Source organism: Ambystoma mexicanum, chromosome 2p (assembly GCF_040938575.1).
Source record: "Ambystoma mexicanum isolate Mex_15411 chromosome 2p, UKY_AmexF1_1, whole genome shotgun sequence".
NCBI classification, from domain to species: domain Eukaryota; kingdom Metazoa; phylum Chordata; class Amphibia; order Caudata; family Ambystomatidae; genus Ambystoma; species Ambystoma mexicanum.
In genome coordinates, this window is record NC_090923.1 from 1,465,546,599 (window position 1) to 1,466,696,192 (window position 1,149,594).

A 1,149,594-nucleotide genomic window follows, 5' to 3' on the forward strand; every position below is an offset into this window, starting at 1 on the left:
TCAATCAATTGTGATTAGGTCAAATAGACCCAAACCCACTAAGCCTGTACCATGATCATCACCACCTGCTTACTTCCTCCCTCCATTGTTTTAACTAGGATTTTACCACGGAATGATAGATGCCTCAAGGTGCGGCTGATGTTATGCGTATATTCCCTAAAGAAGCATCACTCTTCACAGAATGGAGGCTGTGTCACTTCAAATGTGTAAAGACAGACGCGGTGGAGCAACAGTGAAATGGCTCGTGTTTGTCCTGGAGTTCAAACAGCACACTGAATCAAAACTCAGCAGACGGGGCCTCAATATCAGCTCGGCAAAAAAGTGCTGGCAATTCCATTAACAATACTTGTTTGGGCGGTAAAGCAATTCCCTCCATTTATACCGCACTGGAAGATTCATTTGCAGCAAAGAGCTGGAAGTAAATCCTCCACTTTTCCTCCATAAATTGTCTGAATTACTGCAGCAATTATTACTGCTTGCGATAATTCCACCAAAAACCCCATGGAGTCCTATGGACTGCTTGGGGACTAACTCCGCCTAATGCCACCTGTAATCCCATGGTAAACTCACAGAATAAAGTGGCGGAATTACCACCAAATACCGCCAAACTCGTAATGAGGCCCACAATGTTCTCCAGACGTTTTTTACTCACTTCGTGATTTTAGTGCATTTGTGAGACAGAATTAGGACATTGATTAAAATGTATAATCTTCCACCTGATACTCTCCAACGCACAAACCAAGAAGGCATCTCTGTCCACAAGCGATGTTGATGCAAAATCAAGTGCTTTTTGTGCGAATCCATGTAAATGTTGCCTGCCACTCATGGAAGTGACTGGCACATTTACAATTCCTTTTTTAAATGTCTCACTATAATTGGGAAACCTGAGTACACCTGGAGGTCTGTGTTAGAACTTCAGCTAGCACCAAAAGAAATCCAAATGGCATGAGCTGAGTGTAGGGACCTGCAAACATATGCCGTCCCCTATGTGCTGTAACTGGGGCATTTCAAAATACGGCCAACGTATGCATGCTGAAATTGAGATATAAGTTAGATAAAAGGCTCGCTAGCCCCCAGTCCCGACAGTCCCAAAATCAGCATAGCCCCGGATCTTTTCCAGATCTAGCAACACCGACGCTTTCTGATTTGCTGGCTCCACAAACCTTAAACCTGGGTTCAATGGAGTAACTTTGCTGAAAATGTTGGGGGCGGACATAACATCTGAGGTGCCCCAGCCAAATGAATGGGAACAAAATGGTGTGCCATGAAAGTTGGGGGGGGGCAAAAACTCCTGTCCCCCCCTAAAATTACGCCCATGCGTGGGTTAATTGAAGGATCACGGGGTGCAATGAACGACTGAAGGTGCAGAGCGGGCATTTCGTTGTGTGCGTGTATGTTTCTGTATACAGAGGTCTCGTGCGACCCCTGCTGGCTCAAAGTGAGTATTGTTTTACTAAACTAGACCTTCCCAAAGCTTATTTTATGTGCCCTAGCTTTTGTTTTTCGAAATACTAACCGTTTTAATTTTGGCAGAAATTATTGGCTCTCGAAGCACAGATCGAAGGTGGAATGGGATGTGAAGAGACAGAGGCTTTGGGTGTTGTTTGCATTTTTACTCACCAGCTTTACAGCCCGTGACCAGGTTAATTCCTATAACCATTCTCACACAATACCTCCTCTGCCATCCTTGCTGCTTTGAGCTATCTCTATGTTCTGGTGATGCCAATACTATTCCTAGGCAGTTTGCTTGGAAGTAATGACATAATTGCAGTGTGAAAACCAGATCCTGGTATAATAAACATTTCTTAACCATGTGTGCCTTCAGCCACTAGATTTGTTCGTGATATGGGTGTCCTTGCAGCTGTTCCTTTTACTGAATTGCTGGTAAAAGTATGCAATGGCAAAACCAATAGTTGTGCCTCTTTCATAGGCATTACATATGCCAATATACTACACCATTTGCCAGCTGTTTCTTTGAAACAGAATTAATTTCCTGTATAAGCACCTAACAAGCAAACAATAAATAAATACATTTTATGGCCAAATAGTGCCATTATGGCAGTACCCGCAGTACCTGGAAAATAAGAGTACAACATGATTAGACTGATTGCATGAAAATGCATTCTAGCCACGTAATAACACTTATCATGCTTGATTTAAAAGCATGATAAAGTAAGCATGATGAGTGTTCTTACATGGCTAGAATGGCATTTTGATACAACCCTCTAGCCATATCTTACTGTGGCATGTCGTTTTTTTACTGGGCATCTATGATAAAGCAACAATGATAAGCCCTATTACATGACTAAACTGGGATTCTGGTGCAGCCAGTCTAGCTATAATATGTTACTATGGTGTAGAGGAGGAGCCAAGTACCCCTAATCCTACTGCCCCACCCTTATTACCCATAGAGTGGGAACCAAAGTATGTGACGTATGCAGAACAGTTGAACCAACAAAGAGCAGAGTGTGGACTCTGTGCAGTACCAATATGAGTACCAGTACCTAAGAGGAACTGGGAAGCGAGGTACCCATTCAGAAAACCATACCTGCATACAAGACAATATGATGGCCATTTGAATGAGATTCCTGAAGAAGCAGAGCAGATAAATGGCAAAGATGAATGGCGACGTCACAAAGAGGGAGATGACACACACACAAGAGATGCAGAGAATAGAGAATGCAGATATTCTATAAGGCATCAAGAAAGTACCAAGGATAAGTGACATCTTGGGATCAAGGTGAAGAAACATATGCCACAGAAACAGATGAAGATATTAAGCTATTTTATTCATGTACAGATGCAACAGAAATCCAAGCAGCAAAGTAATCTTGAAAGCTAGCCTCAAGCTTTATAATAAATAGATTGCTGTAAGTGCCAATATATATATAGATGTATATGGACGAGTAAAAGATGGATGTTTCCACTACGCATTATAAGCAATGATGAACATTAACAAAGAGGCCTCACTTCAGTGTATCACAGTTAAGAGCAAATTTAAATTACAAATGAAATCTCAGCAGAAGGAGTTGAATGAGCCAAGAAGCCAAGGTCTTATCAAACAGGAATTGGCTGACATTGGATACAAATTGTGTGAAAGAACAGAGACTCCTGTTCAGAAGGTTTGAGCAAAACAAAAGACGTCAGAGGGTTATTAGAAAATAATATTAAATACACAAAAAGGCTTGATTTCATGGTGTCCAGTCACGTGGAAGAAGGAAGTTGGATGATCAAGGTGGTCACACCTATGCACGAGGGCAGGCTGTGCCCACACTCCTTAAACATTTTCAGAGCACAGTACAAACTCAAGGCCAATCTTCAAAGCACTAATTGACAATGGACCATTGAGGTGATGATGGATTGATTCATTAATTGGTGGAAAGCTAGTGTTAAGAAGAGCACACTAGCACATGGATGTTCAGTCTGCATGCTGCTAGATGTAGGTGGAAAAGTACTGATGGGGGTTAGAAGCCAACCAATTATAGAGGACCGTGTAATTAAGGGTCCTATAGTTTGTGTAGCCAATGGAACGTTGTGTATTAAGTGACGTTCATAGTGGTAATTTTGAGGGGGGGGCTTAGTAGCCCCACCTGATGTTAAGTACCCTATCACTCTCCTTCACGGTTCTATACTGATATGGAACTTATACTTAGACATTCACTTAGAGCCTATCACTTTCCTCGATAGGTTTTGTAGTTTTCCACGTAGGTAGTGACGCAGGTCAACACGTCACTGGGGATGATTTTATATTATATTACCTCAGTTTCTACTACAATAAATCGAGTAAGAGGATCGAACGAGTGCTGATGTCCATTGTACTCCCTGTTTTAGATATATGACATTAAAACAGACTCCCTTTTGCCAAACTACCTGAGTCGTCTTGATTATTGATGTATGAATACAATCTGCATTCCCATCCATCTCCAGGGAATTGCTACTCATCTTAAAGGGCTGGGCAACCCATAGAGATGATGGTTTATTAAAAAAATCCATCGACCGTCGACATAAGTAAACTTTAGAGACTCTGTAATATTGCACAACCTTTGCCATTCAGCTGAGAGGACGTGAAGCTCCCCGTAGTTAGTGGTTAGTATAATTGAAATAAATCGTTGCAAGGAGGGTGTGAAGGGTCCCCTTAGCTTCCATAAGAATCCCCTCCCACGTCTACGAGAAGCGGAACGGACCACACTTTGAAGAGGCAGTAACAGAGGTGTACAATCCTGAGGGTCAGAAGAAGAAAATATGCGAATGGTGAGTAGAAAATGAGGAGTGTTGCAAATTGATGCATGCGTAGTAAAATAAAGGAGAGTAACGGAGGGAGGCAGAATAAACATAACGTAAGAGTAAGAGTGTAATATATATATATTATATATATATATGGGGAATGAGACAATGACTTGAGTGTGGGTGAGCAATATAAATAAGTAATATCGCGTGAGAGACCACGATAAAGAGGATACACCCATACCTAAGTTTTAAAGAACGTTAGAAGAAATTTGAGTCCCATAGTGGAACACGTAGAAAAGGGATCTGATTAAAGGCGGATCTGAAGGGGTTAATTTACACTTCGTCTGAAGTATTTTAGAGGGCAAGACAAGTCTTAAAGAGAAGATCGTAGGAGATTTATGTGACCAGTCAAGTTTGTCTGTTCGTTTTTTGTGGTTTTGAAAGAATGATGACATCATAGCTAAAGAAAAAATGTATGATAAATAAGAGAAGCGTGAAGTTGAGAAAAATAAATTGATTGTTTTTTAATTGTATTTGATGGTTATTTTGTAGCAAGATTAAAGTAAACTGTGATTAACGGGATTGGAGCTTGCAATGATTGGTGCTCGCTCATATGGAGTTGTTTTCTCTGAAACGTGTTTTTAAACCTGTGATCAAAGCAAACAAGTGTTAAACAAGATAAGAGTAGACAAATCGAGAATGGAGGATGTTACTCCATTGGTGCATCTCTGAAAGCAATTGCCAAAACATGCACCTACACTTAGACAGTACAGTGCAGAATGGGTTAAAGGAACCGCAGACAAAATGTTTATGCAGTGGCCGCAAGGCGGATCACTATCGAAGGCATATGACGACATATTTGCATGCAGCATATACTGGGAAGAAGCTAGACAAACGACTAGCGACCTTAGAGCTCTGGAAAAATGTACCAACAAGAGAAAGATGAGGAGCCTCCTTTAGATTGGATATGTTACATCTTCTTATCGGCTCTGGTCCCTGTGACATCGCGGCCGACTTTGTCGTTCATTGTTGTTGTCTCCTCCCAAGATGGCCAACGATTTGACCAGGCTCTCTTGGACGGATTGTGCAGTTTGTGCACGTATGTTTCTGATGTCTTGTGCTGATCATGTGACCGCATATAACGATCTCATTTCCGCCAGTCAGTGCGTCGCTACTCTTAGGAAAGACGCTTCGTAAATTACCGATTCTAGGTGTTCAATATCTTTTGCCCCTATATTTCCTCATTTCTAATCCTCTCTCTCTCTTGTGGTCAATTAGATCTGTGCAACTCTGTCTCCAGCATTTAGTCGTCTTCGGTGCCTATCCTGCTTCCCTCGCGACGGACCCGCATCAGACGTCTACCTTCCTCCCGTACGGACTGACGTTCCCGCCATCTACAAGCACCTTTAATTTGGCTCCCAATCCGTTAAACTTAATCCCTTCTATGGCCTCGCACCAACTGAATGATACATTTCATTCTTCGTCCGTTTCCGATTGGGGCTTGTAGGTATTTTAGAGCAGTTTTCCACATTCCCATCTCTTTTCTCTCGCTCAATATTAACTTATCCTTTTGTTTGCTAGGAGCCTTCCCGTTCTTATCGACTTCTCATAGATCTTACCTGTTATCGTTTCCCGTTAGGTTTCACTTCTGGTTACACTTCATTCTTTCCCCGAACCTGCTACTTTCAATCACTTACCTGTTGCCTTATCTTCTCAGTGAAGCTCATTCGTTGGAACGATCCCTGTGACAACGCAGGTCATCATCCAGATCCCGAAGGATAGCATCAGTATTTCACGTCATCCAGGTTCCGAAGTCCTCCAGATCCTCCGACAACTCAGGGTTTTCTTCCTCAGAGGGTTTCCCAGGGAACATTGCCTTCCCTCAGTCTGTAAGGCTCCCTATTCGGGAGAAAAGTGAAAAACAGATAGACTACCCCTCTCTTTTAGTCTTGTATGGATCTTACGTGAGAGTTAAAGGCCACCTAACTATGTCATTAGTTAGGAAGTCGCAGGGGGAGAAAAATTGCACTAATCACTCCAACTTGTAACAAAGGTTCTGTCTCTTTAATAGTTGTAAAACATCTTTAAAAAGCATTTTCAAATTGATACTCAATCATATCACTCATTCTACATACATCTCATCTAACAGGGGAGTTCTAAAGTGAATATAAATCTTTGTAGGCATAACATTTCAGTTTGAATATGCATTTTTGACATGGGAAAAAAACATTTGATTTTCCTTAAACAGTCGACATATGTTTCGGCCCGTTATGATATACCACTTTTGTCAGCGGTGGTCACCAGACTAAGTATAAGGCCATCTTCAGGACACCAATTGCTTTGTAGTTGATCAATCTTGATCCCCTTTTAGTACATACACACGTCTGCAAAATAATTTTTTCATACATCAGTATACGTATATTAATCTTATGTAAGACTCTGCTGTAAGACATTTGTTTTTTTAAAAAACAGAACAAGTTGCGTATCTCCACTTTGACTAAATTTAAGAGCGATGGCTAGTTTTATGTTATACTGAACCTGCCTTTACCTCACTAAGTCCATATTGTGCTATTTAGACTATTGAGAATACTTAGACAAACGGTGTCACTAACTGTACAACTACCTTCGTCTCAGGTTTTTGTCACTTAATGGAAAACCCTACACTTTAACTTGTCTTTTAACATTTTTTTAAAAAAATTACTAAATATTAAAAACACTTACATGTCCACATCTTGTATTTATGTGACTAGAATTCTGCGGTTTATCTCGCTGTCTGAGCTTGTTGTACTCAAAAATTCTCGCGCTGGTAACTTAAGTTGCGCTTTGTGATGTTGGTGCCTGTGGTTAATTAAAAACAACTGTTTAGAAATGGCACATGTGGTTAATTCTAGACCACTATTTGAACATACCACAATTTGTCGCTGACCTCTTTAGATGATATGAGGAGAAATGATGACTTTCAGTTTGGCATCAGCTGTTTTTGCATAAATGGTCGTTAATGCCTTGGTTGAATGTTGCCAGGTGCCTTCTGGTGATTTAGGATGGACTGAAAGGCCGTGAATGGATTTGTTTCCTATGGCAATGGAAACGAAACATAATTAGCCTGACAGCATTTGAATGCATGATGAGCCAGTTGAAAAAATGCTTGTAAACTTAAGCTCTAGTCGAGCTATGGGGCATGTAATTTTAACACATTTTTCTATTATTGTTTTAAAACTCATTGTTACAAGGCCTCAGCCCGTCAGTTTTTATGCCGTTGGTGTTAAATGCACCCTGGAGCTGTTTGCAATCTCATCATGATTCATTACACATTGTTCGTGGCCGCGCTAGCCGACATGCTGTTAAATGCAGGCTTGTAAAGGAAAAAGTCCTTGCTTGCTTATTTAAACCTGTGGTGCCCTTTTAAATGATTACACTCCCAGGTTGTTTTATCTCGTACAAGTTCGAAAGGCAGGAATTAAGCTAATTACATTTTCATGTTAAAGTCACTGAAGTCGAGAGCATATTTTACCTTTTAGTCCGCAAAGGGCATGCGCTAGAAAGCTGACTTGTCTTCGGCATGGGCAGCACGGCTTGAAGTGAAACTAGGTCTGATTTTTATGGGGTCACATGATTCAGGGTTACCAACACGTGATCGCCGGTATATTATTATAAGCCTGAAGGATGATGGGACTGGTAGTTTAAAACAAAAATGTGACCTAAATTCGTTTATTTTTTGTTCTTGTGATGCATTTCTGTGTGTTGTACGACATGGGCTTTGCTTGGATTTGCCTAATTTCAAAATGTACGCTCCAATCACGTGGGCGCCGGAATATTATTACACGCCTTCCGGGAGTTGGGACTGGTAGTTTAAAACAAAAAATGTGACCTAAATTCGTTTATTTTTTGTTATATTTCTATGTGTTTTGCGAAATGGGCTTTGCTTGGATTTGCCTAATTTGAATATGTGCGCTCAAATGGGTTGGGAAAACTCATTTAGGACTATCACTATGTGTAGCTTTAATAATACATCCTCAGCCTCGAGGGCTAATTAGTCGATTTTATTTTATATATTAGCATTGTAAAAACAGTTTTAGAATGTGCTTTTTAGATGGTGCTGTTTACCTGTTTCTATTAGGTATCCACCCTTCGGCATTGTTGATACGGAGTGGTAATACTACAGAGTGCTGTTTCTATCACCGTTAGTTCTAAGGGACAACGTTTCTATACTCATTTTTAAAGAAATGTGTTCCATTCTATGGCGATATTATGGCCATGTTTCACAGTGTCAAGGTTGTATATCCATTTCTGCTCACATCTGGACAGGTTGAGGTCCATGTTGCCGCCCCGCAAGGTAGAGGCTATAACGTAGGAAACAGGAAGAAACCTTATGTAAACTTCTCCAATTCCTCCAATGCGTCCACAAGTAGCGGCTCTGACAATGACCAAGCAGGACCACCACCCCAATTTTTTCGAGGACGAGGACAACGGGGCCGCAACAAAAACCAAGGACCACCCAGAATGAACACCAGGAACTGGCAGGGGCCTCCACCGACTTGGTAGTCCCCATATTCAACCTCAGCTCTCATGAACTCTCAGCCACGGAAATAAGTGTTCTATCCAAAGGGCTGTCCTTTGTGCCTACAACAAGAGCAAAATCTTTCGAGACTGAAATGGAACTCCAACAATTCTATAGAAAAATACGCCTTAAGTATTTTTTCAGGAACCCTACGTCCACTAGAAAAGAATCAACAACTACAGGTTTGAAACCTCATTCAAAATTTACTCCAACTAATGCAATGGTCAGCCCAGCAATAGTGGCGTTCGAACAAAGGATTTCTTATGAAATCCAAGGAATTATCAACACTAAAAACAATTTCAGAGACAATCTCACAAGATCAGAAAGAGAGGCCCTCAAATCCCTACAGAGAAATGATTCTTTCGTAATCAAGCCAGCAGATAAGGGGGGAGGCATAGTCCTATGGGGAAAAGATGCATATGAAACAGAAGTCATGAAACATCTGAATGACAATACTTCATATAGGGCACTGGTACAGGACCCCACACCAAGGCTGCAAGATGAAATAGCCAGTCTTATGAAACATGCGATGGAAGAGGGTTGGATAGATCCGGAGGAGAAAGATTTTTTAGTCAATTTACATCCTACTACCCCGGCTTTCTATATTATACCCAAAATTCACAAAAACGACAAAACACCTCCAGGCAGACCAATCGTAGCGGCCATCAATTCAATTCTAGAGCCCCTCTCTATCTATTCGGATTGGTTTCTGAGACCCTTTGTGTCTAAAATGACGTTGTATGTAAAAGATACCACCAGTATGCTTAAGACTTTAGAAATGTTTCATCTAAACCCAACAGACATCTTGGTTACCTTGGATGTGGTAAGCCTGTACACAAGTATCCCACAAAACGATTGTTTAAGAGTGATGGCTAAGTATTTAGATAGACGCACTAGCACACTTGATAGTGTACCAACGGCATTTATTTTAGAATGCATTAGATTAGCCCTCACTGAAAATTTCTTTCTGTATAACGGACGTTATTACAATCAACTTAAAGGCACAAGCATGGGAGCAACTTTCGCCCCAGATTTGGCCAACCTATTTATGGACGACCTGGAACAATACTCTATTTTTGATTTAGCAAATCCTTTCTCAAAATCAATCATAACATGGCTACGATATAAAGATGATGTCTTTATGATATGGAGAGATACACCAGACAATTTGGCACTTTTTCATAAATGGTTGAACACTCAAAACCCCAACATACAGTTCACCATTCACACAGACTTACACACCATTCCATTTTTGGACCTCCAAATACAAAAAACAAATACAGGAGACATAGCAACTAGTCTGTACAGAAAACCGACAGATAAAAACACTTTGCTTAACTATCACAGCTTTCACCCATTGGGTTTGAAAGAAGGCTTGCCATATGGGCAATTTCTGCGCGTACGCAGGAACTGCACACAAGTAGAGATGTACAAACAGCATGGAAAATCTTTAAAAAAAAGGCTACAAGACAGAGGGTACCCCAAAAAAACTGTCCAACAGGCATATAAAAGAGCATTACACATGAATAGAACTACATGCCTAGAACCGATTCAACGCAACAAAGAAGACAAAATCACATGTGTAAGCACATACAGCCCTATCAGTAGCCATCTCAGGAAAATCATTAAAAGACACTGGCACATGATCAAAACGGAAGATTTCAATCCCTCTATGCCCCGTTTTGCATTCAAAAGAGAACGCAATATCAAAGACTTTATAGTCCATACATACCCGAGACCCCCAAGGGTAATCACCACTCAAACCCAACTGTGGGGCTTACCACCGGTGATAGGTCATCATCGTTGCGGCAACTGTTCAGTATGCGCACAGACTATGACAATGAAAAGCATTCAACTTTGTAACACCACCATACATTTGAAGACCTTTACTAACTGCCTCACCAAATGGGCGGTATATGCCATTAAATGCCCATGTGATTTAGTTTACATAGGCAAAACCAAACGACAGGTACGTCAAAGAATCTGCGAACACAAATCCTGTATTCGAAATAAAATAGACAATAAACCCCTGGTGGCTCATTATGTTAGTAAACAGCACAAATTTACAGAACTACTTTGGTGTGTGATCCAAGTGATCCAACCATCCCCCAGGGGCGGCAACATGGACCTCAACCTGTCCAGATGTGAGCAGAAATGGATATACAACCTTGACACTGTGAAACATGGCCTTAATATCGCCATAGAATGGAACACATTTCTTTAAAAATGAGTATAGAAACGTTGTCCCTTAGAACTAACGGTGATAGAAACAGCACTCTGTAGTATTACCACTCCGTATCAACAATGCCGAAGGGTGGATACCTAATAGAAACAGGTAAACAGCACCATCTAAAAAGCACATTCTAAAACTGTTTTTACAATGCTAATATATAAAATAAAATCGACTAATTAGCCCTCGAGGCTGAGGATGTATTATTAAAGCTACACATAGTGATAGTCCTAAATGAGTTTTCCCAACCCATTTGAGCGCACATATTCAAATTAGGCAAATCCAAGCAAAGCCCATTTCGCAAAACACATAGAAATATAACAAAAAATAAACGAATTTAGGTCACATTTTTTGTTTTAAACTACCAGTCCCAACTCCCGGAAGGCGTGTAATAATATTCCGGCGCCCACGTGATTGGAGCGTACATTTTGAAATTAGGCAAATCCAAGCAAAGCCCATGTCGTACAACACACAGAAATGCATCACAAGAACAAAAAATAAACGAATTTAGGTCACATTTTTGTTTTAAACTACCAGTCCCATCATCCTTCAGGCTTATAATAATATACCGGCGATCACGTGTTGGTAACCCTGAATCATGTGACCCCATAAAAATCAGACCTAGTTTCACTTCAAGCCGTGCTGCCCATGCCGAAGACAAGTCAGCTTTCTAGCGCATGCCCTTTGCGGACTAAAAGGTAAAATATGCTCTCGACTTCAGTGACTTTAACATGAAAATGTAATTAGCTTAATTCCTGCCTTTCGAACTTGTACGAGATAAAACAACCTGGGAGTGTAATCATTTAAAAGGGCACCACAGGTTTAAATAACCAAGCAAGGACTTTTTCCTTTACAAGCCTGCATTTAACAGCATGTCGGCTAGCGCGGCCACGAACAATGTGTAATGAATCATGATGAGATTGCAAACAGCTCCAGGGTGCATTTAACACCAACGGCATAAAAACTGACGGGCTGAGGCCTTGTAACAATGAGTTTTAAAACAATAATAGAAAAATGTGTTAAAATTACATGCCCCATAGCTCGACTAGAGCTTAAGTTTACAAGCATTTTTTCAACTGGCTCATCATGCATTCAAATGCTGTCAGGCTAATTATGTTTCGTTTCCATTGCCATAGGAAACAAATCCATTCACGGCCTTTCAGTCCATCCTAAATCACCAGAAGGCACCTGGCAACATTCAACCAAGGCATTAACGACCATTTATGCAAAAACAGCTGATGCCAAACTGAAAGTCATCATTTCTCCTCATATCATCTAAAGAGGTCAGCGACAAATTGTGGTATGTTCAAATAGTGGTCTAGAATTAACCACATGTGCCATTTCTAAACAGTTGTTTTTAATTAACCACAGGCACCAACATCACAAAGCGCAACTTAAGTTACCAGCGCGAGAATTTTTGAGTACAACAAGCTCAGACAGCGAGATAAACCGCAGAATTCTAGTCACATAAATACAAGATGTGGACATGTAAGTGTTTTTAATATTTAGTAATTTTTTTAAAAAAATGTTAAAAGACAAGTTAAAGTGTAGGGTTTTCCATTAAGTGACAAAAACCTGAGACGAAGGTAGTTGTACAGTTAGTGACACCGTTTGTCTAAGTATTCTCAATAGTCTAAATAGCACAATATGGACTTAGTGAGGTAAAGGCAGGTTCAGTATAACATAAAACTAGCCATCGCTCTTAAATTTAGTCAAAGTGGAGATACGCAACTTGTTCTGTTTTTTAAAAAAACAAATGTCTTACAGCAGAGTCTTACATAAGATTAATATACGTATACTGATGTATGAAAAAATTATTTTGCAGACGTGTGTATGTACTAAAAGGGGATCAAGATTGATCAACTACAAAGCAATTGGTGTCCTGAAGATGGCCTTATACTTAGTCTGGTGACCACCGCTGACAAAAGTGGTATATCATAACGGGCCGAAACATATGTCGACTGTTTAAGGAAAATCAAATGTTTTTTTCCCATGTCAAAAATGCATATTCAAACTGAAATGTTATGCCTACAAAGATTTATATTCACTTTAGAACTCCCCTGTTAGATGAGATGTATGTAGAATGAGTGATATGATTGAGTATCAATTTGAAAATGCTTTTTAAAGATGTTTTACAACTATTAAAGAGACAGAACCTTTGTTACAAGTTGGAGTGATTAGTGCAATTTTTCTCCCCCTGCGACTTCCTAACTAATGACATAGTTAGGTGGCCTTTAACTCTCACGTAAGATCCATACAAGACTAAAAGAGAGGGGTAGTCTATCTGTTTTTCACTTTTCTCCCTTATAGATTGTCCCTTCCTCCAGATGAGACCCCCCGTCAACAAAAAATAGGGATTACCCATTACTTAAAACCAAAGGCTCCCTATTCGGACAGAGGGAGCTAGAATTAACAGGGAAATCTCCTACATCTGCAATCTAAAGTCACTGCTGTCTGACCAGGTTTGTCTGTTTCTATATCTGCAATACCAAATATATTAATTGTGTTTTACGATATCAACCGTAATCAGATTTAACAGAGAGACGCCAGTGCTTACAGCAGTGAATATGGAACAGCAGATGCAGCAGATAATGGCTGCTATGCAATCTATGTCCCATGAAGTACAAACACTTAAACAAGAAAATGCACAGTTAAAGCAGCAGAAAGCTCGCGCTATTCCTGAGGTGCCCCCTTCACCCTTGCCATCAGGCAAGTTCGACGGGGATCCCCATAAGCTAAAAGAATTTTTGGATAGTTGTATGGTTCAATTTACTTTCAGGCCACGCTATTTCCTGTCTGACAAAGATAAGGTCGGATTTCTAATTTCCCATCTCACGGGTGCAGCTCTAGCTTGGGCCACTCCGCTAGTAACCTCAGGAAATGTCATACTGGACTCCTACCCAGCTTTCGTTAACAGTCTAAAGACTATGTTCAGTAGACAAGAAATATCTGTAGCCTCTCAAGAACGGCTTCTAGACCTGAAACAAGGGAATAAGGATCTCTTGACCTACATAACCCAGTTCAAACAACTGTCCTCGGAGACTGCTTGGCCAGATGACGCCCACCTCACTCTATTCCGAAGGGGTCTCACAGAGGAACTGAAGGATGAGGTCTCGAGGCTACCCCGTCCTGCAAACCTGGCCGACATGATTACGGTAACCATACAAATTGATTATCGTCTCAGAGAACGGCTTCAAGAACAGAAGAAAGGATGGGTATGTCATTTTTGGTCCCAAGGCCTCCCGCCTTTAGCTAAAACTCTCACAGTGGATGAACCCATGCAGATTGGGGCAGCGCGAGGTCCTTTAACGGCAGGAGAAAAGGAGCGGCGTAAAACCCTTGGTCTATGTATGTATTGTGGTTTATCTACTCATGTATTAAGGGATTTCCCAACCGTTCCTCCTCGTCGATCAGGACCACAGAACCAACAAGGTCAGGAAAAAAACTCCAAAACCCTATCATAAGAGGAACCGCGACTGGGGTTTTTAAAAAAGGTTCCTCAAGCTCTTTAGAATTGTCACATGCTTCTCCACCAGCTGACCTTTCTATGGTTGTCATATCCATAGCTTTAGTACTTCAGAATCAGGAACTCCAAGGGGTTCCTACCCTTTTGGACTGTGGAGCAGCTGGTAACTTTATAGATGATAAATGGGCAGAAACAAGAGAAACAGAGCGTTTAACTAAAGCCTGTATTACTCCTATTCAAGGGGTTGACAGCTGCCCTTTAAGATCAAGGCCCATACGAGAGCAGACCGGACCCATTACTTACATGATCTCTTCACACAAGGAAACCCTTAGTTTTGATATCATTAAAGCCGCTCACTTTCCCATAATTCTGGGCTTGCCATGGTTGCGTTTACACAACCCGTTTATTAACTGGTCTGCAGGCACTCTTTTCTTAGGTTCCGATCATTGTGTGGCACACTGCCTGTCCCAAGAATCAGTAGGGATTCGCATCCCTTCACAAGCTAACGCTTCCAGCAAGGTAACTACTGTAGACCAGAGTGCTATAATCAATATTCATCCGTGTTTTCCACGCCGCAGTTTCCAATCTTACCCCCTCATCAGAGAGATGACTGCCAGATTGATTTGATTCCAGATCAACCTATACCCTTTGGACGAATGTATATGTTGTCTCAACACTCAAAGATTATCTCCCCACTAACCTGCAAAACATTCTTATCACCGAATCAACCTCACCAGCTGGAGCATCTTATTTTTTTTATTTAAAAAAAAAATACAGAGGAATTGAGGCCATGTATAGACTACCGGGGTCTTAATAAGATCACGGTTGTGGACAAGTACCGTATGCTGTTAATTCCAGACATCCTGGAGGCAGTGCGAGGGGCAAAGATTAACACAAATCTAGATCTCCGTGGGGCCTATCATCTTATCCGGATTGCCCTCGGGAACGAATGGAAGACCGCCTTTTGAACACCGTTCAGACAACATGAATATCATGTCATGCCTTTCGGTCTATCCAATGCTCCCGCAGTGTTCCAGCGGTTTATGGATTATCTCTTTGCAGACATTTTGTTGCATTTTGTGGTTATTTACCTCGATGATATTTTAGTTTTTTCCTCAAACGAGGGCGAACATGTGAATCATGTAGCTCTGGTTTTGGACTGACTCCAGTCTAATCAGCTGTACTGCAAGGCTGAGAAGTGTGAATTCCATCAGACACAGGTCAACTATCTCGGTTTCATTCTATCTGCCCAGGGTGTTTCCATGGATCCTAGGAAGGTGTCCGCAGTTTTCCAATGGCCATCTCCATCTAACATCAAGGATATACAGCGTTTTCTTGGCTTTGCCAATTTTTATAAGAAGTTTATACCTCGTTTCTCGGAAATCATTCTTGCAATCACTAAATTGCTAAAAAAAAATGTTTGTTTCTCCTGGAATTCGCAAGCTCAAAATGCCTTTGAACTATTAAAACATTCTTTTTCCTCAGCCCCAATTTTGGTCATGCCAGATCAGTCTAAGCAGTTTATTGTAGAAACGGACGCTTCAGATTATGCCTTGGGAGCTGTTCTTTTACAAAGATCTAACCTAGGGGAAGAATCACCGGTTGCCTACCTGTCTAAGACTTTCAACTCGTCCGAGATAAATTACTCAGTCCTCGAAAAGGAACTATTAGCCATAAAAAGATCATTCGAGGAATGGAGACATTTATTGTTGGGCTCTCCCCATCCTATAGAGTTTCGAAGGGATCATCAAAACTTGAAGGTATTACAACAGGCCCAAACTACTAACAGTCATCAGGCTCGGTGGGCACATTTCTTTCTGCCTTATCGGATATTATTTACCTTTCTTCCCTGAAAACAAAATCTTAGAGCAGACGCCCTTTCCCGTAAGGATCAACCCACAGCTAGATTTAGGTCAGAATTTCTGTTTCCCAGAGCCAGTTCCGTTTCCGTGCTAACAGACTTCCTTCAAACAATTGAACAAGCAACTACCCAGCATCTTCAGTTATGCAACGACCTTCTACCAACTTACCATTTTACGAGGAACCAAGGTTTCTTTGTTCATGAAAATCAAGTATTTGTTCCTTCAATCACTCTGTAAAACGAGTTCTTCGTATGTGTCATGACACTCTGGCAGCTGGTCATCGAGGATATCACTCCACTTTGGATCTGATCAAATGCCATTTTTGGTGGCCAACTCTTGGAGAAGATGTTAGAGACTTTGCCTCGGCCTGTGTCATGTGTCTACAATCCAAGACTTCTCGTCAGAACCCTTTGGGTCTACTCACCCGTATGTCTATTCCTGACAGACCCTGGCAGGTTATTTCTACGGACTTCATTGTGGACCTTCCACAGTCAGATCGTCACAACACCATCATGGTGACTATAGACTACTTCACAAAGATGGCTCATTTCACCCCATTATCCAAGCTGCCCAATGCTGACCGTATGTCTCGGATATTTATCACTGAGATATTCTCTCGACATGGTTTGCTGGACACTATAGTTTGTGACAGGGGACCCCAATATACTTCTCTTTTTTGGCAGAAGCTGTGTACTTACTTGGGAATACGAAGGGCTCTGAGTTCTGGATACCACCCACAAACGAATGGACAGACTGAGCGTCTCAACCAGACCTTGGAGGGCTATTTGCTCTGCTTTGTATCTGCCGCACAGGATGACAGGGTCAAACTTTTTCCTTTTGTCACAAGTTTCTCTCTTTCTCACCTGTTTTTCCTTGCTTGTGACCTTCTTGGGTGCGACTTCCTTTTGTCTTACTTTCTGAGACTTGTACAGGCCGGAGCGCGAGTCTTCGGGTTCCAGCGTGAGGTTGCCGGCTTTCCTTAGCCGGATGACATTCAGTATCCAGGAAATGTAGTATTGAATCCAGGAAGGAGGTAAGAGTCCCATGCTCGGAGAGTGTCCGGGACCCTGCAGGACTGAGCACAAGACGAACCCGGAAGGAGGATACGGCCTAGCGGGTAAGGAGAGAATCGGACGGGATTCCAGGAAACAAGGGAAAGAAAAAATGGAAAGGTAAGGAACTGAAGAAAGCACGGTAAGCAGACTCGAAACACTAACAACTCCAAGCAGTTGCGTTGAGACGCACAGGGCCACGGGGCGTGTCTGTTTTCTAGGAAGTCGAGCATTGCTCGCGAAGGCTAGAGCGCAGCGTTTCAGGCCCATCGGCCATGTTGGAAGGATCACTGAATTCATGCCATGGTGCATCATGGACCATGAAGTGCAAAAGGGGCGAATTTGGTGGTTCATGACAGTATCCCTCCTTCTAAAGCCGGCACCACCAGGTTTGCCTGGGTGGACTTGATGAAATCTTTGTATTAGACGGGGGACATTCATGTTTGAGACAGGTTCCCACGTGTGTTCGCTGGGGGGGTAGCCTTTCCATTCTACCAAATATTGAAGCTGACCCTGTCTGTATCTGGAATCACATATCCTGGAGACTTCGAATTCAAGCTGGTCATTGATGATTACAGGGTTAGGTCTAGGAGTGGTTCTGGTGGACTGTACATATGGTTTCAATAAGGAACTGTGGAAGACCGGATGAATCCTTTTCCAGGATTCTGGAAGCTGGAGCCGGAAGGACACTGGATTAATGATTTCCTTAATGGAGAAGGGTCCATAATACCTGGGAGCCAGTTTATTTGGCTGCAGATGCCGAGGAAGAAGCTTTGAGGATAGCAAAACCTTATCCCCGACTGCATATGAAGGGCTTGGTCTCCGCTTGGTATCTGCATATCGTTTGACTTCTATCCTGGCCTTTTCCAGTCGTTCTTTAGCATCTCTGTGTACGTTTATCAGTGTTTCAATCCAGGAATCCACTGCAGGGACCGGGGTAGGATGTGGTAGGACAGATGGTAGAACTGAAGGATGAAATCCCTGACTGCAAAAGAATGGACTTATCTTGATAGCCAAATGATCAGAATTGTTGTAAGCGAATTCAGCTACAGGAATCAAAAGCGACCAGTCATCCTGGACCTTGGTTGCGAAACAGTGGCAATATTGTTCTAGGGTCTGATTGACTCGCTCAGCTGCCCCATTAGTCTGTGGATGATAACCCAAAGATAATGCACGCTGGATGCCTAATATTTGGCATAGTTGTTTCCAGAACTGCGATATGTTCTCGGGTCCTCTGTCTGAGATGATTTTGAAGGCAATCCATGAAGTCTAAAGATGTGTTTTAAGAATATTCCAGCCAATTCAAACGAAGATGGTAGTTTGAACAAGGGTGTGAAGTGAGCCATATGAGTAAACAGATTGATGGTAAGCATTATGGTTGTATATACTCTGGACGGGGGTAATTACATGATAAAATCTGTGGTGATGATTTCCCAAGGTCGTGTTGGTAGTGCGTGTTGATGTAGAAGACCTGCAGGTTTTCTGTTATCATGTTTATTCTGATTGCACACTGTGCAGGATTGGATATAGGTTCTTATGTCAGCTACCATCTTTGGTCACCAGAATTGCCTCTGTATAAAACGGAGGGTGGTAGTGATGGCTTGATGTCCCGAATGGGAGGTGTCATGGCAAAGATTCATGATTTTGTTCCTCAGTTTTTGTGTGGGTATTGCCAGCTGTTTTTCCTTGAAGAGATAGCCGTCTTTTGTTACTAAGTTTCGTTGATTATTCCTGATGTATTCCTTCCAGATATCGGAAGAAGGTGTTCTTGCATGGTTGTCTTACAGGAGAGAAAAGGCTTGTGCCACAAACACGGTTTCAGGGAACATCTTCGGAAAGGTCCGGGCTTCGATGGACTCGTAATCAGGACGCCTAGGTAAGGCGTCTGCGATAATGTTATTCGTTCCAGGAAAGTGATTAATTTGGAATTGGTACTGAGCAAAAAAGAAGGCCCAATGGGCTTGGCGGCTGTTTCTGCACTCCAGGGACTGTAGGACTTGCAAGTTTCGATGATCTGTTCGTACCTGCACTGGGTGTTTAGCACTTAAGAGCAGATGGCGCCAGTCGGTGAAGGCTTGTCGGATGGCCGGTAACTCCTTCTCCAGGACGGAATAGTGGCTCTCACTGGGAGTCAAAGTACGGGATAGATATGCAATAGGATGTTCCATCTTGTCTTCGAATTCTTGTTTCAAGACCGCACCAATGGCGTAGTCTGAAGCATCTGTTTCCACCCAAAAAAGTCGGTCTATGTCGGGCTGAGCCAGGATTGGGGCTTGAGTAGACCATTTAAATGGAGTATCCTTCTTTAAGAGTGTTACAATGGGATGCACTATGTCAGAAAATGCGGGAATGAATTTTCTGTAAAAATTTGCAAGGATTGAATTTGTTTCACAGTGGTGGGTGCTGGCCAAGAAAGTATGGAGTCGACCTTGGAAGGATCCATCGCGATTCCTTTGGAGCTAAGCACAAATCCAAGATAATGAATGGTTGGAACATGAAAGAGACATTTTTCTGGCTTGGCCAGGAGTTTGTGTTCTCGTAAACGTTGTAAGACTGCCTTTACATGTTCTTGATGGATCTGGAGGTCATTGGAGTAAATCAGTATATCATCCAGGTACACAATGACAAAAAGGAACAGCATATCAGAGAAAACTCTATCCATAAAGCGTTGAAAAACCGCAGGGGTGTTGGCGAGACCAAAGGGCATTACCAGATATTCAAAGTGGCCAAAGGGAGTTCTGAAGGCCGTCTTTCATTCATCGCCTTCCCTTATTCGGATGAGATGGTAAGCACCCCTAAGATTGAGTTTAGTGAAGATGATAGCAGCTTGTACTGCCTCCAGGATGTCAGAAATAAGTGGTAGTGGATAACGGTCTTTGAGGGTACATTGGTTGAGACCACGGTAATCCAAACAAGACCGAAGTTCTTTAGTGTCTTTCTTAGGAACGAAGAATAGGGAAGCACCGGCTGGAGATTTTGAAGGCCGGATATTACCATTTGCCAGGTTGGTATCCAGATATTCTCATAGAGCCTTTTTTTCGGGTTCAAACAATATGAACATCCTCCCGAATGGAATCACTGCTGAAGCATCTGTGTCAATGGCACAATCCTCTGGTCTATGGGATGGAAGAGCTTGAACAATGGCTGTTGAAAAGACATCTGAGTACGTTTGATAGATCTCAGGTACTTGGATAATGTTGGATACACTTAAGGATGATTGCTTGTGGTTCTGGAAGGTCACTGGAGGGTCTTGTAATACGTCTTGACACAAACAGTGGGACATGCAAAATTCACAACGTAGAAACAGGGATCCTGCTGCCCAGTTGATGTAAGGATTGTGCTTCTGAAGCCAGGGCATGCCTAAAACCATGGGGTAATGAGCGGCCTTTATGATGTCAAATCGGAGCATTTCCTGATGACTGTTTATCAATAGTAGTAATTCCTTGGTTTGTTGAGTAATGGGTCCTGAAGACAATGGTCTACCGTCAATACCTTCGACGGGTTGCATTACCTCCTTGGTTTCTTGAGGAATGTGGTGACTGACAGCCCAGTCGTGATCTATGAAAATACCCATGGCACGCAGTCCACTAGGGCCAGGATGGGGTAGGATTCTTTTTTGGTAGGTGACAAAAATGTCTGAAAAATCCCTAAAGTGTTCTGTCCTGGAGTGTTCAAGGAAGGAATGGATGCGGAGCAGGCATCTTTCTCCCAAAGCTGTGCTCCGCTTAGGATCGGGAGCTGGCATTTCCCGAACGCCGGGGTGGTGCTATAGGGCATTCTCTCACAAGATGTTTATCAGAGGCACATTACATGCAAAGTCCGGTATTAATCCGATGGATCCTTTCTTGTGGAGAAATTGGTCCACGGAAGGCACTCAATTGCATAGGTTCTGGATCTGAGGCATGTGGAGCGCATACTACTTTTGGACAAGGGTAATCTGCGGTTGTTTTTGGGGATGTTGTCTTAGTCTTCCTTTTCTCTACCTTTCTCTCCTGGATCCGGAAATATATCTGTAGGGAAAGGTCCATGAGAGCCTGGAAGGAACTCGGATGAACTACTCTGGCTAGTTCGTCCTTTATCTCATCATTTAAACCTCTTCGCAAGAGAGTGAAACTGGCTTCTTGAGACCAATCAGCTTCTTTAGCTAACTGTTTGAAGCGAGTCACATAAGTGACCATATCCTGACTCCCTTGCTGGAATTCGAAAAGTCTTTCTTGTGCACTATAGACAAGTTCTGGTCGATCAAACATGGCCTTAAGGGCTTCTACAAACCCATCGTACTTATCCAAGAGCGGGTCTCCCAAATTCAGTAAGGGAGATGCCCAGGTTAAGGCATTAACCGTGAGGTGGGATATCATGAATCCGACTTTTGCTCATGGCGTGGAAAAATAGTAGGGTTTGAAGGTGAAATGTACTAGGCAGGAATCAAGGAAGGGACTTGGAAGATTCATCATACTTGCCCACTATCGCCCTACCAGGGCACTTTCTTTGACCGTGGAATCTCGGGACAAAACAAGCTGATTTAATGCTGCATTCTCGGCTTTGAGGTTTTTAACCTCTGTGGTTAGTTCTTGCATACCTCTTATGAGGTCTTGAACTGCAGCTTCCATGTCTGTTTCTGCATCAGGTTTGAGGCGTCTCAATCTGTCACAAGTTTCTCTCTTTCTCACCTGTTTTTCCTTGCTTGTGACCTTCTTGGGTGCGACTTCTGTTTTTCTTACTGTCCGAAACTTGTACATGCAGGAGCGTGAGTCTTCGGGTTCCAGCGTGAGGTTGCCGGCTGTCCTTAGCCGGATGGCTTTCAGTATCCAGGAAATGTAGTCGGGAATCCAGGAAGGCGGTAAGAGTCCCACGCTCGGAGAGTGTCCGGGACCCTGCAGGACCGAGCACAAGACGAACCCGGAAGGAGGATACGGGCTAGCGGGTAAGGAGAGAATCGGACGGGATTCCAGCAAACAAGGGAAAGAAAAAAGGGAAAGGTAAGGAACTGAAGAAAGCACAGAAAGCGGACTCGAAACACATGTCTAGCAACTCCAAGCAGTTGCGTTGAGATGCGCAGAGCCGCAGGGGCGTGTCTGTTTTCTAGGAAGTCGAGCATTGCGCGCGAAGGCTAGAGCGCAGCGTTTCAGGCCTGTCGGCCATGTTGGAAGGATCACTGAATTCAGGCCATGGTGCATCATGGACCATGAAGTCCAAAAGGGGCAAATTCGGTGGTTCATGACACCTTTGGCTGAATTCGCTTATAATAATTCCCACCGTACTGCCCTAAAGACGAGTCCTTTTCACTGCTCTTATGGTTACCATACTGCCTTTATTCCTTTTGTTACACCTCCTTCTTCTCGTGTTCCTGGTGTGGATAATCTCCTAGCTGACATAGAACTTGGTCATCACCTCACCCGTCAGGCTCTTCGGGCAGCTCAGGATCGGGTAAAGAGGAATGCTGACCGTCATCGAAGGGCTATTCCTGCTTTGGCTGTTGGGGACTCTGTCTGGTTGTCATCCCGCTTTCTCCCTCATCACTTGGTTCCTTCAAAACTCTCTCCCCGGTATTTTGGTCCATTCAGGGTGTTGTCTCTGGTGGGTTCTGCTGCGGTGCGTCTTTTGCCGCCTTCTTCTTGGTCAAGGATACATCCTGTTTTTCATGTGTCCCAGATTAAACTATCTGTTCCAGATCATTTCCAGGTGAATTCGGTGGCTCATCCTCCCCCCGTTTTCACTCCTTTGGGTCCTGAATTCGAGGTCGCTGGCATCTGCGATTCCCGTTACTGCAGGGGTCACCTTCAGTTCTTGGTGATTTGGAAGGATTATGGCCTGGCTGACCGGTTTTGGGAACCAGCTTCGGGGGTTCATGCTCCCCGTTTGGTATGCCATTTTCTCCGGCTGCATCCCGGTAAACCGGTTTCTCCGTCCTTGAGAAGGGGGCATACTGCTACATCTTCTTATCGGCGCTGGTCCCTGTGGCATCGCGGCCGACTTTGTCGTTCATTGTTGGTGTCTCTACCCAAGATGGCCGACGATTTGCCCAGGCTCTCTTGGATGGATTGTGCAGTTTCTGCACATACGGTTCTGACGTCTTGTGCTGATCATGTGACCGCATATTGTTAGGGAGAATTCTCATTCTATGGCTAATATCCTTTACCTATAGAGTCCCCCAGCAGCTTTGCTAGATTTTAAGGGTTTGTTTTTTTCTCCTGCTAAGAGTGAGACTCTTTTTCCCACTCTTAGCCATATTTGCTATTTGTGTTCTAGGCTATTTTTTGTGTTTAATGTCTATGGGGTTTATCTCACCCTCATAGGAACCATCTTTATACACATGTGTTACACAGCACCCTCCGTGCAGTGACACAGGGGTGTCGTAGCGACCCCCAAACATAGACTCCATACCCTGGGACTGACTACTGTCTCCCAGGGCATGTAAAGTCCCCATTGACTTTACTAGTCACTCTTTATGAACAAAACCAGTACAACCCATCTTATTATGGAGGTACTGGCAGGGGTTAATAGTTTTTCCCTTATGTTCGTTTTCGAGAGGGTACCATACAGTCCCTCTCTCAAAAGTTTCTGGCTGGTGGCAGTGGTTACTACCAAAAATATTCAACTGCGAATAGTTCCCTATGGGATTTTCCCATTGTTCGAGGCTACCACATTTACTGACAGCCTCTAACATACCGCTGGGTTATTGTTATAATAACTTTACTCTGATAGGTTTTATTTGCCAGAACTTTTATATAAATTCTTTCTCGTGTCTTTCTCTAAGATTCTAACCCAGGTCGGGGATCCTTTGTTCGTCCTTTTGGCGGGATTCTGCAAAGAAGCCTCCTTTCGGCGCCACTGAGTCTGGGGTGGATGCATTGTGTGGGAGGGGGAGTAGGACCCCTGGACAGGGTTGCCTCAGCAACCCATGTCGCACTCTGCCCTGATAGGCTGGAGAGTCTCCCGCCAGGATGACCACTCCACTGTGTGAGTGACAGCTAGGCTGTATGAATGGGGGTCTATTTGCATAAAAGCAGGTTCCTGGGGACTGGAACAGCAAGACCTCGCCAATGGAACTAAGAAGCCAAAGAGGGGAGAAGCAAAAGACATCTGCACCAACTGAACCACCGGTGAAGCCCTGCTGCAGCATCTCACCACTTTTCTCCACACTACATGAGAAGATCTTAAACTTCATCTGCAAGAGCCTTCTTCCCTTGAGCTGGTGGGGCCAACCAGTTTGCCAATTGCCTTCCAGGACCTGCCTTGGTCTAATCGCCAGTGCCTGCAATCGGAGACCAGATAGCCAGGCACCCGTCCACCCGGACCGCGATTTAAAGGAGCGTACCTTTTATTTCGTTTGGCAGCACCGCGGCTGGTTTCATCCCTGGGCAGTGCAGTAACTCGAACCTTCCTCCACGACAAGAGTCTCTTCCTCTGCTGGATATCCCAAACTGCAGGAACTGCCAGGAACAACCGCCACCGCAGGAGCCTCTTCTACATTTTAAGGTACTTTGTTCCGCCAGGCCTCCCTTTTCGTTCAGTAGTGCTAAAGGTGTTTTAAATCCTTTACCTACCTACTGGGTTGGCCGCCCCTATCATCTAACATTGTCTTTCACCTTCTGCAACCACCTTTTCGAAATTGTTCAACAAAGACTTGACTGCAGCTACAAGAAAATTTTGCTCCTGGGCTCTTTGCCCTGTACCACTGACTCTGGCACAGGCCTATTGACTCTGGCTGAATCTGTTACAACTGCCTTCTCTAGATTGCTTCTCACCTAGAAATGTGTTGGTGCACCTAACTCTTATAACCACCTTTTCCTTCCCTCTTTTAAAACTTGTGAAGTGCCTTTTTGCTCGGTTTTCACCTCAGTATTATACATGCTAAAGTACTGCCTTGCCTAAACTTGTTCACAAACTTATTGGGAAGTGTTGCTAGGGTGCCTAAGAGTATATTCCAACATAACTTGTTCTTTCCCTCCCTTGTGAGAAATTGCTAGAGTGCCATTTGTGTTTGGTTTTCATTGTACCATTTTGCTCAGTTTTCACTCTTGCTCAAACTTGTCTACAATTTAACCAGGAAGTTGTGTATACTTTTCTTGACTGATTTTAACTTGCTTTAATAACTGTGATTTATGTGTTAAACTAGAAGTGTGTAAAATAAATATATATATTATTTTTAATACAAAACTTTGGTCAGTGTTTCCTTGTACCATAGTGCTGTAGCCCCATTGTGTTGAGATAAGTGTGACTGCTTAGCCACAGCTACCAACTAAATCTTTGTGGTACAGACTGATACCAAAGAGGATTTACTGCTCATACCTGTAGTATTAATCTTCTGTAGTGCTCCCTAAGGGAACTGCACAGGATTCTGCCTAACACATATAATGATCGCATTTCCGCCAGTCAGTGCGTCGCTACTCTTAGGAAAGACGCTTCGTAAGTTACCGATTCTAGGTGTTAAATATCTTTTCCCCCTATATTTCCTCATTTCTAATCCTCTCTCTCCCTTGTGGTCAATTAGATCTGTGCAACCCTGTCTCCAGCATTTAGTCGTCTTCGGTGCCTAGCCTGTTTCCCTCGCGACGGATCCGCATCAGACGTCTACCTTCCTCCCGTACGGACTGACTTCCCCGCCATCTACCAGCACCTTTCATTTGGCTCCCAATCCGCTAAACTTAATCCCTTCTACGGCCTCACACCAACTGAATGATACATTTCATTCTTCTTCCGTTTCTGATTGGGGCTTGTAGGTATCTTAGAGCAGTTTTCCACATTCCCATCTCTTTTCTCTCACTCAATATTAACGTATCCTTTTATTTGCTAGGAGCCTTCCGGTTCTTATTGACTTCGCATAGATCTTACCTGTTATCGTTTCCCCGGTAGGTTTCACTTCCGGTTACCCTTCCTTCTTTCCCCGAACCTGCTACTTTCACTCACTTACCTGTTGCCTTATCTTCTCAGTGAAGCTCATTCTCTGGAACGATCTCGGTGACAACGCAGCTCATCATCCAGATCCCGAAGGATAGCATCGGCATTTCACGTCATCCAGGTTCCGAAGTCCTCCAGATCCTCCGACAACTCAGGGTTTTCTTCCCCAGAGGGTTTACCTGGGAACACTGCCTTCCCTCAGTCTGTAAGGTTCCCTATTCAGCCGGAGGGAGGAAGAATTAACAGGGAAATCTTCTACATCTGCAATCTAAAGTCGCTGCTGTGTGACAAGGTTAGCCTGTTTCTATATCTGCAATACCAAATATACTCATTGATTGTGTTTTACGATATCAACTATAATCAGATTTAACAGGATACTTAATGTATGCAAATAGTGGGTTGAAGAGCCCTCTGCTCCACTTGCCCTGTCTGAAATAGAAGACGAGAGTAAGAAAGACGATGGGTTATACCCATTAAGGGAACTTAAAGCAGCGGCAGGATATAGCAGTCCGGCATATGAGTCACCTATGCAAAGAAGTGATGAGGACCCAGAGAAAAAAACGGAGAAAGATGTAATCTCCAAAGTCCTGAGGGACAAGGAGAGACGCGATAAGAAAATAAGCTATCGACCAAGTACATCTCTAGACAGAGGAAGAGAAATAAAGAGATGGAAGGGAGAAAGAGATAAAACTGATGAGATAGCGCTTTACAGAACAAATGGATGGGAGGTCAGATTTTGCTTAAACTCGATGGTAAAGGCATTGAGGACGTAAGACAAAGGGAAGATCAAGATGAGCAAGATAAAAAACACAAAGAAAGGGAAGAACGATTGAAAGACGAAGGAGCGAAACGGAAAGATAGACAGAGACGAGAGATGTTCTATCAAGACGAGCAAGCTAAAACACAAGAGAAAGCAGAAGAGCAAAGAAAACGTGACAATAGACAAAGAACAGCTGATGAGCAAGAGAGGCTAGAAAGAAAAAGAGTAGAAGAGGAAAAGCAGAAGTTGAGAGAAAAAAGAATACAGAGACAAAGGGATGAGGAGATACTAAGGGCAAATGAAAGAAGGGATATGAAAAAGAAAGAGGAAGATAGAGTGAGAGAGGAAGCGAGAAAGCAAACAGAATTTGACGATGAAATGGAACGTAAAAGAAGACAGAGAGCACACAATCTCATTTACTTGGGAAAGATAGTAAGAAATCCTGATCCAAAAGTAGCATGGGAGGATATAGAGGAATTTTTTCCAGAATATGAGTCATTACCAGGCCTGTCTAGAGCAAATCTAGAAGACGAGTTTGACTCGAGGAGTATTGGGGAAGCGAAAGATAAAGTATAGCATGAAATGAGAGCTCAGAAAGAATCAAAGGGGAAGGGAAAAAATGACCGTCTCGAAAGCACTCAGTTGTATGACACGGAGGAAGCCTCATGTAGTGCGAGACATAAGGAGCTGCCTTTATACAGACTGACTCTGAATAGAGATGATGAGAGAAGTTGCACAAGTTGGGCACAAGAAACGTCAGACGAAGAAAGGGAAACATTCCATGGGGAAGAGAGAGATGATGCATGTGATCCTGAGGCATGCTTTTCTATGGATAAGGAAGCAAGATGGTCGGATTTAAACATGCTCATGTCTAAGGCATCGGAGCCATTGACACAGTCAGACTGACCTAGGGGGCAACCCCATGGTGAGAGGGGGGTGTCACCGCCTTATGTAAGCAGGTAAAAACTGTGGAGTTACCTACAAGTTCTCAACAGCATATCACCCTCAGACAAATGGGTTGGTAGAAAGGTTTAACAGAACCATGAAAAGCATGATAGGAGCTTTAGAGGACCCCCTTAAGAAAAAGTGGGATCTTCTACTGCCATGCCCTCTCTTTGCATATAGAGAAGTCCCTCAGGAGGGAGTGGGTTACAGTCCCTTTGAACTTCTCTATGGCCATCCGGTTAGAGGTCCATTGGCCCTGATCAAGGAAGGGTTGGAGAGTGCTCCTTTCCCCACACCAGTCAGAGTCACTGACTGTGTGATAGGACTCCGAAGGAGAATGTCACACATGATGGCTGAAGCAAGTGATAACTTGAAAGCAGGTCAGGCTCTGGTTAAGACAAAGGGAAGATCAAGATGAGCAAGATAAAAAACACAAAGAAAGGGAAGAATGATGATTGAGTTTGCCCAAGACCAGCTAGTTCTTGTTATGATGCCAACAAGGCAGAGGGCCTTGCAGGACAAATGGATGGGACCCTTCAAGATTGTGGGAAAACCTGGAGAGGTGAACTATCTGGTGGACTTAGGCAATCCTAAAGAGGCTCCTAGAGTCTTTCACACCAACCGTCTAAAGGCTTATGTCTCAAGACCAGAACTGGGAGCTTTGCTTCTAGCTTCAGCTCAAGAGGAGGAGGAGAGTGAACCTCTACCTGACCTCCTCAGAGGCAAACCTTTAGATGAGAAAGTAGAAGGAGTTAATCTCTCTTCTAATCTGACACCTGCACAACAGGAGGAGTGCAAAGTTTTGTTAAATCAATGTGCCCCTCTGTTTTCTCTAGCACCAGGCTTGACCCCTTGGGGCCAGCATGATATCAATACTGGTGACTGTTTACCAGTCAAAAGCAGGGTTACAGATTGTCAGAAAATGGAAGAACCCACATCAAAGGAGAGGTCAACAAGATGCTTGATCTCTGGGTAATAGAGCCCTCTACTAGTCCATGGTCTAGCGCAGTTGTGTTAGTACCAAAGGCAGGATCCAAGGAGTTGAGATTCTGTGTGGACTACAGAGCCCTACACGCAGTCACTAAGATTGATGCCCATCCTTTGACAATGACAGATGAGCTAGTGGATAGACTTGGTTCAGCCAAGTTCCTCAGCACATTTGATCTCACATCAGGCTATTGGCAAATAGCCCTGACTGACCATGCCAAGGAGAAAACTGCATTCCCCACCCCAGTTGGCTTATACCAGTTTAAGGTTATGCCTTTTGGAATAAAGAATGCACCTGCCACATTCCAAAGGATGGTTAATCAGGTTCTGAATGGGATGGAGGACTTCTGCATGGCATACTTGGATGACATTGCAGTGTACAGCCCTACTTGGAAAGAACATGTTGACCACCTAGGATATGTTTAGCAGGCTCTTGAACAGGCCCATCTGACCATAAAGGCAAGCAAATGTCAAATTGGTCAGAGTAAAGTGGTCTACATTGGGCATGAAGTAGGAGGAGGTAAAATAAGGCGTTTGCTCAGCAAGATTGAAGCTGTGCACAATTGGACAACCACTTCTACTCAAACCCAGGTGAGAGCTTTCTTGTGCCTCATTGGGTATTACAGGAATTTCATTGAGAAATATGGATCTATAGCTTCTCCTCTGAATGTAATCTCCTCTCCAAAATTCCCTAAAAAGGTCAAATGGAATGAAGAGTGCAATCAGGCCTTTGATAGTCTGAAGAAGGCCCTTTGTCAAGCTCCAGTTCTCAGAGCTCCTGACTACCACCAACCCTTCATTGTGCAAACAGATGCTTCCAATATAGGTATAGGTGCAGTCCTCAGTCAACTGGATGAGAAAGGTAGGGAGCACCCCATTTGCTTCATTTCATCAGTAGGAAACTGAAGAAACCAGAAACAAGGTGGGCAACTATTGAGAGAGAATTTTTTGCCATTGTGTGGTCTTTGAAGAAGTTTAGACCATACTTGTATGGATCTACGTTCATTATTCAAACAGACCACCAGAGCTGGAGATGGTTGATGCAAATGAAAGGGGAAACCCCAAAACCGCCAAGATGGTCAATCTACCTCCAAGGGTTTGATTTTACCATTCAGCACAGGTCAGGATGTCACCACCAAAATGCTGATGGTCTCTCTAGGATGTTTATAACCGACTAGAGGTAAGAGACTCATCCAGGCGTGGATTAGATCCTCCTGTCCCTTAGTCTGGGGTGGGTGAGGGGCGAGTGTTAGGGAGAATTCCCATTCTATGGCTACTTTCCCTTACCTATAGAGTCCCCCAGCAGCTTTTCTGGATTTGAAGGGTTTGTTTTTTTCTCCTGCTAAGAGTGAGACTCTTTTTCCCACTCTTAGGCATATTTGCTATGTCTGTTCTAGGCTATTTTTTGTGTTTAATGTCTATGCGGTTTATCTCACCCTCATAGGAACCATCTTTATACACATGTGTTACACAGCACCCTCTGTGCAGTGACACAGGGGTGTCGTAGCGACCCCCAAACATAGACTCCATACCCTGGGACTGACTACTGTCTCCCAGGGCATGTACAGTCCGCATTGACTTTACTAGTCACTCTTTATGAACAAAACCAGTAAAACCCATCTTACTATGCAGGTACTGGGAAGGGTTAATAGTTTTTCCCTTATGTTCATTTTCGAGAGGGTACCGTACAGTCCCTCTCTCAAATGTTTCTGGCTGGTGGCAGTGGTTACTACCAAAAATATTCAACCTCAAATATTTCCCTATGGGATTTTCCCATTGTTCGAGGCTACCACATTTACTGACAGCCTCTAACATACCGCCGGGTTATTTTTATAATAACTTTACTCGGGTAGGTTTTATTTGCCAGAACATTTATATAAGTTCTTTCTCGTGTCTTTCTCTAAGATCCTAACCCAGGTCAGGGATCCTTTGTTTGTCCTTTTGGCGGGCTTCTGCCAAGAAGCCCTCCTTTCGGCACCACTGAGTCTGGGGTGGACCCATTGTGTGGGAGGGGGAGTAAGACCCCTGGACAGGGTTGCCTCAGCAACCGATGTTGCACTCTGCCCTGATAGGCTGGAGGGTCTCCCGCCAGGATGACCACTCCACTGTTTGAGTGACAGCTAGGCTGAATGAATGGGGGTCTTTTTGCATAAAAGCAGGGTCCTGAGGACTTGAAGAGCAAGATGTCGCCACTGGAACTAAGAAGCCGAAGAGGAGAGAAGCCAAAGATATCTGCACCAACTGAACCACTGGTGAAGCCCTGCTGCAGCGTCTCACCACTTTTCTCCACACGACGAGAGATCTTCACCTGCAAGAGCCTTCTTCCATTGAACTGGTGGGGCCAACCAGTTTATCAATCGCCTTCCTGGACCTGCTTTGATCGAATCGCCAGTGCCCTTCACTCAGAGACCAGATAGCCAGGCACCCGGCCACCTGGACCGCGATTTAAAGGAGCATACCTTTTATTTTGTTTGCCAGCACTGCGGCTGGTTTCATCCCAGTGCAGTAACTCGAACCTTCCTCCATGACGAGAGTCTCTCTTCCTCTGCTCGATCTCCTGAACTGCAGGAACTGCCAGGAACAACCGCCACCGCAGGAGCCTCTTCTACATTTTAAGGTACTTTGTTCCGCCAGGCCTCCCTTTTCGTTTGGTTGTGCTAAAGGTGTTTTACATCCTTACGTACCTGCTGGGTTGGCCGCCCCTATCATCTAACATTATCTTTCACCTTCTGCAACCACCTTTTCAAAATCGTTTAACAAAGACTTGACTGCAGCTACAAGAACATTTTGCTCCAGGGCTCTTTGCCCTGTACCACTGACTCTGGCACATGCCTATTGACTCTGGCTGAATCTGTTACAACTGCCTTCTCTATAAATGTGTTGGTGCACCTAACTTTTATAACCACCTTTTCCTTCCCTCTTTTAAAACTTGTGAAGTGCCATTTTGCTCAGTTTTCTCCTCAGTACTATACATGCTAAAGTACTGCCTTGCCTAAACTTGTTCACAAACGTATTGATAAGTGTCGCTAGGGTGCCTAAGAGTATATTCCTGTATAACTTGTTCTTTCCCTCCCTTGTGAGAAATTGCTAGAGTGCCATTTGTGTTTGGTTTTCACTGTGCCGTTTTGCTCAGTTTTCACTCTTGCTCAAACTTGACTACAATTTATCCAGGGAGTTGTGTATACTTTTCTTGACTGATTTTAACTTGCTTTAATAACTGTGATTTATGTGTTGAACTAGAAGCGTGTAAAATTAATATATATATTCTTTTTAATACAAAGCTTTGGTCAGTGTACCATAGTGCTGTAGCCCTATTGTGTAAACCCTGAATACTGAGCATCTCCCTCTTGAGAAACGTCTGACTGCTTAGCCACAGCTACCAAGTAAATCTTTGTGGTACAGACTGATACCAAAAGGGATTTATTGCCCATACCTGTAGTCTTAATCTTCTGCACAGGATTCTGCCTAACACACATAACGATCGCATTTCCGCCAGTCAGTGCGTCGCTACTCTTAGGAAAGACGCTTCGTAAGTTACCGATTCTAGGTGTTCAATATCTTTTCACCCTATATTTCCTCATTTCTAATCCTCTCTCTCCCTTGTGGTCAATTAGATCTGTGCAACCCTGTCTCCAGCAATTAGTCGTCTTCGGTGCCTAGCCTGTTTCCCTCGCGACGGACCCGCATCAGACGTCTACCTTCCTCCCGTATGGACTGACTTCCCCGCCATCTACCAGCACCTTTCATTTGGCTCCCAATCCGATAAACTTAATCCCTTCTACGGCCTCGGACCAACTGAATGATACATTTCATTTTTCTTCCGTTTCTGATTGGGGCTTGTAGGTATCTTAGCGCAGTTTTCCACATTCCCATCTCTTTTCTCCCGCTCAATGTTAACGTATCCTTTTGTTTGCTAGGAGCCTTCCCGTTCTTATCGACTTCTCATAGATCTTACCTGTTATCGTTTCCCGGTAGGTTTCACTTCCGGTTACACTTCCTTCTTTCCCCAAATCTGCTACTTTCACTCATTTACCTGTTGCCTTATCTTCTCAGTGAAGCTCATTTGCTGGAATGATCCCAGTGACAACGCAGCTCATCATCCAGATCACGAAGAATAGCATCGGCATTTCACGTCATCCAGGTTCCGAAGTCCTCCAGATCCTCCGACAACTCAGGGTTTTCTTCCCCAGAGGGTTTCCCTGGGAACACTGCCTTCCCTCAGTCTGTAAGGTTCCCTATTTGGACGGAGGGAGGTAGAATTAACAGGGAAATCTTCTACATCTGCAATCTAAAGTCACTGCTGTGTGACCATGTTACTCTGTTTCTATATCTGCAATACCACATATATTCATTGATTGTGTTTTACGTATCAACCATAATCAGATTTAATAGGATACTTAATGTATGCAAAGAAGGGGGTGAAGAGCCCTCTGCTCCACCTGCCCTGTCTGAAATAGAAGACGATAGTAAGAAAGATGATGGGTTATACCCATTAAGGGAACTTAAAGCAGCGGCAGGATATAGAATTCCGGCATATGAGTCAGCTATGCAAAGTAGTGATGAGGACCCAGAGAAAAAAACGGAGAAAGATGTAATCTCCAAAGTCCTGATGGACAAGGAGAGACGCGATAAGGAAAGAAGCGATCGACCAAGTACATCTCGAGACAGAGGAAGAGAAATAAAGAGATGGAAGGGAGAAAGAGATAAAACTGATGAGATATCGCTCTTACAGACGAATGGATGGGAGGTCAGATTTTGCTTAAACTCGATGGTAAAGGCATTGAGGACGTAAAACAAAGGGGAGATCAAGATGAGCAAGATAAAAAAGACAAAGAAAGGGAAGTACGATTGAAAGACGAAGGAGCTAAACGGAAAGATAGACAGAGACGAGAGCTGTTCTATCAATCCGAGCAAGCTAAAACACAACAGAAAGCAGAAGAGTAAAGAAAACGTGACAATAGACAAAGAACAGCTGATGAGCAAGAGAGGCTACAAAGAAAAAGAGTAGAAGAGGAAGAGCAGAAGTTGAGAGAAAAAAGCATACAGAGACAAAGGGATGAGGAGATAGTAAGGGCAAATGAAAGAAGGGATATGAAAAAGAAAGAGGAAGACAGAGTGAGAGAGGTAGCGAGAAAGCAAACAGAATTTGACGATGATATGGAACGTAAAAGAAGACAGAGAGCACACAATCTCTATTACTTGGGAAAGGAAGTAAGAAATCTTGATCCAAAAGTAGCATGGGAGGATATAGAGGATTTTTTTCCAGAATATGAGTCATTACCAGGCCTATCTAAAGCAAATCTAGAAGACGAGTTTGACTCGAGGAGCATTAGGGAAGCGATCGATAAAGTATACCATGAAATGAGAGCTCAGAAAGAATCAAAGGGGAAGGGAAAAAATGACCGCCTCGAGAGCACTCAGTTGTATGAAACGGAGGAAGCCTCATGTAGTGCGAGACATAAGGAGCTGTCTTTAGACAGACTGACTCTGAATAGAGATGATGAGAGAAGTTGCACAAGTTGGGCACAAGAAACTTCAGACGAAGAAAGGGAAACCTTCCATGGGGAAGAGAGAGATGATGCATGTGATCCTGAGGGATGCTTTTCTATGGATAAGAAAGTAAGATGGTCGGATTTAAATGTGCTCGTGTCTAAGGCATCGGAGCCATTGACACAGTCAGACCGACCTAGGGGGCAACCCCATGGTGAGAGGGTGGTGTCACCACCTTATCTAAGCAGGTTAAGATCATTGCCAGGTAGACGACGATGTGGGAATATCATCCCGGGGGTGGATAGACAAATGATGAGAGATGAGAACGAGTTTGGAGCTTCGCAGTTTCCCTTGTTAGAGAAAGCAGGAACAAGACCACAGTATATACCATGGCCTCAAATAGATAGAGATAATTTAAATTGTAAGCTCCCGAACTTAACATATGGGAAATGGATACATGGGAGCTATAATTACGAAAAAGATGAAGGAAGGAGGTTGTCCATTGGTTTACATTCAAAATGTTCAAGGATCTTGGGCCTTGGAAACGCGTGAATCTTGGTGAAAATCTATACCGGTATTCTATCATATATTATGCAAAGGGCTGCCATAGCCAGTACAAAAGCAGCTCAAGAAGTTAGTGGGGATAGAAGCTAAACAGGTCGGAAATTCAGCAGACTATTGCGCATTACTGCAGACTCTTGCAAGAAAAGAATTGCAAAAAAAAGGATGCTCGCAAAGGCGAGGAGGCAAAGTTAGTTCAGAAAAAAATGTCCAAATATGCCATTGAAAGGGCAATGTTGACCAGCGTAGACAGATTAAATTCACTGCAGATAATGAACATGCCGCAGGTGAATAATCAAAGGCAGTTTGATCAAAACAATAGTGGATATGCTCCATGGGGAAGAGGATTTCGAGGACGAGGTTGGCAAGGCTATCAAGGGAATTGGCAGAATAATAAGTGAAGCTTTCAGAATAACCAAAGTGGGTTTCAAAATATGTAGAATGTTAATCAGAATATGCAAAATGGGCAGGTTGGGAGACCACCGCCTATATGTTGGACGTGTGGAATGACAGGGCATTTTTCTTGCATGTGTAGAAGTCAAGACATGGTACAAAATGGCCAGTTTTCAAGAGGAGGGATGTCAAATCCACCTGCATATTTGCAGCAGAATGGAGATGGATTTGCACAGAATCAAACAGTGCAGAGAGTGCAGCAAGCCTTCCAACCACCACAGGTAGCAGTTAATCTGCCACAAGGACAGTCGCAGCAATCACCTACACAAACACAGGTCAGTTAATGACAGCTGGAATAGGGGATGTCACTGCCAATGGAAGGAATCCTTTCACAAGTAATGGTATGAGGCTGTACCCGCAATAGGACAGCTCACTGGGAGACCTGATGTGTTCGATACTATCTGTGACGCCAAACCCTCATGAGGAACCAAGGGTGGACGTCAGTATAGGGAGCAAGTATTTTTCGTTTTTAGTGGACACAGGTGCCACATGCTCCTGCATACGAGAGGGAAAGTTTTTATTGTCTGGCAATGCCATGAATACTCAGGGGTTCACAGGAGCTCCAAGCAGAGTTCCTTTTACTGAAGAATTACCAGTCTCTATAGGAGAATGTGACATGAAGGTGCCACTGCTATATTCACGGCAAACACCTGTCAATATATTAGGACGACATTTAATAACTAAGTTGAATATCACAATCTCGTTCACTGATGAAGTTATAGTGTGCAACACCAGGAATGCATTATGTAAACATGTGCGAAATGATTATGGCATATGCAGGACAACTAGCTAAGAGAGCAATTCCATCAGAACCAGAGGTTTTTCAGTATGGAGTACGCATTCTGTTGTCATGGTTACCAGGCCTAGCAGGCAGACCAATAAGAACTCCAGATGAATTTTGGTTCAGACCAAGAATACCTATGCTCAAAGAAAAGGGACAAGTTTTTCCCTTAGAGATACAAGCAACCACATTTCGAGGGGAAATGGTGTTGCTTAATGGACATGATGATGAAGGAAAACAATGGCGCGCAGTAATCACCATCGGGGAGGGTTACAGGCTAACGGATGTCACTGATGAAGATCCGTTTGAAGATCATCCATCTGATGACGAAGTAATATTCGAGATGAGCATTACTTATTGGGTAAGAGTAATTAAAAGAGAAGTTCCTCAGAAAAAGATGATAGCACAGAAGCGTCCCGAGTATTTTGATGATGACATGGCGAAAGTGCCAGTTTCATTATGGACCACCGGCCCCTATGACGTAGGCCTACTAAAGGGGGTTGGAGAGTGAAGATTAAATTGAAATCAGGAGCAAATTTACCACGAGCATGACAATATCCTATGTCCTGAGAGACAGATGAAGGCATTTTTAAGATGATTTCCGCCATGATGGATCAGGACATCTTAGTGACCTCAGAGTCACCGTGTAATACGTCAGTGTACCCCGTGAAAAAAAAAGTAAAGGGGGTTGTGGCTTTTAGTGCAAGATCTTCACCCGATAACCCAAATTGTAGAGGCAGAGTTCCCTCTAGTTCCAAACCCGTCTACGATCCTATGTAATATACCTGTAGAAGCACGATATTTCACAGTGATTGATTTTTCTCAATCCCATTGCATAAAGACTCACAGCATCTGACGTCATTTACGTTCAGACAGACTCGCCTGAAAAGCACTTGTTTGTCCCAGGGGTACTGTGAGTCCCCATCGATTTTCAATAGTGTTCTTCAAATGGACTTAAGCAATATCGCTTTAGAAAGCGTTGTGTTGCAATATGTAGATGACATTTTAGTTTGCAGCACATAAGAGGAAGAGTGCAGACACGATTCTGTCTAATTGATGATTATACTTGCTGACAAAGGATATAAAGTTGACAAAGAAAGTTTCAATACACTTGTGTATGAGCGCGATAGAAATAAAATATCAATATCAATATAGTCAACAAGAAGTGTTGTACATAGGCCAATTGATTTTGCATGAAGGAAAAAAGGTTTCCCCTGAAAGAGCTGGGGCTATTTTAAAAACAGCCAAGCCACACACAATAAAACACATGCAGAGGTTTTTGGGATTATGCAATTATGTCAGAGCATGGGTCAGTATATAAGGCATTTAATACAGGCTCTAAAGAAAGCACAGGCAACACAAGAAAAAATTGTGTGGATTGAGGAAATGGAAGAAGGGTTTGATGAATTGAAAAAAGCAATTTGCACAGCTTCGAGTTTTAGGGATTCACAATTATGCTGAGGAATTCTTTTTGTTTTCACATACAGATGGCACTGTTATGACAGCAGTCCTCACACAAAGAACCATGTTGGGGTACAAGCCCCTTGCCTATTACAGTGGAATCTTAGACCCAGTAATGAGAGGTCATTTTACATGTGAACAAAGTTTAGCAGCCGCCGAATTCCCTATAGAGAAGGCTGCAAGCATAGTAATGGGTTGTTCCATGATGTTATTTGTTGAGCACGCTTTATTTGCCATTTTAGAGAAACCAAAAGGCATGTTGACTTCTCAAAGGGCTTCTGCCTAGGAGGTAGTCATATCAAACCCAGCGATCAAAATAGTTTGATGTAAAATAGTGAATCCTGCCATGTTTGTAGCGGAGCCAATGAGCCAAGAGGGAGAACCTGTACACGATTGCGCAAACTATGAAGAGTTCTGTGATGAGCTCCCCAGAATAAAGGAGAACGCAATAGCAGGATAAGAGATCGTTTATATTGATGGTTCTTCAAGGATCGATCAAAATGATGGACAGAGATATACTGGTGCTGCTGTGGTAAAGCACACGGTTAATGGGGAATTCCGGGTGCTTATTAGTACTCGATTGCCATCTCATTATTCAGCACAGGCTGCAGAATTATTGGCGTTGATATTTGTGATCGAGAATCATGCAGACCCGGAAGTAACAGTGTACAGCGACTCCGCCTATGTGACATCAATGGTGCACGCAGGGTTAGCATGTTGGAAAAGGAGGGGCTACCTTCGAGCATATGGCACACCAGTGCAGCATGCCACCTTATTGGATAGGCTCATTAAGGCACTACAACTCCCAGTAGGCATTACAGTTGTTAAATGTGCAGCCCATACTAAAGGGGCAAATTTTATCTCACGTGGAAATCAAGCAGCAAACTCTGAGTCCAAGCGCGTAACAGTTACAGATAAAGAGATGATGAATGTTGAGACTCTTGATATGAATGAAAAAATGATTATTATGATGACTGTATCTGAAGGGTGCAACCACTTGTCAAAAACGCAGTTAGTGGAGGTTCAAGGGGAAGCACCTCAAGAAGAAAATAATTTGTGGACGCAAAGAGGGTGTTCTTTAAACCACTCTGAAGCATTATGGCGACAGGACAGCACTGATAAACCGCTGATGCCTATAGCCTTATTAAGGGTGGTGCTGGAACAGCTACACTACCCCGAGCATACAACTAGGGGGAATCTTGCTGCAACTATTGCTGAGGAATGGTTTGTGCCAAATTTAATAGAACATGTTGCATTTTTTATAGTGAACTGTATTGTGTGTCAACAATTTACAGCTGGGCATACACTGTGCACAGTTAGGGGAGTCATTCCGAGACCTAATGGCCCTTTTCAGCACTTGCATATCGACTATGTCGACATGATACAAGTATGTAATGGATATATATACCTGATCGTAGTGGTGTGTCCTTTCTCAAGATGGATAGAAGCAGGTCCATGTACACACCCAGATTCCACCTGTGCAGCAAATTTCTTAGTGCAGGAAGTATTTCCTAGATAGGGAGTACGTGAAGTTATGAGGTCAGATAATAGTCCTCATTTTGTGAATCACATATTTGAACAGATCAGCTTGTTGCTTGGTATAAAGCACAAGTTTTCTTTGGCTTACCATCCGCAAGGAAATGGGATTTTGTGAGAGGCTCAATGGCTTGCTTAAAGAAAGAATAGCCAAGTTGAAGCTTACCTTGAAGAAAGGGTGGTTGCATTGCCTACCACTGGCATTATATGCTTTAAGTAACCAACCGGGTTATGACCACCATCTCACACCTCACAAAATAGTTACGGGTAGACGAATTAGGACACCCCTAATGCCTTCATCCAGATTTAGAAGAAATGCTCAGACAACTGCAGAATTGTTAGGATTGGAATTATGTGACTATTTGAATTGTATGACTTCCAGTATTTCTGTCATTTCAGGACAGCTGCAGCGACAATGATGTAGGTCAGTACAGACACAGAAGGAGATGCTTCGACAGACCAATCTCCAAAAAGTTGTGCCCCCCAACAATTTCCAGAAGATGCAGTCTTAATCCGCAAACACGTAAGGAAATAGTGGGATGAACCCCGTTTTAACAGTCCGTTCATTGTGGAAGACATCACGCCGTCTGCTGTCAAAGTGCACGGCAGGCGTGCTTGGATCTTCTTGGGGGACGTCAAAATCTTTGCTCGAGAAACTCCTCTGCCTGCACCCCTACACAAAGCAAGTACAAGCATCGGGGAAGAAACACAGCACGTGCAGGCGAGATCTATGATGAGGAAGAAGGATGCAGAAGCTGACAAGTAGAAAGACAAAGAGTTCATCGGACTGTGGCTTGGTTCGGGATACTCCTTTTTAAGCCATTTATAAGAGGGTTAAGGAAGTTAGTTCGAACACTCTGTGCTGTCGTTTCAGTGTGAAAGAAGATCTTTTTTTCTTAATGCCACAGTAGCTTATTGTCTTTGGACTGAGGCATGCTTAAGCCTTGATCAGAAGAGGATTATGCCAGATTCTGATTGTGGATACAGCAATTGGAAAAGGGTACAGCCTCATTCCATACTGAGTTTCTGTGTGGATTTACCTATGGTGTTACCCAGTGATTACCTTTCTAGGCACATCCTTACTTATTTCGAGTTGGTGTTGTGCTCTTTCCCTTCGTTGGTGGGGAGAACTATCGCATTCCAGCTTTTTTTTACAAAATCCTAAGAATGAAGAAGTTATAAGAAGATTGTTCATAGTCATCATTGAACAAATCTTGCAGCTATCTGAATGCAGTGACGAGAGTACAAATGCCCCTATCAAACAAAGCAGCTCATAGACTAGCCAGTGTGGTGTTCTTTTGTCTGATTGAGGAGTACCCACATCTTGTTGGAAGGTACACTGATGTGCTCACCTTTCTAAGGGATCCTAGGAACACTGCAAATCTGAATGTGATCTTGGAAGGCATTATCATCCAAGTGAGCATCTTTTCTGAGTGAAATCACAGGTCGGTGTAGGAACTTTCCTTCGAGGGACAGATCAAAAGGTTGCTGATAAAAAGGACTCTTGATTCATGCTGAAACAAGTTCATCATGTCGTCAATGCTGAAGCAGATTTGAGGCATAGATTGGGAGATAATCTATGTCATTGAGCTTGTTTAGACTTACGGAGGTCGTTTTTCTTCACACTAAAGAGGCATCTACACTTCGGCTGGTGAAAGACTGGTTCTAGAGATACAGAGAAAGTTGTTTTTATTGTCCATTAAGCAGACAACTGATCGAGGACAAATCGCAGAGCCAAGACAGCAGCTTCCAGATGCAGTTGACAATGCTGATGTATTAAAGATTTAGTTTTTCCTTCCTTAGGTAGTCAAGATGGGAGATCTCAGCAGCAACATCATATTACCACATGAAGAGAGACGCTCACGTTGCCCAAGAAGTAAATGTTGTAGGTTAATGTACCACTGTGTCATTTACACTTGCATTGTGTTCATAATCAGACTGCTTTCACTGACTGTGCGTACAGCGTTCTATATTGGTGCAAATGGAGCTAAGACTCCTGTGCATGCTCCCGAACAGAGGGAAAATGCACGTGTGGCAACTACTAGGCAGCCCAGACCCTATGTAGTCATTCCTGTTCCAAAAAAGATGGCAAATTGCCTGAGCTTGAGATGGATGTCACTAACAATCGTTCTCATGCAAAGAGTGTCTTAGAACTTATTTTTGGACACCAGAGACAGGCTTAGCAAGACAGGCATGACAAGAGGTTGTTAGTGGGTGAGCCAACACAAATAATACATGCAATTACACCTGGTCCAGTGACAAATAACCCAAAAGCAGTTTCAAAAAGAATATCCCAGATGGAGATTATGCAAAACATTTTCATGCCTAAATAGGCTGCAGAGCAAATGAGACGTTCTGAACTTTCTCCTACAAAGGGAACGCGGATTGACGTTCCTGTGACGAATCCAGTCAGAAGAAGCTATGTTGGTACACTTCATGATATGATTATGGAAGCTCAAATGAAAAGAATGAGACCTAAAAGAAGCAGACAGGATATAATTATGAATTAAATGATTACCTGGACAGCACGGCACACTTGGGAAATAACATATGGTATCAACACATGAAGGAAGTTGGGAGAATAACTTCAAAGGTGCCTTTGAAGTTAGTTAATAGAGATTGTCAGGAGAAACACAGGCTCCAGAGGATGGTGCAGACAGCATAGAAATAGTTCTCACTTATGTGATAGCTGAGAGGGCGATCACATAGCCCAGGGGCGCCAGGATAAGGGCACTAGCATCCAGGTGCATAATGTTGGATTGGCAAAAGAGATTGGGCCCACAATGCCCGGCCAGGACTGGACAGTAACAAACAGGGCCTTCGATGAAGGCCTTCGATGTTGTGGCCGGCTGCCGCCTCCCAGCACAGCTGACTGGATCAAATAGCCTGGAGGCAGCATATTGGCTATTGGAGGGAAGCAGGCTCAATGAGAAAGATGGTTGCACTGCACCCTTCTGGTGGGGCCATCTTGGAAAGGGCCCAATCAATACATGGCAGTTGCACACTTTCATTTGACATTTCCTTTTAATAATTGCACACAAAAAAGCAACCTTTTTTCAACATAAACAAAAAAGGTGCAGGCATCAAATGGTTATTTTCTTTCCAGGGCAACAAGGTAAGGGGCAAGTGCCTAGCGAATTTCGTGCCCAGTTAGGGCTTACCTTCCTGCAAAATGGTCACTGTTGAGGAGGCAGTGGGGGCGGCAGGCAGCAGGAGGATCCTCTTCAATCCTCTATGAGCATTGCTCACTTATGACATGACTGTTATAGGTTAGTGTATGCCCTGACAGCCTGCACAGCTGCTAGGTGAGTCAGGATGCTGCCTCTATGATCCACATGCAGGGAAGCAATACTGTTCCCATTATCTTTTAGCCGCACGCTGATGCTGTTGCCGAACTGCACTGTATCAGCGATTTGGAACCACCGCTCCCCAACTCGACACAGTCCAGTGTTAAAAGCTCCCAGACTTCTGGCACAATGCTAAAAAAACATGGTCCATGCTTTTGAGCCCCAAAGGCAGGAATGTAAGACATAATGAAGAGGCTTTGTACCAGGTCCAATTTTTGGGACCATGTGACTTTTAAGCACCCCCTTCTTTACCTTGTTCTTCAAGACATTGGGCCTCATTACAAGTAGGCCAGAATGGGATTAACAATGCCGGTAATGGTGCCGGTGCCGTTAATCCCATGCCGCCCTATTACGAGGTTTCCTCGCGGGACCTGCTCTGGATGTCTGGTTTTACCAGACGTCCAGAGCGGGTCCTGTGAGGGGACCAGAGAGCTAACAACGGGCCCGTTACTAACGGGCCCGTTGTTAGCTCCATCCCCATTCCCATTGAGCCCTATGGGGGCTCGAATGGGAATGGGGAAGAACCGGGTCCGGGTTCCCTGAAGGAGGAAATACTGGGCCCTCCAAAGTCAGAATGCCCCGGTATTTCCCCATTCAGGGAACCCGGACACGATTTTGGAGGCAGCCATGCCCTTATTAAGGGCATAGCTGCCTCCAAAGTCGTAACGAGGCCCATATTCTTTTAACCGTGACATTATGCCACTTTTGTGGCTGAAAAATCCGGCTCATCTAGCCAACTTGCCTGTTTCACAAAAGTCTGCATTCTCTCTGTAACAGGGCTGGTCTTTCTTAGTGGTTTCGGATTAAATGTTTGCATTTTATTGTTCAATTAAAGTCTATAGTTTTATACAACCTTTATTTTGGAGCATTGCACTTAAGTTGTATGGGTTGTTACTGTTATCAGCTCACATCCCTCCTGAAGATTAAGCCTGCCCTCGCCCCATGCTATCACAAGTGGCGAAAGAAGTATGCCTGGTTCACCTTTACTATTGGGACCACTGATGGTTTAGTAGTAGTGTGGGGTTGAGTAAGCGGTTTAGCCACTACTAATCTCTGTACACCTGCTAAGAAGTAGTCATTTCATCACAACCCCATACTACTATTAAACCAGTGAGATTGCAGCCATAAAGGTGACAGGTACAGCCTGAAAGGAATACCTCCTTTGCCTTACTTGTTAATGCAGGCCAACGACAGAATGTATCTTCAGGTGGGGTGAGTGCTGATAAAAGTAACAACCCAAACAGCTTTAGAACAATCGGTCCAAAATAAAAGAATGTCTAATCAAGTTTCTATGAAAATATAGGTACTTTAATCACATAATACAATGAAAACAAATAATCAGAACACACTAGAAAACCCACCTGTGTAAAAGAAATGCAGGGAATGCAGACTGTTGTGAAATGGAACTCTGGGCAGATGACCAGGCTTTTCAGGGAATAGATTGGAAACCATTTCATTGTTCAAGGAATTGTCTTTGAAGAACAAGGTAGATAAGGGATGGCATAAGAGCCAATATTGTCTCAAACAGTGGACCAGGTGGACATGGCCTCATCACAGTACCTTTATTCTTGTTCACAGAGTGCCAAAAACAGCACGGTCGATCCGGTTTGAAAATGTCTAGAGGCATTAAAACAGGATTTCAGGATGTTTCTGGACTGCTGGGTTCCTCAGTGTCCCAAACTAAGGGCTTTAGTAAAAGGTGTGTCCTTTTGTTCTGCACTCTCACTCCAGAGAGCTTGGCTGGAACCTACAGGGGAAACTTCACATCCATGGAACAGGGTCCAGGTTCCAGTTCAGCCAGCAGAAAGGCGCTGGCCCACAGCAGTTCAATGCCAATGTTTCCTTGAGACAGCCAGGAGACAGTGCTCTTCTCTGTGTTGGATGGTGACTGCCTTCACCTCCATAGCAGAGGACTTTGAGCAGGCTGTACTCCCAACAAAGGTCCAGTGAATTCTTCATACCCTTGTAAGAGCGCAAAGATGAATCAATGAATGGAGGGGTGCCCTCTCCAGATAAAGGTATAATGTCACAGGTGATTGGTCCAAAGCAAGCCTGCTGCAAGGGGTCCAATCTCTGTTGTTGAAACAAGTGAACCTCACCTTCTAACTTCATACCCAGAGTTCCTTGTCCTTCAGGAAATTGGGGAGACAGGACGCTGTAGAGAGCTCTAACAGAATTCAAGATGGTGGGATGGCTTTTCTGGCCTACTTCTCCTCTCTTGCTAATCTAATCCTGCCCCCTTCCCTTGTCTGCTGACTACAAATGGTCCCCAGTGGTCAGCACCCTAGTGTGAGTGTGACTTTGTTATGCCAGTGGTTCATTTGAGGCAGAAGCTCCCGGGAGATCTCTTGGGGAGTGTTTTACTGTGTGTGACTAAACCAGTACCCTGGCCATGTCAAGGGGGGATGGAAACACCTCACAGCCTGGGGTGGGAGGCCTACCAGGGAGGAATCCAGAGCCAATCCTACCCCTGTGGTAGACGGTGGCAGTTCAGTGGAACCCAATTCCCCCCCCCCCCCGTGCCCCCAAAGGTCCTGTCTGGTTTTGTGCAGTACCGAATTGCATAACACCATGATTGTGACCCAAAATGCTGGCAGAATGTTCTCTTCTGATTTCAGAAACATGAAGAAGCAAGAAGGTAACCAACTCGAAGGAAAAGAAGCATCAGCGCCCCACATACAGACCTGTGAACACCACGGTGGACAATAAAAAGACCAGGGTAGTGAGACGCAAGGAAACTGGCAGGTGTGGATTTTCTGGGTGAGGTCAGAGTAAGTGGGTGGGGAGGACCAAAAGACCAACAGGAGGAAGGACAGAGGCGAGGATTGTGGGGGCAATTTGCAGAGAAGGTGAGGCATTGGTTGTGTGTGCAAATGGTACTGTGTTTTGAGTGTGTGATAGTGGCATGTGTATTCGGGAAGTGTGCGAGTAACTATTACATGGTTGTGTGAGTGAAAGGAGGGTGCTTGAGTTGAAGGTGCGGTGGAGTTGTAGTGTGGAGTAGTAGTGTGGAGGAAGAAGTAGTAGTGTGGTGAAGGGAGTAGTAGTACACAGGAGGGAGTAGTAGTATGGAAGATGGAGTAGTAGTGGGAAATGAAGAATGCTAGTAATGTATAGCGAGTACGACTATCAAAGGTTGGAGGCGAGCCTTAGAAGGAGTGAGAGACATTGCAGGGACAGAGGAGGAAGACAAAAGGAGAAGACAAAGTAGATGTGGGTGGTATTGGAGAAGAGTGAACATCTAGGGAGAGGGAGGGGGGGTGAATACGTGGACATAGGAGATCAAGTCTGGCAGGGTGTCTGTGAGGCACAATTCCAATACCCCGTTAAATTATTAAGCAATGAATAGTGTAGAGACAAGCTAGCAAATTCCTAAGGATGTTAAGACAGAAAAGGCATCATGCCATTAGGACTTCACATCCAGCATAAGATAGAACAGTAGGGGTTAATAACCATTATCTACTAATATAGGGTAAGGGACCCCTGAGTTACAGAGGATGTGCTTTGATAGATGAAAGAGAGGGGCGGCCATAGGGCCCATTGAAATAAAAATAAAAACCCTTGAACTGTCTGTTAGGCTTGCAGTGTTTCTTGTGCCATCTGTGGCACATGGTTTAAGTGTAGGATCGTATAGATCCTGATACAGAGGTCACCGAATGCCATACAGTATGCTGTGGTTAGTAAGACTGACAAACACTGCCCAAATACCCACAAGAGTAACACTGGGTGCAGTAGGATGTGGTTTATACGGGGACTAAGAAGTAACCATCCTTTCCAGAGGTCAAGCCATGGTTCGGACTAGCTTGCGAATGGAGAGACCGGAGGGGACCTATGGAAGAGTGGTTCCAAAATCCAGGTCGTCACACAAGTATTCCCAGGAGGCAGGAGTCATTGAGAAGGGTTACAAAGGAGAGGTGAAAGCTATCCTGTTAAACCAACGCAAATGCACAGACATTGTGAAACCTAGCAAACCTATAACACAACTCATATGAGAGGAGATCCTGGTCCCAGTGATAGATGAGGTGGAGACACTGGAGTCTACTAAAAGATCTGGGGAGGGGTTCAGTGAAATGACAGAAGCTCAGGAAGACGGAGGCCAGATCCGAGGGCTTCCTGAACCGGCTTTTGGTGACTTTGCATAGGATGGACTTCTAGAACAAGTTTTAAAGAACTTGGCATCAGCAGCTGAGAGCCGAACTCTGAAAACACCACATTTTGTAGAAAAAGGGGGACTCCGTAACTGAGTCACAGTTAGGCCGTGAAGGGATGGCATCAACTACCATCAACTGTTAATGCTGAAACGGTACAGAAAGGGAGTTTTAAAACTAACACACTTCAATTTGATGGTGGGACATCTTGGACTGGAGAAAACTGAAAAGACTGTACCCAGCTGCTTTTACTGGGCAGCGGTATGTGCTGAAACCAAACAGTTTTGTGCCTATTGTCACATCTGTCAAAATACCTCTCCTTATGATGTACATTCAGCACCTCTTCAGCCTCTACCAATCATAGCGGTCCTTCGTTAGGATGGCATGGACATAGTCAGCCAACTGGAACCATCAACCTCAGGAAATACACCTTGGTACTCGTTGACTGTGCATCCTGATATCCTGAAGCATTCCCATTATCAAGCAACAGCACGAAAGCCATCCTGAAGGTCCTTATACCTTTCTTCATGAGAATGGGCTTTCCAACTGAAATCCTCATGGACCAGGCAAGTAGCTCCATGCCAAAAATCATGATTGAAGTCAAGGTATTAATGAACATCGGAACCGTCCAGACATCCATTTACCACAGCCTAGTGGAGTTATTCAATCAAACGCTGAAGCGCATCCTTAAAAACCTGGTCTCCTAAAATGGGTGGAATTGAGATGACCGCATCACATGGGCTCTGTCTGTAATTAAGAAAATACAACAATCATCCACCGGGCTCTCACCCCACGAGCTGGTATATGACAGAAACCAATGAGATGTACTGGACATCATGAGAGAAGAATGGGAGGATCATACAGCCGACAGACCACTGACCATCCCATGTAAGAGTCACCTGCAAATATATGGCGACGGTGCAGAAATTGGTGAGAACTCATTTACAAAAGACACAGAGCAAACAGGAAAAGGCACATAACAAAGAATCCAGGCTACATACTGTTCAAGTGGGAGACCAAGTAATGGTGTTAATATCGATCATAAACTACTGGCAAGGTGGCATGGGCCCTATTTGACATTCGTTTTTGAATAACCCATGGCTTGAGCGTTGAACTACAAGCCGTAAAATTTAAATATGGCAGAGAAAGAGTATTTGGCATACATAGATGAAGAGTACCTGTGGGTAATAGGTGATTCATCCCTATCAGGCGACTCTACCTCAACAGACACAGTACAATCTAAAGATGACACTGATAATTTACTAAAGTTTTAAAAACAAAATAGTTAGAACAGAATTGCATTGAAAGATCATGCTGTAATATTTGAAAGCCAAAATTATTCCTACTGGCCTCCAAGTTAAGAACATAAAAAGAGTGTTCTTTGATAACCTTCAATTAATTCCTCAGGAATTGGCAATAAATGCTTGAGAGACTGACTTATTTTCCATCGTTGAAAAAGCACAACGATTAATGTTGAAATACGCACAAGAACTAGATGACATGAGTCGCAAATTGATAGAAAACCCTTTGATCATAGATGCAAAAAAACTCATAGATTAAATCAAATCAGACAATTGAAAAGTTTAAGGTGGACACTTTAAATCAGAAATTAGATAAATTGATGAAAGGCATCAGAAATTGTAATAAAGAGATTGTTTATCCCTATTTAAAAGTCAAACTGGGGTGGACCTCAAAGAAGGTTTGTTACCTTTTCGGAAATATTAGAAAGCACTGGATCATCATCCAATGTGTATGGCAATAAACCATGTACATCAAATCATGATAATAGGAGTAACCTGATGACTAATGCTCAAAGATTTTACCCAGAAGAGAAGGTAGGGGAGGAAGACAAGCATGTCGTCGTGCCTTCTTAACTCTCTGATTACTGGATTACCCAGAACTGGCTCAAGCCCAACAGTGACAAGACCGAGGTGTTGGTGGTGGGTTGTCCACCGGATCCCTTATTATGGGCCACTGCTTTCTGGCCCACCTCTGTGGGTCCCCTGCCCACTCCAGTTAGTAAGGTAAAAAACGTAGGTGTTATTCTCTCTGCTTTCCTCTCTATGTCACATCAAGTCATGGCTGTGTGTCAAGCAGGCCATTATCATCTCAAGAGTTTTTGCAGGCCAAATTCTCCCGCTATCATCCAGAGCAAGACCTACGCTCCTCCACCACGGATCTCCTTGCTCTCCCAAGATATCATCGTACTAGGGTTTGCGGTCGGGCATTCTCCGTAGCTGCGACCAATATCTGGAATGATCTCCCTCCGGCCATGAGGAAAATTCCCAATCACCTGGCTTTTAGAAGAGCATTTAAGACCACCCTTTTCTAGCTCTCTTCTTTGTAACTTGTTCCCAGCTGTCCAGTTCTCCCTCTTCAGCGCCATGATGCCTTCAGGCGACCGTGCGCTATACAAGTGACAATAACATAACATAACATAACATTATCTTCCACCCAGCAAAATAAAAACTAGGCAGGGCCTCGATCGTCAAGACAACCAAATTTGGAAGGTGCCCCAATAGGATTCAACCTCTCCTCTTGATATTTATCGACCGCGGTAGTTAATGTCTTGTCAAAGGGGTTGTCATTTTTTGGGCCTACATATCAAACTAATTCCACACAGCAGAGAATTTAATTAGCTCAATTTCTTAGGAAAGAATGCCTGGAATATTTTTCTGATCACAGAAACATGAAGGGGAAGAGATTAAATATGGCCTTTAAACCACACTTGACCTTCCATTCACCAAATGACACAATATCTCCTGAGATTTTAATGTTTGGAATCGCTTATGGAAGGAAATTGATAAACTAGAAAGGAGGCACATGCTTGCAAAGCCTAATATATATTGTAAGAAGAAAAGGTGGCTTTGCAAGCGCTTCGTGTAGATTTCAGCATAACCATTAAGCCTGTGACAAAGGAGGGGGCATAGTAGTTATGGCCTCTGTTAAGTATAACCAAGAGCTTGAAAGACAATTAGAACATTAATCATTTTATTTACACTTAAATCAAGATCCCTCTCCCAGGATTTAGGATTAAAAAAAAAGAAAATCATTAGTGGTGTATTGGATAACCCAAAAGGAGGCAGAATATCTGCTTAAAGCAGAGTCCAGGATACCAGCTATATACTTACTTCAAAAAATACATAAGGATATAAGCAAACCCCTGTATGACATATTATATTGTGGGTAGGATTTATTTCTGAACTTCTGTCCAATTGTGGTGACTTTCTTAGGCCAGTTGTCAAGCTTACCACTTATATTAAAGACACTATGCATGTCATCAATAGTGTGGAGAAAATAAATGGAAATTGACCACTCTAAACACTTTCTGGTCACCTAACATGTGTAGTGTTTATATACAAATATTTCATAAGATGAAGTTATAAATGCTAGGCAAGAGTGTGTGCAGTATCCTCTGGGAACACTACAACAACCCTGACTACTGGTAATAGGAAACCCAACCTTTGGTATAAGTCTGTACTACACAGTTTTGGTTGCATGTTGAGCAGCCAGGCGTATCTCAAGAGGGGTCAATATGAGCTTTACGGGAGTTACACAGAGATTAACAGTGACAAGTATTCAAATAAACTCGTACACACAAGGTTTCTTGAATAAACAGTTATTAATGTATTTATCAGTCAGTTAGAGTAAGCCTTCTTCAGAAGGGAGCAATATAATAGTAACACTCAAATATGCTTCACAAAATACACACTCTTAATATTTCTAAATCAGTAAGTGCCCTTTTGGGATGGCCACAGACACAACCTACACCCTCGGGTGACTTCAATAGCTAGGGTGTTGAGGATATATCACTGTTGCATTTAGAGTCATTTAAGAGTAAGTCAAAGGAAAGGGTTATTAGAACATGCAAGAGACCACAAATATTCTTAAGAAGGTAAATACTTTCAGATCCCACAATGAGAGTCATTCAATAGAACAGGCTAAGCCAAAGTCAATGGGCAAACGTCTATATGAGCTGAAGCACTTCTTTGCAGGTAAGTAAGAAAAGTCTTTGCACAATGTTTTAGAAGTCTTTGAAGAAAAAGAAGAATCAATGTAGGGCCATGAGCCATTAGACTTTTGAGTAGTAGAAGAAGCAAGCAACTCTACAGCAAGAGGTAAGTTCTCTCAGACTTTTATAGTAACTTTGTATTGAAGAAAAAGTGCAGCATATGACTTCTGTTGCTGAGCAGCTCTGCAGAACTCACTGTTCCTGGGCCTTGCTCGTGAGGACAATAGGGAGGACTTCTGGGGACTCCTGCACTGTAATGGGACGGTCACCGATCACAAACGGCAATCTTAAAACAAGTGGCTGTTCGGTGTTTCAGCTCCTCGCGTCTACCGCAAATAGCAACATTACGGTTTCTGGCTCATGAGATGGGCTTTCCTTGCTTTTGGAGTCCCGCACTCTGTTGAGGGTGCTCTGGCTTGGTCAGTCCTACTTCCACCGGGCAAACCAACGGTCCAGGAGTTGCAGGAGGCGTCCGCTTCAAGTTCTTCTTCGGTTCTTTTGTCCAGTGATTGACTCTGCCTTCCAAGCCAAAAGCCTTGCCTATTATTCAGTTCTCTCCCATTCATTCCAGCCTAGCTGTCAGTCATCCAGCAGGGTGGCTCTCCTTGCTGGACAGTCAGCCAGCCAATCACTGCAGAGTACATTTGGGTCTCCTAGGAGACTAAGCACAGAGAGTTTCGGGCACCTCTCTCGCTTCCTGCCCACCCCAGACACCCTGGAGTCAGAGGCGGGCTTCACTCATGAATCCCGCCAAAGGCAAAGTGAACAAAGGAACCAAACCTGGTTTGACACACAGAGTAAATCTCAAGAAGGACCTTTGCATAAAGAAATGTTAAAAAAAGAAGACTGGGCCATTTTGACAAAAATGACGCCCTTGGGTGCTTTACTGCAGCTGCGAACACAGCCCGCGGTAAATGCACACCGCGGTAGTTAAAGGTAAACCACTGCCACCAGTCATTCAGTGAGGCAAGGGTGACATTAAAAATGTTACATGTGAAGCTAGACAAAAGGGATACTAGGTAACCTCTCCAGCACCCTATTGTTAGATAGTGTGTGCTGGATCTAGAAATGTACAAATGTAAGTAAAGTCATTTCACTTTACTTTCTCTGGGAAACAGTAGTTTATCCCAGAGAAGGTATTTAAACCTTGGGACAGTCTAAAAGGCCTCCCTTTGCCACTGCACTGAGGGTGCTGTGTGACACAATGTAAAAGATGATGCTTATGGAGTTTGTCAGGCCCATATCCAAAAGAAACACACAGTTCAGAAATCACATTAAAATACATGAGAGAGTGGGAAAAAGGGTCTCACTCTCTCCAGGTTAAAAAAATCAAGTCCTCAAAATCCAGGAAAGTTGCTGGGGGTCTCTAAGGTGGAGGGAATTAGCACATTTCCGAGAATTCTCCCTAACTATAAATATAGTGGAATATTAAAAAAATCAGAAGGATGAAGCGGTGCAAAAAACACCCACAGAGTTCTTGATAAATCTAACTGAGATAGCTATGGAAAGGAATGTGTTCATTTTCCAAACACAATTATTTCATCAGATAAAAGGGACAAATATGGGATCTACATTTGCCCCGAGCATAGCAAACCTTTATTTGGACTCATATGAAAGGTCCCTTGTGATGGTTGACCATAATCCATGAAAATACAATATCAAACTCTTGAGAAGATTTATCAAAAATGTGCTTATAATTTGGGAAGGCACACCAGAAGATACAATTTCATAAATGGTTGAATATTCACACTCCCCGCATAAGATTCACTATGTGTTTCACAAAATTTGAATAGCATTTTTGCATCTTCAGATTTGGAATGAGGGCCATCTGTTGAAGACTAAGTAATACACCAAGAGTACAGATAGGAACACATTATTAAGGTAGTTTACCAAGGTAGTTTAATGTCAGCTCTCCCTTATGGACAATTCCTCAGACACAAACGGAATTGCACCGGCCAGCCTGAGTTCATGATGGAGGCAATGAGACTTAAAAATAAACTGAGGGTGCTGGGATATACCAAAAAGGTGGCCTCAGATGTTTTCAAATGGGCCAGAAATACACACAGAGATGATCTACTTCTGGTAAGCTAGAGAGCAAGAAAACACAGAACACAGATAGAATCACGCGACCCCATTTAATCCCAACAGTGCTCAGTCTAGGTGCATTAGTAGACGGGCCTGGAACATATTGAAGGACAGTGCCCAGATACATAAAGCATCATTGTTTGATTTTATTAAGGGCAGGAGTTTCAAACAATGATTCGTGAAAACGTACACAAATACATTTGAACACAAAATACAAGACAAGGGAAATAGATGTCATCAATAGAGGTGGAAGCAATGATTCATCATAAATTTGTAGTAGCATTTGAATACAATAGTTCCTGTGGTTACGCAATGGAAGGGTGTGTGGATCCTAACAACTTATGAACACCTTATATCAATATATTGATTGATTGATTGATTGATTGATTAATAGGTTATAAACAATCAGATAGGCATCACACCAATACACCAGTTACCTCTGAATCATATGATGAGTGTTGTGTGGCTCAGGAACATGAACACTATGTGATATTTTTTCAGTTCTCGGATTATTGATAATTCGATGGACTCAATCGATTTTGTTTGATTAATAGGGAGGAATGAAGCTGGTAAAATTGTAATGTTATGATCTCTTCAAGAATTACTTACACACTGGTTAGAATGGAATGGAAGTTTTGAACATAACAGTCATACAATATTTTTTATTTATTTTACAGACTATTCATCAATTAATTTGGAATGTAATTTGGTGGTCAGAATAACCAGAACCCTGATGAAGATGAGGAAATGTGAAGATCTACCAAGATTCATCCTTTTAGAATAAAGCAGACAAAAGCCTCAAGTGGAATTACATGATCTAAATATCCCCCAGGTGTCAAAACATCTGTCGGTATTTGGGAGACACATTACAGATTTATGGACACAACACCATCCTTTTTTTCACACATTTTGCATATTGATTGGCACAAGGACTTATAGATAACCTGGCATAATGTATTGCATTCATCTTTTCCATTATTATATGCATTAAATTGTCTTATGTGATTATGTGTCATGTGTATTAATGTATATGACATGTTGGGACATTGATTGTGTTTAGATTAATTTGAGCACGATTAAGCTACTAATTCATTTTTCAGAAGAATTGTATATACTATTCCGAATCATAATATATGAAGAAAGCAACACTTGTGTTGACTCCAAGTAATCAAAACTAAAATATTTAGTAACCAACAGTGAATCACTTAATTTAGTATATAGACCCTATGCCATCACAGAAGTGGTCTCCCCTGTGACCTACATGGCCTGGTAGACTGGCTTGAGCAAACGATCACAGCTGCATCATATAAACAAGCTTAAAAACTAGAAGGAACACAGCAATCCACAGTTGATCCTGCTGTATGCTAACAATACAAGGGACACTCTTTTGCCAATTGAGGTACGCAGGGTGACAACGCAGGTGAGGCTGTACACAGCTGAACCTCAAGACACAATGGATTGACAACTATGACGATGTACTGTCCTCAAAACCTGAATGTGTACAGAGAGTTGTCCATAAGATACAAAAAGATCCCAGAAAGGGTAATTTGCCTCAAACATTACAGGTTGCCCATAGCCAGGAAGCAAATAATCCATGAGAAACTAAAAAGGATATTGGATAGGATATTGGAGTCATTGAACGGTCACACAGTGAATGTTCCTCGCCTGTAGTTATTGTCCCAAAGCCTAACAACACCCAGCAGTTTTGTATTGACTTCTGAGGCCCGAATGAAAGATTGTAGTTCGATGCATATCCTATGCCCATGATAGATGAGCTGGTGGCGAGACTAGACTCTGCAAGATCAATTCTCACATTGGACCTGATAACAGGATACTGGCTAAGCCCAAGGCTGCCTTTTCCATGCCCAAAGATTTGTTTTGATTCAGAGTTCTACTCTTTTTCTGTCACTGTGGGGTAAGGAAAACGCCCTTAAAATGAATGTGACTCCCAGGATTAATTTCATAGCTAGTATGCTTCCTTTGAGAATTAAAAATAGTTATTGGAAAGATTTAGACCGTCTCATTCAAGAATTTTTATGGGATAGGAAACCGCCGAGACTTGGTATTTGGAAATTGCAGCTTCCAGTTCACCAGGGTGGATTGGGGGTTCCGGATTTTAAAGCTTATCACTTGGCCTTTTCATCTCATTCTTTCGTTCCTTTTTTGAATGGAGAGTTGGACCGCTGGGCGGTGGCGGAATCGAATGCCTTTGGGCCTCTTGCACCGGAAGCTTTATTAACTACTAGTACGAAAGGCCCTGGTAGTAGATCATTAGTGATGACATTTTTGCACACAGCTTTGAGTGGGGTGTTGGCGTTTTTGGGCATAGATGCTTTTAAATGCCAGAGGGCCTCTATTTGGCTGAATCCTAAGATTCGAGATAACACCAAAACAATTGTTGGGTCGGATTGGTATCTTGCTGGTATTAAACAGATTTCTGATCTGGGTAAGGATGGTCGATGGTTGACTGCGAATGAGATGAGAGAGAGATGGGACTTTGGCAACTTATCGGATTCTGCTTATAGGCGTCTGAAGAGATCTGTAGGTGAAGTTGACTGGTCATACACTCTGGACCTGAACATCTTTCTTGCTAATTCTAATGGAAAGGGGGGTGGTCTGGCTAGTAGAATTCATAAGTTGATTGTGTCACATTATCAAGGTAATGACAAACTACGGGAGGTTTGGAGTGAGAGGATTGGCTTTGAGATTGATCCTGGATGCTGGCAGAATATATGTAGAAAAATTTCCTTGTGCTCGCTGAACTTAGATGAAAGGTCTCGGCAAATTAAAATTCTTAATCGCGTATTCTGGTGCCTGGAAGCTTTACACAAAAGAGGACTGACGGACAGTGATGAATGTTGGGGATGTGTACAGGATGTTAGGTCTATTGAACACATGCTGTGAAGCTGTATACGAGTCAGAGGTTTTTGGAATGAAGTTTGTGATGTATGCGGCAAGATTACCGGTGGGGGGTCTACCCTGGATTTCAAGACTGTGATCCTAGGTGATGATTCTGGGTTATCTGATCTCTGCTCTGCCCTTAAAAAATGTTTTTTTAGGGGTACCATTGTGGGCAAGAGATTAGTACTTCGAGGTTGGAAAAGCCAAATTCCCCCTTCATTTGAAGATTGGGTCCAGGAGATGCACTGTCTTTCAAGAACTGAAAAAATGATTTATAAATTGAAATGCAAATTGCCCTTGTATGATAGGATCTGGAATAAGTTTAATGACTTCTTTTAATGTGTTGGTTTTTTTTGTGCGTGAAATCTGATCATTAACTGTCCCTTAATTCTGCATTTGTAGTGTTTTCGATGTGTTATTTGTAATTGCTATGCACAGTTTGTTTAACACTTGCTCATGTATATAATTGTAAATAAATAAATAATAATTCAAAAAAGAGTTCTACTCTTTGGTTACCATGGAGCTCCAGCTACCTTCCAGATATTGGTGGATTGGGTTGTGGCTCTGTGACGCTCCTTCGGAGATGCCTACCTCAATGGCATTGTCATCCACAGCTATGTCTTGAAGGAAGATATCAAGCACCTCACTGCTGTCTGTAATGATCTGCGAAAAACCCATAGAATGACCAATCTGGCATACTGTCAACTCCAGTCCTGTGTCAAGTGTCTGTGGTACCAGGTTTGAAAATTAAAAGGTCCTAACGCAAAGAGCCAAAATAGCAGCTGTCTAGAAAGGCCCCAGAGCAATCACAAAAAAAGATATCTGAGCTTTCTTTGACCTCGTTGGATAGAATTGAGGCCTTATCCCGAATTGATCACCGAAGGCAAGTTACGCTGACTGGCAGACTCAGAAAAAGCCATCCCAATAGCATCGCCAAAGACGCCTTTGAACAGCTCAAGGGAGCGTTTTTTAAAAGCCCTGTGTTACCCATGCCAGACCTCTCTAAAAAAAGTTAATTCTGCAAACTGACACCTCCAATATCAGCCTTCGGGTAGTGTTGTCCCAAATCCAGCAGGGGGAGCAGAAGCCGACTATTTACATTCACCGGAAGCTCTTTCCAAGGAAGAAGAATTACTCGATAGTTAAACTTCAGTGTTTGGCCATAACATGGGCAGTGTAGAGCTTACACTACTACTACCTTATGGGCAGGAAATGCCCAGCTGGTTTGGTTGGTCCGCAACAAGGATACAAATCCCTGCATCCTGAGATGATCCTTGGCCTCACAGCATTATTTTTTCAAAGAAGAACAGTAGAACATCAGGCTGGGGCCAAACAGGCAAACGTAGATTTCATCTCACAGTACCCTCAATCAGGTAGAGGAAGGGGAGTTAGAGGAAAGGGAGAAGGTGTGTGATAAGGTGGGGATAGGAACCCTCTCTGACTGGGTGGGAGGGCAACCAGGGAGAACTCCAGAGCCAGTTGTACCCCAGAGGTTGACTGTGGCATTTGAGAGGGCCCAAATTCCTACCCCCGTCCCAAGTGCCAGTCTGGTTTTCTGCAGTACCGAATTGCAGCACCCCATGCACGTGACCCAAAATGCTGACAGAAGGTTCTCTTCTGTTTTTAGAAACATGAATAAGAAAAAAGGTGAACAAACCCAAGGAAGAAAAGCAGCAGCGCTCCACATACAGACCTGTGAACACCCTGGTGGGAAAGAAAACCCCTATGAGAGAGAGAAGCAATCTTTGCAACTAAACAAGTATGCAAGCATTATGTTGTCAGCACTGCTGGAGGATCAGAGACTGAAGTGCCTATGTGACAGCATGCCAAACTACACATCGCACTCCAGCCCCAGGATGCCGGGAGGGTAGTCCAGAGCTGTGCCCCCAGAAAACCAGAGACTTAACCAAGAGCCACAACCCCAATCGGGATTATACTCATCCACCGGCCGCCCAACATGAACTTTCACAGTACACAGTGTGGGCCGCCGTTGCAGCCTCACGCTATTTAAAAACTTCTTTGTGTGTAACATCTCCTGAGTGTGGAAGACATTGGCCCTCATTACGGCCCTGGCGGAGAGGGTTTACGCCAGCGTAAATCATGGCGTACCCTTCCGCCTTACTACGAGTTCCCGTAGCGCCATGGAGCCTTTTTCGCCTGCTTTTTCCGGGCGGAAAAATCCATGGCGCTATGGGACCTTGATGTTAATTACGCCACCGTAATTTACGGTGGCGTAATTAACGCCTTCCCCACTCCCATTATGCCCTATGGGGCGAAAATGGGAATGGGGAAGGGCAAAATGGGGATTGGGGACTTACCGCCCCGCCAAGGTCGGAATGGGGCGGTAAGTCCGCCAACCCCCATGGCGGTGTTGGCAGCTTTGCGCCATGGTCCATGGTGCAAATTGCACCATGGATCTCCGCCAGGGTCGTAATGAGGGCCATTATCATTTGACAGAGTAGACTACCAATCAGAGGTCAAGGAGGTGGATATGAAAATACCCAGGAAACAGGGAAGTGTGGATTGCTAAGTTGAGATCAGAGGAGGTGGCAGACGAAAAGACCAGCAGGAGGAAGAACAGAGGAGAGGATTGTGCAGTTGATTTGTAGAGCATGATAGGTATTGGATGAGAGTGCAGGTGGTACTGCATTGTGAGTGTGTGTGAGAGAGTGGCAAGTGCTTTTAGGAAATGTAGAGAGTAACCGCAAAGTGGTTGTGTGAACGAAAGGAGGTTGCTGGAGTACAAGGTGGGTGGGGTTGTAGTGTGGAGGAGGGAGTAGTAGTGTTGAGGAGGGAGTAGAAGTGTGGCGAAGGGAGTAGTAGTATGGAAGAGGGATTAGCAGTGGAAAGTGGTGAATGGTAGTAACGTGTAGAGAATTGGAACTTCAAAGGGTGAAGGCAAATCTTAGAAGGAGTCCGAGATATCGGAGGGAGAGAGGAGGAATACAAAGGGAGTAGACAAAGTGGAGGTGGAGTGATTTGGAGAAGTGTAGTGAGAGAAGAACATCTAGATAGAGAGAGAGAGGGTGAGGAAAACATGGGCATAGAACAGAGGAGACTGAGTCAGGCAGAATGTTTGTAAGGCACAATTACAATACACTTTTGGACTACTAACCACTGGATAGTGTCAGGACAGGCTAAGAAGTGCTTGGGAGAGATTCGACAGAAAAGGCATCCAGCCTTTAGGTCTTCACATCCAGCACAAGATAGAACTTAGATAGTAAAGGTCAATAATAGATATCTACTGATCTGGTGGATGCCTGTGTTAGGGAGGAGGTGCATTGCTAGACAAGAGAGAGAGAGAGAGGACGGCCATAGGGCCCATTAAAATTAAAATAAAAACCCTTGAAATGTCTGTGAGCATTGAGTGTTTCTCATACCATCTGTGACATGTGGCAATTGTGTACTCTGAGTAATCAACATGATCCAACCAGGCATGGTTTATATTTAAAGATGTACATGCCACCAGACTGACTAGGGCATACACTTATTATTTTGTAAGCATGTGCAGAAGATTAAAATAACACCTCAGCCTGCAAGAACTTTAGGTTCCAGCAGCTGTCAGGAATACACATGTGACCTTTAATCATGCCATGTGCCCCCGCAGGGATAGTACTGATATTGCCAGGAGGCTATCTCAGAAAAAGCTCATGAGGGTGCTTATAATTTTGGTATGGAACATTTATGAGATTTATTAAAGGAGCTCTGATTAGCAGACATCCCTTTCAGAAACAGAATTACCTGCATCATTTTCTAAAACAAGAAAAAAAAGGTAGGGCTTTCACACCCTCACAGATGCAAATCTGTCACACCCCTGTTCTTCCTCAAAGCATGGGAGTGGGTCGGCAAACGATTGTGTCATTTACAGAGCAGCCCCTTTAAGGGGATACTTACAATGTGTACAGGCTGCGCTGGCCCTGCCCATGTGGGGCACCCAAACACCAATTCTATAAAATGCCCATTAAATCACCAAGCAACATGCTGGAGCTGGGGGCCGCTACAATTCAGGTGTCAGTAACACGTATAGCGCGCCGACCTATTTAACGGTTGTTTAGACCCCGTCCTATTTAACGGCTTATAACTAAGGGGTGGTAGACTCAAGTATGTGGTCAAAAAGGCGTCAGAGCGGGGCCAGAGACCCCCGCTAAGCGCGTGAACTTTATTCCCCTCTGTTGTGTCTGGAGATGCAGAGCTGGCAGAAGCCCTTGGCCGTTGTGTCTGCCCTTGCCAGACCTGCCATTTAGGATTAAGGCTGGCGTGGAAACACATCTGCTGTGGGCAGGCTGCAGAGTCGGGTGCGGAGCAGGGCTCTCTGGCTTTTAGGAGCCCTGCAGAACACTGAGGGACGTCCTCCTTCCGGGTTTTGTGGCGGCCGTGCTTCTTCGGTCTGTGTTTCCTTCGTGCAGGTGTGCAGTGAGGCCCTTCACACGGCTGGCGGGGCGGCCGAGGGCTGCCTGTGACTCTCGAGCGGTTGGCAGTGCCCCGGTTGCTGGGAGTATGCAGGTCGAGGCTCCCCCTCTCTTCCCGCCTTGTCCGCAGAGGGCGACATGCCCTCATTGACTTGAGAGCCTTGTGGGCGGCGGAAAGGAAGGACGGGCTGCTCCCCAAATGAGATGTCCTATCTTAAACCGTTTGGAAAACAGCTCGAGCGTTTCGACGGACTGTCTCTCATCTACTGGTAATATATGGCCGGGCCTGGCGCCTGGGCACGACATGTACATTATGCATCTGTGCCACTTTGCCTTCAAGTGTCTGCCGCTGTCGTGTTGTGCCCCTCTATACATTTGTCTGTGTGCCTGTGTTTGTTTTTCCTGTAAATGTGTGTGGGCTACCTTGTGTCTGCATGTCTATGGGCCCGCCTGCACCTGTCTGAGTGGACGTGTCTCGCGTGTCCTGGTCAGGAGATATTCCAGTGCATTCCTGTCCACCAGAATCTCTCCCTCTGTCTGCGCAAGCCCGTATCTGCTTGCTGCTGTGCACCAGCCTAGGGGGCGCTAGAATTAAAAGGGGTGGGGGCGGGGGATTCGGTGATGCTGACTGATATATCACAACTTAAATCAAACGAGACCTCGGCATATTCTTGTGACTTCTGTCCGCATAAACCGGCACAGGCCTGTTTAATTTGATAAAAACACGTAAGTTTCATGCCAGTTCCCACACAGTTACATTTCGAGCTCCAGTGTATTTGCATATCTGTAATACCAATTTTAGTCGAGTTTTGATTTCTACTGGACTTGCTCAAGACAGCACTTCCGAACCATCGTCATCACGCGTTGGTAGCCTCATTCTACTCGCGCAGAAAATACCAGAGTGGTATAGAAAGCAGTGTGATTCTGACTCTACTCGCGCAGAAAATACCAGGGTGATACAGAAAGCAGAGTGATTTCACTCTACTAGAGCAGGCAATACCAGGGTGATACAGAAAGCAGCGTGATTTCACTCTACTCGAGCAGGCAATGCCAGAGTGATACAGACAGCAGAATGATTTCACTCTACTCGCGCCGGCAATGCCAGTGTGATACAGACAGCAGAGTGATTTCACTCTAGTAGAGCAGGCAATACCAGGGTGATACAGAAAGCAGCGTGATTTCACTCTACTCGAGCAGGCAATACCAGGCAGACACAGAAAGCAGCGTGATTTCGCTCTAATCGAGCAGGCAATACCAGGCAGACACAGAAAGCAGCGTGATTTCGCTCTACTCGAGCAGGAAATACCAGGGTGATACAGAAAGCAGCGTGATTTCGCTCTACTCTAGCAGGCAGTACCAGGGCGATACAGAAAGCAGCGTGATTTCACTCTACTCGAGCAGGCAATACTAGGGTGACACAGAAAGCAGCGTGATTTCACTCTACTTGTGCAGGCAATACCAGGCTAACACTGTGAGCAGTGTGATTTTGCTATACTCGAGCAGGCAATACCAGGGTGACACAGAAAGCAGTGTGATTTCACTCTACTCTAGCAGGCAATACCAGGGTGATACAGAAAGCAGCGTGATTTCACTCTACTAGAGCAGGCAATACCAGGGTGACACAGAAAGCAGCGTAATTTCACTCTACTCGCGCAGGCAATACCAGGGTGACACAGAAAGCAGCGTGATTTCACTCTACACGAGCAGGCAATACCAGGGTGACACAGAAAGCAGCGTCATTTCACTCTACTCGCGCAGGCAATACCAGGGTGATACAGAAAGCAGCGTGATTTCACTCTACTAGAGCAGGCAATACCAGGGTGACACAGAAAGCAGCGTCATTTCACTCTACTTGCGCAGGCAATACCAGGGTGATACAGAAAGCAGCGTGATTTCACTCTACTAGAGCAGGCAATCCCAGGGTGACACAGAAAGCAGCGTCATTTCACTCTACTCGCGCAGGCAATACCAGGGTGACACAGAAAGCAGCATGATTTCACTCTACTCGAGCAGGCAATACCAGGGTGACACAGAAAGCAGCGTCATTTCACTCTACTCGCGCAGGCAATACCAGGGTGATACAGAAAGCAGCGTGATTCTCACTCTAGTCGAGCAGAAAATACCAGGTGACACAGAAAGCAGCGTCATTTCACCATACTTGCGCAGGCAATACCAGGGTGATACAGAAAGCAGCGTGATTTCACTCTACTCGAGCAGGCAATACCAGGGTGACACAGAAAGCAGCGTGATTCTCACTCTACTCGAGCAGGCAATACAAGGGTGATACAGAAATCTCACTCTACTCGAGCAGGCAATACCAGGGTGATACAGAAAGCAGCATGATTCTCACTCTACTCGAGCAGGCAATACCAGGGTGATACAGAAAGCAGCGTGATTCTCACTCTACTCGAGCAGGCAATGCCATGGTGATACAGAAAGCAGCGTGATTCTCACTTTACTCGCGCAGGCAATACCATGGTGATACAGAAAGCAGCGTGATTCTCACTCTACTCGCGCAGGCAATACCAGGGTCATACAGAAAGCAGCGTGATTTTCACTTTACTCGAGCAGACAATAACAGGGTGATACAGAAAGCAGCGTGATTCTCACTTTACGAGCGCAGGCAATACCAGGGTGATACAGAAAGCAGCGTGATTCTCACTCTACTCGCGCAGCCAATACCAGGGTGATACAGAAAGCAGCGTGAATCTCACTCTACTCGTGCACGCAATACCAGGGTGATACAAACAGCAGCGTGATTTCACTGTACTCTAGCAGGCAAAACCAGGGTGATACAGAAAGCAGCGTGATTTCACTCTACTAGAGCAGGCAATACCAGGGTGACACAGAAAGCAGCGTGATTTCACTCTACTAGAGCAAGCAATACAAGGGTGACACAGAAAGCAGCATGATTTCGCTCTACTAGAGCAGGCAATACCAGGGTGACACAGAAAGCAGCGTGACTTTGCTCTACTAGAGCAGGCAATATCAGGGTGACACAGAAAGCAGCGCGATTTCGCTCTACTCGAGCAGGCAATATCAGGGTGATACAGAAAGCAGCGTGATTTCACTCTACTCGCGCAGGCAATACCAGGATGACACAGAAAGCAGCGTGATTTCACTCTACTCGCGCAGGCAATACCAGGGTGACACAGAAAGCAGCGTCATTTCACCATACTCGCGCAGGCAATACCAGGGTGATACAGAAAGCAGCGTGATTTCACTCTACTCGAGCAGGCAATACCAGTGTGACACAGAAAGCAGCGTGATTCTCACTCTACTCGAGCAGGCAATACAAGGGTGATACAGAAAGCAGCGTGATTCTCACTCTACTCGAGCAGGCAATACCAGGGTGATACAGAAAGCAGCGTGATTCTCACCCTACTCGAGCAGGCAATACCAGGGTGATAGAGAAAGCAGCGTGATTCTCACTTTACTCATGCAGGCAATAACAGGGTGATACAGAAAGCAGCGTGTGCCTCACTCTACTTGTGCAGGCAATACCAGGGTCGTACAGAAAGCAGCGTGATTCTCACTCTACTTGTGCAGGCAATACCAGGGTCATACAGAAAGCATCATGATTCTCACTTTACTCACGCAGGCAATACCAGGGTGATACAGAAAGCAGCAAAATTCTCACTCTACTCGCGCAGGCAATACCAGGGTGATACAGACAGCAGCGTGATTCTCACTCTACTCGCACAGGCAATACCAGGGTGATACAGAAAGCAGCGTGATTCAGGTGATACAGACAGCAGCGTGATTCTCACTCTACTCACGCAGGCAATACCCGGGTGATTCAGACAGTAGCGCGATTCTCACTTTACTAGCGCAGGCAATACCCGGGTGATTCAGACAGTAGCGCGATTCTCACCTGCTCAGATACAATACAGAAACGTCTGTATTTAAGAGGAATGTATTTGTTAAGAAATGTTTTTTTGAACTTGTTTGTTGTATAAGGTTTGTAATAAAACAATACATAATAGCATTTACAAATGAGAAACTTAAAAGTAAATGTTGGGCCGGGAAATGCGGAAACTTTACTTTGCTCCACCAAAGGTGCCACTTCCGGTGACCTTCGCATTCATAACTGCCTGCTAATTGGCAGGACAGCAGACGGACAGTTCTTGCATCTCAAAGGCCAAGGCGGGCATTTACAATCTGGCATTCACCCTGGGTGTGGGGCAACAGGAGCCACAAGTGAATGCAGCGAGACGCTCTGCCCAGCATGCTCCTCTCAGGAGTGGACAGGCGAACCCGTTCCTAACCCCCTCCCACCCCCTCTTCAGCAAAGTGGAGAGGGTGGATCCCCACGTATACCCACGAACTCCTGCACCCCTCTGCCTGGGTCATGTGCCAGGGTGCGTCTGTATATGTGCATTACTCTAAGTCCCGGGCCGTTTTGTCAGTATGTCCGTCTTTGCCAGTCTGCCTCTGTGAGGCTGTCATACTCTGTTGTCTGTCTGTGTATAGGTTTGTGTATCTGTTTTTGGTGTTGCTTTGTGCCCTTCTGAGTAAAGGTATATGTGCGCCTCTGTGTGCATGTCTGTTGGTCTGTTCAACAACCAACAGGTAGCCAAAATGGCAGAAGTGGGCCCCATACAACATCACTTCGTACCTGTTCGAGTATTATGTATGTGTTTCTGTGTGTGTGCGCCTGGGTTCATATCTTTCTCAGACTCTATCAGAAGAGGGAATGCCAGTCTGTCTGTATACGCCTGTCTCTTTCTGTGTTTTGGTTTTGTTTCAGCAGGCGTGTCTATACTTGTGCCTGTTTGTTTGTGTCTTTCCATGGATGTTTTTCTTTGTGTCAGTGAGCATGTGCCGGGCTTTGCATATCTATCTGAGTGTGTGTCTGTGTACTTCCCGTGTGTCTGCATTTGTGATTCTCTACCTGTGTGGCGTATGTTGTTCTGTCTGTATGTCTTTGCAGACAATGGATTGTCCGACCCTGTAAACTGTGTACTTGTTTGTGAATCTGGACTTTCAGTCAAGGAGCGGGAATGTAATGACATTTCCTTGACCGCCCGCTGAATGAAATTATCTGAGATCCCCTCTACGTTTGCCCCGAGGATGGGAATCAGGAGGGGACAAGGGGTGGCAAGGGCTTATCGAGTTTAGTTTTATTTTATGTGTTGTTAATGTGTTATGTTAACATGCTTTTATACCGCGCCAAATCACCCCCTTAGTAGTTTTAGAGCACCTAGACTTCCGGTGGAGTGGCGCACTGTGCCCCCGCAAGAGTTCTCAAGAAAGTGAGTGAGGGGGAGACAAGAGGATGGGAAAGTGAGAAATAAAGATGCTACAAACACAGTGAGGCAAAGACGCAGCGTGGGGAACAGTGTGTTGCGAGAGCTTGAGTGTGTGTCAATCCTGTTAGGTGGACCGTGGCTCTGCAAAAAAATCAGGAGATGGATATGTGCCAAAGTGCTGTGTTAATTGAATTGTGTTACAAGGCAGATTTAGGGAATTGCGAGTACACAATGCTGGATTCCAGAGGGGCTCAAAAGTGTGCTTGGGCAATCCTGGAAGTTTGTTGGCTTATTTGCTCAGGTGTGTCTATACTTTGCTCCCCAGGTCAAACTCCAGAATGTTAATTATGTGACTGCCAAGCCTGAGCCAAGAGTAGCACAGTCAAGAATTGATTGTGTTGTAAGGTGAATGCCATTGCTAACAAAACGTAAGGGAATGCAATGGCCAAGGTGGTACAGTAAAATGAAAAAGGCCTCTCACCTTCATGTCCAAAAGTGATGCCATATTCCCGACACATGCTTCACACTTTTTTGGAGAGCTTTCTTAAGGCTTCTGGAAAGTTTGGGCCTGATTCATATTTGTGAAAGATACACACACAATAAATGTGTCGGGTGAGATTTACTCAGTAACAAAGCAATGGTTGGGTGGAAGGGTTGGGCAAAGGTGGAGGGAGGTAATAGAGAGCAAGACCTACTGTTTTTGGGCCTGCCCTTAATCATTCTGCGGGCACTGTAGTGTTAGCACCGTGTACAGTCACCAATTCAGAATTTCTATTGAGAATCCTATCATTTCAACTTCACCATTGAGAAAAACAATGGTATCATAGGGAATGTGTTGGGATAATGCATTAAAAAAGTGAAAGAAAATTTGAAAAAGGAGGAAGTGTAAAAGGTGGAGAACAGTATTGGTCCTGCAGGTGTGGGGGTGGCATATGACAGATGCAACCACTCAATTAAAAAAAAAAGGGCAAAACCATTGTCAAAATAAGAAAAACAAAATGAAGGACAAATACAGCCCATTTCAGGATCCTGTCTTGGGGAAGCACAGGGATCTGGTCAGGCACTTCAGTCATGGATAGCCACCGGCATTCATCCCTCTATTTTGCTCTCCTTGCAAAGATCCCAGCCTCTTTAGTCTTTCCCAATTGCTATCTCCCAAGCAATGTTAAGTCTGCAGCATTTTTTCAATAGTTGCATCCAGATGATGTTTAGGCAGCTCTCCAGCAAGGTTTCATTCTGCAACCAACTTTGAGTATTAAAAACATAGTCCATAGGCACCCCACTGCGAGAACGAACACGGCTAAATTACCTGTTCTTTGGGAAGGTACCCACTCACGAGTCCGTAGCCACACTTTAGCTCACTGTACCTTTCACAGAAGGGAAATATTCATTTGCATATCAGTCTTTGTCCTGCACACATTGGCAGTCCAGCACTGAAATGCTATGGCAGTTCTCTTCCGAACAATAGTACCAACAGCAACCCCAGACACGTGTTTCAGCCTTGTTGGGCCTCATCAGTGAGGTGGAGCTGTGCCTCTCTGAGCAGTGAGCAAGGGGTCCACGTCTGGATGATCTTTGGAAATTTATGGTGACTAAACCTAAGTCCCTTAAACAATCAAAAAATAGTCCATAGGCACCGATCTGTGAGAACGAACACGGCTAAATAACCTGTTCTTCGGGAAGTTACCCATTCGAGTCCGTAGCCGCACTAAAGCTCACTGTACCTTTCACAGAAGGGAAATATCTATCTCCATATCAGTCTTTGTCTGCCCACATGGGCAGTCCAGCACCGAAATGCTATGGCAATTCTCTTCTGAACAAGAATACCAACAGTAACCCCAGACATGTGTTTCAGCCTTGTTGGACCTCATCAGTGAGGTGGAGCTGTACCTCTCTGAGCACAGTGAGCAAGGGGTCCATGTCTGGGTGACCCTAGGAAAGTTACGGTGACTAAGCCTAGGTCCCTTAAACAATCAAAAAATAGTCCACAGGCGCCCCTCTGCGAGAACGAACATGGATAAATGACCTGTTCTTTGGGAAGGTACCCACTCGAGAGCCCGCAGTCACACTTTAGTTCACTGTACCTTTTACAAAAGGGAAATATCCATTTGCATATCAGTCTTTGTCCCACCCACATGGGCAGTCCAGCACCGAAATGCTATGGCAATTCGCTTCTGAACAAGAGCACCAACAGCAACCCAAGACACGTGTTTCAATCTTGTTGGGCCTCATCAGTGATGTGTAGCTGTGCCTCTCTGAGCACAGTGAGCAAGGGGTCCACATCTGGATGACCCTAGGAAACCTAGGGTGACTAATCCTAAGTCCCTTAAACAATAAAAAAAAATAGTCCATAGGCACCTCTCTGTGAGAACGAACACAGCTAAATGACCTGTTCTTTGCGAAGGTACCCACTCGAGAGTCTGCAGCCACACTTTAGCTCACTGTACATTTCACAGAAGGGAAATACCATTTGCATATCACTCTTTCTCCCGCCCACATGGGCAGTGCTACATGGGCAGTTCACATGGGCAGTTTCTACACAATTCTATGAACATAGTTAAAAAAGAATTGCATACCAATGGTATTGCTGTCACGACCCGTGACCCAAAACCCCACTGGCATGGTCACATGCCAGGTAGGGTTAGGACTCAGGGTTCACTTGGGGCCCCAAGGGCCTTGCATTATCATCATAGACTCTCCTGGAGTTAGTCCTGGCGCTCATGTTCAGATTGGGACTTTATCTTGAAGGGACTACTTTTTCTGTGAAGCCCTGCAGCCAACATGGAGGCACCCACACAGTCTAGTTCCTAAGAACCAGACTGTGCGGTGCAGTGTTTTAGGGTGTGGTAGCCCCGACTACTTTACCTGGACTACTTTACAGAAGGCTATATAAACCACACCCCAGCTACAGAACATGCTTCGCGTTATTCTGCAGCCAGCAACGTGACGCTCATCGTGGTCAGAGACCAGCACCCGGCGATCCTTGAATAGCGGACCTGCAGAGGAGACAAAAGAACATCATTAGCAGTCTCTGCTTACCTGCAACTTTCCATCTGTCGATTCCTGCTCCTCGCGGTCTTCCATCCATTTGGCAGCATCATTAGGACACCACACATGCACCGGAACGAAGCACCTGGAGGGAGAGAGAAAGAAGGACAACGTTAAACAGGTTACTCACGGCATTCACGGCAGTGATCACAAAATCCTCACCTGGCTGGGCATTTCTTGACTGGTTCCGCTCCGGAAATCTTCACATGCCCAGAAAGACCATCACGACCTCAAAAGGAATAAAGAATACAGGTTAGCAAGAAAAGACATAACCGCGCCGCACTTCGCGCTTAACCTACCAATCATACGCTCCTGCATCCATCATCCTGGCAGGAGCCTGATCCAAGTAGCGCACCCACCAAACCTCTGTGCACCTAAGGGGGAAAACAAACAAAGAAAAGACATTAATAGCAAGAAAGGAAAGCAAGGACATTTAACGACTGCTATAACCAGACTTACCTCCTTAAAGACACTTGAATGGGTTAGCACCAGTGAAGTTAACTCGGTCGCTTCAACCCGCAGAAAACTATGCGCCCCTGCACAAAAGGCAGGACGGAGAGCACGCCAGACATCATAACAAGGTGAGGAGCGGGCCATCAGGTCAAGTCCGGGGGCTGGTGGGAGGAAACGAAATCCGTTCCTAAGTCCAGTCCTCCTGTGTTTTCAGGCCCGACCGCCATAGAAGGCATCGTCCAGAATTGGGAACGTCCAGGGGTGAATCCGGCAACCAGGGCATAAGGGCGTCCCCGTGGATACCAGGTGAGCGTAACAATTGCAAACAAAGTAATTCCCGTCTTGTCAGTTGAGTGCAGGTGCAAACAGCAATTTTTCACAGTTAGTTATGAACGTGACATTTTCTAGGCTTATACCTAATTTAATAAGCTACCACCTCCACAACTTCTCGCTTCGGGATTTTTTCTTGGGATCTAGAAACACATTTTAGGCGGTAGTTTGAGTTCTCAAGGTCACATTTTGATGGGAGTTGTGACAGCAGAACGGCCTTGGGATATGCTTTAAAATGTTGTTACTGAAAAAACCAACACAATATGATTCTCAATAGAATTCTATGGCAAAATAATCACATGTATATTTCAATTTTCACATTACATCTCTTCAAGCCTTAATTAATGGTCTGACGAACGGCTTCCTTTGTCAGCGTTCCTCTCATAAAGTCAAATACCATTATTGTAAGTTGAAAGATCAGGTCATGGTTCTGCTTATCTTGAAGAGTATAGCAGATGGCCCCACCTCCATACTCAGGGAAATATTCCTCGGAAACAAGCCTATGATCAGTGAACTGGGGGGGTTCTCCCAGCCCTTTAAGATGGGTTAGCAATACCTTTGAGATGGATGGTGGATGCAGAGTTTACTCAAACATCAATAATAGAAACAACTCAGATAGTTGGAAAAAGATACGGTTTTATTATCAATTATCTGAAACAGGGAGTACAATGGACATCAACAGACGTCCGTCATCACGATCTCTCTTGAGACTTCTCAAAGCATTTAGAAAAAACGTACATTCTTATAGTAAAAACTTGTCATATGTGACGTTTAACCTACGTATTACTAACGTCATCCTACGTGGCAAACTACAAAAACCTAATGGTGAGTGTGATAGGTTCTACAAGGGTCCTCTAGGTATATGATCCATATTCGTTTGGTGCAGTGGAACAATGTAATAGGCTTCTTAACATCAGGTGGGGCAACTAAGCCCTTCCCCAGAATATTCACTATGACCACCAATAAATATACAACGTCTAATTGGCTACACAACTATAGGACTGTTGATCATGCGGTCCTCTATCATTGGTTGTTTTCTAACCTCCGTCAGAACCTTCCCACCTACGTATAGCAGCACGCAGGCTCAGCGTCCAGGCGCTGATGAGCTAGTCTTAATAATAGCTTCCCACCAATTAACATATCCATTCTTCATCATCTCAGTGGTCGACTGTCAATTAGGTCTTTGAACTCGACCTTGAACATGTTCTTTTCTCTAGGTAATTCAGGGGAGTGAAGTCACGTTCTGTCCTCGTGCGTAGGTGTGATCACCATGCTCGTCCAACTTCTTCTCCCAACGTGACTGAAGACCACGAAATCGAGCTTCTAGTGTATTAAAATACTATTCTTTAATAGACCTCTGACGTCTTCTCATCCATGCCTTCTGAACAGGATCTTCGTTCTTTCACACAATTTGTATCCAATGGGCCTCATTACAAGCTTGCCGGTCCGGTAACAACAGTACTGGTAAGCTTGCTGGTACAGTTGTTACCAGACCGGCAAACTACGAGTTCGGCTCGTGGGTGCCTACCCGCCCGCTAGGTCTGACCTGACGGCCATACCGCACCCGTGAGCAGACACTGCCGGTAGCACCTGCACCATTCTGAATGGTGCCGGTGCTACCGGCCTCCCCATTCCCATTGAGCCCTATGGTGCTCAATGGGAATGGGGAGTAAGGTTTTCTGGCCCCTGGCAATGGGGAAATACAGGGTCCACCAGGGTTGTAATGGCCCTGTATTTCCCCATTGCCAGGGGCTGGAAAAATGTGCATGTTTGGTGGCAGCCTGCCGGTTTTACCGGCAAGGCTACTGCCGAACTTGTAATGTGGCACGATGTCAGCTCACCCCAGTCTGATATGGCCTTGGTTCCTTAGCTCATCCAACCTTGCCTTTCTGAGTATTCGCCTGTAATTCACTTGTTTTCTAAGTTCGCCACACTTGGAAAATGAAAAAAGTGGCCTTCCTTCTCTTGCTCAGCTCTGCTATCGTACGTAGTGGGAACATCCATCTTTCATATATATATATATATACATGTTGGCGCATGCCGCAATCTATTCACTATAAAGCTAGCCTTTTAAGAATACTGCTTGCGTTTCGTTGCATGTGTACACGTGTAAAATAGCTTGGTCTCTTTGTTACTTCTGTAGCATAAGCTTCTTCATCTTGATCCCAATATGTCATTTATTTTGATACTTTCTTGATGCCTTATAGAATTGTCTGCATTCTCTAGTCTCTCCATCTCTTCTCTATATGTCAGCTTTACTCTGTATGACGTCACCATTCTTCTTCATCATTCATTTGCTCTGTTTCTTCAGGGATTTTATTCAAATGGCCATCATACTGTCTCCTATGCAGGTATGGTTTTCTCACTGGGAACTTTGCTTCCTAGATTCTCCTAGATATCAGTATCATCACTGGTACTGCACGTGTCTCACACTCTGGCATCCAACATATAGGTGCTGTGGGTGAGATGGTTGAGGTCGGGGTACTTAGCTCCTTCTCTACATCAGTATCTCTGAGCTGACCACAAATCAAATTTAAATACATATATTTTTAAGAGTTCATCCCATTTAGTGGCAGTCTTTCTGTTTACCCAGCTCACCAATTAATAGCTCTGACATACATGAATACTGCTCTTCTCTCTGGCCCTGACACTTCAAAGCAATTGTCTATCAGATGGAGAGCTTGAGCAGAGCATATGATGGCATAACATCAATGCTTTAACTTTCAGGGGAAGAGTCTTTACACACACACAAGCCTTCTGTGTTCTGAATAACAGAAATACCACTAGAATCTTTGCCATGACTTCACTAGTAAAATGACTTCCTCGGTCCAACTCAATCCTTTGCAGTAGGCCAAAACAGGAGAAAATGTGGAAGACCCAGTTTGTAAACAAGTATGTTACAGTCAACATATACTTGTTTCCTCTAGATGAGCAAATCACTGGCCCGATGAAAGTAACTTGCAAATCTGAGCAAGGCAGTGTCATTCCTCTTTTATGTGGGAAGCTCAGTGTGTGAGAGAACTACGTTGAAATTGAGCACACACGAGACACCCCTTTAAATAAGTGTTGAGGTCCTGGCCCATGTGTGGCCAGTGTGCAACCTCACGCAAGATTTTCAACGTCACATGAAACCCCCTATGACCGACAGTGGCCATGTCATGGGTGTGATTCAATATCAGGCTCTGGTACCACCCACTGCTCATATCCATTTTGGGATCTCTGTAGCAACAAACCGTCTTGGATTCGTAATATTTTGGAAAGCGTAATCAACAGCTGGAGATCCTCTTGACTGGTTTAATAATATTCTGTTAGAGGAAGACTCAGTGTGATGATAGCATTTTCTCATAATCTGGTTCTCTTTCTGTACAGTGATCACATCTGCATCTGGGGTATCTTTACTCCTCTGGGCAGTCAAGAGTTCACTGTTGGCACAAGTTTGAAAACTGGTTATAGCGGTAACTTGGATTTCACCCAGCAGGGATTCCGGCTCTATGAAATCCCCCTGCAAAGCTGCATTTTAGCCAGCTTGTCAGCCAGGTTATTCCAAGGCTTCTCCCCGTCCTCTATTTTGGAATTACCTCTTATCTTCTTCCAGTAGATGGTCATCTCATTAAAGGTCCCCAGATCATCAGTCCACTGGATCCGTTTCCCATGTTTTAATGGTTTGTTGTTAGCACAAAGCATGCCTCGATTCTTCCAGTTAAACAAGGGTCGCACAAACCCATTCCTGACATAATCAGAGTCAGTGATTATGGCAAGTTCTTTGAGTTGGTGCGTACTGCAGTGAGGATGGCTTGATGAACAGCCATCAACTCTGCCACCTTACTACTTCAGGGTCCTATTTTGTAACTAGCACAGGGTTTCCGGGGTATCATTCCCACAGGCATTCCCAATGCCAGCCACTAGTTTATTTACCCCATTATTGGCAACTGGTAGGAGCACCCATCCACATAAACTGCGGGTATCCCCTGACACATGTCTTCTTCATAGACCTTGTGTGGGAAAGTTAGGTACGCCTCATATTGGGCCTCATTCTAAGTCGGCCGATGTGGTAAAAAAATGCCAGTATTCATTGATACCAGCACTTTAGCGCACCGGCCGACTAAAGGTTGCTGGTAAGCCAGGAGCCCTACCAGCATAAAAAAAACTCATTACCCGCACTTGCATTGCCGGTGCTGGTACTGATGGCAAATCTCCTCATGGAGTTCTATGGGACTCCATGAATGGGGATTTACACCGGCATCCGTAATCTTGCAGCAGTGCCGCAGGACGGGGTGCCAGAAACAGTAAAGGATACCGCCAGGTTACCGGTAAAGGTAGAATGAGGCTGTCATGAACCACCGTGCTCACCCCTTTTGGACTTTGTGGTCCATTATGCGCCCTACCAACATGGCCGACGCTTCCGAAGCGCGCCGCGCCATTCCTCTCTTACTATGTTCAGCTTCCTATAAAAAGGCCACGCCTACGCGCGTCTCAACGCTACTACTTGGTGTAGCTAGATGTGCGATCTGAAGTTCGCTTCGCTCTCCCAGTTATTCCGTTTTCCTCCTCCCTTCCTAGTATCCAATTCACCCTGCCCTTACTCAATTTTGTGGACTATTCCTGGAATTTACTCGTTCCTTCGGATCCTTTCGTCTGCATCCTGGTTCCTCACTCGAAGGCTATACTCTTCCGTCGGAAGGCTGCAACTTCACGCTGGACTCCGAAAACCCGCGTCAAGGCTTATACAGGTCCCGGACAGTAAGGAAGAAAGAACCTACCTCCAAGAGCGCCACAAGAAAGGAAAGACAGGTGAGAAGGGGAGAAACTTGTGACAGATTGAGACACCTAAAACCTGAAACAAAGACAGAAATGGAAGCCACTGTACAGGACCTTATGTGATGCATGCAAGAATTAACCACTGAAGTTCAGAATCTAAAGGCAGAGAATGCTGCATTAAAGCAGCTGGTTTTGTCCAGGGATTCTGCTGCAAAGGAAATCGTCCTGTTAGGCGGAGTAGTTGACAAATTCGATGGATCATCCAAAACTCTACGGGCCTTCCTAGATTCCTGTTTGGTACACTTCAGTTTCAAACCATACTATTTTTCCACTCCACGAGCTAAGGTCGGCTTCATGATATCTCATCTCACGGGCAATGCCTTAACCTGGGCCACCCCTTTAGTCAATGCTGGCGATGCCCTCCTGGATGACTACGATGGGTTTGTAGAAGCTCTTAAGGCCATGTTTGATCGTCCTGAGCTCGTACACAGTGCGCAGGAACGACTACTCGAATTCCAACAAGGGAACCAGGACATGCTCACGTATGAATTTTTCCTCAGCAGAGGACAACGTTTTGCTCATGTACAAGATACCCTTGTTAACCGCATCACACTTTTGGTACAATACCGCTGTTAGGCAGGCATCTGAAAACACTGTCTCCAAGAAACTCCTTATTCTTGATGGGGTAAGCCAAAAAAGGAGCTTGGGAAAGGCTTTCTTTCAGTTGTTTAACTGCCTCAGATTGTTCTGGACCTCATTCTCACATGACTCCGGTCTTTAATAAATGGAGCAAGGGTCGAGTGACCTCTGCGAAGTCTTCAATGAACTTTCAACTATAATTAGTGAGTGCCAGATGGCTTCACAATTCTCGCAGAATAGTAGGGTCTTTTAATTTCAATAAGGCTTCCACCTTCTTCGCCTGTGGGTTGAGTCATTCAGGGGTGATTTTGTGCCCAAAGACATTCAATCAGGTCTTGCACCACTATGTGTTCTATAAGGACAGCTTTGCTTCGACTTTCTGCAACTTGGCCAGAACATAGAGGATTTCTGCTATATGTTCCTCCACAGTTGAGCTCTTCATCAGCACATCATCTACATAGGCCAGGTTTCCCCTTACGCCCAAATCAGCCATTGCCTTATGCAGAAAGTTGTTGAAATCATTGCTGGAGTTTGTGTATACAAAGGGGGTTTAGGTCCATGTGTATTGCTGCCCCCAAAGCAAGTTTGTATTGGTCTTCCCTACTCATGTGTACCGTCCAGTAAACGTTGGTCAAGTCAATGACTGTGTGCATTTTTGACACATGGATCTGTGCCAGCCCTTGATTGATATAAGAAAGTGTCTCTCTTGACATATGGACCCTTTTGTTTAAATCCCTCAGGTCTGCACATAGTCTCCATTGGTCGTTGTGTTTTAGTATCCCCAGTACCGGGTTGTTAATGGTAGTGTGGATCAGACAAATTATATCACAGGATTTTAAGTTCTTAATAATCTCTGTGATTGACTCCATGGACATGAGAGGTAACCGGCATTATTTAACAAATAATGTAGCCACCTCTGGCTCTGTGGGTATGGTGGTTGAATGAAAAGATGTACGCCCACAGTCGTATGAGTCTACTGAAAAGATATTGTGACAGTCTAGGAATATCTGTTTCAGCTTCTGTGTTTGCTCATCAATCTCACAGGCATCAGCAAATTTGATCAGTTCTTTGACCATCTTCATGAAATCTGGAAATAACTCCGGCTTGGAAATGTCGGCGCTTTTCTCCTATTGGGGGCGGGGGGGAGATCATTTTATGGTATTCACATGGACAGGAGATTTTGTGGATTCGAGGTAGTTATTATTAACTCATTCTTTCCTGAGGTTACTTCTTCAACCCCATAAGGGCATGAAGAGTACACAAAGAAATTCCCTCCATGATGGGTAAAAACCTTTTCTGGAGGAATTTTATCACTGGTGTCTAAACAGTAGTTTGGAATTGGTCCAATTATTTGGTACCTAAATCAATAGAATAATGTTGGGCATCAACCGCCATTCCAATAAAGGCGTCTGCACCCAAAGTGATATTTGAGGGTCGCTGTTATCCACCAATATTAAATGCTGGTGTCATGTTGTAGATCCACTAGAGGTGTGGGGTGTAAATACAAGCCTTGATATTGGAGATGAGAATTCAAATTTATATAGGCGTCCTGATGTTTGAGGTTCTGTCCTCACTTAATTTTGAGGGGAATAGTGAATTGTCACACCTGTAATCGATTGGTAACCTCTTCTCGCACCTGAACTTCAACTGCATAAGGCAGCAATTGGGCTGACTGAAATGCTTTCTTCGGTGTTGTCAAAGCCCATGGGTTACCCCCCAGTCAGGACCATACTTTATTATTCATTAGATCCATATTGATTGCAAATTGATTGAGAATGTCACTACCTAAATTAAAGACAGAAGGCACATCTCTCACAAACCAACAATTGTGTTCTATGCTTTTTTTTTGCCAATGGACATTTTTAGCATACACCTGCTAGGCAGGACATGTTTAGAATTTGGTCTTTCCAGGTCCACTTCCCATTCATCAATCAATTTAAGTGTCGAATGGTCTATCTTTTTGGAGTGTCCTGAATAATTCTTTGCTGATGAAGCTTTTTCCATTATGTATGCATACTCTGGCGAGCACTGGCTCCTCCTCCTTATTTATCTGAATGGGTAAAAACAACCGTTCACCCTTTTTCTGAACATCAGTCAGGCTTAAAGCTGGTTCTTCATCGTCCTCTATCATGGGGTTTTTCTGACTTTGGACCAGTATAACATTTCAGGGTGTTCCCTTCCTCTCTGGAATGCCACTTAAAACTGAGGGTACAGTTGATTTTCAAGAATTGAGAAAGATTCCCATCACCAGTTTGTTCTACTACAGAGATGACAATAATGTCTGCGACCTGATTATTCTGTAAGTGAAATTCAACTTTCTCAGAATGTTGTTTGATTAAATGGCAGGTGCCATTCAAACTCACATCATTTCTACTCATTTTTAGTTTTATAAGTTGGTTCATCTGTGACCAGAGGACCTTGTTCACACAGTCGATCCGAGGTGATAACCTCCGAAGTAAATCAGTCGGAAGTAAAGAAGGCGAGCCTTCTGGAGTCACGACTATCACCTAATGTTTTTAACAATGTTGCCCAATTTGTATTTCCAGATCTGCAGTCCCTCCAATGGAAATATCATTCCCAACGAAATTTCGGAGTTGTCTCGGAAGAGGTACGAGGGGAATCTGGAGACCCCCCCTTCCTATAGTCAGTTTGTCAAACTTCTTTTTAGACAGAAGAGTGGCTTGGGATCCAGTATCCACCAGTGCTGATAATTCACACAGACCCTGTGCCTTAACCAGGGCATAAAATATGTCCTCTTTTTCATCAAGTGTGCAAAGAAAGTGTGAGTTATTTGCCAGGTCGTGGTCATTTTCTTGATATTGAACTCCAACACTGTGTGATCTTGGGCGATTTTCCGTGTCGGAGATTGGGACTCTGTGGGGAGGAATTGACATTTCTCTATGGTCATAGTTGCGGGATCCTCTTTCTCCCCAGATTCTTCGCTGTCTCCCTTTACCTGAAGACAATTCTCAGAACTTGTTTGTGGGGAGGATACCTCTACAGAGTCTGTGTTATCTGGCTTACATTTTTGTGGTCTAAGAGTTTTTTGGTCTGGGTCTGTCTCCATACCCACCCTGCCGAATTCAGGGTCTCTTGGGACCCATTTATCTTTGAGAGGGATCTCCCTGTTCATGAACAAGATTTCTTTACCTGACTCCTCCAGGGATTCTTCTCTTTCATAGTGGATTATCTTGTTCCAGCGCTCCACAAAGTGGATTTTTCTTTGACTTCTCTTACTTACCCTCTGTTCTTTGGGTTCTAGCTTCCTATGGGTAGACTGAGAGGTTTCCAGGGGTTCTGTTCTGGGACGAAGGGAAGCTTCCTATAGGACCTGGCATCTCCCTTCCACCTGGACCCCATCCTCAGGAACCTGTTGGTTGTTGAGATTTTCCTTCAGTCATTTCCCCCCCCAGGGCATCAGACCCGGGTGTTGGGGGATTCTGGGTTGAGGGTTTGACAAACCCCTCAGCATGTGCCCTAGGTCATCAGTCAAGTGTTGGACCTGTCGCTACAGCTGAGTATATTTTTTAGTGGTAGGGAGGTCTCTGTTCATACCTTTGCTGCTCCCTAAAAGGGTAACTACCCCTTCTTGTGGAGTAACAGATTTGAGAGTACCTGTTCAAAGAATTCAGGTTGGGAGGTGGAGTGGTACTTCTCTCCTGCGGGAAGTTTGGAGGGAAGTTTCCCGGGGAAGTACTTACCTGGTTTCTCCCCCTCCTTTGTTTCAGAGAGTGTAAACACATCCCAGGATCAGTTTTGTAATCTTACATCGAGGACTTACATAGGTGGCAGGGTCAGAGGGGACATTGCTCTGGAATTCTGCCTGAATACTGTTTGATTGCGCTAGTGTGGAGGGTCTCCTCTGCCTTTCATTTGCCATCTCCATGTCCAAAGGAGGGGTAGTTTTCACCTCTGCCACCTTCGCAGCGGCAGGTAGCTGGATTGCTGAATTTGGGGTTATTTTTATTGCCGGTGTGCTTCTGGACCTCATATATCTTTGTGGCTTGCTCTATTATCCAATCCAATCATCCAATCCAGTGTCCTGTGCTCATGGAAATTATGCACAAATTGGGTAATTATATATTTGGGAAGCGCGTAGAAATAAGTGGTCCCAAATTCCCGACTATTTGTATTCACCCACCTGGAAGTCAGCGCAAATACACATTTTAATTCCTGTACAAACTCCCTAGGTACCTGATCTTCCCCACATTGCAAGTTGTATGCAGCCTTACAGGCCTCTTGTGGGTTCCTATGAGTGGACATTATTTTTGATCTCAAATGATGACATCATTTGCTCATAAAGTTCCAAGTGCTCCCACAACAAATACGTAGCATTCTTATGGTTTGGGGTCAGGAAGCTCTTTATGGCTATGAATTGTCTGATTGAGTCTTTAACAAAACCCTGTCTCCGTTTTGTATTTATATGCCTTTGAATCAGTGTCCATTCACCTTTGGACTCAGAGCTTCTTTTTGAACTGCATTCATTGGGCCTCATTACAAGTCCAGTGGTAGACATGCCGGTAAACCCAGCAGGTAGCCGCCGGACCGTAATGATTTACTGGCGCCTGACTTGTCGGAACACTGGGGCATTACAACCCTGGCGGTCCGGCAAGTCAGGCGCTGGTAATTGTAAATGCCCATTCCCATAGGACTTAATGGGAATGGGGAGGATGGAAGCACTGGCACCGTGTGCAACAGTGCCGGTGCTTCCATCAGAGTCTGCTGGCGGTGCCGTTCTACCCGCCAGGACAGACCTGGTGGGCGAAACAGCACCTGCCAGCAGACTTGTAGTTTGCTGGTCCGGAAACAACAGTGCCAGTAAGCTTACCGGCACCGTTGATTCCAGACCGTCAAACTGGTAATGAGGCATTGTCTTCTCTAAGTGCTCCCTATCTCTGAGATTGGGAATACCTTGCAGAATGATCGGATCTGGACTCCTCTCGCCTGCGCCATCATGAACTCTCAGGGTCGCTTTCCCTGTTGTCACTTTTGTGCCCATGATGGGACACAGTCTCTTATTCAGACCGTTGCCAATTGGTACTGTCCCCCTTCCAGGTAGTCTGGGGAAATACCCCTATTCACTAGAATACACCAAGGTTTTTAGAATGCCCTTCTTAGGTGGAAGATTCTCATTTTCTTTTCAGCAATGCAGGTTAGATTTTTCCTTTGCACAATTATTTTCTGCAAGTTTAACTCTCTGATTTTCTCATCCTATGAGTTTTCAGGGTCAGAAGTACTCACAGGATTATTTTTGGTCTCCCAGGACACTCGGGTCCAGGCACCTTCCCTTCTGTTTTAGACATGAATATTCATCAATGCCAGATAAGGACTGGCCTTCTGGATCATTTTGGATAGGCTTAGGTAAGTCCAACTGCCTTGTGTTTCCCTGTTCTCTATAAGATGCATGAGGTCAGTTCCAGTCTCTACATGGGAGGTTGATAGCTCAGCCGGTTGAGCGCTTGCTGCTGCGATCTGACCTTGATCTGCATGTTATAAGTGCCAAGCTGTCTGTAAAGCATATGATTTATTTCCAATTCCTTCTTAAAAATGACCTGTAAAATGCACGTTTTCGACTTGCCTTGCTTGGTCATGTGCTCATATTCACAGTTTGTGCCCCATGTAGTGCAAATGAAAAGTTGCTCCCCATGTGCAGAAGACATGCATATGATCTGCATCACAAGGGGTGGCAGCTGCAGTTGTGTAACAGTGAGATGTACCTATACGTGCAAGTGAGCACACGTGTGACTACAAGAGCATACGTAACTTCACCTGCATGACCCCGAGGTAGGTGTGCATTCAGGTGATGGAGTGCATGCATTTCCATGTTAGCACATGTGAATTTGCAAACCTTAATGTGTGTACATTCATGTATGATGGTCAGATGCTTTACTGCCATAAATGCAGCCACTAGACTGTGATTGGTGGGTACTTTCAGTAACCATTTCGAATTCCTCCTTGGACGATTCAGCCCTTCATAATACAGAGGTCGATACATTGAGTACCAGTGGGATGGAGAATAATGCAAGCTATTATTACAGTGCTTACAAGTGAGAAGACTCCTGCATAGACCGCTGGGTGAGAATGTGGTGTTGGTAATGCATGCACATGTGCATTCAGGGGTGAGCAAGCAAGTGCAAGCACACAGCGTGCTTGAGTTAAGATGAGGGCCGGTACACATGAGTGCTTCATGTACGTGTCTGTCTATAAGTGCAAGCTCCCCTGGGAACATACCAGTACATGTGAGATTATGCGGCAGTGTCCCCCAGGCAGCCACTCGGGGGCACACATTGTAGCAACGCAGCAGGATATCAGAGATGGGTTACCACACGACAAGCGTCCACCCACCCGTATCCTTGTTTCCCACAGCTCCATGTCGGTCTGTGTGGGCGAAGTGTATGTGAGCCTTTGCATGCTCAGATGTCATGCCTGCTTTTGCGGGCCCATGACACATGACATTCCTGTGCCTGACTGACTCCATGAGTGACTGCACCTGTGTCTGTGACTCTCCACTTGTTTAAGTGACGCTGCGCCTATGCAGTTGATAAAGAGAATATGTGACTACAAAGGGCTTCCAGCGCTACACATCAGCTGGTCACAACTGGAATGTACAATTAATAAGTCACACAAAAAGGCCAGAAAGAAATAATCTTCCAGCTGACAAGGCGTTCTGAGTCAACACAAACTACAAACAATAGATCTGTAAAAATATACAAATGTGTTCTATGTCATAGTCAAAAAACATAAACAATACATAAGTAATTTAGACATTTTAAAAAAGTGCATGATCCTAAAAGTGTTCCTGTATAAGAGAAACCACTCTGAGCACACATTTCTATCATTTTCTTTCTTTTCAATTTGGCACGTAAATGAATACAGACTGATCAGCAAACATTCATTTGTGTCCAGTCTCTCTGGCTGGAACTCTCTATGTATTGGCTAATTGCCCTCTTCCTAAACCTAAACAGACAGTTGTACTGTAAAACTATTAGTACAACTGGCTTAATGTTTGCGGATCACTGTGTATTAATTCAATTTGCAAATTGAAAGAAAAGAAAAAAGATACAAATGTGTGTGTAGAGTGGTTTATCTTATACAAGAACAGCTTTAAGATTATTCACTTTTTGTAAATGTGTAAATTATTTAAGTAGTGTTTATTTTGTTTAACTATGAAATAGAATGCATGTGTATCTTTTTACATATATATTTGTTGTAGTTCGTGTTGACTCAGAACTCCTCATCAGCTGGGAGAGTCTCTCATTCTGGCCCATCTCTGTGATGTTTTGATAAAGAGAAAATATTTTGCAATCATGGCTGACAGTGTAAGTGAATTAATTCCAAAAACCTCTTCGTTTTTACTTTCAACTACATATATTCTATATTTTGTCCGGCTGTTGACCTCTCCAAATGTATCCTATTAAAAATTAATTCGTGACCGCTGTGTATCTTGGATTTCACTTGTACGCAGGTGCATTTTCAGATCACCTCTTCGTCAGGTATAATATAAGACACTGAGCTGAATTCCGCTGTCTTCTTGCCACAGTGTGTGTGACTCTACTGCTGAGTCTGTGACTCTAACCCTGTGACTGTGACTCCAACCATGTGTCTCTGGGTCGACACCGCCACCTGCTAATTCTGAACCTGGTGTCCCTTCCTCAAACCATGAGTCTGAGACTTCACACCGGCGCGTTTGATTTCTCACCTTGACTTCAGCCCTGCTCCTGTGTCTGTGATTCGACACCTTTGTCTGTGACTCCAGACAGGTGTCGTTGACCCTGCATTACATCTGTGATTCCACACCTGTGTTTGTGATTCTGTGCCCATGACGCCTCTGTAGTGACTGTAAACTCATGCCTGTGACCCTGTATTTCTGTATGTGACACTATATTCCTCTGACCCCATACCTGTGTTTGTGACCCCATACCTGTGTCTGTGAACCCATACCTGTGTCTGTGACCCCATACCTGTGTCTGTGAACCCATACCTGTGTCTGTGACCCCATACCTGTGTCTGTGACCCCATACCTGTCACTGTGAACCCATACCTGTGTCTGTGACCCCATACCTGTGTCTGTGAACCCATGCCTGTGTCTGTGACCCCACACCTGTGCCTGTGACCCCACACCTGTGCCTGTGACCCCATATCTGTCTCTGTGAACCCATACCTGTGTTTTCCGATCTTGAATCGGTGCTTGTGTCTGTGAATCCACAACAATGTTTAGGACTCCACGTCCCGGCTTGTGACTCCACACCTGTGACTGCAGCTCTGCTTCTGTGTCTGTGATTCCACATCAGTGTGTGGGACTCCACACCTCTTTCCATGACTCTACACTTGTACTTGTGATGCTGTACCTGTGTCTCTGCGACTCCACACCTATAGCTGCTGCTACACGCCTGTGCATGTTATTTTCCAACTATGTTTATGATGCTGTGCCCGTGATGCGAGAGCTGCCTGTGTGACTCTATGCCCGCCTCAAATGTCACACCTGCGACTGAGATTCCAGACTACTACCTGTGTTTATAACCGCGTCTGTGGCGTAAACGCACGTGACTATCACTCGTACTTCGTGCACCCACACTTGTCTGCGCCTCTGGGCACTTTTCTCCATACCTGGGCCTGTGGTTTTGTTACTGTGTTTGTGACTGATCCCCCCTGTGTCTGTTACCCTGTGATTATGTCTGAGACGCCAGGCTTATATCTGTAACTCTGTGACTGTGTTTCTGACTCCACACCAGTTAGTTGTGACTCTGCAGATTTGACTTCAACTATGGAGTATAGTTTCAGGTTATGTTTTCCATTTGTGGCACATTTCTGGTAACTGCAGCCCCCAAGGGTGGTTCTAGCGGGGTCACTCGATACCCTCCCTCCTCTAAAGTAGTCCCCCTAATTCCCAGAGAAGTGAACAGGGTCGGACTGGGATAGAAAATCAGCCTCGGGAGCAATCCACCAGTGGCTCACGATCCCAAATCGCTTTACATGACTGCCGAAAACCATTGGAGTCCTACCTGTAGGGGTATTTTGGTAACATTTAGAACAAACTATGACTATTTTGGGTCAATGGTATTAGTGAAAATTGCAAAATGCAGAGTGCATTAACTCACACACATTTTCCCAGAAAAGTAGTCCACTTTGTCCCAGAGAAGTGGCTCACACTTGCCAGATGGGCAGGCGCTTCAGTTATTGCCCTATTGCCCTACAGGGCAGGATGATGCCGGTAAAATAGCTCAGCGGGTTGAGCATGTTCTGCAGGTTGCAGGTTCGAATCCTGGCAAGGCCAACTCAGCCTTTCATCTTTCCGAGGTCGATAAATGAGTACCAATTTCGGCTCCTAGAAGCCTTAGCATCACGAGGTCCTGGCTCTTAGGCGTGAGATGCTAACATGGCCAGCAACACAGCTGCACTCGGCTCTTACTTCAAGTAAATACAGACAGAGATAAGCAAAGGCCACAAAGGGGGTTAGAGACAGAGACAAGTACGGGTTTTTGGAAGTCCAGGTACACAGGCCTGCTTAAGTAACCTGAGTATCTTTAATTGAGGGCAATTCTCCGAACCCGACTTTATGAATAGGGGACTCTTGATGTAGGTCACAGCAAACAGAGCAAGCTTAAAGATATCGCACCACAGACGGACCGCCATTTTGGATAACTATTTCCTTACAATGGAGCACGTTTTGATGTTTTTAGATCCAAAATGGTACCACCTGGTGCCCGTCGATGGGTTACACTCCAGGCAGCCGTCCTAGAGCCACCTTATTGCAGGACCAGTGGCTCTGAGAAGGGCAATTCCCTGCAGGGACGCATTTGTAAAGGGGAGGGACCAGTCCATAGTTGACCGGCCTTCTGCAGCTTGCGGTCTGAGTTCTTATTGAGGTGGCATGGCAGATCCTCCACTGGGGCAGGTGCTTGTCATCATACCACAATTCATTTCAGGGGAGGCAACACGGTCAATGGCCAAAACACTCCTCCAGAACTCCTGAGCTTTTTAAGGGCATCTTCAGGGAGCATAGGTGGCATGAGTCTACCCACAGTGGCAAGGCAAATCTGGCGGCAGGCCTGCGCCTCATGTCTAGCACAAAACAATAAACACAGGGACCACTATCTCTTGGCAGCTGCTAGTGATCACTATTTGGCCTTATTTGACAGTCACTATAGCACCAGGGCAGAGGGTCTCTTCTGCAACGGGGTGAAGCCACAAAGCAGGACAGGCTGGCGCAACTGGCAAGGCATTGTGGGTCTTCTTCCCTTTGACAGACTGCTCCTGTGGCCAGATCAGGAAACTGACCCTTCCTGGCGAGAGTATCATGTCTTTTCTTCCCCCAAAAGCACTGGATCTCAAGCCAGCATATTATAGGAAATCTGGGAAAATCAGTTTATCTTACAGTCGGCCAAGTACAGGCATTATTCAACATTAGCACCCGGCACGGGTTATGTTAAATAAAACGAATGCACCGATTGGTGCGTTTGTGAGCCTTACTACACGGTAAGCCCACACACGTCCTTGCACGCCCCTCGCACCAGTCTTGGGTTTTTTTTTTCAATATTTTCTCCAAGCCCTATTACTAACCAGGTGTTGTCCCCCTCGGAAAGGGTACAGGCCTGGAAAATATCACCACAAGGACAGGGAGAAGATTAGGAGATACAGCTGCACTTTATTCAGTGCAACCACTCTCTACATACACTCCCATGTAATCTGGTCGTGGGGACCATCACTTCAATTAAAGGGGCAGAGTGGCGCCCCATAACAACACCCTCTCACAAATGTCATTGGGTCATTTCAACACTCTTCCACCAACCGTTGTGATTTCATGATGGCCCTTTGCAGCCTACTTTTGATTTCTACTTGCGTCGTTTCACCTTGATTTGACTGTTCTCCTCGGTGTGGCTCCGTCTCTCCTTCCTCGGATCTGGCTAAAACATTTGGCGGACCTTCTCCATCTGCTTCCATCGCAGGAGGTTTGATCTCCTCAATTTCAGGTCGGAACAAATGCCCGAAAGAGGCATTCCTGATCAGCTATTGGTCCTGACTTTTGGCGGTGACCATCGAGCCCTTTACCTCTGCAATCTCAAAAGGGATGGGAGAGTATTGGGAGCCAGTTTTCCTTTTAGCTCTTTGCTGTATCAGGACTTCTTCTCCTCACTTGAATTCTTTCTGTCTTAAGTCTTTCCTGCGATCATTTTCTTCTCTCACCTAATGCTTGTCTCTTTCTTTCACTTCTCTGTCTCCTCTGTCCAATGTCATTGCAACAAGCCTGGTGTTGACTTGGTAGGCCATCATGATTTCCCTCCAGTGTTTTGCCTGTGTACTCATGAGGCATATTTCGATAGTACTTAAGCATCCTGCAGAGGGCCTGGTGACTTGAAAAGCCTTCTATGTGTGCCCTTTGAATAGTTTTCATTATGGAAGACATGAACTTCTCAGCCATCCCATTGGCCTGGGCCATAGTGGTGTATTGGTCCGGTGAGCAAAACCTCTGTGTTTGACAAACCTTGCAAAGTCATTCCCATTAAATGGATGTCCATCATCGGATTTGATCATGTGCGGAACACACCATTCACTCAGTACTTCATCCATTACGGCCGCCACCAGCGGGAAAGCCATTGTAGGTGTTCTCTTTACGATGGGGCATCTGGAGGATTCATCTATGAGCACTAGTAAGTAATCCCCAGTTGTCATCAGTCCATGGAAATCAGTCGCTAGCCCTGTGCCAGGGTTTCTCAGGGGTCTCTGTGCGCCGCAATGGCAGTGGCGGTTCTGCTCGGGTCGTGCACTGGCAGGGTATGCACTGTCATATCATATCAGTTACTAGGGTGTCCATGTCTGAGAACCAGACATGGTGGCGTAACCTTTTCTTTGTGTTTTCGGCACCTCTGTGGCCCTCATGCACTGTTTGAACAACTGCCCTCCTGAGTGTCAGGGGCACCAATAATCTGCATCCTTTCAGCAAGATTGTTTGGACCATGACTGCCCGTTCATTGTGTACCTTTGCCAGCTTGCTTATTTCGGCTTTATTTGCCCTTGGGTACCGCTGGAATTGTCTGTGGTAGACTTTCCACTTGTTGCTGTTGGTTAGCTGGATGGCCATTTCAATTGATGGCTCTTTTAGTGACTACTGTGCCACTTCGTCTGGGTAAGAGTAGTCAGCATCACATTCGCTGTGACATATCTGATGTACTCAGTATCGCCTCTCCATGTGGTTACCTGATGGTCTTGTGGGTGTCTGGAGGTGTAGACTGCAGGATTTTGATCCGCTCCCGGCGGTGCACGTTCTCATAGTCATACTCTGGTAAGCAGATCCCCCATCTCTTGATCCGTGGGGGCATCTTGGTGTGGGGGATTCTAAACAATGATAGTAATGCCTTATGATTGGTCGCCAGTGTGAAACGTGTCCCAATAACAAAGTCATGGAAGTGCTCACAGGCACAGACAGCTGCAAGGCTTTCTTTCTTGGCCTATAAGTATGCACATTCCGTGAGTGAGAGAGCCCTGCTGCAGTAGGGCACAATTTTGAGTAAGAGGCATCAGAGGGGCTCCGTTTGAGTGGCATAATGCGGGAGGTTCATGGCATAGTATACCGCCATGCCAAGGTACGACTGGATGTCCACTACCTGTGATGGAGGTGGCAGGCCCACTATGGTGTTCACCTTGTCCGGATCAAGGGCCATCCCAGCATCTGAGAACACATACCCGAAGAATCAAACACACAAAGAAATTCAAGTTAGAGTAAACGAAGGGAGGAGGGTGTTGTGTTCATTAATCCCTTGCCAAACCAGGAACAGTTTAAGACTGCCCCCTTTTACTTCAAACACCTGGAGCCTGGCCAACAGTATTAAGGGTCACTCACTCATTAGGTACAGTCTGCCTTCTTACTGTTTTAATATGTTTTGAATCTCTCTTTCTGTTCTTGAGGTTTAATTAGTTTTTTGTGTGCAAGCCAGTTTCCCGTTCTGGAGGCACAACAATGAGTTTAAATCCGACCTCTTTATGTTCAGAAAATGGAACTGTTTACTATTACCAGCTCTGTCTAAGGCAGTAAAGACAATCCAGCCCATCTTTATTGAAGTAGGGGGATAGCGTCATCTATCCTACTGACAACGAACATATGTGGGTGGGTGTCTTCCTCTGATGACGGCTTAGGAAAGAATGCAGGTAGACAGCTTTCCTGGTTCAGATGAAATACAGAGAAAACCTTGGGGAGAAAGGAAGGCCCTGTGAGCAGAATCAAACCTGCCTGGAAGAGCTTGCAAATAAGGCTTGGAAGCTCTCCCAAGCGTCTAGCAGATGTTATGGCGATCAAAAAGGTGACCTTCCAAGAAAGGAATTTTAAGGCAACATCCTCCAATTGCACAAACGGGTCCACATGGAGAGCCCTGAGCACAAGCAGAAGATCCCACGGAGGCAAAATCATCCCGACTGGAGCTTTGATAATACCAAAGCTGTGAAGCACCTGGAGGGATAACAACTGGTCAGTAGAGCTCCCTGACTACCTGAATGGCCACCCAGTGGACTATAAGGGTACATACTGACTGACAAACCCACTAGGAAACCCTCATGCAGGAAGGACATAACCTGAAATGGATCCCCTTTCAACTGACACATAGACTTCCATTGACACCAAGAATGGAAGGACTGCCAATGCCTCAAGTATGATTGCAGTGTGGAGGGGTGCCTGGAATTCTGGACAGCTATGGCCAGATTTTGGGACACGCCTTTCTTTTCTTTTTTTTAACTTTATTGAGCTTGACAATGCAACAGAGAAAACAAGCGGTATACAGATAGTCTTTAAGTATACATTCCGCGTACACGTGCTGGAGGAAGATCATACAGAACAATAAAGTAGCAGTTTGGGGTGCGATAGCCAAAGATATCGGTAACGCAGTGACATTCAGAGCATATAGGCTAAACGGATTTGGGTACTAGAGAGATACGGTGAAGTGGGAAAATGGGAGAACATTCTCCCCCCATTCTCATCCTGACCATGGCCTAGAGGATCACGGCCCAAGCACCCCCCGCAAGAGGAGTTTGACCCGCTCACCTCCTTACCAGACGACAAGGTACCATGTGTTCGTGGCCCACATGCACGGGCAGCATGCCCACTACCATGCCCTGGCCAAGCCAACGCCTGCGACATGGACCAGATCGACTAAAACAACAGCCGCAATCATCAACATCGTTATAGATGACATGACGACATAGCCAACATACAAGAACACACGTGCCACCATGCACACTGGTCACTCACACACCAACCCACACGAAGAACATATTCAGTGCTATAACATAGCGGACTGACACACTCACGGACATGCGTCGTTGTTATTTTTCACATAGGCCTCCTACAGCACCGCAGAAACGCAAGATGCCTGAAGAGCTCATGTATACGCTTGCAGACGCTTCATGCCACCCTACCCCCATAGAGATGTCATCATATATATATATAATATGTGTATATATATATATATATATATATATATATATATATATATATATATATATATATATGTCTACTACTACCTGTGACACTCTGTCACCCTGCGGCACCTATGTTAGTGATAATACATCGCCTCCCAGGAAAACTAGGCCCGAGTAGGCCGCAAGCAAGAGTCCACAGGCCGGAGCCTCTAAGACGAAAACCTTCTCGAGACGAAAAGCAATGCGCTAACCATGCAGAACGAATCTCAGCGAGAGCCCACCGCCAAGGCCACAATGTTGCAACCCACATGCCGAACTCTCTGTACCAAGGTTATACCTGCCGCAGCCAGCACCCCTCTAGGCCGAAAAAGCAAATTAAATGCCCATAATTATGCTCCAGCTACGGTCTCTACACACGTGACTGAGCTAATCTGACAAGATGCCAAATTTACGAGACAGAAAGTCGCCAGGTCCCACGACTGAGGCAAAGGTTGTAACAGCGAAGCAACAAGTTGGACACCTACACCGATGGGAAAGGCGTGATCATCAGCCACTAGCAAGACCTGTCCATTGTCCGCCGCTAACACATAGTTGCACAATGTTGCCAACACCAGGTACCTCGCGGGTTGGGAACGGCGATGGTCCCAGGCTTGGGGCCTCGTGGGAGAACCAATCAGAACACAAGGGGCTCATCACTGACACCATTACCCTTAGCCAATCACCAAGTGTCCCCATGTAACGATTTCGGTGTAACAACTGTTAGGGACAGCCCAAGTGTACCACCTGATCCGTCCTTATCCACTAACATTTCCTTACATAGGTAACTATATTAACCCCACCACTCGGGGAACCAACCCGAAGTGGCGTTCGGTTTTGTGACGATTTTTCCCAGATGATGCGAGTAGAGCGTCATACTACGGTAAAAAGGGCCTGCGAGCCCCACTAACAATGACAGCGTCTCCCCGGATGCATATGGACGGAGAACTATCCCTGCTGTTATTATAATAAACAGCAGTAATTACTTTGCTCTTGTGTGGGCCTCATACTCCATTTGGGACGCGGGAGAAGTTGGGGCCTCCCCAGCCCCGGAGGTCCGTGGACGGCTCTGCCGGCCCCCCGGAGATCACCCCGACACCGGTCGCTGCCATCATCTTCGGTATCAGCAGACAAGGAAGAGATATAAGGGTGGATTGGGGCCCAGATGTTCCTGGGTCTGAACATAATTGGTTGTAGGTATGCCCAGCGCTCCTCAGTGTCGGAGGCCCAGGAGACAGCCTGGAGCCACTGAGTGTGTGTGGGGGTCCTAGGGTGAAGCCAAAGCAGCAGAATACAGCGGGTCACCAGCAGTAGACAGAGACCAGCCAATTTCCTGGAGTCCCGTCCGAGCTGGGGAAGCTCATGAAAAAACATGTCAATGGGAAAGGGGTAATAGTGCAACCCAATACTACAGATACAGTAGTATATACCTCCTCCCAAAACAGAGAGAGGCACGGTCAGGACCACACCATGTGTATGTAGCTTGCATGGTCTGATCTGCATCTAGGGCACGTGGATGGATGGTCTTTCAACATGCGGTGTAGTCTGAATGGGGTGTAGTGAAATCTATGAAGTACCTTGAATTGGATCAGTTTGAATCGTGAGTTGAATGAGATGCCGTGAGTGCGGGCACACATGTGGCCCCAACATTGGTCTGTCATTTCAACACCTAGATCCCTACTCCAGGAGTCCCTGTTCTTAGCGAATGGGGTGGGCACCCTACTCTGGAGGATAGTGTACAATCTGGAGACTTTTCCCTTGAAGGTCGTAGCAAGTCAGTATTTCTGATAATATCAAGTCATCTGGAGGGATTGCGGTGAAGTCTGGGAACCTATTCTTTAGAGAGCGGTGCAGGCCTGTATAGTGTAGACAGTGGGAGGGCCTGCCTCGAAGAAGTTCTGGTAGGTCAGACCATTCCAGGAAGATGTCCTAATCAAAAACATCTCGACAGTATTGAGGCCTGCATCTGACCAACAACACGTTGTTGTCGTATCTACACGAGGAGATTCCAGAAAAAATTCCAAAGGGGAAGGTCACCATGAAAGGGGCACAGGGTGCAGGCCAACTTCCATAACTTATTAAGGGCTAGTGCCGTGGACCCAGCTGGGTCAAGGGGCTCAAATTTGATGTGATGGGCGGGGAGAGCTAAGGAGCGGATATCTGGACCATCCGCGGCAAGAAGTTTTAGTTTAACATGGAGAGGAGGATCGGTAGGTACGAACCAGTGTGATGCAAAGTGGGCTTGAGCAGCTATCCAGTACCTCTCAAAGTTAGGGGTGCTGAATCTGCCCCTCGACATTGGAATAGTTAGTATTTCCAATTTCATGCGGACTGCGCCAGATTGCCACAAAAAGGTATTGATGGTTTGAGTAAGTATTGTTAAGAACTCACAACCCGGCCATAGGAATCTGTACAGGAGTTGGGGCAGCACAACCATCTTCAGGATGGCGATCTTCCCAGCCAGGAAGATCGGTAATCTAGCCCAGCCTGTGCACTTTCGGTTAAGAGGGGTAAGGTACTTCCCAAAGTTGGCTTCATACAAGGTGCTTTGCTGACGTGTGACCACTACTCCAAGATAGGTAATCTCGGATTACACCCATGCAAATCTTAGAGGGTCGAGGTGGGGGGTGAGGGGAGCCCCAAGTTGTGAAACCAGGATGAGGACAATTTAAGTGCTTCACCACAAATTCCACAGGTTTAGTTGATATTAATATTTATTAACATTTTTATTTGCGTTTCCTGTGCTTAAATAATACTTTTTCTTATAGCAATTCCTTAAAACGAACACACACTAATGTTGTGATACAATGCTTGGAAGTTGGAGAACTGTGTTTATGCTTCTGCACATGGGCCTGTGACTCTGCAACTTTAAATCTGCTATTTTGGAGTTCCCACGCCTGTTACTCCCAATTTCTCCTGACTCTGCAACTCTAAATCTGTGTGTGTGCGCCCTGTGATGCAGAGAAAACACAATTGGCACTTAGCTCTTGTGTTCCATGGGGATGAACGCAAACAATCAGTATTGGGAGCTAGAGACACTCATTATAGAGTATCCTTGAGATCTTTGACAAGGTGTATTTTGTGAGTGTTTGCATTCTAGGGGAAGGAGAGAAAAGCAATCAGGACTGGAAGGTGGAAGGATTCTTGACAGCCCAGCCTTATGATCATGGTCAAGTTGCAGCAGGATTAATCTGTGAGGATGGATTAACCTCCGATTTGTTAGATTTTTAATATGAATAGGTGCTGGTAATTCTGTCCATGAAAGTGACATCTGCTAATCAGATCCTACTTCCATAATGCCTGATATGTTCCTATGATTAGCGCTTAGATGCTTTTGGGCCGTAGGTAATTCACAAATACAAGTAGATAGAGAGCTAGATAAGGTTCCATGCTGAAAAGTATAGTGCAAGCAGGCAACTCTACTGAACCAATATTCTGACAAGCCTCAGTTTCAGAGTAACATCGCATTCCTGGAAGCAGGCGGATGGAACACAAACTTCCAACAGCCAGTGACTGCTTTTAATTGTGGGCAGCCCTGATCAAAATGATATAATTGTTTGCTCCCAGGGACTTGTGGCAGATGAATTTCTTAATGTAAGTCTAGTTTTGACACAGTGACGGCTGGGAATCTACAATTATACTGTCCAATACCTTATGGTATCATTTCTTTGTTGGGTTGGTTGCTAGTAAGTCATCTCACTGACATGGCCTTGTGTGTATCAGCTTTGTGGGGCTAGCTTTCACACAAAACCAATCATTAGAGCCCAGCCTACGAACCACCTCCTCTTGATCTCTCCGGAAAGGATTGTCACGTTACTCAGAAGACAGAACATTTCTACAGGGGATTATCTGGGAACTCGTATTTCAAATGAGAGGGTATCGCCTGAAAAAACAAATACAAAAACAACGAGGACAAAAACAACAAATTGTTTTGGTAAAAAAGAAATGCGATTTTTGCCCCTTTTTACAAAAAATAGATGGGGGGTTGGGTAAGGATATAACATAAGGTGGGGGGTGTGGGGGAAGGATGGGGTATCTGCCCTGCTATCAAAAGAAAAGTGCAACATTGTTTTTCGAAATTCGACCAAGAGCAATTAGTTGTTTTGGGCCTTCTAGTTTTTCTTCGGTATTTCAACATAGAAGCAAAGGCGAGAACTGTCAAGACAATGGAAAGCTCCGACCGGGGTGGTACTTAATGGAGCCCTTTTGATGCAGGGGAGACAAAGAGAGAGTGGGCTTAGAGTGGCTCAGGAGGAAAGTAACCAGCAAGAGAGGGGAATCACCATCTTGGTATTTCTTAGCTAGCTCACATTTCCGGTGCCCATTTTCCATTTCCTACAGACAAAGCACTCTGGGTCTAACATCACCAAGTAGATGACTCCACACACAGCAGCCATGATTGGGCCCTTGCAGAAGGCTATATGAGTCAAATCCCCTGCAGCAGATTACCCATTTAAGTGGGATGGGGGGCACGACCTTAGTTAACACTTCTTTGGTCTTCAGAATAAGGATTTCACCTATTGGAGTACATTGCCCCAAAGTCCTCTTCCATAGAGGTCAAGATAAAGACTTCCAAGAAAGGAGCAAGCCCTTTCCCTCTCCCATTCCAGAAGAATATTTGGGGTGACCCGCTGTCTGGACAAGGCCTGATGGAGCTTAGACCACTGGTACGCACGATCCTGTTAAGCAGAGATGAGATGACAACGCATGCAAGTGCTCTCTGACCACCCCCCTGTCTGGGAAATGAAGAACGATGACCAACCTTGCCCTTGCCCTGGGACACCCTGCACTAGGTCCCCAAACAACCAGAAGTCAAGGCACACCTCTACACACCAGCTACGATATACTTTCGAGCTCACTAGCATGTTTCGAGTCATTTATTCAAGCCACTGTAAGCACCCAGCACTGCTTTTGACACTCACAGCTTTTCAAGCCAATTTGAGCCATAAAGCTGCTGACTACTCCCTGCACTGCACCTTATCGGGATAGCAGAACCCCTACTAGAACCCAGTATCAGGGGTAGACAGAAACATATAGAAAAAAATGCTCTGGGAACACCTGTATGAACAAAACATATTGGCAGTATAAATAAAAGCCTTAACATAGGTCAATACGTATCAAAAAATATATACATGCTCAGAAATAGAATGTTGGACACAATACACAATACACAATACCGCTGGCTTCATTTAATGGAAAATGGTTTCATTTAATGGAAAATATACAAAATGTTTAAAAAGTAACATAGGGCCTCAAGACAAGTTTGCCGGTCCGGAAACAAGGGTGCCGGTAAGCTCACTGGCACACTTGGTTCCAGACCGGCAAACTACGAGTCTGCCTGCCAGGGCCACTGTGCCCAAGAGGTCTGATCCTGCAGGGTGCAGTGGCCACGGTAGGCAGACGCGTCACGGAAGCACCGTCACCGTTGGCAACAGTGCCGGCGCTTCCAAGTCCCCACAATGGGGACTTACATTTTACCGGCGCCTGACTTCCCGGGCTGCAGATCTTGTAATCTCCCGGTGGCACCGGGAAGTCAGGTGCCAGTAAAATTTTGCGAGTCTGGCGGCAACCCGCCGGTAGCACCGTCAGGGTTACCAGCGACTCATAATGAGGCCCATAGTCAGTAGTTGGATATCACCAAACTCAATAAGCATAGAAAGCTACACTAATATATGCAATCCTATTCCACCACCAACTACCACAGATATTGTAAACACCTATAAACAACAAGGCATGTTCAAACTAAATGTTCATTCACAGTCCTGCTTGTAGTCATTAAGGCTTTCTTTGGCTTTTTTTGAAAACCATATAATGTTGTACACCAACTAGATTTGGCTCCGCCCACTATATGTAGCTGTCTTCATCAGGGTGTGTCAAAATATACATTGTCAATTTGAAATACTCTGTGAGGCTGTGTCAGTTGCATGCTACTTGGGTCACCTCATCTCAAATAATTGAGTTCTGTACACATTGGTGAATGGTGTGGTAATGGATCACTTCATGGTGTCCGTTTCTAGTCGCCGTACACCATAGTTGACAAGTGGCATAGATTTCCCAATCTGTTCATCGCAGCGGGAAATAAAGCTCCCTGCAGTGCAGCTGTTTTCAAGCTGATTGCCACCAAAGAACCCGATTGCATCATTTGACCCTTGTCGAACTGACTAAACCACTTTGAGATGCAGCTTCGACCGTCGCCTGCCTGTTCTTTCGCCTGATTAGTGCTGATCGCCGCTGCAGGACTGCATCGCATCATGAGACTGTCTAGAGTCAACTCAATGGTTTTGACACACTCGATCCATTGGGAAAAATGGACTTGAAAGTATTGGTGCCGGTTCAACACATTGTAAAGCACCTAGAAGCCTGTGTTGACCTGACACTATCGAGCCTTATGAACAATCCTAGAAGGTATTTGTAGGGGTTCTATCCTGCTGGCCTGCTTTGAAGGGACCAAGTTACATTTAATACCTGACTCCTTACCTTTTTAAAGACAGCTTCATTGACCTTGAACATTGCTATGGAAAACATTGCCTGTCTACCCCTGTCTTCAGATCCATAGTACCCTTTTCATCTTGAAATCTCATTTTTCTTTGTCTTCTCTTACAGAGGTGCAGTATAGTGTTTTTATTTTGTTATTGTTTTTCTTGAGTTTATGGAATCACACCATACGCAAGCAACAAGAGGTCCATCACTTGGGTCACCAAAAACATATCGAAGTATTGAACAAACAGTCCGTGCAAGTGCATTTCTACATGTTCCCCCTCTCCCCTTTCCCTTTCACCACAGGCTCAATTGTTTACCACTTTAGCTGTTGACACCATCAGAGGGACCTCTGCTTTACACTGGTTGGGCACATTTCATTCGGCATACAGACCATTTCAAGAGACTGTTTCAGGCTTAATAAAGTCCCACTTCACTTGAGTGGATCTGCGAAAATTGTTTCAGTGGTTGTAATTTGTACAGAAGTCAGCCTTTGCCATTCAACTGAGCTCTGCTCTCCGTGGATGACTGCGGTTAGAAGGTCCATTCGATATAAATTCTCTGCCACATTGATCCATTCAGTTTTTCTCAAGAGGAGTTCCCTTTTCCAGAACGTTGCAAGACATGTCCTGGCAGCGAGGAGCAGACCATGAAACATCCTTGGTAATTTCATAAGTTTGTCATCTCGTTTCTCCAGGCCAAACAATATTAGCATCAGTACTTTCTCCCTTCTTACCCCGTCTAGGTCTTTAATCCAATTTAGGACCTCATCCCAAAATGACTGGACCACTGTGCAACCCCACCACATGTGCCAATAGTCGGCTTTCATCCCACATTCATGCAAAAGGGACTCACTCCTTGGTACATCTTTGCGAGCCTAACCGGTCATATTGCCACCTATAGAGGATTTTAATACCATGAAGTTTGTATTGGCAAGCAATGGATGTTTGTGAGGTTCTCCTGCATATCTGAAGCCAAGTGCACGGAGACACCTCCCTCCCCAAGCCGACTTCCCATTTTTCCCTTAATTTGTTGGAAAAGGGATTTCTTCGTCTCTACCAAGGCTCTGTATAGTGCACCTATCAAACCACTGGTGCCTGTACCAGTATCTAGAATCCTCTCAAACCGAATAAGCTCTCTTTGCAATTTGTCTTTCCAGATTTCTCTGGTCATGACCCCCTTCGACTGTAAGTATAGAAAAACTGGAAGTGGTCCAAGCCCCAGTGCTTCCTCGAGCTCCTTTATCGTAAGAAAGGTTCCCTCTTTCCATAGCTGTCCTGCTCTTTCAAGTCTGGCTTCAAACCAGGCCTGAAACCTCTCAGGCTCTGGGATGGTGTCGCGAATTCTTGGCACCCAAAAGTGCCCCAGAGGGAATGGCCACGTTGTGACACCCTCCAACCCCGCTCCCTGTCGTCAGATGCTCCACAGGGTTCCCAGAATGGGGTGTTCCCATATCCTCCTGAGTAACTTTGGCCTGGGTACCCATAGCAATTCCCCCACTGTTGCAGGATGAAGACGGTGGTTCTCAAGACCTACCCATTGCAAGTCCTTCCGTTGTCTAAGGTGTGGAATAAAAATTCTCAATTGGGTGGCTTTGTAATACAAACATATGCCTGGGAGACCCACCCCTCCACTGTCTTTGTTGAGATGCAGTAATACATTGGAGACCCTAGGTTTCTTGCCCTGCCACAGGAAGCATGATAGGGAGCTCTTGGTTTTCACAAAATAATTCCCCAGCACTGCCAGCAGTTCTCTTGAGATATATAGGTAGTTAATTCTCGTGAGAGTACCGTGTGGGGTGAAGTAGAAAGTGAAGCCCCTTTCCTGCGGATGAAGATACCTCCAACTATCCCTTAAACTACATAGCTCCATGGCATGTTGAACTCCGCTTCCCCTTCGCCTTGAGGTTCGCGGTTTACATCATCTGTAGTTTGATGGCTGGAAGGTTTAGAATGAATCTTAACCACTGGCATTGCTCTGGGCAAACCTCCACACCATTGTTCTTCACCTGCCAAGCCATTACAGAAGGGGAAAGACCATATGCAAATCAGGCTTGGGCCCAACCCAAAAGGGGCAGTCCAGGCGGAACTGCTAGGTCACCTCCCTTCTGCACGAGACCACAAGCATCCCCAAACATGTATCCCCCAGAGACCTCTGTTTCCCCATGCTCCTAACGCCACCACGAACCAGCCCCTCACCTTTTAACCCTTTACCCTCAACCCCTATACATTTACTTTTCAGTATTTATTTTGGTAACATTTCATTCGTTGTTTTCATTTTGGTAACATCACCGGATACCACCAAATACCGTTATTTCTGTAATATTTAGTTGGTTTAGCCCTGTCTAAACAACATATAATATCACCAAGGCTTTCTCTCCCTGTGCCACACGAAGCCAAGAGCCAGGCCGGGGTATTGAAATAATAGATATTTTTTATTAACAAATGGTTTTGATAGATATCTAGAAAACAATTAAGTAACATGCACCACCTTCTCTGTGGCATCCAAATCTAAACAAAATAGCTGGGAAACCTTTTGTTTTGCATTTGACAGAATACAAATCAGGTTCACTCTTTTTATCTCCTGTCCCACAAACTCCAATTATTAAGTCACACTATGCATTGCGATATGACAGTACAATCGGCCACATTTTCATTTAGTTATCAGTTTAGAAAGTTCACATGCATTTATACATTCAATTTGAATGTGGGCGTAACCTCTCTGCACCCAAAATACATGTATTTGAGAACACACACAGTTTCTTTTGAATCAGCACTATTGTTCCTTCTTTATCCCAAAGTAGTCTCAAACATTTCTGCTATGAGTGTCCCTTGCTCGCTGCCAGGAGAGGGTGCGTTTCATTCACTGGAGACTCACATCTGTTTTGTTTTGACATGCAGGGTTTGGGACCATGGAATGGATAAGGATTTTCATTTTTGGGACAATAGCACATTCAAATGAAAGGCATGGATTTAGGAAATGGAATCAATGGGAACATTTGTTTTGGGGACAAAGCACATTCAAATGAACAACAGGGTTTTAGGATTTTCATTTTGGGTACACTAGCACATCCAAATGGACTGCTGGGTTACCTAATTACATTAAAGACTAGAGTCATTTACTGTGCACTGGGCTGATATTTGTCCATTTTGAATTTTGACAAAATATCACCCCATGATAAATGATCCTATGGGAATTCATCAAATTACATCTTTAGTTAAATAAGCTAAGGGTATACATACTTTTACCCCCACCATCTCCCACTAATGGGAGAGAACCCTCTAATGATAAGGAATGCATTAAAACAGACAGATTCCCCCCACACTTCAGTTTAAAATGGATGTGGAGTTTTTCTATAGGGGCATTCATTGAGTTATATGTGTAGTCAAATATGGCCAGGGTCTACACAGTCCCCCGCGTCCCCTCACCCACTGAGTAGGAAGGAGATTAAGGCTGGTTTAAGGCCTCTCGATGTAGGCAGTTGTCTCCCTCCAAGATGGTTTTTAGTCAGCTTTTCTCCTGGCAAGGTGGTACCCCTATGGTTTTGGCAGCTCTCCTCCCTTCCCATAGAGCATTTAAGTTTATATAGTACCTGTGACACACTCCAAATTATGAATATGGGGATGTGCCAAGCCATTTTCCCACGGATCGGATTGGATATTAATTTTCTCCCCCACCTCTCTAGTCTGGCATCTGCAAGCCGATAGAGGAAGGGTTTTAGGAGGTCCACATTATGGATAATGAGGGGAGGAGAGAAATGCATCTTTTTTAAATGACATTTGAATTTGCATTTCTCTTACTTAGAAAATAACAACATGACAACGTTCTTCAATTTACAGATAACCACCATACAATATATATTTTCCAATTCAGTGATTTATTGCCGGGTTTGGGCACACTACTTTGACTGCGGCATGACCTTCCTGGAGTGAGATATCATTTTTCGCCATTTATTCATACACCCAAAATAGATATGAACATCAAACTTCATAAAACACTTATTAATATTACTTTCTATTAGCTCACCAACTTTTGGATTTCTGTCATGTATAGATGTGTCACAGTCCCATTTGTATCTCTAGCTCAAATTACACACATTGCATGATTGTTTACATAGAACTGACAGGCTTTTTGTTATCATTAATATCAGTCCTGGATGAGCTTACTGGGACACCCAATTCTCTTTTTATCCAGGACAATGGGCCCATTATGACCCTGGTGGTAGCCGTGCCGGTAATTACCGGCACGGCTGCCACTGGAGTCATGAATTTTGCAGCACCTGGCAATGGGCAAATACCGGGGCATTACAGCCCCGGCGGACTCAATGGGAATGGGGAGGAATGGTGCTGGTGCATCCGTCTAGATATGCGGGCTGAAAGGCACCCGCTCGCATAACACGTAAAGCTTACCGGTACCGTTATTACCGGACCGGCAAACTTGTAATGAGGTCCAATGAGTCCAATGTTATTCAAATGACAATGAATTGATATGGGCATCCTTAAGTTTCTATACAGCAAAGGAGTGAGTTTCATTTCATAAAAGTCACATGACATGGGTCTGTGCTTCTAATGTTATTCCAGCCCTGCTTTTAAGTGCCCTGCTTCTCTGTTTGAAGCTAATGCACAGTTTATGGGGAGAGAGGTCCGGCCTGTATTTCCTTATCCGACCCATCCATAAAATTGATCTAAAACTGTATTTTTCTTTGCTTTTTACCAGTCTTGCCACCGAGCAGACCTGCATTTTGTCATGCACCAACCAAAGGTCTCTGAGGTCAGGAATACAGATAACACAGTCCATCTCACAGTTCAGTGGGGAAGCTGCAAAGCCACCTTTCAAATTCTGATAAAATGGCTTTTTAAATCGCTACCATTTATTTTACATGTGAAGCATCTGATTTATTTCATCTCATTGCATTTTAGCCTCTTGCCCATGTAACATTGGTTCTTTTACTCTCACAGTTGAAATAACAGGACCGTTCCCAAGTTTTTCACCAATGCTTTTCTGTTTAACATGAAGCCAGTGTCCATTTTAAAACAAAGTAGGCCTTTCCATTTTTTTTATGATGTCCCTTTGCATGGTGGAAAGTAGGTGTTTCATATATTTCAAATGACTTATTCCACTTGGCTTTGCTTTTCCATATATGCCAAGTTCCTTTTTATTTCCCAGTTACAAAACATTTCAATGTATCTTTTCCCATGTGTACTGCTGCAGTTTTGAATCTCAATCATACTGTGCCTTTTCTATTGTACATGAAGTCAGAATTTGCAGAAGCACATGTTGTTAGAATCCATTGGGCACACTCTGCTGTATTTATGTTTTTAAGGCATTCTTTTGTTCACCTCGGTGCCTTTCCATTTTGGCAAGGTTCAGTGAGGCCCACTTTTCGCATTCACTAGGCCTCAGTTATATATTAAGGTTAGAGCGGAGGCCTTGCATGACCTTTCAGTTCATGTCATTCTGGGCCGAATTTACACACCACACTCCTGGCTTTTCCTGCATCCTTTCGAATTTTTGAAAATAGACAAAACAGATTTTTGAACTTGCAAAGAGATGCTAGTCGGTGGTAAATTCTAGGCTTGGAAGTCATGCCAACAGCATTTATTTTTGTTGACCATAGGACTCAAGTACTCTTTAATAACCTCTATTATGTAATGTGTTTTACATTATGTTTCTATGAAATAATACACATTTTGTCAGTAAATATTACATTTTAATCAGAAGCAGTACAAATGTTAAAGTTACAAATAGAGCAATACATTTAAAGAGTATACATCAGAAGGTCAGGACAAAGGGACTGATCATTTGACAGCCTAGCCAACTATGTAAGACCTTTAGAAAAATCAATTATGAACTCCTCGTCTAAGTATTTTCATGGAGTTTTACAAAGCTCCTGAGTGTGGGCGGGAGGAGAAAAGCATTTATCACTTCTGTTAAAGCAACTTGCTATGTGCTTCGTCTGTGTATTGTACTGAAGAGGCTCTTCCAAGACAGAACTGATTGGTGATGTAAAAGCTGCCAAAACTAGGGTGATCGTGTATATGCTGACAACACTGACCACTCACTGAACTGTTTGCACTCAGCCTTTTGTAACCCATTGTATGTGAAAATATAACATTTGCAGGAACACAACAACACTGTCTAATGCAAACAACAGGGATTTCTGGAGCATGCATGATAGGCGTTCATCAGCAAAATTATGAAACACCAGGAGTGTAGCAAAAGGGCAGACATTACAAAGCACTGCAAATTCACTCGAGTGGCAAATTACATTGTGAAAACAAATTGGTCTGGCATTGCAAACGCAGATGGTAAGCTTTTTTGTCCAGTGCATGTTTTACAGAAGAGAATTACCCTCTACATTTATAAAGCCATACCTGTTGACTTTACCAGTGCTTGATTATTGTGTTGGTTGTATTTGCTAGTTTTTAGTGGGAATTATTGGTGGGTGCACTGCTCATCTGTAATCTGTAGGGATGCCTATTGCACAATCCAGATCAACCCTCATGGAGGCGTGGGTGCTTTATTATGGGAATACGCGATAAACTGAGAGACATAATAACACAATGATGGACTAGAAGGATCATGTTTCATAAGGGATGGGGACGGGGGAAGAGGGAATGAGATGAAGGGCAGGAGTGTGTTGGGGATAATTCAATAGTCAAAGGGTAGACATTCTCTGTAGTGGTGGATTTCCAATTCTTTTCCGAATATGGGGATGGGGCAAATGGTCTTATCTGAAGAGGAAGTTAATTCCAGCATCTGGGAGCGTGATACCAAAGCCAATTGGAGTCCAAGACTGGTGATTATAGAAGGTCTTGTGGTCATTATGTGACCAGACAGTGAGAGCTTGCAGTGTAACAGATGATGCAGAGTCTTAGATATGAGGCAGACTGATACAGGCAGCGAGTGTGGATTATTAAGGGTGGGAATAATACAGGGCACAAGATGAGTGTACTTATGGATGTATGTGATTTTAACGAATAAATAATGAAAACATTATTTTTTACCGATCCAAAAAGAATACCCCCCAAGTCCCTGGTTTTTCCACCCCTCCCCACCAAATTTAACCCCTTCCCCCACCCCACATATATTTTTTAAAAGAAACTCGATATTTTTACATTGTTTTGTATTCGTTAACATTTCATTTGTTATTTTCTATTTCTAATCACTGGATACCTGTACTTATGAGGGGACAGAGTTCCCCTATTATTTGTAGAGTGGAGATTTCACAGCCGGCCCCTCCCCCCTTACGGCAGAAGAGGGAGGATGGTGTAGTGTACTGTTCAATTGAGAAGGACACAACGTTGGGCTGCAATTCTTAACATTCTGTCATTGTTTGTTTTAACCTACATTTGTTATCTTCACCTCTGCATCTCAATGCCAAAACACCACACAACCTGAAATGTGTTCTCAATATGTACCTGCATTCAAGAAAACCAAAACTGCTATCAAATTATACGCTTTTCAATGCTACCTATTCCATATCCATGACAAGTAAAACAAATATGTGTCATGTTGAACTGCAGACTTAATGTCCTCATGCATAACAGGAAGTTGTATGCATGTGTCAAAAATGACTACGAGGAAGTGACTATATCACAGGTTCCTTTGACGTGTCTTTAATGTATTTAAACGGGCATGAGAGTTTACAAAAATATTATTTAGCTTCGTAGCCTTTGCATGCTTTTAAGCTCACACCAGTGTTTAATTGGGTACCTGTAGTTCAACATTAATAAAGTAAAACTACACTTCCAGTATATACAATAACAGGATTTCTAAATTCTGTCAGTTAAAATCCAGGGAATGCAGAACATCAGTTATGGGTTCTACCTATATTCTAAAAACAATTGTGAGTAACCAGGAAATGAAGTGAGGTAAGAAAAGCGAGCGGTTGTTTGTCAATTGTCTTCATTAGTTGGTTTGTTGGAATTCACCATTTCCTTCTCAGGAAGTGCTGTGGGGCAGAATAGAAACCTGCACTACTGCCCATCAAGGGAAACTATTCCAGTGGCCCGGATACACCCCTGTTTACTGAAAAAGGGGCTGGCATTTCCTTGCTGTGACTTCATGCCCTATGACGTCACTTCTGTGGTGTTGCTTACCTGATAGCTAATTAGACCCCCGCTTATTTATTGAGGACTTCTGCCCTAGGGTACTATGAATGAGTTTCATTTGGTCAGTGATAAACCGAGTAATAACATGGAAGACATCTGTTATTGGCGAAAGAGTGGAGTCAGGTAGCCTGATGAGAAGGGCGTGCCCACCGTCACCGAGATTGAGAACAAGAGACACCACAGCGGAATAAGAAAGTATTCGGTTTCAAGTATTGTTTTAACCACACTATTTGTGGCTTTTTGTTCACATAGACCTTAAAAAAGAGGTTTGTGATTGTGAGGAAATGCTTTTAAAATCCAACATCGTTGTATGCACCCGCCAGTGACACTAAATGAAAGTTAAGGAACAAGATGACTTTGGAGGAGGTTGCTGAGCTCGTATAGAACATGTTGTCAGTTATGTAAGCGTGAGCACTACCTCCAGATCTTGTAAAAGATGTCTTGCTCATTTCATGACTTGGAAGTTGACCTCTTTGTTATGGACATTATAAGGAGTTCATGAATCCAGTCTTCAACTCTCGTTTTGATTGCAGTTTCTCGATGCTAAAGTCTTTGATACCAAGAGGTCCTTTGTAAGTCAGGTAATGTCATATTTGTTGTAGATCACGCCTTCGATGCGGTTTGGTAAGATAAGTCAGGCTAATGCCCACACACCTGATCCATGCGAGATATGTATTCTTCCCATCAAGGCCTGTAACTTAGCACCTCGGTCTGTCATGCTGCACCTGTGTTCATGACTCTGCACTCATTGCTATGAATCTGCGCCTGTGTCTGTGACTCTTCTGCTGTCTGTGACTACGCATTTGTCTGTGACTCTTCTGCTGTCTGTGACTAGGCAATTGTCTGTGACTCTTCTGCTGCCTGTGACTAGGCATTTGTCTGTGACTCTTCTGCTGTCTATGACTAGGCATTTGTCTGTGACTCTTTGCTGCCTGTGACTAGGCATTTGTCTGTGACTCTTCTGCTGTCTATGACTAGGCATTTGTCTATGACTCTTCTGCTGCCTGTGACTAGGCACTTGTCTGTGACTCTTCTGCTGTCTATGACTAGGCATTTGTCTGTGACTCTTCTGCTGCCTGTGACTAGGCATTTGTCTGTGACTCTTCTGCTGCCTGTGACTAGGCATTTGTCTGTGACTCTTCTGCTGTCTATGACTAGGCATTTGTCTGTGACTCTTCTGCTGTCTATGACTAGGCATTTGTCTGTGACTCTTCTGCTGCCTGTGACTAGGCATTTGTCTGTGACTCTTCTGCTGACTGTGACTAGGCATTTGTCTGTGACTCTTCTGCTGTCTATGACTAGGCATTTGTCTATGACTCTTCTGCTGTCTATGACTAGGCATTTGTCTGTGACTCTTCTGCTGCCTGTGACTAGGCATTTGTCTGTGACTCTTCTGCTGACTGTGACTAGGCATTTGTCTGTGACTCTTCTGCTGTCTATGACTAGGCATTTGTCTGTGACTCTTCTGCTGTCTATGACTAGGCATTTGTCTGTGACTCTTCTGTTGCCTGTGACTAGGCATTTGTCTGTGACTCTTCTGCTGACTGTGACTAGGCATTTGTCTGTGACTCTGTACTTGTGTTTCTGATTCTTCACCGGTGCCCACGTTCTGCTAATTTTTGTGACGCTCTACTTCTTTGTAACTTTGCTGCTGTATTTCTGGCAAAACATGTGTCTCTGACTTTGCCTTTTTCCGGCATATGTAACTCAACTTCTTTTTCTGTGACTTTGTACTTGAATCTGGGACAACAGATCTGTGTTTATGGTTCCACACCAGTGTCTGTCGCTCGCCACCTATGAGTGAGTCTCTGTGCTAATGGCTGCGACTCGCATGTGTGTGACTCCACACGTTTCTGTGACTCTACGCTGTGTGTCTGTGATTTCTTTTTACCTCTGACTGCAATCTGAAACCTGTGTCTGTTACTCTGTGAGCATTTTTGGACTTCAAATGTATGTCCCTGCCTCTACACATGTGCAGGCAATGCCACATCTGTGTGTGTAACACTGTACTCATGCCTGCATCTCTGCACGCGTAGCTCTGACTTCTCATCTACATGTGCGACTCTGCTCCTGTGTCTGTCACTGTTCCCCTGCAACTTTGCACCAGTGGCTGTGGCTCTGTCCCTGTTTCTGTGGTACTGTAACTTTGCACCAGTGGCTGTGACTCTGTGCCGCTGTGACATGTATCGGTGCCTTGACTCTACCGCTGCTTTTGCGACACTGTAACTTGGCATCAGGGGCTGTGGGACTCAGCACCTGTTTGTGTACCCCTGTAGCTTTGCACCAGTGGCTGTGACTCTGTGCCACTGTGACATGTATCAGTGGCTGTGACTCTGCCGCTGCTTTTGCGACACTGTAACTTGGCATCAGTGGCTGTGGGACTCAGTACCTGTTTCTGTGCCCCTGTGACATGTATCTGTGACTGTGACTCTGCTCCTGCTTTTGGGACACTGTCACTGTGTTGATCACTCGGCACATGTTTGTTTGACTCTGCATGTTTGCCTGACCATTTGTACCTGTTCTTTTTCCATGACTATGCTTTTGTGTGAGAGACAGAGAGACGCCACCCCTGTGTCCAGGACTCGGTTCTTGAGTCTGAATAGCCCATACCTGGATCTGTGACACCAGTGCTTGAAATGGGAATACAGAAGTGCACAGCACTCACTATACCCTGTTGAGAAGTGCCGGCACTCCTCCATGAAAACTATTGGCTTCCTTCTGAGAATTATCGGTACAATGTCTTTCAAATAAAATTAGTCAAATAAAAGAAGTGCCAGTACAAGCACTGTGTGACAGCAACCTGTCAGTCCACGCCTGAGACAATGTAGTCATGTCTGTGGTGCCGCCGATTTGTTGATTAATCTACTGCGTCCTTGATTCATACAAGTGCACGTGTTTCGCTTGCACACAGAGATTTCACTCGAGTGTCTTTGTGACTCTGCGCCCTTCCACCAGGCCTGTGTTTACAATCATTGTGGTTTAATATGAAATTCACAACATCTGGAGCCCTTGGCTCGCATTCGCGGTAATCCGGGCTAAATAGGATTATGGGATAAAGGTTTTGTCACTTGGAGTTCAGCTCAAGTCCACCTCGAGGTGGAAGGAATCGCCAGTCTGGGATGCGGATGGGTAGAGCGTGACCCTCTAGGCTGTGACCCTATGTCCCTGGGTGTCCCGCCACAGTCCCTGCAATCTTCCCTCTTCCGATGGTTGGTTCCTAGCTTTCCTGCACTCGGGCTTCAGCGATTGCGTTAAGGGAGTGGGAGGAACCATTCGTTTCATGAGTAGGGGTGAGCTGCTCTTGTCTCAGAAAACATTACTATATGATTGGGAGGCCAGGAAAGGATAACAGGAGGGGCACAGCAAAACTAACAAGGCCGTGGGCAGTGAAAAATGAGGTCTGACAAGGAGGAGATGGTCACACACGATATTTGCAAATATAACCATTTGAAATGCACGTTCAGCTTTTAATGGACTGAATCATTTAAAAAATAATGTTTCATTGAGGAGAGGACCAATGTTGACAAGTAATGCTACCATTAGTCAGCCAGAGGCAATACAGTTTTATGTATTAAAAAGACTGGCTGTGAAACAACAGAGTGATACAATAAAAGGGCACAACATTATTAATACAATTAGGACAAACTTTTGTCTGTTGTACACTTTGTGGTGTGCGCTACTTAAATATTATGTCTAAATAGTATTTCTAATCTATAAGACAAACATGGCTGGCTGGCAAGCAGCAAAGCACCGTTACAATACAACAAAATGCAATGCAGTAGTGATAGAGCACCCTAAACCATATACTAATTAAGCGTTTGCCTAGGGGAACCGTTGTACTGAATCATGTCCATTGCTCCCAGTTCTTTCAAGTACGGCAAGAAATAATTGACAAAGCCATTCATCTTGGCTTTTGTGCATTGAAAGCACCCCGCCCCCCCTACACACGCACACTAGATTGGTTAAGGGAAGAGAAGTGGAGGAGGTTGCAAGTTAGGCAATTTGACACATCTTCAATTTGTATATTGACCAACCAACAACCATTGTTTAAGGCCAGAGTTGGCCTATATTACTGTCAAGAATACATATCTTCGGCACACATGTACACTCAGACCAACTTATTGCCACTGTATGGCAGATATCGCCATCATATTTGCTGATATTCCTTGAATATGTCAGCAGTACAATCACATATGTAGGAATGGTAACTGCTGGGTTTTATATAGCAGGGCCCTGGCTGTGAAGCATCAGTGCACTTACTGCACAACGTGAGAATGCAGTAATAGGACACAATAGTAACAATACTGTGCAGTTGAAAGGATGGGGAGAGAGGGGCTACAGAGGGTTATGTCCCTGCGTCAGCATCAGTGATCCCCCTTGCCTTCTTCTACGAGAAAGGGAGCAAAGGAGGTGGGTCTTGTGAGAAATCGACATCTGGCAAGGGTGCAGAAGCCCCGGCGTTTTTGATTTTTATTAGTTAATACAATGATGCAGGTAATTCCATCTCTGGAAGGCGAATCTGTTGATCAGATTCCCCTGTCCTAAAGCTCCATGCAAAAAGCACTGTGTACACCTGTGGCCAGCTGTCTCAGTAGCCTGATTGGCAGCGCCTGCTCTCCACTGGCACAGAGCAGGTTCAGTGGTCACAGCTGCCGTCTTGACAGCTGCAGGGACAGCCAAGTCTCTGCAGCTCAGGGGCTTCTTTTAAGACATGTACCACTGGCCCAAAAACTACATAACTATAGGACTTCTGTCCTGGTGGCAAATTAAACTATATATATATTACACATACTTGAGATGGGGTTTGGTGGCTAGCACCTCTCATAGTTATCCAAGCCACATCAATCTGATATCACACATGTGTCAGCTCTGTGAGCCCAGGTCATCTGTAGAGGGGTTATCTGTATTTACCCCAAACAGGCTAATCCTGATGCATCCAGCTAGACTGTAGCCTTGGAGGTTACCTCTCTTTGTTCCTTTTGTGAGGGCAGGTAACACCCTCCCCAGCATGACAGCTATTCCACAGGAAGCTGGCATGAGAACAGGAAACAAAGGGCACACCCATTAACAAAAGGCTAGGCCTCCCATCAGGGTGCTGCATATCTAAAGTCATTTGATTCTATTGAGAAGGGAAGGGGGCAGCGTTAGTGTTGATGGAAGCAGCTCTTTACCTCTGGAGGAAGGCTCCACCATCTTGTTTCTCTCTGCCTCTATCTTTCCTATGTGTACCCTCCACTTCCTGTAGCACAAAGCACATTGGATGTGATGTCAGAAGGCAAAATGCACTTACTAGAACATGGCTTGGACCCATAAATCAGGCTAGCCTCAGTCCAATCACCTATGGACTTTTCCCTTTAAAGGAAGGGAACTCCCACTAGGGGTGGGTGCATTTTTCACCCGCAAAACAAAACGTCTGAAATTCGCACTGAAATCCGCTTCCCCGGTTCTGTGAAATCAGCATTACGGTTCTGCCACCACTTAAATTTCTCCTGGTTTTGTGTGGTTTTGCACAGAGCTTGGCTTTTCGTTCCCATGTTGGTTTCATGCAGCGAGTTGAGAAACTTCACACTGGCCTTTTTTTCAATACGTGCTGGTTTCGGGCAGCGACTCAAAAAAACGTTGTGCATTTCTATGCACCATGTAAGTTCCACGCAGCAACAAACTTTGCGTGTTTCTTTTGATTCATGGTAAGTTTGCTCAGCAATACGAGAAACTTTGTGCAGTTGTTTTTTTATCTGTGCTAGTTTCTCACAGCAACATGAGAAACTTTGTGTGGTTCTTTTTGAACCGTGTTAGTTTTGCACAGCGACACAAGTACCTTTGCATGGTTTTTCCCAATCCGTGTTAGTTTTGCGCAGCAGCACGAGACACTTGGTCTTTCTTCGATCCGTGCTAGTTTCACACAGTGACATAAGAAACGTTGTGTGAATTTTTTCTGTGCTAGTTTCGGCAGCAACATGAGAAAACGTGCACAGGTTTTTTTTATTTGCACAAGGTTCGCGCAGCAACATGAGAAACTTGCTCCTGCAACTCTGGCAGCCACACTTCTGCCCAGGACTTCACTGTCTTGAAGGTCCCCTGGAAGGTGTGTGCCAGACTCCTCTTGTTGGGAGCAAGAGAAAAGGACTCATCTTGTCCCTGAGACCATGGAGTGGGACTCACAGTTTCTCAGAGCAAAGACCACCAGGATTCCTGCCATTTTGCTGTTGGACCGCTGCAAGCCATGATTTGAGCATGTTTGACCCAGATCAAACCACCAAGACCCTCCGGAGTTGCCTTTGGCACTTGCTGGTCTTCAAACTGCTGTCCCACATGTTCAAACCTGTTTGCCACTGCACCATGCCGTCCTAAAGTGTGTTGTTGCCTCGACTCGAACCAAGAGGTACTACTGCATCTGCACTGTTCAAACTTCCATTTGAACCTCCAGCTGTACACCACCGAATGAGTCACTGATCTAACCAACTCTGGCGGTCTTCCCAAATCGCGCCCTTCGAGCCTCCGCATAAAATGGACTCACCTGCGCATCCCGTCATCAGCCTGTCTACCGTCGAACCTCAACCGCCGAACCAAACTGAAATTGGTGACCTTCACGATCCGCAGCGTATTGTAATCGAACTGCAGCCTTTTTCATTTCAGAACCACTTTGACATCTGCTTGCTGTTGGACTTCCACGACTGCTGCATTCAAAGCACATCAAAACTATGAACAGAAGCCATGTATGCCATTGTCGAACCGCCAAGACAATGCATAGGTATTATGGACTGATAACTGCCCCCGCACACCCAGTCCATGTTGGGCCCTAAAGACTGGCTAGGTCACCTTAAACCCTTTTCTCAGCTCAAGAACATATTGTTTGAACATTGTGGTTTTTATTGCCTTTTCTCCCCATTTCAGTACTTCCGAGAGCTAAATCTTGCTATATTGCATATTCTGTGTTTTATCTATAAGGGTGGGTTTGTTCAATGTTTTCTAGTTAGCTATTATTGTACATGCTTGGTTTAATGAAAGTATATATCTTTCATAGAACCTTGATTGGACATTCATCTCTTTTGGACTTGTACACTTTGCTGCTTGGGCTGCTACTGAACCCTATTCACACCCCTCTTGAGAGTATAACCTTCCCCTGGCTCATGTTACCACAAAAGGCGAAAGGGGTATAACTCCTTAATGTGCCTGTTTTACCTTTGTGATTGTGTTGACTCTTGGTTTGTAGAAGTGTTAGCCCCTACTCATCCTTGCATTCCTGCAGGGCAGAAGTCTATTAATCACAGGCCCAGCTATTCCATAATGTATAATACTTGGTGCCTTACGCAGAGGTCTACTGATCCATTCAGTAAAACAAATTCACTCAGGAAAAACAAGTAGGAAACTGTAGAACTTACTAGGCCCAAAGTTGAAGGCATTGCTAAACCTTTACTGCATTCCAGAAGAAAACTGAAAGCATTCTGATTCACTGATACATCTAGGTTACTGTCTTCACCATCAATGTTTAAGAGTGGAACCAACATGGGATCACTATCCTTCAAAGTGTGGGAATTTCCCCTGCCTTTGGGTATAGAGGAACGTAATGTGACAGGGCAAATGAAAAGTGCATACGATATGCTGGAGGGCTGGAGGAACCAGAATATTATTTGCTGCTTCAAGGCTTCACACATGGAAACAAAACCTCCTATAAAGCAGTGCTAATTAAGGGCCTAGCAGAAATTCTGGCTCCCAAGATGTATCTTTTAATATTTCTACAGTGACACTGATTTTTCAGACTATGGGTGTAATCTCAGGTTTGGGCTGTTCAATCCATTTTTAGGGCATGTGTAATGAATTGGAGTGAAGCACTGTCACATAAAGGTATTGAGGTGTATAAAGATACATAGCATAACACATGTCATTTGCATGCTACATGGTTGGATCCAGCGTGGATATGATATACCGAAGGGCGAGCCAATTTAGTACAACACCAAGGTAATGCTCTACTCACCTCTGTTGGTGATACTCCTCTTATTATGGACCAATCTAAGGCTGAATTAGAACACAACCGGAGACAGGTTCCCTCTCCTATCTGTATGTTAACTCAAAGCAGAATCTCAGCGCAGGCACATGAGTCAGTGTTTGGCTGCATTACACATGTACCCCCAAGCTTGCCCTAATAATTGCTTAGGCGCTTGTTTTGGGAGTAGGTATCCAGAGCGGCACAATTGTGTTCAGCTAATTAGCTGGAATGTGGCAGGCAGGGGTCAAGTCCTAAAAATTTAAGTGGGGGGACTCCTCAGCAAACCCATTTGGATGCAACGTCACCAGAAATGAGCATATCAAGGTGAAATAAACAGATTTAATTAAATTGGCTTTGCATAACCACCCAAATTGCACAGGACGAATGGAATTTGTCTTTCATAAAATCAACACACACAAAACCAAGAAAGAAAATGTTCCTCTAATAGTGTTTTTGAAAACATTAAAAGGTGTGCATGTTTTAAACTCCAAGTACCAAAACAAATATTTTCCTTGGGACTTGCAGTACTAAAATGCGACATTTAACCTTTAGTTGGTTGTTATTTGCCATCAGGTTATATAGTGCAGTGGTGAAGTCTCCAGCCTACAAACCTGACGACTGCGATTTGATCCCCGAGGTCATCTTTAATTCATTAATTCAAAGAGGTCATTCAATGTTTCTCATTTTAGGCGGGGGGGGGGGCTGAGTTCACCCTCTGAATAAAGTGGGTGGACTCTGTCCCCCCGCGTGTACCCTCGACTTGATCCCTGGTGGCAGGAGTTATTTATAAGCCTGATGATCCAGATTGGGTAGCGTTGCTGAAAGAGCACAATGTAATTTGTATGCAGGAAACGTGGCTTGTTGATAAGAGCTGCTTACTGAAATATTTTAACGAGTTTCAAGTATTCTCAGTTGATGCAAGGCAATTAGGGGCAGGCTGCCCGAGTGCAGGAATTGCTACTCTGATCTGTAAGAGTCTCCCCTATAAGGTGGAGGGACTCACTTCTGATAATAAAGAATGTAAAACCAAGTCTAGGTGAGAAACTCTGTAACATTAATACTTATATTCATCCCAAGGATTAATTTTTTTTTGTTTTTGTTTTGCCCCTTTCCTAGGGGCAGATGGGCACATTAGTGTGCCCATCTCCCCCCAGGGTGGGCAAAACGTACTGCCCCATGCATTGCGGGGCCATTCCAATGTTTTCTGGTGGCCCTCCCCCCCCCACCCCAAATGGATGGGGGGCATCTCATGTACTACTTCCTGGGGCAGATTGCACTAGAAATCTGCCCCCCCAGGGAGGGCTACATAAGATGCCCCCATCCATTTGGGGTAGGGGGGAGAGGGCCACCCGCCTTTCTACTAAAAACATCCATGGTGGTTTAGTGGCCCCACGCACCTCCACCCAAAACAAGTTATAATTGTTTTAATTTTGTTTCTGTTTTGCCTGTTTCCTAGGGGCAGATGGGCACAGAAGTGTGCCCATCTGCCCCAGGGTGGGCAAAACGCACTGCCCCCTGCATTGGGTGGTCATTCGAATGTTTTCTGGTGGCCCTCTCCCCCCACCCCAAATGGGTGGGGGGGCATCTCATGTACTCCTTCCTAGGGGCAGATTGCACTAGCAATCTGCCCCCAGGGAGGGCTACATGAGAAGCCCCATCCATTTGGGGAAGGGGGGCAGAAGGTCACCCCTCTTTCCACTTAAATCATCCTTGGTGGTTTAGTGGCCCCCCACACCCACCCCAAACAAGTTACAATGTTTGTTTATTTTTGTTTTTGTTTTGCCCCTTGCACTAGCAATCTGTACCCAGGGAGGGATACATGAGATGGCCCCCATCCATTTGGGGTGGGGGGGGTAGGGGGCCACCCCCCTTTCCACTAAAACATCCATGGTGCTCCACTGGCCCCCCCACACCCACCCAAAAACAAGTTATAATTTATTATTTTTGTTTTTTGTTTTGCCCCTTTCCTAGTGACAGACAGGCACATTAGTGTGCTCATTTGCCCCCAGGGGGAGAAAAACGTACTGCCCCATGCATTGGGGGGCCATTCCAATGTTTTCTGGTGGCCCTCTCCCCCACCACCCCAAATGGATGGGGGGCATCTCACGTACTCCTTCCTAGGGGCAGATTGCACTGGCCCCCTTTCCACTAAAAACATCCATTGTGGTTTAGTGCCCCCGGCAAACCCACCCCAGCAACTTATTTATATATTTTATTTGGCCCTTTCCAAGGGCCAGATGGGCAGATTAGTGTGCCCATTTGCCCCCAGGGTGAGGAAAATGTATTGCCCCAGGCTCTGGGGGGGGGGTGGCTGTGGCATCTCATGTAGCCCTTCCTGGGGGCAGATAGGGGTAGAAATCTGCCCCCAGGGAGGCTACATGAGGTGCCCCCATCCACATAGGGTGGGAGGAAAGGGCCAACCCCCTTTCATTTGGCAAAAAATTCCTGGTGGCTAGGGCCCCCACCCCCACCAAAAACTCAGTTTATTCTTGTTTTATTTCATTTTTTTTTGCCCCTTCCCTAGGGGCAGATGGGCACATGATTGGACATCTCATTTACCCCTTCCTAGTAGCAGAAATCTCCCCCCAGGTAGGCTACACGAGTTGCCCCCATCCCCTTACGGTGGGGGGGAGAGGTCCACCCCCCTTTCATTTACCCAAAAATTCCTGGTGGCCCCACCCCCCACCCAAAACTCAGTTTATTCTTGTTTTATTTCATTTTATTTTTTGAATTTTTTTGCCCCTTCCCTTGGGGCAGATGGGCACATGAGTGTGCCCATCTGCCTGGGGGGCAAAATGTTCTGCCCTCGGCTTGGGGGGTGGCTCTGCCAATGTTTCCAGTGGCCTCTCCCCCGCACCCCAAATGGATGGGGGACATCTCATTTACCCCTTCCTAGTGGCAGAAATCTCCCCCCAGGTAGGCTACACGAGTTGCCCCCCATCCACTTACGGTGGGGGGAGAGGTCCACCCCCCTTTCATTTACCCAAAAATTCCTGGTGGCCCCCACCCAAAACTCTGTTTTTTTTTCTTCTTCTTTTTTTAAATTGTTTGCCCCAATCTCTGGAGCAGATGATCACCCATCTGCTCCCAGGGTATTGGCCTCATGCTTTAGGGGGTGAGGGGAGAGGGCCGCTTACATAGTAAGCAGCCCCCCCACCCCACTTCAGAAACAGATCCCTGGTGGTCTAGTGGGCATTGCTGGGCGCGGATTGAGCGCTCTGTGCCCGATACGCACCCAGCAATGCTTCAAAAAAGGTTTTGTTGGAAAGGGGAGAATCTCCCCTTTACAACAACACCTCCCTCGATCTGAACGGCACAATAGTGCCACAGATCGAGGGGGAGAAAGGTGGAGACTCACCTTTCATTTTCACTGCGGCAGCCAAAAGTGGCTGCTGTGGTGAAAACGACTTTCAGTTTCATGTCGGTGTGCCGCACGCCGATGTGAAACTGAAGGTAATCCAACACCCGGGCCGTGAGCAGGAACCTCCCCCTCAAATAGCCTGGGGGTTGGATTTAAGTTTTGTGCTTTGCAGGGATCGCACAAAACAGAATGCCAAAAAGGACGAGCTATCTCGTCCTTGGCACTACGAACGTAATGTCAAGAACGGGATACCTCGTTCATGGCATTTAAAAAGTTAATAGTTTACCGTCCTCCTGGTTATGATCCAACCTTTGTTGATCTGTTTAGTGATCTTGTGGCGTCATTACAGCTACAATACTCTGATTTGATTGTTGCTGGCGATTTTAATTATAAGTGTAAAGACCCTTCTGATAAAGTTGCTGCTAAACTGATTGCTGCCAAGGATGATTTTTCACTGTGGCAGTTTGTTACTGAGCCGACTCACATTTTGGGTAATGAGCTAGATTTGGTATTTGCCAAACATGATCTTCTTGTGGTGTCCACCCCTTTTCGCATCACATGGTCGGATCATTTTGTCATACCTTTTGTATTTGACTATTTTGACCGCCCTTTAGTCTCTGATAACAGAGTTAAGTAGCAGAATTGGCGTGCAGTTAACACTTCTCTGCTTGTTGCGCATATTAATACTGGCTGCAATGTTTCATCCTCCTTCGATTTTGGTGCCTTATCTACAATTTCTACCACCACGGCTGATTTGCTTGCTCCCCTGGTGGAGATCCAGGCTCGCAGGGTGCCGTCTGAGCCATGGTTTAATGAGGATTTTAAGTCTTTTCGCCTCAAACGTAGGCAAGCGGAACGCAAATGGCGCTCCTCTTACTCCATTGGGGATCGGACTGCCTTCTGTGCTATTGCTTCTTTATATCACTCTGCTATTAAGCAAGCCAAACAAAAATACTATACACTCCAAATTGAAAATTCCATTGCTCAGTCTAAAGAGCTTTTTAGGGTAGTTCACTCCTTGTCTGCTAAAGATTCTTCTGATGACTCCATACTTGAAACACTTGTGTATAGGCGCGTTATAAATGCCATACCATATCATATCATACTGTCATCTCAAGAGCGATGTGACACTTTGGTCGAATTCTTTATTTGTAAATTTGATAGCATCTGGGATTAAATCTGGTCCAATCGTAATTCAGCGGTGGTCACATCTGGCTTTTTCTCTGTTTCATCTTCATGGACTATGCCATCCCCTGATTCCTGTTGGGATTCTTTTCCGCTGTTTACGGCTGCACATTTTAACACAGCAGTTGCAAGAATGTAGTCAGCTTCTCCCACTGACGCCATTCTGTTGTGTGTGGTGAAAGTTATTTTTTTTCTGATCCTGCCCTACATTACAGCTGCAGTAAATCATTCCTGATCAACTGGGATCATTCCCCCTATCCTTAAGTGTGCCACAGTAATTCCCCATTTTAGGAAACCGGCTCTTGACCCTCTAGTTCCTGCAAATTTTCATCCCATTTCTCTCTCGCCATTTTTTTATAGAGCTGCTTGAATCCCTGGTGCAGTTCTGTGAGTCTATGTCTGTGCTCGATGTTTTCCAGTTGGGTTTTAGACCTGGCCGGGGTACCGCGACTGTTTTGGTCTCGGTGCTTGATGACCTGACACTCATTGTGGATCAGGGTGTAGCGGCAGCACTGATCTTGTTGGATCTCTCAGCCGCATTTGATAGTGTTGATCACAAAATCCTGATCAGTCATCTGTCAGCTGCTGGTATGGCGTGTTCGGTTCTCTCTTGGTTCCGCTCTTTTCTCTTCCGACTGTTCCCAGCGGCTGCTGCTTCAACCCCTTCTTTCTGTGGTTGCTGCTCTAGTGTCCCTCAAGGCTCGGCCTTGTCTCCCACACTCTTCAATATCTACATTCAGCCTCTGATCGCTCTGATCGGCTCCCACGGCTTTAGATGCTACTCGTATGCTGATGATACCCAGATTCTATTTCGGCTGGATCTTCTTCATCCAGCCCATGCCACTCAGCTGCGAGATTGCTTATCAGCCGTAGGATGCTGGATGAGCGAAAATTGGCCTAAACTTAATGGAGAAAAGACCAAGGTTATGGTTGTGGGTTCTTCAACTGTCCCGTCTCCCTGTACTCCGTGTTTTTGGCCTTCATCTTTTGGCTCCTTTCCAGCTTCGGTTCCGGTGGTAAGAAATGTAAGCATTAAGTTATCTGTCTCTCTCTCCATGGCTTCTCAGGTTAGCTCGGTTTGTCAGGCTGGTCATTTTCAATTGAAAATACTCAGGAAGGTCCTGCAATGTATTCCCTCCCTTTTGCGGGCCCCGGTGGTCTCTGCTCTGGTCCTTAGCAGGATTGATTATTGTAACTCCTTATATTTGGCTCAACCGGATTACTTGTTGAACCGTCTGCAGGTTCTTCAAAATTCTGCTGCCCGTCTTGCCACTGGTACTCCCTGTCAGGAGCATATTTCACCAGTTCTTAAGTCCCTTCACTGGTTACCAGTATCTGCAGTTGAAATTTCGACCCTATGTTCCTGCCCACGCATTGCACTCTGCGGACTGCTCCCTTCTGGCTGTCCTTAGGGTCCGTCGCGTGAGAATTGGAGGCCGTGCTTTTTCGATCAAAGCTGCTATTCTGTGGAATGCCCTTCCAGCTACCCTTTACACTGTGTCTGTTCACTTACAATTTAGGAAGGCTCTGAAAACTCTACTTTTTTCTCTTTGATTCATGTGTTCTCAGTCATAGCACCGGGTGGCCTTTTTTGGTGTTGGTTGTGCTGTACTTCGGTATGAAAAATCATAAACATAACCTAACATAATAGTCTCATGCGATAGGGGCTGATTTATCAAATATACTTAGATCAGCAGAATGACTCCCTTCTCCTGCTCTATTTGGAAGAGATCTAGAGACTGTTCCTTGATAGTCCTTTGGACAAGCCTTTAAAAGTCTCTTTAATTACTCCCAATGATTTGTGAACAACAGAGTTAGGACTTTATCAACTCTTCTTATTGCTGGAGCTTTGTCAGGAATTTTCATATTTTGACTATTGGGGAGATTACTCTGACAGTTTGTGGTTCTTCTGGTATCTTTCACATATGATGGGTTTCCCACTGTGACAAGGGAGTACACTCCAGTGGCACTCTTGAGATTTATGGTTTCTTGTGTCTCCACTGGGACGAGGGAGATTGCTCCCGAGGAATACTTGGCTCTTGGTTTCCTGAGTATCACTACTGTGGTGAGGGAGATTACTCCAGAGGAATCCTTAACTCTTGAAGCTCTGTGTAACATTACTGTGATGAGGGTGATCACTCCCAAAGAATACTTGACTCTGGGTTCTTCGGGTATCACTGCTGTGATGAGGGAGACCACTGCCAAAGGATACTTGACTCTGGGTTCTTTGAGTAGCACTACTGTGACAAGGGAGATCACTCCCGAAGAATACTTGACTCTTTGGTCTTGCTGCACCCCACCTGGCTTTCCCGCAACTCCCGTTACCTGTATCTTCACTGGGGAGTGCTGCCGGTTCTTCCCGGGATCTCAGGTCGCTGTTACTACTGCACGCGTTCAGCTTGTCTTGCTGCTTTCCTCCTCTCTGGTCTGTGTGGCCCTGCAGAGTATTTGCTGCAGTGGTCTTGGCGGGTTTTGTAGACCACGCGGTCCACCTCGGAGATGCTACGCCACTGCTGGATTCTTACTGCTTCTGCAGCAAGTCAGGTCCCTTCCAGTTCACGTAGCTCCTCTAGGCCTCTTCCTCAGAGAACGACTATCTCCCGCTACTTCGGGCAGCCTGGGTTTGAATTTACTGGGCCGTGCAGGATGGACACCAGTTTCGCTCGCTGCTTGTCCTGCTCTCCAACATCTCTAGTACATCCTCTGTCTTTACTTTATATGACTCAGGCCACCCCAGAGTAGTGTCACGATTGGTTATGCAAACCTTTGAGGTTATCTTCATGACTCCTAGTGGCCACCTCGTCCCAGTTCTTGGATTATCCCTTCTATGGTTGTTCTATATGTTTCTTTGGCTCTTTGTCGTCTTCGTCCTGTCTAATTTTGTAGAAGCAATAGTAGAGACTTCACAATAACATACAGCAGTGGTTTCAGGTTGGGAGGAGGAATTAATGGTTTCAGTTCGGGGGGAGGAAATAGTGGTTTCAGGTTGGGAGAAGGAATGAGTCAATAGGCCCCTGGATTTTGGGAACAAGGGTTTAGAGAGGTCTTTCATGGGATCCCCATGAGGGGTGTGCAGGGTTTTGACCCATGCTGAATCAATACACTGGATAGACATGGGGATTAAGCCGTCGCTGCCCATTATACTATCCCGGAATAAAAATAAATCAATAGACAGGGTAGATGTGGGGTTGAGCTGTCGCCGCCCACATCCACGCCAGGATCTAGGAGAACCATGCACTTGCGCACACCAAGATGGTCACCCAAGGTGCCACCCATTTTTGCCTATGTTGTGAGCACAGAAGGGCACAGAGCCTAAAACCATTGTAAAAGGGGCAATGCTGATTGCCAAAAGCAACCCATAACTGTTGGGAATTCGTTTTCTTCAGTTCAAACATGGCTAATTTATGGGCACAGAATTATTTTACTGCAGAACTACACCAATGCCATTTGTTGAACCTGGACAATATACTTCCATGTAATATCTCTTGTTTGAAATGCTTGAATTCAAGACTGATCCAAAAAAAAATGCATGCAGTACCCGCTTTTGACTGAGGGCGGCGCTAGCGGTCTAAACTGACAGGGAAACTGCATGTCAGGAGTTACAAGAGAGGCCTTTACATCAAAGGCTGGGAGTTAATTAAAATCTCAATCACATGCTGTTCCCAGAAGACAATCTGATTTAATTAACAGGCCAAAAGGCAGGGAACCCTTCTCACCTCCGGATGCCCAGGAAGTCACATGGTCATACTAACCAAATGCAAAGTGGCTCCCTGGTCTGCTGGCCTCAGCCTTCCAGAGACCACACAATAGGCTCTTGCACTTGAATAGAATATGTTGATTTTGACTGTTTCCTGTCAACAAAGACCTGCCGGCCAGGAGACACATGTGATCACTGACCCACCCAAGTCTTGGAGGCGGACTCCAACACTCTGAGAACTGAATTGAAAGCAAAATCTATATTTTACAGAAATACTGATAACTCTTTGTAATCAAATGACAGGAATGTATAACTTTGAGAGCCTTAATTTAAAAAATGTACCTTCGATTCAAGCCCAAACTCCAATTTGTGTGATGTTCTGGGGCAAAACTCCGCTATTTATTGACACCACAGACACTGTATTTAAGCTAGAGATATGGGAATTTACTGGACTATGTATGGACAGGCCGTGTATATGTGTATCATTTTTAATGAAAAACCAATGTTGCATAGCCCACTAAAATCGAAAATATGTTGCCATTTTTGAATGCAAGCCTCCATGAAGAGCAGAGTTTGATCAGAGTATACCTCATGTGATATGTGATGGGTGCATGTAATTTTAAACAAATGTGTACCTGTGCAAATATATATTTGGGTCAAATATAGATTTGTGTGCAATTTGACAGGGGAGTATCCTTTCTGCAGACCATAAAACAGCATCACCATGACACACATTTCCTTCCCCCAATCCAAGCAGTGCGGAAAGCTTGACCAATGACCAGTTGAGAGAGGGGCTGGCTAGTGATGCCGCACACACACCCACTTTCAAAAGAGATAAAAAGAGCCACTGGAAGCTAGAGAGGACATTCAAATCCAGTTGCTGCAACGCGCTCTGCCGGACCACACAACATCCAGAAGATACCAGATCCAACACTTAGACTTTAAAACTCCAAAGAACTTGATTCAGAACTCAAAGCAAGGGCCTAAACCCACAAACTGAGAACCCTTCTCAGCAGGCCTCAGCATCCAGCAAACCTAACGGCGGTAGCAGCATCCAGCAGAGCAGAGACCAGGCGCTGTGCGCAGAGACCGTCCGGGGCGGGGTGGAATCCAGAACCAGAGGCCAGAGATCCAGAGTGACCCAGACCGCTGTTAGCAGAACCAGAGAGCTGACCCAGATCACTGTGAAGTGCCGAGTCCAAAACCTGACCAGATCCGTGGCGAGGCCTATTTCAAAAATATATTGTGAGTACCTAACAGAACTGTGCAGAACCAATCTCTTAGTTAAAATAATCTAATCCAAACTATTTTAACCTAAGTAGAACTGGCTCCTAACTGTCACCTGTCATTTGTAAAGCTGCACCACTGTCATTTGTCAATTCTGCAGCTGCAAAGCTGTCACCTGTCATTTTGAGTTTACTTTAAATCCGAAAAACTACCTTTATTTAATCGTCCGTATCTCTGGAACCGGCTGGGCTAGGAGTTTGGTTTAACTTTCTTCTGAAAGCTTAGAATCTTACCTTTCCAACAAGCCTAGAACCGACTTCCTACTCCTTATACTTCTTCCGCAATCACGATTCACGCACTTGCGAATTTTACCACGATTTGCGATTTGGTTAAAAATCCAGCCACGTGTAACCATCAGCAGTCATTTCTTTCCTTGCTAAAAATGTCGTTTGCCTCCTAAGAACCATCCCTGAATCATTGCTAGAGTAAGCCTGAACTAATATTAACTAGATACCACTCACCCTGAACCTCCTAAAGGGAATTAAAAGCATTTTCAGCATATTTCTCACTGCATTGTCACCATATTCAAAGCATTTTGCCTGTGTTTCAAAACTCCTATCTGTTGTATAAGCTGCTGGGGGGGAATTGAACTGAATTCTATTTGATTGCATTCCTAAGAACTGTGTGCTCTCCTCTTCATCTCCTTACATTGCATAAAGGGGGGGGGGGTGAATTGTCCAAGAAAGTGATTACATTGTCTTTTGCTGAAATCCTATCAAGTTATTTTCTGTACTGCATTTTCATTCCACATTGCATCTATTTGAAACCATAAAAGTATTGTTGCTATCTTATCCATCCTATACCCACTCATCATTGATTATAAAGAAGTGTGCTAGTGCCAGACTATCCATTATTGATTACTGCTCAGATTAAGTGTGATATTCAATTATTAATTCATTATAAAAGTGTGATATATATATATATATATATATGTACTGTTTAATTTGTTTTTTCAAATAAACCTTTTAAACTTGCAAAACAGAACTACTTCTTGGCTCAGTGGGGTCAGGGGGATTCTAAGAGAGGGGTGTTATATAGGGGTAGTCATCCAGAACTCATGAACTGGACATAAAGATATATTAATAAGGGTTTCCATTCAGTATCCCAGACTAGGCATTGACTTAGCTGTAGTGTTGAATTGAATCTTCTTACAAACTGGGGGCTCGAGCCGGACGTCTGGGTTAGATCTATCACTTGTGCAGCTTAATACAGTGTGCTAACTGACAGGATACATACATCCAGTCGGATCACCACGCTGCATTGCGCTGTAAAGCACTCCTCAAAAGGGACACTCTAAGGAAAAGGTCTGTTTTGCAAAAATAAAATACTAATTTCTGTAAGTCAGGACAGAGACCAATCTCTAGAATGACGACCTTAGTAGACATGAAAATAGCCAGAGAGCACTTCTTACATAAGTTATTTGTGAGAGGTGAGTGGACTCACCAGGACCAAACGGTCTGGTTGTAGGCCATCACGCAACAGGTCACTGAAACAGGGTCAGATATATGGAGAGATCAGGGTCCCTTACATGTGGCCCTGAGTGAACTATACATGGCTCCTAAAGGATGAACAAGACAAGATGGTTAGGATAGCGGCACATTTGTATCTATATATGGGAGCCATGCAAGGCAGATGTGCTGAAGGCCACGATCTGGCAAATAGGCAACAGATGGCGTTAGAAAAGGTCCAATCTGACCTGGTCTCTTCTGAGCAGAGGCTGCAGAGGAGCCAGGAGGCAGAAAATGACAGTAGGCAGTATATCATTAAAATAAAAGAGGACATGGATATATTGCAACAGGAAAAGGCTGACCAGGATACCAGAATTCTGGCCTTGCAGAAGGAACGCCAAGACAGTTTGGACTCCCTACTGCAGAGCCAGAAAAAGCTGGAGCAACAGATCAATTTCAACAGGGCATGCACAGAGCAGGTAGCCACCCTGCAAATCCAACTAGACAGAGAGAAAGAGGAGAGCAATAAACCGATCCTGAAAGACCTGGATACCCAGGAAGAGTTGGTGCCTTCCAAAGGCAAAGGGACGACCTGACGGCACAGATGCAGACTCTTAGTCAGGAAAGGGACACCTTAGGCCAGGAAGTCTGCCACTTAAAAAGAAAAATGGAAGAAAATCACCTGGCCCACCAGGGACTGGGTGACCTCCAAAAAGAACACCAGGACATGCTAGAGCACACCAGGAGGGTGGAGGAGGCTCTGGCAAGACAGGAGCAGGCCAGTAGGGATGGGACTCAGGAGGTAACCCTCCTGCAGCAAAGACTGGCCCAGTGCTCCAGGACCAATCAGGAAACGCAAAGAGAGAATGAGGCTCTCTGCCAGCACAATGATAGGCTCCAACAACAGGTAGCGATGCAGGAGAGACTGATAGAGTCTAGTAAGGCCTTAACTGAGGAACTGAAGGCGCAGGCTCTTGCATTGCAACAGGGAGCAGGGGCGGATAGAGACCAGGTTCGCTGGGAAAGGGAAACTCCTGAGCATAACCTCAGGAGCCCTAGTACCAGAGGCCTTTATCTCTCTCAGTCCCTGGACTCTGCCACCCCCATGTCCCCTGGCGCACATGAGCACCGGGCCACAGGGATGGCAGATTACTATCCAGCCAGAAGCATGGGACTCATAGGCCAGTACCTCCCAGGAATGGATGGGCGGGCATCCGGGTATGGGCACCCAAGCACAGTTCAATTTAGTGGGGAACCCCAGGAGAATAGGCCCATTAAGGGCATCCTGAAAACTTCTGCCCAGTTAGGTCAGTGGGGGCGGTACCCATCAAATCCTGGCAGCAAGGAGGAATCTGAAGACTCCTCTGAACGGCGCAGGACACAGGAGACCAGGTCCCCACATTCTGCCAGCCATTCCCAGGCTCGCAGAATCCAGGAAAACCTGGAAGATCAAACAGGAACCTCTGGGAGCAGTGCCTCTGAGTCAGAGAATGAATGGACCAGGGTTACCCGAACCAAAAAGGCCAATAAGGCAAAAAGGGCCTTGCTTAAGGACCCATTGAAGCAAATAAAGGCAATAAGGAGTGTCATCACGCCTTATCATAAGAACGCCAAGTATTCCGTTTGGGAACACTTGGAGCTCTATGAGCAAATTATGGAGACTTTCCATTTGAAGGACAGCAGTAGCTGCATCCAGTACGTCAAATGGACATTCTCCCCAGAATACTCCAGTTTCTTTGCGGGGCTGGAGGACCAAAATCATTTAAGATGGTCCACCTATAAGGCGGCCATCTTGAAACATTTTTCTGTTCACAGAAATCCTCAAGAGGCTCGCAAGGCAGCCTACAATTTGCAATGTGGGGAGTATCAGGCCCCACAAGAGTTTGTGCAAGAATTAAAGCGGGCTTTTGCGCAGACCACCAGAAGGGTGCGCACGGACAGCAGAGAATTTATCAATACGTTTTTCCATGCCTTACCCAAATACATAATGACCCAGCTCGTGAGAGATTTTCATGAGAAAAGATCTTTAGACTGGGTCATTGAACAGGCTACCCGGATCTATGAGGTGCAGAAGCCTATCGAAAATAAAAATAACGCGCCGAAAAACCCCAAAACCAACAGCACCCCTGCTGCTGCCAAGGTGGCAGAGGTAAAGGTTGCCCCCGTTTTAGATTTGGAGATGGGGGGGCCTAAAAACCTGCCTGCACCAAATAATTCACAGCCCAGAAGGCGGCCCTCGGGCCAGTCACCGACAGGGAGTCGAGGAGGTAGTCCCACAAATGGGGTCCCCCGCTCCCCTGACTATGTAAGTCCCCGCTACAAGGGAAACCGACCAATCCTGGGTTATGTGTGGACTCCTCCTGCCCAAGGGGGGGGATCCAGCCAAGCACCTGACCCGTGGAACTTCCCTCCTAACTTCCCACAGGAGGGCAGAAATTCTCCAAATCCTGGGCAGAACTTTTCCCCAGGTATCCACCCAATTTCCAGCCCCAAAATCATCCATCCTTCTTTCCCCGATTCCCTGAGCCCAGACAACCTAATACGGGAGAGGAGAGGCCAAGGGTGGAGGGGTACCAAAATCTTCCCAACCAGGGGTACTACCAGAGAAGGGATAGCTACCCTTCCCAGGATCAGCCCAGGGGAGAAAATAGAGCCCCGTATCAGCCTGAGCGGGTTTCACAACTTGAGCGCTAGGTCCAAAATATGGCACGAGATCTGGGTCACATACTGAGGGCTCAACAGAACCCTCAGATGAGCATGCCACCGCAGAATGCCCCAAACCCGGGACCTGGTGCTCCAGAACAATGACGGGGGCAGCACCCCGATAGCCCACCGGTTCCCAGGGAGGAGGCACAAGGGAAAGGGGGGTGTAAAGCCTTGGAGGAAGCTTCCTTCCCAACTTATAAACAGCCCCTGGAAAACCAGGAACCGGAAACAAAATCTCCTGCCCCTGAAAGCCTGCCTCCCAAGGAGCAGAGGGGGGGTAGGAGAAACAAAGGACCCAAACAGACCCACTTTGTGGAGGAGGTACAGGTCTTCCAATTTGAGGGAGAGGGATCCTCAGAGGATCCTGGGGAAAGGATCTTCTCCTTTAGAGATGGGGGAACTCCTCCCAAGGAAAAATGGGTCCCAAGGGATGCCAATTCAGACTGGGGAGATGTGGAGACTGAGCTACCGCCGCCCATCATCTCATCCAAGAACCGACAATATCGAAATCCCCTGGTTCAAACCCATCCTGGTGACTGCCTCCAAAAAGGGGGGGGGCGGCCCAGAACCGGAACCAGGGGAACCCACAATGGCTCTGATCTCCAGTTGCCAACTTTTTCTTTCAGATTCCCAAGGCTCTCCACAGAATTCTGCCCAAATCTCTTCGCTAGCAATGTCCAAAACCAGAAAATTAGCCCACCAGTTGTCCAAAAATGTGCATTATCTGTGCCCCCTTGAGGAGAAGGAGGGAAGATACTATGCCCCGGTACAAGTACAGGGGCAGGGTACAATTTTGGCACTGGTGGACACTGGATCCCAAGCTACCCTTCTGTCCAAAAGGGCCTTTGAGGAACTAAATGCAGGAAGGGGGGAGAATTACCGTATTCCTCTCACCTCTCTTCCTGGACAACTGCAGAACTTTGACGGGAAGGAAATTCCTGTCGAGGGGACTGCAGATTTGGACATCAAAATTGGGCGACACAAGGTGAAACACCCGGTCATAGTAGTGACTCCAGAGGGCACCCCTTGTTTACTAGGGAATGACCTCCTGAGAAGGTTGTCCCCCTAATAGATTGTGTAAACAAGGTCCTCTGGACCCAGACTAGCCGACCAATAAAATTAAAACATAGTGTCAACCATGTTAGTTTAAACGGCACCTGCCACATGGTTGAACAAAAATCTGACCAAGTAGAGTTTCACTTCCAGAACAACCAAACTCCAGACGTGACAGTAATAGCAGTAGGACAACAGACTGGTGATGGGGGGTCCTCTCTATTTCTGAAAATCAACCTTCCTTCCAGTTTAAGGTGGTATTCCACACTGGAAGGAAACACCCTGAAATTCTTTACTAATCCACAATCAGAAACTCCCACTCCTATAGTCCAGAAAGATGTGAAATCAGCTCAGAGCCTGGCTGATATTCAGCTAATTGGAGATCAGTTGTTCATCCCTGTTCAGTTAAATGATGGGAAGGACTCTGTTCTCGCTCGAGTGTGCATGAACAACAGTAAGAGCTTCATCAGCGAAGCCATGTTCCGCCAACTCCCAAAAGCTCCAGCCATTCCCACATTCAAACTGATAGACAAATGGGAAATGGACCTGGAAGCACCTAATTCCAAACATCTCCTGCCAAGCAGGTGTATGCTCAAAATCTCCATTGGCAACAAGAGCATAGTCCATAATTGTTGGGTCATGCGAGACGTCACTGCCGCCTTTTACTTAGGCAGTGACATTCTCAATCGCTTTGCCATTAGTTTGGACCTAATAAACTTCAAAGCTTGGTCCCGATTAGCGGATAATCCCATGGGCTTTGATGATCCAGAAAAAGCATTTAGGTCAGCTCAATTGCTACCTTATGCAGTTGAAATTCAGATTAAAGAGGAAGTCACCATCCCAGAAAGGACCCGACAATTCTCCCTGGAAGTGAAAGTTAAAAGAGGACAACATTTGAAAAACCCTGATGCTTACATACATCTAAACGCTTCTCTCCAACAGCAAGGGTTGGGGGTAAACCCGACTCCATTAGTCAATATAGAACATGACACCATCCTAATAGAGGTGGATAACAGCGACTTAAAGAGTATTACTCTAGCCGCAGGCACCGTTATTGGAATGGCGGTTGATTACCGACATTTCTCCATTGATTTAGGAAATGAACTGTTAGGACCAATCCCCAAGGACTGTTTTGACAGTGATAGTGAGGACAATACAACACCAGACAGGATTTTTACCCAGCATGGGGGGAACTTCCTGGTGTACACTTCCTGCCCCTATGGTAAGGAAGATGTGACTTGTGACTTCAGGAGGGATGAGGTGATTTTCCAGGTCCATGAGGGTTGCCTTTCCCACCTGAGGCCTCCAGTCCAAATCGGCACTCTGACCAGGGACTTCTCCACCCAGCTGGAGGAGCCCGCTGAGATAGCCAAACCAGAAGTCTTTCCAGGCTTCAGGCAGATGGTGGAAGAGAGAGTCAACATAGCTGATGCCTGTGTGACTCTGGAACAAAAGCAAAAGTTGAAACAAATTTTCTTGGATTTCCAAGATCTCTTTGCGGTAGACTCATATGACTGTGGCCGCACCGACATCCACACAACAACAATCCCCACGGACCCTGGAATGACTCCAGTGTTTGTGAAGCAATATCGCTTGCCTCTCGCATCCATGGAGTACCTTACTGAAATAATTAAGAACCTTGAGTCTCGGGGAATAATCCGTCCAGTCCACAGCACTTTCAAAAATCCGGTGCTGGGAATATTGTAGCCAAACGGCCAGTGGAGACTCTGCGCCGACCTTAGGGAGCTCAACAAACGGGTCCATACTTCCCGATGGCCTCTGCCCGACATTGACCAAGGGCTGGCCCAGATTCAGGGGTCACAGGTATTCACAGCAATAGACCTGACCAATGGATACTGGACCGTGCCTGTCAGTAGGGAGGACCAATACAAACTGGCTTTTACCTTTGGGGCCAGCAGTACACATGGACCCAGACTCCCTTCGGATACCTCAACTCCGGCAATGAATTCAACATTTTCCTACATAAGGCCATGCCCGACCTGGGTGCAAGGGGTAACCTGGCTTATGTAGATGATGTCCTCATCAAAAGTTCATCTGTGGAGGAACACGTAGCGGAGATCCGTTATGTTCTGACCCAGTTGAGGGCCGCCGGAGCAAAACTTTCCTTTCAGAAAACACAGTGGTGTAGAACCCGTGTTAATTTGTTGGGGCATGAGATTACTCCTCAGGGTCTCTGTCCCCAGGAAAAGAAAGTGGAAGCACTTCAGAAACTGAAAGACCCCACAACTCTGCGGGAACTAAGGAGCCTCCTTGGACTGACTAATTACAGCAGAAAGTTCATTGAGGGCTACGCAGAGATCACCAGACCCCTGATTCATCTCCTGAAGGGGGGGTCAAGTGGGAATGGGGTCCAGAACAAGCCGAGGCGGTAAGACAACTCAAAAGAAGCCTCTCACAAGCGCCTTGCCTAGCTTACCCTGTCAGAAACAAGGAGTTCTTCCTGGAGACAGGGTTCTCTAATACGTGCTTGACGGCAGTATTATACCAAAAGCATGACAAGGTCAATAAAGTAATCTCCTATGCGAGCAAAACTTTATCCTCTGTGGAGGAAAAATTCAACGATTGTGAGAAGGCACTCCTGGCAACGGTGTGGGCATTGAAGAATTACCGCCTGTTTATCCAGGGGGAACACATCATAGTGGAGACTCCACACCAGCCCCTGCAATATCTCCAAAGTGACAGAATCCGGGCCGGAAATGTGAGTAATTCCCGAATTACTTCCTGGATTCTGTCAATGCAAGGCTTTCCTGTGGAGGTCAGATATGGCCAAAACAAGAAGAGTCCCCTCGCGCATGGTCTGGCTGACTTGCATGATTGTGCCAGAGAAAACTGTCTCGAGGACGAAAGTCTAAAAATCAAGGACAACATGGAGGCATACCTTAATTCCCCACACAAAGTCTTTGAAGAAGACAAGTGTGAGGGAATGCCCACTGTCTATGTGGATGGATGCTCTTACCATGTTGACAACAACGGGGAGAAAGAACTGGCCGGCGTAGGGAATGCATGGGTGAATGAGTCCCCAGAACCCTCCGCTGGATACAAAATTGGTCCCCGAAGTAGTCAGGTGGCAGAATTGATGGCTGTGCATCAGGTCATCCTCACTGCTGTCCAACATCAACTCCACGAACTGGTCATAATCACAGATTCTGATTATGTACGGAACGGGTTCGTGGAGCACCTGGTTAATTGGAAAACCAGAGGCATGTTATGTGTGTTAGGAAAGATTTCGTAATTGTAGGTAATTTTCCTTCCATGTGGCAACCCCTAAACTTTTTGCTGTTGTTTTTCACCTTGTTCTCGACTTTGCCAGAGAAGTGCAGCCTTCTGCCGCACTCCTCTGGGCTTTCGCTCCTTTTCTTATGGGGAAACTGACATGCCCTTAAGACAGTCAGTACCGGGGAACGCTGTTTCCCGTAGTTTCTTTTATCATGTTGCGGCTTTAGTGCAACATGACACAAGAGGGCACTGTAAGCTAAGTTACAGCTCTCTTGGGTCTCTAGCCTTCTACAGGCCCTAGATACTCGTTTAGGATTGTATTTGATCGGTGCAAGTGATTCAGGGACGGGAATGGTGGCAGCGATCGTTTCTTTATCTTTCTTTATATTTTGAGCTCCTTTTGGCGTTCTAAGCACGTTTTCTGCGCTTAACCCAAAATGGTGGCCTGGCTCCCCAAATGGCCAGACCACGAGGCTCCTTTGTCCTGTCCGCTGACCGTCTTGCTCCCTTCACCTTCCCCAGGTCGAGCCGACCCGGGGCCTTCCTTATTTGGGCATGTACTTTCCCGCGAAACACAGATGCTTTCGCGGGCTTCTACATGTCTTTTGTGTGCCTCCAGGGTGTGGGCTGGGATGTCTGGTCCCAATACACATCCTGGGTGCCAGAGAGTCTAGGGTGGTGTGAATGCCTGGGACCACCGTGGTCCGTGATTGGTCCATGAATGGTGTGAGTGTTGATGAGCGGATCTCCCATTGGGTCCCCTCCGTTTTGGCGCGAAGGGAACCATGGATAAGAGGGGGCTGGAAACACCACTACCATGTCGATCTCCTGAGTTCTCACGAACGAAGGAATACAGGAGCCAAGTATCCTGCAACCAAGAGGCTGGACCGAGGAATCGCTGGCGACCCGCTGAAGGACTTCTGCTCTGCACTGCTGTCGCCTTGTGAAACCCTTTTCACCTTTGATCGAACCAGAAGGCCTGTACTGGTGCTTCGTCCCTTGGAATAGCGGGAACAGCTATTCTCGCCATCTTCATCATCTCCTGCCAGTAAGCCTTCGGAAGCGTCTCTGGGCCATCCAGTTGACTGACCAGCTTACACAGGAGTCTTGCTCTGTAACCGCCGCCAGGTTGTGTAGTATTTCGAGTCCTTGTCACTCTCACACGCTTCGTACACTTGGCGTTCCCAGGTCGGAAGTGAGTAGTGTACATTTGGCTCAGATACACACGGCCGCTCCGTTGCCCTGCTTTGGTGACAAAACTGTGCAGGTTTCTTCGATTGGGACGTCTTTTTACTCAACACGACGACGAGGCGTTCCCTGCTCTTCTGAACCTGCCAGCTGCTGAAACTGACGCGGAGAAGCCTGGGTCTGCTTGCATCGGGGACCGGTGAGTAGTTTAGCTAGGATCTGGTCGCCCTCCTGCAGGAGCCCATTGCTTTTCCCCGCTGTGTAAAACAGCACCCTTTTGCCGTACTCGCGCTCTGCTTCTGCCCACTGTGGAGGCTGCGCTTGAGTCGCGGAACTTGTTCTCCTTCATTTGTGCACTGAACTGAACTGCCTGATTTCCTTTGAAGAGACTCTCCTTTTGCCCGTTGGCACCAGCGTGTGCAGGTACTTTTGAGCACAAGGCTCCACTCTTCGCAGGGCTCGGACTTCCATCTAGTTAGGTGCCTCTGAAGGCGAACTGAGTCTAAAGCATTGTATCGCACTGCCTGTTTTCCTTCCCTTGCAGGTGGACTACACATTTCGTGCATATAACGCTTGCGACTGTCGTATTTGTATATATATTGTGTTGATATGGTATGTGTTGGCTTAATATTGTGATACTGTGATTTTCTCGCTACGGTCATTGTTTTAAAGGCCTTAAAATAAATGTGTATATATTTTTGATATAACAACTGTTTGGAGTAGTTTGTAAGTGATCTTGCTTTGTGTGCTCATTGCGGGCTTTCAGTCACCCTCACCCCTCTTGAGACCTAGTCTTGACCGCCGCGATCGCTACCTTGATTGGTCTGGCTCGTCCAGAGGTTACCCTGTTCCAAGTAATTAGGTTGGCCTTCTGAACTTCTGCGCCACCAGGACAGAGTTCAGAAATCCGTCTTAACAAATTGGTGTACAGCGGTGGGATACGACTGAAGGTATCCAGTGTTGCGCACGAACTAAGGCATTTCAGGTTATTCCAACCAGGACACGTAGTGAATTGTTGTAGTATAACTTTAAAAAGGCCATAGTCCTATCTAACAGTATGGAAACAAATACCTTGTTAACTTTAAATGCTTCCAAATCAGAAACATTGAAGAAGATGTGTGCAGAGAGAGGTGTTTTCTCTCAAGGCACGAAATTGGAAATGATCCAAAGAATCGTGGCGTGGCAAGAAGCGCAGCTTGACGCTATAACTTCTTAGGACAGTGCAGAAGGTGGTGGGGCTGCTCTCACTGGTAGAACCGACGGTTCTGCCGCTGCACTGATCCATCGCGACCACGAGGACAGGGAGGATGTGATGTCTAATGTTTCCTCTGCCAGTGCTGATGGGGAGGCTATGCTTGAATTCAAGAAGCAAGAGCTGCGGTTTAGGCAGCAGGAGCTTGAATTCAGCATAGCCAAACTAAAAATCGAACAGGCAGTAAAACAAAAAGACAGGGATCACCAGTTGGAACTGGCCAAGCTTCAGGTTGCAAATGGGTCCAAGGGTCCTGGACATGGGTCTGGGGCCTCCTCTCATCCACGGTTTCCAAAAGATCTGCTCAGTGTGTATGAGGAAAGGAATGACATTATGGACTGGCTGAATGCGTTTGAGTATGCATGCGAAGTTCAACAAGTTGACAATGCTGATAAGATTGCCTGGTTACTCAGCAGACTGCCCCATTCTGGCTGTAGTGCCATTATGGAAATGTCGAAGGCTGAGCGAACTGATTTCGCAATGTTAAAGCAAACTCTCATTTTAAAGTTTGGGAAGACTCCAGCCCAATATTTGAAACGTTTCAGAGAGTATAAGAAAAAGGAAGGTGGTACTTGGGTATCTTATGTCACTGAATCCTTGAAAAACTTAACTGGCTGGGTCGAAAGTTATAAGGTTTCTACCTTCGAAGGCATGATAAATCTTGTCATGCTGGAACACATTTTTGCTTCTTCTTCCCTGGAGCTTAAGCAGCATTTGGCCGATTCGAAGGAGATAGATCCTAAGAAGCTGGCCATTGCAGCAGACTTATGGGTGTCACATCGAGTGTCCCATAAGGACAAAACTCATCCTGGTAAGCAGGAGGAAGGGAAAAAGTCCAAAGATATGGAGGGTGGAGAATCTGCTAAATCTTCTTCCCATAAGGGCCACAAAAAGAAAAATAAGGGTAGGACACAAGAGAACTCACAGGGTAGTGGAGGTCAGCCTCCGAAACAAAACTCAGGTTACAATAAGCCTCCCTATGTAAACAGACCCAATGGATCTTGTTTTGCTTGTGGAGCAACTGACCACGTGAAGGGGGATCCCCGTTGTAAGGTTAGACCTTTGGGGGTCCACTCCGCTAATCTGGCCTTCTCCTCCTACGAGGAAGAAGAGATTACAGGAGCATCCTTCTCCTCAGACTCATTTCCCAGTGGTATAGAGGCTGAGGTAGTTTTAGTGTCCCTGGGTTCCTGGGAGCCTAAAGTCGCAGAGGCTTATGCTAGGATTCCGGATAATACCAAGCACTACTTTAAAGACAGTGTGCTGATCAATGGAGTAGATACTCCAGCTCTTAGGGATAGTGGGTGCAGTCGCACTGTAGTGGATTCTACCTTGGTAGACTCAGAGGAAGTTGCCAGAGCTACTCTGATGCCCACTAAGTTGGCTGACGGCCCCCTCCGTATGTTTCCCGTACTACCTGTAAATCTTACTTTAAATGGTACAGCAGTCAGGATTCCAGTGAGCATTCAGAGAAACGTCCCGGGAAAGGTCTTGTTAGGTAATGATCTCAGAGCTTTAGGGCTCGTAGGAGACACTGCCGAAAGACCCTACACACGGTCTCAAGCACGGGCAGCATTGGCCAAGTCCAATACGCCGCCCCAGCCGAAGGGGAAACCCAAGGCGAAAGGAGTCGACAAGTCACGACGAGGGAAAGAGAATATTCCCCCGAGCTCGCCTACCACTGCGGTGGAGGAAGTTGGTCAATCGCCCGGGCCTGACGAGGAGGTGGCGATGCCTGAAGTATTTGACCCCAATGATCATCCTGAACTAAAAGACTTGTTAGTTGAAGGAGGTCCTGATAGGGACGAATTCAGTAAAGGCCAACGTGAGTGCCCATCTCTGGAAGGCCTAAGGAGACAGGCCTGCTCCCAGCTTGAGGGTGAACCTCCTGGGACGCATAGGATTTATTGGGAAGGTGGACTCCTGTATAGTGAACCCACAGAGTCTACAGAAGGAGACCATAGGAGGTTGGTGGTTCCCCTTGCTGTTAGGCCCTTCCTCCTGCAGTTGGAGCATGAAGTTCCCCTTGCTGGTCACCTTGGTATGAAGAGGACCAAGTAAAGGTTATCCATGCACTTCTACTGGCCCAAGATGGGGTGCAAGTAGAAAGTCACTGCAGGAGTTGTACCTCCTGCCAGTTGTCTGGTAAGGTTAGCGCGACAATCCAAGCTCCGTTGGTACCGCTCCCAGTTGTGGGGGTACCATTTGAAAGGGTAGGGATCGACATCGTTGGTCCCCTTGACCCGCAAACATCCTCAGGCAATAGGTTTATCCTGGTGCTGGTCGACCATGCAACCAGGTATCCTGAGGCCATCCCATTGAAAACTGTAACTGCCAAGTCAGTTGCAAAAGCTTACAACATATTTACTAGGGTTGGCTTCCCTAAAGAAGTTGTGTCGGATTGTGGCAGCAACTTTATGTCTAAGTATATGCAGGCTATGTGGAAAGAATGTGGGGTCACCTACAAGTTCTCTTCTGCATACCACCCCCAGACCAATGGTCTGGTGGAACGTTTCAACAGAACGTTAAAGAGCATGATTGGGGCTCTGGAGGAGCCTCAGAGAAGAAAATGGGATCTACTTTTACCATGCTTACTGTTTGCCTACCGAGAGGTACCACAGGAGGGTGTTGGCTTCAGCCCCTTCGAACTTCTGTTCGGTCATCCCGTACGGGGACCCTTAGCCATCGTCAAAGAGGGATGGGAGATGCCCACTCCCCCTGTTACTACCAACGTAGTTGATTATGTGCTAGGGCTCAGAAAACGGATGGTACTTCTGATGGGCTTGGCTAGTGATAAATTGAAGGCAGGACAAGCGCTGGTGAAACATTGGTACGACCAGAAAGCTTCCCTCATCAACTTTACACCTGGTCAGCAAGTCCTGATCATGAATCCCATAAGGCCTCGAGCTTTACAGGACAAATGGTCAGGCCCTTACACAGTGGTGGAGCCCCTGGGTGAGGTTAACTATTTAGTGGACCTTGGAAGGCCTGGACAGGCTCCAAAAGTGTTTCACGTGAATAGGCTGAAGGCTTTCGTCCCAAGAGTCGAAATCGCAGTACTGCTACTGGCTTCAGACGTTGAGGAAGAGGAGTCTGAACCTCTCCCCGACCTGTTGCAAAGCGGTCCTTCAGATAGCTCCTTCGAGGGTGTCCGAGTGGCCCCTCACCTGACTTCTGATCAGCAGGCTGAGGTGAAAAGCTTGCTTAGGCAGTTTTCCCCCCTGTTTTCACAGTCGCCTGGTTTGACACCTTGGTGCAAACATAACATTGACACAGGAGACAGTGTACCTACCAAAAGTAGGGGATACAGGATGTCAGACAAAGTACGGTCTTATATTAAGACCGAGGTCAACAAGATGTTAGACCTTGGGGTGATTGAACCCTCTAGTAGTCCTTGGTCCAGCCCTGTGGTTTTGGTTCCAAAGGCAGGCACTTCTGAATTGAGGTTCTGCCTGGATTACAGGGCTCTGAATGCTGTCACCAAGACAGATGCACACCCCTTGCCTCGAACAGATGAGCTGGTGGATACTTTGGGTGCCTCCAAGTACCTCAGCACGTTTGACCTCACTGCTGGCTATTGGCAAATAGCTTTAGCAGAACATGCCAAGGAGAAGACAGCATTTTCTACTCCAGACGGCCTTTACCAATTCCGGGTAATGCCGTTCGGGTTGAAGAATGCACCTGCCACTTTCCAGAGGCTTGTGAATCATGTGTTGAATGGGTTGGACGAATTCTGTCTTGCATATCTGGACGATATAGCAGTTTTCAGTGCCACCTGGGAAGACCATGTGAAACACCTCGGGATTGTGCTCCAGGCTCTTCAGAAAGCCCACTTGACCATAAAGGCTAGTAAATGCCAGATTGGACAAGGCTCAGTGGTTTACCTTGGACATGAAGTAGGTGGAGGGAGGATACAGCCTCTACCCAGTAAAGTGCAAGCAGTACAAGACTGGCCTACCCCCACTACGCAAACCCAAGTGAGAGCCTTCTTAGGACTCACTGGGTATTACCGCAATTTTGTGGCAGACTATGGCACCATAGCTGCCCCTCTGACTGCCCTCACAACTCCGAAGAAACCCAAGAAGGTAACTTGGACCGACGAGTGTGAGAAGGCCTTCAATGGCTTAAAAGACTCCTTGTGCCAGGCCCCTGTCCTCAGGGCCCCTGATTATCAAAGACCTTTTATCGTGCAGACGGACGCCTCTGACACTGGGATAGGAGCTGTACTATCACAAGTAGATGAGAAGGGTAAGGAACACCCTATCGGTTTTATTAGTCGCCAGCTTAAGGACAGAGAGCTCAGATGGTCCACGGTAGAGAAAGAATGTTTCTCTGTTGTGTGGGCCCTAAGGAAGCTGAGGCCCTACCTCTATGGGACCCACTTCTCTGTGCAAACTGACCATAAGCCGTTAAAGTGGCTAATGAACATGAAGGGGGAGAATCCAAAGTTGCTTAGGTGGTCCATAAGTCTACAAGGCTTCGACTTCACTATTGAGCATAGGCCAGGTGTCCAACATAGCAATGCTGATGGGTTGTCCAGAATGTTTAACCGACCTGAACAAGAGACTCATCCAGGGGTGGATTAGTTCCCCCTGTCCATAGTCTGGGAGGGGCAAGTGTTAGGAAAGATTTCGTAATTGTAGGTAATTTTCCTTCCATGTGGCAACCCCTAAACTTTTTCCTGTTGTTTTTCACCTTTTTCTTGACTTTGCCAGAGAAGTGCAGCCTTCTGCCGCACTCCTCTGGGCTTTCGCTCCTTTTCTTATGGGGAAACTGACATGCCCTTAAGACAGTCAGTACCGGGGAACGCTGTTTCCCGTAGTTTCTTTTATCATGTTGTGGCTTTAGTGCAACATGACACAAGAGGGCACTGTAAGCTAAGTTACAGCTCTCTTGGGTCTCTAGCCTTCTACAGGCCCTAGATACTCGTTTAGGATTGTATTTGATCGGTGCAAGTAATTCAGGGACGGGAATGGTGGCAGCGATCATTTCTTTATATTTTGAGCTCCTTTTGGCGTTCTAAGCACGTTTTCTGCGCTTAACCCAAAATGGTGGCCTGGCTCCCAAAATGGCCAGACCACGAGGCTCCTTTGTCCTGTCCGCTGACCGTCTTGCTCCCTTCACCTTCCCCAGGTCGAGCCGACCCGGGGCCTTCCTTATTTGGGCATGTACTTTCCCGCGAAACACAGATGCTTTCGCGGGCTTCTACATGTCTTTTGTGTGCCTCCAGGGTGTGGGCTGGGATGTCTGGTCCCAATACACATCCTGGGTGCCAGAGAGTCTAGGGTGGTGTGAATGCCTGGGACCACCGTGGTCCGTGATTGGTCCATGAATGGTGGGAGTGTTGATGAGCGGATCTCCCATTGGGTCCCCTCCGTTTTGGCGCGAAGGGAACCGTGGATAAGAGGGGGCTGGAAACACCACTACCATGTCGATCTCCTGAGTTCTCACGAACGAAGGAATACAGGAGCCAAGTATCCTGCAACCAAGAGGCTGGACCGAGGAATCGCTGGCGACCCGCTGAAGGACTTCTGCTCTGCACTGCTGTCGCCTTGTGAAACCCTTTTCACCTTTGATCGAACCAGAAGGCCTGTACTGGTGCTTCGTCCCTTGGAATAGCGGGAACAGCTATTCTCGGCATCTTCATCATCTCCTGCCAGTAAGCCTTCGGAAGCGTCTCTGGGCCATCCAGTTGATGACTGACCAGCTTACACAGGAGTCTTGCTCTGTAACCGCCGCCAGGTTGTGTAGTATTTCGAGTCCTTGTCACTCTCACACGCTTCGTACACTTGGCGTTCCCAGGTCGGAAGTGAGTAGTGTACATTTGGCTCAGATACAAACGGCCGCTCCGTTGCCCTGCTGTGGTGACAAAACTGTGCAGGTTTCTTCGATTGGGACGTCTTTTTACTCAACACGACGACGAGGCGTTCCCTGCTCTTCTGAACCTGCCAGCTGCTGAAACTGACGCGGAGAAGCCTGGGTCTGCTTGCATCGGGGACCGGTGAGTAGTTTAGCTAGGATCTGGTCGCCCTCCTGCAGGAGCCCATTGCTTTTCCCTGCTGTGTAAAACAGCACCCTTTTGCCGTACTCGCGCTCTGCTTCTGCCCACTGTGGAGGCTGCGCTTGAGTCTCGGAACTTGTTCTCCTTCATTTGTGCACTGAACTGAACTGCCTGATTTCCTTAGAAGAGACTCTCCTTTTGCCCGTTGGCACCAGCGTGTGCAGGTACTTTTGAGCACAAGGCTCCACTCTTCGCAGGGCTCGGACTTCCATCTAGTTAGGTGCCTCTGAAGGCGAACTGAGTCTAAAGCATTGTATCGCACTGCCTGTTTTCCTTCCCTTGCAGGTGGACTACACATTTCGTGCATATAACGCTTGCGACTGTCGTATTTGTATATATATTGTGTTGATATGGTATGTGTTGGCTTAATATTGTGATACTGTGATTTTCTCGCTACGGTCATTGTTTTAAAGGACTTAAAATAAATGTGTATATATTTTTGATATAACAACTGTTTGGAGTAGTTTGTAAGTGATCTTGCTTTGTGTGCTCATTGTGGGCTTTCAGTCACCCTCACCCCTCTTGAGAACTAGTCTTGACCGCCGCGATCGCTACCTTGATTGGTCTGGCTCGTCCAGAGGTTACCCTGTTCCAAGTAATTAGGTTGGCCTTCTGAACTTCTGCGCCACCAGGACAGAGTTTAGAAATCCGTCTTAACAATGTGCTAACAACAAACCCTTGAAACATGGGAAGTTGATCCAAAACATTGATGATCTGGTCACCTCGAATGAGATGACCATCTATTGGAAAAAGATCAAGGGTCATTCCAAAGTAGAGGGACCAGACAAAACTGGAAATGACTTAGCTGATCAGCAGGCCACAACCGGGGCCATCCAAGGGGATCTAATTGAGATTGAGTCCCTGTTGGGGGAAATCCAGGTCACTGCTATCACTAGGTCCCAGAAAAATGCTCACAATGATCTTTCAATTGCACAATGGAGTAAGGAGACCCCGATTGCTGATTTGATTACCGCTCAGAAGGGGGATCCAATAATTGGTAAATTTTACCAACACATTGAGGACCCTGAGAACTTTCCCCTGACGGATACCGATTACAACGGGAAAGAGGACCTTAGAGTGTTGATGAAATGTCCAAAAATGTTCCGGATCCAAGACGGTTTGTTGGTAAGGAAATCCCAAGCTGGCCATGATCAGTGGGTGGTTCCTACCTCTTTCCGAAGCCTGATGTTAAGTCACGCCCATGATGCGGCTACCGCCGGTCATAGGGGGTTTCATACAACACTTGAGATCTTAAGAGAGGTTGCCTACTGGCCACACATGGGCCAGGACCTCAACCAATATTTGAAGGGTTGTCTTGTGTGTGCACAATTTCAGCCAACATCCCTCACACACCGGGCGCCTCTCCAAAAGAGGGGAATGACACTCCCATGGTCAGATTTACAAATCGACTTAGTAGGCCCCGTGATTCGCTCCGCTAGGGGGAATAAGTACATGTTGACCATGCTTGTTTACCGAGTGGGTGGAATGTCTCCCAGCCCCAAACTGCAAGGCAGAAACGGCAGCTGCCTTGATGATTAACCACATCTTTTCCCGTTTTGGTCTACCTCAAAGGATTGAGTCAGACAGAGGTAGCCACTTCACCAGTGAAGTGATGACAAAGATTTGGGAGATACCGGGGGTCAAGAGAAAGCTACACATTGCTTACAGGCCAGCTTCTTCTGGAGCAGTGGAACGCTACAACCGGACAATTGTGAGCATCTTAAAAAAGTTTGTGGCAGATTCTGGGCCAAGTTGGGATATCCGATTACCTCTGGTCCTAATGGCCATCAGATCTACCCCTTCATCTGCAACCAAAATGTCACCATTTGAGTTGATGACTGGACGCAAGATGGTGCTTCCTCAGCATTTGCTCTACAGAACCCAAGAGCAAACGTTGATAAATGCCTCCACAACTCATGAGTATGTGGAGAATTTAAGGAAACACCTTCAACATGCTTTTGCCTATGCTCAGCGGAATCTAGAAAGATCAGCCGAGAGTATGAAGACCCACTATGACCTGAAAACTTCCAGGAAGGAATATCAGGTGGGGGACCGGGTCTATCTATACAATTTCCAAAGGAACCAGGCCAAACAGCGAAAATGTTTGCCTACATGGAAGGGACCCTTTGAGATTATAGACAAGATCTCCCCTGTGGCCTACAAGATCTGCATCCCCAAAGGCGGTTTGGCAGAGGGGGAAGACAAGTGGGTCCACATAAACCAGCTGAAGTGTTGCCATCCCAGGCACACTTTGCAGCAACTGGAGGAGTCCTTGGTAATCCCAGAGGGTACCGCTCCAGAGTAATTCAATTCCAACCCTAAAAGATCCTACATATAGCCTATCAAATTCTGTGTTTCTCAAGTTTATGTGCTCCTGTCTCTTAATTTAAAAAAATGTGCATGTTCATATCTGTTGTGTTCTAAAATATATATGCCACCCCACTATATCAATGGTGGGGGAGAAATGTCCATGAATAGGTATTGCCGCTCTTCCTTTGTCGTCCTAGGAGAAAGAAAACCTGGAGACTGGCCAAGGAGGACGATCTGGAGACCGGGAGCAGAGACCCGAGTGGCCCGGGGTACCGCCCAATCCTCCCATCAGGACCAGCAAGGAGAACTGATTGATCGACTGGAGGGAGGAAAAGATGCTGAACTGTGCCATTTGCAGAATTGGAAGAAGATAATGAGGACATACCAGCGCAAGGGCTAAAAATCTCCATTGCACCCGACTTCCCCTTGATTTGGATCAAAGAGTAGTCGGGCGGGGGGGATTTGTGCAGGGTTTTGACCCATGCTGAATCAATAGACTGGATAGACATGGGGATTAAGCCGTCGCTGCCCATTATCCTATCCCGGAATAAAAATAAATCAATAGACAGGGTAGATGTGGGGTTGAGCTGTCGCCGCCCACATCCACGCCAGGATCTAGGAGAACCGCGCAGTTGCGCACACCAAGATGGTCACCCAAGGTGCCACCCATTTTTGCCTATGTTGTGAGCACAGAAGGGCACAGAGCCTAAAACCATTGTAAAAGGGGCAATGCTGATTGCCAAAAGCAACCCATAGCTGTTGGGAATTCGTTTTCTTCAGGTCAAACATGGCTAATTTATGGGCACAAAATTATTTTACTGCAGAACTACACCAATGCCATTTGTTGAACCTGGACAATATACTTCCATGTAATATCTCTTGTTTGAAATGCTTGAATTCAAGACTGATCCAAAAAAAATGCATGCAGTACCCGCTTTTGACTGAGGGCGGCGCTAGCAGTCTAAACTCTGACAGGGAAACTGCATGTCAGGAGTTACAAGAGAGGCCTTTACATCAAAGGCTGGGGGTTAATTAAAATCTCAATCACATGCTGTTCCCAGAAGACAATCTGATTTAATTAACAGGCCAAAAGGCTGGGAACCCTTCTCACCTCCGGATGCCCAGGAAGTCACAAGGTCATACTAACCAAATGCAAAGTGGCTCCCTGGTCTGCTGGCCTCAGCCTTCCAGAGACCACACAATAGGCTCTTGCACTTGAATAGAATATGTTGATTTTGACTGTTTCCTGTCAACAAAGACCTGCCGGCCAGGAGACACTTGTGATCACTGACCCACCCAAGTCTTGGAGGCAGACACCAACACTCTGAGAACTGAATTGAAAGCAAAATCTATATTTTACAGAAATACTGATAACTCTTTGTAATCAAATGACAGGAATGTATAACTTTGAGAGCCTTAATTTAAAAAATGTACCTTCGATTCAAGCCCAAACTCCAATTTGTGTGATGTTCTGGGGCAAAACCCCGCTATTTATTGACACCACAGACACTGTATTTAAGCTAGAGATATGGGAATTTACTGGAGTATGTATGGACAGGCCGTGTATATGTGTATAATTTTTAATGAAAAACCAATGTTGCATAGCCCACTAAAATCGAAAATATGTTGCCATTTTTGAATGCAAGCCTCCAGGAAGAGCAGAGTTTGATCAGAGTATACCTCATGTGATATGTGATGGGTGCATGTAATTTTAAACAAATGTGTAACTGTGCAAATATGTATTTGGGTCAAATATAGATTTGTGTGCAATTTGACAGGGGAGTATCCTTTCTGCAGACCATAAAACAGCATCACCATGACACACATTTCCTTCCCCCAATCCAAGCAGTGCGGAAAGCTTGACCAATGACCAGTTGAGAGAGGGGCTGGCTAGTGATGCTGCACACACACCCACTTTCAAAAGACATAAAAAGAGCCACTGGAAGCTAGAGAGGACATTCAAATCCAGTTGCTGAAACGCGCTCTGCCGGACCACACAACATCCAGAAGATACCAGATCCAACACTTAGACTTTAAAACTCCAAAGAACTTGATTCAGAACTCAAAGAAAGGGCCTAAACCCACAAACTGAGAACTCTTCTCAGCAGGCCTCAGCATCCAGCAAACCTAACGGCGGTAGCAGCATCCAGCAGAGCAGAGACCAGGCGCTGTGCGCAGAGACCGTCCGGGGCGAATCCAGAACCAGAGGCCAGAGATCCAGAGTGACCCAGACCGCTGTTAGCAGAACCTGAGAGCTGACCCAGATCACTGTGAAGTGCCAAGACCAGAACCGGAGTCCAGTCCAAAACCTGACCAGATCCGTGGCGAGGCCTATTTCAAAAATATATTGTGAGTACCTAGCAGAACTGTGCAGAACCAATCTCTTAGTTAAAATAATCTAATCCAAACTATTTTAACCTAAGTAGAACTGGCTCCTAACTGTCACCTGTCATTTGTAAAGCTGCACCACTGTCATTTGTCAATTCTGCAGCTGCAAAGCTGTCACCTGTCATTTTGAGTTTACTTTAAATCTGAAAAACTACCTTTATTTAATTGTCCGTATCTCTGGAACCGTCTGGGCTAGGAGCTTGGTTTAACTTTCCTCTGAAAGCTTAGAATCTTACCTTTCCAACAAGCCTAGAACCGACTTCCATATATTTTTTCCGCAATCACGATTCACGCACTTGCGAATTTTACCGCGATTTGCGATTTGGTTAAAAATCCAGCCACGTATAACCATCAGCAGTCATTTCTTTCCTTGCTAAAAATGTCGTTTGCCTCCTAAGAACCATCCCTGAATCATTGCTAGAGTAAGCCTGAATTAATATTAACTAGATACCACTCACCCTGAACCTCCTAAAGGGAATTAAAAGCATGTTCAGCATATTTCTCACTGCATTGTCACCATATTCAAAGCATTTTGCCTGTGTTTCAAAACTCCTATCTGTTGTATAAGCTGCTGGGGGGGAATTGAACTGAATTCTATTTGATTGCATTCCTAAGAACTGTGTGCTCTCCTCTTCATCTCCTTACATTGCATAAAGGGGGGGAGGGGTGAATTGTCCAAGAAAGTGATTACATTGTCTTTTGCTGAAATCCTATCAAGTTATTTTCTGTACTGCATTTTCATTCCACATTGCATCTATTTGAAACCATAAAAGTATTGTTGCTATCTTATCCATCCTATACCCACTCATCATTGATTATAAAGAAGTGTGCTAGTGCCAGACTATCCATTATTGATTACTGCTCAGATTAAGTGTGATATTCAATTATTAATTCATTATAAAAGTGATATATATATATATATATATATATATATATATATATACTGTTTAATTTTTTTTTCAAATAAACCTTTTAAACTTGCAAAACAGAACTACTTCTTGGCTCAATGGGGTCAGGGGGAATTCTAAGAGAGGGGTGTTATATAGGGGTAGTCATCCAGAACTCATGAACTGGACATAAAGATATATTAATAAGGGTTTCCATTGAGTATCCCAGACTAGGCATTGACTTAGCTGTAGTGTTGAAGTGAATCTTCTTACAGGGGAGTCTCTCCATCTGAGGTCTTGCTGCTTTTTACCACCCCTGGGGGACTATTGGGTAGCAGCCTCACTGGGAAGGATTCCCCTCTAGGGAGAAGTGACGAGATCCTGTGAATCGTCACAGAGCCCAATTTCTGTGATATTGGTGCATGTCATACTATCCTATGCCTTGTGTCACATTTGAATGCAAGTGTGAAACCAGTGGATGTGAGGGCTGTTATAATCTTAGTCAATTATGCTGAGGAGTGTTGGTGCGACCAAGTCTACACCACTGTTGGGGCTTAGCCAGAACATTGAAAACACCTTTTTTATTTTTATTAGGGTTTTTATTGTGCGCAGACTTCGCTTCAGAAAGCATCAGAGCACTTTTGCTATCGTATTTACTGTAACAATGGTAATTAACATGCCTTATGGTCATGATGTTGGACTACGATGCATCTTATATATTAGGCTTACCTGGGACAAGAACATCTGAATGAAAGAAATATTTGACCACCTAAATTCTTTTCAACAAGCTGCAAATTTCACATGGCTAACACACTTAACCCACCTCCATTGCTAGACATCAAGAGATTCTGCACTGCATACTAGTCATAAGACAATATTCTGGTGCATCACACACTTACTAAAGTAAATAATAGGTGACGGTTCTCACACTGTGTGCCAGGTTTCACCATAAAACTGTTAGTACTGTCAAATTCCCAGGCATTCCATGAATTGCTAGGATTTGCCATTATATCCCTAGACACTAGAACCATAAACTAGATAGCCTATAATTTTCTCGGTATAGCCATAATATGACAAGGCACAGAGAAGTGCATGTTTCTGGCACTGACATAACATACCAGGCTTGTCAATGACATGTCCAGGTAATCCCATACATTTCCCAGTATTGTTAACATATGCAAAGTTACTCATACCATGTTTAGGCTCGGAAATGATATTCTATCTGTGGTATGAAATGCTCAGGGAATCACACCACATGCCCAGGTATGGCCCTCTTTTGCAAGTGACTGTCAGCCAATGCAATGGTACAGCCAACCATTTTTTAGGCTTTTCCATCATATGCTAATGTACTCACACCATTTGCCAGGTGTTAGTAGCACATGCACAAACATGGAATGCAACTTAATGAATAATTGGGCTTTCAATCTTTTGAAAAATTGCCTTTTTGTGACTCCTTCTGTGTATCTAACATGAGCAATTGCCTGAAGGCAGATGCTGTTGGTTCCCTGAGTCCATACCCTCATCACCAAGATTTCGTATGTGAATAGCCTGTTCTCTTTCATCTGCTCAAGGATGCCCGGGGAGGAGTACTGAGCCAGTCAGTCAATACTTTATTTCCATGAAATGAATCATACTATAAAAATGTACAGCAAGTTATACAGTTACATTTCAACATTGTCTAAAAAACATTACCAAACATAACTTGAAAAACATGTTAATCGTATCAACAATCAAAAGTAGATCATGTCACATAAGTTATTATATGTGAAGTAATAATACATAAGAAAAATAAAAAGGTGGGTATTCCGAGGAGTACAAGTGATTCTGCACAGTGAGAGTGCGTTTTTTATGCGGTGAATGAGGAGAGAGATGAGATTAGGGATGTGAATGTCAAGTGAAGATACAGGTTGAAAGAAGGGTGTTGGTGTAGGTTGTGGGAGAAGAGTAGTAGCTGGAGGAAGCGAGTAGTGGAGGCAGGGGGTGTGCGTAGTGGTGTGGGATGTTTTTATCCACGCATCCAAGCCCTACCTCAAAACTGTGCAGTACTGACATGGAAAACATCATGATGGCCAGAGCTTCCCAGAAAATGCACAGGGAAATGCATGAAGAATAGGCTGCCACCCATTTTGCCGATGTTATGGGCACAGAAGGACACTGCCTAAAACCACCATTGGACTACCCACACAGTAGTCTGAAACCATTGGGAATGGCAATGCTGATTGCCAAAAGCAAACCCATAACTGTTGGGAATTCATTTTCTTAAATCCCAAAAAGGGGTGCAGTACCAGTACTCACCACTATCAAAAAGCCGGCGTTTTAAAACAACACCAGATTTTACTTTTTTGTAGAAAACTGAATAAATGAACCCAAAACATGCCAAAGAAAGACTTACTGAGAGGTGGATACAATGTAAAGTTATATTCTGAAGTGACTTGAAGGTTTATAACAAGACTGGCTGAGCTGTGGGTTTCAGCAGTTTAAGTAAATTTGGACTGAAAGACACTAAAAATTTAAATGTTTAAAAGAAATGAGTGACCTACTTTTGAGTGTCACATAGGTTGCAATTGTTTAAATGTCATAGTTTTAAACTTAGAATCAGCATCCTAGCTGCATATGTAAAAAAAATGTCTTGTCTTAAACTGGGGAACAGAAATGACATGTAGCTAAAAACTGGTTTAAAGAGATTCCAATTTTGCCTGGCAACTACCCCCCATCAGGAGTGAAACTTGAGTCACAGCTGTGTTCCCAGGCCTATCTGCCTTTTGCTGGCCACACTAAGGATATGCCATCTCTCTGATAATTGAATTAAGGGGAGCCCCCACAGAACACAGGAGCTCTGAACAAAGCCCTGTCCTGACTCAGGCAAATGTTTTATTGGCGGGAGTCGTAAATGGAGCTTCCTCCTGGAAGGACAGGGGAGCACTGCCTGTGAGAGCAAGCTGGCTTGGCAGAACTGGAAAAACCAGAAATTCAACCTTGTGCTGGGGGGAAACCACACCCCTTTGGGGCCAGAACATAACTCTAAAAAGATGAATAACTCATAGTACGGACTTGTGAAAATTATTTAAATGACACCATAATTCTTGTGATTTTTCTGCCCACATTTTAAGACGTGTTAGGACCCGGTGGTATGTTCAGGGGGGTTTTAGCGGAAAAGAGGATATTACTCAAAATGTGTGCATGTGAAAAATCTGACACTTCATCAACTAATGTCCATACTCCTTGCGCACATGTGTATAAATTTGGGTTAATGTCCGACATTGCAAAATCAGTTAAAAAGTGAAATATGTGCCATTTCTGAATGCAAGCCCCCAGGAAGAGCAGAGTTTGAACAGGGGATACCTCCTGTGATATGTGAGGGGTGCATATGATTTTAAAACAATATGTACCTCTGCAAATATGTATTTGGTTCAAATCTAGATTTGTGTGCAAGTTGACAGGAGGAGTGGACTTTCTGCAGGCTGTAAAATGACATCACTCTGACACAACTTAGCTTCCCCAATCAGGGGAGAAATGAAAGCTTGGCCAATGGCAAGTGTAGAGGGGTAGGGTCTAGTGATGCTGCACACACACCCATTTTAAAAACAGATAAAAGCAGACAGACAGGACAGATAGGGACCTTCAAATCCATTTGCAGCTGGAAGCTCTGCCGGAAAATCCATACTTTACCTCCATCAACCTCCAGAGAGCTAACATAGAGACTTCAATCTATCCACCTTCAGAGACCCAGACCAGACCACTGTTAGCAGAACCAGAGAGAGCTGACCCAGATCACTGTGAAGTGCAGAGACCAGAGTCCAGTCTAAAACCTGACCAGATCCGTGGCGAGGCCCATTTAATTCAAGAATATAGTGTGAGTACCTAGCAAACTGTGCAGAACCAATATCTTAGTTAAAATAATATAATTCAATCTATTTTAATCTAAGTAGAACTGCCTCCTAACTGTCACCTGTCATTTGTAAAGCTGTCACTTGTCATTTTCTAGTTGCAAGCTGCACTTGTCTTTTTGAACTTTAAAATTTCAAATCTGAAAAACGACCTTTATTTAATCGCTCATATCTCCGTGACCGTTTGTGCTAGAGACTTGCAGTAACTTTCATCTGGAAGCTGAGATCCTAGGCTGTCCTAGGACCCCAATACGATAGTGATAGTCCTTGTAGTTCCTCTGTAATCGCGCCCGGCGCACCCGCGAATTTTACCGCGATTTGCAAATTTCTTCACGTGTAAAAATCTGCTGCTGCTTGCCTTCCATTTGCCAGAAATTCGTTTAACCTGCTAGTTACTCCTAGATCCTTGCTAAAGTGAGCCTGGGCTAATATTAACTTGATACCACCCACCCTGAACCTCTAGAGGGAATTAAAAGCATTTTAGCATATTTTTCACTTCATTGCCAGCGCATATAAAAGCATTTTGGGCCTGTGTTTCCAACTTCTGTAGTCTAAGCTTGCTGGGGTGAACTGAATTACAGTTGATTGCATTTCTGAGAACTGTGTGCTTTCCTTCCATTTCCTTGCATTGCATAAAGGGGGGAGGGGATTGCCAGAGAAAAGTGATTACATTGTTTTGTTGAAATCATATTGAGTATTTTCTGTACTGCATTTTCATTCCACCTTGCATCCATTTGAAACCATAAAGTATTGTTGCTATCTTATCCATCCTATAACCACTCATCATTGATTATAAAGAAGTGTGCTAGTGCCAGACTATCCATTATTGATTACTGATCAGATTCAGTGTGATATTCAATTATTAATTTATTATAAAGTGTGATATATATATCTATTGTTTAAATTATCAATTAAACCTTTTAACTTGCAAAACAGAACTACTTCTTGGCTCAGTGGGGTCAGGGGGATTCTAAGAGAGGGGTGTTATATAGGGGTAGTCATCCAGAACGCATAAACTGGACATAAAGATATATCAATAAGGGTTTCCATTCAGTATCCCAGACTAGGCATTGACTTAGCTGTAGTGTTGAATTGAATCCTCTTACAAATTGGGGGCTCGTGCCGGACGTTTGGATTAGATCTATCACTTGTGCAGATTAATACAGCGTGCCAGCGGACCAGATACACATATCCGGTCGGATCACACGCTGTGTTACGCTGTAAAGCACTCCTCAAAGGAACGCTCTAAGAAAAAGGTCTGTTTTGCAAAAATAAAATACTCATTTCTGTAAGTCAGGACAGAGACCAATCTCTAGAATGACGACCTTAGTAGACATGAAAATAGCCAGAGAGCACTTCTTACATAAGTTATTTGTGAGAGGTGAGTGGACTCACCAGGACCGCATGGTCTGGTTGCAGGCCATCACGCAACAGGTCACGGAAACAGGGTCAGATATATGGAGAGATCAGGGTCCCCTACATGTGGCCCTGAGTGAACTATACATGGCTCCTAAAGCTAAGGATGAACAAGACAAGATGGTTAGGATAGCGGCATACCTGTACCTATATTTGGGAGACATGCAGGATAAATGTACTGAAAGCCAAGATCTGGCGAATAAGCGACAGATGGCGTTAGAGAAGGTCCAATCTGACCTGGTCTCTTCTGAGCAGAGGCTGCAGGGGAGCCAGGAGTCAGAAAATGAGAGTAGACAGCACATCATTAAAATAAAGAGGGATATGGACATCCTGCAACAGGAAAAGGCTGACCAGGATACCAGATTTCTGGCCTTGCAGAAGGAGTACCAAGAAGGTTTGGACTCCCTACTGCAGAGCCAGAAAAAGCTGGAGCAACAGTTAGACTTCAATAGGGCATGTGCTGAGCAGGTAGTCACCCTGCAAAGCCACCTAGATAGGGAGAAGGCAGAGAGCAATAAACTGATTTTGAAAGACCTGGATACCCAGGCAGAGTTTGACCAGGAGCGCCAGAAAGCTGGTGCCTTCCAAAGGCAAAGGGACGACCTGGCGGCACAGATGCAGGCTCTTAGTCAGGAAAGGGATACCTTAGGCCAGGAAGTCTGCCACTTAAAAAGGAAATTGGAAGAAAATCACCTGGCCCACCAGGGACTGGGTGACCTCCAAAAAGAACACCAGGACTTGCTAGAGCACACCAGGAGGGTGGAGGATGCTCTGGCAAGACAGGAGCAGGCCAATAGGGACACAGCTCAGGAGGTAACCCTCCTGCAGCAAAGACTGGCCCAGTGCTCCAGGACCAATCAGGAAACGCCGAGAGAGAATGAGGCTCTCTGCCAGCACAATGATAGGCTCCAACAACAGGTAGCGATGCAGGAGAGACTGATAGAGTCTAGTAAGGCCTTAACTGAGGAACTGAAGGCACAAATGCAGGCTCTTGCATTGCAACAGGGAGCAGGGGCGGATAGAGATGAGGTTCGCTGGGAAAGGGAAACTCCGGAGCATAACCTCAGGAGCCCTAGTACCAGAGGCCCTCATACCTCTCAGTCCCTGGACTCTGCCACCCCCATGTCCCCTGGCGCACATGAGCACAGGGCCACAGGGATGGCAGATTACTATCCAGCCAGAAGCATGGGGCTCATAGGCCAGTACCACCCAGGAATGGAGGGGCGGGCATCCGGGTATGGGCACCCAAGCACAGTGCAATTTAATGGGGAACCCCAGGAGAGTAGGCCCATTAAGGGCATCCTGAAAACCTCTGCCCAGTTAGGTCAGTGGAGGGGGTACCCATCAAATCCTGGCAGCCAGGAGGGATCTGAAGACTCCTCTGAGCGGTACAGGACACAGGAGATCAGGTCCCCACATTCTGCCAGTCATTCCCAGGCTCGCAGAATCCGGGAAAACCTGGAAGAACAGACGGGAACCTCTGGGAGCAGTGCCTCTGAGTCAGAAGATGAATGGACCAGGGTTACCCGGACCAAAAGGGCCAATAAGGCAAAAAGGGCCTTGCTTAAGGACCCATTGAAGCAAATAAAGGCAATCAGGAGTGTCATCACGCCTTATCACAAGAACGCCAGGTATTCTGTTTGGGAGCACTTAGAGTTGTTTGAGCAAATGATGGAGACTTTCCATTTGAAGGACAGCCAAAGCTGTATTCAAGATGTAAAGTGGACCTTCTACCCGGAATACTCCAGTTTCTTTGCGGGGCTGGAGGACCAAAATCATTTAAGATGGTCCACCTATAAGGCGGCCATCTTGAAACATTTTTCTGTTCACAGAAATCCTCAAGAGGCTCGCAAGGCAGCCTACAATTTGCAATGTGGGGAGGATCAGGCCCCACAAGAATTTGTGCAAGAACTGAAACGTGCTTTTGCGCAGACCACCAGAAGGGTGCGCACAGACAGTAGAGAATTCATTAATACATTTTTTCATGCCTTGCCCAAATACATAATGACCCAGCTCGTGAGGGATTTTCACGAGAAAAGATCTTTAGACTGGGTCATTGAACAGGCTACCCGGATCTATGAGGTGCAGAAACCGGTAGATAGCAAAAGTAATGCGCCCAAAAACCCCAAAGTCAACAGCACCCCTGCTGCTGCCAAGGTGGCAGAGGTAAAGGTCACCCCCGTTTTAGAGTTGGAGATGGGGGGGCCTAAAAACCTACCTGCACCTAATAATGCTAGGCCCAGAAGGTCCTCGGGCCAGTCACAGACAGGGGGCCAGGGAGGCAGCCCCACCAATGGGGTCCCTCGCTCTCCTGATTATGTAAGCCCCCGTTACAAGGGAAACAGACCCATCCTGGGTTATGTGTGGACTCCTCCAGCCCAAGGGGGGGGATCCAGCCAAGCACCTAACCCAGGGAACTTCCCTCCCAACTTCCCACAGGAGGGCAGAAATTCTCCAAATCCTGGGCAGAACTTTTTCCCCAGGTATCCACCCAACTTCCAACCCCAAAATCATCCATCCTTCTTTCCCCAATTCCCTGAGCCCAGACAACCTAATCCGGGAGAGGGGAGGCCAAGGGTGGAGGGGTATCCAAATCTTCCCAACCAGGGGTACTACCAAAGAAGGGATAGCTACCCTTCCCGGGATCAGCCCAGGGGAGAAAACAGGGCCCCGTATCAGCCTGAGCGGGTTTCCCAGTTAGAGCGCCAGGTTCAAAACATGGCGCCGGATCTGGGTCACATACTGAGGGCTCAGCAGAACCCTCAGATCGGCATGCCGGCGCAGAACGCACCCAACTCTGGACCTGGTGCCCCAGAACAATGACGGGGGCAGCACCCCGATAACTCACCGGTTCCCAGGGAGGAGGCACAAAGGGAAGGGGGGTGTAAAGCCTTAGAGGAAGCTTCCTTCCTCACTTGTAAACAGCCCCTGGAAACCCAGGAACCGGAAACAAAATCTCTTGCCCCTGAAAGTCTGCCTCCTAAGGAGCAGAGGGGGGGGTAGGAGAAACAAAAGACCCAAACAGACTCAGTTTGAGGAGGAGGTACAGATCTTCCAATTTGAGGGAGAGGGATCCTCAGAGGATCCTGGGAAAAGGATCTTCTCCTTCAGAGAGGGGGGAACTCCTCCCAAAGAAAAATGGGTCCCTAGGGATGCAAATCCAGACTGGGGAGAGGTGGAGACTGAGCGACCGCCGCCCACCATCTCATCCCAGAACCAACAGCAAGAAAATCCCCTGGTTCAAACCCATCCTGGTGACTGCCTCCAAAAAGGGGGGGCGGCCCAGAACCGGAACCAGGGGAACCCACAATGGCTCTGATCTCCAGTTGCCAACTTTTTCTTTCAGATTCCCAAGGCTCTCCACAGAATTCTGCCCAAATCTCTTCGCTAGCGATGTCCAAAACCAGAAAGTTAGCCCACCAGTTGTCCAAAAATGTGCATTATCTGTGCCCCCTTGAGGAGAAGGAGGGAAGATACTATGCCCCGGTACAAGTACAGGGGCAGGGTACAATTTTGGCACTGGTGGACACGGGATCTCAAGCTACCCTTCTGTCCAGAAGGGCCTTTGATGAACTGAATGCAGGAAGGGGAGGGAATTACCAAATTCCTCTCACCTCACTTCCTGGACAACTCCAGAACTTTGACGGGAACGAAATTCCCGTCGAGGGGACGGCAGACTTGGACATTAAAATTGGGCGACACAAGTTGAAACACCCGGTCATAGTTGTGACTCCAGAGGGCACCCCTTGTTTACTAGGGAATGACCTCCTGAGGAGGTTGTCACCCTTAATAGATTGCGTAAACAAGGTCCTCTGGACCCAGACTAGCCGACCAATAAAATTAAAACAGAGTGTCAACCATGTAAGTTTAAACGGCACCTACCACATGGTTGAACAAAAATCTGACCAAGTAGAATTTCACTTCCAGAATAGCCAAATTCCAGACGTGACAGTAATAGCAGTAGGACAACAGACTGGTGATGGGGGGTCCTCTCTATTTCTGAAAATCAACCTTCCTTCCAGTCTAAAGTGGTACTCCACGCTGGAAGGAAACACTCTGAAATTCTTTACTAATCCACAATCAGAAACTCCCACTCCTATAGTCCAGAAATATGTGAAATCAGCTCAAAGCCTGGCTGATATTCAGCAAATTGGAGAGCAGTTGTTCATCCCTGTCCAATTAAATGATGGGAAGGACTCTGTTCTCGCTCGAGTGTGTGTGAACAACGGTAAGAGCTTCATCAGCGAAGCCATGTTCCGCCAACTCCCAAAAGATCCAGCCATTCCCACCTTCAAACTGATAGACAAATGGGAAATGGACCTGGAAGCACCTAATTCCAAACATCTCCTGCCAAGCAGGTGTATGCTCAAAATCTCCATTGGCAACAAGAGCATAGTCCACAATTGTTGGGTCGTGCGAGACGTCCCTGCCGCCTTTTACTTAGGCAGTGACATTCTCAATCGCTTTGCCATTAGTTTGGACCTAATAAACTTCAAAGCTTGGTCCCGATTAGCGGATAATCCCATGGGCTTTGATGATCCAGAAAAAGCATTTAGGTCAGCTCAATTGCTACCTTATGCAGTTGAAATTCAGATCAAAGAGGAAGTCACCATCCCAGAAAGGACCCGACAATTCTCCCTGGAAGTGAAAGCTAAAAGAGGACAACATTTGAAAAACCCTGATGCTTACATACATCTAAACGCTTCTCTCCAACAGCAAGGGTTGGGGGTAAACCCAACTCCATTAGTCAACATAGAACATGACACCATTCCAATAGAGGTGGATAACAGCGACTTAAAGAGTATTACTCTAACCGCAGGCACCATTATTGGAATGGCGGTTGATGACCGACATTTTTCCATAGATTTAGGTAATGAACTGTTAGGGCCAATCCCCAAGGACTGCTTTGACAGTGACAGTGAGGACAATACAACACCGGACAGGATTTTTACCCGGCATGGGGGGAACTTCCTGGTGTACACTTCTTGCCCTTATGGTAAGGAAGATGTGACTTTTGACTTCAGGAGGGATGAGGTGATTTTCCAAGTCCATGAGGGCTGCCTTTCCCACCTGAAGCCCCCAGTCCAAATCAGCACTCTGACCAGGGACTTCTCCACCCAGCTGGAGGAGGCCGCTGAAATAGCCAAACCAGAAGTCTTTCCAGGCTTCAGGCAGATGGTGGAAGAGAGAGTCAACCTAGCTGATGCCTGTGTGACTCTGGAACAAAAGCAAAAGTTGAAACAAGTTTTCTTGGATTTCCAAGATCTCTTTGCGGTAGACTCATATGACTGTTGTTGCACTGACATCCACACAACAACAATCCCCACGGACCCTGGCATGACTCCTGTGTTTGTGAAGCAATATCGCTTGCCTCTCGCATCAATGGAGTCCCTTACTGAAATAATTAAGAACCTTGAGTCCCGGGGAATAATCCGTACCGTCCACAGCACCTTCAATAATCCGGTGCTGGGAATATTGAAGCCAAACGGCCAGTGGAGACTCTGCGCTGACCTTAGGGAGCTCAACAAACGGGTCCATACTTCCCGATGGCCTCTGCCCTACATTGACCAAGGGCTGGCCCAGATCCAGGGGTCACAGGTATTCACTGCAATAGACCTGACCAATGGATACTGGACCGTGCCTGTCAGTAGGGAGGACCAATACAAGCTGGCTTTTACCTTTGGGGGCCAGCAGTATACATGGACCCGGACTCCCTTCGGATACCTTAACTCCGGTAATGAGTTCAACATTTTCCTACATAAGGCCATGCCCGACCTGGGTGCGAGGGGTAACCTGGCTTATGTAGATGATGTCCTCATCAAAAGTTCATCTGTGGAGGAACACATAGCGGAGATCCGTTATGTTCTGACCCAGTTGAGGGCCGCCGGAGCAAAACTTTCCTTTCAGAAAGCACAGTGGTGTAGAACCCGTGTTAATTTCTTGGGGCATGAGATTACTCCTCAGGGTCTCTGTCCCCAGGAAAAGAAAGTGGAAGCACTTCAGAAACTGAAAGACCCCACAACTCTGCGGGAACTAAGGAGCCTCCTTGGACTGACTAATTACAGCAGAAAGTTCATTGAGGGCTACGCAGAGATCACCAGACCCCTGATTCATCTCCTGAAGGGGGGGGTCAAGTGGGAATGGGGTCCAGAACAATCCGAGGCGGTAAAACAACTCAAAAGAAGCCTCTCACAAGCGCCTTGCCTAGCTTACCCTGTCAGAAACAAGGAGTTCTTCCTGGAGACAGGGTTCTCTAATACGTGCTTGACAGCAGTATTATACCAAAAGCATGACAAGGTCAATAAAGTAATCTCCTATGCGAGCAAAACTTTATCCTCTGTGGAGGAAAAATTCAACGATTGTGAGAAGGCACTCCTGGCAACGGTGTGGGCATTGAAGAATTACCGCCCGTTTATCCAGGGGGAACACATCATAGTGGAGACTCCACACCAGCCTCTGCAATATCTCCAAAGTGATAGAATCCAGGCCGGAAATGTGAGTAATTCCCGAATTACTTCCTGGATTCTGTCAATGCAAGGCTTTCCTGTGGAGGTCAGATATGGCCAAAACAAGAAGAGTCCCCTCGCGCAAGGTCTGGCTGACTTGCATGATTGTGCCAGAGAAAACTGTCTCGAGGACGAAAGTCTAAAAATCAAGGACAACACGGAGGCATACCTTAATTCCCCACACAAAGTCTTTGAAGAAGACAAGTGTGTGGGAATGCCCACTGTGTATGTGGATGGATGCTCTTACCATGTTGACAACAACGGGGAGAAAGAACTGGTGGCCGGCGTAGGGAATGCATGGGTGAATGAGTCCCCAGAACCCTCCGCTGGATACAAAATTGGTCCCCGAAGTAGTCAGGTGGCAGAATTGATGGCTGTGCATCAGGCCATCCTCACTGCTGTCCAGCATCAACTCCACGAACTGGTCATAATCACAGATTCGGATTATGTACGGAACGGGTTCGTGGAGCACCTGGTTAATTGGAAAACCAGAGGCATGTTATGTGCTAACAACAAACCCTTGAAACATGGGAAGTTGATCCAAAACATTGATGATCTGGTCACCTCGAATGAGATGACCATCTATTGGAAAAAGATCAAGGGTCATTCCAAAGTAGAGGGACCAGACAAAACTGGAAATGACTTAGCTGATCAGCTGGCTAAAACCGGGGCCATCCAAGGGGATCTAATTGAGATTGAGTCCCTGTTGGGGGAAATCCAGGTCACTGCTATCACTAGGTCCCAGACAAATGCTCACAACGACCTTTCAATTGCACAATGGAGTAAGGAGACCCCTGATGCTGATTTGATTACCGCTCAGAAGGGGGATCCAATAATTGGTAAATTTTACCAGCACCTTGAGGACCCTGAGAACTTTCCCCTGACGGATACCGATTACATTGGGAAAGAGGACCTAAGAGTGTTGATGAAATGTCCAAAAATGTTCCGAATCCAAGACGGTTTGCTGGTAAGGAAATCCAAAGCTGGCCACGATCAGTGGGTGGTTCCTACCTCATTCCGAAGCCTGATGTTAAGTCACGCCCATGATGCGGCCACCGCCGGTCATAGGGGGTTTCACACAACATTGGAAATCTTGAGAGGTTGCATACTGGCCACACATGGGGCAGGACCTCGACCAATACTTGAAGGGGTGTCTTGTGTGTGCACAATTTCAGCCATCATCCCTCACGCACCGTGCGCCTCTCCAAAAGAGGGGGATGACACTGCCATGGTCAGATTTACAAATCGACTTTGTAGGCCCCGTGATTCGCTCTGCTAGGGGGAATAAGTACATGTTGACTGTGACATGCTTGTTTACCAAGTGGGTGGAATGTCTCCCAGCCCCAAATTGCAAGGCAGAAACTGCAGCTGCCCTGATGATTAACCACATCTTTTCCCGTTTTGGTCTACCTCAAAGGATTGAGTCAGACAGAGGTAGCCACTTCACCAGTGAAGTGATGACAAAGATGTGGGAGATACTGGGGGTCAAAAGGAAGTTGCATATTGCTTACCGGCCAGCTTCTTCTGGGGCAGTAGAGAGATATAACCGAACCATTGTGAGCATATTAAAGAAGTTTGTGGCAGATTCTGGGCCAAGTTGGGATATCCGATTACCTCTGGTCCTAATGGCCATCAGATCTACCCCTTCATCTGCAACCAAAATGTCACCATTTGAGTTGACGACTGGGCGCAAGATGGTGCTTCCTCAGCATTTGCTCTACAGGACCCAAGAGCAGACACTGATAAATGCCTCCACTACTCATGAGTATGTGGAGAATTTAAGGAAACACCTTCAACATGCTTTTGCTTATGCTCAGCGGAATCTAGAAAGATCAGCTGATAGCATGAAGACCCACTATGACCTGAAAACTTCCAGGAAGGAATATCAGGTGGGGGACCGGGTCTATCTATACAACTTCCAAAGAAACCAGGCAAAACAGCGGAAATTTTTGCCTACGTGGAAGGGACCCTTTGAGATCATCGACAAGATCTCCCCTGTGGCCTACAAGATCCGCATCCCCAAAGGCAGTTTGGCAGAGGGGGAAGACAAGTGGGTCCACATAAACCAGTTGAAATGTTGCCATCCCAGGCACACTCTGCAACAACTGGAGGAATCCTCTGGAATCCTAGCGGGTACTGTCTCAGACTAATTCAGTTCCAACCAAAAAACATACCACATCTAGTCTCTAAAATATTGTGATTTGCATGAAACTGTCTCTTGGTTATACTGTTTTTTTTTTTCAAAATAAGAATGTAATGTTTCGTTATGATGAAATGCAGATGCTGCCCCACTATCTCAACAGTGGTGGAAAAATGTCTATGAATAGGTATTGCCGCTCTTCCTTTGTCGTCCTAGGAGAAAGAAAACCTGGAGACGGGACAAGGAGGACGATCCGGAGACCGGGAGCAGAGACGCAACGGGCACAGAGTACCGCCCAATATTCCCATCAGGACCGGCGAGGAGAACCGATCGATCCGACCGGATGGAGAAAAAGATGCTGAACTGTGCCATCTATTGGAAGAAGATGAGGAAACATCCCAGGTCTTGCGAGTCCCATTAGTGAAATAGAATGGCCATCGCAAGAGGGGGGCTTGTGGGATGTTTTTATCCACGCATCCAAGCCCTACCTCAAAACTGTGCAGTACTGACATGGAAAACATCATGATGGCCAGAGCTTCCCAGAAAATGCACAGGGAAATGCATGAAGAATAGGCTGCCACCCATTTTGCCGATGTTATGGGCACAGAAGGACACTGCCTAAAACCACCATTGGACTACCCACACAGTAGTCTGAAACCATTGGGAATGGCAATGCTGATTGCCAAAAGCAAACCCATAACTGTTGGGAATTCATTTTCTTAAATCCCAAAAAGGGGTGCAGTACCAGTACTCACCACTATCAAAAAGCCGGCGTTTTAAAACAACACCAGATTTTACTTTTTTGTAGAAAACTGAATAAATGAACCCAAAACATGCCAAAGAAAGACTTACTGAGAGGTGGATACAATGTAAAGTTATATTCTGAAGTGACTTGAAGGTTTATAACAAGACTGGCTGAGCTGTGGGTTTCAGCAGTTTAAGTAAATTTGGACTGAAAGACACTAAAAATCTAAATGTTTAAAAGAAATGAGTGACCTACTTTTGAGTGTCACATAGGTTGCAATTGTTTAAATGTCATAGTTTTAAACTTAGAATCAGCATCCTAGCTGCATATGTAAAAAAATGTCTTGACTTAAACTGGGGAACAGAAATGACATGTAGCTAAAAACTGGCTTAAAGAGATTCCAATTTTGCCTGGCAACTACCCCCCATCAGGAGTGAAACTTGAGTCACAGCTGTGTTCCCAGGCCTATCTGCCTTTTGCTGGCCACACTAAGGATATGCCATCTCTCTGATAATTGAATTAAGGGGAGCCCCCACAGAATACAGGAGCTCTGAACAAAGCCCTGTCCTGACTCAGGCAAATGTTTTATTGGCGGGAGTCGTAAATGGAGCTTCCTCCTGGAAGGACAGGGGAGGAGCACTGCCTGTGAGAGCAAGCTGGCTTGGCAGAACTGGAAAAACCAGAAATTCAACCTTGTGCTGGGGGGAAACCACACCCCTTTGGGGCCAGAACATAACTCTAAAAAAATGAATAACTCATAGTACGGACTTGTGAAAATTATTTAAATGACACCATAATTCTTGTGATTTTTCTGCCCACATTTTAAGACGTGTTAGGACCCGGTGGTATGTTCAGGGGGGTTTTAGCGGAAAAGAGGATATTACTCAAAATGTGTGCATGTGAAAAATCTGACACTTCATCAACTAATGTCCATACTCCTTGCGCACATGTGTGTAAATTTGGGTTAATGTCCGACATTGCAAAATCAGTTCAAAAGTGAAATATGTGCCATTTCTGAATGCAAGCCCCCAGGAAGAGCAGAGTTTGAACAGGGGATACCTCCTGTGATATGTGAGGGGTGCATATGATTTTAAAACAATATGTACCTCTGCAAATATGTATTTGGTTCAAATCTAGATTTGTGTGCAAGTTGACAGGAGGAGTGGACTTTCTGCAGGCTGTAAAATGACATCACTCTGACACAACTTAGCTTCCCCAATCAGGGGAGAAATGAAAGCTTGGCCAATGGCAAGTGTAGAGGGGTAGGGTCTAGTGATGCTGCACACACACCCATTTTAAAAACAGATAAAAGCAGACAGACAGGACAGATAGGGACCTTCAAATCCATTTGCAGCTGGAAGCTCTGCCGGAAAATCCATACTTTACCTCCATCAACCTCCAGAGAGCTAACATAGAGACTTCAATCTATCCACCTTCAGAGACCCAGACCAGACCGCTGTTAGCAGAACCAGAGAGAGCTGACCCAGATCACTGTGAAGTGCAGAGACCAGAGTCCAGTCTAAAACCTGACCAGATCCGTGGCGAGGCCCATTTAATTCAAGAATATAGTGTGAGTACCTAGCAAACTGTGCAGAACCAATATCTTAGTTAAAATAATATAATTCAATCTATTTTAATCTAAGTAGAACTGCCTCCTAACTGTCACCTGTCATTTGTAAAGCTGTCACTTGTCATTTTCTAGTTGCAAGCTGCACTTGTCTTTTTGAACTTTAAAATTTCAAATCTGAAAAACGACCTTTATTTAATCGCTCATATCTCCGTGACCGTTTGTGCTAGAGACTTGCAGTAACTTTCATCTGGAAGCTGAGATCCTAGGCTGTCCTAGGACCCCAAAACGATAGTGATAGTCCTTGTAGTTCCTCTGTAATCGCGCCCGGCGCACCCGCGAATTTTACCACGATTTGCAAATTTCTTCACGTTTAAAAATCTGCTGCTGCTTGCCTTCCATTTGCCAGAAATTCGTTTAACCTGCTAGTTACTCCTAGATCCTTGCTAAAGTGAGCCTGGGCTAATATTAACTTGATACCACTCACCCTGAACCTCTAGAGGGAATTAAAAGCATTTTAGCATATTTTTCACTTCATTGCCAGCGCATATAAAAGCATTTTGGGCCTGTGTTTCCAACTTCTGTAGTCTAAGCTTGCTGGGGTGAACTGAATTACAGTTGATTGCATTTCTGAGAACTGTGTGCTTTCCTTCCATTTCCTTGCATTGCATAAAGGGGGGAGGGGATTGCCAGAGAAAAGTGATTACATTGTTTTGTTGAAATCATATTGAGTATTTTCTGTACTGCATTTTCATTCCACCTTGCATCCATTTGAAACCATAAAGTATTGTTGCTATCTTATCCATCCTATAACCTCTCATCATTGATTATAAAGAAGTGTGCTAGTGCCAGACTATCCATTATTGATTACTGATCAGATTCAGTGTGATATTCAATTATTAATTTATTATAAAGTGTGATATATATATCTATTGTTTAAATTATCAATTAAACCTTTTAACTTGCAAAACAGAACTACTTCTTGGCTCAGTGGGGTCAGGGGGATTCTAAGAGAGGGGTGTTATATAGGGGTAGTCATCCAGAACGCATGAACTGGACATAAAGATATATCAATAAGGGTTTCCATTCAGTATCCCAGACTAGGCATTGACTTAGCTGTAGTGTTGAATTGAATCCTCTTACAGTGGTGGATGAGGAGAATAGTATTGGTCATGGGAGAATAGTAGAGGTATGAGGAGAGTACTGGTGGAGAAAGAGTTGCAGTGGTGGGAGGAGAATAGTAGAGGAAGAAGAAGGATAGTAGTTGTAGGTGAAGGAGGGTAGTAGGAGAAGTGAAGTGGAGTGGAAGGAGAAGTAACATCAAACGGTTGAGATGAGAACTAGGAGGAGTGAAACAGTGGAAAGGAGGAAGTGCAGAGCAGAAGAGCAGTAGTGAGAATGGACATGAGTGAACCAGCCTGAATCTAACCCGGTAAGTGTAAGGCACTATCCAATTCCCCACTAGAAAACGAATGCTTGGATAGAGTAGGGACAACTAGGAAGTCCCAGGGAGAGTTTAGATTGACTGCACTTAGGGAAACACCTAAAGTCTAAGAAAGTGATTAGACAATCGCACTAACTGGGAGTTAGGAATGCCTGGGTTAGGGAGGAGGGTCAATTCAAGACGAGAGAGATGGGCCTAGCCACCACAAAGACAAATACAAACCCTTTGACTGTCTCTAAGACTTAGTGGTTTTTGTGCAATTTGGGACACTAAACACACCCCTCTCCACTTGTCTGGCTATCTTCTTAGTTTCGTTTTCTCTAACTTTTCATTTGACTCTGCAGTCTCTTCTCTCCCTTTCCTTACTGAGGACGTCTACTTTTAATTGCTTTCCCTTCACCTGCTCTCTCTCTCTGATCTCCTCCTCTTTCTTCCTTCACATTCAACCGATGCGTCCGTCGACATGTCCAAATGCTTTCCTTTGTTTCTGATATATCCCAGTCCTTGCAGCCACTCTCTGACTCTTCTCTTGTTCATCCTGATTCTTGTCAATGTGTGTCTGCCACCATTGCCTCTTACCGGATTCCCTTTAGCCCTCCTCACCATTTACCCTCTTACAAGCATGCTCAGCAGTGGCTACCGCCCACTCTTAAATCTGTCCTTCTTCAAGCAAAAAGAGTCTCATCCCTTCCCTCGGCCACACCTCATTGCCTATTCACTCTGCTCACACATCTTCGATAACCACAAACACTTGACTCTGCTCTCCACTCTGTGTTCTCTACCTCTGACTCTGCCACATATTTTACTACTAAAATAGATACTCTCTGCTCCTCCCTCCCTCCTGTTTCCACCTTTGCATGTCTGTTTCGCCTAATCTACTCCTTCATATTCCTTCTCATCCATTTCTTACCTCACATGAGGCTGGATTTAGCAATCCTTTGAACTTGCCAGCCCCAGAACTGCCCTACTGCATCCCTTCCCTTTTTCACTTATCCCCAGTCTGTACCCTACCACGCTCCGTTATCCCACTACTCTTTTGAATCCCTCTCTCTCTAATTGTTTTTCCCAAACATGCCACTATTGGACATATCCTTAAAAAACATCCTCCTCAAGCCATCTTTCCTATTGGACTATTGCCCCATCTATCTTTTTCCTTTTCTCTTCAAAGCTTCTTGACCACACTGTCAACTCAATTTTTTTCTCTATCTGTTTAGTAGTGTACTTTTCTCTTTTCTTCAATCTCACTTATTTTCTGCACAAATCACCCAAACGGCTCTCTTTTATGTAACACATGTCCTCACATCTGCTTGACCAGGAAAACAAATCTCTTTTAATAGTTTCTGACCAGTCTTCTGCCTAAATGGTCATTCTATGCTAACTTCTTCTCTGCCCTCTCTCTCTCATTTTTTGTAGCCGCTCCCTGCATCACGGTAAGTGTTCCCAGTGATGCTGGCTCACTCAGCCTTTAAAAATGGGTTTCCCGCTTTGGGTTTGCAGTGATCTTGGACCGGCAGCATGGCTTTGCCTTTACATCCCACCTCCTGGTTCTGATTGGCCTTAACACCGATCACGAGACCGGAACATTTTCTTTGTGTACCGGAGTGCTTTCAATGGGCTATTGGAGTACTGCGCTCCATTGTAGCCACTCCCTGCATCAGGGGAAGTATTCCCAGTGTTGCTTGCTCACAGAGCGTTTACAAAAGGATTTCCATCTTTGGGTTTGCAGTGATTTTAGATCCCTACCTCCCACATAGCTTGGGGCATGTAGCTGTTAGGCCTACTTCCCATCATCGCACTCTGTCTTTCCCTCCACCAACCCGCCAACAGCTCTGTGATTGGTCCCTTGACTTGGTCAGGTGACCAGGAGTGCCCTACTTAATGAGGTACCACAGGGCAGCCCCTGCCCGGGCAGCCCATAGGCTAAGGGCCCCAAGGCAAAGGGCCGCTTTTGAAGAAGCAGCTCCAGACCATGCCTGTGTTCGCCTGAGAAGCCAGTAGCGAGCTGTCAAACATCAGTGACTGACAAGGTAAGTGTGGTCTGCGTGTGGCGTATAGCAATCACTGTATTCCAAAAAGCCCTGCCTCTCTTCTTACCTACATATCATAGCATTCCAAAATTAGCCAGCTACTAAAGAGTATCCGATCAATGCTGTGTACCAACCGTTCACTGGTTTTATTTACTGTTGTGTCCCATACTTAGGAATTCTCTCTTTCTACAGATACGTCAAATCTAGATGATTTGCACTTACTGATGCACCTCCAATTTAGGAGTTCACACTCTGTCCAGGTGAAGTTTAGCCATGCATCAAACTTAGATAGAATTGTGAGATTTAGCCAATGCGTCACACTTAGAATTGTGAAGTTTAGCCATGCGTCACACTTGGAGTGAAATGAGAAGTTTAGCCATGCGTCACACTTAGATAGAATTGTGAAGTATAGCCATACGTCACACTCAGATAGAATTGTGAGATTTAGCCATGTGTCACACTTAGATATAATTTGGAGGTTTTGCCATGCATCACACTTAGATAGAATTGAAAGATTTAGCCATGCATCACAGAGTGAAATGTGAAGTTCAGCCATGCATCACACTCAAATAGAATTGTGAAGTATGCGCCACACTTAGATAGAATTGTGAGATTTTGCTATGCGTCACACATGCATAGAATTGTGAGATTTAGCCATGTGTCACACCTACATAGAATTGTGAGATTTAGCCATGCATCACACTTAGATAGAATTGTGAGATTTAGCCATGTGTCACACTTAGATAGAATTGTGAAGTTTAGCCATGCATCACACTTAGATAGAATTGTGAAGTTTAGCCATGCGTCACACTTAGATAGAATTGTGAAGTTTAGCCATGCATCACACTTTGAGTGAAATGTGAAGTTTAGCCATGCATCACACTTAGATAGAATTGTGAGATTTTGCCATGCGTCACACTTAGATAGAATTGTGAAGTTTAGCCATGCATCACACTTAGATAGAATTGTGAAGTTTAGCCATGCGTCACACTTAGATAGAATTGTGAGATTTAGCCATGGGTCACACTTAGATAGAATTGTGAAGTTTAGCCATGCATCACACTTAGATGGAAATACGAAGTTTAGCCAGGCGTCAGCCTTTGATAGAATTGTGAAGATTAACCATGCATTTCACTTAAAGCAAAATGTGAAGTTTTGCCATGCATCCCGTTGAGACAGAATTGCAAAGTTTATCCATGCATCACACTTGGATAGAGTTGTGAGGTTTAGCCAGACATCACACCTAGATAGAATGGTGATGATTATGCATGCATCACACTTTGAATTATGAAGTTTAGTCATGCGTCAGACTTAGATAGAACTGTGAGGATTAATCATGCTCCACACTCAGTGAATTGTGAAGATTAGCCATGGGTCACACTTAGATAAAACTGAGAAGATGAACCATGTGTTAGATTAGTATAGAAGAATTATGGAGATTAGTCATTTGTCACAACAGATAGGACTGTGTACATTAGCCACATTGAAGAATTTAGCGAGTAGCCAAAGCACTAAACACCTGCTTCTACCTCTTCAAACACACCACCCAAACACTATACACACCCACTGAGCAAGCCAACCTATACCCTAACACAAACCCAACACAAGCAACACACACTTACAAAAAAGAAACCCAGACACTGGACCTTACCCGTACTGACACCACAAGTCAGTGTGAACAACCTTAAACAGTGTGCCAATCTACACATATGCACATAAAACACACATATACACCCCAACATAACAAACAGTCACATAGAAACCTCCCAGACACTGGACCTTACGCGTACGGACACCACAAGTCAGTGTGCACAACCTTAAACAGTGTGCCAATCTACACATAAAACACACATACACACCCCAACACAACAAACAGTCATATAGAAACCTCCCAGGCATTGGACCTTACCCGTATGGATACAACAAGCCAGTTCGCAAAACTCTAAATACCAGCAATCTACCCATAAAACACATACACACCCCAACATAACAAACAGCCACACAGAAAACGGTCCCGGCAATGGACCTTTCCCGTATGGATACAACAAGGCAGTGCACGCAACCTACCATCTGCAAGCCAACACACACAGACGCCAGTTTCTCCTGGTTCTGGACCTATCCTGTCATTCTTTCCTTACTAAACAAACCCATCATCTTTCTTGCAGAGACACGTGAGCACTTGGAGACTGCCTTTGCGTGGTATCGGTGCGCGGTATAAATCAACATAACGTAACATAACATTTTAGGCTCTGCTCTATCCTGGTTTTCATCTTATTAGTCACTCCTACTGTCTACTGTGTTATAGAATCCCCCCATTCTCTTTGTTTTTGTGTTCCAGCCAAAGGCTTTGTTCTCGTTTGCCTTCTATTCTCTCCCTCTACACTATTCACCATCTCTCTTCGCGATCTGATCTGTCATTCCTTGCTAACACAACTCCCAAACATACCTTCCCTTGCTTTTCTGATTAACTTAACATGTCTTTCTCTGCCTCTATGCTACCAAATGCTAGATGCATAACCATTGTATGTATATTAATTGTTCTTATAAAGACATTCTGTTATTTTCTGCTCTGTCTCCCTAATCTTGCTGCTCCCTCCTCCACTTTCTTTCACCCTCCCTTCCTTTTCTGTTTCTTCCTCTGCCTGAAAGGAGGGCCTCTAGTGGTGGATTGAAATACAAAAAGTATTTTAGGACGTTTTGCCATCTTAATATGTTGTACATATTCCATTAGGGACTGACTCAGGCTGGTTTATTTATGAATGTATTTATTTACTTAGTTTGACATTTGTGGAGCGCACCTAACCCGGAGGCAACTGGGAGCTAGTAACATAAGAGTGATGGTTGCAGTAATTACATATTGTACGTTACATATTACTACTATTGGTTTCAGGCTGTGCAGTTCTGGCTGCTGTTATACAGTCAGAACGCGTTGTAGACATAGCATAATATATATGGTTGGTAACGGTACAGGTAGATTGCTGGTGCAGGTCGTTCCTCTAAGTATCTTGTGATAAGAGCCAACTCTTAGGAGTTCTTCCTTTACTCCTTTTAACGTCTTGACAAATGTTTGGTCATATGCCATATGTTTCCTTCAAGCACGGGTTTTATTTTAATCTTTGCATGAGTAATAGTTATTTTTTATTGGAATAATCTCTGCTTTGGTATCATTGATTTGACTGGCTGAACGCCTACCAATCTCCCGCGCAATCTGTCATGTTGTTTATGTGAAAGACTCAGTGATATACTGGACTGACCCGGAAAATACTCTCAAAACAACATGAGAGATTGCACAGGAGATTGTAGGCTTTCAGGCAATCAAATCAATGATACCGAATAGTGCAACCTTTTGGGTATAGCCATTCAAACTCTGAGCTTTCATTCTATTTAAACTTTGTTTAACCAGCTGGCTAACGAGTTAGTATATAACTAAAATAAACAAAGGCAAAGAGGGCCCCCGTCTCCTCTCTCGCTGAATTCCATGGTTCTCCAAAAGCATTTATGCAAATTTTTGCATTTAGGAACTTATAATTGTCCTGAATCCTTCAGAAGAAAGCTGTTGGAAATTCCTTGCAAATAAACCACCTGTCACAAATATTGCCAATTAACACTATCAAATACTTTTTCTGCTTCACCAGTTTCTGCTGCTAGTATCACCATTCTTTCTGATGCAATTGTTTTTTTTTTTTTTAGTCAGAATTCAATGGAGCTGTCATTGACTGTCCCAGGTGACTGAGTTTGACCGGCCTTGGCATCATTCTTATCTCCCCCGGTGTTTCTGTGGCTAATCCTGACTCATTCTACTCAGGGCAAGTTCATCACTTGGGCAGAGGTACGTTGTGGCTCCTCTATCCAAGAAACCCAAGCCAAGACTTCTTCTGGGAAAACCACCCCTTTCATAATTGGGCTTTATATGACTTAAACTGGGAGATCCACTGACCAGGTCTTAGAGATTTAGCAGGCAACTTTGGTTTTGCAGCATACAGTCTAATAGGGCATCCCTCACTTCTTGTGAGCATGGCCTCTTTGTACTTTGGACATATACTGGGGATTTCTAACTGACCAAACCACTGTGCATATGCACATTACAGGTTTGTCCCAGACTCTACAAGCCTGGGACAAAAAGTATCTTGGGCAAACTCGAACCGCAGTGCCCACATTTGCAAATCGAGAGTTTGACCACTGCACACAATTTCTCTCTCGCATAGGGTGGTTTTCAGGTCAGACTGCTTACGTCATGAGCTTCCTGTGTAGATGAGGGAATGGTGAAAAAGGCACCCTTTGCTGGGCCACTGTGTTTCAAAGCAAGGAGAGTAGTCTACTCTTGCTCATTAGGAAAGATTCCAGAACACCATTTCTGGGTGTGCCTTGCAGCTGCTACCATCCTAAATAGAGATAGAGCAAGGAGGAGACTGCCGCAGTGCATAAAAGTAAGCATATGCATTGTGTATGTGAGTGTATGGATGTGTGTTTGTGCGCATCTGAAGGTGAGATAGGTTGCATGTGTTTGTGCATTTGACAATGGCAATGATGGCATATTTTGTGGGCACAAAAGTGCATTTTACAATGGCACAAGTTCATAAACTGTGGGCATTATGGCACTCATTGTGGGCACATTCATCATGAAATTGTGACGTACAGTGGAAATGGTGGCATATAGTGTGGGCAAAGACATCATGAAAGTGTGTTTTACATTGGTAATTCTGGCGTATAGTGTGGGCATATGTATGATGAAAGTGTGTTCTAATGTGTCAATGCTGGCATAAATGGTGGTCACAGACATCATGAAAGTGTGTTTTACACTGCCAATGTTGGGATTATTACAGAAAAGCCCACATATTACCTGATTAGGGAGCCCGCTGTGCTTTTTGCTTACTTTTCTAGTTTTTGCACTTTGCTTTTCTCCCACCCAGGCTTAATGTAAAGGCTGCTTGAGAGTGTGGCTCTGTTATTATGTGCTCTGCCTTAAGAGTCCTTATGTTTCCTAAGACAATGGTACCCCAAAGGTGTCTCATAATATCTAAGAGAAAGTATCCCTTCTCTTTCAGTTATGTGGCTAAGCTGGTGGTGGTGTTTTACCTGTATAAAATAGTTCCTCGGGGTGTCATTCATTTTACCTGCCTAGGTCCTTTTTGACCCCCTCCTCAATTGCACCAACATCGAGGTTGTCTTTGTTTGCCTCGAAGACCTGAGTAATGGTCTGCCATTGGGTGACCACCCTTCTATTAGAATAATACTTGCTGTGTGATTGGGTGATGTGTTCTCTTACTGCCTCATGTAAGGGATACATGCCGACCCTCTTACCCACTCACTTTGTCTACTACTTGAACTCTGCGTCTGCATTCCTGAAAAGACTGCTGCTCCAGGGAGGTCCGAAGCTCTGCATCAGAATCCTTTCACAGTGCCCCAAATCTGATGGCGAAGTTCTGTCTCTCTAGAAGACCAGAAGAATCCCACTGTGGTGCTCCTTTTCTCTGATCTAATGAGGACAACCGGATCACAGTACCTGCTTGAAGGCCTCATCTACCTGGAGCTCCTGAACCTGCCTGCATGGACAGCTCTAGAAGCGTGTGCTCCTTCGCTGTCCGAACTACAATGACTCCTGATGCCGAATAGGCCAGAGAAGAATTCTTCATCCCAGGACATCAGGCAATCACCCTGCTTCAATCTTCCCCATCTTGAAGGTCGAAGGGCTCCTGCTGGCCCGATCCTGTAACCACACAGCTGAACTTGCCTCCCGGTCCTTTTTCCGTTGCTGATTCCTCGCCGCTGGACTTCACAAAATGTCCTTCAATATTTGTTCTTTCTTGAATTCCTTCCAAGCTGACTGCATCTTCAAAGGCTGAATCCTGTTCCTCAGGACAATTTGGGAACTTTGCATCAATATCAACAGCAAACCGCAGCTGGCGCGCCTTTCCTCTTTTCTTGCTCCTTTGCTTGATCTGGAAATTACCAAATCGTGAAAAATCATCCATCACAAGAATCTTGGGGTACCTCCAGCACTGGTGCGCCATCATGGAAACCTAAGGTGGTGGCCAAACGTACATGCACAGAGACAACCTCTGAAAATCGCCATCCACCTGCTTCAGAACTGCCTTTTTGGTCCCAGGGTATTGCTCTTCTGACTCTCTGACATTGCTGCCAAGCCTTTTCTTCATTTGCTTCCTCTTCCCAGGACTCCTCTTCATCCTTAAGGGTATTCTGTGTAGATCTCTACTGGAACTCCAGAAGACCCTCCTTGGGACACTTTCGCAGAAGGCAACTCTTTCCTACCAAAGACTAGCCCAAAACCACATAAGTGGTCTCCCGAGATCTCTTACACTTTTTGGTCTAATTAGGACGAGTGTGTTGCTTAACTGATACTGCATTTTCTTTTCTGGGAAAGATTCTTTTACGGGACTCTGAAACAACTTTTTGAAACTGTTTACTTTCCTGCCATCATTGGGTCGCATTACAAGTTTGGCGGTTCGGGAAAAAAGTTGTCGGAGTTACGTTTTTGACACTTTTTTGTGCAGTAGCTGAATTAAGGCAGTTTTTCACTCATTGCCGAATTATAACATTGGAGGTTAAGTGGAGGATTTATCTCCAGCAACAAGCCAGAAGTGAATCCGCCACTTTACTGCAAAAAATCAGTGGATGTACTGCAGAGTAGTTCTGACAGTGGTAAATCTACCCAAAATCCCCATGCAGTCTTATGGACTGCAGAAATTGAGAATGTCCACCAATTCTTATACCATGGTAAATCCATGAGACCAAGTGGGAGATTTACCGCTGAATTACCACCAGACTTGTAATTAGGATTGGTACGGAGCATATTTACAAATCCAATTACTGCTACATAGCGCTCTGGGGCTGACTGTATTGTGTGTAGTGGGCACTTAATTCGGTGTGCCCTTGTGTTCGAGGCACCTAGCAGCATTTTGAATGATGGACGCCGCATTGCCCCACTACCATGCAAGCTCCCTCGCGTAAGCTGTGCCTGCCTCTCTGCTCGCTATTGGTTCCTGAGCACTCTTTATTGGCCTATGGGCAACCGACAGGCTTTATCTGGTCCCTACCCAAAGGCCCACATCAAAGGCCCCTGTCTGCTCCCTGTCCGCTGTCTGAACGTGTCTGCCTGAATGCTGTATCTAGCTGTCCCCCCGTTGAATGTATGTGCCTGTGTGCCTGAACACTGTATCTAGCTGTCCCCACTGTTGTATGTATGTGCCTGTGTGCCTGAGCGGTGTATTTAGTGGTCCCCCTGTTGTATGTGTGAGCCTGAACGCTGTATCTAACTGTTCCCCCTGTTGTATGTATGTGCCTGTGTGCCTGAACTCTGTATCTCACAGTACCCCCTTGTTGTATGTATGTGCCTGTGTGCCTGAACGCTGTATCTAGCTGTCCCCCATTGTATGTATGTGCCTGTGTGCCTGAATGCTGTATCTAGCTGTCCCCCCTGTTGTATGTATATGCCTGTGTACCTAAATGCTGTATCTAGCTGTCCCCCTGTTGTATGCATGTGCCTGTGTCCCTGAACACTGTATCTAGCTGTCCCCCACTGTTGCATGTATGTGCCTGTGTGCCTGAACGCTGTATCTAGCTGTCCCCCACTGTTGTATGTATGCGCCTGTGTGCCTGAACCCTGTATCCAGCTGTCCCCCCTGTGCCCACTTGTTTTCGCTGCATCTTTGTGTAGCAGCCGCCCTGCAACATGGGGTCAGGCTCCTCGAACGTGCCCACTTGATTTGACTTTCTGCATCCTTGTGTCACAGCCGCCCTGCAACATAGGGTCAGGCTCCTCGAACATGCCCATTTGATTTGACTTTCTGGATCTTTGTGTGGCAGCCACCCTGCAACATGGGGTTAGGCTACACGAATGTGCCCACCTGAACGTTTACACTCTTGTTATGTAATTACCTTCTGTTTGCTCCCTGCCTGTAACCCAAGTCCATTAACCACCCTCACTGTATTGCACTTTATGATGTAACTACTTCTTGTTCATTCTGTTCAGTAACCTTATGCACTGTAACCAATTTCTTAAGCATAAGCGCCTAGATACCTTTGGGTTTGGTGCGCTACATAAATAAATGAATACATTTTTTTTAAATGAGGCCCAATCATTGTGGCTTGGTCTTTTTTTTTTTGCAACGTTTACTTACCTGCAAGTGCAGTGATTTTTGACATTACCTTTTCTCAGATAAATATTATATTTTTATTTTAAAAATATATAGTGTGTGGACATTTTCTCATTGACTACAAATGTAAAGTGTAAACTGTACCTGTTAAGTACCCCACTCCTGAGAGTTAGGCCTGGGCTACTCTGTCACAACTACCACTAAACCTGGTGCGCTTTAGGGAAACAATAGCCGTACCTAAATCCCTAAAATACACCTAAAGACCCCAAGCACGGGTATTAAGGAACATCTCCCTAACGGGCATATATTGCCTGCATAGATATCATGAAAACATGCATTACAGTGGCAGTGCTGCCATACATGGGGGGCACAGGATCATGAAATGGTTCCACTGGGGGCATAGCTGGCATGAACGCTGACACAGGATCACACTCATGTGTTGTAAAGTGTCTGTGTACTGTGGGTAGCCAAAATTCCGTATGATTTTTTTCAACAAGTTGCCTTTCTGAACCAACAGGACATTGAATTGCTTTTTAGCTGTGCTTCTTACATGTATGCTGTAAAATGCCCCAGTTCATACCTTTCCTTAAAATAAATGCCATGGGGTAAACCCCAAACTCTCCTTGGCTGGGTCACACTAGAGCCTGCATGACACTTGTTTGCGCGGGGGAACGCTGTTACCTAGCCCCTCCCACAATGCAGCAGCGCCCAGCGCGTGAAGCTGCGTCCTTCCAGCGCAGTGACCCGATAACCTTCTGGGGGATTACTGTCTAGGAGCCAAGATGGAAATAAGGGAAAGCTGCACATTTCCCCATTGATATCCATAATTAAGCTCCACAAGTAGGTTATCGTGTGCACAGATTAGGCTCGTGCTGGCGAGGGGACGAGTGGAAAAGTACCAGCATTGCCGTGAGGCGGAGGCTGGCCGGGCTTCACGGTGCATGAAAAAACAAATCAGTAGATTTAAGACTTATCTGATCCTGTGTCTAGCCAGGTATCTCTGAGCCTGTTAGTGGGGAGGCGCAGATTGCAACCCCCTCTAAACCCTGTAAATATTGAGCACCAGTGCCCCGTATCGCTCTCAATTTAGTTTTACATTTCCCTAGAAAACAATCCAGTTACAGAAAAAAAGCCTCATTGTGACTCTGAATGTAGGCCGTTATTCATATTGTTTTCACATTATTATGCTGCTGCGTTCTGGGAGTGGCGTTGTTGCGCGTTCACGCTGTACACACCTGCATGTATGTGCTTGGCACTTATTGTTTTTCATGACCAGAACAGCACTTCACGTACGGTGTCTCGTGCACCTATAAAGGTTGTCTAAAATAGGGTACAATGATAGGTGCATTGCTTATGTGAGAAATGGCACAGCTACATTGAATGGGTAAAGTGAAAGGTACATTGTTTATGTGAGAAATGGCACAGCATCGTTGAAAGGGTAAAGTGAAAGGTCCATTTTTTATGTGAGAAATGGCACAGCTACATTAAATGGGTAAAGTGAAAGGTGCATTGTGCAATACATTCCAGAGCTAGATTGAAAAGAGTTAATGAAAGGTACATTTCTTGGTTTGGAAAAATGTGGTCGGTCATCTGAGCTCCAGTAGGGTGGCCCACTGCCCCGTATTTTGTGGGACTGTCCAGTTTCGGAGGACTTTGTCCCACACATAACCTGTGCGGCACGGTCGGGGGAAAGTCCTGACTGTGTTCATGGAGCAGTGATAGAGTTACGTCTTGACCAAGGCCCCCTCTGTGCGTCTACCGATCGAGCACCTGTGTGCTGTTACTGCAGCTTTCTCAATCACGCAGCCAGTGAATGGCCTGCTGGCGCTCTGGCACCCACCTGTGTGCTGTTACTGCAGGTTTCCCAATCACGCAGCCAGTGAATGGCCTGCTGGCGCTCTGGCACCCACCTGTGTGCTGTTACTGCAGCTTTCCCAATCACGCAGCCAGTGAATGGCCTGCTGGCCCAATCACGCAGCCAGCGAATGGCCTGCTGGCGCTCTGGCACCCACCTGTGTGCTGTTACTGCAGCTCTCCCAATCACGCAGCCAGCGAATGGCCTGCTGGCGCTCTGGCACCCACCTGTGTGCTGTTACTGCAGCTCTGCCAATCACGCAGCCAGCGAATGGCCTGCTGGCGCTCTGGCACCCACCTGTGTGCTGTTACTGCAGCTTGCCCAATCACGCAGCCAGCGAATGGCCTGCTGGCGCTCTGGCACCCACCTGTGTGCTGTTACTGCAGCTTGCCCAATCACGCAGCCAGCGAATGGCCTGCTGGCGCTCTGGCACCCACCTGTGTGCTGTTACTGCAGCTCTCCCAATCACGCAGCCAGCGAATGGCCTGCTGGCGCTCTGGCACCCACCTGTGTGCTGTTACTGCAGCTTTCCCAATCACGCAGCCAGCGAATGGCCTGCTGACGCTCTGGCATCCGGCTTAGGTCCAACGCCGAAGCTTTGTTCTTGGAGTTGTGATGGCCACGTTTATAATAAAAATACGCTTCCCTGTGTACTGCTGTTATCATCTGAAAACGTGACCATCGCCCCCAAGGATACACCATTAGCACCGTAACTAAGCCGCGTGCTAGAGTATGTGCAGCCATTCCCCAGTACCTCAAGTGACAAGTGGGGGCAGGCCCAGGGTGAATGATGTGGCAACATCACCACCGTGTGTGAAAGTGTTCCGCAAAATGGTGTCCATCCAAGGTCCCATACTTACCAATGGTGGTAAATGCTCCCATGCACCCATCCAACATCTGCCAACACTTAAGCAGGAGCTTTTTCACTGGAAGGAGTGACAGTAAAGTTATCAATAGTTAAATATATTGTCTCCCTTGAAAACCGTGAGAGTTTGTCAGTATACCCTTAAAACGGATCCCAACTGGATCCCTTGTTTGATTCAGGATAAACTGGGTAGTGGGAGCCCAGGGATTCCTGTGTGTGCTCCCGTAGTCTGCCTCGCGGCGCTAGGAGCCAGCGCAGGCGTTCATGGTTTTATAGATCAGCTGATCAGACCGCGTCACCGCGTCTCCCTTGCTCGGAGTCAGTGGGTCACCTAAGAAGCGGGAAAGTGCAGATAAATGTGAAGAGTTTGCAGACATATCTCCCAGGAAGACGCTTCTGCATACACGTTCTCCTTGTTTTACTAATGTAGTAAGATATCACTGCTCTTGAGATTATTATTATTATTATTATTTTTTTATTGTGCATTTAGTTTAATTTTCCAATACAAGAAAAAACTTTTTGAACATTTAAAAAAAAAGAAAATCACAAAAATGTTTCATTAGAATACAAAATAATGACAGTACGCCTCCATATGCACACACAATCTTCTACCTAAAACAGGATCAATCCTCCTAAAAGCAACACATTCATAGCATTTCTACTTATTGTTAGATGCTTTCAAAACATATAAAATACCTATTTATATACATACAAATATCTACTTCATAACCTGCTTCCAGATATAAAAGGCTGCTGCATTCATGACAATCGATTCAGCCCCCATCGGTGCCGCCCCAACATTGATCCCTACTTGTATTTTCTGGAAATCTCACAAACCCTCCATACCCTCTTATATAAAGTTCCGTCAGCACAGCACAAGAGGTCAGTATATGCCTGCTCGTCTCAACTTCGCACGTGCAGTGCCTACACATTTGATCCTGCACCTCTGCTTTTTTCCATCTACTCGTAAACTCATTTGTACCGAGTATATTCAAGCGAATTTGCATTGTAAACCTCATGATCTCAGGATTTGACCATTTAGTTAGGTAGGTCCGCGCTTACCGCCTTTGAAACTCTGAGAAGCATATTCTCTGTATCTCTTGAGGCAGGATAATTTGTCGATCCCCCTGACCATATCCAGCTCATTTGCTTTTCTCTTTATACGTGTTTCAAAGTCAGGGCGGTTGCAAAACGCTTCCAACTCAAGTCCCAGATTGAACAAATATTTGTTTGTAAAATTGTAAAGATCTTCAACAAACTTTTTCGGGCAGGCGTTCTCCAGGTCTTTGCCCAGTAGTTGTAATACATTGTTCAAGCTGGAATCCATCTTAACCAAGTTAGGGTACAATAATACATTTTTAACCGACCAACATGAGGACAGAGACTGCAAACCATATTCTAATCTCAGAGCTTCCATTGGGACCCCCTTAGGCATGTTGATAATTGAGCACAACGATGTGGCCTCCAATGTATCCATCCAGATCACGTCTGTATCTGGCGAGACCTCCAATGCATAGAGTATGGCAGGACTTATTCTAGCTCTATATATTTGGGCAAAACCTTCTATATTGCTTCCGCCATGGTGCTCAATAGATTTTTATGGCCGACCATCTCTTCCATATATTTGTATATATATACTCATAATGAGAGGCTGATGGTCTAGTCCATATAGGAAATCCCAAATACAGAAATTCTTTTACATTTACTAAAGCTATACTTTCCAAATACCACTGTAGTTTTCTTGAGGCAATTTATAAACCCTCCAAGCACAGTTCTTGTTTTTGATTTATTTATGACCATAAGATTTTCCTTTGCATACTTACTTGGGGCATCCAATGTGCGCTGAAGGAAAATCGGTGTCTGATCGAATATTATGATGTCATCAGCGTATGACATACAAATAATTTTGACACCATTTATGCTCAGGGGAACATTTCTTATAGCCTTAAAGGTGAGTTACATGTCAGCTGTATAAAGATTATACAGGACGAGTCCCAAGACACAACCCTATTTTAGCCCCTGATTGGTGGATATATATTTTGAGAGGCACCCCTCTTGACTAAGCCAAACTGCTACAGAAGTATTTGAATGTAGCAGTTGAATGTAATAGAGCAAGTATGGGTCTATGGCCCTGTCTTTTAATTTGCTCCACAGCCTATTGCTAGAAACCAAATGAAAAGCTTCTGAGAAGTCGACATAGCAACAGTGAAGCTTATTCTTCCCTTTGAGCCTCAAGGCCCTCAGGTACTGTTATGTTACGATGGTAGAAGTTGTATTATATTTCTTTCTAAAACCTGTCTAGAATATGCCAAAGATGTTATTTGTTTCCATCCAGGTATTTAGATGGTTCAACAACACGTTGGCGAACAGTTTCTGGCTTGAATTCATCATCGCCAAAAGGTGATAGTTAGATGGAATGAGTCTGTCCCCTTTCTTTAGAATCAGAACCAGAATAAACTGACACCAGCTATCTGGTAACAAGCCAGTCTTAAGAATTTTACAGAAATATGTTTCTAACATCCTGGTCCAAAGAGTTGGATTAACCAGGTTAGGAATGCCGTCGGGCCCTGCGGCACGCAAAGCTTTAGAATTCATTATTAATCGTTCTATATTTTCCAAATTCATCTCAGCGTCTAGTGCCCCTCCCAACGGCAGCCCCTCTTGGCCCCTAACCATGGTCATAGCCAACTCCTGCTCCGTCATTGTATTTCCAGAGGAAGAATACAATTCTTGTATATGTATGTATAAGACCAATGCACAAGGGAGAGTATGGAAGAGATACATGAATGAATGGGGACTCAGTTTTCTTAATGGTAGAACAGTCGGGGATACCCCAGGGAAATACACGTGGTCGTGTGGTAAGAAGCATTCCATGATTGACTACATATGGGGTAATACTGAAATGCTTAACTCTGTGTGTGACTTTGAAATAGTGGAGAACAAACACAGTGACCACCCAATGCCACGCAATGCTGTGTGCTAAACTGGAATTAGGCATGGACACCAAGATAATGAGTGCCACTGGTAATATTTACACCAACCAAAAGGGTACAAATATTAAGTGGAACACAAAAATATGTAAGATAATGTCACACAATTTACATGGCCTTTTTGAGTCGGTATATAAACATGCCTACTCCCTTAGTGGCAATGAGATTGAGTGCATGATAAAAGCCATCACGGATGTTGTTGGCTCTGTGAAGGGATGCCCTGAAACCAATATTGGAAACATGGTTAATTGATCTTTTGATGGGGAGCTGTTGGTGGTTAAACGTAAATACCGGCGCTCTCTTCGGCTTTTGACTAAATCCAATATGGGTTCCAACAGTTCAGTAACGAGAAAAAGAGGTTGAAAATGGTCTAAATTAAACACCAAATGGCAGACCATGTTTAGTACCCTTCAACGAAATGAATCTAGTGCAGTGTGGAAAATCTTGAACAATGTAAGAAATGTGAACAAAGCTTGCATTCTGAACTTGATAGGAGAGAACATGTGGACTATCCACATTGATAATACCATGTATAAGAGATTAGATAAGAATTCCCCAAGACCCAACTATAGAGTATGACCCCGCTCCTTTTCCATCAAAACGATGGAGTCCATTATTATTAAACTGAATAAATCCCGAGCCCCTGGACCCAATGGACTTGCCACTGTAGTATTGAAATATGACCCTGTTATATGGCGCAATGTGTTGTTCAGGCTGTTTACCAGTGTCTGCCGAGGATTGCTGTATCCCAGATTTGTGGAAGAATGCCATTCTTATCCCGATGTTTAAAGTAGGTAATAGATCCCTACCTGAAAATTACCGGTTGCTGTCGATCTTAGACTCCACCGGTAAAGTTTTTTCAGCTATTGTCTTAGAACACTTGAATGCCTGGGTCCATACCAACCACCTACTTCACCCTTTTCAAACTGGGTTTCGACGTGGCACTAGTACTACCCATAATATTCGTGTCCTGGATGCCATAACTTCCATTGCTAAATCAAGCAAAGGGCCGTCTGTTTATGTAATTTTTGTTGATTTTAGGTCTGCGTTTGACAGTGTTGATCGAGCCAAACTGTGGGAAATTTTGTTGAAACTTGCTTGCCCCTGTTGGCTCGTTGACATACTTTTCAATCTTCATGAAAACAACACTGTACGAAATCATCTAGATAATGAGGGCAGCCTGACACAGTCAATTAATGTGAACAGAGGTGTCAAACAAGGCTGTTTACTGGCTGCCCTCTTATTCATCCTTTATTTATTTATTTATTTATTTATATTTATTTATATTTATATAGCGCGTAAGCAGCACAGGGGCACTGAGGCGCTGTTACTTGCAATAACTTAGTTACAGGGTACAGCCATGATAGCGGTTGTTGACACATTATGAATACTACAAAACATCACACTGTTGTTACAGATATTGCATTTGGTCATATATTACAACTTATATGATAAGTATTCATGCTGATGTGTCGGGGCTTATGTGAAGAGGGTAGTTTTCAGAGTTTTGCGGAAGGTGGTGAGGGAGGCCTCACCTCGGATAGTGGGAGGTAGGGCATTCCAGTGAGTGGGTGCGAGATAAGGGAAGCTGGATCCGCCCGCTCTGACTCTTTTTACTAGTGGCAACGAGAGCATGTTGGTGTACGGTGATCTGGTTGGCCTGGTAGTGGAGACGGGGTGGATCCTTTGTGAGAGGTAGGCCGGAGCAGTGAGATGAATGCACTTGTGGGTCAGTGTCAGGGCTTTGAATACGATCAGTTCCTTTATTGGGAGCCAGTGGGCTAGTTTTCTGGCCTCAGAAATGTGCTCCCTTTTAGCAATGCCTTGGGCTGCCCGGAGAGCATTGTCCTGTATGATTTGTAGTCTCTCTAAGTTTTTATTTGAGGTTCCTAGAAAGAGTACGTTGCAGTAGTCTAGCCTAGAGCCGGTGATGGCTCTCGCTATGTTGGTGCAGTTCTCTTTGGAGAGAAAGGGTCTGACTGCGTTGATAAGTTTGGCATGATATGCAGCTGCGGAGGCTATTGCGTTGACTTGTCTATCCATGGATAGGCTGGAATCCAGGTAGACTCCCAGAGTTTGACAGAATCGGAGACCGGAATTTTAATGCAGTCAATGGTGAAGTGACTGAATTGGGCATCTAGATTTTTTAGCCTGTCGGGGGAACCTACCAAGCGGAGTTCCGTCTTGCCAGAGTTGAGGCATAGTCCGTTGCCTGCCATCCAGGCTTGGATGATGTTGTAGAGGTTGTTGAGGGTCAGGGAGTCAGTGTCATAGTTACCTGTGAGGAGGATCTGAGTGTCGTCAGCGTAGTTGGTGTAGGAGATGCCCATAGCATTGAGGATGATGAAGAGGGGTCGTGTGAAGATGTTGTATAGGGTGGGGGAGAGTATGATGGTTGGTGATGCGGTGGCTAGGTCAGAGAATACTTGCATGGTTCTGTCTTGTAAGAAGGAGGTGATCCATGCTGTGGCCTCTGGGGAGAATTTGGCAGTGGAGGAAAGGTGGTGGCATAGGACGCCATGATCAACGAGGTCGAAGGCCGCGGATAGGTCAAGGAGTAGGAGAAGTGCTGGTTTACCCATGTCTCTAGCATCGTCCATCTGGTTTTTCAGGTCAAGTAGGGCGGTTTCGGTCCCGTGTCTGAGGCGGAAACCAGATTGGCAGAGTCCAAGGAGTTTGTACTCTTCAATGAAGTGCTGAACCTGCAGGTAGGCTGCTTTGTCCAATATTTTGAGGAGGAATGGGACAGTGGTGATGGGTCTGTAGTTGTTGGGGGAGGTGGGATCGAGAGTTGGCTTTTCTAAAAGAGGGCGGGCCCAAGCTTCCTTGAGGGAGGCGGGGACTTTCCTTGTGGTAAAGGATGCATTAACAAAGGCTGTTAGGAAGGGAGCTAGCGCTTCCGTGCAGTCTTTGCTAATGGAGGCTGGGCATGCATCACCTTTGCAGTTAGAGGGTTTGATGTTCCTCATTATGTTGATGATGTCTTTTTCCTGAATGGGTTTGAGGGAGAAGGGTAGGGAGAGTCCGGGGCAGGTGGTGGGACAGCGATATGCTTATTAGGTAGGGCTTCTTTAGTGGCTAGTATTTTGTTATTGAGGAGGCTTAATTTGGTTTGCATGGCCGTTTGTATTTCATCACACCAGTCTTTGTCTTTGGGGAAATTCTGGGGGGCGGGAGTGGGTGTCTCGAGCTCCCTGAAAATGGCGAAGATTTCTTTTGTGCTAGACTGGGCTTCCAAGATTCTGGATTCAAAAGATTTGGCCTTTGCTTGGGTGATTGCCTTTTTGTATTTGGTGTATAGGGCTTTAAAGATCATCTTATCTTTGTCAGAGTGGGACGTTTGCCACTGTGTGAGTGCAGCTTTTTTCTCGTTGCGGAGTGTGAGGAAGTGAGGGGTGAACCAAGAGTTGGAGTGGGTAGTGGGTTTGGATTTGCGAGGTATGTGAGGAGCAATGGAGTTGATAGCTGCTTTGATGGCAGCATCATAGGTTGTTGCAAGTGTTTCTTGGTCAGAAGAAAAACGTGGGCTGAAGGCTGGACCTTGGAGGAAGGGCAGTAGCCTTTCCTTAATGAGCTGGCGGGAGCTTCTGGCGAGGCAGGGTGAGAGCGGTTGAGGTGAGGGGGCAGCAGGGGAGCTAGTGGGGAGGATGCTTAAGGTGATGATGTGGTCGTCAAACCATGGGGTGGGAGTGTTTCCTGTGATGATGAGTGGGCAGTTGTGCTGTGCGATCCAGTTGAGCATTCTGCCCTGGGTGTGAGTTGGGCTAAGGATGGTGTTCTTGTAGCCTAGAGTCTTGAGGGCTGAGTCAAGGGATCTGGCTGTTACGTCCTTACTATCCAGGAGCCCTAGATTGACATCCCCAAGGAGAATGGCTTTAGACTGTTTTTTGAGGTTGTCAGAGAGGAGGTGGATGAGAGATGCTTGAAAGTCTCCTGTTGGGCCTGGAGGGCGGTAGACAGTGTGCACAGTAATGGTGCAGTGGGGAGATAGGGCTATTTTGACTTGGAGGTAGTCGCTGTTGTTGTTCGGGGATGTCTCTACCTTTCTAATAGAGAGACAGTCTCTGCCAATAAATGCTACACCTCCACCTTGGGAGAGGCGATCTTGTCTAGTGATGGAATAGACAGGGGGTAGGGCGAGAGAGAGCGCCGGGCCAGAGGCCTCATGTAGCCATGTTTCTGAGATCATGAGTAAATTTAGGTCATGGGAGGTTAGGAGGTCGTGGATGTCTAGAGCGTGGGCATTGATGGACCTAGCGTTAATCATGGCGCATTTCAGGTGGGTTTCAGTAGTGGCTGGGGGGTGGTTCACGAGGAGAGAGAGTGAGGTGGAGGGGGTGGTTGCGCTGTGGGTGTTTGGGGAGTTGCACATCACAGATTTTACACTAGGGGGCTCATTTTTAGTGGTGGTGGACACATGTGGAATAGCATTTGGCACAATAGCATTCAAAATGGTTGTAGAAGAATTGCGCATCACAGATTTTACACTTGGGGGCTCGTTTTCAGTGGTGGTGGACACATGTGGAGTAGCATTTGACACAATAACATTCAAAATGGTGGTAGAAGAATTGCAGATGACAGATTTTACACTAGGGGGCTCATTTTCAGTGGTGGTGGGCACATGTGGAGTCACATTTGGTATGGAGGCAGTACAATTGAATGAGGGGTTAAGTACTTTATTGGCCGCTGTATTGGTAGTACTTGTAGTGGATGCAGGCTTTGAGGTTGGGCGGGGGAGCCTGGCCTTATTAGCAAATAGAGAGGGCTGTACAGTATGTGAGCATAGCCGGGCATTACGGGTGCTCGTGGGGATGGGCTGTGAGCTGACGGCGGCTTGCAAAGTACGGGCGCGCAATCTGAAACGCCTTGAATGAGAGCATGGTTTAGAGAGAAGCTTGCAAAGGTTGTGCTTCTTACCTTCCAGATGCGTCATTAGTTTGGGGCAAACGGCAGACGAGCAGCGAAGAGCTGCAAAGAGCACAGGAGGCCTTTTCTCCTGGCCTTCTCTTGTCGGCTTTGCCTCTCGGCCCTCTACCCCTCCATTTAAAGCAGGAGGGGAGGGGCGGGCAGGCGGACACAGCGAATGGGAACGGGCCTGTGGCGGTGAACTTCACGGCACCAGTTGTTGTTGTGGATGCCTCCATGACAACGGCATCCATTTTGGGGCTTCTCCGGACGGCACACGCCGCAGTGATCTCCTTGGAACACACGGTTGTTCCGAACGATAAGGAAACAGCTGATCCAGCATCCAGCTGGCGTGGCTGAAGACATGCTTGCAGCAGAGCTGCAAAGAGCACAGGAGGCCTTTTCTCCTGGCCTTGTCTTGTCGGCTTCGCCTCTCGGCCCTCTACCCCTCCATTTAAAGCAGGAGGGGAGGGGCGGGCAGGCGGACACAGCGTATGGGAACCTGGGCCTGCGGCGGTGAACTGCACGGCACCAGTTGTTGTTGTGGATGCCTCCATGACAACGGCATCCATTTTGGGGCTTCTCCGGACGGCACACGCGGCAGTGATCTCCTTGGAACACACAGTTGTTCCGAACAATAAGGAAACAGCTGATCCAGCATCCAGCTGATGTGGCTGAAGACGTGCTTGCAGCGGAGCTGCAAAAAACACAGGAGGCCTTTTCTCCTGGCCTTCTCTAGCTGACCTGATCAGACGCCTTGTCGACAAAAGCCAAATGCCCTGCTAAATTTGAAAAAGCGTTGATATCTGCAATGCTTTATGCAGACGACTTGGTGTTAATTGATCACTCCATAGCTGGTATGAAGGCAATGTTGGAACTTGGCTGTTTTGTAAAAGAACATGGCCTAACAATTAACTTGCAAACAACCAAGGCCATGCTGTTCTCCCGTAAAAAAGTTGACAGAGTAAAAGTGGAAGTTTCGTGGGGTAATGTAGAATATACCAAGGTATACAAATATCTGGGTGTCTTCTTTAACTGCAAAATCGGATATAGGTGTCTTATTGAGAATAAAATTAGGAGGGCCAAGCAAATCACTATGATGGTGCACAAATTTGTCAAGGAATATGCTGGCTATTCACTAAAAGGTATACTCACTTTATATCGTCAATTGTTCACCCTGGTTTTGGTTTACGGGTTAGAAGCCATCACTATTTCTGATCTTTCCTTCCTTGAAAGGATTGAAGGCCTATTTTGGCGTACCATCTTGGGGGTACCCCCGATCATGTTGCATCCAATATATTAGGGTGGAACTCAGCCTACAGTCCTTGGGATCCATTGTGAGACAACAACGTGGACTCCTCAATCTGAAAGCAGTGTGCCACCCAAAGAGTGAACTGCTACAAATTATTGGAACAAAAGCAGCTAAAAGTAGGAGCAAAAAATATTTGCTCCTACTTTTAGGAGCAAATATTTGTCTAGCTGTTGCAAATACTTTCAAGAATTACAGTGGGTGGCTAAAACAAACCAATGCGTTTTTTTTCCAGTTAATAAGGGCATGACTGCCTCCAAAACCGTGTCCGGTCTGGGTTCACTGAATGGGAAATTACTGGGCCATTCCGAGTTTGGATGGTCCGGTAATTCCTCCTACAGGGAACCCGGGCCCGGTCCTTCCCCATTCCCATTTGAGCCTCCATAGGGCTCAATGGGAATGGGTGCGGGAGCTAACAATGGGCCATATATGACCGGCCCGTTGTTAGATCCCTGGTCCACTCGCGGGACCCGGGTCCCGCGAGGGTATCTCGTAATATTGCGGAATGGGTTTAACGGCGCCGCCACCATTAGCAGCGCCCATTAACCCATTCCGCAATACTCGTAATGAGGCCCATGGACTCCAACACAAAAAGCAGAGCGTTGCCCGCTTGCATCACCCAGCCGCATTAACATGAGCGCAGCCACTCAGACCGCATGGCATGGACTACTAGACCTTTCTCTATCATAGGTACCCCCACCACCCAGCCCTCGACCGCCATCCTATTCCACTGCCTCTGCTGGTGTTGCAGTGCTGTCATCTAATAGGCTTTGGATAAAGCATATATCAAAGGGCCACCTACGCAAACCACATAGCCCATACTAGCACCAACGACTCTGGTATATTTCTAGCCTGCACTCCTCAATGCCAAGGTTCACACCCGCCTCTCCCTCTATCCCACTTTGAACTGGCACTTCGGAATTGAAACTTGTAAGCGTAGTTGAGTTGTGATTTAAGCGGTTTGGAGCTTTAAGGTTCTGATTAAGGGGAAGAGTAGTGGGGTCATTGCAAACTCTTCATTCCGTTTGTTTGTACATTTCAGTAATTGATTTAATGATTTAAGACAATAGCCACAAATGATAGCAGAAAGTCTTTGATGAAAAATGCACATTAAAACACTTGTAAGACTAAATGCCTCCCCGTTTATTGGTGGCCTTTGTTTTCAATCGTTAATCACAAGAAACATCTGCAGAGTGTATGTGTAGTCCTATTATTGTCTTGAACATTTCCTGAACTTATGTAATGGCACGCTTTCAAAAAATACAAACATCTTGGTAATGATTTGCTAGTCATACACCTATTTTGAAAAAAGGGTGGTGCGAAGAATGTTTACATACAATTATCACCCAAACAACAATGCTACTGATTTATAGAGCCCGGAAGGTGAATGGCTGAGGTGGTCTTGCCAGGATTTGAACCTGGGACCTGCATATCACACACAGATTGCAGCAGTGAGTGCTCAACCCACTGAGCTATCTTGCCCACTTCTTAAACACATGCTTATGTGGGGTACCTTTACCAGCCCAACAGAAATCCCTGCATCACAAAACTGCATGTCAGCAGTTACAAAAATAACTGCTGCGCTGTGTCTGCTGAGCACATATTCCCCTACATTACAAAAACTGTGTTTTTAGCAGTTTCAAAAATAATGGCTGTGCTGGCTCTGCTCAGCACATATGGGGCGAGATGGAGCATAGACATCCTGAGAATGGCTGCATTTTGTTTTCTTATGTGAACTCAAAGAAAAGGATTCCAAGACAGAATGGCTCAGCCCTGTTATGCTGCCAGCTCAAAACATCCAACTGAAAAAGAAAATGTTCTGTGTTTAAATTAACCTTGCACTGGTGCTATTTCCATCTTTCAACTCTACACAGTTTGGTTCCAGAAAAACAGAGCCATGCCCATCTATATTCAGGATGAACACCATCAAATGAGGGCCATTCCTCCCTGAAATGTACTGTTGTGTCAAGTAAAATCTTTGAAGAGCAGTGAAATTCATTTCAGGCCGTAAGGCAAGCGTTTACTTTTGCAACGAAGAAGCTCTCTCTCTCCCTTTGCTTGGTGTCAGTTACAAATAACCAATTTCTTGAACATATCCCTGTGTACAGAAATTGACCAGAGCTCTGAAAGCTTTCAGACAGCAAAATGCGAGGAAAACCGCAGTTTTAAATGGATACAAAAATAAAATGAACCCGTGTTACTTTGTTTTACAGAGAAATAAAAATTACATTATGACAACTAATTAAGAAATAAAACTGCAAATGCCCAGAAACAAAACTGTATATTTTGGGAAGAAAAGCTGCAAAAATGTGGGCGTATTTTATTCTTCTCCACACAAAGAACTTCAACAGCCTCGCTGAATCTCAGGCATTCCTGTTAGACCAGTTTGGCAAGGCTGGCACTTTGAAGGTACCCAGCCCCCTTGGGAAAGAAAGTCCCTTTACAAATGTGAAACGACCAATGTGTGGAAAGTAGCGACGTCGTCAGACTGTCTGGCACTTTTGCAGCCAGAGACAATGAACTGGCCCTGTCACAAGGAAGTGTGAATTCCTTTGACATCTCTCCTCAGCTTCCACTGCCTGGGATGAAATAGCGTCATGGTAACCCTGTTGTGCAAGGCTGACCTGTGAAAAACATTTGGCTGGGGGTTTGGAAAGACTGCCCACTTTTGGGAACACAGTCAGCCCATGTGATTTAAGAGACTTTTTATCTCCGCCATCTGAAAAAGCAGTAATGTGAAATTATGATGGTTTTTAATGTAATTTTTGCACAATTAAAATGAGACGATGTGGGTCTGCATAGCATGTGAGGGACGCAAGCAGCATTAAAATGGCATTTCTAGGGAAAACGTGCATGGTATGGTTATGAAACTAAATGGGAATATACCCGACATTGATAGGCTCATGTGTGTTCATTTGTGGAATTTTAGGTGAAATGTTTTCCATAGAAATGGTGAAAGAGTGCTAGAAGGACAAAACAGCATAGCACAAACTTAGGATTGGGAACGGCATATTCCTTGTAAAATATGGGGTCTGCCCATCTGATTTTCAGGAGGATAACAATTGTAAACATAAGGGTTTTGTGTCATAACTGATTTTGGCAAAAGTATCTGTGGTGCAACAAAGCACATCATAAAACACACACACTAAAACTGATGTCACTTTCTGGGGTCCAATCCGCCTGCAGGTGGGTGACGACATCCTCAGCCTGACCTATCCTATCTTAGAGGTATGTCCTGGTTATTTCCTCCCACATAGTAAAAATCCTCTGATGTCATCCAGCCTTTATAAGGAGGAGGCATGGGAGATGCAGGGCATTCAAAATGTCCAGATTCAAAATCCAACATTTAAAAATCTAACCTTCAGCATCGAGAGATCCAGACATTCCACATTCACTCTGCAAGATTCCAGACTCCAGTGCCAGGCCTGGGGTAGCTTATCCAGATCCATGCAATACCTCCTATCCAGGCACAACCACCATCCAGAACTAAACCCTACAAAAATCCAAATAATTCAGGGAGAAAGGGGGAAAGGCTGCTGACTCTTACTGAAAATCCAGTGACCAGACCTGTCTTTGCCCAGCTGATGCACTCTGCTGTCCACTGTGACCAGACCCCAGTTGCCCCACTGTTCCCTAAAAGGAGAGCCTTGCTGCTGTGCAGTGACCAGACCCTTGTACCACTGTCCAGAGACCCAGTTAGCTGTCCAAACTACCCAATTCAGGTGTTTTTTGTAAGTATCACCCTTCCCCAGAACCACAAAGCTGCATACACTGCTCTGTCTCCTTGCATTCTGTCAAACCCTATAAAAATCCTATAAGTAGCCTAGTTAATTCTTAAATTGTTAGAATCCTCTGTGTATCGGGGGCGCTGTTGGGCAAAATGGCCGCCCAGCTTTTGGGCTCCGTGTGTCTCTGAGACCAAATCCGGCATCAACGGTGTCTATGCTATTTATTTAACTGTAAATCCTACCATTCTGTGTAGCAGCTTGCTTAGGCTATATTCGCTTTCAATTTCGGACGAAATCGGAGCTTGGACGACCCGGTACTGCTGACTGCTGGCCTGGTGGCATGTGCGGCCTCATCAATGGCCGAATCGGGCCGTGGCTGCGCTGAGTGGCGGGCCGACTACCCTGTCCGGATCTGCAGCTGGCCCGTTCCCGGGATTTTTGGCGGCCTGAGGTTGTTGGGGAGGTGGGGTGCCTCGCTCCCCGCATTATTATCGGGGGGCTGCTGTCATTACAGCGGGCTCCCCGGTGCTGAGAACGGACCACAATCTGCTTTAGTCCCGCTCGCGGTGCGTAGACCTCGGTGGAGAGGGCCGCCATATGCCTACTGCCTCTCTTCTTGGAGCCGCTGGGCTGGCCAGTGCTGTGGGTCTTGGACCCTCCCATGACCACTTTCCCACCGGACATCGCGGCCGCGCCTCGAGGACGGGTGCTCTGCGGTATCTATTCCCTGGGCCCCCGCACCCCTTATTGCTGTTTCACTAGTGGAGTGCGGCCTGCGGGACTCGACCGGCTGCTCCACCACTGTGCCCCTCTGGAGGTGCTGCTGGTGCTTCCCTGGGTCCTGAATGCAGGCTGTGCTGTAGCGGATTCAGGTAGGAGACTGTGTGTGCCCCTATACAAGGACCCTTAATACCGGGTGCTGCCGGGCCTGGGGGGGCCTGCTCCTCTATAACGGGACATCTAGCCCCCCCGGTACTCTACTCCACAGCACTGCGCTGCATCTGCTAACAGTGCCTGAACTGCGGTGTGTGTCCTTGCTTACAGCTCATGCCGCCATAATATTTGTGCAGTGAGGTCTGGCATGCACTGTTTTCCTCTCCTGACTTTGAGCCCCAGGTCCTCACCACTGTGTTTACTCTACCACGTCAGTTGGCCTGCACTGCTCAGCCCCATATCATCTCGGGACACTTAATCCTCAGTATATCCACCTGGTGCTGCCTGGCACTTACCTTCTGCAACTGTTGCCTACCCTGGATGAACTGTGACCACTGGTACCTGTGCACATTCTGTCTTTCATTGCCACTGCCACTCCTAATCATACAGCTGGGTCCTGCAACACCCTTAATGCCGCTCACCGTGTGTGCTGCACTGACACATAGGGGCTTCCCCTGCAGCTGTGTGGTCTCCATCAAGCTGTGCCTCCATCTCTACCTTCCTGCCCCACTACTGTACTACTTAGCTGCCAGCTGACTTCATTATTGGCTACTGCACTGTCCATCTTAACCATACGCCTGATATATTAAAAAAACAGTGAACCATTTGCCAAACTGCAATGTCGAACACAGCCCGGGGTAATAACAAAGTGGGGGCCATGGACAAATTTGCCAAGGCAACACCTTGGCCGGAGCTGGGACACACATCTGCCAATCAGGAAGGAACTGACTCACGTCCAAGCACGCCAACCCCTGACCTTGCCGCAAGGATGGAAACCATGACCAAATACTTTGCCTCTTTTCATGAAAAACTGGACGATATTAATGCCAATGTCGCATCACTTAAATCTTAGATTGATCAGGCTGGCGCCAGGATCACTGAGGCGGAATCCAGAATTGGCAGCAATGAGGATGTTCTGCATATGCTTCAGGACACTGTGGCATCCCTCACACGCGACATGAAGACACTCAGGGCAAAGTGTGATGATTTGGAGTCCAGATCGCGCTGAAACAATGTTCGGATCATAGCGTCCCCGAAAATGCCCTGAAAGGGCGCATGGAGTCAGCAGTGGAGAATTTGCTTAAAGAACTGCTTGATGGCCCCGATTTGCCCCCTTTCTTCACGGTTGAACATGCTCACCGGGCCCACTCTCCACGTCCTAAACCTGGCGACTTTCCCAGACCTGTCATTGCCAGAATCCTCAATTATCGCGACAGAAACCACATTCGTCGCCTGTCACGAGAAAAGGGTGAGCTTCATCTTGGCTCCCAAGTCATCAGGATATTACCAGACATCTCTGTAGGAGTACAACAAGAGCGGTGTCACTTTCTGGGTGTGAAGAAGCTTCTGAGGGAGCAAAACATCCCATACGCCATGCTGTTTCCAGCCCGACTCAAATTCACCTTCAGGCAGAAACTATACTTTTTCACAGTACCGGACGAGGCCGTGAAGTTCATTGAATCGCCGATACCTCTCCATAATCCAGCTGAAGACCTCATGGACAATGATTGAGCCAGGCCCTATCCGTCTCCGGATTGTCTATGCCCTGAACATTGATGCTCATCTGTCTCTGACTCATTGGGGGTCTGATATACCAGCCTGGCTGGGGCTCACACTTTGGTAAACACTCTACTCTTCCACTGTCCCTTGTGCGGGGGTGGGATTCACGGTGGTGTGGATTCCACTCAACAACCTGGCTGATGATCTTATGTGCAATGGTTATTCTATCATTTAAATACTCTCAGACTCCCAAGGGTTCATGTACTCAGAATCCCTTGAATTCTGTATGAACAGCAGGGTCGGAGTCAATGGTTCCTCCTCACATGCATTGATACTATCTCAATCAATATATGCTCTGTCACCTGTATTGTCATTAGTAGCTCTTGCTCAATAACGTACTTGACATAGTATTGCTTCTGAGTATGCTGTTATTTACAGTTATGTGCTGACTTACCTGTAATGTTTGGAAATGCTGGTTTACACCTGAAGCTGCTCTAAGTCTACTTCGTAGCCACTGCATATGTCGGTGTATTGGTAAAACACTTTTGAAATGTTTATACTGCCTACTTAAAGTACCCCTTATGGTACTTCAATACTATTGCTCTGGTCGGATGCACGGCAACAGCACTCCCTGCTGCGATTGCAATGGCCACTGTAGGGGAATTGTTAGGTTTTGGCCCCTGTTGGGCATATAGCACAGCCGGTCCATTTTGGGCTCGGCCCATTATCACTTGGTTAGTAGGGAACATTGTTGATTGTGGGAGGGGGGTGGGTGGGTTCACTGCCAGTCATGTTAGGGTGGTGAGGGTGGTGGGTGGTATTGTTCAGGGGAGTTTCATTGGAAACGGTAGAGTCAGACCGGTATTTCAGGTCTGAGACACATCAGCTGGTACGTACCTTAGGTCACTGAAATGCCTACAAAAATAATGTCCTGGAATATCCAGGGACTTAGCAACTTCACCAAGTCCCACAAAATTGTGGCCTACGCCCAGAGACATGGTATTAAAATACTTATGCTACAGGAAAAACACTCCACGGGTAGCTTGGCGATTCACATCGCATCGTCCTGGGGGCCTAATAGATTCTACACGTCCTATTCTACACAAGCTAGGGGAGTGCTGACCTTGATTCATAAATCTATTAAGTTCACACTCCACAAGAACTACATTGATCCCAAGGGCAGGTACATTGTGTTGCACTGCACGATAGTGAACAGGGAATGTATTTTAGTTAACACCTATGGTCCCAATGTGGACACCCCAGATTTAGTTGATAACATCGCCACGATACTTCTGGGATATGTGGGCATTCCAATCATATGGGGAGGCGATATGAACCTAATTCTTGACACCCGGCTAGACAGGACCGGAACCGCACCCAGACCTCTATCACAGGCCACGCGCAGATTACGTATATGCAGTACATCACTAGACATCTGTGATGTCTGGTGAACACTTCACCCTCAATCACGCGAATACACTTACTACTCCACTGTCCACGATAGTTCCTCCAGAATTGACCTTTTTCTGGTATCTAACACTCTAATAGGGAAGATTAACAAGGTGCATACTCACCTGCACGCTGTTCGACCATGCCCGATCACCATGTCTGTAGAGTTGGGCGCTCCAGTGCCTACTTTCAGTACATGGCGCTTCAAGTCTGCGGCCCTCCTCGACATAGTCTTTAAGGCTGACATATTAGCGGACATCGATACCTTCTTCAAATGCAACTCTCCACAGGCTACCACTGCTGGAGTCCGCTGGGACGCGTTCAAGGTATACCTCAGAGGGATGTCCATTTCAAGCGAGGCGGGGGTGCTTAAGACCATACGGAATGACCTTAATCGCTCCGAATCGAAGCTGCGAGAACTAGAACAGGCATGCTCGTCAGCAGCCGACCCCGCAAAACTCGCTCAAATCAGCGAGGAACTTGAGGTGTTCCAAACACATGATACTAGGGAGGTCTGTTATTTTAGTCACCCACTGGCTGCGCGTAAATACGGGGAGCGTGAAAGACCTGGCAGAACCCTAGCGAAATTAATGAATAGGAAGGTAGGACAATCCCAAATAGTGTCTATCAGGGACGCGCAGGGGGTTCCACAGTGGTCAGATAGTGGATATATTCACTGAGTTTTACACCAATCTGTACGCCTTGCCCCATGAACATAGTGAACAACACATGAGAGACCTTCTTGAACGGATTCCCATGACATATATCACCTCTACTACCCGGGACCAACTGGACTCCCCGATCCAGCTGGACAAGATAGTTAAAGCCATTTCAGATCTCCCGAAGGGCAGAGCACCTGGCCCTGACGGGCTCACTCCTGAGTTTTACCAGGAGCACAAGGCTAGTCTCACTCCCACGCTACTGGAGGTCTGGGAGGACTCGCTACAGACATCTGCTCTTCCCCCCTCCCTGCGTGAAGCCGTTAAAATATTATTACTCAAACCCGAAAAACCTAGTGACGAGTGCGTTTCATATAGGCCCCTTTCCCTTAAGAACATCGACACCATGATCTTTGCCAAGGTTATAGCAAACCGCTTCCTTCCAATAATGACACATCTTCATGAAGATCATGGGGCTTTGTACCCGGGATATCCACCTCGCAGAACATCCGGCGTCTCTTCAATGTCATGGACAGAGTCAACCAGGACGCAGGTTCCATTCTGGTCACGCTCGATGCTCAAAAGGCATTTGATAGGGTCTCATGGAGATACATGTGGCTGGTCCTAGAGATAATGGGGACTGTCCCCAACATGATAGGATACATTAAGCTGCTGTACACTGCCCCGATGGCAAGAGTTCGGGTTAATTCCCTGACATCCACACTATTCACACTCTTCAGAGGTACTCGACAGTGTTGCCCCTTTTCCCCGATCCTCTTCGCACTGGTGATAGAACCTATGGCGGACTACATCAGAACGCGCCATTCCCACAGGGGAATACAATTGAAAGGCCCCCCTGAGATAATATCCCTGTACGCTGATGACGTACTATTATACATTAGAGATGCCGCCATCCACTTGGACCCTATATTGCGATAAATTACACGTGTAGGCACCCACTCTGGCTTTACAATCAATTACTCCAAATCCGAGATCCTCCCACTCATTGACTCCACTCAGCAACCGCACTCAGAGTATGCGCTCCGCTGGTCCCCTGATGGTATCAAGTACCTGAGTGTCCGAAATTCTCCATCTAAATCGACTCTGTTAGCCGACATTACCTGGCTGTAGCACAATTGTCTGAATTGAAAGACATGGTGCTGCCATCTCCCACTATCACTGGTGGGTAAACCCTCTCTTATTAAGCTGGTGCTGGTCCCCAAATTGCTCTACATCTTCAGCAACTTACCCATCTGGCCTAGGAAACAATACTTCACGCAACTACACAAATCATGTGCTCAGTTCCTATAGCACTCTGGGGCGGTACGTAAGAAATGGTCTGATGTGACGCTTTCATATGAAAACGGGGGATTTACGGCCCATTGACATACTACAGTACTGGACGGCCGCTCAGGCCCAATTCGCCACGCATTGGTACCCAGGTTCCTCGATTCGACCGCACGTCAAATTGGAAACCCTGGTGGCAGCTGATGTCAATACTATGACACTGGTACTCCACCGCGCCTATGTGCCGGACTCTCCCATTGATCCTGTGGCAACCACTCTGCTGGCCTGGAGCCGTCTGTTGACTGCAACTGATGCACCTTACCCCTATTATAAATGGCTTCCCATATGGAGGTTCCCTGGACTGGAGCCTACACATGATGCGGCCCTGGCCCACCGATGGGGGCATTGGGGTACCAGGCGCTAACTGACCTCTTCCCCGATGGGAAATCTATTGATCCACAGACATGGAAGCCAGGCCACACCAGATCTGCACTTGAATTGTTACAATTGTGCCTCCTTCTGTGCCTGATGGCCTATGTTCCTATGTTCCCTATGGAACCCCCTGACACTCCGGAAATTGCTTATATTGCTAACTCATGCAGCATCCAGAGTGTTGTTTCTTTGCTGTACAAAATGCTACTAAATGCCGCTCCAATCCGTCCAATACAAAGCACGTTCCGAATGGGCTGATGAATTGGGCCTTGAGGTCACCGACCAATTATGGGTAAATATGTGCTCCCATACTAATCGAGTATCTCTCAATTCCCGTTACCAAGTTGTGCAGTTTAAATTATTAAACAGGCTGTATTACATCCCCCTTAAGATCTCTAGGTTCGCTCGCACTACCACACACACCTGTGCCCGATGCAAGTCAGAGGGTGCTGACCACCTGCACATGTTTTGGACATGCCACATACTGGAAGAATTCTGGGATGGTATTTTGAGGGCTCTTGCAGACATCACTGGCACGGTGATTGACCCTGACCCATTGGGGGTGTTGTTTGGGGTGTGGTATGATGATGAGGCTCGACGCATGGATACATTCCTGAATGTTGGCTGCATGATAGCCAAGAAGTGCATATTACAATGTTGGAAGGACCCCTCCTCCCCGACCTTCCAAAAGTGGCTCAATGCACTCACCTGGGCCCGCATCTGCGAAGAGGAATATCTCAATATGCTCCCAGCTCACTCACGCCCCAGGAACATATGGTCTGCCTTTAATAGCTACCTTATCAATCGAGATGAGTGAACATCTGGAAGTGTCTCACCCTCGGCACTACAGGACTGATTTCAAATACTATGATGTTTTATATTTGACTACTTCCTTTACTGTGCATATGTTAATCTATTCGCTGATGCGCCAAGTCTATTGAATGTATTGATCTCACTGAATGCTCACACGTGTCTGTTTACTGTAAACCTCTGCCAACAAAAATAAAAGTTAAAAAAAAAAAAGAATTCTCTGTGTATCCTGGCCTAAGAAAAAATCGGAGTTAGTCTTCATGTGTTAGCACAATTCTTTCCCAATCATTTCAGTCCTTGTATAAGTCCTTATTGTACTATTTTGAATAATTTAATTAATTTCCCATTGAGATGAACGCGCAGTGGATAGGTTAACCTTGCAAATTACCTCCTCGCATACCGTGTCTTTATTTCACAATCTAGTCACTAAAATATAGTTCCAGTAAAACAAATCACTTTGCTAACAAAACCAAGTTTGCCCACAAAATTGTTTCCCTTTTAAAATCCGATTTTCCTTCGCTATAAAGAATCCCATACTGTCACCCATCCAGAGTCACCCTTTCACTTTAGTATCATACCTGTTATGTGCCTTGGTACCCCAAAAGTAAAACCAATTTTCGATTTTGTCACTTTAGCTCATTTCTGTAGCTGGTTGCTTGTTTTAAAACCGTGAAAACTAGGAGATTGCAACTTTACCACGTGTGATTCTTGCTGCACTGTTTTTCCTTCCCAAAGTCAATTTTTCTAACCTGTATGCATGTTGTTTAGTGCCTTGCCTTGTAGCTTATAGGTTTTGTTGCTTCTTTAGTACAGCCACACCAATGCTTGTCTTATTCATTCAACCACACATGTAAAATAACTATTCAGTGAATTTCAAGTGCCATTTTGCTCATTTTTCAAGGGTACAATCCGATTTTGGCCTCCCATTCAGGGGTGGTAGGTCGGATTTTCAATCAGATTTTTGCCTACTATACCTGACTCCTTGCTACTCCTCTACACCCACACAAAGCTTGTTTAACAGGGGTTGAGGGAGTGTTTAGGGGGAATGCATAACCATGGTGCTATTTAAAAGTACTACCCAAAAGTAATCTTACTTTCATTCATTTTTCGTTAATGTGTCTGATGTCAGAAAGTTAAATTAAGTGCATTCTATCATTTTTCAGTGTAATTATTACCACACTGGTGATGGCTGCCCTACATTGAATCCGTTTGATTTTCATTGGAATTTAAAAATAAATAAATATTTCATTGTTACACACCGGCCTTTGTTCATGGTCCATTGCAACACAGGGTGTACGTCAAGGGGGATGTGAGACAGGTTGGCTGCCTTCTCAAAAATAGGATCTGAATGTAATAAACTTTAAAGCATTTTTATTGTACGCTGCATCCCTGGCCAGTAGAAAGAGTCCGGGTCTGGAGTGTGCCGTATCTTTAAATCTCTAACACTTACTTAATCCAATTTGGCATGTTTGCTCTTAATTGTTTGTGCCCACCCCACTCCCATAGTTCCATTTGTGCCCTTTCGCATGCCTCTCCAATATTGGTTTCTAGAGACATTGCTGGCAAAGGTTTGTTTTTTGGACTCACCTCTAAAGCGGGTACTATGCTTGATCTCTCAGGAACTGGCTAAAACAATCCATAAATCGGGCCTCAGCACTGGGAGTATTCTGCCACTTAGTTTCTTAATGCACTCTGAGAGCATGGAAGGACAAGTAGCAACTGCTAGGAGTGGAGTGAGGGCTAGTTTTGCCAGTAATAATAATATGTCCACATTTTAATGCAACATTTCATGCCAGATTCATCCTTTTCTAAGCCATGTAATAATAGGTTTTATTGTTAGCCAATTTAATGGGTCTACTTATTTAACTCCTGAAAGGATGAAGGGCTGATGATTCCTCTTTTTCTAAGCCATGTAATAATATGTGTTATTGTAATCTAATGTAATGCCCTCCTTATTTAACCCTTGAAAGGATGAAGGGTTGCAGATTCTTCTTTATCTAAGCCATGCCATAATAGGTGTTATTGTTATCCAATTTAATGGTGCTCCTTATTTAACCCTTGACAGGATGAAGGGATGCAGATTCCTCTTTTTCTAAGCAGTGTAATGGTAGGTGTTATTGTTATCCAATGTAACAGGGCTTCTTATTTCATCCTCAAAAGGATGTGGGTCTGTGCCGGCTCTGCTACCATTCACACCAGTCACTATAGACAGCACGCAGAACCCTGAAATAAGTAGTGCACATTTATTTTTACCTTTAAACCTGTGCTGCCCACCAAAAAGCAAATGGATTTCAGGATAGAAATGTGTTATTGTGCACATTTACCAGAAGACACATCACCTAAAGCTCAGTTTTCTAATAACATAAAAGGTGTGCTTGTGGCATGCACTTTCACCTAAACAAAGGTATCTTGGCACTATAGACAGCTAACAGATGTGTATAATATTAACTACTGCATGACAATCTGTGGCATTGCTCATAATATTTTTTTTTAAGTAATATCAAATTAAGGGACATCAAATGGTGCACCAGGAATCATACGCACGCACAACCTCTCTTGTTACAACTATGCCGATTATACCCAAATGATCCTAAGAATCCCCAATTCTAGCACCAACCCACACCCTGACCTTGAGGCTTGTCTCTGTGACATTGACCAATGGATGACTTGTAACCACCTCCTTTTGAACCCTGACAAAACCCGAAATCATGGTGTGTGGCAATACCACCCTTCTCCCACAACCAGCCTCATGGCCCCCTTCCCTCTGCCCAACTCCCCCTCTCTCTGATATAGTCAAAAACCTAGGCTGCACTTTGAACTCAGGCCTAATCCTATCCCATCAGTTCAATAATGTTTCAAAATGCTGTCACTTTCACCTAAGACTTCTAAGACGCATTTTTCCTTAGCCCTTCTACCCCAGCAGACTCACTGCTGTTATTTCCATAGTTATGTCGAGACTGGACTATGCCAACTCCTTATACCTGGGAGCACCGGCAAATCAACTCAACAAACTACAAAGAGCCCAAAATGCTGCCGCCAAACTCATCCTCACCCTGGGACACAGAGACCACATCTCTCCCACTCTTCGAACCCTTCACTGGCTCCCAGTCGGACAAAGGGCCACCTTCAAGACCCTATGCATTACCCACCGAGCAGTGCACAAGACCGTCCCAACATACCTACAAGAAAAGATAAAACCCTACCTCCCATCACGCACACTCAGATCAAGCACTGCCCTCTTTCTAGTGATTCCAGTCTTTAATTGTACCAGGATCAGAGGATCTGCTTTTTCTACCTTAGCCCCTACTCTGTGGAACTCTCTCCCTGCCCATATTCAACACACCCACAGCTCCATGGCCTTCCGCAAAGTTATTAAAAACCTGGCTCTTTCTATAAGTGCTGAATATGACCATTGAAGACTGCTGAAACCTTGCTACCAATGACAAATGCTCAGAAAATCCTGAGCAATAATGCCAATGAAGGCTGCTAACCAAATTTTGAATAAGCCTACTCTGAAGGGGCAATCGCAAAAGTGGACCTTAATTCCGGAACAGTGAGATCACTTCATCAAACCCTCCTCCCATACACTCACCTTTCAGATCACTACACTCACTCTCTTCTCTACACCAACACACAATTAGAATGCAGCTACACCCCTCAATCAATTTCATCCTAGCTGCTCACATACGAACAATAACTCATGAACACCTCAACACTCTGATAAAATGCAGCTATACCTCTCAAACTCTGCCTGCCTGCACACATAGGCATCCTAAACAGGCCTAACACAGCCAGCACCCAGTCCTGGTGACTATCGCCCTGACTGCGCACATTCTACTGACATCAAATACCACCACACCTAATGCTAGGATGCAGCTAGCCCAGGCAATCGCTTCGGATGCACACACAATCGGTGCACACATGCACCCTGTGCCACCTTACTCTCTCTTAACTGACCCGGATCTTGGTCCCCGAGGGCGTTCAACCTACCAGCGCTTTGAGGTCATGCCAATGATATATAGAGGGCTATATAAATGCCAAATGACATAACGTTTAAAATTAAGGAAAGCGTTGCACTTTAGAATTGTCTTTTTATCTTGTATATTATATTGTAAGCAGCATACTTTGGAAACAACAGTTTGCTACAGCTTGTGGGGATCCCAATTTTAAGATGAGATGGCCCCTGGCAAATGCTCAGCATTGCCCACGTTGTTTGCCCTTTAAGCTTTACCATCTGGGTGAAAACCTCTAAGAATGGCTATCTAAATAATATACAGGTCCTGATTTACAAAGCGGTTTTCAATGGTATTGCGGCATTGTTAAAGGCTTTTGTAAATCAGGGCCAACGTGTTTTTAAAGATATCATTTCATGCCAGGCTGTGACGGAAGATGCACATTACGTTTCCAAACCTTCTCTCTGACAAAGTACAGTGCTGGTCCTATAGAATACCCTCTACCTCATGTTTCAATTGTCCAGTGTTTTATACAATATTTAAACAAAACAGATAAATTGTCCTAGACCACCACCTACTGGCCAAAATGTTGTGTTACATTTATTTCCTTACAGGAGACGTGCAGCCCATTCACCACGGGCAATTCTGCCCCAAACTAACAAAGAATCACTCACTACGAGGCCTTTTGTTTGGGCAGCACTCAGGTGTCATTCTGACGATGAGTGGCTGCCGACTACGCATTCCCTCTCTCTTAATACCTCCCTGCTTCAGAGCGCCTCCTCACTTGTCCATCTTATGTGTGAACCAGGTCATGTGCCCCGCCGAGTTGCGGAATAGGGGCTTAGATCCCTGAACTTCTGCTTCCGCGTCTTGCTGAATGAATACCATTATTGAAGGAACGGGCACGCACTTCGTGCTTTTTACAGGTGGGCACTAAGGGCTTAAAGGGATGGTCTAGTAAAAATGTTTATTTAAAAAATACATAGGCCACATAAAAAAAAATACTAGCATCCTCCGTTTTAAAACTTCCTATGTAAAGTTTTGAGCTATTCAAGCTCAAAATTCGAAAAAGCAAGCACAGGGGCGCCGCCATTTTGTGAAATTGAGGCCCTCCTGTGCTGGCTTTTGCTTTTGCGGCACTAATGAAGGAAAAGCCAGCCAGCTGTAGTAAACAAAGTCTACCGCTGGGTGGCTTTCCCTTCATTAGTGCCGGGACTCGGAGGACGCGGACCAGAGACCAGAGCAGGAAAGCTGCAGCTGAATCTCGTAAGTGCTATTTATTTTTTTTACAAAAAATAAGCCCTAGCTGCGTTTTTTTTTCTAAGTTTTCCGGGCTGGAGGAGCCCAGAAAACTTAGAAATAAAATCGCAGCTTTAAAAACGTTGTATTTATGTTTGCGGTCGCTTCAAAAGCGACCGCAAACATAAATACGTTTTTAAAGCTTTTAAAGCTGCGGTTTAAAGCTCCTCCAGCCCGGAAAACTTAGAAAAAAAAAACGCAGCTAAGGCTTATTTTTTGTAAAGAAAATAAATAACACTTACCGAGATTCAGCTGCAGCTTTCCTGCTCTGGTCTCTGGTCCGCATCCTCCGAGTCCCGGCACTAATGAAGGGAAAGCCACCCAGCGGTAGACTTTGTTTACTACAGCTGGCTGGCTTTTCCTTCATTAGTGCCGCAAAAGCAAAAGCCAACACAGGAGGGCCTCCATTTCACAAAATGGCGGCGCCCCTGTGCTTGCTTTTTCGAATTTTGAGCTTGAATAGCTCAAAATTTTACATAGGAAGTTTTAAAACGGAGGATGCTAGTATATTTTTTTTATGTGGCCTATCTATTTTTTAAATAAAAAATTTTACTAGACCATCCCTTTAATTCATGGAACGTTTAGCTTGGTGCAAAGTGACTCTACACTGCCGACAAACACGTTGAACCGGGCCATATTCACAGAGCAGTGCAAAGTGTCTTTTTTCAGGTCCAACGTGTTTGTTGGCAGCGCAAAGTCACTTTGCACCGCGCTAAACTTCCCATGAATTAGGCCCTCAATGCCGATCAATGGATTTATCACATTCATATTCAGCATTGACCGGGTGGCTGAAATACTGTGAGGCGGCTGCCACTGCAATCAAGTACATTACTTGTAGGGTGACCAGACCACGGACATGGAAGTAGGACTAAAGCTTCAGCGGTGAAACTGTAGCCTTACTTCTATGTGGGTGGCCTGTCCCGTGTCCTATTGAAGTATTTTAAGTTTTAAAAAACCCATCTGGAATTTGGGGATCGGGTGGATAACATCCCGGTTTTTGGCTAACTCGTGGAAAAATCATGATATCCGGCCAAAAACCAGGATGGTATCCACCCGATCACCAAATCTTGGGACAGAGTTTTTAAGCTTAAAAAATATCTGGACTTTGGGACGCAGATGCAAATTCCCGGACGCCCCGGCAAAACCGGGATGCCTGATCACCCTAATTACTTGTCAGCGCTATTCATAATACCGTCTGACACATGATGCACCCTTTGCCCCTGAAATGAGGCCCATCGTCTCAGCGAGGCACCTCTGGTAGACTTCTTTCGTAGCCATCGCTAATAGAAATAAAGAGAAACTAGAAACAAGAAAACCCCTCCATTCTTGTGGTGGGGCACTAGACCCAAACCGCACTACCCTTGCACAAGATTATGGCTTGATGACGTAACATGCAAGCGTATGTTCCCTTTCACAACACAGCGTTGGTGGAGAAACGGTTTTGGTCACTGGGCTTTGAATGAGAAGCAGTCTTCAGAGTTAGGTTTGAAGCTTTCCTCCTCCAAAGCCTTTTGTATAAATTGGCATTCGTTTTCCTTTGTTTTACCCGTAAACTAAACAAACACATTCAGGGTTAAAGTTTAAATAAGAACTGGAAAGGTATTTTCCTCATGGCTTGTTGGCCGAGGGGTGTGTGCAGCAGCCTGTGCAATAACACTTGATAATTGAAAGTTACACCTCAAAGGGTCAAAGTGCACGGATGCTGAACCTCTTGGCATACGCCACCATTTTTTAGTTATCTCTTGCAAACACTCACACATTTTAATGACAAAGCTATAGATTTCTTTTAAGTAGTTCCCACTGCACCCTATTGGCCCTGCTGCTTCTGAACACAATGGCCCTCATTACGAGTCAGGCGGTGGACCATGGTGCTATTGGCACCATGGTCCATGCCGGATTCCGCCATGGTGGATGGCGGAATTACCGCCCCATTCCAAGGTGAGTGGGGCGGTAATTCCCCATTCACCATTTGCCCTTCCCCATTCCCATTTTTGCCCCATAGGGCATAATGGGGATGGGGAAGGCGCTAATTACGGCACCGTAAATTACGGTGCCGTAATTAGCACCCAGGTCGCTTAGCGCCTTGGACTTTAATGCCTGCAAAAAGCAGGCGTTAAAGTGTGAATCAGGCGTTAAGGGTTAATGGCGCCGACGGCGCCGTTAAACCCTTAATGCCTGACTTGTAATGAGGGCCAATGTATGATGGCTTTTCCCCCTTCCCAGTGCCAACTTCTCCCCGATCGCTCTCCTGTGCCAACAAACATGGCGTCCCATTGTATTCAATATGTATATGTCCATTTCTAATACACTCAGGTATTTCTGTTCATAATGGACATGGTGACAGCAGTAAGGTTCATGCAACTGTCTGACACCACGCTGGGTAGCATATGTGAGTGAGTACTCCCTAATTTTTTGTTATTGGGGGGTCAAGTCTGATGGAAGGGAGAGTCTACGAAGAGAACAATTACAAACCAGGCTGACTACCCCTCTCTAATGGTCCTGTGAAGACACAGGTTTAGATACAGAGAGGCTGCTTACTAATTTTACAGACTAAGCACCTTATGGGAAAAACATATTTCAACTCAATGCAATGTAGCATAATTATAAATCACTTTAATGTTACTTCATAAAAACATCATTAAAACACATTATTGGCTTCTACGTGAAACAGTCATACCTTTCATTCCACTCATACGTTTTACAAACACAGGGTTCTACAATTTGAATGTTCTTCTAGCATATTAGTTATTCGCGATATGCATGACATAGGAAAAACATTTAGTTTTCTTTTGAGTCGACATATGTTTCGGCCCTTGATGGAGTGCCACCGTTGTCGAAGGTGGTCAATAAAGCAGATGTTGGGCCATCTTCAGGACACGCATTGAAGAAAACAGCGCCTGCCGGCTCGAATGCAACAAAGGACTTCCAAACGAGCTCTGACTCACAAGGAGGCAGCACTCCAGTTAACAGAGGTGGTTCAAACCACAAATGATGGAAGCTGTCCACCATTCAACGCTACTAATATAAAAGTGGTTTTGAAGACATACCTACACAGAGGTGCCCTCCGGTTCCGGACACTGGAGAATAATCCATATATCCAGAAGTCCTAGCTCACTGGTCCTTATTAAATGGTGCAGATCACAGATCTGGCATTTATATGTGAATGGGGAACAAAACTAATCTTCTAAGGAAAAATGAATGTCCTGAAGATTGCCCAACATCTGCTTTATTGACCACCTCCGACATGGTGGCACTCCATCAAGGGCCGAAACATAGGTTGACTCAAAAGGAAACTAAATGTTTTTTCTATGTCATGCATATCGCGAATAACTAATATGCTAGAAGAACATTCAAATTGTAGAACCCCGTGTTTGTAAAACATATGAGTGGAATGAATGGTATGACTGTTTCACGTAGAAGCCAATAATGTGTTTTAATGATGTTTTTATGAAGTAACATTAAAGTGATTTATAATTATGCTACATTGCATTGAGTTGAAATAAGTTTTTCCCATAAGGTGCTTAGTCTGTAAAATTAGTAAGCAGCCTCTCTGTATCTAAACCTGTGTCTTCACAGGACCATTAGAGAGGGGTAGTCAGCCTGGTTTGTAATTGTTCTCTGACACCACGCTGGCCTATTGCTGATGGCAACCGTGCTGCGAGGCCGGCCCGCCGCTTCTGGCAGAATCTGTTGTTACTCATACAGAGACCGGTGTTGTGGCATCAGAACAGGTCTTTGCAGGGACGGCGTTCTGTTGTGAACGAGCAATAACAGTGCCCTTGGCAACCAATCTCTCACTTTTAAGCACTCCTTAAGCCTCAACATACAATAAAGCTAACAAAAAAACAACATTGCCAAAACCACTCATCCTCTTGCTTTGGATTGTTGTTAATATGCTAATTTTCGAATATGTTAACAGCATTTTGTGTTTCGTTTGTATAATGATGTTGTTTGTGTGTTTGTATGTTGCTTGTGAACGTTAGTTGTTCGATATGGAATGTAGTTTTAAGATGTTAGTAAGAGGATATGTGGTTGTAAATTCGTTTCTTAGCAACTGTGGGTGTATGTTTTGAGTTCATTTATGGGGTATTATTCTGGTTGCATGTTTTGAGTTCATTTAGTATGGGGTATTATTCTGGTTGCATGTTTTGAGTTAATTTAGTATGGGCTGTTTTTCTGGGTGTATGTTTTGAGGTAGTTTAATATAAGGTGTATGTTATTCCTACGTATTTAAATGGTCATGAAAAAAATAGTCATGGGCGCTCCTCTACCTCTACGTCAGGATGACCCTAGGAAATGGCCTGTTCTATGGGATGGAACCCACTGTAGAGTCTACAGCCACATTTTAGCTCACTCTACCTTTCACAGATGCAAACTGTGCTCAGAGAGGCACAGCTCCACCTCACTGATGAGGCCCAACAAGGCTGAAACACGTGTGTGGGGCTGCTCTTGGTGCTCTTGTTCAGAAGGGAATTGCCATAGCATTTAGGTGCTGAACTGCCCATGTGGGAGGGACAAAGACTGATGTGCAAATGGATATTTCCCATCTGTGAAAGGTACAGTGAGCTAAAATGTGGCTGCGTACTCTAGAGTGGGTCCCATCCCATAGGACAGGCCATTTTTGCCGTGTTCGTTCTCATAGAGGGGCGCCCATGACACATTTTTGATTTAAATGGTTATGGCTGAGTGCTTTTAGAATGCATTATATGATTGCTTAGAATGTTGTTTTTGTTATTGGTGAAACTATCCCTGTGACAGATGTTACTTTTTACTTGTAACTTGCGTGAGTGAGTGAAGGTTTCAAGAATGTTGATTTTATGTAATGTTTAGTGTTTAACAAGACCATTTTCCACATAATTCTTTTTCTAAAAGAGTCTTCTATGGTCTGCATGGTAGTTATGTTGAGAGAGCTGTGTTGTGTGTGGTGAATCCTCTCATGCATTTCATAGAATATTTTATATTTCACATTTAATTGTGTCCCTCCAACCTAGTAAATGCTGTATGTGTGTGTGTGTGGGTGTGTGTGTATTTGTGTATTGGAGGCTGTAATTGTTTTTTGTGTTGTGTGTTTTTGGGAATGTTTATCATTTTTGTTTTTAATTTTATTTTGTCCCTAAGAACCTAGTGTGCATGATTGCATGGGTGTGTGAGTGTGTTAAGGGCTTGCAAATGCTGTTGTGTGCTTTGGGAGCTATTTTTCATGGTGTAGGTATTCGTGCAATATTTGTTTTGGGGTTTGGGGGACAGGGGCTGCAATTCTTTTGCAGACTCGGTTTCATTTTCCAGACTGTTTACATGTCATTTGTCTCCACGATTCTAGTATGCATCACTGAACAGGCTGTGCGTGTTTGTGGCGGCGGGAGGTCTTTGGGGCAGGGTGTACATATGCGTGTGTGTTCTTGTTTTGGGGATGCAGATGTTTTGTGTGTTTAAATAATATTTTACATTTTGCAGAATGTTTTTCATTTCGTTTTGTCCCTCCATCCCTCTTGGACATGGCTGAATGTGTGTGTGTGTGCATTTAGGGTTCTAGGTGTTTTTATGTGTTTCCCAGAATATGTTTAACTTGTTATTTTGTTTTGTCCCTTGATTCTGCTCTGCATTTCAGAGGCCACTACTGTGTGCGTTTTCGGTGGCAGATCAACGTTTGCATTTTGCAGAATATTTTTAATTTTGATTAATATTTTTAATTTGTGTTGTCCCTCTGACCCTACTGAGCATAACTGAATTGGGGTGTGTGTGTGTGGTGTATGTGCGTGTCTTTGTGTGCGTGTGTGTGGTGGGATCCTCAAATGTTTTTGTGTGTTTTGCAAACTATTTTTCCTTTCGTAGTGCATTTTTCATTTCGTTTCATCCTTCTGATCCTTCTGAGCAACTACGGTGACCCTTGGGTGTTAAGTGCAGACCATCGTGAGGATTCTGAGGAATAGTTATAATTTCACAGAATATTTTATCATTTGTTTTGTCCCTCCAACCCTTCTGTGCATGACAGAATATGGTATAAATGAGTGTGTGTGTCAGTGATTTTGACACACACACTCATTCAGAGCCAGTGAGTGAGTGATTTTGAGAATTTCGAAGTTTAGCTTTCGTTAATTTTCTCCCTCTGCTCTTACTGCGCATGTCTTTAAATATCAATGCTTTTGTGTCTTTAAAAAGTGAATATCTCAAGTTTGGCTGCGCCGATTTCGTACAGACTCCAGGTATGTACTACTTGGGCATATGGCCTGGATGTGTGCCAACATTTTCGGAAATGGAAGTGCACAATTTGGAGATATTGTGCCCTAAACATACACGCGCAAAAGTTATTTTTTCAGCAATCATTTTAGGCATGATTCATTTGATGAAATGTTGCCAACATGTGCATGAGTCTAACGCAGAATCCATCACGCTGCACATGAATCTTAACTTACACTGCATCGCTGCTTCACGAGAGTGGCTTTCTCACGTTTTTGGCCCCTGCCAGCCTTTCTCAAATCATGGCTAGTGTAATCATACCACACTTCTGAAGCCGACGCGAGCGACTGCTTTTCTTGTTAGTTCACTTCATAATGGGATTTGACCCAATAAATGTAATGATTGATTGAGGACCTAATGACCCCCAGTGTGGTATGATTACACTAGCCCTGACTTGAGAAAGGCTGGCAGGGGCCGAAACACGTGTTATCATAAGGGGCAATTTATGATCATAGATGATGACAAAAAATAATAAATAAAAAACAAAAATAAATATACAATTTTTCAAACTTTTAAAAGGCGCATTGTCCTGGATTCCTTTGGATGCGTTTGCATTTTTGTATTCCTATTTATGACGGGTTTCCTTCGGCTTACCGTCAATCCAGTGACCTGCGACGAAACGTGATAAATATGTGGAAATAAGGGGTTATTCCTGTCCAACTATCTTCTCCATGTTGACTTGGCTCTAATCATTTTTCTAATTCTATGTAGAAAAAGTCGCCCGATAGACCAGCTGTAACACTAAGCCTTACACTTTTTCTTCATAATATGTAAACAGGTTTCCCAGCCGGATATCCGGAGAACTGGCACTGCATTCTGATTGGCATGTGTCTGTCCCCTCTTGCTGTCTAGAAGCCACGCAGTTTTGGAATGGGTCTGCTCACCGAACAGGATGACATCGTGCACCTGCCTCCTGGTGCAGTGATGCATGGGGCTGTGGCTTTGTGCTCAGAGGGATTGTGTAGTTATGGTCATGATGACTGTATGACGTTGGTAGTCTGAAGTGGTCGTCCATCATGTGGTTGATGCACTCCCCTTCACTATTAGTATGGGGCCAGTGTGGAGTAATGCATTTTTGGTGCAAACTGTTGCCCGTAAAATAGAGCTCAGTTGACTGGCCCGGGGAGCACCAATCAGTGCTACTCTGGAAGGCAGGATGTTTAGGAAGGATTGGTTCCTCCTTGTCAAATCTGGTGGTGGTCCCTGTGTATACTGCAGATGGGAATAATTGCTGTCTTGGTTGCTGTGAATCTTTTTCTTTTCTTTTTTATTTGAGTGGGTGGTCCCTGTGTGCACTGCAGATGGGAATAATTGCTGTCTTGGTTGCTGTGAATCTTTTTCTTTTCTTTTTTATTTGAGTGGGTGGTCCCTGTGTGCACTGCAGATGGGAATAATTGCTGTCTTGGTTGCTGTGAATCTTTTTCTTTTCTTTTTTATTTGAGTGGGTGGTCCCTGTGTGCACTGCAGATGGGAATAATTGCTGTCTTGGTTGCTGTGAATCTTTTTGTTTTCTTTTTCATTTGAGTGGGTGGTCCCTGTGTGCACTGCAGATGGGAATAATTGCTGTCTTGGTTGCTGTGAATCTTTTTGTTTTCTTTTTCATTTGAGTGGGTGGTCCCTGTGTGCACTGCAGATGGGAATAATTGCTGTCTTGGTTGCTGTGAATCGTTTTGTTTTCTTTTTCATTTGAGTGGGTGGTCCCTGTGTGCACTGCAGATGGGAATAATTGCTGTCTTGATTGCTGTGAATCGTTTTGTTTTCTTTTTTTATTTGAGTGGGTGGTCCCTGTGTGCACTGCAGATGGGAATAATTGCTGTCTTGGTTGCTGTGAATCTTTTTCTTTTCTTTTTTATTTGAGTGGGTGGTCCCTGTGTGCACTGGAGATGGGAATAATTGCTGTCTTGATTGCTGTGAATCTTTTTGTTTTCTTTTTCATTTGAGTGGGTGGTCCCTGTGTGCACTGCAGATGGGAATAATTGCTGTCTTGGTTGCTGTGAATCTTTTTGTTTTCTTTTTCATTTGAGTGGGTGGTCCCTGTGTGCACTGCAGATGGGAATAATTGCTGTCTTGGTTGCTGTGAATCGTTTTGTTTTGTTTTTCATTTGAGTGGGTGGTCCCTGTGTGCACTGCAGATGGGAATAATTGCTGTCTTGATTGCTGTGAATCGTTTTGTTTTCTTTTTTTATTTGAGTGGGTGGTCCCTGTGTGCACTGCAGATGGGAATAATTGCTTTCTTGGTTGCTGTGAATCTTTTTCTTTTCTTTTTTATTTGAGTGGGTGGTCCCTGTGTGCACTGGAGATGGGAATAATTGCTGTCTTGGTTGCTGTGAATCTTTTTGTTTTCTTTTTTATTTGAGTGGGTGGTCCCTGTGTGCACTGCAGATGGGAATAATTGCTGTCTTGGTTGCTGTGAATCTTTTTGTTTTCTTTTTTATTTGAGTGGGTGGCCCCTGTATGCACTGGAGATGGGACTAATTGCTGTCTTGGTTGCTGTGAATTGTAAGTGACTCCAATCAAGCAATCCCACTAAGTCAGTGCCTTGTCTGAGATGCCCAAGGGAAGCCCTTATATATATATATTTTTATGGCAAGTTATAATCTGGATGATGAACCCTTACATAATACCCCTCTCTCAGAATCCCCCCGACCCCGCTGAGCCAAGAAGTAGGTTTGTTTTGCAAATTTAAAAGGTTTATTTGAAAAGTAAACAATATATATATATATATATATATATCACACTTTTATAATAAATTAATGTTTGATAGCACACCTGGGAAGATGATAGTGATCAACAATGGATAATGTTACAGTGGTACACTCTTTTTGATGGCTTAGAAGTGATATAGAGAGGATAAAGTAGCTGAGAATGCTTGTATGGCTTCAAGGACAATGCAATGATGAATGAAAATGCAGTACAGAAAATAATCTTGATATGGCTTCAACAAAAGACAATGTAATCACTTTTCCTTGACAATTCACTCCCCCCCTTTATGCAATATAAGGAGATGGAAAGCAGAGCACACAGTTCTCAGAAATGCAATCAAATACAATACGAAATTCAGTTCCCCCCCAGCAAGCTTAGAGGAAAACAGGTAGAAGTTTGAAACACAGGCCCCAAATGCTTTGAATGTGATGACAATGAAGTGAGAAATGTGCTAAAATGCTTTTAATTCCCTCTAGAGGTTCAGGGTGGGTGATATCTAGTTTATATTAGTTCAGGCTCACTTTAGCAATGCTCTGGGAGAAACTAGCAGGTTAAAACGAATTTTAGCAAAGGAAAGCAAGGAGCTGCTGATTTTTACACGTGGCTGAAATTGTGCAAAATGTCAAATCGTGGCAAATTTAATCGCGTGCGTCGAGCATAATTACAGAGGCCCTATAAGGAGTAGTAGGTCAGTTCTAGGTTCGTTGGAAAGCCTAGAATCTTAGCTTTAAGATAAAAGTTAAATTTTGTGAAGGTAGTTTTTCGGATTTGAAATTTAAAAGTTCAAAATGACAGGTGACAGTTTTCAGCTTTAAAAAGGACAGAATGCCACACATGATTCCTATGAGGTAGTTCGAAATAGGTTAAAATAGTTTTAATTAGATTATTTTAAACTAAGAGATTAGTCTGACACAGTCCTAGAGTACTCACACTATCTTTTGGACAGGAATGGCTTCGTCACCGATCGGGTCAGGATTGGCTGGACTTCTGCTAGCGGTTCTTCACAGCGGTCTGGTCTCTGGTTCTGCTCTCAGCACTGCACAGTTCTGGTCTCTCTGGATCTCTGGTCTCTCTGGATCTCTGGTCTCTCTGGATCTCTGGTTTCTGGAGGTCGATGGATTTGAAGTCTGGAGTCTCCCGGCAAAGCGTCCCGCAAGAAAGTGGAAAGTGAATCACCCCACCTGTCCTGCACTGTCTGCTTTTATGTGTTTAGAAAGTGGGTGTGTGTGTGGCATAACTGAGCCTGTCCCTCTCTACTTGTCATTGGCCCAATTCTCCCCTCTCCCATGATTGGGGGAAGGAAATGGATTGCCATCATGATGAGGTCTGTTTATGGGTCAGAGGATCCTCCCCTGGTCAATTTGCCCACAAATTTATATTTGATTCAAATACATATTTATCTATGTACCATTTTTCTAATATTATAGGTCCAGTTAACATATTTTCTGTAGTACCAAACCATCCGATCCCTGTCTTTGTACGATGTCGTGTCCACTTTTGACAGAATTCTGCCCCTTTTCATCCAGATAATGACCTTTAAACCTTTCCAGATTTGACACAATTGTACACCCCCCTTCTACACACATTACAGTAAATTTTCATTTGTCTAGCTTAAACACAGTGTCTGCAATATCAATAAATAGCGGGGTTCTGCCTCAGAACATGGTACAGAGTCTTAACGCCTTTTAAAATGTGCACGGAAAAATCCCAAGAATAATGATATTATTTATATAATTTTGACCAGTCCGCACTATGAGTTATCTATCTTTTTAAAAGTATGCCCTGGTCAAAAAGGGGTGTGGCTTCCCTCATCACATGGTGGAATAACTGGTTTATCCACTTCCCCCAAGCTCAGCTGGCTCTCACAGGCACTGCCCCTCCCAGTTTCTCCCAAGAGGAAGCCATTTTACGACCCCCGCAATATAACATTTGCCTGAGCCCAGGACAGGGCTTTGTTCAACTTCCTGCAGTCTGCAGGTACCCCTCCCTTAATTCAATCAGAGAGGTGTCACCTCCTTTTGGTGGGGGCAGCAGGATGCAGCCAGGCCTGGGAAGAGTTGTTGAGCCAGTTCAACTCCCGTCGGGGGTAGGTGTCAGGCAGAATTCAATTTCTTTAAGTCAAGCTTCAGCTAAATGTCATGTTTGTTCCCAGTTTAAATCAAACTTACGATTTTTACACATGCAGCTAGAATGCTGATTATAAGTTCAAAACCATGACATTTAACAGTTGCAAACTATGTGATACTCAAAAGTAGGTCACTCATTTAATTTAAACATTTTGATTTTAGTGGTTTTAAATCCAATTTCAATTAAGCTGCTGACATCCGCAGCTCAGCCAGTTTTGTTATAAACATTGTTTTGGGCTCTTCATCTTCCCAGATTTTGTATGCACACAACACTTCATTCTGCCAGATGTCTGCTGGTGTTCAGTAAGATTTTTGAATATCCTGCAATGTTCAAAATAGGCACTTTGAGCTTGCATTCAGGAAAACAAAGGTGATTTTAAGGCGCTTTTGGTCTAACAACACTGTTATTTTTCCTTTGACACCACCTTTCACCCCTGGCGCTTCTGGTCCATCATGCTGGCACTGGTGGGTGGCAGGTTAGACAACCATTTTGGTGTGCGCACAACCGCGCGGTTTTCCTGGTTCTGGGATGGAATGATGGGCGGCGACAGCTCATCCCCACATCCACCGAGTCTATTGATTTAGTTTTGTTCTGGGATAGAATGATGGGCGGCAACAGCTCATCCCCACATCTACCCCGTCTAATAATTCAACATGGGTCAAAACCCTTGACAGAATCTTTTTGTTTTCTTTTTTATTTGAGTGGGTGGTCCCTGTGTGCACTGGAGATGGGAATAATTGCTGTCTTGGTTGCTGTGAATCTGTTTGTTTTCTTTTTTATTTGAGTGGGTGGTCCCTGTGTGCACTGGAGATGGGAATAATTGCTGTCTTGGTTGCTGTGAATCTTTTTGTTTTCTTTTTTATTTGAGTGGGTGGTCCCTGTGTGCACTGGAGATGGGAATAATTGCTGTCTTGGTTGCTGTGAATCTTTTTGTGTTCTTTTCTGTACTTATAAAGCACCTTTTGTGGGATGGGCCAACCTTCTGGCCCCTCCCTGCCCTTTTCTCACCCTGGGGTTCCTCCCCCTTCGCATTTCCTGTCACCTGGAGTCACCCTGTCTGGGTTGTGTTCCCACATCTGTCCCTAACAAAGGGGGGGAAGCAGTGGGCCTCCCGTGGCCTGATGGGCGATGCGGCTATGGCAGCGTCCACCCAGGCATCCCTTTGCTCGGCGAGTCCCCTGGCTTAGCCGCAACAGCCCACACTAGGCCCCTGTGCCCCGTTGTTGCATGCTTACTTTCCACTCACTCTCAGATCATCCCCAGCATTCGCCTCGAGCACCATGTCCCCCATGCCCCCCCATTGAAATAACAAGTGGACACTCATTGTGGGTGGGTAGGCCGTAGTTGCTTTATTAGGCAGGAGGTGGCTTACGGGTGTTCCGCTTTGGGCAATGCAGCATCAGGGTTCTGCTCTGAGCTGCAAGCCCTTACACTTTCTAACTTACAAACATCTTCTGTAGATAACAAAAAAAAAGAAATGCATTAAAGAACGGCCATACATATTTTAAAGTGTATTTTTAATTTAGAATGTGTTTTTCTTGTGTGCATAACTTTTTTTCATTAAAAAGGCAACCTTTCGGCTTCAGATTCAGCTCTGGCGGAATACTTATCCAACTATTCTGGATTCGGCCGAATACTTAAATCTACTATTCGGTACACCCTACTCTTTACCCTAAAATGCAAGCCCCGAACCTGGTGGCAGATACTATAAGCATAGACTTCCAGCAGCAAGTCAAGGGCAGGCCCCTAGAAAATAATACACACAGTCAAGGGTGGGCCCCTAGATAATATTGCACACAGTGATTATTACCATATTCGGGATCCAAGGATGCCACACAGAATCTCTACTGCACTCTTGTACATGCATAATGCATAATACGCATGCACACAGCAAGTGATCCACTTAGAGTTTGAAAACAGGAGTACACAATATCCACCAAAGCAAGTGGTGCAACCAAAGTCCATGATATATTTTAGATTGACTGTACCTATGCCCAGGGGGACACACTACACTCAAAGCAGTGAAACAGAAGCAACACACAGTGATACTTTTTATATCCTAAGGCTGGAGTGTAATACTTATATATTTAATGCCTTATGAATCAGGTGCAGTTGTTAAAAATCCTGGGCTTGGAGGAGAACTCCAGGGACCCTAGGAGGGCCTTCGAAAAAAGTCACAGTTTAGACAAGTACCGTTCAATGTCACTTGTAGGAGTTCTTGTCTTATAGAAATGGTCACACAGGAAACAACACAACAATGTTTGAGGGCTGGCCTGGGGTTATGCAAAAATCAAGGTAAGTCCCAGTTCTTCCACACAGGTACCAAGAAGCAGCTGACCCGAAGGGACACTAATGGAGACCCAAAAGAGGCAATCCAGTGCTGGATGTGAATCCCAGGTGCCACCGGACAGAACGTCTTCGAGCAGGACATAGCCCTCAATCCAAGACAGTGGGGATAGGATGTTGAAGTACGCCTGTAGACATCTTGTACCATGGCCTCCTGGGACCCGTGAGGGTGAGTATCAGGAACAACCCAGGACACAGAGGAAAAAACATATGGGCTTGTTTCCCGAAAACACTGTTTGAGGAAAGCAGAACAATCGGTTAAGTAAGCACTTCTTTTTACAGGGTGAGATGAAGAGTCCGGTAACTTAGGGTGTCATATCCCAAACCAATGATAACCTTGATGGACCAAAATAAGAATGATAGTCCATCAAGAAGTGGGACCCACCATCCAGAAGGGAGATCAGTGACAGAGATTAATCCTGGAGGATGGTGGAACCTGCACAAAATACATTTTGAGAGTCAGCAGGCAAATGTGGATGGCACGCAAGCACAAACAGCCCCAGCAGCAGGACAATAGCAGTCCAAGAAGGCATAGAGAAGCAGATGTGGTGGGGGTGTTGAGGTCCCAACACCCTTCCATATGGCAGCAGCTTCCAGCATCAAGGCAGGTGGGTTTGTCGATAAACAGCAGTAAGTGGCAGTAAAACAGGCCAGACAATGATCCCAGAATGGAAGGCCTGGCCCAAGCAGATGGGATTCTTCCCATTGTTGGAGGTTAATACTTTTTCTCGTTAATCTCTAACATACCACCGGTTAATTTATCTTAAATAAATCTATCGGTTGGTATTTTCTGCCAGAACTTGGTTTGTAAAATGGCGTCTGTGTTCGTCTCTGTGTCTCCTAAACCAAAGGTTGAGCCCTTTGTTCCACTTTTGGCAGGCCTCTACACAGGGGCTGTGGGAGGGGGTTTAGGCACCCTGGACTGAGTTGCCTTGCCAACTCAAGTCGCACTCTGGTGTGATTGGCCCAAGTGGTGAGCCACCCCGCTCACCACTTAGCGTGTTTTGAGTGACAGCTAGGCTGAATGAATGGGGGTTTTCTGCATAAAAGCAGGGCTTTTGGGACTGGATCCTCAGAAGACGCCACAGGACCTAAGAATCCGACGAGAGTAAAGCTGAGCCGACCTGCAACGACGACACCTCCGGTGGAGCCCTGAACCGACTCACCACTTCCCGACTACAGAGGAGATCTCCCCGCCGGAGAGTCTCTTCCCCTGACTGGTGGGAACAACCAGTCCCCTTTGCTTTTTCTTCGTTCCAGGACGTAGTGGTTGAATTGCCCGTGCAGAGCACCCCGGCAACCGGATAGCCACTACTCCTGTACCGCGACCAAAAGATGGTGCCTTGTGACGGAGCACTCCGCGGCTGGTCTCTTCCCTAGTGGTGCAACGATCTTCAACTTTCCTTTGACGACGAGATCATCTCTTCTCTTGGCAAAGACCCGACTTGCATCCACCACCAGGAACAACTGCCCCCGCCGGAGCTGTCTCTCCACAAACAAGGTACCGTGTCCGCCTGGCTTCCATTGTGTCGGTTAGTGTGAGGTGTCTGAATCCTCGCCTCTCCATTGGGTCGCCTCCAAGCTTTTTCATCTTTCTGTTCTGAACTGGTCCAATCTTTCTATAACAATTTGTGACAAAGACTCGAAGTGCATTTCCACTGTGATACTTTTTTGGACACATCGCCTTGCCACTCTCCAAGTGGGCCTGGCCTCTGAACTTTGCGATCTACAGTAGACCCAGCCTTACTTGCCTTGCATTTGTTCGTAAAAGTGTTGGTACCAAGTTGATTTCATACCCTGCCTTTTCTCTCCCGTCCTAACGAATACTAGAGTGCCATCTAGGTTAAAGCATTCACCTCTGTCTGCAAATAAGTGGTGCCGTTGAACCTAGACTTGTCGAACTATTGTTAGGGGGATTGATTTTTCTTATAGTAATTGTGCTTGAAGTGTTAACCGTATTAGTGCCAGTGTGTTTTCATAGATGTGTGTTTATAAATAAATAACTATATATCTTTACACCGAAGCCTTGTTCCGTGTTTGCTTGTTCTACTGTGTAAATTGCCCTATTTTGTATACTCCACATACTGCCTAACTCTTCTTGAGGGAAGTCTGACTGCTCAGCCACAGCTACCAAGTGAATCTGTGTGGTACAGACTGCTACCAAGTGGGTTTACTGCCAAACACCTGTAGTCCTAAATCTTTTGCAGTGGTCCCAGAGGGAACTGCACAGGTTTTCGCCTAACACATGGTATCTACTCTAGAACGTCCGGAAAATCCCAGAGAAATGGTATGTAATGCTATCCTGCAGGACATGTACAGCCTTTCCTCAAACTTAATTGGGGTCCTGCAGTCAAAGCAATGCTATGCAAGGGGTCCTGCCACTGCTCGGGTGTTATGTACAACCCCCAATGAAATGACTCAAGAGCTGCAGGAATGAGGGTGTGGAGAATGCAAAGAGGTTTGAGCCAGTAACGTGATGATCGCTAGGCCAGTGCCTGTTATTTATTTGGACATTTCTGTATGTTTCTGATTTTATGTTTTGCACCAGTTTCCAGGTGGCCTGTGTCTTGGTCCTATCTACATCAGGGAGCAGGTGGGAAGGAGGGATTGAGAGTAAAGATGTCAGGGTAAAGAGATATCAGCGTTTTATGGAGATTCCCTGCTCTGAGACAAAAATTGATTATATTGAGGAATGACTGACCTTTGACTTGGTTGTCTGTTCTGGGGATATGTTTGGGGTGGAGGTGGTTGAAATGCTTCAGAGATGCTCATGATGATGGGCGCAAAGGATTTCCTTAATCAGTGAGCTTCTGCTCTTCACTGGCATGTACCTCTTCCTTACACTGGGGTAGGAGGTGTGACCTGTGCTCGCAGGACATTGGTATAAACAGATCGCCAGAAAAGTGTCTCTAATCTTTGCACCGGGGCAAGTAGGGAACATTCAAAAGGTAAACTACAAAAAAAGATGAATGCTCCTAATAACAATATTTTATTGTGATTGTATACAGTGTTTCCTGCTGCATAGCCTCCAAATGCCACTTCTTAGAGCTCTAATAACAGGTGTTTTTACTACCCTATTTAATGGTACTCAATTCATTGACCTCAGAATGATGATGGGAAGATCTGATGCCAGAATTTGAACATGCTAAGTACAAGCCCTACCCATTTCTGAAGCGAGTGCTTATCTCACACGCTATTCGGCCAATATGAGGATACAAAACCTAGATTAAAAAGAGATGCATAATTGAGAAAAATGCTTCTGGATTGCAACAGGTCATATGGAATGGTTACACATGGTTATAGCTTTACATATGCAGCAGGATGGCCCTGCGTGCTCATCCTGCTGGTCTCCTGTTGACCAAGTTGTGTTAAAGCATGCAAGATAACTCATTGAGTTAAAGACTTGTTCCTGAGATCTGATGGCAACTTCCAGACCATACGTTTCTATTCAGTCAGTCCCACTTAATAGGGCCAGCCTTCTATGGTTGAGAAATTGAGCAGAACTGATTTGGGGTACTTACATTACCACACAATTCCAAACTCTATAACAAAAAACACTAGGAAAATAAATTACTAATAAATGGTTCCCTTCTCTCTTAAATTATCATATTGTTTTTATTGCGTATTGATCAGGACTATGATCTTTCACAAAATAGAAAAAGGAGCATAATTGATAAGATACAATTTTCCAATCACATGTATACATAAAAGTGGTGAAGAAATAAGCAAAATACAAATGCTAAAAAATCCTTTTACAAATCCTAAAAATAAATTCATATAAAATCAATTCAAGCATATGTCAATACTAAAATACGGTGTAGATTTTCCAAATTCATACAAAACTATTATTAATATCAAAATCAATTCTCTTTACCTGATAGAATTCCGACAGATTAAACACATTAAACAGATTATTTCATTAAGATAAAATCATCCACTTTAATAATACCGAATAAACATAGCATCCTGACTACCTCAGTGGTTAAAAAAGGTTCCTGCCCTGCATTCATACGATCCCAAATTACTTCTTTATTAGCATCGGAACACATTCTAAAAAAGCGACCCAAATATTTTGTTCTGATCTCAATCACCATTGGGCATTCCACTAAAATGTGTTTCAAGTTTGAATAGCACCAGCACTCTTACAAAAGGAACAAATATTATCACAACCATTCTCATCTTTAGAGTGGATATTTAGTATTGCCTCAGTTGCCAGTAAATTTAGATGTAAACGCAGAAATTGCTCTCTAATAGAGGCGTAGGGAAATTGGATGAGATATTTTGGTGGTGAACCTAGTGGTATATGTCTCAGGAGGATAGCTCAGCGGCAATGTGCTCGCCTGGAAAGCAAGACAACACGTAGCAACACAGGTTCGATCCCCGGGTCCGCGCTTAGAAACCTCTGGGTATTAAGCGCGTTATAAATAACCTATCATATATCATATCATATCTATTTTTGGGAATTAGGAATGGACTTTGTAGGACCTAGTTAATGCAATAGTATCAATCCAATCAATTTCCTTCCCAACCGGATTATCCACTAAATCTTTCCATCGCTGCGCACAGTGATCAAGCATACGTGTTAAAGTAGCTTTCATGGAGATTAGTACAGTTAATGCTTCTTTATGTAATTCCACATTGAGAACTTCATACAGAGTGTTTTTCTTTGGGCAGTAGATTTTCCCTAAGAGTTGGGCCAATCTCAGCATGTACCAGGCCTGCAGCAGGTTAGTACTAGCTCGTACCTCAACGGTGCCATGGGTAAGGAGTTTGGAAGACCCAGCGCATGCTTACATACCTGACCTTTTAACCGCTCCCAGGGCCGATAAGGAGCCGCTGCACCGGTTTCCATGCCACATAACACCTTGGGGATGACTTTTCCCACATAAATTTCAGCAGAGACTTGAGTGAGAATGTACAGTATTTATAGTAAAACAATTTCATTTGATGAACTAGCAGGTCTATTTTCTTCTCAATTCTTTTCAACACAGCCAATCTGTTAACATTTCCTGATAGATGGAAGTCCAGAAGGCCTCTCTCGTCTCGGCAATTCTGATTTCATATAAAAACCACTTAAAGCTACCACCCACCTTCTTATGTTTTTGAAATATTATAACATTACACTTTTTATGGTTGATTACCAGGCATACCATCTTTATGGCATAGGCATTAATGCTATAAGTAGCCTCTGAAAAGCAATAGGATTTAAGTCCAAAAGAGTCACATCATCAGTTTATGCTAGTCAATTTATTCCGAGACCACCTATTTTAGGGCTAGTCAAAGATACTTGGTGCAGAGTTTCTTCTAAATCGGCTAGGTATAGATTAAAAAGGCAGGGAGCAAGAATGCAACCCTGCCTTAATGCTCTGGTGGTGTATAATGTTATCTGTAAGATTACCCGCAGCTTCTAACCTAACCGTAACCATTGTATTTGTGCGCATGTGTTTCACAATGGCTAAGAGAGATGGGGTTATATTCCAGTTCTTCAGTTTACACCAGAGCACCTGCCGATTCACCGTATCAAATGCCTTAGAGAGGTCTATCATGGCAACATACAGGGTAGCGGACGGGATTTCTTAGAAGACCATATCTTATCTTTTAGTATAGAGGCCATTGATGTTAGTTGCCATCCGCTTTCTAAAACCAGTCTGGAAATGCGATAAAATACCATTGTCCACTGCCCAAGCTTCTAGGTTCTCTAAAATCAAGGCCGGAAATATTTTACTATCTGCATCCAGCAGAGAAATGGGTCTATAATTACAGGGGTCCTCATGATTGCCCTTCTTAAAAATCAGTATAACTACAGATTCTTGCCTAGTTGCCGGAATAGTGCAAAGCTTGAGGATTTCCCTGAAGAAACATATCAGCAATGTAGACCACATTTCTCTTCTGGATTTCACAATAGCATCAGTGAGCCCATTTGGGAGGAAGATGGCTTAATAATAATTTGCTCATTGTCCTCTCTTTGAAACTCAACATTCCACACTGGATAATTTGATGGATGGCCATCTTGGGGGTTTCACCATTCATAGAGATCCAATGTGAGCACCATTGAGTTTCAGTATCTCCATTCGATTGGCACGCATTTTGCGGGCAATTCATGTTATTAATTACCGGTCAAAAGGTGCGGGAATTATTCTGCAGTAGCGTGCTCAGCATTGTTTCCCCATCTTTCTGGATCATCATGTGTCTGTGTGAGCGCATCTGTTGCTTATAAGATCTAACTATCTCTGCTTTTTTCCCCTGATATTATGCTTCCGATGTGCCATTCAATCATAATTGACGTAGCTGATGGCAGTAAATCTTCTTTCTCGCCCATACCTCACCATCAAACTTGTTCACATGTGATATTCTGCTGGGTGCAATACATTTTGAGTTCTCCTGATCCCATGTAAACTCTTTGAATCCCTCACTCGAGCACAAACTCATCAGTCTATTTTCAGTTTCATGATTACAATAGTCAGCTAGTACCTTAACTAATGTATGTGGGTGTACCCCCACCCTTAACAAATTCTAAGATCTGATTGCCAGTACTTCCTACTACTAGATCTCGATGTGTCAAAGAAGGTTTAGACAATGCATCCAATCTATATGTTGTGACTAGAATATTATGTTCACTTAAACCAGTATGTTTCATTGTGAAGGAGGTACATAAATTGAGCATGTCCCTTGTTAAAATGATATAGTCTATTACAGAGCACTGCAGTCCCTGTTTCCAGGTTGACATTTTCTTAAGATCCCTAAACACATTACCATTGTCTATCAGTAAGTCCCATTCCTTAAACAGTTCTCTCCACTTATTCCCATTCAGTTTCTTTGAACCCTTAGCTGATTGACAGTCATTGAGACCATGTGTGTTAAGGTCCCCAGCCCGGATAATATTGGATTACCCACTCATCGGCCATTTACCCAAGATTTCAGGTATTTCATTTAGAAATGTGTCTAACTCCATTATTACTGGGTTCAAATATAAATTTAACTGTGCTCGTAATTGCGTATCCTTACTCTTCAATTCAATGGAGGCTGTCAAAATACTAGGGACATGGTAAGACACAATACTTGTAGCTGAAATAATTGAATTTCTAGTGGGCAGAAGTAATCCCTCCATTGGGCGACCCTCCCCACTACTCCCCTCTAGATGTCGTTGCCAATTGTTGACTGATAGAGAACCCGTCTATGGCTTTTTTTGAACAGAGCCATGTTTCTTGGAGTAACATGATGTTAGTTGTGCTAAATATTTGATTTTCATCTTCATGTTTCATAAAGCTATTGTATCCCTTTGTGTTCCACACTAACATTTAAGTGACCCCTGTTATCAGAGATCATTCTTACCTCTCGTTTCCTTTGTTCACGTCTCAGGGTATCTAGTAGCAAGAACCAATCCCCATGAGCATCACCACGGGACAAGTTTCTTAATCTTTCCATAAAGGTGCCTGCCTTTTCCGTCTCAATACTACTTTTACAATTAGCTGGTCCCCAAGCGATTGCCTGTTCGAGATTTTTTCCATCATGTATTCCCTCCAGGCTTTGCAACAGAGGCCTCATTTCCTGCCTATCACTATAGATCATACACCACATATTTAGGAATTCATTATTTTCATTGAGCATGTTTCCCATTACAAAGGAGGACTTCCAATGCACTTCAGCCTAATCTGTTTGAGTCTCATTGTGGGAAACCCACACAATCTATATCAAGCGTGGAAGTTCTATCCAGTGATGGAATTTCCCAGATTAGTTTCAAAATATTAGACCTGTTTAGACTAACTCTCACATTTAGCCAGGGACAAAATTCAAAATATAACATTTTTACATTCAAGCAATTTACCATCAAACGCGTCTTCAAGTGGCCCAAATTTCGATGGTTGATGAGAGTTTTTTTTATTTTTCTGAGTCTTTAGAGCATTCATTACTCAAATTCCTCTCTCCTAAATCGAATATCTTGACAAGTCTATCTCTGTCAATATTTATCCCCTCCAAATTATTAGAGGGGTCAGGGCTTACATTATTTGAACCTAATTCATTGGCAGTTACTTCAGCCCCCTGTGTTTAAGCACCTCACACAATGGTCAGAACTTCTTGATTCCTTTGAATTTGATCATCTGTGTTACTTAACACTTTACCGACCTGTTTTGGCATCAATATGGTACCTACATTCGCTTCCTTGATACTGAACATTGTAACCTTAGAACCACTCAGCTTTTGGGTATCAGTAACTTCACCACATCCTAGGCTTGCAAAGTCAATTTGCCTCTGGCAGGGAGTTCTAATGGGAAACATCTGCGACCCCTCCTCATTTGTTCTCAAAGACAAAGTTCTAAGACTCTCATTATATACTGTTTCCTGCCTTCTCTTGACATTCTGAGGCTCATTCGGACATTGGCTTGTCAGTTCAATGCATAAAGACCCCTCCTTTCTGTTCCCGTCGCCATATTTTTGTAGGGACCATTAGGGCATTCTAATGTGGTAATCTTAATCTCTTGCTGAGCCAAGTTCACACGAGTGATGTAACCATCCTCTTCACCTTCTTCCCAATGCGCATTTCTTAAAAACCTCCTTGAGTTACACCTCAGTGTTTTTTTTTCCTTCCATTTCTAGACTTTTCTGATGCCTTTTTCAATTGTTTTGGTGTTTCAAGTTGGTCTACATTATATCCTACTGTGGGAGTATTGATATTATCACCATTAACCACCACCTCTTCCTGTTCCACCCTGTGGGTTAGTGTTCCCTTTTCTAAATTATTAATTTGGAATCCACTGTCCAGTACCAAATTCACAATATTAGGACCAGTATCCCTTGTTACCACCTGCTTGTCACATTTGCTTACAATTAATCTATTCTGTTTAAATGCCCAGTTGCCCAAAATGTCCATCTTGACATTCAGGGCACTAAGAATTAGAGTGTGTGCTTTGACCTCATCTCTGATGTTGTCATAAAGTTCCACTGAGGCACTCAAGATGGAATTAAGGGCTGAGATGGATGGAAGAGAGAGTTGTATTTGTTCCTCGGCCTCCCTAAGAGTATGATGGATTTTTCGAGGACCGCTAATTTCAGGTCCCTGAGCCAGACTACTTGTACTAAGTAACTACACCAACTGAGATGGATAGCCTGGAGTGATTTCACTAGCGATTGATGAGATGTCGCTCCCTCCTAGGTGAATGCCCCAGCCCACCTTGTTCTTTGGAACCAGTCTAATCAAGATCAATACAACCTACATGCCAGCCACTGTTATATTACCCAACCCTTCCATAAGGCCATCTCTTAATGGCTCAATGTACCTAATTTCCATGCAAGTTTTCTGAAAAGCTACCAGTGTCGCAGTTTTATTAGGGGCATATGTCAGCCTAGCTTTAGTTTTGGCTGGAACACCCAACCCTGAGTTTGTTGCAACCACATTCATGTTGTTCGCTAGTGCATCCTGTCGGGTTACTACATCATTCTGTATTGCTAGATCCAAGCAGAATGATAGTACTAGTTCACCCTCTGATTGAGCTATCGCTCTGGTTGTGCTTTAGCATCATTCATCTCTTGGGTTGCAATCATTTTACTTGGGGCCCACAGAGTCACCTGGGATGCCATTTTATCATTAATGAATGATTTTTTGGAGATGTTACGCTGTATGTTTCTAGTCCCGGCCAATATCCACCAGTACTGTTGTTACCAATTAAAACATTCTCACTGTGCTTGCAGAGTTTATGTTCCCAGTAGAGTTTTGATTTTAGTACTCAAAACCAGGCACACAATTATCCCTACAAACACACTGATAGCTGTTGTCAACTGAGAGAGCTCAAAGGTCTCTGGCCGACAGTCACTCTCCCACCAAGTAGCATTACTGAAGACTGTGCTCGGGAAGTCAAAATAGATGCATGTAGCTATCCACGGGTCTGATGGCGCTGGACAATGTGACCTGAAAATACGACAATGTTGCCAAAAGCCTTACCTAATTTCAAGTTTCGGGTTTGAGTTAAGTCGCCAAGTTATAATGAATAGATCAATCCCAAAAAATGGGACACAGTGCTATATTTCTGTTATACATTTGCATATAGTCACAAAATGTTTTTCCAAATCGCAGAGAAGTCACTATTTGTATTTGTATTTATTTATTTGTATAGTGCAAACCAGGCCCGGAGGCTACCGGGCACATATCTTTGAGGCAGTGGTTACATAACAGTGGGACATTTCAAATAACATTTGAATTGAACAATGGAATCAGAACACATTAGATGTATAGACAGAAATACATAGGTAATCAGGGTTTTCCGAGTGAAACTTGGTCGTCTGAGGTGACTAGCCAGAGTTTGGCTTTGTGTTTGAATAAGTTCAGGGAAGGCAGGTTTCTGATAGTAATGGGGACAGAGTTCCACAGTTTGGCTCCCAGGACTGGGAAACTGGACCGGCCGGCTGTTTGGAGCTTGTATCTGGGGATCAGTAGGCTCTGGCTAAGGGTAGACCTTAGAGATCGAGATGGGGTGTACTGCGTGAACCGTGAGGAGAGATAGATGGGGGCCTGGTTGTTCATGCATTTGTAGGTCAGGGCAAGCAATTTTAGTGATCCTTTGGGGGACTGACAGCCAGTGAAGGTTCTTCCTAGTTTCCGAGATGTGGGCTGATCTAGGGATATTGAGGGCTGCTCTGATGGTGTTATTTTGTATGATCTGGAGTTTGTCTAGGTTGCATTGATTAGCACCTTGGTACAGTGCATTACAATAGTCAAGTTTGGACATGATCAAAGTCCTAACAAGGGTTGTGCAGTTCTGAGTGGACATGCTGTGATCAGCTTGCATGTGTAAGCAGCAGCGGCAGCGACTGCATTCGTTTGTCTGTGGAGGGAGAGAGTGGAGTTGAGGTAGATTCCGAGAGTTTTACTATCTTTGGAGACTTTTATGGAGTTTCCGTCGATATTAAAGGAGCTGAACATGGGGTTCAGCTTGTTAAGTCTTTGCTGTGTACCTAGGATGAGGAGCTCTGTCTTATCATCATTAAGACAGAGCTCATGTTGTGCCATCCAGGTTTGAATGACATGGTATATGTCATTTAAGGATTTCGAGTCTACAGTGTAATCACCCGTGATGGGGATGAGTATCTGGGTGTCATCGGCATAGTTAGTGTAGGTGACACCCAGATAGTCAAGCACATGAAACAGGGGTTTAGTGAAAACATTGTAGAGTGTGGGGGATATGCACGATCCTTGGGGGACCCCGCAAGGGACTGGCGCAGGGTCGGCAGAGGAGGTTGGGGAGAATACCCTCATATGTCTGTTATCCAGGAATGATTTAATCCAATTAGTGGCATTGTCAGAAAAGTGGGCTGCAGTTTTCAAATGGTGACAGAGGATTTGGTGGTTGACCAAGTCGAAGGCAGCAGATAAGTCTAGTAGTAGTAGCAGGGCTAGTTTACTTTTGTCTTTGAGATCCTCAATTTGGGTTTTGAGATCTAAGACGGCTGTCTCCGTACCGGGCTTGGGTCTAAAGCCGGATTGTCTTGTGCCTAGAAGATTGTTAGTTTCCAGATAGTTCTGTATCTGAAGATACGCTGCTCTGTCTAAGATTTTTAGCAGAAATGGGAAAGTCGTGATGGGCCTGTAGGTGGTTGGGACCTCAGGATCTAAGGTTGTTTTTTTTAGAAGAGGGATGACCCACGCATCCTTCAAGTTGTTGGGGACCACTCCTGATTGAAATGAGGAGTTGATAAAGGTAGTCATGAAAGGAGCGAGGTCATGGGCCGATTCCTTAATGATCGGAGCTGGACAGGAGTCCCCTTGGCAATTGGAGGGTTTTAAATTGCAGATGATTTTTTCAACCTCAAGGGCGGTGAGCGGTGTGAAGCTGAAAGGCATAGGAGAGACTGGAGTGGTTATTTTAGGTGGCAAGGTATTGCTAAATAGGGGAGTGTGGAGGGAGTTTTGTTTGGCATTGATTTTGGATTGCAGAGTGGTTATTTTGTTGAGAAGTGCATTTTGTATATTATTGCACCAAGTTCTGTCTTTGGTGCACACGTCAGGGGCAGGTGAGGGGGATTCTAATTCTTTGAGAATTTTAAATAATTCTCTTGTGTTAGATTCTGCTTGGGATATGCGTAAATTATACATCTCTTTTTTGGCTTGAAGGATGGCTTCCTTATAGTTAAGTGGGGTGATCAGGAGGGAGGCTTTATTAGATGAACTGGGGTGAGTTTTCCAAAGGGCTTCGGCCTTACGCTTTTCTTTACGCAGAGCGTTAAGCTGCGGGGTGAACCAAGAGTTCAGGTGGGACTGTTGTTTGGCTTTGCGAATATTTAGAGGGGCTATGCTCTCAATGGCTTTGAGCATCATGCTGTTGAAGGTGTCTACTAGGACGGTGGGGTCCTTGTGCTGCGTGGCACAGGTGTTCCGAATAGGGAGGATGAGAGGAAGCAGTTTCTCCCTGGTAATGCCCTTTTTATTTCTAGTGGGTATATCGGGGGCTATGGTAGGTGTGGGCTGAGGGTTGGTGGCTGGCATGAGGAAGGTAATGACGTGATGGTCAGACCAGGCGCAAGCAGTGTTGAAGCTGACAGTGGCGTTGCAATTAAAGTCAGCTAACCAGTCGAGCGTTCTACCGTTGTTGTGTGTAGGATCACGAATGCGCTGCTGGAAGCCTAGGTTGCAGATGGTAGTGGCAACTTCAGTGGCCATGTGGTCCTTGGGATCGGAGAGGCCAAGGTTGAGGTCACCTAATAGCAATATCTGGGAATTAGGCTTGGTTTTAGCCGCCAAGGTGAATGCAACATCAGCAGTAAATGATCCCAGTGGTCCTGGAGGTCTGTATATAAGGTGGAGTGTTGCTGTGTTAGTAGGTGGCAGGGATAGTTTCACTGATAATGATTCTGCAGAGCTGAATTGTGTATTGGCTACAACTCTCATAGTGATCTTGTCACTATGTATGAATGCGACTCCTCCTCCTTTAGACAAGTTGGATTGTCGATCGTTTCTAATAATAGAGTAACCCTTAGGTATGGATAAGGCGAGGAGTGGGCCAGAGGCAACATGTAGCCAGGTTTCAGTAATGGCTAGGAAGTCGAGGTTTTGGACAGTGATGAGGTCTGCAAGGTCAAGGGCGTGAGCCGTAAGGGATCTTGCATTGATAAGGGCTCCCTTGAGCGCTGAGGTAGGTGAGGTAGAAGAGGAGGGGTTGGGTGACGTACGTAGGTTGGGCTGTAGAAGGGCTGTGTGGCTGCGCTGAGTGCAGGGTGGTCAGGGCAGTCTAGATCTAAGTCTGATATTCCTATGTTATAATGTACATGGAAGATTTGGCGTAGGTTTATTTGCAATGTGTTTAAGCCACAAAGCTGGGTCATTGAGGTAAGTATTCGAGGGAAGGTCTGAGCAGTGTAGCATGGTGGAGGGAAGGGTGGGTTGGAAATCGTGGATGTAAGTGTGGTGTGTCTTAGAGAGGCTGGCAGGGTGAGTGCCTACAGTAAAGGATAAGGATCCTAAAATGACTATGTGGGTGAGGTAGAGGCTGGCAGAAGGCATCGACCGCATGTCGTGGCCTGATATTTCGCATGATACGTAAGGTGTGGTGCCGCGGGGAGGGATTGCAGTTAAGGTAGCAGTGTCTGGGTACTAAAACACTGTTAGACTCAAAGCAGTGGAGGTATCATCTAAATTTGAAATATTGCAATTAGGCTAAAATCAGCAATTCTACAAGGCAATTGGGCTCAATGCAATGGGGGTAACATCTAAATTCGAAATAGTGCAATTAGGCTAAAATCAGCAATTCTACAAGGCAATTGGGCTCAGTGCAATGGAGGTAACATCTAAATTCGAAATAATGCAATTAGGCTACAATCAGCAATTCTAAAAAGGCAATAGGGCTCAATGCAATGGGGGTACCATCTAGATTCAGGATATTACATTTAGGCTAAAATCAACAATTCTAAAAGGCAGTAAGACTCAGTGCACTGGAGGTAGCATCTGTAAATGGGATATATCATTTGGACTGAGAATGCATATGGAAACACTAAGGTTCTAGTGCATAATTAAACTCAAGAACGACATAGCTAGCACCTGAGTTTCAGATAACATATTTTAGAATGCAAGGTGACACATATAGCCAAGATAGCGGCCATGTAGTTAGGATCTGGTGGCACAGCACCTGGATGTAGAGGGGCAGAGGAGGGGTGCGTGGCGTAGTAGTGATAGACTTCAGTGAACACTGATGATGAGACACATTCGACAACATGCACAGGTTAAATAGGTTGACCTATGGTTATTACAGTGAACATACGGTTAAGCAATAGTGAAAGGTACAATATGTGCAAAGGAATCGTGAGGAGACGTAATGCAAGGCATAGTTTAGGGCGAGCAAGTAGAGTGTACAAAGGTGTGGCACAAGGATTCCGATGGGAAGAGGAGATAGCTGTGGTGGGAGTGCCGTGTGTACAAAGGCCCTCACCTGGGCGAGCAAGTAGAGTGTACAAAGGTGTGGCACGAGGATTCCGATGGGAAGAGGAGATAGCTGTGGTGGGAGTGCCGTGTGTACAAAGGCCCTCACCTGGGCGAGCAAGTAGAGTGTACAAAGGTGTGGCACGAGGATTCCGATGGGAAGAGGAGATAGCTGTGGTGGGAGTGCCGTGTGTACAAAGGCCCTCACCTTGCAGACAAAGGTCCTGCAAGGTGAGTGCCTATGAAGCGCTGGGGCTCAAAGGCATCCGCCCAGAGGCACTCTGCAGTCACTCCCTCAAAGCGAAGAAATATTGCAAAGCCGTGCTATCCTGCGAGCGAGCTCAAAGGCATATGTCTCAAGTCGCTCCCTCAAAGCAGATAAGGAATAATTGACATGCTGTGTTACCGGCTTACTGTTCGCCTGATAAAGCAATTATAGACACATTCAGAGGTCATTCATGGGATGCCAGTGTCAAAAGGAGGGTCCTGATGTCTTTAGCAGGGGCTCAGATAATGTCTAATTTGAGCAGCCCACAATCCCTCCTATTTACAACAGGGCAGGAAACGATTTGAGTCGCAGTAGTCAGAGACTCCTTTCTTTTGCTCCGACTAAGCAGGGTTTGACAGATGGTTCAGCGAATGGGCAAATGAACGTATTGATTCCAAGTTCAAGAAGTGAAAGTTAGAAACCAATAAACTGCGGGGGAGCACAAGCGTAGAGCCCAAAGACAAAGGCAGAGCTCACAGTAACTCCCTCGAGAGTTGCGTCAATGTGACCCGGGTGCAATCACAAACAGAGATTGAAGCTTGAAAATTGGTTAGCGTTTTCTGTATGAAGACATGCCAGCCAGAGAGAACCAGCAGGCCGCAGCCTACAGAACACAGAACACTTCGCGAAAATGCTTTGCGTAGGTGTTTCATGTTGAAAGTAGGGTTTTGTGGAGTCACCTCCTCTGTGCGAATTAAAGAGCCAGTCACTGTTCTTGCCGCAAGAGGTTTTTCCGAATGCTACTCACAGGTAGATAGCCACAGAACACTTAGCGAAAACACTTCAATGATCATATAAGAAGGGATAGCAAGCAGGCTGAACCATTTGTAAAAGTGCCTAGTAACATCTTGGCCAGAAGAGCTTGCAGCCACTCTCCCCCCCTTAAACAACGCCTACCTTTCTGAGTTGGCACAGCCTACAGTGAGGGAATGGGAAATGACTTCTCTTCCTATGATTGCAACCGATGACTTTGTACACTAGGCTGCTAGCTGCTATTGCTGGCTATTCCACCCCAATCATCCATCATTCCATACTGATCAGCATTGCCAGCAACAAAAACCTGTAAAGGACGGGGATACAGGATATCTGGCCAATATTCAGGGCGAAAATGCTCTAACAATTAAGCCGCGATAACCTTATCCAGTTTCTTCTTACTTGTACAATGCACGTGGTAGATGGACGAACTCGATGGGCTATGGGCAAACTCCCCAAAACCGCTCTTTTGTACTCTTAAAAAGATTCTTCCTCCTCCCACCACTGAGCCTTCAATATCTTCGAACCTTTCCCTTGAGGACTTTGCTAATTTCTTTCTATCAAAAATGGAAGACATTAGAGCCTCATTAAATGATGACGTTTCTTCTGTCTCTTCCTATAGAGATCTTCCTTCTGGTGAGATGTATGTTTCGGGCGGCTCTTTTTCTTTATTCTCTCTGATGGTGAAGTTACCTCCATGATTGTTTGGGCTCACCCCAGCTGCCCCTTTGGATCCTCTTCCTGCTTCTCTAATAAACTCTATCTTCCCTGCTTTTGCTACATTTCTTACCATCTTGTTTATTCATTTGTTATCTTCAGGTTTTTTTTCTTTCTGCATTTAAGGAAAATACTATTATTATTATTATAATTGTTCTTTTATAACACGCTTAATAGCAACAAGTGGTTTCTAAGTGCGGGATCGTTATTTCGTACCTGTATTGCACTGAATTGTCTTGCTTCCAAGACAAAGGTGTTGCCCCTGAGCTATCCTTCCTCCCCGGAAGGGGACTATTGTTCCACTTCTTAAAAAGCCTTTGCCTGACCTTCTTATCCTTCTAATTTTCATCCAATTTCCCTTTATCCCTGCCTTTCGAAACATTGAGAACGTTTCGTTTACGTTCACCTTTCTTCGCAGCTCAACTCACACAATCTGCCCACCCCTCACCAATCTGGTTTTCAGCCAGGTTTCCTCTACCAAAACCTCACTTCTTTCTATTGTGTTCTTCATGCTCGGCATCTTAAACTTTCTGCTATCTTGGTTTAGATCGACCCCCTCGATACTCTGTGCGGCTCAGGGAGAATGCCAAAAATCACTACAATGCATACTAACAAATATAAGTTAATAAGGATCATGTTGTATCAATTAAAACGCAGACTTTTAAGATGTTTAAAGGTTTGTTTTTCACCTCAGGGTAATTAAGCACATCTTTGATAGTCCTACTTTTTTCATGCCAGGTTTACATGGGAATAGCCTTGGGCAGGTCTGGACTGAGACATAAAAAATCCCCTGGCACCAAAATAAAATGGAACTCATTAACAAATCTCAAAATGTCACGTTTCAAGACAAACTATTTGAGTATTATCGGGAGGCATATTGTTTAGGAATATTTGTGGGAAATTGTTAATTTGAAAGCAAATGTGTTCATTAACATTGTTTAAAACTGCCAGCTGCACATTACACCACCTCATTAAAGTTGCCCACATTGGGTAGGAAACTGGCCTCCATTGGAATGTTAGGGAGGCCCTTCAGTATCGCCATTATGCCCTAATGTGAGTTAGCATGACTCTAGTACCCTTACTGTTGGACTATGCAACTGCCCTGCATCTTTGCCTCTGACACCCTCTGCTGCATCGCTTGCACAGACTGCAGAATGCAGCTGCCTGGCTGATTGCAAACTTCCCTGCTGTGAACATGGCCCTTCAGTGCTTGCCAGTCTATTCTGGCTCACAATACACAGGAGAGAAAAGTTGAAGATCTCAGTCTTAACTCACGACGGTTTGCATTGGAGATGCCTGTGCGCATGACATGTACACCTGCTACTGTACCTTAAATCTGAATCACAAAGTCTAATACTTGGGTGAAACATTGAGATGCGAATATGCGAATGTGATTCAGAAAGATTTGCTCACAGGCATCTCAGAGTTTGCTCCAGTGTTCGGCTTTGTTGGTCCGGTATAAGGCTGCAGGTGCGAATCTGAGACGCAGGCTTCTTTCTCTGCTCAAATGCAAACCTTTGTGGTCCAGGCCCCTTGTGGATTGTGCATTAGTACTCTGCGAGGCAAATCCACGGGATACACTGCATGTGACTCGCCTTACCACAGTGTAATCCCGTGGACGCACTTGCGTGCATCCCGTGCCGGGTATACTCTCTTTTTTTCTGGCGAGCATGAAAAGGGAGAAGGGACCGCACGTAACTTCAAGCCCCGGGGGCATTACCTTAGGCGGTAATGGCCCGTCGGCTCGGCACTTATTGCCACAGTGGGCATACTGAAATCGTGGTCCGGCTTTATCAAGGAAGTAGTGAGTAACTTTGGCCCCACAAAACTTTGAGATTGGGTTTAAAACTCCCTGCTTCAAAAGAGCAAGACCCAGCAGTGCTGGAAATGGAAGAAAATGTACTCTGGGGACTTTCTCCTCCTTGGGAGGGGGGAGGTCGGCTGGGCCGAGGATTGTGGCCCCAGCTCATGTCACCAACACAGTTATCTCTTCATGGAACCCAAGCCTGTTAATTTGCATAAAAGCAAAGAGCATTTTGGGAACATAAGAATGACTCTAATTTTAAATGTGAAACATGTTTGTGGCAGTGATTCATCAAGAAACTCTTTTGAGCGAGTAATGGAAGTTGCACTCTGTTCTTTCCACTGGTCAGAATACTCACCCTAAAAACCAGGACCTATAAATTGCAAGACATATTTCCAACCTGGGCAGAATTTTTAAGCCATTTGCAGCAAACTCGTTACGTTTTCAAAGAACCGTTTAATATTAATGCTTTTGCAACCTATGGAGCACCAAGAGGCTGATTGCTGTGAATGTTTTGCACAAATAATAAAAACATATAGCAAGAAGGCAACAATAGAAATAGGACGTGAGAAAGAAATATGTGGGGAGTGATGTTAGGCTCTGGAGCGCGGCCCCAGGCCACATGGATGGGTCACACAGCAAGCCAAGGACAGGATCAGCTGCACGAGGCCGTCAATCTCATCTCATCCTATGCCTGGGAACACAGAAAGCGCAACTCTAGATCGGAATCGCCTCTCAGCAGGAAACTGACAAGCGCTCCAGTGACAGCATCTCCAATGCAAGCCTCCTGCCAGGCATGTGGACGGAGCCCCCAGAATGCATTGGGGCAGGAACAATGGCACGCCACTCCGCCGCAAGCACATGCCCACGTGCGCCTGTCAGGAATATGCTGCTGATGCGCTAGGAAGCGGTGCGCGTGAACCGCAATTGTTCCCCGTGTAGTATTTCAGTGAAAGCCGACAACAAACCCCCTCAAGCATACAACGAGCTAAACGATAGCAACATCCATCCATTGCAAATGAGGATATCCCGGCTCGCTGTCACAAGGGCACCAACATTGCTATTCCTGAGCTTTCCTTTTAACTGGTCATTGCAAGGTGACACCTTAATCCCTTTTAGTTCAACTGAGAAAAAAAGACTACTGTGCCCAGAATGCATTAGATTACTGAACGATAGCTCAGGACTGGGAGCATGGTTTCCACATGACATGGGCCCATCTGTTCACCAAAACGGCAATGAGTGATGGAGAAGCAGCGTTCCGTACACATATGTACTCATCAACAATGCCCGAAAGCCGCCCTTTAAATTGGAATTCCGCCCCCGAACAACGCAGAAAGTGCAAGCTACGAGTAGACACATTTTCTCTAAGTAGCACTTGTTATTTGCATGAATGCAACAAAGCAGAGACACAGAAAAATGCAGTCGCCACAACTCCTTCTCATCAGGCATGAAACATCAACAACCTTTGCCTCAACTGGTTCAGCCACCATGGAAAATAGAGTGATCTATTCAGGGCCGGCCTTAGCGGTCGTAGTGCCCTGGGCGGCAAAACTAAAATTTGGCACTCCCCCCCTCAAGTGCACCCCTGCTCATGAGGGGGGGCACCACATTTTTCAATAGGTGTTAATGCTTCGCATCCACTCCCTATTATTATTAAATGCGCTCCGCTCTGGAGTGTGGAGCGCATTTAGGGCGTCCGGGCGGTCTCCCCGGCCGCCCACCCCTACCCTCGCAAACAATGGACATCATTCCGAGTCGAGCAGTCTGGTAAAAAAGTGGTGGCATCCAAGGACACTGGTACTTTACTGGACCACCCAACTACGGGAGTGCCGGTGGGCTAAATACTGGAGGTAAACCAGGCATGCTACTGGACAAAAATTCCCTTGTTACCGCCACCGGCATTGCCGATCACGGTAATGAGAGTAAATCCCCTCATGGAGTCCTAGGGGACTCCATGAATGGGGATTTACACCGCTCCGCTGGCACCCGTAATCCAGCGGCAATGCCGTAGGACCGAGTGCCGGTAAAGGTAAGCACCAGATGCCGGTATCCTGGCAGCTCTACCTCCAGAGTACAGGCATACTCGGAAAGAGCCCCAAAGATCCCAACAGTATTTAATGTGAGAGTAGCCTCATCTGCATTCTAGATGCTACAGCAACTCAGCCTGCAGCCAACCAGCACACTGGTACCCCACCAGGTGGGTCTGCACCTCTCTCTCCCTAACTAACCTTTAAATCTACTATCACCTCTGCACTGCATGCCCCCCGTGCAAAGATAGCGCCACTTCCACACATTAAACTATCTTGCAGTGTGGATACGCTTCACGTCAGGAGCTGCGCGCCACAAATGCTGCTTGAGGAACGCTGTTCAAACAGAATGCTGCTCCCAGAAAGCATGCGCTGGATTTCACTGGTGGGTAGAGGGCACCAAGCATTGATGTGTATATATGTGTGGGGTGCAAGACTTACAGAGGTGAGGTTGGGGTACAGGAAGTGCAGGGTGTGAAAGTCGAAGCAGGATGGCAGGTGCTGGAGGTGACGCATGAGGGGGTGGTGAAAGCAAGAGGGGCCTCATTGATTTTTGTGGTTCAGATCCTGCGGCGTCTCTACTAAGCCTGGTCAGACTTTCGCAGGCTCCCACGAATCTCCGTGAGAGATTTGGGTAGGTTTGGGGGTTCCTGCAGTCTTTGCCTCCAGCCTGAATCTGCACGAATCTCCTTTTCCAGCCAACAATCTTCTGGAAAGTTTGCAGGTTCAGGTTGATTATTCTTGGGGGGAAAACATACACAACATAAATTATAAGGAAGAAAGAGAGCAAGGTTAGGGGAAAGGGAGAGGTCAGATGAGGCGAGTGTGGGGGTTGGCAAGAGAATGTGGAGTCCTGCGTATAATGGAGTACTCTGCATCTGTGACTAATAAACAAGTAGGCAGCACATTAAACTCTGCAATGAAGTATCTCAGTAGATTAATGTACCTGCTGCAGATATTCGTAGGTAACCTACTGGTCCCAAGCTTGAATCCGGGTAAGAAAGACTCAGCCTTTCATCCTTCTGAAGTTGATCAAATTATTGAAGTTAAAGTGGGGAATTGTAAGATTGCACATCAGACCGTTACAGTCAGTCACATGTCAGGCATGACTGATCTGCGTCTCATCATCCAGAGGGCAACACACTTTGTATTATTGAGATTTATAATACTACAGTGTAGGGACTGCATAAAAGACATGGAACTCTGAAAAGGCTATACATCTGGCGAACGGCCAGCCAAGCATTGGTGGGTGCATGAAATTTCAGCCTGATGAGTTCCATGTGAACTAATGCAGTTACCTATTTAATTAAATGCAGAGTGCATGCCTGCAGATCAATGACCTTAGAAAGGTCAGTAGGGCTAAGGCAGAGTCAGTCACATGTGAAGCAGTCATGATTACGTTCCTCAGTTTCAATAACATTAGTCAGGTAGGTTTCCAATGTTATGAACTCTGTTCCTGGGAAAAACTATATTTTTTTTTATTGATTGTGCTTATGTTTATAACAAACCTTAGAAACCAAAAAGAAAATTATGAAAGATATATTAAATAGTTCATAGTCCTTCAATTCATTCTAGACATTTCTCTGAAAAAGAAGCATTTTCCTCATAAACTATCTGTCGGCACAGATCAGGGTAATCAGAGACTGGTTAAAGGATGACAGGCAAAAGGTTTGGAGGCAAATCGACAAGGCAATAGTAGGAGGCCATCTTGAGGAAATACCGTGGAAACCCAAGAGGGACAGACCACATAATTTCTATTGCAGCAGGATTGGCTCCCGGGTGGGGGACTCGTGGGACAAATTGGTTCATAGGACGGGCTTCACAACATTCCCGTCTCCATTCACCCCAATCTTTCGCAACCCTCAATACTCTCCGGGACTAAAGGGACTTAGTTTTGGTAAATGGGAGAGTGGAGGATGCTTTAAGTTAGGTGACATGTTCGTTGGAGGGGAGATTAAGTCCTTTACCCAGTGTAAATTAGATTTCGGGTTGGAGGAAGGGGAAAGATACAGGTATACACAAATAAGACATTGGCTGCTACACCCAGACATAAGGGAATCGGTGGTATGACCTCTAACACCCTTTGAGAAATGTTTACTAACGGATTCCGGGGACAAACATATTGTGGGAACAATATACAATCATATTAAACAAAATTAGGAAGCGGGTTATAGGCTGTATATGAAGCTATGGGAAAAATCACTGGGCAAGTCGATAGAAGAAGTAGCATGGACACACCTATGGGATATCATCCCCAACCACACTAGGTCAATCCACATACAGGAGGCGTGGGTAAAACTGATGTGCCAGCGGTATTTTACCCCACTGGCTTTACATAGGATCTATCCGAAGCTGTCAAAGCAATGCTGTAGGGAATGTGGCGAGGGGGGGTCATGGAGTTATATATTATGGGAATTAAGAAATTGTGGGGAGGAAGGGGAAGAGTAACATGGGTCTCACCATCCTAGGATTAGGGGATTACATGACGATCTACCCTCGAAAGCGCAATGTAAAGTATGCGTGATTTTAATGATGACGGGGGCATTGGTGATAGCACAGAAGTGGAAATCGAAGGAACCACCGATGGACCATGAATGGGTGGGAAAGGTGTGGCACTTTACGGCTTTAGAATAGGTATCTTATTCCCTACAAGGTAACCAGCAAAGATTTGTAGCAGAATGGGATTTGTGATGAGAGTTTTACAAAAAGATTCCAGGGGTCGATGGTGTCCAAGAAAAATGAAACTCTTCGGAGTGGTATAAATAAGGAAAGTCGGCTCCATTCTCAGAGGTCTTGTGGGGGGGGGGCACTCCACATGCAGGAAAGGAATGCAATTTCTGTGGGACGTTGAACTTTAAAACTGATGTGAATAATGGAGGCAAATGCTGGACTATGTTTGGGACAAAGGGGATAGCAAAGTGGGGGAACCAGGGAGGGAGGGGTTTGAAAAAGTTGTTTATGAAAATGGCAATAAAATCTTAAATGAAAAACAAGAGTATCTCTCCATCAAACCATCTTCCTTAATTCATTCATGGGAAATGAAAATAGTACAAAACTTACTGTTGCTCAAATCAGAGAGACTTGGGTGCCCAAAAGGATTCTCACTCCAAAGTTGTAAATACTGAGGCACTGTTCATGGAATAATTTGCTTGGCAAATTGGGGATTTGTGCGCCATCCTGCGTGCAAATCCCTGTTAGTCGATTCATAGATCCGACTGTGCTGGACTTTTCCGGGACTTGCGTGGATTTTGCACAGGCTCGGCACGTCTCTGCAGAGCGTGGGAGAGGCCTGCGCAGAGGGCGGAGTAAGGGGCAGAAAAATAAGGAAGAACAATGGAAAAAGTGGGCGTTACGAGGGAAGGCCCGCAGGCACACCACAGAAGACCCACAAATGCGCACAACAAAGCGTATTCATGCATGTGACCGTGCAACCTTTCCCCTGCGAAATGCCCATATAAAACCCCCAATGTCCCTGCCACCTAAAGGCAGGTGTAAGTACACTTGCGCATAAGAACAGCAGCATGGAGATGGATTTTGTTGGGTTTCCTGAGCCACGTTTGGACTATTATGCTAAAACATTTGGTGCTGTGGGCCTAGAAAATCCAAGATGGCCGAAAAAGCCCACATTGCGCCAGAATCCAGGAAAACCGCGCAGTTTTGGTGCACACCAAAATGTTCCCCTGACCTGCCACCCACCAGTGCGAGCGTGATGGGCCAGGAGTGCCATGAGTGAAATGTGTGCCAAAGGAAAAACAGCAGTGCCGGTTGGCTCAAAAAGCCCTTTGAAATCACCTTTGTTTCTCTGAAATGCAAGAGAAAAAGGCCTATTTTAAACATTGCAAGATATTCAAAAATCTCACTGAACACCAGCAGACATTTGGCAGAATGTATTCTCGTGTGCATACAAAATCTGGAAAGAGAAAGAACCTAAAATAATGTTCATAATGAAACTGGCTGAGCTGTGGATGTCAGCAGCCTAAGTTAAATTGGACTGAAAGACACTAAAATCATAATGTTTAAAATAAATGAGTGACCTACTGTTGAGTGTCACATAGTTTGCAACTGTTAAATGTCATAGTTTTGAACTTAGAATCAGCGTTCTAGCTGCATGTGTAAAAATTGTAAGTTTGATTTGGATGAAGAAAAACTGGGAACAAAAGTGACTTTGGCTGAAGCCTAGCTTGAAGAGAGTGAATTCTGCCCGGCAACTACCCCCGACAGGAGTTGAAACTTGCTCAGCCACTCTTCCCAGGCCTGGCTGCATTCTGCTGCCCCCACCAAAAGGAGATAACACCACCCTGATTGAATCAGGGGAGGAGCACTTAGGACTGGAGGGAAACAGAACAATGAGCCTTCCTTGGCTCAGGCAAATGTTAAATTAGGGGGGGTCGTAAATGGCTTCCTCTTGAGAGAAACGGGGAGGGGCAGTGGATAATTCGTAGTACGAACTTGTCAAAATTATATAATTAATATAATTATTCTTGTGATTTTTCTATGCACATTTTAAGAGGTGTTAGGACTCTGTACCATGTTCTGAGGCAAAACCCCATGAATTATGGAGATTGCAGACACAGGGTTCACGCTAGAAAAATGAAAATTTACTGGAATATGTGTAGAAAGGCGGTGTACATCTGTGTCATTTTTGGTAAAAATCCAATATTGGTAAACCAACTAATCCAATATTGGTAAACCAACTAGAAAGGCGGTGTACATCTGTGTCATTTTTGATAAAAATCCAATATTGGTAAACCAACTAATCCAATATTGGTAAACCAACTAAAAAGCGCAAAATATTGTCATTTCTTAATCCAAGCTCTTAGAAACATCAGAGTTGGAACAGAAACTACCTTATGTGATATATGATGTGTATATGTAATGTCAACCACTTGTGTATCTGGGAAATGTGTTTAGTTATGAAAATGATTTTCTAAGGTAAAAGTAAAGGGGAGTGTTCTTTCTGTATTGCGTAAAGATGACACCTGATGACTCACTGCTCCCTTCTCAAATCAGGTCAAGGAGAAATCCTTGACCTATCAAATCATGAGTGGGGTGGGCAGAGAAAGTTAGCATCCACACCCATTTTCAAAAGACGTACAAAGAGCCACTGGAAGCCAGACAGGGACATTCATTTTCCAACCTTCAATTGAATTCCTGCGCAGCACGCTGACGGAGAACTCCAGAATCCAGTACTCCAGATCCCAGAACTCCAGAGATCCAGACTAACTCCAGAACAAAAACTCCAAAGAGCTGAACTCTTCAGCAGGCCTCAAAATCTTTTGCAAACTATTCAACCGCCGGGCTGTGCGGTTTGCTGCTTGCTAAGAATCCGCTGTATCCAGAACCGCAGACCAGACCCAGACCAGACCGCTGTGAACAGAACCGGTGCCTGATTGACCCGCCGAGCAGAGAGAACCGCAGCTAAACTTGTTGACCAGATCCGTGACAAGGCCATTCCTTTCAAATTTATAATGTGAGTACCCAGCTAGAACTGTGCAGAACCCATCTCTTAGCTTAAAATAATCTGATTCAACACATTTAACCTGTCCAAAACTGCATCATAGAATCGTGTGTCCCTTCTCCGAATTTAAACCTGTAAAAGTGTCATTTGCCATTTTGAATCCTTATTTCATTTCTGAAAAACCACCTTCATAAAATCGTCCGTATCTCTTGAACCGTTTGTGCTAGAAGCGAGATCTAACTTTCATTTTAAAGCTAAGATTCTAGGCTTTCCAACGAATCCAGACCTTTGATTCATTATACTTTTTCCGTAATCACGCTCGACGCACTCGGAAAAAGTGCCGCGATTTGCGATTTGGCTCAAATTTCTTCACTTGTCAAAATAGCAGCTTCTTGCTTTCCTTTGCTGAAATTCGTTTGCAACCTGACAATCATTCATAGAGCATTGGTAAAGTGATCCTGAACTAATTTAAAGTAGCTGTCACCCACCCTGAATCTCTTATAGGGAATTAAAATCATTTTTAGCATATTTTTCCCTTCTTTGCAAACCACATTTAAAGTATTTTGCCTGTGTTTTAAAATCATCCTTGTGATTTAAGCTTGCTAGGGGGGAACTGAACTACATTTGATTGTATTCCTGAGAACTGTGTGCTCTTCTTTCCATCTTTTTATATTGCATAAGGGGGGGGGGGTGAATTTCCAAAAGGGGAAAAGTGATTATATTATATTTTGCTGAAATCATATCAAGCTTATTCCTGTGTTGGTTTTATTCATCTTTGCATCTCCTTGAAACCATAAAGCATTCCCAGCTACCTTGTTCTTTCCGTACCAACTCCTAAGTAATAAAATAAGTGTGCTAGTGTAAGATTATCCATTGTTGATCAACATCATATTCTTAAGTGTGATGTCAAATATTAATTTATTATAAAAGTGTGATATATATCTATTGTTTAATTTTTCGAATAAACCTTTTTAATTTGCAAAACAAACCTACTTCTTGGCTCAGTGGGGTCAGGGGGATTCTAAGAGAGGGGCGTTATACAAGGGTTCATCATCCAGATTATAACTTGTCATAAAAATATATAAATAAGGGCTTCCCTTGAGCAATCCCAGACAAGGCACTGAATTTGCATGTCAGATTTACAGGTGCGTGTATGCAACCAGGGATCCGATCGGACTAAGGGGTGCATGTACGCGCGTAGTGTGGAGCACGAATGGTTTACAAGGGTTCACACACAGATTTCAGAGTTTTAACCGACTTATGATACACCGTACCCATGTTGTCGGGGTGCTGGTAACAGTTACGGGGGACCCAGCGGAGGGTCAAAAAGATGCAGGCCCGCTTGCCGGGGGCCCCACACACTGTTTGAATGGTGCATGTATTTGCACCCGGGGAGCACGCAAAAGTAGCTGTCCTGGCTGTTTTTGCTTTGTGTGGGGCGTGTCGTGGGCGTTCCATAAATACACGGTGAGTGCATTTTTTATTCTGCATGCAGGCACGCACAGTGTCGTTCTCGGCGCATGGCCTTTGTGGGAAAAATGTACACTTTTCCATGGATCGGCCCCTCAATCTCATATACAAAATGACTATAATAGTTGTTTCCCAATCTACTCAATATGGAACAAAAAAACTAAAGATGTTCTAAGATTTCTAGGGGCGCTAAGACACATATCCTGCAGATTCTGTTTTCCTTTTCAATTTTTACAAGACAACCTAAGATCTTCAGTGTAAGGTATAAATTGAAGCAGATCCTCGAAAATTGATTTCTCCAAAACGGATGTAGACATTTTTACAAGTACGGGGAAATCGAATACAATTTCTTTTCTTTGAAATTTATACTGTTTAAACATTTATTATTTAGCGATAGCTGATTTTGTCTCGAACCAATCATCTAGTCACAATTTCTTTTATTTTTTTTTAACAGCCATGGGATTCATAAGGCGATCCCAAGATACATCCCCATTCTGCATAAATAAATAACAATTGTCCAACCAGAAGTTCAGTGTAATTGATGAGTGATCAGCCATACATTATTTAAATCTTCAAACAATAACCAAGCTCTAGGATTCATAATCATTCTTTATAAATGTGAAAACTTCCAACTGATAAATGCTTGTATCGACAACAGGCCTAATTCGTACCTAATAACTGCCACAGGTGCACAAACTGGCAGACCCAAGATTTCCTTCCAGATTCTCCCTTTAATTATATCAAAAATATTCTAGTGATTAAGATGGAGGATAGCATTTCGCACAATATAAAAAAGTAGACAGTAACTATTCTCATAATATTTAATATCTGGTAGCAGGGAGAATCATCCATATTTGCTGTTTGACCGCATCAGGTGAGAACAAATGACCTGGGCTTTGGCATTCAATGTTCCAAGCAAGTCCTTATTTCAGGGTCTATTCATACGGAAATAACCCAGATGAGTAAGATGTTTAACAACACCTAGCCTAGACTTGTCCATGTTCCAAATAAATGAGGAACACTTAAAAGCTTTCGAGAATATCATGACTTTTGTCTTACTACTATTCATTTTTAAATAATTCGCTTCCATATAGTGGTTTAGTGCAGCAAGGCTCCGGTGCAGATCAATTGGAGTAAAAACAAAAACTACTAAGTCAGGCAATTTCAGGAGGAAACGCTCTGACATGCCTGAGCCTCTCTATTAAGTCAGAGATGTATAGACGAAACCAAGCCGGTGCCAGGACACATCTCTGGCGAGGGTCCCTAAAAGTTTGGATTTCATACGACATCTGCCCTTTGTTTTTCAGACGCACTTGCAAGCATGTTCCAGTGTATAACCCCAATAAGAGACGCACTTTAGCATCTTATCCCATAGTCTTGCTCTATTCACCAGTTGATTACAGCTGTTAAATCAATAGAGGCTGTATGGATAGGCCTATGTTTTTCCCAGGCCTCTCCCTGTGAAACTTATAACACTTTCCAATTAAGGGCTGTCCCCATAGACTTCCTTAAACCCAATTGCAATTAATCAAGTCTCTGATTACCCACAGTATTGTGGCAAAATATCAACAAAAAAATGCTGAGTGTCCCCCACTCCCCATGTTTGGTATTATGGCTTCGGGGGCTGCAGGGGTGCCCCCCACTTCCAATGGAAGGAGTGTGATGCCAGTGAATAAAAACGTATTTTAATAAAGGACCATACAACGGAAGGTCCTACCCACTTCAGGGGTAGGAGACTTATGTCCCAGAGAGTGGGGCGAGTGGAGGTTCAGTCTTCAGTGAAGGTAAGTAAGAAGATGCAAAGGTAAGTAGGGAGCAGAGGGATTGTGAGTAGGCAGAAAGCGGCACGGATTCGGTATTTTTGTATTCGAAATAACAGGGCATGCAGTGATCACGTAGATCCATTGCCCACTACCCACTTGTGCAGTGAGACAAAATAATTGACGAAAATGTTTTCCCTGCTATATCCAGGGGGGCACTTGATCTATAGTTTCCAGTGTTAAATCTATTCCCTTTTTTAAATATTGGGGTGATAAAAGATTTTTCACAGAAAGGAGGAACAACCACCAAAGCAGTGGTCTTTTAAAACAGATTAAATACAAGAGAACACCACAGAACAGGTGTATTTTTCAATGTTACGTTTCCAAGATTGTCCAGCCTCGCTGCTCTTGAGACCTTCAATCACGAGATCTGATGGAGAATTGAATCATAGTCAACTCTAAATTCCAGATAATTTTGTTTAAGGCTAATAAAGTAACGCTATCTTCATTTCCACATCTAGCATAGAGGGTCTGATAATAGCCAGACCATTCTTCTGCTAAAAAAGGGTTCAGTTGAAGGCCAGTTGGAGATCTTACAGTCTTATTCATAATACCGCAAAAGTTTGCAGAGCAATTTTGTATTAAGACCGGCATCATTAAATGAATTTCCCTATTCAATACATAAAATATATAGCCTTTCATCCAGTTTTTTAAATGTTGCTATAACTGCTTATACATCATTATATTATTCACTAAGGTTTGGCCTTCAGGCATCATTTAAGGATCTGTTTCTTGAGCTATTGGATCATAGTTAGATGGTCTCTCTTAGGGAGAATTCTCCTTCTAGGGCTAATTTCCCTCACCTAGTGAGTCCCCCAGCAGCTTTGCTGTATCTCTGGAGTTTATTTTTTCCACCTGGTAAGAGTGTACATCTTTTTTCCACTCTTACATGTGTTTTGGCCTATGTGTTCTTACTCATTGTGTGATCTTGGGCACTGGAGCACACCACTCCAGGTGCCCCTGTTCTTGTACGGGTTACACAGCACCTTTAGCGTAGTAACCCAGGGTTGTCTTTAAGACTTCCCTCTGACTCCATTTCGTTGGGGTTGACTACTGTCCCCCAGAGAAAGGTAAAGTTGCCATTTACTTTACATAGTCATTTTTTACCACAGACCCAGTACCCCCCATCTTACATGGAGTACTGGAAAGGGCTGATCTGTACCTCCCTGAGCATTGTTTCGCTCTTTTAATATTTAGACCGAACTGTCAAAAAGTGATCTTAACCGTATCCGCGGTATCGTGTTTTGTTCATAACACCGGTTCATTCAAACACAGGGTACTTACCTTGAGACATACTGTACAAAGTGAATTGGTTAGTTGTAGTATATTTAACGTGTGGTTTTGTTTAAAGTTTAATAGAGGTGTTGTGTTTATAACTGATGGTTTAAAAATAAATGTACTTATATTTTTTACCTGAAACCTTGAGTCAGTGTTTGCTTGAGTCACAGTAATTGTGGTCCCTTTGTGTAATCTCTGCTACTGCTCACATACTCTTGAGATAAGTCTGGCTGCTCAGCTACTGCTACCACTATAACTTAGTAGTACAGGCTTTTACCGAAGGTAAACTTGTATTGCCACCTGTGGTCTTAATTGTGTGTAGTGGTCCCTAAGGGCACTGCACAGGATTCTGCCTAACAGTCTCTGTGATGGGATCCATTTTGACAATCTTTTACCAAAATCCATCTTATCAATAAGTATCTTCAAACTAGCAGCAAACTTGTGTGGATGAAGGAAATCCTCCTTCTGTAAATCCAAGAAGCGGTAAAAAAACTGCTTCCAGTTGGTTATTACATTTCTCTACCATTTGTGGGAACAATTTTACTCCTTTTCCAGATTTATTAACAACTAAACCGTGAGGCTGTTGCAGGAGATGTGGTGTTGATAATAATAATGTAACATTACAAAAAAGCATGGCATGATCACTTGCGGTGTGTGAGCAGTATATGGAAATGAAAAATGGTATTGTACAAAACATGTAATTCAAGGTTGGTTAGGAGTCACCCCAACCCCAAGTGGGTCTGAGAGGAAAGCCCCCTCAAAATTACTATTTAATGTATGCATTCCCCACATAGACATACTTACCATCCAGACATTGTCCCACCCCATTGAAGGACCCAGCCTGCCTTCTCTTCATTGGTTAATGGAATAGGCCTTCCAATTTTGATCAAGGCACCAACAATTCAAGTCACCTGTAGAGGAGCAGCTACATGCCTCTGCAGGAAATCCCACCCCCTGCCTCCTATATATTGCAGGCCGGAGATCGTGTCATGTTTGGCACCAGCAGTTGAGCCCATACCGCAGCAAATATTCGAAAGAAGGTACCCACTGAGAAAACCCTATCGATTACAAAAAGGAGCAAAAAAAGAAGCTAGTGACGTCACAACAGACATGCGCGACGCTCCAAGAATACTGGCTGAAGATGATGAAGAAGATAAAAATCAAGTAAACTTTCATGTGCGAGGAGAAAGATTGCACATGTGCAAAGTGCTGCAGAAAATCAACCGTTCAATAATTGTACAGACGCAGAAACGCAAGTAGACCAGGTCATCGTAGAAGCTTGCTATACGTAGTGAATAGACTGCAGGCAAAGCCGCCATTATATAGGAGATGGACATTGGTGTCATGAATTTAGTAAGCCTGGTCCAATGGAGAGGAAAGGCCAAGAATTCTGTTGCAGCAAGAATAGGCTAAAATCGTGGAAGCACCTGGCGAGGCTTTCTGGCCTGGTATCAAAACTGAAGCAGCCAAGTTAGGTTATCTATTCTTGAAAGCAGTGAGCGTGCGAAGGATGAATCATCCCTGATTAAGGGGCAAAGAAAGAATACCAAGAGTGCCAAGTTTTATTCATTTAAGACATTTAAATGCTGCACAATGTACCAAATCGTGATCTCTTGTCACGTGAGCCGAGGATGGAAATAGATTTGAGCTTGGAGTACTAGAACAATGATAGTGAGAGCCTGCACTCCAATATATTCCCACAGACAAGGATACTTTGCAAGGCCAAGTTCAAAGACAATCTTCATGGGAGAAGGCATGGGTGTTGAGAGATGTTGGGCTAATTGGGTGGGGAGGTAAAGTCAAGTCCACCTCCTGGTACCTAGGTCTGAGTTTATGTGCTGCTAAGTGAACCAAATATTCCAGACATGGCACAAGCATGCCAATCAATTGTAGAGGGCCGTATAATGAATGGCCTTATAGTTTGAAGACCAATGATATACCATTGCTGCCATAACGCAGTGTTGCTCATAGCTGACACGCAGTTTTAAAAGGCTGACCCGCTTCTTTGCAGGTCTTGTGAACTACAAGTTCCAAGATTTTGTAGTCCTTGCTGCCGTTATAATCACCAGACAGGTGCGTCAGTGCTGGTGTGTCGGGGATGGTTATTAACGGTTGGCGACGGGAGGCAGGAGGCAGGAGTCAGGCCAGCCCCTTTACATGTTCGCTGGGGCCAAGACGGTAAATTACATACACTATGGGAATCGTGGAGGTCCTCAGCACCATCAGGGCCACTGGGGAGAAACTGGATGCTAAGTGTATATCACAGCCCACTAATCCTATCTTGTCTGCTTCCACCACACCCGTGTCTGCACTGCCCAAGATTGTTCGTTATAATAGTGTACTTGCCCCCATAATGTCCACTCCCCCTCCTTGTGTGTCCGTTTCCAAGGCCCACTTGAAAGACGAGTGGTGTGGGAGCACTCAAATAGATTGGCGCATGCCGGGACAGGTGAGGGAGAAGGTAGGTCGTAGGGATGCTGATAGAAACAGCACTCATAGGTCCCAAACCGTTATCCCTCCCTTGTCGTGTGGTCGCTATCAAGGCCCACATGGAGGGGGAGTCGGTTGAGGGTGTACAAGCTAAGTCATCCATTGTAGACTCTAACACCACAGTTAACTATTCGACCCATCAGTCTCTGGATATATATGGTTGCCATACTGGACGCAAGAGACTAGTAGGGAAAATGTGTAAACAATCAGTTAGCACACATGAAAAGCTCACTACAGCGACAGCCCCCTCTCATATTTTGAAATTCATGTTGCTAAATATGAGATCACTCTTGAAACATGCGACAGATGTAACCACGCACATTGAGGAGCAAACTTTACATATCTGCGCCCTCACTGAAACTTGCGGCCACAAGGATGCAGGTCCTTCTCTGGCACAGGCCATACATGAGGGATATTGTATGATAAGGCAGGACAGAGTCGAAAGTAAGGGGGGAGGAGTGGCTCTTATCCTCAAATCTGACCTAAAAATTTGGGAAAGTACGGTTGAATATATTCCAGGGACAGAACTTTTATTGGTAAAGGTCGGGATTATTCCAGAAACCACTCTGAACATTTTCTTGTTATACAGGTCCCCAACTTCATCACCCAATTTCCTGTTACAGCTGCGCAATTATTTTCTCTCCCTTCTTAACCTCAACGTAAAGCTAATTCTTCTTGGAGACTTTAACCTCTAGTTGGGTAGCAATTTGGACATAACTGCAGGGGCCATGGAGTCTGCCCTGGATTCTTTGGGCTTCCTACCATTTATCAGAGAGCCCACTCATATAAAGGGACATACCCTTGATTGGCTCACCACCCATAACCTTAATTTAACTGAGATAGGAATCTCACCAAGTCCTTGGTCGGACCATTTCTGCATTTATTTTCAGACCTGTACCAAGTCCCTGAATGAAGAAATTCATATTACTGAAAATCTTGAGGATATTACCGATTTGTTGGTTAAATCTCTGAAAGCTGCTATACAGACCTTAGCACCCCTTAAGAATAAATGCTTGGTGAAACTCAAAAGTAACAGCTGGTTTAACGATAATCTTATGGAGCCAACAGAAAATCATTTTTTTAATGCCTGGCGACAACTCTGTGATCTGCCAAGTTTGGATAACTATAAAAAAGCAGCATTTACTTATAAAATGGCGAATCCTTGCAGCAAAAAAGGATACACTGTATACTGATAGCAAAGAGTTATTTAAATATTTTAAATTGCAGGAAACGCTAAAGGTCCCTAACCAAGATCCCATTCTCAAGAATGAGACTTGGTGTACGGACATTCAGTCTGCTATGTTCAAGAAATTGGAAAAAATCAGTGAGACCATTGAAGAGAAAAACAGGCCTTCGGCAATGAAGAATGTGAATTTAAGGCCCTCACGGCACCTAAAAAGGATGAAAAAGCTCAAACCTTTAACTTCTCTCCTGTTTCAGAAACAGACCTAGCCAAAATCATTTCTCAACTTAAAACTACCAGTTGTAAAGGAGATCCTTGCTCCGCTGTAATTATCAAGGAATGTTACCCCCTGCTCATCACAGCCCTTATTAATTTTGTCAACTCCTGCTTTGATCAACATTGTGTTCCACATGATCTTAAAAGTGTGTGGATTACCCCTTTATTAAAGAAACCCAATCTTTGTCCATTGACTCATACTAATTACAGACACATTTCAATACCCCATTTTTGCTGAAAATCTTAGACAGGGTTGCTTACAACCAGATCTCTCAGCATCTCAATACCTCACAGATTTTACACAAATTCCAATCAGGATTTTGTAAAAATCATGGGACAGATATGGCACTCTTAGTTCTAAAATCCCAGTTGCTGCAAGCTTTGGCTGGCGGTCAAACCTTGCCACTTTTTGATCTCTCTGCAGCGTTTGACCTGGTGGATCATTCCATCTTGACCACCAGGTTAAGGGATATTGTGCACTTCTCAGCCCAAGCTACCCAATGGGTCTCATCATTTCTGAGTGGCAAACAGGTGAGAGTGGCGAGTGAGCTAGCCGAATCGAAACCAACACCTTTGCTTTATGGGATCCCGCAGGGAGCCTCCGTGTCACCATGTTTCTACAATATTTTCATGGTCCCCTTCTTCCATATGTTGGAACGAGAGGGGATTTTATTCGCCAACTATGCAGATGATACGAAATACATTATACCTATTACAGGATCTCATGATGCTGACAAAACAAATATCAATAAAGTATATCACGCCATACAAAGGTGGATGGCTATGAATGGACTGGCACTGAATAGTGCGAAGACGGAGCTCATGAGTGTCATGTTTGACTCCAAATTGGCTAAACTTGAACCGATGTACAGCAGCTTTAATCTAGATGAATGTGACATTAAGGTCCAGAATAAAGTAAAGACTCTGGGCATTGTTCTGGACAAAAATCTGAATATGAAGGCGTACGTTAGCAGCCTGGTCTGATCATCATCATACTAAATCAAATTGTTGCGCCATCTCCATCCACTAATCTCTGAAAAAAATCAGAAACATTAGCGAGAGCCAATTTTGGCTCTAAGATAGATTACTGCTACAGTCTTCTAGCTGACTCTTCCCAAACTGACCTTCATCGCCTTCAGGTGATCCAGAACGGGGCTTCAAAAGTCGTGAAAAGACTGAATCGTAGGGACCACATCTCGAATGCAAGACAGAGCTTGCATTGGCTCCCTGTACGGGCTAGAGTGAGTTTTAGGCTTCTATTAATTACTCAGAAATGCCTTGTGGGTAATATGCCAACGTATCTTATGGAAGCTGTCGAAAAAAGACAGTCTCAGACCCCTAAAATCTGACAATTCTAACCTCCTAAAAACCACACGTTGCAAAATCAATGAAGTTCATAATGGAGCCTTTAACATAGCAGCTCCACTTGCTTAGAACGTTTTGCCTCCCGATCTTGGAACTATTGAATCAACTGACATGTTCAAGAAAAAACTAAAGATCCTCCTATTCTGCTAGTCCTACAGTGTACTTCTTTCAGTTAGGCTCCAACCGACTCTGTTCCTCTAACATCTATTTGTCCAATGACCACAGGTTCTGCGCCCTTAAGCCTTCGGGTACCGGGAGCGCGGTACAAATAAATAAACATAAACATAAAAATGTACTTAATAGTGTTGGAGATGACAAGTTTTAGAGGTAGGCATACGTTGTCCACCTGACAGGCCAATCACAAACCTAATGCCTATAGAAAGTATACTTAGATGTTCCCCTTGAACCAATTAAAATTGATTGTAGGGTTTTTCTTATTTGCCATGTAGTGTGACGTCACCTCTGATGTTATTTTAAGTACAAAGTTTATGTTTAATGAAAAAATTGTCGAGAGCTGAGAGATCATCTGTTGATGTCCATTGTAACATCCCTGTTATAGATAGGCTCGAAGAGGGGCCATCCCCGCTCCGTGCGTCCACACAGCTGGAGGCTACCATCGTCCCTCACCGGGGATTCTGGTGCTTCTTTGTTTTTATTTTGTTCTTTTCCCTCCCCCATGCCCCAACCCCACTTATCTTCTTCTCTGTTGTCTTTCAGGAGCAAAAGCGCCGGGAACACTTCTGTTACCTGCGCGTCCACTCCCGATGGCCGCCGTGGAAAGGGAAAATGGACTCAGTTTTCCCTTTCCAGGTGGCCAATTTCTTGGTTGTTTTTTTTTTCTGTCCTGAAACGCTGCAGCGTTTTGAGACAGAAAAAACTGCTTTTAGTGCCCCGGTCACACAGATCTTGCGGCCCGGGGTACTAATAGCAATATGCCCCTCACATGGGGGCATTACCGAGTCAGGTAATGCCCCGGGTACTTCATTAAGGCCCTCGCTTAGCTCGGGCCTATAACTATGGGCCCCGGGGCATTACCTGACTTGGAAATGCGCCTGCCGTTCGGGTCATATTGCTTAAATAAAACAGCAACCTTTGCCATCTTCCTGAGTTGGTTTGATTTTTTGGACTCAGAGTTATTCTGCAATCCCATCCATTGCATGCACGTAACTAAAGAACCATAGGTGCACGTGAAATTTCAAGAAATTAGAGGCTTGAGCAATGATTGATGGTGCGTGCTCATATTTGTATTAACATTTTTGAAAAGTGATTTAAGCAAAAGTATATAGATTATTTAACAAGTCTGGTAAGTATTGACAGTCGAGTGAGACTTGTCATTATGGGAGACATTCCTTTTATGCACTTATGTAAAACATTACCAAAGCACATGCCCAAGCTCAAACAGTATAGTGCAGAATGGGTGAAAGGCACGACAGATAAAATGTTCATGCCATGGCCTCAAGGGGGATCATTGTCAAAAGCATTATTGCAACACATGACAACATACTTGCACATTGCGTACACGGGGAAGAAATTAGAGTAAAAGGTTATTGATTCTAGAGCTGTGGACGATGTACCAAGAAGAAAGGAAACACCCACCACCTGAGGTGTGGATGCTTAGTCAACGAAAGGAGGAAGGTGTTGAGCCCTCAGCTCCCCTTACCTCACCCGACAGATTTGACCTCACCCGAAGCAAAAGACTCTAGTACAGAAAAAATAGTGTTATATCCTTTAAAGGAGTTGAAAGCGGCGACAATGTATAGTATTCCGATATACAAAACCCCAGCTTACAATAGTGACGATAGCCCAGAAGACAATAAGAGAAAAGAAGAGATCTATAAGATCATACAAGACAAAGAAGAGAGGAATGAGCGGTCAAATCTGTCGACAGAACTAGACAGGGAGTTTAAGAGATGGAAAGGAGAGAAGGATAATGCTGACGAGATAGTGCTTGTGTAGAACGAATGGATGGGAGGACAGATATTACTTAAAATAGATTGGAAGAGTTATCGAGGAAGTTAGGCAAAGAGAAGATAAGGACAAACAAGAAAGAAAGGACAAGGAGCGAGAGAGGAGATTGATAGAACATGAGCAGAAAAGGAAGAGCAGAGAGCGACGAGAACAGATATATCAGGAGGAGCAAGAAAGAAAAGAAGAACAGGCAGAAGAACAAAGAAAGTATGACAATAGGCAGAGAGCGATGGAAGACAGGGATAGAAGGGAAAGAAAGAGAGAAGAGGAGGAAGCGCAAAGATTAAGGGACAAAACATTACAGCGGCAAAGGGAAGAAGAGGAAAGGAGGGAAGGATTAAGGAGAGGGGAAGAATGAAGGCAAGAGGAAGAAAGAACTAGAACAGATGCGAGAAAGCAGGACTTAAGAATAGGGAGACCAAAGAAAAAGAGCTGGTTCGATGAGCACTGTCGTATGACTCAGAAAACCCTCAAAGAGCTTCTACACACAAAGGATAGCTTGAGACGAGAAATCATCAGTAGCCGGGTCCACTATAAAACTGCTCTGTCAAAATGGAAAAGCCAGTTGGAAGAACTTGCATGGGACGAACTGCTGCAGGCTGTGGAGCAAGGGGACTCCAAAACCTTTTGGGAGTTTATGGCGGATCGGCCGTCCCATGCAAGAACCAGAACCCATAAGGAGAACAATGTAAGTGCAAAGGCATGGTCTGTCCACGTTAGCTCCCTCTATAAGACTGACGCCCCAACCAAATTTTCTGGGAACGTTGGTAGCACTCTGCGTTTCTCAGTTCGTTAATCCAGTTACTTCTATCGAAACGAAGACTACAACTCCCAACATGCATTAACTAGAAATGTAAATGTGGTGTCCTACAGACATGAAGAGTCATCTGGTCGAGAAATGCACTCAGTTATCAGCGCTATCCTTTGATTTGTCTACTGTGGCATGAAAACGCTCCTAAACTCCATCCTTACCACTTCGATCTCTTTCTTACTTATAGACATCTTTCATGCGTGTTTAACCTTTCTTCCACTACCCTCTCCTCTGCTGACCTTTGCTAAACTCTCCCAAAGTATGCATACCCCTATTTAGTCACAATGCTCCACTGTCTGGACAAGCCAGTGGTGTACTGAGTGGGGCGGGTCGCAGGAGGGGCACGCTAACCCCCGCCCCCCACAGGCTCTTTTGAGAGCCTGACCGGCACTTCCTTAAGTGGCACTGCACAATGAGCCGGGGCTCATGAAGGGGGCGTGGCCTACTGGCATCTGGGGGGTCGCCTCCTGGCTCATTTGACCATGCCTCCTGATGGCTCCGGCTCAATGGGCTAAAGGCACCCCCGCCAGGCAGCCTTTTGTAGAGATCAGCACCCTCTCCCCAGTGGGGGAGAGGATGCTGATCTCTGCATTTATTTTCTATAGGCTTGCCTGGCAGGGGGCAGCGCATCGCCTACTCAGCCTTAATGGTGGTGCTGCCCCTCGCCAGCTGGGGAGGGGCAGCTTCACAATTAAGGCTGAAAGGGTGAGGCCCCTGGAAGCTAAGGCCGTTTTCCTAAAGACTGAATCTCCTTCCTCAAAACGAGATTTCGGAGCCTTTCGGGGCCCACTTAAAGCCCTGCTGACTGGGACCTCCCATTAGGACAATATCCCAAGTATCTCCAGACATCAGAGGTGCTCTCACATTGCTCTGTGTAAACAGAGCATTAGAATGTGAGCCATTAGGCACTGATGGGAGGGCAATGTGCATGGGAGGCAGTGATCAGTAGTGAGAAGGGTGCATAATGCTGCAGGCATTATGAAATAATGACTATGGCTTTACCCAAAGGGGGTTTGTTCAGTGGTCGAAGTGAGCGGGAGCGGTTGGGAGCGGTGCTCCTCTACTTTTTTAAATTAGGTTTTACTGCTCCGATGCTTTTATTTTAAAAAGAACCGTTCCGGAACGGTTTCGTTTTAAAATCAAAGTGTTAGAAGAAGTTGAAACGTGCACTTCAATGCACTGCACTGAACGTTCCCTTAAACAGCTGGCGCAGGTGTGTGGGGGTTTGTATTGGGCGTGGGAGGAGGCGTGGTGAAGGGGTTTGTGGGGAGTGGGTGCAGGCCAGCAGGGAACGTAGTTCCACTACTTCTTTTCGTACACTTCGACCACTGGCTTTGTTAGGCTCACATCAATCTGCATGATGCTCTTGTGACTTTGCATGCAGTATGGGGAGGATAAATCTAAAGCCATCTTCTTATTGCTCAGCATATTTCTATGATGATGTGTATAGTGTAAATTTCATTATGAAAGGGTGGTTTCTTATGCAATGTGCTTTGCTTCCAGGGCATTGCTATAAAAAAAGTATTATTTAAACACATGAAATGCAAAGGGAACCTTAATACATACCTATATCAACTAAACCTGTGAAGCTGTGCTCAGTTGCTTAAATTGTAATATATACAAAGTATGTCAGCGGAAAAGTCAAATTAAGGAAGAATCCGGCTAAAGGACAGGGAGAGGGACTCCCAAATTCAGAACCACAGATCAGACCATACCAAAAACAGAATGATTAGAAAACATGAATGTTTTATTTAAATTTCATTGTTTTTTTAAAATACACATATTAAATCATGTTTAGAGCTCATTATCTAAATATCAACATCTAATTTGGAAAATTGAAACATATAATCAAACACAGTGTTTATAACTACTATACTGTCATGACCTATTGTATACACTGGGTCTGACATGCAAACAAACAGTAGTTTCGATGGTTCAGAGCATCTAAGCTGTTTTACAATTGATGCCCATCTTCTTCAGGACGGTGCACTCCCATCAAGATGTATGCCACTGGATTTTATGATGTGGAAAACTGCGTATATAGGGCGATAATGCATTCAGCTGTGGAGATTTGTGCAAGCTGAATCCATAGTTTTGCCTAAAACTTCAAACAAAACAGAAAAACACAAACCCCAGTCAAACAAGTTCATAAATGAATTATACATTAAATGTAAAACTAAAAATAAAGTGCTAACACAATAAGCTAAAAATATGGTTTTGGTAAAAATGATCTTGTGGATACCGAACAGGATGAGCATCCCCCCTCCCCGCAGAAATGAGTCCGGCAAAAAGTCCTCCATATTTGTTAACGGGAGGAAAGGGTTTTACAGTTAAATTCTTAATTTACCATTATCTCAACCTTGGAGTTGGTCATCTTTTCCCGAATATATATCCTGAGAAATAAATGTAGACCAGCAGAACCAGTTCTCTAATAAGTAGAACTGCAAACAAAGAACAAAAACAGGTACATGCTATAATCGCGGAGGGGTAGCGATTAACTGAAATCCTCTCCGAAAAATAATGGGAAACCACCAAGCTGCAGTCCCTCCCAAAGTAACAGGAAAAGAATACGTGTGTATGTACAAACTGCTTGAGAGAAACCCATGCAGAACTATAAAGTATCGACACTAACCAGGAAAGCCTTGAAATGAAAACAACAGTAGTTTATATAAAAAACAAAAAATAAAATAAAATAAAATGAAGTGGTCTGTGCTACCAGTTGCTTAAATTGTCCATATCTCGGTGACACCATTTAACCAAAGTGTGTGATCCTGGGCAGATCATTTAATCTCACTATGTCTTATCTGCAGCTCTGTAAGTGATTCACTTCAGAGGTAATGTTAATATATCATGCTGTTATTGAAAAAAAAGCCTGGCTGTAGAGTTTCTCCATACACAACAATAGTGCAATTTAGGTACTTTGCACCACAAAGTTATTTGCCACTTGGCTTACTTATGGCAACTTATTCTAAAGCCACTTGCATGGTGCCTCCAAGGATCAAAGACTGATGATGCTCTGTGCGGTGTCCTTTTCTCCTTTTCTGTGTAGTCACTTCTGTTGGTGCAATCCACATGCAAATTAGGAGGTTGGTATGTACTTTGCCGGAGAGCGCCTGGACAGAGGTCTAATAGCTGAGTTCCCTGCATCTGTAATGATTCTGCAGTTTTCTTCTTTGTGTTGTGTTAAAATGCCATCTTCCACTAATGTAACCAAAAAAGTAGATTGGGGCGGGGGTGGGCGGTTTGTGGGGGGCGAATGAGGTCTAATGGAATTGCGTGCACTGCATTTGGGGGCAAAGTAGCAGGACTTTTTTCATGCAACTCCCCCCCCCGCCACCCTTCCCCCACTCTTGGAATACTGGAAGCTACCCTGGTTGGTGATGACTGGAACAGTATAAAACACTCTTCACGTAAAATAGCCATGTTGTAAAATAGCCTTGCCGAAAACGCCACGCAGAACGTAGATTTATTACTGGGCTGCCTGGCCTCGACAGCTGGACCCTCGCCCTGGCCCTATACATAGCTGCCGAAGTGTTGGCACTCGGGCAGCGTGGCACAGAGAGCTCCTGGCGTGGAGGCGAAACCCCGCAGCACTCTAGCGATCCAATCCCGCCATGCACGCCTGCCCTTTCCATACAATCCAGGTGCCTCCTGGGAACGGTAGGCGTGCTGCTTCATTGACAGCTCGCTGATGCTTGCATGCTAGCGCTGGGGAGCTGGGGGGCAGCCCCCCCCCCTTTTCTAGGACCCAGGGATGCCGGCTGACACTCTGCGTTACGGCTCTGCCCGCCGCTCGGATAGCGCAGTGCCCGAGGCAGCCAGCAGCGCGCCCGCTGAGTGCAGGGCTCTAATCTCGAGCGTGCTGATTTCGGTTCGGGTGGGTGGGGGCCTGGTTCGGGGGTGACCATAAAGGCAGTGGTCACGTGACCCGCACTTGCTCTGCTTCCTCTGATGCTGGATGTCTGTGAGTGACCAGCCGGTCCCAGCTAGCACCACGGACAGCGCCATGCCCACCATCTCCGTATTCTGCAAGGGGGCCTTCCTCATCAGCAGGTATTGGGGCTGGGCTGGGGGGCGGTGGCACCTGGGGGCAGGTGTGAGCGGGTCTTCTTGTTGGTGGCATTCATGGCTGACCTGTCAGCCCCGTGTTCCGCTGCCTGTTCCGTGGTCCCCAATAGTGAGCCCTCTTTTCCTATCTGTTCTCGCTTCCTCAAAAAATACCTGTGCTCGCGCGTGTGTGTTTAGGTGTGTGTGTGTGTTTAGGTGTGTGTGTGTTTTTAGGTGTGTGTGTTTTAGGGTGTCTGATCTATGCTGTCCTCGCGCGTCTCTTCATGTACCGAATCTTTGCTCCCACGCTCCCTGCGTTAAAGTCTCAGAAGCTAAAGGTACTGGCTCTCGTGCTATGAGACCTGCCCCCTCCTAGATTTGAGGGTGTCCTTCTAGATGTGGGGATGTCGTTGGCTGATGTGAGCTCTCTTTTCACGTGGGTGTTGTGCGTTTTTCGTGCGTGCGTTCTCGATCGCTCTCTCTCTGTTAGTTACCTCGGTGGTTCAATGCGCGATACATTTGCCTGTTCTCTCTTTTCCAGTGTTGGGATCAGGCCATGCAGGTCATCTCTGCCATTGCTCTCTCAGCAGAGCTGTAGGAATTCCCATCCCCGCACACTCCCCGGGACCCCCTCTCACTCCCTCCTCTAGCTACCCTTTCCTTCTTTGGGTATTTGGCTCCATATCTCAGATTTGAGCTTCTGATATGCTCACTCGTTCTCTCACTCTCCCTCCCTCGCTCTCTCTCTCACTCTGTCTCTCTCTCTTATTGGCTGGTTTGTGCTCCCTCTCAGCGTTCTCACTTTCCACCAACTTTTGGCTTTGTGTCTGATTGTTTCTCTCTCGCTCTCTCCCTCAGTCTCCCCCCTCCCTCCAGTGCTTTAAGTGGGGTAAGAAATTGAGGGGGGGGCTTCGTTTGGGGGCGTGGCTTTCATTGTGGGCGTGGCCTAACAGTGCACATTCATAGTAAGGTGAGCAAACAAATATATAAATGTATGTGAGCATTTACATGCTTGTATGCGTACTACTATGGTTTGTGTACTTTTCAAGCCATCTTTTATAAACGTAGCAATGTTACATATTTCTATGTTTATAAAAGGTGGCTTGAAAAGTGCACAAACCATAGTAAGTTGCGCACACTTGTGTTGCTTACCTTACTATGGTTTGTGTACTTTTCAAGCCACCTTTTATAAACAAAGACATTTGTAACATGTTTCTATGTTTCTAAAAGATGGCTTGACACGTAAACAATTCAAGGCATCTTTAATAAAGCGTTGATGACGGAGCCCGTCGACAAAGCTTTATAAAAGATGCCTTCAATTGTGCACGTTTCAAGCCGTCTTTTATCAACATAGAAATATTTCTACGTTTCTAAAAGATGCCTTGAAACGTACAGAATTCAAGGCATCTTTTATAAAGCTTTGTCGACCGGAGATAGACGCTTCGAGCTCTGTGATCTTTCTGCTCTGAGCAGAGATCACTGAGCCCGAGGCGTCTTTCACCCTCTGGGAACCCGCAGGCTCCGTGATCTAATCTGCATATAGATCATGGAGCCCGCGGGGATCAGTGACCTGGGGAGGGCAAACAAAGGGACAGTAACTTCCTCTGATGACCCTGATGAGAGGTCATCAGAGGAAGTTACACTGACAGAAGTGCCGCCAGCCTCAGCGTAGTTGTGGCTGGCTGGCACTTCTGTCAGCTTGTCTGACATAATGGCGGGCGCATCTCCTGTTGCGGCTGCGGCGGGTTAATGCGTCCTGCCAATGTTGTGTGGGGCTGGGGGCCCCTGCAGGGCCTCGGCTCAGCCCCACTTTCTGGAGACTGCCGGGGTTTGGCCCTGGCAGGCCCCGCCCCACTTAAAGCACTGCCTCCCTCTCTCTCTCTCTCTCTCTCTCTCTCTCTCTCTCTCTCTCTATCTCTCTCTCTTATTGGTTGTTTTGTGCTCTCTCTCAGCGTTCTCACTTTCCTTACAACCAAGTGCTGGTTTTGTGTCTGATTGTTTCTCTCTCTCTCTCTCTCTCTCTCTCTCTCTCTCTCTCTCTCCCCCACTCTCTCTCTCTCTCTCTCTCTCTCTCTCTCTCTCCCCCACTCTCTCTCTCTCTCTCTCTCTCGCCCACCCTCTCATTGGCTGGTTTGGGCTCTCTCTCTGCGTTCTCACTTTCTATCACTTTCTATACAACCAAGTGCTGATTTTGTGTCTGATTGTTGCTCTCACTCTCTCTCTTTGAAACCCTGTGTATCATTTTAAAGTTGCAGAGGTCTAATCGCTACTCGTCTCTTAGCGCGTGTCTGCCTCTGTCCCTTAGGTGTCTGATTTGCCCTCGTTCATAGTTGGAAGTGTTGGAAAAGTAAAAAATGTAAAGGGGATACCACAATGGCCGTGGTGAGGGCAGAGTTTGGAGGAGGGATAGAGCTGGTAGTTGAACTCCACTCAAAGGAAATGTTCAAAATACTACTTTAAAAATAGTGCAAATTCTTTCATGGCGCTTCTTTCCAAACTCCATATTGTACATCAATTCCACTTTAAATCACTTCCAGGGCAGTGGTGCCCCAAAATACAGTTGGTAATGCAGTGATTTTTAGTACAGATTGACCAATTATACTTGTTAGTCACGCTCGCCCCCAAAAATAGCAAATCTCCAAATATGTCTGTACAATAAGAACGTATCCAATGATTTGGATTTATTGAAGTCCAAAGTTCTTGTGAATACAGCCAACACATGTTTTGACACAAGGTCTTTCTCAAGGCTGATATCAATACATAATGATAATGGTACCAATTTGTGTTTGCAATGTCAAAATTGAAAACTAAAGTGTACATACCATGACCATGGTTAGGGACAGGAAAGCAAGAGAATGAGGAAATCAAACAAAAAGCAGTAATGATTAACCGTAACCGTACATTTCGCCGAATCCATTTTCATTGAATATGAGATCTTCAGAATAAAATGTCTTTGAAGTTGGTTGGGTAAGTGGGTACATTTTAAAATATAGATGGGGTGGGGTAAGGGGATAGGACAAGGTAGCGAGAAGTGGGGAGGAGTGGTAAGGGGGTCTCCCCTGCATAATAAAACAAATGTGAAGAATTTTTTTTTCAAAGATTTCCCCTTTAGGTGAAGTAAATTTGGTGAAATCACGGACATCTATGAATAACATTGTCAATCAATCACCCGAAACCAGATATTTAACATGCCTGGTATCCATCTTTCTAATGGTCACATAAATCAACAATACAAAATTAAATTGTGCACCAAGACAAGATGTATTGACCTTTTTACATAATAAGCCCTAGCCAGGATGATAACATAATCCAGCACCATTACCAACAAGGTTTGCCTACCCCACTCAAGTTTAAGTAGCATTTTTAAGTTTGGAAATGATTTTTTTGTCTATGAAAGTGTAAAATGCACATTTGGAAAACAATAGTGTGTCCAGCATGTAGAAAGCCTGCTTTTAACAGTGATGACTCCCACCCCATTGATAGTCATGGCCCATTGATTCCCGTGGTGTCCCTTTGAGGCCAGAAGAATGAAACTGGCTAGGCAAATGGAGCCTGGAAACACGCTAATGATGGCTGGAGAAAGGGGCACATAGCAGATTAGATCACCGAGCCCCAGGTTCCCTTGGTGGAGCTGGGGGGGTCGGAAAAGCCTTGTCAGGGCTGAGCCAGGCCGGGTCCGAGATCCTGGGAGACATCTGATGCCGGATCTCGGACCCTGCAAGAGGCGGCCCATTGACTAGCGCTGATAGTTGGGAAATCTCTGGCTCGGTGCAGCAGTGCCTGATCTTGGAGTTCTCTCTTTTTGGATGTTTGCATGTGGCAGCCAGCCACACACTATCTTGCAGTTAGGGTGTCAGTTTTGAGTTGCCTTTTTCTTGAGATGTCTATTTTGAGCCTTTTCTTGTGGCTTGGAGGTGTCTGTGTCTGATCCGCGGTCTGTTAGTGGTGGGTTGGGATGCACGTTAAATAATTCGATGTAAAAAAATCGAGCACAAACTGCGCAGAAGATTAGCGCGTAGCACTAAAAGATCGTATTTTGAAAAAATTAGTTGGGGAAGTCGGATGAAGAACATACACATTTAGTATTGACTAGTTAGCAGTATTGTAGCTTACCATGAGTAGGGCAACTTCGGGAAACAGAATTATGATCTAATCGCTGAAAGAATGCGAGAGCGTAGAAACAGAAAAAGAAATGATGCAGTGCTGGAAGAAAAGAAAAGAAGTGCACATTCATAGTACCTGAGGTATAGGCCGATTTGACCGACAAAAAATGGTCTAAAAATGCTACCACCAAAGGTTCGAACACCAAAGGTTCGAACCTTTGGAGGTAGCATTGTAAAAAAAAATGGGGGCTGTGGGGGTGTCCTCCGCATTGCCCTGCTCACTACACTTAATGGTATAGTGACCAGGGGTTGCGGGGGACACCCCCGCAGCCTTCCGTTTAAAAAAAAAAAAGAACCGGGGGTGTCCCCTGCATCGCCCCGCTCACTATACTTTATGGTATAGTGAGCGGGGGCTGCGGGGTACACCCCTGCAGCCTTCCATTAAAAAAAAAAAAGCAAAGAAAGGGAACCTGTGGTGCCGGTTCCTGATCACGGAAGTGAAAGGGAACTGGCGCTGCAAGAACCCAGTTTGAAGATGAAGGTAAGTGGGGTTTGTTTTATGTTGGGGGTGTGGGTGTGCTGAGGGTGTGGGTGGGGGGTGTTATGGGTGTGTTGTGTGTGTGGGTGTGAGTATGTATGTGTGTTCGCATGAGAAAGTTGAGAACGTTTGGTAGTTCGCACCTTTCTCATGCGAACATTTCGGCTGCGGTAGTTTCTGCCGTGGTCAAATCACTTAGATTCAGTACCCGACAAAGGACCCTTCCTCTAATTGTGTTCTACTCAACGCTGAAACCAAAATGGCACTAGTAAGTCGTCCTTCCTGACGTTCCTCTAAATAAAAAAATGATGTTCATTTTTCTGAACATGGAGAGCAGGGGACATCCCTGCAATCCCCATTCGGCATAATGTATTACCAAACATGGGGAGCGGGAGGCTCCCCCATAACTCCAGTTCGTTTTAATGGCATTCGTCTTTTGAAAGGCAAACGCAGCATTCTGCTGTTCAGCTGAGATCAGCAACTGCAATGCAAAGAAAAGTCAGCATTTTCGTAATTGCAAAATTATAGTGCAAGCTACGTTCACAATTATGGCCGTTCGATCTTTTAAATTCGGTATTTTTGGCCAATACGGTGGGCTGCCTGCGGCTGATGTATCCCTGCTAGGTTTTGCGCACTCTTCCAATGTTGAAATATCTTGAATACTTTTAAATACTTTTCTATCCATTACCTCTGTTCTCTACCCCGATCTAGCGGCAATAGCATATGGTGTGAAAGTAGTTGGGGGAACAAATCCAACAGGCAGCCCGTTGGTAAAATATGCACCAAAGGGTTGGGCCAGGATAGAAGCAAAGGTAGTGCGGCTCCTAGTGGCCCTAGACAGAGCATGCTCCAGCAGTTATGAGACAGTGCTGTTCAGGGCAGCCTTTATCCTGGCCTATTTTGGGGCTTTTAGAATAGGAGAACTGGTAGCAAGGAATACGGCAGCCAGTGACAGGCTGGCACCGGGAGACCTTAGCATAGGTAACGGCTGCATGACTATATTGCTAAGACTAATCAGCTAGGAAAAGGGAGGTGCATAACATTGCAATGTATTGCGGAAGGGGGGCATTGTCCAATCTGAATCACAAACCTTTTTCTACAATTAACACCTCAGGTGGGGGTGGGAGGGGCTATTAATGCACAAGGATGCCAGGGCACTCAGCAGGTTCCAGTTTCAGGCAGTCTTGGAGAAAGTGATTAAGGAGGTAGGCTGGGATCCAGCTGACTATAGTACCCATTCTTTCCGGATAGGTGCAGCTACGTCTGCCTGGGCCGGGGGTGTAGGGCACAAGGGAGTGAAGACGATAGGAGGTTGGAGATCTAACTCTTTCAAGAAGTACATCAGGGAAGAGTTGGTGTAACGCAACACGTCTCCCCTGCAGGTTGCAGCCCTTACAGATTAGCATGGATCGCGGGGCATTTGTTTTTGATGCGGGCAGAGAGATGGATAGAGGACGTGCAACAAGGTCTGCATTTTCGTAAAACAATCAACCCTCTGGTGGAAAATGCCAAGTATGCGCTGGGAGGGCATTCACTATAAGCTATCAGATTTGATTGGATTCCGGGACCCCCCTCAGGATATTTATTTCTTTATTTTATTAATTTTTTGCATTTATAAAGCGCACAAACAGCCCGGAGGCATTGTGGCGCTGTTACATGGAATCGGCTTAGTTACAATAATGTGTTAGATGGATAACGATAAAGATACATAGGGGTTACATAGTCTGATGCATCTTGTAACATTGAACATTCCATATAGCTAGTTTGACATGAGTGCACTTCGCGACCTAGCATGGTGACGGTGCAGGCTTTAATGGAGAGGTTTAGGTGAATCGCCATGTTTTGATGGCTACCTGGTAAGCCACCTAGGTGGGAAGGATTTAGCGCAATGGGGGAGAAGGCAATTGCAAAAAGACATGTGTGAATCACTGAGCCGCATATCCCATTGCTGGAGGGAGACGGAAATCTTCCTGTCAGAGGTAGTGCCCAGGGCCAAATGGCACAGGGCCACCTGCAGAAAGGCAGTGGAAACCTCGAGGAGGAAGCTAAATAAGGCACTGGAGAAGCTTTTTAGGAACCTCGGGTTACATTTTATTAGGCACTGGTTGCCCCAAAACAGCCCCGATCTTCTTTACTGGGACAGGGTCCACCTGTCTACGAAGGGCATCGAGATATATTACAAACAAAATCTTTAAAGCTCAAGGAGAAAGAGGATGTATGTAAAGGTACTTTTGGGTCGAACCTGAGTGGCCGTGAACCCACTCAAGTGTGGTGGCAGGGCCAGAGGAGAGAATACCATTTGGACATACGAGAGGCACCAGCCAGGAGTACAAGGGATGGTAAAAGTGGGAGAAGCATACGTCCAGCTTGCAAACGCATAATGGGACTTGCCAACAGAGTTCAGGACAGTGCAACGCCCACTGAGTACAAAGAGAAGCTATGAAAGATGGACTCCTGGTGGCGGGCATCGCTCTCCTTGACCACGAGGTGCCCAAAAGCACCACACACGCCTTGAGTTTTTTGTGTTGATTGCTTTGTAAATAATAAAGACTATGGCCGAATTGGGTATTCCACACACATCCTATGTCACTGTGTTTTGTTCAGGTCCGTGGTGTGTTTACATCGCAGTATATGATATGCCTCTACTCAGCTTATAGATCACCGAGCCCCAGCTTCCCTTGGCGAGGCTGGGGGCTCGGTAAAGCCTTGTCAGGGCTGAGGCAGGCCGGGTCCGAGATCCTGGGAGACATCTGATGCCGGATCTCGGACCCTGCAAGAGGCGGCCCATTGACCAGCGCTGATACTTGGGAGATCTCTGTCTCGGTGCAGCAGTGCCTGATCTTGGAGTTCTCTCTTTTTGGATGTTTGCATGTGGCAGCCAGCCACACACTATCTTGCAGTTAGGGTGTCAGTTTTGAGTTGCCTTTATCTTGAGATGTCTATGTTGAGCCTTTTCTTGTGGCTTGGAGGTGTCTGTGTCTGATCCGCGGTCTCTTAGTGGTGGTTTGGGATGTACGTTAAAAAATCGGATGTAAAAAAATCGAGCACAAACAGTGCGCAGAAGATTAGCGCGTAGCACTAAAAGATCGTATTTTGAAAACAAATGAGTCGGGGAAGTCGGATGAAGAACATACACATGCAGGCTTGACTAGTTAGCTTTATTGTAGTTTACCGTGAGTAGTGTGACTTCGGGAAACAGAATTACGGTCTAATCGCTGAAAGCCCGTTCTTGAGACCTGTATTGTGTGCCTTTTCTTATGGCTTGGGTGTCTGTATCCGATCCGCGCTCTTAATGGTGGGCTGTTTGCGGCGGATATATTCTCACTGGATTTTGTGCACCCTTCCAATATTGGTATGTCTTGAATACCTTTCTATCCATTTATCTCCATCTCTCTTCTCTCCCCTTCTTTTTTTCTCTCTCTGCCTCTCCCCTCTCCCTGGACAGATGTGTTTGGTAGTCTCTCTCGTTTATCCGCGCTTATTCACTGTTCTGGCCTAGCTTTTTGATCAGGTACCCTCTCTCCAAATTAGTTTTGGAGGCTGTGTCAGATCTGTGCCTCTATTAGCATTATGATGTATACACCTTTGCAGCCGGAGTCGGGGAGGCCCCAGGTCCAGGCTTTTCTCACACATTGCGGAAGACGTCACATTTCATGCTCTGGGACACACACGCCACAGACATTACTACACGCATAGTTAGAGAAAGCACTACAACTTGCCTCATGTTAAAAAAAAAGACGGAAATCAACCAATTTTTATTAATGCTAAAAAGCCGCACTACGGGGGGAGAATGCCTCTCCTTCAAGAAGAGGCACCTGTTTAACGTGCTTCCAAGATGGCGGCGACCTCAAAGGGGGAGACTTAAAATACTGGGAGCCATGTTCAATGGCGGCTGGTGAATTTGGTAATTGTAGGGGCATACATATTTTTCCACAAGTTGGAGTGAGTGAACCCAAAAGCATTAGGGATATTTTAGGCCAGCCGCTTCTCTCTTTGAAAACATTTTTTTAAAAACATGGGTTGCAATTGTGCATCTGAAAGCCGACATTTCTGCAATAGCCAGATCGAGAACAGTGTATAGGAGCATGTTGCAACACTTCTTTTGCATTTTAAGGTAAAATGAAAATCGTTAATAGTATATATTTAAAAAAAGGAGATATAAGTTAGTGAGGGAAAGGTGTATGACATATGGGAGAAGTGATAGTGGCAAGGAAACAAAAGGGGCATGGGGTCAAATCCATATGGAGAGTTGTTTAAGGAGTTTAACAAATTGGAGCTTGCATTAATGAAAATTCAGGTAGAGAGAATGAGGGTCATGACACCTCCCTATAACCATCTCAATAATATATGCCAGCAATGCCCCACAAAGCATATTTTCATGCTGCCAGAGTCTAACGATATATACCAGTATTGCCATTGAAAAAACATATTTAATTCTGGCTGTGTCCACTATATGCCAGTGTTGCCTTTTTTAAAACAGATTCTCATACTGCTGTCTATGCCCCAGAAATACCACTTAAGGACTTTGCTACCTGTGAAACTAAAAATGTAGTATACGCATTACAGTGCCCTTGTGGCAAATACTGCGTAGGGATGACCACACGTAGAGCTAAAGAACGTTGGACCGAACCTAAGTTCAACATTAGGACTGGCAACAGCAAATCACCGGTATTTAGACATTTCTAAGAAAACAGATATAACATATGTTAATGTTAACGTTAAAGAATATTCGTACCGCACACTATCACCACCGGAGTGGTCCCCTGGCACTCTGGCGGCTCTGAAAAAGGGAGGGGGTGGTGAGTTAGTGGCTTTCAGTAAGCTGAAAAAGTGCAAAGGAGCAGTGATGTGCTGTTGGCAGCCTCAACCCGGTAACTCAGTTGGCTGCGGTTGGGGTGTTTTCCAGTCGGTAGCCGTCGTGTGCTATTGTGCGAGTTTATGAGTGGTTTGTTTTGTTGTTGCATTGTAGTGAAGTTAGTGAAGTTTGTGCAGATTGTTGTGTTATAGGCTTGGGGTTGTGTTTGGTTAGAGTTTTCGAGGTATATGCAGAGGGGTGAAATTGTTAGTGGATTGGTTAATTGGGCAAATGCTAACAATCACAATTCTATCTAAGGGCCTCATTACAAGTCAGGGGGAATGGGTTAACGGGGTCCGCTAATGGATGCGGACCCGTTATTCCCATTCTGCCTGATTACGAGGTCCCCTCGCGGGACCCGGTAAGGACGCCTGGCAAAACGAGGCATTGTTACCGGGTCCCGCGAGGGGACCAGGGAGCTAATAACGGGCCGGTCGTAATCAGCCCGTTGTTAGCTCCCTCTCCCATTCCCATTGAGCCCTATGGGGGCTCGAATGGGAATGGGGAATGGGCAAGGTCTGGGCCCGGGTTCCCTGAGGGAGGAATTACCGGGCCCACCAAACTCGGAATGGCCCGGTAATTCCCCATTCAGGGAACCCGGACCCGGTTTTGGAGGCAGCCATGCCGCCAATAGCGGCATGGCTACCGCCAAACTCATAATGAGGCCCTAAGTGTGGCATATGCCGGGATTTTCCAACCCATCTAGATGCAATGCAGGCCAAAGTTCACAATCCATCTAGATGCAATGCTGGCTAGTGTTCACAATTACGTACAGGTGTGGCACATGCCAATAACCACAATTCCATCCAAGTGTGGCACATGCTAACATTCACAATTCTATTTAAGTCTGGTACATGCTTGCATTTACAAGTTCCATCTAAGTGTGGCATATGGTGAAAATCACAATTCTTTCTAAGTGTGGCACATTCTGGCCTTCACAATCCCACCTAGATGCAACGCCGGCTAATGTTCTCGATTACGTCTAGATGCGACGCTGGCTAATGTTTACGATTACGTCTAGGTGTGGCACATGCTAACATGCACAATTCAATCTAAGTGTGGCATATTCGAACGGTCACCATTCCATCTAAGTGTGGCACATGCTGACATTCACAATCATACCTAGCTGCAACGCCAGCTGATGTTCACGATTACGTCTAGGTGTGGCACATGCTAACATTCACAATTCCATCTAAGTGTGGCATGTGCTGATGATCACTATTCCATATAAGTGTGGCATATGCTAAAAATCACAATTACATCTAAGTGTGGCATATGCTAAAAATCACAATTCCCTCTGATTGTGGCACATTCTGATCTTCACGATCCGTTCTAGATGCAACGCCGGCTAATGTTCACGATTACGTCTAGAGGCGATACCGGCTAATGTTAACGATTACGTCTAGGTGTGACACATGCTAACATTCACAATTCCATCTAAGTGTGGCAAGTGCTAATAATCACAGTTTCATCTAAGTGTGGCATATGCTAATAATCACAATTTCATCTGAGTGTGGCACATGCTGACATTCATGATCCTATCTAGATGCGACGCTGGTTAATGTTCACGATTACGTCTAGCTGTAGCAAATGCTGGCATTCACAATTCCATCTAAGTTTGGCATGTGGTAATAACCACAATTCCATCTAAGTGTTGCACATGCTAATAATCATAATGCCATCTAAGTGTGGCATATGCTAATAATCACAATTCCATGTGAGTGTGGCACATGCTGATATTCACAATTCCATCTAAGTGTGGCACATGCTAATAATCACAATTCCATCTGAGTGTGGCACATGCAAACATTCACGATCCTATTTAGATGCGACGCCGGCGAATGTTCACAATTACGTCTAGGTGTGGTATGTGGTAATAATCACAATTCTATCCATGTGTGGTACATGCTGGCATTTACAAGTTCCATCTGAGTGTGGCACATGCTAAAAATCACAGTTCCGAGGTAGGGTAATGTAGAGTGGCAGGGTTTTTTGGAGTAGGTTCGAGGGGCACAGGAGGGAGATGCAAGCACACAAAGGCCTGGGGGCTGCAGAGTGACCAAATACACTATTTTTGGGCCAAAAGGAGGGAGATGCACACACACTGGGGCTGCAAAAGTTACCAAATAGACTATTTTTTGGCCCAAAAAAGGGGTTCGAGGGGCACAGGAGGGAGATGCATGCACACAGGGGCCTGGGGGCTGCAAAAGTTACCAAATACACTATTTTTGGGCCAAAAAGAGGTTTGAGGGGCACAGGAGGGAGATGCACGCACATAGGGGCCGGGGGCTGCAAAAATGACCAAATACACTATTTGCGGGCTACGAGGAGGTTCGAGGGGGCACAGGAGGGAGATGCAAGCACACAGGGACCTGGGGGCTGCAAAAGTTACCAAATACACTATTTTTGGGCCAAAAGGAGGGAGATGCATGCACACGGGGACCTTGTGCTGCAAAAGTTACCAAATACACTATTTTTTGGTCTTAAGGAGGTTTGAGGGGCACAGGAGGGAGATGCACGCACATAGGGGCCTGGGAGCTGCAAAAGTTACCAAATACACTATTTTTGGGCCAAAAGGAGGTTCGAGGGGCACCGGAGGGAGATGCACACACACGGGGGCCTGGGAGCTGCAAAAGTTACTAAATACACTATTTTTGGGCCAAAAGGAGGTTGGAGGGGCACAGGAGGGAGATGCATGACATAGGGGCCGGGGGCTGCAAAAATGACCAAATACACTATTTGCGGGCTAAGAGGAGGTTCGAGGGGGCACAGGAGGGAGATGCAAGCACACAGGGACCTGGGGGCTGCAAAAGTTACCAAATACACTATTTTTGGGCCAAAAGGAGGAGATGCATGCACACAGGGACCTGGTGCTGCAAAAGTTACCAAATACACTATTTTTTGGTCTTAAGGAGGTTTGAGGGGCACAGGAGGGAGATGCACGCACACAGGGGCCTGGGAGCTGCAAAAGTTACCAAATACACTATTTTTGGGCCAAAGGGAGGTTCGAGGGGCACAGGAGGGAGATGCACACACACGGGGGCTGCAAAAGTTACCAAATACACTATTTCTGTACCAAAAGGAGGTTTGAGGGGCACAGCACTCACCTGCTTCAACATGTGGAAACATACCACATCTACGATGCGTCATCCAAGAGGTAATGCACCCATTACCAAGAGCGGGTGACCTGTCCAAAAGACTGGCACAGAGAAAACTATATTGGATACAGAAATTGGATGCCATGACACCATTGGGAATAAATGAGTAATATTATCTTGGCCATTTCCTCTAAAAATATATATCTTAGTCACTTCAGAACACTTTAGGTAAAGACATAAACACCTTAAGTGTACTCCACAATGAAAAATGTGTCATATTTTATTTCATGAAGAATGTGAACTACAACTTGGAGACAGAAACAATATGATTTTAAGATGTGAGCTTAATGTAGACTAATCCGGTCTCTGCTAAATTGTACTAACAATGTACTAAATATGGCAATTGGATATAACCCACTAAGGATAATCCTCACAATGTGAAATGGTTATATAGAAACATCTACTTGCACTGATATCAAAATTGTTAAAATGTAATGATTGGTTTACCAATCACACAGATTGTGAACTCCAATAGTGAGGCAGTAATATATATTGGATATCACCATAAGCAAGCCAACTGATGATTACCTGTAGCTAAACAACGTATCCCTTTTTTTTTTAAAAAGGGAAGCTATCTGACAGATCCACACATGGATCATAAATCAAAGAATTTGTCACTTGAGATCTCATCAACACAGGACAGATTTGACACTCCATTGGGTATATTAATCTGCACAAGGGAGAACATTAGTGCCATTTCTAGGCTACTATGACTAATCTTGTCGCTCCTATATTGGACTAATATTACTATGTGATATCACCTAGGTGAGATGGTTCTATAGGAAGAACTGCTTGTACTTGCATTGATATAATAAAAATGGTTGAAATTTCACTGTATAGAATGTAATCTCCAGGATGGAGACAAGAAGATACCCCACACAGAAGATATCATCAAACTCATAACTCCCTGATGTTAAACTACTGCACTTTTTCCTGTTTCAGGATAAAAAGGATCAACCAGACAGATCCACATAGGTATCATAATATCTAACATCCAGCCGCATAGGGGAGAACACTGTGGCAAATACAAGGCAATAAAACCAGCCTCTACACTCTAGAGGAACATTATATCCTTTTGGACAAATATTCATTAATAGAATAATTAAATATCTTTCATATATTTGTGAAAATATATCTGGTTATGTTTTTTCAATAACCTCTCATATAATTATTTTCAGTATTTTATAATCACAGGATACTGGCTACCCATGAGGTTTATTATCAAATATGTTTATAAAATTAGCTTTCCACAGCTTTGAATATACTTACCTATCACCCAGAGACATTGCGGGTGTTGTTTACCAATATGACGTCACTCACATCTTAACACGATGATGTCATCATTTATCGCTGCTATATTTAGCGGCCATCTTGTCTCTTTAAAATTACATTTGCCTACATGACGAAAGAGATTAGAGCAGTCCAGCAGCTTCAACTACCTGAGTAAGTACTCTAGATAAACCCCTTGACTTTTGGAACTTTTTAAAACAGCTGTTTCCAGAACACCGACCAATTTTACATGCTTTACAAACTGAAACCCGCATTATTATTTACCTTAACAGAGCGACCATGAGCTGTTCCTTTTCTGCAAATCTAATCACTATCTAAATAACACCTCGAATGAGGCGGCCACTTCAGAGGAGTTTTGGGAATGGAGTTCTGAATTCTAGTTACCAGTGGACTCCTAGAGATACAACATGCTTCAATCCTATTGAGATCTAATTATATACACAATATGCTATCTTAAAAGGGTAAGAATGTTATAAGCACAAGTTTAGATATAATTGTCCATACTAAGACAGTTCGATTTCTGAAGTCCCTGTTTATACTCCATTCTTTACAGGTTATGGAACCCCTTTAGTCATAGTTATCACTGGACTATTCTTGGAATGAAGGACTTACTACTAAACTCATTCCTGGCCTGAAAAGAAATAGGGTAAAGGTCAGTATTGATTTTAAATGTAACACCATTAACTATCATAAAAATGGTAACCAACCCTCTCAAGAATGGTTGAAAGGAGATGAAAGTGGTTGCTAGTTGAACACCAGGGATTAACTCAAAACAAACATTAAAACATGATTGTACCTCATTTATTTTTTTAGCAATTATAACAACTAGTAAATTTGGGTGGTAATGAATTATGAATTATATGAATCACCCACAAATATAGGCTCTCGAAAGCCCCCTATTCATGATGGACTATTAACAATAGTAAGGAATTGGTGAACTATTGTACATTAAATGTAAAATTATATTTTTTATTTCCTGTTTATCCGATGATGTATCGATTGAAAACTTATGTACTGTGGTAATTAAGAGATTTATTAGTGTTTCATATCTTTCCGAAAAATTTCTGTAGATAATTTTGAAAATGTGAAACTTTGAACAATGTAATACACCCCTGATGAAGAGAGATTCTCGAAACGCGCTGGGCCACATGAAAATTAACATTTTATGAGTATAATTTTTTGAATTGTGATGACCATTATTTTTTTTTATATTGTTTAACAATTAGTTGTTATAAATCATAATGACTGATATCAGTGGTTGAAGTGTACGAAAAGAAGTAGTGGAACTATGTTCCCTACTGGCATTGCCTCTGCCCCCACAAAACCCATTGCCACACCACCAACAAACCCCCAAACATATGCAACTGCTGCTTAAGGGAACGTTCAGTGCACTGGACTGAAAGCGCAAGTTTTAACTTCTTCCTACACTTTTATTTTAAAATAAAACTATCCCGGAACAGTTTCTTTTTAAAATAAAAGTGTAGGAAAGTAAAATGTTATTTTGAAAAGTAGAGGAGCACCGCTCCCAAATGCTCCTGCCCACTTCGACCACTGACTGATATTTAAGACATAAAGATTCATTTGTAAAAAGGATTTACATCCCTTTTTCCTAATAGTCGGGCTTACTTGCTGAGCCATTTCGACAGTGCGCAGGGGACAGGAGTTCCCTAATTGGGAACCTTTTCTTCTTTTGTTTGATTCACAACCCATATGCCAGGGTTGATTCTCTTCTCCTCTGCACCTTAAGTTATAAAATCGACAGTCAAGAACACAGATAAGAGACATAAATCCTAATTAATTCTATTAGATGCATAAGAGTGCTAGGTGCTTGGATATTGGTTCTCAAAAAAAAGAAACAGTTCTCATCGATGGAACACCTCCTACAGCATAACATAGCAATGGTACTGTTTTAAATCTGTCCTAATCAAATTTTTTAACCATGCTACCATATTCTTGTTCTTTGGATCTGCCAACTCAAAGTATCGGATGGAGAGGTACACATTTGCATTGGCAATAATGTCCATTATTTTAGTGCTGTTTTATGTAGACATGTTTTGGAAAATTGATTGTTCATTTATAGGCGTTAAAGTAGGACTCAAAATAAGATGATATTCTTGGAGCCAAGTCCACATTATTTGCTTTTAATGTTTATAAGCACCTTGGCGGGGGGAGCCAACCAATCAGGTGGCTTGGAAACGGACTTGAAACGCTGGTGAAAGCCTGCGTTCTATACCGCCTGACGGCCGGCTACCCCCACTGCCATCTTACCCCCACCGTCCATCCCCATTTATTATATTTTATTTATTCTCCCTCCCACTTACCTTATTTCGGCTGCGGCGACACTCGGCGATGCAGCCGCACCTTCCGCTCTGCTCCCGACAGCCGTTATCAAAAGGGGCAGCTATCTTGTTGCATGGCGGCCTTCTTGGAACAGTATTTTCGTTCAGAGAACGGGACACCGCGAGGCACCCATTCACGGAGCGAACATAGTATAAATTAGCCCCGTCCCAGCCCATGGGACAGGTTGCTAATGGCCTTATGTACCCGTTTCACGCGCCTCACTGGTGGGGTAATGGCCCGGGGCCCACGTTTACTGCCCTCACTTTGCTCAGGCAGTTAACTCGGGCCCCAGGCCGTTACCCCCTGTGAGACCCATGGAACAGGTACATAATGCCACATCGAAATCTTAAGAAAATTCAATGCAAACATGATATTTGAAGGCATCATTACTTTCAATTTTTGAAAATTCTTCGGCTGCTTCAGGATTTACTTTTGAATACTCCATTTATTTGATTATGCTATGCTGGTAACCTAAATAAGTCAAACTACTTGATGCTGACACTACACATTCTAATAGATTATTGAAAGTGTCACTAATAAATAAATACTGTAATCATTACTTAAATGACTGTTCAATTGAATATTACTTCAGTTACTTTATATGTGCCCACCTCACCACTGATGTATAATGGAGTAGGCTGGTAGGTTTCACAATTTCTTATACTTTGTTCATGTGGTGCTGGTTCAGCTGAAATGTGCTTAGTAGGAGATTCTTGAGAATCTTTCTGAAGTTCTAAATTGTTCCTGCGCCATTTCACCATTGAGCATTTTATGGACTCTTTAATATTATGAAATTATTCTTCATAACTGTTTTTAGCACCCTGGCATGGGGAGCCAGGCAATCAGGTGGCTAGGAACGCGGGCTTGAATCGGCGATGAAAGCCTGCGTTCCATGCCACCTGATGGCCGGCTCCCCCGCTGCCATCTTCCCCCACCCTCAGTCCCTTTTTGTTGTTGTTGTTTTTCTCTCCCTTCCTACCCCCACTTTCCTTATTTCTGCAGGGGCGAGTGCAGCTGCTCCTCCTTCCTCACGGCTCTCCCAGGCTGCTATTGAAAGGGAAAAGGAGCCCCTCTTCCCAGTCCATGCTGGCCATCTTGGCAAAGTATTTTCCTTCGTTCAACGGGATGCTACGCGGCATCTCATTGAACAAAGGAAAATGCTTTTTTTTTAGCACCCCGAGTCACCGCTTTGGCAACCCGGGGAGCTAATAGCCGTAATGCCCCATTGCAAGTGCTGGAATGGGGGTAACGGCCCAGAGCCCTCGTTAACCAGCCTCGAACCCCATATTATTGTTATAATTATTCTTATTAGGGTATTTATTGCATGCAGACCTAGCTTCAAGAAGCAGAAGAGCGCTTTACAGGTCATATGGGGAAGTACATGAAGGTGGAAGCAGTTGTGTGTTGTGTTTAACTGCTGTATGTTCCCGTTATTTATTTATTTTACCATTTGTAAAGTGTCTAGTCCCTCGGGCATCAGGGCGCTGTTGCATACCAGTTACATTTGTACAAAGCTTAATACATTGCATAAAACATAAAGAAAGACAGTAGTACCAATGGGGTTGGGCGATTGTCAGATGCTCCTCAGCGGCTAGGCGAAATGCCAGGTTTTTTGAGCTTTGCGGAAGGCCAGGTAAGATTCCTGGGTTCTGAGCTCAGTCAGAGGGTGTTCCATTTGTTTACTGTGACTGAAAGGAATCTTACCCCTCCACCTTTGGCCCTTTTCATTCTTGGAATGGCTAATTTGAAAGCATGGAGGGATATTATCTGCCTGTTCGGTTGTGCTCTTGCAATTTTCTGCGATAAATACTGTTGGGCAGTTTTGCTCAGGCATTTGTGTGTGATTGTGAGTGTTTTGAAGATTATTCTTTGCCTGATTGGGAGCCAGTGAGCTTGTTTTCTGGCAGCCGAGATGTGTTCCCTTTTGGGGATGTTGAGCGCTGCTCTTAGGGCATTGTTATGTATTACATGTAGTTTATTTAAGTTTCAACTGAAGGTTCCTGCAAATAGGGCATTGCAGTAATCTAGTCTTGCGCCCCTGATTGCTCTGTCAATAGTTATGCAGCTTTCCGTGGTGAGAAATTATCTTGCTGCATTGGTCAGCTTGGCGGTATAGGCTGACGAAGTTGCAATGGCGCTCACTTGTCTGTTGAGGGAGAGCGAAGCGTTCAAGTATACGCATAGGGTTTTAATTGATTCGGAAACTGGGATCTGGATTCCGTCTATTTTGAAGGCTGGGAAATGCATGCTGAGGGTTTTTAGCACTGCAGGGGAGCCTGGTAGCAACATCTCAGTGTTATCATCATTAACACAGATGGTTGGAAGCCACCCAGGCCTGGATGGCGGCATATACGTTGTTGAGCATGACAGAGTCATTGACGTAGGAGCCTGTCAGGGGAAGGAGGACTTGAGTGTCGTCCACATAGTTGGTATATGAAATGCCTAAGTCATCCAGGAGATCAAATAGGGGTTTAGTAAAAATACTGTAGAGTGAACGGGATACACAAGATCCCTGGGGTACGCCACACGGGATTGGAATGGGCACAGCACTAGCTGTCTAAGAGGAGGCTCTCATTAATTACCCTTCAAGGAAGGAGGCAATCCAAATGGCAGCTTCTAATGAGAAATTGGCAGGCAAATACCATTGAAAAACATAGTAATATATTTATTATTTTCATCATTGTGCCATTTTAGATTTTGATGGTTAATAACGCTAGGTTTATTATTTCAAACAAGACAAAGAACAATTGTAAGAGAATGTGTGGTCCTACTATTGTAGTGTAACTTGTATTGTAACTTTTCTACATTCTCTAAGCACATGTTCTTTGTATGTGTAATATTGTAGAATTTCCTTAAACACACATCCTCTAATTCGTTTGCTCTACCAGACTAGTGATCATAATGCCTGTTATTTGTTAACTATTTCTATGCTGTTTGGGTCAATCTTGGTCAGCTTTTCAATCTGATTATAAGGTTTTAATACTCACTACCTATTTTCAGAGTATTATGCAGGGTCAGCAATGAGACGCAGACACAAAGAGATACTTTTCCCAAAGTTAGTCATTTATATTAACAGAAAGGGTTTTGGATAAAGGCCTCACTTTCCATATCCTAACAAGAGTGTCCCTTCCTCTCAAACTAAGACTAAAGCAGGATGACCTAGTGTCCAAACTCAATATGACCCTCACATTAATACATACAATAAAGCAGTGCAAGGTAAATGCTTCAGGTTTCAACTTAATATAAAAGTGCAACTCAAACATATCGCTTAAACTAAACTGCTTCTTGAATCCGAGGTTTGACTCCCTTACCCTGGAATACTTCAAGTAAATTATTCACAATCTTCTTTAATAAAGCCCAGTCTTTCAAAGGCATTACCAATGTCTCCTCTCTCCAAACTTTCATCAGGATGATAGAAAAAATGTTCATTCAATATAGTTGGTTCAGGTAAGACAAGTAAAAGGTCTTTACTACTTTTCAGAATGGCAAAGCAAATGTCCTTTCCAGAACAATGTAGGGAAAAGGGGTATGTCTTTTTAAAGTCTCTGGTTGTCAAAATGTTCAATTGGAACAACAATTTAAAGATGAATAAGAGCTTAATATAAGTTTCCCTGTTTTCCAAACTTTCATCAGGATGATAGAAAAAATGTTCATTCAATATAGTTGGTTCAGGTAAGACAAGTAAAAGGTCTTTACTACTTTTCAGAATGGCAAAGCAAATGTCCTTTCCAGAACAATGTAGGGAAAAGGGGTATGTCTTTTTAAAGTCTCTGGTTGTCAAAATGTTCAATTGGAACAACAATTTAAAGATGAATAAGAACTTAATATAAGTTTCCCTGTACACTCTCCTGCCAGAAAACTCTTTAACATCAACTGAAAGTTAGAAAACTCTTGACATCCTGGTTTACTCCCCGGCCAGGAATATCAACCTTTGACTCAATTAGATTCCCTGGTGTACTCCCTTGCCAGGTATCTATTGACTTTTGTTCCCTTTTGGTTCACTTGGATCTCCTAGTCTACTCCCTTGCCAGGTATCACCTCTCAAAAATATCCTTATCAGGCCTCTCTGTACCATTCACTCTCTTTCCAATCTTCTTTTAGTTGCACCTTGCCAGTGGTACAACTCTTGTTGACTTCTCTTTCAAAGTCTCATGGCTCTTGGCAATGCTTGTTCCAGTTCTCCCCATCTGACCTTATATGTTAGGAGAACTGTAACATAATTGCCTTTTACATTCTTTAAACAATGCCTCTAGACTTAGACAATGCTTGTCATAGTTTTCCCCCCTTATTTAAGGCGGATTGCACAACATTCAACCTTGGCATTCTTTCAACAATGTCTCTTGACCTGGACAATGCTTGTCACAGGTTTCTCCCAACTGACCTCTTAAGTAAGGAGAATGATACCACATTCGGCTTTTCCACTTAATTATCTTTGGTCGGTATTAAAAATTACTTGTACCACTCTGTTCCGCATGTTCACACACCCCGGGGCCTCCTCTACCAGCAGGCTGACTCACCGGTCCATCGTATTGCAGCTGCAATGTGTTCATGAGGGGCCAGCTTCTCTTCCATGACAGAGTCTCTCTGGTTTGCTGTGTCGGCTATCCGACCTAGGCTGCCAAAACCCGCGCAGTTCCACAGGACCGCTCTCTTCAGTGCTGTTTCACCATTGTCTGCTCTCTCGTCACTGGAGCTCTTCTGCAGTACAGGGTAACGCTGCTCTGCTTTTCCTGAAAGTCCTTCTGTTTCATCACGGCTCTTCTCCATTTGCCTTCTCCTGTCACTGGCCATGCCTCCCTCTCTGCACACTCTGCAGCTTTGCAACTTACTGTGTTCATTTTGCTTCTCCTTCTTCCTCTTTCCCCTCTTTCCTATGTACCACAGCTGATCAGGGATTTCAATGTCCCACGAATTGCACTTGGCTGACAACAAATAGACTGCACATTAGGTTTCCAGTCACAATTCCTCCATAGTGACTCCTTGTGCCTCCTCCTCATCACAGTACCTAACGACTTCTGGGACTTGGAGTTCTCATTTCTGTTACATGATTTTAGTTCAGATTTTTTAACAGTTGATTTTAGATGAACATGATTTAAGAAACCAAGAGTTTCACAATAATGTGCTTTATGTTCATCATGTTCATATGAAGCTTGAACAAGATTATGTTTAATAGTAGTTTTCCTAGTTTTACACTCTGATGGTTTTGAGTAATGGCAACAAGCCATGAAGACTTTGGAATTAATGGTTTCTCCCCATGACGATTATGAGCATGGCATGTCTTTCCCTTCAGAGTCACCACATTCCCCTGGCAGCCATCTCCTCCCATGTGATCCACCCTCGGAATACCATCCTCAGGGTCAGGATCAGGGAGCGACTACCTTACCCATACCACATGGCAGGAGAGTTTAGGCTGGGGATCAGATTTTGTGTTATCACTGTTTTTCAGAGCACTTGTACGTATCTGCAGCCTCAGACATACCATACTCCTGATGAAAACATGATTTCACCAGTGGTCAAAGTGGGCGGAAGCGGTTGGGAGCGGTGGTCCTCTACTTTTTAAAATTACGTTTTACTGTTCCCATACTTCTCTTTTCAAAAGAAACCGTTCCAGGATGGTTTCAGTTTAAAATAAAAGTGTAGGAAGAAGTTGAATCTTGCACTTCAGTGTAGTGAACATTCCCTTAAACAGCAGATGTGTTTCTTTGGGGGTTTGGATTGCGTGTGGGAGGGAGCATGGTGATGGGGTTTGTGGGGAGCAGGGGAAGGCCAGCAGGGAACATATTTCCACTACTTCTTTTCGTACGCTTCGACCACTGGCTTTCCCTCATACGCTGATTGAGCGCGCTGACATCAATTTCAGATTAGAAATGCCTCCTCAAAGTTCTTGGAGGTGACATTTTTCTTCTTCTAGTGTTATGTGGGAAGTGATCTACTGACTGACATTGATATGTCAGCTACCAAATGAACATTTATTTTTGTATTCCACAAACTAAGATTCACAGGAGAATTATCATTTGTGTTTAGGGATTTGGATTTGCGTTTTAATTCATAGGATCATATTTGCTTTTTGCCATTGTGTCTATTAATGGCAGAGGTGGTCATTTATTATGGCGTTATCAGATTGTTTTCTTTGAAATCCTAAATGACACCTTTTGTAAAAGCACTAATTGTTTTTTAATGTTCCTTCCCAGAAGTGAGCCCTTTAGTAAATAGGTCAGGAATTTTACTTGATTGGGAAGTTAAATATGTGTTTAGAAAATGTGTAATTGTTTGTTCACTGGCTTCACCAAATCAGTGTACTCTATCAGTCTATGATACAATGCGAATAAGAGGAACCTTCTTCGTTGGTATTCGTTACTCCAAAAGTAGTGTGGTATACGACATATACATACGCGGACATGTTGATTTTAACATTGCTAAAAGTCTCTGGTGAAAATGCTTGGCTAGATTTACTGTTTAACTGGCACAAAGTTAATTTAGTGTTAGACTGTATAAGTTTGTTGGATAATTTAAGAACTCTGTCAGTTCCTCCCAATGCAATTCTGCACAACTATGCGTGCCAAACCATGGGGGGAGGGGGCAGAGATCCTAGGTTGCATAGCATCATATGAGGTCTGAAAAACATTTATACCAATACTTACGCATGTTAGCTAATTTGTTGCTTATGCTATTTATAAAACATGATCTTCGTCTTCTACCTGTTGAATTATTGTTGACGCTGCAATGTTTCTAGTATGTTTTGCAGCATTTAATGTGTGGGAAACTCCAGTGAACAATGTTGCTGCTTCAGCTTCATTAAGTACATGAAATATGTCATTTTTCTTAGTTGTAGCTGCATTCTATAGTGTGTGGATGGGAAGCCGTGCCTGCGGTGGATGTCCACCAAAGTGTTGCGTTTATTCATACCTTAAGCTCTGATGGAGCTTATCTTTGCTCTTGCTGTGTGATCCGGCTGTAAAATCATATGAGTGAAATTATAGGCCTGTGAAAAACCATAAGGTGTCTCACAACCTAGTGCCTGGGGATCCCGTACTCAGGTGGTCAGGGAAAGGCCATAGCTTTTGGATGCCAACCCTGGGGGTGGGCAAGAGAGGGACGATCACCTGGGTAGATGGTCCTCAGGGAGTGGGGGAGAAGTATCTAATGGTGAGACATGGTATCCCCCTTTTCCCACAGCCCATCTAACCCTTATCCTTACCTATTTTATGGGAAACTACATCTTCCATATTTCCTCCACAATACACACTGACTACACTACTGAGCCGAGGAAGATGAGGAATGAGGCCAGGAAGATTACCTCTCATGACTTGCAATGGCTCTGTCCCTTTAATGATATCAAGCAGAGTCAGGCCTTCTCTCCGCCCTCCTCTTTCTGTCTTCCCTGGTTGTTTTTTGTGTTGGGTCCTCATATAGCATAAATTACATCACTCATTTTACAATCTAGGGAAAGTACCCTACAATAATCTCTGTCACCAGGATTGGACAGTTACCCTCTCTCTCTCCACCCCCAGTCAGGATTGGTTTAGGGATTTTGGAGCACCATCTGTCTTTTCCCATTTATCACCATCCTTTATTCTCCTTTCAACGTTTTGTCAAAAAACGATTTATGAATCATAATGTCATAATTGTACTAGCAACTGCCATATGAAACATATAGTCTGTTTTAACGTATCATGGGGAATGTGATAAGCCAACCGCCGAATCCGTACAATGTAGCATGGCCATGTGTCACATTTTTGTCATTTTCATAAAATGTACAACAGTGATGACTATGTAAATTATGAAGAATATTCCTAATTTCATTTTCCACCTTTTCACCAACTCTCAGATTTGTCACATGTTCGGATCAACCAGAAACATAGTCTAACTAGTTCACAGAGTCACAGGTAGATGCATTTTATACCCTTAAAACTGCCTGGAAATTACATGAAAAATGGCATAAAAATGAAATCAATCCTCAGCCTGATTGCTGCTCAAAATGTCTAAAACGAAAATAGTCTTTTAAATTAATTGTGAGTGTCCGTTCAGCAAATGGGATGGCCTCTTCATCCCCCACAGACAGCTGTCTCCCTGGGCTCACCTGTGACCAGAGTTTTTTATGAGTCTCTTTGAATTCAGTGTGGGCTCTTTTGAAGTGGGTGCAACAAGGACTCAGGCCTTTTTGTCATGCTTCAGCCAGGGACGACTTTTCCTTGAAATCCCTGCTTTAACTGCCTTCAGTGCCAGCCAGTCTGTGGAACAGTGGGCTTTCAACACCTTCAGCACCAGATTCTATTGCAGGGTGTCATTAGCTGGAAGATGTGACATCCAGGGCTGGAAGTGGGGCTTTTCATTGTGAAGCTTTGACCTCAGCCAGAACATGTTTTTCCTGAATGAAGTGTCTCTTCACATCTTACTGGAGTTTTGTGGGTGAAACATAATATAGATTTTCTTTGGGTCACCCCAAACACCATGTTTTGCTTTCCTGACATTTTTCTGTGAGCAGTGATATCTTGTTCCATTGTGGCTTTTGAAAGTGTTTTTATTTGCACACACATGTGCAGGCCGTTTTTGCTTTTAATGTTTAAAGATCCTGTTCTCCATGTCACAGGATTCTTTGATTCCTCCTTCTTGGGTGAATGCGCTGCTGCTTGTCCATTGATAATGATAGGCAGGCCCCTTTCCACATGGCTCTCAAACTTAACATGAAACAAAAGAAAAACCCAGGCCGTTTTTGTTACAATGTTTAAATGCCTGCCATTCATGTGACAGGGAAAGCAAAAGCCAGGCCATTTTTGGTTGTAGTGTTTAAATGCCTGCTATTCATGGGAATGAGACTTCTGTTTGGGGCCTTTAAATGCACCCCACATGCTACTGCACAATCTCTTTTCTAGCTGACTTCTGAACCAGCCTGGTATTTGGAGACATACATTGTCATTGTTTGTGTCCTGGAGGAAAGGTTCCATCACACTATGGGCTCATTATCCTATGGGGAAGTGTGAATTTAGCCTCGATAGGCTCTATAGGGATATTAGGGTTCTGGCAGTCCTTGTGAGAGACCAAAGGAACAGGCTGGAGAGTCTACATCTATTTATTATTTTCTATATTTTGCTAATTATTCGAATTTGTGCATACTGTAACAAATGTTCAGGCTCAGCCGTGTATTCTCAGGAAAAGGAGCTGTAATAAAGGACATTGGGCCTCATTACGTGTCCGTCGGTAACCGTGCGGGAAAAACTGGCAGGCTACCGCCGGACCCGTATTACCATTCCGCCTCCGTGATTCCCGGAATCAGCGGGGCTTTATGACCCCGGTGACCCGGGAATTCCAGAGGCAGAATTCTGTAAATCCCCATTTCCAATAGGACTCATTGGGGATGTGGACAATGGAAACACTGGTTCTGTCTATGACGGAGCCGGTGTTTCCATTTGTGCCTGCAGGCGGGTGGTGTTACTCCCACCAGGTCAGACCTGGCGGGAGTGACACCTCCCGACCTGCAGGACTTTGAATCAGCCGGTCCGGAAAGAACAGTGGCAGCGTTTTTAGCACCACCGTTCTTTTCGGACCGGCAGGGTCGTAATGAGGCCCATTATCTAATAATATTAGCACCACAAACTGGTTCTTTTAAAACTTGTATGATTTTCATTTCTAATGGCCACTTCCAGCAAATACTGTAGTCATAATGAAAATGTCACACTTGTCTTACTGTGCCAAACACATTATCAAACCCTACAATAACTGGATGAATTAGACACAGGTTATCATTCCACTATGAGCAGTCTGTTACACTTACGCTATGAGAATGAGGAAGAGGGCAAAAACTACCAAATAGGGGTCGTGACTGCTTTGCATACATCAAGGAGCGTTCTGGGCACAGATCATTCTATTTGGCAAATATCTCTGTAAAAAAAAGGGTTTCATGATTTAATCACCAAGTACATAATCTACACTTGTCTTGGTGCTAATATTTTCCACAACACCCACCCTGGCATTAAACTGTAAACTTGAACTATATATGTTCATTCAGACAGTGTCAGAAGTTGACTGTGAGGATAGAAGTCCTACCACATCTCTCACACCCTTGTCGTCTGCAGAAGAAGATGGGAAGCCAGTTGTGTGCATGCCCTGTCCTCCAGGCACAGGCATTCTTAGATAGGGTTAGGATTTTGGCCATACATGATCTCTATTGCCACAGTCTCCTGAGCAGAGGTGCAACAGTTGGGGCATGAGCTGTAGCATTGACCATCACCAAAATCCTCAGAGAGTAATTGGTATGTGCATGTCGGGTATGCCCCACTGACAGAATTCACGCCCTCCGTACCCACCAGGCATTTCCAAAGGACATGCCTTGTGTTGTGCGCCTGCCCTAACACAATCCTGTTCTCTTCTGTCCATCAGGAATGTTCACACATTGGTGATGTCATCAGTGATGTGATCGGTGAAGCCATCTGTGATGTGCAAGTCACGGGCTGTGCAAGGCAGGTGCGGGTGAGTCATGAGTGACATACTGACTGTAAATGGGGAATTTCAGGGTTTGATTGGGTTTTGCATTTTAATCATGTCTTCTCAGCTAAAGCTTTTGCAGTGAATTTCAAATATTGTTTTCCTAACTGCTGGTTCACCATAACTATACTTACCAAAGATGTTATTGTGTATTTTGTGGAGCACTATTCTTGCGAGATGGCTGCAGCCGTGTTCTCAAAAGACTTTGCCCGTGCACAGGCGATGTACCGTGATAGCGGCACGGAGAAGAAAACGAGCTGAGAGAGAGCAGTCGCCCCGCCTGCGGCTGGGTTAAAACTCCATTAAGACATTACATGCTGGACAACAGCAACCAAAATAAGGGATTGAACGAAGTAAGGTAGACAGTGCATTCAACTGTCTTCCATGTAAATAGTCAAAGTACATATTGAATAAAGTAGTCCCTTAAATCATCCTTACCAGGCCACAACATCATTGACGAGGACAGAATCAGATCAGCCGCCACACAGAAAACCACAGAAGAAACGGTTCCATGTGATTACTTTGCTTGCTTTTACATCGCCAGGCTTTTAAACGTGCACATTCCATCGAATGTGCTCGTTTTTTTTGTTTTTTGTGGGGGGGTCCTCCCCAGGTCCCCCGCCCACACTTATTTTTTACTATTCACCACCCGCCCAAACCCTTATTTGCCCTTTCCCACCCCCCCTAAAAAATTCAATGAGTACATGCGATGTAATGTGCACGTTTAAAAGCCTGGCGATGTAAAAGCAGGTGATGAAACGACGTCGTACCAAAGAAACATGCCGTGAGCAACATCCACCCCAGAGTTCCTACAGACTCCAGATGGACCAGTGATTCCTTGGGCGTCAGTGAGAACCACTAGTCACTACACATGTGGACACCTTGGGAGGGCGGAGTACACCCCAGGAAGGAAGGAAGCCATACTGCTGAGCCCAAAGGGGGTCGAAGGGCAGAGAATATTTGCCGGATTGAAGTCTGACCGGACGAGGATGAAGAAGAGGATGTATATAAGGAAGCCCTCAGGAAGAAAATTAAGAGATTCTCCAACAAGGAAAACATGGACCTACACAGAATACGATTCTACACCAGGAAGCAGGAGAATACGGAGCTGATAGACGACTATGTCACAAGTCTGTGAGAATTGCAGTACTTTGTCAGTTTGGGAGCAACACAGCAAATGTTATATGCAACATGCTGGTAGCGCACACAAATAGCCGTAACCTGCAAGACAAGTACATACTAGAAAAAAACTTCAGTTAGATAAAGCGTTCAGATCTCCAGGGCCGCGGAGGAGACCACACTCAGATGCAAGCAAAGGGTGGGAAGTTTGCAGAGTGCACAGGTGCACTTGAGGAGAACCATCTCTGGTTCCGGAAGCACCTCAAGACCTTCCTTTTTGCTTCTGCTTTCTCTCCTCCTCTCCCCTGCTGAATTCCTGGCTGAAACTGTACTGGTTACCTGGCCACCCTTGGATTCCGGGCCCAGGTTCCCTCCCCCGCCAGTAAGACACCTGCACTGCCCCCCTGGCAACCCCCGCACTTGGCGACTATTCTCTGTAGCTCTACAGTCCCCCACCAGCACTTGACACCTCAAGTCTGCACTTAATCTTGCACTTGCCACCAGCTGGCACTACTTCTCTCCTTGTTATCTATTATTTTACCCCATGTACTACACTGTCCCCACCCACCCACTCCGCCACTTTTCCTCTACCCTCTTCCCCTGCACTTGCGCAATCTGAATGACACCTGGCCTAGTAGGATCGTTGCCTGTCTTCACTGTGTTTCCCCCTCCCTTGCCGTGTCACGCCTTGAAACATTTGTGTATAGGCGCGTTATAAAAGCCATATCATATATCAAAGCACGCCCTTCAATATAGCAGGAAAAGAGAAAGACCCAGGAATGACACCAGAGACGAAAGACCCATGAAATGCCACAGGTGCGCAAGCACCCAACATCTTGCGAATGACAAGGCATGCCCGGCCAGAGGTAAAGAATGCACAACCGGTAAGAAAATAGGACATTTTGCCATGGTGTGCCACTGGCGGAGCAGGAAAGTGACATCCATAGAAGCAAGGGAAGAAACGGTGGAAGATGATGGAGCCACCATCATAATGGTGATCAGATCGAAAGATACAAGAGAGAAACCTCACAGCCCAATGATGGTAGATGGGAATAAAACCAAAATAATGGCGGATTCAGGGTCGGACTTGACCGTATTGCCCGTTCGCACCTCCAATAAAATGGTAGGGGAAAATTAGGTGGCGGTTCGGAAGACGAAACACCCACCCAAGGTATTTGGATGTGCCACCATACGACTGTTGGGATATAAAATCTAAAGGTGACGAGTGTCCTATCAACCGGCATCAGAGCCCAGCACCACCATGGCCACCCCGCATCTCTGCCTGCAGGGCTGGCTGGATATGGCCTGCGCCCATCCCCGGCGGACAGGGGGTTCTATAAATAGCTGCGTGCATCGAGCGGGCGCTTCAGCTCTGTCAGGCAGCAGCAGGGGAAATCCCCAGCAGTGCCGGCAGGTCATTACTAGAGATGTTACACAGTGTTGGGCTGAGGCTGCAATCCTGCCTTACTCCTTCCCGGCTCCTGCGTGGATGCACGTGTTCACCTTGCAGCTCATGACCCTGTAAAGCTATATCGACCGAAGTACTGATTTGCAATGGTCATGCTGCTTGGTTCGCTGGTTAATGATTTGGTGTTCTTTTTCCTGATTACTTCTTACATTAATATGTGTTTTTCCAGAAGCTCTGGTATAATTCCAAAGGGAAGGTGGTTATCCATTCATAATATAGAAATGAAGAAAGTTCGCCCTCTACTGACTCTAAATGGAACTATCTAGAATCGTGTTATTCGGCTCTATTTACTCTTTTTCCATGTCACTACTAAGGGTAATTTAATTCTGCAGTGTTTTCGTTATGTATGTAATGTATTGTGTTACCGTGGCTGGTAAAATAGCTCGGCAGGTTTTGCGCTTGCTGCTGCGATATGTGTATAATCTGAAGGCTCGAATCCCGGCAAGGGCACCTCATTCTTTAGTTCTTCCGAGGTCGATAAATGAATACTTACAGGGTAATTCATAGAATTTCGCAGAAAAGTGTCGCAAGCGGCTGGCGCAGAGTGTCCGCGTGCGATTGACTGCGCCAGGCACGTGCGCTAAAACAGATTTCCGCGCACAGCGTATTCATGGATTTCATGCTCCCAAACCAGCCGTGGCGCAGAGTATCGCAGCGACCCTGCAGCAGCGCCAGTAACGCCCCCAAGAACGCCCTCGCGCAAGGAAAAGCCAGCAAAATCGCTAAATCATCGCAAAGGGCTGCGCTAACCCTGGACCAGTTTACAGGGCAGCCAAACAAGGAACGCAAAGCGGGTAACGTGCATATCAGGGGTACACGTGAAGTCATACACGCGATTAGCCAGGGTACGTGTATTACAGGGGTACGCGGGAAGTTTAACACGCGATTGGCCAGGGTACGTGTATTACAGGGGTACGCGGGAAGTTTAACACGCGATTAGCCAGGGTAAGTGTATTACAGGGGTACGCGGGAAGTTTAACACGCGATTAGCCAGGGTACGTGTATTACAGGGGTACGCGGGAAGTTTAACACGCGATTGGCCAGGGTACGTGTATTACAGGGGTACGCGTGAAGTTATACACGCGATTAGCCAGGGTACGTATATTACAGGGGTACGCGGGAAGTTTAACACGCGATTGGCCAGGGTACGTGTATTACAGGGGTACGCGGGAAGTTCAACACGCGATTGGCCAGGGTACGTGTATTACAGGGGTATGCGGGAAGTTTCACATGCGATTTGGCCAGGTACGTGTATTACAGGGGTGCGTGGGAATTATCACACGCGATTTGGCTTGGTACGTGTATTACAGGGGTGTGCGGGAATTATCACACGCAATTAGGCTGGGTGGGTCCTCACAGGTGTTCCCTGTACACCCTCCACAGCCCCTGCAGGCAGCCCACAAAACAGGGGACTACCCTGCACACCTGCTCATGTCCCCCTGCACCCCCACCCCCCAGCAGTGCAGGGGCACCCTCCACCAGGCCCCCACTCATGTCTCCCACCACCCCCACCCCCCAGCCACCAGGGGCACCCTCCACCAGGCCCCCACTCATGTCCCCTATCACCCCCACCCCCCCGCCACCAGGGGCACCCTCCACCAGGCCCCCACATATGTCTCCCACCACCCACACCCCCCAGCAGTGCAGGGGCACCCTCCACCAGGCCCCCACTCATGTCTCCCACCACCCCCACCCCCCAGCCACCAGGGGCACCCTCCACCAGGCCCCCACTCATGTCTCCCACCACCCCCACCCCCCAGCCACCAGGGGCACCCTCCACCAGGCCCCCACTCATGTCTCCCACCACCCCCACCCCCCAGCAGTGCTGGGGCACCCTCCACCAGGCCCCCACTCATGTCTCCCACCACCCCCACCCCCCAGCCACCAGGGGCACCCTCCACCAGGCCCCCACTCATGTCTCCCACCACCCCCACCCCCCAGCAGTGCAGGGGCACCCTCCACCAGGCCCCCACTCATGTCTCCCACCACCCCCACCCCCCAGCAGTGCAGGGGCACCCTCCACCAGGCCCCCACTCATGTCTCCCACCACCCCCACCCCCCAGCCACCAGGGGCACCCTCCACCAGGCCCCCACTCATGTCTCCCACCACCCCCACCCCCCAGCAGTGCTGGGGCACCCTCCACCAGGCCCCCACTCATGTCTCCCACCACCCCCACCCCCCAGCCACCAGGGGCACCCTCCACCAGGCCCCCACTCATGTCTCCCACCACCCCCACCCCCCAGCAGTGCAGGGGCACCCTCCACCAGGCCCCCACTCATGTCTCCCACCACCCCCACCCCCCAGCAGTGCAGGGGCACCCTCCACCAGGCCCCCACTCATGTCTCCCACCACCCCCACCCCCCAGCCACCAGGGTCACCCTCCACCAGGCCCCCACTCATGTCTCCCACCACCCCCACCACCCAGCAGTGCAGGGGCAGCCTCCACCAGGCCCCCACTCATGTCCCCTATCACCCCCACCCCCCCGCCACCAGGGGCACCCTCCACCAGGCCCCCACATATGTCTCCCACCACCCACACCCCCCAGCAGTGCAGGGGCACCCTCCACCAGGCCCCCACTCATGTCTCCCACCACCCCCACCCCCCAGCCACCAGGGGCACCCTCCACCAGGCCCCCACTCATGTCTCCCACCACCCCCACCCCCCAGCAGTGCAGGGGCACCCTCCACCAGGCCCCCACTCATGTCTCCCACCACCCCCACCCCCCAGCCACCAGGGTCACCCTCCACCAGGGCCCCACTCATGTCTCCGACCACCCCCACCCCCCAGCACTGTGGGGCACCTGCCAGCAGGCCCCCACCCATGTCCAACTCATGTCTCCCACCACCCCCACCCCCCAGCACTGTGGGGCACCTGCCAGTAGGCCCCCACCCATGTCCAACTCATGTCTCCCACCACCCCCACCCCCCAGCCACCAGGGTCACCCTCCACCAGGCCCCCACTCATGTCTCCCACCACCCCCACCCCCCAGCAGTGCAGGGGCACCCTCCACCAGGCCCCCACTCATGTCTCCCACCACCCCAACCCCCCAGCAGTGCAGGGGCACCCTCCACCAGGCCCCCACTCATGTCTCCCACCACCCCCACCCCCCAGCCACCAGGGTCACCCTCCACCAGGCCCCCACTCATGTCTCCCACCACCCCCACCACCCAGCAGTGCAGGGGCAGCCTCCACCAGGCCCCCACTCATGTCCCCTATCACCCCCACCCCCCCGCCACCAGGGGCACCCTCCACCAGGCCCCCACATATGTCTCCCACCACCCACACCCCCCAGCAGTGCAGGGGCACCCTCCACCAGGCCCCCACTCATGTCTCCCGCCACCCCCACCCCCCAGCCACCAGGGGCACCCTCCACCAGGCCCCCACTCATGTCTCCCACCACCCCCACCACCCAGCAGTGCAGGGGCAGCCTCCACCAGGCCCCCACTCATGTCCCCTATCACCCCCACCCCCCCGCCACCAGGGGCACCCTCCACCAGGCCCCCACATATGTCTCCCACCACCCCCACCCCCCAGCAGTGCAGGGGCACCCTCCACCAGGCCCCCACTCATGTCTCCCACCACCCCCACCCCCCAGCCACCAGGGGCACCCTCCACCAGGCCCCCACTCATGTCTCCCACCACCCCCACCCCCCAGCAGTGCTGGGGCACCCTCCACCAGGCCCCCACTCATGTCTCCCACCACCCCCACCCCCCAGCAGTGCAGGGGCACCCTCCACCAGGCCCCCACTCATGTCTCCCACCACCCCCACCCCCCAGCAGTGCAGGGGCACCCTCCACCAGGCCCCCACTCATGTCTCCCACCACCCCCACCCCCCAGCAGTGCAGGGGCACCCTCCACCAGGCCCCCACTCATGTCTCCCACCACCCCCACCCCCCAGCCACCAGGGTCACCCTCCACCAGGCCCCCACTCATGTCTCCCACCACCCCCACCACCCAGCAGTGCAGGGGCAGCCTCCACCAGGCCCCCACTCATGTCCCCTATCACCCCCACCCCCCCGCCACCAGGGGCACCCTCCACCAGGCCCCCACATATGTCTCCCACCACCCACACCCCCCAGCAGTGCAGGGGCACCCTCCACCAGGCCCCCACTCATGTCTCCCACCACCCCCACCCCCCAGCAGTGCAGGGGCACCCTCCACCAGGCCCCCACTCATGTCTCCCACCACCCCCACCCCCCAGCCACCAGGGTCACCCTCCACCAGGGCCCCACTCATGTCTCCGACCACCCCCACCCCCCAGCACTGTGGGGCACCTGCCAGCAGGCCCCCACCCATGTCCAACTCATGTCTCCCACCACCCCCACCCCCCAGCACTGTGGGGCACCTGCCAGTAGGCCCCCACCCATGTCCAACTCATGTCTCCCACCACCCCCACCCCCCAGCCACCAGGGTCACCCTCCACCAGGCCCCCACTCATGTCTCCCACCACCCCCACCCCCCAGCAGTGCAGGGGCACCCTCCACCAGGCCCCCACTCATGTCTCCCACCACCCCCACCCCCCAGCAGTGCAGGGGCACCCTCCACCAGGCCCCCACTCATGTCTCCCACCACCCCCACCCCCCAGCCACCAGGGTCACCCTCCACCAGGCCCCCACTCATGTCTCCCACCACCCCCACCACCCAGCAGTGCAGGGGCAGCCTCCACCAGGCCCCCACTCATGTCCCCTATCACCCCCACCCCCCCGCCACCAGGGGCACCCTCCACCAGGCCCCCACATATGTCTCCCACCACCCACACCCCCCAGCAGTGCAGGGGCACCCTCCACCAGGCCCCCACTCATGTCTCCCACCACCCCCACCCCCCAGCCACCAGGGGCACCCTCCACCAGGCCCCCACTCATGTCTCCCACCACCCCCACCCCCCAGCAGTGCAGGGGCACCCTCCACCAGGCCCCCACTCATGTCTCCCACCACCCCCACCCCCCAGCCACCAGGGTCACCCTCCACCAGGGCCCCACTCATGTCTCCGACCACCCCCACCCCCCAGCACTGTGGGGCACCTGCCAGCAGGCCCCCACCCATGTCCAACTCATGTCTCCCACCACCCCCACCCCCCAGCACTGTGGGGCACCTGCCAGTAGGCCCCCACCCATGTCCAACTCATGTCTCCCACCACCCCCACCCCCCAGCCACCAGGGTCACCCTCCACCAGGCCCCCACTCATGTCTCCCACCACCCCCACCCCCCAGCAGTGCAGGGGCACCCTCCACCAGGCCCCCACTCATGTCTCCCACCACCCCCACCCCCCAGCAGTGCAGGGGCACCCTCCACCAGGCCCCCACTCATGTCTCCCACCACCCCCACCCCCCAGCCACCAGGGTCACCCTCCACCAGGCCCCCACTCATGTCTCCCACCACCCCCACCACCCAGCAGTGCAGGGGCAGCCTCCACCAGGCCCCCACTCATGTCCCCTATCACCCCCACCCCCCCGCCACCAGGGGCACCCTCCACCAGGCCCCCACATATGTCTCCCACCACCCACACCCCCCAGCAGTGCAGGGGCACCCTCCACCAGGCCCCCACTCATGTCTCCCGCCACCCCCACCCCCCAGCCACCAGGGGCACCCTCCACCAGGCCCCCACTCATGTCTCCCACCACCCCCACCACCCAGCAGTGCAGGGGCAGCCTCCACCAGGCCCCCACTCATGTCTCCCACCACCCCCACCCCCCAGCCACCAGGGGCACCCTCCACCAGGCCCCCACTCATGTCTCCCACCACCCCCACCCCCCAGCAGTGCAGGGGCACCCTCCACCAGGTCCCCACTCATGTCTCCCACCACCCCCACCCCCCAGCAGTGCAGGGGCAGCCTCCACCAGGCCCCCACTCATGTCCCCTATCACCCCCACCCCCCCGCCACCAGGGGCACCCTCCACCAGGCCCCCACATATGTCTCCCACCACCCACACCCCCCAGCAGTGCAGGGGCACCCTCCACCAGGCCCCCACTCATGTCTCCCGCCACCCCCACCCCCCAGCCACCAGGGGCACCCTCCACCAGGCCCCCACTCATGTCTCCCACCACCCCCACCACCCAGCAGTGCAGGGGCAGCCTCCACCAGGCCCCCACTCATGTCCCCTATCACCCCCACCCCCCCGCCACCAGGGGCACCCTCCACCAGGCCCCCACATATGTCTCCCACCACCCCCACCCCCCAGCAGTGCAGGGGCACCCTCCACCAGGCCCCCACTCATGTCTCCCACCACCCCCACCCCCCAGCCACCAGGGGCACCCTCCACCAGGCCCCCACTCATGTCTCCCACCACCCCCACCCCCCAGCAGTGCTGGGGCACCCTCCACCAGGCCCCCACTCATGTCTCCCACCACCCCCACCCCCCAGCAGTGCAGGGTCACCCTCCACCAGGCCCCCACTCATGTCTCCCACCACCGCCACCCCCCAGCAGTGCAGGGGCACCCTCCACCAGGCCCCCACTCATGTCTCCCACCACCCCCACCCCCCAGCAGTGCAGGGGCACCCTCCACCAGGCCCCCACTCATGTCTCCCACCACCCCCACCCCCCAGCCACCAGGGTCACCCTCCACCAGGCCCCCACTCATGTCTCCCACCACCCCCACCACCCAGCAGTGCAGGGGCAGCCTCCACCAGGCCCCCACTCATGTCCCCTATCACCCCCACCCCCCCGCCACCAGGGGCACCCTCCACCAGGCCCCCACATATGTCTCCCACCACCCACACCCCCCAGCAGTGTTGGGGCACCCTCCACCAGGCCCCCACTCATGTCTCCCACCACCCCCACCCCCCAGCCACCAGGGGCACCCTCCACCAGGCCCCCACTCATGTCTCCCACCACCCCCACCACCCAGCAGTGCAGGGGCAGCCTCCACCAGGCCCCCACTCATGTCTCCCACCACCCCCACCCCCCAGCCACCAGGGGCACCCTCCACCAGGCCCCCACTCATGTCTCCCACCACCCCCACCCCCCAGCAGTGCAGGGGCACCCTCCACCAGGCCCCCACTCATGTCTCCCACCACCCCCACCCCCCAGCAGTGCAGGGGCACCCTCCACCAGGCCCCCACTCATGTCTCCCACCACCCCCACCCCCCAGCCACCAGGGTCACCCTCCACCAGGCCCCCACTCATGTCTCCCACCACCCCCACCCCCCTGCCACCATGTGCAGCCCCCACCAGGTCCTCACAATGTGCGTATTGGTCAGCCTCCACAGCCAAAAAGCCCTACCAAGTAACCCATTCACCCACATGGAAATGGAAATCACATGTTACACCCCCAATGTTCATGAAGCAAATGAACCCATGTCCGTCACACACATATTTTCCAATTGAATGGGAAAACACACAACATGACATGCATGAAACCAATGAGATGAAACCACACAGTGAACAATGTAAAAAAAAATGTATTAGAAAAAAATACAAATGCTAAAGAAAGAAAACTAACTACAATGTAAATGTGAAAAAAGAAGCTGCATGTCCGCATAAAAACACAAAACTAGAAAATCTAATCCAAAAAATGTTGTCCAAAGTGAAATGTCAAAACTCTCCGTGCAACAAAGAACTATGTACAAAAATAACAAGTGTCCATCATCACAACAGAACTAAGGAAACCTCCTAAAAAACCTACCTAAATATCAACTATATACAAAAAGTGGAGCAGTGTCCGTCAACTCCAAATCATAAGAAAAAACAAAGGAAACCTAAAACTAAAGAACTATGTACAAAGGCGGTGGGCAAGTCCAGCGGCTCACTCTGTGGTGTTCCGGGCCAGGGCATCATCGAACTCCTGTTCGATGTCCCGGAGGCGGTCCAGTTCCATGGCCCCGAGGGTCCGCAGGGACGACGCCGTGTCCTCCTCCAACCCCCTGCGGATTGCCTCGAGGCACTCGGCCCGCCTCAGGGCCCTCCGCATGGAGTTCTCCGCCCTGACCATTGTGAGCCGCGCCTCTTCCGCCCGCCGCCGCTCCGCACCTATGGCGTGGCCCAACCGCTGCCACACGGAAGACACTCTCTGTCCTGGGTCCTCCTGCCCTCCGGCCGATGCCTGCCCCTCCGATGTCGAAGGCCCCGAGCCTTCATGGCTCCCACCATCTTGCTGCTGCTGCTGCTCTGCCTCTGCCCGTGCACTGCCTCCTGCTGCCTGCACATCCTCCGCCGGCTGGGGTGCAGTTATTGATGTGGCCACCCCTGCTGGACGTCCGACTCCCGACTGTGGCAGAGATGCCTCCTCCACCAGCCTGGCCGCACTGTCAGAGGCAGCTCCACAGGGCACCCAGGTGACTGATGGGTGGGAAGATGGCACAGAGGACGACTGGCGCGTAGGGGGTCCAGTTGAGGAGGGGGTCGGAACAAGCCCCATCAGACGGAGGAATCCGGTCTGGGTGACCTGTCCCAGCAGGCTGACGTGGTCAACGAGCCATTCGAGATGACGTGCAGTCTCTCCATGAAAAGACTGCAGGTCACCTCGCATGGCCCGTTGACGCAACGCCACACCAGCCAGGACAGGCTCAACCCGGACCTGGATAGCCACGTCCGCAGGCAGAGGAAGGCCAGTTGACGTCAGCTCATCCCCTGCCTGAAAACGGGTCTGGACGTAGGCATCCCTGCTGGTGCAAGATGATGCAGGGACAGGATCGGGGACAGGATTGCACACAGGCACCTCCGCGGCCGCCTGTGCTGCCTCCTGTCCCTGGTCCTGGACTGCACCACTAGCACCAGTGGGATCCCCACCTCCAGACCCCGTCTCTGGTGCTTGCACGGCCTCCTCCTCCACCAGACCCCCCACCAACCTGGATGACTCTGTGCCATCTTCCCCTGTTGGGCCCTGTGGGGTCCCAGCTGCCCCTTCTGCTGCCGAGGAGTCCAACTGCAACCTCCGCCTCTTGGACCTCCCCCCGGCAGCTGCGGCCTGGGACGCGGCACCGGACTCCTCACTCCCCGACGAGATGACAACACGGGAGGGGAGCCGGGCCTTGCGTCTCCGGCTGGCGGTCGGATCCCCGCCGCTGTGCTCCACAGCACCTTCTCCGCCCTCTTCATCAGTTGACGCTGCAGACAGGGAGAAACAAAACACAGGCATCAGGGCACTGTACAATGGACACATACACGCATGACAGTTGCACATGAGTGGCATTGGCAAACCTCAGACATGTCATCACAATCCCCAACAGACATGTCATTGCAACTGGCACACATGAGCCATACCACAGCCATATCGCAACTGCCACCACCATCCCCACACATACAACAGCATCAGCAGCCAAAGGGGAGCCATACATCACATGCAACACAGGAAGTGCACCACACATGTACACACACCACCACACTTGCATGCATGTCTACACCTCTGCCAAGTGTCGCACTGTTCAGACGGGCATCCATGTCACATCTGCCAATCAGGCTTCCACATACCGCTGTCACATGCATCCATGTAGCATCACTGTTGCACCTTTGACAAATACACACACATGCACATGTACACAGTGCTCATACATGCAGCCGAAAACAACATACATGCCTGACATCACGGACATGTCTACTTACATACACATTCATCCAAACATGTGTGCACGCACAACTGCATTTGCCATGCAAGCCCACACACACAAGCACCATCCATGTCTCACACATTACAGCCCTCGCATGTGTCAGCCCCACGGCCCTGTACACCCCCACCCATACTCCACCCCATACAAACAGATGTGCAACTGGCACAATGGGGAATGATCACCACACGCCCTGCTCACAACCAGGATGCATGTACACTCACCGCTCGACTCCAGACGGCTCTGCTTCTCTAGGACCTGGACGTGGAGCGCTGGGGATATGCGTTCCAGGACCCCCATCTGTTCTTCCGACAAGTGGCCCCGGCGCCCCTTGGCATCCGCTGCCTTCAAGAGGCGCCGGGCCTTGTTCAGGGTCCTGGACCTGAAGTCCTCCCAGCGCTTCCTGACATGTTGTAAGTCCCGGACTGCCACCCCCTCCGCGTTGATGGCAGTCACGATGTCTGTCCAGATCCGAGTCCGTCCTTCCTTGTCGGCGCGGGAACTTCCAAAGAGGGCATCATACTGCCCCAGGACTTGCTCCACCAGGACACCAACTTCGGTGGCACTGAAGCTGGTGCCCCTCTGCCTCTCTGGCCGGGGGTTGTCAGTGGTCACAGATGGTGTTAGCCCCGACATGACAACCCCAGAGGCAGGAGTGGGTGGGCAACTGGGTCCTGGGGCTGGGCTGTGGAGCGATGGAATTCCAGTCGGGAGTCTTCTGTTCCAGCAGGGGTGGTCACAGCAACAGCACCCCTGGCTGATGTGCAGGCAGCAAATGGCAGTGCACGTGGGCAGCAGGCAGTCAGGCAGCAGCAGATAGCAGGTGGGAGCGTGCTCGGGGCTCTGGGGGGCAGTAATTCGGCCTTCTGGGCAGGAGCGTGGTCTCCCGTGTGCTCACGCGTGGCCAGCTTGGTACGGAGTGAATTGGCACGTGAAAATCCTGCACGTCAGCGTGAAAACCGAGGAAAGGCCCTTAGCGCGTAAGCGCGTCAGCACGCATACGCGATTCCATTGGACCAAAGGCCCTCAGCGCGTAAGCGCGTCTGTGACGTGACCCGCACGGGTGTTTCCCACACAGCACGTGATGACAGAGCACACGTGGAAAGACTGCACGTCAGAGTCTCATCGCGTGTAATTGGACAAAAGTGCGTGTACACGCGATTGGCCTATGTACGTGTATATGAGGTGTGCGCGGACACTTACACACGCAAGTACGTCAGCGCACCTGTATCCCGGTGTACGGCCATTTCCACCAATCACACGCAATGAGACTCTGACGTGCAGTCTTTCCACGTGTGCTCTGTCATCACGTGCTGTGTGGGAAACACCCGTGCGGGTCACGTCACAGACGCGCTTACGCGCTGAGGGCCTTTGGTCCAATGGAATCGCGTATGCGTGCTGACGCGCTTACGCGCTAAGGGCCTTTCCTCGGTTTTCACGCTGACGTGCAGGATTTTCACGTGCCAATTCACTCCGTACCAAGCTGGCCACGCGTGAGCACACGGGAGACCACGCTCCTGCCCAGAAGGCCGAATTACTGCCCCCCAGAGCCCCGAGCACGCTCCCACCTGCTATCTGCTGCTGCCTGACTGCCTGCTGCCCACGTGCACTGCCATTTGCTGCCTGCACATCAGCCAGGGGTGCTGTTGCTGTGACCACCCCTGCTGGAACAGAAGACTCCCGACTGGAATTCCATCGCTCCACAGCCCAGCCCCAGGACCCAGTTGCCCACCCACTCCTGCCTCTGGGGTTGTCATGTCGGGGCTAACACCATCTGTGACCACTGACAACCCCCGGCCAGAGAGGCAGAGGGGCACCAGCTTCAGTGCCACCGAAGTTGGTGTCCTGGTGGAGCAAGTCCTGGGGCAGTATGATGCCCTCTTTGGAAGTTCCCGCGCCGACAAGGAAGGACGGACTCGGATCTGGACAGACATCGTGACTGCCATCAACGCGGAGGGGGTGGCAGTCCAGGACTTACAACATGTCAGGAAGCGCTGGGAGGACTTCAGGTCCAGGACCCTGAACAAGGCCCGGCGCCTCTTGAAGGCAGCGGATGCAAAGGGGCGCCGGGGCCACTTGTCGGAAGAACAGATGGGGGTCCTGGAACGCATATCCCCAGCGCTCCACGTCCAGGTCCTAGAGAAGCAGAGCCGTCTGGAGTCGAGCGGTGAGTGTACATGCATCCTGGTTGTGAGCAGGGCGTGTGGTGATCATTCCCCATTGTGCCAGTTGCACATCTGTTTGTATGGGGTGGAGTATGGGTGGGGGTGTACAGGGCCGTGGGGCTGACACATGCGAGGGCTGTAATGTGTGAGACATGGATGGTGCTTGTGTGTGTGGGCTTGCATGGCAAATGCAGTTGTGCGTGCACACATGTTTGGATGAATGTGTATGTAAGTAGACATGTCCGTGATGTCAGGCATGTATGTTGTTTTCGGCTGCATGTATGAGCACTGTGTACATGTGCATGTGTGTGTATTTGTCAAAGGTGCAACAGTGATGCTACATGGATGCATGTGACAGCGGTATGTGGAAGCCTGATTGGCAGATGTGACATGGATGCCCGTCTGAACAGTGCGACACTTGGCAGAGGTGTAGACATGCATGCAAGTGTGGTGGTGTGTGTACATGTGTGGTGCACTTCCTGTGTTGCATGTGATGTATGGCTCCCCTTTGGCTGCTGATGCTGTTGTATGTGTGGGGATGGTGGTGGCAGTTGCGATATGGCTGTGGTATGGCTCATGTGTGCCAGTTGCAATGACATGTCTGTTGGGGATTGTGATGACATGTCTGAGGTTTGCCAATGCCACTCATGTGCAACTGTCATGCGTGTATGTGTCCATTGTACAGTGCCCTGATGCCTGTGTTTTGTTTCTCCCTGTCTGCAGCGTCAACTGATGAAGAGGGCGGAGAAGGTGCTGTGGAGCACAGCGGCGGGGATCCGACCGCCAGCCGGAGACGCAAGGCCCGGCTCCCCTCCCGTGTTGTCATCTCGTCGGGGAGTGAGGAGTCCGGTGCCGCGTCCCAGGCCGCAGCTGCCGGGGGGAGGTCCAAGAGGCGGAGGTTGCAGTTGGACTCCTCGGCAGCAGAAGGGGCAGCTGGGACCCCAGAGGGCCCAACAGGGGAAGATGGCACAGAGTCATCCAGGTTGGTGGGGGGTTTGGTGGAGGAGGGGGCCGCGCAAGCACCAGAGACAGGGTCTGGAGGTGGGGATCCCACTGGTGCTAGTGGTGCAGTGCAGGACCAGGGACAGGAGGCAGCACAGGCGGCCGCGGAGGTGCCTGTGTGCAATCCTGTCCCCGATCCTGTCCCTGCATCATCTTGCACCAGCAGGGATGCCTACGTCCAGACCCGTTTTCAGGCAGGGGATGAGCTGACGTCAACTGGCCTTCCTCTGCCTGCGGACGTGGCCATCCAGGACCGGGTTGAGCCTGTCCTGGCTGGTGTGGCGTTGCGTCAATGGGCCATGCGAGGTGACCTGCAGTCTTTTCATGGAGAGACTGCACGTCATCTCGAATGGCTCGTTGACCACGTCAGCCTGCTGGGACAGGTCACCCAGGCCGGATTCCGCTGTCTGATGGGGCTTGCTCCGACCCCCTCCTCAACTGGACCCCCTACGCGCCAGTCGTCCTCTGTGCCATCTTCCCACCCATCAGTCACCTGGGTGCCCTGTGGAGCTGCCTCTGACAGTGCGGCCAGGCTGGTGGAGGAGGCATCCCTGCCACAGTCGGGAGTCGGACGTCCAGCAGGGGTGGCCACATCAACAGGTGCACCCCAGCCGGCGGAGGATGTGCAGGCAGCAGGAGGCAGTGCACGGGCAGAGGCAGAGCAGCAGCAGCAGCAAGATGGTGGGAGCCATGAAGGCTCGGGGCCTTCGACATCGGAGGGGCAGGCATCGGCCGGAGGGCAGGAGGACCCAGGACAGAGAGTGTCTTCCGTGTGGCAGCGGTTGGGCCACGCCATAGGTGCGGAGTGGCGGCGGGCGGAAGAGGCGCGGCTCACAATGGTCAGGGCGGAGAACTCCATGCGGAGGGCCCTGAGGCGGGCCGAGTGCCTCGAGGCAATCCGCAGGGGGTTGGAGGAGGACACAGCGTCGTCCCTGCGGACCCTCGGGGCCATGGAACTGGACCGCCTCCGGGACATCGAACAGGAGTTCGATGATGCCCTGGCCCGGAACACCACAGAGTGAGCCGCTGGACTTGCCCGCCGCCTTTGTATATAGTTCTTTAGTTTTAGGTTTCCTTTCGTTCTTATTATTATTTGGAGTCGACGGACACTGCTCCACTTTTTGTATATAGTTGATATTTAGGTAGGTTTTTTAGGAGGTTTCCTTAGTTCAGTTGTGATGATGGACCCTTGTTATTTTTGTACATAGTTCTTTGTTGCATGGAGAGTTTTTACATTTCACTTTGGACATTATTTTTTTGATTTGATTTTCTAGTTTTGTGTTTTTATGCGGACATGCAGCTTATTTTTTCACATTTACATTGTAGTTAGTTTTCTTTCTTTGGCATTTGTATTTTTTTCAATACATTTTTTTTTACATTGTTCACTGTGTGGTTTCATGTCATTGGTTTCATGCATGTCATGTTGTGTGTTTTCCCATTCAATTTGAAAATATGTGTGTGACGGACATGGGTTCATTTGCTTCATGTACATTGGGGGTGTAACATGTGATTTCCATTTCCATGTGGGTGAATGGGTTACTTGGTAGGTCTTTTTGGCTGTGGAGGCTGACCATTACGCACATGATTGGGGATTGTGAGGACCTGGTGGGGGCTGCACATGGTGGCAGGGGGGTGGGGGTGCAGGGGGACATGAGTGGGGGCCTGGTGGAGGTTGAGCCTGCACTGCTGGGGGGTGGGGGTGGTGGGAGACATGAGTGGGGGCCTGGTGGAGGGTGACCCTGCACTGCTGGGGTGTGGGGGTGGTGGGAGACATGAGTGGGGCCCTGGTGGAGGGTGCCCCACAGTGCTGGGGTGTGGGGGTGGTGGGAGACATGAGTTGGACATGGGTGGGGGCCTGCTGGCAGGTGCCCCACAGTGCTGGGGTGTGGGGGTGGTGGGAGACATGAGTTGGACATGGGTGGGGGCCTGCTGGCAGGTGCCCCACAGTGCTGGGGGGTGGGGGTGGTGGGAGACATGAGTGGGGCCCTGGTGGAGGGTGACCCTGCACTGCTGGGGGGTGGGGGTGGTGGGAGACATGAGTGGGGCCCTGGTGGAGGGTGACCCTGGTGGCTGGGGGGTGGGGGTGGTGGGAGACATGAGTTGGACATGGGTGGGGGCCTGCTGGCAGGTGCCCCACAGTGCTGGGGTGTGGGGGTGGTGGGAGACATGAGTTGGACATGGGTGGGGGCCTGCTGGCAGGTGCCCCACAGTGCTGGGGGGTGGGGGTGGTGGGAGACATGAGTGGGGCCCTGGTGGAGGGTGACCCTGCACTGCTGGGGGGTGGGGGTGGTGGGAGACATGAGTGGGGCCCTGGTGGAGGGTGACCCTGGTGGCTGGGGGGTGGGGGTGGTGGGAGACATGAGTTGGACATGGGTGGGGGCCTGCTGGCAGGTGCCCCACAGTGCTGGGGTGTGGGGGTGGTGGGAGACATGAGTTGGACATGGGTGGGGGCCTGCTGGCAGGTGCCCCACAGTGCTGGGGGGTGGGGGTGGTGGGAGACATGAGTGGGGCCCTGGTGGAGGGTGACCCTGCACTGCTGGGGGGTGGGGGTGGTGGGAGACATGAGTGGGGCCCTGGTGGAGGGTGACCCTGGTGGCTGGGGGGTGGGGGTGGTGGGAGACATGAGTTGGACATGGGTGGGGGCCTGCTGGCAGGTGCCCCACAGTGCTGGGGTGTGGGGGTGGTGGGAGACATGAGTTGGACATGGGTGGGGGCCTGCTGGCAGGTGCCCCACAGTGCTGGGGGGTGGGGGTGGTGGGAGACATGAGTGGGGCCCTGGTGGAGGGTGACCCTGCACTGCTGGGGGGTGGGGGTGGTGGGAGACATGAGTGGGGCCCTGGTGGAGGGTGACCCTGGTGGCTGGGGGGTGGGGGTGGTGGGAGACATGAGTTGGACATGGGTGGGGGCCTGCTGGCAGGTGCCCCACAGTGCTGGGGTGTGGGGGTGGTGGGAGACATGAGTTGGACATGGGTGGGGGCCTGCTGGCAGGTGCCCCACAGTGCTGGGGGGTGGGGGTGGTGGGAGACATGAGTTGGACATGGGTGGGGGCCTACTGGCAGGTGCCCCACAGTGCTGGGGGGTGGGGGTGGTGGGAGACATGAGTTGGACATGGGTGGGGGCCTGCTGGCAGGTGCCCTACAGTGCTGGGGGGTGGGGGTGGTCGGAGACATGAGTGGGGCCCTGGTGGAGGGTGACCCTGCACTGCTGGGGGGTGGGGGTGGTGGGAGACATGAGTGGGGCCCTGGTGGAGGGTGACCCTGCACTGCTGGGGGGTGGGGGTGGTGGGGGACATGAGTTGGACATGGGTGGGGGACTGCTGGCATGTGCCCCACAGTGCTGGGGGGTGGGGGTGCAAGGGGACATGTGTTGGTGTTCATTAGTTCAAGGAGACATGTGCCTTTGCTGGGGGGCATGCCCATGTTGGGTGGGCTGCCTGCGGGACATGACCAGGGATGCAGGGTAGTCCCCTGTGGTGTGGGCTGCCTGCAGGGGCCGTGGAGGGTGTACAGGGTACACCTGGGAGGACCCACACTGTCAAATCACATGTGGGACTCCCCGGCACCCCTGAAATACACGTACCGTGCAGAAATCGCGTGTAAAACTTCCCGCGCACCCCTGAAATACACGCGCCCAGGCTATTCGCGTGTAAAACTTCCCGCGCACCCCTGAAATACACGCGCCCAGGCTATTCGCGTGTAAAACTTCCCGCGCACCCCTGAAATACATGCGCCCAGGCTATTCGCGTGTAAAACTTCCCGCGCACCCCTGATATACACGCGCCCAGGCTATTCGCGTGTGGAACTTCCCGCGCACCCCTGAAATACACGGGCCCAGGCTATTCGCGTGTGGAACTCCCCGCGCACCCCTGAAATACACGCGCCCAGGCTATTCGCGTGTGGAACTTCCCGCGCACCCCTCAAATTCACGCGCCCAGGCTATTCGCGTGTGGAACTTCCCGCGAACCCCTGAAATACACGCGCCCAGGCTATTCGCGTGTGGAACTTCCCGCGAACCCCTGTAATACACGTAGCCCGCTCCCCCAGGCCCGATCGCGTGAGGAACTTCCCGCGCACCCCTCAAATTCACGCGCCCAGGCTATTCGCGTGTGGAACTTCCCGCGCACCCCTGAAATACACGCGCCCAGCCTATTCGCGTGTGGAACTTCCCGCGCACCCCTGAAATACACGCGCCCAGGCTATTCGCGTGTGGAACTTCCCGCGAACCCCTGAAATACACGCGCCCAGGCTATTCGCGTGTGGAACTTCCCGCGAACCCCTGTAATACACGTAGCCCGCTCCCCCAGGCCCGATCGCGTGAGGAACTTCCCGCGCACCCCTCAAATTCACGCGCCCAGGCTATTCGCGTGTGGAACTTCCCGCGCACCCCTGAAATACACGCGCCCAGCCTATTCGCGTGTGGAACTTCCCGCGCACCCCTGAAATACACGCGCCCAGGCTATTCGCGTGTGGAACTTCCCGCGAACCCCTGAAATACACGCGCCCAGGCTATTCGCGTGTGGAACTTCCCTCGAACCCCTGTAATACACGTAGCCCGCTCCCCCAGGCCCGATCGCGTGAGGAACTTCCCGCGCACCCCTCAAATTCACGCGCCCAGGCTATTCGCGTGTGAAACTTCACGCGAACCCCTGAAATACACGTACCGTGCAGAAATCGCGTGTAAAACTTCCCGCGCACCCCTGAAATACACGCGCCCAGTCTATTTGCGTGTGAAACTTCACGCGAACCCCTGAAATACACGTACCGTGCAGAAATCGCGTGTAAAACTTTCCGCGCACCCCTGAAATACACGCGCCCAGGCTATTCGCATGTGAAACTTCACGCGAACCCCTGAAATACACGTAGCACGCTCCCCCAGGCCCGATCGCGTGAGGAACTTCACGCGAACCCCTGTAATACACGTAGCCCGCTCCCCCAGGCCCGATCGCGTGTGGAACTTCACGCGAACCCCTGTAATACACGTAGCCCGCTCCCCCAGGCCCGATCGCGTGTGGAACTTCACGCGAACCCCTGAAATACACGTAGCCCGCTCCCCCAGGCCCGATCGCGTGAGGAACTTCACGCGAACCCCTGTAATACACGTAGCCCGCTCCCCCAGGCCCGATCGCGTGAGGAACTTCACGCGAACCCCTGTAATACACGTAGCCCGCTCCCCCAGGCCCGATCGCGTGAGGAACTTCACGCGAACCCCTGTAATACACGTAGCCCGCTCCCCCAGGCCCGATCGTTTGAATGACTTCACGCGAACCCCTGTGATGCACGTACCCTGCAAATCGCGTGTGACACTTCCCGCGCACCCCGGTATACATGCACACGTATTTTTTGTCAGCGGGTGTCCGTGTTTGTGGGTACCCCTTTGCACGTCATTTTTCCTGGAGGGCCACAGTATGGGACATTCATCATGGCAGTATATAGGTGCTATTTGTTGGCGCACCTTTTGGCGCACATTTCTTACAGCCGCAGAGACGCTACCGCCTCCTTTCTTGTGGCGGTCGTGTTTGTGCCTGTGCGCTGGTTTGAGCGTGCGCTTTTTTCCCCTATTCTATTCCATGAATACGTGTTGTAGGCGAGCGTGTGGGCGTTCCGCGCACTTGTGCCCTGTACTTCCCCCGTGACGCCCACGTTTTGGCAAGTTGTTCCCCATTCCGAGTGTTACGCCCGTGTTCCGCCTACTTTTATTGCGTGCGCCGCGCTATGTGCGAATTTCGCTGTGGCCTGTGCGATTTTCGCTGTGACCTGGCGCACGCTGTTAGATGGCCTGTGCGCCAACGTGCGCCAACGTGCGCCGCGCACTTTTTTTTCGCACATCCGCTGGTTTTCTCGCGCACGGCCTTCCATGAATCGACGTGCGCTGCTTTTCGTGCGATTTTCGCACGTTCACTGCGATTTTCGCTATTCCACTGCGATTCGCACGTTTTTGCCCACTTGCGCCGCGCTAATTATTCCATGAATCGGCCTCTTAGTTTGGTTGGGTGATATTGGATGTATATATGTTCGATGTAAAGTGCTTAGGCATAAGCGCTATATAAAAACATGTCATCACATCAGTATAATTCAGATATACTTTCCCTGAATATACCTTCCTTGGGCTTAAAGTATTAGGATCAGCAAGTTAAAAACTTTCGTCAGACGTTTGTGAAATAATAGCAGCAATTATTGCAGCGCTTAGAAGCTGAAGGAATCGGCACGATGCATTACATTAAAAAAAGTGGTAGTGTTAATATCAAGATAATAGTCATTTAGCGGGGCCTTCTGGCGGGCTGCGTTCCTCCCTCGAATTCTAGTTTAACCTGTAACGCACCAGCGGCTCATGGGCGAAGACAGCCATGCAACAGCTTTCCCCGCCTTCTCCGCAGTGGGCCCCGCTGCCCCGCGGCCATACATCGCACCGCAGCACTGAGAGGCCACTGCAGCCCTCCTGACGGACGGCAGATGTGCTGCTGGGAGCCTGGCTCAGAAAGACACATGTTGTGTCGTCAACTCAAACACAAAAATACTTGCAAATCTCCATTTAAAAAAATCGTCTGTGAATGTGGTTCAAAAGAATGCCCTCCATAACTGCAGGTGCCAGCTTGATTTACATGACCTCTCTGCGCTTCCTCAGCCCTACATCTATGAATATCAATTAAGGGTCTAGGTGATCACAACAGGCTTGCCCACTGAATACAGGATTGCTTGCATGAGGTGGCCATTACATCTTGCCCCAAATGTGAAGTTCTTGATTATGTCACAACATATTTAGCTCACTAAAATGCACCTGCCTTGTGGCCTTGGTGTTCGTGTAGGTAGGGGCTTCCTGCGGATATGGGTTGCTTGACCTAATATTTAGCTCACTAAAATGCACCTGCCTTGTGGCCTTGGTGTTCGTGTAGGTAGGGGCTTCCTGCGGATAGGGGTTGCTTGACCTAATAAACTTGACCTACTGCCCATTTGGGTATCACCCGAATTGTTCGTTTACAATTGTTCGAATGACACAATTGTTCGAATAATAGGAGTCCGAATTGACCTTCTGCACAATTGGCCGTATGGTCATTTTTATATATATATTATGGGTTGGGTTGGTGTAATAATAATATAAGGGGATTGGGTGGGGGGTTGGGGTGGGGGTTGGATTGGGTGGGGGGGCTGCAGGGGTTTCCCCCTGCATATATATCCTAATTGACCATTTAAATTTGGTCAATTGTGCAGAAGGTCAATTGTTATTCGAACAATTCCTATACAACCCCCATTTGAACTATTTTTTTTACCTTATTTTCTTTAAGCTTCTGTGGAGGGAGACACCCTGCAATCCCCTCTAAATGCAGGGGGAGGCCCCCGCAACCCCTCTGACTTCCCCTCACCTCAACCTATTCCCTTCCCCCAAACCACAACTATTTTTTAATTGAAGTGTATCATTTGACCTACCAAATTAAGTCAAAAAGATGTGGTCAACTGGGAGTAGGTCAAATTGGCATTAGGTCAAATTGGACAATACCCTTCCTGCTTTCATGCACAGGAATCGGGTTATGGAATGTGCGTTCCAATGTTTTTATATGACCCAGTAGCCACCAGGCTTCCCACTGTGAGGCTGGAAATGCATTGTAGGGACAGGGAATCCCTGCACTTGTCCTGTAGTCATTTTTCATGTGTGTTCTGTATTGTTTTCTGCCCAAGAATACATGTGGGACTCCTGGCAGTGCAGCTCTTCCTCTTTTTGGTTGTGGTGAACAGACCCTTAAGATACCCTTATGGACCCAATGGGTGGGGGTACGGCCCTATACCCCTAGTGTATGTTTTTGGGCACCTGTGTGTGGCCCACAGAACAGGGTATGGGCTGGTGGCAGCTCCATGCTGAATTTGACAGGTGCTCTGAGTATCCTCCGTTTTGGGATACCCAGTCCCTGCCATTGGAATCAGTTAATTCCTGATAGGAGTTAAGATGGCCCCTGTGACCTCTTGGTTTCTATTGCCTGTTACCTTGTTTTCCCAAAGTCCTGCGAAGCCCTGACTCTGTCCCTTCCCCTGACTGGCTGTTAGGTGGAAGTTCCATATGGTATTGTGGGGAAGTCCAGGCCAGACTGGCTGGAGCCTTCCCAATAACTGTATGTTCTGGGTACGCCCTTGGGGTGGGACCTGGGTGAATGGAGTGTGTGATGAATACGCATTTCATGTTATGATGTTATGGGTGTCTAGTATCTGGTGTGTGACACAATGACTTAGACAGCCCTGCCCGAAACTGGTATGAATGCAGTGTGTAGTGCTGAATGGCGTGGTACTTGTCCGAATCCACATTCCGTGTTGTGAGTGTCTGGATGGAGAAGAATGGCCTGAATGCACTGTGAGCCTGATTGGCTACCTGCCTGCATGAATGCCCTTCTGGATGATTGGTTGCCTGAGTGTGACCCAGCAGAATGAATGAGAGACCTAACGGTATATCTGGGGACCTCTCACTGATGGAAATCGTTCAGAAGCTGAAGTTAATACTTGATGCTTACTCTCGAAGCCGAGCCGGAAGAAGAAGGTGAACCGCTGTTGCCTTCGACACAATCTGAAAGCTGTTTTGCCTTCAAGAAACTGATCCAAGAGAGGACATGGCTGGAAGACCTCTTCCAGAGCTATGAGGGACCATCGTGCACCAGCTAACCTTCACCGAAGCGCCCTGAAAGTCAGTCCTTGAAAGGCTGCCGACTGAAGACTGGGACCGCCACAGAATCACGAAGCATTGCGCCCAGACATTGAAGTCCATTTCCGTCAACGACGATCATCGCCGACCGGAGCAGCAATGCTCCATTGCCTAACAACACTTTGAATCAATCCCTTGCTCATCACCGCCGAACGCATTGTCCAGTCGGAGAAAGTCAAGGTCGTCGATGACCAAGGAAAATCTACCGGTGGATTTCCCGCCACCCTAACACCTCAGAGATGCCGACGAAGATCTGAAAGCCAACCGTGGTCATGTCCCGTTTGCTGACGCCCAAAGCTGAGGACCTGATGCCCTTGCTGGGTCAAATTTCTTCATTGACTCTTTGCGGCAACTATCGTCGTCAAGGTGCACCGCATGCCTCATCTTCGCAGGCAATCCATGACCGATCTCCACGTGCACCGCCAGGACCGAAGCTGCTGCATCACCACCTTTGTTCACCCTTTTCTTCATGGAATTTCGATGATCCGTAGCTCCTGCCTTAAAGGGTGTTCACTCAAGTGTGAACTCAAGGGAAGTATTGATCCATCGACGACCCGACGTCGAACTCTGCTAAACCAGGTACATTGGGTTGGTGGAACATTTGTAGAAGGAGACAAGACTCTAATACACCATATATGGACTGGGCTTGTTTAATATCTTATTTACAGGTTGCTCAGGTGGGGAGATACTCACACAGAATTGTGTCTTTGGTAGGGACCCAGTATTCTGCCAATTGTCTAACCACTTGTTTTCCTCCTAAGTCTACTGTTGATACCTCTCGCTATTCTGATTTGTATGCCATTAGAAACTGTCAGCAGTTGGTGCATTTTAATGGAATCAAAAGTAATTGTGGTACCACATTGAGACTATATTCATTTACCATTTTTAGAATTGCCTGAGCACAAAGTGTGTTATTGTGATTGTGTAGATAACGTGAACCTTATTCATATAAAGAACTGTGTTTTCACTAACATAGTGTGTGGACATTCCTTTGTGGGTGCTTGGGGACTACACTGTACTTAAGAACCAGCCTGCATCGCCGCCTGAGAGCTTAAGCCTTGATTGCCCATCCATAACTACCAAATAGAGAACCTTGGCTGGGGTGCTCTGTGCTTCTACTCTGCAATATAGAGGACAGGTGTACAGATAAACCCCTCCAGTCTTTACACCCACCCAGAGCAAGGTTTACATGTCATGTCTCTAGAATGGTGATCAGTGCTATAGCGCCTCGATCCTCTCTGACTGGTGGACAGGCACCGTCAGCACAGGAACATAACTATGATCAACTAGGCGCATCTACGTACATAATCAGTGAGGCATCAGGACACCGTGTAGTGAAGCAAATACAATATAGCATTAAACCCAAATGAAATGAAACAACAGTGGCAGGCATTGATCATAAAATAGATACAAACAAGATCAGGAAGAAGCCATTTGAAGAATATGAGCTTTGAGGGCCTTCCTGAATGCCAGTAAAGAGGGGAGAAGATGAATGGATGGGCAAGAGGTTTCCATGCACAGGGAGGCGCTAAAGAAACTACGTGGGTTGAGTAAAGTGCATCACGTCCTCGACCGCATGAAGACGGCCCCTCAGGTGGAGAAAGTCAGGTGGAGTTTACACCCAAGGAATAAATGGGTGTCATCAGCGTACTGGTGTAACTCGACACCCATCCTAGATCGACCAGAGGTTCCATGTAGATATGAAATAACATGGGTGATAGGATCGAATCCTGAGGGACACCACACTACACGGGTGAAGCCAGCGTCTGATCTGGATGTACCCAGCTACACAATTTGAGTGCAGTGGGATTGAAAGGATAAAACCATGCCAGCACAGAACCACATTAATTAAAAAGACTCCTAGATGGCCGTGTCCTACACACTGCTGAGAGATCCAAGAGAATCAGGAGCTAGAAGCCATCAGCCTACAGCACGTGCAGGGCATCGTCCATCACGAAATGGGTAGTGATATCTGTGCTACACAGCGATATAAAAACAGATTGATAGACCAGCAGCAAATTGCGAGCAGTTAAGTGTTGGGGAAGGGGATTTGATGCATGCTTTTCCAAAACACGTACCTGGGAAAGGAAAGGCAGGTAAGTGACGGGCTGATATTTGGCGAAGGCTGAAGAATCAGCAGCTGGACCTTTGACCTTTTGTCTCAGCCCATGCTTACTGCTGTGGACATTCATATTCTGACAGGACTTCAAATAGAAACCCAAGTGGAACACAATTAACCCTCTACATGTCTGAAATCTCTGGGTACTGAATCCCTATTGCACATATCAAAGGCAGACTCCTGCATCCCAGTGCCTCCTAAAGAGGGTGGGTTGCAGCTATTCTTTGCCAACTTGGTTTAGCCCACATTACATATCCCGTCTGAATATGAAGCCAAGGAGAATGTATTGACCCGAATCGTCCAGACCTCGGCAGGCCAGTGTTCGTGGGTGGGGGGCAGAGGAGCTGCATCCAGCAGGCACTTCGTCTCTGTCATGGAGGCTGGCGCCAGGGGAATTCCCCAGCAGTGTCGACGGGTCATTACTATGGATGTTGAGCAGCGCTGGGCTGACGTTGCAATCCCGCCTTATTGCTACAGTAGCTCCTGATCAATTGCACGCGCTTGCACGTTTTCCACCTTCGCCTCAGAGCTGATGGATGAGATGTCAGTTTCGTGATCCCATGGGGGCTTTCCAAGCAAATTGTACTGCAGACCAGGAAGACAAATAGACTTTAACAATGTATTTCAATTTCAAAAGCAAAAAAGCAAGCAGGTCTAATTATTTTAGATTCATGATCTCTCTCCCCCCTCTATTTCTCTCTCCTCTCTCTCTCTCTCTCTCTCTCTTTGTGTCTCCTCTCTCCCCCCTTGCCTCGAGGGATGGCAGGAACTGCTTTACTAGTCTTTGTCCATTTGCACGTTTCACTGCAGTTTTAGTTGTGGTATCTGTGGTTTTACTTGTATGTTTGCTTGAATACAGTGTGCCCAAAACAGTTGATCTTATTTGCCTACCTGTGTACACACTGCTACTCTTGTTTGTAGTCCTCTTTTTGATTGTGCAGGTGTGTATCCCCTGGACTTTGTTTGCCCCTGTTTCCTTTTCGCACACTGTCACAGGCCTTCCTGCTGTGACTCTTGTGTGGGGCAGATAATACGGGGGCTGAACTAGATCCATTCAGCACCCAGAAAGGAAGGAATGAGCACCCTTCTCAGAAATCCCTGTAGGTGTGGCTTGGGGCATCATCGGTTGGGGTAAGGGGTGAACCCGCAAGTTTGGGGATGCTGGAACTCAAGATCCTGGGTTTTTCATTAAGCGACCGCTCTTCTCTGTTTCAGGACGCTGATGGGACCCTATGGCATGGATCGCACAGTCTACTGCATGGAGTTCACCGGCTGCGGCAATGGACTAGGTAAGACTACTGAGCACAGGCTTTGCCATTCGGTGTTTCATAGCCATGACAATAATATGTCAGCACTTACATAGTAGCGCTTTCCATCCAACCTGTGTACATACTAGTGCCAAACCGCAGTTGGTACCCATGTAGTGACCTTGGGAGGATGAAAGGCTGCGTTGACCTTGAAGCGAGTTGAACCGCGACCTACAGATTTCTGCGTGATAGTGCTTAACCCACTGAGCTATCCTACCCGCTGACGGCTGAAATGCTTCTTTAACTGAACCCCAATGCTTTTGGTCACATTTTTATTTTTTATTTTGTTAGTGCTTTGGCTTTGGCCCAAAAGCACACAACATCAACAGGTGGTGAGGGCAATTGAATGCTTCATCAAGACAACTCTTAGAATGCGTGCACAGGTTACAGGTTACTACGTGCTCTTTTACCATTCTAGGGTTGGTATCTTCTCATCAAAGTCTTTATTCATGATGCTATTGGGTGTTTTATGATTTTGATTGCATTTGTTGCTTTATTTGTTTTTCTTAATGTTCACCATTTATCTTTAAGGTACCCTACTCATGAGCCTTTGTGCCAAGACCCCAATGCTTTTGGCCAAATCAGCAGATGTAATGAATGCGATTGCTGACTTCTGTCTTGCATATCTTGATGATATTGCTGGATATAGCTCTCTCTAGGAAGAACACCCGTTGCACCTTCAGAAAATGCTGCAGGCCCGTCAAAGGCTCGCCTGACCGTAAGGGAAAGCAAATGTCAAATTGTTCCGGGCTCAATGGAAAAGACATAAGAGGGGGACGATGCAACCTGCACACAGCAAAGTACACGTTGCTTAAGAATGGGAGACCCCCACTGCGCAAGTTCAGGGGGGCACCGTGTTTAGGCCTTACAGTGTACTGCAGGAATGTTATGGCTGACTATGGGACCATAGCAGGGCCTTTTTGTTGCTGATAATCCCCCCAAGAAACCTAAGAAACTTTATCAGAAGAGTGCCAGAAGGCGTTCAGGGACCAACGCAAACCCTTTGCAGGGCTCCTATTCTGAGGGCATCTCCTTATAAGATACTTTTTATTGTCCAAACTGATGCTTCTGGGGCAGGTATTGTTGCATTTTCAACCCAACTTCATGATGAAGGCAGATACCACCCTATATCTTTCATCAGAAAGCAGGTAAAAGATAACCAGTTCAGGTTAGCCACTGTGAAGAAAGAATTCTTTCTCATAGTGTGGTATTTGAGAAAACTCAGACCCTACCTGGTGGTGTCTTCCTTATAGATTCAGACAGATCACATGACCCACAAATGGAAGATGAACATGAAGGGAAAAATCCACAACTGGTCAAGTGGTCCATACGTCTTGAAGGCGTGGACTTCACCAGAGAGCATAACCCAGGCTCCAAACATTGCAATGCTGATGATTCTTCCAGAAAGTGTAACTGGCTGGAACCAGAAATCCATCCTCTGTCCTTAGTCCGGGGGCGGGGCACAGGGATATGGACAAGCTTTAGTTGTTATTGTTGACACCTTCGTCCATTTACTTCAGTGGCATCCCAATGCATGTCTGCTTTCTGTCTGGATCCCAGCTGATCTTTGGGGTGTGTCCTTTTGCCCCACTCACCTGCTTGACTCATTTTGTTTGGGGTGCACTGGAAAGTCCCTAAGGTTCCCAGTACAGGGAATCTGTCTTCCATTGTTGGTTACTTTTGTTGGTACACTGTAGCACAAGCCACCTTCAGTGAAGTGCTGCTGGGACACTTTGTGTCCATTTTATTTTTCTAAGCCATATTTCAGTTACTTTTGTGATGTGCACTGAACAGGCTGGTGGCAGTGGGCAAATTTTTACCTTTCCGTACACCTTTGTTTTTTACCATGATAATACCTTGTTGAGTACCATATACTCAAAATGGCTTGTCTTCTTGGAAAAGGCTTGTTCTATGTGTCATCCTCTTTGTTGGCCATTTATGTGGTATATATTGACTTCAGTGCAGCCTCTGATGCTATCTACATTCACATGCTATGGCAAAAACATAACTCCTGGGGTGTCCGGGCTAGGTTGCTGAAAATGATAATTGTTTTTGCATGACTATACTATATTGTCTGGTAGATTAAACCAACTTGGCTGAATACGTGACTCAGTCGCCACGTAGAAAGGGCTGACGCGAGGTTGTGTTTTGGCACCCACATTATTATTCCTTAAGCTGGTTGATCTGACCTTTGCTCTCAATTCTGATAAGGTTTGTCCCCCAAAGTTGGGAAACATTGAAAGACGGTGGCTGGATGATCTCGGCCTGCTTGACTGCACTCCTATTGATCTGCAGAGCCAATTAAATATGCTAAATAGCTATGCTAAAAACCATGGTTTGATTATCAACACCAATAAAGTTAAAATGATGGCATTCAACCAAATACATACTCAATGTTGCACACTGAAGAAAGAGCCAGTAGAAGTTTTTCCTAGCTATCCGTATCTTGCTATTCCAGTTGATAACAAGTTAACATGGCATGAACAGTGTTTACGAGTCCAGTGTTCTACTAAACAACCATGATTTGCTGTCAGATCATTTGCAGCACAACACTGTGGCTATGACATATGGTGCTGAAATGTGTGGGTCTGACAAAAATGATGACATTGGGCAGTTTATGTTATATATGGTCGAAGAAATGATTTGGTGTCCTCACAGCATCCCGGCAGAATATATCCGGCAGAGTTTGGAATTCTTGAAATGACATTCTTATAGATGGAACAAAAACTACTCTATGCATCACCATGTATCAGGGTATTATTAATGTTCTTATATTTTATTTGGGAGGCCTATAAGGGTGGCATAATCAAGCATGATGACACTATGATTTGAAAGCTAAGGAATGATTGCTTTATTTGGAGCAAATGTATGAAGGCGGAAATGATTGATGGGAATTTGATCAAATTAAAATGCATATGAAAAGAAATATTGTGGCACTGTCACCTGAACAAACTCTAATTGATCTGACCACTAAACCACATACTTGGGAATATATACCGTGTGTACCACAAGTTAGACATTTGCCTGTATATGTGTACACATTCTCAAATAATACCATTAGACGTGATTTTTTGTGTTTCAAATTTAACATGGCGCCTTTGTTAGAGGTAACTGGTGCGAGGGCTGGTCTTCCTTTGGCGGACATTATTCGTCACACTTGCCATTGATACAGAACAACAAAATTAAACGTGTATTACTGTACCAACCTAAGCCATGTTCGGATGAAATATTTAAGTGCATATACAGGTTGCGTGATACTGGTGATGTCAGCAATCATATATGGGATTGTTAATGCTGAGAGTGATACTGTTTTGATAGGCCAAATTTTGCATTTATGGTATGAGATTGAATATATTTTAAAGATTAGGTAAGAGAACATATAATCATTGTTTGTAATATGCAGGATTTCTTGCTTATGTTAGCTATATAGTCCTATTTGAATGAAGATAAACTATATAAAAGGGAATTTAAATACATTGTCGTTATTTGATAATGAAAACAATTCTAATACCCTATCAAAATATGCGCAAACACTTAAGGCATTTATGTGTCTCCCATTTTAATCCTATGCTGAGCATGCTCCCTCCATTTAAACCCTGGAACATGAAAGGATTTAGGGGTCTGCCAAATTCAACATGTATCATAAAAGATCTTGGATTATTCCAATGACTTCTTCTACATTTTATTACTAAGAGAGAAAGGAATCCAGTAGCTGGAAGTACCAGACACACCATACGTGCATGCTGGTAAAGCAGTGCTTTCTGTCTGATAAAGCATTCTGCTGAGGCTTATAAAGATAGGTTTCACATGAATACTGCATGCCACACTGTTTTTAGTAAGTGGATGTATTCATGTAATTACTGCTGAGCTGAACATCTGTGCTTAATACCTATGTTTTTCAGGAAATAAACTTTTTGAGTGAAATATCAATAGTCCCCCATGAGTCGACAGATATTTTGCACCTGTAACACTTCCAAAGTATTTATTTGTGACATACATTCTAAAAAAAAAGATTTCATCAATATAAAGGTATGTTAGTAAATAAATGAGGATTGTTGCATAAAGGAATGAAGATTCTCAATACATTGAGAGACAGCAGTATATGTGTCAGGAACAGGATCTTGATGAAGATGGCGGTAAACTGAGGGGCGGGGGAGAAAACACGTCTCCTTGTGTATTGTCATTGATTTCTTGATGCAATCCATGATTGTCGACCTGTTATGTGAGATGTAGAAGTGATAACAAATAGTGAAAGTAGGTTAGGAATAATTGTTTCTCTGATCAAGGCAAGTAATCCTGTTAAACATTGTGTATCTCGTAAGATGTTCAGAGGTGTATAGCTAATGTCACAAATGTAAAATCTCATTGAAGTTTGCAGCATACGAAAAACACAACATTCAAAAACTAGGTTTTTGACAGAATATATGTTGTTAATACAAATGAGCCTTCACTGTGGTTATTCTTGTGGACTGGCAAATAGCACTGTCTAAGCATGGTTGAATTTGTTTTATCCCTAGAAAGTTCACTTTAATAATTTAAGCCAAGGCTGGTTGCTTCTAGTCTGTGAATCCAAATGGCTTCTCGTTTCTTGGAGTAGAGCATGGTTTCTTACTCTTCTGAGTTCAATGACTCATTACATGCCCATCATTGATGGGTGTTGGATTTCTGTAGCTCCTAATCTCCATCCTCCAATTGTAAATTCTTTCTTGGATCTGCTTGAGCATTCTCTGCAACTGGGAATAGACTGTTGCACTCCTAGTATGTGCCAAAAACTTGATATATGTTTAAAATAGGCATCTCTACGAGCTTCCTCTTCAGACCTGCATCCTTTTTAAGGACGCCTTTATCATATGATTGTCAATGGGTATTACCCAAATTGATCGGGGAGAATTGACCGTTTGGAGAATTGACCGAATTTCAATGGTCCTAATTGACCTTTTCCACAATTGTACTTTTATATAAATATATATATTTATTGGGTTGGTTTTTGTAAATTAAATTATTTAAAGTGAATAGGTAGGGGTTTGCGGGGGGTTTTGGTTTGGGTGAGGGATTGCGGGGGTTGCACCCCGCATATATATCCAAATTGACCTTTGAAATTTGGTCAATTCTCCCGCAAGCAATTCTCATTCGTCAATTCGTACACAACATGTCAATGGCAGTACCGGGGTACTAATAGCATTTTTTCTCGAGTTGAGAAACTGTATTGAAACTGTTTCGCAAATCGAAAAAAAAAGCAAACAAAATGGCCACCAGGGGTTGGAGAGAAGGGATTACATGTAGCCCCTTCTCCCTTTCCATGGTGGCCATTACATTTTTTTAAAAAATTAAACAAAAATAATGCCCACCGTGGAACGTGGAACTGGGAGAAAGGAAAGGAACTCCACGGGACTCTGCACTCTAATCGGAGTACTTCAGGTGAGTCTTCCAGTGAGTCAGGTAACGACCCGGCGAAGACCAATCAGATCGTTTGTAACAATCTTTGTCCCTCGCCGGGTATTCATTTAACATAACAAAGCAGATATGCACTTCAAGAACGCATGGTGGGTTGCGTAGACATCAACAACACATTGCTTGATTGAGTGCATAACATAGCAGCAGCTTAGAGAACTAGACTTTATCTGAGGTAACGCTGCAGGGTTCAAGGTGCAAAGCTGTCCATTGCTAGTTCTGGCTGTGAGGGCAGCTGAGAACTTTCCTGACCTTGTGGGAGGCGATGTGGTATTACGGTTTAAGCTGTTATGGTTTTTGGGCAATGGTAGGTAGACTCTTGCATGACTGAATACAAGAGTGGCATAAGCAGATGCACGCACAGAAGTATTTGGTGCCACTTCCTACCAATTGCCATTTCACACATTGATTGCAATACATATGCAATTCAGCAACTAGGTTCATGTGTTACACAGGCATCAACGAGACATTGCACAATGAATTGTAATAGCACAGATATCGATCCTTTAACCAGGGTCTGCCAGTGCAATAATATTTCAGGTTGCAAATATGCATGGTTGCAGAAATGTGTGTGGTTGGGTGTGTCAGTTGCTAGTTGTGGATTTGTGTGAAGCCAAGTCGCGCGAGCATCCAGTAGCAGGCTAGATGGAGGTGTGGATTAAGCAAGTACATGCTTTGTGGATGATGATAGAAAGACCCCTGTCCAATTTAATATTACTGTGGTCCAAGCATATGCTCTCACAGAGGTACTTACCGCAATTAGCAGTATTGCTGGCATTATAGGAAGCCTACGGGAAAATTGACAGCAGTGTCATGGATTCATATCTTTCTTCCCAAACAACCCATCCCACTTTACCTTGCAGAACCTCGAGAACGCCTAGAGACCATGGAAATGGTCATGGTGTGCAGTATAAATCACTTAAGACACAATAACATAGCATCGTTAGACGGGCCCAGTCATTAACTCAAAAATGGATGTTGCATTGAGAGGTATCCAGTATCGAAAAGCAGGATCAAGTGACAGATGGGTTTACAACATTGATGGTGTAACCTTTATCGTGGGCGAAAACAAGCGTGACAGAAACAGGCGAGGTACATTTAAACTGTTAGTGAACTGCAGACCACTTTGGCTGATGACTTGAGCATAATTCGATACTACAATTAAGTGCATTATGGATGCTGACGGTCGGCCTCAGCCTCTAAGATTCAGGCGTGCATGCGCAAATAATAACCCACGGTTTTGCAACACACCACCTCTAGAAACCAGAAAAATTTCACATGCAATGTCTGGCCACCTAGAGCAGGGGTCTTCAACCTGCAGCTCTCTGGTTGTTTTGGACTACGACTCCCATGATCTTTCATCATTGACTTTGATGCCATGGGCTGATGGGAATTGTGGTGCAAAACATCTGGTCAGCCAAAGGTTGCAGAGTCCTGAGCTGTAAATGCCCTTCCCGTGGCTTCTCAAGGACATCGCCAAATCAGCTCTGCTCTCTCTGAATTTGAAACGTGCCAGGGTGATAATGCTGAGAAGTAATCACTGGCATTAATAATCAGATGGATTCTGTGCTGTCTTTGCGGGCAGTGGGTGGGGATAAAGAGGATTTGTGGATATTAAGCCATTACTCAAATTGCGCCGGCGAGGTCGGGCAGAAGGGCGTAGTGTGTTTACTTTTTTTCTGCGTGCAACAGAGATGATTGATTTCTCTGTTTTTGGCTGACACCCCACTTGTCCTCTGACGGGGAGCCCCATATGATGGCCTAACAAATGGCTCCTAATCCTGTGGTTTCCAAAAAGGCTGATGGGCGAAGCCCTGCGAGTGACCTCGCAAGCGGAGGACTATGGGTAAAGCTGTTCATCCGTTTCCGGGATTCTAGAATTCGTTACGAACTGCGCAGGGTTCTCATTATTATTCAATTCCACCTGGTCCTCCATTCACTGTTGCAACCAGGAAGGAAGTCGGCTGTTCTTGTGTTCCTCACTGCTGTTCCTCCAAGCTGTTCCGTGTGAAAGGAATGCACGAAAGAAGGAAATATTCACTTATTGGAGCTCGTCAAACTGACGGTTAGGCGCAGGGTCTTGATGGGACGAGAGGAATGTTGTCTCGTCCTTGTAATTCCTCTCTTTTGTTTGTTTTTCACTTCCAATGTACTAAAAATAACATGATCGCTATTTATACAGCCCGGCCACAGCTCAAACTGATTTTTTTCTGTGCTCAATAAATAAGTGTGACTATTACCTAACCCAGTCGTACTTATTTTAACAACCACAAAATGACAAAAGACTGAGCCATCCCTGAGCCGTTTTATCATCTATGTCTGACAGTCACCCCTAGGTTTCTGTTGCATGCTGCTGGACATTGGGGCTGGTTCATTGGGGCGCATCTGGCACTTCCTCACAAGTATAAGTGGTGTGATGCTTCAATTCGCACCCAGAACCCCCTCCCCCCCCCCCGATAGGCCGACCTTGCCCACCGTACCTGAAAGGAGACCGAGGACACAGGTCTGCACTCTTCGGGCTCACGTGACATCATCACATTCCTCCTTTTTCATAACAAAATTTAAACATGGTTATAAGGCACAACTGCTGTAAACGTGACAGACATGCATGTAACAACACATGAACACATAGCTGGCCCAACGTGGGCAATAAAGGAAAAACAGTGACTGAATTCATGCAATGGCTCTCTCTGCGGGGGTACCGCTACTCGACAACCGTCTCTCTCTCCAGACCACCTAGTGCCAGTTCTGGATCCCCGGTATCTTCCTCTTGGAGTTGTTCTCTGTCTACAGTTCAGGCCGGGGAAGCTTCTCCTCGTTGGTCTCTCTGCTTCTCTCTCCCCCTACCTTCCGAAAGAAGCTGGAGTTCCTTGTCACCGCCCCTCTCTGATCAGTGGCGGTCACCATGGACTCTTTTACTTGGGTCACTCCCATGGGAGTGGGCTGATAATTGAGGGACAACTTTCCTTCCGGATGGCGATTCCTCACTAGGACAGTGACCCCCACTGCAATGTCCGGTGGTTTGAGCCGACGCAGAAAGTTCTCTCCCTCGTTGTGTGCTAATTGTTCCTCTGAGGTCCTTTGGTTGTCAATGATGCCTGGTGATCATCCCTCTGCCTCCGGAATGAGCCCTCGTGGGCACCTGTTGAAGAGGGCTTCAGCCAGGGGCACCCCCGTGGACTGATGGGGGTGGTTCGGTATTCCCTGAGGAACTGATACAGGGTTCTTTTCAGTTCTCCACCCTGCCTCTGGGCTATCCTGAACACTTTGTTGAGTGTTTGCATGAAGCGCTCAACTTCTCTGTTCGCCCTTGGCCATCCGGGTGTCACCTTCCGGTGTGTGATGCCACAGTCCGCCATGAACTCTGCAAAGCTCCTTCCCTAAAATGGCGGTTTGTTGTCTGAGCAAATGACTTGTGGGAACCCATGGTTGGCGAGCACCTTTTCCATCACTTGGATGATCTGTTCACAGGATGTTGATTCTACAAGCTCAACCTCTGAGTATCTTGACCACTGGTCGATCATGACAAGAAAGAACATTCCTCTGCCTGTCTACCCGAAGTCTACATGTAAGGTGTCCCAGGGGTTGTCACTCCTCTCCATGGACTCTATGCATGGCTGCCGGTTTACCGGGGCGGCTGCCTGGCACAAGACACACCTGCCGATGAACTCATCCACTCTTGACTCGAGGCCAGGGAACCACACTTTGGGGCGTAGTCTCGCCTTTTCCTTTGCTGTGCCCTGGTGGCCACAGTTGTCAGTTCCACTACTCTCTCCACCAGAGTCCTTGGAATCACTATTTGGTGGCCCTTTTGTACCAGTCCCTCTCCGGTCATCTAGAGTTCATGGACACACCACAGCTGTTCCAGTTCTCGTTGAGTCTCCCGGCTTCTGCGAGTCGTACTGGATAGTACCGACCTCCACTCACCATTGACAATAGCCTCCTGACTCAGTCAAAAGTATTCATCTTCCCTCTAGGCCTCCGCCACTTCCTCTAGGGTCTTTGCTACAGGCTTTGCTGTCCCTACCACCACCCGGACATGCTCGTCACCGTCCACTGTTGTTGTCGCTTCTTGATCACTGCCACTCCTGGGATGCCGCGAGAGGTAATCCGCTGGATTGTGGGTGCCTGGCCTGTATTGTCGTCTAACTCTGTATTCCATGAGAGCTAACATCCAGCTATCCTGGGAGGTGGTTTGGAGGAGGAACCCGCCAGGATAGGAATCAATGGCTTGTGATCGGTGATCACGGTGACAGGCTGGCCAAGGATGTAGATGCGGAAGTGCCAGCAACCCCACAACACCGCCAGCGCCTCACTCTCAAACTGCGAGTACCTTTGTTCTGTGGTGGTGAGGGCCTTGCTGGCATAGGTGATGGGTTTAATTTTCCCCTGGCCATCAGGCTGGAGGAGTACTGCCCCTAGTCCAACCGGACTGGCAACCCCAATGATTTCAAACTCCTTTCCTGGATCAAATATGCTATTGTTTGTCCCCTGTCAATGCTTTATTAATGGTATCAAAGGTATTCTGTGTCTCCTCTGACCCCGCCCAGGCGGTGTCTTTCCTGATTAGGGTCCAGAGAGGTTCTGAGAGCGTTGCCAGATTTGGAATAAATCACCTGCAATAGGTCACCATGCCGAGGAAGCTCCTAACCACAGAGAAATTTTCTGCAAGCTTCGCCTCCTGGATATCCCTGACCTTTTGTGGATCCGGGGAGATCGCTTTTGCATGAAACACAAAGCCAAACAACTTGATGCTGTCTTTGAGGAATTCACACTTCTCACAGTGCAGCGTCACACCTAGGCTCCTATTCCTCTCTAGTGTCCTCTCCAAACGAGTCATGTGTTCCGTTTCTGATGTGGCATAAACTGAAATATGATCGCTCAAGTTTATAACACTGTTTAAGCCGGCCAGGGCACCTCTGATGACATTTAGGAAGACCTTGGCCCGAGGACACCCCAAAGCTCAATCGCTTATATTGATACAGCCCATGGTGGGTCGTAAAAGTTGTAATATAGTGCAAGTCCGGGTGTAGTTCTAACTGGTGGTACCCGGATCGCAGGTCAAGCTTGGAGAACACCTTCGCCCCTTGTAGTTCCCCCACCACATCATCCAGAGTGGGTGTGATATGTCTTTCCCGCTTGATGGTGAGGTTGGGCAGCCACATATCCACGCAGATACGGACAGATCCGGGCTGCTTTGGTTTAGTGGCTACCACGATGAGGGACAGTGGGGCCTTCTACCCTTTCAATTATATCTAAGTCCACCAAGTTCTGCAGTTCCTTCTCCACCTGTTCCCTCAGGTGAAATGGTATGCGTCGGTGCTTTAGCGCCATTGGGTGCACCGTCTCATCAATATTCAATTTGATTGACTCCCCTTTGAGCTTCCCGACACCTCAGAAGATGTCAGCGAACTTCTCTAAAATGTCATTGATGTCCTCTGCATACACTGTAAGTGCGAAATGTACGATCCCCAGCGCCTCCGATGCAGCGCAGCTAAGGAGCGACTGTGTACTAATGTCTGTCACAAAGAACTACGCTCAGATGAGATTGTCTGCATGGGCCACCAGAGCCACAAACGCACCTCGGAGGGGCAGTGGCTGAGTCCCACCAAATGAAAATATCTTGGCGCGTGTCTTCGCAAACAGTGGAGGCCCTGGGAGTGCCTCATAGTGCCGGGTCGCTAGTACACACACAGATGCGCCCGTGTCCATCAGCACCGGAGTCAATGTTCTGCACGCTGCTACCGTACATGTGGGCTGTCTTCTTTTCTTTTTGACAAAGTCGATGCTAGAAATAAAGAAGACCTCCTCTTCCTCTTCTTCTTCTTCGGCTATTTACAGACACTGCCTTTCCTGCTCCATCACGGCCACTTGCCTTTGTCGCCAAGGCAGGTTGTTGGTCATCCTGCTGGGCCCCCTGGGAATGGCGACTAGGCCGGCCACCGGGCACATCCTCGCAAAGTGTCCTGTGGCTCTGCAGTGCCAACACGTTCTCCCCTTCGCCGGACAATCACATGCATGTGGGAGATCGTAGCCACATTTGGAGCATGGCTGGGGTGCCTTGGCCCTCTTTGGGGGCCATCTGCATCTTGAAGGGCTGACGTTCGAAGGTCTTGCAACCGCACAAACGTCATCCCCTTTAAGTGTCTTCACTGCAGCGTCCATCTTGGTGGCGTGGCTGTTTGCAACTACATTGGACCTACCCATCTCGAGAATGCGAGCGAGAGTCAACCCTGGCTCACGGAGGACTTGTCTGCGTAGTTCCCTGAGCAGCAATCTTGTAGCAACTGATTGCGGATCATGCCCTCCTCATTTTCCCAGTGGCACATGCTTGCTAAGTGGCGAAGCCTCCCACAAAACTGAACGAGGGACTCATCTTCCTTCTGCTTCTAGCGGCACATGACAAATCTTTCGAAGTCCTGATTCGTGAGCGGCATAAAATGTTCCTTCAGGCAGTCTTTCACCCCTTGGTACGAGTTGTCGGTGGGGGTAAGGGACTTGAAAATGCAATGCACCTCTGACCCAGCTGCGTATATGAGCGTCGCCACTTTCGCTTCATCGTCCATCTCTCCAGTTGCTTTAAAGTACATATCAAGTTTTTCCACCCACAGCAGCCATCTGGGCCCCAGCTTCGAGGGGGTACCTGATGTGTCGAACTCAGGCATAGGGGCCAAAGTACCTTGGTGACAGGGTGTCCTTCTGCCTTGCGGGGCCCCTCCTCCATCTTGGGCATCGATGTCGACGTTCCTCATCGTGGGGGACTGCACAGGCACCTCTCACTCCGGTGGAGGCCGCAGTCCGTGTCTCACGATGGACCACTGCGGCATTGCAAATGCACATGCACCTTCACAAAGGCTGTGGTATAGGTCTCTGGGTGTACTTTGCGGATGGGTGGCCTTGTCCCTTGTCTCCACCTCAGGATACCAGGCAGGAAGGATCTGTCCTCCCCACACCTGAGGCAGATGAGATAAAGAGAAAAGAAATTGGCCTTGTTTTATTTTTTTGAAGGCAAGGCCCCCCTGTTGCCCTCCACTTTGGCCTGTGCGACCTGTACAGAACTGTCCAGCCCCGGTGGGCTCCAAAAACATGTGGAGTTGCGACCATGGATCATGTAGAATAGCATAGGAGATGTTCCCCGCGAAGGTTATTGCTCCTGGTAGGGGTCGGAAATCATTGCTGACGTTAAATATAATGTCAGAATGTTGCCTGCCCATCCAGTAGCATCCTCGTCAACAGTGTGATGCTTCAATTCGCACCCGGGACCCCCGTGGCCAGGCCTTGCCCCTGTATCTGAAAGGAGACGTGGGACACAGTTCTGCACTCATCGGGCCCCCCTGGGCGTGCACTGCCCCACCTGGGTACGCCCACTTTATTTAACTGTGCATGCACGACGGCTAACGTTGCTGTCGCGCTCATGTGACACCATCACAAGTGGGATAGGTTGTCCACTTCATCCATGTACACGAGTGACTGGTAACCTTCCCTCATTCGTCGACATGACATGGGTATGCAGCATGTGCCCATGTGTGGTTGGACCTGCTTGGAAGTGTTATTCACGCCACAAGTGTTATTGAAAGTAGATACCTCTGCTAAGCACACGTGTGCAGTTGTGTGAGTGGCTAGAACTGTGTAAGAGGCGTAGAGGGTTTTGGCACCTGCTGCCTTGCCCTGAATCTTGCAGGATGGGGTGGGGTTAATGGTTTTTTGATTAACTCCAGCCTGGGTTGAGAGTAGGAAAGGCGGTCAAGGGAGGCCTTAAGTGGGAGATGCGGGTTGTTGACACGTAAGGCCATTTTGGGGACTCTTGTCCAATTGAAGAAATCTGCAGCATCCACGCTGGCAACCTCGCTCCCACCCCGCCCCTACAAAAGCCCACTGGTGACACAACCGCTTAACTCTTTTATGCCACTGAAAAGCACCGACCTAGTTCCTGAAGTACTAGAATATCTTGTAGGTCATTACAAAAAAGTGCAAATTGTCACGGGGGGACCGCCAACATTAGCCCTACATGCTCTTTGGCCACCTGAATGCAACTTTAAATATTTACAAGGCATAGTGTACAACCGAAGAGTAAAATCAGGCGAAACCGCCATTGCTCTTCAGTTTTACTCTCTGCCTTGTGAAAGAGTATATGATACCTGCACATTACGCTTTGCAGACCGCGTTAACTGTGGATTTGTAGAGGAGGTCACAGACATGGCCTGCACCCCTTCCTCTCATTTCGAGGTACCAGGAGCGTACTCGCCAAGGTATTTGATTATGATGAGCAAATTAACCTACAAAGAGCTGCACTGGGACTCTGCCCAGTATACATCAGAAGATCCATACCGGTTGAAGCATCAAAACCAGACAACCCTGGGCAGCACGGTACCCTATCAGACAGCCATACCAGCCGCTGATACGAAATGAGGAGTACCTACACACGGTCCACAAAGAGACCCGAAAAGCCTTAATGGAAGGCCAGTGGAAATGACACAAGGTCTTGAACAGACCCGTGAATGAATAAAAGCAGCTATCGAAGATAACACGCCAGTGCGAGTAACTACGAAAATGAATGGAATAGACACATAGAGGAGACAATGTTACAACGTGAGGAAACAGTGCTACGAGACAAGATGGAAGCAACCGTCCTGTTAAACGTGTGTAAATAGGCTTGAAACGCAAGATGCTAAGAAATCGATACTGCTTGCAATGCTTAGTAGAAGATAGAGCGGCAAGCACCAACCATATATCTACCTCAATAAGGCACATTGTACAAGTGCGACTCCATTTTGTAAAAGCAGAAATGTACCCAGGCGGCTAGAGGCCTGACAGACCAAGTTTCGAAACCGAAGGAGCGGAATCGAAACTCAACAAAGAGCGGCTCATGCCTAGGAAATCGAGGTCAACCAGAGAAGGGGAGGAGAGCGTCAGCTCACAAGACTCCAACTTCAGAGCATACCAGCCTGCCTCATGAAGGTCAAGATAAGGGGGGCCCATGCAGGTGGCTAGGCTGACACAGAATTAAATGCACTAAAAGCTGGAAACTGAAGCAGATTCATGGTGAACTAACACGTGACCAGCCAGGCGCAAAGAAGTACCATCGCCTGATGTCATCCAGGACCCGAGGATGCCATAACTTTTCCCGATAAGAGACTACAGTTTCGAGGCCATCCTTAGCCAACTAATTGACACGTCGCCCTAAAACACTGATTGATGGAAGGGAGGCAGGGTGAAACTTGGGACACCAGGCACAGGAGTGTCCATTCTGCATGCTGCTAATTAAAAGTGGAAATGTATGTCTAGGGGTGTAACCTGCCCAATCACAATGGACCAAGTTATCTGGAGTCATATAGATAGTGTAACCAATAGGACGTCGTAGTTGTAGTGACGTCTAACACGCGTAATGTAGAGCGATGGGCGTAGACGCCCACCCGATAAGAGTTATTCAATCTACATGCCTTATTATCATATACAGATATAACACCTATACTTAAGTTACCTTTCCTAACAAATTAAATTGCATGATGATTTTTTTATAGAAATTAGACGTCAGTGATGACGATTTTTGCCTATAAGAATTACTGTTCGACTGAAGTTCGAGGAAGTCAGAGCAAGACAGGTGATCGCAATGCTGGTGATTTCCATTTGTTTCTCTGTTTGATGTAATTGTCATTAAACGGACTTCCCTTTGCCAACTTACTAAGTCCTCATTATTGAGTCGTATTGGAGTAAGTGAATCCTGCACTGCCTGTCCTCACATGGTGCAGCTATCTTGTCTTACAAGTTCTGGAGGGTGAGCGCTGACCTATGGGCCAGTCAGCGATTTCCTCTTCCCCAGAACAGATTCCTGGGGAATAAACCTGCTGTGTAAGAGGTGCCCATTTGAGGCGGATTCCTCAGGAATCAATTTGTTGCACACGCAAGACAGAGCAGGTGTAAACCCGGCTTTGTGCCCCTTCTCTATCTTGTATTCATCAAAAAATGGGCTGGGGGATGGGGGGATGAAACTGTAACAGTATTAAGTCTTCCACTAAAGACACACCAGAGGAACGTGTACACCAGACGACCCAATTCAAGTTCCATCCCATCACTACCAATGACATGATAAAAACCCTAGCATCCATGAAACCCACCACGTGTGCGGAAAACATACTCCCGGCCAACCTGATCCTAGACCATCCAGCTATTTTTGCACCAGCTCTAACCAAAGTAATAAACACATCCTTCCGTGATCAAAATGTACCAAAAAGCATAAAAAGGGTAACAGTCACGCCACTTGTAAAAAAACCTAACCTAGACCAAAGGGACCCAAACAATTTAAGGCCCATAACTAACTGTAATTTCATACTTAAAATCATGGACAAAATTGCCACCACACAACTTCAGGAACATGTAGAAAGCTCTGATCTCCTCCATCATCAACAGTCAGGATTTCGACCAGCACATAGCACAGAAACAGCCATGCTGGATCTACAGACTAAGATGCTTAACATTATTGATCAGGGAAAAGCTGGACTGTTAATACTTTTAGATCTGAGCGCGGCTTTTGACTTACTAGACCACAACTTACTTAAGTCAGCTCTAAAAGAAACAGCAAACTGCTCAGACGAAGCAATAAGATGGATCATGTCCTTCTTACAAAATAGAACATCTAGAGTACATTGGGGAAATCTATTTTCAATAGAAAAAGAAATTACATGCGGAGTCCCCCAGGGCGCTAGCATGTCCCCACTCCTGTTCAACATATACCTCAGATTTCTATGTATAGTCCTTGATAATATCAACACGTTCTTTACCAACTATGCTGATGACACTCAGTTGGTAATAGAACTAAGTGGAGACCATCAAAAGGACAACAAAAAACTCGACACAGTGTATAAAGCAGTGGAGAAATGGATGGACCAAAATTGGATGTGTCTAAATGGCAATAAAACCGAGCTCATGGTCTTTGGTTCCAATTTGGTCAGATCCAAGCTCCACCCCGCATATAACACCTTTACCATCAAAAACACTCCAATAAAAGTCCTTAACAAGGTTAAAACCTTGGGGATGATGTTAGAAGCATCCCTGGGATCCGAGGCTCAAACCCTCTATGTGAAAAAAACATGCTCCTACCACCTCCGCTTATTGAAAGCCATCAGACCCTACCTATCAGAGGAAAACAGCGCCACGATCACAAGAGCCACAATTCTATCTCGCCTCGATTACGGCAACGCGTTAATACTGGGTTCTAACAAAAACTGTTACCACAGCTACCAAGTCCTGCAAAATAATGCAGTGAGAATCATCAAACAAATACCTAGGAACCAGCACATTAGCGAAGCCAGGAAAGAACTACATTGGTTAAAAATTGAAGAAAGAGTCCAATTTAAGTAGCTCATGCTCACACAGAGATGTATATATGGCAAAGCTCCAGCTTACATGAGAAGTAAAATCATCCCATATAAGCCCTCCAGAGAGCTAAGATCAGCCGAACAAGGACTGATCACGACAGCCCCTTTCAGACTCAAAAACGGAGCGGGCAAATCCTTCCCTGTCACCGTAGCAGGCCTCTGGAACAACCTTCCGGGCCAGATAAGGATGGAAGCCAACTACCAACGCTTCCGTAAACAATTGAAAACTTACATCTTTAAGTAAAACATATAAATAATTCTGGCCCAGTTCTATATCTTCCATATCTGTCTTGTGCTTCGTGTAGGTTTTTCCGTCACTTGTCTCTCGTGTTCCTGTCTCTGCGCCCCAAAGCTTGCGAGCTACCGGCGCAATATAAATAAATAAATAAATAAATAAATAAATAAATAAATAAATATTATGCCTTCCCTTAACGCCTCCATTTCCTGCACTGCCCATTTGAATTGATCCCCATCATGCGCTCCCATTTAGAACTTCCACACGAATCTCACGAGTTTGCATTCTGTTTCTTTAGACAATTGTGCTACAAAATAATAATCTTGCCCCTTTATTTTCAGAATCAGCTTCAGAGAGGAACCCTGCGACTTACCGCGTGGGTCCTCTATTTCCACCTGGTAATTGCTGATCCAGCATTTTGAAAATTCAACTGTCTCTCTACTAATGAGTTTAGTTAGGTAGAAATTTGCCTGGTGGCGTTGATTTAGCTGTAGCCTGCCTCCGGAGAGGAAGACGCTACAAATAAAAGGACAGAAGATTGCCTTTTCTACCCGAACAGAAGAACCAGAAGAAAGACTGCCAAGGGAAAATAGGAAACAGTATACAATCTATTTCATATTGTGTGTGTGGCCTGCTCTCAATGAACCCATGAGCTAGTTATTACCTATTTTGCATATCATGTCGTTGTACAGTAGTGTGCTCGCTGTTTGCCTAGAGTCGCCAAGTGCCTTGGCACTGACCACAAACAACTTTTGTTGCATAATTACTTAACAGAAAATACTGGTGTAAAGACGGTTTGCAAAGTTTCAGAACGGTCTAATTCTGTGGCAATTTCCAGGTCAGAGGCTGTGCAATCACACTTTGACTTAGAAGTAGTTGTAGATTTGTGCAGTTGCATAACTATGTAAAGCTACTTTTTTCAGTGAAATCAGTCTGCAAAACCTCCCTAGAAACAAACACCCTACTGTTCTACCACCATACCGTGAAATATTCTACATTTATGTAGGTAGGAGTTTCACAAAGTAGGCAATTTTACACAACCCGAGATATTGCCAGAATCCGATGGCCCGCAGGATAAGGAGAAGACATCTTTTATCTGCCTTCTGACTGAGCCATGACTGGGGCCTGCTGGCAGAAGACATATGAGGAGCACTTGCTACTTTCCAGCACATGATAGAGAAGACCACGGGTAGTGCAAGCCTTTTGGAGGTGTCGGTGTCCCTAGATGACAGTATTGTTTTTGGTAACACCCTGAAAGTATATGAAGAGAGGCACTTGGTTGCTCAGGACTGAAAGTATTGTTGGAAAGTGATAGTTTAGTCAGCATAATAGCATATTGAAAACATTGCCTCAATGGATAGCATTGCCAGTGACCCTTTTAAAGTAGAAGACCTCTGTCTAGGACAAACTCCTTCAAGAAGTTTCACAATTTTAAGGGATTTTGTAACATCTATATCAACTTTGCGCTTGGCTTTGCTTACATAAGCAATCCATTTACTGAACTCCCCAAAGGCTATTATCCCTCAATTCAGAAGTCACTGAAGAGTGTTAAACCCACAGCGGAGACACCATTAAAAAACATCTTAAGAAAGTATTCACAAGGGTTTGTGGTGCAAAATTTGATTACATTGTTTACCAATGTTGGTATTTTGAGCTTGTATATATATCATACAATTCTTTACACGACTTATCAGTTAATCCTCAACCATTTGAATTCCTTCCAGCATCTGTCAGTTCATTTTCAAATTTTAAATGAATTCTTCAAACTAGGATTTTGTTTCTTTAGATTTCTTTCATAAACACTATTGGTGATTTTAAGTGCCTTGTGGATGAGTGTTTTTCTCTTTTTCATGGAAGGGTACTCACCTGCAGAACTTCTGTCAATAATTCTGTTCACCTCGAGTTTGGTCAATATGCAGGGATTTGATCCTAGAGATCTCACTGGGTGGAGTATTATGAAGTATTACACATATGTGTTTTACACGTGCCCACTTTTCAAAATTTGGATCCTTTCTGAGGCCACGTGGAACAATCTGACAGCAACCAAATAGCCTTCAGGGATCTCTGCAGTGCCCAGCTGGTGATGGCGTTGAGACTGTGTTCTGACAGAGCTGAAACAAAATGGATGAAAAGTAGGTGCTGCCAAGAGGAGAGCGACCCCCTGATATGCTGGGGCAAACCCCAGTGAGGGTCTGAATGTGTCTCTGAATATGAAATCAGCGAGAGGTGGTGTGTAGGTGCAGGCAAAGGTAGCTGGTAGAGAACATCGGTATGCTCCTCTGGCTGATCTTGGAGGGCAGGACTGAAGAGAACTGTGTCCGACATCTTGGTAAGAAGTAGGGAAGTAGGGGGATTGCTTGATTGATCTGGGGCTCCCCGTCGATGCGCTGAGGATGTGTGGTAATTTTCTGGTGGGCGTGTCTGTGGATGTTAGGGAGAATTCTCATAAATGTGCTAATTCCCTTCACCTTAGAGAGCCCCAGCAACTTTGCTGGATTTTGAGGACTTGATTTTTTTTTTTTTACCTGGAAAGAGTGTGAGCCTTTTTTTCCCCACTCTTTCATGTATTTTGATGTGTGTTTTACATTTGTGTTCCTTGACTTTGGAGTTTTAAGATAACTCCATAGGCATCTTTTCATGTGTGTTACACAGCACCCTCAGTGCAGTGACACAGGGATGTCTTTTTAGACTTCCCAAAGATTTAAATAAATTCTCTGGGATAAACTACTGTTACCTAGAGAATGTAAAGTGAAATTGATTACACTAGTCTTTTCCAAATTCATAGACCCAGCACACACCATCTTACAATGGAGTGCTGGAGAGGTCACATAGTATCCCCTATGTCTAAACACTCATGTAGCAGTCAAATGCTACCCTTTCCTATTGAAAAGGCTGGTGGCAGTGGTTTTACAACAAACTCCCATGATTTTTCCCGACCGCAACACCAGTAGCTAAAAATCACGGGAGCCATGTTTCTCAAGATGGCGCCTTAAGCCCCTTTGTTTAAACGGGTCCCGGTCTTCTTTTTTCGCCATTTTTGGAAAGGTCCTTCTAGTGTTTGTCTCTGCGCGCCAAACCTGGTTTGGTCTCTTTGTTCATGTGCCTTTGGCGGGCTTCAGGACTGAAGTCCACCCCCTTGGCGTCTGAGTCTCTAGGGTGGGCAAGAAGTGAGGGAGGTGCCCGAAACTCCCTGTGCTTAGTCTCCTAGGAGACCCAAATGCACTCTGGCGTGATTGGCTGGCTGACTGTCCGGCAAGGACAGCCACCCTGCTGGGTGAGTGACAGCTAGGCTGGGATGAAAGGGAGAGAACTGTTTAAAAGGCTAGCCTCTTGGACTGGAAAGCAGAGTCGACCACTGGAACAAAAGAACCAAAGAAGAGCTGGAAGAGGACGGCTGCTGCAACTCCTGGACCATTGGTTTGCTTGGTGAAGCCCTGCTGCTGGTCCGAATTGCAAAACTCCATTCGACAGAGAAGCTCCTTCAAGGACGGCTTCTTCCTTTGAATTGGTGGAGCCAATCAATTCATAAGACACCTGGATACCATTCTCAAGGCTGGTTAGGATTAACCAGGGCGAGGGACACCAGTTTGTGCTCTTGAAGCTACAGCTACTGGAACTAAAGTGACTCCTTTTTGTTTGCTTTCTTCGACGATCCCGTGCAGTGCAGTAGTCCCCCGACGTCCTCCCTCTTGTCCTCACGACTGAGGCTCAGGAACAGTGAGATCTGCAGGAGCTGCCAGGAACCACGACTTCAGCAACACTTGTTTTCTTCATACAAAGGTAACGTGCCAACCCGATTGAGAGAACACCACTCTCGTGGAGAAAGTTCGTGAAACTTTCTGAACTTGCAGGCCTAATCAGCTTGTGACCCCAAAAATGATCCTTTTTCACCTAAACTACTTCCGAGAACTTTTGCAAAGACTTTACCGTTTGATACCAGAACTGCTCCATCCTATCCAGAACACTAGCCCATTGACTTTGGCCTGGCCTATTGACTTGAATTGAACTATTCTGGTGAACTAAACTATTTGCACTGCTCTGAAAGTATATATAATCTATTGAACTTACTTGTGTCCTTTTTGCTCACTGCTAAGTAATTGAACTGCCATTTTGCTCCTACTTCAGTGGAGCTCAAACTGCCTCAAAAGCTTACAGTTTCGTATTGAAGTGTATTTGTTTATAATATTAAGTTGCCTTCTTCTAGTGAAATGTTTTACAATGATTGTGTAAATAAATTAAGAAGTCTTTTACCAATAAACCTTGAGTATAAGTGTCTACTTGAACCACTGTGATTGAAAGTCCTTTGTGTAACTACTTGTACTGCTCACATTCACTGTTGAGATAAGCCTTGCTCAGCTCGCTACCAACAAACTATGTGGTACAGACTTATTCCAAAGGTTGGTCTTGCTTACACCTGTAGTCCTAATTGTGTGTGGTGGTCCCAGAGGTTACTGCATGCAATTCTGCCTAACAGTGGAGGATTTCAATGTGAGCCTTCATGCAGCTCCATAGCAATCGTCTGATATGGTGGGACTGTCTCCAAAAGGGTGTCTGTGTTCAGGTGTCCTCTCGACTTTGCATATCTCATTCCCCAGTGCGCGACGGGAGCAGGGTAATGTGTGTCTGGAACAGGGAGAGTAGTCCATGCCGTGTGAGGGGTTGTCAGCCTGAGTCTCTGTGACCATTCAGAGACTGCCAAACACTTGTGGCGCTCTTTTTGGAGGTGCTGGACATTGACCGTGTTGTAACTGACAGGCTCTAAATTGGGGGTCTGTGTGCCTTTGGAGGTCAGAAGAGCAGAAGCGGATTGGATTACCTGTACTCTGAAAAGGTCCTATGGGAGTGTTTGAGACCCCCCTTTCCCTGAATACTACTGTGCCATGCACCGGTGGGAGGCATATAAGTCTGCAGAAGGTCTGGAAGAGTCTGTGGTTGGAAGGGTGGTAGTTATTTGTGGTAGACTATGCTACAATAATCTATGCTTCTGTGGAGCTCCTGTGATGTCTCTGAAAGTGCCAGTTTTCCACTTGGGCTATTTTGCCCACCTCCCTAACAATGTGCCCTTTGCCATTGAACTCTGAGGTAAAACCAACACCCAGATAGTGGAACTCTGCGGCATGTGTTAGCCATCAATCCATCTGAGGAAAATGTTCCATTTGTTCTGTGTGAACTTCGCATTTGGAAGGTGGCTGATCCGCTAACATTTGTTTTGAGGGATCTACGCTTCATAAAGGCAGCTTAACCATCAATGAGGACCTGCAATGCCGTGGGTGTTGAGCCCGTCAGGACAACATAGTTAGCATATGCAAGCATTGACAGCTTGCAGCAGCTCACATCCGCTCAAACCACGGCAAGGCATTAGCGTACAAATTAAATGAAAGCAGGACAAGGATGCACCCCTCCTAAGCTGAATAGGGGCTGGTGAACCTAGCGCCTCTATGGCATCTTACTTTCCCTTCTGTTTCCCTGGGGATAGCAATAAAGGGGCTGAGAAGGACCCACAGTAGCCCATCCCATTCAAAATAAAGCCCAGCCTCTGCCGAGCAACCACATGCAATGCTCTAGACAAATCCAGCAATGCCCGATAGATCCATGAGGTTTGCAAGATAACCTATTTTACAGCATAAAAAAATAAAGGTTAATTGCTTGGTCAATTGCACCTAATAGCTCCCTAACATCCAGCTGTGCATCAACCAATCTGTTTTCGTTTTTGAGCCATTCCATCACTAAGATATATTAAATGTTCAAATATTTTCGAAGACGCATCAAGTAATGTTATCAGATAATTGGAGCTTGGGGAGAATGTGTCCCCCTTTTTGAAGAGAGCAACACTTATCGCGTTATTCCAAATATGTGGGAAGCAACATGTAGATTTGATTGCATTAAGATTAATGGTAAATAGTGGAGACCTCAAATCCATTTTATATTTAAATAGGTCTACAGAGACTCCATCGGGTCCCAGGATTTTGCTATATTTGTGGCTGCCTGTGACCATGCAGACTTCACTATAAGTGAAGGGGGCATTCATTGCTCAACCAAAGAGACTGGAGGGCACGGATTGCTAGCCCTCGAGACGTTTTGGATGCAATTGCGACCATAACATTTAGAAAAGTGACCAATCAAAGCCTGCATTGGCCCATTAGAATCCAACTTATAATTTACACGCGGATTCATCCCTGGCTCTATTAAATGCCAAAATCTAAGGGTGTTTGGCGCACTTGGTGTTGTGGCTATCTCCTACCACCTTTCTACCACCACCTCATCTTTGGCTCTCTTACAAGCTTGAGGAAAAGCTTTCCTTTTAATTCCTACCAAATCATCATCAGCTTTGCTGTATCACACTACTAACCATAACTCATTCCTGGCGACTCTTCACATTCGGTAAGCCATCTACGGCACTTGATATTTTGCCTTTTAGCTGTGCTTCATTTTATGAATAACAGTGCAGCCTGTAATTAACTACAAAAAGCCTCTAGGTGAAGGTCCGCTGAGAGATTGCGATCGAGACAGGTCATGATTTAATTCCCAGCTCTTCTCCTAGAGTATGCAGGACATATTCATGACGTGTCATCTCACACTGGTGCATTCTCCTTGAATTCGCCAGTTCCCCCTCATTTACAAATGTGCCCTTTACAAATCAGTACAAGTGCCAGATGGTGGCTCTTCTTTCGCGTGCCCACCTCGATCTCTACTACTAAGTTCCAATCCTCCGCTGTGACAATAAAGTAGTTGATTCTAGGTGATCCCTGGTTGCTGAACAACTGCTTATCCAGGGAATCAGATCTTGTACAACTGTTCACAATTCCTAAACCGTTGTTGATCAAAAATGTATTAAAACCCAGGCCTTTAACTGGTGTTAACCTGATGGTTGGAATCCGACAAGCTCAGTATTCATCTGTGCCTGTCCATTTTTCCAGGGGACCTGGGCTCAATTTCATATACAGATCACCATCTACAATGATGAAAGGCAAGGTACCAATCGAATTATTCTCAAGTAACCATGTAATAGAATCGTGTAACATTGCATTACCATTATAGAAATTGAATATAACGATTTCTGACCCGATGATTTCCTTCAAAGTTACCATGATTAGTTGATTAGTGAGTATATGACTATCAACCACCACAAGCAGAAGCTCAGTGACAATATATACCACTAGGCCACCTGAATTGCACCCCATCATGTTGCATGTGACCAGTAGCTGCAATGAAATAAAGCCGTCCATTGAAAGTGCTTCAGGTGCCCAGGTCTCCTGGAATATTATTCTGTCCCAAACCCAAATAAAATGCTCCCAGTCTGATGATCTACTACATTTCCTTCCTAAGGCCAGAGTGTTCCATGAAAGGTAATACAGATACAATATCCCCTTAACTTCCTCTGTTTGTTGGCTCAGCAGTGCTACTACAAGTCTGGGTGATTGGCTACTAGTCCCAATAGTTATGTAAGGACACATCATAGTTAGGCCGTTAACGGAAAACGGGGAGCCTCCATAATCTGACAAAAGCATGTGATGTCGATTGATCTTATCATCAACTTTATGCCCGGTCCCTGGGGTTAGCATAGCCAATGTCGGTACCCGGGTTAATAACCATAGGGATTGCATTACCCCAGACTGGACATACACAGATGTCGCAGCTCTGTTAGATTTCCAATGAAATCCTACATCTCCTATATGCCTTGTATTCCTATACCTGGTGTTAGATGGGAGTCAAAGCACTTCATTGTAGTTTCCCAGATGTGCAAATCTATCATGACATGGCCAGCCCCCCATCCAGTCACCTGACATTGGTGGTGCATTGCTAATAGCGTATGTTTTGTTTGCCCAATTGATGCTGTTCTCAGGCTGAATATATTGGTCCCTGTGCTTAAAGGTGATTGTTTTAATCACTGTTGTCCTGCTTTGATTTATCTACAGTTACTTACCGAGCCGATTCTGTGCTTTGCTGAAGGGAAGTATTTGGCTTCTGCTTTTAAAATAAGAGTTTTATCGATCCAAATAGTTTCATCCTATTTTTTTTTTAGCCCCAATATAATGTATGCATATGTGATCATTATTGTGTGCTATGGATCAATGTGTCAGCCCAACAAGCTAGTATGGGCGAGCTTTGTGGGTCTGTTCGGGGAGTTACTAACTGTGCATTTGGTAATGACCAAAATGTACGTTGAAGTACACTTTTTGCAACATATTCTACCAAACGTATGCCATTTGCGACTGCAGGCTCCTTTTGTATTGGTGCCTGGGCCTATTTCATGCCTGGGACTATTTCATGCACACCAGGAGCACTCTGCCTTCTTTCCTTCCTCAACAAGGCTTGTGCCACCAATAATGTCACACATGCCATTCACCTCTCTCCTCCTCCCACGTGCCCTTCATTCTTTCTCCTAACCCACCGTCTCAGGGGTAGAAACCCATGAACGCTGCTGGCTTACTATCTGGATAAATGTGACGCTCGAGATTCCCACATAAATTGTACTTTCTTTTCCATGCCCGTCTGGTGTCTGAATGAGGAGACAGTTAAAGGAGTTGGACTAATCTATTTAGAGCCTCAGCTTATCTGCAATTACTTCATTATACACGTTATTTAGAAACACCTGGCTTTCCCATGCACGCATCCGCAAACATTAATAGGCCAGGCAGGCGCTCCAGTAAAGCAATCCTAAGAGGTTGCCTCGGTAACCACCAGCAGAGGGACGCCATTTTAAAAACACAAAATCTAACCCCATTTTAAGGGAGTGGGTGGCAAAATGGTGCTTTGCCACGGGCCGCATAAATAATTGCGCAACTTTGTCAATAGTCCCCCAATATGAAAATGGGGGAATATATGTTTCCATCTGTGCCATTCACATTTTTCGTCCCTCGGGCAACTTATTTCCCACTACCTTTTTTACTTCCATGCAAGACCACTCACTGATAGTTCCGTTCCAGGAGCACTGCTGGCATGTTCTCTCCTAAGCCACTGACCCATTTTCCACCATGTTGAGGGGAATGAGGGGAATGATATTGGTGAAGACCTGCCATAAACTAGAGAATTCAACATTGCACCATTTCCCAACACATATGAGTAAACAATCTGCACAATAGCTGTATTGTTTCTGCTAATGTCTCCTTTACAAATAGCAAGGTTGGGGTGGAGTCAAAAATATTTTACAGCATTTGCAGTTTCGCCCATAAAAGCTGTGGCTGTCCCATTTGCGTATATCAGGAACTTAGTCTGAAACACAAAGAGGTCATTTTAGATTAAATATTCTGCTTCCGTGCTGTCTTGTCGACTTCTAGATAAACTCAATTTCTGACATCTTGCCCACTCTTTTTCTGCTTGAAGCAAAGCTCCACAATCTTGGGTGACCCCTTTCTTGGGTGACCCCTTCTCTCCACTCTTCTAATTGCCGCTTGCGATAGGCTGAGCGCCGTTGGAGGGAACACGCAATCACCCACGGGCGTTGCTTCTCGTTCCTCTCTAAATACTTCCTATCACTCTTCTCTACTCAACAGTATTTTACTGAGCTTCTTGAATCTTCCTTCTCTCATTCCCATTGTCCATTTCAGGTCTGAAATCGCATCCTATTCCTTCCAGCCTCTGATCCTTCATTTTTATAATTATATAATTCTAAATTGTTACTTATAACGCACTTAATACCCAGAGGTTTCTAAGCATGAACCCGGGGATCAAACCTGTGTTGCTCCATGTCGTCTTGATTCCAAGGCGAGTGCGTGGCCCCTCAGCTATCCTCGCATTATCTTCATCCTCTCCGCTTCCGGTCATACTAAGTATTTTTCTTCTAAGGATACACTTCTTCTGTTTCTTCTAGTTCTTCTATGTATCGTGTATTGAATCTCTTCCTCCTTTGACCTCAGCTACTATATCTACTTCCCATCCCTTATCTGATGCTGACATGGTCTCCATACTCACCAAAGGCCATCCCATGGTGGCTCCCTCTATCCCACTATCTTCAACCTTGATCCCTTAAATCTAACCTTTTCATATTTACTATTCCACATTACTTTGCAATTCCTTCCTGCTGACTTCAATCTTTCCTCTTCACTTTAAACATGCTTTCATCCTCCAAATCTTAAAACAACCTTTCATGATCCTGCCTTACCATCTAACTACTGTTCTACTTCTCTTCTTCCTTTTCATTCTAAACTTCTTGAAAGTGCTGTCTATAATCGGATTTCTGCTCACATCAGCTATTCCACTCCCCCCCTCTATCAGTCTGACTTCTGTCCCTTTCTCTCCACTGGGACTGCTCTCCTGTCCGTTTGCAATTCTTTACCTTCTGGTTGCTATGCCAAACCGTCCTCTCTTCTCATTCTGTTTGACCTTTCAGGGTTCTGTTCTAAACTGGTTTCCGTCTTATTTTACTAATCACACCTACTCTGCGTCCTGGGCAGGATAATCTCCTCTTACTTTCCCCCTCCGCTATGGTCATGCTACTGGCCATCAAATATTGGCTGTCTGATCATTTTCAACACCTTAATCCATCAAAAACGGAAGTTATTGTCTTCCCTGCTACCAGTATTCCCCCACCCTTACTTCCTGCTGCTATTTTGTTTCCTCCATCTTCTCTTCGAGTTTCTTCGTCGGCCCGCAATCGTGGAGTTATTTTCAACCCAACACTCTTCTTCTCCTCTCATATATTCTATGTCGCCTATTCCTGTCGCTTTAGCGTGTATAGTGTTCCATTTGCCTGCCCTATTCTATCTTTTCATGGCACCAGAACTCTAGGCTTGTTTTATTGCTCTTCTTTTCGTCTTGGTCTACCTCCTTACCAACTTGCCCCTCTACGTTCTATCTATAACGCCTCTCTTTTTCCTCTCTTTCGCCTCTTTGCATGTGATTCCATATTTCCTGCTCTATCGTCTCCTCAATGTCTTTCCTTTGAATCCCGTCTACTCTTTCACTTTCTTCGTATTGTTTATAAATGCCTTCATGGCATGCCCCCTACCTATCTTTCCTGTCTAATCTTTTTGTATTCACCAGCCCATTCTCTTTCTTCCCAGTCTCCATTTCTACTATTTGTCCCCATCCTCCATGTGTAAAGTCCCATTTCCATCCTACTCCCCCTTAGCACCTAAATTCCAGAACAAGCGGCCACTTGATCTTTGATCACTGTCTTCTTCCTCTCTTTGTTCATACCTATTTTATTTATTTGATCTTTATGTAACTGATTGATTTGCAAATATTTGTACAGTTTTTCTGATTGTTAAAGCGCTTTGGTGTATAGAGCTATACAAATAAAATACACCTTGGAAGGGCACGAAAATGAGCTGGAGCACAAAAGGAAAGTGTAAAGGCATTACTCTTTGCTTTTGCGCTTTCATTTTGCTCTCCGCTCCTTGCAAAAAAGTGTTTATCAAATGCAAACCTAAAGGCTAACCTGCCCAGACATCAGCAGTAGAAGACCTTTGAAACAGCGAGGACATGTGTAGTATGATGCCACAGAAGGAGGTACTCTCTGGTTGGAGTAAGTCCCGCCTTCAGCATTTTTGGCAAATCGTGGGACTTATCAGTTTGACTAAACATGTAAACTTGCCACTCTGAACTTGGCCAGTTGCCACATAGATTCCCTGGAACGCCTTCCTTTTCCTCAAGATTTCCAGACAAAAGCAATAGAAAAGGAGAACTTGTGCAGGGTAGTCCCCAAAACCAATCGATAAAAACAGCTTCAAGGGGGGTCAATAATTAGGGCACCGTTTGCAAGGGGAACATACTTTTTATTATATGCGAATACGTCCGGGAGTGTCAGTCAGCCCGGTAAAACTGAGAACTGAAACCAAGTTCGACATGCCCATGTCGAGGTAACATCTTTTATAGTGGAAAAACAAAAAAACAAAACATATTAGATGCAACATAACATCACCTTCCCCATTGGCTAACACCTATACAAAAATCTAAATATCCCTTATAGTTCATTATCACATCGATAGGGCATCTCTAAATACAACCCCTTACCAGATGGCCTAATTGTGTAGTCAGCAGAAAACTCTGTAATGTGATTGGTCCACTATATCCAGGTACTTTGTTGCAACAATGGACTCTCCTTATTGGTTCAGGTAACTTTGGCCAACTCGTGATGTGCATACCCCCCGACAGGACCCAATCAGGATGCTAATGCGAACAAAGAGGTCAATCCCATCCTGTGGTATTGCACAAACTATCTCCCCGACCACACAACATCACCCCAAATCACTATCCCCTCCCTTCCCACAACACCACACCAACACACTATACCTCCTCCCTCATCCCACAACACCACCCCAACACACTATCCCCCCTCTCTCCACCCCACGACACCACCCCAACATGTCCACTGTTGGTAACAACTAGGACAGAGTCACTTGCATGGCCTCTTCCCCCTCCGGGATTCCCTAAGTGACTTTGAGTGCAGATTGTGGTCAGAACAGCACCTTTGGGTGCTTGGGAATGATCCCTCTGCAGGTGTTGCAGAACTCGAGGGAATGGACCCTGTCCCCGGATATGTTGCAGAGGCAGTTCCATGCTCTGCAGCATGGCCTGAGCAAAGGCAGAGATGCCATCAGTCACCTGCTCACGTGGTGGCCATACACTGTCAGTTTAGCAGTTTTAGTAGCCGCCTGTGCGCGGTTGTGCTACATGCTCTGTGCAATCCTGTGTGTAGCACCCTGCATGCAGTCCCATATGGCCTTGAGGTGGAGGTGGAGGGGGTGGGTATTGGCAATAGCCTCCATTTCAACTTGGCACCTCTCCAAGGTGTACAGCCTCTGCATGATGTTGTGGCTAGGTGTGGGCTGGGGAATGGGTTGTGGGCTATGAAGTGAGCATGGACTGAAAGATGGAGAACCATACAAGGGGATGTCCATGTCACCCTCTGGTGTCTGGGCCTTCTGGTCATGTTGCATGCTGTCCGCGCTGTGGGATTCACCAGCACCCTGTGGATGTTGGGTGGTGTGCTCCAGACTGGCTTTTTTACATCTTCCAGCAGCTGCGTCCTCAGTCACAGGTACTGTGGCTGGCTGTTTGGGTTCAGTTGGAGTGGTGGTGCTTCCTGAGGCATGTGGGGTGGGTGCAGGGCCTGGGCTGGCACCAGCAGGCCTGGTTTTGCAGGGTCCGGGTGTAGCATGCTGTGCATCATGCTTGCATATCACATCTGCTCGCCTTTCAGGGATTGTAATCGACGTTGACGCCCTGGAGGTCCCAGTTGCTGATGGGCCTTCCTCCTCCTGCTCAGCCTCTATCTGAGCTGCCTGACAGCCTGTAGGGGACAAATGACATGTTGTCAGGTATTGTGCCTTCACATGCATTGGCATGCAAGTCTCACATGATATTGATTAGAGTGACACCCCAGCTATGTTGCAAGAAGGGCATGGATGTACATGGGCCATTTCATGTGCCTTCGGCAGAGTGTGTCTATTCATAGCTGTGTGTCTGTGACCCATGGTCAGGTGGCCTTTGGCCCTTGTGCATCAAAGGCGGACTGTCCATGAAGGTGCAGCTGGCTGGGTCAACCATGCATGCAAGAGGCTCTGCAGGGTCATGCAAATTGTGGCATACTCTCATGGTCATGTGCTGTCATCCAAGCCCACCATTTGCTTTAGCAGCACATGGGATGATCGTATGTGCTCATGCCCCCAAAGCCCCTAGCCTGGCGACACACTCCTGGTGGGAGTGGATTTAGTTGCATTGTCGAACACTGCCATGCAACTTGTCTGCCATAACAGCATGGGGCTATCTGACAGGGCCCAGCACATGTTGGTGTGACTGCTGAGCAGCGTTGTGGATACTCACACACCACACTCCTTCTGGCACGGAGAGCGCCAGCATGGGAGTGGGGTGCATTGCATTTCGATAGTCCGCTTGCCACACCTTCACACTCCACACCAGCTATGGGGTGTACTTTGTGACCTCTACCCAGGCTGCTGTGGAGGCGGGCTGACGTGGCACCGCATCAGGTCACCCTGTCTGCCCGGGCCAGATGCTAGGCCTGCTTGCATGTGTCCCTGTAAATTGGTAAATTGTATGCTAAGGGACACTTTCTTTGGTTGGTCATTGCAGTGTGCATTTGGGAGGGTGCTGACACCTCCACTCCGCCAACTTCCTTGATACCCTCCATATCGAGGATGCTGCTTGCCTTCACATCCCCCGGTGTGAGGGGAAAGGGATCTGTGGTGCCGCCTCCTGTGGCCATGGCCTCCTGCCTTTGTTGGGAGAGGAGGCCTTGCACTCTGACCCTAAGGCCTTTCCACTGCTTCCGGCAGTCTTCAGCATCCCGGGGGACCAAGCCAACCGCCGTCACCTTCTGGCTTGTTGCTGGCCAGATTGAAGTCTTCCGCCGCCCCGATGTTTTCCTCTGCCTGCTGCCATATAACTCATCACAATGTCCCACCAATTCATCAGTGAGGACTTGTAGCTCCCCCTCACTGAATTTAGGTTTACAGAGGTGGTTTTCAAGCACCATCCCTCAGGTCCTCTCCTGCAACACGATTTCAGTGGCTTTTGGGTCCGGATGGCTGCAGGAAGTGGGGGATTCATGGTGGATTCTGTTTTAAAAGATTGGCGCTGCCATGCTTCCCATTCCAGCGATTTGCACCGGTGGTATTAGTGCCGAGTGACCAGCGGTAACGGTAATTGTGCCAGGTTTCAATGGTTTGTGGGAAAAGTGCCCAGTTTCAGCGCAAATTTCGCCAGACAGAATTAGCATTACCGTCGAAGTGGTGTGCGTGTTTACGACACATTGTGATCTGCCGCAAATTGAGCTGCAAGACACGGTGGTGACGCTAATTCCGCTCAACATAATTAATCCTGAATACCGCCAGACTCTTGATGAGGCCCATAGTCCCTCATGATGGCACTAAACAGAAAACAGGCTACATTAGGTGAGCGCTTTCCGTCTTGAATTCATTTCTTTTTACGTTGTTCAGTTATCAATTTATTTTAAGATTCTGTTATTTTTTTTTTTAAACTTCTTTTTATTCATTTAGCCTGGCAGCAAAAAACAGGCGAACAACGCCAGGCAAGTACAATATGAATACAGAAATACACAGTATAGGCAAACAAGGGTTACATTGCAAAGGAACACAGCCATTGGGCACTTTTATAACATGAGCAGTATGTCAGAAAACTATGATGGGGCGAGAGCTTGGGTGGGTGGGGGGAGGTAGTTGGAGGAGATGTGGCTGGTGTAGTATTCAGGTCTGACATATAAGAACGGAATCTGAGCCAGATGTTCCTGGCCCTAGAGTGGGTGGGTTGTAGGTGAGACCAGGCTTCCTCTGAGTCTGAGGCCCACGTGACCGCTCTTAGCCATTGGGCGTGCGTGGGAGGCGAGGGGCGAAGCCAGCACAATAGGATGGATCGTACAGCGAGGAGCATGCAGAGACTAGCTAGTTTTTTGGAGTCCCGGGGGAGGCCCGGAAGGTCATGGAAGAGACATACCACCGGGGAGGGGCTGATGAGATGGTCGAGCATAGCAGACACCGGCGAGCAGACTGCCTCCCAAAACTGTGAGAGATGGGAACAGGACCAAATCATGTGGATATAATCGGCAGCATCTATGCCGCACCTAGGGCAACTAGAGGGGTGATCACTGGACATGCGGTGTAATCTGATCGGGGTGTAGTGGAATCTATGTAGGACCTTAAACTGAATCAGTTTGAAGCGGGAGTTGAAGGACACCCGGTGTGTGCGTTCACACAGATGCGCCCAGCGCTAATCAGACATTTCGACACCAAGGTCCACCTCCCACGCCCGCCTCAATTTAGTGAATTCCTGAATAGATCTGGACTGCAGCATAGTGTATAGTCTAGATATTTTACCTCTAGTGGGTGAGGGGGAGGTGAGTTCCTCGATGAGGGGGTTGTCCGGTGGCATGGCCGGGAAGGTCGGATAGTTACGCTTGAGGATCCTGTGAAGGGATGAGTATTGGAGCCATATACACTGGCATCTCCTTAAGGGCAGTGGGAGGTCGGGCCATTCTACAAATACACCCCGATCAAACACATCGCGCAGCAACTCGTAACCCGCCTCGGCCCAGCGTCGGACCATGGCCGGTGGCACCCGAGGGACCCCCGGCAGGAAGTTCCAGAGAGGGAGGTTACCATGAAAGGTGTGAGCAGTACCGGACAGTTTCCATGTTTTTGACAATGCCAGGGATGTGCAGGCGACCGGGCTCTGTGAGTCCAGTGCCAGAGGGGCGGGTTGTATCACCAATGAGCGAATGTCAAGTTTCTCGAGTCTAACATGTGGGGGGGGTCTGTCGTGTTGAACCAGTGGGATGTATATTGGATTTGGGATACCAGCCAGTATTTAAGAAAATCCGGGGCACCGAAGCCCCCATAAGCCATAGGGGTAGACAAGGTATCCAGTTTGAGGCGGACCGCACCCGAATGCCAGAGGAAGGAATTGGCCATGCGGGTCAGTTCCCGGAAGAAACCCACCCCTGGCCACAGGGGGATGTTGGTAAACTTGTAGAGTAACTGGGGCAACATTACCATTTTCAGTAGACCTATCCTGCCTGCGAGGGATATCGGGAGTTTGCCCCAGACTAGAACCCTAGAGGACAAATGTGTGAGATACTTTTGGTAGTTCTCATTGAAAGTCAGCGCTCGATGGCGCGTGAACCCCTGAGTGTCCGGAGGGGGGGAGTGCATTCTGTAAGAGGGAAGAGTATAGATTTCGAGCAATTCACCTTAAGGCCCGAGATTCGGCCAAAATGTATGACGTCTTCCAGCATTGGGGGTAAGTTGATGGAGGGAGAGCGTATAAACAGCAGAGCATCATCGGCGTATAGGGAAACTACGTCTGCCTGGCCTGCCGTACGGAGTCCTCTATGAGCATGAAATTGGCGGAGCATATCAGCGAAGGGCTCTATTGCTATGGCAAAGATCAAGGGAGAGAAGGGGCATCTCTGTCTCGTCCCCCTGGCGATTCTAAAGAGGGGGGAGCAACGGTCGCCGGTGCAGACCCTAACCACAGGATCAGAGTAGAGCAATTTAACCCAGGAGAGAAAAGAGGGACCGAATTTACAGCTCTCGAGGACCCGCCACTAATACCTCCACGAAACCGAATCAAACGCTTTTTGCATGTCAAGTGTGGCCGCCACCGCATGTGTCTCAGGGTTTATTCTATTAATTATATTAAAGAGGCGCCTAAGGTTCAGAGAGGTAGAGCGACCAGGGATGAAGCCCCCTTGATCCGGATGGATGATGGAAGGCAAGAAGGGAGCCAACCGGAGTGCTAGTGCCTTAGCATATATTTTGACATCGCAATTTATAAGTGAGAGCGGGCGGTACGAACCGCATTGTGAGGAGGGTTTGCCAGATTTAAGTAATACCGTAATTGTGGCTTTGCGAAGTGAAGGGGGAAATACACCGGCTTCAACCGCCGATTCCTCCCAGAGACCCATCAGGTGAGGGAGCAATAGTGAATTATAGCGCTTATAAAATTCAGCTGGGATACCATCCGAGCCAGGGGCCCTCCCCGAGGATAAGGAGCAATCGCATCAGAGAGCTCCTCAAGCGTAAGTGGGGAATCAAGGAAACCCGCAGCTTCCGGAGTGAGAGTCGACAAAGGAAGGGTATCGCGAAAGGAGTCAATCTCCACCGCTGGCACCTCATCAGAGTTGGAATATAGGGTTTCATAGAATGTGAAGAATTCTGTATTGATGTCCTGTGAGGTGACAGCCATAGAGCCGTCCGATCTCTCAATCCCAAGTATATGCGGGGACCCCATCTCGTGACGAATAAGTCTTGCCAGAAATCGGTCCGGGCGTTCACCATCCCCGTATTTTCTCGCCATGCCAGGATTATCCAGGAATTTTTGTTTGCGCTCGGCAAGGGATCGGAACGTATCCAACTCAACCCCGATGTCCGCCAGGGCTCCCGGAGTGGAGTGAAGTGAACATTTAGCCTCAAGGATCGATAATTTAGATTCACTCTCGGTGAGGTCCCTGCGGATCGACCTAAGGACACCGTTCTCCTTCGACAGCGCTATCCCTCTGATGTAGACCTTGAAAGACTCCCACAGAATGGCCTGCGATGTCACTGAGCCTGTGTTTATATCGAAGAACTCCTCGATAGATAGCTCGAGTTCAGAACAAAACTCTGGGTCTAGAAGGGAGAGAGGCTTCAGCCTCCAACGTCGGGTGCGGCCGGGATCTGGTCCCCAGTCTATGGTGATAGTCACGGGAGAGTGGTCAGACAGGGTCCTGCGGAGAATCATTAACTGTATGACATTCTTAACTAGTGCGTTGGAGATCACCCATCTGTCAATAAGGGAATAAGAATCGTGGACCGAGGAGTAGAAAGAGTAATCGCGGGAATCCGGGTAAAAGAACCTCCATGCATCAACCATGGCAAGCCGGGGCAGGGATGATAGTGCTGCGTAGGCTGCTCTAGAGAGTTGACGAGGTTTGGACCCCGATCTGTCGAGGGCCACATCGAAGATTGTATTAAAATCCCCCCCCAGAGGATGGGAACAAGGGGAAAGCCATCGAGAAGGGACGAGACCTGTACATAAAAATCCGGATCATCTATATTGGGACCGTAAATGTTCAGCAGGACGATCTCCTTATTTTGAAGCATAGCATGAAGCAGTACATATCTGCCTTGAGCGTCTATGTGTGAAGAGATGAGGGTGAACTTGAGACTCTTATGAATGATAGTCATGACCCCATGGCTTTGGGAAGAGAAATCGGTGAAGAATCTGTGGGGACCCCATGATTTAGCAAATCTTATGCATTGTTCTGTGCGGGCATGTGTCTCCTGTAAAAAAAGAACCTTGGATCCATGACGCTCAGCCTGTAGCTGTAGCTGCCTCATCTTTTTATAATTACCCAGCCCCCGAACATTCCAGCTCATAAAAGTCAGGTCACTCCCAGACATCGATACGGGGGTGAGTATATCAGAAAGAATACCAGTAACCAATGGGCCAATAAGGAAGTCCTGCAGAAACAGTCATTGAGTACCACCTCGCGGTCCGTAGTTGCTGCCAACGCCAAGCTTTTTGTAACATAACCCCCAACATGTCCCACCCCTCCCACATCCCTACCCCAAACAGAGGGATGACAATCCCAAAACCCCTCAACCAAAACCAAACCAAAGGCATCAGCGCCTGGGGGCCTGTGGGCCGGATTGGCCGCGTCTCTCCGGGCCGCGGCAGGTCCAAGTGACGTAAAAGGGTGCCAGTAGTAAGAGCTTGCACGTATCTTGGGCGGAGATGTTGCACATGTTGACGTGGCACCTATTCATAACAGTGAACAATCAAAACAGGTTGCAGAGTAGAAACCCAGTGTGACTCCAGCGCAGGAAGGTGGCCGGGCATGGGCCCTCCCCGAACGGGCTGAAGGGTAGCTGCAGGGCCTTGAACAAGGGGGGGGATCAGCCTGGGAAATGTTCGTCCAGGAACTTGGAGGCTTCTTCCGGTTGGCGTGTTCTATGCGGAGCTTGGCGGGGTAGAGCATGGCGTATTTAATTGAGTGATCACGCAGCCTACGCTTAACCGCCAGGAAGGTCTTGCGTTCACGCTGGACGGCCACTGAGAAGTCCGGATGAAGATGGATCCTCGCGCCATCCAGTAAGAGCTCACCCTTGAGTCTCGCGGCTCTGAGGAGGGCATCGCGGTCCCGAAAATTCAGCACCCGGGCTATGATGGGCCGAGGAGGAGAGCCAGGCTTGGGTTTAGCCATTAGGGCTCGGTGTGCACGCTCTATGGAGAATTGCGGGGAGAGTTTGGGTGAATCGAGGAGCATCAGTAGTGTGTGTTCGACGAAGTCCTCCATTGATTCATGAACCTCGTTCTCGGGGACGCCGATAATACGGAGGTTATTGCGCCTTGATCGGGATTCCAAATCCTCATTCTTCTTCTCCACGTCAAGGACTCGGTTGGAAAGAGCAGTGACTTCAGAGCGCAGGGCACCCAATGCATCCTCAGCGGAGCCCACCCTCGTCTCAACCTCCGCCACCCGGCTATCCGTCCTCTCAATATGGGCTTTGATAGAGGATATATTGCCGTTCATGTCATCTAGTTTGGAGTGAAGTGCGGTGAAGCCCTCCCGAATAAAGTCCATCATGTTTTGAGACTCCGGGGCTGTGGCGGATGATGACGCTGTGGGAGCCTGCTCGGTGGTTTCCTCTGGCGATCTCACCGGCATCTTTGCAAACATATTGATGGAGCTCTGTTTCCTTGCGGCCCCCTTGGTCATCCTGATGATGTTGAAGTTCCAATGGAGTAAGGGGGGAATACCAGCGGCTCAAGAAAGAGAGGTGTGGGGACCTCGAGCCGTGAGACACACAGCGCAGGATGCAGGGATGATGTGGAACAGGTAGTTCCCCGGGGGGTGGGGGGTCTGTGACTGTGGACCCGCATATGTGTGGCCCGTTTCCGCCGACGGAGTCCGCGGGGGTGTAGCCAGCCCACGGCAGTGCGGGAGGTGCAGTCCGGAGAGTTCAGATGTAGCTCAGAGGCTAAAATTTGTGGTGTGCGGTGGCTGCCGTGTGAACCGTGATCACGGTGTGGTAGTCCATGCGTGCCTGCAGGAGGGACAGGGGGAAGCACCAACCGGCCCTGTGTCCCACCGATGGATTGGACAGGCTGAGGCTCAAGAGCAGCAATGTGGGGTGACAGACCCCCCGAGACTTCACAGGCCATGAGGCCCCTCAAGGTAGGTGAGATGTAGGTGGCTGGCGTGGCCCAGAGCACCCCAAGACAATTCCGGAGCGGGGGGATACCAGGGTGATGCAGCTCCAGGGCAGAGCTGGCTGCGTCGGGTAAGAGTGCCGGCGGCCAAAGTGTGCCTCTATGTTACAGAGGCGGGCACCGCCGGCATACGGGTCGCGGAGCCAGGAGGCACCCCCCCTCCATGCACCACGTACCTTATTGGGCCCGGGGCCCTGCGGTGTATGTCGGCGGGGGGGGACGTGGGGGAGCGCGGCACCAGGTGTGATGGGGTGCGCCGCAGCTCGACCCCTCCGCCAAGTATCCTTGAGGGGGGGGCACCCCTAGCAGCAGGCAAACAGGATCCTGAACCAGGAAGGGCCGGGCCGTAGCAGCGCCGAGGATGCCCTCTGAGGCGGCGCCGAGTCGTGCCGCAGCAGTATATGCCGCCCCTCCGCGGCTGGAGAAGAACGCCGGATCAGGGCTCTGGAGGAGGCCTCCCCGAGCTGCGAGCCTCGGCAGGGGTGGGTGAGGGCGCGGGGGAGCGCGGCACCAGGTGTGATGGGGGCGCCGCAGCTCGACCCCTCCGCCAAGTGTCCGTGAGGGGGGGGACCCCCAGCAGCGAGCAAGCAGGATCCCAAATCAGGAAGAGTCGCGCTGCAGCCACGGCCGTGTATGCCGCCCCTCCGCGGCTGGTGAACGCCAGATCAGGGCTCCGGGAGAGGTCTTCCCGAGGAACGAGCCTCGGCAGGGGTGGGTGGGGGCCCACACTGGAGCGAGTAGTGGCGCCGGCGAGCAGGGAGGTCCGGCGCGTTCCACAATTGGAGCAGGGTACTGGCGCGAAGCCGCCTCGCTGGTGGGGGAGGGGCGGAGAGACGTCGGGATCTTAGGGTTCCCGGCCCCGTTTCGTGTCGGGATTCGGGCCGAGTGAAGCCCGGATCAGCAGCTGTGGAGTCATGCCCTCTGAAGTCGGGTATCGATGCAGAAAGGTGCCGCAAATCGGATTCTGTGACCTGCCAGCCGCAGAGAGTCACAATCAAGCGGCCATCTTGTTCGGCGCTCAACAGCGCCCCCCCAAGATTCTGTTATTTTAATAGGTTCAAACGTCCTCAATGAGACCAGCAAGACGATAATTTATGAGGCCTAGTCTAACCATCAGTTAAGAACCTTTTGCAACAATTCATCATGTTAAGATGGAAAAGGACAGAAAATCTGCATTTCTGTGCGCTCTTGCCCCAGACTCCTTTTAACATAATAGTATTTGTAGCTTGAAGTAACTAAACGACTTTTAGAACATAGTTCTTTAGCGAAATGGTGACATCTGGCCCTTCTGTTGATGATTCTCATTTAGATCTGGCTACAGAATTAACTCTGCCAGAGCTCTTCAAGATACATATATATGAGGGACCTGATGCAGATCAGCTGCTCCATGAGGTAGAACGAATGTATGATTGTCAAAGTTCTGTTATAGCGGCAGCCATTTTGTAGGAGCAAGTGGAACTTTTCAGCTGGGAAACATTTGCTGAATTAATCTCATAACAGCATGTTGTGTTCTGTGCTTCTTGGTACATTGAAGGTTTTGTTATTTTGAGCTGCATTGCATTGTGCTCGTTAATTTTATTGTTATTATTTTCGCTATGGCTGCTGCTGTTGATGTGGTTAAAGTCTATACTAAGGAGGCCTGCAATTCATAATGGTCACCATTGGCTGAAGTAAATGTTTGTTTTTCACGAATTTTGAGATGGTGCAGCTGGCCGTGATGAATTAGGAGGTTTATAATGTAAACCTGTTCGAAGCTCCCAATCTGTCACGGACATCAGTTTACAAGAATGTAGATTTCAAGGGGCAGACGGAGCATGATGACATGAACCCCACAGGGTCCTGTCCCTCGGTTGTACATAATATCTTTATATCAGGCTGTCACACCTAGTAGCACTGCCAGTTCACTCTCCCCAAGACACAGACACGGGGCGTGATGACTCACTCTATCCCAGGTGTACCCCATAGAGCCCAAACACACCCAAATCCGTTGGGAGGTTGTCAAATATAGGTCTAATCTTCTGCCTCTTGCGTGTACACTTTTTTATTCTGATCGTGTCGGCCTTCCAATTGAAAGCTCTTAAAAGTTGACCCTTGTGGTCAGCGGAATAAGACCAAAGGCTCTGCTAACTAGGATCCAGCCAGGAGGCCTGGACTGCCAAAGACTGACACTCCTACCTTAGTACTCTGTTTCCAGGCAAGACCACTCTGTGTGCATTCCCGCTATGGCTTGTTCACTACCGTGCTGCGTCAGTCAGTTTCCAAAGTCAGTGAAAAGATATGACTTTGAATGAGGAGGAAAAGTGTTTGGGGACTTTCCTTGGTGAAAGCCATTCATGTAAAGTCCTTAGTACTAAGACCTGGGCTAGAACCGGCCAGTGGCAATGTGCTGCTTAGCTGACCCTGCTACTTAACAGAGGGACGAGCATCTCAGTGCAAAGGCAGTTTGGAGAGCAAGTGCAAAGTGGGGATCAGAATCCGGAAGTCGTGGGGTTAACATGTACCAAGTATGGCTTCCAGCCACCTGAAAAGTTACTATGTAGATAGTTTGATTGATCAGCTATTTTGACCTTAAGGCAGGGTTCATGTCTCTTGGGGGCACTATCTGAAATGCCCTTTCTTCCCTGGTAGACATCTGACTCTCAAAGTCAAGAAGCCCACTCAGCCAGTGTGGGGGACGCCAATTGTTCAAGCTCAAGGGAAAGAACGTCCTTTCTAGTACCTCTTCCGCATGCCCTGATCCTCTCTCTGAAAAACAGGACGACTGAGGCGGGCCCATGAAGGCAATCTAGAATCCCTCAGGGATAGAGTGGTTAAGGAAAAAAATCAAAACCTTAGATGTTACTGTTGCAGAAAATTAGACATATTCATAACAATGTTTGTAACTCTTCAGAAAATGGGAGCAGTCGCAACACACTGAACGAACCTTGTGCTCATTGCATGACGGCTGATGTATTTTTTGATTGGTACAGCATGGCTATTTCCCATGAATTTTCGCAGGTGACCAAGTGAGGGAGCCCAAACCAAGCTAGAGGATTTTGGGCGAAGGAGAGGAGTGGGTGGTTCAACCCAAGAACGTTTTTTAAATGGGTAAATATATTATTATTATTATATTATTGTTAGGATATTTATTGAGCATGGACCTGGCTTCTGCTAAATAGGACTTTATAAATCAGAGGGGGAAGACACAGAGAGGGAACCAGAGACACAAAGGAGTGGGGAGCTAAATGCTATGTTATGTTATCAAATATTTATACTGATGCACAGCTTCTGATCATAATTGGGAGAAACGCAAAACAGTTTACAGTCCCTTCTGTAGCTTAATACGTGAAAAAATGCAATCGATGTAAGGTACCATCTATTCACAAGAGCTTTTTCCAATGCATTTGCGTGATGCCATTGAGAGCCATATATGCCAGGATTCTCAGTGTAAAAAAATATGTTCATGCTGGCTATGCTCATACACTTTCTTACATGCTGGTCCGATCTAGACAAGTAACCCCAAGTAAAGAAACTCATCATGTTGGCTTTGCATAAAATGTGGCTAAAAATCCGATTTCACACTACAAAAACATATCGATATCAATGCACCAATGTAGCCCAGTATCCCTCATGTAAGCACACTCATCTTTACCTGCCCAAAATGTCAGTAAAAATGACAAGCCATTGTAGAAAACCTATTCGTACTAACTGCACCAATGTAGGACAGTATGCATCATGCAAGAACACTCATCACTTTTAATTTGACCATAATGTCAGTAAAAAGGACCCTTCAAGAAAACCTGTTCGTACTGATTGCACCCATTTAGGCCATTATTCTCCATGTAAGAACACTGATACTGTTGACTTTGCCCATGATGTAAGTAAAAATACTGTGCCATTATAAAAAAAAAATTCCATACGCGCTGGGGAACAATGTTGGAACAGTCATCATGTTTACTTTGCCCATAATAACATTTAAATATCTATGCCACAGCAAGAAAACATGTTCATACTGGCTACTGCAATGTACGCCAGTATTATTCAATGTAAGAAAACTCATTGGGTGTACCAAAATATTCTTCCTGGTCTTAAGGTAAGTAATCACGAACCAGGAACCACTCCAGAGTAGGTACATAGTAAACAAATGCATCTTTATTATGTCTTACAGTTAAAGGTCACAGGAGAGTGGTAAAAGAGCATCCTTCTGGTTCCTGTATCTCTCCAATAGTGTCCCCAACAGTCACTACGAGAACTCTCATCACACAACCATTCCACATGCATCATGCCATTCTAACATTCCATGCGGACTCTCAGCTGACATAATACAAACATACTATTGCAGAATACTACATTTACATTAAATGTAAATTTAAAGTAAATTAAAATGTTATGCTTCTATAAGAGAATACGTGTATCCTGGCTGCATCAATGTAGGCCAATGTCCCCCACTTAAGATCACTTATCATGTTGTCTTTGTCCATAATGCCAGTAGAAATTCTGTGTCTCTATAAGAAAGAATATTCATAAAGGCTGCACCAATATAGGCCTGTATCCCCACATGTAAGACCACTCAACATGTTTACTTTGCTCATAATGCCTTTTCAGTACAAGTAATGAATCTGCTTTAATCCAGCAACGCCCTAACCTCTCCCACCCTTCCTAATCAGCGGCTATTCTAGCCAGTCGGCAGGTACACATATTCAGACACATTCACATACAACAACATACACCCTACATTTATTAATTTCACATGCATGAGCAAACACACTGCATGCTCTCATTCACAAGCAGCATACAAACTGCAATCTTATTCACATGTGTACCAATGTGCAACGATATACACTCTGCACACTTATTCACATGTGCACATATTTCTCATGCACACTTATCAGACATAACCCCTTGCACGCACACATGCTTTATTGTCTTACCTGCACAATGCCTCAGCTCAGCTCAGAATTCCCTGCTGCCAACATGCTGCTTCGGTAACCTTCTGTCTCACACAAGCATCACAGGGAGGAACCAGGAAGCAGGGAGAGATGCTCATCAAGCACTATTGCACAGTGTACAGACTCTCACATTTGGAGCAGTGGATGATGGGGAACAGGACAAAGAGTAACAGAAAGCATGTAATTGCTGGCTGTGCCAATGTAGGGCAGTATTCCATCATGGAAGAACACACATCATGTTTGCTGTGCTCATAATGGCAGTATAAAAATGATGACATACCACTGTAAGAAAATATTTCCAAGCTATCTGCATCAATGTCGGCCAGTACCCCCCATTTTAGAACTCTCATCAAGTTGTCTTTGCCCATAATAGCAGTAAAATACCATGTCACAGCAAGGAAACATGTCCATACTGGCTGAAAAAGTGTAATAGTGAAAGGCACGATTTATACAGACCAACAATAAAAGGCAGAGGAATCAAAAATGAAATATAGAAGGTAGTACAGCAGTAACATGAGGGCAATGCACAGTAAAAGGGCAATAATTATTAAGAGTAAGTGCAAGATGAGAGATGGAGCAACATAGGCTGGGAGGATAGCTCAAGGGCAAAGCGTTTGTCTTGGAAGCTGGACAACGCAGAGCAGCACAGGTTTGAATCCTGGTACCACACTTAAAGACAGGTCTTTGGTTTAAAGTGCGTTATAAAAGATTAATTGTTTAATATGAAGAGAGAGAACTTTGCTACGGAATACAGGACAGACCCTGCAAAAGTGTGTGCCCTTGTATGGTAGTGTCCAACCTGTGAGAGGCGGAAGATGGCCAAAAAGGAAGATGACTAAAGGACAGGACTGTTGAGCATACTGTACCTAAATCGGTATAATGCGGTTACAGAAAAGATGGTTCACAGTAGTACATTGGAAAAAAAAGTAAATCACGGTTCACTGTCACCAACCTGTCCTAGGTACAACTTAAAGGCATGTAAGATTTTGCCAGACAAAACGGACAAACGGATACAGAACAGCCCTGTAGAAATCAACTTAATCTGGTGTCTGTTACAAAATAAAAACAAAGAAAAACACAAATGAAATAGTGTCCCTGAACTGGCATCTTTAGGAACTGACCAGTGTCCCCAAAATAAATTAGTTGATCGTGTAAGTGAAGCAAAAAAAGTCTTTACTTAGCTCAAAGTCTTCCCAAGATTCCTGAATATAAACAAATATGATGGGAGTCTGGTATCACGTTGTCACGTTGATTCATACCCAATAGTTTTTTCGAAATAATATTTTTCTAGAATTTCTTTTTTTTGTAAACACTCATTTGATATTGAGGGGGGTTGCGATCGGGGTAGAGTTCAGAATATAGGGAAGTGGGGTTTGAGGGCGTGAGAAACCTGAAGGTGTCTCACCCACTAGTCCCCGGAGATCTGTCATCTGCGTGGCCAGGACTGAAATTAATTCTGAGAAAATTGGTAGTCAAGGACAGGAAAGACTGGGACTGAATGATCCAGTGGGTATTATTTGCAGTGAGGAAAACCCCACAGGCCTCTATGGGATTTCCTCCCTTTGAAAAACTTCATGGCAGAGAGCCCAGAGATGTCTTGGACATGCTCCGAGAAACCTTGGAAGAATGATAAGAGGCACTCATTCCCATCTCGTCAACCGCTAAACGAATGCGAGAACATATGAGACTAATTTGAGATCTAGTCTGCACCCAGATGGAAAAAGCCCACAGCCAACAAAAATCCAATTAGAACAAGAAAGTAAGCTTGAACGTGAACCAGGCTGCGGGATCTCTGCAAATTTGGGTGAAGCATAATACACCCATGAACATTGTGTTGACAAGAGTGAACCCGATCGAGGGAGGCCACAGTGAATTATTGTTTTATTGTTGCAAGACTGCAGGCTTTATTCAATTCAGTAAGCATTCTATTACAGGCAACCGAGCCATGATCAGCAATAATAATTCAAATCAATTAAAACTGATATAGGGCCATGAAGCTGTGACCCACATTAGACTTTGCAAAGAGCTCGCTGATCGGAAGGGCTGCAAAAAAGCCAGCAGAAAAGGCTGCAGAAAACAGTCTCTCAAGTGGAGTTGCATTTTGATTTTTAGACTTCTCAGAAGCACCATCAATGTTTTGAAATACATTGGTGCTGTCCTGGCTTATATCTTCAGCACCACTCTATTAGGGAAGTCATTTGTAGGATCCACCCTTCACCTAGTTTCTAATAGACTGACATTGCTACTAAATGACTCTACAGAGTGTGCAGTAAAATGCACTATTTTCACCCATTATTTTATGCTCAGTCGCTCTTGCATTTCTGGGACAAATATTTACGCCCCTCCAGTTAAGAAATTCACCAGCCGCCACTGCATTAATATATAATGAAAATAAGCAAAGGACACACCCCTGGTAATCTCCTGTTTCACCAAGAACCAGGGAGTGCAATGGCCATGGGGGCCGGAGCAAATACATGCTGTATTGTTTTTATGACGAGCTGAGAGAATGTTGATCAGGTCCAAAGGGCATTTCACTGTAACGCTGACATAACTTGGCCTTGCAAACGTTATGGAATGTAGTGCTCAGATCCATAAGTGCCAGATAGATCGACTTTAGGGATAATTTATTAATTTCGAAACCTTCACAAAACCCCAGTTGGTTATCAACAAGAATCTATTCATCATATACCCATTCCTGTAAGCCGGCCAATACGGACCTGCCACCATTTTGAATTGGAAGTCAGTGAGGGTAATTGGTGTATAGGCCTCTGGTGACTCTCTAGAGTCCTTTTTTTAATAAACTGGAACTATTAATGCTTGACCCCAAGAGGGCGGATAAAAGCATTGTTGTAGCATACTGTTAAACAGACACCCCAAAGTGGCTCCAAAAGTCATTCCAAGCAGCGAAAATGGTCTAATAGGATGGCACCATGGCCAAGACTTTCCCCCAGGACTGCTTCCGCAAAGCACATCATATTTCAGACTAAGAAAAATATAGGCTAAGCTTCCTGGAGCTTGGGACCACTGCATTCAAATGTAAGTAATTGATGACGTTTTAATTCTGCAGTGAGAGGGACATGGTCTGGGACACAAGGGATGACTTTTCCATAATGAGAATCTCTATTTTCTGGGCCACAGTTGACTAATTCCCCAAAGTATCTAGAGTTAGATGGCATCACAGCAGATGTCAGGTCGACCCACGCCTGTTCATCTAGTGCTGATTTCCTTTCCAGCATTGCCTTTTTATAGGCATCTCTCGGAAGCACGATCCTCAGCTTAGCTTGCGTCTCCAATTTTAGAGCATTCATTAGAACTAGTTTGGCCTGTTTGCATTCTGCATGAGGCTGAAACATGTCTGGAGATGCTTGTGGCCTCGTGCAGAAGGGATGTGACCGAGCAGTTTGGGCTGGGCTGCCCATTTTGGGGTGGGGCCAGGCCCAAATTCCATATGGTCTTTCCCCTTTCTGTAATGGCTTGGTAGGCAAAGAGTAATGATCTGGAAGGTTGCCCAGAGCAATGCCAGAGGTTAAGATTAATTCTAACACAGCCATCGCCTCTTTGTTTTGCTACATTCATCATTGAACCCGGAATTCCCTTCTTTAATGTTATCTTGCTGCACTTCTTTCAAAAAATTCAATGACATTTTTGGAATTAGATCATGGTAGTTCTTCAGTACTATTTCAAAAAGTGCCTCTACCTCCTAGCCAATTCTCTTCAAGTTCGTACTAAGAGCCTTGTTATGGATCGTATCTTTAATATGATAAGAAGGCTCCCAATACATTAGGGCCTGCTGCCCTATGAGGTACCGTGTACCTTTCATTGACCCATTGGCTAAAAGAGTGTTTTTTCACAGCTGGCATTGGGGAATGAAAGGGCATACTTGACAATGTTATTTTTTACATGTGCTTGTCTGATCCATGATAATGCTTCTATTCATGTGCATTTTCCTCATGTGCAGCATGTAAAATATTGTAAGTTAATTAATCACTGCATTATATTTAAGGCTCCTGGTTTTATGACATTTATTTTTAGAACATTTCTGTCTGTATTTATCCATATTTGTTTTGTAGCCTGTTTATCCACATTTATATTTGCTCTGTAAAAATAATTTGCAACGAGTGCTTTTCCGCATTAATTCAAATTAAAAACATAGCGCTTTGATGCCTGTAATGGGAAGCTCATAGAACTCGGTTCTTGCACATCAACTCAAGATCCTTTTTCATCTGAAAAACAAACAGCTGCTCCTTACACTCATGTGATAAACATCTCTCTAGCCCTCTTCAACAACCTCTAATGGAAATAAATCTCTTTTTAGCATCTCAATTGTGCTAATTTGCACAGCCTTTCGGCCAGCAAGGCATAGCTGACAACCTGAAGAGCTAGACGCATTATTTTCAGCTTTTTTCCCTTTTTTTCCCAAATAAATACAGAAAGGCAGCAGAGGGATTGCTGTCTGTATTTATGTGTAGAAATCAATAAAAATGGAAAAATTGCAGCCTTAATAATTTTTGGGCTGTGATACCAGGATTTGCGATGCAGGCTTGTCGGTTAATTGTGAGCAAAAGCCAAGGTAGACCTGAGTGAAGCAAGTTGTGCCTGACTAAGTCTGCAAAGGCTGGCGTTAACGCTATTAACACCTGAATGTTGCTCAGGGTGCTGATAGTTTTTTTTTGACAAAAAAGAAATATCTCCATTGATGCAGGGATGTGCACCCCTTCTACAATTGGAAGATATTTAGTTAAAGATGGATTCAGCTGTGGCTTGGGACCACGTCCCTTGTCGTTGTCCATTGAGGCTCAGAGGCACAATGGCGGCGAGATGGAGGTAATTGCCCGAAGTGAAGATGGGCATGTGGAGGGGTGGGGAAGAGAAGAGGTTCTTGTCGATGTGGAGGGGGCTTCTGGGTGGAGCGGGGGCCAGCCTTGTAGAAAGCCTGGCACTGCAGGGAACTATACCACCCGTTGCTTGGTGGAGTGCCCACAACTCTCTCCAAACACGGGCCGTTGATATCTTTGTATGCCAGGCATTGGCTGGAGCTGAATGACTACCTCCCTCATGCCGAGTGCTAATATCAGAGAACAATTTCCACGTACAGGTTAGTGTTTATTACAAGATAGTGGGCTTCATTACAAGGTTGGCGGTAACCTGCCGGTGCTACCGGTGGATTGCCGCCAACCTCATAACACTGTTTCTGCCACCTAATATCCTGTTGCTTCCGGGTTATTACAAGCCCTGGTGGCCCGGGATGTCAAGCGGCGGGAAATGTAAGTCCCGATTCCCTTGGATTCCCATAGGATTCATGCTAATGGTGCTGGTGCTTCTGGAAAGCCATGCCTGCAAGGGCTGGGTCAGGCCTGCCGGGAGTACCGGCCCCTGCAGACATACTCGTAGTCTGGCGGTCCAGAAAAGGTGCTGCTACTCTGCTACCGGCACCCCTATTTCCGGACCGCCAGACTGGTAATGAGGCTAGTTTCTCACGTTTTGGTGCTGCGTGTGCATCGCTTTTGATGAAATAACTTGTGATATCTCTGGTCAAGAAGAAATAATAGTGTCTAATCGAAACAACATGTCAGAAAATGGAAATAAGAATAAGGTTGCAGTGCAGTGCAAACAGTAAGTCTGGCAATATGGCAGATATTATGAACTGAAAGCACTGGGGAATCTTGTCATTGGCAAATGTGCATCAAAGCCTTAGCAAATAATAGATCCGGCTTTGCAAATATAAAGGATAAGTCATTTTTGCCTTGCAGGGCTTTCCAAAAAAATCTTAGCTTATACGTCCGCAAAGCCAGACCTAATTGCTTTGCCAATTCTTGAAAGGTTTGGCACTAAGTGGAGTTAGATGTATATTCATAAAGAGTCTCTCAGTGCCCGAACCTCCTCCAGAAGCTCTGAGATCCATCCAGGATTTCAGCCTCTATCTGGCAGGCAGAGCCAGGCAGTCTGGTGGCAGTAACGCACATGTTTAGGTGCCCCTCACAATGCCCTGGAGCCAGGCCCCAGGGAGGATCTTAATGTATGGTCTAGAATAAGGGTTTGTTTTATGTCTACCCTAACCTGTAGGCACACAACTCCCAACTGTGTCAGTCTGGCAGCATTTTCTCTGCAGCTTCCTATTTAAGCCACTGTATGTACTTTTATACAGAACTTCTGCAGAGATCAGGTGTGCAAGAGGTGCAAGGTAGATGTTGAAGAGCCAAGGCGAGAGGATGGAGCCCTGGGGAACTCCACATGTAGAGAGAGCGGTGGTGGAGGAGAAGGTGCCCAGGAACACCTGGGAAGGGCAATCAGTGAGGAAGGAGGTCAACAAATTCAGTGCCCGGTCTGAGATACCAAGCGTTTAATGGAGCCGCTTTATGAGGATAGAGTGGTTGACCACATCAAAGGCGAAGGAGAGGTCAAGGTGAATGAGAACAGCAGGAGAGTTAGAGTCAAGATTTGGGAGCAGTTCTTCATGGGTGTTCAGGAGAACAGTGTCCATGCCTCTGGATGCTCGGAAACCAGATTGATAGTCATGTAGACAACCAGCGAGCTTAGTGTGTTGGGTCAGTTGGGGGATAACCAACTTCTCCAAGAGTTTCCCAAGGTAGTGTGTGGTAGATATAGGGTGGTAATTGGCCAGACATGAGTGGTTGGCTGAAGACTTTTTCAAGAGGGGGTGCACAAGGGAGTGCTTGATAGAGGAAAGGAAAGAGCCAGAGGCGAAGGAGTGGTTGCAGAACTCAGCAGGAGCCGGAGCAAGGGAGGAGATGTTGTCCTTAATGGTTCTGCAGGAGCAAGGCAATACTTGTTTGGATGAGACCTTCTTAGAGCGGACTACTCTAGAGACCTCTGCCGTTGTGATGGGTGAGAAGGAAGGGAAAGTAGGTGGGGTGGAAGAGAGGGCAAAGGGAGGCAGGGATATAGGAGGAGGAGTGGAGGAAGGGGAAGGAGAGCGAGAGGTCAGAATGTCCTGAGTTTTGGAGGTGAAATGGGAGGCCAGTGCAGTACAGAGGGCCTGAGAAGAGAGAGGCGAGGTGGAGACTACAGATGGATTGGCTAGTTCTTTGCAGATTAAGAGTTCAGCCGGGGAGGGAGGAAGGATGAATGTGGGGGTCCATGCAGCAGCTGACACTTGTTTCATCGGTCGGATGGCCACGAAGGAGGCTGGCAGTGCTGGTGGAGGCTCGGTCAGGGGGCCAAGAGCTCCCAGGTGAGAGGAGAGGAGAGAGTGGTCAGACCAGGTGAGAGGGGTCGTGAGAGGGTTGGAAAAAGTGTGACCAGCGTGGATGAAGTCATCAAGAGTGGAGGCAGGAACAGTGGAGTCAAGTTGGATGTTGAAGTCACTGAGGAGGAGGAGTTTATAGCTAGAAGTCTGAAGAGAGGAGGTACAGTCGGCCCAATCAGCAAGGAAGACCGACACAGGGCAAGGAGGTCTGTAGATAGTGGCAATGGTGTGAGAGAGAGTTGGTGAGACACCAAGCCCACAGACAAGACTTTCAAAGGAGGAATAGGGCTGAGTGGGTATGAGAGGGGTAGGGAACTACTCAGGGAAGTTCCGGCCTACTCCACCACCAGATTGGTTGGGCCAAGGCTTGGAGAGGATATTGTAGCCGTCAGGCAGGAGGGAGTCAAAGGCAATGACAGAGCTGGCATTAAACCACATCTTGGTGAGGGTGAGGACGTCGAGGTCAAAGTCTTCAAGTAGGAGGCAGATGTCAGAAGAGTCTTTGACAGCAGAACGATCTTTTCAGAGTGACTATAACATGACATAGCCAGCTAGCATGATAGGAAGCCAAAATCATATTAACCTCATCCCCAAAAAAGAGTAAATAAGTATATACAAATGTATGTAAAAAAACAGGAACACTCGGGTAGGTTCTAGCAACCTTTTGTTTAGCTTTGGAAAAAGAACATATTGTTCCCAACTGAACAAAACTTTACACAACATGTTTCTGCAGCTTCAAAACATTACATGGAGTAGCATAACACAGTGTAGCATACGGAACCTGAGTGCAGCACTTCAAAACAGGCCAGAGCATTGACCACATAGCTTAGGGCAGGCGCATGCCGGCGAGGGCATCCCAAACAAATAATGATGCAACCCAGCCGAAATGCACCACAAAAGTATGGTGTCCCCAGAAAGATATTAAAGATATTGGAGTGGTCACAAACAAACACATGCCTCTGCTCCAGACTCACTGTTTTTGAATTTGAACTCTACTTCGGGAGGATAGCTCAGTGGCAACGTTCTTGCCCTGGAAGCAAGACGAGGTGGAGCAACACAGGTTCGATGCTCGGGTCCGCGCTTAGAAACCTCTGGGCACGTTATAAATAACCTATCATACCTAAAGGCAATACTATACTCTTAGACCAGTTCCCTTTCCTCCATACTCATGAGATGTCCCCTCATGAGGACATGGGTCCTTTCTGTACAGCAACCTCACCATTATCCCCTTAAATTAGAAAAAGCAGAGCACCTGCACAGTGGTTAGCTGTGCCCCTTGGCAACACCCACCAGTCGACTCACCCTCTAAACTTTGATAAGTTATTAATATTGCAGGGATGGTGGGAGGGTGTATGTAGGATGTGAGTCTATAGACTAGGTGTATAGTAGTCACTAAGGCAAGTAACATTTGCATGCTCAGTCTTCTCCCGGTCCCTCCATACTCGGGTAATGTACGTTTTCTTGTACAGAACCATCAGGCACTATTGGTGGCCTTGCTGCACTGGGCTCTGTAATAGAAAAGGGGGCTGGGGCCCATTGGTGAGAAAATGGTAGAGGCAGATGTGAAACCTGTGGACTTGATGGGTGCAGGTCAGAAGTACCCCGCTCCTGAGTGCCAATCTACTTTCTATGGGTTGGCAGAGAAACATGGGAGTATTTCTTCCATAGGGAAGAACCCAAGATCTGATAAGAATACAGCGCGTTAGATCCGGTTAGCCGCTGATGTGGGCGAGTGCGACAGGGCTAAAGACTTGTGTGAGACAAACAGCAATGGCATCAGCGGGCGGATGGCTTTTGCACCAGGAGTGCTGGTAAAATATTCTCCAAACCCAGTGTCTGCTCTGGAGCTACAGTCCATGGGGCAGTGTCCCTAGAAGGGAGAGAGAAGCCCACGTGGCTACTCTGGAGCTACAGTCCATGGGGCAGTGTCCCTAGAAGGGAGAGAGAAGCCCACGTGGCTGCTCTGGAGCTACAGTCCATGGGGCAGTGTCCAAAGAAGGGAGAGAGAAGCCCACGTGGCTGCTCTGGAGCTACACTCCATGGGGCAATGTCCCTAGAAGGGAGAGAGAAGCCCACGTGGCTGCTCTGGAGCTACAGTCCATGGGGCAGTGTCCCTAGAAGGGAGAGAGAAGCCCACGTGGCTGCTCTGGAGCTACAGTCCATGGGGCAATGTCCCTAGAAGGGAGAGAGAAGCCCACGTGGCTGCTCTGGAGCTACAGTCCATGGGGCAGTGTCCGTGGCTGCTCTTCAAATCAACTTCCTTCCATAGGGATGTGCCTCTGAAAAGCAAGATGCGCAGTCTTTGCCCTCACTAAATGGCAATGCAACCCCTGGGGGAGAAAAGGGGGGCTTACCATGGCCTTTGCATGCATCCACTACCCGTAACACAGTCCACCTAGCAATAATAGATTTTGAAACCTTTTTGTCTTGACCGGCCGGCTCATACGTGACGAACCGCCGGCCAGAATTCCAGATGTGAAGTTCTATGTAGGTAACATTTCAGCTCCCTTCTGATAGCTAAGCAAGGAAGTGCCCTTTCTGCCACCAAAAAGGGATCCAGAAAGAAAGTCACAGAGCAAAATGCTTCAAGATGCACCTTGTATACAGATGTGTAAAGAACTGCAGTGGTTGGGGGCTGGTATATTCTATTCCACACTCCCTTCATAGATGATAGATCACTGCGCATGCTAACAAAGTGGCTTATCATTGGTTGCGTTCACTGAACATAAAGGGCGTACCAAAGCATGCCATGTTTGCACTTTGGTAAAATGTAGAGTGTTCACTGGCTAGTACTTTAAGAAACGTTCAGACCACTTTGCAGGCCCACTACGCGTGTGCATCCCTCACCACACAGGCCCCAACCCTGTACCCTTGCACCACCAACAGCTGCACCCAGTTCCGCTGTCTTTTTTTCTCACCCAAGGCAAAGTATATGCTTAACTGGGGATATGATATGCTGTTTATAACACGCTTAATACCCAGAGGTTTCTAAGCGCGGACATGGGGATCGAACCTGTGTTTCTCCATGCCTCTTGCTTCCAAGACAAGCGCGTTGCCCCCTGAACTATCCTTGAGAAGGATGGTTTCCTGGCTCTAGTGGAGAAGGCACCCCAAGGACTCAGGACCTGAATCACCTTCCAGGTCATTTTTCCATCTGTCCTCCTGCTCCACCTCCTTCCCAAGTGGTGGGCACCAGACTAAAACGCCACTAGAAAGTGAAGGGTGTAGGAGACGCCACAATCAGGGCATGGTTCAAGCAAACAGGCTGTGAAGCAACACTTTTGGAAAATGTGTTTGAAAGAATGCTGGCAAAGTGCAAGAGAAATGAGCAGCCCCATTGTCCAGACGCCAGAAATGGGTTTATGTTCCGATCCTGTGCCCAATAACAAGCATTGGCAAAGCCATCAGTCGTGTGCCCCTAAAGCTCAGCTATGTCATACACGCTGGTGTCAGAGGTATGGAGTTCTGATGGTGTTAGTGTTTATTGGGCTTGGGGTGGCGGATGGTGTTTAATGACTGTGTGTGAGTGTCTAAGATAGTCAATTTGTGCAATGTTGTGAAAGTAGAATGTTGAATGGTATAGTGAGGGGAGTGACCCAAGGGGAGTAACCAGTCGAGAATCCAACAGGCATCGCCTTTACAAACCACAACCTAAATGTATTAGTTGCCGTCTTCCCTAGCAGCATCACTTTCGTTTTATTGCTATTTAGCAAACAGTGTTTTCTCACTTGAAACCTTTCTAAACCATTCAGCTGTCTTGGAAGATCTATGGGGATCACATTTCACACAATGCTGTCATCAGCATAGACTAGAACAGTTGGATATTTCATTCACCCTAAGCAGGGAGCGAGTATGTTTCTTCAGTCCAGGCTGGCAAATCTGCTCAAAATAGATTGGAAAGATGCAACCTTGGTGTAATCTATTCGCCGGGTTTATTTTTTTAATTTTATTTATTTTCAATTTATATAGCGCATCTTATTTTTTTTAAAACGGTCAATATAGGTTACAGTAGTTCCATAGTTGCACATATGCAAGACAGGCAAAGAGATTAGACAGACTAGGCTTAGACTGGGGTGTTACTGGTGTAGCTAGCTTGAAAGCTGATATGCATGGCTTAGTTATGTGTTTCCTGTGTGAAGAGCCATGTTTTCAGCTGTCTTCGGCAAGGTCCAGAAGGATTCTTCAGATCTAGGTTTGGCTGGGAGGGTGGGGATTCCAGTGTCTAGCCGCTATGGATGGGAAGCTGCTGCCTCTGGGTTTTTGAAGTTTGAGTTCGGGTTCCTGTCTTTAGTGCTCCATCTCACCCTGCCAAGGGGCAACCTTGCCAAACTACCTAGAGGCGCCCCCCTCAGAAGTGCCAGGATTGGCGTTGTACCTAAGCTAGAGGAACTCTCCCTGTGAGACGCTGCGAAAAAGTGCACAAACAACGATATCATTGTAAACCCTTACTTCAGGGGCCTTCATGTCAGGCTGAAGGAGTGGGCCTCCATGCCTCTTTCTCTGCAACATCTCAGCTGTGCTTTCGGTGTTCTTATAGCCTTCTACAGCCAAGATTCTTGATATTTTGCACAAGATTTTCTCCACCTCCTGCAGGAGAGCAATCATCTTGCCTTGTCTCTGGGACCATCGTTAGTTGGAAGCCATTAATGATTCTTATGATAAGAAGCGGATGTTCCCACACTGAAGCACCTGATCAAATACACACCTCAATGGTGATGCTCATTACTCGCGATGTGATTTATACTGAATCACCGGCCCCCCATCAGGACTGGAAGCACCGAGAGGCTTTACTGTCTTCAGTAGTACAGCAGATATCCTTCACAGAGAACACTATCTTGGGCCACTCTAAATCCCCTGGAGGAGAGATAATGCATCTCCATCTTGCACCGCGCGGCCGTTTTTGCTGCGTGCAACTCTACGGCATACCGAATTCCCATTTTCTAGCTAGCAGGCATACCGTTATCCAGCCTCATTGCTTCTAGGATCTACACTAACTTGGAGTCACTATCACTAAGAGAGCCACCAATACCTGTCTGGCAGACTCATGTTTTTTAGACTTTGGATGGTCTTTTTAGCCCCTGACTTTCTTTTTCAGTGACTCCCTTACGAATCACGAATCACATTGATGGAAATGTGCTCTAGCCACTTTATACAATGCTCGCAAAGCCTTCCAGCAGTCATCATCAAACTACCCCCTGTCCGAACATGCACATGTTCCATCCCCCGACATGCCAACAGATTACCCAGGAATCTATCAATCTGGACAGAGCAGCTTATTACAGTCTCGGCCCCTTGTCACAAATCCCTCATACCAAGGATCCATCAAAGAAGCTCCCAACAGATAGACCAAAGATAAAAGCTAGACCAAAGATAAAAGCTAGACCAAAGATAAAAACTGGTGCTCAGAAATTCAAAATGCCTTAGCAAATAAGATTGTGACCCTTCAAAGCAAAATCTCTAGCAAAAAAGCTGCCCTAAAAGACACTCTCCCATCCAAAACTCCGGACAAGTTCTCTAAAGTCAATACTCTTGACGTAGAAAAAAATATCTTGTCTTTGAAACCATCTAATTGCCAGGGAGATCTGTGCCCGCGACCTCTCCCCCTTCATTACTAAACTGATCAATGCCTCCTTCACCACTGGCTCCATCCCCACCAATATAAAACAATCTTGGGTACTGCCATTACTAAAAAAAAAACACTCTTGACCCAGCCATACCCACAAATTACCGACCCATAACAACTGTTCCCTTCCTTCTAAAAATCCTAGACAAGGTCGCCTATGTGCAAATACAGAAGCACCTGGAAGAACACCACCTCTTAGGACCCAGACAATCAGGGTTCCGTCCTCAACACGGGACTGAAACTGCACTCATTGACCTGAAAGCTCAGATTGATACACTCAGGGACAAGGGGCAAGTTGCCTTGCTCCTCCTCCTTGACCTATCTGCAGCTTTCGATTTGGTCGACCATTCTGTCCTATGCTCACACCTCCACACAGCAGCACGCTTCTCTCCCGAGGCCATCACCTGGATCATCTCATTCCTCAACGGAAGAACTATGAGGGTCTTCTCTCCTACGGATGCAGCAGACCCTATACCCATCACTTGTGGTGTCCCACAGGGCTCCTGCGTCTCCCCTACTTTATACAACATGTTTACCAAGCCCCTTTTCGATGATTTGGATCATCTCGGTATCACCTACACTAATTACGCAGATGATACCCAGATCCTCCTTCCGCTTTCTGGAGATTATGAAAGGATTTGGCCTTGCTAAATAGGGTGTATATAATCATTCAGGCATTTATGGCCACTCACAGACTATGCTTGAATGATGAGAAAACTGAGCTTATCGTCCTGGGTACCACATCCAGTTTAAAGAAACTTAGCCCAGCCTACAACTCCTTCATGATAGATGGGAAAAACATCAAAGTTGGACAGGAGGTCAAAACATTGGGATTCTACCTGGATTCCAACTTTTCCTTCAAAAGACAATTGAGATCCCTGGCATCTTCATCTGCATACACGTGCAAATTAATCCATGCAGCCAAACCATTTCTGTCAGACACTAGCTGCCTCACTCTCGCCAGAGCCCTTGTACTCTCCCGCCTTGACTATTGTAACGCCCTTTATCTGGGAACCTCCAGACAGAATTCTCCTAAAAACGGCATCACTTACCTACAAATCTCTTAACAATGCCACTCCCATTTATCTGATTAACAGATTCCATAGACAAGCCTCCCCAAGACCCCTTAGAACTGCATATAAAGACTTCCTCACTGTCCCAAACTTTAAACTTGCCACCATAGGGGGTAACAGTTTCCCGGTTAAAGCAGCCAAACTGTGGAACTCCTTGCCTCCCAACCTTAGAGTAGACATGCCCTACCTGAATTTCCATTCCAAGGTAGTTTCATGGCTAAAATTGAAGGACCACCAAGATAGCTAAGTGCCAAGGCTATCCCCCTGTGTTATCCGCACACACTGTAATCACGTGTGCCTACTTCACACTCTTGTATATACTGTATATACTGCCTGTCTGCCTCACTGCTTGTATATGTCCTCATTGTCTTTATGTACATTTTACATGTTGTAACTAAGCTTCGCATATTCTTGTAAATGCTGTGCCCTGATACCCGCGGGTACATCTGCGCATTATAAATAACAAAACAAACAAACAAACAAACAAACAAATGGTGTGAACGTGAACATGGTGATATATTGGGTTGTGGCTACTGCTCTATCGAGTGACCCAAAGCGAAGATTTACATTGAATCGACTCTCCCCAGAGATAGTTGCGACCATAGTAACTTTACAGTAACTTTACAATAAATATGCAATAGTAGGGGCGAGTGGAAAAGGTTTTACACAGGTTGGCACAAGAATTGGGCACAATTGCAGCTTTTAATAGATGCATGAGCGATGGCCAAGCAGATGCCTCCTTGAGGGCTTACTACGCAAAGGCAGTATTCTTTAGAATCTATGCCACAAAAAAGGAGGCTGCGGACAAGTTATATGCTGGTTAAATATCCCTGTGACTGAAAAGGTCAAAGTGGGTGCTCCCTAGTGGAAATAAGCATACCCGCATTTTGTGCATGTGCCTTTTTTTTAACTTGAAAACGCTAGATAAAGTGATGGATGTGTCGTTGGTTATGTTGAAATATGTCTTTTCTGCTGCATCTTTGAGTTCTTTTATGCCCAATGTTACTGAGGTAGCATTTCCTTCAATGAAATGTCGTGGCCATCACACTTGCATTAAGTACTGGGCCTCTACTCCTGTGTGTGAGTGGCTGGTCCACTTGTCAGGCCCTCTTAGGCCTTCTCCTACCTCACCTGCTTTATTTCTTGCCCTGTTAGGACTTTAATCTCACTGATAACGTCATTGCTTTTGTTTTTTCTGTTTTCCAGGCATTAAAGTAATTGGTGGTATCCGGGAGTTCCTTGGAGAGGAGTATGGAGTGTATGTGAAGAGAATCCTGCCTGGCGGGATAGCGTATTCGGACGGTAAGTGGAAGACGGCTCAACGCGGGTGTGATGGGTTGCGGGGGAGAGTAGGAACGAACTTTAGCCTCAGGACTCCATATCTCAGAATATCAGGGTAATCAGCTACACCCCTTAGCACAATGGGCACTCATTACACACAAATACATCAGCATTTCCAGGGTTAGAAAAGTCGAACTAGGGCTAAACCCGTATCTTACTCAGCAGGCATCAGTAACTTGCTGGTCGGCTGTTTGGGGGTGGAGGGGTGGGGGTTAAACCGGCAAACATTTTGAGTTCACAAGGTATTTCTCTTTTAGAAGTTAACCAAAATGCTCTGGGGATAGGGGAGAGGGGGGAATCCTGCCTGTACATAACTCTCCTCAAGCGCCCGCTCCTTGACTGTACACATGATAGCCAGCACTTCTTGCCACTTTATCAGACCAAGAACTAAGCATGCTCTTGAAGACATTGTAGCTGTGCACTCCATTGGCTTTTGACACCCACACCACATAGAGTCCAAAGACCCTTACTGCCTATTACCTTTACAACTTTGCATGAACGAGAGGCCCACTTCTCCTCTGATCCCCAGTTGTTTTTTCAAATCATAGGCTTATTAGTGAGAAGAAGGCTTGTGCTGACATAAATATATATAGGGTATTACCCAAATTGACCTTTTACAATTGACCTTTTGTTCTAATTGACCTTCTGCACAATTGACCTTTATATTATTTTAGTTATTTTATATATGTATTGGGTTGGTTTTGGATTATAAGTAATAGAAGAGGATTAGGTGGGGGTTGCAGGGGGTTTTGGATTGGGTGGGGATTGCAGGGGGTTTCCCCCCGCATATATGTCCTAATTGACATTTTAAATTAGGTCAATTCTCCCAAGGTCAATTCTCCCAAGGTCAATTGTGAAAAGGTCAATTAGTATACATCCAAATAGAGTGCTTTGAAGAAAGTCTTTCTGAGAGCAACAATAATGCGCAGAGGCTTCTCATTGCCACGTGGTTCACAATGTACGGGCAGCAACATGTTAGTGGAACCAGATGTTGGATGGAGAAGTTGGAAAGAGTAGAGCCTAAGGGGCACGCACATGTAGCACTCTACAGATATGTAGATTAAGGAGAAGATGCACTTAGTGGTGCAGTAGGTTATTAGTAAATAGTAAAACAGAAGTGCATATGGGAGCAGAGCAGGAGTCACAGGGGTGGGATGAAAGCCACTGTAGATCTCACACAAGGTGTTTCCTAAGGGTTATCCTAAAGCCAAGATCTGTTCCTAATGTTGGGGGAGTAGAGTGTCAGTCAAACAGAGCCAGGAGAGCGAAGTAGCCAAAACGGGTGGCTGTGCAGAGTAAGAGGGGAAGCGAGAGTGTGAAAGGAGTGTGCACAGCTGTGGATAGATGTCAAATATATAAGAAGGCACCTGTAGTAGTGCATGGAAAGCCATTCTGCTCTCAGGCGCCGGGGGAGGGAGGTTTAATGCAGGGAAAGCGAGAGTATGGGCGGCAAAGTTTCATTTCTGAGGCAGCTGAAGTAGTAAAGGCGGAGTCTGAGGAGGAAGCAAACATAGTAATCCATTTAGCTTAGGACCAGAATGGAGGTATGGATTTTAGTGATGTGGCGATTAAGGTAGGGATGGATTTTACAGATAATTAGCTGGCTACACTGGACCACCGTTTGAGGGGACGTAATGATTATGTAGAGTGTTCATTCACTATCAAAGAGCACCAAATAATGGTGGGCCCTGGCAAGAAGTAGGGGTGGGTGAGTAATTAAGAATAATATAGAAAAGTGCAAAATGGATGGGAAATTGGGAGCCAAGAGACAACTCACATTGATTTGGAACCTTTCAACACAAGCAAAGGATATGCCAATCAGTGACGGATGGAAGATAGAGAGAGAGAGAGAGGGAGAGAGAGAGAGAGAGAGAGAGAGAGGGAGATAGAGAGAGAAAGAGAGAGAGAGAGAGAGAGAGAGAGAGAGAGAGAGAGAGAGTTAGTGCCCCCTCTGGAGTCTGTTGAGGTCAATGAGGGCACCATCTGGAATATTAACCCTGCTCTCCTCCCTACGTGAAGCTAGCCATCAATATTTATAAGCATGTGAATATTTGAAATCAAAGGAAACTATAAGAACCTCATTACATTTGATTCCATCGTCCCCTCCCTTCGTCAGTAGTTACCATTGAGTCCTTGGAGTGGAGTTTGGGTCAGCTGAGCCTTGGGTCACCCATCCATGCATTGTACCCACACCCTGCGGCATGCCCACCTGCCATCTAAGACTCTGGGCACTTGGCCCAGGCTTCTGTTCCTGCTTGCACCTCAGATGGCCAACAAGTGTGCCTTCCAAAAAGCGATAACACCCAGATCATATTTCAACGAAGGCATTTCAAATACAAGGTTATCAAATAAAATGTGTCTGACATCTATGAAGATATAGACATTGATGTTATAGATGTAATGAAACATGGTTTATACCTTACTCCCCACTAGATACAAAATTCATGCTAATAATAGACTTAACAAGGCTAGAGAAGAGGGTTGCCCTTATTTACCCAGTGTGCATCTCTACTACCAGGATTACCATGATGGCACCTCATCCTTTGAAAGTATGGTTCCAAATATATACTTGACTCCAGCACACACCTCACTGTAATCACCAACCACAGGCGCTGTGGCGCCTCCACCTTTCTAGCCAGAGAATGGTCAGACTTCATGACAATCTCGCAAAGTACTTCCAACTAAATCTCATTGTCTGGGTTTTTAACATCTGGTTGGACAGTCCCCAAACCACTGCACGTTTCTTGCTTTTCGCTGAAATGCCACGGTGATCTCCATATGACCTTCTACACCGACCCCTGCAGGTTGCAACATCCTGGATATATTTCTTTCCTGTGACATATCTCCAAGCAAACATTAATGTCACTCTTCATCCCTGGACAGACCATCATTTACCTATGTTCATATTGGCCTGAAGAGGTAAACTTCCAGCCATGTGTCTGGTTCAGGTCAAAGAGCTTTGACAGGTCAGATACATGAAACACGTTGTTGTCCTCTTTACGGAAACTTGCAACAGCATGTCTAGTTGGTTCCATGTGATAATATCGCAGCAAAAATATCGCCATACAAAAATTTCGCCATATTTTTGCTGCAATATTACCCCATGGAACCTGCGGGGGACACCCCCGCAATCCCCATATATTTTAAAAGAGAGCGGGGGACACCCCCGAAACCCCCCCATCCATTTACCCCATAAATTATCCCCACCAAAAATATCACCTATGGCCGTTCCTGACGACCATATGTACGGCGATATTTTTGGTGGGGATAATATTACCTGATACCGTCTAGTTCCCATGGTCCCACATAAGTGGTACTCACTAGCTTTCATTATGAAATTGAGATAACCCATGACCTCCTAGCTCCCATTATCAGCAAGAAAGAGAACCCCCAAAAACTTAAAAACTGATTTGGCACTGAGCTGGCCATCATAAACATGACAAACTAGGCATTATCATCTCTTTGGTGGAAACCCTGCTTGCAGGAACATGAACTGATCTCTTTGGGGGTTCCGGGAGACTACCACACCACCACAGAGTAGCTGAAAGAAGCAGAAAGTCTTCTTGGATAACCAAATTGTGCCAGCTCCTGGCATGTCTGCAGAGGTTTTCAAGCTCTGCAGAGAACTAACACTTTCTCTGGAAAATACTGTCATACCCAGTGAGTGAGAACAGACAGATGAGCACAGGCAACAGTTGTGCGTTCGTACAGCGCTCAGTTGGTATCTGCATGATGGAGGTAAGAATTCAAAATGGCAGACGCTCTGACTGTGTAGGGAAGCGGTCTTAAAACTGTGGTGCTATCTCCATAGGTGGGTCCGAAGGATATCCTTTGGGGACTCGAGGCTCTCACAAAAGACAGTACTTTCACTGCTTTGAATAGCAAATGTAAGCAGTTCTGGGGGTGTAAGGAACTCGTGGTGACAACAGTAAAGACGAGACACAAGTGATCACAGTCCAAGGGTGTTTATTAAACTGTAAATGCAGGGTGGAAAAACGCCTAACCTAAACCTAAATCTAAAATGGGAGCAAGGTTTGACCATCAAATAGAAGTAAGGCCGTCCTTGTGGCGTTGTGACAAAAAAAAGGCCTCTACTAAGAAAACCTATTGTTAATTCCTTACCACTAATTATAGAAAGAGTGTGGGATAGGGTTTCAATAAAGAATGAAGTGTGCTAAATAATAAGTCAGGATGTAATTGCCAGGGGTCTCCCTTCCCCACGTTTTCATCACAGGACAAGGTGGGACCTTGGAGCCCAGTACACGCTCAGGCTTTCCCAGCATGAATCGACAGTTCTGTCTGAGCTACCAGGTTCTTCGATGGGTAAGTCTCTTTTCAATAAAAAGTCTCTTGCCTTCGAAGGCCTGATGTGTTCAACAACAAACAAACAAACAAAAAGTTCCTTTCCACATATCTGTTCAGTGATGGCTTAACCCCTAGATCCCTCTCTTCTGGGCGCAGACCCCTCACCCGTCGTAGTCAACAAAACAATGAAACAGTTCCTTTTCTCAATGAACTGTGGGTGTTGGCTTTTCACCTCTGGATCTCCCTCAGTCAGGCTCGGACCCAACTGACAAGGGGGACAATTCACTTCCCCTGGTCTTCCAATACTTCTTGCATTCATGAATCTTAATGTCTTTTTAATCTGTTCTTCACGCTTCACCCCTGATTGACGGATTCCCTCTGCCGGGTTCACTCTTGCCAAACTTTCACAAACAGTTCTCTATGGGATTTTAGATTTTGCCCCTTCTCGTTAGCATCCCTCCGCCGGGTTCACTCTTGCCAACCTTTATGACACACAGTTCATATACTGATTAATTTCCCTTAGCTTCACAATCATCTGTCGGTCAAACACTTTCAACGGTACAGAGGATTTTACACACCCCTGTATGACCACTTTGATCTCTTTACGCCTCTTCCCAAGGCCTTCTGGTTATGGTAGTCTCTACCATCTGGTAATCACCCAGAGCTTCCTGCGTGAGCACCCATGTGGTGCTGGACGCCTCTTTTGCTGGTTCCTTTGCTAATAGTTCCTTTAAACCTTTCAAAGTTCAAATTAGCTGGTTGCTACTTTTTATTCAACACAGTTCGGTTTCTTATCGACTGTCCCCTCGTCTCACTAGGCTAATCCCTACATATATTTTGAATGGTGAGTTGGGGGTGCTGCATCGTGGGCCATGGCCAAGGCAATATACTTACTCCCCAGACCGAACGTTGCCAGTCCTTTCCTACCTCCTGCTATGCATCGGTCACACCTCCTTTTCCACCTTGTCTTGGTGCGCAATTCCTTTGACCTCCTGATATTCCTCCGCCGCATGTTAGGGAGATTTTCATTTTGGCCTTGTGGTCAGGGTCTCCAGTCTAGGTATATCTTCCAGACTCAGGCACTACTAGCAATTCCCTCAGGCGCTACAGGGCCTCCAAGTGGCAGTCGTTCCAGAACACACTTCATTAACACCAATAAGAGAATGTCCACACACTATTTTTATGTAAAAATTTGAATTTCTATATTCAGAAAAGACAAGGAGAAATCCGTAAACTCACAGAGAAGTAAACTTTGTAAAACCGAAGATGCCAGAATTCATTAGGTGAGGTACAGTTTCAGATAATAGCTATTTTATATAATATAATATATTATATAATAATTTTGAAATAGTGCATGCTGAAGCAAAAGAAAGATGTTCCTTTTAATGACATTTCTGAACTCCTTGCATTGTTCTTGGAGGCGTGAACCTGTGAGTTACAGGAGTTCCTTGGGCTGCCCACCATTACCTCACCGAATTGATGAGGCTTCATGTAAATCAGTACTTAATGCAACTGTTTGCTGCTGTTTATTTTGCTTTCTCTGTCAGAGTTTTATGAAGGGAGTAGATGTGACCTGCCTTTGGATCTTGGAGACTCAGATTTCTTTTTTCCTGGCTTCCGGACTTTGATTAAAAAAGACGGTGTGATCCTTGGTATATCCTTTCTTTCACTAAGTCTCCTTTTCTAATATGTGTAGTGTTGGTGTGTGAATTAAAGCTACTGAACAGAGAGGAGCAAATTTTTTTATGAGATGTGGCATCTATGAAAGAGGGAAAAGCCTTTATAAGGCTTTTACGCCTTCCATTGAAGCCACCATTTATTTTAATTCATTTGTATGGCGGAGACGAGAGACGGAAATCAATTTGCATTTCCGCCCCCTCCCTGCCATACAAATGCACTGCATTTCCGGCCAGCATGCGCTTTCATGGTAGCGCAAATGCTGGGAAGTCCTATGGAGACTGTCAGCTTTATGTGGTAAAGAAGACAGACTCCATAGTGATCCATTGTAAACGCTGACTGCCATGCTTAAATGTGTGCAGTGAAGGTAGCGTTTAATTGTAATTGTAAACGCCGGCTGCCATGAAAGCATGACAGGCAGCATTTAATCATTTTCAGGGAAAAGTGTAAATGTGCTCAGCAAAATGCAGCATTCAGGTGTGTATACCACCTTTTGCCCTGCACATTTGCAGTACGCAACTCAGGTGACCAAAATCTGGTGGCGGGGATATGCCTAAGTGTATGTCTATACCTAGTCGCTCCCAGCCTTCAAATTACATAAAGTAGAACAATGAGCACTTGTATGCCTTGTATTGTGCCTTCTAGTTTTCCCATACCCAGTCCCAGTAGCATCCTGGTTTCTAGGACACAGTGTTAACTGGACACAACACATCGCATGTTTCTCCAGAACCACTGGATGCTAGTGCTCCAGTAAGTGCTCTCAGTAAAGCTCCCATGTCCCTTGGAGCTATGTCTGCGTCATTATTCCCTCATCCAACTTCCTCATTAGAGTCCTTGCTTACGTGAGGCATCCACATTCAGACAGACTGGTTCAGGAATGTGGGTCTGAGGCGCGGCCCTGGCAGAGCCCCCATCGCTAGAGGAAAAGGCTTTATTTCTAATGCCTGAAGCTCTCGCTCATGCGCGAGCAGTTCAGACTTCAGAAAAAAATGCCTTTCCTCTATAATGGTGGCGCTGGCACCTGCAAGGCATCCCTTTAATCAAGAGATGCATGTGGTCCGGTGCCATCATTATAGAAGGATAGGTGAGGCTGCTGAAAGCTGAGTGTTTTTTTTCATAAAGTCTGAAGCTCCTGCTCGTTTGGGAGAGCTTCAGGCTTTAGGCAAAAAGCCTCGGTTTTCAGCGGCCTCACCTTTTCAGTCTTAATAGTGCCTTTTGAGGAGCAGCACCACTATTAAGGGTGAACACGTGTGGCTGCTGTCTCCCGCCAGGCATCCTTTTAGGTAACAGATGCAGAGATCAGAACCCTCTCCCCAAGAAGGTAGAGGGTGCTCATCTCTACAAAGGGCTGCCTGGTGGGGGAGCCTGTAGCCCATTAAGCAAGGACTCTACAAGGGGTCGTGGCATAACGAGCCAGCAGGCGACTCCCTCCGTTAGGCCACAGCCACTTGATGAGCTCTGGCACGTTTTGCTGTGCCACTTAAGGTAGGGCCTATGCCATGGTGTTCCTGGAAGCTGAGCTCCCTATGCAGCTGCCAGTCCTTCTGTGTCAGGGATCTGTACATGCTTCCTCTTCTGGGAGCACTTAGTCCTGGGTGACTGTATAACCTGGACGATCCCCATAGAAGTAATTGCCTAACTCGCTACGTTGTGGATGATGTCGGTAACATCCTGAATTCCTGGTGGCAGGATGAAATCTAGTAAGAACTGCCATTTTAAAACCAATAACTCTTGCTGATCCAGCGTAGCCTTCAAAGGAGGACCCAAACTGTAGCCAGTGAATGGGCTCCCTTTAGTGCCTGCGTAACCACCTGGGAGCACGGGGGAGGGTGTCACGGGATATTGCCATGAAATGTGTGAGCTCCCCCGCATCATTCACATGTTCCTGTGAGGAATTGTCATGAGCCCCCGACCGCGCTGCATTGTCCTGCTCATTAATGTTAAGTAACAGTGTATTGAACATCCACTTCTGCAAGTAAGATAAATACAATTAGTACACGGTGAGAGCCAAGCAGAATGTAACACACATTCTTATTGGCTCTTGTCGGGTCGTTACCTGGCCGGGAATCCCTCGGCTGGGATTACACGGCCATTGTTCCCAGCGGGGGGGTGTGGAAGACCCTCAGCCAATGAGAAGGATTAAAGCAGGGCTATCCCCGCTTTGAGCCTCCACACGGCAGAGAAGCTGCCATCACCCCCCGCCGGGGTTTCAGGTATGTTTTTTTTTAATTATCTTTCCTCCCACCTCCCTGCCCTCCCAATCCCACTTACCTTCTGCCTGTTTTATTCCCGGTGGGGGATGATGGCAGCCTCCAGCCGTGTGGAGACTCGAAGCGGGGCCATCCCCGCTTTGAGCCTCCACACGGCTGGAGGCTTCCATCGTCCCCTGCCGGGGACCCAGGTACATTTTCTTTTCTTATTTCCACCCCCCGCCCGCCGCTCCCTATCTCCTCCGCCCAACCCTCCAAACCCCACTTACCATCTTCTCTTTATTTTTTCGGGAGCAGACACGCTGGGAACAGAAGTGTTCCCAGCGCGTCCGGTCCCGGCATGGAAAGGGAAAACGGACTGTTCGGAAACGTCTGCTTTTGAAAGGTTTAAAGGTAGGGAAATAAGAAGTCAAGGTACTAGTTTATGCATATGATGTCAAGATTGGATTGTTCTTGGTAATCCAATTGAGGGGGCCTCTACTCTGAAAGAAATGATTGAGGAGGTTGGGTTTCTTTTGGGTTATAAGGTTAACTGGGGAAAAAATGTGTTTTTTTCCTGCCAGAGAAACTCCTGTTCGTAATAGTTTGATGGATTGGAACTGCAAATGGGAGAATGGTAATATGAAATATTTAGGGGTATATCTTGTGAGAGATTTGAAGAGACTGGTTGGATATAATGGAGATAAAATAATAGAGATTCTTCGTAGAGACATCAGCAAATGGGGAAAACTTCTGCTGAGTATCTGGGGGAAAATGAACGCGATCAAAATGGTGCTACTACCGAAAGTCCTATATATCATTCAGTCGCTCCCTGTTAAGTTTACAAAGAAAAACGTAGGGCATATTGATAAGGTGTTCAAGGAATTTTTGTGGGGAATTGGTAAGACACCGAAAATACCTCGATAAATTCTGGTTCATAGTGTACAAGAGGGGGGATTTGGATAACCTATTCTTGAAAATTACTGCCAAGGATTTATTTTGAATAAAATCAGTCGCTTATTTCAACATGAATAGTTCCTCAACTCCGTTATGGGCACAAATAGAAATTCAAAAATGAGGCCGTATTGGATCGAGAGTTTATATTCATTGGGGAAATTGCCTATACTTGTGACTAGCTTGCAGACAGTGGTTGCTACTAAGGATGCTGTAACATCCATGATATTGGGGAGTGGACAGGGATTGTTCTTTTATAGGGAGGCTTCCATTGGTTACAATCCAGGTTTGCAGATCAATAACAAAATGTTATGTTGGAGGAGTTGGATTAGTAGAGGTGTATTGTTAATTGGTGATGTCTGGTGTGATGGTAGGATGCCAACTTTTGAACACTTAAGAGGGAAATTTGGCTTGCATAAGAGGGAGTTGAGGAGGTATGGTTTGTTGACATCTTTGATCTCAGAAAGACAACAGATGTTAGAGGTTCCAATGACGCAGAGGCCGGAATAGTGCAACATCCTCAAGTCTGTGCCATATAAGGTGTCAACTTTTTTAAAACTTTTTTCATTAGAGGTTCATCTGGCAGGGTCATGGGATAAATTGAGACTTACTTGGTCTGAGGAATTGGGTAGGGTTATTTCAATAAAGGAATGGGAGAATCTGTGGAAGGTTCCTATCAGGGCGAAAGTTGATTTGAATCTGCGTTATATTCACCAGAAGATATTGGGGCGCCTTTATTGGACACCAGTTTGGATGCAAAGATTGGGATTGGTAGAAAGTGAAAGTTGCTGGGGATGCCAGAAGGAGAAAGGCACCTTGTTACATATGATGTGGAATTGTGCCAGGGTGAGGGATTTTTGGAATGACATGTTGGGTAGAATTCATTTGATTTGGAATATAATATTTCTGAGAACTCAATCTACAGTGCTTTTGAAATCCCCAAAGTATTGTAGGTTTATTGATTATACAGCATTAGGTTGCATTAACAAAGTCCTCTTGGTTGCAACCAGACAAATATTAAGAGTCTGGAAAACCAGGAATAGAATATGTGTGGCAGAATGGCTTGTCAATGTACAAGTTCTCTGAAATTTTGAGAAGATAAAGTTTGATAAGCAACATAGAGAGGATGTTTATATGGAACAGTGGGGACCGTTTAATTAATTTTATGATTCAAGATTATAGTGTATGAGACTTTGCTTGATGTTGTTTGGTGGGGTGGGTGTTTGTATTGTATGAGTCTTGTCATGGCTTATCTTTTGTGTTTTATTAGTTTATTGTACTGCTTATTATTAAACCATTGTTAGTTATTAGTGATTTGGATCCATTATTCGTTTCATATGTACTATTGTTCTTAATTTGATTGTTAATTGCTTGAAATGATGGTTTTATGTTACTGTATTGCATATGTTACTTATGTATTGCTTGCTTATTTGTTATTGCTTTTTGAAAATTTTAAATAAAGAGTTTTAAAAAAAAATTGTCAAAATTGGGAAGACCCTCGTGGAGTACCCTTCAGAGGACCCCCATCAGTGTAAGTGCCACCAATGTAGTTGAGAGTTTGCTCTTACAAGAGTTGCCCGATGTGCAATAGTTTTGTCATCCCGGCACCCCCTTTTGTCCTTTGGGGCTCGTTAAATAGCATTTGGGTCAATAAAATATCTGTGCAGAGTATTAAATGTTAGTATGCCTCTCTGTAGATGCAATTCCATTCATTTCTCATGGGTCACTATTTTTTCAGGGCGCCTGCAGCCTGGAGACCAGATCCTTGAGGTGAACGGAGACAGCCTGCTGGGAGTCAGCAACGAGAGGTACCTTACACAGAGAAATCTGATCACCAATGAAGGGTAGCTGTAAAGATATCCCCTTAACAGTGAACTCTCAGTAAACAGGGATTGAGTATGTATCCAGGCAGAGACTGTCCGCTGAGGCTTCACAGAGTAGAACTGTAACCATTCAGAGATATCAGTTATGATAAGATCAGTTTAATAGCCCCTCCCATCCCCTCACTGTACCTCACCTCACCAAATGGCCCCACACTATCCTTCCAGAACATGAAACACATGTATGCATTATATTACAGGGCCTCTGGTAGCCGCCCTATAGTTATGGTTAAGTTGTTCAACCCATAGGAAGAGCAATTTTTGGGCGGCTTATAACTTTTCCTCCGTCCAACGAATTTGTACAAAACTTTGCAATAAAAGTACATGGCGACCGTTGATTTATTCTGCAAAGTTGCATGTGGTTTTGTAAAGAGGGGACAAAGTTATGGGGGGGAGTCCCAAATCTTTTGAAATCCGGATCGACATGAATGGGAAACAATTTTGCTCTCACCTACAGCCCTAAACCGTTGGATGGATTTGCACCAAAAATGGTGAGAAGCAGCAGCCTAGTCCCGAAAGTGGTTCCATGTCTTAAAATTACGGCAAAAATTGCCATGAATACAAAATATCGCAGCAAAAATGCTGTGGTTTTGCCACCACAATCATGTAAAGGATGTGGGGGACCCCCTGCAACCCGCGGACCCATTATACCATTTAAGGGGAGCAGGTACACCCCGCAACCCTCACTCCCCTTAAATGGTATAATGGGGTACACCTTTACAGGGTTAAACCACAGCATTATTGCCATGATTTTTTTTTACAATGACATTTTTGCGGCAATGTTATTACCGGATACCCCAAAAGCATGCTTTTGCAAATTTGGTGTTAATCCATCCAGTAGATTTTTTAAAAATGCCCAAAATGTAAGTTAAAAGAAATTATTTATATCTGTGTCCAGTCTGCAATCTCACTTCCTGATTCAGTGTCTGTGGATACCTCTGGACCAATCAGAGAGCTGTGTGACGTTCAGGGACAACGTACATGCCCGCTGATTGGTCAATTAAAAACGTGAGGTGCGTCAACATTTTTTATGGATGCCAGGCTGGATTCGCGAACTGTGCCTGTTGTCCGCAGACATCACTGTAAAAACATTAAAAAAACACATTACACTTGCCAAACAAATGAAAAAATCTCTGGGAAGGTTAGGGGTGATGAGGATGGGATGGAATTTGGCCAAAAATCTGGGTTTTTTTCATCTCCAATGTCCACGAACAACTTAGATGTTCGGGGACATTGCTGTGATGTTCGCAAATGTGACAAAACTTCAAGGACATCCATGCATATTTATACATTACAGGGTTGGTGAACAGCACTTTTTGAAGGGTTTATAACTTTGGACCCATTCAATGAAATAGCATGAAATTCTGTGATATAATTGTAGACCCACATTTGAATGTTTTCACAAAGTTTGGTGCCGTTTCACCAAGAGTGGGCAAAATTAGAGGGGGGCTCCCCAAAGATAATTGAATGGCTAATACATTTGGTGCCGTTTGATGAATCTGCACAGATGTTACATTATAATCCCAACTTTGAGTGTTTGTGGCAAAGTTTGAATGGATTTTGTCAATTGGGGGCTAAGTTATATCGCTATTGTTTGTACCTACATTTTGACACTTCTCAAAAAATCAAACACGGACCGGAACACATGCTTTTGAAAATATGTCCATCTTTAATTATTTTTTTAAGTGTCATAATATAGGTACAACAGATTGTGATATAGCTCTGGAGACTGAGGCATAGCCTGTGGCCACTGGCTAGGCCACCTGGGAAAGGCAATGGGCCACCAGGGACTGGCTATGTGGTAAGAAATTTAAAATCAGGATAGGCTTGAATGTGGAACGGCAATGGGAATGGGAAAACAACGTCTGGGAACAACAATGGGGTTTTCTATTCTGAATTGCTTATTAGGGCCTGTGGCATGGCTGAAGCCCATCCCCCATGAATTGTGAAGCCTGGCCATGGCTGCAAGCCATGATCACTGGCTTTTTGTTGCATTATGGCATAAAGTGGGCATTGGACCAGGTGCCGGCTAGGTGCAGTAGATAACGGCAGTGGTTTGGTGGGGCTGGGGCCATGGTCGAGCCTCATGCCCTAAGAAATTCAACCATGACTTGCAGCCCCAGCATGCGCTGCTAAAAACAACACACATCAGTATGCATTGCAAAACATATGTTTGTTAAAGGCGGTTTACAGTCCTTTCGTATATGTTAACAAAGAAATTCTTAATAACTCATATACAGTGCTCTAACATCATGAACCATTTCTACTTATAATAACCATTGAAATTCAGTGAACATTTTTTGTTAAAGGGACATTCTGGTTAAGTTGCACTAATAAAAAGCTATCAAATTCAGTAAAAAAGACTTTAGTTGAAGGGACGTTCTGGTTAAATTCTACCAATAAAATCCCATGAAATCCAGTGAAAAAACATTTGTTAAAGGGATGTTACGGTTACAAAGTAAAATGAAACAACCCAAGAAATACGCCAGTTATGGTTTTCTATGCAACCATAACTAGCTCCACCACCATGCACTTGTCAAGGAGCGGCTGAGGCCCTATAGCAGTCACCCCAATTACCAGCATAGAGACACTCCGGTCCATCAAAAAATCCCCACCGCAAGAATGGAAGAGTCAACCATGGGGCAAAGTTTACTGTCTTTATTATCTAACAAAATGACAGGGATCACCCTAGAAAAACATGAATTCTCCAGGGTTCTCTTCTGAGCGTTTCACCCCCGAAATCTATTGGGCATTCACATTGGTCAGTTTAGGTGAACTATGTATGTATCCTATAAGGGTTAATTCTGCTATTGGGTAGCCATATCTGGTAGTTACTCCTGGGACCACCCCTACATGTATCAATCTACAATGTTCGTATTTTGTATTTTATTGTTTATATAGCGTTTTACTCCTAAGCGCTTTACAGCATAACAACCAGAAAACATCAAACAAGGAACATAGAAGCAATAAAATACACATGAATCAAACCAGAAAAATGTTGCCAGACCGTGGGGAGACCATTGGCTTCTGCAACATATTATACCTTCATGTGAAAGGTGACTCTGTATTGGACAGAGTAGGTCCTTCCAGCCCTGGGATCCTGGACGGTTACCAGCCTGAGTGTACCTTGTCAAGGCAATGAGAGTGAACATGGAGTGGCTCTGTGTTCCTTAATGTTGTCATCTCTGATCACCTAAGTCTGGGAGAGTGCATTCAGTTGTTATTTCATAAACAACACTTGTATTTTTCCACCTCTGATTCGATGGAAACAGCTTACCTCTGTCTACCTTGATTGAATGGGCATTGTCTTCCTCTGCTGGGTCATGTGTGATGAGACCACGGAATGGAGCTCTCTTGCCTGTAAGTATGAGGATTCTAGCCAGAATTTCTTGGAGGTGGCTTACTGTTTTGGTAACCAGGAATGTTCCCGTCTCCACTCGTCCTTGACTAGGTTCAGCATTCTGCTTGCCTCTGGCTGCAGCGACCATGCCAGCCCTTCCTTGTACTCAAAGCCTGTCTCCCCTTCCTCATTCACTTCAGTGGCCCTATAGCTTCCATATTTATCCTCTTGGCTTTTCCATGTTAGTGGCAGTCAAGTATGTGCAAGCTAGGTACATGTATACTTTGGCGCTTTGCAGTTCAGATTTGAGGAAGAATGAGGATATATATATAGATATAGATATAGATATAGATATAGATATATAGATAGATATATTGGTGTGTCTGTCATCTACCTGCATGAGTCATAAGCATGTTTTTCGTGTCTCTATGCAACAAACTAATGCATGTTTGTGTAACTTAATGAGTGGATGGCTATGTACTTTATGTCTAAGTGCTGCTACGTCGTGATGTCAGTTATGACGTCATTGATTTCTTGATTTGAAGTCAGTTGACTTGTTCGATTGATGGCATCTCCATCTCCTCGATATCATCGATTTGGTATGGCCTGAATGGCTGTCTGAGAGAGTAACGTTTCTCAAATCTGCGATACATCGATGATGGTGGTAAAGGATCTATGAGTGAGGTGCACCTGTCATGTCTCTGTCTTTGGGCTCAGAGCTGTGTGGGGGTCATGAGGACCATACCTGGACCTCCGTCTTCAATCCCTCCTCTCATCAGCGAGTCGACCACATTACCTACACAACTCTCCCTATTTACGTGAAACTTTGGGAGCCAAACATTTGTTATCCCTCCAAAATGTCCATGGTACTTTGCATGGTTGTCCAAACGCCATATTAGGTTAACTGCAGTCTTTACCAGGGTTGCACCAAACCCATTTTCTCCAATAATGACAGGTGTTGAATGTGAACTCAAACACTGTTCCAGCTGGGAACAGAGGACACTGAGTCTGTTGTGAATTCAGTGTATTCTGTATCTTTATCACTTCATCTTCTTCATTCTCTAAGTCTACCAGTACTTTCAACCCTGTGGTCTTTTCAGTGGTCTTTTTGCACTCTGTAATGGCTATTCTGATGACACAAAAGGTGAATAACACTAGTATCAGTGCTCCTACCAATTCTTTCAATCCGTTGTCCATCCAGGTTGATATCCAGGAGAAAATGTACAACAGCCAACCATTGTCCTTTCCTACAGCGTTTGCTTCTGCCTCCATCTTGCCACGCAGCTGTGATAGCCGGGTAATGGCCTCTGTTAGGGTCTCATTATCTTCATTGTGGGTGGGGCTGAACGTGCAGCAGGAAGACCCAATCTTGGTGCACCCGCCTCTCTCCATGGCTGTGAGAAGGTCTAGAACATATCTGTTCTGGAGAGTCATTAGCCTCACTGCTCACAACTCTTCCTTGATGGCATTGAACCCTTTGACGGTTGAATTTATCATCTGCAACAGCTCCCAATGTGTTATCTGAAGCCATTTGGTGTTTGTGCTAGTTTGGACTGCTAGAACGATGGACGTGAAGAACATTTCCGTTCTTCTGAACAGTCTGTGCTCTGGTGGTATCGCATCCAGGGCCTCTTCCATTTTTGATGATGCATAGTTCCCTCCTTTCACTATGGTCAACCCTAGAGATTTCTTCCTTCTTTGGCGAGTATCCATCTTGGGGAATCTGTCTGCTTGTATGTCCTTCCGGGGCCCTACCAATGCTAGTGTGTCCAACTGTATAAGTGAGCATATTCCTCCCCAGATGTGTGGCAGCTGCAGGTATGCCTTCGACCCGCAGACCCAGCAGTGGTCCATAAGCACTGCGGTTCTGACCTTTGTGCCTGGTATCTCCGAGATCTGCTTACACCCCTTATTCTCTCCAACCAACCTTTACTGGACCATCATTCTGGAATAATAAAGAAGTGCCCTCAAGTGGTATAATGGGCATGGGCTCTGCTTCGTTTTCTACCCATGTGAGCAGTTTCGCACTTGCTTCCCATTCATTGAGGCCATTTTAATTTTCCTTTTGCACTACTTCCACTGGAACTGTTAGGAGCGCATGTGCGTTGCTTGCAACCACTCCTTCCTTCCACCCATCTGCTGTGTACACTTGTCCATACACTATCATCTGCAGTTGTTCCCAGCATCCTGGCATTCCTCCTATCTCCGTTGGTCCCGTCTTGGGGCACTGTAACTCCTTTTGTGTCACTACCTTTGCTTCTCCTTTTACCGGATCTTCAGGGATATATTCTATGGTCTTGTCTGTACTCTAGTAATCATCCATCATTTCTTGAGTCTTGATGTAACTATCTTTGTACGGAAATATTTTTCTGGACATCCACTTTAGTGTGGCTTGTCTCCCTTGAAATCGTCCTTTTGTGGAGCAAAGTGATAAATGCATGAACATTGTGCTCTGACTTTTGTAATTTCAGTTGTTACGAATGTTCTGGATGCACTCATGGTGTAGGGGATGAGAGAACAGATGTAACAGCTCTCTCCGGTAGTTTCTTTCCCTACTTTGCCCATGTGTTTATACCACATGTTGTTTGAAATACAGGCCGAATCCCTTCGACTGAAACTGGTAAGTATGACCGAATCTCAGTGCGCTATAGTCATAACAATCAGTTGGGCTTGTAGCTCAATTAGAACCTTGAGGCTCTACTCTCAACCTCAAAAATATGAACAGGTAATGACATATTGGTGCTAGTTGGTCATGCTTGCCTCAGTAGTAATTTTGATTAAGTTGGTCGTATTATTGATCAACACAAAACTTGGTTTACTGTCATACACTCGACAAGAAGATTCATCCAACACGTGTTTTGACACTGGGTCTTTCTGAATGCTAATAATTGTACATTCATCAAATAGGATCCATTGGACCAATGCATGTTAACAGTAAAGTTTATGTGCAAAAAACTTGTCGATACATACCATGGTCATGGATGGGGTGAATGGGAAGAGCAGAGAGACATGGGGAGAAAACCATAAATTAAAAACTGCTCGGCAGCATGGTTTTACTGTTTGCATTTTTTTTTTATCTAAAATATTCATTAGGCCCTTTTGACTGCTGCCAAAGGTGGTTATTAACAATCACGTGTTAGTGGATGGTGGATTGGTCAAATCACCCAAAATACCTAAACAAAGACCTATCATTTGCTCTAAGCACAGGTACTGACTTTGTTGATTTTCAGATAGATATATTCAAGTTTGTTCAGAATCTAAATTTAAAAACGTTTTTCGCAACCCAGGCCAAAAGCTATGTACCACAGAAACGACCACCAATTCCTATTGAATTCTCTATCACCGATATAGAATACACACATCTTCTTGTGTCTCTAGATGATAGAACTAAGACTAATTGGGAGGCTATCTGCACTGACTTACAAGTACACCAAAGTAATGTACCAGTACAGAAATTCTGACCTAAATCTAAGTTCACACCACAGATGGCTACAGACAATGTCATTGACACTTTCCATCAAGCTGTGACAAATGACATTCATAATAATCTTGATGCTGCCAAGAAAGATCAGCACAAAACCAGATGCAATCTCAGCTGGAACGAAAGCCAGGCACTCAACACACTAGGATCTGACACCAGCATAGTTATTAAAGAAGCTGATAAAGATGGCAATGCAGTGGTACTAAACAGACAAGACTACATTGCCATGGGCATGGTGCATCTAGTGGAACCAGGCTGCTATAAGACACTTGCAACTAATCCCACCAGGGTAATAGTTCAGGCCTTACAGGGAGCGATTTGTAAATGGCACCACTTAGGTCTCCTTACTGATGATGAGAAAAGCTTTCTACTCATAAAAGAGCTGAGGATATCGACAATATGCTTGTTGTCCAAAATCCACAAACCCTTTGAGAAGTTACCACAGGTCTGATCAATTATGAGTGGTATTGGGTGGGCCACAGAAGGCCTATCCAAATACATTGATAATGCTATTGGAAAACATGTCCTGCAATTGCAGTCAACCCTTAGAGATAATATGGCAGTACTCAAATGTCTACAGGATTATGAATGGAAAGAGGGATATATGTCAAAGTTTTGTGTTGATACATAATACGACTAACGTAATCAAAATTACTACTGAGGCAAACACGAGCAACTAGCACCAATCTGTCAATACTTCCTTAGCAGTGCTTATCGCCAGCCGAGTTATGGCTTCCGTGATGGCATGCATAGGGGTTACGTTAGTACGGGACAAAGCTTGTGCATGTGAAAATAAAACCCAAAGCAATACAAAGAGGGTAAAGAGGTAGAGACAGCAGAAGGCATAAAACGTTATGACATTTCTAATTATGTTTCCCATTTTTTTATTCTCGAATGTTCTCTTACGTTGCTCCAAGGACCTGTCAAACTTACCTGAAAAGCCTCAAAAATGTGTAATTATGATGTTAGTGTGTGTTAGGTTAAGCTCTGCGTCTGTAGTACTGTGAAAGTGCTGCATAAAACAATCGTTCTCACAATATGGGGATTCTCGAATCACTGAGTAAGTCAATGATGGATGGGTCTCTGTGGGTCAACTCTTGGTAGGTCTGAGCTACATAAAGCAGAAAAGCATGGAAAAACAATTGTGGAAGAATCATCCGCTCTGTTTCTGATTGTATCACAAATCGAATGAAGTACTCTTGAAAGAACATACATCGATTGGGGACCATGTACCTCGGACAGTCTGTACTTTCTCAATGAATATCTATTGTAAATAAAAAGATAATGTGCCTAATCTAGGTGTGCGTATTGTCCTTCCCTAATTCTTTGGTCCTGCACCGGGTTAGCCAAATCATCTTCATTCTGGCGGGAAGAGGTCTCACCTCAGCAGGGCTTAACGTCTCCAATGTAGTTCCAGACCTTCTTGCCACCGAGTTTTACTGCACAATCTGTGGCTTGCTCAATGACGTGCAGCCCCTCAAACCTGGGTTTACACCAGGGCCTTACTATGTTCCTCAGCAGGACAGTGTCCCCGGCGTAGAGTAGTGGCGGCTCCAAGAGACTTTTGTTCATTTCTGGGGTGTTCTCTTCTTCGCTGTTCTTTGACCTTTCCCGCCGTGCCTGCAGTTGGCGAGAAATAAAAAGGCACTAGCTATCAAAGAAGTAATATATTTGTGAATTTCATTTCCAAATACATCAGAGGTGCCGTGGGCATCTATCAAGGCCCTTGTGGGAGAAGCCAGGGTTATTTGCATGCACTGTCCAGTTGCCACCTTCTGGGGGCGTTAAGTGGTGGTCAGATCCGGGCTGATTGCGCAATGCGAACAGGGCTAAGGGCAAACAATGGAGCCATTGCTTTTTAGGGTGGCTTTTATTTTTGAAAGCTTCTCTTTGAGCAGGATGTTGAGGTGTTCATATACCCCATTCGCTTGCAGGTGATAGGCACAGGAGAATTTGTGCTGTGTCACCAATAGGGTTGTGATGTGCTCAAAAGTCTCATTCACAAAATGATTTCCATTGTCAGACCGCAGGACCTCAGACACCTGCCATCATGGGAACACCTCTCTAACAAGTAATTTTGCTGCTCTGAGAGAATCGGGGTATGAGCATGGACCAGCTTAGTCCATCAGGAAAATAAGCAAACAACCACTACCATGTAGTGGTAGCCCTGGCACACCTGGATCATGTCCACATTGCAATGTGGAGGTGTTTGAAAGGCCCGATTGGGCAGGGTATGGCTCGTCTCACTACACATAAAGAATGACCAGTTGTGAATTTCTTACAGGTGACAGTTTTCCATGAACGCGGCTATATGCTCTGCCATATTTGTACAAAACCACTCTTCCCCAATGTGTGCAGCGGGTACGTCCTTACCGAGTACAGTGGGATAGTGCAATTGCGTGAGCGCAATCTGCAATAGTGCTGTTGGAATTACTAGCTTGCCTCTGCTCTCCTGTCGCCACAAAGCATCCGTGGGGGATATTGAACATCCCCTTCTCACCCATAATTATTTTTGCCTCTACCGGTGTGCGTCCCTGAAATTCCATTATCTGCGTGGCTGGCAAGGTATTATAGACTTCCTTTAGAATCATATTGTGCATACAGATATGTGTGTACAATGGGGTATCAAAGTTAGTTACTTCAGGGAAGTATGCTGCATGCCTTGCTTCCACATCTGTGCCTTCGTTGATCCAGGAGTCTAGGTCCTCCCCCCTTGTGTGGGCCTGGCATTTCACAACCGCTATTGCTGCTGGGAGTTGGAGCGCATCTGTGAGCCTGCCTAATAGCCATCAGCATGTCGGAAGCCCCTCCTCTGCCATTATGACAGCCCAGAGTGTACTGTAGACATCACATAGGCCTAATCGGAAAACACTGTGACTTCCTAGTCTCTGCGTGCGTCTAATACCATTATGAGAGGCACTAATTCTGCTGCATGCCCTGAAAAATGTGAAGGCAATCTTGCGCTTGCTATTACTTCGGCTGTGCCGTTTGACTTTATTCTCACTACTGCCGTCCCTGTATGTCTTTCCCCCATTGTCTGGTCTATCATCAAAGGCCCATCAATATAACGCATTTATCCCACTTCAAGTGGCTTCTCCCCCACTTTGGGAAGGTTATCATACTGTTCCGTCTCCCTCATCCACTGGTTCAGCTAGAAATGTCACCGGGTTTACAGTTCTGCACCTCACCACCTTTATTGCTGAATTCAAGATAATTAGTTCATATCCAGAAGCTCTCTCTGTGGTCAGCGTACTGTTGGGTCTTTCAAGGAATGCAAAGAGGGTCTGCTCCAAGTAAAACATGGTGCTATACCCCATCAAAATATTCGCTGACCTTTCTACCATGAATGCGGCAGCAGCCAGAGCTTGCTCACATGGATAATGTCCTCTCATTACCAGGTCTAAATGTCCACTGTAATAGGCCAGTGTGTGAACAAATAAAACTCATCATGGTTGTCTGGGATCCCTAAAACTGGAGCTATGCATATTGCTTTCTTCAGCTATTTAAATGCTTCAGTCATTTTTTGTGTCCAAAGAAACTTACTGTTGCTTCTCTCTTCCTCCATGAGGCTGCTTAACAAGGGTCTTGTATATGTGCTATAATCAAACACCCAGGCTCTACTGTAATTGCATAGGCCCAAGAACTGCTGCATTTCTCTCACTGATTTTGGCATTAGCGTTCTGCAGAACACCTCTACCCTTTCTGGAGTCACCTTTGATATCAGTTTCCCAATATATAGTATTTCCTTCTGGAAATATTGTAATTTTGCCTTGTCCAACTTGCAACCCTTCTCTGCAAATACTGTCAACAAGTATACTGAGTCATTTCGACACTGTTCTTCTTACTTGCTACAAATCAAAATGTTGTCCACATACTGTAGGATGGTGCTCCCCATCTTTATGTCGCCAAGATCCATCTGGAGGACCCTATTGAAGAAAGAAGGTGACTCACAGTACCCCTGTGTTAATGTGTGTTTCCAGTTCCGGTTTCTATTTAGAAACAACATCACATCCTGTGACTCTTCATGGAGGGGTATAGAGAAGAAGGTGTTGTTCAAGTATATTTCCGTGAAGTGTGTAGTTCCATCGGGATGCTACACAGAATTGTCGCTGGATTAGGAACTAACAGGAATTCTGATTTAACAATTTGGCTCAAGTGACGCAAATCCTGAATAAAATGCCCTGACCCGGTCGCCTTTTTTACAGGGTACAGCACAGTGCTACATTGCGTTTCTAAGGTTACCAGAATGTCTTGCTTCACTAGTGCGGCAATCGTCTCATAAATACCTTTGTCTGCTTCCTTTGATAGGGGATACTGTCTCGCCCTTGGTAAAATAGACACTGGTTTACGTTTTATCTTGACTGCTCCTATACCTTTTAGCAGACCTACGTCATAGGGACCACTGGTCCATAAAACGCTGGGTACTAGCCCCAAGTCTTCATCGAGCAATGGTGGTGGTTATTTTTGTAACACAGCCATTCTCTGTGGCACTTCCCTGTTATGTATTCTCAACCAAGTATGCAATGCTTATGTCAAACACCACCTTGCGATCTGATCGATCATCTTGAAATAGTTCCTCATCTGTCCATCAGTCAACCTGTATACCTCCCCCACTGCAATCACCGTTCTCCAGGATCGTCCTGTGTCATCAGTCCCATGCAATACTATAATCTCGTCTCTCACTATGACTGCCTCAAGTTCTATTGGTAACACTTTTCCTTCCCTTTCATCAAGGGGAATCTGTGGTCTAAGTAAGAACTCATTGGGTCGTGTTCTCTTACAGAAAGTGGAAGTTCATCAATAAAAAGACCAGTTCCATAGCCCCAAATAATCCGTGCGCATTCCTGGCAATGCCTGACATTGGGTATCTTCCTTCCCTAATACAGGACTGAGTCGCCCCTGTATCCACGAGAACATACCGTCTTGTCACCTATTGTCACCCCTATATGTGGTTCCTCAGCCAGATTGGGTGTAACGGATACGATTGAACACATCAGGTCTGTCTGTGGGATGTTCTATTGTGGGTATAATGAAATTCCCAGCCCTGCGAACCATTTTCCCCCTACAACAGTCGATCCCACCAACTTTCACATGGGATTCGGCTCGTGGAGTCTGCATGTGCTGTGGTTATGATGTTCTTCTGTGCTGGTTCTGATGGCTGCACATGTCCCTGCATTTGCGATGCATGTGTCATGGGCTGATGTGGCTGCATTTGCATATCATGTGTGTGTGTCTGTCGCAGAGCATATGTCTTTGGTTGCGTGTGATCCTGGGCATAATAGTCAGCCTGCTTTGTCTGATATGTGGGTTGGTGTTGCATTCCCCCATTTTGGTGCATCCCACCCCTGTTCCTACACACTCGAGATATGTGGCCCATTTCCCCAACCACCCAACATTGTATGGGAACCTCCCCATTGGTCTCTGCTGTCCCCCATGAAACCCCTCTGTGGCTTGTTGCATTTGATATCCAAACCCTCTTCTCTGAGGTGCCCCTCCTCGTCTACACGGCCACTGATTCATATCCTCTCACTCTGCAAAGCCTCCCCCTGCTATTTGCAGTCTGTTCTGTGTATGCTGAGAAACTACTCCCTCCCCACTTGTTAGCATTGTCCCTTCCATTTTATACTTGAATTATTTCTTCTGTACTAACTTCACTTCTTCCTGTTTTCGCTCCTCAAGTTTCTTATTCACATTCTATTGCATTAGCCTATAATATTGCACTATGGTTAGCTGAATTTCTGATCATGGCTTGGCCTCCATCCCCACTAGCTTCTTCAGCTGTTCCTGCAACTGAACCTGCCTGGGCAACCCTTGACATAATATGTGGTAAAATAACCCCACTGTTTTGTGCCATGGCTCTCTCATCTCAAGACGCCATCGCTCTTGAATTTCTTGAATATATTGTAGTGGGTCTTCCTGCTCACGCATTTTGCATGCCATAATCGCACTTATATCAGAGGTGTCTGGGTACTGCACCCATCGAGCTTGCCATAAGGTCGCTCAGCAGTTATTGAGCTGTGCGCCATTCTGGTCTGTGTTCTGTGCAGTCACTCCGGGATGCCCTGCTCTTCTGCATACATCGTCTGCTGCCTCCCAAAGAATGGCTGAGAGTAAACTCTTCATGTCATCCACCGCTAATGTCGTCCCTGTTGTCAGTCTTTCGAGCTCATCAATTCATTTTCCAGCCCCGGCAGTCAACAAAGGTAGCTTGCATCTTAAATTGTCCTTATCCATTTGTTGCGATGGAATATCCTGTGGCCGCCCACCACCCTTCTTCAATAATGGGAACTGTGTCAGTCTCGTCCCTCCGTCCTGTCTCCCCAAGTCTTTAGTTGTGGTGAATGCCCTTAGCATCTCTGTCCATTTCAATCTGGGCTGAGCCCTGAGCCTCTACGCATATTGAGTCATATCATACGCACAGCACAATCCACCCATAGGATGAGGCAGTCACCCTCCACTCCTCTTTCCATTTCTTCTTCGCCTCCCCATACTGTGTGTCTATCAGGGCTTGCTTCCCTGGAGTGGCAAGAGGGTCTTCCCTCTTTGTCGTCATCACCCTCCTGTTGATCCTCATCTGACCACATGGTCCCGATACTACTGTCACTGTCCCCTTCTCTCTCATCCTCAAAGCTAAGCCTCCTTAACATTGGGTCTTCCCGCTGCTTTCCCTTGGCTCAATCTGTAATCCTGTGTTCCCCACCTCAATGAGGGCCCAGTAGCACTCCTATCTGTGCGTGGGGCAGCCGTGTTGTTTCTCTTACTACTGTAGAGTTTCCCTAAACTTCTTTGTTTCTTTGTATCCATTCCCCATCCTCATCGTTTAAACATGCCAAATCTGTCTTAATCTCCACCGCCTTCAAAGAGCGTCTCTCTCTGCTCTCGTCTGTGTCCCTCTCGCGCCTCCACTCCTCTTCTTCCCTGAGTCAGCGTTCTATAACAAGCCGCTCGACTTCTAACCTCTAGCTCTCTGTTTTCTCTTCTCCTTTTCTACTCTTTCTCGTGCTTCTGCCCGCTCTCTCTTTTTGCAACATTTTTCTTTCCTCCTTCTCTTCCCTTTCCCTTCTATGTGCTTCCTCCATTATCTGCACCCATTCTTTAGCTTCCTCCTCTGTGTCTTTACGACTCAGTAGTTCCTTCCCCACATGCCCTGCTCACTTGTGGCTTTCCTATCCAATTTGAACAATATCTGTCCGCCTACCCATTCATTTGGAACTATCAATTCTTGGCCCTTGCTAAGCCCTGTCTTCCCCAAGTCATTCTCCTTTAGCATCGCTTGCAGCTCACTGAGCTCCTTACATTCACTGCTGATATCTTGTGTTCCTTTACCTTCTTGCTTTGCACCACTACGTGCATCTCTGCCACCTTACGCTGGAGGTATGAAAGTGGGATTGGTGTATCCTGTCGCTGCTTTTAACTCCTTTACGGGTAAAATCCCTTACTTTCTGCTGCTGCATCGACGTCTGTGGTTTGAGGAGGAGGAGGAAATGGAGCCGAGGGCTGTTTTCCTTCCATATCCCGTTGACTCAGCATCCAATGCTGCTGGATTGAGTTTCCTTCCTCGTCCTGAAACATTTTCCATAACTCTAATATGGCCAGTCGCTTGCTTAATTTGTTCCCCTTATAGGCTGCACATAAATAAGTGGTCAGTTGTTGCTGCACACATTTGGAAAAGCTCCTGTCTTTTGGCCATGGCTTTGCTAACTTGCCCTCGGTATCATGAGTCCATTCCGCGATATACTTGCATATTTTGTCTTGATACTGCAGGAGGGACTTGCAGAAGTGTTGAAGAGTTGTATCCCTCATTCCCATCACCTTATGTAATACTTGTTACTACTTACTTGATCTCAAATCAGGATTTCTATACCTCCACTTTATCTTACAATTTTGCAATTCAGAATCTCAGTATTGCCTCTCAAATGCCATGTCTCCAAATCATAAAAATGCAATGAAATCTTTTCCTTAACCACTCTGGCTCACCACCATCAACGTGGGCATGCCCCCACATACCGCCCCACTGCAGTCCTTCGCCCTGAAGGCTCAAATCCCAACTCCACTTGTGCGCTTCTCAAGTGCCGGCCCAATGGCACTGCACTGGTTCTTAAACTCGATTAACAATCTAACCATTCAAATTCACCATTTCCAGTACACCTCAAGTCCTATTAAACAACCTTGCAGGTGACGTCACCAATACCTTAGAGAAAAAGCATTGATGCCTGACTCTTCAACATATATATGCCCGCTATTAATTACCTGAACACAACGGCAAACATGACATAACACACACACACGGTCGTCTTCCTGCCTCAGGAACAGGGTAAACCATGAAGTCATATGGTCCCTCTTCTATAGCGTCGCCATATAGGAATGCATCTCAGAGATAAATTAGGAAACCGCCTTCCCTGATATAAGCTAGCATCTCCCGCTAACACCTATACACAGGTAAACCATACATTATCATGCATGAAGCAAGCTAAATTGCCTAACTCACAGGGAAACCATTATTATCTTTTTTTTTGATCCGCAAGCTAAGCTGACCATCTAAACTGACCACCCAAAATGACCACCTAAAGAACAAGTAATCCTTATACAAAACAAAAACTGCAACATAAAACATTTCCTTCCCCCCACATTTGCCATATAGCTGAGTCTACACTTACACTCCATGGTTCACTGAAGCCCCACGGACACCGACTCTCCCACAAGCTGCCACTCTGCTGTCCGGTTTGCTAGGCGTCCCACAGGAAGCGGGCAGGAATTTCCTACAAAAGTGGCTCCTGACGACCTCTTCGTTTTTTTTCCCATGTGTGGATTTAGGTGTCGATTTACGTGGGTCACCATGCAGCACCTCAGGCATGCGGCAGGAGGAGGTAGCTCACTGCCGAAAGGTCTTAGCAACCATCCCTTTGCTACCACTTGCCAAGGAGCATCAGGGGCCCTATGGCAGTCATCCCAATTATCAGCAGAGAGACACTCAGGCCCATCAAAAAATCCCCACCACAAGAACAGAAGACTCAGCCATCAGGCAAAGTTTACTGTCTTTATTATCTAACGAAAACGACAGGGGTCACACTAGAAAAACAGGAATTCTCCAAGGATCTTGTCTTCTGAATGTGTGTCATGTGGTTTTATCCAGGTGTGATGTCACAAAACCAAGTTCTGTCCCCTTAACCAATCAGGCATTAACATTGGTCAGTTTAGGCGATCTATGTAATGTATCCTATAAGGGTTAATTCTGCTATTGGGTAACCATATCTGGTAGCTTCTCCTAGGACCACCTCTACATGTATCAATCTACAATGTTGCAAGACCGTGGAGAGTCCATCGGCTCCTGCAACATATCATAACTTCACATGAAAGGTGACACACTTAAATGTATAGGTGGCTGCCTGCGGGAGTGTATGGTGAAAGGGTGTACAATTGAATGTATGGGTGACTGGGTGTGCATGTCGAGTGTATGGTGAAAGGGTGCACACTTAAATGTATGTGTGGCTGCCTGAGTGTGCCTGTATGGTGAAAGGGTGCACACTTAAATGTATAGGTGGCTGCCTGTGTGAGTGTATGGTGAAAGGGTGCACATTTAAATGTATAGGTGGCTGCCTGTGTGAGTGTATGGTAAAAGGGTGCACACTTAAATGCAGGGGTGACTGCCTGGGTGTGCCTGAATAACTTCACATGAAAGGTGACACACTTAAATGTATAGGTGGCTGCCTGCGGGAGTGTATGGTGAAAGGGTGTACAATTGAATGTATGGGTGACTGGGTGTGCATGTCGAGTGTATGGTGAAAGGGTGCACACTTAAATGTATGTGTGGCTGCCTGAGTGTGCCTGTATGGTGAAAGGGTGCACACTTAAATGTATAGGTGGCTGCCTGTGTGAGTGTATGGTGAAAGGGTGCACATTTAAATGTATAGGTGGCTGCCTGTGTGAGTGTATGGTAAAAGGGTGCACACTTAAATGCAGGGGTGACTGCCTGGGTGTGCCTGAATAATAAACGGGTGCACACTTAAATGTATAGGTGGCTGCCTTTGTGAGTGTATGGTGAAAGGGTGCACACTTAAATGTATGGGTGGCTGCCTAAGTGTGTGTGCCAGGATGGTGAAAGGGTGCACACTTAAATGTATGGGTGGCTGGCCGGGTGTACCTGTATGGTGAAAGGGTACACACTTAAATGTATGGGCGGCTATGTGTACATGTGTGTATATGGCGAATGGTGTGTGTGCTAAATCAATAGGTGGCTGTCTGTTTGAGTGTATGGTGAAAGGGCGCACACTTAAATGTAGAGGTGTCTGATTGCGTGAGTGTATGGTGAAAGGATGCACATTTAAATGTATAGCTGGCTGCCTGTGTGAGTGTATAGTGAAAGGGTGCACAATTAAATGTATGGATGACTGAGTGTGCGTGGCGAGTGTATGGTGAAAGGGTGCACTCTTAAATGTATGGGTGGCTGCCTGGGTGTGCCTGAATGATGAACGTGAGCACCCTTAAATGTATTGGTGGCTGCCTGTGTGAGTGTATGGTGAAAGGGTGCACACTTAAATGTATGGGTGGCTGCCTAAGTGTGTGTGCCAGGATGGTGAAAGGGTGCACACACGTATGGGTGGCTGCCTGGGTGTGCCTGTATGGTGAAAGGGTGCACACTTAAATGTATGGGTGGCTGCCTAGGTGTGCCTGTATGGTGAAAGGATACACACTTCAATGTATGGATGGCTTGGTGTACATATGTGTGTATGGTGAATGGTGTGTGTGCTTGTGTTCAGGAGCACAACGAAACCTACATTTCAGGGGCGTGGGGGGGCATTTCCCTGGCATGCAAGTACTAAACCCACATTAAGATTTACATTGCCTAAAGAATTATGCATTTGAATGCAGGTACTAATAGTGAAATGCTTTACATTAGTAATTGCTGTGCCTTTGTTAACAGCGAAACCCAGGTGCTGTTTAACATCTGTGTCCTGTTCTGTCCGGCAACGGCTCTGTAGGTCAGCCAGGTGGAGTCAACCTAGTCCATAAATTCAAGGGGGGGGGTGAGAGGCTTAAAGCCCGGTCAGCTCAATGGTGTTGCATCACTACTTGTGTTTAATCCCTTGGTTACTTATTGGTAATCTTCATTACTCATAGCCCTATTCTTCCTTGTACCCGTACTTGTGTATGAGGCACTTTGACTCATACACAAGTACTTGGATGAGGTAGAGGGCCATGGAGGTAATGCCTGGCTTAGTTACCTGTAATCTTCATTATTCCTAGTCCCACTCTTCCTCATCCCAGTACTTACCTAGGAGGCAAGGAGCCTGATACGCAAGCACCGGGACAGGAAAATGGATGTGAGGGTAATTCAAGGGCCAAGAAGCTGATTTTGGGGGTTGGGGCAGGGGGTTGGAGGTAGAGGTGATGTGTGGGGGGGCGAGAGGGGTGGGATGGGACGAGTATTGTGCGATATATATCATAATGGTCATCCATGTCGAGGCTAAGCAGGCATGACATGTGGTATTAGTGGCTAGAGAGGCATTTTGGTGCAGCCACTCTAGTCATTTCTTAGTTTGGCTTGACTTTTTATTAACTGCGCATTTCTGATAAAGCAGTCCTGCTGAGTGTAATTACCTGGCTGGACTGGCATTTGGGTGCTTCCAGTCTAGCCATTTCTTACTGCAGCATTGTATTTTTTTTAAGGAATCTGTGATAAAATAGCCATGATAAGTGTTATTACTTCGACTGGCATTTTGGTGCAACCAGTCTAGGTATGCCTAAATGTGGCCTGACATGGTTTACTGTAATATGTTATTACGTGTCTAGACTGGTCTACATTGTGCAGTCAGTTGGACATGTTTTCATTGTGGCATGGCATTTTTAATAGCAAAGCATCTTATTAATTAAAGCATGAATGTTACAGGGCACAGTTGGTGACTTGCATGTATTGGATTTTTGGATTGATGTTACCCTACAAAACAATTGCAAATGCTCTGGCCTTTTGGCCAATTTTTCTCAGAAAGTGTGCTGTATAATGTATTAAAACACATAGTTATATCTTTCTCCTAGTGCAGTGTGTGGTGTACCCCTGCAGCATATTTTGTGTATTTGTGCGTATTGCGCAAGCGTGGTAATCTAGGCCGGCCCAGAGTGTGGCGTAACCTGTGATTTGTTGCTGAGTTAGGGGGCCCCCTCACCATGGCTCGCAGGGGGCGCCCACATTTTGTGTTACGCCACTGCTTAGTCTCCGTCTCCTTACTATGTCTCATTATTGGTTTACTGAAATTCGGACGTCCACCCTTCCTGCGTTCGTCATAACAGATCATCGTGACTTCCCAATGATCAATAATTACAATATGCACAAATAAAAATGCAGTGCCTGCAAGTCAGTGCTCCAGTTTGATTGTGACGTCTCTCTGTCATTTTTGCTCCTTCTTCACAGGGCTGTGGATATCCTCCGGGCTGCCTCTGCCACCAGTCACATGCGCCTTCTTATTGCCCGAGATGATGATGCCAGGTGAGAGCATGTTTTATACCCTGGATGGGTGACCTGTCACTAAGGTGTATCCCCAATTCACTGTTTCAGATCCAGCTTCCCAGGGATCAGTTCCTTAGGAGTCCCTGGGATCCATACACTCTTTTAATGGATTGCCAGATGCAATACCATTGACGCAGGAAACTCATGCTCTAACCAAACATGGATGCATGAAGGAATGGCTTTTTATAAAGTCTCAGATTCTGAAGTAAGGTCTTGGTGGCAGATTCTTGGCTGTGTTACATGGCATTTGCAAAGTGCTGCATGTGAATTTGCATGGGCTTGTGGTGCTCACGGTTGCTATGAGACACTCGACTACATACTTGTGCAGCTTATGGTCTGCATGTGGTGTGTCCATCACCTCAGGGAGGAATCTGGTCATTTGAGCCTGTACCAACAAAGCCCAAGCACTGTGTCCTGTATGCAAGCTATGATTAGATAGTTGTTGTAATGTAGTCTTGTCATGTTATGTCACTGGCCTGGAGTGCCTGCTGTCAGTATGTTGATGGATGAATGCACCTCAGGAGAATGTTGGGTGGATCTGTAAGTGAATTTTCTGAGAGTGTCAGTTGGGGGCCTGAGCTGGGATGGTAGGATGGCCGGTGGGTTTATCCTCTATGTATGTAAGTCCAATACCCCTCCTTGTCCCTATCCTGTACTTCATGTCAATGTACATAGCACAAGATTAACAGCAGGTCTGTGTGTGAGTGCCAGCATGAATGACCACCTCCAGACTTTATAACAATAGTGTTTGTGTGCTTTCGTGCCAAGTTCTCTGCCTCCTGGTTGGGCTTCCTATGGTCGGACCTGGCCCTGCCCTATCTGTTGATGTCACCCATTTCCCCCTTTTGCATTTGTGTACTGTTGTACAAGTTTGTCTTAAAATGGTCACAGATATTTCCCCACTTTTTGTGAGAAGAACATCGCTTTCTCCGTGCGTCACCAGCAGCCAGTGCAGCGCACAGCTTCACATTGGGCCTCTCTTTAATTGCTTGGGACATCAGTTTCCCAAAACGCAGAGTTTCAGTAGCGAGGGGCCACTGCTAGGGACACCACACGAGCGCTAATTGGAACCTCACGTACACATTTTTTGCGATGATTTGACAGTGTAAGAAGTGCATTGTTGAGAAAGAATAACCGATTTTTCTCCACTTTGCAGAAAATACACATTACACCGGTGTCTCCCGGGCTTGTAGACAGATGCTAATGTAGCCCTGCTGCAGAGGCCTCCCTGGGGCCTTTTGTTTCTTTATGAGTCACAGCCCAGTTAGGAGATGGGGAATGTCAGGCAGCACCGGATCCTAGACATCAGAGGATGCTTGACATTACACGCACCCGTAAAAATAAATGTAAAAGTACAATAGGGAAACGATTGTGAAAATTCCACCGTCTCCAAGCAATAGATGAGGGCGATAAATTGAAATCGACACAGCAGAGCTCATTTCATTGGGGCATAACGTTAATGGAAGGTGTAAAATCCTTGCGGAAGACATTTACGCCGTCCATTAACGTCACGCCCCATTTTCATTCATTTGTATGGCGAAAAGGAGGGGCGGAACACAAGTTCATTTCCACCGCGTCCCTTCTTCACTGGCATATTTGTATAGGCATGCATTTTCATTCCGGCACAAATGCTGGGGATCCCTTTGCAGCCCGTCGGCTTTATGAGCCAGCAGCAAGCAGGTAGACTTTATTGGGATCCATTGTAAATTCTGTCTGTCATGTGAAGTCTGCAGGCAGCCTTTACAATTACAATTAAATGCTACCAGCCATGTGCTTAGTAGGCAGTGTTTAATTGTAACTGCAAACGCTGCCTGCCAATGCTGCCTTTTGCCATGCACATTCGCACTCCACCGTGCAAATGACCAAAATTTGATAGCGGGGAGCCACGTACATGCATGTCTACACGTAACGGCTCCCCGATGCCAAATTACGACCTGCAGTAAAATGAGCTCCAGTGTATTTGAAACTTTTTCCAAATAACACCCACCTTCCTGTACAATTTTCCAGTTCATACTGACAGTTTTATTGTTTTTAACCGGTGTCAAAGATGACCGCAAGAGCACACCAACTGTTGGAAAATGCTTTAGTGCTTATTTTAGAAGAATTGTGAAGGGGCTTGCCAAGGGCCACCCCTCTCTCTCTTGTGTATTATGGGCCATTCCCACTCTAGCCGAGTCTTCCCTCAACCCCATGTTGGTCTCTAGAAATCAGCAACCCCTACTGTCTAGGATTCAGCATGTCTGGTGGTGGCTTAAGTGCAAATGTCCTTTCTTACTGTCTCCTTCTGGGGACAATATATGTGGTGCCTAACCCAGGTCCCCAATGCCATGTATCTTAAATAAAGGCATCTTCAAGACAATCAGGCCCGCTTGGTCCTTCCTTTTCACACTCTTATACTCCTATCTCTTATGCTCTACCCTTCCTCTCCTTCTGTCTACTCTCCACCCCTTCTACCTCTCATGCATCTCCATCTCTCCCTCTCTCACTCTTCCCTTCTGTCTCTCTCATGTTCTGTCTCTACTCCTACTTTCCTCTGCCCTCTGCCACTACTCGCCCTTCTCCGCACTACTACTACACTCGCCTCTCCACACCACTAATACACTTTCCTCTCCTCACTACTACTACCACCCCCCTCTCTGCACTGTTATCATTCTCCACACTACTACTACTACGCTCTACTCACACCTTCTCCCACAGTCACTCTCCTTTCACTCCTTCAGTCACATTCTCATTAACTACTCTCCTTCTGTAAGCCCCACTCACACACCTTGCACGCACAATCAAATCCAAGTACCACTTTATCTAACCAACCAATTCCTCCACTTTCACACTCCTTCAGAAATCCTCCTCCACACTCCTCTACACTGTCATTCCTCTACTTGTCTTTTGGTCCTCCCTATATTGCACACTCCTTCAGAAATCTCCTCCACACTCCTCTACACTGTCATTCCTCTACTTGTCTCTTGGTCATCCCTATATTCCCTTAACCTCACCAGAATAGCCAACACCTTCCTGTTTCCTATGCCCCATTTTATCCACCTTTGCCTCTCCATCGGCTCTCCTCAACACCTGGTTCGACGGGCCAACCCCTCTCTTTCCTTACACCAGGGGTTATGTTACATACAGGTGAGCAAACACATAAAAAGGTTTGTTGTGGCCTAAATAGATGACAGGACGCTGTAGGGTTTCTAACAGTCTTTATTGACTGACAACAGGGAGAAAGGCTCTAAGGTGGCTTGGTGATTCTGGGCGCTTACTTACAGTTCATTGCGATCAAGTCCTGTGCTTTCCCAGTTGATTCACTGTGGAAAGGTTGTGCTCACCGGTGGCACGCTGTAGACGTCTAGGGCCCCCATGAAGCCTCCTGTGGCTGTGGTGTTACGCCCTAGAAGCTGTGGTGTGAGTTCTGTCACTCACTGCCTCATATCCTGTAATCAGGAGCAGCGCTCCTCTGTGACCGGTTCAGCTGGCCGAGCGCCAACTCTGAAGCGGGAACGTTTTCCTGCGGAGCGTGGGCTCGCGAGATCCCGTCTCGCGAGATCTCGCGAGAACACGCTCCCGCGATCATGTGATGTCCCCACACACCTCCTTTGCTGGGAAAAACGATGGGTGGTCACTCCATGATGAAGTCCGCATATTTCCTGGGTTTCCTTCTCTCTCTCTGGGGCCTTCCAGGATCGGGGTATGGAGCTGGATCGATGAAGTGTCTTTGGGAGGGTGCTGGTGATTCAGGTTCTCTTTGTCCAGCTCTTTGCTGTGATTCCCTGGGTGTTGTTGGGGGAATGGGGCTTGCGAAGTCGTTGTGATGGTGCGGCTCTATGGTATCTCTACTCGGGAGGTGATGGTTCTCGTATGACTCTTGGCAGACTTGATCTCCTCCAGTGTCTCCTTGCGAGTGTTCAGTGTCTTCTTTCCTGCGGTACATGGCTACCCTTTCTAGATTCCATCTCCTGCCAATGCTGGTGCAGATGTGGTTTGCCCCTCTCTCCATGACTTCTATGGGACTGCTGTATCTGGAACCAGTGGAGGTGTCCTTGTGGGGAAGTCGTATCTTCACCAGATCCCCTTTGTTGACTTGTGTGTGTCGAGCGGCTCGGCGCAAATCCCCCTGTGCTTTCATTGCTTCTTTGTTGCGCTGCATGCGGCACGTTATGTCATCCATGTCAACGTCTTCGTCGGCCCTCACTTGCTGGAGCCATGGTGGTACCAGTGAGGATGCTGCCCTTCTCCCCCTCAGCAGATGGAAAGGTGAAACACCTGTGAAGGCGTTGGGGGTGAGACGGTGGGCCGCTACGGCTTCTTTGACTGTCTTGTATGGGTCCAGGCCTGAGGCGTGAGCCAGTTGTAGCGCCCCCTTGATGAAGCGGTTTGCCCGCTCGACTAGGCCATTTGCCTGTGGGTGGTATAGACTTGCTTTTCGCTGTTTGATGTTGTTGAGCTTGAGAAATTTTTCCATTTCTCTGGAGACTACCTGGACTCCGTTGTCCGTGACGAGTTCTTCGGGCAGGCCCTCCCGCTGGAATATGGCGGTGAGTGTTTCAATGACTGTCCTGTGGTGATGTCTGGGGTGAAGTCAGCTTCCACCCATTTGGAAAAATAGTCTACCATGACTATCCCGTACCTGTGCTCTGGGGGCATGTTGTCCAGCGGCCCTATGAAATCCAGCCCCAGTTTTCGCCACACCCCTTTGGGGACTTCGGTGGGCAGCATGGGGACTTGCCTCATGGCTAGGTGCTTGTCGCTGTTTGAGCATTCATGGCACCTATCGACCATCTGCCGTACGTCCTGGTCCATGCCTGCCCACCAGTATGCGTCGCGTATCCTTCGTCTGGTCATGTTGCACCCTAAATGGCCCGAGTGTGCTCTGCACAGTATGACTTTGCGGATTCCGCTGGGTGGGATGACTTGATCACCTCTGAGAATGAGACCGTTCATGGCGGTGATTTCCTCGTTCACCTTCCAGTAGGGACGAAGGCCTTCGGGGATCGCTCTCTCGTTGGGCCATCCATTTCGAACCCAGGTGCTTACGTGCCTTAGGGCGTAGTCCTGCTCGAACTCTTCCTGCCAGTGGCGCTCGCTCATTTCCATGTACTCGACGTTCCTCAAGTCGCAGATGGAAGCAACGACACATTCGTCTTCCAGGAATGTGGTGCCGGGGGCGCTTTAGTTCAGGAGCCTGGACATGCAGTCCGCTTGTGCGTTTTTCCAGCCCGCAATGTGTTGTATCTCATATGTGTACTCTTGGAGCTTTGCGGCGATCCTGGCCAGTCTGGGGGTGGCCGTCTTGGTGCCGCCCGGGCTCAACATGTGAATTAGGGGTTTGTGATCGGTGATCAACTTGAATCTTGTCCCCCATACGTTTGATCTGAAATAGTCGACGGCCCAGGCGCATGCCAACATCTCTTTCTCTACCGTAGAGTAATTGTTCTCGGATGAGGATAGTGCCTTGGATGCAAACGCCACAATGTTCTCAGTGTCGCCCTTCTTCTGGGTCAAGGTGGCCCCTAGGCCGTATGCGCTGGCGTCAGTGGTGATGTAGGTGTCCCATTCAGGGTTGTATGGTTTAAGACATGGCGCATGTAGAATCCTTTTCTTGATTTCGCTGAAAGCCTCATCCTGTTCTGGGCCCCAAGAGTACGCTGCCCCCTTCTTCAGGAGCTCCCTCATGGGAGACGTGGTCTCAGAGAACCTGGGGACGAATTTGGCATAGTACTCGGCTAGGCCCAAGAATGAGCGTAGTTCCTCTTTGGACATTGGCGCCGGTGCTTCTGTAATGGCCTCCATGAGGTTCTTCTTGGGGCTTACCCCATCACTCGAGATGCAGTACCCAAGATATTCTACCTTGTTCACCCCGAAGACACTTTTCATGGCGTAGGTGAATGCCTTCCTCCTGAAGTCTGCTCAGAACTGACTTGAGTGCCTTGTCATGGGTCTCGTTGTCTTTGGCGTACACCAGGATGTCATCCTGGAAGAATGAGACATTGGTGAGGCCTTTAAGCAGGGAGTTCATCATCCTCTGGAATGAGGATGCTGCGGATGATAACCCGAAAGGCATGCGGGTGTATTGGAAGGTGCCAAAAGGAATGATGAACGCCGTCAGGGGGCGGGAGGATTTGTGTAGAGGAATCTGGTGATAGGCATCACGCATGTCCAGCTTCGAGAAAATGGCCGCCTCCTTCATCATGAGGACAATCTCATTGATGCTGGGGAGTGGGAAGCTATCCGTGATCACCTCCAAGTTCAGGCTTCTCAGGTCGATGCAGATCCTGAGGTCGTTGCTGGACTTTTTCTTTACTAATACTACCGAACTCAGCCACTCTGAGGATTCTACGGTTTCAATGGTTCCTTCTTCGACCATCTTCCTCAGGTGGGCATCCAAAGCTGGTCTTGCGGTGGCAGGTACTGCCCTTACTTTGTGCTTGACTGGGGTGGCGTTGGGTTTCAGCCGAATCTTGTGGACAAAGTTTTTGACTTTTCCCGGATTCTCGGAAAACAGGTTTGGAAAGATCTCCTTGTAGTTTTGCGCTGCTCCTGATGAGATCATGAGCACCTGTTCCGGAGTGCTGGGATCTAGTTTCATGCTGAGTTTGTGTTGGTCATCCCACCCCAGCACGGCTGGACCTTTGGGTGAAAAATACACTTTGGTGGTGGTAGACCTCCCTTTAAAATCGATCCGGGCCTTGATGTAGCCTAACAGGTCGACCGTTGCCCCTCCAAACACGGTCGGTTTTTGCCTGGTTGATCTAATCTCCACTTTTTCTTGTCCCATCATCTCCTTGTACGTGTTGATGGGCAGAATGGTGAGGTTGGATCCCGAATCAGCCATGACGCGCGTTTCCATTCCATCCACTTTAATGGTGCAGTGGGGCTTTTCTCTTCTGGCATGGGGGGCATTGACCATGACAACCATGGGTCTGTCCTGTAGTTCATCATCGTCAGTTCAGGTGCAGTCACCGTCAACACGGGAAACAGTTTTCTCCCGCCACATGCATGCCGGAGCCCCGTGGCCAATGCGTCCGCACTTGGAGCACTCCTTATTCCTGGCGGGGCAGTCGAGGTCGTTCGCCATGTGCTTGGAGCTGGCGCATCTGTAACATTTCGGTGCCTCCTTTTTCCTGGGACTTTTGTCTTTGGGGCCGTCGCGGGAATGCTTGTCTCTGCGACCTCTCCATTGTAGCGCCACCATCTCGGGCACAGGCAGGTGACTTCCCGCCTCCTTGCGTCTGCTGGAGGTTTCTTCCTCTGCCCTGGCAATCTGGATGGCTTTATCGAGGGTGACCTCCTTTTCTTGGATGCGTTTGTCCTGTACTTTCCTAGAGTTGGTGTGGACAACGAGCATGTCGCAGATAACCTGTTCTGCATTTTCTCCAAAGGCGCAAAGAGAAGCAAGTTCCCTCATCCTGGTGATGTAGTCATCCACGGGTTCGCTCCCTTCCTGTTTGCGAGTGTAGAATCTCAGCCTGTGCAGTACAATGTTCTCCTTATTGGTGAATCTCTTCATGATGCGACGAGTTGCTTCTTTGTAAACATCGTCGTCTTCGACGTCATGGTCGGCTGCAGGTATTTCTTTAAGGCCGGCAAAGATGCGCTGACCTTCAACCCCTAACGCATTTAATAGCATCGCCCTCTTCCTGATGGGGGCATATCGCGTGCCGCCCACTGCTTCCAAGTAGGTGGAAAAATGGGGTTCCCATTGCATCCAAGGAATTGCCGGTGTCCCTGGCAAGGGGAGAAACGCAGGGGTTGGTGTGGCGCCTTGCATGGTGGGTCCGTGGGACATCTGGTATCCTCGTCGCCAGTTATGTTGTGGCCTAAATAGATGACAGGACGCTGTAGGGTTTCTAACAGTCTTTATTGACTGACAACAGGGAGAAAGGCTCTAAGGTGGCCTGGTGATTCTGGGCGCTTACAGTTCATTGCGATCAAGTCCTGTGCTTTTCCAATTTGATTCACTGTGGAAAGGTTGTGCTCACCGGTGGGACGCTGTAGACTTCTAGGGCCCCCATGAAGCCTCCTGTGGCTGTGGTGTTACGCCCTAGAAGCTGTGGTGTGAGTTCTGTCACTCACTGCCTCTTATCCTGTAATCAGGAGCAGCGCTCCTCTGTGACCGCTTCAGCTGGCCGAGCGCCAACTCTGAAGCGGGAACGTTTTCCCACGGAGCGTGGGCACGCGAGATCCCGTCTCGTGAGATCTCGCGAGAACACGCTCCCGCGATCATGGGATGTCCCCACAGGCTTCTTAGGCCCTGCCCCCTTCTTGAGCACTTTCACATGGCTCTGGGCAATGCCATCCCGCTGTAACCAGTCAATGTCCCAGTTTGTGCGGGGTTTGTTGGGCATGTTTATGAGGCTGGCTAGGCAGTGGACCACTCTGCGGCCCTGTTGCAGGTAACAATATTGTCTTTGTGGATTTTGCTGCGTAAGTTCAGATTGCTCGAATGATGAGTGTTGTGCTGCGCATACTCGCTAACGCTGGAGTTCCATTGTTTTTGCTGGTCCATGTCACAGAGAATCTTTGCTCTGCTGGGCTGTGGATCGAGTTGCTCTGAGACACAGCAGCTCCCCGCTGTCTCGCTCCCGGGAAGGCTTGTCGCTCGTTCTTTTACTGCTAGGCATGCTGGATATTGAAGTCCTACAGGACAGTACATAAACTAGCCAGCATTGTGCAGTACAGGCATGAGGAAAGGAAATGTGGTACTCATTTCATGCAGGTATAAGGGGCAACTCTGGGGCTCTCCCAACTGCACACCCTGCCTCTGGGGCAGTACTGCCTCTGGAGAAACCCTGGCACTACCCCAACCCCCCCCCAGGTTGGGAGGGATCCCTAACACCTCTTGAGAGGGTCACTTCCCGACTCTGTTAAATCGGATATAAATGCATACATATTTGTAATGTTAAGTTTGAAACTAGTTTGCCTGGATGACTTAATAACCCTACCGCGGCGTCTCTCCCAGCGTCATCTCTATGAATGTTAATGGATCAGTACATCATGTGCCTGATTCATGGAAGTGTTTTATAAAGGTGCAATCCCATAGGAAATCGTTCCCCAAATCAGGCCCCATGTCTTCTACTCTTGCGTCTCTGGCATTTCCCACGTGCGTCTAGATGACACTTTCGTAGGGTTTTATTGGTAACTGAGGCAAAGTGCCATTATGATGCCCCCTCCAATCCTACAAAGGTGCAACACTATGTTTGTAGGGGCAACTGCCTCTTGCTATTGGTGCCGTAAGCAGCTCTTAGTGGTACCTTATTGCAGCACTGGCCATTGATGTAGTATCAGTTGAACAAATCAGTGACACAACTGACTATGTGATGGAACAGTGTCCGGACATACTCACTCAGTGTGGCACACTACGTGTCTGTGTTTACTCATTCAATCACACAAACACCTATGGGCAAATTCTCTAAAACGAATGCAAACAAAAAATGTGCCGACAATGCAGGTCACCTTATTCTCAAAGTTGACTTATACATTTCTAGGGGGCTGGCCTGCGCAGCAAGCAATGTGCTGGCCAGCCCCTTTGTTATATTATTGTAGGTAACACACCCCCGACAGTAATGTATGACAGGCTAACAAGAAAAGGGGGGGACAAGGTGAAGCCTTCTTTTTTGTTGGAGGGGAGCTTGACTCAAGAAGGCACTATTACATAGTAAGAAGGAGAACAGTCAACAGCTACCCCTTTTACAACCGTGCAATATTGGTATGCTAGAAGGAGGCAGATAGCTAGTTTATACAAATACTAGCGGATGCAGGTCACACATTGATTACGAGATGATTTTATGGTGATTCAGTTTAATCATAGATTCAGACACATATATAAAAAAACTGTAGGTTCGTACAGAAAGAAAGACAATAGTTGAACCTTTAAAAAACTCACATTTAAGCCCAGATTAGGCTTGCAGAAGAAATTGCAAACTGTTTTAAACATCACAGTTCAGTGAGTGAGGGTTAGTAGTACAAGTATATGGTGCAAAATTCAATACTACTTGTGGACTAGTAGTATATTATTCTTGTCGACACATGGTTATGTTTCTGGTTCGGGATGTAGTCAGCCTTCACTTGTGTTGAGCTGTTCGCAGGTGAAGGGTCCGAACTGTCATCAGGACGTAGTTCAAAGAAGGGGGTGAGCGCCTAAAGGGACAGATGACACGTGAGTGGGGGTGACCTAACAGACAAAAACAAATCTGTATATAGACTGCGTGCTAAAAGCCTACCTTGGTAGTGTCAGCGGCTGAACTTGAAAATATTTTGGTGCCTGCGCTGGTTTCTTGGCAGGGCGTCTGTAGCTACAGTCTACAAGAAGGGGTAACAGTAAGTTACCTGGGTAATATGGTGATTCATAAGAACTCAGAGTGGTATCAGAAAACAGAGGCATACCTTGCGGGGACGGTATGTCAGGATCAAGTATAGATGCCGGAGGGTTCACGGATTCACGGGTTAAATGCTGTGGTAACAGGGACCAGAATAGATTAGTAGTTGACTGTTCATGGTCACTGAAAGGGGTGAAATATATTGCAGGTAAGTATTTAATAGACTTACTACTAGTGGCAGAGAGCCAAGGAGCCAAAGTAAAACCTAGAGTGGTAAATACACGTAGGTTGTGGTTGGATTCACTAGTCTGGTTTATGGAAGCAGAGGGTGCATCTTAACGTGAGGTGCCTGGAGTGATTAAGGCAAGGAAATTCAATTTATCTTATGACTGGCTCAGAAAAACAGAGAGACAGAAAATGCAACTAAACTTGGAAGTGCCTGTGGTGATTAAGGCAGATGAATGCAAAAAAACAAACTATTGGGAGCCGGCAGGACTCATCACAGGAAGGAGTTTTAGGTGAAAATTGAACGTACATCTAGGAAAACGTTCTCGCTTGGTAGAATGAAAAGAAAGGAAAACGTTTGCAAGCGGTGGTGGTATAGAAGACAACCAGTGCTGATCGTGCTGAGTCTATTACCTCGTTAGCATAATGATTGTCCCAAAGTGAGCTGTGCGATCGGGGAAAGAGCTGTGGCTTCACTGGGTAAAATAGCAGAGTCATGATGTGCGTGCATGCGTGGTTTGAAAAAAGTTGAACTCTGCGCATGCGTGGTACGAAGCAATTGGAGACACTATTTGGATGAAGTGCACGCATGCGTGGCTCAGCGGCCTCAGTAGCTAATGGGGGCACCAAATGAAGGACAAAGGCATCTTTAGGGTGACTGTATACTGTACAGTCCGTGAAGAGGAATGGATGCACAATTTTACATGGAGTTGCATAAATACTAGTGTAGGCTTACATGAGTCCGGAGGCAACATGAAACAATTGGGGGATGCTGGTGTACAGGGATTCCACGTCGAGAGTAACTAACAGATCATTTTGGCCAATGGAGAGAGTGTTCAGTTTCTTGATGGTGGATGTTGTGTCCTGAACATAAAAACACAAAATCGATGTAGATGGATAGCAGTTCTAGGACTGAGCAGGCATAGGCTCATTCCTAGAACCGCTATCCATCTACATCGATTTTTTTCTATGACCATTCATCAGCCAGATGCGGTCATATGTTCAGAACACAACATCCACCATCAAGAAACTGGACACTCTCTCCATTGGCCAAAACGATCTGTTAGTTACCCTCGACGTGGAATCCCTGTACACCAGCATCCCCCAACGTGAATGCATCGATGTCCTAGCCACATACCTTGATCAAAGAACCAATCTAGAACCACCAACTGCCTTTCTCCTTGAATGCATTTGGATTGCCCTTACGGAAAATTATATCATTTTCGAAAAATCTTTTTACCAACAATGTCACGGCACCTGCAATGGAGCTACATTTGCTCCAGATATAGCACATCTCTTCATGGACTCTTTTGAAGCCAGATCCCTCTATGATACCAACAACCCTTTAAAAAAACAGATAGGTTTTTGGATCCGTTACATCGATGATGTACTCATGACATGGAAAGGCAACGAAATGGAACTACAAGAATTCTTCAAATGGCTCAACAATCAAGACACCTGCATCAAGTTCACCATACAGTCAGACAAATTCTCAATCCCATTCCTAGATCTAACCATCTACAAAACGCCTGCCAATACTTTGGCCACCACGCTATAACACAAACCCACAGACAAAAACACCCTCCTGGAGTTCCACAGCTTCCATCCGGCAGCCCTCAAAGAAAATCTACCCTTCGGCCAGTTTTTACGCCTCAGGCGTAACTGCACCACACGTGAAGACTACGACACAACCAGTAAAGACCTCTCAACAAGACTCAAAGAAAGAGGATATCCTAGTCATATCATCCTCCGAGCTAGAAAAAGAGCTAAAAACAGGAGCAGAGAATCATGCCTCTCACCCACCCCACGGGAAGTTTGCAAAGATAAACTTACCTGCGTCACCACCTTCTCTCCCTTGAGTAACCAAATCAAGGAAAGCGTCCTACATCATTGGAACATTCTCCACATGGAAACATTCAAACTAACCAAACCACGCTTTGCTTTCAAACGCAGTAGAAATTTAAGAGGCCGCCTAGTCAACACCTACACTGAATCTGCCAAACCTCCTGAACGACAGAATACTTTGTGGAATCTACCTCCCATCAAAGGCCACCACAAATGTGGGTCCTGCTCAATATGTTGTCTGACTAAAGATATGAAATCCATTGAGTTGAATGGCAAAACCTGGAATTTCGACACATTTGCCAATTGCAAAAGCAAATAGACAGTATATGCAATTCAATGCCCGTGCAAGCTACTGTACATCGGAAAAAGCAAGAGTGAAATACGACAATGCATCTGCGAGCAGCGTTCATGCATAAAAAACGGAATCCCAGACAAGCCAATGGTGGCACATTTCAAAGAGAAAAAACACACCCATAACAACATCTTTTGGTTCTTTCTGCAAACATCCAGAAATCCATTCAGAGGAGATGATAGAGATCTATCACTTCGCAAACTGGAGCAACAATGGATTTACCGCCTTAACTCAGTCAAACAAGGTCTAAAAGTGGCAATTGAATGGAACCTCTTTTTTAAATAATAACTCTCTGCCTCCCCTTTAAGCTGATCCACTAGGGATTTTCTAATGGACAAACAATAGTGCCTAGAATGCTCTCGCAAAACGTGTGTCGTTTTGTCTGCTCTAGTCTTTCTAAAATGATGTTATGATAAGCACTAAACTGCCGATCTACTGCTTTCTTTTTCTTCTAAAGTCATGAATTTGCAACAAACATGTACCCATAAGTGCCTTTGATTCAAGGTTTTTTCCACAAGCTATGTTTTTCCTTAAGCCATGTCTTGATAAACAATAGCCCCAAGAATGTCTTTTTGATGTATTACTCTCCCAATAACAAGTGCTATTTTCCTAAAGTATTGTTTTTAAATCAACCACTACACAGCAGTATAACTGCCTCTGTATTCACCCACAATGATACGAGACATCTATGAGTCACCCGTCTGCCAAAAGCCAAAATTACATGGAACCTGCTCCATTTATGCATCTTGAGGCAATACCTGCAGTTTATACCACTCTGAGGCCTCAAATTAACCTTACATGCAATAATTGCTGCTTCATTTAATTTTGAAATTCTGTCAACATCAACTCTACACAGAACGCAAATAATACATGTACTTTGGGCTAATATTTGCTAATGCACCGTATTGTGGTTTTTCTGTCTGTAACCAATAGCCAATTGTTTCATGTTGCCTCCGGACTCATGTAAGCCTACACTAGTATTTATCCAACTCCATGTAAAATTGTGCACCCATGACTCTTCACAGACTGCACAGTATACAGTCACCCTAAAGATGCCTTTGTCCTTCATTCAGTGCCCCCATTAGCTACTGAGGCGTGCACTTCATCCAAATAGTGTCTCCAATTGCATCGTACCACGCATGCGCAGAGTTCAACTTTTTTCGAACCACGCATGCGCACACATCATGACTCTGCTATTTTACCCAGTGAAGCCACAGCTCTTTCCCCGATCGCACAGCTCACTTTAAGATGCACCCTCCGCTTCCATAAGCCATACTAGTGAATCCAACCACAACCTACGTGTATTTATCACTCTAGGTTTTTCTTTGGCTTCTTGGATCTCTGCCACTAGTAGTAAGTCCATTAAATACTTACCTGCAATATATTTCACCCCTTTCAGTGACCATGAACAGTCAACTACTAACCTATTCTGGTCCCTGTCACCACAGCATTTAACCCGTGAATCAGTGAACCCTCCGGCATCTACACTTGATCCTGACATACCGTCCCTGCAAGGTATGCCTCTGTTTTCTGATACCACTCTGAGTTCTTATGAATCACCATATTACCCAGGTAACTTAATGTTACCCCTTCTTGTAGACTGTAGCTACAGACGCCCTGCCAAGAAACCAGCGCAGGCACCAAAATATTTTCAAGTTCAACCGCTGATACTAGCAAGGTAGGCTTTTAGCACGCAGTCTATATACAGATTTGTTTTTGTCTGTTAGGTCACCCCCACTCACGTGTCATCTGTCCCTTTAGAGGCTCACCCCCTACGTCCTGATGACAGTTCAGACCCTTCACCTGCGAACAGCTAAACACAAGTGAAGGTTGACTCCATCCCGAACCAGAAACATAACCATGTGTCGACAAGAATAATATACTACTAGTCCACAAGTAGTATTGAATTTTGCACCATATACTTGTACTACTAAACCTCACTCACTGAACTGTGATGTTTAAAACAGTTTGCAGTTTCTTCTATGAGCCTAATCCGGGTTTAAATGTGAGTTTTTAAAAGGTTCAACTATTGTCTTTCTTTCTGTAATTTAAATTTTTATTTTCACAGTAAGCAAACATAAATAAATGAACAGCAGTCCATGAAATTCACACATATCAACCTAGTGAAAGCAAAGTAATCAATTCGCCATAAACAATCCAAAGTGAACCCGCACAGTTTGTTACCACAGCAGGGCAACGGAGCGACCGTGTGTATTCCAGCCAAATGTACACTCCTCACTTCAGACCTGAGAATGCCAAGTGTACGAATCGTGTGAGAGTGACAAGGACTCGTAATACAACACAACCTGACGGCGGTTACAGAGCAAGACTCCTGGGTAGGCTGGTCAGTCTGCTGGATGGCCCAGAGACACTTCCGAAGGCGTACGTGCAAGAAATGGTGAAGATGCCGAGAATAGTTGTTCCCACTATTCCAAGGGTCGAAGTACCAGTACAGGCCTTCTCGTTCGATCCGAGGTAGAAAGGGTTTCACAAAGCGACAGCAGTGCAGAGGAGCAGTCCTTCAGCGGGTCACCAGCGACTCCTCGGTTCAGCCTCGTGGTTGCAGGATACTTGGCTCCTGTATTTCTTTGTTCGTGAGAACTCAGGAGATCGACATGGTAGTGGCGTTTCCAGCCCCCTCTTATCCACGGTTCCCTTCGCACCAAAACGGAGGGGACCCAATGGGAGATCTGCTCATAAAACACTCACACCATCTGTGGACCTCATCACGGACCACGGGGGTCCCAGGCATTCACACCACCCTAGACTCTCTGGCACCCAGGATGTGTATTGGGACCAGACATCCCAGCCCCTATCCTGGAGGCACACACAGGCCTGTAGAAGCCTGCGAAAGCATCTGTGTTTCGCGGGAAAGTACATGCCCAAATAAGGAAGGCCCCTGGTCGGCTCGACCTGGGGGAGGTGAAGGGGGCAAGACGGTCAGCGGACAGGACAAAGAGCCTCGTGGTCTGGCCATTTTGGGAGCCAGGCCACCATTTTGCTTAAAACGCCAAAAGGAGCTCAAAAACACAAGAATCGAACGCTGCCACCAATCCCGTCCGTGATTCACTTGCACCGTTCATTTACAATCCAAAGAGAGTATCTAGGGCCTGTAGTAGACTAGAGACCCAAGAGAGGAGTAACTTAGCTTACAGTGCCCTCTTGTGCCATGTTGCGCGAAAGCTGCAACATGATAAAGAAACTACGGAAAACAACGTTTCCCGGTACTGACTGTCTTAAGGGCATGTCAGTTTCCCCGTAAGAATGGAGCGAAAGCCCAGCGGAGTGCGGCAGAAGGCTGCACTCCTCTGGCAAAGTCTAGATCATGGTGAAAACAACAGCAAAATGTTTAGGGGTTGCCAGATGGAAGGAAAATTACCCACAATTAAGAAATCTTTCCTAACAGAGACCCTCCTTCACCCGGGACTATCCCAGGCCCATCCACCCGCTTCCCTCTATGGAACAAGGTAAAAGTAACACCAGACTTGGCTGACTCCCTGCTTGCCTCCCTATCCTAGCCCCCACCCCAGTTGGGTCAGCTCTCCATCAGCCATTTTGACCAATTGCTCTCCAGTGCTCTTACACCTCCGACCCCTCTAACCCCTATCAGAACCTCCTCCAACAGACCAGGCCCTTCCGCCAGATGGTTCTCTGCAACCCTCACATCCCTCAAAACTGAGAACCACATCCTGGAACACAGATGGAGCACTGACCCCTCAACTCAGAATAGAATGGCGTACTTCCGACAGATCAAAGCCTACAGGGCAGAAATTCGAAAGGCCCAAAAATAATTCTACCGGAACAGAATCTCCTCAGCCTGTTCCAGCAGCTTTGCAAGATCTATCATTAACACATCCCTCGCTTCTGGCGTACTTCCAGCAGTTTTCAAGACATCTCACATCAAACCCCTGCTCAAAAGCCCTCCCCCTTAACCTCCTACTACCAGCCAACTACAGACTTATCTCAAACAACAGTTTTGTAGCCAAACTAGTTTACCATACAGCTTATTTCCAGATATGCCTTTGCATTGAATCCAACCTCCTCTTCAACCCCGTCCAGTCCGCTTCAGACCCCTATGAGTAACTGAATCATCCCTAGTCTCCATCTGGGATGATCTCAAAAGAACCTCTGACGCAGAAGTTTGTGCTGCACTTATCCTTCTCAACCTCAGAGCAGCCTTTCACACCATTGACCACTGAGCCCTCACGGACAGACAACACTCACTCAGTATCAATGACACAGCATTGAAGTGGATATCCTCCTTCCTCTCCCACAGGTTCCAAATTAGACAAATGCCTCCCTTGTACTCTACTCCATGCCCTGTCACAAACAGACCATCACAGGAAGCCTCTCTATCACCCCTGCTCTAAAACCTCTACCTGAGCTCCCGCCTGGCTCTTATCTGTTTTCATGGCCTGTCTTGCTACAACGATGCAGATGACAACCAAATCATCTTCAAGATCCTAAAGGACACCCCCATCTCCTCCCTGACCTCTCCTCATGCCTCACAGAAATCGACCACTGGATGACGGCTAGCCACCTCTTTCTCAATCCAGGAAAAAATAAAAACATGATCTGTGGTAAGACTGCCCTCTTCCCCAACCCACCCCTTGGCTGTCCACCCTAGCCCCTCCCCCTGCTACCTCCAACACAGTAAAGAACTTTGGATGCACCATCGACACAGATCTGACACTATCTCACCACATCGACTCTGTGTCAAAATCATGCTATCTAAGCCGATGCATTCTCTGATGCATCTTCCTATACCTCACCTACCCTCACGGAGTTGCAGCAATCACAACCACCATCCTCTCGCACCTAGAATATGCCATCTCCCTATACTTGGGCTCCCTTGTAGCTCAACTCAGTAAACTCCGACAGACCCAACAGAATCTTGAGATGAGACACAGGTCTCCTCTTGGTCATACCTTACCTAAATCAACCAGAATAGGGGGATCCTCCTTCTCTGTCCAAGCTCCCACAATATGGAACTCTATCCCTCATAGCATCCTGTGCATAGAGGATCACCTTGCCTTCTGGAATGCATTCAAGGCCTGGCTTTTCCACCTGCATCTCAACTGACCTAATCTGCTTCTCGGGTGAACTTCGCCCCAGACATTTAGGCAGGGGGCATTGAGGATTCATGTGAGGAGACTCCAAAAAAGTGCTGTGCACGTACAGAATGGATTCCCATAGACCAGCATGACATGACTGGCAATACATAAACGAAACAAGGAACCATACATTACTATTTGGGTACATATTGCACTCCATCTCGATGGAAGATAGCCGTATCCCTCCCACAGACACGGCCACCCACCCGCAAACATCTGCAATCTCCAGCTACTTGATCTCATATCACATATCACCTATGCCACTAGAATACAACTAAGTCCCACGATAAAAATTCGGTCTAGCTGAACACATAATCAGTCTCCTTGACTTGCATACTCTCCCGACAGCCTTCACAGCACCCAACCAAAAGCCAGTTCTACTTGGGTGGCTATCAGGGACTTTGCCTACCTTCATGCTGGCTAGATGCACACACGCATTCAGAATTCCACGGACTAATCTTTCAAACCTCAGACTTCGGTTCTCCAAGGGCGTTCACTTGCGGAACCTTTAGGCCACACCAATGTCGATAGGCATCATACAAATGCCATATTACATTACATCATGTGCCTCTTCCAAACAGGCCCTGGGGAATCTGTTTGTTTTCTGCAGCCCCATATTGAGAGATACACATACACACATTTGCAGGTAAGGTAATGGTGTGGATGAAGGAGATAAAAAAGGACATCAGGGTGCTGCGTGCATGTATGAATTCCTGTTGGCTACTATACAGATGCCCACCTGTGGTCCAACACATGTAAATGTACTTCTCGCCAGCTTAGTTCCAAGTCCCAGTCTGGGCGGGTGGTCGCTGGTTCAAGTGGTCAATACTTGAATGCTCTCAGTGGATGGTGAAATGTCCCTTAACTGACAAGTTTTTTGCCTTACATTTAGCAAGATCTTGGGGACCTTTTGGAGCTTAGAGCTTTGACCACCTTCTTAGTTTCCCAGTGTAATCACTTTGTGCTCCTGCGTCACACCTGTGGTTGCCACTAGGGTGCATCCAACAGCATGCAATTGGTACATTAGGCTCCTTACCAATATCTGGGCCTTCATTTACTCTTGTTTTCACATGATCTTCTCATAGTTATATTATGTGATAGGAACCTAAATGCAAATGAGCCCATATGCTAATCAGCCTCTGTGCATGCTAAAGGGATAGTCCAGTAAAAAATGTTATTTAAAAAATAGATAGGCAACATTAAAAAAAAAATACTAGCACTTTTTTTTTTTAACTTCCTATGTAAAATGTTGAGCTATTCAAGCTCAAAATTCGCAAAAGCCAGCACATGGGCGCATCCATTTTGTGAAATGGATGCCCGCCTGTGCTGGCTTTTGCTTTTGCGGCACTAATGAAGGAAAAGCCAGCCAGCTGTAGTAAACAAAAGCTACCACTGGGTGGCTTTTCCTTCATTGGTGCTGTACGCGGAGGACGAGGACCGGAGACCAGAGCAGGAAAGCTGCAGCTGAATCTCGGTAAGTGCTATTTATTTTTTTTTAAAAATAAGCACTAGCTGCGTTTTTTTTTCTAAGTTTTCCGGGCTGGAGGAGCCCGGAAAACTTAGAAATAAAACTGCAGCTTTAAAAATGTTGTATTTATGTTTGCGGTCGCTTTTGAAGCGACCGCAAACATAAATACAACATTGTGTTTGAAAACGCTGCGGTTTTTCTTTCCAAGTTTCTGAGACTCCTCCTCCCCCAGGGGAGCACCGGAGACCCAAAGTGAAAGCAAAGGCAGGCAGAAACACAATAAATAAGATTTAGGCAGAAACACTGCAGCATTTAGCATTTCCCATTTGGGGCTCTCGGGCCCCCCGTGGGGAGCCTGAGAGCCCCAAATGGGAAATCAGCTGTAGGCAGAAACACCGCGGCATGTAAACACAACCGCGTTGTGTTTCTGCCTGCCTTTGCTTTCACTTTGGGTCTCCGGTGCTCCCCTGGGGGAGGAGGAGTCTGAGAAACCTGGAAAGAAAAACCGCAGCGTTTTCAAACACAACGTTGTATTTATGTTTGCGGTCGCTTCAAAAGCGACCGCAAACATAAATACAACGTTTTTAAAGCTGCAGTTTTATTTCTAAGTTTTCCGGGCTCCTCCAGCCCGGAAAACTTAGAAAAAAAAACGCAGCTAGTGCTTATTTTTTAAAAAAAATAAATAGCACTTATCGAGATTCAGCTGCAGTTTTCCTGCTCTGGTCTCCGGTCCCCGTCCTCCGCGTACAGCACCAATGAAGGAAAAGCCACCCAGCGGTAGCTTTTGTTTACTACAGCTGGCTGGCTTTTCCTTCATTAGTGCCCAAAAGCAAAAGCCTGCACAGGCGGGCATCCATTTCACTAAATGGATGAGCCCATGTGTTTGCTTTTGCAAATTTTGAGCTTGAATAGCTCAAAATTTTACATAAGAAGTTTAAAAAAAAAAAAGTTATAGTATTTTTTTTTTAATGTTGCCTATCTATTTTTTAAATACATTTTTTTACTGGACTATCCCTTTAAGCCTAAAGTAGAAAGGAATCAAGCTTTTTATCAATGTTGGGTCGTTATGGTACAATTGGGCTTCAGTTGGATCCTTGGCATTTAACGTCTTGATTGTTCATTACATTGTTTAATGAACATGTGTGAAGTTATATTCACAAAGCTTCTGTTCTGTTTATACCATTTATTTCTCATATATTGTTTCTGTGGGTTAAAAAGTCACAATATTACATGTTTTGATATCATTTATTGGACTGAGAATATAAGGCAATACTTAGAAATGCACAAGCTTTCCTAAGCCAGAGAGACCTTCTTCATCCGTTGTTTACAGGCAGAGGTGAAGGGAGACACACACTAACAAGCCGATTCATGGAATGAATGTGCGCCGAAAATTCCGGCGCAGAGGTGCCAAACGTGCGATTCGCAGTAAAAGTGCGAAAATCGCAGTGCAACTGCGGAAATCGCAGGGAAACCAGCGCACATCGATTCATGGAAGTCCGTGCGCGAGAAAAATATTGGATGTGCGCTGAAAAAGTGCGCGGCGCACGCCGGCGCACACGTCATCCAACGGCGTGCGCCACGTCCGCTGTGAAATCGCACATAGCGTGGCGCACATTACAAAAGTAGGCGTAACACGGGGCGTAACACTCGGAATGGGGAACAACGCGTGAAAATATGGGCGTCACGGGGGAAGTACAGGAGGCAAGTGCGCGGAACGCCCACACGCTTGCCTACAACTCGTATTCATGGAATCGAATAGGGCAAACCAGCTCACGGTCAAAGACGCGCACAGGGCCAAACAAGCATGCCACAAGAAAGCAGGCAGTAGCGTCCCTGCGCCTGAAATAAATGTGCGCCAAAATGTGCGCTAACAAAAAGCACCCATATACAGCTATGATGAATGATCCATACAGTGGCCCTCTAGGACAAATGAGGTGCAAAGGAGTACCGACAAACACAGACACCCGCTGTGTGAAAAATAGCGTGTGTGTGTATTACGGGGTTCGCGGGAAGTTCCACACACGATTGGCCTGGGCACATGTATTCCGGGGTGCGCGTGAAGTTCCACATGCAATTTCAGCAGGGTACGTGTACTCTGGGTGCGTGGGAAATTCCACACACGAATCCAGCAGCCTACGTGTATTTCGGGGGTGCCGGGGAGTCCCACACGTGAATTGGCCGTGTGGGTCCTCCCAGCTGTTCCCTCTACACCCTCCACGGCCCCTGCAGGCGGCCCACACCACAGGGGACTACCCTGCACCCCTGCACATGTCCCGCAGGCAGCCCATCCACCATGGCCATGCCCCCCAGCCAACCCACATGTCACCTTGCACTACTGCCCACCAACGCATGTCTCCCAGCACCCCCACCCCCCAGCATCCAGGGGCACCCTCCACCAGGCCCCCACTCCTGTCTCCCTTCACCCCCACCCCCAGCACTGTAGGGCACCCTCCACCAGGCCCCCACTCATGTCCCCCTGCACCCCCACGCCCCAGCACTGTAGGGCACCCTCCACCAGGCCCCCACTCCTGTCTCCCTGCACCCCCAACCCCCAGCACTGTAGGGCACCCTCCACCAGGCCCCCACTCATGTCTCCCAGCACCCCCACCCCCTGCATCCAGGGGCACCCTCCACCAGGCCCCCACACATGTCTCCCAGCACCCCGACCCCCCAGCAGTGCAGGACACCCTCCACCAGGCCCCCACTCCTGTCTCCCTGCACCCCCACACCCCTGCATCCAGGGGCACCCTCCACCAGGCCCCCACTCCTGTCTCCCTGCACCCCCACCCCCCAGCACTGTAGGGCACCCTCCACCATGCCCCCACTCCTGTCTCCCAGCACCCCCACCCCCAGCAGTGCAGGGCACCCTCCACCAGGCCCCCACTCATGCCCAACTCATGTCTCCCAGCACCCCCACCCCCCTGCATCCAGGGGCACCCTCCACCATGCCCCCACTCCTGTCTCCCAGCACCCCACCCCCCCAGCAGTGCAGGGCACCCTCCACCAGGCCACCACTCATGTCCAACTCATGTCCCCCTGCACCCCCACCCCCCAGCACTGTAGGGCACCCTCCACCAGGCCCCCACTCCTGTCTCCCTGCACCCCCACCCCCCTGCATCCAGAGGCACCCTCCACCAGGCCTCCACTCCTGTCTCCCTGCACCCCCAACCCCCTGCATCCAGGGGCACCCTCCACCAGGCCCCCACTCCTGTCTCCCTGCACCCCCACCCCCCAGCACTGTAGGGCACCCTCCACCAGGCCCCCACTCATGTCCCCCTGCACCCCCACCCCCCTGCATCCAGGGGCACCCTCCACCAGGCCCCCACTCGTGTCCCCCTGCACCCCCACCCCCTGCATCCAGGGGCACCCTCCACCAGGCCCCCATACATGTCTCCCAGCACCCCCACCCCCCAGCAGTGCAGGGGCACCCTCCACCAGGCCCCCACACATGTCTCCCAGCACCCCCACCCTCCCAGCAGTGCAGGGCACCCTCCACCAGGCCCCCACTCCTGTCTCCCTGCACCCCCACCCCCCTGCATCCAGGGGCACCCTCCACCAGGCCCCCACTCCTGTCTCCCTGTACCCCCACCCCCCAGCACTGTAGGGCACCCTCCACCAGGCCCCCACTCATGTCCCCCTGCACCCCCACCCCCCAGCACTGTACGGCACCCTCCACCAGGCCCCCACTCATGTCCCCCTGCACCCCCACCCCCCTGCATCCAGGGGCACCCTCCACCAGGCCCCCACTCCTGTCTCCCTGCACCCCGACCCCCCAGCAGTGCAAGGCACCCTCCACCAGGCCCCCACACATGTCTCCCAGCACCCCCACCCCCCAGCAGTGCAGGGCACCCTCCACCAGGCCCCCACTCCTGTCTCCCTGCACCCCCACCCCCCTGCATCCAGGGGCACCTTCCACCAAGCCCCCCCTCCTGTCTCCCTGCACCCCCACCCCCCAGCACTGTAGGGCCCCCTCCACCAGGCCCCCACTCATGTCTCCCTGCTATCCCACCCCCTGCATCCAGGGGCACCCTCCACCAGGCCCCCACTCCTGTCTCCCTGCACCCCCACCCCCCACCACTGTAGGGCACCCTCCCTAGGCCCCCACTCATGTCCCCCTGCACCCCCACCCCCCTGCATCCAGGGGCACCCTCCACCAGGCCCCCAATCCTGTCTCCCTGCACCTCCACCCGCAGCACTGTAGGGCACCCTCGACCAGGCCCCCACTCCTGTCTCCCTGCACCCCCACCCCCCAGCACTGTAGGGCACCCTCCACCAGGCCCCCACTCATGTCCCCCTGCACCCCCACCCCCCTGCATCCAGGGGCACCCTCCACCAGGCCCCCACACATGTCTCCCAGCACCCCCACCCCCCAACAGTGCAGGGCACCCTCCACCAGGCCCCCACTCCTGTCTCCCTGCACCCCCACCCCCCTGCATCCAGGGGCACCCTCCACCAGGCCTCCACTCCTGTCTCCCTTCACCCCCACCCCCCAGCACTGTAGGGCACCCTCCACCAGGCCCCACTCATGTCCCCCTGCACCCCCACCCCCCTGCATCCAGGGGCACCCTCCACCAGGCCCCCACACATGTCTCCCAGCACCCCCACCCCCCAGCAGTGCAGGGCACCCTCCACCAGGCCCCCACACATGTCTCCCAGCACCCCCACCCCCCAGCAGTGCAGGGCACCCTCCACCAGGCCCCCACTCCTGTCTCCCTGCACCCCCACCCCCCAAGCACTGTAGGGCACCCTCCACCAGGCTCCCACTCATGTCCCCCTGCACCCCCACCCCCCTGCATCCAGGGGCACCCTCCACCAGGCCCCCACACATGTCTCACAGCACCCCCACCCCCCAGCAGTGCATGGCACCCTCCACCAGGCCCCCACTCCTGTCTCCCTGCACCCCCACCCCCCTGCATCCAGGGACACCCTCCACCATGCCCCCACTCATGTCCCCCTGCACCCCCACCCCCCTGCATCCAGGGGCACCCTGCACCAGGCCCCCACTCCTGTCTTCCACCTCCCCCCACCCCCAGCCGTGCGATTAGCCTGGGTACGTGTATTCCAGGGGTGTGCGGGTAGTCTCACACGCAATTCCATCAGAGTACGTGTATTATGGGTCCGCGTGAACTTCCACACGCGATATCAGCAGGGTACGTGTATTACGGGGTTCGCGGGAAGTTTCACACGCAAATTTGCAGGGTACATGTATTTCGGTGTGCGTGTGAAGTTCCACACGCGACTGGGCCTGTGAGAGTGGGGTATGTGTATTCCAGGGGTGGGCGGGAATATTTACTCGCGACTGGGCCTGGAAGAGCGTGCTACGTGTATTCCTGGGGTGGGTGGGAAGATTTACACGGTCGCCTACAACGCGCAAAAAAAAAAAGGTCCAATCCGGAAACACGTACGCCAGCATGAAGCAGGCGCATGTCCCGTGCAGCATAAAAGAGTGCGCAAACAACAAACAAGCTCAGACGCCAGGATGGATATACCGTTCCTAGCAGCAGTGGCCGTGGGATACCGCAGGAGGAGGAGAAGGATAGTCAAGGCCAGAATCTTCACACCCAGAACCAGCCTATTTGGTATGCCTGATGACCAGGTGTATGGGAGGTACAGGTTTCCACCACACATAATACTCGACCTGGTCAGTGAGTGGGAGGATGACCTCACATCACCCACCCTGTGCTCCCAAGCACTCAGCCCCCTGGAGAAGGTCCTCAATGTACTGCACTTCTTGGCTACCGGATCATTTCAGCGGACAAGTGCCATAGTGGGGGGGGTGTCACAGGCCACGCAGTCACGGTGCCTACACCAGGTGTTGGCCATCATCACTGCACGCCCATCAGTCCGCAGGCACATATACCTGCCCAGAACACCTGCAGAAAGGCAGGCTGTCAGCCAGGATTTCTACAGGGTGGCACAATTCCCCAAAGTGCTAGGTGCCATTGATTGCACCCATGTGGCTCTACGTCCCCCCAGGGCATCTGAGCACATCTATAGAAACCGCAAGCACTGGCATTCCATCAACGTCCAGGTAGTATGTGATGCCAAGGGAATCATCACCTCAGCTTCATTTACAGGATGTCAACCCTAAACCGGGACATGGAAGCTGGGCAGCATGGCGATGCATGGCTGCTTGGTGAGTAGAAATGCCACAGCACACGCATGCATGACAGATACAGATTAATGTCAATACCCCACTAATGATCCCCATCACCACCTCGCCAGGGGACAGTGCCTACCCTCTGAGCGCCCACATGATGACGCCAATTCGGAACCCCATCACGCCTCCCGAGGTAAGATACAACACAGCCCATATTGCAACACGGGGCATAGTGGAGCGCACATTCGGAGTGCTCAAGTCACGCTTTCGCTCCCTTGACCGTTCTGGTGGGCAGCTGTTATACGCTCCCCCAGTAGTGTGCAGGATCATAGTGGCAGCATGTGTCCTGTACAATGTTGCAACACGCCGGGGCCTGGCTGTGGACATGGTGGTGCCCCCACATCCCCAACCACATGCATGCCCGTTGCGCATGGGAGGGGAAAGGGCACGGGGTGAGGCAGCCCGTACGAAGCTGGTGGCTAATTACTTCACATAGAAAGCACACCCCTGTGGAGTGCATACAGTCCTGGCACATACCATCTGACAATCAATGATGACTCAATCTGACAATTATGATGAATTAAGGGACAGTCAACTGTCAGAACCATAGCAGCCTGAGATTGTTCATCTGGAAGTGTCACAATGTGTGCATCCCTACCTACACAAACACCACCAATGCAGTGTCATCAAAAGACACACTTCCATGCAGCAAAAATGAATACCCACTTGCAAAATACAACATGAGAACAGTGCCATGTCACCCAACCCCTCCCCGGCACGGCCACACAACACACCATGGCATGTGATGCTATGTGAGAGCAAACAAATGAATCCCCACAACATGACCCAAGTGTCACAAACTACAGTTTCTCTAATGGAAACTGGCCACACATGAAATGCTCACAGTAATGCAGGACCAACAACACACATTACCAAATACTTACCAATAATACTAATCACCTACACAACCTCCAACCTACCATAAACATGACAGTACGGACTTAAAAAATTGGTAGCCTCACTACCTGATAATGCCAGCACTTCGAACACTTCCAACTATACAGTGTTAGCGCCACACAAAAGTGTAGGTGCACTGCTTACAACATGGACTCCAGTTCCAAAGTAGACCGCCTTGTGAAGACATGACAAATGGACCTGCAAATTAGGAGGATGAGATGGATGCAGAGGCACATATCAATACACCATGCAGTGTACAATACAACAACAATATGCACTAGGAATGTATACACAGTATTGACTACAGACTGCCCACATATCAAATGGGAGTCCAACGTCACCGTGTAAGTCAATGTCACTTGGGCACACCCTTTGCAAGCCCATGGAAACGGGAAGCAGGAGGGGTGTGTGTCACACAAACCCAAGCATCTGACCCAAATTCAGGACAAGCCTGCATGTGCCCAGCCACAATACAGCGTATGCCCACGGGAGCCACACAAGGCAACACACTGTCCAAAAAATCAAGAATCAAAAATCAAAACAAAAAAAAAATCAAAAATCAAAAATCAAAAATGGCCATGAATGGGCCCAGGGGGGTAGGGGAGGCCACCCAGGAGGTCCGAGGACAGGGTGCACACCAAAACCCACCTGTGCGGATCTTGCGGAAAAAAAAAACACCTCCATGGGCTCATGGCCTGCATGGCTACACTATTGTGGGAGAATCGCTGCTGTCGCTCTCCTCACCCTCTGCAGCTGCATCAGGAGGTGGTGGAACTATGGGAGGCAGCCCACGCAAAGCCCTAGTCTGGTCCTCCATGGCAGCAAGCATGCAGGTGTGGAAGGTCTGGTTCTGGAGGATAATTGTGCGGAGGTCCCCATGCAACAACTCACGGGATGCCCGGACCTCCTCCCTAGTTGCCTGCATCTCAGCTGAGAGTGTACGTGTGAGCCGCTCCAGCTGCTGTTCTGTCCTCGTGTTAGCTGAAGCCTCAAGCTCAACCAGAGTTGCCCTGAGCTGACGGAGTTCCACCCTCAGGGCTTCGCTGTGGCCCTGGGACTCAATAGAAATGGCTTCCTGCAGAGTCTCCAGTGCCGCCCACCTGTACCTGTTGGACGCCAACATGTCCTCCCTGTGTGACTGGCTGATGGAGTCTGTTGCCTGCTGTAGTTGTTCAATCAGCCTTTCCTGGGGGACAATGGAAGTGGCCACCCTATCCATGGCCTGAGCCATCATCTCAGTTGATGCTGCCTGTTGGTTTGCCATACCGTATATGGATTGCTCCCATGCGGTATTGCCAGGTGGCGTACGGCCACCGCGTCGGCGGGCACCACACCTGTCTGGGGCAAGGCAAACTGCCTGAGGCTGCAGGACTGCATTCCCCCTCTGATCTGCTGGCCCAGGAACAGGATCAGATTTAGCGGAGTGTGACCCTGCATCCGCAACCACCAAAGGCGGACCTACCAACACTGACATCCCCATTGAGGGTTCTACCCCTGGTGCAGGTGGGTTGGACAGTACAGAATCCCTCCCAGAAACACTTACCTGCGACGGCACATAGGTCTCATCATCCGAATCGACACCTGAATAGAGCTCGGGGGAGGTGCACCCAGAGACACCCCTTGAGATGACGGTCTGCAGCAAGTGTGGGTTCTCACCCACCACCACACCACGTCCCTCACTGGTGCCCGGTCGGGCCTGAGACCCCTCCTGGGTCTCCACCATCTCCACAACCCCAGCAGTATCAAGTGCGTCATCCCCTGCAAAGACATGAAAGAAAAGAAATGGGAACAGGCATTAGCACCATGGCACACAATTAGGGCTGAGAAGCAACAGAAGCAGTACTTCATTGACACATGTCCCACATGACTATAACCCTCCCATGCATGCACTGTCACTGCGTATGAAGGGGAGGCAAATGGCACACATTGATGACACCAAGATGGAAGACCAACACATTTGCTGCATGCTGCCTAGCAGTGCCATCACACATTGGCCTGTGATTGGCATGTCCAATACACATACATGACACATGCAATCACACAGGTGGCATGTACCCTAGCCATGTCACACATGTGACAATAGGACTGAAAATGCCTAGTGAAAGTGGTGGAATGCAGACAATCAGCCTGAATGAACACAGAATAATATGCAACTATGTTGTGGCAAGATGACGCTTCAAGGGCAACTGGCGTGAGGTTGGGCTGAATGTCTACTGTTGCCAGAAGGTATACTGCAACACCCAAATCCTGGTGCACAGAATGTATTGGATGAAGCACATGGGTGACCCAAACCACTCAGGCACACACCCCCTCACCTGGCACTCAATCAGAAGCACTCACACACACACCATGCACATGGATGACACACACATGCATGTGCACTCACCGGACAATGCCTCGTAATCTGGCAGGTCTCCCACACCTTGGATCTGTTCCTCCGTGACATAGGTCCCAGCAACATACTCATGTGGAGTGAGTTCTATGTCCTCTGCCGGAGACCCACCTCCAGTCACTAGAGTTGCGGCATGACTTGAGGCCAGCTTTTTCTTTGCCCTGCGCTTAAGGTCATTCCAGCGCTTGTAGCAATCATTAGCTGTGCGCCTCACGAATCCAAGGTCACTTATGAGTTCCGCAATAGTCTGCCAGTGTGCCTGACGTTGTGCAGGTGTGGTCTTGCATCCTGCAGTAATCACCATTTCGCTGTCATGTGCGGACACATACTCCACAAGTGCATCAAGTTCGGCCTGATTGAAGCTGGGCTTCCTTGGTGGGCCGGACTGTGTAGCCGTGTCTGGGGCATCAGCCTGTACTGGACGAGCACTCTTCCTCTTCCGCTTGGAAGGTGGTGGTGATACTGAGTGTCCTACGCCGCTCTGGACACTAGGGGCAGGAGCCCCGGTGAACTGTGGACTAGGAGTGTGGGAATGAACACTCACCATGGGACTTGGTGCAGGCATTAGCTGAAGTGTGATGTAGTCAGGGGGAACGTGAGCAGGATGGATTAGGACCGACACTGTCCTGGCTGGGAGATTCAGAGCTGGGGTGGATGGAGCCGCAGCTGCCCCTGCAGCCTCCCCACCCTGCCTACTCAGGGTAGCAGATGACATAGCTGCCCCTGATCCACGTGGGCTGGTGACACCAAAGTGCACCGCCACACGTGGCCTAGACCTGCTGACCTGGAAGTCAGCCATGGAGTCACCCTGTGCCAGGTCTGGTGCCACAATGGGCTGGTCCAACAACGGCTGAGCAGGGATGGTGTCAGCCACGATACCCTCAACCAGGGGGGGGGGGGCATGGGTGTCCCTGACTGGTCACCCACACATGGGGGGCTAGGGGCACCCTGCAAGTCCTGGCCACATCCCCTACCGTATCCACCACGGCCACCTCTTGTGGCTCGCCCACCTTTGCCACCCTTACCGCGTGCTCGCCTCCCAACCATGGCACTGATGTTGTTGTGCGTATGGGAGTTGCAGTAAACTATTGTCCTGGGCAATTGGGGGTCAAAGGGGTAGGGTACTAGATGGAATTCGTACCCTAGTGCTCTAGCAAGGCTGTATGTGACCCCTGGGGGAAGTTGACGGGTCACGCAACGCACAGGCACCCCGAAAAAGGGAGATAATGTGCAAGCAACCCCTCCTAGACCACGTGCGTGGAAAAATAAACCTGCACTACGCTGTGGCACCCAGAAACACAAAAATGAACGTATGCGTGTCACACGCAGCCTAGACTGACCTCTGAAGGGGCAGGCAACACACGGGGCAAGCACAGATGTCAAATACGTGCGCGACTCACCGTCTGCCAGGAAATATTGCGTGAAAAATACACGCGTGTGCGCGTTGGCAACACCCCCGCCAAAAGAAGAATTGTACGCTGTCTGAGGAGACAGGACAACAGGAGAAGTGAACGCTGTTTGAGCAAACAGGCCCAGGAAAAAGACAAGAAGAGAAAAAGCTGTCAGAGGTAACAGGGAGTACGAACTTGGAACGCCATGAAGTAAATCGTGTGTGAACCGACAAGAAGTACAGATTCCACCCACTCGCTCTCCACGAAAAGCACATACAAGGAAATGGCGTTCTACACGTACCTTTTAAACATGCCCACACGTCCAGTGTCACTTCCGCGTGTACGCGGTAAGGCCCCATCCTCCAATTACACGAGCTGACACTCTGACGTGCAGTCATTGGACGTGTAACATGCACCCGTGTACAGGGAAACGCCCGCGCACGCACGTCACAGACGCGAATACGCGCTGGTGGCCTTTGGGCCAATGAATTTGTGTACGTGTGCTGACGCGCTTACGCGCTAAGGCCCTTTCCTCGAATTACACGCAGACGTGCTGGATTTTCACGTGCCAAATCACTCCGTATCAAGCTGGCCACGCGTTAGAACACAGAAGACCACACTCCTGCCCAGAAGGCCGAATTACTGCCCCCCAGAGCCCCGAGCACGCTCCCACCTGCCATCTGCTGCTGACTGATTGCCTGCTGCCCACGTGCCCGGCCATTTGCTGCCTGCACATCAGCCAGGGGTGCTGTTGCTGTGACCACCCCTGCTTGAACCGAAGACTCCCGACTGGGATTCCATCGCTCCACAGACCAGCCCCAGGACCCAGTTGCCCATCCACTCCTGCCTCTGGGGTTGTCATGTCGGGCACTGCAACATCTGGCACCACTGATAACCCCCGGCCAGAGAGGCAGAGGGGCACCAGCTTCACTGCCACCGAAGTTGGTGTCCTGGTGGAGCAAGTCCTGGGGCAGTATGATGCCCTCTTCGGATGTTTGCGCGCCGACAAGAAAGGACGGACTCGGATCTGGACGGACATCGTGACTCCCATCAACGCGGAGGGGGTGGCAGTCCGACTATTCCATCATGTCAAGAAGCGCTGGGAGGACCTCAGGTCCAGGACCCTCAACAAGGCCCGGCGCCTCTTGAAGGCAGCGGATGATAAGGGGCGCCGGGTCCTCTTGTTGGACGATCAGATGAGGGTCCTGGAACGCATATCCCCAGCGCTCCACGTCCAGGTCCTTGAGAGGCAGACCCGTCTGGAGTCGAGCAGTAAGTGTACATTCATCATGATTGTGTGCTGTCCGTGTGGTGATGTGCCAGTAGTGTGCAGGTTGCACATGTGTTTTTATGGGGCCAAGTATGGGGGGGGGTGTACAGGGCCGTGAGGCTAACACATGCAAGGGCTGTCATGTGTGAGACATGGATGGTGCTTGTGTGTGTAGGCTTGCATGCCAAATGCAGTTGTGTGGGCACACATGTTTGGAAGAATGTGTATGTAAGTAGGCATGTTCGTGATGTCACACATGGATGTTGTTTTCAGCTGCATGTATCAGCACTCTGTACATGTGCATGTGTGTGTATTTGACAAGGGTGCAACAGTGATGCAACATGGATGCATGTGACAGCGGGATGTGGAAGCCTGATTGGCAGATATGACATGGATGCCAATCTGAACACTGCGACAGTTGGCAGAGGTGTACACATGTATGCAAGTGTGGTGGTGTGTGTGCATGTGTAGTGCACTCCCTGTGTTGCATGTGATGTCTGGCTCACCTTTGCCTGCTCATGCTGTTGTATGTGTATGGATGGTGCTGGCTGTTGCGATATGGCTGTGGTATGGCTCATGTGTGCGAGTTGAAATGACATGTGTGTTGGCGATTGTGATGCCATGTCTGAGGTTTGCCAATGCCACTCATGTACAACTGTCATGTGTGTATGTGTCTATTGTACAGTGCCCTGATGCCTGTGTTTTATTTCTCCCTGTCTGCAGCGTCAACTGATGAAGAGGGCGAAGAAGGTGCTGTGGAGCACAGCGGCGGGGATCGCACCGCCAGCCGGAGATGCAAGGCCCGGCTCCCCTCCCAGGTTGTGATCTCGTCAGGGAGTGAGGAGACCTGTGCCGCGTCCCAGGCCGCAGCTGCCGGTGGGAGGTCCAAGAGGCGGAGGTCAGAGTTGGACTCCTCGGCAGCAGAAGGGGTAGCTGGGACCCTACAGGGCCCAACGGGGGAAGATGGCACGGAGTCATCCAGGTTGGTGGGGGGTTTGGTGGAGGAGGAGGCCGTGCAAGCGACAGAGACGGGGTCTGGAGGTGGGGATTCCACTGGTGCTAGTGGTACAGTGCAGGACCAGGGACGGGAGGCAGCACAGGCCGCCGCGGAGGTGCCTGTGTGCAATCCTGTCCCTGATCCTGTCACTGCATCATCTTGCACCAGCAGGGATGCCTACGTCCAGACCCGTTTTCAGGCAGGGGATGAGCTCACAACAACTGGCCTTCCTCTGCCTACGGACGTGGCTATCCAGGTATGGGTTGAGCCTGTCCTGACTGGTGTGGCGTTGCGTCAACGGGCCATGCGAGGTGACGTGCAGTCTTTTCATGAGGAGACTGCACGTCATCTCGAATGGCTTGTTGACCGCGTCAGCCTACTGGGACAGGTCACCCAGGCCGGATTCCTCTGTTTGCTGCAGCTTGCTCCGACCCCCTCCTCAACTGAACACCCTATCCGCCAGTCATTTGTCACCTGGGTGCCCTGTGGAGCAGCCTCTGACGGTGCGGCCAGGCTGATGGAGGAGGCATCCATGCCACAGTCAGGAGTCGGACGTCCAGCAGGGGTGGCCACATCAATGACTGCACCCCAGCCGGTGGAGGATGTGCAGGCAGCAGGAGCCAGGGCACGGGCACAGGCACAGCAGCAGCAGCAACGAGGTGGGAGCCATGATGGCTCGGGGCCTTCGACATCGGAGGGGCAGGCATCAGCCGGAGGGCAGGAGGACCCAGGACGGGAAGTGTCTTCCGTGTGGCAGCGGTTGGGCCTTGCCATAGATGCGGAGCGGCAGCGGGCGGAAGAGGCACGGCTCACGATGGTCAGGGCGGAGACCTCCATGCAGAGGGCCCTGAGGCGGGCCGAGTGCCTCGAGGCAATCCGCAGGGAGTTGGAGGTGAACATGTCGTCGGCCCTGCGGACCCTCTGGGCCATGGAGGAGGACCGCCTCCGGGACATTGAGCAGGAGTTCGATGATGCCCTGGCCCGGAACATCCCGAAGTGAGCCGTCGGACTGGCCCGCTGCCCTTGTAAATAGTTCTGTAGTTAGTGTTAGGTTTCCTTTGCTTTTTTAAATTTTTTGGACCTTTTGGACAATGGACCACATTTTTGTATATAGTTTTTTTTATTAGGTAGTGTTATTAGATCGGTTTCATCTCTTCTGTTGGGATCATGGACCCTGGATTGTTTATCTGTATATAGTTGACTGTTGGGATTTTTATTTTTAATTTTGATTTTACCCATGGAGCAATGGTTTTTGGTTTTAATTTTCCATTGGATTTACTTTTGTGAACTGTGACTTTGGACACCTTTCCTTTGGATTATGATTTGTGGTTTTACATTATTTTACGGACATGCTGCTTTTTGTTTTTAATTCACATTTTCGTTTGTTTATTTTTGATTCCATTTATGTTGCTTTTAATACATATTTTTTCATCATACTTCAACATGTAGTATCATCTCATTGGTTTCATGCATGTCATGATATGGGTTTTGACATTCACTGACACCCATTGTGTGTATGTGAGGGACATGTGTTCATTTACATACTTGCCATTGGGGTTGTATCATGTAATTGGCATTTCTAAGTGGGTGGATGCAATACTTGGGTGGGTGTTTGGCATGTGGAGGCTGCCCATAAGGGCCAGGGATCTAGATTGTGATGATGTGTTGGCTGGGGGACATGTGTGGGGGCCTGCTGGCAGGTGCCCCTGACTGCTGGGGGGTGGCGGTGCTGGGAGACAGGAGTGGGGGCTTGGTGGAGGGTGCCCCTGGATGCAGGGGGGTGGGGGTGCAGGGAGACAGGAGTGGGGGCCTGGTGGAGGGTGCCATACAGTGCTGGGGGGTGGGGGTGCAGGGGGACAGGAGTGGGGGCCTGGTGGAGGGTGCCCTACAGTGCTGGGGGTGCGGCTGCTGGGAGACAGGAGTGGGGGCCTGGTGGAGGGTGCCCCTGGATGCAGGGGGGTGGGGGTGCAGGGAGACAGGAGTGGGGGCCTGGTGGAGGGTGCCCCACAGTGCTGGGGGGTGGGTGTGCAGGGGGACATGAGTTGGACATGAGTGGGGGCCTGGTGGAGGGTGCCCCACAGTGCTGGGGGTGGGGGTGCAGGGGGACATGAGTTGGACCTGAGTGGGGGCCTGCTGGCAGGTGCCCCTGACTGGTGGGGGGTGGGAGTGCAGGGGGACATGAGTTGGACATTAATGGGGCCTGGTGGAGGGTGCCCCTGGATGCAGGGGGGTGGGGGTGCAGGGGGACATGAGTTGGACCTGAGTGGGGGCCTGCTGGCAGGTGCCCCTGACTGGTGGGGGGTGGGGGTGCTGGGAGACATGAGTTGGACATGAGTGGGGGCCTGGTGGAGGGTGCCCCACAGTGCTGGGGGGTGGGGGTGCAGGGGGACATGAGTTGGACATGAGTGGGGCCTGGTGGAGGGTGCCCTGCACTGCTGGGGGGTGGGGGTGCAGGGAGACAGGAGTGGGGGCCTGGTGGAGGGTGCCCCTGGATGCAGGGGTGTGGGGGTGCAGGGGGACAGGAGTGGGGGCCTGGTGGCGGGTGCCCTACAGTGCTGGGGGGTGGGGGTGCTGGGAGACAGGAGTGGGGGCCTGGTGGAGGGTGCCCCTGGATGCAGGGGGGTGGGGGTGCAGGGATACAGGAGTGGGGGTCTGGTGGAGGGTGCCCCACAGTGCTGGGGGGTGGGGGTGCAGGGAGACATGAGTTGGACATGAGTGGGGCCTGGTGGAGGGTGCCCCACAGTGCTGGGGGGTGGAGGTGCTGGGAGACAGGAGTGGGGGCCTGGTGGAGGGTGCCCCTGGATGCAGGGGGGTGGGGGTGCAGGGAGACAGGAGTGGGGGCCTGGTGGAGGGTGCCCCACAGTGCTGGGGGGTGGGGGTGCAGGGGGACATGAGTTGGACATGGGTGGGGGCCTGGTGGAGGGTGCCCCACAGTGCTGGGGGTGGGGGTGCAGGGGGCCATGAGTTGGACCTGAGTGGGGGCTTGCTGGCAGGTGCCCCTGACTGGTGGGGGGTGGGGGTGCTGGGAGACATGAGTTGGACATGAGTGGGGGCCTGGTGGAGGGTGCCCCACAGTGCTGGGGGGGTGGGGGTGCAGGGGGACATGAGTTGGACATGAGTGGGGGCCTGGTGGAGGGTGCCCCACAGTGCTGGGGGGTGGGGGTGCTGGGAGACTTGCGTTGGTGGGCAGTGGTGCAAGGTGACATGTGGGTTGGCTTGGCGGCATGGCCATGGTGGATGGGCTGCCTGCGGGACATGTGCAGGGTAGTCCCCTGTGGTGTGGGCCGACTGCAGGGGCCGTGGAGGGTGTAGAGTGACCAGCTGGGAGGACCCACATGGCCGATTCACGTGTAGGACTCCACGGCACCCCCGGAATACCCGTAGGCTGCTGGATTCGCGTGTGGAATTTCCTGCGCACCTTGGAATACACGTACCCTGCTGAAATCGCATGTGAAACTTCACGCGCAACCAGAAATACACGCACCACGGACAATCGCGTGTGGAATTTCCCACGCACCTTGGAATACACGTACCCTGCTGAAATCGCGTGTGGAACTTCCCGCGCACCCCGAAATACACGTACACAGGGCAATCGCGTGTGGAACTTCCCGCGCACCCCGAAATACATGTACCCAGGGCAATCGCGTGTGGAACTTCCCGCGCACCCTGAAATACACGTACCCAGGGCAATCGCGTGTGGAACTTCCCGCACACCCCGAAATACATGTACCCAGGGCAATCGCGTGTGGAACTTCCCGCGCACCCCGGAATACACGTACCCAGGGCAATCGCGTGAGGAACTTCCCGCGCACCCCGAAATACATGTACCCAGGGCAATCGCGTGTGGAACGTCCCGCGCACCCCGAAATACACGTACCCAGGGCAATCGCGTGTGGAACTTCCCACGCACCCCGAAATACACGTACCCAGGGCAATCGTGTGTGGAACTTCCCGCGCACCCCGGAATACACGTACCCAGGGCAATCGCGTGTGGAACTTCCCGCGAACCCCGTAATACACGTACCCTGCTGATATCGCGCGTGGAAGTTCACGCGGACCCATAATACACATACCCTGATGAATTTGCGTGTCAGACTACACGCGCACCCCTGAAATACACGTACCCAGGCGAATCGCACTGCTGGGGGGTGGGGGGGTGGTAGACAGGAGTGGGGGCCTGGTGGAGGGTGCCCCTGGATGCTGGGGGGTGGGGGTGCAGGGAGACAGGAGTGGGGGCCTGGTGGAGGGTGCCCCTGGATGCTGGGGGGGTGGGGGTGCAGGGGGACATGAGTTGGACATGAGTGGGGCCTGGTGGAGGGTGCCCTGCACTGCGGGGGGGTGGGGGTGCTGGGAGACATGAGTGGGGGCCTGGTGGAGGGTGCACCGCAGTGCTGGGGGGTGGGGGTGCAGGGGGACATGAATTGGACATGTGTGGGGGCCTGCTGGCAGGTGCCCCACAGTGCTGGGGGGTGAGAGTGCTGGGAGACATGCGTTGTTGATCAGTGGTGCAAGGTGACATGTGGGTTGGCTGGGGGGCATGCCCGTGGTGGATGGGCTCCCTGCGGGACATGAGCAGGGGTGCAGGGTAGTCCCCTGTGGTGTGGGCTGCCTGCAGGGGCCGTGGAGGGTGTAGAGGGAACACCTGGGAGGACCCACACGGCCAATTCACGTGTAGTACTCCCCGCGCACCCCTGAAATACACGTGCCCTGATGGATTCACGTGTATTACTTCACGCGCACCCCTGATGTACACGTCCCCAGGACATTCGCGTGTGAAACTTCCCGCGAACCACTGAAATACACGTTCCCCGCTTGCCGTTTGCTGTTTGGCAGCCCTGTGAACTGGTCCAGGGTTAGCGCAGACATTTGCCATGAATTGGGAATTTTGATGGCTTTTCCTTGTGCGAGGGCGTTCTTGGGGCCGTAACTGGCGCTGCTGCAGGGTCGCTGCGCCACTCTGCGCCACGGCTGGTTTTGTAGGCTAAAATCCATGAATACGCTGTGCGATGAAATGGACTTTTTCGCACGCGGCTTGCGCAGTGTATCGCACGGGGACACTGTGCGCCAGCCGCGTGCGCCACTTTTGTGCGAAATTCTATGAATTACCCTGTAAGAGTTTCAACAAGGCTGGCATGCATGGAATGCAGTGCTCTGCCCTAATCATCTCCTCCAAGTCGTGAAAAGATGCGTGTATTTGCATCATTCCAACTGTCCAGTCTTGTGTGCTTTCCCACACACGTGGAAAGTGCTTTTTTAAAAACATTTAAAATAAATGAAGGCCTAATTGGACTTGAACAAAATGAAATGCCTGTTCATTGTAAAACATGTCTCAAGAGCAAGGGCTTAAACGGGTAAAGGAAGCAGGTTTTTTAATGTATTCATATTACAGGTACTGTTGTAAAGCTGACAAACTCTGCATCACAAATTAACGTTTTAAAAAACATGTCTGCTTGGTCAGAAGGCCGAATGCTGGCTGTCTGCAGCGTTGTAACATTTGACAATAATTAGCAAAACTGCCTTTGCACTGCTCGGCATAGTGGTTGATCATTTCATTTAGATATGGTCCAATGCTTTTTTAACTCCATGGCCCTTTTTACGAGTGTGCCTGTATCCTGCCAGTAATTCCAGCAGGATCCCGGCAAACTGCCCCTACCATTAACGGTCCCTGATATCCCGGTATTAGCAGTATTTTCCAGGTGCTGGCAACGCCAGGAAATCCCCATTCCATGGAGCCCCATAGGATTCTGTGGAGCTAATTGCAGCATTGTTTTGCTGGTGGGGGCCCGATTTGCTTGCAGGTGAGGCCGGAGGTGGACCCGTGGCCCCCACCAGCAAACTTGTGTTTCTCCGGTATGGAAAAAATGCGGATGCCGGAATTACCAGCATTTATGCCATACCAGGGAAACTGTAATAAGGCCCCATGTCTTGGCAAGGAAGTATAATCCTAGAACATATATGCATTTGAGGGATACGTTACCAGTGTTCGCAAGGTATGTTGACTGATGGTCTAGACTTCAGAGTTCACCATACAAGCTTCTATTCTTTAGTTTGAAGGTCTTCAAATAGTGGAGTTCCCATATTTTTCTGTACCTTGTATTTGGAAAATCTTCCTTTAATAGCAGAATCGACAGGTCATTTAGTGTATGTCCATCTTCAATAAAGTGATGGCCTCAAGGTGCTTCTGTTTTATGCTTTGAGATGGTATGTCTTTGTAGGGTCATACTTTCAGGCAGTTCATGGTAGGTTCTCCCTTATAATTTCGATGCAGAAATGTCTTGTATTATGTGAGGTACACAATGGTGGAGGATTTGCAGTTGTAACTCCTTTGTATCTGTATTGGTTAGTTCTGTGGAGTTGTTATAGCAGATTCAGTGCAGATGCGCTGGCATGTTTTGTATCTCCTCGTATTACACAGGTATGTTAATGGTCTCCTTTCCTCTGGATCCATTGGAAATACCCATCTTGTCAGGGAATGTTATAGATGTTTTATTGCTTACATGCAATCAAAGAGTGGGATGGGATCATTGAAAACTTCCTTGAGGTCTACATCTCTGCTGAATGTTGGTTGTAGGTTCATAACTATTATGTTCAATTGTGGTAATGCTGGGTGATGCGTGACAAGTAGGGATACTAGTTCTGTTGTCCTGCTTTCTTTGTCTTGTAGCAGGTTCTCGTTCTCCTTTAGGAGTTTAAATGCACAATCAAACTCTCTACCAATCTGTCTGTTTGAGTGTCTCTTTTGCAAAAAGGATGTGTATAGCAAGTTGCTTGTTGCTTGTCCTCGTGTTAGGGCATTTGCGTTGCTACCTGCTTGCCTAGATGTAAATAACAGATGTTTTTGTGTGGGTCAGGTGGAAACTTATCCTGTGCAAGTACTTGTTCCTGGCCATGGTTGTCTTGTATGCAGCTGTTTCCATCTGCCCGTTCTTTTCGACAGCAATAATGGTATGCAGAATGTATACTTGTCCTTGAAGAGTCCAGGGTGAACTTAATGTTGTAGTGGAATGGAGGATATTGATTAATTACTGGAATTGTTTTAGAGAATGTTTACCTTCTGTCCAAATCATGAAAATGCCATCAATGTATGGCAAGTAAGTTAGTGGTTTCTGAGATGTGTTGTTGTAGGAACTCTTTCTTGAGGTTTGCCATAAACAGGGTCTCATACTGAGGTGTCATCTTCATGTTGTAGTGTTTTATAGGGAGTGTGATCCAAGAAAACACAAGTTTTGTGAGTATGCATCACATGAGGTCTATGATTGCTCGTTTTGAAGTGTTTATCTCGGTTGTCATTTTTTGCAGGAAACTCTGGCAGGGAGTGATTTCATCTTGGTGTGGAATGTTGGAGTAGAGTTGTCAGAAGTGCATTAGATGATATACACCCTATCTCTCGATTCTTCCTGAGGAAGTGTGTTATGTCTTGTACAAAGCTTTTCGTGTCCATTACCAGACGTTTCAATGTATCCAGATATTACCTTGTTTAATGTGTTAATGCCAGAGGTTCAGAAAAAGGACCTTGGCTATGAAATGTTCAATAATTAGTAAATCAAATCTTCAAATGATATCTTAATTTTTTGACTAATAGTATGCCTAATGAATTGTTCTTTCACATTCTATGCGCAGATGCGTGATAGGGCCAATGCATTTCTGACATATGTGCCCTTCAACAGGGCCTGTTAGATCCTCCAATTAGGTCAGACAATTACAATTCATTGTCCAAACAAAGAGTCAACATTACATCTGCTGGTACTGCTAAGTGCTTAATAATTTCAGTTCTGAACACTTTATTCTCACACTGAAATTCATTGAAAGGTAACGTTGTTGCTCGCAATGGAAATGCAATTCCTCTGCGCCAGTTATATAAAACTGTGAGCTGGCGAGGAAAATCACTGTAAATTGTTCAGCGTTTCACACGTCTGAGATTGCCGTATTACGGTGGCTTAAGTCAGAGACAAAGCTTATGCGAGTGAATCCCATGGAACCCGCAGCGCCTGCTTTGGAATGGTAACGACAACAAACGGTTATTTTGGAAACCGAAAGGGAGGTATTACCAGAATAGCAGTCGGACATATTGGAATGGTGTATGCCTATCTCTACATTGCATTCTACAGAGGTTGCCTTGCAGCCTGGATTACCTAGTTTAGAATTATTCTGCAGTAAATAGAATGTCCCATGAGTTGGCTTGTCTGGTGTGAGCCTTTGAATTTGTTCACCAATGTTGTAACGTTTTGACCTGACAGTTTGTTGTAGGGCTTTTGTGTACTGCATTGTGGGGTTATTGTTAAGTACATTGCTGTAATTTGTGCCAAGGAGTTGCAGGTATGCTTCTGGTTTTTATTGAACTATATCCATGACCGCAACGGCCATATCCTGGTCTGCTGGTTTTACAGTGATATCCTTATTTGTCTCATGGCCCTTCTCTTTGTGTTTGTGGGGCTCATTTTTGCTGCCCCTTGCTTGCTGAGTAGGTCAAAATGTACATGCTTTCTAGGGCAATAAGTGTACGTTTTCAAGGTTCGAGTTGTGCCATAAGGGGGAGAACAGTTTGAGCATTTCTTTTTGTGGGATCCTAATTAGAAGTCGTTTTATGTTAATTGTTCTGTCAATGTAAATATTCTTTCAAATGTAGTCTGATTTCATTTTGACCAGTTCCTTATTGGGGCAGAATGTCATCTTTTTAGAGAGTACCAATGAGTACGTCTGTGAGTTGGTGTCCAGAGAGTTTGATAACTGACAGTTAGTTTTTAGCCCAGTCCCCATTGAGTTCCAACCAATGACTTGCAGATACAGCAGTTACAGATAGTAGACTGTTCAAAGTGATCTCCCAAACACAAGACATAGAAGAACATTTCAAAAGTGGACTAACTAAACTTTCTTTGCGCCTTACCGCTGTAGTAAAAACAGACTGTGCATCTTCTCTCATGGCAGAATCATGCCACTGTCACAGGGCCAGCCCGCTAACCAGACAGAGTAAGACAAAAAAAAGCACCACCAGAATTCAGCATCTCTGCCTCAGTGAACTTTGATGTGTTTTATTCATCATGGCGCCCTTAGCTTAGTCCTCATTGCAGGTCTCTAGTTGGCTTATTGTTAACTTACCCTCTGAGGGCAGAGAGAAAGAAGGGAATAATGAATCAGGAAGAAAAGAAAGGACATGCGAGGGTAAACAAACAAGTGAGAGATGGGCAAACAAGATATTGTAGTATTTGTACGTGTGTGGCAGTTTTAGTGGAGAAAAGATTGAACTTGTCTTGTGTCAGCAGAAAGTACAAAGAGATTGTTATGACCGGCTCATGGTCATAGGGTTCACTCCAAGGGACACTCAGGATACACAGGCCAGGTACGCATAGTGGTTACTTTATTAAGGTCCTTCTGTTACAAGGATCAGATGTCATCATAGTTATTAGGAGATAAAGAGGAAAGGGACAGGAGCCCACTGGCTCCCACCACCCAGGCTCACATAATCTAACTGCCTGGGTTAGAACCCATTCAACCCCAAACATTCTAATCTCACACTCCAGACTCACAGCCTACATTCTGATGGTGACATCAATCCTGGCTCAGCACACATGCAAGTATAAGAGCCAACCCTAACACCTCCTTTCCTACAACAAACAAACACACCTCAAACACACACTTAGAGAAAGCAACCCTAACACCTCCTCCTCTTGCATAAAGAACAACACACACTTTCACAACAGCAAGACACACCTCACTCTCAGCAGAGTTCCGCTAACCCCAGAGGTTGAACAAACAGGCGTAACTAACATCCTATAACAGTCCCAGCCGCCACAACTAACATTCCTAACCAATCAAAACATCACAAATCGCCTTCCGTTCCCGCCTGCCACAAAGGAACCTCGAACTGCCACTTTCGAGCACTAACCGCCCACCTCGGCAAACAAACCACAACACTACCAAGACCAACCAAACACAAAGCTCCTTCCGTTCCTCTCTGCCACAAAGGAACCTCGGACTGCCACTTCCGAGTACTAACTCCCAAAACCGGGAAAAACCAGGTACTGTCATAACTGCGCAAGATACTTACTAACAACCCAACAATCTACCTGGGTCACCAAGAAACCACAGTCAGAACTCATGCCGCTGTCAAATCCATTCCAAAATTCAAGCAACACAGACACACCTAATCACCAGTCACTCACCTCATCACACCAATAAAGAAACGCAACCAGCTGTCACTAAACAACCACCACCAGCATAACGCTACAAATGTTGGCCAGACAAATGAGCCCTTCAAAACCAAATAAACACCCCAAAGTGAACACAGCTGCAGATGAAACGTTGCCAGGCTTCTGAAATTAATCAAGAGCGGACTCAAGAACAATTCCAAAAGTCACCTAAAGTTAAAAGAAAACACTAAATGCAATGTAACTTGCATCTCCAGAATTCCAAGCAATCCCTGGACCTTAACTCCAGGGTCACCAGAAACATCAAAGCTTCACACAGCTTCAAGTAAACTCCGCAGAGCTAGACACCTTCAAAAACAACATAGAAGCTTCACACAGCTTCAGGCACTAGTCCCCTGCTAGATGCCTCTGGACTGCTCCGCAGAGCCACAATCCAAAACAACATAAAAGCTTCACTAGGTTTCAGGTGAACTCCTCAGAGCCACCAATCATCACAAAAACACAGCTTTGCAAAGCTTATGGTACTAGTCTCCTACTAGGTACCTCTGGACCCCTCAGAGTCACTAACCAATTAATCAAAGTTCCAACTAGCTTCTATACTAGCCTACCACTAGTAACATCACTAACCCCACAGGGCCTCAAAACACCAAACACCTCCAACTCCGCAGAGTCCCCTGACCAACCCTGGTCATGTACATCAATTAAAACATATTCCAAAAAACAATAAAAAAGATTTCAAAACCCAACACTGGTCATGCACCAACACTAAAACATTCACATACTGCTACAACACACACACAAACACAGGATGTTCAAAATACAGACAACCCCGGCATAGAATGTTAACTGCTAAGGAGCGCTGCAGTCACTCTGGCAGTCATCATGGGTTGCACATCCATACACGCACAAACAGAACATCACGCCTACAATGCCTCAAAAATGGTTATAGTAAGCATTGCAGTGACATATCAATAATCACATTATAAATTGCAGATCTCATTTCCTAAAAGTCCATGTTGCCAAAGCATGGGCAACTCTAAATGCTGAAATGACTCAAAGATTGTGGTAACCATTAATGACCAACATCACTCTTATTGTGCTTTAAGATCACACATCTCACACCACACACACACAAGCAAAACATAGTCTTAGGATGATCAGAACATTGAAACATAGTACATCCAAGTCACATTTTCTAAAAGTCCATGTCACCATTAAACAGGTAACCTAATATGCTAAAATGCCTCAAAATGTTATACTAAGCATAATAGGATCAACACCCTTTGATTGTCCACCTCAATCAACCACATATGTGCCACTCACACACAACCCCTGTCACAACACAAGTGTGGAAACCAACTTTAAATGAGACCTAAACGTCCATGTTGCCAACTGGGGCCAACTCTAAAACCAACCTGCAATGCCTCAAAATGGTTACATCTAAAATAAAATGCATCTCCTATTCTAAGTGCAACATCATTCTCACTAATACTTCTCATGGTAATTCACTACTAATGCACAACAGTACTCTTCAGTCACTGCTTGCCACATCGTTGCTCAATCCATTATGACATTTTACTTTTAAATGAGACTCCAAAATTTCTTCTGCAAGCATAAACTAATCATCCCCAAAAACTACCATCATACCCAAACCCAAACAGTAACCATTTTCTCATTGCATGGTCCCCACCTCAGACCAAATCAGCATAGCGTCTATTCTCATTAAAACCTTTAGCCTCCAGGTGCATAAAAGGCACAATTACGCTTACTTAGCATGGAAATTACACTTCCCCTTTTTAAATAATGCTGGCATAGTCACTCAGGAAATGGTGGCACACTTGGGCAGCCTCATGCAACCCTGCCAATGTCTCCTCATGTACCAGGGGGCCTGTTCCTGGCAGACTCCAACAGGCCATCCTTGCCCCAGGCTCCATGGGGCAGGATGCTTCTGACACCCCTGGGTGGTCGCCTGCAACAGCCCTGGGGGCTGACTAAAGCAGTACTTGGTGGCTGACTCAAACAGCCCTGGGTGCTTTCCATTTCTCCAGACTCTTGGACAGCCTCTAATGACTCCTGGCCTCAAACAGGGCACTCTCCCTTCTTCCCAGGGGTCTCCTCTGACAGGCTGTCCCTTCCAGCCCTGGGTGATTTCCATTTCTCCAGACTCTTGGACAGCCTCTAATGACTCCTGGCCTCAAAGAGGGCACTCTACCTTCTTCCCAGGGGTCTCCTCTGACAGGCTGTCCCTTCCAGCCCTGGGTGGACTGGCTCAAACAGCCCTGGGTGCTTTCCATTTCTCCAGACTCTTGGACAGCCTCTAATGACTCCTGGCCTCAAACAGGGCACTCTCCCTTCTTCCCAGGGGTCTCCTCTGACAGGCTGTCCCTTCCAGCCCTGGGTGCTTTCCATTTCTCCAGACTCTTGGACAGCCTCTAATGACTGCTGGCCTCAAAGAGGGCACTCTACCTTCTTCCCAGGGGTCTCCTCTGACAGGCTGTCCCTTCCAGCCCTGGGTGGACTGGCTCAAACAGCCCTGGGTGGTGGGCGCAAACAGTCTATGGGGGGCAGTGGGCTCTCGCTCTCTCCTTTCATTCACTTGTCCTCTTGCCTGCACCCCCCGCAGCAGAGTCTCTTCTCCTCTCTCACATGACATCACACAGGTACCTGCATCTCCTTTTGCTTCACTTGGTGTCCACTCCAAGGTCCTCCTTCACCATACCTTGGACCATCCTCGTCGCCAATTGTTATGACCGGCTCTTGGTCATAGGGTTCACTCCAAGGGACACTCAGGATACACAGGCCAGGTACGCATAGTGGTTACTTTATTAAGGTCCTATTGTTACAAGGATCAGATGTCATCATAGTTATTAGGAGATAAAGAGGAAAGGGACAGGAGCCCACTGGCTCCCACCACCCAGGCTCACATAATCTAACTGCCTGGGTTAGAACCCATTCAACCCCAAACATTCTAATCTCACACTCCAGACTCACAGCCTACATTCTGATGGTGACATCAATCCTGGCTCAGCACACATGCAAGTATAAGAGCCAACCCTAACAGAGATTCATCATTGCTATGATGTCAGTCTATGGTAGATGGTGTGCAGGATTGATGATGCCATCAAGATGGCTGCCAGTGAAATCCAAAACATCTTCAATATCTTTTATTTATGGATGGATTTACATTTCTACGGTCTCAGTTGAAAAATGTTTTCATGCCTGAAAAACTGGTGCTAATAATATTTTCTCCTCAAGTCAATGGTGTTTCAAAAATGGTCCAATTATAATATGAAACTTCATTTGTAATTTAAATTGGATATTCCACAGGAAATAAAACCTATCACTATGAAATTTGAGCAATTTCTACTTTATTTTAACTTGTGAAATATGATTATATAGTCGGACTGAAATGTTGAACTGACTAACCTTGAGATAACAGTTTTATAGCGCCTGTAGTAGGTCACTAATTGTGATCAACATTATCTTTCTCAAATCCTCTTCACTGTGAAAGTCTGCTAAGTTTGGTACAGTGTGATAATCATGATTACATAGTTAATCCTCCCCTCTGCACTCACAGATGCCTGTACAAATAGGCCATTTGCTAAACGCTTACACAGTGCATTACATCTGTTCTTCAGACACAAAGATCTTACCAACTGCTGAACAAAGTCTCTGGCATGTGGCATTTCAGAGAATGGGAGCTATTATCTGTCCCCTATGTCCAATGGGAAATGGAATTGTTGGCGTGATTGGTCAGCTTTGTTCCAGATCATGACCTGGTAGTTGAATCTCTTCATTGCAGGTACAAAAGCACTTCTTTTAGACAGTAACCTTTCCCAGCTGAACTGTTTGTTAGCGAACACAGGCCAGTGCAGTTTCGCAAGTTCAGTTTTGCTGGTTCTGGACTGATAGATTTGGGAAATATTTATCCACTACATGTTCAGGATTTTTTTTCTTGCGTTCGTAGAGATTTGAGTGTCACAGCAAAGTCTACAGTCTCTGTAGTGACCGCTTTCCGTATGAAAGCCTAAGTGTCCATGATAAAATACCTCTGCAATCAGATCCAGACAAGGCATGAAAATGCAGGTAATTCAAAAGCCTACAGAGAGCCTAATGCCAGGAATATCTCTGCCATTGAAATCATGTGTTTTGAAGTAGACTCAAAGTAAAACCTATGGGGAATTGTGTATACCTTCTACTAGCACGAATGAAAACATCTATGGTATGTGCTAATATATAGAGTTGTGTAGCTCCTTTTTCTGTGTCATTGATGGCATGAAGAATTATCTTCATATCTGTCCCTTCTTATGTGCTTCTAAGACAGTACATACAACAATGTAGATGGACACTTCTGTATGCCACGACCCGAAAAAGTCTTTCCTTTTTCAGTCTCTTCTCATATTGCAGTATCTACTCTTTCAAAAGACAAATTTACACAAAATAACATGTGATCATCCCAAAGTAATTATGACATTTCCAGTGATCTTCTGAACTAATGAAATGTGTTAATTTCAGCTATCACATCCAAAAGAGCTTATTACTTACAACAATGGTTTCCCCATTACTGTATAAACTTACATCATGTTAAATGGAGGATAAGACTGTCCCTGATCAATATCAAAATCCTACATTCTTTAAGTTTTATTACATTCCTACATGGTGGTTGAAAGCATGTCTTGAATATCATACCTCTTGATACATTTGGTTTGCAATTATTCTACCTTTTGAGGTTCTGCACATGGATGCTTCTTGAGGAACGCATCCTGGTAGCAGGCATGCAAGGTAACAAGTGTTTGTGTGCTTCTTCAGCACATTGAATATATTTGCCCCTTGTGAGTTCTTGCACAGTGCTGTACTGTACCTGACATCCCACATTTTGGAAATTCTGGATATATCAAATTAATGCCATACAAACCTGTCGTTCACCAGGCAGGCCATAAGACAAATCAATTTCAAAGAAACTGTTGAGACATGATGAGTTGCTGCACAGTATGGTAGAGAACGAAATCTAATGTCACAATACATTTTCAATCTCTTCCACAATTATGTGTTGTTACATTTTCCAGATATATCAAAACACAAGTTGTAGATTTTGATACCTTTTATTGGACTAACTGAAATTCTATGCAGTGATGGAACAAAATCTTACCCTACGAATTCTCACAGACCTCTTCATCAGACGTTGCAGAGTAAAGTGATTTGTAAAGGAAAGCCCCAGCATAGATCATTCTCAAAACGAACATAGGATTGTTGAGGACCTGCAACCAATTATCAGCAAGGATGATGAGCTGAGAGACATCTTCAAAGAAGCTTCCCTAATTGCATACAAGCAATTAGGGAAGGCTAGCAGTCTTCCATCAGGAGTACATTTCCACTAGATCAAGAACAAGAAAACCTGGAACATACCGTTGCAACATCAGGAGATGCAGAACATTCCAACATATCTGCAGCAGATCTGTCATAACAACCCTGCAGATCTGAACAACACAGATACAAGGGATATAGAACTTCAGATCATCCAATGTTATATACCTCATCCAATGCAAAAATGCATTCAAGGGAATTACGTGGGTGAGACCTGCGAAGAGCTATGTGAAAGGATGAACCTACAAAGATGCACCATTTCAAACCACAAAAGAGAACCACCAGTGGGTTGACACTTCACACAAGAATGGCATTCATTGCAGACTCTATTGCTGATGGTTTTAAAAGGTGGCCTCTCAAATACCACACACAGAAGGATGTGGGAGCCTAAGTGCCTAAAGATGCTCAACCTTGAAGACAGGGATCTTAACATTGATATTGGATTTATGACACTCAATGGCCAACTTTGAGCCCAGGTCCAGCAGTGCAATCACATCAACAAAGTCAGAAGACTGCCCTCCAGCACCATTTCTCACCAACAGCTTCCAGACACTGCTGTACAGGATCCCTAATGTATGAGGGGCGCAGGACACCCACAATGAAAATCTTGGGCGTCTAAGCTCAAATGTTTGGCACCCATTACCAAGCATGAGACAAGCTTAGATAACAGCGGACACTGCACTGTCTAAAAATGAGTAACCTGTTTTTCATTTGTATGTAAGCCAGGAAACCAGTGTGAAGCTTCAGAAATAGTGAGGTAACATTGGAGGCTTCATCAGTTAAGCCTTAGAGCACATGTTTACAGTTCTGAATTGTTTATCAGCCAGGAAGCCTTAGCTGCTGCAGCGGAATCACTAAAATGGCCTGAAGCTACTTAGAGACTTGAACACACCTTTTTAAATTCTGTGATTAAAATACAATCTGGCCATCTTTCCCAATTATGTTCTTTCAAACCTCTCACTTCAATACATCTTTTAAATAACCAGCAATTGTAGGAAACTGGGAGGGCACCCCTTAACACTGATTGCATCTAACTTAATGGTTACATGTGAAAATAATCTGCTTTCTCCATTTTTTCCTGCTGAGTGCAACTCTCAGAATGTGTACTGTTTCCAACCCCTTGCATACCCTACTTGCAAGAGTTGCATGGCCTTTTAGATAAGAAAGCAATTGCAGGCCCACATTCCATTCATTCTGTTCCTCCAGCCAATGCAATGTTCCTTTTTTCATTTTGAGACTGATCTGTGTTGTGGCTTTCCTTTACAAATCCTTTTACTCAGCAACATCTGCCGAAGATGTCTGTGGGACGTTGTAAGCTAATGTTTTGTTCCATCTCTGCATAGATTTTTTACTTAGTCCAATAAAAGTTATCACATTTTGCAACTTGTTTGATTTTAAAACTGGACCAACATGGCATTTAGCTTTTCTGTGTACTCCAGATATATCAAGAAAGCCAAATTAACGGAATGATCTTTTGGGGGAGCTGGTATGATTGGCACATGCAAGTTATTTGATGCAACACATCTTGTAATGTTGCATTAAAGCGGCCCGGTTCAAACACACCCAGAATAAGAACTTGTTTTACCAGGTTAATTTTGGGAGTCTGTACTCAGCATATCATCATCATCTGTCCTGCTTGCAGATTCTCTGGTCTTAACTTTCACTGAATTGGCTATACTTCCAGTTTTGGATAGAAACCATGCCAAGTCTGCTTCCCAAAGATATTTCAAATCTTTTAGCTTTTTTGTTAACATCAGATTCCTTAACATCTGTAATCTTTGGCTTTAGGAGCTTTGGACCACTCTAGGAGATGGTCATGTATCAGGGTGATTTCTGATGTGAACCATTCCGAAGGCTTCTTTCGTTCAATGTTAGACTGTGATTCATATTTGCCAGAACATTCTTCCTAACAAGTTATCACAATTGCTTGAAGGGATCCCTTTCCATCAGGTGTGTCATCAATAAAGCCATCATTACCTGCATCACAGGATCTAAATCTTCATTTCACAGGGTACAGAGGTGCATAGACACCTCTATTATCTTCCATGTGACGTGGGGCTTCATTAGCCAAATGTTATTATACATATACATGCCAGTATCATTCTGTGCATTTTGGAATGTATTCTTAGGCCAACAGCAACCCGAAGAGGAAGTTCACGTTTGTTTGTGTTAATGTACTGAAAGCCCAATTTAGAAGGGGGGCCCGGGGAGGTACGTGCAAGCGTCCTTTCCCCCCTGGTTATTTTTAGCACTGCACAGGCCAGCGAGCTGCGCCCCTTTCCTGGATATAAATGGGGACTGGGAAGGTTTGGGAGCAAACGACGGTTGGCAGCATAGCGTTCATCAGTCACTGCTCCCTATCCTTCCCTGCTCCTGGGCCTTATGTTGCTGGGTGCGAAGGCGGTAGGGGTTTGCTGCGGTGGGTGCGAACAATCATAACAACAACAAAAAATTGTAATATTATGACATTTTTTGGGGCGAATATTTAATAGTTGGGGGAGCTGTAGGTAAAGCTCCTCCTTACCTTTGGCAGGGCTGTGTGGCCATCGGGAGCTGTGCCTCCTTTTGTCTGGCCTTTGATGGTGGGCAAGAGCTGTACTTGTTCTGGAGGGTCCCTGCGTGGGCTCGCGCCTTTTCTGTCAGTAACCCCTTTCCTTTTTTTTCTTGCCCCCGAGTCCCTGCTTTGCGTGGTATGGGTAGGGCTCCCCTGGCGGGCCTGTAGCAGCTCGTGCTTGCGTCGTTGACAAGGTAAGGTGTGGGTGTGCAGTCCTCACAGTGGCTGCCAGGTGTGTGCCGCAATCCAAGAGTTCTCTGGGGGAGAGAGCTTCTAGGGTTGCATCGAAGAGGGGGAGCGCCGAGTATATATACAACATTTTTTTAAAGTAGTACAAGAATATTAAAATACATTAAATTAACATTGTTGGAGAGTGCCAGTAACGTTTTTAGGGATATATGGTGGCAACCTCCATTTTGCTCCTGCCTTTTTGGGTGTTTTGACCATTTCTGGTTCGTGGGGGTGCCCCCTCTGGCAGCCATTAGGGATATATTAAAAGATAAGGTAGGATAGGGTAATAATAATGAAGAAGAGGAAGATCTTAAAACCAGGAATTATATATATAGTACGGAGATCTATATTACCTTATACATATAGGAGAAAAATGTGCCCTTCTAGATGAGATTGGGCAACAGCTTCAGGGTGACGTGGCATGGATCCACAGCAATAAACAGTTCCTTTGGCAGGTAGACAGGGTAGGGACTATGTCGGGCAGTATGGTTGACGCCCAGTCTTCACAGAAGCTCTTAGCATTATCAGCAGGGTATCAAAGGCACAGCATGAAGGGGAAGCACAAGAAGTTACGGGAGAAGGACGGCCTGTTGGTGGGAGGATACAGTGCAGAGCGGCTTCGGTTGGGGCCCTCGCAGCGGTGGTGGCGTGCAGCCCTTCGGCAGGGTGGGGAGAGGTATTGGATAAAGGGGCCAGGAGAAGCAAGGGGGATATACCTAGAAGTGCGGTGAAGAGTAAGGGAGCTGAGGGTACTGTGTCAATGTGTAGACCTGGAGCAGCGGGTATGGGCGGGGGTGCAAATGTAGGTGGAGTTGGGTGGAAGGGGGACACGGGCGAGTGGGTGATGATGGTACAGTGGGGACAAATTGAAGTGGTACGGCGGTGCAGAGGGGGCGAAGTGGGAAATGCCTGCAGAAGAGTGCAGGGGTGAGGAGAAGGACACTCTCCCCAGTAGACAGCAAAGACAGGAGAAGGTACGTGATGACCTCCCTGCAAAGCGGTTTAGTATGCGGAGGGAGTGTCATGGCCTCCTTGGTGGTAGAGTTCGAGAAAGGAGAGGGTTTTAGAGCGGTCCCTCCAGCAGGAAGAGTGAGCAGCCCCTAGCACGACGGAACACAGGGTGGAGGAGGGAATTGCTCGCCCAAGAAGAGAAGACGAGCAGTAAGGTGTTGAAACGACCCGGCTGAGAAGACAAAACAGGAGCATTAGGGTGGGCGGCCCATGCTGCCTGGGGATGATATGCATGGCCCGCGCGGACGCTCACAACAGTAATGGTTTATGACCGGGGAAGATGAATTTGGTTGCTGTGGGAGTAGAGGGGTCAAGGAGATTTGGTTGGGAGAGAAAGGGTGCTGCATGGTTTGAGGTTTGAAGGGGACGGCAGGGCTGGGTGTAGCAGGGGACGGCTTGGAAACTCTGCTGACGTGTTTTGTCCATGCAGTAGGAGCCCGTTGAGAAAAGAAATGAGGAATAGCGGTGCAGAGGCCAGGATGACGTGGCTAGGTGAAGACAGGGCTGTAAGAGGTGAGCAAGGACGGGAATGGTCTGCGGCATGGGTTAGACTGGGGACTAGGTGGGGGACACAGAAAGGGGGGGGTCGGGGCACCTGGGGAAGGGGGGAGAATGAGAGTGTGTCAGCAGGGGCATTGGTGAGGGCGAACGTGAGAAATGTTGCCTCAGTTAAAGTGCAGACATATAACGTCACAGATCTGGTGGCACGAGGGGTGACAGAGGTGCCTATGGTTGGTACAGGTGAGAGTGCGGAGAAGATTAAGAAACTACCCTATATGGGTATCACAAAGCTGTTGGGTGCTCATTTGATGGTGGCTACAAAGGAGAAAATCAGGGCTGGGAAATTTGGAGACGTGTTCAAGCTCTTACATAGGGAGGTGAGAGCCAAGGAAGGATCAAAGGAGGAGCAGAGGGAGCTACCATCAAGACCAAAGGTACCGGTTACCATCAAAAATTGGACATCGCCATTTATAATTGATGACAGTGTTTACTGTGAGAAGTTCCCTGAGAGATGTGTGGCTTTGCTAAAATATATGGATGTAATTCGGAAAGCTTTTACAAGTTTTGGGGGGGTTTGCTTGGGTGAGGTTTGAGAGCTTGTTGGAGAGAAGGCTCACTGTATTTTTCTTTTTCAGATGTGGATTCAGAGGAGTGGTGAGTTGCCTTAGATCTGGATATGTGGACACTCCACAATGAAATGGGCAGGGAAAGATGCAGCAAAAAGGGTTTACGGGACTCAGCTGGGGTGTAGTTGTAATGTGGCGTTGTTGAGATGGTCTGGGGTAGTGGGCCTCAGGTGAGACAAACTGTTGCCTATGCTGGTGGGTATGAGAGAGCTTCACAGTGTTCCGGCGGCTCTGGTTTTACATGCAGGGGAGAACGATTTGATTTGGGATATGGGTGTGGCATTATCAAAAAAGATGAAGAGGGACCTTAGTTGGTTGCGGGATATATGGCCCAGGGTGGTGTTGGTTTGGCTCAAGTTGATGCCAAGGAGGGTATAGCGGGGAGCTGTGAAGGAAGGGGCAGTGGAACGGACGAGGATAAAGATTAACAGGGAAATGGTGAGATTTTGCAGGTCCTATGCAGTGCAAACACTGGCGCACCAGGAGATCATATATGAGGCTTTTGATTTGTTTTGGGAGGATGGAGTGCACTTGTCACTGATGGGAAACCAGTAATATTTGTGTGATGTTAGGATGGCAGCAGAGGATATCATAAAGAGTTGGAGGAGAGTGGTGGGGTGGGGCAGAAAGAACACCTCATGGGAGGGTTTTTCTGGTGCCGTGGACATGGCCGTTTGGAGGATGGTTGGGGGAAGCAAAAAGGGGTACTAGCGAGGTAAAGGAGCAGGTGGCCCTGTTTACATGAACAGACTAGCCCGGGGGTACAAAGAGGGGGAAGAGATATTGAAGAAGGAGGGGTGTGGCCTCGGGGAGAAGATGGGAGCAAGTGCGAATGAACGTTGATAGGAATTGAGGGGGAGGAGAAGGAGAAGGGGGAGCAGGGGGCAGAAAGTGATTAATTATAAGTTGTTTAATTATTCAATTGTTTTGGCGATTGTTAACTGATCTGTTAGTCTGTAAGGCCAGGGAGCCAGGTTAGCGTATTTATCTTGTAAATTGTGGCCTGTCACATTAAAGCAACCTTTTTCCACGAAAAGCGTGTCTGGGCAGTTTTGTGCAGTAATCCCAAAGGGAGATCCCGGGGATGCACGCAAGTTTTTCCCTCAGGAGTTATTTTGGGTGCTGCACTGCACATAGCTTGCCCCTTTCCTAATATAAATGGGGGCAGGGAAGCAGGGGAGTTGCTAGGTCTGGAAAAGACCCGGGGCTAGGCTGATGTCAGAACTGTTGGGACTGGGGGCTAGCTAATCTTTTGGCTGTAGCTCCTGAGATTCTATCCGGGGCTAAAACCAAAAGATCAGGGGCTATAGCCCCCTTAGCCCCCTCCTAGCAACGCCCCTGCAGGGAAGGCTCGGGAGCAAGCAACGGTTGGCGGCATAGCATTTGTCCCCGCCTGTGTTTCCTGGTTTGGATGGTGGCATTGTGTGACAGGCTGGGGCAGTAGAATGGATAATGGTTATGTTAAAGTGTTCATGTAGTTGCCGATGTGGCAGGTCAGCCTGGCTCCAGTCATAGAGTAGTTTGGAGGAAGATTGGTGTAGAGGGGAGCATGGTGGAGGGAACAGGGGTAAGGTGTTGCAGGGGACTTGGCCCTTTGGGAGAAGCAAAAAGGGGCACTTGCACGGTAAAGGCGGGGGTGGCGCTGTTTGCATGAACAGGCTGGGCAGGGGGTACACAGAGGGGGAAGAGGTATTGAAGAAGGAGGGGCGTGGCCTCAGGGAGGAGATGGGAGAAAGCTGGAATGAAGGTTGAGAGGAATTGAGGGGCAGGGGAGGGAGCAAGGGGCAGGAAGTGATGAATTATAAATAGTTTCATGATTCAATTGTTTTGGCGATTGTTAACTGATCTGTTAGTCTGTAGACGGGTTAGTGTGTTTTTCTTGTAAGCTGTGGCCTGTCACATTAAACCAACCTTTTCCACTTTAAGCGAGTCTGGGTAATTTTGTGCGGTAAGCCCAAAAGACCGCTCTGTGACTGCACAGAGCGGTCTTTCTAAATCTAACTGTCATGCCCCTGTCGCACACACGAGTGCGCGCAGGGGCTGACAGGTGCAACTGAGAAGAGCATGGGAAGACAGAAGTGAGTTAAGTGTATGTGTGTCTGTGTATCGTTTGAGTGTCCGTATGTATGTTGGGGGGTGGTTGGAGTGTGTGGGGAAGGGGCTTGGGGGAGAAGGGGTGTATGTATTAGTGGATGGAGGGCTTAGGCATGCTTAGGGGAGAAGGTGCAGGAATAATGGTGGAGCTTGGGGCCGTAACCCGCTGATTTAAGAGGTGAAGGGGGTGGGGAAGGTTGAAAAGTGATATTGAGTGAATATTAAAGGCTGCAAGAAATCAGCCGAAGAAAATCATAATTTTTTTGTGTTGTAAGAGGATTCAATCCAGCACTACAGCTAAGTCAATGCCTAGTCTGGGATACTGAATGGAAACCCTTATTGATATATCTTTATGTCCAGTTCATGAGTTCTGGATGACTACCCCTATATAACACCCCTCTCTTGGAACCCCCCTGACCCCACTGAGCCAAGAAGTAGTTCTGTTTTGCAAGTTTAAACGGTTTATTTGAGAATGTAAACAATATATATATATCACACTTTATAATACATTAATAATTAATATCACACTTCAGAACATGAGCAGTTAACAACAATGGGTAATGTTCTACTAATAAACTGATTTGATTACCCAGGAGTAGTATAAAAGATGAGGTAGCACGCTTGGGAATAGGAACAGAAGAATAAGGTGGTAGAGAATGCTTTATCTAGTTTCAGATGGATGCAATGTTGAATGAAAATGCAATACAGAAAATACTCAATATGATTTCAACAAAACAATGTAATCACTTTTCTCTGGCAATCCACCCCCCCCCCCTTATGCAATGTAAGGAAATGAAGAGGAGAGCACACAGTTCTTAGAAATGCAATCAAATAGAATTCAGTTCAATTCCCCCTCAGCAGCTTATACAACAATAGGAGTTTTGAAACACAGGCAAAATGCTTTGAATATGGTGACAATGCAGTGAGAAATATGCTGAAAATGCTTTTAATTCCCTTCAGGAGGTTCAGGGTGAGTGGTATCTAGTTAATATGAGTCCAGGCTCACTCTAGCAATGATTCAGGGATGGTTCTTAAGAGGCAAACGAAATTTGAGCAGTTCAGGCAAAAGCTGCTGATTTTTACAGTAAAGAAATCGGGCCAAATCGCAAATCGCGGCAAAATTCGCGAATGCGTGAATCGTGATTGCAGAGAAAGTATAAGGAGTAGGAAGTCGGTTCTAGGCTTGTTGGAAAGGTAAGATTCTAAGCTTTCAGAGGAAAGTTCCTAGCCCAAACCTTTACGGAGTTATGAACGATTTTGTGAAGGTTGTTTTTCGGATTTGAAATTTTAAAAGTTCAAAGCGACAGGTTACAGCTTGCAGCTAGAAAATGACAGGTGACAGTTAGGAGGCAGTTCTGGTTAGATTAAAATAGTTTGGATTAGATTATTTTAACTAAGAGATTGGTTCTGCACAGTTCTGCTAGGTACTCACAATATATTTTTGAAATAGGCCTCGCCACGGATCTGGTCAGGTTTTGGACTGGACTCCGGTTCTGGTCTCGGCACTTCACAGTGATCTGGATCAGCTCTCTGGTTCTGCTAACAGCGGTCTGGGTCACTCTGGATCTCTGGCCTCTGGTTCTGGATACTGCTCTGCTTTCTCTGGGTACAGCACTGCTTCTGGATTTTTCTGGCACAGGGTTTTAGGCCAGAATCAACAGCTGGGTCCAGCTGTGAATAATCTGCAAATGATTTTTGGGCCTGCTGACAAATACTTTTGCTTGCAGTGAGCCTTCTTGGTTCAAAGTTCTGTAGTCTCTGTTTAGCTTGGAAGTCTAAGTGTAGGATCTCTGGATGTGAAGTCGTCGGTCAGCATGCTCCGCAGCAAATGGAATTGAATGTCTCTACCTGTCCCAGCAGTCTCTTTTTATGTGTTTTGAAAGTGGGTGTGTGCCTGGGCCTAGCTAAGCCTGCCCCTTTCTACTTGTCATTGGCCCAATTCTCCCCTCTCCCATGATTGGGGGGAGGAAATGTGAGTCAGAGTGATGCTGTAGGTTTTATGGGTCAGAGGATCCTCCCCTGGTCAGTTTGCCCACAAACCTATATTTGACCTAAAGACATATTTCATAGATACACAGTGGTTTGAAATTACATGCATCCATCACGTATCACATGAGGTATACTCTGTTCAAACTCTGATGTTTCTAAGAGCTTGCATTCAGAAACGGCAACATTTTGCGTTTTTTAACTGGTTTTGCAATATTGGTTTTTCATTAAAAATTATACACATATATTTTACACATATATTTTACACATATATTTTACATTATACACGGCCTGTCCATACATACTCCAGTAAATTCCCATGTCTCTAGCTTAAACACAGAGTCTGTAGTATCCATAAATAGCGGGGTTTTTCCCCAGAACATCACACAAATTGGAGTTTGGGCTTGAATCGAAGGTACATTTTTTAAATTAAGGCTCTCAAAGTTATACATTCCTGTCATTTGATTACAAAGAGTTATCAGTGTTTCTGTAAAATATATATTTTGCTTTCAATTCAGTTCTCAGAGTGTTGGAGTCCGCCTCCAAGACTTGGGTGGGTCAGTGATCACATGTGTCTTCTGCTGGGAGCTCTTTGTGTACAGTCAACAGTCAACATCAGCATATTCTATTCAAGTGCAAGAGCCTTTTGTGTGGTCTCCAGGAGGCTGCCAGCCAGTCTGCCTTCTATCAATCAAGAGGTCATGTGAGATTCTGACTCCTGGTGTGAATCTCTGGAGGTGAGAGGTTTCCCAGCCTTTGGCCTGTTAATTAAATCAGATTGTCTTCTGGGAACAGCATGTGGTTAAGATTTTAATTAACTCCCAGCCTTTGATGTAAAGGCCTCTCCTGCAACTCCTGACATGCAGTTTCCTTGTCAGAGTTTAGACCGCTAGCGCCGCCCTCAGTAAAAAGTGGGTACTGCATGCAATTTTTTTGGATCAGTCTTGAATTCAAGCATTTCAAACAAGAGATATTACATGGAAGTATATTGTCCAGGTTCAACAAATGGCATTGGTGTAGTTCTGCAGTAAAATAATTTTGTGCCCATAAATTAGCCATGTTTGACCTGAAGAAAACAAATTCCCAACAGTTATGGGTTGCTTTTGGCAATCAGCATTGCCCCTTTTACAATGGTTTTAGGCTCTGTGCCCTTCTGTGCTCACAACATAGGCAAAAATGGGTGGCACCTTGGGTGACCATCTTGGTGTGCTCACAAACTGCGTGGTTCTCCTGGATTCTGGCGCACATGTGGGCTTTTTGGCCATCTTGGATTTTCTAAGCCCACAGCACCAAATGTTGCAGCATGATAGCTCAAACGTGGGTCAGGACACCCAACAGTGTGCGGCCTTTAATTTTCAACAATATCACATAGTGCCTCCTGCTCACCGGGCCCCTACCAGTATCTGCATGTACTGCTAATTGTTTTTTTGTAGCTGTCCTATAATCTTTCAATATTTCCTTTGTGTGCGCACTATGTTTAGCAGGATAGATACCCCCTTCCAAAACATTGGTTTATTTCTCCTATAGTTTTAATTTTTCAATTTTCAGCAAAGTGTTTATTATCACTGTCTTTGTACTAATTTTACATTCTTACAACATCAGTTATTTTACAGTCATTTTGATTTTTGAAATGAAGCCACCTTTTGTCGCCATTGACACAAGAAACACAAATGAAAGTCTACAGCACTTGAGCACTTGTGTTTGGACAACAATTGTTGCTCTCTCTGATTTACATAACTTCCGTCAATGGGCTGTACTAAAAACAGATAATAAAAATTAATCATTGAAAAAATAAGACATGATCGTATAATACTAGATCTCTCTACAATAAATACATACATTTTTGATGCTTCATTGGCTTCAGAGTAAATGTTGTAAGGACCATATTTTAGGCCTGCAAATATCTTTCAAATGCGAGCTTAGAAATTAAATCTGGCCACCGATAATAGAGCTAGTGAAGATTGTATCTACTTTGTTGATGGCATCTTAATGACCTGGTCAATACTACAAGCCTCATACCATAGAGGGACAAAATGGCAATTATGTATCTATAGCCATTTTCTGATGACACAAAAACGGTACAACCTTTTCCACACCACTAAAACTGGCACACTTCTTATTCTTCTCTATGCTAAGGTTGGGAAAGAAAATGAACTAGAGATATGGAAAAAGAAAATGAATGAAGAAAGCACGGAAAAGGGGGATGGGAAGTGACAGGAGAGATGTGATGAAGGAAAGGTGCGGGAAGTGAAATGGGTAGAAAAGGAAGGAGATGGTCCTGGAGATGTTAAGGGGGAGGGTGGGAGGCAAATGTGCATGCTAGAAGGAAGGGAATGGAAGAATGCTAAAGGTGAGGTGGGAAAGAAGGTTGGGTGTTGAAATTGGAAGGAGGTGATGGGGAGATTGGAGAAAAGAGAAAGGAAGGAAGGAAGGAAGGAAGGAAGGAAGGAAGGAAGGAAGGAAGGAAGGAAGGAAGGAAGGAAGGAAGGAAGGAAGGAAGGAAGGAAGGAAGGAAGGAAGGAAGGAAGGAAGGAAGGAAGGAAGGAAGGAAGGGAGGGAGGGAGGGAGGGAGGGAGGAAGGAAGGGAGGGAGACGGATGTGTGAGGGGCACATGAAATGAGTGAAGGAAAACGAAAGAGAGTGGAAAGGAAAATGAAAGACGTATCACGAAAGAGAAGGAATGAGAAGGAATGAACGAAGCAAGGGGATGGGACAGAGAAGAGCTAGAAACAATGGAAGAGTAAGGGAGATGGGATGAAGGAAAGGGGAACAATGGGTAGAAAGGAGGGAAACAGGAGATGAGAAGGCAAGGAGATAGGGAAATTAAAAGTGGGAATGAAAGGGTAAAAAGGGAAAAGGGAGATGGGAGTCGAAACAGGTGAAAGTGAGGTCTGAATAAAGGGTGGATGAGGAATGAATGTGGAAATAGGAAGGAATAGAGGGAGGCAGCGATGGAAGGAGGGAGGGAAAGGAGAAAGATGCATGCTTGTATCCTGGCACTATGTCGGCTATGTAATGTGTGCCGCGCAGTTAGGCATACAGCATTTTCCAGCTTTGTCTGTAAAGACGCTTGGGCCGGGACTTTACTTCCTGGTTGAGCGCGTTGGTACTGTGTGTAATTACTATTTCAGTGACCCCTGTGAAGCCTGATTCTCAAGGGCATGGCTGCCTGCAGATAATACGGGATAACGTGTGGAACGAGCCCCCATGCTGGGCGCTCCATCTGCTCGGTTGCTTTGGCAGGCTGCCCCCGCCTGATTATTCTTGAGGTGTGTGCTATGTTTATTTGTCATACAGTGGCACTGCTGGTGGGTGGTGTGTGTTTGGGAATGGATTGCGATCGCGTCTGCACATATATTACAATGCTTTGGTACAGGAGTGTATTAAGTGTGCCTGTTCTATGTGCAATGGTTAGTTTTGTTAAGCGATCAAAATGTGTTTTGCGTTCTTGTGCTGGCTCCACACACTGTCCGCCCACCCACTTCTGGCCCAGCCTGCTGTTATGTTCCTCCCTGCCGGTGCACCCGGCGGATGAATTGATGATGGGCCTGCATTGGGGCCCCGCTGAGGAGCCAACAAAGGACACGACACGCTTGCTCTGGCTTGTGCCCGGAACTTCCTGCTTTACGGTATAGCGGGCCCTTTATTAAACGTATGCCTCACGTCACTGGGCATGCAGGGCGCGAGGCGTATGTAACATTCCTCCTTTTTTCCAAACCAAATGCAATGACACAAAAAAACACATAACCACATTGTTATGACCCGATTGCAATCGGGTGGATGCTGTACAGCAATTAGGCAAAGTAAATAAAGCAATTAAATGAGACACGGGAGCCGGGCAATCTGCTTCTGATTTCTTTAATCTTCTGTGCGTAACTGCCGCCTTAGGCGGTAACCCCGCCTCTTCCCTTGTACCCCTGGGGCGCAGCCCACAACAAACAACAACAACAGAAATGGGACTTGGCTCCCATGTAACAATGCTAATAGCAATGAAGAGAGGACACAACATCTCCCCCCCCTCACTTAAACAAAGAATGGACATCAGTTAATTTCTTCTATCCACCTGGTGGGTCAGCGTATACTCTGTTTTGATGGGCTTCGTCTTGTAGTCACGGTCCGATTTAAGGAGGTATCACTGTCACTATCATCGGCGTCACGATCTTCTCCTCTGTATTCAGATTCTAGATCTGTAGACTCATATGTAGCTGTCACAGTTGAGTTTTCAAGTTCCGAATTGCCTTCAAAGGCTTCGAAGAACGAAGAGTTTCTTTTAATGGTTCCGTGCGGGCTAGCCGCTGTTATCATGGACCTGTTGGCATGGGTCACTGTCATGGGTTCGAGTTTGAACGCTGAGGTATCCTTGGTATTTTGAGCCTGCCGTACGAGTACCAAATCACCCACTTGAATCTGGCATGGTTTTGCTTGTCTCCTCTGATCCGAATATGTTTTCATTTTTTCCTTGCTCGCCCTGTCTTTGACCCAGGCATCTTCAATGATGGATGTAGGTGGACGGATGTGAGGATTGTGAGGGAGTCTTGTCCGTATGACTCGGCCGAACATTAGGGTGGAGGGACATTCACCTGTGGCGCTGTGTGGGGTGTTTCGGTATTCTCTGAGTAGCGTGCAGATGGCTTGCATGAATGACCCATTGGTGGTGGAACAGACTTGGAGTGTTCGTTTGAGGTTGCTCATAAATTTCTCAGCCATTCCGTTGGCTTGTGGCCACAGTGGTGTTATCTTTCTGTGTTGGAAACCCAGATGCTCTGCAAACATTGCAAAGTCATGACCACTGAAAGTTGGTCCATTGTCCGACTTTACTGTTGAGGGGAATCCGTAATCTGCAAATGTCTTGTCCAGGGCAGGTATTACTGCCTGCGCACCGGTGGAGTGGATGAGGTGTACTTCTGGGAAGCGTGACATTTCATCCACAATTACTAGTGCATATTTTCCATTTGCCAAAAGTCCAAACATGTCGACTGCCACCTCGTCCCATACCTGTAGAGGCATTTTGGATGGCTTTAGTGGTGCTGGGAATGTTCTCGGGCCACACCTTAACATGCAATGCATTTGCTCAGGAGTCTTTCTACTTTCTCATCCATTTTTGGAAACCAGACTTTTGTCCTGAGCTGTCTTTTTGTGGATACTACTCTGCGGTGTCCAGCGTGTGCTATGTCCAGTATCTGATTTTGTAAGCTGGATGGAATCACAAGCCTGTTTTCTTTGAGGAGCAGTCCCTCCGGGGACATGGACAATGTTTGTTGTACCAGTTTGAACGTGTGCAGCTGTGCTTCATCTTGGACCGATAGACTCGGCTTGTCCTGATCCTTCACGTGCCACCGGCCCGACTTTATGCACTCTTGCACGATTCGTATGAGTTTGTCTTTTCTCGTGGCTTCTACCAGTTGGGCTGTGGAGATGTGTTTTGGGAGTGCATTGTTGACGAGGTAGTTGATGTACTGGTTTGCTTTCACAGATTGATGCTCCTCTTGTGCAGGCAGGGGGTATCTGGACAGGAAATCCACTGGGTTGCTGTCTTTTCCTGGCCGGTGAATGATGGTGAATGAATATTCTTGTAGCCACAGTCCCCATCAGGCTATTCAAGGTGGCATTTTGCTGGTGGGTTTTCTGTAAATGATGGTGAGTGCCTGGTGGTCCGTGACAACGGTGAACGGGTGGCCGTATAAAAATAGATGGTAATGCTCACATGCTCCCACGACTGCCACTCTTTCCTTTTCAGGTTGAGAGTAGGTGCACTCTGCGGCGGACAGACTTCGGTTCGCGTAGGCTACTATGCGTTTTGGTGAGTTTGGTGATGCTCCTGGTCTTGATTGGGCCAGGATGGCGCCAAGGCCGACCGGGCTGGCATCTACAGTGAGTTCAGTGTCATATGTGGGATCATAATATGCCATACACGAGGCTGATGCAATGCGACGTTTAATTTCTTGAAATGCTTCCTCGCACTCTGTTGTGCATTGGTAGTCTTGATCCTTTCCTGTGAGGAGTCTTAGTGGTGTGCTCACCGATGCAAAATCTTGGATGTCTCAGGTGCAATAACTGGTCATCCTTAGGAAAGAGCGTATGGCTAATGTGGAGGTGGGAGTAGCGGTGTCCACCAGTGCTTGCACCTTCTCAGATCAGGGCGCATGCCTTTGTTCGAAAATATGTGTCCAAAGAATTTTAACATGGTTTTACTGATTTCGCACTTCTCGGGATTGAGAGTGAGGTGGGCGTTTTCGAGCGCAATGCATACTCGTCTCAGGGTGTCATCATGACTTTCTTGTGAGGTGCCGAATATGAGGATATCGTCGCTATAATTTGAACAGTTAGGGATGTGTTTGATTACTGGATGGATTTCATTATGGAAGATTTCTGCTGCAGAAGATACTCCAAAACTTTGTCTCTCATATCTGAACAGGCCTAAGTGTGTTGAAAAGGTGGTGATGTATCTTGACGACGGATGAAGTTCAAGCTGATGATAGCCTTTGTTCAGGTCAAGCTTTGAGAATATGGTGGCTCCGTGTAATAGGTGCATCATATCTGTCATGCGTGGGGCTAGATGCCGTTCTCTTTCAATGGCCACATTTGGGGCACGCATGTCAACACAGATGTGTATGCTTGATGTGCTGTCTCTCTTGGGCACCGGCACTATCGGGGAGACCCAGGGTGTTGGCCCGGAAGCTGGCTCAATAATGTCCTGTTGTAGTGGAGACTGTATTTCATCCTCAACGTGTCGCTGTATGTTGAGCGGGATGCCTCGATAATGTTGAGCTGTCAGTGGTATTTGCGGGTTTAATTCGTCTGTCTTTTAGGCGGCCCAGACCTTTGGAGAGAGATGGGAACATTTTTTGGATCATGTCTTTTGAGCTGGAGGTGTAGGCGGACATGATTTGGTACATAATGCTGATTAGCTCCATTTGTATGGCTGTTCGGAAACTTAGTATGCTCCCCCTGGGACTTCTCCTTTGATAACATTGGGCCTCATTCCGAGTACGGCGCTAACCAATGGCGCTATTAACGCCTTGGTTGACGCCGTACCCGGACCGGCAGCGCCTTGGTGGATGGCGGAATCACCGCCCCATTCCAAGGTTGGCGGGGCGGTGATTCCCCATTCACCAAGGCTCTTCCACATTCCCAAATGAGCCCCCATAGGGCTCAATGGGAATGGGGAAGATGCAAATAACGGTGACCGTTCATTACGGTCACCGTTATTGGCTTGCAGGCCCCTTTGCGCCCTCGACTTTAACACCTGCTCAAAGCAGGCGTTAAGGGCGAGGGCGCAGAGGGAACTTGGAGTATGGCGGTAAGGGAATACCGCCACCGGTCTCGTTACCGGTGGCCGCTATCCCTTACCGCCATACTCGGAATGAGGCCCATAGATTTGTACCTTTTGACTCTGCTCTTTGTACTGGCACTTCGCAGTGAACATGCCTTTTCAGTCAAGCGGTTTGTTGGAACCGTACGGATATATTAATGTGTCAGCCTACTGTAATTCTTTCTTCACCTCGAGGGACTTGTATACTATGTCACTTATAACATTGACGGTGGCCGCCGTGTCAATTAGGAATTCTAAATTTTGTCCATTTAATTGAAGCAGCAATGTTGGGCTGTATTCAACTGCTGTATTGTTGCCTATGGCATGTACATATGCCAGTTTTCTCTCCCCACTGGATGATGATGACTGGGCTGTTCTTCTTTCCTGCAGTGATTCGTCCAGGTATCAGATTCTGTGCCTTGGTTTCCGGTGCTGGGAGTTGTCTCTGGTTTTGCGGTGACTGGAGGAATCTCTTCTTTCTTCCCGCCACCGAGTTGATGGTGTGTGCTCACATGATGAACTGGGTGAGCTCCGCCTGCTGGACGCGGTGAATTGACTTGCGCGTCTGCGTGGTCTTTCCCGCCTTGAATTTCAGCCATCTTGTCTCCAGGATTCCTTGTTGGCATCAGTGCTTTGGAAGAATTTTGTGTTTTTGCAGACGGACTGGAAGTGATTCTCACCCCCACATTTGTCGCAGTGATGCTCTATTTCAGGACACGGTCCTACGTGGGGAAATCGGAAACCACATCTGTAGCATTTTTTTTGTTCTGATGAGTCACTTGGAGTGCGAATGGGATATATGGTTGTTGTATTGGCAGTCTGCGTGATCGTGATGCTTCCAAGCGATTCAGTTTGTAGTGCCAATGCTGCGTCGGGTCTTGCTATTTGAAGGGTTTCCTCTAGTGTCCTACTTTTCTGCAGTAGTTTTTTGCGAAACTCAGGGGACCCGCACCCTGCAATGGCCTGTGATTTGAGGGCCTCGTCGGTGGAATATCTGTGAAAGTCACAATATTTGGCTCTTTTTCTTAGTCTCATGACAAAATTGTCCATGCTTTCATTTTTGTTTTGTGTAGTTGTATGAAAAACATGTCTCTCGTAATCAACGTTCCGTAGGGGTGCAAAATATGTATTCAATGAGTGAATTATACCTTGGAATGAGTCAGTAGTGGTGTCAGGCATTTCAAATACGATGTCACATACCGTGGGTCCCAGTGAATGTAACAGGATTCCTCTTAAGCGGCGTTCCTCTCTCACTCCGGAGGCGTCAATGTAAACATGAAGCTCCTTCAGCCATCCGGCCCATGTGAGCGCCAGACTACTTGTGTCTGACATCTCGAAGTATGGCATTGCTTGTAGCTGCAGGGACTCAGAGTTTCCTTCCTCCCTGTTGCTGGCAGGCCTGGGGGTGGAGCTGGCCTGGGGGCTTTGGAGCCCACTGTCCGAGTTACCTTCAGACATTGCTGTAGCCACGTGTGATTGGTTGCAATTAGACGTTCTGCAGTGCTGGCACCTCAATGTTGCTGGGTGCAGCACGTGTTGACAATGACAGGTCACTTTCTCCTTTCTATTTGCTTGATGCAATCGTCGTGTGGGTTCGACTGGGAGGCTCAACCCAGTCAATGGATCCCCGTCGCCATTGTTATGACCCGATTGCAATCGAGTGGATGCTGTACAGCAATTAAGCAAAGTAAATAAAGCAATTAAATGAGACACGGGAGCCGGGCAATCTGCTTCTGATTTCTTTCATCTTTGGCGCGTAACTGCCGCCTGAGGCGGTAACCACGCCTCTTCCCCTGTACCCGTGGGGCGCAGCCCACAACAAACAACAACAGAAATGGGACTTGGCTCCCATGTAACAATGCTAATAGCAATGAAGAGAGGACACAACACACATGATACAACATCACTAACTTTCCTGTGCAAATCTAGTCCAGCACAGTTTTGCACTTTCCACCTTGTCATTTTACCACTCATAGTCTCTTAGCCTCTCTGGAGCCTTCTGGGTTGACCTTAGGTCATACCGGCAGGGTCTTTGCCGGGGAGCTGTCTCAGGGCCAGATCCCCCCCTCTAGCTCACCTTCATCTTCTGGATACGCCCCCTCAGATCCTTCTGGTTGCTCTTCGGGCTCTCAACTCAGGGCTGCTTCTCCCTCACCCCGGTGACTCGAAACACCTGGTAGCAGCTCAGCCTGGGACTGTCTGTCTCCAACAGTCAACTTTTGTCGGGGCACCCTCTTGAACCACAAAGCATTCCTGGCAATCGTCTGTTGCCGACGTGCCGCTGTCACCATCGTTCCTTCCGTTCGGGTCACTGTCTAGGGTGCGCAGCTATACCGTGTTTCAAGCTTCGACTTTGTGGGGTTTCGCAGCACCAATACGTGATTGCTAACCTTGTGTCTCAACCTTCTTGCGTTCCTCCTGATGCTCATGTGTTCGTTTGCTGCCACTCTCCGTTGAGTGTGGTCGTTGTCGAAGGTGTCTACTCTTCTGCTCGTGTGGTCGGGTGGTGTGGTATGGTTGAGTTTACGAATGTCCCGTACATGAGGTCCCCCGGGGGTAAACTGGTGGAGCTGTGGGGTGTCACCCGGTAGTTCCATAGAAATATGTATAGATCCACTCTCCAGGGGCTGATTTGAGCCTGGCATATAACATAGCACTTTGCTGATTGTCCGCATGAATCTCTCCACATCACCATTTGCCTATGGCCACCGGGGCGTGATGTGGTGATGTTTGATGTGCAAATCGTCCAGGTATTTCCTTAGCTCTGCCCCCTGGAATGGTGGTCCATTGCCACTCCTGATGCATCTTGGCAAGCCATGTGTTGTGAACATCTTCTCGAGTGCAGGTATCACCGTCTCTGCTGCTGTCGGGGATATGATCTCCACTTCTGGGTATCATGAGTTGTCGTAAATGGCCACCAGCAGTTATGTTCCTTCCTGTAGTGTGCAGAAGTCGTCGCTAATGGCGTCCCACTTTGATGACCCACGCTCTACCGATTGTATAGGTTCAGGGTTTAGTGGTGCGCCTGTGATTTCGCAAGGGAGGCAGGATGTAATGACTTGCTCCACCTTGGTGTCAGTGTGAGGAAACCACACCCGGTATCGAATTCTGGCCTTTTCCTGAAAATTCCCTGGTGGCCTTCGTTAGCCAGCACCATGATCCTGTCCTGTAGGCTGCTGGAGATCACAATGCGGGTTCCCCTCAGGATCAACCCTTTGCTGGTGACAGACAATTCCTGTCATACTGGGAACATGCCAGTAGGGAAGTCTCTGGCTGCTGGCGTGCGGTTATGTACATGGCGCAGGAAAGATTTCCAATCACCCGATATGATAGTGTTCTTGACTATGTCGCAGCAAGGGTCAGTGTGCGTGGCCTCCACAATGTCTTCGATGCCAACCGCCGGGTGCCTGTGTAGGAAATCCGCCGGATTGTCCGTGCCCTCTTGGTAGGCCAACTAAAGGTCATACTGCTGAAGGTGGAGCAGCCGGCCACACGGAAGAAGGCCAGAGGCCGGCGCGATGCGGGATGAAACCGAGGCTCGGCCCGGTTTCTAAGCAACAGCGTTGCTTAACCTAGCAGCATTGTTCCCGGCAGGCGGAAGCTGGCCACACGGAAGAAGGCCAGAGGAAAAAGGCCAACTTCCTGTTTGCTGCCTGTTGCCCCTCCCATTCCCCTTCTACTGTGGAGAGGGCAGGAGCCCTTCTCCCCCTCGGTCTGCAGGAGCAGACTGCTTCCATCCCTCCATGCCTGGTACGGCACCAGCAACCCATCTGTAACACCGCCCGTGTTACAATCTACAGCGACGTGAACCCTGAAACTCACAAGCCCCATCCAGCACCCAAGCTTTAGAAGGGTGCTGCATCTCTTCCAAAAGCACCGGATGCCATTTGGCCTTTGCTGTCTACACGAGGCTACCTCCTGACTCCTGACTGAGCTCAGGACACTACGCCCGACCCCTATCAGCCCTGCTCACTACCATCACGCCCCCTGGCTCCTGGACCTGCCCAGTCTATCCACTGGACTTGACCCCAGCTGCACACCATATCCAAATGGTGTTCCGCCACTGTATTACATCACAGGTAACCCACATGTGAACGCTGAGTACTTGCTACTGCATATGTAAAGCTAATCGCATCCAAACTATGCCGACTGCCAGCTAACCGTATTCACCTGTTATACCACCACTTAGTAGGTATACCCACTGTATGGCCCCCAGGTACACATGCATATGCCTCCACTAGCCACTGCACTACACATGATAGCTGTATTTAAACGTCTAAAGGTGAATTGCTTTTTGAATGCTGCGTCTAGCCCGCCATTATAATGTATCCTGACAACAGCATCTAGCCTGCCTATGATAGTTACACTTAGCCTGTCCTCGAAAGCTGTATTTTGAAAGTTGAATTTAGCCTACCTATGATAACTGCATTCAGCTTGCCTATGATAATTGCATTTAGCCTGCCCATGATAGTTGCATTTAGCCTGCCTATGATAGCTACATTTAGCCTGCCCCTGAAAGCTGTACATTGAAAGTTGAATTTGCCTACCTATGATAACTGCATTCAGCTTGCCCATAATAGTTGCATTTAGCCTGTTTATGATAGTCACATTTAGCCTGCCCATGATAGCTGCATTTATTTCTAGTCAATTGCTACTATCTCAAATTTAGGTGTTCCATCTAAGTCTATTGCCCCATTGCCGCCGACTATACCTGAGTTATCTGTCTTATTCGCACATGCTCTAACCTTGATTAGGCTGGAACACAAAGCTTTATCTTAGACCGAACTGCCACCCTTCCACGGTAACGCCACAAGATGCAAACCTCACAAGTCATATTCACCGTTCTCACACTAACAACATTCCTAGTCTACATACTTAGACTCACTCCCACCATTGAATACACTACCCTTCAACGCTCAGCCCACTCCCCTGCCATGACACAGACTCAACCCCAACCATCAATGAGTCGTAATGACCTAACCGAAGAACCTCAACAATATAAGACCTTCGAATCTAAACCATGCAAACCATATCTAGAAATGCTAGACTCCGAGCCAGACTTGCAAAACTATATGAACCACGCGCCAGAACATTGACCGCATCTAACCGTAGCAAACCCACACCTAATAGGGGTATAGAAAGACCACACAGCCTAAACCTCAAGACACAGAATGCACGTATTCATACTTCTGTCACGACCCAAGAAAAGATATGCACACCCCCATCCACAAGCCCACACCTAAAAGATGCACTAATTAATGCTAGGTCCTTGATTGCTCATGCCATTGAGATTGCTGATCTTATCCAGACCGAAAACCTTGACTTCCTGGCCATTACGGAATCCTGGCTACATGCCGCCGCAGGACCAGCCATCATGTTAGCAATCCCCAACGGCTACACCATCCTAAGAGCAGACAGAGGCGAAGCCCGTGGAGGTGGCATAGCCCTTATTGTTAAATCCAACTTATCCACCAGGCTAGCTCCCTCGAATGACACTAAATCATGCGAAAGCCTAACAGCTAAACTAGTTATTAACAACTCCCAAACCCTCACCATCCACCTTATTTATAGACCTCCAGGCCCCATTGGAACCTTTGAGGAGGACATCTCTACCAGTCTATCTCATAACCTAAAACAATCATCACAAGTCATCCTAATAGGGGATCTTAACTTAGGCTTCAATCACCAAAACGACCCACAGGCAAGCAGAGTGGCTAACTTACTCTCTGAACTAGGCTTCTCACAAAAAGTACTTTACCCGACCCACAACAAGGGTAGAATACTTGATTGGGTGGCAGACCATAACTGCAATGCCTCCATCCTATCGATCTCCCCACTAATCTGGACAGACCACCACCTGATAACATTTGCTCTAGAAACGGTCAGACCTACCTCTACCTCAGTCCAGCCAGCACCATCCATCCCGACCAGGAACAAGAAAAACATCACCCCAGATAACCTACTCCCGCTCATCCTCCCCACACTTAATTCACTACCAGATAACCTGGACCCTGAAATTCTAGTGAATGAATACAACAAAGTTATGTCCTCTGCCTTGGACATAATTGCACCACTCAAAGTGAGACGCAGCAAACCCAAAGCCCACCTCAACTCCTGTACACCCCCCTAAAAACTCTTCGTACCAAAAAAAGACAATGTGAGGTCGCTTGGAAACTACAACCATCGGAAGAAAATAAGAGCACCCTGAGAGATATATCTACCCTCTACAAAAAGGAAATACTGTCGGCTAAATGGGAAACCTACAACACTAGAATAGCCCAAGCCAACTCTAGCATGAAGGAACTCTTCATTATTCTAAAGGAAATAGAATCCCCCATCCCAGTGCCTGACAACTGTGTCAAAGATAAAACATGGTGCACCAACATTCAGCAAGCCCTAGCTAACAAAGTGACAACTCTCCAATCTAAAATTGCTACAAAAAATCCTCCCTCAGTCTCGATACTAAGCCCAAAACAGCTATCACCTCTCCTAAATATAACATCAACAATCCTCGTTTCAAGTTCTCCAAAGTATCTATTATTGAGACAGAAAAAATCATACTGTCACTCAAACCATCCAACTGCCAGGGGGATCAATGTCCAGCCCAACTGATAAAGGACGCAGCTAGAGACCTGGCTCCCTTTATCTCAAAACTCATTAACGCCTCATTCGCAACAGGGTCCATACCTAGTAACCTAAAAGAATCTTGGGTACTCCCATTGCTTAAAAAACAGACGCTAGACCCTGCCATACCCACGAACTACCGCCCAATCACTACTGTGCCATTCCTCTTAAAAATCATAGATAAAGTGGCGTACTCACAAATACAGAAACACCTTGAAACCAACAATTTACTAGGAGTACGGCAGTTTGGCCTCCGCCCCCAGCATGGGACCGAAACTGCCCTCTTAAACCTAAAGGCACAAATTGATGAGCTAAGGGATCAAGGCAAACCAGCCCTACTCCTCCTCCTGGACTTATCAGCTGCATTCGACCTTGTTGACCACAAGGTCCTTTGTAGGCACTTGGATATAGCTGCGCACTTCTCAGAAGAAGCCACAAATTGGATACAATCCTTCCTCAATAACAGGACCATGAGAGTCTTCTCCACCACTGTGGCAGCAGACTTCATCCCCATCACATGTGGTGTGCCCCAGGGATCTTGTGTTTCTCCTACACTACTACATCTTCACTAAGCCCCTTTTCGATGATCCGGACCTTCTTGGTATCACCTACACTAATTATGCAGATGATACTCAGATTCTCCTACCGCTTACTGGTGATTACGACAAGGATTTGGCCTTGGTGAACAGAGTGTATCTCATCATCCAGGCTGGCCACTCACGGACTATGCCTGAATGATGACAAAACTGAAATCATCATCCTGGGCACACCTCCCACCCGCAAAAAACTGGGCCCCAACTATTCCATTTTAATATTGACAACAACCAAATTACAACCGCCCACGCGGTAAAAATTATGGGTTTCTACCTGGACTCCACCCTCTCTTTCAACAAGCAGGTCAATGCGATGGCTTCTTCAACCGCCTACACCTGTAAACTGATAAGAGCAGGTAAACCCTTCCTATCAAACAATAGCTGCATCACACTTGCGAGAGCGCTCGTGTTATCAAAGCTGGACTACTGCAATTCGCTCTATATTGGGGCTAATAAGGAAGTTATCAAAAGAATTCAAATTTTGCAGAACAACGCGCTTAGAGCAGCACTTAGTATTCCCAGGAGAGCCCACATCACTGAATTTAGACGAGCCAATAACTGGCTCTCTACTCAAGAGAAAATCCAACTAAACGTCGCCTCTTTGGTCCACAAATGCCTTAACAACGCCGCACCGCAGTACCTATCTGCGAGATTCACAAGATTAAAACCAACAAGACTCACCAGATCCGCTAACTCCAACAACATATCCATACCTAGAGTTAAATTGACTAAAGTCAGTGGCTGCAGTTTTCAGGTGAAAGCAGCTCAACTCTGGAACTCACTACCATCCACCCTGAAGACTGACCAACCCTACCTCACTTTCCGACACAACCTCATAACGTGGATCAAAAATGCAGACACACAATAGATCACCCACTGCCTGGACTTATTCACTCCCTTGGAGTTTCGGATTAGGACTGTAAATTACATGCTCTTTTTCGCCTGTTGTATATTCCTGTATATTCTGTTGTATATAATTACTTTATATGTTTCTTGTTGCTCTATTTGCCATGTGATCTTGTAACTAAGCTTTAAGTTGTCTTATAAAATGCGCCCGGTTACCCCTGGGTCTGGTGCGCAATATAAGTAATAAAAACAAACAAAACAAACAAGCCACTTCCCAATTCTGGCCGGAGTGTGTGCTGATGACCCTGTGAAGATCAGGATGAGTGGCTTGTGATCTTTCTAGGTCCTACATTTTTGTCCATAGAGGTATATGGAGATGGAAATAGCAGCAGCCCCAGAGCACCGCCATGGCCTCCTTCTCGATGTGTGAGTATCACTGTTCAGTGGGCATGAGAGCTTGGGAGGCAGATGCGATGGGCTTTGTTTCACCTGTCGATGATATTTGAATGAGAATAGCCCCAAGGCCGACGGGGCTAGCATCGACGTATAGCTCAGTCATCAACGTTGGGTCATAATAGCCATTGTTGTTCCCCGATGACAGGGACGTCTTGATTCGCTCGAACATCTCCTGGCATTCAGAGCTCCAGTTGCATTTGGTGTTCGACCTGGTGAGCTCCCTGAGCGGCTCGGACATTGTTGCCAGGTTGGAGATAAACCTCCCTTAGTATGTTGCCATCCCCAAGAAACTGCGTACCTCTGTGGGTGTTGTCGGAAGAGAGGCCTCCTTTATGTCCGCAAACTTTTGTGGGTCGGCTGATACTCCCTCACTGTTGTAGACGTACCGGAAGAATATTGCCTCCTCTTTCAGGAACTCGCATTTGTCACGGTTGATGGTTAGGCCTGCGGTCTCCAGCCTGCTGATCACCATCTCGAGGCGACGCATGTGTTTCTGCCTGTTGCTGGCGTGGATAAGGATGTCGTCCCTGATATTCAGCACCCTTGGGATTCCCTGAATGACTTCCTGGATGGCCTGCTGGAACACCTCTGCCGCTGAGGTGATACCGAAACTCAGTCTCTTTTACCGACGTAGACCCCAGGTGTGTGGAGATGTTGTGATATACCTCGAGTTGCGGTGTAGTTTCAACTGGTGGTATGCAGCATTCAGGTCGATTTTCGAGAAAACTTTCAACCCTGTGAGGTCCGTAATTATCTCATCTAGGATGGGGGTGATGTGACACTCCCTTTTGATTGCTGCTTTTGGCAGACACATATCAATGCAAATCCTTACTATCCCCGGTTGCTTCAGTTTCTTTGTTACCACCATTGGCTAGACCCAGGGTGTTGGTCCTGTGACTTGTTCAATAATACCAGCCTTTTCAAGTTCACGTAACTCCTTTTCGACCTTGTCTCTCATATGAAATGGGGTTCCCCTGTGGCGTACCACCCGGGGCTGTACCATCTGGTCAATGTGAAGCTTTATGAGTTTGCCTTTCAAACATCTGTTGCCGTTGAGGGTGCCCGGGTACTTCTCCAGGAGGTCCGAGATGTCTGTTGAGTCTGTTACATTGCAGATGAACCGGATCAGTGCTAGGTCTTCCGCTGCATACCCACTAAGCAGGCATTTAATTCCTGCATTGACAGCATATATCTTGGATTGGAGGATTCTGTCGCCCGTGCTCAGTGTCGTTCTGAAGCGTCCTTCCACTTGTAGTGGCGTCTTGCATTCGTAGGCGAGCAGGAGTGTTTCAGTTGGCCTGAGATCAGGGTGAGGACGCGGTGTCCGGAACATTGTTGATGGGATGACATTTACTGATGCTCCGGTGTCTATCATCATGAGTGTCTCCTGGCCCTGTATGGACACAAGGCATTTGTGTCTTCTCTGTCTTTTCCTGGGCTCCGTGCTTCTGTGCTCAAGTGCTGAGATCAAATGGACCTATCTTCTTCTCCCCGTTCCCCCAGTCCCCACGTCTGTTGTGGGGTCACCATCGTTATCCCCGGATTCATCTGTCGACGAGTTAGCGGCCTCTACGCGACGCATATTCGCTTGCTTCTTTTTCTTGGAGAAGGCTTTAGCTTGTTGCAGTTGGGGTTGTGGGCATTGAGGCTGCCCTGAGAATCTGCAAGGTCCTTCCGGCCACATGCCCCAGGGATCCTTGGTTGCCACTGTGGTGAACTGTTCGCCTCGTTGTAGTCTTCCCTTGGTGCTTGGCGGTTGGCGATCTGTACTATTACCTCAGTCATTGGCACCAGTTGGAGCTTCTGTAGCGTGGTGCCCATGTGTGCCGCCCTCGAGTGCGACATCTCTCTTTGGTGTCCACATTCAAGGATCCTGTCTAGGGCGATGCCCTTTTTGCAACACCATTCTGCATAGTTTCTCTGAGTGCATGCCGTTGATGATCTGGCACCTTATTTCCTTTTCAACGTTGTCGGAATCACACAAGAGTGCTAGTTTCCTTGCTTATGTGGTAAACTTCTAGTGTTTCATCCTCCATCTGTACTGTGGTGCAGAAATTGAAGGTTTCGTAGTACGGATTCAACTGTGGCATGAAATGTGCTGTAAGGGTGTCTTCGACCACTTGGTATATGTCTGCACCATCGTCAATGACCAGCGTATTGAAAATGCGTAGGATGTCGTCACCCACGTTGAGCAGAAGGTGTGACCGCATCTTCCTGGGCGTTGTAATGTCCTTGCAGTCCATCGCCATCTCAAACTTTTAAATCCACAGCATCCAGCGGGGTCCCACTGATGATGGATCGGTGTAGGGGTCGAAAGGCCCCAACGCAGCAGTGGCCCCTCTATAAGGTCGAGGAGACGGCAATGGTGGCGTCAGTGATGCAGCGATCCTTGATGGTGTACTGGGCCTGGGCGTGGAAAAGCCAGCTGCCATGTTGCCCTGGTGCTGGAATCACCCCCATATGTGTGTGGGCAGCGATGGATTTCTCCTCACCTCTGTTTTCTGGTCAGTTGGTGTGGCGCCGATGATTTTCCAGTTTCTCTGTATTCCTTTGGGTGGCGCAGTGGCACTCACTGTGCTGCTTGGCAATGAAGCACGAGGAGAGAGAAAAACAAATGTCCCCAGTGGCATCCAATGAATTTCTGGATTCGCTTTGTGGATGCTTGAGTGTTTTTAGAGAAAAAAAGGTAAATTTTTGTTGGGAGTGGGGGATGATACCCACACCGCGTCTCAAAAAAAGTGGGCGTGTGGACTGAGTTACAGCCTGGGAACAGCTGTGCGTGTGTTCAGTTCCCTCATCTCGTTGCCAGTGTTGTGTTCCTCCCTGCCGGTGCAGCCGGCGGAGGGTGAGATGATCAGGGCCTGCATCGGGCCCTGCTGAGGAGCCAACAAAGGACACGACACGCTTGCTCTGGCTCGTGCGCGGAACTGCCTGCTTGCCGGCATGGCGGGCCCTTTATTAAACATATGTCTCGCGTCACCGCGCAATCGGGACGTGAGGCGTATGTAACACTCACTGCCAGGCCGCTGCCCGCCCTGCTGCTGCTCAGATGACATGGGTATATTGATTACAAGAATCGACATATCATTAAAAACGTGTTGCTAAACATTACCGAAACACACTCAATTTGTGGGAAAGGCACTTTCCAGGCACTGCAGTAGTGGTATTAACTGGCCATTGGTTATATTAGGTGCAAAATGGTGCAAGTACCTGGGCATCTAATAGCAGAGCCTGGCAAATGCCTAATACTTATACACAAGCCAAAACTGTTGGGTTTTCCAATGCTTGTTTTTACCAGGACTTTCGTGAAGGACAACACAGTGCTTATAAATCGAGTGGCTGAAGACAGACCTTGTTAAGAGACTTTTATTACACCAGTAGTAGGTTTAAAGCTCCAATTAAGTTATTAACTCTCAGAAGACTGGTTTGAAAAACACTGACAGACATTTTGAGTGAAAATTTCGATGGTAAGGCTTGATTATAGCAAGCTCAAATAGTTCCCATGAAGAGGTGTTTGGGGGCAAGGGGCAGGTACTTGGTGGGAATAGCCATAGAGATTAGCATGGCCATGGCCAGTCAATGGGGCTCCTACAAGTTGTGTGTCCCTCCTCGTATGCCATTTTTCCCTGTCTGTGCTCTAATGCAATAGCCTCGGCTTTTAGATGGCACACACATGCCACCTAATAGCCCAAATTAAAAAAGGGGCACTGTTCAGTGGCTCACCAAGCACATGACAATTAGTATTGTGATCCTCGTTGTGACTCTACATAATAATCTATGGGTGCACGAGGGCTGTGTCTCAAGCAGACAGGTTTTTATAAGGAAACCTGACAGCTCTCCCATATACCAGTGCATTTACATGCGCGAAATTCTTGCTGGTGCCATATTTGAAATGACACGGTGTACCAAATAAATCAGAAGCCCTAAAAGCTGCAGTTTAGGAGTTTCTGTTTTACTATATGCCTGGGGTGGGAGCAGGCTTCCCCGCTTCCCCCGTTAGGTTGATTTATCATGATTTCACATGCTTTGATAGCCAGGCTTCTTTCTGCCATACGGTTAGGTAACAATAAGCATCTCTGTTTGTCTATAGCACCAGGATACCCCGCTGGGGGTGAACATGCACTCTACAAATATACTTGTTATGCTATTGAGTAGCGCATCTGTCCGATAGGGCCTAGGAGGTGAAAACACCACTGCTTTTGAAGTTATGAAGGGGGTGAGGTAGGGTTGTGCCCTGGCTCCCCTCTTATTTAATCTGTACATACAAGAAATAATCAATGTTTTACTTGAAGGGTGCCAGGATTGCCCAAAGATGGGCGCGGGCAAGTATCCTGTGCTGTTCTATGCAGATGATGCAGTTTTACTATCCACGACTCCCCAAGGATTGGATAATTCTTTGGCGATTTTTGTGGCCAAGTGCAAGGAGCTGCACTTGCACCTGAATATTGAGAAATCAAAGGTTATGGTGTTCAAACTATGATATGCAAAAACTAGGCCTATGGTGATGAAGGTGAATGGCGCACAGATTGAACAAGTTAAACATTTTGATTATCTTGGGGTTCGATTTGAAGAGACTGAAGGCTGGGTCGCCCAGATGAGATGCTCAGTCTCCACTTTAGATACATTTGGTGGGTCAATTCCTGCCTTTCATGCAAGTCATGGCCGTGGAGCCATTTCTCCAGCCTAAGACATATATGTAAGGCAAGCTGTCACTGTTGCTTTATATGGGGCCAAACTGTGGGGGTACGCTAACCATGCAAAATTAACAACGAGCAAGCATAGCTTTCTGAAAAAAATATTCCTGTTACCTAGGAGTGCTCCCTCAAGCCTGGTACTCCTAGAACTGGAGGTAGCCCCGGTAAGAGCTTTGGCGACACTTAGCCCAGTGCTTTGGTTAAGACTGTGGAAGTAGGAGGGGTTGGAATAATATAGAGATGCTCTATGTCACCTGATTTTTATGGATGGAGAGAAATCAATTGATTGGCTCCGCCATGTGAAAAAGACTCTCGAAGGTGCAGGGGGAGGAGATCTATAAAGAATTGTGTGATCCAAAAAGCTAGGGACCAGCTAGTGTTTGGTGCCATGAAGCTAAAACACTGGCCCACTGATTTAGAACTTAGTATACCAGGCAGAAAATCCTATTTATATCTAATCACACTGCCATCTGAAAAGGCTCTATACATGCAAGTGAGACTGGGGATTCTCCCCATGGCCGCCTTCATGCAATCTTGGAAAAGAGTTTGCATCAGACCAATGTGTTATGTGTGGGGTGGCAAGAGAGTCAACAATGCTGCATTTTATGCTGATTTCTATAAAAATGATGTACCTGAGGTGTAAGTATCTGAAGCCAATTTTGAATGAGGTAGGGATAAGTGAAACTAGACCAGCTATGATGTTTCTGTGGCAGAGCCTAGAACCTCATGTAATCTTCGCAACAGCCCAATAACGTCTAGATCCTGGTTGTTAAGGAAGAAGCTATTGAATCTTACAGTTCATTGAGCACAAGGTTTGTATAACAATTGCTAGAGGCTGCGAGCCACGCTCTCCTCTGTTTTTTACCCTTGAAGATACAGTTTATATAAGAATTTTACAATTGTAATTTTATAGAAGTATTTTATGTATAGACTTTAATATTTTTATATCGAATAAAAGTATGTTGACTGGATGTTATTGAGTGCAGTTTAGTTATTGAAGGACAGCTGTGCAGAAAACATTGTACACTGGTGTAATATTAAAGATGGAATGCGACGACATCCAGTCTATTTGCAAACTGGAAAGTTTTGCATCTGGACATCTATGCTCAAATCCCGGCTTACCCGCTTTATCAAATGATGGGATCTCATGGGAAAATCCCTTTTCACTAATAAGCCTTATTTTTCCTAGGTGCTAAAATTGGGTGATCTGTTGACTGAGCACTAACCAAAAAAGCCTCAACTATACATGGCTTTCTGTCCTTATGCAGGAATGCCCTTGTATAGAACCCAATGGCTATATTGTCCATTAGCTCAATCATGCCAACATCACTTGTGAGCCATTGTTCTTCTCTTGAGTTTCATAGAGAGGTGGGCGGGGGAGATAACCTGGGCCAGGGCCTGGCCCTCCCAGAGACAAAAAATATCTGAAAGCTATGTTGCATCCTGTCCTCAGTTGGATGAGGAAAGCAATGCCAATCATTTCTACTCAATGCACAATAAATATATATGAAAGTAGAGAGGAGGGCACCTTCGTACCAGGTGAAGTACTTCAAGTGCCCTTTGTCAAGGCTTTATTTACTGCTGCTTCCCTGGTATGAACGGGATAGAAGTATGGATTTCTGCAAGTACTGGATTTCCAGTGAGCCCGGTTATGATATGATATGATAAGTCATTTATAACGCGCCTGTACACAAGTGTTTGTAGGTGCGACAAGGCAAGAGAGGGAAGACAATACAAACGATCTTACTAGGCCTTGTGTCATTCAGATCGTGCAAGTGCTAGGGTGACTTCACTTGAGAGGTTTCTGTAACAAAAAATGCTCAAATTAAGCAACCTGGGATTAACGGGCATGTAGGTATTGTCCACTGGGTTACCTCTCTTCCTTCAAGCTTATACATGGAGTACAAGTTGCAGGCCTCATCATGTCCGGGGTCTACCATTACCTGGAAATAGACATGTATCCTAGAGGCCAGCTCAGCTTTTCAGTACTCCTTCATCTACAATAAACATATTGGGCTGGTACTGAATTTTCTTACCCAGGCAATTTATTTATAAGTTGCAGAGATAGAGAAGGATATGTAGAGTATGGATCCAGCAGAGCTAGCTGGGATCCTGACTTCCACACTTGCAACTAAAATTGCGTGTTTCTGGGTGACTTGTCTCATATCTCTTTGCCTTAGGTCACAAATCTGGAAATAACTGGAGTACTTAAAACAGTGACCACTATAAGCAGCGTGATGAAAACAGATATACATATGGCCAATTTTCATCTTCCTGTAATTCTTCAGCAGAATTTCAACCTACTGCACTGAGCAGCTGCACCGAAGTCTCTTCACTGAGGCTCCCACAACACTGAGCAAGATGTGGGGATACTGCATGGGCAAGGGTTTTAAACTCTGGACGTGGACGTCATAAAGAATAACAGAACACTAAATTAATATAACTGGGCCACAATCATTTCTTGGCCCATTACATTTAATGCTGCTTTAGGAATAACCCCAGTTTTTTCATACAACTTAAAAAACCCATAGATACAGCCTATCCTCAGACACCATGGATAAAGTGGGAGAAGGCTCCATACCTGAAATCTATCTGACAGAGCCCCTTCTCACCGGGCTCCCTCACTGATCTCTTATTCAGTGTCCGATGCTGTTTCCTTCAATGTCACTTCTTTGATTTCTCTTCCATCATTGGCCACTCTTCCTTCTGTAATCCCTCCCTTTCTCCTGTTTCCCCTAAGGGGCTCAGAAGCAGGTTGAAGGTGACTTCACAGGCTACGGTGTAGTATAAAAGACTCATGCCACCGAAAAGGAAAGTAATGCTCTTAGTAGCAAATGGAATTGGATTTCCAGAGAGAATCGGCCAGATATCGCTGTTAACATTCATATTATTAGCAATACTTTTTAAAGTATTCCTCAGGATTTGCTCTGGCGTGCATTGGCTAGAAAGAATATGCCCCCAGACCACTTGTCATCAATTCAACTGCTTTGGAGGGGATATGACCAAGCCCATTGAAGTACAAAAACGTGTTAGGCAAGGATTCGTACTGGCACCACTCCTTTTTAACTTGTATACCAATCATGTCATCGAAGAGCTCAAGGCACAGAATTTGGACCCACCAAAGATGGGCAATCTTATTTTCACCTGTCTCTTCTTTGGTGATGATGCTATTTTGTTAGCAATGTCCCTGGTGGGGCTCAAACTCACTCTGGGAATATTCCAAAATAAGTGCAAGGAATTAAGACTATCACTAAATAAGGAAAAATGAAAACTATGGTGTTCCTACATAGGTTAAGGCAGAAAGATTAATGTCTGTCAATGGTACCAGACTGGAGCAAATTTCCACCTACAATTATCTGGGAATCAGGTTCTCAGATAATGGATTATGGACCAACCAGGCAGCAAAGGCTACAGCGACCCTTGAGAAATATAGCGTAGGCATATTACATTGCCACTATACCCATGCTAGTGGGGCCATTAGTCCAGCCATTCAGTTATACCGAGCATAGGCTCTTGCCTCGGTACTGTACAGGGCAGAGATAATGGGTTGCGTTAATGTTGAAGCCCTGGGAGTTTCCGAAACCACATTTTAAAGCATCTGTTGTCACAGCGCATAAGCATGCCAGGAGCTAGCTTACTATTGGAATGTGATCTCCTATCAGTAGAGGTCTTTATTAAACTGAAGCCAGTATTGTTCTGGGCAAGACTTTGTTCCTCCCCAGGTTTGGGTTGTTATCTAGAGGTTGAGAAACACATGTTAACCATGGAGGGGGCTAAGTCCCTGGCATGGTTGAAGCATGTTAAAAAGTGGCTGACTAAGCTAAACCTAACCAAATTCTGGGTTGAACCAGAAGCCATGAGCAGCCACGCTAAGGGGATAATCAAACAAGTGGTGGCAGCATGCGGAAAGCTCCCAACTAGAATTAGATATCTTACGTCCAAGCCAGTTTTTGACTTTGAACCGTACCTGGATGCTGTGAGCCCTCACTTTACATGCCGCCTGTAAATAGAATTTCAAACCCATACCCTAAAATTGGGGTTCCTCACAAAGGCGTGGCTGGGGGCAGTCAAGTCAACTTGTCCAATGTGTAAGGACTCGGATGTATCATTAGTACAGTTCCTGTGTATTTGCAGGGGGTACGACGATCTTAGGAGAAAATATCACATTGTTGAAACAAGCAGGTATTCATCAGACCGTATTGCCTGGACTATGGGCGTGCTCATGTGTTTTTTACAGTAACTAAATATTTACATAGAGCCTGACTGAGGAGGTACAAAATGGCTAGTGCAGGGGTTGGAAAAGTGAGTGTTTGCTCTGTGATTTTTAGTGGGGATCCTATGAGTATGTTGAGTTGTACAACTGAATTGCATTTTACTAACCATTTTTAACTGTGATCCTATCAATTTTATTCTGTATCATGTTCCAATGAAAATGTATTTTATTTATGCTTTTATGGTTTTTAACGCTGAAATAAAGTAATATTGATTGAATCACATATGCGAGACCCCTTTTAAGCAGGCTCCGGGAAGCCCAGAGGGGGCGGTAAACTGACATAGACACAAGAGATGACCGAAGCATCCAAGGAATTGAAAGGAGCAATATGCAAGGCTCCAGTGTTAGGGATTCCCAATTATAATGAGGAATTATATTTGTTCTCACACTCCACCTGAGTAGTGATGACAGCGGTGGTCACACAGAAGACGACGCACAAACCAATGGCCTATAATAGTGGACATTTAGACCAAGTGATGAAAGGACACTAACCTTGCGAACAAGCATTGGCTGCTGATGCATTTGCAGTGGAGAAATCTGCGAATATCATAATGGGGTGCAATACCACACTTCACGTGGAACATACACTTTTTGCTATGCTTGAAAAGCCCAAAATCACATTGACCACACATATACAAGGTGATCATCTTGAATACAGCAATAAAAATCGTGAGGTGTAGAATTGTAATCCCAGCTACAGTCATAGCTGAACCAGTAGAGGAAGGCAACTATGTACAGGACTGTACTACATACGCAGAACAGTATGATGACATTCCCAGAGCAGGAGAGAATGCCCTCGAAGGAAGGGAAGCACTCTTTATTGACTGGTCATCAAAACATAATGGAACGGCAGTAGTAAAAATAAAGCTGAGCAGGACAGTTTAAGAAGTAGCGAGCACATTTTCAGCACAAGTGGAGAATTAGTGGCTCTTATAATGGCATTAGAAGCACATGAGAACGAAGAGTATTCCGATTCCACCTACATGACGTCCACAGTACATGCTGAACTGTCACAGTGGAAGAGCAGGAGCTTCCGATGTACTGCTGGCACACCAGTGCAGCATGCGCCCTTATTGGCTAGACTCATAAACGCACTACAACTCCCATCAGCCATAGCAGTCATGAAGTGCCAGCCACACACGAGGGGGGACTTGATCTGCTGCAGCAACAAAGACAAAGAAGCAAAGTGGGCAGCATATGTTACAGAAATAAGTGAGTTTGATACCCCATTTTACACACGTATACGAGTGCGTAACGTGATATTGAGAGGGTGTAGTTCATTCATAGAATCCACAAAGCTACACAAATACTTTAGTTTATTGCTGATAGACACAAAGTGAATGCTTATGACTCACATAGTTAGAGGACTGACACATGTGGACCTTTTGCTACCTGGAAACTGCAAGACACCTAAGAATACAAATGGCCTCCAGCACCGGAATCCACCGGGGCTGACAGCTTGACTGAGTGAAGGTCTGATGCATATAATAAATCAGTTAAAACCAAAAGAAGGGGTATTTCCTTGAGAGACAATTGTTTTATACTTTTGTCTTTTGATATGGCACTGAAGAATTCCTCCTGATCCTGTGTCCCTTTTGGGATCACGAACTGGTGTTTTCCTTCCTCCTATGAGCCAAAGGGCAAGGTCTTAGCATATGAAAGGCAGAACCACACAGCGTCTGCTTCGCTCTTCTGGACTTAAAGGCCCTCTTCATAACCTTCATAGGTTCTGAGTTATCTTTAATCCCTTCGGTACTTGAAGGGGGTTGTTGGAAAAAACGAGAAGTCGAAGTGTGCTGTTTTCTTCTCTCTGAGCGATGTTCCTGTAGATGAAAATCTATCTGAAGGACCAATTGTTTACATTGATTCAGTGAAGCCAGACGTGGCACCCTAGATAATTTGTCTTTCTGGTCATCAGAAAGTCCACGACGATATAAAGTGAAGCAGGCTTCTTCAGTCCAAACCGTCTGCATTGCCATTTGCTTGTATTTCATGGTATAAGACAACAGATCTAGCTGTCCTTGATGGAAATCAAGCAAATACTGTTGGGCAGTATATATAAGATCTGGTCGATCGAAAAAACTTTTTTAATGCAGTCAATAAGCCAGCATAAGTATTTAAAAGTGGATCGGGTGTGGAAACCAAAGTAGTAGCCCAATGCAGTGCACTGCCTGACATGTGGGTAATTAGGGATCCCACCTTAGAGCGGTCAGTTTGAAAGGACACTTCTCTAAAAGAAAATTGAATGGAGCAGGCATCCAAAATCTCATTGAATTTTTTGGATATCCATAAAACCTTTCCACAGCCATAACGGAGCTTGAGGTCCCCATAGGCAAAGCATCAAGGGCCTGCAAGGCCTGTAAGTCCTGTTGGAGATATATGTTCTAATTTTTCAATGCCATTCATTCCTGCAGCTGAGTCATTTCAGTAACAGGTTTTAGGGGGTGTTGCAATCTTTCAGTGCACATCTCACCAGTGATTTCTGAGATGTCCTTGTGTCGTAGAGAAAGGGCCTGTCCTCCCTAGCCTCCAGAGCTATCTGACTGCACAAAGTGCTCAGGCCACCAGCAAGGTGGGCTCAAGGAAAAACCCTTCGCACGGAGGGAAAAAGCTTGCAAACACGGACAACAGCAGCAACAGCACGGAATCACTCCCAGGTCCAAGTGACTGAAGTTACTGCTGCAGGAAGCTGTGACGAGAGCCGGGAACAGAACCAGGAAAATTGATGAGCAGCAGAAGAGAATGTGGAGCAGAGCAGGGAAGCACAAGAAGGAAGGAAACGGGAAACGAGCACCGGTGCAACGAAGGAAAGTTGCGACTTGTGGCTTACCAGTTCCCTGCCGCATTTGTTGTGAAAGGAGAGAGGCACCTCCTCCTTGTACGTGCCGTCACGTGACTAAAATCATGCCCATCTTGTGGTTGGCGAATTAGAAGGCATTGTGAATCACATCTGTTGGTTGGCACTTAGCACGTCCCTCTATTCCATGCTGACCAGGAGCGAACATGGGTTCTGACACAGGTCCACCTAGTTTACAAATTCAGGCTACATCTCATGAGCAGACAGGTCCATGCTCTTGATGCCCAGATAGCAGACCACCCCCAACGTGTCTGCTATATTGGTCTCCCAACACAGCTTCTAAACAAGCAGGGGCTCCTACAAATCACTGGTCTTCAAAGAGTTGCCACCCGTCAACTCCTTGTAACTTCCCCAATGGGCAGGTCTCATGTATGGCTTTCCTCCACTGGATCTTGATTCTCTGCTGGCGTCTGGGTTAAGAAGGTCTCTCTGGTTAATGCTAGCGTTTCAATCTTCCTCACCTTACATATGGCCATCAGTTCCAGTCGGATGCAGCCGGTGAACCACTTCGAAATTAGGCAACCGGGTTTTCTCTCAGATTCCATGAGCTGGTGCTTCAAATGTAGCCTAGAGTTGGAGCTGTTCCATCTTTCTGAAGCTCTGTGTTTTTCCCAGGTTCTCATCGATCTACCAGAACAACCTGTGGATGTTCTGGTAGATCGATGTAATGGTCAGGTTAAAGCCAAAATGCCACTCACTGCGGGAAGGGCAGGACTGAGATTATCTTAAGGTCCAATGGCAGGGACTCTTCCGTTAATTCACCTTTAGTTCCTTCTTGGCATTTTCCAGGCTCTTGTGATCTGGGTGATTTAGGACCACTGCTCACTGAGTTTTTGTGTTCAGTGGGTCTGTTATAGTTGTTTGTGAAACACACATTTTTACAGGTGAATCCGGCAATGATAGCTCCTTAATTTATATGGAAGAGTTGTTCTGAATAGCGCAACCAAGAATCATGGGTGTTCAATAGGACCAGGGTGCAGGTAATCTTCGTTTGAGAATCAAACATGGATGTTTGTGGTGGAGACAGGATCTCACAGCATCCATAAGGAATTTCTACATGCCCAACAGCTTCAACCAAGACTTTCTTCCTTCTGGGGATCCAATGATGACAGGCAGAGGACATTTCATAAGTTTAACTCACTGGCAAGTTTTTAATGGGCATCAATGCTTCTGGAGTCTGGCATGTAAAGCACTGTCCTGGGATTCTTTAGATCATCTCTTGGATTGGCTGAACATCTTATCCATTTCCTGTGTTTGATATGCAACTCTCATCCACCTGGGCTTCTATTATTTCTGGGCAATCGTCTTGGCATCGGAAGACGCTGGTTCAGGGTGGGCCATGATTTCTTTGACTGGGGCCAATTATAGAAGGACATTTGGGCGCTTTCCCTTGTTTTACCAACCAAAATTCTAGGGATTTAAATGTGCAGGCCTGTTTGCATGGAATGTGGTCGTAGGTGGCCAACTGTGTCTAGGCCAATTGATCTCACTCCTGATGCCATTTTTCACAAATGGCACACAGATCAAAAATAGGCCTGAGTGGAAAACATTTCCCAACAGTTTATTATTAGGATTTGTATACAAGGACAAACCAACGCAATTATCTCATGGTCACGAATGTGTATAAAAGTAACTCAATTGTGATCAGGATGCCCATGTGCACCACTCTAAGTGCAAAGGTCTGTAGGGAAGGTTCAAAAGGTCCCAAGCAAAAGGTATTTCAGTTTTTGTTATGGCAATGTCCTGACACTTTCAAGTGGCTCAACAGAACAAAATCAAATGTGGGATACCTATGGATTGTCCCAAATAAACCATAAAGGATTCCAAAAAATATCTCTCACAATTCTTCTGGTTGTTTCAATCCAAGAGCAAAATCTCTGGTATGTGTAGACTCCTTGGAATTGTTCTTGTGGTGCTAGCGCATGGTGTGGAGTCCTGCTCCCAGGTCTCAAGTCAACTCTGGAGCCTTGTGGTTGATTCTATAGTTGCTATCACAGAGGCTTAGGAAGACAGGAGACAGGAGGCCACCCTAAAGTCTTTACAGAACCCTCTCACCACCTCTCTCAGTTCGGCTCCTGTCTCTACCGCCTGCCAACCGAAGCTTTCTCTCCTCCTTGACTGTTTGCCATAAGCCAATGCCTGGGGGTCCTTCTCTTGTTCCTTTATTCTCGTTCTGACTGTCCTCATGTTTCTCATGCACCTCTTCAATGGGTCACCCTTGCATTAATTTTGCCACACATCCCAGACTTCCCATTGCATATTCTCTCAGTACCCTCCTCTTCTTTCTGTTCTTATATTCTCCATCTGATTTTCCTTGCATCCTTCCACTCATCTCCACTTTGCCTGATGATGCCTCACTTCACCTCTCCACTCAGATCACTCTTCTCTTTAATTGTCTTATCGTCCTTTCTTTAGACACATACTCCTTATCTTCTATCACCTCCTCCTCTCTGTGACCAGAGCTAACTTCACAATCTCTCTTCCTACCTTTGGCCCTCCCTCTCCGCAGCTTACTGCTTCTCCCTTTTCCCAGCTTCTTAGATTCCCTGTTTCAAGTTGCCTGGGCTACTTGGTCGCCAAAGTGTGAACGCCCATATCAGGCTTTCCACCAGATGATACTGTGATACTGGACAGATAATGATATTACCTTATATTAGGCCATTGAGGGTTGGTTCTTTTCATGTAGGTTAATTGAGTGGAAGGGTCCCAGATAGGAGAGAGTTGAACAAATGACACAATAATAAGTTGCTTTTTATATTATTTCAACTGTTCTTTTTCACATCCTCAGAGGAACCACCAGATCCCTTCTTTGTTTTCATGAGGGGGGAATTCACCACAAGTAGAAGCCTACTAATAGGCAGTCTTGGGCACACCTCCTGGCCCTCACACACTCATAACATTATTGAAACTAGTACCACTAATGCACTGTACTAGTATCTGCCTCCATGACATTTTGCATGACATTAACAGGTAGCGTTGTTTCCTCTATTGATCAACCTTTATTTGATCAAAACCAATACAGCTTTACATGTATCCCAGCATCATGCATCAGTTGTTGTATTTTAATATACACTTGAACGTATGTCTATCTGTTTTGTCTCTTTCCTTCACCATCTTGCCCTTCTCACATGGCCTTTTCACCCCTGTTTTATGTTCACCCCACACAGCAAGTTCTGGTTGTTACACTGCAGAGATTCACTGTTATTCTTATTTTGACAAGGCTCAATGCTTTGAGATCACTACAGTGGTGTAATAAAACACCCTAACATAAGATAACATCATGAATAATGAATTGCAAGTCTTTGTCAAATAATGACTGTATGTGGGTGAATGTATCATACATTTTCATTAATTGGGTGTATTTAAATATTTAAATTCAGGAGAAAAACCCAGAAGAAGTCTTTTAGGCTCACATCACATACTATTCTGATACGTGTAGACGTCCATTCATGATGGAGAAAATAAACAACAATCAAGTTGCCTTTGCATAGCATGGTTTTATACTATTTAAAAATAAATATTGTCATGCTCGTGTATCATCTGATTTGTCTACTTTGCAAGTAAGGGCTGTAAAATAGGGCATTCTTTTCATTTCATGAAAGTCAAACTTTCACAAATAATAAGACAGGGAAACAATTTGGCTAGGTTTCAAAACTGCAGACTGAGTTCAAACCCAAATTCACCATTTAACCAAATCGTACAGCCGTGGACAACCCACTTAATATCATAGTGCCTAACCAATCAGAATTGCCAGCCCCTAACATTCCAAACTTGTCAGCCCCTAAAAGTAATTTTGTTCCCAGTGTACGCTCTACAAAGAATCCCCACGCATGGTTTAACCACCTATATTGTTACTTCATGTGTAATAATAGTGACCATCACCACATTACAGTCTGTTTCTTGGTACACTTCAGGCAACTGTATATGAAAACCCTGGCCCTCATATAGTCTCAGTATATCCTCAGGCACTTGCACCTTTCTGGTAGTGTTGGGACACAGAGACGAAGGTCCAAGGACCACAGGTGATTTAGGACGAGGGGGTTGTAGAAGGAGAGGCTGTAGGTGAGCTGGGAGAATCGAGGGGGGCCACCCATAGAAGCTGGATTGTGGTGGAAAGATAGTGAATTGTAACAGTAGAATCACGTGTGTAATGAAACTCCATTTCAGAAGTTAGACGCCATCTTGAAATTGAGGCCTAGTTCACTCGCTTCCAGTTACGAAGCATAGAAAGGTGTGCGTGCATTCTTTGCTGGCAGCTTCGTAGAAGGTTAATTTCTTGAACAGACATACACAGTTCTTTATTGTTTCTTATCAGCAGTGCATGCAATCCAGAAGGAATGTGCACTGCAAGCCCAAAAGAGGGCCCAAATGGGTCTTTGAACAGTTATCCCATGAGAAAAGGGGGTGAAGGCTCCAGGCCTTCACTGTCCCGTCCCAACCTATAAGTTATAGTGGCCCAAGCCCCCCAAGCCCTGTACACAAACATTTGAGTACACTGACCAGTTTAAGACCCTTGGTCATAAACTGTAAAATGACCAATTGATCAGAAAGAGCAGAGAACAAGGGCGACCTGCCCCGACTGTTATTTCATGTGATGTGTGCTGCAAGGTGCCAAAATAGAAGGTAACAAATATATGCCGCGGGTGGGAAAGATGTGGGGGTGCCAACATGTCTGGGAAAGTATCTGGGTACACGTAGTTCTGAAAAGATATTGCAACCTCAAAAGTAGCCACTTCGCTCATGTCCTTGGTACCAGGTGCACTGTAGAGCTGTGAAATTATGAGATGTGTAAATAATTGCCAATTATTGTCTTGTGTTGAATGACGGCAGAAGAAGATCCCCATATGGAAGAAGACAGACAGAAGATGCCTGGACCAATCACCTGGCATCCCATATGGAGCAGGCTATATGTGTATAGGTTCACACCAACCAGATATCTGGATCAGTCATGACGCTATGTCGCATTAAAGGCGACTGCTCATGCTGTTTTTACCAGAGTGCTCTGTGGCAGCAGAGTTCTTTGTTGACACTTACTTGTATTTTTATGAGTGTTCTCCTTGCAAGAGGTGTGCTGGGCCTTTTTCCCTAGTGGTTTGTACTTTTTCTGGTGTGAGCATGGAGGGGTTACTCTACATTTTTGGTGACCCTGAGGTGATCCCAGATTTTCCGCAGAGACAGAGGATTCCAGGCCGCACATTTGGAGGGGCTGCACCCACCTGCAGCGACAAGTCCCAAGAGGACAACCCGTAGTGGTGTAAAGGAGCCGTTTTGACAGAATTCCTGTCGGCTGTTTGGAACGTGGCAATAGCTCCTAAGAGGGAGCAGGCCATTAATGGGGCCCTGTGAGGGAAGAGCTTGGGTGAACACGCAGATGTAAGTACATCTCTTGTCGGCAAAAACAACGGGGAAGACACTTGGATGGGAATTGGGGGACTGAGAGAAAGGGTGTGTGAGTTTGTATGAGTTGAAGAGGAAGTGATGAGGGTGATACCCTGGGATACCCTGCTAGAGTTCTGCTTCCCGGTTGTCCTGCTGGGAGTTCTTTTCTCGTACTTTGGGACTTCTGCAGCCGCCATTCTCCCTCTCTGGTGTCATTCTGCTGCTGCTTGCTTGTGCTGCTCTCCTGCATATTCCCAATGATATTCCCTTCTTTGCTACTCTGGGTTCTTTGGCATCACAGTGCCATTTCAAGTCTGGGTCTATCCTAACACTGGCTACCATATCTTCCAATCTTATACCTGCTGAATGGACGTCAGCTGCTAATCAACCATCTTCCACTACTGGGAACTCTTCTACTACAGAGGGTGTTTTATGCCATTGAGCTTTCCCCTCAAATTCTCAGGACACTTCCTGCCTGGTTGTCCCGTGTCCTACCTGTTGGCATCCGATGAAGTCACTGTGGTGGCTGGGGAGGATCGGCCCTATCTCTTCAAAGACCGACTTCGGGACAAGTCAAAGGTCAAGCAAAAGAAGCAAAGAACAAAGACATCTCGTAAGGATTCCAGCTCTTCTAACTCAAGGGAGGTTTCTGAGAGCTCCATCAGTGGCCAATATTTACATAGCTGACTTTGAGGAACAGTTTATTTGGCACAACAATCCCTTTTCACGGCACATTAGATCATGGCACAATTACATACATGGCATTTTTTTCATCTGGCAAGGGGAAAATCAGAGCCTCAATACGTTTATTGCATGGTTGAACGAGCAGGATTCCAACCTACTTTTCTTTAGCCAATCTAATAAAACTTCACTTCCATTCTTGGACCTTAATATTGGGCAACATCAAGATAAGATCTACACCAGCCTTTACCGGAAAGGAAACGGCCAGAAACACTCTGCTAATGTATACCAGCTAACATCCACTGGCTTTAAAGGACCACCTACCATACCAGCAGTTTTTCAAGAATCAGACGGAACTGTACGTTCATAGATGATTATGCACAACATGCACAGGTATTGATGGGGAGGTTGTCAGATCGAGGTTACCCTCGGAAATCTATCAAGCAAGCAGCCAAAAGAGCTCGGTTTGCAAACAGAGATTCTCTTTTGACCCTCAGTAACAAAAACTCGGAACAGCAACGCATCGTCTGTGTAATGACTTTTCCCCGATAGACAAGCAAGATCAATGTTTAATTAAAAATTAAAAACCAGTGGAATTTGGTGGCCTGCACTGGGTGCACCTTGGGACCACCTTTATTTGCCTTGAAGCGTAGTAGTATATTTTTCTGTTTTTTGAGTAAAGTTTTCTTTGCATCTTTTTGTTTTTTACATATTTTTGGTTACTTCTCTTTGCATATCCTTGTTCCTTGTCCTTTTATTTGAGAATGTCAGTATAGCTGGTCATTGATGCACCGGTTTCTAATGTACAAAATGCAACCAAGGACAAATATACTATGTCCATGTTTTTATCCATGTATATGTGCGTGATGCATTTCACACAGAAAATATTTTGCGCCTTTATGTTTGGTTAGCAGTGTATTTAGTACAGAGCAATGAAAATCAAAACAGTCTGAGTCAGAAGCGGCCTCATTCAGTTGTTCTGTTCCTGTTCCTGTTTGTGCGAGAGGTGCAGCTTGACTCAGCAATTGGGAGTGTATAGGTTCTTTCTTCTAGCCTTTACAAGAGGCTGGGAGATTCAGCCCGGGAGCCGCTGGAGCTGAGCTGTGCTGAGCACCGTCGATGGTGTGGACGGTGCCGAAGGTGCGGTGTCCAGCTACAGAGGCATCAGGAGGCATCAGGAGAAGGGCTGGCCTGTCCGTGGTTAAGGACTCCCTGGGGGATCTCTCAGTGCCGTCTGGGTTAGTGTTTACCTGAATTGCCGGAGAAGCTGAGCATATAGACTCCCTTTGTTCACAGCGGTAAAAAGAGAAAGTACTTTTACTTTCACGGTCAGCTCCGCTGCAACGCCTGGCTTTTCAGCAGTGAGGAGCATATAGCCCACAAACCCGTTACCCCTATCCGCGGTCTGGAAAAGAAGAGAGCTTATGGGGGTTTGGGTCGACTGTAGGAGCCAAAAACATTTGCTCCTGCCATACGCTGATAGCAGGAAAGAGTGGCTGACTCTTGCCTCATGGGAAAGAGGTGATATTTAAACTTAAGCGCGTATTACAGCTGGAAGGGTTATTGAGTGGTGTGGTCGCTCGAGGCAGCATTTCATGCTGTTTTTTAAATATAACCTTCCGCACACTGTTCTATTAAGTAAATCAATTGCGGAGTCGGGGCAGAGTCTTATCGAGTTTTTGCAAGGCTCCGAGGAGAATCAGCATGAGACCTGAACTTCAATGCCCATCCCAGCCGAGGCTACAGATTGTAATTGCAAGTAAGGATTATAGTGCATCACACGCTGAACTTCTACTTTCATTACCCCCCCACCCCCCATGCTCTGGTCATAGTCATGTGGCGTTGATATCCCGGGTTACACAGAGATAGACCCAACGCATATGCATTTGCTCACTGCCAGGTACTTTTAAGTACTCCCTTCTGAAAAGGAGGTGTGTGAAGGACGACTTGATAAGGGTGAAGGGCGACATTGGACTGATTGAGAAGAAAGGACAAGCCGAGCCTTCCACCCAACTGTGACGATGACTGCCAGATATAATCTAAGGAGTGGTTTATTCATGGATGATCTTAGGGCCCCAAAATGGGAGGGCTTCTATGTATCAAAACCCCTTTCCATAGAGGATAGGCAGAGTCCTCAACCACACCTAAACGCCCAGGTACACAATTCGGTCATTACTCAAAGGCCAAGGGGGGAGTTGAAATTGGAACTTTAACTCTGGATTCTACATTAAAGGGTGGGAAGGACTTTACCCTTTCAGCCTCAAACATCAAAGTAACAATCAATCAGTATTTCTGTAGGCGGAGACACAGGAGCCTGGCAGACCTACATATGCGCCCACCGAGCATTCACATAAACTCATAACAAATCTGGTGGTGACCAGATTGACAGGTCACACAACCCCTGACCTCGACTTCACACAGGGTCTCAATCTCTCACCCATCCCTCAGAACAGTGTTGTAATCCCCGTGAATATGTCCAACTTGACAAAGACACCTGGCGGGGTTCAATTGCGCCAAACTACAGGGCACATGAAGGTACATTCGATACCTCGCCCCTTTGTTCAAATCAAGAAGTGGCCACAAATGACATTACTCTTACAGCCTTGAACTTCGTACTTAACTCATTGGTCAGGGTTTTTGAAATAATGAAAGGCGAAGTACAAACCCACTTAGGAATCTTGCTAGAAATGTCAAAGGACATTGAGCAATGCAACTTCTCATTGGTGGGGTTAGGAAACACCATTAATACTCTGGTTGCACCATCTTTAACAAAGCTATCTGAAGCAATGGATAATCAAAACACGGAAATATCCGAAATTAAAGATACCCTGAAAGCTTTGTGTGAGAATGGAAAACAAACCCAAGCCCTATTAACTGACTATATACTATTGGAGCTGATAGGAAAGATTGAGGAGCCAAAGGTCAAAACACTGGCGGAAGAAGTCGAGGAAATTCCCATCTTCGATGATACTCCCCTCTCAGAGTCCATGTTGGAGGAATTTCGCCGTTTGGCACATGTGGTGGATGCAGATTCTGGCGAAAAAATAGTCTCTGTAGAGGACGATATTCCTTCCAAAGAACACAAAGGACTGGAAGGTGATGGGTCTTGGAATGAAAGTTCTCAGCAAAAACTATCAGAGAAGAAGGGCCAAGAGAAAGAAACAGAAAAAGATCACTTCAGTAGCCCCGTTACCTGTTCAGCGAGAAAAAAAAAACCGAAGAACACGAAGATGAAAAAGCCTGAAAACTCAGGTGTAAATAGCCCAATTTTCGCGCCTTGAAACACTTGTGTATAGGCGCGTTACAAATGCCATATCATATCATATCATATCAATTAAGGGTCTTGGTGATCCGCAAAAAATCATTGTGCAAATGTTGGTGCAGAACAGGCTGAATTACCCCGTAGAGATCAAAAGAAAGGCTCCACTAATATAACAAAGCCACAAAAGAGTCAGAGACAGTTAACAGAACCATTGGTGCCAGAGGAGATAAACGTGAGAAAACCTAATATAGGTATCCAAATTGATAAAATTCAAGGCCCAAGCAGGGAGTTCTCACCTTGGGTCTCCCAAACATCTCTGGGAAACTGGTAAAATGGGCCCAACCTTCTTGCCAAGGTCAAAGCCAGTTAAAAAGTCCAAGCCGGATACTGGCATGATTCCGAAATTGGTCCCTATCTTTCTAATGGGGAAGAAGAAAGAAAAGTCTACAACTGATGGGGTCACGAACATTGGAGATCTTTCTATTGGGCCCCAGGTACCCCAGTGGGATTCAAATATAGGGGAGAAAGTGACCTCTGCACATAAGGACCAAGAACAACAGAGGGCAGAGAATATAATAACTGAAGAATCAGAAGGTCACCGTGTAGATGATTACGGCCCTAATAGCACTGTACCTGGAGTCAGCCAAAGAAACTCGGCTCCTTTTGCAGTCCCAAGACTTTGGCTCTCATGTTTAAAACACAATCTCAAAGAGAAATATTTGTATTGAGGTGCCATTTTGTCATTTTTTTTAAAAGTTTAAAAGGTTCCAGATTTGTATCAAGATATTGAATATGTTCAGTTCCCCGATCACAAAGCTGCGTACAAGGTAGAGGTCGGATTTTCCTCGAAATTAGGGGCAAATGCGGTTCTCTCAGTGGCCGGATCCTTACAGCAACAAGGTCTATTTGTTTATGAATCTCTGCCCCTTTTAGAGGAACGGCGCATTAAGGAAGGTAGCGTTGAGGAGGGTGGCCACAAGGGGACCTCAGTCAAAAACAAAGATCCCGCAAATGTTGGTCAGGGGTCACACAATGGTGTACAGCAGAGATATGGTAAATTATACCGGAGATAATAATGCAGATCCTCCAGGAACTAGGGGTGGGCCAGGCTTCTCTTTAGTTGGGAGGAAATTAGGCTTGTGAGCTGGAACACGCAGGGCTCCAGTTCCTTTAGAAATATAGCAATGAGGAAGGAGGTTTTTGGAAATAATGATCTGATCCTCCTCCAGGAGACATGGCTAGTTAATTCTCCCCATTTGGATGAGTTTACAATTATAACGCAACCAGATACCAGTAAGGGAAGGGGAATACCAAAAGGAGGCTTGCTGATAGCATGCAAGAACCTGCTTATTAAAGAGATGGTTCCTATGCCCTGTAAGCAAGAGTAGATTACAGCAGTCAGGATGCCTGTCCCATCAGAGGATTGTATGAAGAAACTAATAGCCATTCATCTATATTGGAACACTGCGTGTGCCAAACTCACTAATCTTCTGGAATTTCTGGCTGGTATTTTGACTCATATAAAACTGACTCAACAAGACACCCATATTCTTATAGCTGGATATTCAAACTCACAGGGCCTCATTACGACCCAGGCGGTAAGTTACCGCCTGGGCCGTGACTTTACCACCATGGCGTAAACTACGTTTACGCCATGGTGGTTGGCGGATTTACCGCCCCATTCCAACCTTGGCGGGGCGGTAAATCCCCATTTTCCCATTTTCCCTTCCCCATTCCCATTTTGCCCCATAGGGCATAATGGGAGTGGGGAAGGCGTTAATTACGCCACCGTAAATTACGGTGGCGTAATTAACATCAAGGTCCCTTAGCGCCATGGATTTTAACACCTGCTAAAAGCAGGTGTTAAAACCTCCATGGCGCTAAGGGACCTCGGAATCAGGCGGTAAGGGTCGGCGCTGTTTACGCCGCCGTAAAACCCTTACCGCCTGAGTCGTAATGAGGCCCACAGTGTGTGTTGAGTAATGCAGGAGGTTTAACATCTAAAACTAAATCAGTCTCTGCCAATGGAAGGAGGTGGTTGTCCTTCTTCTTGGATTGGAACATGAGGATTACAAACAGCTCTATTAAGGGGGATGTCCCCCGGCAGTAAAATGGAACCGTGGGCAATCATCATCCACGTTGGACTACACTACATTTTCCTTTTGCTTGGTCTATTCAGGAACTGTACACAATTTTCTGTAAAGGAAGGCGGAACGAGCGATCATAATCGCCTGGTAGCCACTATAAATAGATCTATGGTCAGTGATGACCAATAAACAGAAAAACAGATTGGTTAAGTACAGGAAAGATAGAGCACATTTAAATGAAGCTCTTTATCAGACCTGTAGTGGTCTGCAGTCCAAGAATCTCAAACAAAAATGTAGTCCAAATGGATCACATGACTTCCTGTGGGTAGTTGACATCCCCTGACTTTGTCCTCATGGAGACCTCAGTCTGATACACACACCTTCAATGAAATCACATGGAGTAAAAAGCCCGAAATGCGCAACACCATAAAAAGCTGCGAGGCGGGATACTTCGGAAAAGGCCCAACTGCCTGAAAGGCTAAAGATCATTAAAAATGGTAATAGCAATTGGTCTAAACAGTGCTGAATGATTCAGCTACAGAATGATGGAGAGATGATGCTCAGAGCCTTAGGCGACAGTACATCTCGCAGCTTCTCTGCTATAATTTATATAGCCGAAAACTATCAAAACATAATCAGTCTAATAATGTGTCCGAACAGGATTGGGTGAAACATCTTACCATGCAATACCATAAACCAAAGAGGGCTCCTATGCACAAGATCTCAGATGCTCCTTGGGTCCAGGAATACACTGAGGAAGATGCTCTCGGGTTGATAAATAAGTCCTCGTCCTCGAGAGCAGCTGATCCCAGCAGCCTAATTTACCAGGTACTGAAGGGTAATGGGAAATGGTTGGCTCAAATTCTGACCATATTCTTCTGGGAAATAGTAAAAAAGAGAGAGAGATTCCCCCTTCTTGGAATTCTGCTATTATTATCTCTATCTTCAAGAAAGGGGATCACAAAAATCCAGCAAATTATAGGCCCATTACGTTGCTGGATGTGGAGAGCAAGTTATTTACAAGCCTCTTGCTTGGTGATCTAGAAAGATGGGCTAAATACAATAAAGTTCTGTCCAAGGAACAAACTGGATTCCGGAAAGAGCAGTCAACTCCCTCAATGGCATAATTCTGGTCACATTTTGCGCTGGAAGGGTTGATGATAAACCGGAAAGGCTCTATGGCGTATTCATTGACCTTTACAGCGCTTTTGATTTGGTTAATAGAGACTGCCTATGGTCAAAGTTGGACAGTTGAGGAGAGCCAAAATCACTTAACAACATGCTGGCGTCTCTCCATGATGGAAATACGGTCAGAATGAGGTTGAATATTGAAGGTCAACTTTCCCAATATGTCAAAGTAGAAAGAGGTGTGCGACAAGGTTGCATGGTAGCTGCCTTTCTATTTATCTCTTATCTGGCTTACTTTGGACGGGAGATAGTTCCTGCGGCATTGGTAAATCCTAAAATCGGTCTTAATTCTATCAAATGGCTAATGTATGCCAACGATATCGTCCTCTTGGACAAAACAGCTGTGGGCTTTCAAAGGCTGCTGAATTATCTGGATAAATGTATGAAGGAAATCAATCTAATCATAAATCCATAGAAGTCAAAAGTAGTCATCTTTGGTGACAGGAGGACCGGGGGTCATATGTTCTCATGGTCAGTGGGAGGTCAATTGATTCCAGTTGTCGAGGGGATTGTTTACCTGTGTTATACTCTGTACGCTACTCCAAGAAAGGGCCAAACTCTATCTAATCTCGTGTTCAAGGGATCCCAGTTGACATCACAGATGCAGAAGATCTTTTGTCAGTACTGTAAATTCTCCATACTGCCAGTGGTCAGATTTTATAAGTCTAAAATTCTCTTGGTACTCTTGTACGGGCTAGAGGCGAAACCTTTGGCTTGGTCATTGAACTGGCTGATACTTGAGGGTTAGATATGGAGGAATGTTTGGGCTTGCCCAACAGTTTACCAATAGCAAGTCTGAGATATGGGCTAGGCCTTAGATCTCTTAAGTCACCTGTGGATTGGAGGATTCTTTCTCTTTACAGATCAATAATAGAGCCCCACGGTAACACACTGTATGAGGATCTTTCTGTCCATCTCAATCTCGATCAGTCTAAGGTCCGGTGAGATCTAAGGACGAGGGCATTGGACATCCTCATTAATTGTAACAACGATGTAGAAACATTAATCTCCAATCCCATGAAGACTAAGAAGGCCTTGTCAACCTCAGACTGGATCAATCTATAGATTAAATGCAGGGATCTTCTGTAGTGGCCTCTTAGTCAATGTGTCATAAGAAGTTTGGCTTTCTCCCAAAATATCCTTTAAAGTTCCCAGATGCCAAGAAAAGGCAGGACTTCCTCAGAGTTCGACTTAACCTGACCCACCCGGGAGAAGTTCTCCATCGTTGGGGACAAGGGGACAAAAGTAAAATACTTTGCCCAGTATGCAGGGATCCAAAAAAACAGACCAACGAATATCTGTTGAGAGAATGTCAGGGCACCTCGGAGGCTTGAGTGAAACATCTTGGTCGTTTTACCTATTCTCCAGACCGCCTAACTTCGAAGATGTTTTGGGAAAGGATGATAGCCGGTCATGAAACATCATTGACGATAAATGTTCTTTGTGTTCTGCAGCAGGAAGGGTTCCTTTCCACTGATTTCTGATGAAATGTAATATCTGGGGGTCTGGGTTGGGGAGACTGCCCTTGTAACTCAATTTTTGTACTGATTCTTTTCTCAAATGTTCTCATTATTTACTATTTAGAGAAATTAATATGTAAATGTGTGACATTGTTTTTTAATAATCATGCTATTAAATGCAACTGTTTTATATTTTACTGTACTTGTGAAAAAACAAATTTGGTTGTACCACAATAAAACAAAAATTTAAAAAGTATATTTAGTATGTAATTTTATTTGGTTGGAGCATATAAAAGGGGGATCACAGAGGGAGGTGTACAATGGGGGGACTGTACCTTTCAGAACAGGGATAATAACACAATGTGAATTATATATACTAATACAACATCATATGGGGATGTGATATCCCAAAAAAATGAATAAAGTATTTTTAGATGAAAAGTTACATGTGCCAAATGTAAGGATATTAACATGTTTTAAAAGACAATCTAGGAAGAGATATGATGTGTTTCAAAGTTTAGTTTTTTTTTTGTTGATAGAGGACTTGCACCACCCAGACATGAGGAACAGTCGGTATGCGGACATGAGCTCGGTTGGTAAACAGAGGGTAAATGGGAGTTGTTATATCTGCTCCTTAATACCAAACACATCAGGAGGACCCAAGGTATTTATGCCACAAGAGTATCCATTTTTGGACAATCAATGTCTTGTCCATCTAGCACTATGTAGATTGTGAAGTACATTCCAAGTGCACAGCATACGCCTTGTGGTGATGGATCCAGATGAACAGTAGTGAGCCCGCAATGCCAGAAGTCTACAGTGTTTGCAAAGACCATACATGCAGCTAGGAGTGAGCTTCGTGGCCAATCAATGGGAAGAGACTGTGCTAAACTGTATGGCTGGAAGACTTATAGGACATACAAAAGAAGTGATTCAGAAGGTGAAAAAAGTATGTCAAGAATATTGGGGGAAGCACGTGGCAAAGTTAACATGGATCGAAGCAAAAGAGAAGCCGATAAAGGTGCAGAAACAGGAAAAATATCAACTGTGCTTCTACAATGCAGGAGATGTATCTGTGGATACCAATGAAAAGTGCAGTGTGATGATAAACATTCCAAATCTCAAGGAAGAAACTGCTGCAGTGATGGATGCCTACTGGGTCTGTGGCCAGCAGGCGGTCTTGCACTTGCCACCATCATGGAGGGGCGTATACTTGCTGACCACGCTCCACTCAGCTCTTGCCGTGATTCCATAAGCACACCTAATCATGAAACCAGGGAGCATGGGTACCCCTACATCATCACCAGAGCCCAATGCTTCTGCATCCACAATACTGCCTCCTGTCTTCCGAATTCTGCCAAAGAAGAAGGAAAACATGCTTTTGAAAAGAAAGAAAATGTCTAACTAGCATCAAACTTGGCTCAATTGCTCACAGCAATACCTGATCAATACAGACTGTACAATAAACAAAAGGCATTTTTTGCTTCTCTGTTAATATCATGGATACAAGCAGCAGCTGTTGGGACATTTGAAAAGTTCAACCTTCGCGCGCCATACCACTGCAGGGGGGGTGGACATGTCATCATTGTCATTTCTGTCACTTTCGCAAATTGCTACAAATATTACAATATTTATGGTAAATGGGATAAGTGTTACATTTAGGTTACTTTTTGATATTTTGTGTAGAGGCGATACCTTTGCAGATTTTCATGCGCACAGAAACATAACAATGAAACATTGTCACATGGAGGGCCCCTCCACACTCAGGTGAAGCAGACGATCAATATGTGCAAATGGAGTTTAGCTGTATGAATGGTGCTCATGATAGTGTTTTTCTAATTTAGTAAAAGATATGAAATATATCTGGTGGGATTGCTCTGTGTATCATGGGTCTCTGCATTGTGGATTTATCAGAAGGCTGTTTTCCCCATCATGGCAAAGGTTTGCAAAAGCTTCGTCAGCAGTTGGGGTACAGGATTTTCAAGTTGCTGGAGGGCAAGGGAAGATATGATGTCTGGTGAACTGGAGAGCTCATCTTGTGAATTCATGGGGTTGTTTGAAGCAGGTGGCTTCTCCTGGGGAACTTGCGGAGAGCAGTAGTAATATATTTTAGGAGAACGATTGTGTTCTCAGAGAGTGGGCAGAACTCATGTGAATAGAAAGAGGTCAGCCACGTAGAAGTCATAAAAATCGGACACCGGACAGGTCTGGGCAATGCTGTTAGCAAACATGAATAGGTCAAAAGGGAAGCTACGTGTCTTTCTCTCGTTTTCATGTGCTTAGGCATTTTGGGGTAGATCTGTTTGCGTCATTGTTAGGAATTATATTGTTGTGTAAATAAGAGGCAAGGCTGCCACCAAATACAGAGAGGGTTTTGGGAAGGGGTGTGTTGTAAATCTAAACCTTCTAATTATAGGTTTTTAGGGGATTGTGTTATAATGTCTGTGTACAATGAACTGTGTGGGTTTTAGATTTCTCTGTACAGGACAACCAATCATGTTTGGGTGGATGACTTTGTAACGCTATCTGGGGGAGTGTATTAACTGTTGCACATTGTATATAATGTGTGTTATTTGTGTGGTTCAGGGAGACCAGGGTTAGTTTGACTCTTAGATGTCCTCTAAGCTCCCTCCCGGCCGTTGTACAATAAACTTGCTTTATGAGCAAAAGGCGCACTAACTTATTTTAGATGTGGGCCGAATTTGTGTAAAGGGGTGGAGCTAGAGGTCCATGCCTACACAGACAATGCCAATTGGTTGCAAATAGTTAGATACAAACTGATGCAGCTGGTTAATGACACTGAACAAGACTTTAATGCAATGTACCACCTGGACAGAGCGAGGCACTAACCAGGTACCCTTCCGAATACTGTGTAACTAATTGACAATTATTTTCTTTGTGTTCAATTATGGCAGTAGAAGATCCCTACGTGGAAGACGACGGATAGAAGATGCTAGGACCAATCGCATGGCATCCTTTATGGAGCAGGCTATATGTGTATAGGGTCACACCAACCAGCTATCTGGATTTGTAACCTATGCAATGTACATCAATAGTGACATTATGCACCCTTAAAAGCTACTGCTCATGCTGTTTTTACCAGAGCGCTCTGAGGCAGCAGAGTTCTTTGTTGACACTTACTTGTACTTTTATGAGATTAAACATTGTTCTCCTTGCAAGAGGTGTGTTGTGCCTTTTTTCCTAGTGGGTTGTATTTTGTCTAGTGTGAGCATGGAGAGGTTACTCTACAGTAGCGTGTAATCTGTATCTTCTAATCTATGCTATGGAATGTCTACATTGCTTGTTGCTGCCAAATCTGTTTCCTTTATCCATACTTGTGTGAGAGTACTTTTAGCAAGGCTGCTAATCTGATATATCTATTTATGCTGGGGTATGTTTACTTTTGTACATAAGACCTCCATCTATGCTACCCTTCTCATTGCTATGTTTAAAATTGGACCTGCAGATATGCTAGAACATATTGTAAGGAACTCAAGGTGGCAGCAATAAAGACAGACACAAGTGGTCACCATGCATTGCTGTTTATTAAATGGTATGCAGGTTGGTAAAATGCCTAATCTAAACCTAAATCTAAGATGGGAGCAAGCGTTGACCATCAAATGAAAATAAGGCAGTCCTAGTGGCGTTGTGTCAAATGAAAAAGGGCCTATACTACGAAACCTATTGCCAAACCTTACATCTAATACAAAAAGGGTGTGGGATAGTTTTCAAGAAAAGAAAGAAGTGTTCACAAATAATATGTCAGGATATGGTAGCCTGGGTCATCCTTCCCCATGTTTTGAGCACAGGCTAAGGTGGGATCTTGGAGCACAGTCTCAAGCTCTCCCAGCACGAGACGACAGTTCTGTTTGCAGCTATCAGGGCCGTTAATGGCCATGTGTCTTTTCACTTGAAAGTCTCTTGCCTTTGAGGGCCTAATGTATTCAAATAGCAAAAACAAATAAGTTCAGTTCCAAATACACGTTGGGTGATACTTTCACCCCTGGGTCCCCCTCTTCTGGGCAATGACCACTGTTTCTCATTTTGTTGGGTGTTAGCTTTTTCACCCCCTCCTCTTCCGGGTTTCGATCTCCAAAACAGTTCCTATCAGTATCATGGCCTTTCGGTGGTCATGTCTCCCGGTTCTGAGGGCCTGATAGGTTTACAAAAACAACAAAACAAACGTTCCCTTTGGATTTTGGTTGGGGTGATTGCTCTTCACCTCTGGGTCCCCCTCTTCTGGGCGCTAACCCATATTGAATATCAGCCTCCCTCCTCCGGGTTCACTATGACTTTCTTTTCACTTAAGTGAGATTCACTCCCCTTACTTCTTAATGTCTTTTTAGACAGTACATAGTGGACATGCCTCTGCCGGGTTCACTCTTGTCAACACACTGTTTCTTGGGACTTTAGACTTTGCCCCTCTTTTCTGGCATCCCTCCGCCGGGCACCCTCTTGCCACTGCTTCTTTGCCTTTACTTTCTATGCTTCCGGGATTAACTTCCCTGGCTTTCTCATGATGCAGGATTCACTTCCCTTGCTTTCGCCACATTTCTTAAGTGAAAGGCTTTTGATTGTATGGGATTTTGCTAGACCTCCTGTATGACCACTTTGACCTGTCTTGGCGGGACTCCTATGGCCTTCTGGTATCTGTAGTTTCACTCAGACGGGGCTTGACCAGAGTTTATCGGTGCAGCATCCATCTTCTGCCGGTCCCTTTTTGCAGCTGGTCTCCCCTTTATAATTTTTCAGTTCTCTGAACTTCTCACACTTTGCCACTTTGCCACTTTGCGACTTTCATTCACCACAGCCCGTGTCTTATTGGCTCTCCCTTCGACTCGCCGACTGTGATAAACTGCTTTACTTTCATCGTAACTGGATTCAAGGCCGGTACCCTGGTAGCAAGAGTTTCCCTCACTCCCACTTATCAGCGTTGACATGCTCCACTTACCATTGACATCTGCTGCAACACACTTGGGCTATTGTCTTCCGTCTTACGATTCCTTCTGCGGAGGTTTCATGGGTCTGCGTCGAAAAGGGCAAGGTTATGTCTCTTCTTGTCAGCATCTCAATATTCGCCACCTTTCTCCTCCTCTTGAACTGCTGGGCCTGGATAGCTGTCTCGTCTTGCGGTCTGCCTTGCTCGTAATGTGCTCTCTTGCTCCACCTTTTATTCCTGTGGGGAAGTGAAAGGGCGGTCAGGTGTGTGTTATTTTGATCAATTACCTGACTTTGTCTGACCCTTGTACTGGGACAAGTCAGGTAAACAGCTTTGGTTTTAATCTATTCTCTTGCGTGTTGTACGAAAGTGTTTGTGTCGGAAAAGGGGGGGCATTTTTTTTTTAATATCCTGCGGAAGAGGATGGGGAAATGGGTTCAAGGAAGGGGGATACCGCGTCTCCCCTGGTCCCACTCCCAGAGGACCCACCATCCCAGTGATCCTACCTCATTAGTCCATCTCCAGGAACTGGATGCAATAGCGATGCCCATGTCCTGGCCACTTGGATGACAGATCCGTGGGGTTTAGCCAGGGAGACATCTTCAGGTTTCTCACAACATGTAGCCTAAACCTGGACTGATAATTCCACTTGTTTATTATTCTCATTCCAGCACAGATGAAGAGGTCAAGTGGGCTTTAAGGGACTTCCTAATATTATTTTATTTCCTGCCAGTGCAACATCTGAAGCTATGGTTTGCTATTGTCATGAAGGAAGTGGGGACCAGGCATTCTTGGTCACCTTCATTTTTAATTTTGGCTAAAAGGTGGTGCTTCAGCATCACCTATAAACCGAAACTATTGCATTGGAGTACAGCTAGGAGGGAGATTGCATGTGAGGAGGGAAACACAACGTGTAGGTGCTTGGTTATTTACCAACCCATTGACTGCCTATAGCCATACTAATTCCTATGGCCATTTCCGCCCACTACTTGCTCCTACCCGTCTAAAACACATCTATCTGGGCTCTGGCGCAATCTTTATCAAACAGTTAACATAAAGCATTGGCCTGTCATTATGAACTGTTACTACACTCTCTGCTGAGAGTCAATGGCTTAATTACAGCTGCAAAACGCACTACTTGTGTAATAAAAATGTGTTGATGAAGTGTGCCAGCAGCTCCTTGATTTATATATGTTCTGTGCACTAAAGCCATGTTAAATACAATCACAGATAAAGCCAACAGTTTGATCTGAGTTTCTGATACTACTCACTCCTGACATGGGGCCGTATGGGAACTGTAAGTAAGGTGATAGCATAAGCGTATTTTACAAGGCAAATTCCACACCTTTAAACTGTGCTGATCCAGACATGTTTCCTGAGTACTCTTCTCCTACACTGATTCACAACCTCTCTGCCGCTCCACAGATTGTTCACCTTTTGTGTTGCACAACTCCGTAGTTACTCGCGCCTATATATAGCTTCACAACTTTTTTTGACATCCAAGTGCGGCGCCACACAGCCTCTCCACATATTGCGCTGAACCACAGCTAACTTAATGCCCTACACATGCAAACACCCTTCCCAATATTATTGTGAATATTACTATGAATGTCATCATGAAGAAGATGTGTTGACTTGTGAATGCTCATGAGTAGTTTAAAACCAGTAGTGCTTATTGCACAAACCATCATTACATTGTATCGAGTGAATTATTCTTTACAGCTAATAATGTATTAAGTGGCCATCACTTTGTTTCTCAATAAAAAAGATGTATCCACTGAAATATCGAAATGTCTTATTCCTTTGTTACTTGAATATGTTTGGTAATTATTTGTCCAAACATTTTGTGGACGATGGGTAACACAAGCCACAATAATGATTTTGGAAAGATACTTATTCATTAGTAACAAACAGTGCTTAATTTGTGCCAGTGTTTGCGGTGGGCAACACCGGCAGTCATTTTTGGGCACCGGAACATCAGGGGGCCAGCTCTCAAGTGCAATTTAAATTGTTTTGTTTGTTCTTCTTCCGCAACTCTTCCATCATAAATCATTGCAGGCCATGGAAGTTTCCCGAAATCCATTTGGCTTTAAATGGGACGATTTTATCTCCTAATGTGTGTGGGCCGATTTTCCTCCAGCTGCCTTTCATTAAAGTTTTACTTTTGTTAATTTCTTGCTGGGCTGCACCTATTGTGTCAGTTCTGCAAGAAACATGGTGTCATTTAAGAGTTCAAGAAGTGATACAGTCCTGCTCCAGCCCAGGTTGCATGGCAACGAGCCATTAATCAAGTTCCCGGGCCCTGAAATGTGATTCCTGTCACAGGCGCTGCCTGCTGCTCTCCAAACCCTGCTTCTGACAGACACTGGAGCCTCGGAGATAAAAATTACTAAAACTTGGGAAACTGAAGGTAAGCAATCCTTAAAAGGTGTAAGAGTTCATATACACGCAAGAGAATATTTCAAATTGTATTAACTCTACAAACGGCTGCTCTATGAGAGCTGAGATGCAGCCCATGCATGCATTATTTGGTACTGTAGGCAAATTGCAATGAATGGTTAAAACGCTAGTCAATCTACACCTTTCGGCATTTTCAAATAGTGCGTGTGACAGCTGCTGTAATGTGAAGTGTTAAAGAGAAATGGATTCCATTTTTAACCATGTATTTTCACGTCCAAGGATTGCTTGACAGATTTGCCTTTTTGTTTGTTTATTCTTCTCACTTCTGAGCCCTGTGATAATCAGTTGTAACATGGACCTAAGTTATGGAAATAATATTTAGCCAGTAAAGTGGATGATAATAACCTATCAAATTGGGTATTCAGTTTATCAACTTTTCATTTTGAACGCACTTGTAGGGTTCAAACTGTGGCCATCCATCCATCAGTTTGGTGGGATAAAATGACTCCAAAGTCTACGCACACCATTTCCCAGTCCTGGGCTTTCCTGAAATAACAATGTATTCTGGGACCTGTAGTCTTTTAACTTCAATTAGACATAAGTAACCGATTCATGTGATTTGCAAAAAAAGGAGCCCAGGACTGGAAAGTGGTGACCTGTTGTCATGGAGCTTTCCGCAAACTTTATGCTCAGTACTTTGTTAGCATGTCTTCTTGAGGACCTCTGAACCTCTTGGGAGATGTGGGACACTTATTTTTGGTGCCCGGGTAGATTTTTTGTTCCAGTCTGGCCCTGTATGTTGGTGTTTGTTTGTGTCAATGCTGTTTGCCTTTATGTATGCGTGCATGCAAGGAGTTGTGTGACCGGTGGATGAATGCATAGGTAAAAATGTTGTATGTGAGTGTGTGTGCCAACCCCAACTCCTACATTTATCGGCCAACAGGCCACTAAATATAGGAGTGGGGGCATGGCATCATGGTTGTACCTAGGATACAATTTCAGGGGGAGGGGCTAAGACCTAAATGTTGGGAGAAGCGCTAACTTCAGAGGCTATGGGGCAGAGGCTAACTTACTTGTGTGTGGGCATCTAACTAAATTGTGCATTCCAATGAGACTATTCTGGTGATGCTTCAATGTTACAAGCAGTTAACCCTCTCCTTCATTTCTGAAATGTCACACATATGGACTTGTCTGAGAATGAGCTTTCTTATGTCCCATGTCCCCACTTGCCTTCTTATCACTCCCCTTGCATGCAAGTGCTAACCCCACATCATGATTTCAATTGCCTAAAAATGTATGCATATGAATGCAGGTGCTAACAGTGAAATGTTTTATTAATTGAAAGACCATTGTTAACAGCGAAGCCCAGGCACCATTTAGCGTCTGTGTCCTGTTCCATCCGATATGGCTCTGTACGTCAGCCAGGCAGGGGCGCAGCCAGCCTCAACATTTTGGGGGCTAGATGACAGTTTTGAAAGCGGCTAGTGAGTGGGGTCAATAAAATAATTGCGCTGTTGGGCTCTCCACTGAGGGATGGTGTCTGGCCTTTTAGCTTTTACAGTTGAAAGGGTCCCTCAAGCAGCTGCCCCATATTGGCAGTCTTATGACACAGAAACATACTGATAGTCTGCAGCTTTTAACCACCTTTCTGAATTCTTTTGATTTCATTATTGGTTTAAGCACTCCATAGGTGCCTTGGCCTATTTTCCCAAACAGTAAGGCAAGGAGTGCCCCCCCAACATCAAGATGAAATGGGCCCCCACCAGCCCTGACACATCTTCATCCAGTCCGGCCCCACTTCCCTCCCAATTCCCTGAGCCCTGTTAGGAAGCTGAATAGCGGTTTCATATTCCCTTTGGCCATTAGTCGTACCACCCCAATTCAGTGGCTATTTAATTTCATAATGCTATTCTAATCACTTGAGGCGTGGGCCATCTAAAAGCTGAGCCCAGAAGCTAAGACATGACCAAAGCAAACATAAGTGTTGCTACGGGGCTAAACTGGACCACATTGAATGTAGGCAAGTCTAGCCAGTAATAACACTTATGGTGCACAGCCAGTCTGGACATGCTTCATGCGTCATGGCATTTTAACTGGCTGGGAGTCCTTGTATGGTAATACTGGCATATATTGCTGCAGCCTGCATGCACATACATTGGAACAACCAGCATGAATATATGTTTATACTGGCATATGTTGGGGGCAAAGGATGGTGACTTGCAACTATTAGGTTGTTCCATGTGCTACCATACAAAATCAATTGCAAACTGTATGGCTTTCTACCCAATTTGCAAAGAAAGTGCTGTAAAATGCATCATTTTAACCCACTGTTTCAAACATTTTCGTGGGAGTGAGAAACCGCCTCAAGCGCCCCTTGGTTGGTTTGTTTTCCCTTACTGTGCTCTGTCGATCCTGCATAATTGGTGCAAAAATTTAAGCATCTTCAGTTCAGAAATTCACCAGCCTCTACTGTACCTCATCTATCTGTCACTGTGTATGATATGTGTTTTAATGCGCACACAGGGGCAGGGTTCCCCTCATGCACCACACGCTGTCATGCCATCCAACATATATTTATGCATATGATACAAAAGTTAGTCTGGCATAAACCTCTCTTCAGTAGAGAAATATAACTTTGCTGTAGTTGATTTGCAGGTGTAGTCAAGCATATTTGTGTCCTCCACACAAACGCAAGGGGAGATTTCTCGCATCTCCAGTTTGCAGCAGTGCCTCCGCTGGCCCAATGCAAACATTTTTAAGGGGGCCTCATCAAATGTTTTTCCCCGGGCCTCACCAACCCTTGTGACAGCCCTGGGGACCAGCAATAGCAATACAACAACAAACTGTTGCAAACAGCCAATGAAAACTACCATTCTGTTGTTACTATGCAGTATTTTGATACATTCTGTATAGTAACCAGAATGTGCAGTTTTCATTGGCTGTTCTAACTGACATGGTGACGTGTTGTTATTGCCACAGGAGGTAGTGCAGCGCCACCTTCGTTTTACAAGTTACTGTGAACTGAAGGTGTCTAGGCGTGGCGTTGGTCTTCGAGAGAGCTTGCTCAACTGCTTTGTTGCGTGCGGCCTAGTTGCTGGGGGCTGGGCCCTGCTTTTTCACTCACAATAATGCCTGCCAGTCTGTCACTGCCCCCTCGAGGCCCCGACAGGAGACAGAGAGTCCCCACCAGCAGCTGACTTCAAAATCAGGTAAGTGGACACTCTCTGACCATTTAACTTAAGCAGTGTGAAGATTCCAAGGTCCGGAACGGCGGCGCGGTCCCCTGGTGGTGTCCACACTCCTCTTGGGGCCTGGCTGGGCCTGGGCCTTTGCCAGGACCGAGGACCCAGAGCCAGGACTCAGGAGTCACTGAGCCAGGAGGACACCAGGAGACTGTGCCGCCGCCCGGGCCCGGCTGTCTTGTGTTCACGCTTCTAGTCACAGAGATAGCCCCCCCACCACATACAAAGGCAGATGTCTGTCTGAAGCCCTTTTGAGAGGGAGAGCGAGTGCACCACGAATCGCTAGCTTTGGTCCTGGTGGTTAGTTGGACACGACGTAAGCAGAGGACTGTCTGTTTGCGGTTGTTTCGTTCAAGAGGAGTCAAAGAGGGACCAGCATCTTTGTCATCGTTCTAGTCATGTGCGTCACGGTTCTCATCAGTGGCCATTTGTGTGGATGTCCTCGAAGGCTCTGTTTTGTTGTAATTTGGCACTCCTACTCCTTTGAAGTCAGTGGCGTTTGGTGTTTACTAGTGATTTTCATTTGCCTCAGTGTTGAACCCTGAAGTGACTTTATACATTTCTTCATCCATGTTTTTTTTACCAGGTGTTTGCTGCCAGTACTAGGTGGCTCTTGTCCCCCAACGTGCATTTCCCCCTTGGGAATTCAGGACGGTGTAGGTATGAGGCCAGTATTGTGCCCTCCAGGAGTTCTGTTTTCAGAGCTGTTATGTTGATTTTTACTGTGCACAGCACAGGCTCTTCCAGTTCCGAAATGTTTTTCTGTCATCAAAGTGAGTACCCCAGATGTTTTCAAACTATATTATGATAGGGTACCGTGGAACTCGTGTTTGTTTATCAGGCTGGTAGGGGGCGCTCTGCCTTCGCAGGTGTTTCCCGACCTTTTATCATCCTGAATACAATGCTCACATGGGTTTTTAATGTGCTGCCTATGGTGTTGGTGTGAGGCGCTCCAATCTTTGCTCCGACTTGCGTGCCATGTATTATTTAGACTTTGCTAGTCTTTGTACTATGGGTCCAGGGATTGGGATGGCACAGCGTCACCCGTCACGTAGTCCGGTTATATGTAACTATAGGGTCCCTCACCGCTACGTAGGGGGCTCATTACGTTGTCCTCGGTTTCCCTTCCATCTGTGTCCCAGGGACTTCAGGCGGCATGGATTGGGAGTCCAGCTGTATGTGTTTCAAAAAACGATTACCACGTTTTGGATACACAATGAGTTTGGATGTTGCTTGGTTCGGGTGATCAGTACTTTTCTATGTACCCCAGGCAGGAAATATCACTTTTGACCCCAACTCATAATAAAGATCTTATTTAAAAAACAGGTGGTATTTACAATATCACTTTTTTTACCATTACCACCATACTCATAATGTTCCACATGGAGTAAAACATACATACAAGGCTGACACTGGGCATGAGCAGGCAGCTCTAGAAATCATGATGTGGGGTCTGCAGATGTTCCCGAGCGGCGAGTCATCATAGGGCAGGCCAGTTTATTTATTTATGAATTGTTCGCCTAACAAGCAAACAATAAATAAATAAAATGGTAAGCCATCTTGACGTGATTGTTGCTTGGCATGCTTGTATTGCAGCGCACAAGTACATAACACCCATTGCAGTTTATTAACATTTGTCAGCGCGCCCTCAGGCTAAAGAACTGAAAATGCACATACGTGTGGTGTGGCCAGATTCTTGCTGGCCCCATGGCAGCAGGTTGGGACACAGAGTTCGGTGTCAGGGTTATGTAATAATCTAATAACATATTGTTTAATGTAGCGCTACAAACCCTCAGGTATCTAAGTTGATATTATTATCCCACTTCGTGGTACTCAATTCCTCAACCTTAAAAGGATAAAGGACTGAGTTGGCCCTGACAGGATTTGAACCGGCATCAGCAAGCTGTGCACAGATGACAGAATGAGCACTCAACTTGCTGTGCTAACTACAAGAAGTTAAGAAAATATTTTGGTAGATTGCTCACAAGTGTATTGTTCACACCATAGCAAACATTCCATAACGTCACCTAGCAATAGCATAGCATAGCGAAACATAACATGACCCAGCACAGCATGCCATAGTGTAATAAAAGAAGCATAGCATAGAGTACCATAGCACAGCATACTTACATAGTACAGCACAAGACTAATGAACATACCATAATACATTTAATAAAATAACACAACTAAGTATAGCAATGAATCATAGCATAACCGCGCATAAGGATGTTTCATGAGCACGTGTCACTTCTTTTAACAGTGATCGAATGCATGCGACAAGTGTTTATCTAGGCCATGCTGCGAGGTGGTATGGGTATTGAAGTACAACTATGAAAGTGCTATGTGTGTTACATGCATATCGCAGAACGTTGCTGCTTAACACTCACTGGCTACCGAAACACCCGTTACAGCTGGACGATTGGCCTTGTGACTGAGTCCTTTGGCCTTCACGGATCTGAGAATGAGCTCCACCTTCCCGTATCACACAGCTGTCCATGATATTATGGAATCTATCATGTACTCAGACTGAAGGCCACTGTAGTGCAGGGGTCTGCATCCTGTGCCTAGTGCTTTCCCCATCCATCCCACTACTAGCCTGTACCAGCAGTTGCTGCAGCACCAAACATGTGACATGGAGCAACAGCAGTGTGATGGGCTGGTGGTGCGTCGATCTAGGTCTAGCACTGAACTGGCCTGGGCCGTGGCACCCGCACTGCCCCGGGGCCAGCATTATTGGGCCAAGATTTTTTGGGCCCTGGCACTTATTTTTTTACAAATTAAGCACTGGTAACAAGTGTTGTTACTGTGCTGTCTGGGCCATTTGCACATTACTAGCTATTAAAAGTTAAATACTTACACGTCCTTGATTATTTTGATAGTTTCATGCATGTTCTGCATGTTGTACGTTCCATTCCTATTTCACTGTGACAGTTTTGTGAGTGGTGTCATGCCATATCATTGCATTTCCATAGCCTTAGCCTTTCCTGAAATATTTACAGCAAATCTTTTTATTTTCAGTTAGTCCTGTTTTAAAGACTGGAGTGGGGGTGGGGGGGCTGGGGGCAAAATAGCTAGGTGCAAATCACATTATAGCCCCCTAACCATTGGTTTGCAGAGACAAATCAAAATGCTTCCTTGAAGTGCATTCGAGCTCACTGATATTGCAGTCTGATGTCATGTGTGAGGTGTGATCAGGCCTTGTAGACTTGCAACATTTTAAATGGGAAAGAAAAACTACAAGTCTCAGGATCCAAAGGGAAAAACAGAGGATTGGATGGCCTTCTCATGCATGGCCACTTGAGAGCTCTGGAGTCAAATGTTGGCAATTAAGTTGTGCTTTAATTGCTGCCTTTAAGCCACAATTATTGGCATGGGAAGTTAATCTATGAGAGAGATGGGATGTGATGGGGGACAAACATGATGTGGGTGTTATTTGGATATTTATCCACCCATTAACCACTCATGGCCATGCCTGTCCTCATTCTCAACCACACTCTGCCCCTCCCAATCTAAAACACATTTGCCCAGGATCTCTTTAAGCTAGGTCTGTGCTTTTAAGGGGGAGCCTCTCCTATGTTATCTCCAAGCAGTCCGCTGTAAGGTTATGGCATGTTTGCAACTACTGACCAGCTCCTGGTGTAATCAAACTGTCTCAACCAAGTATGCCTTCAGGCACCTGATTTATGATCAATATATGCTTCCTTCATCTGTTCCTTGCACTAAATTCCTGTTAATAATACATATTGGCAAAGCCAATAGCAGTTGCTCTTGTATAGACATTAAATAGGCATTTGCCGTGGACAGTCCTAATATAATCCGGTTCCAACACCATTTGCCAGCTGTTGCTATCTTATGGCCAGATGGTACCATCATGCCAGTGCCTGGAAAATGTCTCTCCAATCCCTACATAAAAGCCCAAACTGTTTTTTGCCAATGTGTGTTTTAGTTTGGAGTACTGCATTCCAAAGTTGTCTGTGCCACTGTGAGTCCAGATGACTCAAGATATACTTGACCCTAATAAGAATTCAACTTGGCTGGATATGGCTGCAGGGTCTTGACCAGTGAGTAAAATATGCACTTATGAACTATTTTCCTACCTGATGTTGAATCACACTGCTTGCTTTTTAATATTGTCTTGCTGAACCGGCCTCATTACATATATTTTGCTAAAAAAAGATCAACTTAATTCAGTTCTATTGCTGCTCCCTGTGTAATAGGGAATGGACTAAATCGGTTTAACTTAAAACCTAATCTAATGTATTGTAAAGTGGTGTTACATAGCGCCCTTCTTCTAATAATATTGGTATCGCTGCACATTCCTCTGTAAGAAAGTTGGGTCGGGGGATGTTAGTCGGATAGCGGAAAGACAGTTGCAGAAGAACATTGGCCCTCATTCTAAGTATGGAGGTCCGGTAATAGGGTGTTGGTAGCAACCTGCTGACACCCTTTTTGGACTGCCATACAATGAGAATGCTGGTAGGGGCCATGGACCCCTGGCAGGCCTGACCTGCCGGGTTTTCAGGCCCCTGCCGGCATGTCTCTCATTGTAGCAGCGGCACCGTTAGCAACAGTGCCGGTGCTTCGGTGACCCCATTTACATGGAGCCCTTTGGGACTCCATGGAAATGGGGGTAAACCGTTACCACTGCCACTTGTGATATCCTGGTGGCACCAGGATATTAGGCGATGGTAAGGATGTTACGGGGTTGCTGGTAACCCGCCGCCTACTGTCGGGTTTTACCAGCAACCCCGTAATGAGCTCCATAGTGTAGATGGGTGCAGGTTGAAAGTACCCACCATGTGTATTTCGTATGAACATTCTTTGTGATGTGTATGGATGGGTGCCGGTTAGCCGCGAGGGCAGGCTCCAGATAGCGAGGGGCTGTTGATAGAGGGAAAGAAAGATGTTTGCAATAGTGTAACAATGAAGAAAAGTGGTTTAGTTCCACTTGTCCGAATGTGTTATGTAGGATACCGCAAACAACGGTGTCCCAAAATCCAGCTCTGACCACATACATGCCTTACATCTAAACAAGGTAAAGAAAATTGAGTAGCAAACTGATTAGCCTGTTTCTTTGCTGCCTAATGCAGCTTCATTTTCTAATGTAAGCGATGGATCTGTATTTGAGGAGAAGGATGTTGGCCTCATTCCTTATTATGCTAACACCCAGGCATTGCAGTAAACCACTTTGCTTCATTTTTCCCCTAGTGCAAAATATCTTCATGTAAAAAGGGTTAGACCAAAAGTTTCCTCCATTCCTCATTATGCAACCGAGACAACTGGTGTAAAAATCATCTCGCTCCAGTTATTTCACATCACCTGGCCTTAAATTCCCAGATGTTGATTACATCCATGCATCTAACCCTTGTTTGATGTTTTCCTTCGGGCAGGAGGGAATTTGCTGAACTCATGGAGAAGTTTGGCTGCCACAGTGACAGCGGGTCCTCACGAAGCTCTCCGACCATGTATAGTGGAGGTGAGATTTCCTTCTTATCAACCATTGTTTGTATTGTTCTGTGTGAAGTGAAAGTAGAAATGGTTATAGTTTTTTTTTAACAATGGGCGTGCACACTAGAGGTCCAGGTTACAGAAACGTTGCACCACTGCAAGTAAAAGTTGCACAATATTAGCACTAGAGCCACGTTTTCCGTTTGACAAAATCCTATGCGTTCAATGCATTTTGGTAGCAGGGCAAGGTTTCTCCCAGTACAACTTCGGACTGGTTTAGCACCAGGGCAAACTTTGCCCTGGTGCAAAACTGCATTGAACGCATATGTTTTTGTGCTAGGGCAATAATAATAGGCTGTTTGTACTAAGGAAAGCTTTGCTCTAGTGCTAATACTGTGCAAAATGCCACTTGCACTGATGCAAGGTTTCTGCAGTCTGGCAGCTGTAAACATCCCTATTGTTAAAACATTTGAAAATGTGTGTTTTGGATAAAACCAAATAATTTGACAACTGTGGCAAGGAAGAAAAATGGGGCAAGACCTTCCAATAATAACAGTATTATTTACGTGTAATGTTCATTCCACTTAGTCCTGCTCTCTCGCCTCAACACTTGCCTTTTATGCCACATGACAGGAATCCATCTCTAAATTTTGTTTTGGTCCCGCCTCCTCTTCACGTAGAGGTATAATACCCTCACTCTCCCGCAATCCCTCATTTACTTACTCCAAGGAGGCGCCCTTCCATTCATCCGGAGGATGTGGAGGGATCTCAGTGCGGTGATGAGGAAGAGCAGCAGTGGGAGTAATGAAGATTGCCAGTAAGTAATCAAATCATTACATCAACATTCCTCTTCCTCATTCTGGAACTTAACTTTTGCGGCATACCAAAGGCCTGTTAATGGAAGGCTCCATTAAAAAAACACACTGGGCCTCATTATAAGTTTGATGGTCCGGTAAGTACAGTACTGGTAAGTTTGCCGGTACCGTAGTTACCGGACCGGCAAACTACGAGGTCTGCCCGCGGGTGCCTGACAGCCCGGCAGGTCCTACCTGCCGTGCGGAATGTCACCCGCGAACAGACATACCCGGTAGCACTGGCACCGTTATTGGGGTTCTGGCGCTACCGTCTCCCCATTCCCATTGAGCCCTGTTGGGCTCAAATGGGAATGGGGAGTAATAAATACCGGCACCCAGCAATGGGCAATTACCAAGTCCGGCGGGGCCGGAATGCCCCGGTAATTGCCCATTGCCGGGTGCCGGTAAAAAAACGACTCCGGCAGCAGACGTGCCGGTAATTACTGGCACGGCTCCCGCTATAGTCGTAATGAGGCCCACTGACTCAGTGTATTCTGTTGCACCCCCCACCAATTCATTCCATGGCATGTCCGTCTCCAACAATCCCTAATGCACAGCAGACCTCACTACACTCTCGCCAAAGGCGATGTCAAAGGCCTGTTAATGGAAGGCTCCATCAAAAAAACACACTGGGCTTCATTATAAGTTTGCTGATCCAGTAAGTATAGTACCGGTAAGCTTGCCGATACCGTAGTTACCGGACCGGCAAACTACAAGGTCTGCCCGCGGGTGCCTGTCAGCCCGGCACCCTGTTTCTTCTTTTGCCATTTGCTTTGTGGAGTTTGCAGAACCTTCCCTTTTTCAGGAGGCTCTCCCACTGTCTCTTCCACATGCTTTCATATGTCTTTTCTTTTTGCATTGTGTCCCCATTGCAGTTGTCAGAACAGTAAACTGGAAACAATGTATCCAATCAGGTTGCCGCATTCCATTCAATTCAGAAGAGCCCTGCGCTTGGTCCGAGTGTGCTTTCAACCTCTGAAACCAACATGGCTGCAGACGTGCCTGAACAGTTTGCGTAAGCCAGATCTAACCACTGTAACCAGCACACCAGCTCACTGCCACCCTGCAGCAGTACCAGCTACTTACCAGCAGATCATGCCTATCAGACATATTGTTGGTAAAGTGATTGCTGTCTCGCTTGCACTTCACTGCACCCCAGGAGCCTCATTCCACCAGCCGGTCCTCTAGCCTCCCTCATAGATTTCCGATTTCCTGGGCACAGGTTGATCCCCTCTCCCAGTACACCCAGTTGCTGAGTCACCATTGGATCTGCACATTTGTCCAAGTCCTGGCACTCTCCTCCCCTCAACTTGGCCCATTCGGTCCTGGAACGTTCCTCCTCCAACTGACAATCTCGCCACTTCTATCTCAGTCCTGAAGGCGGTACATCTACCTGTCACCTCACAATAGCCCAGCAAGGAGTTTCCATGGTAGATGCAGGGTGGTCATGTAGTCCCAGCATGATGGCTGTAATGCTGCACTCCCTCTACAGCGAAGGGTGAAGGAAAACACACAGAGCCGTGATGAGCTTTTTTATTTTCTGTACCGCTGGGAACTGCCCGTGTGTGGGAACCCTGCAGTGTGCATGCCCACCAGATTCGGTGTCACTGGGTTGGCAGACACCCACCGGTGGCAACGGCGGGTTACCACCAACCGCGTAATGATGCCCAATGTCTCAAATATCTTCAATAAGACTCACAGGCCTTTGAATACACCCAACAGGTCTCGAGTGTAGTACTGACGGCTCACCTTCTTCTTCGGATCCTGGCCCAGTGGACTCCTCACCAATAAGCTGTTTTTCGTCACTCTCCTCAGCATCTCTCTCAACATATCTCTTGAACTGAGACACATTTTGTGTGATTACTCGACCAGGTGATTAGGGCTTGCCATTGATCCCTTCACATGATTTTCTGTCAGAGGTAGTGGATCAAACCTTGAATCTGACTTCTTCTGTCTTGCGACTAACGAGTATCTGTCTGCAGCTTGTACTGCCGACTCCACGCCATGTCTCTGATGATCCGCATATTGCTTCATATTCTGTTTCTTCACCGGATCCATGACAGCAACCTCTGGTACATATGCAGGAGGAGGCCCAGAGAGATGAGGAAGCCTTGTTCTCACGTTTCCACCAAACATCAGCTCTGCCAGACACTTTCCTGTGGGACCGTGTGGCGAATTCCTGTAGTCTCGTAACATGTTGCACAGAGCCTGATTGATTGACATAGACCATAGCTCATTCTGCTGTAACACTGTCTTGAGACTACTCTTGAATCTCTCTACCATGCCATTTGCCTGAGGCCACAGGGGATTTACTTTTCTATGACTAATCCACAAGTATTTTATGAATTGCACAAATTCCATCCTACTGAATGGGGGCCCATTGTCTGGCTTAAGTACGTCTCGAATCCCCCAGGCGGAGAAGATATTATCCAGCTCCAGAAGTATTGTACTGGCCGAGGAAGAGGAGACCATCTGTACAATGGGAAACTGAGTACTCATCCATGACCACTGCCGGTATTTGCCATCTCTGAATGGCCCAAAGAAATCAACCGCTCCATGACTAGGTCTGACATTCGGAGAGGTCCTGGATTGTCCAACTGTGCCATGCTCTGACATGGGTGACACACTTTGATCGTATGTTCAACAAGTGTCTCGATCCCCGGGAACCAAATGGTGTCTCTGATATGTCATTTCGTGGCTAAAGCCCCTGGGTGACCTTCATGCACCAAGTCAACAGTTTGCTGTGGAAGCAGTGCCAGAATGAACAGATGATTGCCTCTCAGGACAAGTCCTTCTGTGGATACAGAAATCGTCCTCCTTCCCCTGCTTGCATGCACGCAGGTCAGCTACTGAGATGTCTCTCACTGGGACACTATCAACTCCTGTGACCTTCCGCAGAGTGCCATTGAACTGAATGCATTCACCAATGATCACAGGAGTTATTGGCTTCCATGGATACCCCTCCGGATGAGTCAGGATGTTGGATCCCAATTCTGAAGTCAAACTCCTGCAACATCAGGCCCAATCCCTCTATTCTCTGGGGCATCTTGCACTAGGGGTTTCCATATGTGGCGACCAGAGCTTAAGGGTCTGTAATTACGGTGAATGGCTTACCCAGAAGGAAAATAATAAAATGTTCACAAGCACACACTACGGCCAGTCCTTCCTTCACTGGTTGGAAATATCCTCTCTCTGCATCAGACAAACTTTTGTTAGCATATGCTATTACTGCTCTCGGGATTCTCTTCTCAGACAATGTTGAGTTAGAATCTCTCCCAGACCGACCCAGGCTCGCATCCACCGTCAGTTTTGTGCACACCGACCAATCAAAATACGCCATATGCTCAGCCGATGCAATAACATGCTTGATTTGATGAAAAGCTGTCTCACACTTTCGTGACTACTGAAATGCAACGCCTTGCCTGGTGAGTTCTCCCAACAGCGAACTCATGGTGGCGAAATCTCTGACATATCATCATATCATCTGTATTAACTGGTCATACCTAAGAATGATCGGACATTGCTGACATCTCCCAGAGGCGAGATTTCGGAGATGGCCTTGACCTTACAAGGGATCAGGACTTATTCCTTTTTGAGAGAATACGTGTCCAAAGAACTTTAGGCACGATTTATGAAATGCACATTTGTCACAATTGAGAGTTAGCCCTGTGTCCATCAGTGCATTGCAGACTTGTGTCAGGGCTTGGTCATGTTGTTGTGTTGTGTCCCGAAATAACAGGATATCATTTCTGTAGTTCAAACAGTTCTGCACATGCTGGATCACTCTGCAAATACTCTATTGGAAGATCTCGACCGCTAACGAGATCCCAAAGCACAATTATTTGTAGAGAAATAGTCTCATGTGCGTAGTAAACAACGTTCTGTATCTGGAATGTATGTCAAGCTCAATCTAATGGTACCCTTTGTTTAAATCGAGTTTTGAGAACACTCATTCTCCATTCAGTAGAGTGATCATATCATCCAGATGCATACCAGGATGTCTCTCTCTTCCAATCGCTTTATTGGCCTGTTTCATGTCAACACCGATGTGTATATCCCCAACAATGCCTTTCTTGTCCACTGCCACAAAGCTTGACACCCAGGGAGTAGGACCGAAGCTAGCTCAATAATGTCACTGTCCAGTAGGCATTGTATATCCTTCTCAACTTGTTGCTGCTAGGTGGATGGGTATTCTCCTCGGGTTCTGTGCCACCAGAGTGACCGAATCATCGATGTGAAGGGTCACTGGATCCTCTTTGAGCTGCTCCAAGCCCTGGAACAAAGAGAGAAAACACTGCACTATCAGATGAGTGTGCTGCATGGCCTACATCATGACTGCAACGTTCATTGCTAATGCCATCGCTCCTCCTAGGAGATTACCTCATCTTGGAGCACATGAATTTTGGAGGACACTTGCTTTTCCTTGTGTCTCATAGTCATGTAGAATGTTCCATGATTTACTACAGGGCCCTTCGTGGCCCTTCGTGGCCCATTGGAAGACTCGTTGTTCAGAGGGTAGCAGAACTGGAGGTGAGTCATCTTCTTGAACTCAGAGATGCACATATGTTCAACATTGCACCGGGTCCATGACAAACTTAGCTTCATGTTCACCCACTAACATAACAACATCCCTCGCAGGGAGCGCGAATAGGTCTGTCATCATGCATGCATAGTCGTCCCTGTCCCCACTTCTGGAAGGTGGAGGTGATGGAGAATGCCCTATTACTTGCCGGATGTGACTCACCAGGACACTCTGTGCACTTGCACCCCTTCTCCCCGGCATAGGTCCATATCCACGAACCTTGTGCCTAAATGGTATGGAATTGCTCAGGTCTTGTCTCGATGGTGCTGAATTGCATACAGTTTCTAAGTAATTTTCTCTGTCACAGTTGCTACATTTTTGCCCCATTGCTGGGCACTTCACTCCTTCCTCATGAGGGAACTGCAGGCTGCAGCAATAGCATTTTCCCTTTGACGAGTATCTCCTTGGATGGTACTGCTTATGTATTTGTTCCTGATACCACGTGTAATTTGGTACACTTGTTCCTTCATGACATCTTTGCCTGTTCCTGTTTCAGTTGCCTGCTCCTCTGCTCTTGCATCCGTTCTGGCTGTTTGTAATATGGTGGCCAGAGGAAGAGCTTCCTGCAGCAATTTCTTCCTCAACGACGATAACAGAGATCCTCCTATGATTTAGAGCCAAATGGCCTCTTCATTTGTGAAGTTATGAATTTCACAGTGAGCCACTAGTTTACGCAACCGGGTCGCAAAGGCATCCATGCATTCCCCCCGCCACTTGGCAGGCACTGCGGAAGGTGTCACTCGTGGTCGATGTTGCGTTGCAGATCGAAAGGTGCACGTAGGGCTTCTTTTAGCCCGGTTTAGGAGTCAATTTGATTGGTCGGGAAAGTGGGAATGAGATCTTCCACTTCATCTCCCAATAAGTTGATCAGAAGCCTTCTTGTGAACTTGTCGGCCAAATTCTAATTGGAGGCTGTCAGATAGTTCTCAAAGTGCCTCAAGCAGCGCTCCCCTCTCGGATCTAGAGCCCGTTGATTGCTCATGTCAAAGGGCACAGGATGATGAAAAGCAGCAGCAGCATTGCAGGCATCTTTCCCTGCCTTTTCAGTGTCTGACATCTTATTGAGCTCGCTCTGCTGCTCACCACTGTCAGACTGAGCATGTGAAGTTCAGCAGGAGGCAAGCACGCTTAGGCGCATCATCCGAGGTTGTGATCCCTCACCTTATGGACGTAGCGCTTCTGAAGGTGCACCGGATGTCATTTCTTAATTTGTTTTTGTTTATTTTGCTCTCGATGAGGAATCCCATCCTCATCACCAATGTAGTGTGGAGCTGCGCTCCCTCCACATGGCAGTGAAAGGACAATGCAAACACACGGAACCGTGATGTGTAGAGAACTTCTTTATTTTCTGTAGCTCCGGGAACTGCCCGTGCGCGGGAACCCTGCAGTGTGCATGCACGCCGCTCAAGGAGCCGGTTGGCTACCTTCCCATGTCACGGCCACCTCATAGGGCGCGGCGCGCACACTGCAATGTTAACACTGTCATGTTGGCCAGGTAAATGTTTTACCAGAGAGATTGTGGGGTAGTGACCATAATATGTCCCCACATGACGGGAGCCGGAGGGGCTGGACTAACAGAAAACTGGGAGATGGGTTCCTGTGATGGAGGCGAATGCTTGAAATGGTAAGTACTGGGACGAGGAAGAGAGTCATGGCGGTAATGAGCAGTAGAACAAATGAGTACATTATAAATATGTGTCAGGCTTTAGCACTGCTAAGGGGTGGCAAGAAGGGGAGATTGGTGAGTGGGAGGGGCGGCGTCATGAGGGGTTTGCTCTCTTTCTCGTCCTTTCTGTGAGAGTTATCCTAAATACCCCTTATATGTATGCGTTTCATGCATTGGTAAAGTGACCCCCCCCCTTTAGATGCTTTGGGCATGCTGTGGTCTAACTGTGCATCTCTCCTTCAGGTAGATATCTGGAAAGCACCTCTTCGGAGTCTTCTTCTCGCTGCCCGAGTCCTCAGCTCATGAGCCCAGCCAACTGTTATGGGCCTTTTCCAGGAAGCGCCGGACTCTCGCCACACTCCAGCTGCACTAAGTAAGCAACATACAAAGACAACAGGGTTCGAGTCTCGACAATCCCAGCTTTCTTCAAAGCAGAGGGGGGGTTTAAATGGTTTGGCTTTCTCTCTCTGATGTCCCTTTATCTGCATTCATGTAATATGCCGGATCCTTGTCGATCACCTTTTCTGTGCTTTGGTGCCTATTTAAGATCTAGGCACTGGGGCATAACTACAGCCTGGTTATTGTGTTGTGTGCTACATCAAAAGAAACAGATTTTGCCTCAAACAAAAGTGGAGCAACATGTGTTTATGTATTCCTTGTTGCATGAACAGAAATAAACCAGAAATCGGGTTTGCGTTCAGCTTTCTTGCCCAGGTGCAAGATGTTAAGCAGTAGAGTTACAGCTACATTGGGGGCAAGCTCTATTTTATTCATTCCACTCCATTGCAAACCCTGCATGTCTTATGGATGGATATATGGCACCTGTTGCTCCATTCCACATTAGACAAGCAGCACAACTGCTACTTTGCTCAGTTTTAAGCACCGTTGCGAAGTTAGATCATCTGCTTCCAGACCTGCAGCAAAGACAAGTAGGAGATGTTAGCTCCAGGCCTGATGCGCCCACCCCCACAACATTCACAGCACATGTTCTGTCACTTTCCTCTCCTACTCCATCTAAACCAGTCCTTAACCCAGGACCTCAGTGCTTGGCAACTATATGTTTACCCAATCTAGTGCTTAAGGCAGACACTGCCTGCTTCCTGTTTGGCCCTGTAGAATTACTAAGCGTCATTGATCTGACTACAAGATATCCACAGGTGGTCCTAACTGGTGGAATTAGGAAGGGGGCAGATTTCGGCATGCTGCAGTGAATTATGCATTTATAGCCATGTCTGCCAGCTTCAAAAATGCTACCGTGAATTCTGAATTTATAGCCATGCCTGCCAGCTTAAAAAATGCTTCAGCTACGATGCAGTGGATGGTGAGTGGATGGTGAAATGGTTCGGGGTCCAAACACCCAAAACAAAAGCCCAACTTTGGGAAAGGAGGCATGTGAAGACCACCTCTTGCAAAGTCAGTCATTTGTTTCCGCCCCTCTCATGGTCCCTGTTGGGGGGGTCCCACACTGCCCTCACCCTCCGTTCCAGAGCCCTGCTGCACCCTGCGACCCCTCACTTACCAGTTGCCTTCTCCGACGTTGTCTAGGCCGCATTCCCGGAAGTCCAACGTCCTGCACATTGTTTTTCGGGCATACCCTTCCTGCCATGCGGCCTAGAGACTACGAACGGGTGAATTACATTGTGAAAGGTCCTGCGGTCTACACACTGGCTTATCCAAGCAATGTATAAGAGATAAAGTACCCCCAATTCTACATTACAAGAATATTGTTAGTCACTACAAAGTTACTTTAGCATATGACACACAATGTCAAATATCAAGTTCCTTTATAAAGCTACATAACCATGATATCCTTTTTAGAACAGGAAAGGTAGACATATCAGATAACCTTTTCACATACAGATTGGGTATTTAATTTTTTATATCACTACACACCCCCCTTTTTTCATTTTCATTTGACATCTGATTTATTTTTCATTTTGGCTCTTCATTTCTTGTCACCCATTTATGTTTTGATATTCCTTATTTCTACTCTTGTTCCGTTGCTCTTTTCCTACACTTTCTTACCCAGACCTGACACAGCTGCAATAACGTATTACAACCAAAAAGACAGTGATTTTCTCACTAGGAGTTATGTTGTCCATTTTTGTACCACGGGGTACAGCGCAATTTACGCCAGAAGCGAGGTTTTCAATGAACGTCGAAACTGCAGACGAGCCAGAGTGGACCGCAGAGCAATAGGCAGGGCATTCAACAGTTTGGAAGCCGCCACTGAAAAGGAACGACCACCAATTCGGACATAGCAAATCTAGACACAGAAATAAGAAATCTGTCGGAGAGAACGTGATTGAGATGTGACATGAGAACACGCGTGTTGTAAGAACATAAGCAGCAGCCTTTTTAGGGAAATGACACTATGCCCTGCCTTCCAGCTGTATAAAGCCTCTCCTGGGAGCAACAACTGAAGCAAAGGACCAGAAGAGGCTGCTATAGCGCATTCAAGGGCACGGCTAAGAAGAGTGAAGTCTTAGAAATGGCCCTATTCACTGTGGAAAATGCCTGGCGAGAACATATTTACTCTAAGTTGAAGGAGAAGTGCTGGCCACAGCCTGATCAGGACATTCCCGGGAACTGCATGCTATTTATGCCCTGGTACAGCTCACTGACGGGGCAACACCCTTTCCCGATTTCACCCGGTGAGGCACATCTAAGAAAGTTGTGTAGCTTTCCACGTGCCAAAAAGCCTCTCAAGGTACATTGGCATCAGAGACGTCTTTATGGGAGGGCAAAAGGGGCGGGTGCTGAGGGGCCATGACAAGTACATTGTGCTCGCATCAATGAATCCTATCATATTATTTGGGTCCACTGCACTACACACAGATTGTTTGAGTCATGATAGCACAACTCCTGTAGTATGTGCACCATTTTGTGGGGAATATGTAGAGCATGTGCCATACTGAAAGTTGAAATGGGTATTGATACATTTGAATGCCATAATTGCTCATTTTGCTAAGCACTTGTTACTGGCCCTCATTACGACCCTGGCGGAAAGGGGTTTACGCCGGCGTAACCCATGGCGTACCACTCCGCCCGACTACGAGATCCCGTAGCGCCATGGTGATTTTTACGCCTGCTTTTTGCAAGTGGAAAAATCCATGGCGCTACGGGACTTGTCGTTAATTACGCCACCGTAAATTACAGTGGCGTAATTAACGCCTTCCCCACTCCCATTATACCCTATGGGGCAAAAATGGGAATGGGCAAGGGTAAATGGGGATTGGGGACTTACCGCCCCGCCAAGGTCGGAATGGGGCGGTAAGTCCGCCAACCCCCATGGCGGAGTTGGCAGCTCTGCGCCATGGACCATGGTCCAAATTGCACCATGGTTCTCCGCCAGGGTCGTAATGAGGCCCACTGTGATTTGTATTCATATATCAGATCACATACCACATTTCAGGAGGGTGACTTCGCCTTTCCTATGTCTGAGGTGGCTAAACACGCATGTATACATACTTATGTGATAGTAACACTTACTGTGTGCTACAGAGCAATGGAACTGCACCAGTACACGCTGTCTGCTGCAGGTCTAGAGCTTTGTCTCTCCAAATGAGGGTTGTTCAAACTGGCAGCCACCACCTAATGAGGAGCATGAATTGTTAGTAAGGAGAGATGAGTCACATTCAAGACACTGACACTGTTGGGATGCACGTTTCATGCCCAAATGTATGGAAGAGGTTCACGTTGCACACGTCACATTAGAACAATGGTGTGGCTAGATTGGACGTGATATTGACACAATGTTGCAATTTAACATGTGTTCAGTGTAGATACATGGATTGGCATGAATGTTACTATAGGTGTTACTTTGTGTTTATTTTGGGTACATTTTAGATTTGCATCACATAGCAGTATAAGAGAAGTCGTGGGGACACAATGTAATTGTGCAGTGTGCAATGTGCAGTGCATAGAGTGGGAAGCGAGGAGCTTTATGCATGCGAGAAAGAGAACTCCATGAGGGAGGAGCCACTGTGAGGGGTGTGGTAGTCCTGAACAATGTACATTTGAGATTCGATAATGGTTTAGATGGGAGATATGTTCTGGGACATTAGGGGAATATGATATGTGTTATGAGTACATGGAAATACTGCAGATCACCATTCCCCCCACTTTATTTATTTTTATTTATTTATTCGTATTTTTAAAGCGCACAACAGCCCGTGGGCATCGTGGCACTGTCACAGATATTCTTACTGGTTACAGAGGGAGGAAGGCTTAGTATTTACATCGAATTTGCATTTAGTTACAACTTAGATTCAACTTAATCATTACATAGAATTTGCATTTAGTTTCATCTGAGGACCATAGCTGGGTAAGCCCGCTGAAGCTAAGGGCGCTGCTGTCTGGGCTGTCCCTGGCCCATTAAATGCTGCTACTGGAGGCCACGCCCCCGTTGGAGGAGGAAGCAGGAAGCGCCAATTTAACTTGCAGCAGCTTGCTCTTGCGGCATAAGCCTGCTGGAGCTAAGGGCGCTGCTGTCTGGGCTGTCCCTGGCCCATTAAATGCTGCTACTGGAGGCCACGCACCCGTTGGAGGAGGAAGCAGGAAGCGCCAATTTAACTTGCAGCAGCTTGCTCTTGCGGCATAAGCCTGCTGGAGCTAAGGGTGCTGCTGTCTGGGCTGTCCCTGGCCCATTAAATGCTGCTACTGGAGGCCACGCACCCGTTGGAGGAGGAAGCAGGAAGCGCCACTTTAACTTGCAGCAGCTTGCTCTTGCGGCATAAGCCTGCTGGAGCTAAGGGCGCTGCTGTCTGGGCTGTCCGGTCTTCAGGGGCAAAGATGCAGCAGCAACCTTTTCGTCCCCTTGGTTTCCTGCTCTCACGCGGTGGCTACGGAGAGGAGAGCACAAGTAACAGCAGGGTCACACGTGGTTGTGACAAAGTGCTTGGGAGTCTGAAACCTTTACCCCGGCACGCTGCTGAGCCGGGACTCCGAGTTTAGTTACAGCAGCTAGTGGTACCAACGGAGCAGGGCGGATTTACGCTGGGTAAGCCAGAGGGTTTTTAGTAAAGACAACACGTTGTCTTTTTATGACTGTTTTTAAAATGACCTCTTTAATTTTTTGAATGGATTTATTATGGATTTTTAACTGACTTTTAATGGATTATTAAGGTGGATTTTTAAGTGGATTTATAAGTGGAATCCAAATGGATTTTTGACAAGGAAAATGTGTTTTTTTATGATTGTTTTTGAGGTATTTATATGGTAGCCTGAACTGTTTTTAGGTACATGCACTCTATGCACTTTTTGCATTTATGATATCTGATATACTGATATACTGAAATACTGATCTTTAATAGATTATATAGCCCTTGTATATTTTGCTTTTTTTGCACAAAGCTTTTTATTTATAAGACCTTCCTCTTTTCTTCTGCCTTCGCTCCCCCTCTCCCCTGCTGATCTGTTCTCTCTTGGCACCGTGCACCTGGCCACCCTGTCTTTTGGGCCCAGGTACCTGCTCATCCTGCCACCCTCCCGCACTGCCTCCGGGCCACCCCTTGCACTGGGGTCTGTGTCTGTACCCATACAGCCCCCCCTTTTTCTTCCTGCACTTATCAGACCTACCCTGTCTGCTGCCTTAAACCTAGCACTTGCAAATTGCTGGCTGCATTACCACTGTTTGTTGCCTTTATTATTTATTTATTGTTATTTATCAGTTTCTCCTCTGCTTCGCACTTTCCACCTCTCCCCCCTTCCATGCACGTTTCCCCTCCCCCCTCTCCCATGCACTTGCGCGTTCTCAATGTCACTGGGCCTAGTAAGATCGCTGTTTTTGTTCTCCTCTGTTCCCCTCCCTTGCCTTGTCGCGCTCTGAAACACTTGTGTACGAGCGCGATAGAAATAAAATATCAATCAATATATACTTGCCGTTTTGTACAGGTCTTTCTTAACAACACTTACTAAAAGAATATTTGCATTAGCACTGGTAATTATTAAGGCAGAGGTGTTTGCTCCTTATATTGAGTACTATTTCGAGTATTTTTGAACTCTATCATTACGGTGTTCCATTGTACCTTATAATACTTCGAATAATCTCCCTTGCCCAGGAAAATGGGGACAAGGAAGCCAACTCACCCCATTTCACCGGATCCCGGCCAGAAGAATCTACTTAAGCTTTTTCATCTGGTAAATCATGTAAATGTTATGATTACAGAGATTAAGGGTCTTTTGAATGGTACTGAGGCAGCTGATGCTGGTGTTACAACCCCAGGTAAGGATGGTACACTTGAAAAGCATTTTGTGGCAACTAACTGTAATGTAAATCCTAGTATGCCACAATTAACAATTTAGCCTCACCCATTGGGGATAGATTGCAGAGACGCTTTGCTCCGAGGGGCAGATAAAAGCACTACTGAAAAGCGTGCCTTTAGACCAGGGCATCGAAAAATAAACCCCCTAGATGCGTTCAAGGTAACCAACCCGCCTCCCAAATAGAAGGTACCAAATATTAATTCCCAATTTTGTGTGGGGTATTTCGACTGGGAAAGGGCCCGGGAGAATGTCACCTGATCCCTACCTCATCTTCAATAATATTGAATCTATATCGGAAGATCTTGCCTGTGTGCTGCAGTCACCCATTCCCCACCCGGGCGGAAAAACCTGATAGTGCGCCAAAAAAAGAGGAACTCAGTGTTGTAACCAAGCCCCTGAGGACGCACCCCTAGTCTGTAATATTCCCCTCTCAAACCGGTATATCAGCCTGACAACCAGGGTTGGGTTGAGGTTGGGACGAAGAGGGGGGGAAAGGAGGGGAACCACCCCCCTGAGGTTTGGTGATCCAAACGCCAAGTTCAAAAAGGGGAGGGGAAAATTGGTGACTGGGCCAAGTCTAACAAGTGCAGTATTATCCAGTAATACTGTAAAATCCAACTGCAGGTGTTATGACGAAATCATGGTGGTTTTGGGTAAAATCACAAAAGAAATGAATGATCTGAAAAATGTAGTGGTGAGTCTGGTCTCTAATGTAGCGGTTGGGGAGAGTGGCCCTGGTACGAAAGTCATGACCCTGGGAATTGCAACCATACCATCTGCACCGAAGCCTGCATTGAAGCCTAGGATAGAACATATGAATCCCCTCCTTAACCCCAAAAATAATACCTATCAGTCTAGAGCTGAGGCAAAAGGATGAGTGGGTTGGCCAGACCAGCAAATAGTGGATCTGGTGTAGCATTTGAACCTGCGCGGGCTATTCCATTAGATCTGATATATAGGAATAAGTAAGTTGGTAGACTGTCTTATAGTTCGGGTGGGAAATTGAGCTATAGCAACCAGGAAAATGTAAGTGCAGGAACTCCAGTGAGGGAGAGGGGGAGGGGCCATCCTGGCGGCAATTGTGAGTATGGCTATTTATATGATGTACCATGCTGTGGAGAGGGGAAGCTATGTAGGTGAATTAGCCCTGGCAAATAAATGCATCCACTGGATTCGAAACACAAAAGGGTTTCAAAGATATTTTATACTGTGTGCGGCGTTGCTTGCCGGGGGGGGGGCAAATATTGTATACAGATTACTTTAAAAGACCAATATTTGGTGGATGGACTCTTAGCAATTAAACCACGCTCCTACCCCCCTGTAAATACTCTAGTTACTATCCGCCCCAGAGCACCTTTCCCCACTGATTATGTAGGGAGAGTCAACGACAAAACTCATCCATCAGTTCTATCAGATGGACTAAGGGAAGAGGGCATGGAAGAGGTAGATTGACTAATAAATACAGATGGGGTGCCCCTGTTGTAACCCTGTTGTAATAGTCCAAACGGATCAACAACAAAAGAGGGGCTGATGAGAAGCTACATGTAAAAGTTTTATCATGGAACGTGGCAGGGATCCATAGATTGTTGTCAGCTTCTGAGTGGGTCTGGTTTATCCATGGTTATGACATCATCTGCCTGCAAGCAACATGGACTACGAATTCTCCGGAACTCACAGTATTCAGTTTGTTCAGTGTGAACGCAACTAAAGGCCCACGAGGAAGGCCTAGAAGGGGGCTGGTAATATGTATAAATCAAGCCCTAGATATGACACCCAAATTGATCGCATCGGTAGACCTTCTGCGCCTCGAGTTGATCAATAAGGATGGGAACCACCTGCTGCTATTTAATATCTATAATAGAGTGGGTGGGCAGATCAGCTTAGATAGCCTGAAGTGTATGAGTCAGATTATTAATAAAGCACAGTCACATGCCAATGTTTTCCCAATGATCCTGGCAATGTGGGATTTTAACATTCAATATGAACCATTGGCACTCCTTGATGGATTATGGGATGCCCAAGATGCTGCATTTGGAATTCACCCGTTAGAGTCAGTAAACCGATTAGAACACACCCTGCTGGCTGCATTGGAGGTAGCGAGGTTGATGCGTGAACTGGGACTAGGGGCATGTAATGGGAGAGTGTCCCCTGACAGCAGGGCCATCTTAACAGTTTTGGGGGCCCGGGGCACAGACAGCCTTGGGGGCCCCCTCCACCCCCCGAAACCGATGTTGCACTCCAAAACCCATGTCCTACTCCCACCCCCCTCCAAACCCATGTCGCCCCCGCGACACGACACCCATGCCCCCTCCATATCTCTAGTCTAATTCAACAGATACTCATCTAAGCTTTAAATGGATTATCTAGTTGTTAATAAAATATAAACATTATACATCTGTGATCTGTTTCCCCAATAGGATGCTATATTAAGGACATTTCACTTTGTTTTTCTTTCGAATAATATATTTTGTAAGAAAATAAAGGAAAAGGATTTTAAGCAAGCATTTATTAAACAAAATGAAAACCTAACAGTTCAACATGAACTTTTTTGCCTGTATGAATGTGTCCAAAGCACTTGGAAAAACATGAAATAAATAAGGCAGTACAGAAATGACAAAAGCATGACAAAAGCATGTAACAAAACATCAAAATTCACTTGGCATTTCAGTTCATGCCCGCACAGCAAACAAATTCAAGTAATCCTAGAAAGAATGAGATGACAGTGAGGATATGCTTTCTACATCACCCACATTAAACTATGTGTTTCCTTCTAGATTTGCGTATTGCAAAATCCTTAATTATGTCTGAAAATTCTATCTCTTGAACCATTTCAGATTCAATGCTTAACAGAGCCAAAGAATTCAGCCTGGCTTGAAGCATACGATTTCGTAGCTCACTTTTTATCAACTTCAATTTTGAAAATGAACGCTCCCCACTGCAATTTGTCACCATCATAGAGAGGAATATTCTTAATGCAATTTCTAGATTTGGAAATGCAGGGCCAAGCTTATCATTGTTTATTATCTTGTAAATACACGAAAGTGACATGGTTTCTTTCTTTTCAAATGTATAATGCTTAAATTGTTGGCATTCAGAAATTAGGTTGGATTTCTCAAGATCTTGGTGGTAGTAAGAGGCCAGCTTTATACAATGTTCACTCATTTCTTTTCCATCCATGTCTCTCAGGTTCACGAGGAATCCAAATCTATTGCTGATATCTTTGTATGCGTCACCTCGTCTTGTTAACCCATTAATTATTGAGTCCATGATTGGCAAGTATGTTTCTATGTGAAACTTCTGCCGTCCTTGAAGGACCGTGTCACTAGCAGCTCCTTCAAAGCCAGTTAGACGAGAGCTTCGCTGTTTCACACGTTTACCTTGGTCACTGTAATCTGCCTCTGGCGCTTTTGCCTTTGCCTTGACTTCATATTCATTAAATTTGTCTCTTATTTCTTGTACATACAACTTCAATGACTGGATGATATTAACTGCAACAGAGAGGTTGATATCTTCTTTCTGAACAGTTTTGCTTGTTTCATTGAAACGTAACAGAATGTCATTCCAAACAATGGTTAGAAAAATGGTTTCCAGCTTCTCCATTTTTTTAAGAAGACTTAGTGCATCGTGTGCGGTGTCTTTTGTTTGTGTGTTATCACTACTCAGTGAATCAAGAGCAGCTTGAATTCTTTCATAGCCATCACACAGAGCATTAACTGCATCTGCATGAGCTGACCATCTAGTGTCAGACAAGCGCTTCACAATCTTGTGAGCTCGACCTACAGAAGACACCAACACATTCCAGCGATGAGTAGAAGCAGAGAAAAATGTGTACAAATGTTGAACAAAGTCAAAATAAGATACTACCTGCATGTTGCACTCAGCAGCCTTGACACCAACTAGATTCAAGGAATGTCCTGCACAGGGAACATAAACAGCAAATTTGTTGATCTCTTTTATCCTTGCCTGCAAGCCTGAGTACTGTCCTGCCATATTGGATGCATTATCGTATGATTGGCCACGGCAATCTGATATGGGGATCCCTGCCCCTTTCAAGAACTGGACGACAACATCTGCAAGGTACTCTGCTCCATGGCCATGAATTGGGAGAAACTCCAGAAATCTCTCCTTTGGAGCATCATCCTTTACATATCGCACCGTAAAAGTCAACTGGTCAATGTGACACACATCTGGAGTGGAGTCGACGCTAAGTGAATAATACTTTGCTTCTCTCAGTTCTGAAATAATAGCAGAGAAAACCTTTTTGCTTATCAGTGTGATGAATTCTTCACAAATATTTGCTGACAGATAGGATGGATTTCCCTTACCAGCATTTCCATATTTTTTGATGTGTTCGTCCAGGAAGGGATCAAATTGGCTGATCAGCTCCAAAATCCCTAAATAATTTCCATTGTGCTGTGATCCTATAATCTGATTTTCTCCTCGGAATGCTAGACCCCGCGATGACATGAACTTTACAACTGCTACAACTCTTTTAAGCACATCCTGCCAGTAGGTTTGTCCATGTTTTAACTGTTCAGCTAATGCTGAGTCAATGCGGCCAGTTTCCTTTTGACGTTTCCAAAGTATTACATTGCACCTTTCATGTTCAGGAGCATGTTCATGTTCATGAATGCGGGAAGATGCATGCTTCCAGTCATTAAAACCAGTTGTACTGAATGCGGAATCAGTACTAGAAAACAAACGGCAGACAAAGCAGTAAACTGAACCTTGTGATGGGGAGTATAGCAACCATTTGCGGTTTACAAGTTCGCCATTCCGCATTTTTCGCTTAAATAATGCTTGTGTTAAGCATCTTTTTATTCTTTTGTCACCAAGTCCATAAACACGGGTTGACTTGGAAAAATTGCTGTTGAGGTTTTGACAGGCTGCCGAACCTTTTTTAATCCAATAGTACCGCAATTCGTTTGTGATAGGATCCCATAGTGCAGGATATGTGGAAGAACATGTGACGCTCACTGATGCAGTTTCCAATATTTCTGCAGGCTGGTTGTCATCTTCTTCTCCTCCTGGTGCAGGGGAATGCTGCTCAGCCACTATTTGCAGATGACCACTACTGCTCACTACTGCTCACTGATGCAGTTTCCAATATTTCTGCAGGCTGGCTGTCGTCATCTCCTCCTGGTGCAGGGGAATGTTGCTTAGCCACTATTTGTAGATGTCCACTGCTAGGTGAAGTGGGAGCAGCAGATAACCCCTCAGTGGACTCTTCTATGGACTCAGCATGAGCCTCAGTGTGCGCACTTTCGCTTTGTGGTTGCTCCTCAATAGAAGTATCACTACTAGATGGTTTTGGCTGTACAGAGAAAAAGGAAGACAGTTTTTGTTGATTACCATGCTTCTCTTTTCTTTCTACTTTTTTCCTTTTGGGAACTCCACTTTCATATGAACGCCTCATTGTGAGATCATGTATTGATTGGCTTTTTTTTCTTTGCTAAAACTTAACTTAGCAGGAGCAGAGCCTTTCATTCAGAGCATTTTTTTCAGATAGACTTGAAAACCGCTGGCTTGTGGCATCCTCTTTTTGTGGATTGTGAACCTGAAAAGGCAGAGTACAAGGAAATAATTTTAGTACTGTACCTTTGAAGTTTAAAACATGACATGAATTAGAATATGGCAATACTGACGTGCATTGGCACAGCCAGCATTACAACACCTTGAAGTGGTGGTATATGCATTTTACTGAGGGTCCAATCCACAGGCAGTGTAGACAGTGCATCAGAGCACTGCTAGGTGGTCAAAGGTGTGAGGGCAGAACCTGCGGACATCTGTTATCAAAGCAGGTACCAGCCCTGTGCATTGGCTGACATGCTGCTGGCTGACACAGGCTACCAGGAACTACTGCCAGCGAGCCCCAGCCGGAATTGCAACCAGAGCCAAACCTCATTTGCTTTCGAGGCCAAACGCTTGGAGTTTATCTCCAGCCGAAATGTGTCCATAATGCTAAGTTCCACCCTCTAATTCACCACACAGACACACCAGCACCTGTTTGCCCATGCCCACTACTGCAGGGGAGGACTGGTGCACTGCCAAGCTGTCATGAGTGTATATATATTTATGCATACACTTTCATACTTGACAGAATAGGTGCAACCTCACATGTCCACGTGCTGCCGGAATATGCCAAGTGTGGCATCAGATGGGGGAGTCGAGAGCTGAATCTAATGTCATGTAAAGCCCCATTTGCCAGGTACAGGAAAAGGTTCACATGTCCAAGGACTCCATCATATGTTCAGTGAAGCCTCACATGCCCTGCACTGATCTGCTATGCCACATACAACGGCATATAGAAGGTATAGCTATGACCCTATAAGTCCAGATGCCCACTGCATCGTCAAATACTGAAATGCTACCATCACAGACGAAAGGAGGATAGCTCAGGGTCACCACGCTCGCCTTGGAAACAAGACGACACGAAGCAACACAGGTTCGATCCCCAGGGTCGGCACTTAGAAATCTCTGGGTACTAAGCGCGTTATAAATACGCACTAAGACATATTCAGGGAACAACGCCTCGATGCCCCCGGGCTTTTTAAAAATGCAAATAAATAAGTGCAACATCGTATGCAATGCATTGCCGAAGCAGAGTCTAGCCCATGTTAGGAGACCCTTTCTGCCCCAGCCCTTCTAGGTTTTCAGAGGTTAATGAACAGCTGCCAAATCATAATTGCATTTTTAAGTTGCATTGTGATATCGATTATGTAGGTCACTCAATAAGTTACAGTACTGGTCACCAGTCTGCCAAAGCAATTCTGCAGCGTTCAGAGTGAAGTCCGAATTCCCAGGCAACCCAATTGCCACTATACAATTCATAGCATTAGATGGACATGCGAGGCTGAAATATACACATGGTGAATATATACCGGACAAGTTGCAACAGCAGCAGTAATACTAATAATAATGTATTGTTTATATCACAGCGTTACAATTACAATCAACACAACATATCCAAAATAGAGAAAATATTAAAAACACATAAAGGTATGTATAAAAACTGTGCAGATAGCTGAAAGGGACAACATAGATGTGATCTCACAAGACACATGCCACTGTAGTGGCACATACATTGGGCCGAAGAAAAAACATTGGGCTGTGGTTTTGCTGCTCAGGTGGTCACAGCTGTCTTCACTCAAATGCAATGTAATAGTTGCTAAGAGGATTGCAGCGTGGAATGACACCCAGGGCCAAAATAAGCCAGTTCCCTGAAGCTGCTTCTGGGTGATGTAGCTACTCGCCTTCCGCGACTGATCCCTGCAGTGGTGCCAAAAAGCCTCTTTCCAATGAGTCCTTCTCTCTGGGCGACCCTACAAGTGGCCCACATCCAGACACTAACTCCAGACACTAATATGCCTCATCCAAGCGAGTGACTGAGCACCCTGAACAGTTCGAGCTCCTCAAACTGAATCACTAGGCTCAAGTGACTGTCTAATCCAATCCAAAAGGGTTCCAGAAGGTCCTCCTCGGACCCCAGCGGGATCCCCAGCTCCGTCTTCAAGGAGGAACTGGGGTGCCTGAACCTAAGCTCAGAAGGCATCTCAAGAAGACTTCCACATCACAAACTTGCTTGAGTCAAGGAGCGAACCCCCGTAACTCCACCCCATATAGTGCCGCAGTGATGACCTCTAGGGGAGCTTTAACAGAGATGGAGAAGATATGGGCATTCAGTCTTAATGTCCCTGGATGACCGGTTGAGTTTGCCCTGTTGGCATTCGATCTTTTGTTGTGCCGGCTGCCCCCATGTGGGAGATGAGCCCTAGACTCGAGAGATGTCCACCCAATGAGAAATTAACCAGCATTTATTCATTCATTTTTTTATAGCGCTTTTCACCATAGTTAAGGTCCCAACGTGCTATTGGAGGGACCATTACATGTTAGAAACCCTTTATTCACTAGCATCGGCACTGCGGGTCTGAGAGATTCAGAGATGAGCATTCCTAGTGCATCCCATCCCAACACTCTTTTATAGGTTTTAGATCGTATTGTGGAAAATACACGGCCTGCCAGAACATTCCACGGCGTCAGTGATCGCGGGGGGCTCAACGTTCCAGATTGAATGCGTGCATTTGAGCTTCCTTCCGCGTGAAGGTCGCGGGCTTCGTTAGCGGATAGATAAATAATAATAATAATAATAATTTAGCATTTATACAGAGCTACGAACCCTCGGGTATCTGAGCGCTGCTTATTATTACCCATGGTGTGTGGTATTTATTGACCTCAGAAGGATGAAAGGCTGAGTTTGGCCCCGCCGGGATTCGAACCTGCGTTAGCAGGCTCTGCACCGATGTCAAAGCGAGCGCTCTACTCACTGTGCCACTTGACCGGCTTGATAATCTCACAGCTGCAGAGGGGAGCGCCTGCTTAATGTATCATATCTCTGTGCTTTGAAGCAGACGAGGTCAGTAAAGAAGCGCTCCCTAAACATTCTCACTGGAAGAAAGCAGCCTGACTCCTCATGCTGTGACAGTGTGTGAAGGGTGCAGTAGCCGCACACTCTGTTACTTTTCTTCAGCTTCCAGTTTCTCTCGCTGCAGAGCTTCAGCCGAAATGGTTTCAGGCGACTCCGCTCATATGGCGGGTGCGTGCGTATTACAGAACCCTCAAGCTCTGCTTTTACTCGACACGAGGCTGCATTTGCAAAATGATGGCAGCAACTGCACATATCAGCGTGTACCTTTCTTATTGCAACCATATACCAGGTGTATGATGACGTGGCAGTAATGGGCCATGCTAGACTGCGCTTGTCATGTAAAAGCAACACAACACTTGAACATGTGATTCTGTAATTTACAGACTATATGGCTAGTAATACCGCATGTGAATTCCCAGGACTAGTGACTATAGCGCCATTGTGCAGGGGTTTGAATCCGTGTTTACCAAAGTGCATCGGGCCAACATCTCCAAGCTGCACAGGGGAGAGGTGCCTCTGGGCCCTCCTGCCCCCCATTCAGAGCCGGTGGGCCCAGGGCTGGGCAGGGGCGGGCGCATCATCTCCCTGTTCCCCACGTACGCCCAGGGGCATGCTGGGAATTTCAGGTCAACTGGGGACTATACCGCTGAATTTTAAAGAGCCACATGTTTGCGTTTACGAGCAGGAAAATGAATTGCTTTGTGAAAAACACTATAATCATTCAAGTAATGCAATAGCATAACAAAGCACAATTTGATCTGGGTTTCAAATTAATTTCTTTTTTTTCACTTGTTTCAATCGAGTATGTGATGTTGTATTTCATTAATTAAGTTAGTTTCTTTTTTATGCATGAAGTTTTATATGTTGTAAATTATTGCTATGACTTTTATGATCTATTCTGGATCGAATTAAAGTTTAACAAACTAAAAAAAAAAACACTAAGCACAATACAAAGGAACCCATTTAAAAGGGCATAAGGAGCAGTGGGTTAGCAAAGATGCATTGAAACGATATCAGAGGTACAGATTCAATTTAACCAAAAAGTAAATAGAATTTTTAATTCATGAAAGGAATTCTGAATATGAGGCTAATTGCTTGCCCCCTCCCTGCCCTCCCCCTCTTTGTTTGTGGTCAGGTTATGAAGAGTGTGTGTAACTCGGGCGGAAATTACAGTGCGGTAATTATATGCACTACTGGGAACACTACCCAGGTGCAGATACACAGGAAGATTTTTACCATAGGTCTCTGAAAGGTCAACAGGAATGGGGAACAGTACAAACTACGATGACCAAATGACTCCATGTAACAGGGGCACAAGTCTCACTCCCAACCATGCAATTTAATTTAACAAACAAAACAAATGCATTCTCGGTGTTGTAGTCTTGGTTAACTCGAAGTGGACACATTTATGTACACCTGATATGAGCGATTTTCAAAAAGGAAAGCTGGGACTGGGGAAATGGTGTCTGGTGATTGTGTTCAGTGACTAAAACAAACAAAAAGCGACAGCCCGTATCTTTGAACCTTCTTGAATGAAAAGGATTGTGGAGTAGTAGAGAGGTTGTAGGGAAGCTGACTAACGTGTGCAAAAAGGGGAAGCAAGGAAGAGGAAATAGGCTGAAAAGGTGCACTGACAAAAGAGTAATGAGGCGTTTTTGGGGGTGCCATTCCTCATTTAAAGATACAAAAAAATGCAACAGGAAAAATACATGATCGACAAAAGAATCGCCATATTGGCCATTTTGTGAAAAAATAGCATTCCCACTTGTGACACACATCCTCGTCTGACATGAAGTCACCTGATCGCCCCAGTCCCATCTTTTAGTTGCCAGTTTCAGATTTGGTCATCACCTCGGTCAAACGTTTCTGCACATCTCCCATTTGCTTAAAGCCTGACCTCTCCACTGTATGTTCCCTGGTGCACAGAGTGTGAAGAGACAGGAGACACGAGTTCCACTAAGTCCTATACTGAAATAAGTCCATTGCTCTGCAAATCCATAACAAAATGGCAACTAGGCGCCATGTGTAAGAGCCACAAAACATAACACACTGACCTGGAGAAGCGTGCTCTGGGAAGCTAGCCACACAATTTTAGCCTCGGAAGCTCAGTCAGCACGTGTCGCGACGCTGCCTGCTGCTGGCTGGCTTGTTCTTCTGAGGAGGCTGCCTGCAAGCTGCGCAGCAGTGCCAGTGCGCACTCCCAGTGGCACGTGCCGTATTCCCTGTGGGGTGGGGGGAGGTTGGGAGGGGAACGCATGGCTCGTGGTCCTGCGTCGTTCTCCTCCCCCTCCCCCACTTGTTGTTCAGTCAAAATCAACATTGCCATTGGGAATCGAAACCACGGCTTCACAGGTCACAGAAGTGTCAAGATTCAGGAACAGGGGCCCTGTTCCTGAATCATGACACTTCTGTTATCTGTGAAACCGTGGTTTCGATTCCCAGTGTTGATTCAGGGGCCGGGGCTGCACTGCAGTGCAGCCTGCACGCACACGCACATAAATTAAAAAAATAAAACACGTGTTCAGCGCTGGGGGCCGGGGGCCCCCTCCAGGACCACCAGGATGGGGGGCCCGGGGCACGTGCCCCGTTTGCCCCCCCATAGAGACGTCCCTGCCTGACAGGCCTGCGAGCTACACCCATGCAGAGTTTCAGGGAAGTTCTCGGATGGATTATGTAATAATGGTATGGCTGACTGGAATAGGATCAGTAGCATGGAAGTAGTCACACGTAGCGACAGTGATCACTATCCCTTGAGTTTTTTAGTGAACATCTGAAGAAAGAGCAGCCTTAATTTAGGAGGCCAGGGGGACAGGAATTCCATTGTTGTAACTGGGCATTCCAAAAGAGTTTTGATATGGTCAACATTAGTCCGGAGTGTGGTAAAGTCAAATATTTAAGCGACTATTGTAGCGCTCATTGAGAGTATATATTTATAAGTGATGGAATGGCCCCAAATGTTGCAGAATTATATAATGATATGATAAGGATATTGTCTCTTTTTTTTACTAAACAACCGGGGAAAAGCAGGAAACAGGCACTAGCAAATAAAGGATGGTTTGAAAGTGATTGCCAAGAGGCAAAGGAACTCTTATTAACCTACCTTAAAAAGCTCCTCTTATAGACAAACTACACTTGAAGAAACTAAAGGAATCTTACAAGAAATTGGTTGCTTTAAAAACGGCAAAATTTAATGAGAAAAAATTGGGTAGATCTGTTGAATTACTGCAAGAAAGGAGATCAATCGCATATTTGAAAATCACAGACCAGGGATGAAGGGAAAGTGGGTAATCAGTTGATGAGCCATATCCCCCCCCAAGTGAGTGGTTTAGCTACTTCAGTGCACTCTATGGTGAAGTCTGTGGTGCGCCTGATGCTCTGATGGGAAATGATGAAATGATATTGGATAGAAGTATGACTAAAATGTGCTGGTTAAATGAGGTGATAGATGCAATTAGGGGAGTGGAAGTGGAGGGGGAAGGCCCAATTGACCTAGTCCAAAACAAATTGCTGTCTGGGCCCTTCTGCTAAAACAAGTGTTTGATTATGTGGCAAGAACGGGAGACATACCAATTTCTTGGCACAGTGCGATTATTGTGACGTTTTTAAAAACAGGGACTTTAAAAAGACAGGGAACTACAGACCCATTTCATTATTGGATGCCCCAGGGAAAATGTTTGCAAAAATGCTAAATACACGCTTGCAAGAATGGGCCACTGAGAATAACGTTTAAACCATGTACAGGCAGGGTTTCGTCCGGGTACTAGCACTGTGGACCAATGTCTTAGATTATATACAATTCTGGCCCAATATGTCACAATACAGCATTCTAGGATATATGTGATTTTTGTGGACCTCCGCATGGCCTTTGATAGTGTCCCTCAGGATAAACTTTGGGCAATACTAAGAGACAAGGGTATACCAGAGGAACATTTGCTTAACATCCAATCATTATATTGTAATAATAAAGCTTCTGTAAGGTGGGGGTTGGATGGGGAGACTACAGAGTTTTTTTCAGTAAAAAAGAGGGGTGCGACAGGGGTGTGTGCTTGCCCCCTTTTATTTTGCATACACATAAATGCAATTATAGAGGAGTTAATGGCGGTTAGTATGGATACTCCAAAGCTCAGGCCCGATACATTTACAGCATTCCTCTATGCTGATGACGCGGCACTGTTATCCACTAACCCGATGGGTCTAGGACGCAGTCTGGAAATGTTTTACAGAGAAATTTAAGTATCTGTCACTGACATTAAATATTGAAAAAACAAAGGTTGTGGTGTTTAGTATTAAGAGGCAGAAGAAGATCAAATTGAAGGTTCCGGCAGATAGCCATGAGTTGGAACAGGTGCCCTATTATGATTATTTGGGCATAAGATTTTTGGAGGACCTTTCATGGTCAGCTCACCTTGTTAAAGCTACAAAAATACTACGGAAATACAGTGGGGGAATTCAATTTCTTTTTTTAACAGACTAGGAAGGGGTGCTATCTCCCGGCCATCAAATTGTACCAGTAACAAGGTAGGGCAGCGGTAAGCTACAGGGCAGAACTATGGGGACATTCTCCCCTAGCTGAGCTGTGTGTAGTGGATAATAATTTCCTACGGAACCTACTCATGCAGCCGAAGGGTGCCCCAATGGCAAGCTTGAGATGGAAAACTGGCCTTCAACCGTTAAATGAAGTAATTGCCACAAAGCCATTGTTGTATTGGACTAGGCTTTGAAGTGCCCCTGAATTGGCAAAGTATAGGGAGGCAGTAAGTAGTCTGTTACAGGTGCCTGGGGCTAGATCATTATCTTGTCCTAAATTTGTTAACAAGAGCTTTGAATAATTGGGTTTGACGGACCACTGAGTAAACCCGGAAGGTATAACAATGAGTGCTAAAGCCAATGCTAAAGCTATTCGTCAACAGGTACTCCTGGGTAAGATGCAAATGGATTGTATTCAATTGAAAACAGGCGCTCCCTATGTAATGCTAAAACTGGTTGCAGGCTTTGAAGCATATCTGGACTGTGTAACCCCAGCGTATGCCCAAATGCTCTCCATCTGTGCACCCTGAGGGTAGCTGAGTTTACTGCCAGCTAGACAGCCGCGACGGAAAAGCATTGTAGGGTTTGTGTTAACCCAGTAGAAACATTGAAGCATTTTCTTTTGTTTTGCCCAGGGTATGACAGGTTGAGGCGGTACTATTTGATGCCGATATTCAGACTAAAGGAGATTAGGACGACAGAACTGGCAATAACCTTCTGTAAGAGCACCATAGACGCGAACCTGATCTATTTTATTGCAAAATATATACACAGGGCATGGTTGTACAGGGCCAAGTGCATTTGATTTAATTGTTCGGAAACTTTATGAATTGAACCTGTATTTTTAGAGTGTATTATTGATATGTATTTTTAACAGTTTCTGTGGTTGAATGTTTTTATGTATTGTCAAGATGCCTTTATGGTTGTTATACCGACTAAAGCTTTGTACAATCATTGCTGGGTTTACTTGTAGGCCGCAGAGAGTTTGCTTTACGGAGGTGAACTTTGTATGGCCTGAAGGGTTGAATGGCCAGTTCAAGGAAGGGGGGAATGAAGAAAACGACATTTGGGCAACTGGCGATTGCATCAAATGGTTAATTGAGGCAAAGATTAAATGAACTGCCATTGGGTCGTGGGTTTACCATTAGATGGGTTTGCGGATATGGGGAACAAATATTCTTGGGAGCATGGAGACTATTTGTTAAGTACAGCCAAAAGGTGAGTCGCACTGGGGTTAGTTTTAGTTAATTAGTTAATACAACACATGGAAGGGGTGCTACACGGCAGGGTTTGCCAGCGTTTTATGGGTTTTGTTTAGGCTCTTAGAAAGATAAACAGGATGTGTGCTGGAGGCTGTATGATCTGAGATGGTAGTCACAAATAAGACAACGTGAAGGAATGCCGAAGGAGTAAACATGTGACGCCACCATGTCTGGGACGATAGGATGTGTATTGTTTCATCAAAAACGTGGTTGTTTGTTTCTCTCCCTCCTCTTGTTTGAAGTGTTCTTGTAAAAGCCTTGCACATCACTTACTGGGTTAAAGGTTTCCTACCAAATGGGACAACTTATAAATTGAATTGTTTTTAGATAATAAGGAGATTATGTTTAGAATGTCATGAGTGATTATGCAAAGAAAGCACATGGGGAAGGGAATTATGTTTTGTCAATGTGTCCAAATGGCACAGCTTTTTCCTTACCTTCCTCTTCAGATAATACCTGAAGAAAAGGTTCAGCTAACAAAGGATCATTTCTTTGTGCAAAAGCTAAGCCTGGAATAACCTCAGTTTCTTCTTCAACTACAGCGCTAGGCTTTATTGTGGTTTTATTGTTCGATATCGGCTTCTCCAAAGCCTGGATTCCCTCTTTCAGTTTTATCAATTGTCTTCATTTCTCAAGGTTTTGGGAACAGATCCTTCTCCAAGATCCCTTTAGCTATCTTTTCAACTGCTTTAATTTGGAAGGCTTTTTACCATTATTCTGGATTAATATTTTGATGTCTCCCCTATAATCAGGGTCAATTACTCCAGCCGATACCACCAGGCCATAGGTAAAACCTTGAATTGGAATAAGCCCATAAGGGTGGAAAATTCTGTCTTTGGTTTATCAGCAGGGTTAACTGGGACTTGCCAATATCCTTTTGTCAAATCTATTGTGGAAAGGTAAACCGCATCCCCCAGCCTATCAATAACATCATCTATCCTAGGCATTGGGAAGCTATTGAATTGTGATATACTTCATTAACCTTTATAAACTTGATACAAAATCTCTGTGTATTGCTTCATCAAAAACATGGTTGTTTGTTTCTCTCCCTCCTCTTGTTTGAAGTGTTCTTGTAAAAGCCTTGCACATCACTTACTGGGTTAAAGGTTTCCTACCCAATGGGACAACTTATACATTGAATTGTTTTTAGATAATAAGGAGATTATGTTTAGAATGTCATGAGTGATTATGCAAAGAAAGCACATTGGAAAGGGAATTATGTTTTGTCAATGTGTCCAAATGGCACAGCTTTTTCCTTACCTTCCTCTTCAGATAATACCTGAAGAAAAGGTTCAGCTAACAAAGGATCATTTCTTTGTGCAAAAGCTAAGCCTGGAATATCCTCAGTTTCTGAGGTATTCTCCTCCCAAGATTCTCACCACATATCTAGAACATCACTTGGTTCCCTTCCATACAAGAGTTCAAAGCGGGAGACTCCAGTAGAAGACTGTGGTGTTTTCCTAATGGCAAATAGGGACCAGGGTATCATGATATCCCAATTTTCCCATCTGCTTCTACTAATTTATTTACGATATTTCATTTCATAACGCTTTATATCGACAAAAAAATTCATAAAAGCAACATCCATCATAAGTTCATTAAGAGAATGCATACAAAAGGAATATTGATGTTATAAAACTAGATATATAGTTTGGTAAAACATTATCATAAAATGTATAATCCCAACACCAATCTCTTCTTCACTATTAATCTCCAAGCCCACACAAGATGTTTACAAGTAGCATACACTGCAAGCACATCACTAGAATAAAGAAAGACTGACATGGCCTCTTCTGTCGTCTGGCAGCCTCAAACCAAGAATAGCTGCTTTTGATATTGTTGCCTCAATCAGACCCTCCAGTTTATAGCGATTTGTGATCCCGCAAAATGCAGCGAAAACAGCAGTGTTTAGCAAAAGCGAAGAAAATGCTGTTTTGGCAAAAACACCCACCAAAATTGCAATTTTTGCAAAACAAAAAAAGAATTCAAGTGCCCAGTTTCTCCACACTTTTATTTAATCAAGACATGAAATGCGCAACCACTTCTCATGAATTGCGGAAAAAAAGAGCAGCCCAATCAAAAAAAGGACATCTGAATGGCCGCATTTCATATGCGCCCATTCAGATGGCCTTTTTCGACCCCTTTGCGCAAATCCAGGGGCATTTCAAATTGACAAGATGCACTTTTAAATGTGCATACATTTTAGGCAACCCTATGCGCCCGCTTTGAATAGGTGAACGGGGGTCTTTACTAACTGCTGCAATACTTTTAAGTGTGAAAGCTGCTGTCTCACTTAGATTTCTGTTCTTCAAATGGCATAGTAATGTGAGTTTTTTTGGGTAGCATTTTACAGAGGCAAGCCCAAAGGGCCCGTCACAGTGAAATGTGTGGGGAGCCTTTAGAGCATTTTTGGGAGGGCGCTTCCAACCCAAACGTGTTCAAGGCGACTGCCCAGCGCATCATTTGCGCTACAGCTCAGCCCCGTTGAAACGCACAGGTCACCTTTGTGAATAAGGTGACCTGCTCATTTCCAAAAATGGGTTATCTAAAAATAGCATATCCTCTGCTCTATCAAAAATGTTAAAATGGTCACAATATGAGAGGGAAAGGAGAGGAAGGGGGAGTCAGGGATGTCATTTCACCAAAATGCCAGGGGTAGCGGAAGTGACATCACACCTTGGCCTCTGATGACATCACCAGAAGTTATGTCATTTGACCACACCCTGAAGTGGTATCACGGGAAGTGATGGAACATAACCTTTCACCCCTTGACAGAACAGGAAGTGGCATCACATAGCATTATTCTTAAATTTATACGAACAATATGGTTAAGTTTTCACTTTAATGTGATATACATTTCATACAAGAATGAATCACCATATGTATTGTTAATATCAGTGTGTATAGGACTATATTACCAAATTACTGTGAATACAAGCAAACGTCCAAGGCCAAATGATAATGATGTGTTATTATATAGCTCTACCGCTTAAGCGCTTTATATAAAGCAAATATCCATAAAATATCACCCAATCTGTCTTGGCAATCATTTATCGACCTCAGAAGGATGAAAGGCTGAGTTGGTATTGCCGGGATTGAAACCTGCACGCTCCAGATCACACACACATTGCAGCAATGAGCGCTCAACCCACTGAGCTATCTTACTGCCTATAGCTATCTTACCGGCTACAGTAAAATGAGCAATTACATGTCTGAATGTTCTCAAATTCAGAAAGCAAATTACACTCTGCAGCGGATATCTTTAAACTGGTAACAGATTTAACAGCCAGTCAGTTCATCTGCAGGTCTGGTGCAAAGTTGGCCACATGCCAACCCCGCGTGGATCTACTTTTCAGGCTTCAGAGGTTGGTAAAATACATACCAATGGGAGGGTTCATAACACTGTATTAAAGAATTTATATTAGTGCAGCAGATGCAGCGCACTCACACAGCATCTCGTACTCTGGTCACTCTTTACCTCATACATGCAAACACACATCCTGAACAGCATGCCAGGGAGATAGAAAAGATAGACACATTACAACAAAGCATTAATTGTGGCACAATGAAATCAAGGGCCACTTTATGTGCTATGGTCAAACATTGCTACACTGTACACAAGCTGTTAGGCACAAGGATGTTGTCAAGTGAGCGAGGACACCGAGATGGAATGTCTTGGGATGATCGTAACAGAGACAAAGGCACAAAATAAAAAACTATAACTGCAACTTGCGAAACGCAAAATATGTATTCCGAAATGGATGCTTATTCGACTCTAAATGCTTTTTGGAAGTTTTTGTCTGCATTATGAATTTGAGGTGTTTAAGAACCGACTAAATCCGTGACTCACCCCCTGACATGTGCCTCAAGAAAAACTTTAATGAGTCTAGCAATTATTGTATAGAATTCAAGAAAGACAAATTATTTGTTATTCCTATTCGTTCTGATTTAGGGTCACTGCTCAAAGTGTTACACTTGTGGAACCCCCTGTTTTTTCAGAGGCTTGAAGAAAAAAGCCAGCCACTCCAGAAACACAGAGCCACATGGTGAGGGGTGAACTGTAGAGGGGTAGGCAAGAAAGCAGAGGGAGAGCAGTGGGTCAGAGGGGGGAAGCGGTGGGCAATATAGCAGAGAGGAAGCAGTGGGGCGATGGGCTAGAAATCGGAGAGGGAGCGGAGGTACAGAAAGTAGAGGGAGCTTGGGTTTAGGAGGTTCAGGGGGCCAAAGGGTTGGCTTTAAAGAAGCAGTGAGCTGCAGATTGGGAGAAAGGATGAGGGAAGATTGCGATAGAATGTGAGAATGTATACAAGATGCTGAAGTAGCATGAAAGAATGAAGGACTGTATATTGCGGAAGGAATTGGGGAGTGTAAGATGTGAGTTGGGAGTATGATTTGGAGTTTGGCAGGGACTGGAGAGTGCAAATTGTGACCTGGCAGTGTGACAGCATGTGAGTGTGTATGACTGAGTGAAAGGTTTGAGAATACAAGTTGTGATGGGGAATTGGTGAGGTGTGTGATGTGTGATGGTGAGAGAGGTTTGTGGGTGTTTGGTGGATTGGAGAACATATAAGGGGAATATTTTCAGCATTGCAACTCATAATGATCAATACTGTTAATAATATTAAATAGGTATGCAAATTAAACAAATAAATACAGCCAAAATAAACACTGTTCTCCTAAGCCAGAGACATCTGGGACTCTTCCTACTTCATTGATACAAAAGGTACAAATAATGACACCTTGGCTCTCTTGGAGCCTTGCACACTCCCTGTTTCCTGCAATGTGCCAATCATGCACCCTCCAGCCAATAAAAAATGTTCTCTAAAAATGTTGCAATTAATAAAGGTATGTGCTGCAAAATTTGCCATTTCATGCCACAAAATTTGCCATTTCAGGCCGCAATATCCTGGATGGTCTGCCCAATGGCAATGTTACTGGGCATATCATCAAGAAGTAGACCATGTTTTCATTCATATTACCACACAACGGACACATAGTGTATACATTGTATGTCCCTTAACCTTAAACACCCAGCCTCCCTCCAACAACAAAGTTTTGTATCAATATTAATGAGGGCTATGGGGTGATAGGAGCTGCACAGCATGGGATCCTTATTAGCCTTTGTGAATAATACTACTTTTGCTTGATCCGTCGATTCTGTAATACCCCAAACTTTGCCAAATGAGTTAAATAAGGATGTTAATTTCGGGGCGAGTTTCGATTTATATTTTTTAGAAAATGCAGCTGGGAAGCCATCTGGTCTGGGAACCTTATTTAGGAGGAGTTTCCTCATAGATACCCTTTGTCTGCCTCAATATCCCTCTCTAGCAATTCTCTTTCTTCCTTTGATAGGGTCCTCACCCTGACAGAATCTAAGTATTGGTCTTGGGGCCCTTCCCACTGCAATTGGATGAATACAGGGACCCATAAAATTGTTCAAAGAGTTTCTGCATATCCCCATTCTCTGTCACTATATCCTCTGTGTTGGATTTGAGTTTGAATATCTTCTGTGTAGCTTCCTTTTTCCTGGGTTGCCTGGCCAGTAGTCAGTCTGCTCGATTAGCCTTTATATAATATAGCTGCCCAGTGTTAAGTAGACTCTTCTACGCCCATTTAGTCCTTAATAGTTACAGCTGACCCCCACGTTTCTCTATACTGTTTCAAAGTGGCCCTATTCGGTTGACACCCCATTTTCCACATTATCTCTTTTAATTGGGTTTCCAATTCTGGCTCCAAGGCCTTTCTCTGTGAGTCCCTAGGGTATCAGTAGAAATTACTGAAAAAAAAGTTCGACCTATTCAAAAAGGTCATAAATGCATGACACCAATAGTTCGAGTACCAAAAGTTCGAACCTTTTGATGGCCTGCATTTAAAAAATAAAAAAAACACTGCAGGCAAGGCGGGGGTGTCTCCTGCCTCCCCCTCCCGCCGCAGCATCCCACTCACCATACTATCCAGTGTGGTGAGTGGGTGTTGCGGGGGACACCCCTGCAGCACACCCAGAAAACAAAAAAAACAGGGGCTGCGGGGGTATCGCCCGCAACACCCCGCTCACTATACCACAAAGTATAGTATACAAAGAATAGTGAGCGGGGTTGCAGATGCCCGCAAAATAAGAAAAGAAAAGGACCCTGTGGCGCCGGTTCCCATTCACAAAAGTGAAAGGGAACTGGTGCAAGGTAAGTAGAGTGTGCGTGGGGGTGTGTTGGGGGTGTGGGTGGGGGTGTGTTGTGGGTGTGGGTGGGGATGTGGGTTTTCTAGTGTTTTTAATAATATGTTCGCATGGGAAATGTACTAACATTTTGTGTTCGTGCATTGCCCATGCAAACCTTTCAGTCGCGGTAAAAGAAGCCGCGGTCGGATCACACAGATCCATCCCTAGTGGCCTTCAATAATATCAATTCTCCCCTTATTACCGCTTTAAACGTATCCCTCCATTTCCCAAGGTAGGTAGCTGACACACGATTTCTTGAGAACTACCCCTTAATTGTGTCCTAACTGATTGTGCTAACACCACATCTTTAATTGTATCATTCGGGAATGACTATTGCCATAACGGATTACGAAAGGGGTGGATATTCACTGAGGCCAACAGTGGGGCATGATCAGATAGAGCGATGGAGCCCATTTCACCTCCTTTATTATCACCACCAAGTGTACCGAGACCCAAAAATAATCTGTGTGCGAAAGCGACCGATGCACATGAGAATAATAGGTGTATCCTACCTTATTACCCCTAAAAGCAGGCCATGCATCCGGTAATTCCCAAAATTTAAAGCGCACTTTAAGTCCTTTTGATGGTGCCCTTTGCCCCCGTGAGAAAGTCCCACTGCAATCTTCCCCCGGATCCCATGCAACATTGAAGTCCCCAGATAAGATAACACTCCCCGCTGCTATCTTTTCCAATTTTGCCATAACCAACCACAAAAATCCATCCTGTCGCGAGTTTGGGGCATAAACGGTAGCTATTATATAGCTTTGTCTGCCATATCTGATTTAAAAACAAAGATACCTGCTTGTCCTCCTGCGTACCCAAGAATGTAAGATTTGGGATATATTTCTTTTTAACTTTCTTTATTGTAAAATCACATAACATACCATCGACATACATATGTTATACCACACAGTGCATAAGCGATTATCACGCCTCAGTGAGTCATTGATACAGAGGTGCTGTCCAGTGTCCTTACAATGAGACATAGTAATTGGTGGGTAGAGCAAAATCAGGTAAACATAGCAAGTGGTTGCACAGCTGTCGCCAGGTCACTCATCTGATTCAGAGTTTAGGGACAGTAGCTAGGCAGTGAAGTGGCCCCAAATGTCTTTTGGTCTATTTTGCAGTCCACACATGCTCCCATATTCTTTATCAATGTCACTGTGCCAGGTTAAATCCGTGAGCCACATCTCCGGGGGGAATGAGTTGGTCCATTTCAATAAAATACATCGCCTTGCAATTATCATACATGTCGTGATCAATTTTCGATGCTGCTTAGGGAGGGTTGGGTTCCAGCCAAACATGCAGAATAGTATTTCACAAGGGATAACCTGTCCCAGAATTGCCGAGCATCACTCCACCACACCCTCCCAAAATGGTTGCAACTTAATGCATGCCCACATCATGTGGATGAAATCAGCCGAGTCGTTACCACAGGGCCAGCAGCATGCCGGCCTCGCGCTGTCAAAGCAGTTAATGTGGGATGGTGACGTGTGTGCGGTGTAGCGTTTTCAGTTGGATCATCTGTAACCTTGTGTTGAAGGCCCCCTTGTGCATGTTGTTGCACAGCATCGGCCACTGCTTGCCTGTAAAGGGTGTCCCGACATCCTCCTCCCCTTGTTGCCTACACTTTAGGGGTGCTAGTGGGGTGCCACTTTGGATAAGCATGTATAATGTAGAGACCCCACTTCTGCAGCCCAGTGAGTTCATAATATACTTCAGGAGCGGAATTGTAGGCGGACGTTCTGGGAATACGGGTGACCACTTCATGAAAGCCTCCCTCATTCTTAGATACTGTAGGCTGCGGTGAAGACCTCCTCCCATCTTTTTGGTGAATAACTCCAGGGTGACAAAGGAGTCATTTGGGTACATGTCTTCCTTCCGAAGAATCCCTGCACCCCCCCACTCCCTAACAATAGTTGCATCACAGGTGGGGGATATTGCCTCCACATTCCACAGTTGGATGCCCGGGCCAAAGGGGACATCCACCCTCAGTCTCCTCAGGGGCCTATTCCATGCATGAATTGTGCATGCCACTGGGCCAACATTGCATTTATCCGCCACCCTAAGAGGTACTAGGGTCCCTTGGAGAGAGTAAGGGCATACCGAGCATTTTTCTATGCGGACGTGGGGCGAGGTCTGTGCCCCCGGCATCCATGTCGAGGCAAAGTACAGCGGTGAGACGAGGAAATATAGTTCTACGTCTGGGGCTCTGACCCCCCCACCCCTGTCCCAGGTTAGGGTCAGTGTGTCCCAACTGATGGGGGGACTTTGGGAGTGCCAAGCTAGCCTGATCAGTAAATTCTTAACGTCCTTAAAGAATCCCACCCGGCCATACAGGGAGGTTCTGGAAAATATACAGCAGCTTAGGGATAATTACCATTTTAGCAATTGCTACCCTTCCCAACTCTGAAAGTGGGATCCTACACCATCTCTCCACTCTTACTCTTAGAGCCTGGAGGTATTGGAGATGGTTATCCTCCAGGAGTGTGCAAGCATCTCTACTGACCCTCACTCCCAGATATGTGACCGCTCGTGGCTCCCAGCTGAACCCCTCAGTGTCTGGTGGGCTGTCTGTTTTCCCCATTCAAAGGGAACAGAGTAAACTTCCCTTTATTCAACTTTAGGCCCGAAAATTCCCTGTATCTCATCACCTCCTGTGAAACCAGGGCCAGGTTGGTCACCGGGTCCTTGAGGTATAGGATCGCGTCGATGGCATATAGCGGCACTAGTTCCCGAACCCCCCCATGGCTAAGCCCCGGGTCCCATGATATTTCTGTAGTCGTGCCACTAGCACCTCTATTGCAGCAGGGAAAATCAGGGGCGAAAGTGGGCAGCCTTACCTGGTCCCCCGGCCCAACGTGAAGGGCTTAGATCGCATGCCGCCCACCCCAATACACACATTTGACCCTGCATACAATAGCTGTACAGCTGATAGGAAGTAAGGGGGAGTTCCCATCTGACGCAGCACCTCAAACAAGTAGTCCCACTCCACAGAATCAAATGGTTTCTCCATATCTAACAGCACTGCTACCGCCTGTATATCGGGGACAATCTGCGCCAGTATCGCAAATAGTCGATGCAGGTTAGATGAAGTTGATCTGCCGGGTATGAAACCTGATTGGTCTACGTGGATTATGCGAGCTATATGAGGGAGGAGCCTGTCCACAAGAATCTTGGCAAAGATTTTTGTGTCCAAGTTCATTAATGATATTGGGCGGTACGAAGCTCAGTTCAAGGGGTCTTTATCTGGTTTTAAAATTAAGGTTATTACAGCCTCCCGCCTTGTCAGCGGGAGGCTCCCCTCTCTGAAAACCTCTTCCCACACCTTCAGCATGTGTTGGGTCACCTCCGGGCCCCATTCCTTATAGAAATCGGCCGTAATGCCATCTGTGCCAGGCCCTTTAGAAGAAGGCAGGGTTCGAATCGCACTGATGATCTCATCAGTGGTGATGGGGTAATCCAAAGCAAGGGCTGCCTCCTCATCCAGCGCTGGGAGAGAGGCTTCCCGGATATAGTCTTTCAAAGCCGCTCCGAGGGGCTGTCTCTTGGAGGAGTATAAATTTGCATAGTATTGTCAAAGTATCTGCAATTTTGGCCTGTCTCACCATGACCTCCCCCTCTGGAGTCCTTACTGCCGGTATGTGTGTGTTGCCTCTCTCATGGCGGACCATCATCACCAGGAATTTGCCTGATCTACCCTTCTCTCCATACCTATGCACCATAGCTGGGCGAGCCAAGAACTTAAGCTCCCTCTCAGCCAAGTTACATCATTTATCCAACTCTCCCCGCAGGTCAGCCACAGGCCCTAGCCCTTTACCCTCATCTACCTGTCTTTCAAATTCCTTAATTTTCACCTCAGTGTCAGCAAGTTGTCTTCAGATTGTTTTTAGTACGCCCAGTTCTAGGGACAGGCACCCACCCCGTAGTACCGCCATAAAAGCCTCCCAGATCATGCTCATCAATTGCACGGAGCCCAAATTAACACTGAAGTATGAATTAATCAGCTTGTGGAATTCACTCCTGAATACCAGATCTGCTAATGCTGCAGACTTGAATCTCCATAAAGATAGTTGCACTCTTTCCTCCTCTGGGCTCACCGACCAGAGGAGTGGTGAGTGATTTGATAGTGTTCTGGGGAGAAGAATGCACTCGGTCCTCCGGTGAAGCAGCGAGGGAGCGGCCAGAATATAGCCAGACTTGAGGAGGTTCCATGTACTGATGAATGGAACGAGTACTCTCTAACGTCTGGATGTAGTACCCTCCAGACGTTACCCAATTTTAGTTCCAGCATGCCCCCCAGTATCACCTCTGCTGCCCTGGAGTGTGGGCGCCCCCCCCCTTCTGAACTATCTTTTATCGGATCAAGCACAGTGTTGTAGTCTCCTGCCCAGACCTGGCAAGTGTGAAGGAACCCATGGTTTTTGTTCACCAGTGACTCGAAGAAACTTGGGTCGTCCATATTGGGCCCATATACATTAATGAACATTATTAGCATGGAAACCAAGGGAACCAGACACAATAACAAATCTGCCATTTGGGTCTACAATCACAGTGGACACTCTGAAGCCCAGTGACTTATGTATCAATGTCATGACTCCAGCAGAGTATGTGGAGAGTATGAGGTATAGGGCCGGCATGTACCCCAGGATCTAGCAACCCCCTCATTCGCACTTCCCCTTAGGTACGTCTCCTGTAGGAGGATCACCTAGGCTCCATGACGTTCGCTGAATCGGACCACCTTGCAGGTCATGTGCGGGTAATTCAGGCCCTGCACGTTCCAGCTAAGTATCTTGACTGTCACTGCATCTGTGTGCTATGTGCAAGTGTTGCTGTCGCCGCCCCCCGTCGGTGCAAGCGACTTCGTCACTGGCATCCATGATCATGCGATGTGAATCATTTTCCAACTCAACCTTCAACATGTCCCTCTCCCCCCACCTGCCTCCCTCCCCCCACAACACCAAACTTTCCCATTACCGCCTGCCCCTTCCCACACTGCTGACCCACAACTCGCAGTGGCACACCCCCATTCCTGTTTCCCTTAAACCATTGGTTCTCCATGGGGCGCCTCCCGGGGGCACCAGGCACCGCAACCCAAGTGACTGCTTGACTCCCGACCCTCGAAGGGGTGATCGCAAGAGCATTTCTCAAGATGCGCTACAGGACTGATTCATTACATTGCTATTCATATTACAATTTCAACTTCCATCGGGAGATTATATCGATCCCAGTTCTTAGACCTAGTAGAGTCATGGGCCCTCTCAGCCCTTTGTACCCTTGACTCAGCTTTTCCATCCCCACCTCTTACTTGACTCTGCTTCATGGTCATGAGACAGGGCGGTTCTTCGGGAGAGCGACTCACTGAATTTGTGCACAGCTCCTGGGACCCGCAGTTTAGAGGGGTACAGCATTGCATACTGCATTCCACGGTCCCGCAAGGTTCTTTTTGCTGCTAGGAAGGAGAGGCAGGCTTTTTGGACTGATGGTGTGAAGTCCAGATAGAAGAAGACCCTGGAGTTATCATACATTATGTCTCCCAGTTCCCTGCCTCTGCGCAGTACTGTGTCTCGATCTCTATAATTGAGCAGACTTGCAATTATTGGGCAGGGATTCTGACCCGGTCTGGGAGCAATCTGCGATACCCGATGTGCCCTTTCCACCAGGAACTGAGTTGATAGTGGGGGTCTTGCCGGACCTCCTTTATGAAAGTCTCCATAAAGTTTCCATGTTTCATTGGGGGATCGATTCCGGCACTCCCACCACCCGAATGTTATTCCTTCGGGATCTCACCTCTAAGTCCTTGTTCTTTTCCTTCATCAATTTGACATCCCTCTGCAGTTCCTGGATAGCTTGTGCCGTCTCTCTGCTGGTATCTCCGTTTCGAAGATTCTCCCACTTTCTTTTTCGATGCGCTCTTGCATCCTGTCCACTTTATACACTAGCCCGTCGAGCTTGCTGTTGACTGAGGTAAAGCCGGTTCTCATTTCCGCTAGTACCTAGCTTATTTCGGATTGCTGGAGGTCGCCGCTGGAGCAAGCGAGGGACTCCTCTACACCTCGGGCCGCTTCTCTGGTAGCTTCATCCCGGAGCCCCAGCATCTTCTCACTGCCAGTGTTTAGACCTCTTTTCTGAGAAAAGGTCAGTCGAGACAGTTTTTTGTTACCTTTCGCCACACGGCTTGCTGTTATTCCGGCTGACATGTACCAGCACTCCTTTATTGTACTCCCATTAGTCCGGGCACCGCAATGCCGTCAGGTGGCATCACATGGAGGGTTCTCCTGGTGGCCTCGGTCTACGTGTCACCACCAGCCCTGTGTCGGGGCCCGGTAATGGAGGCTCAGTGTTGGCAAGGTATGTGCTTCCCGCACGCCTCAATGCCTCTTTGGTGACTAGCACTCCGTGACCGTCTTTGGAGATTGTCCCCAGGGCCTGTTCCAGGTCAGATGATGGCTGCTATGTTGGCCCTATTAGCTGCCCCTCCCGGGGATATAGGATTAACTCTCTGTCACCACTATTCACCCTATATTAGTGTTCATTGTTGTTGACAAAGTCCTCTGCTTGCATGCCCCCAGGGTTTTTCTCCGTGCTGTAAGTGTGGCGGGGGTCGCAGTCCCTTTACAACCCCTCCTTGCAGTATCTCCAGTTATCAGGGTGGGCTAGGGTTCCCAGAGGTGTGGGGGGGCGAGCCGCACACACCCCAAGCCACCATCCCCCGCAGAGGGTTGCTGCAGGGCCCAGTAATAAGCAGTTCAGCCGCATCTGCCAGCGGCCTCCGGTACTTGTCCCAGTGCTTTCTGTACCTCTGAGCCCTCACCTCACTGCTCTCAGGCCGTCTCCTCTGGCGCCCCCCCCTGCGGACTGAGGGCTTGCACTGGAACGCTGTTGTAGGGCTGATGGAGCTGCCCTCCCGTCTCCACCGTGCATGGGCTCTGGTTGCCACTTTCTGTAGTGGGATCGTACCCGAGTTTGAGGGCCCACCAGCTCCGTTGTGCCCTGCTGACCGCGGTGAGGTTTGGTGCGGGCAGCGGCACACAGTCTGTCATGCCTGCTGGAATGTGATGCCGGCTCTGGGGACGCAGGCTCTTGCTGTTATCTCGCGGGGTTCCGCTGCTGTCCCGGGTCATGGGGTTTGGGGCCACACCTCACCCCGTGCCCTCTCCCCGCCCGCTCTGCTTGGGCTGGCTGCACTCCACTGTCTCCTGCAATGCCTTGGTCCACCAGCACTCACAGGAGGCAGACTGCATGGGGCCACTGCTCCGTCCGCGTCACCTGCACCAGGGCTCTCCCCCGGTACGAGGGGATGACACCAGGCCAGGCCGCGCTGACGAGGGGCGGTGCAATCTCTCAGCGGTCCCCCGCTGGGTCACCCCAGGATTCCCCTCCATGGCGACCCGTAGGTTTCGCAGGGTCCAGGTCTCCAGACTCCCGCTGCCAGCCGCGTCACTCCTCTGAGGCTGCAACAGAGGCCCGGTTTACAGACGGGCTAGGCCTTCTGTGATGATGTGATTTCCCCCGCCTCCCGGGCTCTTCCGGGGACCAAACTCGGCTCGGGCTCTGCCTCCACCCTCAGCTGGGTCTTGTTTGAGTTTGTAGCTGATACATACCCTACGGGAATATGTGAGACCTCCCCGATCCTACGGCCTTTCATGGAGCTCAGAAAGTTGCAGCCATCTTGGATTCAGGCTTTCTAGCGGCCCGAAGATTTGGGATATTTTTAAAGGCAATCATTACGCCCCTGTTTTATCCCTTCCATTGGCCTGTACAATATGTGGGTATGTGCGTGATAAAATTCTATGTTTGCCACTCTTGCAAATGGGTGTTTCTTGTAAGGTAAGAATATCCGGTTTCTCTTTTTTCAGAAAGTGTTCATGCCTTTTTATGAGGGAATTTAGCCCCCGAATATTATATGTTAAAACCTTGAATGTCTCTGTTTTATGAAATCTGCTCTATCACTCTTCGGGCGGATCCTTTTGGTGTTTCCCCTATGTATCCAACTAACAACGTAAGTTGTGTCCACATTGTAACACACCTTTAACTGCCCCTTCTCCAAGGCTATCAGATCCCTGCTTGCATGATCTCATCCAGTTCCCCCTAACCCATACTCATCCAAACGAAGAATGTGCATTCCTTCTTCACAACTAGTAATCCCACGCTGTTTCCCTTTCCAAGTAAATAATAGCCCCAACGGGAAAGTCTATTTGTATCAAATGTTTTCCTTCATCAGAACTTTCACCACAGGGACCCTCATTCTTTATTTTATTAAGGTTGTTTGGGCTAAGTCTTGATAAAGCTCAACCTCAGCACCATTTAACCTCAGGGAGCTGGATGGCACGCTGTCTTCAGAATTTCTTCTTTTTGTCCATATGAGATTAGGGCCACCAACACATCCCGCAGTCAAGCCCCCAGTTCTTTGCACTGAGTGCCCACTCGGTGTGTCCTGTCGAGGGGGGCCCCCTCCGGAGGGACCTCTATCACCAGATCCGCACAAATATTTTGCACTATTGCTTTAAGATCCTTGTCTAACACATCCTTTAGCATATTTTTAAGGCAGATATTTGAGCGCTGTGATCTGTTTTCAAGTTCATCACATTGAAGATCTAGATTTTGAGAGAGTTTTGACAGATGTTCCAATAACTCATCATTTTCTTTTTAATCTTCTGCAAGGTCCTGAAGTGCCTTCTCGTTGGTGTTCACCTTTTCCTCTAGTTTTGCTATGGGGCCTTAATTTCTTGCATCAACTGTTTCATTTGCGCTCTTAGACTAGATAATTGCTTCTGGAACATGTCTGTAATTTTCATTTGGAAGTCTTTCAAACATTGCACAAGGTCTTCTTTATTTACTGCCATGGGGGGCGACAGTGGGTTCTTGTGTTCCAGTTCCTCGTCTGGTGGCTGAGGTGGTTTCTCTGCTTTGGATTAATCCTGTCGCCAGCACCTGCTTAGTGCACATCCCATCCACTCTCACGTTGCTCTTTTAGACATGCTGGGGTCTCCTTCCCTCTTCTCTTCGGCTTGAATGACTCCCAATGCCACACCCTTGTTCACTCACAATTCACGACTTTTATCCATGGTTCCTGATGTGCCGTTCTTCCTTATTAATTATTACTTAAGTCTTACCTGGGGACTTCTATCTTCAGTTAGAACACCTCTTCACTTTCACTATTGCTATATATGTAAGAGGTGATCAGTGTTTATTATGCTTTGTTTTGAATAAGCTCTTAAATGTGCCTCAGTGCTTATATACTGGCCCTCATTACGACCCAGGCGGAATCCGCGGTGCTAAATGCACCGCGGAGCATGGCGGAAAGCCGCCGATAGCGCCATGGGGGTTGGCGGATTTACCACCCCATGCCGACCTTGGCGGAGCGGTAAATCCCCAATCCCCATTTTACCCTTCCCCATTCCCATTCTTGCCCCATAGGGTATAATGGGAGTGGGGAAGGAGTTAATTACGCCGCCGTAAAGTACGGCGGCGTAATTAACAACGAGGTCCCTTAGCGCCATGGTTTTCTCCGCCCGGTAAAACCAGGCGGAGAAAACCTCCATGGCGCTAAGGGAACTCGTAGTACGGCGGACGGGTCCGCCGCGATTAGCGCTGGCGGAAACCCACTCCGCCAGGGTCCTAATGAGGGCCACTGTGTCTAATGCTTGACTTCAAATACCTTCTTGGAGCCCCTTCTCTATGTTGATAACCAGACCCAACATGGAGGCCCAGAAAAAGTCCTGCAGGCAAACGTCTCATCAGGGCAAAATAAACCATGCCCCCCATGCCAGCTCGAGTCTATGCATCTGCATTCCCCCAAAATTCACTTCTCACTGCACTGCCTCCTTACTGGGGCAGAGGGCTGTCAGCACTGATAAGGCCTTGATCTCTGATGGAAAGCCCACCCCACCCACCTGCCAATTCCGCTGGTTCTCATGCGTGCTTCCCTGTCATCCACAGGGGACTGCTGCCTCCTTCTTATTGCCTCCTCACCCGGGTCAATTCCACCTGGCTCTCTGACCGAGGACTGACAGCCTGCCCCGGGACCTATTGAGCGTAGACCAATGCAGTGCAACACACTCCTGCCGTCTGCTTTTGGTCTACCTCAGAGCCACCTCAGGCCACACCCACTCCGTCCCCACGAAGCCCAAGTTGTCTACTGTGCACTATGTTCCAAGTATCCAGACAGCCTCCCTGACAGCCGGATCCCACTCCAGTAGTTGGCTGGCAATATCAAACAGCGGACTTCCGGATAGGGAGGGGTTCCAACACAGTCTTTATTGTGATTTCATCGGACGTCCTTCCTCAGCCCACCGCCATCTTGGAATCTCAGCAACATTTAATTTAATACACAAACATGAAAGCTTAAAAATGGAAAAATACTTTGACTTTATAAAGAGAAACCATTTACTTTTCATTACACCTAATGATTGTTCATGTCAAAACTGTTCCTGTACCACTAAATGTATAATTAAAATGTTAAACATTGCCAGACAACCTCGTTAATTGTTTAAATATAACAAAATAAAAACACATTTAGTTTACTAACATGTTTTGTCTATTTACTTTATTCACTATTAAGCTAACTTTTTTATTTCATCATTACAACTCCAAAACCTATATTGTTATCACCACTATGTTCTACCAGCCTACTGGAACACAAGAGGGGGGACATTGTGATTTGGGATAAAGACTCTTTATCCCAAATCACTCTTTAAGACTTTTATCTTAAATCACTCTTTAAGACTTTTGGCCCTTGGTTTTGCCTCGGCCCATAACTTGGAGGCGTGCCATTCTCCCACTATATTTGGCTCCTGCCATTCTCCATAAGGCTTTTATCATAGTTCTTAAAAGTGGACATAATCTGGCGTGAAGCTCTCTAGAAATATCTGCTAGGTATTATATCCACATTTCCATAGCATGACATTTTTTGGGATAATTTAATTGGGAGACATCTAATTTGGGGGATATTTCCATCCACTCAAATCAGGCGAGCAGAGTATTTGCTTAATACATTTATTTTTATGAACCTGCTACTCCCAATTTAACAATATTGTTTTCCTACATCCCTTCCCCCCTTTTGGGACAAGAAACACAAAGGGTTGCACAGAAGGTCTATACCTTAGAAATGGTTGAATCATTTTAGATAAAAACAAAATTCCATCTGCATTGAAGAATGTTCAGTACACTGGTCACATCACTTTTCTATGTTACATTTACATGAATGTGAACTTTTGAAACATATACATCACCATATGTACATTTGATTTATCCTGAGTGCACATACTCCATGCGTTGAATAGTGTGTAAAGGCTCAGGATAACATTGTAATTTTATGCTAAACCAAATTAAATCAGGACATCCAACCTACTCAAAAATCTCTCTACTTCTTACTTATTGAAAATAAACATCTCCCACCACTAAGTGAACATATCAACATTTCAAACAGCATTCTAGAAACCTCGATTGAAACAATCTACTTAATGTGAATCACTTACAAAATGAAAGTGTAATTTTGCTAAATTTCCTTCAGTAGTGTTTCTATTGCATTCGTATGTAAAAGTGTATATTTCTCATTTTTAATGTGCAACATAAAGGAGGGAAAATGGGTAGAAGTCAATAACACCTTCCCTTTTGTCTTGAGTGGTTCAGCACTTATAAGAGGTTTCTGCTTGATGGTGTAACCAAGGAATAACTTCAATTACATAATTTGTCTAGGTATGTACACAGTGAACTATCCTTTTGACTCCCAGAATACTTCTTCTGTGCTTGAGCATTGCACAGACAAGGAGGCAGGGGATCCCCCAGTATACACACCATAGTATCTATTCTATCAAATATATAATTCCAGAAGCACACACACTTCTGAAATATTCCCTAACTTCTTAGGATGCACTGTCAATTTATATACGCCACCCCTCAGTACTTCTCAAATGACAGGGGCTGTGGTTTAATCTATTCCCCTATAGAGTATCACTCCCCTCAGAATTATTTGCCCTTTATATTATACTTGCATATAAATTTCATTTGGCTGTCGCACAGGCAGCTGGGCCTGCTACTAAGGACTGGTTCAATTCTCCTCCTATGGGGATCGGTGGGCATCAGTCAGCAAGATGGGATTAGTTTCCATCCACATTCAGTCTGCTTCCCTTCTTTCCGTATTCAGGCCCGTCTGATGTCTTCCCCAATGAAGAAGGCATGGACGTTACCTCCAGGTAGGCCTCTCTTACATAGTGCAGCTAGTAATCCAAAAATGGGTCCAAAAGGAAAGCAATCTATTCCATTCTACCTTCTGTTATCAATCCTTCTTTCTCTCGTCCTGTCAGTCAGACACTGAGTGAGTCCATAGAATCTTTGGGTTTGGACTTTTATAGAGCAAAATCCACTCCCTTCGGGGTGTATAAAACTTCTCAAATCTTATTGGTCAATGTGTGTGATCGGACAGTAGGCCAAACGTTACATCACACTAAACCATCCTCTCCCTGCTCATTGAGCAAATTAATGAAGAGGGCAATCTAGGGGAGTAACTTCTACACCCAATTTCCCACCCATGTGATGTCATGTCATGTCATCTTGGGTGATTCTTCAATAACAATTGTAGTTTTCTACAACAGCATGTTCCTTACATGTGGTCATGTTACTAATCAATTAATCTGTATCCTCTCACTTAGATGAATCAAATAATGTGATTTTCATCTCAGCACAACATGTGATGGATATGTTACAAAGTTTGGCTTTTTACACACTGATACTTTTACCCATAAATACCATTGCAAGCTCAGAATAAAGGGCAGAAATACTAGAATATACAAATCACAGGCACATGCCGTTTCTGCACCAAACTGTCCACATTCACCTAATATACATAACAAAACAAACATTTTAAAAAAAAATTAACATTCACCTTTTCACCCTGAAATTCTTTCGGTCAGAGGTTACAAGCGAACATGTAATTCCATATGTAATTTTCAAAAGGCATTTTTATTTTATATATAATGGGATTGGTTCACAATCTGAAATTGCATACCATCCACTGATTGAGAACAGAACATTTGCTGTCATATAATGTTAGTTCCTTTGCAACTGCGAGCTGGGCCATTTCTGAATCCTGAGAATGCTGTTCATTATGGTGCAAGTTCTTTGAAGTTAGGCTACTGGAAAGGGCCATTTATGACCTAGTCACTCTCCCTTGGGTGATTCCAGCATATGCCTGTCCATGTGCCAGACATCAAGTCTTTAAAGATATGAATTTTTCCCTTCCAGAAGGTTTTGGCTGAACAATAGATCAGATTTCCTAGAAGAGGGACTGCTGCATAGAGCCAATTTGCTGTGTATTTAAGGGTCTTTAGCCTAAGTTCAGAAACCAATGGAAGTTGTAAATGGGGAGCATTTGTTTTGCCTGCAAGCCCTGTTTCCAAAACAAAAGATCCAATCGCAGGACAAGGCCACGGTGTTGAGTGATACCAGACTAGCACGCTCCGCTACGTCCACGCTTCCATGCCTATAAGAACCAAGGTACGGACCCTCTGCGGCAAAGCCCTCCCAGGACAAGGGGGTAGCGGCGCAGGCAGTGAGACAACCTCACCCTCCTGTCTGCATCGGCCAGGTACGAAGGTGCGGGGAGAGTTAGCTTGCTACACTCCACACATCCCCCCGGACCTGGTGCCCGTTCTCACTCTTGTGTTTTCCTCTGTGTCCTGTCCTCGCACCACTCCCCAACCCCCTGCCTACTTGTGCCCCCTTGCAACTTAGGCCGTGTGTGCTCCCACGCAACTCTAGGCTGCGTGCGCCCCCTCTTACTTTAGGTTGCGTTCACTCCCTTACTTAGGCCGCGTGTGCTCCTTCTTACTTAGGCCACATGCACCCCCCCATGCATTTCTCAGGACACGTCAGGGCCAGTGCAAGGAATTTTGCCACCCTAGGCAAACTGTCAGATTGGCGCCCTCCCCCACCCCCCACTCCAGGTCCGAACCAATTTCAACAAACCGTCCTAATTTTGTTACCAATTGGGGCAAACCCATTACCTCCACCTATCACATTCCTCATATCTTCTGCTGTGGATGGATCCAATTACACTTTCCTCACTCTCAAGACCACTCACAGTGTTAGGTTTCAGAAATCAAATTAAAGCCTCTGTGTTTCATAAATACAGGCTTATTAAACAAGTCAATGATACTATAGCAACAACAAATGTAATACTGAGGCAGGTGGATCTAATCCTTTCTGTAAATTATATATAGGCAATACAAACAGTAGGAAAACGATGTTGGTAATGCATACTACGCCTGTAAGCACATAAGCAGCACTACCTGGTACAAAATACTAAACATGTCCCAATACTTACTACATAACATGATATTTATAAATTCAACAATACTTTGCAATATGTTTCTTATTTTTAAAACACCTAAAAAAGTGAAAAAACAGTGAGCGACTCTCCAAAACTATCCAAAATCCCAAGAAACAGAGCAGCAGAAGTAGTGGGCCACCTGTTGACAAACCATGAAACATTTAATACATTATGGCTTTGGTGACCCAGACATATAAAACACACATGTGTCTAGGAATGCATGTGACTTTGTAACAGATATTTGTTAAAACAAGTGAAAATGCACATTAAACATTCACTTTCCGAGCTTTAATTTTTGTGGAAACAAGGGTCTTGATATCAATGTGTTTAGCAATGTCATGCTCTATTGACAAGGTTGCTAGGCCAACAAGTCTTTCTTGCATCATAGAAGATCGGATATAAGTTTTTATCAACTTTATCTTTGAAAAGCTTCTTTCACCACTTGCCACTGAAATAGGCAGGTTAAGAGAATCTGGATTTGCCACCCCTTGCACTGGGGGCTGTATCTGTACCAATACAGCCCCCCTACCACTTTTTCTTCTGCACTTATCAGAAATACCCTATCTGACTAATCTAGCACTTGCCACTTGCAGGCTGCACTACCACTGCTTATTAGTTAATCTTGTCTCTCTGTTCAGCACTTCCCACTTCTCCCCCTACCTCTCTGCACTTTCCCCCTTCGCTCTCCCCTGCACTTGCGCATTCTCAATGTCACTGGGCCTAGAAAGATCGTTGTTTTTGTTCTCCCTTGTTCCCCTCCATTTGTCTGGTTGCCCTCTGAAACACTTGTGTATGAACGCGATATAAATAAAATGTGTTATAAATAAATTATAATTTCATTTCATTTTGCTTCTTGCCACTGCCACAGCGGTATAAACATAACGATTTAGAGTGGACTAGATTGCAGGGCAACAGGGGGCTATTATTTATCACTGCTGTTTGGTTTGGCACATTGGATACAGCACCCTTGTGTGTGTGAGTGGAGAGGAGAGGTTGTTTATATGGGGAGTGGAATCACCTTCTTTTACAATGAGGGCACGGCCGCTATGGTTCATGTCACCTCCTTTGGCTGGGCAGGGAAGCTGGGCAATGTGGGGATGCCAGCGCACATTTGGGGTCTCTATGCACATATTGCGGGTTGGGTTGCACATAATGTGAGTTCTCCTGCTAGGTGCACATTCTAGCAACTAGGGAGGCAGCGGGATTGCGTGCACATTGTGGTGCCCTGGTGTGGCACTCGTCATCTAGAAAGCTTCCCTTGTGTGCACGTGTGTGTGTTTGGAATGAACACATGGGCTCTCGTGCTAGGCGCCATGTCGGAAGGAAGGGGCCCGGCTTGTCTGTGGCAGGTCTAGGGACTTTTTCTGGAGGTGCTGCTGGAATAAGGTGGCAATCTGCATTCAAATTAAAAAAGCGCCTTTATATCTGGACAGGTCTGTTATAGGTCTCTCTCATTTATGCTGGCTTTGCCGACATGGTGGCATTGCCCGGGCATACTTGTGTTTGTGGTGCAGTTTTCGGGGGAGCGGATTTGAAGACGGGCATTCTTATTTTCAGATAAATTAAGCACATTTCCGTAACATAACCTAAAGGTTACTTACATTGGACACATCCGCACATTTGTAGTCCTCTAAGGAGGAGACCCTCGAGGTTGGCAGTAGTGCCAAGATACTTTGGTGTATGTCTGTACTTTTTTTGGCATCATTTTTCGGTTTGTGCATTTTTTGTTTGTGTGTCTATGGCCCTTCCAACCAGGGGGCATTTCCCCTTCAAGGCTCTGTGCCGCATCGACGGATCATGGCACTGCCAATGTGCTTTAAAAATAATGCCTGCTTCCCGCTTCGCACACCGGCTATACGCAGTGCAACGCAGCTGGCACTGCCACCGTACTCGTTTTATGTTGGGTTGTAATGGTTTTCTCTTCTAACCCACCTGCGTATCCTGCAGGGAACCTGCAGGCTGGCACTGCTGAGTGTGAATAGAATGCACAGCCGAAACATTATGTTTCATGCCCCTACTCTGCCTCAAAAGGCCATCAAAATCCCCCAGAGTGTACAAATAAGACATAAAGGGCCTCATTACGACACAGGCGGAAAACCATGGTGCTAATAGCACCATGGTCCATGCCGGTAACTTACCGACTCCGCCATGGAGAAAGGGGGAATTACCACCCCATTACAAGGTTGGCGGGCCGGTAATTCCCCCTTCCTCCATGGCCCTTCCCCATTCCCATTTTTGCCCCATAGGGCTCAATGCGAATGGGGAAGGCGCTAAGTACTGTACCGCAAATTGCGGTACCGTACTTAGCACCAGGGTCCCTTTGCGGGTCCCTACTTTAACGGCTGGTGTAGACCAGCCGTTAAGGTCGGGTCCCGCAAAGGGACCTCGTAATCAGGCGCTAATGGGTTAAAGGCGTCGCAGCCTTTTACAGCGCCGTTAACCCATTAGCGCCAGGGTCGTAATGAGGCCCAAAGAGCTTACACAATGGCCTCACCCCTCACTTTTACACCCTTGGACTTTGAAAATGGCCGCCATGGACGGCCTGTTATGTGTCCCATAGAAAGAAGCCTTCCCCGTTCCATGCGTTACACCTCAAGCCAGTTCTGGTTTTCCCACTGCATGCTGGTACTTGTATGTTCATACTTGCAATGGGAAAAACGGAACTCCAAGTCCGAGCATGCAAATCAGGCCTGGCTCGAGGTGTTACACACATGGAAACATTGCAGCTGATGTCCAGTTACGCTCTGCAGCTATCTATGCCACGAAACACAAATACAAGCCTAAGGATGCAGACTGTAGTGTCCTATGTCTGTGTATCCATCGGTCACAGATCGGGCCTAGGAGATATCTGTAACACACTTATTACAATGAGGAGGACCAGACAAAATGGCGACGATAAGGGAGGAGGGCACAGGGTGCACAAAGATGAGGCCACAATGGCAAAGATGAGGCCACAATGGCAGGCAGCGCTTCCAACACACGTTCGCTATTTGGCGATTCATGGTTTTAGTGGGTGTCTTCAATATAGTGTGTGCGGTTTCTCTCGAATCTCTCCCAACATTCCTGAACCAAGCACGGAGGCAGCTGGCACTGCTATCCTGTGTGGGGAATGGCACTGCTATTTTGCCTCTGTTGTCTGCGGGCTCGGGTCTGGCAAAGCTATTTTCCACATGCCCGTGATATTTCCCTGTCAACCCGTGCCTCTGGCATGCGGAGTACAACGTGCCTGTCTGGCTAGTGGCACCGGATGTTGGCTCGCAGGGCATTATGAATAGAGGTCGTGCCTTTTCAATGGGGCCTGCAAATGGCGCTCAAACGGGCATGTGAGTGCGTGTTTGTATGTTTGGTGTGAAAGAAATGTGAAGGGGTCAGGTGTTTAGAAAGATGCCCCTTCCTACCCTGGCTGGACTTCACATGAGGGATGCGTGTCTCTGCCTGGTGCCCACGTGTGGGTGTGGTGTAGGCGAGATAGACCGTCGGGCGTTGGTCTAGTCATGGGTGGCTGCCATGAGGGATGTGTGCCTCTGCCCGGCCCTAATAAATATCTATAGCAGAATTCAACGCACCTTCACAATCTGAACAAAGTGGGAGCTCACTCAGCTCAGCAGACTTGGAAAGTCCGCCCGCTCTGGCCACAGGCCACGGTCTTAAGGTCCCACACTCTTTGACTCTTGCCCCCTTGGTGATGGGGGAATGGGAAAGCCAGGCACGATGATCTGTTTGTGTGTTGTCTGCCCGCCGCCACCTGCAGCTACTGCCACAAAGAAGAAGTTACCTGTCTCAGGCAGGCTGCAGACTCACTGTCACTGACTCAGTCAGTCCAGGGGCAGTGGCATGTGCGGTGCTCCAGCGTTCGTGTTGCCAATGCGCAGGTGCTAACAATGATGCCAGTGCTTGAGCGAGTGCGCTCCCATGCCCATGCATGACCATTTAATGACCCCAATAATTTCACTGGGCCTGGGGCTGCAGCCTCACCTCAGATAGTGTGAACAGGGCGAACAGCAGGGCCGGTGCTATGTGACAGGCAGTGTTAGCGTTTTGCCACTCTAACATTTGCGAATATAGGCAAACGGCTAACCTCGCCTAGTGATAGCACCTGCTCTGGGCCATGTGTGCTCTCATTCTACTCAGCTGCATGCACTCCTCTCCTTCCCTCTGCCGCTGCACTCCCCACATCTTTTGTGTGCTGTTCTTGATGTTTTTATTTCTTCAGGGTTGTTTGTTTACATTGTACTGCCTGCATTCCTGCTGTGTTCATCCTTTACTTCTAGGTTCCTTTGGTGATTGTTCGGTTCCTTGTTGTTTTCATTTCTCCAGGGCTGTTTGCTTTACTTCTAGGTTCCTTTGGTGATTGTCCTGTTATTTGTCATTTTTGTTTCCCCAGGGTTGTTTGCTTACATTGTACTGCCTGCATTCATGTGTGTTCATCCCTTACTTCTAGGTTCTTTTGGTGACTGACTTTGTCTATGCATTGCATCTGATTTTCTGGCCATGTTCTGTCCTCTGTGTGCCCCCCTCCTTCCGTGTGTCCTCCCTAGTGTTTACCTCCTGCCTGCCTGCTTCCCGGCGCTAGTGCCCCCTCCCTGCTTGGGCTCCCCCTCCCCCTCTCTTGTCCCCCTCTTCCTCTCTGCACCCTCTATGTTGCTCTCTGTCTCACCGATCTTATCTAACTGCTTTTCTATCGACTATCCTATCCCTCTCACTAAGTCTGGCAGGAAGAAACTCAAGAGGGATATCCTAGTCTCCAACCCCGGCCTCCCTATCATTGATACCTACACCAGTGCTTCCTCCAGACAGACCCTTACCGACATCCTCTTTCTTGTTCCCTCTCCAGGTGTATGGACCCCCCATATGGTCTCTGTTCCCTCTCCCTTTTCTTCTTCACCCATTAAAGGTGGCACCCAGTGGGAGGCCCTCCTGGCTCCTTCCACTCCTCCAAGATCATCATCAATGTTTACCTAAATGGCACCGTCTTGGTCCAAGGCCCTCAGTCCAACCTCCTCCTTTTTGATTGACGCCTCCCGTGCCTTATCAACTTCCTTTCCTCTCCTGCTGTTCCTTCTATCCCCTCTCTGGCTTCTCTGCTGCCTCCTTCCTCTGCCACCTCTACGGCTGCCTCTGCTTCTTCTCGGCCACCCTGTTGATTCCCCCTCTGCCATCCCTCTGACACCCACTTCCTCCTTCCTGGCTACCTTGCCTGCTCCTCCTTCCTCCTCTGCCCATCCTCGGACATCTGCAACACTTCCGCAGGGCATTCCACTGACCTGTACCCCTCCACGGAAGTCCTTCAAAGGGGGAAACCTGCTCCACATTGCTACTCTTAACTCTAGCTCAGCTGTCAAACACTCCTCTGACATCTGCTGTCTCCTGGAAGAACTTGATTTGGATCTACACGGTCTGACTGAAACTTGGTTCACAGCCAGCTCTGTCACAAGCTTTGACACTCTCCTTACTGATGGCTACAAGATCCTCTCCGAACCCAGAACCAACCGTCCCGGTGGGGGTGTAGCCTTGATCTTCCCGGAGTGGATCCCTGCTTCTATCATTCCTATGCCAGACTACTCCTCTTTTGAATGCCTGGTCTGCATGCTCTCTATCTCTCCTGGCCTTTCTCTCACAGTGGCCACTATCTACAGGCCACCTGGCCAGGTCTCCCCCTTCCTTTATGAATAGGCGGGACTCTCCTCCTCTGTCCTCATCTCTACCTCTCAGCTTCTCCTCCTCAGAGACCTTAACATCCACCTGGATGTTACCTGCCCTTCTTCAGTACTCTTTTGCAACCTCTGTGACTCTCTCTCTCTCTCTCTCTCTCTCTCTCTCTCTATTCTTCCCTCTGGCCCGACTTACTCTGCAGGGCACACCCTGGATGTTCTCATCTCCTCAGACCTCCCCCTCTCCAACTCACTCACCACTCCTCTCTCCTGGAGTGATCACTTTACTTTCTCCTTTCCACCCCTCTCTACCCCTCAGGCCAAGCCAACTCCAGCACTATCACCTACCTTCTTGATCATCCGACCGATGAAGCATGTGTCAGCTAATGCTTTCACCACTACCTTCTCTCCTCCTTCTGCACCTTTGGCTGACTCACACCCTGACACAGCCCTATCTTTCCATCTCTAACACTCTTGATGTACTTGCCTCTGTCATTAGGATCCGCTTTGAAGCCCAAGTTCAAGTGCAACTCTTGGTATGACTCTAACCTTGTCACCCTCAAAGGCAAGGGCAGGGTGGCTGAGAGGAAGTGGAGGGCATCAGGTGCACCCTCTGACAAACTGGCCTGCCGCCTGCTCCAAAGGCAATACAGACTCTCTGTCCTCACAAAGAAGAGAGCCCACATCCAAGCCTGCCTCTCTGCAGCATCTAACAACTCGGCCAAACTCATCAAAATCTGATCTGCTTAGAGCAGGCCAATCCTGCTGCTGTCTCTACCTCTCCTGTTCCTTCCCAGGCCCTCTGTATGGCCTTGGCTTCTCACTCCATCACTAAAACTCAGGACATCCTGTCCACTCTCTCTTCCTCTTCCTCCTTCTCCTCCTCCTTCTCCAGCCATGGCCCGCCTGTGGGCGTCTCTCCTCCTCTCTTCTCTTCCGTTCCCTTGTTCACCCCTGATAATGTTTGTAGACAAGTCTGATCTATAAAAGTCTCATCAAAACAGGTTCTCCCCTATTCATCGAGAACCATCAAGGACCACAGCGACACTCTTGCTTCAGCCTTGGCCGATTTCTGCAGTCACTGCTTTGCCACTGGAACCTTCCCTTCCCCCTTAAGCATTCCCTAATGCACCCCCTGCTAAAGATGCCCTCTGCTGATCCTTCCTCTCCGTCAGCCCTTGCTGGGCAAACTCTTGGAAAAGCTGTCCATCTCCCAGTTTATTCTGCATACTGAATCTGTTGGTTGTCTCCACGACTTGCTTCAGAGCTGCCAGAAGCACAGAAACTGCTCTCCTGAACACCTGTGAGGATCTGCTCTCAAACCTTGATTCTAACCTTCTTTCGATACTCATTCTCCTTGATCTTTCTTCTGCCTTTGCTTTGGTCAACCATGCTATCCTGCTCAATCATCTCCGTGATAACCTAGGTATCACTGGTCAGGCCCTGGCCTGGCTGGCATCCTTTCTCACTAACCGACCCTCGAAGGTCCAACTGTGGTCTTTCCTCTCTTCTATCTCTCTCTCCACTTGTGGTGTTCCCCAGGGGTCCAACCCCTCTCCCTAGCTTTTCAACCAATACCTGGCACCTCTTGCCCACTGCATAGCTTCTTTCTGCTCCAACTTTCAGTGTTATGGGGATGCCACCCAGCTTTCCTTCAGGATCCCCTCAGCTGCCTCTTCTCTTTCTCTCATTCCAGACTGTCTAACCGCAATTCAGGAATGGCGTGCCGCCAATGATCTCTGCCATAATGCCAGTAAGACTGAGATGCTCCTCATCGGAACACCAGCTCCCTCATTTCCTCTGTCTCACTGGCTGACCACTCTGGGCCCTCTTCCTGCTCCTACCTGTGAGGATAGGAACCTTGGGATCATCTTCGACTCCACCCTCTCCTTCTCTCCTCACATCTACGACATCTCTAAGAAGTCAAACTATCAGCTGCACCTCCTCAGAGGTATTCTTCCTTTCCTCACTTTCCCCCAGAAGATTACTGTTTCAAAAGCTCTGGTCATTTCTAGGCTGGACTATTGCAACAGCCTCTTTCTAAACCTTCCTGCCTCTACTCTCCAACCTCTTCAACTTATCCAGAACAGGACTGCAAGACTTGTACTTGAATTCAATCCCAGAGTTCATATCTTTCCAGCTCTGAAATCTCTTCATTTGTTCCCAGTAGCGGCAAGGATCCAGACCCTCTGCATCACCCATAAGGCTTTCTGCGGCCTGGCACCGCAATACCTCCAACTATCTCTTCCTAAACTTCTCCCCTCTCGAACTCTCCGCTCATCTACTTCCAACTCTCTAAGGGTCAGTCGCTTTTCCGAGGAGAGAGTTGGGGGCAGATCACTATCTTCGGCTGGGCCTCCCTCTAAAACAGTCTCCCTGCCTCTCTCAAACCTGAGCAGAACCACCTCTGGTTCCGGAAGCAACTCAAGACCTTCCTCTTTACTTACGCTTTCTCTCTTCCTCTCCCCTGCTGATGTCCCGACTGCTTCACGCACTGGTAACCTGGCTACTCTCTGAACTTGGGCCCAGGCTCCTGCATGTTCAGTGGCACTTCACACTGCCTACCGGCTCCCCTATAGCAATTGCGGTCTGTATCTGCAAACCTAAAGTCCCTTCTCTCTGCACTTATGAGCCACCCATTGATGGCACTTCTTGAGTTACCTGCACTGTGCCAAACCCTGGCTGCACTTTGGAGTTACCTGCACATCTCCTTCCACCGCCACCGCCCCCCTTGGCACCTCTCCCTTTCCACGTCCTTGCAAGATTGTTGATTGGTCCTCCCTATGTTTCCGCCTCCTTGTCTTGTCGTACCTAGATACACTTGTATACAGGTGCGTTATTAATGCCATATCATATCATATGACATCAATAAAAGTCATAAACATTTATGGTCAGCTTCAAAAGCCAGTGATCACACTTTTCTCATGGGAAAGCATCCCAATATCCTGTTGCTTGTTGGGGGTGGTTGGCAGTTTTACCTTCCAGGCCAAAATGCTTTTATTCACCAATACAGCCTTTAAAAGTCATTTTATTTTCCATGTTGCAAGTGCTACCTAAAACAGAACAACAATATAACATTTTCTTTGGAATCAAACTCATGCACAAGACTTATATTTTTGATATTTCTGTATGTTTCTTTATATAAGACGCTTCTCAGAAGATATACACAATGCCAACACACCTCTTTATTTTGTTTCTGTTATGAAATGCTGTGCTTTTCATTCCAGATTGGACAGTTTTTCCATTCTACAAAAGCTTCCTGGATTTTTCCATGTAATCGAAAAGATTTATTTTTGTATCTGTTTTTTACTTTGGACATATGCTCTTGTTATAGTTGGGCTGCTAACATTGCACATTTCCTTGCATGTGTCCTTTTCTGATGCCATGCACAGGCTGCAGCTCACATTTTAATTTCTAAGATTTGTGCTTTTACCTGCATCCTTGTGTTCGGTATAGATTTCCTTACAACTTCCACATCCTCGACCCTTTGCCGCTGACTATGCAGTATAAGTCTCATGGGAGTTGAAGTCCAAAACAATGCGAATGCCACACAATGAATAAGCATGGTAGAAGAATTCTTATTTCAAGACACACTAGTATCTGGATGTATTGATACATTTCTTAGTCTCCTACTGACATGCTGTCCTCTTGGTTACAGTATCGCCAGCGACTCTGGGATTCAGAATATCTCAATTGCCAAGTCAGGGAGCCTTGGTTTGATGATCTGCGGCGGCTCAAACAGACTGGAAGGGCCCATGGTTTACGTGCAGGAGATCATACCAGAGGGAGATTGCTACAGGGTGAGTCTGGATATGGATGAATTATGCTTTGTGTGTTAAAGGTTGGATCTGAAACTGACAATTCAAGGGAAAGTCTGCATGCCACATTCCAGAGTATCTCCCTCTTCATGGGATCCCAAACTAGCAACATCTCAGTTGTAAGCTTTTCGGCCCTCCCACTACTCCTACTCCTTAATGGAGTGAAAAGAATTTGGTTGAGTTCCCTTTTACTGTGCACTTTAAGGGCGGGGCTTACAATGTTTTCCTATGTAATCCAGGACAAAACTTTAGACCCTTTGCACCTGTGGTCTTAAATGGTCTGGAGTTATCTCCCTTTTCTCGTTAACATAAACGCAGCAAACTAGATGCTTTTAAAAATGACTAGCAATTATATTTGTTAATAAAATAAACACAAACAAATTTGTATCAAAAACAAAGGCTGTGGATTTTGCTTGCAGTGCGCTGAGATGTAAAAATGTAATAATGTCAGTTTGTTTATTGATAAACAGTGGGGAAAATGTAGAGCAAACCTTCAGTGCCCACCAATATTTACACATTCAGAGAACTGGGTTTCCGTATTGTTTTCCTGGAATCCAAAGATGATTGCAACTATTCCTATTCCGACTTCTATTTCTGTTTCTGTCTGTAAAGCACACTCACATCACAATGGCGTTTCTGAGTTTATACTCTTCAGGAAATAAAATGCTCTTCCCATGAACAGTGTCCTCGCGTCCTCTCTTATGAAAGGTTTTCAACACTTTCCATACCATCCCTCCCAAAGAGAGAGGTATATTTCTCTACTGCAGATGCCACTGATTCATACCACTTCTTTGACAGTGAAGTGGCAATTTCAAAATAGCCGCTAGAGGCTAGCAAACATCAATTTTCCCTGTCAAACATTACCTAACATTTACATTTTGATGATTTTAAATAGATATATTTATTATTAACTAGAGAAAAATGGATTGCAATCTTGTACAGTGGGTGATATGCATCTTTGACAGTTGAGGTAGTGAATTATGTGACGCATTTAAATCTTACCTAAGTTTTTCTCTCTTTTTTCTTTTTTACATATGTTTTTATAGGAGGCAGGATTAGTATGAGGTTGCTTATGTTTTTATTGTAGCTTTGATGAATTTTGATATTATGAATTGCAATTCTTTTATATCATATTCTTGCCCATTTGTATTGATTGTGATTTTGCTATTTGTGAATAAATGTGGGTAAACGTTCAGAATTTAACTATGAACGCAATAAATACAAAAATACAAAAATAATGATACATTTTGTTAGGGCTACTTGTTGCATTCCTCCCACTTCTGAGTGGTTCAATGCAATGTGCTGTTATCCAATTTAGTGGTCCTTAATTTATCATCTGAGAATGATGACTTTGTTATACAAATGTATCTTTAGTATTCATGTACATTAATAAATGCAGTAAAGAATTCGACTCATATACATTCACTATATTCACTACAGAAAAATATGAAAAACTATCATGTAACATAAAATGAACAACAACAAATGTACTGGGGTAGGGAAAACACAGAGAAAGGGAAACAAAAAGAGGTATAGTATATTATAAATAAGAAAAGCACTGACAGTTATGCCACAAATATCATCCTTGTTGAACGTGACCAAGACAAATAGTTAATAAAGACAACCCATCTAGCATCATATTTTGTCATATGTTTAGGTATTATGCTTGTCATTTTTCCAGTCTCCGTGCACTGCAAACCATCACATTCTTCTACCAATCTTTTGAAGGTGTTTCAATTGTCATAATTGTTTGAATAGCACTTACTACCAAAAGATCAAAAAGGGAGCAAATAGCTTTTATCATTAGAAAGGTTTAGTGTGAGACAGTTTAACAATATGTTTTCAAATGAAAGGGGCATATTCATTTCAATATTTGTTGTAAATTCTTCAAAACCTGAAATTCTAGTCACATAGCACATGCTTATAAGTCCACTTAATTTCTGTGCAAGACCAGCACGTCTTCCGATTAATACTCTTACATTTAAAAAATTTAGAGGGGGTCATGAATAAAGTTCCTAAGCAGAAAGAAAATAAGGAATAGGTTAAACTAGAAGAGGAATATATTTGCATAAATGTACTATGTGGGGCCCCATGGTATCATCCCACAGAGTATTACAACCTGGTTTTCCAAATTCCTTTCAGAAGCCCACTTATCACAGATTCTGTCTAGATAAATAATTTAATAGAACGTAGAAGATTTTTTAGATTACATCTTCATGCATTTCCATCTAAGAAGATTTGAAAGCAAATACTGGCTAGCAAATAAAGAAATATTCTCAACCAAAATGTCAATAATTTTAACATTAGGGGCAAAAAGATGTGGAAAAGCAAATTTCATTCTAAGCTCATGAAATAATGAAGATTATCTTTATGTAACAATGTTAATGTAAAGACTGGATTTCCCATTAACCTTGATTAATGTATTATACCAAATAAATTGTGAAACTCATTCAGAAGCTTTCTTAATATAAGAAAAAGGAAATGCTCTACGGCATAAAGCTAATGTTTTTATGCACTTAGATTCTAAGAGTTTATTTTTTCACGTAATATAGAAAATATGTGAGAGGGAGATATGAGACCATGGGTTTTCCAATCTTAACCAAAGTGGGGGTAAGGGTACTCGTCGGAAATATACCATGACTGCATTTTTTTCTGCACTATTGCCTTGTTACAAACCTTTTGCAAATTTTAATTCTTCTGTCACACATCCAATCCACTCATAAACAAATTAAAACCTTATCCTTCTATCTCTCAATCAATGAATCAGTCTTTTTGGAAGTCTCTGTTCAACACTCCTTCCATAAACCTTACTGAAGTGATGATCAGTGAGGTTTTTTCCCCTCTCAATCGTAGTTTCCACCACTCCTCCACTTTTAAGGAAGCTACGGACTCCAGGAAGTGCCCAAAATAGTTAGATCTTAAGGATGTCAAGGCTGTACAGTGTTGTATCAAATATTATAAGGTCTCATCCTTCTCCTTTTTTTTACAAAAGCTACACTGAATGTCGCCAGGTCTCTGTGCCAATCTCACTGAGAGAACTTCCGTTGTTTCAACCCTCTTGTTTCTTCTGAGAGTTGTCAATGTAATTTGAACCTGTTGGCCTCATCTATAGTTTGTACCCTTCAATTTCCAAGATCTTTCATTTGACCCTGCAAGGATTCCCTCTTAAATCACTTTCTGTGATGCAAATCTCCTGAAGCAGAGTCCTACATTTATTTCCACACCTGTTCAGGACACCCCTTCCAGACTCCATCTCTTGCCTTAGCATGGTTAGTATTGGAGGTGGACTTTCCAACAGACTTTCCAACATGCACTTACTAAACAGGGATAGAGATTTCCAATCTGCCCTTGCTTCAGTCGAAATTAAGGCCAGTTCTCTTTCCTAATCACCTGAATAGGAGTGGAAGATGGGAGGCGTAATATTAATTTCCAAAGACCCCTGCAGTTTTTGCCCACCGGCCCTTTGGTATAAAGAGCATAGCCTCAGATCCATAAGTCACAGTTAGAGTGACCTTAAGTTTGTGGAATTCAAGGATTGCAAGCAGTGCAAATCGACAGACCTATTGGTCTTTTAACCTTGCTCGCCATCAATCAAGTTTTGTCTCCAAGGTATTTATTAGTACATGTCTCCAATTTATTCATGTTAATATTTACTCCGGGTGTTTAATGGAATCTACCTGATCAATATTCGTTGTTCCTAACCAGCACTTCAATTGAGCCTTTTTGGTTCGTTGGTATTTGCCCAATATCAGGATCTTTGTTTTGTTGATGTTTATCATTAATTCATTTTTCGTGGTATATTCCAATAGTTGGTCCAGTTTTCATTAAAGGCCAATTTGTGTCTGGTCCAACAGGATCAAATCATCTGCGTAAAGCAGCCAACCCACTTTCCCTTCGCCAATCTTGGGCGGAAAGGTTCTAGCCTGTTTATTTCCAATGTCTGAGAGGTATAAATTGAACATCACCTGAGCCAAGGGACATCCTTGTTTGAGGCCCCTAGAGGTTTCAATTTCATCCGTTAACAGACCCACTGCATTCAATCTTACCTTCAAAGATGTTTCAGTGTGTAGGGATTTCAATTGTTCCACCAAATCGGCAGGACAGTTCCATCTCTCCAATTTCCACCACATGGATGTTCTGCTTACGCTGTCAAACACTTGACTCAAGTCTCTTTCTCACTTTTCCCCAGAAGCTCACTGTCTTCAGAGCTCTGGTTCTCTGTAGGCTGGACTACTGCAACCGCCTCTTTCTAAATCTTCCTGCCTCTACTTTCAGTGCTCTACAACTCATCCAGAACAGGACTGCAAGTCTTGTCCTTCGCCTCAAGTTTAGGGATCGTATCTCACCAGCTCTGAAATCCCTTCACTGGCTCCCAGTGGCAGCAAGGATCAATTTCAATACCCTTTGCATTGTGCACAAGGCTCTATGGGCCCTGGGACCACACTACCTCCAACTCTCTCTTCCTAAATGTCTGCCTTCTACGTCCAACTCTCTGAGAGTCAGTCACTTTTCCAAGCAAAGAGTTGGGGGCAGATCTCTTTCTTCGGCTGGGGCCTCCCTCTGGAACAGCCTCCCTGCCTCTCTGAAACTTTAGCAGAACCATCTCTGGTTCCGGAAGCAACTCAAGACCTTTCTCTTTGCTTCTGCCTTCTGTCTTCCGCTCTCTTGCTGATCTTCCATGGACTGGCCACCTGGTCACCCTCTCAATTCGGCCCAGGTCCCTGCCTGTCCAGCTGCAATCCTGCACTGCCTCGTGGGTCCCCTGCACTTATGGTCTGTATCTGTAACCCTACAGTCCCCTTCCTTGCACTTATTTGCCACCCGCTGGCTGCACTTATGAGTACCCGCACTTGCCACCCGCTGGCTGCACTCTTGTTTTTCTACCTTGTCCCGCACTTCTCCATACTCCTACTACCCTCAGCACTTCTCCCCTCTCCCTTCCCTGCTCTTGCATGATCTGAATAACACAAGGCCTAGAAAGATTGTTGTTTTGATATGATATGCTATTTTATTTGTATCGCTCTCGTACACAGGTGTTTCAGAGCGCGACTAGGCAAGGGAGGGCAACATGGGAGAACAACAAAAACGATCTTACTATGCCCAGTGACATAGAGAACGTGCAAGTGCATGGGAAAGGGAAAAGTGGGAAAAGCGCATGGAAGGGGGAGAGTGGAAAGTGCAGAGCAGAGGAGAGCAGATAAATAATAAACATAAATTAAAAAGAAAATGGAGGCAATAAACAGTGGTAGTGCAGCCAAGCAAGTGGTAAGTGCTTTGTTTAAGGCAGCAGACTGAGTAAGTCTGATAAGTGCAGAAAAAGGAGAAAATGGGGGTGGGGGCTATATGGGTACACATACAGTCCCCAGTGCAACGGGTGGCCAGGAGGCAGTACAGGAGGGTGGCAGGGTGAGCAGGTACCTGGGCCCCGGGGACAGAGGGTGGCCAGGTGCACAGTGCCAAGAGAGAGCAGATCAGCAGGGGGGAGGGGGAGCGAAGGAAAAAGCCAAGAGGAAGGTCTTGAGGTGCTTCAGGAACCAGAGATGGTTCTCCTCAAGTTTTAGAGTGGCAGGGAGGCTGTTCCAGAGGGAGGCCCCAGCCGAAGATAGAGATCTACCCCCAGCTTGTTTCTTTGAAAAACGATTTACCCAGAGGGAGTTAGAGGTAGAGGAGCGAAGAGCTCGAGAGGGGAGGTATTTGAGGAGGGATAGCTGAAGGTATTTTGGACCCCAGCCCCAGAAAGCCTTGTGGATAATGCAGAGGGTTTTGAAGTTAATCCTTGCATCCACAGGGAGCCAATGGAGAGATTTCAGAGCTGGAGAGATACGATCCCAGGGCTTGAGGCCAAGGACAAGTCTCGTAGTCCTGTTCTGGATAAGTTGCAGAGGTAGGAGAGTAGAAGCAGGTAGATTTAGAAAGAGCCTGTTACAGTAGTCCAACTTAGAGAGAACCAGAGCTTGGGAGACAGTGAGTTTCTGAGGGAAGGAGAGGAAAGGCAGAGTACCTCTGAGGAGGTGCAGTAGGAAGTTTGACTTTTTAGAGACCTCAGAGATATGGGCGGAGAAGGAAAGTGTGGAATCAAAGATGACCCCGAGGTTCTTAGCCTCGCAGGTAGGGGTGGGAGGAGGGCCAAGGGAGGCCAGCGAGAGAGTAAGGGAAAAGGATGAAGATGGTGTGCCGATGAGGAGGATCTCGGTCTTGCTGGCATTCAGACAAAGATCATTGGCAGCACACCAATCTTGAATGGCAGTTAGGCAGTCAGAGATGAGAGAGGGAGAGGAGGTGGCCGAGGGCAGCCGGAAAATGAGTTGAGTGTCATCAGCGTAGCACTGGAAATTTGAGCAGAAAATGGCAATGCAGTGGGCGAGAGTTGCCAGGTATTGGTTGAAGAGCCAGGGTGAGAGGTTAGACCCCTGGGGAACCCACAGGTAGAGAGGAAGATAGATGGTAGGAAGGACCCCAGTTGGACCTGGGAGGGTCGATCAGAGAGGAAAGAGGTCCACCAGGCCAGAGCCTGATCAGTGATACCCAGGTTATCACGGAGACGGTTGAGCAGGATGGTGTGGTTGACCGTGTCGAAGGCAGAAGAGAGATGAAGAAGGATGAGGACAGAGGGAATGTTAGAGTCCAGGTTGGAGAGCAGATCTTCACGGATGTTCAGGAGAGCAGTTTCCGTGCTTCTGGCCGCTCTGAAGCCAGACTGGTGGTCATGGAGACAGCCAACGGAATCTGAATGAAGGGTAAACTGAGAGATCACCAGCTTTTCAAGGAGTTTGCCTAGAAAGGGGGTAATGGAAATTGGGCGATAGTTAGACGGACAGGAAGGGTCAGCTGTGGGTTTCTTGAGAAGAGGATGCACAAGGGAGTTCTTCAGAGGGGAGGGGAAGGATCCAGAGGCAAAGAAGTGGTTGCAAAAATCGGCCAGAGCCAGAGCGAGGGTGTCAATGTGGTCCTTGGTGGTTTTAGAGGAGATGGGATGAACCTGTTTTGATGAGGCTTTCATAGATCAGACTTGTCTAGTAACCTTGTCAGGGGAGAAAATAGGAAAGGAAGAGAAGGACGGTGGGGGGTGGTTAAAGGGGGGTCTACAAGCACAGACTGAGAGGGAATAGGGGGGGCAGGGGAGGAGAGGGTGGACAGGATGTCCTGGGTTTTTGAGATAAAGTGTGAGGCAAGGGCATTGCAGAGAGCCTGGGAGGCAAGAGGAGGAGTGGAGACTGCTGCAGGGTTGGCAAGCTCCTTGCAGATCTTAAAGAGTTTATCAGAGTTGTTAGATGCCGCAGAGGCGCGGGCTTGAATGTGGGCTCTCTTTTTAGTGCAGACAGAGAGTCGGTATTGCCTTTGGGGCAGACGACAGGCCAGTTTGTCAGAGGATGAGCAGGGAACCCTCCATTTCCTCTCAGCCACCCTACACTTACGTTTAAGTGTAGCTAGGTCAGAGTCATACCAGGAATTGCACTTGGCTTTGGACTTCAAGCGGATCCTCATGACAGGGGCAGGAGCATCAAGAGTGTCAGAGATAGAAGAGTAGAGAAGGGACAGGGTTGTGTTGTGGTGTGAGTCAGCCAGAGGAGGAGAAGGAGGAGAGAAGGTGGCAGCAAAAGCCTCAGCAGACACACGCTTCATAGGTCGGATATCTGAGAAAATAAGTGGCAGTGTTGGGGTGGGGTTGTCTTGGGGGGAAGAGAGTGAGAGATGGCATGAGAGAAGGCAGTGGTCACTCCAGGAGAGAGGAGTGGTCAGAGGGATAGAGAGGGGGAGGCCAGGGGAGATCAAGACATCAAGTGTGTGTAGAGAGGGAGAGGGAATCACAGAGGTTGCGAAAGAGCAGGGATGAGGGACACGGAGAATAGAGGTGGATGTTGAGGTCACCAAGGAGGAGGAGTTGAGTGGTTGAGGCCAGGAGGCAGGAGGAGAGGTCAGCCACTCAGAGAGAAAAGAGGTGATATTACCAGGGGGGCGGTAGAGAGTAGCAACAGTAAGAGAGTGGCAAGGAGAGATTGGGAGCCTGCAGACAAGGCTTTCAAAGGAGGAGTAAAGCTGAGTGGGAATGATAGTGGCAGGAATCCATCCAGGAAAGATCAGGGCTACGCCCCATCCAGGTCGAGAGGATCTGGGTGCAGAGAGGATCTTGTAGCCATCAGGGAGTAGAGTGTCAAAGCTTGTGACAGAGCTGGCCGTGAACCATGTCTCTGTAAGACCGAGGACATCAAGGTCCAGTTCTTCAAGGAGATGGCAGATGTACGAGGAGTGTTTGACAGCAGAGCGAGAGTTGAGAGTGGCAAGATGAAGAAGATGGCCGGCCTTAAAGATCTTCCGGGGAGGGGTACAAATCAGAGGTACGCCCTACGGAGGGTCAGAGGTAGCCTGATGAGTGGCAGAGGAGGAGGAAGAAGTGGTCAAGGAAGCCAAGGAGTGAGAGGAGGAGATAGCTGGAGATGAGAGGAAGTTGATGAGGCGAGGGAAACGCCTATCGAAGAGGAGGAGATTGGCCTGAGGACCTTGGACAATGACAGTGCCATTTCGGCAGACATTAAGGATGACTCTGGAGGAGTTGAAAGAAGCCATGAGGACATCCCAGCGAGTGCCACCATTAATGGGAGAGGAGGAGACAGGAAAAAGCACAGAGATCATATGTGGAGTCCATAGATCCGGCGAAGGAACAACAAAGAGGATGTCAGTGAGTTTTGTCCTCCTTTTGTTTCCCCCTCCTTGCTTGTCACGCCTAGAAACACTTGTGTACAGGCGCATTATAAATGCCATATCATATCATATCATGGCCTGTCCTGGTTCCAACAGCATGTCTCCCAGCCCGCCCACGGCCCCCTGATTGGCTCTTTGGCCATGTTACAACAAGACTACTGTGCGTTTGTGTTTACCAAGGCCCTTTTGGCCTGCACTGTGCTCCGGTGAGTGTGCCTCCATTTGCAGCCTATTTCTGTGCCTCCCATAGCCCTAACCTCAGATCCTCTGCACCCCCTCCACCCCGATCATGCTCCTCGAGGCCCTCTCGCCTCTCGCTTCCTGGTGCAACATCCCGCCTCCCAGCCCGCCCACGGCCCCCTGATTGGCTCTTTGGCCAGGTTACATTGGCCATTACTGACCTTCCCAAGGCAGCCCCCTGCCCATGCAGCCCGTCAGCTACGGACCCTGAGGCAAAGGACGACTCCTGATCGTATCTGCAGGTATCCGCAGGAGAAGCAAGAAGCGAACAATAAGTAAGTGTGGCAAGGGCAGGGACTGAAGCAATTACTTCACGTCATACTACCCTACCACTCAACCCTGGAAGCTAAACTGTTGTAAACTCTTCCATCTGTGGTATATTTTGCATTTAGAAAATCTACCTAATTGATAACTGTCGCCTAGTAGAATTCAAAAAGTCCACCCTATAGCATATCAGTGGTTTAGTTGCATTTAGAAACTCTGCCTAATAGCATATCTGTGGTTTAATGGCATTTAGAAAGAGTGCATAATAGCATATCTGTGCTTTAATTGCATTCAGGAAGAGTGCTTAATAGCATATCTGTGGTTTAATTGCATTCAGGAAGAGTGTGTAATAGCATATCTGTGGTATAAATTGCATTTAGAAAGTCTGCCTAATAGCATATCTATGGTGTATTTGCATTTAGATAGCCTGCCTAATAGCATATCTGTGGTTTAATTGCATTTAGAAAGTCCACCTAATAGCATATATGTGGTGTAATTACATTTAGAAAATCTGCCTAATAGCATATCTTTGGTCTAATTGCATTTAGAAAATCTGCTGAATTGATAACTGTCGCCTAGTAGAATTAAAAAAGTCAACCCTATAGCATATCAGTGGTTTAGTTGCATTTAGAAACTCTGCCTAATAGCATATCTGTGGTTTAATGGCATTTAGAAAGAGTGCGTAATAGCATATCTGTGGTTTAATGGCATTTAGAAAGAGTGCGTAATAGCATATCTGTGGTTTAATGGCATTTAGAAAGTCTGCCTAATAGCATACCTGTGGTTTATTCGCATTTAGAAAGTCTTCCTGATAGCATATCTATGGTGTAGTTGCATTTAGATAGCCTGCCTAATAGCAGATCTGTGGTTTAATCACATTTAGAAACTCTACCTAATAGCATATCTGTGATTTAATTGCATTTAGAAAGTCCACCTAATAGCATATCTGTGGTCTAATTTGCATTTAGAAAATCTGCCTAATTGATAACTGTCGCCTAGTAGAATTCAAAATGCCCACCCTATAGTAGAATTCAAAAATCCACCCTATAGCATATCAGTAGTTTAGTTGCATTTAGGAAGAGTGCCTAATAGCATTTCTGTGGTTTATTCGCATTTAGAAAGTCTGCCTAATAGCATATCTGTGGTTTAACTGCATTTAGAAAATCTGCCTAATAGCATATCTGTGGTTCAATTGCATTTAGAAAGTCTGCCTAATGGCATATATGTGGTGTAGTTGCATTTAGAAAGTCTGCCTAATAGCATATCTGTGGTTTATTTGCATTTAGAAAGTCTGCCTAATCATATAGCTGTGGTCTAGTTTGCATTTAGAAAAGCTGCCTAATACATAACTGTCGCCTAATAGAATTCAAAGTCCCCCCAATAGCATATCTGTGGTGTAGTTGCATTTAGAAAGTCTGCCTAATCGCATATCTGTGGTCTAATTTTCATTTAGAAATTCTGCCTAATCACATATCTGTGGTCTAGTTTTCATTTAGAAATTCTGCCTAATAGCATATCTGTGGTGCAGTTGCTTTTAGAAAGTCCACCTAACAACATATCTGTGATGTAACTGCATTTAGAAAGTCTGCCCAATAGCATATCTGTGGTGTAGCTGCATTTAGAAAGTCTGCCTAATAGCATATCTGTGGTTTAGTTTGCATTTAGAAATTCTCCCCAATGGCATATCTGTGGTTTAATTGCATTTAGAAAGTCTGCCTTATAGCATATCTGTGGGTTAATTGCATTTAGAAAGTCTGCCTAATGGCATATTTGTGGGTTAATTGCATTAAGAAGGTGTGCCGAATATCATATCTGTGATATAATTGCACTTAGAAAGTCCATCTAATAGCATATCTGTGGTTCAATTGCATTCAGAAAGTCCACACAATATCATATCAGTGGTTTAGATGCATTTAGAAAGTCTGCCTAATAGCATATCTGTGGTTCAATTGAAATGAGAAAGTCCACCTAATAGCATATCTATGGTTTAATTGCATTTCGAAAATCTGCATAATAACATTTCTGTGGTTTATTTGCACTCATTTAGAATGTCTGCCTAATCCCTTATCAGTGGTTAAGCTACTTTTAGAAAGTCTGCATAATAGCGTATGCGTGGTCTAGTTGCATTTAGACGGTCGGCCTATTAGCATATCTGTGGTCTAGTTACATTCTGAAAGTCTAAATAGAAACTGCGATATAGTTGAATTTAGAAACTGTGAACAATCTCACCCTGTGGTACAGTTGTACCTAGAATCTATGAATAACATAACCCTGTGATATAGTTGAATTTAGAACCTGTGAATAATCTCATCATGTCGTATAGTTGAATTCAGAAACTGTGAATAATCTCACCCTGTGGTATAGTTGAATTCAGAAACTGTGAATAATCTCACCCTGTGGTATAGTTGAATTCAGAACCTGTGAATATTGACCCTATAGTATAGTTGAATTTTAAAACTGGGATTAAACTCACCCTATGGTATAATTGAACCTAGAAATGTGAATAATATCACCCTATGATATAGTTGAATTCTAAAACTGTGAATAATCTCACCCTATGGTATAGTCAAACTTAGAAACTACGAATAATCTCACCCGGTGGTATAGTTGAATTTAGAAACTGAGTAATCTCACCGGTGGTATAGTCGAACTCAGAAAGTGCGATTTATCAGTAAAGATAGTACTGTTACACATAGAGGGTGTATAAAATCAATATCCTGTGGTATAGTTGAAGTGGACGAATCATCCAACGCCAACTATAACACAGTTCAAACTAATCCAAACAATGAGTACACCCATCCCACCAAGGTCTGCCGAAAATGACACCCTGGTGCCCGCCTCCCTTACTGCCCGCCCTACCTCCCATCCCGCCATTCCCCAAACCACCCTGCCCGCCGCCACACCCTCTACACATCCCCTGTCCAAACACCAAGCCAGAGGGGCACAATGGCGAGCCAACCATCCTTAAACCACTGCTCCTCCCATCCCCTCCTCCCACCTGCTTACTATCGTTATACCCGCTCCCCCGACTAACGGCCCGCCTAGCCTCCCAAGCACACACAGCCCTTCTACCATCCACCCCCCACTCCCTTCATCAACTCCCACCATCATCCCCTTCCGGCCCCACTCCTTCACCTCCCTAGAAATTGCACGCTTCGCTCTGACAAGAACAGAAGCCTCGTCCCTTTCCCCCTCTGACCCCCCTACCCTCTCTCACACACCAATCGCAACAAAGACACTGAAGAGAAAACGTACCTGGTCCCCCTCAACCTCTCAGTACTCATCGCCTCTCCTGTCTCGACCCACCACATCATCCTCCCATTCACCACCCCCCATGCCTCACCCTGCCTGAAACCCCTCTCCCTCGATTTCCCAACCTGTCCACAACTGAAACTCCCAACCCCCACACCCCACCTTCAAACCCCCGTGCCAAACCCAATCATCCCAGCACACGCATCCATCCTCTCCCCCCAAAACCCACCAACTCTTCTGCTCGCTTACTCTTCATATCGACCACCAACCACCCCACCCCTCTCGCTCTCCAGTTTCCACCCTCCCCCCCAGCCCCCATCTCTGCCACTCCAACATCATCCTCCTCTGCCAAAGTGAATTGCATCCTTTATAATGCCCGATCCGTAGCAAAAAACAGACACAGCATCTTTGACCTCCTCGCCTCTGACAAACCAGACCTGGTCTTCATCACCGAAACCTGGTTCTCTGACGACTTCACCCCTATCGCCAATGAAGCCTTCCCCCCTGGCTACTCCCTCATCCCACTAAACCGTCCCTCTAGAGGAGGAGGAATAGCAATCACCTTCAAGTCTCACTTCCACGCCTCAATCATCAACAACCAACCATCCATTCCATCCTGCGAATCACTCCTCGTCAAACTATCCCTCCCCCCTTTGTTCTCCCACAGCTTCCTAATAATCTACAGACCCCCTGGCTATGATAGACAATTCTCAAACAACCTCTGCGACTATATTGCCACCCTCCAACTAAACGATCCCAACCTCACCCTTCTAGGAGATTTCAACATATGGCTTGATATTCCCACCAACCCTATGACCCATTCTCTGGTTGACGGCCTAGACGCGAGTAACCTCCAACCCCACATAAACGGCCCGACTCACTATAAAGGACACACACTTGATGCCATCTTCAGCTCCCACAACCTGATACATCTAAGCCCCCCACCCCTATCATCTGGTCTGATCACTTCATTGTTTCTTTCCCCATTCGCTCACCCAACCCGCTCCCCTTACCCGAACCTGAACCCCCAAACCTACGCAAATGCTCGAAGAAACTAATAGTCCTTCCTGACCTAGCCGACCCACTCCTTCAGTCTCCTCCCCCTACCTGCCTACTCAATGAGCAACTAACCTCCCACGCCTTTGACTCATGGCTCAACACCTCACTAATGCGGCTCACACCCTCTAGCAAACCATCAGCCCGCCATGGCCTTTTCCCTAGATGGTTCACACCTGAACTGAAGACCACTAAACAACTATATAAATCCCTAGAACGCAAATGGCGGAAAGACAAAACACCCCTGAGCAGATCCACCTTGGCTCGGCACCTTCGTCAGTACAAGGCTGAAATCCGGAAAGCAAAAGAAGCCTATTACCACTCCTGAATCCTAAACTGTAAAAACCCCAGCAAAGAACTTTCACAAAATCTTCACCGAATTCACCAAACCATCATGCACCACCACCCTCCCGACCCCCTCACAATCGCTGTGTGACTCACTCTCTCTTCACTTTTACACCACAGCTCTCGAAAGAACAAATGCTCTAACCAACAAACTAGCTCTCTTAACCCACCAGGCAATCCACCCTCCATACCGACCACGCCACCGCCTGCGACCACTACCCAACTAACTTTCGACTCCTTCAGTCCAATATCAACCGACCAATTTCTTAAACTTCTCTCTGCCCGCAAACCATCCGACTCTTCGCTGGACCCTTGCCCAGCCTCAACCCGCAAAGAAATGTTTGCATCTACCTGCCCAGGAGAACAGGCAAGACCCATCATAAATGACTCCCTTTCCTCAGGAATTTTTCCCGACGCATTCAAATCGGTTCATGTCAAACCTCTTATAAAAAAAACTTCCCTCAACCCTCTCGAGCCCAAACACTACCACCCCATCTCAAACACCAGGTTTCTTGCCAAACTCATTGACCGAATCGCCTACTCTCAACTCAATGCCTTTGTCGAAGCCAACAATCTCCTAGACCCCGCTCAATCAGGTTTCAGAACCCGACACAGAACCGAAACCACCCTAACCTAAATCTGGGATGACCTTAAAAACAGGGCAGATTCTGCGGGATGCGCCGTATTAATCCTTCTTGACCAATCCGCCGCCTTCAACACAATCAACCACTCAATCCTCCTTGACCGCCTCCACTCCCTAGGAATTTGTGGAACCGCTCTCAAATGGATAGCATCATTCCTCAATAATAGGAACCAAATAAGCCTACTCTCCACCTATTCATCCCAAACCCGATCAGTCGACACTGGAGTTCCACAAGGAGCATGCCTATCAGCCCTCCTGTTTAACCTCTACATGGCCACCCTCCCACGAATAATTCATTCGCACAACATCCTGTGCTACAACTACGCCATTGACACCTAACTAATTCTAAAACTCCTGAACTCAAAACCCAACTGCCGACCTGACCTCGCTTCCTGCCTCCTCGACATAGATCTCTGGATGACCACAAACCACCTCTTGCTAAACCCCTCCAAAACCGAAATCATGGTATGTGGCAACACCAAACTTCTTCCACACCTACTACCCTGGCCATCTGCCATGAGCAATTCACCAACACCCTCTAATTCAGAAAAAAACCTTGGATGCACCCTAGACTCTGACCTAACCCTCTCGCGCCAAGTCAACAAGTCTCAAAGTCCTGCCACTAACTACCACCTTAAAACTCTTAGGCACATTTTTCCATACCTCTCCTTTCCCAACAGACTCTCCGCGGTCCAAACAATTGTTATATCAAGACTGGACTATGCTAACCCCCTCTACTCAGAGTCCATGCATACCAACTGACTATACCAACTGACTAAACTACAAAGAGCCCAAAACGCTGCAGCCAAACTGCTACTAGCGCTTGGCCCAACAGACCACATCTCCCTAGCCCTCAAAACTCTGCACTGGCTTCCAGTTGCCCGAAGGGTGACGTTCAAAACCTTATATATTTCTCACCGAGCACTGCATAAAACCAGACCTCAATATCTTCAAGAGAAACTAAAACCCTATCACCCTGCACGTACTCTAAGATCAAGCTCAGCCGGCCTCCTAGTCATACCAAAAACAAACTAAGTCAGGTTAGGTGGATCATCATTCTCAGCCTTGGCCCTCACTCTGTGGAACGCACTCCCACCCCACATCCGACTCACCGAGGACCTCATGTCCTTCCGCAAATTACTGAAAACATGGCTCTTCCCCTAAAACCGACCCGTAACTCAAACTGGATAACAGCAACTCAATGACATTAGCCCAAAATGCTAGCTCATAAATATCAATCCAGCATCATGATCCAAGTGAGAAATCGAAAACTAATAACCCCTAAGGTAAACTAAAAAAGGACAAACAAAATAGAATGAGTAAAAAGGATTAAAGCAGTGAAGTGGATAAAAAGAATAAATTGTATGAAAGCAGTAAAGTGGTTGGAATTTATGAAATGGATGAAATAAATGTAATGGACAAGAGGAACAAAGTGGACGTGAGGAATAAAGTGGAGAGGATGGAAAAGATGAATACATGATACAGATGGGTGCACGGAATAGGTAGAGTGCATGAAACGGAAGAGAGGAACGAAAATGGACGAGAGGAATAAAGTGGAGAGGATGAGAAAGATGAATACATGATACGGATGAGTGCACAGAGTGCACGGAATAGATAGAGTGCATGGAACGGATAGATGGCATGGAATGTAAGAGTGCATGGTACAAATTGAACAAACAGAATAGACGATTCAAGTGCATGAGACGGGTGTAGTGCATGGGACAGATGGAGTACACGGGACGGATCGAGTGCGTGCGACAAGTGACATTGGTTGAACCAATAATGCAGGATGAATGGATGGAGCGAGTGCAGCGGATGAAGTGAGTGGAGCGGATGAAGTCGGTGGAGCGGATGGAGTCCATGGAGTGGATGAATGTTGGTGGAGCGGATGAATGTCAGTGGAGCGGATGAGAGCATAGAGCGGATGAGAGCATAGAATGAATGAGAGCGTGGAGGGGATGAGATCGTGCAGTGGATGTAGGATGTAGTGCAGATGTAGGGTGTGGAGTGGATGATAGCGTGGAGCGGATGTAGGTTGTTGAACAGATGTAGGGTGTTGAGCAGATGTAGGGTTTGGAGGGGATGTAAGTTATGGAGTGGTTGTAGGGTGTGGAGCGGATGTAGGGTGTGGAGCGGGTGCAGAGTGTGGAGCGGGTGTAGAGTGTAGAGCGGGTTTAGCGTGTGGTACGGGTGTAGAGTGTGAAGTGGGTGTAGAGTGTGGGTGAAGTATGTGGACGGAACGGGTGAAGTGGGTGGAAGGAACGGGTGAAGTGGGTGGAAGGAACGGGGAAAGTGGGTGGAATGGGTGTAGAGTGTGTAGCGGGTGTAGAGTGTGGAGCGGATGTAGAATGTGGAGCGGGTGTGGAGCGGGTTTGGAGCGGGTGTAGAGTGTGGAGCGGGTGTAGAGTGTGGATGGAACGGGTGATGTATGTGGAGGGAATGGTTGATGTATGTGAAGGGAACGGGTGATGTATGTGGAGGGAACGGGTGATGTATGTGGATGGAATGGGTGATGTATGTGGAAGGAACGGGTGATGTATGTGGATGGAACGGGTGAAGTATGTGGATGAAACGGGTGAAGTATGTGGATGGAACGGGTGAAGTGGGTGGAAGGAACAGGTGAAGTGGGTGGAAGGAACGGGTGAAGTGGGTGGAACGGGTCAAGTATGTGGATGGAATGGGTCAAGTATGTGGATGGAACGGGTGTAGTATGTGGATGGAACGGGTGTAGTATGTGGATGGAACGGGTGAAGTATGTGGATGGAACGGGTGAAGTATGTGGATGGAACGGGTGTAGTATGTGGATGGAACATGTGAAGTGTGTGGATGGAACAGGTGAAGTATGTGGATGGAACTGGTGAAGTGGGGGAACGTGTGAAGTGTGTGGATGGAATGGGTGAAGTGTATGGATGGAACGGGTGAAGTATGTGGATGGAACAGGAGAAGTGGGGGAACGTGTGAAGTGTGTGGATGGAACAGGTGAAGGGGGTAGAATGGATGAAGTAGGTGGATGGAACGGGTGAAGTATGTGGATGAAATGGGTGATGTATGTGGAAGGAACGGGTGATGTATGTGGATGGAACGGGTGAAGTATGTGGATGAAACGGGTGAAGTATGTGGATGGAACGGGTGAAGTGGGTGGAAGGAACAGGTGAAGTGGGTGGAAGGAACGGGTGAAGTGGGTGGAACGGGTCAAGTATGTGGATGGAATGGGTCAAGTATGTGGATGGAACGGGTGTAGTATGTGGATGGAACGGGTGTAGTATGTGGATGGAACGGGTGAAGTATGTGGATGGAACGGGTGTAGTATGTGGATGGAACGGGTGTAGTATGTGGATGGAACATGTGAAGTGTGTGGATGGAACAGGTGAAGTATGTGGATGGAACTGGTGAAGTGGGGGAACGTGTGAAGTGTGTGGATGGAATGGGTGAAGTGTATGGATGGAACGGGTGAAGTATGTGGATGGAATAGGAGAAGTGGGGGAACGTGTGAAGTGTGTGGATGGAACAGGTGAAGGGGGTAGAATGGATGAAGTAGGTGGATGGAACGGGTGAAGTATGTGGAGGGAACGGGTGAAGTGGGTGGAACGGGTGAAGTGGGTGGAACGGGTGAAGTGGGTGGAATGGGTGAAGTGGATGGAATGGGTGAAGTAGGTAGAACGGGTGAATCGGGTGGAAGGGAAGAAGTGTGTGGATGAAACAGGTGAAGTGGATGGAATGGATGATGTAGGTGGATGAACAGATGGCATATGTGGATGGAACGGGTGAAACAGGGTGTATGGAACGAGTCCAGTACGTGGATGGATGATGCATGAAGAACGGATAACGTGGAATGTTATAATGAATGAAATGAGCAGACCGTATGATGAAGGGATAACATGCATAGATCGGACAAAGTGCATTGATCAGAAGGAATACATAGAACTGATCAAACTGATAGTGTTCATAGAACTGAGCGAGTACATGCAACGGATGGAATGCATGAAAGAGATAGAGGGCACGGAATGGGCATTGTACATAAAATGATTAAAGTGCATGGAACGATCGTATGAACACTAAAAGGTTGGAGTGCAGAAAACGGTTGGAGCGCAGAAAACGGTTGAAGTGCATAGAATGGTAGGAGTGCATAGAATGGTTGGAGTGCATAAAATGGAGTGAATAGAACGGTGTAGAGTGCATGGAACGGTTTGGAGTGCATGGAACGGTTTGGAGTGCATGGAACGGTCTGGAGTGTGTGGAACGGTATGGAGTGCATGGAACGGTTTGGAGTGCATGAAACGGTCGGAATACATGGAACGGTCGGAGTGCATGGAACAGTTGGAGTGCATGGAACTACTGGAGTGTGCTCGATCTCAAGCACCTAAGGTAAACCACCATATCACATCTCCACGCTTACTCGCTTCTTTACACCACCACTCAACTAGAACACAGCGATACTATGACACAATTCAGTATAGCTGTTCTCATACCATCACCTGCCTCATACTCCCCATCATCCTAACTAAACACAGCTGGTTACACACCCTCCAGCCTAGGTGTTCCCCTCAAGCCTAATGCAGCCAGAATCGATCTGGATAACAACCTGCCAGAAAGAACAAATACTCTTGATCTCCCAACCACCACACCTACCGCTAAGAAGCAGCTATCACTTAAATGCCACACCTGCTGCACACATACCCGGTGCTCACACGCACCTTATGACTCTCTCTCTCTCTCTCTACTGACTTGAACTTCGGTTCCTGAGAGCGTTCAACCTACCAGCGCCTTGAGATCATACCAATGGTACATAAGTGCGCTAGATAAATGCAAAGTAACATTACATAACATAACATATCATATCAGGGATTTTTGAGCATTGCTCTCTAATGCTCTGCCTTTTAGCACATTTAGAATTGCAATGGTGGGACCTGTTACGAGACTTTTTTATGAACCCTGTCTGGAATCTGTCCACCTGACCCACCTTCACTGCCCACTCATTTAGTCTAGACAGCAGAAGTGAACCATAGACTTTTCCGATTACATCCAAGAGGGCGATCGGACGATGGTTTTTAGGATCGTCACTATCATCCTTTTTTAAAATCGTAACAACTGTTGCACTTTTCCACGATCTCTGTATATCGCTGTCTCCCAATTTCTTTTAGTAGAAGACCCATGAACTTTGCCCATAGTTCCGGCTCTTGTTTAAGGACAACATTTGTTAACCCTATCTGGGCCAAGGGCACGGCAGATGCTTTTCTGCTTGATTAACTTGGTTATGTCCTCTATGTTGTAGTCAGTATACCATACCGATTCAGGCTTCTTTATTTGAACTGGTCCTCCTTCCAAATGTTCGGAGCATAGGGTTTTGAAATGCTTCATCCATTCAGTTGCTGACGCCCCATTTGTTTGCTTTGTGATTTGGGAATTGGTATTATCTTTTAACAAGTCCAAAATTTCACCAGACCTTTTTTGCAGATTGCTCTTAGCATGTTTTCTGCATTATGCACATGGAGCACGATTGCCTTGTGCCACCAAACCCAATTTTTGTGGGATATCTTGAACTCCCTTATCACTGTTCCATCGTGACGCCCTTCGCATTTCTTTCCTCTTTTCCACCAGATCTTTATTGTATATGTACTTATGTGTATACGCTTTTCTGTCCATTTTTTGTTTTTTATTAGGCTTGTATTGTCGAAATTGCAAGTAGTTCAACTTTTCTGCTAAATCCATTACTTTACATTTGTCCATTATTGTGAGAATTTGTTGATTAGTTCTTCCACTTTCTTCTTTGACATTTTTAGCCGGTTTCCACCATTCGTCACTTCCATGTCGACATTCATCACTATTAACTCTCTGTCAAAGTTCTCCTTACAGTTTAGTCTTAAAAGTCTGTAGTCACTCGCTTTTATGTTGATCACTTCAAAACTACTTAACTCCCTCACCATGTCTCTGGTGATGAAAATGTTGTCGATTGATGCCTTCTGATTACCTCAGTTCCATGTTGTTTTTGCTTGGTTTGTCACCTTCAAATTAGTCGTTTAGCATATGGTTGTCTCTGGAGTTCATCAGCTCCATCCTCGCTAGTCCTCTCTTTATCGATGGTTTAGCAGACCGGGGAAGAACTCTAGCAGGCACATTTTTATTATTGAGACATGTTGAATTTAATACTTCACAGATTATTACTGAGCCGTTACTTTCCATTGTGTATGATTTGTCGATTGCTTTGGACACTGTCCTGAAGAACTCTAGTTCTCCAATTACGGAATTGTTCCAGTATACCTTGATCAAAGTCAGGCATTCAGTCTGAGATTTTCTGATTTAGGTTTTTGAAGGGGCCCCTTTTATCACCACTCTCCATTTCTGACAGCTATCAGAAGACCTGCAGTGGGTTGTCACTTTCGGCCTTTAAGTGTGGGGTTCAAAAGAAGTGTATATCCATCCAAACTGGGCTTTTGGATTAGCCACGTCTCCTGAAAGCACGTGAGATTGTATTTTCCCCATTCTATCTCTCCTTTTTTGAAGAGATGAGAGAAGCTCCTTGTATTCCAACAGACCAGACACAGTTCATTTGATGCTTTTCATAGGCTCACCTAGTGGTGTTTTGGCCCGCTAATGCCTCAGGGAGCCAAACTCATATGGCGTCACCCCACACAGTAGGGCTTCTGACTGCATTTTTTTAAGGATGAAAGCAGAAGGGCCATTTTTAAAATTAGGAAATGTAACACCCACAAAATGTAGTACATTTTAATTTGCTCAATGAAGTACAATCTTTTTTTTTGCCCCATACAAACCCATATGAACTTTGATAAAATAAAGTCCAATGATTTAAAGAAAGAATCCCGAAAAGTGAGCGGAAGCATGTATATCATATATAAACAATGGTGAAGTCATCGTTTAAATCGCATCAATGCGACCTCACCAAGCTAAATATTAAGGAAACCAAGAGCTAATACAAGTATTTAGCCTTCAAAGTATATTTGAATAATTCTGTTTAATGATATCTAAGTACCTGATACCTTTAGTGCACCATTTCATACATGAGATGAGAAAATCATGCTTAAGACAATAATGATGGGGGGTGTCTCTGATTTATGTACATTTAACTTATATCCAGAAATACAAGAAAAAAGATAATAGTGTCAAGAAGATGTGTATTTTTATCTGGGTTTTTCAAAAATGTTAAAATATCTGCATGTGCCGCATATTTTTTATTTTTTATTTTTAAATTTATTTTTATTTTCAATAAAACCAAACAAAATAACACACATTACAACTGTTTAGGACGTACATAATCAGCATCAAACCATCACATTATACAGTATAATTCTCCGTCCTCCCCCCTCCCTCCCCACAAACTAGAGCCGGCTCACTCATGTCATCTATGGGAGCATTATCAGGTATCGCAGTGCTTGTGCACTCATCAGAGTCCTCTGATTCGCTATTGTCTTGGTGAGGGTTTGCCATAGAGGTCGCCAATTGCCGCCAGGCCAACAAGGGCCCTACTTCCTCCTCTCCCCACCTAGTAACCGCTTCAAACCAAACTACGGATTCCGCCTCCGCCCATCTGAGGAGGTCCGTCCACCATAGCTCCACCTTGGGTCTGTGGGCCACCTTCCAACCCATTGCGATCCTGCGCTTGGCCAGGATGTAAGCTAAGTCCTTCATTTTGCTTATGTGCTTTAAATCCTGTGGCCTGGGAAAAATCCTGAGCATGCATGGCCAAGCTGATCCCACGTCCAGCTCCACTCCCCCACCAGCCAATTTAGTTTTAATCTCGTCCCAAAATCTGTGCACCACCGGGCAAGTCCAGAACATGTGTAGCAGCCCCGCTTCCACCTCCCCACACCTGGGGCATTTCTGCGTAGCCGAGCCTCCAAACCTTGCAATTTTCCCGGGAGTCAAATAAGCCCTGTGGGTGACATACAATTGGAGTTGTTGGAGTCTCGCATTCCGGGATACCTTTTTATGGTACCTTTGGGCTCTCTCCCATTGCCCATCTGTCATGGGTCCTCCTACTTCCTCATCCCAGTCCTGCCTCAATTGAAGCAGCTTCTTCCCTACCTTTGCTCTTAGAAGCTCGTATATTCTAGATATCTTGTGCCCGCCCTCCGAAACATCATACATCATTTCCAGGGAGGCATCAGGGTCATCCGCTAGCACTGTCTCCGGCCATCTCTCCCTTACCCGTTTCATGAGCCTAGCATAGGTTATATACTGGCCTCTATGCACCCCTATCCGCTTCTTGCAACCTCTGAAATTCCAATGCCTCCCCTTCCTGCCATATGTCCCCAAGGGTGGCCAGGCCCACCGGTTCCCAATATCTACGGACCGCTTCGAACAGTTGTGAGTCGTTCCCGCATAGTGCCACTAGCGGGGCCTGCTGAGAGAACGGCTCTATGTCACCCATCATTCTCCACATTCTGCGCCAAACCTCCCAGCCCAGCCTCAACAGCCGCCCTCTTCCCACCAATTTGTTCTTTTGCAACCATACCACTTCATTCAAAAAGTATGGGGCCGAGTCTTCCCGCAGAAGTCTGGCTTCCGCCGAGTCTTCAGTCGACAGCCACCTGGCCACATACTGCAGCTGCCCCGCCAGATAATAAAGCTCAAAATTTGGCAGGCCTATGCGCCCCATGTCACATGGGTTCTGGAGTTTCCACAGGGCCACTCTGTTCCTGGAGTTACCCCATATGAAGCCCCTGCACACGCTATGAAGTCTCACAAATAGGCTCCTGGGAATCAAAAACGGGACATTCACAAAGAAGTGCAGGAGTCTGGGCAGGACCACCATCTTAAGCAAGGCCGCTCTCCCCATCATTGTCAGGGGCAATCTGGACCAAAACACCATGCTGTTCTTGACCCCCTCTATTGCTTTCTCTGTATTCTGTTGGTGCTCTGCCTCAATCCTGTGGTAAATATTTACTCCCAAATACCTAAATGTCTCAGTCTGTCATGGTATCGGCAGGCTAGGCAGCCTCTGTAACGGGACATTCCTGTATCTACCCAAGGGGAACAGACTAGACTTCCTAGGGTTCACCGATATGCCCGAGAGGGTGGCATATCGGTCCATCACCTCTAGCACATACTGCAAGTTCTCCTCCGGATAGCGCAGATAAAGGAGCATGCCATCTGCGTACAGCGATACCAGGTGTCTACCACTTACTGTACTAATCCCCACCTCCCCGTATTGTTGCCTCAGACATATTGCCAGCGGCTCTAATGCCAGAATGGATAGCATGGGCGACCAGGGGCATCCCTATCTGGTCCGCCTGCTGAGTTGCCAAGTATCTGAGATTATGGATCCTGTTTTAACTCTCGCTACCGGGGTGCTGTATAACAACTGAACCCACCTGATATACCCAGGTCCCATTCCGTATCCCCTCAGGGCTGCTTTCAACCACGGCCATCGCACTGAGTCAAAGGCTTTGACCACGTCTAGCGACACGATGGCCAGCTCACCCGTATCTTCAGGGTGCAATTAAAGTCCCCTCCCCACACCACCGAACCCCCAACCAGGGGGCTAATTTTGCTGTAAAGGGATCTAAAATAAGCCGCTGTATCATGGTTGGGGGCGTACAGATTTATGATATGCACTTCCCTGTTCTCCAGGAGTCCAGGAGTCCTGTCACTGCCACCATTCTGCCCTCTGGGTCTACCGTTGAGCTAAGCACCTGGAGCGGCACGTGCAGCGCCAGCCAAGTGATAACCCCTCTAGCGTATGCAGAATACGTAGCCCGCACAACATGTCCCCTCCATTTTCGCCTGACAACCTCCAACTTCTCCCTTGTGAGATGAGTCTCCTGCAGCAGGGCCACATCAATGTGCATCCTTTTAAGATACAGCATCACTTTGTTACGTTTCAGATAGCTATTAAGGCCCGTACATTCCAGGTAACAATTCTGAGGTTACCCGATGCCTACTACTCGGTTTGTTCCCAACCCACCTCTCCCTCCAATGCTTCCCTTGATGGTTTGTTTTCCGGCTCTCCCCCTTCCCTCCCTCAACAGTTTCCCCCCTCCCTGTTCCCCAACTCCCATCCATTGCACACCACCCAGCCCCTCCCCCCACCCTGCCCTACCCCAACAAATGCCCAGCTCCATCCCTGGATCTCAGGCCCACCCGTAACTGGTCCTGTCCCGTCGCCGAGGACTAGGACCCCGCGGGGCGTCACCGATTTAACAGTGACCTAACTAAGTATATTAATATTGGGTACAAGGGATGCCTCCCAGGAGCTCCCAGTCGTCTATTTTAGGATTGGTGCGTCCAGCGGGTTCAGCCAGTTGATACTACAACACACTCCCCACAAGCTTAATACAACTCTATAATCAAGTCCCAATGTCTTGGCCATGTCACCCTAGGTGCCACAGCCGTCCGCTACTTATCTCCTGCAGCTCCCATCTGGACATCCGGTTCTTGAGGTCGGCCCTGCATGTCCAGCCAGTCCATTGCCTCGGTCGGCGTCTCGAAAAAAAGGGATCTGTTCTTATAAAAACACTTTCAACTTGGCTGGGTAGAGCAACATGTAGCGATGGCCTGCGTCCTTCAGCCTCCTTTTCACCGATCCGAAGTTCATCCTACTACACTGTACAAGCAGCGTATAGTCCGGGTAGGCCGTGATTTTTGCGGAACCCTTTTCAATCGTTCCTCCCCTCCGGAAAAATTCGAGGATCTTCTCCTGATCCCAATAGTTCAGGATCTTTGCTATCAGCGGCCGCGGGGGGGCTCCAGGGGGCGGTCACCTTGTCAAGGCCCTGTGCGCCCTTTCAACCACGAACCCCTGGGTCAGCACCCCACCTGTTATCTCCTGTAAAAGCATGGATTCCACGTATTCTGTGGAGTTTGACCCTTCCAAACCTTCCGGCAGGCCCACTATATGGATGTTATTGCGTCTGGCGCGCCCTTCTGCTTGCTCAGCACTGTCCTCCAGATTGCCCACCCGTTGCACGAGGGCATGAAGCTCCTTTCCATGTGCGGCGCACGCCTCCGTGTTTGGGGCCATCTCCTTCTCCAAGGCCCCAGTGCGCTCCGCAATCGTTCGCACGTCCTGTCTCAGCAGGTTCACTTCCTCCTGGACCGCTCCGATCTTGAGATCCAGGCCCTCCTTTCATTGCCTGGCCCAACTTAGTCTCCCAGGCCCCCTTTAAGTCTGCGATCGCTGCCAGCACCTCCTGGATTGTGCCTGGTGTTTCCGCCGCTGCCGTGGGGGTCTCCTTGCTCTTGCCCCCCTCCGCTTCTGGGGGCGACCTGGCGTAGGTCTCCATCGTGGACTGTCGGACCCTGGGTCTAACCACTTTAGAGGACATCCTGCTATGTTAGCTGGGCGAGGGCCTGCCGTGCCTCCCTCCGCACAAGGGTCCGGACCACTCTCAGCAGGCCAAGCATGTACTTGTATGTACTTGTCTCTTCCCTCACGCCCAAAGTGGGCCGTCTCCCCCCATGTGCTCGTACCGTCTTGATGTCGTGGCCCGGTCTCTGTCGTGTTCCTTCCGTGGCCAGTGCTCGAGTACGCTCACCTATTCGCCGCACTCCCTTTGTTCCCCCTCTTCCACGATCACAAGGCCATCCGGCCCACAATGCCCAGGCCCAGAGGGGCCGCTTTAAGTGCAGGGGATCAGCAATTGTCTCGCATCGGCCCCAACCACTGGCCTGCGCCGATGTTTCGTCTAACTCTATGGGATTTCTCCCATCATCCCGTGTATACAGAGTAGATCCGCTGCGCTGTGGAAAACTGCAGCCACCACCGCCCGCTCGTTCGCGTCGGCCCCAGGATCCGCGGCCACCTAATTGGTGCGCTGCCACAATGAATCCTCCTGAGTTCCGCCGGCGTTCGATCCGATTACGCCGTGGGCCCAGCGTCGGTTATCAATGTGCTCGATGAGTCTCGGCAATGCACAGTCCGTAGGTTGTACCAGCTCCGGGTACGTGTGCCCACAGATGTGCGCCGCCTCAGTGAAGCAACAACGCATTCCGGTCAAGTGCCGCGGTCTGCTTCTAATCGCTGGTCTTGGAGTTCGATGCAGGGGCTTTACAGGACCTACATCTCGTGACCCCTGTTGTCCTCTTTGTCTCTGCCGTCATCTTGTTCCACTCGCCGATCCGGGGCCCGCGGCCCACAGACGGGTATAACTCAGTGTCCTCACCCTCCACTTGCATCAAAGTTTCAGCGAGTGTAGCCATCATCTTCACAAGCATGGGCATTATTTTTCACTGCCGGCCGGTTCCCATGCACGCACTTCTCCTCCAGGATCATTGTAGGATCAGCGGAGCTCCACGAGAGCATGTCCCTTTACATGGCCGTCCAAGCCACGCCCCCCGCATATGCCGCATATTATCATTATAATTAATATCTGCAATGTTATTATAACTAATACTTTCCAGAAATGGTTCAAATGAGAGAATAAATAAAAAAAGGAGACACAGGGCATCCTTATCTAGTGTCTCTAAATAGAGAAAAAGTACTATACATGTGACCATTAGTAACCCTTGACATTTTAGGATCAGAGTATCTTTGATTTAACCATTCTGATCCACGTTAATCAATTTAGGAAGATAGGGGGCCAATCCTATTGACATTGACTTCAGAAAAACATATACAATACACTCAGAATTAATAAATGAAATAGGTCTAAAGTCTTTTGGGCATTCCTGATCCTTATCCGGTTTAAGAAAACATTTCAGCATAGCTTCAGAGAATGACCCCTTCAATCTATCATTAGTTTCAAAATAAGATAGAAAAGGTTTTTACATTTAGGGGTCAGTAAATTTTAGAATTCTGCAAAAGAAAAGTCAGCAAAAAAAGTATGAGGACCTGAAGCCTTACCTTTTTTAAGATCATGAATAGATTTATGGATTTCCTCAAGGGATGTGGGTGCATGAAAGGGACCAAGAACACACGTTGGGCAAGAAGGTAGTTGTAGGCCATTAAATAAGTAATCAAAGGCAGTGTTACTATTGAGGTGATCTGAAGAGTATACATCTTCATGAAATGTGATAAAGCCAGCCACAATATCTTTATCAGATGAAACTCTGACCCCTGTCAATATGTATGATAACAGGAATTCTAGAACATTATTTTCTAAAGTTCAGATATGTAGCCAAGGATCTACTATATTTGGTATAGGATTGATATATATTTGCTGTATGTTTCAGAATGGATCCACAACAGTGTTCAGAAAGTAATTTATTACATTCAATCCCCATGTTAAACGTGCGTCTAAAAACAAAAGGAAAAGGAAGTCTTTAACACGTTGTGAAGTAATTTAGTCTTTCTGACAACATACCCCTCAAGAGTACAAAAGGACAGATTGAGGTTAGTATTGCTCGAAAATGAGTATGGAAAAAAGGAAACTATGGTTAGCCAAGAAGACATACCAGATTGTAGCAATGACTGACATTAGCAATACTCACTAACGAAGCGTTAATGATGTCTGCCAATGAATTTGTCAAAACATGGAAGGTGTAGCCCTAGAACAACAACCAACAATAGTAAGCTCGTAATCAATAAAGGGAAGGAATATTTACCAGAGTTCAAATGCCAATTTTACCATAGGTTAATGGAGCGATATTTCCTTGAGAAAGTTCTGATGTCCTGATGGCGGAGGAGTCCGTGCGAGAGAGGTGGAAGTCCAACAACAGGTCCTGTAACAAACCATTCCCGACGGAACAAGGACGCCTGTTAGAGTTCTGAATCCACTATCACCCGACGAAACGAGGACGCCTAAAACCAAAGTCTTGTATCCAAACAAGTTCAAAGTTAGTCCATGGAAAAGTTCTGTGAATGCAAGGTAACAGAATGAGGGTGAGACGAAGGCAATCCAAATGGAAATTCCGAAGACGAAAACCAGAAATGCAGAAAATGACCGTGCAGGAGAGAGCAAGCAGTGCTTTGAGCGTTCCGGGTCAAAGTACCGCAGAATCGAAGAAAGGCCACGGAAATAAGAAGTAGAAATGTCCAAATACATAGGAGGGTCGTGGAATACAATACCACGGAGGGTAAACAACAGTAAACATCACTTGAAACAAGATTCAGAAGCAGCGCGCTGAATGCGAGGCGGAGTCTTAAAGGTATCAGCTGACTCGATGTACAATGTCTCGCCGTGCCTGAACCAATGGATGTCTATGGATAGGCTGCCAACGTTTCCATGACAACCCCCAGCGTTCCAGGAACGAAACACAGCGCGTAGGGGCTTTACTGTGTGCACAGAAGTGAAAACGTGATGGATTCCTGACACCCCAGAGCTATAATGTTTTGGGTTTGGTTATCAGGTTTGATATTGGAAGCTTTTTTCATTGATTGTAAGTTGTATCTGAAACTGCCTTTGCCTTTTTTTCTTTTGTTTCCTACAAAAGAAATTATGTTTCCTATAAGAGTTGCTTTGTAACAGTCTCAAATATTAACTACGGAAGTATCTTCATTCTTGTTAAATTCAAAAAACATTTGATGAAATGATTTAATAGATTGGACAAAAGAGACGTTACCTAATCTCCATCTATTTGAAACATGAGATTTATGAAAGTGTTCAAGATATGCAAGTACTGGTCTGTGATTTCGATAACATTATACAGTCAATTTGGGAATTTCACAAAGGTAGCGGAAAGATATCTAGAGATAAAGATATGATCAATGAGAGATAAAGTATTGTGCTAAAGTGAGTGAAAATTAAATTCCACATCATTACGACGAGCCACTCCCCAATATCCCAAACTCTTAATTCAGCAATACATCTTAAGCTTGTTTATGAGTTTTACTATTTTAAAACATAATTTCAGATTTCCTATCTAGAAAAGGACTGCTTATTTCATTAGATTATCCACCTATTACCAAATTAAGGATGTCAGAGTGCAACAAATGTTTTTAAATGTACGCAGAGGAAGGGATCAGGCACGGTTGAACCATATATATGGGCAGGACAAAGGCTGATATGCGGGGAAATTTCTTCTCTGTGAAAAAAACAGTGAGCTAAAGACTTGGTTGAGACTCTCCCAGGGGCCATCCACCCAAGAACGAGTCACAAGAACCCATTTACCTTTATCATCTGATTCACTATGTATTAATTTATAATTGAAGGATTTATTGATACAAATAGAAACCCAATCTCTTGTAAGCATACTACAGTTAGATCTACTTAAATAAAATATAATGTTATGTCTTATAATAAGATTTTTTAGACCTCTACATTCCATGAACTACATTTGAGCATAATTTGGCATGCAAGGCATATAAAATATTTACCTTAAATTAGCAAACATGATAATATAAATAATATCTATTAAACTGATTTTAAACTAGCAACGGTATATCACTACTCACAATATGAACTAGTCTTGGAGTAATGTGAAAACCTCAAAAGAACAAATAGAAGGGAAGACACAAAAAATAGGAAGACAGATAATAAAAAAGTGTATCAACTTGTATATATTGCAACAACTGTTTTTATGTGTGGTGGCCAAAAGTAAGCAGCCAAACCAACCCAAGCTATGAAGGAACTAAACAGGAGGCAGAGAGGCAAAGGCAACAGGCCATATCATCTCAATTTATTCTAAAAGGCCAGAGCTGATATGCTGGTAATCAGTTGGTATGAGGAAAGAAGGTTACAAGTTGAACCATTTCAATGAGAGGATCCCTGAATTCCCCCGAAGGAAGGTGGGTTTTCATATCTTGCATTTTGCAGGACTGAATACATTGTTTAAGAGCTATCTTTAATGCAGGATGACGTGCCAGAAACTCCTTGTTTCTTGCTGCAATAGCATTAGATACATCTTGCTTGATGTACATGTACATGGTATGTCCATCACATATCGATTGTTTAGAGGATCTAAATTTGTTGAGAATCAGCTTCCACTGAATATATTCGAGTAAAATGAAGATTATCTTTCCGGATCCTTGATTCCTGTTTGAGGAAAACATTGTATGTCCATTTCTGTACGCTCTTTGAATATTTAGGTTTACAGTTTTAGGTAGGCTAAAAGCTTATGCAACAATGGTCCTAAGAAAGAAATAAGACCAGCCCCTTCTGCTCCCTTCGGCAGAGCAACAAACCAAAGATTATGTCTAATGTGATTTTCCAGACATCTGTGTTTTTGAAGAATATTAATAGGTGGTTCAAAATGGAAAACTTTATTAGACATTTTCAGCATTTCTAGTCCTTCATCTATCCTTGATTTGTAAGAGAACTATCTGTCATCAATATGTTTTAATTTGGTGTTTGTGACCTGCATGAAGGGCTTGAGAGCTCTTAGTTCAGATAAGATAGACTGCATTTTGGATCCGAAGTGTAGTCTTTTGGTGTTGGACAATCAATTTTGGGCCATTTTAGAGCACTGATAGATGACTTGATGGGTTGGGGGTAGGGGGGAGTTCTTTCCTGCATTACCCTTTTCAAAAGCCATTGTATGGTATATATCACACCTAGAATCAAATGCCCTACCTTTAAGATTAGTGTAAATAGGCAGTTGTACACATTAAATCAAGCAATTTCAAGTATGCTGGTAGACACGTATTGATAGTATCAAATGGACTAGTTTCAAAATGCCCCTGCATGTCATCCTCACCAAGAACTCTCTAAATAAGCAATTTAATGTCCTTGGTTTATATGATTTTCATAGTGTAATATGAATGAAAGCTGTCGGGCACTATCATATATATGACATTGGTCACTAAAAAAGTTCTGTACTTAACATGGAAGATGTGGCTGGCCAGAGACTTGAATGATCAGCATTTTTAATAAAATAGAAATATGTCAGTTGCAGTACTTTTTATATCCTGTATTGGTGCCCACACAGTATGTTTTCAAATGAAGAATAAACTCCTCCAGCGCGGGGGGCACTCTCCTCAATGGTCACGCAATTTCTGGAAACAGTGCATCACATGAGGAAGGGGCCGATGACTTCAAATATGGCTCAGCCGGCCCAACACTGCCTCATCCCATGGCAACGGTTCACATAATTTGCAAAGCTCCATGAGTTTATTCTTACCTATTTTTCATCCATAGCCCTCCAGAAATCCACACGCTGTCACCCCCATCAACGGAACTGAGTGGGAGCTGAGTTTTCAAGTAGCCATTACGCCTGGTGCCAAGCCACGCCCCCTAAGGTTCATTTTATGTCCTCAATGAAGGGTCCCCTTGGTCGCTCCTATGGGTGCCTTTGAATTACCATTAAAAAGAATCTGATTGGAAACCCCTTGCATTACAAGAGTAGGAGCCAAGGAGACCCCTCTGTTTTTATCATGTTTATAATCCGAGCTAAGATTATTTGGATGTTGCAGATAAACTCATTTGTTGTGTACAACATGGAAAGCTGTTGAGCACTACGTTCACCCAATTGTGGTCAGTGACTTTAATGCAAAATGCTCAGACGCATGTAACGAGAAAGAACTTTCAATTGCATGTTCTTTCACATAATATTCCTAAAGCTTTATTAAAATAAACCAAAAAGTGATGAGCTGGGAAACGTTTGGGTCCAATTGTTTAGCGATTGGCGTATGATGATAGCAAATGGAAGAGTTTTAGGGGCATACCTCGAAAGTGCAATGGCAAACATTACTCCACAATAGATTATGTTGTCATTTTCCCAATAAGCTTGTTTCAAGTAACTAGCCTCAAGGTGGCAAAAACATGTTTGGAGTGATCTTTCTTTTCTTTTTTAACCTGTAACTATGAAACGTGTGAACAGTTGACAGCTGATTACGTGGAGTAAGTAAGTGTTCATAGCACAAAAAAATCGTTGTGTGTGACCCGCTGAAAATGTAATTAATATGAAAGGTAATATGCATGAGTGCCATGTGTAGCCCATGGCCCAAAAACGGCCCGGCTAGTAATGGCTGCCTGATGTGCCCTAAGGGAAACCCTAGAAATGAAGACATGTGCTTTAATATGGGTTAATCCATTCAGCCCACCACCGGCGCGTTGGAATGTTCACAAAAGAAAAAGAAAGGAAAACAAAGCAGTCCCCTGGCCAAGAATGAGCTGTGAGAAAGAAAAGAATCCAGAGGGCATCTGATAAAGAGGACAGTTAACAGACATTCCGTGGTGAAAAAGTAAAGAGAACAAAAAGAGAGGAGAGCGAAACAGAAAGGGCGAAAAATAGAAAATTACTCTGATAGAGGAATGGGGGGTCGCCACCTCTAGCGGCCTCCCAGGCATCTTGGCACGAGGAAGCGTGTGGAGAGCCCCCCCCAACAAGGGAACCATGGGGCTGAGCAGCGTGGCAGTAGCAGCCAGTTCTCCCACCAGACCGTGGCGGATGTCAGCCCATTCCGGGGCCTGACCAGGCATGCGCAGGAAGATCAGCAGGCCCAGGAAGCATGCGTGGGGCTCCAAGGGTTGAAAATGAACTGCCCAGTCCCAGCTGTGTGCGAAGAGTGACACGAACCAGGCAGCCCGACCATGACCCTAGTTGGCATGCCTTGTGGCCGGCGAGGCAGGCCCTTTCTGAAAGGCCTCGCAGGGCAGCCTGTGTGAAGAATGAGATGCTGCAAGTTGTGGGATGCTTCGTCATGGCAGCCCAAGTAAAGATAAGGCAGCATAGGTAAGCTCCAGTGGCCCACCACCTACATCTCTGTGACGCTATGCAGAGGGGACGGGCCGGGTATAGTAGAAGCCCATGCGCGTGGCAGTGATCATGGTGGCTTTTCCATAGAAAGGGGTACACCACTTGAATCACAGATGGCGCCCTGTGCACTTCCGTGAAAGCAGCTGTGACCCCTTAGCTAGGTGGCCCACTACATCAGCACCATTGAATCCAGGTTCTTGATTGTCTGACAGGTACGTTAACACAATAATTAATCATGACTGTCACTTGATGTGCTGCCCTCCGACCCAGACACGTTGAAAGTAAGATTGGCGAGGCCAACTCTGCTTTGATAAGACAATAGGCCTTCTCATTACACCCACCTCTGTGGACTAAATGTATTGACATCACCTCTGCTCCTCCTATCACAAATCACGGAACATTTCAGACGGTGCTCCCACTTATCTCCTTCTAACGCCAGGTGTCCAGTAATGACTTAACCAGGGCACCACTCGTGAGTCTGATTTTCAGGGATTTATTTGGTTTGGTTATGCATCTACTTGTAATTCAAATGGGATAAGCATTCCTTGGGTGAGGGCAGTAGTGCTCTAAATCTTTGTCTGGCCTATTGACATCACAAAACCTCATGCCCTATTCTCATGAATTTGTCCTCCAAAGCACAAATCCCTACCTGCCCTCCCCACAGCTAACATTCCATTCCTACCGCCTTTAGGCTCTTCAGCTGGATACAATTAGCGTGTATCTGTGCCTCTGACCCCCGCTTCTCTTTTGGAGGGACAGAAAAGGGATTTGTCTTGGGACTGAACTAAATGGAACCATGCTCCACACCAGGGCCTACATTCTGTCCATTGTATACTAGGCCTTAAAATCCAATATGGCGGCACTCCTGCCATGTTAACGCGCTGACCTCGCTCTTATCACAGTACCTTTCTTACTCCATCTTTCTCCTACTTCAGCTGTCTCCTCGCACCTCACTGAAGAACATACATTTGTGTACTACTTCTAAACACAGGGGGCCTCATTACGACTTTGGAGGCAGCCATGCCCTTAATAAGGGCATGGCTGCCTCCAAAATCGGGTCTGGTCCGGGTTCCCTGAATGGGGAATTACCGGGCCATTCCAAGTTTGGAGGGCCCGGTAATTCCTCCTTCAGGGAACCCGGGCCTGGACCTTCCCCATTGCCATTTGAGCCTCCATAGGGCTCAATGGGAATGGGTGCGGGAGCTAACAATGGGCCGATTACAATCGTCCCGTTGTTAGCTCCCTGGTCCTCTTGCGGGACCCCATCTGGACGTCTGGTAAAACCGGACGTCCACATCGGGTCCCACGAAGGAAAACTGTAATATTGTGGAATGGGTTTATCGGCGCCGCCACCATTAGCGGCGCCCGTTAACCCATTCCGTAATACTTGTAATGAGGCCCAGGGACCATAAGAGTGCCCTATCTATAACCTCTGCAACCGCAACAATAATATATGTGTTGCTCCTTCTGTGTTACTATATGTGAGTATCTACTATGTGTCAAAACTAACTACAAGTGATATGTGCACCTTCTGCCTCACAACACACAACCTGTTCACACTGTTTTATGTGCTAATAGGTTTTTCTCAGTCTGAACCTTTTTGCCTGGCTGAGGTGCTGTAAGTGCATCCCAATGATCACCTCTTTAGTTAATACTCCACTAACTAATCCAGCTGCTTCCCTTCTTCTATAGTCATCATCTTTGGGCACCCAGGCCCTACAGACATGGCGTAAACTCCTCACTCACCTGGCATATTTTTCTGCGGTGTGCGTTATAAAGCAACATCCCCCATCTCCTGCTAAATCAACCCAATGCTCTACATAGTTCTCTGGGTTGGGTGGAGGAGTGCTCAATTAGAAGTCCAAAATCCTGCCCTACTCTCACTATTCTCGGCTTTACATACCCATCCCACTTATCAGTCTGGGCATACACGTGTTTTGTGAGAGGAGGAGCTCTACACATTGTTATTGACAACATCATTGTCGCGCTCTTCGGCAGGGTCTTGGTTACATCATCTCGAAATCATCTGACATGAGTGAAAAATCACAAGCAGAAAAACTAGGATGGAAACCAGTAACTTTACTGCTATTTCCAACCACTACGGGCCCACGAGAACATCAAATTGAACCAGTCATCAGTATTTACTTCTGCTTCTTTTGTTGTGAAGGGCCCATATCCCATGAGACAAGGACCCGTTGTCTGTAGCCAATTTTCTTGCACACGCCCCTCTCCACAGCATTGAGAAAATTCAGAAAGTATCTGTTTTGCAGGGTCATGAGTCGTATAGCCCATTATTCATTCTTAATGTAATTGAGACCTTGCTCTGGTGTGACAACTGAAGAATCTCCCACCTGGTGATCTGCAGCCACTTGGCATTTGCTGCAGTCTGGATACCTGGCACCAGGAGGGAGACAAAGAAGGTTTCCATCTTGGTAAACAACTGAGACTGATCTGATCTTAGTCAAATGAGTCTTTCAACAAATAATTGGATCTTATCTAGCGACAAAGTCTTGGCGAGCAGCAGGCACACTTTTTAGATGAGGGCTTAGCTGTTTCTGGGGACCAGACATTTATAACTGACAGATGGACGTCAGGAACTACCAGGACTGCCTAATGCAAGGTGGTCCATGAACAGACACCCCTCCATGATGGCAGGAGGTGTAGTTATGTGTATTGGCCACACACCCAATACACATCTGTAACGCTGCTATGCCTTTGGTCAGATCAGGGATGAAGAGGGTTTTATTGCAACAAATGTTCATCCCTACAGGTATAGTCTACAAAATTAGTAATATCCATTTCTTCTGAAGCAAAATGAATAATCCACTGATATATGCATTTCTGCTGGCTTTTCACTTAACTTGATCCATGCAGCTTTGGCACATAATTTCCCCATATCCTGCCACAGTTTTGATTGACGTGTACCACTATGTTCTCCAAGGATCCCAGTAAGCCCCCCGTTGCACAGTTCACTATTTCTGCCACCCATTTATCGTTGGAACACAATGCACCTTCCATTTTCAGTACACTCTTCCATCATCTCTGTCCATTATGACCGCTTGGACCGTCTGCCCTTGGAAAAGACTTTGTACTCTGCAGAGGCCAGGTGTACTAAACATTGGACTACAAAATGCAGCATTCCTTCAGGTATAAACAATTTAGGGGCACCCATCGCGTGAGGTATCAAAGAGCATACATAGCAGCCCTAGTTTGACCTTGCCCTCCCCACCGCGTGCTTGATATGATATGATATTTTATTTGTATTGTGCTCATACACAGGTCTTTCAGAGCATGACAAGGCAAGGGAGGGGAACAGGGGAGAAACACAGCAACGATCTTACTAGGCCCAGTGACATTGAGAATGCGCAATTGCATGGGAAAGGGAAAGGGGAAAAGTGCATGGAAGGGGGAGAGTGGAGAGTGCAGAGACAAATGAGAACAGATAAATACAATGAATAAAATAAATAGATGATAGATAATAGAGGCAATAAACAGTGGTAGTGCAGCCAGCAGGTGGCAAGTGCTTTGTTAACGGTGGCAGACTGGGTAAGTCTGATAAGTGCAGAAAAAGAAGAAAATGGAGGGTTTGGGGGACTGTATGGTACAGACACAGTCCCCACAGCAAGGGGTGGCCAAGAGGCATTGCAGGAGGGTGGCAGGGTGAGCAGGTACCAGGGCCTAGGGGACAGAGGGTGGCCAGGTGCACAGTGCCAAGAGAAAGCAGATCAGCAGGGGGGAGGGGGAGCGAAGGCAGAAGCAAAGAGAGGTGCTTCCAGAACTGGAGATGGTTCTCCTCAAGTTATAGAGTGGCAGGGAGGCTATTCCAGGGGGAGGCCCCAGCCGAAGACAGAGATCTACCGCCTGCTTGTTTCTTTGAAAAACGACTGACCCTGAGGGTGATTATACCACATGCATATGATTATACCATATGTTGTCCATCTCGCTGTGGTGCATATCTACTGCGGTATCCATAATGAATGCCTTTATAATGATTATATTCTTTCTCTGCCTCAGTTACCCTCCTGATTCATGTCATTCCAAAATGTACATCAGTGTCATTCCCATGCACCATTTATATGTCCCAACCATATAAAATAACCACAAAGAATCAGTACAGAAATACCCAAAACAACACGGCATATACAAAATAACATATATATTAAATGACAATTGTGATTTTGACACTTCAGAGGGGTAGAAAAAATAGAAAAACATGCAGAAAAATCAACACTTTTCATCACCGTAAAATGATTGATCGATTGTAACATCATAGGAAAGCTGAGACAAGTATACTGTTATATCACTCAGTCAGTTGTTAATTGTCCCTAGAAGGTGGGGTGGTACCAAGTGCTTTCCGAATATCAGGCAAGTGAACCCAGTATTGCAACTCATTGACATGAACCGGCAAAGGGGTTGCAAAAATTACTGTATAAGGATCCTGAATCGCTGATCGTGCCAGTGCCTCACAAAATTCTGTACGTACACTTGGTCCCCAGGATACAGTTGTGGCGCTGGTAAGTTCACTGGATCCGTCGATGATGTCTCAGCTGTGTCTTCTCTTCTAGGAGTAATCTGTCGAGACAAGATCTTAATACTTTTTGTTAGCTCCCTCAAATTCCCCTGAAACTCCTTCCCCAATTCTTCTGCACCCCTGTAAACATCTGAGGCTGTGCGTGTAGGTTTGAGTGGTGATCCTTACTTGGCTGCGTTCCCAAGGTAAGCAAAGCCAGAGGGAGACAATGCAGCCAATTCCTCCCTAACATAGTACACATTTTAGGCAGTCTTGCTTTTAACAGTCAGTTAAACCGTTAAACCTTTCAACAACACCATTGGCCGGAGGGTGGTAAATTGAGCACACGTTGTGCCATATACCTAATAGGGATGCAATTTCTTTAAACAACTCATTAAAAAAGTGAGTTCCATTATGAAACCTTATGACCTCACATATCCCTTAGTGAGGAAAAACTTCACATACTAGAAATGTAGCTGCTGATTCAGCATCTGGTTGTGCGCAAAGCCCAGCCTTGATCCAACGGGAAAATGGGCAAACCACAATGATAAGATAAAGGAAATTACTGCACCTTTTTAACATATTCACATATTCACTGTGGAGTTCCCAGAAGGGAAGGGTCCAGTTGTACGGGCAATGTGCCGTGCAACATAGTGAGGGTGTGTCCTGTACTGTAAAGATAACAAGTAGTACAATTTGCCAGAAATTCATTAACATATTCATATATGTAGGGGACAAACCAGTCCTACTGAACGTCAGCTGCAGTGTGCTGTTTAGAAGTATGCACTGGGTAACGCAGTTGCACAAGAGCAACCATGAGCAACTCCCTTAGCATTACTACTTTACCTGTAATGTTTTGTCTCCATATTAAATCAGTCAGTGAAAGTGAGCACCCCTTTTAACTCATGGGTCCTTCTCATCTTGGGGTGCCCGACCATGTAGTTCAATTATTGGGTGAATGGTACTACTGTATATGGCATTGCTAACTGTAACTGTTGACTTGCCACCTTAGGGCATCCAGTGGCATCTGGTTCCTGCAAATACACTGCTTCTTTGGCTGCCTTATCTGCTGGGTCATTGCCAAGTGAACCAGTGTCTGTATCTTGAGTGCGGGTGGTGCATTTAACCACTGCCACTAGTGTTTGGCAGGAGAAAGCATACATTAATCTCTCCAACAAGGCTGTGTGCTGCACTTGCCTGCTATCTGACCTCCTAAATCGTCTCCTTTTTCATCTGGACAACTCTGAATGTACGGTGGTGGTCACATATGCAGAGTTATAGTAAATGGTCACTAAAACTCCTTGGGATGCTTCTAATGCTCAATTAATGCAATTAGTTTTGAATCACAACCTCTTATTCCCCATCTACAATACGCACCAATGCTGCACCTGCATGTCTCTGTCCAGTCTCCTGATCAATCGTCGATGATCCATCAACAGAGAGGACCTCATCTTACTCAAGTGCATCCTCCCTTACACATATTAGATCATCCTCAGGACCTGCATATGTAACACAATCATGAACCTCCTCTTCTTGCTGGACAGGTATCAGGAAGAAACGTGGCAGGATTTACTCTGCGACACCTCACAATGTGAATGGACAGGCTTGACAAAATAACTTCATATAAAGAGGCCCTTTGTGTGGTTAAAGTGGACTTGAATCGTTCAAGAATTGGAAACACTGCATGCTCTACATATAATGTCTGGGAGCACCCCATAGTGATTGTTGAGGACTTTTCAATTGCAAAGGCCACAGCGGCAGGTGTCTGTGCACGAGGCAATTGACCGTGCATCACTGAATCTAATATGCCACTTCACTTTTACAATATATTAATTCCACCCCCAAGCACGAGATTTGGTACCGAGAAGAATGTCAAACAGAAAAGTGACGACCATTTAGCATTTAACTGTGCAGTGGCAGTAAATCCAACAATAGAAGCAATTAGTGTGTCTCCAAAAAAGAACAAGGTTGCACCCATGTTTATACCAACAAAACGCAGTTCCCATGTGGATATGTGTGAAAAGGCTAAAAGTGTTCTTAGTACTGGTAGTGCGCCTTTATCCACACTGGTTGAAGTTAGTTGCATATTACCCGGGTATGAGGTTCCTAAATTGGCAGCTCAGTGTGATGGTAAAATATAAGTTTATTTATACCTGAGTTCCGTTTCTAAGCGTGGATCCGGGATTCAAACCCCCTTTGCTCTGCATGGTCTTGCTTCCAAGACCCGCACATTGCCCATGTGCTGAGGGAAAGCCGATTACATTCTAGAATGCCACTGAAACAGGAACTCCTGCCTTGGGAGGACAGGCAGTGACCAAGGGGCCTTTTGTGGCACCATCTGTTTTGTTACATAATAGGTTTACACCACTGGCCTCAATGGAAACATATTTAGACAGGGATGGTGCGGAGACTACAAATCTTGCAGGGAGTGTGAGTTGTCAGGCCAATGGAGAGGACAAGGGCATGGGGGTGTGTTTGAAATAGCTTGTGATCCCATTCCCACAGGGAATCAGGCTTGTAGTGCACCCAACGATGGGCCACCATTTAACACATGAGTCTGTGGCACCCTTGGTTTTGGTAATCATGTCAGGGTTGTGCCCACCTTGCTGCAGAACTTGACCAAGTCAAGTCAAACAATAGGCTCCTATTTTAGGAATTGCATGCCCTGAAAATGATCCTAGGGAGATGATGATGGGCACTCAAGCCCCTCTGGCAAGCTACAAGCCGAATGGCTCCATATCTAGGAGTAATTTTTCTGGGGAAAACCCAGTACAAAAAGTGAAGAATATTCTAACTGGTGCCAATAGAGTCATGATTGACCCAGCTCGAAAACCACACATCTGGGAGGGGCCAGGTGTCAAACACTGGGCGAGTAATTACAACTCACAAATTCAACCACAATCACAGCCTCAAACCCAGTCTTGTAATTCTTATTTCTTCTTGCTTAATGTACCAAGAGCATCATAAGATTATAAAGAATTGGAAGAGGACTAAATAAGGTTTGCCACTGGATAAGAATGAAGAGAGGCTGCCAATAATTACAAGTGATAATATTAATTATAATAATAATGTATTTAATGTGATACAGTTTATAAATAAACTTTACACATTTCATATACATTTCATAAACATAATCACAATCATAAATCATCACAGTTAATAAGGAATACAGAAAGAGTATTCATACCAAGATAAAATGGCAAAATTAAGAGATAAGGAAATACAAAATATAGAATATAAGCCAGAAATTCTAACAATACTAAAAGGTAATGCTTTAACAGAACCCTCATTTCACTTCATATGAGACAAACCATCCATGGGGAGCTTTAATTGCGGGTAACATTATAAATAGTCAGTGATTAGCAGGAATTACAGCCATGAGAGTGAGGGGGGTCAACCTAAAATGCACTTAGCCACAAATCATGATCAGCTAGCGAGCCTCAACCCAACTCTAGAAGGCCAGGTCATGGAACATTAACAGCTCTTATATGGCGATGCCCAGAGTCTTCTCTTTCGTCAACCAGACATTGTATATTGACATTAATATCCTCATATTCTTAGTATTAATACATCGAACCCAGAAGGTCTTCTAACTTATAGATTCCAGATTATGGACATATCTATCATAGTGCAACTCGTAGGTCTTTGTCATATTTGGGCATTCAGTTAGTATATGCTTAGCTGTTTCATTCGTGGCTCCATTTTTACATATGCGGCAATAGTGATCCAGTACAGACATCTGACTTTCATTCCCCTTAACTGCCAGAGCTGGTATATTAATGTAAGGTAATATTAATTATACACTCTTGCCTAACACTCCTTTTAGACACTACACTAAATTGAAGCTCAAGTCCCAATTGTTGGTGGAGAGACTTCTCTCTATGGAACAGAGAAATCTCCTGCTAAATACCGTAGAAGTAGTGATTAGCATGACTCCTCCGCCCAGGGCCAGTATTGATACCAACATTGCCTTTTCTGCCATTCATTGGTCCTTGGTTAGGGTGGGTGGTAACATTAACGTTGATCGCCATCGAAATCGATTAACTGGTACAGTCGAAAGAGGCCTGGGTCTAATGGGTCCCCAGACACATTCTTTATTTAATTGTAACAAGCCTCTAAACCTGGCAGTGGAGACAAGCAGAGGGCTCCTGAGTCTATGGGCAGTGTTGATTGCAGGCATTTTACCCCAGAGGAAGTGAGAAATATGGCTAGGTTAGACTCATCAGTGTTGGGGGGCGTAGATTGACAGAAGGTTCTCCTGGTGGAAAGAGGGGATGATCACATCAACCCTCAGGGTATTCCATCTTTAGATCAATCGCCCACAGTGCCAGCAAGCACTTCAATTTGGGGGATACAGATATTATCATGAAACATCGCTGGTCGCCAGAAATTCATATACAGACCTCGGGCCCAAATGATTTTATGGAACTCCAATTGAAGTGCACGGATGAATAGGTCTAATGTCCTACTCATACATTTGTACAATTATGAGTAACGCTGTGCAGGACATTCCTTGTTTTCTCTCTCGGAAGACTGAATTAGGGACTGAAGGTAGAAGCAAACGAGGTTGATGAAGATAATTATAATGAGAGATTTTAATCTCTAGTTCAAAGCCGTTGAGATCATGAATAGGCTAACCTGGGGCATAGAAGACCTTGTTGCTGAGCACTGTGAGAAACCTGAAGGTGTCTCCCAAACTAGACTCCGGGGATCTGTCATCCAGGTGGCCAGGACACAGCCATCGCTATTGGAACCAGTTCCTGGGGGTGTACCGGTGAGAGAGGATCACCTGGATGGGCAGTTCTTCGGGGAGTGGAACGTAAATACTGATGGGTGAGATGCGGTATTCACCTTCTCTCACCCCTCTTTCCCGTCTTATAACATAAGACACTCATCCTCTCTACACCCCCCGATTACCAACACGAATACCTTTGCACACGATGAAAGACGACAGATAATGTTAGGGCCTGTTACCTGATATGTCCTAACACGAAGGTCAGGCAAAGTCAGGCAATTGACCAGAATCACTCACACCTGATGGCCCTTTCCCTTCCCCACAGGGATAAAAGGTGGAGCAAAAGAGCACACGACGAGCAAGGCAGACCGCACAGTGTAAGAGCTAACTCAGCAGTGCAGTTCAAGAGGAGGAGAAAGACGGTGCATACCGAGAAGGTGACAAGGAGAGAAGTGACCTTGCCCTTTCCAACCAAGGCCTGTGAAACCTCAGCAGAAGGAATGGTAAGACCGCAAACAATAGCCAGCGTGGGTTGCAGAAGATGTCAACGGTACAGAAGACCCTCCTCCGCTGATAAACAAGCCGGTGAGAGACGCTTGTCTCCATGGAACCAACCTTGAATCCAAAGAGAAAGAAAGCCAAGCGGTTCATCACAGCCGGTTCGTCAAGGGGAGAGTCGAAAAGAAACCGAAATGTGTTGAATGAAATATAGCAAGCGGCTTATTGAATTGTGAAAGCATAAAGGGCTAAGAATGCTAAAAGGGGGAAAACCAGCAACAGAGGAGTCCGGCACCACGTGAGTGCTCACTCAGAAAACTTGGGCGATTACCCGATTGTTGAAACTACCATAACCAGAAGGCTTGGGAAATGTGAAAAGGGGGTCAAAGTGGTCATACAGGGGTCTTGGAAAATACTCTGTACAGTCGAAAATCTTAGGCCGACAGATGATTGTGAAGCTAAGAGAAATAAATCCTGCATCGTAAAGGGTTGAATGAGAAAGGCACGATTGACAAGATTGGCAAGGGTGAAACCGAAAGAGGGATGCCGATAGAAGGGGGTGAAATACAGTGGGCCTCATTACACGGATGGCGGTAAGGGTTAACGGTCACCGTTAATGGCAACGGTGACCATTAACCCTTACCGCCGTACTACGAGGTCCCTTTTCGGGTTGGAGGATTTAACGCCTGCTTCTTGCAGGCGTTAAAATCCAACCCGCTAAGGGACCTCGGAGCTAATTACGCCACCGCAAAATTGCGGTGGCGTAATTAGCGCCTTCCCCATTTCCATAGAGCCCTATGGGGCAGAAATGGGAATGGGGAAGGGCAATGGCGGAAAGGGGATTTACCGCCCCTCCAACCTTGGCATGGGGCGGTAAATCCCCTTTCCGCCAAGGCGGTGCCGGTATTTTACCGGCATGAGCCATGGCGCTAATAGCGCCATGGCTCACCGCCTTCCGTGTAATGAGGCCCAGTGTGTTGACACGAGTGAACTAGCGAATATCACCAAGAAACTTGCATTGAAAGACGGGCAGACATAGGGCCTGATCACGACTTTGGCGGTAATAGCCCTACCGCCGAAATCCTCGGTGCTAATAGCGCCGAATCACAAGTTCGGCGGTAATGTAATTCCCCATTCCCCATTGAGCCCATTCGGGAATGCCCCATTCCCCATTGGGCTCAATGAGTAAAATTTGCACTCTTACCGCCGGCGGATTTCCTGCTGGCGCTAATAGCACAAATTTTCTGCGGATTTCCCCCCAGCCAACAGCTGGGGGGAAATGGGAAAATTTCACGCTAATACCGCCGGCGGATTTCCCGCCAGCGTTATGAGCATGAATTTTTGGCGGATTTCCCCCGAGCGAAGAGCTGGGGGGAAATCCGCCGAAGTCCTGATTTGGCGGACCCTTAAATCTGGCGGTAATAGCGCTACCGCCGGATTTAAGGGTTACCGCCAAAGTTGTGATGAGGCCCATAGTGTCTGTACAGACATAGTGAACCTGATCGAGGGAGGCGAACAGTTGAGTCAGATCTGGACACAGAGGAGGGGGATCCAAGGGTGAGAAGCCAACAACCACCAACCTGTGAATGCAACAAAGTAAAGTACAAGAGTGAAAGCCTTTGACTGCATGCCATGCCAGAGTGAACCCAACAAAGAAAAGCTGATATTCGAGAGGGGTCTGAGCCCAGAAGAGGGAGAACCCAGGGGTGAGGAACTATCACCCAGAAAAACACAATGAAGAACTCTGGAACATTTTGTCAAACCTGTGTTCTGATACTTTGAGCCTGTCAGACCCTTGAAAGCAAGAAAATATAGTTATCGGAGGTCCTGATATCATTGAGAAACTTTCTAGGGATCTGTACCCGGAAGAGGGGGATCCAAGGGTGAAAAGCATCACCCAATGTGCAAACAGAAAATAACTTTTGTTTATTATTTTGAATACATCAGGCCCACGGCAGCAAGAGACTTTTTGTAGACAAGAGGCTTAACCACTGAAGCCCTGATTTCTGAGAGTGGACCTGTTAGCTTGTGCTGGGAAGGCTCGAGCGTGTATTGTGCTCCAAGGTCTTACCTTGTGTCGTGCTGAAAACGTGGGGAAGGGAGACCTGACTACCACATCCTGACTTATTATTTAAGAACACCTTCTTTCTTATGAACATTATCCCACACTTCTTTTGTATTTAGCATAAGGATTGGCAATAGGTTTTTCTTAGTATAGGCCCTTTTATTTGACAGGACCCCACTAGGACTTCCTTATTTATTATTTGATGGTCGAAGCTTGCTCCCATCTTAGATTGGGGTTTAGATTAGGCATTTTTTCAACCAATAGTTTCATAAACACCCTTGAACTGTGATCCCGTGTGTCTGTCTTTACTGTTGCCACCATGAGTTCCTTACAGCACCCAAAGCGGAAATATAAACATGGCAAAGTGGTAGCTACTATTTTCATGTCGATGGGTCTCAGGGCATGTAATGACAGATTCATCAGTGATCAACCTGCCAGGAAAACCTTCGGTACTTGTAATAAGTCCAGCTTGAATGATTATATCCTTCTGAACATCAACATTTGGAACATGGTGTGTGATTTTAGGGTGGCAACCAGACAGGAAAGTGATCATGATCCAATGTGGCAACTGTAATAGGATCACTTTTTGCTTGGATACTAATAGGAAGAACAAGATACCGATTGAGATAAGGGGTGAAGCAAGATGCACTGCAAAGTGAAGAGTCTGATCCAGGGACCAAGTTTCCGAATATTTATCTGAATATTCTACTGTTCCTTGAGGTATTCTTTATGTGTAAACAGGGGGACAACAAAGAAGTGTTAGCCCAGCATGAGGCCTTATTCAGGGTGCTAGCAGGCTGTTTCAGTAAGCCTTGGTCTGCTTCCAATTAATAGCAACACGCAAAACCCCTTTGTATGATGGAAAATGCTGTCATGCCAAATCTGTGCTGATAGATTATGCCAAGACGATTCGGAGGCTGTAGTCCAGTGGCCCCAACCAAGTCTAGAAGAAGGTTTAATAAGTTGCTAAAAGACAAGAAAATAGAATCTTCAGAGCATCTATGGGATACCTTTCTTATGGCTTCAAATTCAAATGATTACAAATGTTTTTCGGAGTGCATTGGGGCAGAGAAACCCAGAGAGCAAATCCTGGTCCAGGAGAGTATACCATAAACAATGTGGATTGCCAACTTTGGAAAGTTATACAAGGAATCAAAGATTTCCTTTAGTAAGAGTGGGAGAGACCACTCAAGGAGCACATCTCATGAAGGTGAGGCTCACTTATCGCTTACCCTCAATGAAGTGTGGGATGCACTAAAGTCTCAAAAACCTGGAAAAGCCCATGAGCCCAACATGGTCCCAATCAACATGATTAACAACGAGATAGATATATGGGGTCCATATTTGTTTATACTATTTAATATGGCATCAGCAGAGGGCGTGGTCCCACCCTCTTGGACCCAGTCTGTACTTGTGCCCATGTTCAAGAAGGGGGGCAGGGCGTCTCATGCTATCTGTAGATCCATTTCCCTTCTTGATGCGGGTGGGAAGGTGTTCACCAAGGAGGTTCTGTCGCATCTAGAGGCGTGGATCTTGGAGGCAGGGGCTTTAACTAATCTGCAGGCTGGATTTCGGCAAAATGTGAGCACAATAGACCAATGCCTAAGCTTACATTTAATCACTGAGAAGTATGTTACCCTAAGGAGCATGAATGCACATGCCACTTTTGTCGACCCGAGAACAGCTTTCGACAGTGTTCCTCAAGTAAAACTTTGGTCAGTGTTAAATGAGCTGCCATTGCCTATTTTGAGGGAAGTCCAGCTATTGCACACCGACAATGGTGCCATTATTAGGTAGTCCCTCGATGGCAAACAACACGCAGGGTAAATGTAGAAATTGATGTAGGGCAGGGTTGTGTTTTGGCCCCTAGTTTATTCCGTTTATTTATAAATTAGGTAATCAATAAGTTGTTATCTGGGCTAACTGATGCCCCCTCCTTGGCGGATAAGAAAATTCGGATTCTCTTGTTCGCCGACAATGCAGTTTGGCTTTCACTAACTTCTGTGGGCCTTTGGAAACAACTAAACATATTTGAAGAGTTTTCCGAGGTCAACGGTCTGGTCATAAACACAGAAATAATGAAAGCATCGGTTTTCAGCAGACATAGACCGAAGAAAACTCTGCGACTCACAATTAATCTGAAAGATGGGCCCATTGGCCAAGTTTCTTGCAACCTGTATTTAGGGGTTAGGGTGAAGGTTAACTGCACCTGGTGTGACCAAACTGACTGTGCCCCTCTTAAATTAACTAGACACTGTGGTACCATTTCCCGATTTGCGCAGGAACACAGTGTGGACCTCGCGAGTGTCACCATGAAGGTGTACAAGGCTGAAGCCAGGCAGGCTGCATTATACACAGCCGAGCTCTGGGGTATGAGCAGCATTGGCAAACTGCAGCTTGCAGAGCAAAACATTTAAAAATGTATCCTGGGGCTACCTGTGAACGCACCTAACATCCCAATCTTTATGGACACCAACACATAAAGTATTGGATATATCTGCCGTGCAAAACCTGCGTATCTTTGGGCCCCTATGTGGGCAAACACCAAACTTGGCAAGTTCAGAAAAGCGTTTAGGGACCTATTATCCCCGGCTGGTGACTCGAATATTGTCTGGTTTGTGTCCATCAAGAATGAACTAAGCACTATAGGGTGGGAAAATCTTTGGCACAGCCTTGAATATATTTCTATCAACTTTAAAGAAAAACTGAAAGTTGCATTCGCCAAAAGATGGGAAAGGGAAGTTTTGGCAAAATTGGCCCACTTGAATAGTCTTAATAGCAGGGTCGATCCCCGGGTCTGCGCTTAGAAACCTCTGGGTATTAAGTGCGTTATAAATAACCAATTACACTTACAATAGCATCTTAATTGCTGATGTGCTTAAATGAGTTTTAAGTTAATGGTGCTGTGCCAATGTTTTTAAGGTCTCAATCTTGATTATAATGCACTGTTTATTGAAATGTTACTCCTCACAGTTTTATCTTATTTTTCCATTATGAAATTCTGTTCCCCAGAGTCTTGTTGTTTAAATGGCAGGAGACCTAGGGTATGTTTTTACCCCCAGGAACAAATATGATGATATTTATTCAATTGCACTTTCCTAAATGATTTTTATATACAAGTTGCATTTTTGATCAATTGTACTTCATGTTGTTTTTCTCATTTTATTTTAATTGTTTTATTCATCGATTCTGGTTTGTCCTTTGCTGTTTTCTAACGTTCTTGTATGTGACATTTCTTTACAGGCTGAAATAAAGTAATATGATGATGATAATATGCCACTGATAATATGTCCTTGTTTTATGCATATTTAAGTAACTTTGGGTCTTAACCTAAGTTACTATGGGAATCCAGACGTGGACCCCTTGCTCACTATTCTTAGAGAGGCACAGCTCCACCCTAATGCTGAGGTCCAACCAGAACAGGCAGCAGCACTCACTCCTTTATAATTTAAATAAAGAGAAGGTTTCTCTGGCTCCTAAAGTGATTACATTTATTCTTTATATTCCATCCAAGTGGACATCAAGAACATCACAAAACAAAAAACGCGTTTCACCCGGAACAGGCTTCGTCAGATTTAACACTTGCCAGTAATAAAGACATGCTTTTTATGTCACATAAGTCCTTTCTTTGTGTCATGTACTCTACTTTGTAACCCCTGTTTAGGATTTTCTTCACCATGGTCGCCATGTTGAAAAATTCATATGTTAAATTGTCAATCCATGTAAACAGTCCATTTAGAAGCAATATGCTGTTCGTAGCAAGTTATACTTGTATGTTTTTAACTATATTTACACTGTTTATCTTGTTTGCGTCTAATACCATATCATTCCACAAAGAGTATATGTTTTATTTTGTGTTTTTTAGACATCCTGCCCCTTGCTGCCTTACCCCACATATTATATTATGTACCCGGCTAATGCCATTCATAGATGATTGTATAGGGAGAAATTGTGTACTCTCCTATTTTGGTTCAGCCTCAGTAAGGTGCATAGTGCTCTGGAAGGTGCATTTTGTCCTATAAGGCTGTGATCATGTCTTGTAAAGTGTCAAGTGCATAGTGCAAATATGTTACAATACATTCTCCTACATGTAGCGGACATTTAAAAAAATGTATAACAACATAATATTCGTCACTGTACAGTTCCACTATTATATAAGAAGGGTGAGATATGCATGATAGAGTGCTATTGGCTCATATCATCCTATGTTCATATGGACTGCTAGATTAAGTAATCTGTTAATCTTGTGCAAGTCTACATGTCAGTTTACCCAAACGAATATATATAGTGCATTCTGTATAGTGAAAATTAATTACAGTACAACCTTATATCCATGATAAATTTCAAAATTGAATAGGTGTCTCTTATTGCACAAGTCGGTTTAAGGATAAGGGCAATTAATTCTATTGGGCAAAGTGCTGCCATTATCCATATCTTTAAAGTGCTTGGTGATTCATGTGGATGGACTATAAACCACTTTCAGATCGTTCCTCATTTTCTAAATTGTGTAGGAGAGATCTTCCTATAGAATCCTTCTTAGGTTATTGTCTATATAGTGGAATACATTCTGGTAGACATTATGGGCCTGATTCACAAAGCGTTTTCCTATGGGATTGCACCATTGTAAAAAGCTTCTGTGAATCAGGCCCTATGTCTGTAGTGGATAAGTGTTATTCTTACATTATAATGTATATTCTTTCAACATTTACAGTTAAAAATAAAGGATACAGACAACCTGATCGTCACAGAATAGCATATTCACTTTCCTGTATAATATTCCTTCTTCCCAAGGGCTGTGTGTAATACACATTGTGTGAATTACCCACAAATGTGTATAGCTCCTCATCCTCCTTATACCGATGGGGGTCTTTGTGTCATATTCTATAATGTATCTGTATAATGCTTGTCTCAACCTTTTTTCTCGATTTCCTCCCCTAGAATTATTGGATATTAAATGAATTGTAAAATATCTAAAGGAGGACATATTTTCTTGATGTTTTTCTTCAAAATGTTTGGCTATAGGTTATTGAAACCAAAAGGTGATGTGTGGAAGGTTTTGAATTAATCTGTACCACTGGCGTTGCTCTGGGCAACCTTCCACACCACCGGTGTTTAGCCCGTCTGGGCCATTGAAAAAGGGGTCCAGCCATATGCAAATCAGTCAGGTACTGCCATCAATGGGAGAAGCCCTGCCCGAACTGCTAGGCCAGATCCCCTCTGCACGGAAACACAAACAACCCCAGACATGTTTCGGCCTTGTTGGGCCTCCTCAGTGAGGTGTAGCTTGGTTCCCTATGGCGCAGCGAGCAAGGGACCCACGTCTGGGCATACCCTCTCTCACATAGGGAGACAAACTGAAACCAAAAAGTGATGGGTGGAAGGTTTTGAATTAATCTGTACCACTGGCGTTGCTCTGGGCAACCTTCCACACCACCGTTTTTTAGCCCGTCTGCGCCATTGCAAAAGGGGTCCAGCCATATGCAAATCAGTCAGGTACTGCCACCAATGGGAGCAGCCCTGCCCGAACTGCTAGGCCAGGTCCCCTCTGCACGGAAACACAAGCAACCCCAGACATGTTTCGGCCTTGTTGGGCCTCCTGAGTGAGGTGCAGCTTGGTTCCCTATGGCGCAGCGAGCAAGGGACCCACGTCTGGGCATACCCTCTCTCACATAGGGAGACAAACTGAAACCAAAAAGTGATGGGTGGAAGGTTTTGAATTAATCTGTACCACTGGCGTTGCTCTGGGCAACCTTCCACACCACCGTTTTTTAGCCCGTCTGCGCCTTTGCAAAAGGGGTCCAGCCATATCAAATCAGTCAGGTGCTGCCACCAATGGGAGCAGCCCTGCCCAAACTGCTAGGTCAGGTCCCCTCTGCACGGAAACATAAGCAACCCCAGACATGTTTCAGCCTTGTTGGGCCTCCTCAGTGAGGTGCAGCTTGGTTCCCTATGGCGCAGCGAGCAAGGGACCCACGTCTGGGCATACCCTCTCTCACATAGGGAGACAAACTGAAACCAAAAGGTGATGGGTGGAAGGTTTTGAATTAATCTGTACCACTGGCGTTGCTCTGGGCAACCTTCCACACCACCGTTTTTTGGCCCGTCTGCGCCATTGTAAAAGGGGTCCAGCCATATGCAAATCAGTCAGGTACTGCCACCAATGGGAGCAGCCCTGCCCGGACTGCTAGGCCAGGTCCCCTCTGCACGGAAACACAAGCAACCCCAGACATGTTTCGGCCATGTTGGGCCTCCTCAGTGAGGTGCAGCTTGGTTCCCTATGGCGCAGCGAGCAAGGGACCCATGCCAGTGGTACAGATTCATTCAAAACCTTCCACCCATCACTTTTGTGGTCACAGTTTGTCTCACTATGTGAGAGAGGGTATGCCCAGACATGGGTCCCTTGCTAGCTGAACCATAGGGAACCAAGCTGCACCTCACTGAGGAGGCCCAACAAGGCCGAAACATGTCTGGGGTTGCTTGTGTTTCCGTGCAGAGGGGACCTGGCCTAGCAGTTCGGGCTGGGCTGCTACCTTTGGTGGCAGTACCAGACTAATTTGCACATGGCTGGACCCCTTTTGCAATGGCACAGACAGACTAAAAAACGGTGGTGTGGAAGGTTGCCCAGAGCAATGCCAGTGGTACAGATACATTCAAAACCTTCCACCCATCACTTTTGTGGTCACATGGCTATAGGTTATGCCATGTCCCCATTTTTGAATGCCCTTATATGTTGTAATATTCTTGTCTTCACTTCTAGCATTGTACTGCCTATGTACCAAAGATTACAGCTACATTTTACCACATATATCACATATTAGATCATGCATGTAATCATTCTTTTGATCTTAATCTTTTTTCCTGTTCTTGGATGATGATAGGTTTGAACGTTGGTCCCAAATAGGCATGCCTTACATTTGGTACATTTGTAAAACCTCTCTGGTTTTTCTGTTAGCTATCCTGCCCTCTATGTGGGGTCAACAGATTGAAAAAGGCGGGGCGACAATTTAGATTATACCGATGCTGCTCTTCTAAATGTGACACTGGCATTGGCCTTTATGTGTGAGCGAATATCTTGATCTCTAGTCAATAAATGCCAACGTTTCTCTAGAATTTCTCAGACATCCCTAGCTCCTTCATGTATGTTGTAATACACCTAATATTGTCTGCGGGCTTCTCCTATCTTTTCTTTTTAGCCTTGGCCATGATTAAAGTGCTACTTCTGGTTCGAGTATGGCATTTTTCATAAGCTCTACTAGTTACACCTTGAGAGTATCCCCTTTCTCGGATTCTAGCAGCTGCTATTCTCGCATTGCGTACAAAGATATTGTCCTCACTGCAATTCCATTTTATCCTTAAAAACTCTCTGTAAGGGATACTGTTTTTAAGGCGTTTGGGGTGGGCACTGCCCACATGTAAAACCGCATTGCTACTGGTTTCTTTTGAACACAGGTGACATCTATAACAATTTCCTAGTGGTAAATAAAGGGGCAAGATGTTTGAACTGCATATCTTCATTCTGTGAGCGATGGAGTATAGGGCTTCTGAGGGTGTGTCTGGCACTTCTAGGGAAGGGAGAGTGGTTTTCCTTAATGGTGGGAACACATTCTCATTCCTGTCACCCTTGTCACCCATTATGCTATAGGATGGGCGCCTACGTCCCGGTGACCAGCTTATCGCTATCAACCGCGAATCGCTGGTGGGCAGCACAATTGAAGAGGCCAAGCGTGTCCTGGCAAAGAACCGCTTTAGGTAAGATTGTGTGGAATGTTGAGAGGGGTTTAAATGTCATCTCTCTATTTACATGGTGTTTTGGTTTCTGCAAGCTCAAGAGCACTGCATGTCTCATCTAAAACGAATCCCTCTGATCTAGTTATAGAGCTTTGGTATAACTGGTTCTATGTTACATAGATTCCTGTTTGAAAGTCTACAATTTGGTCAAATCATCTTGGTTGATGTAATTTCGATCTTTTTCTTTTTTTTGTTATGATGCCCACCCATTACCCTCTCCCTACCCCACGCCCACTACTCCCACCCCTCTACTCACCTTCCCAAAGCACACACAAACAAGCACACACACATTGGGCCTCATTCCGAGATTGGAGGTAGTCATGGCACTATTTGCGTCATGACTGCCTCCAATAGCGGTACCGGCACCGGTCTCGTTGAATGGGGATTTACCGGTGTAGTCCGACCTTTGCGGGACTGGTAAATCCCCATTGAAAAAACCATTCCCCATTCCCATTTGAGCCCCCATAGGGCTCAATGGGAATGGGGAAGTAGCTAATAACGGTAATGCAATTTGCGGTACCGTTATTAGCTCTGAAGTCCCTTAGCCGGTCCCGTCCATAACGCCTGGTCAGACCAGGCGTTAAAGGAGGGACCCGCTAAAGGAACTCGTAGTAGGGCGGTATGGGATTACCGGCACCGGTCTCCTTACCGGTGCCAGGTATCCCTTACCGCCCTACTTGTAATGAGGCCCATTGTGTGTATTTCGTTGAATCGACGAAATTGAGTCAACCAAATTGTAGAATTTCAAAAAGCAGTCTGTGAAACGACTACACACAGTGTGACAGATGGTCTCAGAAATCCACAGACAAAGATAGTAGAGTTAAGCTTTTTTATTAAAGTCTTAAAGAACTGCTTTGGGAAGACTGGTATGGTTGAAATTAAGGGAGTCCGTGCAGCTCTATCAACCTCCCCGTAGGCTCCCTACACCCTAGCCCAGGTGTCCCTAACCCCCAGAATCTGCCTAATATACTCTAAACCAAGGTAACCTTTACTATCTAAGTGTTTATAATTTTGACAGGGAAATATGAAAGCCATGGCCTTTTCTAACTATCTCCCTCTGGGACTTTCTTAGAGATACCCCTACTCTGTTGGACTGCCCAATGTCACCAGGGTTTTCTCTTCCAGTCTCTCCCCATCCCACTCTCTCTCACTCTCTGTCTTCATCTCTGTCTCCACTCTCCCTTTTCCATGCTCTTCCTGTCACCCTCTCTTGCTGCGTGTACCTCTTATCTTCTCATTTTTCTCTTTCCCCTCCCCTTATATCTACTCTCCTTCCCTCTCACTACCACCATTCTTTCACTACCTGCACCTCTCCCCTGTCCCCTCTCTCTGTGTTCTCTCTCTCCACTTGCTCTCCTCTCCTCTTACCTTTCCCACTCAATAACCCCTGTCAACTGCTCTGTCGCCTGATATTACACACTACCTGCCTGTTTCTCACAACGACTTTGCTCCTTCTTTTCTCTGCCCACCCCACTACTATCCCTACTACCACCTTTCACTATCTCCTGTCACACACACTCCATCACTTACTCTCTCTCACACCCTCTCTGAATCCCCTTTCACTTATCTCCCTCTATACCTTTCGCTCCCCTTTCTTTGAGTCACCTTTTGCACCACCTCAATCCACTACACGCAACTGGTACCACTCTCTCCTCCACACAATACTTCACCTGCACTCTATCTCAGAGCACTGCCATAGTATCCTCAGCACTCCCCTTCACTGTCCATCCTGCGCCTGGTCTCTTGATCCACCACCGCTCCACCTAATTTCACCTTCCAATCTCTTCTGTGCTGGCTGGGCTTTTATAAACCAACCTTCCCTCTTCCAACACTCCTCCTGGCTACAATTGGTCCTCCTGGCTGCATGCTCCCCTTGGCCAATCTCTGACTATGCTATCCCTGGCAGACTTCAATTGGTCTTTTATCCCCAGCACCTTTTCAATCTGCATTTGCAGGGTAGCAGCCTTGTGTGCTGAGGCAGCTCGCGTTCCTTGTGGCTTTCTTCGTGTGCTGGTCAGTCTTGCTTCCAATTTGGTGAGGTTTTCTTTGTCTCTCCTGCTCCTCTGTAGTCCTGTTTCACTATCAATTCGATTTTTCTGATGCCCCACCATTCGCCCAATGTCTGTTTGGGGTTGGTAGGTCTGCTACTGGGTGTCTCATCTCCAGCAAGAGAAATCTCACTCCATAATATTTCTCTTCTTGATTCCATCCCCCTGTTTCTGGTCTGTGTTTTCTTGGTTGTACATAGGTGCATTCGGGGAGTTTCTGTCCTTCAAGAAACAAAAGAGAACGCTGGCCAGAAAAGAAAAGAGGCTGATGGGCAGTGCGGAAGAGACATCAGTACCAGTAGACATAGACAGTGCATACTCAGGGGGAGGGGGGCAGCAACTGTGCTCCACAAGGCCCTCATCTCCCTTTTCACAACCACTGTAATCAGAAATACACATCCTGGTGGGTAAAGACAGTCTCGACCCTTCCCCTGGCTATACCTACTCCAGAGGAATTTCTGAAACCATTGGTGGAACCATCTTTTTCAGTTAACATAAATGCAGAAAAATGCCGGGCTGGTTGTACAACTCACTTTACAATACTAAAATAAACATATAAAAAACTGTTTACATATGGATTACAAACATATCCTTTTCAATCTATGCAAGGGATTCCAGGCCTCCTGGGACTCAATTAATTCATGACAGAAATTAAAATGGCAGGAGGGTGGGCATGTCTGTGGGTTGGGTGGATGGATTAGGGTCAGGCTATGTTTTCAACCAATAATTGGAAAGGACTTTGAGTGTTTCAGAGCAGGCTGGGGTACTGGCACCGACCCCTTTACCTACCTAATATATCACATGTCTGGAGAGATGCAGTTTCAAGATGGAGAGACGAGACAGGAGGGTTTGCCTGAGAAGAGAAGTTCCTCCTCCGGCCCTTAACCCCACACTCCTTGTGAGCAGCGGCTGGGGTACACACTTTCGCCAGCTACTCTCTTGCAGTGGTCGTAGTGATTCCATTTTCTCCTGCCTAGGGAGCGAGAGAATTCTTTGTAATGTCTAAGGAGCCTGTGCCCCTCTATACACTGATGTTGTGCCCTAGAAAGTGGGAAGGGGATCATATTTGTACCACATTACTGTATGCCAGGTAAGATGGACAAAACCCAGCCATCATTAGAAAGAGGACTTGTGCAGGGGTCCCATATAATTGAACGTGTCGTCTATACGCGCTGGGGGAGGCCAGTAGGCCTCATTATATCCTATGGTTAGCCCTCAGTGGGTTGCAGACCTAATGAAAATTGCATTCGTCTAACTGACTGTAGGAATCGCTTAAACATTTGAAACCAATGCAGGAGAAATGTAGCTGGAAAAAGAAGTTGTAGCGACACAGGGAAAATTAATTTGCAGGGGACTTTGATGTGAGCAGAGTAAGGACATGTAAAAAGTAAATCAATGGGAGAGTTCAAGATGGATTAAAGCAGAGAAAGAGCGCAGGCCCAAATATTGATCAAAGGAGAGATCCTATGAACAAGCCTGGAAAAGAATATGGTGAGAAAGAAAGTTCTAGTAGTTCGGAGAGTACCAATAGGATTAATTTTGCAAATGTTATAAAGTTGATAGTGAATGTGGCTAAGAGGGTAAATGTAACCAGAGAAAGAATGTGAGGTTTGAAAAACCACACTAACATTACTGCCAAATGAAGCAAGCAGGGGCAGCACAGGGTAAAAAATAGAGAGAAAAGAGCAAGAATGAAGACTAAAACCTCAGCTTAAGGTGGGTTTAGATGGTGGAAGTGGGAGAACATCCAGTGGTTAACAATAGTTGGATACAAGAGCACTGTATTGTGAAGAGGCTGAATGTAAGATGCTAATGATATAAGCATTTGTGATTAATCCATGTATAGGCAGGATTTACGAAAGGAAGAAATAGGTGGCGAATGATAGCAAGGACAGCTAGAAAACAGCAAAGATATTAACTATGAGGGAGCCCTTACCAGAGGTGGAAAGAAGAGCAACATTGGCCAGACCAAGAAACAGAGTAGGAATAATTAGAACTAAAGGAAAAAAAACAGCTAAGCACCGCCCTCAGGACACCGCATTCAGAAACCACATTAAGTGGAATGGGTTGGTCCAACATCAAAAGCAGCAGACAGATTCATTTGTGTAAGGCTAGAGGAGAGCTGAGATCCTGGAGAAGTAGTGAAGGAATCATGGTGGAAAGGCTTGCACTTAGGCGAAATCAGGGTGCTAACGCAGGAAGAACTCACTAAAGGCCTAGTCATTAAGAGAATTGATGATGAACTGCATGCTCAGGGAAAATGGAATAAAAGAATGAACTAATATAGTTAGCATTTCAACTTAATGTGCTTCTCTAAGCGTGTGTAGTGGCATCGGCATATCCATTTCTGTATGTGGTTCACGCACTGTCTCATTTTTTTAGGCATGAAAACAGCACAGAAGTGACCTTTATCCCAGGTAGAGGTCGGCTCCCGAGCACCTCCTTGCACAATAACCTGCACTTGTTGCCACAAAGAGCTGTTGGAAATGGGCTTGGGCCCGGCAGGCTGAAGGTCCATGTCCGGTCTCCTGAGGTAAGAGGCGCCAGAGGTCTGCAGAAGCCTATGCTGACTTGTCTTTCTTGCACTACTAGAGAAAACTTCACAATTGGCTAATGCACACATTTCCCATAATCTCCAATGTATTGATTTGGTCTCAGGCTGTCATTTAAGAAATGTATACTTGAGTCGGGCTAAATACTTTTCTCTGTATAGCGTTAGTATTTAGAAATACATTCTGAGGCCTTAAGGGATGTGATTTTAAAGCCGGAGGCATGTAAGAATGTGATTGAAATATTTGCTGAGTTCAAGCCCTTGCCCCTTATCGCATGGCAATTCCCCATTCCCTGGACCCAGTAGCTTGTACGAGAAATAGCTGCCATACTGGTTTTACAATTGAAGCTATTTTCCTTCCATTCCTAACTTGTGAGTATCCTGCATGCCCTTGTTGTTGTGCTGGAAATTGTGCCTTAGTAGTTAGAGGAGGTATGAGGCCACGGTGGCCCAGCATGCTCTGTGAGCTATTCTGTGACCTTTGTCTCTGTGCCACCAGCCCAACTATTTTGTATCATCTGTTAATATACCAAATGTCTGTCATTTTGGTGAACTTTCATGACTAGAAATACTTTCGTTGGATGAGTTTCTTTCACTCATTGACTCTAGCTTCCCTCTGGTCTGTGATATTTCTTTTTATGAGTATCTCTGCCAGAACCTCTCTATGTAGGTGGTCACAAACGCCATTAGAAGGTTACTAAATCCATTCTATGGACTGGCAAATTGAACAATGCAAGACAAAGGTGTATCAATGTCAAGTGAGTGGTACCTCCTCTTTCTGGAGGCCTCAACCCAGTGCAGCAGATAGATGCTATCGGTGGACCGCATCTAAGTCATGCTAATCGTGTGCCAGCACTGGTTGGCTGAGGACCCAGGTGTCAGCTGTGTGTTCCATTGTTGAGGTGGTGGCATGAACTTGAATAGCAAAGAGAGGAATGTGTGTAGGGCTATATTGTTTAATGACGGTCATCCAGTTTGATACCAGTGAGTGGAGGTAGCGTTGAATCACTCGAGGTTAAATAGTTTGCTGGTGGGAAAGCAGAGGCCATTCTCTAAGATTGCTAAGGGTAGAGAGGTAGATCAAGCGGGTGAAATTTCCAATACACCTGCCTGGTAACAGAAAGGGTGTAGGTTAGGCTTTCGTTCCCTGGAATTGGGCATACCTACGAACATTTGACTTGCAAATCCCCTAAAATTACTCCAGGAAACTCTGCATGATCAATAGGCCTGCAGATTCCGCATCTGAGAAGATTTGTGACTGTCGGCCAAATAAGCCAATCGGAATTGCTTACATCTCTGGGGGGGGGCAACATACACTGCATGCTTGATTGCTCATATAAATAGGTGCACCACTAGTCTGATGGTCACATCCATGAACTTAAGTCAGGTAGCCCAAGAGTAAAGGCAGGCACCTGTTTGTTGGGATTTGGTTTCCAGCATACTCTTTACTGCAATGTACATGTTATCTATGACTGCCGTGTTGCTTAACCAAATGACAGGTATGGGGTTTGTTAGTAGTCAGTTCCAGCAGATATACATGTGTGCACTTATCCCTTTGAAGCGTTATTTTGTTCTGGTTGAAAGTGACACTGTTCAGCAGATCTGACGTACATGACAGAATACATCAAAAGCTAAAAAATGCAAAACAAATCTGAATGATTCCCTTTCGCAGCTGGAAATTCTTCACAAGGGATGTCTGATGTTGGAGCAAACAGAGGTGCCGGAAGGGATGCAGGTCTGGTTCCCGATCAGTGACAGCTTTATATGGTTGAAGATCCACCAGGAACCCAACAACAGATCAGTGAAGGAAGTCCACAAAAAACGACACCCCAAGAACAGTGAAGGAAGTCCACAAAACAACTGAGGACACAAAGACAGTGACGGATTTTCATAAAACCCCGATGTCACGAGGATTGTGAAGGTGATCCACAAACACTCAATGACACAAGGATTGTGAAGAAGGAAGGATGCTAGAAGGCCCTGAGGAAAGGAAAGAAAGTAAGACACCAAGAAACACAGGACGAATAGGCCAGCCTCAGAAGGGAAGACTAAAAGGGAAGGAACAACAAGAAAAACAAACTAAATGGAATCGAAGAGATTGAACACCAGGTTCAACGACAAAGCAGTACAAGGGCAACTAGCGAAGTATTCCATAAAAAAGGCACAGGACGAAAACCAGAGGAGTCTTTAGAAGCTGATGTGTGGCACAAAAGAGCAACGGACAAGAGGGCCAAAATCACGTTTCTGAAGCGACAGGCTTAAGCACGCTCAGAGGGCAGGCATGAATCAAGCATGAGGCCATCAAATAATTGAGGAATAGCTAATTGAGGGTACTGGAGGGTAACAATGAGATTCACTCATTGTGGATCATAGTGGGAATGAACGGCCGGGTGATAAAAGATATTGGGCCTCATTACGAGTTGCCCGGTAAAACCGGGTTCATTACCGGCATGCCGGAATGAGCGTGTCCGTGCACGTATGAACCCGCTAATAGCGGGTCATTACGAGTGTGCGAGCACGCGTGTTCCCCCATGCCGGTAGTGGCAATACCGCCATGCCGGTAAAGGGCCTCCAAGCCCCCTATACCGGCATCGCGGGGCCCGCCCATTGCGCTACCGCCTCACACTAACCGTAAATACCGGCACGGTAATACCGACATGTTATTACCTTGTTCGCAAAAAACGGACCCGGAAATTACATCATCGCGCAGGAACGGGAAATGGGCCGGCGGCCGTCTTTAAAAACACAATCCATTGCCATTCTCCATTACTACCACTACACCCGTGTTGTTGAGTGCCAAAACACAACCAGGATGTCAAAGGCCACCGGAAAAAGCTCACAAAGGAAGAGGAAGCAGCGCTTTTCAGATGCTGAATTGACAATGCTAGCGGACACCCTACAACAGCATGCTGACATAATCCCAAGCACGGACCTGAAGCATGCGGCCCAAACGTGTAAAAAACAGGTGTGGCAGGAGGTTGCGCAGAGGGTAACAGCAGTGGGGAGCACCCCAAGGAGTGTCCGGGATTGCAGAAAGCGCTGGGACGACCTCCGCCTCCGTGTCCGGAAGATCCTTGCGGAGAACCGGAGGGCCGCAATGGCGACAGGCGGTGGCACACACTCCCCTGTTAAGCTCACCACATGGGAGGAGATTGCAAGTGGATTCATCAACCCAGAATCCATAGAGGGGATCGGAGAGCAGGAGTTCGGGGCAGCTACCACAACAGAGGAAGGTGAGTGAACCATCACATCCACCAATAACAAAACATGATGTGACACAAGTGAGGTGGGAGTCCCAAGGCAACATCAACTCACCAACAGAATACTGATTGCCACCCCCTGCACCGCATGCATGCTGCGTGAAATATGTAAACCCAACAGAGGTGCAACATGACCCATCCATGCCCATGTCCCCCCCCACACCTAGACAATCCATTGCCACCAGCCATGCAATCATTGGCAACATGTCCCCTCAGTACACCAAATGCCACACAACAGAAATGAAATCATGCCTGATGTATCAAGATATTACACTGCAACAAATCACAGCTGCCATTTGGCAATCTCACTGATGACCTGCATCTCTTCTATCCCCCAGGCACCGATGAGGAAGGTGGAACCCAGGACAGGGGGCCAAGCACATCCAGTGCACGCAAGGGGACCAGGGCCACCGCAACCCCCTCCTCCGAAAAAAAATTGCCTGCGACCACTCCCAGTGTGCCACACAAGGCATCATCTCTGCAGGGTGCACCTGCTGCGATAGTGCCAGCTGTACCACCGGCCACCACGGACGTCGTGTCCACAGAGGTGGTCGAAGAGGCCGAAGAATCTTTGGGATTGCCCAGCCCAGCACCCATTGGCACCCCCTCCCCCCCTGTGGAGACAGAGAGCCTGGATGACCCATGTCTCCATGACTCCGACCTAGGAGATTCGGACATCGTCATTTTCGCGGATGACAGTGCCCAGGACGAGGGCCCCAGGCAGGTGCCTGCCACCACCCAGCCTTCCACCATCCAGCCTTCCACCACCCTGCCTTCCACCACCCTGCCTTCCACCACCCTTCCTTCCACCACCCCACCAGCCACCGGTACACCTGCGACAGAAACCCCCTTTGAGGTCCGTCTGTCAAGGGTGGAGGCCCGCCAAGACGAGATGCTGCAGATTATGCGGCAACAGGTTGTTGCCGGTAATGAGGCCATGAAGGCCATAGCCACGGCCATTGCTGCAAATACAGCTGCCGTGGAGGCGTCCACGTCTGCATTCAGGCAGTGCATGGGGTCACTGACCACTGACCAAGGCCCTACTAGCCAACATCAGGCAAGTGCAGCAGCAGCCACACTATGGGTCTGCAAGGGGATTGACAATTGACACATCCACCACGTCAACACCTTCCACCTTTGTTCAATCTAGCCCTGTGCGCTTAACGCACAGGAGTGCACGGCGCATGGCCATGGAACCCCCAGACCCAAAAATCGCCAAAAAGTGACTTTCTGAAAAATGGAAAAAATGTGAGGAGTAACATTGGTGAAGGCAACACTGTTTGTTGCGCACACGGGGACATTTGGGATCTGTGGGGTGGGTGAGGGAGTTTGTTGGGGGATTGTGGGAGGGGGGAGTGGGCACAGTTTTGCACTTTCATATAATACACAGGTTTTGGACATTGTTATTTTTGGTGTGCATCCATTTAATGTGTTACGGTGTTCAGTGTCCAAATTACAACATTCCCTTTGTGCATGTTCACATTGGCCCAGTGTCAAAAGTCATTCATGGTCTCTGTGTCTTAAAAGTATTCGTCAATTAGTGCTTGGAAAACAGCATGGCCGTCCCGTGCATCACATACTGGCAGGGGGGCTCCTTCGCCTCCGTCTCCATCCCCTTCATCCTCACCGGGGCCATGCATGTCAATGTCAGGTGGCAGTGGTACATTCCTTCGGACGCACATGTTGTGCAGCATGACACAGGCCATGGTGATCTTTGCCACCTTCTCAGGCCTATACAGGAGTGCACCACCAGACCTGCTTAGGCAGCGGAACGGCGCCTTCAACAGGCCAAAGGTCTGCTCAATCACAACATGGGTTCGAGTGTGCACACGATTGTACTCCTCTTCATGGCTGTTCTGCGGGTTCCGCACAGGGGTAAGTAGCCACGGCCTCAAGGGATATCCTCCATCACCTGCAAGAGGATACAAATAGGTGTGTGTCACTCGGAACTGACACCTTCAGGGAGCACGGTCATGGCAGCAGCTATTAGGTGTGAGCATGCACGTGTCCCTGTACGTGCACCAAATAGTCACCTATATGGAATGTATACTGTAAAGAGGTGTGGAACACTGGATGGGGTTGAATAGATGATGCAGCGTGTAAGCATGCATGCTGAGGCAGATGTGCTGTGGCAGTGCGACAATGTTTAGCCTCCAATTCATGCAGTATACTCTTTGATATGCATGGTCACACTGGCCGCATTGGCACAGTTGCCATCCTATTCAGTCATGCATTGCTTGCCATCACCATGGTGCCCTGGTTGTGCCTCTTACTTGTTGTCATCCATTTGCATCATTTGTGATATGTGGCCCAGTGATGTGTCATTTTCAGTTTGGCTGTGTCAGGTGAGGAGTGTTTAGCTCTGCATTCATTCTCCACTCACTGGCTATTGCCACCCAGGTGTACTTGTAACCCCCCCTTTCCCGGCATGGTAAACTACCCCCCCCCCTTTCCCACCCAGGTGTACTATCCCTCCCCCCCCTTTCCCACCCTGGTAAACTATCCCCCACCTTTCCCGGCCTGGTAAACTATCCCCCCCCTTTCCCGGCCTGGTAAACTATCCGCCCCCCTTTCCCACCCAGGTGTACTATCCCCCCCTTCTGCATCCGCACACATGAGTACCCCACAGCATGGCCATGGGCCTGTTGTGCAACTCACCGAGCAGCCAGGCACGTGGTCCAGCATGTCGCTCCATGTGACGGGGTAGCGTGGAGTTGCGCAGTACCATGGCATCATGTGTGGATCCAGGAAATCGGGTGCAGCAATGGGTGATGATCTTGCTGGAGTCACATACCATTTGCACATTGATGGAGTGGTATTGCTTGCGATTGCGGTACACCGCCTCTATGGCATGGGGGATTACCAATTCCACATGGGTGCAGTCGATGGCACCGACACAATTGGGCATGCCTGCCAGTGCATGGAAGCCTACTTTGGTTTCGGCTATCTCCTGGCCAGTCCGTGGTAGGGATATGTGGGTGCTTGCGTGCTTCAGGAGGGCATCCAGCACTTGGTTCAGCATGCGTGAGAATAGTGGTTGCGAAATGCCATGCAGCTGGCCCACTGTGTATTGGTAGGTGCCTGTGGCCAGGAAGTGTAGCACAGACACCACCTTCAGTAGTGGGGGGATGGCAGTGCGTATTTGTATGCAGCTGGCAATGTCGTTCTGTATCATGTCCACTATGGTGGTGATGGTGTCACGGTCCAGCCGGTACAGGGTGTGGATCTGCTCAGGGGTTAGGTTGAATGGTCTGGGTCTGGTGCGAGGGATTGGTGGCTGCCTACGAGGCGCTGGTGGCTGCGCTGGTGGTAATTGCTGGGCCTGTCTCACCCTCCTTCTCCTCCTGCGTCTCCTCTGTGCTGCCTGTTCTTGCTGCTGTTGTTGTTGTTGTTGTTGTTGTTGTTGTTGTTGCTGTTGCTGTAGTTGTAGCAGTATAGGCATGTCCTCCTGCGCCATGATTGCAAATGCTAGTGCTAGCATTTTGGTGTAGGAAGGGGTGTGGTGTGTAGGTGTGCTCCTTTTGTACTGGCCCACTCTGCATTGCCTACACCTGTGGGGGGGTTGTGGTGTGTGGGTGTGCTCCTTTTGTACTGGCCCACTCTGCATTGCCTACACCTGTGGGGGGGGTTGTGGTGTGTGGGTGTGCTCAGTTCATACTGGCGCAGCCTCCTTTGACTCCACCTGTGGGGATTGTGTGCACCTGTGGCAGCTGCCTTGTATCTTGGTTGCTGTTTGCGGGTGGTCTGCGATGCCTGTTTTTCCGGCATCATGCAGCCCGTTGTTACCGTGTTCGCGATGCCGGTATTTGCATGTTTGCGTGGGTTGTGATTGCCCCCTATTACCGGCATGCCGGTATTTACTACCTGAAGAGGCGCGTGTACGCGCCTATGCCGCTATTAGCGGCACCGTAAATAACGGTGCCGTTCATACCGGGTTTGCGGGTCAGAATGCTACGGAACGTTAAATGATGCCGATATTTACATACGGCATCATTTTTCCCTTACCGGCATGACTCGTAATGAGGCCCATTGTCTCAATAGTTTCCTGGAGCCTATGGCCTGTGACATGGGCCAGAGATTGTGTGCATGTGCTGCAGGAGTGGGGACACTGAGAATTGAGTGCCTAGCACCTCCAAGGCTACTGGCATGCATGGCATGGGCCACAGTTCTTCCACATGTGCATCAGGGAAGGGAACAATTGGAATCCTTGTTCACTTGAATGTTGCCGTAAGCAACATGCAGAAGGCCAATCGTCTTTAGGGGCCTTACCACTCACCATACCAGCCACCAACCATGAACCCCATAGGGGGTCTGTTGAGTCACTAGTTGGGAGAAGCAATACCGGAGGGAGTGCTTCCGTTGAGCAGGTAGGCTGATGTTGGGCATGACAGCTGGTCATATGATTCCCACATGAGGTTTCAGAGATGCAGGGGCCATGACTCACAGCTGACTGCACCCACAACCTATTGTGAATTTGGAAGTCCTTTGCTGAAGCCACTTGTATGGCTTGTAAAGGGAGATGTTGTTAAAAGAAGCAAGCAAGAAGGTTATTCTTCATTGGACACATCTTTGATTAACCACCTGAGGTCCACATACATGTTGACATCCACGAAATACTCCAAGACAGACAGCACCCACCACCAATGAAAATGTGGCACATGTTGTTACGCACACCGAACATCCTAGTATGTAGCACCTCTGAGTGGGTCTCTCCCTGTATACTTTCATGTCCAAGGACTGCTGTTTGTTAGGATAGCCATAGACAGGAAATGTTGGATCTCATATCCAAGTCCCTTGGTTCCAAGATGGCTATCACACCATATAAAGTGTGCAGTAAGGACGGCATTGTTCAGCAGATGGAAGCACATGTGTCTTGTGGGAGAGTTAATCATGCGGCCTAGTGAGACAGTGTAAACTGTACAGATAGGCAGTATTCAACACCTAATCAATCAATAGACTCTGATTCATTGTGAACATTTCGTCAAAGTGTCATGTTTTTTTGGTTTGAAAATAAATGCCGGAATTTGAAAGCAGAATCTTAACGCGCACTGGCAAAGTCATTCGGTTTGGCTTTTGGACAGACCATTTAGAGACACTTTCCAGGAAGTGGCATGAAATGCGCCAGTACTAGTGCCGCATTATGTCCAGGTCTTGCTCTCATTTGCCTTGTATTATCATGATATGCTCAAGCAATGACATCATATGGTACATCATTGGCAGAGATTGGCATCATATGCAGAGGTACTGACATCATTGGCAATTATTATCATTGAAATGCAGTTACTCATGCCATTGTACTCAGATCTGCCCAGCTAGTGGTCATGTGCGTGTGCTTGACTTCATTAATAGTCTCACTTGGTACACCACCACCAGACATTTAAAATCTGCTCAAGGGTTAAAACTAAGTGTTCACCATGTCCCCAGGAACATACTACTATAGATGAGCATTTTGTCATTTGGAGACGCCTCAATACATACATTTGCCCCCAGAAAACAATGTCCACAAAAGTTTCATGAGAAGTCTACAGCATGAGAAGTCTACAGCTGCACACACTGCCCTTAAAAGGGCTCGGAGGATAGCTTAGGGGCAATACGTTTGTCTTGGAAATAAAACAACGCAAACCAACACAGGTTCAAATTCTGTCCCGCACTATTAAGATTAATCAATGAAGGTGCTGTTTAGAGTCGTACACTAGAGGACAGTACCACAACGTTATTTTGTTAGCATTCAAGCATTGTATGAACATAAAGCAACCGTCAACAAAGAATCACCCTTTAGTTATGATTTTATTATTTAAAGAACCACAATTCTGTTGAGGTGAAAGCACAGATGTGCGGAGAGTGGAAGTCGAGTGGTCTCCTGTGGTCTGGTCTGTGCTGCAATCTTCCTGTGCTGTCCATTGCTTGGAGGAGGAGCTGTTCTGCCAGCTTGTGTGACTGACTGCATATATCCCCACTACCAGTGTGGAGCGTGGCAAGGAGAGTGGAAGTCGAGTGGTCTCCTGTGGTCTGGTCTGTGCTGCAATATTCCTGTGCTGTCCATTGCTTGGAGGAGGAGCTGTTCTGCCAGCTTGTGTGACTGACTGCATATATCCCCACTACCAGTGTGGAGCGTGGCAAGGAGAGTGGAAGTCGAGTGGTCTCCTGTGGTCTGGTCTGTGCTGCAATCTTTCTGTGCTGTCCATTGCTTGGAGGAGCTGTTCTGCCAGCTTGTGTGACTGACTGCATATATCCCACTACCAGTGTGGAGCGTGGCAAGGAGAGTGGAAGTTGAGTGGTCTCCTGTGGTCTGGTCTGTGCTGCAATCTTTCTGTGCTGTCCATTGCTTGGAGGAGGAGCTGTTCTGCCAGCTTGTGTGACTGACTGCATATATCCCACTACCAGTGTGGAGCGTGGCAAGGAGAGTGGAAGTCGAGTGGTCTCCTGTGGTCTGCAGTGGGGCTCGGTGGTAGAGGCAAGACAAAAGGGATGATTTATAACGCCAAACAGTTAGTGTACCTCTCCGTACTGTGATATAAGGATGTATGCACTGCATAGCCTTTCCAAGCCTACCAGTCAAACGTTACACAATCAAATGTTGGAAATGACTAAAGACTGACACGTGGAGGGGTGGACAGGCTGTATAGACTCCTACAGGAAAGGGCAGGTCGTCCATTAGATAGACTCCGGGGAACATGGAGCAGAGATTTGGGTATTGATATAACGTACATGACCTGGGAATTCATGTGTGCCCGCACACAAGAGATATCCTTTAATTCAAGATTCCGGTTGATTCAATTGAAAGTGCTGCATAGGTAACATTACACTCTGATTAGATTGCACCGTATATCAGCAGAGCGCCCCCTTGTGTGCCCTAGGTGTGACATTGACAATTCTAATTATAGCCACATGCTCTGGTTTTTGCCCAGGAATTGCTACTTTATGGAATTGGATTTGTCGGGCAGTATCCAGGATGCTAGATTGTACTATTACATCGACTCCAATGACATGCTTGTTCCATGAGTTCCCCTGTACCTCTTGTGACTCCAGGAAGTTAGCTGGCCTCTGTATGTTGCTTGCAACTCGTTGTATACTATTACTTTGGTTACGCCCTGTAGCACCCACCTTCGATCAATGACTTTGTGCCGTAACTTGGGCTTCAGATACCGAGAAACGTTGGTCCACTATGCAGCCAACTGCCTGTAGGCCCAGGAACATCTGGCTCCCCTTCAGGTCCTCTCTACGTTCTATGTCTTCTTCTGATGGGGGAGACAGCGACACCCCGTAACCACCTGATCATTAACACTGTTAATACACAATTAACTGTGTCACTTGGTTTTCACTGACTTGCTATATATGATGCATACTCTATCTTTTGGACCCTGCGTGGTCACATTGCCTGTTTTGTATGCCATTGACATTATGAATGATGTATTTTGGTACGCTCGTAGCTCCTTGTTGTAAAGTCAAGCATGTTTAAAGGTTCAAGAAAAAAAGATATGGCTAAAGAGATGCCATTACCTGAGTCTCCTCCTCCAGAGGGCATTAATCCTCCCTTACAAGTCCTCCCCCCCACCCCGAAACTAGAACTAATTAAATCACAGCTTATTTTGGCCCGATTTTGAATAAAAGAGTTTCCCATAAAACGTATGTTCAAAGTAGTGAGGAACGCCTTAATCCTTCCCCCGAAGATATGCATCTCCATGAAAATGAGCCTCAAATTAGAATGACAGAGACTGAAGGCCACATGGTATTGCAGGGAGGACCTAGCTCTCCATTTACTCAGAGGAAGAAAGTGAAGGGGTGGACGGCATTGTAACCTCAGACTTAGATCTAAGACCAGACGTCCCTCCCCCTGTAATGAAGTGAGCATGGACTCAAACACGAATGCGCAAGTTGCACTGACAGCTTTAAACCAAGTTATTTCTACGTTTTCAGTACTTTATGAAGATATAAAGATTGAAGTAAGAATACATTCCTTGGTTCTGGCGTCAATACGAAACAAGTTGGACATATTAAATACCCGAACTTGGCTGGTGGATTTGACGCATTCTTATCCTCCTAAAGAGAGGTCAGATTTGCTGCAATCAATCATAATGCTTCAAAATGTAGCACTGGCAACAGAAAATGTGGTCTCATTCTCACAAACCTTGGGGCAGAACCAGCGAGGTAAAGTGCATCCTGTAGACTGCAACCTGTCCGTTTCGATCACTAGTGGGGCAATGGAAATAATGAATGCCCCACTATTATCCGAACCAACGAACTCAGAGGAGTTGGAAATTATTACCACTATGCCACTTTAGAGAAAAGCAGGGAATAAAGTACAACAAAAAAGAAGCTATTGTGGCAACATGGAGGGAAACAAAAAATGAAAGGGAAAATAAACTCAAAATTATCATTGTGTACCTTCCTCAGAAACCATATTATCCCTGAGGTACTGGCATAGAAAAAAAACAACTACGTTTCCAGTGCCAGAAACTTTGGCAAGTATCAAATACACTGTAATTAAGGATATTTTTTCTGAGGAAGAGGATTTGAATTAGGAGTTATTTCAGGAAGCCACAACAGAAGGAGAAATACCATCTGAACTTGGAAAGGAGTCATCGTGTAAGTCAAAGAATGTACATACACAATATGACCAGATCCCAGCTAATAAACCAGCCATGTCGGCGAAAAATATTGTAAGGAAACAGGTGGTTGCTGACTGTGTAAAAAATGTTAGATTAATGTTCACCCAGTATGAACAGGCGACAGAAGGAGAGGAACAGTGGCTATTAATTATAGACTCTGGTCAGGCCTCAAGTAGTAGGTGTTTTTTGGACAACAGTGGCAATGTTAAACCAATAGTATCTGAATGCTAAGGGAAGGGTACAGTCTGGAACAAAAATCACGTATGAGTAAACTTTGTCAGGATCATGGAGTGGAAATAAAGACATTAGCAGTACAATGGAAAGATCAGGCGAGAGAACCAACTCCTGTATCGATTGTGGCCCAAAGAAGAAGGAATTCTGAGTTATATTAAGGAGTGCTGGGTCCGACAGTAGTTAGAACAACTTTCCTTCCGACAAACCCTGAATCTGGAGAGCAAGGAAAACTCATGATCCGTTTACAATTTTTACCAGATGTAAACGAAGTTGATCATTATTACGAGAAGCATGTAGTAAGTTTATCAATTGCTGAAGGGAATAACACATGGGTTGCAGCGCATTAATACACTGTTGGGTAAACTCTTGAGTAATTCCACGTTTAACACAGATTTAAATGCTGTTGATTATTTGTATACAAAGTTGTGTTCTGTAGAAACTCTAGTAATAGAGGAGCCCAAATGTACCCATTTTTCTTTTAATCTTTTATCATTCTAAGTGGAGGTGAAGGGTCCAGAAATGACATATAGCAGTAACAGCGTGACAGAGGGAGTAAAATCTAGGAGGCACATAAGAGAAACAAAACGTTCTGGTGAACAGAAACCTCCACACCAACATTTTGACTATACAATATTATTAGAAAACACTGATTTTGTGAAAGGTTGAAGGCCGCTTTTAAATAGATCTAGGGTACTTTTTAATGTTTTCAGAAATCACAAATGCAATTTCAACAAAGGACATAACAAGGTTTGCATTTCTGGGACGTGAGAGAACCAATAGTGTGGTCCTAAGTTTTGAGTCCAGAGCACTTTATGAAATGGTTACGAAAGAAATGGGTACCTTTAGGCAAATAGGTTTCCACATTTCCCTGTATGAAATTTCCGAAATGTTATCATCCAGATTAGGGGGGAATGGTCTAAAATCTGTATGGATGAACCCTAAAGTTTCTATAACAAATGGGGGAGTTCAACTGCCTAAAAATAAGATGAATTGGAAAACTCAGTCACAAAATGAAACTTCAGATTTTGACTGGTCTTGAGGCCACAAACAGACTTTAGTTAAGGAAACAACAACTATTCTGTCTTGGAATTCCAGAGGGCATATGCAGGTGTTTAATAATCCCGAACTTGTGTAAATCCTACAAAATTTTTATATTTTGTGTCTCCATGAAACCTGTTTGACTAAATGTCCTGCATGGGACAGATATAGCATTAATTTTCAACCAGCAAAGAAAAATCAATTGGGCAGACCCATGGGAGGTCGGATTAATTTACTTAAAGATGATTGTAATTTCACTGACATTCGGATGACTGACATCAGGGAAGGTCTTCTCTCTGTCGAATTCTCAGCCTTGATCAACATTTCCGTACAAACATTTCTGTTGTGCAATATCAACTGGCATGTCGGGGTAGCTGAATTGGACTCCTTTTTGATTACATTAACTGAACACATTACACAATGGAAGAGAAAGCATATAAAAGGTCATGAATTGGTCATGGGTGACTTTAATTCGTATTGCTCAAAGGTGGTGAACCAGTCAGCATCGCAAAATATGGTTAATACGATTAACTTTATTAAGTATAGGACTTGGAGAGTAAATATGGAGGTGGTTAAAGGCATTGAGGGACGTTGGTCTCCACAAATTGAATGGTGCTGTGGAGGGTGATACTGTGGGTGGTATAACCTGGAATAATGGTTCCTCATCCCCCACATTGGATTATGTATTTGTGGATAATGCTCTTTTCTCGTTGTGTGAATCGTTAGAAATATGGCAGAACTCCAGGAGTGACCATTATATCCCGGAGGCTATATTGAGAACTGGAATAAAACAATCTCAAGAAATATTTAAAGAGATGGTTCATCCGAACTCCACATCTAATAGAATTATATGGAACTCCTCTTATATTTACAAAATGAACTCTGAATTAATGGAAGTATGTTGCTCAACTTCATATGATTGGAATTAGCTAACTAGTTTCACGTTTGATACATTTGATTTTTTTTGGTGAAGTAATTGATTGAACCATTAAAAGAAAAATGGGTTCAAATTTAAACTATGGCACTATAAAAAAGAAGTGTCATAAGTAGAATCATGATCTGGTCCAGCGGAAAATAACTAAGAAGCGAGCCATTAAGCACATCAAAATTAGTGTTAGGGATCACACTGAACAAGTGGAGAAAATAGGCAAGATTAATCACAATTTAAAAATTGGGTAAGAAACCACAAAGCTATGATTCTCCAAGCAGATGCAGGGGAATTGATAAATTGTTTGGGGCCTTTGAAGCTGAAACATTTTTTGAAACTTATGAACACACTCAACAAGGGTCATATTGAAAAAAGAATCAATGTAGTTTCATTGACATACTGGGAAACACATATTGTTGCTCTTTATTCTGAAGAGGGTGCAGTCTGTGACTCAGGCTGGGGTTTACCCGATTTAAGCAATCACTCGGAAGACGTTTTGACATTTTTAGTCAATGATTTATATTCTCTGATTATGAGATCTACTAACTCCAGAGCACCGGGACCCAATTAAACATCGAACAGACTATTTAAGGGTGATCCAAAATGTTGGGCGGTTATATTGAAGATGTTATTTGATACATACTTGAAACAGGACATCTTCCTTTTACCTGGTGGACGTCATATATTATACCCATTTTTTAAAGAGGTGTTATATCTGGTCCGAAAAATGACCGCCCTAACAATGATGCTCGACGCAGATAGTTGGTATTAAGGCAACTTGAAGACTGGGCGATGAGTTCGGGGAGACTTGGTAAAAATCAAACAGGGTTCCGTAAACATCATGGAACTAATTTTGATGGATTTATCATAGGATGTCTGCAGGCCTTAGTATGTTCTGGTAAATATGAATACATTCATTTGGCAGCAATTGACTTATCCTCTGTCGTTGATTTGGTCAGTCGTAATAGGCTTTGGAAGCAATTATATGGATGGGGAATTCCAAATGCTCTGTTGGAGTTAATTATTAGGCTGCATACTGACACAAATGTGCAGGTCTGCCTGAGTCATGAAGGTGTCATGATCCATCGATCACGCCCTTTCTGGTCTTCCTGGTCCCTGGCACGTTGGGGGTTACTCGCTGTAGTACACCCAACATGGCCGTATACACGGAACGCGGTCTATCGACCTTTACGTCCTAGGCAGCACGTTCTATAAATTAGCCACTCCCCTGCGGCTCCACGCATCTCAACGCTACCGTTAGCTGTGGCTTGACGTGTGTCGTAGTTCGTACTCCTGGAACTGAGTTACTTCCTGAATTCCCGCAACCCATTCCTTACTCCCTTTCCTTCCCCTCTCCTTGTACCTGTATCCTTCCGCGTTCCACGCGGTCCGCCCCCAAATGCTGCCTTCCTTCCTGGTCTTCCTGGAGTTTCCTTGATCCCGGACGAAGAAGGTAAATGAATCCTGAAATCCGAAGACGGCCGAGCGGGCTTATACAAGACCTGAACAGCACGGAAGAACACCCCGGAGAAGGATACCCGCAAAGCAGCGAAAACAGGTGAGAAAAAGTGAAACCTGTGACAGATTGAGACGCCACCTGATTGATTTCGATACGGACATGGAAGCGGCCATCCAGGACCTTATGCGTGGTATGCAAGAGTTGACGACCGAAGTGCAGAACTTAAAGGCAGAGAACGCCGCCTTAAAACAATTGGTGTTATCCCGTGAATCCGCCACGAAAGAGAGTGTAATAGTGGGTGGCGTTGTTGATAAATATGATGGTTCCGCAAAGAGCCTTTGTGGATTCCTTGATTCATGTTTGGTCCACTTCACTTTTAAGCCTTATTATTTTTCTATGCCCAGGGCTAAGGTGGGCTTTATTATCTCGCATCTTTCCGGTAATGCTTTGACCTGGGCCACCCCACTAGTTAACTCTGGGGATGCTCTCCTGGATGACTACGACGGTTTCATACAGGCCCTTAAGACCATGTTTGACCGGCCAGAACAGGTCTACAGTGCCCAGGAACGTCTACTCGACTTTCAACAAGGTACCCAGGATATGCTCACGTATGTTACACACTTCGAACAGCTGGCTAAACAAGCGGATTGGTCCTCTGAAGCTTGTTTTACTCTATTTCGAAGAGGGCTAAATGAAGACATCAAGGATGAACTAGCCAGAGTGGCACGCCCGAGTTCATATCAAGCCTTGATGGATCTCGCCCTACAGATTGACTTTCGCATCCACGAAAGAAGGGCAGAGAAAAAGAAAAGTAAGTTACCACTCCAGAAGAACCTCATTGGAATACCCTTGAACCCCGAAGGCATTTCTACTTCTAGCAACGACCCTGAACCTATGCAGCTACGGGCATTCCGTGGACCTATATCCTCCCAGGAAAGGATGCGTAGGATCCATACCGGATTGTGCATGTATTGTGCATCAGATAAACATTTAGTGAGAGAGTGCCCAATAGCCCTCCCACGGCGCTCGGGAAACGCCACCTCCCGATCCTAAATGGAGCGCAGGTGTGGGAGAGAGATGCCTGCTCCACATCTATTCCATCCTTGAACTCTCCTGGACAAAATTCTTTGGTAATCTTACAGGCCTTCTTATCGCCATCCAAGAAGGAAACATATTCCCATCCTGGCACTGGTGGACTGTGGGGCAATGGGGCTGTTCATAGACCTAGAATGGGTCCTTAAACACCATATTCCTTACGAATCCCGGACTATCATGCAACCTGTAGAAGCAATTGATGGAAGACCTCTTTCCTCATGACCCATAACCCTCCAGACCAAGGAAATCGAGCTTGCTATAAACCACCATCGAGAAAAGATAAGATTTGACATCATCAAGTCGGCTCATTACCCAATGGTTCTGGGAATGACCTGGCTTCAAAAACACAGCCAGTACATCAATTGGGCAGCGGGTTCCTTGTTCCTGGGTTCTGAGTTTTGTATGCCCCACTGTATATTTTCGGACCTTGTTCGGACACCATCAGAAGGACTTCCTACGAACCATCAAGGTACAATTTCAGTCTCAAACATTATCAGGGTTCCGGAAATATACTAGGAATATTCTGATGTTGTCTCCTCTGCAATTGTCCAGGCGCTACCTCCCCATAGACCAGAAGACTGTGTTGTAGAAACGGAACCTTCCGCTGTGATTCCCTTTGGAAGGATGTTCATCTTATCCGAACCAGAAAAGAAAGCCCTTCGAGAATACCTGGATAAAATCTTGCAAATGGCACCATACGACCCTCTAAATCCCCAGCAGGGGCCTCACTGTTTTTCGTTCCTAAGAAAGACACCCAGGAACTCAGACCGTGTCTGGACTATCGAGGTCTAAACCAATGCACCCTTAAGGATCGCTATCCGTTACCCCTGATCTCGGACATCCTGGAGGCAGTAAGGATCGCAGTTGTTTTCACCAAGTTGGATCTCAGGGGTGCCTACCATCTGATCCATATTAGGGCAGGAGTCGAGTGGAAAACAGCCTTTAGAACACCATTTGGTCACTTTGAATACTTGGTCGTGCCCTTTGGACTTGCTAATGCCCCAGCTGTCTTCCAACGCTTCATGGATCGGGTGTTCTCAGACATGTTATTTCTTTTCGTGATTGTCTATTTGGACGATATCCTAATATTCTCGAAGGACCCTTCCAAGCACGAAGAACATGTTAAGGCAGTGTTACAACGGCTACGTGAAAACAAGCTCCTGGCAAAGCCAGAGAAGTGTATCTTCCATGCTTCTACTATACACTACCTAGGATTTGTCCTTAGTCCAGAAGGCATTGGTATGGATCATTCCAAGGTTAAGGCTATTTTATCCTGGCCAAGCCCCACCTCTGTGAAACAAATCCAATCCTTCCTGGCTTTGGCTAATTTTTACAGGAAATTCATATCTTCCTTTTCCGAGATAGTCCAACCAATCATTGCCCTGCTAAAGAAAGATGCTCCCTTCCTTTGGACCACAGCTCAAGAGGAAGCCTTCCAACGGTTGAAGACTGAGTTTACCCAGGCCCCATCCTGGCTCAACCTGATGTCAACCGACCATTCATAGTGGAGACAGACGCCTCCAGCTACACTATTGGAGCCGTTCTAAAACAGCTATTCGGGGATAGGATGGAACATCCCATCGCCTACCTTTCACGGACATTAACTCCTAGTGAAACCCATTATTCAGTCTTGGAAAAGGAACTGCTAGCCATCCGCCAAGCCTTCACAGAGTGGCGTCATCTACTCCTCGGAGCTAAACATCCCGTCCAGGTCCGCACAGACCATCGAAACCTACAAGTATTGCAGGCCTTGGAATGTAGGAATAGCCATCAAGCTCGGTGGGCCTTCTTCTTTGCCCAATACCAGTTCCAGATTTGCCACGTTCCCGGAACACAAAATCTAATAGCTGATGCCCTCTCTCGACGTCCAGACTACGAGCCCCCGGGAGATCGGGTATATCCCAAGATGTTTCCTCATACAATATTTGTAGCTCAAGCAAACAATCTCCTGGAAGACATTTGTATGCAAACTCAGATTTCGGAACTCTGGAAGAGTCTTTCAGTAAAGAATCAGTGGGATCTGAGAACCAAGGACGGATACTTGTTTAAAAAAAATAAACTGGTCATTCCCACGCAGAAACTACAACAAAAGATAATAAACCTCTGCCATGATACTCTTCACTCCGGTCATCGTGGCATTTCCAGCACCCTCCGCCTAATACAAAGACAATTCTGGTGGCCCAGGATAAAGGCTGATGTTCAACTGTACATTCGATCTTGTTCCGTCTGTAATCAAAACAAACATGACAACCAGAAACCAGCGGGATTCTTTTTGCAGCCTACACCACCAACAAGACCTTGGGAAATCATTACTACAGACTTTATTGTGGAATTACCGCCATCCAGAGGATACACCACTATCATGGTCACCATTGACTTGTTCACTCATATGGCTCATTTTACACCTCTGTATAAATTACCATCCTCGTCAGAACTTGCTGGAATCTTCCTGGAACACATCTTCCGACTGCATGGACTTCCAAGATCATATCGGACAGAGGGCCACAGTATATCTCTCAGTTTTGGAAACACCTTTGCAGGATACTAGGAATCCAACAAGCCCTTTCCTCGGGATATCATCCCCAAACCAATGGTGTCACAGAACGGGTGAATCAAACCCTTGAACAATACCTTCAATGTTTCTCTACTAAAGTGCAGGACGATTGGTTGCTTTTAATACCAGTGGCTGAATTCGCCTACAATAATTCAGACCATTCGGCTATTAAGACCAGCCCTTTTTTTTGTAGCCAGGGATTCCATCCTTCGGTCTTACCTTCAGTCCTTCCGCACCCTACACCAGTTCCAACAGTCGATTCCTGGATTGAAACACTCATCAATGTACAGAGAGAAGCCAAGGAACATCTCAAAAGGGCACAAATCCAAACCAAGCACTATGCAGATTCAAGGAGAAGACCAGGGCCTTCTTACACTATTGGGGATAAGGTATGGCTATCCTCGAAACTACTGCCCCGACATCTCAGACCGAATAAATTGGCTCCCCGATATTATGGGCCTTTCCCTATAAAAGAAATCATTAACCCTGTGGCGTTTCGACTCAAACTACCAGATTCCTGGAAGAAAATACATCCGGTTTTTCACAAATCTCTATTGAAGCCTTACATCCACACTACCCGAACTAATCTTAGACCCAGTCCTGTGATTGTCAATGACCAGCTGGAATACAAAGTATCTCAAATATGTGACTCCAGATATAGGCGAGGACAACTTCAATACCTGGTGGAATGGAAGGGCTATCCACCCAGTGAGCGTACCTGGGAACCAGTTTCAAACCTAAATTCCCCCAGATTGCTCAGAAGGTTCCATCTAATACATCCAGGCAAACCCAGTGGAATAGGGTTTAGAAGGGGGCATGCTATCATGATCCATCGATCACACCCTTTCTGGTCTTCCTGGTCCCTGGCACGTCGGGGGTTACTCGCTGTTGTACACCCAACATGGCCGTATACACGGAACGCGGTCTATCGACCTTTACGTCCTAGGCAGCACGTTCTATAAATTAGCCACTCCCCTGCGGCTCCCCGCGCCTCAATGCTACCGTTAGCTGTGGCTTGACGTGTGTCGTAGTTCGTACTCCTGGAATTGAGTTACTTCCTGAATTCCCGGAACCCATTCCTTACTCCCTTTCCTTCCCCTCTCCTTGTACCTGTATCCTTCCGCGTTCCACGCGGTCCGCCCCTGAATGCTGCCTTCCTTCCTGGTCTTCCTGGAGTTTCCTTTATCCCAGACGAAGAAGGTGAACGAATCCTGGAATCCGAAGACGGCCCAGCGGGCTTCTACAAGACCCGAACAGCACGGAAGAAAACCCCGGCGAAGGATTCCGCAAATCAGCGAAAACAGGTGAGAAAAAGTGAAACCTGTGATAGAAGGTGCACTTTCAAGTAAGATCCTGACTGCTAATGGTTTAAGGCAGGGGTACATTTTGCCCCCCCCCCCCCCGCCTCTTTAACTTATATGTTTCTGATGCAGTTGAGACTTTGGAAGCAGCAGCATTTGCATCACCAAAAATTGGCAGACTAACCGTTAGTTAGCTGGCCTACGCTGATGATTTTATCATGGTAGACTGCACATGTGTTGGTCTACAGAGGCTCTTGGATGCATTTGATAAATATGCAAGTGTGAACCAATTAAAGATTAACCCATGTAAAACAAAAGTGTTGTCAATTTCAAAATGGAAAATACAGACAACTAAGAGGTGGACAATGAAAGATATGCCCCTGGAAAGAGTTAGCTCCTTAATTTACTTGGGATTCCCGATCACGAGTCAACTGAACAAAGCACTTAAAAAAGGCTATTTAAATGGAAAGGCAGAGAAACTTATCATTCAAATGATATATATAAAGTCTAGGTACTGTAAATTCTCGTGCCTCCCACTGGTCAGGTATTTTACCAGTAAAGTAGTACCAAAATTTATATATGGAATTTTACTACTTCAAGAATGGGGTCTTTTTGACAAGCTATAGAGTATCAATTGGCACAGGGTTCTGTGAATCCCAAATGTAGTCTTGACAGTAGCAATCAGGTTTGAGCTTGGAATCATCTTAATGAGATTGTTGTATTGTATATATATGTCCTCCAATGAAAACACTGTATTAAGCTATTGGATATATGATGAATGATGTTAAGGTAATATCTGATTTCGATAAGCTGTGAGGTCATTCTTAATTCTTGTGGACTTACTAAAAATTATCTTATTGAAGACATGCTTAAGGTCAAAAGAACTTTATTTCAGAATGACTGGTGCAATACTATAAATGTAATGCACGGGCACCTAGTCAATGAACACGAGCAACTAGGGACCATTGTGGAGCAATAGAAGATATTTCCTTGTCCTAGAATTACAAATGACTTTCAACGCTTTCGATGGACTTTGTTTCATACAGGGGACGTATTGTTGAAATGGGGAATGATAATGAAGGAGCAATCGTTCTGTAGTTTTTGTAAAGAGAGGGGCCAGAGAGACTTTTAAACATTTATTGGTGTACTGCTCTAGCCTGAAAACTGAGAGATCGCTATATTAAAAAAAACGGTTTGCACATTGCGTAGATTGTGTGCGAAACCTTTTGAGCTTATTGTATGAGAGGTTACCCCTGTTTTTATTGGAGTTGCGATCAAAAGTTTTTAAATGGCTTAGAGTTTGGAAAGAATATGATAGTAGATCTATAAATGAATTGTAATATGTGTTGAAGATTAATTTTTAAAAAAATTAGGTTTTGTAATAATGAATTGAATTGTTTGTTATGTGTTTTATCTGTTTTAATATGAGTGTGATTGCACATGTAATTGTTTTCAAATTGTTAAGGTTGATTTTTTTTATAGCCATTAAACAATGAATAATAATATATTAGCCTTCAGGTTCACTCCTCTGCTTAGAAACACCATTATACAACTGTTGTTGCACCGTATAACTGATTTCTGATCACTTACCGCTGTAATTCCAACTTTGAGCACCAGCCTACTTGGACAACCACCCTGTGAAATGTTGGGCCTGTGATATGTAGGTTACATAACTGTGCAGACAGGAGGTGCATTGATCCATTGCTCTATGTTGCTTGCTTTCCCAAATTGCCAATATGCTCACCATACCGCTTTAGATAGCTTTGAGGCAATACAACACCACACGCGTACTTATAGAGAAGAATTATACACTTCCAAAGCTGTTAATTTCGGTGTGCCAAAAGCATTGCACTGCCATGCAGTGTGGCTGGTAACTACCATTCCCCTTTACCAGGACTAGATATCAAGGGATGCTGAGGCATCCATTGCAACCAGGTGACCAAGAAATAATGCTCTGCCATCATAGCTGCGTATTTTCTGCCTTCCTACCACAAATCCTACATGGTCTCCAGCTTTACACCTGCCTTGCCAGGGCAATTGCTTCTCAGTGCCTATAACCATTTTAATGTAGTCATTTTTAAATTAGTAAAAGAGTATGGGAGTTGTGATGGGAGTAATGGCATTGTTGCCACTTTTGTACATTGTACATTTTGTATGAGCTGTTTAAAACAAAACTACACACCATCATCAGAGGTTTCTGTAAAGCAAAGAGCGTTCGCATCAGAGTAACATGGCGAGACATGTTTGTATAATCTGCGCTGAGCACCCTGGGTTTGGATTCCATTGGAAATGACACGGCCCTTCCTACTTCTGAGCTACAACCATTGAGTGCCAAAACGGTTGCTAATAGCAACATTACCACAGCAATTGGAAATGAGAGACGAGCTGAGCACCTACAGGTCGGGAAAATACAAGCACTAAATGGTTTCTAATTGTTTACTGTTGTCAAAAATCCTATGCATACTTTGATATACCACGATGCAAAGTGTATTACATATCTTACTACCACTATTTAATTACAAAACCTTAAAATGCTCACAATGCACATTTTCAGATGCCCACATATTTCTAAAGTATGTTTTAGTCACACATTATCTGAAAGAATATATCATGCAGAATATGGAAAGCGCTTAACTGCCGTGGGTATGGCCTGAAAGGGTTAAGGCAGCGTAGAACGACATTCCATTATGCAATCAAGCACATATGGCATAACACAGGCAATTGCAACATCAGGGGAGATTAAGCATTAGTATCAAGAATTATCTGTTTGGTAAGTGGTGATTGTGTTTGGATTAGGATGTTTCGAAGCATGTGACGCGGATGATCATGACCCATTCAGTTAAGCTGCGTCTGAGTGATGCCTGCAGGCTCAGATGGTATCACAACTAACTGTCCAAATAAGATGATTGCAGCTGAGCTCTGCAAGACAGGAATATGTCATTCAATTTATTAAAAAGATTTCCAAATATATTTGTTCGCCTTAATGGATGTTTGATGAGAGCCAAAGGCGCTGTGTCTACTTCTGTATATTTGGTTTAACGAGATACAAACAGTATTGTACCGTCCTTCCCTATTGTGTTCTTCCGCCTGACTCGTGTCACGTGAGCGAGGGGAGCCCGCCTTGCAGGGCAGGAGGAAGGGCAGGGATAATGTTAATAAAGAAGGCGTGCACTGGAAACGGGGCAGAGCCGACCTGAAACTATTCACCACTGGTCGCATAGCTCCTGCAGATTGCGGCCCAATCACCCTTAAGAACCCTCCCTGCCTGGTTGGTGAGATGGAGGTTGGGTGATCCATCACACTGGCGACAAAGGTATTTATTACACTCCCGCGCGCACAACCCGGCCCAACACCAGCCTGGCTGACAGGCCCTGGCCCTTATCACACACAGAATCACCACGTGGCAGCAGGCCATCTGGCCCACGGCGCATGCAGCCGACTCTATACATAGGAATTGGCTAGAGCTGTTCATAGCTCGCACAATTCAGACACTTTGGCACGTGACCACCAGGAAACAATGGCAGCCCTTGCAGCTCTGAAATACCACGTGCAGCAACAGCAATTAAACTATGGGCTCCACAGTGGAGGAGACTGTATTAGGACCTAGAACGCTGCAAAATCCAGAGCAGCCACTGGAGAGTGCCCCTACTTAACACACAAGCAATCAGCCTGGAAATCCCAGCAGCAAAGGAAACCCCAGATCACACCAGACAATATGGCCAGCCCTCAGAGTAGCCCCGCAGGAGAAACCCTCCCATGGGCGCAAGAAGAGACAGCGAGACTAGTGGTTCCCATTCAGGGGCCAGATACCACACGTGGTGCGTTTTATGAGACCTTTTGACCCACATGCCACAGGAGCATCTCTAAGGTGGTACCTTTGGTTCCAACAGTTTGAGCTTCATGTGAAAACCGAAGAAATCAGACAATACGAAACTGCGAAATTTGCTGATGCTCAACACTGGCGCTAAGGCTTTTGAACACGTTGCCGAATAGGGGAGCTGCAGATGACTACGATGCAGTGAAGACAGCTCTAAATGGGAAGTTCAAACCAGAACTGGACCCAGACTACGAACACTTCCATCTCAGCAAGGAGCAACAACGGCCAGGGGAAAGGATCGATGACTTCCACGCACACATTAGAGAAATGACGCTTGGCTGTGAAATCTCAGATGAGGACTTTGCCGCCCCGGCAACAGATCATCCATAGCATATCCTCAGAAAAATTACACAGATCAATCCTCTCTGAGAAAAACATTCCCCTAGATCGTATCCTTGCAATGGGTTGGCAGAGGGCACGCACCGATGAACAGGTTGCAGCCATGGAGGCGGATATGAATCGACTCCCACTTGACAACATTAGAGAAGATAAAGACATAGCAGCCATCAAAGCCATACCGGAGAGGGGGAAACCCGTGAACACCATGCCCTGGCGAGTCAGCAAATGACAAGACCCCTGCAAATGGTGCCAAGGCCCCTGGCACAGTGGAGAGCCCTGTCCAGCGCTAGGTGTTACCTGCCGCAAGTGCAAATGGCTGAATCACTTTCTTCGGCAGTCTACCTGAATTCACCCCACCAGAAGAAAGCTGAACGACCAGACCACACAACTTCAAACCGAAGAGTAAAAGTCATCCGTCTTCTCTCAGATTTTAATCTTTTCAAAGCTAAATTTAAGACCTATCTTTTTGTCTGATTCAATAATTTCTTCTCTGTCTTGCTGTTTCGCAGCTTTTTTAGTGCCATTAAGCTTCTGGTGAACGTATGTGCATTATAAGAGTGAGAAAGATAGATAGGTAGATAGATAGATGGAAAGATAGGCAGACAAGTGAGCACAGTGCAAGTAAATTACCTCAGGATCATAGAGGTGAGGCAGGAGACTGACACCAAGATCCTGGGCGACAGGGATAGATGGGCAGGTCATATAGACTCAACCCACAGGGAGGCCATAGAACCCTCTGCTATTATTCCACTGACAAGTGAGATGCACCCAAAAGTCTGGATGCTCCCATAGTGAAGAAATGTCAACTCTTCCTCTCAGTCCTGAATGAGGCCATGGGAAACCTGCAGGCCAGAAACAGGCCTTCTTAGAAAGTTTAAAAATGTGTGCAGGAACCCTGAAACACTAAGGGCATTTCCTTTTGGTTAAATGTCAGATAAACTATCCAAACCTCAGAGAAGAGACCAGAGATTTGCATTTTTTTGCATTTCAAGAAGGTCCATTTTGTTTGTCCTGTTCTCCATATCTTTATACATTAAACCTAAATAAAAGACTTGAGAAGCTTTATTTGTAGTCTGGCTGGTCTTTTCATCGTGTCATTAATGTGACACCAGGATGGTGTTAGTGTCAAGTAAGGCCTGAATGTGTGTTGAATTCTGCCCTGGCATCTATTGCAGAGTTGGCAGTGGGTGGAGTTCGGGTAGAGGAGTAAAGAGAGAGGTCTTCACTGACATTTCTCTCAGTGGAATTGCATTTTTGAATACCACTGCCACTCCACCTCCTACCCCCCACTTCAGTTAGTGTAAAAAATCCTCTACCCAGCTGGAACCATCTGAACTGGTGGGCTTAATGACAGCCCCAGGAAAATGAACAGAAATGCCAGGTTGGGCCTCTGATGCGATATGCATGCATCTTACGGAAAGGCACACTGGCAGAGTGACAAGCCAATCTTAAAACTTCGACAATTCGAAAATGCCTAGCAAATTCAAATATATGTATTTCTGCTGTTGAAACAAGAAGTGTGTGAAAAGTGAAGCCTGATTGCAGAAAGGCATTGGAAAGGCACATTGTGGATGCCAAAATGAACAGCAACATTTAATTTACATCTGCACACTAAAAAAACAAAAAGGCAGTTTGTAAACAAAAAGAAACATATTTTCTGCAGGGGTCTTGCATGTAATGAAGTTGGCATAATAAAGACATGGAGGAAAAAGTTGCTAAGAATGAAAATATAATGATGATAAAATGAACAGTGATGTGCAAACATGCCAAACATAATAGGAAGGTCACATATCTAAAGAGAGATATTGTTACATGCAAAGTATAGAATTGTGGTCATTGGAGCTGACTTCCACACTGAGATTCAAAGCCACCTTCCCCCATTACATGCTATGCTCTGCTGTCCCTCTCAAAGACAATTGCTTTGAACCCTCCGGGCCTGAGCAGATGGGCTTACTCCTGCATGACAATCATTTATCGGGGTGCTGGATAAACAGAGAGACTGCTATTAAGTGGAATGAACTTTGTAAAATACCCCAAATTCAAGATATTGTGTGGACTATCCCTAGCCACTCTGGTGGGATGGCCGGCCCTAAAGAGAGTCACAGGACATCAGAGACCCATCTGGCTGGGAGATAAAATCTCTTCAGCATCCATTAACTCTGCCCTTTTGACTTCACAGGAATGATTAAGTATTTAACTCAAGGCTAAATCCCCAATGAAGCACACTGGCCTGGACCATGTGGTTTTAAGAAAATAAAACTAAGAAACGTAAACTGTAAAATAAAAGTCAAGATTTGCATACATGTTGAAGATTCACATTAGTTTAAATAGGCTATCATAACTGGTGATTTTCTCAGGAACAATAGGTTGCACCAAGTTCATTCCGGTGTCATTTTAAAGCTGGGGACGAACCCATTATTTTGATGTCCTTTGTATCTAAGTTTGATTTTTGGAAACCCTGTTACAATCTAAAATGTGCTTCTTGCTTCCCCAATAATATTCTGAATCCAAAAGTTGGGGAGCTGGTGGCTTATTAAGTTAGACATTGGGGTAGAACATTTCACATTCCTAACTATTATCATTTTTGCGTAAAGGGCAAAAAAACACAGTTCATACTTGCAATACCCTACCGAAACGTAAATCATTTTCATAGATTCGTCATGATTAGGGAACATAAATATGTAGATATGATGTTTATTTGTAAATTGCAAATTGTTGTCATGTTGTGAATGTTTTAGTGAAATATCAGAAAAGTATAAATGATAAATGTTAGTCGGTGTGTACCTCTGTCCCATCAATTCAACTTCAGAACTCCCAGATCCTATCGACAGGAGAGGAGTTGAGCCTTGGGGGACGGAAAAGGGGATGAACCTCCAATTAAAAGTCAGAACCAATAAACATGCACCTCCTAATTTTAACATTTGGAGGTGTGGCTTATAGGGTAATACTCCCTTGCTCTATGGGAAAGAGACAGCTGTCTAAAAATCTTGAAGGAGACTTACCTTATTACCATCTGGGTGAATCCTGACACAGCTGCCTTACATTACCTGGGTTGGAAAGGACTGAAGAGTGCTCCTGGATTATTTTTATCTGGGAGATGGCAACAAGGAAATCCTAAAAGAGGACTGGGCCTATGATTAAGGAGAGCCAAATGAGGGATGGATTCTGGTAACTATCTTTGACTAACGTGCCTGACCAGATCCCTGTGCTTCCCCAAAAGAGGAGCCCTGCTGACTTTCCTGGGCATCAAAAACAGCGAAATCCAATGTAAGTAGATTCATCCAAACGAAACCAGGTGTGTGAGGGATCTGCCTGCCTTAATATTTTCTCTTAATAGCGGGTGTGGGGGCAAACTGGGTAGACCCTTAGCATATTTTACTGAATAATAATTTAATTAACTCTCATATAGATTGATGCAGGAGGAGCTTGGGGGAGTTTGAAACCTCTGCCCTCTTTCCTAGCGGGAAGTTAGGTTCTAGTCATTTGAAGTAATTGGGTGCATCTATTTTTCCTGTCAACCCCAGACTTCTCTAAAGTAAATGGGTGTCTTTGTTCAAAAACGAAATTCCTAACTGTCCCCAATCCCCAGACCTTGCCTTTAATCAGAGGGGTGCTGAATATAACTGAAGCCTGAGTGTTTAATGCAGGGGAGAAAAGTGCTTTACCAGGTGAAACCAAGTGTAATTCTCACTTGAAAAATGCACACTCTTTCCTAAGTGACCGTGATGGCATAAACATTTTGTATTACTTTTGAATGAAGAAGAAAGAAGGGTTATATCAATCAAAACTATTCTCAAAAGTCTGTTTGATTTCAAAACTGCTAGCATTTTTAAGTGCGCAGGGAAACTAAAATATTCAAGTGCTGCATGTGAAATTTGCTTTTGAAAACCAAAACTGTCCAGTTGTTTTAAATCTAAACCTTATCAAGTAGTATTCATGCTCTAGTAATGTGCCATGGTATTATTTAATTTTGACATAAAAAGGGTTTGGGGGCCAAGAGTTTTGAATAGTGTATTTGGCCTGTGCCCCCTGTACCTGAGACAAAAAGGAAAAACTGTGTTTTGTATTGAAGCTTTGTTTTGTGCCACAGAGAAGATGGCGTGTGTAACAATTTAGTGAAACGATATATTGAACCTATAATTTAAATAAATATATATTCTTCTGTACCCCGGCCTAGTACTAAGCTCAATGTTGGAACAGTGGGAGAGATCTACGTTGCTCTATACGAGTCATAGATAAGGCTAGTTGAACAAAAATAATCGATGTGCTGCGGGTCATCTTAATTGGGGAGGGAAGGAACTCCCCATGTTAAGGGTGGTATCCCAATATATTGTTACAGAACCAAGGAAGCAGTGGACCATGAGGTGACCCAAGTTTCCTATAACAAAGGTATGTCAGTTACTGAGGTCACCAGGTAGTTGTTCAACTCTATCCCATGTTTAAGAAGCTGAGTGTCTTTTCAGTAAGGCACAATTAATGGTGTGCGTATATTCTTTAGGTGTATTATTGAAAGCTACTGAAAAACGTTGATGTCTTGATGAACAATTCCCAGCTTTTTCAGTTCACTGAGATTAGGCTACAAAAGTATTTAGTACCCGGCGAGAGTCAAGCAGAATGCAACACACATTCTGATTGGCTCTCGCCGGGTCATTACCCGGCCGAGAACCGGTCAATTCTCAGCCGGGATTCCAGCTTCCTTGTCCACGGCGGGGGGCGTGGCAGCCCCTCAGCCAATGAGGAGGCACGAAGCGGGGCCATCCCCGCTCCGAACCTCCCCATGGCTCAGAGGCTGCCTTTGCCCCCCGCCAGGGACTCGGGTAAGGTTTTTTTTTCCCCTCCCCTTTCCTCCCTCCTCCCTGCCCTCCCCACCCCATTTACCTTCTTGCTCCTTTGTCTCCGCTGGGGGACGATGGCAGCCTCCAGCCATGTGGAGACTCGTAGCAGGGCCATCCTCGCTGTACACCTCCACACGGCTGGAGGCTGCCAAAGTCCCCCGCCGGGGACGCAGGTAGTTTTTTTTTCCTCCTTCCGCCCTCCCAACCCCACTTACCATCTTCTCCTTTTTTTTCGAGAGCGGATGCACTGGAAACACTTCTGTTCCCAGCACGTCTGCTTCTGATGGCCGACATGGAAAGGGAAAACAGACTGCGTTTTCCCTTTCCCGGCGGCCATTTTCTTGGTCTTTTTTTTTTTTCTGTCCCGAAACGCTGCATAACTATGGGCCCTGGGGCATTACCTGAGTCGGTAATGCCCCCGCTGCTCGGGTCATGTTGCCTAAATATAGTGTCAGTTTGGACATTTTCTGGGATTGGCTTTGTGTTGCCAATGGCCTGCTTATGTTGTTTGGATGTGTCAAGAGTGCACATGAGCATGACCCATTCAGTCAATTTATGGATGCTGGGCATTAGTGGGTGTTACAGATAGCTGTCCCGCTGCAGATGATTTCATCTCTGAGCTCTACAAAATAAAACAATGTAATGAAGTTATTTACAAATATTTACAAATACAATTTCTAGTTTGAGGGATTTTTGACAGGAGCCAGGGGTAGCATGGACACACTTCTTTCTTTCCTTTGGGAAATAAAACATCTTAAACATTTCAGAAATACAGAAAGTGTAATAATTCAGCTAATATTCATAAAAACACAAGCACATCACATTGTGATTGTACATCTATACAAAAGTAAAAAATGTTGGCTTTGCCAATGCTTGGTTCCAGTCCACTGCAATGAGCGGTTTCTCCTGTATTTCTGTTTGAGGCTGTTTTATTTCTTCTCACAAGTGTTATATGGCTTAGTAAAATAAACAGCTTCACTTCTGCAGCTATGAGCTTGCCGCAAATAAATGTAACATTACAAGTATATATAATACGGAATGGGATAACAGTGTTTTAATATTTTAGGAATTAAATCATCCTCTCTGCAAGTTGAAATGGCTCTCTCCATCAAAATGACAGCAAAGACAGTCAATAACTAACCGCTTTTAACAACTCACAATGGATGGTGGAAAGAGCAGAATGAATGCCATCTTCCCCGCTCTACACGCTAATAGCTGTAGCACACTTATTACCCCAAAAAGCAAAGAAACATAAGAAAACGAGAACAAAACCAATGGTAGCTCAAATGGGAAAAAAGGAAAACACTAATAGACAAAGGGATAGACAGGTGCCAATGTGGGATATCACTCGGGGCAACAGTGAGCCCTGTATACAATACAATAAAGTAGATGGAGTCCACTTATCCACACCTCGCAAACAAATGCAATTTAAAATTTTAAAATTCATAAATGGAATGGTACAACAGTGTATTTTCCATGATAAAGTCACAAACAATGGATTGTAGGACCGCATATCGTAGGACCACACGTCGTAGGAGTGCGTGTCCTAGGAGCGTGTGTCCTAGGATCATGCGTAGTAACAGTATGTTATTAGTGTATATATGCAAGACGTTAATCAAACACACATACGTGTAGAGTTTTAATATAAAATGTGCCATCATTCTGCTCATGCATTGTATGAAAGCTCAAATTATAGCCACATCTAACTTTGATGCGTGATTTAAATACATACAAGGTTGTGCACATTAATTACATCCTCTGAAAACTAACATCAAAGTCAGAGATGTAATGGTGTAATGTCTGAACCATGAAACTCATTCGCCTCTTTTTACAGTTCATATTAAAAATGTGAATTCATTACATCTCCATGAGCTGTAATGCAGTAATATATGAACTGTGAAACTCACATGCCTTGTAGGTGCCCATGTCATATGTGTGTGCGTCGTAGGTGTGCATGTCTTTGGTGCGCATGTCCTAGGTTTGCGAGTTATAGGAGCATGTGTCGCAGGAGTCTATGCCTTAGAAGCACGTGTCATAAGAGCATGTGCTGTGTCATAGGGGCACGTGTTATAGGTGTATGTGTCATAGGAGCATGTGTCATAAGAGTGTGTGTTATAGAAGTTTGTGTTATAGAAGTGTGTGTGTCGTAGGAGCGCATGTCATAGGAGCACATTAATTATATCGACTGAAAACTGACATCAAAGTTGGCCTTGACATTTATGTGAGTTTTTAGGCTATGTAACGGTGTAATATTTGAACTGTGAAACTCACGCGCCTCTTAGTACAGTTCATATCACAGATGCAGATACATTCTCAATATCTCCAAATTGCCGAAGTCGCTTTTCAAAATTATTCTCTTTATGAAATTTAGGTGCAATGGGGAAAATCAAATCAGCCAATTTTAAGATATGCAGGCAGAAAAAACGATTGTTTCCCTTTGGGAAACCCCATGTTAACAGCTGTTTATAACGCGATCAAATTGACATTTTAGTCAAATTTGAAGCCATCCATGAAAAATTCTGAAATGTTTTATGCAGAGGCAGCTACCTTGACATAACTATTGTAAGCAGATTTTTGTATTTAAACTAAAGGGTAACTTGACATCTCTCCTGCGGAAAACACTACCATTTGTTAAACATTCAGTACTATCGTAAATGTCTCTTTCTCAACTAATGGCTGTGAATTGCCACATACAGCTCACAAGAAAGAACTCTGAAAAGTGGGGTGCGCCGTTCATTCTGCTCCATACTGGCTCAGGCTGCAGCTTTGTGACGTTCCAGCTACCTCCAATGAGGCATTCCAGTTGAATGTCAATGTAATTATCTTATTCCAAGTGAATAGTGGCGTCCAAATAGACCGCCATAAGAACATTATGCACAGGTATACATGAGTCAAGTAATTTCTTGGTAGCATTTTTGCATACGGAAAATACATGTGATTTTTTTAAATAAAAGATGTAGGGGTGTAAATGCACATGCACGAACAATAAGTTTGCTGCGTAAAAAGGTGACTATGTTTGCACACCCTGACATGCAGAGAAAGGGAAGCTTATTCAGGCTGTGTCGAGGGAGCTGGTCCATTGATTTTCTTGGAAAGTGCGGTTCAGGAAACCGCAGTGCGGTGAGCATGCGTAATGTTTACCTCTGATGTTATCTCACACTGTGGATTTGAAAACGTTAAACACATGAGCACGTTCGACCACACAGCCTCCTGGGGTGTCAGGAGGAAGATAACATTACACAAGGCTCTGCAAAAGCCTCGCTCTCTCCTGGGAGGCCTCGAGAGCAAAGGGGTGCAGCCTGCAGGAAGCAAACCAATGTTATCAGGAAGAAGATCCAGGGGGTGTGAGAGGCAGAGACAGTGAGGATGTAGGTGAGAGGGAAGAGCAGCACATGTGGGGGTACAAAGGTTCTAGCAACGCAGCTCTTACCCCCCACATCTGTCTTCTTGTACACGGCTTTGTTGATAAATAGGGTGCCAGCACCCTTCCGCTGTGCCTCTACCTGCTGCCTTTTGCCCCACGCGTTCCTGAGTGTGTTTGTCTCAGTCAGGGTCCAGGACACAGCGAGGCAGATGGCTGCCGTGTTGAAGGCGGGAGAGAGTAGAGACACAAGGCCTGGTTTCCTTGGATGACCCTTCCAGTGATGGCCAGTGTCTGGGGTGAAGGCTGATGACAGGTGTCCATTGATCTGGCCCAGGTAGGATGTGGACAGTGCCTCGCATACTGAAATCTTAAGGCCTGCAGTGCTAGCTCTCATTGTAGGCCCAACTCACAGGGCACTGCTATCTTTACTCTGCAGAGACGAGGTAAACTAAGTACAAGATTACCTCGGCAAGAAACCGAGGCAAGAAATTCACCAAGAGATGAAAAATGTGATCACTCCTATCAAGATCAATTCTGACTAGCAGAGTGTTAAAACAATGCTGCCCTCTGGCTCCAGTACTATTTGACCTGTTTGTAGTGCATCTGGTGGACACCCTGGAGAAATCTAGAACATTCCCCCCACTGTTTAACAGGAGATCAATATGGCACCTATTGTATACTGATGATCGGGTCCTCATTGACCTGACACCAATAGGTCTTCAGCGACAATTAGAGGCTCTACAGCAATACATTGATATACAAAATAATCTGAGGGTTAATGTACCAAAAACTACAATTCTTATTCTTGAACCAGCAGAGGGTGGGAGGTGTGAGGAAGTGGTTTCTAAAGAAAGAAAACACAGCTAATGTGAAATCATTCACCTACCTGGGGATGTTGCTAAACACTAGTGTAAATGATGGCCATAGGATAGCTCAATTAAGGATCAAAACAAACATTTGGCTGCACATCTTACTTAAAAGGTTTGTATGCATTTCTTTCATACTGGCAATAACCTTTTACAAGATGAAAGTGGTGGACATACTCACTTATGGGGCAGAAGTGTTCTTTTGAACTGCTCATTCACTATGGGTTATATTAGAAGGCATGTTTTGGAGAAAAAAAACGTTCTGCCTTCCGAGCGAGACTCCTATGCAGGTGGTAAGGTATGAGTTGGGACTTACATCCTTATATGCAATGGTGGTATGGAAGTGCCTCGCATTATATCGAAAACGCATAAGTGAAACACCTGTAAGAAGTTTTGCACTATTGAAGGATGTTTTAAAGAACACAGTGAACCGATTCTAGTGGAGAGGAGATTGGCATGTTCTGCAGTCCTATCTGATTTAAATACCTCAGAAGACATGCTAATCTCCAACCCAGGGGTGCTAAGAACTAAACTCTGGAGAAAGGACTGGCTGGATACAATCGATCAATGGTCTCAATATCAGCTATATAAAAATGTTAATGTGGAATGCCGGTCTTATAATACCCTGCCAAGATATTTAAGGTCAAAATGTCTAAGGTTTCGAATGAATTGGTACCCAACCAAGGAGACATTGATTGTGAGGAAACAATGAAAGGGAACAGATTTTAATTACAGGTTTAGTATGGAGGGTGTTGCGGAGAAACCATGCCATCTATAACTACCATGCCCTGGGCTGTCAGAAAAAAGGACATTGTATTTGGGAAAGACTTTTGAAAGATCCAAGACATCAACTGCCAATGACTGGTGGTCAATGATAGTCTTTGGAGAAAGCATGACAACAATCATAGCACTGTTCAGTTACTTGGAGGACATCTTTTCCAAAGTAGAGGTAATTTAACCTGGGCAGTGATGATGGATGGTAATAGTGTGTTTTGATATTGAATTCTTTAAACAACGACATGGAGTATTACTGATGATGAACTTTTTAAATGTTTAAATGTTTTTGATATTGAATTTTTCTAAATGATTTTAAGAATTGTAATTGTGGTTTAAGTTATACGGTGTAATAGTTGAAAGGTTTATCACTAAGCCAAACACCATAATACAATTAAAAAAAATAATACTAGCAAGGACCAAACCCAGGTTAGGAGGCACCTTGGAAGGAAAATGCAGACAGCAACAGCTATGCCTTTCAGGGCTGGGGGCACCAGGGCGAACATGCAAAGAGGGATTGAAGGTGCCCAGGGAGGTGCCTTTTTCCTTAGCCCTCAGCCGGCTGCCCTGGGGCAAAGGTTCAAATAAGGTGTTCCAGGTCTTTTGACCTGGAATACCAATCAGAGTCGGCGAGGGTGCGCATTGGGAGGGGGGAGAGTGGCTGGGTCATGTGGATGCGCTGCGGCACTTGGAGCACTGAAAAAAACAAATGTGCTAAAGATGCAGCTAATACGTGTCTCAGGCTGCTAGGCCCTGAGATGTGTCCTCGTGGCTGCGGGACTTTAGCCGAAACTAAAAATAACTGAATGTCTCGGTCAAAGCACCGCCAATATCAGCAATAACCAGTCTTCAAACGAGAGTCCTAGCAAGTACATAAAGGAGATGAAATGATGATTTTGCTGCTTATGCCATTTCAGCTTTTTTTCCACGTCACGTGAGTTAGGGTTGACGAGTATTGTCGCTGCAGTGTGCTGGATAGATTGGAGCCTCTATCCAGATAATTAAAGGTACAGGGAATACCTATTTTTATGGAGTGGGTTGCTGAAATGTAAAGAGGTGTGAAAGTAACAGCCGTTTCAGTGTCCCTGACAGTTGTTTGTTTGTTTGTTTATTTATTTGATACTGCGCACCAAACCCTCAGGTAGCTGGGCGCAAGAGACAAGTAGACTTAGAGCTTGGTTACATAAATACAAAAGACAAGTAAACTTAGAGCTTAGTTACATAGATACAGGAAATATCCAGAATTACTGTCACGTTGGGTTACATAGTGACTGGCGCCTCTAGGTAAAAGCGTGAATAGAGTCATGTGATGCAGAGGTAATAAGTACATAGAGAAGGGTAGGTAGTGGCCGAGAAAACAGTAGCAGGTGTGGTCATAATACAGGTTGGGTTACTTAGGAGTCATTTGTTCGTATCCAGGTGAGGATTTTCCTTCTAAATCCAGAGTAGGGTTGATCCATTCTCAGGTCAAGGGGGAGTGCATTCCAAGATTGAGCAGCTATGACTGGGAATCTAGATCCGCCAGCTGTAGTGCGTTGAAATCTGGGAATCTTGAGAGTGCAGGCATTAGCGGATCTCATAGGGCGGGAGGTGCATCTCTTGTTTATTCTTTCTGCAAGGTAGGGTGGCGCTATGTTGTTCAGACATTTGGATGTTAGAGAGAGTGTTTTGAGGGTGAGTCTATTGTTAATCTTGAGCCAGTGGACATCTCTTCTGAAAAAGGAGATGTGTTCTCTGGGAGGGATATTCAAGGCAGCTCTAAGGGCATTATTTTGGAGTCTTTGTAATTTGTTAGAGATGTATTTATTAGCTCCCACGTATAATGCATTACAATAGTCCAGTTTGGATATTATAAGTGCATTGGCCAGGGTGATGCAACTAGTTTCTGAAAGATAAGGTCTACAGGCCCGGATCAATTTGCATGTGTAGGCTGTAGAGAATGCAAGTGAGTTGACTTGCTTCTTAAGGGTAAGTGCGGAGTCGAGGCAGAATCCCAAAGTTTTGACTGCGGGCATCACCTTGATGACGTTGTTGTCAATATTAAATGAGGCATAACTGGGGTTAAGTTTTTTAAGGGCCATCTCTGAGCCTAGGATCAGAAGCTCTGTTTTGTCGCTGTTCAGGCAAAGGCTGTGGGATGCCATCCATGCCTGAACGATGAGGTATATCCTGCTTACTAAAGCTGAGTCATCCAGGAAGTTGCCCGAAAGGGGAATGAGGATCCGGGTGTCATCCGCGTAATTAGTGTAAATGACACCTAGTCTATCCAACTTGTCAAACAGAGGTTTAGTAAAGATGTTATACATGGTGGGAGAGACACATGATCCCTGTGGTACGCCGCAGGAGATTTGTATGGGATCAGCCGAAGATGAGGGGGAGAAGACTCTCATTGTACGGTTAGCTAGGAAGGATCGAACCCAGGTTATAGCATCACTTGAGAAGTGAGCAGCTGATTTGAGGTGGTTGCATAACACTGCATGATTCACCAAGTCGAAGGCTGCAGACAAATCAAGGAGGAGTAGCATAGCTGATTTCCCATTGTCCTTCAATTCGTCAATTTGGGTCTTGTGGTCTATTTAAGCTGTTTCTATGGCATGGAGGGGACGGAAGCCAGATTTGCGTGATCCTAGTAGGTGGTTAGCTTCCAAGTAGTCCTGTATTTGAAGATATGCCACTCTATCAATAGTTTTAAGTAAGAAGGGGACTGTGGTGATGGGTCTATAGTTGGTTGGAATGGCGGGATCTAATGTTTGTTTTTTTGGCAATGGGAGCACCCAAGATTCTTTGAGATTATTGGGCACTGAGTTGGACTTGAAGGAGGCATTAATAAGCTTCAAGATGAAAGGGGCTAGGCCTCTAGCTGCATCCTTTATAATTTGGGATGGGCAATGGTCTCCTATGCAATTAGAGGGTTTAAGAGAGTGAATGACTTTTTCTGTCTCAGAGATAGAAATGTTCTTAAAACTAAACGGTGGGGTGGTACTGTCTGCATTGGTGGGTGTGTGGAAAGGCAGTGACTCCCAGATGCAGAAAGGAGGGAGGGGTGGGCACCACTAATTGGTTGAACGGTAGTAAAAGATTACACAGACTGACTCCCAGGTGACCACTCTCTAGCCCACATATTTAAACCACCTGTTGTTCACATTCCTGTACCTGATTAGATGGAGAAACAGAGTGTTCTAGAGATAATACCTGAACTACCAATGTCAGACTTAGCCCGGTCCCTAATGAAAAAGTGGCCGACAATTGCACATCACAATTCCTTACTTCACTGTTTGAGTGCTACCAAAGTGGCAATCTTTGGTAAAATCTGTTGCAAGTAATGGATTTTTTAATTTTTTTATTTTAACTGCCAAGAACACAAAGGTTAGGTGAAACATAAATTATACAATGAAAACATTAACAATGGTACAGTACTAGCAATTACAGAGCAATACACACCCCAATCAAATTACCAAAAGTAGAAAAATGGTATGATGTATGAAAAAAAAATAAACAAAATAAAATACACATCATGTAACATGAAAACACGCAGATAGTATACAGCAAGACCCCACTGCTTCCCCAGTAGGGTAAAAAATGAACAGTGAACATGAAACTATTACAAAGCACCTATCTTGTGCTTGAAGATGCCCCTCTCATATGTGGACAAAATCAACAATACCTCCACCCATTCATCAATACAGAATGAATTGGAGGATTTCCATGCACGCAGGATCATCCTCTTCGCAAGCATGCAACTTTGTAGCAGCCAAGGTTTCTTTGCAAAGACAAATCAACCAACATGGCTACGTTGCCAAGAAGGGTTGCCCTTCTAGGAATGGTACATCCCAACACCAGACCCATTCTCTCACAGACCTCTTCCCAAAAGTCTCTAGTTTTTCTGCAAAACTAGAGGAGGTGGCTCATCGTACCACTTTCCTACTTACATTGTCAAGAATGATCACTCTCCAGAAGGCCTCTCTTATACGTTCTTTCTGGAGTCCAATATGTCCTGAAGAGTGGTTTTGTCTGAGAGGCACTCAGACCCCAGTCCATACTTGTCAGTAACATATGTCAAAACTACCAACTTCACAGTACATTAACTCATCAAACTGGCCTATTTGGCCAAAACATTGGCTATTTTGACACAGAAATCAGACCCATGCTCGCATGTGGAGCCGCCCTTTGGGCATTGCCATTGCCCTACAGAGCAGCCCAAGCCTGCAAACGGCAGACAATGATCCGATGATTGACACTGCAATCTCTGTATATTTTAGGCATTGGATATGCTGAATGGTCTGAAAAATTGGGTTGGGAGTGTTGGGCAGTCATTGATAGCACTGGGCACAGGTTGGTTCTGCTTGCAATACCCCTGGGTCTGGCCACAGCCCATGGGGTGCCTGATCCATGCACAGAAATATATTGTAGACTTCCTTTAACAATTCTCGAGAGGTTGCAGAATTTCCACAGGAACCTGAAGGCTTTCTTGGTAAATCACTGCTGTGTTTTTCTTTTTCTCTTTCAGTGCAGGCAGGATAATCACTTTCCTGTCTCTTCCCCATCTCCAGACATCTGCCCTCCAGAGCTGACGGTCTCAGGTAAGGAGAAGGAGTGGTTGGGGATAGTGCATATATGTCATGTGTGACATGACGGCCTGGCATTAAGCAGTGTATATAGAGTCCAGTGAAGACATTTTACTGTCTGTAAAGTTTCCAGGGTTTTACTATTTTTTCAAGGCGGTGCTTTCGCAATAGGTTTGTAACCCCTGTCTCTTCTTCACAAATTGTTTGGCGCCCTCCTGCAGCTGTAGTATAGGAGGGGGTGCTGGCAGGATGCAGCTACTTGAGGATGTTTTATTCCCCTCACCCATTTCACAGCTGAAACGAATTCTCCGCTTCCATTTACCTATTCATTTATTTCTTTAATATTGTTTTGCAGAGTGCTTCCACCTATCTCGTATTAGGGCTCCGAGGGGTGTAAAAAAACGGTGGTTACCAGTGAAACTATTAATTTCGTATCCTGGTTGTCAAGCCATAATGTCACACGAACACAACACATACCCCCATTTGTTAAGTGTGAGCGCATTTTATGTACTTGTATCCTTTTCCTCTCAAGTTTTATCATGGTTGTTATGCTACATGCTGCAGAGAAATGTGCATACATCTTACCAATTAGCACGGTTTATTGAAAGCCACATGAAGGTCCATTATAAGTATCTCTCTGGGGAGAATCCTTTCTAGGGCATTGGCCCGTTGACGAGTATTTAGCCTCATGTCTTTCAGGAGATCCACACAGAAAATAGTGCAAAACATAGATGTGGATGTCAAGATCCCCTGTCTAGGAATTCTGCTATTGTGTGAACCATGTAACTTTCAGTGATATGATATGACATGAAATGGCCTATACACATGTGTTTCAAGGCGCGACAAGGCAAGGGAGGGGAAAACAGTGGAAGACAGACAATGATCCTACTAGGCCAGGTATCATTCAGATCGCGCAAGTGCAAGGGAAGGGAAAAATGGAAGAGTGCCAGGGGGAAGGGAAAGGGGAAAGTGCAGTACATGGGATAGAAGAATAAATACACTAAATAAGACGGCCTGATGGTGGCAAGTGCAAGGTAAGAGCAGACATAAGTGCTGGGAGGGGGACTGTAGGGATACAGAACCAATCCCTAAGTGCAGGGGGTTGCAGGGAGGCAGGGCAGGTGTGCAAAAGGTGGGACCTGGCCCCAAGATCAGAAGGGGTGGCCAGGTAAGCACCGCAGAATCGGCAGGGAATTTCAGCATGGGAGAGAGTCAGAGAAAGGAGAAGCAAAGAGGAAGGTTTTGAGGTGTTTCAGGAACCGGAGATGGTTCTCCTCAAGTTTCAGGGAGGCAGGGAGGCTGTTCCAGAGGGAGGCCCCTGCCAAAGAGAGAGATCGACCACCAACTCGTTGCTTGGAGAAACGGCTAACCCTGAGGGAGGTGGAGGCAGATGAGCGAAGAGCCCGAGAAGGAAGATATTTAGGAAGAGAGAGTTGAAGGTAATGCGGCCCCAGGCCCCAGAAGGCCTTGTGGATAATGCAGAGGTTTTTGAACTTAATCCTTGCAGCCACTGGGAGCCAGTGCAGCGATTTCAGTCCTGGAGGGATACGATCCCTGGGCTTGAGGCCAAGGACAAGTCTCGCAGTCCTGTTTTGGATACGTTGCAGAGCTTGTGGGCTCTCCAGGCCAGACCCACTGCCTCCCGGGGAATAACATCACCTCTAGGTCATCTCTTTAGAGTTCTGCCATTTTTCCTTCTGGTCTTCAGTAACCTCAGGGAACCTTACTTCTTCTAAGGCTCTGAGATCGCTAGCAGACTCCATTCCCTATATTGGAAAGCTTTCACCTAATTCCTCACAGACGTGTAGTTTTGGTTCCCGGGCAGGGACCTTCAAGTAGGCACCCACATCTTGGGTTCTGCGTGCTCCACTATTATCTGCAGAGATATCAGTTCTATGTGCTATTACCACATTTTGAAGCTCGAACACAAAAAAGACCGATTTATTTTGGTTGTTTTGGTGTCACTGTAAAAATGCTGTAGTATCACGTTGGGCCCCGACGCTTGTTTTGCCCTCACTTTTTAAGGTATTCGGGGGGTATCACCACCCAAGCCTCCTCTTCACTCCCCCTACCCACTCCTGCCCCGCACCACACTTTCCTGTCACAAACTCACACCACTCATTACATTTAAACTCGTGCCTCCGCCCCCTCTCCTGCCCATTCCCACTACATACATTTACACACCTCTTACTCACATACATGTCCACACAAGCACACACCCAAACACTTACCTTACTTCCACAACGTCCCTCGCCTGACCGTGCCTGTCAGTCTCTGCACGCACTCGTGTGCGTCTCAGGGAGAAGCTGTCATTCCCAAAATATTCACGCATCAAGAGGAAAACAGGGGTGACGGAGCAAGGTAAGTGCGGTTGGGGAGATAGAGGGAGTGAGTGGAGATGGAGTTTGAGGTGGGTGAGAGGGGGTTTAGGATCGATTTAGAAAGACTGAATTATCGATTTTATTCAGTCTTTCTAAATCGATCTTTTTTTGACTGAGCCTGAAAAAAACTATTTCTTCACTTAAGAACAAGACCTCACCTCCCTTCATTTGGTATGAACTCTCTGCTCTCCATCATTTCTCTCAGAGAGGGTGTTGCAATTTGTACAGGTCTCCTCTCCATTACATATCCCAGGACAAAAGGCCTTCAAGTAGGATCTGTGACTTTCCCTGCCACCTAGCGGAGCATAGCCCACACCTCACTCCCACACATCCTAATTAAGCATGGCTCGTTGCAAACAGAAAGCACCTGTATTTCAATATTATTTCTGGTCCTTTGTTTCTAACACAGTCAGGTGCACTTCTTTCGTAGCCCAGTAATAGGTGCCATGCTATATGGGCAACATGCTCGCTGTTCAGAGATAGTATTTTAGCTGCACTAATGCAGTAAGAGGCCTTTGAGGAGGGCATTGCCCGATACAGGTGAAATAGGACTAATGCTTGAACGGTGGATCTAAAGGTGTCCCGGAGGGAGGAAGGTCTTGATTTTCCACAAGATGGACAGCTGATACCTAGTTCTATAAAGATAATGGTATCTACTGGGTTGAATTTTACAATTCATATGGGATACCTCCTAAATGCTCAATTTGCTTTAATGGTTAGTGCTGAACAAACTGGTGGGTTAGTGAAAACGTGATTCTGTTTGGGGGTGAATCATAATGATATGTGAACTAGGTTCAGTGAATCCGTCCCCATTAGTTGCTGCATTAGGTAATAACCCTTATTAATGTGCGGATTGACTCAGCCTCTGTGTTACCGTTATTGTTCCTCGTGTTAGGGACAGTGAGAAGCTTACCTTTTCCAGTATTCTAACCTTACTGCAAAGTAATGTGTCAACCTACTATATAGGTTGGATATCGTAGCGATAGTATCCTGCAATGTTACATAAACATAGTGTAAGCATCTTTACTCTCCTTGAGAATAGAACAATCGTGATAAATGAAAGCATGATATTGCTATCTGTCGTAGCTTCTTACCTTGTAAACACACTGGCTGATTTGTGCCGTGCAGTAAATTAATGGTTACTTTAACTTTCTTTTTCGGTTGGCGAAATGCGAGTAAGAGCTGAGCGTAGCGTCTTAAGTAGGATACCTGCAGAGCACTTGCACGTTCTCATGTATACATTGCTGTGTACGTAGTACACATAATGCGCATGCGCGGCCTACGAGCCGGCGCATGCGCGGTTACGAATAAAGGCGGCGCCCGGCGGCAGTTGGAGCCGGAGCGCCGGAGCAAGCAGACGTCCCCGTTGTCTGTTCCTGCGCGGCGCTGCAGCGCGCAGGGCCTATACACAGGAGGGGCCCACACTACACCACGGGCCCCCCCCCCACCACCACACTGGCGACGAGGAGGAGCCACGGCCCACTCCCATGCCCGGCAGCAACGGAGTGATTAAGTCCGTCGCGTCACGGACCGACGGAGCACCGGCAGCCATTTTCTCTACCCGCCCCCCGTCACACGTGGCGACCGTGGTTGCGGCCCAGCAGGGTGCTCGTGCGCCACTCGCCGACGGCGTCGGGTGGAAAAGAAAAAAAAAAAAAGGCAATTTTTGGAACGCCCACAGTCTTGCTGGCGCAAGGCTGTGGCACCTAAGAAGAAAGAAGAGGATTTCGCTCCCACCACTACCGCAAGGCCGGAACCGCCACCAGTGAGTACCAGGTACTAAAATGGGTGACGGTGCTGACGAGGAGGGTGCCGCAGCCCCGATCCCCCGCAGAGCTCGCAGCTCCCTAGCCCCCATGCCAGAATTTGATGCCACTGGACCCCCTTCCAAGCTAGGCCCGAAGTGGCTGCTGTGGGTCAAAAGACTAGACATGTTCTTCAGGGCAGCAGGGGTTGACGATGATGACGAAAAGATTGCGACCATGATCTACTCGGCAGGCGCAGAAGTCCACAAGATCTACGACTCCCTCACCATCCCCGTGGTCACATACGACGCGGTCAAGCAAGCACTCAAAGACCACTTCTTACCCATGGCCAACGTGGACTTTGACAGGTTTGTCATGGGCGCTGAGAAACAATTGGACGATGAACCCCTAGACAAATTCTGCGCCCGCCTGAGACACCTGGCGACCTCTTGCAGATGGGCCGACGAAGAGGAAATGGTCCGCAACCAACTACTGCAGGGGTGCAGCTCCGGTAAACTTCGGAGACAAGTGTTGAGGGAGCCCGGCCTAACCCTCCAACAGATTCTAGACCTGGGCAGAGCACATGAGCTAGCAGAGGCCAGAGGCGCGAAAATGGACGCTGCCTCGCGACCAGGACACAACGAAGACGCGTTTGCAGTTGGACGGTCGGCTGCGAGTAGGTCGAGATGGGCGCCGAGAAGACCCGACACCGCGTCCACTCCAAGCAACGCCCCATCGTGCTCGAACTGTGGGTATGACCTCCCCCACAGCGGTGACTGCCCGGCGAAGTCAAGAACATGCGCCCGATGCGGCATACCGGGTCACTTTGCCAGAACGTGCCGTGCGGCTGTCCCTGTTACAACGGCGAGAGGACCAGAGAGAGTGGGGCGAGGCAGTACTCGCAGAGTGAGAGGCATCTCCTCAATTGATCAAGGCCTGCAAGACCTAGACCTCGCAGAAGAGGAGGAGGAGGAGGAGGAAGAAGTCTTCTTCATCTCCAGCATCGCGAAAAGTTCCAGCACGAAACGCCAACCCAAATGCACCGTCAACATCAAGGGCATTCCCACCCCCATCCTTATTGACACCGGAGCTTCAATCTGCGTGCTAGCCACCAAACACTACGTAGCCCTGCCAGGCCCACCAGAACTGTCGACATCAACGGCGAGGATATATGCATTCGGTGGAGACACCCCCCTACCCATCCTGGGTGCATTTGTCGCCCCTGTGTCTCATGGACAGAACTCCATCAAGGCAAGATTCTTCGTCACCGACGTCAGCCCCCATTCCCTGCTGAGCTGTGCTGCGTCAGAAGCGCTTGACATTGTCCATTTCACATTTGGGGTATACCACGCAGATCTAAAAAGCATGCTACACAAGTTCGAGAGTCTCTTCAAGGGTATCGGCAAACTGAACGCAGAGCCCATTCGCTTGCACATCGACAAGTCCGTAAGGCCGACAGCCCTCAAACACTGCCGAATTCCATTCCACCTGAGGGCACAAGTGGAGGTAGAACTGCAACAGCTAATGGACCGAGACATCATCGAACGGGTAGAAGGGCCCACCCCGTGGGTTTCACCCATCGTAGTAGCCCCGAAGCCGAAACAACCAGGGGCCGTGCGCATCTGCGTAGACATGAGGCTTCCAAATGCCGCCATCAAAAGAGAGCGCCACCTCACGCCCACCCTGGATGATATCGTCGGTGAACTCCAAGGCGCCAAGGTCTTCTCCAAATTGGACCTCAGATCCGGCTACCATCAACTGGAACTACACCCCGAGTCGAGGTACATTACTACGTTCACGACACACGAAGGATTGTACCAATATAAGAGACTTAACTTCGGGATCTCATCCGCGGCTGAGGTCTTCCAGAACGCCATAAGAGGAGCGTTGTCCGGCCTGAGGGGTGTCATTAACATGTCCGACGACATTTTGGTCTTCGCCAAGTCAGAGAGCGAACACCTTAAAAGGCTAGAACGCACGTTTGAGAGACTCCAGGCGGTAGGTCTAACACTGCACCAAGAAAAGTGCGAATTCCTTAAAGATCGGCTGGAATTCTTCGGGTTCACCTTTCATGCGAATGGCATTTCGCCTGATCCTGGCAAAGTAAAAGACATAAGAGATGCACCTCCACCCACATCCCCAGCAGAAGTTCGGAGCTTCTTGGGGATGGTCAATTACTGCGGCCGATTCATCAAAGACCTAGCCTCCCTATCAGAACCTCTGAGAGCTCTCACCAGGAATGACGTACCGTGGCAATGGACAGCGACGGAACAAAGATCATTCAATGCCATCAAAGAGGCCCTGTCGGAGCAGGAGACGATGGCCTACTTCCACCCCAGCCGAGAGTCAGAGATCGTGGTTGACGCCAGCCCTGTAGGACTAGGGGCAGTCCTCATGCAGGCCGATGAACTGGGAGCAATGAGACCCATAGCATACGCTAGCAAGGCCCTCACCGACACGGAAAGGCGCTACTCACAGATCGAGAGAGAGGCCCTTGCCATCCTATGGGGTTGCAAACACTTCAGGATATATATCCTCGGCAAACCTGTCGTCGTGGTCACTGACCATAAACCCCTGATTCCCATCCTGTCCGGCACTTCTTCCAAGCCGCCTCCCCGTATCGAAAGATGGATGCTATCGCTCATCGAATACAGCGTCAGGTTGGTGTACCGCCTAGGCACCCACAACCCCGCGGACTACCTGTCCCGCCACCCAGGCACGAGGGACGCCCAGAATCCCGTGGAGCTGTCTGACGCTGGGGACGCTGTGCATCTCGTCGTTGAATCAGCCCTGCCAGTAGCCCTGTCGAGGGAGGACATTGCAGATGACTCGAACTCTGACGAGGCATTCTTGCGAGTGAAAAGAGCGGTAGCCACAGGGGAATGGCGGGACGTCCTCCTGAACAACGCCAGAAGAAACCCAGAGGCGCAGAGAGACCTACAATTGCTGTGGAGGGCTCGACACGAGCTCTCGGTGTCCACGGACGGCCTACTACTGCGGGGAGACCAGATCGTGATCCCCAGGTCCCTGGTCACGAGAGTTCTCCAGCTAGCCCACACTGGACATCAAGGCATGGCTAAAATGAAAGCGCGCCTAAGGCTGAAAGTCTGGTTCCCCGACCTGGAACACCGGGTGACCAAGTTCGTAAAGGCCTGCATCCCCTGCCAAGCCGCGAGTCCGGCAGAAAAGAGCCCGCCCATTCAAGCCATGCCACGGAGCGACGTGCCGTGGGGTACCGTCCACGCCGACTTCGGCTCGACTGGCAGAGGCCTACACTTCGTAGTAGTGACGGACCAGTGGTCAAGATATCCAGAGGTGGAACTCGTAGAATCCACCGCCAGCGATCACACCATCCTGGCCATGGACAAAATTTTCGCCACCCACGGTTTCCCGCTCGAGATCTGCTCGGACAATGGCGCCCCGTTCCAAGGGCAGCGTTTTGCCAGATACTGCGCAGAACGAGGCATCAAGCACCGTAAAGTGACCCCACTGTGGCCGAGAGCCAACGGGGAGGTTGAGCGGTTCATGCGGACACTTAATAAAATCTTTCGCATCTCCGTCAATGGTGGGGAAGACCTGCGCCATAACCTGATCGAATTCCTTCGTGAGTACCGGTCCACCCCACATCAGTCCACCGGAATCGCGCCCGCCGAGGCACTGTTCAAGCGAATACCCAGAGGGTTGATACCGGAAGCGGGAGAACGACGCCCAGGGGTGATTGATGACGCACAAGTGGCAGCGGACAGGGCCGCGAGAAACGAGAAGGAGACAATGAGGCGGAGGCTGCCGGAAAAAGAGATAGCGGTAGGAGACACCGTCCTGGTCCGAAACAGGAAGCCGGAAGGGAAACTCTCAATGACGTACGAAACACACCCGATGGGAGTTACCCACGTCAAGGGATCCATGATCACGGCGGCGAACGCGCGTGGGACAGTGACCAGAAATGTGTCTTTCTTCAAACGCATAGGACCAGCAACCTCTGGAGAAGAACCGGATCCTGGCCAAAGGCAGGCGGCAGAAGCACCACCGGAGAACATTGAAACGCCCGGAGACCATGAGGAGCCAGAGAACCTCGAAAGAGGTCCGCCCCGGTATCCCCGCAGAGAGGGGCGCCGCCCTCCACAAAGATTCCAAGACTTTATTATGGACTCAGCGACCTGAGCAACAAAGTCTGTTAAGTATATAATGTTTGAGCCACGTTGGCCCCATGTTTTAATGTTTTGTTGTTTGAGGGAAAGGGAGGGGTGTTGTGTACGTAGTACACATAATGCGCATGCGCGGCCTACGAGCCGGCGCATGCGCGGTTACGAATAAAGGCGGCGCCCGGCGGCAGTTGGAGCCGGAGCGCCGGAGCAAGCAGACGTCCCCGTTGTCTGTTCCTGCGCGGCGCTGCAGCGCGCAGGGCCTATACACTGGAAAGGCCCACACTACACCACGGGCCCCCCCCGACCACCACACACATGATGATCCTATCGTAACGATGCTAGACATCAATGATGTCTCGTCTACTGTTATGAGGGAAATTGTGGTGGCCATCTTGGAACAGGTCGTGTGAAGAGCCAGAGATTAGAAATATGCCATGGAATACAGTTGTGTGTGTGTACACCGTCAACTCTAAAAACAATACAATATTAAAATAGTGTTGGTGAACTTCACTGGCACATTAGAGAAACAGCATGAAACATAAGAAAAAGAAAAAGAAAACAAACAATAGTTTTGCGAAAATCACAGACGGTGTATATAATGATGGTAACTCCAGATATGGTTAATTGGCCTTTGATAAAGTTCACTTAGATTATACCAATTTCAAAATCAATTTCTGAAGAACAAGGTTCTCCAGCCTAGCTTTGCATGAATACGCTTCGTAGTCATCTTATATTGATCTACTTACGTCTGGCTCCAGCTGCCCGTGTTAGGGACAGCAAACTATTGATTGCTAATGTGCAAATACTGCCATTAACTTAAGCTCTTTTTTAAATCAGTTAGAACAAATATATTAACACACAGTTGTGACATACAAAAATGGATATACAAACTATTACTCAAGATGTGAAGAGGTTAGATCTAGAGTCTTAACAACAAGACAAATATCAGACCAACACTTCAAAGGAAGCAGTTAAGATCCCACTCTTCATTGATTCCGTTAGGATTTAAGGCATCTAACCAGTCGATCTAATAGGCTTCTCTGTGTGCCCTCAGTCTCTTAGTCTTTTCTTTCACCTTTCGTGTCAATGATTTCCAATACCTGAAACTTCAATTGAGAGATGCTTTGTCCTTTCTCAGAAAAATGTCTTGCTACTGCCGAGTTGACATTTATTGTTCCTTATGCACGATTTGTGCTCGTTCATCCGTATGCATATCTTTATTCTTGTTTCCTACATAATAGATGCTGCATGCTCATCATATGCAATATACAGCATTTTCTGTAAAACAAGTCGCATATGTCCTCAATGGTATTTTTTCACCAATGTTGGGATGAAATACTGCTAGTCCTTTGATTATGTTGTTGCAGTTTCCTCAGTTTAGGTATGGGGAAGTGCCTATGTTTGTGGCCTTCAGTCCATGTTTAGTGTTCGTTTTGGTGGTCGTTCCCATTGCCGTGCCCGAAGTTTGTAAGTGGAAGGTTTCATTGTGCTTAAAATAGGAGTTATTAGCGATGAATTGTAGGAGTACCATGATGAATTCTTTAGAGGCTCCCATCCACTCTTCTTGAAAAACCAAACCATTCAACTGCTTCATGTCCTTGGTTGTGAGGGATGCTGGTGTACAAACTGCAAACATCAATTGTAAACCGAATATTGTCCTCACTGAGTTGTACAGAGTTAGGAATCTGTAGAAAATAGGTACTGTCCTGAATATATGTTGATGTTTTCTGTATCAAAGGTTGAAGAAAGAAATCAATGTAGGTACCCAATGGTTGTAAAATGCCATCTGCGGCTGCTACTATTGGTCGCCCTGGTGGGTCAAACAAACTTTTGTGAATTTTTGGCAACAGATACAAGTGTGGTGTTTGGGGATATGCTGTGAATAGGAAAGCCCTGGTTTTATGTGTGATCCATTTAATCTCTTCCGCTGATTTAAGTATTGTTTCCAGATCTTTCATAATATCATTTGTTGGGTCTGCTCCCAATTTTGCATAGACAAATCCATCGTTTAGTTGTTGTTCACATTCCTTCAAGTAATCTTTGTTGTTGAGAATTACTGATGGTCCTCCCTTATCTGCTGAGCGGATGGTGATGCTGGTATCTGAATACAACATGCAGATTTGTCACAGTTCTCCTCTGTTAAGGTTGTTGCATTTGGCTTGTCCAAAATGGAGTTTTTTAATATCTGCCAGTACCTTTTTCTCAAAGATTTCTATCAATGGCACATTTATAGGGTCCATAAATGTGCTTTATGGTTTGAATTCAATAAAATATGAATTGTCTGTAGGACAACCTTGCGTAGTGCTTAGTTCTGCAAAGAATACCTTGAGTTTGAGTTTACGAATCAGTTTGTGTATCTCCACTCTGGTGCTTAAAAATGTTAGTGCTGGTGGTCGGTACAAACCTTAGGCCTTTTTGCAATGTTCTGGTTTCATGATCAGTTAGAACCCTGTTTGATAGGTTCACTATTAAGTTTGTTGTAGCTGAAATCCTGTCAGCATCCCTTGGCCTTTTCCTCTACCCCCCTCCTCGTTCTCTTCTTTTTTGGCCCGTGCCTAAAAAAGTAGAGCCTGAAGTACTTGCACTTTTTGCACCACTTCACTGGTTCTCCTGGGTCGTTTGCTAATGATGGTGGGCGAGCAGTTGTGTTAGTGGTTCCTCCTGAAGTGGTGTCGGAATCTGAGCTACTATTATCCTCAGATGGATTAGTTTGTCGGGTTCCATGTGTTAAAATTGCTGCAAAAATGGGCGTGAAGACAAAATATTGTGGAAAAAATGCTGTGGTTTTGCCGCCACAATTCTGTAAAGGATGCGGGGGACACACCCGCAACCCCTGCACCCATTATACCCTTTAAGGGGAGCAGGGGACACCCCCGCAGCCCCGCTCCCCTTAAATGGTATAATGGGGTACACCTTTACTGGGTCAAACCACAGCATTTTTGCCATGATTTTTTTTACTGGTGACATTTTTGATGCAATTTTATTACCTGATACCGTTTGTCGGGATGGTTGAAACTGATATTTATCGGGCCATATATAGACCTCGTCGTTTAGATAATCGTACGTGTCCCTTTTGAATTTCTGGATCTTAATTTCTTCCAAATCGTTTTTGTATGCCTCTAAACGGATGTTAATGTCAGCAAGTATATCTGTGAAGGTTTCCGCATCTCTTAGTGCCGTGATTTCTGTGGATAGCTCTTTGATATCTTCATCTAGAGTGTCGATATTAACAGCTAACTCTTTAATAGTTAATAGTATTAGATCAAGGGAGCATTTGGTAAGGATCTGCTCCCCTTTCTTAACAAAATCTTTCCTTTCCTTACATAAGGTATGTCTTAATGGTATACAGATACCTCAAGGAATTCTCTGTGCTCTGAAGTATCGGCCCAAAGTGATTGTGTGCAATTTTCTGTTCATAGTCTGCAAAATAGAGGAAAAGTGGGCACCACTTAAGGTGAAAGAAGTTATCAACAATCAAACAATAGTTTATTTGGTTTTTGTAAGTTCTGAGTGTGGTGCAGCCCACTGTGTCATGCCTTCGTGCTGGGCATGTGTGAAAACAAACCAACCTGCCTCTTCTGATCTCATTATCGTAGCAGGGATAACAAAGTTGCAATTTCCCTACAACAAAATCTTCACATGTAAAAAATAACTGTTGCCCCTGGTTACCAAATGCTTCCCTGGCTTCGGAGTCACACGCTGGGTAGAGACCCTGCTCAATGCAGGCCATGACAGCAGGGCTCAAAATAAAGAGACATCACACATGTCTAAGGCAGTTGTAGAATTCAAGATGGCAGCAGGCCTTAATCTGAGATCAAGCCAATGTTCTTTCAGCCCACATGTCTAGAGACACATGGCCCAATCTATAAACAGACCTACCTATACTGCACAGGCACAACCCATGTCCCTGAGCACCACCGAAGGGCAGGAGATACTAAACTATCAACTTGCTCAGTCAGAGAGGGCAGGGCATTTGAGAAGAGATGTAGAAATACATTTGGAGGAGACTGGAGAGTGAGGGGTCTATTAAGGAGAGCCGGAAAGAGATTATTGGAGGTTAAAGCGAGGAGCTTACTGTGGAGGAGGGATTTTTTAAAATTCTTTTTCTTGGTTTTTTAAAACAGTACTAAATAGCAACACATAAACTCCCCCTTTTCCCCTTCCTCCCCCGGAACATTATATCCGGTGCTTCTTCTTCTTTCCAGCATCTGGTGACTGTGTGTGAAGGAGGAGGTTATACCATCTAGAGCAAGTTATATTAGAGAGGTTGGAGGAGAGAGGTTACCATCAAAAAGAGAAGTACATTGAGCAGGTTAGAGGAGAGAGTTATATTATCTGGACAAAGTTATATTGGAGAACGTGGAGGTGAGCTATACCACCTATAGCGAGAGTTACATTGAGGAAAATGGAGGAAAGTTAAACTCTGGAGAGAGGAGACTGAGGAAGTTGAAGGAGAGGAAAGAGCTATTTTGAGGAAGTGGGCAGAGAGATACCATCAGGAGAGAGTTGTACTGAGGAGGTTAAAGGGAGAGAATGTTCATCTGCGTAGGACGTAGGAAGTCTAGAGCCTAGATTTGCAAGATCGGATGAGGAAGTAGGAAGACTTGCACCCTTGATAGTTAAAAAAAAATAGGGCGGTTCTGGTAGGCCAGATCAGCCCTGGGTAAGTGCCAGAGATGCAAGACAATGCAAACTCAATGAGTGCCATGGATAACCAGGATAACCAGGAATGAGCGTCCCCGAAACCAGGACCTTAGAACAGGGAAGTGGTCACGGACAAAGGGCCCTTTGTTGGAAAGTATCCAGCTCCGCCTCATACATTTAGAAAAGCCTTGAAGCCTGTGTAAACACCAAGATGCCTCGGCTGTGGAGGGTCCCCTAGTAAAGAGTCTGTGGAAACAGGTATGGGAATTCCAAAATGTCTAATCCAAAGGCAATGACCAGGCTGTATTGCTGGGCATTGTACTGTGACCACGAGGTGTCCTAGTCAAGGACTTTGTATTAGACTTCCTTCTTTGATGATGATCCTTGGATTTGCATGTTTGTCTTAGTTTGCCATCACACCTCTACATTGCTTTACCCACCTTTCACTCCACGGCCAGAGGAGGGCACTTCTTTATTGAACTGTTGTAAGAGACTTTTCTCGTTCATGGCACCTACCTTACCTCGCAATTAGATTATTTCCCCTGCTTAAGTATGGAGAGCTGCACACCCAAGAGGACATTGACTCTTCTGAACTTAAACTAACTTTTATTTAGGTACCCCGCCTACCTCTAGTCTCCCTTCTCACTTAATTCAATCACATGCACTTTTTATTTATATATAAACCACAGTCTTCTGCAATCCTACTTAACTTGTCTTGTGTCTGCACTTGGTACACTCTGTGACAACTATTTGAAGTACTATTTTAGAAGTGGTTATACTGCTTTACAGATTAGTTTAATGTCAGTGCAACACTGAAGAATGATGGATAGAAAACCTTTGAATTAGTCGCACCCACTATCAATTGCTCTGGACAGCGTTCCATTCTATTGTTTTTCCACATGATGTACAATAACAAAAGGGAAACACATATGCAACTCAGGCCTGATCCGACCTAGTTCTAACTGCTAGGGCACATCCATTCTGTATGAGCCTGTAAGCAACCCTAGAATGTTTCGGCATCTTCAGTGATGTATAGCTTGAGACCCACTTTTGGGTATATATGTGCCACTTTGGATGACTTATCAAAAAGAAAAGAAGATAGATGGTAAAGCTTTGAATTAATCTAAACCACTGGCAAATGCACTGGGAAGCCATCCAGTCATTGCTTTTGAGAATACTTTACCATCAGAGAAAGTAAAAAACATGCAAACCTGGTTCACCTCTGTGCAAAAGGGGCACTCCAGGCTGACTGCTATCCCACACAAAAGGGGCACTGCAGACTGACTGCTACCCCACATCTTTTCTACATGAGCCAGCAAGCAACTGTAGGCATGTTTTGGCATCATCAGTTAGATTTAGCTTGGTATTGCAGGCACAGATATGTTTTGACTTACTGGACGTCATCATTGAAGCATAGTTCATGAGTCTGGACCCTATAGATTTTGTAGAAGTGTGCTGTAAAGAACTCATGGTGGCAACAGTAAAGACAGATACAAGTGACCACAGCTCAAGGGTGTTTATTAAACTGTATAATGGGTAGAAAAACGCCTAATCTAAAGCTAAATCTAAGATGGGAGCAAGCTACGAACATCAAATAATAATAAGGCAGTCCTAGTGGCATCATGTCAAATAGAAAGGGCCTATACTAAAAAAAAACTATTGCCAATCCTTACTGCTAAGTTACAAAATAGTGTGGGATAATGTTCAGCAGAAAAGAAAGAAGTGTTCACAAAATGATACTTCTGGAAGGTATGGCTGGGTCTCACTTCCCCACGTTTTAAGCACGAGACAAGGCGGGACTACTGAGCACAGCACACTCCTGAGCCTCTACAGCATGAGTTTCACAGTTCCATTCAACGATTCCAGAACCTTCATGGGCCAAGTCTCTTTTTCTACAAAGTCTGTTGCCTTAGAAGACCTGCTGGATCAAAAAAAACAACAAACAAACAAAAGTTCCATCGGTGATCTTTCACATTGGGCGATTGCTCTTCGCCCCTTGGATCTCTTTCCGGCAGGCTCGGATCCTTCTTAACAAACAAACAAAACAAACAAAAGTTCCTTCTTGCAACGTGGGCCTCCCTCTGAATATCAATACTGCAGGATTTACGTCTCTTAGTTTGCCCCTTGGAATCCCTCTGTCGGGTTCACAAAGCCATCCTCAACGCAGTTCATGAATTTCTAACACAGTTCATGTTTTGCTTCATCTCATCAGAAAGCGTGGTTCCCTTCTCCTAGCTTTCTATTTGCAATGAGTCAAAGACTTTTGATTGCACAAGGGATTTGAAGTGAACCTTGTAGGACCACTTTGACACCTCACACCGCCCTTTCCTAGGTACTTGTAGTTTTAACACAAAATAAAAAGAGAGCCAGCGAGAGTCCTTCGAATGAGGACTCCTCCGGTGTCTGGCCACTCTACAGGTGGCCTTACTCTGGGCTTTCACAAAAGTTCAAACACACAAAAGTTCTTTTCGTCACAAGTTCCTTGCATTCATATAATGATTGCAACCTTGGGCTCAACACAATTCAGTTTACTTTCAGCTTTCTCCGACTCACCGGCTGTGCTGAACCCGTTGGCTTGTCCTGCTTCTGGAGTGAAGGACGGTACCACGGTAGCCAGCGTGCCTCCCCGCCTGTGCTATCAATGCAGGAGACCCTCATGCACCGTTGACATCTGTTAGTCCACACATCGGCTATAAATCCCGGTCTTATGTTTTCTTTTTCGGAGGATTTGTGGGTCTGGGTTGAAAAGTGCAAGGGCACTTGCCTCCTTGTTGTTCTTTCAACTTCCACCGCCTTTCTTTTCCATTTGAACCGGCGTCCTGGAATAGCTGCCACCTCATGCGGTTGACCTTGCTCGCAGTGTGCTCTTGTGCTCTGCTTTTTATCCCTGTGGGGAAGGTAAGGGGCCGTCAGGTGTGTATGGTTGTTGTCAATTGCCTGACTCTGCCTGACCCTTGTGTTGGGACATGTCAGGTAAATGGCTCTGGTGTTAGTCCGTTGTCTGTCACGGTGTAAGAAAGTGTTTGTGTCGAAAAAGGGGCGGGGTAGAGCTTCTAAATATCCTACATGGTAGGATATGGAAAAGGTGTTACACGAAAGGGGGTACCGCGTCTCAGCTTTCGGTGTTCCACTTCCACTCCCCGACGACCCCTCATCCAGGTGATCCTCCTCCACTGGTCAATCCCCAGGAACTGGATCCAATAGCGATGGCCGTGTCCTGGCCACCTGGATGACAGATTTCCGGGTACTAGCGGGTGAGACACCTTCTGGTTTCTCACAGGGCATACTGATGCTTTAGGAGACTGTAAAGTGATGAGGGTTAACATTTTAGCAGCTGCTTTAATGTTCTAAGTTGTACTTTAGCATTGTCTATTCTGTGCGAGGTTGGTTGTAGTTAATCAGCTTTTGTTTATTTAATATGGGTCTACTTGCCCGAGCTACTTTGGCCCTGCTTGATTGTGTGCATTTTTCCCTAAACATTCGGAATAATTAAGGATCAGCATTGTTATTACTTTTTCTTGGTAATTACTTTTCACTCAGGCGCTGAATATAATGCACTATTGAATGTTAGGAGTGATAGACTGATTTGTTGAAGACTCTCTGGCACAGTGGCACTTAGAATTATGCACTTTATGATATGATATATAACATTTCTTTTGTTTCCACAGTACTAAAAGTGTGATAATATTGTAGTGCGTTAAATCATCTAAGCATTGAATGTGTCATAAAATGTTCCTCTAGTATATTTTGTCCATTGTGTTAACTTCATTTCTGTAGCGATCTTTCATGGGATGCTGCTGTAAATAAGTCATCATTAATGATCAACAGCCTTAGGAACGAAGACATACATTTTGAAATGTACTTTTATTTTATATTTAGAAGTTCTCTGATGTATGTACTCAGTTTACGTTGCTTATAAATGTTGTATGTTCGCTGTTTCGATGAAAACATCTGAAATATACATAATTAAATTGAACTAGTTGATTAGCCTTATGTGGAATTTTAAAAGCTTATACTTCAACAGTTGTTAAAACATTTGTGGTGGTGTATTAGCAGAGTTTATACTGGTTGCAGCATTATTTTAGCAATAGGCATACTGGACAGGTCTGACATTTTGACACTGAGTATATTGTTCATGGCGATTGTTAGGAAAGATTTCTTAATTGTGGCTAATTTTCCTTCCATGTGTAAACCCCTAAACTTTTTGCTGTTGTTTTCACCATGATCTAGACTTTGCCAGAGAAGTGCCACCTTCTGCCGCACTCCTCTGGGCTTTCGCTCCATTCTTACGGGGAAACTGACATGCCCTTAAAACAGTCAGTACCGGGAAACGCTGTTTTCCGTAGTTTCTTTATCATGTTGCAGCTTTCGTGCAACATGACAGAAGAGGGCACTGTAAGCTAAGTTACTGCTCTCTTGGGTCTCTAGTCTTCTACAGGCCCTAGATACTCTTTTTGGATTGTAAATGATCGGTGCAAGTGAATCACGGACGGGACTGGTGGCAGCGATTGTTTCTTGTGTTTTTGAGCTCCTTTTGGCGTTTTAAGCGCGTTTCTCGTGCTTAGCCCAAAATGGTGGCCTGGCTCCCAAAATGGCCAGACCACGAGGCTCTTTGTCCTGTCCGCTGACCGTCTTGCCCCCTTCACCTCCCCCAGGTCGAGCCGACCCGGGGCCTTCCTTATTTGGGCATGTACTTTCCCGCGAAACACAGATGCTTTCGCGGGCTTCTACAGGCCTTGTGTGTGCCTCCAGGATGTGGGCTGGGATGTCTGGTCCCGATACACATCCTGGGTGCCAGAGACAGAGAGTCTAGTGTGGTATGAATGCCTGGGACCACCGTGGTCCGTGATAGGTCCACGTATGGTGTGAGTGTTTTGTGAGCAGATCTCCCATTGGGTCCTCTCCGTTTTGGCGCGAAGGGAACCGTGGATAAGAGGAGGCTGGAAACACCACTACCATGTTGATCTCCTGAGTTCTCACGAACAAAGGAATACAGGCGCCAAGTATCCTGCAACCACGAGTCTGAACCGAGGAATCGCTGGTGACCCGCTGAAGGACTGCTCCTCTGCACTGCTGTCGCTTGGTGAAACCCTTTCTACCTCTGATCGAACGAGAAGGCCTGTACTGGTACTTCGACCCTCGGAATAGCGGGAACAGCTATTCTCGGCACATTCACACCTTCACCATCTCCTGCACGTAAGCCTTCGGAAGTGTCTCTGGGCCATCCAGCAGACTGACCAGCCTACCCAGGAGTCTTGCTCTGTAACCGCCGTTAGGTTGTGTTGTATTTTGAGTCCTTGTCACTCTCACACGATTCGTACACTTGGCATTCCCAGGTCTGAAGTGAGTAGTGTACATTTGGCTGAAATACACACGGCTGCTCCGTTGCCCTGCTGTGGTAACAATCTGTGTGGGTTCACTTCGTTTGGGACATCTTTAACTCAACTTCTGCTGCTGCGGAATCTACACGACGCCGAGAGTCCCCTGCTCGCATCTGAACCTGCCAGCACTGAAACTGACGCGGAGAAGCCTGGGTCTGCTTGCATCGGGGACCGGTGAGTAGCATAGCTAGGAACTGGTCGCCCTCTTGCAGGAGCCCATAGCTTTTCCCCTCTGTGTCAAACAGCACGCCTTTCCGCACTCGCGCTCTGCTTCTGCCCACAGTGGAGGCTGCGCATGAGTCGCAGATCTTTGTCCTTCTTCATTTGTTCACCGATCTGAACTGCCTGACGTCCTCGCAGAGACTTCCTTTTGCCCATTGGCACCCGCGTGTGCAGGTACTTTTGAGCACAAGGCTCCACTCTTCGTAGGGCTCGGACTTCCTTCTAGTTAGGTGCCTCTGAAGGCGGACTGGGTCTAACTTGTATTCGCACTGCCTGTTTTCCTCCCCATCTAGGTGGTCTGCATATTTCGTGCGTCTCTCTCGTTAGACTCTTTGGTATTGTATATATATTGTATTGTGTGTGATGTATTGGTTTACTGGAGTTTTATTGTGATTTCTCGCTACGGTCAATGTTACAAAGGCCTTGTAATAAATGTGTCTATATTTTTAATATAACACCTGTTTGGAGTAATCTGTAAGTGTCCTTGCTTTGTGTGCTCATTGCGGGCTTTCAGTCACCCTCACCCCTCTTGAGACCTAGTCTTGACCGTCGCGATCGCTACCCTGATTGGTCTGGCTTGTCCAGAGGTTACCCTGTTCCAAGAAACTAGGCTGGCCTTCTGAACCTCTGTGCCGCCAGGACAGAGTTCAGAAATCCGTCTTAACAAATTGGTGTACAGCGGTGGGATACGACTGAAGGTATCCAGTGTTGCGCACGAGCGAAGGCATTTCAAGTTATTCCTAATAGGACACGTAGTGAATTGTCGTAGTATAACTTTAAACAGGCCATAGTCTTATCTAACAGTATGGAAACACATACCTTGTTAACTTTAAATGCTTCTAAATCCGAAACATTGAAAAAGATGTGTGCGGAGAGAGGTGTCTCCTCTCAAGGCAACAATTGGATATGATCCAAAGAATCGTGGCGTGGCAAGAAGCGCAGCTTGATGCTATAACTTCTGAGGACAGTGCGGAAGGAGGTGGGGCTGCTCTCACTGGTAGAACCGACGGTTCTGCCGCTGTACTGATCCACCGCGACCACGAGGAAAGGGAGGATGTGATGTCTAAAGTTTCCTCTGCCAGTATCGATGGGGAGGCCATGCATGAATTCAAGAAGCAAGAGCTGCTGTTTTGGCAGAAAGAGCTTGATTTCAGCATGGCCAAACTAAAAATCGAACAGGCCGAAAAACAGAAAGACAGGGATCATCAGTTGGAACTGGCCAAGCTTCAGGTTGCAAATGGATCCAAGGGTCCTGGACATGGGTCTGGGACCTCCTCTCATCCACGGTTTCCGAAAGATCTGCTCAGTGTGTATGAGGAACGGAATGACATTATGGACTGGCTGAATACGTTTGAGTATGCATGTGAAGTTCAACAAGTTGACAATGCTGATAAGATTGCCTGGTTACTCAGCAGACTGCCCCATTCTGGCTGTAGTGCCATTATGGAAATGTCGAAGGCTGAGCGAGCTGATTTCGCAATGTTAAAGCAAACTCTCATTTTAAAGTTTGGAAAGACTCATGCCCAATATTTTAAACGATTCCGAGAGTACAAGAAAAAAGAAGGTGGTACTTGGGTATCTTATTTAACCGAATCCTTAAAAAACTTGACTGGCTGGGTCGAAGGTTATAAGGTTTCTACCTTTGAAGGCATGATAAATCTTGTCATGCTGGAACACATTTTTGCATCTTCTTCCCCGGAGCTTAAGCAGCATTTGGCCGATTCGAAGGAGATAGATCCTAAGAAGCTGGCCATTGCAGCAGACTTATGGGTGTCACATCGAGTGTCCCATAAGGACAAAACTCATCCTGGTAAGCAGGAGGAAGGGAAAAAGTCCAAAGATAAGGAAGGTGGAGAATCTGATAAATCTTCTTCTCAAAAGGGCCACAAAAAGAAAAATAAGGGTAAGACACAAGAGAACTCACAGGGTAGTGGAGGTCAGCCTCCGAAACAGAACTCTGGTTACAATAAGCCTCCCTATGTAAACAGACCCAATGGATCTTGTTTTGCTTGTGGAGCAACTGACCACGTGAAGGGGGATCCCCGGTGTAAGGTTAAACCTTTGGGGGTCCACTGCGCTAATCTGGCCTTCTCCTCCTACGAGGAAGAAGAGATTACAGGAGCATCCTTCTCCTCAGACTCCTTCCCAGCGGGATAGAAGCTGAGGTAGTTTTAGTTTCCCTGGGTTCCTGGGAGTCTAAAGTCGCAGAGGCTTATGCTAGGATTCCAGATAATACCAAGCACTACTTTAAAGACAGTGTGCTGATCAATGGAGTGGATACTCCAGCTCTTAGGGACAGTGGGTGCAGTCGATCTGTAGTGGATTCTACCTTGGCAGACTCAGAGGAAGTTGCCAGAGCTAGTCTGATGCCCATTAAGTTGGCTGACGGCCCACCTCGCATGTTTCCAGTAATACCTGTAAATCTTACTTTAAATGGTACAGCAGTCAGGATTCCAGTGAGCATTCAGAGAAACGTCCCAGGAAAGGTCTTGTTAGGCAATGATCTCAGAGCTTTAGGGCTCGTAGGAGACACTGCCGACAGACCCTGCACACGGTCTCAAACACGGGCAGCATTGGCCAAGACCAATACGCCGCCCCAGCCGAAGGGGAAACCCAAGGCGAAAGGAGTAAGAAAGTCAAGACGAGGGAAAGAGAACATTCCCCTGAGCTCGCCCACCACTGCGGTGGAGGAAGTTGGTCAATCGCCCGGGCCTGACGAGGAGGTGGCGATGCCTGAAGTATTTGACCCCAACGACCATCCGGAACTAAAAGACTTGTTAGTAGAAGGTGGTCCTGACAGGGAAGAATTCAGTAAAGGACAATGTGAGTGCCCATCTCTGGAAGGCCTAAGGAGACAGGCCTGCTCCCAGCTTGAGGGTGAACCTCCTGGGACGCATCGGATTTATTGGGAAGGTGGACTCCTGTATAGTGAGCCCACAGCGTCTACAGAAGGACACCATAGGAGGTTGGTGGTTCCCCTTGCTGTAAGACCCTTCCTCCTGCAGTTGGCGCATGAAGTACCCCTTGCTGGTCACCTTAGTATTAAGAGGACCAAGCAAAGGTTATCCATGCACTTCTACTGGCCCAAGATGGGGGTGCAAGTAGAAAGTCACTGCAGGAGTTGTGCCTCCTGCCAGTTATCTGGTAAGGTTGGCTCGACAATCCAAGCTCCATTGGTACCACTCCCAGTTGTGGGAGTACCATTCGAAAGGATAGGGATCGACATTGTTGGTTCCCTTGACCCGCAAACATCCTCAGGCAATAGGTTTATCCTGGTGCTGGTCGACCATGCAACCAGATATCCTGAGGCCAGCCCATTGAAAACTGTAACTGCCAAGTCAGTTGCCAAAGCATTACTTGGCATATTTACTAGGGTTGGCTTCCCTAAAGAAGTTGTGTCGGATCGTGGCAGCAACTTTATGTCGAAGTATATGCAGGCTATGTGGAAAGAATGTGGGGTCACCTACTAGTTCTCTTCTGCATACCACCCCCAGACCAATGGTCTGGTGGAACATTTCAACAGAACGTTAAAAAGCATGATTGGGGCTCTGGAAGAACCTCAGAGAAGGAAATGGGATCTTCTTTTACCATGCTTACTGTTTGCCTACCGAGAGGTACCACAGGAGGGTGTTGGCTTCAGCCCCTTCGAACTTCTGTTCGGTCATCCTGTACGGGGACCCTTAGCCATAGTCAAAGAGGGATGGGAGATGCCCACTCCCCCTGTTACTACCAAGGTAGTAGATTATGTGCTGGGGCTCAGAAAACGGATGGTACTCCTAATGGGCTTGGCTAGTGATAAATTGAAGGCAGTACAAGCGCTGGTGAAACATTGGTACGACCAGAAAGCTTCCCTCATCAACTTTACACCTGGTCAGCAAGTCCTGATCATGAATCCCATAAGGCCTCAAGCTTTACAGGACAAATGGTCAGGCCCTTACACAGTGGTGGAGCCCCTGGGTGAGGTTAACTATTTAGTGGACCTTGGAAGGCCTGGACAGGCTCCAAAAGTGTTCCACGTAAATAGGCTGAAGGCTTTCGTCCCAAGAGTTGAAATCGCAGAACTGCTACTGGCTTCAGATGTTGAGGAAGAGGAGTCTGAACCTCTCCCCGACCTGTTCCAAAGCGGTCCTTCAGATAGCTCCTTTGAGGGTGTCCGAGTGGCCCCTCACCTGACTTATAATCAGCAGGCTGAGGTGAAAAGTTTGCTTAGGCAGTTTTCCCCCCTGTTTTCACAGTCGCCTGGTTTGACACCTTGGTGCAAACATAACATAGACACAGGAGACAATGTACCTACCAAAAGTAGGGGATACAGGATGTCAGACAAAGTACGGTCTTACATTAAGTCCGAGGTCAACAAGATGTTAGACCATGGGGTGATTGAACCCTCTAGTAGTCCTTGGTCCAGCCCTGTGGTTTTGGTTCCAAAGGCAGGCACTTCTGAATTGAAGTTCTGCATGGATTACAGGGCTCTGAATGCTGTCACCAAGACAGATGCACACCCCTTGCCTCGAACAGATGAGCTGTTGGATACTTTGGGTGCCTCCAAGTACCTCAGCACGTTTGACCTCACTGCTGGCTATTGGCAAATAGCTTTAGCAGAACATGCCAAGGAGAGGACAGCGTTTTCTACTCCAGACGGCCTTTACCAATTCAGGGTAATGCCGTTCGTGTTGAAAAATGCACCTGCCACTTTCCAGAGGCTTGTGAATCATGTGTTGAATGGGTTGTACGAATTCTGCCTTGCATATCTGGACGTTATAGCAGTTTTCAGTGCCACCTGGGAAGACCATGTGAAACACCTCGGGATTGTGCTCCAGGCTCTTCAGAAAGCACACTTGACCATAAAGGCTAGTAAATGCCAGATTGGACAAGGCTCAGTGGTTTACCTTGGACATGAAGTAGGTGGAGGGAGGATACAGCCTCTTCCCAGTAAAGTACAAGCAGTACAAGACTGGCCTACCCCCACTACACAGACCCAAGTGAGAGCCTTCTTAGGACTCACGAGGTATTACCGCAACTTCGTGGCAGACTATGGCACCATAGCTGCCCCTCTGACTGCCCTCACCACTCCGAAGAAACCCAAGAAGGTAACTTGGACCGACGAGTGTGAGAAGGCCTTCAATGGCTTAAAAGACTCCTTGTGCCAGGCCCCTGTCCTCAGGGCCCCTGATTATCAAAGACCTTTTATTGTGCAGACGGACGCCTCTGACACTGGGATAGGAGCTGTACTATCGCAAGTAGATGAGAAGGGTAAGGAACACCCTATTGATTTTATTAGTCGCCAGCTTAAGGACAGAGAGCTCAGATGGTCCACAGTGGAGAAAGAATGTTTCTCTGTTGTGTGGGCCCTACGGAAGCTGAGGCCCTACCTCTATGGGACCCACTTCACTGTGCAAACTGACCATAAGCCCTTAAAGTGGCTAATGAACATGAAGGGAGAGAATCCAAAGTTGCTTATGTGGTCCATAAGTCTACAAGGCTTCGACTTCACTATTGAGCATAGGCTAGGTGTCCAACATAGCAATGCTGATGGGTTGTCCAGAATGTTTAATCGACCTGAACAAGAGACTCATCCAGGGGTGGATTAGTTCCCCCTGTCCATAGTCTGGGAGGGGCGAGTGTTAGGAAAGATTTTTTAATTGTGGCTAATTTTCCTTCCATGTGGCAACCCCTAAACTTTTTGCTGTTGTTTTCACCATGATCTAGACTTTGCCAGAGAAGTGCAGCCTTCTGCCGCACTCCTCTGGGCTTTCGCTCCATTCTTACGGGGAAACTGACATGCCCTTAAGACAGTCAGTACCGGGAAACGCTGTTTTCCGTAGTTTCTTTATCATGTTGCAGCTTTCGTGCAACATGACACAAGAGGGCACTGTAAGCTAAGTTACTGCTCTCTTGGGTCTCTAGTCTTCTACAGGCCCTAGATACTCTTTTTGGATTGTAAATGATCGGTGCAAGTGAATCAGGGACGGGACTGGTGGCAGCGATTGGTTCTTGTGTTTTTGAGCTCCTTTTGGCGTTTTAAGCGCGTTTCTCGTGCTTAGCCCAAAATGGTGGCCTGGCTCCCAAAATGGCCAGACCACGAGGCTCTTTGTCCTGTCCGCTGACCGTCTTGCCCCCTTCACCTCCCCCAGGTCGAGCCGACCCGGGGCCTTCCTTATTTGGGCATGTACTTTCCCGCGAAACACAGATGCTTTCGCGGGCTTCTACAGGGCTTGTGTGTGCCTCCAGGATGTGGGCTGGGATGTCTGGTCCCAATACACATCCTGGGTGCCAGAGAGTCTAGTGTGGTATGAATGCCTGGGACCACCGTGGTCCGTGATAGGTCCACGTATGGTGTGAGTGTTTTGTGAGCAGATCTCCCATTGGGTCCTCTCCATTTTGGCGCGAAGGGAACCGTGGATAAGAGGAGGCTGGAAACACCACTACCATGTCGATCTCCTGAGTTCTCACGAACAAAGGAATACAGGAGCCAAGTATCCTGCAACCATGAGGCTGAACCGAGGAATCGCTGGTGACCCGCTGAAGGACTGCTCCTCTGCACTGCTGTCGCTTGGTGAAACCCTTTCTACCTCTGATCGAACGAGAAGGCCTGTACTGGTACTTCGACCCTTGGAATAGCAGGAACAGCTATTCTCGGCACCTTCACCATCTCCTGCACGTAAGCCTTCGGAAGTGTCTCTGGGCCATCCAGCAGACTGACCAGCCTACCCAGGAGTCTTGCTCTGTAACCGCCGTCAGGTTGTGTTGTATTTCGAGTCCTTGTCACTCTCACACGATTCGTACACTTGGCATTCCCAGGTCTGAAGTGAGTAGTGTACATTTGGCTGAAATACACACGGCCGCTCCGTTGCCCTGCTGTGGTAACAATCTGTGCGGGTTCACTTCGTTTGGGACATCTTTAACTCAACTTCTGCTGCCGCGGAATCTACACGACGCCGAGAGTCCCCTGCTCGCATCTGAACCTGCCAGCACTGAAACTGACTCGCAGAAGCCTGGGTCTGTTTGCATCGGGGACCGGTGAGTAGCATAGCTAGGAACTGGTCGCCCTCCTGCAGGAGCCCATAGCTTTTCCCCGCTGTGTCAAACAGCACGCCTTTCCGCACTCGCGCTCTGCTTCTTCCCACAGTGGAGGCTGCGCGTGAGTCGCGGATCTTTGTCCTTCTTCATTTGTTCATCGATCTGAACTGCCTGACGTCCTCGCAGAGACTTCCTTTTGCCCATTGGCACCCGCGTGGGCAGGTACTTTTGAGCACAAGTCTCCACTCTTCGTAGGGCTCGGACTTCCTTCTAGTTAGGTGCCTCTGAAGGCGGACTGGGTCTAACTTGTATTCGCACTGCCTGTTTTCCTCCCCATCTCGGTGGTCTTCGTATTTCGTGCGTCTCTCTCGTTAGACTCTTTGGTATTGTATATATATTGTATTGAGTGTGATGTATTGGTTTACTGGAGTTTTATTGTGATTTCTCGCTACGGTCAATGTTACAAAGGCCTTGTAATAAATGTGTCTATATTTTTAATATAACACCTGTTTGGAGTAATCTGTAAGTGTCCTTGCTTTGTGTGCTCATTTCGGGCTTTCAGTCACCCTCACCCCTCTTGAGACCTAGTCTTGACCGCCGCGATCGCTACCCTGATTGGTCTGGCTTGTCCAGAGGTTACCCTGTTCCAAGAAACTAGGCTGGCCTTCTGAACCTCTGCGCCGCCAGGACAGAGTTCAGAAATCCGTCTTAACAGCGATTTAGCATCAGTATGTATACTGTGGAGAAATATCTATTGTAGCAGGAGCAATACTGTTAATGGTTGCCATTTTAGCAATGGGTATTTCTTTTTTTAGCAGGGGAGTATACTGCATACCACTGTTATGTTAACTGTGGACATACTCTTTTGTATAGTCCGTATATTGTTCAGAAAACCAGCAGTTCGAGCTGTACTGCCTCTTTTAGGGTGCTAACAATCCTGATTTGCATATGGTCTTTCCTCTTCTGTAGTGACTAGGCAGACTGAAAAACGATGGTCTGGAGGGCTGCCCAGAACTATGCCCATGGTTAAGATGTATTCTAAATCTTCCAGCCATCTCCTTTCTCCTTTTGGTTTTGCTTATGTCATCCCAAGTGGGATGGGTATGCCCAGACTTGGGTACCAAGCCTGCTGGGCCTAGAGACCCAAGCTACCCCTCACTGATGACTCCCAATGAGGCTGAGACATGTCTGGGAATGCTTGTGGTCTTGTGAAAAAGAGATGTGACCTAGCATTGCGTGCCCCTTTTGGGGTGGGACCAGGCCTGATTTGCATATGGGCGTTCCTCTTCTGTTTTGGCTTGGCAGGCTCGTGGTCTGGAGGGTTTCCCAGAGCTGTGCCCCCATGGTTAGGATCAATTCTAAACCTTCCAGCCATTAACTTTTGGTTTTACGTCTCCTCCCACACCAGTTCACTACTCTTTCTCCCAGTACTGCTTTATTTTTGCTCACACTGCTACTCTTCTCTCACACTCCTTTTCTCCTCCTCCCTTTGCTACTCTCCTCCTCCCACTACTACTACTCAAACACCCTCCTTTTACCCAGTACCTTTCGTTTCACACCTCCTCCTTACACTAACTTCTATTCATTCGCCACACAAACACACACATTCACACTCCTGAACCATTTTCACTTCTGAACCAATGCCTCACCTTCTCCAGCAGTCTCCACCACAAGCTGACACTACTTCCTCTCTGCTACTGGTCTGTCAGTCCCCCACCTCCTCCACTGCTGACCTCACGTAAATAACCCACACTTCCTGTTTCCTGTCGCCTACTTGCATTCCCCTCCCTCTATGCTGATTGGACAGCTTTACATAGCCAATCCATATCTATTTCCCTTACCAGGATGTGTAAATGTATGCAATAGTATTCAAAACGGGGCTAAGCACCACCCACATTCTCTGCATGGTCTTGCAGCTGTGATGGAAAAAATGACACCTCACGATTCCAGTGGATTGGTGGACGAATTATTAGTAAAAAGCAATAACTAACCAGAAGCAACGGCAGCACAAGACGCTGGTGCAAGGGACCTCCTCCCTCTGTGGACTGTAGTCTTATACCCATGCATTTCAATGGAAGAGGTGGTCCCAACAGGTCAAGGAATCATACTGAAACAATGTTGCTGGCAGAGGACAAAATAATAATTATACAAGCCTTTGACAGAAGCTGCACTCTTTCATGTTAGTTAGTGTTATCAGGGAGGACAGCATATCGTAATCCATCTATTAATGCCGCTTTTCCTAAGAAATCAGGAGCCTAAAACACACTTACATATGCCAAAAGGGAAACACGTCAGAAGGGAGAGATGTGAAGCTGAGCATTCCTATACGCTAGGCGAGGGGACTTCATTGCAAAGACATTTGCAGTACCATGTACAGCCTCACCTTGCACAAGCAAGAAACAGTTGTTTAAACATGGCAATTTTCAGCGCCTATGCAACATTATGATGCAGTAGTATGCAATGGCAGTACATACGATTTTCACTTCCTAACTTTCCCCTACACAGCGTAATGCTCATAGCAGTGTACGAAATTCTATGTCCATCTGGGTAAGTTTGGGAACTAGTCCTTGGTGTTCAGGGGATTGCTGCTTTCTGATGCAGATTGGCCGTCAGGTTTTCACGCTGTAGTGGTGCGCAGCTGCAGCCTGTGTCTCCCTCTCGCCAGGCTTATGTTGCAATTGGGTCTCTGCAGCGCAGCAGTTGTCTTGGCTGTCTTGTTCTATTGGTACATCAGGCAAGCTGGCGTTTTGGTCTCTCTTTGTCGTTCTCATCCTTCAGCTTGGAGGTATCTGAAATTGATAGAAAACACTGGTAAGCATGTGTACTTATGGGCAAGACTGTAGATAAGGGTCTGCCGACTACTATGCTGGCACTAGGGTTGGGAACAGGAATTGGGTCTCGCTCCGTGGCCCCTGTGGCCCCAATGGTTGAAACTGGTGCTGGCTCCCGTCCTGACAAGGCCAGGGAACTAAAAGAGTTGGAATTACATAGTTAAGGTACAAACAGTCACTTTATACCACCACAAATTCAACCATGAAACCCATAAGTATAAACACTCACTCCATACCACTACAAATCCAGCATTAACACTTACTCAAGAACTAGGCAAGTGAAATCCATACCACAGTTGAAGTGAGTGTTAAGGTTGGGTTTGTAGTGGTGTGCAGTAGGGCTGTTAAGGCATACCGGTGTGACAGTATTTATACTGTGAAGGTCTTCGTATTCAAACAATAACCTTCATGTACTTTATACCGGTTTACCATCTGTTATCTCTTTTTGCTTCCAATGACATACATTTGTTGTAAGCCAAGACAGCACTGTGAATATTAACAAAATGTGTTCACTGGAAAAGGAAACCTTGCAGGGCCTTCTCAAGTCAGTGGGCTTGTAATCAATCTGGGTCTGTTACTGCTGGTAATGGTCATTTTGAAAAATGCAGAAGCAAGCACACGGTGACATTTTCTTATTTTGATTTAAGGTGTGCTTCCTGGATTAGCCAAGTTGGAACGGGGAGTAGCTCAGGGGCAACACGCTCGCTTTGGAAGCAAGATGACTTGGAGCAACAAAGGTTCAATCCCAGCATCTGCGCTTAGAAACCTCTGGGTATTAGGCGCGTTATAAATACACAATTACAGCATGTTAGTAATAACATTCACCCACAGAAAGCTTTAGAACAATGTGCCACTATTCCTCTCTGCTCTTTATTTTATTTATCGTAAAATACGTTTGCTAAAGGATTTCTTTTAGCCACAACGTCTGGATAACATTAAGGATTATTTATGATGTTTTGTTCGGGGCTATTTTACTATTGTTTGTAAATTCGAGCGAGTTAATCCGAAGTGGCACCTGGCGGGGAACTTGATTAAAATAAGCAGTCAATTTCTTACTTTAAAATAGCAATAATTATTACTATTTGCAAAACTTTAACCCAAATGTCAAGCTACTAACCAGCCATAAAAAAGTCACTCAGGACCTCAATGATATACAAACACACCATTTTGTATTTGCCAAGAGTGAAATAGCCCTAGCCAATGGCTAGTGGTCAGTACAAATGTTGCACCCTGAACGATACCGCTTGACACAAGTTTCACATGTAACATGACAACGGCCAAGTAAGCTTGCAATGCAAAGTGAATCAATGCGCCCTGCATTTAAGAAACCTCCAAAATATGTACACTCCAAATGTCATAGTGGATCTAGGCAGGAGTACAACCCCCCCCCCCTCAGGCCTCAACTTTGAACTTCTAACAAAATATGTTACTTGGCTTTGCATTTTACATGCAAGTTATATGATGGTGCCAGGATGGGTGATTGCATTTTGCTTAAAGGGATGGTCTAGTAAAAATTTTTATTTAAAAAATAGATAGGCCACATAAAAAAAAATATACTAGCATCCTCCGTTTTAAAACTTCCTATGTAAAATTTTGAGCTATTCAAGCTCAAAATTCGAAAAAGCAAGCACAGGGGCGCCGTCATTTTGTGAAATGGAGGCCCTCCTGTGCTGGCTTTTGCTTTTGCGGCACTAATCTAGGAAAAGCCAGCCAGCTGTAGTAAACAAAGTCTACCGCTGGGTGGCTTTCCCTTCATTAGTGCCAGGACTCGGAGGACGCAGACCGGAGACCAGAGCAGGAAAGCTGCAGCTGAATCTTGGTAAGTGCTATTTATTTTTTTTACAAAAAATAAGCATTAGCTGTGTTTTTTTTTCTAGGTTTTCCGGGCTGGAGGAGCCCGGAAAACTTAGAAATAAAACCGCAGCTTTAAAAACATTGTATTTATGTTTGCGGTCGCTTTTGAAGCGACCCCAAACATAAATACAACGTTATTGTGTTGGAAAACACTGCGGTTTTTCGTTCCAAGTTTCTCAGGCTCCTCCGGCTCGGAGGAGTCTGAGAAACTTGGAAAGAAAAACCGCAGCGTTTTCCAACACAACTGCGTGTGTTTCTGCCTGCTGTGGCTATCACTTTGGGTCTCCGGTGCTCCCAGGTGAGCACCGGAGACCCAAAGTGAAAGCCACAGCAGGCAGAAACACACGGGGTTATGTTTACATGCCGCGTAGTGTTTCTACCTGCAGCTGATTTCCCATTTGGGGCTCTCGGGCTCCCCGTGGGGAGCCCGAGAGCCCCAAATGGGAAATGCTAAATGCTGCGTTGTCTGCCTAAATCTGCTTTCCCATTTGGGGCTCTCGGGCTCCCCGTGGGGAGCCCGAGAGCCCCAAATGGGAAAGCAGATATTGGCAGACACAACGCGGTTGTTTTCCGCAATGCCGCGTTGTGTCTGCCTGAATCTGCTTTTCCATTTGGGGCTCTCGGGCTCCCCGTGGGGAGCCCGAGAGCCCCAAATGGTAAAGCAGATTCAGTTAGACACAACGCGGTTGTGTTGGAAAACGCTGTGGTTTTAAAACCGCAGCGTTTTCCAACACAATAACGTTGTATTTATGTTTGCGGTGGCCCTAGGAATGGATCATGTATGCCCCCCCCAGATTATGCGAAGAAAAGAACTTGTGTAAGGAACGCTATTGGTCTGTGCCCTTACCTTTTTAGACTGTCCCTAAATATGGACTGCATAGGACCTGACATTATCTTGCTGGTCTGTGCTTCTTACAGAATCGCTGACACTGTAGAGCTGTATTTTCGAGGGGATTTTAAATACTTGCACAATACCATGATAACCACGGTATGTCCTCACATTCCTACCAGCCTATCATACCATTTAAAGCCATAGTATGGCGTGAGTGTTTGTACTTCCGAGTGTTATGGTTGAATTTATAGTGGTATACAGTGAGTGTTTGTACCTTATAGTTGTTATTCCCACTCTTTAACGTTTTGTGAGATTATCCTTACATTTTGATTTGGTACGTTTGTCTGCATTTAATATATATATATATACGCCAGTGTATGCCAAAGGCATGCCGATACCGTTAGCCAATTTGAAATATGTGGATACAGCCTGTGCCCGGAGATGGTTTAAGAGACGAGGACTTTGTAGGAGGACATTTCTATCACTAAGAAACCACATAACCAAAAGTAAGCCATTTTCATTACTAACTCCTGAAGCCTGGTGGCATCAACTAACACACATAATACTAGTTTGAGATGCTTAAACGTTTCACTGAACGAAGATGTTTAGTGTAGATTAATTATTTGTGTTTATGATAAGTTAGCAGTTGACATGTGACCCTGGGTTTGCATTTTAACAATGGGTTAACTGGGTTCAGTGATAGGTTTAGGAGTGGATTTTCTGATCAGTTGTCATTTTTGAACAGTGGATACCCTGTTGTGTGCTGCGACAGTAGTGTAGCAGTGGGTGCCCCTTGTAGGTGTTTTATCAGTGGTGGACCGTTCGGAATGGTATTTAGCAGTTCCATTGCTGCTCAGGGTTATTTTAAGCAGAGTGGATGGTGGTAAAAAAGGGAGGTTGCTGTTGGTATACTGCGCAAGTGTAGTACATTACTGGTTGCGTTGCACTATTTCAGGCTGGTATTTTAGTGGTGAGCCTATTCTAGTGGGTATGGACTTTAGTAGTTGGTATACAGTTCAGCTCTGGTATTTTGCCAGTGTGCATACCATTTAGGCATGTGTTTCAGCTGGTTGTCTACTGCGATTGATATATGATATGATAAGCCATTTATAACACGCCTGTACACAAGTGTTTCAAGGCACAACAAGGCAAGGGAGGGGGAACAGAAGGAAGACAAGACAGCGATCACACTAGGCCAGGTGACATAGAAATCACGCAAGTGCAGGGGAGGGGGTAAGGGGAAAAGTGCAGGGAGAAGGGGGTGCAGTGCAGTACATAGGATAACAGTAAATAAATAAGACAATAAGTAATAAATAAGTAAAAGTGTGGCCACCTGGTGGCAACTGCAAGGGTAAGTGCAAACATCAGGCATCAAGTGCTAGTAGGGGCTGCAGGGATACAGAAATAGTCCCTGGCTGCACAGATTGTCAGGGGGCAGTGCTGGTGTGCAGCTGGTGGGAAGGAACCTGGGCCCGAGATCAGAGGGTAGCCAGGTGACCAGTGCAGTTTCAGAATCAGCCAGGAGGTCAACAGGGGAGAGGAGGAGAGAAAGCAGAAGCAAAGAGGAAGGTCTTGAGGTGCTTCCGGAACCAGAGATGGATCTCGTCAAGTTTTAGAGAGGCAGGGAGGCTGTTCCAGAGGGGGGCCCCGGCAGAAGACAGAGATAGATGTGTATCAGGGCATCGGGAATCGGTTTCAGCAATTGTTATGTCATCCAGTGAACGTTTAGCAGTAGATCTTTATGTAATATCTTTATGTTCGTTGTATGTACCACTGTAACTAAGGAGCCTACCTACCTCTCTTACAGCGCCGTGATGCCCATGGGCTGTTGTGCGCTATACAAATAATTAAATTCATAAATCAACATTTAAGGCAGGTATTCAAGTAGAAGAGGGTGCTGTTAAGGACTGATAGGTTAGCAGTTGGGTATTTTGGATTGTAGAAGTCAATTTACTGTTAATGGCTTGAAATTCACAAGCTGGTCCACTGTTCAGACCTCCCTTTATTCTGCCTCACATTATACAATTACTTTATGATGGCAAAGTTATCATGCTAAACTGTGAGACCTTCTAGGAAGGAACCAGTTTGTGAATCTGTTGGGGGTTCATGGCGTATCTATGATGCGACTAATAGAGCGCAGTTGGCTGCCGCTGCACGCCATTCAGGTTTCAGTTCTCCAAAGATGCAAGCCATTCAAACTCTCAATCCTTATTGCTTGTTTTCCAGCTCCTGCCTCATCCGGTTTTCGTGGTACCCACAACAGCCAGCAGAAAATCACCCTCGACCCACATGTTCGACTAAGAGAAGAAAAGCTGGAACTGGTGAGTATCCAGGGCCCCGAATGTAAGATTTAGCTGATGAGGGGTTTAGTTCCTAAATGAGAGAAAATATTAACCCGATCAGTGCCGAGGATCTCGAGTACGAGGAGAAATTGGTACATTTGTAGGATCCTAAGCAGAAGCTGAACCTGATGAGTTTCCAGGAACTTTGGTGGGGGAAGCCTATGCAGAGCCTACAGATGACCGTAGGTGGTTTTGCGCATGGATCTGCTGCAGCCTTGGCAGGTTGGATAGAAGTGATATGCCATCCTTCCTGATCAGACTTCTGCCCTGTTTCATTTGGGGTGTGACACACTGTGGATCATCCCTCCCTCCTTCAAACTCTTTCACCCCTTAGCTTCAAGGACACCACACTTGACTGGATGTCCTCCTATGACTCTGACGACCCCTTCTCCATCTCATGGGTCTCCAGCACCTGCTCCCCAAGACTCCACCCCAGGAGTGTCCCTCACTTATCAGTCCTGGCCCCACTTCTCTTCACCCTATATACCAACCTCCCTTGACAAACACATTCTCTTCTTTGCCTTTAACTATTACCTCTTCACTGATGATACTTGGATATTATTTGCCTTCCTTCCTTTACCACTTGAGATCTGGCTCTCGAATGCCACTATCTTCCATCCTGGGTTGTGCCATGCACAAATGTTGTGTGCAGTCTGTAGTTGCCATCTTTGTCTCCTTGACAAAAAATTATTTTGGGGGATCCCTACAAATCTCTCCTTACTTTACTTGTGACCACCCCTCACACCCTCCATGTGCCCCCTTCACTCATGAACCACTCCTGCCCCCACACTTGAAGCTTTGCCCAAGCAGTCTCTTTGCAATTCCCTAGTGTCTTCCTGGAAATCTCCCCCCGGCTGTCCCCCATGCCCGACTCACCCACCCACCTCTCCCTTCTGCTTCCTAAATAGATGAGAATTGGGTGCCTCTGTGGGCAAACTCTTCCAAGCCAATGCGTGAATCCTTCTGCAGATGCGGTGGCGTTTCCCTGAGGTGGCATTCTGTGCATGGGCTTTTCTGTGGGCAGCCTTCCCTTGACACCCTTATGAGCTAAAATCTGTAATTAGATGTGAAAATGCAAAGTAAAATAACGATGCCGCTCTTGCCTGCATGCTCAACACTGGACTACCTAGAAACTGGCAAATATTACTTTAATGAATTACATTTTTGTAATGCTTTTCTCATTCATGTCTTCACGATTGATTTATTATGATACACGTGGAATGAATCTATCAAATTCCCACCTTCTCCAGATGTCCAAGGAATATAGAGATCGATCAAACATCACATGGTGCTTAGTCATGTCAATGCAGAAACATGCATGTCCACGCTCTCTGAAATACCTGTCAGCTATGGATAGTTATGTCCATGCCAGTGGGAGATCTTCCTTGGACCAACCTTTAATTTACTACCAATCAGAATGGGCTCATTTCAAACTTAGAAATCAGAACCTTTTATGCTTTGCCTTCAAGCCTTTCTAATAAAAATTAGGAATTAAAATGGCTCTAATTTGGCTACATGTGACATAACGAAAATGTTTCTGAGACAGGAATTCCATCTGAAGCTGCTGTCATCTTCAATTACGTCATCCTCTGCAACCCAGCTGCTGCCGAAAGTAACTTTGCATCCGCTCACCTCAAATTCCAGCGTCCTTTATATCTCCAGTGTTTTATTAGGATTTACTCTGCGACTTATAGACCTTAACCAGTGATTCTATCATATAGGGCTGGATGTTTCTAATCTCTTATTGTGATTGTATTCTTTGGACTGGATGCTTGTCCACCGTATACAGGTTTTTTTTTTTAAATAAGGAGCAATGTTACAATATTTTACTTTGTGATATCATTGTGACTAGTTTGAAACTTCTCCCTTTGTTAATTCTGTTATCTTATCACTGATGTGCATCATGGATTCTCAGAGTGAATTTCTTTTTTAATCTCTTATTTTAATTGCAAGATGAACAGTCAGTTAAAAAACATATTTTGTTGATGTAAGAAAACTTGGCTGTGCAACTTGTCCATTACGCAGTCTGCTCTAAAAAGCACATGCACCTGTATTTATTAGTCTTCCATTTGCCTGTCTCAATTGTGTGAGGATGTTATGCTTACATACCACTTTAACCTGTAGGCTTCTGCCACGAGCGATGAGAGCCCTGCTTTCCGGAATGCCAAGTTTAATTGCAGTTTAATGAACGAGTTAAGCTGCTGTGGCTCCACTACCACTAAGCGCTATGTGCTACATTTGGAGAGAAACCCGGTATGCCAGAGGTCTGGGGATGGTTATGAGCGTACCCCTCCGGCTCCTAAGGGCCCAACACCCTTTCCCCAGAATAAACGGAGGACTCAGCCAATAGAAAATTAGAGCTGTCGTTTATTACAAAAAACTACAGGGACCATACAGGACAATAACGATTCTCCAATAATTCTCAATTTCACAAGGCGCACTTCACATTTTTGATACCAAATGGCGTCATAACCTGGGCCCTCCCCCAAAAACCTATCCCCTTTTCTGGTTGGGTGCTCAGAGTAGTATAGTGAAGTGACTGTGTCCCAAATGGATCTGCTAGTAATACTACCTTTGCCTATGAGAGTGTGCTCCATGTTGCAACTGTGTTCTGATTTTGTGGTAAACTAGGGTTTTTCTCCCCCCGCAGGATTTTCAAACTTAGGTGGCCTCTCCACTGCGTACCTGATACGCATTACTGTGTTCACTGTGTTCTGATTTTGTGGTAAACTAGGGTTTTTCTCCCCCCGCAGGATTTTCAAACTTAGGTGGCCTCTCCACTGTGCACCTGATACCATTACTGTGTTCACTGTGTTCTGATTTTTGTGATAAACTACGACTGCCGCTCTCTTCCTGTCCGCTTGCACTTGTCCTGTCTCCCCCCCCACTCCCTCCTATTCCATGGTGCTCTCTATCTCACCAATCTTTTCTAACTGCTTCTCCATTGACTATCCTGCTCTCCTCACCAGATCTGGTAGGAAACAGTTTAAAAAGGACATCCTCGTCTCCAACCCAGGCCTCCCTATCGCTGACACCTACACTAGTTCCTCCTCCAAGGAAACTCTCACTGACATCCTCTTTTTCGTGCCTTCACCTGAACTATGGACCCTTCATATGGTCTCTGTGCTCTCTCCTTTCTCCTCTTCTCCCATTAATGGTGGCACCCGTTGGGATGTCCTCTTGGCCTCCTTTCACTCCTCTAAGTCCATCATTAATGTCTACGCTATTGGGACCGTCTTGGTCCAAGGCCCTCAGGCCAACTTTCACCTCTTCAATAGACGTTTCCCGCGCCTCATCAACTTCCTTTCCTCTCCTGCTGTGCCCCCTCCTCTGTCCTCGACTACCTTGCCTCTACCCTCCCTCCCCACCCCCTCTCGTGCTCGTTCTTCACCTTCGCAGCGCGTACCTCTGATCTGTACCCCTCCCCGGAAGTCCTTCAAAGATGGCAACCTTCTCCACATTCCACTCTTAACTCTCGCTCTGCCGTCAAACATTCCTCTGATATCTGCCGCCTTCTTGAGGAACTTGACCTTGACGTACTCGGTCTCACTGAGACATGGTTCTCGGCCAGCTCTGTCACCAGCTTTGACCCACTACTACCTGATGGTTACAAGATCCTCTCCGTGCCCAGGCCCAACCGTGCTGGGGGGGTTTGGCCCTTATCTTCCCTGAGTGGATTCCTGCCACTGTTACTCCCACGCAGACCTACTCCTCTTTCGAATGTCTTGTCTGCCGACTCTCTCTCTCTCCTAGCCATTCCCTTACTGTGGCTACTATCTTTCGGCCACCTGGTCAAATTTCCTCCTTCCTCTCCGAGTGGGCGGACCTCTCCTCCTCACTCCTGTCCTCAACCACTCAACTCCTCTTTCTTGGAGACTTCAACATCCACCTGGATGCCTCCTGTCCCCCCTCTGGACTCTTTTGCGACCTCTGCGACTCGCTCTCACTCTCTATTCTCCCGTCTGGGCCGACTCATTCTGCAGGGCACACTCTTGATTCCCTGATCTCCTCTGACCTTCCCCTCTCTTTCCCTCTCTCCACTCCTCTCTCCTGGAGTGATCACTTTCTCCTCTCCACCTCACCCTCCCTACCCCACAGGCAAAGCCACCCCCATCACTGCCACCTTCCTTCTCGGTCATCCGACCCATGAAGCGCGTGTCAGTTGAGGCTTTCGCTGCTACCTTCTCGCCCCCTCCTCCCCCTTCGGCTGACTCCCCCCCTGACACAGCCCTCTCCACTCTCCACTCTGCTATATCTGATACTCTTGATATCCTTGCCCCTGTCATGAGAATCCACCTGAAGCCCAAAGCCAAATGTAACTCCTGGTATGACTCTGACCTCGTCACCCTCAAACGCAAGTGCAGGGTGGCAGAGAGGAAATGGCGTGCTTCATGTTCATCCTCTGACAAACTGGCCTGTTGCCTGTTCCAAAGGCAATACCGGCTCTCCGTTCTCACCAAGAAGAGAGCCCTTATCCAAGCCCGGATCTCTGCGGCATCTAACAATTCGGCCGAACTCTTTAAAATCTGCAAGGAGCTGGCCAACCCTGCTGCAGTCTCTACCTCTCCTGTCCCCTCCCAGGCCCTCTGCACGGCACTGGCCTCTCACTTCATTTCAAAAATTCATGACATCCTGTCCTCACTCTCCTATCACCTCCCCCCCTCTATTCTCTGCCCTTCCTCTGGCCCTTCTACAGCCACCCCTCCTCTCTCCTTCTCTGCCTTTCCCCTTTTTTCTGCTGACAAGGTTTCAAGACAAGTCTGATCTATGAAAGTCTCGTCAAAACAGGTCCACCCCTGTTCCTCCAAGACTATCAAGGACCACATCGACTCCTTGGCTCCTGCCCTTGCTGACTTCTGCAATCACTCCTTCGCCTCTGGAGTCTTCCCATCCCCTCTCAAGCACTCCCTTGTGCACCCCCTTCTTAAGAAACCCTCTTCCGACCCTTCCTGCCCAGCTAACTATCGCCCAATCTCTATCACTCCCTTCCTGGGCAAGCTCCTGGAGAAACTGGCCATCTCCCAGCTTAATCTCCATGCTGAAACTGTTGGTAGTCTTCATGACCATCAGTCTGGCTTCAGAGCTGCCAGAAGCACGGAAACTACTCTCCTGAACATCCGTGAGGACCTGCTCTCGAACCTTGACTCTAACATTCCATGTGTTCTCATTTTGCTTGATCTCTCTTCTGCCTTTGATACTGTCAACCATACCATCCTGCTCAACCGTCTCCGTGATAACCTGGGTATCACTGGTCAGGCTCTGGCGTGGCTGACCTCTTTCCTCTCCAATCGACCCTCCCAGGTCCAACTGGGGTCTTTCCTCTCTGACATCTTTTTCTCTACCTGTGGTGTCCCCCAGGGATCTAACCTCTCTCCCTGGCTGTTCAACCAGTATCTGGCACTTCTCACCCACCGCATCGCCGCTCTCTGCCCCAACTTTCAGTGCTATGCGGATGATACCCAGCTCATTTTCAGGCTACCCTCAGCCTCCTCTTCTCCTTCCCTCATCTCTGACTGTCTTTCTGCTATCCAGGAATGGTGTGCCGCCAACAACCTCTGCCTTAATGCCAGTAAGACTGAGATTCTACTCATCGGCACACCCACTCCCTCCTTCCCTGCAGCTCTCTGGTCGGCCTCTCTGGGCCCTCTTCCTGCTCCTACCTGCAAGGCTAAAAACCTTGGGGTCATCTTCGACTCCACACTCTCCTTCTCTCCTTACATATCCGACGTCTCTAAGAAGTCACACTACCAGCTACACCTCCTCAGAGGTATCCTTCCTTTCCTCTCCTTCCCCCAGAAGCTCACTGTCTCTAGAGCCCTGGTTCTCTCGAAGCTGGACTACTGTAACAGCCTCTATCTAAATCTGCCCGTCTCTACTCTCCGCCCTTTGCAACTCATCCAGAACAGGACTGCGAGACTTGTCCTTGGCCTCAAGCCCAGGGACCGTATCTCTCCAGGACTGAAATCACTGCACTGGCTCCCAGTGACTGTGAGGATCAAGTTCAAAACCCTCTGCATTGTCCACAAGGCCGTCTGGGGCCTTGGGCCAAAATACCTTCAACTCTCTCTTCCTAAATATCTTCCTTCTCGAGCTCTTCGCTCATCTGCCTCCAACTCCCTCAAGGTCAGCCGCTTCTCCAAACAACAAGTTGGGGGCAGATCTCTCTCCGCTGCAGGGGTCTCCCTCTGGAACAGCCTTCCTGCCTCCCTGAAACTTGAGGAGAACCATCTCCGGTTCCGGAAGCACCTCACCTTCCTCTTTGCCTCCGCTTTCTCTCCCCCTCTCCCCTGCTAATACTACTGAAACTGCATTGAATCTGCAACTGGGCCACTCACCGTTCTCGGCCCTTGGCCCAGCCACTCTCCCCTGCACTGCCTCCCTGGCAACCCCTGCACTACGGGACTGTGTCTGTATCCCTACACCCCCCCTTCCCAGCACTTGTCTGCACTTACTTCGCACTTGCCACCAGCTGGCCCTTGTTATTTATCCTGTATGCTGTATGCTAATAACCCTGTACTGCACTTTCCCCTCTCCCTTTCCCCCTTGCACTTTTCCCTTCCCCTCTACCCTTTGCACTTGCGCGATCTGAATGACACCTGGCCTAGTAGGATCGTTGTCTGTCTCCCCTTGTTCCCCCCCTGCCTCGTCGCGCCTTGAAACACTTGTGTATAGGCGCTTTACAAATGCCATATCATATCATATCATATCATAACATTTGTTTCACTCCTCGTCTGGGTTGCTGAGAACAGCTTGTCTTCCCCCACCACGGCTGGAATACCCATTGTCTTGTTCGGCCACATCATGTGGGTGTGGACCACAAAATCGAGCTCTTTGGGTCTGCATGTATTAGGTTTTATTCTGCTTTCCTGCAGCTGGTCCCATTTGTCGTTTGAATCTTGGAATGCGCTTGTTTATCTCTGAACTTGGCTGTGAGCTCCGTCTTCCCGCTTCGTGCAGTCTGAGTCTGCTTCCCTTGTCTGGTGTCCTGCAGCTTAAGGCCTTCTGTGATTTTCCTTAGACCTATAATATGATTTTTAAATGATTATATTGTGCTATGTTTCCTATAGGTTAGTCATACGTGGTCCTACAAGACTCCATATATACTCCTGTAGTTCCATAAGGTTAATTGCCATAAGCATCTGCAAGCTTGCTCAGGATCTCTTGTTGCCTTGCCTTTAGCGTTACTGCACTTTGCTAAAAATAATAAAAGCTTTAACAGTATGTATATGTATATGTCATCTATCTACAGAACTGTGTAACCGTGTTCTTTGTATGAGAGTGTTAAGGGGGGGGTAACCATGTTATGGGAAAGATATTTAGGGTTCCACTTCACAATGCTTTGATGCAGTGGAACACTAAGCCTCCTGGCATAATTCATTTATTGGGCAAAGGGAAGGGAACATGGGAACAAAGGCAAATAGAACAAACTGATGGACAGGAGCGGGCGGTCCCACTAGGCCTTGTGCGCATTCAGAAGAACGTGCAAATGCAGGGAGAGAGCAGCGAAAGGGAAGGGGGTACGTGCTAAGAGTTCCACAGAGGGAAGTGGCAGGGAGCCATTTGAGTGCAGCAGTAAGTGCCTGATAGAGATTTCTTGATACAAAGTGACCACCTGCCAATAATAAGTGCAGGCCTGTGAGAGCCCAAAAGCAAGTGCTGGGATGGGGCAGAAGGCTAAAGGCGAATGGGAGGAAGGCCGGGACCCAGAAGGACACATAAGGTCCCAGGCCACCAATCTCAGCAAATGGGGATATTAGCACAGGAGTGAGAGGGGAAGGAGAGGTTGAAGAGGAAAGTCTCGAGCAGCTTCAGGCCAGTGACCCTAGTGTGCTTGCACATGGGATTAAGATTGCAAATCAATCTTCTGCAGTTCAGGGCAATTTGCATAGCCATAAATGCTTTCAGCTTTGGCTGAAGAAAAAAAACAAGAATGGACGGTCCTAACAATGAACATCCTAGAAACATATGGCATCAAACAGAAGGGAGATGTGTTGTAGTCTTCCCTTTGTATGGAGGCTTTGTGTCCATGGCACTGATCAATTCCCAGGAAAATCCCAATCAAGGCTGTCCATCTGACCTTTAATCAGAACATACGTCCACGTGTGTGTGCTTGCGTGCCTGTGTGTGTATTTGTGTGTGAGGAGATGGGCGTATCATCCTCAAGTACACAGTAACTGTTCACACTCATAATCAATGTAGTCTGAATTCTGATTAAGCACATCTTAGTGGGAAACAGTAAGTACTGTTCACAATCCTTAAACATTTCAGGAATCTTATTATTGACGAGGCTGTTGATGTCCTGATGTTCATAAGCTTGTATGTGGCCTTGCCGAGTTTGCTACCCTTCTGAGCCATTTCAATATATTGAACCGGGAGGCTGTGGCTTGGATTGCCCGTTGTCTTTTCTGGCTCAAACCAAACCATCACTCTCTTTTTCCTTTAAATCCCATTGTGCTACGTGTGAGGTGCTTCAAGGTTTGCCTCTCCTTTACTTTCACGTTTCTGTCTTTGCCCTCACACTGATAGTATCCATTCCCGTAATCATGCAGATGACACCCACGTGTTTTTTTTTTCTAATTGGGTGTGGGAATGACCGGTCATCTAGTAAGTATTAGTGATTGTAGGAGACAGCACTGGCTTATGAAACAACCAAAATGTGATGGAAATGCTTGCACCAAGACATCTTTATCCCTGGCACTTCCTCTGGGTGGTGCCTCATACAAATGTGCTCTTATAGAAGAGATCCACTCATGTGTCTCGGGAGGATAGCTCAGTGGCAACATGCTCGCCTTGGAAGCAAGACAACACAGAGCAACACAGGTTCGATCCCTGGGACCTTGCTTAGAAATCTCTGGGTATTAAGCACATTTAAAATGACCAATCATATGACCCCCTCGTCTGTCCATGCAGATCTGCTACAACACTTCCTCCCTTCCTGCAACACCTGATGTTTTGAAAACCAGGAAATTTCATGGCAGCCTGGGACTTTCTCCTCATCTATTGCCAAGTCTGGGGCGCTTTGTCGGTTGGGAGAAAGTGTCTGCGCTGCTCATTAGGCAGGCATCATGGCAGCAAAGATTTCACACTTTTCTTTGTTTCTCGCATTGGTTGATTTTACCCTCAGTATGGGGGAAGTTATTTTTATTGATGGTTCTTCAAAAATTGACCAAACGACTGGCAAAAGGCATACTAGATCACCAGTAGTAAAGCTGAACCTAGAGGGTGAATTCGAGGTAGTGAGAAGCGCGAGATTGCCTTTGCATTGCTCAGCACAGGCTGCAGAATTAGTGGCGCTTATCGCTGCGCTTCAGAGATTCAAAGATGAGGAAGTGACAGTGTACTCTGACTCCGCCTATGTGACGTCAACTGTACATGCAGGGTTGTCACGCTGGAAAAGGAGGGGCTTCCTCCGCGCAGACAGCACTCCAGTGCAACATACGGCCCTATTGGACAAACTTATTGAAGTGCTAGCACTCCCATTGACTCTAGCAGTCATACAATGTGCAGTGCATACTAAAAGAAAAGACGTAATTTCCAGCAGAAACAAAGCTGCATACTTAGAAACCAAAAAGGCAGCCTATTTCCCAACCATTTCTAATTTTGAAATAGAAAGTGTTAAACAGATGATAGGACAATGCATGTTGGTAAAGGAAGGCTTTAACATGCTGTCTATTGGCCAGTTAATTGAGATACAAGGTCAAGAACCACAAGAAGAGAAGGAATTATGGAAAAAGCAGTGGTGTTCTTTATCCCCCACTGAGGCAATTTGGAGACAGAATAGCACTGGAAAGCTAGTTATGCCTCTAGCATTACTGAGGGTAGCGTTGGAGCAGCTCCACTACCCCGTGCATGTGACTCGAGATAGTCTAGCTGCTACAATAGCAGATGAGTGGTTCTCGCCAAATCTGTTAGAACATGTGGCACAGTTTATTGTAAATTGCATCGTGTGCCAGAAAGGTACTGCAGGGCACACATTTTGCGAACAGTGAGGGGAGCAATTCCTAGACCCAAAGGGCCATTTCAGCATCTACATATAGACTATATGGATATGCTGCAGACATGCAACGGCTACATATATATGCTGGTCGTAGTATGTCCTTTTCCTAGATGGATCGAGGCCGGTCCATGCGCACACCCTGATGCCATGTGCACTGCCAAGTTCCTTGTGCATGAAGTGTTTCCAAGATGGGGTCTGTGTGCGGGTTTTCAGTCTGACAATGGACCACGTTTTGTAACTGAGATGTTTGAACAAATAGTTAGGCATTAAGCATATGTTTTTCTCTGAGTATCACCCACACGCTAATGGTGTCTGTGGGCGATTAAAAGAATTGCTGACAGAGAGGATTGTAAAGGTAAAGAAGAAGGGATGGCTATATTGCCTACCCCTTGCCTTATATGCCGTAAGAAACCAGCCTGGCTCAGATCACTGTCTAACTCCTCATGAGTTGGTGACTGGACGCCGAATGAGAACCCCCCTTGCTCCTCCAACTTGGTTAAAAATTGATGCCCATAGTGTATCAAAGACATTCGGTGACAAGATGCATGATTGCCTAACAACAATGACTGCAAGTGTTTCTTTCATGTCTCAACAGGTCAAAAACCAAAGGGAGGGGTCATAGAGAAGTGACAAAGATGATCAACCTATTAAAGCAGAAGATTTGTTAAAGCAACCCAGCCTATACCCAAGGGACCAGATGCTGGTACAGGAGTTTTAATGCACTGGAGCATGCCCCAATTTGAAGGTCCATATGAGGTAGACAAAGTTATCCCTACAGCTGCCAAGTTAAAAGGAAGAAGAGATTGGCTGCATTTCCACAACATCAAACCATATAAAGGAGAAACCCAGACCCCTCCTGCAACTACCGACTGTGAAGCAATAGAAGAAGTTCCGCACATGCAGACTCGTTCTATGACCAAGAGTAAAGGCAATGACAAAGAAGAATTCAGCAGCATTTTAAACTAAAGGCCAATATATCTGTTAGCATTTGACAAGCAATAAACAGACTAATGGAACAAAGCGTTACATTTTAAAGACGATATGTAAATGTAGTGATGTTTTTTGCCAATCCTAAAAACAATAATATTATTTTCAGAATAATCATTGCACTCATCTTGCAAATCCTGATCTAAAAGTGTGGCCCATAAAAAATTACAGAGTCATATAAACATTCAGAATTAAAATGAAAATGGGGAGGTTTCAGTATATGAGAGGCTCATTGCCATCAAAAAAGTTGATGAGCTTTTATGGAGTAATAATTGTGATATCATTCTGTGTTATGATTTCTATTTTCCTCCTGATCTTTATGGCATTTACACATGTTATAAGAAACAATACCGACATGGAGGGGAACAATTAAACAGTTGTTATTGCCCCTCATGAAAGTGCGAACAGCATCCTTTATAATCTAGCAAGGCATTTATTGTGATTTAAAAGGGATATTGGGGAAGATCATGAAGCTATAAACATATATCTTGATAATTCGGTTCATTTAAAGAATAACCTATGGTATTAGCACATGAAGGCGGCAGGATAGAGAACGTCAGATGAAAGCTGCTATGTCTGTTCCTTAATACCGTATGTCATGTATGCAGCAAGGGCATTTATTGCCAAAGAGATGCCTGCACATGATGCAATAGGTCTTAGCCATCTGTCACTGTGTGCAACCAGAGGACAATTCGAAGGAAAATTGGCAACTTTACGATGGCGATCAAGTGGAACAGTTCCATATGAAGATACTTATGTAAAGAAAAAAAGGGTGGAAGATGGGATGGGGTGGACAAGCAAAAAATGTATGCATTGGAGAATGAATAAAAGTTGTAGAAATGAAAATGATGGATTGCTCAGACATGACTGAAAGGTCAGGAGAGCCAGGATGCTGGGAAAGACCTCAGCTATTGGTATATGGGCGTGTTGCCACCAGTACCGGATGGGAAGATGGACTGTTATCTTGCCCTGCACATTTATTGAAGAAAGAACCAGTAGCCACAGTGCAAATAGTGAATGACAGATTCCTAGAATCATGGGTCAAGTATTCCAAGGTACTAGCATGGGCAGACAATGAAGCAGGACCAATATCTATAATACCATTGAGGAATGCAACAACATGCTTCAAGAATAGAGGCTCGGTTCTAGTTGGGGAGAACAAAGCATGTGGACAGATATATGAGGTCCCAGAGATGAATTGAGGAACTGCTGTACTGATGGACTGATATTGGGGCTGTGGATCCAGAGCTTACATGCAGTTGCCTAAAAATTGTGGAGAAATATGATCCATTGTATTAATACTTATTCCAGCATGAGTGATCCCTCAAAGTAATCTCAATATTGGTGAGTTTCCAAAGATGAATGAACACCAGAGAAGGAAGAGATTGATTATTCTTCTCCAGCTGAAAAGAGTGAACTACTTTTCATCAAAATCAATAAAGGCTTATGAAGACATTCCAGATTAACACAAATTGTTCAGCATGACAGCAATGATAATGACATCTATATTTATGTCAGGACTCCAGACTGCGGTGAAAGCAAGTGGCTGCAAATGACCAGATGGGAGCTGCTGCAGACGATTAATGCAACACTAAAAGAATTTTATGCAATGAGAGAGGTATTAAGAGCCATCAGGCTGATGACTCTCCAGAACAGGTCTGCCCTCGACTTAATTACAGCAACGGAAGGAGGCATGTGTGACAAAGTAGAACCTTCTTGCTGTACATTCACACCATCCCATGATGGAGAAAATGCAACCTTGACAGAAGCAATAACTATGCTTACAAACCTGCATACAAAGATGGAAGATGAAGCTGATGAGACAGCAGTGGATGACTCGTTCTCAACCCTATTGTCATGGATTCCAACCTGGCTGGCCAATGCTTTCAAAATACTCGGCGCAATACAGTGTCAGAAGACAGCTAAGAAAGCTATTGGAATGAAAATAATGATTGACATTGATGCGAAATGAAGAAAGTACCCATGAGAATATATTTTGTCCACCATCCAGAGTCTGCTGCTATATGGCCTGGAGTGTGGATGAACATATAAAGAATGCAGGTCACCTGAGGAGGGTGACAAAGTTATGGGTTCCAAAGAAACAACAGTATGAAGAGAAGATAAAGGAGAATGAAGAGAAGAATGTGGTTGAGGACTTAATGTGAGGGGGGAATGTAGAGGAGTGGGTGGGCGTGTTATCCCTAACGCCCATCCCTGCACCACTGTCATACTGGAACAGCAGGAGAAGGGCCCTACATGGGTCTCAATGTGTTATTTCTATACTGCATCGAGTGTACGAGAGATGATATGCACTCAGACCCTGTATCAAATGTATCCTCGCACTGAAGGAGTGAAAGGATGTAATGTGGAGGGATGTCAGCATGCACCACCGGATATAATTTAGTGCTGAATTAAATCTGACGTGGGCAGATTGATGACATAAAGAAGCTATATGAGGACCTTCTGAAACGATATGAAAATACTGTGGCAATAAGACCCGAGGCGGCGGGCCAATACCGCCCCAGGTAATGCCCCCGGGCTGTAGTTTGCGAGGGCCTTAACGAAGCCCCGGGGGCATTACCGTTGGCGGTATAGGCCCGCCGCCGAGTGTCTTATTGCCATTAGCACCCCGGACCGTTAGACCGGGGTGTTAATGGCATTTTTTTTTCTGTTTCGCTGCATTTCGAAACAGAAAAAAAAAAATAATAAAAAATGAAAAAAAAGGCCACTGGGAAAGGGAAAACAGAGTCCGTTTTCCCTTTCCATGGTGGCCATCGGTAGCGGACGCGCTCGGAACACAATTGTTCCCAGCGCGTCTGTTCCCGAAAAAAAAAGGAAAAAAAAGAAGCAGAAGGTAAATGGGGTTGGGAGGGTAGAAGGGAGGGAGGGGAAGAAAAAAAAAACGTACCTGTCTCCCATTGGTGGACGAAGGTAGCCTCTAGCCGGTCGGAGGCGCAGAGCGGAGATGGCCCGCTCCGAGTCTCCACACTGCTGGAGCCTGCTATCGTTGCCCAGCGGGGACGCAGGAGCAAAAAGGTAAGTGGGGTAGGGAGGGAGGGAACGAAAAAGAAAAAGCTTATCTGAGTTCCCGGCGGGGGGCGAAGGCAGCCTCTCAGTCGTGGGGAGGCTCGGAGCAGGGATGGCCCCGCTTCGAGCCTCCTCATTGGCTGAGGGGCTGCCAGGCCCCCGCCGAGGACAAGGCGGCTGGAATCCAATGCTTGTTGCATTGTTGCATTGTTGCTTGCTTGTTGCATTCTGATTGTCTCTCGCCGGGTACTAATGAAGAGTAACGATGTAACTGAAGTGATATGAGAAACATATATGAAACGATAAAGTTATCATATATACAAAGAAGAATTAAATAATTCAATGACCAATATGTGTAAATACACAGCAACGCAAGGTAGATGATACACATAGAAGCCTGCTATAAAGGAACATATAACGTGGCAAGGACGGCCACGATAGGAAAATGGCTGCTGGCTTGTGCAAAGTTTCAATTCCGCTACCTCAGAAACAGACCAGGACTGCAGAGTCAGGAGACAGTGTAGAAATGGCTTTGTGTGCAAAACGAAGAAGAGTCTGTTGGCCTGGGTTCAAGGATGCTATTTCAAGGAATAGCTGAAAAGCACAAAAGGAAGAAAACGGATAAGCCAAGGCCGTGAGACATATTTCTCTAAGATTAAAGAAGAAAACATGTGCAAGAGCCAAAGTGTTGGACAATTAGCAATGAATAAGGCTCCTACAAGATGGAGTGAGCAGGTCTCTAGAGGCCAAGAAGAGGAAGGACACCCAGCATAATGAAATCAAATATCATTAAATAGGAGGTTGAAATTGACACATTCGCCTCCTCTCAAGTTATCTAGAAGTCAAAAACAAGGAATATTCATTAAGCTGTGGATGAAGATAGTGATGTGCTTGCACTCCCTTGAATGTCCCAGAACAGAGAACAGGCTGCAATGGAAAATGTTGGCTCATGGCCGAACTGATGAGAGATGATAGAATAATTGGGTAAAAGTGGGCAGTAATCTGACGTGACTCAAGCACCTGTGTTTCATTTTGCTTATGTGCTGCTAGCAGAGCCAAAGGTCCAAGATTTGGTGGGGATGCCAACCAATCAGTGGGTCTATGGGGCAACCTGCTATACAATGTTGCAAAGACCAATCTACTGTCATTTTCTCACTATAATCAGTATTATACGTATTTAGAGGTAGTTCGGGGCATGTCTTGCAGATAAGAGACAGCCAATGAAGTACTAACCCATAACCCATATATATTCTATAAGTAGATATGTTCCCCTAACAAATCCCTCCTGTTGATAGGTTTTACAGTTGGTCACATAGGATGATATCATAGATGAGGCATATTAGGGCATAAAACCTCTGTGTAATCAAGTTTGTGTGTGAGTGTGCAAGCATCAGTCCGATGTTTGCCAGTTGACCCTGATTTATTAAATTGAGAATAAATAAATACTTTGCCATATTCTTTGAGTCTGTCCAGTTATTTGGTTTGAGATCTTCATTGGTAATCTCATCTAGCACAAGAGACGCTTTAAGGTGCTAGAGCACAGCAATGAACACCACAACTGAAATATTTGTTCCAAATAAAACTTGAAAATGATGTGGTAATTTACCTAAATTGCACAGTGGGTTAAAATACTGGATTCACAGCTTAACCAAAGAGCTTGATCTGCAGCTCAATATGTGATATCACTGTGACTCCTCTGCAAACATTGGAGTCCTTAGAAGTGATTAAATTCACACGCATAAGAAACAAATCCCTTACAATGGGGCAGGCTTAATGAGTTTAGGAACACATTTCTCATGCTCTTCTGCTAGTGGCCCTTGAAATCATCACCTAGAATTGTGTTCTTTTTGCATGAGATCTTGCTCTGTCTCATAACACTTGATTAGACAGGCAGATACAAAGCTTCACCAGCAGTCAATCCATAAGAGATTCTAGTATAGCAGAATGACTGACGCAGCACAAACGTTAATTTCCTCCATGGTCACTGAGGTCTTGGGCCGTCCAGAGTACTGCAGGCTGTGTAGTGGAATGGCATAGAAGCAAGGGTAGCAGGTCACGTTTGCTTTGCTGCAATATTGACATGTGCAAACCAGAAAAGTGAGGGCTTTCTGTGGAGTGCAAGTTGTAGATATTTTGCGAGTTGTCTGGAGCAGTCACTAGTGTAGGCTACAGGTTGCTAATGTAAATTGGGGGTGTTGGAAAGGTGGTGGCCAGAGAGCTGTTTAAGGAATGAAGTGTGGAGAGTTGTGTTGGTCTACCTATGGTGAGCTAGTGTGGTGTATGTGGATGTTTAGTGTAGACATATGTCTTCAATGGTGCACGTTCCATTATGTAACATGTGATGTTTCAGGGCTGGAGTTGGTTGACAAGATGTGTTGTCAGGGTTAAGGTAGAATGATTTTGAAGTGGTTATGATTACAATGTCTCGCCCAACAAGCAACCCAATAACTGGGACAGCCTTTTTTCACTTTGTAAACATCAGAATTGGTCACATTTATTTTATCAATGCAAATCTTTCTATGCAAAACTTTCTTTCTCCATATGTTATGCCTTATGTTGTATTAGAGGATGTTTGGCTAATTGATGCTATTTAAAGTGAGACTATGCCATGGCACAAATTCATGGCTCTCAATTTCTATTCAGTTGCCCCGGACTTCTCTTCTGACCGCCCACTGAGCCCTTAACACACTCCAACTGTAGTATAACCCAATCCTACACGGGATTATGGTAAAATACATGAACACAGACCGTGATCTAGCAATTGTAAAAGGCACCATTTGAAGCGTTTGTCTACCCTACCCCCAATATTTCAGAGTAGCTGCACCCCAGGCAGAAGATATGGCATACAATCTAGAGGCAGCAGTTCCCTTTCAAAAATCTTAGCGCTACTTAAGTGTTACAGATGATTGTTTGATGTGCAAATGTTGCATACATGATGCATGCCTTTGTCAAACTATTTTAAGCAGATAGGCTCATTACAACAGCTCTTTGGGGGTGTCCAGTTCTTAAACCTATTAAGAATTATGAGGCATTTTAAGGAAATCTCAAGTATTCTAATGGCAGGTGTTAAATAATTAAACATTCCTGGATTTTAGGACCATTACAAAGGAAAAGAGACACATAAAAAATGTTGGTTTACATGCGTGTTTGAGTTAATGAGTTCATGTATACATATGTGCATGCATGGGTGTGTGTGACTGGGGCAAAGGATTAGTTTATGGGCACTAAGAGTGACATGATGCAGAACTCAGACTGTATTGAGGTAGACTGCAAGATTTGATTTGGGAACTAGCAGCATGAAAGGAGGGCAGTGTGTGCATATATTGTTGATACAGGCCATATTTTGGTGCACTAGCACCATGAAAATGTGTTTTACAGTGGCAATGCTGACATACGTTGTTGAGGGAGATCTCCTATTTCTTGGGTACATTCAGCATCAATACTTGCTACAAAATGTTCCTTTGTACTGTTCAGGGCCTGGTATCTATTTCAATGTTTCTGGTGTGCCCTGCAGGGTGGAGGGTACATTCTGCAGTTACACAATTTAATGAAATTGTTGCTCTGATGTTTTCAACCCTTTTTTAATTGGTAAGGCGAAGTACTGGCCAGAATCTTACTGTATTAGTTCAGGTGCACTTGCTCGATTCAGTTCAGGGAAAACATTTACACTTCTCCATGCAACTTTTATTTATTGATAAAAATCACAGGCAAAGCAATGCATTTTGGCACAAAAATGCTTTACAAAATTTACCACTGATAACAGAGCGGAGAACATGGGTCCTTTACAATGGGGTGAGAGAATGTAACTTGAAAATCAGATGTTGCAGGGCAAGGTGAAAATGTAAACCAGGGACGAGGACAGGACAGAATGACAAAGGGACGAGATGAGGGAGAAAGTGCTAAATTAAGGATGTGAGATGACGGGAAATTGTTGTATGGTTGTCCATGAAGAGTAGAAAGAACAGAAAAGAGTGTGATGCAGTAGCATAGAGAGCTAGGAAACGGGTTCTTCAGAAAGATGGAGAGCTTTGAGGTTGGATTTAAATAGTGGTACAGTTGGAGTTGTACGGAGAGGGAGAGGAAGTGCATTCCAGAGTAGGGGAGTGTGGAGAGAGAGTAGAAACTAGAGGGAGCACAGGGGGATTGAGTGGTGGCAAGGAGGAGAGCTGAGGATGATCTTAATGAGCGAGTAGGTGAGTAGGGAATGAGGTGAGCAGATAGGTAGGGTAGGGTGAGTCCATTGATAGTTGTGAAGGTGATGAGAAGTTGTTTATACTTAACCCTTTGATTCATAGAGAGCCAGCTAATCTGGCAGAAGAGAAAGAGGTAAAGTGAGAAAGGTTCGAAGTTGAGGACGTTGTCCAGAGGTGAAAAAGCATAGTTCTGAAGGCCACAGAGGAGACAGGCATAGTAGTCTGATCTAGAAAGTGCTAAGCAGGAGATTATCTGTTTAGCAGTATTGAAAGGCAGAAGACGGCAGATTATTCTGATATTGAGGAGGTTGAGTCTGGCAGCAGCAGCAGATTTTGAGAGGAACACCAAGAAGCTGTGAGATGGGTCAACTATGACACAAAGGTTAAGAGCGTAAGTAGAGTAAGGAAAGTAGTCAGGAGAGGTGAGACGAGAAGGAGAGGGAGAGAGAAAGAGATCTGTTTACTTCACCAGACTGTAGTGTTATTGGTAGAGTTGGGCATGGACACCCTTGAATATAGCTAGGAAGGCCTTTTTCCCTTCTTTGACCATGCATTGGGAGTACCCAATCGCCCATCAATAATATAAAAATAGGACATTTTACATAGTTTAGCCCCCACTCTTGCCATGCTGGATACTGCCCTGCAGCACCTGGTTGTCATTTTCTATGTAAATTAGATGCATTTGCAGCTGTAAAGTGCAGGGGGAGCAAATAGTATATTCCTCACATCATTCTTTGTGGAACACAATGCCTGCAAAACACAATTTGTGCCTACCACAATTTTGACTGTCCGGGGAACTGGTTCTATGTAAGCTTTTCGTACAGAGGAGAGTTAACATTCATGCTCACCCATGTCTCTCAGACAAATAAGCAATCAATTGTGGGAGAGCGGACACTTAGATAGATTGTACCCTCCCCTTGACTAACATTCATCGTATGCGTGGCCTTTCTTGCAGCTCCTGCAGTATCTTGGTCTTGATGTGGCCGAAACGAAGAAAAGAGAGCTTCAGCAGAGCCTTGTGCCTGACCTCCAGGGGACTGTGGCTTTTGGAGGTCAGCCTGACCTATTTGTAACTGACAACTTTGAACATCCATGTGCATGTGCAGATGTGAATATGTGCTGTGTGTGTGTGTGTGTGTAATTGTGTAAAGGCTTGCCCTTATTTACATAGCAAACTTATGCAGACAAACACACTGGATGCAGGACATTTTTAGCTAGATGACCACTTCCCTTCTGGCCATTGGGCATGCGTGTTTATTAAGTTGCAGACTGTGTTAGTTACCTGAGCTCTTCCTCTCCGGATACCAGTAGAGATGCAGTTCAGTGTTTGTATGCATGTGCAGTTGCTTGCCATGATGTTCTTCCTTTGGGTAAATGCTGTCTTCCCATTTTCATGCCTCTACTAGGTAGCTGATCTCTTTCTCTTTTTACACAGATATCCTGAAGGTGCTCCGAGACATTTTCGAGGATGATTTGGAAGATGCGGGCCTAGATATAGCATCTTTACTCTTTACCCATCACCAAGTTGCCACCTTATTGGACACATCAGCCTTCCACTCTCTGGTAGGTACATGACTAAAAGAAACTTTGTGTGGCACCCAAGCATGGAAGGGGTGCACTAGTTCTATACTCCTCCAGCCTACAGTCTATCAATCCATGAATATCATGCTGGGCAGATAGTTCGCAAGGCTAGTCTAGGAGGTTCTTGCTTCTGTTAGCAATCACCTCGAAATGTCAACCAGCGTTCCAGGTTCTTTGGAAGTCCCCCTCATTCAGTATAGATATCTCGTAGAAGCAAGCTGGAGCCTCACAAATGGAGAGGTGGAGGAACTAATGAAAGTATCTCACTTCCCTACCCCCAACTCCAAATCCAATAATATATCTATCTTTTGTTTGGCTTGCCTGTGCTGTACTTGTTTTTGTGATGGAAGCATGCTCTGCTTTGCCTTGTCTGAACTGTGTGTTTTGTTTTGATTGGCAGTAGCAGGTGCTGCTGCTCATGCTGTACCTGTCATACGCCGATTCTGTGAATGCTGTATCTCTTCTTTTTTGAGAAATGTTTGAGCATGTACTCCGCATTTTTGTTAGGAATATTTTCGGACAAAAAAACTCATCGAAATTTGTATTTTCTATTTGGGGCATTTCGTTCCCCAATCCCCCTTCCTATTATCTAGTCCCTATTCCCCACACACCCCTACCCCCTGTATCCCCTTACCTACCCCCATATTGTTCGATGAGCATTTTCGGGTGAACATTTTTCGGCAAAAAACTCAGCGGAACAAAAAGCCTGGTGATGTAACAACGTCATACCAGGGAGATTCTATGTTCTTAGATCGCCATGTATTGTTTGGGCACTAATGGCAGCTGTGAAGTTGGGGGAGAGACAAGTGGTGAGAACTCCTTTTCCCAGCCTCTTTGTTCCCAATAATATGAGTGCGGGAAAACAACCCCAGGAAGAAGTTGCCCATGGTCATGGTCACTGAAAAGCTGTGCACAGGTGGGCTTGGGAGCTGGGTGAGCCAGAGCCACTTCAAGTAGGTCCGTTGAGTCAGAGCGACATGTGAGCGGGGCATTGTTGTGGAAGGTTGAGGATCAACAAAATACAATGGGGGGGCAAAGAGCAGCAACCTCCACCTGATGCTCAATGTAGTTTCACACAACACAGACAAATGTTATTCTTGAGATTCTATTCATAACTTCTATTAGGTAAGCAACCTACAGCTTGCGAAATCTCCCTGTCAGAAAGTCTATCTATCCCTATCACAGGTGATATTCTATTCCTAGCTGGCGCTGATGTGCCAGCTATCTAGGAAAGAGGATAGATAAGACACTGTCCCTAATCTGGCTCATTACTTTCCTCCTGCTATTAATTTACTAAAAACCCAAACACTTGAGGCCTGATTCACAGAACCTTGTCCTATGGCATTGTTATGGTCAGTATACTGGTTTCAGCAGGTTCTTGTACATCTAGCTGCTTTCTTCAGGACCAAAAAACAGCCAAAAGCTTTTTTTCTCTAAAAACAAAGGTTTAATCAATCTTTCTCTCTATATGGGACAGAAGCCGTGTCTGTTATTCTACTTCAAATCTGCAGGGGGTGAATAAAACGTATCAGACATCACTATATCTATCCCCTACTGGATTATCATTGGGGACTTTTCATTTTTCAAATTCTTTTACCCACAATCATGATTCTGGTCATGTTCCAGGGGGCCTGTATTTTGTTCTGCCAGACTATCCCTGTAATGAGAGAACCACAAAGTAAGATAAACTCAGGCTTCACCAGAGTGTACACCATGATTTTGTGCAACATATATATTATTGCACACTATTATTATTTCTCACCCGTAGACTGTTGTATTGCCATTCGAAAATGCTGCTCAAACAGACTTGTCTACTTGTTTTCTGTCTTGTTTTTCTTTTTCTTTTGTCTTTGAATCCTATTGGCACAACACTCACAGTCATTGTATAGCCCGGAATTGTCCACTTATCTGACAAAGACATTTTATCACAATATAGAGTTGCCTCTATTTTCTGTGTGTTATAACCTTGTTAAATCAATTGTCCAAAAAAAATTTAGGGCTAAAATTCCCCAAATAAACAAATAAATAGTGTTCGTCTTGGCACGGAGTGCCGCTGCTAAGATGCTTCTGTCTTCTCTTTTGTCTTGTTTACCATATGCTGCGTTGGATATTGACTGGATATGGCGGCTCAGTGTCTATTTTTATAATGTTTCCCGCGAGATCGTGTGTATACAGGGTGTCAAGGAGGGACTGCATGTGCTACCTCCCCACAGTTAATATACTCAACTTTTACTATTACCAGTGTTTAATCCTTCTTCGGATGCCAGGGGACGCAGGAGTGTTGCCTTCTCCTGTGTTAGCGTTACCTGGTAACCACAGCGTCCTTCTTGCATTGTTAAGTAAGTGATTCTCGATCACGTGCTGCATGCGTGCTTCATTATTTCAATGTATTTGCCCACTGCCATCTTTGAGTGGGATCTGCTCGGTATTATGTGTATGTTGTGGCTGAAAAAATATTTGTTTTTTATATATACTGCCAATATGTTTTTTCGGTTATCATTATGTTTAAAATTGCTGTGTACTTTAAGAAACACAGACATATATTTTATTCTATTCTTTACATATTTGTACACTGCACTATTTTTACACTATAAACAAGTCATTATGCGGGAGTACAACTCCTTCTCAATACCGCTCTTGGATCTTTTGTATATATATGAGTTCATTTTTTGTGACTTAGTTTTTTAGAAATAAATCCACACATTGGGATAGTGGGTCTAGAAAAGACCGAATTCCAGCGATGAGCGGGTGTCCTGGCGGTAGTGTTATACCCTTATGTATTTTAGGTACGTTGTAAAAAGCTGGGCATCTAAGAAACTTGGGACATTGAAATTCGCCCTACTTGCAACTTATATATCCTTCATTCAGGCCTTCCTAAATTACTGGAGCGATTAGATATCTCTGTGGATTTTGTTCTAGAAAACTAAGTCACAAAAATGAGATCATATACAAAAGATACAACAGCTGTATTGAGATAGCTAGAAGGAATTGTACTCCTGCATAATGACTTGTTTATAGACACGTTGGACATTGAGTCTTTATAATAAAAAAAAAACCCAGAGGAAACTCTTAGAGTTATTGAAAGAGTGCTTCTACAAAAAATACTACCAATATTCATACCAGTTAATTCGCAATGCAATTGGCCGAAATGACTCTACCCAAACATTAATTTATCCTAGAAGATGAGTATTACGAGCAAATAGCTGCAACTGCTATGGGGGTGACTTTCGCCCCTGTTCTGGCAAATTTATATGTTGCTGACTTCGAAGAAAACATCATCTGCAGTGATAGGAATCTGTTCCCGATGAATATAACGAAATGGGCATGTTATATAGACAACGTCCTCATGATTTTCAATGGCACAGAAGACCAGCTTAGTAGCTTCATTACGTGGCTGAATTATCAGAATGCCTTCTTAAAATTCACCCATGAATACAGCAAAAAAGAGGCCCCCTTTCTAGACCAAGCTAGCTGGCACCCGTTTTGCAATAAAGAGAAGATGTAACCTTCGAGATTCCCTCAGTAATACTTATCAAGAAAGCAAAAACAAAAAGGAGCATTGAGACCAAGCTATGGTCAATGGATAGACCAGTTGAGCATACACCATGCAGCCAGTGCTCCGTTTGCCCATTCAAGAAGTATACCACTTTGACAGATATCGGGTGGAGAACACCTTGGGAACAAAGGGACTTTACAGACTGCAACAAGACCCATGTGGTGTACTTAATCACATGTCCATGTAATTTACGATACGTAGGGATGACCAGAAGAGCCATAAAAGCGAGAATCTGTGAACATTGTTCCAGCATTAGAACAAAAAGGCTCACAACACCCCTAGATGCACATTACACCACAACCAAACATAATGAGAGCAACCTAGAATGGACAGTCCTTGAGAAGGTGCAAATACCAAGAAAAGGGGAGACATAGAAGCTATGCTGCTAAAATGAGAACAACTAAGGATTTTTCATTTGAACACCCATAGAGAGGGTCTAAATGAGGAAATATGTTGGCAAACCCTAGCAACGCTAGAATAAACACATAGTTTTGCACGTTTTCACTAAATATGTAAATTTTACACAACATAAGAACTACACTGGAACCAAGTGTTGAATGAATAGCGATAAGGCCATAGAAATATATCAATCTATGCACAACCCGCCTTTTTACTTTTACTTTTACTTTTATTTGTATGGAAAAGCAGAATGCACAATGAACCCACTCACTATATCCATCTGAGTGAGATAAATACTAAATAGATGAGACTGTGCATACATGCCGCTATAAATATATATATATAATCACTGTGGCTGGGTCTTGCCATGTTAAAATGTGTAAAGAATAGAATAATATATATGGCTGTGTTTCATAAAATACACAGCATTATTAAAAATAATCATAACAGAAAGACATACTGTCGGTATATAAAAAAAAACAATTTCAGCCACAATATACACATAATACCGAGCAAGTCCCACTCAAAGATGGCAGGGGGCAAAAACATTGAAAAAACTAAGCAAACACTCAGCACATGATCGACAATCATGTAGTTAGCAATGCGGGAAGGCTGCTGCGGTTACCAGGTAACACAAACACAGGCAGAAGGCAACACATCCATGTCCACAGGCATCCAAAGAAGGATTAAACACTGGTAATCGTATAAGTCAAGTGTGAGGACTAATCTCAGGGTATATGAACTGTAGGGAGGAAGTGTGTAGCACATGCAAGCACCCACTTTGATATATTGTATAAATGCAATCTCGCAGGCATCATTATAAAAATAGACACTGCGCCACCATACTCGCTCAATATCCAACACGGTATACAGTAAAAAAGAGAAAGAGAAGACAGAAGCATCTCGGCAGCGGCACTCTGCGCCAAGACGATCACTATTTATTTATTTCTTTTTGGAATGTTAGCCCTAAATATGTTTTTGATAATTGGTGTAACAAAGTTATAACGCACAGAAAATAGAGGCAACTCTATATTGTGATAGAAATGTATTTGTCAGCCAAGAGAAAGAGAAGACAGAAGCATCTCAGCAGCGGCACTCTGCGCCAAGACGATCACTATTTATTTATTTCTTTTTGGAATGTTAGCCCTAAATATGTTTTTGATAATTGGTGTAACAAAGTTATAACACACAGAAAATAGAGGCAACTCTATATTGTGATAGAAATGTCTTTGTCAGCTAATTGGACAATTCCAAGCTATACGACTGTGGGTCTTGTGCCAATAGGATTCAAAGACAAAATAAAAAGAAAAACAAGACAGAAATCTGGTTGACCAGCATTTTCGAGTGGCAATACAACAGTCCATGGGTAAGAAATAATAATAAAAAGGAGAATGCGATGATACATATTTTGCACAAAATCATGGTGTACACTCTGGTGAAGCCTGAATTTACCTTCCTTTGTGGTTCTCTCATTACAGGGATCATCTCACAGAACAAAATACAGACCCCCTGGAACACAACCAGAATCATGATTGTGGGTACGAAAACTTGAAAAATGAAATGTCCCCATGAGAATTCAGCAGGGGATAGATATAGTGATGTGCAATATGTGTTATTTTCTCATTGCATGTTTAAAACAGAAGAAGAGACACGATGTAAAGCTCTGGTTTCCCAGTCATGACTCTGACATCTCTTGATGTTGCAGGTGTTCCTTTAATGAGTTTCCAGTACATTTTTTTATGTTTCTTATGTTTCTTTTATGTTTCTTATGTCAGGTTCATCAGAGCTCCACACAAACATGCACCGGCATCCTCCCAGGTAGGCTACATCACTCCAACTCTCTCACTCAGAACTCTGAACCATACAACAACATTCTCACCAGCAAGATTTGTGTCACTCACTCAGCATGCTACTCATTCTGCAAAGACAACATGAAACCTAAATCACTACATATCTCCCTTCCTTACACAACAACAACAACGCCTACCAAAACCGGTCACACTGACAACACACAGTACACACACACACTCCAACACATGCGCGTGCATATCAACCACATGAACTATCACCACACCCGTACAACCTGAACGCGTCACCAGTTCAAATGGTACCATAACACAATACTAACAATGCCCTTCCCCTTTTCTACACAGTAAAGGTAGGACACCTACCAACGAAAATTGTATCACTAGCAATCAATCTTCAACAGCTCAGGTATCTCTCTTACCTCTCTCTTCCTCTCCCACACAAAAACGATAACCAAGATAACCAATACTAACCTCATAGCCACACCACACACAGAACTCCGAGCTGTGCACCACACACACCAAAGAACAAGGCTGGGCATTCCCAACACCCGGGTGAAACAACACAATAACACATTGCACCCTAAGGTACCTATGCCGCCAACCCCACTTCGTCGCCTGTGTCCTAAAGATCCACCTAAAGACCAAACACAACTATGAGAAAGCAACGTCACACACAACATATAAATAAATGCATCACTTTCACCAGAACAACAGCACTCTAGTTACACTCAGCCACCCATAACTTCACAGCCAAATAAACCTCACACTCATAGAACCAGGTTAGACGTTCCAAACGTCCGAGTGAAACAACATCCAACCGAGTGAAACAACATCCAAACAGCACAAATAGTGCAATATTGCCACCCCTTATCCGTCACCTGTGTTCCTTAAAACAAACAAAACCAACACCACTACTGCGAAGAACCACTTAGAACACACCATGCACTATGCCATCAAGCACACAACTACAAAATCACCAAAATGCTAAAACTCTAGCACACCACAAAGACTTACACATGCAGATCCCCACACTGCAACAACAAAACAGTGCTTTAAAATTAATAACATTACTGCTAAAATTCTAAGTTTCTTAGTTCTCCCTAAATGCCCCAAAAGACTTTTAAACAGTCCCACCTGCAAAGCAAAAAATGAGTAAACATGTTCAATAAATCACTTTTCCTGTGCCATGTACTATAACTATATCAGTCCACTTTGCCTATTGCATTGAAAAGTCTATCTGCGGAAAGAACATGCGTTAAACACAACTGCTTCATAAAACTAACATTGCTCACATCAAATATGTGTATCTCAACAAAGGCCACAACACCACACTCACCCATTCAGTGTACATTCACCCTAAAATGCTCATGTTGCTATTGTAGTGTCAAAATATCACAACTATCACAGGCCTCACATGACAATTCAAACCTAACATGTTAAACTCAACTCTGCTGCATACTATGTAAAACATCTCACATATAACCAAAACAAAAGTAAATCTGCAGCCCCTTTTGTTCTCCTGCCATCACCATCCATAGCTAAAAAGTACCTCTGGGGACACGGCCCATACATGCGGGTCGCTGAAGCACTTCAATATCCACAATTCTAGACGCCAGCCACAAACCCACGTTTCCGCAGTTCGCCGACACCCTTGTTTCTCCGTTTCAGGTGGCATCTGCCTGCTCCAGTCCTTCTCTGACGCAGGTGGCAATTTCCTTACAATCCATGGTTTTAACCCTTCCACCTCATTTTCTGAATTGTCCTGAACAGCGCTCAGGATACTTCCTACTTCCTCTTCCACCCCCAAATGACAGCCAATCAGGATCTTCACGGCTGCCTCAGAAAGCACGCAATGTGACCACGTTGCCTACTTGTGCGGGTGCTTTAATTTAACTCCCTGACAGGAAATCCCAGTACACTGGCTTAGCTGCGGGAGTAACTGTGCCTACGTTCCAGTCTTTGCGCTCGAACCAACAAACATCGTTCTGCCTCGTCACTTGTCTGAAACCACTCTGTGTGACATCTTCAGAACTCCTGAACAATTACCATCACCCCGGCAGATTGGTGTGACGTCACCATTTTCTTCATGCCATCAGGGAAAGCGGAGCTCCATACCATAATGGTCACCAAGACTCTTGCTGATTCCCCCATTGCGCGCCTCCCTCGCTCCATACACGGGTCTCCAGGACAACCGCACAGCACGCACACGAAGGCCACTTGGTAACCAGCCTCCCAGGACTGCCCAGATGTGCTGCCCCTCCACAGAACATCAGCTGCCTCTGCTAACAGGTAAGACTCTTAGCGCCTTCCCTCTGCACAGTGTCACTCAAAAGGCACAGTGGTCTCCAGCTATTTGGCGCTCTCTCAATGGGCAAAATGCCACTCAGCTGCACCGCAATGGGCTCCAGGCCCTTCCAAGTACAGTCTCAGGCTCCAAGCCCCATCAAACGCTGCAATGGGCTAAAGGCCCTTCCTCATCACAGCATTTGGGCTCCAAGCCCCTCCAGGTGCTATTTTGGCCCCAAACTCCACCAATGTCATTATTGGCCCTCTTAGGAATACAGTAAAAAAAACTGGGCACCTAGCCCCTCTGCCAGAGAGTAGTGGTCTCCTCGTTTCTCCTAGGCACAGCTCAGGCTCCAAGCCTCTCCCAATGCTGCTGCCCTGGGCTCTAAGCTCCTCAGCTACACAACATGACTTCCAGATTCCTCAATTCCAAGGCACAGCTCAGGCTTCAAGCCTCTCTAGTTGCTACTGCCATGGGCTTACAGCCCTTCATGTCGCAGCTTTGGGTCACCAAACCCCTCCAGGACAGTCAATTGAGCCCTAAGCCCTGCCACTGTTGCTCTGACAGTCTCTTGGCCCTCTGAGTTTAACCTGCCCAACATCCGGTTAGACAGGCCAACCCAGATGGCTCTTGCATGGCGCAGATCACTACATCCTGCGCCAGCAACCCCTGCGCTGGGCCCAACTGCGCCTAAAGAAAATAAGCACTCGCCCTACCTGGGAGGGTCTTCTTCTTGGGTTGGGGGGCGGTGCATGTGCCATCCTCAGTGCTGTCCCCCCAGCACAGCCAGCATCCTCGTCGCCAATGTAAAGCTCTGGGTTCCCAGTGATGACTCTGACATCTGTTGATGTTCCAGTTGTTCCTTTAATGAGTTTCCAGTACATCTTTTATGTTTCTTATGTCAAGTTCATCAGAGCTCCAGGCAAACATGCACTGGCATCCTCCCAGGTAGGCTACATCACTCCAACTCTCTCACTCAGAACTCTCAACCATACAACAACATTCTCACCAGCAAGATTCTGAGTCACTGACTCAGCATTCTACTCATTCTGCAAAGTCAACATGACACCTAAATCACTACACACGACTTGTGGCCCATATACAGAAGAAGATTGACTCAGATTTATTGAGAGCCAGGGAAAGAAAAATCACTTTAAAAAATAATGCAGAGCAATCTGCAATTTTTTAATACACGAAAGTGGGAGGAATACAATTATAGAACACTCCACCAAGTGGTTGGGTTTTTAGAAAATGAATAGCAGGAGGAAAGTAGTGAGCTAGATTAGGGACAACCTCTTATCTATCCTCTTTCCTAGATAGGCGGCACATCAGCGCCAGCTAGGAATAGAATATCACCTGGGATAGGGATAGATAGACTATCCGACAGGGAGATTTAGTGAGCTGTATGCCGCTTACCTAATAGAAGTTATGAATAGAATCTCAAAATAACTTCCGTCAAAGAAGATTGATTGACAATCAACCCCTGCACATGTGATTCTGTACTTTACATATGGTGGCTAACCACATGGGTGGGGAGAAGGAGGAGGAGAGCCAGTCAAAATATATGCACCCATAACTGGCATTTGTGATTGAACTTGGAACATGATTGCTTCAACTGGTAATGTAAATAATCCAGGGTGAATATTGGGCCTGCACCTGCGGTATACAAACTGGAGAATGTGGAAATGAACTGAAAATGGGGATGACGAAGAGAAAAGGTGGAGGCGGAAACAGGAATAATAGGTAGCAAGGTGGGAGTGTTATTGGGAAGGGCAAAATGTTTCTTTCTGCTCGTAAAGTGGCATCTCATAGTTGGTGGCTCAAGGGAGAGGTCTTGTGGAAAAAGTAGAGGTAACAGTAATGAGCGCATAAAAGGTCAGTGTGTTGGCAGGTCTCCATGAAAGAATTATTCTGGTATTGGCGTATGTGCGATGGGCTCAAGATTTGCTGAAGCGTAACCCTTGAAATATGTGAGCTGTTAAATTCTGGCAATGGATATTACACTGTCCGGATGGTAAATCCGGGGGCCATACAGCTTTATGCTGTCTATCACAGCTGAGCCAAGTGTTGACAGGTGTGACAAGTTCCCTACTTGGCCTTATTGGTAGATGGTGGGGATGCCAAGTGGATGATGTGGTGTATTAGCCAGTTGATGGTGCCTTGGGATGGGCAATGGGAAGATCTCCTGGCTACCCCCACCATGCCATCCGTATGAGACAGGAACTCATCACATTGCAATGTGTGAAGACCCCGCCCCTTTAAGGGAACACACTATGAATCAGGGTCCCTCAAACCCAGTAGTGCCTACATGCCTGGCTCTCCTCATACAATTTAGTTTACTGTTTTTATTGTTTGCTTGTTAGGTGCTTATACAGCAAATACATTCTGTTTCAAAGCGCACGCAGGGCAACAGGGAGGGAACATGGGATTGCAGTACAATTCAAATATACAAGAAATACAGTGGGGAAAGGGACAGACAAATCTACTATGCCTTGTAAGTATTCAGAATGTGCAAGTGCAGCAAGGAAGAGGGCAGTGGGGTAGGTGCTGGGGTGCCCGTGCTTGTGGGTGAGTTGCAAAAATCAACCTAGGTTGCACAAATGTTATCTGATCTCAGTGCTGTCCAACAGAGGAGTCAAGCAGGACAAGAACAAAGACAGAAGCTCAATAATCTAAATCAACGTACATCTCCACTTATATACACCAAAAGCCTCTTAGTTTAAGTAGTAGTAGTACAGTCTTTATTTCGACAGCGCATAGCCATAAAAGCAGGAATATCAAAGAATCAGATAAAACAACATTTAAAATACAAGGTGAGACCATAAAACACTGTTACAAAAGGGGGTGGGGGGTTTGGATAGAACAGCATTTACATTTACAAAGTACAGTTCATTCTCAAGTGCCAGGCATTTTTCAGAAAGGCCAAATGAGTTTGGAGGTCCACCTGGTTTTGGTTACACAAGAAAAATTCCATTGAGTCTTTCGTTCTCCTAAGATTATACTTTTTATAAGTAGGGACAAGCCACTTATAGCATATGTTCCTATGTTGAGTGCACGTAAACAGAAAGTGCTCAAGATCTTTGTCTCCCTGCCCGCACATTTTACACAGGGGTAGATCGCCTTTGCCCCAGGAGCTTACGACCGCTGCCAATGGAAGTATCCCTAACTGTGCTTTTAAGAACAAGGTACGTGCTAGCTTATCATCAGTGCAAGATAAATATTTTTCTCGGCCGAACGAGGGCTTCTGCTTGATGTATTCCGCGATTTCACCAGACAAGCCGATCCCTTAAAATGTAATCTTCTAGTACCAATCCCTGTATCTCTGCTTGATGCAGTCTTTTGCTACCATATGGTCTTGGGGTTCCAGTGTAATCTTAGAGGATAGGCTGAGTTTTTTTGTGAGGCTTGAGACATTACTAACCCATGGAAGGGCTCTAGTGCCTTCTTGCGCAAGTACATCAAAGAGGGCTTCTCTATAGGTTCGAAGGGCGGGTGAGGTGCACAGTTTGTAGCAGTACATTAATGGTCGGAGCTTAACATCGAAAGCAAGACCATCTACCCCCCCGCTCTAATCTTAAAGGAAGAGATGGTGCACTCCTTTGGAGGGCAAGAAGTTCTTTCAACATTGCCACTTCCCTCTGCTCCATCCTACCAAGATCAGAATGGCCCCAGATTTTGGCACCATACATAGCAGATGAGTTTGTGCAGGTCCTTGGAACTCCTGGGCCCTGAGACACTGCATTACCCCCATAATAGTTCATGAAACCTTGCACCAACGCTCCTTGCCTTGAATAGTTAAGTAAGGATTTTCTATCCGTCTTCCCCAAGATCCTCTTTCATCAAGACACACTCTCAGATAGTCATTAAATACGACTCTCTCAATCTCAACCGGCCCCAAGCGGATTGGGTCGAGGAATTTCTTGCATTTTTTAGACCAAAACATAGTCTTGGTTTTGTTCAAATTAATTACAGGACCCAACCTTGATGATACCAAAGCAAACAAATGTAACACCTTCTGAATACCTCCTCTGGTCTTGCTAATCAGGACAGTATCGTCTGCATATAGCAGAATGCCAATTTTCTTCACTCCTAACATAGGTGCATCCATGTCACATTGGGACAGCTCTTTAGTGATTTGGTTTATATATAAACTGAAGAGCGTAGCGGTGACAACGCACCCATGTTAATGCCCCTAGAGGCTGAGAAGGGCTTGGATAGGCCTTTGCCTGCTGGAATGCGTACACAGGCATATGTTCCTACATGCAGGCTGCTTATGGCTGCCAGCAGATTAATAGGGACCCCCATTTGAAATTGGTGCAGCCATAACTTAGATCTAGGGATTGAGTCAATGGCTGCACGCAAACAAATAAATACCAGATGGAGATTTTGGTTCCTAAGTCTCACTTATGTATCCCTGAGTTTAAGAGAGACATCCCCATGGGCGTACCAATGTGTGATCAGCAGAGATAGGACCGTCCATGGGGAGTGAATAATCAGCACAAGTCCCACATTAAAACTGTAAACCCTACCCAGGGGTGGGGGCCATACGCCAATCACTATACTCCTTGCGTATAAGCCACACCTCAGCTCCATTAGGCTACAGCAAGGCTGGAAGGCAGGCACAGAGCCCTGTAAAAGATAAGATTGTGGAAGGTTGAAGAAAGAGCAAATTCTGCGATGGCTAGACAGGTGATCAGAAAGCACTCGAGCTGGATTCCAGAGTCCATAGGAGAGACCATGAGACTGAGAAGAGAAAGACCTAGGAAGGTTGGGTAAGGAAGAGCTAAGTCACTGTGGAGAGAAAGATCCAGGAAAATGGCAAGAGAAAGATCCAGAAAGCTGGACAGAGAAACAGCGCGAGGGCTGTGAGGAGACAGAGCGGGACCTAGAAAGTTGGGAATGGACACACACAAATTTGGGAAAAGAGAGAAAGAACCATGAGACTGGAGTTAGGGAAACACAGAATGTTGAGGAGAAAGAAAGAGCCAAGAGGCTGTGGAGAGGAAGCATCAGGAGGCTGGGGGAGGAAGACCCAGGAAGCCCAGGATAGAAATATAGAAGACATTACGGAGTGAGAAAACCAGAAGGCTGAGGAGCAAATGCCCCAGGATTTTGGGGAAGCTAGATTGAGAAGTTGACTCTGGTTGCATAGGTGTATAAGGAGGATGTAAGGAAAGATGTTACGGGGAAGGTGAGTAGAGAAGCCAAGGAGGAGATGGATGAAAGGAAGCACACAGCAGGGTTGAGGAAGCCACCCTTAATAATAAGGTACCTAAAGAGAAGGTGGTGAACAGTGTGTAGGCAATTGGAGAGAAAGATGACAAGAGTGGAAAGGCAAAACAGAAAGTCGAGAGGAGGGGAACAGAGAAGGTGGAGGAAATGAGGATCCGGGGAATAGAGGAGTAGGAGGAGACAACTGAAAGACGATGTACAGGAAAGCCTGGGACCGGTGGAGGAATGAGCCTGTGGTGATTTGCTGAGGAGGTGCAGCAGAAGCATGATGAAAGAGAGAAAGAAGAAAAAGGAATAAGAGGTGGTCCCAAAGTGCAAACTCATGGCAGGATGTCAAGGACGAGATAAAGTTTGGGTTGGGAGGCTGTAGAACCAGGACCCTGAGTGAGTGAGGTGGTGAGAGGACCTTGTAAATACCTTGAGGTGGCTGACTCTCTTCATATGGCTCTGGGCCTTAATTTAAGGCTGGCACTGGTGTAACACAAACTACAGAATCAGCCATCAGCCCCCAGCGCCATTTGATACCTGGGAGGAAGGGGACACCTGCTCCCCCCCCCCACCCCCCACTGCACAAGAACATTGCCTGGGAGGCTACGAATGCTAGAGACTTTACTTATGTTTTGGTACAAGCAAGGTCATGAGAGACATTTGTCTTTGAATTTGTTAAGCTTCATTTTAGACACTGAAAGACAACCATATTTGTTTTTGTTTTTAAAGCTGGTAGAAATGACCAGGCCCTGGCCATAGCAAGAACTTAAAGAACTTTTGCATTGGAGATTTCTGGAACCTTCCTGAGAATAACAGATATTTGCCTTGGGCATACCTATCCTGACTCTGATTGAGTCACTTTTATTCATATTCTGCACCCCTAACTAAATTGGTTTGGTTTGCCCTTGTAACTCTAATAAAGACCAGTTGGGAAGATGAGCTGAGGAAAAAATGATTGGGAATACAGGAAACTGAGGAAAAGTAATTGTTCAGTGGGCCTAAACTGGAAGTGAACTTGCATGCATGACTATTGACTTGTGTGGCTTTTTTTATAGCTTATATTGCATATTCTTCTCTCACAATTAATGTAGAATGCTGTTTTTATGATTTTTAAACCCACCATAACATTAATGGTATTTGCTGACCTGAGTGAGAAAGAGAATCACACAGGATCCTAGAACTTGGAGGAAAGGTTCCCTGGTGCACCACTGTCACCACTGGATATTCACAGAGAGACGGCAAGATCAGGTCCGAGCTGGGAATCTGGGGGAATTTTCCCAATCAGACCATGAAACACTGAACAGTTGAAGAAACCTTCCTATTTGTTGAAATGTTCAACCACGTACATCCTGACCATGTAATACTGATTGAAAACCTAAAGAAATGTTTTCTAATTGAATTGACTCATCAAAGACCCTTATTTCTATAGATATGCCACATATGTCAAATATTCCATGCATATGAGGTATTATCTGACCTTAGTTTGCATGAATGGGACAACTGAGAGTTAACTTGGGCATAAAATGGCAGCATTTAGACGTGGGCAGATTACGGTTTTGTTAAGCCGTCTAAACCCAAAGTGAGGCCAAGCGCACCCAGAAGCAGAACACAATCCTAACCATGCCCCAGTTACTGGACACCATTGCAAATACTCAGTCAAAGCCTAAGCCACTGGGAGGAGGCGGAGTCTTATAAACCACAGAGGCTGAGCCAGTGTTTATTGGAGGATTGAGGTAAGAGTCAATAAGAGGACAGTGGAGTTTTGTAGAGGAGCCAGAGTTGAAGAGAGGAGTTACGATGCAAGTGGTAAGCCTGGAGAGTGGGTGGAGGAGGCTGGATCAGAGGTCTGGGAACATGGTGAGACGAGGCAAAAGTGAAGAGGCGTGGATAGAGGCTCAGGTGGTGGATGAGGCCACAACTCGATGTACTTGTCCTCGATACAGACCATGATATGATATGATATTTATAAGCCGCCTATACACAAGTGTTTCAATGGCGCGACGAGGCAAGTGAGGGGGAACAGAGGGAAGACAGACAGCGATCCTACTAGGCCAGGTGTCATTCAGATTGCGCAAGTGCATGGGAAGGGGGAAGCGGGAAGGGGGAAAGTGCGAGGGAGAAGGGGAGGGGAAAGTGCAGTACATGGAATAAAAGAATAATAACAATAAGTATAGTACGGCCAGCTTGTGGCAAGTGCAAGGGTAAGTGCAGACAACCGGTGTCAAGTGCTGGTAGTGGGACTGTAGGGATACAGAGACAGTTATGAGTGCTGGTGTTGCCAGGAAGGCAGTTCAGGTGTGCGACTGGCTGTGAAGCATCCAGATAGGTTACGAATAATGAGTGTGCCCTAAAGTTGATTTTCCGATGGTATTACCCCGACCCAGATCCATCATTTCCAAGCATCCATCCCCCCTACCTGTTCGCAGAACTGCGGGGCACAAAGGACATACTTTCATATGTGGTGGAGCTCGCCCCGAGTTCAAATGTTTTGGGGGTCTATTGCAGGGGTAATCAATGATATAACAGGGAACAAACTCCCGATCTGCCCCAAAATTATGTTGCTGGGGTTCCTGGTAGAAGGGGTCTATCCCAAATCGGGGGTGCATGCTAAATTGCTGACACAGCTGCTTCTGGCGGAACGCATCAACATCGCCCGATGCCGGAAGGTCCTACAGGGCCCGAGTTTGACTCTGTGGTGGGGAAAGATATGGGATGTGTTGGTGTTGAAGAGATTAATCGCAGCACGAGAGGGGAGGCTCCACCTCTTTCACACTATCTGGTCTCCGCTTCTTGAATACAATGACAAATATCCGGCCCTAACCTCTAAACCTCGCTTAGCACGGCTATATCTGGCTATATCTGGGTCAGGGTGGAATGGGATGAAACGCACGGGAGGGTGAGATTATTGATCGGAAAGACCCACAGGCAAATGGGGTGGGGGTCCTGGCTCTCTATGATTGTTGCCTGTAATGTTGCCTGTCCATGATGATATTGTATTGTTGTCATATGCCTCAACCGTCGAATAAAAAAAAGTTTTTTTAACAAAATTGCTAATTCATTTTTTTCGACACAACTCTACTTTGGGGAAACTTGCGTTGCTGCTGCCTGTGCTATACTTGGTGTGTGTGTGTGTGCTTAGCTTATCACTGTGACAAAGTCTCCTCTCATCTGCAGGCATTTGAATCACTCAACTGCCCTGAAAGCGGTGTCCTGGAGCAGTTGCAGCAAGAAGTGTCTGACCTGCGACAGGAAGTCTGTCGGCTGAAGGTATTTCTCTTTTTTAAGGTTGAACGCAATAAATAAGCTAACAAAAAGTACAAATTACATTTTTAAGTTTTGCCTCAAAACCTATGTTATGCAGTGTTGTGATGGGAAATTAGCATAGGGTGTGAAATAAGGTGCTTGGGCTCAGCTTATCCACTCTCCTTGCCTGGTAATTTTTTAGAATCATTTGTGTACAACAGGATGGCTAACCATGATGTAAACACTTTTACAGAGAGCGCCTGCTGTTTTGTTCTCTTACCATGTTCTCATTGGTAATGGCCTGCTTTGTTAGGTGAGCAACATAATGGCTTTCGCTATAGTTAGTATTCCATCTTCTACACGCTGGCAAGCAGATTCTCCTCTGCTGCCAGTCAAAATGCTTTAGACCAGCCTTTAGTTCCCGGATTTGACGTAATAGTGTTTGTTTTTACGTGTATCAAGAGGACTGACAGAGGCCCTCCCATGCATCACTTTCTAATTTTCCCAAAAAAATCAGGAAAGAGTAGCACATATTGGCCCTCATTACGACCCTGGCGGAAATCGAAAAACGATGGCGGAAATGCAATACCGCCATCGAATAGCGCTCGGTGCGACTATGACCCGTCACCGCAAAGTACGAAGCCATTAGCGACACCGTAGTGAACGCCAACGCTAACTGCACCAAGCACGCGCGCGCGCGCCATGCCAAACCGTAAACACCACCATGGCGCAAGGGTACGCCAATTCCGACCCTAGCGGACATGTACCTAACGCCATCAAGCATGGCGGAATGTACCATTCCGCCATGGTGAGAAGTACGGCATCGCGAATCAACCGTAAACGGCCCTACTGAGTGCCTGTACACCGCTCCCTGCCCACAAAGTACAACTCCCCGTAGGTGCAATGAAGTCACAATGCAACCAGTGAAATGTACAAGTCACCCATGCATGCCAACGAACAAATGAAACACAAGAGGGGCCAATGGGAGCTGCAGGGCACAGATGGCACGAATACAGAAGCCATCCCAATGGACATGACCACAGTCCCCCACCAAGAAACGCACGCAAACACAGGCACCTGTGACCAGCAATATTCCTAAAATCACATCATTCCACCAGTCCACCTGGCTGACCGGCATCTGTTACACAAAACCCAATCCCCCGCCCCTGAGCATGACAACATTCAAACAGTCATATTGGCAGCCCCCATCCCTGACCTCACGGGCTTCGTAGGCAAACGCGCCCAGTACAGTACCACGCAACTAAACTCCGAAGCTGGAACCCAATGCAGATCTCCTCACAATACATCGCTCCCCAAATAGGAATATGCCACATCACTTGCAAAGAAGAACGCTACACGGGCCAAATCAGAATAGAAATTTAATGCACAACAAAATCACCAAGCCCATACAGCCATCAGGCCATGAACTCCAAAACACATTTCACCATTGTGGGCTGCATCCGCAAGAAATGACCAGCCACTACTTGTGTGACGCCCTGTTCCATCATGGTACACAGAGCCACATTCACGTACGAAAAGGCAACATGGAAGCGCACAGAACCGCAGGGCCGTCCCAATGGGGAGGCACTAGTCCAGCTGAAAGGCCGAAATGTTGCTCCGAGCCACCAGTACTGCGTAAGGGCATGTGGCCCATTGGCGATCGTCCCATAAGATCGTAATGCTGCTCCACTGATTAACACGAAGCAGCAGGTGTCGGGAGTAAAACCCATCTGCAGGAGTGGCATACAGATGGCAGTGGCAAAAGGGGAGGAGATACCTGTCAACCAAAAGAAAAGAAAAAGAACAGAATGGCCATCAGAACTACATTCCAACAACTCACTTCAATGATCACACTAAATCCACAGCCATATGCATGCTAGCCCACTCCAAAGGTTCATCACCACCCAAAAACCACTTGCGACTCATAACTATCTATATCGAGGTGTAAACACCATCACAAACGAGTGTACCTGTGCATGCGTCTGTCAAAACAGAATCCATCAGATGGGATTGGTAACGTGCATGGACACAAGTGTCTGAGGGCGCGTCGAGACAGGGAGGGCTCAACAAGGCCAGATAGACGATGGTCCCACTATGGCAGCCCTGCATCACATAGCGTAGGGGAGGCGGATAGATCCCAAGAAGCCCTGTACATGGCAAACTCTGTATCAAATCACCTGCCCATGCATCCATTCATCATTCCCTCATCCCGGATTTAAAACGCCTGAATATTTACTCACATAACATTAGAAATATCCATTGAGTCTGTGCGTTATGCAGCCTGCAAAATCCACAGTGCCCCAGCCCGTAATTCCAGTGTAGTGAAGTAACATGTATTTGGGAACGTCCGGCCTCATCGCCCACGTCGCCATTGCGCATCCCAAACCATTCATATCAATCATTGCATCCTCGCCATGGCCCCTGTCCCAAGGACATTGAACAATAGTACGTTATATTTGCAGTCAGACCTGTGGGCATTTCCTCGCCGCTAGCTGAAAACCGAAAGCGCCGCCCTTCGAATTCCTCATTTGCAACATCACGTCGAAGAGGCATCTGTGGCCGTTTGGAATCACTAATTAATCCATCGAGTGCGGCTGTGTGTGAAAATGGCAACTGCCTTCACCCACAAATGGGACGCCCCGCCCGTCGTTGCAACTCGGTACAGTGATGCATGAGGGTCCACCGTTACTCGAGTACTACGTTCCACTGACCCTTCACAAGTCTGTTCGCGACTGCACAGATAGAATGTGAAACAATGGGACCACAGCAGAATGAACATATCAACCAATGTTACACGGCCATCGGGTACAAATACATGATTGCAATAGCAAGATGCCATTCCCCGAATTGCAGCGTTGTGTGCGGGACGTGCTCGGCCAAAGGGGAGAGCAGTTTGCACAGGTGGAATGAATCACCACAGGTGGAGGCCATACAGCCTGAAAACACATAAATTGCACACCCAGTCTCCTCCCACAACCACACCGAAATGCTACCGGCAGGACTCGCGATGTTGGCCCTGGGGGACATGATAGCACTGCAAGTACTCCAACTCCAAGAAGAAGACGAACACCAACTACAACCGGCCGCACGGAGGAGACGCAGGAGGAGGAGGAGGGCAAGGCAGGGCCAGCAAGGGCCGCCAGCAAAGCCACTACCACCACGCAGGCAGCCCGCAATCCCACGCCTCCGAGCACATCCGTTCAACCTCACTGATGAGCAGATCCACACCCTCTACCGTCTGGACCGGGACACCATAGCCGCCATTGTGGACATGACACAGGCTGACCTTGTCAGCATGATAGATAGCCCAACCGCCATCCCACCCCTACTGAAGGTGGTGTCTGTACTCCACTTCCTGGCCACAGGCACCTACCAGCACACAGTCAGACAGTTGCATGGCATTTCTCAGCCACTGTTCTCACGGACACTATTGCAAGTGCTCGATGCCCTCCTGCAGCACGCAGACGACTACATCTCCCTACCACGCTCGGAGCAGGAAATTACCAACACAAAAGTGGGATTCCATGCACTTGCCGGCATACCGGGTTGCATTGGTGCCATCGACTGCACCCATGTGGAATTGGTCGTCCCACATGCCATGGAGGCCCAGTACCGCAACCGAAAACAATTTCATTCTCTGAATGTACAAATGGTGTGTGACTCCAACAGGATCATTACACATTGTTGTGCCAGATTCCCTGGATCAACCCATGATTCTATGGTCTTGAGGAACTCTACAATACCACGCTACATGGAGCGACACGCAGGGAACAGATCCTGGCTACTCGGTGAGTCACATTACATGCATGATAATGTGGGGTATGTGATTCGGCAATGACCTGACAGGAAGGGGGGGGGGGTGTGCGTACGTAGCAATGGCATTCCACATCATACGTTTATCGTCCACATACAGGTGATGCTGGATCTCCACTGAAGAGATGGCTCCTCACACCAGTCCGGAACCCACGGGACCAGCATGAGGAGGACTACAACCATGCCCACTCACGTACCCGTGTAGTCATTGAACAGGCATTCGGCCTACTGAAGGGTCGTTTCCGCTGCCTCAGCAGGTCTGGCGGGGCACTCCTGTACCGCCATGAGAAGGTTGCAAAGATGGCGATGGCATGTGTCATGCTCCACAACATGTGCGTACGTAGAAATGTGCCCATGCCCCCTGACGCAGAACTGCAAGCACCTGATGATGGTCATGATGAGGGTGGGGATGTGGCAGCACCTCAAGGAGTCTGCGAGGCACCGGAGGGCCGTGACATTCGTCAGCATCTCATTGATGTATGCTTCTAGCACTCACGCCTGGTGGCTGATACATGGACACGGGACTCGTGGCACTGTGTGTGTCTGGGACATGCACAATATGGACTGTACGCCTATGATGGCCTAGTACACAAAGATCAATGTCCACACATCTCATTGGTTGATCGTGCACTGTTTATGGCATATGTGATATCATGTTGAACACCCTATCGACCCGCCACCCAAGTGAGCCCAACACACCCCCTCCACCCTCCTACCTCCCCCCCGAACACCAGTGTCCAAAGATGCTCATTGTCAGTGGGCAGTCGCTATTGCAAGCCCCCTCTGCGGGTATCAGGGGCACCCCTGCCTGTGGAGCGCAGGTTCCTCCCAGATCTACGTTGGGGGCTGCCCTGGACGGAACTTGCAACGGATGATGTCTCTGCCTGCTCACGTCCATGCATGTCCCTAAGGGTTTGCGAGAGCTCAGTGAGCACACGGCGCACTGCGGCAAGTTCGGCACATACGTCCTTGGACGTCGCATGCAGTTCCCCCCTCAGGCTCTCGGTGCTTCTCTCCATTTGGACTCCCAGGCTCTCGGTGCTACTCTCCATTTGTGCCCTTAGTGTCTCTGTACCTCTCTCCATTTCTGCCCTAAGTGTCTCAGTTGATGTTTCTATGTCTGCCTTAGTGCCCCCACATTCATCGGCATGGTCCTTGAGGAGCGTGGCCAGTTGCTGCTGTTGCACGATTAACTGGTCGAGGGACTGTTGCCTCTGCTGGGCCATGGCCATTTGCGGGGGTGTCACAGAGGGGCTGTTGTCCTCATGTTGCCTTGCCACAGGGCTTGTGGGGGATGGCCAGTCGTCGTCTTGTGGGTGCCCCTGCGTGGTATCCTCATGTTGTACGGGATGGGACAGACAGGGGGATTGGGACAGGTCATGGATGGATCTGACTTCGACATCCCCGTCTTCTGTGTCGGAGCATGCCTCCATCAATGGGGTGTCACCTATGGTGCTGCTGCCACCAGAGGCAGTGCCTTCTGTGGCATCCGTTGGGGGGACCTGTGGTGGTGGTGGTGTGGGCATGCTGGCTGCTGGGGTGCCTGTTGATGTTCCCTCCTCTGTGCTGCCACCTGATTTGTGCTGCTGCCGTGTCTTGATGCGTGCAGCTGAGGTGGAGGGTCTTTGGCCGTTGGTCTTGGCCCTCTTTGCAGGTGTGCTGGTAGGGGTGTCCTGATGCTCGTCGTTTGGATCGGACCCTGTGGTGGAGTAAAGGAGGGCGAGGGTTATTGATGGATCTGTGGGAATTGGAATGGCATTGTATCACATGCATTGGGGTGGTACCTGAGGGTGATTTGGGTCGGGGCCTTGGAGGTGCTTTCATTTGTGTGTGGAGTGAGGGTGCAGTTGTTTGGCAGCCTGCAGTTAGGGTGTGCCTGCTGCACGTGTAGTGCGTTTTTTAGGGGTTTTTAATTATTTATGTATTTATTGTGGGTTTTAACGTGCGCTATCAGGCCGATGTGTGTGGACGTTCTCCTGGACATGTGTTTCTGTTGCACTATGTGGACACATGGTACTTCACATGGATGGACTTTGTGGATTTGGCATTGTTTTATTTGGCCCACCTACATGAATCTTCGGATGTCTGCACTCCTTTCTCCATCCCTCCGACTCCCTCTATGCTCTCCATTCCGATGGTGGAGGCACAGATTTCTTCCCAGGGGGTCAACTTGATGGGTGATTCAGGACCTCCCCCGGTGGCTGTGGCAATGTTGCGGTTGGCAGAGAGTATGCTGCGGACGCGTATCCGCAGGTCGTCCCATCGCTTTCGGCATTGCTGTGGGGTGCGGGGTGCGGTCCCCACCGCACTTACCCGCTGTGCCACCAGAGCCCATATGGCCTTCTTGTTTGCAAGTGCCGTCCTGGTCATTTGCGTGCAGAAGACGACGGCAGCATTCTCCTGGAGGGTCTCTGTTAGCACGGTGAGTTCCTCACGGGAGAAGTGGACCTGCCGCTTGCGGTCGCACGCTTTCTTCGCTACTTTTCCCATTTTTCTTGGTTTCGCTAGGGTGGATGACGGGTTGGGGTGTGTCTCTGGGTAGTGTTTTTAGTGGTTGTGTGGTTTTAGTGGTTTTATAGGTGTACGGCGGGATGTTTCCCGTTCCGGGCCCATGTTTTAACTTCCGTTTCCGTATATTTCCGGTCACCGTACTTTCCGGTAGGCGCACACTGCGGTGTCCGCTGTGATGGGTGGCGGTATTGCACCTAGGGCGCCGTACGGCGGCGGTGTGGGCCGTTTTGGGGTCATTTCCGCCATCGCGGACTTTGCACTTCCGCCATGCCGTGGTGCTCGTGCCCGATGGGTCGGAATGGGCCGCACTTTGCTCCATCGTGCAATGGCGGAAACGCTATTTACGCTGTGGCGGTCCGGTCAGTCACTTTCCGCCAGGGTCGTAATGAGGGCCATTATGTTTATTTGAAAATGGACTAGAGGAGAAAAACATTTTGGGCTATTCCTTTGGCTTTGTTCACATTATCCTAAAAACTAGCATCAGAATTTTGATCAATTTGAAAACCTAAAGGGACACTTTGTTTCATTCACTCACATGTTGTGTATGCAAGAGATATAATACATGCTCACCCACATGTCTTTCTTTCTTTCTTTCTTTCTTTCTTTCTTTCTTTCTTTCTTTCTTTCTTTCTTTCTTTCTTTCTTTCTTTCTTTCTTTCTTTCTTTCTTTCTTTCTTTCTTTCTTTCTATCTTTCTTTCTTTCTTTCTTTCTTTCCTCACTCTCTATATCCATTGCTTTCCCTCTCTTTATGTATATGTATAGCTATATACACATCAGAGTCTTCAAACTCAGAGTAGACTAATGATGACTGATAAAGAAGGAAGGCATTGTCTAGGAAGGAACAATGTGTTAGAAACTCCCCAGGCTGTTGTCCATTTCGACTTTCCAATAACTATGAGCGCGTCATTGGGCTCTGCCTCCATGTCGGATTTAAATTTGCTTCGTCAGTCCATTGTGAGACTTTACTGTAACATAAGCTACGAGGTAAAGGCACACACCATTCAACGGAAATGATGAGAGCAGCTAAAGCACTAAAACAGAACCTGGCGCCATCTTCCAATAGCGATCATTTCCGATTGTGTTTTGGCTCCACAAGAGCTACCTAAAAGTAATGCCACTCGGATAACAGCGGAGTGTCAACCATCCGTGTCCCGTATTGGATCATAGTATAAGTCTGACCAATACACTACCCACTTATGAGAGCGGTAAGGGAAAGAATCTTGTTGGCGATCAAAGTAAGATTGACTACAAGCTCTTTAAAAAGAGTAAGTGAGGTATCTCTTAAGAACATCTCTAAAAATAAACAGGATGGATCGTGCACATTTGTGAGAATCCTATCTAAGAACTCACAATTACCTCCAGTCTCAGCAACAGATGTAGATATGTCATCACTCTAAGAACAATCCAAGACTCAAAATGAGAATAAACGGAAACTACAGGAGGACAATAGAACCTTCTTCGTAGCCAACACAATAACGGGAGCGGGAGTATGGAAGAGAAAGAAGTGCAAGCGCTAAGCCCACAAGACTCTGACAATGAAAACATAGTGGGGACTTCTGTGAACACTTCCATGGGTTAGAAAAGGATCGAGTCTGGCTGCTACACGATACCTTTAAAGCCTGGGGTGATAGAGAAACAGTGTGATATGGAGAAGGGCAGAGTCAACCTTAAGAATATGTCCAATTTCTGCTAAGAAACTGTAGTATCGGGGAGGAAGGAGACCCTTTGTATACATTTAGAATCTGTTTTAAAGATCAAGAGAATATTCTGCTCAACAGTTCGAGAGTTGTGTCAATTTTAGGTATACCAGCCCTGTCTGCAATATCTTCGGCTGACATTATAATAAAGTAACCCTGTATTATTTTTCAAAAGTTGTGTTCATACTGGTAAGAGTGTCTTACGAATCACTTTTACAAGGAGGTTTTGATACCATTCTTCCAACACCAATTTGATTGCAGGGGGTTACTGCTCCAAGATCAGAAACTATGACAAAGGATGTAACAGTTCAGTCTGTAAGTTACATCAAAGTAAAGTCAAAATTAGTTGCCCATTGGATGAGATGGGATGGGGCAGGTCTTCAGTGACTCTTCTAGGGGAACATCATGGAAAGCAATTCAGCCGTGCAAACTTTCATTAGCAGGAAGGCAGGCTGTTAACTGTTCTGATCTGAAGATACTGAGTTGGAATACTAGAATGTATAACAGTTTCTTGAACAATAAAGTTGTGGCACAGTTTATTAATCACAATATTATTTTGCTACAAGAAATGTGGCTCCCGGTCATAGATGGGTTTAACATCTGCCTCAGGAAAGCAAGAAAAGGGATTAGGCAGAGACAGCTGGGTGGCCTACTAATAGCAACAAATGTAGCCCTTGGGCCACACTAATTGAGCAAAAGTGAAATTATGAATCTATTTTATTGGCTGCACTTGTTAGTGACATGGGTGACAGAGACCAGGATATTTTAATAATGAATATGTATTGTAGTCCGAAAGTGGGATGTGAGGACCAATTGAGAAGAGGGCTTGACAAGATTCTTAATCAGTGGATAGAAACAGGTGGATCCCCAAATGTTATCTGTGCTGGAGTTTTTAATAGTAATTTTTCTGATATGATCAAGGCTTGGGAGGAACATATTATGCTCACACTATCCCATCCTCCATTAAGAGGTATGACTTAGTGCAACTAACAAGTCAGGAGGGACCCGCTGGGTGGATCTTATGGCAAACTGGAACCTGGTTAAATGAAATGGTAATTTAAAAAGGGACATCCCGGGCTAGGGTCAAGAATGGCCTCACATTCCATTATCAAATTTATTTTCATATCTTGAAGTCTTACGATAAGTTCACATCCTTGGAAATGTTGACAGCATCAATATGTGATCACTGCAACTTAAATTTAAAATGTTCTCATAGTTTTTATAGGTCAAAAATAATCAAAAGCAATCTTAATAATTGGGTGAATAGTGGAACCAGAGTGACGTAGAACCAAAATAATGTTTCCCTGTTCAATCAACACATGTTTAGAAATTGGGCAAGCTGGGATTACGAAGTAAAAACAGAATTATTCACCTGGAATAGTACAATAAGGAATAGTTTAAGTGTATAATCCATCACAGAACTTGCTATCAAACACCATTAAAAGGAAGGCATTCGACATAGAAATTATGAATAGAAAAACAGAGATGAGAAAGGCATTTAAATCGGTAGGGTTTTAGCATGTATTAAGTGTTGAAGAACTAAAAAACGATTGTATAAAATCAGTACACATATTTGAGAAAGACAACAGATGGTAAATGTAATACTGTAAAAAGAGAATAAAGGAATATTGTCCTTGTTAAATACAGATTAGCACCTGGGGAGGGGGCAGCCAATCAGGTAGCTTGGATCACAGACTGAATCACACAATCCAAGCAACCCGATGGCTGCTTCCCCTACTCTGCCATCTTCCTCCGACCCTCCCTTGACTTCATGTTAAATTTCCCTACCCCACTTATCTTTTTTCTTTAGCAGTGCCGGCTGCTGCTGTTGCTGCCGCTGCGGTTCCGTCTCCATTCTGGCTGCCATGGAAATGGAAGAGGGGCTCTATATAGAGCCCCACCTTTCTGATCCATGGCAGCTATCACATGAAAGTATTTTCTTTCAATAAAGGGGACGCCGCGGGGCGTTCAATTAATTGAAAGAAAATACATTGGTCTTAGCACCCCGGGTTACCGGATTGGCAACCCGAAGTGTTAATAGCAATAATCACCTGTTCCGTGGGCTGGAACGGGTTGTAACGGCATCGGGGACCCTCGCTAAAGGCTCTCGTTATGTTCAGGCCTTCAACTCAGTCCCCGGACCATTGCCACCCGTTCCAGACCATGGAATGGATGATTATTTCTCTATTAGATTAGACTGGAGGGATCCCCATCGAAGGAGGTCTGCACTTTCTCACGCCTGAAATAGGGTGCATTTTGGTCCCCCTCTATTTAATTTAGATGTCTCTTATATCAACAGGTGCTCTTGAAGGCTTACTTATATCTTCAGAGAATTGGCACATTGCAGGTAGGCTGGTTAACGTATGCTGATAATGTAATTTTGATTGATACTAAAATTATTGGTTTACAAAGAAACCTGAATTATTTTTGGGATTTTTGCCAAGAAAAACAGTCTGAAAACAAATCCTGCCAAAAACTAGACATCAATTTAAAAAGAAACAAGAAATACAACAGTTTTAAATGGCATATTAAAAAGGCCCATATTGAGGAGGTAAATCACTTAACATACTTAGGATTCCTTATTTCTAATAGACAACAGATCAATTATTTTAAAGCCAAGCTTACCCTGAAGGTTAGTGCATGTATAGCACAAATAAAAATCTGTTATACCTGTCTTTTATGAGGCTAAAGTAACCCCTGGCATATTATAAGGGTTGGAACTAATTGAGTTAACCTAGAAATGGTTAGTAATCTTAGCAGTTAAGTTTTGGCAATCTGTATTGAGACTTCCAATATCACTTCCTATTGCGGCAATACGATTTCAGCTGGGCCTTTGCTCCTAGGGCTCCTGCATAATGAAATAGAATAAGCTGAACTTATATGTTAAACTGTGTGCATTCAAGGGTAAAACGTACACGCAGAGCTTGAAAAGCTGGTACAGCAGGAAAAGGATGAGACGCTCCAAGCTGTATGACATGCTGCAAAGGTTACCTTAAGGAAACCAATGTGAAGATACATTCGGCCTGCAAAATCCCCAACTTAGCCACAAAGAAAGATCAAGAAGATTGATATTCTAGAGGATTGGGAAATTCTAACAACTCGAAAACTAATGAAAGTATATGCCAAATATCCTCCTATATTGACATCTGCAATGGTGTATTTACAAACATTTCCATACTCTAAATATTTAGAAACTGTTTTTAAGATTCAGACTTCATGTGCTAGCTAGACACGTTAGAAAGGGTAGCCCAGCAAATACATTTGGAGCATAACCAAAATAATTGTAGGCTGTGAACAATGAACTATGAGGAAGCATCTGCACGTAGTAGTCCAGTGTTCTGAGGTTCTAGTAGGAGAAAACATTTTGAAAAGTTTGTAGAGCAATTTCAGAGTCTCTTTGGGGTAGAGTTGTGCATGGTAAACAACTTTGCCTCACCTTAGTCTTAGTTTCCTTTCTTAAAGAGATGTGACGGCTCTGGGAAAGGAATCCTACTAAATTCTGGGCCATTGGTTAAACGCGTGCCTATGTCTACTGTTACGTGAAGTACGACCTTACAGCATTCATCACTGTTGAAATGGGAGCTTGTAAACATTGAGGCCTTTTCCCTTTTTAGTTGAATGGTTTGTTTTCTGTAATTAGTTAAGTTAAGTTTAGTTTCTTTATTTGTACCGCGCCCCGAACCCCGAGGTGACTGGGCGCCATAGACTTAGAGCAGTTTACAACAAGTTTAAGCTTAAGATGATACAGTGATGAGGCAGTGGGTGAGTCAGGGGGTGAGTCAGGCAGTAGAGGGGTACTTGTTGGCCAGCCAGGACTTGGTTGAGGCTCTGAAGGTCCAAAAGGAAGGTTCAGCTCTAAGTTTCACCGGTAAGGTGTTCCATAGTTTGGCTGCTAGGGCCGGGAAACTGGAGCCGCCTGCTTTTTCTAGTGAGAATTTGGGGATGGATAGGCAATGAGAGTATAGCGTTCTCGTTGGTCTGGCTGAAACGTGTTTGCTAAATTTATCTGCCACGTATTTAGGGGTGTCATTAGAGAGGCAGTTGTGGACAGTGACCAGAGATCTGAGTGTGATTGGATCACGTACTGGGAGCAAGTGGGCATCTCGTCTAAAGCAAGAGATGTGAGAGTGTTGCAGGATGCTCAGGGACGCTCTGAGGGCATTATTTTGAGGCACCTGCAATTTATTCAGGTTGCGTTCTGAGGTGCCAAGGAAGAGAGTATTGCAGTAGTCGATTTTTGAGAGTACTAGTGCTCTGGCTAGGGTAATGCAACTAGAAGAACAGAGGAAGACCTTGCATGAGTTGATGAGCTTATTTGTGTAGGCTGTGGAGGAGGCTGTGGCGTTTACTTGTTTTTTAAGTGAGAGTGTGGAGTCAAGGTAGACTCCTAGGGTTTTGATTTCTTTGGCTACTGTAATTAGGTTACCATCTATGTTGATAGATGCGTAACAGGGGTCCAATTTTTTAAGCCATGGTTGGGATCCGACGAGAAGGAGCTAGGTTTTCTCATTGTTTAAGGCATAGGCCGTGTTCTGCCATCCAGGCTTGGATCTCCAGGTAGAGGTTGTTAATCCGTGTGGAGTCCTCTTCATAGCAGCCGGAGAGGGAGATGAGAACCTGAGTGTCATCAGCATAGTTTGTGTAAGTGACACGCAGGTTGTCAAGTCGGTCGAACAATAGCTTAGTGAAGATATTGTATGAGGTTGGTGAGACGCACAAGCCTTGGGGGATGCCACAGAGGGTGGGGATGGGATGGGCTGAATCCCCCGGGGAGAAGATCCGGGTGGTTCGGTTGGCGAGGAAGGATTGGACCCAGGCAGTCGCCTGACTGGAGAAGGCAGCTGATGTCACCAGATGTTCTGTTAGACTCTGGTGGTCAACGAGGTTGAAGGCTGCTGAAAGGTCGAGCAGCAGGAGGATGGCTAGGTTACCCTTATCCTTCGCCTCATCCATCTGATTTTTAGGTCCAAAAGGACTGTCTCGGTTCCATGCCTTGGCCTGAAGCCAGATTGTCTGAGGCCCTAAAGGTTGTTCTCGTCCAGATGATTCTGGATCTGCAAGTAGGCTACTCTGTCTAGGATCTTGAGGATGTAGGAGATGTGGTGATTGGCCTATAATTAGTGGGGTTGTTAGGGTCAGGGTTAGTTTTTTTAGGGGGGGCATGACCCAGTCTTCCGTGAGGCTGCTGGAGACTGAGCTTGTTTTGAAGTACGAGTTGATTAGGGCTGTTATTAACGGGGCAAGCTCATTGGCTCCTTCCTGAATGATGGAGGCTGGGCAAGAGTCCCCTTGACATCTGGAAGGTTTGAGGCCTTTGATGATGCTTTCCACTTTTTTTGTTGAAACAGGGGTGAAAGAGAATGGGGTCAGGTTGGAATTATAGGAGTGGCTGGTGGTGTAGAATTTACATTTATAGCTAGGCTGGACTTTTTTTGTTCGGTTCTAGATTGTAACATGGAGATTTTGTCTGCCAATGGTTTTTGGATTTTCTCACACCAATCTCCGTCTTTAATGCAGGTTTCGGTAGGTGTGGATAAAATCTCAAGTTCCCTGATGATAGTGAAGAGCTCTTTTGTTCATAATTTGGCATTGTTAATCCTCTTGTCATAGGTCTCTTTTTTGGCTGAGAGGATGGCTGATTTGTAAGTGGTGGCCGTAGCCGTAAATAGTGATTTGTTTGCCAGCTTAGGTGTTTTTCTCCAGGCGGATTCCTCCGCCCGATTGGTGTTCCGAAGGATTTTAAGCTCCGGAGTGAACCATTTGTTCAGGTGGGCTGCCGGCTTGGCTTTGGTAAGTTTGATGGGGGCGATGGTGTCAATTGCTGACTCAAGAGTTTTGTTATAGAGATAATTGCACATGCCACTTTATTGTCAAAGCACTGTAGGCCCGTTCAGTTATTTTCTGAACAGCAAAAACCAAGTCTGTAATTTAGTTGAATTAATTATTTACAGATTTGCACCGGTGGCCTTTATCGCTGTAGCACTTAAGGTTTACCAAAGCAAACTATATCTTAATGATGGAATGCTGATGTAATTATGTATGAAATGTGATAGATTAATTAACTTTGTAGTATTTTTCCATATTAGGATTTATTCTGTACGGGCTTTAATGATATTACTTATATGTGATGTGATGTGATTAATAATGTGTGAAAGGTTTGAATTATGATGTGATAAATCTTGTGTGAAAGATTTATGTCATGAAACCATAACGAAAATAAAAACAGTATTCTTCCTACCATGTCCCGGTCCTTTGGGCCTCTATCCTGCTGAAGATTCTGAATGCCCTCAGCATCCTCAGTTCTGCAAAACACTAAAAATTTGGCTTTTCCATCAGTACATCCTCCATGACTAAATCCATGTTTTTCCGCCCTTCCTCCAACAGTACTGCTCTAGTGTCCAAACACACAATGTCCAATGCTGTCTCCATATGTTTTTAAGCCCCGTTATGCTTTCGAGCTAGGGTTGTGCTATAAAGGATCCAATACAAATCTGGATCTCTAATCTCCTTCAGGGACTTCCTGGCTGTCCCTGCTCTATCCAAAGGTTAGTGTTCGAATGGAATAAGTATATAGCCTCAATCTTGCTTTGGTTTGACTCAGGCTATCCTTGTATGTCCACACTCTCCCCTCGCTCTCTATTCTGACTACTTTCCGCTGACGCTACCCTTCTTCCTGATACCCCTTCAATCTTTCAGTCCTCCTGATTTTACCTCCACCCTTTGATGTTAACTCTTCTTGTACTCCCCTTCACTATTTCTCCTCTCTGCTACTACTCCCCTTCCTCTACACCCTTCCACTACACTATTACTCCCTCTCACTACTACTCTCCTCCTCCAACTACTACTCTCCTCCCCCTTGCAACCATCCTATAAAACTATTACTCTGATACTCCCACTACTATTCTGCTCCCCCACTAGTACTATCCTCTGCCGACTTCTATTCTCATAAACTACTCAAACAACCTCTACCACTCACTTCACATTCACTCATTACATTATCTTCTCTACTCGCCTGTGTTTTGCTTTCGCAAAGTGCATTGATATATTTCAGTTTTTTCTCCCCAGTAGACTGAATGAAAACATTGGATGCTGAAGGGCAATTATTCACTAAAACACTCAGCTAGGCTATACAATGGTTCTTTTACAGCCTCTTTATTCACCAAAAGCATACATGAATGAATAAATGCAGCAAGAATAATATGTAAATAAATTAATAAAAGAAATCTAGATCAAATACATCACCATTGACACAGCTGCAAGGCACACCCTCATCTCACCAGAATTCACTGAAAAGCCTCCAAACGTGTCAGGCAGAAAGATCTTGGCATCAATGAGACTGAAGCGATGCGTCCATCCTCCAAGTGAAGCTTTCTACCTGAGCACCTCAGTGCCCCGTTTTAAGTCCTCCGCAAATGCGTGGTTGCACCTTCTAGAATCCTATGGCTCTGAGAGTTTCTACTCATTTGCAGCTCTCCTGGGTCCCTGGCCACAGTGACCACGGTAATCTCAAGGAGCAGAACTCTTCTCTTTCTCAAGGAAGCTGCGAAAACAACTCTATAACTTGTCTTCAGCTTTAACAACATCCATGGTAATGCTATCAGGTTCCAGCCAGCACCGGCTCATTCTAGCCTATGCGTGCACCGTATTCCCAACTTGTCCTTGAAACAATGCAGACTAAAAAAAGCAATGAGCAGAATTGACATCAAGTGCAGATTCCACTGAGGCCTGGAGCAAATGTCCATAATGGCTCTGAGTGCACCAGAATGCACCATGCACCAGTACAATATATAGAACAGAAAAAACGTTGTCTTTTTTTTGCAAAAGAATTTTTCTTTTTGTTGTGCATTCACAGTGTGTTCCCCCCAAAAATGCAATATAATAAACATTCTAAACATATGTTCTCATTGTGATAAATCATGAATGTCACTTACTAACCACAGTCACTACTGGGACAACAATGTGATAACTCTGGACTTGTTTCTTTTTCCTATTTTTTAAATATTATCTTGAATGTATGTGGTGTCTTGCGGAAAGCACCCACGACATGATTATGTATTGAATTGTTTGATTAAAATGTGTTTTTACTCTGTTCACTTTACTGGCTTAAATCTCGAAGTTCACATGTAACTTGGATATATGAAATAGATAATCTATCCAAATTATTCTTTCCTCTGACCATTCCGAAGGGCAGACTAGGAGAGGGGTAATTGAGCAGTTTGTTCTGTTCTAAATATTGTACAAGTGGTCCCTACACCGCTCAATCCACCTTAAACAAAAAATTTGGGACTCACCCAGTATTTCTCCTACCATGCACCAGTGCCATGTTTTATTCCAAAGCATTACAGCCGGCACACAGACATGCACATTCACACTGCAGAACCACTTCCACTCCTGGCCAATACCTTAGCTGCTCCACGAAACTCCTCCACATGTGGCCAGTCTCTCCTTCCCTCTTGGTCATCCTACACCTCTACCTCTGACCTCACCTGAAGAAAACACACTTCCTTCATCCTGTTCTGGGTCCCCCTCCCAGGATTGGGTAACTCTCCCTGACCAATCTGGCCATGTCTTCTCCACCCGGGACTTGTATTTGCAATGGAAGTTCATAAGAAAGGCGCTAAGCCCTGCTCACTTTCTCCATATCGGGCCTGCTATATATGGCTGATGGTGGCCGAGAGTGCTAATATTTATGTTCGTGTTTTGTGGCCCAGCTCTAAGTGCCACCTTGGTAAGTCTATTGAGAGACAGTGGGTCCTGCTCCCCTATTGGTTGATGTGCAGGCTTGCCAGTTCCCTTCTGAAGCTCAGCATGATTTCCTTCTCTGCCACATAATGATGTGGCTTTTCTCTCTCTCTCGTCTCTCTTGTAGTGCCGGCACCTGGGCCGTGGTTTGGTGGTTGCTCTGCATCTCCATTTCCTCCCGTTGGTACTCCCTTCCCCCAAGGCCAGTCTCTGTCTTTGTTTGCAATGCTAGTGTATTCTCCCTTGTTGGAGCTGTGTTTTGGCTCATTGTTGGCACAAGGGGAGGGATCCACAGTGTTCTATATGAGTCAAAAGTAGAGCATATGTGGATCCTAAATAAGGGTATATTGTGGGCTCGCCCTATATATATATCATTACATTGTCAACTGCTAATTCTTGTCTGCCTCGTCTGGGCTCAGTATTTATCCAATATGTGTATTATGCCGATGATCTAGTATTGTTTGATCAGACATCCATCCATTGGTCCTCAAAGATCATTAAACGTCCTGGAAAATTATTTGGAAGCTCTCGATTCTGAGATCAATGGGTCTGTATGGGAGGCATGGTATCACAAGTAGACACAGACACAAGATTACCAAGTTCAAAAACCTTTATTGTAACTTAAAAAGTGTGTGGGAGGGGGGGTTGAAAAACCCCTGGCTTGCTCTGTAGCTAAAGATGGGAGTACTCTCAACCAAGTAAAATAAATACAGTCCTAGTCATTTGTCAGTCAAAAGAAAATGGCCTATAATTTAAAAAAAAATATTGCTTGCCCTTACTCTACTATAATAAATGTGTATAGGGAAAGATGTATATGTAAAGGAAAAAAACAGTGTTCAAAATAATATGTCATGGTAACTGAGCAAAACTCCTTTCCCCATGTTTTTAGCACAGGATAAGGTGGCACACTCGGATCTTAGAACACACTCTGGCTTCCGACACAAGGATGCAGTGAAGGACACGAACCAGGGCCTACCATGGAAGAAAAGCCTCTTGTTCGCACAAAGTTTCTTATTCGCAGGATGCCTTGGGTTCATTCAAGAAAACAAAGGTTCCTTTCTACCAGGATTCATAGTTCACAAACGTCTGGCTTTATAGTTCACATAGGTCTCCCTCTGTCAGACTTGGACCTTCCGATCACACTTTCTCACAGTTCGCTACAGATCTCTCTAGGTCGGGGTCGGACCTTCCAAATCACCATTACTCACAGTTCGCTGCAGGTCTCCCTTGGTTAGGCTGCCCTGGAAGAACTGCTCCTTCTCCTGCTTTGCCTTGCTCAGAGTGTGTCCCAATGCTCCACCTTTTATCCATGTAGGGAAAGTCAATAGGAATCAGGTGTATGCAATTGTGGTCAATTGCCTGACTCTGCCTGACTGTATCAATGGGACATGTCCAGTGAAATGTTTGAGTGTTAGTCTTTCTTCACTCAGACCTCCTCTTCCTCGGCTCAGTGTTTGTGCAGGAAAGAAGGGGGGGGTTGGAAAATCAAAATATCCTAAAAAATATGATGGGATAACAATTTTGAAAAGGGAGGGATACCGCGTCTCACCATTGGGTATGTCCCCCCCACTCCCTGTGGACCCCTGACCCAGGTGATCCTTCCGCACTGGTCCACCCCCAGGGTCTGGTTCCAAAGGCAATGGCCATGCCTTGGCCACTTGAGCAAGAGATCCCCGGCAACTAGACGGTGAGACACCCTCTGTTTTTTCTGATCTTGAAACCCGATACCAGTAAAAAAATCACAAGTTTTAACTGGTACTTGGTGGGGCACAAAATTAGTGGATCAATTTAAATATCTGGGTGTTAAGTTTTGTTCCAACCTGGTGACAACCAAGCCTTAAAAATGTTACTTCCGGAAATAAGTTCTTATATGGCCCAGATGTTAGAAGTAGATCTTAGATGTGGCCCTTCTCTATGCTTCCTCTAATCAGACTGTATAAATCTAAAATACTGCGTAGTTTACTCTTTGGGCAGAAACATTATTGCTAATCTTGAATTGGGAGAAGTAGAGGCTTTATTGTGGCGACAATGTTTAGAACTCCCAAATGGGGTCCCTATGAGTGTTATTAGGCAGGAGATGCGTCGTATCCTTACAGTCAGTTGTGGACTGGAAAAGGATGCAATTATTTTTCAAGATTCTTTCCCCTCTTCTCAATTGCTTAATAATTGATCTTCATTCCTTGTAGTTAAACAAATCATGTCAGGCCTGGAATCACTGGGTGAAGCTTTGCCCGAATAGATTACCTGTTGTAGATTCGAACTTAAAAGAGCTAGAATGATTGAATTCGGGGAAAGTAAAATTGAAAATATGTGCACAGGATTGGATAAATAACAGGGAATGTCTTATGAATTATCATCTGTTTTATCACTCTTGGATTGAAGTCAAACATTTTAATGAGAGTTCAATCAATCAAACAAACTTGTATTCAGTGTAAAAAGACCTTCAAGTTATACAGCAATAAAACACAATACACTTTTTTTAGTAAAATTCATAAATGTAATAAAAAGATGTAACATCTCCCGATAAAAGCCTTCATTCATTAGACAGCAATGATATTTAAAACCAGGATACGAGCAGAATGAATAGACTCACAGAGTAAGGTCTCACTTGATATGGGCCAGAGATCGTAGAACAACACTGCGAGTCAGTGAGGTAGGTACTGACGAGTAGAGAAAACGTGCAGCCCAAGTGTCAGTATCATGAGGCTGTGTGGGCTGGGCTCCTACTCCTAGGGCCTTTAAAACGTGTAATCTATGCAACCACACTCTATGGGTGTATCTGGCAGTTGCAAAAAAAAACACTTGTGGTTACAGAGATTGTCTCAGGGGCTTGAAGGCATCGCCTGTGCAGCGAATCCTCAATTCATTTAGTACTGGCTTCAAATAACAGCGTCTCAGGTTAATTGTACAAGGGTATACCCATAGGTAATGAGTTCGCGTTTCTTCCGCTTCTGCACATGGGACACAGTTCAGAAGAATGGTCGTGCCACCCTCTAGTGAAGGAAGCAATCTGCCGAGTCCCAAGTTTCATGTGGCTATATAGAGATTGTTCAAAAGGGGTCAAAATGTTATCAAGATAGATATATTGATCACTTGGCGACCACGGGGATAAGTAATCTGGGCCCAGTGTTAACGTAGCAGAGTTGCCCACTAACCTCTCTTTAATTCTTGTTTTTATCACCTCCCTCAGGTCCGATGACCTTGTACCAAGGCGGGATCTAGAGTGGTTTCTCATGTGATTTATTCACACCAAGCTCAGTGTATGTTTCAGGTGTGTAACCTATTTAACACTGTGCTCCCCATTAAGGGATAACAAATGGTTTGCTGCTTTGCAGTAAATTGCCAGTTCATCTGTGTTCCACAAGCGCTCCCAATATAATGCTGCTTTGAACTCAATTAAATCGCATAACGGGGCAACATTGAGTTCAAGCTGTAGCAACGATGAGGGTGTACTGCTCGGAAGGAGGACCAATTTTGTTTTAATGAATGTGTGCTCTATGCTAGCCAGTTTCCTGGTACTGGCATATCCCAGAGCATAGATCCATAGATGGCTGCAGGTACAGCCTGTTTCTTGTACAGTTCCAAGGCCGGGGATTGCTGCCATCCCTTCTGTGGGATGATTTAATTACCCCACTGTATTTTTCCAGAGTAATCCCTGATTTGAGAATTTGTTGCCATACCCCAGAATCTTAAAATCTAACACTCAAGTAGTCAAAATATTTAACCAGCTCTAGTCTAACATTGTTTACTAGGATCGGCAGGGGGCAGTACTTGGTAAACTGTGGTTTGAACACCATGACTTTTGTTTTTTCTGTGTTCAATTCAAGATGCAAGTCTTTGCATTTTGACAGAAAAATATTCAATGAGTTGTTCAAGCCCATCAGTGTGGTGGCCAAAATAACTGCGTCATCTGTGTAAAAAAAAGGGCAGGGATCGCCAGGGATGCCATCTTTGGGTGGTCAAAGCAGCCCCTCACCAGGGCTTTTATTACCTCCCGGATATAAATACAGAATAGAAGGGGGCCAGAACACATCCTTGTCTCTCCCCTTTGTTTACAATGAAAGCATTGGTCTGTCGTCCCCCCAAGCCATAGCGTTCAGTGGCTCAGTTCTCCCCATATAATAGCATTATGGAGGTCAGCAGTTGGGTGGATATATTGTGATTTCTTCAAATCTGCCACAGAAAGGTCCTTGACACTGTGTCAAACGCAGTTTTCAGGTCCAGAAATAGAGCATATATTTTCATTTTCTGTAATACCGTATATTTCTGAATCACTGTAAACAATAAGAAGCAGTGGTATATTGTACCCCTTTTTGTGCGAAAACCACCTTGCAAGTCACTCAACACATTATTATTGTCAACCCATTCCTGCAGTTGATTGAGAATCACCTTCCCAAATATCTTCCCCGCACAATCTAGTAGGGAAATCGGGCGGAAGTTGCATGGGACTATTACTGCACTCAAAGAGGACTTGGGGATGGACCTTGTGCTAAGCAAGGCATTCAAAAGTTAAACCAGCACTGGGTCCCAAATTGCTGCCTCGCCCTTATAGAGATCCAGCGGGATTAGATCTGGGCCTGCCGCGCGGCCACTTCTCTGTTCTTTCAGTGCCCTCACAACTTCATCGGTTGATATTGGCAGCCCAGAAGATATCAAGTGCCCTGGGGACCGTAGCTCATTAGACTGGTAGATCGTTCCCTCCTCGCTCTTGTATAGAGTGCTGAAATGGGAATACCACGAAAGGGCAGGTATCAAGCAATGATGAGTTTTGTCCCCCTTTGATTCTCTCCACGTGACCAGTTTACAAAATGTAATATGATCTCTATCAATCATCGCTTTTGTAAGAGCAGCCCAGTGGTTAACCCCAAATTCACTCTTTTTCCTTGTAATCAGATTTTTGTATTGCCATCTGAGTGACCGTAGCTCATTTTTATCCACCACCTTATCTGATTGAACATACCTCACTAGATTCTTTTTTGCTGTGGCACAGGCGTCATCATACCAGTCAGTGGCTAGCTGGGCTTTCTTTTTTGCAGTTGTTATTGACAGGGAGATATGCAGGACCAGATTTTTTTCAGTATCTGTGGCCTTTCCATTGCAAATGGTCTCCACATTTCCCAGAATCACACTATACAGTGCAGTTATGGCTCCATGTTCTACTATTCTCTCCCATTTTATTTTTTTACCCACCTGGCCCGTCAAAAGGGTGACATGTTGTCTCGTGGAGTTATGGGCTACCTCCTTACCCACGCCTGATGACAGAATGCTGAGAACCAAAGGGTCTTGTCTTTGGGTCTGACTTGTACCTCGAAATCCTGAACAGTTTCCCATCTATTACCTGAGATCATAATGTAGTCAATTAGAGATGACCAATGCCCGCCATTAAATGTCAATTTAGACAACTGGTCCTTGGCGAAATGGCAAATTGAGAGCCTGTAAAACACAAAATGATTCCACTGCAAGTGGATGAATTCTCTTGCGGGGGGGCAGCAATGAGATTCGGTATATCCCATGCCTGGCCTTTATCATCCCAGAGACCCACTATGTCTTTCAGAGGTTCGATTTGGAGTTCAAGTCGCCAGCCACCAGTATACAGTTACTTGACAGTTTAAAATGGAGTTTTGAATTAACCAGATTTTGGGGTTGGGGTTTGTACCAACAGCAACCCCATACACGTGTTTCAGCCTTGTTGGGCATCATCAGTGAGGTGGAGCTGTGCCTCTCTAGGCAAAAGTGTGGCTGCGGACTCTTGAGGCTGAAACACGTGTTTGGGGTTGCCATTGATACTCTTGTTCAGAAGAGAATTGCCATAGCATTTCGTGCTGGACTGCCCATGTGGGCGGGACAAAGACTGATATGCTAATGGATATTTCCCTTCTGCGAAAGGTATAGTGAGCAAAAGTGTGGCTGCAGACTCTTGAGTGGGTATCTTCCCAAAGAACACATCATTTAGTCGTGTTCGTTCTCAAAGAGGGGCGCCTATGGACTATTTTGTGATTGTTTAAGGGACTTAGGTATAGCCACCCTGAGTTTTCTAGGGTCATCCAGACGTGGACCCCTTGCTCACTGTGCTCAGAGAGGCACAGCTCCACCTCACTGATGAGGCCCAACAAGGCTGAAACACATGTATGGGGTTGCTGTTGGTACTCTTGTTCAGAAGAGAATTGCCATAGCTTAAAATAAAGAAAGGAAGGGAGGGTGGAGTGAAGATGGCGGGCAGGGGAATCTGCCATCAGTTGGCATCGAACGCAGGCTTTCGTGGCAAGGTACAGCCCACGTTCCGAGCAACCTGATTGGTTGCACACCCGTTCCCGGGTGCTAATAGATACTATTTCTTTTTATTGCTAAAATTATGAAAAACATAACTACCACCTAACAAGTCCTCCTCAGTAAAAAGAACCTCCCACTTCATGAAAACAAATCTGGTTTTTGCTCAAAGAGCAGCAGGGAAACACGTCTCCTTGAAATTCTGAAAGCACCTGACAACAATACACCAAGAGCTCTAGTTGTTTTTCATGTATCGGGTTCCTAACACACCATCAACTATCAGACACTAATAAAAAGTTGAAAGTTAATTGGGGAACAAATGATACTGCTTTAAAATGGATGACCAATTAATTACCTTTACAATCTCACCTGAGGGTTGAAATGAGAGTCTTAAACTTAACAATTTCCCTTTGAAGTATGGTGTCCCCAGGGTTCCATCTTAACCAACCCCATGGCTACTTAATGTGTACATTAAATCCCTAGCAGCCATTATCTTACTGTTCCCAACCTTTTTTCAAATATACATGGGTGATTCTCACGTATATTGAACCCGGAATAAGATGACCATAATTATAACAGGATTGGCTCTAGATAATAACCTATGCCTTTGCGGCTGCACAACAGAGACCATCTTCTTTAGCGTCCCAGACCCGCCAGCATTAGCTTTCAAATGCCCCCTCTTAAGTATGGGACACACCCCTCTTTGGAACGTAAACCGTCTAATTATCATTTTCAACACTAAAGTCTCACTAGAACCACCAATAGACTCACTAACCCAAAATGTGTTATTTCGGCTACAGATCTTTAGGAGAATTGCTTCCTATTTGGAAATGACACAGAAAATTGAACTGAACAGGTCCTTTGTCCTCTATGACATAGACTATTGTAATAGTCTCTATCTAGGATTAAATGAAAACAACTAAACCAACTACAACTTATCCAAATAACGCAGCTAGACTTATTTTGGGACTCAAGCCCTGGGGTTATATCTCATCAGGCCTTGAATATCTCACCTGCCTTCACATTGCGGAGGGAGTAAAACAAAGAATTGGCATTTTTTACTTTCCAAATCCACTCGAAAATTGCTCCTAAATACCTGAACTCATGCATAAACAAAAATATATCTACAAGACGGCTAAAATCATTATAGGTAAACAACCTAACTACACCCACGCTCAAAAGTCTGGAAACATGACAGCAGATCCCTCACAGTAATGGGTCTGAGATTCTGGAACAACCTCTCCACAAACATAAAAACAGAATGTAACCTCAAGAGGTTGAAAAGAAATTTGAAAATCTGGCTCCATGAACATAAGATCTAACTCAGATATGCCTACGCACACTACCCGAATAACCTTCCCTCCCACCACGACTCCCATACTTGATTCTACCACACGTATGGCTAAGACTAGCATTCCCCACGGCCACCTTTAGCCAATACCTGGTAACCTTGAATGTGCCTGCCTTGGCGATACGAAGGGTTACCTGACTTGTTCCTTTGATCAATTGACTTATTGTTGTGTTTTGAATAATTGGCCAGCAGCAGAATTTCTGTAGCAAATGGTGCCTTAGCAAAAGCATCAACCACTTTATGTAACCCAAATGTCATCTGAGATCCCTGATATGAATGGTAACTAAGCAGACTACTTGGGTGTGTAACCTCTTCCCAGCTTCCTATTGCTTGTGTCACACCTTTATATTGTACTCAATGTCCTATTTTGTTTGTCCCAGGTGCTTTGAAGTTGGTGCATTATACTAATTAGAAATAAATACATAGATGGAAAGATAAGTATATGTGAACAAATGGGTGGAAATGCCCTTAGCAGAGTCAGCTCTCCATCAACCATTGCTTGAGAGGCTGCATGCATTTCTATGTGTCACAGACTCATATACCTTCCACGTGCCTTGCCTGGTCCAATGCACAAAGTATGTGACTTCTAGCTTTCTTGCAGACACTCCTGAAGGAGGTGGAGAGCAGTAAGGAGGCAACGGAGGACGAGCTGCAGAAGCTGAACCAGGTGAGTCTTGGCACACAACAATGCGATTTCAACCCTGTGATCTTCATCTCCTGTTTTCTATTGTAAGATATATTGCCAGCACTGTGTGGGTTTTGTGAGAGGAGATGTGGAGGGGGGGATCTCTGTGCCTGGTGAGAGCTCTCTTCACCTCCTTTTGGGGATAATAATAGTGACGAATGGGAAAGGAGAAATAGGTCACTTTCTGAAAGTTGGCAAAGAAAGCTGCACTTGAGAAAACCAGCGACATCTGTGAGCACATAAGCAAGATAGAGAGCATCTAAATCAAAAGAGGAGCACAGAGTGATAAGAGCAAAAAGATAAAGTAATTGATATTTTTATTAACAGGTGGCAAGGGATGCCCCCTTTGTGGAGATACTATTTCCTGCTACTGGGCCAACAGCCTCCAACACATGTATTACTTCCCCCCCCCCCATTGCCGATAGACCTAAAGGCAAAATGAAGGCAACTCTGCACTCTCTCCATGGTGTGACATTAGGCACACCCTGCACACCATGCACAGGGGGGTTGCCAGACTCAACATATCTATTTTCGGTCCTGCAAGGTAGGCACTCAGTGCCAGTAAATAGAGACGTACCATGCTGAGCTTAAGCTTGTATATACTTGGAGCTCTTCACACGCATGTAACTTCACATCTTGACAGATTGCTGATTTGAATACTGTACGGTCGCTCCACAATGGCCTACAATAAAAACAGACTGCTTATTGAAATGAGTGTTACTGTTTGTAAACAAATTGCCTTAGTACCAAATGAAATGAAGCAAATCATTTTCTCTTAGGGAGTACAATGGAGGAGCGAATAAAAGGGGCTTCGTAGTGTCGTGTCTGCCCCCCCCCCTCACCACCCTCTGGAAATGCAAGGAAACATTTATGGCTGGCGAATAGTGATCTCTACAGAAGCAACTTCTATTCTGTCTCTCCCCATGAGCAATTGGCCACAATGAAAGCACTCTTGAATATATATGGGGTCCCCTTGAAGGTGTGGCACTGCCAGGGTAGTCATGGCACAGGAGAGCAGGTAACAGGTTAAACAAATAAATAAAAGCAAGCGGTTGGCAGTGTCAGAGTACAGGAGCTATTCACTGCCTGAAGGCTTACATTTCTGACATGCGCTTTATTTGTACGTGTGCTTTGTAGTGACGATAGACGGGCAGAGTTTTTTTTTTTCAGGTACATTATTAATGACATAACTTTGGGGCCTGCTGCATTCCATTAATATACCCAAAGATCACAAGTCCCATACTGCATTTGGTGGAGAAATGAAAGCCGAGACTGCTGTAGTACGCCTGTGCTAAGATTAGCAGTGACTAGCCACGCCCGAGTCCCTGCAAAGTATTTCCGTAGACACAGGCAACTAACCCTGTTGAAATCCCCTTTCACATACCTTTATGCTGGCAGATCTGGTACATTGACCAGAAAAGGGAAAGGGTACACATAAAGTAGAGGAATACCTACTGCATATGTGCAGTAGTGCTCATACTCAGAAAAAGTCATTGGTGGGGAGGATCAAACTCAAAGCTCCAGGGTGGCTTCTCAGGTGAGGTATATGGCCAGCCACTTGAAATGCATATTCAAGTGACGCAGTGCGGGGCAAAATGATTGCCTTCCCAGAACAATCAGTTTAAACAGCACAGGTTGACTATCGAGAACCCAGCAGCAGCAATATATTCATATATGGCTCTTCTTCACCCCTCCCACAGCAACCATAAAAGGTGCAATTGAACCTTTGTGGGCCGAGCATCTGTAGAAGCATCTCATAAAAGAAAAATACCTTTGGTCATCTAGAGGGGTCAAGCTATGGCCATGTTGATGATGAGAATTCTGTTTGACAACATTGATCAATTCATCCAGGTCTACAGTAAACATTGGTCTGCTAGGTGGGATCAAAGTAGGTAGTTGGTGAATGTAGGACAGAGGCCTCAGCCAGTTCCTCTAGACTACCATGGCCAGTCCCCACTTAGCAGTTCAGGTTTTAAATGCCTCCTGTATACACACTCACTGGAATGGAGCAGCAGGGGACAGATGAGCAGCAGCTAATCACACATGTGGGGGCGTGTTTAGGTCAGAGGAAATTGCAGGAGTTGACCACAACATAAAATAAGATTGTGCAAACACAAATTAAGAATTAAAATGATTCCTTCAAGTATTTGCAATACAAATTAGTAAAACAATAAATAAAAGGAGATCATGTGGGAGAAGGCTTGAACCCAACACTCTTGACTGCTCACTTTCCCAGGCAGGAGTGTTCTAATTTGTTAACCACAAATGCTTTGGCAGGTACAGTGATTTAATTACAGACTATTCAACATTCACATTTTCCAGTGCAGAATATTCATCGGCAAGAACTTAAACAATATATAATTTTTCAAAAGTACAAATAGTAAGTGTGGAAAAGGAGATCATTGTGTTAAGGTGTGGGGGTTAATGTGGACAGTAGAGCCCCCCCACCCCCAAGTTTGCTTGTGCTCTGATTTATTAATGATAAAAAACAAAAATGAATAATTTGGGGATGAATTAATCAAGGGTAAAGACTTATGGAACCCTTCGGCAATGCCATGGGCCTGTAAGCATATAGCATTGTAGCCAAGGGATCCATGTGTAAGATTTCAGACCACTAATGAATGACAAAGAGACCCATGGTGCTGAAACTATAGACAGGGCCTCACATAGCCATGTAGAAAGGTTCATTTGGGGGCAAAAGGGTGGCCGGATATGTCAACAAAATGTCAGCTATGGATCCCAAAAATAGACAATATATCCAAAAGGCATTTTCAAATATAGTAGTGAAACCCAACAACAAGGTTTCATGTTCCCAACTTTCTCAACACACAGACAGCACGATTGATAGCCCTCCATGGAAAATGTTCTCTCTTTATATTCCTAATCTTTGGCTTCAAGTTTACTCCTTTCCTTGCACCCCATGGTTTAGCTGAATCCATCTCGCTACAGGCGCCTCCTCAATCTTTCTGATCTTCTTCCCGACACAATATTTCCATCGCCCACTCTCTGTGCACATCCTCACAATTACACCCTTTTTCCTTACATGCGTACATGCTGGAAGTCTATATGTGGAATAGATCAAAACCAGAATCTGGGCTGAACTAGTTAGCTCTGGAAGTGCTCCATCTTGCTCTTTTGCTCTACACAACTGACCATCAGCCAACTTCTACTGCTATTCACTCCTAAGACTGTTTATTGATACCAATGCCAAATATGACACTATGCCACAAACATATATTGTATTTATGTATATCCCCTACACTGTTGCACTGGTATATGTCTCATTAGCATCCGGGTGGGGGGAGCCAGCCAATCAGGTGGCTAGGAATGCAGGTTTGAACCGCCAGTGAATGCCCATGTTCCATGCCGCCTGACGGCTGGCTCCCCCCACCGCCATCTTCCCCCCACCCTCCGTTGCCTTATTTGTTTTATTTTTGGCCCTATTCCCACTCCCACTTACCTGTATGTTGTGGCAGCGCATGGCCGCTGCTGCAGCTGCTTCCCCACTTCTCCGGCTGCCATGGAAAGGGAAGAGGGGCTCCGAAGAGCCCCATAGTCCCTTTCCATGACGGCCATCTTGGAAAAGGATTTCATTCATTGAACAGGACGCCTTGTGAATGAAATCCTTGTTTTTTCTTTTCTTTTTAGCACCTCGGGTTACTGCTTTGGTAATCTGTTGTGCTAATGGTATAAGCACCCATTCCAGGGGCTGGAACGGGTGTTAACGTCCTGAGTTCCTCATTAAAATCCCTCACTTTGCTCAGGCTTTTAACTGACACAGTCTTTCTTTGTAAGGTAACTGAATTCTTTGCATGGATCTAGAATTTGATTTACCATTATTATTATTATTGTAATATTGTCAGTGGTAGTAGTGGTAGTAGCAGTAGTAGAAGTAGTAGTAGTAGTAGTAGTAGTAGTAGTAGTAGTAGTAGTAGTATTGTGTTTGCTACGGTGTTCCCAGCTGGATGCTGATATTTCTCAGACTGATATTTTTATGGTGTTCTTTTCAGTATATGGGGTTATTTTTCCCTTTCTCCTTATTGGGAAAACGGCACAAAGAGAACGAAACAAAAATATGCTTTAACAGAACTAGGGTTGTATTCAGATAACAAGGAATCCGAGACTACTTTTCCAGTATTAAATCATAATCAAAAGAAAACACCTCTTACTGAGGAAACAGGGCCTGTCTGCCCATGTTCAAAATGTCCAATCGAGGACCCTTGACTTGGTCTTCCTTTTGGTTGCGGGGGGGGGGGGGGGTTTGCAGGGTTATCAAAGCCTTGTCAATTGAATGTGATGTTTAGGCCTTCATTGTTGGGTGTCTGCTGTGCTTGAAAAGGTCTGAGTGTCTCTTCCTCCAAGTCGAGGCGCTAAGTGAATCTTTCCAGCATTGACTCGCTCACACAGGTTGCTGGGTTTTGACCTGGGATACCCTTCCTCCAATGACCACATCCCCACTCTAGGGTCCTTGTCCCTGGAAAGCCTCCTTGCTGGGCCCCCCTGTCATATCCTTCCTGACCCCCACTGAGATTGCACCGTCTCATACTTCCCACCACCTCTACAGTCTTCCCTGGACTGACCTGATCCACCAGGAAATCCCTGCTCTTTTAATCTAGTAGTGGTACCTGTTCTCCTTCATCCTCCTCTGGCACATTAACTGTATCCCCCTTCTAGCTTTTCTTCCCCTGCTGGTCTGCTTTGCCTCTTGATGGTTCCCCTCCACCGCCCTCCCCCACCCAGATAGTAACTATTATAGTAGGGTCTCTCCCGCCGTTGGGAGGTACTTAACAATAAGGGGAAACCTCTGTAAGAGTTGTGCTTGGGCCATTTGCTGCTGGTCATGTATTTTGGAAGTGGGTTAGCCTGAGGTTACATGAAGACCTGCCTCCATCTTGGATTTCAGAAAGGCAGGTCGTTTTCCCTCCTGCTGCGCCACTGCTGCCTTTAGCCGCTTTGGTCCAGATCCCTGTGTTCCCTCAGCGTATTAATCTAAGGCCAGAATCGCTCCTGGTAAACATGGGAAGCAGGATGGTACATTGACAATGCCTTTGTCGCACGGAATTATTAATTGTGTAATCCCTTCAATGATACCGAGGCCAGGAGTATATTGTTAATTTTTGTCACAGTTGAAAGGTCCGTGAAAGCCAATTATTTTATCTACAGGACTTCTTTGGACTATGCGAGTATGAGTCATAATGAGAAACATTTAAAAAAATGTATGTCTTCACTTGTCAGTAACTTTGAAATGTTGCAACGTTGTCCCTTTAAAGGGAGAGTCTTCATTTCCTATGCTGGATGTCTGGGTGTTGCTAAAGAGCTGAAATGGCTCCCTGATTGTGTCAGTCTTATGAGGAGGGGTCTCTTTCAAGGGGTTTGGGCCTCTGCCTCTCTTTGTGGCGGTCACTGGTGTTGGTGTGGAGGTTTGAGGTGTGAGTGCTCCTGTGACTGCACCCCAGCTTAGTGTGGGCGACCCATGAGGGTGGTTTCGGGATCCTCCATGTTCACTTCTCTGGGGACAGCCGACATTGGCTTGGGGGGTGGGCATTGCACTACCTTACTGTGTGGCAAATGCATTTACATTGAGAGAGCAGCAGAACCGTGATTTGTCAATAAAACTGAATTTGTAACATTGAATGTGACTTTTTTTGCGATTGTTTTGAGATCATATATGAATTGCCAAGGAGAAGGAGCTATGACCAGTCCACAACATTCCCAGTATGGAGTCTGCAGCACATGCCAGCTGCAATTCATCTGTTGCAGAGAGTTGTGAATCATAAAGTCAAAGATGTGAGCCCTCATCAGGGAACTTTTTTAGTTTTACATGTTGAATAACATAATTATAATTTAATAAGGCACTAGTACGTTTTTTTAAGACTCCCAGCGAGTTGGTGTTATATAAACCCATCATCACTATGCTTCTTGTAACCCTGGTTGATAACAGTCACGGGTCTTTGCTTCTAGAAAATGCTGGGTGTGCAGTCAGAGAACCAGACTATGCAGAGTAAACTGCAGATGGCGGAAATCGTGCAACGGCAAGCGCACAGTGCGGAGCGCGACTATGAGGAGGTGGTGCACCTGTTGGAAGCAGAGATTGCAGAACTGAAAAGCAAGCTGGTGGAGAAGAGGGCCACAGGGGCTCTCGAGGTAAGGGGGGGACACTGGGAATGCACGCAAGCAAGTTCATCCCTTTGGGACTTTAATGAGTGAGAGACTGTGGGCCCGATTCATGGAATTATTTGCGGGGAAAATAGGGTACTTGCACGCCATTCTGCGCGCAAATCCCCATTTGTCGATTCATGAAATCGAATGTGATGTACTTTTCCTGGACTTGCATGGAGTTCACGCAGGCCTGGCATGTCTCTGTGAGCCGTCGAGCGCCTTGTGCGAGACTCCACGCAGAGCATGGACGTGGCTTGCGCAGAGGGCTGGGAAGGGGGCGGAACACCCAAAAATGGGGAAGAACTGGCTAAAAAATGGGCGTTCCGAGGAATGGCCTGCAGGCAGACCCTCTCACGCCCACAATTTCGCAGCGTGAGAATTATTCATGGATTCGATCGTGCAATCTCTCAGCCAGGAATTGGCCACCCAATGCCTTCATACGATCCGCCACCCAAAGCAGGTGTAAGTACATTTGCGTGTAGTATTTGTAGTGCAGAGGTGGGGTTGCATGTTGGAATTCAGGGTTTAGTGCGCTGCAGGAATGTTTTATAGGGGTTTGCACGCGTGTTTCCAGAGTAATTACTGAGTCATGATTTTTTATACTCATGTTGTCGGGGTGCCGGACACAGTTACGGGGGACCCCACGTAGGGTCCCCGCGATGCAGGCCTGATTGCAGAGAACTTCACGCATTGTTTTGAGGGTGCATGTATTCACGCCCGGGGGAGCGCGCAAAGGTAGCTGCTCTTGCTGTTTCTGCTTTGTGGGGTGGCGTTTCGGCAGCGTTCTGGTCCCAACTTGTGATTACGGTTACTTTGCACAATGAATTCCATGAATACGCAGGGCACGCATTTTTCATTCTGTTCATGGCCCTTGCAGGATTTCTTCACACAATTATGCACTGAGAGTTAGTGCCATCTTCGTAGGCTGTGGTAGTGTGCTACATAAATGTGACCATGTCCCTAATCTAACTATGACTTGGAAGTCAATGTGAATGACAGTGAAATGCCATCATTCTAAGCATGCATCCAACATTTAAATAAGTCCACGTGCGCAGCATGAATGTGAAGAGGTGTGAAAAAGAGGCTTGACGTATGTACGTGTGAGGGAGAAGCCTCAAAATTAGTTTGAGTGCATAGTCTGAGTGTAGCTGCGTAGGACTTATTGGGGATATAGAGCTTAACTTTGATTATTGGGAATATGCAGTTCGAGAGTGAACTTTTGCCAAATATTCAGGCTGAGTGTAAATCAAATAAACGTAAAGCCTGGGTGTGAGCAATTGTGATCTGTAAGTGACTTCAATCCAGCACTCCAACTAAGTCAATGCCTAGTCTGGATGCCCAATGGAAGCCCTTATTTATATATTTTATGTCAAATTTCTTTAAATCTGGATGATGAACCCTTATATAACGCCCCTCTCTTTGAATCTCCCCGACCTCACTGAGCCAAGAAGTAGGCTTGTTTTGCAAATTAAAAGGTTTCTTTGAAGATTGAACAATATATATATATATATCACACTTTTATGAATAAAACAATGTCTGAATAGCACACTTATGAATCTGAGCAGTAATCAGTAATGGGTAATATCACAATATCAACAATCTCTTTAATCACTTAGGAGTAGGAATAGAAAGGATAAGGTAGCAGAGAATACTTGGTATGGGTTCAAGAAAATGTAAGGATGGGAAAATGCAACACAGAAATAAACTTGATATGGTTTCAATCAAAAGACAATATGATAACTTTTTCCCTTGTGACTACTCACTCCCCCTCTATGCAATATGAAGAGATGGAATTGAGGACACACAGGTTTCAGGAATACAATCAATAATGCAGTTCAATCCCAGTTCCCCCCAGCAAGCGTAGAGAAAACAGGTATGATTTTAAAACAGGCAAAAATCCTTTTGAATGGGATAGCAATGAATGGGAAAATATGCTAAAATGATTTTAATTCACTAAAGGAGATTCAGCACTAGTGAGAATTACTTTGGATTGGTACAGGTCAACACTAGCAATGATTCATGAAGGATTATCAGTTTGAAAACGAATTTCAGCAGTTGAAAACAAGAAGTAGCTATTTTGACATGTGGTGAAATGGAGCTAAATTGCAATTCACTGCAATTTTTCTGTGTGCGTGAAACGCGATTACGGAAAAACTATATTGAATTGGAATGTTGTTTTAGGTTCGTTGGAAAGCTTAGGATCTTAGCTTCAAAATTCCGGTTCTAGGATGTGCGTTTCAAGAGTTACGGAGGTTTTTGTGAAGGTAGATTTTCAGAAATAAAGTCAAGATTTCAAAAATGACAGATCGCGCTTTAAAGATTTAGCAACAAGGATAGGCTTAGACTAAGGAGCTATGAAGAAGCAAGACACTCAACGGGCAGCCATCAGAACAGGGTGCGTCCTCTCTGATCTCTGTCCGTCAAAACACTTGTCCCTCTTCATAAAATATCAGCGCAAAGATGATTATTGCTACAATTATCACAAACAATATAATGAGAAGAATTCAGGATGGACACAGGATTCTATAATGCCGTTCTGGATAAGTGGAATGGATGGAATAGTATTACTTTAAACTAAGAGATGACTATGGACAGTTCTAGACTAAATACTCACTCTTAGGCTTTGGACTGGAATGGGCCTCATCAAAGATCTGGTCAAGGGTTTGGCTTCACTCGCCACCGGACAGGATCAGGCACTGGGTTCTACTCTCCGCACGGCACTATGATCTGGGTGGCCTCTTGGACTGGATCTGATGGGTTCTGGATACAGCGCTGCTTTCTGGGTCTGGATCTTGGTTCTAGCACAGGGTTCTTAGCTAGAAGCAAAACAGCTCAGCCAGGCTGTTAAATGGTTTAGTTAGGCCCCGTGGAAGTTTAGGGGTTAGAATCAGGTTGCAAAAGATTCATAAGGCCTGCTGCAAAGAGTTCAGTTTTTGGTTAGGCCTCTGCTTCAGGGTTATAGAGTTTGGTTCTAGAGTCTCTGTCTGGATATTGTCTGGATCTGGTCGGGAGTCTGGAGTTTTCCTGCAGGGTGCTGCGCCAAGAAATCAGTTGAGTAGTGGAAAAGAGTGTGTGTCCTATCTGTCCTCACAGTCCCTATTTATGTATTTCCAAAGTGGGTGGGAAGGCTGATTCTACAATGCCCAACACTCTAAGGATCTGATAGGTTAGAAGATTCCCTGTCCCCTGATTTGAGACAGGATCAGTGTGTCAGAATGAGTCAGAGTGATGCTGTGTTTATGGTCCAAAAGAAATCCCTCCCTTTTGCTTTTACATAGAAAATCTATTTTTCCCAAAAAACATATTTCCCAGATACACAAGTTGTTGAGAATACATAATTACATGACAGATTACTTAAGGTACATTTCTGTTCAATTCTTATCTTCCTAAGAACTTTGGTTCAGAAATGACCATTTTTTTCCACTTTTGGTGGGCTTCCCAATATTATTTCTGCACCAATTTTTAGACATGCCTGCACACCCCACCTGGGCACATTTCTATCATTTTTCCAGTTCTTGGCATAAATACAGTAGCTACAATATGAATAAATTCTGGGGTTTAGTCTCAGAACATCGCACGAAGTCCAGCTTAGTCTTAAATTGTGAGGGAATTTTTCATCTTCACAATCTCAAAGTTTCACATTTTTGTCAGTTCGGTACACTTTGTTATAAGCATTTTTATATAACATACATTTGCTTTCAATTCAATTCACACCTCAGTCTGGTCTGCCTCCTAGAGCTGGGCTGACTCAGAGGGTCACATGTTTTGTTTCCTGCCAGCAGTTTGTGGTCAGTTACACCCAAATTAGCATTCACTATTCAGTCTAAGGAATCTATTGTTCCTTTCTCTGGGCTGCAGAGAAAATCTCCTCCCCTCTTGATTAGCATGCCAATGCGACATCCTCCTTCTAGTGGGAATCACAAGGTGTGAAGGGTTCTCAGGGGAAGCAAGCCTTTTGGAGTCTTAACTGCATCAGGTTACTTTCTGATCAATTGTAACATAGTTCCTTGTGAAATAAAATAACATTTATAAACTTAAAATAAGCAACATATCTTTAAATCAAGTCTTTTTCAACATGAAATCACTGTGTGGCACTCTATATGGCATTTTGATGGAATTCTCTTCTCTGGCATATTTAACTTCTGAAACACCAGTTCTCCTGTTAGAATTATAAATCGCCAGCACTTGACAGAGGCGAGTAACGCTACTACACCCATTTTGACAGCTGTCTTTCCATCAAGTATCTTTAAAATAGGATTTTGTTCTGAGAACATATGATTCTTGCTGACATTGTATTGATGTGGATTCTTGCAGTAAATGATGTGGAACTACAACAAAGAGGTTGGACCTTTTAGGTGATTTGTGAGCCATGATTTTAGCAATTTTTGACAATCAAGAAAACGGATTTTCAATCAGCATTGCTATTTCCAAGTGGTTTCAGGCTACTTTGTGGTGGTTTTTGGTATTTATCTCCTGTGCTCACTAAGATAGGTAAAAGTGGATGGTGGCCCCTTTTTTCAGGTTTTCACTGCACAATTTCTGGTGATCTCTAGCGAGCAGCATGCTTTCCAGTGGCCATTATGATGTTTCTGCTGCCAGCAATGCACAGTGATGTTGCAGGGCTTGGATGAGTGGGTTGATACATCCCACAGATCTACAGACTGACAGAGGATTTTTAGAAATATTTAGTCCTAGCTTGAATAATTCTGAAAGCACAAACTACGAATGATTAATAAACTGCATACAGTAAAAATACTAATAATTGTTTTAAAAAATATATACAAATATGTTATCAATACGATTACATTTCACAGTAAATATTACCATGGAGCATTTAGTGACATATACTATGTATGTATAATACATTCAAAATGCTATTACATGTACTCCTTGCTCTCACTATTACACTTTTTAATAGCAGTTGGTCCTATACGACAATGAATGGTATTTAAAATGTTTTGTATTATAGCACAATCTCAGGCTACAACTAAATAAAAACAAGCATTGGCAAAGCAGTTTTGGCTTTTCTATAAGTATTAGGCATTTGAAAGACAATGCTCTTACATGCCCAGGTACGAGCACAATTGTGCACCTGCTACCCACAATGGGCAGTTAATACCACTACGGCAGTGCCTTGCAAGCGACTTTCCCATGTCTACACTAAAGCCCAAACTGTTGTAATTGCCAATGCTTGTTTCAACATGTGTCGTCCTTCTCTGAAGAGGGTGCAAGAATCAGAGTTGGGGAAGTGCCCGTGACCAGAGCCTCAAGAGGAACCCTTGGCTCCCGCAGTTGCCCTCTGCCAGGAAAGTGTCAGGAAAGGATTATGAGCTTGAAGCAAGACTGAGATTGCCACCTCGCCTGCCGCATTTACAACTTTGCTTTAAAAAACACACCGTTTTTATTGGTTATAGAAACTAAGAAATGTGGGCCTCATTACAAGTAGTGCGGAGTGGGAAACAATTGGCGGTAACGGAATTACTGCCAATGTTCCCTCTCAGCCATGCTACGAGTACGGCGCTGGAGTGGAGGATTTACCTCCAGCATCGTGCTGGAGGTGAATCCTCCAACTCTCAGCTGAAAAAACGGCAAAATCGCCAGAATTAATGCAGGGAAATTACCACTGTGGTTATTCTGCCAAAAAAGAACCATATGGTCCTATGGAGATTTACACCACCACCTCTAATCTGGCGATAATTCCGTCGAACCAAGTGGCGGTAACGGTAATTCAGTTGGGTGGTAGTCTGGCAGATTTACCACCAGAATACCACCCAACTCGTTATGAAGCCATAGGTGTTAGGTATAATATTTTAACTGATCTGTAACAACATTTCTGTAGTCAAAAACAGTTCCTATATAACACTATCAACCCTGTTAATCAACAAACCCCACCTTATGTTGAAAAACAAACCTGGAGCACTATAGCATTTCTAGCAGATAGTACATACATCAAACATTCATGCCTCAACATTGTTTGAACACTCATAACCAGACATCAACTGGAGTAATTGTACTAGAGGTAATATATGTACAGTGGATATCCATTTCGCAGTCAACAGCTTAAGTAAATTCCTTTGATATCATCAACTTCACAGAACGCAGGACAAAACCAATGCTGGTGTATTACCTAATGTAGTCAGGGTCCCAATCTAGACAGGAGCACAAGTCAGGCTAACGCCCTACAGCCGCCACCGAGTGAAGCACACAACTGTCAACATTCACTGTCCCACCTGTAATAGTAAGAATGTCAATGTTGGAATGGTCTTTTTTTGTTATGACAGCGATAAATGCCCAAAAAGGAAAAATGTATTATTATGCACTGCAGATTAAGTAAATCCAAACATTATTGGACCTCACATGACTCATGGTGAGGGAACCAGCAAGGGCGCCTAGCGAGGCCAAGCAACAATAACTCTTATTCCTTTCTGGCGCCAACAGCAATGATGCTAACAGCACAATAATTTGACAGACGTGTCAGCCCAACCAGCTACTCATATTCTCATTGTTAGGGATTCGAAGAAGATATGTTTTGATGGTGAGTACAGAGTAGGCCAATATATTGAGACTTAGAGCCCATGGGGGGCAGAATTCCTGGCCATGAGGTGCCCAGAAGGGCCATCTAATTGTCAAAAGTGACATAAGGGCCCTTATCGGGGCCCTCAGGCACCTGAAGGCTGACAAATCCAGCCCCTGTGGGTTCCACTGCTATTAAGACCTGTCAAGGTGCTTCAGATTGCACAAAGTCATAAAAACACAAACCCAGAAGCACAGAGGGAAGCCATGCAGAGACCAAGCCGTAGGAGAGGTTGGGAAGAACACGCATGTTGAAGCAGGCAGAGCACAGAGAAAAGGGTGTGCGGGCTGAGCGCAAGCCCCAAAAAGGAGAAAGGAAGCTGTTAGAGGGGGCATTGGAGGGACACTGACATAGGGGAGCATAGGGATGGAGAGCTCCCCTGTGTGGTAGGGCAAGAGCGCCTCACAAACGTGCAGAAAAGGGCCTGTGACGAATGGTGATGGGCTCCAAGAACAGAACAGCAGCCGAGGGGAGAAGACAAAAGATGAAAGGGCAGGACTGCGAGCAGCAGCGGGTGGCTAAAAGTACAAATATTCATGGCAGCAAAGCCATGCAGGAAGAAGTAAATGCGGTTTGGTTATTAACTAGAATTTCCAACAATTAAAGTTCATAGCTAGGGGAAGGAGGTTGACAATTGTCATGAAGAAGGAAATGTTCAGTAGTTTAAGAATTTGGAATTCAAAAAATGGATGTATGAATGAACAACAAACACTAACTGCTAAGGTAGGACACACAAACTGAAATGTACAATACAACATTCAGAACAGCAGCTACTTGTTCATCACGATTCACTTCACGGAGTTGCGCACGCACCAATGTTAGAATATTATGCTGTTTGTGGAGTCTACTCAATAGATTATTTGCACTAGCTAGGGTCGGTAAGCAATTCAGAGATTGTATAATACCAGCACCACCTTCGGGCATGCAAAGCCCACCCACATTCATGTCACCAGAGAAATACGAATATCCCAGAGCATTGCATTCATTCATGAGGGCCTGGACACTGCTCTGCCAACCTGACCACACCGTAAGGTCAGACGGGATAAGCAGCAGATGGATCATTTAGAACACATCACAGCCTTTCCCTGGCATGGGCGGCACCCATGTCTGTAGCTCCTGAAGGCTTGTGTGCGGGGTCTGTCACTCACTCAAACAGCAGCTAGCACAGTTGGGGTTTGACACTACCTAGTGGAGGCTGACATGACACTGTCGCAAACCGCACCCTCTACAAACTGCACATATCTGTGTGTTCATTCATAGCAGTGTGGCTATGTTGGAGTCAGTCAAAGCCATTGATTTGTAGTTCCCGATTAGCTGGGCCACCACGAACATTCGAAAGAGAGTGCTAACCGAATGTATACACTGCATTGTGAGGAATATAGTTCGCTGTTGGCTTGTCCAATGACTGATTAAAATTAGCCTCTTCTTAAAAAGATCAGGTTCACTCACCACAGCCCTTAGAGCCCTGCTGGGCTGCAAACAAGGATTGGGTGAAAGAAAGTGCCCACCCTGCACGAAAAAGCACATACTCTACACCCAATCACATCACTAACATACTGTACATCAAATCGGGTACTGCTTACATCGGGAAATAGTAGACCAACACCCACAAACACATGGATATTTTCAGGGACATTTTGCAATAAAATGTATCTATAACAGTAAGTTGTTAATTTCGTTTATTTTTTTTAAATCAAATTTTATTAGCATTTTGTAACAAGAGGTTAAGGCACTCGAAGAAAAGGGATAAACATCGTTAAGTTGTTTATTTTGAATACAAAATGAATAAAAATATATTACATAACTTAAAAGCACCAGTAAATATTTTATTTGTTTAAAATAAAAAAAACATGTAAAATAACTTTTTAGAAACATTAACATATAGCACCCGCCATTTAGGAAGTAAAAATGGCTGCCAAATTCTGCACCCAATACAAATGCAGGGAAGGAGTGCAAAAGGGCTGCTTGTTTTGGGTGGGATTGGTGGAAATGGGTGGAAAATCATATAGATTTGACTTAGAAATGGGTGTTAAATAGGTGGACACATGACAAAACAACACCAAAAGCCTATGTATCCATCCTCATACGTCATCTCCATTGAAAAGTATTACAGACCCTCATTCACAGCTCCTAGTTGAAGCTTTTATTTGAAAGCTCTTAATGAAAATAGTTTTGTCTTAAAGGTAGCGCTTTCAGTGCCACCTAATAGCCAAAACTAATTAGGGAGGCTGGGGGCATAGTTTATTTCTTGCACTTTATTTTTTTTATTTTGTTTCTGCTTAGAGCCCCTTAGAGTGATTTGCACAGTGAAGTTTCCAATGCGGTTATGCATATATTACGGAAGGTCTTTATGGGACCATGAGCTCCCTCAATACTTCATGCAGAGTTAAGGCGTTGGTGCCTCATTAGTTTCCTATGTCTTCCTCCTAGAATATTTTGAAGTACATGTGAAAAGCGGTTTATAGTGATAATGTTGAAAAACATTTCGTCAAAAGTCAAAATGTCGAAAACATAATGTTGAAAAAAAACATTCCAAATGTCTTTTTTTCTTTGTTTTTTGTTCCTTTTTTCCGTTTTAACTTTTTTTTTTACTTGCAGAACCCAAAAAAAAACATGTAAATAAAAAAAGAAAGCATTCGGAAAAAAAAAAATCTCAACATTCTTTTTTCGACATTTTTGTAATTCAACCAAATGTTTTCGACATTATAACTGCACACTGTGAAAAGCCACATGTCAGGAGAACCACAAGACCATTCTATCTGTTTAGTTTTGTTTAGTTTAGTTTATTTATTTGTATAGCGCACCGAGCCCAAGGGCAACTGGGCGCTTATCTTACATAATTACAGAATGTGCACACAGTTTAGGAACATAAATACAGATGGTACAGAAGGAACATAGGGCAGTGAGGTGATGATACAAGAAGGGTTGTCAGTACACTTAATAATAGATGTATACAGATTATTCACAGGCAGATCTAGAGAGTACATTGGTTACAGTGGTTATTCACTTAATAATAGTTATATACAGAATATTCACAAGCAGATTTGGAAAATACGATGGTTACAGTGGCAATTCAGGCATGTTTACGGTAACAAGGGTGTTGTAAAAATAGAGTAATTGATATTGCATGGTGTTGCATGAAGTTCACTTTAGTAGTAGTTCAAGATATTAGGCAAGAAGCAAGTCTTTCAGTTTGGCTCCTAAGGTCCAAAATGAGGGTTCAGCTTTGATGGCAGTAGGGAGGGAGTTCCAACATTTGGCTGCTAATACAGGAATACTCGATCCACCAGCAGATTTTAGTTTGAATTTGGGTATATAAGGCAGTGTAGGTAAGGAGTTCTAGTAGGTCTCGTGGATAGGTGTCTGGAAAATTTGTCTGTCAAGTATTGAGGAGCTGTGTTGGCTAGGCATTTGTGCGTGGTGACCAGTGCACCAAGTTTGATTCTATTGCAAACTGGGAGCCAGTGGGAATCCCGTCTGAAGGTTGAAATGTGGCTAGAGCGTGGTATGTTCAGTGCACGGCTGTTGAACAGTGGTGAAGGCCCATCACATCTTTTCATAAATAGATGATCATTCCTTTCAGTTCATAAATGTTGCTGATGAAGACCAGGCTATTTTTAAATTAAGTTTAATTCCATATATTGATCCATAGCACGTGCAGAATAGTTCAGAGCACATCAGTTTCAAGAAATCCCAAAAACGGGAACAGCCTTATACAATCCTGCCGGTCTGGAATGAACATGCCAGTAATTCTGTTTACCGACACGTTTCTGGACCGGAAGAGTACATGTTTGCCAGTGGGGTGGCCGGATATACCTCTAGCTAAGAGCTGGAGGTAAGTCTGCCACCTCACCAGCAAATAATGCTGGTATTACCGGCACCAGTATTACTGGTGCCACCTCACCAGCAAATCTCTCCATGAAGGCCTAGGGGTTTTACCGCCCTTACTGCCACTTGTACTCTCCCAGTAATTCCAGCAGATCAAGTGCCGGTAACAGTGATTCCGTTTGCCGGTATCCTGGCGGTATTACCTCCATGATACCGGCAAACTCCTAATAAGGCCGTCAGGGCCTGATTTACAAATATTCTTTAAAATGGGAAAGTCCCAATTAAAACATTTTGTAAATCAGGCCCTTAGAGCCATATTGTTTATAAACTATTCCCCTTCGAAGTTCTAGAAAGTGTGCCTGCATGTACTTTCATTGTAACTTAATCAACATTTACAAATTAACCATACTACAAGTTCAATAAAAAAGTGAATTCATAATTAAAAATGTCTATCTTCTTATTGTCATGTTCTCTTAGATCCTTTTTAATTCACATACTAGATGAAGTTTCCATACACAATATTAACTAATCACCAAAGCTATTTTTGATGCTAACACCGAAAATAACTATGTTGTGTTTTTATTAAGTTGCATTGTTCACCGTTAGGTAAGAGGTACTGGGTCACTACATGGTGGAAATACGGCGTATCGTTACTTTGGGAGTATAGCAACTCACATCTCTGTACAGAAGCATCAGTAAAGGTTGAATCTATTTTCTTCTGTAGTCATAATAAATAGTGCAAAATAGTAGAAAGGGGCAGTACTTTTGAAGTCTTTTGGAAGATTGCCAAATATGCATTGTATTCGCCTCTAAGTACTTATATTACACGCTATTCAGATCATTCCTACATAGAATTTAAGGTTATTGCATAGGTTGATTGCAAGCCCAGTCACTGGGAAACATGTACTCAAAGGCGATAGAGGACTAAACTTCCAGATCGTTGTGTAATTGTATTATATCACATTCAAACTCAGTCACTTCTGGATACGTTTTTACCAGTAGGAATTATTCAGCAAGTCGGAGAATGTTTAATGAGCAAAGAGAAAATGGTATTAATATCTGTGAAACCCTTTGGCTCTCATGGAGTAGTGAGTTTTTTTTAACCACTTTGATCTGTACCGTTATTCCATAGTGAATTCCATGAATCCATCCCTATCATGCTCGGATCACCGCACATTGCCATGTTGGTATGGCACTCTGAGAGATGTTGTATGCTGTCTCATCCCCTTTTGAGTTTCCTGCGTTCACTTTGGTGCACAGTTCACCCTGGGCTCTCTCACATCTGACAGCTGGATGGGCAATCACATATTTACCTATCTGGGAGGTTACAGTAACACCTGGCGTGCATCCAAGCATCCATAGTACACTGGAACTGAAACCCGCAACCTTTTACTGACTAATCCCACTATTTTTCCAATACTCATGGGTTACATGTTTGCTCTCTGAAGCATTATTAGAAAGCCCTTTTCGTGAACAGTGTTATTTTATTTTATTTATATTTTATTGAGCATTTGTAAGGCACTTATAGAGCAGAATTGTGTTTAAAGGGCCACAAGGCCAAATGGGAAGGGAACAGAAGAGATAACAACAATGGCAAAAACAGAAAATATACAGCCGTGGTCCTACTAGGCCTTGTGGCATTCGGACATGCAAGTGCATTGAGAAGAAGTGCAGGGGATAGGGATGGAAGGAGCGGGGAAGCAGAGGAGTGGACAAGGGCTGGAGGAGGGCCCGGGAGGGAAGTGTTAAGGGGAGCCAAGGAGGAGAACCTCAGGCTAAGTGCTAGTGCAGGTGGCCCTCAAGGGTGGGATGTCAAGCCGCTAAGCCAGGGGTGCACAACTGATTTTGACAGAAGGCCGAAAGTACCTTACATGATGGCTATAGTGGGCCGAAAAGAAAATGTGGGCCGGGCACTAGGCGGGGCGAGGCAGGAGGCTTTTTCAACCCCCAATTTGTATTAAACACATGGAAAAAGAATATGTTTTTGAGGGGTAACAATTTTTATTTGTATTTTAAACTTACATTTTGTACTACACATTTTCCATTGTTATAATTTATTTCTATTTAGTTATTGTATATTGTCTGTTTAATTAAATAATATATATTTTATTGACCCTTGATTGGGCCTTCCGTTATTTTGGACTGCTATAGTTTCCTGTTTGAGTATGGCCTTTGTTGAGTCAGGTTTCCTCAAAAAGCAAAGGATGTACATCTCCTAACTGTGCCTGTTTTAGCTTTATTATTGGGTTCGGCCTTTGGCGTGCAATGCTATGCACCATGTCCCTCATCCCCAACCAAACACTGTGCCCCATGGCTCCCACCCACAACCAAACACTATGCCCCATGGCCCCCTCACCCCCAACCAAACACTATGCCCCATGGCCCTCTCACCCCCAACCAAACACTATGCCCCATGGCTCCCAACCCCAATCAAACACTATGTCCCATGGCTCCCAACCCCAACCAAACACTATGCCCCATGGCCCCACCCCTCAAGCAAACACTATGCCCCATGGCCCCACCCCTCAAGCAAACACTATGGGCCATGTCCCTCACCCCCAAACAAACACTATGTCCCATGGCTCCCACCCCCAACAAAACACTATGCCCCATGGCCCCCACCCCCAACCAAACACTATGCCCCATGGCTCCCACCCCCAACCAAACACTATGCCCCATGCCCCCCCCAACCAAACACTATGCCCTATGGCCCCTCACCCCCAACCAAACACTATGCCCCATGGCCCCACCCCCAACCAAACACTATGTCCATGGCTCCCACCCCCAACCAAACACTATGCCCCATGGCCGCCACCCCTCAAGCAAACACTATGCCCCATGTCCCTCACCCCCAACCAAACACTATGTCCCATGGCTCCCACCCCTCAAGCAAACACTATGCCCCATGTCCCTCGCCCCAACTAAACACTATGTCCCATGGCTCCTACCCCCAACCAAACACTATGCCCCATGGACCCCACCCCTCAAGTAAACACTATGCCCCAAGTAACTCACCCCCAACCAAACACTATGTCCCATGGCTCACACTCCTCAAGCAAACACTATGTCCCATGGCCCCCTCACCCCCAACCAAACACTATGGCCCATGTCCCTCACCCCCAACCAAACACTATGCCCCATGGCCCCCTCACCCCAACCAAACACTATGCCCCATGGCCCCCTTATCCCCAACCAAACACTATGCCCTATGTCCCTCACCCCCAACCAAACACTATGCCCCATGGCTCCCACCCCCAACCAAACACTATGCCCCGTGGCCCCCTCACCCCCAACCAAACACTATGCCCCATGCCTCCCTCACCCCCAACCAAACACTATGCCCCATGGCCCCCACCCCCAACCAAACACTATGTCCCATGGCCCCCACCCATCAAGCAAACACTATGCCCCATGTCCCTCACCCCCAAGCAAACACTATGCCCCATGGCCCCACCCCTCAAGCAAACACTATGTCCCTCACCCCCAACCAAACGCTATGTCCCATGGCTCCCACCCCCAACCAAACACTATGCCCCATGGCCCCCACCCCCAACCAAACACTATGCCCCACGGCCCCCTCACCCCAACCAAACACTATGCCCCATGGCCCCCTTATCCCCAACCAAACACTATGCCCTATGTCCCTCACCCCCAACCAAACACTATGCCCCATGGCTCCCACCCCCAACCAAACACTATGCCCCGTGGCCCCCTCACCCCCAACCAAACACTATGCCCCATGCCTCCCTCACCCCCAACCAAACACTATGCCCCATGGACCCCACCCCCAACCAAACACTATGTCCCATGGCCCCCACCCATCAAGCAAACACTATGCCCCATGTCCCTCACCCCCAAGCAAACACTATGCCCCATGGCCCCACCCCTCAAGCAAACACTATGTCCCTCAACCCCAACCAAACGCTATGTCCCATGGCTCCCACCCCCAACCAAACACTATGCCCCATGGCCCCCACCCCCAACCAAACACTATGCCCCATGGCCCCCTGACCACCAACCAAACACTATGCCCCATGGCCCCCACCCCCAACCAAACACTATGCCCCATGTCCCTCACCCCCAAGCAAACACTATGCCCCATGGCCCCACCCCTCAAGCAAACACTATGTCCCTCAACCCCAACCAAACGCTATGTCCCATGGCTCCCACCCCCAACCAAACACTATGCCCCATGGCCACCACCCCTCAAGCAAACACTATGCCCCATGTCTCTCACCCCAACCAAACACTATGCCCCATAGCCCCCACCCCTCAAGCAAACACTATGCCCCATGTCCCTCACCCCCAACCAAACACTATGCCCCATGGCTCCCATCCCAACCAATACCCATACAGACCTGAACCCCCCCACCACCCAACTCAGCACACACACTCTCAAGCATGCACCCATACAGACCTGAACCCCCCACCCCCAACTCAGCACACAAACTCTCAAGCATGCACCCATACAGACTCGAACCCCCCACCCCCAACTCAGCACACACACTCTCAAGCATGCACCCATACAGACCCGAACCCCGCACCCCCCACTCAGCACACAAACACTCAAGCATGCACCCATACAAACCTGAAACCCCACCCCCAACTCAGCACACACACTCAAACATGCACCTATACAGACCCAAATCCCCCACCCCCCAACTCAGCACACAAACACTCAAGCATGCACCCATACAGACCTGAACCCCCCACCCCCCAACTCAGCACACAAACTCTGAAACATGCACCCATCCAGACCCAAACCCCCCTCCCCAGCACACAAACACTCAAGCATGCGCCCATACAGACCTGAACCCCCCCACACCCCAACGCAGCACACACACTCAAACGTGCACCCATACAGACCCGAACCCCCCACCCTCCCAACTCAGCACACAAACTCTCAAACATGCACCCATACAGACCAAACCCCCCACCCCCCAACTCAGCACACACTCAAGCATGCACCCATAAAGACCCAAACCCCCACCCCCCAACTCAGCACACACACTCAAGCATACACCCATAAAGACCCGAACCCCCCTCCCCCCAACTCAGCACACACTCAAGCATGCACCCATAAAGACCCGAACCCCGAGCCCCCAACTCAGCGCACACACTCAAGCATGCACCCATAAAGACCCGAACCCCCCACCCCCCAACTCAGCACACAAACTCTCAAACATGCACCCATACAGACCCAAACCCCCCACCCCCCGACTCAGCACACAAACACTCAAGCATGCACCCATACAGACCTGAACCCCTCCCCCGACCCCCCAACTCAGCACACACACTCTTAAACATGCACCCATACAGACCCAAACCCCCCACCCCCAACACAGCATACAAACTCTCAAGCATGCACCCATACAGACCTGAACCCCCACCCCCCAACTCAGCACACACTCTCTTAAACATGCACCCATACAGACCCAAACCCCCAACACCCCAACTCAGCACACAAACTCTCAAACATGCACCCATACAGACCCAACCCCCCCACCCCAGCACACAAACACTCAAGCATGAACCCATACAGACCTGAACCCCCCACCCCCAACTCAGCACACACACTCAAACATGCACCCATACAGACCCGAACCTCCCACCCCTCCCAACTCAGCACACAAACTCTCAAACATGCACCCATACAGACCCAAATCCCCCACCCCCCAACTCAGCACACACACTCAAGCATGCACCCATAAAGACCCGAACCCCCCACCCCCCAACTCAGCACACACACTCAAGCATGCACCCATAAAGACCCAAACCCTCCACCCCCCAACTCAGCACACACTCAAGCATGCACCAATAAAGACCTGAACCCCCCACCCCCCAACTCAGCACACACACTCAAGCATGCACCCATAAAGACCCGAACCCCCCACTCCCCACTCACCACACACACTTTCAAACATGCACCCATACAGACCCAAACCCCCACCCCCCAACTCAGCACACAAACACTCAAGCATGCACCCATACAGACCTGAATCTGCCCACCCCCCAACTCAGCACACACACTCTTAAACATGCACCCATACAGACCCAAACCCCCACCCCCCAACACAGCATACAAACTCTCAAGCATGCACCCATACAGAGCCTGCATCTCAACATACACCGCACTTACACTCCAAAACAAACATTCATGCACACCCAAACCCCCCCACTCCTGCATCTCAACAAACACTGCACAAACATACAAAAACAAACATTCATGCACACCCGACACCCCCCACCCTGCATCTCAACATACACAACACAAAAATACAAAAACAAACATTCATGCACACCCGACACTCCCCCACCCCCGCATCTCAACATACACAACACAAACATACAAAAACAAACATTCATGCATATCTGACACCCCCCCACCCCCGCATCTCAACATACACAATACAAACATACAAAAACAAACATTCATGCACACCCGACACTCCCCCACCCCCGCATCTCAACATACACAACACAAACATACAAAATCAAACATCCATGCCCACCCGACACCCCCCACCCCGGCATCTCAACATACACAACACAAACATACAAAAACAAACATTCATGCATATCTGACACCCTCCCACCCCCGCATCTCAACATACACAACACAAACATACAAAAACAAACATTCATGCATATCCGACACCCCCACTCCCGCATCTCAACATACACAACACAAACATACAAAAACAAACATTCGTGCACACCCGACACCCACCCCCGCATCTCAACACAACACAAACATACACACAAACATACACCAGAACAGACCCGACACACAAACACAAACACAAACAAACCAACCACTTACCGGACATGCTGGAAGGCAGGCTAGCTGGAATGCTGGCGAGGTCTCTGGCACTACGGCTGGCGTGGGCGTGGCAAGGCTGAAATGACTTATGGCATCAAGCCTTACTGGCCACGCCAGCCATAGTGCTGGCCCTCCATTGGTTCAGCACATATGCACTACATGGCTCGTAGGAGCTATGTGGTGCGTGTGCCCTGAGCCAATGAGGGCCAGTGTTTTGTCCGGCCCGGAAGAGAAGAGTTTCAAAGACTTTCCTAATGGAGGACGGCCAATGCTGCTTGCAGGCCGCACTCCATTAGGAAAGTCTTTTTGCCTCTCGGGCCGGACAAAATGCCATGGCGGGCCGCAACTGGCCCGCGGGCTGTATGTTGTGCACCCATGCACTAAGCAGTGGCCCCCTGGGCAGTGCAATGGGGGAGGGGTGCTGGTATTGACCAGGAGCAAGGGTCTGGGATCCTGTGAGATTCATGAGGATCAGGCCACTGGTCACAGCTGCAGTGGGATAGTTAGCAGGGAATGGAAAGAGGGAAGAGGTAGAGAAAAGCAGAGTTTTGAGCAGTTTCCAGAACTTAAGGAGGTCTGGCTCAAGTCTGAGAGGGGCAGGGAAGTTGTTCCATAGGTAGGCACCAGCCGAGAAGAAAGAGCTGCCCCCGCTCTCTGCTTGGAGAAGTGTTTGACATTAATAGAGTTTGAGTTAGGGGAAAATAAGGCTCTAGCAGGGGAGTATTTGGGGAGTTAAAGTAGGAGATAGTGCGGTCCAAGGCCCCAGAAGGCTTCGTGGATGATGCAGAGGGTCTTGGATTTCATCCTTGCAGTCACCAGGAGCCAGTGGAGAGATTTTAGGGCTAGAGAGATATGGCCCCTGGGTTTGAAACCAAGGATAAGTCTTGCAGCCCTATATTGGATTAGCTGGAAGGGGCAAAGAGGGAGATTGAGAAAGAGGCTGTTGCAGTAGTCCAGCCTGGAGAGGACTAGAGTTCTGGAGATATTGAGCTTCTGGGGTAAGGTGAGAAAAGGAAGAATGCGCCTGAGGAGGTGCAGCTAAAAGTTGGACTTTTTGGTAAGGTCTGTGATGTGAGGGTTGAAGGAAAGAGCAGAATCGAAGATGACCCTGTGTTTTTTGTCCTCACAAGATGGCGGAAGTAGAGGGTCCAAATAGGGTGGTGAGAGGGTAGGAGGAAAGAGGGCACATGTGTCCTGATGAGGATCTCCATTTTACTGGCATTCAGACAGAGATTGTTCGCTGAACACCATGCCTGAATGGCAGACAGAAAGTAAGGGATGACAGAGGAGGAAGAGGGGGAAGTAGAGGGAAGTTTGAAGGAAAGCTGTGTGTTATCGGCATAGCACTGGAAATGAGGAGAGAAGGAGGAGATCAGATGAGCAAGAGGGGTGAGATAGATATTGAAGAGACATGGCGATAGGATAGAGCTCTGATCTTTTTGTACTGGAACAACATGCATTTCAATTTTCACCAACTCCATTCCTTCCTTTCATACGCTATGACAATTCTTCATAAAATAGGGCTTACATTCTATGATAAAGCCATGTCTAGAAATGCCCTTTAGTGAAAGCAATACAGACAGAATACAGTCATTACTGAAATATTAGTAGCATGTGCATAATTACTGCAAGCAAACTCTGATGTAGGGAATACAACGTCACATTCAGATTGTGTGATTTAAAGAACATCCCAAGGATTGCTAAAGAGTCTGGTTTAACCTCTCAGCTGGGCTATTAGTCTGTGGATGATAGCCAGATGAAGCGGCTTCTAAACACACAGGGCTCTACTTAGGGCATCCCAGCATTTTTTAATGTACTACTAACTTCATTCTGAAATAATATTATGGGGCAAACCTTTCAACCAATGTATGTATTGTTGGTAAACCATTTAAGGTGCTGAATTGATTGTTGTTTACAAGGGATGTGCAGTATCCATTATTCTGATTCATTCTTTAGCTAAAGCCAACTCAAATAAGAGTAGTAGTAGCATGCAAAGTATCAGAATTTACTCTGTGTAAGCACGGCACCACCCACATTGACCTTGGGTCACAAACATGATTGTTGCACACATTTCAGAGTTGCCTTTACTGCTCGTTGACAGGTGGTCATCTTATTATGACACATGTCTAACACATCCCTTTGGAGTTCTTGACCTGACAAAGAAAGATGTGCCCATGTGGTTTTTGTATTGTAGTCTCAACTCTAACAAAATATATCAAAATAATGTGTTTTTTATTAAAAACAAGACTGTGTCCAAAAAACAGTCAACCATCACTCTTGACCAGCTTCACAGAAACTGACAAGAAGGTTAATGGCTCTTTTTCAGTAGCCAATGACTCTGTGGGCCTCATTACGACCCTGGCGGAGTGGGTTTACGCCAGCGTTATTCGCGGCGGACCCGTCCGCCCTACTACGAGTTCCCGTAGCGCCATGGAGCCGTTTTCCGCCTGGTTTTTCCGGGCGGAGAAATCCATGGCGCTACGGGACCTTGATGTTAATTACGCCACCGTATTTTACGGTGGCGTAATTAACGCCTTCCCCACTCCCATTATACCCTATGGGGCAAAAATGGGAATGGGGAAGGGTAAAATGGGGGATGGGGATTTACCGCCCCGCCAAGGTCGGAATGGGGCGGAAAATCCGCCAACCCCCATGGCGCTATCGGCAGCTTTCCGCCGTGCTCCATGGTGCATTTTGCACCGCGATTTCCGCCAGGGTCGTAATGAGGGCCAGTGACACTTGTCAAAAAGCAGCATTCCAGCCCACAGTCCATTCCGATGAGACTTGTAAATTACTGCTTTGATTGATTAAAATCAGGATATCTCCTAGTTAAAGCATCAATCATGAAACTGACTTTAATCAGTATGAATCTTAAAAGGTAATGGGCTCCCAAGGACAAAGGTGTTCATTCTGTACAAGCTTTTGTATTGTCAAAAACGTGTCTACTACTATTTTAAAAATAAGTTGACCTAAGTGACCATCTTCCTGAACCTGCTGCAATACCATACAAGTAGCTTTCTCCAAGGTTTTTTCTTCACTAAAAATAGTATAATACCGTGTCAGAAGTAATTTCCTATTTTAGAGCCATGAAGACTCTTATCAGCTCAGTCATTCCCTCTACCAAGTTCTTGCACAACTCAGAAAATTCAGAAACAAAATGTGAGTGATTCTGTATGTGGCCTGTATCAAAATAGGAAATTCCAAGAAACGCTGACCTTCTCTTACAGCAGATGGTACCAACCATTCCATTAGTACTGCGCCAGAAGACACCTGTTATGAACCTCTGTTGACAGGCTGCCGAGATCGAAGTATTTAGAGTGTGTATCTAATGTATTACCAGGCTTAGCGTTGTAAGGTGTAGCAGGCTGTTCAGTTTGGGGGCATCTGCAAACTCCTCTCACCTTCTAGGTGTGGTGAGGTATGTGACCTTTTGGTGATACCACAGCGTTTTATCTGGAATGCACACAGGGGTAAACTGACTGACTCATGGTGAGATCCATTTCTGAGGGAATAGGCACCTCACTGAAAAAAAATAATTCAATAAATAGACATCCATCAGACCACTTCAACAAAGACCTCGGCATATGAAATAAATGGCAAATTTGGTGGTGAATGACTAGAGGAATTGAAAAGTGTCTTTCTTTCTCCCTCTGTATATTTATTGTCAGAACACAAGTCCTTTTGTTATCTTCGCAGAGGCAGCAGTGACGCAGCCAACCCACTTCAGGTTGTTTCACCAATCGCCAATCTGAATACTGACACATAAACCTGAAGAGTGAAAGAGGGCTAGGGAAACCATTTGTTGTGAAGGCAAGGGGAAAAGGGGACAACTGTAAATAAAGTAGGGAACCGGTGAGTGGACGGGAAGGGTGAATTCCATGGGTAAAATGGTTTTCCTCCAGGACTTCTTAGTTAACTTACTATGTGACTGCACTTACAACGAACGCCTTGAATTCCAAGTGTCAGTCTCAAGACCTGTGCAACAGATGGGCTTAATCTTACATTCATTCACCCACTCGAACCTTGTGGAGAGTGGCACTCATTCCTTTACTTAATGCTTTCCAAGCAAATAAATAATGACAATGCGAACGTTTCGGATTATCAGAAATACATTAGTTAAAAAATCATTTTATAATCTCTCCCAGCACTTTTCCTTAAAATCCTTGTCATTGTCTAGCACGCATCACTTCTGAGCCTATGAAATACAATTGTGAGACCTAGATTCTTGGTTTAAAGAAATTAATATGTGTAACTGTGATGCTGGAAATGCATTGGTGGGACAGGGCCTCCCTGTACCTGTCCTGTAGTCCTTTTTCATATGTGTTCTGTATTGTTTTCTGCCCAGGAGTCCATGCAGGACTAGTTACCAAGGTCATGCATACTATCTGCCATACATAATGTGGTGTGGCAATTGCGGGTGGTGTAGAGAGGCTGCTGATGCTCAGGATGGAGGTAGCTATGTGATCAAGAGTGATTTTTCTATTGCTTGTGGGGACTGTACAGTTTGGAAGAGGAGGGGCCGTCTAGATGCAGGAGGTATGATCTGTTAACCGGAGGTTTGGCATGGTGGCAACAGGTGTGTTCTAGTGACATGAAGGGGTAGTCTGCCCATTTTAATAAGCGGGGCTGTTCTAAAGGCAGGGATGTGTGATCTGGTTGTGCAAATTGTGGTCTAACTGTAAGAGGAGTGGGATTGCAGCAGAAAGTGAAATAAAGTAGTGGAAAGTGTGAAACTGTGGTGTCACTCCAGAAACTCATTTGGTGTCCAATGGTGTCAGATGAGGGCACACACATGAATAGTACGAGGAAAACGAGGAGCGTAATGTATGTTCTAGTACCAGGAGGTGCAAGCTAGTGTTCTGTGGTGTGCTCATTCATGAAGGGAATGCCTGGTGGCAGGGAGTGTGATGGATGGGTGACAGGTTCCTCCTATCCGTAAGGGCAGAATAGGCAGAATAGGGTTAAATTAGGTGGAGTAGTATATATGTTATATGTGTTGCTAAGAGGTGGTTTTACCAACTATTAGTACCAGGTGAGGGATAATCAGATTGTTACAAACAATCTGATTGGCCCCTTGCCGGGTTGTTACCTGGCCGGGAAAGATTACCCTGAAGCGCTCTGTTCAGAGACTAGTAATACCCGCCCTCCCCGGGTTCTAATGCTTTAGTGGTGGTTCATGGGGCTTAGTGACAGAAGGCATACTCTAGTGATGACTTGTGATTAAGGTGCAAGCTGTGTTCTGTCATCAAAGGGAATAGTCTCTGAGTCATGCGGCTCAGTTGGCCGCAGTGCAGTATGGCCTGGAGACACGTCTACTAAATCTGGGAGTATGAATTAACAACAAAAGGAATGATCCGATGTGCTGGAGGGGAGCAGAACATCGTAACTGATGTGAAACATGATCAGTTAGAGTGAGGTCAAATGATGTATCAGTTAAGTAACTTCTACGTATCCTACTATATTATTATTTTTATAATTCTGTGTGGCCAAATCAATTTAAGCATTAAAGCATGCTACAGGGCAAGTGGAAAATATTTAAGAAGATATTGCTAGCAATTGGACACATTGTGAGTGTTAGGGAGAATTCTCAAGAATGTGCTAATTTCCCTTACCTTTTGAGACCCCCCGCAACTTTGCTGGATTTCTAGGATTGGATGTTTTACCTGTGAAGAGCGTGAGCCTTTTTTCCCTACTCTTGCATGTATTTTGATGTGTGTTTTACTTTTCTGTTCTTTGGTTATGGAGTTTTAAAACAACTCCATAGGCATCATATTTTTCTGTGTCACACAGCACCTTCAGTGCAGTTGCACAGAGATGTCTTTCAGACTTCCCAGGGTTTAAATACCTTCTCTGGGACTGACTACTGTCTCCCAGAGCATGTAAAATTAAATTGACTTTACTAGTCTCTTTAAATTTACAGACTCAGCACACACTATCTTCCTATAGAGTGCTGGAAGGGTTGCCTAGCATCCCCTGAGTCAAAACACTCATGTAACAATCAAATGTTAGCCTTTCCTACTTGAAATGACTGGTGGCAGTGGTTTAGATAAAACTACCATGATTGTATACGACCGCGAACAACGGTAGCTCAAAATCGGGTCAGCCATATGTTTCAATAAGGAGTCCAAGACCTATCTGTAAAAACATACTCCGGTCAACTTTTTGCGCCATTTCTTTTAGGAAAGGTCCTTCTTGTGTTTGTCTCTGCGCGCCAAGCCAGGTTTGGTCCCTTTATTTGGGACGTGAGGGTTCAGAGGAAGATTACGTCTTCCTTCGTAGTACACTCGAGAGTAATTCAGTTACACACGAGAGTTGCGGGTTTTGATCCATTTTGACCAGACTATGGGGGTCGACTGATGGGGTGACCACTGTTAGAATGTATTTAATTGATACACACAACGGAGAGTCTTATACCCTTCGGATTGAGGTGGTCTTCAATTAAATAATACGAGTGCCAACTTGTCCAGAGATTTGGCTCTACTTCTTCCTCTTTGTGCTCGGATTTTTGACCTGATCAGTGTCTTCAGGTGCTCTAGTACTGGACCTGTGTGATTTCTACCGGAGGTGAGGTTTCCCGGAGCAGTCTACATGTTCAACTTTTTTCCATCTAAAATCCACCTGACCACATGGGACCATAGTGCCCCTGAAGAATTTCTGTTTACCTAGACCTATACAGAAAGAAACATGTCGGGTTAGGGAATGTACTGTTAATTATAAACAGTTTCAAGTATAACTAGCTAGAGTCGGACTAGATTGTAGCATTCAAGTCTGACTCAGTGTGAATGTGTATAGTCCACATTAATAATGGACTCATATTACAACTTTGTTTTTTAGTGTGATCGTTTGTATAATGATAATTATTTGTAAAAAGTGTATGAATTGATGAATGGTTTGTGAGTGAATGCGGTATGGTTGACGTGTGTTGTCTTGTGGTTTTTAGATGGGAATGTTATATTGTACCAGCCCACGGATGAATTGGGGGGACTGGTTTACGACTTGAATGATATTGACATTCTTGATAATGTGTATTTTTTATGACAATTTTTTTCAGAAAATGTTAATAAACTATATTGAATAGTGCTGGTGTGTCGACTGGATTGAATTCTATTTGTTTCAACCCAGCATAATGGGTGTAATAAGACACATTGTTGTATATTTTATCTTTATGTCAATGAGCTAATGGGTGTTTGGAGACAGGTAGACTGCTCTGGTACTCACCATATAAATACGAATAGTACTCTGACCTTCTTTGTGAAGTATTTTTGTGCTCTATCCAGGCCAGGTCACGGTATTGAGATATCCCTGGTATCCCCTGTTACTCTTGTATATTGACCCCTTATTTGTTGGCCTTTGGCGGGCTTCAATGCTGAAGCCCTCCTCTGGCGCCTGAGTGTCTGGGGTGGACAGGATGTGAGGGAGGTGCCCGAAACATCTTGTACTTAGTCTCCTAGGAGACCTGAATGCACTCTGGTGTGATTGGCAGGCTGGCTGTCCGGCAAGGACAGCCACTCTGCTGTGTGATTGACAGCCAGGCTGGAATGAATGGGGGGGGAAACTGTTTAAAAGCAGGTCTCTGGGACCTGGAAAGCAGAGTCGACCACTGGAACGAAAGAACCAAAGACGAGCTGAAGGAAGAGGACTGCTGCAACTCCTGGACGAACGGTGAAGCCCTGCTGCAGGTCCGAATTGCCTGAAACTCCATCGACAGAGGTGCGCTTCAAGGTTAACTTCTTCCCTTGAGTTTGGTGGGAACAACCAACTCGCAAGCCACCTGGATACCATCCCCATCCTAGTCAAACATTTTTTCAGAGTGCTGTTGAAAACCGGATAGCCAGTGGGAAGGAAACCAGCTCGTGGACTTTAAGGCACTCACACCATAAACCGACGTTTTGCCAAGCTTTTGGCCTCTTCCCTGGGCAGTGCAGGAACCTCCCTATGTCCTCCTTCTTGTCCCCACAACTGCAGCTCAGGAACAGCGAGATCTGCTTGAACTGCCAGGAACAACTGCCTCAGCTACAGCTCTTCTTCACTTTAAAGGTACTGTGCAAACGCGGTCCAGAAATCTTTTCGGCCACGGTGAAAGTTTGTGAAACTTTCCTGACTTCGAAGCCTTGTCCTTCCCTAAACATTCGTCTAACTTTTCATCTGACCAAATTCTTCTAAGATCCGTGGCAAAGACTTAACCGTTTCTACCAGAACTGTGCTATCCTATACAAAGACTCTGTACCATTGACATTGGCCCAGGTCTATGAACTGAATTGCTGGTTGTAGTTTACTGAAACCCTTTGCCCTGCCTATGAAAGTATTTGTGCTGTTGATACGTATAACCTTGTCTTTTTACCCCTTTTTAAAGTATCTGAAGTGCCATTTTGCTCCCACCTCAGTGGAGCTGAACCTGTTCAGCAACTTATTGGTTGTGTATTTGTAGTATATTAGTATATGATATTGGGCTGCTCTTGCTAGTGTAATGTTTTCAAACTGACTGTGTAAATAAATGTATATTCTTTTACCAAGAAACCTTGAGTGTTAGTTTGAATCACTGTATTTGTTGGCCCTTTGTATAACTTATTCTACTGCTCACTCAACTCAGTATCAGGTAATAATATCCCTATATATATGGTCACTGTATATAATGTTGCAGGGAAAAGATTTTGGCGACATTATATAGGTGACCATATATATAGGGACAGGGGCAGGCGGGGGATGCAGGGGTGTCCCCCGCTTACCATGAAAAATAAAATAGGGTTCGGGGATGTGGGGGTGTCCCCCGCATATTCCATGTAATAATGTCCCCACAAAAAACTGCCATTTTCCCGCAATTATTTTGTATGGCAATATATTTGGGGGGTCATTAGTACATGGAACCCTCAACTCTTGAGATAAGTCTGGCTGCTCAGCCACTGCTACCACATTACTGTGTTACTGTGGCATAAAGCCACGAGACTGTGGGCCAATACTGCCCCAGGTAATGCCGTAGTTACAGGCCAGCACGTTAGACCAGGGTAATAATCGCTTTTTTTTCTGTTCCGAAACACGTTTGGGAACAGAAAAAAAAAAAAAACACCAAAAAAAAAATGGACACCGGGAAAGGGAAAACATAGTCCGTTTTCCTTTTCCATGGTGGGCATCGGGAGTGGGCGTGCTGGGAACACTCTGTTCCCAGCACGTCCACTCCCGAGATAAGAAAAAAAAAGAAGGTAAGTGGAGTGGGGAAGAAATAAAAAAAAAAAACGTACCGCGATCTCCGCCAGGGGATGATGGAAGCCTCCAGCCGTGTGGAGGCTTGAAGCGGGGATGGCCCCGTTCCAAGTCTTCACGCGGCTGGAGGTTTCCATCGTCCCCTGCTGGAGACTGCGAGATAGAAGGTAAGTGGGGTGGGGTGGGAGGAGGGAGGAGGAAAGGGGGAAAGAAATGTCTTACTTGAGTCCCCGGCGGGGGACGAGGGAAGCCTCCAGCCATGGGGATGCTCGGAGCGGGGATTGCCCCATTTCGAGCCTCCTCATTGGCTGAGGGGCTGCCACGCCCCTCGCCGGGAACAGAGTAGCCGGCACGCACGGCGTGGACGGGAATACCGTGTGGTATGGCTCACAAATGAGCCAATCACCACACAGTATTCCTGTTCAGCCACGCATCCCGGGTACTAATGTGTAGTACAGGCTTGTACCAAAGGTGACATTGTACTAACATTTGTAGTCTTAATTGCATCAAGTGTTCCCCAAGGGTACTGCATGTGATATTCTGCCTAACAGTGAGTCAACCATCCCTCTTTCAGTTTCCCACGTGTGAATGAAGAGTGCTCAAACAAGAGTTTAAACGCTGCGACGTAGTGCCATTTACCATGTTTTGAACATCTGGATACTATGAATTACATTTAAGAAGGATTTTTGTTAGGGCATTAGATTATTATAACATTTTACATAGATTGCAAAAGAAAAGAGTGCTCCACGGGTAGTATAGCTCAGTGGCAACGTGCTTGTTTTGGAAGCAAGATGATGCAGAGCACTACAGGTTCAAATCCAGGTTCCGCACTTAGAAACCTCTTTGGTATTAAGCACGTTATGAAAAACGAATTATAATTAACAGCGTTTTGCCTTCCAGAATGCAAGCCTAGTACCGACGCTTGTGAGCCACTATGTTGTCCTACGTAACTCCTTATTTTGCTCATCATGTTTTGTAGGTGGGCTCTCCTGATGTGAAGCGTCGCCTGTCTCTCATGGATGACCAGCTGCGAAAGACAGAGGTGTCGCGCAAGCGTTTGGAAATATCCAATAAGAAGCTTCTACGTTTTGCACAGGTATGGTCCTTTGTAACAGGATGGTCAACCCATGTGAAACCAATGATATTCCTAGGCTTCACATGAGATGCCCATACAACATCTTCTTTCACCAGTGAGATCTCACCTGGGCTCATGAGATGCCCTCCTGCAACTGTGAAAATCCACCCACAAACCTATGAAAACAACTCCTACTTCTATAAGAGCCCCTTGCACCCCTAAAGGAACTCTTCGTGCAACTGTAAGTGTCCCTACTGCACCTGTACAACCCCTCTTTCACCCATAACATAGGGCGACCAGATTTGCAAAATCAAAAACCGGGACGGCCACAAACATAAAAGAAGGACTACCATGACAGACCCTCCTGCCACCCTTCTTCCCCTATGTGCACTCATTTTTCCAGGACTGAACTGCTATCCTGCAAATAAACCGTGCGGTTTTGATTTTTAATGTAACCATCTCATTAACAAAGGAGCGTTTGCTTTGATTAATATTACATGCTTTCCAATCTGTTTGGTTTCCGTGTCAGTCTTTGTGGCTGAAGCTGGTTATGTGTATGGTGGCTACTGAAAGGTTGGGGGTTCAAGCCCAGCCTGGGATGTCAGAGAAACGGAATGTAAAATGCTAATTCTTCTGATGTTTCCTTGCTTTGTAATTGTTGCCCACCATCCCATCAATATTCAATCGTTTAATAGTGGTCCCTTTATCCATCCCATTCGCAAAAACTGGCATAATTCCGGCACTGTCCAGGCAAAACCGGGACGTCTGCCACCCTACCATCACACCCTGTATGCTCCTTTGAGAAGATACTCTGCACCTTACTCTCAATCCCTCAAAGCTCCATTGGGATGCTACGTCTGAACTTCCTGTACTATGTATGATTGCACTAAAGTAAGTTTAGAACTGTACATACATGTATATGTTTATGGTGGTGGTCAGACATCTCATGCTTATCAAAACAATTGGAGCAACTCAGACAGGTGGAGCGTGCAGTCCCTGTGTGTCCTGCGACAGGGTAACAAGTGAAAGGCTCAGGATGGGAGTGGGGGTCGGAGACCACCACCTACTGCTTGATGCTGGCCACTGAAGCAGTAGCCTCGTTTGCAGAGGGTTCCCTACCATGCTAACTGTCCTGGCACGGCCTGACAAGCCTGTGAAGAACCTGGAATGGGGAACGAGCTGCATGCAGATCTGCCACCACGCGACCTCATGAATTCGGCATGGACAATCACGATGAATCCTGTTAGTTAGAGCGTGACAAGCTTTCGAGCTTGGCTCATGAGCTATGATTTCTATTTTCCCTCGCAGCCCCATGGTTGTTACACAGGAGACGGACTCCATACCTTAGAGGGATGCCACCACAAAGCCAGCTGCTTCCAGCGAAGGACCAGACATGCATCTCCCCTGGGGTCCCGCCGCACCACTCAGACCACATTGTGTTCAGGTTGGGCTGATAACACATACATTATGTTATTTGGCAGGAGCGCTATATGTGGTTGCATTTGAAGTGTCTGTCCCATGGTGCCATGCAGGCACAGAAGGTGTCCTTTTGATACTTGGGCAGGTAGAACACATGTCCATGTGTGTCCAGGCAGGTGTCATTCAGGTGCTAAGGCAAGTAGGACAGATCTGCAATGTGTGCTCAGGGAGAGGCAGCAAGTGCTCTGTGTGTTCATATGTTTCTTGTACCCCGTATCTGCTCAGAGCAGATGTGCTGTATGCTATCAGACAGGTGAAAAAGATGTCCAATGTATGCCCAAACAAGTCATAAGATGTCTTGTATGAGCTCAACTTGAGGAAATGTCTACGTGCGCAAAGTCGCTTTGAACAAATACCCCTCACAGCCTTTTCTGGGTTCACAGAGGGGCAGTATGTGATCCGGAAGGTGGGATAGGTGTCTAATACGATGCACACAAGTGGGAAGAGGGTGCATGCGTGTTTGGGGATATGTGGTTCATGTGCCCTGGGTGCTTCTGTAGCACATATGTAGCATGTGTTACCAGCATCTGATGCAGTTATCCATGTGTGTGCTAAGCGGGTGGACCAGAGCTTCCTGGAATGGAATGAAACATGGTCTTATCTACCATACTTTTACCATTCTGGAAGGCCATGGTGCTGGAAAAGAGAGAGGCAGGAGAGTTAGTGTGGGTAGAGGAAGCGGCAGGGCGCAATACTGGGGCTTTACGGGTGCAGGCTGGCCATACCCGAGTCCTGTGTACAGGTATGATTTTACATGGTGTGGGGTGGTAACACTTGGGTGCATTTTTCCACAGGGCCACGATCTATGAGCTCTGAGACATCACCCGAGCCTCCAGACTGGTACGCGCTGGCGGTACGTGATGGAGTTAAAGGTACTGCAGGCCGTGCCTTTAGCTCTAAGTGGCTCTGTGGTGGCCCATGTGCTGGCGGTGGGCAGCGAGCCTAGACGCGAGGCAACCGTGATCATTGAGATACAGGTATAAGGTGCAGAGGTGATAGTAAATGAAAAGGTGAGTATGTATTAGAATGCTGTACTTAGTACGTTTTTCAGATTTAATGTACGGTTGAGTTATTAGGACATGGACAATTGATTTTTCCCACAGACATTATTTTTCCATTGTTCATGTATTCCTTTTGATAAATATAAACATTGCATGTCCCTACCGCAGTAACGGTTCCACAGAGTGCTCTGTCATGCACCAGGGACGAGCTGTTGGCTGCGTGGTACTCAGGGAGCAAGATATCCAGTGTGGAGATTTGCACCGGCTCCTTTTAGGAGCCCGAGCCACTGCGTGCGCCAATTCAATAGAATCTAAATCTAAATCCCGGGGTTCTGATTATTTACATGGCTTTCCTCAGCCCTCTGCTTTCATTGCAAATAACGTTTACCGACTCTTTGAGAAAAGTCTGCAGAACAGGGCAGATTCCCCTCGCTTTCATGGACTGGTGTTGAAGCAATACGTTGGTCTGGAGTGGCTATCGCTACGCTCGACTCTTGGTTCCTGGCTCCTTGCTTGGGCGTAAATTTAGGGGGGAACAGGGGTGATTATCCCCCTCAACTTTCATGGAACACCATTTTGCCCCCATTCATTTGGCTGGGGCACCTTTTCTTCGGATGTCATATCCCCCCCAACATTTTCAGCATAGTTACTCCACTGAGTCCTTGTGAATTGCAGGTGGGTGTCAGCTGGTTATGTTTCCTAAAGGGAAAGCCTGGTCCTTCTGCCACAAATTCTAGTTCAGCAGGAGACATCTCCCTTGTATTCACTATCTTCCCCCACCGGTTCTACGTGTACTCATCCTCCTTCCTTAGTCCGTGGGCACTTTGTTCCTGCACGTTTCCACCATATGTTTTGATCACATTTCCTCTTCAACCCTCCCTCAAGCCTCCTTTGTTCACCGTGGGTTTTAAAGAACAACCACCCAGGGGCGTTGCTAGGTGGGGGCTAAGGGGGCTATAGCCCCTGATCTTTTGGTAGTAGCCCCTGATAGAATCTCAGGTGCTACAGCCAAAAGATTAGCTATCCCCCAGTCCCAACAGTTCCAACATCAGCTTAGCCCCGGGTCTTTTCCAGACCTAGCAACTCCCCTGCAACGACCCTTCGTCCTGTGCGTTTCTCTCTGCAATTAAGGGGCAGTGGCTCCTTTGAAGCTGTAGGATTTCCCCTCGCCATCACTCCCTTTCACGGGAGGTTGGTTCTGGGGCAGGGCGTGTTTGCGGAGTCGAGGCTAAAAAGCATGAACAATCAAATGTTAAATGTTAAAGGTATTTGTACCGCGCACCGTCACCAACGGAATTGGTCCCCAGGCGCTCTGGCGGAGCTGTAAGCGATAAGGTGCGATAGGTTAGTAAGGTGAAGAGGGAGTAGGATAGTGAGAGGAGTGGTGTTCTGTTGGCAGCTTCAACTCGGTATACACAGAGTGCTGAGCTTTGGTGCGGGTATTGGATCGGTGTCAGTCTGCGTGTGCTGTTGCCCCAGCTTATGTGTTGTTGCAGTGTTGTGAAGTGTGTGCGGTTTGTTGTGCGAGAGATGGTTGTGTGAGTTTTTTTAGTGAGATAAGTATGCAGAGTTTGAGCTTATATTGGTTAGTGGGTTACCTGACCTTTAGCATGCTAACATTCACAGTTTTGTCTAAGTGTGGCACCTGTTGACCTTCACAATCCCATCTAGATGCGGCGCAGGCTAATGTTTAGAATTCTATCTAGGTGTGAACATGCTGATATTCACAATTCTATCTAAGTGTGAACATGCTGATATTCACAATTCTATCTAAGTGTGAACATGCTGATATTCACAATTCCATCTAAGTGCGGGCATGCTAATATTCACAATTCCATCTAAGTGTGGGCATGCTAATATTCACAATTCCATCTAAGTGTGGGCAAAGCAGAACAGCTGTGGACAGCGCAGCAACGAGGGATGCCATGTCAGCAACGGTATCACAGATGGTAACAATGAAAACAAGCATTGACAAAGCAAACCGGCTTTGGCAATGGCTGCTGCCGTTTACATATCAAATTACTGCACCAAGGATGCCGTCAGTGCGTACATGCTTCCAATCTGTTGTGTCACAGTCCTGCTGAAAAGCAGGGCTCAAGTCAAAGGTACACGCGGGTGGACGCAGTCCACCCTCTTTTTTCAGAAGGTGGACTCAGTCCCCCCCTCAGCTAAAATGAGAAACATTGAATGTGCTCTTTGAATTTATCCGGGGACCGAAATGCAGTGGTCAGGGTTGCAGGCCGGACACGTCACCACTGCACTATATAACCTGATGAAAAATAACAAACAACTAAAGGTGAAATTTCCCATTTAAGTACTGCAAGTTCAAGGGAAAACATTTCCATTGGTTCTTGCACACCTTTAAACGTTTTCAAAAACACTATTAGAAGAAAATATCCTCTCTTGGTTGTGTGTGTGTTGATTTTATGAAAGGCAAATGCCATTTGTCCTGTGCAATTTGGGTGGTTATAGAAAGCCAATTTAATGAAATGGTCATATTTCACCTCTATATGCTAATTTCTGACAACGTCACATCCCATTGCGTTTGTTGATGTGTCCCCCCACTTTAATTTTTAGGACTTGACCCCTGCTGAAAAGTAAGGTTGCTGATATCCCAGTATTGTGCCGCCTTACGCGGGCCTGCTGCACATGTGAAGAAAAAGTGATATCCTACAAAAAACGCATTCTGTTGTGTCAAATAAGAACACATGAAATTAAAGGATCTAGTTTAAAAACCTTTTTATGTGTGACGTTTTAATTATCTTGAAAGAAGGCGTAGAGTTCGGCAGCTAACTGGTGTTTTGTGTGTGTTTTCAGACTAAAAATGCCCAGGGCCTGTGCTGGTGTCACTTTAAAACACGCAACGGAGTGACGTAACTCCCCCATGTGAATAAAAGGGGCATGACCGCATCATCACGGCATCACTGCGAAAACCCTGTGAAACCATCTCTACTGTGACAAGAACACACAGCCCAAGAAGAAAACAAACCCACGACTACATACTCACCCGGAGAAGATGGAGTAATGAGGCTCAAGCCTCGGTATCCAAATATCACCGCTGATGGATAAAAATCTATCACAAGCGGAGCCCGGATAGCAAGCACCTGTGTCTGTGACCTTTGTGGAAGGGGGGGGCTACTCTCCGGCTCCCGCCTGAGGCCACAACAATGGCAACGAGGGAGTCCACCTGAATGGACCTATGCGCTCGGGCAAGGAAGTGATTCCCGAAACCTCCAGAGGGACGCTACATCGAATGGGAATTCATTTTTCTTGCAGGGCCCATTTCTAACGGTGAGGCACACACTGGACCGCACGCCGTCCTAGAGGTCACAGCTCTTTTAAGAGTGTAAGAGTGGTCATGTGACTCCAGGGGCAATTTTTGGAGGTGCCAGTTGGGCGCATGAGCAAATTTCGACGTTGAGGCAGTGGAGAGCAGGCTGTTGAGGTGAGGGATTCACGGTTACTAACTAGAAACAAAAAATACAATGATCCACCTGACTCAAGGAAGATTGTGGGAAATAGTGTCCTCCACTTACATCAAGGAGAGCAGAGTTTGGCAACATACAAAAAAAAAAAAAAGATTTTGGGATTGCTGAGTTGCGGCCCCCATTTACAGGGTGTGGGGGGTGATGGGGTTGATCTGTGCACTCAGTTTTGTACGCTCTTTCCTGGGAGGATAAGACTTTCAAGGACATGTTTGTTTCTCTGAACTGCTGGGTTGCAACCCCCATCTACACGGGGATGCCTGTGTGCTCAGTTTTGGATGCTCTGTCCTGGTGGCATAAGACATCATCATGGTTGGGAATCAGGCAAACGCGCCAGTGGCAGTGGCAGGGACTGCACCAGCGGCTACAGCTGCACGGGAGGCATGCAAGCGTCGAGACAGCAGGGATACCTGGCGCCAATGCCAGAGTCCGACTCATCCAGGGCACCATCCAGCCTGGGACCGAAATGGAATCTATGGATAGAGGGTTTGGAAAGGCACTTTACGGCCGTGGGAGAGGGGGTGAACGATGAAGCAAAGATGTCGACCCTGATATATGCAGCTGGCCCAGCAGTACACAAAATCTTCAAGACTCTGGGCCCAGTCGATTATTCCTATCAAGTGGCGAAAGCATGGCTGAACATTTTATGCCACTGGTAAACCTAGACCATGAGGCATTTGTGATGCGTGCAGTGAAACAGAGAGACGATGAGTAACTGGACAATTTCCTTGGCCGCCCCAGGCATCTGGCATCCACGTGTGCTTGGGACAATGAGGAGAGCATGGTGCGCCAACAGTTAATTCAGGGATGTATTTCAGGGAAAATGAGACGCCAAGTTTTGAGTACCGGGTTTGACTCTAGTGGGAATTCTAGAAATGGGATGCTCCTACGAGCTGGCTGACGCAAGGGCCTCAAAGATGGATGCAGCAATATGCACCCACAAAATTGATGAAGTGTGTACAGTGGGGTGCCAATAATGGACGAGACTTGTCAAGAAGTGTTCAAGTTCTCCGAAGGAAAAGGGACCCGAGGTACCACCACCGCCATGTTTGAGGTGTGGATATGACCTCCCACACACTGCGGAATGTCCTGCGAATGGGGCCTGCGTGTGGAAGATGCAGGATGCCTTACCATTTTGCGCGAATGTGCAGAGCTCCGGTGCCGGTACTAGTACCAAGAGGCCCTGGCAAGTTGGGCACAGCGATGCAGAGATGGGTTGCCCAGGTGGGACATGAAGACGATCATGATGGTGGGCTACTGGAGGAGGATGATGATGAAGAAGGTGAGGTGTTTTTCATCTCCAGCGTCTGTGGTCTGAAAAGCAAGAAACAAAGACAGCTGAGGTGTTTGGTCAGCGTGAATGGTTCCAAAGTATACCAGTGTTGATAGAGACGGGAGCCTCAGTAAATGTAATGGCACTAGAACACTGAGTCACTGCCTGGCCGCCCGATGCTGGGACAAGCAAAAGTGCAGATTTTCACCTTTGAAGGAGTGGAACTGATACCGTTTAAAGGGGCATTCGTCTCAAAAGTCGATCACAGAAGTATAATGATCAAAGCACTACTTAGCTGTGCAGTAGCAGAAGCATTGGAAATTGTGAACTATGCATACAGCATATATGCTGAAGACATAAATAGTACTGGAAAAGTTTGCAGAGGTCTTTGTTGGTATCAGGAGACTGGTGGATGAGCCGGTGAAGCCGCACATAGACAATTCAATTCGTCCAGTCACCCTGAAACATAGAAGAATCCCATTCCACCTACGGGAAGAAGTCAATAAGGAACTGGACCACCTAGTGCATCTAGACATTATCGAGAAGTTAGAGGGGCCAACACCTTGGGTATTCCCAATTGTGGTGGCGCGTAAACCGAAACAGCCGGACTCAGTAAACATTTGCATAGACATGAGGCTATCTAAAAAGCCATTAAACATGAACATCATTCAAACCCTACCATTGAACTTCAAGGGGCTTGATTCTTCTCCAAGCTTGATCTAAGGGCCAGTTATCATCAAGTGGTCCTCCACCCTGAGTCACGGTACATAGCTACCTTTGCAACGAACAGAGGTTTGTACAGATACATGAGGCTCAGTTTCAGAGTCTCGTCGGCAGCAGAGGTATTTCAGAATATCATAAGAGGAGTGCTGGTGGACCTAGAACGAGTGCTGAATATCAGTGACAATATCCTTGTTTTTGTAAAGTCAAGCACATGCTGAGCCTAGAAAAGGCTCTAGAAAGCATCAAATCACTGGGACTCACACTCCACAATTAAAAGTGTGAGTTTCTCCAAAGAAAAATTTAATTTTTTGTGTCTGTGGTTCATGAAAGAGACCTTTCGCCGCAGCCAATGAAGATGAAGGACGTAAAGGAGGCGAAACGCTCAGAGAATGTGTCAGAGGTACGCAGCTTCCTCTGCATGGTGACCTGCTGCGGATGTTTAAATCCGAATCTAGCAACCATTTCAGAGCCATTGCGGAATCTGACAAAGAAGGCGATGGCGTGGAAATGGAGTCCACCAGAACAAGAAGAGTTTGAAGAGATCAAGAAAGCACTTATGACTGAGGACACCATGGCATTTTTCAACCCCAGCCCAGAATCTGAAATCATGGTGGATGCAAGCCCATTTGGATTGGGTGTGATGCTGATGCAGTGACACCAGTGGACACGATAGGCTGGTCGCGTTTGCGAGCAGGGCTCCGTCTGATATGGAGCAGCGCTACTCACAGATTGAACAAGGCTTTAACTGTACTGTGTGGGTGCCAGCATTTTTGCCTGTACATTCTAGGGAGGTCAGTGATGGTGGTCTCTGATCACAATCCTTTAAAGCTGATCATGGCAGGATCATCATCAAAACCACTGCCCCGCATAGAACGATGGATGTTGGCCCTGTTAGAATATGGAGTGTGCCTAGTATATCGTCCGGGGGCCCAAACCGTGGCAAGACATCACACCCAAAGGGATGCTGGGACTGATCGGGAGCAGTGTGAGGTGGAGGAATTTGTCGACCTGGTCGTGGATGCTTCCACGCCAATCTCGATGTCCGTGCAGGATCTGATGGAAGCATCATGCAGAGATGAGTGCTTCTGTCTCCTCCGGGAGGCACTACACAAAGGTGCATGCAAAGAGGTCCTGGTGGGACTGAACAGGAGTACCAAAGAGGCTCAAATGGAACTCAAACAGCTGTGGAGGGTCTGACATGAACTATCATTCACATAGGATGGGCTGCAACTGAGGTCCAAGAGAATGGTGGTCCCGTTGGCTCTGGTCCCACAAGTGGTAGAGTTTGCCCATCAAGGACACCAAGGATCAACCAAAATGAAGGCATTACTGCGAGTAAAAGTATGGTTTCCGAATCTGGAGCATTACGTCGACAAGTTTGTTTGAAACTGTGTGTGGTGTCAGGCAGCTGCTCCGGTACAAAGAGTGCCTTGCATAGAGTCCATGCACAGGAGCAGTCATCCGTCAGACACTGTTCATGTAGACTTCGGATCCACAGGAAGAGGAACACATTTTATGGTATTCATCGACCAATGGACTCGGTACCCCGAGGTAGAGTTCATGGAGTCGACCTCATTCGATCACATACTACCAACCATGGGGTAGATATTTGCATCACTTGGTCCTCCATTCCAAGGGGAAAGCTTTGCACAATTTCTGCCGGACTATGGAATACGACACCACAAGATTTTGCTTGTGTGTCCAGGGGCGAATGGGGAAGTGGAACGCTTCATGAAAGCACTTAACAAAGCACTTTAGAATAGCCCATGGCCAGGGCCAGCGTCTTAAAAGGGCTCTCTGTCCATTTTTGAGGGAGTACAGATCAACACCTCATTGCTCAACAGGAGTGGCACCCACAGAGTCTTTGTTCAGGAGGAGAAGAAAGGTCACATGGAGAAATTGATGACATGAGAGTATTTTCAGAGAGGAGACAGAGAAACGAAAGGCAGAACGTCAGCAGGGGCCTACAGCAACATGATCTATTCCCGGAAGATGAGGTGCTAGTGGGAAACAGACATCCTGAGGGCAAGCTGTCACTGACCTACGAGCCTCGACCCATGGAGGTGGTGGGAGTAAAAGGCTCTTTGATGACTTCCGCTAATGAAAGGGTCACAGTGATCTGGAACTCAAGTTTCTTCAGGAGACTGGGAGAAACCAGCACTCCAAGAGGAAAAGACAGGAGAGCAGAGGCGGAAAGTAAGGAAGAAGGAGAGGACGGTGGACCCAGGACTGGTGAGGGAGGAAAGACTGGGAGATAGGGGGACAAAACGATACCCCCAGCCAGGGTTGTTGCTAGTTCTGGAAAAGATCAGGGGATAAGCTAATGTTGGCACTGGCGGGATTCGGGGAAAGCTATAGCCTTTGGGTTGTAGTCCCTGAGCTTCTATCTGGGGCCACAACCAAAAGACCCACGGCTCTAGCCCCCTCAGCACCCCCACTAGCAACGCCTCTGCTCCCAGTGAGATGTGAGGAAGAGACCATCCCATCTTGATGATTATGTGCTTAATGATGGACTGCTATGCATAGCCCAGTTGTCCTGTAGGACTTCCAAAGTTTGGGGGGGGGCAGTGGGCCGGTGTTGTTAATTTGTCTGTTGCAATGTGCTGTTTTCTTATTTAATGAAAAAGAAGGAGTATGATGGTGTCATTTTAAGATATGACGGAGTGATGTAACTCCACTGCGTGAATAAAAGGGGCGTGACCGCCTTGACACGACAGTGCACGAGCAGAGCCTGGATAGCAAGCACATGTGTCTGTGTTCTCTGTGGGGGGGATTACTCTCCGGCTCCCGTCCTGAGGCCACAACATGCCCCACATTAGTAATGCTTTCTGCAAAACAATGGTTGCTTAAATGGGCTATTATTATAAATAGCCCCCTCCTAAAATGCTCTCTCAACACAAAAAAAGCGATAAGCATCAAAGTGCTTGTAAAGACCCAGTCAGTCCTGCTCAACAGATACTGCTAAGTAGCTGGCCTGGTGTGGGGATGTTTCTCTAGAGGGGGTTGGGAGGTGACAGCATGGCCAGACCTGCGACGGCTTCTTTATTCTTCTTGCTGACAGATGATTTTATCCATCAGCAGTGATTATTGGATACCAAGGCTTGAGCCTCATTACACCATCTTCTCGCGTTGAGTATGTAGTCGTGGGTTGGATTTCTTCATGGACTTGTCACAGTAAGGCTGGTTGGATAGGGTCTTTGCCGTGATGGGGCCAAACCTGTGATGTACTTGATATACAGGCAGCTGTGTAAAGGCTTAACCTTTCATTGGTGGGGGGGGGAGGTCAGTTGCAGCTGTTTGGGTGGTCTTCTTCCTGCGCCTCATACCCCAACTCTGCACCTCCCACCACCAGAAACTGCTGTGTGAGGTGAAGCTATTTAAACTTTATACACAGTTGCACAGCAATTATAGTCCGTACAGGACACCCCAAAACTAAAGTGCATAAACTATGCCCCATCCTCTAAAATATGAAAGTCCCCTTTGACCGTATGAATGATTGATACTGTGACGTGGCTGGTCTGGTCTCCCATTATCATGGTGTTGGCAGTCTGCTGCTTCCAAGGGTAGGGTGCCCATATTGAATTTAGGCAGCTGGGTTTACGTTTTAGTCTGGTGTGGTGCCACACTGTGCCAGACTGCTAATATGCAGCTAATTATTTATTTTACTGGGACACTGGCAGTTTCATGAAAGGAAAATTAATTAAAATGTACGATTGGTGCATCGCAAAGGTGTATAGTACTGGGGAAAAAATGGCAACAACCAGGGGTGTTTAGGAGGGGCAGGGAGGAGCAAACCAGCCTGAAGCGCCCTTTTGGGGGATTAGGGGTGGAGGCATTGCAGGATGCCTGTTAAATGTTTATTTAAAATTTTTATTGAGGATTTGTAAGACATTTTATACAACAGAATTGCATTTCAAAGCGCCACAGGGCTAAATGGGAAGGGAACAGGGGAAATAATAACAACAATGGCAAACAACAGTAAATAAACAGTCATGGTCCTACTAGGCCTCGTGGTATTCGGACGCACAAGTGCAAGGAAGAGAAGTGCAGGGGATGGAGATGGATGGAGGGGCAGAGGAGTGGCAAGTGCTGGAGGAGGTCCCGGGAAGGAAGTGCTAAGGGGAACCAAGGAGGATAACCTCAGGCTAAGTGCTAGTGCAGGCGACTCTCCAGGGTGGGATGTGGAGCCACCAAGCAGTGGCCACAGGGCAGTGCAATGGGGTGGGGGGGGGGTATTGACTGGGAGGAAGGGCCTGGGATCCTGTGAGATTCATGAGGATCAGGCCACCAGTCACTGCGGCAGTGGGATGATAGGGAAGGGAAAGGGGGAAAGAGGTAGAGAAGAGCAGAGTTTTGACCAGTTTCCGGAACTTAACTCAAGACTGAGGGCAGGAAGGCCGATCCAAAGGGAGGAGCCAGCCGAGGAGAGTGACCTGCCCCCCCAATCTCTACTTGGAGAAGCGTTTGACAGTCAGAGAGTTGGATTTAGAGGAGCATAGGGGTCTACCAAGGGAGTATTTAGGGAGGAAGAGTTGGAGATAGCGTGGTCCCAGGCCCCAGAAGGCCTTGTGGATGATGCAGAGGGTCTTGAATTTGACCCTTGCAGCCGACAGGAGCCAGTGGGGAGATTTTAAGACTGGAGAGATACGGTCACTGGGCTTGAGGCCAAGGATACGACTTGCAGCCCTATTCTGGATTCGCTGGAGGGAGCGAAGGGAGGAAAGAGGGAGATTGGGAAAGAGGATGTTGCAGTAGTCCAGCCTGGAGAGGATTAGAGCTCTGGAGACACTGAGCTTCTGGGGGAAGGTAAGAAAAGGAAGAATGCCTCTGAGGAGGTGGAGCTGGAAGTGGGACTTCTTGGTAAGGTCCATGATGCCAGGGGTGAAGGAGAGAGCAGAGTCGAAGTTGACCCTGAGGTTTTTGGCCTCACAAGATGATGGGGGTCAAAGGCCCAAAGCGGGTTGCCAGAGGGTAGGAGCTAAAGAGGGCATAGGTTTCCTGATGAAGAGGATCCCCATCTTACTTGCAGTGAGACAGAGACCATTAGTTGCACACCATGCCTGGATGGCGGACAGACAGTCTGGGATGAGAGAGGAGGAAGAGGGGGAAGTAGAGGGAAGTTTGATGGAAAGCTGTGTGTCATCAGCATAACACTTGGAAATGAGGAGAGAAGGAGATCAAGTTGGCAAGAGGGGTGAGATAGATATCGAAGAGCCAATGGTGATAGGATAGAGACCTGGGGGACACCACAGGTAGAGATGGTGGTGGTGGAGGAGAAAGGGCCCAGTTGCAGCTGGGAAGGGTGATTAGTGAGGAAAGAGGTCAGCCAATCCAGTGCCCGGTCAGTGATGCCGAGGGTGTCACAGAGACATTTTATGAGGATAGAATGGTTGACCTTGTCAAAGGTAGAGGAGAGATCGAGGAGAATGAAAACAGCAGGAGAGTTGGAGTGGAGATTTGCGAGCATGTTGTTCAGGAGAGCCGTTTCTGTGCTTCTGGATGCCTGCAATCCAGGTTAATGGTCAGGAAGGCAACCAACAAGATCAGTGTGTAGGGTCAGTTGTGGGAGGACCAACTTCTCCAAGAGATTATCCAGGAAAGGGGTAGTAGAGATAGGGCGATAGGTAGTCGGGCAGGAGAGGTCAGCAGACAGCTTTTTCCACACAGGGTGCACAGGGGAGTGCTTGAGAGATAGAGGGAAAGAGCCAGTGACAAAGAGTGGTTACAGAAGTCATCAAGAGCTGGGACGAGAAAGGAGCTGTTGTCCTTAATGGATCTGGATGAGCAGCGTGGGGGACCTGTTTGGAGGAGGCCTTCATAGAGCAGACCACTTTAGAGACCTCATCCGGTGCTTTGGGCAGGATGGAGCAGAGTGAGGGGGCCAGGAGGGGGGGCAAGAGAGGTAGGGGAGCAGGCATGAAAGAGGCGATGGAAGTGGAGGCCAAGGCAGTGCAGAGAGCCTGGGAAGGAAGGAGAGAGGTGGAGACTGCAAGTGGATTGGATTGGAAAGTTACTTTGACAAGTTCAGTTGTGTTGTTAGTGGCTCCAAAGATGCAGACTTGGATGTGGGCCCACTCGGAGCGGATAGAGAAGCGATATTACCTCTGGAACAGGGGCAAGCCAGTTTGTTAGAGGATAAGCCCAAGGTCTGCCACTTCCGTTCAGCAATTCTGCACTTGCGTTTCAGAGATACTAGATTGCAGTCATACCAGTTGTTGTTCTTGGGGGCAGGATTTAGGTGGATCCTCCAGGCAGGGGCAAGGATGTCAAGGGTGTTAGAGATGGCAAGGTGCAGGTTAGCAAGGACAGAGTCAGAGGGAGAGTCAATGCCTGCTCAGCAACCAACCATGCAGCAGACATCGCTGACCTCATCACTCCACATGACTTGGATGCCATCTTCATTACTATGACCTGGATGACATCCAGCTCCACCTACATCCTAGATGTTCCGCATCGCCAACAGCTGCAGAATTCTACAACGAGATTGCCCAAACAAGATCAGCAGAGGCCTTGCCGTCATTCACAAGACATCATGGCAATGCACCCAACTGGATGTCGCCACCATTGGCTCTTTCAAAAACCTTTCCTGTCACTTCTCCCTCACCCCAACAGACACAATCACTTTTCACCTCATCTACAAACCACTCAGGCCCAACACCTCCTTCATCGAAGACTTGACAGACTTGGTCACCACCATGTCTATGTTGCTTACCAACAACTTCTTCATCTTCAATATCCCTGGCAACCCAGCAACCAAGTCAATGAAAGAAGATCTCCACTGCCTACTCAACATTCTGAACCTCACGCAGCACACAAAAGACCCAACTCACAGGAAAGGTAATATCCTCAACCTCATCACCCCCCTGTCCACCATCCATCAAAGATTGACTTGTCGGACCATCTGGCAATCCCCTTTGACATTTGTCACACCACACCAGTCATGCACACCCATTGGAAACCTTGCAAACAAGCCTTCAGATCATTCAAGAACTTCCCATTGGAGGCCCCCATAGAAGACCTTGCCAAACTCCTCTTCGCATGGGTTGATTTACCTCTGATGAGCCAGGACTTTAACTTGCTCCTCCAAGAACTCAACACCACCCTCACAACCCACATCAACCACCATGCCCCAGTGAAACAATACACCCTTAAACCTAAACCTTCCACACCCTGGTACACTCAAAAGCTCAACTTCAACAAAAGAACCATCAGAAAACAGGAAAATCCTGCAGCGCATCCGACCTCCCCCTGCTCAAGGAACTCTGTGCTATTAGCAGATGACTGATCACCAGTGCCAATGCCAACTACTACCAAAACACTGTAGCAAAGGCTAACATGAAAGCATAGCTCTCTTCAAAGCCCTTAAGCACTGCATCAACCCGCTCCCTGACCCGCCCGTACTGCATGCCATCAAGTAATCCACTGCCATCAACTCTTTCTTCATCAATAAGATCAGCATGATCCACCCATACACTACACATTCCATCTCACAAAACCATCACTACCTGGACAACTTTCAAGACACTCACTATGGAAGACATCACTGCCATACGAACATCCGTCAAGACCACATCATATGCAGATGTCATCCTCCCTGCCTACGTACTTGAGACACTTCCGACTGAAGCACTTCCCCCTTACCTGACCATCATAAACAGCTCCCTAACTCAAGACCCATTCTCTTTGACCCTTAACATTGAACAAATCGCCCGGCTTCATAAGAAAGCAACACTGAACCCAGACAACCTCAGCAACTACCGCCCCATCACTCATCTTCCCTTGCCATGTAAAATCCTTGATAAAGGAGTAGCTACAAAACTTCTCCAACACATCAAAGCCAACAATGTCCTTCAGTCTTACCAATCTGGCTTCGGCTCAGATGCAGCACAGAAATAGCTACCATCAAGGTGATCGATGATGCCCTAACAATCCTTCATGATGGGCACCCTTGCCTCCTGTTTCTCCCTGACCTCTCAGCAGCATTTGACACAGTAGACCACCAGACACTCACCTCCAATCTACATCACCATATGGGGATCAGCGAGATCATCAGCTGGTTCAAATCGCACCTTGCTAATCAACACCAGTTTGTACAAATGGGTCCCTCCAGATCACCAACTCCAGCCATTACCTGTGGAGTCCCGCAAGGATCCATCCTCTCCCCTGTGATCTTCAATCTTTACAAGTGAGGCCTGAAACTGATGTAGTTGGGCCCACCAAAGTGAAATAACATTTGTAAATGCCCACACAATGCTGCTGAGTGGGTATTTACAGATTTTGGGTGGGCCTTCCTTGCTCAGGCCCACCCAAATGAAATAACATTTGTAAATGCCCACACAATGCTGCTGAGTGGGTATTTACAGATTTTGGGTGGGCCTTGCTTGCTCAGGCCCAACACTGTCTCAAAGTCTGCCAGTCATTGATCCAGTTGTGGATGTCCAGTGCTTACCTGAAGCTCAACCCATCCAAGACTGAATGCCACTGCTTACCAAGAACACTGAACATCCGGACATCCAGACCTGGTTGTCAGCTATGCACCGCAAAGGCTGTTTCACACCCCAGTTGGCCACCTGCTCCAAGCCTCTTGGTTTGACATCAAAAGACACCTTTTTCAAACAGCACATACCAAGTAAGGCACAAACCGCTTGGTACAAACTTCCTCTTCTGCTGAAAATATAGCCGTTCATCCCAGAAAACAACTTCAGATCTGCTGTCCAAGCCTTGGTCCTCAACCACTTGGATGGTTACAATGCCCTCTTGGAAGGCCTTCTGGCATCTACACTGGTTCCCCTGAGAGGTGTCCTGTATGCTGCAGCACAACTCCACAAATCTGACCACATCCCCCGATCCTCATCGAACTGCACTGGATCCCGCTGCAAGCTTTTATCATCTTCAAATCCTGCTGCATCATCTACAAGGCTGTCACCCTGAAGTCCCAAAGCTACCTCACTGAGAAACTGAGCATCTCCAGGTGCGTACGATACAGCAGAAGTAAGGGCATGTGCAGACTAGAACTCCACCAGTGCAGGAAGGAAGAAACCAGAAGACAGACCTTCTCTGTCTATGCCTCAAGCCTCTGTAACCTCTTCCCCATTAACATCCGAGTTGCCCCCTTGCTTCTACAGTTCAGGAAGGAGGTCAAGGAATCGCTCTTCCACAAGACCTAGATGCATACACCATCCACTCCCCACCATGCCTGGGCTGGGTGATCTGAACCCCATTTTTTCCTCCCTTGGTTACTCATAGACCCCGTTGCTGAAAATTGCCCACCCCCTGTTGTTATATGCCAACTCCCTTGTTTCTCTGCTCTCTAACCTTTTTCTTCACCCTATCATTGTGAAACGCTCTGTTACTTCCCTAACCTAGGTCCGCGCACAATAGCAGAAGAAGAAGAGCAGCAGGGATTAATAGCGGGTGACGCACTCACATCATATGATAAAATGACTATGTCACCTCATAGCAAGTAGTTTCCAGATGCTCTTAGGCCCCAAACATGTCGTCCAACCTTCTGACGCGGAACTGCCCCTATTTCCTCAGCCCCCACCTCCCCACCTCCTTCCATCCAACTTCTGGAGTATTTCCATCAGCATCTGGGCAGTATGTTAAGCACTATTTCAGTAACCTAACATTAAACATATACCTGAAAAACGTTTTTCTCGTTATTTAATTTACAACTGATGTTTCTAATGGTTGGAAAAATTGATTGCAGAGCAGGATAGGAACATCTCAGAAAGCGCCTTTCATGTAGACAAGTACATGAACATGAGTTAATGAAAATGAATTCCTGTTAGGAATATTGTGGTCTACGTTGCTATCTACTTACTGCTTTCAAGTACAACTCACAAGAAATACAAGGGGATAGAGAGCAATTGCAGTGAAAGATTTTTGAATACTTGCAAGCATGCCACATTCCATTTGGGAGGTGGGAATCCAGTCCTACTATTTACTTTGTATTTTGAGACATTTGGCCCAGGATTTGGCCAGTGTAAATCCAGTACTCCAAGTCCCAGAATGCAATGCTTGGACAGACATAACAAGAATGACGCGTCACATTGGCATGCATATTTGTGGGGCAAGTTCTACTGTTTTGCCATGGGCTCATTCAGGACCCACTGAAGGTGTCTCATGGCCACCAAGTCCCCATTTCAACATGATGCATGGGCGCCCCATGCTTACACCTGGGAAAAACAGCCTGAGGCACCCTGCGGAGTGATTAGATTGTAATGGAGACAGAGGAAAGCAGCAGGAGGTTAATAGTGGTAGATAATCCCGGGACAGACCGCCCTATGGAGCTAAAGCACACGATGTGTGCTGAAAAGCCACTTGGCACCTCGCTGACAAAGAGCAATTATTCAGAGAAATGGAGGCCAAAGGCAACAAGGTGATAGCTGGCTGGATACTGAGAGAGGCAGAGGAAGGTCGCTGCCTGGTGGCGCCAGTGAAGGCAGCATGTACTGTGAACGCGCAAAGCACACATTTAATATCCAGATTTAAAAACGCTAATAGGGAGGGCGGGAGTTGTCTGCTGCTGGGGACGCCGAGGAGGCTGGGGGCCCATTTCATCTGAAAAAGTTGAAAGGCCCTGAGCCCGTACCTAGTGACACTCTTGTGTAGAAACTGTCCTGGCAGCAACAACCACTACAGCCACATTTTGGTGCTTTCGATTTTCAGTCAAAGCCTCCAGTTTCTCTCCCTCATCAATCTGCGTGTCATTACTTCGGAATTCCGATGATGCCATGCCAGGTGCGATAATGTACCATGTAGTTACAGCCGTGTGCACAGGCATGTGTAGCAGCCCATCTGGCGTGTAGATTAAGACACGAGGAGGACATTGTCCGCTGTTGTTCCGGCAGGTGGCGCTGTTGCAGTATGACTGCTCAGAAAAGATTCGTTTTTTCTGCACGTTCACTATAGATGCAGTACGTTCACGTTTTAACACTCCCATAATGGTTAAATGGTTGAATTAGTACTCTTCTGCATGGCCTTCTTTGTGAACGAAAAATGAATCACCCGTACCACGGAATGGTAAAGAAGGATAGATAACAAACACTGTACGTGCGAGCATTTTTAGTCAGAGTCGCGTGTTTCATACAGGAACACTTGAAAACAAGCATTGGCAATGCAAACAGTTTGGGCTTTAGTGTAGGCATGGCAAAGGCACTTTGCAGGCACAGCTGTAGTGGTATTAACTGGCCATTGATGGTAGCAGGTGCAAAATGGTGTGAGTACCTGGTTGAATATTCACTGAATACCTTTTATAGAGCAGCAGACAATCGCACGTAATCATGATCAATAATGAATCCAATCAATCAATCAGGACCGGAGGCAGGTGCCTGATAACAGGTCTTTAATCAAACGTGAACTGCCTAAGTGGCGGTAACCCCGCCTTCTTAATCACGTGGGACGCAGCCCACAAGCACTGCAATAAACAGAGCACTGCTCCTCTGAACAAATAACAATAATAATAAAAGTAGGACATTACATCTCCCCTCTCCTTGAACAAATACTTCAACACTGTTCAATGGAACTCTTCAATCCATCTCGTGGGTCTGCGGATGACCCTCTTGGATGGGCTGCGTGCCGGTGGGACCAGTTTCACTGGAGTGCCGTCACTGTCACTATCATCAGCGTCTCTTTCCTCTTCATAATATTCAGAGTCCCTATCTGACGAATCATCTGTTAGTGTCATTGAGGTGCTGACAGGGGTGTCCGTGCTGTTGAAAGCCTTGAAAAAGGAGGAATTCCTGGTGATTGTGCCATGAGGGCTAGCAGCCGTTACCATCGACCCTTGGATGTGGGTCACTGTCATGGGGTCTGGCTTGAAGGCAGGCATGTCCTTAGTGACTTGGTTTAGTCGTACTAATACCTGGTCACCAATGCGAATGGTGCTGGGTCTGGCCCTTCTTCTGGCATCTGCGTATTTCTTCATTTTGTCCTTGCTTTCTTGGTCCTTGCTTCTGGCATTCTGTAGGTGCGTGAAATCATCCTTGGTTCGTGCATAGTGGGGAAGCCTTGTTCTGATGACATGTCCAAACATTAGCATTGATGGGCATTCGCCGGTTGAGCTATGCGGTGTATTCCGATATTCTCGTAGTAACGTGCAGATGGCTTGCATGAATGACCCGTTTGTGATGGAACAGATCTGGAGCGTGCGTTTAAGATTTCCCATGAAACGTTCCACCATTCCATTTGCCTGTGGCTACAGTGATGTGACCTTGTGATGGTGGAAACCTAGGTGTTCTGCGAACATAGCAAAGTCGTGGCTCGTGAAGGGAGGCCCGTTATCAGATTTGACTCGTGAGGGGATGCCGTAGTCAGCAAAAGTTTTGTCCAGCGCAGGTATGACGGCTTGAGCACTGGTCGAGTGAATCAAATGTACTTCTGGGAATCGCGACATTTCATCGATGATCACCAGCACATATTTGCCGTTTGCCAGCGGCCCAATCAAATCCACTGCTACCTCATCCCACACCTGCAGAGGCATCTCAGATGTTTTAAGTGGCTCGGGGAATGTGCGCGGAGCCACCGCCTGACAGGGTAAGCATTTCCTTAGTAGTTGTTCCACCCGTTCGTCTATGGATGGGAACCATACCTTCGTTCTTAGTTGTCTCTTGGTTGACACTATTCCTCTGTGTCCGGCATGGGCGATGTCTAGTACCTGGTCTTGCAGGGTTGCCGGGATTACTATTCTGTTTTCTTTCAATAGCAGGCCTTCGGGTGATGTGGACAGGGTATGTCGGACGAGTTTGAATGTGCAAAAGTGTTGTTTCTCCTCCGTGGACAGGGAAGGTGCCCCTTTTGGTCTGTTTTGCCATTGATTCGACTTTAGGCAGGATTGTACTGTCTGGAGTAGTATGTCCTTATGGGTTGCTTCTAGCAGCTGTGCTGTGGTGATGGATTTGGGTAACGCACTGCTGACTAGGTACCGTAGATATTGGTTCGCTTTGTGTGATTGGCACTCATTTTGAGCTGGAAGTGGATAGCGTGATAGAAAATCTGCTGGATTGTTGTCTTTGCCTGGTCGATGGATTATCTTGAATGAGTATTCTTGTAACCTTAAACCCCATCTGGCGATTCGTGGTGGCATTTTGGCCGTCGGTTTTCCATAAATGGTGGTGAGAGCCTGGTGATCCGTAACTATGGTAAACGGTCATCCATACAGAAATAGATGATAGTGCTCACACACCCATACCACCGCTAAGCTCTCTTTTTCGGGTTGGGAGTATGCACATTCTGTGTTGGAGAGACTGCGGCTTGCATAAGCTACAATTCTCTTCGGAGAGTCAGATGATGCACCCCGCCTGGATTGTGCTAGGATTGCTCCTAGTCTAACTGGGCTGGCGTTTACTGTGAGTTCCGTGTCAAGGTCAGGGTCGTAGTATGCCATGCATGGAGCCGTTGCGATTCTTTTCTTGATTTCTTGAAATGCTTGTTCACAGGTATCTGACCACTGGAATTCTTGATGCTTCCCAGTTAGCAATCGAAGAGGCGTGCTCACAGAGGCGAAATCTTGTATATATCGAGTGCAGTAGCTCGCCCATTCCCAGGAATGAGCGTACTGCTGAAACTGATGTGGGTGTGGGAGTCTCTACCAGAGCTTGAACCTTTTCTGGATCTGGTTTCAGGCCATCTTTTGAGAAGATATGTCAGAAGAATTTGAGAGTTGATTTGCTGATTTCACGTTTGTCAGGGTTGAGTGTGAGGTGGGCATTTTCTAGTGCCATGCAGACTCTCCTCAGAGTATCATCATGGCTGTCTTGTGTGGTGCCGAAAATTAATATGTCGTCCGAGTAGTTTAAACAGTTGGGGATGTGTTTTATCACTTGATGTATCTCATTTTGGAAAATTTCGGCAATCGAAGATACCCCAAAACTGAGCCTTTTATACCTGAACAAACCCAGGTGGGTTGAAAAAGTGGTGATATATCTTGAAGCAGGGTGTAGCTCTAGTTGGTGATATCCCTTATTTAAGTCTAATTTCGAGAACACCTTGGATCTGTGCAGTAGGTGCATCATATCAGTCATTCTTGGGGCAAGGTGTCGTTCCCGCTCTATGGCCACATTTGGGGCCCTCATGTCCACGCAAATGCGAATGCTATCCTTGTTGTCCTTTTTCGGTACGGGTATAATGGGAGACACCCAGGGATTTGGTCCCGATGCTGGCTCTATGATGTCCTGCTGTAATAATGACTGAATCTCGTCCTCCACGTGTCTTTGTATATTGAGAGGTATGCCCCTGTAGTGTTGTGCTGTCAGAGGTATCTGGGGATTGATGTGCAGCTTAACTTGTTTGTCCTTTAATTTTCCCAGCCCCTTGAATAGAGAGGGAAACATTTTTTTCATCATGTCCTTCGGGCTGGTTGTGTATGCCGACATTATTTGATACATGATTTGAATGAGTCCCATTTGGATTGCAGACTTGAAGCTCAGAATGCTGCCGCCTGGCACGTCCCCTTTTATGACATATATTTTGATCTTTTGATTTGTGTCTTTGTACTGACAGTGTGCCGTGAACATCCCCTGGCAGTTGAGAGGCTTGTTGGAGCCGTATGGATATATTAATGTGTCTGCTTCTTTCAGTGACTTCCTGTAGTTGAGTATTTTATAAGTCTCATCATTTATGACATTTACCGTTGCTCCCGTGTCAATTAAAAATTCTTTGTTTTGCCCATTAATTTGTAGTAACAGGGTGGGACTGTATTCTGCGGCTATGCTGTTTCCAATTGCATGTATATATTCCCTTTTCCTGTCCCCGCTGGATGAGGATGAGTGCGATTCCTGTCTTCTGCGAGGCGAATTTTCTAGATATCTGATCTTCTGTCTGGAGTGTCTCCTTTGCGAATCATGTCTGGTGCTAGTGCGGCTCGAGTAGTCTCTTCTCTCTTCCCGCCTTCTCTCCTCTCGTGGCGTGTCGCGAGATGAGCTTTGCGGTTGGTGCCTGGATGCTGCAGGCGACTGCTTCCTCCGAGATCTCGAACTTTCTCTCGTCGAGGTTCGATCATGTCTCGTCGTGTCCCTGTTCATATCAGTCGGCTGGAAGAAATTGACGTTTCTGCACACAGATTGGAAGTGGTTTTCGCCTCCGCACTTGTCACAGTTGTGTCCGATGGCTGGACATGGGCCTACATGTGGAAATTTGAAACTGCACCTGTAACATTTTTTTTGTTCAGCGGGATATGAGTCTCTCGATGTTCTGATGGGGCATACTGATGCAGTGGAAGCAGACTGCGTGATTTTGATGTTATCAAGTGATTCTGTTTCATTGCGTGAGGGCGGCGTCTGCTCGTGCGAGTTGCAATATCTCTTCCAGTGTCCTGTTTTTTTGAAGTAGTTTCATTCTGAACTCATGCGATGCGCAGCCAGCAATGGTTTGGGACTTTATTGCTTCATCCGTTGAATATCTATCAAAATCACAATATTTCGCTCTTTTCCTTAAACGCATTACAAAATTGTCCATACTTTCACTGCTGTCCTGTGTAGATGTGTGGAAAATGTGTCGTTCATAATCAACATTTCGTAAGGGTGCGAAGTAGGCATTTAGTGCGTCAATGATGCCTTGAAAAGTGTCAGTGGAAGATTCAGGCATTTCAAAAATGATGTCCCGTACTACTGGTCCTAGAGAATGGAGTAGTATACCTCTGAGTCGACGCTCCTCCCTTACCCCTGATGCGTCTATGTAGATATGCAGTTCCTTGAGCCATCTGGCCCATCGTGGGGCGAGGCTGCTGGTGTCTGACATGTCGAATGGTGGCACAGCTTGTAGTTGTAAGGATTCTGAGCCACTGTCATCTTTGTTAGTGGCTTGCCGAGGTGTGGAGCTGGAGGAGGGGCTCAGAATTCTACTGTCTGTGTTGTCTTCCGACATGTTTGCCTTCTTACTGCCGCTGGCGGTGCCTTGTTTGTCGTGTTAACTCTAAAAGAGAACGCGTGCGTTTTCAGATGCCTGCACATGTGTTTTGTCCTTGGAAATGCAGCCGTGATGACTTCTTGTGGAGCGTATTGACATCCACTGTGAACCTGCTTGTAACGGTTTCTTCACAGCGAGCCGGGTGCGCGCGTATTGCTGTGGCTGGACTCCACGTGTATTACGCGGTGCGCGTAACACATGAGTTGCCGGATTCTGCCTGCTCAAACGAGTGCTGCATCTGAAGTCAGGGCTTCTTACTTGTGCGGATGCTTGCGCCGCGTGAGTCGTAAACGGCTCTGGTGCTGCAAATTAGGCAGGTGGAATCCTCGAGTCAGTGTCGGGTGACTGGCAGGACCTTCTGGCTCTGGCGCCGTTTCACGGAAACCTCGTCGCCATTGTTGAATATTCACTGAATACCTTTTATAGAGCAGCAGACAATCGCATGTAATCGTGATCAATAATGAATCCAATCAATCAATCAGGACCGGAGGCAGGTGCGTGTTAACAGGTCTTTAATCAAACGTGAACTGCCTAAGTGGCGGTAACCCGCCTTCTTAATCACGTGGGAAGCAGCCCACAAGCACTGCAATAAACAGAGGACTGCTCCTCTGAACAAATAACAATAATAATAAAAGTAGGACATTACATCGTACACATGCCAAAGCTGTTCGCTATGGAACCTCCTCCCCGTCAGTATCACACTCACTCTCACGCTCCTACAATTCAGAAAAGAACTGAACACCCACATCTTCAAGGAGTCTCTCCTCCTCAACACCTAGGCCATCACGTCGCCCCGTGCCACTGGACTTGCTACAAGCGGCCCGCCCCTCTCAGAATCAGGAACAATGGACAATAATAGTGCAGTGGCTGTTAGTTGAAAAGGTGGCTTTGCATTTTCTTTCTGAATGTCTGGTAATGTCTATACAGCTGTACCCCTCCACTGTGCCCCTCTGTTTCATACCCCCTGCTGTATATCTGTTCTGTTGTTACCTATGAAAAATGCTCTGTTATGCATCTGTACTGTTGCATACCCCTGTAAAGCGCTCTGTTGTGTATCTATACTCTGTAAAACGCGATATTGCTTCTAGAAGCTCGGTCCGGGCTCAATAAATACAATAATAATAATAATAATGATAATAATAATGCTTGTTTTAAACAGGACTTTAGAGAAGGACATGAATAGTGCTTATAAATAATGTGGCTGAAAGCGGACCTGGTTAAGACATTTTTATTACTCCAGTTGTGTGTTTACAGCTCAAATTTGAGTGCAAAGTTTGATGGAAAGGCTTGATTAAATTGAGCTCAAAGAGTTCCCATAAGGAAATATGTTGGGCGGGTAGGGGCAGGAACTGTGTGGGAATGGCCATAGGGATTAGCATGGCCATGGGCATTTAGTGGGTGGGCACATAACCAAACAACACCTACACACTGTGTGTCCCTCCTCATTTGCCATTTCTCCCTATCTGTAATGCAATAGTTTTAGCTTATAGGACACCTAATAACCCAAACTAAAATGTTTCCATTGATGACTTTTAGCGTATTATTTGTTTTTTATTGGCAGAGAGTTTGGTACTTCGGTCAGAAGAGTACGAGTAGTCATTTAAATGGCTGCTTCTAGTGGAGGGAGTCAAATGTGGAGTGCAATAGGGGCATGACAGACACACGGCATAGCATAAAACAGAGCGCTCAGATTTCCGAGTTCCATGCGACAGAAAGTCACCCGTTTATTTCCCAAGACTTGTGGCCCTTGTAGTTTTGTGTTTTCCATGTTAAATATAGGTCTAAAAATCCCAGGATTCCAATGAACTACAGGGCTGCATGGCATTCCAACGCGTGGAATTAGGACATTTCAGAGCTCGGTATAATAATATAATACAATTGAGATCGAAACAGCAATGAAGGAGGGATTCTGTGAAGTCCTTTGCAGTGTCGGGCCAGAGGGGAAAGGGCAGGGCATTAGGGTGATAGATTTGGTGGAATAGGGACATGTAATAGAGGTGACCAGCGTACAGCGTATTCCCGAGGCTGTGTTGAAGATAATGAGCCAAGAGCACGTGGCAAAATGTCTTCCTCTTTTATCTTATTTGCATCCGTTTTTCCTGGTCATCATACATATATTTTTTAAAATACATCAATGTTCTTTCAGGTGGCAGTGTTCAGTGGAGGAAATGGGCCTGCGCCACTCCTTACTATTAAAGCATGCATAACCCACTTTTCATGAGCTTTCAGAAGACTCAGCATTACTGTCAGAAACATCCAAAGCCTCACATACAGTGTCACATCTTTCCAAACTAGTATATATGTCCTGCAATTTACAGACATATCTTTCTTAGGGGGAATATTGTGACCAATCAAAACAGAACAGTCCATTATTCACTTAAAAGGCCTTCTTGCTGACTCACTTTAAGACATGTTTAACATTTAATGGTGGACATTATGATGTTCCCATAATGCTCTTTGGTTTTATGCAAATTGATAGGATTGGGTTCTATAAAGCGATACTCTGTTGCAACCTGGCCAGGGTCCAGGCCACTTGGCCCCGCCCCCTCCGCACCACAGCCCTGCCCCTCTAAAGAGGTGACAGTTCCTCCAATACATTTGCTCCATTTCTAGCACTGTGCTGATTACTTAGATGCTTTAAAAGAAAGTCGTGCACGGGAGTGCCGTTTTAATATCAATGATGGGTGCCTCGTCTGCTGGATTTGAGATCTGACCTATTATAATGCAGCTGCAGAAAGTCCAACATGTCTGCCGCAGATGGAGAGGGGATGCATCATTTGTAATGTACCTACTTTGAGTGGAGCCTCAAGCACACAGTGTGTCATCGTTGTACCAGCATGTCGTGCCATCTGACCCGCATTTCCCTTCTGTTTCTCTACAGAATGTCCACACACTCCTGACGACGCCGCACCTACTAGCAGATGAAAAAAGGTGAGCGTTTTATTTTCTCCCAAAACAGAACTGGCTCCATCGCTTGTGGTGAAATTGTTTGCTCTCAGAATTCAACAGTGGTTAAACCATTCCTTAATATTCCAGGAGGATACCATCGGACACCCCAATGCAGTTAGATAGTCAGCCCAATCTTCAGATTCAATCGCCCCACGTCCGTCCGTCCAATTCCCATTTTGTTTTGAGCTTGGGTAGATCCCATGTGGCGCAAGAAGAGATGGCTTGATAGTGTGGAGGTGACCCTTTTCTCGATCCTCTCCCGCAAGACATTTCTCTCCGGTGGGGAGCATTGCGGGATCTGCTGGAGATCCCCGATTTGCGTACGTACGGCATGTGCCAGCTGCATGTAATGATAGTGTTCTGTATCTAGCACTCTGTGTGAGTGTTGCAGTTCGGCAAAGTGCACAAGTGCATTCTCCTTAATCACATCGCCAAGTGTCAGGATGTTAGCAGTAACCCATGGCCGAAATCTGACAATCTTGTTCAGTTCAGGTAATTGTACATTGTCCCATATGGGCTGTGCCAATGTTCGTTACTTCCCCCAACCAATGTGCTTGTGTACTACTTTCCATACCCCTAGAATGTGTTGGGTCATGCCTGAGAGAGTGAGTTCCCTGCCTTTCCCATGATATAATTTGGATTGGTGTGCCCCCCGCACCCATGCCTTCTCGACCTGTATGTGAGGGAATTGTGGATCCCACGCAGGCAGTCATTTTCCGGCTCCAACTGGCTCCCCCAAAAATAGCGTTGCACATGTGGCGGTCCAATGTCTCCATCCCAGATTTATTTTTTATTTTATTGAGCATTTGTTAGGCGCTTATACAGCAGAGTTGTGTTTTTAAAGCGCCATAGATTGAGCATTGCACTGGGGTCAGGGCAATGCCGGGTTGCTTACCACACTAGAAAAATTCCATAAGGACCTATCGATCTTGTCAAATTCCTGCTTTGGGATCATGTGTGGGACATTTTGGAGCATATCAATGTGTCTGGGTAGTGTTAGCATTTTAAATATAGCGGCCCTCCCTAATGTTAATGAAAGAGACTTCCAGTGTTTGACATCATTTAAAAAATGGTTTGTGATACGATGTAAGTTTTGGGAAGGGAACCTCGAGTGATCAATTCCGATATATATGCCCAGATAGCGAAAGCCCACCCTCTCAATCTGATACGAGCAATCCAGAGGGGCAAGCCCGATCTTCGCCCTGTATTGGGGAAAATACAGATTTGTTCCAATTTACTTTCAACCCAGCGAATAGCTCATGTTCTTGGAGCCATTTCATCAGGGCCAAGACAGGTCTCCCATAAATATCAAGAGGTCATCAGCGTAAAGTGAGACCCTATTCTCCCATCCCACTGGCCACTTGAACCCCACCCACGTTGGGTCCGTCTGAGTTGTATTTCCAGCGACTCAATAGCCAGCGTAAACAATAGGGTGGAGAGGGGGCACCCCTGTCTGGCACCACGGCCCAATGGGAAGGTCCTGGAGGTCGCTCCGTTGATTCCATGATGCATAGAGTAGACGGGCCCAACGGATCAAACTGACACCAAATCCATTCCATCCCATGATCTCCCATAGGCTATCCCATTGCACAGTTTCAAACGCAGTGGTCGAAGGGAGCGGGAGCGGTCGGGAGCGATGCTCCTCTACTTTTTTAAATTACCTTTTACAGCTCCTATACTTTTATTTTAAAAAGAAACCGTTCCGGAATGGTTTCATTTTTAAAATGAAAGTGTCGGAATAAGTTGAAACTTGCACTTCCAGTGCACTGCACTGAATGTTCCCTTAAGCTGCAGATGCAAGTGTTTGGTGGTGTGTATTGTGTGTGGGAGGGGACGTGGTGATGGGGTTTGTGGGCAGTGCGTGCAGGCCAGCAGGGAACATAGTTCCACGACTTCTTTTCGTACACTTCTAGCACTGGTCAAACGCCTTTTCCAAATCTACCGAGAGAAGCACAAGAGGTTCTTGGAGGATGGGAGCCTGTTCAGTTGCAAGCTGTAGACTCTGTATATTCATATGGGTGGATGTATCCAGCATGAAGCTACATTGACCTGGAAGTATCAGAGAAGGGATTACCCTTAGCAAGGGATCCGCATGCACCGTAGCAAATATCTTAGCCTTCCTGTTCACCAGTGAGCTAGGTCGGTAGGAGGCGCATAGTGTGGGTGTCTATCTTTCTTTGGAAAAACTACAATGCTGGCCTTCCGCAGATCCGGGGGTACAGGTGTCTCTCCTGTGCCAGAAGAGATGAACCAGGGGAGTAACTACCATCATGTTTAATTTCTTCAGGAACTCAATAGGGCAGCCATTTGGACCTGGCACCTTCCTAGATTGGAGTTGAGTCATGACATTAGTGATCTCTTCCTCTGCAATATCCAGTTCCAGTGTCTGGGATTCTGTCAAGTGTGGGAGGGCAATGTTACTTACCCAATCCGCGTCCCGTTGGTCGTAGGGACAGTGTGGGTTCCAGTATTTGTCCTTAAAGTAATCAGCGAAGGCCTCTGCTATACCCTCATCCTCTCTCAACATTTCACCTGCACCACTCGTTAGTTCTTTCACCTGTCTGAGCCCCTCATCCCGTCTTTCAGATCCCTCTGGCAAGAAAGCGGGCCGAAGTGACTTTATGTACATCCTGTCTTGGTAGGAAGAAATAATCGATCCTAGACATGGAAGCAAGAGCACTGGAGTGAAAAGAGAAACCTTGATCATATAAGTGTGGTTCCTTCCATGCATCGCTGAAGCCAAGTGCCATCGAGAATGTGGATAGCTTTGTGGGTATGCTGGGATTTCTACTTCGAAGATGTGTACTGTCCTGGGTCATGTCCATAACATCATTGAAACCCCCCCCCACGACCCAAAGATCAGAATGGTAACTCACAAGCATGGTCTGAATATCATCTAATAACTCCATGGATAGTGTCAGTGGGGTATAAACCTCAATCGTGCCTAGAGTAGCCCCCCATAAGTCTCCCATTAGTAGCACAAATATCTGCCCCGCAGATGCTGCTGAACAGTCAACAATCTAAGAGGTAGGCATTTGTGTGTGAGAACCAGAAACTCACGAGCCCTGAAGTAAAACCCAACATGCAGGTAAGTCTTATACTGCGATCTCTGAAAGAAGTTATACACCTGCCCTGCCAGGTGTGTTTCAGTGAGTAGGGCCATGTCTGGGGCCTATCTGTTGAGGTATTGTAGAACAAGCCTATGTTTTATGCTGGTGCCCAGACCATTGATATTCCATGTTAGAAACATAAGGAGTTTCTCTGTGTCACCTGTCCCCATGACGTTCCAAGTGAGAGTGACGGAGGACACTGCCCCAATATCCAGTGGCCTTGTGGGATGAGGCATGATCAGATTTTGTGTACCGATGAGCGAGATGTACCAATCGAAACCTAAGAAAACAAGAACTTCCCAACTCCCCTCCCATACTTCATCCCAACTTGAAGTACCTGTTATCCGAACATCATTACTCACAATCACAAAAGACTGTCATGAAAACAGTTAAACAACAAGGGGTTGGCGGAGCAGTCGCTCCTCCGTTGAGGCCTGACAGTTCAGGTGGGCCCATGCCGCCAAAGCCCAATAATACCCTGGTAGTCCGGATATCAGCAGAAAGTTCAGTTCTCTGGGCACTGAGTCTGTCAGCCAGAGTTACAAGAGGCCCAGGCCTCTTCTGCGAGATGGGCCACGTCGGGGCCCTGTGGTCGAGCCGGTTGCATTGGCGATGTACGGTCCTGTGGCAACAGATTATTGCTCCTCTGGTTTTTGGATGTAGGGTCAGTTCCAAACCAGTTCCAGCTCAAATCAATTCCATGATTCACGGGGGTCATTAAAGAATTAGGTGGTGCCAGTGTTGTATATTTTCAACTGCGCTGGAAAAAAGAGAGCATGTTTGATGATGTGCATCTAGAGTCTTCTTTTAATTGAGTCAAAAGATTGACAGGCTTCCTACACTTTCTTGTGTAGTTTAGGAAAAGTAAGATCTTTGCGCCATTGTATTTGATTGGGCCCTTCGTCTGTGCCATTTGTAACAGGGCATCTTGGTCACGATAGTTCAAGTGCTTAATGATCACCGTCTGAGGCAAAGCTCCTAGTGTTGGCTGGCCAGTAGGCATCCGATGCACACTTTCCACAGAGAAGTAGTTTGATAATTTCTTGGCTTCCTTAAATCAGTCAGCCATTGTTCCTAAAAGAGTTCCATGCTTGGGCCCTCTGTTTTCTCCAGCAACCCTCGGAGGAAGACATTGCTCTGTCTAGAACGGCCCTCGTTCTCTTTGACATGGCGCTCCAGCATCTTTTCCTGTGCATTAACATAGAAACCTGATGCTACAATGTCCTGGCACCCTCTGACTCCAAAATGTGTTTCTCGGCTTCCCCCACTCCCACGGCCATCGTATGCATGTCCTGGCAAAGCAGAGAAGCTTCCAGACTGAGACTGATCAATTTGCACTCCATGGATATTGATGGGTCAGTGATGGCCTTCATCACATCTACGAGGCAGAGGTCAGGTGTTCCTGGAGGTTGACCGCCTGCTGGGTCAGCGGAGGTAGGAGTCTTGGATAGGAGTGGGATACCGATGGTGAATTGCTCCATCTTGCTTTGTGCACCATGCTTCTTCGGTTTATCTTTTACAATGGCTCCGACTCAAGAATGAGGGGAAGGTCTGGTGCTCTAACAGCAGGTGTGCCACTACGCCAAACCTGAGGCCCGCACAAATTTAGCCACCATCTCCAGTTTCTGCAGGGGAGGAGAAATACTGCACCACTATCTCCACCACCTCGGGTCTGTCTGCCCACTCCCTGCTCTAGGTCTCTCTAGGCTCCCATTGGCGTTGGTGGGCTAATTAACAAGGTCTTTGTGAGTATAAAGATAGTTGCCTGTGCATATCTTTCTCACATGGGGGGAGGCACCCATCATCGGGCCTGGCCGTTCACTTTGCTACTCACCCCGGGTGGCGCAGTCAGTTACCAACCACGGTGCCGTACCGTTGATGCTCCTACGGCTGTGTTTGACAAAGCTGGTGATCTGCACCACCGAAGATCCTGCAGTCTATGGAGACCTCTGGTCCCGCCGTCAGGATGCCAGATGGCAGAGGGGAGATGTGGGGGGGGCTCCAGGACCAGAAGTGTGCAGCACCACACACCCCATCCCTGCGCCCCGCCTACCCGAACGGCTTCAGTCTAGATGTCGTCCGTCAGTATTGCTTGCTGCGTTGGCTGGTCCGAGCCCTGTTTCTTCGGACGTGCCTCCAAGGTGGCCGGAATGTACAGTGGCCCGGAAGCAACGAAAACCAAGAGGGCGCCCGGAGCGCAGAGACGCTGCACTCGGGGGCTGTAACTTTGTGTTGCATCCCGTAGCTTTCTCCCGGAGCAGACTGCCCACCCCTGATCGCCTCTCAGTGCTCCGGTGCCACCAAAATAATGTTAGGGCGAAAGAAAACAGGATATTATTAACAGGATCCTGCAGGCCTCGACAGAGCTCTCACAATTCACATCTTCCTTTACCCGCTGCTCAACAGCACCCTGACCCTCGTCAATTGGAGGGGATTGTAATTTCTGAATTGGTTCATGTAAAGAGCTCCACTATGAGAGAGAAGAGGAGGAGCTCTTAATCCCCGCTCCGAGCACTAGACTCCCGGTTTAAAGTACCTCAAACAATGATGGGTAGCCTAAGCAGTCCTGGTGCTTGACCATTTTTTAGTTTAATTATTGCTGCTCTAATATCCCCATGCAAGATGTATTGCTCCACTTTCTGGTAGTGACTGAGAGAAACACAGTTATACGTGGGGTGGGGATGTCCTGCAGGTAATTGTCAATAATTCAAGGGGAAGGTGAAGGTTCAGGAGTATACAAGGCTTCATAATATTTATCAAACTCGTTTGCTTTTTCCAGATCCTAAACCACTGTTGAATGTTATACCTGCATTGCGGTGACTTTATTATTATGTTCCTAGGTTTTAAAGGAATGGTTCGGTCAAAATGTTTTATTGTCCCTATGGGTCGGCCATGTGTTTTTAAGCCTAAGTCGCTCGATTTTAGAAGAATTTCCTATGGACCTTACCCGAGTATTTTGTCCATTAAACGCACGCGAAAACAGGCAATAGGGCACCGCCATTTTGTGATAATCCTATCACTTGCCGCATCGCCCTGGCTGACCTGCTTTTGTGGCACTAAATCATATCCCCCGCCCCTGAGCCTGACATTATCAAAACATTCATATTCCCCGCCTCTCTCCGTGACGTTACTGTGCTGCGTAGGCAAACATGCCCAGTCGTCTTCTACGCGACTTCACACAGAACCCGGAAACAACACAGATCAACTCACAACACAGCGTGCCACAATTCGGAATATGAAACTGTACTTTCAAATCAAACAGCAACACGGTACATTTGGTAAAGTACATTTATTTAACATTAAATGTTTATAGAATATTCAGCAATTGGCATATTAAATCGGAATGTCATTTTTTTTCTTTTCTCTCTATCCGCAAATCCTGCTCCGTTTTATTGTGAGTCACGCGCTGTTCCTTTATGGTATACAGGGTGTTGGTTTTCGTTAAAAGAAGCACTTCGGTTGCACGGTGAACCGCAAGGCTGTTCCATCAAGTAGGCACTAGGCCAGCGTAAAGGTTGATATGTTGCTTCTAGACGTTAGTACCGCGTAAGGGCAAATGGGCCCTTGGCGATCGTCCCATAAGATCGTCAAAGTGGTGCAGTTGTTTACGATAAGCTGCAGCTGGCGGTTGAAAAAACCATCTGCCGGGGTCTCAAACTGGTGGCAGTAGGGTAGGATATACCTGTTTTGAAAACATAGAAATTATAATTAGTCTCGCCAGCCGATCTTTATTAATATTATTCATTTTATTTATTACGGCCAATCTGAAACTATTTGCTTTCAAGGATAGTGCAATGGACTATGTTCGGCTCTAAAATCAATGCGAAAACTAATGAAATAAATCGAGGTTAACACATAATGAGAAACAACTGTTTGTCTACATGCATGTGGAATGTGGACCTGCATGCCCATGTGCCCGGTACAAAGACGATCCCACAAACGTTTGACTTGCTCTTCATTCATTCATTCATTCATTCATTCATTCATTCATTCATTCATCCATTCATTCTTCATTCCGGTATAAACACGTCTAAAGAGTTACTTACATTATATTTCCAATTTCCATTGTGTCTCTGCGTAATGCAGTCCGTAAATCCCACTGTGCTCTTGACAACGATTTTTCGTATACTGAACTAACATGAAACTCGGTCTAGTTTCAGAATGTTCTGCCTTATCGTCTTTTACGTTATTGCACCCCTTCTTCAAAGAAGTCCTTTCGGCATGGTCCCTGTCTCTCAAGGTAAAAAAACAATAAAACCTTATACTGCCATTGCGAGTTGTGGGCCTCTTCAGACCGCCAGCTGAAAATCAAAGCCGCTGACCTTCACTCTAAATGAGCATACTTTCTTACTTGGAAACATCCCGTGTAAAGCCATCTTTGAGAACTTGAATTTTCGAATCCATCTAGTACTAGGCCTCAATGTGCAAATGCGAACTGGCTTCTCTCCCATCTGCAACGGCTCACTTGGCGCATTCTGAGGCCCCCAATTTTGTCCTCGTTGTCCGCAAGCTTTGCAACCCTAGAGAACCATAACTATGGAGACATTGACTTTTTGGGGGAAGGTCAGGGAAAGTATAACGTACCCGAGGAGTTGAGTTGAAAGTGAGATTTATTGTTTGTTTGTTTTATTATTTGCAATACGCAAGCCTCCCCCTAGTTAACAGTGCGCAGCATTTACATGAGATTGCGAAACTTAGTTACAGCAACAAAAATATATACATACACATATTGACAAGGTCAGCGATATGAGGTGAATAGAGAGAGAAGTCAAAGATGACACCCAGGTTGTTCGCCACCCAGGATGGTGAAGGGAGGGGTTAGGGTTAGCATAATTTGTATGTACACTGTACAATAACATTTATTTACAAAAAGACAATCATATTACAATTATTTAAACCGGGATTCGTACTTCACAACCAGCTCTGCTTTGGGTGGACATGGCACAGTGGCAATGTTTGGTGGCAATGCATCAGTGCTCTGCACAGAAACGTTCAAAATTCCATATCTGTGCTTCTCGAGTACAGCAACAATAAGGCTTTTCACAAAGTCGAACTCCATTTCCTCATAGACTGGTTTGATCACCCATTGCTTACTTCTTTTAGATAACACCTTAGTGTAGCGAGGCATCCTTACATTACCCGTAGTCCTAGATTGTTCACGGCAGAGATTCTCGTTATGGGCCAAGACCACAAGTAGAGTCCTATGTTTCATGCCCTGTATGCTGAAATGCAAGCGCTTTGGCCTGTATTTTAGGCACATATTGTGGAACACCTCCAAACCTCCTGTGTGACAGAATTCTGTCAGTCCCCTCAAATCTCTTGATAGAGTTTTATTGAAAACAATCTTCTCAATGGCTTTGTGTGTCGGTGAAGATGGAATCAACCACTTCTTCTTCCGTGCCTCCACTGGGGACAAAGGGCCATGTTCACATTGGTGGAAATGTAGGTTTTCTGACCAGCGGTGCACGTTGGTACAGTGGTGCATCAGTGAGTGCCATTTTTCAAGTAGTATTTCTACTGACCCTTCACAAGTTTTGGAGCTCCACCAAAGATGGTTGCTGATAGACTGGGACCACTGTGAAATACTTTCCAAACCTTTTTCTTTCCCTGCAGCCGAGATTTTCTTATTGATTTATTTAGCAAGATGCCATACATCAAATTGATGTTTAATATGTGGGAACTGCTCTCTCATTGTCTTGGCAATTGAAACGTGTCTGTCCGTGGCTATGAGGTCGATGTGCATTCCCCTCGATTGTAGATATTCCACTGATTTTATAAATCCTAGTTTCTCCATGGCCACTGAGGATGTACATTGTGTTACCTGCACAACCACCGAACTCACAATTTTCTTACTATCCATGTCCTGAAAGTGGTAGGTGCAGTACTTGGCAGAAAATCCAGGGCTGTCGCACTGTCCATCGCCGGCTAGCCTGAATCGTTTGCCTTCGAATGTACTTGTTAGAGACAATTGTTCAATTTTCCAAGCATCACTAATGGCCGGAAACAGATAATCATGTTGGTATTTGTAGTACTGCGTTTTAGAAATGAAATGAAGTCCCACAAACTGAAAGAAAGACTCTAACTTTCTAAAACTGGAGCCACTAAAAAGAGATGCAGCTGCACACAGTAGATTGCCTGCTGGCAGTTTCCCCAGAATCGGTTGTGCAGACCATGAGAACGTATGATTTAATCTACAGGCGGCATGTATCTTGACGTTACTGCCTTGTTTTTCATGAGTCACATGAATCAATGGCTTCCCACATACTTTCCCTCTGACGGAATGCCCACATTTCAGCATAATTATAATATCCATCAAATAACTGTCGAATACTATGTATTTGCCCTCTTTCATTAGACTGTCATCCGGTATCACACTTGTTTCGGACTGCATCGTTGAGGACATATCAGCAGCATTGAAAGAAATATCGCCGATATCAGGTTCTGATGTGCCGGTGAATGCTGCTGCTGGGTTCATTCTCTGTCATTTCAACATCTGTTACTTCAACATTGATGGGAGAACACAACAATGTCGGCAGCTTTTTTGGTGGCAATTTTTTGGCGGGTGTAGATTGTGTGAATTGATCTGCGACTACTTCCAAGCCATCCTCAATACATTCAGTATCATCTTCTTGTGGTGGTACGGTCGCACTGTAGCAATGGTCCATTACAACTTTACTGGATTCTCCGGACACATTCAATTCATGTTCTGGCCATTGGATATGAGTATCTCTAGTCTCAACACGCTGCGTCTGAATTAATAGTTCCTCCATAGTGTAAATGGTCTGGCTAGCATCATCTCTCATTCGTTTCACTGTCTGTGTATGTATAGTTTGTACACCCACGGGTAACTAGAGGACAGATTGGAAAAGGGATGTCCAGTTTAAACACAAGATAAAGTATAGTACAATTGACTGGAAAAAACATAAAATAGTCCCCAGCACAAAGAAAGTCTAAAGTTATGAACTGTTTGTAACTAACCTTATTTTTGTTTCTTTTCTTTGCAACTTTCTTGACTCGACCTTCAACATCTGCACGCTGTAGCTCCGATTCGTTTCCGCATCTCTTCCCTTCCTCTTGCGCTGCAACGACTATATTTTCTGTATCCGCATAGACAGCACGGAATGAGGCTCCATCGACTCCCTGAAACATAGTACTTCCATTACTATGTATCACAATATTGATAACATAAAACACACGTGAGGACGAACACACAAGTACATCTCAATAGCTCAACACAAATTAAACATTGTGTAGAACAATCAAACGACAAGTATTCGAGCTCTGATGACCTAGTTCCATGGAACTGTCAGTATCCATACCTCTGGCTCTGCATGAACTGCCATAAATGATTGTATTGGAGAGGAGGCATCAGCAACTCCCTGAAACACAGTACTTGCGTTAGTATGGTTTTCAATATTGCAAACATAACACACACTTGGGGTCGACAGCACAGGTACATATAAAGAGATAACCACAAATGATGCATTGTCTAAAATAATCAAGGAATATTTAAATATGATCAGATTTAATCGACTTATTTCTACGATTTCTTTACATCTGCATCATCTAAATGGGATCTTGTGATTGTAGTGGAAGCTCCATCGTCTCCCTGAAACACAGTACTTGCGTTAATAGGGAAGAAAGGATAGCAAATGGAATCACGTTATATGATCACGCTCGATGGAGCTGTCAGTATCCATACCTCGTGCTGCTGAAGAATATCTATGGATGTTGTAAATGTGGTGTCCACTTCCGAAAGCTGTTGCGATGATTCGTATCCGCATGGTCCCGCTTCCACTTCCCCTGGAATTACTTGAATGTCAGGCTCCGCATCAAGTGCGTGGGTTGACGCTTCAACAACTGCCTGAAACATAGTATTTACATTAGTAAGGATTACAATATTGAAAACACAACACACACTTGGGGTCGACCGCACAGGTACATATCAATGGCTAACCACGAATGAAACATGGTGTAGAACAATCAAACGACAAGTGTTCCAGTCCTGATGATCACGGTCGATGGAGCTGTCAGTATCCATATCTCGTGCTGCTGAAGAAAATCTAGGGCTGGTGTCAATGTGGTGGACGCTTCAGCATCTCCCTGAAAGACAGTACTTGCATTAGTATGGATAACACTAATTATAACTGAAAACAAACACCAGGGGACGACAACTAAGGTGTATCTCAATTGGAAAGCACTAACCAAACAATTGGTAAAATAATCACACGATACATAAAAACTATTACTTGACATGCATAAAACAAGTCTGTAGCGGAATAGCCAAGTATGATTACCTGATACGCGCTAGAAGTGGTTGATAACTGCGGGCACGTCACGGATGTAGAATGTTCTTGCTTCAGATTCAGTGGATAGTCAAGCAGTTGCAAAGGTAAATTATTGTTTGATAATGAAATGCAAATATTAAAAAATTGCCATGTAAACCGACAGAATACTTGAGAATAATGCTATTGAAAATGCGCAATATAGCACAGTTCCATGTGCCCATAAATAGATCTCCTTTGGGGGTTATAAAATCGAAAAATAATTTATTGATAAATGTCATTATTCAAAAAGTTATACACTCATATCAATATCGATAGTATTACAAGGGACACAACACCTAAAATATCAATTAATCCATTCGGCTACCTACACACTACCGCAAGGCCTAAAGCTAAATCTGGACACTTGACTCACCAGTGGCGGAATGTGGACGAATAGAGTTGGAATAGCGTTTGCGAGCAATTTTCGTGTCGTTCGCCGTTTATTCTTCTTTGTTACCCAAGATGTGGCGTACATGTTCGAGGAAAAGTGCCGGCTGCAGATGCGGTATCGATCACCCCTCTTGTCCTCAAAGACTTGCTGGACTCTACTTTCAAGCTCTTCCGGTGGATATCCGCAATGTCTGACCCATTCTCTTATTCGATCAAGTTTTAGGGAATACATGCATTGTAGTGCCTTCAGATTTAGCATGGGTCTTCGAAGGGCAACCGCTAATCGAACAGGCAGGCATTGTTGAAAATTCTGAAAAGTAAATATCTAGATTATTATAAAACCTTGATGAATAAAAATTTCATAAAAAAGTAAATGAACCATACCATGTTCAATGCAAGGTTTGTTTTGGTCGCCGGAACTATACCAGTTCATCATGTGCGGCTTAGTATTTGCATAAGCTACAGACATTTTTTAAATGATGTGACTAAACTCTGAACATGTGACTCGTCCCTTGGATGTTCTGTTTTACACTAGAAGGAAACATGCTTACATTATAGACTGGACCCCCGAAGGATGCAATTCGATGACAATTGACACAGATGAAAATAAATAGATCTATTGATAGCATAACAATTGAAACTCAAGTCAATAGCAATGAGACCAATGACCATAGCACTATTGGGTACTGTAATCGCAAATAGATAGAAATGTAAAAATGACCGAAATATGACTAGGATAAATGGCCTTACCTTGACCAACAAACAGTTGGATTCAGCAGGCCGAGCAGTATGTTGCAGGAGAACAGGTAGATGGCCACAGGTAGCACACTGACGAGTTTGCTCAAAGCGGTCACAGATAGCACGACGACGAGCAGATTAGCATAGATCTCAGTGCTTCTCAGGTAGAAGGTTCAGGAGTTGACTTGCAAAGCACAAAGATGTTCTCATGAGACATATCAAGTGGTGTATAAAGTATTAGAAACAGGGGTGTGTTTGTGAATGAATGACGTGTGTATGTCGTGGTATTATGTGGTTTGCAGGGGGGCGGCCTGCCTCAGGGGAGGCCTGCCTGGAGACACGGGATCTGAGGAGGCCATGTGAGCGATGGCCCCTGGGCGTGGGATACCTTTTGAAGTGTACATGCTGTTTGGCACCTTGGCCGTTTGCGCCCGTGACAGCCCCCCATGCCAGCGCTCATCCCCGGGTGCAAACCACCTTTGATAGAGGGGGGTGGGATGGATGGGCCTGGGGCATGCAGATAAGGCACAGGAAGACTGCTGAATGGAGACACACTTATGTGGATTGCAGGGGTGCGGCCTGCCTCAGGGGAGGCCTGCCTGGAGACACGGGGTCTGAGGAGGCCATGTGAGCGATGGCCCCTGGGCGTGGGATACCTTTTGAAGTGTACATGCTGTTTGGCACCTTGGCCGTTTGCGCCCATGACAGCCTCTCATGCCAGCGCTCATCCCCGGGTGCGAACCGCCTTTGATAGAGGGGGTGGGATGGATGAGCCGGTGGGCGTGCAGGCAAGTGTGTGGGATCGAGGGGCCATCAGGCCCCTCTCATCCTTTACTTCTCAGTAGAAACTCGGACCAAGTGCCTCCAATAGTGGGTTCGCCCCTTGCCCTTATGTGATGTTAACTTTGGTTGACATTCGCGTAGATGGGACCACTGAGCAGGACACGGGGCATCCATTTTTCTACTTCCTTTCCACTCCATCTTGGTGACCAGGCCTCACTGCGCAGAGCACATGGCCCCCACCCTCGTTCCCACTCTGATTGGAAAACTCCAGAGGTATTTGCAACAGCTAATAAATGTAACCCATCACTCTTCCTCTGAGATCACTGTCCTGCATGTGAACCAGCCTGAACTAAGCACATAGCTCGTTCATCTCCACAAACGTGTTCTTGTCCATGCACCCTCGCCAGTGGAAACTTACTGCCATTCTGACCCTGTGTCCCTGCAAGGTATTCTCTTCATGTGGCAGACCACTGACCACGCCATGATGCCCACCTAGCAGATCCCCAACTAACATTAGACCCCTACTGCAGGATATCGTTGCCTATCAATAACAAATGCCACATACCGGAGATTCTTGTGAGCACAGACCCACACTTCAAACAGTGTATTATGGTGGTCAAGATCCTTAACCTAAGGCCTGTATAATCCAATGTTAATTGATAGTATAGATATATGTGTGACTTTTATAGAGACATAACCGACTGAAAGACTTTGAACAAGTGTTATTTAGTGCTTGCATTATTGAGAATATATTATGTTAGCTTAGATAGTGACCACCCTGCTTCACAGTGACCTGACATTCACCCATTCGGAGCACAGATGTCTGACGTCCATCCTTGAATGGAGACACACTTGATTCATTTAAAAAATTGAAACAACCGTTGTTTAAATATATGTTGTGTTTTATTTTGTATCTTATTTTAATGACACAAAAATACAAGACTACACATTGTACAGGTCAGGTTGCAGCACAGCGAGAGAAAATCCCCTGTACTGACCGCTGTCACTTGGGAAAGTTTCTCTTATGGCACGAACGACACAGGCGGGTATTACTCTTCGAACGCGGTGTCCAAGCCTCCCGTGAAGCCACCATGTAAAGGAACGATAGGCCACCAGCCTGTACCACCTGTGAAAAGGAATGAAACAAACTGTTTTTAAATGACCAAGATAAGTTTAATAAACGTTTGTTGTCAATGACAATTCTTGTAACTAATGGCATTCTGCTCGGACAAATGCTATCTAGACACTGCACACTATTGAACGACTTTCATGCGTTACAATGATATGTATATGCAATTTTGGATATAGTAGAAGACCATGAAATGGGAGTGGCATGACAAGCAGAGTATACTTACTCGTTACTCGGATTACGAGGACGAACAGTTGCGCGAAGTTCGGGCATAAGCACCATCATTATCCTCAACACGGACCGTGTGAGGCAGGCTGCCCTGAAGTCTGGCAGCTCGGTGATGCATTGCGGTCGTGGCTCGCCTTCCGAAATGTAGGCTACGCATCCCGAGTTTTCACAGCAGCAGCAGTTCTCGTCCTCGGTTGGCATTAGCTTGCACCGATTGCATGTGCACCAGGTGGAAACACTGTCCATGCGACTAGGTCCAGGCTCTTCAGTTGTTGAATCATCCTCCCAACTGCCGTCCGAAGACCCATCGTTTTCGCGTGTTTCCCTTTCCAGTAGTTCCTCCTCGGTATACTCGGGCTTGCACATGTAGGGCATTATTGTAGCCATTGTGTGTTAAACAAACTAAAATAATTTATAGCGGTGGTACTGGTATCTGTTCACACGGGCTACAAGCAACGAAGGTAGCTAACTAGAGCACAGAAACGAGTCACAGAATACTCAAAGTAACACAGAGAGAGGAATGGAATCGAAAAGCTGCTGCTGTGTGTTGTGAAACGGTCTGTTTATACTTATTGAGGAAAGAGGCGTCCTGCCATTTCCATGGCGACACGTCATTAGGTGAAGCGCAGCGAATGTTGACACAAGACGTGCTTTGGCGTTGTGAAATGGGCGGTACGCGTCTGCTGATGACAGGCTCAGGGGGGAGGGATATGATTTAGTGCCTCAAAAGCAGGTCAGCCAGGGCGATGCGGCAAGTGATAGGATTATCACAAAATGGCTGCGCCCTGCTGCCTGTTTTCGCGTGCGTTTAATGGACGAAAACTCGGGTAAGGTCCATAGGAAATCTTTCTACAATCGAGCGACTTAGGCTTAAAAACACATGGCCGACCCGTAGGGCCAATAAACATTTTTGACCGAACCATTCCTTTAAGTAAGAGTCTAGCGGGGGTCGGGGGGTACCCTCTGTATTAGCTCCCCCAAAGAATTTGGCAAGATGTTTCAAGAACATACCTGATGCCCTGTATGTTCTTTCATTATTTCATGATTGTGTACAATTTCTCAGGAGTGGGTGATTTCATGTACTCCACCCCCATATGTTTCATCTTGTTTACATTAGTAGCTGGGCTTTGGTTTGCTAATGTATCCTTCCATACCATGTAGCTGATAATGTATGCTGGTAGAGTGGCTTTATATGCGTCCCATATAGTGACAAAGGATGTAGCACAGTTTTCATTTGTTTGGAAGAATTCCTTTGTTAATTATTCATTTGAATTCTTAAACTCTTTGGAGCTAAGGAGGCCTGTAGTGAGGCCCATTGGTCAGATCTGCGTTGGGTACCTCTCCAATCTAAGGAGATGGCCATCTGCGCAAGGTCCGATATTTGGTGCAATGGTATCTCGGCGTCATAGATGTTCCTCACAAAGATTTGCTTCAGAATGTATAATCAATCCTAGAGAAAGTAAAGTGAATCAGGCTACAGAGCTGTGAATGGGAGGCTTGAATCACCATCTGCTGAAAATGTCACTTTTAATAATGGGTGCTTTAAAAATATTATTGACTATATCCTGATTCCAATTTCTAGCTGGGAAACAATCACAGGTTTCAACATCATTCACCGCTGCGACAGTGACCATTACCCTCTGTCCATGACCTTGCTATGGGAAACGGACAATGCCCCGGCCAGTGCTCCCATGTTTCCTGTTCAACTGGCAAAATGCACTAAAGGGTGCACTATGCACTGGAGGCTGGACCTAGCTACAGATTATTTCTATGAAGTAGTATTTTTGAAATAATTGTTCATATTATTATTATTCTTATTATTATGATATTATATTATATATGATAGTATATGATATTATTGACATGCTATTATTGATATTATATGATATTATTCATATAATATCATATCATATTATTCATATTATTTCAATATGGATAGTTGAGGATCTGCCTAAATCTTAGTGCTCCGCATTTCATTTTTGGGGCTTTTTCTTCATTTATTTTATTGTGCGGGGAATTATTTGGGACAAAGAAACGTCTAAATACTGGCTTTCAGCAGAGTGCAAAAAGAAAAAGAAAGCTTTGCTTGGGGCACTAAATGATAACCACTCAAATCTGGCTACAATTAGGCAAAGACGAACAGAATACAAACAGGAACTTGCTGCTAGGGAGCGGAAGATTGCTAGGTGTCACTGTGAAGCCTTGTGTAAGGATGCCAGTGACATTGCCTGCAAGAGTTTCTGGAAGATCATCGCAAAGAATTTGAATACTCTTGATTTGGGCTCCCGTGAAGCACCTGAAGTGCACAAAGCAGAAGATTGGGTGAATCAGTATATCACTTTATATAGTGTTGGTAGCAACAATAGTACAATGTTACCAATACTAATTCTGGTAGTTTTATTCTGGAGTCCTTCTCCAATAAGGCAGTAGAATCGTTGATTGGCCACCAGAAAAATCTTAACGTACTTGTTGCCGATGGAGTGCCAAATGATCTCTTTCGCTCTTGTACGCTGCTCTGCGGTCCCTCCCTCAGACATGTTTTTAATTCTAAGCTGGCCATTGGCTCCTTTCCGTAGAGCTGAAAAGTGGGAACTAATGTCTCTATTTTTAAAAAGGGAAATAAATAAATCCCACCCTCCTATCGTCCAATTACACTTCTGGGCAGAGCATATAGATTATTCTTTGGTGTCATTATGAGGAGACGACTGGAGGACATGACACTTCATAACAATATTCTAACTGACACGCAGCTGGCATTTAGGTCTGGACTGGGGACGATGAATCAGTGTGTTAACATTTGCCTGATTATATCGAAGTATGTCACCATCCTAGGGCTCCTTTCTACGCAGCCTATATGGATTTAAGCTTTGCTTTTGATCACGTAGATAGGAGCCTTCTTTGGAGATCACTGGATGAGATGCGTGTCCTCTGCTCTGAATACTAGAAGCTCTGCATTTGACATTAGAGTACCAATTCTCTATGGAAACGATGGTGAGGTCAGTAAAAGCTTTTTTTCCATATCCGTGAAAAGACCTTCCTTTTACAAAAGGAAGGTGTTTTCACGTATATGGAAAAAAAGGCCTGAGGAAGCTTGGAACACAAGCGGAACGCGTGGCGGTTTCCACCCTGGTGGGGTGAGTGTCTTTACAACCTGTTTGTCAGTAAGGGAGGCAGGAGAGATGCCTACCCTTTTTAAGCCATTAGGCAGTGTTGTTTGCACAAGATTTTTTGTAATGAAATAAAAATACTTTTTTGAGCAAGCGGCTTGGTCTTGTGTGCAGGATTATTGTGCTACATGTTGTTGAGGGTTTTTTGAAGTGCTACAACCTTCCTCCACAGGTGTGTATTTTTGTATATTTAGAAATCATTTAGAAATCCGGCCAAGATTTCTTTCCCTAGCACCAGATACATGTAGGCTGAGCACTATTTTGGCATATCAGTTGTTTTCATATATATATATATATTTGATCAGCCTGAGGAAGCTTGGTATATCCAGGCGGAACGCGTGGCGACTTTTCACCCTGGGGGGTGAGTGTTGTTTAACCTGTATGCCATGGGGAGGTTTTTTATTTACACCTACCCTTTACTGCATATTTGCACAGTTGGTTATTTGTTTTTATAATTAATAAAAACGAAATATTTTTGTAAGAAGGTGTTTTGGTCTTGAGTGCTGGGAATACTTTTGGCATGTTTGGTAGGGGGTTTTTTGTAGTGTTACAACCCTCTATACACATGTGTTTTTTTATACAGTAAGGAGCTTGGCCATAGCTTCCTTTTCCTAGCACCAGCTACAAGTTAGGCAGTGCACTAGAATTGGCTACTCTGTTTTTACATATATATATATATATATATATATATATATATATATATATATATATATATATATATATATATATATATATATCGTTAAAACATGGAGGAGAAACACTGCACTCCAAGCATGAGGTCTAGGAGTCCCAAAAGAAAAAAATAATAAACTCGAGTCAAATGAACACACAAGTTTAATAAATGGTACACCAAAGATGGGCAAAAACACACAACAAAACAAAGCAGGACGCCAGGGCAGTGTCCTGAACGGTTGCCAGACATTTGGTCGAAAAAAATCGGTCGACCAGACAAATGGTCGAACCAATTTGGTCGAAAACCAAATGGTCGAAATTTTTTTTTTTTTTATTTTAACACTTTTTTTTTTTTTTTTTTGGGGGGGTCCCCCCCAACTCCCTTTTTTTCTCTAAAAACCCCTTTTTTAACTAAACGAAAACCCGAAAAATAAATATATAAATAAAAAAAAAAATTCGACCATTTGGTTTTCGACCAAATTGCGTCGACCAAATTGCAGTCGACCAGTTTTTTTTCGACGAGTTGACTGGACACCGTCCTGAACGACGCGTTTCGCTTCCCCGAGCGCTTGATCACGTTAGGGAGACATGAAAACAATGACAATAGATATTGCAGATTAGTCCTTTTCCCATGTTGCCTAACACCACAAGCTAACAACTTTTTCGCAAAAACGTGGCATTTTGGAATGTCGCAAAATCCTGCATTAACCATAGGAAGAAAAGGTTAAAAATAGCAGTATTATAAATAGCACATTGGAATCCAACAACAAACATGTAAAGATATAATATTCATGAATAAATGGGACATATAGTGAGATGGATGTCAGCAAATCTCACTCAGAGAAAGAATTAGCAGTCTGCAGTTGTGACATAAAGTGCAAGTGCATTCCTATGTAGACAAATGAAACGATGCAGCAAATAGCTAAAAAATATAAAGTGCAAGTGCATATCTAGCTCAGCATGGCAATATAGTAATCATAAGCAATATGAAAACAGCTGGGACAGAATAATGCTGTCTAATGTAAAATCTCCATTGACAGTTGTAGGCAGTCAATATATGCAACCCTTAAGATATAAACATGTTGCAGGCTACAAGATAAAGTGCAAGTGCATTTGACAGTAAACATATCAACCTAGCAGCAATCGATAGGCAAAAAATGAGTAATCATAAAGTGCAAGTGCAGAAAATATACCGATGTCCTCCTAATATGTGTGCCCATATTAAAAAACTGGTAGTTACTGGCTCGGGTGCAAAATTAAAACCATACGCACCCAATAGTCAAACAAACCAGTATTAGTTGTTGATTCAAATGCCCACATAAAGAGGAACCACAATCAGGAAACACACCTATACAGTATTGAGGCTTGTGGAAAAAATAAAGGCAAAAGGAATTAAAAAAGCAATATCAAAAACCAAAATTTCAAAGTACAGATGCAATCGTGTGCTCACAAAGTTACATCCCCCTAATACATCAGAAAGGCGAGACAGCCAGCATAGACCAACTGAACAATAAAAAGAGTTGGATAACAAAGATAATGCAAATTAAATAAAACGAACAATTCCAGGCCAGGGCAGAACATCTAAATGAGGAAGAAGAGAAGCAGTAGACAGTAGCAAGGGACCAAGATCAAGCAACACAAAGCAAGAGAGAGAGAGATGTAGGCGCACAGAAAAACAAAATAATTAAGTTCCCACAAAGGTATGCAACTCCTCATCCACATTGTGCCCATTGGGATACTTAGTGTCAAAGTCCAGGATAAGCCTGGTTTCTAGTTGTCTCAATCTCAAAGTGCGATCCCCTCCTCTCGGGTCGATCGGCACATGAGCCACAGCAAAGAATGTAAGCAAATGGACATCACTGTCATGTTCCTGCCTGAAATGTTTAGCCATAGGGTGATTGCTCTGAGATGCTGCAAAATACAGAGTTTAAGTATACATGTAGTCGATCCCACGTACCATTTCTGGCAGGGACATGTGAGGACGTACACTACAAAAGAAGTCTCACAGTTGATAAAATGTTTCAACCTAAATTCAATGCCTGTGATTGGATGTATGAAATATTTACAGATAGTGGCATGAGGACAGGCTTTACACTTTTGACACTTGGTAAAGCCTTTAGGTAAGCGAGGTAGCCAATTGGTCATGGTGGAGTTTTTCTGGACAGGAGACGAGTAACTGGAAACCGGTCTATCCTTTAACGAAGGTGCCTGTTTGTAAGTTAACGTGGGACATTTAGGTAGTAATGAGCCAAGGTCTTTGTCCAACCTGAGGAAATGCCAATGTTTCATAACGATCTTACGAACATCATATGAGGCATTATTAAATGTCACAAAGAGGCGGGGGTCATCCTGATCCTTATTTTTCTTCCTACTGGTAGAACCATGTAGTAATACTTCCCTTGAGAGTGACCGTGCTTTAGAGAAAGCCATTTCAATAATCTCTTTTTGGTATCCCTGTTGTAAAAAGTCAGCGGCAGCCAACCTGCAACAGCGGTCAAACTTGTCAATGTCTGTGCAGTTGCGCCGAAAGCGAATAAATTCGCCATAAGGGATAGTGTTCTTACAAGAAAGCGGGTGACAACTCGTTGCATGTAAGGGAAGGCCAGTATTGGTGGGTTTTTTATGTAGGGAGGTATGGATGCCTAAATTGTCCAATCTTACATTAACATCCAAATAGACAATTTGAGTGGAACTGTGGCATTCGGTGAATCTCAAATTTACAGCATTGTTGTTAATGCTGTCCACGAAAGATCCCCATTAATTCTCATTTCCCTTCCAAATGATAAAAATATCATCGATGTACCGCCACCAACCAAGAACTTGTGTAGAAAAACTAATTAAAAGTAATTCAGACAAGAAAGTAGACTCCCACCACCCCATGGTCAAGTTAGCATAAGATGGTGCAAAGGTACTACCCATAGCAGTAGCCCTAACCTGGTGATAAAAGGAACCCTCGAAAAGAAAGACATTGTTAGTTAAGTGCAACAAAAGCATATCCAAAATCATACCACTGTGCCCCATGAAATTCAAAGAACGGGTGTCTAAAAAATGCTTACAAGCTGTCAACCCAGTCGTGTGATCTATAGATGTATAAAGAGAAACAATATCCAGGGTAGCTAGCATTAATCCCTCCTCCCAAGGTATATCGGAAATATGGCTCAAAAAATCCTTGGTATCACATAAATATGAGGGCAGGGCTGACACTATATATATATGCAAAGAGATTAAAAATGAAACCGTCTATATGTTGCCTTTTCAGATTTGCGGAAATGTTATATAATTCATCAGTGTCACATTTAGTGGTCTGCTGGACAGTTTATGGGGTCCATAGATTTGTTGTATAAGTGATTTCCTTCACTGGGATACATATGAAAATAAACGGGGGGTTTCCTGCTGTTTAGTATGCCTTGGATCTGAGAATGTTAACTACATGTGTGTGTCATCATTACCTGCCACAGAGACTTCCTGTGGTGAAGAGTCAAGGTAGATGAGCAGTTTGGATCAGGCACTCCTTTCATATTCCTTAGGCTTCCTCTTCAGTTCCCCAAGATTTCAAAAGATTTCTCCAGTTTATCCTCTGGATTTGTAACATCATCTGATACAAGAGATTGTTTTCTCTCACTCATCTTTCTTAAATCTGCAAATGTTTCCTCCAGAAAGGGAGTTATGTTCACTCTGGAATGTGTATTGTGCTTAACTCATACAGGCAAGTCCCACAGTTCCATGTAAATGTGATGTTTATTAATTGAAAAATGCCTTTCTGATCACAAATGCCTCTGTCATTGCAGTCAGGGAAATGCAGGCTCGTTCAGCTGCTCAAGCTTACCTTTCTTAATATAAGAGTCCTTTGTGCCCAATCATATTTCAAGATCATTTGAGGCCTCAGAATCACCCTCTGAAAAATACTGTGTTCAAACTCCCCCTCCACTCATTGTATGGAAAGGTTTTACATCCTAGATTCGAGATGAGATCTGTGATTCAACATGAACTGCACTTGGGGGTTTACATTTACACTTATTTCCAACCTCTTTGTGATCTATGGTAGGAATGCACTGTGAGAAACCAGAAGGTGTCTCACCCGCTTGTCTCCGGGGATCTGTCATCCAGGTGGCCAGGACACAGCCATTGCTTTTGGAGCCAGTTCCTGGGGCTGGACCAGTGCAGGAGGATCGCCTGGGTGAGGGATGTTCGGGGAGTGGGAGTTGTACACTGGATGGCGAGACGTGGTATCCCCTTCCCTGTAACAACAACTTTACCCCATCCTATCATGTAGGAGACTTAGGAATTCAACCCCCCCTCCTTTTCCAACACAAGCACTTTTTCAGGAACAGCTCGCTATGAGAGAAAACGGACTAACACCCGAGCTGTATACCTAACATGTCCCAATACAATGGTCAGACAGGGTGAGGCAATTACTGACCATTAAACACACCTGACTTCCATTACGCTCCCCCACATGGATAAAAGGAAGAGCACAAGAGCACACTCTGAGCGAGGCAAAGCACACAAGGAAGCAGCAGTTTCAAGGTGGCAGTTTAATACAAGATGAAAGACGGCAAACCCGAAGGGTATCACAAGGAGGGAAGTGCCCTGGACCTTTTCGACTAAGAAACATTCCTTTCATTAACCTTTGAGAATAGAAAACATAAGACCTGGAAACAAGGCTGAAAAATCCTGCATTGTATGTCAGAGGTACCCAGGCCTCTCTTGCATAGATAGACAAGGCAGGGAGAATCGCTTGCCGCCATGATACTGTCCTTGGCTCCTACAACAAAGCAGTGCCTGTGAAGTCAGCACAGCCGGTAAGTTGGGGACACTGATACTAAAGCGGTCTGTGTTGAAGCCAAGGTTGCAAGCGGCAACATTGTATAGTGAACGCTGAGCGAACATTGTATGAAGCATATGTGAAAATCAATGCAAGTAAAATTGAACACCAGCTGAGTGATTGAACTTTGATGTCACATCACTGTCTGCTTCCGAACTGATGCCCTGGTCCACACCTGAGCTGCTGGTGAGTTCTACAGTCTGCTTCTTTCTTTCTCGATTCTTGTAATCCTTTTTCTTTTTATGCATGTATGGTCTATCGCGGGATGATGCCACAGTGGGATCTTAGGGAACCAGAAGAACAGTGGCCCTGGTGCCGCAGCAGCCAGAAAGGGGACAAAAGCTGTAAACGGCAAACAAAAAACCTTGAGTAGCTGTCAAGAGGGAGATGTAGTGGAAACCAGACACAGGAAGAATGTAGGTATGAATGGTGTTCAGACAGCAGATCCGACTCCAGCAGGAAGGCAAAGGTAGCAATGCCTAAAGAGGCAGACTGGGCACAGGAGAAGAGGACAGAATAGAAGAGAGCTGTCCTGTCAGAACATCTGCAGTGAGAGGCGCTGCACCGAGGGAGGCACAAGAAACGGCTCTGTGAGATGGGAAAAGAGGGAGAAGCCGGAAAGAAGGAGAGGGATATCGAGGGACACTGGAGAATGCAGCAACCCCGGAGGGAGGGAGAGAGGCCGGTGGCACGGGGAGCCGTGACCACAGGGGAGTGCAAAGGAACACTACCGAGACAGGAGAAACAGAAACAGTGAATAAGGAGCGTAAGGCTGTCAAAGGCAGCGGAGGAACAGGATAGCGGCCTTACCAAAGCCAAGGAGAGGAATAGTAGCGAAGCACTTCAAAGCAGAAAATCTCCACAGGTGCAAAGCGGCATTCGCCGGGAGGAGGCAGACTGAATACTCATGGCGGTGGCCATGTTGCCAAAGACTAGACTGCGGATGTGGTGCAAAGAGGCGTTCGCCGGGAGGAGGCAGACTGAATACTCACGGCGGTGGCCATGTTGCCAAAGACTAGACTGCAGGTGTGGTGCAAGGACAAAATGTGGCGGGACATTTCAATGGCGGACCTTTCTCCACCGATCCCAGATGCGCCAAGTGATCGGGCACATGACGTTTGAAGCCAAAATACGATACCTTAGACAGAGTGGTCCGGCACCAAGTGTGTAATCATTTGAAAGTCTCTGTAAAGTATCCCACTGAAAGAGTGACAAAGAATTGTGAATCGAATTGGTTCTGCATTGGGTCAAGCAAAATCATGTGCACAATCGAAAGTCTTTGATGATAATAGCGTAAAGAAAGTTGATGACAAAGTAAATGTAGTTGTTCCGAGCCTGGCACAGGGAGATCAGCCAAGACGTTTTGGTTAAAGCAAGTTAAATTAAAAATGATCCGAGCCCAGCTGAGGGAGACTAATTGAACATTGGGTTAAAGAGGATCAGAGCCCGGCTGAGGGGTATCCAGGGTAAGCCATGAATCACCCGAGAAATTACATGCATGAATATCCTATGAGCATTGTGTTAGGATCGGAGCCCGGCTGAGGGGGATCCGGGGTGAACCGTGAATCACCTGAGAAATTAGATGCATGAATAACCTACGAGCATTGTGTTAAGAGGATCTGAGCCCGACTGAGGTGGTTCCGAGGTGAATAGTTTGCCTAAGAAATTAACTACTTGTGAAATCCTAAGAGGAAGAGAACTTATTGTGTGTTTGTCGCATCAGGCCCTACGAAAGAAAAGACTTGAGAGGCAAAGAGACTTGGACACGGAAGGCCCTGATGCTAATGATTTAACTGCATCCTCGTGCTAGAGAAGACAGAGACTATGCTAAGCTTGAGTGTACTGACTTGTCCTGTGCTGAAAACGTGGGAAGGGAGGCCAACTACCTGAACATCCTGACATATTGTTTCTTGAACACTTCTTTCTTTTGCATGACATTGTTTCCCACACTATTTGTATTTAGAGGTAAGGATTGGCAATAGGCTTATAAGTATAGGCCCTCTTGTTTTGAGAAGCCACCACTAGGACTGCGTTATTATTATTTGATGGTCGTAGCTTGGTCCCACCTGTAGATTTAGGATTAGATCGTTTTTTTCAAACCCTTTTTGAAGTTCAATAAACATCCTTGAACTGTGGTCACTTGTGTCTGTCTTACTGTTGATACCATGCCTTCCTTACAGCACCTATCTTTATAACCTCTTCCAATGCATGGTAGAATCCTTTCTCACATCTCCTAATGTACTCCTATAGCACTAAGCAAACATTGTAATGCTTTAGATACTCACTCGAGGATCTCTGTGGTCATGGTTCTTTCAAGGAGATCTCTAAACAGCTGCTTGATCTTCTATACATACATGCATGACCAACGCTCTCTGGATCCTATCTCCAGAGTGCTAATGCGTGCCACCCAGTAGTTGTTTGTAATCAGTTTACTTGTAGGGTGGGCTGACACAGAGTTAGAATAATGAAGAAGCATAAAGCAAGAGTAAGGGAAAACTATGAAACTATGAATGCACAGATGAGCTACGCGTATTGCGATAGCGAGTGATGCACGCAGCTCATCTGTGCCTACATAGTTAAACAGTTGCCTCGTTCACCTTCTCAGGTCCCCCTGTTCACATTATAAGAGCAATAGCTATCCTATTATGTTATCAGAATAGAGCCAGAGGAAGGAGGAGGATGCACTGAGTAGCAGACGCTGCCCTGCATTTGGGGTATTTGCAAGAATGGTCGCTTCACCGCTTCTGTTAAAGCTGTAGCGCCAGTTCCTGGTCATCCCTACAATGCTGCTGCCCTTGTAAAGACAGGGGAATGTGGAGGACAGTATGGACATGGAATGCAAGGGTTGCTATGTAAGAGCTGCTATGTAACAGTGGTCATAGCCTTACTGGTTTTACTGTAACAGTTTTCTTATTCTCCCATAGAAGTACATTGCCCCTCATGGTCCCGACGCGTTGACTATGTCAGGTTTGCTATCTCATATCTGTGCACCGTTGTGACATATGGCACAATAATGTCAAATATGGAATTAGAAATGGTCAATCATTAATGAGGAGCCTGCATCTTGTCCCCCGTTGTGGGGGAAATCAACCAGTGTACAACGTCAGTGTGTATTTAAGTGAAGGCCTATGTGTATATGAGCTACAATCACTAGATTAATTAGACATTTCCTGTAAGAGTTGGTCATCCTACTCTGGAACTGTCTTGCTCTGCATGTACCCCTGCCTTCCCCACACCAGCTGAAAGGCTCTAACAGGCTGTTCTTTGTGTGCCAGCAGAGCTTGCATCCAGCAGGAGGATGGCATTTCAGCGGGAGCACTGGGCCTGTCGCTTCCATCGTCTGAACTCATTGAAATGCTTGCGTCCGAAGCTAGCGCCATGCTGCAGTTAAAGGATGGTAAGTACATGACTCCCACACACTCTTTCACATTCCACAGGGTATGGGTATGCTAGATCACCACAAAACATAAGAACATCCACAAGTATGATTGATGTGCAGGAGAGAACTGAACAGCTACAATAACAAGATTACATCAACTCTTACATGGAAATGTTAATGGTAAAGATCATGTGTACCGTGTACTATCACCAACAGAGTGGTCCCCTGGCACTTTGGGTGCTCTGAAAGATAAGAGTGTGGGAAGCGGGTTAGTAGGGTATAGCGGGAACAGGCAGAGTGAGAGTTGTGATGGCTTGTTGACAGATTCAGTTCGGTTTGCACTGTGCGCTGAGCTTGGGTGCGATTTACGGGTCAGTGGATTCCCATGTGCTGTTCTGCATCGTCTTGCCAAATGGCTAATCTGGGCATCGATGTCTAGCATTATAAATTAGGGTTCATGGTCGGACAGAGTCATTAAACTGAGAAACAAATATTAGCAGACAAGGGGACTGGCAGCATGTTGGTCAGGAAAGGGGAATAGATGATCAAATGGTATTCATGGATGCCAGAAGAAAGGGTCCATACTGGAGCCTATGGGGTAAATGGTGTTCATGGGTGCCAGAAGAAAGTGTGTATACTGGAACCTCTGGGGTAAATGGTGTTCATGGGTGCCAGAAGAAAGTGTGTATACTGGTGTCTCTGGGGTAAATGGTATTCATGGGTGCCAGATGAAAGTGTGTATACTGGTGCCTCTGGGGTAATTGGTGTTCATGGGTGCCAGAAGAAAGTGTGTATACTGGAGCCTGTGGGGTAAATGGTGTTCATGGGTGCCACAAGAAAGTGTGTATACTGGTGCCTCTGGGGTAAATGGTATTCATGGATGCCAGAAGAAAGTGTGCATACTGGTGCCTCTCAGGTAAATTGTGTTAATGGGTGCCAGAAGAAAGTGTATATACTGGTGCCTCTGGGGTAAAGGGTGTTCGTGGGTGCCAGAGGAAAGTGTGTATACTGGTGCCATGTTCAGGGGTGCCAGAAGAAAGTGTATATTCTGGTGCCTCTGGGGTAAATGGTGTTCATGAGTGCCAGAAGAAAGTGTGTATACTGATGCCTCTGGGGTAAAGGGTGTTCATGGGTGCCAGAAGAAAGTGTGTATACTGGTGCCTCTGGGGTAAATGGTGTGGTGTTCATGGGTGCCAGAAGAAAGTGTGTATACTGGTGCCTCTGGGGTAAAGAGTGTTCATGGGTGCCAGAAGAAAGTGTGTATACGGGTACCTCTGGGGTAAATGGTATTCATGGGTGCCAGAAGAAAGTGTGTATACTGGTGCCTCTGGGGTATAGGGTGTTCGTGGGTGCCAAAGGAAAGTGTGTATACTGGTGCCTCTGGGGTAAATGGTGTTCATGGGTGCCAGAAGAAAGAGTGTATACTGGTGCCTCTGGGGTAAAGGGTGTTTATGGGTGCCAGAAGAAAGTGTGCACACTGGTGCCTCTGGGGTACATGGTGTTCATGGGTGCAAGAAGAAAGTGTGCATACTGGTGCCTCTGGGGTAAAGGGTGTTCATGGGTGCCAGAAGAAAGTGTGTATACTGGTGCCGTGTTCATGGGTGCCAGAAGAAAGTGTGTATTCTGGTGCCTCTGGGGTAAATGGTGTTCATGGGTGCCAGAAGAATGTGTGCATACTGGTGTCTCTGGGCTAAAGGGTGTTCATGGGTGCCAGAAGAAAGTGTGTATACTGGTGCCTCCGGGGTAAATGGTGTGGTGTTCCTGGGTGCCAGAAGAAAGTGTGTATACTGGTGCCTACTGGTGCCTCTGGGGTAAATGGTGTTCATGGGTGCCAGAAAAAAGTGTGTATACTAGTGCCTCTGGGGTAAATGGTGTTGATGGGTGCCAGAAGAAAGAGTGTATACTGGTGCCTCTGGGGTAAAGGGTGTTCATGGGTGCCAGAAGAAAGTGTGTATACTGGCGCCTCTGTGGTAAATGGTGTTCATGGGTGCTAGAATAAAGAGTGTATACTAGTGCCTCTGGGGTAAAGGGTGTTCATGGGTGCCAGAAGAAAGTGTGTATACTGGTGCCTCTGCGGTAAATGGTGTTCATGGGTGCCAGACGAAAGTGTGTATACTGGTGCCTCTGCGGTAAAAGGTGTTCATGGGTGCCAGAAGAAAGTGTGTATACTGGTGCCTCTGGGGTAAAGGGTGTTCATGGGTGCCAGAAGAAAGTGTGCATACTGGTGCATCTGGGGTACATGGTGTTCATGGGTGCAAGAGGAAAGTGTGCATACGGGTGCCTCTGGGGTAAAGGGTGTTCATAGGTGCCAGAAGAAAGTGTGTATACTGGTGCCGTTTTCATGGGTGCCAGTAGAAAGTGTGTATACTGGTTCCTCTGGGGTATAAATGATTCACACTGCATACAGATCAAGTCTTTTAATTATCCTGCAGAATGCCCGGTGTGCCATGTCACCAGAAATATAACTTTGGATAGTTGTTCGGGACATAAAGGTGTCATCACTGCGGGGGACACTTGAGTCTGTGAGCTTGTTGCCCAATGGGCGCACTTTGTGTGGTGGTGCATACATTGAAAATAATATAGTAACCGATGGTTAAATATATGTGTAGTGTGTTTGTGTAAGGGTTTTGGGGGCGGTGGGGGATAACTCCAGGGTGAAAACAGCCGCCATGAAAACACGTGATCCCTTCATCGCAAAATCCATCTTTCAGTAGAATCTGAAAAGGTAGTGACATGCTTGCGTTAAGGCATTTCTTGACAAGTTGCGTGGCCCTTTTATTTTGTCCGCTGCTTGGAACTAAAAGCAATTTCCAATGCATGTCCCATTCGTTTTTTTCAATATCAGACAGGTGTATCTATCTGGTAAAAAAAAAATATATATCTCCCTTTAATCCTTTCAAGTGAGCTTTTATTTTCTGTTTTATCAGGGGTTTTCTAAACAGCTGATGTCCCATGAGATAATTTAAACTTCTTCGTCTAATTAAATCGTGTGCTATGAAACCTAAGGCCTTTTACCTGCTGGTGTAAAAGAATGTTTGAACACTTACATAGCTAGGTCATCCCGGAATATTCTAACTTTAAAGCCCCCCATTTCACTGCGTATCTGGCACATTCTCTGAGTCTTTAAAGCTGGCACGGCCCAGTAGGGTGGGCTTTTAGGCTATTAGCTGCCCAAAGGTCCAAATGCTATTTTTTTTTAGAGAGAATCACGTGCGATACGAACAAGTGAACGGAGGAGCATAGCCATCTTTCCTTCAAAGAAAAAAATACAGAAAGATGGCCGCCACAGAAATTTAAAGTGCCAGCTGGGAGAATCGGAGACGGGGAAAGATAAATTGAGAAAATGACGACGGTCGCCCTTGCTGGATCTTCCCTGGTGTGCCGCCATCTCGCAGAGCCAGACTGAAAATTAAAAAAAATAATAATAATAGCCCAGTGAGTGGCCTGCAGTACGTCACTCACAATTTTTGGGTTTTGGCACTTTGCTGGCGTAAGCCCCCTCAGCAAAAACATTGGTACTGAAAAATAAATTAAAAAAGGAGAAGGGGAGTTTGGGAGCACTGTATGGCGTTGGCATGGCAACTTGCCGATGCCTCGGCGATGAAATGGCAGAAGCATCATTTGGGCCTTGACCCTTTCGCTCACGTCTGCCGGACTACTGCTGTTTCCGGGGAGCTGTGCGCGCTCTGAAATAGGAGCAAAATGACCGTACTTAACCACATGCTGGTTAATATTTTAATTTTTATGCACTAATGCTCTTTATTACTTAAACTCCTTTCGGACTATGTTTACAGTCCGCCGTGGAGTGATCGCTTTGGAGACTGAGGCAGGCCTACCTTCTCGGGGCCTGTGTGGGATGGCTTGTCCGTCTCCCATCGTCGATGCCGCCCTCTGCCTGTTTTGTGGTCTTCTGTACTGTCGGTGAGGCCACGCTCTGCCTCTTCTGTGGCCCTCTGCTGCCTGTTTCCGGCATTCTGTGGCTGGCAGCCATCTTCACCTGTTCTGGCTGGGCAGTCTCCATGGAGCTTAAAAGATTCCAGCCGTAACTGGGGCAAGGCGAAGTATTCCTTGGGACAGTGTCCCGTCTTTTTACATCAGCGAAGAGGTTAATGAGAGGTGGCAGGGGGGTAATGGGCAGAAAACAGAGGTCTAAATTAAACACAATGCTGTCCTGGGGCTGCGGATTGATTCCTCTACTAAGGTTCATTAGGGGGTGTCCCCTGGGTGGGCGAGCATGATTGAGCAGGTGACCCTCGCAGGAGCAGCAGGTCTGTCATGAACAGATGGTGTGCAGGCGCTGCCCTTGGGGTATCCAGTTTCACCACCCTCCCATGTGGGCACTCGCCCTGCTCCACTGTCTCTTTTGAGCACCCTTCCCTTTCTCCATCCTTGCACTCCACGCATTGCTGTTTTTCTGCTTGTTCGCCCCTCCCATCCTTTTCTGTAAATAAATGGGCATTTATATAGCAATGGCTGCTGGTTTCGGGGCTGACTCGTGTTGCACCTGTTTTTTATAGTGCTATGAAGTGTCAGGAAGTGTGGTGGCAACGCTATGAACGTGTTCGTATTGGGGGCAGTCTTTGTTGATGTTGCATTAGTACGGCGGCTCTGTGCTGTGGTGCTCGACGTTAATGCCGTCTTTGGGTGATGCGTCATTTAAGGGAAACCTGGGCTTGGCCCACCTCAGCAGTGGGGTCCTGGTGGAGATGGAAAGTGGTTTGGGTAAGGAGTTCTCTATTCATCTTGGCGCTGAGGGTGAGCGGCTTGTCCTAGGAGCACGTCGTGTGCTTAATGACTGGCTAAATATACAGAATTTACAAGGACATGGGCGGGTGCCTTTCTTCAAAGAGACGGGGTAATTTTGCCTAATATGAATGGACTGTGGGGCTGGATGAATTCCAGTTCAAAGGTGGGAGGATGAGCAGAGTGAAAGGCTGGCTGGGACGCAGAGCAGGTGGGGTGTTGCGGTGAGTGCGCCTCAGATGCTTGATATCTGAAAATACAGATGGAGGGGCTCGCTTATGGTTAGATCTGGGCTCAGAGCATGGACTGTATGAGGTGAAGTCTGGTGAAGTGGGTGATGGCGTGTCACTCACAGGGTTGCCATGGCTACCACATTAGCGTTGTTGCATGTGTGGCGCTGACACACCCCGGGGACACTTGTCCGATGTGCTGCTGGCCCCTGCCGACCTGAGGCGAGGGCTTGATGTCTATACGTATGCAGGTCGACCTGTTGCCCTATATATCTAGAATATACTGAAAGATTGTCCAGAGGACGTTATTCCAATGTTGTGTATCAAAGTTTATTTAGCGTGATACAAAATGTATTAAAAAAAAAGAGTAAATCATGTGTTAATCAACACTTCAAATTACATTTGTGTTGCGGGAAAAAATCTACTTTAAAATCATGCAGATTGCACAAATTACAATGAACAGTTCAATCATTCATCCACAGTCGCGCCGAACCATACGTCTACAATCGAGAAACTATCTACCAGAATAACTTTAGTATGTAATAAGACATTCTAATAGCCGCAAAAGAAGAACATATTTGAAAGTGCATTTATGCTAAAACTTCAAATATTATAGACCATATCATTAACTGGTGGAGTGGATCTATTTATTGTAATTCTTATGATCACATCTCCAACTTTCTTCGACCGGTTTCGACGTGTTGGAGTGATGTGGTCCACGTCTTCCTCAGGAAAACAATATGGTGTGCCCATATGTGCGCATGTGCGCTTCTAGGATAACGCAGGCATACATTTGTAATGTGCTGTCTGCGCAGAAGTCGCACCCACGTCTCAGGACTTAGAAGAGATCCTAGTATATTCCCACAGGCTGTTGACACAGTCAGTTTATGTCAGCGGTAAAGGGCTGGAATTGGCTGTAGCAGTCCAACGTCTTACTGTAGACACGATGCACAATTCAATAAAGCCACATTACCACACAATGATTATGGTACATTCATTGCACGAAACAAATGCGCGTACCGCAGGCAAGGCACTGCAGCGCCTGTATATCTAGGCCAGTACTGGTCACTTTCAAACACGTGCATGAAGCTGCTGCCGCAGCCCACCCATGCCAGTAATGGTCTTTTTAAATCGTATGCATTAAGCACTTAAACTGCTGTGTCAGCAACCATCCCTAGAGTCCTGTCATTTATTCTGGCCATAGAGCTGACAGGGCCCTTCTCGGAGGAGGATGGCACTGCATTTATTTGGACAATCTCAACTGCTTGTGGGAGTTCACACTGAAAGCACCAGATAGTATTCACAGAGTACTGCTGATGGGAGCCCACACTGCAGAGTCAGTATTTTCAGCAAACCTCTGGCGGATGCTCACACTGCTAGTATCATTTAGTCTTCAAAGAGCACTGCTGGTGAGAGCTCACACTGATAGTATTCACAGAGCACTGCTGGGAGATGCTCACCCTCTAGAGTCAGATAGTATTCACAGAGCACTGCTGGAGGATACTCACACTGCTAGAGTCAGCTGGTATTCACACAGCATTGCTGGCGTGGGCTCACACTGCTAGAGTCAGCTAGTATTCACAGAGCACTGCTGGTGTGGGCTCATACTGCTAGAGTCAGCTAGTATTCACACAGCACTGCTGGTGTGGGCTCACACTGCTAGAGTCAGCTAGTATTCACAGAGCACCGCTGGTGAGAGCTCACACTGCTAGAGTCAGCTAGTATTCACAGAGCACTGCTGGTGTGGGCTCACACTGCTAGTGTCAGCTAGTATTCACAGAGCACTGCTGGTGTAGGCCCACACTGCTAGTCAGCTAGTATTCACAGTGCACTGCTGGTGTGGGCTCACACTGCTAGAGCCATATAGTGTTCATAGAGCACTGCGGGTGAGGGCTCACACTGCTAGAGTCAGCTAATATTCACAGTGCACTTCTGGTGTGGGCTCACACTGCTAGAGCCATATAGTGTTCACAGAGCACTGTGGGTGTGGGCTCACACTGCTAGAGTCAGCTAGTATTCACAGTGCACTTCTGGTGTGGGCTCACACTGCTAGAGCCATATAGTGTTCACAGAGCACTGTGGGTGTGGGCTCACACTGCTAGAGTCAGCTAGTATTCATAGAGCACTGCGGGTGAGGGCTCACACTGCTAGAGTCAGCTAATATTCACAGAGAACTGCTGGTGTGGGCTCACACTGCTAGAGTCAGCTAGTATTCACAGAGCACTGCTGGTGTAGGCCCACACTGCTAGTCAGTTAGTATTCACAGTGCACTGCTGGTGTGGGCTCACACTGCTAGTGTCAGCTAGTATTCACAGAGCACTGCTGGTGTAGACCCACACTGCTAGTCAGTTAGTATTCACAGTGCACTGCTGGTGTGGGCTCACACTGCTAGAGCCATATAGTGTTCATAGAGCACTGCAGGTGAGGGCTCACACTGCTAGAGTCAGCTAGTATTCAGAGTGCACTTCTGGTGTGGGCTCACACTGCTAGAGCCATATAGTGTTCACAGAGCACTGTGGGTGTGGGCTCACACTGCTAGAGTCAGCTAGTATTCACAGTACACTTCTGGTGTGGGCTCACACTGCTAGAGCCATATAGTGTTCACAGAGCACTGTGGGTGTGGGCTCACACTGCTAGAGTCAGCTAGTATTCACAGTGCACTTCTGGTGTGGGTTCACACTGCTAGAGTCAGCTAGTATTCACAGTGCACCTCTGGTGAGGGCTCACACTGCTAGAGCCATATAGTGTTCACAGAGCCCTGTGGGTGTGGGTTCACACTGCTAGAGTCAGCTAGTATTCACAGAGCACTGCTGGTGTGGGCTCATACTGCTAGAGTCAGCTAGTATTCACACAGCACTGCTGGTGTGGGCTCACACTGCTAGAGTCAGCTAGTATTCACAGAGCACCGCTGGTGAGAGCTCACACTGCTAGAGTCAGCTAGTATTCACAGAGCACTGCTGGTGTGGGCGAACACTGCTAGTGTCAGCTAGTATTCACAGAGCACTGCTGGTGTAGGCCCACACTGCTAGTCAGCTAGTATTCACAGTGCACTGCTGGTGTGGGCTCACACTGCTAGAGCCATATAGTGTTCATAGAGCACTGCGGGTGAGGGCTCACACTGCTAGAGTCAGCTAATATTCACAGAGAACTGCTGGTGTGGGCTCACACTGCTAGAGTCAGCTAGTATTCACAGTGCACTTCTGGTGTGGGCTCACACTGCTAGAGCCATATAGTGTTCATAGAGCACTGCGGGTGTGGGCTCGCACTGCTAGAGTCTGCTAATATTCACAGAGAACTGTGGGTGTGGGCTCACACTGCTAGAGTCAGCTAGTATTCACAGTGCACCTCTGGTGAGGGCTCACACTGCTAGAGCCATATAGTGTTCACAGAGCACGGTGGGTGTGGGCTCACACTGCTAGAGCCATATAGTGTTCACAGAGCACTGCTGGTGTGGGCTCACACTGCTAGAGTCAGCTAGTATTCACAGAGCACTGCTGGTGTGGGCTCACACTGCTAGAGTCAGCTAGTATTCACAGAGCACTGCTGGTGTGGGCTCACACTGCTAGAGTCAGCTAGTATTCACACAGCACTGCTGGTGTGGGCTCACACTGCTAGAGTCAGCTAGTATTCACAGAGCACCGCTGGTGAGAGCTCACACTGCTAGAGTCAGCTAGTATTCACAGAGCACTGCTGGTGTGGGCGAACACTGCTAGAGTCAGTTAGTATTCACACAGCACTGCTGGTGTGGGCTCACACTGCTAGTGTCAGCTAGTATTCACAGAGCACTGCTGGTGTAGGCCCACACTGCTAGTCAGCTAGTATTCACAGTGCACTGCTGGTGTGGGCTCACACTGCTAGAGCCATATAGTGTTCATAGAGCACTGCAGGTGAGGGCTCACACTGCTAGAGTCAGCTAATATTCACAGTGCACTTCTGGTGGGGGCTCACACTGCTAGAGTCAGCTAGTATTCACAGTGCACTTCTGGTGTGGGCTCACACTGCTAGAGTCAGCTAGTATTCACAGTGCACCTCTGGTGAGGGCTCACACTGCTAGAGCCATATAGTGTTCACAGAGCCCTGTGGGTGTGGGCTCACACTGCTAGAGTCAGCTAATAGTCACAGTGCACTTCTGGTGGGGGCTCACACTGCTAGAGTCAGCTAGTATTCACAGTGCACTTCTGGTGTGGGCTCACACTGCTAGAGTCAGCTAGTATTCACAGTGCACCTCTGGTGAGGGCTCACACTGCTAGAGCCATATAGTGTTCACAGAGCCCTGTGGGTGTGGGCTCACACTGCTAGAGTCAGCTAATATTCACAGAGAACTGCTGGTGTGGGCTCACACTGCTAGAGTCAGCTAATATTCACAGAGAACTGCTGGTGTGGGCTCACACTGCTAGAGTCAGCTAGTATTCACAGTGCACCTCTGGTGAGGGCTCACACTGCTAGAGCCATATAGTGTTCACAGAGCCCTGTGGGTGTGGGCTCACACTGCTAGAGTCAGCTAGTATTCCCAGTGCACTGCTGGAGGATGCACCACAGTGTGGGAGTTCTTTGACATAGCATTCTTGGTTCCTATAGCACTATCATGGTCTTTCTCAGAGAACAGCACACCACTTGGGCCATGGAGCCTCAAGAGGGCACTGCTGGAGGAAGCCTACAATCCTGTAACTCAGAGAGGACACTGTTGGGAATGAATTCACACTGTCACAGTAATGGAAGATTGGGGATGTTATGCAAATGAGCCATGTATGGAACGTCTTCTTATGTGCATAGTGTACAAAGACGTAGGGCCTGATTTACAAAAATGTGTTCAGTGGGGCTTAAACTATATCTGTAAATCAGGCCCTCAGAGCCACCAAAGAACATGGTGCGCGTGCGCGTGTGCGTGCTGGGTGGGGCCGGGGGCGGGGGGTGCTGTCGAATGGCCGTGGGAGGAAGAAAGAGGGCTATTATGACGATGGGCACCCATGGGTTGCCACGCGCATGCCTTGCTCTTTAGCCCTGCCCAGTGCAGTACAGGCACACTCTCCACTATTCTGTTCCTCAGAACTGGCACTCTCTTGCCCGCATGAAGGAGCAAGCATCTCAGGTGTGCATTACCTGCCCTCAGCCCCACACCCTGCACTGCTCGGGCTGGCGCAGCACTTTCCAGTGAGTGCCCACAGGCCTGAGGATTGGGCGAATAGAAGGAAGGAAGCCACTAGACTCTTGATATCCTGCTTGGTCCTTGTCGAGCTTAGTCTTTCCTCTGGACAATCTGAGCAAAATGTGTCAAAGGTGAGGGCTGAAGAAACCCCGAATCAGTGCTACTGGACTACAGCCAATGAACATTACACACTACCTTCTGAAATCCTCTTCAGCCGGGTATCCTGTCTACTTGCAAGTCTTTCCACAAAAAGATGCAATTTGAGTTTCTGCATTTAAGAAATGTGCAGGGCAGGGCTAAAAGGTCGCCACGCAAGGTGGAAAGTGTTGAAGATGCTGTTATTGGGATTCTGGAACTTTGTAAATTAGAGCACCGAAAAAAGCAGTGTGTTTACGAGCAATCTACAACTGCGCAATCCGTGTGATCACCTAGATCAAAGGTATGCAAGCTGTGGGTCTACAGATGTTTTAGACTACGCCTCCCATGATCCCTCACCATTGACTATGTTGCTAGGATGGGTGGGATTTGTAGTCCAAAACATCTGAAGAGACAAAAGTTGCTGAACCCTGATCCTACATCCTGATCAGGACAGCTTGTTCAGTGTGGTATATATATTTACAGGTCAGGTGGACACAAATCTTTTGACACTTTTAACATCTCAGGCAGGATGAGAAAGATGTTAACCAGCACTGGTGTTTATTTAGTGATGATAGGACAAAAGGGAATGCACGTCAAACACAACCAAATCCAAACACCTATGGATGTAGGTATGAATACTTCACGTTAAACGAGTAAAAAGCATTCAAATGTCAATCCACTGTCTAGGTAAGAAGTCTCATTCCGAGGTTGATGCAAAGGGAAAAACGATGACGGTAAAGGAATACCGGCATTGATTAAAACTACCGCATATTCCGACCAACCAGACCGCTATTAACGGCATCGTAAACTAGCGGTCTGGTTGCGCGCAGGCGACCCACCATGCCGGCATTAGCGGCATTCCGTAAACCGGAGTAGATCACAAGTGAGACGGACATGCAAATAACGGCCTCATGAAGCCGAAAAAAGTGTTTACCGGCACGGCGCAAATACCGGCATCGTCGACATGCCGTAAAAAGACCTGAGCAGTGTCCCAAACTGCCACAGGTGCACACAATCAGCACAGGTGGAGGCAATGGAGTCAGGCCCAGTACAAAAGGATCACACCCACACACCACACCCCCTCCCACACCCAGATGATTCCAATAGTAGTCGCATTACTGGAGCTGGAGGACTTGCTTGTATTGCCACAACATCAACAACGACAACAGTCGTCACCACAGAGGAGACGCCGGAGGAGAAGGAGGGTGAGACAGGCCCAGCATGCCCCACCAGTGCAGACATCATTACCACCCCGGCAGCCCACAATCCCTCGCATCAGAGCCAGTCCATTCAATCTAACCCCAGAGCAGATCCACACCCTGTACCGGCTTGACCGGGACACCATCAGCACCATAGCGGACCCGATACCAAAACGACATAGTGAGCCTCATAGAAATACGCACCTCCATCCCCCCTCTACTGAAGGTAGTGTCTGTGCTCCACTTCCTTGCTACAGGCACCTACCAGCACACAGTGGGGCACCTGCATGGCATATCACAACCCTTATTTTCCCGGATTCTGAACCAAGTGCTGGATGCCCTCCTCAAGCACACAAAGGACTGCACATCCCCACCACGGACTCCCCAGGAGATATTCAATACAAAAGTTGCCTTCCATGCACTGGCAGGCATGCCAAATTGTGTAGGCGTCCTCGACTGCTCCCACGTGGAGTTGGTGGTCCCGCATGCCATGGAGGTGGTGTATCGCAACCACAAGCAATACCACTCCATCAATGTGCAGATGATATGCGACGCCAGCAAGATCATCACACATTGCTGTGCCTGATATCCCGGATCAACTCATGACTCTATGGTCCTGCGCAACTCCACGCTACCACGCTTCATGGAGCGACATGCTGGACGACGTGCCTGGCTGCTTGGTGAGTTGCCTGACTGGGCCATGGCAGTGCATCGGGGTTGTGAGGTGGGTGGATGCATACTCCACCTGGGTGGGAATGGGGGGGATGCATACTCGACCTGGGTGGCAATGGGGGGATGCATACTCCACCTGGGTGGGAATCGGGGGGATGCATACTCCACCTGGGTGGGAATGTTGATGTGACTGCACGATGTGCACATCACCGAACACTGTGCCCCAAAGCATCACAAACAGTACATGACACCCAAATCCCATAGTAATGAAGTAAGGTCGACACCTATCAATACATGACTTACAAGTAACCACCCCACATGCCACAACACATGCACCACTCATCAGCGGCCCTCACCCTCCGTAAGGCCATCCTGCACCATGCAGTGCATATGCACTATGTCGCTGTCTCCAGCATGTCACCACACAGGACAATCATCCATGGGAGTGCATTGAAGTGAACCAACTAGGGAATCCACAGTGTGTCACCGGGTTGGCACAACCATGGGAGTGCTGCATGTCACCATGGGAATGATCATCGCTGAATGCCCATTATTGCATGAACTACTGCCAACGCTCCCTACAAGTAAATCTCACAGAACACAACACAACACTAATTTGACTCCAACACTGCTGTATGCATACACGATGCACATACAACAAGATGTCAGTGCACACCATGTATCATCTTGAAGATGCAACCCACACCATTAGTCCATGGCACAGGACACATAGAGGGACTTGAAATGGGGTCAATGCATCCAGGGACATGTGCATGTGGGCAACGATTACCTGCAGGCATGTGTGATTAGTAGAGTTGTCTATCATGAATTGGCGAACATTTACCTTCATTCCCCTCTCATGCAGGTGACGGTGGCTATCCCTTGAAGCCGTGGCTCCTCACCCCTTTCCGAAACCCACAGAACAGGCACGAGGAGGACTACAATCGTTCCCATACCCGTACACGTGTGGTAATCGAGCAGACCTTTGGCCTGTTGAAGGCACGATTTTGCTGCCTCAGCCGATCGGGTGGGGCACTCCTCTACAGACATGAGAAGGTGGCCAAGATCACCATGGCATGTGTAATGCTGCACAATATGTCCATCCGCCAGAACGTGCCCCTGCCCCCTGACATGGAACTGCTACCACCTGATGATGAAGAAGGGGATGATGAAGATGTGGCAGGACATCATCACGGTGGCATGGCACAGGAGGGACGTGCTGTGCGCCAGTCAGTGATCGCACAATATTTCTGACATACATGTCAGCAGAGGGTGACATAATGGTTGGACATAGGGCACTGGGTGTGGGGGTACATGTACACTATCCACTGAAAGATTAAATGACACAGGCACAATGATGAATGTCCATTCTGGTCTTTTTTTTAACACAACCGGTGTATTGAAAGTAACAATATTAATGTGAGTGACAAAACCCTCCACCACCCTCACCCCCTCCCCCCACAACTCCCCACAACTCCCCACACACCCTCACCCCCTTACCCTCACAACTCCCCCACACACCCTCACCCCACCCTCCCCCCACAACTCCCCCACACACTCTGACCCCCCTCCTTATCCCCCACAACTCCCCCACACAAGTCCCATAGAGTCCACATAGCCTACATGAGGCTGCCAGAACAGTCACTCAGCACTCCCAGAGCCAGGGGGTGGCATGTCCCGTCGGCGCAGTGCATGGACCGACCTGCGGAGCGGGCTGGTTTGTGTAGAACTGCTGGTGGATGGTGTGGCGTCAGGCTGAGGCTGTAGGGCGGTAAGACCTGCCTCCAAAGCATCAGCAATGTGCCCTAGCACCTCGCAGAGGCGGTTGGTGTTATCTGTGAAGGACTGGCCCAGTGCTGACAATTCTGTGTGCCACTCCTCCCTGGCCTGACGGTTGTCCTGCACGAATTCCCGGATGAGTACAGTGAGCAGGTCAGCCCGCTGTGCTCCTGCAGCTGCACCTGTGGCCGTGCTAGGAATCTGGCTGGCATGCCCAGCCTGCTCATCCTCCCCGAGACTAAATACCGGACTGATATGTTCCTAGGTGTGCTCTTGCCAAGACTGCTCTGGGGTGTTGGTATCAACGGTATCACTCATAGATACCTGGGAGGATGCAAATTGTGTTGGGGTGTGGACAAGATCCACTGAATCATCCTCAATGGTGCCCCAGATGTCATCTGGGCTGTCTTCAACCGTGAGGGGTGCCATGGCTGCCACCTCCCCAGCCACACTGGACTCCCCCGAAAGTGGTGTTGGACAGGTGTCTGCAGGCAGAACAATGGGGGCTGGGGGTGGGGGTGGGGGTGGTGTGCCGCCCTCCACGGTCCTTGCTGTTGCAGGTGCTATGTGTCCCTGCGGTGGCTTTCTTGCTGGGACACAGCGCCCCCTGGCTTGTCCCCTGGATGTAGACAGACGTTTGCTGTCCTCCTGGGGCCTCTTGCTGGGTATAGCCTGTGCAGGGGTGTTGTCCTGCTCTTCACTGTCATGCTCACTGCCTGTGGGGGTGAAAGAGAGGGACAGCGCTAGTGATATTTGGATAGGCATCATACATATATTGGGACAATTGCACATCCATACAATTGTGGGTAATAGGCATTTGTGTTGGGAAGGGCACATCATTTCATACATGGGTGGTAAATGCAGCCATATGTCGGTGTCACTCATGTTGGCCAGGTACTGTGCTGTCTGACATGCTCACAATTTAGGTCATGCACGCTGTGTGCCTCATGGAATTTCCTGCTTTGTGTGGTATGTGTCATGTACGTTACGGCCTTGCACCAGGCATCGGCATGTGTCTCACTTGCTTCGGCATACTTTAAAGTGAGTGTGTGTGTGGCCGACCATGGCGTCACTCTTTGGACAGACCTTGGCATTGACTTTCATCAGATTTGACTTAGCAGTTTTTACTTTGGACACTCACCTCCATCGGCAGATGTTGTGGCGCCACACTCCATCGCTCCTATGCCTTCTATTGATTCCGGGCCAATCATGCTTGCACATTTTTCCTCCCACGTGGTGAGCTTAATGGGAGAGCTTGGTCCTCCTCCGGTTTCCATGGCCTGGGTTCGATTTACAGATAGAATGTTGCGCACCCTCAGGTGCAGATCATCCCACCGCTTACGGCAATCCTTCACCGTGTGGGGTGTGTTGCCCACTGCACTGACCTTCTGGCCAACTAGTGCCCAAATCTCCTTTTTGCGCAACACTGCCTCCCTCCTAAGGTTGCTGCTGAACACTGTCCCTGCATGCTCATGCAAGGTGTCGACAAGCATCTGCAGCTCATCCTGGCTAAATCTCTCCTTTCGGAGGTGGGCAGATCTCTTCTTGAGTGCTTTAGGCATTCTTGGGTGGTAGGATGTACTTCTCGGTCGATTTGCAGTGTCCCAGGGGTCCTGTGTGCTGAGGATGGCAATGGATTGTATTTTGAAAGATGGCCGCCGTGCTCCTTTCCGTTCCTGTGCGATGATGCTATTTCCGGTTCCGCTATTTAACGGTGACTGTAAATAGCGGTGTTCGCTAATTACAGTCACCGCTATTTACGGTCACCGCTAATGTCGCATTGGACTATGTTGGAGGTGTAATCTGCACCTAGCTTCATGCCGGTAAGGGCTTTTGGGGGGCCTTTTGCGGCATGGCGCTACGTCCCTTACCGGCATGGCGCAAAGCTTGTGCCCGCAAAGTCGTAATAGTCCTTTATTAGCGGGCTGGTGCCAGCACAGACACACTATTTGCGCCGTGCCGGTAAGGGACGGTACTTACCTCCAAACTCGGAATGAGGGCTGATGTCTTCAAATAAGCACACCATGGCCATAGTCTACTAGGCCCACTTTAAAGAGCAAGGCCACATTTAGTAGGCTCTGTGGTCAAAGCAGCGCTGGATTTCATTAATCCCAATGTAGCACAGCGTGGTTATGTTACATTATGCCCAGTTGCCCCATTAGGGCAAATACCATAGTACCTACTTATCAGAAAAGTACTAGATTCTATTCTGCCCAGTTAGCACAGCAGTGTGAGATCTCAAAATACAGAGTCAGCAGAGCAGTGCCAAATCCCATCATACCCAGTTGGCATAGTATAACCAAACGTGGTCCTTTTAGCATATTAAGGCTGGATTCTATTTGACCCAGCGACTCAATTAAGGTTAGATTCCATCTCCCTAAATTGTTAATTTTTGAATTCTCACAATTTTTTAATTCAGAGCACCAAACCCCATGACCCCCCAAGTTCAAACCCACCCATAAACACACTATACTCTTTGCCAAACGTATTATTTGATCTTTTTTAAATTATATATTGTAGGTGAATGTCTTGCCAATAAATATTCTAGTCTGAAAAATGTGTGTGTTGAATATTTTGCAATTAAATCACTAGATACTCTTTGGTATAGTAAGGTTAGATTACATTATGCCCAGTGTCAGCATCATGATCACATTTAATTACACCCAGTTATCACAGTAAGGCCTGATTTATTGAGTTATGTTAGTACATTAAGGTTAGGTTCTCTATTGGTAATTAGCACACCTGCATCTGATACCATTATGCCAAGGTACCATAAAAAACTCTAACCAGTTTTACATGGTAGAAGCCCACTTTGAATGGCATTGTACCAGGGTTCTACAGGTTTTACATTCAGGCAGGAGTGAGTGAGCAACTCAGCCGCTTGAGGACATATCAGATTTTTGGACATCCAAATTGAAAATAGACATTTTCTTCTCTCAGAAGTCCCCTGGTGGTGGGGCCTCTCCAGAAAGCATATGAGGATGTTGCCCAAGTCTGTCAATGAGCCATGTGCCATTTCAATATCAACATCACAATGAGATGGCAATCACATGAAAGTCCTGACCAGATACAATCTCCTTCCATCCCCCATCCAGACTAGGTATCAAGTTTACCCCTCATTTTGGACTGGACTAGGCCGGTTTAATAATCTCAATAAGCAGGATAAGAAACGGGCCTGAACAAGACCGAGCTTAACTTGCCGGAGCTGCTGCCTCCCTGGGGCCCAGGGCTAGCCGAGGAAGCCCCCAGGAGACTCGGTGCTGGAGACTGAATGCAGGAACAGCCAAAGATTCACATACTGTTTGGCAGCTGTCCAAATTGGTATATATATCTTGCCATTTGAAGACAATTTTTAGATTTTGTTGTTAGGGTGGTTATTGTGACTAATGAAAAAAAAAACACAGCTGACCTTCCATTTCTCGCTCAAAAGTCTTTCTTGCTGAATCACTTTTAGAATTGTTTAAAATTTGAAATTGTGGGCAGTCTTATGGTCCCATAATGCTCTTTACTTTTATGCTAATGACCAGGCTGGGATTCCATGAAGAGATACTGTGTTACTGACCTGGCCTGGGGTCATGCCCCTCAGCCAACCCTCCTTCTCCCCACGACACGGTTCCCCAAGCATATTTTTTCCATTTCTGCACTGTCGATAAACATATTCTTTTCATCACTGCCACACAAGCTCTAATCTTAGCACTGCTGCCCAGAGAGTGGAGATTTCCTCGGTGCGGTTTTAGCCCCCAGCAGAACCACTCACTGCCGTCTGAAGTTGGGTTCAGACCATCATTTTAAGAGAGGTGCGCAATGAAGACGCTGCTCTGTCTCCAGGGCCCAATCACAGGCCGCCACCATGCTGCCTTGCCCAGCCCAACCACAGGCAGGATTGTAAGAGATAAGGGCACTGCTACAGTTTGAAGGTCTGATGCCCAATGAAATAGAACTGGCCGTGCAAATGTTATGTTATGTTATTTGATATTTGTATAGCGCCTGCTGTCATTGGGATGGCCACGAAGCGCTGCGGTCGATGAACGCTCTTCGGCAGACGTAGTCTGAGCAGACTTGTAAAGGAAAGGAGTGGTACAATGTGTGTGTGTACTTTTATTGCCAAATTGGTGATAAGCAGAGAATGACTAGTTTTGAAGCAATTGTTTTGAGACATACAGCGCATATTGCAAGGGCGTAAGGAAGAATGTCGTGTCACTGAACAAAAACATAACATGGGTTGTTAGAACTTTTGCTCGGTGGTCAAGGCGGACAGTCTGTTTGGTGTCTGAACGCACAATACATCTCTAAAAACGAGTCATTTGTTTGCCTTTGTACCAGGCAACTGCAAGCACTGCAGGCAAGCACCGCAGGCAAGCACTGATCGCTGGCAGTGCATTGGCATACTGCCTACTCTATTTTGGCTCCGTTCCTCTTGCTCGGGTTGGGTGCGTTTAGCGCTTAGGCCTTGATGTACCTGCGAACTTTAATTTACAAAACTCTCAATAAACACCGTTTATAAAATTATTAAAAAGGGAGTTGATCCGCGAGAGGTTTCGCTGGTAACCAACAGCGCGAGCATGTGTTGGACCTTCAGTGATGTTCTCAATAGTGGCTTTTAGTTTGACTTAGTACATGTATTGGGCACAGTCGCTAAAAAGAAGACTCATTTATTGAGGTGCCAAATAACATCGGTGTGAATAAATCGGGGGAAACAAGCTTTCTGCCTGTTTGTTTTACCATCTGTGTCAATTTGCAGCAGATGTCCTAGACTGAGCAGCAACACAGAAATGACACCTGCTGTGCGCTTTTACCAGCTCTATGTAGGAAAACTGCCAGCATCCCTGGCTGGTCTAATTATGAAGGAGGCCGTGTGTCTTCAATCCCCATAAATTCACACCTGGTTTTTGAACATGTAAAAAGTAGGTAATAATCCATAGCGAACATTTCCAGTTCTGAGCAGGAAAAAGCACAGGAACTCATGAATCGCCTGGATTCCTGTGCCATGTGTGTGACCAGACCAGAACTGCCTGAATTCCATGGGCTGGGCTGCCAAATCGGTCCTTTCAGTGGGATTAACGGCTCTCTTAAAATGTGCCCGACAGTGTTCAGTTGCTGAAATAAATAACATCTCTAAAAACAAGTTCCTTGCACATTGTGAACAAATTGGTCATCATGATGGTAACAAAGGCTGAAAAGAGGCCGACCCACCTCATAAGAACCAAAGTAACAGTGTAAACACTTCCTCGTTTTTCTTTGCATTGTGTCACATTAAAATGTTCTGTGTCCATTTGCCGAGTTCATCATCTTTGACCAGACCCTTTGCACAATAAGAGGTCTCTTTCTGTCAGTGACTGCAAAGGGACTCATTCTCAGAATCCTCCATCCACCAGGTCGAGAAACCCCAACAGGTTACCAAGGGACTTGCCCACAACATCACAGATCTGCTCTGAAACGCAGCACTGTCAAGTCTTGTGAAAGCAGAGCTTGTGCAGAATAGGATCCACCCAGAAAGCTGAGTTTTCACATGCAGGAGAAACCCAGTTTCAACTGACACTTTTGGTAGACCTACTGGACACAAGAAACTGAATACAGAAACAACAAAAGCCTCACATACTTGTTGCAGCTGTCCAAATGGGTATATATGTCTGGGTGAGTAGTGTGACCAATCAAAACTGCAGAGCCCAACTTCCATTATTCGCTCAAAAGGGTTTCTTACTGAATCACTATAAAACAAGTTTCAAATGTAAAACTGTGGACATTCTTAATTTCCCATAATGCTCTTTGCTTTTATGCAAATTGCTAGGATTGGGTTCTAGGAACAAATACTCTATTGGTGACCTAGCCTGGGGCCACGCTCCTCGGCCCCGCCTATTCCTCCCCTCAGCACCTCCAAGGATGAGAGGTTTGCCCCAGTAAATTGTTTCCATTTTCAGCACTGCCACTAAGCCACCATTAGCACCCTGGATGGGATATTCTGATCAAACCAGCCAATCAGGAAGGAGGATTCTGAGCAAATTTCTACAAGATTTGCCCCAGGACGCTTGGAATTTTCCTCTCTAACAGGTCAGGCCAAACAGAATGTTACCTCCTTGCAGCACAGTAAGGGATCTTGCACTGCTGCTCCTGCCACGCCCCTCATCTGTCCAGTTGCTGGTGCCCATGGCTGCTCACTGTCCCCACTCCACTGCACTGGCCACACTCCTGTGTTAATTAATTATTTAACTGTGAGTATGCGGCAGATACCGCATTGACTCATCCCACATCGGACGCTCCTCCTGTGTGGCCATGTTTCCGTGGTCACACAATGTGGAGCGAATGCCACGGTCCATCACCTTTCTTCTCTTTTCTTGGCTGGCTATGAAGAGTGTCACAGGTCACCTGCGGGAGCTAATAATAGCCTTAGCATCGGTGGGTGGGTGGAATTCCTGGGCATTAGGTGCCTTGAAAGCCCTGTGTAATCCCCTTGTTTCTCTCAGGACAATTAGTCGGGCTATAAGACATCTGTAGTAGAAGGGGCCCCATTTTTCACAAGTCAACATTTGGACAGGTGGTCACGCCCCCTGCTTCCCATCTTAGTCCCTCCCCCTTTGATGTGCTTTGATATAAAATTAATATACATTTAATATAAAAATGATATAAAGAATGTTTGATAGCGATTTTATATTAAACGTGTATTTGATATAAAGTGTTTTCTAATTTGTATCAGTTTTGATATAAAGTGAATATGCATTTGATATAAAATCTACATAAAGATGGGAGCAGCGCTCAACGATGTTGTTCGGTCGAGCACCGAGAGCCAAGTGAGATTTGAAGACAGGGACTGTAAATCTAGGGTTTTGCAGAGTGACATGTTGATAATGTCACAGAGGGGTTCCACCACGTGGTGATAGGAAGCCAATAATATTTTATATCAAATTGATAAACCCCAGCGTTTCTTATAGCAATTTTATTGAACCCCAATAATTTTTATGTAAACTTCATAGGAGAACCATCTTCGGTTCCGGGAAGCACCTCAAGGCCTTGCTCTTTGTTTCTACCTTCACTCTTTCTCTCCCCTGCTAATTTTTCTGCTTTGGCACCGGGCACCTGGTTATCCTCTGATTTCGGGCCCAGATCCACGCCCTCCCAGCCACACACCAGCACTGCCCAATGGCAACCCCTGCACTTGGGTCTGTATCTGTAACCCTACAGTCCCCTTCCAGCACTTATCAGACACCTGTTGTCTATTCCTTATTCTCGCACTTACCACCTGCTGACTGCACTACCTGGTGTTCTATCACGTGTTAAGCACTTTCCACTCCCCCGAGCCCCCCTCGCACTTTCCTCCCTTCCCTCTCCCCTGCATTTGCACATTCTCAATGTCACAGAGCCTAGTAAGATCGTTGTTTTTGTCCTCCCTTGTTTCCCCTCCCTTGCCTCGTCGCGCTCTGAAACACTTGTGTATGGGCACGATACAAATAAAATATCATATATCATATCATAGGAAGCGGAAAATGATTTTTTATATCAATTTTGATGTAAAAATGTATACCAATCTCATATGAAACTTGACTGTACCCGGTTACCTTGAGCTATTAGTTTAAATTGATTGATATCTATACACAAGGTTTTAACTTAGGTTTGGTTTTTATTTGATGTTAGCAAGTGGTCAGCCGACACCTGTTTCAACCTCTCAGGATCTTTATCAAGGCTAGATTTGAATTATTGGGTTCACGTCCTGTTAGATCATGGATCGTAATTTTCCTTCAAGCCTGGTGAAGATTTTTAGCAGCTTGATTCCTGCTGTTTGTCTCCTCCTCATATGAACTGGCTTTGATATAGAGTGTAAATAATGAAAAGCAGCTTACTTTGTAAGTAAAGTGTGCTTCCCAGAGCCCATGCAAAAGTCAACCTATTGTTTTTATGGGGTCTACAGTATCTCGTCTGCGGGTTACATGTGTTCCTCTGCCACGCTGTGATCCACCAAAGAGCTGTGAAGCAACACTGCTGGGGGTTTTATATCTACGTCAAGGCCTGTTAAATCCCAGGACTGTGCTGAAACACAGAGCAGCATTCTATCAACATCCGCAGAAAGCACAGGGCTCTTTCTAACTAGCTCGCTGGAATATAGGATGGTTTGTGCCAGATCTATAAACAAACCACCCAGGAAAATACACATGGACAATGTTTATCAACTAAAATCAACAGTGGTTAGCAAGGCTTTTTTTAATTTATGACTGAAGGATGGCATAGGATGCATCTGCAGGCTGAACTTAATTTTAGATGTTGCCATAAGGATACAGGAAGCTAGCTGTTCACAATCTATGCTACCACTCTCTTATTTTTGCAGAGTGTGCAGGAAATAGAATGTTGTGCTTCTGTTGATAAGAAAATGGCACTGGACCCAGGGAACATCTGCAGATTGAACTTAATTTTAGATGTTGCTATAAGGATACAGGAAGCTAACTATTCACAATTTACGGTACCACTCTATAATTATTGCAAAGTAAGCAGAAATAAAGACATATGTGTGCTGTTGATCAAATCCAGCCAGAAAGCAAGGTTTCCCTAGCAAGTTGCAGTCAGCTCTTCCAAGTCAATGGGCCTCATTCCGAGTAGGGCGGTAAGGGATACCGGGCACTGGTAAGGAGACCGGTGCCGGTAATCCCTTACCGCCCTACTACGAGGTCCCTAAGCAGGTCCCTCCTTTAACACCTGGTCTGACCAGGCGTTATGGACGGGACCCGTTAAGGGACTTCAGAGCTAATAACCTATGGGGGCTCAAATGGGAATGGGGAATGGCTTTTTCAATGGGGATTTACCGGTCCTGCAAAGGTCGGACTACACCGGTAAGTCCCCATTGAACTAGACCGGTACCGTTATCGGGGGCAGTCATGGTGCAAATAGCGCCATGACTACCTCCAATCTCGGAATGAGGCCCAATTAGTTGACACTGCAGGGGATCATCAGGCTGGCGCTCTGCCAATGGGGTTGACAATACCCCTGCTTCAGTTAGAGACATCCTTTTAAGGGGTTAAATCTCAAAGTTTCATTATGAACAGTGCACAGATGTATGTTGTTCTGCTTACTTTGCAATAATTATAGACTGCTACCGCAGATTGTGAATAGTAAGCTTCCTGTATCCTTACAGCAACATCTAAAATTAAGTTCAGTCTGCAGATGCTTCCTGTGCCGTCCTTCGGTCATAAGCTAACTACCGTTGGTTTTAGTATATAAAGATTGTCCATGTATATTTTCATGGGTGGTTTGGTTATACAGCTGTCACAAAACCTCCTGTTTTCCGGTGAGCTAAATATAAATAGCCCTGTGCTTTCTGCTGATGTTGATAGAATGCTGCTCTGTGTGTCAGCACATTCCTGGGGTTTCACAGGCCTTGTGGTAGATATAAAACCACCAGCAGTGTTGCTTCTCAGCTCTTTGGTGGGTCACAGTGCGGCAGAGGAACACATGTAAGCCACGCACAAAATGGTGTAGACCCCATAAAAACAATAATTTGCCTTTTGTATGGGCTCTGGGAAGCCCACTTTACTTATAAAGTAAACTGCTTTTCATTATTTACACTCTATATCAAAGCCAGTTCATGCAGGACTGGGATACATTCTTATATCAAAATTGATATCAAACATTTTCGATATCAACATTTTTGGGGGCATTTACATACACAATTTAAATACATATTCTCTATAAAAAAATATTAATTTCTACATACATTTCTCTATAAGAAAAACTGTGATTTTAATATTTAGTTTGTATATGGATTTCTTTATCAAAACATATTGTAAATATTTTTATATACCTTTTTTATATCCAAAAATATGATTTTCTATATCGATTTGTATATACATGTGTGTATCAAAACATATTTTTAAAATGATTTGTATATGCTTTTTATATCAGAAAGATATCCAAATTGTTTGATATCACTTTCCACTTCCTATAAACTATGTATAGAAATGATCGGGGTTCAATAACATTGCTATCAAAAACTTTGGAGAGCTTATCAGTTTGATATAAAATTTGTATCCGCTTCCTATCACCCGGGGTGGAACACCTCTGTGACGTCATCAACGCATCACTCTGCAAAACCCTAGATTCACAATCCCTGTGTTCCGAGCTCACTTCGCTTTCAGCACTCGACCGAGCAACATCGTCGAGCGCTGCTCCCATCTTTATGTAGCTTTTATATAAAATGTCACATTTCATATAAAATCGATATCAAACATTGTTTATATCATTTTTATATCAAATATATATTACGTTTATATCAAACCACATCAAAAGGGGGAGGGAGTAAGACCGGAAGCAGGGGGTGTTACCACCTGTCAACATTTTAGCTTGTGAAAACGGAAACCCCTTCTACTGCTGACAACCAATGCCTGGGAATTCCATCAGCCCCTGGATGCAAAGAATTACATGGATCTCTAACTTCGTGTACACAAGAAAAATTTGGGCTTCATTAGAAGTTTGGCGGTAGCATTGCCGGTAAAACCGGCAGGCTGCCGCCAAACTTCCAAAAAGTTCCGGCACCGGCGAATGGGCAATCAGTGGGTCATTACGGCACTGCCGGACCCGGTAATTGCCCATTCACGGGCACCAGAACGGAATACTCCCCATTCCCATTTGAGCCCCATAGGGCTCAATGGGAATGGGGAGGTCGGATGCATCAGCACCGTTATATATGATGCCGGTGCATCCGACATGCTGTGCTTGCGGGTGCCGCTCTGCCCACCAAGCCAGTCCAGGCGGGCAGAAAGGCACCCAGGAGCAAAACTCGTAGTTTGCCTCTCCGGTAACTACGGTACCTGCAAGCTTACCGGTACCATAGTTCCCGGACCGGCAAACTTATAATGAGGCCAATTATCCTGGGATTCTTTTATCTCTTTTAGCCTGACAGTAGCTTTTCCTGTCCCAGCCGTATCTACATTCTCACACACACTAAAGTGTGCCTTCGTACATGTGGATCAACCGCCCGTTCACTGCACATTGGCAAGTCTGCTTAATAGAGAGAGCTACTTGTAGTAACAGCCCTCCTCTTCTCTGTGCTGTTGCCAGGGGCTTGGCTAACCCATCCTTGTATCCAATACACAGGCATGCCCTGTCCAATATGTTGAGAACAAGTACTCCCCCTATACAGAATAGTTCACACTACCCTTCAGTACAGCCTGTAACTCACAACACACAACATTCTTTCATCTAATAGGGACACAGTACTGGTCTTATCTTCAGGGCAGCTGTACATTTCTGCAAACCCACAGACACAATGGGCCTCATTCCGAGGTTGGTGGTAGCTATGGTGCTATTAGCACCATGGCTATGGTGGTAGCCATGGTGTTATTAGCACCATGGCTACCCCCATACCGCATACCGGGTTCCCTGAATGGGGAAATACCGGGCCATTCTAACCTTGGAGGACCCAGTATTTCCCCATTCAGGGAACCCATCCCAATTCCCATTCAAGCCCCCATAGGGCTCAATGGGAATGGCGAGGGAGCTAATAACGGGCCCGTTAAAACACGGGCCCGTTGTTAGCTCCCTGGTCTGCTAGCGGGACCCGCTAAGGGCACCTGGTTTTACCAGGTGCCCTTTGCGGGTCCCGTGAGCAGACTCGTAATAGGGCGGTAAGGGGTTAACGGCACCATAAACCCCTTACCGCCCGTGTCGGAATGAGGCCCAATGTTTTAAAAACCTAAGAGTGACAGGCTATGATTTCATTTGACTGTATGTGTATTCATCTGGTTAATAGGGATGGTGGTTTGTACAGATGCAGAATATTCAGCACAAGCAGTTCACAGATTCAGTCAAATTGCTGGGTCTGTTAACAGGGTTTTATTGAGCATGTGATTATTTATAGTCTGGTTGTTGGGGGAGGGTAGGTTGTGGAGAGATGAAAATGGGACACATGATAACAGAATGGAATATGTAAATTAGCTGTACAATCGGCCATTAAGCCAGCAATTGCTTCATGTCATACTTACATTTTCAAATTCGGTTTAGACAGGGCATGGACTGGCAGGAAGACTGGGTTGGGGGGAAGAGGACACACTCTCTCTGGATAGCATATAGATTATCTGCATGATCTTACATTTCAAGACTAACTAGAATGCCTTGATCTCAGAGGAAAGAGCACTCTGGTGGTGAGTGGTCAGTTGAGTAAAGGAGGAAGCGCGCAGGGAGTAGAGGGGGGAAAGGGGTCATTGAGAGTAAGAGAACAGAGAAATCAAGCAGTAGAGGTGTGAAACATAGATTCGTCCAGATAATGTGTTAGGCTGTGGATGGATTTGGGAGCAAAGGGCAGAAACTGGAAGAGTTTGTGATTCTGCATAGAAGAGTGACAGCTGAAGAGGTGACAGTAGGCTGGGGTGGCAGATCAAGGTAGGTTGCATAGCGTGCATGTGGTGAAGCTAAGCATTATTTCAGAGGATTGGATAATTTGAGAGACCCATGAGTAAGCCAGAGCAGTAGTCCAGCCTGATGGGAACCAGCATCGAGATGAGAGTTTTAACAGACTAGTGGGTACATTCTGGGTTGATCCACCTTAAATTTAGAAGTTTGACTTATCTGTCAATGATGTGATGATGTGGGAATGTTAAGAGATAAGGGGGTGGGATATTGGGGTTGACTTTGGCAGCCCAGAGGAAAGATGCCTTCAGTCTTAAATGAGTCTAACATCAGGCAACGCAGCGCCATCCACTGTTTGATGGTGGAAAGGCAGTTGGTGATGCGCTCAGAGATGTAAAGGTTCGAGGAGGGAAAAGGAAAAGAAGATCTTGTTTTGTCTGGGACAAGTTTGTTCCTTCATATTGATGTTGCTATTGTCTGTTGTTTCACCTGCTATATGTGGGGACGCCAGTGCTCTCTCCTTGTCAGCAACCAATTACAGAACGTCTTGACCAGCCCAAGCAATCCTCAGGTACATGGACAATGTGAGGCAATTAGAACACAATGCCAGTGTGAAAATCTTGGTGCATATGGATGGAATGTCTGAGGCTCAGGTCTGATAGAAAGACAGTGTGATGTGCTTAGGGAACATGGATAGACAGTGTTATGAGCCTGAGCACATGGGCTTGGCAGCTTGGTGACCATGTGCCCCAGTGAAAGACTATTAGGATTTTGGGGTCATAGATGGGCAGTATCATGGTGTCTGGGGCACATTATGAGACAGTCTAAGGATCTTGGTTGGAGTGGAAAGCCTGAGGACCTTCTTACTGATGAACAGACAAAATATGGCGTTTAGGACTCATGGACAGTTTTGCCGAACATGGGGCACAAGAACAGACACTTAGCTGCTTGTGGCTAATGACCAGTGTTTCTAAGGTGCTTGGAGCAAATGGAGAGGCAGTGTGTTGAGCATGGGCCCATGGCCATGAGGTTTACACTGCCATCAAGGATGTTACCCATTTGTGCCCTCAACAGGTCCCGTTTGATTAACAGTAAAGTCCAGGGTGCGATCGGGAGGTTTGCATGCAGTTTATGTGCAATATGAAAAGCATGCCTTTCTTTTTACATATGTAGAGTGTCTTGTTGCACTGTGAAGTTCGACCACGTTTGGTAATGGTGCGAGATGCAAAATAAGTAACTAACAGACATAGATTTATGTACAACCACCTTTCATACCCTCCTATTTCGTAGGCCTTCTTTGACAGAACAATGTCGCAAACTTTTAAAATAAAAATGTTTTATTGGTTTGAGCAAACCTTTAACATTATGACAACATCTTTAAGAAGAAAGCACCGACATAAAAGAAGAAACTCAAATCTCCATACCATAAAATCCCAATTTGAAATCAAAAGAGAGAACTGAATTAAAAAGAAGAAAAGCATATACCTCGACAATTACATATGTATTATTTCATTCAGTTCCTTCTTCATCAATAAAACTCTATCAATGAATTTCAACACTGCAATTATTAAACCTGGGTTTTCCCCCATGATCACCCATTCCCACCACTCAATTGGGCTAAGCGTACTTTCTTCCAATGCATACTGTGTTAATACAATTGCCTCATTTCTTTCAACGAGGCACAAGCTGTCACCCAATGACATAGCGTCTCAACCACATCTTTCGCCTTACAAAAGCTACATCCCACACCTTTAGTGCCTGGCATCTTCCGAGCCCACAAAACTTCGCCCGTTGCTAAACAGTTGAGTCTGCATCTAAGCAGCATATCGCGATAGTACTGTGACAGACATTTCTGGAGCTATTTTGGTAGGGAGTTCAAACCCTTCCTTTCTAATGGTCTTGGACAACTCAGTTTCACTAAGTCACTTTTATCTAAAGGATTTGCCGCTAGTACATCTAGACTGATGTCATTTTGTTTCAAAATCCTTTCTATGTTTGCATTCCATTGCAATAAATATTTATCAGATTTATTTTTATTTACCTCAGAAATTGCCAAGGGAATAATGTCTGTTTCATATCTGCACTTCCTGTATAAAGCTACCGATTTCCATAGAACCATAGATTCCAGGGATTACAGCTTTAGTACTTGTCGGATCACAGATATTGGTACTGTATTAGGAAGTCGCAGCAATGTATGCCAGAATAGACCCTCTAGAGATTCCCATATTTCCCAACGTAGATGTAATAATGCTTCGGCTCCATAGGTTAATACTTGGGCAATTTTCTGTTTATTGAAAGACAAGATTGGTGTCATCGTAAACCGCCCAAATTTCCTATGAAAGGTTCTTCCCTGGTTTATTAGAGTAGTCAGTTTGTATTTCAATTGAGTGTAATGCCCCTGGTCCCTAATGCTTCTATTTATCACCATTCCCAAATAAGTTACTGTTTCAACCACTTTCATGGCCTCAGTCTCCACTTTCCAAGTAAACTTCTCTACCTTGTTTTTATGAGCCGATTTCATTACCAGTATCTTAGATTTTATCACTTTCATCTTCATGCCATTTTGCCTCAGATACATATTAAATGCACGAATTCTACGCTGTAGACCAATAGGTGTTAGGTCTAAAAAGACCAGGTCATCTGCAAACAGAATCCACGGTACCAGCGTACCATTTATCTTTAGGGGGAAAGGCCCTTACCTCACTCTGTGACTCCGCCAAATCAGCGATATACAGGCAGAATAAAAACAGGGCTAAGGCACACCATTGCTTTAACCCACAGTAGGTATATCTTTTTTGTGACAGATGTCTTTTTCCTGAGAGCCGAATCCGCACTGAGGTGTTTGTATACAGCGCCTCTTTTGCCTCTACCAAATCTTCAGGGCATTTCCAAACTCTTAACTTTGTCCAAAGCTTCTGTCTTATAACTCCATCGAACTCTTTTTCGAGATCAAGAAATGCCAAATACAAACAGGTATTTGTTTCCAGAGCTTTTTCCTTCAGGAGATTAATCATAAAAGGATTTAAGGGAATACCCACTCTCTTAACAAACCCTGTTTGTCTCAGATCTAAAATACCCCTTTTTTCAGCCCATTTTCTTTGATCCCTCAACAAAACCGTTGCAAACAGTTTTGCAATAGAGTCAAGAAGGGCGATAAGTCGGTTGTTTTTCGGAGCGCCATATCTCCCTTCTTGAAGATTGGCACAATATTTGCTTCTTTCCATGACAGTGGTAGTTTTTTATTTATCATGATCTGGTCAAAGAGAACTGGCAAGAATTTTCTCCATTGGTCTAGATTTCTCTTAGGTTCCTGGTTGGATATCCCATCTGGCCCCTCTGCACAGGATGAGCACAGATTCTTTTTGCAGCAAGCATTAGTTTTATATCTAGTTAATCGAATGCAAATGTCCAAGTATAAGGGTGTGGCTCTACTACCTTTCCATCCAACCAACCTGGGTCTGCAAATAAGGTTGTGTAGTGAGCTATTCATTCTGACTCCGATACCATGCTACTAGTAAGACTCGATCTAAGGGCACCATCGTTGTTAATTAAAGCCCAATAATGTCTAGTATTCTTTGCACAAACCACCCTTATCATGTTCTCTGCATCGTTTTGGGCTCTCAAACATCTAGTCCCAATGCATGAGTTTCTATATTGCTGTTTTACAATCCTAATTTTCTCCTTTCTCCGTGACTTATCACCCTCTTTGTTTACGCTTCCAATGGACGCCCTCAATAATTTCCTACTCTTAACCAGGGATTGATCATACCAATGTTTCGGGCTCCCACTTCTAGGCCTCTTACCATTGCCCTGTACCCCTGCTACTTGAATGATAACTTGATATTCCACCAGGGAGGGATCAGCTAGCGTAGAGTCCCTGTAACGACTTGCTAGCCGCATCACGTCCTGTTGTTCAAGTCTAAGGTGATTTCCTCCCCTCTCTAATTCTACCTCTCCCATTTTTACCCTTTCTTCCCCCCTCTCATTTTTTCTAATGGAAATCGCCAGCAGGTCGTGGTCACTCACATGCTGTGACCTGATCTCAAATATCTCCACTTTTTCTCTAAGATTTCCGGAGACTAATGTCGCTACCCACCTATGGACCCTCTTAGAGAAACTTCATGTTTGTAAATCTCTCCAGTTCCTCTGTGTGCTAGCCTGTAAGAGGACAAGAGGAAGGGAGAATAGAGAGACAGGTGAGAGGTTTCTGTTTGTATTGCACGTAGTCCAAGAGCTATACTGATTTAGTGAAAATGGTAGGAGGGATGTTTGAAAACAAACCAGAAGACTCTCCAGTGGGCGATCTAAATCTCTTCTAAGGCAATGGGGCTGAAGAGAAGTCAATTACATGTCAGTTAGTGCAAGATGTGTGAAATATTTCCCTACCCATATTGGCCCTTGGGAGTACCTGCTTATTGGGAACTCTCTTGAATAACGTTTGTTAAAGGCCAGTCTGCACTAACAAGAAAGGTGTGAGAGATGACAGCGCATTTCTATGTAGACAGAGATTGTGAGCACTGTATCTGCTGGTTCTGGAGTGTAAGTTAAAGAGTGAGAAACATAGACAAAGGTGCCTCATTACAGGTTTGGCTGTAATCTGGTGGTATTTCTATGGCAATACCACTACAATCATTTACCGTTATCATCACTTAGTCTTTCAGAATTACAGCTGGTTTATGAGTTGTGGTGTTCATTCCCATTTTTGGATTCCATAGGATTCCATCAGGATTTTTGTCCGATTTACTACTAGCAGTAATTCCTTTGAAGTAAATCTGCCTTAAAGTGGAGGATTTACCTCCAGCAAGTTCAAACTCGGAATTCAGCGGTATAGCAAAAGTGGTGGTAATTACCTCCACTTCTTTCCACACAGATAAACTTGTAATTAGGCTCATAGAGCATTGCATCTTCTAGTGTGGTGGGAAGAAGGTAGGGTAAGTAGAGATGGATTGGGATTTGGTGGAATTGAGTGACTGGCAAACATGCAAGCACTTTTCTAGAGTTTGTAGGGTTTGGGCAGATTGAATTACATGTCCAACTTTCCTATGTATGATTACACCTACTCCAAACCTAACACCCTCTCTGGGAGAGCCCTCTCCCTCATTTGGCCTATGAGGGCGTGGGGATAGTCGGGAGGTGGAGTGCTCTCCCCCCACATGTACCCCTGACATGTATCCTGCATGAGCAAAAAGAAAGCATGTATGCATTTCTATGTGAGCTGCAATGAAGGTTCAAAACTCACTTTCCCCCTAAGCTACCTTGCAAGCCTGACGAAATTGTGTGTGATTCGCAATGGCAGTTAGAAACTGCAATATTCGTTTTGTTCATTGAAACCTAACACTTTGGATCAGTGACGCTTGACACTGTCAGGGGCACCGTGTTTTGCATATGTAACAGCCTTCTGTACATTTGGTCCCTGTCTTTTGGTAATCTTTTTTCTGGCTTGATTTCTTTAAATAAGTATATGTTGAGTACAATTAAGAGGAATACATGAAAGAAAGAAACACAGATTTAAAATATTGCTGTGCTGGGTTTTTCAAGTTTGGAACATCATTTTTTAAAGAAAGAACCTATTCAGCTTCATAATCGGCCAAATACATTCCGCACTATTCGATATTCGGCCAAATACTAAATATGCTTTTCAGTACACCCCTACTATAGACTAAAGGTCCATAATAAAACTGGGATAATGAGCACACTGTAGCCTGGGAACATGTCACCTTGTTGACATTCAATTATGTCAGATGGTTCGATGTCACTGACACACTTAGAATTACGGTCAAAACACCACTGCCGGCATTCTCTTTGGTCCATGCTTTACCTATTTATACCTCAATGTACCCCACTTACAGCTCACCCCTCCAACTATCTCCTATCTGCTATCTCTGCTGTAGAGGGCTGGAGGGATTATGGTAACCAGCTGTGCGTTAAACGGAGGCATTCTAAGTGCAACAAAGTGATCTAAAGCGAGGTTGAATTGAAAGAAAAATAATGATGTCACCAATTTATCCATGCACTACTCTTATTAGGGCTTTTGTTAAGGTACAGCAGAGGGACAAACGCTACCCAATAAATTCCTGTAGAACAATGCCCTAAACCCAGACAAGGAATGAAGGTGAAGAAAAAGAGTTAGGAGACGTAGAAAGAAGGAATGAATGAAGAGAATGAGATGGCATTGGGGAAATTAAAGCTACAGCAAAGAGGGTGTGTGGAGAAGCACTGAAACCAGAAGTTAAGTGAGGTTGTAGGTGCAAAATTTAATTCCGAACGATATTTGACTGGGCAGGTGCTCTTTATTTTATTGTATCTGCACGTAAGAAACGAAAGAAAGAATTTGGGAAGTGAGACATTAAAAAAGAAGTACATGAATATAGATGCAGGGGGAAGGATAGGTTTTAAGGAATCTATCATGGAAGATGTAGTATTCCACCGTCTTCAGGCTCTCATCTCCTTGTCTTCCTTTGCAGACTCACCGCACAGCGCGGAAGGCCCTCCGGGCAAGGAAGATGGGATTCTCAATCACCTTGAGTAAGTATGGACTACTGAATTGCAGGGCGCAGAATGGGCAGCAATCAGAGACAGAATCATCTCTGATTATGCTGAGGAAAAGTGAAATAGCACAACTCTGAAATGCAGGAGCTTTGTGTGCCAGCAGCTGTCATGAATCTACATGTGACCATGGAACCTGTCCTGACTCACAGCAGCATTGGGCTTGAGGGTGCGTGTAGGCTATCTCAGCAAAGGAACATGTTTTCGATGTCATTTTGTCATGGAGCATTAAGGAAAGGGGACTCTGATTAGCAGATCTCCCTTTTAGAAACCGAATCACCTGCAACATTTTATGTTATTAAAATCAAAAAAGCATGGGCTACACCACACTCACCAGATGGCATTCTGTCGCAATCATTTCTTCTACACTGAAGTGGCACTCTCATACAATGGCCAGGATGGTGCCTCTTTGATCCTCCAGAGGAAGGCCAACACCTTCCTCCTAGGGCACAAGATACTCCCCCAGAAGGTCTCTGGGATACCAGTACTTCTTCAAAGGCAGCAGTGATATAACAAAGCACCTCTCACACCAGGTTTATGACTACTGGAGTCAGTTTTGAAGTCAGTAAGCAGTCCTTGTCATGAGGGGTTAGAAACCCCTCACAGCATGGGGTGGGGGCCCTACCATGGGGTACACCAGAGCCTACCACAGAGGGGAATGGGGGAAGATGAGGGGGCCACAATTCTTGTCCACTCCCCAAGAGTAAGTTTATACATGTGCCCACTTTCATCACCATATGCCTCTTAACATATTTTTTCTACAACCAAAGTCAGTGCTGCAACAATATGGAAAGACCAGCAGAGAGAGAACAACCCATCAATGCCCAACGCTACCTAGTGGTCATTACCAGAATCTTCAAACCAGAAAACAGAGAGAAAGGCAGCAGAAGAGGGAGCGGAGAGCCTTCTCAGATGCTGCACATGCCGGGCACCACTTCCCCGTACTGGCACGTGCCGCAACACGCTACTACAGTCACCCTAAACCATCAGGGTCTTACATCAGAGAGGCAATCACCAGAAAAGACTGTCCTTACCTTGGGGGAAGTCACACCAAATCCCACTAACCTGAACTTGGACACTGCACAGCACACACTATCATTGCTACCTTACGGCGGCCCGTGCTGAGAAAATTGGTGGGGCTTTACCACCTATTATAAACTTCTGCTGTTGGTAACACCTCTTGGGTGGATTGGCCAGAGCCAGTTATCCAATGGAATAAGGACAGGAAGGATAGAAGGAGCAATAGGAAGCAGAAAGCTGTGGGTTGTTCGGGTGAGATCAAAGGAGGAGCTGGTGGCAGACCAAGAAATCAGCAGGAGTGTGGAGGTGACTTAGAGAAAAGGTGATGTATTAGTTAGTGAGTGCCAATTGTACTGTGTTGTGATTGTGCATACAAGCTAAGTGAGTTTAAGGGCCTCATTCCGAGGTTGTAGGTAGCCATGGCGCTATCAGCGCCATGGCTATCCCCTTACTGCATACCGGGTCCAGGTTTCCTGAATAGGGAATTACCGGGCCATTCCAACCTTGGAGGACCCGGTATTTCCCCATTCAGGGAACCCATCCCCATTCCCATTCGAGCCACCATAGGACTCAATGGGAATGGGGACCATGCTAACAACGGGCCTGTTAATAACGGGCCCGTTGTTAGCATGCTGGTCCTTTAGCGGATCCCACTAAGGGCGCCTGGTAAAACCAGCCGCCCTTAGCGGGACCTGCTAAAGGACCTCGTAATGCGGCTGTAAGGGGTAAACGGGACCGGCACCCTTACCGGCGCCGTTAATCCTTTACCGCCAACCTCGGAATGAGGCTCTAAGTGTTAGAGGGAGTGTAGAAGAGTAAGAGGAAAGTGTTTGTGAAAGTGAAAGAAGAGTGACTGAGTAGAAGCTGGGTTGGAGTAGTAGTACTAGTGTGGAGGAGGGAGTAGTAACATCGAAGGGTAGAAACAGTCGTTTCAGTCCCAAAACATGGGACTGAAACAGCATTATTGGCAGTCTGGGATGATCTCCTTGATTTGCCATATAAGGGGGAACTTTCCCTTCTGGTAATGCTGGATCTTTCCGCAGCCTTTGACACAGTCGATGACAGCATTTTACTTTCTCGTTTAGCCTATTCAGGGGATATAATATGATATGGCATTTATAATGCGCCTATACACAAGTGTTTCAAGGAGCAACGAGGCAAGCGAGGGGGAACAGAGGGAGGGCAGACAACAATCTTACTAGGCCCTTTGACATTGACATCGTGCAAGTGCTGGGGAAGGGGAAAAGTATGGGGGCGAAGGGGGAGGGGGCAGTGCAGTACATGGGATCAATAGTAAAAAATAAATAGAATAAATAAAAAGCAATAAGTAAAAAGTGCGGCCAGCTGGTGGCAAGTGCAAGGGTAAGTGCACACTTCAGGTGTCAAGTGCTGGAAGGGGACTCTAGGGATACAGAAAACAGCCCCTGAAGTGCGGAGGTTGCCAGGGAGGCAGTGCAGGTGTGCAACTGGTGAGGTCAGGGGACCTGGGCCCGAGATCAGAGGGGACCAGTTGACCAGTGTTATTTCAGTTTCAGCCGGAGTTCTGCAGGAGAGAGGAGGAGAGAACGCAGAAACAAAGAGGAAGGTTTTGAGGTGCTTCCGGAACCGGGGATGGCTCTCCTCAAGTTTCAGGAAGGCAGGGAGGCTGTTCCAGACGGAGGCCCCAGGCGAAGAAAGAGTTCTACAACCAACTCGTTGCTTGGACAAGCGACTGACCCTGAGGGAGTTGGAGGCGGAAGAGCGAAGAGCTCGAGAAGGAAGATTAGAGGAGAGATTCAGATTCAGCCCTGACTTGGTTCAATTCATTTCTAGCTTATCGATGTCAACAAGCCAAAAGTGGTAATTATTTCTGACACCCTTCAGCTGAATTGTGGTGTCCCACAGGGCTCGGCACTCTCACCCCATCTTTTTAACCTGTACATCAAATCCTTTTAATTTTCATTCCTACACTTATGAAACCCAGGTTTTTTTTGAAGGTTGACAATAGTAAGGATTCATTTCAGAAAATAAGATCTTTGTCTGAGTGGATTCAACCTCTCGATCTCCCAAATGGCTGCTGCAGTTGAACGCCAATAAAAAAAGTGGCCTTATTTGGCCCCGATCACTTGCTTAAAGATACTTCTAAACTCCCTCCGCCTCCACATTTGATGGTTACGAGTCTGAAGTATTCCCCAAAAATCAAGAATCTCTGCTATATCTGGGAAGCCAACCTTGACAGTGACAACCAGGTAGGTGTGAAGGAGCAGTCAGTATTCCATTCTTTTCGACTCATGCGCCTGGCTCTCCCCTTTATTCCACCAGAAGATCATGCTATGGTTGTGGAGCACTTCTTAATTCCCGCCTGGATTACGGTAACAGCCTACTTGCAGGGTGTCCTGCAAAACAGAGATCAAGACGTCAGAGAGAGCAGAATGCTGCAAGATGCTGCAGTTCGGCTCATTTCCCTAAAAGCACTCCCATTTCAAACCTACGTAGGTCCTTACATTGGCTTCCGGTACAGATGAGAATTACTTTTAAGATCTTGCATTTGATTTTTAAATGTCTGCACACCCTCGCACCTTCCTACCCTGCAGACAAATTGAATTGGTGCAAGCCAAGTCGATGTTTCCAGTCTAAATACAAGTTCTTGTTGTGGTCACCCATCCCGCTGCTCTTCCATGGGTGACCGAAGGTTTGCAGTCTATGGTCCCAAACTTTGGAACTCGCTACCTCTGCACCTACGTAACATCACAGACTTTGTCTATTGTGTAAATCTCTTAAAACATTCATGTTTAGATAAATTCAACATTTACACAGTAACATAGGGGCTGATTCATGGAATTTGTGTGCCGAAAAACGGATTTGTGCGCCATTCTGCCCGCAAATCCCTGTTTAACAAATGGGGATTTGCGGGCAGAATGGCTCACAAATCCCTGTTTTTCGGCGCACAAATTCCATGAATCAGCCCCCTAGTTTCAAGCTCTGCTGAGAGCATACTTTGGAGACATCATGAGTCAAGTACGATTTGAGCCCAGATGCATTTAATTCGGCCAGGTTGTCAGCGCTATTTAAAAATTAAAATCAAAATCAAATCAAGGAGTGAGAGACATTGGCGGGATAGATGTAGGAGGAAGAAGGAGAGAAGCTGGTTGGAGTTGGATGCAGGAGAGTAGAGAGGGAATCTTAATCAGTGACATGGAGAGGAATATTAGGGTGTAAGAGGCAGGAGGCTGAGTATGGTCGTGTATCTGGAAGTCATATTCCTCTTTTAACACTAACAATATTGATAGTGTAGGATTAGACTAGAAAGTAAATACGTTTAAACAGAAAGGACATATTGGATATCCCCACCAGCCATCTTAGTTAGTAGGGTTCAACATTCACTGTCTACCAACCCGGGCACTAGGGATGCCCGGGAAAGGGTGGGAATGCCATTTATAGATGAGAGAGGGAGCACCATGCAAAGAAAATAAGTAAAATACACTAAACCTTCTCTGGGAGGAGGAGTTTTCTTTGTGCCATCTTTAACACTGGCATTGCTTTGGACAAAGGCTTCTCTCCTGGCTGTGCAGTGGAACCAGGACTCTGCTCACTGGAGGTGAAATGCCCCCTGTAGGTGCCAGACAACTTCCTGGAGTGGAAGTCCCAGAACTAAGGACTCCCTGTATCCCTGTCCCATATTGAGCTTCCCAGCAACCCAGAGGTCATGTAACAACTCTGGGTCCTAACACTGACTCAGACATCGTCTGCCTGTCCAAAGTTTCATGCAACGTGCTGGTGCCACTTGGGCCGCACTGTGTGTTGGACCCACTCAACCAGCTCATCAACCAGACACTGAATCACTTCATCAGGACACTCCTAGAAAGACAGGCTCAACACTGGTGTGGCCCTAAAGACAAGAAACCGAAGGCACTGTCCCCATTGTCCACTATTTGGGGCCATTGTAACTTTCAAGCCCCCCTTTTCCTGTTTTCTACAAAGACATATCCTTTAACTATTGACATTGTTGCCAAGCCTCCTGCCTGGACACCCCTGCTAATCTATCCACAGTACCCTTTCTCACCAAGTTCTGTATTCTCTGTGTTTCATTTACAGGGGTGGGCTTGTAGTGTTTCTAGTCAGTTGGTTGCATTAATTGTTTTATTACAGTTCCTCTAGTTGTATATCCCCTTCATTGGATATCCTTTTATGACTGTTTGGGTCGCTACTGTTATTAACACACCCCTCCCCTAGATATAGCTTGCCTGCTGCATGCGCCACCAAAAGAGGCGAAGGAGGTATATCTGTTGGGCTGTGCCTGTTTCACCTCTATGATCGGGGTTACTGCTGGTTTAACAGTAATTAGGGGTTGAGTTGGCGGTTAAGCAGACCAGTAGTAATTTTGTGACATGATCCCACAGCCTCAAAGGAGGAAACCCCTCGGTAGGAGTGACAGGTCTACTGTATATGTGGGACTGAGGTGCAAGATTTTAGGACAGTGCGATGGACTGCAGAGTGAAACAGCAATCAAAGGAAGGCAGATGTCCACAGATGCATTTAATGTCTGATATAGTTCAGAAAACAAAGACTAAACTGTGGGAAGCTGTTAGGGGGATGAAGAGAGAGACCAACGTAAGCAGAACTAATCATCTGTAGCAGGAGGACGCTGGCAGCTTGAATGGAAAGTACAGTGTTTTGAGTCTTATATTGCTTGCGCACAATATTGCGGGTATCATGACCCTGCCTGTTCTATGATGGCTGAAGTGGTTTCTGTACTGTACTTTAAATACCAAGATACAGTACTTATTCATGGAGAAATGTCACCCGAGGAAACAGCAAGACTAGAAGTCAACGTTCTACAAAGACAAACCCTACATCATATGAACAAGTAGTAACCCATTTGGCAAAGTGACGATTCAGGCATCAGGTGAGTGTGATTACTAGTAAGGGTTAATAGGGAGGTTACATTAAAGATTTGGACAGAAGGTCAGGAACAAAAGGCTAATAGAGAGTGAATGAATAATGCTGTGCAAGAAGTGATGTAAGACCCGGATTCAGCAATATTGGTTTATACCAACGCAGGTCCACTGTTGATCTGGAAACCGTTAAGAAATGCCCAGCTGGCACAGGAAGAAGTTATTGGCAGGCAGTGTCTGTTACAGGGCTGGAGTTGCAAGTGCATATCAGGAGCGTCCATGATGTAATTGCTACGGGAGAGCTTAGGAATACCTAATGGCCGGCTATTAAGGAACCCAAGGAGCAGCAATAGACTATGAACACTTCCTCTCACACATTTTTGACGTTCTGAGATCTCTCTAGGCACAGTATGGATCTGTAAATGTTGAAACAGCCGTCAGTGAGTGATGGTGCGACTCTGAGACTGTCACGGCTTCACGGGTGCTTCTGCCACCAGATGTTACACAGCTGGCGTATATTCAAACCTGCACAGCAGCTATGATATGATATGATATGATAAGACATTTGTAACGTGCCTATACACAAGTGTTTCAAGGTGCGACGAGGCAGGGACGGGGGACAAGGGTAGACAGACAACTATCCTACTAGGCCAGGTGTCATTCAGATCGCACAAGTGCATGGGCAGAGGGGGAACGGAAAGTGTAAGGGGAAATGGAGAGGGGAAAGTGCAGTACAGGGCCAGTAGAATAACATGATAAATAATAAGGGCCAGCTGGTGGCAAGTGCAGACAAGTGCTGGGGGACGGGGGGACTGCAGGGATACAGAGACAGTCCTGGGCTAGGGATCGAGATCGGTGAGAGTGGCCCAGTTGCAGATTCAGTGCAGTTTCAGACAGGAATTTAGCAGGGAGAGGAGGAGAGAAAGCATAATTTGTATTTGTATTTGTTTTATTTGTATAGCGCAGGCCAGGCCCAAGGGCAACCGGGCGCATATCTTAGTAGAACATTACATTACATTACAAGTAAAGGAGCAGTACATTACATGTGGGGCATATCATCACAAAGGTCCCAGCAAATTGCAACAAAGTAAACAATAGACGTTACAAATCAGGCATCGATCATCAGAACAAAGCAGGGTCCCGGATGGCCCGTCCAATACAGAGGAGCAGTTATTAGTAGGATGTAGCTAACCAGAGCTTGGCTTTCTGTTTGAATTGGTTGAATGAAGGTAGCGTTCTGATCAGGAGTGGTACAGTGTTCCAGAGCTTGGCTGCCAGGACAGGGAAGCTAGCGCCTCCAGCAGAGTGGAGCTGGAATCTAGGGATCGCAAGGCCTTGGTTTTGTGTAGATCTGAGTGCTCGTGCTGGTGTATATTGAGTGAAGCGCGAGGCTAGGTATGAGGGAGCCTGGTGGTTAATGCATTTGTAAATGAGGGCCAGAGCTTTCAGGGAGATCCTTTGGGAGACTGAGAGCCAGTTGAGGTTCTTCCTTGTTTCTGAAATGTGGGCAGATTGGGGAATGTTGAGGGCTGCTCTAATGGCATTGTTTTGGGTCGTTTGGAGTTTGTTAAGATTACCCTGGTTGGTGGCCTGGTACAATGCATTGCAGTAGTCCAATTTGGACATGACCAAGGTCCTGGCCAGGGTGATGCAGTTCTGGGCATGGAGGAAAGGGCAGCAGGCTGAGATCAATTTGCAGGTGTAAGCGGACGCAGAGGCCACTGCATTGGTTTGTCTAGTGAGTGTCAAGAAGGCGTCCAAGTATATACCCAAAGTTTTGGTGTCTTTGGATACTTCAATCAGATTACCATCAATGTTAAAGGAGCCAAACAAGTGACTTAGTTTGTTAAGTCTCTGTTGTGTGCCTAAGATGAGAAGCTCAGTCTTGTCATCGTTGAGGCCTAGTTCATGCTGGGCCATCCAGGCTTGTATGACAAGGTAAATGTCATTAAGGGCTTTAGAGTCAGCAATGTAGTCACCAGTGATGGGTATGAGTATCTGGGTGTCATCAGCGTAGATAGTGTAGGTGACACCCAGATAGTTAAGCACGTCAAAAAGAGGTTTGGTGAAGACATTGTAGAGAGTTGGGGAAACGCAGGATCCCTGCGGGACTCCACAAGGGACTGGTGTGGGATCGGCCAATGCAGTAGGGGAGAAAACTTGCATGTGCCTGTTGTCAAGGAATGACCTGATCCAGTTGGATGCATTGTCAGAGAAGTGGGCCGCTGACTTCAGGTGCCTGCATAGTATTTGGTGATTGACCAAATCAAAGGCAGCTGATAGATCCAGTAATAGTAGAAGGGCCAATTTAATGTTGTCTTTAAGGTCCTCAATTTGAGTTTTGAGATCAAGTAAAGCTGTTTCAGTCCCATGCTTAGGTCTGAAGCCAGATTGTCTTGAGCCAAGGAGGTTATTGGTTTTTAAGTAGTTCTGAATCTGCAGGTAAGCTGCTCTGTCAAGTATTTTAATTGGGAACGGTACGGTGGTAATTGGTCTATAGTTAGTTGGTATTTCAGGGTCTAGAGTCGTTTTTTTAGGAGGGGGATAACCCACGCGTCCTTTAAGTTGTTAGGTACCGTGCCCGTTAGGAATGAGGAGTTGATGAAGGCGGTTATAAAAGGAGCGAGGTCATGTGCTGCTTCCTTGATGATGGGTGCTGGGCAGGAGTCACCTTGGCAATTGGAGGGTTTTAGATTGCGAATGATGTTTCCGACCTCAGGGATAGTGAGTGGGGTGAAACTAAAAGGGGTGTGAGTAAATGAAGCCGTCGGAGTGTAGGAGGGTTTAGTGGAGGGGTTGGTGAGTAGGGTGGTTTGTTTGGCGTTAATTTTAGATTGTAAAGTGGTGATTTTGTTGAGGAGAGGGTTTTGGATGTTGTTGCACCATTTACTGTCTTTAGTGCAGGTGTCTGGTGCAGGGGATGGAGATTCCAATTCTTTAAGGATTTTAAATAGCTCCTTAGTGTTAGATTCCGCTTGAACGATGCGTTGGTTATAGGTCTCCTTTTTGGCTTGTAAAATCGCTTCCTTGTAGTTGTGGGTAGTAATGATGAGGCGATCTTTGTTAGGGTCACATGGGTGGCTCTTCCAAAGTGATTCAGCCTTACGTTTTTCTTTGCGTAAAGTTCTTAGCTGCGGGGTGAACCAGGAGTTCAGGTGGGCCTATTGTTTGGCATTCCGTAGTTTAAGCGGTGCTATAATGTCAATGGCTTTGAGCAGTGTTTGATTGAAGATATCTACTAAGACTGTGGGGTCATTATGTTGGGGCACGCATTTGTTCAGGATAGGAAGGATGAGAGGGAGGAGTTTATCCTTGGTGATGTCTTTTTTGTTCCTTGTGGGAATGGCTGGAGCTATCGTAGTATAAGCAAAGAGGAAGGTTTTGAGGTGCTTCCGGAACCGGTGATAGTTCTCAAGTTTCAGGGAGGCAGGAAGGCTGTTCCAGAGGGAGGCCCCTGCCGCGGAGAGAGATCTACCCCCAACTCGTGGCTTGGAGAAGCGGCTGACCCTGAGGGAGTTGGAGGCGGATGAGCAAAGAGCTCGAGAAGGAAGATATTTAGGAAGAGAGAGTTGAAGGTATTTTGGCCCCAAGGCCCAGAAGGCCTTGTGGACAATGCAGAGGGTTTTGAACGTAATCCTCACAGCCACAGGGAGCCAGTGCAGAGATTTCAGACCTGGAGAGATACGGTCCCTGGGCTTGAGGCCAAGGACAAGTCTTACATTCCTGTTGTGGATGAGTTGCAGAGGGTGGAGAGTAGAGGCAGGAAGATTTAGATAGAGGCTGTTACAGTAGTCCAGCTTAGAGAGAACCAGGGCTCTGGAGACAGTGAGCTTCTGGGGGAAGGAGAGGAAAGGAAGAATACCTCTGAGTAGGTGTAGCTGGTAGTGTGACTTCTTAGAGACGTCAGATATGTGAGGAGAGAAGGAGAGTGTGGAGTCGAAGATGACCCCGAGGTTTTTTACCGTACAGGTAGGAGCAGGAAGAGGGCCAAGAGAGGCTGGCCAGAGAGCTGCAGGGAAGGAGGGAGTGGGTGTGTCGATGAGTAGAATCTCAGTCTTAATGGCATTAAGGCAGAGGTCATTGGCGGCACACCATTCCTGGATAGCAGACAGACAGTCAGAGATGAGGGAAGGAGAGGAGGAGGCCGAGGGTAGCCTGAAAATGAGCTGGGTATCATCCGCATAGCACTGAAAGTTGGGGCAGAGAGCGGCAATGCGGTGGGAAAGGAGTGCCAGATATTGATTGAACAGCCAGGGAGAGAGGTTAGAGAGGAAGGACCCCAGTTGGACCTGGGAGGGTCGATTGGAGAGGAAAGAGGTCAGCCACGCCAGAGCCTGACCAGTGATACCCAGGTTATCACGGAGACGGTTGAGCAGGATGGCATGGTTGACAGTATCAAAGGCAGAGAGAGATCAAGCAAAATGAGAACACACAGAGTGTTAGAATCAAGGTTGGAGAGCAGGTCTTCACGGATGTTCAGGAGAGCAGTTTCCGTGCTTCTGGCAACTCTGAAGCCAGACTGATGGTCGTGAAGAGAACCAACAGATTCAGTGTGGCGATTAAGCTGGGAGATGGCCAGTTTCTCTAGGAGCTTGCCCATGAAGGGAGTGATGGAGTTTGGGCGATAGTTAGCCGGGCAGGAGGGGTCGGAAGAGGGTTTCTTAAAAAGAGGGTGCACAAGGGAGTGCTTAAGGGGGGATGGGAAGACTCCAAAGGCGAAGTAGTGATTGCAGAAGTCAGCCAGGGCAGGAGCCAGGGAGTCGATGTGGTCCTTGATAGTTTTGGAGGAACAGGGTTGAACCTGTTTTGACGAGACTTTCATAGATCAGACTTGTCTGGAGACCTTGTCACCAGAGAAAAGGGGAAAGGCAGAGAAGGAGGGAGGAGGGGTGGCTGCAGAAGGGCCAGAGGAAGAGCAGGGAATAGAGGGAGGGAGGTGATAGGAGGAGAGTGAGGACAGGATGTCCTGAGTTTTTGAAATGAAGTGAAAGGCCAGTGCCGTGCAGAGGGCCTGGGAGGGGACAGGTAGAGACTGCAGCAGGGTTGGCCAGTTCCTTGCAGATTTTAAAGAGTCCAGCCGAGTTGTTAGATGCCGCAGAGATGCAGGCTTGGATAAGGGCTCTCTTCTTGGTGAGAACGGAGAGCCAATATTGCCTTTGGAGCAGGCGACAGGCCAGTTTATCAGAGGATGAACATGAAGCACACCATTTCCTCTCTGCCACCCTGCACTTGCGTTTTAGGGTGACGAGATCCGAGTCATACCAAGAGTTACATTTGGCTTTGGGCTTCATGCGGATTCTCATGACAGGGGCAAGGATATCAAGAGTATCAGATATAGCAGAGTGGAGAGTGGAGAGGGATGTGTCAGGGTGGGAGTCAGCCGAAGGGGGAGGGGAGGATGAGAAGGTGGTGGCGAAAGCCTCAACTGACACGCGCTTCATGGGTCGGATGACCGAGAAGGAGGGTGGCAGTGATGAAGGTGGCTTTGCCTGAGGAGTAGGGAGGGTGAGGTGGGAGGATAGGAGAAAGTGGATCAAGGTAGCCACGGACAGAGGAGAGGGGACAGCAGGAGAGGAAAAGAAGTTGATGAGGTGCGGGAAGCGTATATCAAAGAGGTGAAGGTTGGCCTGAGGGCCTTGGACCAAGACGGTCCCAATAGAGTAGACATTAATGATGGCCTTGGAGGAGTGGAAGGAGGCCAAGAGGACATCCCAATGGGTGCCACCATTAAAGGGAGAAGAAGAGAAAGGAGAGAGCACATATGAAGGGTCTATAGGTTAGGTGAAGGCACAAAAAAGAGGATGTCGGTGAGAATTTCCGTGGATGAGGCACTGGTGTAGGTGTCAGCGATAGGGAGGCCTGGGTTGGAGACCAGGATGTCCTTTTTAAATGTTTTCCTACCAGATTTAGTGAGGAGAGCAGGATAGTCAATGGAGAAGCAGTTAGAGAAGATAGGCGACATATAGAGCACCATAGAATAGGAGGGAGAGGAGGGGGGGAAGACAGACGAGAGCAAGCTGACAGGATAGCGAGCAGCAAACCAGTAGTGCAGTAGAACGGACTCTCAGGGTTAAATATCTCACAGTGCTCAATATGGAACCAGAGAGAGGCCACCCATGTTTGAGAATCCTGAGCGGGGAGGAAAAGGCCTAGTTTAACACAGTGCAGAAACAACAGTAAGTAGTGGCACAATGCGTAATTTGATGAAACGGGTGTAGGAGGGGAGGGCCGGGAGAGCAGGTGGAGCTAGCAAAGTGATAACTGGCACCTGGCGTCCCCTGCGGACACCTGCAGACACAGAGGGAGCCACAACCGAGGAGCCATCCCTTGCCTAAGGGGGCCTTAGCCGAGGGGGGGGCTGCCGGGCAGGGGGGCTGCCCAGGAGGGTCAGTTTTAAGGCAGAAGGAGTTGAGGAAGGGGAGGGGGGTGTGGGGGGGCAGGGAGGCCGGAAGGGAGAGGAGGACCAGGAAGTGGCTGCAGGGGGAGGGGGCAGAACAACGCGCTCGGAGCGCAAGCAAAACAAATATTTTTAATTTAGCAAAATCTACTCACTGGAGGCCCACAGGACCAGGCAGGGCTTGGCCTGCAGTCAGGGCACACAGGGCTACCGGCGACTGCTCGCACCCGTTCCGCTGTACAAAGAAGCGAGCGTGGGGCGCAGCCGTCGCGTAGTCCTGGAAGGGACTAGCAAGGCACCAATCAGAGGGTGGGTGGGCGGTCAGGGAGGTGGGAAGGTAGAGGAGGACCAGGAAATGGCTGCAGGGGGAGGCGGGAGGGGGCAGAACAATGCGGTCAGAGCACGAGTAAAACCAATATTTTTAATTTAGCAAAACCTACTCACTGGAGGCCCACGGGACCAGGCAGGGCTTGGCCTCCAGTCAGGGCACACAGGGCTGCCGGCGACTGCTCGCACCCGCTCCGCTGTACAAATAAGCGAGCGGGGGGAGCAGCCATTGCGCTGTTTCTTTTAACTGCATGCCACAGACGTGACACCAGAACCGTTACAACTCATGTGTCCCAAGTAGTTGATAATCCTTTTCAGTCCTGGCCTAAACCAGAGGGACTTGGAGCGCCTTACAAAGCCTAAGGGTTAAAAAGGTGGGAGGTGAAACAGAAGTTACAAAATGTTTTCAGTATAGGATAGAAAGATTAGGATTGTCTAGTGGTAGCAGGAGAATAAAGGGGCAGGGTTATGTGTGGGGAATTGATCATATCTGCTCTGCCTTGAGTTTGGGTTTCCAGATAAAGACTTGAGTTGGATGAATAAGCCTGTCACTTTCCACTCTGGGCCCTATTCAATAAGTCTGTCACTCTCCACTGTGGGCCTATTCAATAAGCCTATTACTCTCCACTGTGACCCTATTCAGGTGCCACTGGTCGAATGCGGTCATCATGCATTGGACTGCCCAGCCATGTTTCAGAACGTGGAGAGAGAGGTCTTCATGAGAATCTGAAGAGTAACCCAACACCGTTTTAAACCCTCACCTTGTCCTTTTAAACAATCTTTGGTATAACACGCTCTGCACAATTAGGAAGCAGAAACCTGGATAGTAAGTTCTTTGAGTGTAGGCAAACCTCTGATGGCAAGGCACTGGAAGGCAAAGGGAAAGATTAACATTGAAGAAAGGGTGAAGGAAAGGACTAGACAGGCCTCTCTAGAAAGAATTGCCTACACATTCCGAAGCATGATGGCAGAATTTAGCATAACATGAAACTCTTACCTTGGCTGTCGTCTAATAGTCCAAAATAAAAAGTCTGTCTGTGTCTAAACCTAGGCTTGCCCTCACGCTGTACAAAAATGTGACAGTAAGTTTCTTGTAAAGGAAAAATAGTGATTCAACAAAAATGGCAAAACAAAAGTTGGTTTCAGGTGGTCTTCTCACCAGGTGCAATTCGGTCAATGTCACAAAGAGGGGTTCACTCACCAGGGCTGTTCATATTGCCTTCTCCACAGGGCCCTTATAGTGAATTCAAACACCTCCAATGTCTTTGAGTTCCTTGGGGTTCCCGTCCCAAAGCTTTAACTTGTTCACTTTCAGCTTTCAATGCAAAACAGTTTCTTCAATAGGCGACTCCGGGATTACCTTCACCAAGCTCAGGCCTCTTCCAGCTTTCAAAACACAAAGCAGCTGGTCAGGATGTGCCTTTTATTATGTACAATCTTTTCCTGCATGTAATCCTCTTGTGGGGTAGAATCAGAGGCTTTCGATAACGCTAGACTCTTTACTTTCCCCCAGTGCAACCACTCTGACTTTTTGCCCTTCTCTTGGTTCGTTACTTTCACTTTCTTTTGCACTATTTAACTTCACGGTCTTCCTGCACAATTTTCTTATGTTCCTGGGCCTTTTCTGTGCACACTTGCACTGACCTTTCTTCGTTATCTTGCTTCTGCCTCTTGCATGCCTCTTTCATACTTTCACGCAGTGTTCCGCTTGCTTCTCTCTTTTCGGGTCACGCACACCCTCTTTTATACTGTCCTTTCCTTCGTGCCGATTGCACTTTCTCTGCAGGCTTCTGGCCCTCCCTCATTCATCTTGTTTCATAGTGCAACTCGCACACGCACGTCACACGCTTACACTGATACACTGTTACTTGTATCTTTGTCAGAGATTTCCCGTCAGCTTCAATGAATGCCCACTCAAACGCGGTCCACTTTCATATGTGTTTATGGCGTTACCTTGTATCGCACTCTTCACAACCTGGCTCGGTGAAGCTTTCCAACTAACCGGGCTGACTTCTGTGCCGCTGCTTCACTCCGGCTCTTCTTTCCTGCTCCTCGGACACTACTGGGCTGTCTCACCAGCCCAGGTGAACGATCATTCACATAAACAGGTTCTGTTGGGCACCAGCACGCCTCTCGATTTCCGTGTACAGACCCGTCTTTTCTCCCTGGAGACACGGCTCCCACGCCACGCTTCTGCCCTTTTGCACGGGAGTTTCTCAGCATCTCAGCATCCCGGGCTCTAGCCTCTGGTCACAGAGAAATCTGGTGACTTGGTTCTCCTCCCAACTGGTTCTCCTGCTGGCTCTCCAACTCGATCATATACCTGTGTCAGACCACACCTTTTATAATGAAAAGAACAGTCAAGTGGAGTCAGGTGTGAATGGTTACTATTTAATGCCTGACCCTGCCTGACCCTACCTGGCAGTATTTGTGGGACACATTGAGTTCATTCTATGGTAAGTTTCCCTTACCTTTCCCATGTTATTCCTTTGGCTAATCCTTACTGATCCTAGTCGCCTCTTCCTCGTTTCAGTATTTAGTCGGAATGGGGAGGGGGAGATGGGGTGAGACTGGCGATACCCCATAAAGGCTGAGGGAGAGTAGTTGAGTGTGGTTTTGGGACTGAGGAAATACCATGCCTCGCCCTTATGTATCTTCCTCCCAATACCTCATGACCCTCCGCTCAGGTAATCCTCCCTTGCTTGTCCACCCCCAGGGTCGGCATCCAAAAGCGATGGCCCTTCCCTGACCCCCTGATGGAAGATCCTGGGGGAGTGGGTGGTAGAAGGTTTCTCATAGTGTCCAACACCATACTTTTTAAGCATCAATCTTTGAGAAACTAGTGCCAAGAGTGCCACACCTAAATCCTTCATTAGCTTTTACGCCCCCTTGCGGACCTTCTCTGAAATTACGTACTCTGTTCTCTCAGACAAGGTGATCTGTTTCGATAAATGTATTCATAAGGTAGTCTGTCTTAGGCTTTCTGGCCCTGTGATCACTGTAAGCATGCACAAGCTCACTGAGATCTTGAAGTCAGATTCCAGGCAAGAGGTCCTTATCTCCTTCAGTTGAAGAGCCGTCTTCTGGGCATCTAGTGTGCAAGAAGCTTGAGAAGAAGCGCACACCTGCTCCCGGTACTCTATGTTCCTTAAGACTCAGTCCACTCCTGCTAGTATAGTGTTCATGCCTCAAATTCAAGTTCTAAGGCTAACATGCCTCTGGATAGTAATTCTATAAATATGGACTCCTGACAGAGAGATTTGTTTGCCTCAGGCACGGTAGGATCATGAGGCTGCCCAACAGAGGCATACAGAGTTCCAGAGGTCTCTGAAGAAGGTGGTTAAGATCTCTGCAAAAACACATTCTGATGGCTGGTCTCAAAGAATGTCTATTACAGTTTTTGTTGTCATTGACTGAGTGATCTAAGTGTAGCTACTCTATGCAGCTCTTTTTCTACTACCAGCCTCGGATTTCCATTGCACTGTTAGCACGGCCACTAGAAAGGTAAGCCCTTCATTTCTAGGCTCCCACGAAGCGGCGCGCAACGGCGCAGTGAATTGGACTCTAATGTTGCTCGGACTTTTGCCTGTATAGGCACATTTATTATCTTGAAGTCCCTCATATTCGTGCGCATTGTTAGTGCTCTGTTTTCACTTCAATGCTGTGTGCCCTACTTTGTTTGTGTTGAAATCCGCCTTTCTAAGATGGCTGTGTTTACTGCCTGCACCAGAGTGCTGGGCATGGTGCTGCTGGGGGTCTGGAAAATGGTAGTTTAAGGCAACCAGGCCACGTGCTTTGACCATCTGGAAGCTGAGCAGACACTGCCCTGCATTTGTGCTCTTCAAAACATGTATGATCTCAGCAATGGATTTGTCCGTGTGTGACAGAGGGCATTCAAACTGACCTATGGGTGGTAAAGGTCGATTGGCACCCCACTCATAAATTCTTGCTGTGGATGGTGACAAGGGACATTAGTGGTTGATGAGAGCCATCAGGGAAAACTATGTGGATGGCAAGACTACGGGGTATGATTACCATGAAATGCTTATCATACAGGAAATCCTGCAAGGCACTATTATTTCAAGGCTGGTGGGCACCATTTCTAGTGGATTTGGTAAGTGTCTTCAATTAAATAAGGGAGGGTGTGTGTACAATTGCTAAAACAGAATGAAGAACATTAAACTAGCATGGACAGAGCTACTTTTCATAGGCACTGCTAATGAGCATATGGACATATGCGACTACTTCAACATTAGGCTGGTTTTGCTTAATAAACTTTTTAAGGAATTTTGTAAACATTCTTTTATTTAAAAAAGAATCTTGATTAGGCTATGTTTGGTATGAAATGTGTAGACAGATGTGCTCAATGTTTTACATCTCTTTTAATACTCTTCAAGTTTTACCCTCAATGCTGTTTGTATCTGCTAACCTGAAATTCCATCCTGTGTTTGTCGTCATTTTTGAGTAAGCTTTCCAGTATTATAACATCAGGTATATATATCCCTTTCTGCTCTCTCTTAAAATGTGAGAGAAGAATAGTTCCTTTCAAATACCAACTCGCATATGCCACATCGCCACCTAGTAGCCATCCCTGGAAGTTCACCTGCAGTTCAGAGCCACCGGAGGTGAACTTCCAGCGATGGCTACTGGGTGGCGCTGTGACATGTGTGGCTTGCTAGCTAAAATGGCCTATGCTACTCTACCATTTCAGGGATGTTTTTGTTCATGTTTTTGTAAAATCACCATGTTGTTTGCTCAGTCTTAAAACGTGTACTTAGAAGACATATACAGAATATGTGGCCGGATCCCCAAACCTCTGTAAAAAAACAAACGAGGAGATGGATGCCCCTGAACATGTCAGATTTACACCTGAATTTTATATCTGATTCACAAAGCCTAAATCTGGAGCTGCCTGAAGCAGCTTTGGGGAGCCCTTCAGCAAATATGTGTGAATCACATTTGCACGTGAGCATCTAAGTCCATTTGGACTTGAATCTCTTAGATGCTCACGTGACGATATAGTTTGTGACTTGGCCCATATTGTTTTTTATTGCAGTCCATAATGCTTACTGGTTAGAATATGCACTGTGTGGGGGCTGCTGCTGGGAAGGGTACTACATTGAACTCCCGTTCACCCCTAAATATGACAACTTTAGAGTGGTTATTTAAGAGGATTGATTTTGCATGGACTAAAGTGTCTTTTTTTTCAGCATTCCACAGCAAAAGAGCTTCTGTCCGTCTTCTCTGTGTCGACCTCTTCTTCCTGGCCGAGGTGATGAGAAGCTCGTCACAGCTAAGGAGTCATCGCTGAAGCCAACATAGCTCTGCTGGCCCACCTCTGTCCCTGCAAAAGCGTCACCAAACAAGCCAAGATAGCCCCAGGCCCACCCCTGTCCTAGGCAAGAAGTTAACAGCAAAGGCACACATAGCCCCTGATGCCTTTCTAAACTGTCTGGCTCACAGCCCTATTTATCAACGCCTGCTCATGAAGCTACATAGAAAGGACACGGACAGGTGTGTGCTGTGAAGTGTGCAGGTCAGAGGCGTTACGGCGCACCTCTGACCTCAGGGGTGATCACTGGTGCTCTACAAGTGTGGTCAGAGGACAGGTGGTGTCAGTTGAAAGTTGGAGATGTGCTGTGCAACATATTGTAACAGAGAGGTCAACTGTAAGACACGTGGGATCCACCTGGTTTCTGAAGTGTGCTGCAAGACAGGTGTTATTGACTGCACTGTAAGACAGAAAGAATCTGTTGATGTCAAAGGTATCCTGCTGGACAGGTAGGGTGATTTGGAACACAGGTGTGTGGTAAGACAAGATGATTTGTCGGTGTCAAAGGTATACTGTGAAACACATGCTGTCAGTGGGTGTTCAAGGTGTGCTGTAAGGCAGTTGAGATACGTTGGAGGATCCGAAGGGTGTTGTAAGACAAGTGGGACTATGTGGGGGTAAGCAGTGTTCTATGAGACTCCGCGTAGCAGGGTCCAAGGTGAGCCGTAGGACACGTGGGCTAGACTTGGGTCGCTCGGGTGCTGTATGACAAGTGAGACGGTTGGAGGTTGGACGTCTGCTGCGGTTCAGGCGGAATCGGCCAACAGGGATCAGTTGCGTGCTGTGAGGCAGGTGGGAGGAGAGTTGTACTGTACAACCTTGGTTAAAGAAGCACAGCAAAGACAACAGCTCAAATCATCAAAGTGTCTAGAACACACAGTACCCACCCCCTCTCAGGTGCACCAGTCTGCATGCGAGGGGCCTCTTTGAACACGTGCAAACTAGCAAATGAAACACATGGATCATTGAAAATGAACAGAACTCTGTAGAAACTGCTGTTAGGAACTGTGTACCCAAATAAAAGCTTTCATCTGAAAGTCTATGATCACGTGTCCAGTCGTTTGTTCTGGCTCTTGCAATCTTTTTTTGTATGTTTACTGAAATACGAGAATATCTAGCATGTCTGGTCCCCTGCTTTATTTATACGAATGACCCAGTGGACGGCTTTGCGGTAATGTAATGATTTTCTTCACTTTCAGTGGCATGACGGCAGGGCAGTTTCTAGTCAACTTGGTGCTCAGGGCGAAATACTAGAATGCGCCCCCTGACTGGCACACGTCACTCCCAAACTGCACCTCTGGGTCGCACGACAAAACCCTTCTCCATATCAATAACTCATTGCTAAACAAATGAAGCTGGTTTACTTTACACGAAGAAATCTAATGTGAAACCATTAGATTTCGCACAGATGCCTTTGGGCTTGGTGCGCTATACAAGCAACAAAAACACAGCTGTTGCTGCACACGTAAATGGTTCTTCTGTCACCTGCTCTTAGGGAATGCCTTGCCCAAATGCAGTTTCAAACTTCCCATACTGGCACACTGTGGGGTGACCAGACTGCCGGGGTCTGAAGGCCCACAGACCACTGGCCCTGTGCTGCAGGCATTCTGTTCAAACCACTTCACTTGTATTTCACAAAGAGTAACACTAGACCAACCATATTCATTATTTTCTGATAGAAGGTTATCATTCCAAGGTGGACAGTCTGGTGCACTCCTATTTTACTCTCTCCAAATACCCTTATGAGAGAGGGAAAGGGGACACATAGCACCAACTAGTGTTCCTGTCTGCTTTGCATTAAATCACAGAGAAGTTTGGAAATATAACAATGATCAGAGATATCTATACAAGTCTGTGATATAAGGGTTGAATGGGTGCATCAGTAAATACATAAGGCTCGCATCACTGTTCACAGCAATCACAGTAACATTAAAATGTTTGTAACCATGAACCATACATACTCATTCAGGCATCTTAAGTTTTTGGATGTGAGGATAAAATGGCAGCAACATCAGCCACTCAAATGGGATATAAGGGCGCGTTTGCTTCTTGTTTCTGGAGTATTCTAAATGAGGAGGGGCTGTGTCTCAGTCTGAGCATGCCCAGTCCCCAATACAGAAACATCTTTAGGGAATTATATCTTTAGACAGGAATGGATATCCTACATACAACACCCTATAAGGAGGGACAAATGTACAGAAAGGCTTGTACTTCTTACAAACGTTACTGGGGTATAGGGTCCACAGTTCCTCAGCCCATACCTCCTCACCATAGCAAAGGCCTTAGCGGTTATTTATGCAAAAGAGAGCAGGCCATGCTTTATCTAACAGAGCTGGCATTAGCATCTCTTATTAGTGCTGGCCTGCAGCTAGTGAAAGTTATGGTGAGGCAGTGTAGAAAGGGTGTTTGGACTAGTGGATGTACAATTTGAGCTAACTTTTTTGATTGCTTTATGTGTTTAAGCGTGGGGATAGTATGGCACACTCGTTAGAGCTACATACACAAACAATTCCAATATGCTATTTATAGTATGGACATGGGACACATCAGACAAAAACAGTCATATGTGCTGTTACATAGAGGATCAGCACTTAGGCGCCTTAACAAACAGGTTGGTGACTTGGCCAGCGCACAGATCATTGCTACACACATATCACTGCATTGGTTTGCCACAGACTACTGTGAGCTCGGTGACACAATGAACCCTGCTTTCCTAATCAAGGTGCCAAGTCACATTGAGGAGCCATCTGGCTGTGGTTGCCTAATCAAGGTGCCAAGTCACATTGAGGAGCCATCTGGCTGTGGTTGCCTAATCAAGGTGCCAAGTCACATTGAGGAGCCATCTGGCTGTGGTTGCCTAATCAAGGTGCCAAGTCACATTGAGGAGCCATCTGGCTGTGGTTGGCGTGTTAAGAAAATTAAACGTTCTTTGTTGCTGAGCGGATGCATTTAGTTCATGTCCCGAATCAGCCACTAGACCTCTAAGACAAGAACATGACAGTTAACCTTCTCAGGCATGCACCATATCTAACTAAAAAGTCATACACAAAAAACCTTTTTTGGTGTGTTAAATAAAAAAGCATGACAATAAAGAACATAGTTTAAAAAATGTCCTGTGTGGCACGTTAATTCTCTTGCAGGAATGCGTAGATTTGGTCAGCTAATTCATGCTTTGTGCTGGCCTTCAGAATAGAAATGGCACATGTCCAGTTCTTATCACTGTGGCGCAAAAACAATGGCTTGCTAAATGAGCCATCACTTATGAATTGCCCCCACTTTAAAAGCTCTGTCAACAAAAAGAGCCTAAGCTAAAGAAGGGGGCAGAGGGTGTGGGTCTCCAGAGCATCTCAAAGGCTGCGTTCGGAAGATGCATTCCTTTATTTAAAACAAAAAAATGCTTAACTTTAGACCAGGGTGAGCTCAGAGGCAGCAGTGGTCGGCCCCTCCCTGCGACTCCCTTTCCCCCATCCGAGCTCATTAATACCTGCTCCCCATGCAGCCGCCCGCTCCGCCCACCCCAGGAAATGGGTCTGCATGATGGGCCCATAGTAATGATCTTTGATTGACAGTGCAGGTGGCGGTGGAGGGGCATAGAATGGTAGAATGGTAGAGGTACAGAGTTAATTGGCTTTGCGTTGACATACCTCCTCAATAACAGATTGTCATGCTTGTTCACACTTTTCGATTGAATTGGTGGCGGAAATCGTGGCTGGCTCATGTATATTAGACAATTTTAATGTATACTTTTGCAACTAAGGCCCTGTCAGATGTTTGGCCTGAGTTTTAACAAAGGCATCTATGTTCCGGGAAATGTTTAATGATAGATTCTGTGAAGCTAGAAGTTTTTCCCCATTGCATTCGCTAATATCAGTTATCCACAGAATCAAAAAAAGGGTGAAAATATTTTGCAAAACAGCATGAAAAGACTTTTAGATTTTTGCCTGGTGTCATTACCTGATGTTCATCCATTTTGTTGCACCTATGGCACAATGTTCAGCCACAAGCAGCCATTTCCTTAGAATCTCCTCCCACCTAGAGTCTAGAAGCGTATCCCCACGCTCTTGTCACTCGGTGGAGGATTTCTATAGTATTTCTTTAGGAATATTTATTGTCCTTTGAGTTATCCACATCTTTATTTCTTTTCTTTCCAGTCAGCTTTTCCTTAGTTGCTTCCTTAAAAAGTTGTTTAATTTTTCCTGCTAAGTTTCGGTTTTCCTATCCTTTTGTTTTTTGCATGAGGTGTGTTCAGCTCAATGACCAAAGCAGGCAACAAGGTGGCAATTTAGTATCATTCACTTCAATGTGCTGTCTTACTAAACAATCACTGACAAAGTCAATGGTTTGGGATTTTTATAGTCAACTTCTTGATCTCATTGGCTTCTTCTAAGGTCCCGGGCAGATGAACTGAGGAAGACAGCCACCAGAAGGTTATAAATCGGACTTAGAAGCACAACATGTAAGAAAGTTCAAATGGAACACCTAAGACTATTTAAACAACAAGGTCTATACCTGGGCCGATAAATATCAGTTCCAAGGCCCACGGCCTAACAAAGCATCGACCGATAATAGTAGTTGCGAGTCTGACACAACTGAATCTGTTGGCAACCAATCGAGACTCAATCAGGCAGCCAGTACTTCGGCTGTAGGGAACCAATTAACCACTTCTACTAACTTAACTACAGGTAACTCTTTTTTAGAACTAGGTCGAAGAGGAAAAGGTCGAGAAGGGGGAAAAGGAAAGAACCAAGGCATGACAACACGGTTCCAAACCCAGCGGACCTAGTAGTGAATATATCTAAAAGAACCTTGACTCAGCATGAAATAAGACCTTTAGAGAAAGGCCTCAAATTCGTACCGACACAAATCTGTTCAACACTAAAATGGAAATTCATAAACTGATACGCAAATTGAAACTTAAAGTATTCTTTTCTGAATTACCCCCATCAACTGAATCCGCTGAACTAGAGACAGAATACACTGAATTCAAGCCCAAAAGCACATTCTTGGCTCCAATCAGCACGCCAGCGATCAGTATATTCCATAAAATAGTACTAACAGACATTAAGAAATTCCAATTTGGAGGTCCTAAGGTCCACAACTTGAACAGAGGTGAACTTTCACAGATAAGAGCGTTGTCCTCAGACGCATCTATTACCATTAGAACTGCAGACAAAGTAGGAGCCATCGTGATTTTGGACACAGACAACTACAACAACGAATGCGAATGACAATTAGCAGATGATAATACATATGCTAAACTTGACAGTGATCCAGCAAAGAAAATCAAGAAAGATCTTGTAGAGATCCAGACCACGTCGATGGAAATGGAATGGATAACACACAAAACAAAAGCTTTTCTCTGAACAACACATCCCAAGATACTGCATCACTATATTTTACCTTAAATTCACAAAAGACTTTATAATCCTCCAAGATGACCAATAGTAGCAGCAACAGGAGGCATTTTGTAACCACTTGGAACATATATTGACTCTTTCATACAACCAATTATACAAAAGACACCAACTTATGCGAAAGATACTACACACTTCTTGCAGATTTTGGAACAGATTGAACTGACAGACAAAGATATCCTTTTCAAAATAGATGTCAACAGTCTTTACACCAGCATTCCTCATAACCTAGAACAAGAAGCAGTAGCGTGGATATTATTGCAAGAAGGACCCATTGGAGCCTCCAAAGAGTTTCTAATGATGCTACTCAATTTCATCTCTCTAAATTCTTAACTCGAGTATAAAAGAGCATTTTACCTTCAAACATCTGGTACGGCCATGGGAGCAACCATGGCACCAGCCTATGCTAACACCTTCATGTATTGGTTCGAATGAACACATATTCTAGAACATTCAAAATGGAAGAAATACTTAAAAAATCTGATACATTGATGATATTTTCAGAGTATAGAGTGGAGTGATCAATGAGCTCAACTAATTCTTAACATACTTGAACAACAGATACAGTTCACTATGGAAATCGGCAATTCTGATGTACATTACCTAGAAGTCCCAACTAAAATAAAGGAATCTCAAATACAACTACCCTTTACACCAAGTCAACCGATAAGAATATCTTACTCCACCAATTAAGTTTCCATCTACCAAACATTTAAAAAAATTTACCATATGGATAAATGCTCAGGATAAAGAGGATAGTCAGCGATTCCGAAGAATGCGAAGAACAACTAGATATATTACAACAAAAACTTGGACACAGAGGTTACCCGGAAGATGATTTACAAAAAGCCCTTTAGAAAACTAAAACCAAGCAGCATGAGGAGCATTTAGTGAAAACAAAGAAACAAGCTAGTCCAGAAATTGTATTAGTTTCCAAAAACTCTATACAGAGTAGACAAATTAAACAAAGCATCACCAAACATTGGCGCATTCTAACAAACGATGAGCGAATTGAATGTTTATTTCCACAACCACCAGTGTTTGCATACCAGAAAAGCAACAATCTTTGCAATAGGTTAATGAACACCAAAGGTGCTACCAATAAAAGCAATCCAGATAAATACCCGGGAACTCATCCATGTTTGAACTGTGGCAATTGTAATAATGTTATTAAAGGATCAATTGTGTTCCATCTAAGAACTAGTGAAAAAATCAAACTTAAACACCAAGCTCCGTGCTCATCAGAGAATGCCATCTACAGTATCAAATGAACCTGCAACTTTTACTATGTTAAAGAGACAGCAAGAAAAGTGAGGATAAGAATGAATTAACATAAATCCTGCATTAGAAATGCCAACCTAACATCAGCAGCAGGGAGACACTTTGTAGAAAAGGGTCAGACAGTGTCACAACTTCGATTCCAAGTCTTAGAAATCATTCCACAAAAGGGGCCAAACATTGACGCAAAGATAAAAAGAGCCCAAAGAGAAGCCTTTTGAATAGAAAGATTGGACTCTCTTACTCCAGAAGGAATTAATGAGGAATGGGACCTCAGTTACTGCCTATAACTATACTATTGAACACCTGTAACCTAAGTTGAACACTAGAGACGAGCAAGGCCAAATTAGTATTTATGCAAATTGCATTTTAATGTTATTTTGGTTTTGATCTATGCCTCACGGGATTAGATCACTTCTAGCATTATGTACACCTATAACCCAAGTTGAATGCTTGAGACGACCAATGCCACTTTAGCATTGATGCAATGTGTAATTTTGTGTTATTTAGACCTATCTTTATTTATCCTCTATGAGATTAGATGAGTTCAAGTATTACGTTTTTTATTATTATTATTAATATTTATGACTAATGATGCCTTATAAATCACATGAGCATATCCTCGAATACGTTCCAACAATCAAGCCAACCACATGATCTGGTTGATGCATTCACATTGATTGAACTTTCTGAAATATAACTTTCGTGACATTTGCTATTTTGTCTGCACTCTCCTCCACATTGGCTGCCTTTTCATTCTTTGCCTCACGAACATGAGGGAAATCATTGTTCCCAGGATGACTTTTTTCATTCCTCATATTTTTTTACGCTAGCATTGCATCAAGGAATTCATGAATTCACACTTGGTATTATTAACGCAGCGATCATAGCAGTTAATAATGCACTTTATTCAACTAATAGTCAATTAAACATCAGTATGTCCCAATGCAGTCTCATTCGCACTACACACAATCTGGTTAATTACTTGGCACATAGTACTCCTGCAACCTTCAGTTAACACGCCCATTGCGAACACTTTATAGGAGCAGCACCTTTCCAAGATGGCCACCTCCTACATCAAGCATTCGCACGGAGTGTGGTTACCATGACAATTTATTGTTGTTATAACACGAAAGACCCGGGCATGTGCAAGCCGGGAGGAACGCTGCATAGCTGCTGTTGGATGTAAAGGTAAGAACCTTTGAACCGACTACTTAACACTACGCATGGAGAGTAATGCTGATCATTAGCTTCTCAAAATCGATTAACATCTCAATCTGTACATTCTTTCAGATCTGTGGCGGACATATAGCGAATCCCTGAGTAAGTGTTACTTTTACTGAGTGCAATCACAAATTCCCGCTTTGCACCTATAGAGCGCACATTTTTAGGTTGATCAATACACTCATGATGGACAACCTACAGTGAACCATGCTATTTCCTTACAAACAGTATCTACCCATCGCAGAACGCTCATCTCTAGGAGCAGTCACAGGTCAGAACCATTACTGATATAATAGCACTCCACCTTAAGGCAATACCATGTCTGCCATTAACTCTTCCTTTTCTTTTCTTTTTTCTTTTTCCTTTTTTCTTTTCTTTTTTCTGTTTTCTAGACTGATTTTCGTTCCACTCTACCGCTTCTGGAACGATATGTGAATGTGCACGTTCTACACTTGGGGGTGATGATACTTGTCACGAACACACATGTCTTTTACACCTGGTATTCACAAGCATTTGTATTGGCGATTTTGATATTATAATTGTCTGATGAATTGTATTGTGGTGATGTAATGTATCTTCTAACTCGCTAAGATGATGACACAGGCCCTGACGAAGGTCCTCAGTAGTCCAAAATGCATAGACCTAATGTACATCTGCTCTAAATTGATTATTGAGTATAATACTCCGACCAATGAATAAACCAAGAATGATATTTTTATTTGTAAACCAATATTTTTTTTGGTTGACAGGTCAAAGCTTCTGAAACCACTTAGTGAGTATTAGAGTGTGCAGCCCACACTGCTGGCTCAGCAGCCAAGGTTTTCTCTCAGCCACCATGTACTTTGCCATCGTTTTTATAAAATGTATGTTTTGAAAACAATGTATTTAGTGTTTATCAGTTCACAATACACTTTTACACTAAATTATTGTATAATAAAGCCATAAAATATACACAATACAAAACGTGACCACACTTAGACATCCACAGTATAAGTAAATCAGAATGGACCATACACCATCCCAAGTTTCTCGCAAGTCGAATTGCCCTTGATGAAGGATCTTTCCCAGCTCATTGAAAACTACTTCCAGTAGTTTAGTCAGACCAAGTATCATGGCCTGGTTTGTGGTCATCATGAGCCTATCCCAGAGTGAGAACGTCAAGACAGATGAGGTTGAGTGCAAACAAGGTCCTACCAGCTTCATTTTCTCATTCTAGAAGAAAGGACATTTCAATACCAGATGGAATTATGATTCTTAACGAGCCTGGCCGCATGCTCTGCACCCTCATAGTTCTACTGGGAGGTCAAGCCTAGGGCCAATAACTTCTAATGTGGGAAGAGCATAAAGACAGAATTTAAAGTAGCAGTCCCTACTCTTCTGCGACAGGAATTTGGCCAGATAGTCTCTCACTTTCAGCCTAGGCGTGTAATAGATTTGGTTTCCTTTGAATGGTTTTAGTCTTTCCAAATTTGCCCCATCCATGATTTTGTCCCATCATAGTATCCTCTTTTTCTTTACATAGTCAGTCTATCGCTTTCCAATAAAGGTACTGAGTGAGGCCTATTTGCTAAGCAATCGCGCAGATAATACCATCTGCCGTCTTTATTTTGTACGACAGAAAAATACTTCTCTTAATATACTCTTTATATACTGGGCCCACGATGAAGTAATGTCCAATTCCAGTCGAATTACACTAATCGGGGTCGATTTAGGAAGCCCCACCCCTGGAAATGTCCTGTTTATAAAAGTAATCAGTTCACACCCATATAACATTTTGGCAGCTATTTTGAACTTATTCATCTCAATTAATGGAATGAAAGAGTGTGCACACATTTCCTCTTGAGGACCTTCATGAGAGAAATATACTGGAGCACTTTGCCCGCCATCTTTTCTTTCTGCATGCTAAATTGAGCCCTAGAGGAAAATGAAAAGCCCAAATATGTTATGGAATGATACTGGTAAGTTATTTAGCTTCCAAGTAAAGGTTTTGCTTTTATGCCCGTTTGTGAAGGCCATTACAAAGGACTTGGCGGAATTTATTTTATGTTTATTTCTAGCCAAATAGTTGTCGACACCCTACAATAACCTCTGCAGGCCTGCCCAGTGTAGTCCAACGGGACAGGGTAATCTGCGTAGGCAATTATATTTGCCCCCACACCTTTCCATTTCGGTGGGCAGCACTTCCACATATTGTTTTCTTCCCACAGATCCTCAAGGTAAACGTTAAACAGAGTGGGGGCTACGACACGCCCCTGGCAAACTCCTTTAGTGATAGGAATTGCCCAGGATAAATCCCCCTGACTGTTCAATCTTACTACTTTAACCGTGTTATTGGAGTACAATAGCTGGACCATATGTAATAACCCTTTTGTCACTTCCCCATTTTGTAAGTTTACGCCACAGTTTGTTAATGTAGATGTTATCAGAGGCAGCTTGCAGGTCAATTACCACTATATACATTGCGTTCCCATACTCCCTTCAATGTCCAATGTCCAAGCTCTGCTATATTACCTATTTTACATTTGGGCACAATCAGGGCCCTCTGCCAGGAGCTAGGGCAAGCATCACCTTCTGCAATGTAGGTCTAAGAGTCAGCATAATATTTCGGACTATAGCATTGGGTTTTCTCTGTATGTCAAGTTGGAAGCCCATACGGGCAGCATGTTATGTTAGTTATTTATGGTTCCAATTATTATTTCTATGTCCAACTTGTCAAATGGAAAGTTCCAAGCAACATTCTCTCTGTCAGACGTTGTATAGCCCTGTCCAGCTTTAAATCTCTTTGATAAGTACTCCACCCAAGCATCCTCCGACACACACCATAACTGCAGATCTGCCTGGAGAACGTCTGTCGCATTTAGAATCCTCCAAATGGACCTAGTATCCTTGTTTACCAGTTTCTCAAACAGAATCTGATTGTTCCCAATGTACATCTGCAGTCTATGCGTTTTCAACCAACTATAATACTCCTGTTTCGCCAGCTTTTTTTCTCCTATATTTCTGCCCTGGATAATTTAGGGTTCCTGACAGTCGGGGATTTAATATAGTTCCTCAGTTCTTTTTTTCCCACTTAATTTGACTATCAAAGACATTATGGTGGCCCGAAATGAAACCCCCAAAAGTTATACTCTTCTCCTTCACCAGGGTTTATTTAACTAGAAACAGGGAAAGGTTCTCTGGCCGAGTGAAAGTGTCCTTCCTGTTATCTGACCAAGTATCCCACCAGGCACTAAGTCTGTTGTTTGCTTTATGGCGGTTTCCAATTCGCACTGACCTATTATTTTTCCAAGTCACAACAAGATCCACTGGCCCCCTAGTTTCTGCTGTCGTACAACATCCCAAGTTACTGAACAAACTAAGCATTGCATGGTCACTCAGCTTGGTCGGAAGTATGCCAAACGCATACATGTTTGCTAAATCCAAATTCCTCAAGAAAAAATAGTCAATCGTAGAAGATGCGCCCAGGTTCTGCCAAGTGGGAAAAATGTTCAACATCCCATCAAATAGCAATTTTACCTGCATGAAACCCCATCTTACAAAAACGCAGACCAGATTCTGCCAAGTGAACCCCTCTTAAATGTATCACTTGATTGCACCATAGTCTCACAATTGTCCTCATCAAATGGCACACACTCACTTTCAGTTGCGTTACATTCAGAATTGAAATCCCCGCCCACAATTATTGGGCTAGTACGGAATTGACACTGCCATGGACATAAGATATTTTCAATTTCACCTATTAGTGCATTGAGCTTGGACCGAATTGGATTGAAGTAGATATTTATTAACGCAGTGTGAGAAAGTTTGTTATTACTTGCATCTATCATTTCAGTTACCAGGACAGCTTCGGACATACACTTCCAAGGATCAATACTTTATAATGGATATGGCAGTTAAGAGACCCCTCCATGGTGGACCTTGTGCTCCCTTTTTTGCTGGTTTGTGATTCAACAAAAAATGGTCAAATATTGGGCAAGTGGTCACCCACGTTTCCTGTAACAAGATGGCATCATACTTTCTAAGCGTTAGGTAATATTTACGTTGGGTAAAGGAGTTAATTCCACGCAAATTCCACCTTAAGACCGATGAATTAAAAACCTGGTCTACAGACGGGGATTCCCGGCAGAGTGCCGGCAAGCCACTCCCTCTCAAACGAGGGCTGTGCCTGCGATGGTCATTTCAGAGTGAATTTTGCCATAGGAGTCGGAGAGCATGAGAAGTAACTTGTTTTTAACATCATTTCAGTGACGGACATGCATACTAATTATGAATCCAGTGGCCGATAGCAGACCTGGTTAAGACATTTTATTACACCAATAGTGCGTTTTACAGCATCAATTAAATCATAAACATTCTAAAGACTGCTTTGAAAACACCCTGGTATGCACTTTGAGTGCAAAGGTTGATTTTAAGGTTTGATAAAGCAAGAGCAAAGAGATCCCATGATAGCGTGTTTTGGGAGGGGAGGCAGAGTCAATGGCTGGGTAAATAACTAAACAACACCTACAAGCATTGTGTCCCTCCTCATATGCTATCTCTCCCTAGCTGTACCCCAATGCATTAGGTTCGACGTATACCCCACCTTATAGCCAAAAGTACTAAATGGACCCAGCGGCGCATTTTACACTACCATTTCCAAAGAAATCTGCTGAAGGTAAGGGTCCTATACTGTTGAGTGCTCAGCTCCTCACTGTCTGTCCATGCGACCAATTCTATACACATGATCTCTCCAAGTGCCTAAAGCTCTTCAAAAGATGTGTGTCGCTTGCAAGATCCCCTCTCTACATGTTGATGTGCCCAAAGCTCCTGACACTTGCGTGTACTGTGCTCATGCTTCTCGCAATCTGTTCTTGGCCGAACCTAGTGGGTGCCAGTCTATTTTCACTAGGAATGGTTGCTAAAAAGTGATGGCAAGTTTGCCAATACAGGTGTTTTATCACTTTATTCTACACGAAAGCAAAGACTTACTATATGTTACGTTATGTTGAAGGTACTTATATAGCGCACCGTCACCAACGGAATTGGTCCCCAGGCGCTCTGGCGGATCTGTAAACGAGAAGGTGGGATGAGTTAGTAAGGTGAATCCACATGACTACTTAATAAACGGCTGAGGTGTACCCGTTGAGGGCTGAAGTGCAATGGATATCAGTACATGTGGCTTGAGACAACTCTGGTAATGTGCTTTAGTGCATTTCTTACCTGGAGCACGCACTGAATATTCAGCATTAGGACGCAAAAGGAGCTCCACAAATGTACCACAGTGGTGATCTGCAGTCCAGGATAAACCAGGTACCGCACCTGTATCTAATATTACCTCCTCACGCATGAAATTAAGCAGTTCCTATTACTCCTGCAACTGTACCAAATTTAGATTAGCCAATGCACCTCTATGCTGAGCCGCTGTCTCATTAGTGGGCTCCAAACAAACCATCGCCATTGTAACTCTACTGTGTGTGGGGTGTAATCAATGGCCCCAAACCAATGCAACTGACGGGCTCACTGAAAAATATGACCTGCCAGCATTCAGAAGCCTGCACGCTGAAAATGGGCCTATTTAGGCCGACGATGTGGGTGTTGTTCTGCAGTGGAAATCCAGAGAAAGCTAAAACAAAAATGTAATCCGGGTGCAGATTGTAAAAGCACCTCACATTGCTGGTTGAGAAATAAATGCAGCATTTTCACTGGAACTGCCACCCATCAAAAGGTGGTGCACTGTGATCATTCAGACCCACGTTTCAGCAGAACAATAAAAGCGTGTTTTATTAATGACTTAAAGAAACAGTCCTGCGCTTTAAGTGCAAAAGTAAAGTGAACCCTGATCGGTAAAACACACTGTATGTCAAAGAATAAAGGCTGATGTTAGAAAATGCAATTGAAATATGTGAGTTCCTTTCAGACAAGACCAAATGGTGGGTCTCTGGGCAGAATTCGCAAATAGCTTCCCCGACTGCAAGCCTGGTTCATGCATCCCCATTATTTACAACTGCAATAAAATGTGGCCTTGCTGAAGGGTGTGGAAAAACAAGTTTTCCTAGAACTGCTGTCTCTGAGGGCAGTTCTGTGCAGGCCTGGAATATGGGGAGAGGGGATCTCTGTGTTGCCAAGGCCTCCCAAATGTTTACGACAGGCAGCTACCAACTTCAAACAAAGAGGCTAATCAAAAGAATCTCTGGTCACAGGCTGCCTAAAAGTGTCAAATGGCCTGGAGGTAGGGGACCTCATATTTGCACATAGGAAGATTCCTTTGTATAAATGGACTCTCACAGTTGTCACATTTTCCTAGAAACCACAAATCATACTACTTTCATTTCTGTGCCATTTTTTAGATGATTTCCAGGTGATTTTGTTGAAATAAAGTTCCGTATGGTGTAAAAAAGACTTTTTAATAGAATCGAAAATTAAAAAGACCAATTTAGAAAGACCGCTTTGAGAACTCTCTGAGCAGTCTTTCTAAATCATAACTGCCAATCCCCTGATGCACACGAGTGCACGCAGGTGCTGACAGGCGATCCAGGATGGGCAGGGGGAAGATGGAAGATGGCAGATGGCTGACAGGTAAGTGTTTCTTTGCGTGTGTGTATGTTGTGGGGAGAACGTGTGTGTCTGCGTGTGTGTGTTTGTGTATTTGTGTGTATTTGTATGGGGGTTCAACTGCTATGGTTATGTGGAGTTGTGCAGTTTGAAAGGGGGATATGAGGGAGTGAAACCCCCCTGATTTCACAGGGCCAATGGGACACGGGGGAAGGGAGTGATATATTTCAAATATTAAAGGGTGCACCAAAATAGGTGGAAAAAATCAGTCTTTTATGTGTGCGACCTTTGATATTCGAGAATCTCACATACAACCTAAAATTCATCTACCTGCGACTTGGGGAACTGTATTTTCTCCCGCTAAAAGGCATTTCTGGCTGCTCTGAACCTGCTCCGAATTTGAGAACTGGCAAACTGGTGGAGGGTAAAATTAGGAATGTAGGGAATAAATTGAATGTTTCTAATGATTATGCTTTTTGAAAAAATGGCAAACAATTGCCAAATGCCCATGCAAAATGATGCAGACCCGATTGTCATATTTAATTCCTCATGATTAGCTGAATCGGAAAATATATAGCGCCTATACACGTTGTTATAGGCGCTATATAAATAAACTGTCATATCATATCAAACTATCATATCATATCATATAATGGCAGTTACTAGTAAATTCAGATGTTTTGCCACATAACTAATTTTTGCCAAATATTTGACTTGAAAACAAAAGGGGATTTCAAATGAGAGTTGACATATGTCTGTTCCACACTCCTAAAACAATCCATAGAGAGAGGCTGGGCTTGGTAGGAGAGAGAAGGGTAACTGTCCAAACCTGGTAGCGAGAACTCTTGCCGGGCACTGCCCAATATTGAGATTTTGATGGTGTCATCACTGGTATATAAACTGGATGCACTGTGAGAGAGCTGCTGTATATTACCATTTTATAGCCACATGGACACACCAGAAGCAGAACTATTGAAATCCTCATAGACAGAATAGAAAAACAAATGCTCACGCCTACACCCCAAACGCTGGAAGGATTTGTACCAAACTTGCACGAGGAATGGCGGCTTAGTCCCGAAAGCGTGCTTTTGCAAATTTGCTGTAAATCTATCCAGTAGTTTTTTTTAAATGGCCAAAATGTAGGTTGAAATAAATAAGTGATATCTGCTTCCGGTCTGCGGACTCACTTCCTAATTCATAACTGCGGACACTTCTGGAGCAATCAGAGATCTGCATGACGTTCACGGACATTGCACATGCCCGCTGATTGGTCAAGTAACGTGAAGTGTGTCAAAACGTTTGAAACGGATCCCATGTTGGATTCGTGAAACTGCATAATTTCTATAGGCCGTCAATCCAGCCAATCTGGCCACTGGGCATGACCACGAGGGACCGGCCATGCGGTTAAAGTGGGCATGGGCAACAGGGACCGGCTATGTGGTAAAGTGTTCTGAAATTGGGATAGGTTTGAATGGGAAAACAATTATGCTCGTGGCTGCAGCCCGAAGTGCTGGACGGGATTTCAGAAAACTTGTGCGAGGAGCATCAGCAAGGACCTGAAAGCATAGTTTGGCAAATCTGTCCTGTTTTATTTTTCCAAAGTATCAAAATGTAAGTACAAAAAATAGTGATATATCCTTGTGTATAGACCCATGCAAATGTCCAATAAATAAAACTGAAATATGTATTCAATAATGGATGTTGTATGTTTTACTTAGATATATTTATTGGTTTTAATTATTTTGTTTGCATGATGTTTAGCCATAACACAGGTTAACTGAAATTAAAAAATATGAAAATTCAAAAGCACGCCAAAGCTGCTAATGTGAACAACCACTGACTAATTTTGAAACTTAATACCATTTCTTCTGCACTGTTGCTTCTTGTGATGCTGCAACAGAGCTCCAAAAACATGTTCTTTACATTCTTGCCTTTAAAGACAAAGAGATGGAGGGGCACTTGGTGTCACAGGTTTGTAATCAGTTGCACAGGGACTGTCTCACAACAAGTTACCATAAAAGGCACACATCTTTTCCTGCATTTTACCCCCTGCGGCGTATTTAAGAACCTAATGGACTGTCCTAATTGGCTGACTAGAGCAAACAAAAGAATGCAAAGTGCCTGGTAGGCGCCATCAAGACTAAAAGTACTGGAGGACCGCTGCTGGTCTATGTAGTCCTGGAAAGTCCCCTCCCCAGCAACCTTTGTTCGCATTTACTTTCTTATAACAAGCATTGGCAATGCCAATAAATTTGGCCTTTCCTGTTGTCTTTTGCATTTTGTATTTATAGGCACCAGGGTGCAAGGAGAGGAGTACAAAGTTTAAAAGGAGGATGTAATAAGGGGTGCAGGTGTGCAATGGAATGAGAAGGGGAATAGAGCAACGCAGGGTGCCAATGATGAGCAACAAGAAATGTGAGCAAGAGAGGGTGAGAGAATAAGAGAACAAGTGAGTGTGAGAGGAAGGATGAGAGAAAAAGTAAGAGCTGAGAGCAAAATTGAGTGTCGGAGAAGACGGAATAAGGCAATATCTTTAAGGGTGCTAAAGAGAAGGGAGAGAGAGCACCGCAAATGCGCTAAAACCCATTAGACATCCTGTGAGAGCACCATACACTTGACTATTATCTCCAGTGAACCCCAAGGTGAGTGCCCTACCCCCAGCAGCACACTGCTGCAAGGGCAGGGAATGCCCAGCCCCCAGAACCACACGAACCTTTAGGGGAGGGTGTTTCAATGTTGTGCATATCACGAGTGCAACCCGGTATGGGAGGTGTGCATTCAAAGAGTCTTTGCTGGTGCTGCGGCGCCACCATTTCTGGTGCCCTGAGAGTGTAGCGGAGTATGGAGGCAAAACTGACAAGTGTGTCCTTTCTTGGGAAAGTGCAGCGCCTGTCCTGCCCTATTCCGAGCATTGCAGTATGGCAGGGAAAGGGCCAGAGCGGGCCCATTATAAATGAGATGGCCTGGGGGACTTTCACTGTTTCCACATTCAAAGTATTGTCCTATCAAGACGTACCAGTGCTATTAAATGAAAGGTGTCGCAGCAGCGTTGGCAGTGCAGAAAAACGAACAGTATTGCAGCCCCGTGAAGAAGTGACACGGATGTCCCATTAAAGGCACGTCAGTCGGACCTGAAAAGTGCAGGAACTCTTCAATTATACGAAATATGGTCCGCCTGAGAATGTCCCGTTTTTCCACATCCAAAGTACCATTGTCCCGTGAAGACGCGCCAGTGCTATCATACTAAACGCTTTGCCAGTGGATTGCCAGGCCACTCGCGTCTAAAGCACTTACTACGAGTGAAAGCTTCCAATTGAATAGAAACAAAGCCCAAAGCCTTAATATTGCTTCGCTGCTGGAATTGTATCATCTCGACCCGAGAGTTGACGTCTGTCAAATCTTTTGGTGGAAAACCAATCCCTTAAAACACTTTTGCCTTTTTCTGTCCGCTGATAAAATATACGTATTTATCCAAAAATCATCAATAAATACTGGCTTGAACTAGTGGCTAATGGAAACCTATGTAAATGAATTTAAAGGTCAAACTAATGTGTTGTCGTCACACAAAGAGATTTTTTTAATTCTACTGCTATGTCCATGTTCTGATCTGATGCTTGTAAACCGGTTCACTCCCCAGGGGGTCGTGTGAGAATGTATTTTTGATTTTCCTTTAGCTTGGGTCTGGTTTCAGCTGAGGCGCCTGACAGTCATGCGCTGAGTGTGCAGGGAGTGTGTGTGTGCATTAGATCCCGTCCCCTGTGGCCGTAAGACAATTGCTCAAGATATTATTTTCCATAATACGTTTTCCCAATGCCCCTTGTGTGGGCCCCACCTGCGAAAATCCTGCGCGCATCAATGTGGGAGCCGATACAGGGGCCTCCGCTGTGCGCAAACTTTGATTTCTAAAGGCACCCGTGTTAAAGGTTGGACTGATCAAAGGTGATGGCAGTATCTCGTGGACACCAGTCTGACTTGCAGGATACACACACCTCCACAGCGGGAGCTCAACCCGCTGAGCTATTTTGCTACTTTTAAAAACCGTTGTAGGATTGTTTTTCAAGAGCCAGAAGCATACGAAGAGCAGGAGTCAGCCCATTGTATCAGGAGACCCTGATCTTGTCGGAAACCCCAACCTCCCCCACTGCAACCACACCCCCACACTAACCCCCCACACTTCAGGGTGCGGAATCAATTGCAATTTGACGAAGACACAGGAGCAATAAAACACAGGGGAAATACAGTAAGAAACTGTGACTCACCTGCGGTGCAGTGTTTCCTCTGGGGTACCTAAGCCTCCAGGAAGAGAGCCGTGCTAGGGGGATCCAGAGCAATCGGCCATCTCCAGGCAAAGAAAAGCGCCAAACACAAGCTGAGCACTAGGTGTGTGTGTACGTGGCAGAGGGCAGAATGGAAACTGAAACTACCCAGATGTACCCGGACGCTTCCCCCATCACCTCATCTGCATGACCTGCAGTACCATCCCTCGGGAGCAGACCACGAGGGAACCCAGCCAGCCAACCTAGAAAGGCAGCCAGGACCCCATCACCTTCCATTGTCTGCCGGTCATCGGTCACACAGAGCCCCCTTACCATGCCCGGTGTCCACCAGCAGCACGGTGAGCAGCAGGCAGCCTGGCGCGGCCCCATATCACAGTTTGCAGATGTCCCAGGCGGTCACACATGGGAAAAACGAAAAGAAAATGGAGGCCTGCCTCAGTCTCCTTTGAGATCACTCACCAGCTCCAGTAAAAGTCACACAGACACGTGACATGGGACAGATTTGGTAAAAAATACATTTAACAAGCCACTATTGGATTCCATCCGTGTAGCACTACAGAAATTAACACTTTGTGCATTGGTCATTGTATGGCACAGCATTTGCAGTTGTCATGCCAACCACCAAGACTGCTTCTAAGAACCCCTTTCTTCTTCACATAGCAATGTTTTGGTGAAATTTGGTGGCTTACACCACTAAAAAGTGCCAAAACTCTTTTGAGGTCCTCGGCCGGGTCGGCCCATTCTCTGCCTGGCTCACCCACCTCTACCTTGCTAATGATGGTCGTCAAATGTACAAGAATTTGCCCTATTGCCCTGGATTGCCACCAAATACCGACATGCTTGTGCCAATGTCAAAATCACCATCAAATCGCCCAACTCCAAAGATTGCCATTCATTCCCCAGGTGCTGGTGCCACTGTCAATATTTGCCATCAGTTGCACAGGTCCCTGCGCCACTGCCCAAGACTGCCATGAAATGGCCAGATACGTGCCCCTTTGCTGTGGATCACTGGCATTTGGCCCGTAGCCAAGCCTCACCATACCCAGAACCTTGCGCTATCACGAGGAATTTCCTGGAAATACCCAATCGCCAAAGATGGCCCGGAAAATACCGGGAAAATACCTTCATTGCCATGGATGTTCTTCAACCTTCCAGATACCAGCAGAACTGCCAGGGATCACCACTAAGCAGAAAGGCACCTGCAACATTTCCAGCCTATGATATGAGGAGATGCTAGGTTATTTATAACGCGCTAATACCCAGAGGTTTCTAAGCGCGGAAGCCGGGATCGAACCTGTGGTGCTCCTTGTCCTCTTGCTTCCAAAGCGAGCAAGTTGACCCTGAGCTATCCTTCAGAAGCACAGGCACTCGCCTCATCAGCTATCTAGCTACTGCTCCATGGGCCCTGCCATTTCATCTCCCGCCGCACAACTGCAGCCAGTTAGTCTTCAAGGGCGCTGCATGGAGAAGAGTGCAGAAACCTGGCACTCTTCCCTCGCAGGTAGCACCTGTTCAATGCGCGTTGTGACAGAGTGCAGCGTCGCATCCCTCTTCTACCACACAACCTATTGTAGAGGAGCCAGCCTTTAGGAAAGAAGTAGAGCATTGATGCTCGGGCTTGCCCCACACCCCACCCATAGGGGTACTTCCGGTGCGATTTACCGAACAAGCAGTAAAGCAGGTATGGCTGGGGCAGCGCAGCTGCACGGTTACACCAGGCACAGCAGTTCAGCTTTCAGCTGCTTCCCTTGCTCCCCATTCCCTATTGCTCATTGCAGCAGGAAGCCATGGCAGAGGGGAGGAGTCACTCGGGGTTTCGGCAGGGTGAAGAGACCAGAGCGCTGCTGCAAGCTAGGCTTTGGGTGTGTAGCTTGCTGCTTTCTTCCTCAGGTGCCATTGGCCTGTGTCCGAGCTCCTTTTTCATTGGGTGCTGCACCTTGCACCCATGAACGTCATCATGCTGAAAAAGGGCTCCCTTGTTGCAGCTCATGGCGAAACAGAGACTTGCCAGTATTTCAACTTGTGGAGCCAGGCGCCAGGAGAAAATAACCGACAATGACTGGGTGTCAGGTCCCTTGTTGGTGAGCGTACCCTTGAATTGCCCCATTCCACCAAAGGTCTTTGATTTTGCTGAGACTTTTCTCCAATCGTTTAATATATACTTTGGAGAATGTCCGAAGTGTGCCCAGCTTGGTGCTCAATAGAAAATGTTTTAAGAGATTTGGTGAAGATGTTTGCAGCATTGTAAGCATCGTTTGCTGGAGCCCTCAGTTCCATGGCCCTTGGCAATTCCTCATGTTCTTTCCAGGCCCGATGCTCCACTTCTTCTCCCTGTGATGGGGCACACTTTAGGAAAATCCTTGCCTGTGCCACCTCAATCTTGAGTCAGATTGGACCACAAATCAGGTTGTGTTCCAGGGTGGTGGTTGGGAATCTTATTGAGAGTTTGAGAACAGAAATCCAGAAGCTGCGGTCCACTGTGTATTTCATTCACCCAGACTTCCTTACCATACCGCACAATGCCACCACATTTGGGCATAGTTTGGCTCCATTCTTTTTCATGAAATATGTAGGCCTCGATGGGATTGAGAGATTCCCAAGGCCCGCTCAAGGGGCGATCGAGCTGTGCCCAGGGGCACCAGGCCGCACCACATCATCCCATGATCCGGCCCTGCAAGCTTTCTGGAGGCGGAGTGCATGCGCTCAGACTCCAGAAGAAAATGATCTGACTTCTTTCTGGAGGCGGAGTGCATGCGCTCAGACCCCAGAAGGAAATGATCTGACTTCTTTCTGGAGGCGGAGTGCATGCGCTCAGACTCCAGAAGGAAATGATCTGACTTCTTTCTGGAGGCGGAGTGCATGCGCTCAGACTCCAGAAGGAAATGATCTGACTTCTTTCTGGAGGCGGAGTGCATGCGCTCAGACTCCAGAAGAAAATGATCTGACTTCTTTCTGGAGGCGGAGTGCACGCGCTCTGACCCCAGAAGGAAATGATCTGACTTCTTTCTGGAGGCGGAGTGCACGCGCTCTGACTCCAGAAGGAAATGATCTGACTTCTTTCTGGAGGCGGAGTGCATGCGCTCAGACGTCATCCAAACAATGTTCTAGTTGCAGAGTGCTCACCCCGTTGCAATTAGAAAGTTACTTTCTGTCTGGTTCCACACTGCGCATGACAGGACACCACAGAGCTCTTCCTGCTTCATGGTTTCCTGTCTGCATAGTGGATGCCAGAGTCAGCTGAGCGCAGGAGTCTGATGCAATGGAAGTTAAGAAAACAGTGTGTGTGTATGTATGTATTCATACTGTGTGTTTATGATGTATGTGGGGTAAGTGAATGTTGTGTGACTGTGTAGGTGCATGTGTTTGTGCTAGGCCGGCAGCGGAGAAGCTGATTTTGGTAGGTGGGGCTGAGGGGCGGTGTGCCATAATTTCACTCATTTCTTTTTATTAGGCATCCATCTATGATAAACCAAGCATGGTATGCATTCTTGCTTGGCTAGACTGGCGTTTTGGGGATGCGAGTCTAGCCCTTTCTTACTGTGGCTAGACTGGCATTTTAATGCCCCCAGCTGTTTTTTATTGTGATATGGGATTTTATCCTGGGTCCACTAGGTGTGCACCGGAACAGTGGCGGTGAGCACCCAAAAATCTCAAACAGGGAGCCTGGAGACCCCGAGCTGGCTTTGGGAATTCCTTTGTAGGGTCACAGCAGGAAATGGTCATTTGATTTCGCGATTTCCAAATGCTGGTCAGACCGTCCAACTGAGTACCCCTTGAGATTATAAACATTATTAAATGCATGTAGTGTACAAACAGCTCATCACCCAAAGAATATGTGCACCGAACACTGACAGAAGACATCGGGCATGGCACTCAACTAACCACTAAACATAATGAATATGCTGCAGGCCCAACGAGCATTAAGGTATGTGCAACCCCACCCCCCAGTAAAATAAAATGCTCCCGCCAAATTTGAATGAAAACTGTGGTGACATGACCAGAGAGTCGACCCCGATCCTCAGCTGACAGTTTGAGGCTAGAAAGAGAGAGAGGGAGAGGGGGAGAGAGACCACTCTTGAAACCGGGCAAACACGTAGACCCATGCAGCGCACTTTTCCTTTCACTGGACACTAGGACAGAAAAGAAACATGCACACACGCAGCTGGCTATGTGTGCAATCAGTTTGGTGGCGGACCCACAACAGCAAAACCGCACAAAGGCCATGGGTGGAGATTTCTATTGCCGATGCCTCACACCCACCACTCCACCTTGGGGTGCTGATGTCCCCCAGGCACAGCCGCAGTGAGCGTGGGGTGCTGCGCTTCAGGCCTTGTGAAATCGCACCACGGCATCCCGCCTAGTGTATCCATTTTATTATAAGGCGCCTAACAGCCTACCTGAGTTCGGTTTCCAGGCACTGATCTGGGATTTGAACCTCTGTTGCTGTGGTGGCCTTGCTTCGCAGGCCAGCGCCTTGCCCCTGTGCTATCCTCCGTTCACTCTTCGTTGCTCCCATGAATGTCTCTGTGGCGACCTCTGGTTCCATTGTCAGTACATGTGAACACGATCCTGAAGGCTTTTCCACCTGGGCCCTTTGCCTCGGAGTCGCACACCCATTGGATGCTTAGCGCTCGGGCAGGTTTTCTCCGTTCATAAAATCTTCAGCATCCACCTCCACGCCTTGTGCTTTTCTCCAGCCCACGCGAGGCCTCCACCAGAACTACTATTGGAAACTGTGAACACAAACGTTGGTTCGATGCCTGCTCATTCTTTTGAATGATCAGTGTTAAAGGGCAGAAGGTTACTGCATTTTCTTCGCCACGCGCACTCATTCTCATAGAGCAGGAGTCAGTCTGCACCCTGTGGCCCTCCAAATGGGTTGGACTACGACTCCCATGATCCTTCACTAAAGACTTTACTCCCAGTGGTGGAAATGGAAAAAAGTGGTAGGGGATCCCACAGCACAAAGGCCGGGGTGAGGGAGGGCGGTGCCCGAGGGGGCGTGGTCTAGAGGGGGCGGGGCTCGTAGTGGACATCCAGCAATGCTGGTATACTTAAAAAAAAAAGAAAACAGCGCCTGCGATGGCAGCATTGCCTTTCCAAAGACGCGGTAAAAGGCAATGCTGCCATCGCGTGCGCGTTTCCACTTTTTTTTTTTAACTATTCCAGCGCCGTTCATGGGCTTGGACGGCTGACTCTGGCCGGATCCCGAGGTCCGGCTCCATATCTGGTGCCGGATCTCGGATCCGCCGAGAGCCGGCCCAATGACCAGCACTGTAGTACTCCTTAAAACGGATGGCTGTTGCATTCCAAAACATATGGTGAGCCAGCGATGCAGAACCCTGTCATAAAGCACCTGTCATAGAGCAGTAACTAGCTCGTGATTTTCAATTTATTATATTCATCATTAATGTTATTTTTTTTTTACTTTGGGTTTTTCGTCAACCGAATTTCTTTTTACATTCATGTTTGTTTGGAAACATTTCCTGTCTTGTTTTCATTCACAGAGTTTTGGAAGTACTTGGGAACTATGCTGACGTGAGCCTCCACACATACCTGTTTCCCCACACATAACCCTGCCCTCAGCCTCTGCTATCACTCTTCTATCCTAATCTTCCTATCCTTTCCTGAAAACATGTTCTAACTTCTTTTTTCAACTCCCACAATTTCAATATTTGAACCATGTAAGGCGCCCGAGACCCTCTGGGTAGGGCCAGCGCTAAACCAAAATTCAAATAAAGAAAGGCAACAAAGTAAACATCTATGATTGCATTTGAATAATGATCTTGTGACTTGATTTCAAGACTACCCTGAGAAAATAGCACAAGTCACCCTAAACGTTATACAATGACCCCGTGCCAACAGCATACTCGCAATACTACCCCTGGTCATACAGTTGATCCTTACGAGCACTTTACTCCCGAGTGGAATTGTCGTGCAAAAAATGCGTGCTAAATCTGGAGAATTCACTTTAACACATGTATTTTGCATTTTTAGTGCAAAAGTGACGCATGGCGGGAGGTATTTACAACCAATCCCTATGGAATGTGCCTGTTTTTTTTAACGTTTTTAAAAAGCAGACTAATTCTTTTTGAATCCAATGGTTTCTGCCATCACAAAACTGACATGCTGGTAGAAAGCCATTTGGCTTTTGTAGGAGGGGAATTGTTTGGAAACTGTAATTAAATCTGCCAAACGATCCGAAATCCCCCAGAGAGCAAAAAGCGGAGAGTTAAGCCAGGCATAGCACTTTCACGCCTGCTGTTTAGAGCACTTCTTGCAATCTGGGGATTTGCAGGTGCAATCACCTGAATGCATTTGCACTTCGTACTGCAAATTGACTAAATGCCGTCTGCCATTTACACATGAAAGCCGATGTTTGCTTGTCTAAAAAGAGCAGGTAGTTGTAATTGGTTATTTATAACCCAGAGGTTTCTAAGCGCGGACCGTCCGCATCGTCTTGCTTCCAAGGCAAGCACGTTTCCCCTGAGCTATCCTCCTAATACTTTCCACAGGAGTCCAAAGCATTTGCACCAGCATAAAAATGTCCTGCTGCCGTAATATCTTGCACGTCTTCATGGCGGTGCGGATCAGGTGGCAAAAATGGCATTTCTGTTTGGTTCTCCCCCCTCTGCTATACAAACGGGTGAAAATATGTCATGGGTGTAAAAAGCATGAGTAAAAGTTTTACGCAAGCATTTTATACATGCTTTTTATGCTGCACCGTAACAAACATGACCCTGGTGGGTGGTCTCACGCTGTCCTCTTACTGTGGGGTTATATTTAACTGTTGAGGGAGGGGAGATCACGCGTAATCGGCCTCGCAGTGGCTTGTCATATGTGTGCAAATATGTTCGTAGATTCCCTACACCTGGAAAGCATGAGATAGCAGTGTATATATTTTCGAGTCTCTAGTTGTGTTATGTTGTTATGTTATGTTGATTTATACCGCGCACCGCTACCGCCCAGGGGCAGTCTCCACTGTGCAAGTTCCCCAGTACCGCACCCTCCAGGTATCAGCGTTACAGTGGATTGCACCTGTGCTGGTCTGCGTTACTGCATCCAGCTCTGCTCCGGTTGCCCCTTGCCAGAGCGCTGGTATGGCTCTCCCCTGCCCACGTGGCATAAGTGTGTCATCCTGTGCTTTGCTTCTCTGCAACCTCAGCCAAAAGGAGAGTTGCAGCGTCCCCTTCAAATCCACGCCGAGGCGCCAGCGTTTCTAGGTAGGGGGCTGGGGGGCAGATTAAGAAAGGTTTTTGGAACCCCAAGTGTGACTTAAATATGTGTAATACACACAGGATGTATCCATGAAAACAGATTGCCAACACAAGAACACCTTTTTTGAATACAGTGCATAATGATGGTCATTGTACGAACAGGTGCAGTCCAAGAGGCAACACAACTTACAGAAATGTAAAAAAGGTACAGGGGTCTATTTTAAAATAAAAAGTAAATTGCACATAGCGGACCACCAGTTCAGTCGCCTCCATGCAATGTTCATCATTTGTAGTGCAAAGTGCAAAAAAGTGTCAAAATAGGTGGCATCGCCTCAAGACCTTCCATTCACACTTCATAATGCAGAAAGTATAAATGGCGCCTGCCATGTCCTCGTGCCTGCAGGCGCAATGGCGCCTGCCATGTCCTCGTGCCTGCAGGCGCATTCCGTAAGAATGCAATGAATGGATGCCAGAATGGGAATGGCATGCTGGTGAGAATGTACACGTGTTTTGCAGGTGGAGTGGGAATGCATGGTGCAACCAGTCAGCCCCCCCCCCACCCCACCGGATGCCCCATACTGCCTGCAAACATCTTGAAAATCGCCTGAAACGTTGAAAAAAGGTGCTAAACCTGGCACAGCCCTGCTATGCCAGGTCAAATATCTTGTTTAAAAAAAAAAAAAAACAGCCTTGTGATTGGCCAAGCACAGTATTTGGCGTGTTATAAGCCTGAACAGGCGCTACATATCAAATGAAAAAAAGAAAGAACTAACCTGGAAAGCCAAATGTGGAAGAGCTGTTGGCATTATGAGCGGCCTGCAATGTGGAAGAGCTGTTGGCATTATGAGCTGCCTGCAATGTGGAAGAGCTGTTGGCATTATGAGCTGCCTGCAATGTATTTGCCGTGGTGCCTGATGATGATGGGGAGGGCATGAAGCTAGGGGCAGAAGAGAAGCAAAGCTTTCTGCCCCAGGGAATCATGCCACTGCCTGGGCAGAGTGCTTTCATGTCCCATCAATGTCACTCTAGACTAGAGAGTAGGTCGTAAAGTGGGAAGGGGCTTTACATACCAAACCCCGGGCAGAAATTCCACGTGGTCACCAAACCACTTTAACCACATTGCATCATGTGGGTAACTAGCTCCTTACAGAGCACCGGTAGCATAGTGCCTAGCCTTTCTGCAGCTCTCCACCCTGCTTGCCCTCCTGCCCTAGCTCAACACCGTGCTTTGACTTATACCATGCAGTTCTTCAGTGCCCCATCCAAAGTTGCCAGTCCATTTTCTTTTGGCTTCACCAGCTCTTCTCTTTTCGACCCCCAACGCTCTCTCTCCCACTTTTGATTACCTGCGCATAGTTTCTATTCATTTTCCAAGACTATCTCCGCCTTTGCCTTCCCACACACCCCTCACCTTGAGGCCCACTGCTGCTCCACTCCAGGGTTGGGTGGGTGGTCGGGTCTCTTGCACTGTCTGTGGGTGAGGGCTCTCACCTTGACTATGCTTATGCCTCCAGGGGAATCATTTAGCCTGAGCTCTGCTATACCCTTTCCACCCCAGCTCTTCAATCCATGCCCGTGGGCACTCCTCTGGCCCACTGCAGCTCTAATGCCAGCTTGATTCCTAGATGACTTCACATCTGGGTGCTTTCTTCATGTATCCTATGTTCTCACATCAGGTTGGGATTCCCACCACAGTGACCTAACTTCTAGGAGTTGGTTTCCACTTCACCACCAACGTGTGGCCCCAGTGGCCTTGAAACCTGGGCCCAAGGCAGCACCAGCCACTTACCTTGAAGTGTGCCATCATCTCCTGCCTTGGGTTGCACCATCATCTCGAGTCTTGTCCTGTAACACTGTCTCATGCCCATGCTCTTGCCAGCCGTTACTGGTATGCCAACCTCCTCATCGACTCACATGCACAACTGCAGCACCAAGCCCACCCCAGTCCCCACTCTCTGCCCTGCCTTACTGCTGCTCATCGGGGTCCTGTGTCACGATCCTACTCCTCGGACATGACCATGAGCCTTATCCTTTGTTTCCTTGCACACCACCCTCCTGCATTACCAGCGATCCTCTGTCTCCACTACCCGTTCACACAGACCCAGAGGATCCTTGTGACCACCACCCATTCCTCTTGTGACCCTGACCTCACTGCCCCTATACCACTGAGCTTTCCCCCGGGGTCCTCTTGGGGTGGTGGGGGGATACTCTCCTTTCTGCCCTTCACTTGCGGTAATGGGCCCATGCGATGAGCATCAGTGCATGGGAAAGTCATAAGGTGCTCTTGAGGGGTATTAGAAACCTTTTTGGTGGGAATTCCTTCTCTGACCTCCTGCCTGCTTCTGCCTTTGGTTCTGCGGCTGGCTAGACTTGTGCTGTTGCGTTACTGTACGCTTCCGCCTTGCTGGAGTCAGCTGCTAGGCCTTTCTGCTCCATTCCCTATGTCTCATCGGCTCTGCTCTCGTTCGGGTTGCCTTGCGTAGGTACACCTAGCCTTCATCACTCTTACCACAATGGCCTGGGTGAGGGAATTCTATGACCTCCAGCTCTTGGAGGTCTACTGCCCTCATTGTACCTTGGCCCCAATAACCTCTGCAGGGTCTATCCCACCAACTGATCCAAGCCCAGTCATGGCAGAAGATGTTGAGCCGCTGGGGAACCTGGGCTGTGGGTTGGTTAGAAGCCTGGGCAGTATAGCTGGTAGGGGGCCTGGGATATCATCTGCCCATGGTAGTAAGGCAAACATTTGGGAAGCCCATGGTAGAGGTCTACAGTTCTACCTTTATGTTATAGTAGTTTCTCCATAATGCAGCGTGCGGCCAAGTACTGATTCAGTTCCACCCCCCAACCCTCCTTTTGTCTTGCCTCCCTTAAACCTAAGCAGGGAGCTCATGGTAATGTCTGACTTTCCCGACTGCCCCTTTTCCTCCTCTGCCAAACTCGCAGCTCTGTCTTATGTTCCTCGTGCGAGCTGAAAGAGAGAGAGAGAGAGAGAGAGAGAGATAGAGAGAGAGAGAGACAGAGAGAGACAGAGAGAGAGAGGGGCAATGTGATTGACAGGTGGCTACTTTCCACAATTCCAATGGTCCACAATGATCTTATGCCCTTTCAGTATCATAAAGCTACACCCAGTCAAAATTGAAAAGACATCACCTTGCATGCATTTGAGATACATCTGTAGCTCACCACAACCCATTTCCTGACTTGACACTGCTCATCCATTCACCTCAAGCTCATGTGCAGCTGGATTACGAAGACATTGGGTCTCATTACGAGTTTGGAGGTAGCCGGGTCCGGGTCCCGCAATAGGGGACTTACCGGGCCGTTCCGACCTTGGAGGGCCCGATAATTCCCTTTCGCGGGACCCAGACCCGTTACGTCCCCATTCCCATTTGAGCCCCCATAGGGCTCAATGGGAATGGGGAGGATGGTAACAACGGTCCCATTAATAATGGGGCCATTGCTGCCATCCGGTACTTCTCGCGGGTGCCGCTCTGCACGCCTGGTCTGACCAGGCGTTCAAGAGCGGCACCCGCGAGCATACTCGGAATGTTGCGGCGAGGTAACAACGGCGCCGGTAGCACTAACGGCGCCGTTGTTGCCTTACCGCAACACTCCTAATGAGGCCCATTCACCTTATACATTCTACTGTAGAAGCACAAACAATCCAACCCCCCTCCGGCTCACCAAAGCCGAATTGTTCACACCGGCCTGGCAACTCTAAAGAGAACCAGCTACTCAGCCCAGAGGACATGGAGATTGCCATTGCTTACCACAGACAAATTGGCTCTCCATAATTCAGATACTCCCCCCCCAAAAAGTACAACACACTTAGAACGTACCTTAAACCACGTTAAACAGCATTACCCCTTGCTCCCAGAAATAACATTTCAAGTTCAACAACCCCAAAAAACTTAACAGCTCTGCCGAACCCCTCAATCCCTCTATAACAAACTGCCCAACCACTTCATCTGTAAAATCGACAATATCCAGAGACAGCTAGCCTCTGACTTCATGTAGAACACACAGCACATCAGCACACACAACATCCACCACCAAACACTTTCTCTGGCCACTTAACCTGCCTCACAAACCTGAAGCAACTCTGACACAAAGATTTGAGCAAACAGATCCTGAAGTGCAGGAATGCTGCACCCACTTCTGACCAAAGATGCAATTGCTGTCATTTCTAAAGGAATGATAGCACTACTGACCACTCTACAATCCCCCACTTCAATCTGCGAAGGACCTGAAGGAATTCAAAACTGTAAATGCGAAACCATTCCTCGAACCCGTGGACAATGCAAACCACAGGTCCAAATCCATGATATGATATGGCAGTTCTAACGCGCCTGTACACAAGTGTTTCTACCCGCGACAAGACAAGGAGGGGGAAACAAAGGGGGGACAAAACAGCGATCTTACTAGGCCTTGTGTCATTCAGATCGCACAAGTGTGGGGAAGAGGGAAGGGGAGAAGTGCCAGGAAGGGGGGCGGGGGTGGAGAAGTGCAGGTAACTCAATAAGTGCAGCCAGTGAGTGGCTCGTAAGTGCAGGGAGAAGGGACTGTAGGGCTGCAGGTACAGACCCTTAAGTGCTGGGGGAGCCCGCAGGCAGTTCAAGGGCAATTGGACCAACAGGACCCTGGGCCCGAGTTCAGAGGGAATTCAGGTGACCACTGCACGGAGCAGTCAGGTACATCAGCAGGGGAGAGGAAGAGAGAAAGCGGAAGCGAAAAGGAAGTACTTGAGTTGCTTCCGGAACAGGAAGTGGTTCTGCTCAAGTTTGCGAGAGGCAGGGAGTCTGTTCCAGAGGGAAGGCCCAGCCGAGGAGAGTCATCTGCCATAATACCTTATCCAGAACAAATCCCAAATCACTTAATTTAAGAATCAATCCTTCACTTCCTCGAAGTTCACTCCTTGTTGCAGCTAACTCCAATAATGATCAGACCATTAGAGCCTGCTCTGATCTCGGTTTGGGATGATCCAAAACCGCAACTGGCATTATTAGAGCTGGCATCATAAAGCTGCTTGACCTGTCTGTGGCCTTCGACACAGTCAACCACGACACACTAAATTCCAGGCTACAGGAGCTAGGGATCCGGGGGAACAGCACTGTCCTGGTTCACACCGCCTCCTCATGAAATTAGCATAAAAGACCTGTCCTCCCCCAATCTTCCAAGTGTGGGATAGCACACGGCGTAGTCCTCTTTGCTTTACTGTTCAACTCATTGCCTGGCACCATGAACACATTATCATGGTGCGTGCCCACACTAATTTGCTTCAGCTTTGCAGTTGTCAGCGATATTATCCTTAAATGTAAAATTTCACATAACTGACACACCTGAAAGCAACCCCAGCCTCCAACTAAAGGATGTCTTCAAAGCACTTTCAAGTCAAACAAGCCAAATTCAAAATGCTGGTATGTGGGATCCTGGCACTGGTGTCAAAATCCACACAGTAAGCGGAACTTCTAAGAAAACTGAGTGTCCTCGTGGAAAACAACATCTTGCTGGAGCCACACATTAAACAGATGGCTAATCCTGTTTGTATCATTTTTCAAGTTTGACAAAGTGATCTTATGGTAATCGCCTCGCCACATGGACCAGGAGATAACCTCAAAGGCTCTGAAGAGCATCCATCTCTCTTTGGGTCAAGACTCCCAACAAAGTGCAGAAAGGCCAATAAACACCAGACCTCCCAGAATTCCCCACTTCAAATGGAAAACCTGTACCGGATCTGGGAGTGTCAAATGTGGAACCAGGTGGAGAAGAATTGTGGGGAAAAGATTAGCGGGTCCCCAGAAGGATGCAAGAGAACATGTCCCTGATCCTGGTTATCCAGTCTCAGCCAACACATCTCGAAGAGAGGGACTATGTTTGACATAATTCCCCTCTCCTACCGAAGGAAATCTCGGACCATACTGGGAACCACTTACTTAGTTTGGGCCAAAAATACTATGGGGAAGGCCAGAATATCCCTCTGAAGTACTTTCCGCTCATTGCAAAGGACAGCCACAGGTAACACCCACCTCTTGTCGAGTTAATATCCAGAGAGGCAGAAAGATGCACAGTTCACACTCATGTGGCAACAAAACATCTAGAAAGAGGCCTCCGTATTCACTACACTCAGGGGAGGTCTAGAAGGGGGACATTTTATTTATCCTTTAGAGATACAGGTACGGTGGATCAGAAGAACCCTGCAGCCCCTCTGAAGTGGAACAAGTGGGAGAAACATCCCAGCCAAATCACAGGCAGAAGAAGTGGTTTTTCAACCTGCCACAGCTCAATAGGAATGTTGAGCACACCTGCTCACCTGTGATGTACGTTGCACAGCCAAAATGATCTCCTATGTGGAGGCTTTCAGCAGCAGATGTGGAGAGAGAGCAGAAGCTCCCACTCACCCAGTAGAGCAAACATTCTGGAATGGGATCCAAGATAGTGGCCATGCTACTTGAAGACATCCCCCCAAGGCCCAGAACTAAAGGGAATTCCACCTACTGAGCATGCTCAGATTGATCACATGACCCCTACACCCAAGCAGGATAAAATAATTCATCTCCAAACACATATAAGAGTCAGATTCCAGCACACCAGTGAGAGTGAGCTTATGAGTGCAGAGCTATCAGGTTGCAGTTTGGACAAATGCAGAATAGAAGTCTAGAAATGAAAAAAGAAGCAATGGGGGAAGCTGGAGGCAAGATCAGGAGGTGTTGGGGCAGGAAGTCTCGGGAGGATAGCTCAGGGGTGGCGCAAGATGACATAGAAAACCACAGGTTCGATCCCCGGGTCCGCGCTTAGAATCATATGGGTATTGAGCATGCTATAAATAACCAATTATAACTGTAAGAAGAGGGAGGTTGGAGAAAGGTGGCTAGAGGGCAGGAAAGTAGGTTGGTGGAGGTTAAGTGGTAAAGGGAAAGAGAATGATCAGTAAAGGAGAGGAGGAGCCTGAATGGAGTGGTGAGGAGAGGTGGAAAACCAGTAAAGAGGAAAAGGTGGGTGACTGAAGTAGCGAGGAGGAGGAAGGAAGGCATCACAAGTGAGGAGGAGGTTTGTGAGAAGAACGGTGGAAATGTGTGTTCAGTGGGAGGTTGAAGGTGATGAGAGAAGGAGAGTAAACTGCAACGCATCCAAAATGCAGCATGCAGACTCAAGCCAGAAGATACCACATCACTACAGCACTAAAAATACTACATGGGCTCCCAGTCAAACATCGCATTTCCTTCAAAACAATGTGCATAACACACAGGGAAATCAGCGGACAGGGAGCTGAATTCCAACAAAAGAAAATAACAATCTACAAGCCTGCGATACTCCTCGGATCAAGCAATGAAATACGCCTGGAACCAAAACCATACATCAAGAAAAAACTAGTGGGCTCCGTTCTCTCCCACCTGGCCGCAAAAATCTGGAACAACATCCCAAAAGAAATAAGAAAAACCAAAGACCACCTAAAATTCAGAAAACTACCAAAAACCTGGCTCTTCAACACAGCAGAACCATTGAAACAAAACAATCAAACAGGAAACACAAAGTACAGGTTGACAGAACTTAGGATGACACAGACAACACCCAGAACCGACTAAGGGTAACTCCTACAATAACAAGAGAGACGACGCTAGGTGCAATATGACACAAGCGACAACACTATGAGGAAAGAAATTAGCTTCCCTAGCCAACTCCATCCTATAACCTCACCCACTCCATGAACGCTACCAAGTGCCATACTTAGATAGAATTGTGAGTGTTAGCAGTTCCCACCTTTTGGGTGGAGTTGTGGACGTCGGAATGCGCCGGGCCCGGACGGAGTTGTGAATGATGGCAGGTGCCACTCCTGGACATAGTTGCGAGTTTTGGCATCTGCCATGGTTGGATGGGATTGTGAACGGTAGCCTGCGTTAACAACTGGATAGGATTGTGAATGTCGACTGTTGCCACATCTGGATAGAGTAGCGGTTGTTGACCAATGCCGAATCTGGACTGCATTGGGAATGCTATCAAGGCCAGATTAGGATGGGATCACGAACACTAGCTTGCCTCACATATAGGTAGGTTCGTCAAAGAAGAACATAGGCCGAGTTTGGACACAGTTGTGAATATTGGTGGGCGTCATATATGAAAGGGACTGTGAATGTCAGCCGGTGCCAGATTTAGATAGAAATGCAGAAATATTCATGTGCCACACCTAGAAAATAATGTGGAAATTTAGCACATCACTTCTAGACAGCAATGCCAATAACCAACCCACTAACAATTTCATCCCTCTGCATACACCTCTCAAACTCTAACCAAACACAACCACAAGCCTATAGCACAACAAACCGCACAACCATCACTACACCACAACAACAAAACAAACCACACATAGACTCGCACAACAGCACACAATGGCTGGTGACCGGAAAACACCCCAAGCCCAGCAAAAGGTGTTAACCGGGCTGAGGCTGCCAACGGCACATCACTGCTCTCTTGCACTTTCTCCCACTTATTCCCACTAACTCACCCCCTTCCCTTTTCAGAGCCGCCAGAGAGCCAGGGGACCACTCTAGTGGTGATAGTGCGCAGTACAAATATCCTTTAACATTAGCATTAACCGTTGCAAGAGAGACTACATCCCACTTACCTTAAATACACAGAGCTAGCTCCCAAGTGAACAATGGGTAAAAGTGTACTCCCTCTGCATCACTCAGACCATTTCATGGGACAGGCCAAACCACAGCTCACACCAGGCACTGCCTATTTACCATTGTTGCCACAATTCAGAAAAATTATTAGGCTGTAGCCACTTCCCAGAACTTCCTCCTGTCCAACCTCAGAACCACTTCACAATCTGAAAGGCCTCGAAGGCCTACCTCTTCCCCGCCTAAACAGAACAAGCAACACTATTCAAGATCCAACAATTGCTCCCCGTTCTACCCCACATAACAGCCCTCATAACAGACAAAAAACACGGTCACAGCACCCTAGTTCCTATCTAGCACGCCCCATAAATAGTTTCTACTTTACACCCTTGTAGACCTGACTCCCACACTCTGATCCCCCTGTCATCACCTAAATCAAGCACCCCATGCTCCGACCACACCCCACCAAGCCAAGCTATAAATCAGCCCCCTATTCCTGCATCAAACTCAACCCCACTTCCCATCTTCCACCTATGACTCCACTTCCTGACAGCCTCTGCCCCTCTACCATACATCTCCCTCTTGCCTCTTCCCCATTTCCTGCCACATTCACCCAATATTTATCTTAACATACTTAACTACATTCCAACCCCTTATTGCCACTTCCACCATCTTGTACTATTCCATGCCTTGACCAAAACACACTCCTCATAGATCAAGCTTTCTTCCTTGTCACCCTCCATGACACCCTTTGCATCACCATTACCCTACACATGACTATATGTCTCCGTCATTGTACATATCACCATCACACTTCACATCACCCAAAGCATCACACTCCACATCAACAACCACTCTCTATACCCCCATCACCATCCACACCACCTCCATATTATACACCAACCCCTACACCACCAATGCAAAAGATGTCATCACACACATTCCCATCCACTACTCGGCAATCAAATCCAGTTGTTGCATTATGTGGCGCAGAAGCTTGTTGAACCTGAATATGTCTCTCAGAGAGGAAGTCGCACTCATCAATAACTGCAGTTAACAGAGCCACACCAACACTCCCATCCAGGTGTTATTCATCCCGGAACAACCAATAACATTCTGCCTCCAAACCACTATGAATATGAACAACCATATAAATAAAGAAAGAAAGAAACAAATAAACAGACCACATCTCCATCCAACTTAACGTCGGGCTGTCATAGTAGGTTGAAAAGCTGGAGATAAAAAGCCACTCTCACAATGACTATTCATCCATTGCCACAGAGAGCTTCAATACCTGTCCTTCCTGAGAACACAAATGCAACTGAACATGACATTACATTCTTCACGCTACGGCATGCCCCACTGACATCTGCTTGCCACTGCTAGTCATAATCATTGAACATATTTGATGCTGACTAATCACTTGTTAGCTTCTCATTGCTCAGCAAGACTAGCAAAAAAGGTTTTAAACATTTCTTCTAATGGATGCCTTCCTCCCACAGATTCATCTGTGATATTCTATCCATGGACAGCTGTCTTCGGAAATTATTTCACCACAAGAGGGTGCAGCAAGGCTCTGCATCAGATCCACCTCGCACTGTTGCGTGCCCTACGCTTGACATGATAAGGGGGCTATATTATATGGAGCTACTACAACTGATGACCTCAGTTCCTTTTTGCCCACCTACTCAGTATGCTCTGGAACGTCACCTAGATTTTTATAGCTTGCTGCAACATGTCTGAACCCTGCAGGCCTCAGGATTCAAGCCCTGCGCAATTTGCAGGAGGCCTATTTCTGTGGAGGACCCCCAGAGAGAGTGTTGGCACTGCCATGGGGAGGACCACAAAATGGAGGATTGTGGTTCCTAATTGTTCTTACATTTTAATGGCCTCAGTGAGCATTCGATAAATCTCCTATACTTTCACAAGAGTGGAAAGTGCCTTCAAGCAGTCCCAACCAGGTCCCTTGGTTTGGAGCTGGACAAAGGCGGTGGTTGGGGAACCAGAAGTGTTTCCGTCCATTAACGACAAGAAGAGCACGCATAGGAAGATATCTTGCTCTGCCAGTGACTCTTCCAGACATAATATTTCTCCATCCTTAATGAAACAGAGTCATCACTCATGCTCCAGGGATAACTGGGAGGAATCGCCACATACACCGATCTACCATTCTCCATTAAGTCTCTTTAGCAAGGCCCTGGTGGCTATGGCCCCAGCACCAGTTGCAGCTTCAGGGCCCACAATGCTTTGAGAAGCCAACAGGGGCACCTCCTCTGAAAACAGCTGCTTGCCTGCTGGCCTGGTTCTGGTTTGTCCGATGGCCACTGCACCAATCTGGTGCCGTCTGGGTCAGCAGGAAACCCAGGCGGTGGCAGAAACCTGGCACTATGAAGCCAGAGATTCTTGAAACTATCAGGGGAAGACCCAGATACTGTTAATGGAAGAAAGGTACAGACAACCCTTAAACCCAAGTTGAAGAATCCAGATGGCGAGACCCTGAGATAAAATAGAAGGGTTTTGGAAACCCTAAAACCCAAATGCTATAAATATAGGGGAGGCACCACAGGGTCACCAGAAGCCAAAGACCTTTGATGACGATTTTGTTCAAGGGTACATCTGGGGGAGGGAACCCCTAGATGAGTACCAACTGAGGAGAAGCCATCCAAACTGTATTTCATCTTATACATTTATTTGAGTTGTAACTTTCAATTAGGCCAAACCACTTACTTGATCTTGACAATTTATGTGAATTTTGGTCTCTGCCTGTTTACTATTTTGTCCATAGTTGTAAATATCTCCTAATAATAATAAAAGTGAAGGGAGAAAAAAGGAAAAAAGAAAGACCCTGCAATCCTAAAAGTTATTAAAAAAAATCAATTAATACAAGCATGCAACTTCTAACACATCAGACACGTTTGGTGAGTTTAAACATCTTTGCCACAAAGAATCTGTATTTATCCAATTTACTGAAAGGAACATCTTTCCAAGATAACTCATACGCTGAACATTCAGAGCCGGGCAGGCTATGATTAGATGTTTTGTTGTTTCTACATTCTCATAGATTTGACAGAATCTACAAAACCGTTCATCCGTTTCATTCTGCCCTCACCTTTCTAGAATCTCATGGGTTGGAAGGAAGCCCCATCGAAAACATTACAAAATTGCTCTACGGAAAATGCAGGGGAACAAAATGAGGTACGGATGGACTGTTCCTCTTTTTTTATATTCATTACTCAGACGACTCGTAGATGGAAAGCTATGACATTTTTCAACAGTCTCAACCCAGTCCAAGTCGTACAGACACATTTTAACCTTATAAGGATTACCAATAAGGAACTCAGTGTCCACATTCGGCTCTTCCAGGATTAAGTTGCCATAAATTCGAAGATCAGACAAGAAATTTACTCTAGGCACACTCGGGTTAAGGAGCATAGCTTTGCCTAGCGAATCATAAAGCCAGGATTCCATAGGGCACAACAGTTTCAAGTACAGTTGCAGGCAGTTCCACATAGCTCAAGCTCTTAGAGAGGTTAACCCCAACTCAAATCTGATAGCTTAGATAGGCATGCAGTTAGGAATTCCCAAAATTCTCCTCCAGAGTTTGTCCTCTATTCAATCCAACCATTTAGGTACTATGCCAAAGTATAGTTCAAGGACATAAATAATTTTACCAATACATTTACCTTCTTAACATTTTAGTGCTGGTTTGATCGAGTAGCGACCACATTTTTTGGTTCACCATCGCCAGTTGATTTGACAATAGTGAAGCCTTTTGACTCAGAATTTGTTGGAGCATAAATGTAGATGGACTAGCCGAAATGAAAAAGCCCATATGGATCAAACTAGTGGAGGGTGTGAGAATGGCCCCTTCCACAGGCCATGCTAGCCAGGCCGTTTTCCTCCCTCTGCTGACATTAAGGATTTTAGTCTCTGAGGAGTTAATTAAGAGGCTATTGTCTGTCCAAATATAGAAAAAGCAGTTAGAAGCCTCCTTATGCCTATGCGTGTGTGCTCAAACAACAAAAAGTCATCCGCGTATGCTAGCCATGTCATTTTCTCATCACCCAACTTAGTAGTGGCCATAGAAGCCTTACTTAGGTACATTGGTACATTTGATTTATAGAAATGAAAGAGAAAAGAGGTGAGTTTGCAGCCTTGCCTTAGGCCAGACAGAGTTGAAATGAAGTCTGACATCAAGCCATCTCTAGTCAGACAAGCCCTCACCTCTGAGTTCTCATGGAGGGCAATGATCAATTTTAACATGCACTTCGGCATACCCAAAGAGTCCAATTTCCACCACAGGCGCCTATGATCCACTCGATCGAAGTGGGAGGTCTATAGGGGCCACACAGGTGGTAGCCAATTTATTAGACAAGGAGCTTTCCTGGATAGCTCTTACCACCAAACCATTAATTTTGGTCAATTGTCCTCTACGAATGCCTGTTTGAAAAATAGGAAAACTGTTCACAGCATTCGCCCAGGCCTCTAGTTGGGGCATCAAGAGGGATGCAAAGATCTTACAATCGTAATCCGAAGGAAATATCGGTCTGTAATTACTTGGATCCAAACGTGCAACCCTCTTGAATATGGGGACCACAATGGCTGTATGCCAAGAAGGAGGGAGAATATTTAATTTGATTACACTGTTAAAAAGTATTACCAAGACATTCGTCCAATTAAAGGGATCAGCCCTTGAGGTACTATTAGTTAGGCCATTTGGGCCGGCCGTCCTGGAGGGCTTACATGATTTCATTAAGTCGCTGACCCTCTCAGTGTCCACCTTCATCTCAAATCCAACCGATGGTTCAATCGTTGATCTAGCATCCGGGCATTCCTGTTTAGCGTTCAACAAGGAATAGAGCTTAGAGAAAAGGGTAACCTAATCCTTCTCCAAAACTGTATTGGATTGAGAGAAAAGTAGTGGGACATCAAGTCCGTTGATCAATGACCAAAATGCACTCACATCTTTACTGATCAGTGGCTGTTGCATGCTTTCTCATCCCTTTTCGCAAGATCTGATTTCTTTTGTTTGCAGAAGTTCTTATACCTTTGTTTTAGTAACCTAATTCTTTCGGCTTGCAGTGGAGTAGGTCGCCCATCTCCCCTCAGCATTTAATATCACGCCTCATCACTGATATCCTATGGGCGAGGGTTACGTCATCTACGTGTAAATGTCGCCTAGGACAATGCCTCATCCTAATACTAAGCTCTTCATAAGTCCCTCTATGGTAGAGTCAAAAGTGAAGACATTAAAGACCCTCAGCTTCCATTCCAAAGTTGAGGTAGTCATTGCCCGCTTAAGTGTGTCATTTAAAGAATCTATGTTTCGAGCGGACCACCTAATTCCATTATGACCAGGTAGTACAGTGAGATCTGTCGGTGGCCTTTCCAAGTGCTGAGCAGGTTCAAGGTTAAGGGTGATTTTAAATGTGGCACTCACAATACTGTGATCACTCCGAGAGTTTTTTTCTATGCAAACATCTGAGCATTGATCAAAGAGGTTGTGGCCCACAAAGATGTAATCCAGTGTATACTCAATAGAACCCCAAGACCATGTAGAGTTCCTCCTTCTGTTTTCCAATCTGTCTGTTTAAGAGCTTCAGCCCCCAAGCAGCCACAGCATTGAGCCATTTCAGCTCTGCCTGGGATTTCTGATCTGGATTAGCCAGAATCGAAAACTCATCCCACATAGTGCAAGTTTTTTCAGGAAAGAGACAGTCTGCATTTAGGTGACCCCCAAAACAACCTGCCTGAGCCCTTTCTTCAACTGCCAGGACACAACCAGAACCTTTAGAACACAAATAAACTCCTCCAGAGGGCCTATTCCACTGTGCCAATAGATGTTGACCAAAATGATTCTGATTTTTTCCTCAGGAGCTACCACTTCCACTGCTAATAACCCATACATAGAGTGCAAAACCTTGCAAGCTGTTAAGCCCAGTCCAATACGGATAGCTGTTATCAGACCACCTGCAGGGCGAACTCCAGACCTAGGTTCTGTTGTCTGTGCAAAAGTGCAATAACCATCTAATAGTGGAGGGGTAGTAAGCCAGGTTTCATGTAGGAAATTGACTGAGCCCCTTTTTCAAGGTCTCATTGGTTACCACATTGGTTAGAAGGTGTGTATTACCCTGAGAGTTCCAGGACAGTAGTTTTAATTCTGTTACACCTAATGTAGTGGGAAAAACCCTTCTATCGCCACCATTCCCTCCTCTGGACCAAGTAGGAGCTACAACATGCCTGGCTTGCCCGCTTAACCCTTCATTGCCCCAATTAGGAACCATGCGCTAATTATCCTGGTTAGCATTGAACTGCCCTAGCGGGGCTTTTAACCAAGGGGGAAAGGATTTAGATCTAAAGTCGCATCTCTGAACCACATTAAAGCCCAGCCTCTGCAGGTTTTCCCTCTTGGAAACAATGAAATCCATTACCACTCTTGAACCGAAATATAGGCGAGCATGCTTTGTGTCCCCTCTGACAGGAAAAAACACTCTATCAATGCCTCCCGAAGACAGCGATCTTAAAAGCACTAGTTCAGCAGAAATCAAAAGAACACCTGAGCGATTTAAACATACAGAGACAGAATCGCACGAAAGACTGGATAGATCAAGAACATTTTGGCCCAAGTACGCCACCCTAGTCAAACCAGGACCGAATATAGGTCTGGAGTTAACCTCTGTCAAAGGATGGCAATAGTTAGGTGAGACAGGGAGATGATCCACAGGAGTGCCACCCCTCACTTATGGCTGAGCACAATATGGTTTCTCTGTGCTTTGTTCCCATAATTTAGATTTCATTTTATAGGACTCTTCCTTCCTCTTAGGGAGCTGCGAGCCTGCCCTGTTTAGGGGGGAATTGCCAAACTGAGTTGGGGCTCCTCCGGTCCGTGGGGATATAAAATGTACCAAGAAGTTTCCCCAAATTAGAATTAGTGCCTTGTAAGCAAAGTCCACCAGGGTGGACCAACGGGGCAGGAAGAGCTGAAGTTGAATAGTCAACCATCGATAAAAAGTTAAGTATAGACTTGGCAAAGTTCCCCGGTGGGCGGCTACTCCAAAGGTACAGGAGCAGTACAGTTCGCTGGAAATAGATCCGACTTCGGCTTCCCTAGTGGGTTCATATTTTCCTGCAGTGATAGGGGAATTTCGGTCAAAGCAACTGGTATAGTGTTGATCTTCGAAGGACCGACTCCCTCTGTCTGAACACTCACAGTCATTGCTCCACAAGTGCGCTGGGGTGGTGTGTTTCTTGCTGCCGGGACTTGACTCATTAGTGGACAGGACTGTGGAGAGACAACCCTTGGATGGAATTCGCCTTGCAATTGGCATGCCAATGTTGTAGATGGGGCAGTAACATCAGTCGGCCCTGGGGTCTAATTGCTGAAGTCCTTACATCCATCTTTGTAAGAGTGGGGCCCTTTCCATTGCCTTGCGTGGGCAGGAAGTTTGGATGTACCGCTCTTGCATCTGTATCCACAATATATGGACTCTTGCTAACTCCTTCTAATGATAGTGATTGGTATGTAGGGTCCATTTGGAAGGTTATCTTCTTTATCAATGTTGCTAGATCAAATTTCCCTTCCTCCAACAGTGGATGCAAGACCTGTAGTAAATTCCTTTTCAGAACTCCTACTTTTTTTGTACAAATCCTGGTAAGGAAAGATTTCCCAAAAATGTCCTCGAAGAATAATTTGTCTAAGAGATGGCTTTCTGCTTTTTAGTCTTCTTCGACCTACCTTTCTCGCCCACAGATGGCTCCTCAAGGGGTTTCCGTTCTACCACCCTTTCTGTACCCGATATTCAAGGTTCACCACACCCACCAGCTTCAATGTTAGGAGACCTGGGGGGCTGGTGTAGAATCTTCTAGAGCTGACTCCTTGATGACAATGACTCCGTCTTCATTTACCCTAGATGAATGAATACTCTGGGGCTTCTCCAAAATCGCTGCCGGACCAAAGGACACAATGGGCCTGATTCACAGAACTGTTTTTATAATGTTGCAGGGCAAATGGAAGAAAAACACTGTGAATCAGGCCCAATATGCCATAGACATGCTTCCAGATCTTCGACCTTTATACTGATAGCGTTCAAGATTGTAGTATGATTTTGTACTTCCTCCCAGATGTTATCGTAGAGACATACAAAATAGCTCAACACCATGTTAATTTTAGACAGGCTGGGTGAAGTTAGTTTAACCATGTCATCTGCTTCCAAAGAGATAGGAGACGCTGCTCCCACTGCTTCCTGAGCCATGAAGTCAGTCAGGTCCGTTGGAGTAACTGGACGCAACGCTTCACAGATTTGATAATTCATGCTACTTGGAACGACAGTAGTGTCAACTCCAATAGCCTCATCTGCATGTGCAATAATACTCATGTCTGTTAACACGTTCATCCGGGTGCAGTCTAAAACAACCGCACATTGTATTGGATTTACAGCTCGTATTTCGGTACTGGAACCCAGTGACTTGGGAAAAAAGTCTGTAATTTTTTTGCCCTGCTATGATTGACAGTATGTGCAGCACCGTTCTGCTTTGAGACCTTTTAAGGTTTTTTTCCCCCTTGCAACCTCAGCGAGCAGGACTGTACTTCCTCGACACTAGCGGTATGACCCTCCATTGGGCTTTCCGATGGAAAGGCTTTTGTAGGAGTGACTTAGAACAAATCCACAGAAAGAGGGACAGTGTTGACCTGCAGGTCTCTACTTATGACCTTAGACCCGGCAGGCCCACAGGTCCCCAAACAGATGTTCGAGGATGGACCGGCTTTTTGTGGAGTAGGTTGAGACTTGTCTTTGTTGGATTGACTTCTCAGCCCAGTTCGAAAAGCCTTCATTTTTTGTGCAATGTTAGTTTCTCACACCATCACTGGCTCAAAGGGACAAAGCCCTGCAGTTACCTGTGGGTAACGTTGGGGACTGTAGTAGTGAGGGGTGCTTCCCTGTGCTTTCTGAGTATGGCCAAATACAGGAAGTCTCTGTGCAAGGTCAGCAGAATGAATGCCACCCTTAGCGCAACAAACAGATCGCTACACGTCTTGGTCTAAGCTGTGACAGACTGGCGAGTGCAACAGAGAGGATGGCGTGGGATTACCTGCTGTCTCAATTTGATCCCACCTCCAAGCCGCCAAACACCGTCAAAGACTCTGCTCCGACTCTGCTACGCTCTGCTTGGAGTTAGAGTACAAGTACAAGTTGGCTCCTCCTCCTCACATCAGTCAGCAGTCAGCAGGGTAAACAGACTCAGTTCTGTTGAATGTATCGCCAAAGACTCTGCTCCGACTCCCAATAAACGACACCAGCTGTGAGTCTGACATCTTGTCTGGTTATTTGACCTTTATCTGTTTTTTACAAAAAGTCTCAGAAGTGGGATCAATGGCCTAGACATTGTAGAATGGCCTACTGTTTCTATCTACATCAAATACGGCATCAATCCTCCAACTTTGAGTTCTGGACTGTAAAATAAGGTGGCAATAGGGGATGCCAGAAGACAGCATAGGGGGCATACTTGATCTAATTTTTTCTCCAGAAGGCGATATTTCTGTTGCCTTAGGGCAACAGTTGTTGTGGTCAGACCATTACCTTATAACTTTTAAGATATTAGGGCAGGTAGCTCCTGTTAAAGCGGCACCCAATATCTTTTGGAGACGCAATTGGCGCCACATGGATCCCGATTTGTTGTTGTCCCTGATTTTGGATAAATGTAGGGGCACCTCAGAAATGTTTCTATTTTTTCTTTTGCAGATTCTAATTGATGTGGCTAATCGAATAGCCCCACTCAAACATACCCAAACACTGATATGTCGCACTGAGCCCTGATTTACAGACTAACTTAAAAACATATGCCTGCAAGTGAGGCAGGCGGAGCATAAGTGGTGTGGCTCTTATACCCTTGCTGATAAAGTTGCATTCTGCCAACTTACAAACAGTTATCATGGATTGATCAGGATGGCTAAGCAAGCCTTCTTCATTCAGAGTGTGGAGCTGGCTCTTAACTAGACAAAATAACTTTTTTCAGTGGTGAAATAATTTTCGTCTACCCCAGAGTCCTACCAACTAAAACACTATGTGACTCTCTCTCTAAATTCTTTCTTTAAAAAGTGGGGAACATTCGGAAGACCATCTATGACAGCACCCTGAAGAGGGCTATCTGCCCTCCTCCTGAATTAGTGGTTACTCCTGTGAGCGTCTGGACTCAGTTTCCAACATTCTCTATGATGTGGTCTTTCAGGCTATTGCTCGACTTAAGAATGCCACCCGTCAGATCTGATCCCTTTGGTCATTCTTAAAGCTGTCATTCCAAACATGATTTCTTTTGCCACAAATGCAGTGAATACTGCCTGTCAATCTGGCTCAATTCATATGGAACTGAAACAAGCTATGGTCATCCCACTTCGGAAGAAATCGTCACTAGATGCTTCGGTGTTGGCTAACTTTCGTCCTAACTTCTCCCTTTCTTTATGAAATTGGTTGAGTCTTTGGTGGCTCCTCTTCTTTTTGCTTTTCTGGAAACTTCTAAATTCTTTTACTCTTTTCAATCTGGGTTTCGGCCAGGGCATGGCATGGAGAGTTTCCTGGTGTCCATGGTCGTGTAGAGGAGGTCCCAGATATGACCTGCACTCCAGCCACCCATATTGAAGCATCAGGAACATACTCACTGAAGTATGTGACGTATGAGGAACAAATAAACCAACAGAGAGCAGCACTAGGCCTCTGCCCAGTACCCATCGGAAGAACAATACCTGTGGAAGTGCCAATAACCAGACAAACATGGGCAGCACGGTGCCCATAGAGACAACCGTACCAACAGCTGACACGACATGAAGACTACTTTCAAACTGTCCCAGAAGAGACCCAAAGGGCCTTAATCAAAGGCGAATGGTGACGACACAAGGGAGGGACGACCATACAGACGAACGAACCAACAATCAAAAGATGACACGCAAAGACGAAATGTATAGAATAATGATGTAATGGACTTGGATGAAGAAACAAGGTTAAAATATAAAGAAACGTAACCAGTAAGTGGGATGAAAACATGCAACTAGCTAATGCCTGTATATAGGCTTGTAACGCAAGAAGCTAAGAAAACAGTGCGGCTTGCTATGCTTAGTAGAAGAATAGAGCGGCAAGTGCCAACTATATATATATCTACCTCAATGAAGTACATTATATAAGTGCAGTCCACTTTAGACGAAAGTAGAATTAAGCCCAGGATGATAGAGGTCATACAGGCCAGGATTCATATGCAAGCACAAAACCAGACGAAAGAGCGGAATCGAAACTTAGCAAGAAGCAGCTCATGTCTGGGAAATCGAGGTCAACCTAAGGAAGGGAGGAGAGCTCCAACTTCGAAGAATCGAAACTTCAGAGCATAGCAGCCTGCCCGTGAAGGGCGAGATAAGGAGGCCCAGGCAGGTGGCAAGGCCGAAGGGAGAATCAGATACGCAAATGGAAGGAAAATGAAGCAGATTCACAGTGTACTAACACATGACCAGCCAAGCGCAAAGAGGTACCAACATCTGATGTCACCCAAAACCAGAGGATGCCATAACTTTTCCCGAAAAGAAACTACAGTTTCGAGGCCAACCTCAGCCAACTAATTGACACATAGCCCTAAAGTATTGATTGATGGAAGGGAGGCAGGGTGAATCGTGGGGCACACCGCATCTGGGTGAACATTCTGCATGCTGCTAATTAAAGTGGAGATTTATGCTTGGCGGTGTAACTAACCCAATCACAATGGACCAAATAATCTAGGGCCCTATAGTTAGTAGAACCAATGAGACGTCGTACTTGTAGTGACGTCTAGCACGAGTGATGTAGAGGGATGGGCGTAGACACCCACCCGATAAGAGTTATCCAATCCTCACACTCTGTTACCATATACAGATACAGCACCTATACTTAAGTTTTCTTTTTAACCAATAGAATTGCATTACAAACTTTTGAGTGTTACACGTCAATGATGACGAGAATTTACTATTACTACTGCTGTCTGAATGAAGAATTTGGAAGTTGAAGCGAGACGGGCAACCGCATCACTGCTGATCTCCTATTGCTCCCCGTTTTTGTACTTGTCATTAAACAGACTTCCCTTTGCCAAACCATTGAGTTGTCCTTATTGTTTGGTGTTGGAGTAAGAGAATTCTGCACCCCATCCACCTCAAGGTGCAGCTACCTCGTCTTAAAGTACTCGAGGGTGAGCTCTGATCCCATGGGCACATCAGAGGTCGCTCCGCCCTCCTGTACACTTGGTAGCAGTGGATGGTTTTGACCATCAATTATTGATTATTGATTAAAATGAGACACCTATTGACCGTCGACACGAAGTAACTCTAGGTCTTCGGCAATATCACGAGTCCTTCGCATTCGGCTGAGTAGACTGTGAAGCTTCCCGTGGACAATGATAGTTTAAAATGATCAAAAAAACTGCAGTGGGCCAAAAGGGACCCGTTTTAAAACATAACCCTTCCATTCCTACGGGCAGTGGAACAGGCGAAAGACTGAAGGAGGCGGTGATCCCGAGGATCCAGGCAGGAGCGATGCGAGTGGTGAGTGAAACAAAAATGTAATGCTTTGGCAAATGTCATAGGCATTAGAACAAGTAAGGGAAAAGGTAACGGAGGGTGGTGGAAAAATAAATAAATAAATAAAATAATCAGAAGTAGAGAAGACTGTACATATATAAGGGGATAATGACTTGAGAACAATTGAATAAATAGAGGATATAGGGGTAGACAACCGAGAAGAGAGTGGATACCAGGGCAGTCACCTCAGAAGAGAGAGGATACCAGGGCAGACACCTGAGAAAGAGAGAGGATACGCCTTATTCCTGCGCTTTAATATAGCGGTCAGAAGAAACGTGAACTCAGAGCCCCACATAATAGGGGCCGAATAGGCTACTACCACGTGGGTTAAAGACGTCGTAAAAGGGGTTTGTTTAAACTCCATGTCGGGGTACTAATTAGAGGTAGAGATATTTGTGTCCAGCTGGTGTGTTTCTAGTCTGTCAAATTTCTGTTGTACGTGTTCTGTCGTATGTCACGTGTAAGGAAATTTGTCTCCTTGTTGTTTGACATTGAGTGGATTTTTTACGCGATTCTATAGTCAAGAGGGAATCGCACATGAATTGATGTTTTTGGGTAAATTGGTGATATAAAAGTTTTGGCAGGAAAATTGGATTGGAGATTGCGGTATTTGGTGCTCGCTCATATTGTTGGGAGTGTTGAAGTTGCATGAAAGTAGTGTTAGAAACAGATTTAAGCATGGAGGACATTACTCCATTAGCACACTTAAGTAAACAACTGCCGAAACATGCACCCCAGCTTAAGAAATACAGCACTGAAGTGGTTAAGGGTACCGCCCACAAGATGTTCATGCCAAGGCCAAAAAATGGGTCCTTATCTAAAGCCATCTTACAGCATTTGACGACTTACTTGCATGCTACATATATAGGCAAGAAGCTAGAGAAACGCCTTGCTGTTCTAGAACTTTGGAAAATGTTTGAACAGTCGGAGGAGGAAGAGCCACCTGCAGACTGGATATTAAATGTATGCACGGAGGGGGGTGAGACGCCTACCGTGCCACCACCCCTGCCTGAAACAGAAACCGAGGGAGTCCTGAGGGACTCTACCCATTAAGAGAGCTTAAGGCAGCCACAGGGTATAGAAACCCCGCATATGAGTCACCTACGTACAGCGGTGACAACAGCAAAGGGAAGGATCAGGATAAGAATCTTACCTCCGCAGTCCCGAGGGACAAGGAGAGACGTGATGATGAAAGGAAGGACCAGGCACAGATTAGTGCATCTCTCGATGAAGAGAGAGAGAGGGAAAGAAATGGAAAGTAGGTGAAAGCAGAACTGATGAGATAGCATTCGCAAAAGACGAGTGGATGGGAGGGCAGATATTGTTGAAACTCGATGGGAAAGGAAGTGATGATGTGAGACTTAAGGAAAAGTCAGATAAGGCACAGAGAATGGAGAAGGAGAAGGAAAAGGAGTTAAGGGACGAAAGGATAAGAAGAAAAGATAGGCTAAGGCAAGAACAACTATATCGCAAGGAGCAAGAAAAGCAGCTCGATCGCAAACAGAAAGCAGTCTATGCCTTAGGCAGACAGAAACAGCAAAGTTTAGAAGAAGAGCAAAGACTACGTGACAAGAAGATAAGGAGATGAAAAGATGAGGACGTTCGAAGGGCAGATGAACGTAGAAATGAAAGGAGAAGGGAAGAAGATAAGGTCAGAGAAGAGGCGAGGAAGCACAAAGAATTTGATGATGATATTGAACGTAAGCGTATACAGAGGGCACGCAATCTCGAACATCTGGAGCGGGAAGTTAAAAAACCCAATCCTGTTGTAGAATGGGAAGACTTCTTTCCTGCATACGACTCAGTACCAGGCACGATTGGGGCAAATATTGAAGATGACTTCGACACCAGAAGCATCGGGGAAATGATCGATAAAATATATGATGAAATGGGGCTAGAACAAATGTCCCAAAGGGAAAGGGAAGACGAACGCTTGGAAAGCACTCAGCTGTATGACACTGAGGATGTCACTCGAAGTAATAGGAGCAGGAGACTGTGTCTGGACAGACTAGAAATCAGTAAAAATGATGATGACACAGGAGTTGCGTGAATTGTGAACAATCAATGTCCGACTCCAGAGAGGAAACGGAGTGCGTGACAAATAAAGATGGGAGACGGCGCGAAAAGCGGCTCCCACGGGACAAAGGGGTATGATAGTCAGACGCTAGCGAGGCCACACCGAGGATATCAGAGTTTGCCGTGCAGTCTGACCAGCATGAAGGAACACCCCATGGTCAGAGGGGGATGTCAGCACCCACCTATGTAGACAGGTTGAGGACATTGCCAGGCAGACGGCGATGTGAGAATGTTACCCCAGTGATAGACAGGAAAGCTATGGGGGAAGAGAAAGAAGGCTGCACATTCCAATTTCTGCTATTAGAAATGGGGGGAGAAAGACTGCAATATATTCAGTGGCCACACATGGACCAAGAAAACCTGAAAAACAAGCTTCCAATGCTGACATCGGGAACCAGGGAGTGGATACACGAGTTAGAAAAAATGACAGGGGGTGTCACGTTAGCTATAGGGGACATTAAAGGTCTCCTGATCACCATACTCGGTGAGAGAGCAGACGATGTGTGGACACAAGCAGGGTAACCTGGTATAACCATAATTAACACTGCACATGACGGAGCACCATTTAATAATTGCAGAGCAGCAGTATGGAAAGCGCTACGAGTGCTGTACCCGGACACTTCCAATATGGGAGCTATAATGACTCAAAAAATGAAGGAGTCAAAAGATCCATTGATTTATATCCAGAATTTCCAAGATGCATGCGTGCTCAAAACGCATGAATCTTGGACGAAATCTATACCAGTGTTTTACCACATATTGTGCCAAGAGTTGCCAGAACCAGTGCAGAAACAGCTCAAGAAATTGGTAGGGGTTGAGGCTAAACCTTGGGCAGAAATATAGTTAACTATCGCACATTACTGTAGATTGTTGCAAGAAAAGAATCGGAAAAAGGATGAAGAAGCAAAGCTGGTGCAAAAGAAATTATCAAAGTATGCTCTTGAATGAGCCATGCTAACTAGCCCAGCTGAACAGAACTTACAACAGGTGGCTAACCCACAGTAGAATAACCATGGTAACGCAGGACAGTACCCAAGGGGAAGAGGATTTAGAGGAAGAGGATGGCAGAGTAATCAAGGAGGGTTCCAAGGCAATCAAGGAGGCTTTCAAAACGTGCAAACGGGCAGCCCAGTTATGTCAAACGGACACATAATCCGACCACCGCCAGTATGTTGGCTGTGCGGAATGACGGGCCACTTAGAGCGCACGTGCAGAGGTCAAGGCGCATGGCAAAATGGCCAAGGAATGGGAGCAGGCACGGCGAATCCACCTGCAATCTCACAACAGGGCGGTGCACAGAATCACACAGTGCAGCAGCAAGCACCAGGTGTGCACCAGGTGTGCAGCAGGGTGCACAACAGGGGTTCAACCCCCGAACATGCCACAAGGGCAATTTCAACAGGCACCACCGCAAATGTCTCAGGGTACAAACTCCGGAAGGGGAGGCAACCCAGGGAATGGAGAGAATCCACAAGTGTACAGTGGACCGAACTTATATATGAACTAGGACAGCTCACTGGGAACCCTGATGTGCTCTATCCTATCAGTGACACCAGACCCTAATAGGGAACCGAGGGTGAATGTCGTCATATGGGGTAAACAATATTCCTTCTTGGTTGTCACGGGTGCAACACGCTCGTGCATACGAGAAGGCAAGTTTTCCTTGGTGAGGCCATAGATACGCAGAGTTTTACAGGAGCTCACAGTCGAGATCCCTTTACAGACGCACTCCCAGTCTCTGTAGGAGAGTGCAAAATGAATGCACCATTATTATATTCACGTTAGACTACAGTAAACATTTTGGGTCAAGACTTAATGACAAAATTGAACATGACGATCTCGTTCACGGAGGAGGGCATAGTATGTTCCACTCCAAGAATGCATTATTCAAATGTGTGTGAAACGATCAGGGCATACTCAGGACACATAGCCGTGAGAGCTATACCATTAGAGCCAGACGTTTTCGCATATGGCATGCGTGTGCTTATGGCAGGATTACCAGGCCTCGCACATAAAATCATGAGAACCCCTGATGAGTTCTTATTCAGACCAAGAATACCGATGCATGAAGAGGAGGGACAAGTATTTCCCTTAATGATACATGCTGTAGCCGTGCAAAGGAAAGTAGCATTGGTCGAAGGCTACGACGATGAAGGCAGACAATGGTGTGCGATTGTCGCCATCGAAGAAGGGTATCGAGTGACTGATGTCACCGATGACGACCTGTTTGAAGAACAACCAGACTCAGAAGAGACAAGGGTGGAAGTGTGTCTCATATTTTGGGTAAAAATGATCAAAAGAGAATGATGTTGGCACTGATACGTCCGGAATATTTTGATGACGACATGGCCCAGGTGCCTGTCTCAGTATGGACTAAAGGCCCATATGACGTAGGCCTCCTGAAGGGGGTGGGAGAAGTGAAAACTAAACTGAAACCAGGAGCAATTTTGCAGAGAGCGTGACAATATCCTATGTCCAGAGAGGCGGACGAAGGGATCGCAAAGACAATTTCCGCCATGATGGACCAGGACATCTTGGTGACGTTAGAGTCACCATGTAATATAGTCATTTATCCTGTCAAGAAATCAAAGGGAGGGTCTTGGCGTATGATCCAAGATTTAAGAGCATTAAACAATATTGTTGAGGCCGAGTTCCCTCTAGTCCCTAACCCATCTAAAATCCTATGTAATATACCTATTGAGGCTAAATATTTCACGGTGATTGACTTGAAAAATACTTTTTTCTCAATCCCGTTGCACCGTGACTCACAAGATCTGACGTGATTCACATTCAGACAAATGTGTCTGAAAAGCACAAGGTTGCCACAGGGATACTGTGAGTCCCCGTCCATCTTCAACAGAGTCCTACAGATGGACCTGAGCAATATTGCAGTAGAAAGTGTTGTCTTGCAGTATGTGGATGACATCTTAATATGCAGCACTACAGAGGAGCAATGCAGGCATGATTCTGTTCAGCTATTGACTATACTGGCTGAGAAAGGTTATAAGGTTGACAAAGACAAACTACAATATTGTTAACAGGAGGTGCTATACATAGGCCAGCTGATCTCACATGAAGGCAAGAAGGTGACCCCAGAAAGGGCTGAAGCCATATTGAACACGGCTAAGCCACACAAGCAAATGCAGAGCTTTCTAGGCCTATGTAACTATGTTAGAGCATGGGTTTTCGATTGCAGCTCATATACCAAGCCCTTACTCCAGGCTCTGAAGAAGGCCCAGATGACAAAGGAAAAGATTGAATAGTCTGAAGCGATGGAAAAGAGATTTGCAGAGCTCAAGAGAGCAATTTGTACAGCTCCAGTTCTCGGGATTCCTAATTAGGCAGAGGAATTCTACCTGTTTTCGCACACAGATGGCAGCGTTATGACCGCAGTGCTTGCTCAAAGAACCTTGTTGGGGTACAAGCCCCTGGCATATTACAGTGGGAACCTGGACCCAGTAATGAGAGGTCACTTCCCATGTGAACAAAGCTTAGCTGCTGCAGCGTTCGCCATAGAGAAAGCAACAATCGTTGTGATGGGATGTTCTATGACGTTATACGTCGAGCACTCATTATTCGCCATTTTAGAGAAACCAAAGGGTATGTTGACATCTCAAAGAGCTTCTGCCTGTGAAGTGATTATATCTAATCCATGGATCAAAATAGTTCGATGTAAAACATTGAACCCAGCTATATTCATAGATGAGCCAGTCACTGAAGGAGAGCCGATACATGACTGTGCAAACTATGAAGAATTCTATGATGAAATCCCCAGGGTGAAAGAAAATGCCCTGGCGGGAGGAGAGATCATTTTTATTGATGGATCTTCGAGAATCGACCAAGAAGACCGACAAAGATATACAGGCGTTGCCGTAATGAAACACATAGCAAACAGAGAATTTCGAGTACTCGTCAGTGCACGAATACCATCTCATTATTCAGCGCAGGCTGCAGAATTATTGGCGTTAATACTCGCCATTGAGAATCACGCAGACCAGGAAGTTACTGTGTACAGTGACTCCGCCTATGTGACGTCCACGGTGCACGCAGGACTAGCACGCTTGAAAAGGAGGGGCTACCTCTGAACAGACGGCACGCCAGTGCAGCATGCAGCCTTATTGGACAGGCTGATTAAGGCACTGCAGCTCCAAGTGGGCATAGCAGTCGTGAAATGCACCGCCCACACCAAAGGGACAGATTTTGTGTCACACGGAAACCACGCAGCAGACACGGAAGCCAAGCGTATGGCCTCCAAAAGTGAGATGATCATGGAAGTGGAAGTGGCATGTACCCATGAGAGTATGATGGTGGAACGTACCACACCAGAAGCATATAGTAATCTGGAGCAGATGCAACTAATGGAGTTTCAAGGGGAGGCACCACAGGACGAGAAGAACCTATGGAAAGGTCAAGGGTGTTGCTTAAACCCCTCTGACGGATTGTGAAGGCAAATCAGCACTGGTAAAACAGTAATGCCTGTAGCCCTATTAAAAATAGCATTGGAGCAATTGCATTACCCATTAAACATGTGAAAAGAAAATCTAGCAGCAACGCTCGCGGAAGACTGGTTTATACCGGATTTAGCAGAGCATGTTGCATTCTTTATGGTGAATTGCATAATCTGCCAGCAATTCACTGCTGGGCACACATTGAAAGTAGTGAGAGGAGTCATCCCCCGGCCAAATGGGCCTTTTCAGCATTTACATATCGACTATGTCAACATGATTCAAGTGTGTAACGGGTACAGATACTTAATTGTAGTGGTGTGTCCATTCTCTAGATGGATAGAAGCAGGTCCATGTACACACCCATACTCTACCTGTGCGGCTAAATTCCTAGTGAGGGAAGTGTTCCCTAGATGGGGGTGTGTGAAGTGATGAGATCAGATAATGGGGCTCATTTTGTAAATGCAGTCTTTGAACAGATTAGCATGTTGCTTGGTATAAAGCACAAGTTCTCGTCGGCGTATCATCCGGAAGGTAATGGTATTTGTGAGAGGCTCAACGGCTTGTTAAAGGAAAGGAGAGCCAAGTTGAAGCTTACTCTAAAGAGGGGATGGTTGCACTGCCTTCCACTGGCATTGTATGCTCTTCGGAACCAACCAGGCTCCGACCATCAACTTATGCCGCACGAGATAGTCATAGGAAGGAGAATGAATACTCCTCTAACCCCTCGAGACAGAGCTAGATGTGATGCTCAGCCAAGCAGAGAGATCCTGGGATCCAAAATGCAGAAATACCTGAACTGCATGACATCCAGCCTTACTGTAATTTCAGACCAACTGCAGTGATGACGAAAGGGGTGCAGCGCAGCACAAAGCACAGCAGGAGACACTGAAACAGATGCAGTTTAAGGTCTACGTCTTCCACTCATCTTCCCAGGAGATGCTGTGTTGGTGAAAAACCATACAAGGAAAAAGTGGGACGAACCGAGATTCAATGGTCCTTTCATCGTGGAGGACTGCACTCCTTCAGCTGTGAAACTGCAGGGCAGGAGAGCATGAATTTTTCTCAATAACATTAAGCCCTATATCGGAGAAAGCCCTTTAGCTGCACCCCACCGCGAAGAACCCACAGACAACGGGGAAGAACCTCAGCACGTGCAGACGAGATCCATGACAAGGAAGAAAGACGTATGAGCAGCAAAGCCAAGACAAAGAACCCCTTGGGCAAGTTGTGGCATAAACTGGACATTTCCTCTAAGCAAAAGGGGATAAGGACATAAACGGGCACTCTGTGCATACTAGTTGCAGGGTGAAGAAGAGAATTGCGCATTTAAGCCACAACACGTTTTGTTGACAAACTTGTAAATCAAACCACACTCAAGCATCATTGAGAAACAAGACTCTAACAGACAGTGATCAAGGACTTTTACTTTAAGAGCAAAACACAGTATCCTGAATCATCAAAAATCAAGACTTTGTTTGGCAGCACTTATGGTGTCCCCCAGCAGAAACATCACAAAGGACTTGCTCAACTACTTCCATTTAGTATTGGTTTCATATCCGTCGCTGGTAGGGAGGGTCACCAGTGTCACAGACTTTATCCAAGATCCTGCCCACAAGAAAGTAATCTGGCAACTACTTACCGTCATCGCGGAAGCCTTCATTGTACTGCCTGAGTACAGTGAAAAGGACACAAATGCTTCCACCGCAGGCAATTATATATGAACTCGTCAATACGCTTTTCTTTCGCATCATAGAGGAGTGCCCAGCTATTGTCACATTTATTCGAGATCCAGCAAACTCTGAACATTTGAGCCAGCTGTGGAACAAACTCAGTTACTTAGTCGCACTCCACGCATCAGGAAAGTGCAAGGACTGCTCACGTCATGGAAGGGCCTGTAATCCTGAACCCAGCAAGGCCGGACAAATGTCCCTGTCACCTGAAGACAGCCGACTGGCACATAATGTCCTCTTTCGACTAGTCACTGACTTTCCGGAAATGGTGGGGAGACCTATCGAGGTTGACGTCCTCACATTCATCGGAGATCCAGCTAACGTCACCCAGATGGGAACGCTCCGCCATGGTATCATGCTGCAAGTGGAGCTGTCCAACTTTCAGAGATATTATCTGAGGAGATTCCAGTGAATCTTTCCACCGAGGGACAGATCGAGGAAGCAGAGTCAAGCACGTCATCATTCCGCCGAGGGACAGATCGAGGAAGCAGAGTCAAGCACGTCATCATTCCGCCGAGGGACAGATCTAGGGAGCAGAGACAAGAACTTCACCTTTTTTGCTTAATTGCCATTTTTCCCATTTCTTCACAGTGACCAGTGTCCAGCATGTCCTCACGACTGAAGCAGATTCGGGGGGGGGGTGGACTGGGAACTTACATACTTTGAGCATGCACAGTAAAAGTGACTCACCAAAGCGTTAGTGTAATCTATTTTTCCATAGTCTAGCAAAGTAACTTTATCCTGTATTAAGAAACAATCGTCACCCGCAAGAGGGGGGACACTTGTGAAGCACCAGACACTTTATGATACAAGCTGTTCAAGAACAATATTGAATCAGGGGAATCCAATAACATTGACATTGAATAAATGATTGAGATGCGGGCCCAGAACAGTAACCTGGTTCTCCCACAAGCAGAGGGGCACTCTCGCTTCTCTGGGAGAAAATGCTGCCGCCTCACTTACCGTACCATAATGTATTTATGCATTGTGTTTATCATTATTTTGCTGTCATTTACGATCAGAACTGCATTTTTTCTTGGTGCACAAAGCGGTCCAATTTCAGTGCACCCACCTAATGGCGCACGGATGAGTCCTAAAAAAGCACCCAGACCCTATATAGTTATTCCAGCCCCGAGAAAATCTGATGATAAGGTAAATGACCTGAGAATTGATATAGTTGGCAGTGACACATACACACTTGAGGTAACGAATGAAGAGAAAAGCTGGAGACAGGGTCAGCACGGAATGAATGAAAACATAGCACTGACAACTATACGCACCCACACACTGAATGCACACGAACCAGGGCAAGTGTCAATGGCCACAGAGCCTCAAGCGAAGGCAACAGACAGCATGAGACTGTCTACCGAACAATCAGTCCCAGAAAATAATGAAAGAGACCAAAAGGGATCGAGAGAAAGGCCAACGAAAGAAGACTTAACAAAGCCCTTAAAAAGACAGAAGCGGCTGTAGGAGAATTCACTGCAAAGACACAAATGTTAATAGATCATTTATTCCCGTTTATAGCTAGAGCAAAGAAACGGCAGGAGGAATTGAAAAATAAAACCACAGAGACTGTATTGACAAACACACAAGTTCCAAAATGAGGAACAAGTACCAGGCCCACAATGCAGCCATACACTGAGCCGGTGACAGGCTGGTGGTTGATAAAGGCACTTATAGAGGGCAGGAAAAGAATGCAAGAAGAGAAGGAGAGAATTGCAAAACCTCCACCTACCACATCGATGCAGTTAAAAAAACCTGCTCCATCGACCAGCATGCCCGAGAGACCCCCAGCAAGGAAAAGTCACACAGACGCGTTTAGGGATGCAGCTATAGTAAACTACAGAAAGACACTAAGGATCAAGAGAAGCCTGCATGAAGATAACAGTGAACTGAACGACTACCTGGACAGCACAGCACATCTAGGAAACAACATTTGGTACCAGCACATGAAAGAAGTCAGAAGAAGGGGATCAGAAGGAGAATGCTTCGTTTGCGCACCTCTACCGTACAGCATGGGAAAATCCAAGATCTTCGTGGCTGTGGAAATTGATGTCCCGACAGCACACTGTCTTTCACATGCAGCAATGTGCAACACCAGAGGACAGTTTATGGGGAGAGACGCCTCATTGATATGGGCAACTGAAATGGATTACCCCGATGGAGATGGCTACGTCCAGGACATTAAGACAAGAATTAGAGCTCATACTAGGAATCATGTGATCAGGTATGAAAGGCCTGAAGTTAAAGGAACAGAAATAAGATGGGAAATAAGTCCAAGACTGACCGTCCAGGGAAAAACTACAGAAGAGGCTCAAATTTGGAAAAAAAGAGGCCAAATGCAGATTTGGGGAACAGTGGTTTCCCCAAACTGATGGGAAGAAGGAGTGGTGATCTGCCGAGCTTGGATGGTCCTTGGAGCCTGCAAGGAAGCAATAGAAAACTCACAAAAACTGTGCACACCTTTATGGCCAAAACTCACAAAATTACTAACATGGGTCGAAGACAGAGGAGGACCCTTGCAGATAGTGCTGCTGGAAAGCCCAAAATTGTGTTTTAGGAACAATGGCACGAGGAAGATGGGAGAGAATCAGAACTGCTGACAAATCTTTGAAGCTCCAGGAATGACTCACGGAGCCGCAGTAATTATGGATCATTACTGGACGTGTGGATCCAAAGCATACATAAGACTGCCAAAAAACTGGGAAGGCATATGCACAATAGTGAAAATCCACATTCCTGCGCTAGTGATCCTGAAAAGTGACATGAATATTGACAGTTTCCTGAAAGCAGATGCCCACCTGAGGAAAAGGAGATCTGAGGAGCTGGTATCCCGAAGGAAGAGAAAAAATTACTTTTCTGCCAAATCAGAAGAAGCATTCCATGCAATCCTGTATTGGCATAGGCTCTTCAGCCTCACCTCATCAGTGTTCGCAAAGATCTTCATGCCAAGAATCCGAGTTGGAGTAAATACTAAATGGTTGCAGATAACTAGATGGGAGTTATTGCAGACCATCAACACCACCACAAAAGGATTCAACGCGATTAAAGAAGAACTAAGAGCAATCCGATTGATGACTCTACAGAACAGATATGTGCTTGACATGATCACAGCGATGGATGGAGGAGTTTGTGCAAAAATCGGAGAATCATGTTGCACATTTATACCTTCTAATGACGAAGAAAATGGAACCTTGACAGAAGCCATAGAGATGCTAACGAAGCTACAGAACCAGATGATCAACGAAACCGACGCAGTTGATGATGACAGCTGGTTTGGAACAGTATTCTCGTGGGTTCCACAATGGATGGCAGGCATATTCAAGTTCTTGGGAGCCCTGCTACTGATGATACTATTAGGATTTTGTGTTATCAAGATAATCATCTCACAATGCCAGAAAACTGCGAAGAAAGCCATAGGGATGAAGACCATGATCAATGTCAAACCAGGAAGGAAGCCCAGAGACCTGACTGATGAAGAAATAAGAGACTTTGTGAAGGCCAGCAAATATGTGCCAGAAGGAACAAAATTTGTGTATCCCACGAAAGAAAGAAATTACGAAGGAAAATGGATCTATTGCTGTCCAAATGGACAATGCCAGTTAATGACCTGGAACAAAGACGAACATGTAAAAACATCAGGAAGTTTGAAAGGATTGATAAAAATTTGGACCAAAAGAGACACTTCTTCACACCATCATGTACAAACCCAGAAGATGAAGAAGAAATGAATACAGAAGAACCAAGTAAGGTGAATCCAAAGGAGGAAGCAGAAGTGGTCCATGAACCGACCAGAGGGGGGAGCGTAGAGGAGGTCCCAGATATGACCTGCACTCCAGCCACCCATATTGAAGCCAGAAACATACTCACCGAGATATGTGATGCATGCGGAGCAAATAAACCAACAGAGAACAGCACTAGGGCTCTGCCCAGCGCCCATCGGAAGAGCAATACCTGTTGAAGTGCCAATAACCAGACAACAATGGGCAGCACGGTACCCATTGAGACAACCGTACCAACAGCTGACACGACATGAAGACTACTTTCAAACTCTCCCAGAAGAGACCCAAAGGGCCTTAATCGAAGACGAACGGTGATGACACAAGGGCCGGACGAACATACAGACGAACGAACCGACAATCAAAAGATGACACGCAAAGACGAAATGTATAGAATAATGATGTAATGGACTTGGAAGAAGAAACGAGGTTGAAATATAAAGAAACGTAACCAGTAAGTAGGATGAAAACATGCAACTAGCTAAGGCCTGTATATAGGCTTGTAACGCAAGAAGCTAAGAAAACAGTGCGACTAAGAATCAAGGACAAATAATAATAACAATTGAGGATATACGAATTGTCAATATCACACTTGTACTAACCCCACAACACTGTTTGAAAATGATGTTTGCAGTTGTTGTCTTCCTGGTTAGGAAAAACGCTGATTCTCATAATATGTTTTTATGTTTTGTGTAAACGAAATGCATTGTTGTTCTTTAACATGTCGAGTTTTCTTATGTACTAATTAAAATATGTTTATCTCTTTCCTTTTTTCCTGTTTGGATCTATAGACCAACATGGTTTGTTAACACTTGGTGCAACTAGTCACACCTAGCATGTGTGTAGGCGGGTAGCTGTATTCAGTGGCATTCCTGTTTATACACACTAACATGTGACCAGCCAAGCGCGAAGAGGTACCAACATCTGATGTCACCCAAAACCAGAGGATGCCATAACTTTTCCCGATAAGAAGGTACAGTTTCGAGACCAACCTTAGCCAACTAATTGACACATAGCCCTAAAGTATTGATTGATGGAAAGGAGGCAGGGTGAATCGTGGGGCACACTGCATCTGGGTGAACATTCTGCATGCTGCTAATTAAAGTGGAGATTTATGCTTGGGGGTGTAACCAACCCAATCACAATGGACCAAATAATCTAGGGTCCTATAGTTAGTAGAACCAATGAGACGTCGTACTTGTAGTGACATCTAGCACGAGTGATGTAGAGGGATGGGCGTAGACACCCACCCGATAAGAGTTATCCAATCCTCACACTCTGTTACCATATACAGATATAGCGCCTATACTTAAGTTTTCTTTTTAACCAATAGAATTGCATTACAAACTTTTGAGTGTTACACTTCAATGATGACGAGAATTTACTATAACTACTTCTGTCTGAATGAAGAATTTGGAAGTTGAAGTGAGACGGGCGACCGCATCACTGCTGATCTCCTATTGCTCCCCGTTTTTGTACTTGTCATTAAACGGACTTCCCTTTGCCAAACCATTGAGTTGTCCTTATTGTTTGGTGTTGCAGTAAGAGAATCCTGCACCCCATCCACCTCAAGGTGCAGCTATCTTGTCTTAAAGTACTCGAGTGTGAGTTCTGATCCATGGGCCCGTCAGAGGTCACTCCACCCTCCTGTACAGTCGATGACCTGACCATGCTGATTGACCAGGGTGGGGTGGGGGTCCTGATACTTTTAGATCTGTCTGTGGCCATAGACCACTCCATGCTGCTGTCCCAGTTAGTGTCAGCTGGCCTCGCCCGGCACATCCTGGCCTGGTTCACTACATTTCTAACTGACAGAAAATAGTTGCTAGCCCTTTCCCTTTTTCATTCTCCCCTCTGTGAACTCTCCTGTGGTGTTTCACAGGGCTCCACCTTGTCCCCACGGCTTTTTAATATCTAGATTCAGCCGCTGGTTCGTCTCATCCTCTCCCATGGCTTCCAATGTTACTCTTATGCCGATGACACACAGATTCTTGTCCGATTAGATCTTGACCAGGCTGGGGGGCCCTCAGGGTTGTGTGAATGCCTGTCTTCTGTGGGGGGGTGGATGAGTGTGAACTGGCTTAAACTGAACGGGGACAAGACGGAAGTCCTGGTGGTGGGTTCTTCTTCTGATTCTGCTATGTGGACTTCCTCATTCTCGTCCCCCACTTTGGGTGATCTTCCCATGGGTGCCTCCCAGAGCTGCTGGGTGCTGGGCTGGGGGTGGTATAGAGAGCATCCTCTGTTCAACCCCACTTAGTCCAAAGGCAGGGGGCAGTCAAACAGGGCACTTCGGGTATACTGGCTCTTTAAGGGACACAGGTGCTGCACTTAGGAAGCTGAAACATAGTCACGTTTGCAATAACATGCCTCCCAGACCTCCACACATTCAAACAAGTGATTCCACGGAGTTGAGTCATGATTTAGTTGCCCAGAGCCCTTTAAGGGAACCGAGTGAGAGTGTTGATCATGTTGAGCCAACCACCCCAGTCTGCTCAGCTCCCCTTGGACAGGTGCCTGCGGATCACCACATGATCGCCAGGTAAAACTACACCCCTTCAATAAATGCCATAGTGTCTGGGTGGCTCAGGTACACAGCGCTGAAGGCATGACAACACTACTTGCTACAGGGTGGCTGGGACTCCCTTGACAGAAATAGAGTTTAAATAAATAATGCAGCTCCCAGCTCACTGCAATGGCTAATGAGGGATGTACTATTGGATAAGGTTGCTTTAAGAAAACCAGCACATTCTCCAAAATATCTGACAGTGTTGGGCTGTGGTCAAACAGGTTCTCCCTTCATGTGCTGAAACGTTCCTATATAGGATTTAAGAACAGAATGCGGGAGATACTCTGCGAACACAGCAGAGAGTCAAAAACGTGTGCACCTCGCAAGTAAATCCTCTGCTGCACTACATCTAAGGTAACTACTCGGGCGAGAGGGTGTCCCATTGTACATAGATCACTTTCTGGGCAATCACCTCGTCTGGACATATCTAAGAGTCAATTTCAGTGGGCTACACACTCTGGAGCAGTGTTTGGGAACTCCAAGGGAAGAAAGATTGTGCAGACTATGTGGTGATAATCAAATTGAGACTGCAAAATATCTATTGTTAAGCTGCTCGCCAGGAGAGGGTGCCTCATGGGATGGGGTACATGTGAATCATATAACTGTAGCAGCATTTGGAAAGTCCTCATGACTGGAGAAGATGAAACATGTATTTACTGCTTGATGAAATTATTGATGAATTGTAATTAATATTATGATTGGCATTGTATTTTATTTTCATTTTAATTTAGTGTAAGTAACACAGTAGGCATGGAACTGTATTACAAAGTTGATATGTCTATTGACTGTAAAATATACAATAAAAAATGCAGTGCATCTTACCTTAGTAAAAGCTTGACCACTCCTGACAGGAAGAGGGATTGGAAAAGCAATGTTTAAGGTTATTTTTAGTCAATGAAATAAAGGTTTGTCCCAGGACCCTTTAAATATTGCAGGATATGCAGTACCTAGGCGCTGAGCTTTGGGCAACACATGTTGAACCTGAATGTCCACTTTATCATCAACGGCCTCACACCTAAACAACAAGGCACAGCTGCAGACATCTCACAGATGAAGCGAGCAGGCAACAAGCAAGATGCTAAGATCCCACCAGTGCACAGATGAGCTGAGGAAAGCCTCACCCCGTCCGGCCTAAAGGCCCTTAAGAAGTGAGTGCCATGTCAACAAAGGGACTCAGCAATGCATGAGTGAGTACCAAACACCTGGGTCATGCCAAATATAGGCATTTCAAGTCTTATTTATTTGTAAATAACATTTGGCTAAAGTAAACTGCAAATCATCTGGAATGTTTTGCTGCACTCCCATTTGAGCTAGATCACTTTAATTTCGAAACAACTATATAATTAACATATTTGTCCACATATCTTCTTTCATTGAATTCAGAATTGGACATTGAGTCACCTAAGCCCTTTAGCTGAGCACGTAAAAAATCCTCTTGGAAACCTTTTGTTCCTGAGTTTAATATTTTGATTCCTATTGAATGTGGGGTTGCCCCTTTCTTTTCTTTTCCTTTGCACCTGTTTTAACCCTCTTAGCTCTTGTATCTGTGGCTTAGAGGCATTATTATATGTTGAAAACCTGAAATTCAACCTGCCATATGGACTTGTATAAAGGTATATCATTGTTATTTGACCCAACTACATACAAGCTAATTAATATGACCCAACCATCCTCCAGTTCCACAAAACACAAGAAAATGCAGCTCTTCCAACAATACATGCCGGACGAATAAAAATCCCTCTCTCCTTCCACACACAGATCTATGTTACTGTATAAAATGCCAATCGCAATTCTGGCACAATCCTGTTGCAAATGCTCTGTTGCTCTTGCGCAACGTTCGCGTTATAAGCAAAATATACATTAACCCTAAAAACGCCACAAAATAAATGTTTAAAAAAACAAGTAATTTAGCATACTCATCAGAAGTACCTTACATCACTTGGAGCAAGCTGTGTCCTGATTTATGTGAAACAGGGCTGAGTAACTTTCCTACCAGTCTCTCTTTCATTTTACACACTGAGTCTCATCACAAATGGCTGACGTTGCCTATGGCACAGCTAAAGCTCCAGTCGATAGACAGTTCTTTTCAGAATAACATCTATACTCTGATCATGTCTCTTTAAAGTGGAGATAAAACTATCTAGGAGAAGCAAGCTACAAGTGTTAGCACCTGAGCTTGCGTCCGGCCTGATAAAATTGCTCAGCATGTGGGCCCCAACTAGATCCAAATTGCACTGCAATTCCGAGCAACATGAGTCTCATTTTTTTATTTTTACATACTGTGGTGAAATGACTGCTCCACTGCTGGAGTACAGGGGTGTGTAGCGGCTAAACTGCCTCCCGAGCACCACACTACTACTAAGCCAGCAGTGATCCAAATCATAACGGTAAAACAGACACAACCCCACAGATGTATCTCTTTGTGGTAAAGTGGGCATAGAACAGGCTATGCTCTCAAGAGGGGTGTGGAGGAAGAACAGTAGCAACCCAAACAGCAATAGTATAAAGACTTCAAAAGAAGTGAATGTATATATACTTATGCAATCAGCTAACTAACAACACTACTAAGAACCCACCCATGAGAACACTGGAAATACAGACTGCTGTATAGCATGGCACTCTGGGTAATTGAGTAGCAGTGTTCAGGCAAGAAATTGCAGCAATGTCTCTTTTCAAAACATATGTCTTTCAAGAAAAGGATTAAATAGAGGGCATTTTTAAATCCACTCTGCTCCCTGGAAGTGGAAGAGGGGGTCAGGGCATATTCACAGTACCTTGTTCTTTGTCTTGTGTGGCTTGACAGAATATAACTGGGCTTCTCTGCGCAGTCCTTGTGTTCAAACAGGTTTTGAGTCGGTGCAAGTCGTGTTGACCAAGCAGCGAATTAGCATTGAGACGTGGTTCTGCGCAGTTGAGCCAGAGTTCGAAACTGTGCCCTTTGATAGCTCCCACAGGTTCGAGTCGGCAGTCGAGTTTGGTCAAGACGATGGTTCTTCTGGGTTGAGTTAGCATGTTACATGAGGGCTTCCAGTAATTCAAATCGGCGGTCAAGTCGAGTCAAGAAGTGGTCCTTTTGGAATGATGCAGAGCTTGAAGATGTGGCCAATCAGATGCTTCTATGGTGGCGAGCTGATGCTCAAATTGAGGCGGTGAAGAGAGAGCTAAGGCTGCGAGACAGCGTTGAACCGTTCATAGATACAGTTGGTGTTGCACAGATACAAGAGTGCTAAGAGTGCCCAGCAGTTTGCTGGAGGCTTAAAGTATGGAAACAGGATTCCAGCTGCTCTTGTAATTCTCAGGTGTGTGAGTCCGAATTTAAGGGTTCTATGATATGATAGGTTATTTATAATGCGCTTAATACCCAGAGGCTTCTCAGCGCGGATCCGGGGATCAAACCTGTGTTGCATCTGCGCAGTCTTGCTTCCAAGGCGATCACGTTGCCCCTGAGCTATCCTGCCGAGACTATAACAAAGGTTCTATAACAAGATGATTCCCCAGCAGAGGTCCAAGTGTATTGCTCTTCTTCTGATGTCCAAAGTTAACTCAAAGGAGTCTTATAAAGCCAAACTGTCACTTGCTCGAGGATAAGCCTGCTGTTCGGTGTCCCACCCCAGTTGCTTTAACAAGTGAATCTTGCTTATTTGCATCATACCTAGAGTGCCTTGTCCTGAAGGAAATAGTAGTACAAGAAAGAAGTGTGCCCCAAAGGAAAACCAAGATAGTGGAGCACTTTCTCAGGTCCACCTTTCCCTCTATGTCTACTCTAACTCTCCGCCTTCCCGGGCCTGCTTACTTCAAATGCCCTTAGTATGAAGTACTCTGGTGTGGGGCTGCCCTTTGTCATGTGAGTGCCCCTTTGAACCAGGGGTCTCAGAAGATCTCCTGGTGAGAGCTCCTGCATCCTGAGGGGATGTGCTACCATCCTCTTGGAGAGTCAAAGCAAGGTAGCATCCTATATATTGTCTCATTGGGAGCAGTGGTGACAGCCAGGCTAGCCATGAATATACATTACCTCAACATCACCGACCTGGGTTCACAGGGTTAACACTTGTATGATATCAAATTAAAGTGGCTTTATTAATTGTGTGCTCTTATCTGTCACCACCCCGAACTAGGTATGGATTATTCTTAGTGATTACCCCTAATGCAACAGTTATCATGTTTCAGTTCAGAGGTACAGAAATTACAATGCCTCATCCGTCTGCAGGGACCTTGGATCCAAGCTGCTGTAAGGAATACACGTTTGACCTTTGAACCTCCTCTTTGTCCCTTTAGAGAAGGAGCTTCAGCTATCAGGTGACTGGTGCAGCAAAGGCACATGTTTATACTACGCTTTTGACATGCAGCTTGGTCTGAAACGGAGGGTCTGTTTAACAGGACTCCCATCCAGAAATATAATTACCTTCATCATTTTATTTACTAATAAAAATCAAAATGTTCAGGGCTTTCACAAACCTGACATATGGCATCTTGTCGCACATGCCTGGTGTCTCACTGCAGCATTTTTTCCTTTCCTCTGTGGCTAAGCTCTTCAGCAATGGTATAAATCCAAAGGGGTCTCCTTCATTTATAAAGGAGCTCCCTCTCATTTCCTGTGGTGATCATGTTGACTAACCTGTTTTATGTCAGTGTGAAAAACATGTTTAACGTACACGGGTGGAGAGCTCACATCCTAATACCCATATAGCCTGCCACAGTCAGCTATACTGGCTATTAATGTACCATAGAGCTCGTATAACTTAATCTCTACTCTTTCATCACACAGTGGCACCACTGCAGCGTGCTATGAGGCTAAAGGAGATCCAAGGATTAACTCACCTAGTAGCTAGGTCTACCCTAGCCTGTGAAATAATTGAAGAGAAATTAAGGTGGACTGTAGTCTCAAGATTTGTTTACATTTAATCTCTTGTCTTTTACTAGCCAGTATAGCTCCAGCAGCAAATTTTAATCTAATAGACACCCCAGGGGTTTACTCACCTAATAACTAAACCTGACTTAACCTGTTCAATCCCTTGAAGAGTAGTTCAGTAGACTTCGCGTTTCTTGATTTGTTTACATGAGGCCTGTGTAAATGGCACATTTTCTTGCATTCACAACAAGGCATGTCTCATAAATGCTCAGGCAAGCCAGACTTGCAGTTATTGATCAGGGAGAGATGTGCTCATGATTCGAGTCTGACATTGCCTACCTACAGTCTCTACCTTTTCTCATAAAAACCAAAGGGAGACTTGCTAGCAAAATGGATGTTCACCCATTATGTCTTTAAGAGAAAGTTGAAGACCACAAGGGTACACTGATGCACATTCATAAGCATGCCCACACACCACAAACACACACACACACACATACAAAATATGTATGCACCCCCAGTCCATGACTCCACGCTCAAATAAATGTATTCACCTGCCCCCAAGGGACCAGCGAGGAAAGCATAAAAACATGGAGGCACTAGTTCAAAGATCAATCAATCTATATTCGGTTGCTAGTTAGGAATTCTCTCTGTTCCACCCATCACTTTTGTAGTAACTCCCAAAAATCCACACTGTGAAAGAGTTCAAACATGGGTGTGCCACATCAACCGTCCAAGCCCTGCTGTGTGATCTTCCCCGCTTGGATGACCTTCTTCTCATGACGGATCTTCTTTGCTTAATCTGTCAGCATTCCCACTGGGCTGGGATCCCCTCATTAGAATGAAGTCCCTTGAGAACCAGGAGAAGGTGCACCAGGAAATTCAACACACTTTGATGGTTTAGCCCATTGATTCGGAAGTGAGAACGGTGTAATTGTTTGAAAGAGCAATATTCTCACTGAGGAGTGTGAGTTTGGATTGCCATGGGGATGAATGTACTGGCCCACAGCATAGGATTCACAAGAGTTCAAGCTGTGATCTGCTACAGGATCACTTCATTGGAGAATACAACTGGTCCACCACTGGTCAGACAATCACATTTTTGATCTGCACTGCTGCACTCACATCTCTCGCTACTTCGCCAAACTTCAATGGCTCCACGCAAGCAGAGTATTCTATTAAAGGCTCTTTCCCCTGTCTATCAGTTCATCTCTGGCACGAGTCCTAGCTTTCTCGGGTCTAAAAGCAGATATTTTATCAAAAGTAGGCTTTCACTGCTAATTCTAGTCTCCTTTCTGTACCCTTACTCAGAAATTCTCATCACATTTGGATTGTCTTTTACTATTCTCGCACCCTATGTCTGCAGCTCCTACCTTTGATTTTAGAGAGACAACAATTTAGTGTACTTTTAAAATGTAAATATCTCTGATTCTTGGAAACTCCTGCACATTTTGCACATTGTGTTGATATTGCTTGTGGGAGGGGGGACAAACCTCGGTGAAGTAAATAATATATTGTGTGTAATCCGTCTTTGATTTCTATTGTGGCAGCCATCTTTTGTAGGGCTCCAATCTGACTTTCCTTTTTAAAGGACATATGATATGATATGATATGGCATTTGTAACGCGGCTATACACAAGTGTTTCGCGACGAGACAGGGAGGGGGGACAAAGGGAAGACAGACACCGATCTTACTAGGCCAGGTGTCTTTCAGATCGCGCAAGTGCAGAGGAGGGGGGAAGGGGAAAGGTGCAAGGGGCTGGGAGAGGGGAAGTGCAGTACAGGGGTAGTAGAATAACAAGATAAATAATAAAGGGCCAGCTGGTGGCAAGTGCAAGGTAAGTGCAGACAAGTGCTGGGAAGGAGGCTGAAGGGGTACAGAGACAGTCCCGCAGTGCAGGGGTTGCCAGGGAGGTAGTGCAGGGGGAGAGTGGCTGGGCCAGGGACCGAGATCGGTGAGAGTGGCCCAGTTGCAGATTCAGTGCAGTTTCAGTCAGGAATTTAGCAAGGGAGAGGGGGAGAGAAAGCAGAAGCAAAGAGGAAGGTTTTGAGGTGCTTCCAGAAGCAGAGATGGTTCTCATCAAGTTTCATGGAGGTAGGAAGGCTGTTCCAGAGGGAGGCCCCTGCCGCGGAGAGAGATCTACCCCCAACTCGTTGCTTGGGGAAGCGGCTGACCCTGAGGGAGTTGGAGGCGGATGAGCGAAGAGCTCGAGAGGGAAGATATTTAGGAAGAGAGAGTTGAAGGTATTTTGGCCCCAGGCCCCAGAAGGCCTTGTGGACAATGCAGAGGGTTTTGAACTTAATCCTCACAGCCACTGGGAGCCAGTGCAGAGATTTCAGTCCTGGAGAGATACGGTCCCTGGGCTTGAGGCCAAGGACAAGTCTCGCAGTCCTGTTCTGGATGAGTTGCAGAGGGCGGAAAGTAGAGGCAGGCAGATTTAGATAGAGGCTGTTACAGTAGTCCAGCTTAGAGAGAACCAGGGCTCTCAAGACAGTGAGCTTCTGGGGTCACATGCTGCTGTCATTTTGGCAGTGCAATGTAGGCCCACCAAAGGCAAGGCTATCCGCGCTTGTCTGCCTTGTGTCCAGATCCAGACCAGCCTGCCTGGGACATTTGGGGCAGGTCAATGATTGGATAATCACAACAATAATATACTCACATAGGAGGACCCATGCTTCAATTGGGAACTTCGACTCAATGTCACACATAAGACATTTTGTGTGCTGGATAATACTTTCAAAATCACTTTAAACATCAGTTAGTTGTTAATTTCACTGACAGAGGTATCCTAAATCATCACACCATACCAATATTACATATTGCAAATTCTGGAAGTCATGAATCAAAAATGATAAAAACAAATATTTAGAGGGATAGAATTAAATGGTGGATAAAGTAGTTGATTGATTGATTGATCAATTGATTTGTTTATTTATAGAGCGCCTTACACCAAGGAACTGTAGAATGGAACAACTAATACAGAGAACAACAACAAACATTGGGAGCAAAAATTACATCATGAATCATTCAACAACAAAACAGTGCAAAGAGCAATTAACTGAGGGGGAGGGGAAGTGGAGTGGGAGTAGGATTGGTGAGGGGGGTCATGAGAAGGATAGAACGAGTGAAAATGGAAGGGAGAGAGAGTGAAATAGGAGTGGGGAGAGAGGAGTTAGAAGAGGGAAAGAAGGGAGGGAAGAAGAGAGGATGGGGGGCCTTCAAGGTGGAGAATGGAGGAGGAGGGATTTAAGAGAAGTGCGAAATGAGAGGACGGTCGTGGAAAAGCGGATTGAGAGGGGGAGTGAGTTCCAGTGAAGAGGAGCAAGGAGTTGGAAGGAGCGGAACCGGGATGAAGCACAGGGGGAAGGAGGTACAGTGAGGAGGAAATGGTCAGCAGAACGAAGGGAGCGAAAGGGGGAGTAAAAGGTGAGAAGGGAAGAGAGATAAGGAGGAGCAAGACCATGTAGGGATTTGAAAACAAGGCAGAGAAAGCAACATTTTCGCTGTAAGTGGAAAGGTAGCCAGCGAAGGTGAGAGAGCGAGGAGGAGATGGAGTCACGGGAGGTAAGGAGACAAAGGGTACGAACAGCGGAGTGGTAAATGGATTTAAGGGGGGGCAAGCTGAGATGCAGGAAGTCCAAAGATTAAGGAGGAGCAGTAGAAGAGTCGGGAAAAGATGAGAGAGGAGATAAGGAGTTTGGTCGCGTGGAATGTGAGGGTGCGATGGATTTTGCGAATATTGTAGAGGTGGTATCAGCAGGAGAGGGAGGTAAGTGAAATGTGTTGTGAAAAGGTGAGAGAGGAGTCAAATAGAACGCCTAGATTACGAGCATGGGAGGAGATAGGTAGGTTGGAGGGAGGAAAGTGGATGAAAGGGGGAGGAGAGGGAGGAGGAAGTGTGTTAGAAGGGAAGAAAAGGACTTCAGTTTTATCAGTATTAAGAGAGAGGAAGCGGGAGGACATCCAGTTCTTGATGGCTGTGAGACAAGAGGAGAGTTTAAGATGGAGGTCAGGTGTGAAGGAGGAGAAAGAGAGAAAGAGTTGAGTATCATCGGCATAGAAGTGATGGGAGATATCAAAGGAGGAGATAACAGGGGCAAGGAGGGAGGTGTAAAGAGAGAAGAGGAAAGGACCAAGTACAGAGCCTTGAGGAACACCGTACATGAGAGGGAAGGAAGGAGAGGTCTGGCCCCCCCATGAGACGGCAAAGGAACGAGAAGAGAGGTAAGAAGATAACCATTTCAGAAAAGGGCCTTTGAATCCGAAGGAGGAGAGAGTGTGTAGCAGGAGTGGGTGATCAACAGTGTCAAAAGCTGCAGAGAGATCAAGGAGAATAAGGATGGAAGATTGCTTAGCATGCCGAGCAGAGAGGAGAGAATTGAGAATAGAGGTGAGAGCAGTTTCAGTGGAGTGTTTGGGTCGGAAGCCAGATTGGAAGGGAGGAAGGAGAGCGGAAGAAGAGACGAAGGAAGAGAGCTGAGAGTAGGTGAGACGCTCAAGGAGTTTAGAAAGGAAAGGTAGAAGGGAGATAGGTCTGTAGTTAGTGGTGAGGAGTGGATCAGTAGAGGGTTTCTTTAGGATAGGAATAATGTTGCATGCAAAGCTGAGGGAAAGGTAGATGAAGAGAGGCAGGCGTTGAAGAAAGTGGTAAGGTGAGGGATAAGAAGAGGGTAGATCTTGGGGATGAGAACGGAGGGGAGAGGGTCAGAGGGGGCGGATGTAGGGTGGGCTTTGGCAAGAAGGGAGGAGACATCCGAAGTAGAAACAGATGAGAAGACAGACATAGTGGAAGAGGGAGGAGAGGGGGGAGGAGAAGAGAGGGAGCTAGAGGGGGAGTTAATTTTTTGGCAGAGTGAGATGATTTTGGAGGAAAAGAAGTTAGCAAAGTCAGAGGGAGAAAGCATGGAGTTGGATGAGGGATCGGGAGTAGGAGGAGAGAGAAGGCGGGTAAGAGTTTGAAAAATCCAACGAGGATGAGAGGCTTGAGACTGGAGAAGGTTAGAGTAGTAAGAGGACTTGGTGGTTGCAAGACAAGAGTTGTAAAGTGCGTGGTAAGTGAAGTAAGAGGTTTGATTAGAAAGCGAGGGAGTTTTGAGCCAGAGTCTCTCTAATCACCTGAGAAGGCGTCGCATAGAGCGGAGATGGGTGGTAAGCCAGGGTTGAGAAGGTTTCTGAGTAGGGCGAAAGAGAGAAAGGGGGTAAAGTTGGTCAAGGGCAGTGGAGATAGAAGATGAAAGGGAAGAGAGAGCATTGTCAGCAGAGAGTAATGCAAAGTCTTGGTGAGATGGGAGAGAAGAAGAGCAAGTGTCAAAGAAGAGGGTAGCGTCAAAGTCCCGGAGGTCACGACGTGAGTAGATTGGGGGAGAGGGATTAGTATTAATAGGTGTTGAGAGAGGGGAAAGGGAGAAAGAGAGTAAGGCATGGTCAGAGAGATAAACAGGGAGAGAAGAGACAGGGGAGGAGGGGTAGGAGGAGTTAAAGATGAGGTCAAGAGTGGAACCAGAGGTGTGAGTAGAGGGTGAAGGAAGGAGGGAGAGGAGGTAGGAATCAAGGATGGAGAGGAGAGGAGAAGATTGTGGGGGAGAAGGCAGATGGATATTAAAGTCGCCAAGTACCACTAGAGGAGAGGTAGGAGGAGAAATAAGTGAGAGGAGGTGATCCAGATCTTCAAGGAAGGAAGAGAGAGGACCAGGGGGTCGATAGACGACCAGGAAGGAAATAGGGTGGGGAGAAGAGAAGGACTTGTAGAGGAATTCAAAAGTAGGGAAAGATTGGAGAGTTGGAGATGAAGAGGAGGAAATTAATTTAGGGTGGAACAGGAGACCAACGCCGCCACCACGACCAGAGGTACGAGGGGTATGGATGAAAGAGGAAGACGAGGTTGTTAAGGAAGCAGGGACAGAGGTGTTATGAGGTGGAATCCATGTTTCAGGTAGGCAGAGGAAATGAAGGTTGAGGTGAAAGAATAGATCAAGGGTAGCTGCGGTTTTGTTGCAGATGGATCTGGCCTTCCAGAGAGCAGTGTTTATGAGGGCAGAGTGGTTGGCTGTGGGGGGGGGTAGAGAAGGTTAGGGCGGTGAGAGAAAGAAGGAGGATGGCTAGGGGAGTGGGGGGAGAATAGTGGAGAGGACTAGGCATCAGGAGGAATGAGTAGAATAGGAGGGAGAGGAGGAGATGTAGGGAGGGGAGAGGGGGGGAGAGTGAGGTGGGAAGGAGATATGGAGGATCGCATACCAAGGACTTAGGTACGGACAGGTAGGTAGGAGCAGTAATAGTAGGAATGGGAATGTAGAGGGTAGAGACCAGCGTGTTCGTTATATAAAGGGGGGGATGTAGAGGGCAATGTGGAATCAGGAGTGAGGAGAATTGGCAGGAAGAAACAATTGGAGGAGACCAGGTGAGGATGGCGTTGACGGTGGATTCAAGTCAGAGGTGAGAGGGAGTCAGAGGGAACGAAAAGAGTCAGAGGGTGCAGGATCTCGAGACTGTGGATGGAGGAGTCCAGTGGTGCCTGAGGCAGGACAAAGTAGTTACTAAAAGTTATCACCACAGAGGGAGCCAGAAGGAACCAAAAGAGTCAAAGGGTGCAGGATCTCGAGACTGTGGATGGAGGGGTCCAGTGGTGCTTGAGGCAGGACAAAATAGGTACTCAAAGTTATCACCACACCGCTGAAGGTAATGACAGGGTAGAGTTGAGAAAGCGACCACAGTACAGGGCTGTAAGAACACTCAATGACAAAGTGGGCTGAGGAGGGGGGAGAAGAAGCACACAAATCACAGTCAGAGCCGGGTGAGCCAAGAACCGTGGGAGTAGAGTTGGAGCAAAGCCAGTGGAGCAGTAGAATGATCAGGTGCCAGAGGCAAATAGTGGACTCGGGAGGTCCTGAAGATGGATCCAGGTGTGGTTGCAGACTCACCAGGGCTCCGCGTAATGGGGAAGGGGGGCGTTGAGCGGGGTGCTGCAGAGGGGACACTCAGTGCCGCCCGGTTTCGACTCTACTGGGAAGGTGGAGGATCCAGGGGGTCCCGAGGGCTGGACATAGGCACAGTCACAGGTTCGACCAGACAAGTGAGGAGAAGGAGGGGCCAAAGAGGAAGCAGGCAGGACGCCACCCGGACACCAGGAGGGTGAGACGAAAGGAGGCTCCGGGAGGGCCCAATGCTGGGGCCACAAGCGGTCGCAGGCACACCAGGACAGCGGAGTGCGCTGGAGCTGCAGAGCACAACAGGACCCTATGGGGTGAAAGGGAGGGCCGGTGTGAGAGCGGACTGCGCCGGAGCTGTAGAGGGGCAAACAGAACCAGCACAGTGGATAGTCGCCGGCTCAACTGGTTCCCGCGTAGTGCTGAGGCGCTCAGGGGGACAAGTGTAGCGCAGCATGAGACTTAAACAATAAAACGATTAAGAAAAATGATAGATGAGATTAGTAAAGAAAATGAATAGAAGAACAATTGAACACATCGTTTAAGCTACATTTGTATAAAAAGGGAAAATAGAGAGATGAAAAATCTTTATTGAAAAATGGATCAATCAAATATATTTGCAAGTAATTAATAGGCACACAAATTTCAGTTAAGGACAGTAACAAACAGTTAACATATGCGTCGCTGAGTCTAGGAGTAGTGTCCACATTTTTCAAACTATTTAGAAGACAAATATTGCATATTTATTTCTGAAAATAATGTCAACAATTAGTCCCATAGATGGTATCATTAATCTTGAGGGTGGTCTCTTGATCCAAGAGGTGATGTGCTACCATGTCAAAATACTGATCCTATAGGTGATGGCATTAGTATTCAGGACGGCCATAGGTGATGACATTAATCCAGAGGATGGTCTCTGTGAGCTTGTAAATGGCTTTTTACATTTTGGCATTAAAAACAGTTAAACACCTTCATCGGGACAAATGTTTTAGTGCTATAAGAGTTAAGATAATAAAATTGATGGATGTTATTAAAAGAAGGATAAAGAAGATAGGTTCAACAGAAATGCAAATTAACTGCACCATGTGTCATAGAGAATCGCTCAAAACAATGAGACCACCCCGAGGTAATATCTCAGACGGCGAGGTACGGCACAACCAATTAAAACATGTATAAGTAAATTACAGAATTTTTAAAATGGAAAACATCCCTAGGGTCCCAATATGTGCGCATTACGCTGAAGAACATTAGGCCATTTTGTCATCCTGTGGTTTGTTGTCAGTATTCAATCCCCATCCACAATAATAGAGAGGGCAGATGTGTGATTGTCCTACTTATTGGGCAATCAAAAGGAGTATAGAGAAAAACCATAGTTATTTAGGTTAAGAGGGGGGGGGGGGGTACCTCAAAGGAAGCGAGACCAAACAGGCTAATGCAAAGGAGATAGTTCCATTTTCATCGCAGGCTGTAACCTACGAAAATTAAGAAAGACCCAATTGTGTTATTAGAGAAAGTGGATAGGTGATAGTTTCATCTCAATTCATTATCCATTAATACGTTCACCAGAGAACAATGAAGTCTAAGTAGGACACCACTGCGACACAATGCGGTCTTAGCATGAAAGCTTCCATCTTAGTCATGCTATTCATAGTATATGCAATAAAGTCATCACGCACCTAAGAGCCATCAGTAGGGATTTATAGACACATGTTAACAGATTAATAGCAAACATTATCATTACGTTATAATGAATGTAGGAAGCATAAATTACGCACACTGAAATTATATGGTGGAAAGAAAGCACCAAAAGTTTATTTGTAGAAAAAATATCTATAATTAGCACCCTTAGTGGGGGAGCCAGCCAATCAGGAGGCACAGAACATGGGCTGAAACTGCTCATCTAAGCCTGCATTCCAAGCCACCTGATGGTCGGTTTCCCCGCCCGCCATCTTCTCTGCCCACACCTAGCAAGAATTCCCCCCCAAACCCCACTTACCTGATTGCTACGGGGGCGGGTGCCGCCTTCACAGCTCCTGCAGCTTCTGTCACTGCTCCGTTTGGCTGCCATGGGAATGGAAGAGAGGCTCAGTACAGAGGTTTGCCTTCGTATATTATTCCTGACCTATTCACTAAAAAAAATGCTTCCCAGTTATCCCTGTCCCAGCCCATGGGACAGGTGCTAATAGCGTTGGAACGGGTGTTAACGTCCCGTGCCTTCGTTAAACGCAATTGCTTCACTCAGGTCTTTAACTGCAGTCTGTGCCATTAAAACCCTTTCCAGCCCTTGGAACGGGTGCTTAACCCTTAATTATGATCCAAATGTGTGCCATACATAGCCATTTGGACTATTTGGTAAACCTTTTTTAATATTTGGAATAGTCCCTTTCACTATGATACTGCATGGGTATGTGATGAAAACTAAACTACATTTTTCAGTCAAAACTGATCTGGTGTGCCAGTACAATCCATTCGAGCTGCTTATTCAGCCCACTGATATGCAATTCCATGCAGTATATCCACTGTTCTTCTTTTACAGCGAGTTTAGAAGTGCTGTAACTGTCTAGCTGTACGGTGTCGACTACCCATCACAGAATGTAATTCTCATTGTCGGTGCATTCAAATAAATATGCTACCAATGATGCATCTGTGTTCTTGCATAACATGGGTGACTGATTTGCACAGTGCCATGGTTTATCCAATGCATCTAAGGCCACAAGGACACACAATGCAGCATATCACTCCCTTAGTTTTCAATTAGTCAATCGATTTAAGGGTCCATATATGGTCAGCAATCAAAATGGTAGATATTTTATTGGTGATTTGATAAATTTCACGCATACCGCATGGAAATTTCCTTCTAGTGGTTCGAAATTCCAGATGGTAGTTTGGTTAGATTCAGTTTTGGCAACTGCATGGTGTGTCGAATGAACTAGTTGATTTTTCAAGTTGTGTTCTCCTTTAAATGCAAAGAGCAGTGTTGTTAGGGATGGTAAATTCAGTTGAAACAATGCTTGCAGACCATTTTTTCAATATTTTGAGCATTGGGATTCAAAGTCAGTGCACCCGCTATTTTTTCAGGAGTGGATGCATGAGCTTTGGGCATCAACAAACCTTACCTTGTGATATAGCTCTCTCTTTTACTAGAAGGTTTAATACGTATTTTTGAATGGCCTTGTTGTTCTATAGTCATAATTTTTCCTCCCCCCCCTCCTCCCAACCCACCCACTGCACTGTGATTGGCGCCTGACCCTTCGGACCTAGATTGGTTGCCCTACAGTCACTGCGCTTGCCATTTGCATCCTTAGCTGAGCGGGTGACTGCAGGCAGCTGATAGAGGTATCAGGACCCTCTGTGGGTCTGTTAATTTTTATTACTATTTTTACCTTGATTGCCTCCATCGCAGTACTCCCCCTGATCCCCTCTCTCCTTCCGTGTTGTTTAGTTGTTTTTCCTCCCTCTCTCCCACCTCCCAACCCTCCCACTGCACTGTGATTGGCCACCTGACCCTCCGGGCCTAGCTTGGTTGCCCTGCAGTCACCGCGCTCGCCATTTGCATCCTGAGCTGAGCGGGTGACTGCAGGCAGCTGATAGAGGTATCGAGACCCTCCATGGATCTGGTAACTTTTATTACTGTTTTTACCAGGATTGTCTCCATTGCTGTGTATTCCCTGCCCCCTCTCCCCTTCCATGTTGTTTCATCATTTTCCCTCCCTCCCTCCTGCCTCCCAACCCTCCCACTGCACTGTGATTGGCACGCCCTCCCCCTCCTCATTACAGGTGCTATCAGGGCAGCCCCTGCCCGGCAGCCCCATGGCTAAGGGCCCCTAAGGCAAAGGGCGGCTCCCACTGTAGCAGCTCCTCCTGTTGTGTCTGCAGGTGTCCGCAGGGGACGCCAGTTGCCAGTCAGTCTTCAGGGTAATCCCACGAGCTTCCTTGCCACCTTCTGACCCTTCTTGGTGGTGTAGTATTCCCTGTGTTGTGCAAAAACCAGGCATTTTCTCCCCTATTTAGGATTCTCAAACTTAGGTGTTTTCCCTGTGTTGTTATAATATGCACTGTGTCAGTATTTAAATAATTGCATTGTGAAAAACCAGGCCTTTTCTCCCCTGTTTAGGATTCTCAAACGTAGGTGTTTTCCCTATGTTGTTATAATATGCACTGTCTCAGTATTTAAATAATTGCATTGTGAAAAACCAGGCCTTTTCGTCCCTATTTAGGATTCTCAAACCTAGCTGTGCCCTCCTACCTGTCTCAGACAGGTGCATTTTGAAAACTCTTATCCTGAGTGTTGTAGTCTGTCCCATTGCGCAACTGCTTGCCTCTCGCTGTCTTGTCTGCCCACTCCATTGACCTTCCGTAGTGTCCTCCCCTCTCCCTTCCACCACCCCTCCTCTCCCACCTACTCTATGGTGCTCTCTGTCTCTCCTATCTTTTCCGACTGCTTCTCTATCGACTATCCTGCTCTCTTCACTAAACCTGGTAGGAACATTTTTAAAAACAACATCCTGGTTTCCAACGCAGGCCTCCCTATTGCTGACACCTACACCAGTGCCTCCTCCAAGGAAACTCTCACCGACATCCTCTTTGTCGTGCTTTCGCCAGACCTATGCACCCTTCACATGGTCTCTGTGCTCTCCCCTTTCACCTCTTCTCCCATTAATAGTGACACCCGCTGGGACGCCCTCTTGTCCTCCTTCCTTTCCTCTAAGGTCATCATTAATGTTTACTCTAATGGGACCGTCCTGGTCTAAGGCCCTCAGGCCAACCTTCACCTATTTGATAGACGCTTCCTATGCCTCATCAACTTCTTTTCTTCACCTGCTGTCTCCTCTCTCCTTTCCCTGACTACCCCTCCTCCCCCTTCTGCCTCCTCCTTGGCTACCTTGCCTCCCCCCTCCCTCTCTGCCAACTCTCGGGCCCCTACTACACCTCCGCAGGGTGTACCTCTGATCTGTACCCCTCCCCGGAAGTCCTATGAGGATGGCAACCTTCTGCATATTGCCACTCTAAACTCTCGCTCTGCTGTCAAACACTCCTCTGATATCTGCTGCGCTGCCTTCTGGGCAAACTTAACCTTGATGTCCTCGGTGTTACCGAGACATGGTTCATGGCCAGCTCTGTCACGAGCTTTGATACACTCCTACCTGACGGCTACAAGATCCTCTCCGCCCCAAGGGCCAACCGCTCTGGTGGGGGTGTAGCCCTAATCTTCCTCGAGTAGATTCCTGCCTCTGTCACTCCTACGCAGGCCTACTCCTCTTTAGAATGCCTTGTCTGCAGGCTCTCTCTCTCCCCTAGCCACTCACTTACTGTGGCTACTATCTATCGGCCACCTGGTCAGATTTCCTCCTTCCTCTCTGAGTGGGTGGACCTCTCCTCCTCACTCTTGGCCTCAACTACTCAACTCCTCCTTCTTAGAGACTTCAGCATCCACATGGATGCCTCCTGTCCTCCCTCTGCACTCTTTCGCGACCTCTGTGACTCTCTCTCATTCACAATTCTCCCCTCAGGCCCGACTCACTCTTCAGGGCACACCCTTGATGTTCTGATATCCTCAGACCTTCCCTTCCCTGTCCCGATCACCACTCCTCTCTCCTGTAGTGATCAATTTCTCCTCTCCTCCCACCTTACCCTCCCTATCCCTCAGGCCAAGCCACTTCCATCACTGCCACCCACCTTCTCGGTCATCCGACCGATGAAGCATGTGTCAGCTGAGGCTTTCGCTGCCCCCTTCTCACCCACCCTCCCACTTTGGCTGACTCTCATCCTGACACAGCCCTCTCTTTGCTCCTCTCTGCTATATCTGATATCATTGCCCCTGACATGAGAATCTGCCTGATACCCAAAGCCAAATGCAACTCCTGGTACGACTCAGAATACCGGCTCTATGTCCTAACCAAGAAAAGAGCGCGTATCCAAGCCCGTGTCTCTGCGGCATCTAACAACTCGCCTGAAATCTTTAAAATCTGTAAGGAACTTGCCAATCCTGCCGCAGTCTCTACCTCTCCTGTCCCCTCCCAGGCCCTCTGTACAGCACTGGCTTCTCACTTCATCTCTAAAACTCAGGACATCCTGTCCTCTCTCTCTTCCTATCTCCTCCCTCCCCCCAGTCACTGCTCCTCTCCTGGCCTTTCTGCAGCCACCCCTCCTCCCTCCCTCTCTGCCTTTCCTCTGTTCTCCGCAGACAAGGTTTCTAGACAAGTGCGATCTATGAAAGTCTCATTGAAACAGGTTCACCCCTGTTCCTCCAAACTATCAAGGACCACATTGATTCCCTGGCTCCTGCCCTGGCTGATTTCTGCAACCACTCCTTCGCCACCGGAGACTTCCCATCCTCCCTGAAGCACTCCCTTGTGCACCCCCTTCTCAGGAAACCCTCTGCTGACCCCTCCTGCCCGGCTAACTATCACCCAATCGCCATCACTCCCTTCCTGGGCAAGCTCTTGGAGAAACTGGCCATCTCCCAGTTTAACCTCCACTCTGAATCTGTTGGTTGCCTTCATGACCATCAGTCTGGCTTCAGAGCTGCCAGAGGCATTGAAACTGCTCTCCTGAACATCCGTGAAGAGCTGCTCTCCAACCTTGACTCTTACACCCCTTGCGTCCTCATCCTGCTTGATCTCTCTTCTGCCTTTGATACTGTCAACCATGCCATCCTGCTAAACTGTCTCTGTGATAACCTGGGTATCACTGGTCAGGCTCTGTGGTGGCTGACTTCTTTCCTCTCCGACCGACCGTCCCAGGTCCAACGTGGATCCTTCCTCTCTGATATCCTTTTCTCTACCTGTGGTGTTCCCCAGGGGTCTAACCTCTCTCACTGGCTTTTCAATCAATACCTGGCACTCCTGGCCCACCGCATTGCTGCTCTCTGCCCCCACTTCCAATGCTATGCTGATGACACCCAGCTCATCTTCATGTACCCTCGGCCTCCTCCTCTACTTCCCTCATCTCTGACTGTCTATCTGCTATCCAGCAGTGGTGTGCCGCTAATGACCTATACCTTAATGCCAGTAAGACTGAGATTCTCCTCATCGGCACACCCGCTCCCTCCTTTCCTGTAGCTCTCTGGCCGGCCTCTTTTGGCCTTCTTATGGATCCCACCTGCAAGGCTAAAAACCTCGGGGTCATCTTCGACTCTACACTCTCCTTCTCTCCCCACATTTCTGACATCTCTAAGAAGTCACACTACCAGCTGCACCTGCTCAGGGATATTCTTCCTTTCCTCTACTTCCCCCAGAAGCTCACTGTCTCCAGAGCTCTGGTTCTCTCTAGGATGGACTATTGCAACAGCCTCTTTCTTAATCTGCCTGCTTCTACTCTCCGCCCTCTGCAACTTATTCAGAACAGGACTGCGAGACTTGTCTTTGGCCTCAAGCCCAGGGATCGTATCTCTCCAGGACTGAAATCTCTGCACTGGCTCCCAGTGGCTTCTGGGATTAGTTCAAAACCCTCTGCATCGTCCACAAGGCCTTCTGGGGTCGCGGGCCTCAATACCTTCAACTCTCTCTTCCTAAATGCTTTCCTTCTCAAGCTCTTTGTTCATCTACCTCAAACTCACTCAGGGTCAGTCGCTTCTCCAAGCAACGAGTTGGTGGTAGATCTCTTTCCTCGGCTGGGGCCTCCCTCTGGAACAGCCTCCCTGCCTCCCTGCAACTTGAGTAGAATCATATTCGGTTCCGGAAGCACCTCAAAACCTTTCTCTTTGTTCTCTTTGCTTCTGCTTTCTCTCCCTCTCTCCCTTGCTGACCTCCTGGCTGACACTGAAATTGCACTGGTTACCTGGCCACCCTCTGATCTCGGGCCCAGGTCCACTCCCCTGCCAGTTGCACTCCTGCACTGCCTTCCTGGCCACCCCCCGCAATTGGGGACTGTTTCTGTATCCCTACAGTCCCATTACCAGCACTTGACACTTGTTGTCTGCCTTCACCCTTGCACTTGCCACCTGCTGGCCTTACCTTTACTGTTATTTATTTATACCCCATGCAATGCACTATCCTCTCGCCCTTCCCCCTGCACTTCTCCTCCTTCCCCTTCCCATGCACGTGCGCGATCTGATTGACACTTGGCCTAGTAGGATCGTTGTTTGTCTTCCCTCTGTTCCCCCTCCCTTGCCTCGTCGTGCCTTGAAACACTTATGTATAGGCGCGTTATAAACGCCAGATCATATCATATCAAATGATGTGAAATTAATATGGACACATAGGTACTGGCCATAGTGAAAATTTCATGGAAGTGCCCGTATATGGAAACTTTGAAAATGGAAAAGGGTATTGCGGTCACTTGATTCACGGTAAAGAGCCCACGTTAGTTTACCTTCTATGTGTTTTATGGTAATTTCAATGAAATTGTTTTTGATCTGACTTACTGATTTAGTACATTGGCTATGGGAATGTTGACAATCCCACCATCCCAAAAATTCTTCAAAAAGTCCAACGTCTCCTTGCCAAATCAGGATGATATTGTTGATATAACGGTTCCAAAGCCTCACATTGTTATGGTATGAATTCAAAAACACAGGGTAGCTGTGTGGCGCTAATATTTAAAGAATCAAATATGCCATAATAACATTGATATATTCTTGGGCAAAATAAAAATTGAGAACACTAGATAGCTCAATATGCTTATCATCTTTGTTCCCCCAGTGGTGACGATAAACAGACTACCTAGTCTCTTTCAGACTAAAGGGGAAATTATACAGAAGTCTCTTGGGTTAATTATACTGGGAGACTTCAACATCTGGTTTGATATTAAAGAGGATCAGAGAGCAACTTCTTTCGCTAGAGAGCAATTGTCTCTCCCAGACATATCCAATCTAATAACCATGCTAACCTCTATTAAGGGACACTCACGGATGAGGTATGCATCCATGTGAAAATAGAACTACACTGCCAACTACCCATAGCCAGTGGTGGCTGGTGAATTTTTTAATTGGTGGTGTCTGAATGTTTCGGTTGGCATTGCAAGAGCGACTAAGCAAAGCGTAGGAACCAGAACCAACCAAACAAGGTTTGTAAGGGGGTCTGCCCCCAATAACATTTTAAAAATAATGGGTTGAAATAGTGTATTTTACAGCACATTTGAAAAGCTACACAATTTGCAATCAGTTTTGCACGGTAACACATGACGTGTAATAGATGCAAATCACCAGCAGTGTGCAGAAACCTTTTGTAACACATTCTTTTGATGTCTTTTCCCACAGTAATATAAGCCTGTGTAAAAAAGGCATGTCCATGCTCATTGTGCCTATACATGTTTGTGCAGGCTGTCCAAATATATGCCAATATTACCATATAAGAACATATTAGTGTTGACTTTGCCAGTAAATAAATGCCATGCCACAGACACAAAATATATCAAGACTGGCCTGACCAGCGTAGCCTACTCTAGCCACATAGGAACACTCAACATGCTGACTTTACACTTGAAGCACAGTAATACATGCCATGCCAAATTAAAGCATTTATCCAGACAGGCTGCACCAATGTAGTCCAGGGTAGTCATGAAATAATACTAATCTTGTTTGCTGTACCCATGATGCCCAGTAAAATACACCATGCCACAGTAAGAAAATACATCCAGAGTGGCTAAACCAACTCAGGCCAGCATAGCCAAGTAATAGCACTTATCATGTGTTCTTTACCATTGATGCCCAGTAACAAATGCCATGCAACAATATGAAACACCTTCCACATCCCCTTTCCCCTACCCACACACACAAGAACACTGTTGGTGTTACCCTTTATGCCAAATGGGCACACACACATTCACACAGCATTCATCCAGCTCCCATGAGGCATGCAAAAGGAACCAGAACGCAGAGAGAGTGTCCTGGTTCCTGAGGGCTGAATGTGCAGAGAGGCAGAAGACTGCCCCCTAGGCATATTCAAACCTGCATTTCCCCAGCATGCATCCCCCATAGGCCATGTAAGGCTGGGGGACCAAAACACACCAGCCTTGAATGGTTCATTGGCTATGCATGCTGGGGTAAACTGTCAAGGGGAAGCCACACTTCCCTTGATGCTTAATCCAGCCAAGGCGCAATCCCTCAGCTTTTTGCTGCGGCTGGGGGAGTATGCAATGTTTTCACTAGGCTGGCCTGGCTCATCCATAATGAGTGGTGGGTCGACGCACTGCCTCCCATTATAGACCAGTCGCCCCCACCACTTGGCTGGTCGGACCACTATCTTGTGTGGATGGAAATCTGTTTTACCATCTAAGCTTTATTGGAGGACACTGTGTTTCAGGAAACATGGCTTGTATTGTTTTCTATGTGTCACACCATTCGTATTAAGGGAGTCTTTGTATCCTTGGCAAGAATAAAGGTTAGCGATGCTTCCAGCGGCTTGACTTCCAAAAAATGTAAAGAGACTACAATATCCATAAACCCAGCATCACATGGTGCTTAAGCAAGGATGCTAAAGAGGAAGAATGCGATGACATACTTGATCCTCAATTGGATCTCAATGCTGAGGCGTCGCCTGCTCGCCACGTTCATGTAGTTCTATTTTGTTCCTTGCCCTTACCCCCTTGCACATCTGATTTTTCTATTATGCCCAGCTTTGTTGCAGTTTATTAGGCAGTCACACTCAAATCAGAGAGTTCTGTTGCCCCCCACCCCCTTCCAAGGACTTTTTCTTTCAAATTCACTTTTGTGAGGCCTCCAACCCGTCTCGTACCCAACCCCAACAAATACCCTGTGTCACCAATGGACTAGGAACCAGGCCGGTTTATAGTGAGAACATTTATTTATTTATTTATTTATTTATTTATTTAAGGTTTGATAACGAAGACTAGCCATCAATATCAGCCACCAATGCTGTGGCAACACCCAATATCACAACAATAACTCTGTTATTAAAACAACCCAGGTACAATTTTGAAACATGCAATCACAACTTACGACACATTTAATTTCAATTCAACAAATAGAAAACATTCACAATAGAATGGAAAATAGTTTTGCAATACACATTCAAAAGACTGGTAATGCTTTGGGATTCTGGTTTTGGGAGGCAAGGGCATCAATAGGAACATTTGTTTTTAGATTTTCATTTGAAAGGCACAGTTGGGAAAATGAACTCAAAGGGAAATTCGTTTTTCTACACACATGAAAATGAGAAGCAATACCTGGAAATTCTGGTCAGAGAAAATGAGAAAAAGGGAAAATTTCGTTTTGCAACACACATATAGATGAGATGCAATGCTTTGTAATTCTGATTTAAAATGAATGGAGATGAAAGGCAAATTTCGTTTTGCAACACATATGGAGATGAGAAGCAATGCTTTGTAATTCTGATTTAAAAAGAAAGGAGATGAAGGGGAAATTTCGTTTTTCAACACATATAGAGATGAGATGCAATGCTTTGTAATTCTGATTTAAAATTAATGGGGATGCATGGGAAATTTGATTTTGCACCCTCCACACTGACTTGAAAGGCAGTGTTTTGTGGATTACTTCTTTTGGGATTCAAGGGTTTCAGAAAACAGTCAACCAAGTCTTTATGGGCTACACTGGCTCTAACTCACTGGGCATGAGCATTAGTTTTTAATTCCAACAACACTCATTCTGTGAATTTCTCTATGGGAAATAATTGATTTACTTTAATGAAATGTGCTAAGGATCTACACAGTCTCTACACCTTCCCACAATTTAATCTAAAGAATGAAGGCGGGCTGGTCCTAACACAATTCACTTTCAACAGAGATGTTGGGTTTCTATGGGGAAACAATTTGAATGAGATTTAATAAATTGTGCGAAGGACCTTCGCATCTTCACCCCCCCACCCTCTTCTAACCACAAATGGAAAGGGATAAAGGCAAGTGGCTCCCCACGAAATTGATGGCTTTGCAATCTCTACTTACATTGGAGCTCTCTGCTCTTTGCTGAGGAATCCAGACAGATTTTTAGGACCCTCTTTTGGTAGGCAGCTCACACCAGGCCTCTCCCACAGCAAGGTCCCTCCAAATAGGCCTCTCTCGGACAGGGCTCCCAGGTTTCTAGGCAAGGTTTACCCTGATGGTCTTGGTACCTCTCCTTGCCTCACTGCTAGTTGTTCCTCGCAAGAGTCCTGCAGCTGGATAACTCCCAGAATAAAGTCAAACATCCCTGTTCTGATGCAAACCTGCCCTCTTATTGCACAGATGAAACTCCAACCTTGTCATAATTCCCATGGTCGGGTTTGGCTAGCTCGCTCCCTTCACCTCCCCCCACCACACCCCCTGCCTGCTGATAGGACCAGGAATTGAGAGGAGTGTATGATGTAGGCTGAGGGAGGAGAAAAGATACATCATTTCGAATTGACTGGGATTTTTACATTTTGTGTTCTGAAAAATCTCATTAAAGTGACAACCTCCTTAATCTTTCAGATAACCACATGAATATAGATATTTTTGAGTCTTATATTTTATGGTGAGTCGGAAAACACACTTTTTATTTTGGTGCGCCCTTCCTGGTTGGAGCTATCATTTTTTGCTATTTTGCTACTGCGCCAAAATAGCTAAAAATGTGACCATTTCCAATTTAATACTTAATTTAATTATCTAGCCCTTTGCCAACTTTCCCATTTCTCAGGTGTATGAAAATGGCAGAATCATAATTTTTCCTGTGACTAAGTTTGTGTACATCACACTGATTTTGTTTTTACATGGTCCAGGTGGACTCTTTGTTCTGTTTAATATATGCCGGAATTGAGCTTGATGGGTGACCCACTGCACTTTTTATTTAAGAAAACAATTGTTCAATATTTAATCAATGGCAGGGCATTACATGTCTCTAAGTTTCACATTCAGATCAGAAGCAAACAGTTTACATTTTCCTTAAAACATGTGACCAGCCATCTGGTTTAGCCATGTTTATCTTAACTCCCATCTGGTTTAGCCATGTTTATCTTAACTCTTTCTCCTTGGCTTCAAAAGGACTTTGCTTGGAGCTTAATGCACTTTTTATGTGGAGACTGACCTGAAAGTTCATTTCTGTTGGCCATGTTATCTGTACATCCCATACTATCAATCTACTTCTCTTTAAGGTCTTAATTTCAGATTTTCAAAGGGTCTTTGTTCAGAGCTAATGCACTTTGTATGTGAAAATGTAACTTTAAGATCGCTTCTGCTAGTTGGTCCTATCTACATCACCCATAGTTTAGATCTCTGGCTCTGTATATTTAATCATTTACTTGGAACCAGCCCTGCATCCCTGGTATGTATCAAACAAACGGGCTGCGAGGTCAAGATCCAGATACACTATCCAGTTCACAGTTCAGTGGAGGATTTCAGCTCAGAGAGAACATCAAGTTGCATTTTACCATTCTGAAAGGCTAGCATACTACATCTGCCCACTGTGTATCTGTAACTTTCAATGCTGCAGCAGGGCCTGTTGTCCGCAATATAATCTTTTCTTTACATTCTTTACATTCTTTACATACTGTATAAACAGAAATAAGTTCACTCCATTTACACAGACAGACCGTAGTTAGATCAGGAAGCAGTATTCAAATTTACATCAAACGAAATAGGCCTCTCTTACAAATGTCTTTTTAGTGTGCAGAAATCTAGTCTCTTATTGCTGAATAAAAGCAGTTTGCCATTCAACATTATTTCTGAATTGAAAAGGCATTATTCGTCCTTTTTAGCTTCCACATGCACAACCATTTCTTTTCATCCCATGTGCACTGCTGCAGTGTTTAAATCTGTCCATGTGTATTGTATTTCTTTAATATAACAGTTTAAACTACATGAAGATCCCTTCGGTATTGTCCATGCATAGGCCATTATTTACCATGGGAAACCAACATCCCCTTTAATACTCCAAGTAGGCCTTTGCATTTAAATGTCAGTTCATTTGTGAAAAGTAAGTGACTTTCTTCCCTTGCGCACTTGTCCATTTTAGTAGAATTCAACTAGGCCCATTTCTTTCAATGGCACTATGCCTTAAGTCGGAAAAATAAGTGTTTTGGATTAGCCTGCATTTTTCAATGGATAGCACCCGCCCGCTCCACTCTTAACTACTTGCCTGGCATGGCCTCTTTATTTCTGACATTCAGGGGCTATATTTTACCCCACACCTTTGCGTATTGGATTTCAGGTTCTCTTTTCTTTAACTGCTACAAATTACTCTTTTTGGCCTGAATGCTATCGACAACCTATCAATTGGGTTTTGAATCACACACTACTTTAAAAGGACTGAGAACAAATTCTGGAAATGGGTTGTGTTGACTTGTCAAGGAGTTTCTTGCAACATTGAACAGACTTTGAACTTTATAGTTCATTGTGGATTTTTACCTCACTCATTTTAAACGTGCTGAACTGGCCTGTTCTGTTTCTTCCATATCCAGTAAGATTACTCAATCCAGCAGTCCTCTGCCTCAGTCTATGGGTAGGACAGAATTCTCCTCACCTCAGGTGGGGATTTTCTATGGATGGTCATATGCCTTTTACTTCTCATTCCTACAGTTAGTTTGTTCTAACCTGGTCCTTTGTTCTCTTGCACACCAGTAGGAGAAGATTGTGGGTGCTCATATTAACCTCCCAACATTTTGTATGTACCATTGAGGGAGTCATGTCATTCCTTACATCTGGCACCCTTGACAAATGTCAGAGAAATGTCAGATGGTGTGCTTTTTTCTCTCCCCTTCAGATACATTTTGCAATAGGGTTGGCATACCTACACGCAGCGGAATGTAGTAATTTGTCTTTTGTGAATGACTTGCCTTATTTTCATAAACAGATTGTACACCCCCTTCACCTAGTTGAGACAAAGGGATTTGTCTTGGGTTCATGGTTGCTTTCTTGTGGGGAATGCAGGGGTTTGGAATTAACCCCTGACTCCTGCACAGATGGGTATGGTCGCCCTATCTGTCCAGAGATGTTGATGAATGTATTGGAACTTTCTTGGTGTGTTCCCAGTAAAACCATGGATCAGATACCCTGTACAGGGGTTGCAACTGATGCCTGTTGCCCCCAGCCCATGGCGTACAATCAGCCTTGACTTTATTGTAGAATTAGCAAGGACACATGCATGTGCCACCATATTGGTGGTGGTGGGCTCCTTCACCAAGATGGGGCTTTTCATCCCTTATTTTGGAATGCCCACAGTGGCACAAACAGCATCTCTGTTCCACTGACATGTTTTTCGTCTGCATGTCTGCTGTCTGTAGTGATTTGTGACTGGGGCCCTCTGTTCACCTTGAGGTTTTTAAAGTCCTTATCCACACTTATAGTGTTGGAGGTATACATATCATTTACAAACAAACAGGCAGATTGAGAGATTGAACAGAATTTTGGAACAATATCTCATTGTTATTGTCTATAACAAGATCGCCGGTACCAACCTCCTTCCAACTGCATAATTTGCATACAATAATTAAGTAAATGCCTCCACAGGCACTGTTTGTTTGATGACTCTTGTAGCTATTATCCATGCACGTTTCCTGTTCAACTACCCAAAACATCAGGGTTACCACAGGCTAGGGGAACTGTGAAGCATGTGGTACAACCCATACCCAAGTACCTCAAACATTTACACAAAGCCCCAAAAGCTTATAAAGCACACACTGGTAAACACATGGCCACAAGTGCAGTTTTTTAGATAGGGGCGTGAGTGTGCGTGTGGTTGCCCACCTGGTATCTTCCTCTTGTGCAGTCATTTCAGATGAAGCCTAAATTCAAAGGTCTGTATCACAGTACTACAATCATCAGTACTGTGGCTTGCACTCTGGAACTCACTTTGAAATGTGCACAAATCCTATTTTTCATGTTTTTAAAATTAAAAAGGTATCCCTCAGGACATAGCTTACTAGTAAAACACTGCCAGTAATAGAACAGCAACAACCAAAATTTGAAGTTGAGAAGACACTGGATTCCAGGTAGTATCATAAATAGTTGCAGTACCTTACTGACTGGAAAGGGTATAGCCTGGAAGACCATTGCTGGGAACCGGCAGTCAATGTCCATGCTCCCCATTTGGTGTGTGCTTTCACCATCTACACCCAGATCGACCTCGTCCTGCAAGGTTCTGGATGAGAGATACTAACAGGAAACATGGTTTGTATCAATTCCTACACGTCACACCAAGGGAGTCTTTGCATCCTTGAAAGAATTGAAGTTATCGATGCCCCCAGCATCTTGCATTCCAAAAAACCGAAAGAGACTACAATAACCATACATTGTATGTAGCACCATGCATATGCAAGGATGTTACACAGGAACTATGCACAGGTATACTTGCTCCTCAATTGAATCCCAGTGCGGAAATGCGTGTTGCTTGCTATATTTGTGGAATTCTGCTATTTTGTTCCTGTTTATTCCTCAGCTTGCCTTCTTGCCCCACTTATGGGAATTGATCGGTGTTCCTCCTGCCATATATCATCTGTCCAGTAGTTTCTTGTGAGCCCTGCCTTTTCCGGTCTGCTCACATTCCCATGTATTGGAATTTGGCTTCTCTTTTATTGTACTGTTAGGGATTACCGTTTTCAGCCTGAATGCTCTGGACAATTTCTTGTTTGAGTTTTACATCATGGGCTGCCTTATAAGGACTGAGAACGGGTTCTGGAAAACGGTTGTGGTATATTGTGAAGTCTTTTCTTGGAACATTGGATGAACTTTGAACTTCAAAGTTCCTTGTGACTTTTCTCCTAACTCATGAACAATCAGAACTGCCTGTCTTGTTTCTTCCATAACTGCTAAGATTACTCAGGAAAGCATTCCATTGTCTCAGACTGTCGGACGGAGAGGACTTGCACCTCCTCAGCTAGGGGGTTTATATGGATGGCCATACACTGTTCTGCTCGTGCTGACCTGATCCTTAGCTCATTAGGGGAAGGTTGTGGGTGCTCACATAAGCTTCCCCACGCATTCGCCAGTGGGGGAGAGGGGTGGTACATAGTTCTTTACATCTGGCCCCTCTGGGTAAATTAAGGTTTGTGAAGGCAAGCAACGGCAAACCCCTGGATCCTGATAATGTGGTTCCAAGGGTTTGGTGAGATATGGAAAGTTATTTCACCAACCGCAATGAAGAGGGATACCCCCCTCCTAGGCATGAGTACACCATCCTTTACAGGATCAACAACGATTTAAATAGGGCATTGAACAAACTAGCCCCACTTAAAGAGGTAAGGATAAGAAAAGAAAAGCTCTCAATCCATTGGCTCTCAATAGATCTAGAACACCTTAGATTAGAAGTAAGGAAAGCTAAACGCTGATGGTAACAGAAAACCAAAATCAAATGTTATTCCAAGAGAATTGATAATGCACTTGCCCAACTACAGAAGCTTCCCTTCTTCTGAAGAATCAGAGAGCTCCACATGCAATTGAACAGCAGATCGTTCCGTCAGAATTTCTGTTTAATCCCAGTTTCCTTTTTCTCACAGGAAATGTCCAGATTTCGATCAGATACAGAAAGATATGTGAACGGTGCAACTAGTCCATCAGAGCTGATTAGGGAATGCAGGACCTAGAATATGGCTTAATTTGTCCTACCATCTCATGACGATTCGGCCAAATGCTTTGAATAAGTAATGCCTCATGATCAGCACTAGATACAATTTCGGCTGGTAAATGTAAAATGCTATGTCCTAATCACATTGATGACCTGACGATACTCCTGAATGCTTAGTCGTCCCAGGGAACTGTGCCCTTGACATGTAAATCTATGGTTAAATAAAATCCTCACAGGAGTCCAATAAGCTGGCTAACTTTCGTCCAATGTGACAACTTTTATCTATTATGGTTAGACAATGCCAAAAATGTACAGAAGAAAACAGACTTCTTCATGACCAAACGGCCAGTTTCTGTTTAGACTTTAGTACAGAATGTGATCTCATAAACATAGTGGAAGACATAAGATAAACAGATGGCTTATGAGCAAGTGCGGTGATATGTTTCTTTTTTTTAATTTAATGTGTTTTAGTTCATTGAACTTTTCACATAGATAAACCTGAATCCATCATTTGCTATGCTATATAATGGCATTTTGTCTCAATAATGTCCACCGTACCAGGATTTCCCCATGGCTGTATTTCAATTATATCTTTTCCCGAACAGTACTATGAAACCACATTCATTATTTCATTTTTTTAGCAGTATTTCCTTCTCAAAAGCCATCCATACGTGGATCAATACTATTGCTCTCCCCAAACTGCGTCCACTCAGTCCATTTAGCCAAAACATTTCCCCCATTATTTTGTGGAAACCCTCTGCTAGATACCTGTAATAATGATAATAATAATTTTGCATTAATGGACATCGAGTTAGTACATGTCTGAGGGATTCAATTTACTTTGGATCTTTACATAATTTGCATATTCTCTTCCCTTTCGGCATAGTAAGCCATCTTCCTGAAATATCTAAGACCGGCAATTTATTAAGTCTTATCTGCATAAAGATACTATGAAACCTGGGATCCGAAAAAAGATTTGTATATTTTTGGGGGTATCTGTAAGTGAAACAAACTTTCACATAATCCTCCAGGGATTTCAGCCTACTCACATGTTCAGTATTGCATACCCAATTCCAATTTTTCTGCTTTCTTCTTCAATTCTGCCATTCACTCCCCAATCCCTCCGCCCAGATCGGGATCCAATCAATTTTCCTGAAGAATGTCTCATTCAAATCCTTAGAGCTCCTCAAGCTTTTACATGAATCTTCTTGGATCAATTTGTTTATTGTTTCCAGGGTTTTACCACCTTCTGCAGACATTATCGTTAAATACATCATTCCAATTTCTTATTTGATTAGTGTGCTAAGTGAGGTTAATCCCAACTCTATACAAATAGTTTGTCTAGGGGTAGCCATAGACAGGCCCAACAATCTGCACCATGTCAGCCCTTCCACCCTGTAAACCCATTTATCTAGATCCACAAATGAGCATCGCATGGCATATGATACCACTGCCACTAGTTTCTGACAATAAAAGGTGACCACCCCAATCAGATTATATCCCAAATTGGTTGTTACAATACTCTTCAGCATACTCATAAGGGATATAGCCTTAGTTCTGTGGTATGCTAGCATGGCAGCTTCATTTCCTTTGGTTACTATCTTGTAGCCCAAATATTTATACTCATCTACTCTTTCAAGCCATTCCTCTTTGGCAACTATACCCTTTTGTATCTTATATGTGTTCTGAACGCTCATCCTTTTAGTTTTCACAATATCTATACAGAGATCATTGCTTTTGGCGTAATCCATCAATTTTTCAGCAGTTTTATAAAATCCAACCACTGTATTGTCAAAAATGGCAATATCATCTGAATACGCTAAGTAGATGATTCTCTCTTTTCCCATTTTTGGTGCACCGGTATCGTTGCCATTAACGTGCGCATCCAGATCCGCATTAAACAGATTGGGGCTAACAAAAAGTCTTGTTTCTCTCCTTTCCCAATTACTATTAGGGCTGACATATCTCATGACCCACCTAGACTCACCTGCACCCTAGTGTCTTGGTATAGTAATTGGCAGGCATATAGGAGATGATCCGGCATATCCATCTTTCTCAATTCATCCCACAATTTATCCCGATTAATCATATTAAATGTGCTAGCAAAGTCTACAAATAGGATATGTAACGGGGGGTTTCTTTGGGACTGGCCTGATGGATTAGAGTATTCAAAACCAAAATGCTATGACAGCATGATAGTCCATTTAGGAACCCTATTTGGAATGTACTTAATATTCTATTATCACTTATCCATTTTTCCATTTCGTGCAGTATCCAGCCTGCAGATATTTTCCCTGGGTTATCCAGTAAGGAAAGCAGGTGATAATTATTTGGGTTGTCTCTGCTACCATGTTTATGGATAGGTATCAAATAGGATACAGTCCAGGATTTTGGGATTGAACCAACTTTAACCACACTATCAAAAAGTATTTTTAAAATCTCAGCCCATTTTTTGGGGTTTCCTAACATTACCAAATTGCAGACCCCATCTGGCTCGGGGCGCTGCATTGTTTTAGCTTCTTAATGAGCTGGGGGGTGTCTTCATAAGGAATATTAATGTTCATCTCCTGTTTCTGCAATATAATGGGATCTTGTTCTCCTTTAAATGTATCCCCTATGTGATTTCCCCAGGCGTTAGCTGATATAATATTCAGCATAGCTTCATTAGGTTGACCTCCTTTTTGACGAAAAACCTTCCATGTATGCTTTACATAATTTTTCCTCATGGACGACTATATTTCTTGCCATGCTCCCACTTTTAAGGATCATAGATGGCTTTTTACCCAATGTCTGTATTTGGTATTTTCCTTAGTTCTTAGTAAACTCTTTTCATCTTCATTTGTTTCTATTACCTCAATTTTCCTGATGGATTGGCTGAGTAGACAGTTCTTTCCTTTGATCTCATTTTCATAAGGGTGCATATGTTTTCTCTCATCATTCACACAAAATGGCTTCATTCTACCTAAAAGAGAATTAGTAGTAGCGTCAATCCATGCCATTTGGGAAGAACAAGTCCAATATCCAGGACAGAGACATATCTAGTTATAGCTTCTAAATTCTTAGGAGACCAGCCCAACCTGGACCTCCCATTTTTTATTTCTATCTCCCTCATTACTCCTCTCTCCACATTCACCTTCCTCTGTATTTTTGACTTAATTGAGAGGACACCATGGTCACTATATTAAGAGAATTTTAAATTCATCTCAACTACTTTGGAGAATATGTTCTCAGAGATACATGTGTAATCTATGGATCAGGGTTGAAAGCCTGAGATGGAAATGTTCGAGGTTGAAAAGACCTAAGATTATTTTTTGACATAACCTCCAGTGTTTTCTCCCCTGAACATTTCTGTCTTGGCCCTTGCCCCCACCCACACCCCCACCCAAACCCCCACACCCTACTTACCTTGCTGCCGACCCACTGTTTCCCTGCGACGCATGTGCCCTTTCACCGTAATAGTGTAGTCTAAGCATTTGGCGTTCAAATCCTTAGCCAAGATTATCTCAGTTCTTGTTTCCATCACCCCTGTGCTTGCGACATCTGCTAAAATATTGTCATGAATTTCATCAGTCATGCATTTATTTGACGGGTCATATATGTTTATAATCAGCAGGTTTAGGCAGGTAGATATCTCAGCCTTCACCATAAGGACATATGGGGATTGGTATTCTTGGATATCAAAGTAAGGAGGCCTCCAAATGGGCACCCCTTTAATCCTTTGCCAGCACACCTCCAAAAGTTCTGTTACCCATCAAACATGATTTCATAAATAAGCCAGGATTCCTTTATCAAGATAAACTCTGATGGAAGCAGCAAGGTGAATGAGCCATTTTCGACTATCAAGTGCATATGTCCCCTAGAGTTCCAAGAACAGATACCCAGGTCATCACTAGTAGGGATTATCTGTCGGCTTCGGGAGGAAAGACAGTAGCCATTCCCAATGGGATTTCACCCCTTTATCTTTAGTCCCTTTTCGTTATCGATGGCTCTTTATTTTTCTTTAATACCGGCTTATCCATTTTCACTTTATTGATGTTCACCGTTTTCCCTTGCTGGTCCAAATCATATCCCCATTTTAATAATGAGGAGACATTAAGTCTAATTAATTGCACCACTTCCATATCTTTACAGTGAATTTTCAAACAAATTATTTCCACATTTTTTAGGGGTTCTCTAAAGTCAAAATCCCTACTTTTCAACAAGTGCAATGTAGGTACATGATCCAATAATTTAAGTAGCGCTGATTTGTTTATAGGGACCTTTTGGTCATCAAATAAGTGGGATATGATGAGGCATGTTGATGATTTTGTACTTTCTGTTGGATTTTCTGTTGTATTAACCCCTCCTGAGGATTCATCCTTATACTCTTCCCTCCATTTTCTCTTCTTTCCCTCCACACTGTCACCTCATTTACGTGATCTAGGTCATCCATTGACTCTGCTGATTCAGAAACCTCAGAGCTTTCATCCATAGACTCTGCATTTGAATTATGTTGGAGGGTGATTTTGGTCTTCTGTATTAATTATGGTTTATCATTCTGTCTCTTTGTAAGCAGACATGAGGTTAGATTTCCTAGTATCACAGATTTCTTCTGGTTCTCCTTGCTGCTTTTTTCTTTGCTCTTTTCGAAGCGACCCCACTTGTCTGGGTAACTAGATTTACTATGTCTTCCTCCTCTTTAGAATTATTCTCCATTGAATTATTATTCTGCCTCATTTTAGCTTTCCTTCTTTGCTCTTTCCCTGATAACCTAGGAGAGTTTTCACTTTCATTTTGTTGATTGACCGTAGTAGATTTCAGGGGGCCTTCGTCTACCTGTGGGTAAAGAGTAATAACATAGTTTCTCCTTATTAGCCCTCTCGATGATCAGCGGGGCCATACCTTTATCCAGGGGTATATCTGTTTTCAAGTTTTTCAAACTTTGTAAGATCTGTTTCAATATCGGAGAATGTTTGGCCACTTCATTCACCAAAAAATTCCCTTGTTTTAAGAGACTTTTTAGTGCAAATAGAGTGGGTTCATTTTCTCAATTGGGAAGAAAATTACAGACTAGTCACCTTTGATGTCACGGCCTTATACACCAGTATACTACATACGAAAGGCATGGAAACAACAGAATACTTTCTAAAAGCAAGATCAGTCGCATATCTGGAACAAAACAACATGAAACTGGAAATGCTGAACTTCGTTCTACATAACAACATATTTCTGTTCAACAACACCATATATAAGCAATGCCAAGGTACCGCCATAGGAGCCAAAATTGCGCCCTCATATGCCAACTTGTACATGGGCAGTTTTGAACTCAAACATGCCTGGCTGCATAAAGCATTTACTGAAGATAACAACATAATCTTCTGGGGCAGGTACATAGATGATATTCTGGTAATATGGAATGGAAACCAAACAACTCTTCAAGACTATCATAGATATCTCAACAATAATAGATACAACCTAAAACTTACAATGGAGGAAAGCACTAATCAGATTCACTTCCTGGACCTACAACTTTACATTGAAAACAATAAAATACAAACCACTCTCTATACAAAACCAACCGCAGGAAACAGCATTCTTCATGCCCGCAGCAATCATACACCGCACACAATCAAGAATACACCATATGGGGAATTCATCAGGATAACACGAAATTGTATTCAAGATACAGAAATGAACAAACACATGGAGACAGCAACTGCAAAATTTCTTAAAAGAGGATACGACAACAAACAATTGAAAGAAGCACAAGCCAAAGCTAAACAATGCAACCGCATAGATCTCTTGCAGAACAAAAAGACAAAAGATCAAACAGACAAACAAGAAAACAAAATAAGATTTGTGACTCCCTACAGTGCGGACAACAAGATCCTAAGGAAAATTCTACAAAAACATTGGAATATACTAACATTGGACAACGATCTCAAGAACTTTGTTGTAGACCACCCTCTCATCACTTATCGAAAAGCCAAACAGGGTAATTCATAGAATTTCGCAGAAAAGTGTCGCAAGCGGCTGGCGCAGAGGGTCCGCGTGCGATTGTCTGCGCCAGGCACGTGCGCTAAAACCGATTTCCGCGCACAGCGTATTCATGGATTTTAGGCTGCCAAACCAGCCGTGGCGCAGAGTATCGCAGCGACCCTGCAGCAGCGCCAGTAACGCCCCCAAGAACGCCCTCGCGCAAGGAAAAGCCATCAAAATCGCTAAATCATCGCAAAGGGCTGCGCTAACCCTGGACCAGTTTACAGGGCTGCCAAACAAGGAACGCAAAGCGGGTAACGTGCATATCAGGGGTACGCGTGAAGTTATACACGCGATTAGCCAGGCTGCCAGGGTACGTGTATTTCAGGGGTGCGCGGGAAGTTCAACACGCGATAGTCCAGGGAACGTGTATTACAGGGGTACACGGGAAGTTCAACACGCGATTGTCCAGGGAACGTGTATTACAGGGGTACGCGGTAAGTTCAACACGCGATTGTCCAGGGAACGTGTATTACAGGGGTACGCGGGAAGTCTTACATGCGATTAGCCAGGGCACGTGTAATACAGGGGTACGCGTGAAGTTATACACGCGATTAGCCAGGGTACGTGTATTACAGGGGTACGTGGGAATTATAACACACGCAATTTGGCTGGGTACGTGTATTACAGGGGTACACGGGAAGTTCTACACGCGAATCGGCTGGGTACGTGTATTACAGGGGTGCGCGGGAATGATCACACGCGATTTGGCTTGGTACGTGTATTACAGGGGTGCGTGGTAATGATCAGACGCGATTTGGCTTGGTACGTGTATTACAGGGGTGCGTGGGAAGTTCTACACGCGATTGGCCAGGGTACGTGTATTACAGGGATACGTGGGAATTATCACACGCAATTTGGCTGGGTACATGTATTACAGGGGTACACGGGAAGTTCTACACGCGATTCGGCTGGGTACGTGTATTACAGGGGTACACGGGAAGTTCTACACGCGAATCGGCTGGGTACGTGTATTACAGGGGTGCGCGGGAATGATCACACGCGATTTGGCTTGGTACGTGTATTACAGGGGTGCGTGGTAATGATCAGACGCGATTTGGCTTGGTACGTGTATTAAAGGGGTGCGTGGGAAGTTCTACACGCGATTGGCCAGGGTACGTGTATTACAGGGGTACGTGGGAATTATCACACGCAATTTGGCTGGGTACATGTATTACAGGGGTACACGGGAAGTTCTACACGCGATTCGGCTGGGTACGTGTATTAGAGGGGTGCGCGGGAATTCTCACATGCGATTTGGCCAGGTACGTGTATTACAGGGGTGTGCGGGAATTATCACACGCAATTAGGCTGGGTGGGTCCTCACAGGTGTTCCCTGTACACCCTCCACGGCCCCAGCAGGCAGCCCACAAAACAGGGGACTACCCTGCACACCTGCTCATGTCCCCCTGCACCCCCAGCCCCCAGCAGTGCAGGGTCACCCTCCACCAGGCCCCCACTCATGTCTCCCACCACCCCCACCCCCCAGCAGTGCAGGGGCACCCTCCACCAGGCCCCCACTCATGTCTCCCACCACCCCCACCCCCCTGCCACCATGGGCAGCCCCCACCAGGCCCCCACTCATGTCTCCCACCACCCCACCCCCCTGCCACCATGGGCAGCCCCCACCAGGCCCCCACTCATGTCTCCCACCACCCCCACCCCCCAGCAGTGCAGGGTCAACCTCCACCAGGCCCCCACTCATGTCTCCCACAACCCCCCCACCCCCCAGCAGTGCAGGGTCACCCTCCACCAGGCCCCCACTCATGTCCCCTTGCACCCCCACCCCCCAGCAGTGCAGGGTAAACCACCACCAGGCCCCCACTCATGTCCCCCTGCACCCCCACCCCCCAGCAGTGCAGGGTCACCCTCCACCAGGCCCCCACTCATGTCCCCCTGCACCCCCACCCCCCAGCAGTGCAGGGTCAACCACCACCAGGCCCCCACTCATGTCCCCCTGCACCCCCACCCCCCAGCAGTGCAGGGTCACCCTCCACCAGGCCCCCACTCATGTCTCCCACCACCCCCACCCCCCAGCAGTGCAGGGTCACCCTCCACCAGGCCCCCACTCATGTCCCCCTGCACCCCCACCCCCCAGCAGTGCAGGGTCACCCTCCACCAGGCCCCCACTCATGTCTCCCACCACCCCCACCCCCCAGCAGTGCAGGGTCAACCTCCACCAGGCCCCCACTCATGTCCCCCTGCACCCCCACCCCCCAGCAGTGCAGGGTCACCCTCCACCAGGCCCCCACTCATGTCCCCCTGCACCCCCACCCCCCAGCAGTGCAGGGTCAACCACCACCAGGCCCCCACTCATGTCCCCCTGCACCCCCACCCCCCAGCAGTGCAGGGTCACCCTCCACCAGGCCCCCACTCATGTCTCCCACCACCCCCACCCCCCAGCAGTGCAGGGTCACCCTCCACCAGGCCCCCACTCATGTCCCCCTGCACCCCCACCCCCCAGCAGTGCAGGGTCACCCTCCACCAGGCCCCCACTCATGTCCCCCTGCACCCCCACCCCCCAGCAGTGCAGGGTCACCCTCCACCAGGCCCCCACTCATGTCTCCCACCACCCCCACCCCCCAGCAGTGCAGGGTCAACCTCCACCAGGCCCCCACTCATGTCCCCCTGCACCCCCACCCCCCAGCAGTGCAGGGTCACCCTCCACCAGGCCCCCACTCATGTCCCCCTGCACCCCCACCCCCCTGGCACCATGGGCAGCCCCCACCAGGCCCCCACTCATGTCTCCCACCACCCCCACCCCCCAGCAGTGCAGGGTCACCCTCCACCAGGCCCCCACTCATGTCTCCCACCACCCCCACCCCCCAGCAGTGCAGGGTCACCCTCCACCAGGCCCCCACTCATGTCTCCCACCACCCCCACCCCCCAGCAGTGCAGGGGCACCCTCCACCAGGCCCCCACTCATGTCTCCCACCACCCCCACCCCCCTGCCACCATGGGCAGCCCCCACCAGGCCCCCACTCATGTCTCCCACCACCCCCACCCCCCAGCAGTGCAGGGGCACCCTCCACCAGGCCCCCACTCATGTCTCCCACCACCCCCACCCCCCTGCCACCATGGGCAGCCCCCACCAGGCCCCCACTCATGTCTCCCACCACCCCCACCCCCCAGCAGTGCAGGGTCAACCTCCACCAGGCCCCCACTCATGTCTCCCACCACCCCCACCCCCCTGCCACCATGGGCAGCCCCCACCAGGCCCCCACTCATGTCTCCCACCACCCCCACCCCCCAGCAGTGCAGGGTCAACCTCCACCAGGCCCCCACTCATGTCTCCCACCACCCCCACCCCCCTGCCACCATGGGCAGCCCCCACCAGGCCCCCACTCATGTCTCCCACCACCCCCACCCCCCTGCCACCATGGGCAGCCCCCACCAGGCCCCCACTCATGTCTCCCACCACCCCCCAGCAGTGCAGGGTCAACCTCCACCAGGCCCCCACTCATGTCTCCCACCACCCCCACCCCCCAGCAGTGCAGGGTCACCCTCCACCAGGCCCCCACTCATGTCCCCCTGCACCCCCACCCCCCAGCAGTGCAGGGTCAACCACCACCAGGCCCCCACTCATGTCCCCCTGCACCCCCACCCCCCAGCAGTGCAGGGTCACCCTCCACCAGGCCCCCACTCATGTCTCCCACCACCCCCACCCCCCAGCAGTGCAGGGTCACCCTCCACCAGGCCCCCACTCATGTCCCCCTGCACCCCCACCCCCCAGCAGTGCAGGGTCACCCTCCACCAGGCCCCCACTCATGTCCCCCTGCACCCCCACCCCCCAGCAGTGCAGGGTCACCCTCCACCAGGCACCCACTCATGTCTCCCTCCACCCCCACCCCCCAGCAGTGCAGGGTCACCCTCCACCAGGCCCCCACTCATGTCCCCCTGCACCCCCACCCCCCAGCAGTGCAGGAACACCCTCCACCAGGCCCCCACTCATGTCTCCCACCACCCCCACCCCCCAGCAGTGCAGGGGCACCCTCCACCAGGCCCCCACTCATGTCTCCCACCACCCCCACCCCCCTGCCACCATGGGCAGCCCCCACCAGGCCCCCACGCATGTCTCCCTCCACCCCCACCCCCCTGCCACCATGGGCAGCCCCCACCAGGCCCCCACTCATGTCTCCCACCACCCCCACCCCCCAGCAGTGCAGGGGCACCCTCCACCAGGCCCCCACTCATGTCTCCCACCACCCCCACCCCCCTGCCACCATGGGCAGCCCCCACCAGGCCCCCACTCATGTCTCCCACCACCCCCACCCCCCTGCCACCATGGGCAGCCCCCACCAGGCCCCCACTCATGTCTCCCACCACCCCCACCCCCCAGCAGTGCAGGGGCACCCTCCACCAGGCCCCCACTCATGTCTCCCACCACCCCCACCCCCCTGCCACCATGGGCAGCCCCCACCAGGCCCCCACTCATGTCTCCCACCACCCCCACCCCCCTGCCACCATGTGCAGCCCCCACCAGGTCCTCACAATCCCCAATCATGTGCGTAATGGTCAGCCTCCACAGCCAAAAAGCCCTACCAAGTAACCCATTCACCCAAATGGAAATGAAAAGACATGTTACACCCCCAATGTTCATGAAGCAAATGAACCCATGTCCGTCACACACAGATTTTCAAATTGAATGGGAAAACACACAACATGACATGCATGAAACCAATGAGATGAAACCACACAGTGAACAATGGAAAAAAAAATGTATTGGACAAAAATACGAATGGTAATGAAAGAAAAATAACTACAATGTAAATGTGAAAAAATAAGCTGCATGTCCGCATAAAAACACAAAAGTAGAAAATCAAATCCATAAAATATTGTCCAAAGTGAAATGTAAAAACTCTCCATGCAACAAAGAACTATGTACAAAAATAACAAGGGTCCATCATCACAACTGAACTAAGGAAACCTCCTAAAAAACCTACCTAAATATCAACTATATACAAAAAGTGGAGCAGTGTCCGTCGACTCCAAATCATAAGAAAAAACAAAGGAAACCTAAAACTAAAGAACTATATACAAAGGCGGCGGGCAAGTCCAGCGGCTCACTCCGTGGTGTTCCGGGCCAGGGCATCATCGAACTCCTGTTCGATGTCCCGGAGGCGGTCCAGTTCCATGGCCCCGAGGGTCCGCAGGGACGACGCCGTGTCCTCCTCCAACCCCCTGCGGATTGCCTCGAGGCACTCGGCCCGCCTCAGGGCCCTCCGCATGGAGTTCTCCGCCCTGACCATTGTGAGCCGCGCCTCTTCCGCCCGCCGCCGCTCTGCACCTATGGCGTGGCCCAACCGCTGCCACACGGAAGACACTCTCTGTCCTGGGTCCTCCTGCCCTCCGGCCGATGCCTGCCCCTCCGATGTCGAAGGCCCCGAGCCTTCATGGCTCCCACCATGTTGCTGCTGCTGCTCTGCCTCTGCCCGTGCACTGCCTCCTGCTGCCTGCACATCCTCCGCCGGCTGGGGTGCAGTTGTTGATGTGGCCACCCCTGCTGGACGTCCGACTCCTGACTGTGGCAGGGATGCCTCCTCCACCAGCCTGGCCGCACTGTCAGAGGCAGCTCCACAGGGCACCCAGGTGACTGATGGGTGGGAAGATGGCACAGAGGACGACTGGCGCGTAGGGGGTCCAGTTGAGGAGGGGGTCGGAACAAGCCCCATCAGACGGAGGAATCCGGTCTGGGTGACCTGTCCCAGCAGGCTGACGTGGTCAACGAGCCATTCGAGATGACGTGCAGTCTCTCCATGAAAAGACTGCAGGTCACCTCGCATGGCCCGTTGACGCAACGCCACACCAGCCAGGACAGGCTCAACCCGGACCTGGATAGCCACGTCCGCAGGCAGAGGAAGGCCAGTTGACGTCAGCTCATCCCCTGCCTGGAAACGGGTCTGGACGTAGGCATCCCTGCTGGTGCAAGATGATGCAGGGACAGGATCGGGGACAGGATTGCACACAGGCACCTCCGCGGCGGCCTGTGCTGCCTCCTGTCCCTGGTCCTGGACTGCACCACTAGCACCAGTGGGATCCCCACCTCCACACCCCGTCTCTGGTGCTTGCACGGCCTCCTCCTCCACCAGACCCCCCACCAACCTGGATGACTCCGTGCCATCTTCCCCTGTTGGGCCCTGTGGGGTCCCAGCTGCCCCTTCTGCTGCCGAGGAGTCCAACTCCAACCTCCGCCTCTTGGACCTCCCCCCGGCAGCTGCGGCCTGGGACGCGGCACCGGACTCCTCACTCCCCGACGAAATGACAACACGGGAGGGGAGCCGGGCCTTGCGTCTCCGGCTGGCGGTCGGATCCCCGCCGCTGTGCTCCACAGCACCTTCTCCGCCCTCTTCATCAGTTGACGCTGCAGACAGGGAGAAACAAAACACAGGCATCAGGGCACTGTACAATGGACACATACACACATGACAGTTGCACATGAGTGGCATTGGCAAACCTCAGACATGTCATCACAATCCCCAACACACATGTCATTGCAACTCGCACACATGAACCATACCACAGCCATATCGCAACTGCCACCACCATCCATACACATACAACAGCATGAGCAGCCAAAGGTGACCCAGACATCACATGCAACACAGGAAGTGCACCACACATGTACACACACCACCACACTTGCATGCATGTGTACACCTCTGCCAAGTGTCGCACTGTTCAGACGGGCATCCATGTCACATCTGCCAATCAGGCTTACACATACCGCAGTCACATGCATCCATGTTGCATCACTGTTGCACCCTTGTCAAATACACAAACATGCACATGTACACAGTGCTCATACATGCAGCCCAATACAACATACATGCGTGACATCACGGACATGTCTACTTACATATACATACATACAAACATGTGTGCACGCACAACTGCATTTGCCATGCAAGCCTACACACACAAGCACCATCCATGTCTCACACATTACAGCCCTCGCATGTGTCAGCCCCACGGCCATGTACACCCCCACCCATACTCGACCCCATACAAACAGATGTGCAACCTGCACAATACCGAATAATCACCACACGCACTGCTCACAATCAGGATGCATGTACACTCACCGCTCGACTCCAGACGGGTCTGCTTCTCCAGGACCTGGACGTGGAGCGCTGGGGATATGCGTTCCAGGACCCCCATCTGTTCTTCCGACAAGTGGCCCCGGCGTCCCTTGGCATCCGCTGCCTTCAAGAGGCGCCGGGCCTTGTTCAGGGTCCTGGACCTGAAGTCCTCCCAGCGCTTCCTGACATGTTGTAAGTCCCGGACTGCCACCCCCTCCGCGTTGATGGCAGTCACGATGTCAGTCCAGATCTGAGTCCGTCCTTCCTTGTCGGCGCGGGAACTTCCGAAGAGGGCATCATACTGCCCCAGGACTTGCTCCACCAGGACACCAACTTCGGTGGCACTGAAGCTGGTGCCCCTCTGCCTCTCTGGCCGGGGGTTGTCAGTGGTCACAGATGGTGTTTGCCCCGACATGACAACCCCAGAGGCAGGAGTGGGTGGGCAACTGGGTCCTGGGGCTGGGCTGTGGAGCGATGGAATTCCAGTCGGGAGTCTTCGGTACCAGCAGGGGTGGTCACAGCAACAGCACCCCTGGCTGATGTGCAGGCAGCAAATGGCAGTGCACGTGGGCAGCAGGCAGTCAGGCAGCAGCAGATGGTAGGTGGGAGCGTGCTCGGGGCTCTGGGGGGCAGTAGTTCGGCCTTCTGGGCAGGAGCGTGGTCTTCCGTGTGCTTACGCGTGGCCAGCTTGGTACGGAGTGATTTGGCACGTGAAAATCCTGCACGTCAGCGTGAAAATCGAGGAAAGGCCCTTAGCGCGTAAGCGCGTCAGCACGCATACGCGATTCTATTGGACCAAAGGCCCTCAGCGCGTAAGCGCGTCTGTGACGTGACCCGCACGGGTGTTTCCCACACAGCACGTGATGACAGAGCACACGTGGAAAGACTGCACGTCAGAGTCTCATCGCGTGTGATTGGTGGAAATGGCCCTACACGCAGAAGTGACAAAGCGTGTAATTGGAGGAAATGTCCCTACACGCAGAAGTGACAAAGCGTGTAATTGGAGGAAATGTCCCTACACGCAGAAGTGACAAAGCGTGTAATTGGTGGAAATGGCCCTACCGCGTACACGCCGCGTAAGTGACGCTGGACGTGTGGGCCTGTATAAAAGGTACGCGTAGAACACCACTTCCTTGTACGTGCTTTTCGTGGAGAGCGAGTGGGTGAATTCTGTACTTCTTGTCGTTTCACACGCGATTTACTTCACGGCGTTTCAAGTTCGTATTCCCTGTTACCTCTGACAGCTTTTTCTCTTCTTTCGCTTTTACTGGTTTACCTGGGCCTGTTCCCTCAAACAGTGTTCCCTTCTACTGTTGTCCTGTCTCCTCAGACAGCGTACAAATCTTCTTTTGGCGGGGGTGTTGCCAACCAAACGTGCTCCTTTTACACGCTCGTTTACCAGGCAGACGGTGAGTCACGCACGTATCTAACATCTGTGCTTGCCCCGTGTGTAGCCTACCCCTTCAGAGGTCATTCTAGGCTGCGTGTGACACGCATACGTTCATTCTTGTGTTTCTGGGTGCCACAGCGTAGTGCAGGTTTTTCTTTCTGCACACGTGGTCTAGGAGGGGTTGCGTGCACGTCATCTCCCTTTTTTGGGCCTCCTGTGCGTTGCGTGACCCGTCATCTTTCCCCAGGGGTTACATTCAGCCTTGCTAGAGCACTAGGGTACAATTACCATCTGGTACCCAACCCCTTTGACCCCCAATTGCCCAGGACAATAGTCTACATCCACTCCCATACGCACATTAACATCAGTGCCATGGCTGGGAGGCGAGGATTCCGTAAGGGTGGCAAAGGTGGAAGAGCCACAAGTGGTGGCCGTGGTGGATCCGGTAGGGGACGTGGTCGTAACTTGCAGGGTGAGCCTGTCCCCCCATGTGTGGAGGACCAGTCACGGGCACCCATAATCCCCCCCCTCCCATTGAGGCTGATGTGGCTGACACCATCCATGCTCAGCCCTTGTTGGACCAGCCCATTGTGGCACCAGACCTGGCTGACTCCATGGCTGACTTCCAGGTCAGCAGGGCTACGACACGTGCGCTGGTGCACGTTGATGCCATCATGCCACGTGGATCTGGGGCAGCAAGGTCATCTGCTGCACCAAGGAGGCAGGGCGGAGAGGCTGCAGGGGCAGCTGCGGCTCCATCCACCCCAGCCCTCACACACCCAGCCAGGACAGTGTCGGTCCTAGTCCATGCTGCTGACATTCCCCCTGACACCATCACACTAGAGCCAATGCCTGCACCAACTCCCATGCTGAGTGTGCAATCCCACACTCCTGATACAGAGTCCACCAGGGCTCCTGCCCCTAGTGTCCAGAGCGGCGCAGGACACTCAGGATCACCACCACCTTCCAAGCGGAAGAGGAAGAGTGCTCGTCCGGCACAGGCTGATGCCCCAGACACGGCTACACAGTCCGGCCCGTCCAGGAAGCTCAGCTTCACGGATGACGAACTGAATGCACTTGTCGAGTATGTGTCCGGACATGACAACGAGATGGTCATTGTTGCAGGATCCAAGACCACACCTGCACAACGCCAGGCACACTGGCAGACCGTTGCGGACATCGTAAGTGCCCTTGGAATTGTGAGGCGCACAGCCAATGATTGCTATAAGCGCTGGAATGACCTAAAGCGCAGGGCAAAGAGTAAGCTGGCCTCAAGTCATGCCGCAACTCTAGTGACTGGAGGTGGGTCTCCAGTAGTAGACCTGGAACTCACTCCACATGAGTCAGTCGCTGGGACCTACGTCACGGAGGAACAGATCCAAGGCGTGGGAGATCTGGCTGATTACGAGGCATTGTCCGGTGAGTGCACATGCATGTGTGTGTCATCCATGTGCATGGTGTGTGTGTGAGGGCTTCTGTTTGTGTGCCAGGTGAGAGTGTGTGCGCCTGAGTCATATGGGTCAGCCATGTGCTTCATGCAATCCTTCCTGCGCAGCTGCATTTGGCCATAGCAGTATCCCTTCTGCCAACAGTAGACATCTAGCCCAACTGCACGCCAGTTGCCCTTGAAGTGTCACCTTGCCACAACATATTTGCTTATTTTTCACTGTTCATTCAGTCAGTTTGTTTGCATTCCACCACTTTCACTAGGCATGTCGCTGTCCACTAGTCACATGTCTGACATGGGTATGGTAAAGTGGAGTGACTTTGTTACCTGGATATCATTTGTACACACATGTCCCTGTGCAATTGGACCATTTCAGACTGGCAGCTCCAGGTGAAAAATCTGACCTGTTAGAATTAGAAAAGCAATTACATGCGGGAACTGGACTGAATGAATAGGTGCTGCCCTCCTCTCCATCTTCACTCAATAGCAATGGTACATGCCATCTGTGTGATGGCATGTGTGTTTCACCTGGCAATCACAGGCCAATGTGTGATGCCACTGCCAGGCAGCATGCAGAAAATGTGTTCATCTTCCATCTTGGTGTCATCAGTGTGTGCCATTTGCCTGCACTTCATACGCAGTGAGGGTGCATGCATGGGAGGGTTTTAGTCATGTGGGACATGTGTCAATCAAGTACTGGTTCTCTTGCTTCTCAGCCCTCATTGTGTGCCATGGTGCTAATGCCTGTTTCCATTTCTTTGTTTTCATGTCTTTGCAGGGGAAGACGCACCTGATACTGCTGGGGTTGTGGAGATGGTGCAGACCCAGGAGGGGTCCGAGGGCCGACCAACCACCAGTGAGGGACGTGGTGTGGTGGTGGGGGAGAACCCACAAGTGCTGCAGGTCGTGCTCTCAAGGGGTGTCTCTGGCTGCACCTCCCCCGAGCTGTACTCAGGTGTTGATTCGGATGAGACCTACGTGCCGTCGCAGGTGATTGTTCCAGGGAGGGATTCTGTTCTGTCTCACCCACCTGCACCAGGGTCAGAACCCTCCATGGGGATGTCAGTGTTGGCAGCTACGCCTTCGGTGGTTACGGATGCAGGGTCACACTCCGCGACATCTGATCCTGTTCCTGGGCCAGCAGATCAGAGGGGGAATGCAGTCCTGCAGCCTCAGGCAGTGCCGGCACAGCAAGGCGCAGTTCGCCTTGCCCCAGACAGGTGTGGTGCCCGCCGACGTGGTGGCCGTACGCCACCCGGCAATACCGCATGGGAGCAATCCATTTACGGTATGGCAACCCAACAGGCTGCATCATCCGAGATGATGGCTCAGGCCATGGATAGGGTGGCCACTTCCATTGTCCCCCCAGAAAGGCTGATGGAGCGACTAGAGCAGGCAACCGACTCCATCTGCCAGTCACACAGGGAGGACATGTTGGGGTCCAACAGGGACAGGCGGGCGGCACTGGCGACTCTGCAGGAGGCCATCTCCATTGAGTCCCGGGGCCACAGGGAAGCCCTGAGGCAGGAGCTCCTTCACCTCAGGACGACTCTTGTTGAGCTTGAGGCTTCAACACACCAAAGGACAGAACAGCAGCTGGAGCGTCTCACCCGTACGCTCTCAGCTGAGATGCAGGCAACGAGGGCGGAGGTCCGGGCATCCCGTGAGTTGTTGCATGGGGACCTCCGCACACTCATCCTCCAGAACCAGACCTACCACACCCGCATGCTTGCAGCCATGGAGGAGCAGACTAGGGCCTTGCGTGGGCTGCCTCCCATAGTGCAACCACCTCCGGATGCAGCTGCACAGGGTGATAATAGCGACAGCAGTGATACTCCCACAATAGGGTAGCCGTGTGGGCCATGAGCCCATGGAGGTGTTTTATCTTCCCAGGATCCACGCAGGTGGGTTCTGGTGTGCATCCTGTCCTCGGACCTCCTGGGTGGCCTCCCCAACCCCCCCGGGCCCATCAATGGCCATTTTTGATTGTTTCTTATTTTTATTTTTATTTTGATTTCTTTTATTCCCAATTTTTTTGGGACGATCTGTTGGCTTCCGTGGTTCCTGTGGGCATACGCTGCATTGTGGCTGGGCACATGCAGGCTTGTAATGTATTTGGTTCAGATGCTTGGGTTTGAGTCACACACACCCCTCCTGCTTCCCGTTTCCATGGGCTTGCAAAGGGTGTGCCCAAGTGACAGTGAATTACACAGTGACGTTGGACTCCCATGAGCTGTGTGGCCAGTCTGTAGTCAATACTGTGTATACATTCCTAGTGCATATTGCTGTTGTGTTGTACACTGCATGTTGCATTGATGTGTAACTCTTCTTCTGTGTCTACCTCCCAATTTGCAGGTCCCTTCCTCATGTCCACACAAGGACCTCTAGTCTGGAGATGGGGGCCATGTTGGCAGCAGTGCACCTACAACTCTACATGGCGACAACACTGCACAGTTGGTAGTGGTGGGAGTGCAGGCATTTCCAGGTGGTGAGACTACTAATATGTAACATTTGTGATGTCATGTTAATGGTAGTACGTGCTCAAGTATGTTGTTGGTCCGGCATTGCTGTGAGCATTTCAGGTGTTGCAGGTTTCTAATAGGGACACTGTACATAGTGAGACTGATGTCATGTTGTGGGGATTACTTTGTTTACCTGCAATTAGCATGACATGGCACGGTGTGTCGTGTGGCGGTGCTGGGGTTGGGTTGGCTGACATGGCACTGTCCTCTTGTTGCATTTTGCAAGTGGGTATTCATTTTAGCTGCTTCAATGTGTAACTTCACAAAACTGCATTGGTGGTGTCTGTGTGGGTAGGGATGCACACATTGTGACACTTCCAGGTGAACAATCTCAGGCTGACATGGTATTCCAGGTTCATTCTCCAGACATTCAGGATCAGTGTCAGGTTGAGTCATCATTGATTGTCAGATGGAATGTGCCAGGGCAGTGTGCACTCCACAGGGGTGTGATTTCTATGCGAAGTAATTAGCCACTAGCTGTGTACGGGCTGCCTCCCCCCGTGCCCTTTCCCCTCCCATGCGCAGCGGCTGTGCATGTGGTTGGGGATGTGGGGCCACCACCATGTCCACGGCCAGGCCCCGGCGTGTTGCAACGTTGTGCAGGACACATGCTGCCACTATGATCCTGCACACTACTGGGGGAGCGTATAACAGCTGCCCGCCAGAACGGTCAAGGGAGCGAAAGCGTGAATTTAGCACTCCGAATGTGCGCTCCACTATGCCCCTGGTTGTAATGTGGGCTGTGTTATATCTTACCTGGGGTGGCGTGGTGGGGTTCCGAATTGGCGTCATCATGTGTGGGCTGAGAGGGTAGGCACTGTCCCCTGTGGAGGTGGTGATTGGTATCATTGGTGGGGTTGTGACCTTGCTCAGTATCCAACATGCATGCATGTGCAGTGGCATACATACTCACCAAGCAGCCATGTATCGCCATGCCGCCCAGCTTCTAGGTCCCGGCTTAGGGTGGACATTCGGTAAATGAAGCTGTCGTGGGTGGAGCCGGGATAGTTGGCATATACTGAGGTGATGATTCCCTTGGCATTACATGCTACCTGCACGTTGATGGAATGCCAGTGCTTGCGGTTCCTATAGATGTGCTCAGATGCCCTGGGGGGACGTAGAGCCACATGGGTGCAGTCGATGACACCTTGCACTTTGGGGAATCGTGCCACAGCGTAAAAATCCAGGGCGGCAGCATGCCTTTCTGCAGGTGTTCTGGGCAGGTATATGTGCCTGCGGACTGATGGGCGTGCAGTGATGATGTTCAAGACCTGGTGTAGGCAGCGTGACTGGGTGGCCTGTGACACCCCACCCACTATGGCACTTGTCCGCTGAAATGATCCAGTGGCTAAGAAGTGCAGTACATTGAGGACCTTCTCCAGGGGGCTGAGTGCTTGGGAGCACAGGGTGGGTGATGTGAGGTCATCCTCCCACTCACTCACCAGGTCCAGTATAATGTGTGGTGGAAACCTGTACCTCCCATACACCTGGTCATCAGGCATCCCGAAAAGGCTGGTTCTGGGTGTGAATATTCTGGCCCTGACTATCCTCCTCCTCCTCCTTTGGTAGCCCACTGCCACTGCTGCTAGGAACGGTATGTTCATCCTGGCGTCTGAGCTTGTTATTGTAAAAGTCCGCAAATTTATGCTTTGCGCATGTTCTAGGCGAGCGTGTGACCCGCGCACCCCTGGAATCCAGTTCCCAGTCCAATAGCGTGTGGAAATTCACACGCACCACGGGATACAGCGTGTGACCCGCACACCCCTGGAATCCAGTTCCCAGTCCAATAGCGTGTGGAAATTCACACGCACCACGGGATACAGCGTGTGACCCGCGCACCCCTGGAATCCAGTTCCCAGTCCAATAGCGTGTGGAAATTCACACGCACCACGGGATACAGGTTCGCTGGCGTACTTGCGTGTGTAAGTGCCCGCGCACCCATTAAATACACGTACATAGGCCAATCGCGTGTACGCGCACTTTTGTCCAATTACACGCGATGACACTCTGACGTGCAGTATTTCCACGTGTGCCCCGTCATCACGTGCTGAGTGGGGAACACCCGTGCGGGTCACGTCACAGACGCGCTTACGCGCTGAGGGACTCTGGTCCAATAGAATCGCGTATGCGTGCTGACGCGCTTACGCGCTAAGGGCCTTTCCTCGGATTTCACGCTGACGTGCAGGATTTTCACGTGCCAAATCACTCCGTATCAAGCTGGCCACGCGAAAACACACGGAAGACCACGCTCCTGCCCAGAAGGCCGAGTTACTGCCCCCCAGTGCCCCGAGCAGCCTCCCACGTGCCATCTGCTGCTGCCTGCCTGCCTGCCTGCCTGCTGCCACCGTGCCCTGCCATTTGGTGCCTGCACATCAGCCATCTGCAGGGGTCCAGTTGCTGTGTCCACCCCTGCTGGAACTGAAGACTCCCGACTGGGATTACATCGCTCCACAGCCCAGCCCCAGGACCCAGTTGCCCACCCACACCTGCCTCTGGGGTTGCCATGTCGGGCACTTCCACATCTGGCACCAGTGGCAACCCCAGGCCAGAGGGGCAGAGGGGCACCAGCTTCACTGTCACCGAAGTTGGTGTCCTGGTGGAGCATGTCCTGGGGCAGTATGATGCCCTCTTTGGATCGTCCCGCGCCAGCAAGGAAGGACGGCAGAGGATCTGGGCCGACTGTGTGGTTGCCATCAACGCGGAGGGGGTGGCAACCCGCGACGTCCTGAAGATCAAGAAGCGCTGGGAGGACTTAAGGTCCAGTACCCTTGTGAAGGCCCCGCGCCTCGTGGAGGGGGGCCGGGGCCGCATGAGTCTCATCCAGATGAGGGTCCTGGAACGCGTACGCCCAGCGCTCCACGCCCAGATCCTTGAGAGGGAGGCCCGTCTGGAGTTGAGCGGTAAGTGTCCAAGCATTACTGTGTGAGACAGGGCATGTTGCGGTGTGCTGGTTCTATGATACTTGCCTGTATGTGTGCCATAGGCCATGTATGCATGTATGTGTGCAGGGACATCATGGTAATGCATGTGCGACCAGTGATGTGTGATCCACATGGTTGTTGCATGTGTTGAAATGCCGCATGGGGAGCCCTATGCAGATTTTGAACATGAGAGCATGCCAGTCTCTGTACCTGGACATGGGTGGGGGTGAGGGATGGGTGCTGATGCCAGGTACATATATGGTAGCCATGTCTGTGTGCCTGACCTGCGTGTCTGTGACTTGTGCATGCCATGGATGCATGACACATGTGTGTGACAATGCACAGATTCAGTGAAGCCGCCAAATTACCCTTGTATCCGCTGTGTTTGGTGTGTTTGGGGCCAGATGGATGTGACTGAGGTGAAGTGTGTGCATGTGATAGGCATGAGCATGATGCATGTGAGTTACATATCATTGAATGTTTCAAGAGTCCATTGGACATGCATGGAAATGTCCATGGCATGCACCATGCCTGTTACTGTGTGTGTTTTGCCTGGACTGACCCATGTGTTGTGGAGGGACATGATGGAAGTGTACTTTGACAGTGGTGCTCATCTGCTATTGCTTCCTGTCTAGGGGACCATTGTACAGTGCCCTGATGCTTGTGTTCTTTGTCTCCCTCTACGCAGCGGCTAGTGAAGAAGAGGGCGGAGACGGCGCTGTGGAGCAAGGCGGCGGGGATGCCCCCACGGCTGCAGCGGAAGGGGTGGGTGAGCCCCCACAGGGGCCTGCTACGGTGGGAGACGGTGAGGAGCCATCCAGGTTGGTGGTTTGCACAGAGGAGGAGGAGGCCGCCACTGGGGCACACATGGGGCCTGTTGGGGGCATCCCTGCTGGTGCAAGTGGTGCAGTCCAGGGCCAGGGGCAGGAGGCAGCACAGGTCACCGTGGAGGGGCCTGTGTATGTCGCTGTCCCTGATCCTGTGAGTGCACCACCATGCACCAGCAGGGATGCCCCGTCCCAGGCCTGTCCGCAGGTAGAGGGGATGTCCATGTCACCTGACTCCCCTCCACCTGCGGACGTGGGAACCCCTGGCCGTGCGGAGAAGGTCCTGATTGGGGTCGCGATGCGCACGGCTGTGATTCGTGATGCCGTGCGTGCTTCCCGGGAGGAGCACGCACGTCATCACGAAGTGCACCGTGCCGACGTGGCCCAATTGGGATCGGCCATGTTCGGGGGTTTCCTGCATGTGTTGGCCAATGTGGCGGCCCTCTCCTCCTCTGTGCAGTCTATACACCAGTCGTTCCCCTTGCCGTCTTCCAGCCCAGATGCCACCAGGGCCCCCTGTGGACCTGCCCCGACCAATGCAGCCAGCTCGGTGGGGATCCCAACCCTGCCACAGTTGGGAGTCGGAGGTCCAGCAGGGGTGGACAACACAGCAACTGGACCCCAGCAGATGGAAGATGTGACAGCATCATCAGGCAGGGCACGTGCACGACGGCGTCGGTGGTTTCCATCAGCCTGGATGCCGTCGTGCTGGCAGAGGCAGTGGCGTCGGAGGTAGCAGCGGGCTCGACGTGGGAGGCATCATGGCTCGGGGCCATCAAGATCAGAGGGGCAGGCATCGGCCGGAGGGCAGGGCAACCCTGGGATGGTGGTGTCTTCCGTGTGGGAGCAGTTGGTCCAGCGGATAGGTGCGGAGCGGCAGCGGGCGGAAGAGGAGCGGCTCGCCATGGTCAGGGCGGAGTTCTCCATGCGTCGGGCGTTGAGGCGGGCTGAGTGCCTCGAGGAAGCTCGCAGGGAGTTTGAGTTGAACATGGGGTTATCCCTGCGAGACCTCGGGGCCAGGACAGAGTCCCGCCTCCAGGACATCGACATGGAGTTCGATGATGCCCTGGCCAGCAACATCAACAAGTGAGCCGCAGGACTTGCCCGCTGCCTTTGTATATAGTTATATAGTTAGTTAGTGTTAGGTTTCCTTTATTTGTTTTTATTATTTTGGACCGCTCGGACAATGGCCACTTTTTTGTATATATTTTTTTCATTAGGTAGTAGTAGGTTTCCTTTATGGTGTTGGGCTCATGGACCCTGGTACATTCCTGTATTTAGTTTGTTTTTTGAAGGAAAATTTTCTTTTTTTCATTATTGTGTTCACCATGTGGAAATGGTTTTTCATTCTTTTGCTTCTACTTGATATTGCTTTGGTCAACATTTGTTTTTTTATTCCTTTTTCGTTTTTTGATTTTTACTTTTGTTCTCCAACATGGACCATTTATTTTGTTATCCACATAGTTGTATGTTTGATTTGTTTACTTATTTTTAATCTTTAATACATTTTTTATTTTTACTTCCACTTGTCTTATTTTGTCTTTGGTTTCATACATGTCATGATATGGGTTTTGACATTCACTTGCAGCCATTGTGTATGTGTGTGTGACGGACATGTGTTCATTTACATACTTGCCATTGGGGTTGTGTCATGTAATTGCATTCACTATGTGGGTGGATGCAATCCTTGCCTGGGTGTTTGTGCTGGGTATGCTGCCCATTACTGCCATGATTGTGTATCGTCAGGACCTGGGGGCAGGGGGACATGGGTGGGGGCCTGGTGAAGGGTGACCCTGCACTGCTGGGGTGTGGGGGTGGTGGGAGACATGAGTGGGGGCCTGGTGGAGGGTGCCCCTGCACTGCTGGGGTGTGGGGGTGGTGGGAGACATGAGTGGGGGCCTGGTGGAGGGTGCCCCTGGTGGCTGGGGTGTGGGGGTGGTGGGAGACATGAGTTGGACATGGCTGGGGGCCTGCTGGCAGGTGCCCCACAGTGCTGGGGGGTGGGGGTGGTGGGTGACATGAGTGGGGGCCTGGTGGAGGCTGCCCCTGCACTGCTGGGGTGTGGGGGTGGTGGGAGACATGAGTGGGGGCCTGGTGGAGGGTGACCCTGCACTGCTGGGGTGTGGGGGTGGTGGGAGACATGAGTTGGACATGTGTGGGGGCCTGCTGGCAGGTGCCCCACAGTGCTGGGGGGTGGGGGTGGTGGGTGACATGAGTGGGGGCCTGGTGGAGGCTGCCCCTGCACTGCTGGGGTGTGGGGGTGGTGGGAGACATGAGTTGGACATGGGTGGGGGCCTGCTGGCAGGTGCCCCACAGTGCTGGGGGGTGGGGTGGTGGGTGACATGAGTGGGGGCCTGGTGGAGGCTGCCCCTGCACTGCTGGGGTGTGGGGGTGGTGGGAGACATGAGTGGGGGCCTGGTGGAGGGTGACCCTGCACTGCTGGGGTGTGGGGGTGGTGGGAGACATGAGTGGGGGCCTGGTGGAGGGTGCCTCTGGTGGCTGGGGTGTAGGGGTGGTGGGAGACATGAGTGGGGGCCTGGTGGAGGGTGCCCCTGGTGGCTGGGGTGTGGGGGTGGTGGGAGACATGAGTGGGGGCCTGCTGGCAGGTGCCCCACAGTGCTGGGGGGTGGGGGTGGTGGGAGACATGAGTGGGGGCCTGGTGGAGGGTGCCCCTGGTGGCTGGGGTGTGGGGGTGGTGGGAGACATGAGTGGGGGCCTGGTGGACGGTGTCCCTGCACTGCTGGGGTGTGGGGATGGTGGGAGACATGAGTGGGGGCCTGGTGGAGGGTGCCCCTGGTGGCTGGGGTGTGGGGGTGGTGGGAGACATGAGTGGGGGCCTGGTGGAGGGTGCCCCTGCACTGCTGGGGTGTGGGGGTGGTGGGAGACATGAGTGGGGGCCTGGTGGAGGGTGCCCCTGGTGGCTGGGGTGTGGGGGTGGTGGAAGACATGAGTTGGACATGGGTGGGGGCCTGCTGGCAGGTGCCCCACAGTGCTGGGGGGTGGGGGTGGTGGGTGACATGAGTGGGGGCCTGGTGGAGGCTGCCCCTGCACTGCTGGGGTGTGGGGGTGGTGGGAGACATGAGTTGGACATGTGTGGGGGCCTGCTGGCAGGTGCCCCACAGTGCTGGGGGGTGGGGGTGGTGGGTGACATGAGTGGGGGCCTGGTGGAGGCTGCCCCTGCACTGCTGGGGTGTGGGGGTGGTGGGAGACATGAGTTGGACATGGGTGGTCGCCTGCTGGCAGGTGCCCCACAGTGCTGGGGGGTGGGGGTGGTGGGTGACATGAGTGGGGGCCTGGTGGAGGCTGCCCCTGCACTGCTGGGGTGTGGGGGTGGTGGGAGACATGAGTGGGGGCCTGGTGGACGGTGCCCCTGCACTGCTGGGGTGTGGGGGTGGTGGGAGACATGAGTGGGGGCCTGGTGGAGGGTGCCCCTGGTGGCTGGGGTGTGGGGGTGGTGGGAGACATGAGTGGGGGCCTGGTGGAGGGTGCCCCTGCACTGCTGGGGTGTGGGGGTGGTGGGAGACATGAGTGGGGGCCTGGTGGAGGGTGCCCCTGGTGGCTGGGGTGTGGGGGTGGTGGGAGACATGAGTTGGACATGGGTGGGGGCCTGCTGGCAGGTGCCCCCCCACAGTGCTGGGGGGTGGGGGTGGTGGGTGACATGAGTGGGGGCCTGGTGGAGGCTGCCCCTGCACTGCTGGGGTGTGGGGGTGGTGGGAGACATGAGTTGGACATGTGTGGGGGCCTGATGGCAGGTGCCCCACAGTGCTGGGGGGTGGGGGTGGTGGGTGACATGAGTGGGGGCCTGGTGGAGGCTGCCCCTGCACTGCTGGGGTGTGGGGGTGGTGGGAGACATGAGTGGGGGCCTGGTGGAGGGTGCTCCTGGTGGCTGGGGGGTGGGGGTGGTGGGTGACATGAGTGGGGGCCTGGTGGACGGTGCCCCTGCACTGCTGGGGTGTGGGGGTGGTGGGAGACATGAGTGGGGGCCTGGTGGAGGGTGCCCCTGGTGGCTGGGGTGTGGGGGTGGTGGGAGACATGAGTTGGACATGGGTGGGGGCCTGCTGGCAGGTGCCCCACAGTGCTGGGGGGTGGGGGTGCAAGGGGACATGAGTTGGTGTTCATTAGTTCAAGGAGACATGTGCCTTTGCTGGGGGGCATGCCCATGTTGGGTGGGCTGCCTGCGGGACATGACCAGGGATGCAGGGTAGTCCCCTGTGGTGTGGGCTGCCTGCAGGGGCCGTGGAGGGTGTACAGGGTACACCTGGGAGGACCCACACTGTCAAATCACATGTGGAACTTCCCGCGCACCCCTGAAATACACGCACCCAGGCTAATCGCGTGTGGAACTCCCCGCGCACCCCTGAAATACACGCGCACCCAGGCTATTCGCGTGTGGAACTTCCTGCGCACCCCTGAAATACACGCGCCCAGGCTATTCGCGTGTGGAACTTCCCGCGCACCCCTGAAATACACGCACCCAGGCTATTCGCGTGTGGAACTCCCCGCGCACCCCTGAAATACACGCGCACCCAGGCTATTCGCGTGTGGAACTTCCCGCGCACCCCTGTAATACACGCGCCCAGGCTATTCGCGTGTGGAACTTCCCGCGCACCCCTGTAATACACGCACCCAGGCTATTCGCGTGTGGAACTTCCCGCGCACCCCTGTAATACACGCGCCCAGGCTATTCGCGTGTGGAACTTCCCGCGCACCCCTGTAATACACGCACCCAGGCTATTCGCGTGTGGAACTTCCCGCGCACCCCTGGAATACACGTAGCACGCTCCCCCAGGCCCGATCGCGTGAGGGACTTCACGCGAACCCCTGTAATACACGTAGCCCGCTCCCCCAGGCCCGATCGCGTGTGAAACTTCACGCGAACCCCTGAAATACACGTAGCACGCTCCCCCAGGCCCGATCGCGTGAGGGACTTCACGCGAACCCCTGTAATACACGTAGCCCGCTCCCCCAGACCCGATCGCGTGTGAAACTTCACGCGAACCCCTGAAATACACGTAGCCCGCTCCCCCAGGCCCGATCGCGTGAATAACTTCACGCGAACCCCTGTGATGCACGTACCCTGCTGAAATCGCGTGTTAGACTTCCCGCGCACCCCGGTATACACGCACACGTATTTTTTGTCAGCGGGTGTCCGTGTTTGTGGGTACCCCTTTGCACGTCATTTTTCCTGGAGGGCCACAGTATGGGACATTCATCATGGCAGTATATAGGTGCTATTTGTTGGCGCACCTTTTGGCGCACATTTCTTACAGCCGCAGAGACGCTACCGCCTGCTTTCTTGTGGCGGTCGTGTTTGTGCCTGTGCGCTGGTTTGAGCGTGCGCTTTTTTCCCCTATTCTATTCCATGAATACGTGTTGTAGGCGAGCGTGTGGGCGTTCCGCGCACTTGTGCCCTGTACTTCCCCCGTGACGCCCACGTTTTGGCAAGTTGTTCCCCATTCCGAGTGTTACGCCCGTGTTCCGCCTACTTTTGTTGCGTGCGCCGCGCTATGTGCGAATTTCGCTGTGGCCTGTGCGCTCTGGCCGCGCACTTTTTTATCGCACATGCGCTGGTTTTCTCGCGCACGGCCTTCCATGAATCGACGTGCGCTGCTTTTCGTGCGATTTTCGCAATTGCACTGCGATTTTCGCTATTCCACTGCGATTCGCACGTTTTTGCCCACTTGCGCCGCGCTAATTATTCCATGAATCGGCCTGAAAAACTTTAAACAAATCCTATGCCCATCACATTTCACAAAAAAAGGTTTCATCAAAAGGCAAAAGCCAAATCTGGTCGCAAGACAAACTCAAATGTGGACAATGCAATTATTGCAAATTTGCAGAAAACAGCAAAAAAGAAATAAGCCTGTCCAACGGCAAAACGCACACAATTATGGACTTTATGAACTGCAACATACACTATGTAATCTATGCTGTTACTTGCATATGTGCCAAGATCTACATAGGCAGTACAGTGAGGCCCTCGAAAATCCGAATTTCAGAACATCTGCGAACCATCAAAAACAGAGATATAAGATACCCTCTTGGAAAACATTTTGCACTGAACACCCCACAAAGGACACTGATGGGATATGAGTTTTTGGAATCTAACAGGTCAAAACAGGCCAAAGAGGAGGAAATAGGGAGAAAAAACTTCATCAACGGGAAGCTAAATAGATATGTATCTTTGACTGTTGCAATCATGGCCTGAACACGGTTACAGAAATGGGCCATTTCTTGTAGACTAGAAGAGACCAAATAATCGGCATGTACTTTCGAAATCCGATATGAAACAGTGTAATGATGCACAAAAGAAATGATCTAGTATCGTGAGAATTATGGAACTGTATTACCGACAGCAACATGTGTTGCCCCTCCGTTCATCATGAATTTTGCAAACTACTCATTATCAAGTATAACAAGTATTTGTTTAGTGAGGCTCAAAAAGGCAAGAATTAATATTGTGACAACATGTTATGTGCAACTAACAGCATTAAGTGAAATCATTCATCGTCAGATTAACAAATGACCTACTATCTTGTATATAATCTGAATGTCTCCAATACTTGCATCACAATACAATCAAGACTGATCCAAGCCCCTCTCATCATTTCTAAACACAGTCTATAACAATCTATAGGCAAGTAACAATTCCCAGAACTAACACAGAAATGAACCATTCCCGATCCAAAATGGCGATCGTTTTGCGTCGGGAGCGCGGTGACACCATCACGTTGCGTCGCGACGCTCCGGACGCACTACTTATGGCGGCCATTTTGAGAGATGCATCGGAAACTCGAATCCGATATATCTCTGCAAAATAGAGCCGCAATCGAACGAATTGGAAACAACACGAACCGCAGGTAAGCCCCTGAATGCCATTACACTTTAGATTCAATTTAAACAAAAGTGGGAGCAATTATTGTTTTTACAACTAAAAGCGGTCCTTCTCTTATAGAGATCGCATGGCAGACCGCCAAGTAACAGCCAGACCAGGCGATCCTTAACCGAATGAACACAAGTAACATAATACCCATTGGAATATAGTAAACAAGTAAGTGATATTGAAAATGCAATCCAGTAACTGTTAACTGACATCCAAGGGTTTACGATTATAAAGACAATTTCTCTTGTTCCCCCCTTTTGTTTTCTCACAGCCCAAAAGCTCGATTTTCAATAGAGACAGCGCCTTATCACAGTCCCCTCCTGAAGAACCATGCCTAATGTAAGCATGGGGAAACACGTGTAGAGGGTGCCAGAAGGTACTTGAGGGTGCTAGAAGAAACTAGTGCACACATTTCAAGAAATACAAGCAAATGAAGTTTACAATTTTTCTTTATTGAATATAAGAAATGTAATTGAAAAGGTCAATGAAAATGAAGTTAAAATTTTCAAACCAATCGCAGCAAAAAATGTGAATGAACATGAAAATGAATTTATAATCTCCAAACAAATCGAAGTAGAAATAAGAAATGTGAATGAAAATGAGCCCATGATTTTCAAAGAAATCGAAAAAACTAAAATTGAATAAATTTCATTAAGAATGGAGTAACTCTGAAAAGTTTATTTCTTGAATACCATTTACAATTTGGAGCGCATAGTGGAGTCTTTGTGGTGATTGTATGTTACATGTCATTTTCTACAATAGAATGCCTAAGGGTTCTGATACTACAGAGACTTCTAGTCTGTAACTCGAAATAGGGGTTTCATGTGACTCGGTATTCATTTCATCCAGCAGTCCCTTCAAGCATGGGGAGATGGATAATCTCTGCTGTAATGGCACCCGTTCCCCTTTTTTCCTAGAAGTCTTAGTCGGCGTTAGTTCTTAGTTAGTAGATTTTGTATTGGCTTTTCATTGCCAGCCATCAATGATAGGCATCATTTCAGGAGAGATTGTTCATTGTCACTGAGCAAGGATTCAGGATACGCCACTATCTCAGTCTCCCCATTTGTACTTTGCAAGTATTACCTTGATTTTCCTCCTGGGGGGCCAAAATATTTCATGATTTTAGTCGTGTCTTTATGTATGGGTGCCTTAACCACTTCTCCCCTTAATCCCCCCGCCACCCGCTCCCTTGGTGTGCACTGCTTTATTACATTTTATTAGTGCAGTGCTATCCATCATATTTTTCATGGATCTATTTCCCCTCATGGGATATTGACGTTTCACTGGCATAGTACAATGATCAGTGGCTCTTCAGCAAATGATTGTAGGTTGGTAATACCCCTTTTTTATATTAGGATTAGCACTAGATCCGTTTAAAATGGGAATATTCACACAGTTCTCCACAATTCTCACCTAAGAGTAGCAGTGCTGGGTACAGTCAAAGGGGTTTCCAAAAGAGTCACTTGTTATTCTCTGCCGTGGTCACCGATGGTACCCAAATAAGATGCGTATTCCGTGCAGCAAGAACAGAGGGGAGTGCAGCGAGTTTGCAAGTGCAGCTCTCTGGCGACGATCCGAGCAGCACAATTCGGACAGCTGTGCTCAGGTCGCAGTAAGCACCAAGCGGCAAGCTTCGAGCTGTACCCTGCCTGCGGGAGGCAAGCAGTGAGCCACAGGCCACCCAACGTTGAACACCAAACACTAGGCACTCTGTCCGCTCCGCTCCCAGCACTGCTATTTGTATGCAAGATCCACCTCGTCCAGCAGTAAAATAATAGGCAATGTGAAAAGACTCAGCACTCCGCGTCCAGCTGACAGAGTCAAGCACCTCACACCAAACACTCAGCACTCTGCCTGCTCCGCTCCCAGCACTTCTATTTGTATGCAAGATCTGCCTCTTCCAGCAGTAAGATAATAGTCAAGGTGAAAAGACTCAGCACTCCGCGTCCGGCTGACAGAGTCAAACACCTCACACCAAACACTCGGCACTCGGTGCTAATGTTTTAGACTTGTCGGCACCATTCGACATGGTCTGACTGCGGAAGTCTCTTAGCAGACTATCAGGGTAATTCATAGAAATTCGCACAAAAATGGCGCACGCGGCTGGCGCACAGTGTCCCCGTGCGATACACTGCGCCAGCCGCGTGCGAAAAAATCCTTTTCATCGCACAGCGTATTCATGGATTTTAGCCTCCGAAACCAGCCGTGGCGCAGAGTGGCGCAGCGACCCTGCAGCAGCGCCAGTTACGCCCCCAAGAACGCCCTCGCGCAAGGAAAAGCCTTCAAAATCCCCAAATCATCACAAAGGGCTGCGCTAACCCTGGACCAGTTCACAGGGCTGCCAAACAGCAAACGCCAAGCGGGGAACGTGTATTTCAGTGGTTCGCGGGAAGTTCCACACGCGATTGACCCGGGTACGTGTACATCAGTGGTGCGTGGGAAGTAACACACGCGATTCCATCAGGGCACGTGTATTCCAGGGGTGCGCGGGAAGTAGCACACGCAAAAACAGCAGGGTACGTGTATTCCAGGGGTGCGTGGGAAGTATCACACGCAAAAGCAGCAGGGTACGTGTATTTCAGGGGTACACGGGAAGTATCACACGCGATTCCATCAGGGTACGTGTATTCCAGGGGTACGCGGGAAGTATCACACGCGATTCCATCAGGGTACGTGTATTCCAGGGGTGCGCGGGAAGTATCACACGCAAAAGCAGCAGGGTACGTGTATTTCAGGGGTGTGCAGGAAGTATCACACGCGATTCCATCAGGGTACGTGTATTCCAGGGGTGCGTGGGGAGCACCACACGTGAATTGCACGTGTGGGTCCTCCCAGGTGTTCCCTCTACACCCTCCACGGCCCCTGCAGGTGGCCCACACCACAGGGGCCTACCCTGCACATGTCCCGCAGGCACCCCATCCACCATGGCCATGCCCCCCAGCCAACCCACATGTCACCTTGCACTACTGCCCACCAACGCATGTCCCCCTGCACCCCCAGCCACCAGGGGCACCCTCCACCAGGCCCCCACTCATGTCTCCCACCACCCCCACCCCCCAGCATCCAGGGGCAGCCTCCACCAGGCCCCCACTCATGTCTACCACCACCCCCACCCCCCAGCAGTGCAGGGGCAGCCTCCACCAGGCCCCCACTCATGTCAACTACCACCCCCACCCCCCAGCAGTGCAGGGGCAGCCTCCACCAGGCCCCCACTCATGTCTACCACCACCCCCACCCCCCAGCATCCAGGGGCACCCTACACCAGGTCCCCACTCATGTCTCCCACCACCCCCACCCCCCAGCATCCAGGGGCAGCCTCCACCAGGCCCCTACTCATGTCTACCACCACCCTCACCCCCCAGCAGTGCAGGGGCAGCCTCCACCAGGCCCCCACTCATGTCAACTACCACCCCCACCCCCCAGCAGTGCAGGGGCAGCCTCCACCAGGCCCCCACTCATGTCTAACACCACCCCCACCCCCCAGCCACCAGGGGCACCCTCCACCAGGCCCCCACTCATGTCTACCACCACCCCCACCCCCCAGCAGTGCAGGGGCAGCCTCCACCAGGCCCCCACTCATGTCTACTACCACCCCACCCCCCAGCAGTGCAGGGGCACCCTCCACCAGGCCCCCACTCATGTCTACCACCACCACCACCCCCCAGCCACCAGGGGCACCCTCCACCAGGCCCCCACTCATGTCTCCCACCACCCCCACCCCCCAGCATCCAGGGGCAGCCTCCACCAGGCCCCCACTCATGTCTACCACCACCCCCACTCCCCAGCATCCAGGGGCACCCTCCACCAGGCCCCCACTCATGTCCCCTATAACCCCCACCCCCCAGCAGTGCAGGGGCAGCCTCCACCAGGCCCCCACTCATGTCTCCCTGCACCCCCACCCCCCAGCAGTGCAGGGCAGCCTCCACCAGGCCCCCACTCATGTCCCCCCGCACCCCCACCCCCCAGCATCCAGGGGCACCCTCCACCAGGCCCCCACTCATGTCTCCCACCACCCCCACCCCCACCCCCCAGCATCCAGGGGCACCCTCCACCAGGCCCCCACTCATGTCCCCTATCACCCCCACCCCCCAGCATCCAGGGGCAACCTCCACCAGGCCCCGACTCATGTCTCCCTGCACCCCCACCCCCCAGCAGTGCAGGGGCAGCCTCCACCAGGCCCCCACTCATGTCTACCACCACCCCCACCGCCCAGCATCCAGGGGCACCCTCCACCAGGCCCCCACTCATGCCCCCCTGCACCCCCACCCCCCAGCAGTGCAGGGGCAGCCTCCACCAGGCCCCCACACATGTCCCCCTGCACCCCCACCCCCCCCCGCAGTGCAGGGGCAGCCTCCACCAGGCCCCCACTCATGTCTCCAACCACCCCCACCGCCCAGCATCCAGGGGCAGCCTCCACCAGGCCCCCACTCATGTCCCCCTGCACCCCCACCCCCAGCAGTACAGGGGCAGCCTCCACCAGGCCCCCACTCATGTCTACCACCACCCCCACCCCCCAGCCACCAGGGGCACCCTCCACCAGGCCCCCACACATGTCTCCCACCACCCCCACACCCCAGCAGTGCAGGGGCAGCCTCCACCAGGCCCCCACACATGTCTACCACCACCCCACCCCCCAGCAGTGCAGGGGCAGCCTCCACCAGGCCCCCACACATGTCCCCCTGCACCCCCACCCCTCAGCATCCAGGGGCAGCCTCCACCAGGCCCCCACTCATGTCCCCCTGCACCCCCACCCCCCAGCAGTGCAGGGGCAGCCTCCACCAGGCCCCCACTCATGTCCCCTATCACCCCCACCCCCCAGCATCCAGGGGCAGCCTCCACCAGGCCCCCACTCATGTCCCCCTGCACCCCCACCCCCCAGCAGTGCAGGGGCAGCCTCCACCAGGCCCCCACTCATGTCTACCACCACCCCCACCCCCCAGCCACCAGGGGCACCCTCCACCAGGCCCCCACTCATGTCTTCCACCACCCCACCCCCCAGCAGTGCAGGGGCACCCTCCACCAGGCCCCCACTCATGTCTACCACCACCCCCACCCCCCAGCATCCAGGGGCACCCTCCACCAGGCCCCCACACATGTCCCCCTGCACCCCCACCCCCCAGCATCCAGGGGCAGCCTCCACCAGGCCCCCACTCATGTCCCCCTGCACCCCCACCCCCCAGCATCCAGGGGCAGCCTCCACCAGGCCCACACTCATGTCTACCATCACCCCCACCCCCCAGCAGTGCAGGGGCACCCTCCACCAGGCCCCCACTCATGTCCCCCAGCCAACATGTCACCACAATCTAATTCCCTGGCCGTTATGGTCAGCCTCCAAATGCCAAACAACCACCGAGTATTGCATCCACCCACTTAGAAATGGCAAAAACATGATAGAACCCCAATTGCAAGTTTGGAAATGAACCCTCACATACACCCAATGGGTGTCAGTGAATGTCAAAACCCATATCATGATATGCATGAAACCAATGAGATGATACTACACATTGAACTTTGAAGAAAAAATATGTATTAAAAGCAATATCAATTGAATCAAAAAAGGTTGTGATCTCGTCGTGGAGTGAGGAGTCCGGTGCCGCGTCCCAGGCCGCAGCTGCCGGGGGGAGGTCCAAGAGGCGGAGGTCGGAGTTGGACTCCTCGCCAGCAGAAGGGGCAGCTGGGACCCCACATGGCCCAATGGGGGAAGATGGCACGGAGTCATCCAGGTTGGTGGGGGGTTTGGTGGAGGAGGAGGCCGTGCAAGCAACAGAGACGGGGTCTGGAGGTGGGGATTCCACTGGTGCTAGTGGTGCAGTGCAGGACCAGGGACAGGAGGCAGCACAGGTCGCCGCGGAGGTGCCTGTGTGCAATCCTGTCCCTGATCCTGTCACTGCATCATCTTGCACCAGCAGGGATGCCTACGTCCAGACCCGTTTTCAGGCAGGGGATGAGCTCACGACAACTGGCCTTCCTCTGCCTGCGGACGTGGCTATCCGGGTCTGGGTTGAGCCTGTTCTGACTGGTGTGGCGTTGCGTCAACGGGCCATGCGAGGTGACCTGCAGTCTTTTCATGAGGAGACTGCACGTCATCTCGAATGGCTCGTTGACCGCGTCGGCCTACTGGGACAGGTCACCCAGGCCGGATTCCACTGTTTGATGGGGCTAGCTACGACCCCCTCCTCAACTGAACCCCCTATGCGCCAGTCGTCCTCCGTGCCATCTTCCCACCCATCAGTCACCTGGGTGCCCTGGGAGCTGCCTCTGACGGTGCGGCCAGGCTGGTGGAGGAGGCATCCCTGCCACAGTCGGGAGTCGGACGTCCAGCAGGGGTGGCCACATCAACGACTGCACCCCAGCCAGCAGAGGATGTGCAGGCAGCAGGAGGCAGTGCACGGGCAGAGGTGCAGCAGCAGCAGCAACGTGGTGGGAGCCATGATGGCTCGGGGCCTTCGACATCGGAGGGGCAGGCATCGGCCGGAGGGCAGGAGGACCCAGGACGGGAAGTGTCTTCCGTGTGGCAGCGGTTGGGCCACGCCATAGATGCGGAGCGGCAGCGGGCGGAAGAGGCACGGCTCACGATGGTCAGGGTGGAGAACTCCATGCGGAGGGCCCTGAGGCGGGCCCAGTGCCTCGAGGCAATCCGCAGGGAGTTTGGGGTGAACATGTGGACGGCCCTGGGGACCCTCGGGGCCATGGAGGAGGACCGCCTCCGGGACATTGAGCAGGAGTTTGATGATGCCCTGGCCCGGAACATCCTGAAGTCAGCCGTCGGACTAGCCCGCTGCCCTTGTAAATAGTTCTGTAGTTAGTGTTAGGTTTCCTTTAGTTTAGCATTTTTTTTGGACCTTTTGGACAATGGGCCACATTTTTGTATATAGTTTTTTTTTTTAGGTAGTGTTATTAGATAGGTTTCATTTCTTCGGTTGGGATCATGGACCCTGGATTGTTTATCTGTATATAGTTGACTTTTGGATTTTCATTTTTTTTAATGATTTCCCCATGGACCAATGGTTTTCGATTTTAATTTTCCATCGGATTTACTTTTGTGGACTGTGACTTTGGACACCTTTCCTTTGCATTATGATTTCTGGTTTTGCATTATTTCACGTACCTGCTGTTTTTTTTTTATTTCCATTATTGTTTGTTTATTTTTGATTCAATTTATGTTGCTTTTAATACATATTTTTTCTTCAAAGTTCAATGTGTAGTATCATCTCATTGGTTTCATGCATATCATGATATGGGTTTTGACATTCACTGACACCCATTGGGTGTATGTGAGGGACATGTGTTCATTTCCAAACTTGCAATTGGGGTTCTATCATGTTTTTGCCATTTCTAAGTGGGTGGATGCAATACTTGGGTGGGTGTTTGGCATTTGGAGGCTGACCATAAGGGCCAGGGATCTAGATTGTGGTGACATGTTGGCTGGGGGACATGAGTGGGGGCCTGGTGGAGGGTGCCCCAGCACTGCTGGGGGGTGGGGGTGATGGTAGACATGAGTGGGGGCCTGGTGGAGGCTGCCCCTGGATGCTGGGGGGTGGGGGTGCAGGGGGACATGAGTGAGGGCCTGGTGGAGGCTGCCCCTGGATTCTGGGGGTGGGGGTGGTGGTAGACATGAGTGGGGGCCTGGTGGAAGCTGCCCCTGGATGCTGGGGGGTGGGGGTGGTGGTAGACATGAGTGGGGGCCTGGTGGAGGGTGCCCGTGTAATGCTGGGGGTGGGGGTACAGGGGGACATGAGTGGGGGCCTGGTGGAGGCTGCCCCTGGATGCTGGGGGGTGGGGGTGATAGGGGACATGAGTGGGGGCCTGGTGGAGGCTGCCCCTGCACTGCTGGGGGGTGGGGGTGGTAATAGACATGAGTGGGGGCCTGGTGGAGGCTGCCCTTGCACTGCTGGGGGCTGGGGGTGGTAGTAGACATGAGTGGGGGCCTGGTGGAGGGTGCCCCTGCACTGCTGGGGGGTAGGAGTGGTGGTAGACATGAGTGGGGGCCTGGTGGAGGCTGCCCCTGCACTGCTGGGGGGTGGGGGTGCAGGGGGACATGTGTGGGGGCCTGGTGGAGGCTGCCCCTGCACTGCTGGGGGGTGGGGGTGCAGGGGGACATGTGTGGGGGCCTGGTGGAGGGTGCCCCTGGATGCTGGGGGGTGGGGGTGGTGGTAGACATGAGTGGGGGCCTGGTGGAGGGTGCCCCTGGTGGCTGGGAGGTGGGGGTGGTGGTAGACATGAGTGGGGGCCTGGTGGAGGCTGCCCCTGCACTGCTGGGGGGTGGGGGTGGCAGTTGACATGAGTGGGGGCCTGGTGGAGGGTGCCCTGGTGGCTGGGGGGTGGGGGTGGTGGTAGACATGAGTGGGGGCCTGGTGGAGGCTGCCCCTGCACTGCTGGGGGGTGGGGGTGCAGGGGGACATGTGTGGGGGCCTGGTGGAGGCTGCCCCTGCACTGCTGGGGGATGGGGGTGCAGGGGGACATGTGAGGGGGCCTGGTGGAGGGTGCCCCTGGATGCTGGGGGGTGGGGGTGGTGGTAGACATGAGTGGGGGCCTGGTGGAGGGTGCCCCTGGTGGCTGGGGGTGGGGGTGGTGGTAGACATGAGTGGGGGCTTGGTGGAGGCTGCCCCTGCACTGCTGGGGGGTGGGGGTGCAGGGGAACATGTGTGGGGGCCTGGTGGAGGGTGCCCCTGGATGCTGGGGGGTGGGGGTGGTGGGAGACATGAGTGGGGGCCTGGTGGAGGGTGCCCCTGGATGCTGGGGGGTGGGGGTGGTGGGAGACATGAGTGGGGGCCTGGTGGAGGGTGCCCCTGGATGCTGGGGGGTGGGGGTGGTGGTAGACATGAGTGGGAGCCTGGTGGAGGGTGCCCCTGGATGCTGGGGGGTGGGGGTGCTGGGAGACATGTGTTGGTGATCAGTAGTGCAAGGTGACATGTGGGTTTGCTGGGGGGCATGGCCATGGTGGATGGGTTGCCTGTGGGACATGAGCAGGGGTGCAGGGTAGTCCCCTGTGGTGTGGGCTGCCTGCAGGGGCCGTGGAGGGTGTAGAGGGAATACCTGGGAGGACCCACATGGCCAAATCACGTGTAGCATTCCCCGGCGCCACCGAAATACACGTACCCTGCTGAAATCGTGTGAAAATCTTCCCGCGCACCTCGGAATACACGTACCCAGGCCAATCGTGTGTGGAACTTCCCGCGCACCCGAAGTACACATACCCAGGACAATTGCGTGTGGAACTTCCCGCGCATCCCGAAGTACACGTACCCAGGCCAATCGCGTGTGGAACTTCCCGTGCACCCCATAGTACACGTACCCAGGCTAATCGCGTGTGGGACTTCCCGCGCACCCCGAAGTACACGTACCCAGGCCAATCGCGTGTGGAACTTCCCGCGCATCCCGAAGTACATGTACCCAGGCCAATCGCGTGTGGAACTTCCCGTGCACCCCGAAGTACACGTACCCAGGCCAATCGCATGTGGAACTTCCCGCGCAGCCCAAAACACACGTATCCAGGCTAATCGCGTGTGGGACTTCCCGCGCACCCCGTAGTACACGTACCCAGGCCAATCGCGTGTGGAACTTCCCGCGCACCCCGAAGTACACGTACCCAGGCCAATCGCATGTGGAACTTCCCGCGCACCCCAAAACACACGTATCCAGGCTAATCGCGTGTGGGACTTCCTGCGCACCCCGTTGTACACGTACCCAGGCTAATCACGTGTGGGACTTCCCGCGCACCCCGAAGTACACATACCCAGGCCAATCGCGTGTGGGACTTCCCACGCACCCCGAAGTACACGTACCCAGGGCAATCGCCTGTGGAACTTCCCGCGCATCCCGAAGTACACGTACCCAGGCCAATCGCGTGTGGAACTTCCTGCGCACCCCGAAGTACACGTACCCAGGCCAATCGCGTGTGGAACTTCCCGCGCACCCTGTGGGATGTTTTTATCCACGCATCCAAGCCCTACCTCAAAACTGTGCAGTACTGACATGGAAAACATCATGATGGCCAGAGCTTCCCAGAAAATGCACAGGGAAATGCATGAAGAATAGGCTGCCACTCATTTTTGCCGATGTTATGGGCACAGAAGGACACTGCCTAAAACCACCATTGGACTACCCACACAGTAGTCTGAAACCATTGGGAGTGGCAATGCTGATTGCCAAAAGCAAACCCATAACTGTTGGGAATTCATTTTCTTAAATCCCAAAAAGGGGTGCAGTACTCACCACTATCCAAAAGCCGGCGTTTTAAACCAACACCAGATTTTACTTTTTGTATAAAACTGAATAAATGAACCCAAAGCAGGCCAAAGAAAGACTTACTGAGAGGTGGATCCAATGTAAAGTTATATTCTGAAGTGACTTGAAGGTTTATAACAAGACTGGCTGAGCTGTGGATTTCAGCAGTTTAAGTAAATTTGGACTGAAAGACACTAAAAATCTAAATGTTTAAATTGACTGAGTGACCTACTTTTGAGTGTCACATAGGTTTCAATTGTTTAAATGTCATAGTTTTAAACTTAGAATCAGCATTCTAGCTGCATATGTAAAAATGTTTAGTTTTATTTGAATGCAGAAAACTGGGGAACAGAAATGACATGTAGCTAAAAACTGGCTTAAAGAGATTCCAATTTTGCCTGGCAACTACCCCCCATCAGGAGTGAAACTTGAGTCACAGCTGTGTTCCCAGGCCTATCTGCCTTTTGCTGGCCAAACTAAGGATATGCCATCTCTCTGATAATTGAATTAAGGGGAGCCCCCACAGAATACAGGAGCTCTGAACAAAGCTCTGTCCTGACTCAGGCAAATGTTTTATTGGCGGGAGTCGTAAATGGAGCTTCCTCCTGGAAGGACAGGGGAGGGGCGCTGCCTGTGAGAGCAAGCTGGCTTGGCAGAACTGGAAAAACCAGAAATTCAACCTTGTGCTGGGGGGAAACCACACCCCTTTGGGGCCAGAACATAACTCTAAAAAGATGAATAACTCATAGTACGGACTTGTGAAAATTATTTAAATGACACCATAATTCTTGTGATTTTTCTGCCCACATTTTAAGACGTGTTAGGACCCGGTGGTATGTTCAGGGGGGTTTTAGCGGAAAAGAGGATATTACTCAAAATGTGTGCATGTGAAAAATCTGACACTTCATCAACTAATGTCCATACTCCTTGCGCACATGTGTGTAAATTTGGGGTAATGTCCGGTATTGCAAACCAATTAAAAAGTGCAAAATATTGCCATTTCTGAATGCAAGCTCTCAGGAAGAGCAGATTTGGACAGGGTATACCTCCTGTGATATGTGATGGGTGCGTGTAATTTTAAAACAATATGTACCTCTGCAAATATGTATTTGGTTCAAATCTAGATTTGTGTGCAAGTTGACAGGAGGAGTGGACTTTCTGCAGGCTGTAAAATGACATCACTCTGACACAACTTAGCTCCCCCAATCAGGGGAGAAATGAAAGCTTGGCCAATGATAAGTGGAGAGGGGTAGAGCCTAGTGATGCTGCACACACACCCATTTTCAAAACACATAAAAGCAGACAGACAGGACAGATAGGGACCTTCAAATCCATTTGCTGCGGGACGCTCTGCTGGAAAATCCATACTTTACCTCCATCAATCTCTAGAGAAAGCTGTGCAGAAAGATCCAGACTTCAAATCTATCAATATCCAGAACCAGAAACCCAGACCAGACCAGCAGAGCAGAGCTGACCCAGATCACTGTGAAGAGACCCAGACCAGACCGGAGTCCAGTCCAAAACCTGACCAGATCCGTGGCGAGGCCCATCTATTTCAAAAATATATTGTGAGTACCTAGCAGACTGTGCAGAACCAATCTCTTAGTTAAAATAATATAATTCAATCCTATTTTAATCTAAGTAGAACTGTCTCCTAACTGTCACCTGTCATTTGTAAAGCTGTCACTTGTCATTTTCTAGTTGCAAGCTGCACTTGTCTTTTTGAACTTTAAAATTTCAAATCTGAAAAACGACCTTTATTTAATCGCTCATATCTCCGTGACCGTTTGTGCTAGAGACTTGCAGTAACTTTCCCCAGAAAGCTTAGAATCGTGGCTTTCCTACGAACCTAGAACCGCATTCCTACCCCCTATAGTTTTGCCGTAATCGCGAAAGACGCACTCGCGAATTTTGCCGCGATTTGCACATTTCTCAACGTGTGAAAACAGCAGTTTTCTTGCTTTCATTTGCCAAAAATTCGTTTAACCTACCAATTACTCCTAGATCCTTGCTAAAGTGAGCCTGGACTAATATTAACTTGATTCCACTCACCCTGAACCTCCTAGAGGGAATTAAAAGCATTTTAGTATATTTTTCACTTCATTGCCAGCACATATAAAAGCATTTTGGGCTTGTGTTTAAAACTCCGATCTGTAACCTAAGCTTGCTGGGGTGAATTGAATTACTTTTGATTGCATTTCTGAGAACTGTGTGCTTTCCTTCCATTTCCCTGCATTGCATAAAGGGGGAAGGGGATTGCCAGAGAAAAGTGATTACATTGTTTTGTTGAAATCATATTGAGTATTTTCTGTATTGCATTTTCATTCAACATTACATCCATCTGAACTTATATAAAGCATTCTCTACCACCGTCTTCTTCTGTTCCTATTCACAAGTGTGCTAGTGCCAGATTCTCCGTTGTTAATCTTTATCATATCAGATTAAGTGTGATATCCAATTATTCATTTATTATAAAGTGTGATATATATCTATATTGTTTAAATTCTCAAATATCCCTTTTAACTTGCAAAACAGAACTACTTCTTGGCTCAGTGGGGTCAGGGGGATTCCAAGGGAGGGGTGTTATATAGGGGTAGTCATCCAGAACGCATGAACTGGACATAAAGATATATCAATAAGGGCTTCCATTCAGTATCCCAGACTAGGCATTGACTTAGCTGTAGTGTTGAATTGAATCCTCTTACAAATTGGGGGCTCGTGCCGGACGTTTGGGTTAGATCTACCATTTGTGCAGATTAATACAGCGTGCCAGCTGACCAGATACACATATCCGGTCGGACCACCACGCTGTGTTACGCTGTAAAGCACTCCTCAAAGGAACGCTCTTAGGAAAAGGTCTGTTTTGCAAAAATAAAATACAAACTTCTGTAAGTCAGGACAGAGACCAATCTCTAGAATGACGACCTTAGTAGACATCAAAATAGCCAGAGAGCACTTCTTACATAAGTTATTTGTGAGAGGTGAGTGGACTCACCAGGACCAAACAGTCTGGTTGCAGGCCATCACGCAACAGGTCACGGAAACAGGGTCAGATATATGGAGAGATCAGGGTCCCTTACATGTGGCCCTGAGTGAACTATATATATCCTCTAAGGCCAAGGATGAGCACAACAAGATTGCCAGGGTAGCGGCATATTTATATTTACATATGGGAGCCATGCAGGACAAATGTGCTGAAGGCCAAGATTTGGTGAGTAGGCAACTGCTGGCATTACAGAAGGCCCAATCTGATCTGGACTCTTCTGAGCAGAGGCTGCAGAGGAGCCAGGAGTCAGAAAATGATAGTAGGCAGTATATCATTAAAATAAAAGAGGACATGGATATACTGCAACAGGAAAAGGCTGACCAGGATACCAGATTTCTGGCCTTGCAGAAGGAGTACCAAGAAGGTTTGGACTCCCTACTGCAGAGCCAGAAAAAGCTGGAGCAACAGTTAGATTTCAATAGGGTATGTGCTGAGCAGGTAGTCACCCTGCAAAGCCACCTAGATAGGGAGAAGGCAGAGAGCAACAAGCTGACTTCGAAAGACCTGGATACCCAGGCAGAGTTTGATGAAGAACGCCAGAAAGCTGGTGCCTTTCAAAGGCAGAGGGACGACCTGGCGGCACAAATGCAGGCTCTTAGCCAGGAAAGAGACGCCTTAGGCCAGGAAGTCTGCCATTTAAAAAGAAAAATGGAAGAAAATCACCTGGCCCTCCAGGGGCTGGGTGACCTCCAAAAAGAAAACCAGAACTTGGTAGAGCACACCAGAAGGGTGGAGGAGGCTCTGGCAAGACAGGAGCAGGCCAATAGGGACACAGCTCAGGAGGTAACCCTCCTGCAGCAAAGACTGGCCCAGTGCTCCAGGACCAATCAGGAAACGCAGAGAGAGAATGAGGCTCTCTGCCAGCACAATGATAGGCTCCAACAACAGGTAGCGATGCAGGAGAGACTGATAGAGTCTAGTAAGGCCTTAACTGAGGAACTGAAGGCGCAGGCTCTTGCATTGCAACAGGGAGCAGGGGCGGATAGAGATGAGGTTCGCTGGGAAAAAGAAACTCCTGAGCATAACCCCAGGAGCCCTAGTACCAGAGGCCTTTATTTCTCTCAGTCCCTGGACTCTGCCACCCCCATGTCCGCTGGCGCACATGAGCACAGGGCCACAGGGATGGCAGATTACTATCCAGCCAGAAGCATGGGGCTCATAGGCCAGTACCACCCAGGAATGGAGGGGCGGGCATCCGGGTATGGGCACCCAAGCACAGTGCAATTTGATGGGGAACCCCAGGTGAGTAGGCCCATTAAGGGCATCCTGAAAACCTCTGCACAGTTAGGTCAGTGGGGGGGGTACCCATCAAATCCTGGCAGCAAGGAGGGATCTGAAGACTCCTCTGAGCACCACAGGAAACAGGAGACCAGGTCCCCACATTCTGCCAGCCATTCCCAGGCTCGCAGAATCCGGGAAAACCTAGAAGATCTGACGGGAACCTCTGGGAGCAGTGCCTCTGAGTCAGAAGATGAATGGACCAGGGTTACCCGAACCAAAAGGGCCAGTAAGGCAAAAAGGGCCTTGCTTAAGGACCTCTTAAAGCAGATTAAGGCGATCAGGAGCGTCATCACGCCTTACCATAAGAACGCTAAGTATTCTGTTTGGGAGCACTTAGAGTTGTTTGAGCAAATGATGGAGACTTTCCATTTGAAGGACAGCCAAAGCTGTATTCAATATGTAAAGTGGACCTTCTCCCCGGAATACTCCAGTTTCTTTGCGGGGCTGGAGGACCAAAATCATTTAAGATGGTCCACCTATAAGGCGGCCATCTTGAAACATTTTTCTGTTCACAGAAATCCTCAAGAGGCTCGCAAGGCAGCCTACAATTTGCAATGTGGGGAGGATCAGGCCCCACAAGAATTTGTGCAAGAACTGAAACGTGCTTTTGCGCAGACCACCAGAAGGGTGCGCACAGACAGTAGAGAATTCATTAATACATTTTTTCATGCCTTGCCCAAATACATAATGACCCAGCTCGTGAGGGATTTTCACGAGAAAAGATCTTTAGACTGGGTCATTGAACAGGCTACCGGGATCTATAAGGTGCAGAAACCGGTAGATAGCAAAAGTAATGCCCAGAAAAACCCCAAAGCCAACAGCACCCCTGCTGCTGCCAAGGTGGCAGAGGTAAAGGTCACCCCCGTTTTAGATTTGGAGATGGGGGGGCCTAAAAACCTACCTGCACTTAATAATGCTAGGCCCAGAAGGTCCTCGGGCCAGTCACAGACAGGGAGCCAGGGAGGCAGCCCCACAAATGGGGTACCTCGCTCTCCTGATTATGTAAGTCCCCGTTACAAGGGAAATCGACCCATCCTGGGTTATGTGTGGACTCCTCCAGCCCAAGGGGGGGGATCCAGCCAAGCACCTAACCCAGGGAACTTCCCTCCTAACTTCCCACAGGAGGGCAGAAATTCTCCAAATCCTGGGCAGAACTTTTTCCCCAGGTATCCACCCAACTTTCAGCCCCAAAACCATCCATCCTTCTTTCCCCAATTCCCTGAGCCCAGACCACTGAATCCGGGAGAGGGGAGGCCAAGGGTGGAGGGGTACCCAAATCTTCCCAACCCGGGGTATTACCAGAGGGGGGACAGCTACCCTTCCCGGGATCAGCCCAGGGGAGAAAACAGGGCCCCGTATCAGCCTGAGCGGGTTTCCCAGTTAGAGCGCCAGGTTCAAAACATGGCGCGGGATCTGGGTCACATACTGATGGCTCAGCAGAACCCTCAGATGGGCGTGCCGGCGCAGAACGCACCCAACTCTGGACCTGGTGCTCCAGAACAATGACGGGGGCAGCACCCCGATAACTCACCGGTTCCCAGGGAGGAGGCACAAAGGGAAGGGGGGTGTAAAGCCTTGGAGGAAGCTTCCTTCCTCACTTGTAAACAGCCCCTGAAAACCCAGGAACCGGAAACAAAATCTCCTACCCCTGAAAGTCTGCCACCCAAGGAGCAGAGAGGGGGTAGGAGAAACAAAAGACCCAAACAGACTCAGTTTGAGGAGGAGGTACAGATCTTCCAATTTGAGGGAGAGGGATCCTCAGAGGATCCTGGGAAAAGGATCTTCTCCTTCAGAGAGGGGGGAACTCCTCCCAAAGAAAAATGGGTCCCTAGGGATGCAAATCCAGACTGGGGAGATGGGGAGACTGAGCTACCGCCGCCCACCATCTCATCCCAGAACCAACAGCAAGAAAATCCCCTGGTTCAAACCCATCCTGATGACTGCCTCCAAAAAGGGGGGGGCGGCCCGGAACCGGAACCCGGGGAACCCACCATGGCTCTGATCTCCAGTTGCCAACTTTTTCTTTCAGATTCCCAAGACTCTCCACAGAATTCTGCCCAAATCTCTTCTCTCGCCATGTCCAAAACCAGAAAGTTAGCCCACCAGTTGTCCAAAAATGTGCATTATCTGTGCCCCCTTGAGGAGAAGGAGGGAAGATACTATGCCCCGGTACAAGTACAGGGGCAGGGGACAATTTTGGCACTGGTGGACACGGGATCTCAAGCTACCCTTCTGTCCAGAAGGGCCTTTGATGAACTGAATGCAGGAAGGGGAGAGAATTACCAAATTCCTCTCACCTCTCTTCCTGGACAACTGCAGAACTTTGCCGGGAAGGAAATTCCCATTGAGGGGACTGCAGACTTGGACATTAAGATCGGGCGACATAAGTTGAAACACCCGGTCATAGTAGTGTCTCCAGAGGGCACCCCTTGTTTACTAGGGAATGACCTCCTGAGAAGGTTGTCACCCCTAATAGATTGTGTAAACAAGGTCCTCTGGACCCAGACTAGCCGACCCATAAAATTAAAACAGAGTGTCAACCATGTTAGTTTAAACGGCACCTGCCACATGGTTGAACAAAAATATGACCAAGTAGAATTTCACTTCCAGAATAGCCAAATTCCAGACATGACAGTAATAGCAGTAGGACAACAGACTGGTGATGGAGGGTCCTCTCTATTTCTGAAAATCAACCTTCCTTCCAGTCTAAAGTGGTACTCCACGCTGGAAGGAAACACTCTGAGATTCTATACTAATCAACAATCAGAAACTCCCACTCCTATAGTCCAGAAAGATGTGAAATCAGCTCAGAGCCTGGCTGATATTCAGCAAATTGGAGAGCAGTTGTTCATCCCTGTTCAGTTAAATGATGGGAAGGACTCTGCTCTCGCTCGAGTGTGTGTGAATAACGGTAAGAGCTTCATCAGCGAAGCCATGTTCCGCCAACTCCCAAAAGATCCAGCCACTCCCACATTCAAACTGATAGACAAATGGGAAATGGACCTGGAAGCACCTAATTCCAAACATCTCCTGCCAAGCAGGTGTATGCTCAAAATCTCCATTGGCAACAAGAGCATGGTCCACAATTGTTGGGTCGTGCGAGACGTCCCTGCCGCCTTTTACTTAGGCAGTGACATTCTCAATCGCTTTGCCATTAGTTTGGACCTAATAAACTTCAAAGCTTGGTCTCGATTAGCGGATAATACCATGGGCTTTGATGATACAGAAAAAGCATTTAGGTCAGCTCAATTGCTACCTTATGCAGTTGAAATTCAGGTTAAAGAGGAAGTCACCATCCCAGAAAGGACCCGACAATTCTCCCTGGAAGTGAAAGTTAAAAGGGGACAAGAGTTGAAAAACCCTGATGCTTACATACATCTAAATGCTTCTCTCCAACAGCAAGGGTTGGGGGTAAACCCAACACCAGTAGTCAACATAGAACATGACACCATTCTAATAGAGGTGGATAACAGCGACTTAAAGAGTATTACTCTAGCCGCAGGCACCATTATTGGAATGGCGGTTGATGACCGACATTTTTCCATTGATTTAGGAAATGAACTGTTAGGACCAATCCCCAAGGACTGTTTTGACAGTGACAGCGATGACAATACAACACCAGACAGGATTTTTACCCGGCATGGGGGGAACTTCCTGGTGTACACTTCTTGCCCTTATGGTAAGGAAGATGTGACTTGTGACTTCAGGAGGGATGAGGTGATTTTCCAGGTCCATGAGGGCTGCCTTTCCCACCTGAAGCCTCCGGTCCAAATCAGCACTCTGACCAGGGACTTCTCCACCCAGCTGGAGGAGGCCGCGGAGATAGCCAAACCAGAAGTCTTTCCAGGCTTCAGGCAGATGGTGGAAGAGAGAGTCAACCTAGCTGATGCCTGTGTGACTCTGGAACAAAAGCAAAAGTTGAAACAAGTTTTCTTGGATTTCTAAGATCTCTTTGCGGTAGACTCATATGACTGTGGTCGCACTGACATCCACACAACAACAATCCCCACGGACCCTGGCATGACTCCTGTGTTTGTGAAGCAATATCGCTTGCCTCTCGCATCAATGGAGTCCCTTACTGAAATAATTAAGAACCTTGAGTCCCGGGGAATAATCCGTCCAGTCCACAGCACCTTCAATAATCCGGTGCTGGGAATATTGAAGCCAAACGTCCAGTGGAGACTCTGCGCTGACCTTAGGGAGCTCAACAAACGGGTCCATACTTCCCGATGGCCTCTGCCCTACATTGACCAAGGGCTGGCCCAGATCCAGGGGTCACAGGTATTCACTGCAATAGACCTGACCAATGGATACTGGACTGTGCCTGTCAGTAGGGAGGACCAATACAAGCTGGCTTTTACCTTTGGGGGCCAGCAATGCACATGGACCCGGACTCCCTTCGGATACCTCAACTCCGGCAATGAGTTCAATATTTTCCTACATAAGGCCATGCCCGACCTGGGGGCGAGGGGTAACCTGACTTATGTAGATGATGTCCTCATCAAAAGTTCATCTGTGGAGGAACACATAGCGGAGATCCGTTATGTTCTGACGCAGTTGAGGGCCGCCGGAGCAAAACTTTCCTTTCAGAAAGCACAGTGGTGCAGAACCCGTGTTAATTTCTTGGGGCATGAGATTACTCCTCAGGGTCTCTGTCCCCAGGAAAAGAAAGTGGAAGCACTTCAGAAACCGAAAGACCCCACAACTCTGCGAGAACTAAGGAGCCTCCTTGGACTGACTAATTACAGCAGAAAGTTCATTGAGGGCTACGCAGAGATCACCAGACCCCTGATTCATCTCCTGAAGGGGGGGGTCAAGTGGGAATGGGGTCCAGAACAAGCCGAGGCAGTAAAACAACTCAAAAGAAGCCTCTCACAAGCGCCTTGCCTAGCTTACCCTGTCAGAAACAAGGAGTTCTTCCTGGAGACGGGGTTCTCTAATACGTGCTTGACGGCGGTATTATACCAAAAGCATGACAAGGTCAATAAAGTAATCTCCTATGCGAGCAAAACTTTATCCTCTGTGGAGGAAAAATTCAACGATTGTGAGAAGGCACTCCTGGCAACGGTGTGGGCATTGAAGAATTACCGCCCGTTTATCCAGGGGGAACACATCATAGTGGAGACTCCACACCAGCCTCTGCAATATCTCCAAAGTGACAGAATCCGGGCCGGAAATGTGAGTAATTCCCGAATTACTTCCTGGATTCTGTCAATGCAAGGCTTTCCTGTGGAGGTCAGATATGGCCAAAACAAGAAGAGTCCCCTCGCGCAAGGTCTGGCTGACTTGCATGATTGTGCCAGAGAAAACTGTCTCGAGGACGAAAGTCTGAAAATCAAGGACAACATGGAGGCATACCTTAATTCCCCCCACAAAGTCTTTGAAGAAGACAAGTGTGAGGGAATGCCCACTGTCTATGTGGATGGATGCTCTTACCATGTTGACAACAACGGGGAGAAAGAACTGGTGGCCGGCGTAGGGAATGCATGGGTGAATGAGTCCCCAGAACCCTCCGCTGGATACAAAATTGGTCCCCGAAGTAGTCAGGTGGCAGAATTGATGGCTGTGCATCAGGCCATCCTCACTGCTGTCCAGCATCAACTCCACGAACTGGTCATAATCACAGATTCGGATTATGTACGGAACGGGTTTGTGGAGCACCTGGTTAATTGGAAAACCAGAGGCATGTTATGTGCTAATAACAAACCCTTGAAACATGGGAAGTTGATCCAAAACATTGATGATCTGGTCACCTCGAATGAGATGACCATCTATTGGAAAAAGATCAAGGGTCATTCCAAAGTAGAGGGACCAGACAAAACTGGAAATGACTTAGCTGATCAGCTGGCCAAAACCGGGGCCATCCAAGGGGATCTAATTGAGATTGAGTCCCTGTTGGGGGAAATCCAGGTCACTGCTATCACTAGGTCCCAGACAAATGCTCACAACGACCTTTCAATTGCACAATGGAGTAAGGAGACCCCTGATGCTGATTTGATTACAGCTCAGAAGGGGGATCCAATAATTGGTAAATTTTACCAGCACCTTGAGGACCCTGAGAACTTTCCCCTGACGGATACCGATTACACTGGGAAAGAGGACCTAAGAGTGTTGATGAAATGTCCAAAAATGTTCCGGATCCAAGACGGTTTGTTGGTAAGGAAATCCAAAGCTGGCCACGATCAGTGGGTGGTTCCTACCTCATTCCGAAGCCTGATGTTAAGTCACGCCCATGATGCGGCCACCGCCGGTCATAGGGGGTTTCACACAACATTGGAAATCTTAAGAGAGGTTGCATACTGGCCACACATGGGGCAGGACCTCGACCAATACTTGAAGGGGTGTCTTGTGTGTGCACAATTTCAGCCATCATCCCTCACGCACCGTGCGCCTCTCCAAAAGAGGGGGATGACGCTGCCATGGTCAGATTTACAAATCAACTTTGTAGGCCCCGTGATTCGCTCTGCTAGGGGGAATAAGTACATGTTGACTGTGACATGCTTGTTTACCAAGTGGGTGGAATGTCTCCCAGCCCCAAATTGCAAGGCAGAAACCGCAGCTGCCCTGATGATTAACCACATTTTTTCCCGTTTTGGTCTACCTCAAAGGATTGAGTCAGACAGGGGTAGCCACTTCACCAGTGAAGTAATGACAAAGATGTGGGAGATACTGGGGGTCAAAAGGAAGTTGCATATTGCTTACAGGCCAGCTTCTTCTGGGGCAGTAGAGAGATATAACCGAACCATTGTGAGCATATTAAAGAAGTTTGTGGTAGATTCTGGGCCAAGTTGGGATATCCGATTACCTCTGGTCCTAATGGCCATCAGATCTACCCCTTCATCTGCAACCAAAATGTCACCATTTGAGTTGATGACTGGGCGCAAGATGGTGCTTCCTCAGCATTTGCTCTACAGGACACTGATAAATGCCTCCACTACTCATGAGTATGTGGAGAATTTAAGGAAACACCTCCAACATGCTTTTGCTTACGCTCAGCGGAATCTAGAAAGATCGGCTGATAGCATGAAGACCCACTATGACCTGAAGACTTCCAGGAAGGAATATCAGGTGGGGGACCGGGTCTATCTATACAACTTCCAAAGAAACCAGGCAAAACAGCGGAAATTCTTGCCTACATGGAAGGGACCCTTTGAGATCATCGACAAGATCTCCCCTGTGGCCTACAAAATCCACATCCCCAAAGGTCCTTTGGCAGCGGGGGAAGACAAGTGGGTCCACATAAACCAGTTGAAATGTTGCCATCCCAGGCACACTCTGCAACAACTGGAGGAATCCTCTGGAATCCTAGCGGGTACTGTCTCAGACTAATTCAGTTCCAACCATAAAACATACCACATCTAGTCTCTAAAATATTGTGATTTGCATGAAACTGTCTCTTAGTTATACTGTTTTTTTTTTCAAAATAAGAATGTAATGTTTTGTTATGATGAAATGCATATGCTGCCCCACTATCTCAACAGTGGTGGAAAAATGTCTATGAATAGGTATTGCCGCTCTTCCTTTGTCGTCCTAGGAGAAAGAAAACCTGGAGACGGGACAAGGAGGACGATCCGGAGACTGGGAGGATGACGCAAGGGGGCCCAGTGTACCGCCCAATATTCCCATCAGGACCGGCGAGGAGAACCGATCGATCCGACCGGATGGAGAAAAAGATGCTGAACTGTGCCATCTATTGGAAGAAGATGAGGAAACATCCCAGGTCTTGCGAGTCCCATCAGTGAAACAGAATGGCCATCGCAAGAGGGGGGCTTGTGGGATGTTTTTATCCACGCATCCAAGCCCTACCTCAAAACTGTGCAGTACTGACATGGAAAACATCATGATGGCCAGAGCTTCCCAGAAAATGCACAGGGAAATGCATGAAGAATAGGCTGCCACTCATTTTTGCCGATGTTATGGGCACAGAAGGACACTGCCTAAAACCACCATTGGACTACCCACACAGTAGTCTGAAACCATTGGGAGTGGCAATGCTGATTGCCAAAAGCAAACCCATAACTGTTGGGAATTCATTTTCTTAAATCCCAAAAAGGGGTGCAGTACTCACCACTATCCAAAAGCCGGCGTTTTAAAACAACACCAGATTTTACTTTTTGTATAAAACTGAATAAATGAACCCAAAGCAGGCCAAAGAAAGACTTACTGAGAGGTGGATCCAATGTAAAGTTATATTCTGAAGTGACTTGAAGGTTTATAACAAGACTGGCTGAGCTGTGGATTTCAGCAGTTTAAGTAAATTTGGACTGAAAGACACTAAAAATCTAAATGTTTAAATTGACTGAGTGACCTACTTTTGAGTGTCACATAGGTTTCAATTGTTTAAATGTCATAGTTTTAAACTTAGAATCAGCATTCTAGCTGCATATGTAAAAATGTTTAGTTTTATTTGAATGCAGAAAACTGGGGAACAGAAATGACATGTAGCTAAAAACTGGCTTAAAGAGATTCCAATTTTGCCTGGCAACTACCCCCCATCAGGAGTGAAACTTGAGTCACAGCTGTGTTCCCAGGCCTATCTGCCTTTTGCTGGCCACACTAAGGATATGCCATCTCTCTGATAATTGAATTAAGGGGAGCCCCCACAGAATACAGGAGCTCTGAACAAAGCCCTGTCCTGACTCAGGCAAATGTTTTATTGGCGGGAGTCGTAAATGGAGCTTCCTCCTGGAAGGAAAGGGGAGGGGCACTGCCTGTGAGAGCAAGCTGGCTTGGCAGAACTGGAAAAACCAGAAATTCAACCTTGTGCTGGGGGGAAACCACACCCCTTTGGGGCCAGAACATAACTCTAAAAAGATGAATAACTCATAGTACGGACTTGTGAAAATTATTTAAATGACACCATAATTCTTGTGATTTTTCTGCCCACATTTTAAGACGTGTTAGGACCCGGTGGTATGTTCAGGGGGGTTTTAGCGGAAAAGAGGATATTACTCAAAATGTGTGCATGTGAAAAATCTGACACTTCATCAACTAATGTCCATACTCCTTGCGCACATGTGTGTAAATTTGGGGTAATGTCCGGTATTGCAAACCAGTTAAAAAGTGCAAAATATTGCCATTTCTGAATGCAAGCTCTCAGGAAGAGCAGATTTGGACAGGGTATACCTCCTGTGATATGTGATGGGTGCGTGTAATTTTAAAACAATATGTACCTCTGCAAATATGTATTTGGTTCAAATCTAGATTTGTGTGCAAGTTGACAGGAGGAGTGGACTTTCTGCAGGCTGTAAAATGACATCACTCTGACACAACTTAGCTCCCCCAATCAGGGGAGAAATGAAAGCTTGGCCAATGATAAGTGGAGAGGGGTAGAGCCTAGTGATGCTGCACACACACCCATTTTCAAAACACATAAAAGCAGACAGACAGGACAGATAGGGAACTTCAAATCCATTTGCTGCGGGACGCTCTGCTGGAAAATCCATACTTTACCTCCATCAATCTCTAGAGAAAGCTGTGCAGAAAGATCCAGACTTCAAATCTATCAATATCCAGAACCAGAAACCCAGACCAGACCAGCAGAGCAGAGCTGACCCAGATCACTGTGAAGAGACCCAGACCAGACCGAAGTCCAGTCCAAAACCTGACCAGATCCGTGGCGAGGCCCATCTATTTCAAAAATATATTGTGAGTACCTAGCAGACTGTGCAGAACCAATCTCTTAGTTAAAATAATATAATTCAATCCTATTTTAATCTAAGTAGAACTGTCTCCTAACTGTCACCTGTCATTTGTAAAGCTGTCACTTGTCATTTTCTAGTTGCAAGCTGCACTTGTCTTTTTGAACTTTAAAATTTCAAATCTGAAAAACGACCTTTATTTAATCGCTCATATCTCTGTGACCGTTTGTGCTAGAGACTTGCAGTAACTTTCCTCAGAAAGCTTAGAAACGTGGCTTTCCTACGAACCTAGAACCGCATTCCTACCCCCTATAGTTTTGCCGTAATCGCGAATGATGCACTCGCGAATTTTGCCGCGATTTGCAAATTTCTCAACGTGTGAAAACAGCAGTTTTCTTGCTTTCATTTGCCAAAAATTCGTTTAACCTACCAATTACTCCTAGATCCTTGCTAAACTGAGCCTGGACTAATATTAACTTGATTCCACTCACCCTGAACCTCCTAGAGGGAATTAAAAGCATTTTAGTATATTTTTCACTTCATTGCCAGCACATATAAAGGCATTTTGGGCTTGTGTTTAAAACTCCGATCTGTAACCTAAGCTTGCTGGGGTGAATTGAATTACATTTGATTGCATTTCTGAGAACTGTGTGCTTTCCTTCCATTTCCCTGCATTGCATAAAGGGGGAAGGGGATTGCCAGAGAAAAGTGATTACATTGTTTTGTTGAAATCATATTGAGTATTTTCTGTATTGCATTTTCATTCAACATTACATCCATCTGAACTTATATAAAGCATTCTCTACCACCTTCTTCTTCTGTTCCTATTCACAAGTGTGCTAGTGCCAGATTCTCCGTTGTTAATCTTTATCATATCAGATTAAGTGTGATATCCAATTATTAATTTATTATAAAGTGTGATATATATCTATATTGTTTAAATTCTCAAATATCCCTTTTAACTTGCAAAATAGAACTACTTCTTGGCTCAGTGGGGTCAGGGGGATTCCAAGGGAGGGGTGTTATATAGGGGTAGTCATCCAGAACGCATGAACTGGACATAAAGATATATCAATAAGGGTTTCCATTCAGTATCCCAGACTAGGCATTGACTTAACTGTAGTGTTGAATTGAATCCTCTTACAACCCAGAAGTACACGTACCCAGGCCAATCGCGTGTGGAACTTCCCGCGCACCCCCCGAAACACACGTACCCAGGCTAATCGCGTGTGGGACTTCCCGCGCACCCCGTAGTACACTTACCCAGGCTAATCGCGTGTGGGAGTTCCCGCGCACCCAGGTACACACGCACACGCTATTTTTCACACAGTGGGTGTCCGTGTTTGTCGGTACCCCTTTGCACCTCATTTGTCCTAGGAGGCCATTGTATGGACCATTCATCATGGCTGTATATGGGTGCTTTTTGTTATCGCACATTTTGGCGCACATTTTTTTCAGGTGCAGGGACGCTACTGCCTGCTTTCTTGTGGCGTCTTTGACCGTGCGCTGGTTTGCCCTATTCGATTCCATGAATACGGGTTGTAGGCGAGCGTGTGGGCATTCCGCGCACTTGCCTCCTGTACTTCCCCCGTGACGCCCATATTTTCACGCGTTGTTCCCTATTCCGAGTGTTACGCCCCGTGTTCCGCCTACTTTTGTGATGTGCGCCGCGCTATGTGCGATTTCGCAGTGGCCGTGGCGCACGCTGTTGGATGACCTGTGCGCCGGCGTGCGCGGCGCACATTTTCAGTGCACATCCAATGTTTTCCATGAATCGATGTGCGCTGGTTTCCCTGCGATTTTCGCACTTGCACTGCGATTTTCGCACTTTTCCTGCGAATCGCACGTTTTGGCACCTCTGCGCAGGAATTTTCGGCGCACATTAATTCCATGAATCGACGCCTTGATCTTCTGGGTTGCTGTGGCATGGTAGTAAAGTCATTCCTATTAGAGTAGACCCAGAAAGGACTTTAAATTCGTTGTTGGGTCCTCTATACCACCAGTTTTATTTAACACGTGTATTGCCCTCTGGGAGACCTGATACGATGAAATCGTTTAAAGTGTACACCTAGGCAGATGACACGCAGCTAATCATGTGTGTGGAACAGCTAATGGACACTACCACAGTTAGACGGAACGGGTGCCTGTCTTCCGTAGATGCGTGGATGTACAGAAACAGACAGAAATTAAATGGCTCCCAAACAGAAATTATGAATTTAAATGGCAAATGTGTGCTATGGTCACAACATTGCTGGCCAGAGAATTTGGGCGTCTGCCCAGAGGGTACAGCCTTGCTGAAAATGCTTGTAGTTCAGCTTCATGCCTCACTTTCTTTTTCAAAACAAACCGCTGAAGTAATTAAGAAATGTTCTTTCCATGGGCGTAATTTTAGGGGGAGGACAAGTGTGTTTGTCCCCACAGCTTTCATTGCACACCCTTTTGTCCCCCTTATTTGGCAGGGGCCACTTTCCTTTAGATGTCATGTACCCCCCCCCCCAACATTTTCAGCAAAGTTACTTTACTGGTTATTTGTAATGAAAATCACTGCTAAGTGCTATTGATCCAGGTTAGCATGATTAACCTCTGGTCTCTTCTCGTTTGGGATATTGTAATGCATTGTATTTAGGGCTCCTTGAGTGAGAGATTCAGAAGCTTCAAAAAGTCCGGAATCGAGCTGATGGATAGCTGTGCCACGCTGGGCCACATGAACACATAGCCCCCATTCTTACCCCCTGCATTGGTTGCCCCTTAGATCCAGAATGACATTTAAGGCCTTCTGCCTGACTAGACCCTTTTTCAAACCCTATCAACCATCCAGACTCCAGAGATCAAGTAGCTTGAGAGAGATAAAGCGGCAGAACGGTTCAGGAGGGGCTTTACGCTTTAGAACACCCTCGCACCACTCCTTTCAGCTAAGGGAAATGACATGCCCAGTCACTGGGGTTGTCCTCCTCTGTAGCGCAAGTGTCATGTCTAGTGATATAAAAGCTATTCAGGCGCCTTAGACCAGCTTCCAAGTGCCTTCTGCATGTTCTGTTTGTCCGTCTGCTATCCCCACCCCAAGGCCCAACGTGCACTGGAAGGATGTCCCATGCACTGCAGGCAGTGTTCCTCCTCTGCCGCAAATGGCAGAACTCCCGGACAGCCCCTTACTGTTGCCAGGTCAATACCTGTCACTCCCAACCCACCCCCGCCAAATGCTCTGAGATTGTCACAAGACAGCGGGTATCACTGTACAAGTACCCAAAAAAGGAAGATGGGGCAACTCTGTAGGCACACTGTCTCGAGGGGCGGAGCCAGACTGAACGTTTGGAGGGTCTGGAGGACAGTTTTGAAAACTGGTAGTGAGTGGGCCCATTAAACGCACAGCACTTCCAACCAAACCCCCCCTCCCACCCCCACACTCCGAATTCCCTTCTCTGAACCTAGGAAGCTGAATAGACATTACCCCTTCATTTGGTCCAATATATGCATTTGCATTCCAAATCAGTGCTATTTAGTTTCACAAAGTAATGCTAATCATTGGAGCCATGCGCCATCTGTAAGCTGAGCCCAGCAGCGAAGCCTTTGGCATCATAGGCTACTTTGATATCACCTGGGCAAGCTTGTGTCTTCTGCCTCTCTACCCTTGCTACTACTTCCTGGTTAATGATTGTTTATCAGTAAGTAATTGTATAGCACTCCACGAGGTGAGACATTTGACAGGCTCCTGCCGTCTACCCTTGGCTAAATGAGCCCCTACTATGCGCTACAGCCAGTGGCGTTGCCAGGAATCAAATTTAGGAGGGGCACAGAGGAGGCCAAAGACAAAAGTAGACGGGGGTACAGACAAAAGTAGGGGGAGAACATGGTCACTGCTCGCCTTAGGTAGGGGGGCACAAAGGGGACACAAGCTTTCACAGGGGGCTCCGCCCTGCCACGCACCCCTTAGCGACGCCAGTGGCTACAGCAGAGTGCTGCCCTGTGCTTCAAAATGGCAGGGCTTCAGCCCTCTCAAGCCAGGGGCTGACGCGGCTCATGACAGCTTAATCAACAGAAAATGGCAGCCGGAGTCAGCACAACCATACCTCAATAAGCATTGGCAATGCCAACAGTTTGGGCTTGTAGTAAGCATGGGAAAGGCACTTGTCAAGCACTGCCGTAGTGCTGTTAACTGCCAATTGATGGTATCAGGTGCAAAATGGTGTGAATACCTGGGCATCTAATAGCAGTGCCTGGAAAATCCCTAATACCTATATGCACGCAAACCATATTGGCTTTGCCAATGCTTGTTTTTAACAGAACTTAAGTGAAGGACATTTTAAGTGCTTATAAATCAAGTGGCTGAAGGCAGACCTGGTTAAGACAATTTTATTACACCAGTAGTGTGTTTACAGCTCCAAATAATTAATTAACTCAGAAGACTGCTTTGAAAAAACACTAGCAGTAATTTCGAGTGAACAGTTTAATGAAAGGCTTAATGAAAGTGAGCTGAAAACATTCCCAGGCGGATGTGTTTTGGGTGTAGCAGGGAGTTAGGCAGGAACTGGGTGGCAATAGCCATAGGGATTAGCATGGCCATTGAAAGTCAATGGGTGGGCAAATAAGCAGACTACAGTCACAAGCTGTGTGTCCATCCTCATATGCCGTTTCTCGCTATCTATGCTCTAATGCAGTGGTCTTCAAACTTTTTGACCCCGTGCCCCCCCTAAGAAAAATTTCTCCGGCCCAGGCCCCCCCTATACACATGAACTCCAAAATTGTACTCGGTTGCGAACGGTTATCGCGCGCTGGAGTAGAATGGTGCCCCTAATGAGGGAGTGAATGCCAAATACCACATTGTTTCAAAATCATTGCTTGCAATGATTCAAATCAGATTAGAGGACAAATATTTGTGAGCAAAGCATTCAGATTATTTTGCTATAATACAGAGGACTCGAATAAAAATAGTGTTGAATATTTATTTCTCATAAACGAAAACAGCCAATATTGTTGTCCTGTAGTAACATTTGCTATGCAAGTGCTGTAACAATTTGTTTCTCAAGTACAACAACATACTGTCAATGTTGTCACTTGCAAGTTGGACAGTGAACTAGTGTGAAGGGTGGGCCTGCCTTTCACCAGCCAGCCTGTCAATATTGGGTTCTATTTTTGCACCTCCAGCTTTGACCAATATGTTGTCTTTAGGGCTGCAAGTGCAGAGAACCCGATCTCGCACAGGTATGAGGTGCTGAAAGGTAAAAGTACATTGACTGCACATTTCGATAAAGTTGGAAACTCTGCAGACACATGTTGGCAAAATGCACCCAAAGACAATTTTCTGAATTGGCTCTCTAGTAGGCGGTTACTTTGGAGCTCCATTAGTTCCTCCTGGAGTTGTATTGGGAGATGGGCTCCTACGTCTGCTAGGAAAGGCTGAACCACCCAGTCATTCATGTTGCAATTGTCCTCGCGAAAGTACTTTTCGAGACTGGTTCTGAGAGCATTTAAATGGTTTCCAATTACTTCAGAAACACATGAAAGATCATACTCAGTCTCCTCAAGAGCATCTTCTTATAATGGGAACGCATCAGCAATGCCAATACCAACCCTCCTCCTCCAAAGCTCCAGCTTCTTCTTGAATGCCGATATTTTTGCATTCATGGCAAATGATGTGGTTTCTGTGCCTTGCAGGGCGAGGTTTAGAAAATGTAGCTTTTTTGAAGATGTCGCCAAGGTAAGCCAACAGTACAAGCCGGCGTGAATCACACAGAGGCTCTGCTTTTGTCTGGTCTAAATCCAGGAGAAAGTGTCTCACTTTGTTTCTGAGTTCATAGATGCGATTTAAAACCTTTCCCCTGGATTGCCACCTGACCTCCGTGTGAAACAGCAAAGCATCATGGTCAGCTCCCATTTCTGCACATAGGGTGGCAAACAGACGGGCTCTTGTGGGGTGCATCTTAATAAAATTTACAATCTTTACAACAGACGTCAAAACCTGTGTGAGCTCATGCCCCATATTGCGCACTGCCAAAGCTTCCCGGTGTATCATGCTGTGCGTCCACACAATATGTGGAGCTACTGCCAATACTTTTGCTTTTAGCCCAGCTCTAGCACCACACATTGAAGGAGCACCATCCGTGCAAATACCAACACACGCCGCCCACTTTAGGCAGTTGGAACTTAGGAAGTTGTTTAAAATTTCAAAGAGTTCAGGTGCAGTTGCTCTGCCCTTAATTGGCTTACAAAACAAGAAGTCCTCCAACATCTCCTTTCCATGCCAGTACCTCACATAGGCAATCAAGTGAGCTTCTTTTGATATGTCAGTGGCCTCATCCAACTGTAGGGCCAACTGGCTGTCTTTCAAGCGTGATATCAATTCTGTACTGATATCAGAGGACAGGTCAGCAATACGGCGGCAAATTGTTGTGTCTGACATAGGGATACTTTTGCATTTCTCTGCTGCACTTTCACCAAGCATAACCTGGTTGACAGCTAGATTGGTCGGGAGAATCACTTTCTCAGCATCTGTAAAAGGCTTCTTGTTTTTGCCAAGAAAGTATGCAATGTGGTAAGATGCTTTCAAAGCATTTGCAGGTACAGATGCCACGTTTTTAACAGTCTCTTTTTGCTTTTTCATGCCTTGCAACTGCCGTACAAAGAAATCCCTAGTCTTTTTTGCTAAATCGGCATGTTTGGTTTCCTCCTTGATTTTGTTGGCTTCAGGCTGTCATTTGCTAATGTAGCGCCACAAATCACACACTGCGGCTTCTCTTCCCCAGAAATTGTGATCCATGTGAACCCAAAGTCCAAATAAGAGTCATCATATTTCCGTGTTTTTGAATTTCTTATGTCTGTTCCCACCTCTCCTTCTGCTTTACGTTTCAGATCCCTACCATCTTTGGGCACTATAAAATGATCCATCGAGAAAAGGAGCCTGAACCTGTCGAAAAATTGCAAACGGTTTAAAAAAATTTAAAATGCATCCCAAAAAAGCATAAAAATGGCAAACACCACATGCAAAGAGTTAAATTGAGCCATGTGAAAAGGTTAGGGTTGGTGGGAAACACCCCATGCAAAAAAGGGTCAGAAATATGGGGTGGGGAAAAAAGTAGAGGAGATTTTAAAAAAAGCAAACATTCCAAAAAAACGATCTGAAAAGCTTGGGAGTGGGGGAGGGAAGCCCCACGCAAAAATGGGTCAGAAACACTGGTTGGATTAAAATACATTGGTACAAGTCTCAATAGACTTCCTATTCAGATCATGCAGGCCTAGCTCTAATTTCTTTTTGAAGTGTGGTCCCGGATGTTAGGCAGAAACCTGTGCAGTTCCCTTGGGGAACACTGCAAAAGATTTAAGACTACAGGTAGAGCAGTAAACCCCTTTGGTAGCAGTCCGTACCACCCAGATTTACCTGGTAGCTGTGGCTGAGCAGTCAGACTTCTCTCAAGAAGAGTTAGGCAGTATGTAAAGTATACACAATATGTACCAAAACACAATAGCACAAGCAAACACTGACCAGAGCTTGGTTTCAAAAGTATATAGTTATTTATTTAAAATACACATAAGTTAAAAACACTCTAGCAAAAATATAGTAAAAGCACTTCAACACAGTTATACTGAAAGTAAATTCAATCCTTTCTCCTATCTAGACAACTCTAGGTTAACACCACTTAATTAAAACAGAGGTGAGTGCTTAACGTTAGATGACACTCTAGTAGTTTCCAAGAAAGGGAGAGAAAAAGCAGAAATAGGTTAGACACACCACTCTAAGGTCCAGAACACTTGCAATAGGCTTAACGAAGAATAAAGTCACAGGTGAGCAAAAGTCACTAGGCAGGGCCCACTCTTAGAGTAGCCGGAGCGAAAATGTGCCCAAGATCACACTGTTAGTTAGAGATTCAAAGTCTTGCAAAGAGTCAAAAAGAGGTTAGAGTGGCTCAGAAAGTTTAGCCAAAGTGTCCCAGGCACTCCCAGGTTCGAAAGCCGGGGACTAAATCTACCCCGTACAGTCGGTAGCAAGGGAAGCCAGGCAGAACACGGTACCTTAAGCGGAAAGGATCCTCCAGCGGTGGCAGTTGTTCCAGGCAGTGGCAGCAGGGCTCGACGTCGGTCAGGGGAGAAGAAGTTCTCGCTGAAGAGCAGAAGAAGAGGGTCGTTGCACTGCCCGGGAAGAAACCAGCCGCGGAGTCCTCCGGTTAAAGGGTTGGTGCCGACTTTCGCGGTATGGGGGTAAAGTGTGGTATTCCGGTTGCCGGGGTGCTTGGCACAGGCAAGGCGGCCACGAGATACCTCAAAGAACGGAAAGAAGGCGAAAACTGGTTGTCCCCACCAGTCAAGGGAAGGAGCCACTCCGTTAAGAGTTCTCCTCGGTCGTCGGGAAAAAGTGGTGAGACGGTTCAGCAGGGCTCCACCGGGTGGTGTCGTCGAAGCAGGTCGGCTCAGCTCTTCCCTCGTCGGATTCTTGGTCCTGTGGCGACTTCTTAAGTCCCAGTCCCCAAAGCCCTGCTTTTATGCAGCAAACCCCCATTCACCCAGCCTAGCTGTCACTCAAACATGCTAAGTGGTGAGCCGGGCGGCTCACCACTTGGGCCAATCAGGACGGAGTGCGACTTGAGTTACCAAGGTAACTCAGTCCAGGGTGCCTAAATCCCCCTCCACCCCTCCTAAGTACCCCAGACAGAGTGGCACCACTTTGGAGGGCTTCTGTGGAGAAGCCCGCCAAAAGTGGAACAAAGGGCTCCACTTTGGGTCAGAGTTACAGAGGCGAACACCAACGCCATTTTAGAATCAAGTTTTGGCAAAAAGTCCCAACCGGAGTTATAAAAATAAATATATAAACCGGCGGTATGTTTAAGGCTACCGTAAATAAATAATTAAATGTGTTAGCCTAAAACAATGGGAAATCCCATAGGGAAATATTCGCGGTCGAATATAAAAAGTAGTTTCCACTGCCACCAGCCAAAACTCGATCAGGGGGGACGGAGACGTGCCCCCTCGACTAACAGACCCTGGGGCAATCGAATTGCCCCAGCCAGTACGTCCACAATATGATGGTTTGTACTGGTTCTGTTCAGGATTCAAGACTAGCAAAGTCTTTGGTGACTTTACATGCCCTGGGAGACAGTAGTCAGTCCCAGGGTATGGAGTCTATGTTGGGGAGTCCCTAGGACACCCCTGGGTCACGGCACAGAGGGTGCTGTGTGACCCATATCACAAAAATACATGAGGCCCTATGGAGTAAAAGACCCCATAGCCCATTCAACACAAGGTTTAACCAAGAAAACACACTTCAACATGTCCAAGAGTGAGGGTAAAAGAGTCTCACTCTTGTCAGGAGAAAAAAATTAAACCCCAGAAATCCAGCAAAGCTGCTGGGGGACTCACTAGGTAGGGAAATTCAGCCTAAACAGAGAATTCTCCCTAACACTCGCCCCCCCCAGACTAAGGGACAGGAGGATTTAATCCACTCCTGGATGAACCTCATACCTCTAGTCGATGATATACATCCTAGAGAGTCCATCAGCATTTTGATGGTGACACCTTGACCTATGTTCACTGGAGAACTCAAAGGTTTTCTTTTGCAAGCTAACGGACCTACAGACCCTTTGAGGAACATCAGTCTTTTTGTTATAGGGGATCTGGTTGACCCGTCCCTCAGAAGTTGGTACAACTTCTGAACCTATGTTAGGCTTTTTGAAGGGGTCCTTATAAAGGATTCCCTTAGATCTAGAGGGGCCTCCAAGGTTCCTCACCACCTCTCTTGTGGGAGCAGGTTGGGTCTTAGGCCTCTTGGTTGGAGGGGTTGGGGTTAGGCAATGTACCTGCTTCCCCTTCCTCTTAGATCTACCTTTACCTATTTTGGGAGTTTCCCCCCTAATATTAGGATTGGAGTTGGGGTCTTCAGTAGAAGGTCCAACAGTCCGAAGGTTTTTGGCCTTAGACTTTTCTTTTCTGGTTTTCCACCAGCACTGAGAATTACCAGTTCTCTCAGGTCCAGATAGGGGCCTAGTTGGTCTATCCACCTCTTCCTCAGAAGCAGGGGGGGTCAGAGACTCGGAAACTAGGGGAACAAGGGTGGAGCTTGGTTGGGGCTCCCATGTTCCTAGCATACTATCCTGAAATGTGCCTGGGTTAGAGGTCAACTTACTAACACCAGGGCTTGTAGTGGGGTTCTCAGTAGAGGGTCCCACAGGCTTAGAAGGGTCCTTCAAGGTAGCCTGTCTAGCCAATTTGGTTAAGTTCTGCTTCTCCATACTGGGAGGCCTGGGGGTATGTGACACTACTCCTAGAGTTCTTAGGTCATTCCCCAACAGGACCTTCCCAGGTACCTCAGTCTGAACACTGACAGGGATCCTCACTGTCATGTTGTTACACTGAATGAGGGCTGGTAGAATAGGAACCATTTGGACAGGGCCTCCAGACATTTTAGTGGGACCTTTGGGTGCTTTGGCCACATCCTCAGGTTGAAAGAAGCTTTCATCCACTACTGTTCTGCTGGCCCCAGTGTCTCTCCTGGCAGGAGTATCCTGGCCATTGACAAGAACACTGTCCACATAATACACCTTAGAGTTAACAGGTAGGGAGTTATACACAACCCTATTCTGGGGACTAACCAGACCCATAGGCTCTAAGTTTACAGTTGCTTGAAGACCCAAGGGTTCTTCAGCAAAGAGTTCAAAGTGGGCACTAGCCATCTGTACTTCATCCTCAGGAGTGAAGGCTAAGGAGACTGTGCTGATCCCTGCAGGTTTACCCTTGCACTTGGGATCTCCTTTGATATGGTCAGTACCCTGACAGACATAGCATTGTCCAAATGCTCTCTGGAAGGGTGGCTTGTTCTGACCTCCTTCTGGCTTGTGGCCAGAAGGTACAGTAGCCTGACTAGGTTTCCCATGGGGCTTACCCTGGTTATTTTGTGGTTTGGGGCCCTCTTTGGGATAGGAATTATTAGAATTCTCTTTGGAGTCTTTTTTAGGCTGTTTCTCCCCATCCTTCTTCTGAGTTACCCCAGAATCCTTGTGAGTGGCCCTGTTGGCAACCCACAAGTCAGCAGCCTTAGCTAGTTTCCGGGAATCTAATTCCCTGGAATCAGCCAAGTGTTGTCTGAGCTCAGGAGAGCAGGCATCATAAATAGTCTCCAACATAAACAAATTCTTCATACCTTCATAAGTGTTCACCTTGTAACCCTTAATCCATCCCTCTAAGTTTTTCAAACATTCACTCACCCAGGTAGCCCAAGGGGTACCATCATGCTTTTTGAGGCTCCTAAACCTCTTAAGATACTGGGAAGGGGTCTTCCCAAACCTAGCTATCAAAGCTAGTTTCACACATTCATAGTCCTTCCTATCCTCCTCCCCCATCTCCATTACCACATCAGTTGCAACAGGGGGAAGCCTAGAGAACAACCAGGTGAGTAAGTCATTTCCTGTGATGTTCTGGAGCCCATGATTATATTCAAACAGAGACAACCAATCCAACACATCCAACTTAGGCTCATACATACCAACCAATTCTTTAGGCATCCGGGGTCTTTTAGGACTGGAACTTCTAGAGGAGCCAGAGAGAGAAACATTCTCAACAGATAATTTCTTCATTTCTAAGTCATACTTGAGCTCCATTTCCCTTAGCCTTAGTTCTTTGTCAGTTTGAGCATTAAGTTTCTTATACTCCAATTCTAGCTTCATTTTCTCCAGTTCAAAGTACTGAGGACTAAATGTGGGACCTGGTAAAGGTCCAGTAGGCACAGCAGGTAGAGCAGGCAGAGGCCTAGGGGGGACAGTTACAACAGCCTCACCCTCCTCTTCTGACTCTTCCTCAGAAACATCAACATTTTGCTCCATGTTAACTTCAATACTGTCATCTACAGTTGCTGGAGTGGTAGGCTCCTCTGAACCATCACCCAGACTTTGGTTAGCTAACAATCTTTCAATCAGCTCCATTTTCTTGCCCTTAGTCAGGAGATCCTTATGTTTACAGAGCACTCTTAAACAATCAGCAGTTTTGGCTGCAAGGGACTCTTGACTATAGCTTTCTATAACTGACATGTTAGAGGTTTTACTTTTTCAGTGCTAAGCTTTGTGGTTAGTTGCACTAAGGTATCTAAAGCACAATAAAATGTATACTCAATACAAATCCCACCGCTGTACACCAGTGTTAGGCAGAAACCTGTGCAGTTCCCTTGGGGAACACTGCAAAAGATTTAAGACTACAGGTAGAGCAGTAAACCCCTTTGGTAGCAGTCCGTACCACCCAGATTTACCTGGTAGCTGTGGCTGAGCAGTCAGACTTCTCTCAAGAAGAGTTAGGCAGTATGTAAAGTATACACAATATGTACCAAAACACAATAGCACAAGCAAACACTGACCAGAGCTTGGTTTCAAAAGTATATAGTTATTTATTTAAAATACACATAAGTTAAAAACACTCTAGCAAAAATATAGTAAAAGCACTTCAACACAGTTATACTGAAAGTAAATTCAATCCTTTCTCCTATCTAGACAACTCTAGGTTAACACCACTTAATTAAAACAGAGGTGAGTGCTTAACGTTAGATGACACTCTAGTAGTTTCCAAGAAAGGGAGAGAAAAAGCAGAAATAGGTTAGACACACCACTCTAAGGTCCAGAACACTTGCAATAGGCTTAACGAAGAATAAAGTCACAGGTGAGCAAAAGTCACTAGGCAGGGCCCACTCTTAGAGTAGCCGGAGCGAAAATGTGCCCAAGATCACACTGTTAGTTAGAGATTCAAAGTCTTGCAAAGAGTCAAAAAGAGGTTAGAGTGGCTCAGAAAGTTTAGCCAAAGTGTCCCAGGCACTCCCAGGTTCGAAAGCCGGGGACTAAATCTACCCCGTACAGTCGGTAGCAAGGGAAGCCAGGCAGAACACGGTACCTTAAGCGGAAAGGATCCTCCAGCGGTGGCAGTTGTTCCAGGCAGTGGCAGCAGGGCTCGACGTCGGTCAGGGGAGAAGAAGTTCTCGCTGAAGAGCAGAAGAAGAGGGTCGTTGCACTGCCCGGGAAGAAACCAGCCGCGGAGTCCTCCGGTTAAAGGGTTGGTGCCGACTTTCGCGGTATGGGGGTAAAGTGTGGTATTCCGGTTGCCGGGGTGCTTGGCACAGGCAAGGCGGCCACGAGATACCTCAAAGAACGGAAAGAAGGCGAAAACTGGTTGTCCCCACCAGTCAAGGGAAGGAGCCACTCCGTTAAGAGTTCTCCTCGGTCGTCGGGAAAAAGTGGTGAGACGGTTCAGCAGGGCTCCACCGGGTGGTGTCGTCGAAGCAGGTCGGCTCAGCTCTTCCCTCGTCGGATTCTTGGTCCTGTGGCGACTTCTTAAGTCCCAGTCCCCAAAGCCCTGCTTTTATGCAGCAAACCCCCATTCACCCAGCCTAGCTGTCACTCAAACATGCTAAGTGGTGAGCCGGGCGGCTCACCACTTGGGCCAATCAGGACGGAGTGCGACTTGAGTTACCAAGGTAACTCAGTCCAGGGTGCCTAAATCCCCCTCCACCCCTCCTAAGTACCCCAGACAGAGTGGCACCACTTTGGAGGGCTTCTGTGGAGAAGCCCGCCAAAAGTGGAACAAAGGGCTCCACTTTGGGTCAGAGTTACAGAGGCGAACACCAACGCCATTTTAGAATCAAGTTTTGGCAAAAAGTCCCAACCGGAGTTATAAAAATAAATATATAAACCGGCGGTATGTTTAAGGCTACCGTAAATAAATAATTAAATGTGTTAGCCTAAAACAATGGGAAATCCCATAGGGAAATATTCGCGGTCGAATATAAAAAGTAGTTTCCACTGCCACCAGCCAAAACTCGATCAGGGGGGACGGAGACGTGCCCCCTCGACTAACAGACCCTGGGGCAATCGAATTGCCCCAGCCAGTACGTCCACAATATGATGGTTTGTACTGGTTCTGTTCAGGATTCAAGACTAGCAAAGTCTTTGGTGACTTTACATGCCCTGGGAGACAGTAGTCAGTCCCAGGGTATGGAGTCTATGTTGGGGAGTCCCTAGGACACCCCTGGGTCACGGCACAGAGGGTGCTGTGTGACCCATATCACAAAAATACATGAGGCCCTATGGAGTAAAAGACCCCATAGCCCATTCAACACAAGGTTTAACCAAGAAAACACACTTCAACATGTCCAAGAGTGAGGGTAAAAGAGTCTCACTCTTGTCAGGAGAAAAAAATTAAACCCCAGAAATCCAGCAAAGCTGCTGGGGGACTCACTAGGTAGGGAAATTCAGCCTAAACAGAGAATTCTCCCTAACACCGGACTAGGTTGCAGGCGCAATCTTGCACAGGGTTGATATAAAACATCAGCATACGTACTCATCCAATGGCACACAGGGAAAATAAATCCTTACCTGCGTGACTGGGGCAAGTGCTTCACTGGGTTTTTCTTGCTGGAACACAAGTGGTTTGGTTGATAGACTGACGCTTGGAGCAATGCTGCTGCAATGAAAACAGAACAGTTAGTCAAGGTTACGTGGAGCAATGTTGCTGCAATGAAAACTGAACAGTTAGTCAAGGATATATGGGTCTACCTGGGACTTCAAATTAGGATTAGATGAGCAGGAGCTAAACCCAGCTCTTGGGTAAAATGCACCAGAGATAGATAGGGTTGAAATCCCTGATTTGAATCCCTGACCCTCATGGCACTGACACCCCTGTCCCCCAGATGCCCTTCCTACCTACTGTCAAACGGCACTGGCACCTACCAGGGAAATACAAAGTTCGGATGACAGGCAGGAAAGATCCGTCAAAGTATGGGAAGGCAAAGGTCTTCTGGCGCAAGTGCTGCAGGTGTGCAGGGAGGGCGGAAGGTGTTAGAGCAGAAGTGGGGAGGCATCACTGTTAAAGACAGGCTTCAACATGCTGAGCACACTATTGCTCCCCAAGTGGGCGTCTTACATTTAACAAAAAATAAATAATTTCCCAACTCAAAAGTGCTGCTTAAACTTGCATTCACTAGTTTGCCTTGAAGCGTGAATTTTTTTTGCAAACCTGCAAATAAAATCATAAGCAATTGTGCCCACATGCCTGAGCTCAAGAAACCGTCTGTGTAACGGTACATTGGTATAGGCCAGTGCCTTAAGTGGGCCGGGGCTAGCCAGGGACAAGCCCCGGCAGTCTCCAGAATGGGCTCCCGCTGGTGCCAGCCCCTGGCTAGCCCCAGCAATGCTTTATTTTTCTAAATTGATGTACTGACATCTGCAAGCAGCATTGTAAACAGCAGACTCACCCGCCAAGCCTCCTGCACGCCCATTCGTTTCAATGGGCTTTCACCCACCAAAGCATTCCCCTCAACTCACCCTCCTAACGTGGATGCTGCAGAGGGAGAGGGGCGCAGGGGGGACCAGTGCTGTATTCATAACGCGGCTCCCCCGTGGCAGATTTCTGGAGCCCAGCAATCTGCTACGGGGGAGCTGCGTTATAAACACAACACCGGCAAAACAGTTTCGGTCCCCGCTCGCCTCCTCTCCTCCATGCCCCCTAATGTGGGTGCTTCAGAGAGAGAGGGGTGCAGGGGGGACCAGTTCTGTATTCATAACGCGGCTCCCCCATGGCAGATTGCTGGAGCCCAGCAATCTGCCACGGGGGAGCTGCGTTATAAACACAACCCCGGCAAAGCAGTTTCGGTCCTCCGCTCGCCTCCTCAAAGGCGCAAAGGACCGCAAAGGGGTGAGTATTCACTTACCTCTCATGGGCAGAATGGACAGAAGCAGCAGGGAACACAGGACACCACAACGCAGCCTGGACGCGTGATCCAAATGCTGGAAAGCGTGCGTTTAGGCTGCGTTTATTTCCTGTTTCATGGCCACGCCCCCACCACATCGCACTGGCTGAGCATGTGCATGGGAGCCAGTGGCTCCCCATTGCACATGTTCAGTTCAGTGCAGCAGAAAAAAAAGAAAACTTGTTACTCGTTTTTCAATAAGGCATCACGCGCCCCCCCAGGCATGTGGATGTGCCCCCCAGGGGGGGCGCGCCCCACAGATTGAAGACCTCTGCTTTAATGCAATAGTTTTGGCTTATAGCTGGCACCAGTCCCACCTAACAGCTCAAGCTAAGAATTGGTGCGTCATAGCTCAGGGACTTTATTTTAAAGCGTTTTCTTTTCTATCATCTGTTTTGCCCAGTGGAGGCTAATCCCATGGCCACTTGGAAACATTGCCAGTGGTCTTCGTATGCTCATGCACCATTGAACTTAAAAAAGCCCAAGCACAAAAACTACTACCTCTCTAAATACAAATGAATCCCATAATTGTAGAACTTCCTGGATTGAATTTTAAGAGCTATCGTATTTCACATATTACTACAAGTAATCATCACTAAAGGTACAAAGTATCCCAAAAAGCGTTCCCAGCACTGTCCCTTTGCTACCGTTTTAGGTGGGGGATCGGGCCACAGGGGGATGCTGGCTTTAATTGACAGTGGCGCAATCATTAATGTAAGTGCTGCTGGAGAGTGGTGTGACGTTACCACTGGTAAGTAAGATGTTTCCCTGAAGTGTAACAAGAGCAGGGTGCGGGCGTATCACTCACACTGGCTCTGTTAAGATACAAGCACATGATAATGTTTGGAGGGAGTCTGTCGCGAATGGCGACTTGTGGTAATGAGGCCGCACAAAATGATACTGCAAAAGGTCAGACCGACGCAATGGGCGGCCTTCTTGTGTTTTTACCAGCAATACAAGTTTTGTTTCAAAGGATTCATTGCAAGAATTAGGCTTTGGGATACATTTAGGAACATACTGGAACAGGGGTGGCCTGGGAACCAAAAGAGGGCCTAGAAATCACTTTCAAAGTGTCCCCATGTTACACATTTTGAGTAGGCCCAACCATATTCCTATGCGAAAAATTGAAAACAAAATAGGTAACCACACAAAAGAGGCCCAGGGTGCAGAGGCCAACCGGGAAATCTACAGAATGCGCTATAGGCCAGGCCAGACCTGTACTGGACTGGTAAAAGTTAATTGTGCTCAGTCAGTTTGATGAAAACCTGCGAGAATCCCTTTTAGAGTTGAAACACTTTTTTGACGAACTGGAATGATGACCATTAAAGGCATAGTACGCTCAAAAATATTATTGTCCCGAGGGTTCGGGCATGTGTTTTTAAGCATACGTTGAACGAACGTACAAACGTTTCCTATGCACCTTACCGTAGTTTTCATTTTTTTTTACACATGCAAAAACAGGCAGCAGGGCGCGGCCATCTTGTGATAACCTTATGCGTTGCCGCATCGCCCAAGGTGGACTGCCCTGGCGACACTAAATCACATCCCCTGCCCCTAAGGCTGACATCACCAAACCTAGTGATATTCTCTGCCTATCTCCATGACGTTACTGGGCAGCGTAGCCAAATGCGCCCAGTCATCACCTACGTGTTAAAGTAGGTTGACGCAGAACCCAGAATATCAACACACATCATCTCACAACACAGCGCAACCCAATTTTGAATATCAAACTACACTTTTAAAGGAAATAGCAAAACTGTACAATTTGTGAAGTACTTTTATTTCACAATAAATGCTCTGAGAACATCCGGCGATTGCCATATTCAAGCAAATGGGTAATTTTTTTCTTTGTTCTCGATCCACAAATGTTTATCGGGAGTCACATGGTGTTCCTTTTGGGTATAAGAAGCGCATTGGACGCACCGTGAATCGCAAGGCTTGGGCTTCAGCTTGGCGCTAGGTCACCGTAAACGAAGACAGGTTGCTCCTTATCGCTGGTACCGCGTAAGGGCATATCGGCCTGTGGCGATCGTCCCAAAAAAGCGTCATTGTGATCCAGCCATTCAAGTGTATCTGCAGCTGCCGGTTAAACAACCTGTCAGTTGGTATCTGGAATCAATGACAATCGCAGAAAGGCAGGATGTAGCTGTTGGAAAAACATAACAGAAATGTATCTCAGTAGCCGATCTTTATTACAATTTATCATTTTACCCATTAATTCAGCCCGTGTTAAAACTAATGATGAACACAGACGTGAAACAATGGGAAAACAGAGAAAACAATGTGGAAAGTAGTCTACAATTTGCGTCAGAGGTTAGTGCTATGGAGAATGTTCAGCTCGAAATGGGATGCGGAAGCTGACGCTACAATTCGAAGAACACATAGACAGCATTTTGATTAAATATTAGCGTTGAACCTAGGGGACCCTAGTGGTGGACTACATGCATCTCAATGCTGGACTGCCCATGTGCCCCGGACAAAGACAAGTACACAGACATGTTCTATTTGTGTGTCATTTCAATATGCCACAAAGAACAACCCAGTACAATGTAAGCCAGCAATAACTATCGGCTATTGATAAATTGACTCGTTGGTCTATAAAATCGTCAAAAGTAAAACTTACATAATATTCGGCATTTCCATTCTCTCTGCGTAACGCAGAGACTCCGTTCGATCAACAATTTTTCATAAAATGAAATTACATGTTCCTTTGTCCAGTATTGGAATGGTGAACCTTATCATATTTTACACCCCTCCCTTCATTCATTCCTTTCAGAATCATCCCTTTCTCTCAAGGTCGAAAAACAATTGAACCTTATACTGTGTGCGATGTGTGGGCTTGCTCAGCTCGCAACCAAAAATTCAAAGCCACTGACCTTCACTCAGAATGGGAGCCAATAGCCCTTCAGACCACAATGGCATAAGAAATATTTTTGAAAAACATATGAATTGTTTTCTGCCGTCAACCAATGGGGCGCAGAATTTCGAGTGTTTTACTTGTTTCCTCTGGAGAACTTCGCACTCTCCCAGTGACTCCCACAGCCAGCCCACACCACCTGTCAGCTCAGCCCGTCTCCTGTTCACACAGCAAATCACGTAAACATTTTTCGCAAAGGAGCAAGTCTCAAGCCCTGACAAAATGTGCTTGTTCGAGAATGTCCGAGCAAGCCCTGCTGCAACCCCCTCCTGCCAGACTGCGGACCCCTAAACCCATGACCACAGTTATATATTAGAGGCCTATAAATTGCACATGTGTGTTTGTACTATCCCACTTTAGGTCACTAGCAAGGTAAAGGGTGTGGGGGTCTTGCCCCTGAGGCAACCCGCGGGGATAGGTATTGATAGCTGACAGGTCTGGCACATTAGAGCTAGAAAGGTTGTGGAGTGACACATGTTAGTTTAGGGCAGAATATACTGTGACTGGGGTCTTGTTTTATTGGGGGGCACTCTGTGGTGGTCAGCAAGGAAGGGTCAGACCTCTGGTACATGAAAAGAATAGCTTTGGAGGGGCAGAAGGTTGAACAAGCAGTAATTTTCCAGCAGCAAGGGTGAGAGGTGCAGGAGAACATTTGTTGAGATGGATGAACAACTACAAGTCATGGGTTGGCCCTGATACACACAGGACTGTGATCTCAGAGAATTAAATTGATACATTCTTTGTTTGCAACATCTTGTCTCGGCACATCCATGAGAAAGGGACTTGGGAGGCACAGGCACAGGAGGAAAAAGGAGGGTGCTGTCAGTGCTCGCTGTTCGTAGCGCTGCTGAGGGGGAGGGGAAACTTCTTAATGCCAGAATGCGGCCTAGTCCAAAGTTGGAGTCGAGGGTACAGAAAATGGAGTCCAAGTGTGTCTAGCAATAGCCCCACCTCTGCTTATGTCAGGGCCTTCTTCCCAATGGCTGCAGAAGGGCAAAGGAACCGACCCACTCCTTCCTTACATTAGCAACAACTGCCAACACATGCCCCCATGAATATATTGGTCAGTTGAGTGCAGCTATTTCCCACCAACAACCCACTTTGATGCACTGTTTTGCTCACAGTCAGTAGTTCTTGCATGCCGAGTATCTTATCTAGCCTAGGTCCCATCACTTTTGTGGGACGAGTAGTCATACTTTATTTTACATTTATAAAGCGCTCACACAGCCCGCAGGCATCGAGGCGCTGTTACAGGAATTGTTTGTTTTTCTTAATTGCGTAATTGTGTTTTTTTTTGTCTTAGTTACGTATTTATAACGCGCTTAAACATCCAGAGGTTTCGAAGCGCGGACCCGGGGATCGAACCTGTTGTTGCTTCGTGTCGTCTTGCTGCCAAGATGCGCACGCTGCTGCCGCTGAGCTATCCTCCAAGGGAGTGGAGAGCCATACACTGGCTCTCCACTCCCTTGCTCCCTCGCCATTGACAATGCTTACCGGGGCTGTTCGGAGTTGTAGTCCAAAACAGAGAGAACCAAAGGTTGCAAGCCCTTCTAGTGAGTCAATTTATTTGTTTTCTCAATCAAACATTTTAGAGGCAATATGTTGGATGAGCCATCAGCCTCTAATATTACTATGTTGAGAGGTCAAGGAAGCGGACGGTCAACCACCTCAAAAACTGGACTGGAGAAGGAGGAACTTTACTGATGCTGAGAATGAGACCCATATTTGCTTTGTTCTGAGTACCTAGGTCCCCTGAACAACATCCAGGGATGCATCCTCGTCAGCGTGAGCTAAGCCCTCCGGCAGCAGGTGATTTCGGAGGTCAAAGGTATCTGGACTGAGTTCACGAAAAAGTCACAGCGACAGAAATGATGCACCAAAAGGAAGATACGTTGTGAATACATATCACATCTGGAACTAGGCAGCCATGACATTCTCACTTCTGGGAAGGAGGCAGTGTGAGAAATCTTTCCACGCCAGTGACCGACTGGCATCTGTGACCTCCAGACAGCCACCCCATGAACAGGTAAATAAAAACATCTTATGTACAAAACTAACCATCAGTAGCAAATACAATCTCTAATATGCATATCAACAAGTCATACCTCTTCCTGTGCATGCTGGGAGTTGGAGTTCGTCTGTGAACCTGCAAATGGCACAATGCAATGGCTAAAGCGGGATAGTTGGCACAGTGATGCTTCACAAAGGACCACACCAGAGCACTCCTCAAGCTATGCATGCCCAAGTACCAGTAAGCAGAATAATGGCAGGACAATGCAGATGCACCTGTGAATGATCAGTAATGTTCTAAAATGAATCCACAGCTGCCTCACATGAAGCTCGGTACACTGAACATGCGCAGAAATATAAATCCGCATGCTACACGTACTCACATATTCTCTCTGACATGGCAATTCCTGTGTCAAAAACAACACATGAACACTCATGCTTGCACATATTGTCCTTCAGAGGCACTTCATATGCAGTTGGTTACTGCAGACCACTGTACACACAGTAGATCCTACCAATATCACAGTAGTCATGCCTCACCTCTCAATACCATGCATGCCATGTCTGAACAACTCATGTGTCCCGCTTCCATCTCCATTGCCAGAATGATACCCCACCATGTACCAGGGACTCATGGGGAAGAACAGGTATAGAAATGCTGGGAACACAAAGATGACTGGGAAATAAAACCAGGCAAGAGATGGAACAGGCCCTGACCTTGATCCATAGGGAAATGCACAGTCCATACAAAAAACATCTCGGTTTGCTCGGGAAAATCACACAGAAAATGTGCTGATGAAACACAGGCCAGATCATTGATTGCCCCCTAACGACTGAGCATGCGCAGTGAGAACGCCACAGAAAGACTGGAACCGACTGGCCACCATATGGCGTTTCTTGAAGTCCCATTCATGGTCCTCGGTTTAGACCTACCTCTCCTGCTTCTCTTCTCCCTACTTCCCTGTGGTGCCTCGCCCCTGATGATCAGTGCAGCGATGCCCCAGTGCAAATTATGCAGGACCTGGGAGAGGCCTGCAAAGCAGGCCGCCCAATGCTTATCCAGCAAGCTGCTAAACTGAATACTCGGGGACTGATTTACATGTTTTCAATGGGACTTTCCCATGTTAACATTTTCTTTGTAAATCAGGCCCTCTGTCTTGCACGGCCTGGCAGCTGGTATCTCTGAAGTCACACCTGCCTCATATGTCCACTATCCCATGTGTAGAGAGGTGCAAAACGTGCCACCTTACATGAAAGCAGTCCAGCTGGTCTACATGTGTACACATGGTAGCGCTGGTCATGCATTTCTAGCGCCTGGAGACTGCCCCTGGGTCGTAGGAGTGCACAGTATAAATCAACATAACATTTCCATAAGAGGCTTTCAGGGGACTGGCTTTCACAGCCCTAGTTATACGCAGACCCTCACATTCTCACGTGCCAGATCTACTGAGACCATTTGGCAATGATACATGCCCTTTCACAGCCCTAGTTATACGCAGACCCTCACATTCTCACGTGCCAGATCTACTGAGACCATTTGGCAATGATACATGACAGGGGCAGATCAGGTCAGGCATATAATTGATTGACAGCCCTCTCTCTGCTTTCTCTTTCCTGTGTGTGCCAGCTCTGGGAGCTGGGGACAGTGCCCTGGAGAAAAGATCTTTGGGGAAAACAACTGTAAGGTAAGTTTATGCATATGTACATGTGTGTGTTGGTATGCATGTGTATGTAACTGTGCATGCATGTGTGTGTGCTTGCACACAGAAAGAGACAAACACACACCTTGGCATTTGTTTGTGTGTACAGTAACTGACTCTTCGTTATCTCCTGCACTTCCCTAACACAGCCTCAGCTTCCCTTCCTTCTTAAACCAGGAAAGTTCAGTGTTTTCGATCAAGAAGAGAGCTTACATCTCTGCGGAATCTAACAACTCGACCAAACTTTTCAAAATCTGCAAAGAGCTGGCCAATCCTGCTGCAGTCTCTACCTCCCCTATTCCCTCCCGGGTCTATGCACGGCCTTGTCCTCTCATTTCACTACTAAAACTCAGGACATCCTGCCCACCCTCTCTTCCTCTACTTCCTTTTCCTCCTCCTCTACCATTCCTGGCCTGTCTGAGGCCCTCTTGCCTCCTCTTTTCTTCTCCTTTCCCCTGTTCGCCCGTGACAATGTTTCTAGACAAGTCCGATCTATGAAAGTCTAATCAAAATAGGTTCTCCCCTACTCATCCAGAACTGTCAAGGACCACATCGACATGCTTGCTCCAGCCTTGGCTGATTTCTTCAATCACTCCTTTGCCACTGGAACTTTCACCTCCCCCTAAGCACTCTCTTGTGCAACCCCCTTCTAAAGAAGCCCTCGGCCCATCCTTCCGCTCCAGGTAACTATCGCCTGATCTCCATCACTCCTTTCCTGGGCAAACTCTTGGAAAAGATGGCCATCTCCTGGCTTAATCTACATAATTAATCTGTTGGTTGCCTCCATGACCACCAGTCTGGCTTCAGAGCGGCCAGAAGCAGGGAAACTGCTCTCCTGAACACCCGTCAAGACTTGCTCTCCAATCTTGACTCTAGTCTCCCTTCTGTGCTCCTTCTCCTCGATCTATCCTCTGCTTTCAACACAGTTAACAATGACACCCTGTTCAATCACCTCCATGACAACCGTGGGGTTACTAATCAGGCCCTGTCCAGGTTGACCTCCTTTCTCACTGACTGGCCCTCTCAGTTCCAACTGGGGTATTTGCTCTCTTCTCTCTCTCTCTCTAATTGTGGTGTTCCCCAGGGGTCTAACGTCTATCCCTGGCTCTTCAACTACTACCTGGCACCTCCTGCCTACCGCATCGCTACTTTCTGCTCCAATTTTCAATGTTATCTGGATGACACTCAGCTCTCTTTCAGGCTCCCTTCAACCACCTCTGCTTCTTCTCTCACACCAGACTGTCTGGCCACAATTCAGGAATGGTGTGCCGCCAATGATATCTGCCTTAATGCCAGTAAGAATGAGATCCATCTCATTGGGACACCCGCTCCCTCCTTTCCTCTCTCATTCTGGCCGCCCACTCTGGTCCCTCTTACTGCCCCTTCCTGTGAGTCTAAGAACCTTGGTGTCATCTTTGACTCCACCCTCTCCTTCTCTCCTCACATTACTGACATCTCTAAGAAGTCAAACTACCAGCTGCACCTGCTCAGAGGTATTCTTCCTTTTCTCACTTTCCCCCAGAAGCTCTCTGTCTCCAGAACTCTGGTCCTCTCTAGGCTGGACTATAGCAACAGCCTCTTTCTAAATCTTCTTGCCTCTACTCTTCGACCTTTAAAACTTATGAAGAACAGGATTGTGAGACTTGTCCTTGGGCACAGGCCCAGGGATCGTATCCATCCAGCTCTGAAATCTCTTCACTGGCTCCCTGCGGCTGCAAGGATTGTTATGCAGAAACCTGTGCAGTTCCCTTAGGGACCACTGCAAAAAGCTTAAGACCACAGGTGTTAGCAGCAAACCCAATTGGTAGCAGTCTGCACCACCCAGATTTACCTGGTATCTGTGGCTGAGCAGTCAGACTTCTCTCAAGAAGAGTTAGGCAGTATATAGAGTATACACATTACGTACAGAAATACAGTAGCACAAGCAAACACTGACCAGAGCTTTGGTATAAAAGTATATAATTATTTATTTAAAAACACACTTATAAAAATACGCTGGCACTAATATGTCAAGCAAGTTCAAACACAGTCATTAGAAATATATACACGTCCCTGATTAATATTTCGACAAGTCTTAGGAAAAGAACACCACTTATTATCAACACAGAGGTGAGCGCTTAACCAAGATGGCACTCCAATAATTATTTAAAAAGGGAGAGAAAAGGCAGAAATAGTAAAGCACACAATACCAACACTTTTAACAGAACCACAGCACGTCAAGAAAGGCATGGTCTAATTTAGAGCAAAAAGTTCATAGGCTAGGCCCAGTCTTGGAGAGAGCAAGGCGGAATGTGCCCAAGATCACACAGTTGAAGTATTCTTTAAAAGTCTTTGCAGATAGTTCAAAAAGGAGTTAGATCAGTTCAGAAAAGTTAGTTAACAGGTCCCAGGTCACCCCAGGCTAGAGGGTCAAGGATTTACTGGACACCTTGAACAGTCTGTTGCAAGGGAGACCAGGCGGGACACAGTACCTGAAATGGTGAGAAAGCTCCAGCGGGGGCAGTTGTTCCTGGCAGCGGGTGCAAGTCAGTGCATCTTCCAGGGGAAGAGAAGATCTCGACGTGGAGGAAAGCTGGAGGTCATTGCACTGTCAGGGAAGAAACTAGCCACAGAGTTTCCCGGTTAAAAGGTACTACCCTTTTATTCGCGTTAGTGGTGAAGCGTGGCTATCCGGCCGCCGGGGTGCTTGGCACTGGCGATTCGACCACGAGACGATCCAGGAAGGCAAAAAGAGGGTGAACTGGTTAACCCAACCAGCTCAAAGGAAGAAGACTCTCCTGGAAGAAGATCTTCCCTGTCATTGGGAAGTGGTGAGTCGGTTCAGCAGGGCTCGACCGGTGGTGTCGTCGTTGCAGGTCAGCTCAGCTTCTCTCTCTTCGGATTCTTTAGGTCCTGTGGCGACTTCTGAAGTTGCAGTCCCCAAAGCCCTGCTTTTATGCAGACAACCCCCATTCATCAGTCCTAGCTGTCACTCAAACATGCTAAGTGGTGAGCCGGGCGGCTCACCACTGGGCCAATCACACAAGAGTGCGACTTGAGTTGCCGAGGCAACTCAGTCCATGGTGCCTATTCCCCCCTCCCACACATCCTGTAGACCCAGACAGAGTAGCACCACTTTTGGAGGCTTCTGTGCAGAAGCCCACCAAAAGTGGAACAAAGGGCTCGACTTGGGTTGAAGTTACAGAGGCGAACACAAACGCCATTTTAAAACCGAGTCCTGGCAAAAAGACCCAACCGGGGAATAAAAAAGACCCAACCGGGGAATACATATTAAATAAATAACCCAGCGGTATCTTTAACATTGCACCAAAAAAGTGGTGCGTTTAAAATGAATCGGAAAATCCCATAGGAAATATTCCGGTGGAATATTTTACGTAGTAACCATTGCCACCAGCCAGAAACTCGACAAGGGGGACTGGACAGCAGTGCCCCCTTAAAAAACAGACCCAGGGGCAATCGAATTACCCCTACCAGTACGTACTTCCACAATATGATGGTTTGTACTGGTTCTGTTCACAATTTAAGACTAGTAAAGTCAATGGTGACTTTACATGCCCTGGGAGACAGTAGTCAGTCCCAGGGTATGGAGTCTATGTTTGGGGGTCACTATGACACCCCTGTGTTACTGCACTGAGGGTGCTGTGTAACACACTTACCAAAAACACATGAAGCCCTATGGAGTAAAAGACCCCATAGCCCATAAAACACATTACAAAGTCAAAGGACATTCTCAAATCATGCCTAAGGAGTGGGAGAAAAAGAGTCTCACTCTTAGCAGGTGAAATAATTAAACCCCAAAGATCCAGCAAAGCTGCTGGGGGACTCACTAGGTTTGGGAAATTAGCCTTTTCAGAGAATTCTCCCTTACACTCGCCCCCCCAGACTAAGGGACAGGAGGATTTAATCCACTCCTGGATGAATCTCATACCTCTATTCGGTTACAAACACCCTAGAGAGACCATCAGCATTTTGGTGGTAACACCCTGACCTGTGTTCAATGGTAGAGTCAAAGGTTTTCCTTTGTAAGCTATATGACCTACAAACCCTTTGAGAAACATCAGTCTTTTTAAAACTATAGGGGACCTGGTTGACCAGTCCCTCAGAAGTTGGTACAACTTCTGAACCTGTGTGAGGCTTTTTCAAGGGGCCCTTATAAAGGATTCCCTTAGATCTAGAGGGGCCTCCAGAGTTCCTCACCACCTCTCTGTTGGGAGAAGGTTGGGTTTTGGGCCTCTTGGTTGGAGGGGATGGAGATAAACAAGGTACATGCTTCTCCTTCCTCTTAGATCTACCCTTACCTACTTTAGGAGTTTCACTCCCAAGACTAGGAATTGAGTTGGAGTCTTCAGTGGAAGGTCCAACAGTCTGAAGGTTTTTGGCCTTAAACTTTTCTTTTCGGGTTTTCCACCAGCACTGAGAATTACCAGTTCTCTTGGGCCTAGTTAGGGGTCCAGATGGTCTATCCACCTCTTCCTCAGAAACAGGGGGAGTCACAGACTCTAAAACTGGGGGACTAATGATGGAGCTTGGTTCGGGCTCCCATTTCCCTAACATTTTAGCTTGAAAGTTGCCTGGGTCAGAGCTCAATTTACCAACACCAGGGCTTGTAGTGGGGTTCTCAGTAGAGATTCCCACAGGCTTAGAGTGGTTCCTTAAGGTGGCCTCTCTAGCCAATTTGGTTTGGTTCTGGGTCTCCATACTGGGAGGCCTGGGGGTACTGGATACTACTCCTAGAGTTCTTAGATCATTCCCCAACAGGACTCTCCCAGGCACCTCAGTCTGAACACTGACAGGAATCATCACTGTCATGTTATTACACTGAATGGGGGCTGGTAGAATTGGAACCATTTGGACAGGGCCTCTAGACATCTTAGTGGGACCTTTGGGTGCCTTAGCAACATCCTCAGGACTGAAAAAGCTTTCATCCACTACTGTTCTGCTGGACCCAGAGTCTCGCCTGGCAGGAGTATCCTGGACATTGACAAGAACACTGTCCATATAATAAACTTTAGAGTTTTCTGGTATGGTGTTGTACACACTCCTATTCTGATCACTAACCAGACCTATGGACTCTACTGTTACACTTGCTTGAAGACCCAAAGGTTCTTCAGCAAAGACTTCAAAGTGAGCACCAGCCATTTGGACTTCCTCCTCAGGAGTGAAGACTAAGGAGACTGTGCTGATCCCTGTAGGTTTACCCTTACATTTTGGATCTCCTTTTATGTGGTCAGTTGCCTTACAGACATAGCATACTGCAAATGCTCTCTGAAAGGGTGGCTTGTTCTGACCTCCTTCTGGTTGTTGACCAGAAGGTACACTAGCCTGTTGTGGTTTACCTTGGGGCTTACCCTGGTTAGTTTGTTGTTTGGGGCCCTCTTTAGTTTGGGAGGTATTAGAAGTCTCTTGGTTCCCTTTTGGTGGCTGCTTTCCCTCATCCTTTTTCTGAGTGTCCCCTGAATCCTTGTAAGTAGACCTGTTGGCAATCCACAAGTCAGCAGCCTTAGCTAGCTTCCTGGAATCTAATTCCCTTGAATCAGCCAAGTGCTGTCTGAGCTCAGGAGAGCAGGCATCATAAATTGCTTCCAACATTACAAGATTTCTCATTCCCTCATAAGTGTTCACCTTGTAACCCTTAATCCATCCCTTTAAGTTTTTCAAACACTCATTCACCCAGGTAGCCCAAGGGGTACCATTATTCTTTTTGAGGGTCCTAAACCTCTTAAGGTACTTGGAAGGGGTCTTCCCAAATCTAGCTATTAAAGCTAGCTTCACACATTCATAATCCCTTCTATCCATCTCCCCCAACTCCATTACCACATCAGATGCAACAGGGGGGAGCCTAGAAAACAACCAGGGAAGTAACTCATTCCCTGAGATGTCCTGGAGCCCATGATTATACTCGAACATAGCCAACCAATCCAACACATCCAGCTTAGGCTCATATATACCCACAATCTCTTTAGGCATCCGGGGTCTTTTGGGACTGGTACTCCTAGAGGATCCGGAGAGAGAAGCATTTTCAACAGGCAATTTCTTCATCTCTAGCTCATGCTTGAGCTCCATTTCTCTGAGCCTTAGTTCTTGATTCAGTTCTTGGTGTCTTTGTTCTGCTTGAGCATTAAGTCTCTTAAACTCCAATTCAAGTTTTATTTTCTTTAGTTCAAGACATTGAGGACTAAGTGTGGGACCTGGTAAAGGTCCAGTAGGTACAGTTGGTAGAGCAGACAGAGGCCTGGGGGGACAGTCACACCAGCCTCACCCTCCTCTTCTGACTCTTCCTCAGGATTATCAATACTTGGATCAATATCAATATTATTACTGTTATCTACATTCTCTGAGAGAGTGGGTTCCTCTGAACCATCAGCCAGACTTTGGTTTGGTAACAATCTTTCTATTAGCTCAATTTTCTTGCCTTTAGTCGGGGGATTCTTATGCTTACAGAGAACTCTTAAACAATCTGCAGTTTTTGTAGCAAGGGACTCTTGACTATAACTTTCCATAGTTGACAGGTTAGAAAATAAACGTTTTAGTTCTAAGCTTTGTGGTTAGTTGCACTAAGGTATCTATAAGCACACTAAAATGTATACTCAATACAAATGCCACCGATGTACACCAGTGTTAGGCAGAAACCTGTGCAGTTCCCTTAGGGACCACTGCAAAAAGCTGAAGACCACAGGTGTTAGCAGTAAACCCAATTGGTAAAAGTCTGCACCACCCAGATTTACCTAGTAGCTGTGGCTGAGCAGTCAGACTTCTCTCAAGAAGAGTTAGGCAGTATATAGAGTATACACATTACGTACAGAAATACAGTAGCACAAGCAAACACTGACCAGAGCTTTGGTATAAAAGTATATAATTATTTATTTAAAAACACACTTATAAAAATACGCTGGCACTAATATGTCAAGCAAGTTCAAACACAGTCATTAGAAATATATACACGTCCCTGATTAATATTTCGACAAGTCTTAGGAAAAGAACACCACTTATTATCAACACAGAGGTGAGCGCTTAACCAAGATGGCACTCCAATAATTATTTAAAAAGGGAGAGAAAAGGCAGAAATAGTAAAGCACACAATACCAACACTTTTAACAGAACCACAGCACGTCAAGAAAGGCAGGGTCTACTGTAGAGCAAAAAGTTCATAGGCTAGGCCCAGTCTTGGAGAGAGCAAGGCGGAATGTGCCCAAGATCACACAGTTGAAGTATTCTTTAAAAGTCTTTGCAGATAGTTCAAAAAGGAGTTAGATCAGTTCAGAAAAGTTAGTTAACAGGTCCCAGGTCACCCCAGGATAGAGGGTCAAGGATTTACGGGACACCTTGAACTGTCTGTTGCAAGGGAGACCAGGCGGGACACAGTACCTGAAATGGTGAGAAAGCTCCAGCGGGGGCAGTTGTTCCTGGCAGCGGGTGCAAGTTGGTGCTTCATCCAGGGGAAGAGAAGATCTCGACGTGGAGGAAATCTGGCGGTCGTTGCACTGCCAGGGAAGAAACCAGCCTTAGAGTTTCCCGGTTAAAAGGTACTACCCTTTTATTCGCGGTAGTGGTGAAGCGTGGCTATCCGGCCGCCGGGGTGCTTGGCACAGGCGATTCGACCACGAGACGATCCAGGAAGGTGAAAAGAGGGTGTAATGGTTAACCCCACCAGCTGAAAGGAAGAAGACTCTCCTGGAAGAAGATCTTCTCTATCGTTGGGAAGTGGTGAGTCGGTTCAGCAGGGCTCCACCAGTGGTGTCATCGTTGCAGGTCGGCTCAGTTTCTCCCTCTTCGGATTCTTAAGGTCATGTGGCGACTTCTGAAGTTCCAGTCCCCAAAGCCCTGCTTTTATGCAGACAACCCCCATTCATCAGTCCTAGCTGTCACTCAAACATGCTAAGTGGTGAGCCGGGCGGCTCACCACTGGGCCGATCACACAAGAGTGTGACTTGAGTTGCCGAGGCAACTCATTCTAGGGTGCCTATTCCCCCCTCCCACAAATCCTGTAGGCCCAGACAGAGTGGCACCACTTTTGAAGGCTTTTGTGCAGAAGCCAGCCAAAAGTGGAACAAAGGGCTCAACTTGGGTTGGAGTTACAGAGGCGAACACAAACGCCATTTTAAAACCGAGTCCTGGCAAAAAGACCCAACCGGGGAATAAATATTAAATAAATAACCCGGCGGTATCTTTAACATTGCACCAAAAAAGTGGTGCGTTTAAAATGAATGGGAAAATCCCATAGGAAATATTCTGGTGGAATATTTCGCGTGGTAACCACTGCCACCTGCCAGAAACTCGACAAGGGGGGACTAGACATTGCCCCCTTGAAAAACAGACCCAGGGGCAATCGAATTACCCCTACCAGTACTTCCACAATATGATGGTTTGTACTGGTTCTGTTCACAATTTAAGACTAGTAAAGTCAATGGTGACTTTACATGCCCTGGGAGACAGGTGTTACTGCACTGAGGGTGCTGTGTAACACACTTACTAAAAACACATGAAGCCCTATGGAGTAAAAGACCCCATAGCCCACACAACACATTACAAAGTCAAAGGACATTCTCAAATCATGCCTAAGAGTGGGAGAAAAATAGTCTCACTCTTAGCAGGAGAAAAAATTAAACCCCACAAATCCAGCAAAACTGCTGGGGGACTCACTAGGTTTGGGAAATTAGCCTTTTCTGAGAATTCTCCCTAACAAGGATCAAGTTCCAGAGCCTCTGCATCATCCACAAGGCTTTCTGGGGCCTGGGATTGCTCTACCTACAACTTTCTTTTCCAAAATATCTTCCTTCTTGACCTCTCCGCTTATCCACTCGCTGAGTGTCAGACACTTCTCCAAGCAAAGAGTTGGAGGCAGATCTATCTCCTCGGCTACGGCCTGCCTCTGGAACAGCCTCCCTGCCTCTCTCAAACTTAAAGAGAACCACTACCGGATCCGGAAGCAACTCAAGACCTTCTTTTTCGCTTCCACTTTCTCTCTTTCTCTCCCCTGCTGATGCACCTGACTGCTCCACGCACTGGTCACCTGTTCACCCTCTGAACTCGGGCCCAGGCTCCTGCATGTCCAGTTGCCCTTGCACTGCCTGCGGGCTCCCCCAGCACTTAAGGGTCTGTATCTGCAACCCTACAGTCCCTTCTCCCTGCACTTATGAGCCACACAGTGGCTGCCTTTGTGAGTTAACTGCACTTCACACTTCCCCTCCCCCCTGGCACTTCTCCCCCTCCCTCTTCCCCGCACTTGCGCAATCTGAATGACACAAGGCCTAGTAAGATCATTATTTTGTCCTCCCTTTGTTTCCCCCTCCTTGTCTTGTTGTGCCTAGAAACACTTCTGTACAGGCGTGTTATAAATGCCCCATCATATCATATCATAACTGTGCGTATATTACTTTTTCGGTACATTAACATAAGGGTACTCCTAGAGTAGACACAGTAATACTCATTTGAGGGTAAAGTGCTAGTGCCTGTCTACTGAATAGTGAGTAACCCACATTTTGGAGGACATGGTCAAGGAAGAGTAGGACTCTGTGTAAAAAATTGCTGTTAAGTAATAATCAATATGAACAGTATCCAGGCATGATTTGGAAAAACCATAGGCATGGTTACATGCAAAAATAGCTCACATTAACAAATCACTATTTGTGACCTTCTGTGACAAACTGTGTGAGTAGTACGTGGGGGCTCACTTCTGGGATAATTATCGGCAAGGGCCAGTAGCATCACCCATATCTACCAAAGGCACCATGCAATGAACCATGAAACTGTCCCACTTCAGACCACAAAAGCAACCCAAACTGGCTTGCTTGTCAGTCAGACACATATTTCCAATTGACCCTGTAGCCCAGTCTGAGCTGAAACATCATCCTTTAGTAAAGTCTACACACAACCTGTTTCCAGAGGACCAGAAGAAGCTTCCTAAAGCGAAATGGCATCTTAAAAGATCCTAACTTTCTTGGAAAGGTTTTCCTAAAGTTGAAAAAAGTTGATTTCTCCTAGTAATTTATGAAGGAAACTGTGGATTCGTTTAATAGCACTGGGGCGAGTATTATGCATCCTTCCTTTCTTTTTAATTTCACACAGCAGTAAACAGTTCACAAGAGAAAACATTAGGGATATTATAGCCTCGTGCGTCACAAGTCTCATAGTCTCACAGGCTCCTCTGTGAGCTTATCAAACACAAGCTTGCCTTACAAAAGTCCCATGAATACCATCAACGGCCTGCTTTCGTCACTGCCCCTTCGGGCACCAAACATGGCAGAAAGAGTAGGAAGGCAATCACAGTCTGATTTAACCCCGCTGCAACTGGCTCCATATTGTCTCACTCACCCAGGTCTAAAGAACGGTTTTCCTTTGGAGGTGACTTGTGATGAATCAAAGGGAGGGTTAGTAGGCAGGATAATACTTGCATCAGTCCCAAAATTACAATTCCCATTCTCCTTCATAAATTACTAGGAGAAACTTACATTTGATTGCATGGTAGGGAGGCTTCCTATTATCCAAGTTTAAAGGTTTGCTATCAGAACAAAAGAGTCATGTACCGTGAACATACAATTGAAAGTACGAAAGACCCTGCCTCCACCCCATTCCCCTGATTTACAGATGTGCTCAAGCCTAGCTACCACCCATTGCGCTCTGAAACACTTGTGTACGAGCGCGATAGAAATAAAATATCAATTCAAAAATCGCTAAGGAAGTGATTGTCCCTCTAGCAGAGTGAGCCACAAAATTTGAAACATCAGAGCAAGTTAAGGATACCACCCATCCAGCCCATCTACTTAGGTTGGGAAAGGAGACTGGTAGATGGGACGTCCAAACGCAAATACACATTTGGTCGCAAGACCTCCTCAGAGCAGCGTGTTGAGGACCATAATTGGCAAAACCTCACCACACACAATGTTGGATAGTCAACAAACTCTGGGAAAGTAAAGTCAAAAGAAGGGGTCTTGTTCCTACACAACCTACGAGTGCCTACCTGAGAGAGCCAAAGGACGAACATCTCACAAGTGTCGGAATGATACAAATCCCATCAACATTAGTAGTTTAGTTGAAATCTGCTGCAGAGAAGTCATCATTATCTGGCCAAGGCTCAAATAAGGAGAAAACCATCGCACATCACACAGGCAGGAATATCATGGCTTGGCAAGTGACAGGCTAATGGAGCTCACAGGCAATCCTTTCATCAGCAATTGAAAGAAAGGGCTATCAGACCAAAGTAAACTCGTAGAACATTAAGGTGATGAAGAAGCAATTGAAGCCAGAAATCTGCTTAAATGTGACCCAAAGATCATCTACCGCAACCAACACACCCAAGAACCCCAGGCAGCCCTCTAAGCCTTGATAGTGGTGATGTGGCCGCAGCCACTTCTGAAACAACCTCTGGGCTTGGGCCCATCTATTCCTGATACGCTCTATGCCATGAGGGCCAGCAATCTGGGAAAATCAAGGAACAGGATGTGCCCTTCTCCTTCCTTCAGAAGAGGATCCCCAACTTTGGGAATACGAATGTTAAAATCCTGGATCAACCACAGCTATCAGAAACCAAAATGAAGTGACCAGAGCCCTCTTGGTTGCCTTCTTCTGAATGTGAAGCAGGGGCCTGGAAATCATTGCAAAGGGGTGCAATGCATACACCACTCCCTGTCCCAAACCTGAAGGGAAACGGCCATTGCTGCTGCAAAAGGAACCGGACACCAACTGAAAGACCCAGGGAGCAGAATGTTTAGCCGAGATGCAAACACATTCCACCAGAAAGCATCCCAATGGTTCTAAAGGAGAGGTAAACTGACCCTTTTAGCACCCAGTGTCTGCTGACCCCCTATGGCAAGAGCACCAATCTGTCACTAAATTGGAAGTCTCCGGAAAAGAAAATGAGTCTCGATCTGGAACCTAAGACAAAAGTCCCAAAATCTCACTGCCAGATTTGAAGAGTGGGCTTGTCGATGTAGGAGACAGCAGAAATACTGTCCATCAACAGACTGCCACATGAGCTTTGGTGACACTTTGTACAGCAAAAGAATCTGCTAGTATCACCAAGCACTTGATGAGAAAAGGCAACACAGAACTTGATCATAGACTTACAGTCCAAACAGCACTGTATCAAACTGTATTTCATGATTCAAACTGTAAATCGGGATGTTAAAGAAATAGCACTGCGGTTCTAGGTCTCAAGGGTCACCATCCACTCTTACAATTGTGCCCGTTCATCTGCGGACAGTGCCACCCAGCTTCAGTAACTTAGACCTCTGTATAATGCCTGAATCTTTAACCTCTGAAGAGCCTTGTAATGAAGGGGAGCAGGGAAACCCACTTCAATGGAGGATGCGAGAAGGCGAGTGATGCTGGCCAAATGGTGGGCTAAAATAACCAGACAAGGGATAACCCTCACCCGTTCGTTCCTGATAGCTGCAATTTTACAGATGCGGAGGCACAAGCTGGAAGACCCGCAATGTTCCTGAAATCATAAAAACTGAAGAGATTAGAAAGGGAAAATCTCTCATTTCTCCCAGCTGATTTAAAATTCCAAATCCTGCAGAAGACTCAGAGTCATTCTCAGGTACCTCGGAGACTCCCTGGATCCTGCCATAAAGAGGAAGCCTTCCAGAAACCCCAGAGGCGGACCTCTCCTAATCGAAGAAAAGCTTCTAGCAATCTGATCAATTTCATGTAACGCCATTGGGGCTGAAGATGGATGAATTGGTCGTTCCAAGAACCCGTAGGTAGCCATCTCACAGAAGAACGTTACTATGCTCTGAGAGAGGCATCCTTCAGGGCCAACCTGACAAACCACTCGTCCAGATAGAGCACATCTCTGACATTTATAATTGGCTCCATCTCGAAATGATGGTAGAAGAGAAACCTGTAAACGTCACTGAGGTTGACAACTGGACAATGCTCTTTGTCTTTTTTCTAAATCAAGAATATGCTGCTGACTACACCCTATCGAAGGAGGCATCCTTTTATATCTCCCATTTGCAAAGCAAATACTTCTCCAAGGAAATCACAGCACAACCCTCCACTGACATGGAATCTCTCTTTTGAAACTCAGCTGGAGACGTCTCCGAGAAAACTTCAAGTGCAACCCCTCAGCCATCTGCTGAACCCCAGGATCTCGTAAAACAAGTAACCAATTTCATAAAGAAATGCTGAATACGACCCGCAAGGGAAGATTGCGGTGGACTGGTAATGAGCTTACCCGGCGGGCATAGTCCATGCCCTCTCTGATCCGTGGGTCCCCAGGATCTGAAATACTGGCCTCGCTGAGGAAAGAACAGTGACCCGCAGACGTGAGTCCTGCTGATAGGAATGCTGGTGAGAAGAGGGCTCTGAGGATCTGGCGGAAGGAATGACCGTGCAACCCTTTCCTCTCGAAGCTAAACAATACATTTAGTGGCTTTGACCTCGGACTCTAGTGAGTTTGCTGTCAGTTGTGACTCTCAGATTTCTCACAATTGAATGGGCACGATCACCTCACTTCCTGGCAGCGGGTTGCCCTTCTGAGCAGTGGTTCTATTTCGGATCGGTTGAGCTGAGTCTGTTAGCGGTTCTTCCAGGAGTCCACGTGTGTGGGGCAGACGCTCAGGTCTGTTAAGTTTGTTGTTGTGTCATTCGTGAGTTTGTAAACACTTTGAGTGTTTCCAGCCCAGTTGAAGCGTGGCATGCCAGTGTTACTGATGAGCTCCAGGAGGGGCTGCGGGGGTCATGTATATGTTGAAATGAAGATGTGGGAGGCTGTAGCATTAAGGTATTCCAGGTGATATGAAAGTGGCCATGAGTTTTGTTGCTGTTCTCCCAGCTAAGAAGGACGTAATCCAGTGTAGGGTGATTTCCCTTTAACCCAAGCTCCTCCAGACGTCTTAATATGTTCTCCTGACAGATGGCATTGAATGTTGCAGAGTTATCCAGTAGGAAAGGTGAAACTGAGTAAAGTGTGTATTTTGTCCCTCTCATTGTCCGGAGACTGTGTTGGAATTAATGGAGGAGGCTCTTAATCTCTATAATCCCAGCAATTTTGCAGATGAAAGGTGTGTTGCTGACTGGGCTGTAGTTGTTTGGGTCACCTGGGTCTGCCCTTGGTTTTTTGAGGGATTTAATAAAGGCTGTTTTGAAAGTGGGGCGGACAGTCCCAGGCTTGATGGAGGTTTCAGAATACACAGTAAAGTGGGTGCCACACCGAGTACATGATTATCATTTTGTATGATATGATATGATATGATATGATATGATATGGCATTTATAACGCGCTTATACACAAGTGTTTCAAGGCGCGAAACGGTGATGGTAGATGGTGGGTCTTCTGGGGAGGCCACCTGGATACTGTGATTGATTTTGGAAAGCGATCCTTGAATGGAGAGAAGGAGGAACACTGTTAATGAAGTTGTTTTAGTTGTCCCTTCCCTAGACGAGTGGGGCACCGTCAGTCCTTGCTTGTAAAGGTGGTTTGGGATTTGTTGAATTGTGTGGCTGAAGTGAGATGCAATGGCGTGTTACAGGCTATGGCGATGGAACATAAGAGCGTTCAGTTGGTGGAAGAATGTCAAACATTATAATTGTAAGAAACTTGCTTCTGCTAAGAGAATATGTTAATGTGGCATTAAGCCCCTGTTCCAAGGGCTGGAACGGGGGGTAACGGCCCGACCAGCCCAAGTAAATGGCCCAAGCGAAGGCAGTATTTCAGAACCTGGGGAACGACGGATCAGAGAGAGCATGGAGAATGTGCTCTATGTAAGCTCATTACCATGCATATTTTGCATGTAAAAATAAAAAAGCCAATTGGAAGCTTTTAATTGTGAACAATTGGGCATTCAGGTTACTTATTTACCCCTTATGTACATACTACGTTTCTGCGCATAGCCCAATTGCAACCTGCTTGAGAGCAGCAGCGGAACGCTTGGTTGATAGCAACAGTTGCTGCGCAAAGCGTGTGCCTGTTCCAGCAAGCAGCTTATCTCCTAATGTGACACAGCTCCCAGTGGTGCAGCGGCGGTAGAGCGGGTCTGGCCCAGTAAGCGTTGCTTCATTAGTGTGTCGTTCTTAATGTGATTACAGCAGCAGTAGCATGGTCTTCCTTCGTGTCGTGGAAAACAGACATGGGACTCCAATCTCAGTTGAGGTTAGTTTGGTAGACCCTTAAGTGCAGCACCGCAGGGTGATAAGGACAGGATACCATCCATAAGCAATCCCGCCACAGTTTCATCATCCCCTTAGCAGCATATTTCATAGCATTCTCAGAACATTTACTTTAATACAACCAACAAAGTTCTATGACCTCATTAAGGAGGGTTTCAGCCTTAACAATGAGCATGATGGTCCTGTATGAGGCATCAAGGAAACCCAGGCACTGAAAGGCACTTCTCCAATCTTCAAGCTATAACGAATACAATGGTGTACCCTTGATACAATGAAAACGTACACTCCCCTATGATCATTTGTTTGAAGTAACTTCTGTTTGTGAGAAACAGATGTATTTGTGGCAATGTATGCATATTTCTAAATAGCTTTGCCAAGTCAGCAGAATAGAGTGTATAAGCAAACACTGCATTAATAGCCACGTTTCATCTCTCCATTCTGATTGCAAACATATATAGTACGGACCTACTATGGACTAGTCCTTATGTATGCTTCTTCCACTTACATTTAAAATCACTCACCATGATAGTTCCCATCAACATTCATTTAGCCATTCATTTGCATATATCTGCATTTTGTCCTCCACACTGCCATTGGCCAAGCAAGCCTAATTTCTGGGTCCCGGTTCTCCTCTGTTGCTGCCTTCCTTGGACGATTGGTATACTTGCCGAAAAGAGCCCAGCAATGTGGGGGCATAAGTATACCGTTGGTCACCAGGGGGCTCATTACGTAACCTTAAGAATCTATCATCACAGTAGCAGCCTTCAAGCTCCTTGTGCACTTCAAAAACATCAGACCCACTCCCTGCCTTAGCCCACTCTGCTGATGCTTCCACAGCTAATGGGATATCATGTTTGTCTCCCAGAGCAGGCTGACTGGCTAGCCTTCCTACAGGTATGGCTTGGGCTATACTGTCATTGCTACCTCATGCATGTAGTGCCTCTTTGTTATGACATGGAACTTCTTGGCCACCACGTTCTGAGTGGCGGTGAGGGATTCTGGAAGGTGAAGGGAGTAGCGGTTGGTAGAAGGAGATGCAGAGACGTGTGGCTGTGGGGTTCATGTATTGTACTTAACTCAATAAATATACTTACATGGAAGCCCCTTTGCTGCCTGAAGTCATTACACCCTTTCTACCCTTTCTTCTTGGCCTCCATATCATGGCCCAGAGCAACTGGTGAGTAGAATTGTAGGTGTTGCTCAGAAGCTGCACGTTGGGCATCACTGGGCTATGGGGTTCTTGTATTCAGGGATAATTTGAAAGACTTCTTTCAGGCATGTTGCATGGAGTCTATACAAAGTAGGTATACAAAGTAGGTATTGTGTTTTTAGCTTTCAATATTTCTGCTCTGTTGTGCCACAATGGATGTTAGTAGGCTAGTTTGTTAAGTTGCGTCTTCTCCAAATTTTCTTGAGTTTCCAGTTTTCTTTTTTGATACGATTGAGCTTGGGGGTACACCAGTGGGTTGTTTGTTTGTTTTGCAAGGTTTTAATCATTGTTGGTTCTTTAGTGTCCAGGGTGGTATTTATCCAGTTGAGTAGCTCATCTGGTGTTCTGGTCTAAGTTACAAATGAAATGTGGAGGTGCCTTCAAGCGTTTCCAGAAAGGAGACCGCTCTGATGTTTTTCCAAGGTTGATTAACATTGTGAGCTCATTGGAGGGTTTGGCTAGTGCTTGTACATCTGTAAAAAGGGTGAATGGGATAAAGTTGGGGTCCCTCCAGTATAGTCAAGTATAGGACTGAGCTAGTATTGGCATTTTAATTGCTGAAGGCGCTGGCCAAGATATGTCTGGCCTCATGTTAGGCCCTTTTATGTCCTTTTAGGACCAATTATTTGAGATGAAGAGTGCTAAGGTTTCCAGAGAGCGAAAGGAGTTTGTAGCCATGTTCTGCTTCTTATTGAGTCAAATGTTGAAGTCTTCCAGTATGGGGAGCTGTTGGTAGTCAAGGGAGAGGTTACCTACCATTTCTGATACATTCTCAGCAACCAAAAGGCTTGTAGGGGAGAGGTCTGTAAATTGGAAGGATGTTTATTGAGGACCTGTGTGAGATTGATCAAATTAAGAAGTGGGATTTGTAATCTTGCATGTTACTGTCGCTTGTAGTTTTAACTTTGATGCAATCTCTATGAATGAGTGTGATTCCACCCACTCTCCTGGCTGTCTTGTCGGTAACTTAAATTTGTATTATACTGGAATGTTTTTGTCCATGAATGGGGGCTGATCCCCTGTGAGTCAGGCTTCTCCGATGAAGAGAAGGTCTATTTTGTCTTTGCTAAGAAGATGTCGGAGCAGTGTTTGGTGATGGGGCAGGCATTGATGAGCAGGCATCTAGTGCCAACCAACCACTCTAATGTGATGTGATTCACTATGCTAGGGGCTTGGTTCTGGAGGCCAAAAGTTTTGCCTTCTAGTTTTTGCTAGTTTCCTTGTCAAGAGGTGATTGGCCTTATTACTTTTAGCATAGTATGTCTGTTTAGCTGCTAGTAGGCACTGCGCATTCTCCTCCGCATACAGGGCCTCCAGTTTTTAGTATGTTCCACCCGTAGGGCAGCGTGAACTTTAGGAGACCATCTCTTCTTGTATTTAACTTCAATGTCTTTTATCTCCTGCACCAGGTGGGCTCTTGTCTGTTTCTTCCTTCTGTAATATGCTGCCATGTGTACTATTAAGTGCCCTCTGATAACCACCTTCATGACGTCCCATGTTGTGGCCGGGGAGGTCAGTTCTGTGGGGTTTTCTCGGAAGTAGTCTTTAATTGCTTTTCTCTTAGGGCCATATTGTTCAATATCGGGTCGTACAGGCACCATTGTGGTCCGGATACAGGGGACAGGTTCCAGGATATAATCTGTAGTGACACCGGGGCATGATCCGTGAGAACTTTCGGGGCAATGTCGACCTTATTCAGGAAGGATAAGATATGGGATGAAACTAGGAGCAAGTCAATGCATGAGGAAGTGCGGTGGACCCGGGAGAAGAAGGTGTAGTCCCTTTCCTCCGGGGTCAGCATCCTCCAGGAGTCCACCACACCCAGGGATCTGAACAGATGGGGGATTCCCAGCGCAATTTTATAGTCTCTGCGGGCTGGCGCGTGTGTTTTGTCCTTGTCTGAGTCAGAAACCCTGTTGAAGTCTCCTCCGATAATAACCTGGCCTTCCAAGAATGGGAGGAGGGCGGACTCCAAGTCTGGCAGAAAGCATTCCTGGCCCTCATTAGGGGCATAGATTGAGACCAGCGAATGCAGTTGGCCCAGGAGCATCCCCTTCACACCTATGAAATTGCCGCAAGGGTCTGAGATGGAGTCTAATTCCTGGAATGGGACGTCTTTGGCCACCAGGATAGCTGTTCCCTCGTTTTTGGTGCCACCCGAGGCCTGGAACTGCTTCGGAATATCTATGCTCCAGAGACGGGCATAGTCCTCCGGCAGCAGGTGGGTTTCCTGGAGTAATATCACTGCTCCCTCTAGATCTCGCAAACATTTCAGTATGGACTTCCGCTTCACCGGCGAGTTGAGACCTTTGATATTCAGAGTGGTGAAGTTCACCTCCCGGAATGGAGTTTCCAAGTTCTCCTCAGTTGACCTTACAGGGAGAGAGGAGTGGAGGGGGGAGTCAAATGATCAGAAGTTGCCATTCGAAGTATAAGGATTTCTGCATACCTGCTCCAACTAAATTTTCCTTCAACAAAAAAACTACATAACTTTGAACTGAGTCAGAACTCTGGACTCCCAACTGTTTGACTGCCATAGACCATAGGCAGTACACTCCAAGGGCCTTCAGGTGACATCCACCTTGGAGTTTGGCTTGGACCATGTGAAGCCCTGCATTACTAACATTATGTACCGTGTTTCTGTAAGCTCTGTCGGAACGTCGGTCCGGGGCATAGGGCGAAGGCAATATAGGTATTGGCTCTACCGCCGCCATCTGTGCCCCGAGGTTGTTGGCTGTAGGGACCATTTATCTCCTATTTAGACCCTTCTTGACCCTTGACCATGCCGGGTGTCTTGTTTTCGGGGGGAGATCGTCTGCTTCCCTTTTGGAGGTGAGAGAGGAGCCACCTTCTTTATCGGGTGAGCTGGGATTCAGGATCGTTTCTGCTTCTTCTAAATGTGCAATCGCTCGGGAGACTCCTTTGTAGGAAAACTGGACCGCAGTGCGGAACAGCCAGCGATACCTTGTGGGATGTTTTTACCCATGCATCCAAGCCCTACAATAAAACTGTGCAGTACTGGCATGGAAAACATCATGATGGCCAGAACTCCCCAGAGAGTGCACAGGGAAAACATGAAGAATAGGCTGCCACCCATTTTTGCCTATGTTGTGAGCACAGGAGGGCACTGCCTAAAACCACCATTGGGCTACACACACAGTAGCCTGAAACCATTGGGAATGGCAATGCTGATTGCCAAAAAAGCAACTCAGAACTGTGGGGAATTCATTTTCTTAATCCCAAAAATGGTTGCATTACCAGTACTCACCACTATCAGAAAGCCGGCGTTTTAAAACCACCAGACTTTTGTGTAAAACTGCACAAATGAAACAAAACCAGACCAAGGAAAGACTTGCTAAGAGGTGGAAGAATGTAAAACCATATTCTGAAATGACTTGAAGGAAGTAATTATTTAATGTATAGGTACAAATTGTCAGTTTGATTTGAATGTAGAAAACTGGGAACAAAAAGTGACATTTAGCTGAAACCTGGCTTAGTGAAACTGGATTCTGCCTGACAACTACCCCCGACAGGAGAAACCTGTTCAGCCACTCTTCCCAGGCCTATCTGCATCCTGCTGCCCCTTGCCAAAAGGAGTTGTCACCTCTCTGATTTGATTAGGGGTGGAGCACCTGGGAACTGGAAGGAACAGAACAATGCAACTCCCTTGACTCAGGCAAATGTTATATTGGGGGCGTCGTAAAGTGGCTTCGTCTTAGGGGAAACTGGGAGGGGCAGTGCCTCTGCTAGCAGCTGAGCTTGGGGGAAGTGGATAAACCAGTTATTCCACCATGTGATGTGGGAAGCCACACCCTTTTTTGACCAGGGCATAATTTTAAAAAGATAGATAACTCATAGTGCGGACTTGTCAGAATTATATAAGTAATATCATTATTTTTGTGATTTTTCTGTGAACATTTTGAGAGGCGTTAGGACCCTGTGGTGTATTCTGGGGGGTTGCTAGCGAAAAATAGGGTCTCACTCTAAATGTCTGCATGTTAAAAATCTGACACTTCATCAAATAATGTCCATACTCCTTGCGCAAATGTGTGTAATTTTGGGTAAATGTCCGATATTGCAAAACCAGTTAAAAAGCGCAAAATGTTGTCATTTTTTAATGCACGACCCCAGGAAGATCAGAGGCGGACAAGCATGGACCATAAGGAATATATAATGTGCACATGTAATTTCAACAAATTGTATATCTGGGAAAGATGTATTTGAATCAAATATAGATTTGTGGGCAAACTGACCAGGGGAGGATCCTCTGACCCATAAACAGACCTCATCATGTTGACAATCCATTTCCTTCCCCCAATCATGGGAGAGGGGAGAATTGGGCCAATGACAAGTAGAGAGGGGCAGGCTTAGCACACACCCATTTTCAAAACACATAAAAAGAGACTGCTGGGACAGGTAGGGACATTCAATTCCATTTGCTGCGGAGCATGCTGACCGACGACTTCACATCCAGAGATCCAGACTTCAAATCCATCAATCTCCAAAGACCAGAACTTTATTTCAGAACTTAAAGCAAGGGCCTAAACCCACAAACTGAGAACTCTTCTCAGCAGGCCTCAGCAACCTTAAAATCATTTGCAAACTATTCCACAGCCGGGCGAGCTGTTTGAATTCTTTTGCCAAGAACAATTGCCAGAGACCAGACCAGAGATCCAGAGTGACCCAGACCGCTGTGAGCAGAACCAGAGAGCTGACCCAGATCACTGTGAAGTGCCGAGACCAGAACCGGAGTCCAGTCCAAAATCTGACCAGATCCGTGGCGAGGCCTATTTCAAATTTATATTGTGAGTACCTAGCAGAACTGTGCAGAACCAATCTCTTAGTTAAAATAATCTAATCCAAACTATTTTAACCTAAGTAGAACAGCCTCCTAGAAATCGTGTCATCTGTCATTTTTAAAGCTGCACAACTGTCACCTGTCAATTCTGCAGCTGCAAGCTGTCACCTGTCATTTTGAGTTTTACTTTAAATCCGAAAATCTACCTTTATTTAATCGTCCGTATCTCTGGAACCGTTTGGGCTAGGAACGAAATTTAACTTTCATCTATTATACTTTTTCCGCAATCACAATTTACGCACTCGCGAAATTTACTGCGATTTGCGATTTTTTGGCTCAATTTCTCCACTTGTCAAAATAGCAGCTCCATTCTTTCTTTTGTTAAAATCCGTTGCAACTTGGTAATAACTCATAGAGCATTGCTAAAGTGAGCCTGAACTAATACCAACAAGCATCTCCCACTCACCCTGAATCTCTAGAGGGAATTAAAATCAGTTGGCACATTTTCCCATCCATTGCCATCACATTTAAAAAGCATTTTGGGCCTGTGTTTCAAACTCCTACCTGTTTCCTGTAAGCTTGCTGGGGGGGAACTGAATTTCGTATTGTATTTGATTGCATTCCTGAGAACTGTGTGCTCCTCTTTCCATCTCCTTCCATTTCTTACATTGCATAGGGGAGGGGGGTGAATTGCCAGAGAAAAAGTGATTATCTTATCTTTTGCTAAAATCATATCAAGTATTTCTGTACTGCATTTTATTCCTCATTGCTTTTCCCTTGAAATCATAAAAGTATTTTTGCTACTTTATCCATCCTATACTAACTCCTCATTGATTGTAAAGAAGTGTGCTAGTGCCAGATTACCCATTGTTGATCAACATCATATGTCTAAGTGTACTATCAGATATTAATTTATTATAAAGTGTGAGGTATCTATATTGTTTAATTTTTCAAATAAACCTTTTAATTTGCAAAACAAACCTACTTCTTGGCTCAGTGGGGTCAGGGGGATTCTCAGAGGGGGGTGTTATACAAGGGTTGTCATCCAGAGTACTGAACTGAACATAAAAATACATCAATATGGGTTTTCCTCAGCATCCCAGAATAGGCATTGACTTAGCTGTAGTGTTGGTTGAATATCGCTTACAACCTAATCTTTTGATCTTGGAGGAACAGTGTCAGAGGCCTAAGAGCCCTCTGTTTCTTTATGGTCACTGCAGCTAGGTCCTGGAAAATGTGCAGGGGAGACCTCTGAAATGACAGTTCATCACAGGAGCTGCCTGTCGCCATTATTGCCTCCTTTGTTGTATACAAGTGGACTTGGGTAATCACATCCGGAGGGGATTCCGTGTCCAAACTTCTGCAGGGACGCAGTCTGTGGGTGCGATCCAACAGGAGCTGGGACTTCTCAAGGTGTGGCAGAAGGGATTGAAATAGGTCCCCTATGTATTCCGCCAGGTTCTGGTCTGGAGCCGAAGCAAGCGCTCGCCTAATTCGCAGGTTATTTTGTCGGGCCCTATTCTCCAAGTCCTCCTGCTTGTACTCCAAGATCTCATTTCTGTGCGTCCGGGCACGGATCTGTAGTTGTACTTCGAGAAGCGAAGCTGCTTGCTCCCCAGTCAGGTCCTCTACTTCACCCAGTCTTTGCTCTGCCTCCGTCACTCTTTGATCCGTATGCTCGAGTTTGGTGGTAAGTTGTGTCATAGAGGAGCGGAATTCTGATTTGATATCCATCAGAAATGCCTGAATATCTTCCTTGGTGGCTAGTTATCCGGTTCCTGTGGGTGATGCTTGCGGTGTGGATATAGATGTCTCCAGCTTTTTTCCTTTTTCCCCGGGGAGCAGCATGACAGAGATGTTGGCACTCTTCAGGGCTTTAAGGTGTTTGGCCATAGCAGTGTTATCTGTCTCCACACTCCGCAGAGCTTCTGTCAGTGTAGGAGGTAATCAGTGGGTTCCCTCAAGAGCTGGGAAAGTTAGGCCAATGTCCGCTGTTGTTAAAGGGAGCGCTCAACTTCAGGCTCCAGGGGACTGCAGTGATTGTTGAGGTGCATCCAGGGCTTTGTCATCTTGTGATCCACCTTCTCTATGATGGGAGAGAGGAGGAAGTCAGCTGGTTGGGTGTCGTGGATTCTCTGACCCTCCAGGTACCCCAGATCCCAGTGGTGTAGAAGCTGTTTCAATGGGCCCAGTTGGCTGGTGGTGCTGCGAGGGGAGATCCCTGTCAGTTCCAGGGGTACATGCACGGAGGAGACGCCTTTTTCATGGGCCCAATATTCGCAGTGCAGGGGTGGGGGAGTAGCCCTCCTATCCCCACAGTTGGCTTCCCTTGGTTAACCGTGCTAAAGTCCTGGATGTACCAGCAAGCCGGAGTGCTTTTTAGAGTATAACTCCACCCAGGTCCATATGAACAGTGCAGCAGGGGGGGCAGACACCTCCTTCCTTGCCCAACTGGCTTATTGACATATCACCCTCATGAGAGGATAGCTTCTCTCTTCCAGTGTCTGCCCGCCACAGCCACGCGCTTATCGGCAGTATAACACTGTCACACTGCCTCCGAGCGGTGGGAGGAGTCCTATTGGGCTGTATCACCAAGGCAAACAGCCGTGTCATCCTGTGGGGCTCTGCTGCACAGCCCGACACCGGACTTCCGAGTTAGGTGTGATGCGGCCGCCCGGGCACTACACCCTGCCTGGTGTCTGGATCTCACCCAGCACCTCAGTGTGGAGGAGGAGCAGGATGCCTCCCGCTGCTACGCATCACTGTTTCCGGTGTCTTCGCTGTAGTCACGGGCACCTTACAAGCATTAGATTAGCTCTGTGAGGTTGTGCGACCGGTTTCTCTCGTCACGAAACGAAGTTATAGCCAGCTGGGAGGGCTCCTCTGGTCATACGCTCTCCGGCGGACAGCTTCTCCTTCCTTCATGCTTCCTGCGTCCGTCCGCCATCTTGGCACGCTGGAGCTTTGGTCACAGGCTCAACAGCAGATTTCGGGCGTCAATCCTGCACGATATCGTCCCATATTGGGGCATGCTATATACGATCCCTTCCTGTCGCAGGTGACGGCTTTGCCGACTTGTAGGTTCAGTGGGAAACAGGTATTATTGCTCAGGTATCGGGCTTCGTACAGAGGCCATTAGCAGAGCTTCCACATCAGTGGCACTGCTGGCCACGCCCACCCCCAAGGTGATTTTTTGAGGGGACCTTCACCTTTAAGGCGAGGATATTATTAGAGTCTATGCTTAGAACCTCAATTGATCGTGCCATGAAGGAAGCTAGCCAAATGGCTTCCCCACCAGAATTCCTCCCTCTATTATTCTTTTTTGCAGGCTTTTGATGTAAAATAAAGCCTTCCATTTCCAGGATGCCAATATACTGGGTTTCCTAGAGGAAGACTCTGTTGTGGGCATTTTATAAATGAGAGTACATCTTCTTGTTCAAGCTTCTCCTTTCTCCCTGCGATATTCCGAGACACAATACCTAGGCACGTCCCATTGTTGCTTTGAGTCCCAAAAGGTGGATGTCGTGGGTGGGACAAAGGGTGGCAAGAGGGCATACCTGGATGAGGAACAGCAATAGGGACTTTTGGCAATCTGTCAGAAAGCACCAAAGTATTGACTGAAAAGGATACGGTACTCAAAAGGATACAGGTGGTAGGGTCTTCCGGATCCCTGTTCACACGATTTGATAGTTGTGAAGTCAAGTTTAGACCTTCCAAATGATACAACTCTCTGACTGATAAAACAGGCAGAGAGATGGATCACTGGAAAGGGCGTGGGTGAGGTATAGGAAGTCAGCCTAGAACAAAATAAAGTATCATAAGAAACTGCCCCAAACTGAGTATGATAGAACCGAAAATGACATGAATGCACACACTGACCTTAAGTCTAGGGCAGAAGAATCCAGCAGAAGTCTCTTGAGGAAATCCAAAGGTAGAACAAACGACAAGGAAGGGAAGATTAGTAAGGGAGACTTATCCCGAACGGAACGAGGCTCACGCTATATACCGGGTTGATGCACCACAGGATAGCGTCCAAAGTACTGTTCACTGTCACCTTCCAATTATCCTTGAAAAGCTTCCTTCCCACGTAGAGAAAAGTATAGAAATGAATCAATCCCCCTGTTAATATCACAGGTGCAGGATTTGGAAATATCGCCCTTTTTATGGTATAAACAAAGTACACGCGGTGCTGCACAGCCGCGAAGAAAATAGTGTGCGCGTGCGGAAATACACGCGATTTAGGATTCACGCAGTCCAGGCCAGCCGCGCTTGAAGACAACGTGTGCGTGTGGATTTACACGCGAGCAGGATTCACGCAGTCCAGGCCAGCAACGCTTAAAGACAAGGTGTGCGTGTGGATTTACACGCGACTAGGATTCACGCAGTCCAGGCCAGCAGCGCTTGAAGACAACGGGTGCGTGTGGATTTTACACGCAAACAGGATTCATGCAGTCCAGGCCAGCCGCGCTTGAAGATAGCGTGCGCTTGTGGGTTTGCACGCGAACAGGATTCATGCAGCCCAGGACAGCCGCGTTTGAAGACAACGTGCGCGTGTGGATTTTACACGCGAACAGGATTCATGCAGTCCAGGCCAGCCGCGCTTGAAGATAGCGTGCGCTTGTGGGTTTGCACGCGAACAGGATTCACGCAGCCCAGGACAGCCGCGTTTGAAGACAACGTGCGCGTGTGGATTTACACGCGAGCAGGATTCACGCAGCCCAGGACAGCCGCGTTTGAAGACAACGTGCGCGTGTGGATTTTACACGCGAACAGGATTCATGCAGTCCAGGCCAGCCGCGCTTGAAGATAGCGTGCGCTTGTGGGTTTGCACGCGAACAGGATTCACGCAGCCCAGGACAGCCGCGTTTGAAGACAACGTGCGCGTGTGGAAGGACACGCGAACAAACAGCTCCAGGAATCAGCGTGTGGCGGAAAACACGCTATAGAAGGCCCAAAAAGTAGCTGAAGTAACCTGCAAGGATGCAGATCGGAGGTTAAAGCTACACAACGTCAAATGATTCGATCAGAAGCAGCGAGTGAAGTTTCCACGCTGCTTTTATACGTAATGCCGTAGTTCACGTGACGAAGCAGAATACACGTGAAGTTAGCGACGTGAAAAGTGCAAACGTTGTTTTCCCGGCAACGTATCGAACAACCGCCATTTGGAATAGAACGGTCTAGCTGTTCTACGAGCGTAGGAGGTAGGACCACGTCCGGCATGCATGACAGTGCCATCCCCCAAAGGGACAACCTCTCCCCTTCTCGTGTGAAAACGCTTCAATAAAGCAGGAGCATGAATATTGGAAAGAGGTTCCCAGGACCTATCTTCGGGACCATAGCCCTTCCAATCCACCAGATAAAACGGCCTATCAGAACGTAGTCTCATATCCAGTATGTCCTGTACCTCGTATTCATCTGAACCCCGCACAGAAATAGCAACAGGCCGTACAGGCAATCTAGTAGCTTCAGAACATGGCTTAATGAGTGACACGTGAAATACGGGATGCACTCGCCATCGTTGTGGCAAAGCTAGACGGACAGCAGCCGGATTGATTACTTGGAGCACTGCATACGGACCAATGTATTTAGGCAATAATTTCTTTTTGCCTGGAATTCTCAAGTTCTTAGTGGACAGCCATACTTTCATACCAGCCTTGTAGACAGGTGCGGGTACTCTGTGAGCATCGGCATAGAACTTGTCGCGTCTTTTAGCCTGCTCCAGTTGCTGCGTCACTTTCCTCTGTAGTTTCTTCAGATCACGAAAAGTACGGCCTGCGGCAGGAGTATCCAAAGACAAGCTGGAATCCAAAGGTATTGATCGGGGGTGTTGTCCATAAAGCGCATAGAATGGTGAAGTGCCTATGGCACTATGATAGGAGTTGTTATAGGCGAATTCTGCTGCCGGCAGGACCTTGAGCCAATCCGATTGGTACTGCAGACACAAACACCGCAGATATTGTTCCATAGTGCTATTGACACTTTCGGTCTGTCCATCAGTTTGAGGGTGATAAGCACTGGACATTCTATCATCAATCAGTAATGCTGATGTTAGTGCTCTCCAAAAGCGTGACGCAAACTGTGAGCCCCTGTCCGTAATGATTACTGACGGTAGACCAAAGAAACGAAATATATGTTGAATGAATAGGTCAGCCAGAACAGCAGCGGTTGGTAAACCAATACCGGGAATATAAAGAGCCAATTTAGTGAAATAATCCACTACAACCCATATGGTATCGTACTCTCCTGGTTTGGTGGGAGTTCTACCACAAAGTCCATAGATATCATGTCCCATGGTTTGTTAGGGATAGGTAGGGACTGGAGTAAGCCTACTGGTTTACCAGGAGTGTTTTTACATTGGATGCATACAGAACAAGTCGATACATGATCTATGACATCTTTTGACATGGATGGCCACCAGCACCATCTTTTGAGCAGCTCTAGTGTTTTCTTCCGTCCAGGATGGGCTGCGATCAAGGAATCATGATTCCACTTGAGTGCTTTATTCCGCGTCGAAGACGTCGGTAGGTCGAGCACTCCTTGTGTGAAAGGTAAACCGTTATGTACGTCCAGATTCATATCCTGGATAACTTGTGGATGTTTTTTCACCCACTCTTGTACTTCGGTTTTTAAGGATGGTTGAACAGAACAACTACATATTACATGATCTGCCAACAACTGATTTTGTACTTGTGCTTCGTCCTTCGCCTCTTCACCCATACGAGACAACGCGTCCGACTTAACGTGTTCTCGGGCAGGACGATATGTGACCTGGAAATCGTATTGGGCAAAAAAGACATGCCATCTGGCCTGTCGGGCCGTAAGGCATTTCATAGATTTGAATGCTTGAAGATTTCTATGGTCAGAGTACACCAACACCTGATGTTTGGCCCCAAGAAGATGATGACGCCATTCTCGGAAGGCATCCTTGATAGCCAGCAATTCCCGCTCAGTGACGGTGTAATTTCGTTCATATGGGGTAAGTTTGCGAGAGAAGAAAGCCACTGGGTGCTCCTCCTTGGTTTCTGTGCAAACTTGTGAGAGTACCGCTCCAGTAGCGACACTGGATGCATCCGCTTCAACGATAAACTGGCGATCTGGATCTGGATGTTGAAGCACGGGTGCAGTGGTAAATGCTTCCTTTAACTTTTCGAATGATGCTTGGGCATTCTGGTTCCAACAGAAAGTAACTTTGGAACTAGTTAAAGCCGTCAAAGGAGCTACTGTTTTGGAGAAGGAATGAATAAATCTGCGATAAAAATTCGCAAAGCCTAGGAAAGACTGTAATGACTTGACATTGTGCGGAATAGGCCAATTCAATATGGCCTTCACTTTGGAACGGCTCATTTGAGCACCTAGATTGGTAATGTCATAACCCAGGAATTCCACTTCCTGTGAATGAAAGACGCATTTCTCGGCTTTCACAAAAAGAAGGTTCTCCCTGAGTCTTTGTAGGACTGTAGAAACGTGTTTGACGTGTTCCGAAAAAGATGATGAATAGATCAGAATATCATCCAGATAAATCACCACGAACTGGTCCATTATATCCCTGAATATATCATTCATGAAGAATTGAAAAGTGGCGGGAGCGTTGCACAGACCAAAAGGCATCACCAAATACTCGTAAAGACCATACCGTGTCTTGAAAGCGGTCTTCTATTCGTCGCCTTCACGAATGCGAACTAAATTGTATGCTCCTCGCAAGTCCAATTTGGTGAAGTAACTGGAAGTACCTAATTGATCCAATAGAACGTTTATCAGTGGTAAAGGATATTGATTTTTTATGGTGATGTCGTTAAGTGCCCTGTAATCAATGCAAGGCCTTAGATCTCCCTCTTTCTTCGGAACAAAGAATAGAGAAGACGCAGCAGGTGATTGTGATGGCCATATGAAACCCATCGCTAAAGCTTTGTCGATGTATTCTTTCAACACAACGTCTTCTTTTGGAGTCAGTGAATATAAACGACCTGTAGGGATTTTGGCACCAGGAATCAATTCAATTGGACAGTCATACTGTCGATGGGGAGGCAATTGTTCTGCCTGGCCTTTATCAAAGACATCAGCGTACTCAGCGTATTCGCATGGTATGGTAGTGTTGCTTTGATGTACCACGCTGATAGTTGAAACTCCCCCCATAGAGGCCAATATGTGTTGCTTGTTTGACACCTCCTGACTGGTAAAGCAATGTTCATTGCAATGAATTGAAGGATACTGGAGCAATCCCGAAACCCAGTCAACGGCGCGATTATGAAGGGTTAACCATGCAAGACCAAGTATGATTTCGTACTGCGGAGCAGCTATGACATCGAAGACAATTTCTTCCGAATGATTATTCGATAATGTCATCTGAACAGATACCGTCTCCTGGGTTACCATACCAGAAGTCAAAACAGATCCGTCCACGGTATTAACCGTTTCAGGTTTGTTCTTGTTTACAAGGGGTATGGAACAGTTCTTGGCATATGTGATGTCTATGTAATTGTTGGTGGCTCCGGAATCAACCATGGCCTTGGAAACCAATTCTCGGTCATCACAATGTAACGTCACCTCAACAATTACGGGTGCGTGATTAGGAATGGTACTGGAGTCCAATGAAACACTCGACACAGGGACTCCTGCTATTGTCGAGTTTTGGCGTTTCCCGAACGCTTGACAGGTTTTTTAGGACATGTCGCTAATAAATGCTCGGATGAACCGCAATACATACATAAATGGTTCTTTCTTCGGTTCTCTCGTTCTGCATTGGACAACCGGCCTCTCACGGCGCCAATCTGCATTGGTTCGGGGTCGTTCGAGAGGACTGCCGGTGTCTCTGAACGAACCGAGGCTTGTATGAAGGGCTTTTTCTCTCCTTTCCGAGCATTCCTTCGGGCATCGATTTGTAGAACCAAATCAAGCAACTCTGTGAATCCCGTAGGAACCACCGGAACTGTAGATAAGGCATCTTTCAGTTCTTCTGAAAGACCCTTGTAGAAAACAGCCATTTTCTTGCCGTCAAGCCATTGAGTCTCGGCTGTTAGTTGATTGAATCGGGCAATGTAAGGCAAAAGAGGTTGATTGCCTTGTTGTAGATTAAGTAACTCCAGATCCATGGCTTGAGTAGCATAACGCATGTCAAAGACTTTACTCATTGCAGCCAAGAGATCGTCACAGTCGTACAACAAAGGGCTATTTGTTTCCAACAAAGGGTTAGCCCAAGCAGCAGCTGTGCCCCCTAAATGGGAAAGCACGAATGCTGCTTTTGTGGTTAGGTCAGGAAAAGATGTAGGACGACAAAGAAAATGGAGTCGGCACTGATTAACGAAGGTTCTATAGGTTTTGGGATCACCAGTGAACCGTTCCGGAGGGGCCAAGGGAAACTGAGTGGGCATAACCACATTAATAGTTTCCTGTGGGGGTGTCATAGTCCCAGATCCAGATGCAGTGGCCATTGGAACCTGTGCTCCCTGAGGACTACCGTGCATGGCGTCTTGCATAACGTCCATACGGTGCCGTAACATGTCCTGTGCCGTAACCATCTAATTTCTCAAATCGCTGATCAACTGAGTCAAAACAGCTAAAGGATCCGTACCCTCCATGGCTTCTGATTCTGTCAGAAAGCACCAAAGTATTGACTGAAAAGGATACGGTACTCAAAAGGATACAGGTGGTAGGGTCTTCCGGATCCCTGTTCACACGATTTGATAGTTGTGAAGTCAAGTTTAGACCTTCCAAATGATACAACTCTCTGACTGATAAAACAGGCAGAGAGATGGATCACTGGAAAGGGCGTGGGTGAGGTATAGGAAGTCAGCCTAGAACAAAATAAAGTATCATAAGAAACTGCCCCAAACTGAGTATGATAGAACCGAAAATGACATGACTGCACACACTGACCTTAAGTCTAGGGCAGAAGATTCCAGCAGAAGTCTCTTGAGGAAATCCAAAGGCAGAACAAACGACAAGGAAGGGAAGATTAGTAAGGGAGACTTATCCCGAACGGAACGAGGCTCACGCTAGATACCGGGTTGATGCACCACAGGATAGCGTCCAAAGTACTGTTCACTGTCACCTTCCAATTATCCTTGAAAAGCTTCCTTCCCACGTAGAGAAAAGTATAGAAATGAATCAATCCCCCTGTTAATATCACAGGTGCAGGATTTGCAAATATCGCCCTTTTTATGGTATAAACAAAGTACACGCGGTTCTGCACAGCCGCGAAGAAAATAGCGTGCGCGTGCGGAAATACACGCGATTTAGGATTCACGCAGTCCAGGCCAGCCGCACTTGAAGACAACATGTGCGTGTGGATTTACACGCGAGCAGGATTCACGCAGTCCAGGCCAGCAACGCTTGAAGACAACGGGTGCGTGTGGATTTTACACGCGAACAGGATTCATGCAGTCCAGGCCAGCCGCGCTTGAAGACAACATGTGCGTGTGGATTTACACGCGAGTAGGATTCACGCAGTCCAGGCCAGCAGCGCTTGAAGACAACGGGTGCGTGTGGATTTTACACGCGAACAGGATTCATGCAGTCCAGGCCAGCCGCGCTTGAAGATAGCGTGCGCTTGTGGGTTTGCACGCGAACAGGATTCATGCAGCCCAGGACAGCCGCGTTTGAAGACAACGTGCGGGTGTGGATTTTACACGCGAACAGGATTCATGCAGTCCAGGCCAGCCGCGCTTGAAGATAGCGTGCGCTTGTGGGTTTGCACGCGAACAGGATTCACGCAGCCCAGGACAGCCGCGTTTGAAGACAACTTGCGCGTGTGGATTTACACGCGAGCAGGATTCACGCAGCCCAGGACAGCCGCGTTTGAAGACAACGTGCGCGTGTGGATTTTACACGCGAACAGGATTCATGCAGTCCAGGCCAGCCGCGCTTGAAGATAGCGTGCGCTTGTGGGTTTGCACGCGAACAGGATTCACGCAGCCCAGGACAGCCGCGTTTGAAGACAACGTGCGCGTGTGGAAGGACACGCGAACAAACAGCTCCAGGAATCAGCGTGTGGTGGAAAACACGCTATAGAAGGCCCAAAAAGTAGCTGAAGTAACCTGCAAGGATGCAGATCGGAGGTTAAAGCTACACAACGCCAAATGATTCGATCAGAAGCAGCGAGTGAAGTTTCCACGCTGCTTTTATACGTAATGCCGTAGTTCACGTGACGAAGCAGAATACACGTGATGTTAGCGACGTGAAAAGTGCAAACGTCGTTTTCCCGGCAACGTATCGAACAACCGCCATTTGGAATAGAACGGTCTAGCTGTTCTACGAGCGTAGGAGGTAGGACCACGTCCGGCATGCATGACAGTGCCATCCCCCAAAGGGGCAACCTCTCCCCTTCTCGTGTAAAAATGCTTCAATAAAGCAGGAGCATGAATATTGGAAAGAGGTTCCCAGGACCTATCTTCGGGACCATAGCCCTTCCAATCCACCAGATAAAACGGCCTACCAGAACGTAGTCTCATATCCAGTATGTCCTGTACCTCATATTCATCTGAACCCCGCACAGAAATAGCAACAGGCCGTACAGGCAATCTAGTAGCTTCAGAACATGGCTTAATGAGTGACACGTGAAATACGGGATGCACTCGCCATCGTTGTGGCAAAGCTAGACGGACAGCAGCCGGATTGATTACTTGGAGCACTGCATACGGACCAATGTATTTAGGCAATAATTTCTTTTTGCCTGGAATTCTCAAGTTCTTAGTGGACAGCCATACTTTCATACCAGCCTTGTAGACAGGTGGGGGTACTCTGTGAGCATCAGCATAGAACTTGTCGCGTCTTTTAGCCTGCTCCAGTTGCTGCTTCACTTTCCTCTGTAGTTTCTTCAGATCACGAAAAGTACGGCCTGCGGCAGGAGTATCCAAAGACAAGCTGGAATCCAAAGGTATTGATCGGGGTGTTGTCCATAAAGCGCATAGAATGGTGAAGTGCCTATGGCACTATGATAGGAGTTGTTATAGGCGAATTCTGCTGCCGGCAGGACCTTGAGCCAATCCGATTGGTACTGCAGACACAAACACTGCAGATATTGTTCCATAGTGCTATTGACTCTTTCGGTCTGTCCATCAGTTTGAGGGTGATAAGCACTGGACATTCTATCATCAATCAGTAATGCTGATGTTAGTGCTCTCCAAAAGCGTGACGCAAACTGTGAGCCCCTGTCCGTAATGATTACTGACGGTAGACCAAAGAAACGAAATATATGTTGAATGAATAGGTCAGCCAGAACAGCAGCGGTTGGTAAACCAATACAGGGAATATAAAGAGCCAATTTAGTGAAATAATCCACTACAACCCATATGGTATCGTACTCTCCTGGTTTGGTGGGAGTTCTACCACAAAGTCCATAGATATCATGTCCCATGGTTTGTTAGGGATAGGTAGGGACTGGAGTAAGCCCACTGGTTTACCAGGAGTGTTTTTACACTGGATGCATACAGAACAAGTCGATACATGATCTATGACATCTTTTGACATGGATGGCCACCAGCACCATCTTTTGAGCAGCTCTAGTGTTTTCTTCCGTCCAGGATGGGCTGCGATCAAGGAATCATGATTCCACTTGAGTGCTTTATTCCGCGTCGAAGACGTCGGTAGGTAGAGCACTCCTTGTGTGAAAGGTAAATGTCATAACCCAGGTACGTCCAGATTCATATCCTGGATAACTTGTGGATGTTTTTTCACCCAGTCTTGTACTTCGGTTTTTAAGGATGGTTGAACAGAACAACTACATATTACATGATCTGCCAACAACTGATTTTGTACTTGTGCTTCGTCCTTCGCCTCTTCACCCATACGAGACAACGCGTCCGACTTAACGTGTTCTCGGGCAGGACGATATGTGACCTGGAAATCGTATTGGGCAAAAAAGACATGCCATCTGGCCTGTCGGGCCGTAAGGCATTTCATAGATTTGAATGCTTGAAGATTTCTATGGTCAGAGTACACCAACACCTGATGTTTGGCCCCAAGAAGATGATGACGCCATTCTCGGAAGGCATCCTTGATAGCCAGCAATTCCCGCTCAGTGACGGTGTAATTTCGTTTCATATGGGGTAAGTTTGCGAGAGAAGAAAGCCACTGGGTGCTCCTCCTTGGTTTCTGTGCAAACTTGTGAGAGTACTGCTCCAGTAGCGACACTGGATGCATCCGCTTCAACGATAAACTGGCGATCTGGATCTGGATGTTGAAGCACGGGTGCAGTGGTAAATGCTTACTTTAACTTTTCGAATGATGCTTGGGCATTCTGGTTCCAACAGAAAGTAACTTTGGAACTAGTTAAAGCCGTCAAAGGAGCTACTGTTTTGGAGAAGGAATGAATAAATCTGCGATAAAAATTCGCAAAGCCTAGGAAAGACTGTAATGACTTGACATTGTGCGGAATAGGCCAATTCAATATGGCCTTCACTTTGGAACGGCTCATTCGAGCACCTAGATTGGTAATGTCATAACCCAGGAATTCCACTTCCTGTGAATGAAAGATGCATTTCTCGGCTTTCACAAAAAGAAGGTTCTCCCTGAGTCTTTGTAGGACTGTAGAAACGTGTTTGACGTGTTCCGAAAAAGATGATGAATAGATCAGAATATCATCCAGATAAATCACCACGAACTGGTCCATTATATCCCTGAATATATCATTCATGAAGAATTGAAAAGTGGCGGGAGCGTTGCACAGACCAAAAGGCATCACCAAATACTCGTAAAGACCATACCGTGTCTTGAAAGCGGTCTTCCATTCGTCGCCTTCACGAATGCGAACTAAATTGTATGCTCCTCGCAAGTCCAATTTGGTGAAGTAACTGGAAGTACCTAATTGATCCAATAGAACGTTTATCAGTGGTAAAGGATATTGATTTTTTATGGTGATGTCGTTAAGTGCCCTGTAATCAATGCAAGGCCTTAGATCTCCCTCTTTCTTCGGAACAAAGAATAGAGGAGACGCAGCAGGTGATTGTGATGGCCGTATGAAACCCATCGCTAAAGCTTTGTCGATGTATTCTTTCAACACAACGTCTTCTTTTGGAGTCAGTGAATATAAACGACCTGTAGGGATTTTGGCACCAGGAATCAATTCAATTGGACAGTCATACTGTCGATGGGGAGGCAATTGTTCTGCCTGGCCTTTATCAAAGACATCAGCGTACTCAGCGTATTCGCATGGTATGGTAGTGTTGCTTTGATGTACCACGCTGATAGTTGAAACTCCCCCCATAGAGGCCAATATGTGTTGCTTGTTTGACACCTCCTGACTGGTAAAGCAATGTTCATTGCAATGAATTGAAGGATACTGGAGCAATCCCGAAACCCAGTCAACGGCGGGATTATGAAGGGTTAACCATGCAAGACCAAGTATGATTTCGTACTGCGGAGCAGCTATGACATCGAAGACGATTTCTTCCGAATGATTATTCGATAATGTCATCTGAACAGATACCGTCTCCTGGGTTACCATACCAGAAGTCAAAACAGATCCGTCCACGGTATTAACCGTTTCAGGTTTGTTCTTGTTTACAAGGGGTATGGAACAGTTCTTGGCATATGTGATGTCTATGTAATTGTTGGTGGCTCCGGAATCAACCATGGCCTTGGAAACCAATTCTCGGTCATCACAATGTAACGTCACCTCAACAATTACGGGTGCGTGATTAGGAATGGTACTGGAGTCCGATGAAACACTCGACACAGGGACTCCTGCTATTGTCGAGTTTTGGCGTTTCCCGAACGCTTGACAGGTTTTTTAGGACATGTCGCTAATAAATGCTCGGATGAACTGTAATGACTTGACATTGTGCGGAATAGGCCAATTCAATATGGCCTTCACTTTGGAACGGCTCATTCGAGCACCTAGATTGGTAATGTCATAACCAAGGAATTCCACTTCCTGTGAATGAAAGACGCATTTCTCGGCTTTCACAAAAAGAAGGTTCTCCCTGAGTCTTTGTAGGACTATAGAAACGTGTTTGACGTGTACCAAAAAAGATGATGAATAGATCAGAATATCATCCAGATAAATCACCACGAACTGGTCCATTATATCCCTGAATATATCATTCATGAAGAATTGAAAAGTGGCGGGAGCGTTGCACAGACCAAAAGGCATCACCAAATACTCGTAAAGACCATACCGTGTCTTGAAAGCGGTCTTCCATTCGTCGCCTTCACGAATGCAAACTAAATTGTATGCTCCTCGCAAGTCCAATTTGGTGAAGTAACTGGAAGTACCTAATTGATCCAATAGAACGTTTATCAGTGGTAAAGGATATTGATTTTTTATGGTGATGTCGTTAAGTGCCCTGTAATCAATGCAAGGCCTTAGATCTCCCTCTTTCTTCGGAACAAAGAATAGAGGAGACGCAGCAGGTGATTGTGATGGCCGTATGAAACCCATCGCTAAAGCTTTGTCGATGTATTCTTTCAACACAACGTCTTCTTTTGGAGTCAGTGAATATAAACGACCTGTAGGGATTTTGGCACCAGGAATCAATTCAATTGGACAGTCATACTGTCGATGGGGAGGCAATTGTTCTGCCTGGCCTTTATCAAAGACATCAGCGTACTCAGCGTATTCGCATGGTATGGTAGTGTTGCTTTGATGTACCACGCTGATAGTTGAAACTCCCCCCATAGAGGCCAATATGTGTTGCTTGTTTGACACCTCCTGACTGGTAAAGCAATGTTCATTGCAATGAATTGAAGGATACTGGAGCAATCCCGAAACCCAGTCAATGGCGGGATTATGAAGGGTTAACCATGCAAGACCAAGTATGATTTCGTACTGCGGAGCAGCTATGACATCGAAGACGATTTCTTCCGAATGATTATTCGATAATGTCATCTGAACAGATACCGTCTCCTGGGTTACCATACCAGAAGTCAAAACAGATCCGTCCACGGTATTAACCGTTTCAGGTTTGTTCTTGTTTACAAGGGGTATGGAACAGTTCTTGGCATATGTGATGTCTATGTAATTGTTGGTGGCTCCGGAATCAACCATGGCCTTGGAAACCAATTCTCGGTCATCACAATGTAACGTCACCTCAACAATTACGGGTGCGTGATTAGGAATGGTACTGGAGTCCGATGAAACACTCGACACAGGGACTCCTGCTATTGTCGAGTTTTGGCGTTTCCCGAACGCTTGACAGGTTTTTTAGGACATGTCGCTAATAAATGCTCGGATGAACTGTAATGACTTGACATTGTGCGGAATAGGCCAATTCAATATGGCCTTCACTTTGGAACGGCTCATTCGAGCACCTAGATTGGTAATGTCATAACCCAGGAATTCCACTTCCTGTGAATGAAAGACGCATTTCTCGGCTTTCACAAAAAGAAGGTTCTCCCTGAGTCTTTGTAGGACTGTAGAAACGTGTTTGACGTGTTCCGAAAAAGATGATGAATAGTTCAGAATATCATCCAGATAAATCACCACGAACTGGTCCATTATATCCCTGAATATATCATTCATGAAGAATTGAAAAGTGGCGGGAGCGTTGCACAGACCAAAAGGCATCACCAAATACTCGTAAAGACCATACCGTGTCTTGAAAGCGGTCTTCCATTCGTCGCCTTCACGAATGCGAACTAAATTGTATGCTCCTTGCAAGTCCAATTTGGTGAAGTAACTGGAAGTACCTAATTGATCCAATAGAACGTTTATCAGTGGTAAAGGATATTGATTTTTTATGGTGATGTCGTTAAGTGCCCTGTAATCAATGCAAGGCCTTAGATCTCCCTCTTTCTTCGGAACAAAGAATAGAGGAGACGCAGCAGGTGATTGTGATGGCCGTATGAAACCCATCGCTAAAGCTTTGTCGATGTATTCTTTCAACACAACGTCTTCTTTTGGAGTCAGTGAATATAAACGACCTGTAGGGATTTTGGCACCAGGAATCAATTCAATTGGACAGTCATACTGTCGATGGGGAGGCAATTGTTCTGCCTGGCCTTTATTAAAGACATCAGCGTACTCAGCGTATTCGCATGGTATGGTAGTGTTGCTTTGATGTACCACGCTGATAGTTGAAACTCCCCCCATAGAGGCCAATATGTGTTGCTTGTTTGACACCTCCTGACTGGTAAAGCAATGTTCATTGCAATGAATTGAAGGATACTGGAGCAATCCCGAAACCCAGTCAACGGCGGGATTATGAAGGGTTAACCATGCAAGACCAAGTATGATTTCGTACTGCGGAGCAGCTATGACATCGAAGACGATTTCTTCCGAATGATTATTCGATAATGTCATCTGAACAGATACCGTCTCCTGGGTTACCATACCAGAAGTCAAAACAGATCCGTCCACGGTATTAACCGTTTCAGGTTTGTTCTTGTTTACAAGGGGTATGGAACAGTTCTTGGCATATGTGATGTCTATGTAATTGTTGGTGGCTCCGGAATCAACCATGGCCTTGGAAACCAATTCTCGGTCATCACAATGTAACGTCACCTCAACAATTACGGGTGCGTGATTAGGAATGGTACTGGAGTCCGATGAAACACTCGACACAGGGACTCCTGCTATTGTCGAGTTTTGGCGTTTCCCGAACGCTTGACAGGTTTTTTAGGACATGTCGCTAATAAATGCTTGGATGAACTGTAATGACTTGACATTGTGCGGAATAGGCCAATTCAATATGGCCTTCACTTTGGAACGGCTCATTCGAGCACCTAGATTGGTAATGTCATAACCCAGGAATTCCACTTCCTGTGAATGAAAGACGCATTTCTCGGCTTTCACAAAAAGAAGGTTCTCCCTGAGTCTTTGTAGGACTATAGAAACGTGTTTGACGTGTACCAAAAAAGATGATGAATAGATCAGAATATCATCCAGATAAATCACCACGAACTGGTCCATTATATCCCTGAATATATCATTCATGAAGAATTGAAAAGTGGCGGGAGCGTTGCACAGACCAAAAGGCATCACCAAATACTCGTAAAGACCATACCGTGTCTTGAAAGCGGTCTTCCATTCGTCGCCTTCACGAATGCGAACTAAATTGTATGCTCCTTGCAAGTCCAATTTGGTGAAGTAACTGGAAGTACCTAATTGATCCAATAGAACGTTTATCAGTGGTAAAGGATATTGATTTTTTATGGTGATGTCGTTAAGTGCCCTGTAATCAATGCAAGGCCTTAGATCTCCCTCTTTCTTCGGAACAAAGAATAGAGGAGACGCAGCAGGTGATTGTGATGGCCGTATGAAACCCATCGCTAAAGCTTTGTCGATGTATTCTTTCAACACAACGTCTTCTTTTGGAGTCAGTGAATATAAACGACCTGTAGGGATTTTGGCACCAGGAATCAATTCAATTGGACAGTCATACTGTCGATGGGGAGGCAATTGTTCTGCCTGGCCTTTATCAAAGACATCAGCGTACTCAGCGTATTCGCATGGTATGGTAGTGTTGCTTTGATGTACCACGCTGATAGTTGAAACTCCCCCCATAGAGGCCAATATGTGTTGCTTGTTTGACACCTCCTGACTGGTAAAGCAATGTTCATTGCAATGAATTGAAGGATACTGGAGCAATCCCGAAACCCAGTCAACGGCGGGATTATGAAGGGTTAACCATGCAAGACCAAGTATGATTTCGTACTGCGGAGCAGCTATGACATCGAAGACGATTTCTTCCGAATGATTATTCGATAATGTCATCTGAACAGATACCGTCTCCTGGGTTACCATACCAGAAGTCAAAACAGATCCGTCCACGGTATTAACCGTTTCAGGTTTGTTCTTGTTTACAAGGGGTATGGAACAGTTCTTGGCATATGTGATGTCTATGTAATTGTTGGTGGCTCCGGAATCAACCATGGCCTTGGAAACCAATTCTCGGTCATCACAATGTAACGTCACCTCAACAATTACGGGTGCGTGATTAGGAATGGTACTGGAGTCCGATGAAACACTCGACACAGGGACTCCTGCTATTGTCGAGTTTTGGCGTTTCCCGAACGCTTGACAGGTTTTTTTAGGACATGTCGCTAATAAATGCTCGGATGAACTGTAATGACTTGACATTGTGCGGAATAGGCCAATTCAATATGGCCTTCAATTTGGAACGGCTCATTCGAGCACCTAGATTGGTAATGTCATAACCCAGGAATTCCACTTCCTGTGAATGAAAGACGCATTTCTCGGCTTTCACAAAAAGAAGGTTCTCCCTGAGTCTTTGTAGGACTGTAGAAACGTGTTTGACGTGTTCCGAAAAAGATGATGAATAGATCAGAATATCATCCAGATAAATCACCACGAACTGGTCCATTATATCCCTGAATATATCATTCATGAAGAATTGAAAAGTGGCGGGAGCGTTGCACAGACCAAAAGGCATCACCAAATACTCGTAAAGACCATACGGTGTCTTGAAAGCGGTCTTCCATTCGTCGCCTTCACGAATGCGAACTAAATTGTATGCTCCTCGCAAGTCCAATTTGGTGAAGTAACTGGAAGTACCTAATTGATCCAATAGAACGTTTATCAGTGGTAAAGGATATTGATTTTTTATGGTGATGTCGTTAAGTGCCCTGTAATCAATGCAAGGCCTTAGATCTCCCTCTTTCTTCGGAACAAAGAATAGAGGAGACGCAGCAGGTGATTGTGATGGCCGTATGAAACCCATCGCTAAAGCTTTGTCGATGTATTCTTTCAACACAACGTCTTCTTTTGGAGTCAGTGAATATAAACTACCTGTAGGGATTTTGGCACCAGGAATCAATTCAATTGGACAGTCATACTGTCTATGGGGAGGCAATTGTTCTGCCTGGCCTTTATCAAAGACATCAGCGTACTCAGCGTATTCGCATGGTATGGTAGTGTTGCTTTGATGTACCACGCTGATAGTTGAAACTCCCCCCATAGAGGCCAATATGTGTTGCTTGTTTGACACCTCCTGACTGGTAAAGCAATGTTCATTGCAATGAATTTAAGGATACTGGAGCAATCCCGAAACCCAGTCAACGGCGGGATTATGAAGGGTTAACCATGCAAGACCAAGTATGATTTCGTACTGCGGAGCAGCTATGACATCGAAGACGATTTCTTCCGAATGATTATTCGATAATGTCATCTGAACAGATACCATCTCCTGGGTTACCATACCAGAAGTCAAAACAGATGCGTCCACGGTATTAACCGTTTCAGGTTTGTTCTTGTTTACAAGGGGTATGGAACAGTTCTTGGCATATGTGATGTCTATGTAATTGTTGGTGGCTCCGGAATCAACCATGGCCTTGGAAACCAATTCTCGGTCATCACAATGTAACGTCACCTCAACAATTACGGGTGCGTGATTAGGAATGGTACTGGAGTCCAATGAAACACTCGACACAGGGACTCCTGCTATTGTCGAGTTTTGGCGTTTCCCGAACGCTTGACAGGTTTTTTAGGACATGTCGCTAATAAATGCTCGGATGAACCGCAATACATACATAAATGGTTCTTTCTTCGGTTCTCTCGTTCTGCATTGGACAACCGGCCTCTCACGGCGCCAATCTGCATTGGTTCGGGGTCGTTCGAGAGGACTGCCGGTGTCTCTGAACGAACCGAGGCTTGTATGAAGGGCTTTTTCTCTCCTTTCCGAGCATTCCTTCGGGCATCGATTTGTAGAACCAAATCAAGCAACTCTGTGAATCCCGTAGGAACCACCGGAACTGTAGATAAGGCATCTTTCAGTTCTTCTGAAAGACCCTTGTAGAAAACAGCCGTTTTCTTGCCGTCAGGCCATTGAGTTTCGGCTGTTAGTTGATTGAATCGGGCAATGTAAGGCAAAAGAGGTTGATTGCCTTGTTGTAGATTAAGTAACTCCAGATCCATGGCTTGAGTAGCATAACGCATGTCAAAGACTTTACTCATTGCAGCCAAGAGATCGTCACAGTCGTACAACAAAGGGCTATTTGTTTCCAACAAAGGGTTAGCCCAAGCAGCAGCTGTGCCCCCTAAATGGGAAAGCACGAATGCTGCTTTTGTGGTTAGGTCAGGAAAAGATGTAGGACGACAAAGAAAATGGAATCGGCACTGATTAACGAAGGTTCTATAGGTTTTGGGATCACCAGTGAACCGTTCCGGAGGGGCCAAGGGAAACTGAGTGGGCATAACCACATTAATAGTTTCCTGTGGGGGTGTCATAGTCCCAGATCCAGATGCAGTGGCCATTGGAACCTGTGCTCCCTGAGGACTACCGTGCATGGCGTCTTGCATAACGTCCATACGGTGCCGTAACATGTCCTGTGCCGTAACCATCTCATTTCTCAAATCGCTGATCAACTGAGTCAAAACAGCTAAAGGATCCGTACCCTCCATGGCTTCTGATTCTGTCAGAAAGTACCAAAGTATTCACTGAAAAGGATACGGTACTCAAAAGGATACAGATGGTAGGGTCTTCCGGATCCCTGTTCACACGATTTGATAGTTGTGAAGTCAAGTTTAGACCTTCCAAATGATACAACTCTCTGACTGATAAAACAGGCAGAGAGATGGATCACTGGAAAGGGTGTGGGTGAGGTATAGGAAGTCAGCCTAGAACAAAATAAAGTATCATAAGAAACTGCCCCAAACTGAGTATGATAGAACCGAAAATGACATGAATGCACACACTGACCTTAAGTCTAGGGCAGAAGAATCCAGCAGAAGTCCCTTGAGGAAATCCAAAGGTAGAACAAACGACAAGGAAGGGAAGATTAGTAAGGGAGACTTATCCCGAACGGAACGAGGCTCACGCTAGATACCGGGTTGATGCACCACAGGATAGCGTCCAAAGTACTGTTCACTGTCACCTTCCAATTATCCTTGAAAAGCTTCCTTCCCACGTAGAGAAAAGTATAGAAATGAATCAATCCCCCTGTTAATATCACAGGTGCAGGATTTGGAAATATCGCCCTATTTATGGTATAAACAAAGTACAATCGGTTCTGCACAGCCGCGAAGAAAATAGCGTGCGCGTGCGGAAATACACGCGATTTAGGATTCACGCAGTCCAGGCCAGCCGCGCTTGAAGACAATGTGTGCGTGTGGATTTACACGTGAGCAGGATTCACGCAGTCCAGGCCAGCAACGCTTGAAGACAACGTGTGCGTGTGGATATACACGCGAGTAGGATTCACGCAGTCCAGGCCAGCAGTGCTTGAAGACAACGGGTGCGTGTGGATTTTACACGCGAACAGGATTCATGCAGTCCAGGCCAGCCGCGCTTGAAGATAGCATGCGCTTGTGGGTTTGCACGCGAACAGGATTCATGCAGCCCAGGACAGCCGCGTTTGAAGACAACGTGCGCGTGTGGATTTTACACGCGAACAGGATTCATGCAGTCCAGGCCAGCCGCGCTTGAAGATAGCGTGCGCTTGTGGGTTTGCACGCGAACAGGATTCACGCAGCCCAGGACAGCCGCGTTTGAAGACAACGTGCGCGTGTGGATTTACACGCGAACAGGATTCATGCAGTCCAGGCCAGCCGCGCTTGAAGATAGCGTGCGCTTGTGGGTTTGCACGCGAACAGGATTCACGCAGCCCAGGACAGCCGCGTTTGAAGACAACGTGCGCGTGTGGAAGGACACGCGAACAAACAGCTCCAGGAATCAGCGTGTGGCGGAAAACACGCTATAGAAGGCCCAAAAAGTAGCTGAAGTAACCTGCAAGGATGCAGATCGGAGGTTAAAGCTACAAAACGCCAAATGATTCAATCAGAAGCAGCGAGTGAAGTTTCCACGCTGCTTTTATACGTAATGCCGTAGTTCACGTGACGAAGCAGAATACACGTGAAGTTAGCGACGTGAAAAGTGCAAACGTCGTTTTCCCAGCAACGTATCGAACAACCGCCATTTGGAATAGAACGGTCTAGCTGTTCTACGAGCGTAGGAGGTAGGACCACGTCCGGCATGCATGACAGTGCCATCCCCCAAAGGGGCAACCTCTCCCCTTCTCGTGTGAAAACGCTTCAATAAAGCAGGAGCATGAATATTGGAAAGAGGTTCCCAGGACCTATCTTCGGGACCATAGCCCTTCCAATCCACCAGATAAAACGGCCTACCAGAACGTAGTCTCATATCCAGTATGTCCTGTACCTCGTATTCATCTGAACCCCGCACAGAAATAGCAACAGGCCGTACAGGCAATCTAGTAGCTTCAGAACATGGCTTAATGAGTGACACGTGAAATACGGGATGCACTCGCCATCGTTGTGGCAAAGCTAGACGGACAGCAGCCGGATTGATTACTTGGAGCACTGCATACGGACCAATGTATTTAGGCAATAATTTCTTTTTGCCTGGAATTCTCAAGTTCTTAGTGGACAGCCATACTTTCATACCAGCCTTGTAGACAGGTGCGGGTACTCTGTGAGCATCGGCATAGAACTGGTTGCGTCTTTTAGCCGGCTCCAGTTGCTGCTTCACTTTCCTCTGTAGTTTCTTCAGATCACGAAAAGTACGGCCTGCGGCAGGAGTATCCAAAGACAAGCTGGAATCCAAAGGTATTGATCGGGGGTGTTGTCCATAAAGCGCATAGAATGGTGAAGTGCCTATGGCACTATGATAGGAGTTGTTATAGGCGAATTCTGCTGCCGGCAGGACCTTGAGCCAATCCGATTGGTACTGCAGACTCAAACACCGCAGATATTGTTCCATAGTGCTATTGACTCTTTCGGTCTGTCCATCAGTTTGAGGGTGATAAGCACTGGACATTCTATCATCAATCAGTAATGCTGATGTTAGTGCTCTCCAAAAGCGTGACGCAAACTCTGAGCCCCTGTCCGTAATGATTACTGACGGTAGACCAAAGAAACGAAATATATGTTGAATGAATAGGTCAGCCAGAACAGCAGCGGTTGGTAAACCAATACAGGGAATATAAAGAGCCAATTTAGTGAAATAATCCACTACAACCCATATGGTATCGTACTCTCCTGGTTTGGTGGGAGTTCTACCACAAAGTCCATAGATATCATGTCCCATGGTTTGTTAGGGATAGGTAGGGACTGGAGTAAGCCCACTGGTTTACCAGGAGTGTTTTTACATTGGATGCATACAGAACAAGTCGATACATGATCTATGACATCTTTTGACATGGATGGCCACCAGCACCATCTTTTGAGCAGCTCTAGTGTTTTCTTCCGTCCAGGATGGGCTGCGATCAAGGAATCATGATTCCACTTGAGTGCTTTATTCCGCGTCGAAGACGTCGGTAGGTAGAGCACTCCTTGTGTGAAAGGTAAACCGTTATGTACGTCCAGATTCATATCCTGGATAACTTGTGGATGTTTTTTCACCCACTCTTGTACTTCGGTTTTAAGGATGGTTGAACAGAACAACTACATATTACATGATCTGCCAACAACTGATTTTGTACTTGTGCTTCGTCCTTCGCCTCTTCACCCATACGAGACAACGCGTCCGACTTAACGTGTTCTCGGGCAGGACGATATGTGACCTGGAAATCGTATTGGGCAAAAAAGACATGCCATCTGGCCTGTCGGGCCGTAAGGCATTTCATAGATTTGAATGCTTGAAGATTTCTATGGTCAGAGTACACCAACACCTGATGTTTGGCCCCAAGAAGATGATGACGCCATTCTCGGAAGGCATCCTTGATAGCCAGCAATTCCCGCTCAGTGACGGTGTAATTTCGTTCATATGGGGTAAGTTTGCGAGAGAAGAAAGCCACTGGGTGCTCCTCCTTGGTTTCTGTGCAAACTTGTGAGAGTACCGCTCCAGTAGCGACACTGGATGCATCCGCTTCAACGATAAACTGGCGATCTGGATCTGGATGTTGAAGCACGGGTGCAGTGGTAAATGCTTCCTTTAACTTTTCGAATGATGCTTGGGCATTCTGGTTCCAACAGAAAGTAACTTTGGAACTAGTTAAAGCCGTCAAAGGAGCTACTGTTTTGGAGAAGGAATGAATAAATCTGCGATAAAAATTTGCAAAGCCTAGGAAAGACTGTAATGACTTGACATTGTGCGGAATAGGCCAATTCAATATGGCCTTCACTTTGGAACGGCTCATTCGAGCACCTAGATTGGTAATGTCATAACCCAGGAATTCCACTTCCTCTGAATGAAAGATGCATTTCTCGGCTTTCACAAAAAGAAGGTTCTCCCTGAGTCTTTGTAGGACTGTAGAAATGTGTTTGACGTGTTCCGAAAAAGATGATGAATAGATCAGAATATCATCCAGATAAATCACCACGAACTGGTCCATTATATCCCTGAATATATCATTCATGAAGAATTGAAAAGTGGCGGGAGCGTTGCACAGACCAAAAGGCATCACCAAATACTCGTAAAGACCATACCGTGTCTTGAAAGCGGTCTTCCATTCGTCGCCTTCACGAATGCGAACTAAATTGTATGCTCCTCGCAAGTCCAATTTGGTGAAGTAACTGGAAGTACCTAATTGATCCAATAGAACGTTTATCAGTGGTAAAGGATATTGATTTTTTATGGTGATGTCGTTAAGTGCCCTGTAATCAATGCAAGGCCTTAGATCTCCCTCTTTCTTCGGAACAAAGAATAGAGGAGACGCAGCAGGTGATTGTGATGGCCGTATGAAACCCATCGCTAAAGCTTTGTCGATGTATTCTTTCAACACAACGTCTTCTTTTGGAGTCAGTGAATATAAACGACCTGTAGGGATTTTGGCACCAGGAATCAATTCAATTGGACAGTCATACTGTCGATGGGGAGGCAATTGTTCTGCCTGGCCTTTATCAAAGACATCAGCGTACTCAGCGTATTCGCATGGTATGGTAGTGTTGCTTTGATGTACCACGCTGATAGTTGAAACTCCCCCCATAGAGGCCAATATGTGTTGCTTGTTTGACACCTCCTGACTGGTAAAGCAATGTTCATTGCAATGAATTGAAGGATACTGGAGCAATCCCGAAACCCAGTCAACGGCGGGATTATGAAGGGTTAACCATGCAAGACCAAGTATGATTTCGTACTGCGGAGCAGCTATGACATCGAAGACGATTTCTTCCGAATGATTATTCGATAATGTCATCTGAACAGATACCGTCTCCTGGGTTACCATACCAGAAGTCAAAACAGATCCGTCCACGGTATTAACCGTTTCAGGTTTGTTTTTGTTTACAAGGGGTATGGAACAGTTCTTGGCATATGTGATGTCTATGTAATTGTTGGTGGCTCCGGAATCAACCATGGCCTTGGAAACCAATTCTCGGTCATCACAATGTAACGTCACCTCAACAATTACGGGTGCGTGATTAGGAATGGTACTGGAGTCCGATGAAACACTCGACACAGGGACTCCTGCTATTGTCGAGTTTTGGCATTTCCCGAACGCTTGACAGGTTTTTTAGGACATGTCGCTAATAAATGCTCGGATGAACCGCAATACATACATAAATGGTTCTTTCTTCGGTTCTCTCGTTCTGCATTGGACAACCGGCCTCTCACGGCGCCAATCTGCATTGGTTCGGGGTCGTTCGAGAGGACTGCCGGTGTCTCTGAACGAACCGAGGCTTGTATGAAGGGCTTTTTCTCTCCTTTCCGAGCATTCCTTCGGGCATCGCTTTGTAGAACCAAATCAAGCAACTCTGTGAATCCCGTAGGAACCACCGGAACTGTAGATAAGGCATCTTTCAGTTCTTCTGAAAGACCCTTGTAGAAAACAGCCGTTTTCTTGCCGTCAGGCCATTGAGTTTCGGCTGTTAGTTGATTGAATCGGGCAATGTAAGGCAAAAGAGGTTGATTGCCTTGTTGTAGATTAAGTAACTCCAGATCCATGGCTTGAGTAGCATAACGCATGTCAAAGACTTTACTCATTGCAGCCAAGAGATCGTCACAGTCATACAACAAAGGGCTATTTGTTTCCAACAAAGGGTTAGCCCAAGCAGCAGCTGTGCCCCCTAAATGGGAAAGCACGAATGCTGCTTTTGTGGTTAGGTCAGGAAAAGATGTAGGACGACAAAGAAAATGGAGTCGGCACTGATTAACGAAGGTTCTATAGGTTTTGGGATCACCAGTGAACCGTTCCGGAGGGGCCAAGGGAAACTGAGTGGGCATAACCACATTAATAGTTTCCTGTGGGGGTGTCATAGTCCCAGATCCAGATGCAGTGGCCATTGGAACCTGTGTTCCCTGAGGACTACCGTGCATGGGGTCTTGCATAACGTCCATACGGTGCCGTAACATGTCCTGTGCCGTAACCATCTCATTTCTCAAATCGCTGATCAACTGAGTCAAAACAGCTAAAGGATCCGTACCCTCCATGGCTTCTGATTCTGTCAGAAAGCACCAAAGTATTGACTGAAAAGGATACGGTACTCAAAAGGATACAGGTGGTAGGGTCTTCCGGATCCCTGTTCACACGATTTGATAGTTGTGAAGTCAAGTTTAGACCTTCCAAATGATACAACTCTCTGACTGATAAAACAGGCAGAGAGATGGATCACTGGAAAGGGCGTGGGTGAGGTATAGGAAGTCAGCCTAGAACAAAATAAAGTATCATAAGAAACTGCCCCAAACTGAGTATGATAGAACCGAAAATGACATGAATGCACACACTGACCTTAAGTCTAGGGCAGAAGAATCCAGCAGAAGTCTCTTGAGGAAATCCAAAGGTAGAACAAACGACAAGGAAGGGAAGATTAGTAAGGGAGACTTATCCCGAACGGAATGAGGCTCACGCTAGATACCGGGTTGATGCACCACAGGATAGCGTCCAAAGTACTGTTCACTGTCACCTTCCAATTATCCTTGAAAAGCTTCCTTCCCACGTAGAGAAAAGTATAGAAATGAATCAATCCCCCTGTTAATATCACAGGTGCAGGATTTGGAAATATCGCCCTTTTTATGGTATAAACAAAGTACACGCGGTTCTGCACAGCCGCGAAGAAAATAGCGTGCGCGTGCGGAAATACACGCGATTTAGGATTCACGCAGTCCAGGCCAGCCGCGCTTGAAGACAACGTGTGCGTGTGGATTTACACGCGAGCAGGATTCACGCAGTCCAGGCCAGCAACGCTTGAAGACAACGTGTGCGTGTGGATATACACGCGAGTAGGATTCACGCAGTCCAGGCCAGCAGCGCTTGAAGACAACGGGTGCGTGTGGATTTTACACGCGAACAGGATTCATGCAGTCCAGGCCAGCCGCGCTTGAAGATAGCGTGCGCTTGTGGGTTTGCACGCGAACAGGATTCATGCAGCCCAGGACAGCCGCGTTTGAAGACAACGTGCGCGTGTGGATTTTACACGCGAACAGGATTCATGCAGTCCAGGCCAGCCGCGCTTGAAGATAGCGTGCGCTTGTGGGTTTGCACGCGAACAGGATTCACGCAGCCCAGGACAGCCGTGTTTAAAGACAACGTGCGCGTGTGGATTTACACGCGAGCAGGATTCACGCAGCCCAGGACAGCCGCGTTTGAAGACAACGTGCGCGTGTGGATTTTACACGCGAACAGGATTCATGCAGTCCAGGCCAGCCGCGCTTGAAGATAGCGTGCGCTTGTGGGTTTGCACGCGAACAGGATTCACGCAGCCCAGGACAGCCGCGTTTGAAGACAACGTGCGCGTGTGGAAGGACAGGCGAACAAACAGCTCCAGGAATCAGCGTGTGGCGGAAAACACGCTATAGAAGGCCCAAAAAGTAGCTGAAGTAACCTGCAAGGATGCAGATCGGAGGTTAAAGCTACACAACGCCAAATGATTCGATCAGAAGCAGCGAGTGAAGTTTCCACGCTGCTTTTATACGTAATGCCGTAGTTCACGTGACGAAGCAGAATACACGTGATGTTAGCGACGTGAAAAGTGCAAACGTCGTTTTCCCGGTCACGTATCGAACAACCGCCATTTGGAATAGAAAGGTCTAGCTGTTCTACGAGCGTAGGAGGTAGGACCACGTCCGGCATGCATGACAGTGCCATCCTCCAAAGGGGCAACCTCTCCCCTTCTCGTGTGAAAACGCTTCAATAAAGCAGGAGCATGAATATTGGAAAGAGGTTCCCAGGACCTATCTTCGGGACCATAGCCCTTCCAATCCACCAGATAAAACGGCCTACCAGAACGTAGTCTCATATCCAGTATGTCCTGTACCTCGTATTCATCTGAACCCCGCACAGAAATAGCAACAGGCCGTACAGGCAATCTAGTAGCTTCAGAACATGGCTTAATGAGTGACACGTGAAATACGGGATGCACTCGCCATCGTTGTGGCAAAGCTAGACGGACAGCAGCAGGATTGATTACTTGGAGCACTGCATACGGACCAATGTATTTAGGCAATAATTTCTTTTTGCCTGGAATTCTCAAGTTCTTAGTGGACAGCCATACTTTCATACCAGCCTTGTAGACAGGTGCGGGTACTCTGTGAGCATCGGCATAGAACTTGTCGCGTCTTTTAGCCTGCTCCAGTTGCTGCTTCACTTTCCTCTGTAGTTTCTTCAGATCACGAAAAAGTACGGCCTGCGGCAGGAGTATCCAAAGACAAGCTGGAATCCAAAGGTATTGATCAGGGGTGTTGTCCATAAAGCGCATAGAATGGTGAAGTGCCTATGGCACTATGATAGGAGTTGTTATAGGCGAATTCTGCTGCCGGCAGGACCTTGAGCCAATCCGATTGGTACTGCAGACACAAACACCGCAGATATTGTTCCATAGTGCTATTGACTCTTTCGGTCTGTCCATCAGTTTGAGGGTGATAAGCACTGGACATTCTATCATCAATCAGTAATGCTGATGTTAGTGCTCTCCAAAAGCGTGACGCAAACTGTGAGCCCCTGTCCGTAATGATTACTGACGGTAGACCAAAGAAACAAAATATATGTTGAATGAATAGGTCAGCCAGAACAGCAGCGGTTGGTAAACCAATACAGGGAATATAAAGAGCCAATTTAGTGAAATAATCCACTACAACCCATATGGTATCGTACTCTCCTGGTTTGGTGGGAGGTCTACCACAAAGTCCATAGATATCATGTCCCATGGTTTGTTAGGGATAGGTAGGGACTGGAGTAAGCCCACTGGTTTACCAGGAGTGTTTTTACACTGGATGCATACAGAACAAGTCGATACATGATCTATGACATCTTTTGACATGGATGGCCACCAGCACCATCTTTTGAGCAGCTCTAGTGTTTTCTTCCGTCCAGGATGGGCTGCGATCAAGGAATCATGATTCCACTTGAGTGCTTTATTCCGCGTCGAAGACGTCGGTAGGTAGAGCACTCCTTGTGTGAAAGGTAAACCGTTATGTACGTCCAGATTCATATCCTGGATAACTTGTGGATGTTTTTTCACCCATTCTTGTACTTCGGTTTTTAAGGATGGTTGAACAGAACAACTACATATTACATGATCTGCCAACAACTGATTTTGTACTTGTGCTTCGTCCTTCGCCTCTTCACCCATACGAGAAAACGCGTCCGACTTAACGTGTTCTCGGGCAGGACGATATGTGACCTGGAAATCGTATTGGGCAAAAAAGACATGCCATCTGGCCTGTCGGGCCGTAAGGCATTTCATAGATTTGAATGCTTGAAGATTTCTATGGTCAGAGTACACCAACACCTGATGTTTGGCCCCAAGAAGATGATGACGCCATTCTCGGAAGGCATCCTTGATAGCCAGCAATTCCCGCTCAGTGACGGTGTAATTTCGTTCATATGGGGTAAGTTTGCGAGAGAAGAAAGCCACTGGGTGCTCCTCCTTGGTTTCTGTGCAAACTTGTGAGAGTACCGCTCCAGTAGCGACACTGGATGCATCCGCTTCAACGATAAACTGGCGATCTGGATCTGGATGTTGAAGCACGGGTGCAGTGGTAAATGCTTCTTTTAACTTTTCGAATGATGCTTGGGCATTCTGGTTCCAACAGAAAGTAACTTTGGAACTAGTTAAAGCCGTCAAAGGAGCTACTGTTTTGGAGAAGGAATGAATAAATCTGCGATAAAAATTTGCAAAGCCTAGGAAAGACTGTAATGACTTGACATTGTGCGGAATAGGCCAATTCAATATGGCCTTCACTTTGGAACGGCTCATTCGAGCACCTAGATTGGTAATGTCATAACCCAGGAATTCCACTTCCTGTGAATGAAAGATGCATTTCTCGGCTTTCACAAAAAGAAGGTTCTCCCTGAGTCTTTGTAGGACTGTAGAAATGTGTTTGACGTGTTCCGAAAAAGATGATGAATAGATCAGAATATCATCCAGATAAATCACCACGAACTGGTCCATTATATCCCTGAATATATCATTCATGAAGAATTGAAAAGTGGCGGGAGCGTTGCACAGACCAAAAGGCATCACCAAATACTCGTAAAGACCATACCGTGTCTTGAAAGCGGTCTTCCATTCGTCGCCTTCACGAATGCGAACTAAATTGTATGCTCCTCGCAAGTCCAATTTGGTGAAGTAACTGGAAGTACCTAATTGATCCAATAGAACGTTTATCAGTGGTAAAGGATATTGATTTTTTATGGTGATGTCGTTAAGTGCCCTGTAATCAATGCAAGGCCTTAGATCTCCCTCTTTCTTCGGAACAAAGAATAGAGGAGACGCAGCAGGTGATTGTGATGGCCGTATGAAACCCATCGCTAAAGCTTTGTCGATGTATTCTTTCAACACAACGTCTTCTTTTGGAGTCAGTGAATATAAACGACCTGTAGGGATTTTGGCACCAGGAATCAATTCAATTGGACAGTCATACTGTCGATGGGGAGGCAATTGTTCTGCCTGGCCTTTATCAAAGACATCAGCGTACTCAGCGTATTCGCATGGTATGGTAGTGTTGCTTTGATGTACCACGCTGATAGTTGAAACTCCCCCCATAGAGGCCAATATGTGTTGCTTGTTTGACACCTCCTGACTGGTAAAGCAATGTTCATTGCAATGAATTGAAGGATACTGGAGCAATCCCGAAACCCAGTCAACGGCGGGATTATGAAGGGTTAACCATGCAAGACCAAGTATGATTTCGTACTGCGGAGCAGCTATGACATCGAAGACGATTTCTTCCGAATGATTATTCGATAATGTCATCTGAACAGATACCGTCTCCTGGGTTACCATACCAGAAGTCAAAACAGATCCGTCCACGGTATTAACCGTTTCAGGTTTGTTCTTGTTTACAAGGGGTATGGAACAGTTCTTGGCATATGTGATGTCTATGTAATTGTTGGTGGCTCCGGAATCAACCATGGCCTTGGAAACCAATTCTCGGTCATCACAATGTAACGTCACCTCAACAATTACGGGTGCGTGATTAGGAATGGTACTGGAGTCCGATGAAACACTCGACACAGGGACTCCTGCTATTGTCGAGTTTTGGCATTTCCCGAACGCTTGACAGGTTTTTTAGGACATGTCGCTAATAAATGCTCGGATGAACCGCAATACATACATAAATGGTTCTTTCTTCGGTTCTCTCGTTCTGCATTGGACAACCGGCCTCTCACGGCGCCAATCTGCATTGGTTCGGGGTCGTTCGAGAGGACTGCCGGTGTCTCTGAACGAACCGAGGCTTGTATGAAGGGCTTTTTCTCTCCTTTCCGAGCATTCCTTCGGGCATCGATTTGTAGAACCAAATCAAGCAACTCTGTGAATCCCGTAGGAACCACCGGAACTGTAGATAAGGCATCTTTCAGTTCTTCTGAAAGACCCTTGTAGAAAACAGCCGTTTTCTTGCCGTCAGGCCATTGAGTTTCGGCTGTTAGTTGATTGAATCGGGCAATGTAAGGCAAAAGAGGTTGATTGCCTTGTTGTAGATTAAGTAACTCCAGATCCATGGCTTGAGTAGCATAACGCATGTCAAAGACTTTACTCATTGCAGCCAAGAGATCGTCACAGTCATACAACAAAGGGCTATTTGTTTCCAACAAAGGGTTAGCCCAAGCAGCAGCTGTGCCCCCTAAATGGGAAAGCACGAATGCTGCTTTTGTGGTTAGGTCAGGAAAAGATGTAGGACGACAAAGAAAATGGAGTCGGCACTGATTAACGAAGGTTCTATAGGTTTTGGGATCACCAGTGAACCGTTCCGGAGGGGCCAAGGGAAACTGAGTGGGCATAACCACATTAATAGTTTCCTGTGGGGGTGTCATAGTCCCAGATCCAGATGCAGTGGCCATTGGAACCTGTGTTCCCTGAGGACTACCGTGCATGGGGTCTTGCATAACGTCCATACGGTGCCGTAACATGTCCTGTGCCGTAACCATCTCATTTCTCAAATCGCTGATCAACTGAGTCAAAACAGCTAAAGGATCCGTACCCTCCATGGCTTCTGATTCTGTCAGAAAGCACCAAAGTATTGACTGAAAAGGATACGGTACTCAAAAGGATACAGGTGGTAGGGTCTTCCGGATCCCTGTTCACACGATTTGATAGTTGTGAAGTCAAGTTTAGACCTTCCAAATGATACAACTCTCTGACTGATAAAACAGGCAGAGAGATGGATCACTGGAAAGGGCGTGGGTGAGGTATAGGAAGTCAGCCTAGAACAAAATAAAGTATCATAAGAAACTGCCCCAAACTGAGTATGATAGAACCGAAAATGACATGAATGCACACACTGACCTTAAGTCTAGGGCAGAAGAATCCAGCAGAAGTCTCTTGAGGAAATCCAAAGGTAGAACAAACGACAAGGAAGGGAAGATTAGTAAGGGAGACTTATCCCGAACGGAATGAGGCTCACGCTAGATACCGGGTTGATGCACCACAGGATAGCGTCCAAAGTACTGTTCACTGTCACCTTCCAATTATCCTTGAAAAGCTTCCTTCCCACGTAGAGAAAAGTATAGAAATGAATCAATCCCCCTGTTAATATCACAGGTGCAGGATTTGGAAATATCGCCCTTTTTATGGTATAAACAAAGTACACGCGGTTCTGCACAGCCGCGAAGAAAATAGCGTGCGCGTGCGGAAATACACGCGATTTAGGATTCACGCAGTCCAGGCCAGCCGCGCTTGAAGACAACGTGTGCGTGTGGATTTACACGCGAGCAGGATTCACGCAGTCCAGGCCAGCAACGCTTGAAGACAACGTGTGCGTGTGGATATACACGCGAGTAGGATTCACGCAGTCCAGGCCAGCAGCGCTTGAAGACAACGGGTGCGTGTGGATTTTACACGCGAACAGGATTCATGCAGTCCAGGCCAGCCGCGCTTGAAGATAGCGTGCGCTTGTGGGTTTGCACGCGAACAGGATTCATGCAGCCCAGGACAGCCGCGTTTGAAGACAACGTGCGCGTGTGGATTTTACACGCGAACAGGATTCATGCAGTCCAGGCCAGCCGCGCTTGAAGATAGCGTGCGCTTGTGGGTTTGCACGCGAACAGGATTCACGCAGCCCAGGACAGCCGTGTTTAAAGACAACGTGCGCGTGTGGATTTACACGCGAGCAGGATTCACGCAGCCCAGGACAGCCGCGTTTGAAGACACCGTGCGCGTGTGGATTTTACACGCGAACAGGATTCATGCAGTCCAGGCCAGCCGCGCTTGAAGATAGCGTGCGCTTGTGGGTTTGCACGCGAACAGGATTCACGCAGCCCAGGACAGCCGCGTTTGAAGACAACGTGCGCGTGTGGAAGGACACGCGAACAAACAGCTCCAGGAATCAGCGTGTGGCGGAAAACACGCTATAGAAGGCCCAAAAAGTAGCTGAAGTAACCTGCAAGGATGCAGATCGGAGGTTAAAGCTACACAACGCCAAATGATTCGATCAGAAGCAGCGAGTGAAGTTTCCACGCTGCTTTTATACGTAATGCCGTAGTTCACGTGACGAAGCAGAATACACGTGATGTTAGCGACGTGAAAAGTGCAAACGTCGTTTTCCCGGTCACGTATCGAACAACCGCCATTTGGAATAGAACGGTCTAGCTGTTCTACGAGCGTAGGAGGTAGGACCACGTCCGGCATGCATGACAGTGCCATCCTCCAAAGGGGCAACCTCTCCCCTTCTCGTGTGAAAACGCTTCAATAAAGCAGGAGCATGAATATTGGAAAGAGGTTCCCAGGACCTATCTTCGGGACCATAGCCCTTCCAATCCACCAGATAAAACGGCCTACCAGAACGTAGTCTCATATCCAGTATGTCCTGTACCTCGTATTCATCTGAACCCCGCACAGAAATAGCAACAGGCCGTACAGGCAATCTAGTAGCTTCAGAACATGGCTTAATGAGTGACACGTGAAATACGGGATGCACTCGCCATCGTTGTGGCAAAGCTAGACGGACAGCAGCAGGATTGATTACTTGGAGCACTGCATACGGACCAATGTATTTAGGCAATAATTTCTTTTTGCCTGGAATTCTCAAGTTCTTAGTGGACAGCCATACTTTCATACCAGCCTTGTAGACAGGTGCGGGTACTCTGTGAGCATCGGCATAGAACTTGTCGCGTCTTTTAGCCTGCTCCAGTTGCTGCTTCACTTTCCTCTGTAGTTTCTTCAGATCACGAAAAGTACGGCCTGCGGCAGGAGTATCCAAAGACAAGCTGGAATCCAAAGGTATTGATCAGGGGTGTTGTCCATAAAGCGCATAGAATGGTGAAGTGCCTATGGCACTATGATAGGAGTTGTTATAGGCGAATTCTGCTGCCGGCAGGACCTTGAGCCAATCCGATTGGTACTGCAGACACAAACACCGCAGATATTGTTCCATAGTGCTATTGACTCTTTCGGTCTGTCCATCAGTTTGAGGGTGATAAGCACTGGACATTCTATCATCAATCAGTAATGCTGATGTTAGTGCTCTCCAAAAGCGTGACGCAAACTGTGAGCCCCTGTCCGTAATGATTACTGACGGTAGACCAAAGAAACAAAATATATGTTGAATGAATAGGTCAGCCAGAACAGCAGCGGTTGGTAAACCAATACAGGGAATATAAAGAGCCAATTTAGTGAAATAATCCACTACAACCCATATGGTATCGTACTCTCCTGGTTTGGTGGGAGGTCTACCACATAGTCCATAGATATCATGTCCCATGGTTTGTTAGGGATAGGTAGGGACTGGAGTAAGCCCACTGGTTTACCAGGAGTGTTTTTACACTGGATGCATACAGAACAAGTCGATACATGATCTATGACATCTTTTGACATGGATGGCCACCAGCACCATCTTTTGAGCAGCTCTAGTGTTTTCTTCCGTCCAGGATGGGCTGCGATCAAGGAATCATGATTCCACTTGAGTGCTTTATTCCGCGTCGAAGACGTCGGTAGGTAGAGCACTCCTTGTGTGAAAGGTAAACCGTTATGTACGTCCAGATTCATATCCTGGATAACTTGTGGATGTTTTTTCACCCACTCTTGTACTTCGGTTTTTAAGGATGGTTGAACAGAACAACTACATATTACATGATCTGCCAACAACTGATTTTGTACTTGTGCTTCGTCCTTCGCCTCTTCACCCATACGAGAAAACGCGTCCGACTTAACGTGTACTCGGGCAGGACGATATGTGACCTGGAAATCGTATTGGGCAAAAAAGACATGCCATCTGGCCTGTCGGGCCGTAAGGCATTTCATAGATTTGAATGCTTGAAGATTTCTATGGTCAGAGTACACCAACACCTGATGTTTGGCCCCAAGAAGATGATGACGCCATTCTCGGAAGGCATCCTTGATAGCCAGCAATTCCCGCTCAGTGACGGTGTAATTTCGTTCATATGGGGTAAGTTTGCGAGAGAAGAAAGCCACTGGGTGCTCCTCCTTGGTTTCTGTGCAAACTTGTGAGAGTACCGCTCCAGTAGCGACACTGGATGCATCCGCTTCAACGATAAACTGGCGATCTGGATCTGGATGTTGAAGCACGGGTGCAGTGGTAAATGCTTCTTTTAACTTTTCGAATGATGCTTGGGCATTCTGGTTCCAACAGAAAGTAACTTTGGAACTAGTTAAAGCCGTCAAAGGAGCTACTGTTTTGGAGAAGGAATGAATAAATCTGCGATAAAAATTCGCAAAGCCTAGGAAAGACTGTAATGACTTGACATTGTGCGGAATAGGCCAATTCAATATGGCCTTCACTTTGGAACGGCTCATTCGAGCACCTAGATTGGTAATGTCATAACCCAGGAATTCCACTTCCTGTGAATGAAAGACGCATTTCTCGGCTTTCACAAAAAGAAGGTTCTCCCTGAGTCTTTGTAGGACTGTAGAAACGTGTTTGACGTGTTCCGAAAAAGATGATGAATAGATCAGAATATCATCCAGATAAATCACCACAAACTGGTCCATTATATCCCTGAATATATCATTCATGAAGAATTGAAAAGTGGCGGGAGCGTTGCACAGACCAAAAGGCATCAGCAAATACTCGTAAAGACCATACCGTGTCTTGAAAGCGGTCTTCCATTCGTCGCCTTCACGAATGCGAACTAAATTGTATGCTCCTCGCAAGTCCAATTTGGTGAAGTAACTGGAAGTACCTAATTGATCCAATAGAACGTTTATCAGTGGTAAAGGATATTGATTTTTTATGGTGATGTCGTTAAGTGCCCTGTAATCAATGCAAGGCCTTAGATCTCCCTCTTTCTTCGGAACAAAGAATAGAGGAGACGCAGCAGGTGATTGTGATGGCCGTATGAAACCCATTGCTAAAGCTTTGTCGATGTATTCTTTCAACACAACGTCTTCTTTTGGAGTCAGTGAATATAAACGACCTGTAGGGATTTTGGCACCAGGAATCAATTCAATTGGACAGTCATACTGTCGATGGGGAGGCAATTGTTCTGCCTGGCCTTTATCAAAGACATCAGCGTACTCAGCGTATTCGCATGGTATGGTAGTGTTGCTTTGATGTACCACGCTGATAGTTGAAACTCCCCCCATAGAGGCCAATATGTGTTGCTTGTTTGACACCTCCTGACTGGTAAAGCAATGTTCATTGCAATGAATTGAAGGATACTGGAGCAATCCCGAAACCCAGTCAACGGCGGGATTATGAAGGGTTAACCATGCAAGACCAAGTATGATTTCGTACTGCGGAGCAGCTATGACATCGAAGACGATTTCTTCCGAATGATTATTCGATAATGTCATCTGAACAGATACCGTCTCCTGGGTTACCATACCAGAAGTCAAAACAGATCCGTCCACGGTATTAACCGTTTCAGGTTTGTTCTTGTTTACAAGGGGTATGGAACAGTTCTTGGCATATGTGATGTCTATGTAATTGTTGGTGGCTCCGGAATCAACCATGGCCTTGGAAACCAATTCTCGGTCATCGCAATGTAACGTCACCTCAACAATTACGGGTGCGTGATTAGGAATGGTACTGGAGTCCGATGAAACACTCGACACAGGGACTCCTGCTATTGTCGAGTTTTGGCATTTCCCGAACGCTTGACAGGTTTTTTAGGACATGTCGCTAATAAATGCTCGGATGAACTGTAATGACTTGACATTGTGCGGAATAGGCCAATTCAATATGGCCTTCACTTTGGAACGGCTCATTCGAGCACCTAGATTGGTAATGTCATAACCCAGGAATTCCACTTCCTGTGAATGAAAGACGCATTTCTCGGCTTTCACAAAAAGAAGGTTCTCCCTGAGTCTTTGTAGGACTGTAGAAACGTGTTTGACGTGTTCCAAAAAAGATGATGAATAGATCAGAATATCATCCAGATAAATCACCACGAACTGGTCCATTATATCCCTGACTATATCATTCATGAAGAATTGAAAAGTGGCGGGAGCGTTGCACAGACCAAAAGGCATCACCAAATACTCGTAAAGACCATACCGTGTCTTGAAAGCGGTCTTCCATTCGTCGCCTTCACGAATGCGAACTAAATTGTATGCTCCTCGCAAGTCCAATTTGGTGAAGTAACTGGAAGTACCTAATTGATCCAATAGAACGTTTATCAGTGGTAAAGGATATTGATTTTTTATGGTGATGTCGTTAAGTGCCCTGTAATCAATGCAAGGCCTTAGATCTCCCTCTTTCTTTGGAACAAAGAATAGAGGAGACGCAGCAGGTGATTGTGATGGCCGTATGAAACCCATCGCTAAAGCTTTGTCGATGTATTCTTTCAACACAACGTCTTCTTTTGGAGTCAGTGAATATAAACGACCTGTAGGGATTTTGGCACCAGGAATCAATTCAATTGGACAGTCATACTGTCGATGGGGAGGCAATTGTTCTGCCTGGCCTTTATCAAAGACATCAGCGTACTCAGCGTATTCGCATGGTATGGTAGTGTTGCTTTGATGTACCACGCTGATAGTTGAAACTCCCCCCATAGAGGCCAATATGTGTTGCTTGTTTGACACCTCCTGACTGGTAAAGCAATGTTCATTGCAATGAATTGAAGGATACTGGAGCAATCCCGAAACCCAGTCAATGGCGGGATTATGAAGGGTTAACCATGCAAGACCAAGTATGATTTCGTACTGCGGAGCAGCTATGACATCGAAGAGGATTTCTTCCGAATGATTATTCGATAATGTCATCTGAACAGATACCGTCTCCTGGGTTACCATACCAGAAGTCAAAACAGATCCGTCCACGGTATTAACCGTTTCAGGTTTGTTCTTGTTTACAAGGGGTATGGAACAGTTCTTGGCATATGTGATGTCTATGTAATTGTTGGTGGCTCCGGAATCAACCATGGCCTTGGAAACCAATTCTCGGTCATCACAATGTAACGTCACCTCAACAATTACGGGTGCGTGATTAGGAATGGTACTGGAGTCCAATGAAACACTCGACACAGGGACTCCTGCTATTGTCGAGTTTTGGCGTTTCCCGAACGCTTGACAGGTTTTTTAGGACATGTCGCTAATAAATGCTCGGATGAACTGTAATGACTTGACATTGTGCGGAATAGGCCAATTCAATATGGCCTTCACTTTGGAACGGCTCATTCGAGCACCTAGATTGGTAATGTCATAACCCAGGAATTCCACTTCCTGTGAATGAAAGACGCATTTCTCGGCTTTCACAAAAAGAAGGTTCTCCCTGAGTCTTTGTAGGACTGTAGAAACGTGTTTGACGTGTTCCGAAAAAGATGATGAATAGATCAGAATATCATCCAGATAAATCACCACGAACTGGTCCATTATATCCCTGAATATATCATTCATGAAGAATTGAAAAGTGGCGGGAGCGTTGCACAGACCAAAAGGCATCACCAAATACTCGTAAAGACCATACCGTGTCTTGAAAGCGGTCTTCCATTCGTCGCCTTCACGAATGCGAACTAAATTGTATGCTCCTCGCAAGTCCAATTTGGTGAAGTAACTGGAAGTACCTAATTGATCCAATAGAACGTTTATCAGTGGTAAAGGATATTGATTTTTTATGGTGATGTCGTTAAGTGCCCTGTAATCAATGCAAGGCCTTAGATCTCCCTCTTTCTTCGGAACAAAGAATAGAGGAGACGCAGCAGGTGATTGTGATGGCCGTATGAAACCCATCGCTAAAGCTTTGTCGATGTATTCTTTCAACACAACGTCTTCTTTTGGAGTCAGTGAATATAAACGACCTGTAGGGATTTTGGCACCAGGAATCAATTCAATTGGACAGTCATACTGTCGATGGGGAGGCAATTCTTCTGCCTGGCCTTCATCAAAGACATCAGCGTACTCAGCGTATTCGCATGGTATGGTAGTGTTGCTTTGATGTACCACGCTGATAGTTGAAACTCCCCCCATAGAGGCCAATATGTGTTGCTTGTTTGACACCTCCTGACTGGTAAAGCAATGTTCATTGCAATGAATTTAAGGATACTGGAGCAATCCCGAAACCCAGTCAACGGCGGGATTATGAAGGGTTAACCATGCAAGACCAAGTATGATTTCGTACTGCGGAGCAGCTATGACATCGAAGACGATTTCTTCCGAATGATTATTCGATAATGTCATCTGAACAGATACCATCTCCTGGGTTACCATACCAGAAGTCAAAACAGATGCGTCCACGGTATTAACCGTTTCAGGTTTGTTCTTGTTTACAAGGGGTATGGAACAGTTCTTGGCATATGTGATGTCTATGTAATTGTTGGTGGCTCCGGAATCAACCATGGCCTTGGAAACCAATTCTCGGTCATCACAATGTAACGTCACCTCAACAATTACGGGTGCGTGATTAGGAATGGTACTGGAGTCCAATGAAACACTCGACACAGGGACTCCTGCTATTGTCGAGTTTTGGCGTTTCCCGAACGCTTGACAGGTTTTTTAGGACATGTCGCTAATAAATGCTCGGATGAACCTCAATACATACATAAATGGTTCTTTCTTCGGTTCTCTCGTTCTGCATTGGACAACCGGCCTCTCACGGCGCCAATCTGCATTGGTTCGGGGTCGTTCGAGAGGACTGCCGGTGTCTCTGAACGAACTGAGGCTTGTATGAAGGGCTTTTTCTCTCCTTTCCGAGCATTCCTTCGGGCATCGATTTGTAGAACCAAATCAAGCAACTCTGTGAATCCCGTAGGAACCACCGGAACTGTAGATAAGGCATCTTTCAGTTCTTCTGAAAGACCCTTGTAGAAAACAGCCGTTTTCTTGCCGTCAGGCCATTGAGTTTCGGCTGTTAGTTGATTGAATCGGGCAATGTAAGGCAAAAGAGGTTGATTGCCTTGTTGTAGATTAAGTAACTCCAGATCCATGGCTTGAGTAGCATAACGCATGTTAAAGACTTTACTCATTGCAGCCAAGAGATCGTCACAGTCGTACAACAAAGGGCTATTTGTTTCCAACAAAGGGTTAGCCTAAGCAGCAGCTGTGCCCCCTAAATGGGAAAGCATGAATGCTGCTTTTGTGGTTAGGTCAGGAAAAGATGTAGGACGACAAAGAAAATGGAGTCGGCACTGATTAACGAAGGTTCTATAGGTTTTGGGATCACCAGTGAACCGTTCCGGAGGGGCCAAGGGAAACTGAGTGGGCATAACCACATTAATAGTTTCCTGTGGGGGTGTCATAGTCCCAGATCCAGATGCAGTGGCCATTGGAACCTGTGCTCCCTGAGGACTACCGTGCATGGCGTCTTGCATAACGTCCATACGGTGCCGTAACATGTCCTGTGCCGTAACCATCTCATTTCTCAAATCGCTGATCAACTGAGTCAAAACAGCTAAAGGATCCGTACCCTCCATGGCTTCTGATTCTGTCAGAAAGCACCAAAGTATTCACTGAAAAGGATACGGTACTCAAAAGGATACAGATGGTAGGGTCTTCCGGATCCCTGTTCACACGATTTGATAGTTGTGAAGTCAAGTTTAGACCTTCCAAATGATACAACTCTCTGACTGATAAAACAGGCAGAGAGATGGATCACTGGAAAGGGCGTGGGTGAGGTATAGGAAGTCAGCCTAGAACAAAATAAAGTATCATAAGAAACTGCCCCAAACTGAGTATGATAGAACCGAAAATGACATGAATGCACACACTGACCTTAAGTCTAGGGCAGAAGAATCCAGCAGAAGTCTCTTGAGGAAATCCAAAGGTAGAACAAACGACAAGGAAGGGAAGATTAGTAAGGGAGACTTATCCCGAACGGAACGAGGCTCACGCTAGATACCGGGTTGATGCACCACAGGATAGCGTCCAAAGTACTGTTCACTGTCACCTTCCAATTATCCTTGAAAAGCTTCCTTCCCACGTAGAGAAAAGTATAGAAATGAATCAATCCCCCTGTTAATATCACAGGTGCAGGATTTGGAAATATCGCCCTATTTATGGTATAAACAAAGTACAATCGGTTCTGCACAGCCGCGAAGAAAATAGCGTGCGCGTGCGGAAATACACGCGATTTAGGATTCACGCAGTCCAGGCCAGCCGCGCTTGAAGACAATGTGTGCGTGTGGATTTACACGCGAGCAGGATTCACGCAGTCCAGGCCAGCAACGCTTGAAGACAACGTGTGCGTGTGGATATACACGCGAGTAGGATTCACGCAGTCCAGGCCAGCAGTGCTTGAAGACAACGGGTGCGTGTGGATTTTACACGCGAACAGGATTCATGCAGTCCAGGCCAGCCGCGCTTGAAGATAGCATGCGCTTGTGGGTTTGCACGCGAACAGGATTCATGCAGCCCAGGACAGCCGCGTTTGAAGACAACGTGCGCGTGTGGATTTTACACGCGAACAGGATTCATGCAGTCCAGGCCAGCCGCGCTTGAAGATAGCGTGCGCTTGTGGGTTTGCACGCGAACAGGATTCACGCAGCCCAGGACAGCCGCGTTTGAAGACAACGTGCGCGTGTGGATTTACACGCGAACAGGATTCATGCAGTCCAGGCCAGCCGCGCTTGAAGATAGCGTGCGTTTGTGGGTTTGCACGCGAACAGTATTCACGCAGCCCAGGACAGCCGCGTTTGAAGACAACGTGCGCGTGTGGAAGGACACGCGAACAAACAGCTCCAGGAATCAGCGTGTGGCGGAAAAGACGCTATAGAAGGCCCAAAAAGTAGCTGAAGTAACCTGCAAGGATGCAGATCGGAGGTTAAAGCTACACAACGCCAAATGATTCGATCAGAAGCAGCGAGTGAAGTTTCCACGCTGCTTTTATACGTAATGCCGTAGTTCACGTGACGAAGCAGAATACACGTGAAGTTAGCGACGTGAAAAGTGCAAACGTCGTTTTCCCGGCAACGTATCGAACAACCACCATTTGGAATAGAACGGTCTAGCTGTTCTACGAGCGTAGGAGGTAGGACTACGTCCGGCATGCATGACAGTGCCATCCCCCAAAGGGGCAACCTCTCCCCTTCTCGTGTGAAAACGCTTCAATAAAGCAGGAGCATGAATATTGGAAAGAGGTTCCCAGGACCTATCTTCAGGACCATAGCCCTTCCAATCCACCAGATAAAACGGCCTACCAGAACGTAGTCTCATATCCAGTATGTCCTGTACCTCGTATTCATCTGAACCCCGCACAGAAATAGCAACAGGCCGTACAGGCAATCTAGTAGCTTCAGAACATGGCTTAATGAGTGACACGTGAAATACGGGATGCACTCGCCATCGTTGTGGCAAAGCTAGACGGACAGCAGCCGGATTGATTACTTGGAGCACTGCATACGGACCAATGTATTTAGGCAATAATTTCTTTTTGCCTGGAATTCTCAAGTTCTTAGTGGACAGCCATACTTTCATACCAGCCTTGTAGACAGGTGCGGGTACTCTGTGAGCATCGGCATAGAACTGGTTGCGTCTTTTAGCCTGCTCCAGTTGCTGCTTCACTTTCCTCTGTAGTTTCTTCAGATCACGAAAAGTACGGCCTGCGGCAGGAGTATCCAAAGACAAGCTGGAATCCAAAGGTATTGATCGGGGGTGTTGTCCATAAAGCGCATAGAATGGTGAAGTGCCTATGGCACTATGATAGGAGTTGTTATAGGCGAATTCTGCTGCCGGCAGGACCTTGAGCCAATCCGATTGGTACTGCAGACACAAACACCGCAGATATTGTTCCATAGTGCTATTGACTCTTTCGGTCTGTCCATCAGTTTGAGGGTGATAAGCACTGGACATTCTATCATCAATCAGTAATGCTGATGTTAGTGCTCTCCAAAAGCGTGACGCAAACTGTGAGCCCCTGTCCGTAATGATTACTGACGGTAGACCAAAGAAACGAAATATATGTTGAATGAATAGGTCAGCCAGAACAGCAGCGGTTGGTAAACCAATACAGGGAATATAAAGAGCCAATTTAGTGAAATAATCCACTACAACCCATATGGTATCGTACTCTCCTGGTTTGGTGGGAGTTCTACCACAAAGTCCATAGATATCATGTCCCATGGTTTGTTAGGGATAGGTAGGGACTGGAGTAAGCCCACTGGTTTACCAGGAGTGTTTTTACATTGGATGCATACAGAACAAGTCGATACATGATCTATGACATCTTTTGACATGGATGGCCACCAGCACCATCTTTTGAGCAGCTCTAGTGTTTTCTTCCGTCCAGGATGGGCTGCAATCAAGGAATCATGATTCCACTTGAGTGCTTTATTCCGCGTCGAAGACGTCGGTAGGTAGAGCACTCCTTGTGTGAAAGGTAAACCGTTATGTACGTCCAGATTCATATCCTGGATAACTTGTGGATGTTTTTTCACCCACTCTTGTACTTCGGTTTTAAGGATGGTTGAACAGAACAACTACATATTACATGATCTGCCAACAACTGATTTTGTACTTGTGCTTCGTCCTTCGCCTCTTCACCCATACGAGACAACGCGTCCGACTTAACGTGTTCTCGGGCAGGACGATATGTGACCTGGAAATCGTATTGGGCAAAAAAGACATGCCATCTGGCCTGTCGGGCCGTAAGGCATTTCATAGATTTGAATGCTTGAAGATTTCTATGGTCAGAGTACACCAACACCTGATGTTTGGCCCCAAGAAGATGATGACGCCATTCTCGGAAGGCATCCTTGATAGCCAGCAATTCCCGCTCAGTGACGGTGTAATTTCGTTCATATGGGGTAAGTTTGCGAGAGAAGAAAGCCACTGGGTGCTCCTCCTTGGTTTCTGTGCAAACTTGTGAGAGTACCGCTCCAGTAGCGACACTGGATGCATCCGCTTCAACGATAAACTGGCGATCTGGATCTGGATGTTGAAGCACGGGTGCAGTGGTAAATGCTTCCTTTAACTTTTCGAATGATGCTTGGGCATTCTGGTTCCAACAGAAAGTAACTTTGGAACTAGTTAAAGCCGTCAAAGGAGCTACTGTTTTGGAGAAGGAATGAATAAATCTGCGATAAAAATTTGCAAAGCCTAGGAAAGACTGTAATGACTTGACATTGTGCGGAATAGGCCAATTCAATATGGCCTTCACTTTGGAACGGCTCATTCGAGCACCTAGATTGGTAATGTCATAACCCAGGAATTCCACTTCCTGTGAATGAAAGATGCATTTCTCGGCTTTCACAAAAAGAAGGTTCTCCCTGAGTCTTTGTAGGACTGTAGAAACGTGTTTGACGTGTTCCGAAAAAGATGATGAATAGATCAGAATATCATCCAGATAAATCACCACGAACTGGTCCATTATATCCCTGAATATATCATTCATGAAGAATTGAAAAGTGGCGGGAGCGTTGCACAGACCAAAAGGCATCACCAAATACTCGTAAAGACCATACCGTGTCTTGAAAGCGGTCTTCCATTCGTCGCCTTCACGAATGCGAACTAAATTGTATGCTCCTCGCAAGTCCAATTTGGTGAAGTAACTGGAAGTACCTAATTGATCCAATAGAACGTTTATCAGTGGTAAAGGATATTGATTTTTTATGGTGATGTCGTTAAGTGCCCTGTAATCAATGCAAGGCCTTAGATCTCCCTCTTTCTTCGGAACAAAGAATAGAGGAGACGCAGCAGGTGATTGTGATGGCCGTATGAAACCCATCACTAAAGCTTTGTCGATGTATTCTTTCAACACAACGTCTTCTTTTGGAGTCAGTGAATATAGACGACCTGTAGGGATTTTGGCACCAGGAATCAATTCAATTGGACAGTCATACTGTCGATGGGGAGGCAATTGTTCTGCCTGGCCTTTATCAAAGACATCAGCGTACTCAGCGTATTCGCATGGTATGGTAGTGTTGCTTTGATGTACCACGCTGATAGTTGAAACTCCCCCCATAGAGGCCAATATGTGTTGCTTGTTTGACACCTCCTGACTGGTAAAGCAATGTTCATTGCAATGAATTGAAGGATACTGGAGCAATCCCGAAACCCAGTCAACGGCGGGATTATGAAGGGTTAACCATGCAAGACCAAGTATGATTTCGTACTGCGGAGCAGCTATGACATCGAAGACGATTTCTTCCGAATGATTATTCGATAATGTCATCTGAACAGATACCGTCTCCTGGGTTACCATACCAGAAGTCAAAACAGATCCGTCCACGGTATTAACCGTTTCAGGTTTGTTCTTGTTTACAAGGGGTATGGAACAGTTCTTGGCATATGTGATGTCTATGTAATTGTTGGTGGCTCCGGAATCAACCATGGCCTTGGAAACCAATTCTCGGTCATCACAATGTAACGTCACCTCAACAATTACGGGTGCGTGATTAGGAATGGTACTGGAGTCCGATGAAACACTCGACACAGGGACTCCTGCTATTGTCGAGTTTTGGCATTTCCCGAACGCTTGACAGGTTTTTTAGGACATGTCGCTAATAAATTCTCGGATGAACCGCAATACATACATAAATGGTTCTTTCTTCGGTTCTCTCGTTCTGCATTGGACAACCGGCCTCTCACGGCGCCAATCTGCATTGGTTCGGGGTCGTTCGAGAGGACTGCCGGTGTCTCTGAACGAACCGAGGCTTGTATGAAGGGCTTTTTCTCTCCTTTCCGAACATTCCTTCGGGCATCGATTTGTAGAACCAAATCAAGCAACTCTGTGAATCCCGTAGGAACCACCGGAACTGTAGATAAGGCATCTTTCAGTTCTTCTGAAAGACCCTTGTAGAAAACAGCCGTTTTCTTGCCGTCAGGCCATTGAGTTTCGGCTGTTAGTTGATTGAATCGGGCAATGTAAGGCAAAAGAGGTTGATTGCCTTGTTGTAGATTAAGTAACTCCAGATCCATGGCTTGAGTAGCATAACGCATGTCAAAGACTTTACTCATTGCAGCCAAGAGATCGTCACAGTCATACAACAAAGGGCTATTTGTTTCCAACAAAGGGTTAGCCCAAGCAGCAGCTGTGCCCCCTAAATGGGAAAGCACGAATGCTGCTTTTGTGGTTAGGTCAGGAAAAGATGTAGGACGACAAAGAAAATGGAGTCGGCACTGATTAACGAAGGTTCTATAGGTTTTGGGATCACCAGTGAACCGTTCCGGAGGGGCCAAGGGAAACTGAGTGGGCATAACCACATTAATAGTTTCCTGTGGGGGTGTCACAGTCCCAGATCCAGATGCAGTGGCCATTGGAACCTGTGTTCCCTGAGGACTACCGTGCATGGGGTCTTGCATAACGTCCATACGGTGCCGTAACATGTCCTGTGCCGTAACCATCTCATTTCTCAAATCGCTGATCAACTGAGTCAAAACAGCTAAAGGATCCGTACCCTCCATGGCTTCTGATTCTGTCAGAAAGCACCAAAGTATTGACTGAAAAGGATACGGTACTCAAAAGGATACAGGTGGTAGGGTCTTCCGGATCCCTGTTCACACGATTTGATAGTTGTGAAGTCAAGTTTAGACCTTCCAAATGATACAACTCTCTGACTGATAAAACAGGCAGAGAGATGGATCACTGGAAAGGGCGTGGGTGAGGTATAGGAAGTCAGCCTAGAACAAAATAAAGTATCATAAGAAACTGCCCCAAACTGAGTATGATAGAACCGAAAATGACATGAATGCACACACTGACCTTAAGTCTAGGGCAGAAGAATCCAGCAGAAGTCTCTTGAGGAAATCCAAAGGTAGAACAAACGACAAGGAAGGGAAGATTAGTAAGGGAGACTTATCCCGAACGGAATGAGGCTCACGCTAGATACCGGGTTGATGCACCACAGGATAGCGTCCAAAGTACTGTTCACTGTCACCTTCCAATTATCCTTGAAAAGCTTCCTTCCCACGTAGAGAAAAGTATAGAAATGAATCAATCCCCGTGTTAATATCACAGGTGCAGGATTTGGAAATATCGCCCTTTTTATGGTATAAACAAAGTACACGCGGTTCTGCACAGCCGCGAAGAAAATAGCGTGCGCGTGCGGAAATACACGCGATTTAGGATTCACGCAGTCCAGGCCAGCCGCGCTTGAAGACAACGTGTGCGTGTGGATTTACACGCGAGCAGGATTCACGCAGTCCAGGCCAGCAACGCTTGAAGACAACGTGTGCGTGTGGATATACACGCGAGTAGGATTCACGCAGTCCAGGCCAGCAGCGCTTGAAGACAACGGGTGCGTGTGGATTTTACACGCGAACAGGATTCATGCAGTCCAGGCCAGCCGCGCTTGAAGATAGCGTGCGCTTGTGGGTTTGCACGCAAACAGGATTCATGCAGCCCAGGACAGCCGCGTTTGAAGACAACGTGCGCGTGTGGATTTTACACGCGAACAGGATTCATGCAGTCCAGGCCAGCCGCGCTTGAGGATAGCGTGCGCTTGTGGGTTTGCACGCGAACAGGATTCACGCAGCCCAGGACAGCCGTGTTTGAAGACAACGTGCGCATGTGGATTTACACGCGAGCAGGATTCACGCAGCCCAGGACAGCCGCGTTTGAAGACAACGTGCGCGTGTGGATTTTACACGCGAACAGGATTCATGCAGTCCAGGCCAGCCGCGCTTGAAGATAGCGTGCGCTTGTGGGTTTGCACGCGAACAGGATTCACGCAGCCCAGGACAGCCGCGTTTGAAGACAACGTGCGCGTGTGGAAGGACACGCGAACAAACAGCTCCAGGAATCAGCGTGTGGCGGAAAACACGCTATAGAAGGCCCAAAAAGTAGCTGAAGTAACCTGCAAGGATGCAGATCGGAGGTTAAAGCTACACAACGCCAAATGATTCGATCAGAAGCAGCGAGTGAAGTTTCCACGCTGCTTTTATACGTAATGCCGTAGTTCACGTGACGAAGCAGAATACACGTGATGTTAGCGACGTGAAAAGTGCAAACGTCGTTTTCCCGGTCACGTATCGAACAACCGCCATTTGGAATAGAACGGTCTAGCTGTTCTACGAGCGTAGGAGGTAGGACCACGTCCGGCATGCATGACAGTGCCATCCTCCAAAGGGGCAACCTCTCCCCTTCTCGTGTGAAAACGCTTCAATAAAGCAGGAGCATGAATATTGGAAAGAGGTTCCCAGGACCTATCTTCGGGACCATAGCCCTTCCAATCCACCAGATAAAACGGCCTACCAGAACGTAGTCTCATATCCAGTATGTCCTGTACCTCGTATTCATCTGAACCCCGCACAGAAATAGCAACAGGCCGTACAGGCAATCTAGTAGCTTCAGAACATGGCTTAATGAGTGACACGTGAAATACGGGATGCACTCGCCATCGTTGTGGCAAAGCTAGACGGACAGCAGCAGGATTGATTACTTGGAGCACTGCATACGGACCAATGTATTTAGGCAATAATTTCTTTTTGCCTGGAATTCTCAAGTTCTTAGTGGACAGCCATACTTTCATACCAGCCTTGTAGACAGGTGCGGGTACTCTGTGAGCATCGGCATAGAACTTGTCGCGTCTTTTAGCCTGCTCCAGTTGCTGCTTCACTTTCCTCTGTAGTTTCTTCAGATCACGAAAAGTACGGCCTGCGGCAGGAGTATCCAAAGACAAGCTGGAATCCAAAGGTATTGATCAGGGGTGTTGTCCATAAAGCGCATAGAATGGTGAAGTGCCTATGGCACTATGATAGGAGTTGTTATAGGCGAATTCTGCTGCCGGCAGGACCTTGAGCCAATCCGATTGGTACTGCAGACACAAACACTGCAGATATTGTTCCATAGTGCTATTGACTCTTTCGGTCTGTCCATCAGTTTGAGGGTGATAAGCACTGGACATTCTATCATCAATCAGTAATGCTGATGTTAGTGCTCTCCAAAAGCGTGACGCAAACTGTGAGCCCCTGTCCGTAATGATTACTGACGGTAGACCAAAGAAACAAAATATATGTTGAATGAATAGGTCAGCCAGAACAGCAGCGGTTGGTAAACCAATACAGGGAATATAAAGAGCCAATTTAGTGAAATAATCCACTACAACCCATATGGTATCGTACTCTCCTGGTTTGGTGGGAGGTCTACCACAAAGTCCATAGATATCATGTCCCATGGTTTGTTAGGGATAGGTAGGGACTGGAGTAAGCCCACTGGTTTACCAGGAGTGTTTTTACACTGGATGCATACAGAACAAGTCGATACATGATCTATGACATCTTTTGACATGGAGGGCCACCAGCACCATCTTTTGAGCAGCTCTAGTGTTTTCTTCCGTCCAGGATGGGCTGCGATCAAGGAATCATGATTCCACTTGAGTGCTTTATTCCGCGTCGAAGACGTCGGTAGGTAGAGCACTCCTTGTGTGAAAGGTAAACCGTTATGTACGTCCAGATTCATATCCTGGATAACTTGTGGATGTTTTTTCACCCACTCTTGTACTTCGGTTTTTAAGGATGGTTGAACAGAACAACTACATATTACATGATCTGCCAACAACTGATTTTGTACTTGTGCTTCGTCCTTCGCCTCTTCACCCATACGAGACAACGCGTCCGACTTAACGTGTTCTCGGGCAGGACGATATGTGACCTGGAAATCGTATTGGGCAAAAAAGACATGCCATCTGGCCTGTCGGGCCGTAAGGCATTTCATAGATTTGAATGCTTGAAGATTTCTATGGTCAGAGTACACCAACACCTGATGTTTGGCCCCAAGAAGATGATGACGCCATTCTCGGAAGGCATCCTTGATAGCCAGCAATTCCCGCTCAGTGACGGTGTAATTTCGTTCATATGGGGTAAGTTTGCGAGAGAAGAAAGCCACTGGGTGCTCCTCCTTGGTTTCTGTGCAAACTTGTGAGAGTACCGCTCCAGTAGCGACACTGGATGCATCCGCTTCAACGATAAACTGGCGATCTGGATCTGGATGTTGAAGCACGGGTGCAGTGGTAAATGCTTCCTTTAACTTTTCAAATGATGCTTGGGCATTCTGGTTCCAACAGAAAGTAACTTTGGAACTAGTTAAAGCCGTCAAAGGAGCTACTGTTTTGGAGAAGGAATGAATAAATCTGCGATAAAAATTCGCAAAGCCTAGGAAAGACTGTAATGACTTGACATTGTGCGGAATAGGCCAATTCAATATGGCCTTCACTTTGGAACGGCTCATTCGAGCACCTAGATTGGTAATGTCATAACCCAGGAATTCCACTTCCTGTGAATGAAAGACGCATTTCTCGGCTTTCACAAAAAGAAGGTTCTCCCTGAGTCTTTGTAGGACTGTAGAAACGTGTTTGACGTGTTCCGAAAAAGATGATGAATAGATCAGAATATCATCCAGATAAATCACCACGAACTGGTCCATTATATCCCTGAATATATCATTCATGAAGAATTGAAAAGTGGCGGGAGCGTTGCACAGACCAAAAGGCATCAGCAAATACTCGTAAAGACCATACCGTGTCTTGAAAGCGGTCTTCCATTCGTCGCCTTCACGAATGCGAACTAAATTGTATGCTCCTCGCAAGTCCAATTTGGTGAAGTAACTGGAAGTACCTAATTGATCCAATAGAACGTTTATCAGTGGTAAAGGATATTGATTTTTTATGGTGATGTCGTTAAGTGCCCTGTAATCAATGCAAGGCCTTAGATCTCCCTCTTTCTTCGGAACAAAGAATAGAGGAGACGCAGCAGGTGATTGTGATGGCCGTATGAAACCCATTGCTAAAGCTTTGTCGATGTATTCTTTCAACACAACGTCTTCTTTTGGAGTCAGTGAATATAAACGACCTGTAGGGATTTTGGCACCAGGAATCAATTCAATTGGACAGTCATACTGTCGATGGGGAGGCAATTGTTCTGCCTGGCCTTTATCAAAGACATCAGCGTACTCAGCGTATTCGCATGGTATGGTAGTGTTGCTTTGATGTACCACGCTGATAGTTGAAACTCCCCCCATAGAGGCCAATATGTGTTGCTTGTTTGACACCTCCTGACTGGTAAAGCAATGTTCATTGCAATGAATTGAAGGATACTGGAGCAATCCCGAAACCCAGTCAACGGCGGGATTATGAAGGGTTAACCATGCAAGACCAAGTATGATTTCGTACTGCGGAGCAGCTATGACATCGAAGACGATTTCTTCCGAATGATTATTCGATAATGTCATCTGAACAGATACCGTCTCCTGGGTTACCATACCAGAAGTCAAAACAGATCCGTCCACGGTATTAACCGTTTCAGGTTTGTTCTTGTTTACAAGCGGTATGGAACAGTTCTTGGCATATGTGATGTCTATGTAATTGTTGGTGGCTCCGGAATCAACCATGGCCTTGGAAACCAATTCTCGGTCATCACAATGTAACGTCACCTCAACAATTACGGGTGCGTGATTAGGAATGGTACTGGAGTCCGATGAAACACTCGACACAGGGACTCCTGCTATTGTCGAGTTTTGGCATTTCCCGAACGCTTGACAGGTTTTTTAGGACATGTCGCTAATAAATGCTCGGATGAACCGCAATACATACATAAATGGTTCTTTCTTCGGTTCTCTCGTTCTGCATTGGACAACCGGCCTCTCACGGCGCCAATCTGCATTGGTTCGGGGTCGTTCGAGAGGACTGCCGGTGTCTCTGAACGAACCGAGGCTTGTATGAAGGGCTTTTTCTCTCCTTTCCGAGCATTCCTTCGGGCATCGATTTGTAGAACCAAATCAAGCAACTCTGTGAATCCCGTAGGAACCACCGGAACTGTAGATAAGGCATCTTTCAGTTCTTCTGAAAGACCCTTGTAGAAAACAGCCGTTTTCTTGCCGTCAGGCCATTGAGTTTCGGCTGTTAGTTGATTGAATCGGGCAATGTAAGGCAAAAGAGGTTGATTGCCTTGTTGTAGATTAAGTAACTCCAGATCCATGGCTTGAGTAGCATAACGCATGTCAAAGACTTTTCTCATTGCAGCCAAGAGATCGTCACAGTCATACAACAAAGGGCTATTTGTTTCCAACAAAGGGTTAGCCAAAGCAGCAGCTGTGCCCCCTAAATGGGAAAGCACGAATGCTGCTTTTGTGGTTAGGTCAGGAAAAGATGTAGGACGACAAAGAAAATGGAGTCGGCACTGATTAACGAAGGTTCTATAGGTTTTGGGATCACCAGTGAACCGTTCCGGAGGGGCCAAGGGAAACTGAGTGGGCATAACCACATTAATAGTTTCCTGTGGGGGTGTCATAGTCCCAGATCCAGATGCAGTGGCCATTGGAACCTGTGTTCCCTGAGGACTACCGTGCATGGGGTCTTGCATAACGTCCATACGGTGCCGTAACATGTCCTGTGCCGTAACCATCTCATTTCTCAAATCGCTGATCAACTGAGTCAAAACAGCTAAAGGATCCGTACCCTCCATGGCTTCTGATTCTGTCAGAAAGCACCAAAGTATTGACTGAAAAGGATACGGTACTCAAAAGGATACAGGTGGTAGGGTCTTCCGGATCCCTGTTCACACGATTTGATAGTTGTGAAGTCAAGTTTAGACCTTCCAAATGATACAACTCTCTGACTGATAAAACAGGCAGAGAGATGGATCACTGGAAAGGGCGTGGGTGAGGTATAGGAAGTCAGCCTAGAACAAAATAAAGTATCATAAGAAACTGCCCCAAACTGAGTATGATAGAACCGAAAATGACATGAATGCACACACTGACCTTAAGTCTAGGGCAGAAGAATCCAGCAGAAGTCTCTTGAGGAAATCCAAAGGTAGAACAAACGACAAGGAAGGGAAGATTAGTAAGGGAGACTTATCCCGAACGGAATGAGGCTCACGCTAGATACCGGGTTGATGCACCACAGGATAGCGTCCAAAGTACTGTTCACTGTCACCTTCCAATTATCCTTGAAAAGCTTCCTTCCCACGTAGAGAAAAGTATAGAAATGAATCAATCCCCCTGTTAATATCACAGGTGCAGGATTTGGAAATATCGCCCTTTTTATGGTATAAACAAAGTACACGCAGTTCTGCACAGCCGCGAAGAAAATAGCGTGCGCGTGCGGAAATACACGCGATTTAGGATTCACGCAGTCCAGGCCAGCCGCGCTTGAAGACAACGTGTGCGTGTGGATTTACACGCGAGCAGGATTCACGCAGTCCAGGCCAGCAACGCTTGAAGACAACGTGTGCGTGTGGATTTACACGCGAGCAGGATTCATGCAGCCCAGGACAGCCGCGTTTGAAGACAACGTGCGCGTGTGGATTTTACACGCGAACAGGATTCATGCAGTCGAGGCCAGCCGCGCTTGAAGATAGCGTGCGCTTGTGGGTTTGCACGCGAACAGGATTCACGCAGCCCAGGACAGCCGCGTTTGGAGACAACGTGCGCGTGTGGAAGGACACGCGAACAAACAGCTCCAGGAATCAGCGTGTGGCGGAAAACACGCTATAGAAGGCCCAAAAAGTAGCTGAAGTAACCTGCAAGGATGCAGATCGGAGGTTAAAGCTACACAACGCCAAATGATTCGATCAGAAGCAGCGAGTGAAGTTTCCACGCTGCTTTTATACGTAATGCCGTAGTTCACGTGACGAAGCAGAATACACGTGAAGTTAGCGACGTGAAAAGTGCAAACGTCGTTTTCCCGGCAACGTATCGAACAACCGCCATTTGGAATAGAACGGTCTAGCTGTTCTACGAGCGTAGGAGGTAGGACCACGTCCGGCATGCCTGACACAATCAATGTCATCTAGAATAGCAAAAATATGGAATCTAGAGTTCGAGGAAAGTCCCTGTATCTTCCGACCATGCAGCTTGGGTCTCCACAGTTTACCTTGGGGAGGCTTTCTGATATTCCCCCTTAGTGCTTGGAGAGTCGACTTAGAATGGTGCCCTCTTGATCTTACCTCCATATACCCGCTGGTACGTCCATAAGGGGGAGGAAGGTTAGCTCAGGGGCAACGTGTTTGTCTTGGAACCAAGATAGCACAGCGCAACCAGAGGTCGAAGTGGACGGGAGCGGTTGGGAGTGGTGCTCCTATACTTTTTATTTTTCAGTTTCACTGTTCCTATACTTTTATTTTAAAAAGAAACCGTCCCGGAACGGTTTAGTTTTAAAATAAAAGTGTAGGAAGAAGTTGAAGCGTGCACTTTCAGTGCACTGCACTGAACATTCTTTTAAATAATGGGTGTGTTTGTTTGGGGGTTTGGACTGTGTGTGGGAGGGGGCGCAGCGATGGGGTTTGTGGAGAGTGGGGCAGACTGGCAGGGAACATAGCTCCACTACTTCTTTTCGTACACTTCTACCACTGCGGCAACAAAGGTTTGAATCCTGATCCTGTGCTTAGAACCCACTTGCTGGTATTAAGCATGTTATAAAAGAACAATTATAATTATAAGCCTTAGGTAAATGCACATTTTTATTATGGTTGGGATAGAATTTACCCAATTCACACAACTTCTTTGCAGAATTGTTGTAACAGTGTGTGGTGGGGGTAGCATGTCTCAACTGGGCTACAATGTCGGGTGACGTAAATGTTAAAGCAATGACATCGCCTCCAGCTTGCTTGTTGAGCTGACCAATCCAAGTCACCCGATTAGCCATCAAAATGTCAGATGGTACAATAGGGCCATAAGTTCTTTGAACAGCCAGTGGGCAGATTCCCTAATTAACCTTAGTGTGTCCTCTTGCCCTAAAGATGCCATGCATGGGGTGCTTATTATGGCCAACACAAGGTGCTCAGCTTCCGGTGCTAATGAGAGCTTGTTGTCCAAACCTGGCATCCGGGTAATAGATGAGTCCCCCTGGGGGATTCCCAGTGGCTTCGATCTTAGGCCATAGTTCACTGTATGCTTGTTTGTGGTGAGACAACCTCCTTTGCACTATCTGTCGACCACATCCTGCTATTTTTCTTCTGGATGTACAGACGTAGAGAGGGACATTTTCCCCATTCTACTCCCCCTGATGTCAATTTGTCATCTGCAGTATCCGTGGCACGAGGTACCGAACGCCCTACGGCTGATTTCTTGGTCCTTACGCCCAGTGTGGGATCGGATTGGGTCACTAGTCCTCCGGGCTGCAGCTGGCACAATTCACTCTCCCTATCCATGCCCTCACAACTTTGATCAAGGACTCAACGTTTCCTTCTAAGGTGGCAATTGAGTTGGTGGCTTTATCCAGAGACCCCCTTAGCAAGTCTATAACTGTCCTCATTATTGACAACTGGTTCGCACACATCAGCCAACTCTCCATGCTGTTTATGTGTGAGGTTTCTAGTCGTTGGGGATATGCTATTGTATTAGTACCTTCTATGGCCTCTTCAGAGGCCTCCCTCTCCTCTCTGGGATCTCTTGAGAGGGAGGAGACTTCAGAGTGTTCCGTTTGCTTAAACCCAAATGACCATCAAATGTGGGTGCTGGCATTAATAAAGCCCCACTAGCGCTGGTGAATGAAAACTGAGAAGGAAGCCTCTGTTGTAGAGTAAAGGCTGGAATGTCCAGAGCTCCTACAGCTTTATGGTGTGTATGGACCACAGCGCTTGCTAATAGACATCTCCCCTCCAGCTGGTGCTGCTCCTTCAGAAAAACCTGTATAATTCATCTTGACTGCCTTTGTTTATCATGGATCCATTGTCTGACCCACAGAGTGCCTTAATGGCAGTGGTTGGATTATAGGTGCAATTACTCGACTGCGTATCTTCCCATACTTTTGCCGTAGACACCCTTCTTGTTGGGATCACTGAATCCAGCTCAGTGAACTACTTCAATTCATTTAGGGAGTTGATAACTACATTGCTGGTAGCTCTCCTAGTGTGAGTTCCAACGGATTGGCCATACAGATTGCATAGGTTGCACAGACCCCCCTTCTTGGATAACACCCCAACTACTGCATTTGGACCTGTGTCTGCGCTCGAAGTAATTTTGCTGGGGGATTGTGGCAAGGTTGCATTTCGAGATTCCAAAGTCAGCGTCGAACCAGACAGTTTGAGAAGTCTGCCTGCGATTTTGCTCTTCCACCTGACAAAATTTGATGGCGGGTCCCCCATAGTAGCTTTAAGTAAATTCAGGCATAATTGGCCAGCACTTGCGCTTGTAGTTCCACCATGCTTGCACCTCCCCAGCACTTTGATGTACTCATAGGTACCGGTTTGAATATCACTATGTGGATCGTGGATTATGGCGTTATGCTTTACTATTTTAATAATATGCTAATATAAAACAATGATAGAATATAGAAATGTGCACTGCTACATGAACATAAAATGAATGTAAGATGTATAAAATATATAGAGCACCAAAAAAGTCTATGTCTAATTTTATAAAATGTATAAATATGAGATATATATATGTATTGAATCCTATACTCTAAGGGAGTTAGTGTGTTATGAGGTAATTGTGTAAGGACAAAGGTAACCTATCTCAACTTAAGAGTCTGAAGCCTTACAGGATGCTATTTAAGCTTATACTTAAGCTTATGCTGATACGTAAGCATCTGCTGCTTAATTTCTCCCAACGAGGGGGAAAACCTCTATATGGAGGAGGTAATCTAGGGGTTGTCAAAGATATCAAATTCCAGAATGCAGACAAACCCGCCCTTCATACAGCCAAAGCGTGCAGACGTGCCCCCTCAGAGGTGTCTAAGCAGCTTGTTGGGGCCACCTACAGGCCTTTGCAAAGTGTTTCCAGAACACTTTTATGCTTGCTCCCGGGCACTCCAGCTCTCTTACCATTGGTACTCTGATGGTAGCAGTGGGTATACCCGGAGCTCAAGATTCCACACTGTGTGCTGTTGCCCACCACTCATCCTGGGGCCCGAACCGGACCAGGAGCGAAGCTCCGAGTACTTCGGTAGACCGCTGACCCATCCATCCAGTTCCAAGTGCTCCACTTCCCTCATCACGTCGGATGAGGAAACTTCTGGATGATCTCAATAGGGGACCAGCACTAGAGGAAAGGACCCTCAAGCGTCTGAAAGCATGTGACGGCAAAAGTCTTCAAGCCATGCTGACCATCAGCAGCTTCCGACAGCCTCTTCCATCCAGATGTCAACATTAAGAAGGATGAGTTGCTCTTCCAAGCCAAGTGGTCCTAGTTGGGACACAGTTTGGCAGGGCAGGAAACCAGGAAACCAGGTAAAAGATCCAGACACCACACCACAAAGGATGCTCCCAGTTGTGGAGAATACGTTTTCCTAAAGAAACTGCTGTCATTGATGAATATTCACGATTGCCCATCGTTCATATAATTCCATCAACCAACTTTAAGTCAGTAGCCCAAGCATTGGACTAAATATTCAGCTAGTGGGGAATCTCAAGAAGAGTAAAATCCGATAATGGACACCCATCCAACGGACAAGACTTCCAAAAAAATGCAGCTTCGGTAGAATTTGTACACCGTCACTGTGGCCACGAGCATAGGGATGGCAAAACCTTTCAGGGCCACAGTTAAGAATACAGCACAGTATGCAGAAATCAAAAACCTGTTGATACAACAAGCACTATGCAAAGTCCTATACCAATATGCCAATACCGTACAACGCTACATGCAATGACACCCTCAACATCCTTGATGATGGCAACACCTGCCTCTTGGTTCTACTCAACCTCTTGGACGCTTTCGACACAGTAGACCACCAGGTGCTCACGGACACCCTACATCGACGCATGGGGATCAGCAACCTTCGCCTACGGTGGTTAAAGTCCTACCTCGCCAACCACCAGCAGTTTGGTCAGATGGATTCCTCTAGATTGCCAATGAAACCCATCACTTGTGAAGTCCTGCAGGGTTCCATCCTCACCCCTGTGCACTTCAATCTATAAATGGAATTGCTGGGACCCCTCCTAGCCACACACAACATCCACATCCACCAATACGCGGATGACACACAGTTATACTTCAATATTGACTTCATCGAGGATATCCATATCGGCTCAAATCCTACCTCTCACTGATCCAGTCTTGGATCTCCAGCACATACTTGAAGCTTAACCCCTCCAAGACTGAATTCCTACTCCTCACCAACAACACCGAACACCCAGATATACAGACCTGGCTATCAACCATGAACACTAAAGGCTTCACACTCGAGTTCATCCCCTGCGCCAAGTCCCTTGGGTTCCACACCGACAAACACCTCTCCTTCAAGACACACATAGCTAAGAAAAATCAGAAAGCTTTGTACCAGCTCTCCCTCCTGCAAAATGTCAAGCCCTTCCTCCCCTCGGTCTGCTTTATGTCCACCGTACAAGCACTGGTCCTATGCAACCTGGATGGGGGCAATGCACTCCTCAAAGGCCTCCAATCATCCTCCCTTGTGCCCCTGAGATGTGGACTACACAGCTTTACCTCAAGATCGACTGCATCAAGGCCATGCACAGGCTCAAAACCTGCCTCTGGCTGATCCAGGCTTGGATGTCCAGTGCATACTTGAAGCTCAACCCCTCCAAGACCGAATTCCTACTCCTCACCAACAACACCAAACACCCCGACATACAGACCTGGCTATCAACCATGAACCTTGGGGCTTCACACCCGAGCTCAGCCCCTGAACCATGTCCCTTGGGTTCCACATTGAACACACATCTCCTTCAAGACACACATAGCTAAAAAAACTCAGACAGCTTGGTATCAGCTCTCAACTCTGTGGAAAATCAAACGCTGCGTCCCACCTCAACACCTAAGCCATCACGTCACCCCTGTGCACCTGATTCGCTAGACGCCTTTAACCCCTCTGCTACCCGCCACCGTATACATCTGTACCCCTCCTCTGTGTCCCTCTGTATCTTACCCCTCCGCTGTATATCTGTTCTGTTGTTACCTCTTAAAAGCGCTCCGCTCTGCATCTGTACTGTTGTATACCTATGTAAAGAGCTCCGTTGCTTCTCGAAGCTAGGTTCACGATCAATATATACCATAATAATAATAATAATAATCAGACAACAGGAATGACTCCTACTGATCTGATAGCAAGAACAGTCATGACTTGCTTTCCTAGAGGACCAATCATTCAAGGACATGATGAGGAAGTGATAATTAGGGACGCTGAATACAAATAGCCAAAGAGCATTTCGATAAGAAAAGACATGCTCAAGAGCCAAAATTCGATGTGGGGATAATTTGATTGGCCAACAAGGTCAGGCATACAAGACTAACTCAAGATTCCTGCCTGACCCTATGCGTGCAATAGTTGTGACGGGGCCAATGATCATGGCAGCGTAAGAGACGAATAAAGAGGAACGCGTCCTAATTTTTAAAGTTCCAGAAGATAGAAAAGTATGATGTAGAAGACAATGACGAAAAATGTCTTGATGAGTCAGCTGAAAAGACTCGGTCAAAAGATGCCGTACCAAATACGTATGTGAGGACATCCATCACCACTACAGATCTCGCACCCCAAGGAAACGAATCAGTAGTGGCCACTGACAGTAAAGAGAACAATTAGAAGACCACGAAGAAGGGCCCTTTACTTTATACATTTGTAAGGCGCACCAGTGGCCCGAGGGTGTGTGGGCACACAAAAAGCATGTGTGCAAAACATAACTGAGACGACCACCGACCCGAAAAACAGCACCCTCTGAAGAAGCAGATTATCTGAACATGGAGGTCTTCCCGCGCGCTGTTTGAACAGATCTTTGGATTCCATCTTCCTGAGTACTGGTGGGATCGTATTCCGAAAGAAAGAAAGAAAGAAAGAAAAAAAGAAAGAAAGGAAGGAAAGAAAGAAAGAAGGAAAGAAAGAAAGAAAGAAAGAAAGAAAGAAAGAAAGAAAGAAAGAAAGAAAGAAAGAAAGAAAGAAAGAAAGAAAGAAAGAAAGAAAGAAAGAAAGAAAGAAGTGTCCAGATAAGTGTGTTCCTGCTAGACCACCGTCAGGGTGAGGGACAGAATCAGATGGGGAAGAAATGAGGGCGAGGGGAGAGGACCGGAAAGGGAGGGGCTGGGGAGAAAGAACGGGAATGGGAAATGTCGCACTCTTGGCGACAGAAGAAAAGACAAGAGAAATAAAGAAGATCCTTGTTTGAAATAAGGAAGTCTGTGTGTTGTTCATACGTTCCGCACCTCATTCATCCTGGTTTGCAGTTGCAAGGGTGGAGCCAGTGCGTCATTTTACTTCAGATCACACTCTTGTTATGGAAACCTTGCACTGGAGGAGCCAGTGCGTCATTTTACTTCAGATCACACTCTTGGTATGGAAACCTTGCACTGGGGGAGCCAGTGCGTCATTTTACTTCAGATCACACTCTTGTTATGGAAACCTTGCACTGGAGGAGCCAGTGCGTCATTTTACTTCAGATCACACTCTTGTTATGGAAACCTTGCACTGGGGGAGCCAGTGCGTCATTTTACTTCAGATCACACTCTTGTTATGGAAACCTTGCACTGGGGGAGCCAGTGCGTCATTTTACTTCAGATCACACTCTTGTTATGGAAACCTTGCACTGGGCGTCATTTTACTTCAGATCACACTCTTGTTATGGAAACCTTGCACTGGGGGAGCCAGTGCGTCATTTTACTTCAGATCACACTCTTGTTATAGAAACCTTGCACTGGAGGAGCCAGTGCGTCATTTTACTTCAGATCACACTCTTGTTATGGAAACCTTGCACTGGGGTAGCCAGTGCGTCATTTTACTTCAGATCACACTCTTGTTATGGAAACCTTGCACTAGAGGAGCCATTGCGTCATTTTACTTCAGATCACACTCTTGTTATAGAAACCTTGCACTGGAGGAGCCAGTGCGTCATTTTACTTCAGATCACACTCTTGTTATGGAAACCTTGCACTGGGGTAGCCAGTGCGTCATTTTACTTCAGATCACACTCTTGTTATGGAAACCTTGCACTGGAGGAGCCAGTGCGTCATTTTACTTCAGATCACACTCTTGTTACGGAAACCTTGCACTGGAGCAAGGGAAGTCTTATACAGTATTAGCAATAGGACAAAACATATATTTTATTCGGATGTTTGCACCAGGGCAAAGTTCTCAGCACTAGGGCAATGATTGCCCTGGTGAAACAATGTATTGAGGAAATACATTTTTCCATGGGGCAATGTTTGACCTAGTGTTAATGGCCAGCAAAACTGTACCTGGACCAGTGCAGAGTATCTGTAACACAGTCCATTGTAGCTGTGCTCAACTGTGAGCCTAATTTGATGGATGCCCAACCAATTATCCACACCACACACACTCATAACAGGTTTTTCCTCCAATTCCGGAGCCGTACCTCAAAAGCCACCTGTAGTCCCGGCTGAAGATGTGTTGGGGTCCATTTCAACATGGGGGACCCACTTGCTAATAGAGAAAAACAGTCTCAGGTATACGTTATAATGGAGACAAAGAAATGCAGCCTGGGGTTAATAGCCACTGTTTATCACGACACGGCTAGCCAGCAAGGAGTTGAAATACTAAATGGCCACTGAAAAGCAATAAATCCTTCTTTGTCAGCAAGTATCAGATGTGGAGGAACCAGTATTAAAAGGAAGCGAGGTGATCACACTTCTGTATACCCTTGAGTGAGTGCCAAGAAAATGCCGCTTGTAAGGGCCATGCAAAGCGCACATTTAAATC

At 46.4% G+C, this 1,149,594-nt stretch overlaps 1 protein-coding gene and 2 long non-coding RNA genes across 5 annotated transcripts; 2 read left to right on the forward strand and 1 right to left on the reverse strand.

Annotated features, from left to right (window-relative positions):
• Window positions 1-6,517: 6,517 nt before the first annotated feature.
• On the reverse strand, window positions 6,518-7,288 carry LOC138566081 (uncharacterized). The gene is made up of 3 exons (XR_011301836.1): window positions 7,154-7,288; window positions 6,949-7,065; window positions 6,518-6,611 (listed from the first exon to the last, which is right to left on the reverse strand). It is a non-coding gene; the product is annotated as an uncharacterized lncRNA (long non-coding RNA).
• Window positions 7,289-12,163: 4,875 nt separating this feature from the next.
• LOC138566082 (uncharacterized) lies at window positions 12,164-12,934 on the forward strand. The gene is made up of 3 exons (XR_011301837.1): window positions 12,164-12,298; window positions 12,387-12,503; window positions 12,841-12,934. It is a non-coding gene; the product is annotated as an uncharacterized lncRNA (long non-coding RNA).
• A 47,079-nt stretch (window positions 12,935-60,013) lies between these two features.
• Window positions 60,014-899,849, forward strand: LOC138567624 (syntaxin-binding protein 4-like). Of its 3 annotated transcripts, XM_069646046.1 has the most exons (23): window positions 255,039-255,107; window positions 281,763-281,852; window positions 309,179-309,252; window positions 367,042-367,137; window positions 378,040-378,109; window positions 397,409-397,483; window positions 512,121-512,206; window positions 519,524-519,653; window positions 569,617-569,758; window positions 622,258-622,364; window positions 626,834-626,984; window positions 666,043-666,115; window positions 699,379-699,473; window positions 718,654-718,750; window positions 719,134-719,261; window positions 735,724-735,816; window positions 760,776-760,841; window positions 766,821-767,003; window positions 794,421-794,537; window positions 821,265-821,314; window positions 847,980-848,098; window positions 880,776-880,836; window positions 898,686-899,849. In XM_069646046.1, exons 2-23 carry the CDS (start codon window positions 281,818-281,820, stop codon window positions 898,795-898,797), a joined length of 2,160 nt encoding a protein of 719 aa, XP_069502147.1. In that variant the 5' UTR covers window positions 255,039-255,107; window positions 281,763-281,817; the 3' UTR covers window positions 898,798-899,849. The 3 variants fall into 3 exon arrangements, with proteins under 3 accessions (XP_069502146.1, XP_069502145.1, XP_069502147.1); XM_069646045.1 differs by lacking the exons at window positions 255,039-255,107; window positions 281,763-281,852 and adding an exon at window positions 60,014-60,441; XM_069646044.1 differs by lacking the exon at window positions 281,763-281,852 and having other exon boundaries at window positions 254,954-255,107.
• The last annotated feature ends 249,745 nt before the right edge of the window (window positions 899,850-1,149,594 follow it).

Coding starts and splice junctions, on each gene's coding strand:
- LOC138567624 (XM_069646044.1), top strand. CDS start 255,013: ATGTCTGTGAGTGACCAGCCGGTCCCAGCTAGCACCACGGACAGCGCC. Junction 622,365..626,833: donor CTGGCAAAGAACCGCTTTAG/GTAAGATTGTGT, acceptor TCATTTTTTTAG/GCATGAAAACAGCACAGAAG. Junction 848,099..880,775: donor CATGCTGCAGTTAAAGGATG/GTAAGTACATGA, acceptor CTTCCTTTGCAG/ACTCACCGCACAGCGCGGAA.